Genomic DNA, 1,153,433 nt, shown 5'->3' with positions numbered 1-1,153,433 from the left:
ATGTTGGACCATGGGGCTCAGTGCCCAGGACTCCTCCACCCCAGTCTTCAGAATGCAGGGATAAGGTGGCAGGCTGTCAGGATCAGGCCTGTGGTGTGTGTGTTCCCATGGATCCCCAGTGCCTGGTGTACTGGTTCTCTGTATCCATATTGTGGTGGAGAACGTGGCCGGCAGAGTTGGGATTTTGGCACCCTTCTCTCATAGCACAGGGTACTGTGGAGAGTCTTCCCAAGAAGAAATACAGGTTTCCGCCATAAAAGTAGCCAGCCAGAGGAACTAAAAATAGGTTATCACATAAGATTGAGGGAGGGAAATGGTTGTGAGATACATTATCTGTCACAGCAGGAAGACAATAGATAATGGCCCTGATAAATCCATCTATGTAAGCATTTTATGTAGAGAGATGGAGGTACCCACCAGGCTTGAAAACACAAATGGCTGTAAGTGAGTTTTCTTTGGATCCAGCCGTGGAGAGGGAATCTTTCGCTTTTCATCATAAGCGCTTCTGTCCTATTTGATTTTCTTTAGGTGTATGTGTTACATTTTATTTAAAAATTAGGATTTTAAAAAGTACAGGCTGTGGGGTCATCTGTGTGGATTCAAATTCCACCTTTGCCAGTTATGGATCGTGGGCAGTTTAGCCTCTCTAAGCTGAAATTTTACCTTCTGGAAAATAGGAATAAAACTCATACTCACCCAGAAGGTTGCTCTGGGGATAAAATGAGGTAATGCATATAAAGTACATGGACCGGCACTGGCCGAAATGCAGCATCTATAATTACTAACCATTGTTATCATTATTAATAATAAGCCAAGCATTCAAATCATACCCCTGGGCTTTACACACAGGCACGTAGTAGGCACTTAATGGGTGGAAGTAATTGTTTAAAACTCCCATTAGAGCCTATAATTTCCGTCAACCAGTGACGCAGGAGCTCCGGCTGAAATATTGATGTCGTTACTTATTTATTCATCACGCTGCTCCCCACCGCAGTGTCCGCTAAGGGCGAGCCCAGCTCCCCCGCCTTCCGCGGCGCGGTCTCGTTTCATCAGTAGGTCCCCGAAGCGCGCGGAGGTCCGAAGCCGGGGCAGCTCACCGGCTTCCAGCTCGCTGTCGCGGGCCAGTCACGTGCCAGAGCGGGACTCACTTCTGGTTTCACGCAGCATCTTCCCTGGCAGGGACCGGCTGGAGGAGGGTTGGAGCGCGGCTCGAGACGGAGGGGGCAGCGGGGTCCCGCCCCACCCCCACTTGCCCGCGCCAAGAGGATGGCCATTCCAGGAGGGGCGGGCCGGGGCAGTTGCAGGGCAGGGCTTTCGGAGCAGGGACATCTTGAAGAAAGATTTGGGATTGGCCGGGAGACGCGGAGCGGGCTTTTCATACCGGGCAGAGGGTGCCGCGCTCCCGCAAGCGAGGAGGGGTTCCGCGGGTGCCCCCAGGCCGGGGCGGGGCCAATGCCGGAGCCCCGCCCACCCCTCTGCAGTGGCCGCACGCCCCACCCCTTGGTCCCCGTCGGCCCCTCCAGCTCCGGTCGGGTCTGCGGAGGCCAGCGCCGGGGCGCGACAGCCAGTGCCCCCGCTGCACTGCCGCACCGCCGCGCGGGTCTGGGTCGCGGGGCGGGGCAGGGCGAGAGGCGGGGCGCTGACGTCGTGGCGCGGCCGGCGGCCGGGGAGGCGGGGAGGCGGCTGCCGGCTCGGCCCAGCCCAGCCCGCAGCTGCGGCGGCCCGGTGGTGGCGGCGGCGGCGCTCGGAGCCGGCTCCTGACCGCCCTCCGCCCGCTGCCTGGTTCCTCTCACGGTCTCCGTGTCTGCTCCCGCTTTTACCGGCCCTCGTCCGCTGTCGCCTGCCCCGCCATGGCCCTGGTGCGGGACGCCGAGCCGGCGGCTGGGCCCTCCCGCTGGCTACCCACGCACGTCCAGGTGACTGTGCTGCGGGCCCGCGGGCTGCGGGGCAAGAGCTCGGGAGCGGGCAGTACTAGCGACGCGTACACGGTGATCCAGGTGGGCCGCGAGAAGTACAGCACGTCGGTGGTGGAGAAGACGCCGGGCTGCCCGGAGTGGCGCGAGGAGTGCTCCTTCGAGCTGCCGCCTGGTGCCCTGGACGGCCTGCTGCGGGCGCAGGAGGCCGACGCGGGCCCAGCGCCCTGGGCCGCGGGCTCCGCTGCCGCCTGTGAGCTGGTGCTCACCACCATGCACCGCTCCCTCATCGGCGTCGACAAGTTCCTGGGCCAGGCCACGGTGGCGCTGGACGAGGTCTTCGGCGCAGGCCGCGCCCAGCACACGCAGTGAGTGAGGGGCGCCGAGAGCACGGAAACGGTTAAAGGCCTCGCTGGGCGGGGCTGGCGGGGGAGCGGGACCCCGAACCTCGGCCAGGGCTTTGCGCCCTTTGCCGCGCGCTCAAGGGCATAAACCGCTTCTTTGCATTTTGGGTCCCCTTCCGATCGATCCCCTTCCTTGCGACGTTCAATGCTTGGCTGCTGGTGTGTCCTTGGGTAGCCTAGGGGGGAGGTATGATTGGTGGCCTAGCCTTAGGAGTAGATTGCCCGGTAAAGTTCGGAGTGGGATCCAGAGGCCCTTGCACCACGGGAACCTCAAGAAGGAAAATCTTGGGGCCATTCTTAGGGCCTCTGGGCCTGTCTCCCTTTCCTGGAAGGGGAGGGGCACTGCAGGCGCTTGCCCCAAGCCAGGCCCGCAGGGTAGTGGAGAGGCCCACGGCCTCGCCCTGTGGGGGAAGGAAAGGTGCAGTGTTCTACTTGACGGCTAGATTGACCCGAGATGCCCCACCAAATCTGGAAAATGCAGAGGGCATCTGCTTCTTGCCTGGTATTTGGATGGCCTCTGGAACCCTGCCCCTCTGTGTCCCTGTTCTGAAAACAGGAGAACCTCTTAATTAAAGGAAGGAAACCCTTCAGGCAGCCTTCAAGTGTCCTGCCTGTCCTGCTTGAGGTGAAGGCAGCGTCCCAGTTAGTGCACAGCAGGAGATCATCTCCCAGCCACTTCCACCTAGAAGGGCCTGTGTGTTTTTTAATCATTTATTTTGGCAGTGTTTAACCTTCCCTGTGTTAAGATCAAGGCTTCAGACTTGGAGCCCCATTTCCTGTTTGGACTTGGGCAGGATCTGAAAGCCAGTCCCTAGGGCTGAGCACCTGCTGTGGATCATTCAAGGGGTTAACTGGGGTGACACCTCCCCTGGACCCCAGGGACCCTGGATGAGGAGGGTAAAGGGATGGGGGCAGGGGTGTGCCCTAGGTGGGGACAGGTGCTGAAAAGGTTTGCCCACCTGGAATGGCATCTAACTGAGTAAATCTAGGAAACCTTGTTGGAGCAGGTGCAGACCCATATGAGAGCAGGATTTGGTTAGAAAGGATCTGACCTTGAATGTTTTTCAAAACGTGTGGAGGAAAGGGCCTTCATGGCTCTGTGGCCTGGAATGAGAAGCTGGGTAGCATAGGGCAGGTTCAGGGCAGGGCTGTGACCTGACTCCACCTCCCCCCTCCCCTGGCCTTCTCCTCTCCTTTTCTCTGAGTTGCTGCTGTTTGGTTGCTGGGTGTGGAATCATGTGGTATAGTTTGGCCCTTGTTTTGTTTTTTTCCTCCGCTTTTCTGTCCTCTCCTTCCTTTCTGGCTGAGGGAGGCTGTGGGGGTGGGGCAGAAAGCTCTCCTCTGGATCTCTTAGCCCTTTTTTTTCCTGAAGAGGCTTCTGTCCCCAAATTCATTCCACCCCTTTCTTTCCTGCTCCTTCAGCCTCCACCACTCAGCTAATCTGACCAGACTAGTACATGATACCCCTGTACAGGGGGAGACAGAAAGTCTCTAGGCTTGTGGGGAGAGGCCTCTGTGAAGTCCGTGACTTGGGGTGGGGGGAGCTTTGATCTTTTTCAATTTCTGCTCTTGATTTCTTCTTGGTCTTTGGTTCTTCCTGAGCTGTCTGCGCTTGTAGGCCCAGGTGGGCCTGCCTGTTTGCAGCCAAGGACAGTCCCTCTTGGTGAATTTGACTTGCCACCCCTTGATCTGAAGGGAGCCTTAATTTATTTTATAGAAGTCCTCTTTCTCACCAGGATCTTTCTGCACCTACCAGCTGCTTTTCCTCTGTTGCATTGACCTGGGTTATTTATAGAACCTGGAGGGGGCAGAAAGGAGAGGGGCCCTCCTGGTGGGACGAGGAAAAGTCTGTGAAATCTGCCTGATCTTCCAGTAAGCTGGATCTAACAGCATGCCTACTGACAGAGGGTGAGAGCTGCTGCTCCCAACTCTGGTCCCCACCTCCCACTTCTGACTTTAATGGCCACTCCTGGTTGCATATCCTGGGAGCACCCTGGCGTGAGCTGTTAAGACAGTGAGTCTGCACATTTCCCAGTGGAGAGAGGGCAAGATGGAGAGGACCAGGGTGTAGCCTCCTCAGCTTTGAATAATGGTGGAGAACACCATCCACTCTAACTCCAGGAGCCAGTCAGTTGTGGTGGTCTCGTGGAAGGTAGATAGCAGCCCTATGTCACCAAGACAGAACCTGACTGGGGAAGGGCAGCCTCATGGTTATGATGATGAGGCTGTGGAGTTGCAAGAAACAGATTCTAGTCTCAAACTTGCCACCTTGTGGCAAGTCAAATAAACTCTTGGTGCCTCAGTTTTCTCATCCGTCCAATGGGGCTATTACAAGATTGATGTGAGGCATGAAATGAGAGTGCAGGTAAAGCATCTAGATGTGGTTGCTGGTCAGAGAAGAGCAATGATAGTGGAGGGAGGTTGTTGGTAACAGTGTCTGGGTGATGTCCCTGCCCTGTAAAAAACTTTCTCATGTGATGGGGGGAAACAATACAGAACTTAGAAGAGCCTGAGCCTGGGAAAACCCTAGGACCGTGGGTGGCAGAGTGCATCCAGGAGTATGAGAGTGCCTGATGAAATAGGCTGACCCCTTGCAGTCCTTCATTCTCTTTGCTGCTCCAGGTTTGAGAACTAGGGCTGGGCTTGGGAGGCCTCTTGCGGTGCTGTAGCCCGGCTCGGATCAGCTTGTAGCGCTCCCCAGCAGCCTGGGCTGGAGCTGCCCCTGCCCTGTCGGGGAGGCTGGACAGCCCAGTGTTTAAGAACCTGGAGCCTGGGGTTTCACTCCTAGCTCTGTGACTTCCTAGCAGGTGAGTTTCTTAACCCGTCTCCTCATTTCTGCAAAGGTCAGAAAAATAATTATGGAATCGCAGCGTTAAATAAGACAGTGTCTGTAAAAGCTTTGGTGTAGTTGCAGACCTAGAGCAAGGCTTCAAAGTATGGGTGTTGTGGTTATGCTGAGGACCCTGCCTTGTGGGATGATGGTGATGATGGTGACTGGTGCGAGGTGCCTTCACGGCTCCTGAAGCTCCTTTGTCAAGGGGTGCTCTTTGAGGTGAGGGATTTCACTGGAGGCTTCCAAATAATTGAAGAGGAAGTCCTCAAAACATAATTTAACGTAATACAGGAGGAAACTGATTATAGCTGTCTCCCCCCAGTAAAGCCATATATGCATCATCACAAGTCTGAAAATCCTGAGATGTTTCTCCACTATTTCCTCTCTGGTTTTTATCTCTGTACCCTTCCTGGTACTACTCTCCAGTGGGTGCTGTGTATGGAGTAAAAGAGTCCCTGCTGTAAAGAACCCCTCCCCACCCATCCTGGGCCTATTAGATTGATGGTTAGAGCCTGGCCCCTTGGGAAGGCTGAGTCTGGGTTTAATTTGGGTCGGGGCCAGTTTGTTTTTTTTTATCCCAAAGAATAGAACTGTTGGGACCATGGACAGGCTGCTAACTGTGGCACCCTGATAGGTTCTGTTGCATCTGGTCAGACCCATGCCACTGATTTTATGGAGGGCCTTGTGGAGGCCCGTGGCCCAGGACCGCTTAGGTTTGAGACTACAGTATTCTGCCTGGCTGGGCATGGAGACCTGAGATCCCCTTGAGAGTGGTGGGGTTGGGGGCACTGCGAGATGCACCTGAGGGAAAATGCAGCCTGCTGGCCTAGGTTGGGCTGGTGTTTGAGGGCTCCCATTCATCTCTTAGCCTCCAGACAGCCTGTGCATTCCTGTGCCTGTGACCCCGCAGCCTTCTCTCCACCAGTTTACAGATGTGACTGCTCCTCAGGAAGTAGCTGAGGCCATGAGGGTCCTTGGTTTTGGCTCCTGCTCCAACCCCAGACCTGTGGAGCTGCTGGGGAAGTCTGCTTTGGCTGTGGGGGGTGGAGGGGTAGGGTCTGACTCCCACTCCCTGAGTTACGGGTAGTTTTTATTTGGGGTTGCTTGAGCAGCGGTGCTGGGGCAGAGGGGAGGGGTAGGAAGTGACTCCTCCGTCCAACTGGGCGGTTCCTGGCTGGCACAGCAGCTTCCCCTTCCCTCTGCATCTGGCCCTGGGTGGGAACCCCACCTCTGCCCTGTTCTCCTCTCTGAAGCCAGCCGGGGACAGGCATAACTCAGCAGCTCCTCCACTCCAGGCAACCGGAGGGCTCTCCCTTTCCACTGATGGGGGCCGCCGGCTGCACTTGTTATTGTTGGTCCCCTGGTGCCACGACGCTCTTGCCGAAGCTAGATGACTAGCCTGGCCTTGTCCACATTTTCCCTGCCCTTCCTATCCTGTGCCGGGACAGATCATGAACACAATGACAGGAGCTCTCTGGACTCTCTGCAAGTCAGTTTGCTATGTTTTTCCTTGTACAGGGCCAGTCCTCTGCAAAATTGTGTAGTCATGAAGAAGCGTTGGCCCTTTTCACAGCCAAGTGATACAAATCAGTCTACAATGTGGGTCCTTTATATAGCTGGCTGTGCTGCCAGTGAAGGGTCTAACGACTTTGCTTTTGGTGAGCTGCCCGAGGACCCCTTAGGTTATTTCTTCCCTCAGGAAGGATGGCAGCCAGTGAGAAGAGCTGCACTTGGACAGCCCAGTGTTGGTCGGTTGGTCGGGCTGAGGCCTGGGTGTGGGGCTGGGCCCAGGCCTCTCCTTAGTGAAGGGCAAGCCAGCAGGGACTCCGCAGGTTCCATTCCCAGGAGGCAGCACTTCTAGGAGCTGCGCAAGGGAAGGGCTTTGTCACGGGCCACCTCAACCTTCAGCTGACCCAGGGGTTGGGGTGTGGCGGGGAGGGGAAGCACAGCCCTTGATCATGGAGTTGCAATGTCAGAGCTCGAAGAGTGCTTCGATGAGGGGGCTGAGGCTGGGGAGGGGAGAGATACCGACTCAGCTACTCAGCCGCCAGTGGAGGGTGGGGCTCTGCTGGTCTCTGTTAGGCCCTGGCAGCCCGTAGGATTTCGGGCCAACGAAGAGAAGGCATTTGGGGCCCTGTGTGCATCCCAGGGGGTTTTAGTTTGAGAAGGACATTGCTGCTAGGATAGGGTAGGGGGCCTTGGGGCTTATCTATGGGCCTGGAGGAGCAGTCTCATCCACAGGCTTTTCTGGAGTGTCTGGACACTGGGTGGGGTGGAGGGGCTCAGAGGAGGGGAGGGCATGGATATCCCAGCCTGAATGCCAGGAAGGTAATGGCTTTGTTAGGAGGATGAACCGCATATTTTTGGAGAAAGGGCCATAGGCAAGTGCTGTGTTTTCAGGCCTTGCCAGGGAGAACTGGAGATGTTCAGAGCATACAGAGCTGCTGGGCTTGGCTGTGGTCAGGGACACCTCCTTGAGGAAGAGACGAACACTGAAGACCTGTGAGGTCCACCTTGGCAGCATGTAGCAGTCTGTTTCAGGGGGCTGTTATTGCCTTGTTAGGGAGGCATATCATTTACTAAGCCATTTCTTTGTGCTGCCACTGTCCTATGGGCTTGACTTACTGTAGGTCACAGGAGCCCCTTGAGGTATAGGTATTGTTACTCTGTTTAACAAATGGAGAAACTGAGGCACAGAGAGGTGAAGTAACTTCTTTTTTTTTCGCTTAAAATTTTTTTTTAATGTTTATTTTTATTTTTTATTTTCTTTAAAAAAAATTTTTAACGTTTTTTATTTATTTTTGAGACAGAGAGAGACAGAGCATGAACGGGGGAGGAGCAGATAGAGAGGGAGACACAGAATCGGAAACAGGCTCCAGGCTCGGAGCCATCAGCCCCGAGCCTGACGCGGGGCTTGAACTCACGGACCGCGAGATCATGACCTGAGCTGGAGTTGGACGCTTAACCGACTGAGCCACCCAGGCACCTCTTTAGTGTTTATTTTTGAGAGAGCTCATGAGCTTGCATGAGCGGGGGAGGGGCAGAGAGAGAGAGAGAGGGAGATAGAGGATTTGAAGACTCTTGTGCTGACAGCCCAATGCAGGGCTTGAACTGATGAACCGTGAGATCATGACCTGAGCCAAAGTTGGACGCTTAGCCAACTAAGCCACCCAGGCACCCTGAAATGACTTTTCTAAAGGCACACATACATGGCAGGGTCAGGATTTGCACCCAGGCACCCTAGCTTCAGATTCTGTGCTCTTCATCACCACTCTATACTGTCCCCCTCAGTTTTCCCCCATTTCTTTCATGATTTGGTTCTGCATAGGACGGGGGTTCTGCTGCTGCCCTCCTGAAGGTTTCTCTCTCCTCCGCAGGGCCAATCTCTGGGGCTCTGTAAGCATGGCCTGCTTCTCTTGTGTGAGGCCTTGGCTGATTGGGGCGTGTGTGATCTGCAGCTCCAAATCCAGTTATGTCTGTCTCAGGGGCTGGAGGTGTTGTGTGGGACTTTGGGAGGGAGGATATCAGTGTCACCAGAGTGTCTCTCAGGAGCTTGGGGGAGCCTGGGAAGCTCTGCCTTGGCCCTGGACACCCCAGCCCTGGAGAGATTTGCTCCCATTGGCTTGTGCAGTAGAGCAGAGCTTGGGAGCATCACCAGATATAAGACTTCCTGACCTTTCTCAAGAATCACGTGCTTGTTTTGCTGTGACAGAACACTCTGAGCCATCCAGTGCCTCACAGTGATGCAGTCGTTTGCTTTTTTTTTTTTTTTTCTTTTGTTCAATATTTAGGAAGCAATTAGTAGGCAACCGCTGTGCCTAGGTCAGGGCTTTGGAGAAAACAAGAGAAAGAAATGTATAGCCCTTTCCCTAGAAGGGCAAAAATGTGTTTGAAACAAGACTTACCCAGGAAGGATAATTAACCTACAAAGCAGCATACACACATGTGAGAGAAGGAAGGGGTCAGGAGAAGGGTGAATTCAGCAGGGTTGGAGAGATCAGGGTGGCTTTCTGGGGGAGGCAGGTCCTTTAATGATAGCTGAGGCTGTGATGGAGGCTGGGTGAGTTTTTGGGAGGGAGACTTCCCTTCCTGAAGGGAAAGTGAGTGTTCTGGGGCTGGGCCAGGAGAGGGGAGCCAATCTTAGTTTCCTCCGTGCCTCTCTTAGCAAAACAGCTTGACTTTATATTTATTTATTTATTATTATTTTAATATAGTGTTAGTATTTAACATTTTGTTTTATTTTGTGTTTTTTTTTTTAAAGTTTATTTATTTTGAGAGAGAAAGACCACACGTGCTCATGTGGGTGGGGGGCAGAGAGAGAAGGTGAGAGAGAATCCCAAGCGGGCTCCACGCTGTGCCTGCTGTGGGGCTCGTCTCACAAATCATGACCTGAACCGAAATCAATTGTCGATGCTTAACTGACTAAGGCACCCAGGTGCCCCATTATTATCATTTCTTTGAGTAGTTTACTTGGTTCAAATTCTGAAGGTACAGAAGGTGTGCCATGAAAAAATCTCCTTTGCCCTGACCTTAAATCATCCAGCTCCTGTCTTCAGAGGCATGAGTATTGCCAGTTCTTGGGTAACTTTTCAAAGTTATTCTATGCATTTAATGTTTGTCTGCACAAATACAGCGTTCTCCACACACAGGTTTTACCTATGCTCAGACTGACCATCCCACACAGGATGTTTATTTGTCATCTCCACCTATGGTGTGTCTGAACTGGGACCCTGGCAGAGGGGACAGACACTGCTTAGCTTTGTCCCCTATGAGCCAACACTCCTATGTTGGGTGAATATGGGGTTAGGATCAAACTGGAGAGGGGGTGTGGTTAAGTAGAATTTCTTCCTAGTCCCCAACCCCCATTTGACCAAGACCGTCTGAGAGAGGTCATCTTGCTGGTTCTCTCCTTCCTCCTGGACAGAGTCATCACTGTGGGGTCCTGGGCCACCTTGCTCCTAGGGGCTGATGACGGCTTATAAAAGGCCCTTGATAGACAGTGAACCCAAATCTTTATGTGTGGTTTGGCCTACTTTTCAGAGTGCTTTCCTGGCATCATCTCATTTCATTCTTCCCTGTGGGCAGACAAGGTGACCCCCATTTTTACAGATGTGGAGACTGCTGTCTCAGGAGGTGAAATGACTTGTCCAAGGTCACATGACTTGTTAGTGGCAGCCAGATCTCTGACTTGCAAGCCCAGTGCTTTTTCCCCTACCTCGTGCTTTTGGCTGTACACACTTCCTGCTGCTGTGGGGGTGGTTAGACTCGTCTCTGGGCATTTTTATGGCTTTTCCTCTGCCAAGTGAGCATAGTCGCTGGCCAGTCTGAGGCAAGCTGACAGTGACAGGCCTCTGGAGCCTGCAGCAGTAGGGGGCACTAGCTGAGATGTTTGTGCCTAGGAGGGAAGCTGGACCTGGCTGGGCTCTGAGGTGAGTTGAGCAAGCCATGTCCACGGAGGCTGGGGCGGCTCTTGAAGTGACGCTTCTGGGCTCTGAGGACTATTGGTTCTAGAGTGGGTGATAAGAATCATCCCGTGGCCGATAAGAGGCAATATCCTGCCCCAGGACTGCGTCTGGCTTACAGTCTTGCTGTAGATACCAAATCAAAGGGTGGGTTTGATTGTGGGCATGGGGAGCCAGAAGATGGGCCTGAGGGCCCTGCACACGTCATTGTATCTGATAGTATGTGAGGAAGAATGCTTGTGTGGGGTTTTGGAGAGGAGGAAGGGCATCCCATGCAGGAGACTGTGGGGAGGAGGTTTTCCAGCTTCCCTCCAGCTCCCTGAGTAATGACAGTCTTAGTTGGCACCCCTCCCGCCCCTAACGGGAGGCTTTTCTTATTGCTCCCTTTTACAGAGGTGAAATGATTGGTTTAAAGCCACTTAGTAGATCCAGAACTAGAACCTGGATCTCCTTCCTGTCTTCCTGCTATGACCTTAAAATAATTTTTTTTCAACTTATTTTTGGGACTAGCTGAGTCCTTGCCAATTCCATCTCATTTATCCAGCAAGTATTGGAAAGTGTTCCAAATATCAGGCCCCATCCCTGGGTTTGGGGGTAAAAGGTAAGTAGCAGTCCCTGCTGTCATTAAGTACTGAGAGTGCAGGGTGGAGTCACCCTACTGCTAGGGGAGGAAAGGAGGCCCTAGAGGGAGGGCACTCCTAGCCCCTCCCATTGCTCCTGTCCTAGTTTAGGAAATTATTATTATTTTTTTTTACTTCTGCTCTGGACTGTTAGCATAGCTGCTGCTGCCTTTTTATAAACCAGAATGGCAGTTTATTAATTTACGATGAGAAGTAACCGCTGAGGTGTACGGAGTTGCTTGGGTCAGCCCAGCCATGGGACCTGCCTTGGGTTGTGTCAGCTTCCTGCCTGTCGCCCCTGCCTTGTATCTGTGCTGTCCTTGTCCCTGCTGTCCCACGCTCTTCCTACAGCACAGCATCCATCAGGCTGGGTCCTTGTTTTGTACCCCATAGTGCTCTTCAGGGCCCAGAATAAAGTCACAGCCCTTAAGTGCAGTGTTGGAGGCAGTCTCCTACGTGCCCCAAAGCCCCTTTCTGCCTGTCTTTACCTGTCACCACCCTCCCGAAATCATTGTAGTACTCCCCTTTAACTTTCCTATGCAGCTTGTGCACTTTCGTGGTGTTGACCACGTTCCTGATTTATGTGGCTATCTTATTTCCCCACCAAGATGTGAGCTACTTGAGGACTCTCCCTTCTTGTTCCTGGCACATACTTGGGAAATGTTGGGAGGTCTAGCTGAGGCCTCCTATGTCTGGGTGAGAGCCCTGTGCCTCCAAGAGGGATGGTGTTGGGGGCACCTGGGTGGCTCAGTCGGTTAAGTGTCCAGCTTCAGCTCAGGCCATGATCTTGCAGTTCATGAGTTCAAGCCCCATACCGGGCTCTTTGCTGACAGTGCAGAGCCTGGAGCCTGCTTTGGATTCTGTGTCTCCCTCTTTCTCTCTGCCCTTCCCCCACTCTCTCCCTCAAAAATAAATAAACATTAAAAAAAATTAAGAGGGACGGTGTTGGCATTGAGTGCCGGGATCCCACATGCCAGGCCCTGTGCTGAGGTTTGGCCATGAGTGGGCAGGGCTGAGCTCACAGGTCCGCACAAGGCTCAGAGACCAGGAGCAGGGCTCAGTCATAGCATAAGGAAAAAAAGCCTGTGTCCTGGCCTCTGGGGTTTAATGGAAATGCACTGTTAGTCCCAAGTGGGACCAGAAGGACAGTGTAAATGAATCCGTGCTCCCTAACATAACCATAATGCCCTTATCACACACAAAATCAACAGTTCCTTAATAATCATCCAGTATCAGAGTCCATATTCAAATTTCTCTGATATCAGAACTTTTTCTTCCTAGGTGGTTTGCTGAGTCAGGATCAGATAGGGCTCCCATCCTATGCCTGGTTAGACCTCCCAGTGTGACTGTCCCTCCCCCTCTATCTCAGACCCTTGCCTGATAGAACTGGGTCACTTGTCCTTGAGGCTGACACTGTGGCCCTGGCTGAGGAGCTCCTCATGTTGCCCTTCACCTCGGTTCTCCAGCCCCTGAGCACTAGTTGTTGGGTCTGGAAGGCCTGGTCCCCATGCCCCACCTGCTGAAAGGAGTCCTTCCACGTGGGGTGGCTGAGGCAGGTGCCTGGCCTCGCTGTCAGGGTCTCTCTGTCAGTGAGGCCCAGCTTGAGCAGTGGGTCCTGTTAGTCCGACCCAGCCACCATGGTTCCCCATCACCGTGTCACCCAGTGGGTTTAGCATTCATGGATGAGCACCACCTCTGTCCCCAGCTCTGCCTTTTCTTCTGCACCTTTCAGGAATCTGGCATAAGGAAGAGCTTTCCCTCTCAACTCTGGGGTCACTCTCCATAGGAATAGCAGGAATGGCAATTCTTTGCCATTATTTTTCAAGTAGTGATGGCTTTCAAATTAAAAATCCACCCTGCCCCATGATAGTGTGCATGATCCTAGTTATTTACACATCAGGGGGTTCCTGCCAAAGCAGAGATGACAGGGCCTCATGAACCTGGGGATGGTGGAGACAAGGCGGCTCGTGTCTGGGGCTGCAACTCTCTCCAGGGCAAATGATTTACTCTGTACGACATCGCTCGAAATGGCTGATGGCTGGCTTGGAGTAGGAATATGGGGGCAGATAATGTTAAGGATAGATATTTTTGTGTTTTCTCCTGCAGTTTTCTCCAACATTTACTTTCTGGGTTGCAAATCCTCTCCACTCAGAGCCCTGTAGCCCCCATTTATACTAACTTTCTACGTGGGGAGAGTGAAGTCAGGAAAGGAGAGCTGGCTCAGTATATCTTTCTCTCCTTTGTGCTGGCTCCTCACTTTCCCTTCTGGAAGATTCTCCAGCCAGTACATCAGGCCTTTTCGCTTCATTTGCCTCAGAGGGTGGGGTTCGATTCCTGCCACTGTCAGCTTTGCAAGACCCCTCATTCCCAGCCTGGTGGTAGCTGTTCAGTAGTCTGAAGTGAGGCCTGTCTCTGTTGAGGTGGCATCCATAGTCACAAGAGAGAAACTGCATACCTGGTGGGTTATAGCTGTAGCAAAGAAAGGTCAGGTGAGGAGCAACTCTCCAGGAAGTTAGAGATTGTGGTATTGGGGCATGATCAAAACAAGCTTGCCTGCTCCCTAGCTAGCAGGTGCATTTGGCTGTTTTTGTTTTTCTGGAGTCACCTTCACTGGCGTGCAGGGTATTGAGGGTTAGGCTGAGCACTGTAGCGTGACGCTGGAGAGACTCAAGGCCTTGAGCCAGCTTCTGGCCCCTGGCCAGGCCCTCCCATACCCCTGGGTGGGAAATGGGGAGGAGTGCCTGTCCTCTGCTTTGAGATCTCAGCCTAGGTGTTGTGTAGTGGGGCAGGAGGGAAAGACCTGCTTTTTTGCTGCCTTTGCTCCCTCCCTACTCTAGAGCAGATGTTCTGAGTCCTTTTGGTCCCACGGACCCCTTTGGTATCTGGTGAAGCCCGTAGACCCCTTTTCAGAACAACCCCTTCAACTGGATAGAATATAAAGTACACCAATGATATTGAAGTACATTTATCAATATGTGGAAACATTTGTTAAAGTAACATGTCTGTTATCACTATATTAAGTGATGCAGTCCAGTGGTTGTCTAATAGCTTTAAAGTTCAGGAGGCACTTGGGTGGCTCAGTCGGTTAAGCGTCCGACTTTGGCTCAGGTCGTGATCTTGCAGTCCATGTGTTCGAGCCTCGCATCAGGCTCTGTGCTGACAGCTCGGAGCCTGGAGCCTGCTTCGGATTCTGTGTCTCCCTCTCTCTCTGCCCCTCCCCCACTTGCACTGTCTCTCGATCTCTCAAAAAATAAACTTTAAAAAAGTTAAAGTTCAGAGTAGTGATGGATATCAACCATATTTTGTAACATCTGCCACAACTGTCATGGGATGTGAAAATGTCTGGTTTCTCTTGGTAACACACTTATGGGTACTGACTGCTACTATATACCATTACTGTTGGCAAAAACTCATCATTGGCAGAAATACTAAATTTCAGTTAGAGGTTAGGGGAAAGAAAGATGTAACTTGTCTTCCATCTAACACATAACCCTGCCCTAGAGAAATAAGAGGGTGACTTTGGATTCCTTGGTTGGGCAGGGACATGGGGACATGGGTCTCTCTGTGTTGGTTGTACTTGCAGACGGGGGCAGTCTAGTGCAGTGATCAAGGTCAGGGTCTCTGGAGTCAGGGAGCTTGAGTTCACGTCCTGGCTCTCCTACTTACTGAAAAGAACCGTGTGGGGAGCCTGGGTGGCTCAGTCGGTTAAGCGTCCGACTTCGGCTCAGGTCATGATCTCACGGTCCGTGAGTTCGAGCCCCGCGTCGGGCTCTGTGCTGATTTCTCAGAGCCTGGAGCCTGCTTTGGATTCTGTGTCTCCCTCTCTCTCTGCCCCTCCCCCGTTCATGCTCTGTCTCTCTCGGTCTCAAAAATAAATAAACGTTAAAAAAAAAATTAAAAAAAAAAAAAAGAACCGTGTGACTTAACTCATTGGACTTCTCTGTGCCTCCGTGTCTGCATCTGCAAAAACATGTGAGCTGACGCTCGTCTGGCATTTCTCCTGTGCCAGGCCCCATTCTCTGAGTGCTCCACAGATAGCCCACTTGACGTTCCTAGTTGTCTTGTGAGGAGAGCGGGTTGGATATCCGTTACCCCCACATTATAAGTAGGTATGGAAACTGAGGTGTAGAAAGATTAAGTGACCTGTCCTGGGTGGTGGGGCTGGGGCTTAAACCAGGTAGCGTGGCTCCACAGGCCGTGCTTGTACCCACCCTCGAGGTCTGCCCCCCACACCCACCTCCCAGGGCTGTTAAGAGGATTAGTAAGGTATCATGGGAGTGTTGAGTGCATAGTATGGTGCCCAGCACACAAAAAGTGATAAAGGAGAGGTGTAGCTTTCAATGGTGATAAGATTAGTGTCCTAATGATGGGCTAGAATGTGGTCAACACCCAACCTCCCTCACCTTCACCGACCTCCATTCACTGGGTTGGGCACTTCCCAGATCTAGCCCAGTGCCTTCTCTCCCAAGGAAGTGAATGAGATTCTTCACTCAGAAATGGGGGGTAAGGCTGTTAGGATTAAAGAAGGCCCCTTTTTGGAACTGTCCCCTTTAAGCCTGGCACCTGTGGCTCCTGCACTTGGAGGGCTCCTATTGGGGATGGGAGGCAGGGAGCACTCCCTTGCTTTCCAGGAGCTCCTGGTCTCATGGGTAAGACCCATGGGTTTGTAATGAGAGAAACGTTACACAATTATTCAATTGTGAATGGGGACAGATAAGTTCCAAAGTCAAATCCTAGATTAATTTGTTCATTCACTGAACAAATATTTAGATGTCTGCTGTTTTTAAGCGCGGGGGATGCAGAGATGAACGGAATACAGTTGCTGCCTATAGAGCAGGGGAGGACAGACGTCTCATCATTGTACTGTGTAGGACACACACACACACACACACACACACACACCCCCGCACGTGGGATGTCCAGTACTACTAAGTACACTGAAGAAACAGAATAAGGCATGTGCCCTGGGGGTACTAGGGAAGACTGAGGAGGTGCCGATGAACGGACACCTGATGTGAGTGAGTGAGGGAACCGTGGCCTGACGATCTGGGAGGATCAAGTGTAGTGGCCTTGGGCTCAGGGACATCAAGAAGGTGAGTGTGGGATGAGTGGTGCAGAGCGTCAGAGGAGCCAGGACCCAAAGATGGGACCTTTCTACCATTCTGAGGAGCAGGGTGTTTTGTGCCTATTTGCCGGTGGAGCAGGGATGGTAGGGAGTTGTCCTGTCCAGCGGGGAGATCGTGGTGGACTGGACTGCAGGGTGACAGTGGTGACACGGGTAGAATTCTGGATATAATTTGCACATAGAACCAGCAGAGTTCAAAGTTCAGATGTGGGGTGCGAGGTGGGGGAGAAGAGACAAAGATGGTCCTGGGTTTGGGGACTGAACAAATGATATGTGAGGGCTAACTGGGGCACCATTATTTGGGTCATAAGCTGCATTTGGGGCTGATAAGAACTGACAATGAGTCAGGTGTGCCTGGGCCTGTGTGTCACAGCCCTTACTGCCCCCGGTCTCTGACAGGACCTGCCCTGACCTGGGCATGTGTGAGTTGGACATCAGCCCTAGGTTGGCTCACCGGGTGCTGGGCATTTCCAGTTATGGTGTGTGGCAGCTGTTAGCCCAGCAACATTCCCTGATAAATAGGTGGAGAGCTGGGTACCGCGGGCCGGGAAGCCCCACTGACAGGAGTAACTAAGGTCGTAATCTTGGGAACAGGTGAGGCAACTAGCCCCCTACCCCTTCCATCCCACCTTTGTCCTCTGTCCCTGGGGTGTGGGGGGAGGCAGAGCAAGAGGCTGAGTGCCAAGTCCTAAGTCCAAGCTGGCCCTGCTGAACTTTTGTCAGCCTGAGGGAGCTTGTGGGAGGTCTGGCTGATGAGCAAGGGGCCTTGAAGGCTTCTCCATGGTTCTGTCCTCCCAGGAATTCTGGACTCTGATGGCCACTGGGGGAGGCTGGGCTGCCCTCAGATAGGGTTTTAATGGCCTGCAGACAGGACAAAGCCCCAAGGTTCCCTCAGTGACCATTCCAGGGTGTCGGAATCCTGACATTCTCCTGGGATTGTGCCAGCATCTGTGGTATATGTCCAGGAATTTTCCAGCCTCTGTTGCTGGACAGGGTGTCCAGAGGCCTGAGTGTTTGCATTCAGTTTTATGAGAAATGTTACATCTTAAAGGTCAAGGGCGTGGGCTGAGAGTTCAGCATCCTCATGTTCAGGTTCCAATCCATTGCTTACCCGCTGTGTGACTCAGGCAAGTGACAGACCTTCTCTGTGGGTTAGTTTCCTCATCTACAGAATGGAGAAAATGGACCCCGCTTCCTGGACTGTGTGGGTAGTAAAGGAGGTACAGAACCTTGGACATGAGCGTGCCGCACGTCTCCCCCTCTCACGTGTGGTCCACAGCAGCATGGGCATCCCCGGAAGCTGGGTGGAAATGGAGCCTCTCAGACGTCCGTGGCCTCAGATCTGCATTTTAACCAGACCCAGTGATCCTTTTGCACTTTGCAGTTCGGGAAGCGCTGATGTATGTTACTCCTGAAGCGCAGCATTGTAGCTGTGCATCTCTCTTCAGGGACAAGGAGTTTCCTCTTACTCTTCCTTCTCGTTGGTGCCCATCATGGGTAGACATACCTGGGGACAAGTCCCAGATAATGATCGTCACTGTCAAACCCTCGGCTCCTGCGTGTGTGCTGCCTGGGCCTTGGAGACTTCAGATGCCCCACCCACCTTGACCCTCACACTGTCTGAGAGTAAATGGGAAGCATTGGCTCCGCACTGACCAGGGGTCCAAGAGGGTGGCTTCCACTGGATGGCTGAGGACACGGAGGTTTAGGGAAGTAACCTGGTAAGTGGTGGGGGCCAGGGTGTGCACTCAGGATGCAGAGCCCAGCTCTTAGCCACCATGCTTTGCTGCCATGGGCATCCAGATGAGAGCTCCAAGCAAGGGGTGGGTGGAGCAAGAGGGAAAAGAGAGGGAGTGGAGGCAGGGAATCACTGAGAGCTTGTAACATCTCAGAATTTACCGCCATGCGCTATTTATTTACTTTGTAGCTGTGTACCCTGGGGGTTACTCAGTAAGTATCTGCAGGGAACCCAGTCCTGCTAGGGAGACCTTGAGCACCCAGAATATGACAGGACTAGGTAGCTGTGGAGCAGACTGCAAACAGATCTGGTTGTGGAGTGAGTTTGGTTCAGAGTGCCTGTGCCTGGTCAGAAAGAGGAAGAATTGGGCTGGCCCAGGATGGTGGCAGCTGCGAGATCTTCCTAGAGGAGGTGGGACTGGAGCTGGGCCACAGGACCCTGTAGGCACATTCCCCGTGGGAACCCCGCTTTGTGGGGATGAGATGCCCAGTGGGATCTGCTGCGTGTGGGGCTCTGTAAAGAGAGTCTCCATCGTTTCACTGAGGGATCATCAGCCCGTGTCAGCAATGTCTGTGGCCTTCTAGCCTCCAGTGGACCGTGTGCCACAGGGTCTGGCAGGTCTGGGATTTTCTAGGGGCCATCTGGATAGGCAGGAGGAGGAAGCAGAAGCAAGGGGTCGAGGAGAGGGATGTGGGCTTTGTCTGGGAGCTGGTGGTTATGTGGCCTTGCCATCCCAGCTGGTGTGGGTCATACTCTTTGGAGAAGGCCTGCTCTGGTTGAGTCCCAGGACACCCAAGGTGCCTGGCAGGGTCCAGTTCAGTCCTGCCCTGGACTGGTAGGGAGGTAGATGGGTGACAGTGGCTGGGGTCCAGAGGCAGCCTCACTCTGCTCTGGATGGGGGAGTCTCAGAAAATGGTAAGGAAAGTCTTTCCTCTTCACTCCTGGCCTTCCTGAAAAGCAGGTCAGAGACAGACAAGCAGACAGACAGACACAGACCCAAATTCCCTGGGGAAGAGCAGGAGAAGCAGAGGTGACCTTATGTGGGGGTAGGGAAGGGCAGGGAACAAGGATCCTTTAGGCAGAGGACCTAAGCCTCCCTGTGGTCTAATGATGCAAGCTCCCTTCATCTGAAGGGTGGGAGGGGAGAGGCCAGCAGCCTGTTCTGTGGCTCAAGCAACTGAGGAGATAAGATAGGAACAAGCGTTTTCTTTGGTCTCTTTTTCCTATTGTGACAGTAATATATATATATATATATATATATATATATATATATATATTCCTTATAAAAAATTCAAACTGGACAAAAATACTCAATGGAGGCGGTCATTGTTCCCTGCAGCCTCACCCCCCACAGATAGCTACTGTTCATCCTGCGATGTGTGGAGTGTGACCAGCTGGGACTGAGGGCCCCTGACCTTTATGCCCCAGCAAAGGATGTCTGTACTTGCCGATTCCAGTTACTCAGAGCTAGTGGGTTTGGGGTGGAGTCCACACAGTTCTTTTTCTCCACCTCCCAGGATCTTCTGTGCTAGATAGGGCCTGGTCTAGGTTTGGAGAAAGTGACTAGGGCCCGGCCTTTAAAGAGTCGGAGTGTCAGGCTCAGGGTGGGCACTGGCTTGAGAAAGTAGGGGTGTGAGGATGTCAATGCAAGCTGGTTTGTTTTTCTAGTAACCCTCCCCTCTTGCCCCCAGACACATCCTCTCACACATGCCTTTGATCTCTCAGCTCTCTCTCTTCTCCCCACACTTCTCCCTCCTCCTCCTGCCCCTGCATACTGTGAGAGCATGGAGACGTGCATGCACACTTTGAGCAGGGTCCTCTGTCCTGCCTGCCTGTGCCACCGTCTGCCCTGATGCAGCCTGCCTGGTGGATGGTTTAGGAGGGAAAACCAGTGGCCCTGGCTCACTGCACTTGGGCCATTGCGTGGGTCACCTAGGACAGGACAGGCGCATAGCTCATAATGGGCACACAAGGGTGCAGTCATGATGGACTCTCCCAAAGGGGTGCACCTGCACGTGGCCTGGGAAGACGTTTTTTCATACAGAAGATGCCCCACTCCCAACCCGTTTATGTCTGTGAGAAGCTGAGAAGCTCGGGGAGCTGGTGCCGTGGGGTAGGCAGATCTCAGGGTTGGGGGTGACCACCATTGCACTGACTGAGGCATGTGGGGGGGTTGTAGGGTGTGTGGTGTGTGTATGTGTGTGGTGTGGGAGGGGTGTGTGGGGTGCAGTGTTGGGGGTGGTGGTGGTGGTGGTGGGTGGGACAGTGGGTAGTATGGAGTATATGTGGATGTAGTATATGTATGTACTGCGGGACTTTGAACCCTTCAGTGACCAATCTGACCATCTCTACCAGGTCTCATTGTACCTTCATGCCTGATTGGCTGGGTCTAGAATCCTAGGCTGGAAAACTTTTCCCTCAGAATTCTGAAGGCATGATTCCATATGTACCCAATGTTGCTAGTGAAGATCCAATGTTACTCTGATTCCTGAACATATCAACCTGTCTTCCCTATTTGGAAGTTCCCAGGGTCTCCTTTATTTTAATTTGATTTAATTTAATTTAATTTAATTTAATTTTAATTTTATTTATTTTAGAGAGAGAAAACGTGTGTGTGTGCACGAGTAGGGGAGAGGGGCAGAGGGAGAGAGACAGAGAATCTTCAGCAGGCTCCACCCTCAGCACAGAGCCTGACGCAGGGCTTGATCCCACGACCCTGAGATCATGACCTGAGCTGAAATCAAGAGTCAGACTCTCAACCTACTGAGCCACCCAGCCCCTGGGCTCTCCTTTTTATACCTGGTATTCTGAAACCTCACAGTGAGACCTGTTGGCTGGGTCTTTATTCATCGTGCTACGTGCTTATGGGCCCCTGTGTGCTGATGCTCATGTCCTTCAGGTCAGGAAAACTTCCTTGTGTTATTTCTCGCACTTTGTGCTCTCTGTTCCCTCCCTCTCCCCCCCTCTCCTTTTTTAAATGTATACAGTTTTTTTTTTTTTAAAGAACAGTTTTTGATTTACAGAAAAACAAATGGACGGTACAGGCAGTTCACATACACTCCCTAACTCTGATCCCCATCCCGTTCCCCATTTCCTCTGTTGTAACATCTCACATTAGTGTGGTACATTTGTTACAACTGATGAACCAGTACCAATATAATATTATTAACTAGAGCCTGTAGTTTACATTAGAGGTCACTCTCTGTGTTTTAGATTCTACGGGTACTGACAAATACATAATGACATGTGTTTACCATTACAGTATCACACAGAATAGTTTCACTGCCCTAAAAATTCCCTGTGAGTTGTTGATTTTCAGCTTGTTCAGCCTTTTTCCTGTCTTGTGGATTGGAGAGAGGCCTCCCAAGCCCTTCACACATGGAAGAAGACTCCCTCATCTTTCTTGACTCTCCAGTTACTTGGTGGTGAAACTCCTTGACTGACCTCCAGTCATCGCCTCATCTTTGTTCTACTTTCTGGGAGATTTCCCCCAACTTGTCTGGAACACATCCTCTGAGGGTTGTGTTTAGCTCTTCTACGCTAGGGAGGTTAGACATTCTGGGTGTTGGTGTGAGAAAGGGGGCCGATTTTTAGTCACTCCTATCTTCAGCCCTGCACCTGAACCCATCTTGGCCTCCCTACGTCCAGAACCTTTCTGGTTCAGTTTCTCTGCAGAATCTCTCTGCTCACATCTGTAGGAGATGGGACGGGGTGTGGCCCGCTGAGCAGAATGGGAGAGGGACCTGGGTGGACCTCCGGGCAGACTCCTCGGAGTGCGAGTGGTCTGGAGGAGGATTTGGGCAGCAGAGGAAGAGCTCCGTGCACAGCGCTCCCCTGTGCAGTCCTCATGTGTGTGAGGGGTCTCTCTGGAAGTGTGTGGTGGGCAGAACATGGGCTTTGGAGAGGTGAAAACCTGGCTCTCGGTCTCCTCTGTCCTTCCTGGCTGCTTGTTCTTGGACGAGTTACTTTACTGCTGAGCCTTGACCTCCTGATGTGTAAAATCAGGGTGGCGGCCCCCACCCCCTAGGCGTGTTGTAAGGTGTGAGTGAGCGTCAGATGAAAACCCTTGTATTCCATTGTGGCACACACACAATGCTCAGCAGGTGCGTGTGTTCCTTCCCTTCCCTGGGTCTATTGAGGTCTCCTTGAGGCCACTTTATGCCATAGTGTGCCCCCCCCCCCGCCGTCTTGCAGAGGTATTCCTGGTGGGGCTCGGATGAGTCAGTAAGTGAATGAGGTAGGGGTGCCTGTGTACATGTGTTCCTGGCCCTGGGCCTCTGGATGAGCTGTTTTTTCCTGGGCTCACTAGTGGCTTGGAGCAGAGCTTTGGCCGGGACTAGCCAGGGGAGATGATGTAAACAGGGAAAAATGTAAGTAGGTCTGTCTATACCAGGGGCCTGGAGGGTTAAGAGACCTCTCCACACCCAGTCTCACCCCTCTGGGCCTCAGAGTTGCAGATGTATGCAGGGAGGGGGAAGAGGGGGGATCTCTGAGCTTCAGGGAAGGGGGATGGGAGGGTGGCATGGAGTGGTAACCGCTGCCCTGCCCAGTAACACCCAGGAGATTCCCCTACACAGGATGTGGTTTCCTTCATCATGGAAAAGCTGTAGATAGTTTCTCAGCTCTGCCTGTGGCTGGGAAGGCTGGGCCTGTGCGTCAGGGCAGGAGCCTGGTGGGGGGGGGCGGGCTCCTTGTGCTGTGACCACAGCTGCCTCCCACCCCCTTCCCGCAGGTGGTACAAGCTGCACTCCAAGGCGGGCAAGAAGGAGAAGGAACGTGGAGAGATCCAGGTCACCATCCAGTTCACTCGCAACAACTTGAGCGCCAGCATGTTTGACCTGTCCATGAAGGACAAGCCGCGGTCCCCTTTCAGCAAGATCAAGGACAAGATGAAGGGCAAGAAGAAGTATGAGCTGGAATCTGCCTCCGCCATCCTCCCAAGCAGCGCCCTGGAGGACCCTGAGCTGGGCAGCCTGGGCAAGATGGGCAAAGCCAAAGGCTTCTTCCTGCGCAACAAGCTACGCAAGTCCTCCCTGACGCAGTCTAACACCTCACTGGGCTCGGACAGCACCCTGTCCTCGGCCAGCGGGAGCCTGGCCTACCAGGGCCCGGGCGCCGAGCTCCTTACACGCTCGCCCAGCCGTAGCAGCTGGCTGTCCACCGAAGGGGGTGAGTGAGGGCTGAGCGCCCCAGGGCAGGGGGTGGGGAACAGAGGGACAAGGAGGGTGGTGGGGGAAGGCCCCCTGCCAGGAACCAGGGCTTCTCTTCCTGCTGCCAACCCCATGGGGTGCTTCCTTTACAGGCAGGGACGCTACCCAGTCCCCCAAGTTGCTCACCCACAAAAGGACCTACAGTGATGAGGCCAGCCAGATGCGAGCGGCTCCACCCCGATCCCTTCTGGACCTCCAGGGCCACCTGGAAGCTGCCTCCCGCTCCTCGCTCTGTGTCAATGGGAGCCACATTTACAACGAGGAGCCTCAGGCCCCCCTGCGGCACCGCAGCTCCATCTCGGGGCCCTTCCCACCCTCCAGCTCCCTGCACAGTATGTCTTCCCGGCCTGCTGAGGAGGGGACTCGGCCCGCAGATGACCCCGTGGGCAGAGGTAGCCGCAGCACCAGCAGCTCAGAGGTGCTGCCCGGACAGGAGGAGCTGAGCTCTCAGGCCAAAGTGTTGGCCACTGGGGCCAACCGCTCTGGAGAGGAAGAGGGGGCCCGGCTCCCAGAGGGAAAGCCAGTACAGGTTGCCACACCCATGGTGGCCTCCTCCGAGGCTGTGGCCGAGAAGGAAGGAGCCCGGAAGGAGGAGCGGAAGCCCCGGATGGGCCTCTTCCACCACCACCACCAGGGGCTGAGTCGGAGCGAGTTGGGGCGCCGTGGCTCTCTGGGGGAGAAGGGGGGTCCCACGCTGGGGGCCTCCCCCCACCACTCATCCAGCGGGGAGGAAAAAGCCAAGAGTAGCTGGTTTGGCTTCAGAGAAGCCAAGGAACCGACTCAGAAACCCAGGTACGTCCTTGGCAAAACCAGCTTTGCTCCTTGGGAAGGATGCTGGGGTATTTGCAGCCTGGACCCTGGGGCAGGGAGAATGGAGCAGATGGGGCCCTTGGGCAGGCTGCTGGGGCTCTGGCTTTGCATGGTTGAGTTGGGGGAGGGTGCTGTTTCCCTAAGCCAGGGCTCGGTGTTGGCACATGGACACAGGTGAGTTGCAAGGGCACAGCGCTTTGGGGGCCCTGCGGATTGAGGAGTCCAGTCTCCTGCTCATGGGTCTTGCTTCTTAGTTGGCACGCCTACCCCCTGAGGGAGGGGGAGAAGGGAAGAAAAGCAGGAAAGGCTATTTGTGTGAATTCTTTGCTTTCCAACTTCTACCTCTTGCCCTTTGGCCTCAAGGCCAGGAAGCCTTGGCAGGTGGAGAGGCAGGACGGGGCCTGTACCTCATACCCTCCACCTCCATCCCAGCTGTTCCCTGTTGGCTCTGTGACCTCTTCCCCCTGAGCGATGGGAGCCAAGTCGTTGATGCCCCCCTCCTCTTTTCGTACACTCACCCCCCCCCCCCCAGTTATGCTCCTGGGCTGGCAAGGGGCTGTGGACAACTCCCTTAAAATCTGTGACCTACCTTCTGTCCATGAAGACTGTTAGGGCTCTGGCCCTCACTGTCATCCTTGGTCTTGGGGTATGGCAAGTGCTGATGGCTATTCTGTTGTGAATGTGCCAAGTCCCACCCATGAGAGCGATGCGGGAGTCCTTGAGCTCAGGCTCTGGCAGAGCTCTCAGAAGGGTTCTGGTACTAATTAGGATTCTGTACCTGGTTCCACTGTGGGGACTGGTTTCCCACACATCCAAGGAATTCTCTGACACCAGCTTGATGTCCTACATTCAACTCAATTCTGACACTATTTACCCAGAGATAGCATCAGACCCCACATAGGCTCAGTCCTACAGGACTGACCTACAGGATTGACTCCCCCGCCCCCCCCCCCCCCCGCCCACTTCGGATGCCTGTCACAAGTCCCAGTTATCACCTGTGCTACTGACCAACCAGCTGTAGATCAGAGGTTCCAGTGACCATCTCCCTACCCCCTTCCTTGGGTTTGGTTATTTTGCTAGAGTGGTTCACAGAACTCGGAAACACTTTGCTTACTAGATCGCTCTTTTATTATAAATGGCTATAACTCAGGAACAGCCTGATGGAAGAGATACATAGGACAAGGTATGAGGAAAGGGCGCAGGACTTCCATGCCCTCTCCCAGCATGCCACACCCCCAGCATCTCCACATGTTCACTGGCCCCTGAAACTCTCAAACCCCATTCTTTGGAGTTTTTATGGAGACTTCATCACACAAGCGCTTATGATTAAATCATTGGCCGCTGGTGATCAACTCAACTTCCAGCTCCTTTCTCCTCTGCAGAAATGAGGGTGAGACTGAAAGTTCCACCCTTCTGTTCATGGTTGGTTCCACTGGCAACCAGCCCCCATCCTTAGGGGCTTTTTAAGAGTCACCTCATCCACACAAACCCAGTTATGGTAGAAAGGGACTTGTTACGAATAACAAGATGCCCATTTCACTTTTATGGCTCTGAAGCATTTCAGGAACTGCAGACAAGAGACCAAATATTAAAAGATGCTCTTATCGCTTAGGAAATTTCAAGGGTTTTGGAAGCTATGAGCCAGAAACTGTGGATGAAGACCACATATATATGAGAAATATACGATTGGTCATTCAGATGACCAAATCGCCCACACTGGCCCTTTGACTACTCCTCACTCTGACCATCGGAGGCTGCTGCATTGTCCAACAGGGTGTAGGGAGGGCCACCAGGCCTAGGTCCTAGGAGAAGATGTCTCCCCCTTCACAAGGGGGCAGGCCCTGGACAGGCAGTGTCTGTGGCAGCTCCAGCCAGTGTGGTCGGGCCGCTGTTTCTGCCCTCAGTGAGCCTGCCCCTCCCCTGTCCACGGGTCTGTGGGCAGGAGGTGGGGTGTGAAGGCTGGGCACAATGAGGAAGGGTTGAGAGTGGGCCCTACAGCCGTTCCCCAGCAGAAGGGAGAGGACTCCTGCAGTCCTGGTTTTTCTCTTTCCCAGTGGAATTCGAGTCCACGGAGAAGGGCAGGGAGAGGGCTCAGGCCTGGCCGCCTGGCAGCCCCCAGGATGCCTCACACATGGACAGGCGGGGGTTGGAGCAGTCCCTGGGTGATGCTACCCTCTGCATCCCCTGCTATAGGTATATCAGCTTCTGTCCCCGCTGCCCAGCCCGTACTCACCAGAGCCCAGGGGAACTGCTGGCCACCTGCAGTGGAGGGAAGATAAGGAAAAAGGGGAAGGGCCTGTCTCAGAAGCCCACGCTGAGCCTATAGCCCTGTGACAACTTAGAGATATTTATGGGTGGTAGTCTGGAAGGTGGTGGCAGGAGACCTGGGCAGGGCATTTGCTGGGAGGAGCTAGGGTGTCTGGGTCAGATGGAACACAGGCCATGGGCTCAGTGCTATTGTCTGTGGGGCATCTCTGGGCCTTTTCCAGGGCAGACAATTGCTCATGAGGTCATTTCTGTTCATGTGCCCAGGCTTTGGGCTCAGACCCCTGCAGGCCATGACTTTGATGTTGTCATCACTCCTGCTTAAGCCTATTTTCCTAATCCTGGGTCTCTATGTCTCCCAGTGGCCCTTCAGAGTCCAGAGAAGTTGGCTCACTTATAGACATGAGAAAGCTGAGGTTTGTGCCCTTCTCCTTGAATTCTGAGCTTGTCCTCACCAGGATGGAGGCCATCCAGGCATTTCTGCCCTTTGGAGGCTCATTTGAGGGCATAGGCCACCAGAGCTGGCCCTGTGGCCTTGCATCCAGGCTGGGTGGGGTGGGAAGGCTGTTTTTTGGGTCAAGTGGCCTAATCTGGACAGGTGTGAAACCCGGACAGTGAGTCCGTCGGCATCACCCTGGCCCTGGGCCTTGACAGAGCCAGGAAGGTGGTCTGGAAGAAATGAATGTTGGCACTTGCCCAGAGGGCTTGCTCTGGGCTTTTGAGGAGAGAATGAGGTCAGATACCCAGAACTGGAGTGACCAAAGGTAGCTTCAGGCCCCCAGTGGGGCTCCAGAGTCTGTCTACAGGCTCAGAGGTTCGGGGCACCTGTGCCCCCCCGGGGCTACCATTGCAGACTGCTGGGTGTTCCTCACTGGGAAGGGCAGCAGCGCCCTCTAGTGCTCCCACGTGGCACTGGTGCCCCAGGGAGAGGCCGGAAGCAGTATGAGTCGGATGTGCAGTCTCCAGAAAAAAAGCTGTTGCTGTTGGAGAAGCCAGTGGCTGGAAGAAAAGGAACAAGGGTATGAAGGGCTGAGAAGATGGTCCTCCTTTTCCTCCTGGCCTGGCCTGGCCCTCACCTGCTAGGCCCATGGTTGTCACACTAGGCCCCTACCAGTGTGTGTGCCTGGGGGGCGATGGTAGTTGAGACTCAGCCCTGCTCACCAGCCCCGTGGTTGCCGTGCGTCTTGGGCTGCAGCATGAGCTCCTTACTGTGTGTTGGAGGACTGTCAGGAGTGTTCAACACAAGCGTGTTCAACCCACCAGAGCCAAACAGGGTTGTCTTTGTGTCTATCCCTCTCTGACCATTTAGAGTATAAGCTCCCTGTGGGCAGGCCACCCCGGAACTCGCCCGCCAGGGCCCCTTCACACTAATCGTAGAACCCTGTGTACAATAGGGGATCAAGTGCTGGATGCAGATTTTTTATTTTTATTTTTTTTCAATATATGAAATTTATTGTCACATTGGTTTCCATACAACACCCAGTGCTCATCCCAAAAGGTGCCCTCCTCAATACCCATCACCCACCCTCCCCTGGATGCAGAGTTTTTAAATTGGGCTCAGTGTGGTACAACATGGGAGCAAGTGTATTGTGGTGGCCTTTGGTGGTCTGTGCATCTGTCCCGGCCCCTCACCAGGAGTAGTGACACCGAGGTCCCGATGAGCTTAGAGTGTGCAGTGGCTGCCGAAAGCTGAGCGCCTCAGTGGCAGTCCCAGTGGGGTAAATGAGGGACATGATGTGTGTCCAGTGACCTAGAGTTAGTGTGGCTGTCCATCCTGTTTGTGGCTGTTTTCCCGGTATGGTTAATATTGCCCTTTTACTGTATTAAAAACATTCTGGTTTGGAAGATAAATTATGTGGTCTCCCCACTTACAGCTTCCTAGGCCCCTCTTTGTCACCCCATTGTGCTCAGGTGATGGGAGAGGATACATACGCCCCTTCTATTGGACACCTTTCCTGGGCATCAGGCATCAGTCTCAGGAGGGTGCCAGGAGATCGTGCCTTAGGAGGGATGGCTAAAGGGCTTGTTGGCTGGGCGTGTATGCCTCGAAGGCTGGCTTTGACCTTTTGGGGGACTGCCTGGTGGAGAGCCTTTGCAGATCCGCATGCCACCTCTGGGACCAGTGTGTGGAAATAACAAGGACACACGGCTCATCTCAGCCTAAGGAAGGGCTGTCCACCAGTGAAACTGACCTCCAGCTACAGAGGTGGCCTGGTGATGCAGTAAGTTGCCCAGCAACGGCAACGTTTAAGTAGAGGGGCTGTTAGAGAAAAGGGGGGATGTCAGCATTAAGGGGCGGGTTCCACCAGTTGTCCTAAGGTTCCTGCAGGCCCTAAAGCTTTATTCCCTCAGATTACTGGGGCAGAGACATTTGGACCTCTGATTTCTTTCCCCAACTTTGTTCCTAGAAGAGAAGACAAGTCAGCATATGTTGAAGTCCCCTCTGCATGGTGCGGGCTGGCACCGTGGGTTCTGGCCTCAGAGCATAACCTGGGGAGATAACCACATGTGGGGGTGCGTCTGGTCTGTGCCAGATACAGTGGCAGGGAGAGGAAATTCTAAAGTGAGAACCCTCAGAGTGTGCATCTGGGGTGGACCAAGGGTAAGGGAGAGGCGGGGGGGAAGGGGAGGGGGTGTTACTGGGTGGGAGGGTTGGATGGGATGTTCTCACAGGTGCCGCCAACTCTTGGGAGCCTGCTGGGCCTGGCACTAGGAGTCCCATCCCCTAGGGAGAGCCCTTTGCTGGTTCCATACCAATGGGTTTGTGTGTACCTCTGGGGAGCCAGTGGGGGAGGGTGCTAGCCTAGCCTGGGGCTCTGGGCCTCCTGCTCTGCCGTCTCCTGCCCTGCGGTTCTGACTGCCAGCCAGACTGCGATGAGACCACAGGGGTGAGTGGGGCCAGGCCAAAGCTGAGGGGACTGCAGAGCTAAGCTAGGTGCTATTTAATGTTGATGGAGCTCTCTTCCTTCAGACCCCTCTGGTCACTTGTCACGAAGGGGACTGGAGAGAGAGGTGGCTCAGAGTAGCTCTGTTCCTGGGTGCTGACTCCTGCTGGCACAGTTGGACTGTGTCTGGTATGGGTGCTCCAGCTGGGGGGCAGGCTGAGGGCAGAGCCTTGACCCACATGGTGGTACGTTGCTCTCTGTGGTCCCCTAGGTAGGCACCTGCCTGGGGCCTGCTTGGAATGGAGAAGGGACGTTTGTGGGGCTTGGGACTCTGAGCCCAGGATTTGCCCTCTTTTGGTATCTTCACCATGTCAGGACCACAGAGGTAGAGCAGTGCTGGGAAGCCTGGTGGGTTGGGAGTCGATGGGACTCTCTTACCCTCCACCCCACACCCAATCTCTAGGTGATAGTATGAGGCCAAGAAGCCACACTTGCATGGGGAGTTAGTATAGGGCAAAAGAATAAGGAGAGTCTCTGGAAGCTGGATTCTTTTTTTTTTTTTTTTAATTTTTTTTTTCAACGTTTATTTATTTTTGGGACAGAGAGAGACAGAGCATGAACGGGCGAGGGGCAGAGAGAGAGGGGGACACAGAATCGGAAACAGGCTCCAGGCTCTGAGCCATCAGCCCAGAGCCCGACGCGGGGCTCGAACTCACGGACCGCGAGATCGTGACCTGGCTGAAGTCGGACGCTTAACCGACTGCGCCACCCAGGCGCCCCTGGAAGCTGGATTCTTAAGAGAATCCCAGAGTTTTGGACCTGGCTGTGCCCTGCCAGTGTGGCTGGGATTACAAACTCACAGACTGTCTTGCGAAGCCCACCTTTGCTGCTGGTTGAACTGGATTCTTTCCCGTTGCTTGCTCCCCGTGTTTGTGGACAAGCCGGCCCTGCCTCTGCCCAGCTCTGTCTGGGCCCTGGGTTCCCAGAAGAATCCTGGTTAACTCCAGACTAACCGGCTTCCTTCCATAGGTGCCCCTCCCACCCCAACCTGCATTCCATACAAGCTGGGAGCTGGCTGGTGAAACCTGGCTTCTGCTCCCCAACCACACCACCCCCTGCCCCTGTGCCTGCCCCCAGTGTTTCCCTGGGGGAAACAGCAGCTTGAGTGGAGAAGATGGAGACATAGGAGTTCCCGGGATGATCACCTGGGCAGGGGCCAAGGAATGGGGGTCTTGGGGCTTAGACTGGGGGCTGGAAGATGGGACCCAGGCAGTAGGCGAAGCCAGCAAGGTCTGGGCCTGTTAGGTGGGCTCAGCTGCCAGGCAACTGTAAACCACTGTCAGAGTCCTGAAAACTGGGGTGTGGGCCCCCCCTTTTTACCTGCACTGCCTTTCTGGTTTTCCGTCTCCTGGGCTGTCCTGGAGAAGCCAAGAACTCAAGTTTCGGAGTCTGCCCCAGCCCACACCCCTACAGTCATCTGTGCACCATAGGTAAGGTGCAGGTGCAGGGGGTGCTCCCTCCCGGAGAGGACCCTGGAGCGGACACCCGGAGGCCAGCAAGTGTTCGTCGGTGTCCGTGGGAGTGGAGGTTCACTGCCACAGGATGGATTTCCCAGGGGAGCCGGTGATCTCTCTGTGTGGGGGACCCCAGAGGGCCCCTGGTGACACTCAAGAGTTGCTGCTACTGCCACCTTCCAGTCTTTGTCTCCTGAGCAGGGCTGCTCTCAAGGCTGGCCTGTGAGTGCCCTTGGTGATGGCACCCTCTGCAGGGTGCTGGGCCATGTGGATGCCTGACAGCAGACATCCTCAGTGATGTCTTGCTGTCCATCCGGGCAGGTTATGGACCTCCCTCCCCCCCCCCCCCCCAAGAAACGAGAGGGGTGGGTTCTTTTTTATTGACATCTTATCATGCCTTGATGACTGCCCCATCATTACCTCCTATTTCTGCAAGAGGTCAGCAGAACACATCTGCTTCAGCGGTCTGAATTCCAGGCGCCCTGCTGGGTTCTATTAGCATGGGCTTTACTTTACCCAGCCTGATCGCTAAGCCTGGCCTTTCTCTGGTCTCCTCATCCCCTCCAAGCACCTGGTATTTCTTTCCTCTCTCAGTCCTTAAAGGGATATAGGGTGCTTTCTGATTGGTTCTGTAGGCATAAGTCTGGTGTTGAGTAGAAACTTCAGCATATGGACCAGTGAAGAACATTTGGTTTTGGCTGGAATCCTGTCTGTAAAACGGGATTATTATTGCTCTCTGGGGTTGGCATGAGGTTTAAATGAGCTCTGTCCAGCATCTTCCTCCTTGGGCAGCACCTAATAATGTACCTGTTAGAGTCTTCCCTTTGTCCCCTGACTCACATACCTGAACCCAGGTACCAGGCATGTGGTACCTTGCCCAAGGCAGGTGGGGGGCAGGCGCGTGGTATTCAGCAGGGGCGTTTCCAGTCTTGGCATTAACCAGGAGGCTCACGGTTTTGTCTCCCTCCACAGCCTGGACGTGTCTCCTCAGGTAGAACCTGACCCAGCTGCTCTTCCTCACCACCTCCCCTGCTCCCCCTGTGCTACGGCCCCCCCCACTCCTGCTCCCACCGCTGCTCCCATGCTAAGCACTAACCTTTTTGCAGCCGCCTCCCCCGCTGCTGCCACTGCTGCTGCCGCCTCCGCCGCCCCTGAAGCCACCCCATCTGGATTCTTGGGTCTCACCAACCCGTTCCTCACCTCCATGCAGAGCAACCCTTTCTTCGAGGAACTCATAGCCGACATAGCACTAAACTCTCCTTCACCTGCTCCCTCTCTCCCCAGTGCCTCGAGGGCCAGCCCCACCCCCCTGGCCTCCCCTGGGAAAGCCCCGCCTGAGTGGGACGACACCTTCAACGTCTTTGCTGCCAGCAGGCTGCGTCCAGAGGCCAGGAGCAAGATCCTGGCCCCTGCAGGAGTGGGGCTGGATGTGACTGGGCTGCAAGACCAAGGCCGTGGGGCCATGACAATGAAGGCAGCTGAGCCCCGGGGGGACCCTGGGGGAGGAGGAAGAGGTGGGAGCAGCGTGTGGCTGGAGCCCAGGGTTCCTCTGGACTTGGGACTGGACCGCCAGAGCAAGAGCACGGCTGACCTGGGGCCCCTTGGGTCGATAGGGGCCGGCCTGCCCTCTACGTCAGCCCAGCTGCACCCGAGAGCCTCAGACTCTGAAGCAGACAGGGAGCCACCAGCCCCAGGAGGGGAAGCAGGGCAGAGTCCAGCAGACAGTGCGACGTCTCTGTTTAGCTCCCCAGAAGTGATCAGTGTGTGGGAAAGACTGCCTGGCCCAGACGACGCCCCTGAGGGCCAGGACGAGGCCTCCCAAGGCGAAGGCCAGCTTTTGCATGAGCTCAATACAGTGGAAGATTCATGGCCTTGGGATGTGGTCACCATTTCTCCTGCAGCTGAAATGTCTTCACCAGTCCTGCGGGGAGAGTCTGATGAGCTGCCTCCTCCCCAGATGCAGCCAGAGTCACCAGAAGCTGTGAGCCCCAAGGGGAGTGAGGGGCCTCCCCCACTGGAGCTGGAGCCAGAGCCTGAGCCAGAGCCCAAACCTGAGCAGGTGTTGGACAAGGAACTGCAGCCCAGCAGGCCACCTCCCAAGCCACCACGCCTCTTCACACCCTCAGATTCTCAGGAGGAGGAGGAGGCGGCCACGGCAGCTGCTGCAGGGGGGCTGAGAAGCAGGGGGGCAGAGACTGGAGGAGAAGACGACCTCCCAAGCATGCTGGTTGCTGGGCCACAGGAGGCCAAGGAGGAGGGCGAGGCCCCTGGGTCGGAGTCTGACAGCCATTCTTCCAGAACCCTGCTGGGTGGGCCAGGCCTGGAAGATGTAGTGGAGGGTGCCAGCCCTCCTGTGTCTGGGCCCTACTTATCCCTGCCCACTAGCTGCCCTGAGGGTCCTGCCCCCATACCCCATTACTCAAAGAGCTTGGCTCCTCAGAGTCAGCAGATCCGGGAGGCTCCAGAGAAAGGAGGGAGCCCTGAGGGTCCTGAGGCCCAGAGCCAAGGACCAGTGGGAGAGGGGCTTGGGCCCTTGCCAGGCAGCTCCCAACACACTGACCTCTGGGCGTCAGAGGAGGATGCCTTGAACCCCTTTTTGTCTCAAGGGAACCAAGACCCCCCCAGTCTCCCGTCCACATCCCCTCCAGGGTCCAGGGAATCTTCCATCCTCTCTGGTCCAGAAGAGCTGCCCACGCCCCCAGAGCCTGCTTTTCCACCGCCCCCTCTCCCGTCTTGGGCCGGCCACCGCCATGGGGAGCCCAGCCCTCCATGCTCTCCTCTGCCTGGAGCTCGGCCCCTGACTTCTTCCTCCCCACCCCCTGGGGAGCCAGCCTCCTCCCCTGGGGGCTCCCCTGCCCCACTTGGGGAGGACCACGCTGCAACCACCCCAGCCTCCCCGCTTGTGCTTCTGCCCTTGGAGACACGACCAGCTGAGGAGCCACAGCCCAGTGCCAGGTGAGCGGTGAGCTGCCACCCTGAGAATACACTGCAGGAGGAGATGGGTGGAGGGGGGCAAAGCAGCCCAGGGGCTAGGATGTTCACATTCCAGCCTCAGTCCTTCCAGGGGCAGATGAAGGGCTCCTTTACCCTGAAGCAGGATAGGGGAGGCTTTGAAGAAAGGAGCCCTTCTGTGGTACCTGCTCTGAAGCTGTCTCCTCCTTGGATCCTCGGGCAAGCAGAGGTGCAGGGGGTGAAGAATGGAGTGGGGAGAGCCAGTGTGGGCTGGCAGGGGAAGGGGGATGAGAGTTCAGGCATTCAGCTGCAAGGGAAGCTGGGTACTTGTCAAATGGGGGCCACATCCTCTGCAGCAGGCCCAGGGGAACAGGCTGTGGGAGGCAGAGAACCAGAGGAGGGACCGATACAGAGGTCCGTCGGAGAGAAAGCCCAAGAGCTATTTAGAGGACAGAAGAAAAACAAAAATACTCCCTCACTCAGAAGAAAGGGTCTGTAGCCCCTTCAGGTGCCTCATTGGTTTGCATCTGTGCCTTTTCAGGAGGTGGTCCTGATGTGCTTAGGACTGTGCTGAGTGGACACTGGATGCCTGTGTGACTGTGGTCACTGTGGCATTGGCCTGTTTGGGGAAGAATGATGAGGCTGTGACCTCACCAGGTTGACTGGTGCGGGGTGACCAGAGCTGAGGTCTGGAGACACAGATCACTTGGGGTCAATGGGGAGCAGTGAAGTCCAGAAGGATGCTAGTGCTCTAGGAGCCCTGAGTGAAGAAGTGGAGGGAGTAGAGGAGGCTGCTTTTTCTGCTGAACAGAGCAGGGTGAGAGTCTTGAGGAGCAGGACGGGCTCCTGGACTAGGGCCCCCAGCCTGCTGGCTCATACATTTAGTCTTCCGAATTCACTGAGCATCCACTGTGTGTCAGACACTAAACAGAGATCAAAGATATGCCTGGAGAGCTCCCAATCCAGTGAGCAAGACAGAAATGCACCCATGAAGAGCTGGCCTGTGGGGCCCATGCTGATGGAGGAGAAGTGGGAGGGAAGGAATCTGGGCTACCCTTGACTGCTGTTCCAGTGGTAGGTGGTGAGGGAGAGGGGGTGGTTACAGCTTCCTTGCTCTGATGACAGCGTCCTTACCTGGCCCTACTGTATTCCAGCCTCACTTCTAATTATACTCATTACCTTTAGGAAGCTTTATTACCTTCAGGGCTGGCTTCATGTCGAACTCAGCATGTTCCTTCATCATGAAGTAGATGGGCCACGTAGAGCTATCCCCATTTCTCAGATGAGGAAATGGGAGTTCTTGAGAGCTATGGGGTCCAGGGTCCCTCTTATGTGTGGGGGCAACCAGATTGAGAGCCCAGGACCCATTCAGGGTTTCTTTATGTCACCCCTCCCCAGGCACAGCCCATAGGTAGCATTAGAGCAGCTTTTAAGTTCCCATCCCTAATGCAAACTCTTAGGTGGGAAGAGATAGGTTGTTTACTGCTATCTGCCCCTTGCCTGGCCTCTCTACCACTCTTCCCAGGTTGTGAGACTGAATCCATGGCCCTATCCTGAGTAGCAGAGTTGACTTCTCTGGGTCTGGGCACTCCTTCCTCCAATGGAGCTCAGGGCCTTGGGCTAAGCCATTTTGCTTCCTACTTCTGAACAGTCCAAATTCTGGGGGCAGGTTAGTTGATTTGAGGGCCTGCTGCTTGCAGTTTGCATACCTGTCACAGGTACAGGGTGCTGGGGGATCCCAGAGCAGGGTCACTTTAGTCAGCTTGGGGGAATCGGGAAAGTTGCCCAGAGGAAGTGGCCTTGCATAGCTTTGAAACATGAATAGGAGTTAGTAGGCCAGCAGGTGAAGGGCCAGTGTTCCAGACAGAGGGACAGCTTTTATAAGAGCCTGCAGGTGAGAAAGAGCACATTTCCCGGGGTGTCGGCAGTGTGTGGGGAAGTAGAGACCCATCAGGAAAGGGCAGGGCCCATTCGTGTTAGAGATTGTGTTTTCTTATCTGATCTATTTAAGCCTTGGAGAGGCTGAGCTAGCTCACAGTCCCATAGCAGTACAGGGCATGGTTGGAGGTGGGCAAGACTCCCTTGGAGGACATGAGTTAGCAGTTGTAGCCGGAGGAAGTTTAGCTAGCACTGGCTCGGAGAGGAGGGGATGGGGTGAGAGAAGATGAGAGGGAGCAGGGCTTGATTTTTGTTAGTCCTGGAGCTGAGTGGGGGTGGGGTGGGGTGGGGGAGGAATCAGAGGGATTCCCAGGTGTCTGACTGGAGCCACCCACTGCTGGGAAGGACACAGAAAAGGACAGACAGGACAGACATGGAAGGGAGTATGATGCACCTGAACTGGCCCCGGTGTGGAGTGAGCCAGCCTCCAATTGTATGTGAGCCAGAGCTCGGGGGTGAGGTCTGGGCTGGAGCTGGACATTAGGGGTCGTGGGAGCCAAGGTGAGGAGGGGAGAGATCCAAGGGCAGACTAGCAGTTAAGACTGAGGAGGAGACCGTCAGAGGTCAGAAAACCAGATGGAGGTCTTGGAGGGAAATGAGGGAGAGCAAGCCAAAGGAAGGAGTGGTCCAAGTGTGAACTACACAGAGAAGTCAGTGAGTTGAGAACTGAGGGGTTGGTGGACTCAGCAGGAGCACTTGTGATGGGCCGGCGGGGCCAACGGCCCATTCTGATGGGTTGAGGAGTCACGAAAGGTAAGAACTTGCAGAGACAAAATGCAGTGTGCATGCTCTGGTGGGGCTGGGGGAGGAGGAAGGGGAGGTGGGGCATGACTCATGCAGAAACAGAGTCAAGGGAGGCCTGTGTAAATGCTGAAGGGAAGCAACCAGTAGAGAGAGGTGGGCAGCCAAGTGTTCTAGTTTGGCCAGGTCTTTCCTGGTTTGAGCACCCAAAGTCCCTCACCCTGGGAATCCTTAGTCCTGGGAAAATTGGGAAACTGGGAGAGTTGGTCAGATCCCTAGAGAAAGGTTACAGTATGGAAGAGGCGGGGAGGATGGGGGGGGGTGGCCCTGGCAAAGACTGGCTGTAGGTGCAGAGAATGCTGTGGGCTGGCCTCTGCCATCCCTGTGAAGGGGCAGGTCTTCTGAGGGAGTAAAATGGAGAGGGCACACAGGCAGTGAGGGAGGAGGAGGGGAGAGTTGCTGAGGAGTGCAAGGTGCAGCCGCCCCAAGGCTCTGGCTGTGTAGGGGACAGCCACCACCACGTGGTGGTTTGTGTCCAGCAGACCCGCTGGCCCCCCAGAGAAGGTGGCCCCGTGTTTTCGCTGCACTGCCCATCCCTCCTCATAAGGCATCTCCTTTCTGTGTCTGCAGCCCCCACCCTGTGAAGCCCCTCAGTGCTGCCCCTGTGGAGGGCAGCCCCGACAGGAAGCAGCCTCGCTCCAGTCTGAGCACAGCTCTGAGCAGTGGGCTGGAGAAGCTCAAGACCGTCACATCGGGCAGCGTTCAGCCTGTGGCTCCAGCCCCCCACGTTGGCCAGACTGTGGACGCCAAGCGGCTGAAGGTGAGGCCCGGCAGGATGCCAGGGTGTGTCAGACCGGATGTGTGGTGCCATGGAGAGAGATCTGGCGCCTGGAGGTCAGGAGCAGGGTGCTGGGCAGGGTGGAGCAAAGAGTGGGCCTGGTCCCCCACGCCAGAGCCCTGAAGCCAGTTAGGCTGTCTCTCGCACTGGAGACAGAGGCCGCTCCAGGGGCCTGTAGGAGTGAAACCCGGGTGTTGGTGGGTGGACAGGCAGGTAGGCCTGAGGCTGCTGCCCTGCTCATTCTCATTCCTGGCCTCAGGACTCGGGTGTGCTGGACCAGTCGGCCAAGTACTACCACCTGACCCACGACGAGCTCATCGGCCTGCTCTTGCAGCGGGAGCGGGAGCTGAGCCAGCGGGACGAGCATGTGCAGGAGCTGGAGAGCTACATTGACCGGCTGCTGGTGCGGATCATGGAGACCTCACCCACACTGCTGCAGATCCCCCCTGGCCCCCCAAAGTAGCCTTCCTCACCCCTGCCCCCGGGAGGGTCAGCGTGGACCCACTGCCCAAACAGGGCTTGCGCTGCCCTCCTTCCCGCTGAACTCACTCTCACCTGGGCAGGCTGCTGTCTGTCCTCTGTTGTCACTCCTTGCTCCTCTTCCCTTCTGCCTCCGTGGGGCTGCTGGAAGGGGGACCCTTTGGACTCCCATTGGAGGCATCAGGTTCCATGTACAACTTGTGTGTTTTGGGGAGCCCTCAGTCGTTCCCACCTGTCTATTTCCATATCCCTTAGTTTTAGGGGCTCCAGGGAATTGGAACAAAGAATTTAGTACTCGAGGGGGAGCAGGGGTGAGCTGCAATTTGATGTGGCATCTGGGACATACTTTATTACCCCACAACAATGGTCAGTCATTTTGTCCAAGGCTAAACCCTTGTCCTCCTCATCTGTCTTCAGCCCCTGGAGGGCTCCTAGCATTACTGGGGCTGTGGCTGTGGCAGGAACCAAGTTGCCCATTTTGGAGTTATGGGCACCTGGAGTCTCATGTCTGTTCCCTTGAGAGCAAGGAGCCTGTATGGTCTGGTCTCATCTCTGCTGTGTTCTGATTTTCGTGTGTTTCCAGCTGTTTGCAGAACGAGTGCCACGTGGACGGATGGGGATGATGTGTGTTCTCCAGGCCCCCCGCCCTGCCCTCCTCTTCTGATCTGTCCATTGAGTGTCATGTGTGAATGTATGGAGAGCTGGGGCAAGTGTGGGGAGAGCACCTCCTCACCTGCCTCCAAGCTGTGGGCCCCTCCAGGCCTCAGGGCTTTGGGCTGCTTGTGTTTGGGGATCAAGCCTCCATCTTTATTTTTGTTGCCTGTCCAGATGCCAAAACTCTGTGCTGCGGCAGGGTTTGCACTTTTGGAAACCAATTAAAATGTGCCTTTTGTGGGTGGGGTCAAGAGCCTCTGGATGCAGACCTCTCTCTCTCTGTTTGGTGTCCCCCTCCCTCCCTGTTGAGCACATGGGGCTGGATCTGTCAAAGCCCCGGACATGGGAGAGGAGGATGGTGAGACTCGCTGCACCCTGTGCCCCTCCCCCAGAGTTCAGTTAAGGGTCTGGTGAAGCTGCCACTGCTCCTTTAACTTTCCTGCCACCTTCTCTTCCTCCCTCAACCCCATTTGCGGAGGGTCCTGGGATAAAAACTACATTCTGGAAGTGGGAGGTCCCACTCTGCCCATACTTAGGAAAAAAGCCTTTGTTGCTCTCCTCTCCATCCACTGGCTGCTCTCCCAGCCTGTCCCTTCTGCCCCATGGCCTTGCCTGGCTTGGCTGCAGTGCACTTTGAAATGAAGTGTCTGTCTTTTGGCCCAGCCCTGGTTAGCTTGCAGAAAACATGGCCGGCTTCCCATGGCATCTACAGGGAACCTTTAGTGGCTCGCGTGCCCTGATTTAGCAAAAGTTTTGGGGTAAGGAGGTACTGAAGGAGGATACTTTTGGCCCAGGGAGGAGGTGAGAGCTCGTCTGGAATTACCTCTTCTTCCTGAGAGAGCCTATGGGATCTTTCCGACAGCCTTGGAAGGACGTGTGCTCTGTGGGTGATGTCTTCTGCCAGGATGAAGCAGAGGAGCCCCGACACATGGGGAAAGCCCCTGTAATGTTATCTACTTTAACGATCACTCATCAAAGCTGAGGAAGTGTCCCCAGGTGTCCAGATCTTGGGTCATGGTTTTTTGGGGGGTCAGTGCGGGTTGGGTAGGTATCTCTTCTGGGGGAAGGGGAGCACTCCTCTACTATATATTCTTCTGGGCTCTATTCATTACCAGCCCTGACCCTGATCTTCCACTCATCCTTGATTGTGGGCCTCCAAAATGCCCAGGGCAAGGATGTCTTCAGAAGAGCTTTGAGTTGAAGCCCAAGGTTCTTGTTGGATGTTTCTGCTCCTGGCCACGACTTGGAGAGTTGCAGGTGGGGTGGGCAGAGAGCAGGCACAGTTCTGCTTTGCTGTTTGTCTTCCTAGTTGTAACTCCTGTTTATAAAGAGCTTGTTCTTCATGTTTTGAGCACTTTATGAAGAATAAAAAGTTCATATACTGCAGGTGGCTCTATTGTGTTCCTGTTTTGACAAACGTATGAAGGAGGCTTCCTGGGGGAAAAGGCGGGTAATGGGGTTTTGGATGTCATTGCCCCCATCTTAACATCAGGGGCAGCAGCACAGCATTGACAGGTGGCATGGACTCGGTCTTTTCTTTGCCGAGATACCCACATTTATTGAGCACTGTGGGGGAATACAGAGGGTAAAAGACTTGATTCTTAATGTGAAAGCACGTAGTCTAGTAGCAAATGATACAAATCCAAGATACAAATGGTTCTTCATAGCTAGCTAGAATCTCTCTCTAGCTTTAGGAATCGTCTGTTTCTTGTGGATTTTGTTGGTGGATGAGGAACTGGCTGATACAAATCATGCATTGTCCAGAAAGACATGAGCAGGCATGAGCCAATACTGCACCTCACTTTGAGACTAGAGAGACCCAAAGTGGGATTCCCTAGGATCAAAACTATTTCTACTTCCCTCTTGGGTAGCTTCCTTCCCTTCCTGCCAGCCTGACACACTGACCAGATAATTCATCTGGGAATCTTCTACTCCGTTCTGCACAAGTGTGTTTATTATTCTTGCTTGCATCCTGTTCTACGATATGCAGCACTCCTTCTTACCTAACGTCCTTGTAGTGCTTAATAAACATTACTGAACCCCACTCCCCACTCCCACTTCTCTTCCTGCCTGGGAATTAGGCTGAGGAGGATCTTCCTTAGTTGGGCAAAGGAAGTGGAAGCCGCCAGGGCTCTGAAGCTCCCACTATTTAATTCACACAGTCAATACATATTTGAGTCCCTGTTGGTAGTCCTCCCAAGCCTGGCACTGAGGACTCAGCAGTGAATCAAAAGGTCATACTTCCTGTCTCATGGACCTAACTAACAGTGGGAACTACATAGGCAAAGCCATAAATAATTAAAAGTGCGAGGGCTGCAAGGGAGAAGTGCTGGATACTAATAGGAGCATATAGCGGATTTTGTGGAAGTAGGGTGATGGATCGGGAAATGCGATGTTTAGGCTGAGGTCGGGAGAGCCAGAGTCAGGCAAAGACAAAAAAGTTAAGAGTTTTCTGGGTACAGAATGTTCAAGGGTCAGAGGTGGGAAGCACCCCAGCATGTTCCTGTACTCAGTGTCAGGATGGCTGGAGAGCACAAGGGGAGGGGCAGGGTGGCGGCAGAAGAAACTGCATGAAGACTCCGCAGTGCAAGTCTTTGCAGGAAGCCTTTCGAGATTAACCCGGAGCCTTTGCGCATCTGGTCCCGGGTCGGACCCGCTTGAGTAGGGCTCTTTCGGACTAGAGCTCCGGGAGCGACGCCCTCTGCAGCAAGTGAAACTTCTAGGGGCAGGTAACCAGCGAGGGGGAGCCCTGTGGCCCCCTATCGGGACCTTAGAGTCGTACACGCACGCTTTTCCCATATTGCCTAGCCCTTCAGAACTGGCAGCAGGAACGGAGATCGGGTTTGAGTCAGTTCAACTCTCCGCAGTCTAGGGTTGGCAAGCGCCGTGACTAGAAAAACTACACTCCCCACAATCCCTTGCGCCCCCGGCTCGCTGCGGTTGCTTATGGCCAATCGGGAGAAGCAGCTGTGGCGGGGGCCGAGGAGGGACATTTTAAAAGGGCCGGAGATTGCAGGCGTCAGTGGTCATGGCGGATACAGCGACTACAGCATCGGCGGCGGCGGCTAGTGCCGCTAACACCTCGACCGATGCACCTCCTTTCCAGCTGGGCAAACCTCGCTTCCAGCAGGTGAGGACGGAGCTATGGTCTGAAGGTCGGCGGGTGGCACAGGGAGGGCGGCACACCCCTCTCCCAAATCCCCTTTAGTCCTGGGGTCCTCCGACCCGCGGCTACTGGGGAGCCTGCAGCTACTGCCTCGGGGACCTCGACCACAGCCATCTCTTTCCCATTGGCGAGCAGAGTGGGCGAGGACTCCCACTTTGGCTCCCTATTGGCCGCCGGTGCCGTCACTCCTCGGTTGCCCGCGCCCTCCACCTTTCCCGCCCGAGGCGCTCTGTGATTGGCCACTGACAGTCGCGGCCAGGAATCCGGGCGCCCCGGGTCCGAGCGGCTTCTGCAGGGTCGCTTTGAGCTGTGCAGCCAGCCACTCGCGGCGGAAAGTTCGAGCCCGGCTCTGGATGACAAGTTGGCGTGGCGGAGATGCCTTCTAACTTTCCCTGGGTGGGGATGACGTTCTTTCCGAGATGCTGGCGGAGCCCCTGGGCAGTGTCTGACCCTGCGGTCATGCTGCCAGCCCTTGACCCCAAGCCAGGTCCGCTGTGCTCGATGGTTTAGGGCCACGGGCCGAGGGGTCCCCGCGACCTGGCGACCCCTTTCCCCTCCAATGGGGGATTCGCTGATGCGAGTCGGCCGGCTGGTGCCCTGCCGGGGATGGAAGGAGGACGTGCGGGGAGAGCCGGGTGCGGAGGAAACGCTGTGTCATCCCCTGGGGCCGCGGGCTGTTGGAAGAGTCCGCGTCCCTGGGAGCCCGCTTCAGCTCCTCCCCCGGAGCGACCTCCGAGGAAGGTCTCTGGGACCCGGGCCCTGGCGCCGCCGAGGGCTCGGCTCTTTGGACCTGGTCGGGCTCTTCGGAGCATGGTGACAGTGGCCTTTTTACCCGGGGACTCCCGACAGGGCGTGACTAACTCGTCCTCGGCCACGGAGATGGGGATCGAACCCATAGCCTGGACGTGCGACCAGTGCTGAAGGCTTGGAGGGGCCGTTCCCACGCTGCGGGCCGCCTCGTACCCTCCTTCCTCCACTACCTCCAGCCAGCGCGGAGGAAGTGGACTTTATTAGGAAAAGGGCAAAGAGGCTCGGCTGAAGTGAACTGGGTTTGCCTTGGGTGGGGGGCAGCGGAGGCGGACAGAAAGAAGTTTGCAGGAAGAAAGGAAATTGTACAAGGTCGGTGAGGTGGTGGATTTTTTGTGTGTGTTTTGTGGGGTTTTTTTGTTTTGTTTTGTTTTTTGGTGGTAGTGGTTGTGTGGGAGAGGGACTGGTTCCCGCAAAGTGGTGCACCGAGCTTCACTGATACTTAAGGAATTAAGCCCCTGAGCCTTCTGAAAACAATGCCCTCACTGTTTTAAAACAGGACTTTAATTCCTTAAAAAAAATTAAGCCATCTCAGCATGTAGGTGTCAGAGCAAGACTGGCATCTTCCTGCCAGTGTAGGGTGCTGTCTAGGAGGAGACTGTCAGGGGTGCCTCTCCCAGAACTTGAATGACCCTTCTTTTGGCTGGCCCCCTTTCCCAGCCCTCCACACACGTACCACTCATCCTTTAAGGATCAGCTAGGCCTCCTACTCTGGAAACATTTCCTCTCTTCTTCCATATATTACCCCTGGTGGGACCAGGTCACTGACTCTTTCCTGACCCCCCTTTTTGGCCACCCCAAGTGGGATCCTCTTAGGTTAGCCTTTAGTGACAGTCTGTCCGTGTCGCTCTAATACTTGTTCTCCTCACCCCTTGTGTGCATCTTTTGAGAGAAGGGGCTGGTCTTGCCCTCCTTTGTCTCTGTCTTACCCCGAGGTGGGGCTAGACACATGGTGATGTGCTGAATAAAGACTTGTGGGTTGTCTTTTTCGGGGACCTGTTCTGGGACATTGAGTCACACAACACACAGTTATTGAGAACTTCCCAGTGGCTTTAATGACTGAGCCCTTTGCTGTGATCACCGCTGGAGCCATATATGCACATTTGAGATTACTCCAGTCATTGCTGGTATCTGTTTTTGGCACCGCTCTTGAGGGCAATAAGAGTGTTTGTTGTATTTGCTTTGGCAGCAGCCCTCCTCCAGCGTAGTGACTTGCATAAAGCATAGTGCAAGTGATTGTCCATGTTAAGGAACTTCCCACCGTTGCCCGTGCCCCCTCCTGCTCCTTCCACACCACTCCCTGCTGTGCGAGCAGCCCAACCTGCCACCCAGTTGACTCCCAAGAGACCTGCGAGTCCCCTGCATACTTCCCTTTCCCTCACCCTCTAAACACAACCAGAGGCCCAGTGTTCTCGTCTCTTGAAACAGCTCTCAAATTCACCGGATTCCCTGCTGGAATCCTGGATCAAGCCGCCATTATCTATCTCCTGAGCCACTGTGGAAGCCTAACAGGTCTCCCTGCTTCCACTCTGGCCCCCTTCCAATCCCATCCTTCTTTCACTTGGCAGCCTCAACAACGCAGGTCTGATCAGGTGACTCCCTCCCCTCCCCCCACCACACACTTAAACACTCTCCAGTGGCTTCCCCTCCTTCTGAGATAAAGACCTCCCTTTTGAAGAGGCCCCAAAAGCCCACATGGCCCACCCATGCTGACTTCTTCTTCCTGAAATCAGACCCCCTCCTTCCCCCTCTCTCCTATCACACTGGCTGCTTTCAGCCACTTGAACTCTGAGTGGTTCATAATCCGGGGCCCAATTCCCAGAGCCCACGCCACGGACACCACCCTCAGTCCCCAAGTAGTCTCATCGCTTTCTTCAAGACTGGGTGCAGGGAGTTCTCTTCTTACTCCCTAGAGTCGCCTCAGGACCCTTCTTTCCATCCTTCAAAGTTCTCTGTGCAGGAGGGCTGGGGAATAAAGGACACTGACCAGTGTCAGAGGGTGAAGAGAGATGGCTTGCCCTGCTGGGCTTTGGTCTGTGACCATCTTTCTTCCCATAAGATGATGATAACAGCCAAGCATCATTCCAGGCTTTTGGCATATTGGCTTATTTAATTTTCACAACTCCATGAGACAGATAGGTGAGGGAGCTGCCACACACACAGATTAACTCACTTCCCAGGCAGTCTGGCTCCAGAGTCCTTGTTTGTTGGTTTATTGTTAACATTTTTTTTAGTGTTTATTTATTTTTGAAAGAAAGAGAGAGTAAGGGAGGGGCAGAGAGAGAGAGGGAGACAAGAGGATCTGAAGCAGGTTCTGGGCTCTGAGCTGTCAGCACAGAGCCCGATGTGAGGCTCAAACCCACTAACTGTGAGATCATGACCTGAACCGAAGTCAGACGCTGAAGCAACTGAGCCACCCAGGTACCTCTTATTGTCAACCTTTTTATTAAGGTTTTCAGACTTTCAAAAGTGGAGACAGTCGTCAAAGAAGAGCCCACCCATCACTGAGCTTCAACAATTGCCACTGTGAGGCTAGCCTCATTTCATGTATATGCCTCCAATCCCAACCAATGAATTATTAAAAAAAATTTTTTTTTTTACATTTATTTATTTTTGAGAAACAGAGTGAGACAAAGCATGAGCGGGGGAGGGGCAGAGAGAGAAGGAGACACAGAATCTGAAGCAGGCTCCAGGCTCTGAGCAAGCGGTCAGCACAGAGCCTGATTCGGGGCTCGAACCCACAAACTGTGAGATCGTGACCTGAGCTAAAGTCGGACGCTCAACTGACTGAGCCACCCAGGTTCCCCCAATGAATTATTATTTTTTTTTTAATTTTTTTTCAACGTTTATTTATTTTTGGGACAGAGAGAGACAGAGCATGAACAGGGGAGGGGCAGAGAGAGAGGGAGACACAGAATCGGAAACAGGCTCCAGGCTCTGAGCCATCAGCCCAGAGCCTGACGCGGGGCTCGAACTCACGGACCGCGAGATCGTGACCTGGCTGAAGTCGGACGCTTAACCGACTGCGCCACCCAGGCGCCCCCCCAATGAATTATTTTAAAGCAATGCCCAGACAACCCATCATTTCATTGTACCAGCTAGTAGATAGCTGTAAAAAATAAGGACTTAAAAAAATGTTTATTTATTTACTTTTGAGAGAGAGAAAGAGCAGTGAAGAGCCTGATGTGGGATTTGATCTCATGACCATGAAATCAAGAGTCAAACGCTTAACTGACTGAGCCACCCAGCCATCCCAGGACTTTTTCTAAATAATTTTTTTTTTTTACTTCAGAATAATTTTTTTTCCCATTAAATAAAGCTTTGGGTATTTCATAATCCCAGTTTTATTTATTTATTTTTAGTTAATAATTAATTTTTAAATTTATATCCAAGTTTGTTAGTGCAACAATATAGTGCAACAATGATTTCAGGAGTAGATTCCTTAATGCCCTTTACCCATTTAGCCCTTACCCCAACCCCTCCAGCAGCCCTCTGTTCTCTATATTTAAGAGTCTCTTATGTTTTGTCCCCCTCCCTGTTTTTATATTATTTTTGCTTCCCTTCCCTTATGTCCATCTGTTTTGTATCTTAAAGTCCTCATATGAATGAGGTCATATGATATTTGTCTTTCTCCAACTAATTTTGCTTAGCATAGTACCCTCTAGTTCCATCCACGTAATTGCAAATGGCAAGATTTCATTCTTGATTGCCGAGTAATACTCCATTGTATGTATATACCACATCTTCTTTATCCATTCATCTGTCAATGGACCTTTGGGCTCTTTCCATACTTTGGCTATTGTTGGTTGATAGTGCTGCTATAAACATTGGGGTGCATGTGCTCCTTCGAAACAACACACCTGTATCCTTTGGATAAATCCCTAGTAGTGCAATTCCTGGGTTGTAGGGTAGTTCTACTTTTAATTTTTTGAGGAACCTCCATACCGTTTTCCAGAGTGGCTGCACCAGTTTCTTCAGAATATTTGTAGATTTATGGAAGTCAAAAAGCACAGAATTCCGGTATAACTCTCACCTAGTTTCCCCTAATGTTATCATCTCATGGTACAGTTGACAACTGACCATGGTACAATTGTCAAAACTGAGTGTTGGAACATTACTATTAACTATACTCCCAGACTTTATTGGATCTCACTATTTTTTACACTAATATTCCTTTTTCTGTTCCAGGATCCAATCCATGATCCCACATTACATTTAGTTTTCATGTCTCCTTAGCCTCCTCTGGTCTATGACAGCTTCTCAGACTTTACTTGTTTTTGATGACCTTGGCAGCTTTGAGGAGTACTGGTCAGGTATTTTGTAGACTATCTCTCAATTTGCTGTCTCTCATGGCTAGACTGAAGATGCATTTTGGGGGAAGAATATCACAGGTGTGAAGTGCTTTCTTTCTCACATGGTATCAGAGGGTTGTTTTTTTTTTTTTTTTTTTTAACATAACCACAATACCATTAACACACCTAAAATTATTGTTTCTTAACATCTTCAAACCAGTTACTATTTGTCTTAGTCTGTTTGGGCTGTTATAACAAAATACCATAGATTGGGTAGCATACAAACAATATAAATGTACTTTTCACTGTTCTGGAAGCTGGAAGTTCCAGATCAAGGTGCTGGCAAACTGATGAAAGCCAGTTTTCTGGTTCATAGATAGCAGCACTTTGTAGTTGCAGCACTGCATGACATAAGGGTAGAGAGATCTCCATGGGGTCTCTTTTATAAGGGCACTAATCTCGTTCATGAGGGTTCTGCCCTCATTACCTCAGTATCTCTCAAAGGCCCACCACCTAATACCATCACTTAACCTCACACTGGAGGTTAAGCTTCAACATATGACTTTTGAGGGGACACAATATTGCACTATTCACATTTCTGTGATTATCATGTCATGTTTTAAATAATTGATTTGCCTGAATCAGGAACATACATATATGTTCCATACATTATATTACATTATATTTGACTGATAAACCTCTTCTAATCTATTGGTTCTCCTTCTCTCTCTCTTTTTTTTTTTTTTTCCCATTTGTTGAAGAAACTAGATTGTTTGCCTTGTAGAGTCCCTCATTCTGAATATGGCTGATGGCTGATCTGTGGTATTATTTAACATGTTCTTCTGTCCCCTGTTGTTGCTATAAACTTGAAGTCCATGCTTTAACCGCTGCGCCATATTGCTTGGTGAAGGGGAGAAAGATAATAGGACGGCTCCTGGGGAAGCTCTGTGACCTGACTGTGCTCTCTTTCCTCCTCCTTTTCTGCTCATTTCCTCTTCTGAAGTTGTTTTTTCTTTTCTTCAGGCCCAGACACCATTTTGGCAAGTCAGGTCCTAGGACAGGGAGCTAACATATGTGCTTCTTCCCATTTGCGTTTCAGTCTATCCAGATCCAGAAATAAGTTGTGTTTTGTTTTTAAAGTTCCTTTTACTCTTCCTTTGCCTGAGTCATTTACCTAGCTGACTGGGGGTGTGAGTGTGCTGTGTTTGTGCATGGGAAATCCAGAAATCCACTGAGGCAGCAGAGCAGATGGGTTGCACGAGGCTCCCTCGGGGGAGGAGGAGCTGGCTGGACAGGAAAGTGCACTCTTCACTTCTAGGAAGAAAGCTGTGTGTGGGCTGAGAGTTGGAAGGCAGTAGGGAGATTTCTTATGGAGTTTGCCTGAACTCAAGTTCCAGGATGAAAATGCCTTGCAGGTAGTTATGTTTTAATTGTTTCCATCCTATAGGCTGGAGAGTGACTGTTTCCGAGGCTGGTCCTGGAGCTGGTTTGTGCTGTGGACAAGGTCAACACCTTCTAGTCCAGTGGCTCTCAATCCCTGCTGCACATTTGAATCACCTGGGCAGGGTTTTAAATGGACACCAATGCCTGGAGCCCACCCCAGCCAATAGAATTTGAATCCCTGAGTGGAAGACCTTGTTTGGGGATACCCAGGTCGTGCAGCCTGGCTGAGGACTACTGAGCTGGCCCAGCCTTTTTGCCTTTGGGCTATAGGTTCAGTGCGTATTTTATTCCTGATCTGGAAGAGCCCTGACTTAGAGGTCTGGGTATAGAAGGACAGTCAGTTTCTTTCAGGCCTTGGCCCTCAGCTGCTGCTCCCTAGCCGCCTCTCCCCAGGGGGTGTAGAGGTGAGACTGTCTGTGCTGCAGGTCCTGCTGAGAATGAGATGACTCACCTCTCTTGGGAAGGGAAAGAGAAGGAATCACTGGGCTGACTCATTCTTCCGGTAAAGAAAACGGAATTGAAAAGTATCCACGATTGATTGGGTAAAGATGGGGGCTGAATTTTGGAGGGGAGAGGAAGCCCATACATTTAAAACTTTTGAGAAAATAAAAATTAACTTAGACAGAGAAAGTAAAACCCTTTGTTGCCATTTTTCAGTCTGGGGAGGACAGACTTATAAGCCCCCTCTCTACAAAGAATCAGTGTTTCTCACAAGGGTATAAAGTTTCCCAGTGACTTACTTCTTTGAACACTACTCTTCCATACTCGCTGAGAAATCGCATTCTCCAAGATCATAGATTGCCAGAAACTTTGCTGTTTAAAATAATGTCAGTAGGAATGAAACATCCACCTCTTGATAGGTGGGTCGAAGTCACTTTGACTTAGAGAACTAACCCAAGTGGAATAGTTTCTGGACATAACATTCCATATTTATCTTGATTTTATAGTTTCTAAGGAAACAAGATCCAGTGCCCATTTCTCAGTATAGACCTAGATGGACCCTTTACCTCATAGATGTGCTTTGCTTTGAGACTATTAAAGCACCACGTCATTTAAATTTTACTCTACCTTTCTCCAGAATTCTGTACTAACCCTATTTTCCCCTTTGTTTGGTGACATGCCCCATGGTTCCTCCGCTGTGTGGCCTCTCCCTTGTTGCAGTGAGTCAGTAGATGTGACTTTGTCAGACTATGTGTTTGTCCCTGGGGGTCTTAGGCTGATTGGATTAGTACATTGTCATCTGTGCTTGCGATTTATAACTCAGAACTCCTTTCCTGAATCTCAGGCCTGTCTTTCCAGTGTTTATTGAAATTACATCTGGAAGGCCCTTTAAGTATTTCAAACTCACATGACCAATACAGAACTTTTATCTTCCCCTCCACTAAGTCAGTATGCTTCTTGTTTTCCTTGTCCTGGTTAATAAGCATCAGTATCTAACTAGAAATCAAGGCATTATCCATATTCTGTTCTTCTTCATTCCCCCAGTCAGTCAGCCAACCCCTTGTTCTACCCCAGGACCCAGCGCAGTGCTGGGCACATAGTAAGTCCTGAGTAGCTATTTGGTGAATGAATGAATAAAACCACAAGTCTGGTAGTTGCTTTTCTTTTAATTTTTAAAAATTTCTACTAGATGATACATTTGCTTAGGTCTTGGGATGGATCTATATCTCTGTTTGCCTTGCATTTCTCAGCTTGGTTATTTGCACATGGTAGGTATTTAATGTATATAGATTGGATAAATACAATAATATAGCTAGTTCCCCAGGTAACTAAAGTGATTATTTTTTCAAATTTAATTTTATTTATTTTGAGAGAGAGAGAGAACAAGAGAGCGCACACAGGGGAAGGGGGGAGCAGAGAGATAGCAAGAGAGAGAATCCCACGCAGTCTCTATATTGCCAGCCCAGTTTGGGGCTTGATCCCACAATCATGAGATCAGACCTGAGCTGAAATCAAGAGTTGGATGCTCAACTGCCTGAGCCACCCAGGTGCCCCTACAGTGATTATTTTAAAAAAAATTATCAGAACATTCCGGTCAAACCCTATCTGTTCTTGGCCTTGCCCTCTTTTTTCTGAAATGTCTTTTATCACACTTCAGTCCCGCCTTTGGCTGACAGTGGTGCAGTTTCTGACTCTGGCCTTCATGCGTCAGAACCCTTGCTGATACCCTTCTCTGCTTGGTAAACTCGGCTGTCCACCCATTCCAGAGCCTCTGGGAAGCCTCCTTGACTCATGAAGGAGAAATCATCTGTGTCCCCACTGTACTTATAATGCTTCATTTAAGCTCTGGTCACAGTATTTTGTATTTATTCACTTGTGTTTCTTGATGGACTCGGCTTCTTGAATGCTTATTCAAGAAGCGTTCCCTGAGCCCAGCTCAGAAGAGGGTGTAGATATCTGTGGAGCAAAATGTTTTTCCTGGGACTTTCTCTTAGTGGCTGGGTGGAGAGTGACACAGGGGACCAGCAGGGCTAGGACAGGGTGAAGACAGTGCCAGACCACAGGGCAGTCAGAAGCTAGACGTCTTCAACCACCATCTTCAAGAGGTTGCTTTACTCAGGCCCATCTTCCGGGCTCTCACCTCTGCCCCTGCTGCTCCTCTTCCTTCCTTGAGCCACCATCTGCCATACGTTTGTCCCTTTCAAGTCCTCTCCCTTCAGAGCCCTGCCTGGGCTCCATTCTCTCCAGGCAACCTCCAGGCCATAGACTGCTCACCTGCCCACTCATTCATTCTTGTGACAGGTGTGTTGCCGGAGCCCCTTCTAGGTATGAATCACGAGACCAGGAGCCAAGGAGGATGAGGAGACGGAAAGAACAGCCAACAGCCCACCTCCTTCAGGAGCTTATAATCAAGTAATATATTAGATAGTATTTTAAATTAAATATGTTTTTATTTTATTATTTTTTAATTTTTTAAGGTTATTTATTTATTTTGAGAGAGAGACAGCATGAATGGGGGAGAGGCAGAGAGAGAGGGAGAGAGAATCTCAAGCAGGCTCTGCACTGCCAGCATGCGCCCAGTTCAGGGCTCGAACTCATGAAACCGTGAGATCACGGCCCGAGCCGAAACCGAGAGTCAGACGCTTAACCGACTGAATTAAATATATATTTTAAAAATAGAATATTACTTTTATGTATTATATATAATGCTGATTTTTTTTTTCATTTTAAAAAGAAATAAAAACCATCCATATTCCTATTACTCAGAGCCAATCTCTGTTAACGTTTTAATGTATTTTCATCTAACTTAAAATAATTCTCTACTTTTTATTTTGAAGTAGTTTGTATTACAGAAAAGTTGCAATAAGAATAAAGAACTTTCAGGGGCGCCTTGGTGGCTCAGTCGGTTGAGCTTCTGACTTCGGCTCAGGTCATGATCTCATGGTTCGTGGGTTCAAGCCCTGCATCGGGGTCTGTGCTGATAGCTCGGAGCCTGGAGGCTGCTTTCGATTCTGTGTGTGTCCCTCTCTCTGCCCCTCTGCCGCACATGCTCTGTCTCTCTCTCTCTCAAAAATAAATAAACATTAAAAACATTAAAAAAAAAGAATAAAGAACTTTCCTATACTCTTTGCCTAGATCCACCAGTTTTTAACATTTTGCCACACTTCCTTTTTTATTCTTCTTATCTGCGGATGATCATAAAGTCTGGAAACATAGCAAATATGCATGATATCACCAAAGACATTTTCAGTCTGTAAAGAAAAGTATCTACATTTCCAGATTGTATTGCCACCTTCTCTACTTACGCATGCTATTGTTTCTCAGCCGTTTGAGAGTAGCTTATATTCATTTGTCTCCCTACTACTTAGTGTAACATAAGAATGAGGACATTCTCTTACATTTCTGTCTTAGTTCATTCAGTCTGCTGTAACATAAATACCATAGACTGGGTGGCTTGTAAACAACAGAAATTAATTTCTCACAGTTCTGGAGGCTAGAAGTCTAAGCTCAAGGCACTGGCAGATTCGTCGTCTGGTGACAGCTTGAGCCCTGGTTCATAGACAGCCATCGTCTGTGTTCTTGCATGGCAGAAGGGGCGAGGGGGCCCTCTGAGGTCAATTCTATAAGAGCACTAGTGTCATTCGTGTCAAAAGGCCCCACCTCAAAATTCCATCATATTAGGTGTTAGGTTAAGATAGGAATTAGGGGAGGGACACAAACATCCAGTGTCTAGCAATAACCTCAAGTGTAGTTATTACATTTACAAATTTAAGATGGATATAATACCTTTATTAACCTATGATCCCTGTGCCAATTTTGTCAGTTCTCTCAGTAACGTCCTTGAGGACATTTTTCTGTGATTCAGTCCAGAATCACATACTACATTTAGGTGTCTTGTCTCTTCAGTGTCCTTTCACGTGGACCAGGTCCTCAGTCTTTCTTTGTCTTTATGACATGGACATATTTGATGACCAAGCCTGGTTATTTTATGGCATGCTGCTCAGTTGGGGTTTGTCTGATGTCTCCTTATGATTAGATTCAATCCCTCCAGAATACTATTTGAGTGACACTGTGAACTTCTCAGGGTGTCACATCTAGAGGCACACAATGTCCATCTGCCCCTCGTTGGTCCCTTTAACACATCCCCATCATTTTGTGGGCTGGCACTTCATTACTTTCTGACACAACGAGATGTACCAGGTTCATCTTGTGCCTTCCTTTCCCGGGCCCTGGAATCAGCCACTTCTGTAAGGAACCCTGGTTTGTTTTATTAGATCAGGGTCTGGATGTCATTCTGTCTCTTTGTTATCCACTTACTGTCCATCTAGCTCTATTTATCTCCTTGGCTTTTTTCTTTTTAAAGTTTATTTATTTACTTAGAAAAAACACGTGAGCGGGAGAGGGGCAGAGAGCGAGGGGGAGAGAGAGAGAGAGAGAGAGAGAGAGAGAGAGAGAGAGAGAGAATCCCAAACAAGCTCCATGCTGTCAACGCAGAGCCTGCCGGAGGGCTCAATTGCACGAACCGTGAGATCATGACCTGAGCAGAAATCAACAGTCAGATGCTTATCCAATTGAGCCATTGAGATGCCCCGTATCTCCTTATTTTTTTGAGTTGGAATTATCCTGTTTGTATGCATTCCACAAAATCAGAAGCCTATTTTCATGTCATAAATGTCCAAGAACATTTCAAATGGCTGTAGAGTGTTCAATCATGTGATTGGACTGTTATTTGCTCACCATCCACCTTTGCAAATACTGCAGCGGTGAGCACCCTCAGCATTCACATCTTACCATACCTCTGAACGTCTCTGTTTCTTGAGACTAGATACTTAGAGGGGAAATTTTGCCAGGACAACAGTGTGAGCATTATGTACAAGTGGGGAAAATGGTTGAGACCATTTGAGTTATAAGAGGTCCGAGAAGCAACCGTTTTAGTTAGGAACAGTGCCGAAGCTTGACCTGCTCTGTGAACGGCAGCGCCTCAGTGGGGGTGGAGGTAGGAGATGGAGAGGGTCCTCCATGCAGGGGGCGTCACAGCGAGCAGAGAGATGGAGGCAGCATGGGGCCTGGTGTTCGCAGGGGACTTTCAGGGGACTATTGCAGGACTTTATTAGGAAGGGTAAGGAGCAGGAGGTGGCTATAGGATCTGGTGTCCTAATGAGCAAGGGGAGGGAGGGAGGGAGTGTGGAGGTATCTGCTTCCTTCACCATGCAGAGGACGGTGCTGGGGGAGCGGTGGGGCTCTAGTGCAGATTTGGGGTAGAGCCTGGAGTGTAATGAGGCACCAACCCCCGGTATTTGTGGCTTCCCCTTTGTCCTCCAGCTTGGCATCTTCTCACCTCCCATTGAGCTTGGCTTTTTCCCTAAGGCAGAGGGCCCAGGAGCAGTGGTGCCTGTTGCCTGGTTTCCTTTCATTGTGCGCTAATGCCTGTGGCCTGCTTTGCACAAAGCCCTGCTTTTCTGGGGCCCCTGCTCTGGGGTGAGACCAGGGCAGGCAGGCCCTGTCCTGAGCCTCACAGCAGCTCCAGGGCTATGGGTATAGGAGGGTGTGAGGGGAGTGAGCTGGGCACTGTCATGCCTGAGCTTTGCCCGTGGAGAGATTTCCTCGGGGACAGAGCCTGAGCTGGATCTTGGAGAGGGACCCTCCTTCACTGGAGACGTCCAAAGCAAGGCAGGGAGGCTGTGGTGGACAGGGAAGGCCAGGAGAGGGCTCGGCCCAGGTCTCACCTTTAGCCTGTGTGCTCATGGGTGCTTGGGAGCAGTGGGAAGCTGGGAGTGGATCTCAGGGAATTCGGGGAAGTGAAAGGAAAATGCGAGGCATTTTTGAAGAGCAGCTGAGACAGTCATTGAGTGTCTTAATGGTCCTTATGGGTTGACTTTAGAAAGACTTCAGACCTGGGAGGCCCTCAGGTCACTGAGAAGCAAGGTCTCATTGGCACTCATCACATGGGGAGTCCTGGGGACTGTGGGACCCCAATAATAAGTGTAGGCTGTGGGGTGTGGTCCATGGGGTTTAGAGGATGATCTCCAGCGGCTGACCTGCTCTCCTCTCCCACCTCCTTCCCCAGACATCCTTCTATGGCCGCTTCAGGCACTTCTTGGATATCATTGATCCTCGCACACTCTTTGTCACTGAGGTAAGTCCTGGATGTCACTCTCAGTAGAGGCCCCTGGCCCCTTTAGAAGATCCAGGGGTCACTTGTGTGTATGCTTTATACACATTGTCTCATTCCGTTTGCATCTTACGACATCCCTTCAAGGTAGATATATCGCATCGTTATTATTTCCAACTCTAATAAAGTTATTACCCAGCACATAAATGACATGCTCATTAGAAAAGTTCACATGGCACAGGTGTGTTTAAATGAGAAAGTATCCTTTATGTACTCTTCCTACCCAGCCCCCTCCTGTCGTAAGTATTGTCAGGTTTGTTAAGGTATAGTTTACCTTTTGCATGTGTACCATTCTGCGTTTCAACAAACAGATTCAGTCATGTATCTACCACCACCAGGAAGCTGTAGGACGCTCCCAATCACCCTAAAATGTTCACTCATGCCCGTTTGTAAAGTGGATCTCCCTCGTTCCTGCCAGCCTCTGGCAACCACTCGTCTGTTTTCTGTCTGTATTGTTTTCCTGTTTAAAATGCCATATAAATGGAATACTACAGCACGTAGCCTTGTGTGTCTGGCTTCTTTTCCGAAGCGTAATGTTTTCGAGATTCATCCACGTTGCCGTGTGTGTATCAGTGGTTCATGACTTCTTATTGCTGAGTAGTATTCCACTGAGAGGATGTTCCAGAATGTGTGTATCCATCCACTTGTTGATGAACACCTGGGCTGTTTCCAGCTTGGAGCTATTGTAGATAATATACTATGAGCATTCTTTGTGTGGACGTATGTTTTCATTTCTCTTGAGTAAGTAACTAGGAATGGAGCGCTAGTTCATATGGTAAGTGTGGTAAGTGTATGTTTCTCTTCATAGGAAGCTGCCAAACCATTGTTGAGAGTGGCTCTACATTTAACATCCCATCTGCAATGTCCCAGTGGTTCCACATCCTCACCAACATGTGGTATCATCACATTTAAATTTATTGCCAAGTCTATTTTAGCCATCATATGTCTTAATAGCCTTTGTATGTGTGTAGCAATGCATGCACATATAAAAAAGCAAATATTTGTTAAGCCCTTAACTGTGAGCAGGGCAGTGTGTTAAGCAGTTTACATGCGTTAGCTCATCAGATTAACTCAAAGCATCCCTACGAGGTAGATGTTATTCTAAGTTCCATTTTACAGATGAGGAAACAGACAGAAGTTAAATCTCATGCACATGGTGCTGGCCAGTGGTGGAGCCAGTGTATGAACCCAGGTAAGCTTGTCTCCGGAACCCTTATTCTTAGCCAGTTTGTACCCCGTTCAGGTAATAATCCCAAGATTACTCAGCTGGCAGAAGGCTTGAGCTCCCGCACCGGGACCCCACCTATCCCGAGGAAGGTCTTGAGCCTTGAGTTGTGCACTTCTCCGCACGTCTTCTCTGTGTTGAGCATTGGATTGCTTCCACCCTGGACTTGATCCCTCTGGGAGGTAAAAGCCATGATGAAAAGAAGCACAAGGCCTTCTGGGCACCTGGGCTTAGAACCATCTCCAGTGGGGGATGCGGTCCAGTATCACTAAATGTGAGAATTACCCTGTTGTGTGCTTTCCAACAACATGTCAGTGAGGACAAAGGGCTCCAGTATTTTACTGGCTGACTTTACCTGCCCCTCTGGGTCTACTGCCTCGAAAGCACAGGGCTGCTATACTCTGGGCTCTGTCTGGATTCTCCTGAGGAGTAATCAATATGACTACACAAAAATTTGGGAAATCACCAAGCTAGAGAAACTACTTACCTAGCCTAAGTGATGTGACTTTCTAGAAAGCTCCAGAATAGCACAAAACCGGATACAATTGTAACATGAATCCCAACGAAAATGCCACCTGCTTGACGGAGAAGGCCGCAGAGGCCAGTGCTTAACTCAAAGGATAGGAGTGCTAATGATGGGTTTGAGACACATTGAGAAATGGTGGAGGACGACAGAAGGTCAGGAGGTACTTTGTGCTCCCCAGATTACCATGAGGAGGCGGGGGCTTTGGGGATAGATGGGCAGCTACAGGGCAGCATGCCAGCTGTGCCAGGGGACCTACACCCTCCTTTCTCTTCAGTCCACCTTCTTCTCGTTCCCAGACCATTTCATTTGCCACTCTCCTCCTGGTGCCACATCTTTCTTGCATTTTGAAAGGCCCCAATATTCCCGTACATCACTAAACCATTTTTGACCTGTTTCCCCTGTCAGCAATTCACTTGTCAAAGCTACCTATTTACTGACTGGAAAATAACCAGTACAACAGTAATTTTGGAATAGTTTTCAAAATTCACCTGTCCTCCTCCCCTCATCAAAGATTCTGAAAGGCTTCCCAGAAAGACCCACACCTCCCTCCCTGCTACATCCCGGTTGGGGACTGTTTTCCAACACTACATGCTGGCCTTTTGGAAAGTTTTTGCCCACAGAAGATCATCTTCTAAGCCCTAAAAACTCTGGAAGGGCCATGAGTGGGGTATCCAGGCCTTCACTGGCTCTAGTCCATGCAGGTTGCTTAGCAAGGCCATCTGCATGGAAGCAATGAGAAATTAGAAGCTGAGAGGAGAGTCGCTTACCTGATGCTCTCCCCCAGGAACTGTGACACTACCAGAAGGGCCACTCTCCCCTCTGCCGAGCTCAGTCCACAGACCATGGTTCATGCCTACAGAGCACTGTTTCTCTCCCAGGGCTTTTTGCTGGTGTTCTGGGAGGGATTGTGGGGTGGTCCCAGCTGGAAGAGACCTAGACAGGTCTCTTTGCCTGTGAGAATAATAGGTTTGTGGAGACATGAGGAGGTAGTTCTGGAAGCTGGAGGTTCTTGAGGTAGAAAGATCCTGGGCAGCGTGAGCCATCTGGTGACTTGGTTCTGAGAGGCACTGAAGATAGTTAGCAAAGAGGAAAAGTTACCTTTACTGTGAAGAGCTTAGAGGACATTGCTTTAACCAGGTGGCCAAACTTAGCATCATTAGCCATGAAAAACTGACATTATATGCCTTCTGATGTGATATGATTCTGGTAGTAATCCCTAAATACTGGAATATATGAAAGCCTAAAGAAGAAAATAAAAATAGCCCATAATCCTACCTGCCAGAAATAATCACCATTGACATTTTGGTATATGCATATGTGCAAAATTAGGATGGTTTATGTAATATGTGTATATATATCTATCTCTTTATGTAGAATATATATAGAGAGAGTCATATATATGTTTACATAACATATATGTATACAGAATATATACTCTTTTTTCCATGCAGCATATCATGAACATTCTTCCTTGTCATTAAATGTCATTACAGAATATATTTAATACCACATAGTAATCCATCCTGTGGTTATTCTATAATGCATTTGATAATTTTCTCTATTGTTGACCACTTGGGTGGTTTCAAGTCTTTTGCCATTATAAGTAGTATTGCAGTATATATCCATGTACATAAATCTCCCCATATTTCTCTTCATTTTCTTTGGATAAATTCCTACAAGTGGAATTTCTGAATGGAAGACTTTTTTTTTAATGTTTAAAAAAAATCTTTATTTATTTTGAGAGAGAGAGAGAGGGAGAGCGCATGAGCGGGGGAGGGGCAGAGAGAGAGAGAGAGAGAGACAGAGACAGAGACAGAGAGAGAGAGACAGAGAGAAAATCCTAAGCAGGCCCCACACTGCCAGTGCAGAGCAGTGCAGAGCCTGACTTGGGGCTCAATCTCATGAATCATGAGATCATGTCCTGAGCCAAAATTAGGAGTCGGACGCTTAACTGACTGAGCCTCCCAGGCACCCCTCTGAATGAAAGACATTTTAAGGCTTTTCATATATATTGCCAGTTTACCCTGTAGATTATACCAAGCTGTGCCAAGATCATATCAGTTTATAGTCTCAATAATAGTGAGGATATCCATTTATATTTTATTTTTTATCAACTACTTTTTAATCATAATATTTCTCTACACTTAAAAAACTTTCAGTATAATTAACATACAGCATTATATTAGTTTCAGGTGTACAATATAGTAATTCAACAATTCTGTTACTCAGTGCTCATCATAATAAGTGTACCCTTAATCTCTTTGAGGATGCCCATTTATTTAAATGCTTTCTAGACAACATCTGATATTCTAATTTTAAAGTCTTTAATCGAAGTTTTAATAGTAAATATCCAAATGTCGCTTTTTTTATTCAATTTTTTATTGATTATTTATAAAAATGTAAGTGTAAACATAAAGCTCATTTATCCCTCTTTGGGATTTTTTTTTTTTAATTTTTTTTTTCAACGTTTATTTATTTGTGGGACAGAGAGAGACAGAGCATGAACGGGGGAGGGGCAGAGAGAGAGGGAGACACAGAATCGGAAACAGGCTCCAGGCTCTGAGCCATCAGCCCAGAGCCTGACGCGGGGCTCGAACTCACGGACCGAGAGATCGTGACCTGGCTGAAGTGGGACGCTCAACCGACTGCGCCACCTAGGCGCCCCTCCCTCTTTGGGATTTTTACAGAAACTGAAAGAGTGCCAAAATTTATAACATTATCTTCTACCTAAAACAGCTTTGTAAACACAGTTTTCATCCTGTTTATAAGATCTTTTTTTTTTTTTAATTTTTTTTTTTTAACATTTATTTATTTTTGAGACAGAGAAAGACAGAGCATGAATGCGGGAGGGTCAGAGAGAGGGAGACACAGAATCCGAAACAGGCTCCAGGCTCTGAGCCATCAGCACAGAGCCCGACGCGGGGCTCGAACTCACGAACCGCGAGATCATGACCTGAGCCGAAGTCGGACACTTAACCGACTGAGCCACCCAGGCGCCCCTGTTTATAAGATCTTTGATAGCTTCCCAGTGACAAGATACTGTTTTGTTTTGTTTAAATCCAAGTTAGTTAACATGTGGTGTAATAATGATTTCAGGAGTAGAATTTAGTGATTCCTCACTTACATACAACACCCAGTGCTCATCCCAACAGGTCTCCTCCTTAGTGCCCTTCACCTCTTTAGCCCTTCCCATCCAACACCCCCTCCAGCAACCTTCAGTTTGTTCTCTGTATTTAAGAGTCTCTTATGGTTTGCCTCCCTCTCTGGTTTTATATTATTTTTAGTCAGTCAGACAAAGACAAATATCATATGATTTCACTCATATGTGGAATTTAAGAAACAAAACAGATGAACATAAGGGAAGGGAACCAAACGTCAGTACCTTTATACACTTTAAGTTCTTGCCTATCTGCATGCATTTTTGGCATACTATTACACTGAACAGTTTTTATTTGCCTTTTTCATTCATTTCCAAGTCTTTATAGTTATTTATTTGTATATTTTTAAATGTTTATTTTTGAGGGTGCAAGCAGGGGAAGGGCAGAGAGAGGGGGACGGAGGGTCCAAAGTGGGCTCTGAGATGTCAGTCTGACAGTAGCGAGCCTGATGTGGGCTCAAACACACGAACCGGTGACATCATGACCTGAGCTGAAGTCAGATGCTCAACCAACCAAGTCACCCAAGTGTCTCCACAATTTTTTAAAATCAAGTTTTAAAGTCTAAATAACCGTCCCTGGTTAGACCCTTAGATCTAACAGCATAGGCGGTGCTTTTCCAAGAAAAATAGTCTCACCCTATCACTTTTCACTTCAGCTACATTTATTTTCTAGAATAAATTCCCAAGAGTAGGCTATCTAGGCTGGAGGCCATGATTGTTTCTAAAGCTCTTTGGGGTAGCTGGACAGGTTTCTTTTCTGAAGGGTTATACTTCCTGTCATGCTGCCAGAACTATATGGGTTTACCTCTCAAGGGCCCCTTGAAGGTGATCAGAGGTCAGCCACAGGGAAAGCAGAGCCCCTTCCCATATGTCCCCAGTTTCCCCTTCCCTGGGGCCTCCCTGAGGGTGGCCTGGGGTGGGGGAGCCAAGGACCAATCTCAGCACAGATGTTTAACTCTGGGGGTCCCAGGACTACTGGGAAGGAACAGGAGAGTATAGGAAGGCTGAAGGAAGACAAGAGAAAGGCTTGGGACCCTGTCTGCCTATAAATCATTATCTTCTGCAAGTCCCAGCATTTGGGACCACGGTAAGAATGATTCAAGCAGTCTTTTGGGTGAGGGGAGAATGCATGGCTCTCTGCCCTGGGCAGGTGCAAGACTGACCCAGGTGAGAACAATCAGACACTGAGCAATCAAGGCATGATGCGACATAAGCTGCTGCCCCCACTTCCTCCTGCTTCCCCGCCAGCCATCCCTGCTCCGTTCTCTCATGCACACCCCCCTCTGCCAGTTCATTCTCCCCTGGCATCGGACGCTGTTTTTTTAATTTTAATTTTAATTTTAATTTTGTTTGTTTGTTTATTTACTTATTTATTTCAGTTCTGCAAACTTTGGGACTTCCAAACTCTCCACTTTGCCTGAAATGCCCATGTTTCAATGCTCCAGTTTCTCTGTGTCGGGCTGGGCATGGCTTTGAGTGAGAGTAAGGAAGGACCTTCCTACCCTTGCCTGGGGTGCCCTGCCCTAGTAGGCGTCAACTTTGGGGGATGCAGGCATGGCTGTGAACTCACTGGGAGACGACCCTTCTTTCAGTTATTGTTATGAGGACAGGAGGGTCTTCCATGATGATGTCTTTTCTTTTTAATGTTTTCATTTATTTTTGAGAGAGAGAGAGAGAGCAAGGGAGGGGCAGAGAGAGAGGGTACAGAGGATTTGAAGCAGGCTCTGTGCTGACAGCAGAGAGCCTGTTGTAGGGCTCGAACTCACTAACTATGAGATCATGACCTGAGCAGATGTCGGATGCTTAACGGACTGAGCCACCCAGGTGCCCCTTCCATGCTGATATCTTGTAGAAGTGGCCCAGAACTGGGATTGAGGGATTTGAGGCTCCTAGGTGCCTCCCACCCCTATGTAACCCTGGACATGGAAATACCCTTCCTTTTCTGGCCCCAGTTATTTCAGAGGAGGGAGGTGGCCTAGATGGTTCTATGGTAGATATATGCAAAGGGGTATTCTTATCTACATCCTGTGTAAACAGTGCAGTCTCTTGTAATTCTGGTATTTTGTCAAACCGGCATCACCATCGAGGGACTTTGGTGTGTGGCTTTGGAACCTGGATTCCTAACCCTGACCATACCTTTCACCTCTCCCCCCAGCAACCTCAGTCACTCATTTTTGGTTAAATCCCTCTGATGTGTGGCCCGTGTTAAGATGGACAGGGGTGAGTGGGTCCTGTGGATCCGCAAAGTACCTAAAACCAGCCCCCTGGTCCCTGCTGTGCAATCTCTGACAGACAACAAGGACACATGGATGCTTAAGGGGTCAGGGACCTCAGAGAGGTGCAGATCAAATAAATGCACTGACTATTGAGAGGAGTGGAGAACATTTCTGGAAGATTCATGGAGAAGATGGCTCTGAGCCTGGAAGCATAGTTGGGGATGGTCATAGACTGTTGGGGAGCAAGAGTGTCCTGATAAAGCAAACACTATGGGCAAGGCCAGGAGGTGGGAACATGCAGGCACCACCCAGACAGTGATGGTCCCTTTACCAGATGTGAGGGTGAAATATTTCTGAGTGCTACTCATATCCTGATCAGTTGCTATCACTGCCACCATGTGTTTAATATATTAAATATTCTTATGATAAACATTTATGTCATTTTTGATATCCTCTCTGTTAGCCAAGCAGGGATTACATGCAGTCTGCATTTAGTTTGAGGGTGGGCTATGGTGCCCCCCCCCAAAAAAAAGATTAGGGTTTTTTCCCCCAATTTTTTAAAGTTTATTTATTTTGAGAGAAAGAGAGAGAGCATGAGCGGAGGAGGGGCAGAAAACAAGAGAGAGAGAGAGAAAGAGAGAGAGAGAGAGAGAGAGAGAGAGAGAGAGAGAGAGTCCCACACAGTCTCCATATTGTCAGCAAAACCCAATGTGGGGCCAAACTCATGAAGAGTGAAATCATGACCCGAGCCAAAACCAAGAGTCAGATGCCCAACCGACTGAGCCATCCAGGTGCCCCATGTTTTTTTTTTTCTTTTTTTTAATGTTTATTTATTTTTGAGAGAGAGGGAGAGGACAGAGTAGGAGGGGCAGAAAGAGGGGACAGGGGATCCGAAGTGGGATCTTCGCTGAAAGCAGTGAGCCCGATGTGGGTGGGGCTTGAACTTACAAATGGGAAGATCATGACCTGAGTCAAAGTCGGATGCTCAATCGACTGAGCCACCTAGGCACCCCAAGATTAATTTTGTTTTTGATAACTTATTCCCCAGCTTTCCTTTTTGTGTCCTTTCCTTCCTGGGTCCCTCGGTCCCCATTACTGTAGTACGGTCTCCTGCCCTCTCTGGCCACCACTCCATGCTTGCCCTCTTGCTTCCTTCTCCTTCCACTTAGGGCCTTGGGGTAGGACCCTTGGAGCCAGGATTCTCCTCTGTTTAAATTCTCTGCCCTGGAGCAGACCTCCCAGGGGCCAGCGTTTCCAGAGGACCTTCTGGAGACCACACCCCCATCAAATACAAGGAGACAACCTCAAGGTGACACCTTCTGGCAGGTTAGCAAGAGGCAGGAAGCCAATGAGGGAGGTTGGGAAGCAACCTGGCCGTCCCTCCCCCTGGCCCAGGGCTCTAGAGAAGGGCCTGCAGCCTTACATCTGCCACTCGATGCCTTTGCATTCAGGGCCCGACTGCCTGTTTGTTCATGGTTGAAAAGACTTCCTGCAAAGTTCACCATGCCTGGGACCTTCAGCTTTCCCCTTCCCTCAAGTGCCTAGGGCTCTCCCGTCAAGCCTCGTGATGCATAGGGGTGAGAGGAGGGTTTAAAGCAGGGAGACACTCCTCCCATCCCTCAAGTCTCCCAGATAATGGCCTCCTTCTCTATAGTGAAGAGCCCAGCCCCCAGAACAGGCAGGCCTCAGGCATCTTGTAAGGTCCTCTTTGGCTGTCCCACAGCAGGGCCTGGAGCCCCAACCCCTCGGCCTCTGACCGAGGGGCCTGTCTGAGGGTTAGTAAGGCCCAGCAACAGAAAAGCATGTTCTAGCTTCCTCCAGTCCTGATTTCTCAGGCTTGTCTTCAGGAACTTGGGATTTAGTTCTCCCTCAACCCATGCCAAGATCAGGGCTCTTTGGAACTTATTCTTGTGGCAGGAGGCCTCCCTTTAATGATGGTGTCAAATGAGATGGAATGTGGCCAGGTTGTTATAGGAACTCAGGAGAATCCCTGGAGTGGGAAAATAATGAGAACACGGGGCCATTCACCATTCAGCGCTGGAAAGTAGAGCATTCATTGTCCCGTGGCAGAGGCTGTGGCGTGGGAGGAAGCCGGCTTGGTCGGGGGGGTGGGGGGGGGAGAGGGGGGAGAGCTCGCTGCATCACTAGGAGGCTTTCGGGGTGTTGGGGGCACAGAGCAAGGGTTTGACTAAACTCTGGGTACAAAAACTGAACTTCCCACTTTCTAGCTGTGTGACCTTAGGCCAGTTGAAACAGTCAGCATGATCCCATTTTGTTGAAAAACAAATGCTTTAAAAATTTTTTTTTTCAACGTTTTTTATTTATTTTTGGGACAGAGAGAGACAGAGCATGAACAGGGGAGGGGCAGAGAGAGAGGGAGACACAGAATCGGAAACAGGCTCCAGGCTCTGAGCCATCAGCCCAGAGCCTGACGCGGGGCTCGAACTCACGGACCGCGAGATCATGACCTGGCTGAAGTCGGACGCTTAGCCGACTGCGCCACCCAGGCGCCCCGAAAAACAAATGCTTTAAATCTAGAAAGAAAATCATCCTCACTTTTTTTTTTAAACCATCCTCACTTCTTCAGTAGTTACCTCAGTGCTATGTTTACAAGTGATTTAAAGTGATTTTTTGTGCTTATCCATTTTTTCTGACATTTTCTCTAAACAGCATGGATTGATTGGGGCCCCCTCCAATAAAAACCCTCACAAAGCTATCTCCACTTTGGAAACAGATTCTGGGAAGGGACTCTGGAATTTTGGTATTGATACCCATACATTTGAAAGGGGAGGGGCTGTACTTTCCAGCAGTCAGGCTGCTCCTAAGTAGTTTCCCTGGCCCCTCAATGCCCTGGGTTAGACTAGTGTTGGCCACAGAAACTTCACACATGCCTGATGGGTCGGGTGGCCTGGCTGGCTTGTCCGGGCTCCCAGTTAGTCCTGCTGGTGGCTGTTCATTTCTCGTGCTATGGGACTGCCTGTCAGCTGGCTCAGCAAACACCCCACCTGCCCCACTGGGTGCTCTTCCTGATGCTACATCCTGCCTTTAGACCAAGGTGCTTCTGTGGAGGTCACTCTGCATTCCTCTGCTCAGCCAGCCTTATTCTTTTATCAACAGGAGAACAGAGGCACCTGGGTGACTCAGGCCCTGAGCCACAGACTCTTCATTTCAGCTCAGGTCATGATCCCAGGGTCGTGAGATCTAGCCCTATGTCAGGCTCTGGGCTGAGCATGGAACCTGCTTAAGATTCTCTCTCCCTCTGCCCGTGCTCATACTCCCAAGCAAGCAAGCAAGCAAGCAAGCAAGCAAGCAAGCAAGCAAGCAAAATTATAAAAAGGAGAACAGAATAGCTTCACTGGGTTTCTTTGCCCACAGTAGACAACCCTGATGTCTGGATGCCTCACCTGACCTTGACATAGGCTGCCTTCCATGAATGTTATCTGCTTCTTTTTAATTTTTTGAGGTATGGTATACATATGATAGAATGCACAAATCCTAAATTTATGGCTTAAAGCATTTTGACCTATGTTTATACCCATATAACCACCACTTAGATGAAGACATTGAACACTTCCATTACCTCAAAGGGGTCCCTTGTGCCTTTTCCAAGTCAACACCCTGCCCCCCCCCCCCAAAGTAACATGACCTCCACCAGGTTGATTAGATTAGCATTGCCTGTTTTTGAACTTTATACATACTCTTTGGCATCTGACTTCTTTTGCTTTTCATTATGTATGTCAGCTTTCACAAATCACCCCAAAATGTAGTGGCTTCAAACAACAACACTCAATTCTTTTGCTCACTGATCTTCCATTTGGGCAGGGCTTGCAGGGGACGGTTCATCACTATTCCATGCAGCATCTGCTAGGGCAGATTGATGGGGCTCTGGAAAGTCCATTTCAAGATGGCTCATTTGCGTGGTGGGTGAGTTGATGCTGACTGTCATCTGATAGCTCAGCTGCAGCCTTGGGCCAGAGCCTCAGTTCCCATCCAGATGCGTCACTCCAGAAGCTGCTTGGGCTTCCTTATAGTATGATGGCTGAGTTCCAAGAGAATGACCATCTCAAGAGAACAAGGTCAAAGTGCAAGGCATTTTCATGACATAGCCTCAGAGGTCACATAGCCTCACCTCAGCCATACTCTATTTGTGGCGGCAGTCACGAAGGCCTGCCCAGGATCAGCAAGAGGAAACATGGACTCTACCTCTCAATGGGGTTGTGGGAATGTTCTAAAAGAGGGTGGGGAGTGGTAGATATTGGAGTGTTCATCTTTGGAAAATACGTTTTGCACTTTATTTCTGTGAGATTCATCCATGTTGTAACATGTATTTGTAGTTTGCTTTTTACATTGCTGAGTAATATTCCATTTACCTGTCCAGTCTACTATTGACATTTGGATTGTTTGCAATTTGGAGCTATTTGAATAGTGCTGCTATGAATATTCTTATATAAATATTTTGGTGGGTAAATGCTGCCTTCAATCACTGTTGCTGTCCCTTTAGCTTTTAAGATCTTACAAATGATACAATTCTATCTTCTTTTTCCCCCCTCCCTCTCTCCATCAGTTACTGTAGCCGTATGTTCTTAGTATGTAAATCTCTGCTGGTGTTTTTAGAATATTGAAAAGAAATTCTATGAGTATTATATAAATACGTTCTCTTTATAAAAACTTTCAATATTGCAATTAAGATTAAATTTCCTTCTGACACCCCTTGCCAAATCTGGACCCTTTCCTCTTACCCCACAGTAACCCCTGTCACTAGTTTGCTAAGTCTCCTTCTAGAGCTTTTTTGATGCATCTACACACATGAGTATTCTCATAGAAAAATATTGTTTTCTGTGTGTGTGTGGGCTTTGTTTGTTTGGTATAATGAATGGCATCATACGGCTCTGCAATTCACTTTCTCACTCAAAAAAATATGTTGGAGATGGAATCACATGCAGATCTACTTTACTTTTTTAAACTGCCAAATATTGTTCCATAGTATTATTATACCCCTGTCATTTAGCCACATCCCTTTGGAAGGACATTTAAAGTGTATCCTTCTTTATTGTTTGCAAGTGAAAGAGTTGCAGAAGCCTTGGATCTATGCCCCTCAATGTCTGTTTTCTTTCCCCTGCAGAGACGTCTCAGAGAGGCTGTGCAGCTGCTGGAGGACTACAAGCATGGGACCCTGCGCCCAGGGGTCACCAATGAGCAGGTAACTCTACTGGAGGTGGGAGGAGAAGGAAGGGGGCAAAGTTACAACCCTTTCTCTGCATCCGGAACCAACTCTCTTCCCTTCATTATCCACTTCCACTGTTACATAGCCATGTGGACTTCTGGTTTTTTGGAGGAGACACTCAGCTCTCTCTCATACCCTGGGTCTGGGGGGAAGCACAGAGGTGATAAGACAAGAGACGCCCAAAGGCAGTAGTTTCCTGGAGCTGATGTGTACATCTCTTCCCAGTTCCACGTTCAGTGACATCAGAGAAGTAACTTGAAATCAGCCATGTGGGAGCATTTACACCATGGAAATTGGCAAATGCTACAAATCAGGACTTTCTTCCCCAAATAACTAATTTTTAAATATTTACTAGGATACCACTACCCAAAAGTTCAGGTTGAGGATGGGAAAGATGGGGCAGGATAAAGGGGATTAGGCTAGGATGCTATAATTTCATTTTTTATATATCATGTAGGAATTTGAACTAGAGCTAAGTGAAATGTTATTGGTTGTGTTTGGTTTGAGGAAAGGTAGAGGGATGCAGTGCAGGGCTGCTTTAATGATTATAGAGACTGATGGTTAACATTGCTAAAGTTTTTCTTTTTGTTTATAAACTTTATTTCAAAAACTTAAAAAAATTAATTTCACGCCTTTTTTCCCCCAAAGTAACATGTGTGCATAGTTCAAAAAGTTAAATAGTAATAAAATACCTGGAGGAAAAGTACTATGTTGTCCCATCCCTCTTCTGTTCCCATTCTTTTTCTCCAGAAGCAAATACTTTTAACTATTTCTTCACATAGAAATCTGTATGTCAAACCAGTATGCTTATCTATAGTCTTATTTTTCAACTAGTTCTTTGTATTATCTATTTATAGTAGATGAGGATTCAGCTCTCTTGTTATTTACTTCCATAAAAAACACACTTCTCTCCGCCATCCTCATTACTCTCCCAAAATAGTTATTATGGCTTCGGGGGTTTATGGATATTCAGTATTCACACTATTACAATTATACAAATACCATTTACTGTTTTTTGTTTTCTCTCTTTTGAACTTTGTATTTTACCTGGAGTTAATAATTGCCTTAGTTTTTCACATTGGCATAGTTTTCTTTATACCATCTCTACCTCTTACTACATTCTTTAGCAGCCTTTGATATTTTCAGTGCCTCCTTTCAATCTGAAGACTCCTGTCCTTCGGTTCCATTTTTTTCCCCTGAAGTTTTCCTTTCTGGTGTCCGCCTCTTCCAGCTCCAGGCCTTTCTATTGGTGTATACTTTAGTTTTGGTGGAATACCTCTTTCAGTAGCTTCCTAATATAAGAGTAAATGGGAAGAAAATTTTGAGTCCTTTTATGTCTGAAAATTGTAATTCTTCACTCAGCCTTAATTGACAATTTTGCTGAGGAGAAAATTATAGGTTGACAGACATTTTGAAGACATGACTCTATTGTCTTCTCACTTTCAGGACAGCTGTTGGAAATCTGATACATTTCATCTCTGATTCTTTTCAAGTAACCTGTTTTCCCTTTTTGGAAATGTTTAGGATCTTCTCTTTTAAAATTTGTTATTTTGGGTTCCTAGTGACCCTTTTCAATCTGGAGACTCCTGTCTCTCAGTTCTGGCTAATTTTCTTACGCTGTTTCCTTGATAATTTCTTCTTATTTTGGAACTCCTGTTAGCCAAATACTCGACATCTTAAATTGACACTTAAATTTTCTTATATTTTTTTCTCTTCCATTTCATCACTTTGTCCTGTGTGGCTTTGCAAGAAATTTCCTTGAGTTTATTTTCAACATATCTATTGAAATTTTAACTTCAGCTAGTATAATTTTAATTTCCAAGAGCTCTTTGACTGTTTCTTTTTAAAAATCTTTTTTTTGGGGGCGCCTGGGTGGCGCAGTCGGTTAAGCGTCCGACTTCAGCCAGGTCACGATCTCGCGGTCCGTGAGTTCGAGCCCCGCGTCAGGCTCTGGGCTGATGGCTCAGAGCCTGGAGCCTGTTTCTGATTCTGTGTCTCCCTCTCTCTCTGCCCCTCCCCCCGTTCATGCTCTGTCTCTCTCTGTCTCAAAAATAAATAAACGTTAAAAAAAAAAAAATCTTTTTTTTTAATGTTTTTATTTATTTTGAGAGAGAGTAAGCATGCACACAAGCAGGGGAGGTAAGGAGAGAGAGAGAGACAGAGAGAGACAGAGAGAGAGAGAGAGAGAGAGAGAGAGAGAGGGAGAGAGAGAATCCCAAGCAGGCTTCACATTATCAGTGCAGAGCCCAATGCAGGGTTTGATTTCAAGAACCGTGAGATCATGACCTGAACCAAAATAAAGAGTTGGAGGCTTAACCAACTGAACCACCTCAGTACCCCTTAAATTCTTCTTAATAGAATTCTTTTCCTGTGTTGTGAGTACAGTAGCCATCTCACGTCTCTGCATTCTGGAAGACAAGTGGGGGAAGGAGGCTGGAGTCCCAATACTCACTTTGCAAACTTTTATTAATTTCCCTGCTTTGAGTCTCCATTACTCCCACCCTCTACTGTGCTGGTGTTCTCAAGTCTGGGATCACTTGGATTTAGTTTCTCCAGAAGGCTGATAAACCTCTAGCATCTGGGAAACATAGGTGAGGGTGGTAAGAGTCACCTTGCTGTATGGTGAAGGCCTTGGGATCTTATTGCTTTGAGGACAGACTTTAGACCAACTCCCTGTGTTTAGTCTTATGATTAGCCCTTTTTTCCTGTGGTACCTGGTACCTTCAAGACCTGAACTTTGCTGGTGTTTTGAGAGCAATGGACTGGCTCCCTAAGCATGTCTTCCTCAGGCATTTGGGGGATGGTTTTTTCTTGTCTACTGGATAAGTTACTAAACCTTTAATTATTTTCCTTCCAAAAACATGTTGCTGTCCCTCCTCTGCTGTTGTCTCTCCTTCCATTCTTTTGGTGACCCTATGAGGCACTGCCCTTGCCTTCTAACACCTTTAGGTGTAAAGCCCGTGCTGAGGCTCTGGGCTGACCTCAGGACACATTAGTACCTGGCTGGATGTTCCTGGGGTGGATGGCTCAGCCATCAGCTCTCCCCAACCTAATTCATGTGATATGTATTTATGGAGCACCTGCAGGCCAGTTTTGATGCTGGGGCCTAGGGGAGAGAGCAAGGAAGAAAGTAGATGAAGATCTTGCTTCATGGACCCCCCGAATCTAGGCAATGATTATGAAAAACCACCATACTGTGGGACAGCAGAAGAAGGAGTAACCTTCCCAGACTGTCTGGAAGAGATTCCCACCAGAGATTTGAGGGATGAGAAGGGAATGGCCAAGAGGAGTACTAGGTAAGAGCCATCTGGGTGAGGAAACACATCATGAGCGAAGATAGCAAGCCCCCCACAGCGGAAGTCTGGGAGAATGTGCTTGACTGAGGCCCGGCCACTTGAAAGGAGGGCAAATATGTGAGCTGATGCAGCACCTTGGCCAGATGTCCTTGTGCAGGGCCCCAGGGAGTGGTGGGAGATGGGGCAATGCCTGGCTAGACAGGGTCTATCTTCAGGCATCTGTGCTGCTATCAGCAGGAAGCACAGGCTGTGATCAGATCATCCCTGAACACAGTGCTTCCCTCTGACATGGGCACTGAGGAGCCTGGGTGGCCTCACCTGACATCTCCTCTCTAGGCCAAAGTAATCCTCAGACCCTTGCAGTTCCTCTTGGACCTGTCAGGGGTGAGTTCAGCCCCCCAACTCTTCACCCTGCATCTGCTCCCAACCCAAGCTCCCTCTGGCTGAGGTTGGCCTCTTGGGACTCCCTCCAGCATCCAGAGTTTGGGGAGTGAGGCCACATTTCTCTTCTTTACTCCCTTCAGTAGCGTAAAGTTGCCTGCCCTATTTGCTGGGCCTCTTTTGTTTTCTGCCCTGAAAGCCCCAGTGTGCCCCCAGAGAGCTGGGAGGAGGGGAGGTGGGGCGGGGGATCCTGGCACTAGCCATGCTTCCCAATTCTGGCTCACGTTAGTGATGCCTGCAGTGTCCATCTGATGGCTGGGTGGCACAGTGCTCTAGGTGTGAGCCTGCTGCTCAGCCCCATTAATAATCATATCCTCCCTCTACTTCCCTTTCCAGTCCTCCTGGCTCTCACAATACTTCCCTTCCTGGGCCTCATCTACAAAGCCACACCTCCTCTGGCCTCCCTGGACAAGAACAGAGTGGGTGGATGATGACATATTAGCCCAGGATTTGGGAAAGCCTCAGCATTCTGCAGTTAAGGATGGTCCCCTATTCCTGGTCTAGGCTGGTCCTGCTCACAAGCCATATCTAGGCCCAGGGTGGCTCTGGATCTCAGTCTGGACAGCTGCCTCATCTGCCCCTAGGCTCTGTGCTTGCCCTGACGTCCTTTTGCAGGCGTGTGGATCAGAAGCCTGTGGCTGCCTCCTGATGCCTGCGGGCCTATCCTGATGTCACAGGCAGCGCAGGGTAACCTACTTACCAGCTTGTAAGCCTGGCCTCTTGTTATGACATCTCACCGCTGGGTACATACAAGCGGATTGCTAGTTTGTTCACACCTGATGGCCTTTGTTTGGTCTTCTGTTGGTGGGTGGCTGATAATTCCTGCAGAGACTGTTGTTAAAAGGTTGCTATTCCAGTGAAAAATTAGTCTTTAGGATAAAATAAAAATAAGTATGTATAAATTACCCTTTGGGCTTGACAAGTAGAAACTTGATGTGCTAGGAGCCCTATTAAGGACTGTAGTTATCAGTTAAACAACAAAGCCAAAGGGGTGCCGCGGTGGCTCAGTCAGTTAGGCATCTGACTTTGGCTCAGGTCATGATCTCATGGTTTGTGAGTTCGAGCCCTGCGATGGGCTGTGTGCTGACAGCTCGGAGCCTGGAGTCTGCTTTGGATTCTGTGTCTCCCCCTCTCTCTCTGCCCCTCCCTCACTTGCTCCTATCTCTCTCTCTTTCTCTAAAATGAATAAACATTAAAAAAATTATTTTAAAAAAAAGCCATAGATGAGAGCAAAGCTATAAGCATAGGCAGCTGGACTAGGTTTCTGGATGTTGACTCTGTTGTGGCGCTTTATACACTGGGGTGTCGCTGCAGTGGTTTGCTGTGGATGGAGATGGGTGAGGTTAAATATGAAAGATGCCCTCTTGGTAATGAGCCGCCACTCACTTTGGCTTACCAAGTGCCAGGCATTGTGCTAAGTATTAGCACTTTACGCACATTTCAGTTAATGTTCACAGGAACCCTATTTGGTAGGTACTTGTATTAATCCCATTTTACAGGTAAGAAAACTGAGTCTCAGAGAGGTTACATTACTTACCTAAGGTCACATAGCCAGTATGTGGTGGAACAGGGATCTGACGCTGGGCCTGCTAGATCCAGTGCCCATCTTTCACCCACTTCCTGAAAGTGGATTTGGCAGGGAAGGGGGTACTCTGTGGAGTGGACTGATGTGTGCAAACATGGCAGGCAGAAGAGCTTGGCATTTGTGAAGGTCTGCAGCCCAGTTACACCTGTGCAGTTCGCACACACAGTGCAGGCCCTGGGCATCTGCTGAGCATCCTGTTTGGAGCAGTTGCTCTGGGAGGTGGGCCCGAGGGGGAGATGAGCGCTCCCTAGTTCCTGCCCTCACGCAGCCGGCTCCCAGCACAGGTGAGGTGACCACACAGAAGCAGGCGCTAGAGGCCAGGCTGGAGGCAAGACTGTGGCTGAGGCAGGTAGGAGCTCAGCAAGGAGAGAGTCCTGAGAATGCAGGGAGTGAGGAAAGGCCTCACAGAGGGGACACAGTGGTTAGTGTAGAGTGTAGACAGAGACCCACCATGTTCACAGACAAGAGGGAGAAGTGAAGTGGACATTGAGAGAGAGAGAGAGAGATTGAGAGAGAGAGATGGGGAGGGAGTGTGGAGGAGAGAAAGGAGTGGGGAGAGAAGATGAGACCAGAGAGAGGAAGCTGGAGAGGCAGTTGGGAAGTTACTTACTGCAAAAGTTTTTGCAACCCAGGTAGAGATGTGAGATGCGTTGTATGGGGCAAGGGGAAGCTACTGGAAGCTCTTGAGCAAGGGAGTAGCCTGAATGTGCACTGTGGTAGCATCAGTCCGAGTGCCAGGGGGAGGGTAAGTGCCCTTAGGGAAACCAGCCTGGAAGCTACTGGAGTGGGCAGGCGTAAGGAGAGCAGGTCTCTGGGAGCCCCTGTGGGCTGCTCTTGCCCATCATTCCACATCCCCCAGGGCCTGGGGACCAGCTCACCTTGTTAATTGCCTACTCTGCACCCAGCATAACCTACTGGTTGCCCAGAGGCCCCAGGAAAGGGTGGATTCTGCCTGCAACCTGCCAAGGAGAAAGGGCAGCTGGTGTAAGAGATCCTGCAAGTCTCCTCCTCTGGCAGTGTGGAAATGGGGTCAGCTGTGTTTGGGCTTTGCTGAAAATAGCAGAGAAAATATGAGAGAGTTAAAAATACTTGCACCCAAAATCTTCTCTGGGTGTCAGCAGGTTTGCCAGAAGGTGGCTGAAGGGAAGTCTTGGCTGACACCTCCCCTTCCTTACCCTAGCCTTCAGGACCCCTAACCTCTGACTCCTGGTCAGGAGCCCACCCCTCTAGGCTGGCCACGGTTTGTCCCTTACCATTAGCGCAGGACAGGCAAGTGGCCAATCCTAGCTGAAGCATTTGCAGGATGTGCTAGGTGTGGTGCTGGGCGCTGTAGGTGCATCTCTGGGCTGGGTCGCTGCGGTGGGCTCCTGGGGGGTCCCCCTATTCTACCTGGGCCCCTCTGTCCATTCCCATCACAGCACGCAGAGTAATCTGTGAGCACCTACATTATGTCACTTGTTCCTTGGTTCCAGAGTTTCTCAGCCTCAGTGCTATTGGCATCTGGGGCCACATAATTCTTTGTTGTAGGCGCTGTTCTGTGCACCGTAGGATTTTTAGCAGTATCCCTGGCTTCTACCAACTAGATGCCAGTAGCCCCCCTCCCAAGTCATGACAACCAAACATTGCCAAATGTACCCCGGATGCAAAATCACACACCCCCGCCCGCCCGCCCCGCCCCCCCCCCCCGGTGAGAACCACTTCTCTACAAACTGTGTTGTGTCCCTGCCTTCCACTCAGAGTAAAAGCCATAGTATTTAGCACGGCCTGCAAAGCCCCCTTCCTTCTGTGATCTTGTCTCCCAGTAGTCTCCCCTTATTCAGTCCACTCCAGTCACGCTGGCCTCCTTTGCTGTCCCTCACACGCGCTGGGCAGGCCCACTTCTGCCTCAGGGCCTTTGCTCTGGCCGTTCTGGCTGTCAGAACAATCTCCCACTAGATATCTGCATGACTTAACTCCCTCCTTCAAGTATTTCCTCCCATGTCACCTGAATGTAAATGACCCCAGGGCACCTAGGTGGCTCAGTGTGTTGAGCATCCGACTCTGGATCTCAGCTCAGGTCTTGATCTCAGGATCATGAGTTCAAGCTTCCCACTGGGCTCCACGCTGGGCGCGGAACCCACTTAAAAAAAAAAAAAAAAGAAAGAAAATGACCCTGCCCACCTTGTACTGCTGTGCCCTCCATCCCCACTGCATATAAGCTTCATGAAAGCAGAGATTTTCAGTATTTTTTTCATTGATGTGTTCTTAATGCCAGAGCTGTCTGTGGCTGACACATAGTAAGTGCTCAGTAAATATTTGATGAATAAATGAATTTTCTTTAATTTTCACAATAACCTTGAAAGTAACTATTCATATCCCCATATTGCAAAAGAGGACGTGGAAGTGCAAAAAGGTTAAGTAAATTGCCTCAAATCACATGGCCAGCAAGCGGGAGATCTGGAGTAGACCAGGATTTGATTCCAAGGTGTGTCCTTTTTGAGAAGCTGCACGTATACAGAAGAAGTTACTGCCGCTAAACTACCAGGGGGATGTTTTTCTCCTTTTATGAATCTGTAGGATTGAGGGGGGGTACCTTTACCCCACATAGACTTGCATATGTACATATTACCTGGGAGTAACCATGGCAACAAAATTAATGGTAAGGAATAATGGGATTGGCCCAAGTGATAAATTAGGAAGTTTTTTTTGTTTGTTTTATGGAGGCATCCTTTGCTTTACAGAAGGATCCCCTTCGGGCTCTGTTTAATTACCTTCTGGAGGTTGTTTTAAATAGGCTCTGTCTTTGCTGCCTTTAGAGGTTTGGAGAAGCAGCTTGGAAGGAGGCAGAGGGGAAGGGGAGTGAGCCAGACTGGGGGCGGTTGCTCCCTTCATCTGGGTTTTGGGTGCTGGGGTATGCCCTGCTCCACACCCAAAAGTCAAGGCTTCTCCTTCTGAGGCCCACCCTCTGCCCCTTCCCTTGGCCTCTACACGGGGTTCTAATAGGTTCGTATGGCAGCTCGGCTGAGACACTGGCCATTTCTGAAATCAGCAGACTTCTGCATTGTTCCAGCAACCTCTTGCCCAGACTGCTTCCCCCACCCCCGCTCTGTCCTCATTGCCCAAGCTGAGAAATCAAGCAAGGTCCAAAGTCTCACATCCACATGAGTTCCAAGGGTGCGACTGGGGCCTCACCCTTTTGTGTTCCGCCAGAGGCATGGAGTGAGATGGGCTGAGCCCAGAGAAGACAAGTCATGTTAAGGATTTTATAGGTTAAAGGTTGAGGAATTCGCAGGTTAAAGTGTAGCTACTTCACAGGCTGACGAGAAGATGCCAGAGGCTCCCCATTTAAAATAAACATTAAAAAATTTTTTTTCACATTTATTTTTTTTGAGAGACGGAGCAAGACAGAGTATGAACAGGGAAGGGGCAGAGAGAGAGGGGGGACACAGAATCTGAAGCAGGTTCCAGGCTCTGAGCTGTCGGCACAGAGCCCGATGCGGGGCTCAAACTCACGGACCATGAGATCATGACCTGAGCTGAAGTCGGACGCTTAACCGACTAAGCTACCCAGGTGCCCCTAAAATAAACATTTTTAAAAAAGGATCTACTGGGTACAGAGTTTCAGTTGAGGAGGATGAAAAGGTTCTGGAGGTGGATGGTGGTGATGTCCACATAACAATGTGAATGTGCTTAATGCCACTGACCTGCCACTTAAAAGTGGTTAAAATGGTAAATTTTTAGGTTATGTATATTTTTCCACAATAAAAAAAGATGGAAAATAGCCTAAAAGTCCACTTATAGGGTACGGTTTACAATATATTCATCCAAGGTTTCTGTTAGGAAGAGTGGTGGTGACATGGAAAGATCTCTGAAATATATAGATGCCTAAAGGGAGAGAACAGTGAACGTCAGTGTGCTAACATTTAGAAACAGGTGCATGTGGTGGTTAAGACTGGAGACTTTGGAACCAGACTACTTGGGTTCAAATCCTAGTGCTGCTGTAAGACTCTGGGCAAGTCCCATAACCTGTCTGTGCCTCCATTTGCACATCTATAAAGTGGGGAATGTACTAGTCCCTGCCCCAAGGGGCTATTGAGGAGATTACATTAGTTAATATGTACCAAGCCCTCAGAAGGGTGTCAGACTCCTAGCACTTGTTCACTAAATATGAATGAATGAGTGAGGATGAATGGAGGGACAAATCTGAGTCAGAGGTCGTGAGCTCTGCCTCTGAGGCTTTGGAGGTGGCTCTGAGCTTTGGCTTCTTCACCTGGGCTGTGAGCAGGTTTCTGAGTGTGAGAATCAAATAATTAAAGGGAGGGAAGGTGCTCAGCCCAATGGGGAAGCATGGAATTATGTGTGAGGCTTTGTTATCGCCTCTTATCTGTGGCACTGGCCTGTGTGGTGTGGTGGTGTCATTGCAGGGTGGGGAATATGTCTGTGTGCGCTGGGTCCCTGGCCTTGCCGCTGACGCCCCCCGCTCCTGAGTGGGGCAGAGGAGGCAGTCCTTGCACCTGAGGGACATGGCCGTGGCCGTGGGTTACAAGCACTGGGCTGCGCAGCTGGACTTCTGTGGGAGGGGAGCAACAGGTGCTGGCGAGGGGCATCAGCCACCGGGCTGCAAGGAGGAGGTTCGGAGACCCCGGGATGATGTCAGTTGACTCTCCTCCTCTTCTCGTGCCTCAGGCACGGCAGTCACCCTGGCCACTCCAGGCAGCGATCTGCTCCAGAGGCTCTTGGAGAGCAGGAGAACATGAGTCGAGAGGCCGGGTAGGCCCAGGGGCCCATCTCCATCCTGCCACCAACCCGGAGGACCCTGGCTGAGTCACTTATTCTCTCTGAGACGAGTTGCTTTGTCTGAAAATAATCTACCTACCTCACAGGCATGTTGTAGGAATAAAGACAATCGAGATGAAGTTACTTTGAAAAATAATTAAGTCCCTTAAAAATAGATTGCTCATTTGAATGACTTCTCCTCTACTTTAGGCATTCATTGAGCACGTTCCAGGGGCTGAGTATTTTAGATATGTACACCTCATTGAGACCTCTGTTTAGTCAGGGTGAGCCAAGCACCGGAACAAACAACCCCAGATTTCAGGGACTTAACGCACAAAGGTCTATTTCTCTCTTATGTCAGAGTCCAGTGCTGCTGGGGAACAGGGCACATGCCATTGTCCAGGGCCTGGCCTCCTCTGCCTCGTGGCTTTGCTGCCACCAGCCTCCACTGGATCCTCTGCGGGAGGTTGTGGGGCCAGGCCTGGTGGAGGCGTGGTGAATGTCACTTCCACCCATAGTTCATTAGCCAGCACCCCATCACATGAGCCCACCTGCCCATGAGGGAAGCTGGAAACACAGGCTTCGCTGTGTGCCCAAAGGGAAATGCAAACTGCTGGGAGCATCCAGCACGGTTCTGCCCTACTCTTACCACAACCCATTTCACTGATGGAGAAACTGAGGCACATAGGCAGAGTAATCACACATCCAGCAAGTGATTTGAACACAGTTCTAATACCTGTTCTTTGTAATGTCGTTTGATGTCTTAGACCAGTGTTTTCCACCCCAGCTGTTCATCAGAATCGAGGGGAATTTTTTCTTTTCTTTTCTTTTTATAAGAGTTATATAAGGAGATCTTTTACTTTTTTTTTTTTTAAATAAAATTTTGGAGCACCTGGGTGGCTCAGTCAGTTAGGCATCCAGCTTCGGCTTGGGTCATAATCTCCTGGTTCATGGGTTTGAGCCCCATGTAGGGTTCTGTGCTAGCGGTGAGGAGCCTGCTTCAGATCCTTTGTCTCCCTCTCTCAAGCTCATGCTCTCTCTCCAAGAAATAAACATTTAGAATAGGATAGAAAGGGGCGCCTGGGTGGCTCAGTTGGTTGAGCTTCCGACTTCGGCTCAGGTCATGATCTCATGGTCCGTGAGTTCAAGCCCTGCGTCGAGCTCCTTGCTGACAGCTTGGAGCCTGGAGCCTGCTTTGGATTCTGTGCCTTCCTCTCTCTCTGCCCCTCCGCCGTTCATGCTCTGCCTCTCTCTGTCTCAAAAATAAACATTAAAAAAAATTAAAAAAAAAAGAATTAAAAAAAAAGAAAAAAAGAATAGGATAGAATAGATTAGAATGGAATTTTAATTTAGAATAGCTTTAGGTTTGCTGTGTGCCCAGCACTTGTGGGAGATACTGGAGGAGGGCAGCAGGCATGCCCCTGCCTCTAAGAAGCTGGACCTAGAAATGGAAGATTCTGATCCTGGGTGGGGAGTATGGGGTGTCAGGAATCTGAGCACAGGGCCTGGGGTTGCACCAGAGCTGGTGCTGGGACTGGAGGCGCACTGTATGAAGGCACTTTCTGAGCAATAGAGGATCTGCCTTTTATCACTTTTTTTTTTTTTACCTCTTTGTTTTTATGCACTGACTCACCTTCTTTGGCCAACAGTGATTTTGCATTTAGTTTTTCTCTCTTCAGTCCCCTTTTTCCCTAATTATTAAAAAAAAAATCTACCACTTCTAATCTTTGAGGGTCTGGAATAGCAGACAATCAAATATGTTTGAAATGTATCTAAAATAAGGATAATTAGGCTGTCGATTAAGGCTTGAGGGACTCTGCTGTGAGTAAAATGCATAAACTTTAACATAACAATCTTATGCTTCTGTTTCTGCTACCCAGTAGCCTTCTGCAGCTTAATTTATATTCCAGATGACAATGCTGCTATATAAATGAAGCGTTCTCTTGTAAAACTCAAATCAACTGCTGGCAACCTCCTCCCTCTCATCCCATACCTTCTTGCTCCTTTAAAAATGACCCGCCTTGAGGCGCCTGGGTGGCGCAGTCGGTTAAGCGTCCGACTTCAGCCAGGTCACGATCTCGCGGTCCGTGAGTTCGAGCCCCGCGTCGGGCTCTGGGCTGATGGCCCAGAGCCTGGAGCCTGTTTCTGATTCTGTGTCTCCCTCTCTCTCTGCCCCTCCCCCGTTCATGCTCTGTCTCTCTCTGTCCCAAAAATAAATAAACGTTGAAAAAAAAAAATTAAAAAAAAAATGCCCCGCCTTTGGTTTGCCCATAAATTTTGACTATGTTTGCTTGATTTCTTTTTGAAAGGTTTATCTTATCACACTTTAACATCTCTCAAATGGGATGAGTCTGTTAATTGATGGAGGTCTTGGCATTATGTTATACTTTTATTTCTTAGCGGGACATGCTAGTGTATCTTAGGGTCAGTGATGTCTTAGATTCAATGAAATACAGCATTTGTGTCATTTGAAGGAACTGGCAATTGTTCTGTCCCTCCAGCCTGTCTCCTGTGCTGTGCTGGAGAGACCTCACTGCTCATCTGAAAGCAACTTCTCTTTATAACCTTGTTATAATAACAGCAACAATAGGAAAATAATGCCCACAGCAGTCGGCAGCAATAAAGCCCTTCCTGTGTGTCCAGCGCTGCGTCAGTCACTTTTCCTATTCCTCTTTAACAATGTTGGAGGCAGAGCTATTATCCGCATTCTACAGATGAGGAAATGGAGGTTCAGCGGAAGAAGTGGCAAAGCCAGGCATCCAGGCAGTCTGTCCAGCCTTGAAAAATCTGTGTTATGCTGCCTCTAGTGATTCTGGGAGACAGTTAAAGTAACTTCATTGAAATCTGGACTTCATACCTGGCCATACCTTAGAATCAACTAGAGAATTGCTGGAAGGATTTTTCAAGTAATTTTACAGTGCAGCCAGAGCAGAGGACCCTTGGTCAAAATGATCTGCATGAGAGACCCGAGCTCTGCTGTTCTGGACTCCCTGATGCCACAGCCCCAGGGATGCTGCCAGTCCTGGGGGCGTCAGGACAGCCTGAGCTTCTCAGGCCCTCCGAACTGGATCTCTTGGTTAAAATATGGGGCTTTGAGACTTTAAATTGATATGTGCTTTGAATTTTTGTCCTTTATTTTCTTTTCCTTTTTCTCTCCCTTCCTTCCTTGCAGCTCTGGAGTGCACAGAAAATCAAGCAGGTAATTCAATTTTGGATTCATTTCCTTCCCTCCTCTCTGCTCTCCTGGACCTTGCCCTGTGCTGTCCTGGGGAATCATGGCTGTGCTGCTCAGCCTTGCCCCTCCCATTTGCCACGTGCTGCCCCGCTGCCGTCCCTTCTTCCCCAACACCCAGGGCCTGAGTTTCTGAATGCCAGAGCTCAGGCCCCTTGCCTTCTCCTGGGCCCCTGAGCTCCTTCCCTGTGGGCTCCTCTACAAAATCCTTCTTACATGCCCACTAAATACTAGGCACAGGGGACAGAGGACCCAGTCCCACTCACCTGCATTCAGCTTTGAGCATTAATCAGGAAAAGTCCTGTTTGCTGCCCATGTTTTGTTTCTCTTGCCTTGAATGGTGAGAAAGGACTGACCTTCCAGTCCTCCGGGGGGAGCTCTCCTTTCCCTCCCTCCTCTTCCTCCCCACAGTCACCCTGTGCTCTGTTCCCTGCTCTTGCCAGGCTATTCTACACCCAGATACCAATGAGAAGATCTTCATGCCCTTTAGAATGTCAGGTAAGCCCCTGGGACCCTCCTGAATCTGCCCGGCCTCAGGCGCTTACCACGGTCACAGCTGCAGAAGCATCCAGATGCACCAACCTGAGGAGGGGCAGAACCCATTACACACACGGCCAGTTTGCACCTCCGTATTCACCTTGGCTCGACCATACACGTCTCTGGCCAGGCCTTAGAATCACCTGTGGGGCTTTAAAAAAAAAAATGTGCCTGTCTGCCTTTTCTTCCTGAGCAGTTGGGGTGCAGTGGAGGCCTCCACAGGTGAATCTGGGGCTCCTTTTCCTGTTATACACCACCCACCTACAGCGGCAGCCTCAGGGATAATACCTGCTTCCGGCAAGCCCTATCTTCTCTCTCACCTACCTGTGTATACTGTGCTCTTTCCTTGCAAACCACGCTCCCTTAAAGGCACTTAATCCCCAGGCTAACTCCCTGGTGTCCGATCCTGCTATTAACCTGTACTCCAGAATGCATGAACTGCATTAGCACTACTGTGCACACAGGGAGGGTGGATTCCCATTCTGTGGAGACCAGTGGTAGAGGGGCTGGGGTGGGAAAGTGGACCTAAGATCCTGCCCCCAGGGAGTCCCTGCCCCCAGGAAGCCCCTGCCCAGTGGTCACTAGAGGGAAGCTCTGTGTGCATGAGCTTAGTAGCCCAGAAAACACTTGCACGCACGGGGCCTGGCCTAGCGTGTTTGTCCTACCTGTAGTTCCGAGAGGCCACAGGCCCTGTCCAGAGTCACACAGCAGAGGTCAGACTCCCACCAGAGTGTTGATGCCTACTGCGTGGCATTTCTCAGTGCACTGGGGCACTCTTGCAGGGTGGGTGGGAGGGCTGTTGGCTGCTGCCTTGAGAAGTCCTCAGGTGGCTGGAGAAAGAGTCTCTATCAAGAGGTGTTCTCAGCTGAGTCAGTCAGGATCCCCACCCCCAGACAGCCTGACCTCATGTGAGTGAGAGAACAAACAACCACGTGACCTCATCGTGCTGAGGCATTGCGTGCCCACGGACCCTCCTTGCTTGGCTGTGAGGAACTCCCAGGTAGCAAAGGCCTCTGGCCGAGCATCTTGCAGCTACGGCTGTAGGTGCACCGGGCCACAGCGCGCTCTCACCTGGGGCCTGGATCCTCTTGTAATTCTCCAGTCAAACCTGGGGCCCATCTCCAGAGGAATGCGGGCAGTAGAGTGACGGTTCATGTGCAAGCGCAATTATGCACAGTCAGGATGCGAACCTTTGCTTTAGATAACCCAGATAAGTGTGGTTCTCTGCTGTCCAGCCCGCCAGCTGACTGCCTGCCATAAGCTAGAGGCCAGGGACACAGGGCCACCCACTGACAGTGGGAGGTGGAGGGCAGCAGACGGGGCCTCCGATAGTCCAGGGAAGCGAGCGGTGAGGAGACAGTGCCTGGGGCCTGCTCTACTGAGGATGTTTAGGCAGGGTAGGAGAGATTTAAAGAGTACCCCTGGCACTTAGAGGTACACATCTCAAGTGCGTGGAGAGTTCCCCTTTCAGAACTGAAGTAAGGCTGTGTGCTAGAAAGGTAAGCTGAGAGAAGAAGGAGGACATTCTGGGGCCTTTGAAGGCAGCGTGCTGTGTGTAGTGGGCGTGGGCAGGGGACACGGTGCCTCCTGGAGGAAATCATGGAAGGAACACCAACTGTAGCACCAAGTGCATGGTGTTCCCAGCGGTGGGCAGCCCTGCCCTCAGCAGAGGGCTTCTGAGTTTTGGAGTGAGAAGAGTCTGGCCAAAGGGGGACAGAGAGAGGGTGGCTGGGGGACACGGGGGAGCCCTCTATCCTGGGGAGGGCTGAGCCGGGAAAAGGCCTGGGGGCTAGAGGTGCCTCCTGCCTCGCTGACCTGAGCTCCCTCATCAGGACCATTGCCAAGACCAAGTCTAGAGGTCTCTTCTGGTGCCTCTGTTGAGGGGTGGAGTGGGATGGGATGGGACTGTAAGACCTGACCCTTTCCTCTCCCCTCTCAGGTTACATTCCTTTTGGGACGCCAATTGTAAGTACTGCCTTCAAAGGGTTTTCTTTTCTAAAAAAGTGTTAATGTATAACTCCATATCGTAATAGAGTTATGTGATAGAGTAATATCATAAATATTTGAGATGTTGATTTAAGATTCATTCCTGGAGGGGAATTAGCAGGTAAAGTAGCATGCATGTCTTTTTAAATCTCTTGGTGTGTATTGTTGAACTTCTTTCCACAAAAGTGTGCCAATGTGCACCTAAGACAGAGCCTCCGAGTGCATTTGTCCCTGCACGTTCCCATGCTGAGTATTGCCACTAGGACATGCTCCTTACAAAAGACTTTTCCCAAAAAGCTTAGGAAGTCAGAGAATAAGCATGCCTGCTGAAACCCAAAGTTTAAAATTAACTCAGAGGGGTGCTTGGGTGGCTCAGTAGGTTAAGTATCTGACTTTGGCTCAGGTCATGATCTCACTGTTCATGGATTCGAGCCTCACATTGGGCTCTGTGCCGATACTCAGAGCCTGGAGCCTGCTTCGGATGCTGTGTCTCGCTCTCTCTCGGCCCCTGCCCTGCTCACGCTCTGTCTCTCAAAAATAAATAAATGTTAAAAAAAATTAAAATTAACTCATAAAGGATTCAGTATTCTTTTTGTTTAGTTTTGGAATCAAGGTTAAGTTTGCTCTTTAAAAAAAAAAAAAAAATATATATATATATATATATATATATATATAACACATGTATAGAAGGGTGCATTCATCATAAATGTACAGTGTGGTACGTTTTCACAAAGCAAGTACATCCAAGTAACCTGCACTTAGATTCAGAGCCTAGCAGCATCTCAGGAACCTCTCGTGTACCCCTCAGTCACTACCCCCACAGGGAATCACTTTTCTGACTTCCTTTAGTATATTCCAATTTTGCCTATTACTGAATTTTATATAAAGGATATCACCAGGATGTACTTTTTTTGGTCTGTCTTCTTTCCCTCAAAATTATCTGTGGGACTCATCCATACTGTACGGACATCCATATTGACTCACCCATATTGGTGTAGGTAGTATTAATTTGTTCTTTTTTCATTGCTTTCTGTGTCATATCACATTGTTAGAACTATATCAAAATTTACTTATCCATCCTCCTTATTTTCTGACTTCCTAAGCCTTTTGGGAAAACTCCCCTGTAAGTAGCATGTCCTGGTGACAATACTGGGGTTTGGAGTGAACAACAAACAGTGCTGCTTTGTACAAGTCTTTTAGAGGGCATTTTCCCTCACTTCTCCTGGATTATACCTACAGTGTTAAAGAGATAGCAATGAAATGCAGCGTGTAATCCTAGAGCTGGGATCGGGACCAGGGCAGGGGTATGTGTGAGATGGTATTGTGGTCTCTTGGAAACTGAACATACATTACATATGATGTGAGTCAGTAACCGTACGTGTTGGTGTTTCCTCCAAGAGAAATGAAGACATATGTCCCCACAAATTTCTGTACACAAATGTTTATAGTGGCTTTCTTTGTATTAGCCTAAAACTGAAAAAAGGTAAGAATGACCAACAGATAGTATATCTATGAGTGAAAACCTGACTGGGAACAGAGTCATGGCTTAGTCTGAAAGTTTCCTATATATCTCATAGGTCTCATTCCTTCTCTGTGTATTTGCAGACCCCACCTTCTGTAAAAAAGCGTTTTCCCATCTGCCTTTCCCTTTTAATGTTTTTTAAATTATCAGTAAGTATGGTGGGTGTATTTTTTGTATTTGGTTGATAACAATTTACTTCTGTCATTATTCATTTTCATATGCAGATTGTCCCAAATGTGACCAGTAGGAAACCTTTAAAGCAGTTTCTCTGTCCATTTGACAAGTCCTCTTTATCCTTTGATACTTTAATACTTTTTGGCACAATGTATAGATATTCCAGACTCTTCTTGTGGTCTCTGCCCCAGTCCTGGAATCATGCATTTCTACTAACAGCTCTGATTCTCTTCAGAGAAGAATGGTATTTAGAAACCAAGATCTGAATGCTTAGGTGTGCTCACTGTTGCTGGAGCCTCATTGTTTCTAGGCCCTCTTAGCATGCATAGCTAGGAAATACCACTTCTTTTTTTTTTTTTTTTTTAATGTTTATTTATTTTTGAGACAGAGAGAGACACAGCATGAACGGGGGAGGGGCAGAGAGAGAGGGAGACACAGAATTGGAAGCAGGCTTCAGGCTCTGGGCCATCAGCCCAGAGCCTGACGCGGGGCTCGAACTCATGGACCGCGAGATCGTGACCTGAGCTGAGGTCGGACCCTTAACCGACTGAGCCACCCAGGCGCCCCGGAAATACCACTTCTTAAAAATGATGAGTTTATGCCAATACCTTGAATCCCAATCCAACATCTCAGAGGTCTTCCTTCCTCCCATTTCATATTTATATCCCCCTCCTCCCTGAATGAGAAGCCAACAAACATATGTGTACTTGCTTACCAAATCTTGCACACAAATGAAAGAATTGCAGAATTGCTATATCAGTACTATTCCCCAAAAGTGTATTAAGTGAAGTTCAAGATTTCTTTGAAGTTGTCTTTGTCCTTGGACTCTATCCTCCTGAGGGTGTACAGTCACAGAATTGTGGTCAAAAGTTATTTGAAGTAATGTTTTTCTTCTGTGTGGTTATTTGTTTGATATACAGTTAGGTTTATGTGTTATTGTTGGCATTCAGTTTTAGTTGCTTCTCTGTTCTTATTGATTTTTGTTAATATCTAAAATATCAACATAAGCCAAAGCTATATAAAAAGGCATGATAAACGTTCCATTCCCTGGGGCACCTGGGTGGCTCAGTTGGTTGAGCATCTATTGATTTGGGCTTAGGTGATGATCACAGGGGCATGGGATTGAGCCCTGCATTGGGCTCTGCACCGAGCACGGAGCCTGCTTGGGATCCTCTTTCTCTTTCCCTCTGCCCCTCTCCCCTGTGTGTGCTCTCTCTCTCTCTAAAATAAAATTTTTAAAAAGTTCCACTTCCCTTTTCACCTATCCTGTGTAGGTAAACAATTTTATTTGTCCTATTTCTTTTTCTAAAAATAAGCAGATACAGATATAGGTCCCATTTTTTCTTATACAAAAGGTAGCATTCTATATATACTCTTTTGCACATTGTTTTTTCCACTTAATCACATATTCTAGAAATCACGGCCCATCAGTTTATACAGGTCTTCCTTGTTCTTTTTTTTTTTTTCTTTTTAACATTTGTTTATTTTTGAGAGAGTGCAAGGAGGGGAGGGGCAGAGAGAGGGGGACAGAGGATCCAAAGGGGGCTCTGCTGACAGCAGCAACAGCAGTGATGTGGGGCTTGAACTCACAAACTGCAGGATCATGACCTGAGCTGAAGTCGGACGCTCAACCAACTGAGCCACCCAGGTGCCCCATCATTCTTTTTTTTAAATGGCTATCTAACTGTCTACTTTGTGGAAGTGGCATAATTTATTCAGCTAATTTCCTTCATATGGACATTGAGACTACGTCCACTATATTGCTATGATGAATTATGCCAGAATGGGTAATCTTGTGCATATTGTTTTGATATAGTTAGAGATATACCTTGAGGGTAAATTTCTAACTTCTGTGTAAGGACTAATTCAATAGACATTTCTGGAAACACTAAACAAGAAAAAAGAAGATGCAAATAAACAATATTAGGAATAAAAAGTACAATAACTGTATATACAATGGAACTTTAAAAGATCAGAATGCATTAAACGATATGGGGTAATAAATCTGAAGACCTGGAAGAAAAGGGCACATTTCTAGGAAAGCACAGCTTCCCAAAGACCACCAAGCAAGAGGAAATACGGAATATGACTAGACTATGAATAACAAGAAATTAAATCAGTTGTTTAAAATATATGCACCAGGGGCGCCTGGGTGGCTCTGTCGGTTAAGCGTCCAACTTCGGCTCAGGTCATGATCTCGCGGTCCGTGGGTTCGCGCCCTGCGTTGGGCTCTGTGCTGACAGCTCAGAGCCTGGAGCCTGTTTCAGATTCTGTGTCTCCCTCTTTCTCTGACCCTCCCCTGTTCATGCTCTCTCTCTGTCTCAAAAATAAATAAATGTTAAAAAAAAAAATTAAAAAAAAATATATGCACCAAAGAACAAACAAAACATAACCACTAGACTCCCATGATCTTCCAGATGACTACTCTTTATTTTTATTTTTATTTTTTTAATGTTTATTTATTTTTGAGAGAGAGAGACAGAGCACCAACAGGGGAGGGGCAGAGAGAGAGGGAGACAGAGAATCTGAAGTAGGCTTCAGGCTCTGAGCTGTCAGCACAGAGCCTGACGTGGGACTTGAGCTCACAAACTGTGAGATCGTGACCTGAACCAAAGTTGGACCCTTAACCGACTGAGCCACCCAAGTGCCCCTCTGGATGACTACTCTTAAAACAATAGCCAAACTCAATTTTCATTATACTCAAGAAAGAGGATAAAAAGAAGAAATGTTCCCAGTTCATTCATGAGGCACTTTGAGACCAATACCAAAGAAGTAAATGGAAGAAAGAAAAATTGTAGGCTAATATCACTTATGAAATTACAAATAGAAGTCCAAATGAAATAACAAATTGAATCCAGCAATGCATTAAGACATGTCATAACCAATTTTTACTAAGAATGATAACATTAGGAATATATTAATAGAGTTCATCACATTAACAAATTAAAGGAGAAATGTGATAATCTCAGTACATTTAGAAAAATGATTTGGTAAAATGAAACATAACTCCATTTATGACTTTTTTTTTTAAAGAGCAGATTAGATTCAGAAGGGAACGTTGTTAATTTATAGAGGGTCTATCCAAAAAAAAAAAAAAAAAAAAAAATCCCAACCCCAAAGCAAGCAACATTCTTAAAGATGAAACAGATGAAGGTAAATTCTTAATGTCTGGGACAGGGTAAGAGTATCTGATATCCAACATTTTCCTGGAAGACTAGCAAATACAGTAACACATGACAAAATAAATCAGTAGTAATAGGATTGGAAAGGAAGAAACAAGAACATTCATGAGCATAGGCAAACTATTAGAACTACTATTTTTGAAGATGTCTGGATGTAAGATCAGTATATAAAATATTATTATAGGCCTTTGGACCTATAAAAAGCGTCTAGAATATAATGTTTAAAAAAAGATAGTATTTACAATAGCACTTAAAACTATAAGGTACCATAGCAACATTTTTTTTTTTTTTTTGGATAGGAAACAGTAAAACTGCTTTTATTTGAAGACAACATGATTGTGTACATAGAAAATCCTAAGGAATTTTCCAAAAAGTGGCTAGAATTAATAAATAAACTTAACAAGGTAGCAGGCTACAAGGTCAATATACAAAAATCAATTCTATCTCTATATACCAGCAGCAAAAAGCCTTATACATCATTTACAATGACATAAAAGATATAAAATCTGCAAGAATAAATGCTTCAGAGGTTATACAAGATTTCTCCGCTGAAAATTACATGCGTTGCTGAGAGAAATGAAGGAAGACCTCAGTAAAGTCAGATATATACCTTGTTTGTGGATTGAGAGTCAATATTGTCAAAATGTTAATTTTCTCCAAATTGAGCCATAGATTCAACACAATCCCATCAAAATCTCAAGATCTTTGCTGTAGAAATTTACTAGTTAGCCTAAAATTTATGTGAGAATTACAAAAGACCTAGAATAAGCAAAACAATTTTTTATTTTTTTAATTTTTTAAAAATATAATTTATTGTCAAATTGGCTAACATACAGTGTGTAAAGTGTGCTCTTGGTTTTTGGGGTTGATTCCCATGGTTTATCACTTATATACAACACCCAGTGCTCATCCCAACAAGTGCCCTCCTCTATGCCCATTACCCATTTTCCCCTCCCCCACCCCCCTATCAACCCTCAGTTTGTTCTCTGTATTTAAGAGCCTCTTATGGTTTGCCTCTCTCCCTCTCTGCTTGTAACTATTTTTTCCCCTTCCCTTTCTCCATGGTCTTCTGCTAAGTTTCTCAAGATCCACATATGAGTGAAAACATATGATATCAGTCTTTCTCTGACTAACTTATTTCACTTAGCATAATACCTTCCAGTTCCAGCTACATTGCTGCAAATGGCATGATTTCATTCTTTCTCACTGCCAAGTAGTATTCCATTGTGTATATAAACCACATCTTCTTTAATTTTTAAAAAATGTTTATTTATATTTGAGAGAGAGAGACAGAGTGTGAGCAGGGCAGGGGCAGAGAGAGAAGGAGACACAGAATCCAAAGCGGGCTCCAGGCTCTGAGCTGTCAGCACAGAGCCTGATGCAGAGTTCGAACCCATGAGCTGTGAGATCATAACCTGAGCCGAAGTTGGACGCTTAACCGACTGAGCACCCAGGTGCCCTGAATGGACATTTTTCTAAAGAAGACATACAGGTAGCTCACAGACACCTGAAAAGATGCTCAACATCATGCATCATCAGGAAAATGCAAATCAAAACCATGAGAGGGGCGTTTGGGTGGCTCAGTCAGTTAAGCATCCAACTTTGGCTCAGGTCATGATCTCACAGCTCGTGGGTTCGAGCCCCGCATTGGGCTCTGTGCTGACAGCTCAGAGCCTGAAGCCTGCTTCAGATTCTGTGTCTCCCTCTCTCTCTGCCCCTCCCCCTCTCAAAAATAAATAAACATTAAAATTTTAAAAAACATAATGAGATATCACCTTACCCCTGTCAGAATGGCTGAAACCAAAAAGATGAAATAATAAATGTTGGTGAAGATGTGGAGAGAAAGGAACCCTTGTGCACTATTGTGGGAATGTAAATAGGTGCAGCCACTATAGAAAACAGCATGAAGGTTCTCAAAAAATTAAAAATAGAAATACCATATGATTCAATGATTCCATTACTGCGTATTTACCCAAAGAAAATGAAAACACTAATTCAAAAAGATACGTGCACACCTATGTTTATTGCAGCATTATTTACAATAGCCAAGATATAGAAACAATTCAAGTGTCCATCCTGAATGGATAGGGAAGATGTGGTATATTTATATGTGGGACATTACTCATCGATAAAAAGGATGAGATCTTGCCATTTGTGATAACAGGGATAGACCTAGAAAGTATCATGCTAAGTGAAATAAGTTAGACAAAGAAAGACAAATACCATATGATTTCACTTATATGTGGAATCTAAAAAAAAAACAACAAACAAAAAAACAAATGAGTAACCAAAAAGCAGAAGCAGACCTATAATTACAGAGAACAAACTGTTGTTAAGCCAGAGGGAAGGGGGTGGGGAGGTGGACAAAATGGGTAAAGGGGACTGGGAGATCAGGCTTCCAGTTATGGTATGAAAAAGTTACGGGAATAAAAGATTTAGCATAGGGAATATAGTCGATGGTACTGTAATAGCGATGCATGGTGACAGAGCTCTCTATTTCTCTCTCTCTCTCTCACATGCACACACAAAGTATCCCTGTTTCAATGAATATTGTCTTGAATTCTACTTCATCTTATATCAGTGTTTCTATTCCTGTTTTGTTTATTTGCTCTGTAAATCATTGCCCACACCTTTATATGAGTGACATTTTGTTTCTGCATTTTTTGTATTATATGTCTCTTGACAAAATGTAGCTGAGTTTTACTTCTTCACTCAGTTTGAGAAACACTGTCTTTAATTTTAATAATAAATGGAACCCATTCATATTTGTTCTGCTACTGGTTATTGTGACTACTTATCTCAGCCATCAAATAGTTTGTTGTTGGTTTATTAAGCTTTGCTATTGTTTCCACTTCCTTTCCTGATTTGTACTAGAGTGACCTTTTCAATGGTCCTTTGGTTTCTTAAGTAGTTTGGGAGGGAAACATCCTACTTTTCTCTAATTACTATTCAGCTGTAATGTTTTGTAGAGTGGTCCTATTATATTTACCCTATATTAATAATAAATTATTCAATTAATAATTGAATAATAAATACGACCTCCTTAACCCTCCCCACATAGGAAGAGACTTTTTTTTTTTAATGTTTATTTTTGAGAGAGAGAGAGACAGAGTGCAAGCAGTGGAGGGGAAGGGAGAGAGGAAGACACAGAATCTGAAGCAGACTCTAGGCTCCAAGCTGTGAGCATAGAGCCTGTCTTGGGGCTCGAACCCACGAACTGTGAGATCTTGAGCTGAGCCAAAGTTGGATGCTTAACTGACTGAGCCACCCAGGTGCCCTGGAAGAGACTTTTAACATACCATTTTCCTCTATTCTCTGCTTTACCATTTTACCCTTACACACCTGCCAAGATTTTGGAAATAATCTGGAATCTCATCAGATTTTTGAATCTTTGCTTAATTAATACCTGTATGAAACTTCACAATTATTTAGGCTTTGTGTGTGTGTGTGTGTGTGTGTGTGTGTGTGTGTGTGTGCGCATTCTATGTTTGGCTAGAGCACGTCTGTGAATAATATTCAGAGTGTGTGGGCAATATACTTTTTGAGTCCTTGCATATCTGGAAATGTATTTTTTTTCTCTCTCATACATGAACAATAGTTGGCCTGATTCTCTTTTCCTTTGTAGGTAAACCTCCCCCACTCCCCTTAGGATCCTTTGGTATTTTTTCTTTTTATCTTTGGAGTTCAGAAATATCCTCAGGATTAAAAAAAAATCTTCTCTGTATATTTTATAAAATTATACAAGTAATACATGAATATGTTCTTTGGAATTCAAAAATACCACCAAGACTTTTTAAAGAATATTTTTAAAGTTATACAAGTAATACATGAATATGTTCTCTCAGCTCAGAATTCAAACAACGCAAAAAAAGTAGAAATTCCTCTGACAAGTCTCAATCCCAAATCTGCTCCTAGAAGTAACCTCTGTTAGAACTTTGATGTGAATTTTCAGGTTTTTTTCTAGGCATTTGCATATATATGAATCATCATTTAAACGTTCTTTTCTGTTTTGTATTTTTTCCATTAAAAATAAAACAGTATACTTATTTGTCTACAATTAGCTTATTACATTTAGTAATTTGGCTACATAAAGATCTGCTTCATCATTCATTCATTCATTTGTTTTTTCCTCCTGAGTAATATTCTCTCCCCCAGTGATGGACTTAGGTTGTTTCTGATTATTTGCTATTAGAAATAACAGTGCTGTGAGGCTCCTGGGTAGTTCAGTCAGTTGAACGTCCAACTCTTGATTTCAGCTCAATTCATGATCCCAGGGTTGTGGGATTGAGCCCTGCATTGGGCTCCATGCTGAGCATGGAGCTTGCTTGAGTCTCTCTCTCTCTCTCTCTCTCTCTCTCTCTCTCTCTCTCTCTCTCTCCCCCCCCTCTCCCCCCTCCCCTGCTTGCCTGCTCTCTCTCTCTTTCTAAAACAAATAAACAAAAAAGAAATAACAGCACTGTGAAAAATTCTTGTGAAATTCTTCTCACCTAAGTATGAAGATTTCTCAAAGGCTCATTCTAGAAAGTGAATTTGCTGTGTAAATAGGTATACACATGTACATTTTTGATAGCTATTGCCACATTTCCCTTCAGGAAGGCTACATTTCACTACACCTTAGTAACATTGGTATTTATATTTTTAGATTTTTTTTTTTATGACAGACTGATGGGAGAAAGGTAGCATCTCACTATGGTTTTAGTTTTTGTTTCCCTGAATACATAAAAGCTTGTGCTTCTTTTCATCTATGTACTTACCATTTATATTTCCTCTTCTGTGAATTACCTGTTCACATCCTTTGTCCATTCTTCCATTGGCTGTATTTTCCAAATTAATTTTAAGAGTTCTTTATATATTGGGTACTAATCCTTTGAATTATATACATTGCAGATCTCTTCTTCCAGCTATTTTCTCTTCATTATTTGGTGTCTTTGTTGTGGGAAGTTTTAAATATTGACATTTTAAAATATAACAATCTTTCCTTGGATGGGTTTTTGAGTTCTGTCCCCCCCCCCTTGTCACCTTCATCTCCTTTATTAAAATTACCAGATTTGTGAGGTTCGTGTCTAGGAATCAACTCTTGGATGTATTGATCAATTCTTCTATTTTCATCTTCTAATTTATTCATTTCTGCTTTTGTTTTTATAATATCCTTTTTCTCTCTTTCCCTTGGTTTGTTTGTGGTGTTTTAGTTTGGTTTGGTTTTTTTTTTACTTTTTATCTCAAATACTTTATTTATGCTCATTCTTTCTTTCTAATAAAAATTCTTGGGGCTGTGAATTTGCTTCTGAGTATATCTAATACCTAGCTGTATCTAATATGTGTTTGTATACAGTGATCCATATTTTTACTTTCTAAATAAGTTTGAAATTTCTGTTTTGACTCTTCTTTAATCAGGTAGTCAGAAGAACACATTTTGAATTGCAAGTGGTTTGTTTTTTACAAATGTGTTCTTTTCTTATTATTTTCTACTGTGTTGTATTTTCAAAGAGAATGATTCTGCCATTGGAGATGTATTGTGGTTTTCTCTGTAGCATACTATATGATTATACCAGTTAGGAATAGGACCATCTGCATATTAAAAATTTCAAAATAACAGTGGCTTAAAGAAAATAATTTATTACTCCCTCATGTCAAAGAAGTTTGGAGGTAAGTGGATCCCCATAATGCTACCAGGAACCCAGACTTCCATATTTCTGCACCATTCTCAGTGCTGGCTTCTGTCATCAGAATCCCCTCATAGCCCAATATGGTTGTCAGAGTTCTAGCCATGCATATTAAAGAGTCAGAGTTCACATCCATATTAAAGGGAAGAGTAAAAGAATGTACTTCCCAACAGAGTCAGTTCCCTTTATGGAGACTTCTTCAATCTCTCATACAACATTTGTTTATATTTCATGCAGAATCTCCCAACTATAGGAATTCTGTTAGTAAGCAAGAAGAGAAGAATGGTTGATATGTAGGCAAAGAAGAATCTGCCATAATAATTTTAATAAATATTCCATCAACACTTGAGAAAGAAAGATGCATCATTTAGCAATATTGTTTCTTTGCAAACCAGAGAAGTTGAATTTGGGGCTCATTTCCCCATAAGAGGCCAACTGGATCCTCACACAATTAATGGGTGCCATCAACTAGGATGAACTAGATAACCCATGGGATACCAGCACTGTCTCTAGTTGACAAGGTGTTATTGAGGACACCCCATCAATTTCCACTCTCCTCTTCCTACCCAAGACAAGTCAGTTATCTCAGGGTCCCTACAGCCTTGGAGGCATCCTGGGAACTTGGGTGCCGTCCACTCTTGTGTTATTCAGGGGTTTACTGCTAAAGCAGATGCTGTGAATGTCCTATGAGGACCAATTCTCTCCCAGCCTGGAACAAGCACCCCTGTGAATAAATGTGTAGCGTATGGGAATACAGTGCCCTGGCTCTGAGATCTGTATGAACACTTGATTGAGGTGAATGGGCAGCGAGAGCTGGGACATCTCCCAGCAGGCCTCAGTGGCAGCCAGAGCCAAAATGGCAATGCTCACCCAATCCCCACTTCCTAGTCCCAAATATTCATATTCCAGGATTCAGAATAGCTGGCCCAGAGACCAGGTCCCGAAAAGAGCCACTGGATGAGGCACACCTGTAGCCTTCTATCCTGGCACTTTAACGTGGCTAAGAATTCAGAGGGCTCACTTTCTCATTCCCTCCTGGGCCACTGCCTTGCCTTGTATGGAAGGGGCACCATGGCCGTTCCGGCCTTCTACCAGAGCCTGGCTCCCTCTAGCCACATCAGCTTCCCTAAGGCCCCCACCATCACGTGGTAGCACTGAACATCTCAGCAAATGCCTGGTCTGAAGGGGAGTGAAGGTTCCAGTCCACACCTTAGGGAAGCCCCTGGTGTGATAGAATGCGTAAGAAATATGTACATGCAGAAGCCACTAAAATGCTTACCAAAATAGAAATGGGGTGCTGGCAAATGTGCTAGGAACCGGGTCCCTGAGTTATGAAGGGAAGGGGTGATTAAGGCTGGCAGATGCCTCAACTGAGATGCTTCTGGAAGCAGCATCCACGCTTCCTGCCTAGGTGAGCATCCCCAGCCCTGACCCCCCGTGTTGTTCCCACCTTGCCTGAGAGTAACCCCGCCCCCACCCTGCTCGCTCTCCAGAGCTCAGGAGAAGCGAGCTGGTTTTCTCCCAGAGGCTGGTGCCAGTTTAGTCAGCAGATTTCACAGATCCACTGGCACCCGTGTAGCGTCTTATTTTAAGCTTAACATTTGAAGATGGGAACTTTTCCCCCTTTGGTGTGTGGCAAAGAGATCCCAATTTATACATAAGCATGGTGGCTAAGCCAGGGCACCAAGGCTGTTCCCCAGGCTAGTGCAGTTCATGCTACCTCTTCCTTGGGTACCTTCCCAGAAGAACCCCGCCAACCGTGGTTGCTTAGAAGTGGCAGTTCTGTTCCCAGGTTTCCACTAAGAGGTGTGCAGCACTGTCCTTTCCATGCACGTGCGGCTGGGGAGAGGCAGGGCCAGTGTTCCGAACCCTGTCCTATTCTCTCTGCGTTTTCCCACCTGCCAGCCTGCACCCTGCACCCTTGGCTACCAGAATGTCGCAGATGCCAGCTTTCTCTTGCGGGCCCGAGCTTCTCTCAGGGGCCATTTGTGTCTCCCTCCTCACCTCTGCACTCCCCGTGATGCTGCTGTCCTCCTCTCCCCTCCCCCTGTCATTCTCAAACCCTCAAAACTCAAGGCTCCAATCTCCCATATCCAGGTGGGAGACTGAGGAGGGCAGACCGGGAGCATCCAGTCAGTGAGTCCAGTGGCCTTGGGTTACATCCAAACCAGATCTCTGTCTTGGGACATTCAGAGCTTGGATTCTATGCTCTGAACCCTGCACTGCATGTGCGCACGCGGACTTAAAAGCCTCAGAAGGTGCAGGTGTGGGTCACTTCACCTCCAGGGGGAGGAGGGGTAGACCACAGAGGGTTCATTTCACGTGAGGATTTGGCTGTGTCCCAGAGCCTTCGCGGTGTCTCCCAACCCTCCTCATCCCAGACTCTGCTTTTTCACACATTTAAATGCCAATCACAATTTCTCCCTGGCCTACCTCCGTTGTAACCCGACAGCAGTCAGTTTGGCCTGGTTCGCACCAGAGGTGTTACTCAGTTAAGCTGGAATTGACCAGTCAGGGACAAACATTCATTGGATAAACGATATTCTCTTTAACTGGTTGGATCCTTTAAATAGCACCCCTCATGCACTGAAGTGTTACTTTTCAGATCGTTAGCCACATAAATCAGAAGATGGAGACAAAGTAGAAGGAAAAAACAGGCAAATTGTTGAGTACTGGGGCCTGTGGCAGGTCTTTCAAAAATGAAGAGGGACATTTTTGAATTGAGTGAGTCAGTATGGAGGACACAGGTACGATGCCAGAGGACTGTCGCTTTGCCAGTGAGGACTCCCAGGTATGTGAACAGTGAATGTCGATGGTTTCACCCGTCGGAAGCCTCTGGAAGTTCTCGAGGAAGACAGACTTTAAGCAGACAGATTCTTACCATGGAGAACCAATACTCCAAGAAGGCAGGCAGGGTGCTGAGGGAGCGAATGACAGGGGACCTGACTCCTCTTGAGGGTCAGGGAAGGCTTCCCGAAGGAAGTGACAACTAGGCTGAAACCTGGAGGATGAGGAGGGATTAGCCGAGTAGAGAAGGGGTGGAGATGACAGGGACAGTGCTGTACCCTGTACTCATCCCCTGACTTGAGTTTCACCACCTCATTGTTTTGACACACACTGTGCTTCCTCTCTGGATTTTCTGTGCTTTTTTCTTTTAAGTTTATTTATTTATTTTGAGAGAGAGAGAGAGAGAGGAGGGCGAGGAGGGACAGAGAGAGAGGGAGAGAGAGAGAATCCCAAGCAGGTTCTGCACTGTCAGCGCAGAGCCTGATACAGGGCTTGAACTCGCGAAGCATGAGATCATGACCTAAGCTGAAACCAAGAGTCGGATGCTTAACTTACTGAACCACCCAGGTGCCCCTGGATTTTCTGTACTTATGAAACATCTTTCTCCTACTGCTCAACTCTGTGTTGCATGGCGGCAGCCTGAGGGAGTGAGGGCTGCTCAGTTCTCTCTTTCTGAGCATCGTAGGACATTGTGACCAGCGGCCTTGCTCTCCTGTCTTCATCTTCAGCCATTCGCGTCCCACCTCCAGCCAAGCAGATCAGGATATTTGGGGGTGCCCCTCTCCCACATTGAGACCTTATCTCTCTGCAGAGGTTAGAATACTCTGAAGGAGGAAGCCTGGAGTAAAGGTGTGAGCCTGTTGCCCTCTGGGTGCCATTGGCCCCATTCTGGATTCTGTCCTGAGATGAGCCTCAGGCACAAACCCCCCATCTTCCTGGCTGGCCAGGCAGCCCCAGAGTTGAGCTTTTGGTCACCAAGTGGAGTGATAAGCCGGGCTGCTCAGGAACCAATCTCACTAGTGAAGGCATAATTCAAGGGCGTTAGTAATGGTACGGAATTCTGAATCAGAAAGGACATCATCTGCAGCCTTCCTATGTGGCAATCCCTGTATTTAAACAGCTATTGCTACCTCCATGCTGTGTGGCAAACATCCGCAGAATTTCTGTGGCGACCATAAGAATTTGTTCTTAGAGGTCCGTGGTTACCTGGGGTCTAGCTGCGTTCGACTGTGCTTGACTGAGGCGGTACTACGTGCCATTGCAGGTCTGGGCTCAACTGGGAGTCAGCCAATGCAGACTGTACTTTGCTTCAAACGTCTCTCCTCCTCCTTTGATGAGGCCTCTGAGGCCTGGGCTCTGAACTGGCACACTGCCACTTCCTCCCACATGCTTTTGGCCACAGCAAGACATATATGTCCAAGCCAAGCAACGCCAAGAGCATGGAAATATACTCTTCCCGTGTCAAGGGCATGGATGCAGGGAGGAGTGAAGAATCGGGACCTAAAACTAATCTGCCCCTCTCTCCAAGAGTGTGCCCTCATCCAATGCAGGGTTTTAATACAAGGAGTAAGGAGGAAATGGGTGATGGTGGTCATGGTCACAGTCCATCATAGATCTTTTGCCTGGCCAAGAATTCATGTTCTTAATAATGAATTAGTAATGTTCTTCCAGTGTGTAGTGTGGACCCAGCTTTGTGCTGAGCGCTTTGGGGGACATCAGAGAGAAAAACCCTGATTCTACCTTCAGGAGCTCACTATTAAAGGATGAGGCTTGTGTTCAAGGACAAGATGGGGGCAAGATGAAGCTCGATGGTGTCATGCAGCCTGTGGAGTTCAGAGAAAGGAGAGACCGGCAAAAACTAGAGAAGGATGAGACAGGAGGAGAGGAATGATACGGACACCTTATACCTAGTGAGCACTTGCTGCCCACCAAACCCTGGGCCGAATTCTTTCCATGCCTTGCTTCTTCTCATGGCCGTCCAGAGAGGTGCCAGGATGGTGCTCATTTAACAGAAAAAAAAAAAAAAATGGAGGCACAAGGGCTCAAGTAACTTGTGTGTGGTCACACAGCTGGTAAATACCAGAGCCAGGATGTGAGTCCAGCTCTTCGTATGACCAGAGCCTGCATGTTAGTCACCGGGGCCTACGGCCGGCCACTTGAGGCGAAGGGGAGCAGCGAAAGTAGACAGATGTGAGAAGAAGACAGCTGCCAGGGGGCGGGAGCTGTGGAGGGGACCCCAGCCGTGTTATGAACTATAAATGGGAGCAAAGACTGGATGTGCGATTTGGCCAAGGTCCTGCAGCAAGATAGGGTGGAGGCTGGGCTGGAAATTCTGGCTGCTGGCTCTCCTTCCACTTTCCCTGGTACCAGCCGCTTTCTGGGCTCTCTCCACCCGTCTGCGCGGCCACGCCTGAAGCGCTTCCCTCTTGGAAGAGGTGCAATCCACTGGCATTGAAGCCGGGTGGACTGGCTCCCTCTCTCTATCCATCTCTTTCCTCCTTTCTCCTGCCATGTTCTGGAAAGGGCAGCGTGGGGGAATGTGGGCAGGTTGCACCAGAGATATACATCTGAGAACTGAAGGAACATTTATTTTTAATTTAGACTTAAAAAGAAAAAAGGAAGTTATAAAATATCTGCTCTTGCTCCTGGGACTGTGCAGATGGTGCTGCGTGTTGCCTAATAGGGAATGGGGCTGGCACCCATGTGCTCCCGGCCCCACCAGCCTGACTGTAGGACCTGGAAAGTGGGATCGCTATTCCCCTTGCCTCAGCCTCAGATGGTTCCCGTGGGTCCGTTTGGCCAATACAGCATGGGTTTCCACTGCCTTCTAACCTCACCCTCCCCAGGTCTGCTGATTTTTCTGCCTCTTCTAATGAGACCAGTCTCTCGGCTGTTCTGCTCCTGTGAGTGTGCACACGTGTCCCCTGCCCCACGCACGCACACGCACGCACGGCTCAGCTCCATCCTACCACCTACTTCGGCAGATAGCCACAGCATGCTGACCTCTCCCTTCTTTAGGTCCTGTTCAGATGTTAGAAGTTACCGGCTTGACATGACCAAGTACCTGATTAAACCATCTGGTCATTTTCATGTCCAGATGTTATAAAGGATATTCTCATACATTTTCCTGTTTGGTCTTTGTGCTTACTGTGGTTAGGTGCCATATATTCCTCTCTTCCTGTTTGCTCCATTGGGAGCACCACGGAACATGGTGCATAGAAGGTACTTGAAAATGGGCATTGAGTGTGACTCTTCCTTTGTGCTCAGGCGAATGAGCTGGGAAAGGAACCCCTAAAATTAGAGAGTTGGAGCCCTCAAGCTAAGAGTGAGGAGACCTTTCTGACGTTCTCTCTAGTTTGCTGTGAAGCCTTGGGCAAATCACTGAATTTCTCTAAGCCTCAGTTTCCCCATTTGCAAAATATAGAAAGCAATCTCTATTTTGTCTGTGCCCCAGCATACTAATAAGAATCATGGTAAGTGACATAGGGGAAATTCTTAGCAAAATCGATCAATCATTCAATTTCTTTAAGAAAGCATGAGGGGTCAGAGGTGCCCAGCATGAATATCAGGCCCATGTTACAGCAGGAGGTTGGGACAGGAGGCTGGTCGGGTTTGGCTAATAAGGTTACAAGCTCACAGGTTACAAGCTGTGTGTGTGTGTGTGTGTGTGTGTGTGTGTGTGTGTGTGTGTGTTACATAGGCCTGGGTACTATTTCAGTTTCGTTTAGGACTGTGGTTTGTTCTGGAAAAGACTTGATGTCACACAAAGACAATGCCTGCCACCAGAAAAGACAAGTGAAGGCGAAAGTGAGACAAAAGTTTAGGAATGGGAAGAAGCCAGGAGTGAAGTTTGGGCACAAAATACATGCGGTGATGGTTTGTACAATTGACAAATATGAGCCGTGGAGATCTAGCCTGAGGTTCTTGACAGTCAGTGCAGAGAGAGACACAGTAAACTGTTCAACGTCTACAAGACAGATGCAGACCAGATGCTCAGAAGTATAAATTTCTGACCCCAAGGCCAGAAAAATTTCCTCCAGGAGGATTCATAAAGGAGATTCTGTGATGTAATGAGCAGTGAGTGTCCTGGACAATAGGTGTTTGGTAAATACAGTGAGTCCCAAGGAGCTGTACCTTATGATGCTCCTGATGGCCCAAGCTCAGTTCAGGGAGTGTAAGGGAGACTGAGGAGGGGAAGGCAACGTGGCCCATAACACACACTTGTTATGTAAACCAACAGATTAGGGGGGATGATATGCTGAGTTCTCAACAGTGAATAACAGCTTTTACTTCTTCTTCTGGCTTTGGGAGGCAGTCAGGCATGCACGTGTGTATACACACACACACACACACACACACACACACACACGCTCACAGGATCACATTGTTTGTTCCCAATTTCAGGCCTCTCTAGGCTCAGCTTCCTCTCTGTGGAAGCTCTCTGGCTCCTGGCTAGAGGCTGACTAGGGTCCCCAGGAATTTTTCTCAGCCAGGCTGGGGAGGGGTGATTCCCTTTACAGGCAATGGGACTATCTCACTTGACTTCATACCTACTACTTGGAACTCAAGAGTAGAACTTTAAACCAAGGTAGGACCTCCAAGCTCAACCCCTTCACTCTATAGGTAAGAAAGCCAGAGCCCCAAAGGAGCCTGTCTTCTGCTGGAGACACTGTCAGCTGGAGATCACAGAGGCACGGGGCTGAGGTTGAGCTCCGAGCTCTCCTGATTCTCACTCCAATGCCCTAAGCTGTTGCTGCAGAGAAAAATCAAACTGGGATCTCATTTTGGGGAGAAAAATCTCATAATTCCTCATTGGAGCTATGGAATGGCTTTACATTATATAATTTTATTCAAACTGATATGGGCCAATAAATATAAATGTGTGTGTGTGTGTTTGCTGTCTTAAAACATTTTAATGTTTAAAACATGATTTACAAATGCTGCTGAGGATGTCTAGAATTTGATTTACTGCATAGTATTGGATGTTTATACTTGCTCCTTACAGAAATTCTTGCCAAAGAGCCATTTTATCTACAGGAATAATAAATAAGTCAATATGTGGATGGTTGTGCACATTTTTCCCATATGCATTGGTACTTGGTAGATGTTATTTTGCTCACAGGCTCTCAAAAGGTAAACTTGAAAGAGACACATGGATCCCTGAAGTCCAAAGTTTGGCCACTTGTCAAGATGAGACCATTAATGTTGACTTAAACCAAAAAAACAAAGTCAGCAAGCCTAGCTCTTAGGTGACATTTGGGCTTTGGGAATAATGAATCCAGACCCATGTAGCGGTGCTCAGCCATATGTGTGTATTTGTCCATTCATTCATTCACTCATTTGACAAGTATTTATTAGACATCTATGTTTCCTTCAGTAGCTTAAACATGGTGTAGATTTTCTTCATGGAGGCTCAGAGATAAAAGATCTAAATTCCCCCCGTTTGTATTTATAAAGTGCTTAAGGCCCTTGAAACGATTTTTCTCATCATATTTTAATCTGCACAAAAATCCTATTGGATGATGAGGGTGTGAAAGAGAGCTGGGTTAGCTGAGTGGAAGGAAAGATGTTCCTTCTGTTTGCTTGTTTTTGTTGTCCCCCTGCCGTCAGTTATAGAAATAATACATGCCCAATGCTTAAAAGAATATAGGAATATTCAAGAAGAATGCGAGAAAGTACTGTATAACGTGACCTCCAGAGACATCTACTTGTGGGGCTATAGATTTGTTCATGAAGATACATATATGCTTATGTTTGTGTATATGGTTCTATGTGCGATGTGGTGTCTTTTCTTTAACAAGAGTGGGATTGTGCTGTAATTTAATTCTGCAACCTGGTCCACTTCCTTCGTGTGCCATCTCACATGGGCAGCAGTTTGTATGTACACATCAGCCACCTCGGTTTGTACAGATCCAGCTTTACTTTTGCTCATGCCTGTGTCATTTTTCCTTGCAAAAGTGTAGGGTGGTCCTTTGGCTTTATTCAGTCTTTCCTCTCTTTCTCTCTCATAGGTAGTTGGTCTTCTCTTGCCCAACCAGACACTGGCATCCACGGTCTTCTGGCAGGTAACAGTCCCTGGCAACAGAGGGCCTATGAAAGGGGGCCCCACAAATGCTGGTTATGATTCCCCACCCCAGGGTCTCCCATCCAGGCCCCTGGGGGAAAGCCACCCCATTTCCCCCGCCCTGACCCAGAAGCCACTGGGAGAACCCCGGGACTTCAGATGCTGCTGAGCAGGTCCCAGCGGCCCATGCCTAGGCCATTTTATGTGACTAATTTTTGCACGAGGGGAGGATGGCTTATTTGTGGCCGCCCGCTGCTCCTTGGCTGCTTGTCCAGAGGCCTGTGACCTCGAGGCCCTCAGCAGCATTTTGGTATAAGCCTCACTGAGATCTGTGGGGAAGGTGAACCCACCGCCAACCCCAAGGTAGCAAGGTGGGTGGGAGAATATCATAGACCCTGGTGTCCACTCTTAGAGCCTAGGCTATGGCTCCCTTAAAACAGTTGAAGCTCTGTGTGTGTGTGTCTATGCACAGAGAGCTGGGCAGGAAGAAAGCCTGTCTGTCTTCAGGAAAAAATGCCAGAGTCTTCCCTGAATAAAACTCCTAACGGTGCCCGCATCAGGGCACGGCAGGTGGCGCAAGACACCGGGCTGGGATACTTTTGAAAGAGGTTCACGGCTGTCCGTAATTCCAGGGGTTACACGTCCGCTTTCGGCTCAGTAAGGAATATAATAAGGATTAATGTGTCAGAGGCAGTGAGGCCCGTTTGGGGCAGTGAACGCCACAGTTCCGGGAGAGGTGACAGTCTCTGGATGGGGATGAACTGCCGGCATGGGCAGGACCGGTGTCCTGGTTTGGCAGCAACTGAGGGGTGTCCCAGGTTTTCAGCACTGATGCTGGCGCCATCCCAAGCAAACTGGAACAGTCGGTCATGCTAACTTGTGGGATGGACAGAACCACCCGTGAGCTGGACACAGCATCCCATTGTCTTCTTGGAGGCTGTGGCCCCACCGGGGTGCAGGCCTGGCTCCCACGCCTCCCCTGACTTCTCCTCTCCCCGCTTGCCTTCCAGTGGCTGAACCAGAGCCACAACGCTTGTGTCAACTATGCAAACCGGAACGCTACCAAGGTGAGCCGCGCAGAACAGGCTCGGGTGACCCTCAACCTCCCTCCAGGGTGGTGTGCCACCATCGGGGGTTGCTTCCTCTGAGTTGAGCATTGTGCTTCTCCAAGCACCTTATTGAAATGGCCAGCCCTTCAGGAAGGGCCCCACTGGGGAGGGGCTGTTCAACATGAAGTGAAGAAGGCCCATGAAATGGGAATGTGCCTGAAGCAGTGAGAGAGATGAGCTCCGTTGGCGGAATCCTCCTTGGGCAACTCTTATCCCCAGATCTTGGATTAGGATGGCAACAGCCACATGGGGACTGAATTCCCCTAAAGCTTCCTCCAAGCTTGCCTGGAAGCTGCCTTGGTGCCCCCAGACTGTGGGCTGTAAAGCTGAAGGGCTGCTCCTGAGGGGTGAGGGGTCTGAGGGGCCTGGCACCTCCTCCCCAAAGTCCCCTGCGCTCCTGGGACAAGCTCAGGGTGGAGGCCTGTCACCCTTCTCTTGTCCAGGAAAGGGCTGGGCCCCAGCTTTACTGGTAACGCTGTATTTCCTGCACTTCTGTCCAAAGGCAGTAAGAGGGGAGGAGGAGTCTAGGTCCCCTTGGGGGGGCCTGTCAGTTTGGGGAGGAGAGGCTGTGGGCATCCTCTAACCTAGGGGGGAGATGGGGTAGGGTTAGTGGCTGGGCCTTGGTGGTAGGAACTTTGGGGCCTGAAACTCTGAGGACGCCCCCCTCCCCCGTCCAAACCTTCAGTCCACATCTCGCGTGTGTGATCCACACGTGTACATCCCTGCTTGGATGGCTCTCACGTGCCTTGAACCAAACATCTCCAAAATAACAGAGCATAGTTAAAGGCAAGTTCCTCAGCTCTTTCTTAATTTTATATGTTGCAACTTGGGTTACATTTTTCCTTAGAAACATTGAGCACCCCTCGCCTATTGGCATGGAAGCCCGGTGGCCTCATGGGTTAAGGCCGGGAGAGCCAGCCAGGCACAGCCAGCCGGGACACTGCCATTTTCACCTAGACAGCCCTCCAGCTGCCCTCAGCCCACTTCCAGCACGCATCCTCCCTCCACTGGATATGCTTGCCCCAGACGTACATGACCCACATTGGCCCTTGCTGTTGTCTACCTCCAGCCAGCAGTGTCTGCCCCTGAGCTCTCTAGAACAGGGCAAAAGTGCAGTGGGCCCCTTTGGCATCTCCCTGGACGTTCCTGCCCTGTATTTCCTGTATGGAGCTGTGCTGAGGGAAGCCTGGCTCCCTTTGGCTTCCAGAGGGATCTTTTCCTTCTCACCTGTTGGTGGGCAGGACTGTCTCTTGCTGGCTGGGGCTGTTTGCAAGGGTGGAGTATGGCAGCTTTGGGCACCCAGGGGGCCTAGAAATCTGTCTCTGCCTTCCAGCCTTCTCCTGCGTCCAAGTTTATCCAGGGCTACCTGGGAGCTGTCATCAGCGCCGTCTCCATTGCTGTGAGTAACTCTCTCCCCACTTCTCTGTCCCACTGCTCTGCAGCTGCCCCTCTCCCCTGCAGCTCTGGCCAGACCTGTCTGAGGTCAGGGCCAGGCAAGGATGTGGGAGACAGAGGTTTGTGTGGGTGGGCCACCAGGGCAAGCTTCCTCGGCAGACAAGAGAGTAGATTCTGGTGACACTTTACTAGAGAGACACAAACTTTAACACAGAGTGCTCGAGATTTTGGAGAGCCGGCGGGGAGGTGAGGGGGTGCCCATGAGTGATGCAAAGGGCTGTACATTCCAGCTAAGGGCAGGACGTCTGTCCCTAGTAGGGCCCCTTGCCCCAGCACCCTTCTCAGAGGAGCTCACTCTCAGTAATGTGGCTGATGCAGGAAGCAAGGGGCTCAGGAACAGCTGTAAGGCTGGCCCAAATGCTGGCTCCCCTTTGCTCTCTGCCCGAGCTCCCAGGGCACTATTGTCCTCTGTGGCCTTGGTCATGTGGTTACATGTCCAGTGCATCCTGGAGGCCCTCCACAAGACAGGAATAGTTTCATTTGAATTCCTCAGGACTTTGAGAATAGAGCAGCTATTAAGTAGGGGAGGTTTGTAAACTGGCTGTGTGAGTGTAAGGCTGGATCCCAGATGAGGGCTGAAGGCAGGTGACACAGCAGGGGCCTGGGCCAGAGCCACAGTGGAAGCTCAAGTTCCCAGGACCTTGGCTACACTGGTCCCACCCTTGAGCCCACCCTTGTGCCCCCATCATACTCTCTAGATCCTGGCTGGGTGGTCTCCTATAGCTGACTCCAGAGGGTGAAAGTCACTTCACAACTTTTGTTATTTTATTCATCACACAATAAATACATGCAATTGGTGAGAAAAAACTTACAAAATGCAAATTCAAAAATTCACGTATAATGAAAGAATTCACATATAATAATCTCTTTGCAAAACCCACTTTCCTCATCTTTCCCATGTCGTTAAGTGTAATAATTGTTCACAACTATGTACTAACCCACTGTACCCTACACCGTCATTCATTCCACTGCTCTGGGAAAGTAGGGATTTGGGATTGTTCTGAGATGGCTTCTTTTACTCTGCTCCCGTGTGGACCACGTCCTCTCCAAATGACCTGTTGGGGAGTGATCCCCACTTCATACCAAGATTGAGCTCCCTCCCAACTCGTTGCCTTACCCCAAGCCAGGAGCCAGACATTGCCTAATCTATTCAGATGGCTCGCCGAGAGACTGCAAACCCCACCCTGGTGGGGTCCCCAACCCAGCAGAGACTTCATTTGGGGTCATACAAACTGGCAGGCTCTGATTCTGGGGGGCTCCTGGCAAAGGTGACGGCTCTTGTGAGAGAAGGAAAGGGACTCTGTCACCTCCTCCTTGCTCTTCATGACAAGAGGAGCTGATGGCTCTGCCCAGTTTAGCAGCTTGAAAATCCCATCTTCCTTCTTTGAGATTTAAGGGTGGAGTGGGGTGGAGCTGAGGGGAGGAAACCACTGAGCAGCCCTGACTGGGAAGGGCTTGAGCCCTATCCTGGTGGGATGTCCTCCTCCTATAGGCTTGGGGCTCCAGGCTCTCAGCATCCCCAGGCCTCACTGTCCCACCCAAGGGCCCTTTGGGCATTCCATCCCTCCCATTTCCTAGGATCTGAGCTAGCCCAGATTGTGGGGTCGGGCCTCTGACGCCCAAGCTGCTGTTCCTGGGGACTGGGGGCCCTCCAGGCTCTCAGAGCCAGGATCTTACCCTCAGGGACCGGAGGCCTCACACTGGGCTGTCACAGCCCCCAGGGGTTGCGCCTGTGCTTGGGACATCCCAGCTCCCTTCCAGAGCCCTCAAAGAGGCTTTTCCTGACCGTGCCAGCCCAAACTCTTCCCACAGCCCCAAGGCCTAGAAACTTCTGGCCTTCCCACACACTCACTCAGTTACACCCCGTGTCCTGTCCTGTCATTGTTCTACTGGCTTACAAGTTAACCAGGGACAGGCCCTGTGTCTTCTCCCCCATGGAGGGGGAGTGAGCACTGCTCCATAAATAATTGTTAATTAGGTTGCTGATTGATTGCCGGCCTCAGGAGGCCCCTCTCCGCCTAGATCCACGAGTCTTAGCCGTGGCGGCGTCCCTCTGCCTGACGTCTTCACACAGTGAGGGTCTAACTCCGGCAGATGGAGCGGAGTTTCTGACTTGGAAAATCTGCAGCTTGCTTGCTTTTCTTTTGTGTGTGTAAATCACAAAACCTCCAAAGAAAGAGGCTTTATTTTATTTTCCTTTCCCTTGTTCTCTGGAACCCTGGGCCCGCGGCCTCATTAACTGATCTCTGCTTCAATTAGTGACAAATCCCCTCCCAGGGAGAACCTGTTAGGAGGAGAAGACCTGCAAACAAGTGTCACGGCCCCAGTGGTTGGCCCAGCTCTGGCATTAATTAAAACGAGTCCCTACAAGCAGGCGGCGTGGATGGGGGTGCTGACAGGCTGAGGGCAAATCCCAGGGACTAAGGACAAGCTGGAGTGGAGGCTAGGCCCTGAGAGTCCAGTCTCCTCCCTGGACCTTTCCTCTCCCTCAGAAGAGCCAGAGCCCTGACCTTGGCCAGCACCCCCCTGAATCAAGGATCCCCAGTTTGCACGGCCCCCCGAATGAAGTCTCATGCTGGTTACAGGACCACCAGTGCAGGGGTAGCAGCCTTTTGGTGAACTCTCTAAATAGATTTGGCAATGTCTGGCTTCTTGCTCGAGAATAAAAAAGAAATTTTGTCTTAAGTTATTTTTGAAATCTAACAGTTTGCTGTCTTTTAACAAAGGAAGCCTCTGTCAGTCCTCACTGTATTTGAATTTGGGGGTTCATGTTGAGTATTTCTGTGGTCAGCCGCCCTCGGGCCCTGGCTACACAAGAGTGAGACCTACTCACTCTCTTCAGGGGAGCGTATATGGCAGGCAGTTGGTAGGTGAGAGGGGGTCACTCCGATTGGTATGTTGTCCTTCAAGACGAGGAGAGGGAAAGCTGAGGATATTCTGTGGTAGAACCAGAATTCTGATGAAGGTGACCCTTGGGTGTGGTGGTAAGTAAGGAAAGGGCCCCCAAGTCACACGAGGCCGACTCTTCAGGACAGACCAGAGAGAGCCGAAGGCAGGGTTGAGGGTTCCCGGTAGAGGGCACAGCATGTGGAGAGGCATGCAGGAAAAGGAGACTGTGATGGACTCCGGAAGTGATGGGGATGAGGTGGCAATGAACTGAGGAGTAGCAGAGCCACTTGTGAAACACTGGGAGCGCCTACTCAGGAGTTAGGGGGCCACGCCGGCAGCGCTGGCTGGACTCAGGGACCTGGGGCGTTGCGGGGAGGGCGGGCAGAGTGGGCTGGAAGAGAAGTCATGGGGGGGGCGGTAGGCCCAGCAGATGACCCCCATCATGGACATCAGGCCCTCGTGAGAATGGACCCGTGGCTGGAGAGGAAGGCTCAGGGCTGAAGTCCTCCATGCTGGTCAGGAGCTGTTTGGTACATGAGAGACACTTCACGCCTGGCTCTCAAACCCCTCACCTTCAGCCAAGGCTGAGCTCTTTCCCTCTTGGGGAATTGCTGTTCTCCATTCCCAAAGGGTCTGGGCCCTGAGGGGTTCTTTCTGAACAGGATACAGTGGTTGTCTGTTTACCTTTACTAGATATTGGAGTGCAAGGAGGTGTCCCAGGAGGTTCCTGGGCTGAACCCCTACCCCTCCCAGTTCCCATTGCCTACTGGGAGCTCCATGTCCCGGTATCAGAGTGGCAAATAATCACAATGAACATAATGCCTAACACTTCTGGAATGCCTTCAGTGTGCCAGGTACTGCTTAGGTGCCCTTCTCAGTTGTTCAGATGAGGACACTGAAGCACAGAGGTGAAACCAGTGACAGAACCAGGATTCAAACACAGGCTTAATCGTACACTATTCTGCTACTACAAAGACACCATTTTCTTCCTGTTCCCAGTTGTGGCCTAAGGTGGAGGGAAGAGCCAAACAATGTTCTTGGCTTCCAGTTTAAAGGAACTGTAGCGATGCCTCCTGGCAGATAAGTCTGCCCCCAGGTACCCTGAGAACAGTGGGGACTGGAAGAAAATTTTTGAAAGGCTCCTTAGGTGTAATGGGGTTAAACCCACTATCCAACTTCATACTTGGTTCCTGCACCTGTGTTTTCTGGCCAAAGTCGAGCCAGCGGCGTATATTTGTCCCTGGTCCAGAGGCTCCTTGTTCTGCCTCCTGCAAGAACCAAGTCTGGCTGGTTCTGTGGTGGAAGGCATACTTCAGAGTGTTCTTTGTGGTTGAGGGTGTACCTCAGGGTGTTCCCTGTGATCCAAGGTGTACCTCAGGGTGTTCTCTGTGGTCCAGGGTGTACCTCAGGGTGTTCTCTTGGTCCAGGGTGTACCTCAGAGTTCTGTGGTAAAGGGTATACCTCAGGGTGTTCTCTGTGATCTAAGGTGTACCTCAGAGTGTTCCCTGTGATTCAACCTATACCTCAGAGTGTTCTCTGTGGTCAAGAATGCACCTTGAATGTTCCCTATGATCCAGGGTGTACCTTAGAGTGTTCTCTGTAGTTGAGGGTATACTTAAGGATGTTCTCTGTGATCCAGGGTGTACCTCAGGGTGTTCTCTGTGATCCAGGGTGTACTTATAGCCTTGTTGTCTTTCTCTGGGCCTAATGGAGGTAGGGACCATTAGCCTGAGAATCCAAGACCAGAATGTTAACTCACTGCTTTCCTGTGATTGGCTTTCGGGTTGGAGGGCCCATTACATGGACCCTGTAGCAGAATCTGAAGTTTTCCAGAAGCCTGCAGATGGTGATATTGGCAGTGGTGAGTCCAACGTGAATATGGGTTCTGCATCTATTCTATTCTGGGGAGGACAAGTTGTGCCCCTTCCTACGTGTAAGGGGTCTGATGTAACTGGTTTTCTAGCAGGTGGACAACAGGTCCCTACAGGACACGGTTCAGGGATCAGGATTGGTCTCTGTTGCTGGCAAACAACCCTCTCAGAAGCAGGTGGGGCTGATTGGTCTTTCAGCCTGTGTATGACTCTGTCTCAGCCACCTTGGCCCTTTGCTCCTGAGCCTGTCACCAAGCAAGAGGCTGTCTGGGGTTGCAGGACAGTTGACCTCCACAGAGGGTCATGGGGTCCGCTTGGTTGCCAAGAGTTTATCCTACAACGAGCGCCCTCTGCTGGGCATTTTTGGCACCTCAAAGATTCTTCGACCTGCCCCGGCCCTTGCTCCACCACCTCCTAACCATCTCGTTACATTATCATCCACCACCCAAGAGTAGATCTGATTTCGGAATCTCGTGCCATCTCTCCTTTCAGGCATGCCCTCTTCTCCATTGTTCTCCAGGACCCCTTGGGTCCCCTTACAGGCTCTATTAGAGTCCACAGCTGGCTACAGACAACCCGGTATTTCATGCCCCTGATGCTCTACTGAGCCTCCTCGTTCCTTATCTGGTTGCTTCTTACTTACCCTTCAGGTCTCAGTCAGGCATCCCCTTTCCCAGAAACCTTCACGGCCTTGGGGCCACCCCTTCCAGGCCCCTCCTCCTGGCAGAGTGACGAGCCTTCCGCTCAGGTGGACTCGGCCCTGTGTGTGCAACGTTTAGCACTGCAGAGTTGTTTGCTAGCAGTGACTGCACAAGGCAGATCTCCCTTGCGGCTCTTTTTTTCCTGCCTCAGAAATCACTCACATGATGCATTCTAGAATATTTATTAAGCACCTACTCATTTCCCCAGGCAGCAGGAATTCAGTGAGGAGTAAGGAAGACACAGGCCCTGTACCCAGTACTTAGGGCCTACTGGGAGAGATGGATATTTAGTAAAGAGGCCACAGGTAAAAATATTTCTGTGCTATTCAGTTTTAAATAATATACATGTATCACCTTGATTCCCAACCTTTTAAGGAGGAAAATCAATATACACTTTGAGACTGTGATAGGTGCAGGGAAGGAAGAGGTCCAGGTTCTGTGAGAAACTGTAAAAGGGGAGCCCTGAGTGAAGAGGAGGGCTGTCTGACATTTAAGCTGAAAAGGGAGGAGGCCAAGGCAGGGCCATGCTTGAAGGCCCCGAGGAGAGAGGTGGTGGGGGGAGTGAGGGAGGGAGAGGAGAGAGAGAGTTGGCTCAGGGGAGGAGCAGGGCAAAGGCAGGTGGCTGGAGCCTTGCAAGCGGTGGGGGGGGGGGGGCCTGTGGGTCTCTATCTGCAGTGAGAAGCCACTGAAAGGCTAAAGCGAATTGATACCCTTTTTTAGAAGATCGTTCTGGCTGCTGTGTAGGGAGCTGATGGGAGGGAGCAAGAGCAGAAGCAGGGAGCCGAGTTAGGAGGCGGGCAGTTGTCCAAGGAGAAGAGATGGGTGCTTAAGGTAAGCGACAGGAGCAGAGAGAAGTGGTTGCATTCAGGATACCCGGGAGACAGGACAGGTAGCCCTGCATGCCGAGTTGCATGTGGGAAGGGAGAGGCTCCTATCCAGGAAGACTCGTGGGTTTGGGGCAGGAGGAGCTGCTAACAGTGGGACAGGACAGGGTGTAGGTGAGGAGGAGCAAGGGAACCTTCATCCTGGGAGTGTGAAAGGGGAGCACCTGAAGCCCCTCCAGATAAAGGCATCCTGCAGGGGGTTGTAGGTTTGTGGAGGACACAGCCTGCTTGTACTGCTCAAGCCCCATCCAGCGTCTCCTCGCTGGCCTCACAGAAAAGAAGCTGCTGGTGGCCTGGGGAGGACCTTGGTGCTTAGGGAGACAGCTATCAGCCGTACAGCTCATGACATGGGAGATCTTGTGTCACAGAGCCCCTTATCCCACCTTGGGAGATTGTCAGGAGGCCAGTCTTCTCTCTTCTGTTCCTGTCAGTTGCCCGTGGCAAATCCACTGGCCTGGGAGCCAGAGCTTGGAGAGAAGTGGCCAGAGACGGTCCGCTGCTTCCTTAGGTCATCGCTGATGTCCCACGGGGTCTCCTGGGCTCTTGCTCCTCCCAGGACCCCTGTCTGCTGACCACAAGGGGAATTCGTGTGCAAAATCCACACCCTGTTTGTTTTCCTCTTTGCCAAAATGGAGCCCCTGTTTGGTTAATTTCTATTTTGTGGCTTATTTTGAGGCTGTTAAAACAGACCCTGGGGGACCCTCAGCAGTGATTGTTCCATATCTCATTATCTTTCCCAAACCCGATTATTAGCTCAGATTTTTCTGATCGCTAGCTGCTGTTCGTGATGAGTTGTGTGCCATTAATGCCAGCTGGTTCCCTTAAACAGGACCCACCATGCCAGGGAAAATGAGCTGGCATTCAGAGCCACCAGCCACTTGGCTTTTTAATTTTAATGGGCTCCACCAAATGTTTCAGGCCAAAGGGCCCCCGAGGAATCAGAACAGACGGGCTCACAACCCTGGTCTGCAGCCCACCCTGGTTCCTTCCCAGGCTGTGGCCATCCTAGCTGCTGGGACGGTAAGGTCTGAGTTGGGGGCTGTGGCAGGAGCGGGAATAAGTGGCTTCTTTACTCTCCTTTATTTGTACCTTCCTGCTTTCGAGCTCATCATCAGTGGGTGTGCAGGGTGACCTCACCAGCTCCTAGTCTCCCCACTTTGCTGGTCCCTGGCCCCTTCCTTGGCTCAGGCATGCTGGCCATGCTCAGGAATGAGCATGTCGGGAAGACCCCAGTGGGCTTCAGGGAAAGGGCAGGCCAGAAGAGATCTGGAACCCAGGCATTGTTGTTTCTCTTCTTTCCTCCTCCCTACCCCGGACTCCCACCCAGAGTTGGGGGGACAGGCTGAAACACTCACTCTGGACTGTGCCAGTCCCAGCCAGAGGGAAAAACAGCCAGCCAGGGAGGCTTGAGGGCAAGTCTGAGTGTTTGTTACAACCAGTGACCACTATTCCTTGTCCTCCCACTACACTCCAGCCCTGCCTGCCCCCAAGAGGCTGCCAGGGGAATGTCCCAGCTGCCTGCTGGCCTCCTGGAAGACTCCTCCAACACGTCCCACATCTTTCCAAAAGGATGTCGGGGGTGGAGCTGGAGTTTGAACCTAGACCTTCTGTTTGATAGCTGGGATGGGGGCGCAGGCAGGGCTGGATCAAGGACCCTATCTTTGCTGATGGGAGCTGCCTTCCATTCATCTGGGCCCCGGCCCCAACCGTGGTCTTTTCAGGACAGCTTTTGCTATGCAAACAGCAAGTTTTAAATGGCACACTAGACATTAAAGCATGCCTCATTGAGATGGAAGCTACAGGGAAAGTAAATAGCATAGTTAAGAGCAAAGCTTTGGAATTAGCAGACCCCTGGGTTCAAATCCTAGCTTTACCTGCCCCGTAATAGCTGTGTGTCCCTGGGTAAAGTTACTTAACTCCTCGGAACTTGTCTGAACTTTTTTGAATCTATAAAAAGGAGCAACATACCTATGTAATTTATTTTTTTAATGTTTATTTATTTTTGAGGGGGGAGGGGCAGAGAGAGAGAGGGGGACAGAACATCTGAAGCAGACTCTGTGCGGACAGCAGAGAGCCTGATGCAGGGCTCGAACTCACGAAGCACAAGATCATGACCTGAGCGGAGCTGAAGTCAGATGCTTAACTGACTGAGCCACCCAGGTGCCCCATACCTATTTAATTTAGGTATTTCATGCGATGTGCTCAGCACACGGCCTGGCACTTCCCCGTGCCCCTTTCCTCCTCTTCTCCGTCACCAACACCTGTGTCATCCTGTCTCCCTCCAGACTTTCCCACTCTGCACTCTGTAGGAACGTGTTCCCTGGCATTTGGGGGGAGGGGGGCCACAGAAATAGACAGTCACTCACTGCTGAGAGCTGGGGAGACCTCGACTTGGTGAGTTCCATCTGCGTGGCAGGGCAGCCTGGAAGCAGGGGAGCAGGGCCCACTGTGGGCTAGCAGCTCCCTGGCCTGCCCTGCCGTCCCAGTGAAGTGTGTCCAAGCTGCCGCACATCTCCCTGCCTCCCAGCCTTCCCTTGAGCAAGTGACAGGGAAAGGACAAGGATGAGACTCTGAAGATCAGCTTGAGGCTTCAAATACAGACCAGATGCCCAAGAGCCCAAGCTGGGTTTGCCCGGGAGCATCCTGGCTCTGTGAGGTCCTGGGCTACCCAGGGGCTGACAGGTTGGCACTTCCTGTCTTCCCAGGTCACCGTGCCATTCTTGCTTTGACTGCTGCAGTCATCCTGCAGACCTGGAGGCCCTCCCAAGGCTCTGCATCTTCTCCAACAACTCAGAAGGCTGAGGCCAGAGCCAGGGCTGTGGGGGCAGGGTGGCCTGCTAGTGACCAGGTGTGCCAGAGCTGAGCGCAGGCTCCCCAGGCCCCCTTTGGCCAGGTGTCCTGCGGCAGCCACCGCTGCCCCTCCTCCCAGGAAAGACCTCCAGGGCAGAGTCTGGTTCTGGCCTCAGTTTGGGGCAGCAGTGGCCTCTATACATCTGCTTCTGGTCTGGCCACGTGTCTAGCCTTTTCTCTCTCCACGCCTGTGCTTGTGCTGTTTTCCCCACCAAAATTCTCTTTTCTCTGCCCTGCCTAACCCACCTTTCCTCCCTCCAAGAAACCCCCCTTCCAGCCTTTGCTGATCTCCATCCATTCATTTGTTGGTTCATGCATTTATTCCTCAGTCACCAGTTGATTGAGCAAGAACTGCATGCCGTCCACTGTCCTGAATGCTGGGTACACAAACATGAAAAAGGCATGGTCCACCTCCCCTGTCCAGCTGGGACATCACATCCATGAGCCGTGAACGGAGTGGCAGGAAGGAGGGATCGGAGACATGTGAGGGAGCACCTTCCTGCCTGGGAGAGGCAACATTCCTACATGGCTTACATTTTTACATAGCTTCATTTATTTAGATCCCTTTATGCTCTAAGCTCATGTGAAACACTTTGCATACATTCTTTTTTTTTTTTAAGTGTATTTATTTATTTTGAGAGAGAGAGAGACAGTGCGCATGCGTGTATACACGTGTAGAGGAGGGGGCAGAGAGAGGAGAGAGAGAATCCCAAACAGGCTCCATGGTCATCACAGAGCCTGATGACACAGGGCTTGATCCCACAACCGTGAGATCATGACCTGAGCTGAAATCAAGAGTCGGATGCTCAACCCCCTGAGCCACCCAGGAGGTCCTACCTAAATTCTTGTAACAGCCCTGGGATGTTGTAGATACTACGGTCCCTTTTTACAGACAAGGAAACCGAGGCAGAAAAAGGTTCAGTGACTCCCACTGTTAGTGAGTCATTGGAGGTGGAGCTCAGAGGTGGGCCTTAAAGAGCAGGTGTGGACTGAGTAGAGAAGGAAGGCATTCGGGTCTCAGGGACCAGCATGGGCAAAGGCCCCAAGACCAGAAAGCTCCCATAGCATCTGGGGAGCAGTAAACTGGATTCCCGGAAGGGGAATGTGGGGTGTTGAAGGAGTGGGGAAGCTGCGTGAAGGAAATGGCACCTTTTCACACAGGTCACGGGAGGAGCTGGTCATGGTAGACATGGCTGGACCACGTGTTCTAGAACAGAGGATAGCATGGGGGATGGAATAGAATGGGGAGTGCCCAAGGGGAAGGCGAGGCGGGGGCCCAGTGTCCCAGGCTGGGTGAGGGGGCTGGGGTCTACATGAAGAGGGCAGTGAGCCCAGGATGTCACCCACTGCACCCCCATCCTGCTCTCGGCTGCTCTACTTAGTTCCACAGTCACCTGTGGGCAGGTGTGTGGATCTCCTTCTCCTGAGCTCTCGAGGTTAGGCTTGTGCCTGAGCCCATAGCAGGGCCTCAGAAAAGGGGTTCCTAGAGGCTGAGGTGGGAATGAGGGTTCCCACACTTCATTTACTTGCGGCTTATGTGTTCTTCTAACAGCAATCTTTCCTTTTTCCCTCCTAAAAGATGTTATGTGTGTGTGTGTGTGTGTGTGTGTGTGTGTGTGGTACATGCATGCGTGCACGCGCGTGTGTGTGTGTGTGTGTGTGTGTGTGCGTGTGTGTGTGTAGCTGAGACTTTCTCCTCACCCTCTTCTTCGTGGGCTGGTTAACTGGAATGACTGGGCAGTGATGCTTTGACTAGTGACCCTGGAGCCCGGCAGCCCCAGATGACATTGAGGATTTGGGGTCTGGGGCACAACTTCAGGGGAAGACAGTGCCGTTCACTCTCTGCTCCTGCCCCAGCCTGCCCCCCCTGCCCTAGTCGGCCAGGCCGCTGCAGCATCATGAACTTTCTGTTTTCTCTTTCTAAGGTGGGCCTTAATGTCCTGGTTCAGAAAGCCAACAAGTTCACCCCAGCCACCCGTCTTCTTGTCCAGAGATTTGTGCCATTCCCCGCTGTAGGTAAGACTTGAACCTTGCAGAGGTGTGCAGGGGTGTGTGCAGGCGTGTGTGTGTCACACCTGGGTGTGTGGGGCTGCAGGGCTCTTGGGGAACTGGATGCCTTTCCAGACTTCTTCTGACATTGGGGGTCTCCTGGTGAGGGCAGCTAGAGCAAAACATGTGTAGACAGAAGTGAGGGTGACAGGGGCGCTGCTGACAAGCTCTGTGACCAGGATTCTGCTTTTAGCTCAGGGATACCTAACCTGGGGCCCCAGTCCCCCACAGGACCAGTAGATAGAACGCAGGGGATCCTATGAACTTGGCTGGGGAAAATACCTACACTAGCCTCTAGCTGAAATTTAACATTTCCTTCCACTGGGTGTAGGCAGCAAACAACAGTAACAAGCAAGAGCTGTGACTTTGTCACCAATAGAAATCACGGATACTTTCACGTCCTGTTACAGTTGTTACAGAGGTTTTAAAATACCGTTTATGTGCCACACTGACTCAAAATTATGATATTGATTCAATCCACTGGTAGGTCTTGTTTTTTAATTCGTTAGTTAAAAAGCACACCTATGATTGTATCACAATTGAAAAAATATTTGGCAATGTATCCCAATATAATCCCTTTATTTTTTTTTTTAATGTTTATTTCTTTTTTGAGAGAGAGAGAAAGAGCATGAGTAGGGGAGGGACAGAGAGAGATGGGGGACAGAGGATCTGAAGCGGGCTCTGCGCCGACAGCAGTGAGTCCCACGTACTCGTATTATTCATATTCAGGCAATTGTGCATGCGTGTGTGTAGAGGGGATTTCGCTGCTTCCAGCTAAGTCTTTGCTGGTCTTGGAGCCACTGAGCTCACAATAGATGCCCCCGGCCAGCTCATCAAGCCCAGCCTGGCTCTTAAGAAGCCCATGCTTTGTTTGGGGAGAGGGCCCTATAGCAGAATGTTTTTAAAAACTAAAAAGAAACAACACTGAAAGAAGCACGAAGCAGTGTGTGATTAGTCGTCTAAAGAGAAGTATACGCTTGAACCATGATACGAGTTCCCCATTTGATGCCAGAGGACAAAGATAGGGGCCGGCCCAGGAGTGGTGTCAGGTCCCGTCACCTCCCAGGTGCCAAGGCTCAGTCTGAACAGCCCGAGTCAGACCCAGGCTCATGGTCCCAATCTCATTATTCACCTCCAGGGTTCAGCTTCCCCATCTGTAAAATGGGGGCACTGATACCTACCCTCCTGCAGCCCAGAGCTGTGGGAGGGCCACAGCTCTGTGGGAATCCACAGACCGGATTCCATTCTCAGGAAAGTGCTTTGGAGCACCTAAAGAGCCCCGTAAGAAGGTGGGAGATCATTACCTGGCCGCCCCCGCCTCCTCGTTGGCCAGAGGCTAATGAACTCCCAGGACCAACTGCCCGTCTGAGCCTCAGCTGACCCAGATAATTGCTTAGCAACTCCACACTTTTAATGAACTCCCAGCTATTTCTGGCATGGGCCACTAATGGAATAACTCTTTAGATCTGACTTTGTTAAGGGGCCTAATTGAGTGAACAAGGCTGCCGATCTTGCGTTCCTCGCTATTCTGGGCTAGAGGGTCAGATGTAGCCTCAGAAGGTGGCAGCTCTTAGCTGCACTGGACTGGATCTGGGACTCGGCCGAGATGCAATCTGTCCTTGAGCCAAGCTTCAGACAAGGACTTTGCCAGGGGCCTGTTCCAGCCTTGCTCTGCCACTCATCTTGCTGGATGACCTTGGGGGTGGTCTTAACCTCTGGGGCTCCTTCAGGAGGAGGGTCCCTGCTTTCAGGTTTGACCCTATCTGTCATGCCCACCCGAGACTTTAGGACCTGTCCCTCTTTGGGCTCCAGCCTGATTCTCCTCCTGTCTTAATCCAAGAGGAGCCTGTGGGTCCAGCCACTGTCAAATTGTCTTGAGATCCCACATATCCCTAGTCAGTTGCACAGGTTGCACACAATGCCGTTTGTAGTCCTGATAGTCCTAGTTTGCCAGGATCCAGAGAGCAGCAGATCCTTTCTGGCTGCTTCCTCAGACCTGCTGCCCGAGTCCTAGCTGAGTGCCTGCCTCCCTTCTACCCCTGGCCCCTGTCTCTCCTTGTCCGCATTGCAGGCTTCCACTTCCCTGGCCCCGATGCCCTCCCAGGCCCATCTGCAAACGGATACCTGCTAACCCCCCGGGTAGCTGTTGACACGGTGGTGTGCAAGATGAACAGGCATGCCCCTCACCTGCTTTTGAACCTCTGGTCCTCTCGGGCCATCATACAGACCCTGCACTTGGCCACCCTTCACCTTGTTCTCAGGCTTAGACATCTTCTGTAAGGCTCACTGCATGCAGGCAGGGCCTAGGTCCCTCCAGGCACTCATCCTGCTTTCCATGGCGGGCTAGACCAGACTAGGCCAAGCCATCGTTAAGGCCACCAAGAAGCTTGCTCAGGATTTGCTTTACCTTGTAGAGGGTTCTTTGTCCCTTCCGACCCCTGGCCTGATGGGGAGACAGGACTCACAGAGCCATTAAGTGCTCACAGGAAGGAGGTTGAGGCAAGTGGAAGTGATCAGATTAAGCCCTGGCTGTTGGGATGTGTGTGGGGGCTTGGGGGTGGTGTGTAGAGCAGAAGGGGGTCTTCATGGTGAGGGAGGGTCCTGAAAGGGCCTGTGTGCCCTGTGCTCAGAGGCCATATCCCTACTCCCTCCCTCAGGGAAGGAGGCTCCCAGGAGCCGGTTGCTTCTTCCCGCTGCGCTGCCCAGTGAGTTCTGCCCTGTTCCAGCCTGCAATCTGGAAGGTTGAGAGGATACCTCTCTTCACTGGGCCCTCCATGCTGCCCAAGAGAGAGGCCTGAGACTCTGGGCACAGGACACCTCATTCCCCCACCTGACTCCACTGATTTTACCCCTCTCTGGCTTTGGACCAGACCTCACTTCAGCCCCTTCCCACTGGAACATGTGTGACAGACATTGCAGGCCTTCCCTGGGTTTGTAGGGGCTCCACAGCTCTCCACATTTCCCCCAGCATACCTCTGTGGCCTCTCACTCCCCACATTGTCTCTCTGGGAGGACCCAAGGCAGGGCGAGCCATCCCCATTTCCCAGAAGAAAAAAATTCAGACTCTCTGAGCTGGCCACCGCCCAGGCCTTGAAGGCCCAGCCCAGGCTACTTCAAGCCCACTTGGATAACCCCTCACCCAAGCAGCCGCGAAACTGAGGCATGTGGTCCAGAGGCGCCCCCCAGGAGCACCCCACCTCCAGGTTCACCCTGGTTTTTTAGCTAGGGTTGTGCGTGTGTACGTGCACGCATGTGTGCTGAGTACGTGGGAAGCCCTGAGGACACTCACTGAGCCCTTCTCTCCCTCACGGTGGTTTCAGAGCCTTGCTGTGCCCCGGTCCACAGCAGCAATCATGTGGGAAATCTCGGTTTCTATTTATACATGGAGATGTTAGGAAAGACGGTGAGCCCAGGAGCATGTGTGCTGGCATCAGAATCGATTGGGGACTGGTAATTAATTTGTTTAGACCTTAATTAATTCTCCAGTTCTTTCTTATTTGTGGACTGTCACGCTTAATTGTGTTCAGGAGCTCGAGCTCGGAGGAGGCCCTCCATTAATTGATGGGTGCTGTGAGGTGGGAGTTAATGGTTTGGGGAGCTGGGCAAACAGTGTAATTAAAGGTCAGTAGAGGAGGCATTGGAAAAACAACCCCCCTCCCCCAGGTCCACCCACCAGTCTCCATGAGCAGAGTCCATTCCAGGGCAGGCAGACCCCACAAACAGCCTTCTCTTGAGGCCTTAGGCTGGGAGCTGGCAGGAGTGGCCAGTGGGAGGCATGCAAGGTCGCGGATGCTGCGAGGGGGCACTGGTGAGAGGAATGGGCACATTTCATCAGGAATGTGTGGGGCAGGGCCTTTAGCCAGGGGCCGAGAGGTGGGGATCCCCAGGTGCCACCTGGCAAGCAAATCTCCATACCGGGCTCTGCATATACATGTGCAGGAGTCAGGGAAGGAAGTCCTGAAGGTCACCCCACCCCTACCTGCTTGACTGAATCCATACCCAGCAGGGGACAAGACCCCCATGTGGGCTTTGAGCTCCCTCAGGGGAGGCCGGAGCCTCAGCACCTGCCAGCTGACTCCTTGCACGGGCGGGGGGGGGAATAACCTTCGCGTATGGGCCAAAATGCCAGCCTCATCATCCTTTTGCCGGGAAACGCCTTCTTCCTGCACTGTCTACAGCAGTCCCCTGCATTAAATGTCACAGCTGATTTCATCACCAGGAAAAAATCTCTGTGTTCACCGGGGAGTCCGTTCCTCAGGATGTCTGGGCAGTGTCTGGGAGGTCTTCTGTTCACATGTCTGCCCTCACCCCACCTCCTTGCTCCCCTTCACCCCCAGGCCACGTGGGTCTTGGTGTCCTTGATTCCTTCTTTACTATTCTTCCCTTGGTGTTCAAGCCTCCCTGCTTGCCTCGTCCGAGGCCACGGCAATGTGCCTGAGCCCAGAGGGTTGGTCCTGACCTCCTCAGTTCCTCATCCCCTGAGGTGCACCTGTGTCATCTGTGGCTGGGCCTCATGACGTTTGTCCCTTCCATCCAGGTCAGTGATAATGTGGTGTCCACAGCCCTTCAGCTCCTCTGTCCTTTCCTTGACCTAGTCCCTGCCCATACTCCTTTGGAGCTGTGGTGAATCTTCAACCTCCCGTCTGCCTCGCTCACTGGTCCCAGGCCTTTGAACATGGCCCTGTTTGCCTGGAATCTCCACTTCCCATTACCTCAGCCCCCATCCTCTGCCTTCTCTTGCCTTCATTTCTCTGCTCAGACACCACCTCCACCAAGAAGCCCTCCCTGGTAGGCCCAATCAGGGCTAGACCACAGCACCCTATGTGTGCCTGTGTGTGACCTGGAATTGCATGTTTTTTGTTGCTGTTGTTTTTTTTTCTGAGTCTGCCTCCTTTATGAGACTCTGAGCTCCCCAAGACTCATTCATCCCCAACCCCCAGGCCCGCGCTATGCCTGGCACACAATGTTCAGTGTGTGGGTTTGTTCAGTGATCAAATGAGTGCTTTGATAAAAAGTCTTTGAAATTGGGCACCCATAGTGGAGGCCCACCATAATGACATCGGTGACCACATTCTGTGGCTGCTTGGACGTTTATTCTGGTTTTGTTTTTTTTTTTTTTCATTTTTAAAATTGTTTCTTGAATGTTCTTTTTTGTTATATAACGTTTTCACTGTCCTCCACACGTTTAGTTGTCAGGCCTAGGGTGGATGACCAATGGGCCACGTTTCCAGGTCATCCGGGGCACGTTCTCCAACCTTTCTGGGTTGGATCTGGAAGGATAAGTGGGCTGGGCTGGGTGCCATAAGCGTGAGCCGCCCTAGAAATGACATGGGCCCCCAGTGTGTATCAGGTTTCAAGAGGACATGAGTAGTTAGCCCGAGGGAAGTCTCCAGTGGTGTGTCCTGGGGCTCTGTCTTCAGTCTTGTCCCCTTCAGTTATAACTGCCTTGGTCATGCGTAACCGTGGGTTACATTTAAGGAACAGGCACAGCAACTTGGCAGTGACTGTGAATTCATGGGCAAGAGGTGCAGGATCTAAGATTGCTCAAGGTGTGGCCCAGAACAAAGGAGTCTGTTTAGTTCTGGACTCCACACATCAAGAGATGCTCCACACATGATAAGCAGGAGCCCAACGAAAGTAGCAGGATCTTCTGAAAAACTGACAGTCTGTTGTTGCAATGAGCTGCCTGACCCCTCAGTTAGAGAAGTGTCCAAGTAGCAGCCGGGCCCAAAAAGCTGTGAGGGGCTCTCACGTGCGATCAAGTCACCTGTTTCTGGGCAGTTTGCCCAGGACCTGGCATATAGTAGGCACTCAGTGAATGCTTATTGAATGAATGGCTTTCCAGTTCAGAGATTTCATAATTACTGAAATCCAGATAGCAGAGGAATCCAGAGGCAGAGAAGGTGGGAAGCACAAGGCAGGAGAGGGGGGTTATGAATGTGGGAGGAGCAGGGACTGGCTGGGGTGGGCCTGGCCTGTTGAGGAAAGGGAAGGGCAGAGGGCCTTTGGGACCTTGGATGTTAGCTTAGAGTTGGACTTCATCTTATGGTTAACAGGGAACCAACCGCTGAAGAATTTCAAGCTAGGAAGCAGCTGTGATAAAAGGGAGTTTTCCAGACGAATGTGTTAGCAGGAATCTTTTATTAAGAGATCCTGGGGGTGCCTGGGTGGCGCAGTCGGTTAAGCGTCCGACTTCAGCCAGGTCACGATCTCGCGGTCCGGGAGTTCGAGCCCCGTATCAGGCTCTGGGCTGATGGCTCAGAGCCTGGAGCCTGTTTCCGATTCTGTGTCTCCCTCTCTCTCTCTGCCCCTCCCCCATTCATGCTCTGTCTCTCTCTGTCCCAAAAATAAATAAACGTTGAAAAAAAAAAAAAAAAAAGAGATCCTGAACTTGAGAGTCAGCCTACACCTATTTACAGGCTGATTTTTCAATCCCCAAATTCCCAGTCCTGAGTTTGTGACACTTTAGTATGGGTTGTGAACCTCTTCCCAAATTCTCAAGCTATTTAAAAGAAAACTGTGTCATATAGCAATGCTTTTCAGGTGGAATATTGGGGAATATCGTGAAATCAAGCAAATATTAAGGTATCCATCCCTATTTGATAATCATCCCTCCTCTAAAGGCAGGGATGGGGCTGTGTTCTGGTGTGATTCGCATGAGTGTGTGTGTATGTGTGTTTCAGGTCGTGATGTACATACGTGTCCATTAGTAAATACATAGACCGTATCTGGCAGAGACATGAGAACCTGGCTAGAGTGTTGTCTCTGGGGAGGGTCAAGGGGCAGCTAAGAGTCAAGGGTTGGAAGGAGACTGGTTTTGTTATTTACCCTTCTATGAGATTTGAATTGTTCACTGTGTGCACATAATAACCCACAAAAGAGGAAAGAGATAGAGGAAGTAGAGTGGGGAAAGCTTTGTCCAATGTCAGTCTGGACCCAAATGGGAGCTCAAATCTCCTGGCTACCACAGTCATGCTTTTTTTTTTTTTTTTAATAAAAATGGTTCTATTATTTTCCTGATAATACATGATTGCTTTATAAAGTTAAACAACCCTACTTCTCTCTCCAAAGTAAGTTGGTGTATATCCCTCCAAATTCGAGTAAGCCTCTAAAAATGCGGGAATCTCTATTTATTCTATCTATAATATAAATATGCATATATAAATATATATTTAATACAAATGAGATCATACCATGTATACTGTTCTGTAAACTGCATTTTAACCTCAGTAAGTTTTAGACACCTTTACAGGGCAGTCATAAAATCTCAACTTATCCTTTTTAACAACCATGATAGTACTGCACTGAACAACCTTATACACACATGTGTCTCTGTGCCCGTGACTGGGAGCCTCTCCAGGGCAGAGGTTTTCTTTTTAAATTTTTTTTTTTTCAACGTTTATTTATTTTTGGGACAGAGAGAGACAGAGCATGAACGGGGGAGGGGCAGAGAGAGAGGGAGACACAGAATCGGAAACAGGCTCCAGGCTCTGAGCCATCAGCCCAGAGCCCGACGCGGGGCTCGAACTCACGGACCGCGAGATCGTGACCTGGCTGAAGTCGGACGCTTAACCGACTGCGCCACCCAGGCGCCCCAGGGCAGAGGTTTTCAAACAGCCACCTGGTGGGGGGGCAGGGGGCAGGGGCTTTTAAAAATGCACAGATCTGGACCCTACTTCAGATTTGGTTTCAGTCGTGCAACCAGTGTTGACAGTCACTAATCTAGAAATAGAATGGCCACGTCAGAGGGCGTGCACATACCTAGCTTTGCTAGATATTGCCAAATGAGCATACCGGCTCTTTTCTCCTACCTGCAAGGCTTAAATTTTTGTTTCCCTACATCCTCTTCAACATTTGGTGTTATCAATCTTGAAAATTTTTTGTCCATCTGAAATGGTTCTTTTCTCACTTTAATTTGCATTTTTCCAATTCCCAGGGTGATTGAGAATATTTTCTTGACTGTATTGGGCATTTGGGTTTTCAAATAGAACGGAGAGAAAAAAAGGAGATCCCTATTGCATACCACACACAAAAATAAATTCCGGATAGATTAAAGACCTAAATGTGAAAAGTAAAATGTTAAGTCTTCTAGAAAAAAATATAAATGAACACTGGGGAAGGATAGAGTTTCTCAATGACACAAAAAGTATATACCAGAGGGGAAAGGACTGCTTATTTGAGTACATGTTACAGTATATGGCAGAAGACTCCATCTACAAAGTAAGAAAACAAGCCACACACTATTTGTAAGCCATTTAACCAATGAGGATTAGCCTCCAAAACATCCAAAGAACTCCTGCCAGATTGATTTTTCTTTAGATAAAAAAAATCTATCTTTGACTATTAATAAGATTGAGTTCGTGTTCATTGAATTTTTACTATTTCTTTTATGAACTCCTACTCGAATATTTTTGGGGTGATTTCAATGACTATCTTTCTCTTAATAACTGCTAAAGCTCTTTATACATTTTATGAATGGTTTTGCCCCAAAGTACCGGACTCAAACTGGCTGAATTAATAAATGAATGTATTACTGGGGCACCTGGGTGGCTCGGTTAAGCGCCTGACTCTTGATTTCGGCTCAGGTCATGATCTTACAGGTTTCGTGAGTCGAGCCCCACATCGGGCTCTGCACTGACAGTGTGGAGCCTGCTTGGCTCTGTCTCCCTCTCTCCCTGCCCCTCCCCTACTCGTGCTGTCTCTGTGTCTCTCAAATAAGTAAACTTAAAAAATTTTTTTTTTAATTTTAATGTTTATTTTTGAGAGAGAGACAGAGTGAAAGCAGGGGAGGGGCAGAGAGAGAGGGAGACACAGAATCTGAAGCAGGCTCCAGGCTCTGAGCTGTCAGCACAGAGCCCGATGCGGGGTTCGAACTCGTGAACTGTGAGATCCAGGACCTGAGCCGAAGTCAGACGCTCAACCGACTGAGCCACCCAGGTACCCCCCCCAAATTTTTTTAAATAAAAAAAATGAATGTATTACTTCACAAAGGGCGAGTGCCGAGTGAGGCACCCATGGCCCTTCCTTCCACCTCTGTGCTCTGCCAGGGGCTTCATCTGCGGGCTAGCCCCTTTCATGTCCTAAAATGGTAACAGCAACTCCAAGCACCACATTCAGACCCACCACTGCCCAGAGGACAGGAGGCTGTCTGTCCCTGCTGCCGCTTCTTGGATGAGAGGAGACCTTTCCCAGAAGTCCCCTGCAGACATCTGTCATTGGCTAGGGTTGGCCACATGTCCCTTCCTCAATCAATCACTGGCAAGGGAAGGATTATCACAACTAGTTAAGACTAATCCTCTGGGGGTAGAATAGTTATTGGGCGTCAGTCACCATGACCTTCTATTGATGAGTAGTAGCGGCTCTTTGTCACATAGAATACATTTTCTCAGTTTCCCATTTCTTATAATATGATTCATAGATATTGACTGCCGTATTTCTCAATGCTCAGATGCCTCAGTTATAGGGGCATTAATGTAATAGCCTTTCCGAAGAGGAGAGGACTGTATTTTCTGTTCGTGTGGAGGAATAAACAAGCCTTCACTACACATTCAATCCAAGTCACTTTCTTCGATGTCACAGAGTTTGAGTCTGAGCCTTCCTCATTTTTTCCACTTCTCTTTTGGACATCGGTTGTTAAACACAGGGTCACGGCCACCAGTGCTTTTTGTAACCCTGCTTGTAATCTTGACCCTTTTGGCCACTTTAAAACCGACAGTATGCTTTGAAAGCATGTAAAAGAATTTGCGAATTTTTTGTCTGCATTTCCTAGTTGGTTTTATACTTGTGGTTTCATTTTTTTCCTTTACTTTAAGGAGAAACTATTCCTGAAGTTAATCAGCTTCTTTAGGAAGTTCCTCACATACAGATACCGAAGTGTGGGAACGGTGAATAGGTCGCACCGATCCCTGCTGGCTGTCAAATTTTTATGATCCACTTTAGGAAGTTTGGCAATTTCTTTTCACTTTTTAGACAAGTAAAACATGATTCTATTCTCATTGTAAAAATTCAAATGGTATTTAGAAAAACAGGGTAAAAAAAAAAAAGTGGAAGTCTTTCAACAACCCCTAATTCCTAAATTTAGGTCCCTTCCCAAGGAAATCACTGTGTGAGGTGTGAACCTTCTAAAACATTACCTGTGGGTTTATGGGCACACAGTACGTGTGTACCAATTATGGGGTTTTACATATAGTAAATCATCCTGTACACAACTCGGTAGCATTTTTTCATAGAAGTTTGTTTTGGAGATCTTCCCATGTGAGTTCCCTAATGGTGGACATTTAGGTTGTTTCTAATTATTTGCTCTTACAAACAGTGCTATAATTAACATCCTTGTAAATGTCTCTTTGTGCATATGGGCAAGCATTTCTTTAGGGTAGCTATCTATGGTTTGGCAATTTCTGCTGCCTTTAATTGCATTGCCTGGTATCTGGCAGACGATCTTCTGCATGTACAATAACTTTTCATGTCCGTGCTCCATTATAGTGTAAGTTCTAAAAAGATGTTTTAGGCAACAATTAGGAATCTAAGTTTAAGTTCAAATTCTGTGCAGACTGCTCTGGGTAGCTGAGGTGACACTTGAACGAACCTCCCCACGTGGCAAAGTTCACACACGCACAGGCAGTTGTGGTGGGGAGCAGGTAAGGGTTCCTCTCCCCCACCCCGATGTCCGTTGTAAGGCCCACTGGGATTTTTAAAACATTAAAACATGGGGGAATCCATCTTAGAACCAAGGAGTTAAGATATGTTGTTTTCCCCAAATGAATAACCCAATAGCCCATTGCTTCACCTTCGTGTTTGAATGGTCCTTTCCTGTGAGTTGATAGAACTGCTTTCCTGCAAACTCATTTCCCCTACAGGTGGGTGTGTTTCTGGACTATTAACCCCATTGATCTATGTGTCTGTTCCTGTGCTAGATCAGAGGCACACTCCCCCGTAGTCGTCTTTTGGAGAACTTTTTTTGCACATTTGCCTTTCTGTCTACTGCTCTTCTTCCCCATGCTGTCCCTTTTACACAGGGTGCTTCATTAGCTGTTCACAATCTGCATGATTTTGCATCACGATGGGTCTGATGTGAGAACATCTGCAGCAGTCAAGCGCATATTTTCCTCGGGACTTGACACTGAGCTTGCCATCAGCGTGAAGCGATCTCTCCCCCTCTCTCTCCCTCTCTCCTCTCTCTCTCTCTCTCTCTCTCTCTAATCCCATGACATCTCTTAGCATAGCTTCTCCAACGTCAGTTATGCCTGAGTCTTGAATGGTGCCAATCTGAGTTGAAAATGTGCCAGCTTTCTTAACATTATCACTAACAGACTGCTTAATTAACCTGCTGATACTGTCAATAATAGATCTTGCTGGTGTGCTAGAAAGAAGACCCATGGCCTACGGTTTGGTCTCTCTTTCTCTCTCTCTCTTTTTCATTTGCTTAGGCTCTCAGTGCTCATGACTTGGGAGCTGGACTTGCCAAGAGTGGGATGGGAGGGACCAGGGAGGCTTGAAAGGAATGCGGCAGAAATGGAAGTTCTGGACGAGATCATGGAAATGAAATCACTGAAACGGCCTGGTGTTCTCATTGCTCAAAGATGAGGATGGCTAGTCACCTGTGTATACAGCAGGTGCTCAATAAATGGACCAACTGAAGATATTACAGGGCGTGTGCCAGTTGAGTAGGCAGTGAGAAGTGTGGGCGTCCTGAGGGAGGAGCCTGGGGGTGCCACCATTTTAGGGTGGCTTTCAGGGTTTTCCCTTTTTTCCCATCCAGGCAGCTTAGATAAGGAGAGAGCTTTATCGTGCCCAAACTGTCCTGGCAGGGCTGTCTGAGGGGAGGGGCACTGGGTTTTCACTTCTTTTCCTGCTTTATGTTTCATGCCAAGTGGTTTTGTGTTTGAACCGAAGTCCTGCTCTATCTGCCGTGGCTTCATTTTACATTTGGAAAGTGCAGCGAGCAAGCAGATGCCACCATGAGCCTGGAGCTGGTTGACCACCGCCTCCAAATACTCTTGTCTTTGTCTCCTCTGCCTGGGCACACACACGGCACGGGGCTAGAGATGTCTCAGCAGTCCCTGGCTTCCCCTAACCTGGTGGGGGAGTGGGTGCAGAGGGTGACATCTATGTGAGCTCAGCCGGTGCCCAGAGATCCCATAGAGAGGCTGAGCGCAGCACCTCTTCTTATATCTGGGGAAGGCTGGTAAGGGCGGCTGCTTCCGGTTGCAGAGTGAGCCGGTGGCTCCTGACTTCAGGCAGATGCTCCTTGCCTGGACCACATTCCTTTGGCCTTGGCTTTACCGCCGTGGTGGTGGTGGTGTAGTGGTGCCGTGGCAGTGGTGTAAGGGGTTCTCAGAGGGCAGAGATAGATTCCTTTCAGGGCAGAGAACCCCAAGATCCTCTCCAGTGGTTTTGTGGGTCTCCTGGGAACTGAGGAGCCTGGTAGCCCCAGAGGTGTGAGGGGTGCAGAGTATTCCTGCCGCCACTAGAGGGCACATCACTAACACACAGGCCAGGTGTCCGCTTCCCGAGGCCACTCTGGGGACCCTTCCGGGACCTGAACCCTGGGAGGGTCCAAGGCTGGCAGGAGCTCACCTCTGGAGGTCAGGAGGGGGAGATTCAGAGCCAGGACTATAACTCAAGCCCAGCTGGCCCCAGAGCCAGGCTCCCAACTTCTCCTTTACCTCAGATTCACCTTCCTACTACTGTCAATCTCTGGACGTGTTTAAGATAAGGGTTTCCTAACGTCAACACTACTGACATTTTTGCCCGGATACTTCTGTGCTGTGGAGGCCGTGCATTGTAGGATGTTTAGCATACCTCTGGTCAATACCCACTAGATGACAGTAGCACCCCCCAGCCCCAGGTTGCGATAATCAGAAATGTCTCCAAAGCTCGCCAAAGGTCCACAAGATCGCCCCTGGCTGTGTAAGTCAGGTGAGCGTGCCTGCTGTGACGACAGGAGGGACCCAGTGCAGAAGAGGTCTGCCCGTGGTTACCACTGTGCCTGAGAGTCGTGTGGAAACACGAGAGCTCCTCAGAGATGGCATATGTGCTGTAAATACATGTTAAAACTGTATTTGGTCTCCTGCTTTTCTTCTCCAAAGACTGCAGAGCCTCTCGGTCTTTCCCTCTGTTTATTCCACCTCCCCACTTTATTGAAACAAGAGACTGAGGCTCAGAGACCCCCAGGGTCTCAAGCCGCCCCTCACCTGCAGAACCCCGTCCCCCAGCTGCAAGCGCCCTCACCGCCGGCTCCCCAGCCTTGGCTCGGGCACCAGGAGCATCTGTGGTCCTCCTCCCACTGCACCTGCCCACTAGGCCCTGCAGCCCTGCGGCTCCCCAAACCCTAGTGCCCCCCCACTGGAGGGAGTGGGGAAGCAGCAGGTGTTGATGCTAATCAGCGTTCACAGCCCAGAACTGCAGTCGCTCCCAGGCTCACACACTCCCCAAAATTAAACACTCATTATACAAAATTAATTGACATTAATTAGCAAAAATTAAAACTTTAAACACAGCAAGGCGCTTTTGGGGGAGGAGTGAAGCAGGCGGCCTCCACATTTGTCACCCCCCACTCCCCACCCGCCCACCACCCTCAAGTCCCCCCAGTTTTATCCCGGAACAGGGTTGGAGGAGGTCAGGCAAGGTCAGCACCACACCAGCCCTGCCCCAGGCCCGGGTCCAGCTCCACGAGTTCCAGGCGAGAGGAGCAGAGGGACACTCCTGGGGCTAGTCACCAGCTGACGGGTGGCCCCCAAATGCTGGTATCCGGTGTCTAACGGAGGAGCCAGGAACCCTCCCCTCAGCCTAGGTCTGTCATGATCTCCTAGCCAAGGGAGGGAACCCAACCATGTGAAGTGAGAAGGTCGGCCTTTAGGTCCCCCTGACCCACCCCTGCCCCCTATCCCCGAACCCGCCCGTCTCCAGGGCACCCAAAGGATTAGCTCTGTCCCACTTTGCTGTGTGACCTCAGATAAGTCACCCCCCTCCCCTGAGCCTCACTGTTCCATCCATATGATGAGGGGGCGGCGCTGGGTGAGTGCTGAGGTTCCCGCCTGCTCTGGCACCGCAGTCAGAGAAGCGGATCTCTGGGAACCCGATTCACTCTGAGGAGCAAAGGGCTGAAGGTGGGGGGCTGCCATTTCGAGAACATGCCCGGAAAGGCAGCCCGAGGGGTTGAGCTGCTGGTGGTGGAACATCAGGCACTGGTGAGGTGTCTTCAAGCCAGGGAGCCCTCCCAGAGGGGCACTCACTTCGCCTGCTTGCCAGGCCCACCCCCGAGGAAAGGAAAGTAGCTATCCCTTGATAGCTCTGCTCTCTAGCTCCTGAGCACTGCCCCCTTCCTCCTGTCATGTAGGTTATTTTCCACCTTTGCTCACCAGGCCATCAAGGGCTCCCAAATCCCTCAGCAGGCTGATGGGCAGATGGGCAGCAGAACCACACCTTCACTCACCACATTTGAATGCAGACTTGGCCCTTAACTCAGGACTGTTGCTGCTTGGGACGGGGAGGCTTGGGTGCATCCCGGTGGCTTTGCCCCACCAGCTAGAATGGCATCCTCCCCTCTTACTCCTGCCCCCCTGCTCCCCTCTCTCTCTCTCCAGCCAGTGCCAACATCTGCAACGTGGTCCTGATGCGGTACGGGGAGCTGGAGGAAGGGATCGATGTCCTGGATGGTGATGGCAACCTCGTGGGCTCCTCCAAGATTGCAGCCAGACATGTGGGTCATCCGGAGGCTCAGGGGGCCAGTGGAGAGGCCAGCGACAGGGAGAGGGTTTTGTTCCTCAGGGGCTTCTGTGCATAGTGCCTTTGCTTTGTCTTCTTGGTCTGCCTTCCTTGTCCCACCCTGCCTCCCTTCTGCATGAGCCCAGGGCCTCCAGGTCTGGCCCCAGCCACGCCTGTCCCTGAACAGTCCTTCTCTCCATCCCCCCTCTCGTCACCACTGTAAGACATCCCATCTCTTGTCCCAACCCCTCAGGACCTGGCTTCTCTGATCTGTTAATTGGAAAGGGCAGAGGAGACCCCCCCCCCAGAGCTTTCTTTCCCCCACCCTGGGACCTAGAGCCCTGCTCTCTGGGCTTTCAGAGCCTCCTGGGCAAGAAGAGGAAGTATGGGAGCGGGTAGTTTGTGGTTCTGTGCTAATGGGCACTTGTGCAGGTGGCACCTACCTGGGGACCGAGTGTGGCTGAGGTGGGGCTTTGGGGAAAGAATATCTTGCTGCAAGAAGGCCATCTTTCACCTCTCATTTCATCAGCCTCACCTACTTCAGCAACTGGAATTTTTTAGAAAATTCCAGTCGGCTTGTGTATCTCCCCATGCTTTCCCAGCCTTCATCCTAGTGGTGATTAGTGGCCGGTGTTGCTCTAGCCTGAGTGATGGCATGGCGGGTCTGCTGTGAGTACCTGAGCATTCTCCTCCTCTCCAGCCACTGTCCCTTATCAGCTTTCCCGATGGGCCCCAAGCCTCACCTCTGTCAGTGAGGCCTTCTCTATAATCCTCTGAGGTGGGAAGAACCCTTTCCTTGTCCCAGCCCTCCCCTCCCCACTGGTCTCAGAGAACATGAGTGCCCATCCAAGGCTTGTGAGGGGCAGAGGGCCTGGGGGTGCCGGTGCTGGCACTGTACCCTCGGGTTCTTGTGCAGGCGCTGGGCCCCCCATCATTCCCACACCTGTTCAGAAGACTGGAGGAACCTTCTCCCAGGCCTTCCAGAGGCTGATCATGACAGACCTAGTTTCCTGGAAGACATTTTCAGCCCTGAACCTGTCCATCATCGAAGGGGATTTGGCCTCAGTTTCCTACCCAACCCCATCCTCCCATGCAAGCCTAGTGTTTCCCCTGATGTGCCGAGAGGGAGGCCGACTACGGTAACTCTCCTCATGACGCAAACAGCAAGGAACCCCTCACCCTTGCTGTCTAGGGGAAGGCTCCCAGGGCTTATGAGCTGTGAGCATTCTTCAGCACTTCTCTGAGGGCCAGGAGCCCAAGCCTTGAAGGAACTCCCCACAGTGACCATCAGAGTGCAGAACTGCCTCTGAGCTGTTGCCTTCACCATGCCCTGCCTCCCCAGGAATCCCAGGGGAGCCCTCAGAGCAAGGACCCAGTTAACCCCATATGGAGACACAGCAGACACTCAGCAGAAGCATTTCCCGCTCGCAAAGCTGACCTCTCGTCACTAAGAAAGACTCTCATCCAGATCCAGGAGAGGCAGAATCTTTGAAATTTTTGTCTTTAGGGGGTGTCAAAAAGAAAAAAGAAGTAAATCCCAGAATTTCTGTCCTCCTTCAGCACCAAGAGCCTCACGCGGCTCAGCAGGCCCCAGCTGTTTGCTCTGGTCCTTCCAGCTCCTGCTTTGTTTTTAGAGCATCTCGAGTCCTCCATATGCTTCCTCCCCAGCCCCTGCTCCTGCCACCGAGGCACCTCCCCGGGCACAGGCCCCTTCCTGGGGCCGCTTCTGTGTTGCCACCCCTCCCCCACATGTGGCAGGTGACAGGGATCTGCTCTTTTCAAATGTGTGTGGTGGGAAGATGGGGGTGGCTTTTTTCTGTTGTTTGGAATAAGGCTTTGTGAGCAATTCCATGAATTATTCCAGCCAGCCAGATGTGCTTAGCAGCAGTACACACACCTAGAGGCTCCAGGGGAGGGGTTCACCGCCAGGTGGCTCTCCCCCACCCCCTGGGAGCTCTGCTCACCACAGCCTCTGCTTGCCCCTCAGGCCCTGCTCGAGACGGCGCTGACGCGAGTGGTCCTCCCCATGCCCATCCTGGTGCTCCCCCCGATCGTCATGTCCATGCTGGAGAAGTGAGTTGGGGCAGCCAGGAGAGAGGGGCCACCACTGGGGAGGAGGGTGCGAGAGAGGAGGAACCAGCTGGCCCAGGGCAGGGGACAGAAGTGGCTGGCAGCCCACTCTGCCCGTTTGTTCAGACACTCCTGGGCAGTGTTACTGGAATCGTGCCGTGAACATTCGGGGACTTCTATTCTGCAGGACCCTGCGCTAGGTGCTAGGAAGGATGTCCAGATGGACAACACTGGCCCTGTCCTGAGGAGCTGACAGTTCTGGGGTGTGCGTGTGTGTGTGTGCACACGTGTGTGCATACTTGTGCTCTGTTGGTGCACAGTGCAGGACCGGTTGTGAAAAGAGTCTGAGGATTGTGGTAGGAAGACTAGATTTGGGGGCAGGGGCCACCCTATTCAGGCATCCACCCTGAAGCAACTCAATACCTCACTGAGCCTCAGTTTCTCGTTTTTAAAATACAGATAGTACTAACCTCCCTGCCTTCTGCAGAAGCGTGTTCTGAGCACACATATTTGCCATGACAAATCTTATAAAGACATAAGGGAACACAGCAATATGAGCAACGATAGAGTGATCCTATAATTAATGAGCAGGACGTTGAATTGTGAAGACAGACATGCCGCCGGAAGGGCAGGCTGAGGGGACAAAGGGAGGAGCCAGAGCTGACCTTCACGCAGGCTTGGGCAGGCTCTGAGGATGAGTGTGAGTCTGGGAGGATGGCAAGGAGCGGGGAAGGGCTCTAAGTGGGGGCAGCGAGGTGAATACGAGTCTGGAGGGGCAGACCCCGAGCTCGCGCAAGTACGAGGGAGGCAGTGACCACTCCCACTCTCCTGGTGGCCTAGCCTAGGAGGGGGTGCCTCAGGGCATAAAGACAGGCTTGGGGACACGCTACCTGGGGCTCTAGATCAGTTTAGGGACCTTCCTATTCCCACCATTTGAATTGTAATAACAGCTAACATTTATTAAGCGTGTCCTGCGTGCCAGTCCTCTCCCAGCCAGGTCTCTGCCCCGACGCCATCTTCTCAAAGAGTCCCTCCCTGACCACCCCATCGAGGTAACAGCACCAGTACTCCCTTTTCTGTCCATTGCCTTATTTTTATTCATAGCACCTAGAGACATCGCAGACTTTATCTCGTTGTCTATCATCTGTCTGGCCCACTAGAATGCAATCTCCGTGGAGGCGAGTAAACGCGTGTCATTTATTGCCCTGCACAGCATCCAGCACGGTTGCTGGCACGTAGTAGATGCTTAGTGTTTGTTGAATGAATGATCTCATTTAACCATCACAACAGTATGGTGAGGTAAGTGTAACATTTCCTTTTCACAGATGAAGAAAGCAAGGCGAAAAGAGGTTATACCATCTGCCTATAGTTCTCCAATAGGAAACGACAGAGGCAGGAGTGGCCCAGGAGCGCAGCCGCAATGCTGGCTCTTCCTCCCACTCAGGCTGCCTTGGGTCTTCAGATCACATCGCATAATCCGCATGTCTTTGGGCCTTGCCCTGCATGGAGACAGGAGAGAAGCAGATGTGGGGTCCTGGTCTCAGGAAGCCTGTATTTTGATAAAAGAGATGGCCATGACCCGTACACAAGTCAGCTGCAGGTGGGACTGGGCAGTATGTAAATGAGCCCAAGGTGACCTTGAGGGGGGCGGGGGGAGCACTATGGGCCCATCAGCAGGGAAGGCTGGTCCATAGGAGAAGGGCTGCAGCTGACTCTGAGAGCAGGGTAGGACTTCTGTGGAAGGCAGGCTTTCTGGACAAGGTGTGGGTCTTTTGTGCGGGAAATTGAGGAGTCTAACCAGACAGAAGCAAAGTGTGCTTGTTGGGGCCAGCTGATCAGGGGCCCTGTGTCCAGCCAAGGAGATGATCCCTTCCTCACCATGGAAGAGGGGGAGTCATGGGAGGCAACTGAGCAGGGGTGTGGCGTGTTAAGCACTAGGATTCAAGAAAATCAATCTTGTATGGGAGTTGCAAAAAGAAACAGATCCTGGGAGAACAATGGCTTTGGTGCCCCTGGCCCTTGTGTATGTAGCTGCCTCATGAATGGTGACCGCAAGTGCACACAAGGAGACCACCAGGCAAATGAGGAAGGCAGGGCTTCAGTCTTCAAAGCTACTGAACCCCAGGCCTGGAATTTTCTGGGGAAACATCTGTGATGCCTTTCTAGTTGGTATCTGAGCTGGGTTTGCAGAAAGTGGAGTGGAGTGGAATGATGGTTAGTGTCCCATTGGTTTGGGGATTTAAATAGCTTTGGGAAGTTGGGTGGGATTGTTCCAGTTCTGAACCTCCCGGCCTAGGATCTGCACAGAGGCCGTGTGCCTGGCTCAGCTCAGAGTCCAAAGAAGTCTGTCAGGGAGGCGGAGACAGGGAGGCCATTTGGTTCTGGCAGCCTTGTGTTTGGTGGGTCCTTTTCTGAAGTTCCTGAGAGGGTCCCTGGGGAGGAGAAAGAGTCCAGCCCAGGATCCCTCAGCAATATCCAGACCCAGTTTGTGCCCTCAAGGACTTACTAACCTCAGATCTGTCTGGTAACCCCAGGACTGTGTGGTAGGAGGGGCCGAGCCGCACAGCACTGGCAGCCGAGGCTCCTGGCAGGAAAACGGAATCTGGGTTCCTGCTCCAGCACTTTCAGGCCTGGCTAGTGGAGGAGAGAGTCCCTCGGCTGCGGTCTCCCACCCGGGGAATGCTGGCACTGCCCGCTTCGCCACCTTGTGGGCTAGGAGCCTTTGCAGGGGCTCCAGCGTGCACCCTGCAGCCTTCCACACGCAGGGGTGCTAGCAGCGGGGCCTCTGCCCAGAAGGCTGGTGGGGGAGCCCAGTTGGGTGAGAGAGTCAGGACAGCCAGGGGAAGAAGACAAAAGAACACTTACAAAGCAGCCTACTTGCAAATTAATGGAGTGCAAACTAAGACTGCTCCAAGTGCTGAGGGAGTGTGCGGCGGTGGCGGGGAGGCTGCGGGGAGACAAGCTGTCGCGGGGCGGGTGTGGTGGTGCCATGGCTGGGGCCTGCTGGCTCTGCCTCTGGCCTCAGCCCCACCTGCTTGGGAGGAGCACTCGGGGACAAGGTCCCCAGGTTTCCTGCTGGCATAAGAGAGGTGGAAGCCCAGCTTGTCCGGGTGTCCCTGTCTCTGAGACCAAAAGGGAGCGAGTCTCAAGTCTGAAGCAGAGGAGCCACCACCCCCGACCCAGAGCACGGAGGGTGTGCACCCCTCACACACACACACACCCCTTCCCCTCACTCTCCACTACCCCTTCCCTTGGGCTGAGGGCTCACACTCCAGCTCTACCCTCCTGAGGAGGAAGATGGTCTTAGTCCCTGGGCTGGGAGATCCATCCTCCCCATAATCCCACTAACTCAGAGGCAGGTGCAATGGCTCTCTTCCCTCAGCCCTGCATCCCTAGCCCTGGAGTTCGCCTTCCAGCCAGGTGGGGTCCCAGCCGGGTAGGGGTTCAGACTACATCCTCCCCAGTGGTTCCTGAGGCCGCTCCCCAGGCTCCCTCCTTCCCGAGGCTCCGGGTCTTTCCTTTCTCCAGGCATTCACACACACGCACATCTCTCCATCTGCATATTTCAACTCCCCCAGCTGCCTTTCCGATCCCTCCCTGCCATTTCCCTCTCCTCCACCCCTCCCCAGTCCTGCTGTGTTCACTCTCCCTGCTCAGGGCTGGGACTTCAGGGGTTCCTGTTTGGCTGAAGTCTTGGGGCTGCCTGCTTCCTGAGTCAGGAGCACAGGCTTGGGGCCTTCTGGACCCCTTTTCCAGTGCAGATTTCAGCCAGTCACCCCTGAGAGAGGAGCTGAGGTCACAGCCCCATGTGGAAGGAGGCTGTCCAGTGTCCCCACCAGGAGTGCCCAGGGATTCAGCCCAGGGCCTGCCCCTCACCTGCCAGAGAGGGAGCTTCACTCTTTCTCTCTGTCACCCTCCAGGCCCTTGGTGACCCTCCAGTCTATGCCTCCAGGGACTGAGGTCCCAGTCACTGCCACAGGACAGGAAGGCAGCCCCACCCTCCACAGCCTCTTCAAGGCAAGGGGCCTCCTGTGTAAGTCTGGAGAGTGAGCCCGGGTACCCCACTTCCTTGTCCTGCTGGAGAAGTTGATCTCAGTTAAAAAGATCTCAGAGCCCATTTCAGCCTTACTCCTGGCCCTTCTGTGACTCCCATGGAAGCCAGGAGGCCTAGGGCTGAGTCCATGGAGGATATGAGGCTCACCTGACCTGCTCTTACTCCTATGAAACTGCCCTCTCTCAATTCAGTCTTAATTCAACAGCTGGACAGGTCTTGGGGTCTGGGCCAGCGGGAAGGGCTAGAGGGTAGCCCTAGGGTCCTCCCTCCTTCCTGCACTTAACAAGAACAGTAACAGCAATAATAACACAAAATCACTGAGCACTTACTGTGTCCAGGCCTTTTATTTGCATAGAATTAACAAATAAGTGGAGCTTTATTTGTGCCTTAGCAGGAACATCCTAGGCCAGGGTTTCTGTTTTAGACTCATGGAAGGTTGTTTGAAATACAGATTCCCAGGTATGATACCAACTGAATGGAGATCTTATGGGGGTAAGGGGCCCTTGGGGGTCTGCATTGTTTAGCAGTTACCGAGACACCAGAGTTTGAAAACTGTGGCTCCCAATTCTGCTGTCTGCTCAGAGCCAGGAGCTCTTGTCCCAGGAGGGGAAGGTTGGAGGTGGGGGGGGGGGGTGGGGGGGGGTGGGGGAGCAGTTGCCTGCCCCCACAATGAAGCCTGCCTCCAGGAGAGCCTCTCACCTGCCTGTGGTCATAGCCAGCCCTGTTCCAGTAGGAGAGGGGCAAGACCCTGATTATATCCTTTTCACACCAGGAGCCAGTCAGTCATGAGGACGCTGACACAGTTACTGAAAGCAGATTTAGTGCCCACCCAACATAGTCCAGTCACCCATCCTGCTGGCGCAGGGCCCCAAGCCTCCCCAAGTAGAATGCCTGGTGGTCTCCACTAAAGGGCCTGCTGGATTATACAAAATGTGAGGTTCTGATGGGCAACAAGGTAAAGGTATACTGGCCAGCAGGCATGGCCCCGTCTCCAGACGGAGACCTTGTTTCTATCATGGAGCTGGGGCCCCAGAGCCTGGAGGGAGGGTTTTCGTACACTTCTCCTGCCCCAGAATCCCACCTCCAAAGCTTGTCATGGCAGGGGGTGATGGGGGGGGAGGGTGCCAGCTGTGACATGCTGCAATGATGCTGGCAAAGTGTTCTGCGGGCAGGACTTGGGGGCAGCACGGGAGCGATAGCACTCGCAGGAAGTCAAGAGTCCAGGCAGCAGCCCCGTCTGCCTCCTGCAGACTTAGCCATGGCCTTGGGCAAGTCATTGTCCTTTTCTGTGGCTCTTGGACGTGGACCAGGTGGTCACTGGGGTGTGTTCTGTTCCCATACGCGGAAGAGGATAATCCCCTCCCGGCTATGTGTATGTGTGTGTGCATGTGCCTGTATCCACATGTGTGTATGTGTATGTGTGCATGTGTGTGTGTGAGGTTTGTCTCTTTCCCTGGACCTGGCACCTACTCTGGTTTGTTCAGTGCTTCGTTATGTGCCACCTTTGAGGGCCATCTTTCTCTGCTGTGTGTCTCCCCAGGGGCAGGGGCTGACAGCCTCCTCTATTGTCTCCCCCACATGTGGCCTTCTTTGCACAGAGCTGGACGCATGGTGGGATGGGTGCCCCACAAGTACTCATTTACGATGGATGATTGAGAGTTCCCCCAGCAATGTCCTTCAGAGCAGAGCCTGGGGAAAAGGGTGCCGTTGGGGAAGGCTCCAAAGATAGAATTCCACCACGACTATTTAGCTATGGGTTGGCACTGGCCCAGGACCGTGCTGCCTGGCCCTGGGACGCTGAGTGGGACCCCGCATGGTGGGTAGCAGCAGCTCACCCTGTCTTCCGGTCTCATGGAGCTCCCTCCTCTCTCCCCCACAGGACGGCTCTCCTGCAGGCGCGCCCCCGGCTGCTCCTCCCTGTACAAAGCCTTGTGTGCCTGGCAGCCTTCGGCCTGGCCCTGCCGCTGGCCATCAGCCTCTTCCCGCAGATGTCAGAGGTCAGTGTGGGGAAGGTCTCGAGGGCAGGACGGGTGGGTACAGTTTTGCCATTTATTAACAAATACTTATTCAGCGCTGACTCCTTATCCCTGAGCTAGGCACTGGGGTTAGAGCCATAAAGGAGACACATTCAGGCCCTGACCTCTCCCGAGCTGAAGGCCAAGCAGTGAGCATGACAATTAAAAAGGGACTAGCAAATGAAGGGGGAGGACTGTTAGGAGGGAAAAGTCCAGCCGGACATGGGAGGAGACAGTGCGGGGCCCCAAACCCAGCCTAAGAGGGAAGTGGCATTTCATGGGGCCTTGAGGATGAGCTGGAGTTGGCCAGGTGCAAGGGGGAAAAGGGGACATGTAGGCTGTGGTCACCTGGGGTGAAGGTTCTGAGAGGAGGCAGCACACAGCGCATTACAGGGGCCGAGGAAAGTCTGCATCACGGGCAGAGGGTGGGCCAGGCAAGGGGGCCCAGGGCAGGTGGAGGTGGGGACTTGGGAGCCAAAGCAGAAAAGGTAGGTGTCATCAGAAGGGCCGTGCAATGCAGGACTGCAGATTCCCAGAGCCTGGGCTGGAGCTCTGGAGTAGAAGGAGCCATCAGGAGGCAGTGGGCATCCAGCAAGAGATGGTGTCGGCTTGGACCAGGCTGTTGAAAGTGGGCATCGAGAAGAGGGTCCTTTAAGAGGAAGTTAGGTCTATGAAGAACCGCATGTGGTGGGAGGGACGGGAGCCGACGGGGTGTGCGTCCGGCTTGCTGCTTTTGAACGACGAGGCAGACGTGAGCACTATTTAACAAGATAGAGACACGAAGGGAGGTGGTTTGAGGGAAGAGGGCATGTTGAGTTGGATGGACACGTGAGGTTCCAGGATCCTGTGGAATGTGCTAATGGGGGTGCCCGGTGGGAAGTCGGCTCTGGGCCTGGAATCCAGGAGAGAGGCCTGGGCTAGAGGGACGGACTTAAGGCCACCAGCATAAAAACAATGATGGAAGCCAGGGAGTGTGTGGAGAAAAGAGGCCCTGGGGAGGAGTGGCATCCACAGACCAGCAGCCAGTTTGGTAAGTTCAGAGCTAAGTGCGGTGGGGGGGGGGGGGGGGGGCTGCCCGCAGGGGCAGGTATTCCTGAGAAGTTGAGCCCCATGAAGTTGAAGTGTCCCTTGGTGTCCCAGATGATGAAGGCAAACCCTCTCCCCAGGAGTGGGCCCAGCTGAGGGGTGAGGAAATAGGGTGGCAGGGCTGACGGCTCTGTCGGGGGCTTGGCACTAAGGGAAAACAGAAATAGACCTGCAGCTGGAATGAGATGTGGGATCGAGGGAGGCTTTGATTTGCTTATTTTTCCCTTTTTTAAATGAAAGAGATGGGAGCTTGTGTAAATACAAAAGGCAAGGTACCAGGAGAGAAGCAGAGGACCGAGGGAGGAGGAAGATGGGGAGAGCAAAGTCCATGGAGTGGGGGCGGGGCAGAGCACAGACCGGGATTCAAGGGATTTGCCTTGGCTGCGGAGAGCCTGCTCCCCACTTTAGGAGTGGGGATGGAGAGAGATGCAGTTGGGGATTGTGTTGGGGGGTAGGGAGGTTAAGGAAGTTGTTCTGATAGCTTCCGTGTCCTCCTGACCGAGCAGAGAGGATGGCGAAGGGTGGAGGAGGGGGAGGCCAGAGGTTTGAGGACTATGGAGACATTCGGAGGGAGAATGGGAAAGACAGCTGACCAAGGAAGTTAGAGAATCTGGGTGGGCAGTGCACCAGGTCTGCTGTGAGGATACAGGTCTGTGGGCGTGGCCAGGGCCTGTCTATCTAAAGGAGCCGGGGCTGAGAGGGCCACAGGGTTCACTCGGCAGGTTTCATCTGGCTGGCTGATTCGGGGAGTCGGTAAGCCATCAGGAGGAATGGCAGGCCCCGGAATCTTAGCTGGGTGGGTGAAGATGGGCGAGTAAGCTGACCAGGGAAGGCAAGGTTTGACAGAAAGGCAGACCCAAGGGGGTCATAGAATGAATGTGGTATTTGGAGTCACTGAACTCTTGGGCAGATGGAGGCTGTGGCCACAGACTGGCACCTACGAGTTTGCGATTACAGGCCTGATCCTGCTCAGTCCTGAGAGAGGTGGGAGTTGGGGGCAGGTGCCTGGAGGGAAGCCAGAAAGGTAAAACTGAGGGGCCTGGACTGTGGGCCCTGAAGACCCAAGGTCCTAAGTAGGAGGTAGTGAGCCAGCCCCAAGCCCTGAGGTCCCAGGAGGGTGAGGACTAGAGTCACTTCCCCACACTGAGCCCCAGAGATTTAGAAGGAAACCAGAATGGGGTGGGGCTCCTGTCCTGAAGGGCCCAAGGCACACTGGGGTGGGAAGCCTGGTGTGTGATATGTGCCAGGAACGCCCTCATGCCCTCAGGGCCCAGCCTTGCTGTGAAGCCGGGGATACCCCTTCCCCCATGAAAGCTGAAAAGCCGTTACCTGATGTTTGGAGATTCTGAATGGAGCCAAGGGCTCCAGAAGTTCTGAAGGTGGGAGAGAGGGCACTTCTCGGTGGTCTTGGCATCCCCGTCCTGGAAGGGCTGTGCCAAGCACTCGCCAAAGTGACTGCATCTCTCTGTACAGTCACGCTAAGTCTGCAGTTCTAGGTGAGGGTCAGAGACACTCGTAGGCACCACTGTGTTCAGAAGCTTCGGGTAGGTCTCCTATCTCTACCTGTCGCATGGGGAGCGACCTAGGGCAGAGAAGCCTCACAGGACAGAATCGGGGACTGGCCTGTTGGAAGGATTGCTCATCCTTCTGGCTCTGCTGGGGAAATGGAGGCCCAGAGCAGCCCAGGGACCAGACCAACGTCACAGAAGCGAGGCGGTGATATGAGAGGAACCCCCAGAGGCCCATTCCCAGGCCATGCTGCATCTACTTGTTCTGTAGGATTTTCTCTCCTCCCTCAGCCACTTTGACTGCACTGGGGTAGTGGAGAGACGGGGGGACCAGGGGCCACCCTACTCTGGGGGGAAGAGCCTAGGAGTGGGCCTTTGGCAGGTGTTCCTCTGGGGCAGATGATGGAGAGATGGCTGCAGTCCACCCACCGAAGCCTCTGGCTCTAGCTGCAGAAGGTGGTCTCAGTGAGCAGGTCTGCCCTCACAGAGGCTCCCTGTCAAGCTTCAGGCTCCTCTCTTCCCTCATGTCTGCCTCAAACAGGCATGGAAATGGACCAAAGTCCCTCTCATTGAAACCCAAGCCTTTTTTTTTTTTTTCTAGACTGGGAAGAATGTAATCATGGCATGAGAAGTCTGTTCTCTCGAGAAAGGAGGGTAGGGATGTGGTTTTCAGTGCCCCTTCCTCACCTGCATCAAGTCCACTAGGATGTAGGCAAGCCTGGGGGCTTTATGAGCTGTTTTGAGGCCAATCTGCGACCTGTGGCAGCAAGGCCATCAGCCAACTGGCTGAGAGGACCTCATTCCCTCCATCCATCCTTCCAATTAATTCTAATGAGGTACAGCTTCTGCCGTATGGGGATCATGTCTCACATCCCAGAAGCCAGTGGGATTTGCCGTAATAAGTCTGGACTTGCTTGGGCTGACCCATCCTTGCCAAGAGTCACCAAGGTTGTCAACAGGAGTAATAGCTGGAACACCAATTAATTAATTAGGGGACTTGGAAATAGAGTTTAGGAACTTGTTTCTAGAATGGTTGGCCTGCAGTGATTGGTGTGGAGTTTCCAACCCACTAACCCCAGAGGTTGAGGAAAGAACTTCAATCCTCCCTTCAATCCCTGGGAGAGAGTTTTGCTGCTCATTTCAAATTAGTATTTCTGCCTATTAAAATGGTGCTAATTTTAAAATTAAAATTGCAAACAATAATAATATCCACCATTTGCTAAGCATCTACTAGGCCTGTCAGCATGTTGGTAACTGTGCATCCCTTGTTGTATCAAGTCCTCCCAATGCCCTTCAAGTCTGAGGTATTATTGACTCTTAAGGGATGTTACCTAGAGCATTAGCGTTAGGTGTGCACATCTCTGACTCTGGGAAGAGATTTTCGCTGGAGATGGAACCTTTGGTGCCTGGGGGGAACTGAAGCCAAGGAAGGGGTGAGGTCATTGTGGGAGGAAGGAAAGGCATCAGGAAAAGGCAGGGGCAGCCAGGAGCAGAGGGAGGACCCTGATGGAGCACCACCATGGACCCTGAGGACAAGGTCATTTCAAGGAGGAGGGGCTCTCCGCAGAGTGAGCTACAGCAAGGGGACCTGTCAGCTGGGTGTGTAGGCAAAGCAATCTAGGAAGTGAATGATAGTCAAGTTTCTCTGTGTTCAGAGAAGCAAGCTCATGAATGGGAAACCATTCAAGAACAGTAAAGAAAGTGGCACTCCCTGGGTGTTCTATTGATGGGGGTGGGAGCCTGGAGAGGGCCAGTAGGGGGAAGGAATGTACAAGAGGGGATGCACGTAGCCCAGGGCAGAAAGGCACGGCCCTGGGCCCAGTAACTAGAGCGGCCTGCTTGGTGGGGGAGGGGAGATGGGAGACTAGGACATGACAGTCCTATGAAATAGGAGTCAATATTATTCTGTGTTTACAAAGGAGGAGACTGAGGCATGCCTTGCCCAAGGTCCAAAGGTGGTAATGGTGGCTCCATACTCACGGAAGGATTTTATGTCCCTCCTCAGCCCACATTTATATCTCTATAAAATGAGAAGGCCCAAGTCTGAGTCCCAGATGGCTCCCTGATAATGTATTATTATGAACATTCCAGCACCTTCAGCCAACCCTCCTACCCTTCATGGGGAGTCCCTGTCCATGTTCACAGGGACCCTCTGGAGTAGGTGTTTGTGCCTTTAAACTTTTTTTTTTTTTCTTGAGAGAGAGAGAGAGAGAGAGAGAGAGAGAGAGAGACAGAGCGAGCCTGAGAAAGCCTGTGCTCAAGAGCAGGGGACAGGCAGAGAGAGAAGAGGGAGAGAATCTTAAGTAGGCCCCACACCCAGTGCGGAGCCCTACACGGGGCTGGATCTCAGGACCATGAGATCATGACCTGAGCTGAAATCCAGAGTTGGATGCTTAAGGCTTAACCAACTGAGCCACTCAGGTACCACCTCTTATGCCTTTAATCTCTACCCCAGAACTGGGGGCAGGGGGAGGGTTGTTAGTAGGCCAGCAGGTAGGGCAGGGAACCTCCTTAGGAAATTGAGTGTGAGAACAGGGGGGTAAAGTCTGGCCTTCCTTCCAGACCGCAGGCTGGTCACCGTGCAGGGAGTGAGTGACCCTGTGACCTGTAGATTAGGGCTGTGAGGCACTGGACAAGACTGTCTCAGTCAGGCTGTGCCCAGGCATGGACCCATCCACACCTAGATTCTGTTTCCCACCCCATAGATGCTGGGTTGCTTTTCCCTTCCTCTTGTAATTATGAGAATCATGTCATAGCCCCCTGGTATCAGACAGCCTCCATTCTGATGGGATGGACAGAAACCCAGTGAACAACAAATGTCAGGTGGTGGTGTAGTAACATGAAAATAAAGCAGAGGACTGTGCTGGGGCTTTCCCAGAGGCAACTCAAGGTCACATGGATTGTGGAGGCCACCATGGCATGTGGGGCCTGATTTGTGGTGGCCTGTCTGGCCACCCTACAGTCCTCTCTGTAGATTGGGGCTCTGGGTTCCAGCAAATGTGGTCATCTCTGTCCTCCCCCAGACACACATGTGCATAAACACACACACACACACACACACACACACACACACACACTCTGTGCCTGCGGCCCAGGTCCCTAGAGGGAGATGTCCAGGGTCCAGTCTTCATGCCCACAGCCTTTGCTGCCACAAGAGGCTGGACCAGGGGATGGTGAATGTCCCTCCAACTCTGACAGCCAGCATTCCCCACCTGGGAGAGTTTCCAATCCCATTTAATGAACCTCATGTCTCCTTGGAGCAAGAAGCAGTACCTTGGCCAAGTCCTCTCCCCGTGTCCCTGCCTGTTTCTGTCTCTCTGTCTTTGTGCCTCTTTCTCCCTTCCTCAATTCCTCTCCGGCTTCCGCCCCCCCCCCCAACCCCATTCCCCTCGCTTTTCCCCACTATTCCCTTGGGAGCTCGGGGGCTGGGGAACAGGGCTGCACATACAAGCCGGAGCCATTGTTTGACAATCTGTTTTTGTCTTCATCTTGTTGGCAGGCGGCAGGAGAGGAGCAAAAGGTTAATGAGGCACTGTGCAGCGGGATTACTGCGTGAACGGGCGGGCGGCGGGCGGGCGAGCCAGCCGTGGTAACAGGGAACTAATTAGGAGCAGTTTAACAGGAGGAAAAAGTGAAATCTCCTCTTCACCAACTGTCAATAATTAGCTGATTTGGTGAGGTTGAAATGTGTCCACAGGAAAAGGTGGGGCTTTTCTGTGGATGAGTGAGGCATTGGGGAATAGAGGCCACTAAGAGCTCTGCCCTGTCCATAGGTGGGATTGGGGCTGGCGGTCACCCCACATCCCCCAGGCCCACCCTCCTCCAGAGGCAGAGGCTGGCATCCCTCAGCCTCAACTATCCATATGACCTTGGTCTTAACCTCAAAGACCTCAGTTTCCCCAGCCATAGGGTGGTGGAAGTATGTTTCTTCATGGCTCTGCCCATTAGCATTCTGGAAGCAAAACCATTAGACCAGGCCCTTGTTCTTGTTCTGGAGTTTGAAGAGCTGACAGCAGGCCATGCAATCTTGAGTCAGATGCTGACCCCATCTGACCCTCAGGTGTCTTGTCTGCAGCACGAGTGTGCCCTCTGAGAGCCACCTCCGAGGGCCTGGCGTGGCTCAAGAATGCTGCCAAATGGCTAATGGGCAGAGCCTGGCCTTCCTGGGAACTTGCCTTGTGGCCCCTGGACCCTCGCTTGACTCTTCTGGCCTCCCAGCAGCAATAGAGACTGGAGTGGGGGCACAGAAAATATGGGCTATGTGCCTCTGGCTGGCTGCAGGTGAAGGAGAGAACCGTGGGCTCTTCCATAGGGCTAGGGGGCTCTCTAAATGTGTGTGCATCTCTTTTCCCTGCACCACATGCCAGGTGGGAGGCAAGGAGTCAGGTTCACCAGTAGCGAGCACCTGTTTGCTCTGTTGGCATGCCCTGCAGTTGCTGGTTGGTTGGCCTTTGCTCGTTGGCCTTGCCTGACAGCTCAGCAGAGGACTTCCCACCTTCCCCTGCCCCTCCAGCTTCTGCCAAACACCTTGACTGGAAGAAAAGACATCATCAGAGGCCCTCAAGGCTTCCTGCTCAGAGCCTCCCATGTCAGCCCTGCCAACCCCACCCCCACTCAGCCTACCCTCTCCTTACCTCAGCCTTAGAGGGTCCGGGGCACTAGAAGAAGGCATGTTCTGAAGAAGGCTAAGGCCCTTGTCACATCCTCATACCACTCACAAACCACAAGTCACCCTGGCCCCAGAGGGTGGCTCTTAGAGGCCACATCCATGCTGTAGATGAGGTACCTGAGCGTCAAGTTCAGCCACCCCCTTCTCATTCCCTACCCCCTCCCTGTCTGGGAAGAGAATATGGGTGACCCCCCTGGCAGCAGAACCTCTACCACCTCTCTCCCCATCAGCAGCTCTGAGGAAAATGGTAGTTTTCACGAACCAGCTTGGCTGGAAGCTGTGACTTACCAGAAGCAAATATCTACCCCAGCTTGCCTCTCTTTCCCCTCTCTTTCTCTTTTTCTTGGGAAAGCATTTGAATGCCCAACCAAGAATGGGGAAGAATTGGGAATGAGCTCAGGTCTACATTCAGGCTGTTCTAGAAATGACCGCTCCTCCGGGAAGTCCTCTCTGATGAGCCACACTAGGATCTGTCTCACCTCACATAGGTAGACTTCGGTGACATGTGTTTCCTGTGTCCCATCTACTACCTCGAGACAATAGTCCTTTCTCCCTCTTTCAACACATAAGGATGTTCCTAGGGCTGAGAAATAGAGCTCTTTATCAACACCTAATACAGAGTGTGGCTCATCTGGGCTTACCCCGGTTCCTGCTTCTCCTGCTTTTGCAGTGCTGTTATGAGGCCAGAGGCAACGTCTAGAGGGCATTGTGTCCCTCCTGAGTCCACAGACATTCACCTTCTCCCAGAGCAGGGGCCTCTTCCCTCTAATCTCAAATCCATCTCCCACTTTCCTTGGAGTTGTTTGTTTGGGGTTTTTCTCATTTACTGGTTTAATCAGTCTCTACTGAACTCCAAAGCGGGCTATTTTTGCCGTCAGAAATCTGCCGCCTCCCCGCCCGCTGCTTTCTTGGAGTTTGCCCACAGGACCCCCCAGGAGGGACGGATGGGAATGGCAAAGCCACTCAGAGCCCAGGAACGCCAACGCCACCTGTCACGTTGCCTGTTCCCCACACCCCCAGCCCAAACCTGCATGTGCACACAGGCCCACACACAAGCACACACATGAACATGCACACACATGCCCCAGTGACATCCTCCAGCAGGGCCACCTCTCAGCCTGTCCCTCCTGGTTCTTTCTAGGACCTTCTAGAAAGCCTAGCTGAATTCAGGACAGGGAGGGAGGAGGCTTGGTTGTGCAAAGCTTCCGCTGAGAGGATTAAAAGCATCAATATGTGCGAAGCATAGAACATGCCTGGCCTGTGCACAAGCAAGGGCTCAGCCTTGTGAGCCATGAGGAGACACCCGTGAACAAGACTGGGCCTGGGCTCTAGGATAGCCATGGAGTCCTTCCTTCCTTATGCAGCATCACATGGATTTTCCAAGTTTCCAAAGAACTCTCTCACCTGTTTCTTGATATTATCCTCATGTCAGTCCCAGGAAGTAGAAAATCTTCCCACCACACATATGGGGAAACTGAGGCCTTGAAGCTGAGAAGATGGAGGACAGAGAAGGATTCTGAGATTGATCCACCAGGGGGCACCCAGGAACAGTACAAAGCCCCAAAATGGGGAGGGGGTCTGAGCCTCCACTGGGTGCACATTGCACAGGGGAGATGGAAGAGTAGAGACGGGATCCCTACACTTGGGGACCTTCAGTTCAGTTTGATTCAACTTCTGCCAAGGACCTACCGGCTTGAACTGGGGTGAGGTGGGGGACTGCTGTGTTCATAGATGATTAGTGAACAAATTGCCTGCAACTGGGGATGTGATGGAGATGGAAATAAATGCAAGGGGCAATGGATTTGGTTTGAGAAGATCAGGGGAGGCTTCCTGGAGGAGGCAGCCTTAGAGGATTAAGATATAGCTAGACTTGGGCCTCAAAGGCTAAACATACGGTGTACTAGAAATGGAGAGCAGCCAGTAGGTGAGAAACCTGGAGAAGGTCCCAGAAGGCCTTTAGCATCCAGCCAAGGAATCTGACATTCACTGGGAAAGCAGTGGGAGCCAAAAGCCAGCAACCATAGGCCTGACCCACAGGGTCTAGGCTCAAGCCTCAGCTGCTCTCCAGCGCTGTCCTAACACCTCTGCCCTCTAGGACACTCGGGACAGCTTCACGAAAGATGGGGCCTGGACTTGTGTGCCTAAGCAGGACCTGAGGCCTGCTCAGCCCTGAAGAGAGAGCGTGGGGTGTGCTGCCCCTTACGTGCTAGACCTGAAAGAGGCGTCAGACACACAGGGTCAGTCAGGTGCCGGCCTGGGCATTGGACCCCGTGTCAATGTCAGCACCACCTGCAGATGCTCAGAAGCCCAGAACCCTGGCCAGGAGCAGGAGGCAGCTTTGAGCCATGTCACAGGGTCACACTGAACACCCCGCCCCCCCAGCCCCATGCCTTTGAAAAGGAGGCAGAAAAGCCACCAGAAGAAAGGCAAGGAGGAGGAAGTTCTTTGTAGTAGGTAAAAGCCCCTGAGAATGGGGCACAGGCCAGGGATCCAGTTTCCTGTTTGTGTCTGGGCACCTTAGCTCCAGGTTCAAATATGTAAACTATCCGCCGGCCTGGCTGCAGGTGTGTGTGCTCCCAGGCTGCAGAGGCAGCGGTGGCCCCAAATGCATTCCTGACTCGGGCCCCCCACCCATAATGAGCCGGGAGACAGAGGCAGATAGCTCAGGGTTAACCCTTCCCGCACCACCAAGGAAGACCCAGTCAGGCTGCTCTAGGGCACTGTGGGGCCAGCTGGGCCTTGGGGTGCTCAGGGGGGCTGGGGGTTTCTGGACATGATGATTCATGTTTTCTGCCTCCGACTTTCAATGCAACTAAAAGTTAGGGACTATCTGCTGTGAGGGGCAGCAGGGTCTGGCTGGGTGGGGCACCTGGATGAGGCTCTCTGGGAGCCAGGGTGCAGGTTGTACCTCAGGGTCAGGGAACAGTGGCTGGGCGGCACTCTCTTGGGCAGGGCGGGTGTGTGTCCAGCAGGCCCACGGCCTCCTGGCACCACCAGTTCTGGGGCTTGTGGGGGACTATCAGACAGCTGATAACTTCAGCTCTCTCACTGGTCCCTGCAGCCCCCACCCTCCAGGGCTCTGGCTCCCCATCCCCTGCTAACTGGCTGTCAGGTACCTGGAGAGGTGTCTACCAGATGAAGAGAGGGAGCCAGGGGCTCTTGCCTGCCCCCTGAGGCCAGCCTGGAACTAGGTCACCCCTCCTCCCTATGGCCACTTCTTGCCCAGCCCCCTTTCTACTCATCCCATTCTCCTTGTAGGAGTCCCCTCAGAGCTTGTTGAGGTCAGAACCAAGCCCTGCCCTCGGCCCACTACCCTGGGCCATCAAGCCTTTACTGGGTTGGTACTGGTGACCCCTCTTGCTGCACCCATTCCCCTTACCAGGCCTTGGCAACTCCCTCACTCCACAACCCACCCATGAACCTCTGTGGCCAACACACCATTTGATCTGCTGCCCACATGGCACATAAAGCCAGCTTCTGCTTCTTATCCATCAGCCCCCCCACCCTGAGCAGCAGGGGTGCCCCCAAAACAACAGCACAGCCCTTTGTCTCTGTCTCTGGTTGGGGCAGCAGCGGGGCACTCTGTATCTGAATCACATCCATTTATCAGCAGAGCCCTGGATGTGATAGCTGTGGAGGAGACCCAGGACCCCCACACCTCAGAGAGGTGATCTTCAAACGGCACAGGGGTCTTCCCTGTGGGGGCCTCCCGCTGAGCCCAGCGGTAAAGATCCCCAATGGTCCCGACGCCCGTGAGATCCGCCATTGCCCCAGCCCCAGCCAAGGCTAGAGGAGTCTTAATGGACAGCCAGTTGAAGTGGCCCAGGATGAAAGTGAGAGTCTGTGCCTGGGGTCAGCGCTGAGTTGGGGGTAGGAAATCTGGACTCCAGAAGTCACCAAATCCCATTGTGAAGACTGAAGCCTTTCAGCCCTCATTGGGACCACTCAGAAAACTGTGCCTGGTATCCATGCTGCCTGGTGCCTTGGCACCCCCTGTCACTGCTTCTGCTCCTTGGGCTGGTCCCTCAAGGCCGCCATCATGGGCTTGTTCCCTTCAGCCGCCCCTCAAATTTGCCTGTTCTCCAGGCCTGGCACCCTCCCCTTCCATCTGTTCTCCTGGGCAAGTTCCCCCACCCTGGGGCCTCCGGCTGTGCTTGCACATCCCAGGTTTGCTCTCCCACCCAGACCCCTGCCCAGAGCTCCCGAACCCATGCGCTGTCTGCCTCCCTGGCCTCTCTGCCTAGGGAACTCAACATGACCAAGCCTGAGCCTGTCACCCTCCCACCCTGACCCGTCCCCCTCCCGCATTCCCTGCCTCTGAGAACGGCGTCACCAGCCACCCCAGCTCCCGAGCTAGAATTAGGAGTCATCCAACGCACAGTCATCCTCGACACCTCCCTCTCACCCCCACATGGGATTGGTCATCAACTCCTATGGGTTTCTCTTCAGAAAGGATTCAGTGCCACCCTCCTCACAGCCCCGCCGGCAGCATCATAGGGCAGGACCTGGCACCTCTCTCTTATTCCCACAGCTGCCCCCTCACTTACCCTCCGATCCATCCTCCACATCCACCGCCACCAGAGAAACATTTCTAAAATGGAGTCTGGATCATGGCCCACCCCCACTCAGAATCCTCCCGTGGCTCCCCATGGCCCACACTGACACGTTCGTGTGGCCCATAAGGGCCTGCCCATCCCAGCCCCACCTCCACGTCCTGCCGCATTCCCCACATGCCCAACGTTGCCCACACCAAACGGGCCGTGCTGGCCCGCCAATGCTTTTCCTGCCCTCTCTTATCAAAATCCTCCATTTTATTCCCAGCCTACCTCCTCTGAGAAGTCTTTCTTCCTTATTCCTTTCATCAATACGTGGTAACCCCCACCCCCTCCCCAGTTACCATGGCACCTTGTCTCTCTGGGATCCGTGTGCTTTCATAGATGACTCCTCCCCTAGACTGTGAGCTACTCAAGGGCATGGATGAGATAGACTGTCCATCTCACCTGTCCATCTCTGTGTGCCCAGCCCTGGTGTATGGAGTTGACAGCCATAAACGTCTGACGTGAGGGCTGGTTAATGTGAAATGAGAGAAAAAGCCCCGAAGGCCACTCTGTCCCCGAGCCTCTGCTCCTGAGTACCTCAACCAGCTACCCCTCCCCAGAGCCTTTCCACTGCCCGCATCTCCCCCCTGCATCCCTTCTACCTGCTGCCCTCGGCACAGCGAGGAGCCTGGGGGACCTGAGTCAGGGACAGCCCCCGTGGGGAGGATGAGGCCTTGGTCTGCACCCAGGCCGGCACCCTCCAGGGAGCAGGTCGAGTGGGCCGTGGCCCCGGCCGTGGTCCTCCACCGTGGTGGTGAGCAGCCTCTCCGATTTTAATGCGGGCCTCGGTGCTTCAGTGAAAGCCGGCATGGGAAGTTGCTAATAATGGCACTAAAATAAAATATGCTACATCTGTTATGGGTAGCAGAACAAAATTAGCTGCTCACACCTCTGACATCCAAGATGTCTTAACTTAAAATACTCCTTGGCTTACTTTACATCATTTACTGATTATATTTAAAAGAAATACAATTTTGCAATTACTGTTCTTTCCAGTGTGATATCTGTGCATCATTTTCCTTTTATGTTTATATATTTCTCCTTCATTAGTGCAGTCTGAAGGGTGATTAGGATTCTTCAAACATTTTACAGAGGTTAAACGTTGATTAAGATTTAATTATTACTGTAAATAGCTTGGAATGACATATGGTGCAAAAGCCTGACATATGTGCATTTGAATAAATGAAGTGCTATTTCCCAGGATGCCTCAGTAGCTGTTTAACAGCTTTCCCGAAGGGTTATGTTACACCTCATGGTAAGATTGCTGGGATGTTATATTTTGTTGGTTTTTGCAGCTGAAAGCTAAGAACAGTTTTCCAGTTTTTTAAAAACATTGAATATTTTAAATACCTAAATTGTTTTGCACAAATTTTTGCTAATTTGTCTAACTAGGTTAAACATTTTCAAAAGCATTTAGATTTTTAAGCGTGGGCGCTGTGCATTGTGTCAGTGGCAGCATGGGGACGAGGGGAGCTGGTGAGGTGGAGGGGACACGGAGGCCGGCAGGGGTGGGGAGGGAAGAGGTGGCTTGAGGAGAGGGGGTGGGGAAGAGGCCTGGGCCCTGAGCCTAGCTCTTGTCTCTTTGGCCCTCTTCAGTGGCCAGAGCCTGGGTATGGGGGTACCGTGGACCACAGGGGAAGGGCTCCCCTTCCCCAGAAACTCCACTATGCCCACTGGCTCTAGTCCACACTGAACTCCCTCCTTCTTGGCCTCTGACATGCCCGGTCTGGCCATGACCGAGTTCTTTGAAGGCAGGGCTGGTCTATGGCGCCTTCTGCATACTTCTCAGGGTTGCCCTGTCTTGACATACAGCAGGTACCTGGGACCAGGTTCAGCTGAACTAAGCCACAAAGGCCCGGCACTTCCTTGACTCTGCCTAGGGTGGAGATCATGCCGAGGCCCCCCTCACTGAAGTAGCACCTCCCTTTCAGGTTCCCTCAGGCATCCTTACTGGCTAAGTCCCTGGAGCTGCAGACCAACATCTGGGCTGCTGTAGAGCCTCCAGGGGGACCTTATTTCCCAGTGCCTTCTGCCTCCCTTCTTTCCATTCATTTATTCAACACTTACTGAATACCTCCTGTGCACTGGCAGTGAGCCTTGAGGGTGCAGGGATGAACACGATCGCACATCACGTTTGCTGCCTTGTGGAGCCTGCAGTCTAAAGTGGAGAGGGGGAAGACGAGTGGACGGTCAACCTCAGAAACAAGTGATACAACTGAGATGCAAAAAGTGCCAGAAGCTGTGGGGGGTCCCAGGAAGTGGCCACACCCAGGCTGGAGGAGGGAAGAAGATGTCTAAAACTGAGATGTGGAAGATAAGCCCAAGGAGGAGCCCGGCAAGGGGGGTGGAGAGAGGCGGTGACAGAGGGGCAGTTCAGGCAAAGAACCAGGGTGGGGAAAGCCCGGTATCTGAGGCATGGCAATAAGTAGGCGTGTGCGGTGCCTCCAGCCCCAGGCGCAGGGCGAGGCTAGGCAGGGGCTGAATAGCGCAGGAGTCGAGACTGTTCCCTGAGGACAGTGGGGTTATTGAGCCATTTTATGAGGACGAGAGGGGTGCCCAAACTTGTGGTTGGGAAGGCTCGCACTGTCTGAGGTGGGGGTAGACGGAGACTTGAGGGGAAGGAAGGAAAGAGGAGGTGAGGTGGTGCCAGAGCATCACCGGATGACGGTGTGGGGAGCCGGGTTGGGACAGGGGCAGATGGTGACTTCAATCCCGATTTCGATTTTCGGGTTGAGTTCAAGTGCCTGTGAGACATCCATGAAAAGGTCTAGTAGACAGCCCCTGCGTGCCCAGGACTCAGGGCAGAAACATGGCTGGAGAACCCGCAGATCTGGGGAGTCCCCGGGAGGGTGGAATCATCCCAGGGCTTGTGCAGGGAAGAGGGCCCAGCCAGACAAAGCCCCCGGTGACCCTGAGAAGTGTCCAGTGGATGTCACAAAGTGCAGGGTGGCAGTGACTTGGGAGAGAAGGATTTTTGTGGATTGTGGTGGGAACAGAAACCAGATTTGCTGTGGGTTGAAAAGTCAGTGGGAGGTGAAGAGGTGGAGAAGGCCACCTGAGACAGTGCCTTAAAGAAATTTGGTTGTGGGGGAGGAGAGAGACCAGGCGGTAGCTGGAGCGTGACGTGGGGTTAACGGGACAGTTTATCAGATGAGAAGTTCTTGTCAGTGTTGAAACGCTGATGGTCGAGAGTCAGTGGACTGTGAAGGTGGGAGACAGCAGGAGAGTCTGGGAGTGGGCTCCCGGAGTAGGCATGGGGGAGATGGACCCCAGGAGGTTCTGCCTTCTGAGGGGAGGGGTGGCAGGAGGGCAGGTGTGGAGCAGCGTGGACAGGTAGTTCATGGGTTTGATGGGGGGATGCCGAGGGGCTTCTTCTGTTGTCTTCTGCTTTTTCTCTGAAGTAGGAAGAAGGCTCTTCTGCTCAGGAAGAGTCGGGGGCTGAGGGCAGAGTGACTAAGGAGGGCGGAGAAGGTTTAAGGTGACCCCTGTGGAGAATGAGGAAAGGAGCTGACTGGGCAAAGTGGCTGGGAGGAGGCGGGTTGCTGGTCACTGTGGGGGCCCAGCAAAGTCAGGTTCAAGAGCATGGTTGAGTTCCTGTAAACCTGGGCCTCTGCCAGTCAGAGCTGGAAGGACCTTTGGGCTAGAGAGTGGCTGGAGCGACAGCCCCTGGTGTCTGGGTTGGAGTGGGTGGGTGTGAAGACTGAGCTGTAGGGAGTCTGGGGCTTGAGGTCTTCGATGTCTAAAAACAGATAGGGATAGTGAGTGGGGTGCTGGAAGGATAAGGACTGTGGAGTCCAAGAAGGTTGAGTTTGGATTTCAGGAGTGTGGGTGGAGCAGCCCTGGGTGGGGACCAGGTCCAGAGTGGGTGTGGGAGTGGGTGTGGGAGTGGGTGTGTGCCACGAAGCAGACTGGGCCCTGGGAGATGAGGAGGTCAGAGTGTGGGACGTTCACCTGCACGGACACACCGTCAGAGGAAGACACAAGACCGAGCCAGGAAGGGATACTGTGGCAGGAGGGCGGTAAAGGAGGATGTGTCAGTAGGCGGCAGGGGGGGAGAACTTTGGGCACCAGGGTAGTTTTAATGCTACTCCCAGCCTCCACACTCACCCGTCCCCCCTCACCTTTCTTCTCTGTTCTCACTCTCTCCTCAGATCGAGACGTCCCAGTTAGAGCCTGAAATTGCCCGGGCCACGAGTAGTCGGACGGTGGTATACAACAAGGGGCTGTGAGTGGTGGCCGGCCGGCCTGGGGATGGAGTGCTATCCAGGCCGGGGAGCCGGGGGCGGGAAGGAGTCTCCCGGCTGCACCTGCAGGGAGGGGCAAGCTGATCCCACCGGTCCTGGGCCACCTGGGGGAGCACTGGACCCACAGTGGTAGGGAGACTAATCTATTCACATGTTAACATAAGGGTGAGGAATTCTGACACATTTCCTATAAGAAATAATCAAGTGCATTTCTGGGCCTTACGTGGGGTTGTCAAAACTCTACTCAGCACAATTATCTGTGAAGCTGAAAAATTGTAGAGTGCCCACGGGATAGACTTAGGATCCTTTTATACTTTGGGTTTTTTTTTCTTTTGTTTTTTATCTGAATCAAGTCTGAGCCTTGGCTGCAGTGGCCCAGATGGCGGCAGCGGACCAGTGGTGGCAGTAGGAATAGGCCAGGGGGCTGGTTGGGTTGGCAGAAGGGCTGGTAGATTCAAGACATCATGGTGGCTGGGCCCAATGGCTCCCTGAGCTGGGCTGGGCTGGGCTGGGCTGGGCTGGGGGTAGGGGAGGCAGTCTACACCTCACAGGAGGAAGCAGCTATGACTGAGGTCCTCAGGAGGTGGCCCAGGGAGTCAGAAGCACTGGAAGCCTCTGGAAGATTCTGTGGGCAGTTGACTCTGAGTGTGGCTGGCCTTCATCCATGCTACAACCTGCAGAACCAATCCCTCTGCACAAAGCCCAGTGCCTGGGGCTGGGGTCACCCTTCATGGAATCCCGATCCATTCGAGGCCCCAGCTTCAGGCAAGAAGCCCCAAGAAGGAATGATGTTTGGCTGGAATTGTGGGCCTGCACTTTGACCTCTGCAGGGTGACCCTCCTTCTAGTCACCAGGCTGGAAGCTGGGCTGTGGGGCTGAGGATGGGGCTGGAGCTGGAGCTGGACCGACCTCCATCTGGGGGGCTCTCAGGCCCCAAGGCTTCCTGCCCCATCCTACTGCTTCCCGAGTGGGAGGGTCTTATGCCTGAGTGCAGAGGCAGGTTTCTAGGTACCAATCTGAGAGTCAGCATCAAGCCAGGAACTGCAGGCCCTGGCTGTGGCACCAATGGGCTGTGTGACCTTGGACAAGTCTGCTCCCCTCTCTGAGCCTCTACTCCCCATCCGGAACCAGAGGACTGGATCAGGGCGTTCCCACCGACTCTTCCAGCTAACCTCGTCTTTGCCTGTCCTGCTCAGATGCTGGTCATCCCAGGCACATCCCCAGTGTGGACACTGAACTGGGAAAGGGGCAGGCCCCTTTGGGAATGGCCTCAGGAGCTAGACCTTGACTTTCTGTATGTGAACCCACATCCTGGGAACACTTGATCTTTGCCCCTTTTCAGTTCTGAAGGAGGAGACAGTGTGGGTGGCTGGGCCTAAGTGTGGCTCCACACCCACGTGCCACCTCTCACCCTGCACCGGCCTCCGAGGCCACTTGCTGCTGGCTCCTGTCTCTTCCCATTGGCAAGCCAAGAAAAGGAGAGGCCTGCAGGGGCTCTGCAGAAGACAGCAGGACCCGAGGTGAGGGTGAACAGGGCAAACAAAGAGGAAGCATGGGCCCCATTGTACCCTTCACCTGCCCCCAGCTGGAATGGAGCCCTCAACATGCAGCCGCATGGCCTCCTCACCTCCCTGGTGACTCCAGCTGGGGAGAGACCTGGCTGAACACAGGCATGTGCAGGAAAAGACTAGTACAGGGCAGCAAGGCTGTGGCCATGGGCGGCTCTCACCATCCTCTGTGCAGGGGTGGTTGTGGGAAGGTGGGTCTTCCACAGGCACTGGCACCATGTACCCCCTCAGAACCCCGTGCTGTCTGTGAGGACCTCCCAGCCTGGCCCTGCTATTTCTGCAGAATGCTGCCCTGAGGGCCCCCCACTCTCCTGAGGAGCAGCACCCCCCTACCAGTCAGGAAGGGGTGAACACAGAGCAGGTAGGGAGAACAGAACAGCAGAGAAAAAGGGGCAAGTATTTTTGAGCCAATCCTGCCATAATGTGACCGTGCCAATGACAGGCTGGGTGTTTCTGGGTCCCCTTTTGAAAAGCTCTCTTCAAACTCACCCTACCCCACCTCTCATTGGACCTTGTTTGTGTGCACTTTACCTTGAGACCAAAACTGCCCACCCCAGCCCCACTCCCACCCTTTCTGGAAATGTGGTAGAGATGGGGTCTCTCCAGCTCCCTCTCTGGACTGGCTGCCCTGGCCCAGCCCCACCCCAGCCCCAGCCCTGTGGCCTTGTCATCTCATAACCTACTTACTTTGTCTCCTGGATGATTTCTGGTCATGCTCCCAAATGCAACTTCAGGTGAGCTAACGGGACTCCTCCTTGGGAAAGGGGTTGGCAAAAGATCTGTATAATACAGCTCAGGGTGATGTGACAGAGGGTCAGTGGTCGTGCTGATAAGATAAGCCCTGGCTCGGCTGTAGAAAACACCATAAGGGAAACCTTTTGGCCAATATCCATCACCCACTCTGCTGAGGCCAGAGGAAGGGAGGCCTCGTGGGCAGACTGGCTCATGACTGGGGAGGAGGCTGAGCTAGGTCCCACAGCTAGGGTGTGGCTGGTCCGGCTGCGCCAGAATCCAGGCCATACCTACAACTGGTTCTCTAGCCCTGGTGTACTGCCCCACCCCCCACCCCCACCTTCTTCTAGTCACTTCAAACATTCTCTGAGGCTCGGGGATGTCCTTCTCCCATTCCGGAGAATAATCTGATGGTGCAGGGGCCAAAAGCCCAAGATGTCTAGACGGCTGCTGGGTCAAGGTGGCTGATAGCCCCCTTTCTACTTCCTGATTGTGAGCTGGCTTGTTTTCTGTCCTGAGCCCCTGGCCTGGGAGAAGAGTGGGGTCCTGAGAGCAGAAGGGCCAGAGGACAGGGGCAAGTGCTCTTCCAGCCCTGGGCCAGGTGTGAGTGAGGCACGAGCACATATGCCTTGGCCACACCAAGGGGACTTTGCAGTGTCTTTTTAACCTTCTCAGAAAATTTCTCAATCTCTGTGATTTATGTAATACTAATGAGCTGTGGGCAATAAATGATGGATTTAAAGCATCAGGGCTTGGCTTTGTGGGTTGTGGGTGGGAGCATTAGGGGTACAGAAACACAGTGGGGACAGGCCAGGGCTGCCTGAGGATTTTGTGGGAAGCCCCCCGAGGAAGGTGCAGACCCCAGGCTCCAGGAGGGGTCAGGCCATCTGGGAGGCCCAGAGGGAAGGGGAAAGGAAAGGATGGAAGAGCATGTGAGGGCAGGAAGTTGGACAGAGGGCATGGGTTGAACTTTACAGAAGGAACCCCCCCCCCCTTTACAGAAAAGTTGCTGAGCACTCACTAAGACCCCACCGCAAGGCACTTGAGTAGATAGGGATGTTGGTAGATCTCATACTGTTGCTGTCCGGGGGACACAGAGGGGAGTGCAGGTGGGAGGGTCATTCTGGACTGCCTGGGAGCCCAGAGAGTCTTCATAGGGAGGAAAGATGTGAGCCAAGTACAAAGGTACCAATATCCACAGTGTGTGTGGCACTAGCCCCAGGAATTCTGCCCCTTCCTAACTTCCCCACAGTCCCTCGGGGCCAGGCCTCAGCCACCTCCTAATAGTTCTGGCCCCTCTTCTTCTAGGAAGCCCCCAGAATCCCTGGGGAAGTGAGGCCCGAACTCTTTTCCTGGACCTCTAAGCATCTTCCACCCCTGCAGGGAGAAGCTGATGGCCTCCCATGGCAGGGGGACCATGTTGTAGAGGTGAGGTCCACGGCTGGGGTCACGTCAACCCAGGTGCCAGCCCCAGCTTGGCCCCAGCATGAGTGTTTGACTTCTAGCCAGTCACTTCCTTTATTCACCCATTAATTTGGTCAGGTGTTTATGGAGCATCTTCTCCAACAGAGCCTTGGTGTCTTTAGCTATAAAATGTCAAGAACAAGCATCACTCGCTGGGCTGGTGTAAGGATTGGAGAGACCAGGTGAGGAATGCACCCCGACTCTTCACTTTTGCCTGCCAGGTGTCAAGAGAACGGCTGCCTCCCCTTACCTGTGCACTGGGCCCCTCTAGGAGGCTTGGGGAGGGGGGGCAGGAAAGGGATGGGGGCGGGGTCTGTTCTCAAAGTGATACTTCTAGGTCATGGGGCTTCTGGTCTCTGGGGAATTTCTTTGCTAACAGCCCCACTGGCCACAGCCCCCATCCGGGCGGAAATCCTTGACTCTCAGGACAGACACAAATCCCTCCTGGGAGCTGTTTGTTGTTTTTAGCTGGTTTGGGGGCTCAGCTCCTGCCCAGCCCGGAGATCATTAACACTCCAGGAATGTGGCCTCCCTGGCCCCATCCCCACCCGCTGGCCCCTAGGGCCTCCCTCCTCCCACTCAGGCCATGATTAGAAGGAAAGTCAGAATGCTAGGGGATGAGGACAGTGATGAGTGACTCTTTCTCAAGGCCCTGGGGTACCTGGGATAATTTGAAGAATGGAGCTCCCTCAGTCTTCCAGAGCTGCTGCTGCTCCTGCCATCTCACCATACCCCTGCCGCTGATTAGCTCCTCAAACAGAAAAGTGTCAGCCACTCCCGAAAGGCCTAACCCCCATGTGCCCTTGCTTCCCTGCAGTACCAGGAGTCTCCTGGGCAGTGGCTGAAAAATGTTCATTCACTTCTCACGTCCCACTCTGAGGTAGCCGCTGGCAACCTGATCTAAGCTCAGAGCCTGACTCCTTCCTGACAAGGACATCTTCTCAACCAGAGCAAGAATCTGGGGCCCCACCTCACCCCAGTTCCCTGGGCCTTGTGGAAGGGTAAAGGGAAGGAAGGAGAAAGAGAAGGAAGACAAATGAGTGACAGAGGCACCAGGTGCCCCATGCAAATTCAGCGAGGAAATGAGGGAAGGAGGCTGCCCTCAGCCCCCTGGCCCCCCGAGCCAGTTCTCCTCTCCACACGGAAGCATGGCAGAGCGAAGGGCAGTACAACAGGGCCCTCACTCAGTCCAGGGGTGAACCGCACGAAGCTCAGCATTAGGGAATGGGGTGGGGCAAGACAAGATGCTGGAAATAGAAGTGGGCCAGCTGCTGCAGGGCAAGGGGCAGCTGGGAGCCACTGGAGGCTTTAAGTAGGGAAGTGGATTCATCTGGCGACAGAATGGAGTGTATCGTAGACACAGGCAAGACTGCTGGCGAGACCAGGGGAGAGTCAAGGTGAGGGAAGACGGAGCCTAGACCAGGGGGTGGGAAGGTGAGGGAGAGGATGAAGAGATTCAGGATTGCTCAGCTCTAGGTGATTGGTGGTGGAGAGGGTGGCCGAGAGAAGTCAGAGATGGCCCCAGGTTCCTGGCTTAGGCAGCCGAGGACATGGATGGTGGTGCCGTTTCTCAGTTAAGGAACAGAAGGAAGAACAAATCTGCAGGCCTTCTGCTTCACAAGTTATTAGAGGTCCCTGTGAGGTACTCAAGTCGAGGTGTCGGGACAACCGGATGTGCTTGTCGGGAGCTCAGGAAGCAGGTGGAGACTAGATACGTAGCTTGGCGTGTTAGCCACTTACTGAGCACCTGGAGCTAAAGGGACCGTGGCAACCACCCAGGGGGAGTATGTGGGGTGAGAACAGGAAGACCTGGGAGAGAACCTCCAGGAACCCCCACCTCTGAGGCCTGGCCCAAGACAGGAGACTGCTAAAAAGCTCAGCCATAAGAAGGGTGTTATGGACTAAACTGTGTCCCCCCAAATTCAAATGTTGAAGCCCCGATCCCCCATACCTCAGAATGCGACTGTATTCAGAGGTAGGGTCTTTAAGGAGGTTATTAAAGTAAAACGAGCTCAGGTGGGTGGGTCCTAATGCAATACGACTGGTGACCCTATAAGAAGAGGAAGTTTGGACACAGATGAACACAAAGCCAGCCATCTTCAAGCCAAGAACAGAGGCTTCAGAAGAAACCAACCCACTTTGAGCTGGTACTCTGAGCTTAGACATCCAGCCTCCAGAACTGTGAGAAAATGTACTTCTGTTGTGTAAACTGCCTGAGCACACTAATGCCAGGGGTAAGAGGAAGATGAGGAGAGCGTGGCACCCCAGAGGACAAGAGATGAGAATGCTTCCAGTAGGAGAGGCTGTGCACATACTGAATAGGTGCTGGGAGGTGAAGGAAGACGAAGACCAAGCACGTCCTTTGGAAGGACCTGGAGAGAATAGTCTCAGTGGAGTGTGGTCAGGTCAAAAGCCAGATCTCCATGGGCTGAGAAGTGAGTATGTCTCCGACTGGCTGCCAGTATACAATTAACTTGTAAAACAAAGGATTTCCAAGAGACTGGGTTGTGAGCTGGGCATTGAGACACGACAGTGGCTGCAGCATAATGTGGGGGTGAAGGGAAGGCTTCAGAAGGCACACTGGGGCTTGCAGACATTAATGGGTGAGAGGGGAGGAGCCTAGGGAGACAGGCAAGAGGAGTGAGGTCTCCGGAGGGGGGCTGGCCGGGAGGAGAGAAGGGTCTCAGGGGTAACAGGAAGCAGGTGGAGAGGATGGGTTGGATGCAGGTAGTGTGGATCTGAGGGAGGGAGGTTGAAGGGTGAGAGACTAGCTTGCCTGGCCCCTCCAGGTATACTTTGCACCATTCTCTATCCGCTCTCTGTCTGGGAGGCCTACTCGTATGGACTTGCCATTGGGCAAGTTTGGGAGTCTCCAGTGGGAAACTGGGGATTCGAGGAGGGTGACACTGGGGGGTCGATTCCGCGGGCCTCCCCTGCATCATTGGGCCTCCCACTCACGAAGGCTGCGGCTCCTATCTGGGGCTATCTCCATCCATCTGTCCTCTTGAGTTCTGGTAACTGCTCCTGCCCCTGCCTCTTCGGGCCCCAGGGCTGTGGGCCATCGTCATTAGCCTTGTGGCGCTACAACATCTCTTGTCAGGTGTCTAAAATTCGTGAATTGTTCCTTTATCCAACTCTCCTCAGACTGCCCCATTTGAAGGGACTACCTCTTTCTTCCTGGCCCCTGGTTGATATGAAGGTGTTCCCTTGCAGTGTTTCTCATTTTTTTCTGGAGATGGAAATAAGGTCCTCTGTTGAGGGTAAGCAGAAGAGGTTTGGGCAGAAGGGAGACTGTTTGAGACATCCCCTGTGGAGAATGAGAGTGGATTTATCAACAGGAGTGAGGCCTCAGCTGAGGCTGGGACCTTGGACTTCAAGGGGTGCCATCCAGCACACTCGTGGGATGTCCTCACAGACGCGGCTGCAAGGGCAGGTGGGGAAACAGGTTCAGGCAAGTTTGCAGGTGCCAGGCAGGTGCAACAAGGAGCAGTGGGACCAGGGGATGTCAGAGAGACAACAGAGGGGCCCGTGGCCAGGAGCGCGTTATGAGGCCAAAGCATGGACATAGGCGACGACTGAACGAGTGAGTGGCAAGAACGTGTGGTTTGATAGGGAAGGACATCTGAAGGTGCGGTTTGAAAGAAGGGGTCACGTGACTGTGGCCTCTCATAAGCCCTGAGAGTGAGTGGTGATGAGGGGAATAGGAAATGAGGGCCTGGGGTGCCGGGTGGGTTGTTCATGGAGACCCCCAGGTCTCGGGGAGACAGGAAGACCATGAGCTGGTAACCACAGTCTGACAACTGAGGGGGTACGACTGGGACAGGCAGCAACCCCGCCCACGTGCACAGCCGCACGCCCACACACACCCACACAGTCACACTCGCGCACACACGCCCACAGCCCTCCCAGACACTCCCAGACACCCTCACATGCACTCACCCTCACACACACCCCAGACAGCAGATGGGGCGCTCGGGTAATTGGTTAAACCTGTTCCCGATGTCTGGCTCCGCATTGGCAGCGCCTGTCTGACAGGAAAGCTGGCTGGGCCTGCACCACTCAGCCTGCTGGCCTCCCCGCCCCTCCCCCTACGGGGCTGCCCGAGAGCAGGGGCTCCAGGAGAGGCCTGTGGGGGGTGGGGTGGGGGTGCCGCCTGGCTCCCTCCTGGGCAGAACCCAGTTGACGAGGTGAGGGTTCCACGTAGTCCCACGGGAAGCAGCCACAGCACCCATGAGGAGGAGCTGGTGACAACCAAGTGCAGAGATGCTGAGAGCACCAGCCATGCCGCTGCGGAGCCGTGGGGACTAATCTTGGAAAGTTCCGCGGCCCGGCAGAGTGTAAAGAGCATTCCCCGAAGCTGAGGCGCGTGGCTTGGGCCACAAGAGCGAAGAACCTGCGTTCCCGCTACTTAAGTCACATACAACATGGGGTTCTTACGGGCGTCATCAGTACCTCAGCCCATCTGACTCTGCAGGGCCTGGGAGGCCAGCCCAGCTGAGGCGATGTGACATAGCCAGGCTCTCTCGTGGAAAGCCTGGCCAAGCAGCCCCTGTCCACCTGTCCTCACCCCTGCAGGGCCCTGATCTCCAAGAGGAAGGAGCAGTCGAGGGAGGGCCGGGAGCATCATTCCTCGGCTTCTTCTCCCCTTCCCGGCTGCATCTGTGTCTCTTCGAGAGAAACTTTGGTTTGTTCCCTGGAGAGGGCCCAAAAACTCCCAAATTAGCAAACCTGGCAAGCCGGCAGCTCAGAAAATAGTTCATCCTGATTCCATGTTTTTCAGGCTCACAGAAGCCTTTATTAATGAAGTCACAACACCAATATTTACCGTCTGCAGGGAGAGGCACAACACGGGGGGGTGGGTGGGAGTGCAGTGGGGACTCCCGGCCCGCCCCTTGCAGGCCTGGCCTAGGAAGATTGGCAGGTTTCCTTGGGTCCTTTCCAGCCCTTTATCTGGATGACAGGGGCTGCTCTGCTGTGATCCTCGTGTACCTCCTCCCCCACCAAGTGACAGAATCTTGAGAGGAACAGCTCGCCCATTCCCCTGCCCCCACTGGTGCCAAAAGAATGCCTCCCCTTCTCACCCTCACCCCACCTGTGTGGACATGCTCCCCAGAGGTTATCCACCTGCTTGGCAGTGAGAGTGTCCACCCCAAGGTGAGGACTTTCAAGATGCCAGGAATGTGTTTCCTGGCTGACGGGGTGCAGAGGGGCACTGAGATGGGAGAAAGCCCTTTGGTTTCTAGCATTGACTGGACCCAAGTGAGATGCTGACAGGCTCGGCAAAAGGACCTTCTGTGCTTGGATCCCTGCATGGGCCCCAGGCAGCAAGTCTTCAACATTGACTTCAACATTAATCAAGCCCCCAACACATTCCAGGAGCCTAGAGGAGCATAAGTAAAGGCACAGCACAGGCAAAACCCATGGCTCACAGGGGGACAGGGGTGACATGGATGAGACTGAAGCCAAGGGCACCAGGAGCGAGGTAGGAGAGGTCAAGCCGGGGAAGGAAGTGGGGCAGGGGAGGGGGCTTAGGAAGGATGTGACACAGTCCTGTCTGGGCTCAAGGAAGAGAACCCTAGCCACAGCATGGAGGTCCTCCTTTGAAGCGGCCTCATCCTTGGCAATCCACATAAACCTCATTATGTCTACCATCCCTTCCCTCTCCTCCCAACCCCCCCAGGAGCCATGTACACTGCTTCCCAAGGTAGAAGAAACCTTGGCCGTTTGTCAAGGTGGGCAAGCCTGGAAGAGAACAGGTGGGGAGATGAGTCAGCTGTGAGTGTGTTGGGTTCAAGGTGCCAAGGGGGCTGGAGTGCAGCAGACGCGAGCAGCCGGCTAGGTGGCTCTGCAGCTTGGCAGAGGTTGGCTGGAGAGAGTCCAGGGAGCCAGGAGAAGTCCCAGACATGGATGCGAAGCCCCAGGCAGAGGGCACAATCAAGAGGCAGGTGGAGCAAGGAATGACCCTGCAGAGGACAGGGGCGATGAGGCACGGATGAGACTGGGGAAGGCTTGGAGAGGCGGGAGGTAAAAGTGTCAGAGGTACTGGAATAAGGCAGGGAGGGGTAACGAGAATCAAGGAGGGAATGGCCAGAAGATCAGGGCGTAGATGAGGCCAGACAGGAGGCAGCTGAGTTTGGCCCCAAGGGGTGGCAGTGATTGGTGACTGGTGATGGCATCAGCATTAGGTTAGCTCACGGGAGGTGAAGAAGTGGAGACAGGTCTGGACGTTGTAAGAGAAAGGTGTTAGGAATACAGGTCTTGCTTTTAAGGATGAAGGACACGTTGATGTGTGACAGTAGGAAAGGCAAGTCGATGAGCGGAAGAGCAGGTGAACTACAGAGCTCTATTGGGTCCTTCCTTGCTGTTTCCTGGCTGGAGGCCCTGTGTCCGTGGGGACAGGTTACAGGCTCAGCCTTATGCCCCATCTCGGAAGTTTTCATCTACACAGAGGAGTTCTCCGGGGACGGGTGCGCATCCTGGTGAAGCTAGGACCCGGGGCTAGCATGGTCAACTTCTGTGAATGGTGCCCCGCCCCTCAGCTCCCAAGTCTCCCTTTTTCCTCAAGTGTCTCCTCAACTAGAGGAGCCACCAGTCTCTCAGCATGCAGAAGTATGCATGTTCTCTCTCTCCAACAACCCACATGGGCCTGTTTCCCACCGCTCAACAAACTTGGAAACTCCCAAGAATAGCCTCCCTTAAGACACAGAGTGGTCCTTCCCTATGTCTGGCCTCCATTTCTCTTGCTGTACAGTTGGGAGCTAGAGACCAGGGTAGAGACCACCAAGGCACTGCACAAGCTTGCTCTGCTGGTCCCCACTGGTCCCCAGAGCCGGAATCCGCCACCCAGGCTCGAAGGCTCTGGGGTTGGAGCTGGATGCCCATGTCATTAAGAGAGAGACTTTTATTATTCCCATAGGGAAGGGAGATACAAGGGGATCACTAAGAACTACAGCGGGTGCCTGGAAAATAAATTAAAACAGAAACGCATCAAAACAAACAGGAGATAAGAGAAATGGAGAATGGCTGGGAGGCTGCAGTGGCTGGCGGCCCGCCCAGGCAGGCAGGCTCTCCGAGGAGAAGGTTGAGCAGTCCTAGGCCTCAGCCAGCCCATTTCTTGTCCCTCTGGCAGTGGTAGCCCCAGGCTCCAAGCCCTGTGAGGCCGTGACTCGAGGCCTCCCCGAAGCCTGGCGGGGGAGCGGCCAGAGTCCAGCTGGGCCCACCCGGGGGCCTGGCCAGCAGCGAGCAGATGCTCTGCCCTCATGGATCCGTGGCTGCCCCCCCTAGTCATTGGAGGTGACATCGATGTCCTCCCCGTTGGCCTGCTTCGTGGCGATGCGCCACCGGTTGATGTGGTGGGAGCCCTTCTTCTTCTGCTCAGACTCAGGCCCCTCTTCCTCCAGCTTCTGCCGCTTGTACTTTGTCCTCCGGTTCTGGAACCACACCTTCACCTGGGCCAGGGAGGGAGGGGCAGAGGTAAGAAACACCCAGGAGGCCCCCAGAACAGGTACTGGGGCCTCAGCACCCAGGCTGAGCTGGGAGCCAGTTGGGGAAACCAAGACCAGGGTCCTCTCCTCTGGCCAGGTGCCACCTGCTGGGTCCAGAAGACTACTCTTCCAGATGCGAATGAGGTGGGGCAGGGAGAGGACACAGTGGGTCATGAGGAGCCATTTTCCCATCCCTCTATCACAGAGGGAAGGGAGCAATCATGGAGCTGCCGAGCATCCTGTAGCCACAGCATGGCAGAAGGGAGGAACCCAGGCTCTGGAGCCCAGCAGACCTGGGTCCCTACCCATTTCTAGAGAAGAGAGAATAACTGCTCCTTCACGAGGCAGAGATGAACAGTAAGTGGGAGAATATATGAAAAGCCATCGCATGAGTCCTGATGAGCTCCCTGTGGGCCTGAGATGGGCCCCACCTCCCAGGGCCACCCTATGCTCTTTGCAGCACAAAGAGGCAGAGCGGACATGGCTACGTGACCAGGAGATGATGTCCACACCAAGAGCAGTGCTCACAATAGCCAGAGCATGCCTGGGGTCACGGACCCCGCCACTCAAAAGGCTCTGACTCACACACCATCTAGGTCAGTCTCTCCAGGGGACCCTGTGAGCAACGTCAGGTGGAGTTACCCCCATCCCACATCAGAAGTAGAGCTGGACAGGTGGGAAGTCTGGTCCCTCATGTGGCAACTCCTCAGGGTAGTCTGAAATCCACCAATGAGGCCTCATCCTCCTTAGACATAGCAGTGTCTGCAGCCCCACCTGGGGCAGGGCTCTAAACTTCCTGCCCCCAAAGCCTTGGCCTCTGTAGCCTATCCAAATATGGGAACAGGTCACATGGGAGAAATCACAGGGGACAGAGGCGAGCTCCTCTTTAAACATAGAGGGTTCCCCACTTCTGTGTCAGGCATTGAGAGTCCTGACAAGGGGAGGGTTCAAACAGTGGACAACTATCTTCTGTGATGGGTTGCGGGGTGCTTAGAGGGAGGAGCAGGTCTGCAATGCAAAGCCTCTGCGAAGTGTCTTAGTCCCATCTCTAATCACCCCTCGCTTCTCCCACCTCCCCCAGCATGTGATCAGTGTCCAGGATACAGCCTTTAACATCTTCGTGGGCGTGATCTAGGAGGGTTGTCCCAGCTTCCTGACTAGTCTTAGTGCTTGGGGACTGTGGAGAAAGTCTCACTCAGTCTGTCAGCTCCTCCTGACCATACAGTTCTTTACTTGGCCTTACAGAGCCAGGCCAGCACCCCCATCCTCAGAGCTAGTAAAGGTGAGTCTGGGTGCTGATCCTTTGCTAAGTTCCTTCCCTTCTCTGGGCTTAAGTCCCTCATCCATAGGAGAGATGTTTTTGGGGGCCCCTGCACCTCCAGGGCACCTCCTGGGCCTTTGCTCCAGAGGGTCCCTGGGGAGGTGATGCAGAGATGGCAGTGTTACAAGGCATGGATGGTTTCCTGAAAATGACAGCTCATTTAAAAAGCAAGCAGGTGCTCTCACCTGCAGCTGGGTGATCTGTGGTGTCCATGACAGTGGTGACTGGTAAGTCATGTGTGTGGAATGATGGTGAGCACCTTGGTTTTGGCAGCAGCAGTTACTGCTGAGGGGAGATCCTGGAACCCTGGGTGGGGCCAGGAGCAGTCCTCAGAAGACTACCCAGTCCAACCCCTAGTCCCTGAGAATGGCTGAGAAGCACAGGTCTTAGCCATAAAGCCAGGCAGTGGCAGCCAAAAGCAAGCAGGCCTGGCCTCTGGGCATAGGGAGCAGTTTCCTGCCCAGGACATTCTACCTTCATGCTTCCCAGACACTACCCCCATCCCCTTCGTGGAACTCACCCAGTCCAAGGCTTCCCCTAAGAGCACACCCTTCCCAGGGTCTGCCCTACCCCTTGATTTTAGAGCACTGGTTGGGGGTGGGGGCAGCCAGCCAGAGACAGGAAGAGATGAGGTGCCTGGCCTGGTGGATGGTGTAAGAGGAGGATCTTCTTCCCTCATTTCTAGGGTAAGGTGCAAACCTGTCGCCTGCATGTCTCACCCCAGGTAGACAAGGGAGAATGGTAGATGCTCTGGGTACAAGACTTCTAGATTCCATAACCACCTTTCCTTGGGTACCAGGCTGGCTAGGCCCTGGGTGGTTCTGCGTGGCAGAACTGCGTGGCAGCCAGCCTGGTCCCCACCCCCTGTCGTGGAGCCCACTGACACTACACCAGCCAGTAGGTGGGTGAGCTCCTATGCCAGGCATTTGTGTGTGACTCAGGCCTGGATGCAGGGTTGGGGCAGCATTCCTGAGAGCCCAAGGGGCTGGCCAAGGGTTAAGTGTGCCCAGCCTAGCGATGGGGCAATCCGGGGAAGCCCTGGGCAACACCAGGACCTAGGGCCCTTCCTGCACCTTCTCCCTCCCACACAACTCCCAAGTCTCCTTCCAGGAAGGATGGATGGACCCAGCCTGCTACCCTCGCCTCACAACACTGGCCCAAAGAAGGAAAGTTTCCAGGGGTGGAACCCCAGGTGCAGGATATGTTTTCAGGCAAGGGCCAGCTTCCTGGCACACCCAAATGAAAGGTGATTCGGAATATTTTCTCCATGAAAACGACTGGGGTCAAGGAGGCAGATTTTTAGAAACAGGGATGCAAACTCTCTCCCTAGGCAGACTGGCTATCTTCTGAACAGCCTTAGGCTGAGTGACCAGATGCTGTTTACAAAGACTGTAATAACAGGGGGATGCTTCTGACTTCATAATATCAGTGAAAATGGCAGGATGCAGTTTGGGCACAGTGTGATCACAACCATGGAAAATAAAATCTATGCATGGGGAAAAAAAGACTAGAAGGAAATGTACCTAAAGTGAGGGTGACATTTCTTTCTTCTTTCCACTTTTCTGACTTTTCTTTAATGCATTACTGACAACAGTTAATAGTTATTTTTTACTTAGAAAAAGAAGAAGAACTGGGCTCTGAGTGTAGTATGAGACAAGAGTGACATCCCATCAACCTCTCTAACCCAGCCTCTGGGGTCACCCCGGAGCCCTTACCCTAGAGGACAGAGGCCCTAGAAAGGCTACCAGCTCTGGGAGAGCTGTGCCTATTCTGCACCTGCCTCCCCGGAACATCTGCACATGAGCCCTCAAAGACACAGTTGGGATGTTGGCTAAAGGAATCCCTCCCCCATCTCTGAGTCTCCTGGGTTTGGAGAGAGGTTCCCTGTGGTCTCCAAAGTCCCCATCCCATTGAATGTCTCTTTTTCAGGTAAGCCGGATCCTTCCAAGATTCTCCACTTTTGCCTGAGTTACCCACCTGGGGTACTCTTCCTTAGCCTTCAAATTCCTGCTCAGATGTTCCTAGGCTGGGCCTGCCCTATTGCCCATCTGTACTTCCTTAGTACTTTTCCCTGTCGCAGCAACAGTGACCCCAGCAGTGGGTTAATTTATTTGCTTGAACCTTTGTCTCTTCATCAGGCTGTGAGAACCCGGAGAATCAAAGCAGTGTATAAGTCTACTCTAGAGTCCCAGTGGGCATGTTCCAGTCTGTTCAGCAAGCTGGGCAGAGGTGAAGTGACCTGCACTCTGCTCTTGGCAAGAGGTGCCTAGGTCAGAAATGGAAAGCTGAAGAAAATCAATGGTGGAGGGAATTGAGATCTAATCAGAAAATGGGTTTGGGAAGTGCAATTGCTGGAAAGATGGGTTTAGTTCAGTGGACACTTCTACAAGAGGGTCAACTTTTTTATTTTAATTTTTTTAAAGATTTTTAAAAGTTTTATTCATTTAAGTAATCTCTACACTGAACCCCAAGATCTAGAATTGCATGCTCTACCGACTGAGCCAGCCAGGCTCCCCCAAGAGGGTCAATTCTTAATTCTTCATGTTGTGAATTGGATTAACCACTTCTAGGGAGAATCTGGGGGAGGGAGAAAGACCTATTGTTGGGGGGCACAAGGGTCAGCATGAGTCAAACAGGACGAAGAAAGTGCTGTGGATAAATGAAGGAATGCATGCATGCATTAATGTATTAAAGGACTGATTGATGTATGTATGCATTGATGAATGAAGGTGTGTATGTATTAACGAACAAATGAATGGACAAAGGAACTAACGCACAAGCCAACTACAGCTCCAGCCAATTGTTTCAGATTTTACTTTCGAATAACCTATTTGAATGAACCAGATTTGGACCCTTCTTTTCTACTAGTCCCCAACTTTAGTCCCTCCCAAATGGAAGAGTCTGTGGCTCCTGCCTGCATACTTTCAGACAAATACTTGTCCTCAAGGAGTTTGAACACCCTATCGAGATAATAGCCTTTTCCACTGGGGATCCATTTCCTACTATTTGATCATATGAGCTACTCTCACTCACAGGGTCAAGCCCAATGTCATGAAGCTCAGCCCTCACCCCACCAAACTGAAGCCACCTCTGACTCCCCATCAACCATAGCCCTAACTCTTCCTAAGCTTTCCTGTCTCCTCCTCTGTCCGACCATCCTGGATGCTTGCCCTCACTCTCAGAGAGACATCAAGATTCATCCGCCTCCGCAGGACCAGGCGCTGGAGAACCACTCCAGTCTGCCTTACCTCCCCTGCCCTGTCCTGCCTCCCACTGGACTCCTGGAACATGAATGATGCAGAAATTCTTGGAGAAAAGCCAAGACTTGAAGAAGGGATGAGTCCATCTCAGAACCAACAATAAGCTAGCAACAAAGGCCTCTTGACCTTTCCCTAAAATTCAAGTCATTTTGATATTTCCTTCTCATCTGTCCCCCCCAAAACAGAGCTTTTCAGAGCAGGAAGGGGCCCCAGGAAGTCTCCTTACCATGCTCCTGGGGGAAAAACCCATAGGCAGGTAACTATACACTCCTTCCTTCTAAGAACTCCCTACCTGTTCTTGGGCCCCAAGATGGTGGCCAGACTTGTCAGCTCCCACTCCATCTTAACTCACCCACTTCAAACCCTCCCCTTCCTTCCCACCAACCTAGAATCCTATGCATCCCACTGAGCCTTCTGGGCCTGAGGTCTCCTGGGAGCCTTCCACCCATACAGGTCTCCCCTTATCTTCCTCAGTCACGGTGTGACTTCAAGGGGACTCCGGTCACTCACCCTGTGCATATCCCATAAGTGTGCACACTTTACATTTTGCTCCCACCACCAAATGAGGAATCTCCAAGGCTAAAGACTCCATTTCTACACTCCTTTCCCTCATAGCTCAAGTGAACTCAAAGCCGGAAAAGGTGAAGAAACACCTGCTGAACTGGTCAAAGCAGACAGGGCAGCTGGAAACACGGACCAATTGATCAGCCTGGAGCAAACAAATGCTTTCTCTCATTCCCCATAAAACTAACGTGTCACCCCACACATGCACATAAGCACCCGAGCTGCTGTCGGGGCCATGTGTATGTATGATATCACCTGACCTTTGGGCATCATCTCACTGCTCATCTGTGCTCCACACTGTGGCACATACATGTTACACACACACACACACACACACACACACACACACACACACACTTGCCCTCACAGCTCTGATCTGACCCAAATCTGGGTCTGTGCCACCAGACTGAAGCTTAAATGGGCCTCATTCAGTCATCGAGGTCAGACGCTGAGGCTGCACCACAGCAGTGAGGAGCAAGTAATTAGAGCCAGAGGGGAGAACTAGCCCTTTTCCCAGGACCACTCCCTCCACTTCCTGGATTGATCCACTGCCATCCCAGTACAAACACCCTCTCTCAACCAAACAGACAAACCTGCCCCCAACAAAGAAGCCCAGGTTTCCCACCTGCCAACACTCCATACTAAAGCTTTGAGCATGCATACACCCCCGAGCTCTGGCTGGGTTAAGACCCACACGTTGATTTCCTTAACTCTCCCAGAAGTTTTATCCATGAACTGGTGGAGAAAATGAGATCATGTAGATTAAAATGCAAGGGAAAGATAGAAAACAGAGGGACAGGAAGGGGTCAGTGACTGCCGAAAGCAAGGGAAATGACTGATAAAGTTAACACATGGATATGAGTACAATCAAGAGAAATTCGCCTATTCATTTGATACATGTTTATGAAGCCTCTATGCCTTGCTGGTCATTGAGCTGGACCCTACAGTATAGAGAGAAACAAGAAGGCTTGACCTCTGGCTCCCAGAGCTGGCCTGTTATTCACCAGAATCACCCAGAGGGCTGTTTTAAAAACATTTCCTGGATCCCATCCTGGAACTCCTAAGAGAATCTCCTGAATGGGGCCTGGGAATCTGTATTTTAAGATTTCTTGGTGCAATAGATCTAGCCAGTCCACAGAGTGACATTTGGACATGATAGATAATTAAACCACAGCAAAGTCCTATGTGTATTATGATATATGGGAGATGTACTGTGAGCTCTGAGAACTTGCAGGAAGCATTATATAGAAACACAGAGAAGTAGAATATAGATGAGCCAGAAACTCAGGGCTGGAAAGAACCACGGAGTTGATTTCATTAAATCTTACAGATACAGCAGACTGAGGCCCAGAATGAAGACAAAGGCAGAGCTGATGACATGACAGGTAAGCACTAGCAGATATTTGAACATGCATCTGTCAGTAGCTAACTAGATCTGCAGAGATGGAAGCTTGAGATGGATGGTAGATACACAGAAGATAGAACAGATGATAAGGAAATAATCAACAGTTGGGTAAATGAGAGCTATTATTAGGAAGATTATAATTAATAGAATATATAAATTAACTAGCTATGGAGAGGCAGTTTAATGAGAGCAGACAGAAGTGCGTGGCTAGATATAAAACAGCTATCTGTGATGGATTGGAGAGCCCTGAGAGACGAATGTAGGTACTGACAGTAGAAATAGATGGCAGGGAACTGATGAGAGAGACTGTCGCTTGACGAACAGCTGATAGCTGGAAATGACAGGTAAGTTTGCCTGATAAATACTGAAAGATGGACAATTAATTAAATATATGGCATAAATCCAAATAATAAGTACCAGAGGGACAGAAAGCTCTGATGATGAAGGAGACTGGATGAGGCAGAAGAAACACTGGACTAAGTCAGGAAACCCAGGTTTGGGACTTACTGTAACACTAACCTGATACACTACTTTAAACAAAGGGAAGGGAAGGACTGGGGATGAGAATTAATATTATTTGAGTTCATATTAGGTGACTTTAATCTTTAAACAACCTATCTTCTGGATGAGAACATCACAGCTCAGAGAAGTTGAGTAACTCACCCAGGGTCACACAGATAATGAAATCCAAACTGCCTGCCTAGGGAGCTCTGCCCAGTTGGTGTCTCTTTCCCAGAATCCTCACCTGAATAGATGAGCCTTAAGGCTCAAGGTTTCTCAGGCTCAAACCTCCCATAGTTCTATTGTGGTTTCTTGTTCCATATGCTAAAACCAGCTCACTTATAGATAGAATATGAGTAGACATAAGAGTTTTGACAGTGATGCTGGATATGTTAGTCTATCTGGGTTTTGTTTTAAATGTGTTTGGAACATAATGAAAATGAAAGAAACAATCATTACATTTACTAACTGGCATTGTTAGGAGCAAATAGGCAGCTAGATTTGGTGTGAAAGAAAGTTAATTAAAAATCCTCTCACTGAGCTAAAAAATTGAAAGTTTAAAAGCATTGACATTATTTCAACAAGTGTTAATCTGTGGGTGGGAGGATTATAAACCATTTTGTTTTCTTACACTTATGCAATTAAAATTTAATAACTAATACTTTTTAAATGATGTTAACTATAAACACCATTCTTAAATTAACACCTTGTTTTAGACAATAATTTTAAAACACTCCCAGGAGGGAACGGGGGTATTATTTTTTTAACTTGTTTTTTTAACATCTTTCTTTAAAACATTTTAAAAATTAACTCTATCATAAGCTTTATCTCTGCTGTTAGAACAGCCCAGCTAGCAAATCTGAAAAAGCGTGGGTCCTGCAGTGGAGTCCAGAGTAATGCATTGATTAAATGGGGGCATCAGACAGATGAGACAATAGATGCCAAAATGGGACGCGAGGACCGGCGGGTGATGTCCGCCAGGGGAACTGGGAGGCAGTTAGGGTCTGAGCCCCCTTCCTATCTTCACTGCTCCAAGGAGACCCCAGGCTGCCCCCTCAAGATCCGGGACCAGGATGGTGTATCCGGGATGCTGGCAGTGGTGTAGTAGGGGCCAGACCAGCAGGAAAGGGGAGAGGAGGATAAAAAGCGGGCAAGCATACCTCTCTCATTTGCAGATCTGGGAGCTGTCAGGGACATAAGGGAGTAAGGTCTCCCGAGGCCCATTCAGACCCTGAAATCCGCCTCCAGGGCACCGGCCAGCCCCTCCAGCAAGTCTTACTCCCAGGGACCAAGAGCTTAGGCGGTGCTTCCAGGCAGCATTTATTTATGGCGACGTCTTTACACATAACAAACCCAAGTCTGCCTCCCTATAACTCCAATCTAGTTCTTAAAATTTTTCTTTTCTTAATTATCCATTACAAAAACACTCTTATAATGTCACCCAGTTCAAAACCCCTCCAACACCATGGAGTTTGTTCCTTTCCCCAGCCCAACGGCCCTTCCAGTGTTTGAACACAGTCCCTGACTCCCAGACTCTACTTTCGCACCATCCCCTGTCTGCGCGCCCAAACGTTTACCAGTTTTGAGAGCCCTGTCTGCGCAGAGATCAGTGCCACCCTGGGACCCCAAGCAGGGTCGGGCCTGGCTAATCTCCTCTGCTTCTGATGTTTACAGCCTGAGGACACGTGGGCTTTCTCCACACATCCCATCCGCCTTCGCCAGCTCTGCCCATGAAAAGCCCAAGCAGCAAAGCCAGTGTGGGAAAGGTCTGGCCATCCCACAAAACTGCGAGCACCCCCGAAGAGTGGCGGGAGAAGGGCTGCAGTAACCACAGGACTGAGACGGCTCCAGTGGACTCAGGGGCAGCTCAGGAGTGACTGGGGCGTGGGGCTCCACGCCCTGCCTCCTCCTGATAAACTGGCACCTCCTATGGGCTTGCAGAGCAGACTGGGGAAGTGGTTTGATTCCAACCTCCTGGTGGTACTTAGTGTTTGACAGAAGTCCTGCGGCCTCCGCGAGGCTAAGCGCAGCGGGAGGGAAGGGGCTCTAAAGACTGGTTTAGCTGGAGGGCCGCGGGGTAGAGGCCGTGGTGGCTTTTGGAACTGGGTGGGACAGAGCTCCGGAGAAGGCGGGGATGAGAGTCGGGCTCCTCCTGCACCTGCCCGCCCCCCCCCCCCCCCCCCCCTGGGCTGACCGGCCGAGCGCGGAGGCCCGCGGGGTGGTTATTACCTGCGTCTCGGAGAGGCTGAGGCTGCCGGCCAGCTGCTTCCGCTCGGCGCCCACCACGTAGTGGTTCTTCTCGAAGGCGCGCTCCAGCCGCAGGAGCTGCGAGGGCGAGAAGGCCGTGCGGATCCGCTTGGGCTTGCGAGCGAAGGGGCCGTGCAGAAGCAGCCCGTCCTGGGGCACGTCGCTCGCTGCGGCCGCGCCGCCGACGGCAACACAGCAGGTACAGACAGAGAGAAGGGGCGCCGTGAGCCGCAGCCGGGCCGCCGCCGGGCCGCCCGCGGGAGCCGGCCAACCCCGGCCCTCTGGCCCGGCTAGCAAACGCCCTCGGCGCTTCTCTACCCTCTCCAATCCTTGACTCCCCGCCCCCACTTCTCCCTTTCCCTCTCGCCGCGCCTTCCTAAAGTCCAATCCCCTGTCCTCCCCCGACACCTAGGGGGGAGAGTTAGGGTCAGAGTGCTACCCTGTCAGTCGCGGGAGGGGTGGAATAGCAGAGCTGCGGATCACTCCGTTGGGCCAGGAGGAGGGCCCAGGCCTAGTGAGGCGCCAGCCGGCCCAAATCCACAGCGCCTGGAGCAGCGGAAGAGGCCATGGGGTGGGAAAAGTCCTTTAGCTCTCTTTGTCCACTTTGCCCTGTCCTATTTCCCTCAGAAAAGCCAAGAGTAGAGACAGGGCTGGATGTCAGGAAAGTGACACCCTCATGCCAAACACATTTTCAAGAACTAGAAGGTAGGTACCCAAGGCACTCTCTTTTCACACCTGTTTAAACCAGCCTTGCAGCTAAATGATTAGGCTGCTAGCCCTTTGAAAATTCTTGCCAACAAGCTCAGGCTCTACCTTGCAAGTGGTAAAAATAGGCCAGCAGCTAGGTCAACGTCCAAGCAACTCCTGAAGGTCTAAGGTCAGGCTTCTTCCTCCCCCTTCCCCACCTCTTTCCCCCAGGCCTTCTGGTAAAGCCCACTCCCCACAGGAGACTCCTACTGCTCTCCGTGGGAAAAGGCCTTGCTTCATCCCTGAATAGTCCCGTGCTGAAGAAACACGTGTATAAATATCTAGATGTCATCTTTCTCTCTAATATATATAGATATAGATATATTGGTTTCTGCATGGGCGTGTGTAAATATATGCTCCAGCCTCCCTACTGTCTTTTTCTCCCATCTACCATACAGGATTTTCAAAGAGTGTGATTGTCCCTTGGCAAATGTTGGCCATCATGGGAACTCAGCTCCTACCTGCAGGAGGAGGGGCTGACACTGGGTTCAATGAGGCCGGGTGGTTAGGTCAGGAACTACAGAAGACAAAATAAGCTTCCACCCACAGCTTCAGTCTCAATAAACCCCCCACTAGGCCTTCACACAATCTCTGGCTTGGTTGCACATGCTAACAGGCTTGAAACAGGCCCTTACATCACCCATGGATCTCATGCAGTGGCACATAACAGTCCCCCTGACCCACTGACAATGCAGAGCCCTAGATGGAATGTTTTCACACAGTTAGCTGTTGAGATTTGACTGATCCAATTAATTTCTTCAGAAATGGCCACTGGTTTTACCCAATTTGACCTGTTGTTTTGTTTAAGATAATTGTTTGGATCTCCGTTGAGATCTCCCATCTCTGGAAACACTTCTGTAAGTGAAGTAAGGTCATATAATTGAGATGTTGTTGCTAAAACTCTCCAGGTAACTGTTCATGTCCCTCTGCTGGCGGATACTGATTGGCATTACTTTCTTTGGAGGACTTGGGTCCTTGGAGTTTGGACACCTACACAGGTGAACTTTATTGCTGAGGTTTTCTGTGGAACAAGATTGCTAGAGGGGAGATAAAGTCCCCTGACAATCACTTATCCATTTCAAGTGGCTGGATCTGTGCAGCTACAAAAGGGAGTGGGATCACATCATAGGGGGGATGGAGGGGGACAGCCTGCCCAGTGGGCCCTTCAAGGTGGCAGCAGGCCGAGGGCTGTTAGGCCTGACTGAAGGCAGTTTAACTGGTAGTGGTGGAGGGGACAGATGATCAGGGGAGATGGTCTGGAAGAGAGGAATAATGAGGAGAGAAAGGAGGAGACTGATCCAAGTAGAAATAAGAATTAAAGTCTTAAGTGGGTACCAGTGTGATTAGGCCAGGGAAAGGTGGGAGAGGTGAGTGGGAAGCAAATACTTCTTGTTGATATTAAGTTGCTTCAAAACACAGCATTGTTCTGAGCCTGGGTGAAGTCCCAACAGTGGTTTTTCCTCTGGACAAGTGATCTGGAGAGGGAAAAGGCCTTGATCATCTCAGAGTTCACAGGGTTTGGCCTCAGCAGCTCAACTGACCCAGGCTAGTGAAAAGTGAGGTGGCAGCCTGGAGAGACCCTGTAGGTGGGAGCGAATGGGGTGCAGGGGTGCCTAGGGCAGTCTGTGGCTGAGAAAGCAGAACTACAGTCTGCCTCAGTGTGTGTGACTTGATGGCTGTTTTGTAATTCTGGGAGTGTGTGTGGGTCACTTGTGCGGTGAAGTTCTCTGTCTTTGTCTTTATAAACCCAAAGTGGAAGATGGAAGCAACAAGCTTCTCTCTCCTGACATACGCATGTCCCTTTGCCTCAAGTCTGGCTATTTTAGGAAAAGCTGGGCTGCTTGGTTTATTGTAATGTTCTGTTGGGGGCAGATAGCATATGTATAGTATTCTGTATGTGCAGAAGCACGGGGGTCCTTCTGACCCAACCTCGAAGAAGCAAGGGGCAGGAAAATTACTCAAGATGCTGAAAAGTGATGACAGATTGGATTTCAAAAGAAGCTAGGCCTTTCCCTATAAGAAAGAGGTGGTTTAGTGCAAAACTAACCATCCTGAGAAACTGATCAATAGCTCTATGTTTCTGTAAGGACAGTGATGCCTTAGGTGCCTATGTGCCTGGTACCCTCTCATTATGGGTAGGGGGCCTCAACAGTCCCAACCACAGCTTCAGTTCCCCCTAACTGGACCACAAGAACAGAACAAGCTTGGGGCTGGGGTGCAGTGTGGCCTGTTTCCATGCAGTAGTTCTGGCCTGTGGGAGTGGGCTGTCAGTTTCAGACAAGGATAGGTGGAAAAGTGGAGAGGGGCTGAGTTAGCCTTCCCTGGAGCCAGGAGGAACTGAACCCCAGCCCATTTTGCTCCGGCCTCTCACTTCAGGCCCCTCCAAGGCAATGACTGGCAATAGAGACTCCCAGGAGTGAGGTGGCTGAAGGTGGGAGCTAGGGATCCGAAGTGCCCAGGCAGACGCTGCATTCTCTTCTGGAGAGGCCCGGGCCGGCCCGGGGTTCTGGGTGGCTGGCTGGGCGGAGGAGCCCGGGGCAACAAGAAGGAGAGGCCGGCCAAACTGCGGAGATAACCTCATTCCCCCTCCTCCTGCCGGAACAAAGGCGCCCTTTGATGCACCGGCCCATTGCAAACGCCGGTCCCAGTGGGTTGGGGCTTCCCAGGCCCCCTCCGGACGCTGTTCTTGGCCTGGAAAGTTCCTGAGTCCGGGTAATAACACCGAAGTGCGGCCAACTCCGCGTCTCCGCCGGCTCCTCCCCTTTAGGCCTCGAAGGCCACCGGCTTCAGGATCCTGACGCCTGATCCAGACATCCCGCGTGGGCTCTGCCTCTTCCACCTCCTGGCTCTGCCGGAAAAGCTGCTTGCCTGCGCGCGGGCCCGTGCTGCCCGAGAGCGCTGCGCACCGAGCGCAGACATGTTCCTTTTCGTTCGTGTAGGGTTTCGTTTCTTGCATTAAAACGGGGCTGAAATGAGCATCGCAGAGACCCGGTTCTCTAGAAAACGCGGCGCCGGAGGGCCTGGGACGGCTCTGCCCGCAGCCCCAAGGCCCCGTTGGGACCGCAAGGCTCACAGCCGCCGGGGCGCGCACCGGGCTGCAGCGATGAAGACCGGACCCAAAGCCGAAACGTGTCAGCGTCCGAAAAGTCCTTCAGTGTCCAACGGATTTCCGAGTTCAAAAATTCGGCCACGCATGGCTCCATCTCCGCGTCCAGACACGGTTCTTGAGAGAAAAATCCAACCGTTTTTGCAACTCGACAACGTGCCCGCCGGGACTGATGGCTCAGGGAGCGGCGGCAATTTCTGAGAAGGTTTTTCGGAGAATTCATCTGGCCTCGCTTGGCTGGGAATGCTCAGAGCTGGATCTGTCGCGAGGTGCCCCCGGCCCTCAGCGCGCCGCGCCCGCGGGGACGAGGCTAGAGGCGGGAAAGGCAGAGCGGAGGGCGTGGGGCCCCGGGTCCGAAGCCAAGGGCACAGCTGCAGAGACCATCGGATGAACAGAGACCACAGGGCTTAGGATCGGTTCTGCCCTCTCCTCTGAGTCCCTGTCCCTGCACCATCCTTCTAACCACGGGCCCCTTGTGCCCCGTTCCGACGGTTCAAAAGCAGCCGCGTCTCTCAGATCGGCCCATGGGTGCCAGGTTTTGAGACCCAGGCCAGGCCCCACGGAGTACCGAAGTGGTTTACTCAGTTTTGAATAAAACTTCATTTATAGCAGTAAACAATGATTGTAATTGACAAGTTTCATGCCCAAAGCTGCTGACACCATAGGCTTTTTTTTTTTTTTTTTTTTTGCCCCCAAGATGATTTGGGCAAATCTTTGAAATCCCAGGGGGACAAGTCTGCCCACAAAAATTCTTGTTCAAGTAATTACATTCTTTTATTTTGTGGGATCTGCTGGGTCAATATCTACTGGTCAGATGGGACTAAGCAAATTGACAAAGCAGGACCGGGAAAGCGGCTCTCGGTGAAACAGTGAAGCACCTATAGTCAAAGCTTCAAAAGATCATTTTTCTTCTGTTACCTAAATAATGGTACCAAGCATCTGGTTTACTTTGTGTAGACCGCAGTTTATCGTCAGATTAGGTTGGTAGCCGAAGCTCTCTCTAGCCATATCCTTTTCATTTGTTTCACTAAAAGCCGGGTTACCTAGCTCTGAGTCATAGAACCTCACGAGGCTGAGGTCCAGTCCCGTCCACACTAACAAAATAAAACTGGAAACTAAAGCAATTACTTCACAAATTAAGGCCATTCTTAAAAAAAAAAAAAGACAAGAAAAGAGAAACAAACTTTAACAAATTCAAGGAAGAAAACGAACTCCAACAAATGCAACTCTATTTCCTTCGGAAAAGTCAGATAATTGAAACGTGTGTGTGCGTGTGTAAGGCCAGTGGGGTATCTTCATTAGCAAACCCACTGCCCAGTGCAGAGATGGGAGAACAGCCTGCCTATGACCTTAAAAGTCCTCTGCCCCCGCCCCCTGCCTGGGAGGACTGCCGTCGGTCCCCCAGCAGCCGGGCGGGCTCCCAGAGTCCGCGCAGGGCGGACGAAGCCGGTTGCTGTTGCAAACCTTCCCGACCCTGCGTCTGAGAGGCACTTGTAACTTGGAGAAGTCGGGTCGAGGTTGCTGAGAAACACCCCAAGACAGTGGAACACTCCACACTGAACATTAACTCTCCAGTTTGCCCTCCCTGCTGCCCCTTCTTTCCACAGACCCGGGGCACGCGGGTAGACTTTGCCCTGCTCCGACGCGCCAGAGAGGGCGGATATCTGGGAGTTGGTGGTGGATGTGTAAGCGAAGTATGGTCCCAGGTCCAGCTGGGGCGGAGGGAGAACCGTGAGCGCTGCGCTCACTGGACTGCGACTGGCTCGGCCGGGAGGGATTCTGGCAGGCCGCGGGAGGATCAGGAGAGGCTCCAAAGATGCGCCCGGGCTTGGCGTCCGGACCGGCATCGTTTCTGGGAAAGCCTGGAGGTCCCAACCTGGCTCTCTGGAAGGGAACCCAACACCGCGGTAGCGCGTATGGATCCGCCGCGGCTCTTCCACATTCGGGGATCGGCCTCTGCCGACCCACAGCCTTCTTTCAACAACTTCTGAACAGCCCCGCGCGCCCCCGAGCCTCCCCCGCGCAACCGCAGCGTGGGCGCTGGCCGGCCGCCTAAGCGGGCACAGCATGGGCACTCACCCTGGAAGCGGTGGCCGAAGAAGCGGTTCCGCAGGACCCAGGGGTAGAAGTGCAGAGGGTCCCGGTGCTGGGCGCCGAAGAAGGAGTGCGGGGGCTGCAGCGGGGAGGCGCCCAGCTGGTGCGCCGGGTGCACGGTCAGCGCGGGGTGGTTCATGGCCTCAGGGAACACAAGCTCGGGCCCACCGTAGAGCGAGCGGCCGGCGCCCGCGGCGGCGGCGGCGGCGGCGGCAGCGGGGAAGCCGCTCACGAAGGCCGCCTCGGCCGCGCCGGGGTGAGGGTAATTGAGCGCCGTGGGCCGGAGTGGCTCCTCCGAGGCGGCCGCCGCCAGGGGATGGGAGCCGGCGCCCCCGCCGCCAGTGCCCCCGCCGGTGCCGCCGTCCTTGGCTACCAAGGACTCGATGGTAAAGCCGCGTTTGGCTGTGGGCTGGAACATGGTCGCGGTCGCCAGAGCCGAGCGAGGCAGCTGGGCTCTGGGGAGCGCTCCGCGTCCTGGCGCCGCCGCCGTGCGGGGTGTGCACCCAGCCAGGCACATGCACACACACCAGCACCCCTCACCTCCCCCGCCCGCCCGCCCGCGCTCAGACCCGGCCGGCGAGCCAGGCGCGGTGAGGCGAGGGGCGTGCGAGCGAGCGAACGCGGAGTCGGGCCACGGCGCGCAGCTAGGCGCGCCGGCCTCTGGGGCCGAGCGGGCAGCTCCCGGCGCAGGCACTGGCGCGGGTTCCGTGCGAGGCTACGAGCTGTCTCTACGGCCTGGGGGCTGAGCCCGGCCCCCTCCCTCCCGAGTCCAGCCAGGACCGACCCCCGCCCCTGGTCCTCCCAGCACTGCCCAGCTCAGCCTCGGCCGCTGCTCTGCGAGGCGCGAGTTAGCCGGCACCTGCCCCGCGCTCGCCCATTGGCCGCCGCTCACCTGCCCCAAGGTGGGGGGCGGGGCGGGGCGGGGCGAGGGACGGCGGGTGGGGAAGGAGCCAGCAGTCGGAGGCAAAAAGCGGACTGGAGCCTTTGCTGGGCGATCTAGGCCTCCCCCCCCACCCCTCATCCGCCCCTTGCCACAAGCTTCTCCTCGCGTCTCTGCCCTTTAGCTGAGTCTGGCGACCGCTCCAACCACCTCAGCCCACGCGAGAGCCGAAGAAGACGTCCGAGGGGCCTTGGGGCTTGGGAAAATCTCCAGCCCCACTTCCCGATGTGTAACTCAGTTGAACCCCCTCCAATTCATCCTGGGATGTCGTTTCAGTTCTCAGGCAACTTGGATCCGAGTGGAGGGTGGGTGGGTTTTGCCCAACAAATAGGTTCTCCGAGAACAAGCTCCCTGACCTCCAGGACCCTCCCGCTCACCCCACCATCTGTCTCTTGGGACGCGGGTCTGAAAGCCGCGCCCTCGTTCGTGAGGTTTCGCGTTTTCTGAGTGTTATGGGAGACGGCTCCAGAAAGGGGACGCCCAGTTCTTTTCACCCAGGGGCCAGGCCGGGGACAGCGCGAGAAGAGCCACCGGAGTGGTCACTTTGCAGACCTCAAGCAGCAAATCCGTGTTCGGAAGCACCTCCTTGGCCCAGCCACAGCCACCGCGGTCTGCTCGCACCGGGACGGCGGGCCTCAGCAGAGGACGATCTGCTTTTCTCGCCTTCTCTGGTCGTGGGGCTCAGGTGCAGGCGGGCCAGGCCAGGGCCTCGAGCCTTAACTTGAAGCTCGCCGAGCAGTCGACCCTGTCTCCAAGAATGCATCCCAGCCATCCCGGGAACGCAGCGGCCGCCTGGCCTCCCCTGACCCTCACCTTCCACCTGCGACCGCGGAGCAGCGGACGACTCTGCTCCGTCAGGTTTCCATTTCTTGCAATAATTCCCTGGGGGTGAGAGGGTGAAGAGAACCAGTACTCAGCAAACTTTTTCACCCGGGCCTTCCAGGCCGCAGGAAACACCGCACGGAGGCCTAGGAGGGCGCTGGGCGGTGGTGGGGAGGCTGGGACCCGGACCCTGCCAGAGCACTGCAAGGAGGGGACCGCAGCGCGTTTCGCTTCCTCGCCGTCGCCGGGGTCTGTCGGGGCGGCCCGGCTGTGGCCGGGTGCGCAGATCCGGCCTAGGCCTTGCCGGCGCCCCGAGGCCAGGGGTTCCGCGTGCCGCGTGACTCTGCAGGGACTCCAGGCCGGGTCTTGGGAGTGGCCCGCCTGAGCGCCGGGAGCCCCGGTCCGGGAGAGCGCTTCGGGCGCCCCTGTCGCCACAAAGCGGGTTAAAGTCTATTTTCCACTCGACTGCGCCGAAAAGCCCCCGCGCGCCGACGCCGTTCCGGCCCCCTTGGGCGAGGTGGGGAGGGGGCGGCGAGAGGGGGGAAGTGAGGCGAGGCGACCGCACCCTGCAGCCCTTCGCGTCCCGGGCAGCCCCGGGCCGAGCGCGGCGGAGCCTCATCAGAAATGCCTGCGGAAGGAATCCTTAACGAATCCGTGGCGAGCGCCAGTGCCTCTTTTGCGACCTCTCCGGATCTTTTTGGCTCTGTACAGGTCTCTCTGTCTCTCTCCCGTTTATGTCTCAGGCTGTCTATCCCCCTCCCTGTCTCGCTGCTCCACCCTCCACCCCGACTTTTCATTTATTTCTTCCCCCTCCTCCTTTGCCCCAGCTTCAGTCCTGGAAAAGGGGAAGCTCAGCCGGGCCGAGCGGCGACCTGAGCAGGCCACACCACTAAGGGGGCAAGTGTGCGGAGCTGGGCAAGGGCACGGAACGAAGGGATTTTCGCTTTAGATAGAAGGAGATGACTGGGTATTTTGTTGGAGCAAGATCCCCGCGGGGACGCGGGTTCAGTTGGATAAGCATTGCCTGGGCCTGTGCTCTGCGGCGACAGGGGGCTGCCACGGAGAAGACAGGAGCCGGAGCAAGTTTAACCCTGCTGCGGGCCTTGCGCCCCTGGCCAGAGACGAACCCCATCTGTCTAACCGCAGGCCCTCGCCTCCTACCCCAACGTGAGGCTGGATATTGGCCGCGAACTCGCTACACTGGGCAGGTAGAGGAGCTTGGAATCTACCGGGCCATTCATTTCTAGACTTGGCATCTACACTGGCCACATCTATTGTCATCTGCATGGTTCTGAGGATACCTGTTGTTATTAACTTGATAGGCCTTATAATAACACCTTCCCTTGTGGACCTGGTGCTTGCGGAGTCCTTTGACATCTAGCTGTCTGTCATGAACCCCATATTTCGGATGAAGAAACAGACTGCACAGGACCAGTGACTTGAGTCTGGTCGCAGTCTCCATTGAGCTGGGACAGGTCAGTGATCTGGCTCGGGTTTCACTCCCATTCCGTCCCCACCCTGCTGCTGCAGCTAACTCCCAAGACAGGCGTTCTCTGGGTTAGGGATGGGTTGCTGGTGTGCTGGGTGTGCTGGATGATGGCAGTTCTACCTTCACCCTCCCTCCCGTTTCCCTGTTCCAAGCCTCCTTTCTCTGGCTTTCCTCTCTGGTAATTCTCTAATTTCCCTCCATCCTTCCCCTCCCTGTGTGGATATTTATCCCTAACCTGGTTTCCTCTATTTCTGCTCCTCTTAGGGCCTCTTCCTCTACTGTCGCTTTTTCTGCAGTAGGTGAAGAGAACTTGTCACCCTCAGGGGGTCTCTAAGCTTGCCTCTGTGTTCTGCCTCTGTGTTCTGGAGTAACAATGCTCTCCACCTGGCCCCTGTCTCTTGCTGTGCCTTCTCACCTGCCCAGTCTCTGCCAAGTTCTCCCACCCGCAGCTGATCATGTACATAAATGCCTCCTCTCTCCACCAGTGGACAGCAGTCCACCTTAAACCAAACCTCCTACCCCTTCTCCCACCTCTGTTCCCCAGCCCTTCCCTTCCACCTGCCTGTCGTCCCTCCCCAGTTGCTGAGTTCTGTCCAAAGACTGATCGGTGCCTTCCTCAGGCCAGAGGGCCCTACCATCCCATATGTCTGCTTACCTTTCATTCCACACCTGCCTGCCCAGCCCCTTGGACCACCCATCCTACCTCTGGGCCCTCATCAACTTGTCTCCTCCTTCCTTCCATCTCTGGAACAACCTGGGCTCCGATTCTGACTTTTCCACTTACTGATGGTGAGAACTGGGGCCAATAATCTTGCTTCGGTTTGCACATCTGCAGAATGGGAAGCACTATATGGGACCTCTGTGAGGATGAATGAGATTAGTATGTGGTGCACAGGACCAATGTGTGACTCCAGACAGCCACTCAGAAGATGTTAACTATCTCTGCCCTTGGCCATGCAGGAAGCTTGGGAACTCAGATCCTTACTCTCTCATCTTTCTCGTCCAGTCACCTGGTCTTATAGTCAAGTATTTTTCAAGTCTATATCCCGTCCATTTTTTGCTGCTTTGCTGGGTAACTTTCATTCTTCACCACTCAGTTCAACTCCCCCCAGGGAAGCACCGCCTCCACTCTGTTCTGGCATTCACCTGCAGGAGGGAGTTACCAGGGTCTGCCCCCCCACCTCCCAGGCTACACTTCCACCTCCACCCTCAGCTGGGAAGCGATGGTGTCCATCATAGCCCCCCCAGCACAGGCCAGGCAGTGTTTATCCAACAGAGCCCTCACTCTTGTGGAGTACTTGGTCTAACAACATCCCCAGCCATTTCTCTTTTACCTTTCATCCTCCTCCCTCCTCTTTAGCTTAGTTTGCCTTTGGGTCTCCCTGTCCCACAAAAAGCCTTCCGTCCTCTAGTTTCTGCTAACTTTTCTTCACCACCAAACTTTTTGAGTAAGTTTTAGTCTCTCTGCATCTGCCTCAGTTCCCTTCGACTCAATAAGCCTTTGCAACCTGGCTTCCACCCCCATCCCATTAGGGAAATGGCGTGCAAAGCTCCCAAACTTTTACCATGGTGTTATGACAATAGCAACATATGCTTATGGAGGCAATAACAATCCTAACAACCTTAAGGAGTTTTTGTGTTGTTGAACGAGTTATAATCCCCACCCAATGGGCTTACATCAGTGTTCCTAGCACATAGTAAGCACTTGATAAACGTTAGCTGTTAATTTTATACAGCTTTGCTATCTAATACGGAAGCCATGTGGCCATCGGGTGCTTAAAATGTGGATGGTCCAAATTGAAATATTCTGTAAATGTAAAATACATACCAGGTTTGGAAGGCTGAGTGTTTTGAAAAATCTAAGATATCATTAATATTTTCTGTGTTGGTTTCATGTTATAATGATGACACTGACACATTGGGGTTAAAGAAAATATATTATTATTTTATCTGTTTCTTTTTACTTTTTAAATGTAGTTACTAGGATGTTTAAAATTACATATGTGGCTCCCATTATATTTCTATTGGACAGAGTTGTTATAGTAGATATAGGTAATCCAAAGGAGGGAGGGAGGGTAAATGGGTGTGCAGAAAGGGAAAACAGAGATCTTATAATTATCATATCCTACCACCTAGAAAAAACCATCATGAAATTCTTGCAGTATATTCTTCCATATTTCTCTCTATATTGCCTTCCTTTAAAAGGTGGGGAATGGGGGTGGGAGAAACATACGCAGTGTTGTAACCTGCTTCTTTATAACCAACTACAATCCTCTTTGTACCCATTAAATATTCCCCATTGTTTGTGCTGTTGACAAATTTTCAGGATTTTAAACAAAATGGTGACCAACAGCCTCATAGCTGTATCTTATTGCATCTCTAGGAGTATTCCTTTTCTATATAAATTTCTAGAAGTATAATTTCCAGATATGCGGTATTAACTCTTCTGATCCATATTGCCAATTTGGCCTCTGGTAATGTACCCATTTGTTCCCCCATGTGCAGAGTTTAAGGGTTTCTTAAACTCTGATCATTCTCTGAAATGATCATCAGGATTCCTTATTTCCAAATTCCTGTCTTTTTTAGTTATAATTGGCTGTGGGCTTTTCAGCATTTGACTTTTGGAAACTCTCTCATCTCTTCATTTTCCTAACAAGGTACCTGTCTGGATCTGCCGCCTCTGATCTGTTCCTCCATGGGCTCCCCTTTCTTCTCCTAACTGTGGGTGTTCACTAGGCACCATTGTCTCTCCCTTCCTTCCTTCCTTCCTTCCTTCCTTCCTTCCTTCCTTCCTTCATCTATCTATTTATCTATCTATCTATCTAATCATCCATCATCTATCTTTATTCTACCTTTACTCCCACTGTTGCAACTAATACCTTGGTGCAACCCCTTTACGGATTTGTAACACCAACTCTTTATTTTTTCCCAGATCAAATTGCTAATTTTCAGTGCTTGTGAGGTAACCTTCCTGGGGGTCCTTAGACATTCACTGTACCCCAAAACTGAGCTCAACATCCTCTACACCAAATCTGTCTCTCCCTGGCTCAGCCTCTTCTAATAACAGACCTCCAGGACATCTAGTCTCAGTAGCTAGGAGGCATCTGTGAAATCTTCTTCTCTGCCAGTGCCCTGCACATTCACTCAGTATTTGCATCCATTCCTTTCTTCCCATTCCCCCTGCTACCGTTCTACTTCAGGCTTTTGGTACCTTTCTCTGGTGATTCTCTTACAATAACTATTTGTGGTCTCTCCTCTCTGCAATTCATCTGACTCAAGGCTGCCAGATTTCTAGGACACAACTCCATGTAAAAATGTTTTCACGCAACTGTGGGACCCAGGGAAGTTTCTTTACCTCTGTGACTCAGTTTTTCATCTGTAATCTGGAGATAATAATAGTACCTGGAGAGTTGTTGAGAGAACTAAAATGAGGCAGTTCGTGTATACCGCTTAGCGCATAGGCTAAGAACCGAATAAGCACTAACTGTTAGTGTCACTATGTCTAATAAAGTTCAAGCTTTTATCTTGGCATTCAAGGCCCTCCATGAGCACGTGCCTACCATTCTGACCTCCTGTCCTCTGCTCACCCATGGGTAGCCCCAACTGTAGCAATGTTGCCACCGCTGTGCATCCAGGGACTCCTCGCTCTCTGTGCCTCTTGTGCATGCCCTACACATTTCCCACTCCAAACCTTGCTCAAAAACATTACAGCATGTGTCAGTCCAACTTCTGAGAGTTAGGAAATTGGCAAAAGTGCCTGAAGTAAGGGGCGCCTGGGTGGCTCAGTCGCTTAAGCGCCTGACTCTTGATTTCGGCTCGGGTCATGACCTCACAGTTCGTGGGTTTGAAGCCCATGTTGGGCTCTGCACTGACAGTACGGAGTCTGCTTGGGAGTCTCTCTCTCCCTCTCTGTCTGCCTGTCCCCCACTCATGTTCTCTCTCTCTCTCTGAAATAAATAAACATTTAAAAAGTACATGAAGTCAACTATATAGGGTGCTAACTTTGTGAGAATTTCATTTATTTTCTTTGCTGCTGTGTTCCCAACACCAGCACATTTGCCTGGCGATAGGTGCTCATCAAAGATTTGTTGACTGACATATGAATTCGAAAAACATAATTTAAGATTATATTTATTCTGCAACAGTACAATGATGTAAAATTTCATCACAACAGAGCACAAAAAAGAACCAGTTCATGCCCTGTGAGGTTTTGCCATGAAAGGGGAGTTAGATCTAGGCCTCACCTTGGAAGATTTATCCTGCAGAGCCTCTGATTAATGGGAAAGGAAACCCAGACACTTTGAAGTTGAAAGCTGTCCAGTAATTGGCTAACGTCTTGAGTGGGGAGAACTATAAATGAAAACCTTCCACTGTCTCTCTATATGGTAAGATGTGTGAACTGGAGCAAATATCTCTTTCCTCTGGATCAATGGATGCCTTGTTCTTGCAAAGATGAACCAAAGACTTAATTCTTAAATGGAGCAATTAAGGAGCCCATGGCTCAGTGTCTCGGTGTTTTGCATAACAATATAAATATCTTCTCTATAATGAGATGTTATCTTTGCAGATTACTATTAATTCAAGGAAATGTTTCTTTTCAACATATGGGTCTAGGCTGCTCTGTCCCTGAAAATTCAGGCTCTTTCTTGACAGTGTGGATGTGTTCTTATTCAAATAGTTCTCCATAGAAGTGGAAAACGAAGGGAGGGGGGGGGCCTCTATCCTCACTTCCCACTGGTCAAAGGGTCTTGACCAGAATTGCCAAAGCCACCCTGAGCTATTTATTCTGCTGAATGCCCACTTACTCCTGTCAGATGGTTATGTAGTAGTGGATTGTCCTAGTGGGGCTCCAGGCAAGGCCTGGAAGTTCCGGAAAGGACATGATGACTCACAGGCATCTTGCAAGGCAGCAAAAGGGGCTAGACTGGAGGCACTTAGAGAGCAGGTGAGAGTTGGGCTGGAGCTGGGAGACAGTCCCCCTTCCCCCAAACCAGGGAGGCTGGACTCTGAGAGGAAGAAGCTAGATCCTGCTATTACACGGATGGGGCTACCAACCAGCAAATAACTGAGTCATGCAATGAAAACTAAGCTCAATGACAGGACACTTTGGCAGGCCCATCCCGACTTGACTTGGTGTTCTGCCAGTATGCTCACCTTCCCACTTCCCTAATTGTCCATTCACACAAGTTTGTTCATATCTGGATCTGCACAGCTTTGCAATGTTGTACATACATTTCTTCCTTTTCTTCGGTCGTTCAACAATTTGGCCGGGTCATTGGTGGATTCTTTCTTTGTAAGTTCAATCATTCAATGTGATGTCATATTTGTTTCTAATAATATGGTAGACTAGATGTCCAGAGACCCAGTACAGAATGCCTAAGAATCCTTTTATCATACTTTGATTTTGTATTATAAAAATTTCCAAGCATACTTAAAAGTACACAAAATAGTATGATGAACACCCATATGCCCTGTCACCCAGATTTTATAATTATTAACATTTTTCCATTTTGCTTTATATCTTTCCTTCAGAAGTTGTTTTTTTGTTTTTGTTTTGTGGTTTGTTTTTTGTTTTTTATTTTATTTTATTTTTTTAAGAGAGAGTGTGAGGGAGTGGGGCAGAGGGGGGAAGAGAGAGAGAATCCCAAGCAGGCTCCATGCTCAGTGTGGAGCCCGATGCAGGACTTAGTCCTACAACCCTGGGATCATAACCTGAGCTGAAATCAAGAGTCAGACGCTCAACTGACTGAGCCACCCGGACACCCTGTCCTTCTAAAGTATTTTAGAGTAAACTACAGCCATCCTAATATTTTACCTCTAAATATCTCACTATGAATCTCTATGGAGAATTCCTTTTTAAAAAAAGGACTTTTTATTATGTGAAATTTCAAACATGCTTCGTAGAGAATGGTATAATGAATCTCCACATGTTTATCACTCAACTTCAATTATCAATCTTTTGCCAGTCTGAAAAACATCTGTTTGAATGATGGCAGAGCTGGCACAAAAATAAGGAAAAATCCTCAAATGCCCAGAAATTATAGAAAGCTTGAATTGAGCCAAGGAAGTGGATTCTGAAGCTGGAGTCTGTGTTGGAACAAACCCCCATTCAGTGGTGGCACAGGGCTTGGGTTTTAAAGGGCCACAAGTGAGAGGGACAGGGCACAAAGTTTGAGACAGGAAGTCAGATCAGAGACCCCTGAAAAGTGACATCTTAGCTGAGTGAATGAGAAAACACTCCACCCCCACAAAGGGAGGTGGTGGACACACGTGCTTGGCTTAGCTTTGGCTCTGTGTGGAAAGGAAAAAAAAGAAAACATATTTTCTTGAGAGTTCCTAACCATAGCCTCACTTTGCTTGGATTTAGGGCCAGAAATTTTAGGAGGCCCTAAAAGATTCCAAGCTGAGAATTTAGTATCCACTGGCAGAGGCAAATAAGTATATTTATCCTCCTTTTTTAGAGGAATGTACTTGAAAGCCAAACTTCAAATACTCCCCCAGACGAAGTTCCAAGGAAGATGAACTCACAATCAAAAATCACAAAATACACGGGGATATAAACTACCGTGAGAATTAGAAGAAACTACAAACTGCAGAATCAGACCTGCAGAGACAGCATATATTAGGATTATCAGGCGTAGACTATGAAATACTTATGTTTAGTGTATTTTAAAACTAAAAAACAGTATTAAAAATAAACTAAAAAGTACCTAGCATGGGTGTGGAAAATGGTACAACTTTGGAAAATTATTTGGCACTTTTAAATAAAGTTAAAATATACCCATTCAACCATTCTACTCCTGGGTATACACCTAAGAGAAATGAGTGCATATGTTCACACAAAGACTGTATTCATAATCACCAAACCTTGAAAGCCACCCAGGTGCCCCTAAAAAAGAATGGAATTTTGCAATATGTTACAAAATGGATGGACCTTGAGGACACTGTGCTAAACAAACCAATCCCCAAAAGACAAATGCTGTATGATTCCACTTATATGATGTCCTTAGAATAGTCAAAATCCTAAAGACAGAAAACAGAATGGTGGTTGCCAGGGGCTGTGGGGAAGGAGGGAATGGGGACTTACTGGTTAGTGGATATAGAGTTTTAGCTTTGCAAAAAGAAAAGAATTCTAGAGACGGATGGATAATGGTGATGGTTGCTTGACAATACAAATGTACTTAATCCCACTGAAATGTACATTTAAAACCCATTAAAAGGCATCTGGGTGGCTCAGTCAGTTAAGCCTCTAACTCTTGATTTTGGCTTTGGGTCATGATTTCACAGTTGGTGAGATCAAGCCCAGTGACTGGCTCTGCACTGATAGTGCAGGGCCTGCTTGGGATTCTCTTTCTCCCTCTGTCTCTCTCTCTGTCCCTCCAACCCACCCCATCTTTCTCTCTCTCAAAAATAAGTAAAGGGACACCTGGGTGGCTCAGTCGGTTAAGCATCCGACTTCAGCTCAGGTCATGATCTCATGGCCTGTGAGTTCAAGCCCCATGTCAGGCTCTCTGTGCTGACAGCTCAGAGCCTGGAGGCTGCTTTGGATTCTGTGTCTCCCTCTCTCTCTGCCCCTCCCCGCCCATGCTCTCCCGCGTGCCCGTGTGCACACACTCGCGTTCTCTCTCTCTCTCTCTCTCAAAAATAAATAAACATTAAAAGGAGCTTATATTAAAACCTAAAAAAAAAAAAGTACATAAATACTTAAAAAATCATTAAGATGGTAAATTTTCTGTTACGTGTATTTTACCACAATAAAAAATAAGTTGAAAAGCAAAGACATATATACATAAATAAATAAACAAAACACTGACAAAAGCAAGTAGTGTGTGTCTCTTAAAATCTATTTGGCAAAATAAAAACAGCAACACCTCCTCTCCCAAATATAAATGTTGACTGTTTATAAAAACACTAAATAAAACACCAAATAAAACACTAAGCTTCCTGTATAATTTGTAGGACTAAATATTGAACAATAGTAGCACATAGATAGGGCAGACTGGTGACCAAGTTAAAGCACATTTGGATTACATAATTTTCTGAAGGAAGGCAAAGATAGATTCACTTTAGAGTTTGGAAATCAAGTAGGCCTGATAAGATGTCTAGGGTCACCACCAAAGGAATAGAAACAGAGTATCACTTCAAAATTAGTAAAAGAGGAAAAAATAGAATTTTTAAAAATCTATGAATGAAAAATCTATGGATGAAAGGTGATTGAGTAACAATAAAACAGTTTCTTAATAAAAACTGTGGTCAGTGGACAGGTCTTCAACCCGTGGTATGTAGGCTCTAACGGCAGTGCATCACTAGGCAGAAAGAGCCCTGCTTTGGGACATTAATCTGGTTAGAAAGTAGCTGAGAAAACATGGAAAGTGTCATAACAAGAAGTGTTAGAGAATCTGTCATTGGCATTCTCCTCCTGGAGATGGAACACAATCACTGAGCAATTCTAAATAAATACTTAAGCCACAGGAATTTAAAAACTGATGTCAAAACAAAAGTTTGAGTTTCTGTTTTTCACAAAAATTTCTGAGAGTGTCCATCAATTACGATGCCAATAGTATTGTGAGGAGTAATCAAGTATTTTCACCATCAAGAGTTAATCAGGGTTGATAGGTTGATACAGAGAGTAACACGTTTCAAAGCCGAGATTCGGTACGTGGTTTGAAATTTATGAAGGAAAGCAATAGGCCTTGTGGATCCAAAACTATCCTCAAAGTACGAAAACTTCAAGGGAATTAAAATATTCTTTTAAAAGCTTTACAATCGGATTGTTGATGGATGGAACAGAGCATGATAAAAGATATCCTGTTGCCCATTCCGCTTGTTCCACTAACAAAAAAATCAGGAATGAAAGATCAATTAAAATGTAAAAAAAAAATTACTGGAAAATTTCAGAAAACCAGAAAAAGTGGGAAATGCATTTGTATTGGTGTAGTTTTGTCATAAATATCTACTTTTCAGTGTCATTGTCTTTAACTATTGCCTGATTACCTGAATCCTGATGAGGAAAGTAGAATTATCCAAAGTTGAAAACGTTTTATTTCTGGAAAAACTGTGTCTACCAAGGGTATAGGGAATCTCATTTGTGAGTGAGGGTAAATATATTGAGTTGGAAATCAAAGAGAAATATAAAGAGAACTTACAACTAACTTAAATTGGTTTCTACAAATAATGCAAACTTTCTGTGAACGTTGGCCAAGTTCCTCAACTTTCAGTGCCAGTTTCCTTTTCTGAAAAATGGGAATAAATCATAGAACCTGCCGTCTAGTCAGTTGAGAGGACTCAATGAGTATATGAACGTAAAGCGCTTTGAATTGTGCCTGGAACATAGTAATCATTTAGAATTATTAATAAAATAATAAAGATGGACATTGTTCTCATAAACTACTCATGAGATACAATAAGGCAACTTATGGTGTGAGAATGCCAACTTCTTAGTCTATACGAGGTTCCTGCAGAAAATGTCCCAAACCGTCTTCATTAAGCAGACATTCAAGGGCACCATGGGTATGGTTAAGATCACTAGGAGGCTCCTACACTGAATTATTATGAAAGCTGTTTTGAATAAAATTGCATTGCTATGTCTACACAGGAGCTTGACATAAGTGAAAGATGTAATGTTGTTGCTACAACGTTTACAGAGGATGAGCCAAGAGCTTTATACACACATTGTCATGCACGTCTTGGGGATTTAATGGTGTTGGGATTGTCGGGATATGAAAGAGTTCTGCAGTGATCTCAGTCTGTCAATTCTTTGTATGACACTATTCATGCATCTCTGGAAAGCTGGCAAATTTTCAAAACATTTGTAAACGGAGTGAAGTCATAACCTACAGGAAGCTCCAAGGTTGTTGGAAACACGTTGGCTTGTTTGTTGTGATCAAGAGACTTCTGCAGATTGTTCAAACGTGAGGAGTTGTTTCAAGCTATTCTTGAAATGTGCCGGTGGCTGGTCCAGTGAGGTCTTGGCTGACTTTGGTTTCCAAATTTGAATTCACCTTTTGTTTACAGATTTTAATAAATTTTAATTTTTTTAGTGTTTATTTTTGAGAGAGAGAGAGAGAGAGAGACAGAGTGTGGCAGGGTGGGGGAGGGGGACAGAGAGAGAGGGAGATGCAGAATCTGGAGCAGGCTCAGGCTCTGAGCCGTCAGCACAGAGCCCGACACGGGGCTCGAACTCAAACCTGCAATATTGTGACCTGAGCTGAAGTCAGACTCTTAACCTACTAAGCCACCCAGTCGCCCCAAGTTTACAAATTTTGGCTAATTTTAAACAATGGGCCAAGCATTTTTTTTTTCCCCTAAAGAGCTTCTAATTGAAGCTACAGATGTTTTTCTCTTTGCCATCAAAGTTAGAAGCAAAATTTCATGGCTTATCATCTGAGAGAAGCGATAAGTATTTCAAAGCCATTTGGGACAGAACAGAGAAATGATGCCAAAAAGTAAACCCCAAAGGTTTCAAAGTAGAAACAAAATTGTTTGGAGGGGGAAAAAAGGTTCACGGTAACTCAGGTAGTATATTTCCCCTACTACGTCAGATAAACAATTTATAATAAATATTGATCTCCAATAAATTGCAGCCATATTACTAAATTTGTGTTTCCAAAAGCCAATAACAGCAGAATGAAACAAGTTTCAGAAACACTGTTTTGCGGAACAGTACATTCAATGAAGAAACAGCTAAACATGTACAGGAACTTTCGGTGCACTTGCCTGCTGGGCCTGTGTGGCCATCCTACTGACCATAGCTGATAGGACTGAGGTGGTTACCATGAGTTTGCTGATGACCTTGATTTGGGCTGGGCTCAAACAATGAGATTCTCTCTCAGGCATTTGAACTAAGTGACCCAGAGAGAAATGACACTTGGCAGTGGACAGAGGGGCAGAGAGCATAGCAAAGCAGGGAGGTGGCAACAATGCCTGGAACCCCGAGCCATCCTGGCATCCACCCAAAGGTCTATCGTACTTAGAGTGAGGAGCACAGCCTGTATCATGTCTGTCTCCACCTGAACAGCTCTTAAGTCCTTGAGAGCAGTCATTATGTTCCTCGTTTCACGTTTCCCAACAGGGCATGGTCACCGAGTTCCTTGCGAAATGGGTTAATTAGGATAAAAGGACAGTTAGGAAATCCGGCCAGATGAAGGATGTAATGAGTGTGGAAGGTAGTGCAAGAGAAGACCGTCAGCCTCTTACCAGACCCTCAGAAGGTGGCCAGAGTGTAGGTGGTATCAGCTGCTGGGGAGAGGCCTGGAGGAAGACCATGAGAAAGCCCTGAGAAGTCTCGGGAGCTTGATGTTGAGGACAGGGCCTGATAATGTAGACACTCATCACCAGGAGGGCAGCTCATGTGAGCCCCAAATCCTCAGCCGGAGTGCCTCAAAGACATCTGTCATCTGGCCTCATTCAGTCCTCTCTAATATACCCAGTTAGTTTGTGTCCCCGTCCCACACACCGTGCCCATTCTCCCCCTGGTGTTCTTGATTACGAGACTTCCGCCACCTAGCATGACTTCTTCCTCCCCACCAATGCTAACCCTGCACAACCTTCAAGGCTTGTTCCGGTCTCACTTCTTCCCAGGCAGTCCTCCCCATCTTCCTTCCCCTAAAGATGGCCCTTTGGAGTCTTTGGGCCAGCACTTGCATTCATGCATTGCATTCTTGCATTCATGCACCACTTGCAGAACACTTGCATTCATGTAACTTGGGAAAGGCATAGAGCAAGAGCCTAGGACTCTCTGGGACTACGGCACGAAAAGAACAAGGCAGCTGCTGCCCTGGGTTCCCGCACCAGAAATTCAGGCCCCCCTCACTTCCTTTTTGCCTCATTCCATGGCCCCAAAGAGAAAGGAGAGTCAGAAGAGGTTCCCTTCACCCACTCCTTGTCTGGTTTCCCAGTACTCCTCTGACGCTCAGGGAGCCTCTGGTTTCAGCTGTCCTCTCTCCCGCCTCCGCGAAGGCACAGAGACGCTTCTCCCACACAGCAGCGCACCCACTCACCCCCACCTCGTCGAGGGAGACCCCCGTCTCTGCCCCACGCTGCAGCAGCATCCTGGCCTACCAGCCCAGCACCTGGGAGCCAACTCTCCTTTAATGAGCACATTAGTGCTCAGGTGTAGTGAGCCCAGGATTCTCTGTAAGCTGGGGCAAGCCCCTCGTTATCCTAACGAGCCGCCTGGCAGCTTCTGGAGATCCTCTTCTTTCTCCAGAGATCAGACTTTGTCCCCTCCGTCGCACCAGTGGATTTGCTTTGCCCTTCCCACCCTGATGTCACCTGCAGCTCAGGCCTCAGTCTTGCTGCTCCCGTTCCCTGTTTCCTGGGAGCCTGGCTCCAGGCCCTGACCTGATGTCCTCAGTGCCGACACTGCGATTGGCAGTTCAGACGTGAATAACAAAAAAGGCCGGAGCCTCATGCTAAGCCAGGCTTTCTCTTGCTGCGCTGGAAGCCCCATCTCACTTCCTTCAGTGCAATTTGCTTTACTTCCAGAAGGCTTCCCTGACTACTCTAAATCTAAATCACCTGGCTCTGCCAATTCTCTCCAGAGAAGTCTGAAGCTCACAAATGATTCTATAACATGTGTTCACCTTTTGAATCTCTAGAAGACCTTTATAAATATACAGAATGGCGGGATTATACGGCGTACTTTTCCAATATTCAACAGATATTTACCGAGCACTTACTAGGCGTCAAGGATCGTACTTGGTGCTGAGGACAAAGCAGTGAGCGAGACAAACATGGTTGCCCCTGTCATGGAGCTTAGCATGGGGCATGTTGGGTGGAGCAGGACAAGAAAGCAGACATCGATGGTATAGTGTGAACGGTGTTGTGTGGGTAGCAGGAGGTGTTTTGGGAGCCCATGGCAGGAGCACAGTATCAAAGATGCCAACCTTCTCTTGTTCTACGCAAACCCCCATCTTAGGAAACTCTGGCCCAAACAGCCATATTTTGTACTGTGTGAACCTTCTGCCCAGTGCCCCACCACTCTACGGTTTATCAGATCAAGGATGGAAATGCAATGCACGGGGGCCAGTCCACATCCTGGCCGGTGACCTAGAAAGGGGCTCACCCTCAGAAATGTAAATAAGAGAGGCAGAGGGAAGTTGCAATTAAACATGGGCCTAGGCCCTGGGCACAGGGTGCATGCACGCTGAAGTCACAGGGTGCAAAGAAGAAGTGTGCCAGGAGACAGAGAGAGAAAGGGAGCTGACCAGCAGAGACATGTGGTGGGCCCTTGAGGGGAAGGCTGGGGGCTCCCTTTCCCACTCACCAGGTACCTCGACAGTGACCCACACAACCCTCAAACAAAGGAGACCCAATGAGGCCCTGGAGCCAGGCTTGAGCAAGGAATGGGACAGGCCGAGAGAGGCTGCCAGGGATGTGAGGATAAGGAAGATTTAGCTACCCAGGAAAGGAGAAGGAGGGTGTTTCCTGCAGGTAAAGACATTTGTCATGGTGTGAGATCTCCAGGGGATATAGGCCATATAACTGCACTCACTACAGCATGAGTAAGACGGTAGAAATTTAGTAGGAATTTTAAATTTAATTTTATTTTTAACTTTTTTCCATTTTATTTATTTTAGAGAGAGAGAGAAAGTACACAAGCAGGGGAGAGGGGCAGAGGGAGAGACAATCCCAAGCAGGCTCCGCTCTCAGCGAGAAGCCCCATGCAGAGCTTGATTCCATGACTCTGGGATCATGACCTGAGCTGAACGAAATCAAGAGTGGGACACTCAACCGACTGACTACCCAGGTACCCCCAAATTTAATAGAAATTTAAAAGAGTAGAACTACATTTGCTTGGAGCAGACTAAATACATCTATCCTTCCTTCCTTCCTTCCTTCCTTCCTTCCTTCCTTCCTTCCTTCCTTCCTTCCTTCCTTCCTTCTCTGTCTTTCTTATTACTTTCTTATTACCAAGGTAATGTGCATTCACTATGGAACAATTTCAAAATACAGAAAAGGAAAAAGAGCAAAAAAAAAAAAAACCCTTCTCAAAATCATACTACTCAGATATCATCGTTTAAAAATCATACTGTTATTAATAATAGCTAATATTTGTTGAGCTCTTTCTAGTCACAACACACTAAGACTTTCCGTGCATTATTTTATTTAATCCTCTCGACCCTGTGAGATGGGTATTCTTTTTTACTTGACCTAGCAGATGAGGAAACTGAGACACAGTTTAAGCAGGTGGCAGAATTGCAAATTGAATCCAGGCAGGTGATAACTCAAGCAATAACCAGTGTCAAAATTTATGTGTATAATATTTATGGTCTTTTTAAGAAGATCATAAAGTAACATGGACTCCTTTTTTCTTCTTTCTACAAATAGATTTTGGGAAAATTTCAAGTAACACATAGTCATAGTTTATACACTTAAAATTGTTCAAGTAATACATTTGTGCTAGAGAAAGTAAAAAGTACAAATGATTTTAAAGAGAAACACAAAAATCATTTGTAATCCTACCACCCAAAAGACCAGTGTTTACATTTAGGAGTCTATCCTCCATTCCTGGAGTGAATTTAGGATTAGGAACATAGCTACAGCTCTTAAATCGGGCAACATCATCCAGGGAGTGTTTTAATGAGCTGGGAAACCATACGAGCATTCGGCAGTTGGGTGCACACTGGAGGATGTGAGTTACGTTTGAAACCTTGAAGAACGCTTCTGTCTGATTCGAGCAAGTATGTTCCAGATGGTTGCGTTTAACGTTGCACAGAGTCTTTATAAACACCCTGGTTGCAGCGGAATGAGAATGGGGCCAGGGGTCAACAGAGCTGGCCTGTCCTCCTGAGTTGCATGGGTTGGGGGTCATTTCCTGTCTAGCCTCAGTTTCCTCATCTGTACAATGAGCTGCTACAATTCTAGGAAAGAGTGATTGCCAGCCGAGCCTCTCTTCTGGGTCATGTGCTGCATTTTAGACGATTCCTGACATAGTTCCCACCCAGCTCTGGCACGAAAGACGGGAGGGCTGGTATTATGAAAGGGGCTGGGGTCAGGGAACACCAAAGGCTTAGGGACGCCCCGACAAGGGTGTGAGCTCTATTTTCCTGGAGGGCTGGGCCAGCCAAGCCGATTAGGGGCCCGGAGCAGCTGTGGGCCGAGGGAGGCCGGGAGGCCGCTGGGAGTGAGGGGATTCAAACAGCTCTTTCCCACCCTCTCCCCCAGCAGCCTGCTCTGTGTAAAACTCCCAGACTCCAATCAAACCCCTTCTCTTTTCTCCTTTCATTCACCTGCCCATCTTCTCTCCTCTTCTCTCCTTTTCTATCCAAACTCATAATTAATCGCTCAAGGCAAAAGTAATGAATGTTAATTGGCCATCTGTAGGAAGACTAATTAAAATCTACCACGCTGGGGTTTCAAACATACCTATAGCAACGGAGTGAATCGGGAATGAGGCGAGGAGGGACTGAGGTAACAGCTGAAAGACTGCAAAACACCACTGGGCTTAGGTGTGAGGGAGCGAAGCCAGCGCAGGGGAGGGGCGCGAAGCCAGCGAGGGAGGGAGAGGGAGAGAGACTTGCAGATTCACCCCTACCACTTGGGGACCTGGCCTCTTGTGGCTCTTGTGTTTTGTATTTAACAAGCACATTTACACATTGTCTTCTCACTGGATGTGGCTTAAGGGGTGGCTGGAGTTTGTCAGCACACAATTGTTGTCCCTCAGCCACAGGCCCGTACATACCCTTTTATCCAGGACTGCCTGCACCATGTCAGAATCACCCCCAGATATGCGCACGCATCCCCGTGCCAGTGAAATCTCGCTCTCGAGAGGTAAGGTAACGCCCCGTCGCGTGTGTACCCGTGCGCACCCACGGATAAACTGAGAGCAACCCAGGGACACAACGTGTGGTTACCCACAACCACACATAATCACATGTATGCGCGCCATTGTGCGCATACATGCTTTCGACATACAAACCCACCGTTTATTCAGCTATAAATGGGGACGTGCGCTCACGGTAGTTTACAGGTACACTCACATTCATCCCATTCATCACATTCGTCATAGGTATGTGCATTCAGTCACACACACAAACCCACGTTGGCGTGTACACACTGTTATCTGGCAATTTTTACATCAAAACACTTACATAAAGGTACACACACAATTATGCAAACCCCCCTCCATGCATAAGCAAAGCCAAATGCTCCAGCACCTGTATGACTAATATTAACACCAAGGTGGCAAACAGTCACACACACACGTGGCTGGGGCCCAGAGCAGGCCCATGTGTGGTTCATATACATCCATATATGTGCACACAGACTCTGGCCCCAGGAGAGAACACACTCCCCATAATGGCCTCTTGCCTTCCTGAAAAAACAGGGTTGGAGCCACACATACAAGGGTTTAGACCTCATCTCTTCTCTCAGAACCCCCTGCTTGAGCGACATGAACACCCACAGCCTACCTAGAACTTCTGTCCAACCTTTGGGCAGAAAGGATGGTGGATCTGACGAAAGAGGGGAATATGGGCCCGGGGGGTCAGGGTGGGCTTAGATGGGGCAGGTCAACCGTACGTCTGCTAGTCTGTGGGATGAGTGGCAGGGCTGTGTACTCTCTATATATTCAAAGTGTCAGTTCTGTGTGGCTGAGAAGGCCCCCCTGACTGGGCATGGCACTGTGGTAGGCCCAGGGGCTACGCCCTCCGGCCATGGGCCCTGTTTTCTCAGACTCAGAGTAAAAAGGCTGCCCTCCCTTCTGGATCGTTTCTGGGGCCTCTTCCTCAGTGCTGTAAAATGCCTTTGTGATAAGCTTGGATTAAAGCAGGGCAGAGTGCAAATACAAAAAAGAACTTCCTGGCTCATAAGGAGTGGGGGACAAAAACCTGGAAAGTGTCCCCAGAGAGAAAGAGCACATGGTTCTACCCAAGGATCGTCACAAGAAACGGTTAAGTATCCCTGCGTCCTTGGGCTTTGTGCCAACACTCTGCTCCTGGAGGCTCCGGGTCAGAGGTTCTCAGGCCGGAGTCAGTGTTCAAGGTGCATCCTTGGGTCTTGCACGGAAAGCAGCTGGGAAAAGAGCAGGCCAGAGGAGGGCAATGTCCTCAGTGTCCCCAGAGGAACCTGTGTGCTGGGTATATCCCTGGAAGTCAGGAATCAGCCAACAGAAGGAATTCCTGGTTAAAACAAGCAGGCTGAAAAGAATCCCTGAAGTCCCAGGAGTGACTGGTGCACATGAAGCCAGGCACTCATCTCTGCCCCTCTAGGTCCAGAGGGCTCAGCTACTTGACATGCCCACTTGACAAATGAGGAGACCCAGCTTCTTCGATGGCCCAGGACCTCATGGCTGAGAGTGGCCAAGGCCGGCCACAGAAGCCAAGTCCAATGGGCTATCTCCTAAAGCTGGGCAGCCCCTGGGCCTCTGCCTGTGCAGGATGGGAAGGAAGCACAGCCTGCTTCCTAGGGTATGGACCTTCTGGAGAGCCTCTTGGGGATCTCCCTCTGCCAGGCTAAGGGCTTAGAATTCTGTGGGAGAAACAGGCACGCACATGCTCTCTCTCTCTCTCTCTCTCTCTCTCTCTCTCTCTCACACACACACACACACACACACACACACACATGCACACACACCCCTGTGACAGCTTCTACATTTGGAGCTGACAGATGTGCAAGGTAACAGCTCGGCACTGCCTGTGCAGCTGAGGCCCCAGCGTTGAATGTGGGATTATTTCCAGTAAGGCTCAGGGTGGCTTCGTGAGCACACGCCCGAGCGTGTGTGAGTGTGTGTATGCGTGTGTGTGAGTGTGTGACTTCTCTCAGACTCTCTCCCTCCATCTGAATCTGCCTTTACTATATTTTCAAATCTTTCTGTCTGTGTTCCTCCCTGTGTTGTTCCCTCTTGCTCTCGCTGTCCTGCTCACCCTACCTCAGTCTCACTGTGCCTTGTGTCTGTTTTTGTGTCTTGGCCTGGATGCTCCAGTGAGGAGAGGAGACTTGCCTCCTCTCAACGTCTTCACTTTGCTTCCTGTCCTACCCAGGCTGGCCACAAGGATGGACTCTTAAAGCCCATTTTGTCCCAGATGATGTCCCTGCATTGTGCACAGGGCTCCTGCCCAGGGCAATGGGGTGGGCAGAGCTGGGGCTATCCTGGGCCCAAGAAAACGGCCTCTCAACCTTGGTCTTCAGGCATGGCCTTCTTTTCCTAATGAGCCAGCTCATCCTGACACTCATCATTTATATGCAAATTAATATTTTAACCACTAACAGTGCAGACCCCTTTTGCCTCCCAAAATACTGCAAAATTTTCTCCCTTTCTGTATTCCCACCCCCCATCACAGACTGAACCTAGCCATTGCTCTGTGCTAACCCTAAATCTGGACTCACAGTGACCCTGACCCTGGCCATATCCTTAATTCTGACTTCAGACTAGCCCCCACCCTAACCCTGACTCTGTCCCCTAAACTTCCCTTTTCTGAGCAGCTGCCTTCTTTGATCTCTGCCAAATACCACCTGGGTTTACAAGGTTTACAGCTCACTTTTTAAATTAATGAATCAATTACTTTTCACAACTCACTTTTCAGTGTTTTAGTGCATGTGGGGACGCACCTAGATCCAGTGAATTGGAATCTGGGGTGAAGGAAGAGTAACGGGAAAGTGATTTTTTTAAATATATATTTTTGAGTTTATTTATCTTGAGAGAGAGCGTGCACATGCAAACGGGAGGGGGCAGAAAGACAGGGAGTGAGAGAATCCCAAGCAGGGTCTGTGCTGTCAGACTCAAACTCATGAACTGTGAGATCATGACCTGAGAGCCAAAATCAAGAGTCAGATGCTTAACTGACTGAGCCACCCAGGAACCCAGAAAGTGATTTTTTTTTTTTTAACTGCCCAGGTGATTCTGACACAGGCCAGTCCCACCCACTTCCATAATACACACTTTGGGCTTTCCTTTAGGGGTTCCAGGGAGGAATTCAAGGTGTGTTTGAACCCCCATGTAGGGATACCTGGGCTGATGGGAGTTTGTCAGCAGAGACCTAACTCCCAGGCACCATCATCACACCTGAGCTACTTCAAATGCTTCACTATACACCTGGCAGCGAGCCACTCCAGCATTCACTGGCTCGCTTGCTCGCTCTCTTTACTCATTCGTTCATTCATTCATTCCTCTCTCAACAGGGCTTCAGTGGGTTAGGTCTGAGTAAGGTCTGTGGAATATATACAGCCTTTTGAGCCTTGGGCCTTGGATCCCGGGGGTCAAGCTGGGGTTTAGAAGGGCAGGGTGGGGACAGGAAAAGCCTCTGAAGAAATGGGACCAAGACCTGAACCAGAGTATGGGCCAGATAGACTCCTGCAGCTCCAAGAGGAGGCACCAGGTCTGGGAATGGGAGCCAGGGTCCTCTCTTCCCTTGCCCCTGGGTGGGGGATGGGGGACATGGGCCAGTGGGCTAAGAGACCACTAGGCAGTTTCCAGGTTAATTAGCTGAGGAATCGCGCTGAGCCTCTGGGGTCACCTGGGGGGTGGGCCTGAGAAGTGGATCCCCTCAAAGGAAAAAAGGAACTTCTTTCTCCCTCCCTTTCTCCCCCCTCCTTTCCCCCAACCTCTGCCTGAAAATAAAAGTCCAGAACTCTCCCAGTTCACAGTAAGGGCCATTAGGGCTGAGGGAGAGTACATGATGGATGAAATGGGAGACGAAAAGCAAGGTAAGGGAGTCTTGCTGGGAAGTAACAATAATTCCAGGGTGAGAGTGAGGAGCTGGGCTATACGTTAGAAGTCTGAGGGAACATCCATCCCTCAACCCTGCCTGTCAGCCTGTAGGCAGAAAAGCTCAGGGCTAGGGTAGAGGAGCAAGGATGGCTCCTGGGCCACCCTTGAACCCTCCCCCAGGCGGCCCCAGAGGCTCAGAGTGCACCCTCAGCTACCTTCCTTGCACACTGCCTAGTGGCCGCTCCTTTAAACACCAGAGGAGAGACGCTGTGGGAGCTGGAGGGGTGTCACCCCATGACGTGTCCACTCCAGGGGCTGGAAGTGCTCTTCACCCACCTCTCTGTCGCCACACAGGACCTCGATGGTGACGGAGCAAGCTGGGCACCCCGGGACACAGGGCTGTGTACATGAGTGAGAATTACTGCAAACACATGTTGGCATAGGAGGCCACGTTTGTGGGGAGATACTGTGGGTGAAGGAGGCCATACGCAGTATCCCAGGGCCATCTCCCTGAAGTGAGACGTGGGCAGATGTTAGGATGGAGCATGTCCCCAGGGAGTGGTTCTGAGTGGGGAGGGAGGGAGCAGCCAGGTCCTTCCAGGCTTGGCTGACAATGGACTCAGGCACCAGTTTGCACTGTATTCAGGGGATGAAGAACATGAATTGGGGGCTGGGGAGGATGCTCCTGAACAGCCTAGTCCCAGCTGGTCACATTCATGGACAGAGGTGCTGGATGTCCTTGGGGTGGGCCTGGAATATTCCCCTCCCCTGCCCCTCACAGGCCAGCTGCTGGCCTCCAGCTCAGGGTATTAAACACAAAACCAAAATCTGCCCAGCTCGTTCACACCAGAGACAAAGAGAAATCTTGTTTGGTTTTTGGCTAATCTGAGGCCCTGCTCAACCCTGCAGCTGGACTCTGGGCATGTGCAGACATGTATTGTGTGTGTGCTTGCATGTGCTCGTGCGTGTGGTAGCCAACGCCAGGCCATGCACTCTGGGAACACAGATGGCTGCCCCCCCCCTCCGAGGCTGGCAAGACAGTCTCCCTCCCCCAGCGGTGGGAGAACTGGGGAGGCTGAGTCCGGGTCAAGGAGCAAGGTCTGGGAAATCCCTGTAGTCAGAGCCCGTGAGGACTCAAGGAGGACTTAGGCCTGCCAGGGAGAGTGACCCCAGCTCCCTGGGGAGCCCTGAGAGTTCTCCATCCTAGAGTGCAGGGAGAAAGAGAGATGGGGGTTGTTTCCAACGCTCTTAAATCCCTGGGCTCAAAGAGGACAAGTATCAGGCATGGGAGAGCCTCGCCACCTCGTGGGGACATGTGGTACTCCTCACTAAGTCCTGGCCAACCAGCCTGGTGGGAAGAGAGGGAAACAATCCTGATAGGGCAACTACACTAGGGTTATGCGGGCGCTGACGGGTCTCACAGCCCCACAGGTGCAAGGGGCCAGGTGAGGAGATCGCCCAACCCTCACCAGACAGAAGGGGCAGCCCAGGCTGGCCTGGCCCCACCTGCAGGAAGGAATCTTAGAGCTCATCTGTTCTAAGGAAAGAGAAGCTCAGAGGGAGGAGGGCCCTGTGCTGTTACAGTGGGAAGTGAGACCAAGGGTTCCTGACTTCAAGTGTCATGCATTTTCCCATAGGTCTGGTGAGTCCAGAACCAGTGGTCCAGACTGAAGTCCAGCCCCACTGAGGTCCAAAACAGTGAGTTCTTGCTGTAGGTCAGCAAGGGGGACAGCATGTGGGCTGCAAGTAGGGCTCCAGATTGATCCGGACCTTGAGATTAAAAGGCAATACATACTATCCAAATCTATGGGTACCTACTGTGATGCTAGCACTGTGATGACCATTTACAAACATTAGGTCATTCAGTGCTCACAATGACCCTTTGAGGGAGGTACCATTTTTCAGATTAGGAAACCAAAACACAAGAGAAAACAATTTGTCCTGGATTACCAGCTGGTAAATGGCAAAACAGGGATATGAATGCAGTGCTTTTGACTCCAGTGAAGGCAAATGTTCTGCTGGGCAGAGAAAGAGCATGAGTCACTAGATCCCTCCTAGGGAAACTAGCAGGGCATTGCCAGCTCCAGCCCAGAGCCTGGGCTCCAGAGATGAGCTACTCAGGGTTCTCCCGGAGAAACTGCCTCAGTGCGCCCTCTGCTGTGCATGAAAAGGAACAAAGAGAGCTCCCTCCTACACCATCAAGTCGCAGGGCTGAGTCCTGGAGTTGGCTGGCAGGGACCATGGGCTCTCCTCCTAAATATGCGCCAGGGGCGAGGGGCTGGTTGGCTGGCTGTAGACTGCCACCACTGTGGAGCTCCCAGCTGCACATCCTATATCCACAGACTGGCAGAAGGATGGGTTTGGTCACACACCTAATTTCTTAGGGCTTCCCTCTCTTCAAATATTGCCCACCTCCTCCAAAGGCATGTTGGTCCCAAGCCCACCCCACTGAAGATTGGGACCATGGGCCAGATGGACTCTACCAGGAGGGGCCATGACAGCACCCTGAGGAGATGGGATCCATTCAGAAAACTGTCATGTAGGCAAAGGGTAGAATTGGGAATCCAAGAGGGCCAGGGAAGCTGGGAGTCAGGCCCTGAACCCTAAATATTCTTTGAATAGGTCCAAGATGAGGAAAGGGTAGTAAAGACTGGGTCGATATAGGTAAAAGCATGATAGAGGAACAGGCATCTGGGCATGTCTGTCTCTGAACCGAGCTTGCCACTGGGTAGTGCTCAGTGACAAGAGGCAGATACTCCCAAGACAATGCCCCTGGATATAAGGGCAACTCCCCAAGTTTGGGTTAATTGCTTTAGGGAACACCCCTGAGCCCAGCAAACCAGGAGTCAGTCATGGGCCCTGTGTCAGAGAAGGCAGGCATTAATAAAGGACAATCCACATTTTATCTGTATCTGCTTTTTACACGTACATAAACTCTCAGAAGCCTCTTCCCTCCATCTGGGGGACAGATGGCAGGTTCTGGGGGGAGGAGGCATGAGAATGAAGACATGAAGTTCAACACAAGGTCCTGCTACCATGAGCACAGAGCATCCTTGTGTGCCAAACTTGCACTGTCCTCCCTCCCCTGCAGGCTGGGAATCTAACATGGACCCTCCTATTTGACATTAGCTCAGCCATGGACTGGCCATGAGACCCAACTCTTTCTCTTCAAGGCTTCGGCTTCTTGTGCTGCTTTTCCCACCCCTAAAATTCCACTCCTGGGGAGAGAGAACACCAGTAACCCTAACTTCTCTCCCCCAAGCTTCCCCTAACTCAGGGCAGTCAACACACTCCTGAGAACTAGGACTCTGGCCACCCAAGGCCCTCATGCTGGCTGGCTCTGGGGGCAGGACAGTAGACATGAGTGCTTATCTGGGTAAGGCAGGATTGGCAGTACCAATGTGGCAGGATGTGGGGGAGGCATAGGGCTCCTGGGTGTGCCTGAAAGAGGGGGAAGAAAGCCCCAGGGAGCCAAGGGCATTGGCTTATTTATCGTAGAAGTCAACGTGGGCTCCAGACTTGAATGTGTCCTTTTGCAGCAAGCTTAGCAGTTTCTCGGCTGACACCGTACAATCCACAAGCTCCCCTTTTGTCTTCAGCTCCTGCAGCCTTTTTCGCAAGTCTGGGTCCATCGAGGTCTCCCGGGCCGACTGCTGCATGTCTGTGTCCAGCGGACCTAGGGCATGAAGTGCAGGAGCTGAGGTGACATGGCTGAGGCAGGGGCCCCTGCTGTGTGTATGGAGAGTGGTGGAGTCAGGTCTGGCCACAGGCAATACCTCATCCTGGCTGACAAGGGTGGTTAGTGTCACCAAAGGGGGTCACCAAAAGGGTCAGGGTCATTCTGTCACTATTGAGTTCCAGACTCACAAATTCCAATGCCCAGCAAACATGGTATTTCCAGACCACTATGTCTACCAGCAAGCTTATCACCTCCTGTCCAACCAGCACCTCCTCCTGCCTTTTTCATTTCTATTAATGAAGTACTCTTTTCTCAGGCTCAAAACCTCCATCCCTGTCTCCTCCCTCCCCACTCTGTTCCCACAGCCAACAAGTCAGCAAACGGACCGTTCTGCCCCTATATACGCTGATAATCAGGCCCTTTATACTCCCCTGGTTCTCTCCCTGTTCCAACTCCTCTGTAGCCCTCTGCTAAATGCCCTGTGAGACAGGTAGCATCTTCCCTGTTTCACATAAGGAAATGTGGTACAGGCCTGAAATTCAAACCCTAATTGTTCTCAAACTCTAGTCTCTCAGACTTTCTGCCCACCCCCCTCCCCACTGTCCAGTCCAGGCAACTCCCAACTCCACTCCCTGTTCTGGCTAGCTCTCACCTCTCACTTGCTGGGAGTCTGTATTTCCCTTAAGGAGTGATGGTTAATGATTCAGGGACAATATACTCTGTGGATACTTTCTTGGAGGGGATGGACTAGGCCCTTTGCCCACCCCTGAGGGGAACCACCCAGCCAGTTCTGGGTGACAGGGATGGTGGTAATGCCCCACCTACCTGGGGCATAGCTCAGCACCCTCACACTAGGCTCCTCTGTGGCTAGGACCCGGAACATCATGTCTCGGGCTGCCTTCCCGGCACAGTATAGTCCCCAGCCCTTGAAGGGCTGCAGAGCACAGACGGACGAGATGTTAACCACAGTCCTGATGAGGCCAGGACTGTCTGGAAAGGCCTTCAAGATGCTGGAAGTCAGGCAGAGCATGGAGGTCAAGTTCAGAGCCCAGTAGTTGTTCACTTCAGCTGGGTCAGCCAGGTCCACAAAGCCTTTGGATACGTCCCCGAGAGTGCCTGAAAACCAGACCATAGGAATCACTCTGTGCAGATGGGTCTTTCTCTTCCCCCAGCCTTCTCCAAGTTCCTCCAGACACCCCCCTCCCATCCAAACCTAGAGGAATCTCCCTAGTGCTTCTGAAGACTTCTCCCTCTTTCCGGCTCTGCAGACACACCTGGGTTGTTCACTCATCCCAAGCTGGAAACTGAAAGGGTGCATGCCCTGCTCTGGGCCTGGGGGTAGAACTCAGGCGGCCATTTGGAAAAACTGGTAATTTACTTCTGCTGGAAGACCTCATGCCCTGACTCAGGCCTCCGCCAGAGGGCGCGGAACAAGGAAAAGATCAGGAATGTTCTACAGGCATTTTGGAAAATTTGCCCTGAAACGGGAAGGGGTGGGGAGAGTAAGCCTGAACCGCACCGATGGTACCGAGTCTTCCTCCATACCTTGCTGAAACAACCAGGATTTTTAGACATCTTATCTGATTCCTAACAGTCACCTTCAAAGTTCCCTGCGGCTGGGGCGCCTGGGTGGCGCAGTCGGTTAAGCGTCCGACTTCAGCCAGGTCACGATCTCGCGGTCCGTGAGTTCGAGCCCCGCGTCGGGCTCTGTGCTGACTGCTCAGAGCCTGGAGCCTGTTTCCGATTCTGTGTCTCCCTCTCTCTCTGCCCCTCCCCCGTTCATGCTCTGTCTCTCTCTGTCCCAAAAATAAATAAACGTTGAAAAAAAAAAAAAAAGTTCCCTGCGGTTCGGGAAAGTGAGAAGGAGCGAGAAGAGGCAGGGGCATTAAGCACTATTGCTAGGGCTCCCCTGGGGAGTCCGCCCCTGCCGGCGTGCGTCTTACCCGCATTGTTGATGAGCAGCACCCGTTGCAACCCCTCGGGCCTGGGAAGCTCGCGCACGGCACCGAGCAGCTGCTGCAAACTGTCTTTGACGCCCAGGTCGGCGGACACCCGCACCACGCGCAGGCCCGGCCGCTCGGCAGCCAGCTCGGCCTCCAGCTGCCGCAGGGCCTCGTCGTTGCGGGCGCTCAGGACCATCAGAGAGCCGGGCGACAACAGCCGGGCCAGGAGCGGGGCCAAGACGCGGCCGAAGCCACGGGAGGCCCCGGTCACCACGCACACGGCGCATCCCAGGCCGCCCTCCTTGCTTCCGACACCCTCCATGCCTCCGAACTGCGCCAGCTCTCGCCAGACCCGAGACTGGCGGGGGGCGGGGCGGGGCGGGGCGGCCGAGGTAGGAGTAGGCGGAGGTCCCGCCGCAGAGGGGCGGGAACCGAAGGCTTCGGCTGCGATTGCTGGGCAACACTTTCCTTGGCCGCCTGCGCGGTCCCAGGGTGTGGGAAGAAGTCAAAACGAAAGGGCCGGGAAGCACGGCCCCCGCGGGGAATCCTAGCCCAGTTCTGGGCGTGGCATCATTCTCCCACCACCACCTAGTTCCCACCCCCTCGCTGCCTCGCGTTCACTTCCCCTCAGGGACGCATCCGCCTTCCAAATTCACATCGCACCTTTTTGCGCAAGGGACTTCCTCCAGGCCAGGCCATCCTGCTCTGTGCTGGGTGTCCCTGTGAGCGCCAGCAGAAGCCGAGTGAAGCGCATGCCAGTTTGGACTCTGGGAACTCACCGCTCTCGGGGTAACGGAACCTACCTCTGGGGGCACCACAGTGCTTCTCGGAGTATGGTAAAAACCTCTTCTCCCTTCCTAGACTCAACAACTCTGTGCACCAGCCAGTTTCCCGTCCTCTGAGATGTCTGACTCCTCCTGGTCTTACAGGTCTGTGTTACACCGATTTCTGCACCCACTCACGTTACACTTTTCCTAACAGTCAATTGCACCTACTCCCAGCTTCGGAGAGAGGACAGCACTTACCTCCATTTTGACTTCAAACTTTCTAACTGATTAAATTTTTTCTAGCTTATCTTTTAACTCCGGCAGAAGACCTAAAACCTATCCCCCTCAGGCAATAGGGACTGCCCAGCTGCCAGCCACACCCCATGTGATTGACCTCAAGACAATGGTTGGTTTGAAGGTCACAGCCTATCTGCACGCACCCACAGACCTTTGTCCCACGTTTTCCTTATATAAGTCTTGAAGTATTTTTGGTACTTTGGAGACAGTCCTCGAGGGCTTAGTCTGCTGTCTTCCCAAGTGTTGGCCTCACTGAAATAAATTTATTTCTGGTTTGACCACCACCCGTTTCTCTGCCTTTGGATTTTGTCAGCAGCAAATGGCCAAACCTGGTTTGGGACCCCTGCAGCCAGGTGCCCTTGCACCCCTGTGCCTCAGCTACACTTCAAGTTTACACAATCACCTAAATGTGTACTTCGAGACCCATACTTCAGAATACCCGCTTTCTGATTTTTTTCAAGGAGAGAGGGAAGATGAGAAGGTTGGGAGACAGGTACAAATCTCCTTAACAAGACTTCAGAGTTTGGCAAGAGTGGTAAGCAACCTCTGATAATTCAGCCCAAGCCTTCACAGGGCTGTTCTCTCTCTGATGATAGACAGCAAGGCTCCTGGAAAAACAAATTTTGCTTCCTTGTGTTGTGTGGGCTATATCATGCCAACACTAAAACAATTTGGGGGGAAGGTTTCTACTGGTCACTATGGGTGCCTTTACTACAACCTTTTTGTAAAACATGCAGTTCAGGGGCGCCTGGGTGGCTCAGTCCATTAAGTGTCTGACTCTTGATTTCAGCTCCTGATCTCATGGCTCCTGAGATCCAGCCCTGAGTTGGGCTCTGTGCTGGCAGCTCGGGGATTCTCTCTCTCTCCCTCACTCTCTGTCCCAACCCCCTCCCTCAAAATGAGTAAATAAACCTGAAAAAAAAATTTTTTTTAAATGTGCAGTTCAGGGGCTCCTGGGTGGCTCAATCGGTTGAGCGTCTGACTTCAGCTCAAGTCATGATCTCATGGTTTGTGGGTTCAAGCTCCAGGTCAGGCTCTATGCTGACAGCTCAGAGCATGGAGCCTGCTTTGGATTCTGTGTCTCCTCTCTCTCTGCCCTTCCCCACACTCGTGCTCTGTCTCTCAAAAATAAATAAAACATTTTAAAAAAGTGCAGTTCAGACTGTATGTCACTATGGAACATACTCTAACAACAAATGAAACTTCAAAGAAACTTTAAACATCATTTAGTATATTTCTTGTTAAAATGCACAGTATTATTTTGAAACTGTTTGATGTAAATTAGGACCAAAAAAAAGTAACTATGCTAATGTTGTTAGGAGCCAAGATTTCCAGTGTTAAAGAGACCAGGTATGAATTGAAGGAAGTTAAGGGAAAATCTGTAAACTTCAATTTGAATTAGAATCCAGAAAATTGTAGAATTTGTTGCAATTACTTTTACTCTTATTGTATAACACTAAAACCATGTTTTTCTCTTCTGGGTATGTTGGTTCTCCAGTACCTATGATTAACCTTTTTAAGAGTTCTTCCTGTAATAATGGCAGAGATTAGAGTATGCTCTGTGAAAAGTAATAAAAGGAAATCTTTAGAATGCAGTTGGGAAGCCCTCAAGGTGAGCTGTCAGGTCCTATGACTTGTCAATTACAGACCCAGGGGAAGAGAAGGACCTTGCACATGGCCACTCCTATCCCAGCAAGAAGGAAGGCCTTTCTCCTCCCCTGGCAACAGCCCAGCCAATGAGAGACTGCAACAATGCAGCCAATGAAAAGCCACTATACTTTGAACTCCCAGTTTCCACCAATGGACTTTCTGTTTATAACAGCCGAGCTTCCCCTTTCCTCTGTAAAGGAACATTCCTCTCGTTGAAGGGAGTTACCTATAGTTTGTCGGGAGAGTGTGTGCTGTGGCTTGCGATTCTCTGCTATCCCCCAATAAATCCATTTTTGCTGTTAAAATAGCTGGCAGTTTTGTTTTGTAAGGTTAACTTACTTGGTGATCAGAAGTGGGGTGCGAAGAGATCCCCAGCAACTCGGAGGCTGGTGAACAAACCCGACAGCACCCACAGAGCCAATTGGGCTCACTGCTTTCTCGCTGACCCTAGAGTTTGCGGTAAGTTTCCTCCTGGATTTGGGGCTCTGCGCTTTGTGTTTGCACTCTCCAGGCTTTATTAGGATCTGTTTTATGCCCTTGTTGTTTGTTTTGTTTTTACTTTGAAAGTGCTCCTTTGACCTTTGGTCGGACTTCTTTTGGGGACTGGATTGTTCCTATTGGAACTGTGACGGTCTTTACTCTGATTCCTTCTGGAACCAAGCTGCTACTGATGAAACTGTGATGTTTAGGAGTTTTTCCCTTTGCACCAGAGAAAAACCTAGTAATGGGATTGCAGTCATCAAAATGCTCTGAGAGTGCTGCTCCCTTCCTTGCCCTTAGTGGGACTCTGACTGGTTTTGTGTTTAAAAACTATGGTCCTTCTGCATGCACATTTATAAACTAAGTGGATTGACTTAACCAAAAGTAATTTAGAGCACCGGTGCCTGGGTGGCTCAGTCGGTTAAGCGATGAGCCTGCTTGGTATTCTCTGCCCCTCTCTCTATGCCCCTCCCCTGCTCTCTCTCAAAGATAAATAAACTAAAAAAGAAAAAAAAAAAAACACCAATGGCCATTATGGGGAACTTTTGATCTCTCCGAACTTAATTTACTCAAAGTTTTAGAAAGCTATGGGTACTTAATAGAAAAAAACAAAAACAAAACAAAACTGGGATGCCTGTTTTAAATGGTACTGATAGAGTAGACAGTTAGTTAGACATGTATCGGAGGCAAGGATGGTGATAAATAGGGTACACATTAGAAGCCTGGGGCCACAACATCCTGACTTTGTGGCTCCCAAGACCCTTCAACATCCTGGCCTTGTGGCCGCCAAGACACCAAGGCTAACAGATCAAGAGCCACAGGTGCAGAACATGCCCTCTCCTCTTCAGCCTCTGCCCCAGAGTAACCTATAGTGTCATTGTAATGTATTTACACTGTGATTTTAACCCTGCCCCTGTGGGAGGAGATGGACAGGACAGTTCCAGCAGGAACCTTGTAGGGCCCAAAACTCGTCCTCCTAATTGGCAGGAGGAGTCCCTTAGATGGTTGGAAACGACCTCAGTTAGAGACTGACCTAGCTATGACCCATAACCTATGCAAACATAAAAAGAAAAGACAACCCTAATCCTGGTGCAGTTGCTACCTCTGGGTCTGCTCACTGTCCCTTCTTGACAGTGTTCTGTCCTTAGTAAACTGCTTTGTGCTTGCTACCTTCCTTCAGGCTGTCGCTGAGTATGGATCCTCAAATAAATCTTTCATGGGGAATACAAGCATTGAGGCCTCCATTCACACAATGCAGACTCTCCCACAGGTAATAATACTTTGAGACTTCCAGATATTTTCAGACCTAGCCTCTTCTAAACCTAGCTGCTTCCAGAAGGACCTGTTTGGCAACAGTCCACAGGGACGGAGTGGTTTACCTGGACTGGGAGAGAGCCTGGAAAATTCTTTTCTGAGGAAGATGATTTTCTGCCTCCTCCCACTCCCCACCCCCCCTGCTCCGCCAATCTTATTTCAAGCAATATTTCAGCAGTTTGTGAATAATATTTAAATGGGCAATACCACCCATAGAATTCCCTTAGTAATAGCACAGTGGTCCTGGGTGGCTCAGTCAGTTAAGTCTCTGACTTCATCTCAGGTCGTGATCTCACAGTTTGTGAGTTCAAGCCCCATAATAGGCTCTGTGCTGACAGCTTAGAGCCTGGAACCTGCTTCAGATTCTGTGTATCCCTCTCTCTCTACCCCTCCTGCACTAGCATTCTGTCTCTGTCTCTCTCTCTCTCTCGAAAATAAAAACATTAACAAAAAAAATTTTTTTTTTAAATAGTGCAACGGTTCCCAAATTTGTTTGCACATTGGTCACCAGGGAACTACAAAAACACTGATGCCTGTGTCTCATAGGCCTGGACTTAGGAATTTTTTAATAAAATTTTTGTTCAGTTTACTTAAACTAAAAAAAAAAAAACAAAAAAACAATTCACCCATTTCTCCCACCCTCCATCTCTTATAATCACCGTCTGTTCTCTGTATCTACACGTTTGTTTTTGTTTCTAGTTTTTGTTTTTGTTTTTGTTTTTTTAGATTTCACATGTAAGAGAGATCATACTGTATTTATGTTCTGACTTATTTCACTTAGCATAAGGTCCTTGAGGTCCATCCATGTTGTTTCACATGGCAAGATTTCATTATTTTTTAATGGTTGAATATTTATCCATTCATTCATCTATGGATGTTTAGGTTGTTACCATATCTTGGCTATTGTAAATAATGTTGCAGTGAACAGGGGGGTACATGTATCTTTTCAAGTTAGTGTTTTTGTTTTCTTTAGATAAATACCCAGAAATCGAATTGTTGGACCATATGGTGGTTCTATTTTTAATTTTTTTATGAACCCCTGTACTGTTTTCCATAGTGCCTACACCAGTTTACATTCCCATTAACAGTGCACAGGGTTTTCTTTTTTCCACATCCTCTTCTTATTTTTTTTTTTTTAATTTTTTTTTCAACGTTTATTTATTTTTGGGACAGAGAGAGACAGAGCATGAACGGGGGAGGGGCAGAGAGAGAGGGAGACACAGAATCGGAAACAGGCTCCAGGCTCTGAGCCATCAGCCCAGAGCCCGATGCGGGGCTCGAACTCACGGACCGCAAGATCGTGACCTGGCTGAAGTCGGACGCTTAACCGACTGTGCCACCCAGGCGCCCCTCCACATCCTCTTCTTATTAACACTTGTTATTTCTTGTCTTTTGAGTTTAGCAATTCTAACGGGTGTGAGATGATAACTCATTGTGGTTTTGATTTGCATTTCCCTGATGATTAATGATACAGAGCATCTTTTCTTGTACCTGTTGGCCATCTATATGTCTTCTTTAGAAAAATGTCTATTCAGATTCCCTGCCCATTTTTTAATCAGATTGTTTTGTTGTTGTTTTGTTTTTTTGGGTGTTTTTGCTGTTGGGTTATGAGTGCTTCAGATATTTTGGATATTCACCCCTTATCAGATATATGATTTGCAACTATTTTCTCTCATTCAGTAGGTTGAGTTTTCATTTTGTTGATGATTTCCTTTGCTGTGTAGAAACTTTCAGTTTGATGTAGTCTTATCTATTTTATTTTTTGTTTTTCATTTGGTTTTTAAAATTTTTATTTTAATTCCAGTTAGTTAACATACAGTGTCATATTAGTTTCGGTGTACAATATAGTAATTCAACACTTTCATACATCACCAGGTGCTCGTCACAAGTGCACTCCATGATCCCCATCACCTATTTCAGCCAGCCCCCCACTCCCCTCCTCTCTGGTAACCATCAGTTTGTCTTCTATAATTTAGAGTCTGTTTCTTGATTTGTCTCTCTCTCTCTCTCTCTCTCTCTCTCTCTCTCTTCTCTTTGCTCATTTGTTTTGTTTCTTAAATTTCACATATGAGTGAAATCATATGTTATTTGCCTTTCTCTGACTTATTTGGCTTAGCATTATACTCTCTAGCTCCATCCATGTTCTTGCAAATGGCAAGATTCATTCCATTGTGTATATATACCACATCTTCTTTATCCATTCATCAATCAATGGACATTTGGGCTGCTTTCATATGTTGGCTATTGTGATAATGCGTTTATAAACGTAGGGGTGCATATATCCCTTTGAATTAGTGTTTTTGTATCTTTTGGGTAAATACCCAGTAGTGAGATTCCTGGATCACCGGGTAATTCTATTTTTTACTTTTTGAGGAACTTCTGTGCCATTTTCCACAGTGGCTGCACGAGTTTGCATCCCTATGAACAGAGAACGACATCCTTTTTCTTCACATCCTCAACAACACCTGTTGTTTCTTGTGTTGTTGAATTTAGCCATTCTTACTGGTGTGAGCTGATAGCTCATTGTGGTTTTGAGTTGCATCTCCCTGATGATGAATGATGTTGAGCATCTTTTCATGTGTCTGTTGGCCATCTATATGTCCTCTTTAGAGAAATGTCTGTTCACGTCTTCTGTCCAGTTTTTAATTGGATTATTTGTTTTTTGGGTGTTGAGTTTTAGAAGTTCTTTGTAGATTGTGGACACTAATCCTTTATCAGATATGTCATTTGCAAGTGTCTTCTCCCATTCTGTAGGCTGCCTTTTAGTTTTGTTGATTGTTTCCTTTGCTGTGTAGAAGCTTTTTAGTTTGATGTAATCCTAGTAGTTTATTTTTGCTTTTGTTTTCCCCTTGCCTCAGGAGACATCTAGAAAAAAGTTGCTATGGCCTTTGTCAAAGAGGTTACTACCTGTGTTCTCTTCTAGGATTTTTATGGTTCCAAGTCTCATATTAGGTCTTTCATCCATTTTGAATTTTTTCTCTGTATGGTGTAAGAAAGTGGTCCACTTTTATTCTTTTGCACATTGCTGTCCAGTTTTCCTAACACCATTTGTTGAAGAGACTGTCTTTTTCACATTGGATATTCTTTCCTGCTTTGTCGAAGATTAATTGACCATATAGTTGTGGGTGTAATCCTACTTGGATTGGTTTGTTTGTTTGTTTGTTTTTGCTTTTGAAAGAGGGACCTGGTTAAATACACTGTGGTATATCTACATCAATGTATAATATGCAGCCATAAAAGTGAATGAAAATTTCTGTACACACTGATGTGAAAAATTGAATGAAAAAGGCAAGGTGAAGAACAGGAAAAGAGTATATACTATGTTACTTTTTTCACAGTAAAAAGGGGGAATAAAATATATGTACTTAGGTTGTACATATTAAATACTGTAATCCCTGATTAATTATAAAACTAGTTAACTACAGAGGATGGTGAGGGGAAGATAATCTACACATAGTGTACCTTTTGGTACACTATTCAAAATAAATAAATAAAATAGGCTATTCAAAAATAAATAAAATAGGCTCTTAAAGGAATACGTAAATGTACCAGGACAAATAGAGAAAGATTATATCAGAATTTTAATCTTTGTCGACTTGCTTGGCATTTTAACCTTCATAACATTAAACAAACTAATATTTAAGAATTTAAATATTTAAGAATTTAAATTTAAATATTTAAGAATTTAAATTTAATTTAATTTTTGCTATTTAATTTTATTTAGATTTGAGTCTTTCAGCAAAAAGTCCCCTTTGGGAATTCTTCACATCTTGCAAGGATGACATGCAAGGAGAACATCAAGTTCGCCACCCTAAAATTTCACAAAGGAAATCTCTAAACTTACGTAAAGAACATCCATGCTGAAACAACTTTGACCCAAATGTAACAAAGAGTATAGACTATGAATAAAACAAGAAAGTTTCAGAGAAATATGAGACCTCCTAAACTCATTCTGTTGTTACTAATCAAATTGCAAAACAATAGTCTTTATAAAAATATTTCAAGAATATAGTTAATTCCTTCTACTTTTGAGACAAAAAATTTAAACAGAAAGCTTGACAAAATTACTGCTCTAGACTGCCAACTATTTTTAGTGGTAGAAGATGAGGGATTTTTGACATTTGATGAAGATACAAATTTCCTTCTATAAAATATGTTACTAGAAACAGTTTTTATAATTAAAGTCTGCTGTGTATATAAAGGTTAATGATATTATTAAATGTGCTACTTCTGTATGCTGTACCTCAGACACTTGAATGTGTACAAGCGAGCATACTTTTTTTAAAAATAAGAGCATCGTACATTAAAAAAAGGGGGAGGGTTGCCTGGGTGGCTCAATTGATTAAGCGTCTGACTTCCGCTCAGGTCATTATGATTTCACAATCTGTGAGTTTGAGCCCTGCATCAGGCTTGGTGCTAACAGCTCAGAGGCTGGAGCCTACTTTAGATTCTGTGTCTCCCTCTCTCTGCTCCTCCACCACTCATTCTCTCTTTCTTTGTCTCTCTCTCTCTTTCTCTCTCTTTCAATCTCAAAAATAAATAAACATTAAAAAAATAAGCAATCTCTATCAAAATAACACAAGCATTCTTCACAGAGCTAGAACAAACAATCCTAAAATTTGTATGGAACCAGAAAAGACCCTGAATAGCCAAAGCTATCTTGAAAAAGAAAACCAAAGCTGGAGGCATTACAATCCCAGACTTCAAGCAGTATTATGAAGCTGTAATCATCAAGACAGTATGGTACTGGCACAAAAACAGACACTCAGATCAATGGAACAGAATAGAGAACCCAGAAATGGACCCACAAACATATGGCCAACTAATCTTTGACAAAGCAGGAAAGAATATCCAATGGAATAAAGACAGTCTCTTCAGCAAATGGTGCTGGGAAAACTGGACAGCAACATGCAGCAAAATGAACCTGGACCACTTTCTTACACCATACACGAAAATAAACTCAAAATGCATGAAAGTCCTAAATGTAAATGCCATCAAAATCCTCGAGGAGAAAGCAGGGAAAAACCTCTTTGACCTCGGCTGCTGCAACTTCTTACTCAACGTGTCTCTGGAGGCAAGGGAAACAAAAGCAAAAATGAACTATTGGGGGATGCCTGGGTGGCTTAGTAGGTTAAGCGTCCGATTTTGGCTCAGGTCAAGATCTCACGGTTTGTGGGTTCGAGCCCCATGTCGGGCTCTGTGCTGACACTTAGAGCCTCGAAACTGCCTCAGATTCTGTGTCTCCCTCTCTCTCTACCCCTGCCCTGCTTGCACTCTGTCTCTCTCTCAAAAATAAATAAACATTAAAAAAAAAGAACTATTGGGACCTCATCAAAATAAAAGCTTCTGCATGGCAAAGGAAACAATCAGCAAAGCTAAAAGGCAACTGACGAAATGGGAGAAGATATTTGCAAATGACATATCAGATAAAGGGTTAGAATCCAAAACCCATAAAGAACTTATCAAATTCAACACCCAAAACACAAATAATCCAGTGAAGACATGGGCGAAATACATGAATAGACACTTCTCTAAAGAAGACATCCAGATGGCCAACCAACACATGAAAAAATGCTCAACATCACTCAACATCAGGGAAATACAAATCAAACCCATGATGAGACAACCACCTCACCCCTGTCAGAATGGCTAACATTAACAACTTGGGCAACTACAGATGTTGGTAAGGATGCAGAGAGAGGATCTCTTTTGCACTGCTGGTGGGAATGCAAACTGGTGCAGCCACTCTGGAAAGCAGTACGGAGGTTCCTCAAAAAAGTAAAAATAGAACTACCCTTCAACTCAGCAACTGCACTATTAGGTATCTCTCCAAGGGATACAGGTGTACTGTTTCAAAGGGACACATGCACCCCAATGTTTATAGCAGCACTACTGACCATAGCCAAAGTATGGAAGGAACCCAAATGTCCATCGACAGATGAATGGATGAAGAAGATGTGGTATATATATATATATATATATATATATATATATATATATATATACAATGGAGTATTACTTGATAATCAAAAAGAATGAAATCTTGCCATTTGCAATTAAGTGGATGGAACTAGAGGGTATTATGCTAAGCAAAATTAGAGAAAGACAAATATCATATGACTTCACTTGTATGAGGAATTTAAGATACAGAACAGATGAATATAAGGAAAGGGAAGCAAAAATAATATAAAAACAGGGAGGGGGGCAAAACGTAAGAAACAAATATACAGAACAGAGGGTTGCTGGAGGGATTGTGGGAGGGGGGGATGGGCTATAAACGGGTAAGGGGCATTAAGGAGTCTAATCCTGAAATCATTGTCGCACTATAGGCTAACTAACTTGAATGTAAATGAAAAAATAATTAAAAACAAATAATTAAAATATGAAAAAATAAATATTGAAAAAATTAAAAAAAAAAAGAGCATCGAGGATTGTTGGCAATAAACAGACTAGACCTTTTGCATATTCCAACCAAAGTAAACTATGTGATATACAAGATACTTTGGAATTGCTTTATCCTGTACTTCCACAAGATGTTCAAACAAGGTAAAATAGCAGATTTTAACATTAAGGAAGCTGTTTGACCAAAAGAAAGCCTTGACATTTTACTTTGCAGATAACAATAGCAGCAAAGCAGGACTCTAACAACTTGGTAGTTTGAAGATAAAGGAGTTTATTTGCTGGAAACTTCTCAAGAGGAGTGCCTGGCTGGCTCAGTTGGTAGAGCATACAACTCTTGATCTTGGGGTTGTGAGTTCAAGCCCTATGTTGCTTAAAAATAAAATCTTAAAAAAAAAAATAAAAGAGACTGCTGAATTAGTAATCAACTGAGTCGTCATGTCCATAGGTGATACTTGCTGTTGGAGTGCAAATTTATAGATGAAAAAGTGCAGGGAGGAGGCTAGAATAATAAACCATGTGATGATGGATTAACATTGCCGACATCAGTATGAACTCATTTAGCTAAATATAGATCCAATGGGATAAAGAGAAAAAAAAAATATATATATATATATATTTAGTTTAAAGAGTGAGCCTGTGGGAGAGGGGGGCAGAGGGAGAGAGAGAATCTTTTTTTTTTTTTTTAATTCAAGTTAGTTAACCCAGTGATTCATTATTGCATAGTGCTCATCCCAACAAGTACCTTCCTTAATGTCCATCACATTAGTGCATCTCCCACCCACCTCCCCTCCAGCAACCCTCTGTCTGTTCTCTGTATTTAAGAGTCTCTTATGGTTTGCCTCTCTTTCTGTTTTTGTCTTATTTTTCCTTCCCTTACCCTATGTTCATCTGTTTTGGTTCTTAAATTCCACATATGAGTGAAATCATATGATATTTGCCTTTCTCTGACTCACTTATTTTGCTCAGCATAATACACTCTAGTTACATCCGTGTTGTTGCAAATGGCAAGATTTCATTCTTTTTCACCACTGAGTAATATTCATTCCATTGTGTATACATACGACATCATCTTTATCCATTCATCAGTCGGTGGACATTTGGGCTCTTTCCATAATTTGGCTATTGTTGATAGTGCTGCTATAAGTATTGGGGTGCATGTGCGCCTTTGAATGAGCATTTTTGTATTCTTTGGATAAAAACCTAGTAGTGCAGTTGCTGAGTTGAAGGGTAGTTCTATTTTTACTTTTTTGAGGAACCTCCATACTGTTTTCCAGAATAGCTATACCAGTTTGCGTTCCCACCGACAATGTGAAAGTGTTCCCTTTTTTTCTGCATCCTTGCCAACATCTGTTGTTTCCTGAGTTGTTCATTTTAGCCATTCTGACAGGTGTGAGGTGGTATCTTGTGGTTTTGATTTGTGTTTCTCTGATTGATGAGTGATGTTGTGCATCTTTTCATGTCTGTTAGCCATCTGGATGTCTTCGGAAAAGTGTCTATTCATGTTTTCTGCTCATTTCTTCACTGGATTATTTTTTGGGTGTTGAGTTTGATAAGTTCTTTATAGATTTTGAATACTAACCCTTTATCCAGCTGTCATTTGCAAATATCTTCGGCCATCCCATCGGTTGCTTTTTAGTTTTGTTGATTGTTTCTTTTGCTATATAGAAGCTTTTTTATCTTGATGAGGTCCCAACAGTTCATTTTTGCTTTTGTTTCCCTTGCCTCCAGAAACATGTCTAGTAAGAAGTTGCTGCAGCTGAGGTCAAAGAGGTTGCTTCCTGTGTTCTCCTCTAGGAATTTGATGGTTTCCTGCCTCACATTTAGGTCTTTCATCCATTTTGAATTTACTTTTGTGTGTGGTGTAAGAAAGTGGTCCAGTTTCATTCTTCTGCATGTCGGTGTCCAGTTTTCCCAGCACCATTTGCTGAAGTGATGGTCTTTTTTCCATGGATCTTCTTTCCTGTTTTGTCAAAGATAGGTGGCCATACATTTGTGCATCCATCTCTGGGTTCTCTATTCTGTTCCATCAATTTATGTGTCTGTCTGTTTTTGTGCCATTATCCTATTGTCTTGATGATTACAGCTATGTACTACAGCTTGAAGTCTGGGATTGTGATGCCTCCAGCTTTGGTTTTCTTTTTCAACATTACTTTGGTTATTTGGGGTCTTTTGTGGTTCCATACACTTTTTAGAATTGTTTGTTCTAGGTCTGTAAAGAATGCTGGTGTTATTTTGATAGGGATTGCATTGAATGTGTACATTTCTTTGGATATTATAGACATTTTAACAATATTTGTTCTTCCAATCCGTGCTTTTCCATTTCTTTGTGTCTTTAATTTCTCTCATAAGCTTTCTTTAGTTTTCAGCAAACAATCCTTTACCTCTTTGATTAGGTTTATTCCTAGGTATCTTATGGTTTTTGGTGCAATTGTAAATGGGATCAATTCCTTGATTTCTCTTTCTGCTGCTTATTATTGGTGTAGAGAAATGCAGCTGATTTCTGTATGTTGATTTTATATCCTCTGACTTTGCTAAATTCATGTATCAGTTCTAGAAGTTTTTTGGTGGAGTCATTCATGTTTTCCAGCAGAGCATCATGTCGTCTGTTAAGAGTGAAAGTTTGACTTCTTCCTTGCCAATTTGGATGTCTTTTATTTCTTTGTTGTTTGATTGTGGAGGCTAGGACTTCTAGTACTATGTTGAACAGCAATGGTAAGAGTGGACATCCCTGTTTTATATGTGACCTTAGGGGGAAAGCTCTCAGTTTTTCCCTATTGAGGATGATATTAGCTGTGGGTCTTTCATATATGGCCTTTATGATGTTGAGGTGTGTTGCAGACTTTGAGTCTGGAGTTCTCTCTTGTCCAGCAAGAGAGTGGATGCGGAATTGAATACAAGAGAGGCTAATGTCCAGGAGGAGACAAGACCCCTGAACAGCTTATTGAGCTCTCAAGGTTTAAAAAAATTTTTTTTGCTTATTTATTTATTTATTTATTTATTTTATTTTTTTTTTTTAAATTTTTTTTTTTCAACGTTTATTTATTTTTGGGACAGAGAGAGACAGAGCATGAACGGGGGAGGGGCAGAGAGAGAGGGAGACACAGAATCGGAAACAGGCTCCAGGCTCTGAGCCATCAGCCCAGAGCCTGACGCGGGGCTCGAACTCCCGGACCGCGAGATCGTGACCTGGCTGAAGTCGGACGCTTAACCGACTGCGCCACCCAGGCGCCCCTTTTGCTTATTTATTTTTGAGAGAGAGAGAGGGAGAGAGAGAGAGAGAGAGAGAGAGAGAGAGAGAGAATGAGCAGAGGAGGGGCAGAGAAAGAGGGAGACACAGAATCTGACACAGGTTCCAGGCTCTGAGCTGTCAGCACAGAGCCCAATGTGGGGCTCGAACTCACGGACTGCAAGATTATGACCTGAACCGAAGTCGGACACTTAACTGCCTGAGCCACCCAGGTGCCCCTCTCAAGGTTTTACATATGTGGTGAACATGCAGAAGAAAACAATAAGATAGTGACCATTAATTTGTGTGTGTAAGAAGCAAAGGGTTTGGTGGGCAAGTGGCATTAGAAGTTGAGATTAAAGAAAAATGATATATTGGAGCCAGATGTTGGAAGGACAGTGTTTCTCTGTGGGTGATACAGCCAAGTAGGTGTTATCTCCAAAGTTTAAGATTGCTGGAGCATGCTGCCTTAAGGTTAACAAGGCACTTTTCATTAACTAACCTTGGGCACTTTCGCCCCATAGTGGCTTTCCACCTCCAACTGTCCTGGGACACTTTCATCCTGTGGAGGCATCTTCCCACCGTAAGCCTTGTTTTACTTAGTGACTAACTAACCTTGGGTGCTTTCACCTGATGGTGGCTTTCCGCCTCTATGTTTTGTCTTAATGACTGGCCTTGAGAGCTTTCACCCTGTGGCAGCTTTCCGCCCTAAGCCTTGTTAACCCATTGGTGTAAGCATACAGAATTCTTAAACTTATTTCCCACAGAGGTGTGTTCCTTCTATGCCTACTTTCTTGAGGGTTTTTATCAAGAAATGTTGCTGCATTTTGTCACATGCTTTTTCTGTATCTATTGAGGGGATCATGTGGTTCTTATCCTTTTACTGATGTGGTGTATCACACTGATTGATTTGCAAATATTGAACCAGCCCTGCAGCCCAGGAATAAATCCCAGTTGATCATAGTGAATAATTATTTTAATATATTGTGAATTCAATTTGCTAGTATCTTGTTGAGAATTTTTGCATCCAGCTTCATCAGGGATATTGGCCTGTAATTCTCCTCCTTAGTGGGGTTTTGGTTTTGGAATGAAGGTAATGCCGGCTTCGTAGAATGAGTTTGGAAGCTTTCCTCCCATTTCTATTTTTTGGAACAGTTTGAGAAGAATAAGTATTAACTATTCCTTAAATGTTTGGTAGAATTCCCCTGGGAAGCTCTCTGGCCCAGGACTCTTGTTTTTGGGGAGATTTTGATAACTGATTCAATTTCTTTGCTGGTTTTGGGTCTGTTCAGATTTTCTATTTCTTCCTGTTTCAATTTTGGTTGTGCATGAGTTTCTAGGAATTTGTCAGCTTCTTCCAGATTGCCCAGTTTGTTGGCATATAATTTTTCATGGTATCCTCTTTTAATTGTATTTCTGTGGTGTTGGTTGTGATCACTCACTCCTCCTTCATTCGTGATTTTACCTATTTGGGTCTTCTCTCTTTTCTTTTTGATAAGTCTGGTAGGGGGTTATCAATTTTGTTTATTCTTCCAAAGAGCCAGCATTTTTGTTTTAATCTGTTCTACTGTGGGTTTTTTGTTTGTTTGTATATTGCTTTCTTCTGCTCTGATCTTTATTATTTCCCTTCTTCTGCTGGCTTGAGGCTTTATTTGCTGGTTCTATTCTAGCTCCTTTAGGTGTAGGGTTAGGTTGTGTATTTGGGACCTTTCTTGATTCTTGAGATTGGCCTGCATTACAGTGTATTTTCCTCTTAGGACTGTCTTTGCTGCATCCCAAAGGGTTTGGACTGTTGTGTTTTCATTTTCATTTGCTTCCATGTGTTTTTTTTATTTCTTCTTTAATTTCATGGTTAACCCATTCATTCCTTAGTAGGATGTTCTTTAGCCTCCATGTATTTGAGGGCTTTCCAAAGTTTTTCTTGTGGTTGATTTCAAGTTTCATAGTGTTGTAATCTGAAAATATGCATGGTATGATCTTGATCTTTTTGTATCTGTTGAAGGCTGATTTGTGACCCAATATGTGATCTATTCTGGAGAATGGTCCATGTGTACTTGAGAAGAATGTGTATTCTGCTGCTTTAGGACATAATGTTCTGAATATATCTGTTAAGTCCTTCTGGTCCAGTGTGTCATTCAAAGCCATTGTTTCCATAGGGTGTCTGGGTGGCTCAGTCAGTTAGGCATCAGACTGCAGCTCAGGTCATGATCTCATGGCTCGTGGGTTCGAGCCCCACATTGGGCTCTATGCTGACAGCTTAGAGCTTGGAGCCTGCTTCTGATTCTGTGTCTCCCTCTCTCTCTGTCCCTCCCCTGCTCACACTCTGTCTCTCTAAAAAATAAACATTAAAAAATTAAAAACAACAACAGCAACAAAAACCCAAAGCCATCGTTTCCTTGTTGATTTTCTGCTTAGATGATCTGTCCATTGTTGTAAGTAGGGTATTAAAGTCCCCTACTATTATGGTATTATTATCAATTAGTTTCTTTATGTTTATTATTAATTGGTTTATATATTTGGGTGCTTCTAAATTGGGGGCATAAATATTTATAATTGTTAGATCTTGATGGATAGACCCCTTAATTGTGAGATGATGCTTTTCTTCATCCCATGTTAGTCTTTATTTATTTTTTTAATGTTTATTTATTTAGAGAGAGCACGTGTGTGAGTGGGGGTGGGGCAGAGACAGCGAGAATCCCAAGCAGGCTCCATGCCATCAGCACAGAGCCTGACGCAGGGCTCGAACTCACGAACTGTGAGATCATGACCTGAGCCAAAACTAAGAGTTGGACGCTTAACTGACTGAGCCACCTAGGAGTCCTAGGCTTTGTTTTCAAATCTAGTTTGTCTGATATAAGCGTGGCTATTCTGGCTTTATTTTGCCATCCATTGGCATGATAGATGGTTCTCCATCCCCTCACTTTCAATCTGCAGGTGTCTTTAGGTCTAAAATGAATCTCTTGTAGGCAGCATGTAGATGGATCTTATTTTTTTTATCCATTCTGATACCTTGTGTCTTTTTCAGAGTGATTTTTGAAAGATATGAATTTAGTGCCATTGTGTTACCTGTAGAGTTGGTGTTTCTGGTGATGTTCTCTGGTCCTTTCTAGTCGGTTGCTTTGGTCTTCTTTTCTTTTTTTTTTTTTTCCTCCACTCAGTGTCCCCCTTAAAATTTCTTTCAGGGCGAGTTTAGTGATCACCAACTCCTTTCATTCTTGTTTGTCTGGGAAACTCTTTATCTCTCCTATTCTGAATGACAGTCCTACTGGATAAAGAATGCTTGGCTGCATATTTTGCCCATTCAGCACAGTGAATATTTCCTGCCACTCCTTTCTGGCCTGCTAGGTTTCAGTGGACAGGCCTGCTGCTAACCTTATGTGTCTACCCTTGTAGGTTATGGATCTTTTGTCCCTAGCTCCTTTCAGAATTCTCTCTTCATCTTTGTATTTTCCAAGCTTCCCTATGATATGTCATGGTGTTGACCTGTTTTTTCATTTTTCGGGAGTTCTCTGTGCCTCTTGGGCTTGAATGCCTGTTTCCTTCCCCAGATTAAGGAAGTTCTCAGCTATAATTTGTTCAAATAAATCTTCTCCCCCTTTTTCCAGCTCTTCTTCTGGGACTCCTATGATATGAATATTGTTTTGCTTTATGGAATCACTAAGTTCTCTAATTCTCCCCCTTGTGATCTAATAATTTCCTTTTTCTCTTTTTTTCAGCTTCATTATTTTCCATAATTTTATCTTCTGTATCACCTAGTCTCTCCTCTGCTTCTTCAATCCTTATTGTGACTGTGTCCACTCAGTTTTGCCTCTCAGTTACAGTATTTTTTATTTCAGTCTGATTAGTTTTTAGGTCTTTGATCTCTGCAGCAAGGGTTTCTCTGGTGTCCTCTATGCTTTTTTCAAGCCCGGGTAGTAGTCTTATGACTGTTATTCTAAATTCTTGTTCAGATATGTTGCTTATGTCTGTTTTGAGCAAGTCCCTGGCTGTGATTTCCTCTTGACCTTTCTTTTAGGGACAGTTCCTCCATCTTGTCATTTTGGCTAAGTTTCTGTCTTTTGTGTGTTTAAAAAAAAATTTTTTTATGTTTATTAATTTTTGAGAGGCAGAAAGAAACAGAGTGTGAGTGGGATAGGGGCAGAGAGAGAGGGAGACACAGAACCTAAAGCAGGCTCCAGGCTCTGAGCTGTGAGCACAGAGCCCCATGCAGGTCTTGAACTCCCGAGCCATGAGATCGTGACCTGGGCCGAAGTCAGATGCTTAACTGACTGAGCCACCCAGGCATCCTTCTTTTGTGTGTTTTAAATGCTTGTTATGTTTCCTGAACCTGAGATTAGTGCTGTATTTAAAAGGGGTCATACACTGTCCAGGGCTTGGCACTTCAGAAAGTGTTTCTGGTATATGCTATGTGCACTCTGCTGTTGCATCTTGGCCACTTTTTGTTGCTAGTTAGTCCTCTGCAGAGCTCCTCCTTGCTTCCAGTGGGGAGTGTTTGGACCTTTAACTAGGTGTGCTTTGATTTGTTTGTTGAAGTAAGCCTGGAAAAAATGGGCAGTGGGGGAAAGCCTGATTCCCCCAAAAAAGAGAAAAGGAAAAGGAACAACAACAAAAAACAGAATCAAAAAATTGTAAGTCTGATTCCAAAGAAAAAGAAAGAAAAAAAAAAAGAAAAAAGAAAGGAAAAGGATAAAAAAATCTGATCCAAAAAAAAAAAGATAAAAGGAAATTAAAAAAAAAAAAAAAAGAAAGAAACTATGAGCCTGATTCCAAAAGAAAAACAAAGAAGAAAGAAAAAAAAGAAAAAAAAAAGCAGGTCTGGTCCTATTTTCACCAGAACTGCAGGTGACGTTTTGAAGCACTTGATTTTCAGTATGCTTGGTGCATGTGGGGTGCTGTCTGTCCTGGAGAGGCTCCCTGTGTTGGCTCAGAGTCAGTCTTACCCCAGTAAATAAGCATTTTCCAGGTACACAGGGGTGGGGTTTGGTGTAAACGGGTCCTGCCTCCATTGGGGCCACTGTGTTGCTCTCTGAAGTCCCCCTGTGTTGGTGTTGGGGGGAAATGGCACCACCCCAATCTCCCAACTCTGGACTGGGGATCTCACACCCTTTGCTGTTCAGGAAGCCCTCACAGAATATCGAGGGTAGTCAGTCCACACTGTACCACAACTCTCTCGCGTTTTTTTCTTTGGCACGTGGCTGGTATTCAAAACCCAAAGTCTTAAAGGACCGGGCAGGGAAAGAGAGAGAATCTTAAGCAGGCTCCACATTCAGCACAAAGCCCAATGCGGGGCTCGATCCTATGACCCTGGGATCATGACCTGAGCTGAAATCAAGAGTCAGACACTCAACCAACTGAGCCACACAGGAGCCCCAAGAGGCAAATAATCGTACACAGTGTGTACATACAGATGTATTTCCAAGCTCTGCCCTCTGAGAGGGTCAAGAAGCAAACACCCCAGTAGCAATGAGCATACGCAGTGCCCAGATCTTGGTTTCTCATACCATTCTCTAATAAAAGAGCCAGGGCTTCTTGGAAAAATGGGTGATTCTAAAATCAGGTGTGTCACGCCAGTCAGAGTGGCCAAAATGAACAAATCAGGAGACTATAGATGCTGGAGAGGATGTGGAGAAACAGGAACCCTCTTGCACTGTTGGTGGGAATGCAAACTGGTGCAGCCGCTCTGGAAAGCAGTGTGAGGTTCCTCAGAAAATTAAAAATAGACCTACCCTATGACCCAGCAGTAGCACTGCTAGGAATTTATCCAAGGGATACAGGAGTACTGATGCATAGGGGCACTTGTACCCCAATGTTCATAGCAGCACTCTCAACAATAGCCAAATTATGGAAAGAGCCTAAATGTCCATCAACTGATGAATGGATAAAGAAATTGTGGTTTATATACACAATGGAATACTACGTGGCAATGAGAAAGAATGAAATATGGCCTTTTGTAGCAACGTGGATGGAACTGGAGAGTGTGATGCTAAGTGAAATAAGCCATACAGAGAAAGACAGATACCATATGGTTTCACTCTTATGTGGATCCTGAGAAACTTAACAGGAACCCATGGGGCAGGGGAAGGAAAAAAAAAAAAAGAGGTTAGAGTGGGAGAGAGCCAAAGCATAAGAGACTCTTAAAAACTGAGAACAAACTGAGGGTTGATGGGGGGTGGGAGGGAGGGGAGGGTGGGTGATGGGTATTGAGGAGGGCACCTTTTGGGATGAGCACTGGGTGTTGTATGGAAACCAATGTGACAATAAATTTCATATATTAAAAAAAAAAAGACTTAAAAAAAAATAAAATCAGGTGTGAGAAATAGCCTGGAGCGTCCTGTAGTGCCTGAAAGTTAAAAAAAAAAAAAAAGTACTTAAAAAATGAAAATACCTAAAATGATAGGAATATGTCAGAAAGACATGGGAGGCAACTGAAGGTGATCCCAGCAGCCAAAGCAGGACAAATTGAGCAATAAAACCAAATAGTATTGGATTATAACCTATAGTATAAAGTAATTATCCATGAGTCCACATGCTATAAATAAATAAAAGAATAAATGGAGAATAGACAAATCTCCCACACAGATTCCAGATAACTTATGTAGATACCTGAAAGGAGTGTTTATGCTCCATTGTATGCTTTACCTCAAGTTGGGGAGCATAACTCCCCACCGCTTATGTGTGGACTGTGCATAGCGAATTCTTTCAAATTGTATCGTATGTAAAGGCATAAGAAAGTGGAGAAACATGACAAAAACTACCTCAGCCTGGAAATCAAGATCAACATCAACAGTGATGAATCATGTTGATACCATGTACCCTTGATGTGATGTGATAGGAATGTCAGTTTACTCTGTGGTCTTCCTCTCCAAAACCCGTAATCCCATTATAATCATGAGAAATCACAATGGAATATTCCTCAGCAATGAAAATCAGGAACAAAGTGCTAATCCATGCTACAGCATAGGTGAACTTCATGAAAGTAGCTAGACACAAATAACTATGTTTTGTATGATTTTGTTTGTATAAAATTTCTAGAAAGACGAAAATAATAGAGCAAATCAATTAGGCATAGGCATGAGGGAACTGTTTAGGGGTGATAGAAGTGTTCTAAAATGATCATCGTGTTTATGCTCTTAAATTTAAGTTTTTGATCTATTTTAAATTAATTTGTGTATGGTATGAGGTAACAGTCCAACTTGTTTTGTTTTGTTTTTGCCTGTGGATATCCTATTTTCTTAAAAATACTTTGCTGAGCAAATCGGCCTTTTCCTTATTGTCAAAAATTTATTGACCAGAGATGTGAAGATTTATTTCTGGGCTTTTGATTTTATTTCATTGGTCTATATGTCTATCCTAATGCCAGTACTACACCGTTTTAGTGACTGTAGCTTTGTAGTAAGATTTTGAAATTGGGAATTGTGAGTCCTTTAACTTTGTTCTTTTTTTCTCCAAGATTGTTTTGACTATTCAGGGCCCTTTGAAATTTCATGTGAATTTTAGGATGAGCTTTAACATTTCTGGAAAAAAAAAAGACCAAAAAATTGCCATTGGGATTTTGATAGGGATTGCATTGAATTTGTATATTTCCAATCCATGAACATGGGATATTTTTACATTTACTTAGGTCTTCTTGAATTTCTTTTAGCAGTGTTTTATAGTTTTTAGTATATAAGTCTTGTGTCTCCTTAGATGACTTTATTCCTGAACATTTTTCCTTTTTGATGATATTTTATTTTATTATTTTAAAGTTTATTTATTTTTGAGAGAGAGAGACAGAGACAACATGCGTGGGAGAGGGGCAGAGAGAGAGGGAGACACAGAATCCCAAGCAGGCTCTGCACTGCCATCACAGAGCCCAGTGTGGGGCCCAAACTCATGAATCGTGAGATCATGACCTGAGCAGAAACCAAAAGCCCCAGGCACCCCATTTTTGATGATATTTCAAATGGAACTGTTTTCTTAATTTTCTTTTTGGACTGTTCATTGCTAGTAAATTGAAATGCAACTGGTTTTTATGTGTTGATTTTGTATCCTGCAACTTTGCTGAAGTCAGTTATTAGTTATAACATTTGTGGGTGACTGTGTGTGTGTGTGTGTGTGTGTGTGGAGAGAGAGAGAAAGGATGTTTCGTATCCACAAATAGACAATACCTATTTTTTAATGACCTAAAGAACATTTATAAAAATTCATCATGCACATAATGATCTGTATAAATCTCCAAAATTCTCTTAACATAATGTAACAAAATGAAACATAAAGCAATAAAATAATTTTCTAAAAAACCACAGGAAATTCTTAAACCACATTTTTAAATAGCTCAGTTCAAAGAAGAAATATAAATCCATGCATGAAATAATACCAGGGAGAACATGACTTTAGACACCAATTGAACTCTGCTCAGAAAATTTATATTACTAAATGTTTTTTATAGAAAGCAAAAAAGACAAAAATGAACCAAGTGTTCACCTTATATATGTTAGGGATCTTTGCAAAAACCAGAAATTCATTCAGACAAAATAAAACAGAAAACAAATTTTTTTTTATTCGATTCACAGCCCTGATAGAGAAATCCGAAAAACGTCCAAAGAGGATAGAAGCCCCAGGTGGCTCTCGGATTGCTTTCCGAACCAGGTAACAGAAAGAAATGAATCAGCTACAGGATGAATCAGCTACAGCTGTTTTGAGTCTTATCATTTTGCTTAAGATTTAGTTGCCATGGAGAGAGTATAAAATTAGCCTAGGTCAGGTTTTGTGTCTATTTTTTAATCTAGAAAAGTGTAGAACCACCGTATTCACTGATGGCTTCACCAAACCCATAGCCCATAAGGAAGGGTTAGTTCCACAGGAAAAATTGGGGTAGTTTATCAGAAGGGACGATGGATACAGAGTGGTGAAAACAAGCTGTCCATTACATACCTTTAGAAGCTAGATTTTTGCGAGGCTGTTGACTATAGCATTTATCTATAGTACCAAAAATTGAGTGCTCAATATTAACTGAATGGTTAAATAAAACATAGCACATTTAAGATGGCCTATGATGCAGCCATTACAAACGTGTTTTGGATCAATATTTAAAGATTGAGAAATTTGCTACAGAAATATTGAATATAAACTGTGTAGAGCCTGTGAATTAAATTTATTTTATTTTATTTATTTATTTAAAAAAATTTTTTTTAACGTTTATTTATTTTTGAGACAGGGAGAGACAGAGCATGAACAGGGGAGGGTCAGAGAGAGGAAGACACAGAATCTGAAGCAGGCTCCAGGCTTTGAGCTGTCAGCACAGAGCCCAGCGCGGGGCTAGAACTCACAGACCGCGAGATCATGACATGAGCCGAAGTCGGCCGCTTAACCGACTGAGCCACCCAGGTGCCCCTAAATTTAGTTTAAAAAGTTTTATTTATGCATATAACCAACACCTGAAAAGAATGCATAAAGATGTGGTGTGTATGTATGTATATCTACATCCTAATATCTGAATTTGTAATATGACCTTATTTGGAAAGAAGATTTTTGTGGATGTAAAAGTAATTAAATTAATGATCTTGTGATGAGATCATCCTGGATTATCCTCATAGGTCCTAAATCCAACAACCGGTGTCCTTATAAGAGGCAGAAGAGGAGAAGACGCAAACTATAGAGAAGGCCATGGCCACGTGAAAACAGAGATAAAAGAAGCCACAAGCCAAGGAATGTCTAAAGCCATCAGAAGCTGGAAGGGGTAAGAAATGAATCTCTCCTAGAGCCTGTGAAGGGAATATAGTCCTCCCGACACCTTAATTTCAGACTTTTTGCTCACCATAACTACGAGGGAATAAATCTCTGTTGTTTTACGCCATCCAGTTTGTGGTAATTTGTTACAGCGGCCCTAGGAAACTAGTAATCTCTGTATGCTTAGATAGATGGAAAGATAGAAAAAATATATAAAATTTATTTTCCCGAAATGTCTATATTTTTCCACAACAAAGAGTATTGTTTTAAAATGGGACTGTAGAGGCACCTGGGTGGCTCAGTCGGTTAAGCTTCCGACTCTATCTCAGGTCACGATCTCATAGTCAGTGGGTTCCAGCCCCATATCAGGCTCTGTGCTGACATAAAAGAAGAAAGAAAAAAAGAAAGAAAAAAAAGCATTAGAATGTGAATATAAAGAAGGCTAGTACATTTAATGTCAGACAAAACAAAATTTAAGCAAAAATTTAAGTGTGCCTATATTCTTACAGGCAATTCTGCAGGAGAATGCTGGTCACCGTGATTCAGGGAACCCCCTCCAACTGTGTCTCCTGTTGGCTACTCTGAATGCCTGGCTCATGTGGGGTCTTTCCACTTCCTTCAGGTACAGGTGTCCCCTTCTCCAATCTGAAAGTTTGCTTTATTTCACTTTTACAAAAGACCCACATCAGCACTTTTTGCTAGTGGAAGGACTTTTGCTAGTGGAGGGAAATCTGAAGCTGATTTTCACCTTTAGGAACTGGTCATTGTTGTTTTGCTTTATGCCATTTCCGTTTAGGAAAGGGATTATAGGAACATTCTACTTTCAGAAAACAGGGAATCTATTCCCGTCTCCCACCTCCTTCCCTTTGCTTTGGTGTCCTGGTTCAGAAGGTGTCAGGAGGTGGTTTGGGATTGGGTCTCTCTCCCTCCTCTGCTGCCGCCTAGGTTCCTGCCCTGTCTGACCACAGCATTCAGTGTGCTGGGTCCCCCACGTGTCAGGGAAGGGGGCATGAGACATTTACAGAGAGGGGTTATTACCACCTTTCAAGCGCTCATAACTCATGTGGAGGGATAATGAGTAAAACCTGACAGAAACCCACCTGCACCATCCTGTAAATTTCGCTGTCTTCCTGGTGACTATTTTCTATTCTCTAAGGGCTGAGGTGGGAATTAAAGTTATTATTTCTTGTTGGTAGGGTGGGGATAGAGGGACGGCCGGGCAGTGAAAACACAGCCTAACTTATTTTTGGAAACCGCAGAGCAGAAGCTGTTGTCTTGGTATTCTAGTTGCCCAGTATCCCCAGATTACCCAACAAAGCAGGCGCCATCTAACCAGGCGGATTCTGGAAAGAGTAGCTCATTGGGGAGTCACCGCAGCGTGGAGGATCCCCAGCAACAGCACCAGGACCCTAGGCAGGGGTAACGCCTGGGCTGTCCAACCACCACCAGGTGGCACCAAAGCGCAGCCGAGACCTGGAGATTCGCGTCCTGCCGCCTCAGATAGAAGTTGGGGATGCGGAGAATCAGATGCTGCGTGGGTGTCTTGAGAAGGGCCACGGTCCTTTGTCCCCTCCCTTGCCCCCTGGGTCAGAGCTCCCCTGAAAGGATATCCCTCCCCTAGTTAGGGATGTGAGGTCCCAAAGTGGAGATTCTCTGGGAGGACAGGCAGGCACCTGGAGAGGTGTCAAGATGGTATCAGGACCAGAGGACCTGAGGACCTGAGGACCTGAGTATGCGAGGTTTCACAAACGTGGCTGGGAGGGGGTCGGCAGAGTGGAAGTGGCCATGAGGTCTCGGCCAGTAGGGCATGTGCCCAAAGCGGGAAGTGAGGGAGACAGGCCACAAATCTATGTTCTGCATAGCTGTGGCAGGTGACAGGCCTGGGAGATAGAAGACCATCTATCTCAAGGGATGTCACAGCGGGCAGGAAATGGCCTCAAAACATTCGGATGACCTTCCTGGAAGGCAACAAGGGTTCCCCTTACTTAGATGTGGGAAGGAGAAATCCCTAATTGATGGAAAATCCTGAAAAAACAGGAATGCCAGAGTTTGCCTGGAAGTGGCTAATATTTGTGGGTGGCTGGTGGGTTTTATTTTTTTAATGGCCATTAGGAATAATAGGCCTCAAAAAAGAGGACAAGTTTTGTAACAGAAAAATAAAGTTACATTTTGTTTTACCAAAGCTAGATCATGGCTTGTGAAATGCACATCAGCTACAAATATTCATACAAATTGCACATAAGAAACCTTAATGAATTCCAAAAAGCAGAAATTATACTTAACTATATTCTGTAGCCACATTGTAACCAATAAATATTTAACACACACACACACAAGAAAACCCAGCCACTTGGAAATCATAAGAGGGGGAAAAATGATTCTAAACAGCACTAGAGTCATACAGAAATGAAAATTACAATACCAGAATCTTTAGAAAAAGAATAAGCAAGAAAACACAACATATCAACACTAAGGTATATGGACAAAGCTATGTTTTCAGATATAAACTCATAGCTTTAAATGCTTCTGTTAGCCAAGACAAAGAGAATTTAATCAACTGAATACATCACTTAGAATTTTAGAAAAGCAATAAATTCTTAAGAAAGGAGTAAAGAAATAACTGTGGAGGTAAATTAATTAGAAAAAAGAGAAGAGAAAAAAAGTTCTTTTTTAAGAACTAATAGACAAATGCAAAATGTACATCTTTTACTTACTTGTTCTTCGGAAAGTACTTAGCCATTTGTCCGAGCAGAGGGCCCATCCCTCCTTCCAGTTTGACCACTGTGCTCCTCTAAGGAGAGTCACAATACGCCCTCCCTCATAGGTCAGAGCCCACTCCCATAAGATCTGACACAACCTTCAAAATCTTGAAGTTCCTACACCTGCATAACTGGGACAAGATTGGGATGTTCTTGAGGATGACAGCAGGTTGGTATGAGTCATTGACCAGTTGGAAAGGGCTTACACTTATGTGTGTGTGTGTGTGTGTGTGTGTGTGTGTGCAAGTGTAAGGGCGTACATGGTGTGTGGGTGTGTACAAGTATGATGTACAAGTGTGGGTGTGTGCGCACAAGTGTGGTATGTACATATGTGGGTATGGGTATACAGGTGCAGGAGTATGTTTTATTTAAGAAAAAATTTAAAAAAAATTTTAACGTTTTTATTTATTTTTGAGAGGGTATGTACATATGTGGGTATGGGTATACAGGTGCAGGAGTATGTTTTCTTTTATTTAAGAAAAAATTTAAAAAAAAATTTTTTTTAACGTTTTTATTTATTTTTGAGAGGAAGAGACAGAGCATGAACAGAGGAGGGTCAGAGAGAGGGAGACACAGAATCTGAAGCAGGCTCCAGGCTCTGAGCTGTCAGCACAGAGCCCGATGCAGGGCTTGAACTCACGGACCGTGAGATCATGACCTGAGCTGGAGCCGGACATTTAACTGACTGAGCCACCCAGGTGCCCCAAGAAAATTTTTTTAAATGTTTACTTAATTTTGAGAGAGACAGAGTGTGAGCAGGGGAGGGGCAGAAAGAGAGGGAGAATCTGAAGCAGGCTCGAGGCTCTGAGCTGTCAGCACAGAGCCCGATGTGGGGCCTGAGGTCACGAACGGCGAGATCAAGACCTGGGCGAAAGTTGGATGTTTAACTGACTGAGCGACCCAGGCACCCCGGTTGCTTTCTTTCAATCCTAGAATTATTCTGAATTGTTGAAACCAGATGGTCTCCAAGCATCCAATCCCAACACAGAAGTCCATTTTTTATGTGTTCTACAACCACTGGTAGGCATGTATTATGAAACAAGGATTTCAATGGGTTCAAATTATGTACCCAAAACCAAAAAAGGAACTACCGGAAAGGAACTATTTTGATTTTCTTGTCCACCTATATCAATCATCTCTAATAACAGCACCATATACCAGGGACTCAGTGCCAAACAATCATTATCTCAGTTAACATTTCATTGTGTGGGAAGTGCTATTATTTATTCCCAACAGATAGGGCTCACAGAAGGGTTAAAGTGATTTGCCCTGCATCACACAGCTATCCTAATGCTGACCCTCAGTGAGGTTTGGATGGCTCCCAAGATGCCACTTTTATCATTATTCTATAAAAAGTATTATAAGTATTTTTATCAGTATTTTGAAAGTATTTTAAGGATTTTTTTTCTCCGATGCTTTGAAAATTATTTTTTCTCCATTCTTGTTGTATGCATTTAAAAAATAATATGTATGTCTGCCTTGGTCTTTTTCAGCCCTAGATATGACCCCAACCAGGATTCCCAGTGTAACCAGAGCATGGGACACCATGTTGTGGTATGACCTCTGTGAGATGGCCACAGAATCTGAAGGTTTTTCACTTGCATAAAGTCCAGACCCCTTCTTGCCCTGTAAGAATCTGCCCAGGTGGGAAGACCTCCTTGTTCTCATAACCCTTTGGTCTCTAGTCTGGCTTCAGAATCTACTCTTCATCATTCTGCTGTCCTGCTTCTCACAAATGAGCAAATATGGCACTGACTTGCATTAAAACACCGCTGTTGCTGGTACATAGTGAATTTTCTGTACTTGAGTCCTATTCAAGATACAACACATAAAACAACTACCTTATGGCGTTAAAGAACTTCAGTTATTTTGAGGGGGCACCTAGATGACTCAGTTGGTTAAGCATCCAACTCTTGAGTTAGGCTGAGGTCATGATCTCCTGGTTGTGAGATCAAGCCCCATATTGGGCTTCTCACAGGGCATGGAGCCTGCTTAAGCCTCTCTCTCTCTCTCTCTCTCTCTCTCTCTCTCTCTCTCTCTCTCTGTATGTTTCTCTCTCCCTCTCCGGTTGTTCCTCCCCTGCTCGCTCTCTCTCTCTTTCAAGAAAGAAGGAAAGAAAGAAAGAATGAAAGAAATTTGGTTATTTTTTCACAAAGTGGTTTTTTTGGGGGAGGGCACAAGAGAGCAACAGGCAGAGAGAGGAGAGGGGGAGAGAGAGAAGTGGGGCTCACCCAAAGCAGGACTTGAACTCAGGAACTATGAGATCATGACCTGAGCCAAAGCCAGATGTTTAACCAACGGAGTCATCCAGGCACCCAGTGTTTGTTTTAATTCGTTAATACTGTAAGGTGTTCCTGATTTGCCACTTCATCAGTTTTCCCCCCAAATTTTGTCATCTGATCGTGTTTTTTTAAGGTAGTCTTCTTCTTTTTAAATGTTTGTTTATTTTTGAGAGAGAGCACAAGCAGGGGAGGGGAGGGGCGGGGGGGGCAGGATTTGAAGCGGGCTCCATGCTGACAGCAGCGAGCCAGATGTGGGGCTTGAACTCATGAACCATGAGATCATGACCTGAGTGGAAGTTAGACGCTTAACTGACTGAGCCACCCAGGTGCCCCTTGGCATCTAATCTTAAGTAAAATCTGTGGCCTCCCTACACCTTACAAAATCTGAGCATTGGGAAAGCATCCCAAACGGGCAAAGACTAAAATTCCTAAAACTGCCTTGGCGTCACTAAGGTTTGGTAGACCTGGCTCTATCTGCCTGCAATTATCATTGGTTTCTCTGAGCTCTGGCATAAGGTTGCAGTGGTTTTTGCCTTTCCTCTTTGTTCTGTGTTTTATGGGTGCTTTCCCGGGAAGTTGGGAGAAGCTGTGTTGAGGACGGTTAGCCAGAATAGCCTTTGAAAACACCGTTGGGCTGAATCTCTGACAGTCCCGTGGAACAGCCAGATGCTGAATTTGAAGGTTCCTGGAGTGGCGCTGGGGCCAGTGGAAACCTCCCTTCTCCTTCCGTCCCTCACCTCCAGGCTCCCTTCCACTTCTTCGGGAAGGCTAGTGAAGCCTGGCTAGATACAAATGTCTGTGGCCCTGGAAAAGACTCTCCTGATGGCCCCAGGAGGATAAAAGCCAGAAGGATTATCTAGACTCATTCAAAAAAAATTCTGCCCTCTTCTCTGAGTTCAGTCATGGCTGAGGGTGAGTCTCCTTGTGGCTCTTCCTCCTCCATGACGCTCTTATTGACCAGGGCTCCTCGGGGTCTGTGCTCCTGACCATGGTGTGTCACCACAGCTGGGTGAAGCCCCCACCTCACAAATGTCTTTGTTGTCACTGCAGCTACTCTCTCATGAGGTCTCAGACAGACATTTGGGAGCATTGGCCCTTGCAGTGTGAGTGAGGCAGAGAGGGTGTGACCTGCCTCAGCACCCGGAGACCCCACTCTGAAGGCTGGGGACCACCACTGTGGCGGTTTCTCCCACCACCATCATCTCCCCATCGCCAGGTGTCCCAGCCCCTGACAAGCCTTTAGGGTTTTCTTCCTCTGTATTTCGCAGTTGAGGGAAATGACACCAAAGAGTTGCATTCATTTAACAGACCCCTTATGTCTGAAGGAGGAAGAGGAATGGGAATGAAGAGATGGAGATTTGGAGGGAGGAGGATGCAGGCCAAGGAGCTAGGGTGAAGGGCAGCATAGGTGGCTGCAGTTTGGGTAGTGAGGGGGGAGTGGCACAAGGTAAGGGAAGGAGTTGAGGGTCTTTATCATGATGGCAATGTAAAGCCATTCAAGGGTTTGAAACAGATTAGTGACATAATGTGATTTGTATTCTAAAAAAAATCTGTACAATGACTTGGAACAGGACAAGCACATCAGGAGGATATGGCTCTGATCTGAGTGAGGCAATGGTAGCATAGGTGTGGAGAGAAGACCTATTGAGAATCTGGGAGCGAGGAATGAAAGATGAGTTTACGACTCAAGGGTAAGGTCACACTCACCCTTCCATGCCCATGCATGCCTACATTCACACTTGTATTTCACCTTCCCCTGTCACTTGGTGCTTTGCAGAATGCATGGATACCAGCAGATGCCCACATCCCTGCGATTCTTTCTCTGTCAGTATCCTTGGAGGGAAAGTTTTCTCTGTCAGTCATCTTAGAAGGAGAACTTGGACACGGTGGCTTTGGATTAGGAGGTAAACGTCGGACAGGAGAGCTGAGAAGAGTGAAATCCCAAGGCGCAGGTCACAGGAGCTCAACAAATCTGTGACTTCATCTCACTAGGCCTTCCCTGAGAAACTCTGGAGAAAGGGTAGCCAGCCACTCCTCTGTAGACCTAACTCCCTGGGTCCTGGTCCCTGGAGAAGCTGCACCAGAGTGCCATGGTGACAGCGGTCACGTGAGAGATGTAGGCCCCCACCTCTACACCCCGAGGACTCCCTGTACCACAGGTAGAAGGAGGTTTGGGAGCAGGACCCCTGGGCTTTCATGCGGGGCCTCTTAATTGTCTTGGGGACAGACACAGCTGAGGGATGGTGTTTCTGATTTCAGCCCTCCACAAAGGGCTAGTCTAGCCCAGCCTGGGGGGGAAGCTTAGGGGGAGCGGCTACAAGACCAAAGGGGAGGAAACACCAGAAGCCACAGAGGAAGGAACAGGTGCTGAGAGAGAGAAATGCTGCTGGCCTCCAGGCAACAATCAAAATTAAGGAAATGCTCAAATAAATGACAGGATGGGGGCATCTGGAAAGAACACAGGAACCAACCTGGGGGAGCCCTCAGTGGCCAAAGCTGGAACAATCTGAGCAATACAATAAATAATGTAGTGTTGGGTTGTTACCCAAAACATAAACATTGATGTTTGAATAAGTAAGTAAATGGGGGGAGGGGATCCTCCTTTCCCAAAAATTTCATTTATCTTATGTAGATATTCCTCCTGGGGGGTGGAGCTTCTTTGTTCCCTTTCCACACATGAGAATGAACTTAACTTAGTGACTGAACTCCAAAGAACAGAGTTTGGAAAGGCAAAAATAGTAATACTAGGGACGCCTGGGTGGCTCAGTCGGCTAAGTGTCTGACTTGGGCTCAGGTCTTGATCTCACAGCTCTCTGCTCTCAGTGTGGAACCTGCTTCAGTTCCGTTTGTCTCCCTCTCTTTCTGTCCTTCCCCAGCTCATGCTTTCTCTCTGTCTCAAAAACAAAAAATACAAAAAATAGTAATATTACCATGGAGAAACTGTGTACCTTAGCCATGTGATCAAGGTAAACATCACCAGTGATGTGTAGATTTACGTGCCACCTGCTATGACGCAAAGAGAAGCCACTTCCCCTCTGTGGTATTCTTTCCAGAGGCTCAGAGCTCTAGTCTAGTCATGAGAAAAATGTCAGTCAAACTGAAATTGAGTGGTATCCTATGAAATACCTGACCAGTATTGCTCAAGGTATTCACACAAGGAAAGCCTGAAAAACTGTCACAGACTGGGGAAGACTCAGGGACAGGATAACTAAATGCAGTGTGATTCCCTGGATTGGATCCTGGAGGAGAAAGAGGACATTAACAGAAAAATCCAGTGAAATCCAGAGTTTATTTAGCAGAAATGTCCCAATATTTGTCTCTCAGTTTTGACAATGTATCATATATTGACCTACATAAAAAGGTAAACTGAGGTGAGCTCAAATTACGAGAAACTGGGTTTATTCGGAACGAGTGGAGGAATTGCCTTTCAGGAAATGCATGCTATAGCAAGCTACAGGCGTGTCTTCTGAGAGTTTGGGCAGACTGATTTATGGGTGAGGGGTGCAAAGAGAAGGCAGTCCAGCCAGAGTCCAAGCAGTAAGTTTGTTGGCTTGAGGATGGGGAGATGATCTTTGTGGATGTTCATTGGTCAGGACATAAGTCTCAGTCTTCTGTAAATTGGGCATTTATGGGAAAACAGTCTTTCAGTTCCTAAGTTCCATTCTTTTTTTTTTTTTTTTTTCAATTTTTAAGGTTTATTCATTTTCAGAGACAGAGAGACAGAGCGTGAGTGGGGGAGGAGCAGAGGGAGAGGGAGACACAGAATCTGAAACAGGCTCCAGGCTCTGAGCTGTCAGCACAGAGCCTGATGGGGGGCCCGAACTCACAGAAGGCTTGATCATGACCTGAGCGGAAGTTGGACGCTCAACCGACTGAGCCACCCACGCGCCCCCCTAAGTTCCATTCTTCTGAGGGTGCACACATGAGATTCGCCAATTCATATCCTCCAGTTCCATTTTAGATTGGAACCCTTTCACACATGTAATGTAACATGATAACATCAGGGGAGACCGAAACTGGGTGAAGGGTGTACAGGAGCTCTCTATACTATTTTCACAATTTTTCTCGAAATCTGAAATTATTCCAAATAACAAGCTTATTAAAAATATGTATCTAGGAGATTATTGATTCAATACCAGGTGAACTTTCTCATTTGTTCTTTTTTTTTTTTTTTCCAATATATGAAATTTATTGTCAAATTGGTTTCCATACAACACCCAGTGCTCATCCCAAAAGGTGCCCTCCTCAATACCCATCACCCACCCTCCCCTCCCTCCCACCCCCCATCAACCCTCAGTTTGTTCTCAGTTTTTAACAGTCTCTTATGCTTTGGCTCTCTCCCACTCTAACCTCTTTTTTTTTTTTTTCTTCCCCTCCCCCATGGGTTTCTGTTAAGTTTCTCAGAATCCACATAAGAGTGAAAACATATGGTATCTGTCTTTCTCTGTATGATTTATTTCACTTACATAACACTCTCCAGTTCCATCCACGTTGCTACAAAAGGCCATATTTCATTCTTTCTCATTACCACGTAGTACTCCATTGTGTATATAAACCACAATTTCTTTATCCATTCATCAGTTGATGGACATTTAGGTTCTTTCCATAATTTGGCTATTGTTGAGAGTGCTGCTATAAACATTGGGGTACAAGTGCCCCTATGCATCAGCACTCCTGTATCCCTTGGGTAAATTCCCAGTAGTGCCATTGCTGGGTCATGGAGTAGATCTATTTTTAATTTTTTGAGGGACCTCCACACTGTTTTCCAGAGCAGTTGCACCAGTTTGCATTCCCACCAACAGTGCAAGAGGGTTCCCGTTTCTCCACATCCTCTCCAGCATCTAGTCTCCTGATGTGTTCATTTTAGCCACTCTGACTGGCGTGAGGTGATATCTCAGTGTGGTTTTGATTTGTATTTCCCTGATGAGGAGCAGTGTTGAGCATCTTTTCATGTACCTGTTGGCCATCTGGATGTCTTCTTTAGAGAAGTGTCTATTCATGTTTTCTGCCCATTTCTTCACTGGATTATTTGTTTTTTTGGTGTGGAGTTTGATGAGTTCTTTATGGATTTTGGATACTAGCCCTTTGTCCGATATGCCATTTGCAAATATCTTTTCCCATTCCGTTGGTTGCCTTTTAGTTTTGTTGATTGTTTCCTTTGCAGTGCAGAAGCTTTTTATCTTGATGAGGTCCCAATAGTTCATTTTTGCTTTTAATTCCCTTGCCTTTGGAGATGTGTCAAGAAATTGCTGCGGCTGAGGTCAGAGAGGTTTTTTTCCTGCTTTCTCCTCTAGGGTTTTGATGGTTTCCTGTCTCACATTCAGGTCCTTTATCCATTTTGAGTTTATTTTTGTGAATGGTATAAGACAGTGGTTGCAATAAAGTATTTTTAAGATATAAACCTTGTTCTTCTTGACATAACTACAGTGTAGGTTAAACAACTTTTATGTGTACTGGGAAACAAAAAAATTCATTTGACTTGCTTTATTGCAATATTTGCTTTATTGCGGTGGTCTGGAACTGAACCTACAATATCTCCAAGGTATGCCTTTAATTTATTAACCATTTCTCTACTGATGGACATTTCCAGTCTTTTTGCTATTACAAACAGTGGTACATGGATGGTACCATTTACACATATGTGGGAATATCTGTAGAATAAACTTCTACTAGTGCATCTGTTGGATTACAAAATACTGGCACTTATTTTGATCAATAGTGCCAAATTGCCTTCCCTAGAGGTTGAACTAATTTATACTTATACCAGCGATGTAGGAAATGACTCTTTCCCCATTACCCTTCCAACTTTGGTTCTAATCAAACCAGTTATAGAGCCAATGCACTCCTCCTTGGGTGTGATTAAATTGTTAGAGAACTCGCAGAACTAAGGAAACCAGTTTGCTTCTTAGGTTACCAGTTTATACAAAGGGTATCAAAGGTGCAAATGAACAGCCAGATAAAGAGGTATATCAGGGTTTGTCCAGGAGGGATCTGAACCCAGGAGCTTACATCCCTGTGTGTTTCAGGGTGCACCACCCTCCTGGCACAGGTTGCATTCTGGTTCACTAACCTGGAAGCTCTCCAAACCCCAAAGTTCAGGGATTTTTTTGGAGCCTCATTATGTAGGTGTGGCTGATTAAATCATTGACCGCTGGTAATTGAACTCAATCTCTAGCCCCTCTTCTCTCCCTAAAGGTTGAGGGTGGAGTTTAAATTTACAAAGCAGTTTGGTTTCCCTGGCAACCAGCTTCCTTCCTTAGGTTGCCTAAGGGCTTTTCAATAGTAACCTTATTAACATAAACTCCTGTGTGGTTGAAAGAGCTTGTTATGAATAACAAGACACCCATTTCACCTTTCCCACTCAGGTACTGAGGACAAAAGACCAAATATTATAACAAAAGATGATCCCATTGCTCTAATCCCTTAGGAAATTCCAAGGGTTTTGGGAGCTCTGAGCCAGGAACCATGGGTGAAGACAAAAATATATACTTATTATAAATTACAATATCATAGGTTTATAATAGTATGTGGTAGGCAGAATAGTGGCCCCCAAGGAATTCTGTGTTCTGATTCCTAGAATCTATGAACGTGTTACCTTACATGACAAAAGGGACTTTACAGATGTTAAGGATCTTGCATTGGCAGTTTGTCCAGAATGTTCTAGGTGGGCCCAATGTGAGGTGACTTATAAGGGCCTTGATAAGTGAAAGAGGGATGCAGGAAAGTCTGGGTCAGAGAAGGAGTTGTAATGACAAAAGCAGAGGTCAGAGTGACAGGATTGGTGGTTTTGAAAGGAATGCAATTAGCAGATAGAAGCTGTGAAAGGGGAGGAAGTGGATTTTCCCCTAGATCCTTGAGAAGGAACACAGTCCAGCTGGTGTTGATTTTAGCCCAGTGAGACCCATTTCAGACTTCCAACCTATAGAACTATAAGAGGATACATTTGTATTGTTTCAGGGCACTATGTTTGTGGAAATTTGTGACAGGAACAATAGGGAGCCAATACATGGTAGTGGTGGTATAATTTTTATATTTTAGAAAGATGGCTCCATCACCTCTCCACCACTTCAGAACACTTTCGTCTCTACCCTACTTCCTGTTGCAATGGGTGAATATCCCAGCCTCTGTCAATAGCCAGTGGTAACTCCCCAAAAGACGATCAGTAAAGTTCGTTTATCTCGTTAAGCTTGGTTTGTTAGACTCACTGCAATAAGGGAGAATTCCACTTGCTGGAATCTTAGTGGTGTCTCCAAATAGAGACATGAGGACAGGATATATATAGTTTTAGGGCCAGGGCTGTGTGATTTTAAGGTGGGTCTTGAAAGGAGGAGAGCTGGTTAGGATCGAGCACGTGTGTAACTGTTTTGGAATGGTGGGCATGAGGTGAAGTCATTAGGTGAAGGTCTGAAGGAGTCTTGATGAACAAGTCATTTTAGTGGGGTCACAGCCTCATCTCCCAGGAACAGATATCTCCTGGAGCCACCAGCTAAGTTATTGTTGCTGGATTTCAGTATTGTTTAATACAAGGACAGGACAGTATGTCCAGTCCCTGTATTGTTAAATACATGAACTGGGACTTAGGCCGGATCACCTCTCACCAGAAACTCCACTAGTGGTCTAGACCTCATTCCTTCTCTTTACTCAAGGACTTTGTGCTACAACTTTGTCTCTCTCTTTAGCATGGTCATTTCTCTCTCTGCTAGATCATTCCATCTTGAGAACTAAACTAAACTAAACTAAAAATCTCCCCACAGGCCCCTTTGACATCTGTCCCATCTCTGTTTCCCCTTATAGAAAAACTTCTTGAGAGAGTTGTCCGTGGTTATTGTGATCACCTCTTTACCTTCCGTTCCAGCCATTCTCTCTCCTCTGCCCCATACAACCCCACCACATTAGCCTTCCTTAGGCTCCCAGAACATTTCAAACATGTTTCTGGGGTGCCCGGGTGGCTCAGTCAGTTAAGCATCCGACTCTTGATTTTGGCTCGGGTTATGATCTCACGATTCCGTGAAACTGAGTCCGTGTTGGGCTCTGCACTGACAGCTGACAGGGTGGAGCCTGCTTGGGATTCTCTCTCTCTCTCTCTCTCTCTCTCTCTCTCTCTCTCTCTGCCTCTCTCCTGCTTGCACTGGCCTCCCTCTCAAAATAAATAAATAAACTTTAAAATAATCACCACCACCACCACCACAACAAACTGTGTTCAGAGCTCGGGTTAAATGTCATTTCCTCAGAGACACCTTCTCTGACCATCAATCTACACATTATGTGTGCAGGCACTATTAGGCCACTCCGCTTTAAAAAAAAAAATTATGTATTTTTATGGTGGCAAGATATACATAACAACATTTACCATCTCAATAATCTTAAGTGTATAATTCAGTGGCATTAAGTACGTTCACATGGTTGGATAACCATTGCCACCAACCATCTCCAGAACTTCTTCATCTTCCCAAATTTAGACTGCATATCCATGAAACAACAACTCTCACCCCCCTCTGCACCTCCAGCCCCTGCCAACCGTGATTTAATTTCGGACTCTATGAATTGGCCTCTTTTAGGTACCTCATGAAAGTGGAATCACCCGATATTTGTCATTTTGTATCTAGCTTATTTTAGTTAGCATTACGTCTTCAAGGTTCAACCATGTTGTGGCAGGTGTCAGAATTCCATTCCTGGGGCCCCTGGCTGGCTCAGTCGGTGGAGCATGTGACTCTTGATCTTGGGGTTGTAGATTCGAGCCTCCTGTTGGGGATAGAGATTACTTAAAAATAAAATCTTAAAAAAATTCCATTCCTTTTTAAGGTTGACTCATATTCATATATATATATATATATATTAATATATAACATATTATATGTATACATACACAGAGAAGAATGGACACTTGGGTAGTTTCCATCATTTGGCTATTGTGAATAATGCTATTGTGAATATTAGGGTACAAGCATCTGTTCGAGTCCCTGGTTCCAGTTCTTTTGGATATATACCCAGAAGTGGAATTGCCAGATCATATGGTAATTCTGTGCTTAACTATTTGAGGAACTGCCATGCTTGTTTCTTTTTTTTTTTGCCATGCTTGTTTCTACAGTAGTGACACCATTTTATATTCACACCAATACTCATAAATGTTCCCATTTCTCCACATCCACACCAACCCTCGTTATTTCCTTTTTTTTTTTAAATAAATAATCTTCCCAATGGGTGTGAAGTGGTATATCACTCCATTTTTTTTTTTAATTTTTTTTTTTTCAACGTTTATTTATTTTTGGGACAGAGAGAGACAGAGCACGAATGGGGGAGGGGCAGAGAGAGAGGGAGACACAGAACCAGAAACAGGCTCCAGGCTCTGAGCCATCAGCCCAGAGCCCGACGCGGGGCTCGAACTCACGGACCGCGAGATCGTGACCTGGCTGAAGTCGGACGCTTAACCGACTGCGCCACCCAGGCGCCCCCCATTTTAATTCGGTAAATAGCCCCTGTAAGTAGCTGAGATTTTACACACGCATGTGACACAAACACACACACACACACATTTTTATTCTTCTGCACCTGTGCTGTAAGCTCTGTAAGAACAAGGATTTTTGTCTCTCTCGTTTACCACTGTGTCTCTAGCATCTGAGAGTACTTCGCAAGTAATAACAACAGTAATGACAAGAGCCACAACAAATACCAGAGCCAACATTGATGCGGCACTTACTATGTGCCAGGCACTGTTTTATGACAATATAATCATGCTGTAAGAGAGGTGTTCTTATCATCCTGATTTACAGGGAGTTGAGGCACAGGGTATTTTCCCCAGGTTACACAGTTAGTGTCACTGTAGTTGCTCAAAAAATGATTTTGGAATGGAAGTGCAAAGGGAATGAATGATGGGGAAGGAGGATTTTAGGGAAATGAGTTGGTGAACTATTGCAGGAGTCCTGGCAGAAGATGTTAAACCTTGCCTTCTGATGGTAGCGGTGGTGCTAGACAAAGGGTGGGGGAATCCAAGTCACCTCGGATGTAGAACCATTGATAAGACTGTGGTGTAAATGTGTATTCAGGAACGTCTCTAGTGTGCACAGGATGAGCTTGTCTAAGACGGGCACATGGGTTGTGAGAGGGAGGTTAAGACAGACTTGTGGAGATGAAGGAAAAACTAACCCCAGACACCCCTGATCACACCATACACATTTGGACTTGGTTTTTTCAGTGTAGCACTTGATTGTATTCTGTCTTTGTGAAGTTGCCTGTTTGCTGTAGAGAGTAATGTCTTGAGCTTTTGAGCTTTTACACGGGCTCGTACTCTGCTGATTTCCTTCTCTCATTCCAAGGAGGCAGTTTGGCTTTGGATACCATGGTCTCAGAGCCATCTACATGGCAAGACACAAATGAAAGTAGTCAGAGGAAAGTCTGAGTTCCTCAGTGGCTTCATCCTAGGCTATCGGGAGAGGGAGCATGCTAGTGTCTGATGGGAGAAGGCTAAAGTGGAGAGGGTAGAAGGGAGGGCAGAGTTTTTCAAGATTTGCGAAGTGACTTAGGGGTTCCCAAGCATGTGGGAACTTCGGCCTGTCCCCTTGGGGTGCCCCATGGGGGTAGTGAGACAGGACAAAAGGATGGCCATCTAGTGTACCCCAGACACCAGAGTTACTAACCCCACAAGGCTTACTTAGGGGAACAGTGGTTTGGAGACTGTAGAGCAACTTCATAGGACCCCCGGGGCGGGGACAATGCACATGTCAGTTGAGGAGCCCCTCTGAATGTTCTGTTCCAGACAATACCCTGGGCCTCTGTCCAAGCCTGAATTGAGACTGAATTTCTGCCAGCCAGAGAGTTGAGGTAGATTCAGTTTGATTGAAGGGGATTATAGTAATGCACCAATTCTTGCGTGCCCAGTTTATAAAGCAAAATTTAGACCTGCTTTTTGTGTAATAGTTGGCTTCTCTAGATGAGACGAGACACTCTCCAAATGCAGGGATCACTTTTTATCATTCATTTGGTCAATAAAGATTTGTTAAGGACCTACTGTATGCCAGGCACTGATCTAGATACTTAGGTATACATTAAGCAGATCAGACATGGTCCTGCAGCCTTGGATTTACAGCGGGGGAGGAAGGAAGGAAGGAAGGAAGGAAGGAAGGAAGGAAGGAAGGAAGGAAGGAAGGAAGGAAGGAATAAAAACAAGTATATAATTAGAAGTGGGGATGAGTGCTATGAAGCAAAGGAATGGGGTCTTCATCTTGGCAGCCGAGATTCTAACTTGGGAGCTAGCCCCTAAGTCAGTGCTGTTACCGCAGAGGAACTCAGTGCACTAACTCAGCCCCCACCCGCAGCTCCTCTACAGAAGCAACACCTTGACCAAGCCCCGAGGTCCCTGGCTTGTTTGCTGCTTCTTTAGTGGCCAGACCTGCCAGATCTTTTCAATGTGACTTTCAATACTTCAAACACCATGCTCAAATTGTCAGTCAGGCACATCAGTGCCATTGTTTGTTACTGGCTCTGAGGAGGTGACTAACCTAAGACCTACTAGCTCCCACTCATCCTGCGGATCAGATCGCAACAGAAATGTAAATTGTGAAGCCCCAATGGTCCAGATTTGGGTGTGTTTGAAGGGCCATGAGATGGCTGGTGCAGCTGGAGGGCGCAAACACAGGAAGAGCGGTGCAGGATGGAGCTGGGTGGCGGGGGTGGGAGTCAGGAGGAAGGTGCACAGGACCATGGTTTAAGTTTGGGTTTTGTTCTAAGTGCAGTGGGAACAATGTGAGGATTTGAAGCTGAGGAATATCTGTCTCATTTGTGTTTTCTTTTTTTTTTTATTCTTTTTTATTTTTTTTAATATGAATTTATTGTCAACTTGGTTTCCATACACCAACTCATTTGTGTTTTCAACCATATCCCATCATGCCAGGTATTTGGGTTAATGACTATTTGGTTGGTTGATGATTACTTGCCAAAATGAATTAAACTAGGGGTTGGTGGGTGGAGGGGAGAAGCCCTCTGTGGAGATGGCTTCCTTATGGCTAACAAAGACTGACAAGTTAAAAACCCAAAAGTTCAGGGTTGGAAGGCCTTACACGTTTCCAACTACTTAAAAAACAATTTTTTTAGTGTTTCTTTTTGAGAGAGACAGAGAGAGCATGAGCGGGGAGGGGCAGAGAGAGAGGGAGACACAGAATCCGAAGCAGGCTCCAGGCTCAGAGCTGTCAGCACAGAGCTGGATGCGGGGCTTGAACTCATGAACTGTGAGATCATGACCTGAGCTGAAGTTGGACGCTTAACCCACTGAGCCACCCAGGCGCCCCTCCAACTGCTTTAAAGTAGAGCAGCCCCGTGACAGTCAGGTCCTGGAAAAGTTGACAAGTTGTCCTAATTTACTCTTGCTTTGCTTCTCCTTTCTCCAGTCTGACAAGACCATTGGGGAAGTTTTTTTTTTTTTTTTTTTTTAATTCCCTGTGTTTCCTGTGTTATGTTGGTGTGTCAGAGATTCCAGGCAGTGTATGTGTAGAGCAAAGTAGTGAGTGAAACTTACCATTTTCAGGGACAGGCAGATTAGGGTGAGAGGAAGAAAAGCTGCTCACACATGAAATGAGACCTTTGGGCAAAGGAAAGGACCCCCCAAAATCATGATGACAGAAGTTGTCTCAGGCAGGAGCATGTGGACGAGGTCACAGTTCCTTACTAAGCCCTATGGAAACATGGGTGATGTCAGTATGATTGTGACCTCAAGGGTCTGGCAGAGCTGGAGGGTGACATCACTGCCCAGGGGACCCAGTGAGCTCAGACTCCAGGGAGGCCTCCTCACAGCCCCTAAAGAGGCGGGAGCAGCAAACATGATGATGAAGAGAGCCCTAGGGGCTGAGCTGCTTTCATCAGCTGTTCAATTATTGTTCTTTTCCTTCACCCTCCTGCCGGCATAGAATTGTACCTCAGGACTGGGCAGAGAGACAGAAAGAAGGAGCACTGAGGCTCTGTACCCAAGACATGGTAGGTCGTGTGGGGTGAGCTGTCAGCTGGGGCAAGCCCCTGTCCCCAAGGAGCTCATGGTACAGGTGGACAGACAGACTTGAAAACCAGTAAAACAGGGGCGCCTGGGTGGCTCAGTCTGTTGGGCATCCGACTTCGGCTCAGGTCATGATCTCGCGGTCCGTGAGTTCGAGCCCCACGTCGGGCTCTGTGCTGACAGCTCAGAGCCTGGAGCCTGTTTCAGATTCTGTGTCTCCCTCTCTCTCTGACCTTCCCCCGTGCATGCTCTGTCTCTCTCTGTCTCAAAAATGAATAAACGTTAAAAAAAAAATTAAAAAAAAAAAAACAGTAAAAACAGTAGAAGAAAGTGTATGAGCTTTGAGGTTAGGCCTGACTCCTAACCTCAGTCTGTCACTTAGTTATTTACCATCTGACCTGGGTACGTTATTTAACCACACTGGGCCTCCGTTTGTCATCATTAAAATGGAGATGGCAGGGGGGCCTGGGTGGCTCAGTCGGTTGAGCGTCCGGCTTCGGCTCAGGTCATGATCTCACAGTTCGTGAGTTCGAGCCCCATGTCGGGCTCTGTGCTGACAGCATAGAGCCTGGGCTACTTTGTTTTTTAAATTTTTTTTTTCAACATTTATTTTTTTTGGGACAGAGAGAGACAGAGCATGAACGGGGGAGGGGCAGAGAGAGAGGGAGACACAGAATCTGAAACAGGCTCCAGACTCTGAGCTATCAGCCCAGAGCCCGACGCAGGGCTCGAACTCACGGACCGCAAGATCGTGACCTGGCTGAAGTTGGACGCTTAACTGACTGTGCCACCCAGGCGCCCCGAGCCTGGGCTACTTTGAATTCTGTGTCTCCCTCTGTCTCTGCTCCTGCCCCGCTCGTGCTCTGTCTCTCTCTCTCCTTCAAAAAGAAATAAAAAAACATTAAAATGGAGACGGCAATTTTTGTCTTACAGCAGGATGACTGTGAGGAGTGAATGAGAGAAATCATATCATGTTCCTAGAACCTAGCAAATGTTTTTTTTTTTAAAGTTTATTTAGTTATTTTGAGAGAGAGAGAGAGACAGAGAGAGGGAGACAGAATTCCAAGCAGGCTCCGTGCTGTCAGCTCAGAGCCCAGTGTGGGGCTCGAACCCACAACCTGTGAGATCATGACTTGAGCCAAGATCAAGAGCCAGATGCTTAACCAACTGAGCCACCCAGGCACCCCCCCACCGCTCCCCGGAATCCGGCAGGTATTTAATGAATGGTAGCTGTTAGTATTGCCACTGCTTCAGATCACACAGTATGACAGAAACAATGTGGGGTCATGTATTCATACAGTTGTCTCGGGAACAACATGAGTTTGAACTGTGCAGGTCCACTTATGTGCGGATGTTTTTCAGTACATTTATTAGAAACGGTTTGCTGATTTGTGACAATCTGAAAAAAACTCTCAGACAAACCGTGTAACGGTTGATTTGCATTTCCCTGAAGGTAGCTCTGTGAAGAGGTCTTCAAGGTGATTTGGAAGGGGGCTGAGAACTTATACGATTCATTATACTGATGTGGATGCAGATGCAGAGAGACTTTGAATGATTTGAGTAAGGTCACTCATAAACTCGTGGCAGTGGAGGGTATGGGTGAGATGGCATGGCCAAATGGTCAGGAAATGGGCCTTGGAATCAGGTGCACTTAAGTTTGAATACCAGTTTCAGCATTTACTAGCTGTGAGACTTGAGGTATTACCTAATCTCTCAGCTTTCTCATCTGTAAATTGGGATACATGATATCTACTGCAGAGGATTACTGTAAGAATTTAATGATGTATGTGAAGTGATTACTTTGTGTATTGAGACTGGTGCACAGAAAGTGCTGAATACATTTTTAACTACCAGTGCTGGAACTGAATTAAAGGCCCCCTGAGTCTTAGTTGAGTGCTTTTTTGGTCATTCCATGCTGACCTGACATTCTCTCTATTTAGCAGGCATTCAGATTAGGCAGGCTGTCTTCACTGGAGCTTTTGTACACCCCTCACTCCAGACACCCTTGTTGGTAACATATGAGATCTCTGGATTCAGTGGGGCCTCAAAAAAGCTGCTGACAGTAGCAGAAGCTAGTTTAATCACTACTATACATATCCGGTCTGCATACCAGTCTTCTTCCTGTGATGGACAAAAAGTTTTTTGCTGAGCGAGATGCTAAAATGCTGAAGGGACCGTCTGTCATGTATTTTAAGGGATCTTTAGAAATATGAAAGGCTCCATACTTTCCCTGCCCCTCCTACATCTGTCTGGGGTTGTTTAAGCATGAGTAATTAAATAAAATGAGGACAGCCAGAGATTATCTAGAAACAGACAGGTTTGGCAACTTGCTCATTTCTTGGCAAACACCAGGACTTGTAACTCATTCTCCTCGCTATTTGTTTATTTTTAAAATGCGTTTTCAGTTAATAACTACCATTTTTACTGAAAAAAAGCAATATATGCACAAAGGAAAGAATTCCAAGAGTGCATACATAATTAAAAATGATCTTTCTCTTACTTCAGCCCCCTTCCTTCCTATCCCTCTCCTGGCTACCACTACTGTTAACAGTTTCTTGGGTATCTTTTCAGGGATATTCTATGTCATATTTCATGTATATATGTAAGCATATATATAAATATTTATTCTTCTCAAAAAATAGCAAACATATTCTATATACTGTTTCATGCTTTGCTTTTTCCCGACATGCTTTGCTCAACCCGACAATTTGGAGATAGTTTCGTATCTATACAGAATACAGAGTGTTTTCTTTTTCTCTCTAATGATTGCATAATAAATAATTCATGGCATATGGCTGGAGCAGAAATGATTTATTTTTATTTATTTTTTATTTTTATTTATTTTTTATGTCATATAATAGTTAAGTTTTCTTTATGTTTTAATAAGTTATTTAAATTCAACTTAGTTAACATGCAGTGTAGTATTGGTTTCAGTAGAAACCAGTGATTCATCACCTGCATGTAACACCCAGTGCTCATCCCAACAAGTGGCTTCCATAATGCCCATCACCAATTTAACCCATCCCCTCAACCACCTCCCCTCCAGCAACCCTCAGTTTGTTCTCTGTATTTAAGAGGCTCTTATGGTTTACTTCCCTCTCTGTTTTATCTTATTTTAACTTCCCTTCCCCTATGTTCATGTGTTTTGTTTCTTAAATTCCACATATGAGTGAAATCATATGATACTTGTCCTTCTCTAATACACTTAGCTTAGCATAATACACTCTAGCTCCATCCACATCATTGCAAATGGCAAGACTTCATTCTTTTTGATTGCCAAGTAATATTCCATTGTGTGTATGTGTGTGTATCTTCTTTATCCTTCATCAGTCAATGGACATTTGAGCTCTTTCCATAATTTGGCTATTGTTGAAAGCACTGTTATAAACATCGGGTGCATGTGTGGAGCAGAAATGATTTGGCCTCAACTTCCAGTTTGGTTCTTGCATGCCTTTTTTTTGTTGTTGATGGCAAACAATTCTCCCAGCCACTTTGCTCCGAACTGTGGAGTGATACCCAAGGTCCTCTATCCCCATATCTAGTAAGTCATGCCAGTTCTACTTTTTTCCATTTATTCTCTATCATTCTCACTGCCACCTCCCTGGATTAGGCCTTAAAATTCTTATAGCATTCAGCTATCTCCAAATTTTCTTTTCTTTTCTTTTTTAATTTTATTTTTTATTTTTTAAAATTTACATCCAAATTTGTTAGCATATAGTGCAACAATGATTTCAGGAGTAGATTCCTTAGTGGACCTTACCCACTTAGCCCATCCCCCCTCCCACAACCCTTCCAGCAACGCTCTGTTTGTTCTCCATATTTAAGAGTCTTTTCTGTTTTGTCCCCCTCCCTGTTTTTATATTATTTTTGTTTCCCTTCCCTTGTGTTCATCTGTTTTGTTTCTTAAAGTCCTCATATGAGTGAAGTCATATGATTTTTGTCTTTCTCTGACTAATTTCACTTAGCATAATACCCTCCAGTTCTATCCACGTAGTTGCACATGGCAAGATTTCATTTTTTTTTGATTGCAGAGTAATACTCCATTGTATATATGTGCCACATCTTCTTTATCCATTCATCCATCGATGGGCATTTGGGCTCTTTCCATATTTTGGCTGTTGTTAATAGTGCTGCTATAAACATTGGGGTGCAAGTGTCCCTTCAAAACAGCACACCTGTATCCCTTGGATAAATGCCTAGTAGTGTAATTGCTGGGTCGTAGGGTAGTTCTATTTTTATTTTTTTGAGGAACCTCCATACTGTTTTCCAGAGGGGCTGCACCAGCTTGCATTCCCATTTTTTTTAATTTTATTTTTTATTTTTTAAAATGTATCTTTTTTTAAGTTTATTTGATTTGAGAGAGAGAGAAAGAGAGAGAGAAGGGGAGGGGGAGAGAATCCCAAGCAGGCTCTGTGCTGTCAGCTCAGAGTCTAACACCGGGCTGGATCCCACCAGCCATGAGATCATGACCTGAGCCCAAATCAGGAGTCTGGCACTTAACTGACTGAGTCGCCCAGGTGCCCCTCCAAGTTTTGTCTCTGCTCATGTTGCACAATTGCTCTTGATCACGTTTCCTAACGTCAAGGTTCTGATTGTGTCACTCTTCTTTAAAACCTCCGGTGGATTCTCATTCATTGTCTTACGTAAAAACTGAAGCAGTGATCAATAAATATGATTTTAAAATTCTAACCTGGGTAATTTATGGAATGCAAATCCCTGGATCAGGATGTTCAGAGGGTTTACACCTTTAGTCTGTATTAAAAAAAAAAAAAAGTTTACAAGTGTTCCAGATGCAGTTGGTTGTTTGACCAAGTGTAACCATCAGAGTAAGGTACACAATTTCTCAGCCCAGTATTTCTCTTCAGGGTGCATTTGCAACCGCATCTTTTACTACTGCTTCTCTACACGCCAGTGCATATGAAGCTTTTGTTGGCTTTCTGGGCACTCCTAACACCTTCTAGTCACAACTTTTAAACTACCAGACCCAACCTTTCTATGAATCCTTCACAGCCAGAAGTAGCCCTGAACTCGATTTACACGAGTAAGCTTAACTGGCTTACAGCCACATTCTATCTTATCTTAGTTTGGGGATTCTCCAATCCCCCTCCCACCCCCTTTTAAAGCTTGTAAGATCGCTGCCTGCGGAAACCCATTTTGTCTTTTATTATTTGAGTGTCCAGAGCCTTGTGCACTTTGTAGCAAGGGCCTTAAAGAAACTGTAGAATCAGTGTCATTTCCTAACTTGATCACCATTGCACATGCGGTATCTTTAACTGTTCCTGGCTTATAGTGGGGCTTTCAACACGTATTTGTGGATTCAAAGAATAAATGAGCGGAGCTCAGGCGATCGTTGCCTAGTGAACTACAAGTCCCAGCGGGCATTGCGTGGGACGTCGGCGGACGCGGTGATGCAAGGGGGCGTGCCGAGCCCGAGGGAGGGGTCGTCCTGCGGGTAGCCGGAGGCCGGGGAGGTTCTGGAGCCTAGGGTGAGAGAGGGAACGAAAGGTGAGCTGGGCTGAAGGAGGGGACGCACTGCCTGGCGCCCCCAATCTATGGAGAGGGGTAAGATGGCGGAGGCGGAGAGCCTGGAGACAGCGGCGGAGCACGAGCGGATCCTGCGAGAGATCGAGAGCACCGACACGGCCTGCATCGGGCCCACCCTCAGGTACCCCCCGGGGACCGGGGCCACCGACGGGCGGGTACGGGCTGGACGGGGGCCAGGCTCCTTCGGGGCTGTGTGTTTGGCCGGCCGCCCGCCCGCAGGGCCAGCGCCAGCCCCCCGTTTCGGGAATCTCGGCGAGCGACCTCCACCCTGGGCAAGGCGGGTCTCCCTCCACAGCCCCGACATGGGGTCCCTGCTCGACCGCCGACGCCCACAGCCCAGTTACTCCGGAGGCTCCTCTTGCCTTCCTCCAGGCTGGGGCAGCCTTGGTTCTGCCTCCGAGGCCGGCCCCGAGCTGGGCGACTAGAGCGCGCCCGGCAGATGGTGGCTTTTAGCAGATCTTCCCCCTGGGGACATCACCCTTCCTCTCCGACTCAGACCCCATCCTGTCCTAGACATAAGTCCTGCTCTACGGACAAAACAGAAATTCACTCACAGTCTGATGATGGGAAATTACACTCTTGCCTCCATAAAATCACAACCACTTCTCAGAAATGAGTTTCTGAAAATCTTAGGCCTGGAAGGAAGTTTCCCTCAACCCGCTCCCCTCTCTGGGTAGCGGGTACTTGTTGAACCCTGTTAGTAAGACGACCTCTTCCAAAGGTGCAGCCTCAAGGTAGTCTCATCGCTGAGAAAAAGTTGTCACCCCTTCTGCCCCCCCCCCCATACCATTACTTTGCCCTCTCACCCCCATTCTATTTGTAAATGTCAAAACAAACTCCACCTACCTCAGCTTAGTGTATTTAACAAAACTTAGGTACCACTTACTATGTACAGTGCAAGAAATTGTATTCAGCAATTTACAAGTGAAACTTATTCAAACTGCAGAACAATCCTATTAGGTACTGTTATTATCCTCATTTTACAGATGAGGCACAGAGAGGTTAAGTGACTTGCTCATGGTCACAGAGAAAATAAAGTAGGGGAGTAGTGATTCCTACTCAGGCTCTCTGGATCCAGGGTCTGCATTCTTAACCTTTTTTGTTATGTCTCAATTGGTGATTATCGTATATCTATACTTCCTGTTAATTATTCACCAGATCCAATTTCCAACCACCTTTCCCTTTCCCCTCAGTTTACTAGTGCCCTGGAACTTACTCATCTTCATCCTTCCTGTTGTACCTCCTGATCTTCATACAGTCAGTAGACAGATAATTCTACTCACCTTGCACAGTCTTGGGGCACTACTTCTCCCTTCAAAGCAGTTATTACTCACTGCTTGTTGTTTTTTTGGTTTTGTTTTGTTTTTTTTTTTTCATAGGGAGAGTTGTCTCATGAAAGAGTGTTTGAAGGAGGGGCAGGCTGGAGACTCTACTCCTCATCTCCACCTGCACATCTTTCTTCTCCAGGGCACAATGGTAGCCTACTTCTCTCTGTGCCATCTCTGGTCATGACCATCTTTAGTAGTTTGCCTTTGTCCTTCATTGCATTGGGATCATGACCATCATACTGCTTTCTTTTCCCATTTTCTTGAGCTCTTAAGGGTGAATGATCCTTATTTCATTATCTTTACTTTTATAAAAACTGCAGACTGCTTATCAGTATTCTAAGTGTGTTACTATCGATTATTAATATTTGGTTTTTATAACACAAAATGTTACTGGAGTTACTGAGGATGCTGTTTCAGTATTTAACTAACATATTTGGCTACTGAGCCAAGCAAAGTTCCCACTGGAGCATCTGGGATTGCTAGAGTTGTAAAGAAGGTTTCTTTATCAGAACACCATTAATATTGTCTTGAGTTGGTTGTGGTTTTCAATTGCTGTCCTTGGTTTATATGATAAGTGACTTTAATTTAGTGTTGTCAGTATAGTTTGTTGTGATTTATTATGTTAATTCTCCACTGAATCATAATGCATATTTGTTCAGCCAAATTTTGGCCTGTAACTTTCTAGTGTATTGATTCAGGATATATGCATTAGGATTAAAATACATTACCTTTTCTCCCTAAAATTCGCTTTATTATTATTAGTGAATTATTTTTCCACTGGAAAGTGGGGTTTTGTGGGGGTAGGTGGATGAAGGGATCTTTTGCCCAAAGGGGACATGGTTTAAAAAAAAAAAGGGTTTGAGGGGCTCCTGGATGGCTCAGTTGGTTGGGCATCCGACTCCGGCTTAAGTCATGATCTCGTGGTTGGTGGGTTCGAGCCCCGCATCAGGCTCTGTACTGATGGCTCAGAGCCTAGAGACTGCTTCAGAGTCTGTCTCCTTCTTTCTCTGCTCCTCCCCTGCTCACGCTCTTTCTCTCTTTCTCTCAAAAATAAATAAAACATTAAAAAAAAAAGGGGGGGGGGGTTGAGAGTTAAGGCACTAGCCTACCAGTTTTAGTTGCTTTTCCGGACTCCCTGGATCATTAGTAGGGGCTCTTCATTTTTGGCCTCATCCTGTCTTTGGCAGATAACCCTAAATCTTACTATCATCCGCAAACATTCAATCACTTGACATTCTGTAAATCAAGTACTAATACCCACTGTCTTTGTCTTTAGTCTACATTGTTCCTGTCCATATTCATAGAGGATGATCTCATTTTTTCCCCTTATCCCATTTACAGGCAGCAGCATGCACAGACTTGATGTTTCAGAGCCCATGCCTTACCCTGGATGCACCTCCATCATTATTACCTCCTCTCCTTTTCCATCGCAGTCATTAAATATATTTAAGGCAGTAGGCTCTCTTCCTGAACTCTACCCTCAACTGTTAATCTCATATGCCTCTTCCCCTCGTCGTAGTCCTTTCTATTTCTTACATCTTTTGAAGTAGTATTTCTAAAGCACCAGATTCTTAGCTGTTCCTGAATTAGGTTTTGTAACTGAAGAGGAACTAAGGAACAGACAATAACAGTGAATTGGTAGCAGATATAAGATAATAAGGTATAAGATTATAGCCATCCCTACAGTTCCTGCTCTTCACAAAAATCCATTTAGCTACATTGCCTAACCAGACTCTTTCCTTTGCCAACTATTACTTGTGAATCATGACTTACTTTCTTTCCCTTCTGTGATACCAAATTATTCTTCCAATCTTACTCCTTTTGGTTTGCGAAGCTAGAGTAGCTTGACTTTTTCATTTTATATTTATCCTTATTTTAATCTTGAACAGTGAATCCAATGGTAGTCAATTTCTATATACCATAAGGGAGAGTGCCTCTCCTTTTTCACTGTATTCTGAAAGACCCAAGCATATATGCACATATAGAGGCTGTTGCCCAGCAAATTCTTTTGGGAAAGCAGCCATCTCTTTCTTCTCTGTCTTTATCTTAAAAATTATTTCATTAGCTGCAAGTCCTAATTTGCAGATGAGGAAAGGGGCCCATAAGATATTAGGGCCTGTCTTGCTTTTAAAATGATATTGATTCCTGCTCTGTACTGCTAATACTAAAATATTGATCAGAAATCACTCATGAACAGTAGCTCCACATTTTCATATTTCAAATCCCATCTCTATATTTCTAGTCTTCTTTCATATCACTTCATATAATATCACTTTCATATAACATTCAGGAGAAGTCATTTTCTAAATTTGCTCTTTGGATACCAGCAATTAACATTCAGTCTTTTTTTTTTTTTTTTTTTTAAAGTAGGCTTCATGGCCAGCGACCCTGAGATCAAGACTAGAGCTCAGATCAAGTTGATGCTTAACTGACTGAGCCACTCAGGGCCCCGACATTCAGTCTTAACTGCTATTTAAGATTTTGTTTTTAAGCTTTTAAATTTAACAGTGAAATATACTGCCTGTAAAAATACAGCTCTATGGAGATATAATTAATATTCCAAACAGTTCACCCATTTAAAATATATATTTCACTGGTTTTAGTATATTCACAGAACTGTATAAACATTACCACAATTTAGTTTTAGAACATTTTCATCACTTTTTTTCTTTCTTTTTCTTTTCTTTTTTTTTTTTTTTTGGTGACATAGCAAGTTTTCAGGGCACATTCATGTGGTAGCTTGTATTGGTACTTCATTTCTGTTTATTGCTGAGTAGTATTCAGCAATACTGAATTGTATTATATGGATATACCACATTTTATTTATTCAGTTGATTGTCATTTAGGTTTCCTTTGGGGGCTGTTAGAACTATGTTTCTATGAACATAAGCGTACTAATTTTTGTGTGGACATATGTTTTTATTTCTCTTGGGCATATACCTAGGAGTAGAATTTCTGGGTCATATGATGCTCCGTGTTTAACATTTTGAGGAACTGCCAAGCTCTTTTCCAAAATGTCAGCACCATTTTACATTCCCACCAGCAATTCATGAGGGTTCCAGTTTCTCCACATTCTTGTCGGCACTTGTTATGATTTTTTTTTTTTATGTTAGGATCCTAGTGGGTTTGAAGCTGCAATTCACTGTAGTTTTGATTTGCATTTCCCTAATGGCTAATCTTTTCATGTGCTTATTAGTCATTTGTTTGTATCTTCTTTGGAGAAAAGTCTATTCAGATCCTTTACTCATACTCAGTTTTTAATTGGTTTGTCTTTCTATTGTTGAATTCTAGGAGTTCGTTTATATTCTAGATATAAATCTCTTACCAGATATATGATTTGCAAATATTTTCTTACATTCTGTGAGTTGTCTTTTCATTTTCTTGATGGTATCATTTGCTGCACAGAAGTTAAATTTTTATGTAGTCCAGGGGCACATGGGTAGCTTAGTTGGTTAAGCATCTGACTCTTGATTTTGGCCCCGGTCATGATCTCACGGTTTGGGGTTTGAGCCCTGCCTCAGACTCCATGCTGATAGTGTGGTGCCTGCTTGGGATTCTTTCTCTTTCCCTCTTTTTCTGCCCCTCTCTCCCTCATGCTCTCTCTCTGAAAATAAATAAATAAGCTTAAAAAATTACTTTGTAGTCCAGTGTATCTATTTTTTATTTTTTTCTTGTGCTTTCCTTCTAGACTGTTGCTTTGTTAGAAATCTATACTATTGGTCTAGGAACAATTTTTTTTTTAATCTTGCTTATTTAACTAAGTTGTAAATTCGGTTCTTACAGGAAACAAATTGGGTGATGTTTTCAAAAACTGTTTTGCTTAAAGTCATTTGATAATTAAATATGGGGACCTGTTTTCCTCATTTGCTACTTCTGTGCCTTTGGCCACATGGCTTTGTTTTCCATTGTCTGCCCTCCCCCATTATCTAAGTTGTACAAAAACCAGCTAATCATAATCTTTGGTTCATGATGTGTTATCATTATTGGCACATGCGTGGACCTCTGTAAGCAGTTAATTATTTTTATAAGCAACTTACCACCCAAGTGGGCACATTTTTCTCTTCTGTTAAAATGGAGATGATACCATGTACATTGCAGGGACAGTATTTATTTATTTATTTATTTATTTATTTATTTATTTTTTTAAATTTTTTTTTTTCAACGTTTATTTATTTTTGGGACAGAGAGAGACAGAGCATGAACGGGGGAGGGGCAGAGAGAGAGGGAGACACAGAATCGGAAACAGGCTCCAGGCTCTGAGCCATCAGCCCAGAGCCCGACGCGGGGCTCGAACTCACGGACCGCGAGATCGCGACCTGGCTGAAGTCGGACGCTTAACCGACTGCGCCACCCAGGCGCCCCAAGCAGGGACAGTATTTAAAAAAAAAAAATGAGATAAAGCATTTTTCATGGTACCTGCCATGTAGTAGTTCACTCACATAATATGAGTCATCTTCTGCCTGTTACCTTTGAGTTTGCTATGTGGTCTTAAGTCTATTTTGGGAGTTATGTTAGTTTAGTGGCTCCTGGTCTTTTTTTTTTTTTTTTTTTTTTGCTTGCACTCACCTATTTGAGGGATATAATATTCACCAATAATCAATCAGACCTATCAAAATAATTATTTTGGGATGGAGTGGAGAATGGAGGAAAAGACAGGAAACAAAGTTATAAAAGCCCCTCAGGTGATTCTGATATACTCCCTCCTTGACCGTCAATGAGGAGAAAGAAATGATCTCTCATTGCTGATTGCTTATTTTTTAGTAATAGCTCCCTTTTAAAAGTAATATTTTTATATTTCAATTATAAATGTAATGTGATTTTTATTTCTTATTTTTTAAAAATGTAATATGATTTTTTTTTCCCCAAAGTTTATTTTTGACAGGGAGAGAGAGACAGAGCATGAGTGGGGGAGGGCAGAGAGAGGGAGACAGAACCTGAGGCAGGCTCCAGGCTCTGAGCTGTCAGCACAGAGCCCCATGTGGGTCTTGAACCCACAGACCGCGAGATCATGGCCTGAGCCGAAGTCGGACGCTCAACCGACTGAGCCACCCAGGCGCCCCAAAATGTAATATGATTTTTAAAAATAAGAAACAGACAGTAAAAACTTAATCCTACCACCCTGTCTAAACTCTTAGATTTGCATATTTCTTTTTGGCTTTTTCCATATATATTTTATTACATTAGGTATTAGAAGAGTACCATCATGTTTTATCTTGGTTTTCCAGTTAATAGGTTATATACAGTTTCGTGCATTGTTATACATTATATAGCTATATTGTTTTAGTGGCTTTATTCATGAATTTATCATTCAACAAATATTAATTGAGCAACATTTATGCACTGGATATTCTTACCACCTCTGGGGTACAGCAGAGAACAAATCCAATGAGTTCCTGCCCTTATGGACCTTACATTCTAGTGGAGCACTCACAAGAATAAACAAACAAACAGATGCATAAAGTAATGCTATTTAGTGATTAGTGTTTCACATGATGGGGTATTGTTTTCAATTAGGTGTTTAGAAAAAGTTACTGTGGCAAAGCTTTGAATAGAGTGAAGGAGCAAGCCATGTGGCTCTCCAGGAGAAGTCTTTTTCAGATGGAGGGCACAGTTGTGTGAAAGCTCTCAGGAGAAGCGTAATGGGGGGAGGTGATGGTAGGAGGTTAGTCAGGGTCCAGATCATGTAGACTAAGGTATAGGAGAGTTTTGAGCGGCAGAGTGACATGCTCTGAATTAGGTTAAACAAGGAACATTCTGGATGCTGTGTGGAGATGGAGTAAGAGAGGAAACAGAAATCAGTCAAGGGGTATTTGCAGTAATAACAGGCAGGAGGTGGCTGTGGCATGCAATAAGGTGTTGGGGAGAAGGTGATGAGAAGTAGGTGGATTTAAAATATATCTTGAAAGTAGAGCCAAAATGTTGGATTAATTTTGGGTGTTAAAGAAGAGAAGAATTAAGGATGATTCCAAGGCTCTTGCTTAAGTAACTGGGTGAATGGTGGTTGCCATTTATTGATACAGGGACTAGAAGGAGAGGAACTTTTTCTTCATAGCACTTAAACTACTGCCTGACACATAGGCTTCTCCACTAGAATTTATTTTCCAGGAGGGGAGAGATTTTCTTTTGTTTGCTGCTGTATCCTGGGAATCTAAAAGGGTGCTCATATAGTTGGTGCTCAATAAATATTTATTGAAAGAATAGGATACAAGAATTGTACCACAAACTGTTAATTATCCAGGGTTGATGAACTGATTTGTGGATTAACTGTCTTAAAAAACGTGTCTAGCCTTTTGAGAGAAAACAAAACTGCTGAAAATCTGGAAAACTTCAATTTATGAGATGTATTTATTTTTTGGAAGTACATATAATTAAAATTTTTAAAAATGTTATTTATTTTTGAGAGAGAGATTAGGATTAGAATTATACATATGGGAGAAAGGGGATGGGTGGCATTAAATAAATTTCATTACCATACGGAATAGGAGAATGAGTTTTTGTGGTTTCATAAAGAGAAGTTAGGTTTTATTTTAATAATGTCATTGAATTGTTAAGCAAATTAGAAAAACGAAAAACTAAAAAAGCCCTCTTATAGCTGATAAGACAATAGTGATTTGGTTCAGTTAGCAATGGACTCTGTGTCTGATTTTATTTGGGCTAAATAAACAAAAATTTTCATTGAAGTTCTTCAAGGGGAAGGTTATTCTGATGTGTTACCTGATTAATTAGATTCAAACTACACAACATTAGTAATCAGAGAGAGAATATAAATGGGAGGATAGTCTTTGTCAGCCATTCCTTTATTGAATATCAAGAGTTTATTAGTTGTCAGATCTCATATATAATGCTGATGAAACTGATCTCCTGGAGATACAACTTTGGAGATAAAATACAAATAGATGAATTATCCTTATTTGTCCGGGTTTGAAATATTTTATTCAAAAAATGGAAAGAAAAGGATAAGAATCATGGACCTAATAAATATATCTTTTCTCCCATTCCCTCTGTTTCCTTATTTTACTAGTTTGTTGTTTATCCTTTTCATGTTTGTTTATTTTTGAGAGAGAGAGAGAGACAGTGAGACAGTATCTGAAGCAGGCTCCAGGCTCTGAGCCTAAGTCAAACGCTCAACCGACTGAGCCACCTAGGCGCCCCACTTTCATTGTGTTTTTAATGCAAAACTAAGCATTTATAATTTTATTTTTCCCCCTTTTATGCAATAAGTAGTGCACTATATATACAGTTCTGCAGCTTGTTTTTTTACTCATCAGATGGTGTATCCATACCCATATGCAGAGATTTTCCTAATTTTTTTTGTTACAGCTACATAGTATTCCATCATGTGAATATACTGTGGTTTATTCAGCCAGTCTCCTATTTCTGTTTAGTTGGGTCATTTCTAGTCTTTTGCTAGACAAAATAATGCAGCAATCATTAACCTTGAACATTGGTCATTTCTTACTGTACTTTTCATACTTTATCTATAGGGTAAATTCCCAGAAGAATGATTGTTGGGTAGACTGATGAGTATGTATGTAATTTGGTAGGTGTTATACTTTTTAGAGGTTGGATCATTTTGTTCTCCCTCTAGTATTCTATGATATTACTCATTTCTCCATAGTTTTTTCAACAAAGTGTGCATTCGACTTGATTTTTCGCCAATGTAATAAATGATAAATGGTATTTCTGTGTAGTTATCATTTGTAGTTTATTGTGAGTGAGGCTGAACATCTCTTCATATGTTTAAAAGGCTTTTTGTATATCTTTGTGTGTGTGTGTGTGTGTGTGTGTATTGTCTGTCTCCTTTGCTTATTTTTCTATAAAGTTGGCATTTTTCTTTGACTTAAGAGCATCAGTAAAGAACCTTTCATTGTTATGCTTTGCTTAAATACAGCAGGAGTATACAAAATGCAATGAGTTTTGGTTACTAAAACAAAGAAACCATTGTTTTTTAAGGAGTGAAAGCTTCAAACTTGCCTTTTCATTATTTTAAGTCATAAAGGTATATGAATAAGCAGACATTTTGAAAGAGTAAAAAAAATCTTCTATCAGGAGACTGACAATTTGAAATCAGAAGATTTTGGGGGAAATGCAGTAACATTATTAGATAAGGCCGCTTTATATACAAATAAAATTCTTAGCAAATCAGAAGTTGTCAATGTTTTAATAAATTATTTACCTTAAAGTATGATGCATCTCTTCACATGTTTACATAATTTCCAGCATCAACACAACTAGTGTATGAATTTATTGCAAAAAGTAATTGATAAGGGCAATTATTTAGTATGGTTTTGGAAGCAGTTTAGAAATTTAGATGACATCTATGACATAGTTTTAATTTGGAATATAATATATATGAATATTAGGTCATTGAAGGAAGCAAAGATTTTCTGATTCTTTGTCATTGAAGTTGGTAATTTGTAGCATTTGCCAATGATACAACAATTGTTTTAATTATGTGCCTTAGTGAAGCTTTCTGATGAAGGCAACTTGAATAAATAAAATCAGTGACTGGCTGATCTATGAAATGTGTGAATCGGGATTGAGATGCTGAGCAATGATGACAATGTAAATTTGCTTGGAGGAAATAGCAGAAAAGGCAGGGGTGGGACGGAAAGACTTAGTAAAAATAAAAACTGAGTTCATGCAGAGCTGAGCTTAAACACTTGAGACCTGAGGTGATTAATAGGTTATTTCTTAGAGATTCGTGCTATGGCTGTGGGAAAGAAGAGTAAAGCCATTTTTGTGATGCAGTAGTATTTGCTGAAGTATTTGGAAAACAAAGATGACAGTTTGCTTGAAGTCTGACCATATTGCATGGACTTTGTTCCAGTCTTCAAGTGAAGGAGAGTTCAGTGACAACATTAATGAAATATTTTAATACTTTGGCTATTTAAAAAAAAAGATTTGTGGTGTGTATCTATAAATTTATATTATATTTTACATTTCTAGATGTCTGCAGAATGGTAAATGCTTTCCCTTAAATTGTAGGTAACTTAATACTATTTCTGTCACATCTGACTAGTCATCTTTTATTCTGGTTAATTGACAATCGACTATTCTTTTTTTTTTAATTTTTTTTTTCAACGTTTATTTATTTTTGGGACAGAGAGAGACAGAGCATGAACGGGGGAGGGGCAGAGAGAGAGGGAGACACAGAATCGGAAACAGGCTCCAGGCTCCGAGCCATCAGCCCAGAGCCTGACGCGGGGCTCGAACTCACGGACCGCGAGATCGTGACCTGGCTAAAGTCGGACGCTTAACCGACTGCGCCACCCAGGCGCCCCAACAATCGACTATTCTTTATCTCTCTTTTTTTCTGATTCTCTCCTTGACTTGTTCTAGAAAGGAATTAGACAGTTTCTAAAAATGTACGTGATTTACAAAGTACATATAATAGATGTGGTGAGGAAATTGGGTAAGACAAAAACAAAGGTAGGAAGAAGACTATGAAGTCAAGAGTGAGAGCAATTAAAAGATTCCTATTTGGGGGCGCCTGGGTGGCCCAGTCGGTTAAGCATCCAACTTCGGCTCAGGACATGATCTCACAGTCCGTGAGTTTGAGCCCCACATCAGGCTCTGTGCTGACAGCTCAGAGCCTGGAGCCTGCTTCAGATTCTGTGTCTCCCTCTGTCTCTGCCCCTCCCCTGCTCATGCTGTCTCTTTCTGTCTCTGAAAAATAAATAAACATTAAAAAAAAAAAGATTCCTATTTGAAGGCCTATACATTTTGTAAAGGAGGTAGGCCATCACTTTGGCTCTGGGCTTTCCAGCAACTAGTGCAAAAAAGAGACATGCGCTGTTATTTGAGTTATGGTGTTGTAAAATTAAAAAGTAGTTACTTAAGGAGAAGCACAGCTATTCTTGGTTCTGAGTAAGACCAGAGAACTGTTTCTCCCATATGTCCTCACAAAGAAGGCCCTGTATAATGTAACTTTAATATCCATATAGTAAATGCAGCAATATGTGACAGGCTGTTTCTTATATTGTCCTTTAGTGAAAGCATATGGCATAACCAAAATACAATTTAGTAAAGGCAGATCTGCAGGGAGCCAAAAGAATTCAGTTCACTGCTCGTCTTGGCTTAATAAAGGCACAGAGTTTTAATATCTATAGTGGAAGTTGAAAGTGCATTATCCAGCCCCCCCACTTTTATTTTTTGATCATTGATCACTTTGAGAAAGTTATGAGCTCTATCTCCCTTTCCTTAGTAAGATGCATATGTATCCAGTTTCCATGATTTCTGATATGGAAGAGTATATGCATTGCATGTATGTTGGTTAATTCTTCATAAATACTATTTTTAATAGTCAAGTTTTTTGATAATTAAAGAGTATCAGTAAGTACAAAGTTATGTATTTTTTTTTTTTTTGCCCATTTTTCTGAATAATCACTTGCCTATATTAAGTACAGAGCTATATATGCTTTAGAAGTAAATAAACGAGGGGTGCCTGGGTGGCTCAGTCGGTTAAGGATCTGACTCTTGATCTCAGCTCAGGTCTTGAACTCAGGGTCGTGAGTTCAAGCCCTGCATTGGGCTCTGTGTTGGGCATGAAGCCTACTTCAAACAAACAAACAAGCAAATAAATAAATGTAAATAAAGCAGCTGGAGGTTGGATCAGTACCTTTTTATAAAAGTTGAAGAGGCTGACGTAAGCCCCCTTATTCCTACAGAAGAAGTAGAGTGAGAGTATCCTATGATAGGGCTAAGATTCTTCCTTAGAAATAATTTAGGATGTTTTCTAGCACTGAAATAAATGCTGTTAAATCCACAATGATTTTTTACATGCTACTTTTAAAAAAATTAATGATTTTAATTAAAAAAATTTTTTTTAATGTTTATTTATTTTTGAGAGACAGAGTGCGAGTGGGTGAGGGGCATAGAGAGAGGAAGACACAGAATTTGAAGCAGGCTCCAGGCTCTGAGCTGTCAGCACATAGCCCGACACAGGGCTTGAATTCACGAGCCTTGAGTTCATGACCTGAGCTGAAGTCAGACACTTAACTGACTGAGCCACCCACATGCCCCTTAAGTTTATTTATTTTGAGAGAGAGAGAGACAGAGAGAGAGAGAGCGTGCACATGCACGCACAGATGAGAGCGGAGGAAGGGCAGAGAGAGAGGGAGAGAGAGACAATCCCAAGCAGCCTCTGCACTGTCAGTGTGGAGCCTGATGCAGGGCGCAATCCCACGCCTCTGGGATCATGACTGAGCTGAAATCAAGAGTCGGACACTTAACTGACTGAGCCACCCAGGCGCCCTAAGTCCATGATGATTTTATTTAGAACAATCTTAAATTTGATGCTAAAAATAACCAACCTGCTTTGGCTATTTAAAAAATTACCAATGAATAAAGTAACCATAGATGTTTGCCTTAAGCTATATAATTTGGAATATACTGTCTGGAAAATGTATGCATTATTAAGGAGGCTATTTACCTAGAATGTATGGAACCTACCGTTCTAGATTTATAAATTAAAAAAAATTGAGATATGTAACTCCAAGAGCACAATGATTGATAAAAAAGATATTTAAGCATGTAGTATGTATTTGTATAACTGTAATTTAGAACTTTAAAACATGCATTACCCAGTGAAATATCCAGGTTAATAAGAATTCTCACAGTGCAACCAACTAGATTACCTTAATGTGATTTTTGATGATACATGTGGCTTGGAACTCTGTTAAAATACTTGCCTGCTGTTCACAGTCTTGAGGATAATCACGTTAACATATACCTTGCACTGTAGTGAAATTACGTTCAGTCACTACTGTGGTTTGATAATCAGATTGATCAATAGATAAAAACAAAAGTAAAGTAAAAACAATGACAATAATGAAAATTATTTTTAGAGCAGTCCTATCATTTTTTGAGTATTTAGATGCTTCCAGTGTTTAGTATGCTAGATAAATGTTCTGTTGTATGTTAGATAAATGATAAAGACCATTTGCCAAAAATGATGATTTGGATTAAAATACAGGCTCTTTTGCTATATTTGTTTTTGATTAAAAAGCTGCGGAGTAGCACAGGCTTTTAATTTGATTGTGCTTTTATATACTGGAACATGACAAACTCTGTGATGAAAGCACATCTTTTGGCACCATGATGTTGTCTAGTGGGGCACTGACATCTTGTGTGTGCAAGCCAGGTGTCTTTGCTTCTATTGTTCTCAATCTCTGTTTTCGAAACTTGCTTCCTTATGTTTTTCTCTTTGCTAATTGTACTTTTGTTTCTTTCCTCATATTTGTGCTTGCTTTTTTGTTTTTGTACCGCCCTTCTATTTCCTGTAATTTAGAACTTTGAAAACACACATTATTCAGCGCAACATCTAAGCAGGCAAGAATCGTCACAGTGCAACTAACTTTCATTTACTGGAATAGCTCTAGTGCCAATAAACAATAGAACTCTAAAAGGATTGATATGAAATGTGATCTTATCAAGCAAAATGAATAAATAAAAACAGCAGATACTGAGCTTGACTGAATCTATGTTATAAAACACTTTTAGTATGGAGTTTGATTTTGGGAAGGACATAACATATTAAAACAAAAAAAAAGGAAAGAAAGAAATAGGGAGCTAGCTAAGCAATTTGTTTTTGATGAGGTAAAAGAATTTCTTGACATGTGAAAGGAAGAAGGGTACAATGAAGGTCTTTTGGCATTAGAGTAGCAAAAGTAAGAGGAAAATGAAATGAGAAGAACTCTTGAAATCTAGGGGCGCCTGGGTGGCGCAGTCGGTTAAGCGTCCGACTTCAGCCAGGTCACGATCTCGCGGTCCGTGAGTTCGAGCCCCGCGTCAGGCTCTGGGCTGATGGCTCAGAGCCTGGAGCCTGTTTCCGATTCTGTGTCTCCCTCTCTCTCTGCCCCTTCCCCGTTCATGCTCTGTCTCTCTCTGTCCCAAAAATAAATAAATGTTGAAAAAAAAAAAAAAAAAAATTAAAAAAAAAAAGAAATCTAAAGAAAAATAGGTTATTAGAAGCATTTTATTTTATTTATTTTTAGTGTTTATTTATATTTGAGAGAGAGAGAGAGAGACAGAGCCAGAGCGTGAGTGGGGGTGGGTCAGAGAGAGACAGGGAGACACAGAATCCCAAGCAGGCTCCAGGCTGTGAGTGCAGAGCCCAACGTGGGGCTTGAACTGAAGAACTGCAAGGTAATGACCTGAGCCAAAGTCAGATGCTTAACTGACTGAGCCACCCAGGTGCCCCTATTAGAAGCATTTTAAATGGTAGATGTGGATGTGACTATATATATTATTAGCTTTTTTAAAAATTAAACTTTTAATTTTGAGATAATGTAGATTCACATGTAGTCATTAGAAATAATACACAGATCCCTTGTACCTTTACCCAGTTTCCTGCAGTGGTAACATCTGGCAAAACTGTAGTACACTAACTATATCATGACCAAGATGTTGATATTGTGTCTTCAAGGTCAAGTTTTAGAATACTTCCATCACTATAGAGCCCTCACATTGCCTTTTTTACAGACACAACCACTTTCTGTCTCCATCCCCTCTTTAGCCCCGGACAATCACTAATCTGTCCTCCATTTTTATAATTTTGTCATTTCAAGAATGCTATATAAATGAAATCATATAGTATATAACTTTTTGGAACTGGTGCTTCTCACGCAGCGTTAATTCCCTGGAGATTCATCCAAGCTGGTGTATCTGTAGTGTGTTCTTTTTTATTGCTGGGGGGTATTCCATAGTATAGCTGTCCCACAGTTTGTTTAGTCATTCACCCAGTGAAGAAGATCTGGGTGGTTTCTAGTTTTTGACTATTAAAAGTAAAGCTGTTACAAACAATTGTGTAAAGGTTTTTGTGTGCACATAGGTTTTCATTTCCTTTGGGTATATACCTAGCTCTGGAATTGTTGGAGCATATGGTCACTCTGTGTTTAACTTTTTGAAGAACTGTGAAACTTATTTTCCAAAGTGCCTGCACCATTTTACATTCCCACTTAGCAGTGTGAGGATTTGAGTGTCTTTAGATCCTTGCTTGCATTTGGTATTGTCACTGCTTTATTTTAGCTATTCTGATAATGTGTACAGTAATATCTCATTGTGCTTTTAATTTGCATTTCCCTAATTGCTAATTATGTTGAACATCTTTTCATATGCCTGTTTGCCATGTGTATATCTACTTTGTTGAACTGCTTCTTCATTTCTTTCGCCCATCTTCGAATTAGGTATTTTTTTTATTTTTTATTTTTTTTATTATTTACAAAACTTTTAAGCGTTTATTCATTGTTGAGAGACAGAGGGAGACAGAGCGTGAGTGGGGGAGGGGCAGAGAGACAGGGAGACACAGAATCTGAAGCAGGCTCCAGGCTTTGAGCTGTCAGCACAGAGCCTGACGGGGGGCCCGAACTCACAGAAGGCTTGATCATGACCTGAACCGAAAGTTGGACATTTAATCGCCCGAGCCACCCAGGCGCCCCTAGGTATTTTTTTTAATGTTGAGTTTTGAGAATTCTTGAGATACTAGTCTTTTGTTGGGTATGTGGTTTGCAGGCAGTTTATTCCACTCTGTAGCTTGTCTTATCACCCTCTTAATAGGGTCTTTTGCAGATCAGAAGTTTTTAATTTTGATGAAGTCTAATTTATCAGTTTTTCCTTGTATGGATCATGCTTTTGGTGTCAATTATAACCACTCTTTGCATAGCCCTAGATCTGTTTGTTTTTTCCCCTAAAAGTTTAATAGTTTTACTAAAATGTACAGTCTGTGATCCATTTTGAGTTAATTTTTGTAATTTTGTAATTTTTTGTATAAGGAGTGAGATTTACCTCAAAGATTTTTGTTTTTATTTTTGCCTATGGATGTCCAGTTGTTCTAGTATCATTTATTGAAAGGTTAGAACTATTTGTTGAAAAGGCTGTTTTTCCCCTACCAGGCTGCTTTTGCACCTTTGTCAAAAATTTCTCAGGTATATTGGTATGGGTCTTTTTCTAGGTTCTCTTTTTTTGTGTTGATCTTTGTGTCTTTTCAAAGAACCAGAATTTTTTCATTGATTTTTTTTTTCTATTTTTCTGTTTTTAATTTTATTGATATCTACCTTTGTTTTTATTATTTCTTTCCTAGTGCTTGTCTTTTTTTTTTTTTTCTTTTTTTTAATGTTTATGTGTTTATTTTTGAAAGGGAGAGAACACGAAGGGGAGAGGGACACAGAATCCAAAGCAGGCTCCATGCTGTCAGCACAGAGCCCGATGCGGGGCTTGAATTCACCAACCCTGATGTCATGACTCTAGCTGAAATCAAGAGTCAGATGCTTAATTGACTGAGCCATGCAGGCGCCCATCCTTCCTGCTGCTTGTCTTATATTTATTTTTGCTCTTTAGGTTCTTGAGGCATAGGAGCTGTGAATTTCCCTCTCAGCATTACCTGTGTCCTGTAAATTTTGATATATTGTATTTTAATTTTCATTCAGGTTAGCGTATTTTTCTTTTTTTTTTTTTTAAGTTTATTTTTTGAGAGAGTGGGCGAGGGGCAGAGAAAGAGGGAGAGAGTGAATCCCAGGCAGGCTCTACACTGTCAGCATGTAGCCCGATGTGGGTCTCGAACCCATGAACCCTGAGATCATGACCTGAGATGAAGTTGGACACTAAACCAACTGAGCTACCCAGGTGCCCCAGTTTAGTGTGTTTTTCAATTACTCTTTAGACTTCCTATTTGACCTATGAATTATTTAGAAGCGTGTTGTTTTCTTTCCAAGGGTTTGAACATTTCTTGTTATCTCATTATTGATTTCTAGGTTGATTCCATTTTGGTTGGAGAACATACTATGTTTGATTTCAGTTCTTTTGAATTTGTTGAGTTTGTTTTATGGCCCACAGTATGGTTTTTCTTGGTATATATTCTGTGTATACTTTAAGAGAATGTGCATTCTGCTGCTGTTAGAGTGTTTTACAAATGTTGATTAGATCCCATTGGTTGGTGGTGTTGTTATGTTGTATATCTTTGGTGATCATCTGTTTCTGTCAGTTGTTGAGAGTGATGTTGAAGTCTCTAAGTATAATTGTGGAATTGTCTATTTCTCCTTTGAAATATGTCATTTTTTCCCTCACATATTTAGCAGCTCTGTTGTATGGTACATACACACTTAGGATTGCTATATCTTCTTAGTGGATTCAGCATTTCATTATATAATGGTCTTCTCTGTCCCTGATAATTTTCTTAGCTATGAAGTCTACTTTATCTAATGATAATTTAGTTAAAATTAATGTTTGTTTTTATTTAAATCAGTCTTTTTAAAGAAAAATTTTTTAAGTTTTTATTTATTTTCGAGAGAGAAAGAGAGAGAGTGCGTGCGTGCATGCTCATGCGCGGCAAGAGGGGGAGGGGCAGGGAGAGAGAGAGAGAGAGCGCGAGAGAGAGAGACACACACACACAGAAACTGAAGCAGGCTCTAGGCTCTGAGCTGTCAGCACAGAGCCTGACGTGGTGCTTGAATCCAGGAACCGTGAGATCATGACCTGAGCCGAAAGCAGATGCTTAACTTGACTGAGCCACCCAGGTGCCCCAATATTTGGACGATGTATTATTTTTCGTCCTTTAACTTTTAACCTACTTCTATCATTATATTTGAAGTGAATTTCTTATTGATAGTGTATAGTTGTGTTATGTTTTTTAATTCACTCTATCAGTCTCTGTCTGGCACATTTAGAACATTTACATTTTATGTATTACTGATATGGTAAGGCTTTAATGTTTTGTTGTTTTCTGTTCTCTCCTTTTTTGTTTCTGTTTTTCATGTCTTCCTTTGAGTTACTTGAATATTTTTATAGAATTCCATTTTGATTTATCAGTAGTGTTTTTGAGTGTACCTTTTTGTAGTTTTGTAGTTTTTTTTTGGTGGCTTCTCTAGGTGATGACATTATTGATTCGTAATTTATCACAATTTACTAGTGACATTGTGTTACTAGTTTAAGTGAAGTATAGAAATCTTACCTCCCTTTTATGTCCCTTTGTCTTTCTTTATTTATACTTCTCTTAAACATTTCCTCTGTAAACATTTAGACCCATCAGTTTTTAAATTTGCTTCAAGCAGGAAACCTAATTTAGAAAAGTTAACAGAAGTAAAGCCTATTGTTTTTACTCATATTTTTGTTTACTGTTTTATATTTTCTTTACTGATGTTCCAAGATTTTTTTTTTTTTTAATCATTTCCTTTCTGTTTAGAGCATTTCCTATAGACATTCTTTTGCAGTAGGCCTGCTGGCAACAAATTCTCTTTACATGAGAATGGCTTAGCTTTCCTTCACAAGAGAATGTCTTGATTTCCCCTTTAGAATATCCTGAAGGATATATCTGCTGGGTGTAGGATACTAGTTTGACAGTTCTTTTATTTCAGCAAGTGTTGTGTGTTTTTTCTGGCCTCCATGGTTTCTGATGAGAATGTGCTATCATTTAAGTTGTGTTTCCTCTATAGGAAAGGTATCATTTTTCTATGGCTAATTATAATATTTTTTCTTGGTCTTCAGTTTTCAGGAGTTTAATTATGATGTGTTTAAACTGGCATGGGCTTCTCTGGGTTTATTCTGTTTGGGATTCACTGACCTTCTTGAGTCTGTTGGTTTATGTCCCTTGCCAATTTGGACTGTTCAGTCATTATTTCTTCAAGTACTTTATTGCCCCACTTTCTTTCTATTCTCCTTCTGGGACTCTGGTGACACAGATGTTAGATCTTTTGTTACAGTCCAACAGCCCCTGAGGTTCTGTTCATTTCTTTCAGTTTTTTTTCCCCCCACATGTTGTTCAGATAATATAATTTCTACTGTTCTGTGTTTTGGTTCACTGATTCTTTCCTCTGTTCCATCCACTCTGCTCTTGAGCCCATCCACTGAGTTGGTTTTTTCTTTTTCTTTTTTATTTATGTTGTTGTATTTTTCAGTTCTAAACTCTCCATTTGGTATTATTATTATTATTATTATTATTATTTATTATTTTTTTTTTTTTGCTGAAGCTCTCAATCTTTGTGTTTCAAGTGTGTTCCTAATTGTTTTTTGAAACATTTTTATTATGACTGCTTTAAAATTTTTGTCAGATAATTATAACATCACTGTCAGCTCGGTTGGCATCTAATGACTGCCCTTTTTCATTAGTTTGACAACTTCCTGGTTCTTGGTATAAAGAATGATTTTTCATTGAAACCTGTACATTTTCATATTATGTTACGAGATTCAGGCTCTCATTTAAAAAAAATTTTTTTTTAATGTTTATTTATTTTTGAGACAGAGAGAGATAGAGCATGAATGGGGGAGGGTCAGAGACAGAGGGAGACACAGAATCTGAAGCAGGCTCCAGGCTCTGAGCTGTCAGCGCAGAGCCCGACGCGGGGCCTGAACTCACGGATTGTGAGATCATGACCTGAGCCGAAGTCGGACGCTTAACCGACTGAGCCACCCAGGCGCCCCCCAATTTTTTTTTTAACGTTTATTTATTTTTGAGACAGAGACAGAGCATGAACGGGGGAGAGGCAGAGAGAGAGGGAGACACAGAATCGGAAGCAGGCTCCAGGCTCTGAGCCATCAGCCCAGAGCCCGACGCGGGGCTCGAACTCACGGACCGTGAGATCGTGACCTGAGCTGAAGTCGGATGCTCAACCGACTGAGCCACCCAGGCTCCCCTTCAGGCTCTCATTTAAACCTACTCTTTCATCTGGCTTTCTTTGACACTACCCTGGCATGAGGATGTGTGGGTTACTGCTTCACTACTGCTAGGTGGGGGTGGATGTCCATGTTTCCCACTTGGCCTCTGTTGACACCTGAGAGGTGCTGCTAATAACTTGCAGATGGGAGTTCTGGCTCCATACATGGTCTGTGCTGACACCATGGTGTGGGAGAGAGGGTTGTAAACATTTGGTGATGAAGAAAGCCCCAGCTCCTTTCTTGGCCTTCTCTGACACCCTAACTGGAATGTTGAGTGCTTTCTTAATCACCTTGCAAAGGTGCAAGCCTAGACTGCCTCTCTGCCTGTGTTGGTGTGAGTGTGGCCATAGTTCTTTTCTGTGGTGTTTGTCTGGAATAGAACAGTGACTGTGAACATTTTCTGTCTTTGTAGGCTACCCCTTTTGGCTAGAGAGAGCAGGCTTTTGTTGAGACTTTTTTGTTTGTTTGTTTGCACTTGTTTGTGTTTCTGAATTGCTGCTCTCTTTAGTTTGAAGTCTGGGTTATGAGGCCAAAAAGAAAACCTAGGAAATTTACCCTTGTGTTGTTCCTTTGGTCCTGAAGTTCCAAGCCAATCTGCCTTTTTCTTTCCATCTCTCAGATTTTTTAAAAAATGCATTATTTGTTTTCTTTTCTTTTCTTTTCTTTTCTTTTCTTTTCTTTTCTTTTCTTTTCTTTCATTATATTTTAGAGAGAGAGTGTGAGCAGGGGAGAGGGGCAGAGGGAGAGAGAGAGAATCTTAAGTAGACTCCACGTTTAGTGTGGATCGACGTGGAGCTTGATCCCATAACCCTGGGATCATGACCTGAGTCCAAATCAAGAGTTGGAGGCTCAACTGGGTAAACCACCCTGGCACCCCCATCTTTCAAATTAAAAAAAAAAATATTTTAATGTTTGTTTATTTTTGAGAGAGAGAGAAAGAGAGAGAGAGAGAGAGAGCGAGAGAGAGAGAGAGAGAGAGAGAAAGAGTGCAAGCTGGGGAGGGGCAGAGAGAGAGGGAGACAGAGAATCTGAAGCAGGCTCCAGGCTCTGAGCTGTCAGCACAGAGCCTGATGCAGGGCTCTAACTCATGAACTGTGAGATCACCACCTGAGCCGAAGTTGGATGCTTAACCGACTGAGCCACCCAGGCGCCCCTTAAATGTTTGTTTTATATATAATGTTTGGAGTTTTTACTTATGCTTAGTAGGAGGAGTAGGAAAAACTACATTTGCTCCATCTTCTAGGAAGTGGAAGTTTCATTATACATTTATAAATTTTATTTTATTTTTTAATTTTTAAAGTTTATTTATTTATTTTGAGAGAGAAAGAAAATGCCTGAGAATGTGCAGGAGGGGCGGGGGGGGGGGGGAGAGAATCCCAAGTAGGCCTTGCAGTGCCAACACAGAGCCCGATGAGGGGCTCGAACTACAACCTCGAGATCATGACCTGAGCTGAAATCAAGATAGGGACACTTAACCAATGGAGCCACCCATGTGCCCCTTGTCTTTAAATTTTCAAATTACTTTTCTTTTTATAAGTATCGTATATATTTATTAGTAAAAATAAAGTCAAGCAGTGTAGAAGAGTGAAGATGTAAAGATGACATAAATACACCAGGAAAAAAATCTGTTTCTGGGAAATAACCATCATTAACTTTAGGTGATCATCATTCCAGATCAACATCATTTCACACAAACATACAAACAGGAGAGGGAGTATAAGAAAATAATTTTCATAAAAAGTGGTTATATTATAATGTTATTTCTAATAAAAAGTATTAAATGTAATCTTAATTGCAGAAGAAACTTATGCAGTTACTGAATTTCAGGTAAATGCTTTTTTTTTCATCACAAATGATGTTCATTTTTAAACATCTTTTCAATGTAAGGTAAAAAGGCAGTTTCTGTATTTGTAATGAAAAAACTCACATTCTAGGGGCACATTTCGGCTCAGGTCGTGATCTCGCAGTTTGTGGGATTGAGCCCCGTGTGGGGCTCTGTGCTGACAGTGTGGAGCCTGCTTGGGATTCTCTCTCCCCTTCTTTCTCTGCCCCTCCCCTGCTCGTGCATGCTCTTTCTCTCTCTCTCTCAAATAAATAAATAGACGTTTCATAAAAACCCTCACCTTTGGGGCACCTGGGTGGCTCACCTGGTTAAGCATCTTGATTTTGGCTCAGGTCACGATCCCAGGGTGGTGGGATTGAGGCTCATGTCCAGCTCCACGATGAGCATGAAGCCTTCTTGAGATTCTTTCTCTCCTTCTGCCCCTCTCTCCTGCTTGTGTGTTCTCTCTCTAAAATTAAACAAAACAAAACAAAACAAAATAACACAACTCATGTTCAATTTTAGGCAATATTAATTGATTTCCCACTGTGGAAGCAGAGGAAAATTAGATATAATTCACATAGCATATAATCCACCCACTTGAAGTGTACAATTCTATGGCTTTTAGTATATTCTCAGGCTACATCATTTCTCCAGAGCAAGTTCCTCTGTTACCTTGCCGAGGGTTAAGTATTTGGCTGCTGGAATGAATATCCATTCGTGGGTGCATGTGTAAGGGTTTGACTATTATGTATTTAATCTTCAACTAATCTGTTTGTTTTCAGCGCTTCCGTTATTCTTGGCATTCTGAATCCTAACCTTCTCCGTGGTTATAGCTGGTCCTTGGACTCCCTTTTGGATTTCATTCCTTTGGCAAATACTCTAGGCACTTTTCTGTACTACTCTATTTCATCCTTACTGCTGTTATCAGCTTTCATCTTCCAGAAATTTGTTCCTATTTCTTGTTAGCTGTAGGCTCTTTTATGTTCTTCTTGGAGTAATGCAGTTTATTATGCCTTTTCCTTTTATGGGGTCTCAGGAGGGAGGAAGATAAATGTACATGGTTGTCTCATTACATTGTAATGGAAGTCTGGAAGCCAGACTGCCTTGTTTACACTGTAGGGTGAAGCCAGTATACATGAAATAGTTGATATTCAATAGATTTTTTTTTTTTAAGTGAAGGAAAAGTAAAGATTTTTCCGTAGCTACTAACTGCACTGTCCCATCTTCCACGCCCCATTTTTTCAATACGATTCATACAGTGTGAAGTCTTATGTGACTCTAACTTTCTCCTCATTTTCTTCTCACATATTTTTTTCTTGGTCTCTCTCCCCTCCACTTTTTTTTACCCGGCCAGTCATTTCTCACCTGGACTGCCGCAGTTTTCTCTATCCATGACCCTTCTTAGCAGCAGTCTTGTAGACTTATTCATATATGTGTCCCAGTTTGCATTTTTTTCTTTCATATTTTGTAAAAAGTATGTTGATTTACATGATTTGCCTTTAAACTTTATTATTTTCTATTTTATGTGAAATTATTTTATGTCATACTTGTTAATCTGTGACAATCCCTAGCAGATTCATTTAGCATTTCCTTTTGTTAATTAAGTAATCTTTATGTACCAGGTACTTTATTTTTAAACTGTAATGGCTTTTAAATATTTCACAGTTTTTTTGGTTTATTGTAAAAAAAAAAAAAACAATTTCAAAGTATATGAGTAAAATTCCCTCTCTTCCCTGTTTCAAATTTACCTCTTCAAAGCATTATTAGTAGTTTGATGTGTAATTTTCTAGGCTTTTTCCCTGTGCTTATATAAGCATGTTTATATATGTACTCACATACAGTTTTATGGTTTTCTTTTTAAATGGGTATTACCGTATACATATATATACACATAAATATATATAAACAGTCTTACATATATAATAATATACACAGTCTTATAGTTTTCTTCTTAAATGGGTATTACAATATATATTTTGATACACATTTGTTTTTTCCTACTTAACAATATATAAGTAGTCATATCTTTATAAGTGGAAACTTCTAGCTCTACTTCATTCTTTGTAATGACTGCAGAGTATTCTGTTATATGGAATTACATGCTCCTCTGTTGATGGACATTTAGATGGTCTCCTTTTCCCTACCAACACCGTTCTTACAAACAATTCTGTATTCTGATAAATATTTTTTTACATAATGATCGATACTGGTATTTCTGTAGGGTAGATACTTAAATGTGGGATTCCTGAGAATCTTTGTAAATTTAACATTTCGATAAGTAGAGGGCCGCCAGGGTGGTTCAGTCGGTTGAATGTCCTACTCCTTGTTTAGACTCAGGTCATGATCTCACGGTTTGTGAGTTCGAGCCCAGCGTTGGGCTCTGTGCTGACAGTGTGGAGCTTGCTTGGGATTCTCCGTCTCCCTCTCTCTCTGCCCATCCCCTACTCATCCTCTCTTTCTCTTTCTCACAATAAATAAACATCAAAAAACGAAACAAACTTGGGGGGGGGAACTAATTAATTCCCATCCCATTCTTTTTTCTCTCCAAGTTAGTTTCCTGTGGAAAATTTAAAGCACGAAAGATGAGAAAATAGCATACTAAACCCCTATGTTCCCATCTTACAGTCTCTTTTTTTTTTTTTTTTGAGAGAGAGAGCACAAAAGGGGGAGGAGCAGAGAGAGGTGGGGAGAGAGAGAATCCCAAGCAGGCTCCCCACTGTCAGTGCAGAGTGCAACGTGGGGCTTGAACTCACGAACTGTGAAATCATGACCTGAGCCGAAATCAAGAGTTGGATGCTTAACCAACTGAGCCACCTGGGCGCCCCCCTTCTTACAGTCTTAGCGGTTATCAACACATAACAAATCTTATTTCATCTAATTCTCTTACTGCCTACCCATTTCTCCCCTTGCCTACCTTGGCTAATTTTGAAGTAAGTACTAAATATCATATCATTTCATCCATAAACACTTCAGTATTACCCATATTACTTCTGGAAAATTTTGCTTTGACTTATGGATTTTTGCTTCATACATAGGCTCCCAGGAACTTAGTGAGTGAATCAAGGACTGTCTGTATTTGGTTTGGAATTATTCATTTTGGCAATAATTAGGTAGGAAGAACAGTTTTCTAAGGTCATACCTAAAACCGTGTAATCAGCACATAGGTTATATAGCTTCTCTTTCCATTCTGTGTGGGGATGGTGGAAGGGAGGGAAAGAGGAGGGGAAGAAGGGCGTACATTCAATCAACCAAAATAGTTATCAAATCCTCAGAGTGTAAGGGTGAAAGAACAACAACAAAAATTCTTGTTTGTCTCACTGAAAATGATCATCTGATTTTTCGGAAGACTGCCTACAGTTCCCAACTGTTATGCCAAATTTAAAGAATAGGCTATAAGTATCAGGAAAGGGCTTTTTTTTTCTTTCTTTTTTTTAGGTTATAAAATGTTTACCCAGAGTCTTAAGCTGAATAATGGTCAATAAAAGCCTCATGCAATTGATACTTTTTCTAATGATTTATTTTTTTTTAATGTTTATTTTTGAGAGAGAGAGAGAGAGAGAGAGAGAGAGGGAGGGGATTAGGAGAGGGAGACACAGAACCTGAAGCAGGCTTCAGACTCTGAGCTGTCAGCACAGAGCCTGATGTGGGGTTTGAACTCAGGAACTGTGAGATCATGACCTGAGCTGAAGTCGGATCCTTAACCGACTGAGTCACCCAGGCGCCCCTCTAATGATTTCTTATGATCAATGTTAGAATAGCTATGCCTTAAGTTTGCCAGGTCCTTATATAATGCTGACTGGAGAAGCCCAAGACAGCTTTTATTGAGGATGCTGGCCTATAATTGTAATGGATTATTTAATAAGGTACTATGTTTTTTATTGAGGACGAGCAAAATGTTGTCCTTTAAGATAATGACTCAGGCTCTTCTCCAATCAGAGAACACCATTCATGTGGAGTATGTAAATTGGCAAAGTGGTTTTTGAACAGCTCTGGAGGAAAAAATCTTTCTAAGGGCTTTATTAACTTGAATTTTTTTTTTTTTTTTTTTAAATTTTTTTTTTTTCAACGTTTATTTATTTTTGGGACAGAGAGAGACAGAGCATGAACGGGGGAGGGGCAGAGAGAGAGGGAGACACAGAATCGGAAACAGGCTCCAGGCTCTGAGCCGTCAGCCCAGAGCCCGACGCGGGGCTCGGACTCACGGACCGCGAGATCGTGACCTGGCTGAAGTCGGACGCTTAACCGACTGCGCCACCCAGGCGCCCCTTAACTTGAACTTTTAAGTCGGTTGTGTAGTATGGAAACCTGTGACCAGAACTTAGAAAGTGACCTCTTTTCAATATACAAAGTTCTGGGAGTATATAAAGCTGGGAAAACAGTCTCCCAAAGGTATACCAGCTTTAAACTGTCATTGTCTCAATTATCAACTTTGGACAGCATGGCCTAGAATTTGCCCTTGTTAACCAGACTTACTAAAAAAAGTCAGAAGCTTATAATAAATTAATTCTAAACACACACACACACACACACACACACCACAAAAACTCAGGTGTCCTTTTTGGGTTTTATTTCCCATGTCACTAAACAAAGTTGGTCATGAGTTTTATTTTTGGATCCCGGCAGTCTTTGACAAACTAGGAGGACAAACAAGTCCCACGTAATTTAGAATCAGTTCTAAATTACAATAGTTCATTGATAGGAGAAGCCGAGAGAAATTTCTCAAGTTACTTGAAGCAGAGTTGTAAAGGTTTCATTTCACAACAAGAAGTTACTAGAAAGACTTTGGAATTCCTCGATCCTCCTACTTGTTTCCCTGTTTACTAGTGTACTAGAGCCAATCATACGTGGAGATTGCCTCTAGAATAGCTCTTTTCTTCTTCGTCATCATCGTCATCGTCTTCATCTTCGCCTTCATTTTCTTCTTCTTTTTAGAACAGCTCTTTTAGGAGGTAAATGAAGGAGAAATGATTATCTGTTCCAGAAGTGAAGAGGGGCTGCAAATCTAGGTTGCTGTATACCTGAGCAGATTTATTTCTGGTGCTCCCATTTTGCACCATTAGGTTCTGTTCATCAAATACAAATTAAAAAAAAAAATTTTTTTTTAAACATTTATTCATTTTTGAAAGGCAGAGGGACACAGAGCGTGAACGGGGGAGGGGCAGAGAGAGAGGGAGACACAGAAATAGAAGCAGGCTCCAGGCTCTGAGCTATCAGCACAGAACCTGACACGGGGCTCGAACTCACGGACCGTGAGATCATGACCTGAGCCGAAGTTGGCCACTACTGACTGAGCCACCCAGGTGCCCCTCAAATACAAATTTTAAAGAATCTTTCATTCAGATCAGTATGTTGTCAGTAAAATGATTATTTACTAGTAATCAAACCACTCATTTCTCCATGGCTCTAGGATGGGCTGCACCAGACCCCTGTGTAGTGTTCTTGTCCACAGAGTTACAACACACAAAATAGACAGCCAAACCTTTTGAAAACAAGTAAATAAAGATTAAACTGACTTGGAAGCAAATGAAGAGAATGAGTCCAGCAAAATTCTCAAACTAGTTTTGGAAGCAAATGAAGAGAATGAGTCCAGAAAAATTCTCAAGTAGTTTTGTTTTCCTATATACTAGAATTGGTAGTCAAAGCAGCTTCATCCTGTTGATGGAAAGCCAAGGGTCAGAGAACAACCTGCTATTCTTTATCTACTTGAAGTTGGAACCCCAGAGCTAGATAGAGCTTTATCATTAACTACTCAGAAAGAGTAGGTTATAAGTTATGTACGTAGCTGGGAGGTTCCGGTCAGCCTAACCTGACCGGAATTTGTATAGTCTGATGTCTTTTTAAAGACTTCTAATTCACTATGGAGGTTCAGGTATGGTCTAAATTAGGTTTTAATTCTTAAGAATGGTTGCTTTGTACAGTTGTGCCGGTTGTATAGTGCATAGCTGGGCTACATTTAAGGTGGTGCCAGTTACAGCATAGATAGGGTAGATTTACATATTTATTAGGGACAGTTTTCCAGTAGATGGCAGGTAGGTATCTTATAGAAGGGACAGATGCAATATGGACAAGTGTAGACCCTACAAGACTGTAAATAAGAACTCTTTTTAAAGTTGTATGTATAGATGCAATGATTTTAAGTCCACTATCCATATATTTACCCCATTTCCTCTATGTATTATTTCTCTCACATTTTCCTTACTTTAATAGTGACAGGTTTTTTTCTTTTTATCGAGAAATGAGCTCTTGAGTGGATTTGCTTTGAAAGTGTTTTAGATTTTTATTTTTGGTGTGTTCACAATTTAGCAACTCTGAGGCCTTAGTATGGATGTTCCTACCAAGTTGAGATGACCTAATACTTGGACCCAGTTAATAGCTCCATTGTATGTTGAATAAACCTCACATCTTTGCCAGAGTTTTGGGTATTACTCAGTTGTGATTCTATCAGTATGTGGTCAGCTGGGATTCCAAGTTCATTTGTTATTTCTCCGAGTTTCCAGAAGGTTGCCCTGAGTAGCACCGGGCTTTTGATAGTATTCACCATGTGGTGCTTTTGTTTCTAAAGTTGGGTTTGGGAGTCTTGTTATTTGTTCTTTTTGCATCAAGATTAGTCACAGTTGCTGTTTTACTTCTGACATTTCAAATAATTTTTGAGGTCTGTATCCTCAAAGATTATCAGCAAGCAAACTCTCCTGGTAGGGACATCACCTACATTTGTTTGGATTTATGTGGCACACAATACCAAAAGGAGTTGAAATTAGCCTGTGAGGTCACTAGGTTTTAAGTTCATCTAAAACAGTGGTTCTCAAACTGGAACGTAAATCAGAATCACCTGGATGACTTAATACAGACTCGGGTAGGTCTAAGTTTCTGATTCAGTAGGCCTGGAGTGGGGCCTGAGAATTTGCATTTCTAACTAATTTCAGTTGACATTGATACTGCTGGTTTGGGTACCACTGCCCTAAGATAAACTTGCCTTACTCTTCTCTAAATTTATAGGTTCAGGTCTTTGAGAAAACTGTCAGAGTCTTAGAATTCTTTTTTTCCTAAGATGAGAAGGTATTATTTTTCCTGACTTTAAAAATAATATATGTATAGGGTAAAAAATTCAAAACATAAAGCAAAGCTTAAAGATAAAAGTAAACGTTACTTAAAATCCCATTGTCAATACGGTAAGCCAGTTTTGGTGAACTTCATTCCAGATGTTTTTATATGCATTTATATAAATTTATAATCTCATCCCAAACGATTTCGTTTATACTTGATATTTTGTAATTATACTTGTAATTTTGTAATGATTTGTACTTCTAAAATTCAACAATATACAATAGAGATATATATCAAATTAGTATTCTGTTATATTGCACAATTTATTCAGCCAATGATAATGGTAAATATTTAGATGGTTTCCAATTTTAGCAGTCACAAGCTCTTATACTATATCTTTTGTATATATCTCTAATCATTTTATTGTGAATTCCAAGAAATGGTATTGCTAGGTCAAAGGAGACGTACATTTAAAATTTTGATAAATATTGCCAGATTGCCTCCAGAAAGGGAATGTTAAGTAACACTTCCACTAACAGTGCCCAAACTTTGTCTGTAAACTGCAGTGATTTTTAAGATAGCAAATTTCTTTTATCTTCTTATGTTAGAAATGTTAGAAAATGTTTTAGCTAAGATGGACGCATCAAAATTCTCTTAGTTCTGGGATAGAAACTCGTTAGCTCTACCCCCTCAAATTTCATCAAGGTTCTGATAAGATTGTTTAGATTGGTAAGCCTCAAAACACTTTCTCAGACACATCTTTATATTCATGATGCCGAAAGGACTTCAAAAGACAACTCTGTCATTTGTCCTTCATTTAAGCTTTGTGGAAAGTGTCTGAAAAGGGCCTATCACAGGATAGAAACAGTCAACATGGTGCTTTAGGATTTAGGAATCATCTGGTGACCAGTGAAACAACTACAAATATCCTGAAACTTTAGGGTGTAAAAGGAAACCTTTAAAATAAGAGCCAAACAATCTTTTCAGTCATGTAAATTTTTTGTTTGATTTTTGCTAGTTGTCTGTTTTTTTTTGACAATGTATTTATATCAGTAAACAGAACACTCATCCTCTTAAAGTGTATTTATTTATAAATTATGAATGCAAGTACTAAAATATTATCAAACACACACAGGAAAATAGAAATTTAAAAGGGTAAGAGTAGGATATTGATAGTAAAGATGCTAATTTTCTTTCTGTACCTCAGAAACTGCCATTCTTGCAAGGTTTCTTTCTTTTTTTTTTTTAATATTTTTTTAACGTTTATTTATTATTGAGAGACAGAGAGACAGAGCATGAGCAGGGGAGGGGCAGAGAGAGGAGATACAGAATCTGAACAGGCTTCAGGCTCCGAGCTGTTAGTACAGAGCCTGACGCGGGGCTCGAACTCAGAAACCACGGGATCATGACTGAGCCGAAGTCGGGCGCTCTACCGACTGAGCCACCCAGGCACCCCTCAAGGTTTATTTCTTAAGCATCATCTTCTATAGAGGCATATACCTGAATTGAACTTTTATACTGTGTGTAGTGTAGACACAGTATATCCCAAACACCATTTTGATTGTTTGTTCCTGAGCCTCATAATGTACGTTATGTGTATCAGCTTCAGAAAAACTAAAGTTCGTTGTAATCACCACAGTGGAGAATAAGAAGGAAGAAGGTATTATTCGTTCCTTTAGGTGGTTGGTAAAATTGTACATAATGTCATTGATAGAGCATGTGTTACTTTGACTTTAGATTCAGTTCTGTTTGGAACCATACTGCAGGGGCACCTGCAAAGCTTAAAGATAAAAGTAAACAGTACTTAAAATCCCATTGTCAATACAGTAAACCAGTTTTGGTGAACTTCATTCCAGATGTTTTTATATGCATTTATATAAATGTATAATCTCATCCAAAATGGTTTCATTTATACCTGATATTTTGTAACCTACTTCTAAAATTCAACAATATACAATAGACACAGATATATATCAAATTACTATTCCGTTATATAGATTGCGGTTAAGTGTCTGACTTTGGCTCGGGTCATGATCTCATGGTTCATGAGTTTGAGCCCCGTCTTGGGCTTTCTGTTGTCAGTACACAGCCTGCTTCAGATCCTCCTCTCTCTCTGCCCCTCTCTCTCTGCTCCCACCCTCTCTCTCAAAAATAAACATTAAAAAAAAAAAAGGTATAGTGGAAATCATTTTGTCTCATTTGTCTTTTTTTTTTAATTTTTTTTTTTTTCCAACGTTTATTTATTTTTGGGACAGAGAGAGACAGAGCATGAACGGGGGAGGGGCAGAGAGAGAGGGAGACACAGAATCGGAAACAGGCTCCAGGCTCTGAGCCATCAGCCCAGAGCCCGACGCGGGGCTCGAACTCACGGAGTGCGAGATCGTGACCTGGCTGAAGTCGGACGCTTAACCGACTGCGCCACCCAGGCGCCCCTCATTTGTCTTTATTACCTAAATTTTAGTAGTGGTTAACAGCCCAATCCCAAACTCTGGGGTTAGACTACTTGGATTCAGTTTCTGGCTCTGTTACCTATTCACTGTGTGATCTTTGGTGAGTTACTTTCCCTTTCTGTGCCTTACTTGCCTCATCTGCAGAATGGGTCTCATAAGAGCATCCGTCTTATGGGGCTCTTGTGAGAAATGATCTATGTTGTAGTCAATGCTTTTACTAAATGTTTGCTGTTATTAGTACTGTTCATTATTATGAAGTTAATGTCAAAGTAATATTAAAAGGAAAATTTAAATTAAATTAGAACTTAACAAGTGTAAAATTCTCTTATACATCTACCAACAGATACTTTGATATTTTATGACAAGCAGAATGGCATATCTTTCTGGAGTCCTACTGCTTGGGTTTGAATACTGGCTTTATAGTCACCTCGGTCAAGTCAACTTAGATTTGCCTTGGGTTACTCAGCATTTAAATGAGTGATAATAACAGTACATATCCCATTAAATTGTTATGAAAATTAAATGGATTATTACATGTATAGTGCTTAGAAAAATGCCTGGGTGTTATGAGTGATCAATAAAAACTGCTTATTCTTTACAGATACTCAAAAATAAAATTCTAAATTTTTACTTTTCAAATACATTTCATAAATTTTTTTCATGTTATTTGGCTATATTAATAATTTTTTAAATTTAAGTTTATTTATTTATTTATTTATTTATTTATTTATTTAAAATCTTTATTTATTTTTGAGAGAGAGACATATACAGAGTGTGACTGGGGGAGGAACAGAGAGAGGGAGACACAGAATGCAAAGCAGGCTTCAGACTCTGAGCTGTCAACACAGAGCCCAATGCGGGGCTTGAACTCACAAACCATGAGATCATGACCTAAGCCAAAGTTGGACGCTTAACCCACTGAGCCACCCAGGTGCCCCTAAGTTTATTTATTTTTGACACAGAGTGCGAGCATGAGCTGGGGAGGTGCAGAGAGAGGGAGACACAGAATCTGAAGCAGGCTCCAGGCTCCAAGCTGTCAGCACAGAGCCTGATGCGGGGCTCGAACTCACGAACCGTGAGATCATGACGTTGTCCGAAGTCGGACGCTTAACCGACTGAGCCACCCAGGCGTCCCAATATATTACTAATTTTTTAACGTCTATGTAATGTCCTATTGTGTTGAGATACTGTAAACCCTAAATTATAATTATCTCACTTCTCTGTTAGAAATAAGATGTTTTAGGGGCACCTGGGTGGCTCAGTGGGTTAAGCGTCCGACTTCAGCCCAGGTCATGATCTCATGGTTTGTGAGTTCAAGCCCCGCATCAGGCTCTGTGCTGACAGCTCGGAGCCTGGAGCCTGCTTCGGATTCTGTGTCTTCCTCTCTCTCTGCTCCTCCTCGCTCATGCTCTGTCTCTCTCTCTCTCCTTCAAAAATAAATAAAAACATTAAAAAAAAAAAGAAGATGTTTTGCGTGTCCTTTATTTATTTATTTTTTTGGTCCCATTTCTTCAAAAAGAAAAGTTTATTCTTTTTGTAAACATTTCAAAAATGCAATTTCTTTTGCATACATTTTGAAATTAAAATACAATTTTAAACTTTAATTTAGAACCCATTTTAAACAATATTTAACTTTAGGCCAAATGACCACATAAGTTATACCTGGCAATAAATCTATCACTATTATTATCTCATACAGCTGTCAGCTTTTTCTTTTTCATACAGTTGCTTTTGTGTTACTGTGCTGTTCGTGAACTTTGTAAGTACATGTACATGCTATAGACTCGTCATCTACATGTTTTCATGAGGATCATCATGAATCCTTATGATCATGTTGCTTTGGCCTGTGTTCTCTATTTTTTGTGGCCCAGCATTTGAAACTTAAAAATATATGTGATGGGAACTATTTTATTTGGTTACTATTTGCTGAGATACTGGGATTTGTTGTGGTTTATGGGAACCCTTGAGACCAAATATGTTAAAATGGCAAAGTGAGAAAATCTAAACTCTGCGATCATTGTATATATACTTCTTTAAATGTTAGAACCTGTTTTGGTAGATCATAAATGTGTGCTATTTAGCAGATTGGGGCTCCAGGTAGTGCATTTTGATTAGTGGTTATAAATATCTAGTATGTCACTATTTTAAGTCAACATGTTACAGGTCTTTAAAAAAAATGTATTCAATTTTTTATAGTTTTTCAATTTGAATTTGGGTAAGGTTAATATAAGTTTGTGGTAAAGCCGAAGAATTGTAAAAATCAGATGTAATTATTTTTCTTTTCTCCATAGAGTTACAAAAAATAGATTTTCACCTTTTGTGTTTATCTCATAACAAGTAAATGTTTGGGATAGAAAATGGCTAAATTTACTTTTACTGTCTCTAGAGATGTTCTTTTTCATTTAATTGTTTGGTTTATAAACATTTCTTAAATATCTACTCTGTGAATTACTGTATTAGTCCCAAGGGAATATAAAGATAAAATTAGGAGAATATAGTTCATTGAGAATTTCTTTGGCAATATACTCAGATGCTTAAATTGATAAACCATGCCTGTTTGACTAATTTCTCCATAATATCAGATGTTTTATGGGAAGTGAAATTAGTTGTATCATTCTTTTTTGTGAGTAGTTTTTTTCTCTTAGGGGTGGGGGTAGGGATGAAACAAAATTCTCCATATACTGATATAATTAAAAAAATTTTTTTTTAATGTTTATTTTTGAGAGAGAGAGAGAGGAGGGGCAGAGAGAGAGAGAGGTACGGAATCTGAGGCAGTCTCCAAGCTCTGAGCTGTCCACATAGAGCCTGACGCAGGGCTTGAACTCATGAACGGTGAGATCATGACCTGAGCCAAAGTCGGACGCTCAACCGACTGAGCCACCCAGGCGCCCTTCCATATACTGATATAATTATTGAAGCTGTATGATAGGTACACAGTAGGAGATTCAGTTTCTCTAGAACTTAAATGAAATACTATTTTGGCAGATATTTTGATCCAGTTTAGTATTTCTAGAAAACATACAGGTCTAATTTGTGGTAATTTCTTTCTTTTTGATTTAGCATTTGATTCAGTTTGTGTTTCAGTAAAATTAATATTTAGTCTAGATTCACTGCATACCAAAGTGGGAAAATCAATTACTAAGAACCAATGTAGAAATAATGTATTTCTTATAATTAAGCATGTTTTCCTTAAAAAAATTTTTTTTCAATGTTTATTTATTTTTGAGAGAAAGAGATACAGTGTGAGTGGCAAAGGGGCAGAGAGAGAGGGAGACACAGAATCCAAAGTAGGCTCCAGGCTCCAAGCTGGCAGCACAGAGCCTGACATGGGGCTCGAACTCACGAGCCATGAGATCATGACCTGAGCTGAAGTCAGGAATTTAACTGACTGAGCCACCAAGGCACCCCACGTATTTTCTTTTTAAGACACAGAATATATTAAGATTTTTCTGCTGTTTTCTAGGTAACCAGTTTTCCATTGTGGAAAATTTTAAACATGCACAAAAGTAGAGAGACTAGTATAATAAATCCCCACCAGGTCTTTACCATCTATTTAGCTAATAAAAGAAGGGTGAAGAGGGTCTGGCTTAATTTTGCTAGACTGCAAATATTCAGGGAGGATTTAATGCAGGCCATCAACTTGATGACCTTATTGATTCATACATAAGTGGTAAGAGAACTGTCTAGAGACATTTTAAAACTTAATAAAGGCAAAGGTGGACTGTAGTATCCTTGAAGCTCATTTCAAACTCTGCATTTCATATAAGAGTGTAAATGGAGGCCCAGAGAGGTGAAGTGAATTGCTTGAGATTATAAAATTTAATAGGAGAGTTTGGATTTAAGTTAGATTCTCTAACCCAAATGTGGTGACTTTTCTCCTTTGTTGGTAAAGTATATTGTTTTGGCTGTACTTTGTATGGCTTTGAGTTTATGATAATTTTTCCTATGATGCTGTATTGGACTGATTCCCTGAGAGAGTCCTTAAATTGTTGTTTTTTTACTTAGTCTCTTCCCTCTGATCCACCTTCAGCTTAGTTGCTCCTCCTCTTAGAAAAGATCCAGATACTAGGGGCACCTGGGGGTGGCTCATTTAGTTGAGTGTCCGACTCTTGATTTTGGCTCAGGTCATGATCCCAGGGTCCTGGGATTGAGCCCTGCATTGGGCTCTGTGCTGAGCATGGAACCTGCTTACCAGTCTCTCTCTCCCTCTGCCCCTCTCCCCCACTTGCATTCTCTGTCTCTCTCTTAAAAAAAAAAAAGAAAGAAAGAAACAAAGAAAGAGAAAAAAAATCCAAATTCTAGGTCATTTCATCCTTATCCTGCTGTTGTATTCTTCTATATAGAGGCTTCTTAGCTTTTTGTTAGCTACCCCCCACCCCCAATATTAGACTAAAAAGTAGAAATTCTTCTTCATGTCTAGCTAGAGTATCTTCCATTTCTGAGGAGTCACTGAAAAAAGGGACATTTTTGTCAGGACCAGGCAGAGGTATAACAAGAAACAGAGACATAATTTATAAATAGCTCTTCCCTTGTCCCTTCAGAACACCACCCTTGCTGAGTAAGAGTACCAGACTAATGCTCCTTAGGTAGTGTCAGAAAGGATGGTCCAAAAAAAAGATGGAGAGGTCAGTGGTGCTATTGGCCTCAGGCATCATGATCCCAGTTTTGGGATTTCTGGGGGGAGCTATTGCTTTGACTCTCACTTCACTCCTCCTGTTCCTTCTATCTAAAGTCTCCTCCCTCCATTAGAAGTCTTCCCAGAAATTTAATTTATCTCCTCTGTACCTCCCCTCTTGAGAAGTATGGTAGCCTGAGGTGTATTTGCATAGAATTATACTCTTTGGTAAGTTTACTTTGCAAAATAACCTTATTCCCTCTTGGCAAATTATTTCCTCTTTTATGGGTGCTCTCCTCTTGTGGTCTAAGTGAAATTGCTTCTGGTTGCAAATTGAGTTAGTTGTCTCCTGTGTCAGTAGAGACCAGTGAGGATGCCTGGGAGATCTCTTCCTTCAAATCTTTTTTTTTTTTTTTTTTTTTTTTAATTTATTTATTTGGAGGACCTGGGTGGCTCAGTTGGTTGAGTGTCCGACTTTGGCTCAAGTCATGATCTCACAGTTCAGGAGTTTGAGCCCCACATGGGCTCGCTGCTATCAGTGCAGAACCTGCTTTGGATCCTCTGTCCCCCTCTCTCTGTTCCTCCCCTGCTCATGCGCTCTCTCTCTCTCAAAAATAAACAAAAAACATAAAAAAAAAAGACTTAAAGTTTATTTTGAGAGAGAGAGAGAGAGAGAGAGAGAGAGAGAGAGAGACAGCTTGTGCAAGTGAGGGCAGAGAAAGAGAGCGAGACAGAGAATCCCAAACAGGCTCCGCACTGTCAGCACAGAGCCTGATGTGGAGTTCAAGCTCATGAACTCTGAGATCATGACCTGAGCCGAAATCAAGAGTCTGATGTTTAACCGACTGAGGGATGCATGAACCTCTGTCCTTTCCCACTTTCAAAACTCTTGTGATTGCATTGGGTCCATCTAGATAATCCAGATTAATCACCCTATCTCACAGCTGAGTAGCAACTTTAATTCCACCTTTAATTAAAGTACAGCTTTAATTGCACTTTGCCATATAACCTAATATATTAATAAATTCTGGGGATTAGCACATGGGCATCTTTGGTGGGGTCATTGTTCTGCCTACCACAGGAAAGGGTAGTTTTTATGCCATTCCACTGTTTAAAAACTTGGTTAGCTTATTGCTTACAAAAAGGGATTCTTATTTTTGGGGGTCGGGGAGTGGGACCAGAATCCAAATGCAATGATATGTATGATTTCTTTCACCACAATAAAGGTCACACAGAAATTCTGTAATAGTTTTGGGAGGGCCTCTTCTTCTCCTTCTTCTCTTTTTTCTTTTCCTCCTTCTTCTTCCTCCTTTTTTTTTTTTTTTTTTTTAAATTTTATTTAAGTAGTCTCTATACCCAGTATGCGGCTCGAACTCACAACCCTGAGATCAAGAATCTTCTGCTCCTCCAACTGAGCCAGTCAGGTGCCCCTTGGCAGGGCTTCTTAAGGCCTATATTTTAAGGCCTTTCAGTCTAGCCCTAGCTTAGCCTCTAGCTCTCCTCTTTCCCTGGCCCCGTCTCCCAACCCCAGTAATCTGGTTTTCTAGCTGAATGTTTCTCCAACCTGGCTTTACCTCAGAAACATCTATGAGACGGTATAAAATTATGTAATTAAGACTGCCCCTTTCCAACCAGGATTGAGAACTTCTGATGTAGCCACACTGGACTGTTATTCCTAGAGATTTTCATCTCTCTTCTCCTCCCCTCCCCTCCACTGTGTAAATTTCTTCAAGGTCCTTGTGAGATGGCATCTCTCCTGTGATGTTTTCCTGACTCAATTCCTATTAGAACTTCTCTGTTACTTCTTTTCTACTTACATCTCACACTTTTTATGTTTCTTTTATAGCAGTTAGTTTATAATATTTAGTTGTTCACATTTGTTTCCTGAACAGGTTATGAATTCCTTATTTCTAGCACCTACTGCAGTAAATGAGTCATGGTAGGTACTCAGTGTTCATTTTGGTCATTTATCAAATAGCAGTTACTGAAGTTATTCATATACTTATGATTAGACCATAAACTGTCAGCACTTTCTCTAGGGAGTAAACAAAGGAAGTAGAAATTTATAAAGTGGTAGGAATGCATTAAAGTGTTTTTGATTATTAGTGGAGTTTATATGAATAAACTTTCTTTTCTGGTTTGTTGCTCCACATCTCCCTAAAATGTCTGGGTGATAGTCATCAAATTTCAAGATTATCTTTATGATTATATTTAGGACGTTGACTTTGGAGACCTCTGGAGGGAGGGTCACTTCAAAACTAGTTAGTTATCTATCATTCCAGAGCAGTTGATACTGAGTTAGGTTAGGTGGTCCATGTGACTGCAAGTTTGGAGAGTCATGTCATATATAAGACGCCATAGACAGAGAAACAGTGGTTTCAAATATGGGCTCCAAATCAAAAGTCAAATGGCAGGTTATCTGTGTTTGATCAAGATTGAGCTGCTTCTAACAAGGACAGCTTTCTGTAGCATGTGATTTGATATGATGCTTACTGAGTTTACTGAGGAACATGGCAGTGGTTCATGGGAGGGCAGTTAGTTGCTCATGATTTGAGTTCACCTCTCATCCCTAATGCCGAGGAAGTCTTTACCAGTGGACACCTCCCTTTTGGAATGGGGTTTCAGGCAGCTCTTGCTGGCTCCAGTGGAGGTATCAAGCCCGAGTTTTAGTTTCCCCAGCACCTTCTTCACTTCTATTTTATCAGTATGTCTTATGTACTGTCTATATAAGTAGACAATATGCCCATGTGATGTTTGTAATTATAGGTACAGATTATTCTGGCATCTTCTTATATACCTTATTCTTTCTAGTTCAAAGTTTAGCTTCTCAGTGCTAAAAGAGGCTCATCTTCCAGTTGAATTATCTTCTTTTAATAGTTTTTTTTTCTTTTTTTTTTTTTTTTTTTTTTTTTAACAATTTTTTTTCAACGTTTATTTATTTTTGGGACAGAGAGAGACAGAGCATGAACGGGGGGAGGGGCAGAGAGAGAGGGAGACACAGAATCGGAAGCAGGCTCCAGGCTCTGAGCCATCAGCCCAGAGCCCGACGCGGGGCTCGAACTCACGGACCGCGAGATCGTGACCTGGCTGAAGTCGGACGCTTAACCGACTGCGCCACCCAGGTGCCCCAATAGTTTTTTTTTCTTAAGCTCTACCTAGCAGCTTCTTCTTATATCTCATTTTCCTGTTTGCAAAGATTGTCTTTACAACCATTTTCCACCTGACAGCCATACCCACTCTCCAAGGCTTACGTCATTTGTCATCTCTTTTTTCTTGACTCCTACAGGTGGCTAAGTAATTCATTGTCTTCACTTCTGAAGAACATTGTTCATACCTCTATTATAGAACTTATCACGTTGTTCTTACTTGTCAATTTTCCTTCCCCTCAAGACTAAACATTTTGCCTTCCTGTGAGTTTTGTATTTAGAACCAGTGCTTTGTAGTAATAATTTGGGATGGCGAAGGTAGGTCTTTATTTGCAAAAAATTACTGTATTATAAGTGCAACCTGTTTTTAGGCAGATTGGTTTTAGGAAAGAGTCTATATCGAGGTCATGGGGCTGAATTCTTTAGATACTATATGCCTCTTTACCATTTGGAAAGTTTTTGTGTACCTTTTGTGTAGGTCTGTGTCTGTCTGACCTAGATCACTGCCCTAAAGAAATTCTTGTGCATTTACATTAGGTTACATATAAAGGAAATGGTCACCGTAACTGATATTCATAATAGCTAAAACATGGACACAATTCAGATGTCCAAAAATAATAGAATTGATAAATAAATCATTGTATGTTCATATGGTAGAATATTATACAATAATGAAAATGGATGTTAACTATACTGGAATTAAAAAACTGAATAAAAAAATGTATTAACCATAGGTAAGATAGAACAACATGGATTCATCTTTTGTTTATATACTATTGAAAGAAACAGGGCAGGTAAGAATACAGTTCTGTATTTCCTTTGTATAATATTCAAGAATAGTGAAAACTAAGCAGTATTGTTTATAGATGCATACATATATTGTAAAATATAAAGAAGAGCAAGGAAATGTTATCATAAACTCAGGCTCATGGTGACCTCTGGGGGAAGGAATGAGGTAGTGATTGGGGAGGGATGCTATGTAGGGCAAAAGTAATAATGATTGTGGTAACCAAGTGATTTGAGGCCATTTATCTAACCTCTTAGCTTCACTGTCTTTGGCTATCAACTCAAATAATGTAATCACCTTATGAAAGTGGTAAGGATTAAATGAAATAAACTATATAAAGTAGTTAGCTCAGTGTAGCTCAGTGTTTGGCTAATAGTAGACAGTAAAAACTAAATGATAATGTTTTCTTATTATATTGTGTCTCTCACTGATTTGAAGTAGATGCTGTTGGCTTCTGGCAGGGAGGATAAAATTCAAAAGAATTGGATAAAATTCAAATAAGAAAATATAGAAATAATGATAAAGACAAGGAAGCTGTATTTGGATGCTATCACTACTTTGTGTAAATACCTTGCTAGTTGGGCATACTATTTTGTGTAATCTTCAAAATAACCCTGAGACCAGATTCAATTATAATAGAGTTAACCCATGTGTCATTTTTACCATCTTACAATAGGTCAGTTAATTTTTTTCAGTGTTCTATAGCTAATAAATGGTAGAGCTGAGATTTGAATCAAGATTTTTTTTCATTGTGCTGTTACTAATGACTAAATATGACTTGAAAGTTACCATAAAATAGCATTGCACATGTAAATGCTCTTAGAAGTATTTAGTCAAGTTACACCCTGGGAAAGTTCTACTGAAGACCATTAGCTTATATTCATTTCCAGGGAGGGACTCCCATTTTCCATGGCTATGCAATGGAAGCTAATTGCTTAAACTAATTTAGTTTATTCCAGGCCAGGCCTCCAGGATTAAAAAAAAAAATATTTTTTTAACGTTTTATTTATTTTTGGGGGGGGGAAGGGGCAGAGACAGAGAGAGAGAGAGTGGGGGAGGGGCAGAGAGAGAGGGAGACACAGAATCTGAAGCAGGCTCCAGGCTCTGAGCTGTCAGCACAGAGCCTGACGTGGGGCTTGAACCCACAAACAGTGAGATCATGACCTGAGCCAAAGTCAGGCGCTTAACTGACTGAGCCACCCAGGCACCCCTAGGCCTCCCAGATTAATACTAATTTTACAGGGTCTAATCTGAAAGGCTGAAGCTGGGATTTGGGAAATTATTTGGAATCTAAATTTCAGTGAATTTAAGATTGCAAGCAAAAATTTACAGGGTTGTTTGTTGTAATACATTGCATGTTGATTTATTGTGTGCTTACTGCCTTTGACGTTTACTGTGAAGCTTGCTTAGATTTACAGTATACTCCATACTCCAAGGCTTAAAAAGATGACTTCATGAAGGATTGCTTATCCACTAGATGTTGAAGATATATATATATATATCCTTTGGGTATTGGCTCCTTCCCAGCTGTATTTGTTCTCTCATCATTATTATTTAATAAACATTTATGTAGCCCTTGGTTTTAAGTTTATTTTTAATAGGCCTATTTTCGGTTCAGAAAGTACGGTTAGTGCTGCTTTCAGTTTAAGCGTAAGATAAAATTAAATAGCTTTTAAATATCACCCAGAGAGGTTGTAGTGGTATCGAGATGTATATTCTCAGCTCCAGATTGCTTGTTAGTGCTAATAGTAATCCTCTAGTCTAATTTGCTAGACGCTTATTTTTTCTACTGAGCAATTTTGGATTAAAATGGACTGCTTTTGTCTTGCCTCCTACATCACTTAAGAAAGGAGCTATGAACAGTTTGTTCACTATATTTAGCTTTAAAATTTTAGGAAGCCAGAGTAAGCTGAAAGCGTAGCTTTTTGTGGGACTGCTTTAGGTCCCAGAAACTATGTGAGTGACCTTTTAATAAGCTAATTACTGAGCCTTTGAAAAGGCCTGTTTTTACATAATTATTATTTTTAAAATTTACTTTATATTATTATATATATTTTAAATGTCCACTTATTTATTTTGAGAGAGAGTGAGCACACATGAACAGGGGAAGGGCAGAGAGAGAGGGAGAGAGAATCCCAAGTACACTCTGTGCTGTCATCACAGAGCCTGGCATGGAACTCAGTCCCACAAAATGTGAGATCATGACCTAAGCCAGAATCAAGAGTTGGACGCTTAACTGATTGAACCAATCAGGTACCCCATATTATATTTTATTTTATTTGTTCTCAGTATTTAATTTTGAGAGAGAGAGAGAGAGAGAGAGAGAGAGAGAGAGAGAGAGAGACTGAGCGTGAATAGGGGAGGGGCAGAGACAGAGGGAGACACAGATTCAGAGGCAGGCTCCAGGGTCTGAGTTGTCAGCACAGAGCCCGGCACGGGGCTCGAACTCACGAACCATGAGATCATGACGTGAGCTGAAGTTGGACGTTTAACCAAGTGAGCCACCCAGGCACCCCTATTTTATATCCTATATAATTATTTTCAATTTTTATTTTATTATTTTATACTATTATGTTTATTATTATATATTATGCTTATAAATTATAAGTATTTTATATTACATTTTTACATTATTGTTACATTATTACATATTAAAGAGCATATTGTAGGTTAGGCCCCCCTACAGTTGAAGTACTGATGGGATACTAAATATACAGTTCTTTTCTTATTTCTGTTTCGGTGGGGAAAAAAACCCCTTTTTTGCTACTTAGATTGTAGGAACTTGTTGCCTAAACTCCTTTAACTCCATTTTGTTTTTCTTAGATTTATTTGATTGTGCTCAATATTTGCCTTCTTGGATTTAAAATTTAAAAAAACTATCTCAGTAAAGGTTTCTAATGCTCCCTTGGAATGGAGCTGTTATTCATTTAGAATACACTCATCGGGAATACACTCAACAGACCAATCCATTTCAGTTGACCATGTTAGAGAGCAAGGAGATTATGGCTATAATTTATGGCTAATGCCTTTTCCAAATTAGCCCAGTGCCATTCCTCTGAGTGTGGCAGCCCTAAGGGAGTCTGTGAACATCTAGGTAGTTTGGTGTAAGACCTGGTAAAATTTATAAAGAGAGGACAAAATCAGACTTTGCTTTCTATTAATTAGGTGGTGTAAACAGTAATTATTTTTACTGGCCTCTAGGAATGTTAGTATATGAGTGTGTCAAGTTCTGTCACCCAATCCTTTGCTGCCCCAACTTTTTATTAAGCAAAATTCCAGATTTACAGAAAAAGGGAAAGAAGAACCACCTAGGGTCAATAATTAATTATATACATTTGCCATATTTAATTTATATACATTTTCCCATTTAAGTATCAAATTGGCTTTTTAATATTTTTTTAAAATTTATTTTTGAGACAGAGAGAGACAGAGCATGAGCAGGGGAGGGGCAGAGAGAGAGGGAGACACAGAATCTGAAGCAGGCTCCAGGCTCTGAGCTGTCAGCACAGCTCAGAACTCACAGACTGTGAGGTCATGACCTGAGCTGAAGTTGGATGGTTAACCGACTGAGCCATCCAGGCACCCCACAAATTGGCTTTTTATTATATAGTTGAAAGAAAATTAGGTTTGGTATCATCAGTACTGATTTTCACATTTTGACTTCTGAGTCATAAAATGAAGCTGTTTTCTTTCTGATATTAATGTCAGTTAATCATACAAACATTAAACATGCAGTCACACCCACCTTTTAGGAACTTGGGAGGCATAGCTAAAATGAAGAATTAGGACACTGATATTAATTCCTATTTAGCTCAGAAGACGCTGAGTTGTTGTCAAGAACCGGAGTGGCTCCAAGTTGTTCCCCAACAAGCTAATCACACACCCATCCTAGTCTCTCTTCTAAACTTTTCCATCCTATATTATCTGGCAGTGGGGATGATGTAGGAAGAAAAAGGTTGGAAAGAAACTAGCATTTATTAAATTTTCTTTTAACATTTATTTTTGAGAGAGACACAGCACAAGCAGGGGAGGGGAAGAGAGAGAGTCAGCCCAGAGCCTGATGCTGGGCTTGAACTCACAAAGTGTGATATCATGACCTGAGCTGAAATTGGACACTTAACCGACTGAGCCACCCAGGTGCCCCAAGAAACTAGCATTTATTGATGGGAACTAGATGAATTACATGTTATCTCATATACTACTACTACTAATAATGTTATAGGGGCGCCAGAGTGGCTCAGTTGGTTAAGCATGCGACTCTTGATTTCAACTCAGGTCATGATCTCATGGTTCATGGGATCGAGCCCCTCATCAGGCTCTGTGCTGACAGGTGAAGCCTGCTTTGGATCTTCTGTCCACCTTTCTGCCCCTTCCCCCCCACCCCTCTTTTTCTCTCTCAAAAATAAATAAACGTTAAAAAAATTCTAAAAAACCCAAGTCTGTTATTTTCAGGTCACTGTGAGGACAGTACATTGAGTGCATTTGAATTAGAGATCTCAGGTGAAAAATGGTTCTTTTAACAATTTATGGTTGGGTAAACTAAGTCTCACATGATTGGCAATCTGGGTGCGACTTGTCAATGCTGCTTCTTAGAGGAGAGTTGATAAAGGACTTAGTTCCTTTGGAACTTCAGGGGGCTTGATAGTGCTAAGTGATAGTTAGGTTTTGTGCTTTTGCTCATCCTGGTAAAGAAACAGTGGAAAATTACAAGGTAAACCAGCCTAAACACAGCTGACTTTCACCACATCAGCATTCTCAGGAGGGATTGGTGCCAAACATGGCACCACACCCAGAATCAGTCAGGCACAGGCCATAAAAGAGCCTAAATAAGGAATTCAGTGGAGAGGTTGTGACTCATCTCAGGATCCTGGAGAAAAAGCTGATATGAAGATCTAAGGAGGAAATTAAGCAAAGAATGGGGTCATCATTTCCTCAGGATTCTGCCAGTAGTAACACTGGGAATATGGGGGATTTTTTTATATTCTTGAAGGATACATGCTGTTAAGAATCTTCAATTCTAGAACATTCCCAGTTGAAATGTTGATGCATGGTAGTTTGCTAGGCACATGCACTAGCTAAATGACTAGAATTCACTTTCAACCCAGTACCTATATTTGTACCAGGTATTATTTTTGATAATATGAGCAGTTAAGATTTACTGAATACCTACTTTGTGCCAGGCCCTATTCTAAGGAGTTTTATGCATATTAACTCATTTTATATTCACAACAACCTTATGAGGTAGATGAGGAAACAAGCACAGAGAGGTTGAATAATGCTGAGGTCATGGTTAGGCAAAGGAACTAGAACTTGAAACTAGGGAGTCTGAATCTAGTGTCTCCACTCTTGACTGCTATGTTGTATCAAAACCATTATGCTATATTAGAAAAATACTGTAAGGTAGGTATTATCTCATCCCTTTTGTAATTTTTTTTTTTTTTTTTTTTTTTTTTTAAGTAGGCTTCACACCCAGTGTAGAGCCCATTGTGGGGCTTGAATTTACAACCCTGAGATTGAGACCTGAGCTGAGATTAAAGAGTTGGATGCTTGGGATGTCTTTGTGGCTCAGTCAGTTAAGTGTCCAGCTTTTGATCTCAGCTCAGGTCTTGATCTCAGGTGGTGAGTTTAAGCCCCACATGTGCTTCACGCTGGGCCTGAAACCTACTTAAAGAAAAAAGAAAAATAGAGTCCGACACTTAACTGATTGAGCCACCCAGGCACCCCTATAAACTATTTTTTTAACATCGTGCTTCAACATGAAACAGGTGAATATCAAGTATCAGAAAACTCTTTTAGTTATGTCTCTTTTCTCTAGCTCAGATGACTTGATGGGTCTTCTTTTTAGTCTTTTGAATTTGTAGTGCCATGTTACAGAAATTAGACCAGTACTGTCTTTCTGGGTCTTAACTAGAACCTTTTTGAAGTTTGTGTTAGAATTAAAAGTAAATTATAATCTCTAACTTTCCTTAAAACTATCTCTTACAGAGAATATGAAAAAAGAGAAACCTGAAGATTGAGGCATATAGGCTTTTTTTTTTTTTTTTTTTGAGTTTATTTTTGTGAGAGAGAGAGACAGAGTGTGAACACGGCAGGGGCAGAGAGCGAGGAAGACAGAATCTGAAGCAGGCTCCAGGCTCTGAGCGATCAGAATAGATCCCGATGCGGGGCTTGAACTCACAAACAGTGAAATCATGACCTGAGCCAAGGTCGGACACCTAACCGACTGAGCCACCCAGGTGCCCCGAGGCATATAGGCTTTTTAAAGATCTTCTGAGATGAATTCACACTGGTTGAAAGTCTCACTTTCTAATAATATGTAATATATTTTAGGTTGTCAGATAGTTCTGATTTAGAGGTCTTTGTGAGGTTTCTTTCTGGACCAAATTCCTTCTCTAGTCTCTATAGCTGTTTTCTCTAGCATTTTAATAAAGACTTAACTCAGTGTTGGTGTTGTCCCTACTTCCACCTGTCTTTGGCCTAATTTAGGCCCTTTTGTTTTGCTTGGACAATAGTTTCCTTAATGGTGTCTCCATTTCATTCTTTTCGATTTTTTCAACAACTCTATACTCAACAAGGTCTACTGTGTGTGAGACGCTGTGCTCTGCACTAAGGGTGTCAACAGTAAACAAGACAGACATGGTGTTGCCCTAGCAAAGTGTATAGTCAGCATGTCTGTCCATTTCCCACACCACTGCCATAAACTTTTTATGAAATCCACATCACATCTTTGCCTGCTGTAGACTCTTCATAGTCAAGTTACAGCATACCTTACCCATTCAAGGGACTTTTCCAATGAAGCCATCTTCGATTTCTTCTTAGCAGCAGAAGCATTTTTTTAAATACTGGTTTCCCTAATACTTTATAAAATCTTCATCAGAGTATTCATTATATTGTATTATAGTTGATTGTATTAGTCTCCTCTGATTGTGAGTTTCTTGAAATTAGGGATAATATTTTATTCATGATTATTTTATCTTCAGTCTAATACAGGGTCTGGGATGTAAGTGTTCCATAAATGATTGAATTATGGCATAATCTTAGTACTTGCTGTCATATCATGTATGTATATTTTGTTTCCCCAACTACCAGGTCTTATAATTTCCTTTGTATTCCTTCTGACGTGCAGGCTGGTGCAAAGGACATAATATATTTTTATTTTATTTTTTAGTTTATTATATTTAATGTTTATTTATTTTTGAAAGAGAGAGATAGTTAGAGCAAGAGCAGGGGAGGGGCAGAGAGAGAGGGAGACACAGAATCCGAAGCAGGCTCCAGGCTCTGAGCTGTCAGCACAGAGCCCGACATGGGGCTCAAACTCATGAACTGTAAGATCATGACCTGAGCTGAAGTCAGATGCTCAACTGACTGAGCCATCCAGGCACCCCCCATAATATATCTTTAGATAAATATTTACTGATTATTATCGTTCTTTCAGTATCTTCTGCATGCTGGCTCTTTTGTTTAGAAAAGCATTTCTTGGTCTCTTGTTTTGCAAAATGTCTGTCTTTATTTAAAAAAAACAGTATTTTCTTTAAAGGGCCTTATTTAATTTCATGCCTATCCTAAGCAATTATTTATCTTATTGATACGGTGATTGATAAGATGGATCTTGCTTCTGTTTGGCTGCTAGAATACTTAGAGCCAAATTTGTGGCTTACCCTCAAAAAAGATGATTTCTTGATATGCAGCTTATGTAGCCTCTTCACTTTGTAGTGATTGCTCTTCTATACTTATTTAATGTTTCATCATTTGTATCTTTATATGCCGCTCTATTAAAATTTTTTAAAATGTTTTTATTTATTTTTGAGAGAGAGTGGTGGGGGGAAGGGACAGAGAGAGAGGGAAACACAGAATCTGAAGCAGTCTCCAGGCTCTGAGCTGTCAGCACAGAGCCCAGTGCAGGGCTTGAACATGGGAACCACCAGATCATGATCTGAGCTGAAGTCGGACACTTAATCAACTGAACCACCCAGGCTCCCCTTTATATGCTACTTTAAATCCTTAAACTAACAAATGACAGAGAAACCAGCAGTACTTTCACTGAACCCCTTCTTAAGGCACAGTACTAAGTTCTATGGGATACACAGAGATAAATAATACAAAATATCTGTCCCAAGACGATTGAATTTGTAGTGTAGAAAACACTAACTTAGACAAGAGGGCTTTGGGAGCTGATGAGAGACATGGGCTTTGGAGACTCAGAGAACGTTTCTGTAGAAGGTGACTTTATCTATACCTACCTGCCTACCTACCTACCTACCTACCTACCTACCTACCTACCTACCTACCTACCTCTCTAGAGAACATGGGAGAGGGGTAGAGAAAGAGGGAGAGAGAGAGAATCCTTAATAGGCTCTGCATTGTCAGCCCAGAGCCCGATGCGGAGCTCTAACTCATGGATCATGAGATCATGATCTGAGCTGAAATCAAGAGTATCTCAGGCGCCCCTGAGGAAGGTGACATTTGAACTGAATCTTGAGAGACAGCTAGGATGTGGATTTGTAGAGAAAGGAAGGATTGGGCATTCTAGTACTTGGAAACAGTAAATGACCAACAAAATATACTTTGTGATATTCATTAGGATTATCCATTCAATATTTCTCTCTCTCCTCCCAGGCACTTGTTATGATTACTTGTCCTTGCCCCTTTGAAGTTAGGTATATCCATGTGAATTGCTTTGACCAATGATATGTGAGCTAAAGTGGCATGAGTCATTTCAAAGTAGAAGTTTTAAAGAGTCCATGCATTCACTATACTTTTTTTCCTCTGCCACAGTGACCTGTGGGATTGGCATGTGGGCCAAAGATGATCTGTTGCCTGTATTTGTAAATAAAGTTTTATTGGAACATAGGCTAGTCATTTCTTTCTTTTTTGGAAAGATTTTATTTTATTTTTATTTTATTTTTTAAAGTAAGATTTTATTTTTTAAAGTAATCTCTTTACCCAGCATGGGGCTTGAACTCAAACCCCAAGTTCAAGAGTCACATGCTCTTCCAACTGAGCCAGCCAAGTGCCCCTGCCATAGTCATTTCTTTATGTATTGTTTGTTGCTGCTCTCGCACTATAACGGTTAAGTTGAATAGTTGTGACAGAAACCGTATGTCCCACAAAGCTGAGAATATTTTCTATCTGGCCATTTACAAAAAACTCTTGCCGACAAGTGCTCCAGATGTTGGCTGCTTCTTAGCATCAGGACATTGTAGAGTACAGCCTCCTTTTGACCCACAGTAGATATACACCGTCAGCAAGAAATAAAATTTTGTTGTTGTAAGCCACTATAGTTTGGGGTTGTTTGTTACGGTAGCATAATCCCGTCCATCCTGACAGTCAGGCTGTTTATAGGAAAAGAAGTTTTTTCTTGGAGAGGAAGAAACCTGTTGAAGAGGAGTGGTTTGAAGAAAATATGGATAGGAATGGTCATGTAATATTGTGAAAGTAGTAGACTGTTAGGCTCAAGTGTTTAGATTTTATTTAGAATTCTCACTATAGAATCAGGATTTGGGATTTTTTTCCAAGGGACAGAAGAAGAGTATGGCAGGAACTTAATGATAAAAAGATTAACCTGCTGAATAGTTATAGAAGGGTCGGGAGCAGTAGTTGAGTCAGGAATTTGATCTCTATAAAATAAAGCAAAAGTCCCTGAAAAACTGACAGGAATTTCACTTGAGGTTTTGTGTGTTCTTTTTAAAGTTTTTAAATGTTTTTATTTATTTTTGAGACGGAGAGAGACAGAGCATGAGCAGGGGAGGGGCAGAGAGACAGGGAGACACAGAATCCAAAGCAGGCTCCAGGCTCTGAGCTGTCAGCACAGAGCCTGATGCGGGGCTCGAACTCAGGGACTGTGGAATCATGACCTGAGCTGAAGTCGGACGCTCAACCGACTGAGCCACCCAGGTGCCCCGTGTTTTTTTTTTAATTGAAAAAGTTGCAGTGACTTAGATTCTTATCCTGTTTAAAGCTTAGTAGCAACCTCAGATTTTTGGCAATTTGAGCAGTTACACAGGTGAGGAAAATCATTGTCAAGGGAGTTGTGATAGCTGAGGGCCAGTATCTTCCTTCTTCTTTCTTTGATTTCCTCTTTAAAAAAAGTTTTTTTTTTTAATTTTAAAGTTTATATATTTATTTTAAGAGAGACAGAGACAGCACAAGTTGGGGAGGGGCAGAGAGAGAGGGAGACACAAAAATCTGAAGCAGGCTCCAGGCTCCCAGCTGTTAGCAAAGAGCCTGATGCGGGGCTCGAACCCACGAACCATGAGATTGTGACCTCAGCTGAAACCAAAAGTTGGACGCTTAAAGACTGAGCCACCTAGGCACTCCTCATTTCCTCTTTTTTAAATGAAGCAAATAACGTCAATTATTCAGTGAAATTTGGTGTCAGATGGCTTAAGGTAGTTTAAAGCGAAAAACAGTCAGAATTAGGCTTAACTCCATCCCATTGCTTAATCTGGTATATATATGTGGAAGGAAAATTTTGTCAGTTTGCCAGCTAAGAGTATACAGCTGCTCCTTAAGGTTAAAATATAGTATTTTAGCATACGGAATCCTTCAGGTTTCCTAAAGCAGCTTCATCATACATATGCTGCACTGAAGATATACAGAAGGAAAAAACATAGAATAACAACAACAAAAAAATGCTATAGAAAATCCCTGTATAATCAGGTTATTTTGTAATGTGGTGGAAGAACTATGTTCTTTCAATCCTGCTTTGCTCTAGTGAAATAAATGATTTTTTTACTTGTTTTGATTATACTGGAGTAGGGGCATTTGGGAATTTAGGAAATTCAGTATATTGCCGGCATGTTTTTGTTGTTTATTAAGCTATTATTCTTTTTCTCTTAGAGTTTATATTCTAATAATACAACATGTTACATATAGACCACTTAAAAATAAATAGTTTAAAAATATTTTCTGCTTTTCTTCTGATTATGAAAATAATACGTGTTTACATTGATTGGGACTCTGGTTGTAAGTGACAGAAACTCAGCGTGAATTAACTTCGGCAAAACCATGAGCAAGCATTTAAAGACAAGGTGAAGCTGGGGTTAGGTTTAAGACTGTGACACGGGCTCTTGTGCTGACCTGTTGGCAACGTGTTTTACATTATTAACAGCTTTTTTTCTAGGTAGTTGAAATACACACACATATATGTAAATATGCAATAAGATTTTTTGTGTATATGTAACATGTATATTTATAACATTATATAATGTTACGTATATTTTATGTAGGTACAGCAAACTATAATATGTACATTATATATTTGTGTATATACACACATACATGCACACATTTTTATGGGCAGAAAGAAATAGATGAGTGTGGGATTCTGTGTCAGTGTACTTACTTACACCTTTAATTACAGCTCTGTGACTTGGCAAACATCTGTGGCTTAGTTTCTTTGTATGTAAAATGAAGGTAATACTGTTACACTGTATCATGGGATGGTTTCAGGTTAATTAAGGTAATACATAAAAAGTGTTTAGAATAATGTAATAAACATTATTATTTTTATTTTAAAGATCTTATTTTTTTTTAAGTAATCTCTACACCCAATATGGGGCTCCAATTTACAATCCTGAGATCAAGAGTTACGTGCTGTACTGGCTGAGCCAGCCAGGCACCCCTGAATATTTTTATTATAAATACTGTTATGTTTGTATTATACTATTTATGGACATATATACTGTATGTATTTATATTTCATTAATATCCGTACAGGTGTCATGGATTTTGTATCCTGCTTTTTTCACTAACGTGTTTTTTGTAATGTTTTGAACTTCCAACACTTTCTAGAAACCTCACAAACTTAAACTTTGGAGTTTTTTGGTGATCTTAACTTCCTTCTGAAACATGGCATTTTGGGAAAGACATTGAGTATGATAGCCGTTAACTCAAAGGTGTGATGTGTTCTGAAGGAACATGAGATGACTAAAGGCAAATCTTAGTCATGGGTTACAGTTCTTGGCCTGAATGTTTTGGTTAGTACACTTAGTATATCCCTTTCCTGAACTGAAAAGATGACTGGCATAAACAGGCTAAAGATTAACCAGAGACTCACTATCAATATAAAAAAATGATAGTTTTTTCATTTTTAGTATGTTAATTCCTATTAAGGCACTAAAAGGTTGATTCTGTTTCTACTGTAGACAGTACATTATTGTAGAAAGAACGTCTGCAGACTAGTGTTTGGATACTAGTTTTCTGAACCTGTAAAATAGAGACGACAATGCTACCACTATTACGCTGTTTATCTAAAAATTATCACATCATCTTGATGGATTGGCCATTTTACCATTATGTAATGTCTTCTTTCTTTTGCAACTGTTTTTATCTTCAGGTTTATTTTGTCTAAATTTAACTCTTTTGGTTTGTCCTGTGAATCTTTTGGTTACTCTTTGCGTGGAATATCTTTTTCTATCCATTAGTTTTCAACCTATTTGTGTCTTTGGATCTAAGATGAGTCTCTTTCTTTTTAAAATTTTTTTTTTCAACATTTATTTATTTTTTGGGACAGAGAGAGACAGAGCATGAACGGGGGAAGGGCAGAGAGAGAGGGAGACACAGAATCGGAAACAGGCTCCAGGCTCTGAGCCATCAGCCCAGAGCCTGACGCGGGGCTCGAACTCATGGACCACGAGATCGTGACCTGGCTGAAGTCGGACGCTTAACCGACTGCGCCACCCAGGCGCCCGAGTCTCTTTCTTTTTAAAAAATGTTTACTTATTTATTTTAAGAAAGAGAGAGTATGTGTGCAAGTGGGGGAGGGGCAGAGAGAGAGAGAGAGAGAGAGAGAGAGAGAGAGAGAGAGAGAGAGAGAAAATCCCAAGCAGGCTCTGTGCTATTAGCACAGAACCTGATGCAGGGCTCGATCCTACCAACTGTGTAATCAGAACCTGAGCTGAAATCGAGAGTCGGATGATTAACCAACTGAGACACTCTGGTGTCCCTAAAATGAGTCTCTTAAAGACAGTATATACTTGGATCATGTTTATTCTGTTTTGTTTGTTTTTGTTTCGTTTTAAATCCATTTCATCAATCTCTGCCATTTAATTTAAAAGACAAATCTGTTTTCATTTATTGTAATTATTGATATGCAAGGATTTACTTTTGCCATTTTCCTGTTTGTTTTATATATCTTATATTTTTTCTGTTCCTAAATTTCTCCATTATGTATTTTTTATATTTATATCTATTATAAATAAATAAATATTAATATTATATTATCATATTTATGTATTTATATATTTATATTATTATATTGTATTTATATAAATATATTTCTATAAAATAAATATTTATTATATTAGGTATTTTCTAGTTTTATTTATTTTTTTTTTAGGAAAATGCAAATTTATTTTTTATTTTTATTTATTTTTATTTTTTTTTATTTTTTATATATATATATATATGAAATTTATTGACAAATTGGTTTCCATACAACACCCAGTGCTCATCCCAAAAGGTGCCCTCCTCAATACCCATCACCCACCCTCCCCTCCCTCCCACCCCCCATCAACCCTCAGTTTGTTCTCAGTTTTTAACAGTCTCTTATGCTTTGGCTCTCTCCCACTCTAACCTCTTTTTTTTTTTTTTTTTTTCCTTCCCCTCCCCCATGGGTTCCTGTTAAGTTTCTCAGGATCCACATAAGAGTGAAACCATATGGTATCTGTCTTTCTCTGTATGGCTTATTTCACTTAGCATTACACTCTCCAGTTCCATCCACGTTGCTACAAAAGGCCCTATTTCATTTTTTCTCATTGCCACATAGTATTCCATTGTGTATATATACCACAATTTCTTTATCCATTCATCAGTTGATGGACATTTAGGCTCTTTCCATAATTTGGCTATTGTTGAGAGTGCTGCTATGAACATTGGGGTACAAGTGCCCCTATGCATCAGTACTCCTGTATCCCTTGGATAAATTCCTAGCAGTGCTACTGCTGGGTCATAGGGTAGGTCTATTTTTAATTTTTTGAGGAACCTCTACACTGCTTTCCAGAGCGGCTGCACCAATTTGCATTCCCACCAACAGTGCAAGAGGGTTCCCGTTTCTCCACATCCTCTCCAGCATCTATAGTCTCCTGATTTGTTCATTTTGGCCACTCTGACTGGCGTGAAGTGATACCTGAGTGTGGTTTTGATTTGTATTTCCCTGATAAGGAGCGATGCTGAACATCTTTTCATGTGCCTGTTGGCCATCTGGATGTCTTCTTTAGAGAAGTGTCTATTCATGTTTTCTGCCCATTTCTTCACTGGGTTATCTGTTTTTCGGGTGTGGAGTTTGGTGAGCTCTTTATAGATTTTAGATACTAGCCCTCTGTCCGATATGTCATTTGCAAATATCTTTTCCCATTCCGTTGGTTGCCTTTTAGTTTTGTTGGTTGTTTCCTTTGCTGTGCAGAAGCTTTTTATCTTCATAAGGTCCCAGTAATTCACTTTTGCTTTTAATTCCCTTGCCTTTGGGGATGTGTCGAGTAAGAGATTGCTACGGCTGAGGTCAGAGAGGTCTTTTCCTGCTTTCTCCTCTAAGGTTTTGATGGTTTCCTGTCTCACATTTAGGTCCTTTATCCATTTTGAGTTTATTTTTGTAAATGGTGTGAGAAAGTGCTCTAGTTTCAACCTTCTGCATGTTGCTGTCCAGTTCTCCCAGCACCATTTGTTAAAGAGGCTGTCTTTTTTCCATTGGATGTTCTTTCCTGCTTTGTCAAAGATGAGTTGGCCATACGTTTGTGGGTCTAGTTCTGGGGTTTCTATTCTATTCCATTGGTCTGTGTGTCTGTTTTTGTGCCAATACCATGCTGTCTTGATGATGACAGCTTTGTAGTAGAGGCTAAAGTCTGGGATTGTGATGCCTCCTGCTTTGGTCTTCTTCAAAATTCCTTTGGCTATTCGGGGCCTTTTGTGGTTCCATATGAATTTTAGGATTGCTTGTTCTAGTTTTGAGAAGAATGCTGGTGCAATTTTGATTGGGATTGCATTGAATGTGTAGATAGCTTTGGGTAGTATTGACATTTTGACAATATTTATTTTTCCAATCCATGAGCAGGGAATGTCTTTCCATTTCTTTAAATCTTCTTCAATTACCTTCATAAGCTTTCTATAGTTTTCAGCATACAGATCCTTTACATCTTTGGTTAGATTTATTCCTAGGTATTTTATGCTTCTTGGTGCAATTGTGAATGGGATCAGTTTCTTTATTTGTCTTTCTGTTGCTTCATTGTTAGTGTATAAGAATGCAACTGATTTCTGTACATTGATTTTGTATCCTGCAACTTTGCTGAATTCATGTATCAGTTCTAGCAGGCTTTTGGTGGAGTCTATAGGATTTTCCATGTATAATATCATGTCATCTGCAAAAAGCGAAAGCTTGACTTCATCTTTGCCAATTTTGATGCCTTTGATTTCCTTTTGTTGTCTGATTGCTGATGCTAGAACTTCCAGCACTATGTTAAACAACAGCGGTGAGAGTGGGCATCCCTGTCGTGTTCCTGATCTCAGGGAAAAAGCTCTCAGTTTTTCCCCATTGAGGATGATGTTAGCTGTGGGCTTTTCATAAATAGCTTTTATGATCTTTAAGTATGTTCCTTCTATCCCGACTTTCTCAAGGGTTTTTATTAAGAAAGGGTGCTGGATTTTGTCAAAGGCCTTTTCTGCATCGATTGACAGGATCATATGGTTCTTCTCTTTTTTTTTTGTTAATGTGATGTATCACGTTGATTGATTTGCGAATGTTGAACCAGCCCTGCATCCCAGGAATGAATCCCACTTGATCATGGTGAATAATTCTTTTTATATGCTGTTGAATTCGATTTGCTAGTATCTTATTGAGAATTTTTGCATCCATATTCATCAGGGATATTGGCCTGTAGTTCTCTTTTTTTACTGGGTCTCTGTCTGGTTTAGGAATCAAAGTAATACTGGCTTCATAGAATGAGTCTGGAAGTTTTCCTTCCCTTTCTATTTCTTGGAATAGCTTGAGAAGGATAGGTATTATCTCTGCTTTAAACGTCTGGTAGAACTCCCCTGGGAAGCCATCTGGTCCTGGACTCTTATTTGTTGGGAGATTTTTGATAACCGATTCAATTTCTTCGCTGGTGATGGGTCTGTTCAAGCTTTCTATTTCCTCCTGATTGAGTTTTGGAAGAGTGTGGGTGTTCAGGAATTTGTCCATTTCTTCCAGGTTGTCCAATTTGTTGGCATATAATTTTTCATAGTATTCCCTGATAATTGTTTGTATCTCTGAGGGATTGGTTGTAATAATTCCATTTTCATTCATGATTTTATCTATTTGGGTCATCTCCCTTTTCTTTTTGAGAAGCCTGGCTAGAGGTTTGTCAATTTTGTTTATTTTTTCAAAAAACCAACTCTTGGTTTCGTTGATCTGCTCTACAGTTTTTTTAGATTCTATATTGTTTATTTCTGCTCTGATCTTTATTATTTCTCTTCTTCTGCTGGGTTTAGGCTGCCTTTGCTGTTCTGCTTCTATTTCCTTTAGGTGTGCTGTTAGATTTTGTATTTGGGATTTTTCTTGTTTCTTGAGATAGGCCTGGATTGCAATGTATTTTCCTCTCAGGACTGCCTTCGCTGCGTCCCAAAGCGTTTGGATTGTTGTATTTTCATTTTCGTTTGTTTCCATATATTTTTTGATTTCTTCTCTAATTGCCTGGTTGACCCACTCATTCGTTAGTAGGGTGTTCTTTAACCTCCATGCTTTTGGAGGTTTTCCAGACTTTTTCCTGTGGTTGATTTCAAGCTTCATAGCATTGTGGTCTGAAAGTATGCATGGTATAATTTCAATTCTTGTAAACTTATGGAGGGCTGTTTTGTGACCCAGTATATGATCTATCTTGGAGAATGTTCCATGTGCACTCGAGAAGAAAGTATATTCTGTTGCTTTGGGATGCCGAGTTCTAAATATATCTGTCAAGTCCATCTGATCCAATGTCTCATTCAGGGCCCTTGTTTCTTTATTGACCGTGTGTCTAGATGATCTATCCATTTCTGTAAGTGGGGTGTTAAAGTCCCCAGCAATTACCACATTCTTATCAATAAGGTTGCTTATGTTTATGAGTAATTGTTTTATATATTTGGGGGCTCCCGTATTCGGCGCATAGACATTTATAATTGTTAGCTCTTCCTGATGGATAGACCCTGTAACTATTACATAATGTCCTTCTTCATCTCTTGTTACAGCCTTTAATTTAAAGTCTAGTTTGTCTGATATAAGTATGGCTACTCCAGCTTTCTTTTGGCTTCCAGTAGCATGATAAATAGTTCTCCATCCCCTCACTCTGAATCTAAAGGTGTCCTCAGGTCTAAAATGAGTCTCTTGTAGACAGCAAATAGATGGGTCTTGTTTTTTTATCCATTCTGATACCCTATGTCTTTTGGTTGGCGCATTTAATCCATTTACATTCAGTGTTATTATAGAAAGATACGGGTTTAGAGTCATTGTGATGTCTGTATGTTTTATGCTTGTAGTGATGTCTCTGGTACTTTGTCTCACAGGGTCCCCCTTAGGATCTCTTGTAGGGCTGGTTTAGTGGTGACAAATTCCTTCAGTTTTTGTTTGTTTGGGAAGACCTTTATCTCTCCTTCTATTCTAAATGACAGACTTGCTGGATAAAGGATTCTCGGCTGCATATTTTTTCTGTCTAGCACCCTGAAAATCTCGTGCCAATTCTTTCTGGCCTGCCAAGTTTCAAAAGAGAGATCAGTCACGAGTCTTATAGGTCTCCCTTTATATGTGAGGGCACGTTTACCCCTTGCTGCTTTCAGAATTTTCTCTTTATCCTTGTATTTTGCCAGTTTCACTATGATATGTCGTGCAGAAGATCGATTCAAGTTACGTCTGAAGGGAGTTCTCTGTGCCTCTTGGATTTCAATGCCTTTTTCCTTTCCCAGTTCAGGGAAGTTCTCAGCTATGATTTCTTCAAGTACCCCTTCAGCACCTTTCCCTCTCTCTTCCTCCTCTGGGATACCAATTATGCGTATATTATTTCTTTTTAGTGTATCACTTAGTTCTCTAATTTTCCCCTCATACTCCTGGATTTTTTTATCTCTCTTTTTCTCAGCTTCCTCTTTTTCTATAACTTTATCTTCTAGTTCACCTATTCTCTCCTCTGCCTCTTCCATCCGAGCCGTGGTGGTTTCCATTTTGTTTTGCATTTCATTTAAAGCGTTTTTCAGCTCCTCGTGACTGTTCCTTAGTCCCTTGATCTCTGTAGCAAGAGATTCTCTGCTGTCCTGTATACTGTTTTCAAGCCCAGCGATTAATTTTATGACTATTATTCTAAACTCACTTTCTGTTATATTATTTAAATCCTTTTTGATCAGCTCATTAGCTGTTGTTATTTCCTGGAGATTCTTCTGAGGGGAATTCTTCCGCTTGGTCATTTTGGATAGTCCCTGGTGTGGTGAGGACCTGCAGGGCACTTCCCCTGTGCTGTGGTGTATAACTGGAGTTGGTGGGCAGGGCCGCAGTCAGTCCTGATGTCTGCCCCCAGCCCACCGCTGGGGCCACAGTCAGACTGGTGTGTGCCTTCTCTTCCCCTCTCCTAGGGGCGGGATTCACTGTGGGGTGGTGTGGCCCGTCTGGGCTACTTGCACAATGCCAGGCTTGTGATGCTGGGGATCTGGCGTATTAGCTGGGGTGGGTAGGCAAGGTGCACGGCGGCAGGGGGGGCAGGCTTAGCTTGCTTCTCCTTAGGTGATCCACTTCAGGAGGGGCCCTGTGGCAGCCGGAGGGAGTCAGATCCGCTGCCAGAGGTTTGGCTCCGCAGAAGCACAGAGTTGGGTGTTTGCGCGGAGTGAGCAATTTCCCTGGCAGGAACCGGTTCCCTTTGGGATTTTGGCTGGGGGATGGGCGGGGGAGATGGCGCTGGCGAGCGCCTTTGTTCCCCACCAAACTGAGCTCTGTCGTCCGGGGGCTCAGCAGCTCTCCCTCCCTTTGTCCTCCAGCCTTCCCGCTTTCCGAGCAGAGCTGTTAACTTACGACCTCCCAGACGCTAAGTTGTGCTTGCTGTCGGAACACAGTCCGTCAGGCCCCTCCGCTTTTGCAAGCCAGACTCGGGGACTTTTGCAAGCCGCCCCTCCGCCCCGGCTCCCTCCTGCCAGTCCGTGGAGCGCGCACCGCCTCGCCGCCCTTCCTACCCTCTTCCGTGGGCCTCTCGTCTGCGCTTGGGTCTGGCGACTCCGTTCTGCTAATCCTCTGGCGGTTTTCTGGGTTATTTAGGCAGGTGTAGGTGGAATCTAAGTGATCAGCAGGACGCGCGGTGAGCCCAGCGTCCTCCTATGCCGCCATCTTCCCCTCCTCCCTCTAGTTTTAATACTTTGGTTTCATTCTCTTTTCTTTTACTATATATTTTACGCTTATTTTGTTAGTGGTTGTCCTTGGGGATTACAATTAACATCTTAATTTATGGCATTCTACCAATTTGAATTCAACAGTATACAAAAACTTTGCTCCTACAGAATTCCCTCTTGTCTTTCTGTTGTCATAAATTATATCTTTATACACTGTGTGCCCACCAGAACAGATTAGAGTTATTGTTTTCTACAGTTGTTTAAAAAAATGTTTATTTATTTATTCTGAGGGGGTGAGGGGCAGAAAGAGAAGGAGAGAGAAAATCCCAAGCAGGCTTTGTGCTGTCAGCGCAAAGCCCGAACCGTGAGATTATGACCTCAGCCAAAATCAAGAGTTGGACACTCAACTGATTGAGCCATCCTGGTGCCCCTGTACAGTTGTTTTTAAATCAGATAGGAAAAATGAGGAGTTATAGGCCAAGAGTACATTAATACTGACTATTATATTTACCTGTGTAGTTAACCTTTATTGATGTTATTTCCTCATGTGGATTTGAGTTACTGTGTTTTCATTTCAGCCTGAAGAATTCTCTTTAGTTTTCTTATAAGACAATTTATTAATGATGGACTCTTTCCAGTTTTTATTTAGCCAAGAATGTCTGAATTTTTCCTCAATTTTGAAGGATAGTTTTGCCAGATAATTAATTCTTGGTTAACAGTTTTGTCTCTTCGCACTTGAATATGTCATCTCATTACCTTCTGGACTCCATGGTTTCTGATGAAAAATCAGCTGCTAATCTTACTGAGACTTCTCGGTACATGACAAATCATTTTTCTTGCTACTTTCAAGATTCTGTCTTTTAAAGTTTTATTATAATGTGCGTTAGTATGGATCTCTTTTAAGTTTTCCATACTTGGAGTTTGTTGATCTTCTTAGATGCGTATATTCATGTCTTTCATCAAGTTTTGGAAATTTTTGTCCATTATTTCTTTCAAATATTCTTTCTGTTCCTTTTTCTCTCTCCTTTCTGCCTAGACTTTCATAATGTGTATGTTGGTACACATTTTTCATTTTTCTTTTTTCTTTCTGCTCCTCAGAATGTTTTTGCTTTCTGTTCCTCAGACTGGATAATTTCAATTGATCTGTCATCAAGTTAGTTGATTATTTCTTTGTTTACTTAAATCTCCTAGTAAACCCATATCATAAATTTTTTATTTCAGTTATTGCATCTTTCAACTCCAGAATTCCCATTTTATTTTTTTTTTGTAATTTTTATCTCTTTATTGACATTCTTTATTTGGTGAGACATTATTCTCATAGTTTCCTTTAAGTCTTGTCTTTCCTTTAAGTCTTTTTCCTATTTCCTTTTTTTTTCCTGTGTATGGTCCATACTTTATTATTTCCTTGCATGCCTCATAATTTTTTTGTTGAAAACCAGACATTTTGAATATCATAACCCTTTCCAGGGTTGGTTGTTGCTGCTTGTTGTAGTTGTTTGTTTGTTTAGTGAATTTTCTGAACTAATTTTGTTGTCTGTATTATTTATTGGGTGTGGCCATGGAAGCATATGTTCCTTTAACTTAGTGGTCAGCTAATCATTTGATGGAGATTTTCTCAAACACTGAGATTCAGCTGTTTTTTTCTTGATTAATCATTCCCTTGGTTTCAGCAAGCTTTTGATTAGTATCAAGAGTTCTGAGAGAGTTGATTTTGACCATTCTTGCCAATTTATTCATTATTTTTATGGACTTTTGGATGGACTTTTGGTTTCCTACCCTGACATTTTTACCTCTGACTTTTGAGGAATCACATTAATTTCTTCACTCAGTAAATATTTATTGAGTCCCTGCTATGTTCCAGACACTGCTGCACATACTTACACGCAGCATTCAGAATACTGAGCTTCCTGGGAAGGCCTGAAGGCAAGAGGGGTTGGAAGCTAACATTCACTGGTGCTGGTGAACACTATTGTATAGTATTTGATTTTTGTTTTTATTCACAATTCCTAATGATCAGAGGAGTTGAGCATCTTTTGTGTGTATTGACCAGTTTTATTTCTGCTATCAGTTGGAAACTCATAAACTTTGTCCATTTTATTTTCTATTGGGTTGTTTGCTTTTATTTACTGATTTGTAGGACTCTTTATATATCATGTATATTAACCTTTTGTTACATGTTTTATAAATACATTTTCTCATTTTGTTTTTTGACCTAATTTATGTTGCAAGTTTTTAAAAAAAAAATTTTTTTTTAATGTTTATTTTTGAGACAGAGAGAGACAGAGCATGAGCATGGGAGGGACAGGGAAAGGGGGAGACACAGAATCTGAAGCAGGCTCCAGGCTCTGAGCTGTCAGCACAGAGCCCGACGCGGGGCTTGAACTCATGGACCGCGAGATCATGACCTGAGCCGAAGTTGGACGCTTAGCAGACTGAGCCACCCAGGCGCCCCGTTGCAAGCTTTTAAAAAATTTTTTGTTTTTAATTTATTTTTTTTTTATTAAAAAATGTTTTTAAATGTTTATTTTTGAGAGACAGAGAGAAACAGAGTGTGAGTGGGAGAGGAGCAGAGAGGGAGACCCAGAATCTGAAGCAGGCTCCAGGCTCGGAGCTGTCAGCATAGAGAACCTGACATGGGGCTTCAACTCACAGACTGCAAGATCATGACCTGAGCTGAAGTCGGACATGTGACTTTTTTATTTTTTTATTTTTTTATTTTTATTTTATTTATTTATTTATTTATTTTTTTAAAAATTTTTTTTCAACATTTATTTATTTTTGGGACAGAGAGAGACAGAGCATGAACGGGGGAGGGGCAGAGAGAGAGGGAGACACAGAATCGGAAACAGGCTCCAGGCTCTGAGCCATCAGCCCAGAGCCTGACGCGGGGCTCGAACTCACGGACCGCGAGATCGTGACCTGGCTGAAGTCGGACGCTTAACCGACTGCGCCACCCAGGCGCCCCCTTTTTTTTTTTAAAGTAATCTCACACCCAATGTGGGGCTTGAACTCACAACCCTGAGATAAAGAGTTGTATGCTCCTCTGATTGAGCTAGCTAGGTGCCCCTATATTGCAAGTTTTTATAGAGAACTTTAACATATTATTGTAGTAAAATCTACCAGTCTTTTCCTTTGTGGCTTCTGAGTTTTATGTTAAATTATAAAAACAATATTCAGATTTTCTTTAGGTATACTGATTTTTTAATTGATATTTCTGTTGAGATCATTGTAGGTTCACATACAGTTGTAAGGCATAACAGAGAAATCCCAGGTACTCTTTATCCAATTTCCTGTCAGTAGTAACATTCTGTAAAATAGTAGTACAACATTAAAATTAAGATACTGACATGATACAGTCTGCCAGTGTTAGTCATATTTCTATGTCTAACTTGTAGTCATCTATGTATGTGTATTTAGTTTTGTACAATTTTATTTCATGTAAGTTGGTGTATTTCCCAACACAGTCAATATACTGAACAGTTTCATCACCATAAGGATCCCTTGCATTACCCTTTTATTATCATTTTCACCTCCCTGCTGCCCCACCTCATAACTACTAACTACTGATCTCTCTCCATTTTTGAAATTTTGTAATTTCAAAATTGTTGTATAAATGGGATCATACAGTATGTATTAGTTACCTTTTGGGATTAGACTTTTCTTTTCACTCAGGGTAATTCTCTGGAGATTCATCCAAGTAGTTCTGTGTATTAATAACTTAATCTTTTGTGTTGCTGAATAGTATTCCATGATATGAATGTAGCACAATTTAACCACTTGTTGGAAGTCATCTAGCCTGTTTCCAGTTTCTTAGCTGTGGTATAATATGAAATCTATATTAGGTCTTTTTCTCTGGTTCCTGGCTCACAGCTCCTAAAACTCTTGGCATTGCTTGAATGATAGGAGCATCTTTTGTTATTTCTAACATACCCCTTTCAACAATACCTCAGTTTATGCTAACGAAGTGACTCTTGGGGGATGCTTAGGTGGCTTTAGAATGGGGGCTAGTCAGCAGAAAGACCTCTTTGATTAGAGGGTTAGAACTTTTAGCCCCCTACCCCAGCCTCTGGGGAGGAGAAAGAGGCTGGAGATGGAATCCAGTCACCGATGACCAGTGATTTAATCAATCATAAAATTCCCTAAAGAATGGGATTTGGAAAGATTCTAAGGTGATGAACACATCAAAGAGCTTGGGAAGATGATGTGCCTGGAGAGAGCATGGAAGCTACCCATACCCCTTTTTCCCATGTCAGCTTTATAGATCTCTTCCATTGGCTCTTCCTGATTTGTATCCTTTATAATAAACCAGTAGTGGTAAGTGCTTTCCTGAGTTCTGTGAGTTGTTCTTGTGACTTATTGAACCTGACCTGGAAGAGGGGCATAGGAACCCCTGAATTTGTAGTTGATCAAGCATAAATCTGAGTGGCTTGGGTACCCTGTTTGTGGCTGGTGTCTGAAGTGGGGGCATTCTTATGGAGCTAAGCCCTTAACTTGTGGGGTCTGACATTAACTCCAGTAGTAAGTGTCAGAATTGGTGTCAGAGAATCAGACAATTGGTGTTGGTAAAGATGGCACATACTTGATACCAAGAAGACAAAGAACCTTTCACTTATTATTATGGATAAAGCTGCTATGAATGTTTGTGTACAAATTTTTGTATTTTTTGGTCAACATAGGTGGTCATTTTTCTGGAATAAATACCCAGGAGTGCGGTTGTTGAATTTTATGATAAGCGTATGTTTAGTTTTTTAAGAAACTGCCAAACTATTTTTCTGAATGGCTGTACTGTTCTATGCCTTCCCACCAATAATACATGAGAGATCCAGTTTCTCTGCATCCTCACCAGCATTTTGGTGTTGTCGCCACTTTTTATTTCAGCAATTCTGATGTACAGTGATACTGTAATATTGTTTACTGTGATTAAAGTCCATTTTTTAGTTTACTTATTTTTAAGTTTATTTATTTTTGAGAGAGAGAGAGAGAGAGTACGTGTGAATGGGGGAAAGGCAGATAGAGAGGAAGAGAGCGAGAATCAGAGAGCCCAATGCAGGACTTGATCTCACAAACCCAATCTCATGAACCCATGAGATCATAACCTGAGGCAAAATCAAGAATCGGGTGCTTAACTGACTGAGCCTCCCAGGTGCCCCAAGTCCATCTTTATTGCTGTGTTGTATAGAATGACCAATTTATTATTTGCACTATTTGTGTGGGATTTACTATTGTTCCAAGTTTATGTTTTCGTAGATGTGGCCTGTTGCCCTTCTAAAGGTTGACGGTACTTAGAAACTTATGAGACTGGATGGTGATACTGATTAATGTGAGTTTTTGAGGGTGTATAATGAAATATGTCAATATTTGAAAGACTTAACAAAATCAAGTGAACCAGTATTTTTCAGATGACCAATGCCCTATCATATGGGTAAAAGATTCATTCAAAGTGTAAGACAAATGGATTTTATTCTGAAACTCATAAAGTTTTGAGGTTGTAACATAAATTTGTGTATATGTATATATATAAAAATACATGGAAAAGCTTTAAAAATACATTGTCGTTTTTCCAACTGCATGTGTATGAGGATTTTCCTCCTATCCTTCAGCCAAAACTCTGCACTGCAGTAGATTGAATGTAGGAGTGGTTATGGAATCCAGATGTATTCTGTTAAGCCAGCCATTAAAGAGATTTGCATGACTGTGAAACAAGGTGTTCTATTTTTTGTTTTAGAATGTATAAGTATTTTTCATAAAATATATTCTTTAACATTTTTTAAAAAATTTATTTCTGAGAGACAGAGACAAAGCATGAGCAGTGGATGGGCAGATAGAGGGAGACACAGAATCTGAAGCAGGCTTCAGGCTCTGAGCTGTCAGACACAGAACCCGACGCGGGGCTTGAATCCACGAACCATGAGATCTGACGTTTAACCGACTGAGCCACCCAGGCGCCCCAACATAAAACATATTCTTTAACATGTTTAATGGGTTTTTAAATTTTAAATGAATTTATTTTTTACTTTCTCAGTTTTAATTTCTAATGATAATATGTATGTATATTCATATGTTCATATGAATTCATATGAAAAGTTCTTTGGAGTCCTCAATTGTTAATAATGTAAAGGGCTTCTGTATCTAAAAAGTCTGAGAACTGCTAGTTTAGATGAAAGGAGATTGAAGAGGCACGACAACTGAAGGGAATAGATGATCCTGGATGGGACACCCTCCAGAAAGAAATGAAAATGCTCTAACGAATATTATTGGGACGGTTGACAAAATTGGGATGTGGACTATGACTTAGCTTATGATTGTATCAATGTAAGTTTCTTTTTTTTTTTTTAAATTTAAAAAAAAAATTTTTTTTTTTAAATTTAAAAAAAAAAAATTTTTTTTTTTAATGTTTATTTATTTTTGAGACACAGAGAGACAGAGCATGAACGGGGGAGGGGCAGAGAGAGAGGGAGACACAGAATCGGAAGCAGGCTCCAGGCTCTGAGCCATCAGCCCAGAGCCTGACGCGGGGCTCGAACTCACGGGCTGTGAGATCGTGACCTGAGCCGAAGTCGGACGCTTAGCCAACTGAGCCACCCAGGCGCCCCAATGTAAGTTTCTTGAATTTGATAACTGTGCTGTCGTTAGGTAAGAGAAGAAATACACACTGCGGTTTTAAGGGCGCAGTATATGCAACATATGCTCAAATGGTTTAGGAAAATAAAAATGTATATATACATACAAGGAATGATAAAACAAATGTGGCAAACTTACACATTGGTGAATTCTGCGTAAAGGCTATTACAGGAGTTCTCAGTATTACTCATGCAGTGTGAAATTATTTAAAAATAAAAACTAAAATATAATGAAGGAATATAATGAAGTTTTAGAAGCAGATTTTACAGGTTAATCGGTAAGTCTTTTATTGTGTTAGTGAATGAAATGTTTCCAGCAGTTGGTACTCTAGCTATGTAAGTACTTTGCCAGTTTCACCACTTTTCTGGGGACACTCCTTGTGCTCTGCTGCCCCCTAGTGACTTGTATGTTCATCAGCAATTTACTCTGCAAGTACCACCACTTGGAAATTTAGAGCACCGTAGTTCTTTAACAATAACTTAGTATTAAGTAAAAGAGGTGTTTTGGGGGGGGGGCATGGAGGAAGTTACTACTGTAAGCCATATCTCATAGTGTCTTTTTTCTTTGAATTAAAAAAAAATTGTATTTTTGATCTTGTGGTTCCTTTGTATTGAATTTGTAGTTCAAAAATCCAAAGGCCCTGAAAACATTTGTTGTCCAAGCTTGTCTAAATTCATCTGGCAACAAAACCTGACAAGCATTGACCTGAGGTAGTGATAGCCTTTTCTTTTTTTGAAAAATTTTTTTTAACGTTTATTTATTATTGAAATTCAGACAGAGAGTCAGAGCGTGAGCAGGGGAGGGGCAGAGGGAGAGGGAGACACAGAATCTGAAGCAGGCTCCAGGCTCTGAGCTGTCAGCACAGAGCTTGACGTGGGCTCGAACTCGCAAACCATGAGATCATGACCTGAGCTGAAGTTGGACACTTAATTAACTGACTGAGCCACCCAGGCGCCCCAGTGATAGTCTTTATATTTACTGTTGTATAAATATTCCTACATTTTGCTGCAGAAATACTAATGTGATAGATGAGGGGAATGCTTCTTAAGACCTCACTGGGGATGTTATGAAATGTATGAAATATGCACCCTACTTGCTTTTTAAAATCTGGAAAATTCTGAATTCTGAAACATTTCTGTTTCAGGGATTTTTAGGTTAGGGATTGGAGATGTGTACCTGATTTGCTTAGCTTTGACTCCCAGTTATTAGGTATGAAGCAGTCTACTAGCTTATGCTGCTTTCTATTTTTTCTTTTCTCTTTTTAGTTGTATACTTTTTACATACTATATTTATATACTATATTTTGTGACTTTTAACCTGATCTTGTTTTTTGTCTTAGAGTTGCAGTTAAATATGCTCTGCCCTGTTATGGAAAGACTAGAGCCCTGCCAGTCTTTCTGGTTGAAGTTTCTCCTGTCATTTAGTTTGGTTGGAGTTCTTTCTCTAGTAGTTGCCTTAAGAAGGACTTAGGTGAACACATTTTTCAGTTAACTGTATATTCAGAATGGCTGCTCTGTAGACTTTATACCGAAAAGAGAGCTTCGTTGAACTTAAAAATCTTGGATTTTCTTTTCATGATAGTTGACTTTTTCTTTTCCTGTTCATTGGCTCTTCTTTTAATCTTTAGGAATTACTCTAAGGATTACAATATGCATCTTTGACTCATAGATTGTAGTATAAATTATTACTTGTGTCACTTCCATGACAGTGCTAGGATCATTGAACACTTGATTTTCATTTATCCTCTCCTACCTCTTAAGCTATTGCTGTCATGAATTTTAATTTTGCATGTCATTTAGTGCCCATAAGACATTATCCTTATTATTTTTTAGAGTCAGCATTCATTACTGTTTACCCTTTTGGGTTAATTTCCATTTCCTCCACCATTCTGTGCTTCTTTCTGAGATTGCTTTGTTTTTGCATGACGAACTCTCTGCAGCATTTGTTTGTTTGTTTATTTATTATTTATTCATTTATTTAAATGTTTATTCATTAATTTTTTTTAATGTTTATCTTTTTTTGAGAGAGAGAGAGAGACAGAGCACAAGCGGGGGAGGGGCAGAGAAAGAGGGAGTCAGATTCGAAGCAGGCTCCAGGCTCTGAGCTGTCAGCGCAGAGCCCGATGCGGGGCTCGAATTCATGAAACACAAAATCATGACCTGAGCCAAAGTCGGATGCCTAACCAACTGAGCCATTCCTGTTTATTCATTTTTGAGAGAGAGAGAGAGAGAGAGCGAGCGAGCATGAGCACGGGAGGGCAGAGAGAGAGGGGGCAGAGGATGACAGCAGCGAACCTGCTGCGGGGAACTGTGAGATTATGACCTGAGCTGAAGTTGGACGCCCAGCCAGCTGAGTCACCCAGGCGCCCCTGCAGTATTTCTTTTAATGCAAGTCTACTACTGACCCGTTCTCTTAACCATTTGCAACTATACAGATTATTGGCATTAAGTATATTCACATTGTTGTACAGCCATGGCCATCATCCATCTCCAGAACCTTCTTAATGTTCCCAAACTGTACCTATTAAACAATGGCTCCCCATTCTCCCCTTTCCCCTGCCCCTGGCAGCCACCATTCTACTTTCTGTGTCTCTGAATCTGACTATTGTAGGTACTTTCATGTAAGTGGAATCATACAGTATTTGTTCTTTTATGACTGGTGTCTTTCACTTAGCATAATGTCTTCAGGGTTCATTCATGTTGTAATATGTGCCAGAATTTCCTTCATTTTTAAGGCTGAATAAATAATATTTTATCTTAGGTGTACCTCCTTTTGTTTATCCATTCATCTGTCAGTGAACACTTGGGTTGCTTCTTCCTTTTGGCTTTTGTGAATAATGCTGCTATGAACGTAGATGTAGAAATATTTCTTTGAGTCCCTGCTTTCAGTTGTTTTGGGTGTATACCTACAGGTGGAATTGCTGGATCACATGGTAACTTTATTTTTAATTTTTTGAGGAACTGCCAAGGTATCATTCAGTTGTTGTTTGACATATCTGTTCTGTTTAATGTTATTGTTGTTCCTTTAATATTTTCTCCTTTCTTTTCGGTTTTCTGTAGTTTTACTCTGATGTATTTAGGTATAGTTTTCTTTGTATTCGCCCTGCTCGGGGTTTGCTGGGCTTGTAACTGTGGATTGATGTCTTTTTTTAGTTTTGGGTAAGAAATAGTTGACCATGGTGTCTTTAGATGTTGTTTCTGCCCTGTTACGGAAAGACTAAACCCCTTTCATGGGAGTCACAAATTCAAAACGATTTTCGTAATACCACTAACTTCTTCTACTCACATTTCTGCAGGAGAATATATAGTATAGTATCCTAGAGACTACATGATATATGAAAACATCACTGTTTCAAAGGCTAATGTGATACATGCTTATGTTTTTCTTATGCTTAAATTCTTTTGTTAGTTTAATTTTTAATGCGACAAATGTTGATAAATATAACCATATATACAGAAGCACTTGGGGACCTTAGTATTTTTTAAAAGCATGAAGATATCTTAAGGTGAAAAAGTTTGAGAACTGCTGGGGTGGGCCTTTGGACTGTGTGCCGTATGCTTCATATTTTGAATAGTCTTCTATATTTTACATCTTTTTGTTTTCCTTTTCATGCTTCAATCTAGACATTTTCTATTGATTTATCGTCACTAATCCTCTCTTGCTGATAAACCATCTATGCAGTTCTTAACTTTAAAAATCATATTTTTTGCTTCTGATTTTTTTCCCCTCCATTTTAAAATAATATAGATTTAAAAAAAATTTTTTTTAAATATTTATTTTTGAGACAGAGAAAGACAGAGCATGAACGGGGGAGGGTCAGAGAGAGGGAGACACAGAATCTGAAGCAGGCTCCAGGCTCCGAGCTGTCAGCACAGAGCCTGACGCGGGGCTCAAACTCACGGACTGTGAGATCGTGACCTGAGCTGAAGTCAGATGCTTAACCAACTGAGCCACCCAGGCTCAGCCCAGCCACCTAGCCCCTAAAGTAATATAGATTTTAAGGCTCTGGTGAAATTTTCTGTCTTTTCATCAATATTGTTAATCTTTCCTCCCTTTTTTTCTTGTCTTATTAATCATAACCGTTTTAAAGTCCTTTCATGATGATGTCAACATCTGGATCATCTGTGGATCTTGACCTTCAGTCATGTGATCCTCTCCTTTAGCCTGCCTGGTAATTTTGGCCTGAATGGGGATAAAAATTGTGGAGGTTCTGGATGACCTTATCTTCTCTAAGAAGAGGTTAACCCCTCCACCCTCTTTTTTGTAAGTCAGATAGAGTGGCAGTGATCTTTGTCCCGTCAGAGCTTGCTAGATTCAGGGTTCAGTGCTGGCGAGGCTGTGGCTGTCTGTGGTGCATTACTGCCTTATGGTATCCTATCACAAAGATGTATAGCCTTGGAGTGATGATTAGGGCCCCTTCTTTGAGGTGGACACTGAATTCTAATCTTTATTTCCTCTATATCTCAAAACTTCTTAACACCCTGTTCTGCATCTTAGAGGCGTTTTGCTTGTCTTCTTAGCCTCTTGTCCATTGTAGCTTAAGAATTCAGCAAGTTGTGTTGAGGGAAGGAGAGAGCAGTATTCTGTTTCCTTCCCATTTTTCCTCTCCAGGATCTTTACTTCTTAAGTCTCTAATTTATGTCACTTCAGCTCCACAAAACTGTCAAAAACTGATTTCTCTTCCTCTTAGTCATGGCCTTCTGCTCAGTTTCTTTACTGGAAACTTAGCTTTACTTGTGCACAGATTTAGCAAATGCCTCGAGGGGAAAAAGTGACTAAAGAATGTTGGCTCAGCTCTTCTCATTTTTCCCCTGGCCTCCAGCATCTTGTTCCTTTAATTTCTGATTGCCTTAGTGGTACAAGTATATGGAGAAGAGAGGGAGAGAAGTGATATGGAATGAGGTAAGTCTGATCTAATTATAGCAGGACAGAGATGATATATGAAACTGATAAAAAGAAAGCAGCAATATTATCATATTTCTTACAGATATGGGCTCACCTCCAGAAATTAAAACCAGAAACATTTAAAAACAGTTTAAAGTGATTTTTTTTTTCTGGAAAATTAGAATAGAAATCCAAGAAGCTTAAAGATCTTCAAGCAGGATAAACGTAAGCAACAAAATTACACCAAGGCACTTCACAAAGGAATGACAACAATAGCTCAAAAGATGGGAAGGAGGAAAATGGAGGTATACTCAATTAGTTAAAAAGAAAGCAGGGAAAGGAAACCATTCACATTAATATCATTACATATTTGATTAAATTTGAACCTATTATCTTGCTATTTAGTTTTCATTTGCCCCATTTTTTGGGTCCCTTTTTTCTTACTTTCTTTAACTGAGTGAGATTAACTTAATATTTAGCATTCTGGTGTATTCCATTGTAGGCTTTTTAGATATACCTTTTTTTTTAAGTTATTGCTGTAAGGATTGTAATATGCATCTTTAAATTATCACAGTTGCTGTGGCCTCAATGTTTTGTGTCCCTTCAAAACTTGTATGTTAATGTTGTAACCCCCAAAGTGAGCCTTTGGAAGGTACTTAGGACAGGAAGGTGGAGCCCTCATGAATGGGATTTGTACCCTTATAAGAAGAAGCATGAGAGCTTGTTCTTTCTCTCTGCTGTTTACAGTGTGAGGATACAATGAGAAGATGGCTGTCTGGTAAACCAGGAAGCGAGCCCTTACTCAACACTGGATTTGCCAGTGTTTTGATCTTGGGCTTCTTAGTTTGCTGAACTGTGAGAAACAAATGTTTGTTGTTTAAGCCATCCAGTCTATGATAATTTGTTATAGTAGCCTAAACTGATTAAGACAACAGTCTATCTTCAAATGATATCATCCCTATTCTTGTGTAACATAAGAGCCTGGGTGGTTCAGTCGGTTAAGTGTCTGACTCTTGATTTCACCTCAGGTCGTGATCTTGCAGTTTGTGAGTTCGAGCCCCACATCGGGGTTCTGTGCTGATGGCATGGAGCCTGCTTGGGATTCTCTCTTTCAACATTTATTTATTTTTGGGACAGAGAGAGACAGAGCATGAACGGGGGAGGGGCAGAGAGAGAGGGAGACACAGAATCGGAAACAGGCTCCAGGCTCTGAGCCATCAGCCCAGAGCCCGACGCGGGGCTCGAACTCACGGACCGCGAGATCGTGACCTGGCTGAAGTCGGACGCTTAACCGACTGCGCCACCCAGGCGCCCCGGGATTCTCTCTTTCCTTTCTCTCTCTGCACCTACCATGCTCACACTCTCTCTCAAAACTAAACTAAAAAAAAAAAAAAAGATCCTTTCAACGGTATATTTTCATTTCCCCCAATGACTTTAAGTTATTGCTAACATTTTTATGTCTATATATGTTACAAATTCTACAATTTGTAGCTAATTATTTTTGGTTTAACATTGTTATAGTTTAAGGAAGTTTAAAAAATAATAAAAACTTTTTTGTTTACTATTTCCTGTGCTCTTTATTCCTTTGTGTAGATCCCTATTTTGACCTGATTTCACTTTCTTTCTGTCTAAATAACTTCCTCTAATGTTGTAGTGCAGGTCTGATGGTAACAAATTCTCTAAGATTTTGTTTGAAAAAAAAATCTTTATTTGTCGTTAGGTTTTGAAGAATGTGTTTGCTGCATAGAGAATTCAAGGTCTACAATTTGTCCTTTGGCACTTTATGGATATCTTTCCATTGTCTTCTTGCTTATATATTTTGGATGACTAGTCTGTAGTCATTTTATTTTATTTCTTTGCATCTATTGTGTCCTGTTTTCCTCCTCTGCTTTTAAAGCTCCCCTAGCCCCCTTATTCCTGGTCTTCTGCAAATTCAAGAAACTTTTTCTGACTAATCCAATTCCACACCAAACAGTATTTTACATTACTATAATGCAAAGTATACAGAGTTAAAGTATACAGATTTAAGTGTATAGATTTAAACATTATATTAATTTCTGTACAGGTTTATAATTGCCTTTCATTGTCTTTCATTCTGTCTTTCCTTACTAATTACAGTATTAGCTCCCTCAAAGGTAAACATTCTTGTCTTTTTCCTTTTAGTAAATGCTCAGTAAATATTTGTTAAATGAGCCCATGCTGGAAAAATGTCTAACCCACCTAGAATGGTAAGTTTTCTTAAATTTCTGAGAAAACAGTTTCTATTTAGCCTGCTGTGGTCATTTTATTTTATTATTTAATTTCATTTAATAGTCAGATTTCTCCTGCCTTTTAAAACTTTATTTTTTGTAGTTTAGTGTATTGTGAACATTTTAAATAATTGCCCCCATTTTTCCTCGTGAAGTAAATAATCAAGTTACTCTGTAGATTGGAGAACTGGGATGTGATATGAATAGTGATATTCATAGCTTTGGGAGAGTGACCTAAACACAACTCTTTGTTAGTAAGTAGTCTTTGTTTATTTAGTGATGTTTGGGCCTTATTAGATCATTATTTTGTTGACTTCAGAGTTAACTTGTGTAGGGTAGCAGATTTTTAAAGAAATTACAGGACCCAGACCAGATTGATTGACAATAGATGATACATAACCGATAATAGATGCATGGTGAAAATATGCACTAGACCTCAGGGAGATGTCTAACAAATTTTTAATTATAGGGTCATTTCTGATAGGAAGGCAATTTACTTTCCCCACAGTTCCATTCCTTGTATTGAACCAATCATGTAGTTTTAATATTCTCTCTTTTCAGAAACATGTCTCTTAACATGTTAAGCTAGTCTTTATTTTATCGTTTGAGTTGTGGTATCATTTGTTCTGTTAAATTTTATTTTTAGGGCCATTTTTCCAAATAAATCTATACAGATCAAGGTTGTTTCAGATTTTGTTTTTGTTTTTTTCTTTTGGAGTATTAAAAACAAAATCATTTAAGTATCGTTTATGATAGTTGAACATATATTTGATTTCATGATCTAGGTGTAAAGTAAAATCATTGACCAGAGCGGACAGGACACTAAGATGACTCAGTGTAGAGTTAATGACAGGTGAGATCTTAATCAAAGACCATGACCATCACTCAACTAACACTGTTTTGGAAAACAAAGGGCCATACGGCAAGGCTAATTGTGATATGCCAGGGCATTGTTTTGGGAGTATGCACCAGATCATTGATTCTGGATGCTAACATTTGAAAATGATTTCTTGGTGGAGAATATGTGACTTTGGAATTAAGAATTCTCTTAGAATTTCTTTGCAAGGGAAGACACATATGAGAGAAAGGGTAAACAAAATATTTTGTTTATAATTTGCTGTAAAGATGATTTATTACAGTTTAATATTAAACAGCTCAGAAGGCCTAAAATTTATCTCACTTGGTGTTCTAGTTGGTGTTTCTCTCTGACACATGGTGTGAATCAACTGTCCTTCCAACTTGAAAGAGCAGAGAGCTCTCTGACGCAACTCCTTTGTTCTGGGGAATTGTTTCCACTGTGCCTTCAAAAGGGAGGGACATTAAAAGCTTTGGCTCATGACAGTTCTCTCCAAGTTGGACGCAGTTGGGGGGCTGAATGTTAGTTAAAGGAAGTGGGGTTGGAGACTTCTTCTATAACCTGGACTTATTTTTTTTTTTTTAAAGACTGAACATTAACTTTTTCAAGCTTTCTATTTGACTTTATGAGACTGATGGTCTCTTCTTTCCCCTTAAAATGGAACCAGAAAATCACACAGTTTTATATGTTGGTGTTTTCCAGGGTTCTCTTGTCTTAGATTGTAGCGTTGCTTAGGTTTTTGCCTTCTCTATAGTAGAGTTTTCTTTTGTGAAAATACTCATGTGCCTACATGACAAAGGGAAACATGGAAATAGAAAGTTGAATGACAAAATTATTGTCTCAAAAGATCTCAGTAGACTGGAAAAATAGATTGTAATTGTGATAGGTAGTAAGTTAGAGATTAGGATATCAACTGAGTGAGTATAGCAGTATATAAAAGCAAATTAAAAGATTTTATGTGAGTTTAAGCTCAATATATGGCATGATATGATGGCCAAAACTGTTAAAGCATTATTGTAAGACTGTTTTAATAGAAGCTGAGTAAAAAAGTTAAAGGAGATGTGTCTTTTTCCCCCCCTAGCTTGACCATGCTTGATTTTAAAATTGCTAATATTTATAGCATGCGTTCTGTGTGTCAGTCATTGTTTTGATGGTTTACGGATATTATGCCGTTTAATCTTCACACAATAACTGTATGAATTGGTTGCTATTATTATCTGCATATTACAGATGTGGAAACTTAAGTATAGAGAAGTTTAATAATTTGCCCAAGGTCACATAGTTAATAAATAGCAGAACCAAACTTGAATCCAGGAAGCCTGGCTTTGAAGTCTGTGCTCTTGACCACTGTCCTATACTGCCTGTTTTATTATACTTTAAGAAGAATGTTGACTACTGGAACGTGTCCAGAGGGTAAAAACCTGAATTGAAAGGCTGTTTATATGTGGAATAGTTGAATAATTTGAGATTGTTTAGTCTGGAGAAAGGAAGCGGGGGAGCAAGGACCTGTTCTCAGTGGTCCTTTGAGGGCAAAAATAAGATAGATGGTGAAAATTATAGGAAGGCATATTTTATTTTTGTATAAGAACTTTGCAACAGCCATTGAAATGGGATCAGTTGCTTCATAATGAGCTTTCTTTTACTACAGATGTTTCCACAAAAGCTGGACAAGTATGTGATAGAGATACCTAGAAAAAATTGAACTAGTGTCTGTGAGTTTGGGTTGGATCATGTCTGAAGTTCCTTTTTTCTGTACATTTTTTATATTAAAGAAAAATCTTTAAAATGAATTAGGCTGTAATATTCTTAAACAAATGCTTCTTTGAAACACACACACACACACACACACACACACACACAGAGTATTGATTCCTAATGGAAGCATGGCACTTATGGTGGAGAGGAAGGGTGTGTCCTGATGTATTTTTGTCTAAACCATGAAGGTTTTTTTGTAAATAGCCTGATGATATTAGTAGGGAGTTCTTTGTATGTCCTGTTAGTGGAATAGGAAACAACAGAAAATGGCCTACTTTTCCAATTTACAAACCAAATTACTTAGTAGTAGAACAAGGTTCCATAATAACCATTGAGGCTCCTCTGTTCCCCTCCCATTTGAAAGCCCATGAAAGAACATTAATTGGTGCACTTCATAGTTGCAATTAAAGGGCCCTAGGAAACTGTTAACATCAGTTTTCAAATTGAGAATTTCAGGATATCATATATATTTATGTTTTAAATACATTTTGAGATTATGATCAATAAGAAGAGAAGGTTCGAATGTAGAAAAGATAGTGAATTAAAAAAATTCTTACCAGTGGGTGATTCCTTCTTGGGTTTGTAGGAGATAGATTGTGAGAAGAAATTCTCATTCTATTTTTTACATTTATTCGATTTTTAGATAATTATTAAACATTAGACTCCAAGTAACCCTGACGTGGTTGTTTTTGTGTGGTTTTTATTTCAGTTAACATTTTATTGAGCCTTTATCTATTGTGAACCAGGTACTATTTTAGACTTTTAAAAATGCATTTCCTTTTTTTAATGATAGAAACAATATATGTTTATTTAAAGAAAATGTAAAGTTACAGAAAAGTAGAAAGAAAAAAGTCACAATTGCATTATCCAAACATTTGTATTATTTTGGTGTATTTTTCCACTACCTCCCTCTTGCCCTCATCCTATGTCTCATCTCCTCTTTGTACCCCTTCATCCTTTTCCTTTCATCTTACCCTTTATGTCATTGTAGCAACCTGGGAAAGGTAAATGTTTCTGTGTACTGACAATGTCAGAAAGGTCGCTTCATGTGTGAAATGATAGTGATTACTCCAGTAGGATTGTTTTTGAGCAATAAGTAAGGTAGTGTATATAAAATGTTCAACAGAGACCTTGGTATATATATATTTTTATTTATTTCTTTTTAGTTCATTTTTTAAGTTTATTTATTTTCAGAGAGAGAGAGGGAGAGAGAGAATCCCAAGCAGGCTCCGTGCTGTCAGCGTAGAGCCTGACGCAGGTCTCAATCCCACAAATCATGAGATCATGACCCGAGCCAAAATCAAGAGTTGGACGCTTAACTGACGAGCCACCCAGGCACCCTGGTATATATATATTTTTGAAAAGCTTACTTTTACTATTATAATTTTGAGCTGGATTTACCCTTTAATGTTATGGGTGATATTGGCATAGTAAAATTTTCTAGATTCAATTGCTGGGTGGTCAAATGACTGGCCTGTAATTTTCTGTGCTTTTCTTAGGAGTTGTTGGTACTGTAGGTAACTTCCCCCTTCTGTTCTTGAGCCATCATTACAAACTCAGATGTGTACCTCAGACATTTTTCAGAACCATGATCAGGTGTAAATCGACTTAGCTGTCCCCCATGATGCGTGATAGGATTTCTCTGCATACTCGTATGATAATTGTTTAATAGAACACTTAATCCAGTTTGAAATGATGAAAAATTGCTAAATAACAGGACATTTAACATCGCTCTTTGTTCAGCTCTTCATGACTGTACATTACAGTGTCTAGTCTTGGTATGAGACTGATGGTTATCATTATGATACAGAGTTCTTGACTACTTTTATGTTCTCCCAAATACAAATCTTTAACAGACTGTACCCCCCTCTCCCCCTTATAAAAAAGGACTTTGCCAACATATTTTTTTCTCTCCTTTGAGAGTTAACTTGGTAATTTTGAGCATATAACCATGATGTTTGGGAGTTATCTAACTGTTTCCATTGTTGTAGCCTGATTGTCCATGGTTTAATCATCAGTAGTTAAGAAGGAAAGCAAAAAATGGCTCCAGGCTGCACAGTACCATAAAAAATTTCCACCTGGAAGCAATTTTTTCTAAAAGCCCTTAGGGACTGCTGTCACCCCCCCCCCCCCTTTCTGTTGGCAAAAAAAGGGCCAGAAACACCAGTTCCCTTCAGAGTCAGGTCTTGTTGCTGTTTAATCATCTTTCTCCTAGCTTCCAGAGAAGGTTAGAGGAGAGCTGGGGAAATAACAAATTATTCCCAGACACTTCTCTTCTTCTACAATAGATTTCCTTGAACTTTCTAAGTTCCTTTTTTCTTCCTCCGATTCCTTCTTTTTCTATTTTGCATTTTAGCTGAAGTACAAACTATTTGTGCCGCTAGAACTTGAACTTACTTTTTTAAAGTAAGAATGTTTATTATTAACTCTAGGCTTGTCTTTGGAGAAAGTTTAAATGTTGAAACATATTTCAGGCACTGCTTTAGACCCTTTGTCACTCTATAATGCCTTCTCTGTGGGATACAGGCGTTGTTCCAGGAGTAAACCCTCAAGGAACGCAAGGTCCTATAGGGAAGATAGACAGATAAATAAACCATCATGATGTAGAGTGCTCAGTGTAGTACTCTCTCAAAAATATGAACAAATAAACATTTCAGAACAGAAGAGTATTGATTCAGCTTTCCATCAGTAAATGTTATTAGTGGCGGTGCCCATTCATTTCTAGAATAATACTAAGCATTTGTTGAAGAACTTTAAGGCAAAGCAAGATGATAGTACTTCTCAAACCACACATGGTTTCATAAGTTCAAGGCCAGTTTAAATTTACAGTGTCAAAATAAGGGTGTAAATGGGGTGTTAAATGAGGATGCTGTGGCTATTAAGGAGTACTTCTTGTCCTGTATCAATTGATTATCAATGATAGGGCTAGGTGCTTCAACAGATTTTGTTTCTTCATAAAAAAAACAAAACAAAACATTTTTTAATGTTTGTTTATTTTTGGGAGGGGGAGGGGCAGAGAGAGAGAGGTAGACACAGAGGCTCCAGGCTCTGAGCTGTCAGCACAGAGCCCGAAACGGGGCTCGAACTCACGGGCTGTGAGATCATGATCTGAGTCAAAGTCAGATGCTTAACTGACTGAGCCACCCAGGTGCCCCATTTCTTCATTTTTATAAATTTATTTATTTATTTATTTATTTATTTATTTATTTATTTATTATTTGACTTATTTTTACAATTTATATCCAAGTTAGTGAGCATATAGTACAATAATGATTTCAGGAGTAGATTCCTCAATGCCCCTTACCCATTTAGCCCATCCCCCCTCCCACAATCCCTCCAGCAACCCTCTGTTTGTTCTCCATATTTAAGAATCTCTTATGTTTTGTCCTCCTCCCTGTTTTTATATTATTTTTTGCTTTCCTTCCCTTCTGGTTATCTGTTTTGTATCTTAAAGTCCTCATATGATGAAGACAATATAAATAGATTTTTAAATGTATTCCTTAATAAACTGGATTATTACATACTGCAATGGATTTTTATTATAGAAGAAATTGACTTCTTGTGGGAAAAAATGCCTAATGTCAGCATATCAGTAAGTAGGAGAAAAGTAAAACCTTCAGTATGAATCTTCAAAGAATGAACTCACAATTCTGTTTGGTGTAAATGCCTCCTGACAGTGCAGGCTTAAATTTTCTCTGGTTTTATGAAAAGTTAGTTAGGTTCTACCTCGTTGGGAAGGAGGGAATCTTCTATGCCAGGTTATGGTAGTTGTAGTAAGGAAGGAGGTTTTATAGAAGTGAGTTTTGAGCTGAAGCTTGAAGGATGAGTAGGAGTTTGCCAGGTAAAGTGATGATAAGATTCTGGGCAGAGCGACTGCCGAGTACACTCAAGGAACTTCGAGTGGAGTTGTAGAGAGAATGTGGAGAGTGTTCAGAGATAAGTCTACACCTGGAGAGGGCTTATATATTGTGTTACGGACTTGGACTTGATTTTGAGGCAGGTCTTAATTCTAAAAGGGAGTGAGTGTGTTTCATGATCACATTTCATTTAAAGAAGATTACTGCGAAAGAAGTATCAAACAAAGATTGTTAGGGAAATAAGGAGGGAGGTCAAACGGTTGTTAAGAGAGATAATGAGGACATGAGCCGGGGCAGTAGCAGGGGGGGATAGGGAGGAAGAAAAGCATGGAAGTGATATTATGGAATCAGAATTAGTCTTGGTGATTGAGTAGTTGGAAGGAGGCGTGAGGTGGGGTGAGGAGTCCAGGTTAACTTACGTATTTCTAGTTTGGGTGGGTGGTGGTATCTTCAATTAGAGATGGTGACTGTAGGAGGGAATTGGAGGTTTGGGTGGCAAGCTAATGATTTCGACTTTTGACACGTGCAGTTTGAGATGTTTTTGAGGATGAATGGTGGTTGGATATTCGGGTTTACAGGATTTGACAGAGGTATGCCCTGGTGTTATTGCTTTGGGAGTCAAAGGTGTTTAATAGTGAAAACTGAAGTATTTATGATATCTCTGAGTGAGTTTGTGCGAGAGTGAGAGGAGATGAAGCCCAAGCAGGTGTTGAGGTCCAGAAGGAAGAAGAATTAGTGGAGACTGAAAAGGGAAATGTCATGGAAGCCTTGAGAGTAGATCTTTAAGAGAGAGGGAGGGGCATGTGGCTGGCCGAGTCAGTAGAGCATGTGACTGTTGATCTCAGGATTGTAGGTTTGAGCCCTTTGTTGGGTGTAGAGATTACTTAAAAATAAAATCTTCAAAAAAAAAAAAAATAAGGGAGAGGGAATGGTTAGCGGTGGCACATACAAAAGAGGAGTCAAGTAAATGATGAACTGAAGAATGAATATTTTATTTGACAGGCTTTTTTTTTTTTTTGATTTTAGCAAGAATCGGTTCATTAGGGTGATGTGGGTAAGAAAGAAGTTACAACTGGGTCAAAGAGCAAGTCCAGTTTGAGGAAATGGAGGCAGTGGGTATAGATTGGTCTTTTAAGAATCTTAGCTATGGGAGGAGAAAGAGTAAGAGAAAGGATGTCAGAAGGCAAATTATCAGAACAGAAATTTTAATTTAACAGTATTTGTTTAAAAAAGAGTAAAAAGGGGGCTATGCTGTTGTTGTTGTTTTTAAGTAGGCTCCATGCCCAGTGCAGAGCCCAGTGTGGGGCTTGAACTCATGGCCTTGAAATCAAGATCTGAACTGAGACTGAATCCAATGCCTGACCAGCTGAGCCACCCAGGTGCCATGGGGCTATGTTGGTTTAAGAGGGGGGGAATGTTTTAGAGAAAGAAGTCCATAGGGATGAAACATTTGAAAGTACAGAAATAAAAAGAAGTATTGATGGAGCATTCCTGGAGTGGAGGAGAAATGAGAGTTTTTAGAACAGAATTAGTCTTAGATTGAGCTGTGATATCTATTCCATTGAGATAGGAAGGTACACGTTTAAGGGTAGATAGAGATATAGATTGTCCTTAACAGTGTGGCTGTCACAGTAGCAGTTATGGTGGTCTCTGTTTCCTTGCTTTCATTAGTTTATTTTCCAATAGGCTGTTGTTGATTTGACAGATGTTTTGTGACAATTTCCCCTTCTCCACTTTGCCGTGCTATTTAGCCAATACCAGATTTTTAGTAAGCTCTTTAGCTAGGTGCTAGTTAACATTTCTCCACCCTGTTTTTATCTCTCTGAAAATACCATCAAAAAATCCATCCTGTGTGGGGTCCCCTTTCCGCCTTGAAGGAGATCTCCATCACAACATTCTTTTGGTTGCATGGACTGTTTTGGTGAAGCCAGTTGTATACCTTGGTATCTGTAGGGTGGAAGAAGGATTTAAATGTGTTTGATCTCCTGTGGCAGTGCAAGGACATTTGGGTGTAGTCTTCAGTTAAGACTTCCTTAACTAGTATGTGCTTCCCCTGTCCTTGATGATAATATACAGTGATCTACTTTCACCTTTATATACTCTGAGCATCCACATTACCATAGTAAAGGTCTGAATTAAAGTGATAGATGAACTGAAGAAGAGGAAGGAACTTTAAACTCCACTTGACCTTCTGTAGTTTCTCTTTCAACATCATGCTCAAATCTGTTTTTCCACTTTATTTTTAACTTTTGGAATAAACAAAAATACTAATGATGCTTTTATGGAGCTTAATGAGAAGAAAATGTTTCAAGACTAAAAACCATGACACAAGTTAAAAAAAAATATATGAAAAAGAAAAGACCAGAATAAATTCTGGATTTTTTTCTTGGATTAATCAAAACAAAAAGAAAAATGTTCAGTCTTTGTGTCTTAAAGTTCTCCTTGGTTCTGAAAACATTTCAACAGCTAAACTTTGTTTGATGTGATATTATTCAACTGTCTTTGAGATAATCAGAAACCCACATCTTATGGTCAACTAATCTTTGACAAAGCAGGAAATGATATCCAATGGAAAAAAGATGGTCTCTTCAACAAATGGTATTGGGAAGACTGGACAGCAATATGCAGAAGAATGAAACTGGGCCACTTTCTTACACCATACACAAAAATAAGTTCAAAGTGGATGAAAGACCTAAATGTGAGACAGGAAACAATCAAAATCCTGGGAGAACACAGGCAGCAACTTCTTTGACCTCGGCCATAGCAACTTCTTACTAGACACATCTCCAGAAGCAAGGGGAACAAAAGCAAAAATGAACTACTGAGACTTCATCAGGATAAAAACCTTCTGCACAGTGAAGGAAATAACAAAGCTAAAAGACAGCCTTCGAAATGGGAGAAGATATTTGCAAATGGCATATCTGATAAAGGGTTAGTTAGTATCCAAAATCTATAAAGAACTTATCAAACTCAACACCCCAAAATAAACAATTCAGTTTAGAAATGGGCAGAAGACATGAACAGACATTTCTCCAAAGAAGATATCCAAATGGCTAATAGACACATGAAAAGATGCTCAACATTGCTCATCATCAGGGAAATACAAATCAAAACCATGATGAGACACCACCTTACTCACCTGTCAAAATGGCTAAAATGAAAAACGTAGGAAAAAACACATGTTGGTGAGGATGTGGAGAAAGGGGAAGCCTCCTACATTTTTGATGGGAGTGCAAATTGGTGTAGCCACTGTGGGAGACAGTATGGAGGTTCCTCAAGAAGTTAAAAATAGAACTAGCCTATGACCCAGCAATTGCACTTCTAGGTATTTATCCAAAGGATACAAAAATACTGATTCAGAGGGGCACATGCACCTGATGTGTATTGCAGGATTCTCAACAATAGCCAAATTATGGGAAGAGCCCAAATGTCCATTGACTGATAAATGGATAAAGAAGATGTGGTGTGTGTACACACACACACACACACACACACACACACACACACACACACACACACTGAAATATTACTCAGCCATCAAAAAGAATGAAATCTTACCATTTGCAATAACATGGATGGAGCTAGAGTGTATTATGCTAAGCAAAGTAAGTTAATGAGGGGAAGACAAATACCATATGATTTCATTCATATGTGGAATTTAAGAAACAACAGATGAACAGAGGGGAACGGGGAAAAAAAGAGAGGGAAGCAAACCATAGGAAACTTTTTTATTTTTATTTATATTTTTCAAGGTTTATTTATTTATTTTTGATGGCAGAGAGAAAGATTGAAAGAGAAAGAGCAAGCGAGTGAGAGAGAGAGAGAGAGAGAGAGAGAGAGAGAGAGAGAGAGAATCCCAAGCAGGCTCTCCACTGTCAGTGTGAAGCCTGGGGGGGCCTTGAACCCACAAACTGCGAGATCATGCCCTGAGCCGAAATCAAGAGTTGGACGCTTAAGTGAGCCACCCAGGTGCCCCCAAACTTTTTTTTTAGAGAGAACATGAGCAGGGGAGGGGGAGAGAGAGAAAGAGAAAGAGAGAATCATAAGCAGGCTCCATGCTCAGTGTGGAGCCCAACACGGGTCTCAATTCCATGACCCTGGGATCGTGACCTGAGCTGAAATCAAGAGTCAGATGCTCAATCGACTGAGCCACCAAGGCACCCCAAGAGACTCTTAAATATATAGACCAAACTGAGGGGTGATGGAGGGAGGTGGGCTGGGGAATGGCTAAATGGGTGGTGGGTACTAAGGAGGGCACCATTTTGTAATGAGTACTGGATGTTATGTGTAGGTGATGAATCATTCTGCACGTGAAACCAATTTTACCATTTATGTTAACTAACTAGAATTTAAATAAAAACTTGAAATAATAATAAAAGAAACCTACATCTTAGTCTCCTACCATTCCTTCCATTTCTCCATCTTTAGCATACATGGAGGCTCTCCTCCGGGCCAGGCTCGGTGCTAGAAGCTGGAGATAAAATGGGCAAGACACAATCTCTGCCCACAGGAAATTAATGTTCTAGTAAGAACTAGTAAGAGAAATTGACAAGTGAATGGGCAATCAGAATGTAGTTTAATAAATTCTGTGATGGCATTCATAAGAAAGGAGGAACACAGAGTCTCTGGAACTAGAGAAAGTTTCCTAGAAAAATTAAGGTGCGAGCTGAGATTTGAGGAGTGAATGGGAGTTAACTCTTAACTGGAAGAAAATGGGGAAAGCAGTCTAGCAGTCCTGGGAACAGGATTCCTTAGCATTGTGTAGACTTTGATTCACTGTTGGCTTTTTCTTTGATTTACCTACTACCTTTGAAGACTGAACAATGTTGTGCATTTAGGATACTCTCCTTTGCAAGTAATAGAATATTGAGGGAAAGTGGAAATAAGCAATTTCCTAAAAATTGGAAATTGCCCTTAAAATAGGAAATTTATTAACTCATGTACTCTGAAGTTGGGAAATAGGACTGTTTCAGCATTGGTTCATCATCAAGGACCCAGGTGTTTTTCATGCTTTCCCCCTTGCCATCCTCAGATTGTTGGGGCTGTCTCCTCTCACCTTGGGATGTTTGCTGCATCCCCACACATTGTATTGGACAGTGTCTGAAGTAGGAAAAGCAGTTTCTTTTCCTGCATCCTTCAGGAAAAAAACGTCTTCTTGGATCTTCACTTTGAGACTTTTCTTTATTTCTCATTGGTGCGAGTTGTGTCACCTATTAACTGGTCACTGACATGGGGAATGGAATAACCATGATTGGTTTACGGATTAGTTTGTACTTACCTCTTGGAGTAGGATGGGAAGGTGAAACACCAGAACAAATTGGGGCTCTTCCAACAGGAAGAAGAATGGAATAGCTTTTGTGTAGGCACAACTAATAGGCAACGGACTCATCCTGAAGTAGAAGTGTGTGTGAGAGAGAGAGAGAGAGAGCGCGCGCGCATGCATGTGTGTCTTTTTCTTTTTTTTTTTTTTTTTAATGTTGATCCATTTTTGAGAGGGAGAGACAGTGCAAGCGGAGGAGGGGCAGCAGAAGGGGGAGACACAGAATCCGAAGCAGGCTCTGGGCTCTGAGCTGTCAGCACAGAGCCTGTCGCTGGGTTTGAACCCAACTGCTAGATCATGACCTGAGCTGAAGTTGTTCGCTTAACTGGCCAAACCACCCACGCGCCCTGTGTCTTTGTTTTTAAACCCCTGAAGCATTGTGTCCAGCATGAGCTTTTCCTAATTGTGTTTTCTTTGGGAGTCAGTTCCAGATGTATCAGTAGCAAGCAATGCAATTTTCATTATGGCATTTTTACTTTCCTTAGCCTCAGTTTCCTCCATTGTACAATAATAGCTTTGTATTCTGTCTCTAAGACCTCTTTCAACTCTGAAATTTTAGAGGTTCATGGAACCATTTTACTTTCTTTGCTGGACAGACCAATGTACTACAGAGGACACTTCCTAGCTGTGTGAATTTGGCAAGTTGCTTCATCTCCTTGGGTTCAAGTTCTTCATTTATAAGATGGGAATTATGTCTAATTTATAAGGAGCAAAGGATTTAAATGAGATAACATATGCTCATAACATTATTTTCCTCTTTGGACAAACAGATTAGAGCTGATACAGGCTGTAGCAAATGATATAATCCTGTAATGATTTGTTACAGAGGAATGATAAGTATTTGTTGAATAGAATTCCTGAAGTGCCATTTTAGCAGTTAAAATCTGTCTCTTAAAATGCCCATGAAATCTAGGTGGGATGTTTGAAAGTATGCATCAGATATAGCCACTAGGATAAAACATGTTACTTTTTGCAAAAACCGGTGTGTGTGTGCACGTGTGTTTGTGTGTATGTGTTTATGTGGTTGTTTTTTGTGTATTGGGTACTTTTTTTGGTGAAATTAGACTCTACAAGGCAGCATTTATGTGGTTGACTCAAAATTTAGGCTATAAAAACTTGTTAATTCCTAAGCATTTCTTGTTTCTCTTTTACTAGGTACTAGAGTATTCTTTGGCTTATGACAAATAATGCAGTGGTGCAGTTTGTTTATTTCATAGTCTTATTTAACTGTGGCACACCTGTGGCACCGATACGTTAAAAGCATATAGCTTTTCTGTAAATCCTGCTTTATATTAGAAATGGAAATTTAAATATTAGAGTGCTTTATATAAAGTATCATTTAATAACTAGTTATAAGTCATTGGCCAGGAGGTATTATAGAATACAGGTTTTAGATTTTTAAGCAGTCTCTTACTTGGACACAACAAGTCAAAAGTTTCAAGGAATATTAGAAATGGGTCATCACTAGATGGCAGTCTTTCTCTAGTTTAAGTCATTTATTTGGGGTTGGGGGGGTGGGGAAGCTACTCTTTGTTCAAGTGCACTGTTGACTGCAAATATTAGGTTAACTTTCGTAGGTCTATAATCTTTCCAGAATATAAGACTTGTTTATTTTTGCTTTTAACATTTTATATCTGATAGATAATGTTGGTTAGTACTGAGTAAGGCTCAGATACACTTGAAATGCTGGTAGAAATTGAATTGTTAAGTAGTGATCTATAATTGCCTTTTCCTGTGCTGGGCAATTTGAAGCAAAACCTTTAAATCAGTGATTTTTAACCTCTTTGTTAACCAGATGGAAGCTATGGATCAGTTTCCCCCAAAATTACATATATGTGCTTCTCCCTATACACACATAAAATCTGGAAAATGTGGATTTCTTGAAACATACCCATTGAACACAAGTTTATTAAATATAGTTCAACACCCCTGTTTTAAATATGTGGGTTTTATGTTTATTCTAACTTTTTAAACTCTCAAGATACTCAAGGGATCCACTGTAAACCTTTGATGTTATTCAACATTATTATAATTAAAGAGAATAGTAGAATCATAAAGGCTGTAAAATAGGAGAAATAGGTAGGGGCTAAGTGATAAGGATGTAGAAAATTCATTAAATTGTTTTGAACCTGTTAACACTATTCTGGAAAATGTATGATCTTTACATTTTATTGACTTAACTTGAAAGTGGAAGTTAATTGTAGAAAGTAGGCTGATACTTAAGAGAATTTGTAATTGATTGCCTTCTATTTCCTAAATGAGAAAGCTGAGGGTCAGAGAAACTGAGTTGGCTGCTTAGTTGCATTGCTAAAACCAAGGCTACACAGTCAGGCAACGAAAATCTACCTTTCTTTCTTTGATTTATATTATTTTATAGGAAGTTCAGGGAACTAGGGAGGCATTATTGACATGTTATGAATTTCTTAATTTGGGGATTTTCTTCTCCTTGAGTTGTCTTTTGTGATATTAATATAGATACTGGAAAGGAAAAAAAAGAAGAGATTGTACATAGTAGAAGGAAGTAGATGTGCTACTTAACAGTATTACTAGGTCAAGCTATAACTGAATTTGAAAACAAAGAGTTGTCTAATATTGAATACTTTCTGCTCATTTCATTTAGACTGATACATTTTTACTGGTTATTGCTTTTCTATGAGTGGCAAGGAATATTAGTATCTTCACATGGTAACCTCTCTTTTCTTTCCTTTTGGAAGGAGAAATTTATGTTTATTTGAAGTTAGTTGAAATGTCAATGGTAGATTATGTCTTGTGTTCATATTTCAAATAGCTCCTTCAGGCAAGTGGTTCTTCTATATTGTGTCTTTTTTTTTTAATGTTTATTTTTGAAGGAGAGAGAGACAGAGTGTGAGTGGGGGAGGGGCAGAGAGAGAGGGAGACACAGAATCCAAAACAGGCTGTCAGCACCGAGCGTGATGCGGGGCTCGAACTCACAGACTGCGAGATCATGAACTGAGCCAAAGTTGGACGCTCAGCCAACTGAGCCACCCAGGTGCCCCTCTGTATTGTGTCTTAATTGTCAGCATGGGGATTGTTTATAATTTATTTGAAGATCTCTCCTCTTTATTTCAAAAGAAGGAGAATGAATATAGATTGCTCTGGGTTTTCTGCAGTAAGTGTTTAGAATTTTTAGTGGAAGCCAAACTTGTATATGTATTATCTGTAGTTACTGCTGAGTTTTGGGCAGTGGAACTGATCTGCTGAGGAGAGTATGCAAGATGAGGGTCATGATCTGGCACCCACAAATGATTCTAGAATGTGAAAATGTTGGTAATGAATACACATGTATTTGTTAAACAAATGTCAGATGTCGAAGAGGTTTTAGAGATAGTATTACTCATTCATTTAGTCAACAATGAATGAATGTTTACTCATTGCCTACCACCTATTTCGCACTGTTTGTAGAGGTACAGTGGTGAATATGGCAGACAAAGTTCTTGCCCTGGAGCTTATAATCTAATTGGGATGGGTTTGGGGGGAGAGATAGACAACAAACCATGGATGATGAGAATGAGAGAGTTGTTTGAAGATTCAGAGAATGAGCATTACTAACATGAGAACAGCAAAAACAAAATTCTTCAGGGAAGAAAAGCCTTAAAAACAACAAAAAAGGCCATTGTAGCTAGAACATAGGGGATGGAGGGAAGCGAGGGGTGGGAACTAGAGAGGAATGAGGTTGGAGAGATAATCAGAGTCTGGATTGTGTAGGATCTTATAGGTTGTGGTAAGGATTTAAGATTTTTATTCCTTTGGTAAAGAGAAGCCATTTTCTTTTTCTTTCTACAATTAACTTCCACTTTCAAGTTAAATCAATAAAATGTAAAGACCATACATTTTCCAGACTAGTGTTAACAGGTTCAAAACAATTTAATGAATTTTCCAAATTTTTATTTCTTTGGTAAAGCAGAAGGATAACATATGAATTACTGCTTTATAAAGATTACTTTAACTGCTGTGTGGAGGGTGTCTGAATACAGGCAGGCAGATGGGGAGATGGGGAGATGGAGACTTTTGGAAGGCTATTAGTAGTGTGCCAATGATATAGATTTGGACTAGAGTTTTAGTGGAAATAATGGGATGCAGTCCACTATTAAGATATGTTTTGGAGGTTGGATTGTTAGGACTTCTTGATCAATTGGATAGGGTGCGTGATAGAAAGAGGTGGATTGGGAGTAATTCCTGCGTTTGGATTTTGGACTTCGGTAACTGGAGAGTGCTATTAGTTGTGGTGAGGCGGGTGAATGGTGGGAAGATTTGGGGGAGGAACAGGTTGGAGAGTGGAGATAGTTTGGTGATAGATGATTTTTAAATTTGAGATGGTTTTTAAAAGTCCAGTTGTGATTGTTAAATGGTAGCCGGGTATTTGAGTCTAGTGCTCAGTGCAGTGGTCTGAATTACAGGTGTGGATTAGGAAGTCATTATTATGTACAGGGTATTTTAAAGCCATGGCATGGGATGACATTGCTTGGTAAAAGAGCATAGGTAGAAAAGATAAGTTGTTTTAGAATATTTAGAAAAAGAATAGAGAGGAGGAGTCCAGAAAGGAGATTGAGAAGGCATGTTAGTGAAAGGATAAAAAAAAACCACACTATTGTGGTATCACGGAATTCTAGAGAAAAGATTGTTTCAAGAAGGGTGAGTGTATCACGTTACAGCAAATGCTGCTATTAAGTGGAGCATGATGAATGCTGACTATTGGGAGGTGAGGAAGGGGAAAGGAGTTTTACTGGAAGGGGAGCAGAGAAATAAGATGGAGAGAAATGTATAGGTAAGGACAGTTTCTTAAGGTCCTGTTTATATACCCACGAGAATGGTTTAGTAGAGTGGGGAAATGTATGGTGTAAGGAATGGATAAAAGGAAATAATTAAAGGTATAAAGTTCTTGATCAACAAAGATTGACAGATAAGAGCTGGAAACAGTTTTTCCTTTGTTACGGGAAAGTGGACAGAGTGAGAGGTAAGAAGGTTCGTTCATTTTAGTGGGAAAAAGAGAAATATTTCTCTCTTTTTCCTGTGAAGTGTGTGGTCAAGTCAGCAGCTGAGAGTGAGGGGATGGACATTTGAAGAGAGGGGAAAGTAAGTTTCTTACACATAGTTATTTTGGAGAATACAAAGTGATGTTGTGGTGGTGATGGTGGTAGGGGGGAATAGATTTAGGAGTATTATCTAGCAGCATGTATTGAGTGCCCAGTTTAGATTTGGGATTATATTGCTAACCTGAGTACCCAGCTCAGCTGTGTTTTTCTCCGGCGGCATCAGCTTCTTGGGTATAGTCGTGGAGTAATTGAATATTTGGCTTTACTCAAAATTGAGTTTTTCTAGGTAAGTTTCAGAAAGGAAAGTGCAAAGGAATTGCAATTCAGTTCTTTCACTTTATGATGATAATTCTGTGATGAATATTGTCACATTTAAATATTTTTCAATGAATAGGAAGCAGAATTTCTATTTTCCTTAAAAAACCGCTCATCTAGAATTGGGTCAATATTAATATAATTGGATTACTCTGTGGTTAATGTACCTTCAGTATGAAATTTCCACATAAATTTGCTTCTGGGTTTATAATTCTGTTTCTGTTTCTTAGAAGTAAATCTGGTGTAATCTTCATACAATTTTTTTTTTTAAAGGTCTGTCTATGATGGTGAAGAACATGGACGATTCATGGAGAAGCTTGAAACTCGCATCCGTAATCATGACCGAGAAATTGAGAAAATGTGCAACTTTCATTACCAGGGCTTTGTGGACTCTATAACTGAACTGTTGAAAGTGAGAGGAGAAGCCCAGAAACTCAAAGTAAGGAGACTCTAAGAGAGACTAATTTTCTGTCCTATGCTGGGGTTTTGATTAGTGCTAAAGGAGTAGGGAGTACATTACAGGGTCCATGTTTGTAGTCAAGATACCAAGAAAAGGAATTTGTACTGAAATGTAGATAATTGGGACTATTTTAGCTAATAAGAATACAGTTAATACAGAATAATAATACAGAATAAAGTTAAACTTTATTTTGGATAACTATATGTGGGTGAGAACCAGCAACAGAATCAGTAACTGTTTCTTTCAAATAGAAACCCAGTTGACTCTTCGTGTCATCCATCTACTTCCTTGCTAGGTAAAAGCATCACTGTAGGATGAGAGGCTTGTAGAGTGTGGCTGCAGAAGTCTCTGCAGCATGGCAACCAAGGTCACAGGGAAAAAAAAGTCAGTGGTAGCTGTGGTGTATCTTTTACCAAAGTGTGGGAGTTCATTCTTAATATGACAGATTCAAATATAGGAAGGAGATCAGCCATATTGGTCAGGTCCCTTATCTTGGATAACTGATTTTGCTTATTGATCTTAAATCTAACCACTTCACTAAACTCTTCCATTATTTCTAATAATCTGTGTGTGGATTTCTTTTGAATTTTCTGTGTAACACTCATATGCTCTGTAAGTATAACAGCTTTATTTCATTCTTTCCAGTCCTTATGTTTCTAATTTCCCTTCCTCCTTCTTTCCTTCCTTCCTTCCTTCCTTCCTTCCTTCCTTCCTTCCTTCCTTCCTTCCTCTCTTTTCTTTCTCTTTTTTTTCTTTTCTTTTCTTTTCTTTTTTTCTTTTCTTTTCTTTTCTCTCTCTTTTCTTTTCTCTTCTTTTCTTTCTTTCTTTCTTTTCTTCTTTCTTTCTTTCTTTCTTCTTTCTTCTTTCTTTCTTTTTTCTTCTTTCCTCCCCTCCCCTCCCCTCCCCTCTCAACTCCTCCCTTCTCTTTCCTTCCTTCTTTCCTCTTGCCTTCTTCCTTTCCTTCCTTCCCTTCCCCTTCCCTTTCCCTCTCCTTTTCTTCCCCTCCCCTCTCCTTTTTCTCTTCTCCCCTGTTCTTCCTCTCCCCTCCCCTTCCTTCCCTCATTCCCTTCTTCTTTTTCTTCTTCTTCTTCTCTTCCTCCTCCTCTTTCTCTTATTGGAATTTGGATTAAGATCCCAAAAAGATGAACTTGATAGTGAGTGTGAAATTCCTATAAAACAATACATTGGTAAGAAAAGCAAAGAAGCAGGGGAAAAGTGGGTTATTTAAAGCTACAGTGATTTATCAGCTAATTTGACTGTAAAACCTAACCTGCATGAAGCTGTCAAACTTTTAAATGTTTCATTTAATGTAAAATTTTGTATTTTGCTGCAGAATTATTAATGTGTTTGATGGTGGGATCTTGTCCTACTACCCATTGGGTAGAGGTTTTATGTAATGTACAATATGTGCCATATTATCTTTATAAAATCTCCAAATTTCTGGAGTCCAAAACACAGTGGGTCCCAAGGTTTCAAGTAAGAGCTTATGGAGCTGTACAACAGCTATCCAACCTTCTTAAGAAGTGTATTATTTCCAACACAATTAAATCTCTTTTGTATCCTTCTCGGTTGCTCTCTTTACTCTCCCCTCCAAAAGTAACAGCTCTTCTGTTTTGTTTTTGTTGTTGTTGTTACTGTGCTTAATGCATAACTATTTTAGTTCAAATTAAGTTTGATCTGTTTTTCATTCAATATATCAACATTAATTTCAGATGAACAAAACAGTTAAATAGAAAAGACAAAACCATAAAGAAACTAGTAGAAAGTACAGGTGAATATTTATGTGATTTGGGGACTGAGGAGTACATTTCTAAACAAAATTCGTAGAGCCAGAAAGAAAATATTTGATAGAAATGACAACATTTTTTTTTTTTTAAATTTTTTTTTTTTAATGTTTATTTATTTTTGAGACAGAGACAGAGCATGAACGGGGGAGGGTCAGAGAGAGAGGGAGGCACAGAATCTGAAGCAGGCTCCAGGCTCCGAGCCGTCAGCCCAGAGCCCGATGCGGGGCTCGAACTCACGGACCGTGAGATCATGACCTGAGCCGAAGTCAGACGCTTAACCGACTGAGCCACCCAGGCGCCCCTAGAAATGACAACATTAAAGTGAAAGAATCTTTTCTACATATAAGTTAAAAATATAAATAATAAATAAAAGCTATTTAAAAATACATTTGCCAAAAAAAGAAAAAAATACATTTGCTAAGTGATTAATATCCTTAACATAGAAAAAGTCTTTATAAGTTAAAAGGAAAAATATGAACAGTCTAATAAACTGAGAAATAGACATTAACATATGGTTCATATAAGAAGAAATATAAAGGAACTCTACAATTTAGAAAATTAAAGGAATGCTGACTTAAACAATAAAATGTCACTTAATTAAATGAAAAGATGAAAAAAAATGCTATTTAAGAGTAGAGATATGATACCAGTCAAACAGGGAATGCCTGGTTGGAGTATAGATTGTTACGCTCTTCAAGGAGAGCAATGTTATTTATGAATACTTAAAACTCCACATAGTTTTTTTTTTGTTTTTTTTTTGTTTTTGTTTTTGTTTTTGTTTTTGTTTTTTTTAAGATAGAGAGTGTGAGTGGGAGAGGGGCAGAGAGGGAGAGAGAAAGAGAGAGAGAGAGAGAATATCCCAAGCAGGCTTGTACCATCAGCACAGAGCCTGATGCAGGGCTCGAACTCAGTAACTGTGAGATCATGACCTGAGCCGAAATCAAGAGTCAGACACTTAACTGACTGAGCTACCCAGGAACCCCAGACTCCACATAGTTTTAAAGACTTATTCTAAGGCTATAGGTGTATGTATAAGGATGTTCATATGATTTCTTTTTCATGTGTAAAACTTAATTTAATTTAATGTTTTTTAATGTTTATTTTTGAGAGAGGGAGACAGAGTGTGAAAGGGGAGGGCTGGGGAGCGGAGAAAGAGGGAGACACAGCATCCAAAGGAGGCTCCAGGCTCTGAGCTGTCAGCACAGAGCCTGTCGCGGTGTTTGAATCCATGAATCACAAGATCATGACCTGAGCCGGAGTTGGACTCTTAACCGACTGAGCGACCTACACCCCCTAAATTTAATTTAACTTAATTATTTTTCCCCTGCCCTGCCCTCTAATGTGTAAAACTTAAAGTCATTAAATGTCCTTAAAGTCATTTAGTAGAAGATTAGTAAAATAAATCTTGGTGCATTCATTTAAAAGAATAATAAACTACAGTGTATTTTAGAAAAATATCTTACATGAGAAGGTATTACAAATGTTTACTTAATATAGTAAGCAATTAAAAAGTATGAACAATTTGACTATATTTGTCTTTTTTAAAGAATTTTTTTAAGTTTATTTATTTATTTTGAGAGAAAGAGAACGAAAATGCATTGGGGAGGGCAGAGACAAAGAGAGACAGAGAATCCCAAGTAGGCTCCATGCTGTCAGCTCAGAGCGTGATGTGGGACTCAAACTCACAAACCACGAGATCATGACCTTAGGAAGTTGGACATTTAACCAACTGAGCCACCTTGGCGCCCCGATTTGATTACATTTAAAATAAAATGTTACAATGAAGTTTTGAAGGCTGAAATGGACAATTGAGGCTTCAGATGAACAGAAGTATCTGCAATGTCTAAAAACAAAGATATGGGGCTCTTGCCAGGAGCCATGTGTGCTATTTGTCCTCACTCAGCCATCCCAACTTTCCATTCTCACCTCAGGCTGTTCTTTTCTGTGTTTCTTGTATGTGTATATTCCAAACTTCTCCCTCTGCTCTCTGGGCCCCTTGTCTGTGAGGGACAGCATAAAGCTCTGCCTCTGGTCACTGAAGTAGCTATGGGGCAGAATACTTTCCTTGGCAGGACCACTGAATATTGCCCATAATGTTCACCAGTTGCTGGTATCACTGGCCGCTTGGTACTCATCTTCCCTTCCTCTTTCTTCCTCCAAATTGTTCCAGGTTGCAAATTCCTTCAGATTACTCAAGATGCCCCTGAGAGAAAGCATGACTGCCAGTTCAGGGTGTTTGACTGCTTCAGGCTCCACTCATTTCCTCTGAAACCTGAGGCTATTAAAGTCTAGCGGCACACCCGGGAGGTTTTGCTCTCGGAGGGATCCATTCAACCTGGCTTAAGAACCTATGAAAATTTGAGATTCTTGAACTCTAGAAAAAATGTTTAGAAAATGGACAAGGTTAAATGTTAACTATTGTCAGTATTATTTTAACATAACAATGAAGAGAAACTACACTTTCTAGAATACCCACTATTTCTTTTGATTCATAGTATATATATTATCTCTCTCTATGTTTATGTTTTCTACATGGAGTAGCATCCTGGATCAGCAGGATACTTTCTTCTCTCTCTCTCTCTCTCTCTGTTTTTTTTAAATAGACTCTATGCCCAGCATGGAGCCCAACGCAGGGCTCAAACTCAAGACCCTGAGATCAAGAGTTGGACACCTAACTGACTGAGCCACCCAGGCACCCCATTTCCTTTCATTTTTATGTTATAATAGTATTGAAATAGTAATTATCTTTATTAGAAGCATTGGTTAGGCTCCTCTGAATGTGTTTAAAAATTTTTTTCTAACGTTTTTATTTTATTTTTGAGAGAGAGACAGAGTGCGAGTTGGGGGAGAGGCAGAGAGAGAAGGAGATACAGAATCTGAAGCAGGCTCCAGGCTCTGAGCTGTCAGCAGAGAGCCTGATGTGGGGGCTGAAACTCATGGAGTATGAGATCATGCCCTGAGCTGAAGTCGGACATCCAACCGACTGAGCCACCCAGGCACCCCACCTCTGAATGTGTTTTAGAACTATCATTTGCATGAGATCAGTTTAGGGGGCCATAATCAGTATTGTTAATAAAAATTGAAATGAAATAGAACAGAACAGAATAGAAAATAATAGCATGTATTACATGGAATTTTACTTCAGGCATGCATGTGTGCGTGCGTGTGTGTGTGTGTGTGTGTGTGTGTGTGTTTGCGTGTTTGCGTGTATTCCTTAAACTTGTGTACGGGTTGCAATGTAAAATGTTCTTGCAAAGAGTTTGAGGTTAAAAAAGTTTTAGAAATTGTGTCTTTATAAGGTAAATAGAGACCATGATTTTGAATTTAGGAGATTCATGGAAGGTGGAATTTCATGAGATATCTAGGATTAAAAAACAAATTACTCTTGAATAACTACTGTGAAGGGGGGGGGGATAGCAGTACAATTCAAGGCATCCCACCCCATTTTTATTCACATAGCTTGAAAGCTTTTTCTTATATTAAGCTGATATTTTTCCTATGTTCTAGTAACATCCATTTATTAGTTTGAGTAATAAGCACTATTTTTAGGGCAGCATCTTTCTTCTGATCGCCCTTCAGATACTTTAGCACCTTTATTGTGATAGCTTTTCAGATATTTGATGGATACCTGTTATTTAGGTATAGTGTATAGTGTCCAGGTATAGTATATAGTATCTCTAAATGAATATTTTACCCATCTTTGGGCTAAAATAACCTTTATTTTTCATGTGTGTAGCTTTGAGTTCTTCTCCAAACATACTCCCATCTAACCGTGTTTCAGTTGTCAGTGGCCTTGCTAAAACATGGCATCTTAATGTAATTCTTATCATGTGGTCTTAAAGTCTTACCATCTTACTGATTCCAGACGAAGGATCAGCAAACTGTGTCTTGCAGGCCAAATCCAGCTTGTCTCCTATTTTTGTAAATAAAGTTTTGTTGGAATGTAGCAATGCCCATTCATCTACGTTTTGTTTATGGCTGCATTTTTGCTATAGTGGCTGAGAGGAATAGTTACAACAGAGATTATCTACCTAGCCCTTTGCAAAAATAGTTTCTTGACCCCCGTAATTTAGACAATTTAGAAGCATTTAGAAGCATTTTAGAAGCATTTAGACAATGCTTCTATTAGTGTTGTCTTAGCTCTCCATTTGGGACAGCTACATTCTTAATTCTTAATTCATGTTGAGCTAATAGTCCAGTAAAACCAAGTGTTTCACATGTGGTACTATAAATAGTAAAGAGGAGGTTTGAGGGTTTCTTCTTTTTCTGTTACTTCATAAAGACTTTCTGGAGAAGGTTGGGTTTTATTTTGTCTGTGAAAAAAGGAGGTGCTTGTGGTAATCTGCTCTGAAAATGATACTCCAGGTGTAGTATATAGTGTAGGGAAAAGTTTTCAGATGTGTATTCCTGAAAAACTAGTTTCTTAAGATGATCCTCAGTAAAAGGGTGTTATGTTAAATAAATGTGGAAAACATTCTGTATGATATCCCCCTTATTGGGCATTCATGGTACATGCAGAATATTAAAGGCTTCAAGAAGTCCTGAATAAAGTAACCTGTTTAGTGGAATTTCCCACTGAATTTTAGTGGGATATTTGGTGTGTGTGTATGTATATGTGTGTGTGTATCTATCTGTGCACTGTGTGCACCTCTGGGTGCATGTGAAGAGTGCCTATTAACATTTCTTGGTGTTCTAAGGGACATAATAGGAAACACTCAGCTAAGGGAATGTCTTAAAAGTGTAAGGAGTGGCAGTTATTGGTGGAAGGGGGGTAGAAAGCCTCCATTAAAGAAAGCTTTAGAAGTTAATATTGCTCATGTTTGTTGTTGTTGCTTAGAGAGAGAGAGAGAGAGGCAGAGGGAGAGGGAGACAGAGAATCTCAAACAGGCTCCATGCTGGGCATGGAGCTTGATCTCATGACCATGAGATCATGACCTGAGCCAAAATCAAGAATTGGATGCTCAACTGACTGAGCCACCCAGGTGCCCCTGCTCATGTTTTGATAATATCGACATGGTGAGGAAATTACTATTCTGTATACTTAATTTTTTTTATATCAGTCGAATCTCCAAAAGTGGATGTCAAAAAACTTGGTGCCAGCACCTTTAAATTATGAACTCTAGATAAATTTTAAGGCCTGTTTACATAGTTTTGACTATCTGATGAAGAGATTGATTAATTTCAAAAAAAAAATGAGAATACGGAAGTGTTAGGAACTATTTTGAATTAATGATCCAAAAGAGGCCTCTGGGTGGCTCAGTCGGTTAAGTGTTCAACTTCAGATCTGCCCATGGTCTTGCAGTTCACGAGTTCAAGCCCCACGTCAGGCTTTGTGCTGACAGCACAGAGCCTGGAGCCTGCTTCAGATTCTGTGTCTCCCTCTCTCTCTGCCTGTCCCCCAGTCGTGTTCTGTCTCTCTCTCTTTCTGTCAAAAATAACAGCACAGTTAAAAAATTTTCAAAAAGAATTAAGATAAAATGTTTTCTAAAATTAGGATAATAGGGGCATCTGGGTGGCTCAGTTGGTTAAGCATTCAATTTGTAATTTCGGCTCAGGTCATGAGCTTATGGTTTGTGAGACTGAGCCCCGTGTTGGGCTCTGCACTGACAGCACAGAGCCTGCTTGAGATTTTCTCTCTCCCTCTCTCTCTCTGCCCCTCCCCTGCTTGTGCTCTCTCTCTTTCTCAAAATAAATGAACTTAAAAGAAAAAAAGAATAAAAAAAATAAAATTAGGATAATAAACGGAAAATTTGACTGAGTTAAAAGTTCAGTTTACACCCAAGTTTTCCAGGAATACATTGGTGAAGTGAGGAATATCTATGGTAAAATTTGTTCTTTGTACATATAGTAGAGATGTGAAGGTTCTCTGGGTAATTTTTTCTATTTTCTGTTTTCTCTCTTTTCTTTCCAAAACTCAGGTGTGATCTTTAGTTGTTATAGTGTCTTAGTTTGGAATATTCTAAGCTGAACATGTCAGTCAGTAAATTTGTTTTCTTTGATTTTTAAAAATACCATGCAGTAGAAAACATTGAGTAGAAAAGTTGATAGAATTTAGATCCAAGAGAATGCCATTAAACCAAAACGTGTTGGGATCCTGAAAGTATCTGAATAACTGTTTTTAGTCTTTTCATTTAAAATGTTGATCTTGGGGTGCTTGGGTGGCTCAGTCGGTTGAGCGTCCGACTTCGGCTCAAGTCATGACCTCACAGTCCATGAGTTCGAGCCCCATGTCGGGCTCTGTGCTGTCAGCTCAGAGCCTGGAGCCTGCTTCGGATTCTGTGTCTCCCCCTCTCTCTGCCCCTCCCCCACTCACACTCTGTCTCTTTATCAAAAAATGAATAAACATTAAAAAGTTAAAAAAAAATGTTGATCTTACCCAACAATTGTCTAAATGTTTGTTTTTTTATGAGTTTAAATTGTCTTCTCTCCACAGAATCAAGTGACGGATACTAATAGAAAACTGCAACATGAGGGAAAGGAAGTAAGGCCGGTTTACCTTTTGAACAAATCTTCTCTGTTTCCTGTCATTCTCTTGTGATGACTGCATTCTTGATGGCTTAGAAGACCAAGAGCAGTGTGTTGGAGGAACTTGGACATTATCATTGCTTCTGCTAATGTTTTTCTGAATTAAATGAATATAGCCGCTAGAAAGTGGAATGAGAAAGGATGTAGCTTTTCTAGTATATGTGCTGCCAAAGTGAGCACAAGGATGTAGCTTTTCGTAGCTGTGGTTTTAAAATTTTTTTTTTTTTCAATGTTTATTTATTTTTGGGACAGAGAGAGACAGAGCATGAACGGGGGAGGGGCAGAGTGAGAGGGAGACACAGAATCGGAAACAGGCTCCAGACTCCGAGCCATCAGCCCGGAGCCTGACGCGGGGCTCGAACTCACGGACCGCGAGATCGTGACCTGGCTGAAGTCGGACGCTTAACCGACTGCGCCACCCAGGCGCCCCTCGTAGCTGTGGTTTTAAATCACTTGAGTGGCCACTGCTGTTCTCTCTGTCTGGAATGCTTTTTCCCCAATATTCTACTTCAGACTTTGCTCAGATGTTCCCTTCTTAATGATGCCTTTTATTTGAAATTGCAGACTCGCTCTCACTCCTGCATTCTTTTTAGTTTTACTTTTTGTGCTTTATTTTTCTCCACTGCACCTATCGTGCTCTACTATTACATATTTTTAGCGGTATGTTTGTTTTCTGTTTGTCTCCTTCCATTAGAAATTAAGCTCCGTGAAGTCGGGAATTTTTGTTTGTTTTATTCATTGCCATATTCCCTCTGCCTGCCTAAACAGTGACTGGCACAAGGTGGGTGCTCCATAAATATTTGTTAAAAAGTGAATCAGTGATTCTGCTAATTGATATAATTGCCATTTAAGCCATCAGAGTTTACAAGATTATTTTACATCCTTTTTCTCACTTGATTCCCATGACAGGCCTATGATAAATCAGGACAGGTATTATCGCCATTTTATTGGTGAGGAAACTAAAACAGATGATTTGCTAAAATTTACATAGCAATTATTTTCTGACTTGCAGACCATCACTGTTCTTTGTGTCATGTACTTTTATTACCGACTAGTACTTACTTAGTTTTAATAATTTTTAAGAGTAGCTTTTGATTGTTTTATCAATGACTTAATCAGGGCTATTCTCTCTCTCTCTCTCTCTCTCTCTCTATCTCTTTTTTGTATGGTATTACCTAAGCAGATAACGTTTTTTAGGTATAGGTTCGGGATGAGTATCACAAAAAGCTATGTAGATTACTGTTTTTTGAAAGTTTGTCTCATATTTAAAATTACACAGAGAATGCAGTTTCTTCTAGTTGTAGTGTGGTATGACTTCAAATGGGAAGGAAAAGTGAGTTACTCTTCCCTAAACTGGAACTCTTGGAAAAGCCATAACTTCTAAGCATGTGGTTTATTTGTTAAAATAGAGATTTAGTTGAAGATTATGTTTTAAACCCAACTGAAGCAATATAGGGAGGACTGTTTCCCTCAAGGAGCCTCGCACTGATGAGAGAAACATAGGATCTTCTCAGAAGATTTGATGAAACCAAGCATAATGAAGGGTCTGAGTAAGGCTTGGAGAAAATCTGCAACTTTTTTCTTTTCTTCTGGATAGCCCCTGGATTTTAGGATTCCACTTTAGCTGGCCTTTTCCAGTATAGTATGTATCTTGGGGAGAAAATGGGAAACCACGCAGGAATGTTTTACTAGTTGAGAAAGGCAGTTTCTTAGTTCACTTGGCAGGTCTTTCTATGAAACTGTCTGGGATTTTCTGATGAATTGAACACAGGGTGGAAAAATGTGACTGAAAGCTTTTTATTTACAGCTACTGGCATAATTCAGTTTTTTTTCCTCTTGCCAAGCTGGTAATAGCAATGGAAGAGCTGAAGCAGTGTCGACTACAACAGAGAAATATTTCAGCCACTGTTGATAAATTAATGCTGTGTCTTCCAGGTGAGGAGCTGGAAATGGACTAGGATTCTTGATGTAATTCCTTTAGCTTTAATAAGTTTTCACTTGCTCTGAATAATACTTATATGCTCTTTTCCCCCTTTTCTTTCAAGTCCTAGAGATGTATAGCAAACTGAGGGACCAGATGAAAACTAAAAGGTAAGATTGTTTTATTGAATATTTTTTATTATCTAAAATTTCTGTTAATTAGGATAGTTTTAAGGTCCATATTTAGCCTAACCTTTCAAGAAACAATTAAGTCCGTATAACATCCTCTCTAGCCTTTTGTATATCTGTTGATTCATCCTGAGACTTACTTATATACACTGCTGGTATGCTGATGTATTTTGCCATATATCATGTTTAATAAGAAAAACACTACTCATAGTTTGGTTTTTAGAAGACCTGGTCTTTCAGGGATAAAACACGTAACTTTTAGTGGTAGTTTATTGGAGAAACATGCTTTGGTTTAGTATTGTAGTAGAAAAATGATTACTGGTTCTGGTGCAGGGGTGACTTAGGGTTCTTCCCTGAAACAGAATCAGTAGAGAGAGGGAGAGAGAGAGGGAGGAAGTCTATGTGTACAGTGAGGGAGGGAGGGAGGTATTGACTGATTGATTTTAGGGAGCTGGTTCACATGATTATGGAGGCTGTTTTCTTCTGGTTTTATTCCAAAGGAATGTCTATAGTGACTCTTCCGCTCTTCTTCCCAAGCTAGAGTAAGCATCCCCACCCTCCCTACCCTGGAGTGTGCTGCAGTATGAGGGGGTATGTGAGGCTGTCTGATAAACAGGACACATCTTTCTGGAATGTTGATTTTTACCTAGGTTTCAAGGGAAAAAGTATAGAATTAAAATGTGATATTGAATAACAATAGAAATATTGTTAATAAAACCATTAAATCCTCAAGAATTTTAAAGCCTAAAAAGCATGAAGCATCAACGTTTTTTGAATTTCTTAGACACCCATCTTTTTCCCAGGAGGATGTGTTCACATATGAGAATGTAGGTAAGATAATAGGAGAAGTTCTGTTCAGTGAGATATGAAAGTAGTGTTATTTTTCTGATAACCTCTTAGTAACATTCTAAAATTACAGAAGATTACAGAGAATAAAAAAAAAACACTGTGTACCAGCTTCTCTGAATTAACAGATATTAATAATTTTCCAGTTTTGACTTATATATATATAAATACACATAGACGTATATAGACATATCTGGACAGAGAGAGGTAAAGATAGACATTTTTTACAATTACAGATAAGATTTATGTCCCTTTCCTCAACCCTATTCCTTTCACTACTCCCCTGAGGAAACCAGTATCATAAATTTGGTGTCTTTCTAGTCCATGTTTTTAACGTCTGCAAATCATATATTGTATTATTTTGTGTTTTTAAAAACATGTACATGAATGGTTCTCAGTCGGGTTTTTTTGAGATTCATTCATTCATTCATTCATTCATTCCACAAAAATGAATGGATTACTTACTATATGCTAGGCATTGTTCTTGGGGGTACAGCTCTGAAGAAAACAGACAAAAATATCTGCTGTTATGCGGCTTCCACACTAATGGAGAATTTATTTATGTATATAGATCTAGTTCACTTACTTTAATCCTTCATAATAGTCCATTATGTAAATAATTCACATTTCCCCTCTCATTTCCAGTAGTTGTTATAAGTGCTGTGCACCAATACTTCCAGCTCAGTCTTCTTCTGGCGCCATAGTAGGATTATGTTTCCTGGGCTCCATTGGGCTGTGTGACTGATAAGATGTGAGCAGAAGTGGTGAATGTTACTTTTGGGCTTAGCAGTTACTTTCTAGCACAAGGTCCTTCCGGAGGTCTGTTTTCCTTTGGGTGTGACCAATGGTAACTTTTAAGATGTTGGTTGAATCCCTTAGTAACTGCAGTGAACAGAACTTCTCTGCCAACCTGGTATGGGTGTATAGTATGAGTAAGTTATAAATCTTTGCTTTAAGACACTGAGATTTTTGGGATTGTTGTTGCTACAAGATAGCTGTCCTCACATACTGTGAAGGACATTCGATGTGTCTCCAGTTGTTTGCTATGCAGACGGTGGTTCAGTAAATATTCTTGTTTGTGTCTCTTTGTTCACACATTCAGGGTTTCTTGAGAACTATGTTCTTCAAATGTTGCTATATATACAAATCACATGGGGATTTGTTAAATGTAGATTCTTAATTCAGTAGGTCTGAGGCCATTCTGGAGATTAGGCATCTTCTACCAAGCTCCCAGGTAGTACCAGTTCTGCTGGTATATGGTTTATACCTAGAAAGAGATCAGCTGGATCAAAAAAAGGATTTTCATGTATTTGTTCTTACTAGATATTATTCTCCAAAGTGATTTATCAATTTAGTCTCCCGCTGTCATTTTTTGGGGAGGTCTGTTACTCCACCTTTAGGTAACATCTGTATTGTGAGACTTTGTGGTTTTTGCCAGTCTGATGATTATGAAATGATAGACCATTATTCTGCATTTTCATTTTTTTGATTACTAGTGAGATTGGTTTTTGGGCATTTGGATTTTCTTTCATTATTTTGCCCATTTTTCTCTCAGGTTTGTTCTTGTTGTTTTTTCATTTATTAGAATTCATTAATATGCTTTGGATACCTTTTCCTCTTATTAGGAATATCCTGCAAATATTTTCTTTCAATGCATGGCTTATCTAATAACTTTGTAAAGTTAGTGCTTTTTGTTGTTATAGTAGTTGTAAATTTTGTTATTATCATTTATTTTGTGGTCTTTAAAAAATTTTATTTTTAAACATTCTCAAGTACAGTATAAATTAACTGTGTTTTTTCTTGAATCAGTTTTAAGTTGCTAATGTGACACCCTCCCCAAATACTTTAGTGTGATTTCCGAGCAATAAAGACACTCTTCTGTGCAGCCACAATGCAACAGAGAATAGAAATTAACATTGATATTTTAGTAGCATCTAATCCTCATTCCCAATTCAGATTTTGGTAATTATCTCAATCATGTTCTTTACAGCAAAAGAATCCAGTTTAAAACGTGTGTTGCATTTAATGGTCATGTCTCTTTATTCTTCAGCCTGGAACTGTCCTCAGTCTTTCCTTGACTTCCATGACTTTGCCACTTTTGAATATTACAGGCCAATTTTTATGTAGAATGCTCCTCAGTTTGGAGTTGTCTGATACTTTCTCATGGTTAGATTCATGTTTTATGTCTTTGGCTGGAATATCACAAAGGGGGTGCTGTGTTCTCATTGCATCTTACAGGTGGCACATAAATTTTATTTGTCCTATCAATGATGATGTCCACTTTGATTACTTGATTAAGATGATGTCTTTCAGACATTCGCAATGTAAGGTTGCTCTTTTTTACATTTGCAATTAAAAATTTTGTGGGGAGGTATTTTATAGTTATATAAGTTAATCATTTTTCATCAGATTTTCACTTTAATTTTTTTTAAATTTTTTTTTAATTTTTTTTAATGTTTATTTACTTTTGAGACAGAGAGAGACAGAGCATGAATGGGGGAGGGTCAGAGAGAGAGAGGGAGACACAGAATCTGAAACAGGCTCCAGGCTCTGAGCTGTCAGCACAGAGCCCGACGCGGGGCTCGAACTCACGAACCGTGAGATCATGACCTGAGCCGAAGTTGGCCGCTTAACCGACTGAGCCACCCAGGCGCCCCTCACTTTAATTTTTTTTATGTCAGTATGGACTCACAGTTTCTTATTTTATTTGATGAGTCATGATTTGTTAGTATGATTTATCTTGTTCAAATTATGCTGAATGGCACCAGTAGTGCTTCTATGTCTGGCTTCTATGTCCTTTTAATATGTCCTCTTACTTTTTGGAGGACTTTGTTACGAAGGAGGTATTTTTCAGGTTCATCTTATACTCTGCCTGTTGCAGCCCTGGAATCAGGCAACTCTCCGAGTAACTATGGTTCTTTTGGTAGAGAATGTTATGTAGAAGCTGGGATATATGTGCTTGGTGTACTTATTAGTGAGTAACCTGGTTTTCATTGCTCTTAATACATTTACTTACTGAATCATTTCCTTGTGTGAAACTAATCACGTATCATTGCTGTCACTGCAACTCTTTACCTTCTCAACACTGCACACTGAGTTGCCCTCCTCTATGGTATCCTCCTTACTCCACTTGGGCTGTAATACTGTAAGTCCTGGCTGAATGCCCTTGTCATCATCTCTCCTGGGCTCTGACACTCCATGCCAGGCTGCCTTCGTATATGGACATCCTCCACACTCCACTAGGTCCCTTGCACACCATGCTGGTCCATCTCAAAGTTGTTCAGGATATTCTCTTATAATTTTAACACGTGTGGGCTCTGTAGTAATGCTTTCTCTTTCATTACTTAGTTGATAATTTGTGTCTTTTCTCTCTCGGTCTCTTTGATTATTCTAGCTAGAAATTTATCAGTTGCACTAATTTTTTTTCTGAAAAGCATCTTTAGGTTTTACTGTTATTTACTGATTTCTGCTATTATTTTTAGTATTTTCTTTCTCCTACTTACTTGAGGTTTCATTCCCTCTTTTCTAGCTTTATAAGGTAGATTTTGGTTTTTTATTTTCTAATGTAGCCATTTAAAGCTGTACATTTTACTCTTAGCAGTGCATTAACTGCTCTTACCTGTTTTATGATGATGTGTTTTTTTCCCCCTTTTATCTCAAATGTTTTAATTCCTTTGTGATTTTAGAAATTGAATCTCATTATTTAGAAATGAATTGGTTAATTTCCAAGTAGTAGATTTTTCAGGTTTAAAAAAATTGATTTGTAATTTTAGTTCACTATGTTCATGAATGTAAGATGTATGATTTCAACTTTTTAAATGTTTGGTGAAACTTGTTTTAATGGCCCAGCATATGGTCCGTTTTGGTGAAAATTTCATGTATACCTCAAAATTATGTATATTCTGTTGTTGAATAGTGCATTCTTTAACTGTTATTTAGATACCCTTGATTAACAGTGTTGTTCAGGTTTTCTACATCCTAGTGATTTTGTATTTGTCAATTGCTGACAGTAATGTTGAGATTGTCTGTTATGATTGTGGATTTGCAAATTTCTTTTTTCTGTTCTTTCAGTTCTTGCTGTTGTATTTTGAAGCTTTCTTGTTGGGTGCATATACATTTAGCATTGTTATATCTTCGTTATATCTTCTTGATGAGATGACCAGTTTATTATTATGAAGGTTCCTCTTTATCCCTGGTAATATTCTTTTTTTTTTTTTTTTTTTTTAAATATATGTTGGGGTGCCTGGGTGGCTCTGTCACGTGAGCGGCCAACTCTTGATTTTGGCTCAGGTCATGATCCCAGAGTTGTGGGATTGAGCCGTGCAGCAGGGCCCGTGCTGAGTGTGGAGCCTGCTTGAGATTCTTTCTCTCTCCGACTCATGCTCGCTCTCTCTCTCTCTCTCTCTCAAATAAATAAAACAAAAAAAAATTAAAAAATGTTGTTTCGTATTAACATAGCCACTACTGCTTTTTGTTTAGTCTTTACATGGTCTATTTTTTAATATCCTTTTTGTTTAAAATATTTTAACAGCTTTTTTTGAGATATAGTTTCTACATTATTAATTCATCCATTTAAAATGTATAATTCAGTGGTTTTTATTGTATTCACAGAGTTGTGCAGCTATCACTACAATCAATTTTAGAATGCTTTTATTCTTTTCAAAAGAAACTCTGAGTCCCTTAGTTGTTACTACCCTCCCCCCAACCCCGAACACACACAGAAAACTTGCCAGCTACTGGGAACTACTAATTTACTTTCTGTCTCTATAGGTTTGCCTATTCTGGACATTTACTATAAATGGAATTCTACAATATGTGGTTCTTTGTGATTGGCTTCTTTCGTTTAACATAATATTGTCAAAACTCATCCATGTTATGCCATATTTCAGTATTTCGTTTCTTCTTATTGCTGAATAATATTCCATTGTATAGATATACCACATTTTATTTATCCATTCATCAGTTGATGAACATTTGGGTTGTTTCTACTTTTTGGCTTTTATGAATAATACTGCTATGAATTTTTGTTTCAAGTTTTTGTGTGGACATATGTTTTCATTTCTCTTGGCTGTATACCTAGGAATGGCATTGCTGGATCCCGTGGTAACTCTATGTTTAACCATTTGAGGAACTGTTTTCCAAATCAGACTGTTTTCCAAATCAGACTGTTTTCCAAATCAGTTATGCCATTTTGCCTTCCACTAGCAGCATATGAAGATTTCAATTTCTGCAAATTCAGTATGTTGGTATTTATTATTGTCTGTCTTTTTGATTATGGCCATCTTGGTGAGTGACATAATATCTTATTGTTACCCTTTGTTTTTGAAAAATTTTTTTGAAGGGCATAGAATTCTAGGTGTAAAGATTCATTAGTTAAGATGGCATTTCTTTGTCTTCTTGTTTATGTGGTTTCTGAAGGAAAGGTATGTGAGCAGTCTTATCTTTGTCACTCTGTACTTAATGTGTCTTTCCTTAAGCTGTTTTAAAACTTTTATCTGTGTCATTTTTTCTTAGCAATTTGATTTTGATTCACTTTGGTGTCCATATGTGTGTATGCATGCATTTATGTGAATTTATCCTCCTTGTGGTTTGTCTAGCTTTTTGGATTGTAGGTTTATAATTTTCTTAAAATCTGGAAAATGTTCAGATACTGTTTTTCCAAACATTTTTTTCTGTCCTTTTCCCATCCTCATTCTAGGACTTCAGTTACATCTATGTTAGACAACTTTGAATAATCCCGTAGATGACTTGAAGATCTATCTTTTCCCCAGTCTTTTTTCTCTCTTTGCCTCATATACGACAGATTTTATTGCTGTGTTCAAGTGCACTGATCTCTCTCTTTTGTATTGTCTAATCTTCTTTTAATCCTATCCAGTGATATTTTCATTTCAGATAATATGTGTTTCATCTTTAGGAGTTCCATTGTTTTTTTTTTTATGTTTAATTTCTCATTTTTGTGTCTTTCATTAATTACATGTATATGGCTCTGATATCTCTTTTCATGTACTTCTTTGCTAGTTCTGTCACTTCTGGCATTTTGGATCTCTTTCTGTAGACTGATTTTGTTTTTCCTAGTTGTAGATCAATTTGTTGGTTCTTACCATATCTAATAATTTTTGATTGGATGACGAACATTTTATTATGTTGCTGAGTGTCTGGAGTTTCGAGAGCCTCTTTTTCCCTTAGAGAGTGTTGCTCTTTGTTTTGGCAAACAGTTGAGTTGTTTGCAGATCTATTTGATCTCCTCAAACCCATTTTTAAAGTTAATTTTTTTATTTTTGAGAGAGAAAGAGAAAGAGTGCGTGAGCGTGCACATGGACAGGGGAGGGGCAGGGAGAGAATCCCAAGCAGACTCTGCGCCAGGAATGTGGAACCTGATGCGGGGCTTGAACCCATGAACTGTGAGATCATGACCTGAGAGGAGACCAAGAGTCTGATGCTTAAGCCACTGAGCCACCCAGGCATGCGCCCTCTGCCCCCTCTTTTTAATCTTTGGAGCTGCGCCTTCGTTTCAGGGGTAGTTCAGAGTAGTATTCATGTACTCTGAATAACTCAGGAATTTCTAGGGATTCTTCACCAAGGTTCCTCTGCATTGTCTGAGCTCTTTGAAGTGTTTATCGTACATCTTCCTGGTGTCTTTCTGTCTCTCCCTCCCTCCCCTCTTTCCCTTCCCTGCCCACCTTTCCTTCCTTCCCTTGTTTTTGCCTGTCTGTGTGGAATCCCACTTTTTCTATGACTGACTTAGTACTCGGCAAAGACTTAAGGGAACCCCTGTGTTGATTCTGCAGATTCTGCAGTCTTTTTTTCTGCATTGCTCCCTCTCCCTCTTTTTGTTTGGATTTCTGCTGTACAACCTCAAGTTGTGTCAGCTTTTCTGAACTTCTGTCTCTGACTCTAACTCTGCTAAGCTGCTGGGCTCTGTTTAGGTTTTCTTTGTGTCCATGATGTAGAAATCACATTCAGGTAGATAATCTGCATAATTATTAAACGTACCTTTTTTGTCTCCCTTTTATCAGACGCCACTGAATGTCCACTATCTGAAAACAGATTTTATATGTTAGCCAGTATTCTGCTTTTTAAGATTGGGAGTTCGTGACTGTTCCTTGTTACTCCTTCATGGCTGGAAACCTAGTTGTTGTTTTTGTTTTTGTTTTAAGCTATAAATACTGATAATACTTCTAGGTTTTATGCTTCCTAAGGAAAGATATCTGACCATCTTTCTACTTGTTAATACGTTGAAAGGATTAAATATTTGTTAATGGTGCTTTTTGATTAGGAAAGGCACTAATATTTCCTGTGGTGAGAGCTTTCATTTCATATTCTTATCATACTCTGAATTTATAAAAATTTCTCATGGATAGTTGTGATCTGCTTTAAAAGATCACTTATTAGAATTTTAAAAATCATTATTGTGAAAGAGTTCTGTACCATGGCAAGAAAGGACCAAAATTTAATTTGCCTAGAATTAACATTCCTCTTCTCACAATAGCATTCAACTATGTCTAAATTATTCTGACCTTAGTTATCCAATTTACCGGATTATTTAAATGTCTTTCCCTTCCTTCTTCTTTTATATTCCCTGCTTCTGTTTCATTTACTTTCTTTCTGCTCACATTTCTATTAGGGAGCCTAATGAGGGGGAGACAGGGAAAACTAGCACACATGCAAGTGAAACTTAGGAATTTGACTTTTGATTCCTTTTTAATAATGTTTAGAGGTTGTCAAAAGTAATGTCAAAATCTGGTTTTAGATTTCCATGGCAGCTGGAAATAGAAATTTTTTCTTTTGGTGTCTGCTATACAGGTGTTTAATTGGCTATCATTCTTTAACCTGTCACAGATATTGAAATGCACTAGAAATTTGAATAATCTTATTGGACTGTTATATTTGGAGCATGAATATGCTAGGGAAAGGACGATGGGGAAATAAGGTGACATTCTTTGTTGCCAGGAATCACTGGGTTTTGTACTAATTAGCCTTGAAAAACGTGGAGTTATTTGACAGACCAGATGTTTTCAGCACGCAGCCATGTGTCTCATCAGTGAATGTGCCTGTGTCCGCAGGCAACACTGTTAGATTTTTCTCATTCTATAAACAATGTTCCAAAATATAACTAAACCCCAAAGTGTGTTTATCTTTTTGGCTTAATTTCTGGCTTTCTATCCTTTCTAAGGTTTCTCTCTAGAGGAATTGCATTTTATTGCACATAGCTCTTCATACCTAATTGTAGTATAAACACCATTCTGTTTACGCTAAACCATGTGAATTTTACTGTTTTTGAGTCTGTAAAATTGTAATAAATAAAAGCAACCATTTCACATTAACTCTATTTGTACTTTTATTTCTAAATGTAGGGGAAATAAATCTTTCTACCCTCTATTTATTTGTACTAAGATTTTGATTTTTGGAACATATGAGGGAAAAACAATAAAAAAATCAGTAAAACCAGTCTCTAGTCCTTAGTGTTTATGGTACTAAGTACATTGGAGTGAGACGAACTTAAGTATCTACCATGAAATTCATTCTTAAAATCTGAAACAGAGCTATCAGTTCTTTTATTTATAAGATCAGAACTGAGTTCTTCCTATACTAAATATATCATGGTAAGTATGGAAATTAGGAAATGAAAAACATGAGGAAAATTGTCACCCATAATGTTGCTATCCAAAGGAAAAAAAAATCACGGCTTAACGTTTTCGTGTATATCTTTCTAGACATTTTCTGTGTACTTATGTATGTGTGTATGCATGTAGTTAGTGATACATAGCTCATACATGCACATATATTCATAATTATATATGTATACATATTTATAATTTTGTAAGCATTATGATTATACCTGTAAGTTTTATTTTTGACATAACTTTTACTCAACAATCCTGTAAACATTTTGCTTTTAGTCTTTGACTACATTGATATATCATGATGTGTTTAACCAACTCATTGTTATTAGACACCTAAATTAGCTTTTTATTGGCTAATATAAATGGCTACATTTCAAGAGGCTTATATATTTTTGTAAACCTAATATTTCTTTTTGGAAATGCAACTGGTTAGAATGCTTGTCATGGTAAAATTCTTCCCTGAAAACTTGTATCATTAATACAGATTTGTTTACCAGCAGGTAGTAAATTCTCATTTATTGAAACCTCTGATAATAATACCCATATCTTTTGAGAAATCTTTGGGAGTTTGCATGACAAAACTATGTTTTTGATTTGTATTTTTTTACATATCTGTTCAATTCTACACCCCCCCCCCCCGCCAATATATTGGCCTTTTCAATGTTTGTGACTTTTCTTTGCTCATTGCTCTTTGTTCATTGCTTTTAAAAAAAACCTTAAGTTTTCTGTTGTCAATAATCTTTACCAAGTTTTTGTTTCTTTGTTATTCTTATTTTTTTAATGTATGACTTATTTTGATTTTACTTTGTCAACCTTATTAATTTTAGTTTTATTTGTTCTCTTATGCTTATGGAAGCTTTCCTACCTATCAGATAAATATTACTTTCTTTACTATTGCATTACCAGCAATATTTACTTCTACCTAACCAGCAATATTTCTTTTCTTAAAATCTATTGTATCTGATATAAATATAGCCACTTCAGCACTTTTATGATTACTTTTCCCATGGTATATTTTATTCCGTCTTTTACTTTAATAACCTACTGTTATCTCTGAATCTAAACTGTGTTTCTTGTACAGGACATATAGTTGGATCATTCTTTTTAAATCCTGTCTGACAATTTGCCTTTTTAAAAAAAGTTTATTTATTTATTATTTAAGAGAGACAGAGATAGCATGAGTTGGGAAGGGGCAGAGAGAGAGAGGGTGAGAGAGGGAATCCCAAGCAAGCTTCACTCTGCCAGCACGGAGAGCTCCGACACGGAGCTCAAATCCATGAAACCCCAAGATCATGACCTGAGCCGAAACCGAGTTCGATGCTCAGCTGACTGAGCCACCCAGGCGCCTCCTGTCTGACAATGTACCTTTTGACTGAAGTGTTTATTAGTCCATTTAGAGTTAATGTAGTTATTGATGCGGTTGAGTTTTACTTTTTGTTTTCAGTTTTTCATGTCTTTTTGTTCTTACCCTTTTCTCTCTTTTTCTTGTATGAAATATTTTATAGTATACTATTTTAATTCCTCTGTTGATTTTTTAATGATACGTTTTTTGCGTTATTTTCTTAGAGGTTGCTCTGTGGATTATAATCTGTATCTTAATGTATCATAGCCTACTTTGACTTTAGGTCAATGCTGATGTAGTTTTGGTAGAATATATAGTAGTGGTTTTGCTTCAACTTAGCTCCATTTCTTTCCTCCTTTTTTGTGCTATTATTGTCATATATATATTATATCTCTATATTTTATAAACCCAATGATACAGTATTTTAATCATTGCTTTTAAATTTTTTCTCTTAATGAAATTAAAATGAGAAAAGAAAAAATATATTATTTACTCTTTTGTATTTCACATATATTTACTATTTCCTATGCCCTTCATTTATTTCTGTGAATTAAAGTTAATTTCTGTTGTCATTTCTTTTCTGGCTTCCGTTAGTATTTTTTGTAAGGCAGATCAAGGAATTCTCTGTCTTTATTTTGGAATGTGTTTCATTTTTATTGTTAAAAGATAGTCATCAACTAAGGATTAGTCCAAGGTTTTCACTCAAACAAACTTGAGCCAATAAGGTTTTCACCCTTTGTCAGTGGATTTGTGTGTAAGCAACAGAATACATCAAAATTTCAGGCAGTTTTCAAATCAGCCTGAGCTTTTAGTTTCTGCCAGGCTTTCTACATGTGTGCCTGCTGCCTCCTTGTCAGCCAGGGTTGTGTGGAGTGCTTAGGCTTTTTTGGATGTCTTTCTGCATGTGTGCACAGCCTCAATCAGCTAGGATATACTAAGAGCTACCAGGCCCTTTCATGGGTCTCTTATTTACATACTTCTGTTAAATTTCTGGTTAGTCCTCCAATCTGCCCTTTATCCCAACCCAGACTAACTTCAGGCCAGGAGAGCGGGACCCATCCATCCTTCCTTCCTCCCTCCCTCCCTCCTGTCCTTCCTTCCTTCCTTCCTTCCTTCCTTCCTTCCTTCCTTCCTTCCTTCTATCCTTCCTTCCATTTATCCATCCATCCGTCTGGAGTTTGCTACTTTTCCTAATAATGCCACTCCTTATAAAGGCAGGGAAGCTGCTGGTTTTCATGACAAGCCAATATAACCAATGGGAGGGAGGGGGAATGGGGAGTGGGTAGAGTTGGAGGGTTGATGGAGGAAGCCCCAGGAGAGAGCACCACAAAGTTCCATTGTTCAACAGTTTTCATGAAAAAACACTTTTCAATTTGTTCTCCTTTGTCAATTTCCAGAGCCCTGAAAAGGTTTGATGATATTTGTTTTTTTGGGTAGAAGATTTTCTGAGTTCTTCCCTGTGCCATAGTTGGAAGTTTAAACTTAGGTACTTTATTTTATAGGATGATTGTTTTGGCATTGGTATGATCATCTTGTATTTTCATTTATTTTTTGTATAATTTCATTGGTAGATTTTGTAAGTTTTCTATTTTCTTGGGGTACAATCTTTTTTGATTGGAATTTATTGAGTCCTTTAGTACGTATATTAATTTTTAATAATTTGACACTTTCCCATTGATGTTTTTATTGAAACTTAATACTGTATTTGTCTTAATGTATAATCAAAACTAATTCAGGCCAGAAATTTTACCTGAGGAATATATCTGTGGCCCTAAAGAAGACTGAGTTGAGCTAAAGGTGATACAATTCCTTTTATAGGCATTATCCTGCACTGAAAACTCTGGAACATCTAGAGCATACCTATCTGCCTCAAGTAAGCCACTATCGATTCTGCAAGGTGATGGTGGACAACATTCCCAAGCTTCGAGAAGAAATTAAGGATGTTTCTATGTCTGATCTCAAAGACTTTTTGGAGAGTATCCGCAAACATTCAGACAAAATCGGAGAGACTGCCATGAAGCAAGTAGGTCTTGCGTTTATGATAGGTTGGCCAATGACTTTGCTAGTGTTCAGTTAAATACAGGTTTCTCTTTGTAAGTGTCTTAACTATTTCTTGTCATTTTAGGGAAGTCCTTCCTCTTTATGGGGACACATGATTAAAAATGTGTTTTGTTTTTTTAACAGAGCAGTGAATTATTTGCTAGTTTATTGTTTCGCTCTGTGGATGTTCAGTAAATATGGATTGATTGTGATGGTTTATATTGGGACTTTGAAGAGGTCTTTCTATTTTTTGAATATTTTCCTTCACTTTGGATATGATTTGAAGCCCAAGATTTTTAAAAGGTCTCTTTCTCGGTAATGAGCTAAATTGTGCTGCAGGTATCTTTGGTTGATTACTTACTATGTAAACAAGGTATTGTGTTGTTTATAAATGTTTCTGTAATTGTTATTTCTGATATCAGTGGGTATCAATGAAACAAGGCCTTTTGGGAAATGCTGTGAATTATGATCACAGAAAGAGATTTCTTTATAGCTTATAAATTAACAAACATATTAGAATTTTCAGGTTTTTTCTGTCTTTTTTTAATTTTTTTTTATTGCAGTATCTTCATCTCCAAGTCATGAAAGCCACCAAGAAACATCTTTTCTTTTGTCATTTCTCTTTTCTCTTTTTTCTTTTCTTTTCTTTTCTTTTCTTTTCTTTTCTTTTCTTTCTTTTCTTTTCTTTTCTCTTCGTGAATAAAAGAGCAGTAATGATTTTCAGTGTTACTTGCTCTTCTGAAATTTAAATCACATGGATTTTATTGACATATCTCAGTATACCTTATGATGTAGCTTACAACGATAAACAGAAGATTTGATTGTTTATGGAAAGTGTTGTTTGGTTCTACAAACAACTATGTTCTTGAATAAGTCATATATAGTTCTTATCATTCTGGGAGGAAAGAGGGAGCAGGTTATATTTTTGATCTCAACAAGTCTTGGTAATTTTTCAGATGTCTGATTTTGCAAAAGAGGTTTGCCTGTTGGAAATTCCTTTCCTAAGGCAACGCTGATATTCTTTACCCCTTCTTTTAAATTTTTCAATGCTACACTTTCTAATGTGGAAAGTTTAAAACTAGTTGATGATGATAAGTCTGATGGGAATAATACATCATGTCATTTTTTTAGTGGTGAAGAAACAAAATTAATCATTGAAAATATATCTGTGTTGCTGGGTGTATTTTTTGAGTACGGGAATGAAGGTATTCTGCAAGACAAGTCTCTGTTGTGTTTGACAGATTTTTTTCTAAACTTTCAAAATATAGGAGAGTATAGTACAAAGTCTCTGTGGAAGCATTCTTTAAAAAAATATTTTTTTAATGTTTATTTATTTTTGAGACAGAGACACACAGAGTGCGAGCAGCGGAGGGGCAGAGAGAGAGGGAGACACAGAATCTGAAGCAGGCTCCGGGCTCTGAGCTGTCAGCATAGAGCCTGATGCAGGGCTCAAACTCATGAACTGTGAGATCATGACCTGAGCTGAAGTCAGACACTTAACTGACTGAGCCACCCAGGCACCCCAGAAGCATTCTTTTTTAAACTTGCCTTTTCTTTTAGCCCTCTGCTTGAGAAATTAACTTCAATTCCTTTTTGGTGAAAGACACAATGTTATTATTTCATTTAATATAGATTATCTTGTCTCACCTCTTAATTATCTAAAGAAATTAAGGCCCAGGGCAGGGAAGTGTCTTGCTAAAGTTCAGACAGCTTGTAAAGGTCAGATCCTGTAGTAGAATTTACGTTACACTGAGGCAAAATTTGTCTACTGTGGCACTCAGTCTGTGTAAACTATTAACTATTTGGTATATCTGTGCCATATAAAGAAATGGTGAAGAAAACTGTTGTAGATTCAGGACTTTTAATTAACTGATGACCCTTCATACTTCCTATAAAATTTATATCAAATATAGCTCTTACTGCATGCATGGCTATCCTATGCTATGTTAGTTAAGATCTTTGAATAAAAATATCTTAACACATTTTAAAATCTGTAGTACCTAAAAAGTAAGGAAAGTAGGAAAGAGAGAAATTACCACATACTTTGTACATAGTAGTTGTTCAATAAATATTTATTTGAATTCGTGGATGTTGGAAAAGAGGGATAGGGTGTGGTTTATTTTTCATTTATGTCAAGCCCAAAATGGTGTTTCTGACTTGTGATGGTTTTCTTCGCGTTGGTTATTTGGGGCATCTTTTCATCATGTGGCTCTGCTATTTTTAATGTGGGTTTGAAGATTGGTACAGAAGGGCCAGGGAATTTTGCACGTAGGATAATTTTTAAGGGCTAGTCATGGATGCAACATATTATTACTTCTACTCACGTTTCATTGGCCAGAATCTAATTACTTGGCTTTACCGACCTGCAAAGGAGGCTGAGAAAATACAATCTCACTCTATCATTAAGAGGAGAAAGATACGTGTTTGGTGAATAGTAGCTAGTTTCTGACACAGTCTACCCTTTGGTCATCAAATAACTCTTCAGTCTTCCTCTTGTCCATAGAATACACTTAACCCTTCCCAAGGAGGGTATTCTAGTATCCCATCTAGTTAGTACATCCATTTCAAAGTCTAGTATATTTCAGGGATGCTCACAACTCTTCATCAGATCCAGATATGTCTCCAGATCCAGATGGGCTGCTGACCAGGAAATCAGATGACAAGCTGTCTACACCTGTGTTCTCTCCCACCTCCAATGAAGAGGCTAGAATAGAATAACTACAACAAAAACTTACATATAGAAAAGGGAATAATGGGAGACACACAGTATTCCCTGCTTCTTATGCAAATCATGTAATCTTTTTGGGCCATCATTGGGAAATCTTTCTCGCTTGGTAATAGTGGATCTTTTTTGCTTAGACATTAACACTCTGAGAGGAATTCCTTTGCCTGTTCTTCCTTGCTCCTAGTTGCACTCTGTTTTTTCTTTGTCTGTTTTTTTCTTTTTCAAAAAGAAGCAAGTGCTGTGGAATATACCTTTCTTAGACTATCTCTCTGTCTCATTCTCTCTTCTCTCTCTATTTCTAGATATATCCACATTAATATCTGTAAGTGTGTATATATTTATGCATATACCCCCTATATAGTTATAGGTATAAGTGTGTGTGTGTGTGTGTGTGTGTGTGTGTGTGTGTGTGTGTGTGTTTATCTTTGACTGCCTGCTTTCTGCTTCTTCAGGTGTAGGGGCCCAAAGGGTTGTTTTAAGGCTCTAAACAGTTAAAAGTTTATTTAGTCCAGATTTGTGGGCATTATAGTTACCTCAAAACTTAGTAAGCCTCTGATCTGTTTCTTTCCTATAGGTTCTCTGTGGACACCAGACCTGGTGCTCTTTTCTAACTATAATTTTGAGGAATGATTTTTTTCTTTGCCCCTATTGGGAAGGTAGTGGAGTTGGGGGAGCATAGGCTTTGCCTTATGCCTTTCTTGCTTTAATGTCCCTACTTTGAGGCTATATGAAATAATGAGTAAGAGAACCATACCTGAATCTGATTTTGCTTTGGAATTGGGTCACTTTGTTCAACTAGAAGTATTCTTTGGATGTTATTACTCAGCCCTTTACCATTCTTTTTCTGTTGGGATTCTATATGTGTTCAGCTTTCTAACTCTCTGAGGCCCAAGTGTCTGGACTTCTTCTGTTTCCTATAATTTTATTTGCAAACCAGCAGACTCTTTTTATGCTCATCTCTTTTATGTAATACCTTGCTAAAAGCAGAAAGTAAATGCCGATGTATGTTATAACTCTGACTCTCCGTTGACTTATCAGGCTGCAGGCCTAATAGGCATGTGGTGTGCCTTCTCATTTATTTTAGGTTCCAGTTTTACTGGTTGTTTTGCCACAGTATTACAGGCTTCTCCAGGCTTTCAACTTGTTAAAGAGATATTTTTGCTGCCTGTTGCCTGACCTCTGAATCAATGCCATTTATTTTAGTTTTGTTGTTGTTGTCGTTGTTAAGGCAAAACCATTCTTTCAATACTAGTTTCTGTTTTCCTTAAAAAATTCTGCTTGTTGTAATAGCTAAGCTCTAAAATCTCACCGTAGAAGTTTCATTTTATGCTCACTGGAAGTCTGAAGTGGATCCTCCTTGTAGCATAGCTCTTCTTCAGGTGACCATCAAGGAATCCAGGACTTTTCTTAACTTGTGGCTCTATCACTTCAACACATGTCTTCTAACATTGTTTCAGAAGGAAAAAGAGTAAATAAGGCCTGGGGGATTTTTATGGACCAGGCTTATAAGTGATACAAATCACGCTGCCAATATTACATTGGCTATAGCTTGCACGCTGCATGTGAGGCTTGGAAATCTAGTCTATCTGTGTGACCAGGCGGAACAAGAAATAGGTTTGTTGAATAGCTAGCTAGCCTCTGATACAATCTGCTACCATATAGGTTTGAAAAAAAACATATCTTCCATTCTCTTGCCTTTTTTCTTTGCTATTTCATCTCTTTGACATTCCCCCCTGCCCTGCATATGTTTGCCTTCTGATTTACTAATTCAGTTTTTAGTAAATTCATTTTCATCATTGTCAATGATGCTATTTAGAACTTTGTCATCATTATTATTTTCAGTTTAGCAACCACAGGTTTGGCTATAGAAATATGTTCTTTTCCTTTAAAATTTTTTTTTCTAAGTAGGTTTCTTTGGAACCATATGACAAAATAGGTTTGAAAGTCTTACTTAATACTGGTTACTGGTTTGAGCTCTTCTAGAAATTAGGTAGATGATTGTGCTTTTTCATGGTCGACATCTCCCTTTGCCTTCTACCCACCATATCCTGAGTTGCTGCATTGATCTATGGGTGGACTCTGTCCTTGGTACTGTGAAATGATGGAGGCAGCTGGTAGATTGGTTTCTTTTCAGGATATACCAGCAAAAGCAAAGTACCTGAAGGCTCCACCCTGATTAAACTTTAATGACCAAATTAGGCTCCAAACTTTCTTTTTTTTTTTCAACATTTTTATTTATTTTTGGGACAGAGAGAGACAGAGCATGAACGGGGGAGGGGCAGAGAGAGAGGGAGACACAGAATCTGAAACAGGCTCCAGGCTCCGAGCCATCAGCCCAGAGCTTGACGCAGGGCTCGAACTCACGGACCGCGAGATCGTGACCTGGCTGAAGTCGAACGCTTAACCGACTGCGCCACCCAGGCGCCCTAGGCTCCAAACTTTCATCTGTTATTATAATCTCAAACTGTTGTCCAATTTTATCAAAAGATACGTTGCAAAAAATACTTTTTCAGGCTGATCTGAAGGATATGTGGTTTATCCATTCCTCTGTATTCAAAGTGTTATATTGTCTTTAGATAAAGCTTTATCATTAGGAAGCTTTTTGCTTTGATTGCATGTGGTAGGCAGAATTCCAAGATGGCCCCTAGATTCCTGCTCCCTTGGTACATGCGTCCTGTAAAATCCTCCTCCTTGATTATGTGGCCTGATCTAACCAGGCAAACTCCTTTAAAAGAGGGAGTGGAGATCAGATATAGAAGTTAGAGAGATTTAAAGCTGCAGCAGATGTGCTACTGTTGGTCTTGAAGAAGTAAATTGCTGTGTTTTGGAGGGGCCAGGTGGCATGGAACTGTAGGCAGCTTGAGGTGCTGAGAGCTATTGCTAACAGCTGGCAAGGAAATGGGGTCCAGAATCCTACAACCACACGGAACTGAATTCTGCCTATAATATAAATGAGTTTAGAAGAGGACCCTGAGTTCCAGATGAGACCATAGCTCTGACTGATGCCATGATTTCAGCCTGGTGAGATCCTGAGCAGAAGACCCAGCAAATGCTGAACTTCTAACCCATGGAGACTGAGATAACTGTGTGGTTTTAAGCTGCTAAGTTTATAGGAATTTATTACAGGAGTCGAAAATTAATATACTCCATTATTTTGGTCTTGAGTAGAATTGCTTTTTTACTAACCTGTACATTTTTATTTTGCTTTGGAGCTAGGAAAGAGTGGTATAATCTAGTTTAAATTGGTGTCTAGCTAAAAGTCTCTGAGTTTTTCATCTGTCTTCCCATGTACCTAAAAAGCTGCAGAAAAGTAAGAAAATGTGAAAGTATGAAAATTAGAAGTTCAACCATTTAGTAGAATCTGAGGAGGAATTTAAAAATTGTCCATTCTGCTATTTATTCCCTTGTTCAATTTTAAGTTAAGTAGTCATGTTTTTATTTTCAAAAAATCTTCAATATTCATTCATTCCCTACATATATATGTATATATATTTAACATGGTATTGGATTGATAGCATTTAGTGGACCCACCTGTGGCTTCTGCCATGGGAAATAGAGCCATCTGTAAAGTATGTAGAAAAACCCTACCTTTTATCCTGTCTTATTTTTTAAGTTGATTTTCTTCCTGTATGCTTCCAAAATACTATACATATCTTATTTTAGAACTTCATTTTGGCTTGAAGTGATTTTATAAAAAATGTCTAAAGACTTCTTTTTTGTTAATTGTCTGCTGTTTTCTAGTTTTCCTCTTGAAATTGATTTCTGTAATTCACTTGTTATGGAACTGATTTGTACAGGAGGGAAGTTCTGTATTTCTTATTTTGATTAGTTTGCCTTAGGCCTTGTGAGGCGAAGTAACATTTGTAATATAAACATTCTTGGCTAGGTTGATTTCTATGTGAAGCTGTTTAACAAAGGGAGGGATTTATTTACTTTTAAAATTCTAACTTGGCTTTGCCAAATTATATGGGTTGTATAACTGCTGCTTAGAAGAGGAACTGGTTGCCCATAAAAGAAATTGAAGGCTCCTAAGCAATCTTCCTTTAGTAACTGGTTTTAAAGAAACTGCTCCTTGGGTGAGGTTAGTTGTCTCCATGGTTCTTTCAACCCTTGACTTTCTTTGGTTAAGTCTCGACTAGAGCAAAATGTGCTCTTTTATTTATGGTGTAGAACATCCTTTGACTTAGATCTGGCTCCATACTTTGAACTGAGCTAACACAGGCCGTGTGATGACTGCCAAGGAAAAGCAGTAGTGCCCTTGAAACCTCTTTTGTGCTGGATTCTACGCAAAACTCCAACAGCATGTGACTTTTAGAGTCAGAGAATCTGGTGCTCAGTTGGTCTGGTATTCTTGGATTTACTTTATATTCTCTTTTCTTCTTGATTTCAGTATTTATATATTTGTACTGGTTTTTACTCCTTGGTCTTTAATGGTGTGGATGGCCTGAGGGTGGGGTAGGCGAATATGAGAGCTGTTTTATAGGGATTATTGAAATAAGCAGCAATCAGAATGGCAATCAGAGTATGGTAGATAGTCTGATAGCAGGGATTGAATTTACTATTAGGTAATATGATAGTTAACGGAATAGACTTTGGAGTTTGGGTTAGACTCCTAGACTTGCCATTTGGTAGCTATATTACAATGAGTAGGTTGCTAAGCATCCCTGTCAGTCTGCACAATTCTATAAAGTTGGAATTTTTAATTCTCTTTTAAAGATGTGAAAAATTTTGGGAAACCAGGTATCTTAGCTCAGTCCCAGGGATATAATAAATGCTAAATTAAAAAAAAAAAAAGAGAACTATTCTAGGTGAATAGTGACTACTAATAGACTCTTAACAGTTTGGAGTTGAAGATAATTAGAGGTTAAACTTGATGTGTTGAAATACTTTTTTTTCCTTCCTAAAATTAAATTTCCAGTGGCAGTTTTCGGCCTTGAATTAGATCTCGTTTTTAGACAGCTTTTTTCTCCTTGCCTTAAAAAAATTTATTTGTTATATATACTTCTGAAACATTTTGAACCTGATTTCAGTTAAAAATCATGTATATATTAGACGACTATGAAGTATAGAAGATCAATATCCTTGTACTGGTGTTGAGTTGGGATGAGAGAGGAAAGATTATTTTTTAAATCTGATTTGAAGATAGTATCACAGTTTGGTTTTGAACTTTCTGTTTTAACAGAAAAAGGGAAACTATGGCATATATATATGTGTGCATCTATAATAAACATAATATTTATTTGCTTTGACCAAGCAAAGCATATCAGCTTATTAGGAGAAATTTTTCTTTTATTAAACTTAAGAGAAAATTACCATATGGATTCTCAGTACAGCTTATGGTTTTGTGGTGTGCTCATCCTAAAATAAAACAGTGCTTAGAGAATCTAGAGGAGGAGCAGTTATTATGATACTTATATCATTGCTCACAAATATATATACTTATAGATTGTGTGTGTGTGTGTGTGTGTGTGTGTATGTATACGCATACACACACACATATTTCACTAATTTTAAGATTAATTTTTTTTGAGAATATTTCTTTTACTGAACCTTGGCTTTTGAGCAATAATAAAACATAGTATCATAAAAATAAACTAACAAGTAGAACGGAATACAAGTATAGAAATTGACCCAAATATAAGAATTTCATAAGTGACAAAGGTGGTCTCATGCAAGAAGCACAAACACAAACCAATGAGCATCACACCATACAGGTGTAAAGTAAGTATTCCCTCAGTAAACCTTATAGGCAGAAAAGTCAGCACAGTGCATGGGAACATCATTCTACTGTCATTTTCTGGAGGGGGCTGATGGGTTCAGCTTTGCTGTACAAACAGCAGGATGTGCCTCAGGAGAGGGACCCTGCCCTAGATCAGTTATAGGGAAGCTGGGAGGAAGCAGAAGACAGTCAATACATATTAGGTGGATCCTTGCTGGTCAGAGGAATGTCTTGGTAAGGGGAATTGTCATATCAATCCACTTATATCAGCTAAAGAGACCTAGTATTCTTCAGAAGAGCTAAGTCAGTTTTACTGAACTAGCTTGTTGCTAAGCTAGGAGAATGGTGAAGGTGGAGAGCCACAAGGGCCCTCCAAGGTGACATCTCATAGCAGTGGGGAACTCCATTAATGTGACTGCTGCTTTACTTATCTGTCTTCCCAACCAGTCTGTGGTCTGTATAAGGACAGAGGTACGGTTTTATTTTTATAGCTCCAGTACCTTACTAGCATAGTACTTAGGGATTGTAGATAGTTAATAAATAGTTAATCAATTAATGTCTATTGTGTTATTTAATTAAATTTAATGGGGGCGCCTGGGTGGCGCAGTCGGTTAAGCGTCCGACTTCAGCCAGGTCACGATCTCGCGGTCCGTGAGTTCGAGCCCCGCGTCGGGCTCTGGGCTGATGGCTCGGAGCCTGGAGCCTGTTTCCGATTCTGTGTCTCCCTCTCTCTCTGTCCCTCCCCCGTTCATGCTCTGTCTCTCTCTGTCCCAAAAATAAATAAACGTTGAAAAAAAAAATTTTTAATTAAATTTAATGTAGCTACACCTTAACATTTTTCAGGAAAAGACATATTTAAAAACAATGTTCTAAGGTATATGCTCTTAGTCTCCAATTACATTCTTAAGTACGTGAAAATATCTGTAATTGCTTTTTGAATGGGTTTTGACCTTTTCTGTAAGTACTATGGAGGTACTAAGAGGTTATCAAATTGACTTCCTGTTAAAAATGGTGAATTCAACATATACACTTATATTTTCTACCTCTTCAAACTTGTAAAAACAATAGCCAAGGTTTTTTTGTTTTTGTTTTGTTTTGTTTTTACAGCATGAGCTCTCAAACGTAAAGAATATAGGAGGGTTAGATGATAGCAACATAATTTGGAAGCTGGAATGTAGGAAGGTGTGTTGTGTGTGATAATTGTCCTAGCATATCCAAGAAAATTCAGTCCTAAGCCAGTAGTAGAAAAAGCTTGGGACAATCCAATTTTTAGTGTTTTGCAGAACCCCCATGTCTAAGAAATTGCTAGCATTAGGTTCCTTTGGGAAAAGAGGGGTAAACTGATGTTCAGACAGAGGGATTGGTTGACTGTCTATTTCAAAAGCAGTTAGACAACCTGATTCCTTCCCCAGCTTTTTCTACCAGGTGACTGCCCTATCCCAGCTCTAGCAGAAGACCAGAGGACAATAGACACAAGCTGGGGGTATAAAAATAGTGAAAGTTTGTATACTGAGTATTGAGATTCAACTTGCATTTTATAGCCCTCTTCTCTGATTTGGTCTCTAGGGCTCTAATAGCCAGGTTTATACCCTTCAGGTATGAGACTGGAAAGTACTGTGAATAATATGATTAGTGCAAAAGAACTGTCCTAAAGGTATGTCCACTCGGTAGTCCTCAACCAAATGGACCAGTCAGATCATTTTGAAATCCACAGTTGACTAGACTCATGCACATGCATAGACATTAGCTTTTAGTTTCCCAGCTTGAAATATGAGCAGATCACTAAGGATCAGCAGACATTTGAGAAAATCCTCTAACATAACAGTTAGAGGTCAGAACAAGCACATATAAAGAAGCAACTTGGAGAAGATATTATGCAAGAACAGCAAAACGTAAAAGGCAAAACAATCAATAGAGCTAGAAGGATAAGAGAAAAAATTTTATATGTAAAAACAAGAAAGCTACACAAAAGGAGAAATTCAGAGAACAAAAAGAATGTTTGGCAATTAAAAATATGATAGCAAAAAAAAAAACTGAAAGGAGGGTTGTGAAAATAAAGTGGAAAAAATCCCCCAAAGAGAAGAGTAAAGGGAAAAAGAGATGGAACATGGGAAATAGAAAAGATCTAAGAATATTAGGGGGTCAGTCTAGGATATCTGGCATTTGAGTACTAGGTGTTCTAGAAAAAGAAAGCAGAGAAAATGAAGGGAAGGAATTCATGGAAATAATAATGGGAAAATTTCCCAAAATTCTAAGACATGAACTTCCAGATTAAAAGATCAATCAAATGCCTAACAAAAGGGATCAAAATAGTCTTAGATCCAGGCATGTTGTGTGATATCAGAGGTCAGAGGTCAAATAGAAAATCCTAAATGTTTCTAGAGATAAAAAACAAGATTCAGTGTCAAAATGATTTTGGTTTATAGCAATACTGGAACGTAGACTGAAACAGAGCAATATCTTTAAAGTTCTAAGGGAAAATGATTACCCATCCATATTTCCCTATCTAGCTACAATATCAAGCAAGTGTAAGGATAGGATAAAGATGTTTGCAGTAATGAAAGTCCTCAAAAATTTGCTTCCTATGACCACTCCTCCCTCCCACCCCCAAAAAGGAAAGATATGGGATATTGAGGGCATAGATAACCCAAGAGAGGAGAGGGACAAATGGAGTTTCTAAGATGATGATTAAAAGGGAGGGAGTTGGTTGACAGTGGGGAAGCAGGCAGAAAGTACAACCAGCACAGTCTGGAGTGTTTTAGAAAGTTTAAAAGAGGTATTCTGAGAAGGTGAAAGTGGCAGAATATTGGATGTATTTGTACACACTGAGAGGAAATTCAGATAGTTGGGGAGAATTTGGGAATAAAGTAATGCTAAGTACTTAAAGAACTTAAGCAAACTTAAAAACAAGAAAACTTAACTCCAGAAAACCAAAATTGTGTAAGAAAGGAAAAGTGATCATAGTATCTGACATGGCTTGGCTGTGGATTGCATTTATATAATTTATCTAATGAATCTAATAGATTCATTTAGCACTTATAACTATATAAATATAGTTATCTATATCTATAGTTATCTATATCTATAAATTATATAAATTAGAGGATTTGTCCTGTTTTGGAGGAGTAGGTGAATGGACACTGCAGGCAGATATGTGGTGCTGGTGTGTTATGTATGTGAAAGAGACCTAAATCCTCATCTTCCATGATGGAATGTCAATAGATAATGCTTAAAACTAACTAACACATAGCGAAAGGTAGAAGCAGCTGAAGGGTTCATTGACAGATGAATGGATAAACAAAATGTGGTGCATACATATAATGGAATATTATTCAGTCTTAAAAAACAAGAGAATTTTGACACATGCTACAACATGGATGAACTTTGAAGACATTATGCTAAGTGAAATAAGCCAGGCTCAAAAGGACAAATAACGTGTGGTTCCACCTTTTTTTTTTCAAAGTAGGCTTCCCGTGCAGTGTGGAGCCCAATGTAGGGCTTGCACTCATGACCCTGAGATCAAGACCTTAGCTGAGATCAAGAGTTGGACGCTTAACGGACTGAACCACTCAGGGGCCCCTGTATGATTCCATTTTTATGAGGTTCCTGAAGTAGTCAAATTTATAAAGACAAATAATAGAATGATGGTTTCCAGGGGCTGAGGTAGAGGAGATGACGGATTAGTCTTGAATGGCTACACAGTTTCAGTTGGGGAAGATGAAGAAGTTCTGAAGATGGATGGTGGTGATGGTTGTACACTAGGAAGGTACCTAATGTCACAGGACTTTACACTTAAAAATGGTTAACATATGAACTGCAAGCTGTATTACAAAGCTGTGATCATCAAGACAATATGGTACTGGCACCAAAACAGATACTCAGATCAATGGAACAGAATAGAGAACCCAGAAATGAACCCACAAACATATGTCCAACTAATCTTTGACAAAGCAGGAAAGAATATCCAATGGAATAAAGACAGTCTCTTCAGCAAATGGTGCTGGGAAAACTGGACAGCGATATGCAGCAAAATGAACCCGGACTATTTTCTGACACCTTACACAAAAATAAACTCAAAACAGATGAAAGACAGGAAGTCATCAAAATCCTCGAGGAGAAAGCAGGCAAAAACCTCTTTGACCTTGGCCACAGCAACTTCTTACTCAACACGTCTTCAGAGGCAAGGGAAATAAAAGCAAAAATGAACTATTGGGACCTCATCAAAATAAAAAGCTTCTACACAGTGAAGGAAACAATCAGCAAAACTAAAAGGCAACTGATGGAATGGGAGAAGATATTTGCAAATGACATATCAGATAAAGGGTTAGTATCCAAAATCTATAAAGAACTTCTCAAACTCAACACCCAAAAAACAAATAATCCAGTGAAGAAATGGGCAAAAGACATGAATAGACACTTCTCCAAAGAAGACATCCAGATGGCCAACCGACATATGAAAAAATGCTCAACATCAGTCATCATCAGGGAAATACAGATCAAAACCACGATGAGACAACCACCTCACCCCTGTCAGAATGGCTAACATTAACAACTCAGGCAATGACAGATGTTGGTGAAGATGCAGAGAAAGAGGATCTCTTGGGCACTTCTGGTAGGAATGCAAACTGGTGCGGCCACTCTGGAAAACAGTATGGGGGTTCCTCAAAAAATTAAAAATAGAACTACCCTACGACCTAGAAATTGCACTACTAGGTATTTATCCAAGGGATACAGGTATGTTGTTTCGAAGGGACACATGCACCCCAATGTTTATAGCAGCAACTATCAACAATAGCTTTCCAACAAAGTATGGAAAGAGCCCAAATGTCCATCGATGGATGAATGGATAAAGAAGATATGGTATATATATACAATGGAGTATTACTCGACAATCAGAAAGAACGAAATCTTGCCATTTGCAACTATGTGGATAGAACTAGAGGGCATTATGGTAAGCAAAATTAGTCAGAGAAAGACAAATATAATATGATTTCACTCATATGAGGACTTTAAGGTACAAAACAGATGAACATTAGGGAAGGGAAGCAAAAATAATATAAAAACAGGGAGGGTGACAAAACGTAAGAGACTCTTAAATATGAAGAACAAACAGAGGGTTGCTGGAGGGGTTATGGGAGGGGGGGATGGGCCAAATGGGTAAGGGGCACTAAGGAATCTACTCCTGAAATAAGTGTTTCACTATATGCTAACTAACTTGGATGTAAATTAAAAAACTAAACTAAAAAAAAAGAAAAGTGACAAGTGGGAGATCAAATAAAAATGAAAATGGTTAATGTGGAAAATTGTATGTTATGTAAATTTTACCACAATTTAAACAATCAGAGAAAAAACAGGCTGGAGCACCCATAAGCATGCTATATAAAGGTAAAGAGGGTAAAGTAAATAAACATCAAAAGAGTGGTTGAGTCTGGGGAGCAGATTTAGGGGGAAAGAGGAAAGGAGGAAACTTGCTTTTCATAACAAACCCTATAGAATGATTTGACTGTGTACAACTTAGTCATGTATAGCCTTGTGTGTATAACTTAGATAAAATATATTGAACAAAAAAAAATATGTCATCAGATTTGGAATACACGTAGATAGGATTTGTTGGTGGACTGGGTATGAGGTGGGAAAGTTTCAACTTTCAGGGTAGAGAGAAAGAGTTCCCCTTATTTAAGGGATTACTTATCTTTATGATTATTGATTTTCTTTTCTCCTTTATGTGGGGTAATTGAGGAGTCTTTGTTTTTCAGGTTTCTTGTTAGCTGTGGCAAGATAGGATCGTGATTATGTGTTAGATGTAAGTTAAATTAAGGTCCATTTGGTTCTCTGTTATATTGTATGCCTTACTAAAGAAGAGAGCAGATTAAATAATATAATGGGCAACAAAGCAAATGTTTTTTATAAATATAAAAATCTTGAAGGTGATGATAGAGGTTGAAAATTTGTGATAATCAGAATGATCTCTTTCCCTTGCCTTGAATTCTTAAGATAAATATTTATCCCTGTTGAGAAGAGAATGTGTGTTCTTCAACACTTTCTTTTGGTTGAAAAATATCACACTCCCCACCCCTGCCACGATTGCAGGCCCACAAACTCATTTCGTTTGTCCTTGGGCATGTGTTCTGATGAGTGAGTGGTGCCTGTGTAGCCTCAGGAGAAGATGAGGAAGAGTGAATTAGAAGAACAGTGAAGAAAAATAGTGCTGATAGGCTGGCCTTCATATAATTAATTGGCTTGGCCTCAGAATCTTGTGGGAGAGAGCCAGTGGCCTCATTATTACTTCATTGGGAAACTAAACTTTCTGTTGAATTTAAAATAAAGGAACATGACCCACACTGTGAAGTTTTTCTTGGGTGGTTTGTACAATAACTGAACTTCATTCTATTGTAACACTCCTGGGATTTCCTACTCCCCCAAGTATCATGAATAAATGTACCACACCAATGTGGAAGTGCAGTTCAGTTCATTGAACTAACTTTTGACTTGAACTTGAGATCAGTACTGTAGATCTGTGTTATGGGGTAGAAATGAATTGAAATTATTAACAAGTAAGGTGCTATCTGGTTATGTTTTTATAATGTAATTTACCTTCTGACATATGCAGGAATATGAAAGAGGTTATTTAAAATGTAAATACAGGGGCGCCTGGGTGGCGCAGTCGGTTAAGCGTCCGACTTCGGCCAGGTCACGATCTCGCGGTCCGTGGGTTCGAGCCCCGCGTCGGGCTCTGAGCTGATGGCTCAGAGCCTGGAGCCTGTTTCCGATTCTGTGTCTCCCTCTCTCTCTGCCCCTCCCCTGTTCATGCTCTGTCTCTCTCTGTCCCAAAAATAAATAAACGTTGAAAAAAAAATAAAATGTAAATACAATATATAAATATACAGCCTAATTGCTATTCAACATTACTACAGAGGAGCCTGAGAACAACCACCTTATTATCAGATAAAGTTTAGACCTGGTCAGGGACAGCCTCTGTTTGCCTTTCTAAGAGATGACTGGAAGCAAGATGTATTTCTCTTGTCATCATTGGAATGGACTATTAAAGCTTATGTTTAAAGGTAGTGGTCTCACATTACAGGTCTGAATGAGCTAGTATTCTTGTGCTATATCTGTTTATGAAGTTACTATCTTACTTTGCTTGTGTATGAATGGTGTTTTTTCAAGTCAGATATAAAAACACCATGATTGAAATCTAGAATAATGGGGTGCCTGCGTGGCTCAGTCAGTTAAGTGTCTCTTAGTGTCAACTCAGATTGTGATTTCATGGTTTGTGATATGGTTCTTGGGTTCGAGCTCCATGTCGGGCTCTTCTCTGACAGTGTGGTTGGAGCCCGCTTTGGATTCTCTCTCCCTCTCTCTGTGCCCCTCCCTTGCTCTCTCTCTTGCGTGCACTCTCTCTCTCTCAAAATAAATAAACGTAAAAAAAAAAAAGAAATACAGAATAAATACTTAAAATATAGAATAAATATTTAACCTTACCTGGTTAGGTGCCCTGTCTCCTTTTTTTCCTGTTCTTTTCTCCCTTCTCCTTCCTCACTTCCCTTTCTTTTTCCTCTCTAGTTCTAGAAATCCTGCTTGCAGGACCTGACTATTTAGGTTCTTCCTGTGCAGGCCTACATGCTGACAACCCCAACAGAGAATCTTTTATGTTTTAAAAATCAACCATGATATAAGATTTAAAACTATATATATATACATATATATATATACATATACATATATATATATGTATATATATATATATACGTATATATATATATGTATATATATATATTTAGCTGTGTGGATAATGTTTCTTGGTCTAAAGAAGAATTCCAAGTATAATGTTTTTAGAGTGTTTAAATTCAAGGATAAGGACTAATTAGTTCTGGTTATTCCCAGATCCCAGATTTTCCTGATATTCTGATATATCTTCACTACTAATTCTGATTAGATTAGATACATTCTAATATCTGATGCCAATACAGTGAAAAGTATACAAAGCAAACAAGGACAGCAAAGATATGTTTTAAAATGGTTGTAAATCTTGAGGTGCCTGGCTGGCTCAGTTGGTTGAGCATCTGACTTCGATTCAGGTCATGATTTCACGGCTCGTGGGTGAAAGCCCCTGTTGTTGGGCTCTGCACTGACAGCTCAGAGCCTGGAGCCTGCTTCGGATTCTACGTCTCCCTCTCTCTCTGCACCTCCCCCACTCGCCCTCTGTGTGTCTCTCTCTCAAAAATAAATAAACGTTAAAAAAAATTTTCAAAAAATGGTTGTAAATCTTGGCCATTTTTTACTTAAATGTGATTAAATTCTTGGACCCTGCTGGCAGATAGTAATTTATTCTATCTTAATTCCATGTTAAACTTGGTGAGTACTTTCTCACATTTAGTTTTTCTCCACCCTATGTTTAGATCTGTTTAATATAATTCTATAAAATAGATTTCATAGAGCATGATAGATATATTTTGTCATTTCATTTATCTTTCCTTAATACTTTCATTGGACTAGCAGGGATCATTATACCTAAGAAGATAGGTTTCTTATGTAAGTGACTATAGAAATCACTATAACATTATATAAATAGAGAAATTATGCATTATAAAATATAATGAAGGGAGTTAACACCAACCAAAGCTACTCTTACTTTAAAAAGATTGCATTTGAGGGGCGCCTGGGTGGCTCAGTTGGTTAAGCAGCCGACTTCAGCTCAGGTCATGATCTCACTCTTTGTGGGTTCAAGCCCTGCATCAGGCTCTGTGCTGACAGCTCAGAGCCTGGAGCCTGCTTGGGATTCTGTGTCTCCCTCTCTCTCTCTGCCATTCCCCTGCTCATGTTCTCTCTCTCTCTCTCTCTCTCTCTCTCTCTCAAAAATAAATTAAACATTAAAAAAATGTAAAAAAATATTGTGTTTGGTTACAGTGGTTATAAAAACACTTTGAGGGGGCCCTGGGTGGCTGAGTCGGTTGAGCATCCGACTTCAGCTCAGGTCACGATCTCGTGGTCCGTGAGTTCGAGCCCCGCGTCAGGCTCTGGGCTGATGGCTCGGAGCCTGGAGCCTGCTTCCGATTCTGTGTCTCCCTCTCTCTCTGTTCCTCCCCCATTCATGCTCTGTCTCTCTCTGTCTCAAAAATAAATAAATGTTAAAAAAAAAAAATTAAAAAAAAAAACACTTTGAGATAGTGGTCTGAGAATGTAGACCCTTCAGTAGATTTAGGTTTAGGAGAAAGGAGACGGGTTCCATTGCTGACACTCTCAAGGACAATAGGCATTTACTTTTATGAATTTGACTAGCACTATTGAAGACCAGGAGAGGTGATGCCCTTATCTTCGTCATGCAGTTTTACCGATAATACAGCCTACAGAATATCAATCAACCGTCTTTATAATAGTTTTTAGAGAAAGTAAGCTCATATCTATTCCTGATCAAGTCTTTCTTGTAGAAAAACTTTTGTAGTATCTTCAGTATTAAAGGCATAGGTTTGGAGTCGGAAAAGCTGGGTTAAAACTTGGATCTATCACTTGGAACATGACTGAGCAAAAAGTCTTAGATTCTTCTTTTATTAATAAGGGTCAAGTAAGATGGTGTATATAAAGTACTTAGCACTGTTTCCAACACCCAGCACGTTCTTAATAAACATGGCATTTTGGGATGTTTCTGTTTTGAGAGCTATGTGATTTTATCAGATAATTGAAGTCTTCACTTGGGTGTAGCTTGGGTATTGATAGCCTGATACCAACTGGGTCTCCACCTCTCCATCTTCTCATTCAATGATTGCAACACCTTTTTTTCTATGTGTGTTTTTACTTTTTTATTTTATTCTTATTTTTAAAAAATGTTTATTTATTTTGAGAGAGAGAAAGAAAGAAAGAGAAAGAGAGAATCCCAAGCAGGCTCCATGCTATCAGCGCAGAGCCCAAAGCAGGGGGGCTGGTTTCCATGAACTATGAGATCATGATGTGAGCTGAAACCAAGAGTTGGACGCTTTACTGATTGAGCCACCCACTCATTGCGCTTCCATGAGTGTCTTTAAACAAACTGATCTGGGAAAGCATGAGCCACTACTTTTGGAGGGGAAATTTTCTTTTAACCTTAAGAGGTTTTCCTTATTATTTTCAGGCTTCAGTATTAATAAATGCAGGGTTTTATTTGCTTTTGTTTTTTACTATATTTGTAATGATCACTTTAATGTCATTGAGAAACCAAATGCTACTCTGTTTAAATAAGCAATTCAGGCCACTATAATTAGTGAGGCTTAAATGGATCTTTATTTTGTTGGCAGTTGTCTTAGATTTTCTACAGTCTCCTCAAATAACTTCACTATGCATCTGGTGATTATATTTCTTAGTTACTAGATTGACCTGTACACTGAGCTCAAAATATTTTATCTCCTTCTGTGTTGATATTCTTGGTATGAATAGGTCAGTTTACTGGTGCGCTATACTTTCTTTTCAGTATCCCTAGATACTGTGCAGAGCACTGTGCAGAGTGCAGTGGAGCCAAGCCTGAGGTTTGGATCTAGAGCCTTTCCTAAATCCCCATGGTGTGCCCTTTGACCTGACCCTGGAGAAACCCAGTTGAGAATTCCTGGGATTGTTGTGTTCTCAGCAAATGCTTTATTCTTGTCCTCTGCCAGATGTTTTCTTTACTGAGCACAAAAACTCCATCAAAATAATGCTAAGGGAACTGATATGTGAGGGAAAAAAAAGAAAGGAAGAAAAAGAAATATTCAAACAGCCGGTCCAGATGAATAGACCTAAGGATGTTCTAGAACAAGAGGAATCTAGCTTAGTTATATAATCTTACATCCTTCTAGATCTCCCTAAAACTCCAAAAAGTTTTAGCAGGTATGCTAAAGTAGTTTAAAAAGTTTTAAAATTTATATACAGTAATTTTTTGTGTGTACATGAATTTTGAAACATGCATAGATTCATGTAACTCCATCACAGACAGGGTACAGAACATTTCTATCACCTCCAGATTCTCCTGGGCTGCCCCTTTGTAGTTAAACCTTCTCTACCTGTAACCTCTGGCCATTGATCATGAAATGTATCAAAAGTGTAAGATAGGAAGCACATTGAACAAGTAATGAGGACTACCAGAAACTATAATTAATTATTGCTGTGCTCCTCACTGACCGGAAATGTGGCATTTCACTTATTGCCTTTTGTTTCAGATCTCAGTAGCGCAATAAACCTCAAACCAAAACAGAGAAAAGTTAATTTTCTCAATTAAATAGTGACAGATGATCACCTAAGTTATTGCTTTTTCTAGGCATGTGCAATTGTAAGCATTAGAGGCTCTGTGACCTTCGAACCTGATTTTATAGGGATGGATTCTTTCTGTCTTCATTGGAAGGTGAATAGATAAACAACAGCACCAAGATGGCCAGGGAAAGTAACACCTGGACTAGGAAGTATGAGAAGTGGTCAGATCATTAGAGTTGAATTTTTCACTCCTAGACTCTTTGTTCTTTGTGAGACACTAGTGAACAACACAATGAGCAAGAGTTTAACCCTGTGAGTTGAAAGTTTTCCATTGGCTACCTTTTGTTTTGAAAGCTTGCAAAAAAAAAAAAAAAAGTTGTTGACAAATCCAGGCTACTTTACCTTCCTGACATACTTTTCTAATTGCACATCTATAGCAAATTTAGAACAGCTTTCAATTATTAGTTGCGTGTGTGCATGTGGAGGAGAAAATTCTCTGCAGATTAGGACATTTGTCTGGCAGGGTGGCGGGGGAAAGAAAAGACTTTGCCAGGTTGTGGTGCCTCCTTGCACGTGTGTGTGTTTGCTTAAAACTCAGAAGTCAGCCAACATTTGAGGCCTCTGAGTGTGGTTAGCCATTAAAAGCGAACAGTGATAATGGATGTTTATATAAATTTGTAAGTATTTAGAAATTTCTAAAAATTGAAAAAATATTGTTTTAGAAATCAGAGTAGCCTTCCAGGGGAGATGATTTGCACTGTTTACCAATGAGATGTTAATGAGATTGGGAGAGAAGCAGGGAATTTAAGAGCCTTTATTTCTACAGCCTTGCACTGCCAGTGCCGAAGGCGTGTTCTGTCCTGAGCACACCACCTTGGGGAGAGTGGACTGTAAACCACAGGGGGCCCACCTGCAGAATACTAGGCAATAAAAGGGATCTGAGGCTGGTGTTTGGAGGAGGGGGGACCTGGACCTATGACAGAGTTCCGGAAGTGGAACTAAGAGGAGAGTCATTTACTGGCATTTTTTGAGGGCGTATGTCTGATCTGGTTTCATCTTTTTGTCCCCAAAGAACCTAGCACACTGCTTTGTACGTACCAGGCATTCGGCAAATTCTTCTTATATCATACCTACATATACTTTTCTTTCCCCTTGGCAGAGCACTTTTGCAGTTAAGGACAGGGAATTTACATGGATATTATAATAAAAGTTTTAATATTTTCCTGTCTTCTTAGGCTATTAATTTCGTGACAACACCTATGAGTATTCTATTCAGCATTGATATCTCAAGGTACAATTTCTCTTTGAAGTCCTAAGTGAAGTGTTTTCGCTTAGATACCATTTTATCTGGACTCCTCCAGTGAGTCTTTTTCCCTTCTATATACCAGTGAAATTTTGTTTATTGTAGTAAAATATGCTTAACATAAAATTTACCTTTTTCATCATTTTAAAATGTACAGTTTAAATACTAAATACATCACACTGTCGTGCAGTTGTCACCACCATCCATCTCCAGAACTTTTTCATCTTTCAAAAATGAAACCCTATAACCAGTGAATTTTAAGCTTGTAATTTGTGCTCCAGTACTGATTGAGCAAATACAGTCTTTAAAAAAAATTTGTTTGAAATGTTTATTTATTTATTCTGAGAAAAAGAGATCGGGGAAGGGGCAGAGAGAGGGAGGGAGAGAGAGAATCCCAGGCAGGCTCCACACTCAGTGTGGAGCCCGATGCAAGGCTCGATCTCATGACCATGAATGAGATCATGACCTGAGCCAAAATCAAGAGTCTGATGCTTAAACCTACTGAGCCATCCAGGCGCCCTGCAAATACTCTTTCGTATATATGTTGAGGAACTCATGATTGCTTTATAGAGAAGAAAAAGAGGCAAAGAACAAAACTGGAAATCACACAACAGCCTTTTAAAAAGGTTGTAATTCTCAAATTTTATAGATAGGGTTTTCTGTTCTTCAGTTTCCTTAAAGAATTTGTTCAGAAGCAACAATTGAGAGTAGCCCTTTCTCTCTTAAAGTCTTTCCAGTCTGCGCGTGTGTATATTTCCATGGTCTTTGAATCTCACAAGATAAATAAAAATATATCTACCTTAGGTTTTATGCTTAGTGCCGTTACTGGATAGCTTGAACCATGGTGGTCTTAATCTACTTTTGAGGGCTATACTGTCCTTGAATATGGTAATTTTATCCTGGTGTCAGACAATTTAAGGATAAGGAAAGGAGCTGCTTCTTCTTCTTTTTTTTTTTTTCAGTACTATCATCTTATTTTTTTATTTAGGTTGAAGTCTGTTATTAATTTGTACCTTTCTTTTATTTCTAAACAAACCATTTAAGAAAACAAGCAAATGCCAAAAAATAGTATAGCCTACTTCTCAACAGAATTACTTTAGCTCATCTTAGTCAGCTAAACATATGGTCTTCCTGCTGCCCTGATGAAGAGGCCTTGGCCTAACTGGGCATGTGTTCTATTTGCCTTTTTTGGGAGGTCTTTAAGCAGAGTTGGTCTTTTAACACTGGAGAAGAGAGATATCCATAGTGATAGTTCATACATATTTTAGGGACATAAACTGTTTGAGAAACTAATGAAAGTCATGAATGCTGTTTTTAGAAAAATTGTCATGCGAATACGAATTTTTAAATAAAATTTCAAGGGATTTAGGCACTCTCTGACATGTATTCAATTATATATCCCTTGTGGGAGCCATCTGTATTATTAAGGTACAGTATCAGTGTCAGATTCAGTAATACATTCAACAATGCTTCTTTTCTAGTTTAATTATGATTTGTGAAGATTACATAGTGTAAAGGGTTGACTAGAGTTTTGGCTGTCCCAGAATTTAATTTTATATCATTAGTAAAAATGGATGCCATATTCACTAACACATTGACAAGTAGGTTCAAGGTATTGGTAAACTTTTCTGAGTAGCCCAGTTTACATAAGATAGCTGTCAGAGAATAAGTTGACCTATATTGTATCTTGCTGCGTAAGATGGATAAGATTTTATTTCCAGATTGTGGTTTGGCTATGACTTCTCATGTGCTTTTGTCTCTCTCTCTGTATTCTCTCTTTTTTTCCCCCATCCTTATTTCTCTTGTGCAGGTAGTACAGAAGAAATAGAGAAGGGCAAAATAACAATGAAAAAATGTTCTAGTTTTGACTTGAAATAGCTAGAGATAGCATAAGATAGTAAACTTAAAATTGGTATTCATTTATTTTTTATTATTTATTTTTTTTATTTGAGAGAGAGAGAGCGTTCCTGTGTGCGCCGGAGGGTCAGAGGGAGAGAGAGAATCTTAAGTAGACTCCACACTGAATGCTCAGTCCAGTGTGGGACTCGATCCCATGACACTGGGATCATGACCTGAGCCGAAATTAAGAGTCAGACACTCACATGACTGAGCCACCCAGGTGCCCCGAAATTGGTATTCATTTAAATATTTGGTATGACACAAAAAGGTGAAGACTTCATCTTTTTCTTCACAGAGTCAATAACTCTTTTCTTTGTGGGTGACCTTGCCTTTTAACCAACATCACAGAGAAACTGAAGACTGTCAGGCAAAAACCCCCTTGGCTTTCAGCACTCTTTTTCCTGAACTATCTGTGTGTCCATCATTCTTTATTGCTTCAGCTCCAGTCTCAGAAAACGGGCTGTGCCTCTTGTTTAAGGCCATTTCTTCCATTTCTACTCAGTCTCCTTTCTTTGTTTTGTCTTTGTTCTGTCTTTTTTTCTGTTACTCCCTCTTCTCCTCTTGTTTTCAGGCTTTCGTTTTCAGTGACTGTTTCCACTTTGCACTTGACATGCTCAAGGCTCCCTTTCATTGGCCATATCACCATAGATCCTCTTCCCATCACCAAACTATCCAGTGCTTTTCATCCACATTTCCTCTGTCATTGAATGATGTCACTGTGCATCCAAGATAAAAATCTGCCATGCTAGGAAATTTGGAGCTTGTGTTGTGATCTCAATGTAGTGAATAGTATAACAAATAAAATATTGCGGGATGGGGAGGAATGTAGGTACTGTAAGGTATAGGCATTGTATTAGTAAAAATAAAATATTAGAACTATGGAGATCCTTACTTCTTGGGATATTTGGAATTTGTAATGTCTGGAAATAGAGGTGGACTAGGTAGTCTGATTAGGCTGTTATATCAACTTTACTAAATGAACTAGTGTACTGCAGCTCACTAGAGATTGTCAAAAAATTTTGGCACCTTTGCTTCAAAAGAAACCGAACTTGGGGCGCCTGGGTGGCTCAGTGGGTTAAGCATCCAACTTCAGCTCAGGTCATGATCTCATGGCTGGTGGGTTCATGTCCTGTGTGTCGGGCTCTGTGCTGACAACTCAGAGCCTGGAGCCTGCTTCGGATTCTGTGTCTTCCTCTCTCTTGACCCCTCCCCTGCTTGCGCTCTGTCTCTCTCTCTCTCTTTCTCTCTCTCTCTTTCTCTCTAAGATAAATAAACATTAAAAAAATTAAAATAAAAAAGAAAATGAACTTTTATACCTATATCTGTCTATTTGTATTTATAAATTATATATGTGTACTTCTTTCGTTAACTCAGTGGTTCTAAACTTTTGGGATTATGGACTGCCTTTAGAAAGCCATTTTTGTGTATAAATCTTCCGATATGTTTATATTATTTATTTAAAATGATAGACATATGTACTACTCTCACTAGCTACTATCTTAGAGCAGGAGATATATTTGGGGAAAGGTCCATTGTTAATAATGCATTTATATCTTATTTTCGAACAGTCTTCTAGATAATTTCAATTTGGGGGGGCTTTTTTTCTTTCAGATATACTTTGATCATCCTTATATTTACCACACGATGTATTTGACACAGGGCTTTTAACAGGCATATCAATTATCTATTGCAGTTTAACAAACCACCCAAAACTTAATGGCTTAGAATAATGCTGCCATGATTTCTTATGTTTCCATGGGTCAGCATTTGAGGCTAGGCATAGCTAGAGAGTTTGTCTGCTGGCCTCACCTGGCATCACTCATGTGGCTGGCAGTTGGTGCCAGCTGTTGTCTCGGTTCTCTGCATGGACTCTTATCCTCTAGTAGGCTGAACTGTGCTTCCTTATAGCATGGTGGTCTTAGGGTTTACACAGAGAGAGAGCTGAAGCTGCTAGGCCTCTTAGGACCCAGACTCCAGAGTTTGACAATGTTTGTCGCATTCTTTTAGCCAGAGAAAGTCACAGAGCCAGTCCAGATTCAAGAAGGTGGAGAAATGGTCTCCATCTCTTGATAGGAGAAGCAACAGGGCCACATTGCTAAGGGGCATGCCCACAAGGAGGCATGATTCATTGGAGACCAATATTGTACTGGTCTTACCACAGTAGGATGAAGACACGTATTAATTAATAATTAACCCTGCTATTTTCTTGTCATTTGCATGTACGGCATTATTTTTTTTTAAGTTTATTTATTTATTTTGAGAGAGAAAGAGCATGCATACAGGAAGGGCAGGGAGAGAGAGAGAAACTCTCCTTAACTGCCAGTGTGGAGACCCATGCTGGGCTCGAACTCATGAACCATGGGATTGTGACCTGGGCTGAAATCAAGAGTTGGACACTTAACTGACTGAGCCATCTAGGCACCACTGTACTAGCATTATTATTGTTATTATTATTATTATTATTTTAAAACTACAGTTTCTTTCCAGGAATATGTTAAGACCATTTGTCCATTTTCTACAAGTTTAATGAAAACTAGAGATAGAATCTAATTTTAATTAAGCACATGTAATCCACAACATATCACAAAAAACTGAAAGAGAATCAACAAATGAGAGCATTACTATCAACCACTCTGCATTGTCTTTCTTCACTACAGTGTGTTCTGAATTCCATATATGATACGTGACCGTCTGACGTATAGAGAGTGAGGATGTCGGTGTCATTTCTTAAATCAAATGCTAGTGAAGCTTAGTTATTTTCCTGTTTTGTTTTTTTTTTTTTTTTTTAAAGATGAAAAGAAGTGTAAGTACTGATGGATTGTGATGCATAGCCTTGGGGGTAGACCTCCTCTACTTTGGAGACCATCATGTGGAACAGTTATGTGCCACACCTCTGTGGCACTGGTATGCCCATTAGTGTCAACGCTGACAGAAGTCAGTGATTCAGCGTGGCGCTCTTATCCCTATACTAGCTAAGCCTTAGAGTCCTTCTCAAGTGACCTAGGCCAGCCTTCACAAATAGATCATAGATGGCACAGGAGATAAAATGTGTTTGTTATTCTGGTTTTAAGACATTAAGTGTACTTGTGGAAGAGGTAGAATGTTCATATATTTCATAGTTGGCATTTTTGGAAAGACTCATCAGTGGTGTGTGTGTGGGTATTTAGGGTTTGTATGAGGGAGCTGTAGGGAGTTGGGGAGATTATGGCCTCCATCTTGGCTTTAGTAATTTTTTTAAATCATCAATGACAACTTTCTTTTGGTTTACATATTCAAAGGAAAACTTAACAATATTTTCATATAGTTTTAACTTGTGTTTAGGTGGGAGATGAAAACAAGTGTTTTTTTTTTAATTTTAATTTTTTTAGAGAGAGAGGGCACAAGTGAGCGAGGGGCAGGGAGAGGGAGAGAGACAGACAGACAGACAGAAGTGGGGCTCACCTGAAGTGGGGCACAAGCTCACCCGATGTGGGACTCGAACTTACAAACCATGAAATCATGACCTGAGCTGAAGTCACATGCTTAATGACTGAGCCACTCAGGTGCCCGGAAAACAGGTGTTTCTTTGCAGTGTATAAGGTTTGTTGTAATCCTCTTGTCTACAAAAGTCAGTTCATGATTGCAGTTTCCTGATGTATATGTGTTTACTTATATGAGTCCTTTCTTTAGTTTTTGATATATGCTTGTCTTGTTGTACTGTTGGAACATTGGGCTTTTACTAAGGGGTTTACTACTTGAAAAGCCTTGGTAAAATTCTAGTGTGCTCACTACTACTACTTCTCTGATAGCTGTGTTCTTCTGTGCCCTGAAGAATGCTTCTTCCATGCAGCCAGCAGGATTAGCACATAGCCGAGCCGAACCCCAAAGCATTCAGCCTTTTTTCCTGCTCTGACCCTATAACCTCTCCTTTGGTTGGCAGTGTGCTGGTGTTGACAGTTCTCCTGGTTCAGCCAAAGGTGAAAGATAATTGCTTGTGGAGTAGCGGCTGGGATTGTATGTGTTTTTGTAGCGAGCACCCCCACCCCCATCCTCAGGCAAAGCTTTGGATCTGGTGCACATTTCAAAGCATGTGTTAAACTTTATGTGATGCTGATTAAAATGGAGGGCTCCGGGGTGAATTGGCAGAGCCCCACAACTGCATCTGCCAAATGACATACAGAGAAATGTCTTGCTACAAATGGAAGGGCTGAATTCTATCTCAGCAATATGCAAGCCTGCAAAAGGAAAGGTGACTCTGGGCATCTGTACGTACACAGCCTGTGGAGCATCCAGGATTCTTTAGCAACTCCTTTGTTCCTCTGGCATTTTAACGGGAAAGAAAGCCTGTTCATTTTCCTTCTCCTTTAAACAACAACAACAGCAAAACCCATATGGAAATAATAGTTTGCATCCCACTGTCCTTCAGTGTGCCATTCCCGCTGAACATTTATTAAAAACCTAACTTGGACCGAAGACACAGAGATGGAAGACTTACCTACCTTCTGAAGCTAGATTTATGGGTCATTGGGATGAGATCTGTGAAGCTCATTCTTGAAGGAAATGTGCTTTTACAAAGCGGATACGTTTGTATCCTGAGCTTTTTAGGTTCAAGGTTTCTTGATTTCTAGATTTCTCTCTAAAAAGATGTATTTTTATCATAAGCATAGATCACCTCTTCCTCAAAGACAGCATAGCCCACATTAGTATCTCAGGTCACATTTCCTTAGACATCTTGCCCTGCTTTTACGATAGGGTTAGGATAGATCATCCGTCAGTTCTCTAAAGGAATTTAGACATTTTTAAAGGCAATGTAAGGAATGTAGAGAAGTAGGAAGTATAAGCGGTTCGCGTGTTATGGCAGGGGGGAGCAGGAGAAGGGTTGAAGAAGTTGGTGGAAAGAGGAGGGTGAGTAGAGAAAGATGAGCTAGCTTTTTAATCATGGGTAAACCAGAGGGAACAGATAAAAGTAATTACAAAATGTACAGTGGATATGAAATATTAATAAAAAGCGGCCACTATTATATTGATTTATGGATTTAAATAACGTCACCATACATTGATGTATTTCATCACACTCATTCCCTGTTGCAGAGAATGAAGAATTGTTTGATCTTTTACAGTATTCTTTTGTTTTTCAAAATGGCCCAAAGGGCGGCTTTGGGGACTCACTACAGGACTTTGTTATTACCTAGATTATACTTCCCCACTTGAGGTGGGGAAGGCATAGAAACTTCACAGGCAAAGAAAAGCACTATGTATAGCAGATCCTGGATTGGGAAAAACAAATACGTTTTACTGTTCAGAACTTGCTTTTATTAACTCTATGTTTAAAAAAAAAAAAAGCAAACTTTAGACATATGGATATATTCAGTTTTCCAGGTGAGACCATCAGATCTGTTCTGCTTTCAAGTGTTCTCTATGATTTTATCATATTTCTTTGTTAAGTCAGATTTCTTCCTTTCCTCCCCCTACTTCTCCATCTTTACCCTTTTGAAATGAGGGTGGAGAATGTGCAGGGAACAGAAAGAGAAAATGCTGCCTGTTTGCCTACCATTTTGGAGTTTTTATTAAATTTCACGGAGTTCCTTCCTTGCCCTCTGGTATTAAAGCTCCAGTGTTCCAGTCATGAAGATTCTTATTTCTAAAGAGTATTTTTGACTATAAATTTCTGTTAAGAGTGGTTTGGGATGAGAGGTTGATCATCTGGTTTTCTTTCTTCTAGAGTCCTGGTTGGGTCAAAATAGGATTTGCCCTGAGGATATTAGTATTGACTTCATGCAAAAGAAGTTTGAAACCTAAGATTCCACTTAGTTTCCTCTCCTGGGCTTTTGTAGAATAGTTTGCACAGAGAGGAAAATGCAACTGGAAGGTTGTCAGCCCCTGAATCTTAGTGAATGCCACTTACTTCCCAGGACCATCTTAGAGTTTCAAATGGGTCATTTACTGAATGGAAGCTTCACCTTATGCAAAGCAATCTTAATTGGTAAAGAATACTCTGACAAAAGAAGAGGGTGATTCTCCCCCCTTCTTTGTGTAGTGAAAGTTGTAAAAGAGGGAAGAATAATAGAAAAGGACTTTGGAAGTGGGCAGTGATCATGTAGCATTCTCCCTATATAACACTTCACCGTACTAATTTATTTAGTGTGTGAAAGATTATCCTTGTTGAGTAATATCTCAAAATTTGAATACAGGTTTTTAAAAATGTCAAGATTAATGTCTTGATGTTTTATACTTCATTTATTATTTCAGTCAGCAGATGCCTGTTGAGTGTATTAAACCTAAGTCAGTATAGTATATGTCAGTGCTATTTGCTATGGAGAGAAATCAAGCAGGGGGTGGGGAGTTTTAGCTGTTTATTTGAGGTTGGGTAAGGTGTCTAATCCTTGGGTGTTCTATGGCTAGATACTTACAAATTAATTATATTTTCAAGGCTTGTTGTCTTCTCACATCAGCTGAGTCTCATCATTTTGTTAGACCTTAGGGTATCTTTGGGTGGCAGCGCTTCATGCTTCTGCCTCCTCAGTAGCCCAGATTCTGACTATAAACAACTATTTATTAGGTAAATGGGCATAGAATTTTGTATTTGTCCCTGTTTTTTTTTTTTTTTTTTAAAGGTTTTGTTTATTTTTGAGAGAGAGAGAGAGCGAGCGAGCAAGCAAGCACAAGCCGGAGAGGGGCAGAGAGAGAGAAGGGGACAGAGGATCCGAAGCAGGCTCTGCGCTGACAGCCTGACGTGGGGTGCAAACTCACAAACTGTGAGATCATGACCTGAGCCGAAGTCAGATGCTTAAACCTCTGAGCCACCCAGGCGCCCCTTGTCCCCATTTTTTATAGTAGTTCTAGTGCAGAGCCAAGTACAATAGCAGATCCCCAGATAATAGTGTCTGATTTTTTCTTTTAAAGAAGCATTTGAAACTTCAAGATTAAAGAAGGTTTTATGCATTATAAATTTATATATTAAATCAAAAACAGATTTGGATGCTTTTCCTGTTTTTGTTGCAGTCGACAGCTTTGATGAGCTAACTTTAGCCAACCTGTCAGCCAGGTTGGTAGCACATTTGTGTTCTACTATTTCAGGGCTGGAAGGGTTCAGATTCTTCAGTCTTTTAGTTGACACTTGTAATTTTACTTATTTTACTCTATAATAGGGTTTTTGAGATGGATTTGTTGAATCCCTTGAAGTGTTTTCACATTTTGTCCCTGTGTATATGTGTGTGCACTTTGTCTTGGCTCACGGCTTTCATGGCCTCTCATGGTAGTTTCTGTGTCAGTCTGGGTTCAGTCAGGGGAGCAGAACCCCTAGCAGAGTGCTTACCCACTTCCCATAGTAGCGTTTGGCCACTCTCTTAAGCAGGGCTGTCGTCTTGGTGTCTGATGCTGGAGTTTGAAGTTGAATCGGAAGGTAGTCAGGAAGGGAAAGTGGATCTAGAATAAGGGAGAGCAAAGATGAGCCGGAACCCAGGAGGACGGACTGAAGCTTTTGGTACTTCTTACTGCCTCTGATGGTAATGATGTGAGTAAGCTGCAGGAGAAACTGGCACCCTGTATCTTGGAGCTGAATACACTCCTGGCCCAGGAGCAGCTGAAGGAGGTTCCAGGGGAAACTGGAATAACTGCAGGGCCGGCCACCGCCCCATGCCAACAAGCTTCACTAGAAGATACGTGCCACAAGTGTGAGCTGCAAAACAGCTGATGCTTCCTTGCCACTCTCTAAATCTTGCATGGGAATGTCTTTTCTGCCTCCCCCTAACTGTGCGGGGATGGTGGGATGGTGGGAAATGTAGTTTGACCTAGGCAAGCTGACACATTACAACTATGTGTCTATGATTCCAGGATGATTAAGAACCATTACTCCATAGCAGGGGATGGAACTGTAACCTGTGGGTAGACCACCTGTTTTTGTAAGTAATGTTTAATTGGAACACAGCCATACTAGTTTGTTTTCCTGTTGTCTACTTCTGTGCTGCGAAGGCAAAGTTCACTAGTTGTAATAGGCACTATGTGGCCTACAAAGCCTGAACGATTTACTGTTTGGCCCTTTTAGAGCAAGTTTACTGATCCTTAATCTGCAGGAGCTAAGAGAGTCTTTGGATCCCCAAAGATTCCTATCTAGAAACACTTTTCAGAAGTTCTAGAACATTGTGTTTATCCTTAGGAAGCCTTGCTAGTTTATGTTTTCTTCAAGCATTCCTGTTAAATTTTTGTTTTTCTTTTCCTGTGTATTTTATTAAAAAGTTTTTTGTAATGTTTATTTTTGAGAGAGAAAGAGAGAGTGCGTGCACGCGCACGAGTTGGGAAGGGCAGAGTGAGAGAGAGACACAGAATCCGAAGCAGGCTCCAGGCTCTGAGTTGTTAGCATATAGCCCGACATGGGGCTCGAACCCATGAACTGTGAGATTGTGAGCCATCCAGGCTTTTCCTATATATTTTAAAGTTTTCTGAAATATTAACCTAAAATAGAGTAAAAGTTATTTATAATATATTATAGATTGACCTTTTTAGAACTCCATAAATTTCATTGCCCATTTAGCTTGGCTTTTCCTATAAGCTTTATAGCTAAGTATGTTGTGAGTTAATTTTTTTCTTTTAAATTTGGTTCTTCAGTTTATTGTTTGTTTTTTTTTTTAAGTTTATTTATTTATTTTGAGAGAGGGAGGGACAGAGCGAGAGAGGGAAAGAATCCCAAGCGGGTTCCGCACTGTCAGTACAGAGCCCGATGCTGGGCTCTAACCCACGAACTGTGAGATTATGACCTGAGCCGAAATCAAGGGTCAGATGCTCAAATGACTGAGCCCCCAGGAGCCCCCTCTCAGTTTATTGTTAAACTTAAAGTGGATGTATTAGTTTCCTAGGGCTGCTGTACATAGTACCACAAATAAGGTAGCTTAAAAAAACAACAGACGTTCATTCTTTCGTGGTTCTGGAGGCTAGAAGTCTGAAATCAAGGTGTAGGCAGGATTGATAGCTTCTGGGGGCCCAGAGAGAGAATCTATTTCACGCCTTTCTCCTAGCTTCTGGTAGTTGCCAACAGTCCTTGGTGTTCCTGGTCTGTGGCAGCATAACTCCAGTTTCTGCCTCCTTTATCACATGATATTCTCCCTGTGTATCTGTGTCCCCTCTCCTTTTCTTATAAGGACACCAGTCGTATTGGATTAAAGCTCACACTGGTGATCTCATCCTAAGTTGATAATGTCTGCAAAGACACGATTTCCAAATAAGATTACATTTACAGGTTCTGGAAGTCAGAACTTTCAGGTATCTTTTTCTGATTATGGGGGGACACAATTTAACTCACTACAGTAGAATTTAAATTTAAGTTGACTGAGTGCCTGGCCTGCCCTTCTTATCAACTTTCTCTATATTGTCGTACCACAAGGAAAATGAGAAATGAGCTCTAAATGCCCCAGAAATCTTTAGCATAAAAAAAATCTGTACTTTATAAAAAACTAATTAAAACTAAGTAGGTAAAATAGTCTCTATATTCAGAAACTCAGACTAATACTGTATGCACAGAGTTGCCAGCCTGATTAGGAAGACTGATCTGTGGTTGGTTATTAGTGTTTGTCAACAGGTTGTGCCTAGCTGCAGTCAACAAGTCAATAGTAGTGACTTTTTTTTTTTTTAATGTGACCATTAAGTACAAGGAATTATATTAGATACTGCTAAAGGATTCAAAAGAAAAAATTCCTTGAGAACATTTTCAGGAAAGGTGAATTGACATGTTGTCATCTGATACTATAACTATTGAAGCAACTTGGGGATAAAGGAATAATTAGGTTAGTTTAATTTAGAAAATAAGACTGTCCTCTTTATTTCTTGTTCCATGGAAATGAGATAATTGGAATATGCCTACCCATGGGGATATGAAGAAAACCATCAGTCACTTGTTAATTATAATGTTGCTCTCCTTGGTTATCCTGTACTCAGGTGGTGCTTGAATGATGAAATGATGATTGATTACATGAAGCATCTGTTTAGAGGTTTTGGAGTTATTGTTGACATTTTTTTGTGAAGTAAGTCAGTGTTTTTTCCTCTCTACCTTATAGGCTAGAAAAGTAAGTGCTGTGAGAAACAACAACTTCTTTGGGCAGGCTGGGCATGGAAACTTGATGATAAACTTGTTGAAACTGAAGGTTTAATTCCTGGACTTACTACCTCTGCTCTTCTGCTGTGAAGAGTTCAAACTCATGTAGCAGAATGTCTTGGTAGAGTCAAGGCTGGAATGAGAAGTTCAGTGATACTCCAGTGGATGTGTCTTACAGATGTTTTGGGCAGTCTCCTTAATTGTCCCAGGAATCTCAGGGACACTTAAGCAGCACCTAGCCGTGTCCTTCATTTGTCTGTTACATCATGGACACAGGGGAAAGAAGGTAAACACTGTGCACATTTATAAATACCTAAAAGCTGAGGTGAGGTGATCTGATTTCAAGGGCAGGCAGTGGAACCTCTAGGGGAAATTAACATGCAAGTAAGGATCCTTTGCTACAGGACCAGACTACTAGGAAGGAGCATTGATCCATCCATTCTCACCTGGTCTTTTCCTCTAACCTCACTCGAGTGCCAAGCAATTGAATGCTTTAGGATAGGAAACTTTAAGATGGTATTAAGATCATTAGGAATTCTAATCCTTCTACTGTGGAGTACCCACCTTTAAACAGAGTAGGTATTAAAAAAGCAGGCATTTCTCTAAAGAAGAGAAAAACTCATACAAAATGGACTGTAAGTGAGACTACGATGAATGGAAAATGAAGTCCAGTCATTTTGATAAATGAAGTTTTTGAGCCAATGTGTTTGGAGACATAGACTAGCCTAACTGGGTATTCAGATTGATGGGCCTAGGGGACATTCAGGATGCATTTACCTTTCAGAGATTGAATGTCGCAGCCAGGTATAACTTTTAGTTTTGGTAACTTAATCATGAAATAAAGCAATGTACCTTTCTGGCCAGCTGCTCTGGACTAAAATTCTTAGAGCTGGGAATTGGCATAATTAATATGAATGTGAATGTGAGCAGGCAGTGTATTTTGAAAGTTGAAAATGGGAACCATGAGTTTAGCTTTTTTTTTTTTTTTTTTTACCTCAATTTACGTTTGGACCTAATGCATCACTTCAATGCTTTGGAGTCATTTTCTCATTGGTGAAATAGGGGTGGGTTAGAGTTTATCTCCAATAGAGAGTGATGAGGTTAGTGCCATTAACCAAAATGATGTACAGCTTTGGCTAGTAAAAGATAGGAAAACACAGGATTCAAGAGTGAACCTATGAAACTGTTTTCTTACATTGGATAGGATAGTGATAAATGAGCTCAGTTATCATGATGGACATTAGTAGATGCTGTTGGTACTCTGTTTATATCCCTTCAGCTCTTATCATTTCAGTGTATGCTGACCAAACCTCCAGTTGCCAGCATCTGCATTTTTTTGCCTAAGGGCTTTCGTTGGATGCCAGAAATGGGGAGTTAATGCCGCTTTTCTGCCCATCCTCCTGTCCTAGTGGCTCTCAATCAATAACTGATGGAAGCTGGTTCGTAAATATCAGCTCCTTTGCCCATCAAGTGGGTGGGTGGTGGAGAATACTTCTGAGGTAAGCGTTCTATACTATTTCCGAGATCCCCCATGGAATTTTTAGTTGACCTAACTTACTTGATAACTTGCTTGATGCTCCTTAATGACTTCATTCTTTTTATTGTTTCACTTCCTCATGTCCCTACAAGTCCTTCTTGGGGTCCTCTCCCACATAAATTCCTCAGACTCACATCCTTTTCTCAGGTTCTCCTTCTAGGGGAACTGAAAATAAGAAAGTAGTCAATAGCAATGAAAAGTCTGGGTGGCTCAGTTGGTTGAACATCTCTGACTCTTGATTTCGGCTCAGGTCATGATCCCAGTGTCATGGGATTGAGTTCCATGTGGGCATGGAGGCTGTTTAAGATTCTTCCTCCTTCTCTCTCTCTCTCTCTCTCTCTCTCTCTCTCTCTCTCTCTCTCTCTCTCCCCCTCCCCCTCCCCCTCCCTCACTCCCTCTGCCCCCTCCTCTGTTATGCTGTCTCTAAGATGAAAGAAAGAAAGAAAAAAAGAAAGAGAAAGAAAAGTCTGGACTCTATTTCTATACATACTAAGCAATAAATGTGAGTTTTTAGTGGATCCAAGATGAAGCACACATACATAGCCACTTAACTCCAGCTTCTGTTAAGCTTATTCCCCATCCCCTTCTCTCACCTGTAGGATGATTTGGATGGATGATTTCCTTGGGGAGAAATGTCCTTTGTCAGTATCTTTTGGTGATTTTTTTTTTTTTTTTTTCTGGGATGATCAAATTACTTACTCCAAGTAGGAACTTCGGGAATCCTTCTTGCCTGTCCTCATTTTAAGGAGTCTGAGTGATCTCATTGGTACACTCTCATTACTTAATTCCTCATTTTCAGGATGATTCTTATCTTCTCACTAGTGACACTTCTCAAGTTGAGACCTTCTGTTTTATGTTTTCTGTAAAATAAATTCGTAGCCTTTTGCTGTGGTGAGGGAAGGATAGTGCTTATTAGAAAGGAGAATCCGAGGGGCGCCTGGGTGGCTCAGTTGGTTGAGCGTCCGACTTCGGCTCAGGTCACGATCTTGCGGTCCGTGAGTTCGAGCCCCGCATCGGGCTCTGGGCTGATGGCTCGGAGCCTGGAGCCTGCTTCCGATTCGGTGTCTCCCTCTCTCTCTGCCCCTCCCCCGTTCATGCTCTGTCTCTCTCTGTCTCAAAAATAAATAAACGTTAAAAAATTAAAAAAAAAAAAAAAAAAAAAAAAAAAAAAAAGAAAGGAGAATCCGAGGTCTGATTGCTTTGTAAGCAGACTCTCAGCTAAGCCCCTTCAGTCTGCGTTTTCTACCTTCCCTTCCAGTTGCCTCGTTCTGCCAGTGTGATGCAGGTGAGGCTGCCACTTGGCTTTTCCTACTCCTTGCTTTGTCTGGTTACCAACTGGGCCCTCTGCTTTCCCGTTTCCATCATTTTGTTGCTATTGGTTCTTCTGTAGTCTTTAATTTTGTGGGTTTATGCCTTTTTTAAAAAGGCCGTTTGGTTTTTATTTAAGTGGAGCTTTAAGGAGGGAGTTCAGCTCAGTGCACATGATCAGTCTGCCATCTTTAACTTGAAATCATGTGAGTTAGTTTTCACCAAAGAAAACATAATAATAAAAGAAGCTTGGCTATCGTGTTCTGACTTCCCATCTCTCTTCCCTGGTCTAACTGGCATTTAACCTAATTTTCCCGCCTTCCCGTTTCCACCTGGCATTTGTCTGCTCACATTGTTCTGTGGCACAGCATTATCATCAGAACAAAATCTAAACGTCCCAGTTGGTCATTTGAATCTTGCTAGTTTGGCTCAAACCCACTCTTCCAGTGTCATCTCCAAAGCAGTCTTCTCCAAGACCCTTGTCAGATTAGTCTACCCAGTCATCCAGACACACCCTGTATGGTCTTTTTTTTCACATTAAAAAAAAAAAAAAAAAAAAAATGGCGGCTGTACAGCCAGAGGTATTGAATAAAATGGTAGGTTGTGCATAGTGTCCTAATAAGTTAACAATTTATGTATTTTTGAGCATCTGAGAAAAAACATTTCAAACAATTATTTCTTTTCAGAGTATTCATAAAATACTGTTGAGTAAGAGAAACATAAAAGTGAAAGTTGAACTTAACGGTCAAAGAAGATCTTAACGATTTTAGTGTGCATGGGTATGTATTCTCAATTTGTGTTGGATATTTGTGCTGAATGTCATCATGTGGGAGTATAAGTACTATTTATGTGTCTTGTGTAGGACCTCTTCTTTTATAGTGGGAAGAAATAAGAACATAGCTTATTTATTATTGCTTATTTGAGAAGTTCGAAGTCTTTGAACATAAATAATTAAGGAAGTTTGGTTAATTTTATTGATGGGTAAATGAAGAATTCACATTCTTGCCTATGGTGACACCAGAGTTTCAAAGCAGAACACTAATCCTTCATTTCTGAAGCCTGGACTTTTCCAGATACTACTCCTTGACAAAAAAAATCTGTGTCTTCTATATAACTTGTTTTGCTTTAAGGAAATATGTATTGAAAATAGTAATTTTTCTCTAAGAGATTATCTTTCACCTACCACCCACAGCATTGACTGGTTTATTCTGTCTTAAGCTGTATTAACTCAGTGAATTTTGTGTACGGCATCTTTGTTAAATTACAGAATTCTGTGGGTGGTTTTCTATCATGACTCTTTTGCCTCTTAAACTTAGAAGGACTGCACCTACCTAAGGAAATGCACTTTCCAAAACCCCAGACTTCATGTGTGATGGAACTTAAAAGAAAAACCCTTGGCTGAGCTTGAATGCTGAGAACCAGCTAAGTGGTTTTCTCTGTCTGGAGAAAATTGGAAAAAGGGAATTATTAAGCCCAGCAAATGTAGTTGTTGATGGAAATGCTGACAGACTGGTTCTGCTTGGTGCCACTGTTGTGAAAAGTCAATCAATATTAAATATATTATAAGAGCTGCTGCTTATGTACAAGTTGTGTCTGGTAGACCTTGTCACAGATAAATAAACCCCTTCAAAAAATGTTAAGTGATTTCCATAAAAAACATTTATTTTGTTCTCCTTCTTAAGCCAAATTCTTGTTGTTTATGGCTTCCTGTGCCCAACAGTTCCTGATTTTCTGAAAAAGCAAAACATGTCCTGTGTGGATTAAGCTGCTGAAATGCCTTTCAGGCATTGTTTATGAGTCTGCGCTCTTTATTTTCAGAGAGAAAGCGAATACTTTAATGTCTTCCATATTCCATAAATCTGTCCCATGCTACGATTCAAAGCTGTGTGTGTTTTTGTTAGAAGGTACTTCTGGTTGTACTTAGGGAAGAAAAGCTGCCTAAGAATGTTAGTGAGTATTTGGGTGGTGGTGGCAGACTCCCCTAAAGGGGATTTGTCCTGGTTGAAAATGCTGTTGGTGTTTTAGCTCAAGAAAGTAGTCACCAAAGGTGCTGTTTGTTATAGTTAGGAGTAGTCTAGTTGCTCTTCGATCGCTTTGTACCAGTGAGTTTCCTGTTTGGCTCATCCTTTGGGACCAGTTTTCCCTCCAGGCAAGCTTGTTGATTTACCACTTCTGACTCCCCTGCTAAGTAGCACACCGAGTGTGCCTGCCTAGTGGTCTCAGTAGAGGGAAATTGGACTTTGCTTGACACAAAATGAGGTTGTCTATCTCTGGAGACTGAGCAAAAAATAACTTCAGTTGGAGATCAGAGATTACTTTTTTTCTATTTGATGTTTTATTTTGAAAAATTGCACACGTTACAGAAAAGTTAACACCAATGTTTACCCGCCACCTAGATTCTACAGTTAACATTCTATGATACTTGCTTTATTGTATTTCTCTCCATCTGTCATCCATCAACCCATCACATCCTTTTTATGCTTTTCAAAGTAAGTTTGAAACATCAGTACACTTCATCTCTAAATACTTTAGCATGCATGACATTAGTTAGAGTTTAATATTGGATTATTTTTTCTTTTGAGGTAAAGTTCAAATATGATGATATGTACAAATCCAAGTGAGTTTTTATCAGATGTATACACCTGTTTGACTTAAACACGTGTCGAGACGTAGAACACTACCGTCACCGCAGAAATTCTGTCTTGCTCCTTTCCACTCAGTCTGGTGCCTTCCCTCCCCAGAGGCAACCATTTTTTTCTACTGTAAATTAGTTTTGCCTGTTATAGAACTTCATATGAATTGAATCATATGGTAAGGCTTCTTTTACTCAGCACAGTGATTTTGGGATTCATCTATATTGTTACATGTTTCAGTAGCTCTTTCCTTTTCATTGCTGAATTTTGTTCTCTTACATGAATTTACAGAGTTTGTTTATTCATTCTTCTATTGATGGACACTTGAGACATTTCACTTTTCATCTACTATGAATAAAACCACTGTAAACATCCTTGTATAAGTCTTTTTATGGACGTCTGTTTCATTTCTCTTACGTAAATATACCTGGAGTAGAATTCAGGGTCAGAATTTTATGAAATACTGCCCAACCTTTTTGTAAAGTGGTCATACCATTTGATATTCCTGCTATTAATATATGAAAGTTGCAATTGCTCTACCTCCTTGCCAACATTAGTTGTTCTCAGTCTTTTTAATTTTAGTCATTTTGGTGGGTATGTAACGGTGTCTCATTATGGTCAACGTTAATTTTTGGCTTAGTGTGGGAAATGAAGAGTAAGAGATGGAAGGGACATCAAAACAAATAGTAGTGGCCCAGATAGTGAATTTTCTGTCTTGTTGGATGTAGGTGAAGTGAGTGAAGAAAACACAAAGAAAAATAAGACAGAGAGGTGGAGTGAGAAGACAAGCGATGAGGGGGCTATGCCCTGAGGGATTCCAGGGCTGAAGTCACATCAGATATTTGGCAAGGAGAAGAATAGTAGTTGGCATAGAGAGTTAAATTTAGTTGACTTTTTTCCAGCATGAAAACATTTTTATTATTGTGGTATCTATGGGAGGCATTAATAGTCATTATTTAAACATTTCATGTACTATATAAAGGTGTATATAAATAGGCATGTGAGTATTATTTAAAGATCCCAAAGCTCACAGATAATCTTTCGATGACAAGATTTTAGATTTTTATCTGTGGATAAATGAAAGTCATTTATGTATATATGCATGTGAGCATTACATATTTGCAAAAATGGTCTTGAGCCATACATATAAACCATAGCCTTTTCGTTCATATCTAAGACATAGTTAATGTCCCAGAGTATAAATATACCAAATCATTTTTAGTAGTGTATTATATAAATAACATATTTTAGCCATTCCTCTATCTCTGGATATTAGGTTGTTTGTAATATTTTTTCAGTCCTTTTTGTGTGTAAAGCTCTATGCTAGGCACTGGGGTCATTCAAAGATGAAAAAGATGGAGTTCTGCCTTGTAGGCACTCATAATCCAGTGAAACTGAATCAGATGCTGAAAGCTTTCAAAGTTAAGTATTTTTCTTTGCAGAATGTGCGGAGTGTGTGGTGGTTTGTGCAAAAACTCTGTCAGACTTCTAGGACTCTTTTGCTGGTCCCTCCTTTGTCAGTGTACCCGGGCAGCGAGATTTGCCAAATTTTGATAGAGTTTGGTATTCTAAGAAGTATGGTAAACTAGTTGCACTTGGGAATAGAAACCTGTTCCTGCGGTTTTCAGTTGCCGTTCCACAGAACCCTAGAACTGCATGAGAACTTTATGGGGGGTTCATTGGAAGAATCATTTTCATAGGGCTGTGTCTCTTCCAGTGTTTACAATGGGATTTGAAGATCTACTTTATAAAACAATGCCATGGAATAGATTCATGGTCTTTCTATTTCATATGGAATCAAGATAGATTTCTTCCTTATAGTTTCCCCCTTAGTTACATTTGGAAAATCAGAGGCAAATCATTTCATATATTAATAGATGGTTACTTTTTCACCAATGACTTGAATCTTTTTAGATTATCAAATGAGTGAATGGTTGGTGTTCTCCTGTGCTTTCTCCTCATCTCTTACGGTTACCCAGTGGTTTGTTTGCATTCTAGCTCCTCGTCTCTCCGTTTCAGAGTTACTCTAGAACATACTCTAGAATTACTTCCAAGAAGCTTCTTACTGAGTTTTCTTACTTACCGACAGGATAGTAAATGAGGTGGAGAATATAATATAAAGAGGAACACAATAAAATATGTCTGGGAGTTTGTACACTTTTTATCTTACTACTGTCTGAATTTTGTCTGACTTAAATTGTGATCTTCAACCCTGGGGATCTTGTTTCTTGGATGGAATAAATAATAAGTCAGTCTATCCATTTGTGGAAAGAGCTGAAGGTTGGAGCCATTGTGTTTCTTACCCAGCTGGGAAGGATACTGTTTTCAAGTGTTATTTCCATTGTGTTTAATACGGCTCAGGGGCCTGTTTCCAGCACCTTTTTTATTTGGCCATGTGTTTTGCCCAGCTCATGGTGTGAAAGGGAACTCTGGTCAGGACTTTAGCTACAGGAATTAACCAGGCACTGTGACTAGCAAGATTAAAAGCCTTCTCAGACAGATTGCATTAGTTCTTTTTTTCAGCTGCTCTGGTTAGAAATAACTTTATGAACTGAAATTAGGCCGTTCTATTTCATGGGTAGTGGAGAAAAGGACTAGAAGAGTTTTTATTTTATATGGAATGTATGGCTGCTCTGGCAGCGAAAATATTTTCAGTTATTAATATTGTGTTTAACAACTTAATGCCACAATATTGTCGTGACTGGTGTCTGTTAGGAAATCCATGAACATGTGTTCAGGGGAATCCCCTTTCTTACCAAACTGTACTGCCATCTATTTTTTCTAAACTCTGGAGGCATGGAGCTAGTTTTTCATGATTGGAACTTGCATGGCAGACATCTTACACACTTAGTTAAATCTATAGATTTGACTTATGCATAACCCCTCTGCCTTTGACAAATGCTTTTATTTGCTACTGAATAGATTATTCTCTGTGTACACATGTATTGGAACTTCTTGTCAAGAGATTCTTGTTGAGATTCATTCACTCAACAGTAGTTGAAAGCCTATGTTATGTCAGGTTTTGTCCTTGGAATTCAAAGAATGATAAGATCTAGTACTTGCCTTGAAGAGGCTCAGAACCTAATAAGCACTATAGCCTAATCAGTAATTACAGTATGATCCTGTGGTAGAAGGGTGCATATAGGGTTTTATGTGCTCAAAGAGGCATATACATCATACTAAAATAAGTTTTGAGGGTGAATATGAGTTGGCTAGATGAATGAGGGTGAAATCCTGTTCTAGGCAGAGAGAATATTCTGTTTTGGGGGTTGAAGGTTGTATTCAGAGAACTACTGTAGTTCATTGAGGCCTGAGTGAAGGAATATTTCTAGAAATGCATTGACAGATGAGAACAAAGAGGAATACTAAAAGCAAATCGTGATGGATTTTATATAGTAAATTAAAGGAATTGGCATTTTAATTCTATAGCTAATATTAAGGTGTTAAGGAAGGCATTGACTTTTCAGAGTTGTATATGTAAAAAACCCCCTTGATCGGGGCACCTAGTTGGTTCAGTAGGTAGAGCATGTGACTCTTGATCTAGGAATTGTGAGTTCAAGTCCCACGTTGGGCATGGAGACTACTCAAAAAATGAAATAAAAAATAACCCCCCACTGACAGCAAACAGAATATGTTAAAGGATGACCAGCCTGGAAACAGGGTGCTGACACAGAAAATCGATAAACTCAAAGCTAAAGATGAAAAACCATGGCTTTTTTCATTGTTCATTTCTCTCCTTTTTTCTCTGTAATGGCTTGGTCTAAGACTGTTGGGATGAAAGGGAGGGGGAATAAGGATGGTATTTGGAAAGGATCAACAGTAATGACTAAGATTTGAGTGCTTATTTGTCAGCTGCTGGTCTAATAAACCCTTTACATGAATTATCATTTTTTTTTTCTTTATAACATTTTGGGGCTGTACTGTATTATTCCTATTTCACAAATGAGGAGACAGAGGCAGAGAGACATCACAGAACTTACTTGCCCAAGGCCAAATGGCTAATTAGTGCCAGAGCCAGGGTTTGAACCTAGGCAGCCATGCTGCAGAGCACATGATCAAAAAATTTTTTTGAAGTCATTTCAGATTTAAGAAAAAGTTGCAGAAGTGGTACAAACCAGTCCACATACATACACTTTATCCATATTGCCCAAGTGTTAACATTGTACCATATTGGCTTATCCTTCTCTCTGTACATCTAATTGCTTATACCTATTATTAATTTTTTCAATTGATTTTAGGGTTAGCTGCAGATATAATGCCCCTTTAAAAAATGCATTCTCTTATATAATCACATTATCAAACTCAGGAAATTAATGTTCATATTATCCAATTTATAAACCTTGTTCATATTTTCTAAAAAAAAAAAAAAAAAAAAATTGTTCTGGTCCAGGATCCAATCCCAGATCACTGTTTGGATTTTGTGCTCTTAATTTCCATTCTGTGCAGGCTTCCTGTGGGCTGGTCCTGTGGCAGGCTACCAGAATCATTGTCTTCAGCTAAACATTGGTTATATTTTATTTTATTTTTTTGAAATCTGTTGCTATGTCTGTCAGTTTCAATGATTTAATAATTTCAAAGTTTCTTTTTTCTCTCTTTTTCAGGAATTTTTATCCAATTATAATTGTACACTTTTTTCTGTTACTTCCTCCCAATTCATTTTATAATACCATCAGTGGAGTCCCAGAAAATCACCAGTTTTTAATATTAGAAAAGTGTTACCCTTTCTCCCAAACTTCTTTCTTCTGTCATTGAAAATACACTTCCAAAAACATAATCTGGTCAGATTGCAACTAAGAGACCCACATTTCCTTTGTTTACCTTAAAGGAATTTTTTAAAATGTGTATTTATTTTTGAGAGAGAAAGAGAGAGGCAGAGAGAAAGGGAGACACAGAATCTGAAGCAGGCTCCAGGCTCTGAGCTGTCAGCATAGAGCCCGATAGACAAGGGGCTTGAACTCAGGAACCTGGAGATCATGACCTGCGGCGAAGTTGGATGCTTAACTGACTGAGCCACCCAGGGGCCCCAAGGAATTTTTTTTTTTAAACTGGAGTTCTTAATTGTGGCCCATGTTCTCTATATAGGTCCAAGAGGTCCATTAACCCTCTGAAATTAAATGCAATATGATGTGTATTTACATATATTTCTGGAGGGAGGGTCCATACCTTTCGTTAGGGTTTCAAGATTGATAGCACAGAATAATTTTAGGAATTACGCTGTTAGTTTGTTAACTTCTAGAGGAGAGAGAATGTATCTTGAAACATTTTTTTGTGTGCCTTCGGAAATCCTGGTAGGCAATAAAACAGTAAGTCCAAGCAAATTTTAATCAAATGCACTTATTGAAAATTTCCATTGCACACCAATCTGTTGTAGGCACATGTTAAGTATACCCATGTTCCTAATTTAAATAGACTCCTATCGTGTATGTTTTAGCTATTAGTCTGCTTCAGTTCCTTAATAAGCACCCCTTTCTCCTCCCCACTGCCATCTCCTTCAGGGAACCAGTGCCAGTCCAACCACGCTGTTTCACTACTGGGCAGTGAAATCAGATCATACACCAGTGGTAGCAGCACATATAGCCATTGAAACAGAAATTGGTAGTCATGTTACAAATGTTCAGCAAGCCACACATTTCATGACCAGCTTTGCAAAAAAAGTTGAAAGTGTGAACAGCTGTTGGTGCATTGCATTTGCATTTCTGAAATTTCAAGTGAAGATAAAACATTAGCAGCTGTGATAGATTCCTGCATTTGACCTAGTGCCTTAGGGTATGCAATACATCGATGTTGTCAGGCTGTCAGGGTCCTGGTGAGAACTGTCGGGAGTGGAAGAATCTGAGATGAAAATAAGTTTGCTATTCTTGTAGGTTTTGTTCTTTTTTTTTTTTTTTTTTTAAATCTAGATAGTTTCTACTGGAATCCATTAATTCCCGTAGTCACTAAAAGAGCTTTTGATATAGGAATTCCAGTGGTTGATTGTGCTCAGACTATGCATGCTTTAAAAAATATTAAAGTAGTTATCTCTGTCATGGATTGCCCATCTTTTTATTTTGTCTATTCTGAATTGTATGCCTTTATGAGATTTTAATTCTGCCTCTGAATGTGTTTGGGTTTCCTCCTCTGTCTTCACTTAAGGCACTGTTGAACTCTTTTATGAAATCCAAATGCTTGAGGGCAGAATTAAACTTTGTTGATGAAATTGTTTTAAGCCCACTTCTCATAATGTTTATTAATAAATTATATTTTCTCTCTCCTCTAGGAGTTAAGAAGTAAACTATCAAGGAATATCTCTGTTTGACTTTTGGGCCCACTGAAGCTCAGCTATAATGCTTTGGAGAGGGTCCAGATAAAAGTATTAAATAGGATTAAAAGTGTGAAGAGTAGACTTGGAGGTGTTGAGTGCCTGAAGCTGTAGAAGAAAGCACTGGGGAGGGGCTGGAAAGGATCAGACTGTGGCATTTTGAGCAACTATTTCTTTTAAGTTTGAAGGTACTTAGTTATTCTTTATTACTGTGCACTCACTCCCCCCACACTATCCAACCGCAGGAAGAAAGGTGTAGGATTTACGTCTGACAGCTGAGAATCAGGATAGAGATTAGGGTTTGAATAGATTCTGAAACACTGAAAAATATTCCAAGAGTTAGCTGATAGATTTTTGGTCTGCTGATCTTAATAAGAAAGGTAAATTAATGTTTTGTCTGGAATGCTTTTATTTTGGAAGACCCTTGAAGACCTTTTAGTCCAAGGTTCTATATATTTCAACATTCTGGTATTAAGCCTTAGTGGAACTTATTATAAGAGTAATAAGTCATTTGAGCTTTTTTGTTCATGGCTTAGTGAGGTGCGGAGTATCACTGTGCTGTGTCATAAGGTGGGTTAACCCAGAACTTCTTGTTTTTGGGTTGTTTTTGTTTTTTGTATCACTTCCTTCCTTGTTTGAGAACCAAAATAGTTATGAGTCAGTTGTGGTATCTTGTTTAATTGCCTAGGGGGCAAGAAGATATTGTGGTCTGAGTCATTTCTCAAGAATACAATTGACATCTAATTAGATAGGCACTAATTTTTCTTGCCTTCTTTTAGTTACGGGTATTGCCTCAATTTTGGAAATAGCGTTTGGTGGTTCCCCCTCCACTCTCAACTGCTAGACCCGTTAATCTTATTGAAGACTTTGGATTTTATATGCAGTCTGTGCAGGTAGCCAGATGCCATATGCTGTTAATTTCTGATTCCATGAAGGCCAGATCATACAGCTGGAAATGATTGAAAGGAAAAGCATGTTCTTTTGTTTAACAAGACAAAGCCTATTGTGTACTCTGCTTCTGATGCTTAAAAGATGTATTTTTTTTTTCTTACTGCATAGTATGTAGGGCTAAAAGTTTTGAACTCTTCACTTCAGAAATTACTTTTCCAGACAAAAGAGCAAAACAATGTTTGTTTAAATTGTTCTCTGGAACATGACTGATAGTGTTTACAACATTTCTATGACATTTTGATCCAGTGGGGAGTACTTGGAGAGGTATTTAAAGTGCTTTTCACTAAATCAGATGCTCTGTAGTGTTTGAACCTTTTAAAAAAATCATTTGAAAGGTTGAGTTGAGAGACAGAAAATGGCCAGGGCATTCTCTAAAGACTAAGAATGACTTATCGTAAGCGAACCTGACTTTTTTCTCCCTCAAAAATTGAAAAACTACTTTCTAACCAAAATAAGATGCATACACATTGGTTCAGAGCTTTGTCTATTCATGTCAGCTCTTTCATAAGGGCTGTTCTCCAGAGTCTACCTTCTATTCAATGAAGGTAGTCATTGAGGGGCTGTGTATGTGTATTTTATTTGTGCATGTTCTTTTTTTTTTTTTTTAATTCTGTGGAGGAAGTTATGGCTTGATTTGGGTACAGTGGACACATTAATAGAACATAGAGGAAAACACCATATAATAGTGTAATCATTGAAGAATTTGTGTTTTGTGCATTGTTTTTCTAATCTTGATGTTAGACATGTGAATTTAAGGCATTTAGCTGCATGAAACTGCCTGAGGGAATCTTATGAGCCATAAAGATTCCTCAATATAAGTATTTAAGTAATTGGTCCAGTTTGCAGGGTCAGTTACTTGCAGAGAATCCCATCTTTTAATGGTAGATTTTTTTTTTAATTTTTTTTCAACGTTTTTATTTATTTTTGGGACAGAGAGAGACAGAGCATGAACGGGGGAGGGGCAGAGAGAGAGGGAGACACAGAATCGGAAACAGGCTCCAGGCTCTGAGCCATCAGCCCAGAGCCTGACGCGGGGCTCGAACTCACGGACCACGAGATCGTGACCTGGCCTGAAGTCGGACGCTTAACTGACTGCGCCACCCAGGCGCCCCCTAATGGTAGATTTTTAAAGGAGATTCTGTTTAATGACATCAGACTAATAGAATATTTTAAATGTTATCTTTAAACTGAGAGATCTTGTTCACTTTTTATGTCTGTTTTGAAAATAAGCTATGGAAAAGTTGCATTATAGAATTCCAGATATGAAAGTCAGTACAAAGTTAAAAGAACCAGTTAGTGATATGCCCTGATCACGTAGCATGTATCAATGCCTCTCCTCTCCTCTAGATTGTACTCTGTTGGGTGCAGACCTTTATAATGGTGGAGCAAGATAAGTTTAGTTGTGCTTGTGTTGAGTGGTATGTAAAATACATGTCATCCTGATTTTGTAGAAGGGATATGCAACTGAGGTTGATGTTAACCTAAAGATAGGAAAACAGTATATTTAAGAAGCATTCAAGCATCATTATTAAACAAATTTATGTTGTGCACTGAGCAACTTAACACTGTTAATTGATACCATCTCTTCTCTAGGCCTTTGTAAGCTAAAATAGCTAAACCTTGTTTATTGTTTTCCAGTCAGTTGCTCCACCTTTTAAAAGTATATGAATTGGGGCACCTGATTGGCTCAATCAGTTGAACATATGACTCTTGATTTTGGCTCAGATCATGCTCCCAGGGTCATGGGATTGAGCTTCAGGCTTCGCACTGAGTGTGGAGCCTGGTTAAGATTCTCTCTCTCTGGTCCCTTTGCCCCTCTCCCTACCTTGCGTGATCTCTTTTTCTCTAAAGTAAAAAAAAAAAAAAAAAAAAAAAAAGTAAAATAAAAAAATAAAGGGTATATGAATCATTATATTGGATAGATATAAGTAGTTGAAATAGATGTATCTTGTATTATGTGTACAAAAGTGTGTAAAGTAAGTGAAGAACATTGAAAGTTGAGATAGCACTGGTTCCAAGACCATTAATTAAAAAAATACTTGGTATGAGAGATGGAACTCTGGATTTGAAAGAATACTGAAAAGTAGGGAGCTTGGTCATCTGTAAAAGATGGGACTTTCTTTAAAAATTTTTTTTAAATGTTTATTTATTTTTGACAGAGAGAGAGAGAGAGAGAGAGAGAGAGCGAGCATGAGTGGGGGAGGGGCAGGGAGAAAGGGAGACACAGAATCCAATGCAGGCTCCAGGCTCTGAGCTGCCAGCACAGAACCCAACGCAGAGCTCGAACTCACAGACTGTGAGATCATGACCTGAGCTGGAGTTGGATGCTCAACCAGCTGAGCCACCCAGGCACCCCGAGATGGGACTTTCTTAATCATACAGTGAGACCTGAGAGAAATCTCAGAAGGGTGGTGTCATTGAAGGGAGGTTGAGAGTATGCTTGATTGGCAGGGGCAAAAAGGATCAAACTGAGGACATAGGGAAGTGGGATATCTAGGACTTCCTAGTATATGTCACCAAAATAAAGAAATCATAGATTCATACAATTAAAATGTTAAAGGAAATATTTAAAGTCATATAATCTAACCTTTCGGCCAATGCAAAATCCTTCTTCAGTAGTACCTATAACTGAAGGGAGGTTTTAAATGTTAAAAAAACCCTTTTGGTCTCAGTCAGTAAATATTTATTGAGTTCCTACTATGCATCAGACAGTGTACTATTAATGCTGTGGATACAGGTATGAAGGAAATAGTCTTTCTGCTCATGGGTTTTACTGTCTAGTTGGGGGTTGATGGTAGAGAAAGAATAATCTTAAGAGATTTAAAAACTAAATACATACTTACAATTGTGGTAAGAATTCTTTTCTTTTCAGTGACAGAAACCCAAGTCTAATTACCCTCTCCAAAAAAGGAGGGAATTTACTGGTGCTCATAAATGAAAGTTCCAAGAATGGATTCACAGACGCATCTAATGTGCTAATTATTCTGCTTTTCTTTGTGATGATTTCAGTCTTTTTTTTAAATGTTTATTTATTTTTGAGAGAGAGGGAGAGAGAGAGAGAGAGAGAGAGGCAGAGAGAGAGGGAGACACAGAATCCGAAGCAGGCTCCAGGCTCCAAGCTGTCAGGCCTGATGCAGGGCTCAAACCTATGAACTGTGAGATCATGACCTGAATCAAAGCCAGATGCTTAACTGACTGAGCCACCCAGGCACCCCTGTGATGATTTCATTCTAAAGGAGACTTTTTCTACAGGGTGGCAAAAATGGCCCCTAGCGACTCTAGTCTTACATAATATTAAACATTAGCCATATATTTCTCCAGATAACATCAACAAAAGCTCAGGAAATGATTCACTTTGGGTCATATGCTCAACCCTGAACTAAAACCAGAAGAATGGGGTACTTTGGCTAACCCGGCTTGTATGGTCATTCCCAAGGCAGAGCATGTTATTGACAGTCACTGTCATTCATTCCATAGATACCAATACCCTGCACTCCAGACCAATTGAATGTGAATCACTGAGGATGAGGCTCGAGTATTGGTAGATTTTAAAAGCTTCCCAAATGATTCCAGTATATATCCAGACTTGATGAATATTGATGTAGGCCTTGAGAGTTAGTATAGAGACTTATTTTTGAGTGAAAGGGAAGCCATTGGAGCATTTTGAATAGATCAAAAGAATAGATCACTTTTTTGACCCTATGGATACATTACTCTTATTGTTGTGTGAAATATGGACCAGAAGGGTGAAAGTGGAGTAAGAAGATCAGGTAGGAGGCAATTTTAGTGATAGAGGTATGAGAGGACTGAGTATAGCTTAGACCAGACTGTAGTGGTGGTGATGTTGACAAGGATTAGACACTGAAGTTAATAAATGTTGAGTATAGAACCAATAGGTGGATTAGTGGGTTGTAGGATAGGAGAGATCAAGAATGTCTCTGAAGGCTTTTGGTTCAAATAGCTCAAAGAATTGAATTGCTTTTCACCAAGATGGAGAAGAATGTGGGTGGAGTAGGTTTTGGTGAGGGAGAAGGGGCTACGAGAGGGAATCAAGCCAAGAAACAGACTTTTAACTATAGAGAACAAACTGATGGTTGCCAGAGGGGAGGTGGGTGGGGATGGGTTAAATAAGTGATGGAGATTAAGGAGGTCACTTGTGATGAGCACAGGCTGTTGTATGTAAGTGAAGAATCCCCAAGTTTTACACCTGAAACTAGTATTACACTGTATGTTAGCTAATTGAAATTTAAATACAAACTTGAAAAAAATAAACATATATGTAGAAGCATAAAAAAATACATAATTATTTTATATATGGAATTTTTGTGTTTATTCACGGAGAGATCTATAAACAACATGTTATACAAATCTTGAGCAATTCTTTTACAAACATGCCCAAGATTCATAATATTTTACAAAAACAAAATACAACAGACATAAACATATTAAGAATAGCATTCAGTAACCAAGTAGGGGAAACAGAAGAGAGAGGTGTTCTCAGTTCTTCCATAGAGAGGAAAGTTTTCAGTATGACCAGAAAATAAAGATTGTTGGGCAAGTAGTAGGATCTTATTACAGAGGGCCTTGAGTACCATTTTCCTGTCAACCCTAATAAATGCTTATGGACAGCAGAAGGGCAAGACCAGGTTTGTGTTTTAGAAAGGCTTACCAGTAAGCAGTGTGATGACCAGATTAAACAAAAAGAGATCTGACTGAGAGACTATTGCAAAATTTCAGGGGAAAGATGAAATACTTTAATGTAGTGGTGTAACCCAGTCTGACCCAACACTGCCATTTTATAAGGAATGTTTTGTAATGCCCCCCTTATAGTCCTGAAATAAAATTCATGGATAATATAATCTATGTATATGTAAAATTCAGAAGCTAATATAATACCCTAATTGTAGTAACAAGGAGAAGTAAAATAAATTTATAATAAAATATTATCATGACATAAAACTTATAAGATGTTGACTTCTGTAGTATTGTTATTACAACCCATTCAGGTGTGCATGAGTGAATCAGAAGCAGACACTGTTTAAGACCAGTGCTGTATAACATAATGCCTGTAAATGTGGGCCCAGAAAATAGAACTGAGCCTATATCTTTTTAAAAAGTTTGTTAAGCAGCTTTCCCCAGTGGGGCTTCTACCAGACATCTCCTGATTTGGTCTCTTCTGACACTCCAACCTTGAGGAAACAATGAGTAATTGGGAACTGAGTATACAGTGGGGGGTAGAAGGTATTATTGTGGTAGATACTGGCCATTCCTCTGTGAGGAAGTCTTTGCTTCAGGGTTAGGAGTCTTATTTTATCCCTGCAATCTGAAGCTGCTTCTTTTTCTTAGGTCTGTAGATGCACATATGCCCCCCCACCGCCCACCTCCCCTTCAGCAACCCTTAGTTTGTTCTCTATTAAGAGTCTGTTTCTTGGTTTGCTCTTCCCCCCAACCCCCACCATGTTCATTTGTTTTGTTTCTTAAATTCCACATACAAGTTAAATCATATGATATTTGTCCTTCTCTGACTGACTTATTTCACTTAGCATAATACCCTCCAGTTCTATTCAGGTCATTGCAAATGGCAAGATTTCCTTCTTTTTTATGGCTGAATAATATTCCATTGTGTGATATATATACATATATCACATCTTTATCCGTTCATCAGTTGATGGGCAAAATAGAAGTCACAACTACAATGAGATATCACCTCACACCAGTAAGAATGGCTAAAATTAACAACATGGGAACAACAAGAGTTGGGGAGAGACAGGAACCCTCTTACACTGTTGGTGGGAATGCAAACTGGTACAGCCACTCTGGAAAACAGTATAGAGGTTCCTCAAAAAGTTAAAAATAGCAGTACCCTACCATTCAGCAATTGCACTACTAGGTATTTACCCAAAGGATACAAAAATGCTGACTTGAAGGGATACATTCACCATGATGTTTATAGCAAAATTATCAACAATAGCCAAATAGTTATGTATTCTATTTAAAAATACTTGAAGACATAATGGAATATATCAAAGGCATAATGAAAGAGTCAGGAATTTGTTAACTTTCTATATTAGAGATGTAATACAGACTCATACCAGCATGTTGTATTTGCAATTTAAATACCATAAGCAGCATTACCATTGGTGCTTGATTTTCTGAGTTAGAGAACAGCTCTTTGTAAAGTTCTGAACAAACCGCAGAATGCAATTTCCCCTCAATTAACATAGTCATTGCATTTCTGAAAGTTCAGTGTATATTAACGCTGTGCAGACAGAAGCTTTAAGTTATGGGTTCAGAGGTTTTTGGATTACGTGAATGTGCACTGGCGTATCAGATGGTTGAGAGTGATGTGGGACATTTCTTCCTTTTGTAGGACTATCCCACACATGGCAGGATTTCTAATATCCCTAGCATTGCCCACTAACTGCCCGTAGTGCCTCACTACCTACCAGTTAATGTGATAACCAGACCTCCACAATTTCTTAATTATCTCCTTTCTGACACAGAGTACAGATCCCTAGTTTAAGGTATAATAGCACATTGATCTCTTTGTTTTTGGTGCTTCTTCTTTTAAAGAATTTTGAGGAGAAACCTATGGTGGATTATAGTGTCATGTTGGAACTTTTTATGAATCATCAGGAAATGATACTGTTTGGTGTCTCTGTAATTGGATAGGTGTACATTCAAACAGTTTGTGGTCCTAGCCATAGTATCTTTATCTTTGTGTTAATTTCTCATATATATATGTGTGTGTGTGTGTATATATATATATACATATATATATATACATATATATATATATATATTTTTTTTTGCTCTGAAGCATATAAATGCAATTTGATGAAAATAGTACCCGCTTCCTTATAAATCAGACTCACTTCTTTGACTTTGTTTTTCCCTTCTATTTTATAAAAAATTTATAAAAAGGCTACTGGTCTTTATTAGCTTAGATTACAGTTATGTTTTGGGTGAGGGAAGCTTGTAGTGAACCTCTCACTTGTTTCTTGGGAATTGTGAAAATTTCTTGGTCGCTTGTAGTGGCTGCTGCATTGTTCCTGGTGACTAATGTTCCCAAGATTTATAGCTACTTTTCCAGATTTGAATAATGAGTGTTTTTTTTTGTCTTTTTAAAAAAATTAACAGATTTTTTAAAGAGCAGTTTCAAGTTTACTAAATTGAGAGGAAACTACAGAGAATTTCCATATACCACTTCATTCTATCTTTACATTAGTGTGGTTCATTTTTTATAATTGATGAGCCAAAATTGATATCTTATTATTAATATTACTAATAGTTTACATTACATAGGCTCACTCTTTGTGTTGTATATTCTATGGATTTTATAAGAATATAAATAGCAAATATATATGATAATAAATATGTAGTGACATGTGTCTATTATTCAGTATCATACAGAATAGTTCACTGCTCTAACAATCTCTTGTGCTCCACATGTCCATTCCTCCTCCACTCCCTTGTCTGCTCCCTGGCAACCACTGATCTTTTTACTATCTCCATAATTTTGCTTTTTCCATAATGTCAGATACTTGGAATCATGTTGCTTTAAATTTCCCTGTACACACTGCTTTTTGTTCATCACACAAATTTTGATAAGTTGTACTTTCATTTAGTACCAAATATCCTTAGGGCTCCGGGGTGGCTCAGTGGTATGAGCATTGCACTCTTGATCTCGGCTCAGGTCATGATCTCTTGGGGGTGGGGTTGACCTCCGTATAGGAATTCTCTCTCTTCCTCTCTCTCTAGCGCCCCACCCCCACCCCCACCCCTCGCTCATGCACATGCCTGCATGCTCATCTGTACACTTTCTCTCTCTCTCTCAAAATAAGTAAATAAACATTAAACCCCCTCCCAACCAGAATATCTTTACGTTTCTCTTGAGTCTTCTTTGATCCGTGTGTTACTTAGGTGTGTGTGTGTGTGTGTGTGTGTGTGTGTGTGTGTGTGTGTGTTATTCTCAAAGCATTTTGGGATTAGTAGCTATATTTATGCTATTCATTTCTAAAATTCCTTTGTGCTCTTCCCTTATAGTCCTGTCCTTATCCCTAACCCCTGACAACCACTGATATATTCTCCATCACTATAGTTTTGTCTCTTTGAGAATGTCACATAGATGGTATAAATGGTGTACATATGTACACTTTTGAGACTGGTGTATTTCATTCAGCGTAATGTCTTTGATATTCATCCAAATCATTGTATTAGTAATTCATTCCTATTTTTTGTTGAGTATTAGTCTGTTGTACGGATGTATCACAAGTTGTTTATCCAACCAACTGTCAAAGGGACTTGGGTTGTTTCAGTTTTTAATAGAGCTACTATAAACAGTTGTACAGGATTTTGTGCGAACCTAAGTTTTCTTTTATGTAGGATAAATATAATGGAGTGAGATTGCTGGATTATAGGGTAGGTATATGTTTAACATTTAAGGAAGTGACTAGACTGCTCTCAGCATGCTCCACTAGCCGTGTTTGCGAGTTCCAGTTGCTCTATATCCTTACCAGCACTTGGTAGTTTTTTCCCTCTGAGTCTTAGATGTGTAGTGATGTTATCATGGTTTGAATTGATCTGTCTACACTGACTAATGATCTTGAGCATCTTTTTGTGCCATCCAGGTGTTCTTATTGGCGAAGTGTCTGCTCGAATATTTTGCCCATTTTTAAATTGGGCTTTTTGTTTTCTTATTTTGAATTTTGGGAGTTTTTTATATAGTCTGGATACAAGTTGTCTATCAGATATGTGATTTGCAGATATCTTTTCCTAGTCTGTAGCTTGTTAAAATTTTTTTAGACAGTATCTTTTACACAGCAAAAGCATTTAATATGGATGAAGCACAGTATATCAGATTATTAAAAAATGGATCATGGTTTTGGTGTCATGTCTGAGGACTTCATTGTCATGTCTAAGAATTCTTTGTTTCTCGGACATGTGGATGTCTAGTTGTTTGAACACCATATGATGAAAACACTGTCTTTTCTCATTGAATAATTTTTGTACCTTTGTCAAAGATCGAATGGCCACGTTTGTGTTGAGTCTGTTTCTGTCATTTCTGTTCTTTTGGTGTATGTGTCTATCCTTTCACCAATCGTATACTGTTTTGGTTACTGTAGCATTAAAGTAAGTCTTAAAAGTATGTAGTATGTTTCTTCCCACTTTATTCTTCTTTTTCCAAATTAAAAAAAAATTCTTGTTCCATTGCTTTTCCATATAAATTTTAGAACCAGCTTGTCAATATCTACAAAAAATTGTGCTGGGATTTTACTTATAATTTCATTGAATCTATGATTCAGTTTGGGGAGAATTGACATCTTTATTAGGCTTAGTCTTCTAATCCACAGATACGGTATGTCTCTCCATTCATTTAGGTCTCCTTTGATATCTTTCATTAGCATTTTGTAATTTTCATCCTATATGTCCTGTGTATGTATGTTAGATTTCTACCAATTATTTCATATTTCGTTTGCTATTGTAAATGATACTAAATTTTTTTAGTTTCAATTGTTATTGATAGTTTATAGAAGTACAGTTGATACTTGTATGTTGACTTTATATCTTGCAAGCTTGCCAAACTCAACTTTTCTACCGTAGGAGGATTTTTTTATAAAAAAGATTCTTTGGTATTTTTTTAGGTAGATAATCACATTGTGGGTGAATAGTGACAATTTTATTTTTTTTTCTTTCTAATCTGTATGCCTTTACTTTTTCATTCTTATCTTATTGCATTGACCAGGTACTTTTCAGTTCCCTAGCTTTTTTTTTTTTTTTTTTTTAATCTTCTGACTAGAAAACTGGGGCATTTGTTACTTTGCTTTGCTTTAGACTTCTCTACCTGCCCCCTCGTCCTGAGCCACAGAGTGAGTGAGAAGATAGAAAGAAAAAAGCATGCTGTTTGGCCCCACACTGTTAGGACCACAGCTCCACTATATGGAGGGAAAGGTTCCTGCTTTCCCTTAGAGTTTTAGCTCCTGTGGACTCCCATTAGTGACCAGTGCCACTATTGCTTAGAGATTGCTTATAGATTGTGGTGGGATGGAGAAGAAAAAGAGAAGAAACGTGGGATATTCCTGTTCTCACTGAGCATTAGGTAGTACCTTTTCTGTTCCTTGGGCTAAAACTGAGGGATGGTCCTGAAGCTTCAAGGCCCACTTCCGGGTTCTGGTACATTGAGTCCAAGCTTGGAGATAACAGAAGTTAAAAAAAAAAAAAAAAAAAAAGATAATTGGTTAATTTACTGTTAGCTTGGTGGTACTTCAAATCCTGGTCTTCTTCCCTAGTCAGCCTGCTACTATTTACTTTTCAAAGTCCTTAAAATAGCTGCTCTCTGCCTTCTGCCCAGATTTTATAGCTATATTCAGTGGGAGTCATAGGTTTGAGTATGCTTACTCAGTTTTACTTGAAACTGGACTCCATCAGTGGAATTTTATGGAGATTGAGCTGAACCATCTCTCTTATGCATAGTCTAAGTAATCAAGAGTGAATGAGCTCATGATGTTGCCATATTTATAATTGAAAATATTTTGTGATACAGCACTTAACAGGCAAGTGCACTAATGAAGACAAAGTTGTTGTTAGGGGGCACTGAATCAAGATAGTGTTTGTGCACTACTCCTGAAGGAAATTCCAAGGTACCATAGGTTAGTTCTTTGTGCCATTAGAAAGAGCTTCATGTCTATAATATAAGGTCATTACAGTTGACCTTGAAAACAGGGGTTTGGACTCATGAGTCCACTTATAAATGGATTTTTTGATAGATACAGTGCAGTAAATGTTTTTTTTTTGTATTTTCTCTTCCTTATGATTTTCTTAATAACATTTTCTTTTCTCTAGTTTCCTTTCTTGGAAGAATACAGTGTATAATACGTATGACATACGAAATGTGTTAATCAACTGTTTATGTTATTGGTAAGGCTTCTGGCCAACAGTAGGCTATTGTAGTTAAGTTTTTGGGGATTCAAGTTATATGTGGAGTTTTGACTATAGGGGATCGGCTCCCCCTCATCCTTGCATATTTAAAGGCTCAACTGTAACTTATTATAGGCTTTATTTCTTTCAACTTTTTGGTTAGGTGAATCATAGTTTTAAGACTTAGGGTAGAGCTGCCTATCTGCAAATGGAGTTTTAATAGCCAACTCTTCACTCCTCACTAATAAAAGTTTACTAAAGCAGAGAGTGAGATAGAGTAGTAAAGGAGAATATTGTATCACTTTATGATTTGATTCCTTATTTTGGGTTTTGTCCAGATTGATCTATATGGGATAGATCTTCTGCTGTTTTCAGATTGCTTGACTCTTTTGTTAGCTAAGGCCTTTAAGAGCTTAACATTACAAATACCTTAGGTTCATTGGCATATGCAGAACAAATGTGAATCAAACACAAAATGATTCTTTCAAGAATTTTATTTATTGATGTGGTAGCGAAATACTACACTGTTTACAATAGAGACCTAAGTGGGATTTGGGGTATGCTGAGAAGTTGACAGTTTGTGGGTCCTGAAGAAAATGCTGTCTTTTGTGGGATAAAAGAAGAAAAGATGTGTTCTTGAAATGATTATTTATAAATTATTTTAAATCTTGTTCTGCTTCCAGCTCAGGAGGCATTTGCCAGCATTGTGGTCACTGCAATAGTGAAATTTTGGATGCAAACAAAACAAAACAAAACAAAACAAAACAAAACAAAAACCTCACAGGAGTCTGTTAGCATCTGACTAACAAGATAAAGAACACTTAAGTAGGCTTGAGGAAATAAAATATGGATGTGCAGACAATTCTTTCACTTCCTTTCTCAGGACCAAATAAGAATTGTAGGAATTCCGTGTAACATGAAGCACGGGTAGGTGGGAAGGATTTTGCTTGTTAATACAGTTGGTAAAAGATTAGCAGTCACTTGAAGGATAGAGATCCTGTGGAGAGATTTGCTTTTGTGTGATTTTTATCTTCTTCAGTTGAGAGGATAATATCTCATTTTAGATCGTTTTTAGGAATTTGGGCTGTGGCCAAAAGATTGCATTATTTTCATATTGTATATATTCCAATTTGTGTATTAATTTATTATATGCTTCTACCTACTTCCTAAGATAATTTGAGGTACTCCTGGGAAAAGAGAGAGACCTACAAATAGTGGGGTTAAATGAGCAGTAATATCATAATGAAAATGATAGTGGATAGGATGCATAACTAAAAGGAAGAGGAAATAATTATACCAGGAAATTGATCTACTGAAAGTTACTACATTTCTGTTTGTAACCTTACCCTGAATTTTCTATCACCCAAGGTTAAAAAAAGTCAACATGGGTAATTTTCATCTTTGTGTGATTAAAAGAAGTGTGATTTATCCCCCCTGGCAGTTTCTAAGAGAATGTAGAGTTTTGTTTTGTTTGTTAAAGATAACTCCTGATTTTTGGGGTGGGGTGGTACAACAGTAACCACGGCTAAAAACAAAGTATATTTGCAAAAGAAGAAAAAAAAAAAAAGAAAATTACTATCTCTATAAAGATATATGCACTTATTAGAAAATGTTTTTGTATTTCTCAGTCTGTTTTTCTCTCTTTCTTGTCAGTCAGACTTGTAACAATCAAATGGCCAGTCACTTAGGAAAAGCAAGCAAAAGCCCTTTGTTGGCTCCAGTACCACAATGTCAGGAATATGAAAGGGGCAGAATTCCATGACGGGGAAAAGGCAGTGGAGGGAGGGAGCATTGCTGTTGAAACTTCATGCTCTTCCCCAGGTCCATTATAATATTTGAAAAAAAAATGGGGTTCAGCCATGAAACTAACAATAATTACAAATTATTTTAACAGACAGATATCTGTGGTTCACTTGTTGCCATTAAGTGGTATTTGGCCTAAATTATTGAACTTTTATTGGTTTTAGATTTTTAAGTTAATTTTGTATTTTTTAAAAAAATATTTATTTTGAGAAAGAACGAGAGAGCTTGAGAGAGCGCATGTGTGCTAGCAGGGCAGGGGCAAAGAGAGAGAGAGAGTGAGAGAGAGAGAGGGAGAGAGGGAGAGAGCATTCCAAGCAGACTTCACTCTCAGCATTGAGCCCAATGCAGGTCTTGATCTCAGGAACTGTGAGGTCATGGCCTGAGCCGAAATTGAGTCAGATGTTTAATTGACTGAGCCACTCAGGTGCCCTGATTTTGTCTTTTTTTTAAACTAGTTTTTTTCCCCACTATTTTATAAATTGCTTTTGATTTCTTCCATCTCTGTTGTTTCTCTTTGACTGTCTCAGAATACATCGATCCTTTAAAGGACCAATGTCTATATTGGTTCCTTGAGGATGTTTTTGTGTGACCTTCAGTATAGTTATAGAGAAAGTTAGAACTAAAGAGCAGGACTGGATAGTTAACCTATTCTTTGGACTTTATTTTCCAATGTCTATTGCCTTATTTCAATTATCCATATAATTTTTCAAATTTCAAAAGTAGTGCTTGCTTAGTGCAGGACATCTGGGAAATAAATAACATGAAAATTGTGTTTTATAATTAGTGCTTAGAGGTGACCACTGATAATATTTTGGTGAATGTTCTTATGATTCTAGTTTTTAAAATCTAGTACTGTAGTGAATTGTGAACAATTTTTATGTGGGAATATATTCTTCAATAATGATTATAGCTAATATTAAATGGGTACTCTATTTTTCTTTTATGTAAAAACCTAAGGTAGCCTCTCCAAGACTGATTCACTGACTATTCCACAAAATCATGAGAGACCCAGACTTTTCTAACTTGTTGCTTTGCCATCTGTCAGTACTACCCAGGTCCAAGATGACTGAGTTCTGTTTGTCCTATCCATATTTCAGCCAGGAGAATTTGGAGACAGAAAAAAAGAAGACCTAATATTGAAGAGTCATGGTTAAATAGTTAATAAAATAGATATTGATGATGTAATGTTAATTTAAAAAACCAAGTAACAGGTTATAAGATAATATGTATATATGTTTGTATATGTATATATGCAAATATGTTTGTACATGTATACATATACCCACATACACGTTAAAAATGTCCGGAAGGACATATAACAAAATGGTAGTAGTCATCTCTGGACAGTTTTACAGGTTTTTTTAAATTGTTGGAAAATAGTTCTGTGATAAACATCCTGAAACAAAGATTTTTAGTCTCACCAGTACTGAATGAGTTTGGCTTTTTATTTATAGCTGGCAGATTGATTGATTGATCGATTATTTTGATAGAGATATAGAGAGCAAGCAGGAGGGGCAGAAAGAGAGGGATATCGAATACCAAGTAGGCTCTGCACTGTCAACGCAGAGCTTGATGTGGGTCTTGAACTTAAGAACTGTGAGATTATGACCTGAGCCGAAATCAAGAGTTGATTGCTTAACTGACTGAGCCATGCAGGCACCCCCTTGTTTTTTTAAAAATAAACATTTTCTAGTATAAAAAGCAAAAATTGATATCTTGCTGTTTTGATTTGCAATTAAAAAATTTTATTTCTTCTTTGGTGAATTGCCCTTTTTTTGGTCCTTTGCATTTATGTGTAGGAATTTTAGTTTTATGTATTCATATCTAATGAGGTTTTCCTTTGTTTTCTGTTATGAAGTGTTTGTCCATTTCAAGAATAAGTAGTTTTTAAAAAAACTTTTAAAATGTTTATTTATTTTTGAGAGAGAGAGAGAGAGATAGAATGAGTAGGGGAGGGATAGAGAGGGAGACACAGAATCTGAAGCAGGCTCCAGGCTCTGAGCTGTCAGCACAGTGCCCGGTGCAGGGCTCAAACCCATGAACTGTGAGATCCTGACCTGAGCTGAAGTCGGACGCTTAACCGACAGCTACCCAGGCGCCCCTCCTTTATTTTCTTATAGTATAGTTGTTTAGTATGAGATAGAAACCTGGCGTTTCATATTTTCACCAAAGGTTATTTATTTATCCCATTTATTAAATAATTAATCTTTCCTCACCAATTTGAAATGCTACCTTTACAAACTTAAGCGGTTTTTGGATTTTTCCATTCTATTCATTTTCTTCTATTGCATACTACTATTTCAGCTATCATCACTTTACACTATACTCTGATCTTTAGCTTCCCTTTCACTATTCTTTAGCTGAAAATGATTTGAGATGTTTTCATTTATTCCATCATTTCTAACATTTCCTTTGAAAATATAGTTATATTTCATAAGAATTTGTTAAATTTTGGAAAAAAATTATATTTCTAACTTTTGGATGAATAGACATATTTATAATAGAGGCATCACGGCTATGAGCATGGTGTGTATCTTCATTTATTCTGGTCTTCTTTATGTCTGTTAAGTTTCATAGACCAAGATATGCTCAGAAAATATGTACGTTTAAACTGGGAGCCTTTCCAAAATATCTCATCTCAGGGAAGGTTAACTAGTTTAATATTGCCAAATTAGAAATGCACTTTCTACACATAAATGGAATTTTAAATTTTGGTCATCTTGCTTTCAACAATTATTTGAATCTGTTGTTTTGTTAAATATTTCAGTGCTCATTTCTAGGCACTGGACACTGGAGTTTCTCCATGTTTTGGTTTTTCTTTGATTCATTTTGTGTTTGACGTGCATCTTTGAATACTTTTTTCGCTAAGTTTACATGCATTGGAATTTACATGGATGAAAATCTTGTGGAACTATCGTATAACTAAATAATTTTCTCCCCTCATTTTTTCTCCCACAAATAACCATTTTTTGGAATATAGAATTCTTGTGTCATGTGCTTTCCCCCTCAGAATTATTTTCCTCCATTGTCTTCTGACATTTATGGTAGAAGTCTGATGTCTGCTTGATTTTTCTGTTTAGTTTATCTTTAAAAAAATCTACAAGTTTGGGGAATTAAAAAATATTGATCACTTTGAATAAGTTAGTATACAGTTATTTATAATGCATGCTTGTAGTTTTTTTAATTGACCTTCATATTCCCCAGCTATTGAGGTGAGTGATCATAGTTACAATTGTTTCTACATAAACTTCGCTGCTCCTAACAGACATTTGTGTGGAGTGGTTACTCAGATCTTTTACTTAATTGTTTGAATCATTCAGTAATTCTGGACACTGAGTATGTGGCCCATGTTAGTAAGAAAATCATATTTGTTCTCCTAAGGAAAATTGTTGGCAGAAGTATGTTTAACAATTGTAGAGTAGGATTTAGATTTAGACTTGGTTCTACATGGGCTAACAATTTTGAAAAGACAAGTATATGTGAATGAAAAGAATGAATTAATTCTATATTACTATTTATATATGGTATTATTTGTTTCCACTCAGTATCCTTGTGTCTTTCTTGGAACGTATTTAAGACAGTTCGTGTGGAGTAAAACCCAAGAAAACATGTTCAGCCTCTTTTCTGCTTAATTAACCTATAAAATCATACAGCCTGCTAACTTGCTGAGATATTTTTGTAGCTGGAGCATTTGTGGCAGTCTTGATGTGTGGGTGATAACAGCTGTTGAGCATTATATTTGGGGGCTTTGAATTTAAGATAACTCGGCTAGAAAGTTGTGTGGTCAAGAAATGCAAAAAAAAAAAAAAAAAAAAAGAAGATGAAGAGAGAACGAGAGAAAAAGAAATTACTTACCTGCAATGTCCAGTATGTAAGCAATTCATATATTCAGAAAATATGAAAAGGCACTTTGTTTAATTTACATCTCTAGAGAAGCCAAAAATAACAAGACAAAACCAGAGTTAAACTCTATATGTCAGTTTTAAAATCTAGTGTCCCCCTCAACCCAAGTGACTATTACTAATTTCCTTTGAGTTTTTCTTAGTTAACCCAGGTAATCATAAATGTGAAAGAAATAGGAGACTTACCTCAGGATTCAATATATACACCTTTTGGGGATAAGATAAGACTTCCTAGAAGACAGTTGTTAAAGACTTCTATGTAGGTTGAAAGCTGGAAGAAAATCTAATGTCTAAAAGTATGTTTTTAAAAAATTAAATGCAGGATGTTATGCAATGGTATGTTATCAAAGATTTATTGTAAACTAGTGTACTTTCACTAGCCCTATAGCCCTTTGATATTATTAATACTTAGTATCTTTAGATACTATAGATTTAGATTCTTTTCTAGCTATGCTACAATCATTACTTGTGGAAGCTTGGTATATCCCATTGAGGCATATATATGGGAATATTTATATTCGATAAAGCCTCTGCTAAATGTTACTCATAAATGTTAGGTATTAAGTCTATAACTTTGTCCAGTCAGTTGATATTATTCCTTCTTTAGAGTATATTTCTGTATTCAGGGTTAGTGGTAAAACTAGATGATTTTTTGTTTGTTTTTTATCTTTTTGGTGCACTAATTTTTTTTTTTAAGTTTTAATTTTAACTACAGTTAGCATATAGTGTTATATTACTTTCGGGTATACAGTGTAGTGGTTCAGTACTTCTGTACTTCAGCTGGTCCTTATCACGATAAAAAAACTAGATGATTTTTCAAAGTCTCTTTCAACTCAGTATCAATTGAAAGATATTGCTGTAATATATTGCTTTCTAGAAAAAGGCATAATGTATTTTTTTCTTTTTTCTGTGGAATTATATATATGAAATATTTTATAATTATATATGAGGTATGCATAATATATGTGCATGTATATACATATGTATATATATAAAAATTTATATCTATTATTTAGATAAGGTGTGTGTGTGTGTGTGTGTGTGTGTGTGTGTGTGTATGGGGGGGTGTGTATGGCTTATTTTCATGGAATTTTTTTTTGCTCCAACAGGTAAGCAATAGAGACTGTAATTAGATCATTTTTAGCAACAAAGAAGAAAATCTCTGTCATTTGGTCATTGCTGATAGTTGCAAAGTTTCACTTGATTAATCACAAAAAATGATGGGAAGAATATTTTTTCTTTAGAAACGTTTACTCTGTTATTGGCTGAAAAAAGCAACATTATTTTGGTGAGTGATACGAATTATTTTTGAAGTCACTATGACATATTTTTAAGTTTATTTATATTTTGAAAGAGAGAGAAAGAGAAAGAGGGAGTGTGTAGGGGAGGGGCAGAGAGAGAGTGAGAGAGAGAGAGAGAGAGAGAATTCCAAGGAAGCTCTGAACTTTTAGCGCAGAGGCCAACATGGGCTCATTCCCATGAACCATAAGATCATGAACTGAGTCAAAATTAAGAGTTGGACGCTTAACTGAGCCACCCAGGAGCCCCACTATGACAGATTTTTGATGTGGTTTGTACTGTGGCAGTAAAATCTGTTGAAAAGTAGTATTTCTGTGTCTTCTCAGCTCAAAAGTTAATCAGCTTTTCCTATTCATAAAGTGGTTATCACATTTAATTTCCCTTCATTTTCTGACTTTAATATTTTGCAGAACAGGCTTTACCAAAGAGTTGGTAATGGTTCTGTGGTTGTTGGGTAGTTTTGTTACTGACCTGAATAAATATAAAGAAGATGTCACATTGAAGAAGTTGGGAGATCATCACAGGATGATAGGATTTGGATTTACTATAAAGTCAGAGGAAACTAGAAAGACATGTAGATGCAAACTTAGTAAGAGTAGAGAGAAAAGAATGTGTATAAGCTAGGTATAAGCTATAAGGGAGATGGAGATTCAGTGGTTTATTAAAATATGATTTCATTATAACTAGGGCTTATTATGGAATACAAATTTTTAATATTATGAAATAAGACAGTGTACTCTTTACCATTATCACTGTTCAACATTTTGTTGTTAAAGTTTATTTTTGAGAGACATGTGCATATGTACACATGTGAGTGGGGGAGGGAGGGAGAGAGGGAGAGAGAGAGAGAGCGTGAATCCCAAGCAGGCTCCCACTTTCATGGTGGAACCCAACTCAAGGCTTCATCCCATGAACTGTCAGATCATGCCTGAGCTGAAATTAAGAGTTGGCCATTTGACTGACTGAGCCACCCAGGTGCCCCACTGTTCAATACTTGATAGAACTTCAATCATTGCAATGAAAGAAGAATATGAAATGAATTGTGCAAAAAATAAGGAGGAGAAGAATTATTTATTTTAACTTGCAATACAATGCCATTTATTGGATAAGCCCAAGAAAATCACTTGGAAAATGATTTGAACTAATGAGAGATTAGTGACTAGTCAATATATATAAAAGTCAGTGCTTTACCATATGTAAGAAATTACAAGTAGAAAAAATGGGAAAAAAACCATACTATATACAAAAGCATTGACAACAACTACACATACTCAAATATATGTATACTTCCTAGGAAAAAATAAGGCAATTAAAGAACTTAATGAAACTAACAAGGAAGATGTAGGATCTGTGTGAAAAAACGAGCAATCAACATTATTAAGGGACATGAAGTAAGACTTTAATAAATGAAGAGACTATGTTGATGAATGGGAAATCATAAATTTAACATAGTTCTAATGAAGGTCACAATGAAATGAAATTCTTTTGGGTAAAATGAAAAAGTGATTACAGAATTCACTTGGTGGAGTAGCTATAATCATAGTACCATGAATAATGGTGTGTGGCTTTTGTGGTATGTATTATTGATTTGCTGCTAACATATGAAAATATATAAAGTTACAGCATACAGTAATGATAGAACAATGGACTGGAATAGAAAGTACATAAACAAACCCTAGTACATTTAAGAAACTGATATATGATAGAGGCAGCATTTTAAATTACTAGTAAGAAGACTAAAGGGTTCACTGTGGCACATAAACAGTACAGGTGGATTAAAGAATTAATGTGAGAAATCATCAAAGTACTGGACAATATGATTGACTATTATTCTTGAAGTCAAGGAGGATTTCTAAACGTGATTATTGGAAGAAGTATAATGGTGTCTGGAAAAAATTTGGCAGATTTCATTTCAAATTTAAAAACCTATGTCTTATTATCAAAAGTGAAAGGTCAGTTGCAGACTGGGAGAGAATATTTCATCTGATAAAGGACCTGTATCCAAAATATACAAAGAATTTTTATAATTCAACAATAAGTTAAACAGCCCAATTATTAAAAATAGATCTACCCTATGACCCAGCAATAGCACTGCTAGGAATTTACCCAAGGGATACAGGAGTGCTGATGCATAGGGGCACTTGTACCCCAATGTTTATAGCAACACTTTCAACAGGAGGCAAATTGTGGAAAGAGCCTAAATGTCCATCAACTGATGAATGGATAAAGAAATTGTGGTTTATATACACAACGGAATACTATGTGGCAATGAGAAAGAATGAAATATGGCCTTTTGTAGCAACTTGTATGGAACTGGAGAGTGTATGCTAAGTGAAATAAGTCAGGCAGAGAAAGACAGATACCATATGTTTTCACTCTTATGTGGATCCTGAGAAACTTACCAGAAGACCATGGGGGAGGGGAAGGAAAAAAAAGGTTAGAGAGGGAGGGAGCCAAACCATAAGAGACTCTTAAAAACTGAGAACAAACTGAGGGTTGATGGGGGGTGGGAGGGAGGGGAGGGTGGGTGATGGGTATTGAGGAGGGCACCTGTTGGGATGACACTGGGTGTTGTATGGAAACCAATTTGACAATAAATTTCATATTTAAAAAAATAAAAAATTGGCAAAAGCGCTGAACACTTTGTCAGAGAAGATACTAACATTTGAAAATTAGCATATGAAAAGATGGCTGTGTGTCATATGTCAATTGGGAATTGCAAACGACGATGAGATACCACACTACACACCTGGTAGAATGGCTAAAAAAATTTTTTTTTAATGTTTTTTTTTTAACGTTTATTTATTTCTGAGACAGAGAGAGACAGAGCATGAATGCAGGAGGGTCAGAGAGAGAGAGGGAGACACAGAATCTGAAACAGGCTCCAGGCTCTGCACTGTCAGCACAGGGCCCGCCGCGGGGCTCGAACTCATGGACGTGAGATCATGACCTGAGCCGAAATCGGACGCTTAACCGACTGAGCCACCCAGGTGCCCCAGAATGGCTAAAATTTAAAACACTGACAGTACCAAATGCCATTGATGATATGAAGCAACAGGAACTTTCATTCATTGCTGGTAGGAATACAGAATGGTCCAGCCACTTTGGAAGCCAGTTTGGCAGTTTCTTAAAAAGCTAAATACACTCTTACCATATGGTCCAGCAGTCATGCTTCGAGGTTTTTACCCAAAATATGCGTTGGCACACAAAAACCCGCACCTGAATGTTTATAGCAACTTTATTCATCATTGACAAAATTTGGAAACAACCAAGGTGTCCTTCAGTAGGTGAATGTATAAACTGTGTTTTTTTCCCCCCAGACAATGGGATACTGTTCAGCACCAAAAAAAAAAAAAAAAAAAAAATTGGTAAGCCATGAAAAGACATGGAAGAACCTTAAATACATATTGCTAAGGGAATGAAGCCAGTCTGAAAAGACTACATACATGTGGTATGATTCCAACTATATGACATTCTGGAAAAGGCAAAACTATGGGAGAACAGTAAAAAGATCAGGGGCTAGGCGTGCTAGTGTGGGGGGTGATAAGTAGGTAGAGCATAGGGGATTTTTAGAAGAATGAATTATTCTGTATGATACTATGATGGTAGATATACGACATTATACATTTGTCAAAACCCACAGAACTGTAGTATTAACTGTATTAGTTAAAAATAATTTGTCATTATTGGTTCATCAGTTGTAACACATGTACCACACCAATGCAAAATGTTAGTTTAAAAAAATCATGCCTGAAAAAATCCAGATAGGCAAAACAACTGGAAAGCATTTGTATTCTGGAACATAAATAAATAGTTAACATGTTTAGTTTTAGAGAACTCTAAAGACAAGAGCCCCATAAAAAATGGGCAAAAAGTATGAACAGATTGCTTACAAAAGAAGGCAACTTCCATAAAATATACTTTAAAACTCTAATATGATGTCATTTGTCACCTATGAAACTGGCAGGGATTTTCAAAAAGTGGTAATATACTGTGACCAAGAATGTAGAGAGACAGTGATTCTCACATACTTCTGATTGGAGGAAGTATTAGTCAGTGAGAGAAAATTTGAGAACACACATTAAAAGCTTTTACCTAGAATTTCAAGGTTGAGGAATTAGCCCACTTAAAATCAAGGATGTGTCCAATGATCTAGATATAAGGATATATACTGCACTATGTCAGTAAAAATTGGAAACTACCTAAATGTCCACCATTAAATAAATTATTTCATGTTTAAACAGTGGGAGAATGTGCTGAATGGTGTTCTGGAACTGAGGCACATTCAGGTTTGAATGTTACTAGGTTGAAGGTTACTTGGTTACTAGGACCCTATTTTCAGAAATTCTGATTTGCCAGGTCTGAGGTGCCATGAAGGTGCTCTTGATCAGCACCTGGTGATGTTGACGTTGCTCGTCTGGGGACTGACCATATTTTGAGAACCACTTTTTTAGATAAATATTTAGGGAAAGAATGAAGATTATAAAACTGTTTATAATATGATTCTACTTTATAAGTGAGATGAATAAAATGGATTTGAAAAAAAAAAGTCGAAATAGTATTACACCAACATGTTTACTGTGGTTATTTTGTATAATGGAAATGTGGGTGATTTAAATGCTTTTTGTTAATCTGTGTTTTTAAAAACTTTCCATAATGAAAAGAGTTTTAAATGAAGGAACAAATTGAAACAATTTAAAAAACCAAATGATAAGGTAGAAGAAGTCTTAATTCTTTTCAGGTTTGGTGTGAGAACTAAAAATCTCAAGTATACATGATTCCTTTCTCCCCTATTACCTTTCACATGCAATCAGTTATAAAGATCAATTTTACTTTCTAAATATTTCTTTATCTTTCCTCAGCTTGCCATTCCTTCTGCTATTCCTTCAACCTAGTCTGTTATAATTTCATTGTTGAGTTCCTGGAATAAACTCTTTGTCTTGTTCCCTTACCTCCAGTCTTGTTCCTTTCCAATCCATTCTTTACACAGCAGCCAGAGTAATCTTTGTAAAAATCAAATTTGAAGCATTAAGCACTTAATGTGTCTTTAGCTGTCAGGATAAAATCCAGACTCTTTCCTCTCTTGCTTGTCTTTTATAATTCGCCCCTTCTACTTTACAGACATTCTAAGCTCCTTTTGCCTTAGTTCTTGTAAAATACATTTTAGTTTCCCCATTCAGGTCTGAGCACTTTTTCCCCCCACTGTTTGTGGGACTTACGCTGCTATTTCACCCCTGGCCTGGCTAACTCCTGGTGACTTCAACATAATATTGTTCCCTCTGGGGAAGTTTTTCCAAGATTCTTCTTCCCTGTACTACTTTCTAATTCTGTGTTAAGTACCCTTCCTGTGTATTTCCATGGCATTCTTTACTTTTCTTAACATCGGACCTTCCACGTTGCTTTTTATTTGCCTCTTTCCTTGTCTATATTAACCCATTTGACTACATCCTCATAGGGATCAGTACCTAGTATAGAGTGGGAGCTTCAGAAATAATTGTTGATGACTGAGTGAATGAATGGATGAAAAATGAAACATGAAGATGAGATGTAGAGATGTACTGATGGATGGGTCCTAAGTATAATTCATGTAATGTGTTCTGATTAGACTGGAATTCTCTTTACTTTCTGTTCTACCAGAAGACAAACTTAGAAAAGATTTGGAAGAGAATTACCCTGATGATTAAAGAGCTAGAAAGTAGAACCAGTGAGGCAAAATTAAAGGAACTGAGAGGATTATAAGTAGCCTGAAAATTAGGATGATCTAATAACTATCTTTAAGTATATGCATGCACAGTTAATTTTCTAAGAATATTGGTCAGCTGTCCACCATTTAAAGAGGAAAAATAATTTGGTTGATTCTATAGCAGAATTTAAATTCAATATCTGGGGGGAAATTTTTTTTTTTTTTTAATTTTTTTTTTCAACGTTTATTTATTTTTGGGACAGAGACAGAGCATGAACGGGGGAGGAGCAGAGTGAGAGGGAGACACAGAATCGGAAACAGGCTCCAGGCTCTGAGCCATCAGCCCAGAGCCTGACGCGGGGCTCGAACTCCCGGACCGCGAGATCGTGACCTGGCTGAAGTCGGATGCTTAACCGACTGCGCCACCCAGGCGCCCCTCTGGGGGGAAATTTTAACAACTGCCAAGAAATTCTGGAATTACTTATTGTATGAGACCATGGGAAGGGCCAATTTTTTTTTTTGTTTTAATTTGCAAAAAAATCTTATAAGTAAGAAATATTGTAAAGAAATGGTGTTAATTTTGTTAGTGGATAAAATACAGATAATTGTAGTGCCTCAGATACTAAGGGGATTTGAAACTAAATTTTCTCTTCTGAAAGCACTGTTTAGAATTGAATATTGTTGATAAGTGAATAGTTTTCTGACTAATCTCTAGGTAGCCTCACCAGTTTCCTCTCAAGATTTAAGAAACTGTAGCCTTAATTTATGGAGAAAATACTGTCAAAATCTGAGATGTTAATAATCAATATACAGAGAGCTATTTTGGGGGTAACATGAGCCTAGTAATGTTGACTTGAATGAATGATGTGTATCCTATATAATCAGCAGAATGTAAGGTTTAGCTTTCTCTGCAGCTGCAGGAGACATATTTAATTAATACTGAAGCAATTATCTTGACAAGTAAATCAAACTCAATTAGATCTCAATTAGAACACTAACATTTTCTCAAATATTGTATGGTTGCCAGATGGTTACACTTTTTTTTTTAACCCACTGTCTTGCACACCCCCTCCCCCCTCCCCCCGCTTGTTTTTTTAAAGATTGACTTTCCAACTGCTGTGTTTATTAGGTATAATCACTCAGTTTTGTTTTCTTATTTTGGGGAGGAAATTTGAAATTTAATATGATGTATATCAGAATTCTGTTACCTGGCAATGTATGGTTTTGTTTTATAGAAATTTGGAAAAGTAACATATGGTGACTCATTTATAAAGTGCATAAATTACAAAGTAGAAATTGTGGATCATTTAGAAGAGACTTTTAGAAGTTATTTAATTCATATTCTTGCCAGAGGCAGACCATATTATACCTGGATCTATATATTATTGTGTCATACTTATATTTTGTTTTCAAGTAGAATGAAAGCATTGATTTTTTTTAGGCTTAATAAGTAAGTGTAGGTATTCCAATTATAAACTTTAATGCTCACTAAATAAATTGTTGTAACATCTTCTAATCAATTAGTTATACTTAGAATAATTGTGTCTTCAGAGGTTTTCCTTTCAAGTGCCTTTTCAAAGGTCAATTAAATTTATATCCGTTTAGGTCCAGCTACTTCATTTTGGTATTAAATTTAATTTCCTGCATCTTATTTGGTTGTTCACTCACAGATGAAGGTAGAGGATAGTGTAATAATGGCAGTGTTGCATCATGGATTAGGATTGAAGGTGGGGTGCCTGGGTGGCTCAGTGGGTTATGTATTTGGCTTTTAATTTCAGCTCAGTTCATGATCCCAGGGTTGTGAGATTGAGCCCTGTATGGTGGGGCTCAGTGTAGAGCCTGCTTAGGATTCTCTCTCTCTCTCTCTCTCTCTCTCTCTCTCTCTCTCTCTCTCCCTCCCTCCCTCCCTCTCCCCCAGCCCCTCTCCTCCTTCTCCTCCTCTCTCTCTCAAATTAAAAAGACAAAGAACTGAAGGCTTTGTGGGTCAGACTACTTGAATTTTGAATTCCTGTTCTACACTTTCTAATAGGCTTTGGGTGAGGAATTTAACTTTTGTAATTTACAGTTTAAGGTAATAAACCTAACTCAAAAGGTAGTTGAAGGTTTAAAGCAGATTAAGTATTAGATAGTCCTTTGTGTAATTCCTTGTACACAGTAGCATTCAGTAAAAATTGGCAGTTGTTTTTGTCGTTATTCATTTGCTTAGTCATTCAGTGATTTTATTCAATTCACTTTTTCAGTGAATACTTGGATAATACTTATCTTTAGATGGCCATTATTCTTAAAGTTAAGGATTCAGAATTTTATTGCTTAGCATATGTATAGCATTTTCAGGAGAGATGAAATAGTCTCCTAGATTATTTTCTTGTTCCCATTTTTTTGTCAGTTTTCTCTCCAGTCCCAAATACTCTGCATCCGGTGCTGGCAAACATTTTGTATAAAGGTCAAGAGAGTAAATACAGATAGTAGATATTTTAGGCATTGGGGCTACATACAGTGTCTGTCATATGGTCTTTTTACAAAATGTTTTATTTTGAAATAATTATAGATTCACATTAAGTTGCAAAGATAATAGAGAGGTCTGATATACCCTTTATACACTTTCCCGAGTGGTTACGGCTTACATAATTATAGTACAATATTAAGACCAGGAAATTGAAGTGTGTATGTTTGTGTGTTTCTATGTTATTTTATCACATATGTAGATTTCTGTAACTACCACCTCAATCTGCAGTCAAGGTACGCAACTATTCCATTAAGTACAAAGAGTTCCTTCATGCTACCCATTCATAGTCACACCCACCTCCTCCTCTCACCCATCTTACCCATCCCCAGCCACTGGAAACCATTAATCTGTTTCTGTTTATTTATTTATTTTGAGAATGTTATGTGAATAGAATCATCCAGTGTATGACTTTTTGGGATTAGTTTTTTTTTTCAGTCCTTGAGATACATTGCTTCATGTTATGAATGTGCTACAGTTTGATTTTTGTGTGTAGTTTTCAAGGAGTCGATCCATTTCATCTATGTTGTCAAATTTATATGAAATTTATATGTGTGGAGTTATTTGTAATGTTCCCTTATTAGTCTTTTCATGTTAGCACAGTTTGTGGTGATATCCCCTGGTTCATTCCTGACTTAATGCCTTTTTTTTTTTTTTTCATTTTATTCTTAGAAGTCTGTGGATTGATATTTTCATCAAAGAAGCACCTTTTTGTTGCATTGCTTTTTTTTTTTCTCTGTTATTTTCCTGTTCTCAAGTTAATTGATTTTCGCTTTTATCCTTATTTCCTTTCTTCTGCTTTTTTGGGTTTATTTTGTTCTTCTTTTTGTTTCTTGAGGTGGGATTTTAGATTATCGATCTGAGATTTTTTCCCTCTTTCCTGATGTGTACAGTTAGTGCTATGAATTTCTCTACTGCTTTAGCTGTGTCCCACACATTTTGATGTACTTTAATTACATTTTCATTCAGGTCAGTGTATTTTTAAATTCCTTTGATACTTTCTCTTGATTCATGTGTTGTTTTGAAGTGTTTTGCTTAGTTTCTAAGTATGTGGGAGATACATTGTTTTCAGAGCTCACACTATATAATTTCAGTTCTTTTAAATTTGTTGACATGTGTTTTATGGCTCAGAATATGGTCTGTCTTAGTTCTGTGGATACTTGAAAGGAATGGATATTTTGCTGTTAATGAGGAATGTTCTGTAAATGTGCTCTTGTTGGTTGATGGCATGGTTGAGTTCTATATCCTTGCTGATTTCCTGTTCACTTGTTCTACCAGTTGTTGAGATAAGGGTGTGGAATCTCCAGCTATAACTGTGAATTTGTCTGTCTCTTTTCCATTCTATCACATGGACATCATGCAGAGGTTCCCCGTTACTGCCTGATAGGCATTAAAGGTCTGACTCCCTACTCTCCCTTTCCTGACAGCATCTCTTAAAGGGGGGAGGAATTAGAGCACATCATTGTAATCTGGAGGGGGTATAAATATCGACTCCTCATTAGGCCTTTGATGAGGTGGTGGTGGATGGGGCTGCAGTCTTTTTCTGTGGTGTGTGGCCAGAGCAAAGTCAAAGTTTTCTGACTTGGTAGACTGCCCCTTTCCTGGTCCTTTGGCTAGATACAGGGAAATTTTTGGTCCTTTTTTGGTCTGTTTTCGTTGACTTTTCCATGTTGCTGGCTTCCCTAGTATCCAGTGTGGTATATATGAGTCAAATAAAACTCAGGGAACTCACTTCATGTTGTTTGTTGGGTCCCAAGGTCCCTAGATGGTTTGCTGCCTTTTCTCCTACTCTCAGAATGTTTATGTAATGTCTAGGGTTCTTAGCTGTATTTAGGAAGAGTAGGAAAAAAATACATCTATTTTTCTGGATGTTGAAGTTTGCTTTTTGTTTTGTTTATTATTGGTTTATTTTTGTAAAACCTTTTTTTAGAGCTGTTTTAGTTTACAGCAAAATTGAGAGCAAAGTACATCCCCCACACATACATAGCCACCCCCATTATCAGCATTCCCCATGAGAGTGGTACCTTTGGTACAACTGATGAATGTATGTTAACACATCATAATCACCTAATGTCCATAGTTTACAGTGTGGTTCATTCTTGGTGGTGTATAGTTTGTGGGTTTGGGCAAATGTATAATGACATGTATCTACCGTTACAACGTATCATACAGAGTATTTTCATTGTCCTAGAAATCCTCTGTTCTCTGTTTATTTACCCCCACCCCACCCAACCCTTGGCAACCACTGATCTTTTTATTATCTCCATAGTCTACCTTTTCCAGAATGTCCTGAGGCTGTAGTCGTAGTAAAGTATGTAGTCTTTTGAGATTAGCTGCTTTAACTTAGTAATGTGCATTTAAGGTTCCTTCATGTTTTTTCATGGCTCAATAGCTCATTTCTTTTTAGTGCTGAATAATATTCCATTATCTAGAAGTACCACAGTTTATTTACCTACTGAAGGACATCCTGGTTGCTTTCAAATCTTGGCAATGACGAGTAAAGCTGCTGTAAACACTTATATGCAGGTTTTTGTGCAGACATAAATTTTCAGCTCCATTGTGTAGATACCAAGGAGCACAGTTCTGGATTGTATGGTAAAATTATGTTTCGTTTATAAGAAAAGGCCCAACTGTCTTGCAAAGTGGCTGTGCCATCTTGTATTCCCATTGGTAATGAAGGAAAGTTCCTGTTGCTTTACATCCTTGTAAGTATTTGGTATTGTCAGTGTTTGGGATTTTGGCCATCCTGATAGGTGCGTAGTGGTATCTTGTTTTGTAGCGGGTTTTTTTGTTTGTTTGTTTGTTTTGTTTTTGTTTTTGTACAGTCCTTACAAATGTTAAAAACCATTCTTAGCTCAAAGACTGTGCCAAAACAGTCTGTGGAGTAGATATGGGTATATCTATAGTAGATATATCCTGTATATTTATAGTAGATATATACTATCTATAGTATAGTCTACTATAGTAGACTGTAGTTTTCCAATGTGATAGCTGCCTTCATCTTTTTAATCTCATCTTGAGTCCCTTGGTTGCTCAGTGTGCTATAGCCACTGGCTTTTTTTTTTTTTTTTTTTTTAAACCATCCAACTCTTTTCTGTCTTTGGAACTTCACACATGCACTTCCTTTCATCTGTATCATTCTTCTCTCTATTGTCTCCCTAGATATGCTGTTTATCCATCAGGTTTCCGCTTATGTATTATGTCTTTTCAAAGGGAACCTCCTTGGCCCTTAGCAGTCTAAGTGAGATTCTCAATGCTGCTTCATAGCACTGTCAACTTTCCTTTTATCATACTTTTAACAATGTTATTCTAAATTTATAAGTGTGATATTGGTTTAAAGTTTATTTTTATTCTCACAAAAATGACAAGTTCTTTAATGGAACAAATTCTGTTTTATTTACTAGCTTCCAAAGCCCTAGAACAACATTTCAGTGTTTAACACAGTAGTTGACATTTCGGCAGTTTTATTAAGGGGAAGTTGAAACTTTAATTTGAATGAGTTCCAAGAGATTGTCTTAGGAGTTTTAACTATGTTTGCTAATTAAATATTAACATAAATCTTTAAGATGGATATTGTTCCTCCTTTTTATAGGTGAGGATGCTGAAGGTCTAAGGGCTAAAGTAATTTGTTTAAGGTTGGAGGGATAGAAAGGACCAGACTCAGGTGACAGTCTGAATCTAAACTCATTTTGTTTTAATTATACCAGTGGTTCTCACTGAGGCCCCAGAATCTTGTTGACAGTAGGGGATTGGGAAGTGATATTAAAGTAACAACAACAACCACAACATCAACACAAACACAAACACTATATGATCCTGCCTAGTTCCTTCCCCAGTTCAGGGGCGTGAAGATGAAGACAGGCAGATAGGAATATGCTCCTATGTTTAGAATCCCTGCACCTCCACCTGCTGGCAGATAGAGTACTTTTTGTTAAGGGCCTTAATATTTGGTGTGAGAGGCAAATTTTGTGTTTGGCCATTTGCTATTGAGCTAATAAACTAATAAGGCAAGCTAAATACATGGTGTAATATAAAATACAAAGAAGATATATCAATGGATATACTCAGGAGAGTACAGTTTATTCCAGCTGGACAGTTTAAAGAAGTTAGCTCATATCTCATTCTCATCATTGCGAAACCAATGTGTAAATTAAGAAATTAGTATATGGGACTTAATTCTTGGGGGACAGTTATTGTAGTTTCTTATCAGATGTAATATTGGGTACTTAGAAGTTGAGGGTAAACTAAGTAGAATGTATGAGATTACCATTATTTAATTTTTGCTTATTTTTCTACAGAATTTTTCTATATTTTTTAAATATCCAAACAAAAAACAACATAGATATTCTAAAAAATTATCAATGGTGATACCTTGAAAAACATTCTTAATTGTTCTGTCTGTTCAATTATGTATCTTATTTTATACATTTACTTATAAATATTTTCATGTTATGTATTCTGTGTAAATTTCTCTTTTTAATTAGCCTGTTCTTCTAGAGAGTCATTATTCTATATGTTAATTATTTTTACTAAATAATGGATATTTAGATTATTTCCAGGTTTAAAAAAATATTAAAACACCAACTATGTGCTCATAGTCTTGTCCATGTTAAGATAATTTAAGATAGAGTCTCTGAGAAAAGGAATTATTGAGTTAAAGGGTATAAATATGTTTAAGGCTCTTGCTACATATTAAAATATTGTTTTCCAAATTAATTTTTCACATTTTCCTGATACTTTCGGAGAATTTCTGTTTTATTGTACTCTTGCCAGTAGATCCTATTATTATTTTCTTCAGTCTCTTAAAATTTAATAGGCACTGTTTTACTTTACATTTCTCTCATCACTGGTGATACTAAAAACTTTTAACATGTGTTTATCCACTATTTACATTTTTCTTCTGTGAATTGTGTGCTCATTTCCCTTGTTCATTCTTGTATTCTTTTGGGAGGTAATGCCTAGCTTTTTTCTTTCTTGCTTTCTTGCTGTCTTGCTTTCTTGCTTTCTTGTTATCAATTTGTATCCACTCCCATAAAGTATATCTTCTGATATTTTTTGTTTGTGATTTATTGTTTTTTGTTTGGATATTTATATTTGATCTTGGTTTTTTGTTTGTTTTTATTCTTATTTTTGTTTTTAATGGCTTGAGGTTTTTTTCCCCCATAATTTGACTCTTTAATCAATCTGGAATTCATTTTGGCATATGGTGTGTTATAAAAATCTATATTGCTTTCCAAGTTGGCATCAACATGTATTGGCTAATCTGTGTATTCTGTTATGAATTTGACTCCTGTACATACTCTTGTGCTTGTACGTTATCTTTTACAGATTTGATGTCGTACTTAAACATTATGATTGGATGTAGTGATGGAATAGAATAGTCGGGGTCCTATATAGTAGTGATGTGGGATTATGGATGATTTATCTTTGACTCATTTAAGTTACATTGTTTTACACACACACACACACACACACACACACGTGTATATACATTTATAAATACACACAAGTACAATTCTTTGCTCTAGAACTATGAAGAAGTATTAACTATGCCATGTTGCCTGTTCACACTATGATATGTTTTCCTTTGTAAGTAAAAGTTAATTTTTGCAGGATGTTCTGATTAGTGATGGTAATGCAAAGTCATGATGAATGTGCTATTATGTAGTTTGCTATGTTAGAACATCACTTTGGGATTATTTAGTTTGGCGATTTGATACAGTGCCAGTGATTCTCCATTAGGGTTGACTACTGTGATGTTATTATTCATATTGCTACTTCCTCCTGAGATTTGCACTGGAGCATTAGAATTTTTTTTTTCCAGGGCAAAATGCAGTTAATATTCTTCAGGATTGCTATTTCTCCTATTGTAATTATTTAATTAGCTAGCTTGGGAGTTCTTTTCTCTTATTTAACTTGAAAAATAATCCTATATTTCCTAACTTCTGGTAGCATTATTGCTTTCAAAAATATTAAAAGTTTTTTTTTTTCTGTTTGGAAAAATCTATACACATTTATTGTACAATATAGAAAGGTATGTAGAAGTTTGATCTCAGAATCAGATTCCAGAGGTCACAGTGGAAGGATTGGTGGAAGAGGTCATGAATGTGGATAGGACTAGGTTACATTTGGACAGATGTTGCCTATTCAGTTAACTCCAGGAATTAAGGTGGTATGTAAATGAGCATAGTAAAGACTATGCAAGTCTAAGGGGATTAGCTACTATTCAACTTTAGCTGATTATTTTTATATTTTTCATTATTTCCATTATTATCAGACCTTAATTTTTTCCCTTAAGAGGTGTTGGCAACCTGGATTTTGGTATGAATTCTCCTAATTTCTTTTTTAAAAAAAAATTTTTTTTTTCAACGTTTATTTATTTTTGGGACAGAGAGAGACAGAGCATGAACGGGGGAGGGGCAGAGAGAGAGGGAGACACAGAATCGGAAACAGGCTCCAGGCTCTGAGCCATCAGCCCAGAGCCTGACGCGGGGCTCGAACTCACGGACCGCGAGATCGTGACCTGGCTGAAGTCGGATGCTTAACCGACTGCGCCACCCAGGCGCCCCTCTCCTAATTTCTTAATATTGGCAGGTCACACATTTGTGATTGCTTACTTAGGAGATCTAAAGAGTATGTGGGGATGAGTCTGGAAGGTGATGGATGATTAAAGAACGTTAGGCCCCAATCACTGATGGGAGGTATGATAGAATTAGTCCCTGAAGCTTATGAAAGGATGGTGAGTAAACAGATCTCTTGCTCTGGTTCTTGATATTTCTTTTCTGCATTTACTGTCTATTTGAGGCTTGGCGTGATGTAATGATGACCATGACTAATGATGTCTCCAAAGGCTTGCAATCTTTTGAGTATTAAAGAGAAGTAAAGAAGAAAGTATAATAAAGTACAGTGAATGCTATAATAGAGGAAGTACAGGGTTATTTTGAATCCTAGGAGAAGGTTATCTAACTCAGATTTGGGTGATTAAGGGAGGCGTCCTGTAAAAGTGGTATATCAGCTGAGTTTGAAGATGGGGTGGTAGTTGGGTTGTGTTGTGGGTAGAGAACAAAGTTTGCAAAGGTCTGAAGGCTAGAGAGGATGGTACATTGAGGAAATGGAAAATAATTTATTTCTTATAACTTTCTTATTTTTAACACTGTTTTATATCATTGACATCTTAGTCACTGTTTATATGTGGTGAAGGATGATGAATTGAGTAAAAAAGATGAATAAATAGATAACTGATCGAACATAAAGTGCAGTGATAAATGAATCTGTGAGAAGAGATGATTGCTGCCCTTGTGGTCTTGTGTAGTTGGGTCCTTTGTGTTGAGTCTTGGCTTTTTTATTAGAATAAAGATGTTAAGGGCATATGCCTATTATATTTCTGATTAGTAGCTGGTGAATAGAATGAATGAATCAAGATTCCGAAGGGTCTCTACAGGGTAATGAATTGGCTTTATCCAATACAATTTTATCTTGAGTATATTGCACTGCTCTTAAATCTAAAATAATTGTTAAGTACAAGATGGGAAAAGTTTATAAATAGTGGTGTGTGTGTGTGTGTGTGTGTGTGTGTGTGTGTGTGTAGAAAGGCACTGCAATGTGGTCACTCTGAAAAACCAAGGATGTATGAATTTAGTTTAGTACTGGATGAAGGAGTTGATCATTCCATTCCTGTTTGGGACACACCTGGAATGCTATTTTCAGCTTTTGGAGCCACGGTTTAATAGGCTATAAGTGAAGCAGAACATCTTCAGTGGAAAGGAAATAGAGTAGCTGTCCAACAAAACATGACTGCTATGACGAGAGTTGAAGGACTAAAATATGTTTTTAATCTGGAAAACAGAGAACTTCTGGGGCTGTTGATATGGCTTTATATTTTAAGAGGGTTAACATGGAAAATTGGTTAGAATTGTAATGTTTTAGCCTGAGAGTAGCATTGTATCAGGTGGGTAGAAGAAGCTTTGGGATTGGGTAAAGATTAGGGTGCAGGAAGAAGAAAACAAAGGGATGGGGAGCAACATTCCATATTCTACATGTGACTTCATATGTATTACATCATATAATCCTATAGCATCCAATACAGTAAATATTAATAATAATTTAATTTTCTATAAAAACATGGTTTTAAAAGTAGTAATATCTAAAAAAATTTGCTAATTCCATGTTTGCTTGAAACCACATTTAAAAGCTAATCCAAGGGGCGCCTGGGTGGCTCAGTTGGCTAAGTGCCTGACTTTGGCTGAGGTCATGATCGCATGGTTTGTGAGTTTGAGTCCTGCCTTGGGCTCTGTGCTGACAGCTAGGAGTCTGGAGCCTGCTTAGGTTTCTGTGTCTCCCTCTTTCTCTGCCACTCCCCCACTCATGCTCTGTCTCTCTCAAAAATAAATAAGCATCAAAAAAAAATTAAAAAAAATTTTTTTAACGTTTATTTATTTTTGAGACAGAGAGAGACAGAGCATGAACGGGGAAGGGGCAGAGAGAGAGGGAGACACAGAATCGGAAGCAGGCTCCAGGCTCCGAGCCATCAGCCCAGAGCCCGACGCGGGGCTCGAACTCACGGACCGCGAGATCGTGACCTAAGTCGAAGTCGGACGCTTAACCGACTGAGCCACCCAGGCGCCCCCCAAAAAAATTTTTTTAAGATAATCTGATTATCTACTTTAAATGGCTCTGCATCCTGCATGTACAAAACTAGCAAAGACTAAAAAATGCATCTACAAGAATTCATATATCATAAAAATATCACAACAAAAAATGAGAAAAAAGGAACCTCAACCTTCTATATACTACTTTGTGTTTCTTGTGAGTGGATTTTCCAATCATGTTGGTTTCTGAATACAGGACCTAAAACATCAAGGATACACTATATCATCTTCTCTCCAGAGAGAGAGTGAGAGGGAAAGAGAAAGAGAGATTGCATGAGAAAGACAGGCTTATGCCAGGTCTCTGCAGAGTACTTGCTTCTAAGGTAGCCAAATTATGGATGACAATTGGTTAACATAAGCACAACCAATACTTCATTAATTCATGTAAGAGCTTTTATTAGTAATTTTGATTATTTTCCTTGAATATAAAAATATGTTATTTTCTACTTGAAGCTAATTCCGAAAAACTTTTCTGCTCAGGAACGATTTCTGTGGATGGAACGCTGGTTGCATAAGAAAGAGTGTACATCATAGTTTGTTGAATTACAAAGGTTCTGCTCTGTGAGCAGCAAGTTATTATACAATTGGGCAGGGATCTCTGATGTGGCACCAGTAAAGGGAGCACTGCTGAAATGGAGAGTGTTTTTAATATGTACATTTGCAGGGTCTTAGACTCAATTAGAGAAGGAATTTGGTTTGCAGTTTGCCCTGACTTTCAGTAACCTGAGAAGCAGAGATGAAGAAAGGAACAATTTGCATGTAGAACAGCATTCAGACAGCTAAAGAAAAACAGTAAGACACTGATTTTCCATTTTGCTTACTAAAAGCCTGTGCATGAATTCTGCTTTCATTCCCTGTCTTCATGATAGCTCAGAGGGCAGTCTTTCCTGACTTAACTTACTCAGATATTCATTTGAACCTGCTCTCCTTAAATCTTCAACTAGTCTGCCCTCTGCAAAGGAATTCTCAGTCAGTCTTAGGAAATAGAAATTAAAGTTGCTTCTGAATACTAATATCTATCCAATATGACATAGATCAGATTAATCTTTTTTTTTTTTAATTTTAGAGAGAGGGTGCACACATGCACATAGCGTGAGGGGGATAAGAGGGGAGGGAGAGGAGCAGAGAGAGAGAGAGAGAAAGAGAGAGAGTAAATCCCAGGCAGTCTCCACGCTCAGCATGGAGCCCAATGCTGGGCAAGATCCCATGACCCTGGGATCATGACCCAAGCCGAATTCAAGAGTCAGACACTCAACCGACTGAGCCATCCAGGTGCCCCGATCAGAGTAATCTTAATTAAGATCATGCCCAGTAGGGATCAAACTTTAGCCCACAGCATAAGATTAGTACACCTTAGATTACTAATAAGCATATTTAGAAATAATATAAAAACCAAAAAGGATTTTCTCTCCCTTGTGTAGATTATGGGATACTGGGGAGGGAAACTGCTTTCCTCTCTCATACTCAACAATATTTAGTAGTATATATAAAGTATTGTGCCAGTTAGATGCCAAAAATTCATCTAAAAAGTCATGATGATGTCTTTAATATTGTTATAATCTACATGGGAAGACAAAACTATTATACATAGAAACTACAGTGGTTATATAAACAGCAAATATTATAGGCATTGTATAGTAAAGGTTATCAGAACAGGGAGAGATCATTGTTGGTAGGATGGTCAAGGCCAGCTAAATAGAGAATTCACAGAGTCTCGCAGTTTGAAAGGATCTCGAAATCATCTTGTCATAACCCATTTAGGGATTGACTAGTCAACAGTCAGTTACCTCTAAAAATTGCACATTTAACATTTTTGGGTGAGACTAAATCATAAAATATTTATTAATTTAGACTTGGGAGCTTTTATGCTAGCTATTTATTGCCTTAAGAGGAACTCTAAATACTATTAGGAATCCTTGGTATTCTTCTTTTGATAACCATTTAGTGTGTATTCTCTTCTTGATAGCTCCAGCTAGATGAATGCTGAAGGAACCATTCATTTTTATTGTTGAATGTGAGTTGTCTACAAGAATAAATATAGGATAGTTTTTTATTTCATCATTTCTTATTCAAGTAAAAAAATGTGCGTTTTGGAATTTTTTAATTATTTTTTCTGGATTCAATGAGGTATTCTGGGAGATGGGAAAGTGTAACTTTAAATTCCTTTGATTTATGCAGTAGTCCTGAAAAAGGAAAGGAAAAGATACTGTTAAATTCTGGTGGAGGGTGAATTCAGAAGGGAGGGACAGATGAGTAGAAATTTTGAAGGATAGCCAGAACATATAAGTTTAGTCTCTTTGAAACCACGGAAAAGTTATAGTTTTGTAAAAGCCACAGTAAATTCAGTTGAAAACCATTGTTTAGTGTAAATGATGACCAAATGTGAATTGGAGGTGAAGTTCCTGAAGTTAGATTTGTAACGGACGTACTGTGGTGGCCTTGTAGCAGTGGAAGGAGAATAGAAATATCCTCAGATATTTATACAATTCAGTAAAAGACCAATAATCCCCAGAGAATGCATGACATTTGGGATCTTGAAGAATAGTGCAGGAATTTGGAGGTAATTGGTATGGCCTGGAGCCTTTCTTGGCGTATGCTAGCAAATTTTGGAAAAAAAAGTTCTCTTTCCAGATGTGTTACATGGGAGAATTTCTCATGAGTTGCTGGAATGAGGACAATAAGGAAAACTAGAAACTGATGTATCCTTACCATCATTATGGACAGGCAAGAGGGCCAGTTCTTCAGAGACTGGCAGTAAATTGTGTGAGAGAGAACTGAAAGCAGGGATCCTAGCAGAGCTGTCTTGAGGGCTCTAGATGTGTGTTTGACTATATAATTACAGACAAATATGAAAAGACTGTTTCAGTCGCACTTGGAATTTTATAATTGAACAAATATTACACAGTATCAAAAGTCTTTTTTATGTCTCTTTAAAAAATTTTTTTTAACGTTGATTTACTTAGAGAGAGAGAGAGAGAGAGAGAGAGAGAGAGAGAGACAGAGTGTGAGTTGGCAAGGTGCAGAGAGAGAGGGAGACACAGAATCGGAAGCAGGCTCCAGGCTCTGAGCTGTCAACGGGGCTCAAACTCGTGAACCACGAGATCACGACCTGAGCCAAAATCAAACGCCAAACCAACTGAGCCACCCAGGTGCCCCATGTCTCTTTTTATATAAAATAAAAAAATGTATGTTCTTGAGCATGGAGAAAGGTATGGAAAGACAGACCACCAGGCTGTTACCATTGATTAGTAGAGGAAGAGTATAGACTGGTTCATTCCGTGTGGACTCTGCAGCAAGAGAGTCTGTTTCACTTACAATATGTGTGATTTTGGGGAGCTACCTAACCTCTTTGTGTCCATTTTTTCTTTCATAGAGTTGATAGGAAAATTAAATGAGGTAGTTTGTGTAAAGTACATAGAATGGTGCCTGGAAAATGGCAGGTACTATATAAATGCCTTTTAGAATAAAATACAGTAAAATAAGATCCTCTAATCTTGAACTAGTGGAGAAAATTTAGGAAGTTACTCTTTAAATCTTCCTTCTTCATTTCTACTGAGGACTAAAAACAGCATAGAGATTAAACTTCTCTATTAGCATTATATTTGGTTATTGACTATAGAAGTGTAACTGGGAAGTAGTTCCTTATATATTCAGAAATAGAACAATAAAATATGAGCAATATTCCAATCAAAAATTACAATCATTCACAGTTCATTTAGTCCTGTGTAGTTAGTTAATTCTTGTTCTGCTTCATCTTGGGTTACTCGTCTCATGAACTCATCTGCTTTCAACTGGTATTCTAGAAATCCTCACTTTACTAGTTTTGCCTCAAAGTGATGTATCAGAATCCTGTGCCCAAAAGGACCTGCCGAAGTCCTTATCCAAAGTTGGGTTCCAAGATTTGTTTTTGTAGATGAAGCATTCTAGCCTGTAGCTGATTGCACGTACTTTTAGGGAAACATCAGAAAAATATATGTAAATGACAAAAGATTTAAATTTGCTGTGTTTGATTTACTTTAAAAGTGGAAGATCTGGGGCGCCTGGTTGGCTCAGTTGGTTAAGCGTCCAACTTTGGCTCAGGTCATGATCTCATGGTTCATGGGTTCGAGCGCCACATCAGGCTCCCTGTGCTGTCAGCTGGAGCCTGGAGCCTGCTTCAGATTCTGTGTCTCCCTCTCTCTTTGTCCCTCTCCTGCTTGTGCTCTGTCTCTCTCCCTCTCCAAAATAAACATTAAAAACAATTTTAAAAGTGGAAGATCTAAGGAGAGTTTATTATGATAATAATATAAGTGAAATTTGGTTGTTTCTGTGGCATGGAAAATATAAAATTCGATTAAAATTTTTTAAATAAATATTTAGTCTAAAAACATAGATTAACCTTATTTCCAAAGAGGAGTATGTATTACTTCTAATTCATAAAAATGGACACCATCTTTACTGATAAAAATATCTTCAGCTATAACACAATAATCCTGACATATCACAAAATATATCAAGTGTATCAAGTAAAGAGATTCTATATGTCTGGAGTAGGTTCTAAACATCTGTATATGAATAAAACTTAGTGGATAAGTGATGTGGATCCCTAGTTGAAAACCACTGTTCTGGAAGATTTAACTTAAGTAAAGTTGTGGTTAACACTTTAAACACTAACAAATTATGATGACACTCTACTATTATCTAATATCAGGCAAAGCAGCACCAAGACTCTGGTGTCCATATCATTGACAGTGAGGATATTACAGTTTTCTAGGATCTTCTCATGCAGCAAACGATTTCTGAAACACCACATTTTACAAATTTAATCTAGGGAAGGCTAAGCATCTCTTCCGATTTGCTAACTCAGTAATAGTAACCTATCAACTAAACTTAAATATTTCTAGCACTTCTCTTTTTACACGGTGAAAGAACAAGTCCTTTGTGATTGTCCAGGGTCTCTCTCAGAAATCTCAAGGACAGTTTGATGTGCAAAAGATATCATTTAGGATTCAATTTTAGGAAGGCAAAATATTGAAGATTGTTAAGAGATTTGAATATGTGGTTGAGATGGGTTCATGGTTATAGGGAAATAATACTTGGTTATCTATTTTTTTAATGTTTATTTTGTTTATTTTTGATATGTAGAGAGAAGGTAGGAGAGGCAGAGAGAGGGAGACAGAGAGTCTGAAGCAGGCTCCCACCCTATCAGCACAGAGCCCAATGCGAAGCTTGAACTCCTGAACCATGAGGTCATGACCCGAGCTGAAGTCGGATGCTTAACCGACTGAGCCACCCAGGCACCCAATACTTGGTTATCTATTTAACCAAAGCAACAATAAACATGATTCTAAAGAAACCTCTTTCCTAGTGAGAGATTTTTTTTTTAATAATCAAGGAGATAATAAAGTCAACATAAATCATAGAAGGTTTTTTGATTAAGACACAGAATCCTTACTATCTGGGCAGATACGAGGGTACAAGAGGGTAAAGAATAATATTTTACAACCTCTTATAAAAGCAGGCCAATATCCCCCCAAAATTTGCCATTAAAAAAAATTTTAATGCTTATTTATTTTTGAGACATAGAGTGTGAGCAGGGGAGGGTCAGAGAGAGAGAGGGAGACACAGAATCTGAAGCAGGCTCCAGGCTCTGAGCTATCAGCACAAAGCCTGGTGCGGGGCTTGAACCCACAAACCCATGAGATCATGACCTGAGCTGAAGTCGGATGCTGAACCGACTAAGCCACCTAGGTGACCCGAAAAATTTGCAATTTTTAACAGAGAACATAAATTATACTTTTGTATCAATATAATATCTGTTACTAAAGTTCTTTATGAAAATCTTATAAATAAGCCCGTCAAATCTTAGTTAGCTTTGACCACGACAAATACAATTTTTTTTTTCAAAACTTTGCCTAACATTTTTTATCCATACATATTTCAAAGTGGCAAAACTGAATTCATTCATTAACAGATTTAAGTGTATGTGGCTTCTCTGTAGCATATTAAAATAAGCAAAAAGTGTACAAATTTAAGTTGTGTTTAGTAATTAGTTGTTTCTGTATACCATCTTACTTAGAAATGGTCCAGGTATCTAATGACTGCCCACTAACTAACTAAATTTAGTATTGGTGCAAGATTTTAAGTTACCTAAAGATGTTGGAAACTGTCTTTAAACATTTTTTTTTTTAATGTTTATTTATTTTTGAGAGACAGAGCATGCATGAGACGGGAAATGGCAGAGAGAGAGAGAGAGATAGAGAGAGAGAGATAGAGAGAGAGAGAGAGAGAGAGAGAGAGACAGGGGATTCAAAATGGGCTTCATTCTGGCAGCAGAAAGCCCGATGTAGGGCTCAAACTCCCGGAATTGAGAGATCATGACCTGAGTGGAAATCGGACGCTTAACTGACTGAGCCACCCAAGCACCCCTGGAAGTTGTCTTGAAGCTGACATAATTACTGTTGAAATAAAATGTGTCAGAATGAGTTTTCAATTTGGATAAATACAGATTTACATTTTTCACAATTTTAAACATTAAGTAGATACAGCACTAATTTATTTTATCAGTAAGGTAAAAGTTTAGGAAGAACATAGTAGAATTAAAAAATCTCTGCATATGTTATACTTAATAATGGTATTAGAGAATAAATAGCTGTTTTTAATGAACCAAAATAAATAGTCTTATTTGCCAAAGATTTACCAATATTGTGTGAACTTGAATTCATGGAATATTTTGGAGTTCCCATAAGAATACCTTTTTTTTTTTCCACACTGAAAGCATTAGATATTTAATTTCCTTAATTGCTAGGAGTTCAAGGACTGTTCTCTTTGTAGAAGTGCTTGTTTATCTCTGAGCCAATTAGAATAGAGCTACTTTATGAGATTTATAATCTAATTTGGTTTTACCATCTGGAGATAGGCAAATATACAGTCACACAATGAGAAGTACATTTCTAAATTACAGACATGTAAACATAGACACTTAAAGAGAGGAGGCTGGTTTAATGATGTACCTGAACAACTTATATTCAGAAGTTTTGAAGAGTTGGATGGCAAGCCTAGAATTTTATGATAATAGCATTTGAACTGGAGTTGGTGTCCTGTGATGCTTTGTTACCAGTCTTTCTGCCCTACCCTACCTGGAAGGAATTCTGTTCAGTGAGTTCTGGAACAGGACTTAAGTCAGTGGTTTCCAAATCTTTTGATAGTACATCCCTGATAGTAAAAAATATATAAATTTATTGATTTAGGTATTAACTTATATATAATATGTTAATATATAATTATATATTTACTATACTATAATGTAAATATTATAATAAATATTTATTTAGAAATGAGTGCTACTATACTAATATACTATGACATTATAAAACATGCACACAAAGTAGAAGTTAAAAAATTATCATATAATGAAATGAATTTTTAAAATAATTTTCATTTACTAACTGGAAAGAATTTCTTATAATTCTCATTAAGTCACTTTTTATTAGTATTTTTAAGGGAAAGCAATGGTAGAGAAAGGTGAACATTCTTTACTTTGGAAAATCTTGGTTTAACATTTTGTAATATAGCAAAGACCATATAATAGGTTTTCCTTCTGATACTTGGTTTTTATGATTTTCATAGCTGAAAAAGATAACCTCACAAATATATGCAGATGCAAATGGGAAAAGTGTGTGACTGGTTGTGCTTTTAAAATAATGACTTCCATTTTTCCACCTACCAGTTATGCAGATTGTTGTTGTTTTATTCATCCTGTATCTTTTGTGCCTAGGTAAGTGCCCTGGCACACAGAATAATATTTGTTGAATGATTGTTGTTTTTTCAAACCTAGTAAAATCTTAATTCTTAGGTTGGCTCTGTCTTCCTGCCTTCTCCCCCCCCCCTTCCCTATTTGGAAAGAGCTTCCTATGGATTCATTTTTTGCATAATCAGGTATGCTTTTAAGTACTAATATAGATTGCTTACATTTTTTTATTGTAAGGAGAATAATGCTCATTTTAGAAAATATAGAAAATAACATGTAATTTCATCACATGGAATTTTGCAACCCACAGATAGCTTTGGCAATGTATATATTTTCAATATTTATTTATCTTGAGAGAGCGAGAGAGAGAGTGTGTGTGCAGAGGAGAGACAGAGAGAGGGAGAGAGAATCCCAAGCAGGCTCCTTGCTGTCAGTGCAGAGCCTGATTGTGGGGCTTGAACTCATGAATTGTGAGAGCATGACCCAAACAAAATCAGGAGTCGGATGCTTAACTGACCGAGCCACCCAGGTGCCCCCAATATTGTTTTTTTTTAAACAATAATTTTTAAATAAATATGGGTTGTACAATGTGTATACTGTTTTGTATGTAGGTTTTTATCTTTAAAATATGTTAGAAGTATTTCTTCACTTGACTAAATATTTTTTTGAAACCATTTTTAAGTGACTGTGTCATCATTATCTATGTGCCACAGTTTATTGAGCCATTTCTCTACTACTGGATATTTAAATTATCACCAATCTAGATATTAGGGCCAAATGGCAGCTCTTTCAAAGATCTTGTATATATTGCCTTGTTGTAAAAAACAGAATCTTAATCTCACTCTAAAGCTATGATTTTGATTTAAAATATCTCTGATGGCTCTAATTAAGATGGACTAAATAAAATCACTTTTTAAACCTTGAGACTATCTGCTTTTACTTTATTTTTATTAAAGTTTTTAAAGTTTATTTTTGAGAGAGAGAGAGAGAGAGAGAGAGAGAGAGAGAGAGAGAGAGAACTGAGTTGGGGAGGGGCAGAGAGAGGGGGACAGAAGATCCTAAGCGGGCTCCATGCTGACAGCAACGAGAATGATGTGGGACTCGAACTCACAAACTGTGAGATCATGACCTGAGCCAAAGTCTGACCCTTAACCAACTGAACCACCCATGGGTCCTTGATTTTACTTTATTATATTCTATTGAATTTATTCATAACCCAGAAATAAATCATGGGTTTTGAGAGAGCCAGTGAATTACAAACTTTGAAAAAATGGCAGTTACCTCCTGTTGAAATTTTATTTACCTTTTTCTGATTTGAACACTAATAGAAGATATATATGAAAATGTAGTGTTGTGCCTCCTTTCTGGACTGTATCCAAATATTTAAGCAGGTCATACTTAAATAGCAAATTATCGGGCACCTGAGTGGCTCAGCTAAGGTAAGTGTCTGACTCTTGATTTCAGCTCAGTTCAAGATCCCAGGGTTTCAGTTCATGGGATTAAAGCCCTGCAGAGGGCTCTGTGCTGACACAGTCTGCTCAGGATTCTCTCTTTCCTTCTCTCTCTCCCCCACTTGTGCTCTCTCTCTCTTTCTCAAAATAAATAAACATTTAAATAGCAAATTATTATCACTATTTACATTCCTATAATATGAGATAATAAAGTTAGAGCTTTTTCTAAAATTTTTGTTTTTCATTTATGAGCTAGAGGCAAATGAAAGGTAATTTAGCACATTAAACTCAACTCAAAGAACCTTGGTTACCCTGAATAATGCTTACTTTTTTATATTAATAAATATTTATTAAATATTGACAGATAATGTAGTCTTTAATGGTCTCTAACTTAGACCTCCTTGGACTTTTGGCTTTTTAGAAAATTTTAAAATCACTCTAATTTTCTTTGGTTAACAAAGAGCTTTCACACTTGCTTTATTTCTTTTATCCCTTAAAAAATTTATGTGGTTAATATTTATATGATATGTGATCTAATATTTATTAGTTTTTTAAACAACTAAGATATAATATATGCAGATGAAAAATATTACAAGCCACTATTTCGTTCCTTTAACTGCTCTATACACAATCTCATTTAACTTTTACGGTAACCTTGTGAGGTTGGTATCAACTCATTTTTGTAAAGGTAAAAACTGATGCAGTGAAAGTTAAATTACTTAATCTAAGTCACATACCTAGTAAGTGGTACAGCTAGAATTCAGACCCATGTTTAACTGATTTCCTGTACTTCTTTTACTATGTACTAAGTTCTCCAAATATCTAGTATTTATTACTATTTAAAAACCTATATTGTTTGCTGATATTTCTTCTCTGTGATTCTTGTTATTTGGACACTTACGGAGACATAAGGAGAAGACACATAGGGAAAAGATTGAGGCTACCTGCTTTCCAGGGATATTACTGCTTTAATAGTTAAACAGGCACTGCTTTATCCGATTATGAACGTTTCTTATGTTTTCTCAGTGTGGAGTCTATGCTTCTGTCAATCTTTAGTGCTTTTGGAGTGTGCCTAAAATATGTGATGTTTTGTTTTCTAGCCACATTAGTTATATTTCTTAAATTTAGGGTTATTTTGCTTTACTAAATCTAAGTCTTTATACTGTTAATGAAACTTTACTCATTCAAGTTTGGACTTATTTCTGAGATTTCCATTGACTGCAGAATAGTTACAAGTTACAGAGACCTGCCATCAAGGCTTTCCCCAGCCTATTCCAGCCTATCATCTCATTTTTATAAAGGTAAAATGAGCCTATCACTCTAATCTCGCCCTCTGCTCCTTTACTCAAATATTCTCTTCCTACCAAGGTTGTCCTATGAGCATATCAGGACCTTAGTTTACCTATATTTTTTCCTTGTACTTACAACCCAGCACTACATTTAAATCCCAGATCAACTGCCACCTTCTTTGTATAGGTTTTTGGTGTCTTCAGTTAGCTTTCTTTACAAGCTTTATTTTGAGGGGTGCCTGGGTGGCTCAGTTGGTTAAGCATCCGACTTTGGCTCAAGTCATGATCTCACAGTTTGCGGGTTTGAGCCCCACATTGGTTTCTGTGCTGACAGTTCTGAAGCCTGGAGCCAGCTTCGGATTCTGTGTCTCCCTCCCTCCACCCCTCCCCTGCTCATGTTCTGTCTCTCTCAAGAATAAATATTAAAAAAAATTTTTTAAGCTTTATTTTGAAATAATATAGAATTAACAGAAAATTGCAAAGATAGTTTAAAAACTCCTGTGCACCCTTCATTCCAGTTTTCCCCAGCGGCCATATCTTACACAATTGACATTGATACAGTGTATTTGTGTATGTATGTGTTATTTTAGCATTTGTGTAGTGGATTTCTGTTAAGTATTGTCACAGTCAATATATAGAATTATTCCATCACTGCAAAGATCTATTGGTATCACAGTTTACCAATTAAAGTGTAGAAATCTTACCTTTGTTGTCTCTTTACCCTCTTCTGTTGATAATATAATTGTCTTAATTTTTCCTATGTATATTGAAATCTACGCCACACAATATTATACTTTTGCTTTAATCATATAATTTAGAAACCTCAGGAGGAGTAAGAAAGCCTATTGTATTGGCTCATACTTTTTTTCCTCTTTTTATTATTTCTTATTCCTTGCTGATGTTCTAAGATTCATTCATTTGTCATTTCCTTTCTATTTGGAGAACATCTTTTAGCCATTCTTTAGGGTAGGTCTGTGGGTGACAAATTCTTTTAGTTTTCCTTCATCTTGGATGTCTTGAGACATTCTAATGAAGATATCTAAGATATGTTTTATTTCTCCTTTAGTCTTGAAGGATAATTTTGTTGGGTATAAAATTTGGGGTTGACAGTTCTTTTCTTCTAGCACTTGAAAGATATTGCATCATTTCCTTTGGTTTTCCATTGTCTCTGATGAAATAGCTACTATCACTTGAATTTATTCCGCCCTGTAAGTAAGATACCATTTTCCTCTGGGTGCTTTGAACACTGTTTTCATTGTCTTTAGTTTTCAGAAGTTTAATTATGATGTGTTTTGGTGTAGATTTCTTTGGGTTTATCTTGTTTGGAGTTGACTCAGCTTCTTGAATCTGACTTCCTACTGTGCCTTCTCTGACACTACCGTGGTCTCACTGCTACTTTATGGGGGTTGGAAGCCAGGATCCCCACATGATCTCCACTGACACCCTATTGAGGGGTTTTATTAGTTGCCTGATGAGGGTGGAAATCTGGGCTTCCCACCCAGCCTTTTCTGATGGCGTAGGGGTGGGGTTTACATTTTTTCCATATGATGTTTGGCTGGAGTGGGATGGTTACTATCTAAAAGTTTGCTGTACTGCTAGGTTGCCCCTTTCCAGTCTTTTGGCTGGAGAGAAGGTGCTTTTCTTTGACCTTGTCTGCTTTTGTTGGCTGTACCTGGGGGTTAGTCTTATACCTACTCTGGCATATAAAAAACCAAAAAGGAAAAACAAAACAAAACAACAACAACAACAACCCATCAGGCAACTCATCACCTGATGTTCCTTGGTTTCTGAGGTCCCTCTCCTCCCTTAGTGGGCTAGTGTGGTGCCCTGTCCATATCTCCATCACTGCACTTAGTCTGCAGTGCAGTGATTTGTTTTTGTTGGTCTTGCCCACCCAGTTGGGATCTTTGAGGGTAGAAACAATGTAACATTGATATTTATATAGAGCATTAATAAAGTGCCTGACACACAGTGGATGTTTGTAAGATGGAACTAATTGTTATATATTCATCTTTTTATTTCTAATATTAACCAATGTATGTGTAATATACTTGTTGCTGTCTAAATACATGTTAAATGAATTCATTTGTTAGTATGAAGCTGTGCAGTGTTTTTCATTGCATAATGAACAGAAGGACGTGGGAAAGTTCATTGCTAAACAGCCTATCTTTGAAATATTTTATTTATTCATCTAAATATCTGGAATCAGTAATTAGAAGGTAAGTAAAATGCTTTTTATAAAGTATTTCACTGGAAGCATGGTATGTTAGATGTAATGGTTCACATCTTGCTTCTGCTTTGCTGAGTGATACTGGACCAGTAATACATATGTATGTATGTATATATATATATATATATATATATATATATATATATATATACACACACATACACATACATACACATAACTTTGAATTTTGGTTTTCTCACCTGAAAATACTGGCAGTTAATGCTGATAGTCTCTATGGGCCATTGTGAATACATTGGAAATCACTGGGCTATCATCAGTACTTTTATAAATGTTTACCTTTTGTCCTGATCCATTCTTGATATATTTTCCCAAACTCTGCTTTTTCTTATTTTTATTAAAATTTTTTTTTATAATCTTTATTCATTTTTGAGAGACAGCGAGAGACAGAGCACAAGCAGGGGTGGGGCAGAGAGAGAGGGAGACACAGAATCCAAAGCAGGCTCCAGGCTCTGACCTGTCAGCACAGAGCCTGACACGGAGCTTGAACTCATGAACTGTGAGATCATGACCTGAACTGAAGTTGAACGCCCAACTGACTGAGCCACCCAAGTACCCCTAAACTGCCTTTTTTCTTTTTTTTTTAATATGAAATTTATTGTCCAGTTGGTTTCCATACAACACCCAGTGCTCATCCTGATAGGTGCCCTCCTCAATACCCCTCACCCACCCTCCCCTCCCTCCCACCCCCCATCAACCCTCAGTTTGTTCTCAATTTTTAAGAGTCTCATGTTTTGTCTCCCTCCCTCTCTAACCTTTTTTTTCCCCTTCCCCTCCCCCATGGTTTTCTGTTAAGTTTCTCAGGATCCACATAGGAGCTGCTTTTTCTTATGGTGACTGGTTCATGTTACTGGGTTTATTTATGGTCTCTTGGGAATCACTTAGCCTAGGTTTTTTGGTGATTCTTTCTGTTTTGTAAGTAGGCTAATTCTTGCCTCTGACCTTGTATTGGTTTTTGGATTTGAGGGGTGTGTGTGTGTGTGTGTGTGTGTGTGTGTGTGTGACTTTTCTCCCTCTGGCTTTGATGATGTCAGGACTTCTTATTCTTGTAGTCTTAATAGCACCCTTGCCATCATAATAGTCCTGCCAGATTGTGCTTTCTCACTCTTTAAATCTGGTAAAAAATGTGTACTTCGTTGTTGCACCCCCTGTATTTTTGAATACTTGGCGTGTAAAACCCTGAAAAAAAATCCTTACACATTTGTTACACAGCTGTAATCTACTAGTGTTATAAGTGCTTTGCACTGACTATTTAATCTCTGTCACATCTTTATGATTTCCATTGGGTAGGATGAAAAAATGAGAGGATTAGCTTTGCACTCCCCAAATTTCTCAGTAAGAAGGAAGAAAATGTGCTTAACTTTCCATTCTGTGCTTACTTTGTATTCTTTGCAAGTGACATTATCTAAGAGTGAATTTTTTACCATAGTAGTTCTGTTTTTGTTGACTGTCATTTCCATTTTTATTTATACTAAAATACATATGAATCAGTTTATAATAGAGATTATGGGTAGATTCAAGCAGCTTGTTCTAGCTCTAGCACATGAAGAAGAATGTTGTGGCTGTATTTGGTTCTAGTTTTGCTCCCGACTGGTCTATGACTTTAGTGAAGTCATTTAAACTTCGTGAATGTATTTTTCCAACCATCATCTGAAATGGTTACCTCCTAGAATAAATTGAAATTAGGAGAATGACTAGCAGGATCCACAATTCTGTGAATACTTGCTAAATACTTGGTAAGAAGTTAACTGACTTTTTAGATCTTTGATGGTAGATTCTAGTTATAAACCTTTAGGCTCAGTCTTCTCCTACAGTTGACTTTGTATTCTATTTGCATTTTAACCTTATTCTTTACACTTACCTGCTTTTCCTTTAGCTTTATCTCAGCCCCACTCTTCTTCTCATGACACTAAAATGATTGCTTCTGTGATTTTCTCCCCTTCCACAATTGTGAGAGTATAAAAATCCAAGGGATAGAGAGAAAGAAGAGAGGATAGCAACCTCTGCCTCACCTTTTATCTTTTGAGAATACTTTAGCTGACTTAAGTTGCCTACCTGTTTGTTGACCTTTGTGGGTCTTGCATGGACATGATCAGTCTGTAGGCAGCTAATTATCAATTCACACAATATGTTTTTGGGATCATATGTTTTTTTGTTTATCAGAAACAGAAGTAAAAGTTGAGAACATAGTTTTCTAAGTCCAATTTCAGTTGTCGGTATTTGGAATAGTTTGTTACCCACATCTTTGCTTTTGATGGTGCTCTTGGCCTGAGAACACTGTGACCATTTCAGTATTCCACTGTTTTTTAAAGTTTCCCAAGGGCTACATTATTGGGGACTTTCCTTATGTGAAACATAAAAGTGTTGTTGTTGTTGTTTAAATTGCGACCATATTTTTTTATTAAAATCTGTTGCAATTCCACTGAACACTAAGGCAGAGATTTTTCCAAACATTTGCCTTGAGCTGTTGTTTCTATTTTTAATTTTATGGAAACTAACTTTTTTTTTCTGATTATAAAAATAATATATGTTCATTCTAGAGAACTTAGAAAATGCTAAGAGGTACAATGAAGAAATATATATCATTAGTGATGTATCATCTAGGAAGAAGTTGTTAACACTTTAATACATATTATTTTTTAAGGATATACAAGCACATATAGTTATTTATTAACAACATTGGCATCATATTTATAAATGGATTATTGGACATAGTTTAGTATTTATATTTTCCATTTGTTATTAAATACTTAATGCAGTCAAATATATAATGTATGTAAATTATAAAGCATGAAAATAAGATAAACATCTTTGTACTGCTTTCCAGGTTAAGGTAGATGTCATCAACAACTTTGAAACCCTTTGAGTTGCTCTGCTTCATTATATTCCTATTTCCTCCTTCATCAGAGATAACCAGTAATGCTACCTTTTGTATACATCATTTACTTCTGTTTTTTGTAGTTCTGTGTGTAACCACAGCTAATATATTATTTAGTTTTCCTTGTTATTTGGTCTTGATAAAAAAGGTAACAGATCTTGGGTTTGCATTTTACACTGAACACTATGTTACTACAAATCGTCCATTTCTTGGTGGCTCTTTTATTTTCATTGCTCTAGAAAAGTAGTAGGATGTACTTCACCATTCAACTAAAGGTGGATACTGGAAGATGGCAAGTTTGGTGACCTTGAAAGTAGTATAGTATGGTTTGGTATGTAAAATTATATATATAATGGTTATGCATGTGCATATTATATTGTACATATTATCACTGTTTTACTTAAATTGAAGCTGTGTTATTTTTGGTGTTTGATTCTAATTACAAGATTGTTTTTATCTCTAGTAATGCTTTTACTTGATATTTTGTGTAATATTTAAAAAAATTATACTAGCTTTTCTTGTTGTCAGTAGTATTTTCATGGTGCAATATTTATTTTTACTTTTTTGGAAAATAAGTTTTAGATTTGTCTCTTTAAATAGCATATCCTTTATCAGCATTTACTAATGGGCATTCAATCTACATTTTTCATCTGCTACTGATGGTATTTGAAATTTCATCTATCTTCTGAACTTGAGTTTTTAAAAATTATTCCACCCCCTATCTCTCAAACTCTCTTTCCTCTTTTGAGAGTTAAATACACTTTCTGTTCTTTGTGTAGTTAGCCTAGAAACACCCTTAACTTAGACAAGTCTGAAGTTAATCAAAAACCTTTCTCTCCACCTGGATAGGGACCTTACATTATCTAAATTCCATTCATCTCCCACCTGATCTGTGATATCATTATTTTATACTTCATTAAAAAAAAATTTTTTTTTAATGTTTATTCAGTTGAGAGAGACAGAGCACTAGCGGGGGAGGGGCAGAGAGAGGGTGACACAGAATCCAAAGCAGGCTACAGGCTCTGAGCTGCCAGCACAGACCCGACTTGGGGCTTGAACCCACCAACCATGAGATCATGACCTGAGCCACAGTCAGCCTCTCAACTGACTGAGCTACCCAGACACCCCAATACTTCATTCTCTTTTTAGTTGTACCAGACATTATTATTACATACAATCAACGCTAGTTTATATTTGCCACATTTTAGCTCTTTATTCCTTCTTTCCCTTGATCTCAGACCTTCCATTTGAGATTACTTCCCTTCTGCCTGAAGTATGTCCTTTATAATTTCCATTGATAGAAGTCTGTCTTTAACATTTTCAGTTTTTCCCCTTATTTAGTTTGAAAATTTTTTTTATTTCACCCTTATTCTTAAAAGTAGGTATGTAATTCTGGGCTTGCAGTTCTTTTCTTCAGTACATTACATATTATTTCACTGTCTTCTAGCTTCTATTTTTGATGCTTTTAAGTTAGCTGTCAGTCTGGGTGCCATTTTGAATTTAATTTATCCCTTCTCCCACCATGTGATTTTAAAATTTTCTCCAAGTCTTTGGTTTTCAGCAGCTTCATTGCGATTATATTTGTAAGTAGATTTTTTTTTTACAAATTTATACTATTGGTTTGTTGTATATCTTAAATCTATGGATTGGTGTCTTTAATCAATTCCAGAAAATTCTCATTCGTTCTTTAAATATTGCCTTTGCCTCAATCTCTCTGCATTCTCTTTATGGAACTTTAAACGTATATTAGATTCATTTCATACTAAACTGCTTGTTATTATCTGCTCTATATTTTTCACCCATTTCTCTCTGGCTTCATTCTGTATAATTTCTGATCTATTTTCCACTTAACATTCTTATTTCTACTGTGTTCCATCTATCAATGGTATTCATAAAATTTTGAATTTCAGTTTTTTTCTTTTCTAGTTTCCATTGTTTCCCTAAATCTGGAATCTCTCCTCTCTCTCTCTCTCTCTCTCTCTCTCTCTCTCTCTCTCTCTCTCCCTCTCTCCCTCTCTCCCTCTCTCTCTCTCTCTCTCTCTCTCTCTCTCCCTCTCTCTCTCTCTCTCTCTCTCTCTCTCCCTCTCTGTCCATCTCTGGCTCTCTCTGTCACTTGTTTCTTATTTCTGGGAGGTATTTTCAATAATTTTATTTTTTCAAACAGTGTAAGAAGAGTTGTAATGTCTGTGCTTGTTCATTATAAGACCTGAAGTCTTTATGGGTGTTTTTCTTTTTGTCCACACTCATGGATCTTGATTTTCTTTTGTGCCTGCCTTTCTTTGACTCTGACTTGGCTAGTGTCCCTTGAGGCCTGGGATGAAAGTTCCTTTCTCCCCAGATATTTTGTTTATTTCTGTCAGGTACCTTAGAGCACTGCTAATAAGGGACTGTCTTAAACCAAACTCATGTGGTCCATCCAGGCCTGGGTTCCAAAGCCTTGTGAGCCTGAGACTTAACTTCTGCCCTCCTCACTCTTTCAGGTTTCCAAAATGAACCCAAGTTTGAAGTTTCTGGAATTGTAACTGGCAAATGCCCTCAGTTCACCTTTAGCTTTGGTGCTGTAAGGGTTCTTACTTCTTTGGGTGTAAGTTTTCTCCAGGAATTTGTCTCCATGGTTCACAGTAGCTTATTAGCATTTCAGTGCTTTTGACTTGACTTGATGTTTTTAATATTTTATCTAACATTTTTGTTTGTTTTAAGCAGAAATGTTGGTTTGAGTAACCTGGCTCTCCATTATTAGAATTTCTGTTGTGATTTGATGTTGTTAGTGCTGACTCAGTTTCTTTGGAACTTTATTTATGGGTTCTGTAGTCTTTCTGAGAAAAGTTGTAGTGGCTTCAGTCAGGTGCTTGTAGGGTGGGGGACACTGATCGCATGAGTCCAATTTTAACTAAATTTTCAACTTGGTATTTTTTGAGTCCCAGACCCATATGCAGGCTGTTCAGTGGCCACAAATGCTCAGGGTAACTCGCCTTCTTACCCCGTCCCCTGCCCTGCTCTCCTCTTTATGAAGAGTCATTGTGGAAGCAGGCTTGTGTCTATGCCATGTGATTTTGTGGGATATGTATTTCTCTAGTTCAGTTTTTATTATGTGTCTAGCCCTTTGTTGTTACTGCTTTTTTACTGCGTCTCTACTTTGATTCCTTGCCCTGCATGAGCCAGAGGCTTTATTTCTTGTCCCCCTTGTGTATTCATTAAAAATGAAGTTGTAGGCCAAGTATTGGCAAACTTTTTCTGTAAAGGGCCAGATAGAAAATGTTTTAGATTTTGCAGGTCATACAGTGTTCTTTGCAACTACTCAGCTCTGCTGTTGTGATATGAAAGCAGTTGTAGATAGTTCTTAAATGATGAGCATGGCTGTTCAAAAAACTTTATTGACACTACAATTTGAATTTCACATAATTCCATTTGTTAAGGTTTTTCTTTTTTCTTTTCAACCACTAAAATTTTAAAAAATATTCTTGCTTATGACTATAAGCTGGATTTGGCTTGTGGACCAAGTTTTTCCGACTCATGTTTTAGGTTATTAAGATATCTTTCCTCCTTGCTGCTGTCATTCTTGGCCCTTTTAGAATTTTTCTCACTTCCATGCAAGCTTAAGCTTAATATTCATTTTAATACAAGATTGAAAGAATATTTTTTGTTTTATCTAGGATTTTTAGGTGTTTTGCAATGTTAGGATTTCAGAATATAATATATATATATCTCCAGACTCATATTTACTTCATCATTTCATATTAAGTAATATATAGTAAAATATAAAAGAAATGACAGAACATTTCCTTTTTCAGATTTTATGATCCTTCCTGATCCATATTATATTCTTTGTTTTTACATAACTGTAAGAGTTTATGCATGCTGTTTTGTTCTATATTCTCATTTAACGTTCCTTGGATTTTTATGCATCCCTGCAATCTCCCTATTTATTACTTAATAAATATGTAATATTCTTTGTTTTTCTATTATAATTCTAGGTTACTTTAGTTTTTTCTTCAGCACTTAAACATGTCATTCCATTGTTTTCTGCTTCCATTGTTTCTGATAAGAGAGATCCATTGTATTCTAATTGTTCTTTGTCTGAATGTCATGCATATCATTTTTCTAGCTGTTCTCAATGTTTTTCTTTATTGTTGAGTTGTACAGTTTACAGGTGAGGGTTTGTGGGGTACTTGTATATCAGTTTTTAGCCTTCTTGGAGTTTACTGAGCTTCTTGGTCTGTGGTTTGAAATCTTTCATTAGTTTGGGGGAATTCTTATTCATATCTCTTAAATTTTTCCCCCTTATATTGTGTCTCTCTTCCTTCTAAGAATCCAGTTATACATCTGTCGTACTGTGAGAAATGGACTCATTAATCTCTGATCCTTTTTCTGTACTTTCATAGTTTGATTTCATTAATGCTTTCCTCTAGTTTATTCAGTCTGCTTCTAAGAACATCCAATAAATCCTCATTTCAGATACTGTATTTTTCAGTACTAGAATTTCTGTTTGATTATTTTTTGAATTTTTATTTCTCTGCTGAAATTGTCTACATGTTCTCTCTCATTTCTTCCAGTTTTATAAATTCTTTACATATTTATAGTAAGTATTTTAAAATTTTTGTCTGCTAATTTGGACAACTAGGTCATCTATGGGTCTACTTCTATTGCTGTTAAGTTCTCCTGATTCTGAGTTACATTGTTCTGCTTCTTTCCATGTCTCAATTTTTGATTCCTTTGCTCTTCCAACAGAGTTTTGAGAACTAAGCACTTAAGGCTGTAGATTTCCCTTTGTTTTCCAATACCCTTTCTGTCTTCCCATATGTTGCTTACTTGGTTATGGACCTGTGAACAGAGGTGGACTATGAGGGGGTGATCGGAAAGTAGGAATAACTAGGTTTGTGTTTGGACATCTCTAGATTTCAGTCTTCCATACCAGCCCAAGGGTTCGTATTAAATATTTGACTGGTTTCTCCTTGTTCCAACATTTTTTTTTTTTTTTAATCTATGGTAGGATTATTCCTTTCTCACCTGTGACCCAGACTTGACAGCTGTCTCCAGTGAAGATAATGGATGTCATTTTCTGTTAACATCGAGAAGGGCTTGTTTCCTTCTGGTACTTTGTTCATTTAGATTTTTGTTCCATTCATACCTCATGTATAATAAGAAATATATTTACTTTTTGATATGTATTTTCATTGTTGTTATTGGTGTGGTGAGAGCAATGGTCTACTGTGATTTTCTACAGCATAATTAGAACCAAATATCCTTTTTCTTTGAATTTAGGGTTTTTAAAATTTAAAGTTTAGTTTTTAAAAATTTCTTTCAGCTTTTACATTCATTGCTGAAATATTAGCATGGAGGGAAAGTAGGTTGAAATCTCATGGCTACTGTGTGTGTATGGGTAGGCAATAAAAGAAATGATAAAGAATCTTTGTTTCAGTAATGCTTGTGTGCATGTATGACTGTTTTGGGGCGGAGGGATGGGGTTGGATATAGGAGGAATAATTAGGCTACTGATGACCATTAACATTAAGACATACATAGGTCTTTTAGTTAGTTTAATAAACTACTCACTGATTTCTAAGATCAGGGATTTTTCACCCCTCACAAGAAAGACTTTCTGGAATTTAATTATCTTTAGTATCTGGAAGTCTTGCTAAACTTTATTGTTTGTCCCTTAATCTCTCCTTTTTACACCTACATCCTTTTAATATCTTCTTTGTGATGGTACTGAGTACCTTATTAAGTTCTCAAGGGGTTTTAAAGTTCCTTAAAGCTTTGAATCTTTATGTACTGAATATTAATACTCCATTCTGAGACCCGTAAAGCTAAGAGTTCAGGGTAGAATTGTTAGAATCTTGTATATTGTTTTCTGTTTTCATTTATTTAGTACTGTGCATTCTGGTCTAAACAGCATTGTTTAGTTCATTTAAACTTATTTTTGAAGATGACCTTTCATATTTGCTGAATTTATATGGAATGACCATTCCTTCAAACATTCCATTCATTGTGACTCATTTCCTTAATGTCTTTTTTTTTTTCCACTTTAAATTGGGATCATGTGCTGGCTTTTTGTTTTTTTAACATATGTATCCCTCTTTACAATGGGCACTTTTTCAGCCTTACTGAGGTATAATTGATAAATAAAACTATAAACCATTTAAGTGTACAGTGTGATGATTTGATATACGTATACTTTGCGAAATGATTTCCCCCATTGAGTTAATGAACACATCTGTCACCTCACAGATTTACCCTTTTTTTGTTGTTGGGAACATTTAAATTCTGTTTTTTGCTTAAAAGCAAATTTCAATTATACAATACACTGTATATAATCACCCTGTTATACATTAGATCCTCAAACTTTATCTTATAAATGAAGGTTGGTACCTTTTTAACAACCTCTTCCCTCATCCCCTACCCGCCATCCTCTGGCAGCTACTTTTCTACTCTGTTTCTTGAGTTTGACTTTCTTTGTTTTTAGATTATGCATATAAGTAATACTAACATGTGGGCATTTAATTGACTTAATGTGTTTCCCAACATCTTAGAAAAGTTATTTATATAAAAATTTTCTGAACTTAGAAGAAGATTTATCATGTTATTAATTGTCCAGTTACCATGTAAACCTCATTAAAAAGGGGGACTGATTTTTCTTATTTATAGATCAGGAAGTGTCTAACCGTCTGGATGCTAGAGTGTAACATATTTTTCCAAACATTGACCCAAAGATTTGGGTTGAGCATTATACAGTATTTGTAAAAATGTTACTTCTTGAGAAGGAGAGAGTTTGTGAAACTTAGCCCTTTTTTAAAAATTGGGTACATACAGTTATATCTTCAATAAGTTATGAGAGGCAAGATTGTCCTAATTATTTGGGGAAAGAGCTTGAGGTTTAGAGTTAGGTTTAGTTCAAATCTAACCATATCTGGGAAATAGCTTTTTAAAAAAATATTACAGTCTCTGTTCACTGTCTTTCCTTAATGCTGTTTTAAGAATGGCAATATTTTTTAAATGCCCATGAAAAAATGATTTCACTGAAATAAATTTCTTGTTTGTTGTGTTATATGCATTAGCCATGAAGGTGTTTTTGTTAAGTTTGATACTTAGAATATGTGTTAGATTAAATCTTGGTAACATTAGGTTAGAAAGATTGTGAATGGACTGTATTTTATATTTCTGGGAAGTACTTATCTTCTAAAACTTATATTATAGAATCCCCATTAATATATGGTTTCTTATGGAAAGGGGATGGATAGAAAGTTTTGCTAATATGGAATAGTTTTTTAATGTTTACTTCATAGGCCTGTCCAGTAGTGTGTGTGTTTATTTATTTATAGCATATGTATATAGTAGTAGATAAATAGATCCTTTTATCTTTATAGGAAATTGAATTTAAATAAGCTTGATAAATGATCTCATTGGACCTGAGAAAGATTTTGCTTAAAGAGTTGGAAGCATGTAGAATATTTTGTCCGAAGTTTATTTGGTTGAAAATGAAAGCGATTTCTATTGACCTATCTAGAAAATAAAATTTTATTAGTGCATAATAACTGAATCTTTTGGAGAACTCTTTCTTTAGTTCTCTTTCTGATTCATTCCACTGATAGCCTGCAGAGGGCATTACATGTATGGTAAATACAGATAGCTTTGTGTTTTCAGTTTTCATCTAAAGTCCTTGTACGTGGTGAATAGTTTCTGAGTTATTATTCACATATTCTATGATATATCATAAATATGAGGATTATTATCTTTAGTGATATTGGGTTGAGGGAAAAGATAGTTACAAAACTATAAAATTAATTCAATTATAGTGAATTTTTTGTTACAATAATATTTTATTTTACTGTTGTTTCATTTTTTCTGAGGACTAAATGAAGGAACTAGGCTTAAAGGGATTTTAATAAATATAAATAAAACTTCCTAAGAATTGTTTGCCTGGGATGCATTAGTTTATGAATCAGGCTTTAATGTATGTGTGCTAGTCTGATCTTACATGAAATGCCATGGAAGTGATCCTTGCCATTGAACAACAACAACAACAAAAAGAATAAAGGTTTCTTCTTAATTGCAGGCATTTTGGGACCTTAAAATGCAAAGAAAGCAGCTTAGTTCTTTTTATCTTTGAGACAAGTTAACATGATATAGTGAGAACTGTAGTAAAAACTTACAAAAGGCTTTTCCTTTGGGCTAAGAGGACGGTTATATAATCAAGACAAGAATGGGAAAAGCTGGACTGGGCCTTGCGAAACCCTCAGTGATGTCTCTTCACAGTATAAACTGATGGACATGCCTTCTCATGCGGGGTTTTAGTGTTTCTGTCCCTAAGTTAGAGATTGTTAATCGTGACCTTTATAGGTACTGTTTTGCCTTCAGATTTTATGAGCTGCTTAAGTGGATGAGAGGTGCTTGTATTTTTGTGCACGCACCATTGAATTCAAGTACATCGGGCTTTCACTGTTTTTTGGGGGGGTTGTTTAGTTGTGAGTAGTCAGGAAATTGAGTAAATGAATGAGAAATAACTCTGAAGAATTAATTTGTATAAAATTTGAAAACTTTATTGATGAGAAAGCCCTTTTTTGTTTTGTTTTTTTGGCCAGGAATGTTTTATTTTATTTTAGTTTTTTTAAAGTTTATTTATTTTGAGAGAGAGAGAGAGAGAGAGAGAGAAAACGCGCGCGCCAGAGCACCAGCAGGTGAGGGGCAGAGAGGAGAGACAGAATCCCAAGCAGGTTCCATCCCATCAGCTCAGAGCCTGATGCAGGGCTTGAACTCATGAACTGTGAGATCATTACCCGAGCCAAGATCAAGAGTTGGATGCTTAACCCATTGAGCCACCCAGGCACCCCTGGCCAGGAATGTTTTAATGCTGTCTCTCACTTTTTGGTATCACATAGACCAGACTTGGAAGTAAATAATTCAAATATAATCGGTGGTATGATATGATCAGTAAGAGAGTGTAATTATCATGCACATGAGAATACACTTGCAGTGATGGAGGGTATCGCCACTGTTGTTATTTTGGCCTTCACATCTTGGTTCTACCGCTCTCTGAGGTTTGTGACCTGTGGTCACTTAAAGCCACCCCTCTAAACTTTAGGTTCCTCTTGCCTAGAGTGGGAATAACAAAAGTAACTACTTTATAGTTGTTTGTGATGTAAATTAAAAAAATTCAGATTATGTGCTTAGGATGGTACTTGGTGCATAAAGAGCACACAAAAACATTTTTATTGTTATTACAGGATTCCTTTTTGTAATTGTTTTTTAGACTCAAAAAATTATATGGTTTTCCTCATTTGAAGGGCAAAGGAAAAATTTTAAAAATATTTTTGAAGGACCTGAAACCAGATTTTGTTCACACATTTTTTTTCTATTTGGTTTAAGACTGTGAATAACACTAACTCTCAGGAGGAAATCTCCATGCATCTGTGAGATTTATTTCAATAACACTTACTTTGGGTTTGTGTTCTTCTTCCTTAGGTGGTTAGAGCCACTAAATCATTTGGGGACTCCAGAAGATCAGTGTGACAGAAACTTCCATCAGCATCAAGTGACCAGGGACTAATAAATCTTAAGATTTTTTGTTCCCCCTGGCATAGTTCATGATTATTCAGAAACTACTTTGCTGGAACATATAAATGAAAAAACATTCTAACAGTTCGAGATCTAGTCTTGATATTAAGAAAACAACAACAACAACAACAACAACAACAACAAAAACAAACTCCAGGACCATAAAGGAAGAATGTGGTGGGTGGGGGAAGTCCTTGAAAAGTTGTTAACTTGGGTAAGGGAAATACCAGTATCTCTGTGGTCTTTCAGGAACAAAAAACATTTTTTTTTGCAGAGGGCTAGTGTTTGAGCCAAGATACAAAGTGACCTTCATGGCTGGCTGGCTCAACCTCAAGTTTTCCTAGGGAGAGTCCGTCCGCATTGCTCCAGGGCTTGACAGTGGGGAGCAAGGAAATGATGGTTGAAGCAAGGAATGACTGTGATTTCTCACCAGCAGATAGGTACACATTACTTGCTGAAATGATTCAGCAGTTTAAAGTAGAGAGCCGTGAGGCTCAGTGAGTTACACATAGGGAACAGAAGACCCAGGAGGGGCAGCTAGCTCCCTTGGAATACTTCTGGGATTGCTCTGTTCCCTTCTGCTTTGAATCACAGTCTGAGGTGTGCTTGTGCTTGTAGGCTTTTTCTTCTTTTTCTCCTCACTCCTAACCCTGCCCCCAAGGTTCCTTGATTGTTTATGATAGAGTGTTCTAGACAGCAGCAGGGAAAAATTTTCAGGGGGTGGGGGTGGTGGGCCAGGAAAGGATAGGAGGGGAAGGAAGGTGTTTCATCTATCTCATCAGTGTTTAAGGTACTACCATTTTTTTAAAAAATGACATTATTCTGTTCCACCCTCACTCCCTGGAAAAAAACAGGCCTCTTGTCTGGATCTTTTCGTTTTAATGATTTCCATGAAAAGGCTTTTACCCAGGCTCTGACATGACTGTCAGAACACACATTTAAATGCGAGACTGCTTAAAAGGCTATTGATATTCCCTGGTGGAAAAGAAAGTGCTTTAAAAAAATCCATCTGTCTGTACACAAGTTAACCCTGACTATTTTCTTTCTTCCCCCTCCTCTTCCTCCCCCCCCTTTTTTTTTTTTTTTTTTTTTTTTTTTTCCTGGTGGAAGACTCAGGTTAAAGCCAGATCTTTGGTCTCACAAAAATTTGTGTGTCACCATCTTCCAGAAGCTGTCATTTTCATACAGTGATGGCTCTGATTAATTTAATCCAGATCCAAGGATATTGAGTGAGGAGGAAGAATGCTTAATTTTGATGTGAGGCTGCTGTTCAGTCTCAGACTGCTTCTTTTGAATCTGGGGCTCATTTCTGTTTGTATGTCTTGGATATGTTAGCAGAAGTCAATGGTCTGTGTAGGAATTAGGTATGGTATTTATAATCGAAGACACATTTGGCATGAAGTTACTAAGTGTTGGGAATTAAAGTTTGTATCAGTTGCTGTACTATAGAAGCAGTCTATTATGGCAAATGGGTTCTGAAGTAACAACCAGGTATTTGATAAGATTTTAATTAATTGTTGGGCATGTGAGTTGTCAGCATGGTTGGTCTGCTCTCATGTTGCTGAGAGAATATTCTGTTAACTGTTGGCCACTATGTTTTGTTCTCTTTCTCACATGAAGTGTGATGGTTTTACTGAACAAGCAAGAGATAGAGGCAGTAAAATCCATTAACAGGAAAAAAAAAATGCTGCTATTGAGAATTCATTCCTGGAAAAAGTAATATGATTATCCACATTTTATCCATTGTAATCATGCTACCTGAACTCACCTAAGCATTCAGGGCTACCTAATTATCTCATAAGTCCTGGTTTCTATTCTCAACTCTTCTCATGTTGCTCAATCCCACAACTTCTATTCTACATTTGAGCAGATGATTTTTTACCTAGAAAAGAAGGTCATTAGGTAGAAATCTAGGCCATTAGGATAATTTTCTCAAATTTCTTTTTTTCTATTTCAAATTTCCCCTAGGTCATCATCCTCCTTTGCCTATTTCAGAGGGAAAAAAAGGACCTGGCGCCCTTAATATAAGCTTTTTTTTGATGCTGTTTCTTCCTAATTTCTTTAAAATGTTTCAAGTAATCTCTTCTTTTACTTACATGTTCAGTCCTTGTTTGGTTTTCTTCTGCCCACAAACTTGGTCTTGTACTTTATAATAATAAATAATATTAATACTAATACTAATAGACTAAAAAAGAAAAAAGTATTCTTTTAGTCATACTCCCCTCTCGAATGGAACTTTAGCTTTATAGTTCTTTTTAATGCTGTAGCAGTCATACTTTTGAAGTTTTTCAGTTCAGTTCAGTATTTACTGAGGCCTTCTATGTGCCCAGCACAAAAATCAACCAGTTTACAGCCTCTGTCTTCTAAGAGTTTATGTGTATTTCAGTCTAGTAAAGAAGATTAGATCTAGTTATAATATTAAATGATAAATGCTCTTTTTTTTTTAGAGTTTATTTATTTTGAGAGAGAGAGAGGGAGAGAGAACAAGTAGAGGAGGGTCAGAGAGAGAAGGGGAGAGAGGATATGAAGTGGGCTCTGTGCTGACAGCAGAGAGCTTGATGCAGGGCTTGAACGCATGAACCGTGAGATCATGACCTGAGCCAAAGTTGGATGCTTAACCGACTGAGCCACCCAGGCACCTCATGATAGATGCTCCAATAGAGATATGTACTCAGTGCTGTGGGAGTTTACCCTGGCATTCACAGTGTGCCTTCAATTTGTCTTTTCATTCTTCATCTCTTTTTGAATGTCTGATGAGTCTCCTAATGGAGGATAAAGAAATTAATGCTTTTATATTCCTTTTCTTTTCATCTCTTTTATTCTTATCTTTTGTTGGGAGGGGTGAGATCTGGTTATAATTGTAAATGAGTTGTTCTTTTTATATAAAATGAAGTTTTTTATATGTCATAATTTTTATGTAATATCAAGCTTCTGCTAATTATAGAAGGTTCATGTTGTCTTATCAATATGTGGTAAGTTATTTAGCGCTAATTAAACTTTTTTTTTAATTTTTTTTTCAACGTTTTTATTTATTTTTGGGACAGAGAGAGACAGAGCATGAATGGGGGAGGGGCAGAGAGAGAGGGAGACACAGAATCGGAAACAGGCTCCAGGCTGCGAGCCATCAGCCCAGAGCCTGACGGCGGGGCTCGAACTCACAGACCGTGAGATCGTCACCTGGCTGAAGTCGGACGCTTAACCGACTGCGCCACCCAGGCGTCCCAAGCGCTAATTAAACTTTAAAATAATTGGTGTTCTTCCATTCATTGCCAACTTTCCCAGTCATGAGTAATTTATTTTGAATCAAGCTTAGCTGCATTTCTAACTCCCGAGTTTTCAAGAAGGTTCATAAGATGCAGTTTTACTTAGGGATTTTTTAAATATATGAATATGTCTCCCTAATATTTGTTATTTTATTTATTTATTTATTTATTTATTTATTTTAACGTTTATTTATTTTTGAGATAAGGAGAGACAGAGCATGAACGGGGGAGGGTCAGAGAGAGGGAGACACAGAATCTGAAACAGGCTCCAGGCTCTGAGCTGTCAGCACAGAGCCCGACGCGGGGCTTGAACTCACGGACCGTGAGATCATGACCTGAGCGGAAGTCGGCTGCCCAACCGACTGAGCCACCCAGGCGCCCCGTAATATTTGTTATTTTAGAAGTTCTTCTTGGCTTTTTCCTAAATTAATAGGCTGTTTTGTTTTTTTTTTAAGGAAAGTTTTAGGTTAAAGAAAAATTGAGCAGACAGTTCCCATATGCCTTTTTTCTTCCTAGCAATTTTCCTTATATTATCTTGCATTAGTGGATTATATTTGTTAGAACTGATGAACCAATACTGATATTAGTTTTAAAAATTGAGATATAATAGGGGCTCCTGTGTGGCTCAGTCGGTTGAGCGTCCGACTTCGCCTCAGGTCACGATCTCACAGTTGACGAGTTCAAGCCCCGCGTCGGGCTCTGTGCTGACTGCCCAGAGCCTGGAGCCTGCTTCCGATTCTGTGTCTCCCTCTCTCTCTGCCTCTCCCCCGCTCATGCTCTGTCTCTCTCTCAAAAGTAAAGATAAACATTATAAAAACTAAAAAAAATTGAGATATAATTGACATATAACATCGTATAAATTTGTGCTGTACATTTAAGCTGTGTTGATTGATATATTTACATGTAGCAGTATGATTACCACCATAACATCTCTATCATGTCTCATAATTATCATTTCTTTTTTCTGGTGAGAACATTTAAGATGTAGTCTCCCAGCAGCTGTGAAGTTTATAATACAGTATTTTGGGCCCTAATCACTATGCTGTGCTCGAGCACTTCTTTCTCGACTGGTGGCAAATTTGTGCTCTTAAACAACATCTCCACAATTATTCTACTGCCCAGCCCCTGCTAACCACCATTCTACCCTCTGTTTTTATGAATTTGGTTTTTTTTAGATTCCACATATGGCATATCATACTGTATTTGTCTTTCTCTGCCCAACTTAACTTGCTTAGCATAATGCCCTGAGAGTCCATCCATGTTGTCACAAGTGGGAGGATTTATGAAAGGAAATGAAAACAGGATATCAAAAAGATATTTGCACTGTTATGGTTATTGCAGCATTATTTACAGTAGCCAAGATAGGAAAACAACCTAAGTGTCTGTCAGTGAATGACTACATAAAGAAGATATGGGAGTTGTGTGTGTGTGTATTAGTGGCTTTATATCTGTATGTGTAGAATGAAATATTATTCAGCTATGAGAAAGAAGGAAATCCTGCTATTTGTGACAATATATTATTATTATTCTTGTCATTTTGTGACAACATAATATATCGTTAACCAAAGCTAATCATTTACACTAGGGTTTATTCTTTATGTTGTAAAGTTCTGTAAGTTTTGAGAAATGCATGATGTCATGTATTCATCATTGAAGTATCATGCAGAATAATTTCACCAGGCTGAAAATCCCCTGTTCTTCACAACTGTTTATGCCTTCCCCCACCCTCAAATCTCTGACAGCCAGTGATCTTTTTATTTCCTCATTAGTCTTGCTTTTTTCAAAATGTCATGTGGTTAGAATCATACAGTGTGTAGCCTTTCAGATTGGGGTTTTTTCACTTAGCAGTATGTATTTAAGGTTCCTCTCTTTTTTATGACATGGTAGCTCATTTTTCTTAATTTTAGAACAATATTCCATTGTATGTATGTACGTACCACAGTTTGTTCTCCATTCTGCTATCTCGGTTGCTTCCAGCTTTTGGGAATTCGGAATATAACTGCTATAATACATTTGTGTGCACATAGATTTTAAACTCATTTGGGTAAATACCTAGGAATGCACATGATGGTTCATGTGGTAAGGCTATATTTAGTTTTGTAGGAAACCACCAAACTGTCTTCCCAAGTAGCTGTGTCATTTTGCATTCCCACCATCAGTAAATGAGAGTTCCTGTTGCTCCACATCCTCACCAGCATTTGGTATCGGCAGTTGTTTTATTTGTTTTTAATTTTAGCCATAATAGATCTATACTGGTATCTAGTTGTTGTTTTAATTTGCAGCTCTCTAATAAGAGATGGTATTGAGCATCTTTTCATATGCTCATTTGCCACCTGTACATCTCCTTTGGGGAGGTGTCTATTCAGAATTTTTGCTAATTTTTAAATTGGGTTTTGTTTTTTGTTATGTTTGTTATTTTCCCAAGTATATTTTGGATACCAATTCTTTTATCAGATAAGCGTTCTGCAAAGATTTTACCACAGTCTGTGGGCTGTCTTTTTATTTTCCTAGTAGTGTCTTTCACAGAACAGATGTTTTTTAATTTCAGTGAATGAACTTCAACTTAAAAATTTTTCTTTCATGGATCATACATTTGGTATGGTTGCCTAAGATGTCTTCACCAAACCCAGAGTCACCTAGGTGTTCTCTAATGTTCTCCTCTGGTAGTTTACATTTTTGCATTCTACATTTAGGTCTATGATCCATTTTTAATTACTTTTTTGTTTTGTGAGTGGTATTAACATCTATGTCTAGCTTTATTTTATTGTATGTGATGTCCAGTTCTAGCACCATTCGTTGAAATGACTATCTTTTTTCCACTGAACTGCATTTGTTTTATTGTCAAAGATCAGCTGACTATATTGGTGTGAGTCTGTTTATGTACTCTGTGTTCTGTTCCCATTGATCTATTTGTTCTTTTGCCAATACCACACTGTCTTAATGACTGTAGCTTTATACTAAGTCATGAAGTTGGATGCTATTAGTTATCTGATACTTTTTGCCCTCAGTGTTATGTTGACTATTCTGTGTCTTTTGTTTTTCCATATAAACTTTAGAATTAGCTTATCAATATCTACAAAGTAACTTGCTGGGATTTTATTGGTATTGTGTTGAATCTATACATCAAATTGGGAAGAACTGATATCTTAATATTGAGTCTTGTTATCAATCAACATGAGATTTTTCTCCATTTATTTAGATCTTCTTTGATTTTCATTGTAAGTTTGCAGTTATCTTCCTATAGATTTTGTACATACTTTGATAGATTTATACCTATGTATTTTATTTTACTTTTTAACTTTATTATTTATTTAGAGAGCCCACAAGTGGGGGAGGGGCACTTGGGGGGGGCAGGAGGAGAGAGAGAGCGAGAGATAATCTTAAGCAGGCTCCATGCTGAGCTCCATGGAGCATGGAGCCTGACTTGCGGCTCAATCTCATGACCATGAGATCTTGACCTGAGCTGAAGTCAAGAGTGGGATGCTTAACTGACTGAGCCACCTGGGCACCCCCCTAAGTATTTCTTTTGGGTGCTAATGCAATTAGTGTTATGTTATACGTTTCTAATTCTGATTGTTCATTGCAGGAATTTAGTGAAATATTTGACTTTTGTGTATTCACCTCCATCCTATAATCTTTTCTGTAATCACTTACTAGTTCTAGGAGCTTTTTTTGTTGATTCTTTGGAAATTTCTATATAGATAATCATGTCATCTTTAAACAAAGACAGTTTTATTTCTTCATTCCCAATGTATACATGTAATTTCCTCTTTTTTGCCATATTACTTTAGCTAGGGCTTCTGATGTGATGTTGAATTGCAGTGGTGGAGCGCACATGTTACCCTCTTCCTGATCTTAGGAGGAAAACATGTAGTTTCGCACCATTAAGGATGATTTGCTTAAGATTTTTTTATAGGTGTTCTTCATCAAGTTTAGGAAATACATAATTAAGTAACACCCTTTTTTATTCCTGATAATTTTCTTTGTTCTGAAGTCTGCTTTGTGTGAAAAGGATGTATAGTTAAGTTCGTCTTTCTTTGGATTAGTGTTAGCATGGGGTAGCTTTCTTCATTCCTTTACTTTTTCAAATCTATCTGTGACTTTATATTTGAAATAGGTTTCTTGTGGGGAACAGATAATTGGGTCTTGTTTTTTGTTTTTTTTTTATCAACTTTCAGTTGCTTCTAATTGTTGTATTTAGACCATTCACATTTAAAGTGATTATTGCTATAGATGGATTAATATATATCATATTTGTAATTTTCTTATTCATTGCATTTATTTGTGTTTTATCTTCTCTTTTTCTGCCTTGTCTGGTTTTAATTGAGTGTTTTATGATTTCATTTTCTTTCCTCTCAACAACTGATTATGCTTTATTGAAGTTTTCTTATACTGGTTGCTTTAGCATTCGCAACATACTTTTATAATTAATCTAAGTCCACTTTAAAAATTTTTTTTTCAACGTTTTTTATTTATTTTTGGGACAGAGAGAGACAGAGCATGAACGGGGGAGGGGCAGAGAGAGAGGGAGACACAGAATCGGAAACAGGCTCCAGGCTCCGAGCCATCAGCCCAGAGCCTGACGCGGGGCTCGAACTCACGGACCGCGAGATCGTGACCTGGCTGATGTCGGACGCTTAACTGACTGCGCCACCCAGGCGCCCCATAATTTAACTCCACTTTTAAATAATGCTGTACCACCTCACAGGTAGAATAGATATAACAGAGAATTCCCAGTTCCTCCTTCTGGTCCCTTATGTCATTACTGTTATATATTTCCCTTATCCATGAACTGTTACAACTGAATGCATTTAGCTTATTATTATTAAAATTTGTAAATTTTTTTCATTGAACTGAAATTCAGATAATATAAAATTGACTATTTTAAAGTGAACATTTTAGTGGCATTTAGTACGTTTTTGTTGTTGATTTAAAAAAAATGTTTGAAGATAATTTGGTAATTACATAACAGTTGTAAAAATAGTGTAGAGATTTCCCATATACCTTTACCAGTCTTCCTCTTAGTATCTTTCATAACTGTAGAACACTAACATTTACTAAAATTAAGAAATTAACTTGATACAGATCTATTAACTACTGTACTGAACTTATTTGAATTTCACCAGTTTTGCCGCTAATATCCTTTCTTTGTTCCAGGATCCAATCTAGGATCCCTTGTTGCGTTAAGTTTCTCTGTCTTATTATTATTATTTAATCTGTGACTGTTCCTCAGTCTTTTCTTTCTTTTATGACCTTCATATTGATCAGTTATGTTGTAGACTACCCCTAAGTTTGGGTTTGTCTGATTTTTTTTTTTTTTTTAAGATTAGATTGATGTTGTACATTATTAGGATGAATACCAAAGAGGTAATATGTCTTCAGTGCATCATTTTGGGGGTTACATGATACTGATATTTATTACTAACTTTGGTTTGTTAATAGGATGTTTGCCAAGGTTCTCCACTGTAAAGTTACTTATTTTCCTTTTGTAATTAGTAAGTGTGAGTTGGCCATAAATGTCTATTCTGTTGTATTTATCTACATGTCTATCTTTATACCAATATATACCATTCTGTCTATAAACCATTGTAGTTTTATAAGACATTCTGAAATCAGGTTGTGTAGACTATGTACGCTTATTTTTCTTCTGCAAAATTATTTTGGCTATTTTATATCCTTTGCATCTCTATAAATTTTCAAATCAGCCTGTCAGTGATTGGGAGTTTTATTGCATTTATAGATCAACTTGGGGAGAAGTAACATCTTATTATAATAAGTCTTATCCAGGGGAATTATGTACCTCTCCATTTATTTTAGTCTTTGTTGGTTTTTTGTCAGCAATACTTGCCATTTTTTACTGTACAGGTATTATACACTATTGGTTGTTCAGTTGTTTACCATTAAGTCTGATGTTATACACTTAATCCAAGTAGAAATCCTTTAATTTGAGGAGGTTTCCTTCTATTTGTAGGTTGCTGAAAGTTTTCGCTTGAAAGGATATTACAAGTTTTCAATTTTTTTTTTAATGTTTATTTTTGAGAGAGAGAGACACACAGAGTGTGAGTAGGGGAGGGGCAGAGAGAGAGAGAGAGAGAAGGAAGAGAGGGGCAGAGAGAGGGGAAGACACTGAATCTGAAATGGTCTCTAGGCTCTGAGCTGTCAGCACAGAACCTGACATGGGCTCGAACTCTGCAATGGTGAGATCGTGACCTAGGCCGAAGTTGGACACTTAACCGACTAAGCCACCCAGGTGCCCCAGTTATTACAAGTTTTCAGTTGTTCTTTTGTGCATCTCTTGAGGTGATCATTGGTTTTTTATTTTATATATTTTATTTATGTATAGTGAATTACATGGTTAATTTTTTATTTTTTAAGTTTATTTATTTTTGAGAGAGAAAGAGGGAGACAGAGGATCTGAAGCCAGCTCTGCTCTGACAGCAGAGAGCCCGATGCAGGGCTTGAACCCATGAACTCTGAGATCATGACCTGAGCCAAAGTCGGATGTTTAACTGACTGAGCTACTCAGGTACCCATTTGTGGTTGATTTTTTAATGTGAACCTGTGTTGTACTGCAGTATAATAAAATGTACATATTTGATCTTCATCCTTGGTTCCTGGCAAAGAGCTGCTAAAATCCTTGGAATTTTTTGAGTTATAGGAGTGAGAGGAGCATCTTTTGTTATTCATAACTAACTTCTTTCAATCATAACTGAGTTTATGCTAATGAGATTACTCTATGTGGGTCCTTATTTAGCTCCTAGATGGATGCTGGTCACCAGGGGAGCCAACCTTGTGATTAAAGGGCTGCAACTTTTTTTCTTTCTTTTTTCTTTACATTTTTTTTTAACATTTATTCATTTTTGAGAGACAGAGACAAGAGTGTGGGTGGAGGAGGGTCAGAGAGAGAGTGAGACACAGATTCCAAAGCAAGCTCCAGGCTCCATGCTGTCAGCACAGAGCCCAATGCAGGGCTCAAACTCGCGAACCATGAGATCCTGACCTGAGCCAAAGTTGAATGCTTAACCGATTGAGCACCCAGGCCCCCCAGGAGCCCCAAGAGTTGCAACTTTCAACCCTACTCCTTTACTTTTGGGAAGGGGAAAGGAGGGAGGGACTAGAGATCACGTAAATCATCAGTGTCCAATGATTTAATCAACTGCGCCTATAAAAGTCTGTGAGCCATGGGATTTGGAAAGCTTCCAAGTTGGTGAACACATCAAGGTGCTGGGAAGGTGCTGTACCAGGACAAGGCATGGAATCTCTGGACACCAGTTCTTCTTCTGACTCCACTCCCTTATTTTACCTTATACATCTCTTTCATTTGCCTGTTCCTGAGTTTTATCCTTTATTATGAACTGGTATTAGTAAGTAAAGCACCTTCTTGAGTTCTATGAGCCACTCTAGCAAAATTTTGAACTTCTGAAAAGGGCATAGGAACTTTTCTAATTTATAGCCAAATTGGACAGAGGGGTGGGTACCTTGGCACCCAATATTTGTGGCTGGTGTCTGAAGTGATGGCAAAATTTTGGGGCTGAGACCATACACCTGTGGAGTCTAACACTAACTCTGGGTAATGTCAGAATTGAATTGAATGGTAGGACACCCAGTTGGTTTGGGTGGAAAAACCTGCACATTTGTGCATACAACAGATGTGTTGTATGTAAAAAAGATCTTAGCCCCAGATTGCATTCCTAAGATGAACCCCATCTTGTCATGAAGTATTAGCAACACACATACCCACACATACATTTCTACAGTTTGATTAGTTTAGTTTTTAGTTTGCTAAAAGTATTACATATGTTTATGTGTCTATTTTTACAAGGGATATAGGTCGTTTCCTTGTATAGTTTTTTTTTTTTTTTTTTTAAATATCAGAGTGATCCTGGCCTCTTTTAAAAATTAATTAATTATTTTAAAATTTACATCCAAGTTAGTTAGCATATAGTGTATCAATGATTTCAGGAGTAGATTCCTTAATGCCCCTTACCCATTTAGCCCATCCCCCCCCCCCACAACCCCTCCAGCAACCCTCTGTTCTCTATATTTAAGAGTATCTTGTGTTTTGTCTCACTCCCTGTTTTTATATTATTTTTGCCTCCCTTCCCTTATGTTCCTCTGTTTTATATCTTAAAGTCCTCATATGAGTGAAGTCATATGGTATTTGTCTTTCTCTGACTAATGTCACTTAGCATAATACCCTCTAGCTCCATCCACGTAGTTGAAAATGGCAAGATTTCATTCTTTTTGATTGCCGAGCAATACTCCATTGTGTATTTATATACCACATCTTCTTTATCTACTCATCTGTTGATGGACATTTGGGCTCTTTCCATACTTTGGCTATTGTTGATAGCATTGCTATAAACATTGGGGTGCACATACCCCTTTGAAACAGCACACCTGTATCCCTTGGATAGATACCTAGTAGTACAATTGCTGGGTCATAGGGTAGTTCTATTTTTAACTTTTTGAGGAATCTCCATACTGTTTTCCACAGTGGCTGCACCAGTTTGGATACTGACCTCTTAAAATGAGTTTGGATATGTTCTTTTCTTTTCTGTTTTCTGGAAGCATTGTGTGGAATGATTTTTATATATTTTAAAAATATGTATTTATTCCTTAAGTGTTTGATTGAATTTACTAGTGAATCATCTATGCTATTCAGATTATCTATTTATTCTTGCCCTTTAGTAGTTTATGTATTTCAAGGAATTTGTCTCTTTCACCTAAATTGTTGAATATGCAGATATACAGTTGTTAACAATATTCCCTAATCTTTTGAATGTATGTTGGGTCTGTAGTGGTGTCCTAATTTTGAATCTTTGAAGTCCATATCTAATAATTATGAATTTTAGATCTCTGATGTATTTCCTTCACCTCCTCTTTCCCCTACTGGTTTCTGTGCATGTTGTCTTATCTCCTTTTGTGTTTGGTTACTTTTGGTTGTTGCTGGGTACTGTAATTTCAAAATTGTAGAAACAGTTTAAGTCTAGAATGATGGTATTCTTCCTTGGAAAAGAATTGTGCTTGCTATTATGAGATACTAGTAGACAGGATTATTCTAGGGGACTTTGGGATCACTTTGATCCAATTTAATGCATTCTATGAATCTCTATAAGGGCCTGTATGATTCCTGGTTTACATGTGTCACAGGGTGCAACTATTCAGCGTTCCAACCCACAACGAATGGTTCACCAAAGTCTTTCCTTCCTGATGGAACTCAACTCTTATTCTGTTTTCTAATCCTTTGGCATTGAAAAAGGTGCTATTTAGTCAGTCTGTTACCCTTTTAGTATTGGCAAATGCCCTCAAAGGAAGAATAGCTTCAAATATTGCTATTTCTTACCCATGTCACTTCCCTTTCCTGCATTCTGGCCTAATAAGTTTCTACAATCTTGTTAGCTCTCTTGAAGCCTTTGAGCAGATGGCTTTTATTTTATTTTATTTTATTTTATTTTATTTTATTTTATTCTGCTTTTCTTGTCTAAATTATTTAGTTCAATGTTGCCTGAAGAGAATATTCCTTTATAGTTATTTATATCCACATCTGTTTTATAAAATTTTGATCAAATTGTATATGTAAATTATATCTTAACTTTTTTTTTAAATTTTTTTTTTTTCAACGTTTATTTATTTTTGGGACAGAGAGAGACAGAGCATGAACGGGGGAGGGGCAGAGAGAGAGGGAGACACAGAATCAGAAACAGGCTCCAGGCTCCGAGCCATCAGCCCAGAGCCTGACGCGGGGCTCGAACTCACAGACCGCGAGATCGTGACCTGGCTGAAGTCGGACGCTTAACCGACTGCGCCACCCAGGCGCCCCTATCTTAACTTTTTTAACTTAACATAATATTAATAGCTACTTCTTAGTGTAAATAAATATTCTTGAAAGTCATCGTTATTAATAAATTGAATAATATTTCTTCACATTATGTTGTATAATTTTCTATTCTTTTTTCTGGTTTAATTCCATATTACTAGACATTTACATTTCTTCTTTGTATTTCCTACATAATGATATTTCTAGATTCAAAATTATTTGCAGACCCTATACTTTACACATTTTATAAATGTAAACTTGATCATTTTTACTGAACTAGATGCCTGCTGTGATAACAAAATTGAATTTTATTATGAGGATGCATAGAAACCTTTAATATCTTGAGAAACACCTGGCTTTTAAGTTAAAACTGGAAACAGAAGCTTGTGTTAGTGTATAGTTTTACACCTAGCAATAAGAGAACACATGTCCATCTGATCTTAGGAAGATTTTATAAGTTTCAAATGGGTCTTTGGCCCTGAGCCATTTTTGCTGTCATTTTTTATTAACTTTGTTCTCTTTTTCTTCTTATAGAAAGCCTGCTTTTTATAATATTGTTTAAAAAAATATGATTCCATTCAAAAGGATATTGTAAAATGGTGTCTTAAAATCGTGTGTCTCTGTCCATTAAATAGACTCATAAAACATCATAACACAAAATATGCAGTAACTAGTCTGAACCACAGAGTTAGCCTTAACTCACTTCTAGTTCTGTGTCATAGTAAATCAGCTTGTAATGATCATCACAAGACAACAAATTAATTTTTCTTTTTGAAACGATCATCCCTAGCTTCTTTTGTGGATAAGAGTGAGGCATTTAAAATCACATTTGTAAATAGATATTCCTGATTGGAACTGAGATTAAATCTTATAGCTTAGTACTCAGTTTTTGTGTAACATTTATTATAGCCTTTTTATTTGTTTTTGTACAATAGTTCATATTTGTAATGATGGTCTTTCATAGATTGGTTAAATTGTAATTATTGGGTTTTTTTTCCTGTGGCATTTTTGAAGGAAGTAAAGACATGCTCTTTCTATTCTATAATACTCTTCTGTCTACTATGGTTCATCAAAGGTCAGTTTTGTGGGAATTTGGTTCAGTTTTTTATTATGAACTGGATAGTGGTTGTTATGTTGTCTTTTATAGGTTGATTAAACTGCAATTATGTTGTTCCTATGGCACTTCTTTTTTTTTCTTTTCTTTCTTTTTTTTTTTTTTTTTAAGTTTATTTATTTTTTGAGAGAGAGAGAGGAGGAGCAGAGGGAGGGAGAGAATCCCAAGCAGGCTCTGTACTGCCAGTGCAGAGCCTGAAGTAGGGCTCGAACTCACAAACCCTGAGATCATGACCTGAGCTGAAACCGAGTCAGATGCTTAACCAGTTGAGCCACCCAGGCACCCTCCTATGGCACTTCTCATAGGAGTGGGTAGTTAGAGATATGCTTTCCCTGTTCTGATACTCTTCTTATCCCTCTGGTGTGGTTCATGAAAAACATATCTTCTGTGTTGATAGGAAGCTAATGATAAAGCAAGAAAACATTAGATTATGGAAGGAAAAAAGAAACTGTCATTTTTCAAAAATTTATCCTGGGCCAATTATAGTGCTAGGCACTCTCACATAAAAGAGGAGAATGATTTGCTTAGAACTTTAATGTTTCTCAAGGTGAAAATTTCTCAAGGTGGTTGAAGTTAAGCTTTGGAAATCTTAAATATTTTAATTTTTTCTTTGTTATTTTTGCTATTTCCAGAGGATGTGAATCAAGCACAACATAGTAACACATGCTTTTTATGTAAATATTCGTATTTTTAATAGATTGGGTGTTCTGATAGCTTTTCTTCAGGCACTCTGTGTTAGAATGTGGACATAAGCTTAGTGTTTTCATAACTTTTCCATTTATATTTATAAACAACAATGTTATCCATATTATTTTTCCAGATATGCTTTGTTGTCAATAGTTTATACATTGTATGAATTTTACTAGGACCATAACCAAGTTTTTCCTTGTATGGAGATTTTCTTTGTGGGAAATTGTCTTCTATACATTTTGGATTCCCCATTCTTGGTCTCATTAGCACTCTCCATAGTCAATGACTTACATCCAGTAACTTTACTGCAGTCCTAAGATCATGCCCCAAAGTCAAGGTAATTTACAGGATAGGAAAAGCATACCCTGGCTTTCCTAGTTAAACCACACTAAAGATACTGGTTTCTCCTGCTAAAAATTGGCTTCCTTCATCAGTCTCCCCTCTTTAGAGGGCAGTTTGGAGTATTGCCCTTCACTTTGATGTGGTCTTTAAATTTCTTCTCTCTTCATTGGACTTCTTACAGAAGCCTTTATTTGAAACAGAATGTTTAAATTCAGCTGTGGCTTTCTAACACATCATTTTTTTTTTTTTTTCATTCACTACCATGTCAAGTAAGTTATGTTGGATCTGTTATATTATTTTTTCGGTACAAAAACATAAGGAAAAGATAGTAAGATAGACATGGAGTAATTGTAGTGACTCAGTGTACATATAGTAACTTGTTTTTAGATTCCTCTTAATTCTGCTAGGGGAAAATCAAATTTTAGGCAGTTAATATGTCTCAGTGATCACTTGGGTACAAAGAAATTACAAATATACATTTGATATCCTGCTCCTTTGCAAAATTTAAAACTTATTCTATTGACAAAAAATTACTTTTCTTTTTCTGGACCATATGCTTAGTGTTTTTTCAACATTCAGTATACTACTGAATATTTTCCATCTTGATAACGTTTAAGAAACTCAGAGCACTTTGTAACACTTTATTGAAGAAGATGGAAGAAGGAAAAGCAATTTGTTGTTTACATAGCACTAAAGTTATTATTTCCAGTCAAATTGTATGGATTTTAATTATTATAGGAATTGTAACTTTGTATCATCTGTCTAGTCAGAGTTATGGTACTTAAAAAATCAATTTTTTTAAAAAATTTTCAACATCTGATGAAAATTTATTCTATATTTTAAAACTGAGTTTATGTTGTTTCATGTGTTTAAATAATACATGTATAAATTTTAATGCTCGGATTGTCTTTAGCAATTCAAAATATTTGTTTTCAGCAAACAAACTAAAATTATACAAGGTTGTACAACTTACTAGTAGCAATTAGGACTACAAGTTTCATCTCATGATTCAGTGTCCAGTGTTTTTTCTTCTTAGCTCACACTGCTTTGTTGTTTTGTCACAGCCATTGCTTTAATATTAACTTCCTTGGGAAGAAGTCTGTCAGGAAAAAAGTCTTTCTGACAGACAGTTCCAAACTGAGCCCAATTGGATTCTTTTTGTTATGGTAGGTATTACAGAGAGAAAGCCTAACAGTACATTTGAGAAGAATTATACTGGATCGAAATCTTCAATACAATGTTGTTATTTTCGGAAGCATTTGCCCTTTGGGATTTATTAGTAGTGATACCTGGTTGTCATCTTCCTTGTCATCGTCTTCTCCTCCCCGTTCCTCTCCGCCTCCTCCTCTGTCCCCTTGTCCTCTTCTTTTCCTCCTTCTCCTTCTCCCCGCTCCTCCTCCTCCTCCTCCCCATCCTCTCAAACCAATATAATCATCAGAGTTTGGAAGGAATGAGGAAATACATTAATAATGTAATAATATTTGCCTTGGGTAAAGTAACTTGTTTCTGAGATTTTGGAAAGACGGGAATCTCCTCTGCATCTGAGATTCTTGAGACCCTGGCTTTTATTAGGAATGCACTACAGAATTTAAAGGTCTGGGCAAAAGGCAAGCCTTACCTGGTTTCCTAGAAGGAAGATAATGGATAAATAAAGATTGATATATTAGAATTTTTATTTTGCTGAAAGGGTGAAATCAATAATTTATGTGATTATGGAATAATTCTTGTTGTTCAGGAATAGACCCCAAGATGCTATTGATTTTACTTTCTATTACTCCAGTTCTTTGTTGTGTCTTTCTGGTTTTGTTGTTGTTGTTGCTGTTATTTGTTTTTTTTTTTTTTTTCTCAACTGCTTTTGATTGTAAATCTTGTAAATGGAATAGAAAAAAGAAGTTATTTCTCTTTGAGTTTGTTTTGTAAAGCAGAAATGGAAGGGACCCAAAGAATAATAGCTCATTATCTAGTTTGGTGATTGATACACTATGACTGTGCTGTCCAGTAATACTTTTATTATAGATTTACTTTTGAGGTGCCATTTGGGTTCTGTTAACTGAGGGAAATGACTTAAAACCTTTGTGAATTGTTCAGCTGACCACAGAGTGTGTGTAGTTGGTGGATATATGCCTACTCTCTTTCTTCCCCCTAATTTTATCAGTTGTCTTCTGAAAAAGAATATGGCTTGGATAGTAGTTTAGTAAGATGTTCTGATGTTCTTTATGTAATTTTACTGTTCATTACAATGAAAACTTAGCTAAATTAGGATATTAAATTGGGATCTTTGTTGATACTGTAGTTATAGTTGAGACTACTGGTTTGAGTGAAATATTGACTGAACTGTTTTAATTATAACTTTTTCTGGCTCTTTTTGGGTGGGATTGGGTGGTCCTTGAGTGAAGCCTTGCTTATATAGGCCTTATCTTTTCTGGAAGAGTAGGTTAAAACATAAAATATTAAGCACTTAGGGGAATACTACTCTGAGAGTAGTAATCAATAACCCTTGATTATTTTTCCTCCCAGTTTTACCTTTCCTTTGGGTATTTTGGGGTCATTTTCACCACCACCTAAAGATGACAATGATAAAAGATGTAAAACTCAAACTAATCTGTGGTAAAAAATTGTAGACAAGAGTTGATGCTATTGTCAGAAATAATAAAGATTATATTGAAATTTAGTTCATTCATGAACCAGCCTATCTTAGAACCATGCATAAATGATTCTATGCATGAATGATCTATTAATGTGTTAGACATTAAGCATAAGCTACCATAATGCTCCTGTCTTTAGTAGTTGGCATTCATTTTGTATCTTAAAATGACTAAGAAATTCTTGAAATGTGATCAACATGGCTGACATTGTCCTTCTAGATATTAGAATGTAATGTTTATAATAGTTTAAATTCTGTGAGAGCTCAGGATTAAAGGGTTGACCCTATGTAGTTGTCTGTCTTTTCTTAGCCTGTACCAACACTAAATAAATAAACTGTAAGGTCTGAAACACAAATGATACTTATAAAGGAGACTCTTCTTGATTACTCTGTATTTAAAAAGCAACCTTTCTTCCCTTCTTTTATATTTGCTCAACAATTTGCCATTTCTGATGCCATTAATTAATTAATTAATTAATTAATTCATTCCTGAGGATTTGAGTTTCCATATGGAACCATTTCCCTTCAGCTAAAGAACTTCCTTTAGCATTTTTTATAGTGCAGATGTGCTGGTCTTAAATTCCCTTAGTTTTCTTTTATCTAAAATGTTTTTCTTTTACTTTCATTCCTGTATTAGTTTCCTAGAACTGCCATAACAAAGTACCACAAATTGAGTGGCTTAAAATAAATTTACCATGTCACAGTTCTGGAGGCTAGAAGTTCAAAATCCAAGTGTCATCTAGGCCATGCTTCCTCTGATACCACTAGGGGAGAATCCTCCTTTGCCTTTTCCTGCTGATTTGCCAGCACTCTTGGCTTTCCTTAACACTTGCAGTTGTAGCACCTCAATCTCTGGCTTCCTCATCACCTGATATTGTTTTCTATGTCTTCTGTCTCTGTCTTGTCCTCTTCTTAGGAGGACACTAGTCATATTGCCTTAAAGGCCCACCTTGATGCAGTATGACTTCATCTTCAATACATCTGCATTGACCCTATTTCAAATAAGGTCACATTATGAGATGCCAGGGTTTCGGACTTCAATATATCTGTCTAGAAGGTGCAATTCATCACGTAATTCCTGAAGGATATTTGTTACATGTAGAATTTGGGTTGATTACATTTTTTCATTTCATTTTCTTTTCTTTGACTTGCTGGCCCCTGTAGTTCTCCTGAGAGATAATAGTCATTTATCATGTATTGTTTCTCCACCATATATAATGTAGAGTTTTTTCTTAACGCTTTCAGATTTTTCTCTTGATCTCTGATTTTCAGTGTTTTGACTCTGATGTGCATAAGCATGGTTTCTTTGCATTTATCTATGTTAGGATTCACTGAATTTCTTAACTCTGTTACTTTATGTTGTTTATCAAATGTAGGAAATTTTCATCTATTATTTTTTCCAATATTTTTTACAAAATATTTTATTTCTCCTCTTTTTCAGGACTCTAGTTCTACTTACATTAGACCTTTTGCAGTATTATTCCCCATGTTCCTCTGGCTCTGGTTTGGTGTTTGTTTAATTTTTCATTTCTTTCCTTTATTTTCTGCTTGGATAATTTTTTTTCATCTGTCTTCAAGTTCACTGACTTTTTCTTTTGTTATCTCTATTTGGTTTATAAGCACATTAAATGATAAATTATTTCAGGCATTGTATTTTTTAGTTCTAGAATTTCCCTTTGGCTCTTTTACATAGTTTCTATTTCTTGGCTGAGATTTACCATATTTTCTTTTTTTTTTTTTTAATATTTGTTTTGAGAGAGAGAGAGAGTGTGAGTATGCATGTGTGAGCAAGTGGGGGAGGGAAAGAGAGAGAGAAAGAGAGAGAATCCCAAGCAGGCTCAGTGCTGTCAGCACAGAGTCTGACAGGGGGCTCGATCCCACCAACTGTGAGATCATGACCTGAGCCAAAATCAAGAGTTGGTGGCTTAACCAACTGAGCCACCCAGGTGCCCCAAGATTCACTGTATTTTATTCATTGTGAACATATTTTTCTTTATCTCCTTAAGTGTAGTTATAATAACTGTTTAAAAATTCATCCAGTGAATGAATTGAATGAAAATGATAAAAAGGGCATAATACATCTTTGGAAGAATGAAAGTAAGGAGGTATACCCAACATTGGAGTACCTAAATATATTAAGCAAATACTAACAGATCTGAAGGGAGAAATAGACAACAGTACAATAATAGTAGGGGGACTTCTGTAACTCATTTTCAACAACAGATAGGGCAGTGGAACAGAAAATCAATAAGGAAGCATTGCACTTACACTATATCTTAGACCAAATAAATTTAACAAACATATACAAATTATTCCAACCAACAGCAGCAGAATACACATTCTCCTCAAGCATACATGGAACGTTCTCCAGGATAGATTATATATTAGGTCACAAAACAAGCCTTAGCAAATGTAAGAAGATCGAAGTCATACCAAGTATGTTTTCCAACCACAAAGGTAAAAAACTAGAAGTCAATAATAGGATGAAAACTAGAATATTAATAAATGTGTGGAAATTAACCAACAGACTCCTGAACAACCAGTGGGTCAAAGAAGAAATCAAAAGGGAATCAAAAAATATCTTTAAAGAAACAAAAATGGGAATACAACATACCAAAACTCGTGGGATGTACCAAAAGCAGTTCTTTGAGGTAAATTTATGGCAGTTAATATAAAGATGACAAACAAACAGCCTGACTTTACACCTTAAGGAACTAGGGGGGAAAAAGGCCAAACTAAACCTGAAGTTAAGAGAAGGAAAGAAATAACAAATATCAAAGCAGAAATAAATGAAAGACCAGAAAATCAATATAAAATATCGATGAAACTAAGACAGCTTTTTTTTTTTTTTTTAAAGATGAACAAAATTGATACACCTTAAGCTAGACTCTAAGAAAACAATACAGGAGTCAACATCAGAAATGAAGGAGGGGACATTACAACTGACACCACAGAAATACTAAGGATCATAAGAAATCAGTAATTGCAAACAAATTGGATAACCTAGAAGAAACAGATAAATTTATAGGAACATACAACTTACCATGGCTGAATCGGGAAGAAATAAAAAATTTGAATAGACCAGTAATAAATGAGATTGAAGTAGTAATCAAAAAGCTCCCAACAAAGAAAAGTCTAAGACCAGATGGTTTCACTGGTGAATTCCACCAAACATCTAAAGAAGAATTAATGCTAATCCTTCTTAAAGTCTTCCAAAAATTTGAAGAGGAGGGAACACTCCCAAACTCATTTTATGGGGCCAGCATTACCCAGGTAAGGGCACTAGAAGAAAAGGGAACTACAGATGAATATACATATAGATGCAAAAACTGTCAAGAAAATACTAGCAAACAAATTCATCAGCACATTAAAGGGATCATACCATGATCAAGTATGATTTGTCCCTAGGATGCATGGATGGTTCAACATATTCAAATCAATAAGGGCGATACATCACATTAATAGAATGAAAGGTAAAAATCATATGATCATCTAAATAGATGCAGAAAAAAAGCACTTGACAAAATGAAACATCATTTCATCATAAAACTCTCCACAAATCGGATATAGAAGAAATGTACCTCAGTATAATAAAGGCCACATATGACAAACCCATAGCTAACAGCATACTTGACAGTGAAGGTTGAAAACTTTCTTGCTAAGATCAAGAAGAAGACAAGGGTGCTCACTCTCAATACTTCTGTTCAATATAGTACTGGAAATCCTAGCCAGAGAAGTTAGTCAAGAAAAATAAATAACAGTCGTCCAAATTAAAAAGCAGTAAAATTGTCTCTGTTTACAGGTGATATGATCTTATATGTAGAAAATCTTTATATGTTCCACCAAAAAACCATCAAAACTAATAAATTCAGTACAGTTTTAGGATACAATATCAATACTCCAAAATCAGTTTCATTTCTGTACACTTAACCATAAACTATCTTTGAAAGAAATAAAGCAATTTTATTTATGGCAGCATCAAGCATCATAAAATACTTAGGAATAAATGTAACCATGGAGATGAAAGAGGTGAAATATCTATACTGGAAATTACAAGACATTGATGAAAGAAATTGGAGAAGACACAAATAAAGACACATCCCATGTTTACTGATTGGAGGAATTAATATTGTTAAAAAGACTTTAGTACCCAAAGTGATCTGCAGATTCAGTGCAGTTCCTATCAAAAGTCTAATGACATTTTCCAAAGAAATAGTTGAAAAAAATAAAAAAAAAAAAAAACAGTCCTAAAATTTGTATGGAACTACAAAAGACCTTGAATAGCCAAAGCTATCCTGAGAAACAACAAAGCTGGAGACATTATTCATAATAGCCCAAACATGGAAACGACCTAAGTGTCTATCAGTGGATGAATGGATAAAGAAAATGTGGTGTATATATACTAGAGAGTATTGTTCAACCATAAAAAGAAGGAAATCCTGCCTCTTGTGACAAAATGGAATGACCTTGAGGACATTATTCTAATTTAGAAGTCAGATAGAGAAAGACCAGAACTGTATGGTGTCACTTATATGTGAAATGTAAAAAGCCAAATTTATAAAAATAGAGGATAAAATGGTGGTTTTCAGGGCCTGGGAGGTGAGTGGAATAAGAAGCTTTGGTCAAAGGGCACAAATTTCCAACTGTAAGATGAGTATGTTCTGGGGATCTAATGTACAGCATGATCACTATAATTAACAATATTATATACTTGAAAGTTGTTAGGAGAGCAGGTCATATATGTTATTGCCATGCACAAAAACGATAATTATGTGAGTGGATGGAGATGTTAGGTAACGTGTTGTAATCATTTTGCAATATATATGCGTATCAAAACAGCACATTGTCCACCTTGAACTTATGTAAATTATGTATCAATAATATCTCAGGAAAGCTGGAAGGAAAAAAAAAGAAAGCACTAGGAAGAGTGATAACTAATATAGCAGGGTGTGTGAATCCACAAGTGAAAGTATAAACAGAGGTACGCGTGGAATGGAGAAGACAGTTCAGGACATATTGGTGCCTCCAGTGAAGCTGAGACTTTGGAGGTATGAGTTAATAATAGATGATGGGGTAAGATGAGGGACTTAAAAATAGTGTGATTTGTTGAATGTTAGTGTGCAAAACAGTGAATTCCTTTTCTTTCTTCTGCCTCATGCATGGAATATTTGCACTTAGATTCTTAGATGGAAGACTAGAAGATTCTTTTCTAGAGAAATTCATAAAAGACTGCCATGAAGTGCCATTTGGATTTCACCAGTAAAGAGGTTATCTCCCTCCTAGAACTCCCTAAAGTGAAGCCTGCTGGTTCCTTCATCCTTACAGATCTTTCTGTCAACTCTTGAGTGACTTATTGTTAAATATAAATGGCCCCCAAGGATTAACAGACATTTCAGGGAAAAAAATTTCCAACTGGGAAGAGAGAGACCCAAATTTACCAATATGAGAAAACAAGTAATAACAATAAAAATTATCAGGAGGGAGCAGATAATGCAGAAACAGAGTAATATGTTAAAAAATTAATTTGTATTCTCAAAAATTAAAACATTTTTTTCAATATAAAAGTGGTACAAAGATCATCAGGAGGTTTTATAGGAGAATTCATTGTCCATTAGGAATTCCAGACAAAGGAAGAAAATGATCAGGGCAGTAATATGAGAAAATCCCCTTTATTCTGTGGGACTCAAATATCCAGGTTCATGGATAAATTACTTACCTAGCATAATGAACAAATGACACAATGACTAACACCAAGGTATGCCATTGTGAAATTTACAACAGATAGGGTAAAGAGGTTTGAAAAGCTTCTAGAGAGGAAATGTAATGTCTTATACAAAAGAATGAAGATCAAAATGACATTGTCTTTCTGGTTAGCAATAATGGGTACTAGAAGACAATGGAACAATGCTTTCAATAATCTGAGGAACCTTGAATTCTATACTCAGTTAAATGTTTTATCAGTTTATGTGAAGATGAGTCATTTTTTTATTGCAAGGACTCAGGAAATTTAACTCTCATATTTCATTTCTTAGGAATTACTTGAAGGTGTGCTCCAACAAAATGTGGGACTAAATTAATTGCAAGGTAGATATAGAGTTTATGAAACTATGTCTCTAACCCCAGTGAGACGTGAAAGTAAGTCCCCTCTAGAATGATATTTATGAAGCAGGGCGTATAGAACAATCAGCTCAGGTTACTTAAACCTGTAGGAAAAATAGGGTCTGGATAGGGTGCCTATTATGATAAGCTTTTTGAAGAAATGAAGATTATTATAGTTAGAATATTAGAGAATTTTAAAAAATTAGAGAATTTGAAACTCAAGGAACAACAAAAGCTATAATCAAAACAAAAACGTATAATCAAATATATATAGTCATCGTATAGATACATCCTGTGAGACAGGATGCTTACATGACATAATTATTAACACTGATTATTGCTTTAACTTGAAATACTATGCTGGGAAGATAGTTGATGAAGCAGAAAGGTAAAAAGGTAAGGAGTCTAGATTTTTTAAAAATTAATTCATTTTGAGAGAGAGAGAGAGAGAGAGAGAGCGAGCTTGCGAGCAGGGGAAAGGGAGAGAGAGAGAGAGAGAGAGAGAGAGAGAGAGAGAGAGAGAGAGAGGAGAGAATCCCAAGCAGGCTCTCAGCCCAGAGCCCGAGGTGGGGCATGAACTCACTAACTGTGAGATCACAACCTGAGCTGGAACCAAGAGCTGGATGCTTAACCAACTGTCACCCAGGCACCCCTAAGTGAGCTAAGTTTTTACTCTAAAGTATAAGGGTATTATTTAGAAATGTGGGTATAAAATGTTAACTCTACAGAACAGAATTGGGGTGTAGGAAAAAGCATAAGGAGGTTCTACGTATTATCATAAAATAATATTAGTATTATTGGATTTTTAAAAAAACCATGAACTTATATTCATTTGGCAGACATTTCAAGTGAAATAAATTAATTGGGAAAAGTTTTTTAAAAAATGGAGTTGGTGCAAAATAACCATTTGAATGAGTGGTTTTCTGTCTCTATGTAACATTCAAGGTAAGTTGTAGGAGGATTAAGCATATTAATGTAAAATAAATGATAAAAGTACTAGAGGAAAATAAATACTAATAAAATTGTTGAGTGGACATTAAATCTTTTTACATAGCCAAATCTAATTTATTTATTTTCAACATTTATCTTTTCGTCTAGATTTTCTACTTCTAGAAATTCCCCTAATAAAATAATTAACTATACACACAAACTTTTAGCTCTGGAGATAGTCTGTGCAGCATTATTAAACAGCAAAATATTGGAAGCAATATGAATCTCTTATAGTAGGTTATGTTTAAATAAATGTGTTCTTGGGGCGCCTGGGTGGCGCAGTCGGTTAAGCGTCCGACTTCAGCCAGGTCACGATCTCGCGGTCCGTGAGTTCGAGCCCCGCGTCAGGCTCTGGGCTGATGGCTCAGAGCCTGGAGCCTGTTTCCGATTCTGTGTCTCCCTCTCTCTCTGCCCCTCCCCCGTTCATGCTCTGTCTCTCTCTGTCCCAAAAATAAATAAACGTTGAAAAAAAAAATAAATAAATGTGTTCTTTTAGTCATTCATTTATTCATTCATTCATTCATTCATTCATTTATTAAAATTTATTTATTTTGAGAGAGAGAGAGAGAGAGCAGAAGAGCGAGGGTGGAGCAGAGAGAGACAAGGAGAGAGAATCCCAAGCAGGCTCTGCGCTGTCAGTGCAAAGCCCGACATGGGGCTTGAACTCATGAACAGTGAGATAGTGATCTGAGCCCAAATCAAATTGGACGCTTAACCAACTGAGCCACCCAGGCACCCCTAAATAAATGTGTTCTTTTAAATGCAATACAATGCAAATATTGTAATAGATGGTTTTATTTGTAGAGAAGTAGATTTGTGATATATTTTTGAGCAAAAAGAAAATTAAAAGAACTTTATTTAGTATGGTTCTTTTTTTGGCCTACCAGTATACATGGTAATTGCTCATAAATAGAAAATGCAGATAAGCAAGAAGAACAGTCTTTTACATGCACAGAAATCTTTATATGTGGGGTTGTCATTCATCAAAATAACTGATATTACTGAGTGGAGATTTTGATAGATTTTTTTCCCTTTACTTTTTTGTAATTTATTTTATAATTACTTGTAATTAACATATGTTTGTGTGTTGACAAAGGAAAATGATAGTGTTTAAAAAGAGCAGAGAATTCTAATTTACAAGAGAATTCTGTAATTTTACTATTGTGTCATACAAAACGTAACACCCTACATGTAGTACATCTTATTGCAGTGAATTTTGTTAATGCAAAAACATCCCCCTTGCCATTGAAATATAAAATATAGGTTTAAAAATTGTTTTTTAATGTTTATTTATTATTGAGAGTCAGAGAGAGACAGAGAGTGAGCAGGGGAGGAGCAGAGAGAGAGGGAGACACAGAATCTGAAGTAGGTTCCAGGCTCTGAGCTGTCAGTGTAGAGCCCAATGCAAGGCTTGAACTCATGAACCGTGAGATCATGACCTGAGCTGAAGTTGGAGGCTTAACTGACTGAGCCACCCAGGCGCCCCATATAAAATATAGATTTAAATATGAACTGGAGACTTTCAAAGGGCTAAGGATCCCAGTTATAATTTAATTAATTAGAGAAAGTAAGAGACAGAGGAAGGGAAGAGAGAGAGAGAGCGGGAGCAAGACAGAGAGAGAGAGAGAGAGAGAGAGAGAGAGAGAGAGAGAGAGAGAATCTTAAGCAAGCTCCATTCCCAGCATGGAGCTTGATGCAGGGCTTGATTTCACAACTGTGAGATCATGACCTAAACTGAAATCAAGAGTAGGGTGCTTAACTGACTAAGCCACCCAGGCACCCCAGGATCCCGGTTATAATTTCAAAGGGAATGTAGTGAACACCTTCCTTAATTAAAAAACAAAAAGTTCCAATGGTATCATAATCCTAGATTTCTTATCTTACTGATGGAAATTTTGGGGGATCTGATTAAGTTACATGCAAAACTGTTTATCCCTCATTTGTTTATGTATTTATTTATAAAAAATTTTGGAGGGCTCCTGGGTGGCTCAGTCGGTTAAGCGTCTGACCTCTGCTGGGGTCATGATCTTGTGGTACGTGGGTTCGAGCCCCACGTGGGGCTCTGTGCTGACAGTTCAGAGCATGGATCCCGCTTCGGATTCTGTGTCTCCCTCTCTCTCTCTGTACCTCCCCCACTCATCTCTGTCTCTCTGTCTCTCTCTCAACAATAAATAAAGAATAAAAAATTAAAAAAAAAAGAATAAAAAAATTTTTTTAATGTTTATTTATTGTTGAGAGAGAGAGAGAGAGAGAAAAAGAACGTGAGCAGGGGAGGGGCAGACAGCAAAGGAGACACAGAATCTGAAGCAGGCTCCTGGCTCTGAGCTGTCAGCACAGAGCTGGATGTGGGACTCGAACCGCCAGATCACAACCTGAGCCGAACTCGGACCCTTAACAGGCTGAGGCACCCAGGTGCTCGTTTATCCCTCGTTAAAAGTATTATGCAAAGTACACATACATGTATACATATATACACTCCTATGGACACTAATATGCAACAATAACTTTTAAAATATGATCTTTCATATGTTTCTTTTCCTTAATTTTGAATCACTATCTTGTTTTGTTTTCTGTTTGTTTCTTTGAATTGGATATTGGAGCTGGTTGCCAGAGCTAGTGCTGGTAAATGTGCAGAAACTCTGTTCTGATATTGCAGCTTTTTTGTACTTCTCTTGTTTGGTGAGATTCAAAGAGGCAACTTTAGATTTTTTATATCTTGATCTTGACAGTTATTTTCATGGTTATTATTTGGGCCTCAGACTTAAAACAGAGGTCATAGTCCTACTTCACTTTATTATCGTATGGGATATTATTTTAGCTTTGGTTTCTCTGAGGGAAGCTGGGAGGTTGTATTTGAGTGGTTTATTCAAGCACATGATCTGTCAGAGTAGGGGTCAGGAGGAGTGAGAAGAGAAGTTGGTGGAGTCCGTACAATGTTACATTTGTAGGGCAGTCTGGTTCTTTAATCCATGGGGCCTTCTGAGAAGCCATATGGAACTGATGGCAGTGGGAGAGACAGAATGGGGAAGCATTTATCTGTCAGCTCTTTGGTCAAGGCTGTCTCCCTTCTGGGTTAAGACTCATGAATGCTAAGTAGTTCTGATGGTGCTCAAAGCCCCAGGGCAGGAAGGAAGCTAGAGGTATGGTATAAGTGTGAGAGCTGGTTTCAGGTTCTACTCTGAGACACTGTCCAAGGCTGCCCACAACAGGTTGCTGATGCTCTACCTGGAATAAGCTGAGGCTGAGAGGATCTGAAGTAGAGCACAAGAGGTGTTTGGCACAGATATCTAGGCCTTAAAATGTAGTACGAATGCAAAATTGAGTGGCAGTGTGTAGCAATATTAGATGCCATTAATGATAATGCATCTAAATATTGCTAGCTCAGGTGCTTCCATAGCAGATGGTAAAACAAGGCTCCTATCTCATTTTCAGAAGGATGACAGGTGGAACTTAAAATTCTCAGTGTTGTTTTTGTTTTTGTTTTTGTTCTTTGTAGATAGGGATGTTACACAGAGAAGGAAAGAACTTACCCAAAGTTGTAGAATTACTGAGTTTAAGAGCTTAGATTTAAAGATGTGCCTTGCTCCAAGAAGCCTATACATATACAGATACACATACACACACACACACACACACACACACACACACACACACACACATACACACACACCCTATAATTGAAGTTTATATATTTATGTCAGGTCTCCAAGCCTATAAGCCTAGACCTCTCTTCTGATTCTAAAGGTCATTTGTATGTGTTTCTTTAGTCCACTAGAGGTCAGTATTGGGTTGATAAAGACTGGAGACTGCTTTATTCACAGAATTTTAACTGAGTCTTACTGCTAGGTACCATTGGAAGTGGTATTTCACAATAAAACTTAACTTCTTAGGATAGGTAGGGTACCTCACAGACATGTTTTGACAGTTTTAAAAGTGTCAAAAGATACATTTTTAGGTTAATAGTCCCGATTAAGTCATTTGTATAGGCGTTCCTTCCCTCCACCCTTCTCTTTTTTGTTCCCTCTTTCATAGGTAGGAAAACATCCAAATTATCTCTTTTATTGAACTAGATTTCATTCTTACATATATTTCTTTTGTTGTCTATTGCCTTTATATAGTAAACATTTATATAAATTTACTCCGTATATATCACTGTGTCTGGGTTTGGAGGATTCTAAGAATGGTAAGATGTGTTTCCTATCCTCAAAGAGAGAAGAGTTACATGCTCAAGGGCTGTACTGGCCTGTTTGTTTTTTTTAACCTGTCTACCTGGCACGTTTACCAAGCTCATCTTCTCTGTCTTCTTTCAACTTATTATTTTTGTGGTTTTTATGATTTGCCACCATCTAGTCATCAAGACCAGGATCCTGGAGTTATTATTATTTCCTTCACCTCTTCCATGTACTTCCATGTACAACAGAAATCAGTAAGTTCTGTTATTTCTACTAGTTATCTGTCTGCTGCCTACCTTTAATTCAAGTCCTCGTCATTGTTGTTTGGACTGTTACGGTGATCTATATTAGTTTTTCTGTTTCTAGTCTTTACCTTCTCCCAGTTGACCACTCTTCTGCTCCTGGAGAATTTGCCTGAATTAGAAAGCTGATGCTATTCTTTCCTGCTTATGTTCTTTCATTGTTTCTCCATACCTACTAGTGAACCTTGAAACTGCTTTGTATGGTTTCTTTATCTCTTGGTAGTTCATTATCACTTACACTTTTATACAAGATTACTTATTCCTTGGGTGAATAATGTTATTTCACATGCGGTGATCTTTTCTCATGCTGTTTCCTTCCTTCTGGAATGCTTATCCTTTTTACCTATCTCCCTTTGTAAAAATCATATTTATCTTTTAAAACCACAGTTTGCTACCCCTTCCTCTGTGGAGTCCATTTTTAATCCCCTCCACACATATATGACTACTTTCTCCTATATCCAATTATTGTACCTGTGTATCTGTTTTTCTGCTTATTACACTGAATTTCGGTCACTTATTTGCCTATCTATGCTTCCTGTAACAGTATGACATTAGGTTTGTGAGTCAGGGACTCCATCTTATTCTTTGTAGACCCAGTATGTAGCACAATGCCTGGTACCAATAGATATTCAGGACCTGTTTGACTGAAAGTAGGGATGCGGAGAGGATGCTCTGGGAATTAGCACAGTGAGAGGAGGCTTCCTAAAGGAAGAAGAATTCTAGTTGGGATTCAGAGTACAGGTTGGATTCAGGTGGGGAGAGGTCATCCGCTAGAGAAATGGCATAATATTCGTAGTATATTAAGTGGTAGAGTTTGATCCAAGTGGAAGACTCATGTTGGAGAGTACTGGGTAAGTACATTGGAAAATTAGGTTCAGCTTCCATTATGGTGGAGTCGAAGGGAAGTTGGGATCGAATTGGGATTTGTACTTTTTGAAATTTTTCCTCCCACTTCCCCTCACACTCAATTTGTGTGATGAATAATGTGGTTTAAGAAAAGCCTGGCTATAGTATGCAGGGGAATTCTAATGAGAAGGTGATGAGTTCCATTTTAGGCATGTTGGAAGTGAGGTGGAGAAACTCACAAGCAATATAGGCAATGTGCTACTGGAGATGTGCTGCTGGGTCATGGGAGACTGGTAAGAGAAGAGGGCTTGAGGGAGAAATCTTGCTTAATTTCTCTATATTAGGAAATCAGAGAAGAATATACATGAGGGAATCTTGAGGAAGAGGTAATTAATGTGTAAAAATTTGTCATGAAGAGAATGAACAATTAAGAAAAAGAAAATACCTCAATACTTTCTAATGTCTGCTTGTCTGCTTGGCACCTTCTCCCCCAACTCTAACATAGGAGGCAGAAATTGGTCAGCTGCTTCTTTGGCTCATGGTTATAAGGGTTGTCTTTGGAGGGACAGAATAAATGGTCCTGGTGAGATAGTTTAGCATGGTAGAAAAGAGCTTGAAGGGCTTTTGTTGTTGTTTTTTTTTTCATGGACTTAGGATCCCATTTTAATTTTAGCATATATTACATGTATTTATATACTTACATCTGTATTTACTCTTTCCCACTTCATTCCAACCCCGTAACGTATGGTTTGGATAGATGGTAATTTTCATTTGCATTCATAATGAGTAATATCCTAGTATTTCATTGTTCTACCTGCGATTCTTTGTTTCTGACTTGGCCACTTCTGCTTAGCAGATCTGCTCTGACTGCTCTTTTATGGACTGAAGCCTTGATAATTTTGACAGGACCCCAAGTTCTGTTAAAGCCTTAGAATACAACTTGCAGTGCTTTGATTTCTAGCAGAGGGTTTGCTGTCTTAATTTGCCTATTTGGCTGAAACTGCATTCCTTCAAATTGATGGGAACACCAGACACCACCTGAAAAGAACAAATCACAGAAGACCTAAAATTACTTCGATAGGATACTTTCAGATTTGTATCATTTCAAGTTTAAATGGCAGTACTGAAGTGTGGCTTCTCTTGATTGCTTTTGATATACTGATAGTATTTTATTGATTATGAAGAAAAATAAATGACTTGGGATTGAATGGAATAATACCACCTTATGAAAGCTTTTGGTTTTGTTATACTGAAGAAGATAGGCTTAAAGGACAAGTGATCACTGTAGTCCTGGGCTTGCTTTTTTAAATATGAAAACTCTAGGAAGTTCTTCCTTCCTTTGTGCCTTCCCAGAGACCTGGATCCCTTTTTGTGTGGTTTGCTTGAAAGTAGAAAAGAACTTATTACTTTTGAGAGAGATAGAAAGACTATGCTATCTAATTTAGGGGTCAAATGCTTGGAGGACAGGTATGTTTTATGTACATATGTAAATTAAATGTTTTTGGATACCCTCTCTATCTCAGTTTGTTACTGAAGCCATGTATATTTTATGTAAGTCAAATCAAAATATCAGTGAGTATTATGCATTGAAACAAGCTTGTCCATTGATTCAAATCTCTGGAATGTAGATTCTTTTCATTTTCTTGGCAGAAACTAGCTCACATAGTTCAAGTTTTTCTCTGTCCTATTATAATTGCCTCATTTAACCAGTGCCTGGACTAACATCTTATACTTAATATTTATCTTGAATTTTTAAAAAGTATTTATTTACTTAGAGAGAAAACAAACAGGGGAGAGGCAGAGAGAGAGAGAGAGAGAGAGGAGGACAGAGGATCTGAAGTGGGCTCCGCACTGATAGCAGAGAGCCGAATGTGGGGCTTGAACCCGTGAAATATGAGTTCATGACCTGAGCTGAAGTCGGGCACTTAACTGACTGAGACACCCCAATGCCCCTTATCTTGAATTTCTTAATGTCATTCAGAATATTTGGAGACTTTTATTTTCTCCAGAACTAATTTCTGCCTGTCACTGTGGAAAAATGTCATATATTGATTCAGAAATGTATATTTTGAGAGGCCCTTCTTCTTCTTCTTCTTCTTCTTCTTCTTCTTCTTCTTCTTCTTCTTCTTCTTCTTCTTGGCATTGGAATGTGAAATTTCTTTATTTTTAAAAATTTTTTTAATGTTTATTTATTTATTTTTATTTTTCCAGTTTTATTGAGGTATACGTGACCTATAAGTTCTTAAGCTTTGTATCTTGGGATGATACCAAGTATTATGAAAAAAAACTGGAAGTTCCATTATGAACTTTTGGAACATGCTCAGTTAAACCAAATTAAAGAAGTTTCCTTAAAAAGGATTTCTCTTACTTTTTATTCTGTTAATGTGCATTGTGGCTCCAAGAAGGCTCCAAGACAGCAGTGTTTCCCATTTATTTGACAACAGAACCTTTTGTGGGGGAAATATTTTGTCATGCTTTGAGGGACTGTGGGTAGAGTAGGAAGATCTCTGACCCGGAATTTGGGAAATCACACGTTGAACTTCTGATTTACCACCAACTAGCCTTGTGACCTCAAACGGATCCTTTGCCTTCTAGACTCAGTTTCCTAAGTAGTGACTAACGTCATACAGCTCTAATACTGTGTGGATTACTACTTATGTTGTTGACTGCATCGTGATACTTTCCACCTCTTTGTATGTATTAAAACCACACCATCTGAATCTATTTTGTAAAGTTGAGGGGATTACGTTTCCTTTTTATGAAAGTTCAGAAGAAGAAACCCTTTAAAACTTTGTTTTCCACAGATAAAGGCCATGCAATCCTGAAGGATTAGTTAGTTCAAATTATTAAGATGTTTCATTCCCCTGATTACATTCTATTGGTCTCTTAATACCACAGAGATTATAACCACTGTTCTTAAGAGTCTGCTAAGCTAAAAAGTTCTTGTCTTTCTTCCCTCAACCACAATGATTCCACTATGGCATTTATCTCATAAGAGATACATATTTAGTCATTTGCACTAATCTCTTGGCTACTTATGTGAAAAAGGGTAGATTGTATTTTTGTGATTATTTACTGGGTATATTTGGAAAGTCTAATGATAATATTGATTATCTTTTTTCTTTCTGGGGAAAATGAATCAAGATGGGTAACATCATTGTTAAAAATGTATACATTGAGGGACACCTGAGTGGCTCAGTTGGTTAAGTGTCTCTTTGTTTCGACTCAGGTCATGATCTCACGGTTCATCAGTTCAAGCCCTTCATTGGGCTTTGCACTGCCAGCATGGGGTCTGCTTGGGATTCTCTCTCTCTCTGTCTGTCTCTGTTCCTACCCCATTTGCACTCCCTCTCTTTCTCTCTCAAAATAAATAAACTTTAAAAAAAATTTTTTTTTGATGTTTTTATTTATTTTTGAGACACAGAGAGACAGAGCATGAGCAGGGGAGGGGCAGAGAGAGAGGGAGACAGAGAATCTGAAGCAGGCTCCAGGCTCTGAATTGTTGGCACAGAGCCCGACGCGGGGCTTGAACTCACGAGCTGTGAGATCGTGACCCAAGCTGAAGTCGGATGCCCAACCGACTGAGCCGCCCAGGTGCCCCAATAAATAAACTTTTAAAAAACATTTTTAAAAATATATGTTAATATGTTTGATTTTATTTCTGGGACTAAAACTATGAATTAAGACATTTTGTTGTATTTTTCTTTAAGATACCAGTTTGTTCAATATTAGAAGTTCTTTGAATGCTTAATCAAATTTTGTTTCTTTTCTCTCTTTCTTTCTTTTTGTAATGTGTGCATATGTGTTTCTATCCTAGGCTCAGCAACAGAGAAACCTGGATAACATCGTCTTGCAACAACCCAGAATAGGTAGCAAGAGAAAATCTAAGAAAGATGCATACACAATTTTTGATACAGAGATAGAAAGCACTAGCCCCAAGTCTGAACAGGATTCAGGAATTCTGGATGTTGAAGATGAGGAAGATGATGAAGAGGTAACCAACATTTGAACTGGGGAAAGGGGACTGATTACTAGGTTTAAATGTAGTATATTTGAGATGTGATGAAGAATTTATCTGTGTAATATAGCTTGTGTGATCTTCTGCATCACAATTATCCACAATTAAATTTAACCCACAATCAAATTATCATTTTAAATCCAGATGAGCCTCAACTTAAGGAAACTGAAGATGCACCATGATATCTTAGAATCTAATTTTTTAGATTTTGAATACAATCATCCACCTTTTTTTTTTTTTTTTTTTTTTAAGTTTCAAGGTTTTTGATTGTATACTGACTGGGCACTACATTAAGGAAAGAGTAGAGTTTATCTGACCTAGAGAAAGATCTAGATGACCTCCACTGAAACTGGAACATAGCTACTTGAGATAAAAGATATTATTTTATTTATTTTTTTAATAGTTTATTTAATTTTGAGAGAGAAAGCATAAGCACGGGAGGGGAAGGGAGAGAGGGGGACAGATGATCTGAAGCAGACTGACAGCAGAGAGCCTGATGTGGAAGCTTGAACCCACAAACCATGAGATCATGACCTGAGCCAAAGTCGGATGCTCAACTGAGTCACCCAGGTGCCCCAAAAGATAGTATTTTAAACAGTGTGTGCAAATAAAGGGATCTTAGACTGAAAATATAAAGAGGCTTGAGAAAGTTGACGATACATTTCTGGAGGAAATAAATAGGAGTGCTTATAGAGAATTTGGGAATTTTGTGACATATCTGTAACCTCTTAAATTAGTTCTGTGTCACTTTCAGGTAAAGAATAAGATTGAGTGGCTTCAGTAGTACATATATTTATGTCCTGATTTGTTGTTAGAAGTACATTCAGTGGGTTTTTAAAAATAAAACTACTGTGACGCTTGAGAAATCTTGTTAACCTGTTTTTCTAAATACCGTTTGCATAAACTGGATCGGTTTCTTTGTGAATGTAGTGGTTAGGAGCATGAACTTTGGAGTCATACAGATTTTATTCAGATTCTGGCTTTGCCTTTTAATTCAATTTTATTTTTTAAAATTCTCATTAAAACTCGTATCATTTACTTTTTAAATGTCCACTGACATGTGTGAGGAACCATTTATGCCTGCACTCTGTAACCTGTTTGCCTTCAAGTGCTTGTCTGCTTTTCATTGTTTCATGTCTCCTGATGTAATTGGGTTCACTGTCTTCCCCACCCGTGTTCTTTGTTCTGTCCTCCTGCCCTTCTTATTCTTTATTTTCCTCTCCTCCCCAAAACTATACCCCCAAACTTGTCACTGTCTAATTTTGTAATCTTAGATAATTGTTTAACCTGTTGGAACTTTAGTCTTCATCCATCAAGTAAAGACAGTAGTCTCTGCCCCGTAGAATTGCACAAGTGTCTGCTCCATAAAAGGTAGTCAGCAAATGTTAGTTCCTGTCCTGTTGTTACTCTTCTTTGCCGACTTCTGTTATGTTTCACTACCTCCATATTCTTCGTTGGGATATGTTTATTATGTAAATGAGGGACATTAGTAGGTAATGAGTGAAAGTTCCATCAAAATCCCTATTGTACGTGGATAAGAAATAGAGCGAAGAAAAGAATCAGGCATTTGCCTATACCTGTAGAAATAAAATGGGGCAGAGAAACTTGATCCCCCTGAGTGTTCGGCATTGTCTCTTCTTGCCTGGAATGACTGATATGGTAGGATATGGGTCCATCCTGGAGAGCAGATTGTCAGGTATTAGGCCCATCACTGATGACAAGTTATAGTAGTACTACAATCAAGCATCAGAAGCAAGAAAGACCAGCTAATGCCTTTTATTTACATTTTGGGTGCCTGTTAAGGAAATTATATTCTATCAGGCACTATGACCTAAGGAAATAGAAGTTAGACGTAGTCTGTGCCTCTGCATAATACACGCCTCAAAGAGATGACTAGATGATAATATGAAAGAATAAAATATATGCATAGTGCTGACATATAGTGAGAACCTTATGGATGTAAGCCATTCTTTATTATAAACTCACTGAAGATCCTGGGCAAATCCTTTTTAATTTTTGTGCTCTATTTCTTTGTTTTGTCTTCTGAGGTCCAGAGAAGATAAAGAAAGTGGGACTAGTGAAATGTGTTGAGGGTTCCTCATAAATGAAATATTATAAGAATGTACTTGGAAGTTAACATTTTAAAATGGTCATGTATCCCAAATCAAACAGAATCCTGTTAGACTTGCTGATTGAGCTCTTACAACAAGAATTCAGCACTTCACTGTCATCTAATGGCATCCTATCTTAAAAAAAATCCTACCTTCTATTTATTTACTTCTCAGTTTGAATCTTCTTCAAGTGCACATTCTTAATCTCAAACCTCATGTAGAGAATTATTTATTTAGATGTCTCCAAACTGGTTTCTTGGCATAGTTCTTGCATGGTGTGAATAAATTCTTCAGATAAGGTCTTTCGTGACCCACTGTGACGTTCTGACCTTCATTCTTGTCATTCTTCAACAGACCTCATTGAGAGCAGCGTAAATAGTTTTTGAAATATTTTGACTTCTAAACTGTGGCATACAATCCTGTAGGGCAGTGATTCTTAATCTATTTGGGGTCATATATTCCTTTGAGAGATTGATAAAAAAAATATGGAGTATTTTCCCAGTGAAATATGCATATATTCACTCATGAAAGGTTCTGCATGAAATTTCAGGGGATTCGTGAAACTCACGTTGCTCTTCAGGACCCCTGTTAGAACCCGTGTTATAGGTTAAGTGCTTCTTAAATTTTAATGTGCGTAGGAATCACTTTGGAGTCATATTAAAATGCAGATTTAGATTCTGCAGGTTGGGGGTGAAATCTGAGAATCTGCATTTTTCACAAGCTCCCAGGTAAGGATGATGCTTCTCTCTGCAGAGCACATTTTGAGTTGCAAGGCTATAGAGGACCTTGAGGAAGCATTTTTAGTGCCTAAAGAAAACAAAACCCCTGAATGTTTAGATGTCTTACTGAGTTTTCATTAAAATGTCTTAAATTTTTTCTAACAATGAATGCAGTACTTAAGAGAAAGTTATATTTTGCTTTCTAAAATCTGTTGCTTACAGATTACCAGCATTATTTTTCGTGAAATTTTATGATTCTGATTTAATGTATTTAAGTCTAGGTATTATTCTCTGAAAGTCTAGGTATTTTTCTCCTTCTTGTACTTTGAACAAAAGTGTATTTAGTGCACTTTTAGTATTCTTTGAGTCAAGTGACATTTGTAGGCTATTAACTATGTCTTTAGTGTGGTGATACTTAATGGGAGACTACAGAATGAGATGGGTAGAAAAACCCGAACACCTAGAAAGTGCTTTGAACTTAGGAAACAGATATTTAATTTATTGTTGAACTGAAGTAAAGTTTGTGCCAGAGGTAGAAAAACTGAATAGCCTGGGAAATGAAGATGAAGTCACAGCAGTAAATTGTCATATTGGATGAAAGACCAGCTCACATGGAGAACCAACTGACAGAGTCAGTCTCTCTCTCTTTTTTTTTTAATCATTTTTTTTAAACATTTATTTTATTTATTTTTGATAGAGCTTGAGCTGGGAGGGGCAGAGAGAGGGAGACAGAGAATCAGGCTCCATGCTGTCAGCACAGAGCCTGATGTGGGGCTCAAACCCACGAAGTGTGAGATCATGACATGAGCTGAAATCCAGTTGGATGCTTAACTGACTGAGCCACCAGCGCGCCCTGACAGAGTCAGTCTCTTGATTGCTGAGAAGATGTTGTAGGAAAAGTATTCCTCTGTAAAATTCTCTATTTGTATCTAAGCTAATGAAAGAGTCACCTTAATTAATGTAAGTTTTTTTAAACTTGTCGTATATTAAAGTTGAACTATGTACACTACTGACACTTGATCATTTTTGACCTACAACTTAATTAAATTGATTTTCAGTGGAAATATGTATGATTTGGCACATACATACATATGTATCATATAATACATAATATATCTCATCACAGTGCTTGGCACATACAATGCTACCATTATATATTAGTTAAGATGATGGCATTATGACTGTGTCTTTTTTGGGAAATAAAGGTGAAACACAAGTTGATACAGTTCTTGATAATGTATATTTGCGTGGACTGATAGAACACTATCTACTGTAAACAAAACAATCTGCTTGAAATAAAGCAGTATTGAGTAAGAAATAATTTGGAGAAGCAGGGCCTATGATTCTTTTTTTTGTTTCTGGGTTACTTCAGAACTTCTGCTTTTTTTTTTTTTTTTTTTTGGTTTATTTATTTTGAGAGAGAGAGAGAGAGAGAGTGCAAGTTAGGGAGGGGCAAAGAGAGAAGGAGAGAGAGAATCCCAAGCAGGTTCTACACTCAATGTGAAGCCCAACATGGGGCTAAATCCCATGAACTGTGAGATCATGACCTGAGCTGAAACCAAGAGCTAGATGGACGGTCAACTGACTGAGCCACCCAGGCTCCCCAAAGACCTTTTGCATTTTTCCTTCTTTTTTCTTTTCTTTTTTTTTTTTTTTTTTTTTGAGAGAGAGAGAGCAAGCCAGAGCATGAGCAGGGGAGGGGAAGAGAGAGAGGGAGACACATAATCTGAAGCAGGCTCCAGGCTCTGAGCTGTCAGCAAAGAGCCTGATGTGGGGCTCAAACCCACGAACTGCGAGATCATGACCTGAAGTCAGACGCTTAACCGACTGAGCCACCCAGGCGCCCCAGAGCTTCTGCATTCTTTTTTTTTTTTTTTTTTTTTTTTAAATTTTTTTTCAACGTTTATTTATTTTTGGGACAGAGAGAGACAGAGCATGAACGGGGGAGGGGCAGAGAGAGAGGGAGACACAGAATCGGAAACAGGCTCCAGGCTCTGAGCCATCAGCCCAGAGCCCGACGCGGGGCTCAAACTCACGGACCGCGAGATCGTGACCTGGATCGTGACTGGAAGGTACACTGACGGGGCCACATGTTTGGGGAAAAAAATGATGAGAACAGAGTTCTTTGTAAAAATGAGTGATAGTTTTAGATATTTCACAGACAAAGTATGCCTGTTAAAAGAATACAATATGAAAAGCTGGCCTGATTCACTTATTCCCAGTAGCTACCCACCACTGTAGACTTTGTTTTTCACTTCTGTTCTTAATGACAACTGTTCTATTAAGAATATAAGCAGTCAGATGAAGAATAAATACCCATACTTAAAATCAAATAGCAATAAAAGCAATTTAGAAAGTTGAATGAAAACTAAACATGCATCAAATATTCTGTTTTGGTTTTCTTATTTGTTTGTCTTTTAGGTCTATCTGTTCATAAAGATATATTATGGTTCACATTGATTTAAGATCTTTAAAATATTTTCATTGTACTGATAGTATAAAGGTCTTGTCATTTGGGAATTATTTACCTCAATTATAAACATCTACCTGCCTTTTCAGGGCTTTTAGAATTTTTCCTTTATATGCTCATTGCTTATTCAGTCACTCCCTTCACTCTGTACTAAATTGCTCATAACCCTAATTAGGGAATATACTCCTTTTCCCTTCATCCTTGTCTAAAATACTAACTTCTACTTTTCCCTGAGGACTGGCTCAATGTGACCTCTTCTGAACACCCATCATCCACCTGTCCATCTGTCTATCTATCTATCCATCTGTCTATCTATCTATCTATCTATCTATCATCTTTCTATTTATCTACCTATCTATTCATACATCTATTCTTTATTTCATTTATTTTTTATTTCTAATTTTTAAAATGTTTATTTATTTTTGAGAGAGAGAGAGAAAGAGTGAGCAAGAGCCTGTGCACGCAAGTGAGGAGGGGCAGACAGAGAGGGAGACAGAGGATCTGAAACAGGCTCTGCCCTGAGAGTGGAGAGCCCCAACGTGGGGCTCGAATTGATGAGCTGAGAGATCATGACCTGAGCCGAAGTCAATGCTTAACCGACTGAGCCACCCAGGTGTCCCATCATTCTTCATTTTAAATTGAGGTATAATTGATATATAACATTATGTTAATTTCAGGAGTACAGCATAATGATTCAATATTTGTATGTATTGCAAAATGGTCACCACAATAGTCTAGTTAACATCCATCAGAAAACATAGTTATAGGATTTTGTTTTCTTGTGATGAGAACTTTTAGATCTCTTAGAAACTTCCAAATATACAATGCAGTATTACTAACTGTAGTTACCATGCTGTACATTACATCTCCATAACTTATTTATTTTATTACTGGAGATTTGTACCTTTTGACCCCTTTCACCTATCTCACCAACCCCCCAAACTCCACCTTTGGAGTAGCACCTTCTTTATAAAAATTTATTAGTTTTTTGAAAAATTTTAAATCTTCAGAAAAGTTACAGGAGTAGTAAAATGAACATCCATGTACCTTCACTTAAGTACTCTGCTTATTAAAATTTGGCACTTTCTTTCTTAAAAATTTGACTTTGAAAGAATCTGTTTCATCAATCCTCCCCTTCCCCTGCCAAAGCTGAGCCATTTAAAAGAAAGTGGTGTATTTCATGCATTGTATTTGAAATCCCAATACCACAATCTGTGGTTTGCCAGGAATGACATTCTTCTACATAACTACAATGCAATGATCACACTCAGGAATTTTAACACTGATACAATACTACCACTTAACATACAACCAATGTGTGAATTTCCCCAGTTGTCTTAATAATGTCCTTTATAGCAAATTCTTTTATCACTTTTCCTGCAGCCACATCTAGTCAAGTATCACACGTTGCATTTAATTCTTGTGTCTCTTTATTCTCTTTTAATATCTCTCTATTTAGGTATATCTGATAATCCTCATGATTAAGTTCAGATTAATCATTTTTGACAGGAAAATCACAAAAGTAATACTAGGTCCTTTTTAGTGCATCATATCAGGAGGTACACCAGTAGTGAAGGTGGAGTCTACCAGATTTCTGTGCTGTAAAGGTACCCTTCTTCTTTTGTAATTAATAAGTGATCTGTGGAATGATACTTTAGATCCTGGGACTATCCTGTTCCCTGACAGTTTTTCTGATTTAGTGATTTAGAATTCATTGATGTTTTGTTCCTGAATCATGCAATTTATGGTGATTATAAAAGAGTGATTTTTCTATTTTTATCATTTCTTTCACATTGATTAGCTGGCATTCTTCTATAAAGAAGAACTTCCTTTTTGTCCCATTCCCTTTTTTTTTTAGTGTCAGTATTGGCACATGAATTCTTACTTCATATACAATGGGTTATATTCTGTTCCTGTCTTTCATTTGGATTCTCTAATTGTTCCAAATTTGGCCAGTGGGAGTCTTACCCATTATCTTTTGACATGTTTCCATCAATTTTTGAGCACTTCCTTTTTTTCTGGCACAGGATGTTCTTGGTTCACTCCAAGTTCTGCCCTATCCCCAGAATCAGCTAGTTTGTCAAAGAGCTTTCCCTTTTACTGGAGAATGATATATAGAACTGAGATATGGGCATTAGGTATGCTCCTTCTGTGGAGAGAGCTACGAAATACACACACTACACAAACACATAGACAGTTTTATAAATCCTGAGTTAAAGGTGATGCTTCTAATTTCACCTGAATATCATAGGTCTTCCTCTTCTATTCTATATTTGTATCTCTAAGAATTCTGGTTCCCAGAGTATGAATATATTTACTCATCTGTCTACTCATATAACACAAAAAAGTTTCAGAGTTGCTATGCACATGTCACTAAAAGGAGTAAACTTAACTAGGTTCAAGATTCTTTTTGCAATTCTTTTTATCCTACAATATATCCCACTGGGGCTATAGTTCAGACTATTTTGTTCATTTTTTTTTTTTTTTTTTTTTTTTTTTTTTGCTTTTTCTTCTATGTGGTTGTTACCAAGCTGATATATAATTAGGTTCATTTGTTTCTTTTTGTATATTTTTTAGGGTTCCTCATCCTTATTAATTTAATTTTTTTGAATATGTAAAATGTAAACATGTTTCAAAAAGCAAAATTAGGGGCACTTGGGTAGCTCAGTCGGTTAAGCAACCAACTTCAGCTCAGGTCATGATCTCGCAGTTTGTGAGTTCAAGCCCCACATCAGGCTCTGCGCTGACAGCTCAGAGCCTGGGGCCCGTTTCAGATTCTGTGTCTCCTTGTCTCTCTGCCCCTCCCCTGCTCATGCTCTGTCTCTCTTTCCTTCAAAAATAAATAAATGTTAAAAAAAAATTAAAAAAAGAAAGCAAAATTATATAAGAAGATTTTTTTCAGTGATATCCCATTCTCCTCTTTATCCCTTCCACCCTGGTCCTATGCACTCTTCCTAAGTAATCAGTATCATGAGTATGTGTGTATGTGTGTGTTTTCACATACCCTTCCCCATACCTTATACGACATGGCTGTTAATAACGTAATACATATATATTTTTGTACCTTATTCTTCCACGTGAAAATATGTCCTATAAATTATTCCATATAAATTCATAGACATGTTTCTCATTCTATTTTTACTGCTAACTAGTACTCCATTATTTGAATGTATCAGTTTATTCAGCCAATCTCCTATATGTAGGCATTTAATGATTTCCAAAATTTTCTTATTAAAATGTAGTGTTTCAGCTACACAGCTATTATAATTAGTGTTAAAAAAACCTGACCATACCAAGTACTGGCAGGGTGCCTAGCAACTGTATATATTGCTCTTAGATATTGCTGCAAAAATGCAAAATAGTTTAGTCACCTTGGAAAACACTTTGGTGTAGTAGTGTATTATACAGTTGAACACACACCATCTGACTCAGCAATTTCACTCATAGGTATTTCCCCATCTGTTCACACAGAGACTTGCACCTGAATGTTTATAGCAACTTTATTCAGACATTGCCAGAAAGTAGAAACAACCCAACTGTCCTTCAGGGCAAGGGATAAATGACTGTGGTATATCCATAATTGGAGTTTCATTCTGAAATAAAAAGAAATGAACTACAGATACATGAAACAATACAGATGAACCGCAAATGTAGTATGCTAAATGAAAGAAGTCAGACTCAAAGGCTGCATACCGTTGGGGCTGAATAAATAATACTCCTGAAAAGGCAAAATTAGGGGCATAAACTGGGTCAGTGTTTGCCAAAGGCTGGGTGTCAGGGAATAATGGACTCCAGGGAGGCATGAGGGAATTTTGGGGGTGGTAAAGCTGTTGTGTATCTAGATTGTGATAATGATTACAGGCTTATATGGTTTTGTCCAAACTTAATGGATTGTTCGCTGGAAGGGTGAATTTTACCTTATATAAAAAATCTTAAAATTTAAAAAACAGTTTAAAAATCAACCCCGAAACCTGAGAGTTATTCTTCTTATAGTCAGATATATATCTTCAGGGTAAGTTCCTAGAAGGATTGTTGATTCAAGGAGTAAATTAATGCATGTGTAGTTTTGCTAGATAATATCAAATTCTGCTTCATTGAAGTCGTACCATTTTCTATACATCCCCCCTCTAGGTGTGTGTGATGTGTCTATTTCCTTACAGTTTCTTTAAGAGAGTGTTTTGTTAAGCTTTTGAATATTTACAAGTTGCATAGATGAGAAATGGTCTCTCTGTATAGTTTTAATTTGTATTCCTATGGCTATGGGTGAAATGTAGTATCTTATAAGTTTGAGAGCTGTTTGCATATTTTTTTAAAGTAAACTGCTCGTGTCCCTATTTTTCTAACGATTTTGGTTTTTTTCCCCCCTTCAGTCTTAGTGAGTTGTTTCTGTATTAGGAAAATTAATTCTTCATCTATAACATTTTTTTCTACCTACTTTGATCAGCTTAATTTTTCTTCCTCTCAAAACCTTTATATTTAATACCATATTTACGGCTAAAGGTCCTTTTTTGTGTAACAGTTTAGCATTTCTTAGCCTATAGTAGACCATTGTTAAATAAAGATCAGTTGAATTTTTACTGCCTTAGTGTTCAGCTTTAAGCAGAGAATTCTTGAGAGAGTAGCTTTTGATTCTGGCCACAAAGTTTTTTTTGCGGTGTCTCAGTATAGGGAGAATGGTGATTTTTCTTGATTTTCTTCTGCTTAGTGAAAACACTTGAGTAAATTATGTAGTAATTTGTTTAAGGATTTCTCAGGAAGAATCCTAGTCATTCGCGAGAAGCTCTTAGTAATATTATGCAGTTTTTAGGCTAGGGCTCTGTTCAGGGTATTCTTACAGGTTCAAAGGTTTAGAAAATTCTTTTATCCTTTTGCTAATTCGAGTCACTTAGAGTCCTAGGCCTTCGAGTTTGTTGGTGCCTCCATGGTGTTCAGTGCAGCTCTGTGGAAGATTATGTCCAAATGAATTCTACCTTTCTTTTCTCTGAAGCTTTGGAAGCAGAGTAGTATAGAAAAGCACATTGGTGAAGAATGTTTGCCAGGTATTTCCTGGCTTCCAGACACAATATGGGCCGTCGAAATTGATCCTTTGAGTGCAAAGGTAGTGCTCTTTTCAGCTAATCATTTCTTGTTTTCTCCCTTCAGAAAGATGCCTGGTACATTTTAATGACTTGAGATCCAACTAATGCTCAGAAATGGGCACCAAGTCCCTGCATTCATTTACTAATCCCAACGAACTGTTTTGTGAAAAGTGGTAATCAAAAGTATTTTCAAGAAGGAGAATGACTCAGATGTTAGTGAGAAGAAACATCTCTAAATTCTTTGCAAATTTTTATCATACCCTTTTTGGATGTTTTACCGACTTTGAAAGGTTTCGTAAGAGAAAAATAAGTGGCCTGTGTGGTATAGTGTATGTGTGTGTGTGTATCTCCTGGGACAGCTGTGAACAACACTAATGCATTTCTTTTTTTCAGGTACTATCTTTATCAGCAGCATAGGTAAATATTCTTGAGTGGAAGGAGGCAAGCAGTTGTGTACTCTATTCCCTTTTCTTAATGATATGCTTACCCGTTAGTAAAGCAGGTAGATCTATGATATTGTTACCTGCAGATTTTTTTCTTTCCTGCTTCCCTTCACTAGAAGTAGCTACTAACTTCCAACTCCCTTGTTGGGGGGAAAAGGTGGTATAAAAATGTTAAATAAATGTATCTGTTAAAGCTTGATGTCACTTATTTTAAAATAAAAATCTCCTTTTTCTTTAAGAAATACAATCATTTTTCCTTATTCTTTATGGAAAGAACTTAACCAGTAACCTTTCAATTTTCAATTGTCAGATCAAAGATGTATTAGAGAAGAAAAACATCATAAAAGTCAGATCCTGCTGTTTTGCAAGAACTTTTATAATCAGAAATGTTTATTCTTCTTTTCTTTATGACCATCTAATATGTCCATTTCTACTCTGAATCTTTACATCATCTTCTCCAATACATGGTCTGCAGAGTCTCATAAGACTTTTTTTCAGGGTGCCTTTCATTGATTCTAAGTCAGGGTGCCTTTCATTGATCTTATTCATGAATTTACTTTTCTTATTTTACAGCATCCTCTGCCTCCAGACTCTTTTTTGTCACTTATATAGTGGCACTGTGTGATAGCTAATATATCGATAGGATATGATGCTATTTAACAAAATCTACAGACAATAAGTAACAAAAACTACAGCTTTGATGGAAGCTATTAATATGTATCCTACAAATGTAAGAAGCATACTGAAACAGACTAGCCATGTATATTGGTATCTGGTGATACATGACCTCTAATGGGTGTGTGAATGCATAATTGTAGCGTATAACAGTTGTCTTCATGATATCTACCCCTGAATGTTCTAGTCCAGTCACTCCTAAATTCTCTTGATAGCTTATTTATTTATGTTATTTTAATATCTTAACTTATATAATATTATAACACGTCCTGAGGCACAAATTTCTTAGTTACAGAATCTAAAATCTAACCTAGTATTTGCTTCTCTGATAATGAAGAGGTTTGAGTTGACAGAAGGCACTAATGCCCTCCATTCAGGAACTATATAGGGAATGAGGCAGCTGCTGTCCTTGGTGATGAAATTATTTCATGTGAATTCATAAGGAAAACAACTAGTTAAAAAGGCAGGATAATCTTGAGTATACTGTTTGTGGCTGCTGTTGGTATCTTCATAGATCTATTTGAACTAGAAAAATACAGACTCCAGTATCTTAATGTCTTGAGTTCCTGACTGCCAGGCAGAGGAAATGTTTAACTATTTTAATCATGTTTCTGTATCTCAGAAAGAAAGCCCTTATGAGAGGAAATGACAACGTCCTACCACAAAGTTATCTCTTATCAGTTATAGTCCCAGTCGATAATGATTTGTCAAACTTGGACATGTGTAAAATGCAAGGGCTGTGTTATTTACTTTGGAAAGGAAAAATTAGATGAAGCTGATAAAGACGGAGTCATGGCTTTTGTTAGGAGACAGAAACCATTAGGGACAGTCATTGTTAGCTTAGGAGAGTGTCCTTGGACTCCTCCCTCTGCCCCAGCTGAAATCTAAACCTGCTTGAATCATTCTTTGCACTTGAGGGGAGAGAAGGGCAAACAGGAGGGGAAGAAGAATGAAGACAACCTTGACAGAGATTTTGCATTTTAAATGGGGAGCAAAATGTGGACCTTAAAACAGACCCGTTTATGTGAGTCAGGAGAAACTGCCTTTTGTTCTCTTTCCCACTCCCATTTATTTAGTTTTGAAAGTTCATTTCTTATCCTTCCAAACGTATGGCATTCCTTCACGTACAGCGTATGTTGCCCTCTTCCTTTTGCCTTTCAGTAGATGTGATTCTTTTTCATTAGTGGAAGCAGAGAAAACACATCTAGCTCAAAGCAACATGAGTCAGTGCATGCTTTACATACCTTTCTCCTCACAGCACTCTTCTTGGTTCCTTGCAGTGTTCCTAGTGTTCTTCACAGAAGGGAGCATGGAGGAAAAATGATTTCTAAATAGTAGGCTATTTTGGGGGTGGAGGTAAAGTTTGTGAACCGAAGCCCCATTTTGCTCCTTTTCTTGTCTAGATTTGTGTACCGCTTTCAAAGCAGGCAGTCCTTGGCTGGGGAGGACTTAACTGGATTATGGTTGCAGAGGCTAAGAAATAGCAAAGCCAATACTTCCGGGTCAGGTCACTTCAAACTGTTTGAAGCTGAGGATGATGATGTCAAGACAGCCTCACAGAAGATAGGTTTGGTTGTAAATATTTGCTGGAGCTGACAGGAAAATCTTTCTGTCCTCTCTAAATATATGTATTTTTTGGTTGGCCCAGATAAACCATTCTTTTTAGCCCATTAGAAAGGGGCACCATTAGCTTACTCATCACAGATTTTTAGGGGAAACTGTCCCCTACTGTGGATGTTCATTCTATAAGGATGGGCCTGACATGTGAAGGGGCCAGGCCTCTGTCTGAGGAATGGCTTGGGAGCAGTTTCCTTTTGAATGAAACTAATGGTCCTGAGTCAAAGCAAAACAAAATAAATAAACTATGTAAAGATGAACATATGAACAAAGTTGTGATTGAAATTTATTTAAATTTCCTTAAGCTTTTTGTAAGTATATAATTTATTGTAAATAATTTTATAATCATTCAAATAAAAGTTTCATTTCTTATACAGATCAAAATTATTTTACATGTGTTCTTATCTCTTTTCATATGTATGTGTAATTTTTATGTAGTTTAAATATTAATATAATTTTATTTTTCATCTTTTGAGCTTGTGTTTTGCTTAGTTGTAGTTTTCATTAGTAGGCTCTGTTTTTCTGGCAAGATAAATTTCCTTCACATCTTTACTTTGCAATTCAAGAGAGGAGACTATAAAGATATTTTGATGTTGTGGCCATTTAAAATAAGACTGCCTAAAATGATCATCTGTTGCCTCTTTTTGTTTCATTAAGATGAAAACGAGTGTCCTTAATTTTTACATGCTTTTTAATCTTTTTGTTTTTAAATACGTGGTGCTTATCTGTCCATAAAATGTTTTTCTCAGTGATTTTTTAATGCTGACATTTCTAATTGCTTTTTTTTTTTTAAATAAATATATGCTTGGACCATGACGTAGATCTTATGATCAAACTTAGGATTCACAGGAGATTGTTTTGAGTGATTTCAGAGTATATACCCCTGAGAGATTCTTAAACATAGAGATTTAGTGTGCTATCATGGGTGCAAAGCAAATGAACAAAATAGTCAATAAATTTGAACCAATAAACGTAGGAGATGATGATTTTGGAGAGACAAGAAAGTACTGGGCTGCTGAGTTGTAGAATGAGTAGATTTCTTTGGAAAAGCATCTTGGTGAAGAAAGCTATGCCACCAAAGAAGAAATGATCCTGCTTGATGAAATGAGGAAACAGACTTTGTATTCACAAGTCTGCTCAACCCAATTTAGTGCCTGCTGCTTATATTCTGATGAATCCTACAATTAGCAGTGTTACAGTAAAACCTGCAGCTAGGTCTTTATTTTGATTATTTTTAATGAACTTTTGTCTGTTTTGTTTTTGCTTTATTTTGTTTTGTTCAGTATTTACTTTGTGTCCTTTTATTCTTATTTAATTCCTATAGGTCAACAATATAGGCAATAGTTTCCTTTTTCAGTTGAGAAATTGAGGCCAAAGTAAATTGTGAGTTACTCATTGTCAGGTCACATAACCAAACAGTTTTAGCACTGTGACTATCTCCAGTTCTTACCTAATGTTGTTTGTTTTACTTTGCCTTTTGATGTCTAGATTTAATCTGTCTACATTGTTCGTACTATAATTTTCTGGTATTTTGATTGCATGCTGACGTAAATATTCACTAATTCTTATATCCTTCAGAAGTTGGCTGGCAGGCCGTTTAATTCATCCTGTGCAGCAAGTTTTGGTTTTGACCACTGAAACTTAGTCTTTTTCTTTCTCTTTTTTTAATGTTTGTTTATTTTTGGGAGAGAGAGAAAGAGAGAGAGAGATTGAGAGAGAGCATGTGTGCGTGGGTAAGGGTATGGGCGGGAAAGGGGCAGAGAGAGATGGAGAGAGAGAATCCCAAGCAGGATCTGTGCCGTCAGCACAAAGCCCGACGCGGGTCTCTAACTCACCAACCATGAGATCATGACCTGAGCCAAAATCGAGAGTCAGACGTGTAACTGACCAAGCCACTCAGGCAGTCCTGAAACTTAGTCTTTTATGTAGCCTACCATGTGTCCAAGAAGATACAGTCAAGTTGTCAAAGTCATGTTACCATCTTCTCATCCCTTTTGGAGGCCCATAGCCTGAAATATATCTCTAAAAGCAGATGCAGGGCCAGCGACATCTTCTGTTACTCTTCTCTGTTTTCATCCTTCTGTTCTGTGTCCCAGCCTTGCTGCTATCTTCGGTTATTAATCTCATGGTTAAAATACCCAAACTGGGTTTATGAGAGCATGGTTTGTTTGTTTGTTTGTTTTGTGTTTTTCTCCTAGAAACTAAAGCTGACTTTTATTTTTTTTACACTCCAGTAATAAAAAAATAAATGCAGTTTAATGTTCCTAATAGCTTTGTTTGAATATTTTGTGACAATCTTGTTTGTTTTGCAGGTACCTGGAGCCCAAGATTTGGTGGATTTCTCTCCTGTTTATCGATGTCTACACATATATTCTGTCCTGGTGAGTCTTTATCTAGCTCTGCCTAATGAAGAGATATATTGAGTTCAAAACTCTTCTTTCTCATTTTTTATAGTTTTTCTGTTTATTATTAAGAGTAAGAAAAAAGAAACTATTATTTAAGGAGTATTAATTACAAAAAATAATCCTTTCTTTTCTTCTTGAATCTTTTGTTTGCCATGTAATTGAGCTAAGCAAATAACATTAATTTCTATCAGTCATCAACAAATAATATTATACCTAGAAATAGTCACACACTCAGATTTCTATTCTTAATTTAATGATGTAGTTATTTAAATAACAATAACCTATCTTTATATATTAAAATAATATTTGTAAAAACTGTTTATCTTTTTATTCCTGATGACACTTACTCCTATGCAAAGAGAAACCTCTCTGGGGGGGGGGAATTATTATGGGTGTTACTGGTATTATAAGAAGTAGCCCTTTCTCTATCTTGGTAGTCACCTACGTGCAGACACACAGATATAAAGGTAATCAAAAAATTAAACTAGGAAGCCAAAGTATCATTAAAGACCAATTGATGAGAGAAGTCCATTATTGGTATTTTTTAATAACAAAGTTCTATAAAGATTCTATCAGGTTGTTTTATAATATGATGGAGTAAGTCTTACTTAAGTCTGTTACACATTTTCTTTCTTCATATATCTAATATAGTGTCACTTAGTTGTTACTCCAGACAGTTTGGGACACTGGTCTATGGACTTCATGGCTGGAGTATTTTGGGGTGATTTCCATTAGTTTGGGAAGACTTGGTAATTTTTTCTCCTCTCCTTCATCCTCCCACTTCTTGCTAATTTCCTTTTCCCCTCCTCCCTTCTTTTCCCTCTCCACCCCTTGTCTCCATCTGTCATTCCTTGTTCTATAAAGATGGAGGAGGTCATAGATTGAGTTGTCTCAAGGCACCTAAAATAAGTAATTTTTTTTTCAATCTCATGTACCAATAATTAAATAAATCATATTCATCTTAGTTTGTGACACAACACGCTATTATCGTTATTTCCTATCAGTCCCCCTCTTGTATTTTTTTTATCTTGTTTGTTTCCATCCACAACTCTTATCTCCAAATATACAATCTCTAATATGTTTAATGTCTGGTAATGGTTGTGTTTGTATCCTTGAAAAATATAGAGTAATTTTGTGTATGTAGGTGTTTTTAATTTACTCAAATGGTGTTATCTTATGGATGTAGTTTTTTCTTGTATTTTTTTATTCAGCCTATTTTTAATATCTAACCTTGTTATAGTCTATATATCTTACTCATGGCCTCCCACTTCTACATGATTATTAACAAATGGTTTGCATTTGCTGTGTTTTGTCTATTACTTCAGTGATCAACTCTTAAATTGCTTCTAACATTCTGCTGTAATAAGTAGGACCCCTGTATGGACTTGGGTGTAAGTTTCCAAGATTTCTATACCTAGGTTGGAATTGCTGGGTCAGAAGGTATATATATAATTTTAATTTTAATTTTTGATAACCTGATGGATATCAAATGATGTCTCTTTGTTTTAATTTGCATCTCTTTGATTACTGATAACATTGTGCTTTTTATAGACTCCCCAATCATTTAAGATCTTTTTTCTCTGAAATACCTATTTTTGACCTTTGTTCAGTTTTGTTTTGCCTTCCTTGTTTTGTTTTTTTCTCTTTTCTGGAAAGAGAAATTTCAGAAATTCCTTTTATGTTGTACATATTGACAATGGAGGATGTTGCAAATGTCTTTTTTCCAGTTTGCCCATAGACTTTACACTATGGCCATAGTATCTTTCATTAACAGGAGTCCTTGATTTTGATATAATCAAGTCCATCAATTTAAACCTTGTAGTTTGTACTTTTTAAGTCTTGTTTAAAAAAGAAAAGCCCCTCTCTATTCCAATGTCATAGGGCATTCCCTTTATGTTAACTTTAACTTTTACCCATTACATTTTGATATTGATTCATCTTGGGTTCACTGTAGTTATAGTATGAGGTGTAGGAATCCAACTTAATTTTTTTTATTTGATGAACTCAGTTTTACCAGTCCTATCTACTACATAATCTGTATATGGCCCACTGATTCTTGGAATACCTTGGGCATATACTAAGTATCTCTATATATATTTTGGGAAGAATTGACAACTTTCTACTGCTAATTCTTGGTATTCATGGAAGAAAAAAGTCTACTTTTAAATTATTTAGTTAAGCTTTGTTTCTATGTTAATGGTCTTGGGCATTTTTTAAGTAGTAGCAAAATACAGTGTTTTGTTTTGTTTTTTTTTTACAATATTCTACCTTACTTTTTAATTAGTAATTGCTGATATTGAGGAATGCTCTCGATTTTTGTAAGTTAACTTATATCTGGCAACCTTGCTCAACTCTTTTATTAGTTATTATGGTTTGTTTTTTGGTTTTCGGTAGATTTTCTGTGTGGTTGTTCATAATGTCTACAGATACTGACTTGCTTCTTTTCTTCCTATCCATTTATCACGTTGTTTTTTTATTGTCGTTGTAGTGACCAGGATCATCATTACTTACTCTGTTGTTCAGGAAGGTGATAATAGGCATCCTTGTCTCATTTTTGATCTCTAACAGCATGTTTTAACTGATGTTTTAAATAAGTTTTTGGTAAATATTCTTTATCTAGTTATTCCTAGGCTCCTGTAAATTTTTTATAAGAATATAAGTAAATGTTGAATATTATTGGATATTTTTCAAATATATTGATACAGTTCTGTGGTTTTTATACTTTAGCTCATGAATGTTACTAATTAAGTTTCATTGATAGATTTTTGTGATCTTAAATGATTTCTGTATTCTTTAGATAAATCCAACTTAATGAGGACATATTACTGCTTTTTTAAAAAATACTCTGTGAAATTGAACTCCTTTTATTTTTTTATTTTTAATCTGTTTTGTATTTATATATGGTTTTTGTTAAGTCTCAGAATTGCAACGTCAAGTGTACTTTTCCTCTCAAATAGTGTAAAAGTATGAATATCAATTTGTTTAGTTTAATGTTATATCTTCAGTACCAACAACAGTACTTGGCATATAGTAGGCACTCAATAAATATTAGTGGAATGAATAAGTAAGTGGTAGCTAAAAGAAAATGCAGTACATTTGTTTGAGCATATGCTAGCTCAAACATTATTACTCATTTATTCACTAAACACTTACTGAATTTTTGTCCTGCATGAAATGGATATGGAGAGCAACGATGTATAAATAAATCAAGGACTTATGCTTTTAAAAAAATTACGATCTACCTACCAAGAAGTTATAATCTTTGAATGACTAGAATATAACAGCACTGTATCTCATCACTGTGTATCTGTTAGTTTTTTAAACTTTGTTAAGATTTTATGGTATAGAAAATGTGACAAGTTTTCTTCAAATGAGAACTCTAATAGTGGTTAATAAGAGTACTGAAGTAATTTATTTACACACTCACTAGCTGTGTGGTGTTAGGCAAGTTACCTAAACCGTAGCTTTCTCATATATGAGCTATGGTAATAACGATCTGCTTAGTGCACTTAAAGGTATGTTCCAATGGTGCCTCGCTCCGTCTTTGGTACATGATTGGAATTTAGTACATGGCCGTTAATCTGGCAGGAGTTATGTGTCTCTGATGCTGATTATTAGGCACATTATTGGTATTTTTTAAAGTATATGATGTAAAGTATAGACATATAGATAGAGGTTCTAGTCTCTGCCATCAACAGAGTTTATCAATTATTCTAAATGTACACGTTCTTAAATATACAAAGTCGATGTCATCCTAAACTAGAAGTTAAAAAATTTTTAAATAAATTCCACATGCTAATATTCTGTAGTGTTGCAATATTTGGTATTCATAAAGGTTTTATAATAATTTGATAAGACATTGTTTATATGGCAGAAACAGGCTTCTTCCCTCTTTCATAGTGTTTCCTAATTTTGAAAAAGTACAACCAGTGGTAAGAGCTCAGCTCTGTTTCTGGAATACATGTTTATTTTTTGGACATTGCTGTTCCAGAGCTAGATGGACTTTAAGCACTAAAATGTCTCTTTTGTTAAAGGAAGGGCTAGACACATATGACTTCTAGAGTTGACCCTTTTCATAGCTTTTTGGGGGCCGTAATTTGTTACTTCTCTATATTTGTTTCTCATTCTCACAGCACTAATATGTATTACTATATAGTGAAGGACATCTCTTCATAATAATGATGACAAAGATATTTAAAAATGAATTGCTTAATATAAAGATTTGTAACATAAATATTTTTTTCAAATTTCCGGATGTAGTTAATATTAACATTTTGGCATATTCCACAGGCAGCACAAACTCTGTATGTTTCAAAATGAACTCATTATCTCACCCCTTCCCTAAAATCTACTGTTTTGGATTTACCATGATCTCAGGCAATAACAGCATTCTATCAGTTCCCCAGGCAGAAACCCAAACTTTTTCGTTTTTCTCAGTACCATATCTAAATCGCCATGCCTTGCAAATGTTACCTCCTAAATACAGTTTTACTCTCTTTCTCATCCTCCCCTATCCTAAAATGATTGTCCTAGACATCGGGATTATTGAAAACATTCTCCTAGCTGCTCTCCCTTCCTTATAGTATAAATCCCTGACTCCCTTCTCACTGTGATGATAGTGATCTGTGCATCATGCAAATCTGGGATATATGTTATCTGCTTAAGATTCTCTAACTGGTCATCTATTGAGTAAAATATAGAAGTATAGAAGAAAATATGGCATATCAAAAGACAGAAGGTTTTCCGTGTCCTGTCTGCCATATTGTCTGCTGCTTACCACTTTGCTTTAATGAAACTGAAATGCTTCTAGTTCTTTGAATGTACCATGCTATTTCCTGCTTCTCATTCTTTCCTCATTCTGGTCCTTCTGCCTGAATGAGTATTCATTCCCACTTCTTTTTATTTTACGGACTCCTACTTATTTCATACTTGTGTCCTCCAGCAAATTTTACTAATGTTTCACATTGAGCTCAGTGGACCCCCTTCCCCTTTGCATTGTTATAGAACCCAGTACTGTTTCTGTTAGTGCTGACTGTATTCTATTATCTTATCCTAAATATGTGTTCTTTTTCCTCAATAGACTGTAAGCTCTTTTAGGGCAGGTACCATGTTTTATTCATCTTTTTGAGCCTTAGCACTTAGCACTTAGTATTAACAGTATATAATACTCAATAAATGTTTGTTTTTGATTTTGAGAGATAACTGCCCTCCTTTTGACCTGCAAATGAATCCAGTTTTCTAGCCTCAGGCAGTGTTATACAATATCAGGGCTGGGACTTATACGAGGGAAAACAGTTCTATTGGTGTCCAACGGAAGGATCATAACAGAAGTAACAAAAAGTTCTAATATTTTGTCATTTACAATAGTGTTTATCTGAACTTTTGGCCTGGAGGATAACAAGGCACACTTTGAATAAACATGGCAATATTTATTATTTTTAGTGAAACCGACCTTCCATTCACCCTCCTTTTATGGCTGTGCTGCTTATAAATTCCCAAAGGATTATTTGAAAAATCCTACTTATATCTGCCAGCCTTATCAGTAGGGCAGGAGTTCACGTATTGTAACAGGAGGTCAGATTTCGGTCATGGTCTTATAGATGGGGCCAAGCACCTGTAAATTCTTCCTTTGGTGACTAAAGTGAAGTACAATATCAAACAGGCAGTGAGACTTTTCTAGGAAGTGCTGAACTTTGGCAGGAAGGGCAAACTTTGGCAGGAGGAGGGGAGGGAAGAAAGTGAACAAGGGTCAGATAGTGGTTAATTGAGACTTGGTTCTTGGTATAGTAATGCAGTGGAAGTGTGCAGGGCAAATGTAGGTATATTTTATAGAATTGCTTTAAACAATTTATATTGTTTAAATGTTCATACACAGTTTAGAGATGGGCAGGCAAGGGGCAGGTATAAAACATCATTTTATAGTCATCAAGGCTGATGTTTTTGGAAGGGAGAAAGTAACAAACTAAAAATTTTACCGGAAGAGAAAGGAATAATAATAATTTGAAATTTTTGTACATAGTGTAGTAGTAGTTAAAAAGATGCATGGGCTGTCTGTCTAATGAGGACAGAAGCCAGGCTGCCTTACAGAGTTTTTGAAAACTCTACCAACCCAGCGATGTCTGCCATGTTTATGGACCCCAAGCCTTGAACCCAACTCAGTTTGGACAAAGATTTATATATACTGTTAGCTCCTCTGTGCCCTGGAACGTCTTTCTGACTCTTCTCCAAATTTTCTGCTCGCTCATCCTTCTATCACTGAAGGACTGTATATATGTCCCATATCAAGGAACTTGGATGTCATTAAGAGACTGGGGGGAGCAAACCTGTAAATACAACCATACTCCTAGTGTGTGGGTCTCATTTATGATCTTATCTTCCTGTGGTTTCTTGTTTCCAGTGATCTGCATTATCTGCTCATTAACAATTTAAAAAAATCCTGGGTGAAAGAATGTTGCCCAGTGTATACCTTTAATTTATGTACTTTTTCGCATTTGTGTTATACTATAGTGAAAGCGCCCTTTCTAAAGATTTCTGACATCTTGGATCCAGGGATAGCGTATATAGCAATATGTGGATTTTTTAAGTAAGCAGCAACCTCTCAGTATTACATGAATCATAAGAACCTCATTTTTATTTCATTCTCTTTCAATTACTAAAGGAGACTATAAAACAGCCTGAGGTATAAGGGAATGCAGAATGTCGTTGGGCGGTGAATTCATATTACAAAGGCTCTAGCAAGTGCAGTATTTCTTTTAAACTTCCTTGGGCAAGGGGCCTCTGAGAATTTGATGAAAGCTGTGAGCCCTTTCCCCAGACAAAATGCACATATGTACAGGCGTGTGGTATTTTGCTTAGAATTTCAGAGGCTTCTTCAACTCCTGAATCTTATTAGACCTAGAAAGAATCCTTCATGTCAAGGGAACTAGAGGCTGAGTTAGGCTTCAGACATCTACTGATTACAGACCTATGCCCCAGAATGGCTTACCCCAATTCCACTTGAGTATCCCCTTTTATAAGCCTCCTAAGGACTCTCTACCACTTGTCTTTCTCTTAGAGTTGGAAGCCTTGCCAAAATCTCAATTTAAAAGCATATTTCAAAGTGAACTTACTTCTGTGCCGTAAATCTTCATTCCCTGGGCAGTCATTAGGCATGGCAAGCTGGTGACCTGTTTTTCTATTAAGAAGTTAGCCTCAGCACCTAAACTAATAGCTTTGTCCCTTGAATTCTTTTACTAAGAAGATTCAAACAAAAGTTTAAAAGTAATTATGAGGACTATAGGTGATAATTTATCTCCCTGAACATAAGTAATTTTGTTAAGTTTCAGGATATTTTACCTCTTGCTTGCTTTAATAATATTCCTTTTTGGCTATAATTTGGAGAGATAGTCAGTAGCAGGGCGAGAATTTACCCACAATCTCTTTACAGTTCTTTGTGATCATTGCTAGTGCCAGGAATGGCATGGGGTGGGATGGGGTAAGCAGGAATCTTACTGGAATGTATCTCTCCCTTTCTAATCTGAGGATATCTACTTGTATGGTCTGCACTGGCACCGGAGGAAACTCCAAAATCCACGTTCCTGTGACTACTGATAACAGCAAGGAAAGTATTTGGAGAGTGGAAAAAGGAATGGATATGAGCAGTTTTAAGGGACATATTTTTTGAGATGTTAAAGGAATTACTTAATGAAATTACTTAACGAACTCTGGTAGCAACTGGCTGTTACATTAAAGCACTTGGGAAATACATAACATGAAGAGCCTAAGACATTACTGAGATTTTCAACTAAAAAAAAAATGATTCGTTTTGGCATTCTAAGGTTAGACTTCAAGATACTTTCAAATAGTGGTAGTGGAAGGGTTGTTGTTTATATGTGTATTTATGATAGTATTGTCTTGGTTTTTATATAACACTTTGTGCAACAGTCTCATAGTACTTCACAAGTTTGACTACATTAAATAAGTGACTTATACACATGGCGAATATGAGAACACCTCACCTGGTAGAGACTGGCTTCACTCTGAATCATGCCATTAAATAGTTCTTTTGTTGGCACCTGAGGTAAGATATTATAGTTCTTACTCCTGTACCTTTATCAGAAGGCACTATTGCTATTTAATAATCAAGTAAATTTAACAGCAAGAATTGGAACACAGACTTAAGGCAGATCTGTCTGCAGGACTGGGTGTATTTTTGATGGCCAGATTCTTTTAATTGTTATTGACTTAAAAAAATAAGACTGCCTTGGGGCGCCTGGGTGGCGCAGTCGGTTAAGCGTCCGACTTCAGCCAGGTCACGATCTCGCGGTCCGTGAGTTCGAGCCCCGCGTCGGGCTCTGGGCTGATGGCTCAGAGCCTGGAGCCTGTTTCCGATTCTGTGTCTCCCTCTCTCTCTGCCCCTCCCCCGTTCATGCTCTGTCTCTCTCTGTCCCAAAAATAAATAAACGTTGAAAAAAAAAATAAAAAAAAAAAAAAATAAGACTGCCTTAAAAAAATAGAAAAACTTTTCTGTTCCATTTAGGTATCAGGACAGTTGATTGGCAAATAAAAAGCGGATATTCAGACATCAACCTCATGTAGTTTTCCTAGTGTTTCTCGTAGACCATTGACCTAACAGCAAATGCTGACTGGTTTTTTAATTTTCATTAAAATTGATTGTACTTTGCTATAGGCTATTTTTTGAAGACCTATCCTGATTCTACTTTAAACATTGAAACTATTGACTTGTATTTATTTTATGTAAGTGTGATAAAAATCCATTATTTAAACTCTTTCAATTTTTTACAGAGACACTTGAATGAACATTTAAATTTTTGCTTTGGGTGGAAGCAGAAGCAAGGTCATTTACAACTCCTGTGGTAGAAATGAAGACAAGTGAGAAAGGCCTATATGTAAAATTCTAGGGGCTTAGAGTTTGTAAGTTTTTATTCTCATTTGACATTTCCAAAGATGGTGTTACAGAGAGAGGGAAATATCACATTATTTCACTAGTCACATGAAACTGGAAATTGTGGATGTAGAATTCCAGCATTGCCAGAGACACATAGCTTAATGATCTAGATTCTCCTGAAGTTGTTTCTGGAGCTGTATTTCTAGGGAACGCCAGGGTCATCAGATGATCTGTTAAAAGGAGGAGGAGGAGGAGGGCTCCTGTTTCAGATGTCACCAGAACTTTGTATACTGTATTTCTCTGTCTTGGGTTTTTTACAGATCACAGTAGTATATTCAAATATGTTCTAAGAAGATCTACCAAAAAATAAATAAATAAACATGTTAAATTTTATTTAAGCCAGTATTTCTTAATAGAGTGAAAGAGGTAAGGAGGACCAGGATACTTTCTGCTCTTGAAAGTTCATAATTTAATGGGTCTAGGGAAAAGCCACTTTGTAGGAGACTCTGAAGATACCTATTTTTGTTTGTTTGTTTTTTAATCCATCATATTTATTTGGAATATATACATTGTCTTTGGGAAATAAGAAAAGAATATTGAACTTTTAATAGAAAAGCCTTCCTGAGAAGAGTAATATGAAATGAGTGGGCACCATTTTCAAATCTTTGGGATAGCAATGATATTAGCAAGGAATGAATTCCGATGTTTCTGTACTTGACATTTATTTTTTAAGAACTTGAAGTGGCCAGCATTTCAGGCTCTGGTTTTTAGACATTATTCCTCGTGACCCTTTTGGTAAGTGTTGTTTTATTTTCACTTTAAATGGACTCTCTTTCCCATCTCAGAACTATTCATTTGCTTCCCCCCTCCTCTCTAAGACAAATGCAAGTTGTACTGTTTGAGGGGCCAACTTAACACTGTTAGAACAGAGCTGGGAGCTTTCTGGTTTGCTTCCATGGTGATCTTGAGTACTTCCAAGCAATAAGAGCACAGTTGGAGTATTTTCTTTAGAGATATTTTTTTTAATGTGGAAAGTTTTGCCCTGAAATATGTGGTGACTCCTAGTCCATCTCTGACACTTCGCAGATGGTCTCGTCACTCTCCTGCCATATCTCCCCACCCCGTAGTTGCACTGACCCACCAGTGCCTGGGGAGGTTAGATAGGCATAAACACTGCATAGATCATAGAGAAAAGCTGAGGGTGAGATTCTTTGTGTGCTGCATTGATAAGGACACAGGAAAAGCCATTTATAGCGATAACTTTCCTGTAGTATGGGCTAATGGGCCCTGGTTTGTAGTCGCTGTAATCTAACTGTTTATAATTGTCATATTGCTCTTTTCACCTGGTGACCTTATTACCCCCGAGCGTATCATTTGGCTTTGAATAAAAACAAGAGGCAAAAAAAGTGATTAAAAATTTTTTTTTCTACATATGCTCACATTTATATTTTATAATGTTTGTGTTGGGAAAGATTAAACTCAAGGTGCTTTTTTTTTTTTTAACACTAATGTCTCACTTACACAGCTTTTGATACCACAATAACATAATTATTTTTTAAGCTTTGACAAAATGAACAAGAAATAAATCATTCTCCGTATCACACCCAGTAACACCCCTTCAAAACAGTTTAAATCATATAAAAACTGTGTTTCAAACACTTTAGTTTCTCATTGTTCTCAGAATGAAGTAAACTTCTTAACTTGGTCTAAACAGTCTTCCATGTTCTATCCTGGGCTTGACTGTCTTACCTCCTTTCTGGTCACTCTCTTTTTCCTGCTCACAATCTATGCTCCAGATGTACTGACCCCATGTTCTCTCATAATGATGCCTTCGGACAGGCAGTTCTCTTTCCTGAAATAGAGTCCATATTTCCTGTCTTCCTTTTGATATTTTTTTCTATTCCATTATGCCAAATTTCTCCCATTTCTGAGATCTCTGGATTTGGCATTTATAATCTTCTCTCCCTCGTCTCATATATCCAGCCAGATCTCTTACATCTTTTTCTTCCTTTTCCTGTTTTGGTTGTGACTGCCAGGTTTTTGTTTGTTTATTTTCAGTTTTTAAATGTAAAAATTTTGGGTTCTTTTGCTTCCCTGAAATGCCTTCTTTACTGGATGCTTAGTTTAATACATTGTCCCAGTAGTTTTGGATATTATGAGGTGTTGGGGGGGGCATGAATAATTGTGGCCAGAACCTCATGATTTGAACAAGAGGACATGGAGGGGAAGGGTTTCCTTTTGTTTTATAGAGGAAATTTGGTCATTCAGACAGTTATGTAAGTTGCATATACCAAAATGATCTAACCAGAAGCAAATGCCATAATTGGAGCTATGTATTAAATATGGCTGGTTGTAGCAGGTGTAATGAAGAGTTTGTTTTTAACCTATGAATAGAACTGATTTATTTTAAATTGTGAGAGATTTGGAAAAGCCGAGGTTGGGACTATAGTGGATTCTCTACTTTTTCAGATTCTTATAACTCAAACCACAATCTACAGGGGAAGTAATTTAGGACCTCAACACTGGAGTAGAAACTCAGACTCTTTGCCTGTAGCACTCGAGATTTCCTCAGGGAATGTTGGCAGAATTCTTCTTATTTCCTTAACTGAATGTCTTTAACTAGAGCTTCTGGAAATCTCAGACTACTGTGTTTCTCTCATGACACAGAAGGAACTTAAACAATTGTGAAACAAATGAATGAATGAATGTTCAGAATCCCTCCAGAAAGTACAATGTGAAAAATCGATGGAGACCTATAAAAGGGCTATTATGCCATAGTCAAAGAAGATTTTGTTGTTTTAGCTGAGGTCAATAAAGTTCATCGATCTATTATATGGGATATTGGTTTAGGTTTTGGATTTCCTTTTGCCCTGAAACAAAGCGTAAGATTTATTAACATATTTTTTAGATATGAAAATGAGGTCATTTATTATATTTAATGATGATATCTGTAGCAGTGTAGGTTGTGTTTGAGTACCTGTAACTCAGACCCAACTTTGACAGTTTAAACAAATACAGGGTTTTGGGGCACCTGGGTGGCTCAGTTGGTTAAGTGTCTGACTGTTGATTTCGGCTCAGGTCATGATCTCACGGGTCATGAGATAGAGCCCCACGTCGGGCTGGAGCCTGCTTGGAATTTCTCTCTCTATTTCTCTTTCTCTCTCTCTGTCCCTCCCCCACTTGTGCGCTCTCTCTCTCTCTCTCTCTCTCTCTCAAAATAAATAAACATTAAAAAATAAAACAAAAACAAATACAGAGTGTTTTTTTTTTTTTTTTTTTATAATATGACAAGTAGTCCAGGTGTCAGCACTTCAGTGTGGTATGGTGGCGCTACACTGTCCCCAGACACCTATGTTCTTTTAGCGGTTCCAGTTGTCCATCTTTAGTATGTAGTTTTTGCCTTTGTACTTGCAACATGGATGCCAGAGCTTTAGGCATCTTTCTTGTATCTCAGAAAGAAAGCAGGTGGGAAGGCCACAGTGCAAGGGCTGCATTCCATCTGAGTCTGTTTCTGTTCATCAGGAAAGCAGTAGCTTCAAAGAATACAATATTTTGTAAAAATGCTGAATCCTGTTGTAATTTTAAAAACAATTAAGATTAGAAACCAAGTGATTTCTAGTCAACGTGGTGTTTACAAAAAAAATTACGGACAAACCAGATAAGCTTGAATCTATTCTAAATCTTAGGACATGTTACTTAATGTCTCACAGCCTCAATTTTTTCCATTTAAAAAATTCTCACAGTGTTTCTGTGAGAATGGAATGAAAGAATGGATGTAAAAGTACCTGGCATGTTACCTTTAAATCTTAAAGAAATATTTTGCTTTCTAGCTTGTACATAATCCTGCTCACTCCTACCCCATCCTTAAATGTTTATATTGTAAAAAGGACTCTTTAAGAATGCAGCGAGGAAGGAATAAGGGACTAGACTAATGCATGTGTAGATATAAATGCGCAGATACAGAAATAGTACAAGAACACCTGTGCTCTTCCTCCTACAACCCTCCCCCACTTAAGGTTACTTTTATAAAATAACGAATCTAGAAATTAAGAACTGTGAAATATCCGAGCAAGAAGGACTTTTGCCTACCCTTTCTTTTATTTATCTCTTTTCACAGAAGGGGAAACCTTGGCCTCAAGCAGTTAAATTACTCATCTAAAGTCATATAATCGGTAGGTAACCAAATTAGAACTAAAAGCTAGATATAGGGGCACCTGGGTGGCTCAGTCAGTTAAACGTCCATCTCTTGGTTTCAGCTCAGGTCATGATCTCATGGTTCGTGAATTCCAGACCTGCATCCGACTCTGTGCTGTCAGTGCAGAGCCTGCTGGAGGAGCAAAAGAGAGAGAGAGAATCCCAAGTCCCCAACCCCCCCGGCCACTTGCTCTCTCTCTCTCTCTCAAAATAAATAAATAAATGTACAAGAAAAAAGCTACATATAAATTCTCTGCCTTGTGTTCTTTCCTCCGTCAGTTGTCAACATCATTAAAGTGGCTTATGTGTGGAGAGCTATTCTAAGCACGTTTATAAGCATTAAATTATTCATTATATTGTATTGCACCCTCATATGATACATAATCGGTACATTAACTTTGTACACCTTATCAGCACATGGTTTTCTTTGTTCTACTATCAGTAAGAGACTGGACCTGGTTTCTTGTCCATAATGGTTGGAAGTAGGGATGGAGGTGGGAAGGCCGTCTACATCTTTTTGGTCTACCTTTTCAAAACATCTTTTCTCCTTCAGCTTTGCCTTTGGTACATACTTTAACAATTCTGTGACCACGTGAGTGTAACAATTTTATGTGACTGTGTTTATCAAAAAAGTTTTGGTCTGGTTTTCTAGAACTGCCTTATAGGGAGGCCTGATTTATCATAGTCATACTTGGGAAAAGAATAGGATTTTCCTTTCTTAAACAGTAAGGTCAGTTACTTTCTATGAAAATGGTCTGTCTGCCTATTTTTTTTTCTTGTAACATAAAAAGATGCCATTGAAAGTAGTATCATTGAGGTAGTGAATAGTCCAGTCCAGACCACACTTGGCTTACAACTAGTGGGCTTAAATGGTCAACAGTGACTATTTGTTAAGTTTGTTTAAGCTGTTATTCAATTTTTTGGGAGGGCCTTTAGGACACTTTCTCTAGGCTTTATTTGCAATTGACTTGTTGTCTTTCTAAATTTTCCCACATTATTCAGAAATTCAGAAGAATAATTTCTTCCTCTAGATTTTTCTCCATTATTCAGAAATTCAGATGTGTAATTCCTTCCACCAAATAATGTAGTAAAAAGTGGCTAGGCTTTAAAATCTTAATGGAAAACACAAAAGTGGGAAAATTTCTGAGTAAGGGTATTTTCTTTGGGGAAAAAATAGGAAACTGTAAGTTGATATTAACAATAAACAGATAGGGGTTCTTGGGTGGCTCAGTTGGTTAAGCGTCCAACTTCAGTTCAGGTCATCCGATCTCACAGTTCGTGGGTTTGAGCCCCATGTCGGGCTCTGTGCTGACAGCTCAGAGCCTGGAGCCTGTTTTGGATTCAGTGTCTCCCTCTCTCTCTGCCTCTCCCCTGCTCATGCTGTCTCTCTCTCTCTCTCAAAAATAAATAATAAACATTAAAAAAAATTTATTTTATTTATTTATTTTTTTTTTAATTTTTTTTTCAACGTTTATTTATTTTTGGGACAGAGAGAGACAGAGCATGAACGGGGGAGGGGCAGAGAGAGAGGGAGACACAGAATCGGAAACAGGCTCCAGGCTCTGAGCCATCAGCCCAGAGCCCGACGCGGGGCTCGAACTCACGGACCGCGAGATCGTGACCTGGCTGAAGTCGGACGCTTAACCGACTGCGCCACCCAGGCGCCCCTAAAAAAATTTTAAAAAGAAAAAACAATACACAGATATATGAATGAATGAATGAACATGTAAAAATCTAAACACATCCCTATGTTAATAGGGAAGAAGGCTGTGGTCTTATTTCTTATAGTAGAATGTTGAGTGTTGACACTTATGGGTCTCTTGCATCCCTGTACCTCTTGTGAGCAGAGGCATTGTCTGTGTTTGTTCCAGATTATCTTTTCAGGGATGTTTGTGCAGCCAACAGCTTTGTAAGGTAGGGATAATGTCTCCTGCCAGAGAAAGAAGCAGGCATGTTTCCAGCTTTGGAAGATCAAGATCGTGTTTTTCTATGGAAAAAGATACTTGGGTCCCTATGCTCAGGGTTCCTTTCCTTTAAAGCAAACCGCTATATGTGCAGGTGTCTCCTGGACTTCTTCACATTGTCCTGTAGACATTGGGATTCTGGGAACTGATGCAAGCATAAATGCTGATACCCGAGCTGCTGCTATTGATACTAGTAATAAAGTCCTTTGTCTCTGATCCAGTTTCGTACCTGCCGCTAGCATTCATGAAAATGTGGCACACGCTGATTTGTTGGTGTGCAAGGTGATAAAATCTCAGACTCTTCGTGGTTTTTCAATTTGTAGTCATTAAAATAGAGATTTATTCGGGCACAAATCATTCATACTTACTAACTCTAGTGAGGAAATTTTGGTAGGTGGTAGTATATTTGTGTGGTCTTAAAGTGTCTCCCTAGGATTACTTATTAATAATGAGGCAAAAATATAATTGGGCACCCTCATCATTAGGTGATCAAAATTTACATCAAAACTTACATAAACATTGTGTGCCTCTGAGTGAGATTCCCTGAGAGTGATACCACATTACTTTATGTAGTATTCTGACCTGGAGTATATAACTTGAATCTAATTCATGAGGAAAAATTACAGACTCCAGATGAGAAGCATTCTGTTTGAAAGGAAGGAAGGAAACAAATATATACAAATATACATATTTACAAATACATATTTTATACAAATATAAAAATGTCAATCATAAGAAATAAAGAAAAGCTGAGGAACTGTTTTGAATTAAAGGAAGCTAACGAAGCATGACGGCTAAGTGCAATGCATTGTCCTAGGCCAGGATTGGCAAACATTTTCTCTGAAGGGCCCGACAGTTGTATTTTAGGCTTTGTGGACCAAAGGGTCTCTGTTACAACCACTTGAGTTTACGGGTTGGTTATACCTCAGAAGCATCCAGACACCATATGTACATGAATGGATGTGGTTGTATTCCAATAAAACTTTATTTACATAATAAGCAACAGGATGGATTTGACCCCGGGGGCTGTGGTTTGCTGATCCCTGTCCTAGATTGAATCTTGAGCTTGCAAGAAAATATGCTCTAAAGCACATTTTTTGGATTCATTGACAAAACTGGAATATGGACGGTAGATTAGGAAAATGTTAAATTTTCTGAAATTGGAAACTATTTTCTTGTTAAAGAAATTATTCTTATTTTCAGAAAATGCACAATGAGCTATTTAGGAGTAAAGAGATCTGATGTATGTAACAGAGTTTCAAATGGCTAAGGAAAAAATAAATATTTAGGAAGAGAGCAAATGATAAAGGATGTGGGGCAAAGTATGGATAGTAGGTGAATCTGAGTAAATAATACGTGGGTGTTTCCTCAAACTATTCGTATAGTTTTTCTGTAAATTAGAATTCTCTTGAAATAAAAGCTTAAAAGCATATGTATGTTGATATATGTGAATTTATACGTATGTACCTAGCCCATAGGGAAAAATATAAAAAATTTTGTAGATCTTCTCTCTGCACTCTCTTGATAGATACCTACAAAAAAAGAGAGATTAACCAAAACGTGAATTGGAAATGAAAATCTGTGATTGATGTAACAAGGGAAGCCAGCAGACATCATCCTTGGCCTAATCTGAATGCACTTAGTTACCACGCGGCTGTAGTCCAGGGGCCAGAGGTTTTAGCGCGGTCTGAAAATGACGGTGGGAGCCACATTTTCCAGACTGCGAAACACAGGGTACCTTGTTTAGTCAGCAGAGTTTAGGTCAAATGTGGTTATGAAAAACAGATGAATTCTGGTGATCAAGTTGTACTTTGACAAATATTCCATTGTTTGAACATGCAGTAATTTCTGAAAAATGTGAAGCAGCCTGGACTGCAGAGATTGAGTTCTCTCTTCTCAACTCCCTTGCCTACTCACAAAGGTCTCGTCGTCGTGGGGAGTAGAAATAACAGGGCAGAAGAAGTATGTTAGGTCCTCCCCTCCCCCTTCTTCATCCTCTCCCCCCCCCCCCCCCCTTTGCTCTACTGACAAATCAAGCCGTTCTGGGCAGGCTGTTTTGTCAGCTGGAGGTCTTGCACTACTCTGGGCTTTAGGGAGAGTTTTTGTGTTTCAGTGTTGTGGATAGTGGTGTGTTCCAGTGAATTAGATTCTTTGAGTTTATCCTGGTAATAGAAAAATGGTACTTGAGGTTTAGTGAGACATTGTTATATTCCACTGACTCCTCTGGCTGTGACCTGGGAGTCACAGTGTCTACTCCCACCGCAAGAGGCTCATCCATAGAACTCTCTTCCTAGAATTTAAGAACTATAGTAATGGCACGGCAGGCCAGAGATGCTTGATACCAGGACTCCATAGAGTCAGATCCTCTCTAATGACTTATTTTTCCACTTATATACTTGTGTTGTCCTTTGTGGTTGTGCTTTAGGGTTTTGTCTCACTTTGTTCATTCATCCTTTCAGTAAATATTTATTGCACGTTTGTTGTATACAGAGGACACGGTCCATCCTTCTGCCTTTGGGTAGAATTTCTGTTCTGGATGATATAGGCGTGTGCCATTCAGTGTGATCAACACTAGCTACATGTGGCTTTTGAGCACTGGAAACATGGAGAGTCTTAAATGAGATACGCTGTAGGTATAAAATACACACCAGATTTCAAAGGCTTCGTACAAAAAAAGGAATGTAAGATATTTTACATCACCTCTTTCTTTACTTTTCTACTGTGGTTTCTGGAAAATGTTTAAATTGGGTATGTGACTCACATTTGTGGCTTGCATTATATTTCTGTAGAACATTGCTTCTTATCAAAATATGAAATAATACTTACAAACCCTGAGTATTTTCTCTCTGTCTCTTATCATGAAGCGATGGTGGTAATTTCTAGTATTACTATGTTTAATATTTTTCTGTGAATATCAGCCGTGATTATTACACTTTTTTTTTCTTCCAGTTTTGATGGCGGTCAGTACATCTCAAAAATACCAATTCTTGTCCAATTGTTAAATTCTTGGTATACCATTACTGAATAAATTTGGAACCTTGGTGAATGTCTCTGGGCAACCAGATTCGTTTACAAGCTGACATTTGCAAAAGTGATTAGTGTGACCCATCTTGATGGTAGTATTTTCATGGTTTTGGTAGAACTTTTGTATAAGCTGCCAAAATGTTAAGGACAGGCTGTCTTGCTGCTTCTGCTTCTCCTTCTTCTTCCTCTTCCTCTTCCTCTGCCTCTTCTTCTTCTTCTTCTTCTTCTTCTTCTTCCTCTTCCTCTTCCTCTTCTTCCTCTTCCTCTTCCTCTTCTTCCTCTTCTTAACTATTATAGCTACAAGGAGGTAAGATCATGGTAATTGCATGCTATAATGGGTTCTTAAATATGAAGGAAAAAATTCACCTCTAATTTTAAACATTTAGTCATTTATAAAATTATAGATCAGTGATGATAATATCAGTGATGACAAAATGTTATAAAAACTGTTTAATACTTATTTGTGAAGGTTCCCCTTTGTTGCTGCAGTCTACAGTGCACTCTGCTCTGAGGAGATTGGACTGTGAAAAAAGTTTTGATGGCTGCCTGGCTGTGTCTTTTGGAAATGTTGGTTCTTTCATGCCCCGGGAAGGCTGCCAAGACATAAGTATTGCAGTGCCCCTACAGATGGCTTTATTTTTTAGAAGCTTGAAGCTAAATCTTCATTGTATACATTACAATGTGTATACACTCTGCAAATGATTGTGGCAATCTTAACATCTTTTGTATCATAGTTGCATGGTTTTGATTTAGTTTGTCTTTCATTAGGTAGGTCATATTTGGTATTAGTGGCATGTATGAATTTGGGACAGTTTTTATTCTAAGTCTTAACCATGATATAGATAATTTTCAGGGCTATAGGAGCTTCTGTGACTTGAGGCCCCAGCAGGGAGCAGTGCTGATGAGGAACAAAGCTGTAGGCAACTTTCAGGGAGGGGAACAACAGACTTCCTGCTGTAGGGCTGCTTAAGCAGGAGGTAGAAGCATGGTTTTTAGCCAAGAAGAATCTTAGGCATGTAGACAAGCCCAGCTCCATAATGGGAAATATCATCCTGTTGTCTTTCTCTTCTTTACCTCCTCCTCCTCCCCCTCCTCCCCTACTCCTCCTCGTCTTCCGCCTCCCCCTCCTCCTTTTGTTACGTAGTGTTGACTCCTTCTTCTTCTGTCGTTACTTACTGTTGACATATTTTTGCGTTGGGCTTGTTAGAGTAAAGACCAGTCAGTCTGAGAGTATTGTTTCTACTGTGTCTTATATATTGAGGAGAGACAAAGAAGTATGAGTCTTATATATTGAGGAGAGACAAAGAAGTATGAGACATACTATTATATTCAAGAAAAATTGATATACCTATGAGATAACTACCAATATATATGGAAGTTTCATAATTTGGCAAAGGGCATCTATGAAAAGTCCCTAGCAAAGCTCATACATCATGAGTAAACTTTAGAAAGATTCCTAACAAATTAGGAAGAACTCAAAGACAAATACTCAAAGATGTCTACTACCACCCATTGTGTTCATTATTCCTAAGTCCTAGGCCAAGGGAAAAAAAAAATGAAAAGGAGGGAAGATAGAATTTCAGAATTGTACAATAAAGCCTCTATTGTAAAAATTTCGAAATTCTATTAAAAAACATTTAGGAAGTAGTAGATAAATGAAGAGAGAGACACTCTTTGAATAGGATGTCTACACATTGTAAAACTGTCACTTTCTCCCTGACTTAATTTGTAAAATGAATGAAATTAAAATAAATCCAATAGGAAGTTTGTGGTAACCCTTTTCCGAATTTGTTCAAAAGTGCTGTAATGTAGAGGCTAGTGGCTTGCTCTGAAGACTTGAAGCCATGTTGTGATGGTGCATGCCCCACAAGAAGCTCCACTGTATTTCCACAAGAATACATGTATGAGGGTGTTAATTTTGACATTGTTTCTTGTCGAAAATAGTGGAAGCAATCTAGGTATTCATCACTGGGGGACTGATAAGTAACATTGGTGTTTACGTATGATTGATTGTAATATATGCAACATGTGCCAAGCTATTTAAATTTTTTTTTTAACATTTATTTATTTTTGAGAGAGAGAGAGGGAGAGAGAGAGAATGAGCAGGTGGGGCAGAGAGAGAGGGAGACAGAATCTGAAGCAGGCTCCAGGCTCTGAGCTGTCAGCACAGAGTCCGACGCCAGGCTCAAACTCACAAACTCCAAGATTGTGACCTGAGCCAAAGTCGGATGCTCAACCTACTGAGCCACCCAGGCGCCCCTATGCCAACCTATTTTAAGTGATGAACAACCATTATATGTAACAATATATAAAGGTTTCAGAAATATAGTGCTGGGGGATCAAAGTAAAGAGCAATACAATTGATAGCTCAATATCATTTATATAAATTAACCCATAAAATAATACTATACATACTTATTTCAAAGGCACACTTATACATATATATATGTATATGTGTATATATATGTGCATATGTATATGTGTATGTATATAAAGAAAGAAAGAAAGAAATTTCATTTGAATGACATGTCTTTTTCTATATACTAGAGTGGGTGCCTGTGTTGATAAGGGGAATGGGACTGGGAATGGGGCATAAAAGAAAAAAATAAAAATGCATAATATTACATACTTCAACAGTGTTTCTTGAACTAGGGTAGTATTATAAAATCAAGTCTTTGCAAGTGATGCCTTAATAAAATGCTCTGAACTGTTGCTACTTGAATGTCATGGTATCAGAGAAATCCCATTAGCATTTGTCGAAGAGGCTTCTGGGAATTTTCTTTAGTACCACCTCTACCCTTAAAATGTAGGTAGAATAGTCACAAAACACAGGTGGAAGGTTTTATGTATTTCTTCTTTTTCTTCTGTGCTACTTGAAAACCTGTATTTCTTTTTAAGATCATTGATATACATGGTCGGGCCACCAACTAGTTTTCTCTATTTTGGGGAACCAAAATAGAAAAGAATTTGATGTTTATGGCAAGGAGTATGTACACATCTAATATTCATAAAGTGAATTTTAGTCACCATACATTCTTTAAAATTCACTCTTTGAAAGAAAAACAGCTGTATCAAGCAACTAAATAATACTCTATTCACGTAACAAGTATTTATTGCAGATATGTTTTATCCTATATGGGTAGGTGTCAAACCAATTAGCATTCTAGACTCTGAAGAGGTGCATCAGGGATTCCTTGCTTGAAAAAAAAAAAAAGAGTTCCTTACTGCAAGTCTCAGCACCTTTGTAAACATGAAAGAAAGACATTGAGATGGTTCTTGGTGTTAAAGAGGGAAAGAAATGTAAATGATATAATTAGCAAGTGTTCTGTTTTCATTTTAAGCTTTTCATCTGTGGTCCATGAGTGAAACACATTTCCTCATTAAAGCAATTTGGATGTAAGTTTCCTGAAACCACCTTAGGCTGTCCACCTCCCCTGAAGTTTAGTATGACTTAGTCTTGATTTGAGGGAGGGGAGAGATTCAGAAGGAAACCTTCACCCATTCTTGGAGAGGGGAGGGGGGGAAAGCTACTTTTGTCAGGTTGCTGGAAGGAGGCTCTTTGGAACTAGGCAGAAAAACCTGCCTAGGAAAAGGAGCGTGTAATAAAAATAACATGAGCTGGTATCAGACACATTTTTCTTGCTTTCAGTAAACTTGGTAACTTTGGCTTTCAGTTTGCTTACAGGGATAGGAAAATGTATTTTAAAAAGTTGTTGAGAAGAATACGTGAGATAATAAGAGTGTTTTTATAAAGCAGATAATTAAAATATATTATTTTATAAAGCAGATAATTAAAAATATTTGTTTCCTTGTGGCTTCTGTGAAATATCCTTTATGAAAATGGCAAGCACAGAGGATCTTGTTTAATGTCTGGTGCTATATGTATCTCCTCTTCAACAGGTCTTCAAAGTATGAAAATAGAAAAGGATCAAACTATAATCCTCATTAGAAGGAAGGAGAGTTTTGTCTTTTTTCTCCACTCAGTAGTAGGTATAGCCTGAAGCTGTGCTGTAGTCAGCATACCACATTGCTGAGTCCTTTCAAGTTTAGGGGTTTTGTGTTTCTTCCATGGCATTTTCACACACACTTCATCTTACTTGAGCCTCGAGATACCAGTCTGACATAGGCAGGTTTTGTAGTGAACATCTTATACGGACCTGGTGGTTGAGGGAATTTGAGGTTCAGTGAGATTAATTGATCTGCCTGACGGATCATAGAGCTAGTGATTGGCCAGACTGGGAGCCAAGTCTGATTTTATGAGTTGTATTTGAAAACCTCTTTTTACTTTCCTGTATTAATGTTTCTGTTGCGGAGGCAAGTGCTATAAAGTAAGTAAAGGGACTTTTTCCATGACGATACATTCTGAAAGTATCACTAAAAAGTAAACACGTTGGCATTGTTTTGCCTTAATATCTGGTCTTTGAAGTTTGAGAAGGAAGAACTGTTTAGAAAATTTTTAATTAAGAAAGCAATGCTCTTGGTGGTTTCTGGAAAAAAAAGAAAGTATTTAAAAATAAGAGTCATGCCCTACCTTCTAATACTGGCAAAGACTTGGAAATCAGATATAAGGACCTGGAGAAAGACAGTCGCATAAACCACATTGGTTTTGGCTTAGAAAAATGACTGCAGTGGAGAGAGAAGATGGGCAAACTGTATTTCATAGTTTGCTCCTTAGATTGGGAATGTTGCCTTCTGGGGAACTCTAATAATGTGTTAGTATCGTCACACCAGGTCTCTTTGGTCCTGTCAGCGTTCTGTGACTGCTATGTAAAATTTCAGCCTTGCTGAGATAGCTCTCTATAGTTCATGCTAAAGATTTATTTTTAATTAAAACTTAGCCTGCGCTCCCTCCCTGCTCTTCATTCTAGACCTGGCTTGGGAAAATCAGGAGGGGAGGGGTAGGTGCTAATAGTGCTGTTTTAAAAGGATCGCTGCCAGTGCTAAGTTAGGCAGAGCCAAACTTATTCTGGACTCGTCTTCGGGTAGATCATCCTTCCTTGGCTTGCCAAATAGCCCTTCGTAATGCCAGGTTATTGTGCAGTTTGTTCCAGCATCAGGCTTCATTTGGGCCCTCCCATTCAGAAAAGAGCAAAACTTTCCCCTCTTTCCAGGCATAGCATTATTACTCTCTTAAGGGAGACTTTCAGATACTGGTCTGTTCCAAAGACCTTCTGTTAAAACTTTTCTGCTGTGCAGGGTGTCTTCTGTTGCCTGAAATCATCTCATACAATTATTGTAGAGTTGCATACTTGGCATTTATAGGGAGGAGTCCTCAGACAGCCAGCTAGCTACCTTGTCTGTAGTCAGAAGTGGTAGATGACAGGGTCACCAAAGTAGTAGTTTTATGGTCATCTTACTGCTACCAGGATGGTGAGTCCCCTTCTAGGGGCCAGCACTGTTACTTCTAGCCACTTCTATTCTCCCCTGTCCACTTCAGAGAGAGCACTTTTTTTTTTCTTCCCTTTCCTTGTGTCCTTTATTTTGGCATCTGGTAGTTTCTATACTAATTCCACCATTGTCTGCTCTAGGCTCTTTCTGCAACTGAGCTGGTAAGATCAGTTAATGAACACTGTAATGCCTTTGATAAAAGGGAACCAAGGAAATATCTTATTTTTTTTTTTTTCTAAATGTCATTCCCTGTTTTAAAAAAAATAGAAAAATATGAAGAAACCAAATTACAGTTCTACCATAGTTTTGGTCTGCTTCTTTGTAACATATTTGATATACTTTAATAAAAATTTAATTGTACTATGTGCATTTCTTTATGATTTAGATTTGCTCCTCTCCTTATTACATATACCATATCACAAATATCTGTTCATGTCAAATGTAGACCCAACATTATTGTTTTTATTTCCCTTGTATACATTTACTTAATCCAGTATAGTTAGAATTAATCATGTAATGATGATGATGATGGCAACTATTGAGTACTTACTACATACATACTAGGCATCATATTGTATGATTTACGTATGTTGTTTTATTTAAGTCTCATAGCAACCCTGAGAAGTATATATATTAATATCCTGATTTTGCAGGCAAGGCAATTGAGACTTAGTGTGTGTAAGTTGCTTAAGATCACAAAGTTAGAGGTAAACCAGGGTTCTAACCCATACTATTCAAATCTGAATACAAGTTCTTTCATCGGTGCATATTTTAGACATTTTTTTCATTACTTATCTGATTATCACTTTAGGTAAAATTGTTAAAGTGAATTAAAGGGCATATGCATTTTAAGCTTCCTGATACCTAAACTTTGAGAAAAGTCATGCCAATTTGCATTTCTTAACATAACAGTATAGAAGTGCAATTTTACCATATTTTCAGCAATATTGGGTGCTGTCTTTTTTCTTTTGCTAATTTTGTAGGTGAAAAAATGGTACATTGTGAATTACATTTGCATTTTAAAAATCACTCTTGTTTGTGGACATTTTTCTAATGTTTAGAAGCCACTCATTCCTTTTTGTGTGTGCACGGAATGTTTATATTTTATTTATTCAGAGAAGTAGTTTTTTTTTTCTGATGTGTATTTCTGATATTTTCTTAGTATGCTATTTGCTTTTTAATTGTTTCTTTTATTTTGATTTGTAGAAAAAAATTTTTTTAATGTTTATTTAAGTTTAGGAGAGAGAGAGCAGGGGAGAAACAGAGGGAGAGGGAGACCAAGGATCTGAAGTGAGCTCTCTGCTGACAGAAGAGAGCACAATGTGGGGCTTGAACTCACAAACTGTGAGATCATGCCTTGAGCTAAAGTTGGTCGCTTAACTGACTGAGCCACCCAGGCGCCCTTGATTTGTAGAAATTTTAAAATTTGTGAATCAATCTGTCACTTTTCCCTACGTGTGTATGTGTGTTTATAAGTTTATTTATTTCTTTTGAGAGAGAGAGAGAGAACACGAGAGAGGGGTAGGGGCAGAGAAACAGAGGGTAAGAAAGTCCCAAGCAGGCTCCACACTGTCAGTGCAGAGCCTGATGCAGGGCTCTAACTCATGAACTGCAAGATCATGACTTGAGCTGAAACCAAGAGTCGGATGCTCAACCGACTGAGCCACCCAGACGCCCCATTCCCTTTGTGTTTTTTTAAAGTATAAGTTGCGTACATTAAAATGTGTGCAAATTTTGAGTGTGTAACTTAATGGATTTTAACACATGTATACACTTTTGTGTCACCCAGATCTGGAAATAGAACATTTCCACCTCTCAAGGAAGTTTCCTCTTACCTCTTTTTAGTTTTGGTTGCTCTTGAACTTCATACATAGGTAATCATATAACATATGCTCTTTTGTGTCTAGCTTCTTTTCCTCAACATAATGTTATTGAGATTCATGCATGTTGTTGCATGTATTGGTAGTTTATTCATTTTTATGGTGAGGTAGTTTTTCACTTTATGGATAGTGATGGACACTTGGGTTGTTTCTAGTTTGGGGCTTATAATGAATCAAGCTACTGTGACATCCTTTGGCAATATTAATATTAATGAAGTAGGGGCTCCTGGGTAGCTCAGTCAGTTAAGCATCCGATTTAAGCTCAGGTCATGATCTTGTAGTTCATGAGTTTGAGCCCCATGTTGGGCTCTGTGCTAACAGCTCGGAGCCTGGAGCCTGCTTCGGATTCTGTGTTTCCCTCTCTCTGCCCCTCCCCAGCTAGCACTCCGCACTCTGTCTGTCTGTCTGTCTGTCTCTCTCTCAAAAAATAAAATAAACATTAAAAAAAAATCAATGAAGTAGACATTAGAACAAAAGAAATTACCAGAGACAAAGGTACTTTATATGATAAAAGGATTGATCCATCAAGAAGACCTATAATTCTAGATGAGTATATCCTAAACAACAGAGCCATTAAATTGTGAAGCATAAACTACTAGAACTGAGAGGAGAAACTGACAGATTCACAATGGAAGTTGGGGACTTCTAACCCCTTTCACAACTATTGAGAGAACAACTAGACTGAGAATCATCAAAGATAATAGAACTCAGCAACACCATCAACCAATAAAATGATAAATGGACATTCATAGAACACAACAGTGGCAGAATACACATTCTTTTCAAGTGTCCACAAAACATGTATTAAGTTATACTGTATCCTGGGCCATAAAATAAACCTCAACAAAATTTGGAATCATGTACAGACTTCAGTGATATCAGACTAGAAGTCACTAACAAAAATATAACAGGAAAATCTCCAAACACTTTGAAACTAAACAATATACTTCTATATAATGCTGGGTCAAAGAAGAAGTCTCAAAGTAAATAAAAATTTATATTGAGCTGAATGAAAATGAAAATTTGTGGGTGCAGCTATAGCAGTGTTGAGAGGGAAATTTATAGCACTAATTTGCATACATTAGAAAAGAGGAAAAGTCTCAAACTGATAGTATAAGCTTTCTACCTCAAAAACCTAGAAAAAAACAAAGACAAAATAAACCCAAAGCAAGCAGAATAAAGGAAATAATAATAATAATAATAATAATAATAATAATAATAGTAATGAAACCTTGAAAAGAAAAAAAACAATTGAGAAAATCAGTGATAGTGCTGGCTTTTTTTTAAAGGACTGATAAAATGGAAAAATCTCTAACAAGACTGATAAAGAAAAAAAGAAAGAAACAGATTGCCAATATCAGGGATAAAACAGGGGATATCAAGAATATATTGTTATTGATACTACAGATATTGAAAGGATAATTGAGCAGCTCTACACACATAAATTTGAGAACTTATAAAACTGACCAGTTTTTTGAAAAATGCGAACTGCCACAGTTCACATAAAATGAAATCTATAATTGGAATAGCCCTGTGACTATGAAGGAAACTGAATTTGTAATTTTAAAACTTCAGTGTTAAATCTCTAGGCTCAGGCAATTTCATTGGAGAATTCATACAAATAGTTATAGAAGGATTAATACCAAGTCAACATAGTGTCTTCATTATATGGAAATAGAAGGAGCACTTTACAGTTCATTTTATGAAGCTAGTAGTACTCTGATGCCAAAACAAGACAAAGATAACACAAAAACTGGGCTGCCTGGGGGGCTCAGTCAGTTGAGCATCTGACTTTGGCTCAGGTCATGATCTCTCAGCTCATGGGTTTGAGTTGCACACCAATGCAGAGCCTGCTTCTGACTCTCTGTCTCCTTCTTTCTCTGCCCCTCCCCAGCTTACGCACGCTCTCTCTCTCAAAATTATTTAAAAAATGGTATTAAAAAGATAATACAAAAACTAAAAGTATAGACCGATATCCCTGATAAATATAGGCATAAAATTTATTAGCAAAGTATTATTAAGCAGAATTTAGTAATATATGGGGAGAATATGTGGCCAAGTAAGATTTATTTCAGGGTATGTAAGGCTGATTTAATATTTAAAAATCAGTCAATGTAATTTACCACATTAACAGTCCAAAGAAGATCACATAATCGTATCAATTGATGCAGAAGGAACATTTGACAAAATTCAAGCCCATTCATGCTTTATTTAAAAAAAAAAATCAAAAAAACAAAACCTTTCTCAAATGGATACAAAACATACGCAAACGCCTATAGCTAAGGCTTGGGCTGCCTGGGCGGCTCAGTCAGTTGAGCATCCAATTTCGGCTCAGGTCTGATCTCATCGTTCATGAGTTTGAGCCCCGCATTGGGCTCTGTGCTGATAGCTTAGAGCCTGGAGCCTGCTTCAGATTCTATGTCTCCCTCCCTCTCTACCCCTCTCCCATTCACACTCTGTGTCTCTCTCAAAAATAAACATTAAAGAAAAATTTTTTTTAAAAAAGGCTAAACTAAAGCTTATAGCTAAATACTTAAGGGTGAAAGACTGTTTTCCCCTTAAGATCAGGAACAAAGCAAGGATGTCTGCTCTCACCATTTATATTTAACATAGAGTTAAATGTTGAGTAGACATTCTAGTCAGTGCAGTAAGACTGGGAAAGGCAATAAAGGGCATACAGATTGGAAAAGAAGAAATGTAGCTGACCCTTTTTGTAAGTAACACGATTGTTTCTGATGAAAACCCCAGAAAATCAAGGTAAAACCACGTAGTACCAATAACTGAATATAGCAAGGTCGCAGGATACAAGATCTACAAAAAACAATTGCATTCCTATACATTAGAAATGAATTATAGATACCAAAATTAAAAATACAGTACTATTTATGATCATTTAAGAAAAGATACACTTACATGTAAATTTTTTTAAAGTGTGCAGGACTTGTGTGCTGAAAACTACAAAATGCTGATGGATGAAATCAACAAAGATGTAACAAATGGAAAGACATAGTATGTATATGGATTAGAAGACAACACCATAAAAATATCAATTTTTTCCCCAAGTTGATACATAGATTTAGTGAAATTCCTTTCAAAATCCCAATAAGATTTTTGTTGCTATGGACAAGATTATTCTAAAATTTAGATGGAAAGACAAAGGAACTAGAACAACTGAAACAATTTTGAAAAAAATAATAAAGCGGGAGGAACCAGTATACTCCGTTTAAGACTTATTATATGGTTACAGTAATCAAGCCTGTGCGGTATTGGCAGAAGTATAGACAGATTAGATCATTGGGATGGAGTAGAGAATCCAGAGATAGACCCACAAAAGTATTTGAAAAAATTGCAAAAGCAATTCAACAAATGGTGCTGGAACAATTGGACATCCATAGGAAAGAAAAAGGTGAGCCTTGAACTATTTCTTACATTTTATACAAAAACTAACTCAAAACGGATCATGAGTTAAAGGTGAAGTGCAAAACTAAAACTTTTAGGAAAAAAACAGGAGAAAAATCCTTAGAATCTAGGAGTGGGCAGAGAGTTCTTAAACTATACTCCAAAAGTGCTCACCATAGAAGAAAAAAGTTGATAAAATTGGGCCATATGTAAATAGAACACTTTTGCCCTGCAAAGCACCCTGTTTGGAGGATGAAAAGACAAGGGACAGAGTGGGAGAAAATATCTGTAAACCACATATCCAACAAAGGAGTAGTATCTAGAAGATACAAAGGCTTTTTAAAAACTCAACAGTTTAAAACCAAACAAGCCAGTTAGAATATGGGCAAAAGACATGAAGACACAATTCACCGAGGCAGATATACAGATGGCAAATAAACACGCGAAAAGGTGTTCAACATCAGTAGTCACTAGAGGAATTCAAATTAAAGCCACAGTGAGCGATTGCTGTATTCCTATCAGAATAGTGGCGATACCAAATGGCAGTGAGGATGCTGGTGGGAATGTAAAATAGTGCAGTCCCTCTGGAAAACAGTTTGGCAGTTTCTTAAAAAATTAAACCTGGAATTATCATGGGACCCAGCAATTGCACTCCTGGGCATTTATCCCAGAGAAGTGCAGATTTAGTTCAGGTATTTGCTGTACATGAATGTCAGTAGCTTTATTCGTAGCAGCCCCAAACTGGAAGCAACCCTGATGTCCTTCAGTAGGTGAATGGTTAAACAAATGTGGTACATTTATACCTTCCCATGGAATATTACTCAGTAATATAAAGGAAAGAATTACTGATAGAGGCAACAAGCTGCAGGAATCTCTATATAGAGATTTATACTAAATGCAATAAGCTGATCTCAAAAGGTTACATACTATAAAATTCCATTTATGTAACATTCTTAAAGTGACAAAATTAAAGAAATGGAGAATAGATTAGTATTTATGAAAAGTTAAGTAGAGGGTAGGGATGGAGGCAAGTGGAGAAAGGAAGCTTTGAGGTATCTTTGTAGTTTTGGAAATGTGTACCTTGACTGTGTCAATGTCACTATCCTGGTCGTGATAGAGTACTATACTTTCCTAAGATGTTTACCATTGGAGAAATTGGGTAAAAGCACAAGGGATCTGTCTCTATTATTTCTTGTAACTGTGTATGAATCTATAATTCTCTAATAATAAAAAGTGTAATTTGAAAAAATGGTATTGAAGCATATAGTTTCCTTTTTTCTCTTAACCTGTTTTCTTCTTGTTATTCTTTCTTTCTTTCTTTCTTTCTTTCTTTCTTTCTTTCTTTCTTTCTTTCTTTCTTTCTTTCTCTTTCTACCAGGTATCAGCTTAATATTTGTCCACTTTGTTTATAGATATTCTGCCTGTTTTTTTGAACATCTGAAGTTCAATATGATAGATTTCTGTATTCTTAGATTTTAAATTTGTTTGTTTCTTTACAGCATCTGTTAATGGAGAGGAAAGCATAGATTTATTTATACAAAATTTCCCCAGTCTTCACTTAACTATATAAAGGGCTGTTTTTTTCTGGGTGTGTGGCAAATTTGATTTTGAAATGCAGAGAGCAGCCATGTGTCTTTAATAAAACAGCCATTACATACATTTATATATCATAAAAATAATGTGTATAGCTCTTTCAATTTATAAAGTACTTCAACTGAACCTCAGAATTTTTTGCTTTTCCTGGTGTTGGCTTCCTTTATGTACATGAGAAGTCACTTCAAAGCTGTACGCCTAGTTCTTTTTATGTAAAATCTTACACCATACCTTCTTTTAGGCCAGTACTTCCATCATGAGGACAATTAACAGTGTCTCATGCGTAACCACTCTGACACGATGGTACTATTTTCATTTACGGTTTTAGACACCACATTTTCTTATTAGCACTTTAGTAATCGTTCATGTGGCAGCATGACACAGATTAAGAGATTTGTCTGGAAGTTTTAAACTTCCAAATTTTGGAGCACCTTAGCAGTTTAAAAGATTGACAGGTGTGAGTTAGAAAAGACTTTCGTTAAAAATTGGCAAGTGTGAAATTGGGCAGTTGAACAGTATGTTTGGAACACTACCAACTCTGAGGATTGTTCTTGGGAGAAAATGCAGACAACCTCATTACTTCACTCTAATTAAAGGAATGGCTCTCCTTGCTAGTCGTGTGTAGGTAACCAATTCTCCAAGAATTTTTGGTGTCTCATTGTTGAGTAGTTAATTTGGTTTATGTCTTTGCTCACATACTCTTAATGGTTCCTGGTATGAAGGTACTACTCAATAAAATGATGGAACTTGGGGGGAGGGATATAGTTTAAATTACAGTGTTTTGTTACAAAAAATAGTAAAATAAGTTGCATTTCAATTATTTTATACTAGAAGCTATGTCATTAAAATTTACTTGCTAATTGCCTACAATTGATTAAATCATATTATAATCTACAATAAGCACATTATGGTACAGAGTGATAGCAGGTAATTTTAGTTTGGGTTTCCCTAACAAAAAGGACACTTATCTTAAAAGTGAAATCCAAATCTTTTCCTGATCAATTACCTTAATCATGGAGGAAGTCTGGGTTTTTGTTCTAACCAGGTAGGTAGGTTGTAATTTTAAGCAGTTTGGTTTGCGAAGCATGATTAAGACACCGTTCCCTTTGAGGTTTACCCTTTCGCTTCTGAGGTACAACTGTTTATCATCTTGGGTCAAAGGTTATAAAAAGTAGTCATCAATTAAAGCTTTATTGGTTGTAATTGGTAATGCTATGAAAGGAGCCAGCCAAACTGAATCTGATAATAAAAGACTCTTTGTTAAAATATTTAATAAATTAACACTCTCTCTTGGAAGGGGGAAGCTAATTACAAAGCCCAAGATTGTTAATCATAATGTTTACTTTCTTCAAAAGCACAGACTCAACTACTCCATAATCATTAGACATCAGATTTCTTTCTTTTTCTTTTTTTAAATCCAGCAGACTCTGTCATTCCCGGAGGGGATGTTCTTTTCTATGGCTCAGGCTTGGGATATGGCAGAAGGAGGAAATGCCAAGACAAACATAAGTTATAAGGGCCATCTTAAAAATAAACAGGACTCTGTTAGAACGTCAGACTGCCTTTGCTCTCTTCAAAAAGGGTCAAAAGTTTATGTAGATTTATTTTGTAGGCTAATGAATGATATCAAGAATTGGGGCATTTGGAAAGTAATGTTTTTGTTTTGTTTTGTGTAATAATAAATTATCTACCAGAGCTATTATCCTATCTCTGTACATGTGTTGTTGGTGGTTTTTTTTTTTTTCTGAGGTGTTTTGACAGTTTTGTGGCTTTTGAATTTTAGACATTTCCAAAGCCCTAACGTAGGTAAATGGAACTGTGACACATACCACCTCTCCGACTCTTGAATGACCTTGCCGTGGGAACTCTCTGAATGGGCCTTTACATCTGGGAATCGAATGTTTCTAGATTTAAGCAATAGGGGGCATCTTGGGTTTGTTCTTTACACATGTTGCTGTAGTCTGATCTTTAGGGCAGTTCTAATGAAAGAAAATCCTGCTTTGGGCCTGCTGTGCAAATTAGCCATATGGCGAAGTGTAATATCCCGCTGAACGTCATTATGGGGCCCTATGAAAAGTGCTCCCCTTTTCACATGGAAGCAAATTAAAATGGCCCTTTCAGGTTTTTGGTTTTTTTTAAACTCTGAATAAACCTGTCTTCACTTGGATGCCGGGACAGTTGAAAGGGAGTTCTCCAGCTGCAGTCAGGGTGGTGAAATTACAGGCTTTGCCCAAGACCAAATGGAAATATTGCTTCCTGTAGGCAAAGCCGGAAGAACAATGGTGTGTGCTTCCATCCTTCCATTTCCCTCCCTTGTTCTTTGTGTACTTGCCCTTAGCTGCTTCTCAATCCAAGAGTGAGTTTTCTGTTATTGTGATGGATGAGAAGGGCTCAGCCCACTCTCCAGTAGACCCTGTATCAGTCTCTACGAGGAAAGGCCCACAGATGAAGAGCTGTTTACCCAAATAATGGCACAGTAAATATTTCATGAAGAAGATGGGCCTGTCCCATGTTGTCTGTTGTTTGGACATACTGCCCATATGAAATAATATCGTCCCAGCATAAGTTTTTATTTTTTTTTCTGCAACACTAGACATGTAGGTCCCACTAATGTTTGGAGACATGGGGTTCAGTAACTGTATGAAATGTTCAGGGTGTCTGTGTGCGTGGTATACATTGGCACCTTTTACGAAGAAAAAGAAATCCACGGAAAGGTCTTTCATCCCGTCTTCCCTTTCCCCCCTGCTCGAGGGAAAGGATCATACAGTCGTGACTTAGTTGATTACTAGTGTACATTTGTAAACTGACAGCAGCTAAAGTTTGACTTTGAGCTTTGTTAGCAATAGATTTCACCACTCTTACAGACAAAAACAAAAAAACCTCCCTCATTTGCCCACACAGAGTGGTAGTGCTGTGTGCCTCCTATGTTTATATCCAGGCAAGTGCCTAGACACATGGGGAATTCAAAGTTATCATTTGTGTATCTATTTTTGTTTTTAAGCATTTATTGAAAGCTCATGTTAGTTCCAGCATTTGTGTGATGACAATTTACAGCATGTGTTTGAAGAAAGAAAGTTGGCACCATGTTGTGCAATAAGAGTAGATCATACTAAATTACGATGTTTGAGAAAAGATTTTTGCATGCAAAATGAAAGGAATGAAAAGGGTATGTACCATATTGTCCTGTTTGTGTGTGTATGTGTACATATGTGAGTATGTGAAATACCTGTTAAGAATAGAGGAATGTTGGTAAGGGAGTACACCAAAAAGTAAACAGTAGTTATCTCCAGGTGATGGGATTATGAATGACTTTTATTTTCTCTCTTTGCCTTATCTGTATTGTCTGATTTTTCTAAAAGTCACAAATTTTACTTAGTTAGTAAGTAGTTAGTAATTGCAAAGAGACAATATTAAGAACACAGCTAAAAGCAAAAGATTGAAACAAAAGAAAATGAAACCAACCAAACAACCTTTTTCAGCATAGCCTGAAGAGAAGTGGGTTATTTCCTGGTTAATTCTGGTGCTAGGATTAATGATTAGACTTGAGAAATTGACAATGGCTTTGGGGACATTTGACTATTAGCACCCTTCTCCACTTTTATCTTAGGATGTGATGTAATATTTAAATTAAATATGAATTTAGAAGATAAAGCACCTAGTGAATTGAAGAGGTTGATAGAACCTGGAGGATATTTCTTTGTTTTAGCATTAAGTAAAAATAGAGTATGTTCTGTGATCCTTTAGCTCTTATGTAGTTGCCCTATAAGTGAATGATGAGAAATTTATTGTGAGGAATACTTTATAATAGTATAAGCTCCTGTCTTTAGGTTAAATTTCAGATGGAATATATATACTTAACAGAAAAAATTAAGCAAAGTCTTGTTTGGCTTCTAAGCCTTTCTTAACTTCCACTAAAATTCTTTAAATGCATAAGCGTCTGAAAATTTGTAACACCATTGTTAAAGAAGACTTATAATTAACATTACATTGCCTGAATTTGAATAACATTTTCTCCAACTTTAAGGCTGATTGAATGGATTGAGAAATCTAGTTGTTGAGTGATGTGTGTTTTATTGCCATAAACAGAACAAACCTTAAGAGTCAGAAGGTACTTTATGCCTTTTCTACTCTGTGCCATCTGGCTTGAGAATACAGTACTGAATTGATGAATATATTGGTTTTCTATCCCCATTCTGTTTAGATTCTCCTTTATAAGGCTGTCAGCATGTGGGGTGGGTGGGGGGGGGACAGTGGGACTTCTGGTGGCAGCACAGTTTATCTTGTGCTGGAGAGTACTTAATAGTGCTGTACAAGAACACAAATAGGAAGACCCTGTATTGTGGTTTTCATTCACTTAAGAAGTTCAGGGAATTAAACACTGGGAACTGTATGGTAGGAGAATGTTTGACTGTATTTATGTGAACTTGGTAGGCCAGTTGTTTGCTAGACACTGGAATCAGTTTGTGGATTTACTTTGAAACAACTTTGGACCTGGGCATATCAACCTGCTGTGAATTGCAGCTTCCCTAAAGATATTAGATCTATAGCCAGATGATGGTGAGTGGGCCAAGGCAAACCACAAAACAAGCCTAGAAGCAAGCACTTGTCCAGAAAGAGCTCCTATTGTTCAAAACAGAGCAATTGGGAAAATGAAACAATACAAAACAAAATATGAGATCTGCAAAAACAGCCTGAATAAAATGGGACAAGGAACACCATCGTAAAAATTCAGAGGAAACATGATTCTAAGAATGATTTTCTGCAGGAACCAAAGGAAATTTTAGAAAATTGTTTGGCATGAAGAAGGCATAACTTCTATGAAACAGAAACAAAAATCTTCAAAAGAATAAATGGAGATAGAAAAACAGCAGGATGAGATAAGTAGGAATAATTACAAAGAAATGATTACTGCAATAGCAGATAAAGCGTAACTAGAAAAATGGAGCCTTGAAAGAAAATATTGATTAATATTCTATTTATACTTTTAATCATTTATTCAAGCCAATGTATATTGAGTGCCATTTATACCAGGCATTGTTCTAGGGGCTGGGAACATGACAGTAAATAAGACAAACAAGAACTTGTTCTTGTGGAGCTTACATTTCGAATGAGAAGAGCCAGACGATAAACAAACAGCGTAATATCAGATGGAGATATGTGCCATGCAAAGAATTAAAAGCAGGTTATGTATTTGGAAAAACTTTCCATTTTAAATTGAGTAATAGAAAAGTCTTTTCTTAGTAGGTGACATTTAAATTTATATTTTAATTATTAGAAAGAGTCAGATATTTCCTAATTTTTGGTATCAAAAATTAGGTGCTAGGTCCTTTTGTACTTTCGTTCTACAGATATTCCTTACATTATCTTATTTTCTCCTAGGTTTAGATTACCATCTCTCTGCTAGTGATTCTTGATTCTGAAAACTATTGTCTTTAGCTTAGCCCTTTCTCCTGAGCTGCAGGCCCAAATACATCTGCTCCTGAACACTTAGCACTTGGAAGTCACTAATTAAACATGTTTGGTACAGAGGTCATTATCATCAGTTTCCTCAAATACAAACAATTCTAGTTACTCATGGTAGTTATATTTTATAAAGTCACTGTAAATACTGAGTTCATGAATACTGAACCATTGCTCCTAGAGGAAATACAGGGTTAGGTTCCTGTGAGCTTCTGGTCACAACATTTCATCAGTCAGTTCACAGCCATGCTTTGTGTGTGTTTCTCTTTAAAGATGTCTTATTTAATGTATTTTGTTGGCTTATTAACATTGAATTCATGGGCAACAGCATTATAACTCATGCCCAAACAAAGCTTATCTAAATGTTTTTTCTCTCAAAGGCACGTTTTGTCTTCTTGAGCTTAGGTATACTAGACAGCACTTTGGCACTGTGTTTGGGGGTCTTTTTAAATAGCAAAATCACCAGGGGCACCTGGGTGGCTCAGTCAGTTAAACATCTGACTGTTGATTTCAGCTCGGGTCATGATCTCATGGTTTGTGAGATTGAGACTCTTCACTGACAGTGTGGAACCTGCCTGGGATCCTCTCACTCTCTCACTCTGCCCCTCTCCCACTTGTGTGCTCTCTCTCTCTCTCAAAATAAATAAATAATAAGCTTTAAATGGCAAAAATCACCAACACGAAGCACAAAAATGCAAGACATACAGATGGCCAACAGGTACATGAAAAGGTGCTCAACATCAATGATCATCAAGGAACTGCAAATCAAAACCACAATGAGGTATCACCTACATCTGTCAGAATGACTATTATCAAAAAGACAAGGAATAACAAGCGTTGGTGAGGATGTTGAGAAAGTAGAACCCTTGTTACTTGTTGGTGGGAATGTAAATTGATGTAGCCACTATGGAAAATAGTGTGGAGGTTTCTCAAAGAATTAAAAAAAGAACTGCTGTATGTTCCAGCAATTTCATTTCTGGGTTTTTATCTGAAGGAAATGAAAACATTAACTGAAAAAGATATGTGCACCCCTATGTTCATTGCAGCATAATTTACAATAGCCAAGACATGGAAACAACGTAAGTGTTCATTGGTGGATGAAGAATAAAGAAGATGTAGAATCTATATATACAAAGGAGTATTATTCAGCTATAAAAAAGAATGAAATCTTGCCATTTGCGACAACATTGTTGGACCTTGAGGGAACTGCTAAGTGAAGTAGATACAGAAAGACAAATAATGTATGATCTCACTTATATGTGGCATTTAAACAGACAAAAAACCCAACTGAATGCATTGATTTGTGGTTGCCAAAAGTGGGGGATGGGGAAATTGGGTGAAGGTGGTGAAAAGGAATAAACTTTCAGTTATAAAGTAAGTAAGTCCTGGGGCGCTTGGGTGGCTCAGTCGGTTAAGCATTTGACTTCGGCTCAGTGAACTTGTGGTTTGTGAGTTTGAGTCCCATGTTGGGCTCTGTGCTGACAGATCAGAGCATGGAGCCTCTTTCAGATTCTGTGTCTCCCTTTCTCTGTCTTCCTCCCTCGCTCGGACTGTCTATCTCTCTCTCTCTCAAAGATAAATAAAGATGAAAAAGAATTTAAAATAAGTAATTCCTGGGGATGTAATATACAGCGTGGTGACTATAACAAATAATACTTTATTGGATAATTGAAATTTTCTGAGAGAGTAGATCTTAAAAGTTCTCCTCACAAAGGAAAAACAATGCATGTGGTGATAGGTGTTACTGGACTTGTGGTGGTGGTCATTTTGCAATATATATCAATATTGAGCCATTATGTTGTACGCCTGAACATAATATGTTTTATGTCAATTATATCTCAACTTAAAAAAATCACAAAAATGCAAAAAATGGGGCACTGGTTGACTGTGAAGAGCATAATTGTTTGTAGTATGAGAACTGAAATAAGGAAGTAGAGTTTTGCCTTGTTTGACCTCAGCCGGGAACATGTGCGTTGGGCGCAGCTCAAATTTTTCAACACTCTGTGCTCATCTGTGAATGACTATGAAAGCAGCATGAGTATTGATTTTGAGGCTACAAGTAAATTTTGGCAAGTAGGCACATTTGCAAATACGGAATTCATGAATAAGAATCGAGTATATATCCCTGCTCTTATGTTTCCTCTCTCATTAAATGACACCACCATCAGACCAGTTACCCAGGTTAGAAACCTCATGTTAGCTTTCTTTCTTTTCTATCCTTTACCACCAACAACCAATCAACCATCGGCTTGTACCTCCTAAATATGTCAGGTTCAGACTGATCTTTTTGTATCTGACTTTCTCTGTTTTCATTCTACTTAGTACATGACAACGTACAAATATCTGAAGTTCTTACTGTCTCTGGAGTTCAAGTCCAAATATCTTAACATAATTTACAAAGCCCTCTAACCTTATTTCTTGTCATCCCTCTCTCTTACACTGTGAAGGTACTGCCATGAAGAACTTTTTTCAATTCATGGGATGTGTAATGCCATTTTTTTCCCTTGAACCTCTGTGTCTCTATGAGGAATATTTTTTCCTTTATATTTACCTGTCTTATTCTCACTCATTTGTCAATTATGAATATAAATGGCATTTTTTTTTTTCTGGGAAGCTTTCTCTGACATTCCTCCCATCCACACCACACACACACACACACACACACACACACACATCAATCTAACCCAGAGGATTCTATGGTGTTTTTTTGTTTTTTTAATTGCTAGTTTTCCACCATAGACTATAAATTCAGTGATGATGGGGACCATTCTTTATTGCATGTCAAGCACTTTATATACATTAACTGACTTGATTTTCTGTGATGTTATATGTATTAATTAATTAATTATTACAAAGCCTTTGGGCCACTGTAATACTAATGACATAAAATGAAAACAAACTAAAGCAACTTTTCACTTGGATACTATTTTATATCTATTTGCTCTATACCTTCACTAGCTTTTGAGTTTTTTTTTTTAATAAATATTAATGATTAGATGAGTTTGAGGCTGAAGTGGCTAACTTGATCTATTTGTGGAAAGACAGGCAGTCAGCTGGACTGGTCAGACATCTACTTCTGAAATTCCACCTGTAAGCATTGAGTTGACAAAATTGGCAGAGGAAATAGAATAATCAGAGGTGAATTTATTTAGCTGCCACCAGGGAAAATCTAATTTTTGTAAAGGGAGAAGCCAGAATTATTAGATAAATTGGTCTTTCCTTATGTTTTTATTTTATTGAATGAATATTTGAAAGGCAAAACTGTATCTAGTTAAGAATTAAGTATAGGTCTATGATAGGTTTTCATCTTGCTTATTTTCTACCATTTACAACAAATAATTAAATTATTATACAATGGTCTAATTTGAGAGAAGACTTTCCCTAAATTCTCAGCTAAGTGTACCTTGGCTCCAAAGCATGTTGAATGTGTAACGTCACGCAAGAATAATAAAGGGCCTTTAGGGCTGTTAACTTTAAAATGAAAAGCCCTTCAGTGTGTACAGAATGTAATTGACATTTAATAATACCACTATGCTGTGAAATGGTGGCAAGTGGGGAATAACTTTAACAAACCAATGCGCAGTTTCCACTTCTTATTTCTTAAATAGAATCATTTGCTACCTCATTAACTTATGGATTTAGAAATAAGAAAGCCTTGAAATAGCTGCCTTAGTGTTTGATTTCATTTTATGGCAGGAAAAACGCAGGTGTGTATGGTTATAATCACTTTAGCATTTAAAAACTTTTGTTTTTAAGCTACACCAGGGGTCAACAAACTGTGGGCCAGATCCACCCTGCTGCTTGTTTCTGTGTGACCTGTGACCGAAAAACAGCTTTTACACTTTTAGATGGTTGGTAAAAAGTAAAAAGAATATTTCATGGCAGATGAAAATTTTATGAAATTCTTATTTCTGTTTCCACAAATAACGTTTTATTGGAATTTGGCCACACGCATTTATGTACCGTCTATGACTGCTTTTGCATTTCAAACAGCATTTCAACTAGTCTCTTGACTAGTCGCAAGAGAGACTGTATGTCTCATCAAGCCTAAAATGTTTACTATCCTGCCCTTTAGAGGACATGTTTGCCAACCCCTGAGCTTACACTGTTGAATTAGTATGATTTAACACCTTAAATCAACTTCTCCTATTTAAGGACCTAGCAAAGAAGTCATGTCCAGTAAAATTCTTCAGACTTTTGGGAAGGTGAAGGAAACTGAACTTAGGGATTGCATAGAGTTTATACTTTCTCCCATGGGCAAGGCTTTCATCTTCATCATTGATTTCATTGTTCTTTTTCAAAACATAAGCACTTGCATAGTGGTGATTATTTGTCAGATGCTGTTCTAAAAGCTTTCTGATTCATCTGGATCCTCGTGACTATGATGAGGGTGACCTCTCTACAAGTGAGAACACCATAGCACATCTATGAGTGAAAGTTAAATAGCTAAATGGTGGAAGTTAAATTAGTGAAAGTTCTGCAGCTGGTTGTACAGCTAGAAAGGAGCAGACTCATGATTTGAAAGAAGTCCTCTGGTTCTCAAATCAGTGCTCTTAACCACTGTGAGTGCTGTCTCTCCATTTCTACTCTTATTTATTTAGAAAAGTCTTGGATTAAGAGTAGAATTTAGTAATGGAGGGGGGGGGCATGATGCTTTAAAAGCTTTGAGTTATATTGGTTTCCTAGGCTGCTGTAACAAAGTACCACACATTGGGTAGCCTACACAATAGAAATTTATTCCGACCCAGTTTTGGAGACTAGAAGTCCAAAATCAAGTGTCAGAAGGCCGTCCTCCCTCTGAGTCAGTGAGTGGGAGACTTGTCTCTCCCTAGCTTCTGCTGGTGGCCATCCATCCATCCATCCATCCTTGGCTTGCAGCTGCATTGCTCCAATCTCTACCTGTGTCACCACATGATGTTCTCCCTGTGTGTCTGTGTCTTTTCTGCCCACCCCCCTTTTTTTTCGTTTATTTATTTTGAGAGAGAGAGAGCACACATGAACCAGGGAGGGGCAGAGAGAGAGAGAGAGACAATCCCAAGCAGGTTCTGTGCTGTAAACACTGTGACATGGGGTTTGATCTACTGTGATACCATGACCTGAGCCAAAACTAACAGTTGGATGCTTAACCCATTGAGCTACCCAGGAGCCCTTTTCTTTTAAGGACACCAGTTATATCAGATTAAGGGTCACCCTACTCTAGTACAACTGCATCTCAATTAAAACAATTTTTTTTGATGTTTATTCATTTTTGAGAGAGAGAGAGAGACTGAATGTGAGTGGAGGAGGGGCAGAGAGAGAGGGAGACACAGAATCCGAAGCAGGCTCCAGGCTCTGAGCTGTCAGCACAGAGCCCGACGTGGGGCTTGAACCCATAAGCTGTGAGATCATGAACTGAGCCGAAGTCGGACACTCACGGACTCAACCGACTGAGCCACCCAGGCTTCCCTAAATGCATCTTAATTTAAATACATCTGCAGTGACCCTATTTCTAAATAAAGTCCTATTGTGACATCCCAGGAAGGACATGAATTTTGAAAGGATGCTGTTCAACCTAGTTATGGAGCTCATGAACCAGCTCTTGCTCTCTAGAGCACCTTTCATTTTAAGAAACTGTGTATCAAGAATTTCTAGGGGTTTGTTTCTTCTGTTTTGCTGTTAATCCTGTACTTGATTCTATTCTAGCTGGGAAGACTGATTTACTATTCTTTGCTCCTGCCTTTTTCCTGCCTTGCTCTGGCCCTTTGCTCATGATTCATTTGAGACTGGTTTTCATTCTGAACATTTTTCTTCTGGAATGTTCTGTGAGGTTTTTAAGGCCCATTTTCTCAACTGCTTTTAGGAGAATGTTGGTTTGTCTTCATGCTTGTGAATTTATGGTAGTTGATTCAGCAACCAGCTTTCGTGTGTTGGTGGTTGAGTTCTGGTAGTGTCCTCTTAAGAATCTTTTGTATCCATTCTTATGGGATTTGTAAGTAAGGTTCAATAAATGGTAATCGTTCTTTTTATTTTTTCTATGATTATTATCACTGTTAAAATAGCAGATTTTGAGAAATGTGGGGTTGCCTCAATTCCAAACCTGAGAGTTTCTCTTTTCCCACGAAATACTAGAATAATTGGTCAAATCGTGTCAACCCGTTTCCTTTTGTTTATTTTACAGGGTGCCCGTGAAACATTTGAGAACTACTACCGAAAACAGAGGCGAAAACAGGCCCGTTTGGTGCTCCAGCCTCCGTCTAACATGGTAGGATCTCCAACTTAACTTTTCTCTCTTTTTCACTTTTCTTCTCTGGCATCTTGTCATTATTTTGCATATATGCTGGGGTTTTTTTTGTTTTTTGTTTTTGTTTTTTTTTTAACTGTCACTCTGAGACCATTTTTGGTGGATTTGACTTACAGTAAGAAAATAGCAACTAACATCTATTGAGTGCTATGTGTCAGGCATCGTTTTATTTTTATTTTTTATTTTTATTTTTTTTTTTCAACGTTTATTTATTTTTGGGACAGAGAGAGACAGAGCATGAACGGGGGAGGGGCAGAGAGAGAGGGAGACACAGAATCGGGAACAGGCTCCAGGCTCCGAGCCATCAGCCCAGAGCCCGACGCGGGGCTCGAACTCACGGACCGCGAGATCGTGACCTGGCTGAAGTCGGACGCTTAACCGACTGCGCCACCCAGGCGCCCCCAGGCATCGTTTTAAGTACTGGATATAAATTATCTAATTTCATCCTCCTTATAACTCTATAATGTAGGGAGGGTACTATTGTTATATTTACCTTAGAGTCTTGGGAACTGAGCCCTAAGAAAAGAAGTAACTGATTTTAACTTTGTCTTAAGGTATCAAAAGAGAAACAATAACTTTTTTCTTCTTTGCTTTGTTGCAGCATGAAACTTTAGATGGCTACAGGAAGTATTTTAATCAAATTGTAGGGTAGGTATATGTATGTGTGTGTATTTAAATGTATACACTTTCAATACCTAGACTCGTGAGACTTGGAAAGATAATTTTTCCTTGGGAAATTATTTTTCTTTTAAATTTTTGAGATTTATTTTTGACTTTCTGATAATTTCAAAGGAATGTCTAATTGGTTTCAGCATTATATTGTTGAAGAGTAGTTTTTAAGGATGAAAGAAGAAAACTTTTGAATTGTAATTTTATTGTATTTGATGTTTTGTTTCTCCATTCTCCGTACGGGGGAACCAAATAATCAGCAAAAGTTGGCAGACTTTTTCTAAAAGGGCCAGATAGTAAAGTATTTTAGGCTTCACAGGCCATACGGTTTCTGTCACAACTATTCAGCTCTGTTGTTGCAGTGGGAAAGCAGCTATAGACAGTATATAAATGAGTGAGCGTGGCTGTGTTCCAATAAAACAATATTTATAAAAATAGGCAGTGGGCCAGATTCGTCCCACGGGCTATATAGTTTGCCACCATCATCTAGAGTATACATACTAGGATGGAATTGCATTTCCCAAATAAACACCATATAGACAGCTTATTCTAATTATGAAAGAATGACTTTGCAGTTAAAAGAAAGGGAAATGACTTGAATTGTTCTATGAAATTTCTTTTTATTTCAAATTGAGATTTCTTTAAATGTAATTGATAGTTTTGATTAAAATATATCATAAAAATTCCTTATGTAAAGAATTATTTTATTTAGTAGGAACATTTAGCCAGGGTAACTGAACATACATTTTAAATGTATAACAATAAAGCTACAGCAGAGTGTTAAAAAATAAGTTTGCATTTTTTTTTTTTTTACCTTAAGGAGGAAGTCCACATAAAGGGAATTATTTTGGTATTTTGTATGTTGAGCTCTTAAAAAATGTGTATTGCAGCTTTCACTGTCTGTTTAAAATTGGTTAGCTTTTTAAAAATGTCTTAATGGCCTGGTATTTTTAATATAGTGAAATTAGCTTCCCTTACCTGTAAACATTTTCTTCCCTTTTACATGGCTGACTAATATGGTTAACATTTAATAGAAATGTACCTCCGATTTCTATAAGGTGGCTGGACAAAATTCCATGTCCAAGAAATATGATTTTGTTCATGACACCAGGTAGCTTTCTTTAAGAAAAAAATGACTATTAACTTCAGATTTGATGGCAGCTCTTGTTTGCCAGACCCTGGAGATAGCCAAACTGTAATTTCTGACAGTTGTACTTTCTTTTTTCCTCAATCTTAGCTTTTTTGTGGTTGAAGATCACATTTTACATACAACCCAGGGCTTAGTAAACCGAGCCTACATTGATGAACTCTGGGAAATGGCACTTTCAAAAACCATCGCGGCACTCCGCACCCACTCGGTATGTAAGAAGCCCGTGAGAAGTTCTCACTTATTGCTGATTATCTGTATACTAGTCAGTGTTGTACTGCTTTAAAATCATTTACGTGTTGCGTGGAATCACCTACCCGGAGCTATCTCTTTCAAAGACACGTGGAAGTAGCCACTTCAAATTGCCACATTCTCTAACACGGAGCCCACTTTTGTGGATGCTCCGTGCAGGAAGAAAAAACAAAAAGCAGCTGACATGTATTGGAATCCTCTCTCTGTGTCAGGCATTGTTATGTGTACTTTATATGTAGTTCATAAGGTAGTTATCATTATTATGTTTACCTTATATTCTGGGAACTGACCCTCAGAGAGGTTAAGTAACCAGCCTAGTGTTATGCAGTAAGTGGTAGAGCTTGGATTCAAATCCAGACAAGTGACTATATTCTCAGCCACTACTCAGTGTTGCCTGCTATAAGGCCATTAATATTGATGTGGCGTTCACAGTTTTATTCTTATTTTTTGAAAAAAATGTTTACAACATATCAATGTTAGTAAGTACGAGTTCCCACGATTTTGATATATTTTATCAAAGCATGAATTTTTAAATATTTTTTTAAGTTTATTTATTTATTTTGAGAAAGAGAGAACATGAGCAGGGGAAGAGCAGAGAGAGAGGGAGACAGAGGATCTGAAGTGGGCTTTGTACTGACAGCAGAGAGCCTGATGCAGGGCTCAAACCCACGAACTGTGAGATCATCACCTGAGCTGAAGTCAGATGCTTAACCAACAGAGCCACCCAGGTGCCTCTCAGAAAGTTATATTTTAATTGGGAGGGGGTCCCAATAAATAAATAAGAATATCAGATCGTCATAATACAGTTAAATTACACTTAAATACAGTTGAGTACAATTGAAACAGTGATAGATTAGGACAACACGGTGCCTGCTTTTGGTTAGTTGATCAGAAGTGGCATTCTTTATGCAGAGGAGTCATTATGTATGCAAAGATCAATTAAAGAGAATTCTAGGTATAAGGAATGGTAGTACAAGGGCTTTGGGTGTACTTTTCTATCTGAACTGTTCGAGGAATGATAGTGAGGACTTAATAATAGAAGATAATTTAGCATTTAGAATATTTCAGTAAGTGGCTTTGATATCCATGTAGTGCCAGCTAGAAACAAGATATCCACGACCCGCCAGCTTTCTTATCTCTTCATCGGCAAGTGTTCCAGAGTAAATACCATGTGTAAAATCTGTCATCGAAGGGATTGTAGCTGTTTTTGGGAACTGAAAAATGTTCAGAGTGGGTAGAACATAGAATGTAGAAAGTTAGCCAAGTGTGGTATGAAGTATAAAGAAAGAAGTAGATAGGTGTCATATTATCTAAGACCTATTTGATGCTTAAAGCACTGGGTTGAATGGAGTGTATGTGTTCATTGTGGGGGTAGGATAAATTGGAATGAGAAGGTCAATTTGGCTAAATTATGGACGAGGGATGAGAATAACGTGGGTAGAACAATCAGTAGGCTAGTCTAGTATTCAGGCAAGAGGTGATGATAGCTGAAACAAGGGGTAAGAGTATATGGAGAGATGTGGATTAATTGGAGAGATTTTTAGGAGGTAAGATTAACTGTATTTTTTGGTGGATTAGATATAAAAGGTAAGTTAAAAGCATATCAAGGTAATGCTTGGGTTTATGGTTTCTTTCCCTATGATGGTTTGAACATTTGGATATGATTACTTTGCCTTTGTGGCATCCAAGTAATAAGGTATAGGGGTTTGTTTAGTATATGTTTAGTATAGGAGTTTAGAATTTGAGGAGCATCTGGGTGGCTCAGTTGGTTAAGCGCCCAACTCTTTGATTTCAGCTCAGGTCATCATCTCATGGTTTGTGAGCCTGAGCCCCGCGTTAGGCTCTGTGCTGGCAGCTTGGAGCCTCCTTGGGATTCTCCCTCTCACTCTGTCTCTGACACCCCCCTGCTTGCTCTCTCTCTCTCTCTCTCTCAAAATAAATAAATAAATATGAATTTGAAATCAAAGAAGGTATGTCACTGAATGCATTGTAAAGATTTTCTCCTTTTATTTTTATTTACGGTTTCTTTTTTGGTATTTAGAAATGTTAAACGTTTGCCTGTTTATATATCTATCTTATTTTAAAATTTCCCTCATCGTTCGTAAGTGGCATAGGACTTCATCTGACATTTTTACCGTTTTATCTTTTTGTCATAATAAAGTTTGGCAAATTTAAAAATACTTTTTAAAAGTTTCTGCCTATTCTGAGACTAAAAAAAAGTCTCATAACTATGTTATGGCTTGAGTTTTACACATTTTTGTATATACTACCACTTGTTATTTATTTTTATTTAAATAATGGTTATGGATTTCATTTTATTGTTTTGCAACAGTGTATCTGTTGTCCTAAGATCATTTTTTTAATGTCTTATCTTCTCCCTTAGCATGGTGTGTCATTATATGTAAATGTTAACTTACAAAGTAATGTTTATTCTAAGAAAATATGATTATCGATAGTAACAAATTTTGGTCATGATCCTTGGCATGATTATTATTAGCTTTCTAATATGTGAATTTAAAGATTCTTTTTCTGGGTGCTTGAGTGGCTTAGTCAGTTAAGCATCTGCTCAGGTCATGATCTCATGGTTTGTGGATTCGAGCCCTACATTGGACTCTGCACTGATAATGTGGAGCCTGCTTGGGATTCTCTGTCTCCCTCTCTCTGCCCTCTCTTCTCTCTCCCTCTCTCTCTAAAAAATAAATAAATAAATAAATAAATAAACATTAAAAAATGAGTATCTTAAAAAAATATTCTTGTGTATGAAAATATAATATACAATATATATTTTAAACAAAAACAAGCTGTATTTTTCACTTAATGTCTCATCAATCTATATTAATTTTAACATATACTTGCGTAATATTCCATTGTACATATGTATCTTTTTTAGCTCTTATAAACATTACAGTGAATATTTTTATAAAACTATTGATTTTTTTTAATGTTTATTTATGTATTTTGAGAGACAGAGAGAGAGAGAGAGCAAGCAGGGGAGGGGCAGAGAGAGAGGGAGACACAGAATCCCAAGCAGGCTCTGCACTGTCAGTGCAAAGCCCAATGCGGGGCTGAGACCCACAAACCATGAGATCATGACCTGAGCTGAAACTGAGTTGGACACTTAACCAACTTCTATAAAAATATTTTTTATATTTCTTATATTTTTATATTTCTTATATAATATATAAAATATATTATAATATATTAAAATATATTATAAAATATAAAATATAAAAATATAAAATATATTTCTTATATTTTTTATATTTTAATAAATTCTTAGATGTGACATTAGTGAGTTAAAGGATCTGTACATTTCTTAACCTCTGGATACATATTGCTAATTTGCTTTGCTAAAATATTGTACCATTTAGCACCACTCTGAGTATCATCTTTTGGAATACCAACTTTCCTATTCTGTTTACTTCACAGAAAGTTATATTTAAAAACAAAAAATCATTCCTAATCTAATATGTCAGAAATTATATCTTAATTTAACATGTTTTTCTTTGATTAATACCGGTATTGAAAATTTTTTCAGATATTTTCTCTCTCAAAAATAATAAACGTTAAAAAAAAAGGGGGGGGGCGCCTGGGTGGCTCAGTAGGTTGAATCAGTTGAGTGTCCAACTTCGGCTCAGGTCATGATCTCATAGCTCTTGGGTTTGAGCCTTGCATTAGGCTCTGTACTGGCAACTCTGAGCCTGAAGCCTGCTTTGGATTCTGTGTCTCCCTCTCACTCTGACCCTCCCCTGCTTGCTCTCTGTCTCTCTGTCAAAAATAATAAACATTAAAAAAATTTTTTAAAACTCTCTTCAGATGTTTTTAGTTATTTATATATCTTCTTAAAAATTTCCTGTTCATATGCATTGCATTTATATTTTAATAGCTTTATAATATTTTATTATGTATTATTTCTTTCAAATATGGATGCTAACCTTTAATCTGAATGTTAATCTCTAGTCTGATATATAGGTCGCAAATTTTTTTTTTTTTTTTAGTTTTATGTGTCTCTAACTTTGCTTTTCTTTTCCAAGGCATTATAGATATTTAAATTTTTGTGTAAATATATTGATTTTTAACTTTATAATTTGTCTTCCTTATTCGAAAGAATATTTAATTATTTGTTTATATGTGATCTTGGTATTTCTGTAGTTACTTTTTAAATATACGTATCACAAACAAATAAAAGTTTATTTTAGTATAGAGTGTGAAGTTGGATTTTATCTTTAATTATTTTTTAAAACTACACATCACTTCCAGTAACATTACAATAACATTATCATGTTAATCTTTTACTTTATTCAGCACAGATTGCCATAATCAAATGCCATAGACTGGTACCTTACACAACAGACATGTATTTTTTCACAGTTCTGGAGGCTGGAAGTCTGAGATCAGGATGCCAGCATGCTTCTGGTTGGGTTCTGGTGAGAACTCTTGCTGATTTGCAGATGGCTGTGTTCTCATCACGTCCTCACATGGCCTTTCCTCACATGGCATCCTACTGTCGCCTACTTCTTTTCTAAGGACACTGATCCCATCAGATCAGGACCTTTCCTCATTTAACCTTAATTATCTAAGTTTTATTTCCAGATATAGCTACACTGGGCGTTACGGCCTTAACATATGAATTTTGTGGGGACATAATTGTTCCTTAATATCCTTCTCTTCCCAACATATTTCGGAGGCTACTTTTATCATATAATAATATATTTTATAGGGGTGCCTGGGTGGCTCAGTCAGTTAAGCATTCAACTCTTGATTTCAGCTTAGGTCATGATCTCATGGTTCAGGAGATGGAATCCTGAGTCAGGCTCTGTGCTGACAGCAGGGAGCCTGCTTGGGATTGTCTTCCTCCCTCTCTCTCTCTGCCCCTCCCCTGCTCCTGTTCTCTCCCTGCCCCCCCAACCCATGTCAAAATAAATAAATAAACTTAAAAAATAATAGATTTTATAAATACTAAGATCTTTTGCTAGGCTCTATGATTCCCTACCCCCCTTTCCTCTCTGTCTTGAACCAATGTTACATTTTTTTGATTATTATATTTGACATAGTATGGTTTAATTTCGTATAGGACATGTACATTCTCTAAAATCCTCTTTTTAGGACATGCTAACTATTTATGTTCTCATTCTTCCAGATTAATTTGATAATCAGTTTGTCGCATCCCTTTTACCACTTACAATATCCTCCCTCCCCCAAATTGAACTATAGTGTTGTTATGCAGTGAATCTGTAAATTAAAATGGAATTATTTTTTTTCAGTATTTGGTGTTTTTCACCAGGAATATATATATTTTTCTTAATTATTTGCCTTCATGTATTTTGGAAAGGTATTTTATATGCTTTCCATAAGTCCTATTTTTGGTGTTTTATGTTTTTTTTCAAGGTAATGTTTTTAGGAAAGTTTTTTGCCCCCAATCATATTTATTAACTAATATTACTGTATTCTAGGGAGAAGAGTCCTTGATTTTGTTTGTTTATTTTATATTTGTCCATGTCAATGATTTTACCAATTCGGTTATTTTCCTGGGAAAAGCTTTTTCTTTTAGAAAACTTAGATTCCTTGCAAGCAATTTCTTTTTTGTAAAGCAGGGGTTCTTAACTTTTTCTCTGTGACTGATACATTTGAGATGTGACGGATCTACACCACTCAGCAGGGAACTGCCCTCTCTTCTTCATGCAGTCATATTTGGTATCATTAAGAGGAGGCCACTTTCCAAGCATACTGTTTGAAATGTGTATCTCTGGAGAACATTAATCTTAATGGAGTCTTTCTTTGTAGATATGCTGTATATTCTTTTGAATGGAAGAACAAATAACAAAATACCTTTTTTCTTTCCAGTAGATCAGCATCAATCTGTAGAGGCAGAAAGTAGATTAGTGGTTGCTTTGGGCTGGGAGTAGCTAGGAGGATAATTTAAATGATATAGGTTTTCTTTTTGAGATGAAAAAATGTTTTAAAATTGACTGTGATTATGTTTGCACATGTCTGTGAATATACAAAAACTAAAAACCATTAAATTATATACTTCAAATAGGTGAGTTGTATGGTATAGGGATTAGATCTCAACAAGGCTATTAAAACATATAAAACATTGATTAAAACATAGCACCTCTGCATCACATACATTTACAATCATTTTAATTATATATAGTTATATATCTATATATATCTTTCTAACTTTCTGTGTCGTATTTCAAACTACTCTTTTTCTGATTCAATTATTAGTCAATACATAAATTGGAAACGTTTTGAAAGATACGATATTTCAGGTATTAATATGTGTAGTATTCTCAATGCTGATTTCAAAACATGATAGAGATCTGACCCGATCCATCTCACTTGGAATTCAAATTTAGCAATATATTAGAAAATTATATGCTAATACAACGGAGAGTTTGTATCAGGAATGGTTCCACATCAGATGAACTGCTAATATAGTTGTTAATAATATAAACAGATCATCTGATAAACCGAAAAGGTATTTTTTAAGATTCAAAATTATGGAACAATGTAATTAATTCCATGTGGCAAAAACCTCATGTTTCATAGATATTATATATAGTGAACATTTCAGTTTGTTATGGTAGGTGGACAAGGGTTATAGTGGGATAATGTTTTTTTGTTTTTTCGTTTTTTAGTTTATTCATTTTGAGAGAGAGAGAGTGAGAGACAGAGAATCCCAACCAGTCTCCATGCTGTCAGCCCAGGGCCTGATTTTTAAAAAGTGTAGTAAGGAGGAAAAGGAAGCACACAAGCCAAAGATAAACGTTGCTCTCTTAGGAATCTCTGATTATCTGAATACAGAAATTTAATTCATAGATTAAACAGGTAAAACTATCATTTTGTGATCAAGAAGACAAAGTCAAATGTATATCCCCAAATATGGAGCAAATAAAGAGATGGAAGATATGAAAGGAAAGTTAAGAAACATGATGGATAGCTGATGCTCATTTTTTTAAAAATTTTTTTTTAACGTTTATTTATTTTTGAGATAGACAGAGACAGAGCATGAATGGGAGAGGAGCAGAGAGAGAGGGAGACACAGAATCGGAACCAGGCTCCAGGCTGTGGGCCATCAGCCCAGAGCCCAATGCAGGGCTCGAACTCACGGACCGTGAGATCGTGACCTGAGCTGAAGTCGGACGCTTAACCGACTGAGCCACCCAGGCACCCCTGATGCTCATTTTTTATTGTATCTAACTGAGATTTAGAAAGGAAGGATAGACACAAAGGAGAGGACTTTAGTAATTAAATAATTAAAAGAAGGAAATTTCCAGATTCCCATAGTTGAAAGGCTGTATTGAGTATCAAGCAGGGTAAATGAAGGCAGACACTTCTTTCACATCAGAAATGCTGTATTTTAGTTTGAGGCCAAACGAAAGGCATTTTCAAACATGAAGATTCAGAGTTTATGCTTTACCTCTCCTGTTTTCTTGGTATTGTACAAAAAATGAAAAATCCAAAATACAAGATGGGATAGGATTAAAATAAAATGTGTGCAAAAAAATGAGTAAAACTCATAGATAAATCTAAAAAGCTATTTGATTATTTGTAAAGTTTAATGCTATTAAGAATCCATATGGAAGGAGAGAGACTTAATGTTTAAAAAGTTTTTTAATGAAAACTCTAGATTATTTCATATAAACAGCGGGAAGAAAGTATATAACTTATTAATAACCACTGTAAGAAAATTAAAAAGAACTAGGATCCAATGAAAAACATGGAATAAAAAAGAAGCAATCATTGTAAATGGGAAACTTAAGATGGAATAGGTTTATGGGGAACCTGGGTGGCTCAGTCAGTTAAGCGTCCGACTTAGGCTTAGGTCGTGATCTTGCGGTTCGTGAGTTCGAGCCCCGTGTCAGGCTCTGTGCTGACAGGTGAGCCTGGAGCCTGCTTCGGATTTTGTGCCTCCCTCTGTCTCTACTCCTTGTCCGCTCCACTCTGTTTGTCTCTCTCAAAAATAAATAAACATTAAAAAATTTTTTAAAAAAAGATGGAGTAGGTTCAGATACGTCAGCAATCACAGGAAATGTCAAAGAATTAGGAAGTTTTATAGTCTGGTTACTGAGACATACTCATACATTATGGTGAGTGTGAAAAAAGTGAAAATAAGGTAAGAGGAGCAGAAATGGCAATATTCTCAAAGGCAAATAGAATTGAATTTGAAGACCATTAAATGGGAAAGGAAAGGAATATTTTGTACTATTCTAGTTTTAACACACCAAAAAGAGAATAGCCTTTTTATAGAGGACAAGCAAGCATCAATATGTATAGAACAAAAACTGTTAGTAATAAGAGAAATTGATGAACTGTACTGTTATGAGTGAATTCAGTATGCCTCTTTCAGGAATTGAGAGTTCAGGCAGGAAGTAACCAAATTGTAATTAAGAGAATTTGAATATCAAAATTACTGAACTTTCACGTAGTGACATGTGTACATCTTTGAATCGTGCCCACATAACCTACCTTCCATGTCATTTCAGTTTTCAGTTTTACTGATAAGAGATTATGTATGGACTTTATTTGTAACTTTTATTTTCCTCTTTATTTAGGTTTGTTTTCTCTTTGTATTCCTTGTGTTGTTGCTTAATTTCATTTTTTTGCTGTTTAATCAGACTTAACTAAGATTTGTCTGTTTTATTGATATTTTTAACGAGCTTTTGTTTTCATGGATCAAATTTTTCATGTCTCTATGTTATTTCTGCTTTTAATTTGATCAATTTTTATCTCTTGTACTTATGATTTATTTTGGCTTTTTGAGTTAGCTTTGTGGATTGAGTGCTTAGTTTATTTTCAGTCTTGTGTGTTTTCTGCTTGCATTTAAAAATATAAATTTTATTTTGAAATTGCTTTAGCCACATTGCATAGGCTTTGATATCAAGTATTACATTTTGTTCATTTAAAAATAATATGCAATATCAATTTTGATTTCTGTTTTGACTGAAGAATTATTTAGAAGTATGTTTTCAAATTTCCAACTGTTAAAAATATAGATCATGGCTTACTGGAGTCTCTACTCAGCTCTTTCCTGGCTAAATCTGGTGTTACGTTGAGCCAGGAAAGGGTTAGACCCTTTCTGGAGAGCCTTTACCAGGCGAATCATCAAACAATTAAATAAATTAAAAATTTAGTTTTATTTTTAATAATTACAGTGTTTTTCCTCATTGTCTTTTGTTTCCTTTAGTCTTACTGCTCTGATCCAAACCTTGTGTTAGATTTGAAGAACCTCATTGTGCTTTTTGCTGACACACTTCAGGTTTGTGATTTCTGTTTACATAAACTTTTCTAGATTAGTATTCATCAGGTGTAAATCTTTTCATTGTCTACCTAAGCTTAATAAATGCCTTTTAGTTTTTAGTTGTGTTTCTTCTTTTCCTAGAGCTAGATCTTTTAATCTTTTTATAGCATTTCATTGTTATCACTTTGACCAATTTATATTCTCATAAATAGTTCCAATCCCCCCCTTTTTTTTTTGCTCAGAGCAAGTCAATTAATTGAACCACTCACTACCTTAGTTTTTTTTAAATGTCCTTAATTCAGATACAGTGCCTGAGTGATTTTGGAGTTTTTTTGGTGTTTTTGTTTTTTTTTTTTTAAGTTTATTTATTTATTTTTGTGTGAGAGAGAGGCAGTGTGAGCAGGGGACGGGCAGAGAGAAAGGGGGACACAGAATCCCAAGCAGGCTCTGCGCTGTCAGCACAGAGCCAGATGCGGGGCGATCTATTACATTTCCCTCCCTACTCCTGAAATTTGCTAAGGGTACAGGATGAGTTGCAGGGAGGACTTAGCTGACATTGTACCAGTATATATTGATTTTAATTATCATCTGTTTATTTTTTTCTGACTAGCTTAAATATTTTGGTATGTATCTTTTGATTCTTGAGATAAACACTAGACATGAAGTGGGAATGAAACATGCTGCTGTCATGCTTTCATTTAAATCTTTGACCAGAATATGATAATATCTTTCAGTGCCTGATCTCTTTCATGTTGAAAAAAAAAAATCACCTTATAAAATGAAGCTGTTTTCTTATTTTGTTTCAGGTGTATGGTTTTCCTGTGAATCAGCTTTTTGACATGCTGTTAGAAATCAGAGATCAGTATAGTGAAACTCTGCTAAAGAAGTGGGCAGGTATTTTCAGGTGAGAAATTATCTTTGTCGTGTGTGTGCACGTGCGTGTGCTAGTGTATGTACACACATGTTTATACATAAGGCTTCTCAATATTATAAGCAACAAGTATGTGTGGCTTATTTTATTATAGCTATGATCCAGGTTATGATTCAGAATTCAAGCAAATTGAAGAGATGTCCCAAATAAAGTTCCCAAGATAACTGATCTCAGTGTATCATGTCTATTATGTGGAGACTCCCCAGATCCCATTTTGGCTTTTTTTTTCCCCCCTTGAATACCATCCATATCATCTTGAGTCTTCTTAATATATTTGTTGGTTTCCTCTTTGAGGATCATGCCTACTATATAGCTCACTTGTAGGGTGGTAGCTATTGAACCCCTTTGAGTAATGTAGGCTTTTTTGGAACCTTTTTTGAAGACTTACTTATGTGGTTCCTCAAATTCTTCCTTCTCCACATATAGAGATGAGGTGTATTACAATCCAGTGTTTGAAACATGTTATTTAAATCGTTATTATATCATGTATACACTAATAAGACAGTTATTGCCCTGTTACACCTTGCATTCACAAATATCTCCTTAGACTATTTTCTTGGCACACAACTCATGTCATATCACTTGAGTTTCTTCTTCTTTTGAACTTTTATTCCCTTATTTAATGTGATCTTCCAGCTTATTGCAATAGCCTATCCCCAGATAAGCTTACCCTGTTTTTAAATTTTTCTAGCTATAAGATACTACATTTTTCCTTTAATATTACTAATGGTACAATTGTATTTAGGGGAGGATTATGTCTCTACGAACCTTGAAAATTCATAACATGATATATCCATGGTCTTAAAAGTGTCTGATCTGATCCCTTCAGTAAATTTGGTTTTGATTTTCGTAGTTTGGTCTCTGCTTTTAGAGAACCTCCAGTCTAGTTAATGAGTCAGTTCCTCTGGATGAAGTTCATCCTTAATACAGAATAGGAGATGAAGTAAATGAACATAATTTGGGTTTATCATAGAAGTTACTTTTCTTCATCTGCCAGTTTTGAAAGTTAGAACAGAACTAATACAGTATTAAATAACATAATCAAATGTGTTTTCTTTAAAAAACAAAACAAAACAAATGAAACCTCTTTGCTTTTTTCTGGAGCACACACATCCTTTTGTTTTTACTACCCATTTGCCTTACAGCTTCTACATGTTGCTGTAAAATTTTGTCTCCTCTGTAAATCTCAAATACTGTGAGATCATGTTCATAATTGTGTTCCCTCTGTTTCAGAGTAGTTTTCTTTCTGTCTTCTGTCAAAGGTATTTTTACCTGCAATGAATAGTTTCATTGTAGAGGAATAGAATAGGAAGTAGAAAACACTCGTTTTGGTGGTTTGTATACACAACTGTTTGAGTTTACCTGAAAATTACTTGTAATCACTACAGTGATTAACCAGCCCACCCTTCCTTCATTTTATTTCTAGAAACATACTTGATTCTGACAACTACAGCCCTATACCAGTAACAAGTGAAGAGATGTATAAAAAGGTGGTAGGACAATTCCCATTCCAAGACATAGAGCTGGAAAAGGTGAGGAATACTGTAAAATAAAATTCTCTGTTTGATTTGGCATACTCTCAAAGCTTTCATTTTATCAGTTTCATTGAAGGCATTACCTCCAACTCAGTGCATTAGAGCTCTAGAACACCCCCAGAGAACGATTTTGGGGCTTAAAAGAACAGAAGTTCCTGTTTGAAAATCAGTATATGATTTCGGGGTCGAAGTGTTAAGGGTATTGCTGGGCATGTTCCAATTTGGTTTATACTTTGAAATACTTACTGTTATCATACTCTTAGGACATTTTCTCCCCCACACATACAGTAAAAATTACCCTGTGCTATATAATATATAATTCTATTGGTATATAATTCAACAGTGCGTTGAGTCATATATGTACTGCCATAATAATGATACCAAAATAGTTCCATCATCCCCCAAATTCCCTCATGCTGCTCCTTTTTATTTTTTTATTAGATGTTTTTTTTCTTAATGTTTATTTTTTTTGAGAGAGAGAGAGAGAGAGAGAGAGAGAGAAAGAGAAAGAGGGACTGAACGCCGGCTGGGTAGGAGCAGAAAGAGGGGAGACACAGAATCTGAAGCAGGCTCTGGGCTCTGAGTTGTCAGCACAGAGGCCCATGCAGGGTTCAAACCCATGGATCGTGAGATCATGACCTGAGCCAAAGTCAGACGCCTAACCCACTGAGCTACCCAGGTGTCTCGTGCTGCTCCTTTTTAAATCAGTTTCTCCCAACCCTAACCCCCAGACTTTGGCAACCAATCTGGTTGCTGTCTATCTACTTTTGCCTTTTCCAGATTGTCATATAAATGGAATCGTACAGTAGGTAACCTTTTGAGGCTGGCTTCTTTCACTCAGCGTGATGCTTTTGAGATGTGTCTAAGTTGGTATATGTAGCAATAATTCATTCCTTTTTATTGTTGGGTATTTACCACAGTTTTTTTTTTATCCCTTCATGTGTGGAAAGACATTTGAATTATTATTTAGTTAAATTTATAGCTTATTTTTTTCGTGTCAGGAAACTTTTGGAAACGCTTTCTTAAATTTGAGGTTGTTAAGTAGACACTTTGCAGTGTGGAAGAAAATTCCTTTTGCATTTTAATTAATTTCTAAGTATCTTCAGCATATGTTAGTTTGTGACTTACTTTCGCTAATTCTTTGCATTTACAGCAGCCATTTCCAAAAAAGTTTCCTTTCTCTGAATTTGTGCCAAAAGTTTACAACCAAATTAAGGAATTTATCTATGCCTGCCTGAAGTTTTCAGAAGATCTTCACCTAAGGTATGTCTGAAACAGTGGAAATGCTGCAGATACTGAGACTGGGAGTCTTATGTGCAGAAATATTCTGAAAACCTTTGGATACTCTTTTCAGCTGATTATGAAAGTCGTAATATTAGCCCTTCACAGCACAGTACTGCTATATTGATAAAATCATGGTAAAAGTGAAAGTTGGAAACTTGTGAATAATGTTTTGCTTATATTACTTAGCTTATTTTCTATTTTCATTATAAATTTGCATTTCAACATTTTTTATTAGTAAGAATTTACTGGAAAATAGTATATTAGTTTTTACATTCTACTTGATGAAATTTTAAGGCCACTAGGGGAGTAGCAAATAAAATCCTTTGGAAATATCCTTCTTTCCAAATATCCTCTGGACTTGTTAAAGGTATCCATATCTCCTTTAAATTATTTGACTAACATGTTCTGAGCCTATTTATGTAGCAGATACATCCTGTTTACTGAGACTGCAGAAGTAAAAGACACAGTTCTTTGCCCCCAGATATTGTCAGTATCTACTGAGGATATTAGGCATGAAAATATACGATGGCGAGTGTTGAAATATGTTTAATTTAGTTGCAGAACACCTAGAAGACTACTTAATTCATCTTAAAGAATTTGAGGGAGAATAATCATCATGATTGGCTTTCAAAGGAGTCCTCTCCCCTCAGTGAATGATACCACCATTCACCCAAGCCAGAAATCTAAGAATCATTCCAACTCCTTATTTTCTATTAATAACTTTTTATTAAAAACAAAGTTTTAAGCATTGGTCTAATTTTTGTAAACACTTTACAAATGTATTAAAATTGTCTGTAAAATTCAAAATAGTACTAATCTATGAGGTCCTAGAAAGTGTAATCCATTTTTCAGAGGAAGAAAGTGAGGCCGAGAGGTTAAATAACTTTATCAAGGTCACACAAGATTAAGTGTTTAAGCCAGGATTCAAATCTGATCAGCATCAGCCTCAACAAAACAATTACTGCAGTGTTTAGAATTCTTACACTTTGGCCTCACTGTGTTAGTATTTTACATGCATAATCTCAGATAATTGTCATAATGTTTCTTGCAGGTAAGTGTTAATTATTCCCATTTAACAAATGGCTCATTTGTAAATGAGCTCTGGAAATCCAGTTGGTGACAAAATTATATTGATTGGTGTTTGTTTTCAGTTCTTTTTTCTTTAAAGTTCTGTCTTCCCAGTGTGGCTGCTTTCATTCACATTGTAGTTATAATTGACTTGGGCCATTTTAATAGTCTCCTAATTGTCCTTATTTGTCTGACTTTGCTTTCCCAACCATTTACCCTTTCTCCTCATTCTATTCTGTATGTTCTCTAGAGTAATTTTTCTACAATCAAATCTTATCATTTAACTTTACATGCTCACCTTTCCAAGGATTCCTCATGGCCTACAGCATGAAGTTCAAACTCTAACCTGATGTACTTCTCTACCTGCCTGCTCCCTCACCCCTTGACCTAGTCTCCCTTGTAGCCTTCCTGGCTCATATCCCATGCTAATTTCCGTGTCAGTCCGTGCTTCAGTCCTAACAACCTATTTGGTATTTTCTGATCATAAGATGCTATTTTAGACTTGACTTTTCTCCTGACTCTATCTCTACTTAAAATCACTTTTTCCGTGTTTTTGCTCCTGTCTTCTACCATCCTTCAAGGCTCATTATAAGCCTTTAATGAATGGAGGCTTTCTGACCACCTCCATCCCTAATGGAGTTGATCTACTGACTCCTTTGTGCTCTTTCTGTACCTTATGAATACTGTTGATCAAAGCTGCTCATAGATTTGATTGCTCTCCTTGTATCTGTGGTGTTTCTGTAGGCTCCTTTTATCTATGTGTTAGCCTGTAGGCTCCTTTGTTTATTTGCTGGTTTATTCACCTCACGTTATAGGTAGTCTGTCATTTGTCAGATTGTACTTGGTAGTGAGGACATTAAGATGCTGAAAATACAGTCCCTGTCTTCAAGGAGTGTGTAATCTGAGGAACTGAACGATTGGTGATAAGCGCTATCACGGAGAGAGAGAGCATCAACATAGGAACCAAATGTTGAGACAAATTAAGGATGTTAGAAAAGGCCTCTTGAAGGGTAGAAACATTTAATGTTTTGTTCAGCACAACATCTCCTGCACCAGCTCAGTCAATTAAGAAACAACAACAACAAAAAAGAATGAGTAGATGGAATGTATGGCATGCCAGGGAATTCTGAAAGTAAATATAATTGGAAAATAGTTTGAGTAACTTGTTTGATAATCATTCTTACTAATTAAAAAATGAAGCATGGTTTGTAGAGTTCATTTGTTCTTTTCTCTGAAAATGAGTTTGATTTCATGGAAATGAGATTATCTTTGCAAGTTATAAACCAAAAGTTGTTTACCCCTTAGGGCCCACCCTCTCTACCACTACCACCGAATGACTTAATAACTGAGAGTGATCTCTAGGGTACTGATACGTATGTTACCATATAAAAAATATTACAAGTTCGTTGCATCATGACTCTTTCTATCCTGTTTTGGAGGAAAGGCGATATGATAAAGGGATAATGTTGAGTAAATTGTTCAAAAGTCTTTTTTCTTGCTTGAATATATCAAGTTTTTGCCTGAAAACTACCTTTGTTATGTTTAACATTGACAATTAAAAATAAATATTCAGGGGTGCCTGGGTGGTGCGGTCAGTTGAGCATTCCACTCTTGATTTTGGCTCAGGTCATGATCCCTGGGTCATGGGATTGAACCCCATGTCAGGCTCAGTGCTGAGCATGGAGCCTGTTTGGGATTCTCTCTTTCTCTCCCTCTGCCCCTCTACCCCACTTGCATTCTCTCTACCTCTAAAATAATTTAAAAAAAAAATTTGATTTGGGAAGATTTTTTTTTTTTTAATTTTTTTTTTCAACGTTTATTTATTTTTGGGACAGAGAGAGACAGAGCATGAACGGGGGAGGGGCAGAGAGAGAGGGAGACACAGAATCGGAAACAGGCTCCAGGCTCTGAGCCGTCGGCACAGAGCCCGACGCGGGGCTCGAACTCACGGACCGCGAGATCGTGACCTGGCTGAAGTCGGACGCTTAACCGACTGCGCCACCCAGGCGCCCCAGATTTGGGAAGATTTTACAGGTGCCTTTATTCTTTGGTTTACATTTACCTTATTTTCTAGGCTATATTTACCTTCTAACTTGGAGTGACAGAGACCACTTTGACAATCATAGCTGTCTAATATGGGATATAAGATAACATATAGGGGCACCTGGGTGGCACAGTTGGTTAAGCATCTGACTCTTGATTTCGGCTCAGGTCATGATCTCACGGTTCATGGGATTGAGCCCTGTGTTAGGCTCTGTGCTGACAGTGCAGAGCTACTTGGGATTCTCTCTCTCTTTCTCTGGCCCTCCCCCACTCATGCATGTGCATGCATGCTCTCTCTTTCTTTCTCTCTAAAAATAAATAAACATTAAAAAATAATATGTATAAAAACAATTAGTTATCTTAAACACAAGACTCTTAAAATAAGAAAAACTGCTGTACTGACATTTTTATGAAGGCTTAAGGATAATTATTCTCTTAAGTCAAACTCTTTTTCTTATAAGACTTTTCCCTTTTACGTTGGACAGAGGATGCTGAATAACATGAGAAATATTGAATTATATGAATTCTGAGGACGCAAAACTCTGTTTGAAAGAAAATCCTTTTAAAAGTAAGCAAATAAATGGCATTTCTTTGGTAAAATAATGTTCTAGCACTTGCACTGGACTTAAAAAGTAGAATACACACACACACACACACACACACACGCACACGCACACATACACACACACACACACACAGATTCTTTTAAGTTATAAAATTAGATCTATGTAAAGAATTTAGGAGATAGAGAATAGTCCAAAGAAGAAAAAATTTGAAAGACTCAAAATTTTAACACATAGTGATAACCACTCTTTATATATGGGAAATCTTTTTCTTTTAATCGTTCTTGCATGTGAATACATGCACATGCATAGGACTTTTTTTTTTTTTTAAAGCAAATTACTGTGAGATACTTCTTCTGTTTACAATATAGAAAGCTGGAAAGAGTATTGCTTCCTCCTTAACAATGAACAAAACAAACAAAACAATTAAACTACAAAATGAAAACTTTTTTTGGAACCCATCAGACAGCTGAAGTTACAGGGTGACCAACTGCCCTGAAATCTAAGATGAGGCTGACCCCTCTAAGGAGAGTAGCATGATGCACAGATTCCCGTACCTGTGGCAGATCAAGAAAGAAAGGTGTAGATACTATACAAGTGAGAAGGAGGAAATCAATCAAAGCCTTAGGATTGCTAAAACCTTAGTTGGAACTGGCATGTTAGTAAGGAACCTCTAGTTGTGAGTCCGAGATCCAGAACATTCCCTCATATGTTCTTTTCCATGGACCTCTACTGGGTGCCCTTGAGAAAGATTGGGGGTTGAATAAGACAGCGGAAAGAACCCTCCATGATATTGCAGGTGTGTAGAAAGGGGATCAGCCACTGCTGTGAGAAAGGCATGAAGCCCCACCCCCATGGTTTGGACCCTTCACTTACACAGATCAAGAACTGCATCACTGGAGTAAGGACAGCAAACTCTGTCTCTCTGCAGGGTACAGGAAAAGACCCATTCTTTGTACAGGAAGCACTGAAGGAAAAACATCCTTTTACCCTTGGAACAAAGGCAGAAAACAGTCCTGTGCCTAGGATCATACCGATACTATTAAAGGTCTTCTAACACTGGGGGAGGGCAGAAAACTGTGGTAGACCCACTGGAGATATAAAGCAGAGTTGGCTGCCACTAAAAGGATGGCAGGGATGTTGAGCAAGCTCTGCTTCTGAGAACTGGGCACACAGGGTCTACCCAAGACTGAAGCTGGCCAGGACAACAGAGAAAGTCCATTGGTCTCCATTAATAGTTTCGCAGCAAGTAAATAACAAGTGGCTGCAATCTAGCACTGATTGATGGGCAAGAATGTAGAGAAAGATCCATTCTATATCATAGGCACACAGGTATAACTGAGAGCTGTGGGTGGTACAGAAACTTTATGAAAAACCCCCTGGGATTCCAGCACCCACACCAGTCCCATGCAATTATTAGGAGAATTTGAAATCTGTGACACACTGAAGATAACCATGTGAACAACAAAACCCAAACCCAGCTCAACTCCTGCTTATGCAAATGGCCCAACAGGAGGAGAACATGGTCATTTCCAAGTATAAATATTGTTACCTCAGATTCTAATGTCTTACATATGAAATCCAATCTTCAATAAAAAATGTGAGACATGCAAACAAGCAATTAAATACAACTCTATTGTCAAGGGACAATGAAGTCAACAAACCAGACTGATGACCCAGATGATAGAACTTTTAAAGTTAGAGACTTTAAAATACCACTTACATGAATAGATAGGGACTTTTTGGTAGAGAAACAGACATTTTTAGAAAGAGTCAAATGAAAATGCTTGAAATAAGAAACTGTTTTTAAGAGATGAAGACTTCCTTTGAGAGGCTCATCAGTAGACTTGCCACAGCTGAAGTAAGAAGTCAGGAACTTGAAGATAGGTCAATGAAAGTTTCCCAGACTGACACACAAAGAGAAAAAAAGGTGAAAGGAATAAAGTGCCCAAGATCTGTGGGGCAGTTACAAACAGTATAATTGAGAGGCCAAGAAGAAGATAAAGAGAACAGGGGAAAAATATTTTAAGAGATAATAGCTAAGAGTATTCCAAAAATAATAAAAGACACCAAACCAGAGACTCCAGATTTTGAGAACCTCATTAAGATAAACAGCAAAGCAATAGCAACAAAGCAAGCAAAGAAAAATACTTAAGCACATCATTTTCAAATAAGTGAACATAAAAATTAACCTAATGCCTTAAAGACATTTAGAAAAAAAAAGATGCTATATGTAGGTGTAATGAAAAGCATTACAGGAGACTTGTCCAAAACTATGCAAGCCAGAGACAGTGTAGCCACATGCTTGAAGTAATCAGAAAAACAAATCAAGCAAGATTTCTATAGACAACAGAACAGCTTTCAGAAATAAAGTGAATTTTTTTTAGCCAAACAAAAGCTGAGATAATTAATTGCCAACAGACGTGTGTAGTCTTTCTGCAGACATAAAATAAAAGGAAATTCTTTACATAGAAGGAGTATACAGGGTAGAAACTTATACACATGGAGAGATAAATGATGAAATAAAGGGCTTTGGGAATGGTTAAAACTAATTTTTTTTCCTTTGTTTTTAATTGCTCGGTTTTTTGTTTTTTGTTTTTTTTTTTAGGTTGTACAACATGATTTTTTTAAGGCAAAGAAGTGTGGTGATTTAATATACACATACATTAAGAAACAGTACAATTACTTTTAATTAACATATTTACCACTTTACGTAGTTACCATTTTTTGTGTGTTTGCTTTGTTACTCCTTCTCTCCCCCATCTGTCTCTCTCTTTCTCCCTCCTTCCCTCCCTAGTTGTTTCTCTCTATATATGTATGTGTGTGTGTGTGTGTGTGTGTGTGTGTGTGTAATATTATAAGTCCTATGGTTTATATTAATTTTGATTACTTGGTTAACATATTGTGTGTTCTCCCTCTATAATTATCATTATCATTTTCTTTTTATAATAAGTTATGTTTGTATTTTTGTTGAAATACTTTGAGACTATGTATTCTGTTAGTTGTCAGATATTCTTCACCTTTCTCCCTCTTACAGTATCCATTCTTGCCTGGAGGCATGCCTGGGTGGCTTAGTCAGCTGGGCATCTGACTTCAGCTTAGGTCACGATCTCACTGCTCCTGAGTGCACGCCCCGCATCTGGCTCTGTGCTGACAGCTCAGAGTCTGGAGCCTGCTTCCAATTCTGTGTCCCCCTCTCTCTCTGCCCCTCTGCTACTCCCACTCTGTCTCTTTCTCTCAAAAATCAATGCTAAAAAAATTTGTTTTAATAAAAAAAAAAAATCTTGTCTGAATCAGTTTTTACTCTGATAATTACTGGTTTATGATTTTTCATTAATTTTGATTTTTTAATTCCTTGTATAAATATTACTTGGCATTCTATTTTAAGGGGTTCTTCCTTGCTATCGATCTTCTATCTGTCTGTCTGTCTGTCTACCTGTTTATCATCTATCATCAGCTAAAACACACGGATTCTTAATTCAATTGGTTCGTTCCTTTACTATCTTCATTCCTTTTGATGCCAGACTGTCCCAGATGTAGGGAGTGTTAACCTTTCAGACTAGCTCCTATGCCTTGTTGGTGCATTCCTGTCACATTTTGGGACATTTCCTTACTTAACCATGGTATCATTGATTTCTCCAAGGGCCCACTTCCCTTTAGTGTTGAGTGGTATCTTGAAAATAAGATCTGGGCATGTGTCTTTATTTTAAAATGTTTCATTTTGAATCAACAAATAGGTGCTTCTTGGCGCTTGATACAATCTGTGTAATTGGAGTGTACCTTAATGAATTTAGTGATGTGGTTGAATTTAAGCCTGCATGCTGGCTATTGTTTTTCTGTTTGTCTCCTTCATTTTTTGCTCATCTTTTCATGTTTTCCTTCCTTCTTCTTGACCGAATTTTTTTAGTATTGTGATTTATTTCCCTACTGGCTTTACTTGAGTATAGCTTTCCCCCCCCCAATTGTTTGTTTGTGTGGTTGCTGTGGGGACTACAGTGTACATTGTTGATGTATCACAGTTTACCCTGAATAATATATCATTTTGTATGTAATTTAAGAATCTTACCACAGCGTAAAATAGTTTATCTTCTCTTTTTTTTTTTTTGATGTTGTTGCCACATAGTTCACTTATACACCTGTTTTAACCCTAAAATAGTTTATTGTGTGTTTGAACATTTAATAATATTTTAAAGTTCAAGAAACAAAATTGTATTATTTTTACCCACTATGTAGTTACCATTTTCAGGCCTTCTCATTCTTTTCTACATATCGAGGTTACCCTTTGGCATCATCTTCCTTCAGCATGAAAAATTTTCTTTCAGCATTTCCTTAGGGTATATCTGCTGGTGTGGCATTTTCTTGGCTTTTAAAAATATTTCTAAAATACTTTAAAATAGTTTTAAAATTATTCTAAAAGTATTTTTATCACCTGTGTTTTCAAAATATATTTTCTAAGACATGGACTTCTAGGTTGATAGTCTAAAGATGTCATACCACTGTCTGCCTCCATTGTTTGCTGAAGAGAAATAAGCCATTATTATTCTTGTTCCTCTGAATGTATTGTCTTCTTTCCATGGTTGTTTTTAAGATTTTCTTTTTATCTTTGGACTTTACAATTTGATCTAATATTCTTTTTTTTAAACCTTATTCATTATTATTTCTGAGAGAGAGAGACAGAGTCTAAGCGGGGGAGGGACATAGAGAGAGGGAGACAGAATCTGAAACAGACTTTAGGCTCTGAGCTGTCAGCACAGAGCCCGACGCGGGGGCCGAACTCACCAACTGTGAGAGCATGACATGAGCCAAAGTTGGACGCTTAACTGACTCAATCACCCAGGCACCCCATGACTCTGATGTTGTTAAATGTGTGTGTTAATTTTGTGTGGGAGGTACTAAAGCTCTTGGATATGTGGGTTGAAATATTTTGTCATGTTTGGAGATGATTTTGCCAGTATGTCTTTCAATATGCCTCCTTTCTCATTCTTTTTCTTCTTCTGCAACTCCTAGTTGCTTGATAGATCATTCAGATTTCTTGAGTGAGCTGAATGTGAGTCTCAGTTTTAATTAGCTTCAAATTACTTCTGATTTCAAATGATACTGCAGAATCTCTTTGTCCAGAAGACCAACTCTAAAATTCCAGAACTTTTATCCAGGAGCTTATCTCTGATCTTAACAGGATTTGAGCTGGGCTGGTTTCATCATTAGTTTCTTCTTCTTTTTGGATTGAGTTTCTGTAGCCCCGAAAACAAAACCCCTTGCAGAATTTGCAAGATCTGTCTCTGTTTTCTAGCATTGTCTTCACCATTTCTTTCTTTCTTTCTTTCTTTCTTTCTTTCTTTCTTTCTTTCTTTCTTTCTTTCTTCTTTCTTTTTATAACTGCTTATTTATTTTTGGGGGGAGGGGTGGAGATTGAGTGCAGGAGGGGTGGAGACAGAGAAGGAGAGAGAGAATCCCAAGCAGGATCCATGCTCAGTGTGAAGCCGATAGGGGCCTGGATCTCACAATTATGAGATAATGACCTGAGCCCAAATCAAGAGTAGGATGCTTAACTGACTAAGCTGCCCAGTTTCCCTGCCCTCACCTTTGTGTGTGTGTGTGTGTGTGTGTGTGTGTTTTAATTTATTTTGAGAGAGAGAGAGAGCACACATGTGCACAAGCAGGGGAGGGGCAGAGAGAAGTGGGGGAGAGAGAGAATCCCAAGCAGGCCCCTCACCATCAGTGCGGAGCCTTACATGGGGACCAAACCCATGAACTGTGAGACCATTACCTGAGCTGAAATCAAGAGTCAGAAGCGCAACTGACCAAGCCACTCAGGCACCCCCCTCACCATTTCTTATGGAGCAGAATTCTTGTAGGGGAGAATTATTGCATCAATTCATTTATTTTTGTTTCGGGGTTCTCCAGGGTTCCAAACTGTCATAGCAGCCCATACTGTTAATGGTTTGGCTAATTTCTCTCCATCTCACCAAAGCCTTTCAGCCTCTGACTGTTTCAGTCTTGTATCCATCTGTACCCAGAGTAGTAAACAGCCTCAGGTATGAAAGTGACTGCTACCCTTTGGTCACCTTTCAAAGGCTTGTCATGGTGCGCAATTCAGGTATACATTTATGTATGTGTGCTAATTATACTTTGTGGACATTGAAGGAAAATATAGCTTTTAGATTAGACCTGACTTTTTTGTTGTGATGAAGATAGCGGTGGTCTTTCTTAATCTTCTGTATCACATCCGAATGTGGAACTTCTGCTAGATCTTCTTTTTTTTTGTAATGTTTATTTATCAGAGAGAAAGAGAGAGAGAGAGAGAGAGAGAGAGAGAGAGAGAGAACACAAGTGGGGGAGGGGCAGAGAGAGAGGGAGATACAGAATCTGAAGCATGCTTCAGGCTCTAAGCTGTCAGTGCAGAGTCCAACGCAAGGCTTGAACTCACTAACTATGAGATCATGACCTGAGCGGAAGTCAGGTGCTGATCTGACTGAGCCACCCAGGCGCCCCAGTCTTCTTAAACCATAATAGAGATATGTAATAAGTACAGGATATCATGAGAGTGATTAATATCAGGGGAACCAGATTCTTTAGATACCTGTGTTAATAATTTTTATAGCAACCTATACTTATTTGTAGCTCATATTACAATTGACCTGGTATAATTATTAGTTTAATATATGAAAGCAGGAACCATGACTATTTTGTTCATTCACCATTTTGATCTCATTATTCTACCCACATAATGCCCAGCACCTCATATATTTGTGGAATGAAGTATTTCAGTTCAGTAATAATTTTGGAAAGGTTAGCAGTGGGCCAGAGGGTATTGGTCAATTAAATGTATCCTTACATGGACGTTGGGAAAATATTTTGATGTATCATTTCTTCCTGATTATGTCCTTGCATTCTGTAGTCATATTTAGTTTTGATATTTTTCTGTTTTCCACATAGCCTGATAATATATCTTGCCTATATATTTAGAATTGTAAGATTTTTAATCTGACTATACTAAGCCTCTGATTTTCTTCTCTAGAAAGAGAAATGGATGAGATTAAATTTGTGACCATCATCCACAAGCAATAAATTTACAAAGAACTCACAAATCTCTATTTACAGTTATTTCTTGATGTTTATAAACTAGAATTTCTATAACATTAACCTTATCATTGAAGAAATATTTGTCTTAAAAGCATATCTTTTATAGAAAGCCATCTTGGGTTATACTTTCAGGGGCTCATGGAGGATGTATAGGTCTAGAATTTAGTTTATTGGTTACAGGGCTGTTTTTCTTTTTCAAACTTGGCATATAAATATAGATAGCTATTGAATCATTTTCTTTATGTTTAGTTTCCTTTACTGTATAGAAAATGCCATTATTGGGGTGCCTGGTGGCTCAATTGTTAGAGCATGCAACTCTTGATTTTGGGGTGGTGAGTTTACCTGAAAAAAAAAATGATTACACAATAAGGGTTTAATAATGTTCACTGGATTAAAAATGAGGGAATAAATTCAAAAAGGAAAATGTCTTTATTCGTCATTTTTGGGATAGTAAGGATTACAAGACATTTATGCATTATTAAACTACCAGCCTAAAACACTTATTTTGGAATCAGAGCTAAACAGACATTCTATGAAAGAAGACAATACAGAGGTAACTTTTCTTAGGGGTCATTACCAGCAGTTAGCTGTACACAATTAGCGGTAGGAAGCCGACAGAGAGACCAGGTTGGAAAATTATTAATATTAACAATCTGTGAAGGAACTTGGAGGTATGGGAGAAATAATGGTTTCAGGATGAGGAATCATGCTGGGTAACTGTTTATGTGCTCTGAGAGACAGTTTATCATAGTGTTTAAATGCTATGGGCTTTAGCGCTGGATGGCCTTGTTCAAAGCCTTTTTTTGCTGTTTACTTAATGTATGACCTTGAAGAAGTTACTTAACTTCTCTGCGCCTTCATTTCCTCATCTGTAAAGTAGAAATAATAATAAAAGTACTTTGTATCATTGGTGTGAAGTTTAAATGAATTTTATTTATTTTATATGTTTATTTATTTATTTTTGAGAGAGAGAGGGAGAGAACATGAATGGGGGAGGGGCAGAGAGAGAGAATCTCAAGCAGACTCCATGCTGTCAACACAAAGCCCGACGAGGAGCTCAGTCTCATGAACTGTGAGATCATGACCCGAGCTGAAATCAAGGGTCGGATGCTTAACCGACTGTGCCACCCAGGACCACTAAATGAATTTTAGTATATTAAAGTACTTAGAATAATTTCTGGCACAAAATAAATGTTATTCGCTGCTGCCATTATCATTAACATCATCAGAAGTACCACTGGTGGTGCCTTGTTTGTTTCAAGAGTAATCCTGCTCCCTGGTATGACTCACTCTTGATAATTCTTTTTCAGCTCAACCGAAGTCGATGACATGATTCGTAAATCTACAAACCTGTTGCTAACCAGGACTCTGAGCAACTCTCTGCAGAATGTCATTAAAAGGAAGAATATTGGACTTACTGAGGTAAAGCTGCTCTTAATGGAGGCAGCCAAGGCAATATGTGAACAGATGCCCTAAGCTCTGGGGCCTGTTTTTAAGTTAATTATAACTTTCTATATGGTCCGTCATGTTCTTACTGATGGATTCCTAATGGTGAAAGTGCAAAACAAATCATTTGTTTTTTTCTTTTGTCCTCTTGGAGACATTTATTACATTTTGAAAAGTCACTTTCTCTCTCTCTCTCTCTCTCTCTCTCTCTCTCTCTCTCTCTCATTATTTTCAGTACCTAACTGGTTTTCCTTTCTGAGGTTGTTGGGATACATTTGTATTATTTGCCATCAATTATATAAAAACAAAATTGTTGGTTGGAGAATATAGTCAACATCAGGTTCCTATCCAAACGAATGACAGTTCAAATACAACATACAATATGAAACCACATGTGTGTGCGTAAATCATGGATGCCAAGGATATTGGCACTTGTAGTCCTTGGTTTGTGTTAGACTCAGCTTTTGGTTTTGAGATACCTCTTGTATGTGAATGGTGAATTACTCTTTATCAGCATGTGAGTCTGGGGATCTGGGATTGAGGAAATGTGGGAGAAAGGCGATCGTCACATTTCTGTGGAAGCTTACAGAATCTCACAAAGCAAGAAGGGATATTACACACGTGTTGCGAACAGTATCTTGGCAAACTGAAGATTTGGCACGTTGGCGTGGAGTCCTAAAATTTAGAAAGATGTGAAGTTTCCTTTCTCTTGGAAACCCAGGATTGCATGGGAGAGTCGACCTGCCATTTTATGGAAATTATATTGCCAAAAGTGAGAGCTTGGAGGAATTTTTTTTCACAGGGAAAGGGAAAGGCTGTTGGCCATATGTTTTACTTGTAGAGGTGGTGTAGTTTGGAAGTCCGTTGCTCTAGGAAAAATTGACGTTTTCAGATATACACTGTCAGAGATCATGGTGAAATTCAGCAAATGGTTAATGAATCTGACTCATAGGTAAAGACAGCTGGAAGCCAGGTGAACATCTCCTTCTGATTTTGGAGTGCTAGCTTCTTTCCCTGGGTGAAGATTTTAAACTATTATAATGTGGAACTTTGGCAGTGTTTGAGTTCCGTGTATAACAAACTTTTTTTATGATTGAAAGTTACATTTGACATTATTTAGGACAGTTCCCTCATTTTGCAGAGCTTCCTTTCTGTTGCTGGGTATAGAAATCTTAGGTATTATCTTTATGTCTGAGAATAGGTTAAGTTCTTTTCATCGTCAGGAAGGCTGAGCAAAAGAAAAGTGGAATGAAGTGGAGTGAAAAGTAGGAAGTCCTCCTCCTTCTGTTACAGTGCACTGTTCTCCTTATGTGGATCCCAGGTAGGACAGGAAGTCTGTTATTTAGTTTTTGAACTATCTCTGTATTATAACTTTTGATACAGGTTTTCTTATGCCATTCAACAGTCTCTTAAAACATTTTAAAGAGGTAGCTTAGAAGGAACATGGTGTGATAGAAACAGCTTTGGCCTCAGAAGTCTCTTGAGTTTAGTTGTGACTGTGCATGTCATTGATTTACTGTGACATCTTAAGAGAAAGACCTAACTTCTCAGTTCTTCAGTTTTCCTGACACCATTGTCCTTTGCAAGGGCCCTGCACATATCAGGTCAGGACAGGAGAAGCGGTAGAAGCTTATCAAAAGAACTATATTTTAGTTCTTGGCACTATTTCAGTGAATGCTAAATATTATTCCTAAGTCATTGGATCTTTCTAGGTAATAATGTACTTTCAGTATCAATATCCTTGCATATGAATGAAGGAACATCTACACACATTTATTTATTTTGGCTTTTATGGTGGTTTGTACACATACAGACAAATACATACCCAGTGATTTTTATCGCCAACCAGTAAATCTTAGAATAATTATATTGCTCACCTTTGGAAAGACATTATATCCTCCTTTACAGGTAACTAGCGTCAGTTCACATCTGCACGCATCATCATACTAGGTAACATTTGTCGAACAGTTTGTATTCTTCATAGTCTATTCACAAATACCATCTCATTTAGTACAATGACATTTGAAGCTGGCTACGCATGTGTTATTATTCCTATTTTATAGAAAGCGTAATTAAAGTTCGGCGAGATTGCCTGAGGTCATATAGTTAACAAAATGATAGAAACGAGACCTAAGTCTGGGTTGTTTTTTTCCCAAACTTAATTCACTTTTACTATAATGTACTGATTTCCATATTGATTTAATTATTTCATCATAACAAAGGGGCTTTTACAAGAAGTCCATAGTACTGTGGAAATTGTTCTAGGTAGAGATGATTTTGTGTCAGCGAGCACATATCCATTCAAGCAGTAGAAGTATTATAAAACCACAAAACTAATTGAACCCTATTTCAGGTTGTCAGACAGTTCCTTCACGTCTTAAGAGTTCCTGTAAGCTAATGTCTGTCTGCCTGTCTTGTTCGAATTTATGTTACCGCATTTCTTCTTTTTTCTGTCTATATGCTCTATCCTTCTATCTTTTCCTCTTCATACACTGGTTTTCTTGCTTTTGTCCTTGCTTCTTGGCTTCCCCACGTTGACTCCGCTCGACATTACCTTTTAGTTCTCGCTTACTGTAACTTGAATGCTTCGCACTCTCAGACCTTACATGACTGTCCCTGTTCAGTCAGCAGGTCTAGCTGGTTTCCTCAGGTTGCTTTTTCCAGGTCTGTGGGAAGAAAGTCAGCAGAGCAGTGGTTAAGAGTGTGTGTCCTTAAGCAGACTGCCTGGGTTCCAATTCTGCCTAGGTTCTCTTCCCTTAATAAATTTGTTCTTGGGAGCGTGTAGTTCATAGGGTTGTTGTGGGGATTGAATGAACATAGGAAGTACTTAGAACAGTATCCAGTATGTAGTAAATACTCCATGTATGTTACCTGGTGTTGTTGAAAAAGAGGTCTGGGTAGGTAAACAGTGACTGTCAAGTTTAGTACGGGGTGAAGTTTTTACAACCAAGAAAAGTTAGAAGATTACAACAAATGTCCTGTTAAGATAAATAACTTGCTTGTTGACTTTATAATATTTATTGCATACCTACTGTGTTTAACAGGCACTGATCTAAGCTGTTTGGATAAATAAGTGAACAACAACAAGAATAACAACAACAGAGATCCTTGCCTACATTCTAGTGGCAGAAAACATGATAAATAACAGCAAAATAAATAGTAAATCCTCTAGTATGATAGAAGGAAGTGAATTTAATGAAGACAAAGGAAGGAACCCATGTTAAGGAAATCAGGAGTCTGGTGGAGGTTCAAAGTTGGTCTTATTAAAAAGAGTAGCATCTTCTCAACATCACTCCTCATCAGGGAAATACAAATCAAAACCACACTCAGATATCACCTCACGCCAGTCAGAGTGGCCAAAATGAACAAATCAGGAGACTATAGATGCTGGCGAGGATGTGGAGAAACAGGAACCCTCTTGTACTGTTGGTGGGAATGCAAACTGGTGCAGCCGCTCTGGAAAACAGTGTGGAGGTTCCTCAAAAAATTAAAAATAGACCTACCCTATGACCCAGCTAGGAATTTACCCAAGGGATACAGGAGTACTGATGCATAGGGGCACTTGTACCCTAATGTTTATAGCAGCACTCTCAACAATCGCCAAGTTATGGAAAGAGCCTAAATGTCCATCAACTGATGAATGGATAAAGAAATTGTGGTTTATATACCCAATGGAGTACTACGTGGCAATGAGAAAGAATGAAATATGGCCCTTTGTAGCAACGTGGATGGAACTGGAGAGTGTGATGCTAAGTGAAATAAGCCATACAGAGAAAGACAGATACCATATGTTTTCACTCTTATGTGGATCCTGAGAAACTTAACAGAAACCCATGGGGGAGGGGAAGGAAAAAAAAAAAAAAAGAGGTTAGAGTGGGAGAGAGCCAAAGCATAAGAGACTCTTAAAAACTGAGAACAAACTGAGGGTTGATGGGGGGGTGGGAGGGAGGGGAGGGTAGGTGATGGGCATTAAAGAGGGCATCTTTTGGGATGAGCAGTGGGTGTTGTATGGAAACCAATTTGACAATAAATTTCATATATTAAAAAAAAAGAGTAGCATCTTGATGTTGAGTTATTGTTTTAAGGGCAAAGAGCATATCTTGGCAGAGGTTAGAGCAAAGGTCTAAAGATATTTAAGTTCCTGGTTAGTTCAGGGAACAATAAGGAAGCTAGGAAGGCTAGAGTGGAGTGAGAAAGGGGAAGAGAAGCAGGAGATTAGATTACTAAAGTGCCAGGGGGTTGTGGTAGGGCCACTGTAAAGTGTTTGGTTTTTATTTTGAGTGAAGAGGGCAGTCATCATTGCAGGAATTTGATTAGTGGCACTATGTGCCATATTTCAAAGGAATCACATTGTTGTATTGGGTATCCCCAATACTGCAGGGTGTAAACAGGGAGACTGGTTAGGAAGCTAGGACAGTAATGCAGCGAGATTTGATGGCCACATGGGTGGCAGCCATGGAGGTAGTAACAGGTGACCAGATTTGGAGTTTAGAGTCAGCATGCTTTCCTGATGATTGGATCTGAAGGGAGAGAGAAAGCGAGGAAGGAGTTGAAGATAAGTCCATGATGTTTTGATTTGAGCAGATAGAAGGTTGTATATACCATGCACTATGATGGCAAAAACTTTAGGTAGAGCTGGTGTTGGGGTAGAGGATATTGGGAATTTGGTTTTGGAGAAATTTAATATGTAGTGTTTATTACATATACAGTTTGTGATATTGAATAAGCGGTTGTATATATGAGTTTGGCATTTGAAAAAGAGGTTTGACCTGGAGATGAAAAATTGGGAGAATATAGATAATGTTTGTAACCACTTGATTGGATAAATTACTAAAGGAATTTGTAAAGATGGAGAAGAGAAGATGAAGGACTGAACCCTTGGGCACTCCATTATTAAGGAGTCAGGAGAAAGAGAAACGCACAGAGGAGAGTGAGAAGGAGTCACTAGAGAATTAGAGGGAAAACAAAACAAAACAAGAACAGTAACAGGAGTATGGTGTCTTGGAAGCCAAATGAAAAAAGTGTATCAAGAAGGAGGGAGTGGTCAGTTATGACAAATACTGATAATAGATCAGGGTAGATGCAAATTAAGAATTACTATGGGACTTAGCAACTTGGTGTATGTCGGTGACCTCAATAAGATCATTTTTAATAGAATGATGATAGAAGGCTCCTGATGGAGCAGGTTGAAAAGAGAATGGGTCCTGTGCAGAAGAGTTTCAAATAACGTATATAGATATTACCCCTTCGAGAAGGTGAGACTTAGCTCCCACCCCTTGCATGTAGGTTGTACTTAAGACTTCATGTAAAAAGTAGGGTATGGAAGGAGAGAAAACGTTACTTTACAGTGAAGGAACCTGGCAGATACTACCTCAGTCAGGTGATCAAGGTTAAAATCATCATTGATAAGTGATATTGATAGCATGTACCTTTGATAGGATGTGATGAGAAGGCACTTGTGATCTTTCTTCCAAAACCCATGACCCCAGTCTAACTGTGAAAAAAAGATTAAACAAACCCAAACTGAAGGACATTCTACAAAATACCTGACCAGTACTTCTCAAAACTTGTAGGGTCGTCAAAAACAAGTAAAGTCTTAAGAAACTGTCACAGACCAGAAGAGGCTAAGGAGATATGGCAGCTAAATGTAATATGGTATCTTAGACGAGATCCTGAAAAAGGTAAAACATTAGGGAGAAACTAGTGAAATCTGAATAAAGCGTGTTGCTCAGTTAACAGTAATATACCAATGTTGGTTGCTTAGTTGTGGCATATATACCATAGTAATGGAAGATGTTAACAATAGGAAGAACTGGGTGTGGCACACTTGGGAACTTTTTGAAACTATTTTGTAAATATAAAACCATTTTAAAATAAGGTGTTGACTTGAATTACACAATTTAATGTATGAGAAGAGTGAGAATGACAAGAGTGACTTTGGAGACAGCAAGGAGAAGACAACTCTTTCAGGGAATTTTATTAGAAAGGTAAGCCAATGAGGTGGTAATTGGCAGGGGAAGTGAATTAAGCAAAAGGTTTTTTTTTTTTTAATGTTTATTTATTTTTGAGACAGAGAGAGCACGAGTGGGCGAAGGGCAGAGAGAGAGGGAGACACAGAATCGAAAGCAGGCTCCAGGCTCCAAGCTCTCAGCACAGACCCCGATGCAGGGCTTGAACCCACAAACTGTGAGATCATGACCTGAGCTGGAGTCGGACGCTTAACTGACTGAGCCACCCAGGCGCCCCTTGTTTTGTTTTTTAACAGGAGATGTAATAGCCTGTTATTTCTGATGAGAATGTTGCAATGGAAAGCAGAAAGTTGACGATGTAGGAGAAAGGGGGAATCTTTGGAGTAATGCCCTCGAGTAGGAGAGAGGATGTAGACTGCAATGCACAAGCAGAGGGATTGGCTTTAGATGGTGTAAAGTTCATCTCTGGTAACAGATGAGACTCAGTGTATGTGGACGCAGATGGTGGTGGCTGGGCATATTTTGTGGTGGAATACTCCAAATGCTCTGTTTTCTCAGTGAAAGATCTTCAGCTGAAAGTAGAGATCCAGAGCAAATGTTGGGGTTGAAGCAGAGAGAAAGTACATCTGGGGGTATGGAAAAGAGATTGGTTGGTGCTGGATAATGTGGTTATTTTGTAGCATTAAGTGCCCACTCTGGCTAATGGATAGGAATTAAAGTGAGACTAGTCAGAATGGTTGTAGATTTTCTTAAGCCATATTTAACAGGAGATATGTTAAGTAAGTCCATATCAATAATAGCTTTCACGAATTTGGTATATATTACATTCAGTACTTTATCATTTATATAATATTTATATGTGATAATTTGTAATATATTGATTATTTCTTTGGTATGACATTGATGCTGTTATCTCAATTTTAAGATGATGAGAGATCTTAACTTTGCCTAAGGCCACACAACCAGTAAGTAGTTTGGAAATAACATTTAAGACAAGTTTTGAAATACAAAATTTTCTTTTAGAAATAAGATTTGAAATAACGTTTAAAATAAGATTTCCTTTGTTCTGAACCTTTACTCTTGCACTACATTAATTTAAAAACATCAGTACCATGGAGAGGAAGGAAATAAACCACCAGTTAATATTAATCTCAGAATATCAGAGAATTAGTTACGTTTGAAAGAAAATTTTGAGATGAATCAAAACACATCTTACTTCTTTATGAAGAATGAGTTGATAGAAAGGTTTAATGTATAAATTGGATTAAATTGTATTTATTATAGATAATAGAAATAATATAACTTCACTTTATTTAAGTCTCCACTCAAATGTCATTTCCTTAAGGAGCCCTTCCTCGACCACCTATCTGAGCCCTACCATCAGCGTGCTTATTACTACTTGATATTATGCTGTATGTTTATATGAGTTTGTGGTTACTCTCATCTCCACAAGGCCAGGGGCCTTGTCTGTCGTGTGTGTAATTATGTACAGCTGTATTCTCATTCCTTGGCACAGAGGAGTTCTTAATTGATGAAGAGAAGAAAGAAAAAAGAAAGATAGGTGGGTTCCTACGGTTAAGTTAAAGAAATTAAGATTTCCTATTGGTGATACCACATTGAATATTTATATATATATTTAAATTATATTTATAACAGTGCCCCAGGAGACCCAAATAAATGACCAATGCTTTGCATTCCACCTTTTATTTATTTATTTATTTATTTATTTACTTTTTTAACATTTATTTATTATTGAGAGACAGAGAGAGACAGAGCATGAGCATGGGAGTGGCAGAGAGGTGGGGACACAGAACTGGAAGCAGGATCCAAGCTCTGAGCTGTCAGCAGAGAGCCCGACATGTGGCTCGAACTCCCAAACCGCGAGATTATGACCTGAGCCAAAGTCCGACGCTTAACCGACTGAGCCACCCCAGGCGCCCCTCCACCTTTCTTTTTAATATCATTTAAATTGATGACCCTGTAGCTCTATCCTGTTGTATATCTCCCACATATCACTGTTTGGCATCCCCTGTTGTTAACAGCACTGATATCGCTAATATCACTTATTTTGTAAGTAAGTCTTGTCAAATATAAGCTTTGTACTAGATTTTGAATTTGGAACCACTAGCTCCAAGTACTTCAGTATTTTAGGTATTTGCTTTGGAGATGGTAAAAAATTGGTAGTCGAACCAGCTTTTTTTTATCTTTGCTGGGTGAAACAAAGAAAAGAATCCTTGAAATCTTAGGTCGAGTTTATTTTTGCGAATGAGAACCAAGGCTGCTATTTAGTTCTTCATCTTCTTGCCAATCCAACAGTTGAGAAGCACTGGCAGTGTGGAGGGTGGGGTGACTTCTCATTTTCTTGCTTTGGGTCAGTCCTTGTGGAGCTTCAGTGTCCTGAATTATCTGCTTTGGGAAACAGAGGATGTGAGAAGGTAACAGGTGACTTCCACACTCTGCTCTGTGCTTTCCTCATCATTGTCTCTGCTACGGGAATGAGAGACAGAAATATTTTCTGCTTCTTAATGGTTTTTAACCTAAGTGACTCATGTCATTCATGTGTGAGAGGTGGTTGTTTGCTTTATAGTATTTTCTTTCTTTTTTTTCCAGGCAATCCTCAGAGAACTCTGCTTTATATAAGCTATAACCAATACTTAATCTATTGCTAATACCATGTCCTTGAAACAATATTAAGGACAGTTTGGATTGCTACAGTGATATATTTATGCAAGAGAGTGGGAAGTGGGGGTTAAAAATATCAAAGGAGCTCAAACTCTGATGGAAGTTGATATCTGAAATTGCTTCATTTCATCCTTAAGTTCAGAATTACCCCTAAAGTATCTGGCTTCACATTTGTAAATGCCCTTGTAAAGATTTTGGTTAGCTGTCATTCAGAAGTAGAGATCATTTAGGCCTCATGAACAGACAATATTCCTTTTGAAAATGACATGGTATCTAATGTAATCGTAGAGTGTTTTAATAGTCTATTCTGTGCTAGGCAATGAAACATTTCAAAAGTGACTGACAGCCAGTTGATGTAATTCATGGTGATCTTTTGTGTTGACAGATCTTTAAAAAGTCAAGGGAAATTACTACTGTACCCAGTGAAGCCGCCTCCTTTTTTTTTTTTTAACTGCCAATATCCTGCAAAACAGGACAATTTTCTCTTTGACTGCCACTATTTTTTATTTCGATAACATGACATGATTCCTCCTTATTATTAGGATTTCTTTTGATAGATGGAATATGTTCCCTCTAGGTAATGCCGACTTTAAAATAGAAATTCTTCAGTTCTCCAAATTAGCTCTCTGACTTTCTAACTTATACATCAAGACAACCTTGCCGTAGCCACCCTCCCACTCAGGAAGAAGAGTGATTTAATTTAGACAATTAAAAATTTTTAAATGATTTTAGCCTTTCTTTGAGGGAGAAACATGTTGAAAGGAAGAGGGTGATGAACTGCTTATTTTGGTAGGTTTTCTTTCCTAGAGCACTCTACGCATAAAAGTCTAATGTTTTTGGTAATTTTGTAGGAGATCATATCTGTGTCCAAGGCTCAGAGTCTCCAAATTCAAACTGTAGAATGAAGGGAAGGGTGATGAATATGAACTTGTCTGATAGGCTGTGGGGAATAATACAGAGATCAAGTCCCAATGTTGCCCTAGCATTTCATTTGTTTGGAATTGCATCTCTGGGTCTCTGCCCTTTGTCTTCATGTTTCAAAAGTAGATATTTCCCTCACATTTTCCAGCTGATCCTTGGGGAATAGATCCTTGAGTACCTTTTTCCTTAGTCCAATCCATTACGAAAGCATTGTCATTATGATTTGACATGGATTCTTTGAGAATGAACTGTGCTTTAGCCCTGTGCTGGTTGCTGTTGGGGAGATAAGAGTGTACTTTCTGATTATAATCCTATTAATATTTTTGTGTCATATTCCACAGTATAATACAATGGCTTCTACTGAGGTGTAATTCAACTTTTAAACATTGTTTTGAAGTACCATTTGATTGTAAAATGTATGTTACCCCCCCCCCCTTCATCTTCAGTTCTGATTTCCCTTTGTGTCATCTACCCACTCTGCCCCGGCTCACTCTCTCACTGGACTAAAAGGTACACCTAAGTTCATCCGTAACCTTATACACCCAAACTTCCCCTACCTTCCACAGCCCTGCCGCCACACACAGTCTTGTGGAAACAAAAAGTTAAACATGTAGAAAAGAGAGACAAAAAAAAGATTCTATTCCATTTCTTTTCAAATTTCTTTTAGACTGCGAAATGTCAATACTTTTCATAGTTAGAATAAGTAATAGGTACCTCTCCTTTTTTCAGTTTAAACTTATTTTTTACAAGAGTGGAATCAAAGCATTTCGAGGTCTCGTTGGTGACAGACCCAGAAACTATTATTTTAGCCTAATGTATGGTAAATGTGCACCTCCCCCCGCCATCTTATGCTTATGCTAAAAGGCAACATCAGAAGTCATTTCGATGAGTCCATAATTTGAAGGTAGAGGACTTGGATTTGAGTCCTAATTCCATTTAGGTTATGTGAGCTGGAGAAAATCACTTCATTCTGTTTCTGTTTAGTAAAATAGAAGCAATAATTATGCCCACTTAACTTACTTTTCCAGGTCGCTGGGAATACAGTGTAAGAAAATGAATTGTGAAGTAACTTTACAAACTTTAATTCTATACAGACAGTAAGAGCCATTCTTTCTCATCCTCCTCTCAAAGTTATTTATAAATGACTTTTTATCTTACCAATACTGTCGTTTCTAAGGATCTCTCCTGTTAGAAAAGGAAAATAGTATTAACAAAAGGATACTTAATCCTCAAAGTAACTATGTGAGTTAGAAATTCTTTTTGGCAGTTTACAGATTAAAAAGCAGCCATTAGAGAAGTTAAAAAACTTTCTCCAGATTATTAATTTGAAAGAAGTTAATCCACTTGTTTCTCTGACTGTAATGTCCATGTTATTTCTTCTAGAAACTAATGTAGTTTGTTAATATACTGCAGTCTATTCCAACATCTCTGTGTTCATTATGATTCATTTTGAAACTTCTTGCCATTTCAGTTATTCTTGTTCTTTCAGTGGGAGTTCATTTATTTAATTCATTTAGCAGTCATTTATTGCCAGACACTGTGCTAAACACTAGCAGTTTTTGTTCTTAGTCTAATCTCTTAAACAGAAGATATACATTTAAAATAGAATGACAAGTGCTTTTATAGTAGGGGAAATACAAGATGCTTTGGGAAGTCAAGGAAGGCTTCATAGAGGAAGTACAACCTAAGACCATGCTCTTACAAGCCCTTTGTAGAATATAGATGGCCGCTGCTATTATGACTTTTGTTTTTCTTCTATCAGTAGATTCCTATTGAGTATTCGTTGTGGGGTGAATAGTCAAATGACTCTTACATGTGCTTGTTATTTTCTAGCTTGTCCAGATTATTATCAATACGACACACTTGGAGAAGTCCTGTAAGTACTTGGAAGAATTCATTACCAACATCACTAATGTGCTTCCAGAGACAGTCCACACCACCAAGCTCTATGGCACCACAACTTTTAAGGTGAGAAGGCTCTATAGTACGGTAAAACTGCCTGCGAGATACAGAGTCTGGGCCATTCTACCCAAGATGTCTTTGTTTCTCCCAGGATGCCTAGTAACATGATTCATAATATGGTTTTGAGAATAAGTACTTATAATTTCCTTAGAAAAACAAATACCAATGCTAATTTCTGGATTTTTCGACTTAAAAATGTCTACATCTCTATCCACTAAATCTTCCTTGTATTTTGTACTTGAAAATGACTGTTTCCTCAGTTGGCCCTCGTTTTAGTCAAGAATTCTTAAGGATGGTCTAGCTAATAGTCGTTGTAACTAAAATCAATATCAATTAATTTTATTTTAATAAGCTGTCCTTGCTTCTTTGTGTTCTGTGTCCAGATTTTTTTCACTTTTTTAGTGAGGAATTTCTGCCCCTTACTATTGTAGTTAACAATTTTATAATCATTTCACAAGGCCACAGCACTAGCTTTGATCCTGAGTTTGATCAAATGAGAAGAATGACACTCTTGTAGAGCAGAAAATAGATTGATGGAGAATTTCTGGAGAGTGAATGACTTATTAAAAAGGCCTTAAGAAATTCCTTTATATTGCCTTGTGACCTTTAAATAACTATTAAGCAGAAAAAGTAGTCTAACATCTTAAACACTACAATGGTAGACTCTGACATGAAAGCCAACCTGTTGTTTTGGGTTTTTGTTATTATTGTTATTATTTGATTATTTTAGTTTGGAATCAAATCTGTTTCATCCTTTTGAGATTGGTATTAATTAGATACAAAGTTGTAGATTGCAATCATGATATATGTCCACTGGTGTCAACTTTTTCCTATCCTTTTATCCTCTTTCCCTATTTATTGGCACCTTCCCTTGAGAATAGATTTAAGTAAGTAAGAATAGATTTAAGTAAGATTTTAGTAAGATCTCTTTTTGTGTTATAAGAAAAGGAATGAGAAAGAACCTGAATAGCCAAAGCAATCTTGAGAAAGAAAAACAAAGCTGGAAGCATCACATGTCCTGATTTTAAATAATATTACAAAGTTTTAGTAATCAAAATAGTATGGTATTAGCATAAACACATATGCATAGGTCAATGGAACAGAACAGACAGGCCAGAAATAAACTCATGTATATATATGGTCAAATAATTTACAACAAAGGTGTAAACACAGGAACACACAGTGAGGAAAGAATAGTCTCTTCAATAAATGGACAGCCACATGCAAAAGAGTGAAACTGGACCCCCATGTTTACACTGTATACAAAAATCAACTCAAACTAAGGAGTTGAATGTAAGATCTGAAATTACAAAACTTCTAGAAGAAAACAATGGGTTAGCTTCTTGACACTGGTCTTAGCACTGATTTTTTAAATTTAATACCAAAGCAAAGGCGACAAAAGCAAAAATAAATAAGTGGGACTACATTAATCTAAAAGGCTTCTGAGCAGCAAAGGACAGAACACAAAGGCAAAACACAAAAACACCTGATGGATTGAGAGAAAATACTTCCACATCATATAGCTGATAAGGCATTAAATATCCAAAATATGTAAATTACTCATACACCCCAATAGCAAAACCCCAAATAATCCAATTAAAAGGGGGCAGAGGAACTGAATAGACATTTTTCTAAAGAAGATATACAAATGGCTAATATGTACATGAAAAGATTACTGTTGGTGAGATACTACCTCATGCCTGTTAATATAGCTAGCATCAAAAAGACAAGAGAGAACAAATGCCTGCAAGGAGGTAGAGAAAAGGGAACCCTTGTGTGCTGTAGTCAGGCATGTAAACCAGTATATCCGCAATGGATAAAAGTAAGGAGATTACTCAAGAAATTAAAAATAGAACTACCATGTGATTTGGCAGTCCCACTTCTGAGTATATATCCAAAGAAATAAAAATGATTATCTTGAAGAGATATACCCCCTTGTTTATTGCAGCATTATTCACAACAGTCAAGCTATGCAAACAACCTAAGTGTTTATCATTGGATGAATGAATAGGTAAAGGAAATGTGGTACATACATATGATAGAACATTATTCAACCAAGAAAAATGAGGAAATTCTGCCATCCATCCAACATCGATGGACCTTACGGGCATTATGTTAAATGGAATAAACCAGACAGAGAAGGACAAATGCTGCATGCTATCACTTTTATGTGGAATCTTAAAAACAAACAAACAAACAAGTCAAACTCACAGAAACAGAGAGGAGAAAAGTGGTTGCCAGGGCATGGGGAGGCAGGTAGAGGAAATAGAAATTGGTAAAGGGGTATAAATTTTTAGCTGTAAGATGAAAAAGATTTGAGGATCTAATGTAAAACATGGTAACTATAGTTGATAATACTGTATTGTATAATTGAAATTTTCTAAGAGAATATAGCTTAAGTGTTGTCACCAAAAATAAATAAATAAATATTTAAGATAATGAATGTGTTAATAACTAAATGATGGGAATCCTTTCACAGTATATACACATATTAAATCATCATAATGAACATGTTAAATATAATTTTATTTTCTGAGGCACCTGGGTGGCTCAGTTGGTTAAGCATCTACCTTTGGTCATGATCTCATGGTTCACGAATTCAAGCCCTGTGTCAGGCTGATGCTGACAGCCAGAGCATAGAGCCTTCTTCAGATTCTGTGTCTCCCTCTGTCTCTGCCCCTCCCCCATTCATACTCTTGTCTCTGTCTCTCTCAAAAAACATTTTTTTTAAAATTTTCAATTATACTCCAGTAAATCTGAAAAAAAAAAAGAGATGTTCACAAAATATTCTTTGTATGTATGTGACCATGGGTCATTCATTTCAAATTACCTAAAAAAAAAATTCTGTTATACATTGTCTTATATTGGTATCATTACTTGCAAACTTTGAATAATGTTTCATTATATTATTGTTGAAACTCTTATAGCGAAGAAAAGATTTATCTGATAAAGAGGACCCAAAAATGAGTATGGTAAGAGCTTTAAGAACTTTAGAATCACCTTAGACAGTGTAATAAAAATTATGATTACTGTTAAATATTAGCATTATTAAGGAGGATGGGCAATACTTTCATCAAAAATATTTCCACTTAATTTACTGTGGAAGCCAAGACTTCTTGGGAAAGAAAATGTGGGAGGGACTGTAGTTGAATGTTCACCAGCGAAGAGGGAGTTAGGGAGTTAGAGTGTGAGGTTCATTTATACTCGTCTCTCATATGGGGAATATGTAGAATGTACTGCTATTCTTCCCTTAATCCACCTCAATTTTCTTATTTCAAGGGCTTTTCAAATTATGGTCAGAAATCCTCCCAAAGGATGGCTTGTGTAGTTTGTTGTTGTTCCAGCATTAAAATTGCTGAGGGAAAATTAAGGGCAGACAGGAAGCCATAGGAGTTGAGTAGCCAGTTAAATACTTAGTAAAGGAGAAGTTCTGGAGACCACTAAAGGTCATGTTGACAAGTGCTTATTGGAAACACTGATTGCTTAAAACACATTGAAAGTTTATTTTTACCAGGACTGTTTCAGACCAACTAACCCAGAACTCAGTATAAACACAGCAATTATAGCAGCTACATGTTGTGTATTTTCCTAAGCTACTGTTTCCAGAAAACTTTCCCTTGCAGATGGAAACCTTTATGCTGAAAAAGGGGCAAAAATAATCAGAAGGTCTTCAAGGTATTTTCCTGCAGAATTGCCCCTTGTTCCTGCCATGTGTGACATAATTAAGCTGGCATTCTTAGCTTTCCTTGTTCATAAGAATTTCCTTACTCTCTTACAAAATAGAATGAGGCTATTTATTAATTTACCCCACCACAAATATTGTTCGTGTACCTACTATGTGACAATCTGGTATGTTCTTGGGTAGAAAGAGAAATAATACTTAATCCTTGGATTTAGAGTTTGTAATCTACAGGGAGCACAGACACTGTAACTTGTGTAAAGAACTATGTGAGAACTACCAGAATAATACAATAAATACATTGTCTCTTGTCAATTCTACAAGTTTTTATGAAGCATCTACTACATACCAGGCAATTTACGGGTGTAAACATAATCAACAGGTCTCCTGACTTTAGAGAGTTTATATTGTGGTGGGGATGATAATGATAAACAAACAAACAAACAAAAATCTCATTTGATCTCAGTTGATGACAAGAACTAAGAAGAAAAATAAATGACTTGATTGAAATGAGAAATAGAGTCCTTTAGATTTCTGATAGATAAATATTGCACTCAGAGGGAACAGTACAATAGTAGATATTCAAGTAGGTGTGTTCAAGGAATAACAAGGAATTCATTCTGGCAGTGATATATCTATCATTAGAGGTAGAGGTGGTAAGAAATGAGATGGTCGGGAGTTAGATGTTTTCTGGCCTTGTAGTAAATACCTTGGGTTTTATTCTGAAATGAAACGTGAGGCCATTAGAAAGTGGGAGTGGTGGTGATAATCTGATTTATATATTAATGGGTAACACTGGTTGCCATGTGGAAAATAAATGTGTTGTAGGTTAGGAAGAGTGGAAGAAGAAAATTCAATTTGGAAGTCCTTGCAGTGGTCTAAGTAAGAGATAATGGTGTTTTTTTGGACAATAGTGGTAGGATGAAAGTGGTAAGAAATATTTTTAAAGGTTGAGATGGCAAGTTTTACTGCTAGACGAGGTATGGGGTTATAAGAGAGAGTGGAGTCCGGATAATTCCAAGATTTTTGAATGAAGCAAACTGTATGAATAGTGGTGGTATTCACTGAGATAGGGAACAGTGAAGAATAACAGGCCAGGGGAGAGGCAGTAGAATCAAGACTTCCATTTTTGACACATTAAGCTTCAGATATCTAGTAGTCATCTGTCTGCCTAGAGATACTAAATTGACAGGGCAACGTCAGAGCTGGGCATAAAAATTCAGAATCCTTCTGTATAAAGATGGTATTTAATGCTGTGGGGCTGGCTTTCTTTTGGGAATTGAATATAGATAGAGAAAAGGTGAGAGGATTGGGCTTCAAGGGAAATTAATAGTTACAGGTCTAGAAGAATAGGATGAGGATACTTATCTTAGGTTTGAGACCTTCAAGGAAGACTTCCCAGAAAGGGCACAAGATGGAATGGGTCTTGGGACCAGCAGGAGGTATCCAGATGGACAAAAGATGAGGAGGGAATAAGGGACATTTTTAGGAGAGGGAACTTCATGTACAAAGATGAAAGAATAAATAAAATCAGACATGTTCAGTGTAGAGTAAGGGCAGCACTGAGATAAAGGAGTAGTTAAATGCCAACTTGTGAAGCACTTTGTTTTGTATTGATACATCATTTGGATTTTATCTTACTGAGGTCTTTGAGACACTTCAAGCAAGGATATGTTGCACTTTGAAAATAATCATTTTACCTTGCCTAATTAAAAAGAAGGGTGGATGGATTGAAAGGAGGGTGGGAGGAAGGAAGGGAAGGAGAAAAGAAAGAAGGAAGGAAGGAAAAAATAAATCACAATTACTTGAAATTCACAATCAGAGGAAATTAAATACCTAGAATATTTTGTGTAACTGTGCTAATAAATTTGGGGATCTATAGGAAAACATAGAATAAAAAATGATTCAAGGTAATAACTATGAAAGAAGTGAAAAAGTTATTAAAGACTTCTTAAATTTGGGCAAGATCCATATGATTTTGTCTGTGAATTCATTTGGGTCTTCATGAAACAGATAATTTCTGTATAATTTAAACTATTCCAGATTGGTAGAGAAAAAAGGGAAACTATCTCAATTCATTTTCACAAAGTCACCATAATAATGATTCAAAAACCAGAGAGGGGCACCTGGGTGGCTCAGTCAGTTAAGTGTCCGACTTCAACTCAGGTCATGATCTCACAGTCCGTGAGTTTGAGCCCTACGTCCGGCTCTGTGCTGACAGCTCAGAGCCTGGAGCCCGCTTCCGATTCTGTGTCTCCCTCGCTCTCTGCCCCTCCCCTGTTCATGCTCTGTCTCTGTCTGTCTCAAAAATAAATAAAAACATTTAAAAAAAATAAAATCTTAAAAAAACAAAAACAAAACCCAGAGAAACCCCAAAAATAATCTGAACAATTGAATTTCAATTTTGATGTAAAAATCATAAATATTAGACTATCAAATATCATCTAGGTCATAGAAAGTAGAAATAAAAGTAACATTAAGAATCCAAGAATGAGGGGCGCCTGGGTGGCGCAGTCGGTTAAGCATCCGACTTCAGCCAGGTCACGATCTTGCTGTCCGTGAGTTCGAGCCCCGCGTCAGGCTCTGGGCTGATGGCTCGGAGCCTGGAGCCTGTTTCCGATTCTGTGTCTCCCTCTCTCTCTGCCCCTCCCCCGTTCATGCTCTGTCTCTCTCTGTCCCAAAAATAAATAAAAAACGTTGAAAAAAAAAAAAACTTTAAAAAAATAAAAAAAAAGAATCCAAGAATGATTAGTATTAGAAAATTGTTTAAAATTATCCACTTCTTTAATAGATCAAATGAGAAAAAAATACATAAGTATTTAAAAGATACTGAAAAGGTATTTTATGTAAGTCATTATCTCTTCCTGCTTACATGTCCTAGTAAACCCATCTATCAGCAATTGACAAATCCAGGAGCCAGAAATTGATAGCTTGAGGAGGAGAATATCCAAATATAGTCTAACAGAATGGTACTGTCAATCAACTGGATTAAATTGACAATTGTATAATAGTTCATCCAACAGCAGTAGAATACACATACTTCTCAAACTCATAAGAGTATTCACCAAAACAGACCATGTTCTGGATGGTAAACACATCTTAGCAAATTTTAAAGAACAGAGATCATACAAAACTTGCTCTCAGGCCACATAGAATTCATCTATGGAAATAAGTTAATAGAAAGATAGCTTAAAAATCCCCAAATATTTGCAGATTAACCAGCAAACTTCAAAATAATACATGGGTCAAAGAAAGAGTCTCATGAGAAATTAAAAAGTAGTTCAAATAAAATGAAAATAAAATACACCTTTTCAAAATTTGTGCCATCTAAGCAGAGCTTAGAAGGAAATTTATAGTATTAATTGTATGTGTTAGAAAATAAGAAATTTCTTAAAATAAATAATCTAAGCTTCTATCTTAAGCTAGAAAAAGAACAGCAAATTAAATCCAAAATAATCAGAAGAAGAGAATAAAAATTAGAGCAGAAATGAATGGTTTTGATGTAGAAAATCAAAAGAGAAAAATCAATGAAACCAAAGGCTGGTTCTTAGAAAGATCAATAAAATTATAAACTTTGAGCCAGGCTAACCAAGACCAAAAGAGGGAACACTCAAATTGTTAATATCATAAATGAAAAAGGGTTAATTGCTGGAGGGATGGCAGTGGGGGGATGGGCTCAATGGGTGATGGGCCTTAAGGAGCGCATTTGTTGGAAGGAGCACTGGGTGTTATATGTAAGTGATGAATCAGTAAATTCTACTCCTGAAACCAATACTACACTATATGTTAACTAACTTGAATTTAAGTTTAAAAAAAAAAATGAAAGAGGGATTATCACTACTGATTCCATGGACATTAAAAAAAATAATAGAGGAATATTATGAACAAGTCTGTAGCCAGAGTTTGATAACCTACTTGAAATGGATCAATTCTTTGAAAGACATAGTTTACCAAAACCCAAACAAGGAGAAATAGATCTCCTGAATAACCTTATATCTATTGAAGAAATTGAATCAGTAATTAATAGCCTTCTAAAACAGGGACAGATTTGGTGTGAGCTCTAGGAATTGATGAAATCACCCAGTGAAATTGAGAGGATTAGAGACCAGAAAAGTAAAAATAAAACCAGGAGAAAACCATTCATGAAAGCCAAAGGAGAACAGAGTTCTAGAAGAGAATGTTTGACAGAGCAAGTAAGATCAGACTGAAAAATGAATATTGCATGTTGTGGGATGGAGATCTTGGGTTACCGTGGACCAATCCATGTTGATGGATTGTTAGCATTGGAATCCTGATTGCCCTAATGCAAGTACATCCTTTTGTCCTGAAAATAATTTTCTTGGAACATTAGTCCCATATACTTCTTAGAGCCTTTTATATGCTAGTGTACATCATGAGTCTCTTAAACATGGTTTCTCAAACTTATTTGATCTAGGAGCTCTTCTGCTGTTGTGTTAGCATTTTTCAGATCTGTCGTTCCTTAGAACACATTTCAAGAAACATTGGCGTATACCAATCTTTGAAGGAGCCTGATGACAAAGACACCAGAGAGGTAGGGTAGTAGCTACTGGGAATTTTTATAGCATGAAGCTGAAACTTATAATAAGCAATGTGAGGAGACTAGGAGATCTAGAGAGGTTGGTATTACAGGAAAGGAGGTTCTTGGAGTCCTAGAAGAGATAAATGGGAATAAGACCTGAGAGTGAGTATAGGTTTGAAGAAGTGTAAGAAAGTAAAAAAAGGACGCAGATAGTTGAGGGAAGTAAAGACAGATTCTCTATCTGGTGACGCAAAACAATAGCTTGTCTTGCAGATACAGAATGAAGAGACTCTACTATACTTTTGAAAAGGAAAAATTAATGGAGACTGTGATAGTCTTGATATCCCCAATTCCGTTACTTAGTGGATATAAGTATGGGATGTCTCCAAGTAGAAATTTCTGATTATACTGGAAGTCTGAATGAGTTTTAAAATTCCATATTTCACAGGATGCCAGACATGCAGCTGAAGAAGAAATTTATACCAATTTAAACCAGAAGATTGACCAGTTTCTACAGCTGGCTGACTATGACTGGATGACTGGAGATTTGGGCAACAAAGCTAGTGATTACCTAGTAGACCTCATTGCCTTTCTACGAAGCACTTTTGCTGTATTCACACACCTTCCTGTAAGTGACAATTGCTCTTACTTTGCTCATCATATAGAAGAAAATTTTGTTAAAATCTATCTTGGTGAAAGATGTCTGTTTCTGTTTTAACTAGCCAGGAGGCTCTTCAGGATATAAAAACTCACACTATAATTATTGCCCCTTGATGAGATTTAGAGATCTCTTCCATCATTTTCTCACTGAGTTTTGCAGTTTTTTTTATTTTGTTGAAAATGGTCCCTAATATCATGTGTATTTCTGTTCCTCCCAGCTTCACCTGAAGTAATTAGTGCAAACACATAGTGCATGCTATGGTAGAAATAGAAGAAAAACTTAGGAGTTAGAATTTCAGGCATGTATCTTTAATCCTAGAGTATCCACTTAATTTTTTTTTTATAACCTTAAATATCTGGTGAAATTCTCCATCTTTTAATCTAATTTATCTATTATTTCTCTATTTTCTTTAGCATATTAATTAGTAATTTTAAAGTTATTTTTTTATGTTTATTAATGGTAATATGTAGTTTATCTACATATGGGTAGAATTATTTTTGATCCTTTTTTTGGTTCTCGGTCATATGGTCCTGTCTCTTTCTGTTAATTTTTGGTTGATGTTAGACATTGCATTTATTTAAAACATGTAGAGGTTCCAGGTGAGGACATTTCCAACTAAAATCAGTTTATCCCTTTTTTTACTAAGTAGGTAGTATGGGAAGATGGGTTATGGTTTGAGCCTCATCACCTACTCCCTTCATGCGCAGATCTGGGTCAAGCTTGGATTGTAGATGCAGCATACCTTTTGTTTGCCCCTGTTATTAGTATGTGGTTCTGTAGAGCTTTTAATGAGAGCCTGACACATCACTGTCTCTTCAGGACCAAGAGGACTATGGATATTTCCATTTTTCAGAGGAACCTTATCTCTTTCAGCCTCTTGCCTTTTTTAATTTTAGAATTTGGCAAATGTCTTAAGAAGGAGGATTACCCAGATCAACAGTTGCCAACAGGAAAAAAGTGGTTGGAAATTGTCAGTGTCAATTTACCACTCCCTCAAGATTTTTCAGCTCCCAACTGAAATTCTCATGAATCCTCCCACTAGTGAATCTTTTTCTGTGAAACACTGTAAGACTGGGGGAAGATCTTACTTTGCTTTTCAAAAGTTTTTCCTTAGACCCTTATTTTCCTCTGCTGTGTAGCTTTAGAATTCAGAAAATGTCTTGAGGAGAAAGCTGGCCCTCAAATCTCCAATTTTGGCACTTCAGCCCCGTGGAAACAACAAAAATTCAGTGATTTTTTTTTTTCACCCCAGTAGTTACTCCCTGCCTGCACCTAACCCAAATTCTTGGTCCGTTCCTATGCCTACATTTGGCAGATGCCTCCAGGGATGGCTGCAGAGCCTCAGCTCACCTTTAAAAGGTCTGCCCTCTTTGCAGTGTTATTCCCTTTAGTCCTCATTGCTTCATAGTCTTCTCGTGTGTCCGTTTTTTACTGCCTTTTATACTGCTCGGTGGGAGCACTGGCCTGCAGAAAACTAGGTCGTTTCATCTAGCTTCATCTTGATACTGAAGCCAGGCATAAGTAGCACAAAGGAGAACATGATGAACCAATCTCACAATTATGAATAAGAAAATAGACTGAATCAAATTTTAGCAAAGCAGTTCCACGGTGTTTGAAGAAAGTAATTTCCCACTGCTATGTAGGACTTATTCTGGAAATGCAAGGATGGTTTGATATTTAAAAAATCTGTGAATATAATTTATCACATTACTAGGTAAAAGAGACAAAGATCATAATTGTGTATTCTAAAAAGGCATTGTACAACATCCAGCCTGCACTCCTGATTACAAAAAATACTTAGTAAAATTCAACCAATATAATATTTCAGTAACATGATAGGGAGCACCTATGTGAAATTCAGCAACCACCATGGATTTAACAGTGGAACACTAAAAACATTTATTTGCATTTATATCAGAAGTATGGTGGGGCTTCTGGGTAGCTCAGTTGGTTAAGCAACTGACTTCAGCTCAGGTCATGATCTCACAGTTCATGAGTTCCAGCCCCTCATTGGGCTTACTACTGCTTTTATTCTATCAAATAAGGTTAAAAAAAAAAGAAATAAATAATACATATTCTCATTGTTCATAGATTATTACTGTGTGGTTGGATAACCCCCTCTCCCCGCAAATAAATTAAAAAAATAATTAGGACCAGTAAGACTTTAGTTGGTTAGTTGGTCCACTTAGAAAACAAATTTTAAAAAATGCTGTATTCATTATTGGATTACAAGATCCCTGTAAATATACTTAACAAGTTATATGTAGGACCAATGTGAAGAACATTTCACAGAGTAATTTAAGAGAGACTTTATTATGTACAAATATATGCAGTATTTTAGATGGGAATATTTCATATTGCAGAGAATTTTTCCAAAATTAATGTAATTGCAGTGATATGAATTTAGTGGTGGGGGGTCATCTTAACAAAATGATTCTAGAATTTATTTGGAGACAAAAATGGACAGTATTTGCCAGAAGATATGAACAAGTAAATTGAGTGTGGTCTTTTCCTAGAAATGTTCATTATACACTGAAAATTCAATTAAATACCCTTCTCCCATTGGAATAAACTGATAGATTAAAGAAAGAGAACATAAAATCTGGAAGTAGTTCAAAGTACATGTAAGAATTTAGTATATGGGGAAGGTGGCGTTCAGCAATGGCTGTTGCCGCTACTGTCTGCTAATGTGGATAAAAAGATGTTAAGTCCAAACTTCACTTACCAAAATAAGTTCTAGATCCAATGCCTGTTTACATTTTTAAAAAGAAAGAAATTAGGGGAGAATCGATAAAAATATTAGCAAGTATTTATTTGTCTAAAATATTAGCAAATATTTCTGTAATCTGTGAGTCACCATCCTAAGGGTGACACCAGGGGCACCTGGGCCTGTTATGGGCTTAGTCTGTTATGCTTCCAACTCTTGATTTCGGCTCAGGTCATGATCTTCCAGTTTGTGAGATGGAGCCTCGTGTCTGGCTCTGTGCTGAGCATGGAGCCTGCTTAGGATTCTCTCCCCCGGCCCCATCTCGCTCTTTCTGTCTCTCTCTCTCTCTCTGACCCTCCCCCTCCACTTGCATGTACATACTCTCTCTCTCAATAAATAAATAAAATAAAATAAGGATGACACCAAAGAGTGAAATCATTAAGGAAAAGGTTAATAATTTGGCTGCATAGAATGTTTTGTAAGAAAACAGATGAACATAAGGGAAGGGAAACAAAAATAATACAAAACAGGGAGGGAGATGAAACATAAGAGACTCTTAAATATAGAGAAAAACTGAGGGTTCCTGGAGGGGTTCTGGGTGGAGCGGATGAGCTAAATGGGCAAGGGGCATTAAGGAGGACACTTGTTGGGATGAGCACTGGTTGTTACATGTAGGGGATGAATCACTGGATTCTACTCCTAAAATCGTTAGTGGTCTATATGATAACTAACTTGGATGTAAATGAAAAATAAAAATAAAAATAACTGTTTTGTAAGATACCTAAAAAGAATTAATAAAGAAAATAGAATGTAAACATGTCAAAAAAAGTACTTAACAAGTATTCCAAAAGGTTAAAATTTGTACTATATAACAATATAACAACATTGTTTCAAATTTAGTAAGAAAATAACACACAACTTGGGAAAGTTTGTAAATGTTGTATTTTAGGCAGTCAGAAAAGAAGAAAAATATAAGATAACATGAACAAAATATGCAACTCTGGTAATAAGACAAACGTATTAATGTTGTAGGATATTTTTGCCTATAAACTTGCCAAAAGTAAATAAGAAAATGATGATGTTCAATATTTATGAGAAACATTTCCAAAAATCGGTATTCTGATACATTGCTGGAAGGTGTGTAAATTGGTATATCCTTCTTGGTGGTCAGTTTTTCAATATGCCTCAAAAAACTCATAAAATTTGCTTACCTTTGACCCTGCAATCCAATCCCACTTTTAGCATTCTAACTTAATGAAATAATCATGGGTATATTATACAATTCAGATGTGAGTATGTTCAACATAGTATTTATTGTCTTTTGCATAGTGGAGTAGAGAACAAGTTAAAAGCCAGTAATAGATGTGTTAGCTCAATAAATTATTATATATTCACATAATGTGATGTCAGTCAGTCATTAAATTAATGGAGATAGATATTTATTGGTTTAAGATATGTTAATTATTTCTTGATTAGAAAAGTGGATTGCAAAATCATTTTATATAATATGATCTCACTTTTATTAATATAGATATAGACACATTAACCATTTATACTATATACAATAAAAAATCTAGAATTATGCACTCCCTGGTTTAACTATACTAATCTCTATATAGCTTTTAATTTTTTTCTTTTTGTTTATCTGTGTTTAAAAATATTTTTTCTGTCATGAAACATTTGCTACCTTTATAACTGTGGAGTGGGGGGAGGCGATTTTAGAATTTTTATTCTCTGTTTCAAGATTATTCTGTCTTTGATAATTAATTTATATTAAAAAACACTTTTATTGAAGAAAGATGTTTACAAATGTGTTTCATTTTTTGAAAGGAAAATGGCTAATAGTATTTTGGCCGTAATGTCTCCTCCAGCATTGTACAGGTGCTTGAATGAGAAAGATTTTGGAATGTGATGAGAAATAAAATGTAGTAGTTCACAGTTGAAGCCATTCTAAACAGGTGTTCCCGATATTCGTCTTCCTTGCTTTTTTTCTGTTCTTAAAAAAATAAAATGACACCCTCATGAGCATGACTGTTTTACATGTCATATAATACAGAGTTCCTATGTATTCGGTAGTTATCATAGGTCAGCTCCATACTTACTTGAATGTCCAGGCCATTTAGAAATAGCACTGTTAATCAGACTCATGTTTGTCTAACACAAAGTACATGCTTTTTCTTTTTTTTTTTTTTTTTTTTTTTTAATTTTTTTTTTTTCAACGTTTATTTATTTTTGGGACAGAGAGAGACAGAGCATGAACGGGGGAGGGGCAGAGAGAGAGGGAGACACAGAATCGGAAACAGGCTCCAGGCTCTGAGCCATCAGCCCAGAGCCTGACGCGGGGCTCGAACTCACGGACCGCGAGATCGTGACCTGGCTGAAGTCGGATGCTTAACCGACTGCGCCATCCAGGCGCCCCAAGTACATGCTTTTTCTATCAGTAGAGTTGTGGCCTTTCTTGCAGGTCTATACTGTAAATAATTCGTTGAGGAGTTTTCCTTTTATTTTGTTTATTCTGAGCTGTCATTGCTATCTAAATACTATAACCTCTCAGCGTGGATCGGGATGATCGTGCTGTTCAGAATCAAAGTGGGTGGTGACTCAGCCCTAAATCCTCAATATTCTGCAAATACCATGTTTCTGTGTAGTCTAGTATAGAGATCTTCTTTCTGAAGCCACTGTTAAAAAAAAGTATTTGCATTCACCAACCATTGTATTCTCTAGAATCAAATTAGTATGGGTTCTAAAACGATCCCTTCTTCTGGGTTTACACAGAGCAGAATAGACCACCCAGCACTTGTGTTTATGTTCGCCAACGTGCTGGATAATTTCTGCATGGAACCTTGTATTTATAAACTGTATTAGCCAAACAGAACTGTGTCTGAGATTTTCTCTTGTGCACTAATAGTGGAAGATGAGAGAGGAAAGAGCTATTTCTTTTTTTTTTTTTTAATTTTTTTTTTTCAACGTTTATTTTATTTTTGGGACAGAGAGAGACAGAGCATGAACGGGGGAGGGGCAGAGAGAGGGAGACACAGAATCGGAAACAGGCTCCAGGCTCTGAGCCATCAGCCCAGAGCCCGACGCGGGGCTCGAACTCACGGACCGCGAGATCGTGACCTGGCTGAAGTCGGACGCTTAACCGACTGCGCCACCCAGGCGCCCCGAAAGAGCTATTTCTGAGGAAAAAACAAAAACAAAATCATTTGTCTTTTAATTAATATGAATATTTATTTTCATATTTTCAACTCCCTAGCAAGCGTGGCTCTCTTCTCAAAGAGTGACTGAATAATAGGAAATATGTATATGGAAAGAACTGTAAAGAAAAAGCCAAAGACTGTATTGTTCTATTACATTTTGAAATCTCCAGGTTTTCTTAGTTCTCAGGGATGTTTTGTCACTACATAAGCAACATAACCCAGAGTATAGGGCGGTGTGCAGGTTTGTGTGTGTGAGAGAAAGACAGGGAGGGAGGCAGAATGGAGAGGGAAAGAGAGTGTTTGGGTGGAAGTGGATGTCTTAGAATTTACTTCATCGAACACTGAATGGTTGGGGGCGGGTAATTGTTGAGATTTGCAACTATTTCCCTCTTGAAGTTTTCATGCCCAAGGTGGCCTACCTATTTTCACGAGGCACCCAGAAATGATTGTAATAATAACGTTTTCCACGGTTAGAATTCAAAATTGTTGCCACGTCCTTAAAGAGATGAGGTAAGTACACAAGCATGTTGGCAGACTCCAGTTGTGTGATTTAGAATTTCAGGCACAGCTACCCAGTTTGCATGCTCAGCATAAGAGCATACTTTTGAGAATTTATCCTGGTTATCCTAATAATTATCTCTCAGAAATGCATGAGAGAAAGGAAATGCTGTCTCAAGTAACGGACCCAGAGGAGGGAATCCTGACTTTGTTTTCTCTGTCTGCTCTTAATGTTAATTTATATGACCCGGGTCAAGATCTCTCTTAACCCATTTTGGTTTGCCTTAGTTTCTTGGTTTCTTAGTTTTCACAGTGTTACCTCTTCTTGGCCTTTCTTCCTGGGCAGTTATTTGATGGGCCATCTTTAAGGGAAGGTCATTTTCTATATAAAGGTTCCTGACATTTTTCCTGCCTAAAGCCCTTTTAAAATGACATTTCTCTTAGTACCGCATTTAATTCTGTGAACTGCTGCCATCTCAGGACCAACCAAATGATACTGCGAGTTAGGAAACTGTCAGTGCCTCCCATTAAGTACAAAATCTCTGTGACCATCAAGACTGTCCATAATATGACCTCCAAACTACCATTTTGTCCTGTCTCTCTCCATTTTCTATTTGCCCAAGATACTCCTTCCAAACTGAAGTAATGCTCTTTGTCAAACACATCAAACTATTTTCCACCCTTGTTGTTGTTCATACCTTTTTGTGTACTTTAACTGTGTGTATTGAAATTGAAATCTTTCCCATCCTTCAAGGCTCCTTTCAAATCCCACAGCTTCCATGAAGCCTTCTCCTGTTCTCCCAACCAGGTATGACATCTTTCTTTTTCGTTTGGCACTTATTATATGGCACTAACCTAATTCTGTCCTGGGTGGGATGTGTGTCATTGACCTATGTGCTTATTTCAGGAAAGGGGAGCGTGGTAAGTTAGAAGTACCTACTGTCTTCCAGACGCTTTACGTGTGTTATATGTCATCCCAATTAATGAAGATGCAAAATGCCTTAGGCAGATGAGTATGATCCCAGTTTCAATGATGACAGTGTGAACTCAGGGAAGTTTCATACTTTGTAAGAGATACCAGAAATAGGCGGCAGTGTCAGGATTTAAACAGATGTATTTGACTTTATAACTTTTCCTCTGTACCATTGTGCCTATTAAATTGATTGCCAGCCATAGGACTGTAAACTGTGGCCACACAGAGACCTTGTTTGATTCATGTCTGTCTGTGTGTACTGTGCAGTTCCTTGCATGAAGTGGTGCACAATAAGTTTTTGTGGAGTTTTCTTATTTTGTGTAATAAATTAAGTGAATTCCTACCTGAGGATCGAAAACCATTTTGGGATCATGTGTATCATTAAAAGTACTCATTTAATTATTAAAAAGAAAAGTCACAAAGTGTTATTCTGAGACAAGGACCAAAAGTTTGGGTTAGAATTCTTTGTTTTTAAATTTTATTTTATAGAGGGAGAGAGAGCGTGTGCTGCAGTGAGCAGAGAGGCAGAGGTGGAGGAGGGGGGAAGAGGGAGAGAGAATGATAATCTCAAGCAGGCTCTATGCTCAGCCCCGAGCCTGACGAAGACCTCCATCCCATGACCCTGGGATCATGACCAGAGCTGAAATCAAGAGTTGGATGCTGAAGGGACTGAGCCACCCAGGCACCCCTCTTTGGCTTAAAACTCTAAACTGGACTTTCTCCTTCCATATCTCCTTAAATGTACCCAAATTAAAAAAGATCATTGTGGTTCAAGTGACAGAGTCATAATTTAAACATAACTTGCATTTATGTTTCACTTTATGATATTCAAACTTCTTTTATATATTCTCATTATTTCATTTGGATTTTTAAACAAACTTTATGATATATAAACAGTTATTATTTTCCCCATTTGACAAATGTGAAAACTGAGGCCTAAAGTGGTCTTGCTCAGGGTCAGAAAATGAATCAATAGTGGGGCAGATCCTAGGTTTGTTTTTTTTGTTGTTTTTTTTTTTGTTTTTTTTTTTTTTTTTTTTTAACTCTGGGTCATGCTTTCTCCACTGTATAAAACCATCTCTTCATATTTAATAATAGCTACTATTTTTTGAGTACATACTGTGTATCACAGTTACTGTGTTTGGCTCTTTTTCTTTCTCTGCCTGTCTTTGTCTCTGTCTCTGTCTCTGTCTCTGTCTCTGTGTGTGTGTGTGTGTATGTGTGTGTGTGTGTGTGTGTGTGTGAGTGAATTTTGTTGCAAGGAATAAATGAGAATATATATGTTAAAATTATATTCTCATATATATGTTCTCATTTATTCCTTGCAAGAAATTGGCAAAAAGGTGTTATTATCTCATTTTACAGATAAGAAAAGTAAATCATGGAGAGGCTTATGTATCAAAAATTAATGATCTAAGAGCCGTGGAGCTGGGCTGTGAACTGCCTCCAAAGCCCATGTTCTCTTCTCTCTTGGCTCTGCTATTTCTAAACTCTGCAGGGGGTACACGAGGCTTCGTTTCACAGAGCCATCATTTAAATGTCTATCCTCTGTGAGATTCTTATTCAGTATTTTTGTTAGTGTATAAAATTGTATTCATTATGAACAGAACAGTTCCCAGCAGGAGAGGTAAATTGTGATAATATGTACAGAAACTGGAAACTCTGGTAATGGGAAGGATACTAGTTAAGTGGGTTGCCTGTTTCTAACCTAACCTAGTTCCCTTAGCTGACATCTCATGTGGAAATTCTCCTGTCTAATGGTAATAATGATTCTCTAAATCAGCTCAGTCTCTGTGGTTTTCACTTGAACAAAACGTAGGCGTGGCTTGGAGATATTGTGGGTTTGGTTCCAGACCACAGCAATAAATTGAATTTTGCAATAAAGCAAGTCAAGTGAATGTTTTTGGTTTTTCCGTTCATGTAAATTATGTTTACACTATACTGTAGTCTATTAAGTATTCAGTAGCATTATGTTTAACAATCCAATATATATACCTTAGTTGAAAAATGCTTTATTGCTAAAAAATGCTAACCATCATCTCTGAGCTTTTAATGTGTTGTAGTTTTTTTTTTGTGATGGAGGGTCTTTCCTTGATGTTGATGGCTGCTGACTGATCAGGGTGATGGTTACTGAAGGTTGGGGTGGCCGTGGCAATTTTCTTGAAAATAAGACAGTGAAGGGGCACCTGGGTGGCTCAGTTGGTTAAGTATCTGACTGTGGCTCAGGTCATGATCTTACAGCTCATGAGTTCGAGCCCTGCGTTGGGCTCTGTGCTGACAACTCAGAGCCTGGAGTCTGCTTCAGATTCTGTCTCCATCTCTCTCAGCCCCTCCCCCACTTGCACTCTGCCTCTGTCTCTCTGTGTCTTTCTCTCAAATATAAATAAACTTTTAAAATATTACAAAAAAAAAAAAAAAGACAGCAAAATTTGTTCTATCGATCGGCTTTTCTTTCCAGGAATGATTTCTCCGTAGCATGTGATGCCATTCGATCACATTTTACTGGCAACAAAACTTCTTTCAAGATTGGAATCAATCCTCTCCAGCTGTGCCACTCTTTGTCAACTGAGTTTACGTGGTGTTCTACTAAGTCACTTGGTATCATTCCAACCGTCCTCACAGCATCTTCACCAAGAGTAGATGCCATCTCAAGAAACCCCTTTCTTTATGCATCCATAAGAAACGATTCCTCATTGGTTCAAATTGTATCCTGAGATTGCAGCAATTCAGTCTTATCTTCAGGCTCTGCTTCTACTTCTGTTTCTCTTGCTCTTTCCACTACATCTGCAGTCATTCCCTCCACTGCCCAGCACCTCCTATTTATAAAAAACAAAATATCTACGAAGCGAAATAGAGTGAAGTGCAATAAAATGAGGTATGCCTGTAAGGAAGTTCCAGGTGTTCTTAAGGAACCAGAGGAATCAAACCTTCAGGATATCTATCAAATTCTTGTTCAGATTAATTATATAGGTAGAGACAGTGTCCAAGGAATTTTTTTTCTTTTTTTGTGTTTTTCCCTCCTGTGATACAACAAATTACAGATTTGCTGATAATTTCTCTGTCTACTGAGACATCAGTATTCCCTGATGATATGCTGTTAAGATTTTGATTATTTGAGTTACATAGAGTACATAGAAATCAACCGGTTAGCTCCTTATTAGTGTGGTACTGAGGTTGTGAGTTTAGTTTGGGACTTAAATCCTTCAGGAGTTTTGTATTTCTTTAGAGACATCTTTGTGTGTTGAGCTATTACTTGGCGCTTTTCCTCCAGAAAACTGTTACCAACGGCCATGGCCATTCTTTGGTAGTTATCAGCTGGTAGTCCTTTGCCTCTTTAATGATATCGGTCTTTACATTGTCTCCTGCTCTTATAATTGTTAAATAAAAGATTAAGAAAGTTTAAATGCTAAGAAACATTTACTTCTAATCTTGTTTTTGGTGCTGAGATAAGGTAGAAAGTAAGGAGAATCTAGTGCTTAAAGGAGCACAAAATCTACAACTCTCCATATCTAATACACTGTTTAGAGTCAGAGATACCAGTGAGACCATCTTGGACACTGCTCTGTCTGGTCATTTTAATATCTCACATGCCTTTATAAAATGGGAAGGAGGCAGCTCTGAGTCTTTCTCATTGTTGCTGAGGTAGTGAGAAACTTGAAATTCTCTGAGGACAAAACAATTATTTCAACATTGCTTATGAGGAGATCAAAGAATTAAAAATATCCCTAACTGTGTAATAATAGGTAAATGGCTATATAAACGATAATACTATTGATCAAGGAACTATTATGCGTTTGTTAAGACTAATATTATGAATATCAATTAATAACATTGCACTGCAAAGTGTTTATAATATAATATTAGATGAAAAAAGCAGAGTGAAAATTTTACAAACATGATTACAAGTATGTGAAAACTGTAAAAGCATGTTAGTGGGAAAAATGTTCAGTGAGGAAATATGTGAATTATAAGTAATTGTGTTTGTGGTGTGGCTTTGTAATCTTATTCAAAATTGCCACTTTATAATTTCTTTGTTATTGGCATTTTTAAAATATAATTTATTGTCAAATTGGTTTCCATACAACACCCAGTGCTCATCCCAACAGGTGCCCTCCTCAGTGCCCATCACCCACTTTCCCCTCTCCCCCACCCCCCATCAACCCTCAGTCTGTTCTCAGTATTTAAGAGTCTCTTGTGGTTTGCCTCCTCCATCTCTGAAACTTTTTCCCCCCCTTTCTCTCCCCCATGGTCTTCTGTTAAGTTTCTCAAGATCCACATAAGAGTGAAAACATATGGTATCTGTCTTTCTCTGCCTGACTTATTTCACTTAGCATAATACTCTTCAGTTCCATCCACGTTGCTACAAATGGCCAGATTTCATTCTTTCTCATTGCCAAGTAGTATTCCATTGTATATATAAACCACAACTTCTTTATCCATTCATCAGTTAATGGACATTTAGGCTCTTTCCATAATTTGGCTATTGTTGAAAGTGCTGCTGTGGGGCGCCTGGGTGGCGCAGTCGGCTAAGCGTCCGACTTCAGCCAGGTCACGATCTCGCGGTCCGTGAGTTCGAGCCCCGCGTCGGGCTCTGGGCTGATGGCTCAGAGCCTGGAGCCTGTTTCCGATTCTGTGTCTCCCTCTCTCTCTGCCCCTCCCCTGTTCATGCTCTCTCTCTCTGTCCCAAAAATAAATAAACGTTGGAAAAAAAAAAAAAAAAAAGAGAAAGTGCTGCTGTAAACACTGAGGTACAAGTGCCCCTATGCATCAGTACTCCTGTATCCCTTGGGTATTGGCATTTTAAAACTATTTAAGCAGGGGTGCCTGGTGGCTCAGTTGGTTAAGCATCCAACTTCTGTTCAGGTCACGATCTCGTGGTTTGTGAGTTCAAGCCCCCCTCGGGCTCTCTGCTATCAGCACAGAGCCTGTTTTGGATCCTCTGTCCCCCTCTCTCTGCCCCACCCCTGCTCTTGCTCTCTCTCTCTCTCTCTCTCTCTCTCTCTCAAAAATAATAAGTAAACATTAAAAAAAAACCTAAAAGTATTTAAGCATTTGCTTTATTAAAACGTTTTTAGATCTTTGTGGCTTTTTCCAGGTCAGACTTGCCTTTGCTCATAAATTACAATAGTGAAAGATTTCAGTCTTCTTCATTTAGCTCATTCCATTCTTCAGAGTAACACGTTTTACAGATTAAATTTAGGCAAAGGTAGGTAAATTATTGTCCAAGATCATACAAGTCAGTATATGGTAGAATAGAGATTTAGATTGAGGCCTCCCATGCTGAAGCCCAAGATCTTTTTGCTATAGTAAACAAGTTGCTTTTTTCCCTAAAATTTTGAAGACTAAAGGAATAAGTTTGGTTTGGAATTTGTGGAGGTTCTGTCGAATTGAGGTGTCCTAGCAAAGTTCTAGGGAAGGGGACTGAGAAACATCATCAGGATTAGATCAGGAATAATAGGTCACCATTGAGGGCAACTAAGGGTGTGTGGTCATTACAGGAAGACCATAATGCACTTTATCTTTATGCCACTTTATTTTCAGATGTGTATTTCAAAAACACCTGTGTGTCTGTCATGCCCTCTGCTTAGAAATTTTTAATGATTTGTACTTTTTCTAGTATAACTCTTAGTCACATTACCTATATTCCCTGTAATTCCTCTACATAAACCCTTGACTTCAGCCAAGTAGATCTGTTCACTGTTATCAAACATACTATGCTTATTTCTGGTTGTAAACTTTTGTTCATGGTTTTCTTTCTCCTTGGAAGGACTTATCATCTCACTTTCAAATCTTTCCTTCCTTTAAAATAGAACTCAAAGCCTGTTTTCCCAGTGAAGTCTTTCTGGACTGTGCACCCCGCCCCCCGCCCCCCAGCTGAAGTCATATCCCAGGGCTTGACTTTCTTATAAACTTATATAGATCTTAATGATTTCATTCTCTATTTAAAACGTAAGGTATGTTATCTTAAATTACTGCTTTTTAAAAAAAATATAGTCCCTTTATCATCTCTCAGGTTACAAGTTCTTTGAAGGAAAATGTCTTACACTTTTTAATATATCCTCCAACGCTAAGTAGGTATCCAGTGAATGTCATGATGAGATTGGATGTGTCTGATAGCAACATTATGCATGGAGCAGTGACTTCCGACTCACATGACTGTTTGCTATCACATGACATCTTTTCTATTACAACTCTCTAATATAAACTTATTTTGCTTTACAATTCCATCTCTTCGAGAATGAAGTTGGGAAAACACTGCAAAGGTAATTTATCCAAGTTCCCAAGAAAGAAAATAATTGCTGCTTGGGAATATTGCAGTTAGGTCATTCTAAAGTACGTTTTTACTTCTTTGACACGATGGCAAATTTGAGCCTGCCATTGGTGCCAAGATACTGTAGCACGTTTAGTGCACATGTTGTGGGGTGAGGAGTTCACAGTTAAATGAACAGGAATCTGGTACATGCCACTGTTCTGCAATACTTTCATGGTGGTTTATAGCCACAGTTTTAATATGGCTTAGTAAGTGCTTGAACTTCTCTAAACAAATAACACACATTACTGGGAATCAGACACAGTGCATACTTGCCCCTGGGGACTCCTCCTACTTTGAATTAGCAACTACAGGCTTGTTGCTCTTTAGCTCCCTGGCTGTAGATGAGGTCCAGACCCTGATTAAGGAAAAACTACTTTCTTAAAAAGTGATTAGAGTCTCTCTCTCTCTCTCTCTCACAGACACACACACGCAGCCAAAAAATGAATTTTCTACCTTGAAATGCTTCCCTGATATTTTTAAAAAGAGTTTGTGTTTACAACATACACTTGTTATTTTTATTTCATTTAGGGTAATTTGCCTTTACAGTGTTCCTGCAAATGAATGATTTACTCTCTCTTTAACTGTTCCAGGATGGAGACTTTTGCCAGTACTTACAGTGATTGTCACACTAAAGAAGCAAAGCAGCTTTAAGTTCTGTGTTTGTATATGTGTGTTTTGTTCTGTTTGGGTAGATTGCTATTTTTTGTTTTTCTTGGAAGTTTCCTTTAATCATTGTGTATCTTGGTAATTCCTTTGGGAGATAGTGTTAGGATCAAGAAAGAGGTGACAAGGACCTGAAAATGGGAGGCCGTCTTTCAGTAGACAAATGGGTCCTAACTCTGCAGTTTCAAGAAGTCTGACATGAACCCCTTGAGTTTTCTTTAGAACTCTATTTTTGGTGCCATGTTGACCATATCTGTATTTCTGCTGTTGTAAAACAGATATGGTGACCCCTATGGCTCCTTGTTTTAGTTAAGAGTCCCCTGGAAAAATGTGTTTTTTAAAAAATAGTCCATCTTTTAGAGAAAGGAATAACTTCATTTGCTATTTGTTTTTTAAACTGAAGAATAACGAACATAGAAAAGTGAACAAATCATATAGTTTGAAGAATGTTCACAAAGTAGGTCGTCCTGTGTTTTCAGCAAGAAGATCAGGAAACAGAACATTATCAACTTCCCCATCAAATCTCTACCTTTCTTCCTGAGGGTAATCACTATCCATACTTTTAGTACCTGTAGCTTGGTTTTGCTTGGTTGGTAGAATGATGCAGCATGTACTCTTTTGTGTCATTTCTTAGGCTCAGCCTTACAATCATGAGGTATATCCATTGCATGTAGAAGCAATATAGGTTACTCAATGTCATCTCAAGGGTCCTTATAAAAGGGAGGTAGGAGTGTCACAGAAAAGGAGATATAATGATGGAAACAAAGGTCAGATTGATGTAGACAGGAGCCAAGGAAGGTGGGAAGCCTCTAGAAGCTGAAAAAAAGCAAGGAACAGATTTTCCCCTTAAGCTTTTATAAGGAATGTTGCCTTAGTTTTATAAGACCTATTTTGGACTCCTAACCACCAGAACTGTAAGATAATAAATCTGCATTGTTTTAAGTCACTAAATTTAGGGTAATTTGTTACAGGAGCAATAGGAAGCTCATATAACTGTACTATAACTTGTTGGTCTTCAGACTCTTTACACTATTAAAAGTTATTAAGGAATTCAAAGATCTTTTGTTTATGCTATTTATAGCTGTTAATATTTAACATATTTGAAGTTGAGACTGAGAAATTTAAAAATATTTATTATTTTTTAAGTTTTTAATGTTTAGTTTTGAGAGAGAGACAGCGTGAATGGGGTAGGGCAGAGACAGAGGGAAACACAGAATCTGAAGCAGACTCCAGGCTCTGAGCTGTCTGCACAGAGCCTGACGTAGGGCTCAAACCCACGAACTGTGAGATCATGACCTGAGCCGAAGTTGGACACTTAACCGACTGAGCCACCCAGGCGCCCCATAAAAATATTTACTTATTTTAAATAATAACAATAATATACTTATTATTTGTTAACCTGAATAATATATTTTTCAAGAAACACAACCATATTTTCCAAAACAAAAGAAATGTAGTGAAAAGAATGGCATTATTTTATGGTTTATACAGCTTTAATGTCTGGCTTAATAGAAGAAAGTCAGATATCTCAAATCTGCTTTTGTAACAGTCTGTTGTAATCAATTGTTTTGTTTAAAGTATATGATAAAATCTGGTCTCACAGGTATGTTGCATAAAGGAGGAGTTCTTTAATAGTCTGTTCAGATTATTGTTGATATTCTTTGACATTACAGCAAAACTTGACGTGATAGTTTCGTAAAGGTTAGTTGTAATGTGGAATCTGAAATCTTATCAGTGAATGTTTCATATTCTGTTACCTTAATGTTCATTGGTCTGTTTTGTGTTTTGAATAGATCTTTTACCCATGTGTGATTTTGTAGCATTATGCATATATCATTTAGAAAATGTTGGTTTACTCAGTTATGCAGATCTTCACAATGTTGGCATATTTTATTATATAATACCAGAAAAACACAATCCACATTCAGTAATATTACCATCAGTCTCATTCAAAAAGTCTTTTAAGAGGGGGCCTGGGTGGTTCAGTTGGGTAAATGTCCAACTCTTGATTTCAGCTCAGGTCATGATCTCACAGTTGTGGGATTGAGCCCCACATCTGGCTCCGCACTGAGCATGAGCCTGCTTGGGATTCTCTCTCCCTCTCTCGCTGCCCCTCTCCCCCTCAAGCATTCTTTCTCTCTCTATCAAAATAAATAGACATAAAAAAAAATAAGGTCTTTTAAGTATTGGGAAACTATATCATGGTGGCAGATACTAGTTTTCCAAAATTCATATTTTTGCTTCTAGGCTTGACTTGTGTCATTGGCAACTAATACTGTCAGATGTTTTCTTTAAAGTGGCAGGATCATTTCAATCATTTTTAAGAAAATGCCTACCAAAACCCCAGGTCTGAATAACCATAATTTGTCTGTCAGCTGTTCTTTCAGGTGAAAAGGGTGTTCCATGAAAAAGAGGCTAGTTCAGCTTGCACCCAAACAATTACACAAATGTTTCCCTTGAGACGGTTATCATACTTTGCTATGCAACATAAATGTTTTATGCATATGTCCCGATTTGTCACACAGAGCCGACCCAGGGCTTGAATCCATGGAGTGCGAGATCATGACCTGAGCTGAAGTTGGACACTTAACCAACTGAGCCACCCAGGCGCCCCTGCGACATAAATGTTTTATGCATACTTCCCAATTTGTGACACAGAATATAAAAAAGTCAAACTGAAGAGTTGGGATTTAATCAAATGAATAATTTTTACTGCTTCAACAAAGACATTCTTAAATGAAACTGGCATTTTGTTTTATTGTGAGTACATGGTGTTGAAGAATACAAAGGTTACTAGTACAGTTGGGTACCATAGCGTTAATTCATGCTAAGGTACCAGTGGTTTTGCCAGTCATTGCTTTTGCAAATATCAGCGCAAGTGAAATGTCATCAGTGTGAATGTCAACACAGTGAAAAAAGACAACGTCTTAGTGTTGTTATGAAAGTTGTTTTGACTTTGTGGACACCTTGAGGGGTGTCCAGAATACTCTTTGGCATCTGCAGACTACACTTTGAGAACTAATCTGCTGATTATGAGTTCATTATAGGATGTACGTATCACGAACAATTGTTCCCTAGAAAATGGCTTGCCTTTTCACTCTCTTAATGGTGTCTTTGGTGCGTATTGCCCTTTGAGAAGTATAAATTTATTTTGTGGTACAATTTTTCAAAATTAAACCTTTTCCCCCCCCTAAGGAATTGACATATTGGTCATGACAAGTTGGTCACATTACCATTTTTCTATTCTACTTCTCTGTGCCGCACTTCTGATTTCCAGTCCTTCTATTTTCTTCCTTAGTAGGTTGGAATTGTCCATTCTCTAGTGTTGGTGTATGTGATCTCTGCTCCTTACAAGCCTGCATTCTTTAATTACATAGCTTCAATATACTTTGTTTTATGGTTCAAACATTGCAGGTAACTTGAAGCATTCATGATATTAACTGGTAGGTTGGAGAGGAAAAGGGAAAGATTATAAAAGTGAATCTCAATTACACGAAGGTAGAATTTTCTAGATCACAGATATTTTTTCATGAACAGTTTTAAGTCTAGAAGATTTTTATTTCAGGAAGTGAGTTATTCAATATTATCTTAAAATCATGAACCTTTAAATGTAGTAAATAACAATATAGTCTACCATGTAGTAAGCATTTAATAAATATCAGCTACAAAATTTATAGCAGATAATATTAAATCTTATATTATAGGTATTGTTATTATTAAAACTTGAAAATCCTTCTGTAATATATACAAGAGACATCAGTTATTTCATTATTAAAGGAAAAGTATTGATTTGCTGCCTTGTAGGTGGTAAAGGAAATATGAGATGTCAGTTCCCGAGGGGACATTTAATTGTTCTTTTTCTTTAGGGTTTCCCTTTCCTTTAACAGTGGCCCATAGGGATCCTTCCAGTGTTTTTTGTTTATCTCTTTACCTTCCTGGTGGAACCTGGCTCCCAAGTGTAGGGCACGGACTGAGTCTAATGAGCATGAGCTTTATAGCATGTTGAGTTTCAATAATAATGCTTAAAACTTCAGTCCTAGTTCAGCTCTGAAGTTAGTGCAAGGCACCAGACTACTGCAAATAATATGGCTATGATTAGACCTGATAATACCTATTTTATGGTATTGGGAGAAGCTTGCTTGCTAGACCTGGCACAATTGTATTACTGATGCTAACTGTAGAAAATCATGAGGACTGCCTGGGGACAGTTGTCTGATTCAGTGAATTCCTCTAATTATGTTATATAGTATTTGATCTGCTTTTGATGAACAGCTACTACTACCCAAGACTACCAAACTGTAATGTCTTTATGGATAACTTGTCTGTGACTCACCTTGATTCTGTTTTGCCATGAGTTAACAAGTAACCTCTTCCATTGTTTAAATCTTCTGCTATTTTTAATCATGTGGAAATCATGTGATTAATTTTTAATGGACCTATAACCTCTGCAATATATGGCCTTTGCCTTTCAGGGCCCTCTGGTAAATTTGCCAGTCTGTCTCTGATGTCTCTTTGGAGATTGAGCAGATATTTGGCTTATTAAATGCTTCTAGTCCAAAAACCTGGAAGACACTCTGAGAATGTGATCTTATCCAAATACCAGAGTTTAGCTTTTTTTTCCTCTTTCCTTCTTATCTTGTCTATATTAACAGGGTATGTCTACATTAACAGGAATGCTGAGGACCCTGGCACAGTTTTCTGGAGACCTCATTTTTGTCTATTTATTTATTATTTTTCTAAAGGATAGACATCCCATCATGGAAAGGAAGCAATTTATAGCTGGCTGCTGTGAGCATTGTTACTGGCTCTTACCATTAATTTGCTACCTTTTATTTAGAGTAAAATCTGGATACCCAACAGCCCTCTGTCTCTTCTTCTAGAAATGGGAAAGCCAAATGCTGGAAAACTTGGTTGCATAGAATATGGATTTGATCTGTTTTGAATGGATCTAACAAGTAGAAGTTAGAGAGAGGAAAATTAAATAGAGCATGAACTAGTTAATTTATGGTCAACATTAGAACAGAGAATAGATGATTTTTAATGGAATGTTATAAAGGTAATACACACATAGGTTAGACTGTTACAAAGGTAATACATACATAATGTTAGACCAGCACTGTGTCTCCAACCCTGAGATTCCTGTGCTTCTTCCTCTGTGTGCTGGAATCACATATGAAGAATAACTTGGTGTCTAATTTGATATGATTTGATACAGTATGTGTGTAATGTTTATAGGTCATCCAGCACAGTAACTATGAAAACATATTAAAAATTACACTAATAGTTAAGATAATTTTAAACCAAGGCCTTAATTTGAGGTAATTTTCACCTTATATTTCTTAATTTGCTCTTATGTAGTTATTAAATACTTGTGTTTGACCCAATATAGTTAGTTGTAGAACTTAATTGGGAGGGATCTGTTCTAAAAGTTTATCACTCTGTCTCCAATAACTGCAGCGGGGGGGAAAAAAGATAATGCTGTAAGACAGCTTAGAAAGTGGAATTAGGAACATAAATAGCAAAGGTAAAGGATTTATTTCATTTTATTTTTTATTTTAATTCCAATATAGTTAAATCCAGTATTATATTGGTTTCAGGTGTACAATACAGTGATGTAATGATTCTACACATTACTCAGTGCTTATGGTGATAAGTGTCCTCTTTAATCCCCTTCACCTATTTCACCCATCCCCCCACCCACCTTTCCTCTGGTATCTGTCAGTTTGTTCCCTATAGTTAAGAATCTGTGTTTTGATTTGTCTCCTTTTTTCTTTGTTCGTTTGTTTTGTTTCTTAAATCCCACATATGAGTGAAATCTTATGGTATTTGCCTTTCTCTGACTGACTGACTTCATTTAGCATTAAACTCTCTAGACCCATCCATTTTGTTGCAGATGGCAAGATTTCATTCTTTTTTGTGGCTGAGTAATATTACAGTGTGTGTGTGTGTGTGTGTGTGTGTGTGTGTGTGTGTGTATACACGCCACGTTTATCCATTCATCTATGGATGGACACTTGGGTTGCTTCCATAATTTGGCTGTTGTAAATAATACTGCAGTAAACAAAGGGGTGCATATATCTTTTTGAATTAGTGCTTTTTGTATTCTTTGGGTAGTACTACAATACCCAGTAGCACAATTACTGGATTATATAGTAATTCTATTTTGAATTTTTTGAGGAACCTCCATTCTGTTTTCTGCAGTAGCTGCACCAGTTTGCATCTCTACCAATAGTGCAGGAGGGTTCCTTTTTCTCCACATCCTCACCAACCTTCATTGTTTCTTGTATTTTTTATTTTAGCCATTCTGACAGGTGTGAGGTAGTGTCTCATTGTGGTTTTGATTTGCGTTTCCCTGATGATGAATGATGTTGAACACCTTTTCGTGTATCTGTTGGCCATCTCTATGTCTTCTTTGGAGAAATGTCTGTTCATGTCTTCCGCCCATTTTTTAATTGGATTATTTGGTTTTTGGGGTGTTGAATTTATCAGTTCTTTACAGAGTTTGGAAACTAGCCCTTTATCAAATATGTCATTTAGAAATATCTTCTTCCATTCAGTAGGTGCCTTTTAGTTTTCTTGGTTTCCTTTGCTGTACAGAAGCTTTTTATTTTGATATAGTCTCAATAGTTTATTTTTGCTGTTGTTTCCCTTGCCTCAGGAGACATACCTAGGAAAATGTTGCTGTGGCCGATGTCAGAGAAATTACTGCCTGTGCTCTCTTCTAGGATTTTTATAGTTTCAGGTTTCACATTTAGGTCTTTAATCCGTTTTGAGTTTATTTTTGTGTATGGCCTGAGAAAGTGGTCCAGTTTAATTCTTTTGCATGTAGCTGTCCAGTTTGCCCAGCAATCACTTGTTGAAGAGACTATCTTTTTCCTATTGCATATTCTTTCCTGCTGTGTCAAAGATTAATTGATCATATAAGCATGGGTTTATTTCTGGGCTCTCTATTCTGTTCCACTGATCTTTGGTCTGTTTTTGTGCCAGTACCATACTGTTTTGGTTACTACAGCTTTGTAGTATGTCTTGAAATCAGGGATTGTGATACCTCCAATTTTGTTTTGTTTTTTTTTTTAAGTTTGCTTTGGCTATTCTGGATCTTTTGTGGTTCCATACAAATTTTAGGATTATTTGTTCTAGTTCTATGAAATATGCTATTGGTATTTTGAGAAGGATTGCATTAAATCTGTAGGTTCCTTTGGTAGTATGGACATTTAACAATATTTGTTCTTCCAATCCATGAAATGGAATATCTTTCCATATGTTTGTGTTGTCTTCAATTTCTTTCATCATTGTTTTATAGTTTTCAGAGTACCGGTCTTTCACCTTGCAAAGGTAAAGGATTAGAACATAATTTCTAGCTTAGTGCTCTGGCGTAAGACTTCCAAAGTCTACATAATATGAGCTGTGGATTATTTTCCTTATAGGCTTAAATATAAGTGAAACAACAGATTGGCAATTATGTACTTTTATTTTGCTTTCTGGCACTATGGAATCTCATATGACTGTTTTTAATTTGTGAATATATACAAGAATGCTAGTGACACTGTATCTCTCCTCAGAGTCCTTAGCCATCTTCCCAGATGGAAACTGTGACAATTATAGTGTCCTCTCCATGACTGGACAGAGTTTCTATTGAAGTGACCTGATCCATGGCGAATCTCCTGTCCAGATGTTCTAAGACAACATTGTACTCCCTATTTATAAAGAACTCTGGCTTGAAATTTGAATATATTATTGATTTAAGCAGATGCTCCAAACCAAGGGAGTTTTTTTTTTAATAGCACAACATATGGTCATTTTTGCTAATTTTTATAGTTTACTTTCATGTTCTGTATAGCCACTATTTTAGTTGTCTAGGTGGTATGTTTAGTTTATCATTTAGTTCATCTATTCAATGTTCCCATGATAAAATCGTTTTGTTAATTGAGAGACAATGATAATGGATATCTGGACTTTCCTCCCACCTTAGATTATTATTTCAGGTACACCTTAGGTGAGAATGCATGAAGAAAAATATCAAAAAAACCTTATTTTCCTCTATGTAAGCTGTTACTTAGATTATCGTTAAGTTGATTTTGTAAACAGTTGCCTAATCACGTATATCAGTCACTTAAATTAATAGAGGATGGAGTGTATTCTTTTGAGATAGACTCCTATCTAGAGTTAGATAACATAACTGTGTTTTTCAAAAAGATGAGAATTCAAAAAATTATATAACAGTTTGGTATACTACATAATCTGGTAGAAGAGAAAAGACAATTTTAGTTTTATGCTGAGCATGGAGAATGCAGCAAACCAGTAATGTTTTCTGCTAATATGGCAGCCTGTGTCTTTTCATATTACCATATAGTGTCTACCCTGATGCCTAATATACTTCAGCCCACACAGGTTAGGGAAATGAATTTCAGAGGCCTTCAGTGACTTATCTAAGCTTATTACAACTACTTAATAGAAAAACAAAATAAAATAAAATAAAACCCAGATCCCTCGATTCCTTGTCCAACACTCTTTTCAGATACCATAGTACTTTCCAGATTCTTTTCTGCTGTACTATGTGTATGTATGTTTGTGTGTGTGTGTGTGTGTGTGTATACATACAGATAATATATATGTAGTATATGTATATATGTATATGTATGTATATATGCATATATACACATGCATGATAGATTGATTGATTGACAGGTAGATAGTCTAGGTGGAAGAAAAATACGGTATGGTATATGGTAATTCCCCCTGCCAGGAAACTCAGTGTGATCTTGGAGTGGTAGCTTCAAAACCTTTTATCTCCATTTCCTCATACAAAAATAGTTTTTATGTTCAGCAGTCATTCAAATGAGTTCATTGAACCCATACTATGTGAAAAGCACTAGACAGGTATTTGAATGATGACCGGTCAGTGTAAAATATGGTCAGTGCTCTGAGAGTGATACAGATAAAGCACAGTGGATGTTCAAGCAGGAGTTCTGAGAGAGAGGAAGTTTGGAATGATTTTATGAAGAAAGTAAGAAAGAAAGGAATGATTTTATGAAGAAAGTAAGAAAGTTACTTTGAAGAATTTTTAGGAAAGATCTTTTAAGACAGAAGTAACCCTATTTAAAAAAAAAGGCAGTAAAGCTCGAAAGCTTGGTGGGGCAGGGGTGGGGTGTGGGAAATAATGAGTAGTGTGATATTTCCTGAGCTTAAGATATTTAAAGAAAAATAGCAGGGCAAAGTAAATCGGAAAAGGCAATAGTTGGGGCCAGACTGTGGGAATCCCAACTAGCAAGTTAAGGGAAAATGGAGAATCACTGATAGATTTTGAACAAGGAAGTGTGAATGAAAATCATAGCTTTCTTTCTGGAAAATTAATTTGATTGCAGGAAATTGGATCGGGGATGGAACAAATTATAGATAGGAAAACAAATTAGCAACTGCAAAATTTCTTCTAGTACATCTAGTTCAGATTAAAAAATGTTTGAATTGACAGAATAGAGATGAAGAGAGAATTACTAAGAGAGATATTATGGAGGTAGAATCAATATAAGTGGATAATGAGTGGATGTTTGGAGCAAGAGGAGAGTTACAGATGACTGAGAGCTTTGAGCCAGGAGTTGAGAGGGTGAAAATATCAAGAAGATAGATAGCCTGTAAAGAAGAGATGTTTTAGGAAGGCGTGATGAATTTAAATTTGAACATGACTTTGGGGTCATTTAATGTGTACTTATTCTTAGGATTGGAGTGTTATGCATATGACATTGTATAAAATATTTGGTATAAATGGACCTCAATGTTTCCTTTTATTGATGTGATTCTGTCTTTCGACTTTGTCCTTTTGTAGAAATTTTAATGGAGAAGTTATTGTCCTGTATTTAATGAAAGCATATTTCTGATATTGAAGTATCTTAAATGTGTTAACTCAGTGCATGTAGCTTCTATATTGTATGTATTGTTAGTGGTAAGTTATATAGCAAGAAATACTTAACTCTGTTATTATGATTCTGGGGATTTATTCTTTTTCACTACAAGAGATAGAATCGGATGTTAGCTCAGGATAACACTCAAGGCTTCATTTTTACTTTAGAAAAAAAGAAATGTCTTAAAAAAATTTTTATGTTTATTTAATTTTGAGAGAGAGAGAGAGAGGGAGGGAGAGGGAGAACCGCAGGAGAGGGGCAGAGAGAGAGGGAGATAGAATCTGAAGCAGGCGCCAGGCTCTGAGTTGTCAGCACAGAGCCTGACACAGGGCTTGAACCCATGAACTGTGAGATCGTGACCTGAGCTGAAGTCGGACGCTTAACCTACTGAGCCAACCCAGGCACTCTGAAAAAAGAAATGTCTTAAATATGGCCAAATGTAAAAACATAAAGAATTATGTTTAAATGTTTTAATTTATGGCTTTTACAATAATCTTTATATTTCTGTATCTGCAAAATAAGCCTGCTGAAGTTGTTTCTACCAAAATAGATCTTATTTGTTTAACAAAAACTATACACTATTAGTATACACAAACTGTTCTAAGTTACTTTACAAATATTAATTAAGAATCCTGTGAGATTGGTAGTATTTTGCTCATTTAACAGGTGAGGAAACTCAAGGACCGAGAACTTAATTAAGTTGCCCAGGATCACACAGCTCATAAGTGGCAGAGGTAGGGATTTTATTGTCTCTAGATCCTGAGTAAAAGCAACATCAGCCTTTTACAGAATCAGTGTGGTGGTTTTTTGACACCTGATGTTTCTCTGGACAACGTGCCGGAAAGTAAATTAAATTAGGCTTTAGGAAAAGTTTCAAAAGGAAATTCTGGTCCAGTGCCTCAGCACGTGAGTATCTTGCTTTAGACATCCATGTAGCAAGACTCTAAACTGGGTTCTGAAGTGTTAATGAAAAGAGAATGCATTAAATGTGAGTTGAAGATGATTTCTGAAAGTGTTGGGAAAAACTGTATGCACTGGGCTGTAAGAGTGCTTCTTTATAAGATTGAGAATTATAGGCCCAAGTTTCAGAATCACCGGATTTTCTCTGTGATGTGTTCCTGATCAAGTGTCAACGTAACTTCATAGTCTAATGCCTTAGATAAATTGGTGGTGATGCACTTGTAATTCAATGACATTTCCTTCTCATTGTTCAATTTATTTTATTTTTATTTCCGTAACTTTAGAATAACTTGAGCTCCTAGAATTTGAGGTTCACTGCTTTCAATTTAATTAAGACTTATTTATTGAGTACCTACTATGTGCTCAATGATGCATTGTGCTGCTTGGTAAGGTTATAAGGATGAAATATCCTCTCCATGAAAGAATATAGTTTAATGATTTAGAGTATTGATGATTTAACTGCGTGGGATGTGTTTGGAATCCAGCTGTCCTGAAGATGCCTTTTAAGAATAATTCATCACTGAAATAATAGATAGAGATTTACTCCAGATTTAATTCTTCATTCTCACTAAAGATCTAGATAAGAGCACAACCTGATCCTTCTGTTCTTAATTCAGGGTCCAGTATTGGTGGAGGTAATGTGCAGTAAAATTTAAATAAATAAGCTCATCAAAATAATTGTTTAAAATTCATTATGAAGTTGTTGGTGAATTTTATTTGAAGCTATGATACCAATTCTGAAAAAGTATGTGTAGAGTGAGGTTTTCTATACTACGTAAGTATTTTCTGTACTAGATATTCTATACTGCTGTACTTAAAAATGATTCTGTGGTCTTTTTAATGCTTTTAAGAAATTAAATCAGGTAGGCTGAATTATCTGATCTTTTTTGGTCTCTATAAATAAATTATAATAATTTATGATAGTAATAGCATACCTTTGAGAAGATAAATTTTAGTATCCACATTTTACAATGGAGGAACTCAGGATCCTTATGGTTAAGCATCTTGTCTGTGTTCCCATAGCCATGAATTTTTTTGGCCCCCAAATCTATGTCAAAGGTCCAGCTCCAAAGTTTGTTCTTTTTAATGTACAGAGTGTTACAGTTCTCACTGGCAGGATTGACAGTTCGGTTTCTTTGAATAGTCACCGAAATAGAGAAATTCAGGATTTTTTTTTCTGCCTTTTTATTTCCCTTTAATTAATTTTATCTGCTACTTTCAATGGAACTTGGTTGTGAAATGATATATTGAGTTATAAAGTTAAAATTTCCATCTGGTATAACTTTTCAAGCTACTAGAGTTTTTATAGGTTCTGTTTTCCTTTATATCTTTTTTTCCTCAGACTGTCATGATGAGTTTTTAAGACTTATAGGGAGAAACATGTATTCCATCCATATTCTTGGAAGCAAAGACCAATTTTAGAAATGAGCAGAAGATGCTGGCTACATCAGTAGTTTGTTTTTGCTTTCTTATGAAACTCTGCAGGTAATAAGATGAGGAAATGTAACTTTCTCAGTTATGTTAGGTCTTTAGTTGTATGAGTGTGTGTGTGGTTTTTAAAACAGTCCTAACACATTTCTAGATAAATTTGTCCTTTGATATAGTCTTGTTGGAAAGCAATACAGTTTTCCCCAAAGCAATGTATTTTGAGCCATTTTATGGATCTTAATTGTTTTATAATTATTATTTATTATCCCAAAGAGTGTCATTCAATTTAATTATTTCTTCATCCAAGAAATATTTGTTAAACGCTTATAGAGTGCAAGAAACCATACTTAAGCAATCTACCCTTTTATTCCTTAGTCTTGGCTATTAAGCAAGGATTCGCGGTCATAGTACTATTGACATTTGGGGCTGGATCATTCTTTGTTGTGGGGGCTGTGTACTGTAGGATGTTTAGCAACATCCCTGGCCTGTACCCATTAAATGTCAGGGAACCACTCTGCCTTCTCCCTGAATTGTGAAAACCAAAATGTTTCCAAGACATTGTCAAATGTCCTCTGGAAAACAAAATCATCACTGCTCCAATGTCTGAATTAAAAATCTAAAAAATATATTACTCAGGTGATGAGTAATTGCTTCCACTGAAAACAATATAGTAATGGTCATGAAAGCTGTTCTAAAAGAGAAGTTTCAAAAATATTCAGAGCGTGATTAGCACTACTGTATAGCCTCCCGTGGTTATCTAAGTTAGGAAATGTCTGTTTAAAAAATTAAACCACTCTATGCTTATATCTTATATCATTACTTGCCCTTGGTACTTTATTCATTTCTCCTAATATGGTCTGCTTGCTTTTAATTAGACGTTTTTAATCATATCAAATAATCTTCAATTTAAAAAATGTTTCCATTAGGGGCACCTGGGTGGCTCAGTCGGTTAAACCTCCATCTTCAGCTCGGGTCATGATCTCATGGTTCGTGAGTTGAAGCCCTGCATCTGGTCTCTGCTGTCAGCACAGAGCCTGCTTGAGATACTCTGTCCCCCCTTTTTCTGCCCCTCCCCCACTCATGCACGCCCTCTCTCTGAGAAATAAATTTAAAAAATTGTTTCCATTATCTTCTAACATCTTCATCTTTTTATCTGCCTTTTCCATTTTGGGAAAGTGCAAGAATAGTCTTTTGGAAACAGTTGGGTGCTCATTTGACAGAAAGTGCCAGAATATTCGTAGAGGTCAAATGCAAATATCAAGATATATGACTCCCACAGTGATTTTCAGAAAAGTTATTGGAATAGTGACCGTGTCATTGGAACCAGACAAAAGCTAACAGTAACTTTTTATTTTGTCCACTTATCTCTTAAAGGGACTAAATTAGTGAAAGTATCTTAGAATACTAAGTTCAAGGTAAAAATCAAATATAATTATTGTTAATTACAAAGGCCTATTATTTGATATCCCTAAATTTAATTTCATCAACTCTTATGTGAAATTATCTGAAATTTATGTGACATTTTCTGGGAAAGATGGCTAATTGAGCAGATTGCCTACCTGAAATACTATCCAAAAATGGACAAAATGAAGCAAAAATAGAGTTGTAAGCTTCAGCCCTAAGTAAAACCATAGGAGTGACCCTAGCCCCATTCCAATTATCAAAGACAATTTTCTTGATATTAATAACATTTGAACCAAATCAAAGTTGAGTGTCAAAGGCTGATACATAGGTCCCCAATTTCAAGCAGGTTCTAGGTTCTGCAAAGTAAGTGAGAAAGTTCGGAAATATCTTATTGATAACGCTTAACTTAGAAGCACAGGGGATACAAATGGCAAATACCAAGTTGGGGCTAATTTTCAGACTACAGAATAGAGGATGACAGAGGAGGTAGGGCTGAGAGAGGGGTGGCTTATACTCTTTATTTTTCTCAACCTGACTTCCTATTGTGGAAAAATCTTTCCAATTGTGTTGTTGGTTCTGAAGTGGATAATTGCTAAAATCTAAAAGAATTACCCTCATGAATCTTAACATTAACTCAGGACAAGAGAATCCTCCGGTTTGATAGGAGTGTTTGCAGACGATGTATTTGAGTTTAGGTCATCTCTGCTACATTCACTATTCTCTATCATCCTCTCCCCACTTCCCAAAGCATCTGAAATAATGAACAGATGTTATATCCAGCCAATTTCTACACTTCCAGCTTAGATTATAAAGTGTGTTTTTAAAGCATACTTTGGTTAGAGGTAACCAAATTGTTCTTCTCAGCTAAATGATGGAGAAAGAACCTGTATATGAGGGCTACTAAAAAATAAGTGAAATAAATAGGAACATAAAAGGCAATGGACGAATATATTTTGAAAGAAGAATTACTTCAGGAAACTGAAGAACACTTTAAGAAAAAATAATTCTCAATACTCTCATGGAGATAAAAGTGACCACAGACTGTATGATAAGAGATCAAAGAAGAGTTTAAGAGATTAAGATATACAGAAAAGAACTATAGTACTTTTATAGAACTAAAGTACAATTAAAAAAGAGTTGGCAGGGGTGGGGGGGCACATGAGTAAAACTATTAAAATAATTAAAACCACATTAGATACAGGGAGATGTGGAGTGAATGATGCCGCAGATGGGACTTATGACTTAGGCGCAATTCTTGAGAAAAATCACATAAAATGCAGTTAAGAGAGATGAAAAACTGTTAGTGGAAATTTGTTGCTACAGAAGGAAAAAACTCATCCCTGGAATAAAAGACTTTAATCTACAGATTGAAAAGAGTTTACTAAATACTAGGAAAAAGTAATGAAGACTTAGAATTCTGGTAACTTTTAAGATTAAAAAATTTCCATAAGTATTACTAGAGTAAGAAAAAAGTCACCTACAAAGTTAAACAAAATTAAATTGGCCCCATATTTTTTTCTCAGACCCCAGATGACACTGTAATAATGTCTATAGAATGTTGAAGGAAAACAAAATAGGTTACTTAGGTTAAAAAGTATAAAATTATTTTAAAAACAAAAATTAAAAAATATTTTTTAAAAGTAAGAAATTATAGCCTCTATGAACCCTGTGTAAAAAAATGCTTAGAAAGAAGAGGAGTCAAAAGAAATCCATAAATGGTAAAATTACCATGTGGAAACATTGGTGATGAGCAGATTAAACACAGAATAAAGCAGACTAGGGAAAAAGTATGTAATCAAATTTTCAAATAGAAAATATATCATTTAGAAATAGTAATTTGATGCTAGTTAGCTAGGATAAAAAGTTAAAGAGCCAGCAAAATGTAGTGTTCTGGTGGGGGTGGGGGGGGTGCGTGGGAGGGACTATCATATTAACATGCTAATTGCTTCATCCTCCTTAAAGGAGTTTATTTTTGAAGTATATAAATGGAAAAATATGGCTTCAGCATACTAGTGTATTTCATCAGTTGCAAACATTTCTTTTCACATTTTAACATCTCTGGACTTGGAATTTGTCTTGTAATCAACTGTGGCTTACTGATATAATTGGCACCATGTTTTCTTTCCTGATCATTTAAAAATAACAACGCATCTTATAATTATTGGCATTTTAAAGTGCATTAAATATAGATTTTAAACATATAAGGTCATAAAATACAAGCCATAAAGCAAAAGATTGAAAACAAAAGAAATGCTGAGAGAGGAGGCAATAGGAAATAGCAGTTGAGAGCTCAGACTGTGGCGTCGGACTGACTTGGGTTCACATGGCAATGCCAGCAAATGTGGAGGCACAGTCAACTTATTTGTGTAACAGTAACACTGACAATTAGAAAATTTTCTATTGAACAATTCTGTGATCATAGAAGTAAAAACTCTAACTTCTGGAAAATTTTAGAATAATGGTAATAAAAGCAAAACATGTCATAACCTATAAGGTACAATTAAGAAGGATACCTAAGGAAAATTCATAACTTGGATGTTTCTAGTTTAAATCTATCAAGAATGAGAAAACAATTATATGCATTTTTTTAAAAATCAGCAACTAAAGGATAGCAACAGGAACTAAATAATAATGGCAAAGCCATTAATCAATGAATTCAGTATCAGTTGAACTGATAGATTTAAGAGCTTTTTCTTTGATAATGTAAAAGTCATTAGTCTTAAGTTGGGGAAAGGACGAAAGCCAGAAATATCCAAAATTAAAGATTTTGGAATATTAAAGGTTAAAGAATTGGGAGATGATTTAAGATACAGACAAAATTGAATGCTACAGCTTTGCACAAATCTATACTATACATTTGAAATTTTAGATGAAATATATAGTTTTCCAGGAAATTTTAAGCAGATTTTAAAGGGGTTAGAAAAATCAAAAGTTAGAATAATAGAAGAATAAAACTGTTACAAAGAGCTTATCTATCCTTACCTCTTAATTAAAATGCCTTCTGGATGGCTTCATGGATGAATTCTGCTTAACTGTTAAGGAACAAGTAATATTAATGCCATTAAAAAGGTTCTTGACATTGGAGATAGAAGGAATAATTAACAATTACATTCATGAGACAATAAAATATTGGTATGAAACCTGACATCAAAAAGTAAAAGGGGCACCTAGGTGGCTCAGTTGATTTAGTGTCCGACTCTTGATTTCAGCTCATGTCATGATCCCAGGATCGAGCCACCAAGTCGGGTTCTGCACTGAACATGGAACCTGCTTAAGATTCTCTCTCTCTCTCTCTCTCTCTCTCTCTCTCTCTCTCTCTCTCTTCCCCCTCCCTTCCCCCCCCTTCTGCCCCTCTCCCTCACTTGTGCACTCTCTCTCCCTCTCTCAAAATGAAATAACTCTTTTAAAAAAAGTTGAAAAAAATCAACAAGTCAATCTTGCACAATACTGATGAAAATCATCTTTAAAAATTCAGCAAACACAATAGACCAATGTATTAAAAGAACATAAGCCATGATCAAATGAAATTCATCTAGGAACGCAGGGTTAGTTCAATGTAATTCTGAGATTATACTGAAATACAAAAGATTAAATTTTGAATACCTAAAAACATTTGGTGTATAATTGAACATTCCTATAGAAAATCTTTATAAACATTAATGTATAAACATTTTCTTAAAATAAACGTGTGTGTGTGTGTGTGTGTGTGTGTGTATGTGTTTAAAAGGTTTTCTAGCATCATTACTTAATGATTTTTCTCTGGAGGTGCTTGCTAAGGCAATTATGGAAGAGCAACAAATAATAAATGCAAACAAATAAAAGGGAAACAAATAAATACATAAATAAGGTAAAATTATTACTACTTGTCAATTATGTGGTCTAACATCTGGAATACCATCAAACCTAACTAAGGAACAATTGATTAGAAACAAAAAATATGTAATTTAATAATTACATTAATTTGTAGTTTTCCCATGTATAAACCAAAACCTGAAAAATGTAATGGATATAAAAATCCCACTCATAATAGTTAAAAAAACATTAGAACATTTAGGAATAAACATGAAATATGTGAATACTGTATTGGGAAATTTATAAAACTCTACCAAGTATCATAAAATGACCTGTTCATATGGTAAAATGTTTGTAAGATAACCTGTTCATATGGTAAAATGTTTGTCGATTATCCATTAATACAAAGCAACGCAATAAAAATCCCAGTGGGATTTGCATTGGATTTATTACAATTATGTACAGTTTATCTAGAAGAAAGAATGTGAGAAAAGGAATGATCAGTAAAATTCTAAAGAAAATTAGGGAGAACTTTTTTTTTTTTTTTTTTTTTTTACCTAGTTTGGAAGGTTACACTCCATGGAGTAGCCAAGACTATTTGGGAATTTAATATATAATAAATATATATCAGATCACTGGGAACCAGGATGGATTATGGGATAAATGTAACAACAGAGTTAAGATGGGGAAAAAATAGATTCCTTTCACTGTCCTTACACAAAGATTTAAATATATGTGTTTAAAAAGTCACAAAGGTATTAGAAGAGGTTTTCTTATCATGGTACAAAACACAGGGGCCATAAAGGAGTAGTCTTAAATTTGATTGTGAAAACTCTTTATTTTTTTTATTATTAAAACTCTTAATACTTCCCTGTCAAAATCACTGTAAATGGTCCAAAGTCTAGTAAGAACAGACAGGGCTAATTTCATAATAAATATTAAAAGCATATAGCATGCTCTTAGATATTGAGTTAAAATACTACCAATTAAAAATGTATATGGTCAAGGTAGACGAGGTACACATGTTCAAATATTCTTTAACTCTCCAATCCCATAAAATAATAGTGCAGATATATCTTTTAAGTGGAAATAACTTACTAGCAGTGAAAGGAAAGAGTGTAACTGGTGCCCTCTCTGTCTTCTCTGCACGGGGAGCCACTCTCAGCCACAGCCCCTCATCCTTTGAAGCTTTATGCCTGTGCAAAGTTCCTTCCATCCCCTGCTTGATGAGGAGAACCTGTCAGCTGTTGAGCCAATCATTGTCTGCAGTGGTGCCAAAACAGTAGCTGCCCCATGTACCCTGACCTCACTTATTCTAGCTGCAGCTGCCAAACTGGTGCCATTTAAAGTGACATCCACACAGCAGCCAAGTTCTTAGGTCTGGGGCAGCCGTTATAGGGGTGGCCAGCTCTGGGGCTGGAATTGGGACTGTGTTTGGGAATTTCATCATTGGTTATGCCAGGAACCCTTCTCCGAAGCAACAGCTCTTCTCCTATGCCATTTTGGGCTATGTACTTTTGGAGACCATGGGTCTCTTTCGCCTGATGGTGGCCATTCTTCTTCACCATGGGAAGAAGCCGTCTTCACCTCCTTTGTCTTGTCTGCCCTGTATGGTCCTTTTCTTATACCTCCCCAGACAGGCTGGGGAAAATGGTTGGCTCAGGGGGTTGACAAAGAGAAGACAAATAAATACTGTATTAATAAGGAAAAGAAAAAGAATGCCATTGGCATACAAGATAAGGGAATTTTGAAATATAAACACGCGCGCGCGCGTGTGTGTGTATGTGTGTGTGTGTGTGTCTGTGTGTGTGTGTGTGTGTGTGTGTGTGTGTGATTATTTGGGGAAAAATACCGGAGTAAACCATTCTCTAAAGGTCAAGTATGAAATCACTCTTGTTCAAGTGTACCAAGCTGAGAGCCAGCATATTGGCTCCTCATTCTTTTATTTCCCTGCTGACTCGCTTAATTCTAGGATGATTAGGATAAGAGTACTGAGCAAAATGTAAGCAGAAGGGCTCTTGGATTTCTCCAGACTCTAGCCTACTTATATTGTACCCCAGGAGACAAAGTCCATGATTCCCTCTCTGCAGTGAGGTCAGTGAATAGAATTGGCAAGATAACACGGTATGTAACTCCATGGTAGCACTTCCCAGAAGCTATCTTGAGTTATCAGCATAAGCTTAACTCTTTTACAGATAAGTTGTATTCTTCATGCCTTATTTTTTTCAGTGGCATAACTCCCTCTCAAACTCTTCACCAATACCCAAGGTGTAGTTAACAAGAGTATATTTGGCCCAGTTTTTACTTATTATTCATTTCAGGTTTTTTTCTTATGGTCATAGTGTGGGGTCCTATTACCAAGGCAACCGAGAGTGGATTATGTGCTATGCATCTTTTACTAACACTTTTAACTCCTTTTTGTATGATTATTTCTGTTTCTTTAGCTACCCTCATGCATAATAAAAAGGTTTCAAATCATTCTAAGGTTCTGTCTTTACTAGTAGCTATACTCTTGTCTTTTTCCAGGTCTGACTTTTTTCCTACAATGTTTGTCTTACCTCTATAGAGTTCTTCCAAATTTAGCGATGTTTTCTTAATGTCTTTCCCTTTTCCTATAATAAATATCTGTTCTGGTAATTCTTATTCAACACTATTGACACGAATAGAGAATTGAGTCTGGGACAATTGTCAGTGTGATTTTTTTTTGGAAAGAAGTTGACCCATTGGCTCTCTAACCCTCTCCTACTTCTTTTCAGTGGACAACTGAGAAGTGGCTCATGTGTCTAACAAAGTGTTTGGATATCACAGCTGACTTGATAAGGCAATCTCTATGTAGATAATGCCCTTTTAAGGAGAGATGGGAGTCACTCACAGCCTGAATATAAACTGTCAGTCCACTCTCCCCAGAAACATGTCCCATCCTGTACCACAGTCACTGGGGACATACTACTGTAGATGTAACCAGCATTAATAGAAAGATAAATGGATTCCTAAATACAAAGATGAATAGACAAATCAAGCCAGTAATTGAGGAAACCAACAACATGAAGGGTAGGCACTCAATGACAAAGAGAAGAACTAACATCTGACTTAAAAGAACTTCCAAAAGTAAGTTTAATTAATATCCTCAGAGAAATTTAAAAGAATGGAAATGTAAAAATTAAAAATATGCTAAATGAATTTTTTAAAACTCAATATATTAGCTAAATAGAATAGAAACAGCTGAAGGATGCTCTAGTAAGCTTGGATAAATGAGTATTAGCAACATTGGATACTAGAAGAAAATGAGTATTGTTAAGTTTCTGAAGGGAAATCATTTTGGAATTAGACTTCTATTATGCCTGAACTGGTATTTAAAGCAGCATAGCAAAAGAAAGACATTGTAGGATGTGGAACTCAGAAACTTTCCATCATTCTGTGAAATCACTAAGGAATGTATGTTGGCAAAGTTTAACATAAATCCAGGCAAGAACAATGAGCATAGAAACTAGTAAATTCATAGTTAAAACTAAATGATATTCATGTGTATTGTAAATGACGAATCTCAGATAATGTCAACATGCAGTAGATACTAGTTTGGAGAAAAGTAAGAGAAAACATCCAAGATTTTTGTCTTATCCCACTGGAGACTCTCAGTGTTGATTATCTTTAGATAATAACTGAAATACACCTTTTAAATGTTTTAAAATTTCAGGGTAGCGACTAAAAATATTAAAACAGGGGTGCGTGGGTGGCTCAGTCATTTGAGTGACTGACCTTGGCTCAGGTCAGGATTGTGTGGTTCCTGGGTTCAAGCCCCGCGTCAGGCTCTGTGCTGACAGCTCAGAGCCTGGAGCCTGCTTCGGATTCTGTGTCTCCCTGTCTTTCTGCCCCTCCCCTGCTTGCACTCTGTCTCTCTCAAAAATGAGTAAACATTAAACAAAATAAAAATATTAAAGCAAAAACGTATAGCAGCAGAGGGAGAAACATAAACAGGAAAATTTAACTGATCCAGATTAGGAGAAGTTAAAAACAAAGTGTGATTAGAGAGAAAATATGAAATAAGATGATGGTAGTAAGTCCAAATGTGTCAAAAACGACATTAATGTAAAAATAGTAAAATTGTCTTTTAAACATAGAGACTATGAGATTTGCCTTAAATAAAAATTTGACTTTGTGTTGTTTACAAGAAATACCACTCAAATAAAACAGGATAGAAAGATATAAAAGAAATGTGTGAGCAAATATTCCAGCCAGATTTAAGAAAAAGAAAGCAATATTAACATTATATAACATAGAACTTAAGGCAAACAACCTCAAAATTAGATAAGAAAGGTATATATCACATTGTTAAAATAAAATACACAGTACACAGGAAGATTAAAAGGGAAAAACTGTATGATCATCTCTCAAATATTGAAAACAATTTAATACTTTAACATGAAATCAACAGTTTTTTTTTTTTTTAATTTTTTTTTTCAACGTTTATTTATTTTTGGGACAGAGAGAGACAGAGCATGAACGGGGGAGGGGCAGAGAGAGAGAGGGAGACACAGAATCAGAAACAGGCTCCAGGCTCTGAGCCATCAGCCTAGAGCCTGACGCGGGGCTCGAACTCACGGACCGCGAGATCGTGACCTGGCTGAAGTCGGACGCTTAACCGACTGCGCCACCCAGGCGCCCCGAAATCAACAGTTTAACATTTGATGTACTTTAACAGACATTCCTAATAGAAACTGAACAAGCTAATAATGAACAGAAACTTCATTAATTTGATAGATGCTGTTTACCAGGGATATGGAACAAACATCATGTTTAATGGTGAAACATTAGAAACATCCTATTATGCCAGAGGTAGAACAAACAAGCCCATTGTCACCACGGTCATTCAGTATTTTTCAGGAGGTCTGAGCCAGTGCAGTAAGACAGGAAAAATAATAAGCAGTGGGACTGTTGGAAAGGATGTGAGAAAGTTTTTTGTAGACCACGTGATTGTCCATTTGAAACAAGCCAAGACAACCAATTGCAAACATATTAGAATTAGTGAGAGTTTAGTAATAGTCCCCAATACAATGTTACATATCATGTTCTTCAGCTTTGTCTCTACCTTATACTATATAACAAAATGTGATGAAAATGGATTGCATTCACAACTGTAAGAAAAATGATAAAATACGTAGAAATAAATATGACAAGAAGTATGTACAACATATAAGAGGAAACACTGAAATTTTATGAGGGACCTAGAAGAAAACCAAATTATTAGCAGGAAGAAAAAACAATAATCCTGTATAGAAAGATTCAGGGTATGAAATAATCAGTTTAAAACAATAACATCTAAAATAGTGAAGTGTAGCAATAGAAAAAGATAACAATGATGTAAAATAGACCAAAATTACATTTTTAAAGTGCTTGGCCACATAAAAGTTGAAATTCATATATGATGCAAGATACTACAATTGAGAATTAAAGATAACTCTAGATAATTAAAGACAAACCAAGAGAATATTTATACATAACAAAGATTAAGATCTAGATCTTGTAAATTATTAAGAAGAAGCTCAATAGAAAAATGGGGAAAGAATATACGTGAATGTTTTACAAAAGAAGAACTAGAAATGACTGGTGAGTAAATGAAAAGATTTTCAGCCCTCATTAGTAATCAGAGAAATGAAGTTTAAAATCACAATAATATTTTTCTATCCTATGAGCATAACTGATAAAGACTGATAAAAGACAGGAAAATCAGTTCTCTCCTACATTTTCATGATAAAAAGCCCTTTTGGAACACACCCTACCAGTATCTAGTAAAACTTAAAAGTGCACGTTCACATAGTCCACAGTTTCATCTTGTACCCATTGAAAATCAATATACATAAATATTAATTGCAACATTGTTACATAAAAAATTGAAAACAATTCAGATGCCCATGAATAGGGGGCTTATAAGGTAAATTATAGTATATAGCATAGTAAGTACTTGGAATAATACTTAACCTTTTAAAAGAACACAGTGATGTGGTAAGTTCCTATTTGATAAGATTGAGTTATACAACAGGAAATTTATTATGATTTCATGTTTTAAGAAGAAATATATGCACTTGCACATGTATGAAAATGCATACAAGCCAGACTGGAAGAATGTATTCCGTGCTGATAGGTAACCTCTGGAAGGGAGTTTGTCTGGTGAGTAAAAGTGAAGAATTTTCACACTTTGCTCTATTAAATTCTTCATTATTTTGAATCTTTTATAATGACAGTGTAATTAAAAATTAGAAGAAAAATGTGCATATCGCAAAAAGAAATACAAAGGCCAATAAGTAAGTATCCTTGTGCTCATGATTATAGAAATGCAAATGAAAGTATCAGTGAGATTTTTCATGTCATATGAGTAATGATCGAAAATACCCAGTCTTCGCAACGTTGTGACCAAAGAAAGCACTGTTTGTTAGAATATGAATTTTTGTTAGGCAGTTGACTTCATTTATTAAAATTCTGTATCTCCACCCTTTTACTTAAAATTTCATTCTCATATATTATTTTCAAGGCATCATCACGAATAGGCAACAATATATCTGTAAGGATGTTAAGATAGCATTTTTTAAAGTGGTGATATTGAAGCAGTCAGCACTTAAATAAATATTGATACATCCAAGTAATGAAATATATAGATCAGTACAAATGCACATTAAAATTTATTTAAGATACACATTAAATTTTTTTAAAGTATGTTACAAGTAAGTTTATCTAGTGTGATCTCATTTTTCCAGAATCTTTGTGTGTATGTGTGTTTGTGTATCTGCAGGGTATATTGGTTAGAAAAAATATTCCAGAGGTAAATGCAAGGTTTGAAATCCATTATCTCTTCAATGTAGGATTATAACGGACTTTGTTTTTCTTTGTTCAGTATTTCTATAATGTTTGAGGAGGTTTTTTTTTTGTTTTTTTTTTTTTTACCACAGTGATGCATTGCTTTTGTCATCAGTGAGCCACTAATATAGCAGTTGATTTATACATTCCTTAGGAATTTTCCTTTTGTTAAAATAAAAAAATTGTTCTTTTGTGATTTAAGAGTTGAATGTTGTATTTATGAAAGAATCTTCTCTTATTTTCATTGACTTTTCATCCCTTTAGTTCTTATCATTAGTAACAATAATATTTAATATTTAGTAAATGTGTACTCTGTGCCAGGCCCTGTGATTTTCAAACTGCATCTATTAAAAATTTTTTTTTAGTGTTTATTTATATTTGAGAGAGAGAGAGCACACAAGCAGGGAGGGGCAGAGAGACAGGGAGACACAGAATCTGAAGCAGGCTCCAGGCTCTGAGCTGTCATCACAGAGCCCAACGCAGGTCTCCAACTCATGAGTTGTGAGACCATGACCTGAGCTGAAGTTGGACGCTTAACTGACTGAGCCACCCAGGTGCCCCATCAAACTGCATCTATTTTAATCCAACCAGTCCTTGGATTATTACTGTTGTTTGTCCTATAGAGCAGCAGTTCTTAAACTTTCTGGTTTGGGGAACTATTCATACTCCCCCATGTTACTGAGGACACCAAAGGACTTTTGTTTATTTGCATTACATCTATCGATATATGCTATATTAGGAATTGTCTTAGAAGTCTTTTAAGTATTTATTATTTTATTTTAAAGAGCAATAATAAATCCAATATGATAATGCGAAAAACATTTTAATGAAAAATGACTATTTTCTAAACAAAGTACTTTTTCAGAGCAGCATTGTTTTACATTTTTGCCAATCTCTTTCTTGTCTGGTTTAGTAGAAGACAGCTGAATTCTTAAACGTGCTTCCTCATTCAATCTGTTATGATAAATTATTTTAGTAGATTGTATCATTCACAGTTATTCAGTTCCCTGCCCTGTGTTAGGTTCGGCCATATGACTTGCTCTGGCTAGTGAAATGGAAGTTTTTCATATGCTACGTCTAAGAGGAAGCTTTAAGAGCCATTCTGTGCTTCTTCCAGCCTTCCCCTCTGCCATGTGCACTGAATGTCCCCAACGGTAGCTGCCCCATTTCCAACTTGGTTCTAGAATAAAAATGACAGTAAGCAGAGCAGCTGATCCCTAGCCAACAATAATTTGGGTGAGGAATAAGCCTTGCTTGTAAATCACTGAGATTTAGGGGTTGTTAATGTATCGTAACAGAGTGTAAGCTGACTGACACAGAAGTTGATAAGTAAATGGGATACTGCTGTAATACACAGACGTAGAAAAACACCTAAAATATATGACATTGACTGTGGAGCTAGGCAGAAGGTGGCTTCCATGATAGAACTTTTGGTGAAATTGTCACCTGAGGTAACTGGAAATCAGATAATATACCAGATTTAATATGTGGTATTAGGCATTAGGAGACTTTGGGAGAAAAAATGGACCAATGTTCTTTGGTTGCCACTGGCTTCATTTGTTTACAAATGGAGATAAACTCAGGAAAGAATTGGCCTGTTTATAAGCAGGGTATAAAGGGAATAGGGAGAATCTAGAAATTCCAGGAATTGAAGAGTCAACATATTTAACTCTTCCTCATTTTCAACTGATAAAATATATAACTGAAAATTATTTGGATCCACAGAAGCCCATTATATTTCAGGTGTCTCCTAAAGACCACATCAGAGCTAACACTCGCACAGTTTTGTTAAAACTTCAGATTCAATGAAAGTGAGTAGGCAGTGAGGATCAAGAAAAACGAATGACTTCCCAGAGGGCAGAGCCAGCAGCCTCAGAGTACAGTGAGTGAGGAAGCAGCTACAGGAAAGCAGATTAAGAAATGATTAAGGAATGTTCTCCACCCTGGGGGCAAGCGGCTCTTACATCTTCGGCCCAGCAGAGTTTCAGAATTCACACGGATAAGAGACGGCTGTATGTTTCCTGTCTTCCCCTTTCTGAATTGAAGGTTTATTCTAGTTGTAGTATTCCCATTCTACAATTATATGCTGGATGTTTGAGGGGCAGCTAACTTGTCATTTTAGTTTGTTGGTCTCCAGAGTAAAAGGTGCCAGATCTGGACTTGAAGTAGAGTCTGTTACAGGATGATGGACTTTTTTGTGACTCTTTTGGCATGATTGGATAGGATTTTCAGGTTATCACCTCTGGGGAGTAGGGTGTGAGAAATCTAATTCTCCACCCAGTGATCTCAAGCTTGGCCGTGTGACTTGCTGTGTCCAATGAAATGTGAACAGAGGGATGGCTATCACCTCCAAGCAGAATCCCTAACAAACATTACATTGTTCTGCCGTGGCTGTCTTCCCTCTGCCAGGAAGCATGTGCTGCTTCCTCAGCCTGCCCTGGCTGACATGTAACGTGAAATAAATCTTTGTAGTTGTAAGCCACAAAGATTTGGGAATTATTTGTTACTGCAGCATAACCTAGTGTAAGTTGTCTGATAAATCAATATTGCTCAGAGTTTTTGATTTCACCTCTAGAATCCTGAAAACGCTAAGACTCCAAAATCTCCTGGAAAAAAAAAATCACTTTTTCTCTGCACTTTGCTAATGAAAGATACAGAGTAAAAACGATTGTTGCTGTTTGGCAGTATTGCGTATGTACCATATATAGTGTTACTGTTTTTCACATTCTGGGATCCTAATTGCTTTGTTGTAAGGTCAGCGCCAGTAGTCAGAATTGCACTTTGTGCTACCTAGTGCTCCTCATTAGTGTAGTGAAGCAGTGTTCTGCAACGGTTTTATTCAATTGGTTTTCACCTTGGGATGGTTAATTCTAGAAGCTGGGATCTAAACTTGTTGGTCACACTTTGGACAGTGAGCTGTACCATCTGTCTGTGATTGAATACAGTCAAAAAATACATGGAAAGTCTTCCAGACATTTCAAACTATAGTGTCAGTACATTTTCAAGAGTTTTCAAGACACTTCATAGTTTTTTGTTTTAACCTGAGAAAACTTTGCTTCTTTCCCCTACTGCCTTTTTTGTTGTTGTTGTTGTTGTGTTTTTTTTTGTTTGTTTGTTTGTTTGTTTTTTGCAACAAGCGCAGTGATTTGGGCTTTGATCACTGTATTCTTTGCAGGACCCCAGGCTCAGCATCTTTTCCTTTGTTTGTTCTTTGATTTGTAAACTTTCAGAACTCCATAGCTAAATTTAGAAGATTGGGCAAAAGCGATAGTCTGAAGACTTGCCTTCTTTAATTGAATAGAGAGCCTTAGGGCCCATTATCTTTCCTGACTTGATAATATGAGCGAGTACCGGAAACTTAAGGATCCCTCAGGGTTGCTATAGCAGTTGATTATGTTTCATAAAAGAAAGATACATAAAAACACAGCATGTTCATATCAATTCCAAAAAGATTTTCACCAGTTCAGTGACAGGAGAGTACTTATTACCAGGTTAATTCAGTCAAGGCAGTGGACATAGAGTCTTACATTAGGGAAAAAAAAGAACTATCCTAAAAGTTATATTGTAATCTAGTAGTTGTCTTGACTGTTGATCCTCTGCGAAGCAAAGCATCTTGAATTGTGGTAAATGTGAGCAGAGCTGGGCAATTTCAGCAAACTGGTAAATTTTTATAGACTTGGAGATTGTATTCTTAGGATTTGTCTTAGGTCTGTCTGTCTGACTTGAATTGAACTGTGGTACTGAAGAAGTTGGCACAAAAAATAACTAAGCAAAGCTAGTGAAGGTCATTAATTTCTAAAGTTTAACCGATTGACACTGAGCGCATCTGTTCTCTGATAGGCTGTTCTCTCAGCATATTAATATATCCCTGCACAGAGGGCCTCTGTCCATGTCATGTGGAAATGGCAGGGTTCTTTGTCTTCTTGTCTCATTAGCTAACTGGAGTCAAGCACTCAAACTTGAAAGTGATTTTTTTTTTTCAGTTTCAGATGAGTATTTATAAAACTTTTTTTGGACAACTAGTAATTGGACAGTTAGATAAACTATTCATATAGTTGAGGAGCCAACAGTTATTTTTCAAAAGTTTTTGGAAAGCATTATGTAGTTGATTCATTGTGTTTTTGTTTTTTGTTGTTTTTTTTTTACATTCTTTACAATTCTGTTGTTATGGGATTAAAAAAAAATAATTTGAAGAATACTCTGTGCAGACAGAGTCTTTGAGTTCTCTTAATGTCAGAGAAAGGACACCAAGAGATCTCAGAAACTGGCTCACTTATATATTAGAGAAGACCACGGTCTGCAACTCTCTTTAGCTTGATGAGCTGAAGCTAAAATATGAAAAATAATATGCTGTCTTTCATAGATGAATATGTTATTAACGATCTACCATGTAGAACATGCTTTTTGTTGATGTTTTCAATACAGATAGAAAACAAGGAGTGGGAGTGTTTAGTAAGTTATTGAAATCAACAGTGCCTATAAAGACTTGAGAATTTGAGTGGACTGAGTTCAGGTTAAATAAGTAAGACGTTAGGTCTACCAAAAAGCTCAATTGATCTAAGGTATTGTAGAAGAATATTTCTTAACAGTTTTCAAAATGTGGTCCCTGGAAGACTGGTGTCAACATCATCATAGAACTTGTTGAAAAAATCCAAAATCTTGGGCCCCATCCCAGACATTACTGAATCAGAAACTCAAGCTTTTGCCCTAGCAATCTGTTTTAATAAGTCCTCCAGGGAATTCTGATGTATGCTGAAATTTAAGAATGTTACTGATCTAGAACTATATCCTCTTCTACTCAACTCTGGTCGGAGCAATCCTAGATCAATTACTTTTAAATTTTATTTTAAAAATACTTATTAATAATAAAAAATAATTTATTGGGGCGCCTGGGTGGCGCAGTCGGTTAAGCGTCCGACTTCAGCCAGGTCACGATCTCGCGGTCCGTGAGTTCGAGCCCCGCGTCGGGCTCTGGGCTGATGGCTCAGAGCCTGGAGCCTGTTTCCGATTCTGTGTCTCCCTCTCTCTCTGCCCCTCCCCCGTTCATGCTCTGTCTCTCTCTGTCCCAAAAAAAAAAAAAAAAAAAAAAAATTTATTATTTTGCTTCTGGTTGTTACCTTGATCACTGTTCTCAGACTTAAGTGATGGATGAGCCCCTCTTATCTGAAGTGTTCTTATTCTACCTCAGTTCATCTCTAGCTAGGGTTAGAACTCTGATTTAAGCCTTATTTTCCTTCTGCTTTTTTTTTTTTAATGTCTTTATTTTGAAAGAGAGAGAGAAAGTGGGGGAAGAGCAGAGAGAGGGAAAGAGAGAGAATCCCAGACAGGTTGCACGCTGTCAGCACAAAGTCTGATGTGGGGCTCAAACTCACAAACCATAAGATCATGGACTGAGCCGAAGTCAAGAATCTGATGCTTAACTGACAGCCACCCAGATGAGCCTTCCTTCTGCCTTTTGAAGATATTATTCTGTTATCTTCTAGCTTCTTCTTGTTGCTGTCAGCCTTATTTATTGTTCCTTTATAGGAAACTTGTCTTTTCTTTCTTACAACTTTGAAGATTTTTGCCTTTTTATATCTCTGTCTTATATTTTAGGTAATTCATCAGATCTGTCTTGTAGTCGAATCTGTTGTTTATATAATACATTGAATTTTAAATTTCAGTGTGTATTTTTCTAGAGGTCCTATTTGGTTTTTTTTTTCCATATCTGTCTGTTCATAGTGTTCTATTATTTTGTGATTATTTAAATTCCTTTTCTCTTGTCATCTTAAATATATCTTTTATTTTAACTTTCAAAAAGTTCTTTTATCTCAGGTCTCTGCCTATGCTTTTTCCTCATTTTGTTGATCTTTAGACTCTACCTCATGAAAAATCATTTTTTTATGTAGTTTTAAATTTTTGATTATGAGTTTATTTTTTACAAGAATTGTTTTTCCATGGGAATGTATATTTCCTATATTAATAAAAATGCCCCTGTAGAGCTCTTTTACATTTGTTTTTCCTGATGGTCTCAGGAGTTTCACTGATCCAGGATCAGTTTTTGTTCGTATTTCAGCTTAGGGATTCTTTGTAGTATGTGACGATTATAAATTCTGACAGCACACCAATATTTGGATTTTAACTTCTTGTGGAAGAATATTTTTTCCCCAACACCAAGTGGATAACTTTATATGCACTTAAAAACAAAGCTTCCATGTCACTTTAATATGATCTCTTCTCCCTGAAAGGGTAGCCTTTCGAGGTCTCAGAAGTAGGCAGGTGTTACGGACTTAATATTTGTGTCCCCCTAAAATTCATATATTGAAATTGAAATCTTAGTGCCTTTATAAGAAGAGGCTAGAGAGCTAGCTTGTTTTCTTCCCACCATGGGAGGATACGGTGTGAGGAAACTCTCAGAAGAGTTTGCAACTCAGCAAAACCCAGTCGTGCTGGCATCCTGATCTTGGGTTTCTAGTCTCCAGAACTATGAGAAATAAATTTCTAATATTTATAAGCCACCCAGCCTATTGTACTTCGTTGTAACAGCTTGAGCTAAGACAGTGGGACACTGTCTAGTTTATATCTCCATTCTTCTGTGGAAGCTGAGGTCTATCCCCATATTGATATTAAAGCCCAATATGTAGCTGTTAGGTAATTCTGGCCTCATGTCCTCCTGAGATCTGAGCAAAATTTAGTTAGGGTTTGGGTTTGTTGTTGTTGTTGTTTTTCCTAGTACATGGATATTTCCTTTTCTTTCAAACTCAGTTTTTTAACTAAAACATGCTATGATATGGAATCCATAATTTCTATGTTTCATGTCAGCTCAGTCTGCCATATTGCCAGAGTTAAAATTTCTTGGTCTCTTAAATTCTTCCCATTTTTTGGATAGTGCTACCTATATGTATGTAAACAAAGTAGAGATAAATACCTTATCCATACAATCCTTATATAATTATCACCTAAAACAGATTTACAACTTAAATATAAAAATTTATGATGAATAAAATTAAAATTAACAATATTACCTTAATAACGTCAATTTTATGGTTTTGCTAAAGCTAAGTCGCTACATACACCATGAATAGTACTAAGTGTCAATGCAGGATTTTCAGAGTCACGTGCAATGTATGACTTTTCTGCCAATTTTGTCTGGTTAACCTATTGTGAAACTTTTTTATACTGTGCGATAACCTAGTTTGACTTGATACAGTTGCATAAAGGTCCATGTCTGCCCTTTTGCTCATAGCAAAAATATCCTGTTACTTGATACCAAGGTAATTGTAAATACAAATGCAAGGCCAAACACTGAAATCATATAATGGTTTTCAGTTATAAAAACAAGCATTCAGATAAAACAAACCACAATTAACTTATGTTTTTAGACAGTCACAAAAGTGTGGAAAATGTCCCATCAAGAACCATGGAACCTGTCTCTGTAAACCAGTTTGGGGAACTCTCATCTGTGACATACAGTTGTGACATGGCTGCTTGAATTAAGAAGAGTCACCTCTGGGAGGGATATCAGGAAAATGGTGGAGTGGGCAGCTCCAAACTCTCATCCCACCACAAAAACATTGACCACATGAATGCTGAGTTAAGAAAAAGGCAGTCTGATAACAGGAAATCTGTGTGGTGTTTTTACTTGCCCTTTCCCCGCTTTCCCACCAAGCAAGTTGGTTGTCTTGAAGCAGCTGCAGCCCATTTCCCGAACGTGGGTCCCTGTTTACTGACTGCAGAGGGGTCAAAGCACATCTCCTACACAAAGTATTGTGTATGTTTCTTCTAACCTGTTTAAGGGCTACCTCATGCTCAAATTATCCCAGTTTTCTCAGCGGAAACTTTGGAGAACAGAAGGCAATAGGTTTATATATTCAAAGAGCTGAAAGAAAAAAAAGAAAAGAAAGAAAACCTTATTAACCAAGAATTCTGTATTTGACAAACTGTCCTTCAAAAATGAAGTTGAAAACATATCTAGATAAACTGACATATCTAGATAAAAGCTGAAGAAGTTCATCCCCTTTAAGAACAAGAAATGCTAAAGGGGTTCCTTTAGGTTTAAAGGAAAGGGCACTAGCCAGTAACTTGAAGCTGTATAAAGAAGTGAAGATTTCCAGTAAAGGTAAATACATATAAGAGTCAGTATTATTGTATTTTTGATTTGTACCTCTGCTTTGTATTACTACTTGATTTAAAACACAAATGCATAACAAGAATTACAAATCTGTCTTACTGGGTGCATAGTATGTATAAGTGTGTAAAAAATGTAATTTATGACAACATAAAGGTGACCTAGATGAAAAGAGCAAAATTATAGGAACACACTTTACCTAAACTGGTTCCAGAAGAAAGAAAATTATAATAGACCTATAATAAGTAAAGAGATTGAATTAGTAATCAAAAACCTCCCAAAAAAGTCCAGGACCAGGTGGTTTCACTGGTGAATTCTACCAAACATTTAAAACGAATTAATACCAATTCTTCTTAAACTCTTCCAAAAAATATAAGAGCAGGGAACACTTCCTCACTCATTCTAGGACAGCAGCATTACCCTGATACCAAAGCCAAATAAAGACATCACTAGAAAAGAAAATTACAGGCCAGTATTCTACATCAATATATAACCACAAACCCTCAACAAATTACTAGTGAAGTGAATCCAACAGTATTGAAAGTATTATGCACCCTGACCAACTGGGATCTTACCTAGGAATATAATACTCGCCCACTATCACAGAAGCAGTCAGGTAATACACTACATTAATGAGTGAAGGAAGAATACCATGTTATTGTTACAATTTTGCAGATAAATGATTTAAAAAAAATCCAACACTCTTGTGGCAAAAACACTCAGGCAACTAGGAATAGAAAGGAATGTTTTCTTTTTTCCTTTAATTTTCTTTATTTGTGTTAAAATGTTTCTAGATGTGGGACTCTTCTTGTTTATTTTATTTGACGTTCATAGAGCTTCTTGGATTTGGGGCTTAATGTCCTTCATTTGTTTTGAAAAATTCCCAGCCAGTATCTCATCAACTATTTCTTCTGTCCAGTTCTCTCTTCTTTTACTTTCTTCCTAGGACTTCAGTTACACTTTATTAGCTCTTTTACTTTGTTTCATATGTTTCTTAAAACACTTTGTTTTATACATCTAGTTTTCTTTCTTTGCCGGAGTCTGAATATTTTGTTGGACCTATCTTCTAGTATATAAATCCTTTCTTCTGCCATGTCTTATATGTCATTAAAAACATATTTTGGATTCTCAGCTTCAGAAATTGTGTTTTTCAGTTTAGAATTCTTATCAATTTTCTATTGATAGATCTCAGATCTCTAGTAAAATTCTCTTATTACCAATTTTATAAACATTATTTCATATGGTAATTACAATATCTGAATTATCCAAGGGTTTGTTTTTGTTTTCTATTTTTTATCTTGTTTTGCCCCACCCCCTCTCATGATATATTTCTGTCTTTTGATACTTCTGATAATTTTTTTTTTAAGTTCTGGACCATGTATTCTCACTGCAAACTAGGCTATCCTTAAGGCTTTGTAAAGATTAGTCTGTTTCTGGTTTGCATGTAATCATAAGGTATGGTCCTGTTGGAATTTCAACCTGGATCTTGGCCTGTTTGCCAGTGCCCTTGTTCCTTGGTGGATCTTGATCTCCAAACCTCTGTCTAGCCCCACGAGACTGCTTAAATTCTACTTAGCTTTCTCACCTCTTAGCTGATTCTTCCTGATTGTTGTGTTTCATGCCCCCTTACAGTTTAGGATCAAGTAAAAGGAAACAATAGAAGGAATGTCAATCTCTGCAGTACGCTTTCCTCCAACATCATCTTATTCCCTAATTTTGACTGTCTTTGTGTCTGAGGACCTGAAGTAAGAGTGCTAAATCCATTATTATTTGACTCCACATCATTGAGCAGCTCCACTTTCCTTCTCAGCCTCCGAATTCTGTGTTGGGAATAAGCAAATGCCCCAAAGGGAAGAAACATGAGAGAAATTCCACCGTTTAACTTTTCTCTTTTGTTTCCTTAAATCTTTGCGTCCTTCATTGCTCTTTGATGCCTTCAAACAGCTGTTTTTATTTTGTTTTGTTTGTGTTATTTTATCAAGTTTTACAGTGGGTCTTGGTGGGAAGATTTGTTTTACATCAGCTGCGTTGTAATTGGAAGGCTCCTAAGTCTCTTTTTATCTGTACACACTCTACATTTTTTTAATTCTTTGTCCATTATTTGTTAAAGAAAACCACCTACTTATTTTGCAGGATGTCCCATGGTACATCGCTATGATGTCACTTAACATGGTCCTCTGAGCTCCGTATTTTCTTTAAACCGGTGGTTAAATATAGATGTAACTTTGTCAAAAATACTTGATAAATACATACGTATATTTCTAATTGTGTTAAGTTGGGAAGCTCATAGTGTCTAATTTTCTCTATTTTTTTTGATGTTAAGAATGAATCCATGTGTTCAGTTTTATTTTAATTTGTAATTGGTGTCAAATGGTAAATAAATGTATGGTTTTAACGTTGTTAAGAAACTGCCAAGTGGTCTTTGATGGTAACCAGACCATTTTACGTCTCTAAAACCATAGTATGAGAGTTATGGTTACTCTAAATTCTTGCCAACATTTGGTATTGTCACTGGCATTTTTTGGTCTTTTATTGATCATTTCCCCATTACCTACCACTGGTGAGCCCCTTGAATTTGAATTTATCTGTTATCAATATATTACTGCCTCTTCATTTACATTTGCTTTTTCCTTATGTATATTTACCCATTATTTTTTTCAAATTGTTATTTAAATTCTAGTTAGTTAACATATAGTGTAATACCAGTTTCAAGAGTAGATTTAGTGATTCATCACTTACATATAATGCCCAGTGCTCATTATAGCAAGTGCGCTCCTTAATACCCATCACCCATTTAACCCACTTCCCTCCATCAACCCTCAGTTTGTTCTCTATCACTAAGAGTCTTATGGTTTGCTGGGGCGCCTGGGTGGCTCAGTTGGTTAAGTGTCCAACTTTGGCTCAGGTCATGATCTTGCAGTTCGTGGGTTTGAGCCCCATGTCAGGCTCTGTGCTGACATCTCAGAGCCTGGAGCCTGCTTCAGATTCTGTTTCTCCCCCTCTCTCTGCCCCTTCCCTGCTAGCACTCTGTCTGTCTTTCTCTCAAAAATAAATAAACATAAAAAAAGATTTAAAAAAAAGAGTCTCTTATGAGACTTATGCTTCCCTCTCTCTCTTTACCCATTATTTTATCTGTCAGTTTCATCAATTTTTTGGTCTTGCCTTTGTCTTTTAATAAGATAATTTAAACAATATACAATTATTGTGCTATTTATTTGGTTACGAGTGTGTTGTTTTGTTCTTTCTTTCTCTTTTTAAATTTTGTTTTGTTTGTTTTGGTACATATGCCATATTTTATAGCTTTTGCACATCCCCAGAGCTTTGAAAAACATAAGTCCTTTCATTTTTTCCAAAATACTCTTAAATTTGTAATTCTCCAAGTGTTAGAATTAGTGTGAAAATTTTCATATGTGACATAATATAAGCGGTTTATCACACATTTGCATTATCTCCCTCTTCCTCTGCTATAGTTTTAATATGTTGCAGTGTTTTAGATCAAGATTAGTATTATTATTCCAGCATTTAAAAATGTTTATTTATTTATTTTGACAGAGAGAGGGGGAGAGAGAACACACGTGCATGAATGCACAAATGGGGGAGGGGCAGAGAGAGAGGGAGAGAGAAAATCCCAACCAGGCTCCACACTGTCAACATGGAGCCAGACACAGGGCTCACTCCTACAAACTGCGAGATTGTGACCTGAGCCAAAATCAAGAGTCTGGTGCTTAACTGACTGAGCCACCCTGGTGCCCCTTGATTATTCTTGTTGTTTCATTTTTTTTCTTGGCTCCCCGTTACAAACATCAGTTGACCTGAAGTTAACTTTATCTTCTTTGTTCAAACTGATCATCTTCTCTCTTATAATTTTTAGCTTTAGACCAGTTGTCCAAGTTCTGGGAGAGAAGGTCTCATGTTTGTTTTCCATATAAGTTGGTTAATTTTCCTTAGTGCAAATCCTGCACTTATTCCCTCTCGTATGGAATTTAATTTAGTTACTGTGCTTTTGGTGTCCTTTTATCTTATCCATCTCTCTTTGTAATTCCTGCTGACTCTTGGATTTGTCATGTTATTTCACCTCACACTATTTTTTCCTTATTGCTTTATGCTCCTCTTTTATTGAAAATGATTTATTCCACCTTTTAGATGATGATATCAAAGAGTTTCTTGAAAGTTTTCTTTGTATCCTCTAATACATACTTTTCTGAGGTTTGAGAATTCTAGAAGTCTTTTGGATCCTGTATTAGTCAGGATTCTCCAGAGAAACAGAACCAATAGTGTGTGTGTGTGTGTGTGTGTGTGTGTGTGTGTGTGTGTGTGTGTGTGAAAGGTTTATTGTAGGAATTGGCCTACATGATTATGGAGTCTGAGGAGTCCTGAGATCTGCAGTTGTTAAGCTGGAGACTCAGGAAGTTTGTGTAAATTCTGGATTGAAAGCCTGCAGGCTCAAGACCCAGTAAGAGCTGTTTTTTAGTTCAAGTCTGAAGTCTGGAAAAGACTGATGTCCCTGTTCAAGGCAGTTAGGCAGGAGTTCCTTCTTCCTCACAGGAGGATATGCCTTTTTGTTCTATTCAGGCCTTCTACTGATTGGATGAGGCCCATCCACATTAGGGAGGGGATTTGCTTTACTCAGTCTATTGACTTAAATGTTAATCTCATCTGAAAATACTGTCACAAATGCACCCAGTGTGATGTTTGACCATATATCTGAGCACCCCGTGGCCCAGTCAACTTGACACATGAAATATAATTAACACGTAAAATAACCACAGATGCTATGCCCTTTTTTTTTTTTTTCTCTTCATTTTGTGGCATTCTTACTTGGGCCATGTGCTGGTATTTTATTCTCCTACTTGACCCCAGATGTAGTTCTTTACACATTGAATCCTTGTCAGAAAACAAGGGTAGTAGACAGCCTTTCATCCTTTTTTCTTCCCCATTTAATGGCAGTCTCATCCTTTCCCTAAACTATTTATGTATGTAATGATATGCACATCTCTCCTCTGATTTCCTGGTTCTCCTGGCTTTTAAGTTACCAGTTATTACAGCTAATCAACTTCAATGGCTTTCATACCTAAGATTGTATTTCCTTACATAATAACAGTTCCAGAAATTATAATCACACAGAGGCTCAGGAATGTCAGGGCTAAGGTATTTGTCATTTCTTAACCTTTTTCTCAAAGTTCTAAGGCAGAATTTTAGCCATCACATATTTAGATAGCAGAAAAAAGGAAGGATCGGGCAAAAGGGCTTCTGAAGACATTTCTGCTTTCAAATCATTTGCCTCCCATATCTGACAAGAGGCTGAGAAACGTCATATTCTGTTTATGTTGCCAAGGATTATTTTGTTAATGAAGAAGGGAGCAGGGATGATGAACAGGCAACTGACATAGTCTGCACATATATTCTGTTTTGAGTGGAGGTGGTGTCTTACTGTCACCATTGTCTGCATCTCTAAAAAGTTTCTAAACTTGTGGGATACAGTGCAAATGGTCAGTTTCTAGCATGTCCTGTCACAGAGATTCTTCCGTTCTTGTTCTTCCTTCACTCAAGGACTACGCCTCTGAGATTACATTATATTTCAACAGTTTGCCTTCAACTATAAGTTTAGGTCATCTCTTCAAGATGCACAGCTTCTACTTCGATTTAAGAAAGAAGCTAGGTGGCAGGAAGTAGTTGAGGGATGTACTAGGAATAGGGGAAGCCACATTCTAACTTAATGGCTCAGAGGAACAAGTATAGAGAGGAACAGCTGCCTAGTTCTGTATTATGTAATTCTCAGTGTCTCTGAGATCAAGGGATAGATTGTAGAAGACTTTTACAGAGTGTTTGATGTATTCTGAATGTAGAAAATGTAGGAACATTTTTCTTAATTCAGCTTCTGCCTTCTACTTTAGGATAACTTCATCTCTGTTTTTTCAGTCTTGGTTGTAGCATTATTGTGGCTTTTCATCTTTTTCTGGCTCTTTACTATTGAGAGTGTTTGTGAAAAACTATACTGAAGGGCTGTTAGCCAGGCAATCTTTATTCAGTGGGTATTTATTTTAATAGCCATTTGGTTTCATTACCTTTTAATGAGTTCTTTGATAGCGAGTTCCTTAATTAACAAGGCAGTCTTTCAGGTTTCCTCTTTTCTAATTGTTAACATATTTTGTTGCTTTCACACAGATACGCTGTGATGAAAAGTTTCCTCTTTACGGCTCCTGTAGGACCATTCAGAAGGGGAAAGATGGGGATGGGGAGAATATGCAGCATGTTTCCTTAGGCATAAATGGTTTAAGAGTATTTGCTCTCCCAAACTGAGACTGAGTGAAATATTCCTATTTCATGCTCAATTTCCTACAACATGATGAACTCAGAGTGGATTTCTACGTGTATGAAAGTTGATTGAATCCAGCTCACGTTAGAATTTGCATGTTATAGAATTTTTCTATAACCACTTTTCAGGAAATGTGGAATATTTAATTCAGCCTGGGACCCAAACAAGTTTTCATTTAAAAGTTTCCTCGATCCATATGCAGTACTCCTCGCAAAGATAAGAATATTTTATAATACACTGCCTGCCACTCATTGAGGCCCTAATATGTGCCAGATACTGTATAGGTCTCTACAGTCTGTTATCCCATTTATTGCATAAATTTCTGCAAGGTCGGTGTCATTATCTTCATTATACTGATGAACAAGCTAAGTCTAACCAAGATTAGACAACTTTCCTTAAAGGGCACAGAAGTGACAGGGCCAGGATTTGAACCTAATTTAGTATGAACCAAAGTCCTGGCTCTTTCTCTGTGTATCACATCCCCTCTAGTCCTGTCTTGCTTTCACTACGACTTGCCATAAAATGGACATGGTGGCTCATGCACTGTTCTCCCATAGTAAGATTAAGTACAGAGCTAATTAAATTGTTGTAAAGAAGATCTTAAATGATTTCCCTCAGAGAAAACCTAAGGGTTTAAATATTCTGAAATGAAGTATTTGTATTGGCAGAAAATAATGAACCAAAGCACCTACAGGATACGTTAGCTCAAAAAAGCAAAAAAGAAACTCAGGCTAATGAGGTGTTTGGGAGGAGAAATGCTCTTATTTAGGGTATTGACCAGTTAGGAACTGAGTAATAAGTTGTATGTGGAAGTTAAAAGCGACTGGCTGGCAGACAGTCAGGCGTCTGTACCATTGTGTTTTGTAAACTTTCTCCTATGGCTGTGGTGTGTTTTTTCCAAGCCCACTTAATTTTTTATGAGGTTTGTAAAGGTCTTGAATAAACAATTGAGATTATAGAGGTTTTCCTGGAAGCTTTGGTTAATATTTTAATACACTCTGCTTTGTCACATTATTAAATAGCTTATTGGAAAGTTTGAAAGAGAGTGTTTCTTTTTTCTTCTTCCTATTTTTCTTCCTTTTTTTTTTTTTTTTTTTTTTTTTGGTTCTGGTAGTTAAATATCAAAATTGAGTATAGTTTTTAGTTGATTCTCTCTCTTCTTTTTATTTTAACTCGATACCTCTATAGATCACCCTTGGATTAGAAATCAGCATCTGGGAGGCCTCCACTTAAAATGCACTTCAAGTGAAATTACAGTTTAGAGGGTATATCTTGAAATGAAGCCAGTGATTGTAAATGTATGTAGTAAGTGAGGACTGGAGAAGGAGAGGGGGATCGGACAGGGTCAGAAAACAGGAACTAATAGAACTTTGGAGATTACCTCATCGTGACCTTTTCCTCATTAATATTTGAATCTGATTCTTTGGCATCTTGGTTGCAGTCTGGTGAAATGTCAAGCATGGCAAGGACTGAATCCCTTCAAAGACATTTCTGTGTTAATGAGATGACTTGATGAAGTTGACCTTTAACCTGAACAGGAATTGAGGAAAGAGAAAGGAAGAGTTTTTATTTCTCATTTGAGGACTTCTTATTCTATGGAGGTTTGTGTAGTAATAATTGTTATTTGTAGAGTCCTTTATATGACCTCATTTCAAATTGGAAGCCACTTGAAAACATTTCCATGTTGTTGTTATTGGGATGTAACGAAGGTCACCCCGTAAGCCTTACCACTTTTGTGAAGCTTTCTCTGACTGTTTTGGCCTCATAGCCGTTTCTTCTAAAATCATATAGCACTTAGAGTTTATTCTGCTCAATTTAGCACTTAATTGCATGTTCTCCTTGATTTGCTTCAGAACGGGAAGTATACTTTCCACTTTTTGCGTGAACAGAATTTTTTGGTTAAAAAGAGGAAAATCATCTGACTCTATAAAAGGCATAAATGGTTAGTAAAATATTACGAGCTCAAAAAATACTTACATTTTAAGCAGATATACCCAGTGTCTTTTCAGCTGTCTTCCATGCTCGGGATCAGAGGAATAAATATTATAATAATCAGAAGACATTTACTGAGTACTTACCAGTACCAGGTAGTGTGGTAAATACTCATAGGAATTGTTTCTATTTAACCATCATAACAATCCTACTTCACAGATGACAAAATTGAGGCAAAGGTTAAATTCAGTGTTCCATGGCACTGTATTTAATGTTTGTTTTCATTAAATCACATATTTAATATTTAATATTTACACTGGCAATTTCATATTTAACCCTGTTGTCGTCTATGTCAGTAGAACATACAAGTCAAGGTGTATTCGCTGGTATTTTTGTTGTTTTGTAATGGGAATGTACTGACTAACTGGCTATATATACTCTTAATCCTTTATTGTGAATTTGAGTTTATATGAATATATGAATGCCATATATGAATGCATTTTCATTATAAAGCAAAAACGTTTGCCAAACTGATAATGGAAATCAAGACAAGGGCACATAAAATTATTGGCCAGGGCAAAGTTCTTTAAATGGCTATTATAGTTTTTTTTCTGGTTGGTATATATTGGTAAATTAAAAAGGTTCTTTGGGTCCTGGGTATGATCTCATAGCTCAAATGAGGGAGTGAGACTTATTCTTTAGTCATAAATATTTTTATATTTATATTTTTATATCTGTATACTTATATACAAAATATAGAAACAGAATTGTCCAAAAAAGGAAGGGACCAATTCTTGGGATGTAAATTACAACAGGTTTTAGAGGAACAGGGTACCAAAGAAAAAAGAAACACAGAGAAAGAGCCCCCCCCCCCCAATATCTTTATAAAATTCTCCTTCAGTCCCTGGCTAATTTCTAAGTTTCATAAATTAGGGCCTACTCTGGAGCTGTAGAAGACATCAGCTGCTGAAATATTGATAGCTGAGCAAATATTCTAAAAGTGCACAGCAGAGACATTGAGGATTGGACCCACACAGAGACCTGATGAACACATGGCCTTTGTGTTTAAACATTTGCATTTCTGTTTAAACATTCAGTAAGGCCATTTGCAGGGATTAGGGAGAAGGTCCTAAGATAAAGAATGAAATTAAAATAGACCCACTGTAACTTTAAAAACAAGCATGACAGAATGAGAGAGGATCCACTACCTGCCTGAACAAAACTCAAAACTCTGCTGAGGAAGATAACATAATCTAACCCCTCTGTAGCATCTTATCTGCAATGTGTGGTATGTGAAACAAAGTTTCTTAACATGATAATAAGCAGAAAAACTGACCTGCAATCAAAAGTTAAAACAGTCAATAGAAGCAGATCGTTAGATAATCCAGATATGCTAGTAGAGATTTCAAAATAACTGATACATATGTTAAAGAAAACAGAGGAAATAATGAACAAAACACAAAAAAAGATTATTTGAACAGATATTAGGAATCAAATGTGTTTTTTTTTTTAATTTTTTTTTACATTTATTTATTTTTGAGAGACAGAGAGAGACAGAGCATGAGCAGGGGAGGGGCAGAGAGAGAGGGAGACACAGAATCCGAAGCAGGCTCCAGGCTCTGAGCTGTCAGCACAGAGCCTGACGTGGGGCTCGAACCCACGAACTGTGAGATCATGACCTGAGCCGAAGTCAGACGCTTAATCGACTGAACCACCCAGGTGCCCCTCAAATGTGTGTTTAAGAATAGCAAAATACAGGGTTTGTAATGAAGAGCTCATTATGTGAGCTCTTAAAAATGGCTTAAATGTGTTTAATAAGAGATTCAGTGAAGCAGAAGTCAAGATAATTTAACTCAATGGTCTATAGACACCACCAAAATGTAAATGCATAGAAAAAAGAAAAAAAATGTACTTTTAATTTAAAAAAATGAAATAGGGCATAAAAGAGAGATAGAACACAGTTGAAAGGCGTAACACTTGGGGTGCCTGGGTGGCTCAGTCAGTTGAGTGTCCAACTCTGATTTCAGCTCAGGTCATGATCTCGCAGTTTTATGAGTTCCAACCCCACATCTGGCTCTGGTGGGCAGCACAGAGACTAGTTGAGATTCTCTGTCTTCTCTCTGTGCCCCTTCCCCACTCATGCTGTCTCTGTCTCTCTCAAAATAAATACATACATACACACATACATACGTAAATGTATAACACTTATGTTCTTGGAGACCCAGAAGGAAAGGAGAGAATGAGCATGGTACAGAACCTTTAAGGTGTCTGCACTCAGTAACAGATCTTCAAACTGCATGAATAAAAACTGACAGAACTGGAAGGATAAATAGACAGATTCACAGGTACAGCTGATTATTTTAACACTCCTTCTATAACCAATAAAACAAGTAGACACAATGTCATTAAGGGTATAGAAGACTTGAACCACAGTAAAACAACTTGACTTAATTGGCATTCTACCACGACCAGCTGTTTTTTAGTGTACATGGAACATTCACTAAGTTAGAACATATTCTGGACCATAAAACATGTCTCAATAAATTTAAAAGGAGTAAAATCTAACCGACTATGTTTGCCATCTGCAACAGAAATAAATTAGAAATCATAAGACATGTTTATGTAATTACCCACTTAGACATAATATATCATTGATTTGCTAACGTGTTGAAATTGTGTATGTGTGTTTATGCAGGATGTTGGTATATAGTTTTCTGTTCTTGTATTGTCTTTGCCTTTGATTTTGCCACCAGTGTAATGTTGGTCTCATAAAATGAGTTTAGAAATGTTTTCTCCCCATCTCTCTTTTGCAATAGATTTTGTCTAGAATTGGTTTAATTTCTTCAATTAATATTTGATAGAATTCACTGGCAAAATAATCCGAGTTTAGAGTCTCTTCATTGGAAGTTTATAAAATATAAATTTAATGTCTTTATTAGAAATAAGCTTATTTGGGGCACCTGGGTGGCTCAGTCAGTTAAACGTCTGACTCTTAATTTCAGCTGAGGTCATGATCTCGTGGTTCATGAGCTTGAGCTCTGTGCTGGGCTCTGCACGCTGACAGCATGGAGCCTACTTTGAATTCTCTCACCTCGTGTCTCTGCCCCTCCCCTGCTCATGCTCACTCTCTCTCTTAAAAAAAAAAAAAAAGAAACTTATTTAGTGTGTGTGTGTGTGTGTGTGTGTGTGTGTGTGTGTGTGAGTGAGAGAGAGAGAAAGAGAGAATCTCAGGAGATGTAGAGAAAGCATTTAGCAAAAATGGACACCCTGTCAGAAAAAAAAAAAACAACAAAACTTCTTAGCAGACCAATCTAGTCTTATTTAATCTAATAAAAGGGTATCTATGAAAACCTACAGCTAACATTTTACTTAATGGTAAAAGACTGAATGTTTAACCTCTAAGATCAGGAACAAGACAGGTATGTCTGCTCTCACCATTCCAATTCAACACACTATTGGAGCTAGTTAATGCAAAGTGACAAGTAAAAGAAATAAAAAGAGTGCTAATTGAAAGGGGGAGTGAATGAAATGTTTTTCTTTTTAAAAAGATAACACAATTGCTGATATAGAAAATCCTAAAGGATTTTTTATTTATTTATTTATTTTTTACTTTCTTCAGCACCGTATTTTCTTTTTTAATTTAAATTCAAGTTAGTTAACATATGGTTTAGTATTGATTTCAGTAGTAGAATTTAGTGATTCGTCACTTACATACAACACCCAGTGCTAATGCCAATAAGTGTCCTCCTTAATGCCCTTAATGCCCATTTAGCCCATACTCACCAACTTCCCCTCCAGCAACCCTGTTTGTTCTCTGTATTTAAGAATCTCTTATAGTTTGCCTCCCTCTCTGTTTTGATCTTATTTTATTTTTCCTTCCTTTCCCTATGTTCATCTGTTTTGTTTCTTAAATTACACATATGAGTGAAATCAAATGATACTTGACTTTCTCTGACTGACTTATTTGTCTTAGTGTAATACACACTAGTTCCATCCACATTGTTGCAAATGGCAAGATTTGATTCTTTTTGGTCACCGAGTAATATTCCATTGTATATATAAACCACATCTTCTTTATCCCTTCATCAGTCGATGGACATTTGGGCTCTTTCCATACTTTGGCTATTGTTGATAGTGCTGCTATAAACATTGGGGTGCATGTGCCCCTTCAAATCAGCATTTTTGTATCCTTTGGATAAATACCTAGTAGTGCAATTGCTGGGTGGTAGGGTAGTTCTATTTTTAACTTTTTGAGGAACTTCTGTACTGTTTTCCAGAGTGGCTGCACCAGCTTTTTATCTTGATGAGGCTCCAATAGTTCATTTTTGCTTTTGTTTCCCTTGCCTCCTATGAGATCTTTAAAAAATGGTAGTGGAACTAAGTTTGCCATATCACAAGATACAAGGTCACTATGCAAAAAATAGGTCTGTTTCTTTGTGCTAATAAAGAGGAATTAGAATCTGAAATGAAAAATCAGTGTAGTATACGACATCAAAAAGCAGGAAATACTCTGTAACAAAATATGTGCTAAAGTTGTGCACTCAAAACATTACCAAACAAAATTAAAGAAGATCTAGTTAAATAGAAAAGTTTACTGTATTTACGGACTCAGTATTATTAAAATGTCAATTCTCCCAAAGTTACTCTTTAGCAGCTCTTCTCTACCAGACTTCTGGGTGAGAATTAAACCTCAGTGCCCTAAGGCATCCATGATATATAATGAATTAACATTTCTTCTATGTATGTGGAATTGTAGTAGTCATACCAATCTTTTAATTTTTTTTTTAACGTTTATTTATTTTTGAGACAGAGAGAGACAGAGCATGAATGGGGGAGGGTCAGAGAGAGGGAGACACAGAATCTGAAACAGGCTCCAGGCTCGGAGCTGTCAGCACAGAGCTCGACGCGGGGCTCAAACTCACGGACCGTGAGATCATGACCTGAGCCAAAGTCGGATGCCCAACCGACTGAGCCACCCAGGCGCCCCTAGTCATACCAATCTTGAAGGAAATGAGTATCGATGTTAATAAGCTATTTTTAAAATTTATATAAAAATTCAAAAACCTAAAATAAAACTATTTTGAAAAAGAAGAATGTTAGAGAACTTTATACTGCCTAATTTCTATATTTACTATAAAGCTTTATTTAGTAAGGAAGAGAGTGAAGTATTGGCATAAAGTTTGACTGAAAGATCAATGGAACAGAATAGAGAGTCCCAAAATAGACTCCCACACATGTGGTCCCTTGGTTTTCAACAAAGGTGCCTATCCTGAATCACTATGTTGTATACGTATAACTAATATTACACCGTATGTTAGCTAACTGGAATTTAAATAAAAACTTTTTTAAAAAATAAATAAAAATCTATTAGCTATTCCCCACCTGCACCCACTACCAACATGGACAATAAACTTGAACAGGTACTTTTTAGAAGAGGATATTCATTTGACCAGTACGCATATGAAAATATGTTTTAATAGAATTACTCATGAAAGAATACAAATTGAAACTACAATGGTTACCTCTATAGACTGGCAAAATAGTATGAATTAAAAAGACTTACAGTACCAAGTATTGGAGAGGCTGTGGAACAACTCCCATACATTGCTCCTGAGAGTGTGAAATGGCACAATCATTCTGAAAAACTGGCAGGTTTTTTTGGGGGGCGGATTTGTTTTGTTTTTTGAGAGAGAAAGAGAGAGAGAGAGAGAGAGTGCAAACAAGTAGGGGAGAGGGGCAGAGGGAAAAAGCGAATCTTAAGCAGGCTCCACGCTCAGTTTAGAGACCCTGAGGAGGCTTGATACCATGACCCCGGGATCATGACCTGAGCTGAAATCAAGAGTCAGACGATCAACCGACTGAGCCACCCAGGCGCCCCAAAAGTTTGGCAGTTTCTAATAAAATTAAACATACAGCTACTCTGTAATCTAACAATCTCACTCCTGAATATCTTTCCAAGGAAAATGAATTTCCACTGAAAGACTTCATTCAGAATAGCTCCCAAATAGAAACAACCCCAAATATATACTAGTAGAAAAAATTAATAAACAACTTGTGATTTATTCATGCTCCTCAGCCATAAAAAAGAACAAACTATAGTTACATGCAGTCACATGGATGAATCTCAAAAACATGCTGAATTTAAAAAGCTAGGCACAAAAGAAGGTTATAGGGTTCTTTTTATATGAAGTTCAAGAACAGGCAAAACTGATCTATGTGGCTATAATCTATGAGGGTTTACTGATTTGAAAGGGCCATGAGGAACTTTCCAGTGTATGGAAGGGTTCTCTTATCTTGATCTTGATGGCAGCTTTATAGGTTTTTATATACGTAAAGATCATCAAGCTATGTTCTTAAGATTTGCACATGTACTGTTTGTAATTATACCTCAATAAAAGCACGCATAGCAAACAGTGTTGTTGTTCTTTTTAAAGGGTTCTTATGTTTCTTGAAAGGTGACTGAGGATAAGAAAGTGAAGCAAGTGGCTAGGTCTCAGAGCCAGTAAATCCCTCCTCTCCTTCCATCCACATCCTGAGTAGTATATACTCCAAGTTCTGTTTGGACTATGCTTTTTTCTTTGGACTTCTTAATTGTTTCATGACAAGTAAGGTAGAGATTGTTTACCCTTTTTTTTTTTTTATGTTTTTCTTATTTTTGATTACTAGGGGCTCACCATCTCATTGTAGGCTCTACTGATGGCTCAAATGACACTATATATGTTGTCCAGGATACTTTGACTACCATCCTTGGGCTTCACTTCTTTTCTTTGTTTGTTTGTTTGTTTTAGCTGTTAGGAAACTTTTGTTTGTCTAGAATGGGGATTTGTGCATGATTTTAGTGAGTGGATATTTATACAGATTTTCTGACTTGAAGAATATTCTTTGGGCAGGATTGTAAAGACATGAATTCAGTTGTGGGAAAATCTACTTGGAGAGGATGTGTGATTTTTTTTTAAGTCTGTTTATTTATTTTGAGAGAGAGAGAGAAAGCATGAATCGGGGGATCAGCAGAGAGAGAGAGAGAGAGAGAGAGAAAGAGAGAGAGAATCCCAAGCAGGCTCCACGCTGTCAGTGCAGAGCCTGACGGGGAGCTTGATTTCAGGAACCGTGAGATCATGACCTGAGCCAAAATCAAGAGTCAGTTGCTTGACCAACTGGGCCACCCAGGCACCCAGATGTGTGATTTTTTTAGATGGTTTAAGTATAATGGTGAAGTAAAAATTTGTTCATGGAATTTCTGCAGCACATGGGAAACCAATGTTCCAGACATGGGTCCCAGATGACAAAAACTTAGGGGAAGACCCAGAGTTCTATTCCTCCAAATATAACTTAATGAATGTCCACCCTAAATAAATAGGAGACCCAGTGCTCTGGAATGAATTGGTCTTATCCATAGCTATGGGCTATTGAGGAAAAAGGAACAAGGTAGCTTTCTTATTCAATAAAGGAAAGCAAGTTAGCAATCAAAAATCAAGTTCCCTGGGGCAGGCAGAAATAAGACAAGAGTCCATATTAAAGGGAATGCCTACAGTAAAGGTCAGAATAGAAGGTTAAGGGAGCAGAGGCACCAGGTAAACAGAAAGGGAGCGCTTTATAGCATGGCTTTACATTCTCTCTGCAGAGCTCTTACTTGCCTTGCTAGATCAGTTTCTGCATCTGAACTTTTCTCTGTTTCACAGTGAAATAACTCATTACATGACTTGAGAAAGAAAAATTTGACAAAACCAAAATGTAAGCAAGGGAGTGTTATTCAGGAAGCAAAAGCAAAAGAGAAAGTTGGTGTGAAAAAGACAGCTCTCTTTCACAGAACAGTTCCTGGCACTTTGCATTTGTCTTACTTTGAAACTTGCTAAGATTATCCAGAGAAAGAGAAATTTGGCTTTGGCCATTTGCAGTGACTAAGCCAAGATCCTTGGTGATCTTGGAGTCAGGGTCTGATCCCAGTAAGCTGACAGAGAGCTGTGGTTGGAGTCCATTCTCAGTACCTACTGTGAACTGAGCTTTCTTTTGATGCTTCCTTAATGGAGAAGGGAGAAAAAACCTCTCGCTCAGTATCCTGGCCTTTTAGACTTGTGTGATTTTTCTTGTCCTCTCCATTCCCTTAACCCAAGTCATGGAGCAACAGAAACACATGGCAATTACCAAAGTCCCTTTACTGGGAAGCAGAATCAAATGATTATTAAGTCTTTGGTGTCTGACAGGGCTGGGTTCACATCCCAGCTTCACCACTTGCAAGATACACTCTATAGTTTAACTCCTCTGTACTCACATGTATAAATCAAGGGTTAAATACTTCATGGGGTTCTTGCAAGAATTATGTGAGAACATGTTCAAAACATTTGGACATAGTCAATGCTTAATAAATGAAGGCAGCCAGTCTGGCGATGGTAGAGATAGTGGTGGGATTGATGATGGCGATGCTTTCTCTAAGCTCCTCACCTCTATTCATTTGTGTTCTCTGACATAGAACTTAGTATCATGTAATTGAAGTACATGGTAATTGAAAGTAATGAATACTGGGGTGCCTGGGTGGCTCAGTTGGTTAAGCGTCTGACTTCGGCTCACGTCATGATCTCACCCTTCGTGGGTTCGAGCCCCACGATGGGCCCTATGCTGACAGCTCAGAGCCTGGAGCCTGCTTCAAATTCTGTGTCTCCCTCTCTCTCTGCCCCTCCTCCACTCACACTCTGTCTCTCCCTGAAAAATAAATAAACATTAAAATTAAAAAAACAGAAAGTAATGAATATTAAGCTTTCTGTATGTCTTTTAAGGAGTCTGTGAGATTTCTAAACATTTGTCTTAATTGTGTTTGTGTCTTTGTGTAAGAAACAATGGATATCTCCCTTTTTGTAAAGAGAATTAGATACCTCCAAGACATACAGTTACGTATCGGTGTGTACCTGCTTTGCAGTTTTGATGCCATAGTTTCTTTCCTTTCAGACCATATGCTTTTTGAGAAAATGTACATGCATTATATGACAGTGCAGTATATCACTCTGTGTAAAGTATTGTGATACAAGGAAGACAGACAGTAAGTAGAGGCGGAGGTAGAGAGGATAATTTGAATTACAGAATATGAATCTGAGTATATTTTTTTTTAATTTTTTTTAACGTTTATTTATTTTTGAGACAGAGAGAGACAGAGCATGAACGGGGGAGGGTCAGAGAGAGAGGGAGACACAGAATCCGAAACAGGCTCCAGGCTCTGAGCGATCAGCACAGAGCCCGACGCGGGGCTCAAACTCACGGACCGCGAGATCATGACCTGAGCCGAAGTCGGACGCTTAACCGACTGAGCCACCCAGGCGCCCCAAGTCTGAGTATATTTTTGCAGTAAGTGAGTGAGTTGATTTGGTTATCAAAGAGCTACATGGTGAAAACCAAAAAAGTATTTTCGTGGGTCTTGACTCACACCCAGTGGTGATGGTTCTCTCTACGGCCATAAGCCTGATTTTGAATTAACATTATGAACTTGTCACCAGTTTACTCCTCTCCTCTCCTTTACCTAGATTGAAAAATACTATGAACTAAAATGCTTTGGTAGTGGGTGGTAGTGGACTTTTAATTCATTTAGGTGATGTTTGTTGACTGTCTTGGAGTATGTAAATATTGTAGATGCATCGAGAGGCAGCATGATGTTGCCTATTGAACTAGTTCTAAGACCCTGTGACTCAAACCGCCCTGCACCCCAGGTTTCTTGTGTGTTCAAAATATGGCAATTCTGAGCTCATTTTTCATCTTGTCTGGCATTCTATGTTTATTCTTGCAGGTTCTCCATACACGGACACTATTACAGCTTCATGAGATACAGCCTAGGTGTCATTAGGCTGATTTGAAAGTCTTCCTAGAGGTATCCAAAAGGCATTTTTATGGGCCATTTCATCAGTTTAGGTTTTCCTAGGTCCCAAATTCTTACCCTGTCCTAGAGACGTTGGCTGTATGTTCTTGGAAAGAATCTGCTTCGTAATAAGATTACTTAATGAAGAGGGTGAAAAAATTGGTGAAACCACCAATTTTTATTGCATAGCGCGTTGCTTGTCATTGCCTGAGTCTGTGTTTATCCTTTCTTTGAACACCTATGGACAGTGTGGTGGTAATGGAAACTAGAAGTGAAAGAGAGAATGGATGGTGGGCTGTGAATTAGAAAAGTCCCAAAGTGCTTTCTAGAGTTAGAAAAATATTTGACAATGAAAACATGATTTTCTGCAATTATCATTTTGTTTGGAAATAATTAGCTTGAGGGGAAGTCGGGTGGAAAGTGATTGGAGGGCAGTTAAATAACTTTGTGTGTTAGAGTAGAATAAGGCACGATCATGTATAGGTGCATTTAGCGTCATTGATTGATATATGTTGATATGGACATGAAAGCCAAATTGTGTTTCTTGTGACTATGTTAAGATTAATAAGCTATTTACTATTTTGAGTTGAATAAGGAATCAGAAGTATCAACTAATTTACCCCAAATTACACAGCTAGGGGACTTTCTGACTCAGCTCTATCTTATTTTCATGTTACCAGTCTAGTTGCGCTTCTCCCTGGCAATCTCTTTTGGCCACTGAAAGAAGCCTTTCCAATGCTATCTTCTTCAGCCTCTGGCTTAATGGGGCTTGTAGCTGTTTGATTTTCACAACATCTCCATGTTCACCTTGTCGGGTCCTTTAAATATCTTGGCCTTGATAGTCATGTTGGGCTACAAGTTACAAAGTATGTCCCTGCTGCTACTCAGTATTTGAAGAGTTGGCTCCTGAGCTACCACTATCTTACCTGTTTGGGCCTAGTCTATGCCTTGGATAACCCATTAACCTTGTTAACATCTGGACCAGTTTTTGCTCAGTATTTCGGTGTAAGACAGTATAAGATTTACTACTGCTTTTTAGGTGATGGTTTAGTGGAAAGATACAGATTTAGGACTGGGTGGAAATACCCATAACTCTATGAATTTGTCTACATTTCTGAACTTCACAGAGAGCCTTAGTTTATTGATCTAAAAGAAAAAAATAATCCCAACTTCTTGCGGTAATTCTGAGAATTAAGTGAAATAGCACAAGATGCCAACTGTTTAGGCTGTAGCAAATCTTGGGCATAGAGTAATGGGCATAGAGTAATGCCCAAGAGATGACAGTTTCTTACCCTTTTTTCTGGCTTCTGATCTGCACTGCTGTCTCTGGGCATCTGCTGTAGTCTCATCTTCCTTCCTTCACTCCATTCCCGCTCTCATTGTTGAAAACCCACAGGGCTCCTCACAGCATTGATCCGCCCCCTCTGATTGTTCACCCAGGGCCTGTAAGTGTGTTGAACTCCATGGCTCTCCTTGGTGTGGTGTCTGTACCAGGTCTCCAGTGGGTTTAACTGAAAGCAAGCCTCTTATTGGGGATTTCATTCACAATATAACTCTTCTCTTTAGGATTCTGTGTACTTCCATTGCCTCTTTCTCACTCGGTCTGTGTAGTACTCCCTAACTTAGGTATTTCCATTTGTTGTCTTAAGTCATCCAGAGTGTGGATCTTCAGAACATACAAGCAGAAGCATATACATGAGGAACACTTCTAGTATGTATACAAAATAGGGCATTGCTTATCACCCTGTTATTTTTATGCCATAAAATAATATTGTAGTCAAATAAATGAAAATTTAGAAAACAATCAATCTCACAATCAAAAGACATAGAATCATAAAATATCTCCTATTTAATTAGGAGAGAAAAATTTATATAGTACTCAGTGCTAGTGACTATGCAATTGGTGATACTCTCATAAATATGTGGGGACATTATAAATCAGCACATACCTTAAGCAAAGCAGTTTATAGTGAGATATTTAGGGATCTAGTTTCCACCTATGTTTTTCTTCTCATATATGCATATGCATTATGAATCACAGTACTGATACCCTAATATGGTCCAAGGAAATAATCTTAAAGGAATTATCCAAAGTATATAAAAAGGTACACAAATTGCAAAATTCATTGTGGTATTGTTTATTATATTTTTTTATTTAAAGCCTGCTACTTTTGAGGAAGGCCCTGGCCCAGTGAAACATAGGAGAAAAACGTTAAAGACATTGTAGTCAGAATCTGGCATTTTCATGACTTCTTACTAGACTTACTCCATGACCTACTGCATTTATAATAGAATATACATATATATGTATATATAGGTATACATATATATCTATATATATACACATATATATCACGTTAGCAGATAGGCATATATATATATATATATATATATATATATATATATATATATAAACATCCTAGATCTCCAACAACAGAAGGGTAGACATAGGCAAGTAAATTGTGGTATACTCCTAAAATGAAATACCGTGGGATAATTAAAAGAATAAACTGCAGCCACATGTATTACATTTAACAAATTTCACATTTATAATATTGAACCAAAAAAGCAAGTTGCAGAGAGACATATTGTATGATATGATAGAAAGTTTCAAAATACATAAAATTTTTTTATTATATACTTATATGTAACTTTATAATAGTATTTTAAAAATTTAGCTGGTGTACCTAGCAACAATAATGGTTGTCTCTAGGGAGAGGAAAGAAAGTGATTAAGGAGGTCATACAAGGGCTGAAACTATATTTATAATGTTTAATAGATACATAAGTATTCATCATATAATTCTGTATACCTTTCTGTATGATTGAAATGTTTCATAATTTCAAAATAGAAGGATCCATTGACTAACTTGAGATCTCAGACTTTTTGAAACATTATCATCCTGTTTTTTAGAATAGATGATAAATAACAAATAAAATGGATAAGTATCTGGAAAAAAGTGGATTTCTCTTCTCTGGTTTATAGCTTAGATCTGGGACTAAGATGCAAAGTGTTTGAATCCTTTAAAGAAGATAGTAAATATTAATTTTAATATCAATATTTTAAAAATTAGCTTAGGGACTCCTGGATGGCTCAGTGGGTTAAGCATCCGACTTCAGCTCAGGTCATGATCTCATGGTTCATGGGTTCGAGCCCCACATTGGCCTCTGTGCTGACAGTTCAGAGCCTAGAGCCTGCTTCAGATTCTGTGTCTCCCTCTCTCTCTGCCTTTTCCTTGCTTGCTCTGTTTCTGTCTCTCTCTCTCTCTCTCAAAAATAAACATTAAAAAATTAAAATAAAATTAGCTTACAGTTTATGTTTATAAACCTCAGTGTTCATTTTTTTTTAAAGATTTTATTTTATTTTTTTGAGTAATCTCAAAACCCAACATGGGCCTTGAACTTAGAACCCCAAGATCAAAAGTCACATGCTCCACCCAACTGAGCCAGCCAGGCACCCTTTCGTGTTCATTTTTTAAGAAAACAAAATTCATCCTCTTCATTTTTTTTTTCAGGAAACCTTAATTGTTCTTTTCCTTTTTGTGTGTGTTAAATCATAAAGCAGTAAACGCTTTGGTTTCTAGATAAATTAGGGCATGTTGTTTACATTTGTCTTTTAAGAATTATAGTAATTTTGAATTTTTTTTAACGTTTATTTACTTTTGAGACAGAGAGAGACAGAGCATGAACGGGGGACGGTCAGAGAGAGAGGGAGACACAGACTCTGAAACAGGCTCCAGGCTCTGAGCCGTCAGCCCAGAGCTCGACACGGGGCTCGAACTCACGGACCGCGAGCTCGTGACCTGAGCCGAATTCGGACGCTTAGCCGACCGAGCCACCCAGGCGCCCCAAGAATTATAGTAATTTTGGAAGGGACTTTTTAAAATTTATTTCTGTGGAAAAAATCCTTCTCTGTTTAATTAAAATTTTGAATATTGTTTATCTGTTGTTTAGGTAAAAGCGCTTGGATGTTAAACATCTGGGCTTTGTGAATTTTAGTTTAATGTTACAGCTGTATAACTCAGGGTGACGAAGCTAATATTTAAGATGTTGCCACCAGGTGCTATTAATCCAAGATTATTGAATGCCGAGGCTATCACGATGGAGAAAACCTTAAAGAAATCTCTAACTGAAAAATGACTTGTCATTTTTGTTGGAATTTCATTGTAATCCATTAACATGATTTACGCTCTTGTATTTCAGGGAAAAGTGGCCCAGACAGCATGTATGTCAGCTTGCAAGCATTTGGCCACATCCTTGATGCAGCTGTTGCTGGAAGCCGAAGTAAGACAGCTCACCTTGGGAGCATTGCAGCAGTTCAACTTGGATGTCAGAGAATGTGAACGTAAGATAGCGAACCACCCTTCACTTGTTTGTTTCACCTGTGTACTCACGTCTGTGAAAACCAAGAAGTTTAAGCCTGTGGGGTCTTTGTTACCGATGGGGTCGACAAATACGGGAGACAACTTGAAGGATGTGTAGAAATGGCCTATCATCAAGCTGATTTGAGCACCCAGAGTGCCTAGGCCCACATAGAACAGAGATCTCTGGCCACAAACGAATTTGCAATCTAGAGTGGGAGGTAAGGCAGACGTGCGTTTTATAGGCACCAAAGAAAACCTGATTAGTCTGAAGACTTCGGAAGAATGCAGTTCCCAGTCACGTTTTTTTATGTTATATTTTAAGGCTATTTTTACATCTTATCTGCAAACTCTTCTTAGTCTAAAGAACAAATGCGTGTGCATTTGTGAATCAGAAATGCTTTCTATTGCAGGTAAAAATAGAAAATGTTAGAGTGGTTTAAAAACATAGGTTTTATTTTTCTCGAGGCAGTGAGTTGCTGTGTTGATTTAGTTGCTCAGTGTTGTCATCAAGGACTCAAGTTTTATTTATTTATTTATTTATTTATTTATTTATTTATTTATTTATTTATTTATTTTTGAGTATAGTTGACACACAATGTTATATTCGCTTTAGGTGTATAACATAGTGATTCAGCTTCTATATACCTTGGGCTGTTTTCACCACAAGTGCAGCTGCCATCTGTCTCCATTGAAGGCTATTACAATATTATTGACTGTGTTCCCTATGCTGTGCCTTTTATTCCCATGACTTATTCATTCCTTAACTGGAAGCCTGCATTTCTCACTCTCCTTTACCCATTTTGCCCATCCCTCCACTCCTCCTCCCTCTGGCAACCAGCCGTTTGTTCTCTGTGTTTATAGGTCTGATTCTACTGTTTGTGTGTTTATTCATTTGTTTTGGTTTTTAGATTCCACATGTGAGTGAAATCATGTGGTATTTAGGGGACCCAGGCTCTTTTGTTCCCTCTCCTCTGCCACACTTAGAGTGTGGAATTTTCCTCCTCATGCATATTATTCTTTCTCATTTATGTATTGTATTATAGTCAGGAGAGATTCACATTCCCTCAAAAAAACCCCAAAATGCCATATGACCCAGTGAGTCCACTTCTGAGTATTTACCCAAAGAAAACAAAAACACTAATTTGAAAAGATACACACAGCCCTATGTTTATTGCAGCATTACTTACAATAGTCAAAATATGGAAGCACCCTAAGTATCCATAGATAGATGAATGGATAAAGAAGATGTGGTATATATCTACAATGGAATTGTACTGAATTCAGCCATAAAAAAGAATAAAATCTTTCCATTCATGACAACACAGATAGACATAGAGAGTATTATGCTAAGAGAAAAAGACAGATACCGTATGTTCACTTAAATGTGGAATCTAAACAATAAAACAAATTAAAAAAAAAAAGAAATAGACTCATAAATACAGAAAACAAACTGGTGGTTGCCAGAGGGAGAGTGGGGGATGGATAAATAGGTGATAGGGATTAAGAGGTACAAAATTCTAGTTATGAAATAGGGAAAGTCACAGAGGTGAAAATTAGAGCTTAGGGAGGATAGTCAATAATATTGTAATACCTTTGTATGGTGGCATGGTAACTACACTTGTGGTGAGCATTTTGCATTGCATGTAACTATTAAACCACTATGCCGTGCCATCGAGACTAATATAATATTGTATGTCAGCTATAGTTCAATAAAAAAAAGAAGAGGAGATTCATGTTCAAGACAGGAAAAAGAGCCCAGTGTCACTTATTCCTTTTATTAAGATAATTGAAATCTTTTCAGGAGATTCCTAACAGACTACTTTGTTGTATCTCATTGGTCATCATACAGTTGTAAGTTGTACGGTCACCTCCGGCTCTAAGGGAGGCCAGAGACTGAGTATCTGGAAAAGTGATAGAGGAGCATTGTAATTGGGACAGTTGGTTCATCATGAATCATGCCCTTGGAGTTGAACACAAAATTAGTTCTGGTTAGGAAGAAGAAGGAAGAAATAAAGAGCGTTCTGGTGTTCATTGTGCTGTCAGCAAGAAATGAAAATGAACAAAAATGATATGATGACTTGAAATTTTTTTTTGATTCTAAGAAAATTAAAATAGTGGAAAATACTAAAAATCTGCTAATACTTCTTCCCCACCTTTTTATTTTTACTGCCTGTTGGTTTCTCTCACTTGACTCTTGGTGGCTAGAAATTAAGGTTTTATTGGCTATGCTGTTTTTAATTACTTACTTAGTAGAGACTTCCAGTTTCAGTCACCACAGAGGAACAGGTTTCAAAGCTACTTTTCTGCTGTCAATAACTGTAAAACTGGATAAACTGTATAAAGCAGTTTATTTCACGCATTGGATAGCAGACAGCACAAAGCTGTGATCTTTCAGAAAGGGGAAATGCACAAGGTAAACTTGACATTCACTCTCGTTTTCTATCAGAGGGTACTATCCAAACAGCAGCACAGGAAAGTAGAGCCAAAATAAAAAGCAGTGTTTTACATCGAAAAAAACAAAACAAAACAAAATAAAAAAGAGATCGGCATATAGGGCTGGTGAGGCAGCTGGGATTTGTGGGGCAAGATACAAGAGAGCAAGGAGTTGTTTAGAGAAGTAACTCTAGAAGTTTGCTTCGGAGAGCCCTTGAGCCCTTGGTCAAAAACTAAATTGCCATGTGCAGGTTAAAATTCTGTGATTGGCAGAGAACAGCCTCTGAGGATCTGTGGGCTTAATAGGAATGCTAGAGGTCCCACAGTGCTATGAGACATTGGAATTCTGATCAGTCAGAGTTGAGAGACCAGCTAATTATCTTGTACATTCAGTAAGACCCCCAAAAGTTAGACCTTAAGAGTGCTCAAGTTCTAGAGTAAGAGCCAATCTTGATCCACCCTAACAAAGCCTAATTAAAAGAGGCCTGACAAGATAAAGGTAATCTACCAATAAAATAATTGCCTGCCAAAACACAACTCATCTGTCTTTGAAGGAAGAGGAACACACAAAAAAATTCAGACTCTTAACCATATAGCATTGACAATTGCACAGCAAAAAGCTAAGATTGGACATGTAAAGAAACAGGAAAAAATGTGACCCATGAGAAGAAAAGACAGGCAATAGAAATAGACCCACTGATAACAGAAATGTTGAAAATAGCAGACAGAGACTTTAAAAAACTGAATATAAACATACTCAATACTTCAATTTACAAAATTTTATATTTTGCAGAGAGAAAAACTTCTTTTTGAGGAATTTTCTTGGGGAAAAAGAAAAGTAGAAAAAGAAAATAAAAGTCACCATGATCTCATCATTCAGATATAAGTACAATTCCAGGGATTATATTCAGAAATGATAATATCCAGCAGCCACAGAACTTTTTCTAGAAATAGTCCGCCAGATTCCATGCATCTACTTAGCCAAAATTGTTTTACATGCCTCTGTTTTACCAATTAGTTACTTGGAGGATGAAAACATAATGATTGGCTAGACAAATCAAGATTGGTTTTTGCTATTTAGCATGAAGTCATCCATTTCTGAGTTTTGAGAAAAGAGTAGAACTTCACTCTCTATATATAGAGTAGGAGTAGGCAACCAGCCAATGTCATTGGTTCAGCAACTAAGTCTGATGAATGACTGGGAAGGACTACATGACTGCATTTTGTCAGAACTAAAAGATAAAGAGGAATGGAGGTGATAAAGCTAAAATATAGGAGCCTTGAGGAAGAGGAGTGATGGTCTAGGAGAAGCACAGGGGAGGAAGGAAGATGCCTATGTTATGGCCTGATTCTGAAGTACGTTGTATGTCAAAGAAGGAGCATCTTCTACCTGAGGGAAGTAGAGGCAAATTGGTTTCCTTAGCAGAGAGCTAGCTTTCCATTAAGACTAAGAGGTGGAGAGATCACTTTACATACAGTATAATATTGTATTTATGAATGAAAGGGTGGAAACAGAGTTTGTTATCCATGCAAAAGCGGTTCCAGAGAGCCAGTACGGTATCTCAATAGCCATTTGATATATTGGTAATAGCCTTTCAGACTTAGGAATCAGCTTGAAGCCAGCATTTGTAGGGCATGACAGTACCTCCAATAACCATATTACCACTGAAATTTTTTTTGTCCATATATTGTGGAACCACTAAGTTTCATTGATTTAAGAAGTTTTAATGTTTCATTTCTGGTTGTCAGTAATTTGTCTGTCAAGAAACTTTCCACGGACATTTATTTTACTTTAAAAGAAAGAATTCTATTCTATGTCTTTTGCTATACCATCCCCCTAATTCTTTTTTTCTTTAGATGCTCAGTGGTCTATAAAAAATCTTAAAGAAATGATACATAAAATTCAAGTAACTATACAGAGGCGTATAAAAGCAGCCCCAAATGACAAGATAATTAACACTTACATCTTTCTACCCAGTGGTGTGTGCATGCGGTATTTTCTCTATTGTCTGTGAGTCCTTGGAAGAACTGTATAGGTCCTGAAAGAAATCAAACTCTGGACAAGGCAGAAAGTGAATGTACCTTGAGTGTTTGATTCTGAGGCCTGGGCTGCCATTTTCTTAGGTCCCAAGTGAAAAGAGGAATTGTATGCATTGCATGAGCCTGAGATATTCAGCTAGTGCCGTGTAGTCATTAAGAACATAGATTTCAGAGTCAGCTCAACCAAATGGATTCAAGACACCACTTATATTTAGTGTGACCGTGTGTAAATTATTTAACCTCTCACAGCCCCATTTATGAAATAGGAGTAATAATAGTAACTAATATTACAGGAATGGGGTCAGATTTAAATAAGAGAATGCATGAAAGGGTTTATTTCATGGCTGGCAAAACACTATGCATTAAGTAGTGGCTTCTCCTGTTATCATTAGCAGTAGCAGCAGCCTCAGCCGCAGCAGTTAATAAATATCCAGAACTCTCAGAAGGACTTTTGCAGGTCACTCAAACCTTTGTCTATAGTGTATGAATTAGGTAGGTTTGAAGATGCCCTTTTATTTGGGTTAAGAAATTCATTTTTGTTTTTGGTAGTTGTCTGTGAAACTTCTGTGGTTGTCCTGAAATGTCTGATCCAGAACCGATCATTTTCTGATTCTCAGGTTGATGCTCTTGTGAGATATCAGTCAGTCAGCTTGGCTGTTTACTAGAAATAGTAACTATGCTTAGGGCACCATTATCTAATAGGAATGTTGTTACATAATTTTTCCTGACAGGACACTAAACCAAATACGTTTATTTTAATTAATTTATTTTTTAATGTTTTATTTATTCTTGAGAGGGAGAGAGAGACAGAGCATGAGCAAGGGAGGGGCAGAGAGAGAGTGGGACAGAGAACCTGAAGCAGGCTCCAGGCTGTGAGCTGTCAGCACAGAGCCTGACGCGGGGCTCGAACTCCCAAGCGGTGACATCATGACCTGAGCTGAAGTCGGATGCCTAACCGACTGAGCCACCCAGGCGCCCCTAAACCAAATACGTTTAAAGTGGAGGCTATTAGGAATTCAGGAGGTATGAAGAAAATATTCCTTTCCCTTTCAAAACTGGCAGTGGATATTTCTACTTTGTCTGGATTTCATCTTATACCTCCATATGTTTGTATGTCTTGTGTTTGGTTTTAGATGTTGGAGCACTGGATCCTAGCAGAGAAACTGGATTTGAAATACTAACAAGTCTTAAGAGCCTACTACTTTACCTCCTTAACCAAACTTGGGCTCTATATCATACATGCACTTCTTAGTCAGTCTGGGTCTGGATTTGGAATTTCCTAGGCTTTCTCTTTGTGCCTTCTAAATAAAGAGGTCTAGGTTCATGGCCAAGCTCAACTACTTATTTACAGCATTAATTTAGTAATATGTTCACTTATTCAACAAATACATATGGAGCCCCTTCTTTGTGCAGAGTACCATGCTGGAGGCTGGAGATAAAATGGGAAACAGTGGATTTTAAATAGGAGAGTGACTGATTAGATTTGTATTTGTATTATTTTTTATTTTACTTTACTTTATTTCATTTTATTTTATTCTATTTTATTTTACTTCTATTCTATTCTACTCTATTCTATTCTATTCTATTCTATTCTATTCTTTTGGTTAGATTTATGTTTTTAAAAGGGACTCTGCAGTTTATCAGGAGCCTTCAAGACCAGTAATAGGTCTACATCAGGATAGAGATGAGTCGAGAGCCTCAGCCTATTTCTGCACAATAATTCAAGCTATGGAAATGAATGGATCAACTCATTTAACCTCCCTGAGTCCATCAATAAACTAGAAATACTAATCCCTGCCCTATTTGTCTCACAGTATTGTTAGGAAGTGAAATGAGATAATATATATAAAATCATTTACAAACATCCATGGAAATTTTACATATTACGTAATCATTTCTTTACCCCTATACTTTTATGTGTGTTTTTTCCTTTTCTTTCTCACTTCCACTGTTATATGGTTTATGGTGTTAAATATTTTCAGTTTTTAGTTATCTACTCAGGTCCCTAAATTATTCAAAAGACTGGTATATTAAAAGTATAATATAATTAACCTAAATCTGGGGCACATTTGTTTGCAAAGAGATACAGCAGGAATTGAATCTTTTAAAATTTAGAAGAGTCCATTTCCCAGGATCCATCAGTCTTTTGCACAGAATAAACTGGGCCTTAGAATAAGAAGGTAAGAGAGGATGCACCTTGTCGTACTCTCAGTTCTTTGGTGGTTGAGTAAATCTGTCCTTGGTTTACTGTTTGGGGAAGGGCTCCAGAGTCTTCCACTTTGCCATTCTTACCATAATAACCCTCACCACTTTACAAGTCAGGAATTCAATGTGGATCTGCCTAAACTTGGGATTTTGGAAAACAACTTCAGAGTAAATTCATGACCTCACTGAGCCTACTGTGATAGAACATAATGGCAGAACACCATTTGTCACTTACCCTCCATAAGTCCCCACTCTAACTGAAAGATCAGATAGCTTTCTGCATCCCTTAAAGAATTAGCTTTAGCTCAGAGACGCCTGGGTGACTCAGCTTCAACTCAGGTCATGATCTCACAGTTTGTGAGTTTGAGCCCCGCATCAGGCTCTGTACTGACAGCTCAGAGCCTGGAGCCTGCTTCAGATTCTGTGTCTTCCTCTCTCTTTGCCCATCCTGCCACCCCCTCTCTCAGAAATAAATAAACATTAAAAAGAATTAATTTTAGTAGTTCCTAAAAAGTTTTAACATTTTAGTGTCTTTGTATATATTCACTAAAATAAATGGCTTCGAGTCCCCTTGTGGTATAGACTCAGGTGTGTTTTAGCTAAAGGTAATCAGGCAAACCTTTATAGGCTTGCTTAGGATTTTGCCACTGGGGCTTCAGAATCTTCATAAAGTGGTCTCTGTGAACCTTAAATGCAAGGCCCAAACAACTGCCAGTTGGGATAAATGTTTTGATTCTCTGTACTACGTGAGTCCACCTATCCTTGACTTCCAATTCCATATAGTTCATTATCTACCTTCGGTCACTCACATATGAGTCTCTCTTAGAGCATTAGGCATTCCTTTACCTATCCCTTCTCGATGTGAGGGAGAGAGAACAGAGTCCTCAGGACCCTGGTGAGAAACATAAGGAAAGCATATGTGACAGATCCACACTGTATCATTCTTCCTTTGCGGCCTTTGAAGTTTATATTATGCGAACGCAGTCCTGGCCCTTAAATAACATCTAAGCCAGTGTTAAACCCAAATCTGCATCAGCCGACCAACCAAACTGTTAAAATAACTGCTAGCCAGTACATTCAAGCAAGCCTCTCCAGCGAGATGCCCTATAGTAATTAATTTGTCAGTCAAGATTATGTTTAGTTGTCCTTGAATAAGTAATGCAAAATGCATATCCATACAGTTTTCCCTGTTTTTGCAGAGATTCCCTAGAACACTCTTACATTTCCGTCTGGATATAATTTTTTTCTTCTTTACCTTTATTTTGCATATCACCCTTTGAGCCGTGTTTATTTAGATCTGAGTCACAGGACAAGATTCAATAAGGAGTGGGACATAGAGCAGGCTGCTATCTTCTCTGGCAAAGAGGATGCAATGGAAAGCCTTCTGGAGAAGGGGAGGGATCAAGGTTCCCCAATTTCTTGCAGTACTCTTGCATTTACCAAAGAAATATGGTGAGATTATGAAGACAGCTGGAATATCAGTACATAACTTGAAAGATCAATTTATGCACTTCATTTTCAACTCACTCAGCTATTCAGCTGCAGATAGAGGGGTACTGCAATAGAGCCTCACGATGGCTGTTTTCTTGGATGTTTGAGCTCCACGTTCTACCAGGGATCAGAGTTTGCCCCATTTTCTTGTTTGCCCAGTGTCGTTAAAAGATTTCACATGACTCATATTCTTCAATTTCTTTAACTTGATCGGTGACAGCACAGCTTTGTCCTCCAAAGCTTCACCCGCAGTGAGAACTTGTTCCCTGATGACTTAAGATAATACCTTAATTATGAGCTTGGCTGCCACATTCCTCAGACTGTTGACTTCCTGGGAAACCATGGGAGGTCTCAGTGCCCTTTTCCCTGCCATAACCTGCTAACCAATTTCAAACAGTCTACTTTTTCTCCAAAGTCTTTGTTTGCCAGCTCGATCCCTAATAATCTGTCTTAATTAAGAGTATGTTTATTTGCAAGGAACAGAAATCTCTTCAAACCAGTTCAAGAATAAAGGAAAGCTTATTTTAAATATATGCATTTCATAGAATCCAAGAAAAAGGTAAACAGTAAATCAGTTAAGTTAGGGATCCTATTTACCCTGATTGTTCCTGTCTCCTTAGCACCTAGCACAGTGCCTGACATATGGTGCTTGCTTAATATTTATTGAATGAATAAAAATGATTCAGTTAGCAACTGCTTCCATTTCTGGAGCTCTTCGTCAGCTCTGAGGATGGGAGGGAGTATAAGTAGGAAGTCGCTCGGATGGATGGCATAGCAAGACAGCCTGGGATATAGTTGGAATCCTAAGGAATATTCTTTTAGGAGGATGTACAACTGGCAAGGCAATGATTAGCAACTTTAGTACACATATCCTACCACCAATTTCTATGGATTATAAAGCCATCTTGCCATCAACAATCAATTATCAATATATAAGCTGCGTAATACGTAGTGATTAAAATTGTAGGTGATAGATTGGTCTTTGAAACCTGGATCTTCATTTTAGTGGTCTGGGTATGCTTAACTCCCTTAGTTTCTTTATTTGTAAAATGAAATTACAATTGGTGTAAATCATAGAGTTGTTATGATGATTAAGTTATTACTCATAGTAAATGCTCAATAACTGTCCTCATTGTCACTGTTATCATTATCATTAGAAAGACTAGTAGGCTGGAAGTCAGGAAACTTGTATTATAACCTCCCTGCTGCCACCAACTAGTTGTACGGTCTTGAAAATTCTTTAAACCTGTTTGGGCTTGAGGCTTCTCATTTATAAAATGAGAACGTTGGGCTGCATGATTTCTAAATTTCTGTTTAGTTTAAAGATAACATTATTTATTGTGGGAGGAAAGATCATGTGGATATTTTTATGTCTGTAGAGAGTTGTTGTAAGGATTAAATGAAATAATGCACATGAAATGATTTACAGATCCTATATACATGAATGTTTGTAAGCATTAGTAAGTATTACATGTTTATTAGAGCTTTCATCATTAGTTATGTACAATGCCATGGTCCCCAGGGGACTTATCCTCAGAGTATATGGAAGCAGAAAGCAGGTTTTGAGTGATTTCTGTCAGGGGCTCTTATAAATTCATTGACCCTTGGAATAGATCAATAATTGTTTCCTCAAAGACACTTTCTATATAATTCTTTAAGGCAGGATTGCTTCAGAGTCTGTTTTATACTATTTACCTTTGGATAACATTGGCTTAGGAAGAAGTCAAGCTGTATAGTCCAGACCTGAAGTACTACAGTCACCTGTGAAGATGTTAGTGTGGTCTTGGGTCAAATCGCAATTGCAACAATGAAACATATTAGTTAAGCAGTCCTGAATTTCAGAAGACACTAAAGAGTATGAACACATCTCTTGGAGACTCGGTTATCGGGACATGAATACTGGTAGAAATAGATTTAAAGAAGAGAAGTTGGCTCTCTACAACATTAAATGAATCTTGGAAATGTTAAATCATTGTAACAAATGGCACCATTTCATAAGGGATTCTTGTGAAAAGTTTAGAATTTTCTTCCTTTCCAATTCAAATATATTTTTTATACTTTATCGAAAGGACACTTTTCAGATTGTATCTTAAGCATTTGGTACCTCTTCAAATCTTAAAAAGAGAGCCATCCTAAGAATATAAGGTTTGAGGAGTGACAAAAGGAGGAAATTTGAGCTTAGTTAAGTTTTAAATCTGATCTCTCTGGGTTATATTAAAATAACAGATGCTTCTTTTCATGTGGCCTGTATAGTGCTTGAAGATGCAAATGTCCTATGGGTAGGCTATTGAAGGACATTTTGTGTGTTTCAGTATCATTAATTTCAGATCCCTTAGCTTCTATCTTGAGCCTCATCTTTATGAATTATAATTTTAAAACAAGCTTTTGCTTTCTGCTCTCTTTCATCTGAGAAACATTAAGGTAAGAAGATTAATGATAGACTTTGGGTTCATATGCAGAAAAATAAACTTGTTTTTTTATAATTTGCAGTGCTGTGCACATGTGAAAGTCTAAGGGTAATTAGTCATTAATGCTTTTAATATGATGGAGACAATAACTCATTCCATGAAGCAAACTCCGTGGCTAATGAATTTTGTCTTTTGGTTGATTGACTGGCTAATGGAATCAGAAAAATATTTTCTATCTCTTCTTTACAGTAATGCTTTCATTCTCTACTGGAAGTATATAGGAATTTGCGTAGCCAGTCTTAACAGAGTGTATTTTTGTTTATTCATTTTATCGTTTGTTTTCCCCTTTTCTCAGTTTCATTTTCCATTCCTATTTCTAATTCTCATTTTCATTCAGTATCTTCAGTGAAACTTACAGATTTGCGGGGGAAGATTCATTAAGTTGGCAATCGTGTATATATACATACACACACACACACACACACACACACACACGGGTGTGTAATCAAGAGTTCATTCTCTACATTCTTTGTTTTCTCTGCAAGACCTGGAACACTGTACATATTTTATACAAGGAGTCAGATTTAAAACTCAAGTATTTGGGCTGAAAATAGAGGCCATAGTCTGGAATCATTTTCTCAGGTACACAGCTCCCAATCAACGTATTGTGCAAAAGTTTCTTTGGGAACTTACGGATTATATGGCTTTGTCCCTCCCCCACTCCCAGATCCCTACCAGTTCTTCTTAATGCAGGATTGAGCTTGGATTTTCAGATCTAAAATAATGTGGGAAGAGCACACACTGCAAATATCTTCCTTCTATCCAAAATAGGCAGTACAAAAGCCATGCTTTGTTTGCTGTTGTTTTCCCATGACTATAATGCTTGTCATGCTAGGTGCTATGCTATTATGATGCGCCTTTCTGCTATGGAGTACCCAAACGGAAGTCTTCCCTGCCATTAAAATGGCAATATCACTTCTCTTTGACTGTGGATGATGGGCCCTGTACCTTCTGAGAGGACTCTTGTCAGACATGGGTCAGTGAGTAGTGCCCACTCAGCAGTTATTCTGGCTTATGGGCTGAAGTTCCTTGAATTCCAGAAGAGAAGGAAGTCATTGTCTCTCTGAGCCCATTGCCAGACACCTGGTCATTTGATAGTAGGTGCTGCCAACCTGAGCAGCGAGGGCAGGCGACTTGCTCTTCCTCACCATGGCCTCAGATACCATCCTTGTCAAGCAAATGGAGATGGATCCTTCTGCTCTAACCTTGTTATACATCACTGTCAAGCTCTGCTATTGGCTTCCAGAGATTGGCCAACACAGACAAAGTACTTTTTCTGGTAGCAAATGTTACCTTGGGTTGTTTGTGGGGCATAACAGTGATGAGGGAATACAAAAGACCTGCCACATGAGGGATCATAATTTTGAATTAAGGTTCTCTTTCTGTGGCAAACTCTCCCATACCCTAAGTTCTGTCTGACTGTTTGGAAAATGTGGTACTTATCCCATCTCTAAATAAGGACGGTGACTGATTCCTCTTTGAAATTGGTTTGAGTTTTCTTCCCGATTTTATTTTAAGAGATATTTTGGGGGGTGTGAGGATGGTGGCCAAGAGATTTACCTTGAACAGCTGGTAGTTTCCAAAAGGCTCTTTTCCTGCTGCATGGCTTTGGAAAGGAGAATACCAGATTTTTTTGTTGAAGTGATATTCCAAACTTAGTGCTCCTTCCCTCTTTCTCTACATTTTCCGTTTTAGCTGTTTCAGATTTTAGTCCTTATTTTTTTCTCAACTTTAAGACCTTCTACACTTTGGAAGTTTCAGGGACCAGAAAGATTAAGAAATGCCATTTCAAAGAAGGAAAATAATAAAATTATATTGTGGTTATTACTCTTTTCCTGTCACTTGACCCTGGTTCTGGACTTGGTAAAACAGGTTTTCTTACAGTAAAACGAGTATATCGTAGCAATTTCTTACTCTCCAAAGCCTTTTTACTATTTCTTCATTAGAAAGTTAGACAATTATTTAAAATGTTCATGAATACCCGTGATTTGCTTCAAAACTCCCAGAAGCATTTCTAGGCAGAAATGAGCCAGTAGAAATAGTAGCTCATCTTAATTATTGCAAACCCAAGACCTCACCATTAGCCCCAGACCAGCGTATGGCCATCTCTTTCTGTTATATCAGCTAGCTCCAAAGAGCACCTCAGCTAAAAGTTATTTTATTTCTTTAGCATTGCTGCCTCCTTCCCTTAAGCCGTTTGTGCATCCCTTTTACTCACATGGGCCCAAATCTTAATGCTTGCAGTAAGCCGGAATCTGTCGAGAATATCTGATGCATTCACTGCTCCTGCTTGTCACCAAGTGTTTACACTGGGGCATTTTATACATTACATATTTTCTTTGGCCCTCACTTCATGTCTTTGGGGCTGAGGCCAGTAAACTGTTGGTTTTAATTGGGCCGTTTTATAGGGTGTAAACCAGGAAGGCATATTAAATGCCATGTTTATTTAAAAATTATTTTAATTGTTGAAAGTTGACAGACTTCTACTCAGGTGTACAAGGAGTTCCCATAACATTCTAACCCATCTACTGTCTTTAGGTGGAACACACCTTATACATCTCAAAAAATTGATGAAAGTTCTAGATTTTATAAGACATTTTCAAAGAAAAAATCCCATGTCTTTTCAATCATTACATACTCTATCTAGCATTTCAGCATTTAACAAATTCTGGTTTGAGTTAATCTATCTAGTCTACTTTTAGCATTACAAATTGTAAAAATTTACCTTCTTTCTCTCTTCCTTTAGTTTATCTATTTGTTGGGGGGATGTGTGTGTGTGTGTGTGTGTGTGTGTGTGTGTGAATGAGAGAGAAAGGGGGAAAGAGAGAAGTTGAGGAGACCTACTACAATTTCTCCAAAAGATCACCTTAGCATTTCCAATTTTTATATTTCTAAGATTGGAATTTAGAAAATAGGAGGAAAATATCACTGCCAACACTTTCATTTAGAAAAGCGAAAAGTTTCCGGTGAGTCATTCCGGTGTATGGAATTCGTAAGTTTTGCCTATAAATTTCTGTTGATCTATATTTTACTTCTATTTTCCACCCCTTTCCTGGGAAGAGAAGCTTGTATGGTAGGGTCACTGGTGGGATAACACACACCTGAATGGGTGAATCGAGACCTGTGTCTTTGTGCTTGATCACTAAGTATCTGTGAATAATACACTAATGTCTTTTAAAATCTTTTTACTCATTTGTTATATGGGGATTGTTTGGACTAGGATATCCAATTGAACTACATGGGTAGGAATTAGCCACTCAAGTGGGATGAGGTAGGTTTGGAAGGATATTCTAACTAGTAAGGCAGGTGTTCATATAAATTCTGGGAGGAAATTTAAAAGTGTGGCATATTAGAGAACTAAAACTAGTTCATTATGACTGGAGGAAAGGTGAAACAAAGTGGGGTAACCAAGAGGCAATGGTGAAAATATAATCCTTGTTAGGTGCTGGAAGACTTATTGAGAAGTATATACTTGATTATAGGTACGTAGGGAGCTGGTCATATGTTTTATGTATGAGAATGACATGGTCATTTTCTGCTTTAGGAAAATCACTGTGGCAAAATTGTGGAAAATGCAAGCCTAAATACAGAATCTTCAGTTAGGAGTAGGGTTGCCAGATAAAAAAACAGGACGCTCAGTTAAATGCGAATTTCAGATAAACAATGAATAATTTTATATAATACTGCATGGTACATGCAAATGTCAGGTAAGAGAAGGCCTGGATAAGTGTTGCTTTAATAAGAAGGAATCCAAAGTAAATTTTAGAGAAAGTACTTTTAGGGGAAGTAGGGGTGGTAGAAACCAGATTGCAGAGAATTCAGGAATGAGTGGAAGAATAAGAAGTTGAATCCGTGCTTGTAAATAGCTCTTTCAGAAATGGAGTTTGAAAGAGAAGAAAGCAGAAGTTGTTTATTTTATTGCCTCTGAGAACTTCAGTGGAGTGGTTATTTTTATGTTGCCACTGTTCAGCCTAATGATTTAGGACAGTTTAATAGCAAGTGACACCAAACATTTTCTATAATGTGACCAACAATAAAAGAAAAATAATTCTTCCTTAATTTTCTTCGTAGGTATCAGTAAAATTTGCCTCGTCATCTTTCTCTTCTTTTTGTCATTCTGAATGATGTACCTTTCTTCTGAATGATATGCCTTGCTGGAGAAATACCAAGTCTCCTCCATTTTTCACCAAGTCCCAGCAGTCAGCCTGTTTAAGGCCTGCCCTTCCCCTCTGAGTCACTGGAATCTTTTTGTCAGCTGTCTGCCTGTCAGTGGATGGAAACAAGGTGTAGCCTAAGCCCCTGCCCAGACAGTTAACCAGGGAAAAGAGTGAGGTTCGCTATTCTTCCCTAGAAAAGCATTTCTGAGGGCTTTTCAACAAGGATCATTTTAAAGACAGGAGTGCTTTTAATACTTGAAATGTTCATTTATCTCCTATACCTTCTAGCACTTAAGATATTCCTTTAAAAGCACCAGTTTATCATGGAAAGAAGTGGCTCATGTGCCTTAAGAAACAACGATTTTCATTTCCTTTTCTTCCAGCCAACCTAAATTCTTTTTAAACACTAATCTCCCTCTCAGCAGTACCTAGGAGTTAAAATCCTTAATGCTTCCTCTAGAGCTCCTGAGTTGTGTCCGAAGTCCTTTCCTTGACCCTTTACCCAGTAAGTATCAGCCAAAGGGCTAGCGTTGCACTAACAAAGATTCTCTTCTCCTTTTGTCTTTGTTTGTTTGTTTGCTTTAGGGGAAAAGGAGAAAAGGGAAAACACATCCTAAACTGAGTTCTCAGTGGCACAGTTTATATTCTCTAAGTAAGATAGATCCTAAGTTTAGGTCTTGACTTCTTAGGTCTAGCCTATGTAACCAGAATGGGAGAATGGTATTTATGTTGATATTCATCTAATGCAAACATTTAATGTGGCTGTTGGATCATTGTTTTAATATTTTACAATAAATTTCCATTTTAGGGGAAAAAGTTCCCAGCTGATAATTAGAACAATTTCATGAAACAAAGAATCAAAGCTAGTAAATATAGAAAATGTTCATTTTCTCTGGGCAAGATATACAGAACTTTTACTTTGTCATGTCAAAAATGATCTCTAATGTCAAAGACTTATATTAATTCAATATCTTTAATTTTTTGATTCATTGAAGAAGTGGCCATGTCAAGGGGAAAAGCATATTATTTTATATCCAAATCCAGTAATGTTCCCATTAATTATGCTGGGACATGTATGGCTCTAGCCTAGATATTAAAATGGACCCAATATCCTGTTTTATTGCACTTGATCTATATTGAACTTTGTGTTCCAACAACAATTCTCTGACATCAGTTGGGTGTCCTACAGTTCAATCCAATTCTACAACTAAGTTATTAGTCGTAGACTAATTGCAGACTCCACAAGTTAAGGGGTCGGTCCTGTAAGACTTCCCCTCTTCAGACATCAGCTGCAAGTCTGAGGTGTCCAAGCCACTCACTCCTCTTGCTAGCTGACTACAGATTCAGAACTCCCCAAACTCCCTTGCATTAAAGAATTCACTAGGAAACTCATAGAAATCACTGAAAGTTCTATACTTCTGATTACAGTTTTATTATAAAGGCTGTAACAGGAAGAGCCAAATGGAAGATATGTATAGGTTAAGGTCCTGGGGAAGAGGGGGACAAGCACAGTTTTCATCCTGTCTCTTGGTTGGAGTCTAAGCATGTCACCATCCCAGCACATCAGAGTGTTCACTAATCTGATACTGAGTTTCAGTATCCAGAGGTTTTATATGGGCTTTCATTACATGGGCATGATTGAGTAAATAATTGGCCACATGAGTGAAATCAGCCTCCAGCCCCTTTACCCTCCCTGTAGACTGGGGGTGTGGCTGAAAATCATGAGCTTGGTCTTTCTGGCTTATCCAGCCCCTCCCTTAAAACTCTCTAAGGTCCCACTTGAGCAACCTTGTTAGCATAAACCTAGGTATGGTCAAAAGAAGCTCATTGTGAATAGCAATTCCTATTGCTCAGGAACTTTCAAGGGTATTTGAAACTCTATTCTAGGAGCGGGGGCAAAGACCAGACATGTTCTTTATTGTATCATAGACATCAAGAATATATTTGATTTATTCCTGTAGCTTTAATTAAGTGAAATATTATTACCTTCATTTCACAGCAGAGACATTTAGTACTAAGAACTTATCTGATTGGCCAAAGGTCACATAAGTAAATTCTAGAAAGAACTAGAATCTCAGTTACCTTATCTAATGAAATATCTATCTTTGTGGACATCGGCTTACATTATGAGACTTAGTTTTCCTAGAAAATTGTAAGAACATCATGAAATATATATGCCAAAGAAATATTAACTACTCTCAGTTTGAAAAGAATGATATTGGTGCACTTTGCTGGCTCAGTTGGTAGAGCATGTGACTCTTGAACTCGGGGTCATGAGCTTGAGCCCCACATTGGGCATGAAGCCTACTTTTAAAAAGTTGTAAAAGAAAAAAGAAAGAAAGAAAGAAAGAAAGAAAGAAAGAAAGAAAGAAAGAAAGAAAAGAATTATACTGATTTTTCCTAAAAAGTCTGTCTCCTTTAACTTAGGAAACTTCCCATGTGGAACGTACCTTAGTCATTTCTCTGACTTTCAGCATTTTTCATAGTGTGGTACAATATACCTCCACCCTGTTCCAGAGTCTTGATACTTTTCCCTTTAATGAGTCAGTATTTATTTTATGTTGCACCTTAAAAAACGTTTTGCAGTTATAGATCAGGATGGTTATTGTCATCACTGGCTAGGGAACCTGAGGCATAGCTCACTATGTCCCCAAATTTATATACTTATCAGCTGTCATCATTTAAAAACAATTATACCCTGCTGCTTTTTCCAAAAATGATTTGAGGCCACTTTCAACAGGATAAATTGAAAAAATAAATAAGTTAGGTACCAAAGCCTCCAATTTTCTGCAGTTTCACTTTCTGTGGTTCCAGTTACCCAAGATCAACTGTGATCGGGAAGCAGGTGATGCTCCTTCTGATGTACCGTCAGTAGAAGACTAACACTTCATCACAATGCCTATGTAACAGGTCTCCTTTATCTTAGCACGCAGGTGTTTTATCTTCTCTCATCATCACAAGAAGGATGAGTACAGTCCAATAAATTATTTGAGAGAGAGAGACCACATTGACATTAACTTTCATTACAGTATATTGTTATAATTGTTCTATTTTATTCTTAGTTGTTGATTTCTTAGTGTGTCTAGTTTATAAATTAACATAGATATGCATGTATAGGAAAAACCATGGTATGTTTGGGGTTCAGTACCCTCTGTGGCTTTAGGCATCCACTGGTGTCTTGGTACATATCTCCCTGCAGATAGATAACAGGGGACACCTGCATAAGAAAGAGAAAATGGGTTGAAGAGAAGAAGGTAAGCATACAAATATAAGGATTAATGGAGAGGTAGTATAAAAATGTATTGACGGGCATGATGAAAAATATACAAAGTATATATATAGCTCTCTGAAGGCAACATACATTTCTAATACAAGTTGAATCAAAGCCATTGTGTAGTATCATGGACATTTGCTTCAATCCTAATTTCATAGCCGATGTAAAAATAGAATTCATAATGCTGTGAATTTTAGGAATGCTCTTTCTTGGTCATTTCAAAATCTAAGATCATTCTTGGCACATTTAATTTTAACTTAAGTTCATTACAGTCAACATCATCTAAAGCTGTGCTGTCCAGTGCTATAGCTATCAGCCTCAAGTGGCCATTTGAGCATTTGAGATATAGCTAGTCAGAAATGAGAAGTGCTGTAAATGTAAAATATATACTAAATTTTGGGAAAAAAAAGGCATGAATCATTTTTTTTAAAGCAGACTCCATGCCCAACGTGGGGCTTGAACTCACGACCCTGAGGTCAAGAGTCACATGCTCCTGACCTGGGTGGCTCAGTCAGTTGAGTGTCTGACTCTTGATGTTGGCTCAGGTCATGATCCCAGGGTTGTGGGATTGAGCCCCATGTTGGGCTCCATGCTGGGCATGGAACCTGCTTAAAATATTCTCTCTGTCTCTCTCTCTCTCTCCCCCTCTTTAGACCCTCCTTTCCCACCCTCTACTCCTCCACTCCTCTCCCCACTCACGCTTGCTCTCTCTCTCTCTCTCAAAAAAAAAAATACACACACACACACACACACACACACACACACACACATATATATTTTAAAAAAAGAGCCACGTGTTTTACTGATGAGTCACCCATGTGCCCCCCAAATGAATAATTTTTAAAATATTAGTTTCATGTTGAAATTGAAATATTTTATGCATATTGAGTCAAACAAGATATGTTATTAATTTCAGTATTAATTATTTTGTCTGTTTTTAGTGTATCTATTAGAAATTCTAAAATTACACATGGGGCTGGCATTTCTATTTGGACAGTGCTTTTCTAGAAAATTGATTTTCACTGTTATGTTAAATGACCTACAGAATCCTTCTCAAAATCCTTCTGTAAAATGTCAGATAGCCGCAACTTTGTGTATGTGTTCATACAGCAGGATAATCAGTGCTGAACAAACACATGGACAAAATTAAGTCCTTAAAAGCACAGTGAAAATTTCAAGGATATAAAGTCACTGCTTCTGAGCACTAGTTTTTCTCATCTCTCAGGAAGCCCACCCCTCTCATGGTGGACCCTCAGTTTTCCTAGAGATTGTACACAGAAGTACTGATTGGGAGAAGCTTCTTTTCACCATGATTTTAAAAGATATATTATGAAACTGGCACTTACTTTGCAAAATTGTGAAGCATTTGGGAACTTCCGAGGAAAATTATGACTTTGCACAGATCTGTGTATTTTTAGGATTTTATGATTCCTAACTAAATGTAAAGGAATACTTAATATGCCTATAAAGGAACATGCAAAGTGAATATTTGTTTTTAGACATTTGAGGTGGGGGGTGCCTGTTGAAATATTAGAAGGACAGACTTAGAGGGATCAGATTCTAACTAGGTCACTGACTTCACCTTTTGGGCCTTAATTTGCTCATCGGTAGAAGTCCTCAGTAGTTCCAAATGCTCCTTTCAGCTTTAGCAGCGTAAGTTATAGACTCAAGTCCGAGGTCATCTTTTGCTCTGTTTTTGCCTGTTATTTTTCTGTGGAATATTAAGGTAAAGTCCGCTGCCGTGCGGCATGACGTTGTTCTGCCACTCGTTATTGTCTTGACTTCCTCAACCCTTCTTCCTCTGCAAAGAATCACACAATGCAAAAGTCACTCTCTTTAGTTTAGTGAATACGGCTAAATATTCTTGACCCATCATTTAAAATATTATTTCTTCAGACAAAGATGAGCACTTTATTTCAATAAAGGCACCCAGTGCCCCTTGGACTCCATGAAATGGTGGGAACTTATATTATCTGTCTTCTAAACTTAAACAGAATTGTTTCTCTAGTTTGCTTTGCTAGATTCCGCTAATTTCATTAAGCTGTTTACTGATTCTTCTTATATGTTAAATAAGATGTAGAAATCGACCTCTCTGATCTGCTAGGTTTATTCCTCATAAAACAGCTTTTCTGTCCGGGAGAATGTGTGCTGTCACTGACACCAGCCACTGAATGTGCCAGGACCCTCCTTTCCTCCCGGTGGTACAGTTAGAGGGGCAGCCAGGTGGAGATTGATTGTCTTGTTTACTGAGCAGCAGCATGGAACTTCCTTCATGCTGGTGTCCATTTTCTCACTTATGGGAGATTAATTCCTTATTAATTAAAATGCCGTGTCTGTCTGTCCTAGCTCTCAATGGTCTTTCAGAGCAAAAGGAGCTTGGAGAATTGAACTTAGAAAATCAAACTTTAAAAGTACTTTGCAAATCTGTGTGTAGTCCTGGCTTGGCATTTGCAATCAGATTTCAGTGTCATCAGTTTCCATCAGATTTCTCTCACAGAACTTTGAGAATGTGTTTGAGTTAGTCTGTGCTTCCCTCTGCCCTTTTTGGGATGGGAAATGTAGTGAGTTACATATTTAAGGTATGTAAAAACAGAGCGTGATGTGTGTCAGGGAGTCATACCCTGGCTAAATAAAGGTGCCTGTTTTTTATGATCACATGTCCATGCAAGCACACTTACACAAGTATGGTCAGTTTCATCTCCAAGGTGGTTTTTTTCTCCCCCTCACTCCCCAGCGTTTTCCTGTCTCCTTGGTATCTGTCTCCTTTGCTTACTTCTTTATGTTCTGGCCAACCTTTCTCTGACCAGCAGAGCCCCAAGTGGATTCCCTGTGGAGTCCATCAACTCCTGTCTGTAATGAGCTTAGTGGAGCCACTGTGAAGTGATGCAAGAAGAGGCTAGCTTCCCCAGAGCCACACTTGGTAGTCTGGCACACTCCTTGTCTGTTGCTCCAGGGAGCTAGATACCAGGAAACCATTATGTTAATACAGCAACAGCAGCTCTTATTTTTTCAATCCCACAAGCACCACATGTGACCTGACATGATCGTAAGATGTAAACAAGAAGCCAACATACTTTGGGCCCCCCGGGTACTGCGTTTTCTTTCTCACCTGGCACTTTCGCCCTAGCCAAACCTCTGGTCCCTTCAGTGAGGGCTGGTGATGCTATCTTGTCCATTTTCTGACCTGGAAGTTCAGTGAGAGCAGTAGTGAATGATGGTATCTAGGGACCTCTGGTCAAAATTTTATCCACTGTCTTTTCGACTTCCTCTTATTTAAACAAATGATGGTTTTCTCCGACAATTGCTATTTTACCTATTTTCCAGAGAAGGTACTAGTTTTGCTTTTCTGAAATAAATTTTATCTTGTTGCTCATCTGCTTTTGAAAATTATTCTTGTTCCATGAACAATTTGCATAAAATAGATCTGTAATTTTGTGACTCGGTATACCCTTACAAACATGATTGTTCTCCTAGAGTCATTTCAGAAGAACTAGTTTTATTTTCTGTTTCTCACAACTTGCTTTTGATAAACTCTCAGAGGTCCTATCCAGATACACAGATTATAGACTAAGGCAGTCATTTTGATTTCTCAAAGCCCTTTCTAATCTGACTCTACCGTTTTATTCTAATTAGCATTCTATGGTGTTTATAAAAATGGTTTTTTTCTTCAGCCAAATGTGAATGTACCTGATAATTTTAAAGTTTATTTAAATTTTTTTTTCCTTCCCCCTCTAAGTGATAGTGTTAGTTAATTATAAGATCAGCCTTCAAGAAGTGTAGAAAGCATTTTGAAATTAGTGGAATCCCTTCTTTTTCTCTTTTGGTAATTTTATATCATTATAAATAAACCTACAGGATATTTTTGAGAAATTAATATTGTTTTTAGAAATGATTGCCGAACCACATAGATTTAAGTGTGTAGGAGAATATGAAAGAACGTTGAATATTTGGTAAGTAAAATACTTTTTTTGTGTGATTTTATTTCCCCGTTTATGCCTTCACTTAATAATATGCCTTGTTTTCTGTAACTTTTATACCTCCTTTTTATTTTCTTAAATGAAAATATTTCCTTCGTAAACTTTGATGAGTTGGCAGTTTCCTCATTAAAAGATTTTTCACATTTGCAAATTGGGTCTTGGAGTGAAGCCCTGATACCAGCTTCAACTCTGAAGTCCCTACCATGATGGTACAAGGGCAGGAAAGAGCTGCTGGGGAGAGCCAGAGCTCTCTGGAAAATGCATCACTGGTAGGCTCTACTAATCTGAACACATTTTTGAAGAGGAAGCTTTCTTGCCAGCCTCACTGGAACCTTGACTCAGTCCCTAAGTAACACATGCTGGTCAAATGTTGGGTTTGGGTCTTTGTGAAATACAGCAAGCACCTTATACAGTCTTGCGATGCCGTCTACACTACAGAACCCAGGCTTTGGAAACACTTGGTGTTGGAAACACTTAGAGACTGAAAACCTACTACAGACCTTGGACTCAGAGACAAGTCCAGAAAGGGTCTTGTCCATTGTGCCCCATACGTACATTGGTTCCACTCAGTCATAATTGCATACTTTTACCTTTTTTGATGATTTCCAAAGAAGGAACGTTTCCATTTGTGATGTTAAAGAGAGGCTTCTTGTGTGTGCATCTAATGAATTTGTGTATGCATCGGCCTGTTACACAGACTGGATGGAGCTTTTTGTAGTTTTCTTCTTCTCTTTCTGTCAAGCAACATCTGGGAATTTGGGTGTGCAGACCAATCCCGGCTGCCTGTAATGCTAAATCTTGAATAAGTCCTATCCCTTGTCACTAGAGAAAGTACTACTAAATCAGCACCACTAGGTAATTTTGGTGCACATGTGCACATGTGTTCTATTTCCTATTTTTGATTATGAAAGTGGTCTCTACTCATTTTAAAAGTTTATAAAATATAAAAAAGAAGAAAATCCTTTTGTAATCTTTCCGTCTGCAACAGCCTCAGTTAACATTATGAAATGAGTGTTTACTATGCATATTATATTTTATAGAGTTGAAATCAGACTGCTTACAAATGTTCATTTATTTAAAATATTCACACTTTCTTATGCTGTTAACATTTTTTGTATATCTGAACAATTGACTCTAAGAGAACAACCGTGTTTTTAAGCGTATATTGAATCCAAACATTGCAAGAGATCTGTTTCATGCATTTTTTGAAATTCATAAATAACACCAATAAAAATTGCTGTGGCTAGCATCCTGTTAATTAGTCATCTCAGTTTCATTTAAGTGAAAGACTTAAATATTTGCCTGTAAACAAATTTGCAGTGCCAGCTCACTAACTCATCACTGAATGGTAGCTGAATAAATTCTCCTGTTTTGTCCTGGGTATGTAACAGTGTTTCTTAACTTTTGTTTGGTCACCAGCCCTCTGAGAGTTCAGTGAAAGCTAGGAAGCTTCTTCCCAGAGAACTGTATATTCACACAGAAAACTAATTGTAATGATAATCAATTATGATATGCCAGGCCCTCTGCCAACTGCTCTATGTGTGTTATTTCATTTAATCCTCATGGTAGCACTATAAAGAATGCACTGTTTTCTTCATTTTTGAGAAAAAGACATTGAAGCTTTAAGGAGATTAAGTAATTTGCCTATGCCCGTAGACCTAGTATCCGAGCTCAAATTCTGATATTTATGACCTCAAAACCCATCTCTTCAATCATTGTGCACCAAATTTTAGGGAGCCCATACATTCCTAAAACCTGCTTATTGGTACTCATATTAATAAGGCCACGTTACCTATTGCAATCTAAAGATTTTCATTGGCAGTGAAGAGGATGTATGATTAATGAATCTCGCTGTTTTTGTAACTTATTTAATTAATATATGAGTATTTGTTGAATATCTAGTATTTTAAATACTTGTTAGGTTCAGTGATATGGTCCTTATCCCTAAGGAGTTTACTATCTACACGAGAAGACAAGGATTATATATGTAAAACAATGAGGAAAAAATACAAACATGAAGTTGAATATACAGTAATGAGACATTTCCATAAACTATATGTGAAAACGAATCTCTTTACTCTGTCATACTTTGAAGCAATTATCACTCTTTGATTCCCTGATTTATAAATGGAAAAGCAAATCTAAAAGGCCACCATGTCCTCTGGGAACCTGGAAGATTCAGTGTGTCATAAAAATGAGGTCTATAAAGTGAGACTCTCGGTTTCCTGAGTGGTTTTGTCTGTGTCATCTGTCAGCCCCAGGGAGCATGCTCAACAAGGAGAGGTGAGAATGTGTAGGCAGCTCTCAAGCATTTCAACCTTGTGTCACGGGGTAATTCTATTGAGTTGGACATGTGTAGGTAAGCAGAACACCTTGACAGTTGCTATATTTTGACTCAAGAAAGGTTCCTACTGACAGAGAGGACTTTAGTACGTCAAGTGATGAAACATAGCCTTGAGTCATGCAGGAGCAGTGGGGGGAAACTAGCAACTTTGGATGAAACCATCAGGCATGGGAAGCCTATTGAAGCCGACCACTGACAATCAAGGCAGTCAAAAAGAGTGGCTGTGGCTATAATTCAAAGAACTGCTTTCTGTAGGAGCACAGTATGGGCGAGTTGTACATCTGACTTGAGCAGCTGCTGCGTATACAAGGTTAGCACAGATAATGGCTGTTGTAAGATATGAAGGATGGAGTATGTCAGGCTTTCCATTAACATGGCCCTCTTCAAGTATTTGTACAGTTGTAGGATTCTACTCTTTTGAAACTTGAATCATTTGGCCTATAATATGATGGAATTAATTTGCAAATAGCATTTGAGTTTTCTTTTCCTCACAAATAGAAACCCAGTGCTGCTAATCATCCTATCTATAGTTTATCTCCTTTCACTTACAGTAGTTATTTTTTTGAAATATCTAAAATAATATTTTGTGTACAGTTGTAGAATATACGTGTGCTATATTTTGTTTAACAAATTTTGTTAAATTTCATTTCATGTGATGTTTCCATAATCCCTTTCAATTTTGTTTAGCATTATTTTTTTAAGTGGGGCAAGGATGTTATGAAAACCTATTCTGTCTAAGAAGCCCCAGATGGAAAATATTTTTTAAAAACAGGGATTCCCATAGTTGTTCACAAATCATCATTTAAATCTGTCCAGCTACTGGATGTTGGAAGTAATTTTCCAGGCATTTATGCAGGTATCTTGATGGATTTTATTTAATTTCAAAAAAAAAGTATGATACTAAGTCTGTATAATTTCTTAAATTCGTTCCTGGAATAAAACGTAATTGAAAACATTCCTTTTCATATTTGCTTTGAGCCAATACTGGAGTTGTTTTTGAGGTAAATGGTAGATTGATGTTAAATGTCCATCACACTTTGGCTTTATAGAGAGAATTCAAGACATAGTAACTGTCCAACTCTTGAATTTTCTCATTCTCTGTGTGTGGTGTGTGTGGTGTGGGTGTGTGTGTAGGGAGCTTAAACAAGACCTTTTGATTTCATAATAAGCAGGGCTTAGGGACGATAAAACTTGACATTCTTAACTGTTACTAGTGTCTGTCCCTATAGCCGTGCAGTTATCTTCTTGTTAACGATGTAGAAGCCAGAGTCATAAACTGAGCATGGACCCAAGGCGCTACTGTAAATTGCAAATAGCATTCATGTGGTGTCTTTGACCTAAGACTAAATTGGGGTAGAGGGAAGAGAAAAAAAAGAGTTTTCGAGAGCGGAATAGAAGTAGAAGTCAAGGACAAAGAGTACACTAGTAGGATGGATATGTGCAAATGTTCCGTAAGCTTTTGCCATGAGATTTGTTTAGGTAGGCTTTTCATATCTGCAAGTACTCCTTTGCTCAGGAGCCAAGCAGTGGGTTGGGACAGCTTCTGCTTGTGTGTGTGTGTGTGTGTGTGTGTGTGTGTGTGTGTGTGTGTTGGCAATAATGCAGTCATGAGATAATACAAATAATCAGTGAGGGAATAATTAATGATGTGGCAGGGAATATTTTTTGATAAATGCTTGGGGAATGAGGTGACAGGCGTGAAATTAGAAAATTCCTTCAGCGATCTAAAATATAAATAGCTTTCGGAACTGAAAAGAGTTTCACAGCTGAAGATTTTATTGTGTTGAGAGGAAAAACTTTTTTCTCTCCCCCACTCCCTCCTCCTTTGCAAGTTGTTTGTCCATTCACAAAACAAATACTCTGAAGCCCAGCGCGGCTCATGGGAATAAATTTCAGGTCGAATTAGTACAGTTTCCTTGCTGTCAGGATGCTGGAATTAATGGTGTTTTGATGACACGAATTTTGAAGGGCAAACAAAGAAGCTGAAGGGAGAGAGACATGACTCCTTAGAAGCTTGGTCCTCCTCTCCCCCAGCCTCTCTTGTCTTCCCTGTCATCCGTCTGCCAATCTCCCTGTCCATGGTTAGTTAAAGGCGCTTTTTATCCTCTTTTCTTTCCCACAGAGTTTGCCAGATCCGGCCCGGTGCCTGGGTTCCAGGAGGACACGCTGCAGTTGGCCTTCATCGACTTGAGACAAGTAAGTCTTTGTGTTTTTGTTTTTTGTTTTTCTTTTAAGATGTGTGACTGAAGACCATCAGGTCTTAAGGAAAAGGGGAGGGGAGGGGGATTGGCGTTGGCGATTCACACTGGAGACCTAAGGGTTTTTCCCTGTGTTTGAGGCCACCTCTTTTATTTAGCTATCTGGGATCCTTAGCTATGGTGGAGTTAAAGGTTTTGTGGGTAGAAGGGAAGGCAGGAGGTGGGAGGAGGGACCCAGAGCGTAGAGGGACTCAAGTGACCCTCAAGTGATGTGACCCATTGTGCTATAGTTGGCTTCTGCAGACACAGCAGAAAGATAACTCCACAGACCAATGCTAAGCAGGTGCACTGATGCAGAGACAGCCTGCCTGGGGACTTTTGTTTGTAGATAATGAGGGCAGCAGCATTTAAGAAAAATGAAATATTTTACATTCTGGATGGTTGGTTTGGCTTGTTGACTTTTTTCCTGCTGCCTTCAGTCTTCCCATCCCCTCCTTTGTAGAATGTGGTCAGCCAAGAGTGACTAAGTGGTGGTTTTAGAAGATGATTAGCAAAGGCCCTGACCAGTCATGCTAACCTGACAGGCAACCCTGTTAAAGTAGTGTTGATGAAAGCCAGTCGTCAGGCATACCTGAGCTTTGCGAGCCCATCAGTTAGAAAGAGTCATTCTCTAGGGCTGTTGCTTGCAGATCAAAATGGGCAGGTTGGTAGGGCTCGGTGGTTTGGGTAGAGAGGAACAGGATGGGCGGGGGCCGAAAGAGGGAGAGAGTTAACCGGGCTCTGTCATCTCTTCACTCTGAAGATGGATGGCGTTGGATAGAAAGTGTGAATGAAGTAAGAATCAATGACTGATGCTTCTCTCCTATTAAAACAATCTTTTTTTTTTTTGTCTGTTTTAAAAAGGGGGCTGGCTTTGTTTCTCCTGCCATAATGATGCAGTGCCTCTTGTTTTCAGAGCTGACATAGTTTGCATTCTGAAAACTTTTAGATGCCCAGAGTATTTCTTAAAGCTATAGGACCCCTTGTATTGGTAGTCTCCTTACCACTGTGACTCGATTCATGCTGGAACAGCTTTTAACCCATAATGGATGGCCTGAGCTACCCCTGAATCCTTGTGGATGGGTGGTGTAATCTGTCATCTGATGACAATTCTGGAAAGCCCTGTTAAGCAGAAAACAGAAAATTGTGTCTCTATAGACCCGCCAAAGTTTGAGGATTCAAGCCGCGTCCCAGAAACGTGTGTCAACTTAATATTTGGGGGCCGAGGTGGGGGTTCTCGTACACATAAAGGCTTTCCCAGCATGGTCACAAATGGAGCCGAGTATCTCTTTCCACACTTATGACCTTCCACCTGTGGATTCAGCAACTCAACTGAGACATTCAGGTTTTAACCCCTTGGCTGATGTGAGACTGGGAGATTGGGATTTTGCCTTAGGGTTTTGTGGAGTGCTATCTGTTGGAATTTTCTCCCTTGTTTCTTCTCAGAAACTTCTGAGCCAATTGGCTTTTCTTGGAAAGCAGAAACTGAATTTCATTGGAGAGCCACATCCAAGGAAAAAATTTTTCCTTTCTCACTATTCATGAGAAGGAAGTGTGGTCATTCTCTCTAGTTTGTGGTTTTTGGTCCCTATGGAAAGCAACTGGTGTTCACAGAAAATGTTAACTAAGGGAGTAAGTTAGAAAACACAGCCAAAATAAGGTGGATCTGAGCCGGGGATGAATGCTCAAGTATTTGTGGGCTCTCAGTGAGCACTGGTGTTTATGCTTAAGTTCCTACTTGCTGTTACATTTCTGTTCTCAGACTTCCTTTTATGATATTTTAGCAGGAGAAACCAAAACTCCTAAATTTTACTAAGAAGAAGAGTGTGTCTCTTCCTATTGAATCAGTCACCTAATTTCTAGTTGTCTCTGTCTCTGTTAAAACAATAACTTTCCTTACCTAGACCATTTGAAAAACTTCCCCAGCTCTCAGGCTGTAGCTCTTTATTAGCAGCCCTCAGGTAGGTGGAATCATTGTGAGAAAAATTATCCCTCCCTGTTCTCTTCTGAAAATATTGATCTCTTTGCAGTCCATCTTCATTATTCTCACAACTTGTTTAAAATGAGCATCTTTTTAAAAGGGGACTTCTTCTGAACTATGGAGATGTTCAAACTATCAGGAGAAAACCTGGGAGTATGTTTCCAAAGGAGATATCTGGACCTCAAATGAAGCATGATTAAGTGCCTTTGAGTATGTTGTCCTTCTGCATGTTTCCTTCGGAATCCCATAATAGAATTATGGAATTTGGGGGTTGGGACTCATTTGAAAAATCATGCAGGATAACCTTTGACTTGATACTTGAAACCATGTGTAGCACCCAGACTGTGCCTGTGTATCCTCCTTGAAGAAAACTCGCCACCCCAAGACAGCAAGGGCCTCCTTATGACAACCTGATTATTAGAAAGATATTTCTTTTTTTTTTAATTTTTTTTAACGTTTTATTTATTTTTGAGACAGTGAGAGACAGAGCATGAACAGGGGAGGGTCAGAGAGAGGGAGACACAGAATCTGAAACAGGCTTCAGGCTCTGAGCTGTCAGCACAGAGCCCGATGCGGGGCTCGAACTCACGGACTGAGAGATCATGACCTGAGCCGACGTCGGCCGCTCAACCGACTGAGCCACCCAGGCGCCCCTAGAAAGATATTTCTTAAGTTGGCTAAAATCTGTCTCGCTGAACTCTGACCCTCTGGTTCTTTATGTTTTTATTAATGCATCACAATTTCGGGGACAGGGTTCCTCTCCTGATTTATTGAGCATCCTCTCTGCTAGCAATTGAGTCTTTATCACATGTATAGCATTGAGACCCACTCCTCAAGGAGTCCTCACACATTCGATTTTATGAAACAGATTGGAGACTCTACTCTCTTCGGTCTATGTGTTTCTTTCACATTGTTAACAACACAGATTTTTATCATTCTAACCGGTCTAAACCTCATTAGATCCTGATTCAGTTTTCTAGCTTAGTGACTGACTTAATCATCATGTTCTTTCTGAGTCTGACGTAACAATATTAAGCAGGCATGGCAGAAGTTAAAGGAAGAAGTTAAAGTTAGGGCAAGTTCTGGGGTGTGCACCCATGCAAAGCACCACGGTTACAGTGCAGCAAGGGTGTTCTTTTACTGTCATTGACTGTATCTGCCTCACTGCTTTATGAGCATGTTCATTCTGATCGTACTTTTGTGTTGCCTTGCTTTAGAGTGTTTCAGACACTGTCAAGTGAATAATTTTAAAATAATCAAAACACAGAATATTTGATGAGATCATCTCTGCATAGAGTGTAATAGCACAGTGTCATTTAAAAGCTATAGAAATTCAATTAGGACTCAATTTAGATACGGATAGCAAAACGATTCATCCTTTCCCACCTGTCCTGTCTATTCTCAGTCTCCTACTTCTTAAGGAAGAGTGAAATGACATCTTGACTACACAAGCTTTCATGATATTTTATATGCGTACAGCACTTCATAGTTAATGTACATTTATGTGCAAATCTCATTTGTCAGACTGCTAGGCTTAGAAAACCTGCTGTTAATGATAATGTGAATTAGTGCAAATCAAAATCTCCTTTGCCACTAAATGTCCCAAGTCCATAAAAGGAGGATTGCAGTATGACTTCACATTCATGTGTTCAAATATGTGTGTGAATCGCTATCAAAATCCAACTTCGGGTTAATGTTAGATCTTGACAAGGACAACTTAAAGGGCCCACTTATTAGCTATCCTGAAGTGGCATATGCACTCCAAGTACTAGTAGCTGCCAGCCCTTAATGTTTCATCATTGGGAATTACCATACAAGGTCCATAGCAGATTCTCAGTAGTGACTGGATTCTCTACCAGTACTCTGGTTTGTGTTTTTCTTCTTTTGTTAAGCATTCAGTAGATAATACTAATGTATATTAGAATTTGAACTTCCGTTGATTTTCATTTCAGCTTATTTTGTCAAACTCTGAGTGCCTACCGTGAACAGAGCACAACCCCGGTGCTGTGGGAATACAGAAGTGAATATCATACAGTCTCTGACCTCCAGGAGCAAAGAAGTGATCAGCAAATACTTAATTTTAATATAAGTCAGTCTGTAGTGAGCATTACATTGGAAGGATGAAGCTATTACATATGTTTCAATTATTTCGTTGTGTTTTGCTGCATAACAAAGCACCCAAATGCCTTGTCTTAAAAGAAGAATCATTTATTTAACTCAAGTTTCTACAGATGAGCAATTAGGATAGGTTCTGTGGGCTCACTCACACCTTGAGGTCAGGTACTAGATTCACTAGGAACTGCCTGGTCTAGGGCGTCTTAGCTAGACTGACTCTTCTCTGCTCCATGTGGTCTCTCATCCACCAGCAGCCTAACCCAGGCGTAATCACATGGCGTATTGGTAGGTTTCAAAAGAGCAAGGGGAAATATGCAAACCCCTTAAGGTCTACACTTGGAACTGGCAAGCCATCGTTCCCACCACATCTTATGGGCTAGAGCTGGTCACAGGGCCAGCCCAAAATCAAAGAGCGGGGAAATCAACTTCAGTTTATCCTCCGGTTGGGATATAAGACCTTTATACAAACTATGCATCTATAATTGCAGAAAGAGGCCATGGAGTGGAGAGGTCTTCGGGAGCCTAAGTAGTTATAAAATACTGCATTAAAATAGTGGAAAGTTCAACTGATAGAAACCAGGCATTGGTGAGGGAGGAAAGTGTTTTAAGCATAGAGAATAGCCAGTTTTAAGTTTTGTTTAAAAACATATATGGAGTTGTTTTAACTAGGATCTAGACTATCTTTCCTTTTTTTTAAGTCTTAGACTAATCTTTTTAAAACCCCATTTCTTACTTTCTCTTCTTCATTTCTTACTTTTACTATTCAGCTTCCTCATGGACCTGTTTTTTTGTTTGTTTGGTTGGTTGGTTTTGTTTATGTCTTCTCCTTCTCAGCAAACACTGCTTATTGTAGGCTACCCTGAAACATTTCACATTTCTGTTACATTCACTGTGAGGGAATCGTAACTTCCCTAGATAATTAATTATTTATATTACTCATTTAATTCCCAGCTGTTCACCGTACATATTTGACCAACAGGAAAAGGTTTGAGTGGATTCTTTTCTTTAGTAGCATCACATTATTTTCTGTTCCTTGGCCCCAACTGTTGCTTACTTCCGATATACTAAGTTTTTATAGAGCTGAATGAACTAGGTTGTGACATTGCATCAGATCTCCTGAATGGAGCTTGTTGGCAACGACTCTCAAACAGCAAAGCCATCCCAAGATATCTGCGGCTTTTTTTAGATGGAGCTGGTGACATTCCCTCTAGGCCAGTTATTCCCCAATTTCTAAACCTTCTGACTAAAGTAAACACGGTGCATTTCCATTGCAGGCACTTAACTTGCCTTAACAACAACTCTAGGACCTAAGAGAAATAGTTGTATATTTCTTTGGAGACGTTGAAAGAATTCTGATGTTCGTGTTAGAGGCGTAAAAGTGAAATCAGGACCGTCCACTCCGTCAGGTATGAAACCTGGGAACAGCTCAGAAACTAACTATGCAGAACTGCCCTTCCTGTTTCCCAGCCTGTCTTCATTCTGTTCAGTAAAGTTTTGGTTTTTGAATCAAATTGCCTACTTTTCTTCTTTTTTCTGCTCCCAAGTCTAATGAACAACCACTCCCACTAAGAGGAACATCCCCCCTTTGCTCTACTGATCTAGGCTCATGTGGAAAGATCTTAACTTTGCTTAATAACCACTTACGTGTTAGCCTCAGTAGAATACCAATTGATAGAAAAACTGAATTTGTCTGATACCGCACATAACAAGATGATATATAGTCAATAGAATTTCTTTTTTTAAGGTTTCTCCCTAGCCAGTCTAAACAACCCCTAACTTTTAGGAAACTACAGAGGAGGCCTGCATCAGGGTAAGGCGGGCCTACATCTTAAAAAGGCCTCAGGTGGCAATCTTCTACATTTCGTCACAACGGTTAAGCCCTATTTAACAGGAAGAAAGTCATTTCCCACATGTACTTCTTAATACTGGTTTTTAACTTGCTGGGATGTAACCTGGAGGTTTTGGTGGGGGGCGGGGGATGGCCTATAGTTTTCCTAAATGTTTACTGAGCAGTTGCCAAGGAGTCATGGTGGAGAAAATGAGAGGTGTGGGGAGAGTTGGTAGGGGGATGTTTTTGTGAAAGGATGTTCTAGGTGGAGGAAAATAGAGTGGTGTGTAAATCCTCAAATCCTCTGGTAGTGAAGTATATGGGCCAGTAACGCTGGAGGTAGAACTACTCTCCCAAGTGCTCACCTGAAATATTCTGTTGACCTTCAGATTGTGTATGATCTTGAATAAATAGTGGCCAGTAAAACTGGGAGTCATCTGCGCCAGGGTTCAGAAATCAAATAGCTCGATAACTCATGGAATTGGAAGATGCCATTACTATGACTAATGTGGATGGAGGGGTCAGAAGGAATGGTTTAAGCCATTAAGCACATTATCTTAGAAAAGATCATCTGCACTACTGGTGTGGTAGCATGTATATGTGGTTAAATGTCATTTCAGAAATGAAATCCAGAGTCATCCTATCCCAAAGGCATTGGTGGTTGGAAGAAGATAAAGTAATAATAACAGACTATCTGCACAAATCTCTTTGCTGAGACAGAGGTACTAAAAGTTCCTACAGACCCTAGTCCATGTTTTAACATAGATAAAGCAAGCAAACTTTATAGACCTCCCTAAATCAGAAGTATTCATTCATTCATTGGACACTGTCCCTAGCACTATTATAGTGACTCTAGTGGTGTAGTTGGGAATAAAACAACTGCATCCAAGGGGTTGCCAGTTGGTCTCGATTTTGATTCTTTTTTATATTGATGCTGTATTGGTCAGTTTTAGGGACAGCCGCAGAGCTTTCTGCAAATCCCCAGGGCCAGCCCAAGTCTGTTGTACACCGATACACAGGCTTTCAGAAAAGAACCTGTAGCTGTGATTTGGCAGCCTGGCATACATAAGATGGCCATCTTGAAACGCTTCAGAGGGTGGTCCTTTGGTTTTTGAAAGTAGGGTTTTCTGGTTGTTTTGACAAAATTGTTGTGCCCATGTTATTTTGACAGCACCAGGGTGATACCTTTAACCTCAAAGGAATCTCTGACCGCAAATGATTCCTGTTCCCGAGCTGGGGAAAGCTTACGCCTTTGGTCTGGTTCTGTAAAAAACAGAGATAGGAACGTTTCTGAGAATAGACTCCACCGAGCTAGACTTATGACCTCATGTAAGCCAAGGCTAGATCAGCACACACAGGATGGGGCACAGGTAGATAAGGTCTTCAGCCACTGAGATAGATGCTGCTGCTGCCACTGAAAATCAGGTATCTTTCCTTATGTAACTGGGCTGCCATGGAAAATTTATAGAAGGAATTGCCAGTAATATGTAACACATTCTGGGATTTACCCAATGCCCTTGGTTGATTGGAGGAAAGTCTATTCTAGAACTGCTGAAACTTTGTCTCACTTCATACTAGCCTCTCAACTAGGGAAGGAGATGCACTCAGAAATTCTGTCTCAGGTTTTTTTGTTTGTATGTTTGTTTGTTTTGATTTAACATAGAATCCATTTTTTTTTCCAGACCAGGATCTCATGAAATAATATCTGAGCAGGTGCGACTCTTTGGTATAGAAAATCATGTAAGATGTTATTTAAATGCTAGGAAAAAAAAAACAGACATTTTAACAGTCCAAATGACATCATAGCATGTGGGGATGACCATTTTCTATTCATTGTCCTCTCACTATGGAAATCATTTTAGCAATTCAGAAGTCTAATTTCTTAAAGTCTCATGGAGTTGTTTCAAGAGGTTGGGAATCAGAGAAAAGGGAGCATGTATTAGTAGTGGATGCCAGCCACACTGAGATCATGATAGTTTATAAGAGATAGATTCCTCATTGATTTTTCACAGTGGAGAATAGTTGGGGTCCATGAAAGGAAGGTGAAAGGTCTGATGAACACCGCTTTGTATTTTCCAGGGGCTTTGCTTTTCCTCGGAGAGGAAGCTTAGCCATTTAGCACGAATGTAGGTGGGAGACACTCGGTTCTTTGCCCATTTGTACTTGGTAAAGTGGTAGCTTCTGAGCCTCTTTGAAGGCCCTCCCTCTTATAGACAGTTTGTGTGTCTGGAAATGCTGACTCGTGAATGACAGGCACTGTGGGCCCTGTCAGGGTCCTTAAGCTGTATTAATAGCAGTTATGTGGAAAGAAGTTATGTGGAAGGAACTTTAGCTAGCTAGGAGCAGTTGTAGATAATCTTTTGGGTAGTAGGAGACAAAACACCAGACGTTGGATGTGTTTTCCCATGAACAATACATTGGGTTTGGCCTTTGACTCATGGATCGCCCCAACCCCAGGTTAACATTATCCATTGTTGCCGTCAACCCATATTGGCACAGTCTCGGGTTAGATAGGAAGTCTAATCTAAAGCTCGCTCAACAGAGTTGTCTAGCACTTCCTACTTGGCAAAGCTGGGCCACTTAGGGGTTCCACCAGAGCATACAACAGCCTTTCCAGTGTATGCTAGACATACTTTTTCCAGAAGTGTGCATCTAGTCTGCAACTATCTTCTACCCCGTTGCTCCAATAGCATGATGGCCGCTTTTAAAGTGGGCACAGTGCCAGTGTCACTCTGGATAGCCTTATAGCCAAGTCTCTCAGTTCAGAGGCTAGAGTTTTGTTCCAAATCAAGCTCTTGTGGGAGGAGCTAATAAGCATAGTGTAGTGAAAGCTACCTGGTAGTTTCTCCCTTTGCTCAGGGACAGCATTGGTGATCCTCTGACCGAGGTGACCTGTGAGGCATGCTGCCTGGGCTAGCGTGAAGTTCTGCACCGCTGTCTGCATCTCCCAACACGCCAAGCCTCAGGAACTTGGGAGGCTTCTCCCGTATCTCAACACACAGCCTGAATATGCAAACCCACACACGTGGAATTTGTGGATTTTCTGAGATAATCACATTTTCGGGAGAAAGGTCAAGTGAGTCATTACCAATGAATTTCCCTGGAAGTAGCAGTGGTATCAAAGTCTGTCGCAGGAGTACTGGCAGCATTAAATAAAACCTGATGGATTCTGAACACACATCTCATCTTCATTAACTGCACTGCCTTAGTGTCCTACTAGAGAACAGCTACAAGCCTGGAAAGGGCCAAGAGCCAGGCCTCAATCTAGCTAACTACTGCATCTATTGACAGCCGCTGGAGGGCAGCAGAGAGTGACAACAAAGGTCCAGGTTTAGGGAATTGAGGCATATTTCAATTTGCCAAGGAAGAAGCCCCCTTAACTGTAAGAGAACTCACTACCTAGGAGCCACAGTTGCAAGCCTGGGCTCCTGGAGAACAAGGACCAAAAAGAGCATCTACAACCCTGATCTGAAAATTAAAACCCTCCTTCTAGGCAGGTTCCTAGGAATGCATAAAGAAATGAGATAAGACTGACTGGGAAAGGGCAACCAGACAACATCAGTAAAGTAGGGAACCAAAAGGATAGTCTAAAATGTTAAGTCTCAAGGGGGAAGCAAAGATGGAATAGGAACCAAATGAAAGAAAGCTACAGTGGAAGGCAATCCAGACTGAGCAAGTCGCAGAGGCAAAGATAGAGTCAGGAAAGACTGACTCCCTGAGACAGGTATACCTAGGAAGGAGCCTTGTGTAGGGCACATACCATGAGGCAGGGAGCTGCAAAGGGACCAATTTCAGACACAACTAAACAGTCAGATCTGTGAGAGTCTCATTTTTAAAGTAGCTCCTTCTTGATTAACCAGGATCATTTCTTTCTTAGTCTTTCTTGATTTCAAGAACAAAATGACTCATTGAGAATATGGCCAGAGAGAAGGATGATATGACTAAGGGATTCTTATGTGTGAAATAAAGTTGAACTTGGTCATGAAGCCCTTCTGGTAGCACTGGTGTAGAAGGACAGTTCACTTTCCTTGATTAGCTTCTGGTGTTCCCTTCTCACATTTTATTCTGTAACATTTGCTAAGAATATCCAGTGGAAAAGAAAAACTGGCTCTGGCAAACTAGTTACATAGGCAAGATCCTAGTCAATCCAGGGACTTAAGATCTGTTCCCAGTATGTTAGCAGAGAGCTGGTTAGTCTCTTCTAAATGCTGAACACTTAGCAATTTTCCAAACCCTGTAAGTGTGGAGAAACAAAACTCTCGGTTGGCCTCTTAAACTTCTAGTGTCTCCCTTCTATGTCTCAACCCCTTAAACATTGGGAAAATTAGGACTCTCCCATATCCACAAATTCCAGGAACCCTGTACTGGGTGTTAGGACAGCGTGAAGTTTGGAATTGGACAGACCCGGGTTACTAGCTGTGACATTTGGCAAATTATTTGACCTAAGATGCAGTTTCCCGCTATCTTTGATTATATGCTTACTAAATATTAAGTAACATGATTATGTTATCTTATTTAATGCTTACTCCAGCATTTTAAGCCTTATAAATTATTATAAAGTCTTCTTTTTTTATAGCCCAGGGTCTGTTTTCAGTACGTTAGTTCATAAATATAATGAATGACTAAATAAATTATGATATACCTAAGTGTCACTCATCAATAAAAAGGAACTATTTGATAATCCAATTCTAAAATTTATATAACATTCTAGAAAATACAAACTAATCTATAGGGACAGAGAGTAGATCAGTGCTTGGGAACAAGGGGACAGGACTGATGAGAAAGAAAGACAAGGGAGCTTCTTGGCATGATAGAAATGTTCTTGGTGGTGGTGGTAGTTACATAGATGTATATATTTATCAAAACCCATGGAACTGTATGCTTAAAATAGGTTTATTTTTATTGTATATAAATTATATCTTAATAAAATTGATTTTAAAAAGTAAGTCTAAAAAAATGTAAAATAACATTGTATCTATAAAATTCTAGAATTTATATTCTTATTTTCATTCCGTGTAGTATTTTGAGCTTCCTCCATGGTATTGAATGTATCAGTAGCTCATTTTTTAATTGATGAGTGAGATTTCTCTATATGGATATATAATAATTTAGTTAGTCATTCACCTGTTGTATTTATTAATATTTTGTTGTTTCTAGTCTTGGAATACTATGAACACGGCTGCTATGAGCATTCATGTACAAGTGCTTATGTGGATAAATGCTTTTATTTCTCTTGGGTAGTACATGCAGTGGAATTGCTGAGTCCATGGTATGTGTATGTTTAACTTTATTTTTAAAAATGTCAAACTCTTCCAAAGTGGCTGTGCCATATTCCACACCCACCAGCAGTGACTGAGAGAGCTCAGGTGTTTACATATTCTTCAACGCTTGGTGTGACGGTCTTTTGTCTGTTGGTTTATTGAGGCATAATTTACGTATAGTAAAATTAATCCTTCTTAGATATACAGCTCTGTAAATTTTTACAAACTTATGCAATTATATAACCGCCACAAAAACCAAGAATATTTCCATCCTCAGAAAATTCTTTACGCCTCTGCGATGAGTCTCCTCTTCCAATTCCCAGCTCCCGGCAATGACTGCCCTGATCTCTGACACTATAGTTTTGTCATATAAATGGAATCATACTTTTAATTTTGGCCTCTCACACTTAGCATAATGCTTTTGAGATTCATCCATATTGTTGCATTTATTAGTAGTCCATTCATTTTTATGGCAGAATGGTATTCCATTTTAGGGATTGTTTACTCATTCATCAGTTGATGAATATTTGAATTATTCCCAGTTAGAGCTTTCATGAATAAAGCCATTTGTGTAAAGGTTTTTGTGTGGACATGTGTTTTTATTTTTCTAGAGTAAATACTTAGGAGCGAGATAATTGGGTCATAGAGAAAGTATATGTTTAACTTGCAAGAAGCTATCAAGCTCTTTTCCAAAGTGCCTTTACCATTTTCCTTTTCCATCAGGAATATATGAGAGTTGCAGTTGCTCTTTACCCTGACTAGTATTTGATATTGTTGATTTTTTTTTATTTGCACCATCCTATTAGGTATGTAGTAGGATCTTGGGGTGGTTTTAATGCATATTCCCATAGTGACTATTGATGCTGAATTTCATTTTGTATACTTATTTGGCATCCATCTCTCTCCTTTTGTGAAGTGTTTGTTTGAGTCTTTTGTCCAGTTTTTAAAATAATTCTTATTATTGGGGTGCCTGGATGGCTCAGTCGGTTGAGTGTCCAACTTCGGCTCAGGTCATGATCTCACGGTTCGTGAATTCGGGCCCCGCATCGGGCTCTTTGCTGACAGCTCAGAGCCTGGAGCCTGCTTCCGATTCTGTGTCTCCCCTGTCTCTGCTCCTCCCCCACATGCACTCTGTCTCTCTCTGCCTCTCAAAAATAAAGAAAACTAATAAAAAAAATTTTTTTAATTCTTATTATTGAGCTGTAAAAGAATTTTCTATATTCTGGTTAATGGTCCATTATCAGTTATGTGTTTGGCAGCTTTTTTCTCCCAGTCTGGCTTTTTGTTTTCTTAACAGTATCTTCTGAAAAGTTCGCATTTTTTATTTTAATAATACATAGTTAATAATGATATCATTTTTTTTCATTGCTTAGGACACATAGACTTATGTGTCCTATCTTAAGAAATGTTTACTTAACCCAGAGTTACAAAGATATCTCCTATGTTTTCTCCAAAGATTATAATGTTAAGTTTTACATTTAGGTCTCTGATGATAATATTTTGAATTAATTTTTCAGTATAATATAAGATATGGTTATGTTTTGAATTTTTATGTAGAACCTATGGTTGTTCCAGCCCTGCTCATTCCAAAAGACTATGCTTTCACTGGTGATTTGCCCTGACACATTTAATAAAAAGTCAATTGACCATGTATGTATTGTGCTATTTCTGGACTTTATGTTCTGTGCCATTGATCTGTGTCTGTCCTTTTACTGTGTCTTGATCTTACTTTTCTATTAATCTTGAAATCAGATAGTATGTTATGAACTCCATCTTTTTTTTCAAAATTCTTCTGTTTATCCTAAGTCCTTTACACAGATATTTTAGAATCAACTTGTCGATTCCTACAAAAAAGCTTGCTGGAATTTTGACTAGGATTTTGCTGGATTCTTAGATCAGTTTGAGAATGGACATTCTGGCACTATTGAATCTTCTAATCCACGTATATAGTCTATCTCTCCATTTACTTACGTCTTTGGTTTCTCTCATCGGTGCTTTGTTTTTTTCAGCAAACTTTGCGTGTGTTTTGTAAGATTTATCTCAAAGTATTTCATGTTTGTTGTAAGTGGTGTTGTTCTTTTAATGCCAGTTTTTAATTGTTCATTGCTAGTGTATTGAAACACAATTGGGATTTGTATGTTGACCTTGAATTTCGAACTTGTTAAACTCACTTATTAGATCTAGTGGTACTTTATACATTTGGGGGCGTTCTCTAGGTGGACATTTATGACATCTTTGAATACAGTTTTACTTCTCCCTGTCCCAACTAGATGCCTTTTATTTCTTGCCTGATTGCACTGGGACCCCCACCACAATGTCAAATAGAAGTACTGAGAACAGATATCCTTGCCTTGTTCCTGATCTTACTGGGGAAGTATTCAGTTTTCACCATTAAATATAATGATAAGTGTAAGTTTTTAATGTCCTTCATCAGTTGAGCAAGTGTCTTTTAATTCTTAATTTGCTTAGAGTCTTTCTTATGAAGGGGTCATCAGTTTTATATTCTGTCATTAGCCATTATTATTTTTGAACTTAGAAGTTATGTCTAATGTTTTGTTTTTACACTGAAGTCGTAAGATATATACTCATACTTTGAGGATTTTTTTATCTGAATTACTTCTAAAAGTAATTTATTTATACAAGAGTTATAAAAACATTTGTATGGCTTTTCAATGTATTGCTGGTTCCTACAACAAAGGGTTATACCAACTTACAGAACCCTAGCAGTGTGTTCGTGCACAAGTTTTACATTAGCCTCACCAACATTGAGTCTATAATATGTAAATTTTAAGTGTTTTGGTTAACTTAATAGGTACTAGAGGGCACCTTATTCTTTTCTTCCACACTGTTTTCTCTTTTTGTACACATGAAAAATACTGAGTGGCTCATGAACATCAGTGAGGGTATGACTTTACCAGCGTCCAATTTTCAGTTCTCACTGCCATGTCCTGTGGTATGTCTTTTGCAATCCAATTTGATGTATCCATCATTTAAATTTAGCTTATTACAATCTAATAAGAAAGGTGAGACTGATACTTCTAAAAAGTTAACTATCCGGAAGAAGCAGCATATGATTTAAGTGCCAAATTCAATAGCATATAAGCATGCTATTGCATGACTTCAGAGGAGGGAGGTATGGCTGTGCCATTAGAAGTGATGATTCTTGCCTTTTTGGCTATTGTTGTTATAATAAGTCAGTAGGAGCTGATTTTCTTTCTTTTATTTGGGGTATTTATTTTTTCTAAAAGCATTCTATGACAAAACATTTGAGATTTGCTATTCATGGTGTCTGTGAAAATTGTGGTCATCTGGAGAAATTTAATCCCATGGTAAGAATAAAAAGTATTCAAACTATTATTTCATCTCAGTGTTACTACAGAAAAAAGATCAAATTAGCCTTCTATTGGCTGGCAAAGTAAAGGTGTAACTTCTCTATTTTCTGGACAGTGCTAAAAAATACACTCTAGAGACTTAATCTGTAGACTGATATGTTCCTCTAAGCCAAACATCAATCATAGAGAGGCCTCCCAAATTCTCCCCAGAGCTCTATGCTTGGGCCTGGTCGAGGTGAGCAGCAGGTTTTCTATGCAATGGTGTGACCTCTTTATGAGCTACTACTTGTATAGTCTGTAGTATTCAGTGATGTCAGATCACAGGAGACTTGGAGAGACTGTGAGGACAAAGTGGTTCTCGGAAGCTACTGGTACACCAAGACTATATTAAAAAGAGCTACCTCAGACCATAGTAAGTTGATGATGTCATTAAAAGTGAATATGTGTTATGAGGTAAGGGGATATGTAATGATTCACTTCAGGGCATATACTGCTTATCATTTGTCACCACAGCATTTGTGCATGTGGTGCAGTGTGGTGGTGGTCATGCTGGTGTGTGTGTCTGTGTGTGTGTATTTGTCCATGCGTGCTTGTCTGCTCTAAATCCAAGTATGGTTAGAGTTCCATATGATGCTGTTAATTTTACCTTCCCTTCTCACGTCTGATAGAAATCATTAAAAGAGAGAAGGTGGTTTTCCATGTGATTTCTCTGGGATACCAGTGTCCCATATCTATCTTTCTATCTTTGTGGAGAAGCACTGCCCCCTTGATGAAGTGATAGTGAAAGGAGACAGTTAATTTCATTGGTGGGAGGTAGTGATAGGTTTGGGGGAAGCAGCACAGGAGTGGATATGTTCATGGTTCTTTCTGTTAAGTATGAAACTCTATTTTATTCTTCCTCCTTCTCTTGCTCTGTTTTATGTCTCTGCCATGGAGGATCTTTTATTTCTTTTCTTCGTTCTGCCACCTGCTATTTCTTTAGAACACAATTATGATCCTGTCATTTGCCTGCTTACAAAGCCTGAAAGCTCCCTGTTGCCTGAAGAACAAAGGACAGACCCCTAGCAAAGCAATTCTGATGCCTGCTTGTCTTTCTGGTCTCCTTTTCCTGTCACTCTTCCCCATGTGGAAACTCTTCCCCAGTTTCCACACCTCCCCGGTTCCAAAACTGGGTAAGCTTTAGGCCCCTTCTGCCTATCATACAGTGTGCTCTCTTGGTAGAGTGACAAACTCCTTCCCTTCCCTCACAGCTTGGCTCAAATGTCATCTCCTTTATAAATTCTTCCCAACCTCCTCAGACAGATTTAATTGTTCCCCCTTTGGGTCTCTGACATTTTGTATGTCCCTTCATTACTAATTCTCTTATAATTACTTGCTTAATCATCTCCCTTCTCCATTAGATTCTGTGTTCACCAAGGGCAGGAACCCTGTTTTATTTATCCTTGATTTCCCCCTCCCCCAGGGGGTAACATAGTCCTATTACATATAATGCTTTCGTAACTGCTTGCTGAATGCGTTGACCTAATATTGTTTGTGGCATTTCAGAAGTAAATGGAATTAGATGGAGTTTCTGAATAATATTTATCCTCAAACTCCCTTAAATAAATAGTACTCATCATTTTTCTCCCACCATGTGCTCTTAATTTTCACTTTAATCTCATTAAATGAAGTGCAGGAGTCACAGCCCTGGGGAAGGCAGGACTCAATACGGGGAAAGGATAGGCTCACTGGTAGTCTCCTGTACCTAGTGCGTGAGGTCTTCTCTAGTGAGAACCGTGAGGAAAGGCTACGTAGGAAGAGCATTGTGCAGCTAGATGCTTCGTGCTGTGAAGGAAAATAGCTCCTCACCTGATAAATTATTCTTACTGCTTCGACAGGAGATGACTTCTCAGATGAAACACTTGATCATATTCTTCCAACGCTGGTGAGCACCCGTGTCAGGTGTCAGGTGTTGCCTTTCTATTTCTATTCCCAAATGGGGGCCATTTTCTCAATGAAAATCCATCCTTGGAGTTCATCCAGAATTTCAGCCTTGTTGTATCCCTCTGAGACATATGTGGCCTACTAGTGGAACTCCAAAATTAGGCCAGAATGTCAATTCAAACTCTGAAACCATTTCAAGATATTGAAATCTTTCTAGGATTGACATCCAGAGCAGTTTACAAGTAACTCCTGGTGAGAAAGTGAGGAAGGTTGAATGAAAGTGATTAAAGTGTTCAACATGTAACATGGCCTCATTCTTCATGCCAGAAATATGTTTATCTTCATCATGGATGATAATAAAAAACTCTTAATGTGTTGTATTTTATTATAGCTTAAAATGTTCTAATTTCAAATTTATTACAATGCTATGCTAATAAAAACAGGATTGCACTGGTATAAAAACAGGCACATAGATCAATGGAACAGAATAGAGAGCCCAGAAATAAGCCCCTGCATATATGGCCAATTAATTTACAACAAAGGAGCCAAGAATATACAATGGGGAAAGTATCTTTAATTAATAGTGTTGGGAAAGCTGGACAGCTACATGCACAAGAGTACAACTGGACCACTGTCACCATACACAAAAATTAACTCAAAATGGACTAAAGACTTGAACATAAGACCTGAAACCGTAAAACACCTAGAAGAAAACATAGTTGAGTGAACTTTGACATCAGTTTTTGCAATGATTTTTTTAATTCATCGCCAAAAGCAAAGGCAATTAAAACAAAAATAAACAAGTAGGAATACCTCAAGCTACAAAGCTTCTGCACAGCAGAGGAAACCATCAACAAAGTGATAAGACAACCTACTCAATGGGAGAAAATATTTGCAAATTATATACCCAGTAAGGGGTTAATATCCGAAATTTATAAAGAATTTATACAACTCTATAGCAATAAAATCCCCAAACCAATTTAAAAATGGGCAGAGGAAGGGTGCCTACGTGGCTCAGTTGGTTGAGTGTCCAACTCTTGATTTTGGCTCAGGTCATGATCCCAGGGTCATGGGATCAAAGCCTGCATCGGGCTCTGCACTGAGTGTGGAGCCTGCTTAAGATTCTATCTCTCTCTCTCCTTCTGCCACTCGTTCTCTCTCTCTCTCTCTCTCTCTCTTTCTCTAAAATAGAAAAATAAAAAAAATAAAAGAAATACTTTTTAAAAAATAGGCAAAAGATCTGGATGGACACTTTTCCAAAGAAGACATACAGATGGCCAACGGATACACAAAAAGATACTCAACATCACAAATCAGGGAAATGGAAATCAAAACCACAGTGAGATATCACCTCATACCTTTTAGAATGGCTGTTATCAAAAAGACAAGAAATACCAAGTGTTGTCAAGGATGTAGAAAAAAGGGAACCCTCATTTCCTGTTGGAATATAAATTGGTGCAGCCACTATGGAAAGCAGTATGGAAGTTCCTCAAAAAAAATTTAAAACATAACTACCATAGTATTCAGCAATTCTACTTCTGGGTGTTTGTCCAAAGAAAACAAAAGCACTAACTCAAAAAGATATCTGCACCCCCATGTTCACTGCAGCATTATTTACAATAACCAAGATATGGAAACAATCTAAATATCTACTGACGGATGGAATGAGTAAAGAAGAACATTTTTCAGCCATAGAAAGAATTAAATCTTACTATTTGTAACAACATGGATGGACCTTGAAAGCATTATGCTATGTAAAATAAGTCAGACAAAGACAAACACTGTATGATCTCCCTTATATGTGGAATCTAAAACAAGCAAATAACAATAAACCACAAGCTCATAGAAAGAGAGAACAGATTGGTGATTGCCAGAGCCTGAGGGTGGAGGGAGTGGGTGAAATGCATGAAGAGGAGTCAAAAGGTACAAAATTCCAGTTATAAAATAAATAAATCATAGGGATGTAGTGTACATAATAAAAAAATTCTGTAACTATGTATGGTGATGATGTTACCTAGACTTATTGTGGTGATCATTTTGTAATATATACAAATATTTTATCATTATGTTGTACACCTGAAACTAATATAATGTACATCAATGATACCTTAATTTAAGCCTTCTAAAACTAAGTCCCTGATGTCCTCATCCCCCTCCCCTCCATGAACATCTGTTCTTTCTTCAGTCCTCCATATCTCAATGAAGAGCAATTCTGATCTTCTAGAAATAGAAACCTGGGAGTCATCCTTTACTCCTTTCTTTCTCTCATATCCCACACCCAGTCTCAGCAAGCTGTATTTTCTATCCCTTCAAAATATATCCAGAAACCAACCATTTATAACTATCATTTCACCCTTCCGGACTCAAGTAACAGCTATTTCTCACTGTCTTCTTGCAATAGTTTCTTCATTGTTCTCCACGATTGTGCCTTTGCTCCTCTACAGACCATTCTCAATATGGCAGCAGCATGAAACAGTTAAAGCAAAAGTCAGATCATGTCACTTCTCTGTCTAAAACCTCACAGTGGTTTCCCATTTCATTCTAAGTAAAAGCCAAAGTGCTTTCAGTGACCTACAAGGTCCTATAGAATCTTTGCTCACACATATCCCTTAACTCTCTAACCTCCTCTCGTACTGCTTTTCTTCTCACTCTGCTAGCATCTATATTCTTTCTCAAACGTGGTACACTCCCATATCAAGGCCTGTGTACCTGATGTTGTCTCTTCCTAGAAGGCTCTTTTGCAGATATTTATATTGCTTACTCCTTTATCTTCCTCAGGTCTTTATTCAAGTCATCTCAAGTTCACCTTCTCATGGAGACCTTTGCTATTTAAGATTGTTGCTTTTCTCTCCCACTGCCTCTGCAACCCCACTACCCAGTCAAAAACCAGAGTAAAACTCTCTCTATTCCCTGCCTTATTTTTCTCTAACAAATTTATCATCTGGTATATTTTATACCTTACATATCTTGTTTAATTTGTTTTCTGTCCACTAGAAAATGATTCACGCAATCGTGGATTTTGCCTGTTTTGTGAGTGGTTTTTTGTTTAATTTTTTAAAACTTATTTATTTATTTATTTAGAGAGAGAGAGAGAGAGAGAGCAGGGGGAGGGGCAGAGAGAGGGAGAGAGAATCCCAAAAAGCCTCCACACTGTCAGTGAAGAGCCTGATATGTGGCTTGAACTCACGAACGACGAGATCATGACACAAGCCAAAACCAAGAGTCGGACCTTAACCGACTGAGTCACCCAGGCACCCCTGTTTTGTGAATGGTTTTATTTTTAGTGTTAGAACAATTCCTAGCACATGGTAGCCTTTCATTAAAGGGAAAAAGTTTAATCTCTATATGTTTGCCTTAGTTTTAAGTACCCAGAGGTTAATAGCCTTTTAGATATGAATTGTTCTGCAGAGTAACTGATGTACCATTAAAAGTAGAGATTTCAGAGAGTTTTTGATCCGTGGCTTAAAAATTGTGTTGTACATATTGGATATAAAGTGTATACCTTTCAACAAGATAGAGAAAGGATATTTCCTAAAAATATTCTTGGGTGTAGGTATCTTTATAACATAGATTGATGGAGACTTGCTGATAAATGTCCCTTCCTAAAAACATGTCATCCAGGATGATGATGTTGATGGGATTAAGTATGGAGACGAAAACTGTGAGCCAGTTGGGAAAGTCTGACCACAAGTTGCAGTAAAACTTAAGGCAACCCAACTTACCAAGAAATGCAGAAGTCACTTGAAAATGGTCAAAGTAACCCAACAGAGCAGTTGGGGAGGAGTGTTTTGGTAAACTGAAAATTGACTCCTGATTGGAAAAGTGTGTTGTGACTTTTACAGAAGATTTTTAATGTTATATATGAATGGACTCACCTCTTTTCTTCCAGGAGAGTCAGTAGGGTATGATGATATACAGAAAGTTGGGGAAATCAAGGGATACCAAGTGATATGATAATGTGATAACCTGGGATGCTGAGTTCAGTAAACAAGAAGAGAGAGGCAGGAGAAGTCTTCCCTGCAACTGTGAGAGTTTAAGTACGGTATCTTGGATTAAAAAAACAAAGATACTAAAACTGTATAACCTAAAATTAGAGTCTACAAATTCAGTAGCCCATCCTGAGAAGTGGCAGAGAAATCTGAACTAAGATATCCAGGGCTAATTAGGCACCTTTTGTTGCTTTCCTTATGCCCTTCTCCTTCATCCCCTTTCTTGGTGTGGGCATCAGGCCCACAGAAACCCAGAGAACGGAGAATGATCTGTGGAGTACACAGCCTGCTGAAATCTCCCTCTGCTTTTACAGAGGGCAGCTGGCAACTGTGCACTATCCTTAAGTAGCAAATTGTCTGGAGAGGGATCATAGGACTTAATCTCTAAATCTGCAACTGGCTAATTGCATAGATGCTAGGGTTGGAAGGCTTAGATGGGCCAAACTGACTCCTTGAAATGTGGATTTCCTTTTCTTTTTTAACTTCCCAGTCTGGAACAGCATAAACTAGTTGTGGTTTTACGTTAGTCGTATCCTGTAATGTGCTGAGCGGCATAGGCTTCAGAGATTTCTTTATTGTGGCTCCTGCTTTTTATGAGTTTATGGTAATAGAACTAAAAACGTCTTGGCAAAAAGTCAGATGTGGCAGAGGTGAAGCCATTAACCTTTTTTTCCTACTTCATCTTTCCCATTTTCCCCCCCAGAATCCAGTAGTAATTATAAATATGCACATACTTCTAAAATCTCTTATGCACATACTGCATCTTGAGTTGTGTACTGTCTTAACCATCTTTTAGGTGCACGGACCTTTGGGAGAGAAGTAGAGCTCATTGCTTTTCAGGAGCCAACCCCTATTACTATTGAAGAGATCTTCTTAGGGCTCAGAGATGATAGAACAGAGTTTCCAGTAGAGCTGAGCCTAAAATTGCTTACAGTGGCAAAGATTGGCATTGTTTCACCCACACTTTTGTCCTCCTCTTGAGGCCCCAGAATAGAGTGCCTGACAGATTAGAATCCAATTTGGGGACTAATAGTAGAGCCACCTCCTGTTCACTACCCCAAGACAGAGAACGTTGAGGGGAAGTCAGAATATATGTGATGATGCCAGAAACTAGGTTATCCTGGGAAAGTCTCTTCCTTACATTTTAATTTCTCCAGTGTAAAATGAAAAAATTAGGTTAGATAATATTCATGTTCCCTTTGATGTCTTATGTTCTGTGATTATGGATCATCTTTACTGGCTTTAGACTGGCCCTTTTTCAAGATGGTTTCTTCCTCAATTTCTTATAGATACTTGCTTAGAATCCCTTTATTTCAGTTTTAGAAGATAACATGTATTTAATAGGAAGAGTTTTAGCTTTCCTATCACTGATGATCCTCAGTTTATAACACAGGATCTACCCAATTCCTTTAGTTAAATTAATATTTATCAATCCACATGTCTATGTCTCATAGAATTTATTTGACTCTGTTGGAAAAAAAAACAATATTGATGTCAGGACTCTCCCTGCTTGCTTTCTTTTCTTGAAAACCTGAGGTAAGGATCTTGCTTATCCCCGTGGAACTGCCATCTAGCTGTTACAGCTTTCCACAGCTACCTTGCTTTAGGGAGTTCTAGCAATGATCTATTATTCTATTGCCTAGAGCAAGATGTTCCTGGAAAAGAAGTCTCTGAATGTTCAGCCAATTTAGCAATTCATTGGCTGAGTGTTCTGAGGTATTTCAGGATATTATGTGCAGAATTGACATTTGTGTGGTCACTGCCCAAGTAGAAGCACCATGAAAGATGACTGGATTAGGAGGATGTAAAAGACTAGGCAAAAGAGTTTTGAGAAAATTATTTCCAGGTTAAAAAGAGGAAATCAGTAAGTCATGAACAGGCAAAACTTCACATAAGCATCCTCAAGATCAGTGTCCCTTTGGATCTACCTCTTTGATTGCTTCTTCTCAGGCTTTTTTTTTCCGGGGGAAGATGGGGAGGTGAGGAGAGGTTCTTTTTTTCTATCCATTTCTTGATATCGTACTTCAAGGTTCCCTCAGTTCTGTGAGTCCTCTGTTCTTCCTACTCTCCATATTCTGCCCAGCTCAGGAAAGAAAAATGTGTGTGTGTGTGAGAGAGAGAGAATAATGCCCTGCTCTCCCAGAGATGGCCACGTCTTAATCCCTGGCACCTGTGACTAATGCTACCTATAGGACAAAAGAGACTTCACAAATAGGATGTTGAGGACTTTGAGAGGAGGAGATAATCCTGGATTATCTGGGTAAATGCAGTCTAATCTCATGAGTCCTTAAAAGCAAGAAGAGGGAGGCAGAAGAGTGGATCAGAGAGATGAGATGGAAGAAAAAGTGTGAGATGAGAGATGAGATTCAAAGTGTGAGAGGGGTTTGACATACCTCGCTGGTTTTGAAGCTAGAAGGAGGCCATGAGCCAAAGAGTATGGGTGGCCTCTAGAGGCTAGGAATGACCCTCAGCTGACAGCCAGCAAACAAATGGGGATCTCAGTCCTGTGCCCGCAAGAAACTGAATTGTCAACAACCTACGTGAACACAGAAACGAATCCTCCCCTAGAGCCTCCAGAAAGGAATGCAACCCTCCCAACACCTTGATTTTAGCCGGGTGGGGGGAGACCATGGTGTACTTCTGCTTTACAGAACTGTGAGACGATAAATGTGTGTTGCTTAAGTCACTAAATTTGTGGTGATTTGTAATGGACGTAATAGAAAACTAACACAACGTACATTTCGTGTTTTGTTGCCAAAGTCAAAAACTTTGCATATGCTATTCAATAATACATTGCAGTAGAGGGAAAAAAAGAGTGTGATCTGTATGTTTAGACAAAGCTGAGTTTGAATCTTGCCTCTATCATATCCTACTGAATGACTTTGAGAAAATAATCTTCTTGAACTTTTTTTCTTCTGGAAAATAGCTATAATACCGGCTAGCTTGGAGTAGGGGGCAGAATGAGATAGCACATGTAAAGTGCCTGGCTTACTATACAATTCAATATATGATAGTGATTACTATTGTAAAAATTAAAGCCAACACTGATATATTTTAGCTGTCAAAAGAAGCACCATACTTAGCTACAACATCAAAGAAACAAGCAACAACAGAAAAAAAATAGATAAATTGGACTTCCATCACAATTAAGACTTTTTTGTTTCTAAAGACACTATCACGAAAGTGAAAGACAACGGATACAATAGGAGGTATTACCTTGGACATAATACAAGGGACTAGTATTCAGAAGAATACTATAAATTTATGTCTCAAAAATAAAAAGACAAATTACCCAGTTTAAAAGTGGGCAACGGATTTAAGTAGACATTTCCCCCAAAAGTGTATACAACATCTTCAGAAATGTAAATTAAAACCATAGTGCAATACCACTCTACATCCACTAGGATGGCTGTAATCAATAAAATGAAAAAAGAACAAACGTTGGTGCAGATGTAGAAAAATTAAAACCTTGCACCTTGCTGGCGGAAATGTAAAGTGGTGCTGCCTCTGTGGAAAACAGTTTGGTAATTCTTCAAAAAGTTAAACAGACTATCATATGACCCAGCAATCCCGTTTCTGGTACGTACTCAAACGAATTGAAAATAGGGATTCAAACAAAAACCTGTACTTGAATAGTCAAAGAATAACACTATTTACCATAGTCAAAAGGGGAAACGACCCAGATTCCATCAACTAATGAATGGATACACAAAAGGTGGTGTATACGTACAATGGAATATTGTTTGGCCCTAAAAAGGAATGGAGTAATAATACCGGGTACAACATGGATGAACTTTGACACGAAAGTAATCAGATGCAGTAGGCCACAGAGTCTGTAATTCCATTTATCTGAAATATCCAAAGTAAGTGAATTTATAGAGACAGAAAGCAGATTAGTGGTTGTCAGGGACAGGGGAATGAGGAGGGACTGCTTAATGGATGTGGGTTTTCCTTTGAGGTGACGAAAAAGTTTTATGACTAGATGGTAGTAGTTATTGTACAACATTGTGGAGGTACTTGGTACCATTAAATTGTATGCTTTAAAATAGTTGAAATGGTAAATTAAGTTTCGCTTTTGATGATCCAGAAATGCTAAGGAGTAGTCAGTGCGTGTGTGTGCGTGGAGGAGGCAGGGTGCACACACACCTACATGTGCACATGCGGGTGCAGAACTAGGATCAAGGAGTGGAAGAATTTTGGAAGTCTTAGAATAAGTGATATTGTTAAAGATATTGGAATATACATGGGTGCAGATTTTATAGCATGTAGGGAAATACTCCAAGAATGGGATTTAACTTGGGTACTATCATGACATAGCATCTAGCTGCTTTTATTTAGAAGGTCAGATTAGGGAGTAAACTAGGCAGGAACCAAAAATATTTGTTAGGATGTGTGTTTAGACTAATTTTCCGTAAGTCCGTTTTAGTGAGGAGCATGTAAACAGAGATTAACTAGAAGACAAAGTGTCAGAAGAAATGAGAAGCATTTATCGTTAACTTGGCACCAAATGGTGGGAACCGAATGAATCCCCTGTAGTAGCCGGATCATTCTCTCCTCCATCCAAGTTCCCTTTCCTATCTGTTTCTTCTGTGTCTCTTTCCTCCTATAGAAAATTTTGTTGTGTGGCCGTTTGCATCAGTCACAGAAATAGAGAAAAATGAAAGCAGGAAAGCTTCAGGGCAGTTTTGTGTTGCTGTAGAATGTAAACATCACCCCTTGGTCAGAGGGAGTCTTAGTCTGTTAGGGCTGCTATCACAAAAATACCACAGACTGGATGGCTTAACCAACAAACATTTATTTCTCACAGTTCTGAAGGCTGGGAAGTTCAAGATCAAGGCACTGGAAGATTTGGTGTCTAGGGAGGGCCCACTTCCTGGCTCATTGATGGTCATCTTGCTGTGTCCTCACTTAGCCAAAGGGGTGAGAGAGCTCTCCCGAGTCTGCTTTATAAGGGCATTAATCCCATTCATTAGAGCTCCACCCTCATGACCCAATCACTCCCAACGGCTCCGCTTCCTAATACTATCACATTGAGGATCAGGATTTCAACATGTGAATCTGGGAGGGACGCAATTATTCGGTTCAGAGCATAAGGCTTTCCTTTAATTTTTCATAATTCTGCTTGAGAGGACTTATTTCCTAAGGTTTTTAATTACTCTCTTTTCCATCAGATTTACCATCTTTTAATGTTAGTAGAAATTATTTTTTGCTTATGATAATAAAAAATTGTTTTCAGTAATTTCCTAATGCATTTATAAGTCCTCATCTTCATTTATAGAAAACACCTTTCTTTTCCCGCTAATAAAAAGAAGAACTAGATATAAAAATCTATCTGAAGTAGTTTAGATATTGTGAAGAACTGCCTGCCTATTACAATAGAGGAAAGTAATAATGTTGGGATATCAGGAACCTCCCTAGAAATGTACATATATGGAAACTGTCATCAGCCGTGAATAAACTAGGTCTCCTCTTGGCCCAGAATACCGACCGATTGTTTTCATTTACTTAAACCCTTAAGTTCCAGCAGCCTAATGAGAGATAGGAAAAAGAAAGCAATAATAGTTACATGCCCTAAGAGCTTTATGTGAATTAACTCACTTAATCCTTCCAACACCTCTGTGAGGTAGACACTACTTTTATTCTCTTTTATAGATGTCCTCTTAGAAGCAGACTCCGGTAGCAAGGTCATTGTACTTTAACGTGTTCCTTCTTACTTACCGCTTCTGCCGCCACTCCATCACTTGTTTATTGCATAGTTGTCCCTCTTCCACCTTTCTTAGGACTCTTGGCTTAGGCTCTCGGTATATCTACAGTAAACGAGTGTTGATTTTGAAAATTACTAATGCCATAAAACATGAGAAGCTAAGCCTGAGATGGCTCCAGAAGTGATCCACCATTGTAGAAAGGAGGTAGGGTTTGGGGTTGCTAGTTCTGGTTGGGCATATACAGGAGACACATGCGCATTTCCTTGAGGAAGTAAAAGGTAAAAGCAGAAGATATTTAGGTTTTGTGGTGTTTGTTGAATTTCCCTTCTTTGAGGTCTCTGCCAGGAGACTTTTTCACTTCAGAGTATTTTAAGGACTTTATGCATTCCGGTATATAAAGCTCTCAAATGAGTCGACTGTTTTAACTCAGCAGTTTTGATGAATTTCAACAATGGACTCTGGGAGTCAGGATGACTATGTCTTTATGGTGAAAGATTTTCTCCTGTAGTTTATATTCTATTTTGTAAGCATACATGTTATGTTTTATATAATGTTTTATGTTAAAACATTAAGGAGTATTTGCCAGACACAAACTTTATTAAGTGTTATTAACTTTGTATTACTCCTCTAGTGTACATGTTGATATAAATACATTGAACTTAAAAAACAAATTTTTTTTAATGTTTGTTTATTTTTGAGAGAGAGAGAGAGAGAGAGAGAGAGAGAGAGAGAGAGAGACAAAGCATGAGCAGGGTGGGGGATTTCAGAGAGAGAGGAAGACACAGTATCTGAAGAAGGCTCCAGGCTCTGAGCTGCCAGCACAGAGCCCGACGCGGGGCTTGAACTCATGAATTGTGAGATCATGTCCTGAGCTGAAGTTGGACACTTAACTGAGCCACCCAGGCACCCCTAAATCCACTGAACTTTTAATTAAGCCCAAGGCACTGTGCCAAACTTTGGGTGGAAACATATAAAAGAACTGATCCTTATCCTTGGCATGTATTCTAATAGGAGAACAGTATATACAGCATCAGGCTCTTGAATTCCTAAGGTAAAGAATGCCTACTTACGTCTGGCCTGAAGAAAAAAACGGGGGTTGGGGGTTGCTCTTGCAGAGTTTTCTACACTTTCCCAGAGAGATCAGACATTGAATGAGTAATTTTGAATAAAGTGAGCCGGATAATGAGGGAGCTTTAACCTAGATGTTAGTGACATTTAAGAGTAGCTCAGTAAAATTTAGCTGGGGGAGGGAGTGGAAGTCCCATGGTAAATGCATGATGACTCCAAAGCAGAAGAGGGTGAGGCATGCATGGCCAGATGTTCCAGAACCATATAGACCAAGTTAGGGTTTTAGACTATATCGTAAAAGTAATGGAAGCCATTAAAGATTTTAAGAAAAGGATATGATGAGACTTGAGTTTTTAAAAGGTTATTCTAATTGTAATGTGGAGGGATTGAAGGAGGGCTATCACAGACTTGGGAACATAAACTAAGAGGCTCCTTTGTTTATTATGAGAGATAACTTCAATATGGTCCTGATCCTAAAATGTGCACTCAAGTGAGCACCTAAAACATGAAGTGATAGTAATCTCATTTATAAACACAGATGCAAATATCTTAAATAGAATTCAACTTTAATAGAATTATATTGAAATTCCTAGCTAGTAATTAGGAAATGTTAACATGTTTTCCCAGAATTGTAGAGATTGAGAGCAAATGGCAACTCACTACCAATTATAAGAGACAGAATTTTTGAACATGCAGGCTTAGATGTAACTGAACAAATTGCTAGTCTTTCTGGAGAAGAGTTTAGCAGTATACAACAAAGATCATAAAGCTAACCACTAAGTTTTTACCTAAAAATACTTTTTTATCTTTATAACATTACCCAAAGGGGCTAAAGGGGAGAGAAGAGGGGTTAAAACTTAAAGTATTGGTAGCTACTACTTTTGATTAAAAACAAAAACAAAACAGAAAACAGTACAAATATCTAACAGTTGAGAAGAGTTAAACTGTTTGTTGGATGTTAATCATAATGTTCTAATTAAAATCACGTATTTGTGGACCACGTTCATGCATGTAAGGAGCACAATACATACAAAAAGTACAACAAAGTAATGGTAAAAAATAGAAGATCAGAGGAACTCCTGGTGGGCTCCGTCAGTAGAGCACGTGACTCTTGATCTCAGGGTCATTAGTTCAAGCCCCATGTTGGTCATGGAGCCTACTTAAAAAAAATAAAATAAAATAAATAGAAGAGCAGAAAAATGGCTTATCCATAATGATATCATTATATACAAATGTATTCTTGAGGGTTTTTTTTTTTTAATCTTTATTTATTTTTGAGAGAGAAACAGAGTGTGAACAGCGGAGGGGAAAGGAGAGAGGGAGACACAGAATCTGAAGCAGGCTCCAGGCTCTGAGCTATCAGCACAGAGCCTGATGCGGGACTCGAACTCACGAACCACGAGAACGTGACCTGAGCCGAAGTCAGACACCCAACCGGCTGAGCCACCCAGACACCCCTATAAATGTATTTTTGTAATGGTGAAGATAACAATGCAGATGTTATGAAGCACGTGTAGAGTTTGGGGAGTTATTTCAGGTGAAGTCACATATGACTCCGTTTTATCAACTGTGTAATGAGGATATTGGATTATAAAGGTATATATTTTCATGATACATGAATTAGTTTAAATGGGTAATATACATGAATATATCTTGGGAGCTACCTTAATCTGGATCAGCCTATTAAGGGTGAAAAGGGTTTCTTCTTTCTTTCATCTCTCCCCAGGGAGAAAAATGTGTTCAGGAGTTTTAGGACTCTGGGACCATGCTGCTTGCTCCCCCTTTTGGAACAGGAGAACAAGACAGGACGGAGGCCCTAGTCGTGTGCTATCTAAACTAGAACAGAAGTTCTGAGCCCTGGAATTCTGATCCTTTTATTTCACTGGCTTCTTGGGATCGTTTGAATCAGCTAGTGTTCAGCTATTGAAAAGGCACCTATTTAATTTGGTCTATGGAAATAGTGGCACAGCTGTCCAAGGGCGTATGTACCATGGACTTTGTTACAGTGTTGTTTATAATGACCAGACTTTGGAGCAATTTGCTTAAATTTTTAATTAAATCAAATCTGAATTTGATATATTTAATCTGATTAAGTAAATCATGATACACGCATGCCATATGGTATGCTGTGGTACGCACCCCAGATGTAATGAGGATTAAGTGAACTGGTATTTATAAAGCACCTAGAATAGTGCCTAGTACATAGTAATCACTGTGCTTTTAAAAAATGATGTATTCAAACCACAGACTATGATGAACTTGTTAAAAAATGACGATACACATCTGCGTTTATTTACAGTTCAGTTGGTCACAACGTATTGTTGACAGAAAGTAGGTCATAACACATCATCTGTGATATTACTAAAAGAAAGGTCAGGAAGGATATATTAAAAATTGTTTTTTAATTAAATTTTCATAAGAACACAGAGCCAGAAATACAGCCTAATTTTTCTAACATCTGACTTCCCTGACAGTAAGTCAGAATTGGGTTGTGTGTGACCTTGAGAGATTTCTTTAATGCTAAGGATTTTCAAGGATTTGCTCAGAGCAACTCTTGGTCCCGTGGCTGTGAAAGTCAAAGTAGATTCTTATGGGCCTTGTTTTTATTTTGATTAAGAGTGAGGTTTTCGGGCTCAAACTGATTGGTCCCGCTTACTTGGAAATGAAGGAGCTTTGGGGTTAAAGGACAAGTGGCACCCTGCTGAACTTGCCGTGGGTGGGGGTGTTTAGATATAACTAATAGATCACAAAGTTCCTTTGAGGGAAGACTGTCAGAATCTCTTTCCAACCAGAGTCCTATCTGGGGAGATTAATTCCAGTTATCCCTTATGAGGTTGTGAGGATTGAATAAGTCAACATATGTGTGTATATATATGTTATTTATATATATTATATATATATAATATAATTTATTGTCAAACTGGTTTCCATACAACACCCAGTGCTCATCCCAACAGGTGCCCTCTTCAATGCCCATCACCGACTTTCCCCTCTCCCCCACCCCCCCATCAACCCTCAGTCTGTTCTCAGTATTTAAGAGTCTCTTATGGTTTGTCTCCCTCCCTCTCTGTAACTTTTTTTCCCCCTTCCCCTCCCCCATGGTCTTCTGTTAAGTTTCTCAGGATCCACATATGAGTGAAAACATATGAATAAGTCAATATATTTAAAGCACTTAGAAGAGTACGTAGCTGAGGTGCCTGGGTGGCTCAATCTAGGTTAAGTGTCTGACTCTTGGTTTCAGCTCAGCTCATGATCTCCACAGTGTGGAGCCTGCTTGGGATTCTCTTCCATCCCTCTCTCTCTCTGCCCCTCCCCAACACACATTCTCTCTCTCTCTTTCTCTCTCTCTCTCTCTCTCTCTCTTCTCTCTCTCCCCCCCTTCTCTAAACAAACAAAAAAACAAACATAAAAAAAAGAACACCTAGCATATAGTAAGCACTATGTATGTTTCTTATTGTTGTTTTTGTGTTTTTGTCTGAGCCATGCAGTATTAAATGGAGCAGAATTCTAGTGAAGTATCCATCACCCTGTGACTATTGCCACTCAACCAAAAGACAGGGAGAAATGACATTTTTTCCTCAGTGTTTTTGACTAATACCAAAAAATATTGGAAAGGAAGAAACGCAGCTGTCTTTATTAACAGATTGTATCATCCTCAGCCTAAAAACTTCAAGTAAATTGTCAGAAAAACAGTATAGGCATACATTGGAGATACTGCAGGGTCAGTTCCGGACCTCCATATAAAAGTAAATTTCTCAATAAAGCGAGTCAAATGAATTTTTTTGTTTCCCAGCACATATAAAAGTTATGTTCAGACTGTATCATAGTCTATTAAGTATGCAATAGCCTTGTCTAAAAAAAAGTATGTTAAAAGTATTTGTTAACCTTATTTAAAGAATACTTAATTGCTAAAAAAATGCTAACCATCATCTGAGCATTCAACCAGTCATAACCACTGATCACAGATCACCATAACAAATATAATAATGATGAAAAAGTTTGAAATAGTGCGAGAACTACCAAGATGAGACCTAGAGACATACAGTGAATAAATGCTTTGGAAAATGGTGCCTGTAGACTTGCTTGACACCAGGGTTGCCAAAAACGTTCAATTTGTAGGAAACACAATGTCTCTGAAGTGCAAGAAAGTGAAGCACAATAAAACAAGATATGCCTATGTACTGATAAAACATGGTCAGCAAGATGGCCAGACATAAAATTAATGTACTAAAACACATAGCTTTCCTACATAACAGCAAATATCAATAGAGGGAAAAAATCTCATTTATAATAAGAACAAAATCAATAGAATTCCTGGGAATAAACCTAACTAGAAATGTACAGCATCTATAGGAAAAAATTATGAAACTTTGTGAAAGGGTATAAAAGAAGTATAAATGGAGAGCTACACCATGTTCCTGGATTGGAAGATGAAGGAATTTTGGCAATATTTTCTCCTCGAAACTAATCCATGCAGTCAGTGGGATACCAGTCAAAGACCCTGTGGAACTGTTTTTATGAAAATTAATAGGCTGATTCTCAAACTTCTGTGGAAGATATAATATGTGAGAATAAAGAAGAAGATTTTTAAGAATAGCTATCGTACTAGAATCCTTACTATGTGTCAGGTAGTGGTTGAAGTACCTTACGTGTGTTTACTCATCTAATACTCCAAATAGTAAGATGTAGGAACGGGTAGTATCATCATTTTTCAGATCATGTCTACTAAACAATACAGAGCGATTAAGTAACCTGCCCAAGGTTAGTAAATAACAAGGTTAGTAACACCCAACTAGTAAATAACGCAGCTGGGATCTTACCATAGTGTGATTTCAGCCCCCGTTCTTAACCACTGCAGTCCTGCCTGTATACCAAGGGGATATTTTCACCACTCAATATCAAACATCATATAAAGCTATAAATTAAAAATTATGATTTGGGTGCAAGAATAAAGTAGCACACTAGGAAAAAATAGACCCATGGGAATTTTGCTTATTTATGATAAAGGGGCAATTTCAAATCAGTCAGGAAAATATTAGTAAGTTGTGCAGAGACAATTTACTATCTCTTTGGGGAAAAACTTAAATTAGATCCCTGCTTTATACCATGCCCATAAATAAATTTCAAATGTATTAAAAACCTAAACATTAAAAGTATTAAAAGAAAAATAGGAGAATATTTTTATGCTCTCAGAGTAGGAAAAGACTTACTAACTAAAATACAAAATCTAAGGCCATAAAATAAGATTGACAAGATTTAAGACTTTAATATGATAGAAGACAGCATAAACAAAGTTAAATCACAGTCCGAGAGAATAATGGCAGTATCTGTAATGGAATAATGATTAATATCCAGAATATATAAAAAACTCTAAGGACTCAATAAGAAAAAAAACTAACAACCAGCAGAAAAATGATCAAAGCGTATCATATCAACAGATAGTTGGGAAAATAAAAACTAAAATTGCCCTTCCCCGAATAAAAAGATACTTACCTTCACTATTAAGGGAAATTAAAATAATAATGAGGTATCATTTTTCAACTATCAAATTAATAAAAAAATTTTGAATGTATAAGATCTAGTGTTGAAAAAAGAAGAGAAGAAACTGATACTATTTGAAGCTATCAAATGGGGTACAAATTGGTGCAGCGTGTTTGAGGACAGTTTGGCAATAACTATCAATATTTTAAATGACACCTTCCATTTTGTCTCTAATAATTTTACCTCTCACATGTATACAAGAATACAAATATAAAATATTCATTATAGGAGTGCCTGGGTGGCTCAGTTGGTTAAGCGACCGACTTCAGCTCAGGTCATGATCTCACAGTTTGTGGGTTTGGGCCCTGCGTTGGGCTCTGTGCTGACAGCTCAGAGCCTGGAGCCTGCTTCAGATTCTGTGTCTCCCTCTCTCTGCCCTTCCCCTGCTTGTGCGCTCACTCTCTCCCTCCCTATCTCTCAAAAACAAATAAACATTGGGGTGTCTGGGTGGCTCAGTCAGTTAAGCGTCCAACTTTGGCTCACATCATGATATCACGGTTTGTGAGTTAGAGCCCCATGTCAGGCTCTGTGCTGACAGCTCAGAACCTGGAGCCTGCTTTGAATACTGTGTCTCCCTCTCTCTCTGCCCCTCCCCAACCTGTGCTCTCTCTCTCTCTCTCTCACAAATAGACATCAAAACAAATTTTAAAAAATTCATTATACTACTATGTGTAACAGGGAGAAAGTAGAACAAACCTGAATATCCATTGGTAGGAGAATGACTAAATTATGGGCCATTCACACTTGGTATATTACACATCCCTTAAAAAGAGGGAGGGAGGGGTGCCTGGGTGGCTCAGTCAGTTAAGTGTCTGACTCTTGATTTTTGGCTCAGGTCTTGATCTCGCAGTTTGTGGGTTCGAGCCCCATGTTGGGCTCTGCACTCACAGTGTGGAGCCTGCTTGGGATCCTTTCTCTCTGTCCTCTCTCACTTGTGCTGTCTCTCTCTCAAAATAAATAAATAAACTTAAAAAAAGAAAAAAGGTGGAGACAGTATATATACCAGCATGTAAAGATCTCCAAGACATAGGAAGTTTAAAAAGATAAGTCACCAAACAATACTTAAAGTAAAACTTCCTATCTATATGCAGATATCTATCGATATTGTGCATGTTAACAATGAGATCACCCCTCCATCTTGAAGAAGAAAGAGTTTGCAGAAGGGAGAAACTTTTATTTGATTGCCTTCTTTCACTGAGAATGTGTTTTCGTATTACTTGCATACTTCTTCAAACTACAGTTAATTTTAGAGGATAAATTTAGAGGTAAAAAATCCCTCGTAGATAATTTGGTTCATCTCTTGTCTTTCTTTCTGCAGGTTTATCCTCTGTAGAATAGCACAAAAAGAACAGTCTCTTCACCTGACTGCAAACATTCTTCCTGGGGGAATTTAGTTCACAAGTAGAAACTTAGGAAAAATCAGAAAAACATTCTGTTTATAGTGAATTTTCCTTTGCCTAATTTCATCCCTTTACACCTAGTTAGTTTAAGTCTCTTGAGATGTTTACCTTTCTCTCCTCCTGGAAGTCACGTTCTTTAAATATCTAGAGAATAGTCATACGATTGTATTGTGTCTTTTCTATTTCCATATAGAAAACATTATTATACACATATCCTCTATCATGAAACCCCCAAAACACTTTTCGGGAGCAGGCAAAATAGAGAGGAAATGAATCTAATGAATGATGATATATCTATCCGCTTCTCTTATCTATACTATTGAAATGTATGTTATACCTATAAGAGGCCCTTAATAGATACTGCATGAATTATCTTCATCTAAATATTTAGGGGCTTCTTTAGAATTCCCTTTTTTCCCCCTCTGTGTGTGCTGTGAAAAGAACAGTGGCATTGTCATTAGAAAAGCCAGGGAAATTTGACCCTCTGGATTTTGGCAACTCAGAAAACTTTTCCACTTGAAGAATCTGAAAGACTCATGTTTTCTTCTCTCCCAAGCATGTCAGGGTATCATTTCAGCTGGCTCAAACTGTATTACATTGGAAACTTCCTGTTTTATATTAGAAACTGCCAGGGTGGATATAATCTTATATTCAGCACTTCAGGATTACATACTAATTTCTTCAGAAGCCAATCTATTGTTTTTAATATATTATTATTTAATATCATGTAAAATTGAGACATACATGTTCAGGATTCTGTTCAAATTCTCTGTGCACCCTTAGACAAATCCATAACCACTCTTAACCTTCAGTTCTTCATCTTTAAGGGGATGTCTTCATATTTATTTTACAGACAATTACACAGTATGATTATTATTTGAAAGCCTCCTTCTAAATATTTAACTTTCACCTCTTTTGTACAGTCTCTTTCACTATATTCTGAAAAAAACAAATATAAAAGTTTTCTTTCTCTCTTCTTAACTTATTCTATGTGCAATCATCTAATCTGTTTAAAATAAATACATTAGAAGAGACTTCAAAATGTCATCTGGTCCAATAATCAGCCTCAGGGGAGCGGAAGCTTCAAGAACTTTAGGAGAGAATCAGCTTTTCTCTTCTTGAAAAATCTAGGAAAATACAAACTTCACATCTTCCTTTTTTAGTCATTCAGCATGAGACCCCTGATATTCAGGCAGTAGCGTTCCAGCTCTTACTGTGTTATTAAACACCAACTGTGATGATCCTTGAGCACAGAGAACAGTATCTACTCATATGAACACTCCTTAGACTTAATGAAGAATTTTCACTTACCCATTAATCATTTGTGTTAGTTATCTGCTATTGCATAACAAAGTACTTCAAAACTTGGTATAAAATGACACATATTTATGATCTTACAGTCTCTGTGGGTCAAGAATGAGTGTGGCTTAGCTGTGTTCTCTGGCTCTGGGTCTCCCACAAAGCTGCTGTCACTTCAAGAAGGATTCATTTCCTTACTTACTCAGTGACTGTTGGAGGACCCAGTTCCTTACAGGTTGTACCCCAAGGCCTCCCTCAATTGTTCAAGAGCTACTGGCCACAGACAGACCTGTAGTTCCTTGCCTTCTGTGCCCCTCCATAGAGCGTTGCACAGCATGGTACCTTGTTTCATCAGAGCAAGCGAGTGGGAAACAGAGAGTATGATAGTAAGATGGAAGTCACAGTCTTCTGGAACTTCGTCACAGAAGTGACATACCATCACTTTTGTCATGTTCTATTCTTTCCTTCTAGTCTGGGCTTAAGGAAGTGCTAATCCTTTCCCTGCTGACATGTTCAGACTCATGCTAGCAAATATCTAATTGTTTTTTATCAAAATAAATTTCTCCTACAGGTAGCTGTAGAGAGTGAGGATCTACACCAATTTGTGGTCAGCAGAATTTACACCAGGACCAGGATTCAAACTAGGGATTGATTCAGCAAATCACTGAATCAGAATCTTGAAACCAAACATTCTCCATGTAATGAACTTCTCTCTGAATGCCTCTAAGGTTGGAATAAAAGGTAACTTGAGGCATATGTGTCTGAGAAGTTCTGGCTTATATGGATGATGAAACATCTTCACTGTAAACTACATGTATACATATTTGAAGCTAGACTGACTTCTTTCCTGCAGAAGTTACGGCCTATAATGATGAATAAGGCAGTGACCATTGGAACACTACTTCCACTGGAAGATGTGCATATGAAACAAGGCAGTGATCAGTTCTGGTAAGGAAGGGGCTTTGTGAAGTAACGAAGCAAGGGAATCTCTTTCTCTCTAGGTCATACTGAAGCTTACCCAGCTTAGGAAATTAGGGTGGCAGTTTGTTAGGTGGGCGAATGGTCGTCACCGTCTTTGAGGAAAGAGGCTCTATAGTCTCCTGATAACCTCCTTCCAAAGTTTTCAACCCTTTAAACCTGTTGTTTGAAGTTATCCTGGCCTTGGTTAAACCCACAAACCATTCAAAACCATTGCTGCATTAATTTTCGATCACAATAGGAAATGGACACATACCACACTGGATGTAGGCAAATAGGTATGTACAGTAAGAAAATTTCCTTCTCATCCTTTCTTCTCAAAGTTCAAATCTCCCCAGTTTTGTTAACCTCTTCCAGAGCCTGTATTCCATCTCTTAAACCTCGTGGCTTATGGCATTCTTTGAAATTTTAGTAGATTTCTTTCTATCTCCATAGTTCTAATAACGTTACTTTCAAATGGTTTTTTTCATTTTTTTATTTCATTTTATTTCCTTTTTTAATTTTTATGAAATTTATTGTATTGGTTTCCATACAACACCCAGTGCTCATCCCAACAGGTGCCCTCCTCAGTGCCCATCACCCACTTTCCCTTCCCTCCCACCCCCCATCAACCCTCGGTTTATTCTCAGTTTTTAAGAGTCTCTTATGGTTTGCCTCCTTCCCTCTCTGTAACTTTTTTTTTCCCCCTTCTCCTCCCCCATGGTCTTCTGTTAAGTTTCTCAGGATCCACATGAGAGTGAAAACATATGGTATCTGTCTTTCTCTGTATGACTTATTTCACTTAGCATAACACTCTCCAGTTCCATCCACATTGCTGCAAATGGCATGATTTCATTCTTTCTCATTGCCAAGTAGTATTCCATTGTATATATAAACCACATCTTCTTTATCCATTTGTCAGTTGATGGACATTTAGGCTCTTTCCATAATTTGGCTATTGTTGAAAGTGCTGCTATAAACATTTGGGTACAAGTGCCCCTATGCATCAGTACTCCTGTATCCCTTGGGTAAATTCCTAGCAGTGCTATTGCTGGGTCATAGGGTAGATCTATTTTTAATTTTTTGAAGAACCTCCACGCTGGTTTCCAGAGCGGCTGCACCAGTTTGCATTCCCACCAACAGTGCAAGAGGGTTCTCATTTCTCCACATCCTCTCCAGCATCTATATAGTCTCCTGATTTGTTCATTTTAGCCACTCTGACGGGCATGAGGTGATATCTCAGTGTGGTTTTGATTTGTATTTCCCTGATGAGGAGTGATGTTGAGCATCTTTTGATGTGTCTGTTGGCCATCCGGATGTCTTCTTTAGAGAAGTGTCTATTCATGTCTTCTGCCCATTTCTTCACTGGATTATTCGTTTTTCAGGCGTGGAGTTTGGTTAGTTCTTTATAGATTTTGGATACTAGCCCTTTGTCCGATATGTCATTTGCATATATCTTTTCCCATTCCGTCGGGTTGCCTTTTTTAAATGATAAATTGAAGCTCAGAGGTTTGTGAATTTGTTTTGGCTGTGCCTATAGTCGGAGTGAACACTGGTCCCACTAGATTATACTGCATCTTTGTCTGGATTTATTAGAAGTCCCCTAGCTCTACTTTGCTGGTAACTGACTCTTTGTCTCTCCGCCTTTCTGCTTCTACCACCTGGAAGACACACATCTGCCAGTACCTCTCTTACAATTGGTAAAAATGAGAGCCCTGCCCATTAGAATCATTGAAGGCTCCATCCAAATCATTATACTATGAAATGCTCACACATCTTTCAATAGTCTTCCCCAGCCAAGTTCAGGAAGTAGACAAGATTGAAGTTATTACTCTTCAATCTGTATACCAGTCTGGATTTGTCGTACTTACAAAGAGTCACAGAACCTTTAGGGTTAATGCTAAAGTGAGGTTCTGTTGATGCATTTATCAAAGCTCCATGGGACATGGAGCTTGCTTTTATATTACAGAAAAATCAGCTTTTTACTTGATAGAATGAGTGTGTCAAAAGAAATTAAGTGGATTCTCAGATTATGCTTTTTAATGAGTGTATATTTGGGTCATTCTGGTTTTCAAGTAGTCATCAAAGCTCTAGTTTTACTTTTTAAGAAAACAATTTTTTTAATGTTTATTTATTTTTGAGAGAGTCAGAGACAGAATGTGAGTGGATTGGGGGCAGAGAGAGAGGGAGACACAGAGTCCCAAACAGGCTCCAGGCTCTGAGCTGTCAGCACAGAGCCCAACGCAGGGCTCAAACTCCCGAGCTGTGAGATCATGACCTGAGCCGAAGTAGGACGCTCAACCGACTGAGCCACCCAGGCACCCCTCTAGTTTTACTTTTAAAAAATCATAATAAATAATGATAGACTCTCTATTAGATTTATGCCCCAATCTCTTGTAAGAGGAATATAGATAAGAAAATAGAGGGCTGTGCTTCTCATTTCATATAGTATCATCTAATATTAGAGAAGGATATAACTCAGTTAGGCTAGCCCCAGACCTTTTCTTCACAGCAAAAGTCTGCAAACTAAGGCCTACTGTGTATGTTTATACATAAAGTTTTACGGGGACATAACCATGCCTACTCATTTGCCTGTTGTCTATGGCTGTGTTTGCACCAAAATGTCCAACCTTAGTATTTGATACGGAGAATAAATACATGGCCTACAAAGCCTAAACATTTACTACCTGCCCCTTTAGAGAAAAAGTTTGCCACCCCCTTCTCTATAGTATTAAATGCAAGAAAGTGAAAACACTTACATACTTTGAAGAATAAAAAGTCTCTAATGTAATCCAAATGTCCATATTTTTAATCAATAGAAATGTGGGGATTTTTTTCATAAAAGGATGTGTCTGTACAAAAGGACTGGCAGATAACATTAACATTTTAAAAAACATTTTGAAGTCTCTATAGGTTTTGAGAGACATGTTTAAATACTTAAAATATTTTATTAAGATAATATTAAGATATATAAATACTTAAAAATAAAGAACTAGGGACACCTGGGTAGCTCAGTTGGTTGAGCTTCTGACTCGTGATCTGGGCTCAGGTCATGATTTTATGGTTTGTCAGTTTAGGTCCTGTGCATGGGACTCTGGGCTGACAACATGGAGCCTGCTTGGGATTCTCTCTCTCCCTCTCTGTCTCTCTCTGCTCCTCCCCCACTCATGTGCAAGCATGCACATGCTCTCTGTCTCTCTCTCGCTCTCTCTCTCAAAATAATTAAATAAACATTTTGTTTAAAACTGAAGAATGAAACTAGACCACGTTCTTATACCATACACAAAAATAAACTCAAAATGGATGAAAGACCTAAATGTGAGACCGGAAACCATCAAAACCCTAGAAGAGAAAGCAGGCAATAACCTCTTTGACCTCAGCCGCAGCAATTTCTTGCTTGACACGTCTCCAAAGGCAAGGGAATTAAAAACAAAAATGAACTATTGGGACCTCATCAAGATAAAAAGCCTCTGCCTTTCAAAGGAAATAATCAACAAAGCTAAAAGGCAAATGACGGAATGGGAAAAGATATGTGCAAATGACATATCAGATAAAGGGTTAGTATCCAAAATCTATACAGAACTTACCAAACTCAACACCCAAAAAACAAATAATCCAGTGAAGAAATGGGCAGAAGACGTGAATAGACACTTTTCCAGAGAAGACATGCAGATGGCCAACAGACACATCAAAAGATGCTCAACGTCGCTCCTCATCAGGGAAATGCAGATCAAAACCACAATGAGATACCACCTTACACCAATCAGAGTAGCTAAAATTAACAACTCAGGAGACTATAGATGCTGGCGAGGATGTGGAGAAACAGGAACCCTCTTGCACTGTTGGTGGGAATGCGAACTGGTGCAACCGCTCTGGAAACCAGTGTGGAGGTTCCTCAAAAAATTAAAAAGAGAACTACCCTACGACCCAGCAATAGCACTACTAGGAATTAATCCAAAAGATATAGGAGTGCTGATTCATACAGGCATATATACCCAATGTTTATAGCAGCACTTTCAACAATAGTCAAATTATGGAAAGAGCCTAAATGTCCATTAATTGATGAATGGATAAAGAAGATGTAGTTTATATATAAAATAGAATACTACTTGGCAATGAGAAAGAATGAAATCATGCCATTTGCAGCAATGTGGATGGAACTGGAAGGTATTATGTTAAGTGAAATAAGTCAGTCAGAGAAAGACAGATATCATATGTTTTCACTCCTAGTTGGAACTTGAGAAACTTAACAGAAGACCATGGGAGAAGGGAAGGGGGAAAAATAGTTACAAACAGAGAGGGAGGGAGGCAAACCATAAGAGATTGTTAAATACAGAGAACAAACTGAGGGTTGGTGGGGGAAGGGGGGGAGGGGAAAATGGGTGCTGGGCATTGAGGAGGGCACTTGTTGGGATGAGCACTGGGTGTTGTATGTAAGTAATGAATCACGGGAATCTACCCCAAAAACCAAGAGCACATCTTACACACTGTATGTTAGCCAATTTGACAATAAATTATATTTAAAAAAAATGAAAAATTGGGTATGAAATCCCTAATGTCAATCACATCAGGGGATTAAAAAATGTATAGAATACATTGATGTTCTTTTATTCTTGCCACTGGTAATTATAGAAGTCCGTATTTTAAAAATTGAATCAAGACTGTATACATTGTAAATCATTAGCAAAAACAAAACCGAAGAAAATTCCTGCATAGTTGGGGAAACACCAAAGAAAACAAAGCAGAATGACAATAATAAATGTAAATAGATTGCGTTCCTACCAAAAAGCTCAGATTGGCTTTAAAAAAAAAAAATCCAGACATCAAAAAGTGACTCTAGAGTGTTAAAAGATACATAAAAGACAAATGTGCAAGCAAATATAATTTAAGGGAAAGTAGAGGATATAGTATTAAAATCGGTGAGCATGGTAGGGGTTAATATACCAAATTTTAGTTGAAAAAAATTGAAGTACAACTGCATTTAATTTCACTGAACATTATTGGTAGTTGGTTAATGAGAAGCAAGATCACTCAGGCCTGTCGTTACAGAAAACATGTAAATACGTGTTCTAGCCTTAGCCTGGAGGTCCTAGCCTTTAGATGCGTGCATACATGTGTGAAAGAAGAAAATCTGGTGAAGAGCAACTGAAGAAGCCCAAGTGTCTGAGGAAAGAAAGACAGACAGAAGTGATGGTTGCCTGTCTTCAACACATGCCTTCCTGATTCTGGATGCCTTGAATTAGAACCATGTTGGTCAGAATTCTAGAGCTTGCGTGATTGTATCAGCTCGTCAATGCTTTGTTTCTGTTGTAAAGAGTCAAACTGAGGAAAGGAGAGTAGAATGACTGTAATAAACGTTAACTTTGGAGAGTGAATAATAATTGTTGATTCAATTCCTAGGTTTTGTCTTCCCATACAAATCATCTTCTTTTTCTATTTGTTTTTTGTTTTAGATGTTTTTAATGTTTTATTTTGTTTTTTTTTTTGGGGGGGGGGAGTGGCAGAGAGAGGGAGACACAGAATCTGAAGCAGGCTTCACACTCTGAGCTGTCAGCACAGAGACCGATGCTGGGCGGGAACCCACGAACCTGAGCCAAAGTTGGACGTTTAACCGACTGAGCCACCTGGGCGCCCTCTATTTATCTGTTTGGTTTTCACCTCTGCACTCTTATCAAAGTCTGGCTCGTCCTTTATATCTATTATTTAATTTCCTGGCATCATGATCATTACTACCTTTAACACATTTGTTGGAATTCTGTTGTGCTATAGGGTTTCTTTTTGCATTGTTTATGCTGTCTCCCTTATCATGACTATTCTGCTTTCTTGTATCATACTGGAAAGGCAAATCAGTTTTTAGTTTTTAATTTCCCTCTGGTTTCTCTATTAAATCTTTTCCAAAAATATGTTTTCCTCTTGAACCTTAAGGATGATGGTCCCTTGTGATGATCTTAGAATATTTTACCATAGCTTTTTTCCCTCCTATCCTAGAAGGAATATTTAGATGCATTAGGTATCTAAATATTAGACAGGAACTGTGGTGCACTTTGGTCCCGTTTGCCTGGGTCTGCTGTATAGTGTCCCCAGAAACATCAAAACAGAAAGCTCATGCTCTTGCATCCGTGTTAGGAGTCGGCACAGCAGCATGTGTTATATACCTAGAGCAAGAATGTTGGCTCATAGGCTACATCACAGTATATATTTATTTCTAGGCCACAAGTTTAAATACCAGACTTTCAGTTTTAAAAAACAGACACCTGTTAACCCTGTTCTTGAGTGTGGTTAGCCCCATCCCAGATCAATAGCCGGGGAGTACATTGATATGCACAATTCCTGACTGAGTATCCCACCTTCAACAATTATTCATCCAATGCAACATTAATGGTTTCCTGTTTATCACAAGCCTGTCCCCACTGTCTCTCTCTCTGACATTAACCGGTAGAATGAATGGATATTCTATTGCCCTGACATGTTCTCCTCCTGGGATCTTCTAATCTGTGCCCGCATTGTGACTCCATAATGCTTTGCATCACTCAAGCCCTCTTGCCTTCAGCCATATCATAAAAGTGTAAGTACTAGGTAAGAGGCTGAGAAAAAAGGATACCCAGCTTTGTGCACCTCAGAAAGCAGCAACTGATAAACCACCTGCTGGTAAGAATGAATTTCTTGTGTATATGTTGGTGGGATTATAAAATGATACTATCACTGGAAAACAGCTTAACAGTTTCTTATGAAATTAAATATATACCTACCATGTAAACTAACAGTTACACTCCTGGGCATTTATCCTAGAGAAATGAAAACTTAGGTTTACACAAAAACCTCTACATGAACATTCATAGCAGCTTTATTTGTAGTAACCGAAATTGGAAATGCACTTCCGGTGTGCAGTCCAAAGGTACTGCAAAGAATGAATGGGTATGTGCTTTGAAGATACATGCAATCTGTGATAGATCTATACGGTAGAATACTAACTACTTGATAATAAAAAGGATTGAGCTATTGATAATATACAAAAATGTGAACGGGGCGCCTGGGTGGCTCAGTCAGTTAAGCGTCCGACTTGGGCTCAGGTCATGATCTTGCGGTTTGTGAGTTTGAGCCCCACTTCGGGCTCTATGCTGACAGCTCGGAGCCTGGAGCCTGCTTCGGATTCTGTGTCTCTCCATCTCTCGTACCCTCCCCTGCTCATGCTCTGTGTCCCTCTGTCTCTCAATAATAAACGTTAAAAAAAAAAAATGTGAATGGCTCTCAAGGGCATTCTGCTGAGTGAAAAATAAAAGCCGATCTCAGATGGTTACATATTGTATGATTCCATTTATATAACATTCTCTAAGTGACAAATTATAGTGATAAAGAACAAATCAGTGGTTCCCAGAGGTTAGGGTTGGGGCTGGGGAAGGTGTGATTAGTATAAAGTAAAACAAAGGAGTTCCTTTATGGTGGTGGAACAGTTCTGCATTCTGATTGCAGAGATGATTACACAGATCTACATGTGATAAAATTTTGTACATTTTATACAACACACGCAAGTACGTATAAAACACATATAAACAAGAATGCATGTAAAAACTGGTAAAAATCCAAATAAGGTCTACACCTGAATTCGTAGTATTGTTACCAATGTCAGTTTCCTGGTTTTGACTGTGTACTCTGGTTACAAAAAGTATTATTGTGGGAATCTGGCTGAATGGTTTATGGAAACTCTTTGTACAATTTTTGCAACTTCTTAGGAGTCCGTTTCAAACTACTAGGTTTCAAAAAAAAAGCAGCAACTATGCAACTGAGGAAAGGCCACCCAGTTTTTCTGACTGATAGAGGCCAGTAGTTTTCAAACCTGGGAGATCATCAGAGTAACTTAATGAGATTTATAAAAAAACAAAAACAAAAAACATAATCACTTCTTGACAGCACCTCCCACCTCCACCTCCGCCCGTTGAACCAGGATCTCTGGAAATGAATCCAAGGAGTCTGTATTTGCAGAAAACTGTCCAGTGTTGGGAAACATTGTCATAGAGCCTGGATTTTGAGCCAGGGGTGGGAGTAGGGAAGACTGTTGTGTGCGTTCTGCATTAGCCCTGGATCATGATTCGCAATCCTTCTGAGTTCTGGCAGAAGCTTAAGTGTCCGTTTTAGATTTTAGCATTGTTGTATAGCTGTTTCCATGGGGAGTTTCTTGAGGCTGTGTCAGCTACTAATCAGCTGGCCACTTAAACCAGAAGCAGAGCAGTAGTACTTTTATAGACGGACCGTGTCTTTGCCTTATCCTCATGTGAATGGTGACTTGTCTCCAGCTTTCCCCAGCGAGGCTTCCGAGTTCTACTTTAGTTGATCCGATTTTCACATTGATGTGGCGTCAACATAAATCACGTTTCCCCCAAGATTGGCTAGTGAGTGGAAGACAGCCAAGGCACGCCACAGTGAAGACATCAGTTAGGAAAATTACATTCAAAACCTGAAAGCAGCTGTCACTGAAGTTTTTGTTTATGAAAATTGGAAAAGTTCTCCCCTCTCAGCCCACTGACATCCCTGATTTATTGTTTCTCTGCTGAAAATTATCCAAAGATGTTTTCAGGCATCAGTTGGTGAAAGCCAAATTTATTGAAGGTGGAAGAGAATGTAAAGAGCCATTATATTTGCGAATTTCTCAGTACGACATGGCCGCCTTTTCATAGCTAGAGTTGACCAGATTCTTTCTGTGTTTGTAAAAAAATCCATTGAGGAGCTAGTATGTGCCATCGTGCTAGAAGGGGCAGATGGTTTGTTGTGCTGTGCTACAGAAAACTCTAGGCAATAATCAGGACACTTGAGTGTTTCCCCTCGCTCTGCTAACTGAAAATGTGTCGTTGGTCAAATTGTGTAAGCGCTCAGAGTCTTATTTTCCTTCTCCATAAAAGTTGGAGGTAGACATTAGAGTAAATGAGCATTTTCAAACATTCATGAGTTGTAGAATTTGTAGATCATGTCTAAATTCTACATCTAGATCGCCTCCCTTTTGGAACTTAAAAGAAAAATAATATTGTCATTTGTTTCATGGCATGTGATAAAGAAGCAAATTAAAAATTCATATTTTGCATATTATTATAGACTCTGAGGTTAATTTAAATGTAATATCTGGAAATATTAATTAAACACTTGTCACCATTTCCCTTATAAAAATTATGCATAGTATTTAATTAAGCCAATTATGTAAGAGAAAGCAGAATTTATTGAGTAATCCAATTATAATATTTTATTGAATTGTTTAGAGATAAAATGTAAGAAGCTCCAGTTATTAAAATACAGATCCAAAGAGCCAAATCTATTTATAAGACTTATTGTTTGATATTTTTAATTTTGAACAGTAAAGACTAATTTGTATATATAATTTTCAAGTTGTGTTTCTAAATAAAATAAGAAAAGGTATTTTATGCTAGAAAGTGCAACTATTTATCAAAAAATAAGTGTAATCCTAAATCCTAATGAATACAGAGTCAAATTGAATACAAATATATTTCCTCTTTTTATTTTTTTTAAATGTTTATTTTTTTTATTTTTGAGACAGAGAGAGAAAGAGACAAATAGAGTGAGCGGGCAAGGGACTGAGAGAGAGGGAGACAGAATCCCCAGTAAGCTCCATGGCGTCAGCACAGAGTCCAATGTGGGGCTCAAACTCACGAACTGTGAGATCGTGACCTGAGCCAAAATCAAGAGTCAGATGCTTAACTGAGTGAGTCACCACCCAGATGCCCCTCCTCTTTTTAAATATAAGTTTTTATAGAGTCTGATCAATGAATGTAATTACCAGTTTGTTTAAGGTCATCTTTGAACATATTTGCAAAATTATAATCATTTTTATGGTCTTCATTTCTCTTATTTTCATTAACATTCATTATTTTCCATTTTTGGATTTTCTAGCTATCTTTTGCTATTGATATCTAGTTTGATTTTACTGTGGTCAGAGAATATATAATAAAATTATTTCTAGTCCTTTGAAATTTGTTGAGACCTGTCATCTGTCTCAGCATGTGGTCAATTTTGGTAAATATTCTAATGCCTTTAAAAAAGTGTTTTTTCTGCAGTTACTGTCTGCAGTGTTCTGTAGACACCAGTCAGATCAAGTTTGTTCGTCACAATGGGTAAATCTATATCTCTACTAACTGTTTGGTTGTTATCCTAATTGTTATATCAGTAATTAGGAGGCATGTAACTGTCCAGTTATGATTGTAGATTTGCTACTTCTTTTTTTATTCCTGTATATTTTTTTCTCTACTTATATTGAAGCATAAATTACTAGGTGTATTTAAATTTAGGAATGTTGCATCTTCTTGGTAGATTGACTCTTTGAACATTATAATAGATCCCCTTGTATTTCTAATAATGCTTCTTCCCTTAAAGTCTACTTTGTCCAGGGGCGCCTGGGTGGCTCAGTCGGTTGAGCGGCCGACTTCGGCTCAGGTCATGATCTCACGGTCCGTGAGTTCAAGCCCCGCGTCGGGCTCTGTGCTGACAGCTCAGAGCCTGGAGCCTGTTTCAGATTCTGTGTCTCCCTCTCTCTGACCCTCCCCCATTCATGCTCTGTCTCTCTCTGTCTCAAAAATAAATAAAAAACGTTAAAAAAAAAAATTAAAAAAAAAAAAAAAGTCTACTTTGTCCAGTATTATTAGTTTAGCCACATCAGCTTTCTTTTTGACCAGTATTTGCATGGTACATATTTTTTCATTTTATTTTCAAGTTTTTAAGATTGTTGTATTTAAGGTATTTTATCAGGACATGTAGGGTGTTTGTTAGTCTTTGTTCTAACAAATTCTGCTTTTTAATGGGGGGGGGTATTTAGTTAATTGGAACTTAAATTAATTACTGATATGTTGGGATTTATATATATATCATTATACTTCTTCTTTTGTATTTTTGCCCTGTCTTTGGTTTTGGGTTTTTGTTTTTTTTTTTTTTTTTTGGATTTTTTTTTCCTTTTTTCTTCCCTCTTAAAAATTGTTTTAATTTTAACTTTTTAATGTTTAACTTTTTAATTTATTAGTTTGTTTTTTAGACTGTATAACAAACATATCTTTTATTGGCTAGTATATCTTTTAGTGGTTGCCCTAAACACTGCAATAAGTTAAGCATCCTTAACTTATTAGAGTGTAGTATAACTTAACAAGTTCCATAAAAATTCTAGAACCTTATTATTATTGCCATTGTGCATTTTAACTTCACAAATATTCTAAATCCAAAGGAACACTACGATGATGATGATGATGATATTTATATGTATCTACATATTTATCCTTTTGTTTCTTTCCACATTCTTTTTAATATTTCTTTCGGTGTAGGTCTGCTGATAATAAATTACTGAGCTTTTGTTTGTTTTAAACTGTCTTTTTATTTTTTGCCTTCATTCCGGAAGGACATTTTCACTGAGTATTGAATTCTAAGTTTCAGTTACTTTGGTTTAGCATGTCAGTGTTTCAGTTCTATTGTTTTCTGATTTTCATCATTTTTCTTGGTGAAGTCAGGCGTCAGTCTTATTGCTGGTCCTTTGAAGGTTTGTCTTTGGTTTTGGCAGTTTTCCTCTACTGTGCCTTGTTGTGGGTTTTTCCTCCATGGAATTTAAAATTCCTTTTGAATCTGTGACTTGATATCATTCATTAGTTTTTAAAAATTGCAGCTATTATATCTTTCCTTTTCATTTCCTTCATTCTCTAGCTCTTCCTTTTTGGGACATGAACCCTAAATATTTGGCTCTTTTCACTGTATCCCATATGTTTTATCTTTTTGTTCAGTCTAGGTTATTTGCCTCAGTCTAGATATTTTGTACTTACCAGTGTTCCAATTTACTAATGCTCTCTTCAGCAGTGAGCCCACCCACTGTATTCCTTTTTTTTTTTTTTTTTTTTTTAGGTTATTTTTGAGAGGTGGTGGTGGGGCGTGCATGAGCAGGAAGGGGGCAGAGAGAGAAACAGAGAGGGAGAGAATCCCAAGCAGGCTCCTCATTAGGGCACAGGGCCCAACACGGGGCTCAAACTCACAAACCAAGAGACTGTGACCTGAGCCAAAACCAAGAGTTGGACACTTAATCAAGTGGGCCACCCAGGTGCCCCTATGTTCGTAAGTTTAGCTATTGTATTTTACATTGCTGGAATTTGCTCGGTTTTTCCTTTTTTTTCATTTTTCAGTTGTGTGGTGAAATTCTTCATTGTGTCCTCTGTTTTATTATACACATGAGTCACAGTTATTTTAAAGTTTATTTCTGATTTTGTTCAACTGTTGGACTGTTTTCTGTTGTCTGTTTTTTTACTCCTGTTCTAAGCAAGTTTGTATTTTTATTGAATCCCAGCCATTGTGCATGAAAATTTTAGCGGCCCTAGGTAATGTTCTCCCCCAGAGATTCATCTTGTCTTTTAGGCAGTATTTAGAGGGAGGAAGGAACCAGTCCCATCCTTTGAGGAATTGTGCAGACTTGTGCATGAGCTGCAGTTTGTATAAGTTTCTGTGTATGCTTTGTTTGTATCCACTGTTACCAGTATTCCTCAGTGTGTCCCAAGTAGGGGCCCAGGGTTTGTTAGTAAGCCCCCATGCTGGGAGTTGAACTCTTAATTTTTGTTTTCTCAGCACCAAGAGTCTATAGGAAACTCTGCTCTACTTCTTAGGCCCCTGCCTGTTCTGGTTTAGCATCAGCACGTGCCAGTAAGCTTGCATTTCTGTCCCTTCTTTCTCTATGCAACCTTGATTATTTAAATTCTTTGTCCCTTGGTAACACCAAACCCCGATATTTTCTCTCCAGCCCCATGAGTTTGCCAGAAGTTCTCCTGGCTTCCTTGCCTCTCTCCTAACACCAAGAATCCGGTATGCAGAATTTTGGGTTTATCCCAAAGAACTTCTCTTTTCTCCAAGATCTTGTCTTCTCCAATCCTGGATGTCTCAGCAGCTCTCTGATGCCTTCAGGCAGCTTTTTTTTTTTTTTTTTTTTAATTTTGTTTCTGGCTTTTCTAATTGTTCTTGGCAGAAGTGTTGGTCTGCTTCAAGTTACTCATCCTACCCAAAACCTGTTTGTTGATTTAAAATAGAAATTCTCACTGAGGCCATCACCACCTTTAACACTTTGAAGCCTCATAGGCTCCCAACCATGTCTGGATGAATGATCTCTAAAGATATGTTTAATTTTTAATTTCCAATGATTCTTTCAGGTTAATATCATGGGCTTTTATACTTATATTGGTGCATGGGAAATGGTCATTTGTTTTTGCTTAATTCTAACATCTGTTTTATCTCAGGACACTTCACTAGAAACAGGGTTATGAGCACGAGGAATGTGAAAAGGAGAAAAGAGTAGTGAGTTACCATAGTTGAAACATATCTGAATTAATTTGTGAAGTAGTCAGAGGTGATACAGGCAAAGGAGAGAATCCCCAAAAAGATTATGAGGATGAAACAGGGAAAGAAAAGTACAGAAAGGAATGGCAGAATATATTATTTGAATCTATCTCATAAATAAAATGCTTTGTTATAGTGCCATTTATTTAAAGTACAAAAAGGAAAAAATGGCAAAATAGAACCAGAATGATAGGAAGAGATTAATAAAGGCCAGAGGTGGTAATGACTAAGACCATACATAGATTAAGTACTAGCACATGCTTGCTGTAAGACAGATGAAAGATGTATTTTTAGGAAGCATTACTTGATTCCATTAAGCAAGTTATTGTTGATGATAATGTTAGTCAGTCATCTGTTTCTAAATGACTCAATAGCTTTAGGAAAATTATCTGTACTTATTTTGCTAGTTCACCAATGTAGATCCAAAAGGGAGGAGCAAATTTAGCAGAAGTTCCTCTGTCATCATAATTTACCACATACAAAAAGCAATTCTTTAACATTTGGACCCTTGATACAATTTTTGTGTGGACCAAGATCCAAATTTTCTAAGCTACCTGATCCCTTACCAGACATATTTTGATTCTAATCATAAAGATTGGTCAGATTATCCCTGAGGGGAATTTAAATGTAACTATGTAACTCCAGAAAGTTTGGCAGAGGAATAATTACCTAAAGGAACAGATCTTAACACCGGTAAATAGGGTTGTGACCGTAGGATTCTACACTTCTGAGAATATCCAGTCTCTGTTCTAGTTCCAGTTCAACCCTGATTCAGGTATAAAAGAGGGAAAGAGAAAGAAAGTGATGGTAAAGATGTGGTGATTGAAATGAAAATCCTTTTCATGTCACAGAGCAACCATTAGTATGATTGTTCTACAAACGGAATGTGGCTCTGGTTCTGCCTTTAATCTTAGTAGGGTTCTGAATCTAGGTCAATTTGATATATCCTGAGGCTTACTTAGGAACAAACCCAGAGCCCTGAGTTCCTCCCTTACCATCCCACAACTTTAATCCCACATAGCTAAGCTGGTACCCCAGAGCCCTATGAACATTAAAATACAAACTGCCTGGGTATTCACCTTAGGCAATTGATTTACAAAGTCATAGTACATTTCTTTTGTATCTCACCTTTAACCCTCTGTGTTCTCAGGATCTCACACAGGATCCTGAATCAAATACCCACCAGAAACACTAGACGGTTTCATAATTATCTTTTTTATCTTACAAATAATCTTGTAAGATAAAGATTATTCCACTTATAGTAATGAAGAAACAGGTACTCAGGGTGCTCTTGAGCAATATCTTACTGCCGTGCAGTAGCAATTGTACATTTGGGCTCCCGTGTTCTGACTTCAAGTTCATTGCTCTCTTTGGACCCCAGAGGATGTCAATGAATACTTGGTTGCTTGTTGACTGAGAAGGAACAATCCCTCTAAAATGAAAAACAGACTTCAAATGACTTCTTTGCCTCGGTTTAACACTCACCACCTCCTTTGGAATGCCAGACAAGGGAAATGATCAGTTCAATTGTTGCCGTTTATAAGTGGGGAAGTTGAGACCAAAGACGCTTTATTCAAGGCCTCAACTTCCAATTGCCATTCAACATTTCTCACTAAGGAAGTTGAGATGCATATATGTTGTCATCTTGTTTGAAGGTCAGGTGGAATGTTTCTATGATGACTCTATTCATCATGGAGTCTGATGTGATTACTGGTCTCTCATAATCCCTGTGATGACTAGGGATTTCTGGATGAATGCAGGGTAAGGGAGGAGGGCGATATCTTCCCTGCCCCCTGTAACATGACATGTTTTGCACAGAAAGTAGTTTTTTCTTTCAATCTGAGGCAAGTGTAATGTAACACTTACTGAACATTTAGGGTGAGCTGGGTATTGTGGAGAGTGTATAATATGAACAAACCAAAGCTCCTGCCTCCAAGAGATGATAATTTAATGGGGGAAAAAAGGTGTTCTAACATGTTCATATAGTTCTGAGTTAATTAAGTTTGGGGAAATGATTTGCCACTTACAAATACTTACTTTCTAATTACTACCAACATCCATGTTTAAGTAGCTTTTAAGCTGTGTTGCATGGCCGCCAGTGATTCCATTGAGCTCCCGTGGGTGTGATTCTATGCTGTGGTGGTAGAAGCTGGTCGAATGAGGGAGGCAGAAGGGCTGAGCTGATAGGTCCCTGAGTGATTTATCCCAAATCTGCCTGAACAGCTTTGATTTTCTATGTTTTATAAATTCAACTTCTTCATAAGATTATGCGGGGGGAGAAAGTAGGCTCTGCAACTAAGAAATTTAAATCACTGGATGATGAAACAATAATGAAACATTCAGTCTTTATGGTGGGCACTCGACTAAATGCTCTGTGGTCCTGCAGTAACCAGAAATTACCTCCCTCATTTGAAAATCAATATTGCAATGGACCGCGGTCACATTTTGAGAGGGAAATGGTTGTTACGCCACCCGGTTGTTTGCCAAGACAAGGAACCTCTCTCTGTACAGGGAATGAGTGAACATTATAGAAATTGTCATTTCATTTTATCATTCCAAGAGTCTCAACAAGGCAGGTCAGGCTGTAAGAAAGTAGACGCAGCCCAAGCCAGGTGGTGATCCAAGTTTTAGGGAAGAGTTCTCTTAAGCAACTTGAGGCAAAGTCCCACACAACTCATAATTGTATCAGGGGGAATAAATTGCCAAGAATGAAATACATTAGACTTCTTTTTGGTCCCTTCAAGTTGCTTGCAACATGAACAATACAATGAGCAGTTGAGTCATGTACATAGTTTGGAAAGAATAAAAGAATTAAAACAAACAAACAAAAAACAGCTAAGTTCTGTGATGGAAAATGAGATTTTCATACAGGGTGAGTGGCAAGTTATGCAGAAAGCCTTCCTGAGCAAATACTTTGGGGCCACTTGTTTGGGTTTGGTTTTTAAGTGGGAAAATGGGTCAGTTGGTCCTACAGAACATTCCCACAAAACTTGTCATTCTGGCATGTGATACAACATGGGCAACAGGGGATTAAAAAAAAAAATCACATCTGAATTGACTCCTCTCTTTGATATTACCTGGGCTCTTCCAGCCTAACTGATAAGAGAAGGAACCCTTTGCAGAAAGCATCTACCCCTCTGAGAACTTCTTTTCTGTTCCCGCTCACTGAGAAAGCAGAAGGAGATCAGCATTTTCCCCGTTGCCTTCAATGCAGCCTCAAGCTTCACCTATTATGATCGCTTCAGAATGGAACACAAGACTGCTCTTGAACTAGTTCTGCTTCTGACAGTGATGCAGTCATTAAGTAAGTATCTAGAAACTCCTGTAAGGCTCCACCCCAGAAGTGCAAGGCCTTCCCCCAGGAGCCAGAGTCGGCTCACTGAGATCGCCGTTGGCACTAATCCTCTCAAAACTCCAGAAGTCAGGAGCCAGGGCTCTCCTTCCCTTTCCTATCCTCTCCCATCCCCATCCCCCATGCCCCATTTTCTTCACAGCTACTAAGTGCTCTCTCTGGAATGTTTGAAGGTGAGGATTTAGGTCTGGGCAACCTGTTAAAAATATGAATTGTTACCATGAACTCTGAGTGGCCTTTCAGCTTTGCTGACAGAAATTTACTCCATGTAGACCCCCCCCCCCCAAAAAAAAAATTAAGCAGGTAGGGTCATTTGGAGTTGAAACAAGCATGCAGTCGGTGTGTTTGAAAATGAAATTATAATTAACCTGCTGATGGCTGTGAGGTGTTACCTTGAACTCTGTGTGGCCTCTTGGCACAGCGGCTGAACTTGCTTTATTGAATACCCAGAGACCTGAACAGGTGAAATCAGGATGTGTCCGGGGCCAAGTGTACTTGTAGAAAGAAGATTATGTCTCTTTTAGTGCCAATTGTAAGAGAGTTGAGGATTAATTGAGCAGCACTAATCAGAAAATAAAAATGAGTTTTGACCATCCATGTCTACGTGAAGCATAAAATTTGTTAAAACTGCTGAGGAAAGTGACTTGCCCACTTTGTGAATCGATTCCTGAAGTGCTGAGAGGTCACCAGGCCTAATAGTGACCCAGGAAGATTATTGTAATTTGGAAATCATATATCATCTACATATTTAGGAAAACATTGTAATTACCAGCTGAGAGCTATGGAGTGTTGCTTGAACTCCAAGTGGTCTGTTGACACATGGGCTGGACAACTTTCTGGAACTATTCAGAATGAGGTAGGTAAAATCATACAGCAGTAACTTAGCATTGTTAATGACAAGGAGGGGTGATGGGGTCATTTATGGTGTAGAGTGAATGGGTCTGAGATAAAATTTAACTCTTTGTTGTCCGGGAAATGTTATCTTAAAGTTAGTGTGTGGCTTACTGCCTTAGATCATCAACTGAATCAAATAATGGTGCTGCAGTTATTAAGTGTGTGCTATGTTAAGGGAATACCATAAACAATTGATTTATTGCCAGAATCAGTCATGAGCTACACCTCGTCACACTTGGTGCTTTAAATTGGCAAGAAATCCATTTCATCTCTTGTCACACTGAATAAAAAGAAGTGCATCGTTCTGTTGCCGCCATCTTTTTGTCCCCTCCCTGTAATTATGTAATATCATTCCACGGTAAAGTCACATTTTATTTTGGGATCCTCCTTATTTGGCAGAGAGCATCTATCGTTAGACTAAACAAACCATTTAGTTCACTTTGTGCCTTTGACAGGCTGGCTAGAATGAGTGCTCTTGTTGGTTTAATAAACAAAGAATAATAATCCAAAATGGGTTTATTACTGGGTGGAAATATTCCATTCATGGGATTGGAATGATCTAATTGTTCACATCTCTGTTTACTGTAAGTGTTAAATGTGTAAGTAACACTGAGGTCTTCCTATTTCAAAAGAGGTTTCAGCTAAGACCCAAATACACTCTTGGCCTCCTCAACTCCTCTTGTAGTGGCAGCCTGCATTATACACTCTTGCAATTCTTGTACCACACTTAAATGAAGAGGGAACTTCACAAGGCATGTTTATCTTAATTTAATGTCATTTCACTTGGCTGGTGATTTAAGTCCAACATCGCTAATAGACTAGAGGAATCCATGTCTTTTTGAAAGAGAATGCCTTGTATTTGTCCAGTGTGCTCATCTCAGTCAAATGCACAAACTTAGAAATTAACTAAACCCTACTACATACATGATGATGGCGGCTCATTGTACACAGAAATTACCTCCTGTCACTTTGGGACACCATTTAGATATTGGTGGACTTTTATGTAACTTGGTCTATCTGCCTTAATGTGTAGGGCCTCAGATAATTTTATGTCTTTTGTTTCCCCGTCAGTCTGGTAGGTGTTGTCCATTTCTTGGATACATCATGTTTCTAGCCTGTGGCCAGAAGCATCACACTTCATTTGTGCTGTATCTGCAATCTGGGATGCTCCCTCTATCTTAGCCTTGGTTTCTTAGTTCCTTCCTGCTTTCTCCATGATGCCTCCCTCACCATCACATCCCAGTCTCTGAACTCTTACAGATTTTCTACAGCAGTCATAATGGTGGTGGCAGCTATATGACAAAACTTATACAAGTACCCACATCAATGTCAGCACTTATCATAAACTTTGTCATAGTTATTTTGCACATTGTCTCAATATCTCTTCTGTTTCTGCATGGTAAGCCCCTTTCCCCCTGCAATTGCTGCCAAACTTTTTAAACTAAAAATCTGATCATTCTTCTGCAAAAACAAAACAAAACAAAACAAAACAAACAAACAAAAAAAAAACACAACTCTCCAGGATCTGTCCATCACCTCCAGAGAAGGAAGAAAAAAAAACAAAAGCCCTTGTGTATAAAGTGCCTTCTCAGGCTAGCCCATACCTGCCTTGCCAGCTGCCTCTTCTACCATCCCCTATGTATACCCATACAAACTTTGTTGCTATTCAACAAACATGGCATAGCAAAGTTTCCTCCTTTTAGCTAGGCACTCACTCCCCTGGCAAACATTTACTCAACTTTTAAGACTCAGGTCAGACATTTCCTCATCTGGGAAACTTTCTCTGACTTTCTCAGGCAGGAACTGGCCAGCCCTGTGTCCTTAACACCTTACACAAAACTCTATTATAGTATATCATACCGTACTATATTTATTTTCCTATATGTCTCCTCTACTAGCTGTGAACTGTTTAAGATAGAGACTGTTGTCTCACTTATTTTTATGTCCTTATCTCAGTTCCTGGCACACAGCCCCTGTTCAAAAATGTTTGTTGAATGAATGAGTGAACAAATAAACTTTTTTTAAAATGGAATTAAAAGAAAGCCAAAGGATTTCCACTGAGAAGTTAGTTCATGTCTATAGATGTCCTGCTTTCATGTTGATAAATGAGCTACTTGGCTAAGGGGGCTTGAGTGCATACCTGCTTTTTATGTCAGCAGAGAATCCAGTCCCTTGAAATATGTCTTGACCACGGGTACCTTGATTTGGGAATGTCTTCTAGTTTGAGTGGAAGTGATTTTGCTATAGTTGTTGACCACACCTGGATTCCAAAGTAGGTCAGATGGGTGTAAGTACAATTTGTAACTAGAAAAGTAGAGTCTTTGGTCTCATCTTTTACCTTCGTTTTAGAGCAATATCCGTTTCAGAAAATGAACACCTTTTCTTGGCATTTTGCAGTATTTTCAGCCAGGATTTTAATCAGAGGGAATTAGTATTCCCACCTGCTTTGTAATTATTCTTTAGTAGGACCCATGCAATGGCCAGTTCTATCCAAAATTAGCATAAAAGAACAGTGCCACTAACATTCTATTAAGGACCAGCCATAGGGCCCCCCTGTCAGCCCCAAAGTCCTGGAGCACAAACTCTTGAAATTTGATCCTGTGTTTCTTTTTCTGTCACTGAGACTTAGTTGTTCTACTCTCTGGGGCTCTCTAAACAGGTCATAGAAGTAGCTTAGACATAAATAGTGAGGACCACCATTTTATTGGAGAGTAAAACAAGGCACACCAAGGTTATGTGGTTTGTGAAATGACATGGGGTAGGTTCAGGTACAGGTCAATGCAGTGGTGAGGAAAGCACCCAGGGATCCTTGACAGTCCCCTGGCTAAACACCCAACTCCTCCACCCTGGGCAGTTTAACTTGTACCAGTGATCCCGAGAATTTTCTGAATGAATTACCATAATTGGACTTAATTCAGGAAAGGGATGTTTCCTGTACACGCCAAACAAGCTGCATACTGGATTCTTTTGCCTAGATGACAGGGAGGAAGAAACCAAACAGGAAATACATCTTTGCAAATTAGAAAAGTTGATGAGCTAAGTTCTGCAAACATTGGGCGCCGATCCAAAGTGAACTCCTAGTGACCCCCTGGCACCTTGGCTCTCACCTCCCTGCACTTCACAGCCAGAAGCATACCAGGTGGATTCACTTTCTTACCTCCCTGATAAGGCAACAGGACCTTGCCACACCCAGACTCACATCCAATCTCCTTTCCTGCTTCCCCTGACCCCAGGTCTGATAAAAATCCAGGGTGATAATGCTATTGAGGTACAGGCTATAAACCGTATCAGTATGTACGTAAGTAGAGGGAGGGGAAAGGGGGAGGGAAAGACCAAAAAAAAAGGCCGAATGGAGAGTTCAGCCTCACCTCTAGGTGACCTTGGCAGCATGTGGAGTGGAAGGGAAATTGCCAGGAACTTGCAGCCTTTTTTTGAGCATTGTTTTGACTTGGCTTTGCTACAGAGCAACTTTGGGGGACTGGGGCAAAAAATAGGTCATTGTGAACTGCAGGTGCAGTTTTGATCTTGAACTATAATCAGTTGTGGTATATGTGCAAACCCAGAAGTATTTATCAAGATGAAAATTGAAACTTTTCCTCATAGGTACACACCCCTTTACATCATATTAGCACCAACATCACAAGGGTTTTTTCTCCCCCCCAAAAATGGAAGGATAGAGTGGAGTTCTTAACCACTCTCCCCTGCAATCCCCTTCCCCCTTCTATTCTTCCGTCCCTTCGTATCTTCCCACCTCCCTTCCTCCCTTAATCCCTCCTCTCCCATTCTCCCATCTCTCTCTCTCTCTCTCCTCCCACACCTCCCACACACTCTCTCCTTCCTTCACCCCCTCCTTCAGTAGACCTCTCTGTTGTGAAAAACCTCATTTGACTAACCCTGACTCTCCAGGCACCCCCTCAAGAGATACCGATTAAGGAAGGCAGACTCACGTGACGATTCAATGACAGACAAGATATCCAAGAGGCTGGGATTTTAACTCTTACTCCCAAGCAGACGGAGCATTCACCATGATCTTCACCTACCTCATTTAAACTTGGAGAGAATGCAGACCAGAATGCAGAAAGAATATCTCCCACCAAATGAAGTGGGAGGGCTTTTAAACCCTTATTCTTGGCCTCAATCATGTCACTTAATGCCTCCCACCATCTGTTTCCTCATTTTCTGAACGTAATAAGAAACACATCAAAGCACCTGGCTGCTAAAATGATAGGCAATGTCTCTGGACCGAGAGGAAAATCAGGAGCAGTTTTGTACTTGGGGCCTGCTAGAGAACCTTGTTCAAGTTGCTGATTCCTTCCTTCCAAACTATTCCATGCAAATAGAGAAGATTAAGATAGCAGAGGTTTAAATTTCAGCAAGAAACATTTAAATGAGGCTAGAACTGCCCTGCCGCCTATTTTTCTAGGGAAGGAACCATTTAGGTGAGGCTTAATACAAAGGCAAGTTAGTTTTATTCATTTTCTGATTATTGTGATTTTTGAAGATTAATAACTATAGGAAAATAGGTATCTGCGACTGATACTTTTTTGGCTGAAGTTGGCTTAGTTGACTGAAACTGTTGTTGGGAAACATAAATAGTTAAGAAAAGCATTTGTATGTTTTCAGCAGCAACTTAGGATGTGTTCAGGATAGTGTGGGAAAGAAGGTGGGGAAGGGAGGGTGGGAGGGCAGGAGGCCTCCACTTGAGGGTTCTTTAGAATTTGTGATTTAATAGGTCTGAAGAGTTCTTTTTTTTTTTTTTTTTTTAGTCTTTTATTTTGTACCTTACTGTTTTTTGGAACAAAGATACGTATAGCATTGTCTCTCTTTTGGAGGAAAGTGAGACTTGGGGCAGACATATTTTAGGACAACCTGTTGGCCTTCATTTGGGATTCCTGGAGCCTCTTATTCAGGGTGGGGTCCCTGAGACCGCTTCCAGGCTGCTTAGACGAAGCAGCAGCCCTCCACGGCTTCTGGTGCCCCAGAATTTTGTCTAACCAGGGGTTTTAGCTGCCACCAGCAGGAAGCCTCACATCTCTGTGATCTCTGTATCCCAGGTTCCCAGAGGGAGCAGTGATCCAGAGTTGCTACCAGCCACACCTCTGCAATTCTAGGAGCCTAAAATACCCAGGCCTCTGTTGGTTCTGCTAAGCTAGAACAGCCATTCTCAGTGATGATGGAGGTGGTTTGGGGTACATCTAGAAGGCTTCTTGTTCCCCGTCATCACCTCACATCCTGTGCTTGTTCACCTCTTCATGTCCACCCCATCTCCTATAATGAGGAGAACATCCCATCCTCATCACATATATAGAATTAACAAAAGAATGGTCAACTTTTAAAAGCCCTCAATAAATGCTTCCTCATCCCTTTCATTTTCCTTGCCCATCTGAGTATCTCCTATGTGCTAGGCAAAAACTAAGCAGCATACTCCTACATTATCTCAAATAATTTTCCAAAGACTATGGGAGATAAGAATTATTTCTGTTTTATAGATGAGGAAACTGGTACTCAAAGAGGGTAAGCACTTAGCCAAAGTCTCACTAAGAGGCTGAATCAGGAATTGAACTCAGGTCTGTCTGATGCCAAAGCCAGTCAACGGTGATGCTCTTCCCCCTCCTCTCTCCGTTGACCTCGTCTAGAACCAGCATAGCGGAGCAGCAAACATTCACCCAGATAGCCATGAATTCCCCACCTTAAGTTTTAGAGGAAACACTGAACAATGCTAAGTCTTTACTTATTTTAGAATTCCGAATTTCCAATAGATATATCTTTCCATACCTCAGAGTAAATATAGTCATGAGATTGGCCCCTTTGAGACCTAATGTTTTTCGAGAAATTTAAACATAACAAACATTATATTTCTGCTATCCAGACTTGAAATTCAACATTTTTGTCTGTTTCATCTTTTATTTTAAAATCTATAAATTGGCAAGAAGAAATATGAGAAGAAAGGAAAAAGAATTAAATGGGAATAAAAAATGCAAAACATTTGAGTATATTTTATCCCCAGGCCTAGGCAGTCCCATTCTTTTCCTTAAAAAGAAAAAAAAAAAACTTTTATTGTTTTTTATTTTAATTCCAGGACAGTTAACATACAGTGTTATGTTAGTTTCAGGTGTACAATATAATGATTCGGCACTTCCATACCTCACCCGGTGCTTGATCCCCTTCACCTGTTTAACCCACCCCCCTTCCACCTCCCCTCTGGTATCTATCAGTTTGTTCTCAATAGTTATGAGTCTGTTTCTTGGTTTGCCTCTCTTCGTCTCTGTTTTTCCTTTGCTCATTGTTCCTTAAATTCCACATTTGAGTAAAATCATATGGTATTTGTCTTTCTCTGGCTTATTTCACTTAGCATTATACTGTCTAGCTTCATCCATGTTGCTGCAAGTGGCAAGATGTCATTCTTTTCTATGGCTGAATAATATTTCATTTTATATATATAAATACACACTGCTTCTTCTTTATCCATTCGTCTATCAATGGGCACTTGGGCTGCTTTCCATAATTTGTCTATTGTAAATAGTGCTTCAATAAACATAGGGCTGCATTTATCCCTTTGAATTAGTGTTTTCGTATTTTGGGGGTAAATACCCAGTACTGTGATTATTGGATTTAGGGTAGTTTTATTTTTAACTTTTTGAGTAATCTCCATACTGTTTTCCACAGTGGCTCTAGGCAGGCCTATTCTTTTTTTTTTTTTTTTTTTTTAATTTACATCCAGGTTAGTTAGCATATAGTGCAACAATGATTTCAGGAGTAGATTCAGGAGTAGATTCCTCATTGTTGCATATAGTGCAACAATGATTTCAGGAGTAGATTCCTCAATTAGATTCCTAATTACCCATGTAGCCCATCCCCCCTCCCACAACCCCTCCAGCAACCCTCTGTTTGTTCTGCATATTTAAGAGTCTCTTATGTTTTTGTCCCCCTCTAGGCAGGCCTATTCTTGACATGAATTTGGTTACGTATCCTTTCAAGTTTATTTTTTTTTTTTTATGCTTTTAAGCCATATATGAGTACCTGTGAACAATATGGAATGTTACCTTGTGTGTCTTCTAACTTTATGTATGTAGATCATGCTATTCGTTGTTCATTTTTCTCATCCGATAGTATTTTTAAGAATTCTCTGTGCCAATAACGAGGTCTAATCTGTTCCCTTATCTGCTGTATAGTATTCTATTAATATGTCACATTTTATAATCCTTTATCCTACTGAAGAACATTTAAATTGTTTCCATTTTTTGTTGGTATTGTTACAAGTAGCGTTTCATGGAACATTCTTATGCTTCTTTCATTGTGCATGCATATGACTATTTCTTGAGACTTTTTACCTAAAAGTATACCTAAATGTAAAATGACTGGCTCATTGAGTCTTGTCTTGATGCGCATGAGATTTAAAAAAAATTTTTTTTAAATTTATTTATGTGTAAGAGAGGGAGAGAAACAGAGTGCAGGTGGGAGAGGGACAGAGAGAGAGGGAGACAGAATCCGAAGCAGGCTCCAGGCTCTGAGCTGTCAGCACAGAGCCCCACGCAGGGCTCAAACTCACGGACCGTGAGATCATGACCTGAGCCGAAGTCGGATGCTTAACTGACTGAGCCACCCAGGCGCCCCTAATGAGATTTTTATTTGTTGAGCTGATCCCAAGTGAACCCATAGGTGTATGTTTACAGTGAGAGAAGGAAAGTGTCAATATAGAATATAGAAATGAGAGACTCTGGGTCCCCTGTCTGTCTATAACATTGTTCCCATTCAACAGACAGAATGGCAGTCTTCAGCTCTATACTTGGGAGAGATTAACATGGTTTAGTTGATTATATACAGCATCTCCTCTTTATTGGTACATTATCCTTTTTTTTTTTTTTATACTGAGAGATAGGCCCATTAATTCAGTAAAAGGAAATAAAAGATCTTATGCCCAGAATTCAAACATCAGCCAGCTCTGTGGTGTTCTAAGCAAACTGCTTTCATGATCTTCCTAACATTCTGACTGTCTGTCAGAATGCTTTCTTATGATTCCTGCAGCAGAGCCTCAAAGGGAGAAATTTTGCTTTTGCAGGAGTGGCTGAGAACAGCGAGACTATGCATTGTTTGGGCATTCTGCTGTATGTATAAAGTATTTATTTACTTTATTTAGTGGCTATGGCTGTGACTTTATCTTCTTCTAGCTCATTTTCCAGCGTAACAGGATAAGACCACTCCTGCCATTATGATTTACCATGCAGTAAACAATGAGGGCTTTTGGATTGCATTTTATAGAACTGCTTTATTCAGCCTTTCCTTCCAACTCCTTTGGGAAGGAATTGACAATTGATATTTCTCTTTTGGATTTCTCAGTGAATTCAGCATTCCTAGGTTTGGTTTCTGTTTGTTATTTGGCTTGTAAAATCCATTGCTTTGGGGATAAGAATGGCTTGTGTCCAGCATAATAGTTTTTTGCTTACTAGTGTACCCAGTGACAGGAGGGGAAGGACAACGTGGCTTACCAGGGCCTTATCTCAGTTCTTTTTATATTCCACTCTGAACATAGCAGTGCTCCCCCACTCCCAAACAAACGATTGAGTATCATTTCTGACCATGGAGCAGTCTCTTCCCAGCAGCCCATCGTCAGTCATGGAAAGTTCAGATATATCGGAATCAAAGTAGTGCACAGAGATGTGCAGGCCAAGTGTGGCGCCGGCGGCCATCCTGCTGTTAACCTGTTCTGGCGGTTACACAGACCTGCTCGTGCGAGGGGCCAGTTAATTTCATAGGGCAAGTTTTATTCCATCAGCAGAAGGAGAGTTTCTGGGTCTTTTATATGGGACTTTCATTCTGGAATTTCTGTGAGGATTTCACGGAATTTTCAATCTGATGTCAAAAGTAAATTAGTCCCAATTCTAAATTTTCCCCCAACTTTGGAATTTACTTTCAGAGGAAAAGCTTCAGTCTAGCTATGTTTATATTGTGTGCATCCATTTTCTCTCATATCGGCATCTCTTGTCTGCATGTTTGTCTTTTTAATGTTAGTTGCTGAGCAACTTTAAGGCAAGCCTTGTTCTTTTTGTGTGCGAATTTCACTTTTCAGTGCCTTTTTGTCTTGTTGATTTGCAGTAAGTATATATTGAATTAATTCCATATGTATTTTGAGGGCTGAATTCAGAACTTGAGGGAGGTGGGAAAGCTACAAAGAAAGCACGTAAGCCAAATCACCAGCCACTATGCACCAGGATGCTATTTTACCCAATGCTCTGAAACAATTTTAACCACTGCTCCAGAGGTAATATACATCGCTTCATTTTACACCTTTGCTACATGTATTGTGATTTCAAAAATTCTGATTAATGGGGGTGCCTCCGTGGCTCAGTCAGTTGAGAGTCCGACTTTTGATTTCAGCTCAGATCATGATCTCGTGGTTTGTGAGATCGAGCCCCGCGTCAGGCTCTGCACTGACAGTGCTGAGTCTGCTTGGGATTCTTTCTCTCCCTCTCTCTCCTCCCCTTCCCCTGTTCTCTCTCTCTCTCTGTCTCAAAGTAAGTGAATAAACATTTTTTAAAAGTTTTTTTTTAAAAAAGGCGAGGATAGCTTCTATGTCCCTACCTTCCCCACCCCACTGCCACCACCCAGGCCAATATTTAATAGTTTTGACTTTCTTTTTGATTTATTTGTAATCTGCCTTTAATATCAGGGGAGACTTATTGCCTAAACAAGTAAGTGTTGGGATTTGAGTTGGAAAGGGAACCTGTCTGGACCTCTTAAACAGAGACCAGAGGTTACCCGTATGCTTTGCTCCTCTGATACTAGATACATTTACCCAAAAGGCTGCCTAAGAGTACATCTCATTTTTCTTTGCGGACAGTAGTGGAGCTCCCAGTAAGGGAATTAAGCTGGCCAAGGAGAAGGAAGTTCTTAATCCTAAGACTCGCTGTTTTCCATTCGTTCCCTTTATTAGCACAAAAACTCTGTTATCTACGTTGAAGGAGCATATTTTTCCTATCCAACAGGTTATTTTCAGTGTGATACAGGGAAAGAACACTGACCTGAGAATCAGGAGATTTATTTTCTATTTCTGTCTCTACTACTACCTGCTTGAGTAAATGTGAGCAAATAATCTAACCTTTCCTATCAACTGTAATTGGAGGTGGTGTGCAATAAAGATAAGCCCATACCTGAAGCATAGCATTTGATCTAGAGCACAGTTTAAGCAAGACACTGATAAAGTGCATTTAGAAGACAAAGTTAAGCAGGTTATCAAGAGATCACTGTTTAAAGAACTGTGAATATTTCAGCCTGGAAAAGAGAAGACTTAGGAGATTCACAATATCCAGCTTCACATTTATGAAGACCTAACTTATAGAGAACCATGAATAGATTTACTTCTCTTTTGCTAACTAGGACCCATTATTACAAGTTAAAGGGAAGCAGATTGCCTCAATATAAGAGAAAAACTTGTCAACAACTGGAGTTCCCCCAAGTTGGAGCTGACTACATTTCCTATAACTAGGGGAATGCAAGCAGAAAACAGATTCCCATTTATACGGGATGTTTCTTATTGGGTAGCAAATTATACTAAATGATTCCCAAGGTCCCTTCCAAAGCTACAGGTCTATGATTTTGTACATAGACAAACCCAAACTCCTCCCAGCCTTCAGTTCTATGACCCTACAAGATCTTTAAGTTTTAATAAGCTTTTCTTAAAATCACAAGTATGAGAATAGATAAGGCATGTTGTTTTATTGCTTTCCAATCTGGCAGAGCTTCTCGGGCTCTGATATGATCACCAGTTCCCTGGAGGGGGTGCTCCAAGCATGTTCTTCCTCTGCTTGTTTTCCCTCCCTCCAAGCACATCTGCCACTTTTTTTCTCCTTCTTCCTAGTGATTTTTGTATTTCTTTGAATCTTTACAGGTGGTAGCAATTTTGGTTCATCTGACTTGATGGTATGAAATTCTAAATAGTTGGGGGTCATTTGGAGTGATTACTTTTTTCTTTGTGTTCTGGGAGCCTGGGGGAGTGTGTTTGGAGCTGCTTAGTTCATAGTCCTTGTCAACATAAACTCTTTATTCATCTTCCCATCGCTCTGAAGAACAGACAGAGGAGGTTCGGGATATCACAGATGTCACGCAGACACATACAGACTCAAGCAGAATTATAGGAGTCTCTAAACTGGATAAATTTAGTAACTTTTATATTTCCAAGTCTGGTTTAGGGAAAAGAAATTCCGTAGATTATCACCAGATAGAAAATAAGACCAATTTGGGTGGACAGTGTCTCTAATTGGAAATCTGTTGAAATATGCTCTTGCATGTGGGAATATCTTCACCTTACCATCCCCCCAAGGATTAAGTTACCAAGAATTGCAGCTATTACGAGGAAATTGCCAAGATCTTCTCTGTTCTCTTATCAAATTATCTAGATGGCTGGGGGTTTTTGGTTTTGTTTTTGGGTCTTCTGTTTTTTGTTTTTTTACTTCCCCCGCTCCCCTTTCTGAAATCTGCTGGAGCCCATATTTTATATGAGATTCTTTTCTATTACACTTTCAAGGTATTTGAAATCCTGTCTAGATCACTGGCCATGGGGCAGGGAAAGGGAATCTTTGAAATTGATCTGTGTGGTGACATATTTTAAAACCATGTCTTCCAACTTCACAGAAGTTGTGCTAGTGACCCCCTGTTCATAATTGTTGCCTCGCATAATCAAAACTGGATATGACTTCTGTTATCCTATAAGCTAGTTCCTAAGCTTGAATTTTCAGAAGTAAATTGCCATTCTTTCTTAATGTTCCAATCAGCCTCATCTCAATCAGGCTCACCTTACCCGATGATATTGGTGAAAGCCCAACAGTCTCCATGGGCCACAGCATTCCCCTTAGATATGCACACAGAGTTCAGTTTCCCTTCATATATCTATATTTCTATAATGTCTAATCTAAAATACTATTTTATCATTATATATAAACTTTATTATACATAAACTTGAAGAGAGAGTTCAGCTACTGATACTCTTTCAAGGCGAAGGAACCCAGAATGACATGCTAAGGGTGACACTAGCTGGAACTAAATTACTCAGTCAAAAATGGGCTTCTTAGGGGGCGCCTGGGTGGCGCAGTCGGTTAAGCGTCCGACTTCAGCCAGGTCACGATCTCGCGGTCCGTGAGTTCGAGCCCCGCGTCGGGCTCTGGGCTGATGGCTCAGAGCCTGGAGCCTGTTTCCGGTTCTGTGTCTCCCTCTCTCTCTGCCCCTCCCCCGTTCATGCTCTGTCTCTCTCTGTCCCAAAAATAAATAAAAACGTTGAGAAAATGAAAAAAAAAGAAGAAAAAAAAATTAAAAAAAAAATGGGCTTCTTAGAGCAACCAGAACTCTCATACATTGTTGATGGGAGTGTAAAATGGTACAGCCACTTTGGAAAATGGCTTGGTGGTTTCTTTTTTTTTTTTTTAATTTTTTAAAATGTTTTTAATTTATTTTTGAGACAGAGAGAAACAGAGCATGAGCAGGGGAGGGGCAGAGAGAGAGGGAGACACAGAATCGGAAGCAGGCTCCAGGTTCTGAGCTGCCAGCACAGAGCCTGACGCAGGGCTCGAACTCACGAGCTGTGAGATCATGACCTGAGCTGAAGTCAGGCGCTTAACCGACTGAGCCACCCAGGCACACCATGGTGGTTTCTTGTGAAAGTGAACAAGTTACTTACCTTGTAACCCAGCACTTTCACTCCTAGGTATTTATCCCGGATGAAAATACGTCCACAAAAAGACTTTTAAAAGGATGTTCATGGCAACTGTATTCATAATTGTAAAAAAACTGAAATTTCCAAGTGCCCATCAGTGAGAGAGTGGATAAACTGTTGTATACCTATACAATGGAATATTATTCTTTAATGCAAAGGAAACCTGCTAACACATAGAACAGCATGGACACATCGCCAAGACATCATACTGACTGAAAGAAATCTTATGCAAAAGAGAACAGATTTTATGCTGTTGTTTATGTAAAATTTAAGAATAGGTGACTATCTACTGTACAAGATTCATGGACCAAGCAAAACTAATATAAGGTAGAAAAAAATCAAAACAGTGGTTGCCTCCGAGGGTTAGGGACTGAATGATGGAAGTAATTTCTCTAATTGGGTTTAGGTTACATGAGTTTATACATTTGTCAAAACTCATCTAAAATGTATACTTCAGATTTGTGCATTTCATTATATGTAGATATTACCTCAAAAGAAAAAGTTGATCTGTAAACATATCAAATGCTAATTAATGACACACATGATGAAATGGTTTACTACTTACTTTGAAATGCATCAAAGAAAGAGTAATTGATGAATATATGTGTGATAAACAAATATAGTAAAATGTAAATTGTAAAATAAAATTTAAGAGGTGGTTATATGGGTGTTTACTGTTAAATTTTTTTAGCTTTCCTGTGTGTCTGAAATTTTTCATAAAATGTTGATGGGGAGTAGTTGGGAGGCAGTAACAGCTGCAGTGACAAGAAAGCCAAGCTTAAAATTTTCAGTGGGATAATTGTTGTCTCAGTCTATATATATTAGGGCCTTTTAGTACTATTTCTTCTTCTTCTTCTTCTTCTTCTTCTTCTTCTTATTATTATTATTATTAAACTCATTCATTTATTCAACAAGCATTTCTAGAGTACCTATTCTGCATCAAGCCCTAGTCTAATTGCTGGGTTGCCAGGATGAAAGAAACAAACCCTGCCCTGGGGGAGCTCACAGTCTAATGGGGTAGATAAGAGATGCTTCCATGCTGTTCACACTTGACATTCCATAAAGAAAGACAGCGCTGTTTCCTTGTTGTCTGTGTCTTACTAGTCTGAGAATTTGAAAAGAAACAATTAAGAGAATGCTAGGCCATTTCGGTTTAAAGAACATTAAGAATCTAACCACATGGGCTTTTCGCTTTAAACTACTTAAAGACTCCAAATGTGAAATTTAGTGAGTGAGCCAACCACCTCCTGAAAATCTCAGGAAGGAAGTTCCCAGAGGGTGTCCCTTTTACAGGACCTAACACAGAACCGTGGGAAGAGACTCAGCTGTGTGATTGAGATATTTCTGTGCCCATTTAACTTCAACTCTTCAAAGAGTCTTCAGAGGAACTGGAGTTGTAGGAATCAGAATACTGTCTGGGACCATGTGATCCCTCCCTATCAGCCTCATATCATCCTGTGACTGCATAGGTCATGGTGACTAGCCCAGCCCTGAGAAATGGGGTGGTTTGGAGGGAACAGCAGAAATAACTCCTGCTTTGATCTTCCTCAAGATAAAGAGGCATCAGTGTTTCACTGATCTTTGTAGGTCTTCCTAATTCTGCAGAATTCACAAATCCCGTCTTCAGAAGGATCATCTGGCAACTGACAGACATGTAATTCAGGCTCCGTGTGTTAACAGGCCTTGTTAACACTCTGTATTCTACTAATGGTAAACATCAGAATAATACATTTCCTTCAGTATTGACTTCATGACCAAAGATCGATCGTGATTTTTCATTCTGCTAACGTTTGGTTTACTCAGGGTCAACTAATTTTAATGATCAAATGTAGACTATAATACAAACGTGATTTTTCCAACCCTGATACTACAATTAGAGATTAAATTCAGGAGGAAAGAAAAAAACAAAACAAAACTAGAGAGCCAAGAAGATAACCCCAGTTGGCTTTAAAAACAAACAAACAAAAACCACATTTAGTCAAACTGGGCCTTGTCTAAGAAGGAAGATATGTTTTATTTTATTTCTTTAAAGCTCTGTGACTTCTGAAAGATGGAAAAGATTTTGTGAATATTATTCTCAGATGTGATGGATCCATGTTGGCAAGACTGGCTCACATGCAGACACTTTGAACAATACCTGTTTAAGTTGGCCTGTGTCGTGTCACATATGTGCTTTCCCTTTGTGGGGAAAAAACACTTACACAGTCATTTCTGTTCCCAGAACATGATGACATGGGACAGGAGGGAGTCAGCCTAGGGACAGTGACTGGTTATACAGAACAAAGAATATTAAGGGTGACTTTAGGCCCAAATTCCATGCCCCTGGAACCTGGAATAAATAGGTTCCAGATACTTGATTTTACATTCAGCCTCTCCATGTTCACAAATACACACAGTCAAGGCTATAACAAATACTTAAGTGTTGAAACTATGGGAATAGGCCTCTAATACAATATAAATTTTGGCACTAGAAGGGATTTATTTAAGAATCATCTAACCCTTTGATTCCCAAACTTGGTTGATCCTAAATTAGCTGGGAACTCAGTGATTCTAAGTTAGCATATGGGACTGGGGTGGTGTGGTGAGGGCTGAAAGTCTATAGTTTTAAGTAAGCTTTTCATGTGATTCAACTGGTCAGCTAGTTTTGCACTATCCTCACCAGTACTTATCATCCCCACTCTCAGTCTTACAAGTGAGGCAACTCAATGCCCAGAGAAGTTGTGACTTGCCCAGAGTCACACAGCTAAAGCCAGAGCTAGAACTCCAGTCTCCCAATTTTCATTCCAGTGCCTTTTCATTTTACCTTGAAACAACAGTTGCAAAGACCATCTGTTTCATACTTTTTCTCTGAACAGAAATCACATAAATTCTTTAAACTTTAGTTACCTTAACTGCAGAAGGGTTTGGTAATATCTCAGTCACTGTATTTATTATTTTCCTATGGCTGCCGTAACAAATTGCCACTAACTTGGTGGCTTAAAACAACAATTATTTCCTAACATTTTTGGAGCCCAGAATTCCAAAATCAAAATGTCAGAAGGGCTGTGCTCCCTCCAAAGCCTAAAGGAGAGAATCCTTCCTTGCATCTTCTAGCTTCTGGAAGCTCCAGGGATTCCTTAGTTTGTGGCTGCATAGCTCCAATCTTTGCCTGTATATTAACATGGACTTCTCCTCTCTTCATGCTTTTGGATTTAAGGCTCACCTGTTTTATCTCAGAATGGTCTCATCGTAAGATCCTTAACTAAATTACCGCTGCAAAGATTGTTTTGTTTTGTTTTGTTTTGTTTTGTTTTGTTTTGTTTTAAATACAGTTACATTAACAGATACTAGAGGTTAAGACCTGGACATATCTTTTTGGTGATCACCATTCAACCCACTATATTTCACCTTTTGGCCCTCAAAAATTCACATCTTTTACCCGTGCAAAACACACAGACCTTGTCCCAACATTTTCAGATATTCAGTCCATTACAGCACTTACTCTAAGTTGAAAGACTTCTCTAAGTACCATGAGCCCATAAGTCCCAAATTTAATCACCTAAATCATTTATATCAAATATGGGTAAGACTCTGGGTATGATGCATCCTAGGATAGAATTGCTCTCTTATCTATGAATCTATGAACCAAGAAAACAAGTTATCTGTTTCTAAAATACTATGGTGAGACAGGCATGGGATAGACAGTCCAAAAAGGATAAATTGAGGGAATAAAGATGTTACCAATCCTAAGCAACTCTGAAATCCAGCAAGACAAATTCCATTAGGTTTCAAGGCCTCGGCCCAATCTATGGCTCTCCAGGCCCATGGCTCTGCTCTCCAGGGCTGTGGCATCTCTAATAGCCTCTGCTTTCTGCACCAGAGTCTATGTCTTAGAAGTCATTCTTTCTTCCCCTTCAATGGTAGCACATTTGCAACTGGGTAGCTCTGTCTGCACATTTCCTGCTTGTAGAATTATGGTCCAACAGACTTCCTTCACTCCATCCTGTCTCCATCCCCTTCAGTTTGGCTGGCAGTGTCTCTCCTGATACAACATTCCTAAAAGAGTACACAGCGGCCCCTGTGTATATCACAGGGATCCATACCATTAAATAGGAGAGCCCTCCATAGAGCTTCCCTGGATAACCTCTGTTTCTGGCTTCTGCTGAGATGGTTCAGTAGATCAGTGAGTCTCACACTGAATCTCTTTCGCAAAAGGTTGTCCAGGCACACCCTTGGCTTTCTCTCCAAAGCACACTTTCCGAACAGTAAATTTCCTAATTTTGGTATCCTTTGCAATCTGATTTGGACAAGAACCTTCCAAATCATCAGGTACTGGTTCCTTTATAGTTAACAGTTCTTTCTTCCTTTTAATTTTTAATAATTTTTCTTTCTTTATTTATTGTATTTATTTATTTTTCATCATGATGGTAAGTGGACTCTTTAATCCCCATCACCTATTTACCCCATTCCCACCTCCCTCTGGTAACCATCCACAGTTAAGAATCTGTTTCTTGGTTTATCTGTACATTTTAATAATTTTTCTTTATCTCTTTTCTCTTACCTTTTACCATAAACAGCAAGGAGAAATCAGGCTACACCTTCAACACTTTGTAAATCTCCTCAGCCAGATACCCAAATTAATGGCTTGTAAATGAGTTCTACTTTCCACCCAACTGTAGAAGACAATTCAAACAAGTTTTCTCCCACTGTATATAACAAGGATCATCTTTGCTCCAGTTTTCAAAATCATGTTCCTTATTTTCTTCTGAAACCTCACCAAAAGCACCTGTAATCTTTGTCTTTCTACCACACACTCTTTTCATGACAATATATACATCCTCTAACACAGTAGCTTTCTATGCCATGTTCCTCCCTTCTTTCTGAGCCCTCTCCAGAATCATCTTTAATATTAATATTTCTACCACTAGTTTCTTCAAGGCAATCTTAGCTTTTTCTGTTGTTTCCCTCAAAATCTTTCCAGCCCCTGCCCATTACCCGGTTCCAGAGTCACTTCTACATTTTTAGATATTTTTTACAATGACACTTCTCTTCTAGGTACAAAAATCTGTACGAGTTTCCTAGGACTATTGTAACAAAATAACCATAAATTTGGTGGCTTAAATTCTCTCACTACTCTGGAGTCTAGAAATCTGAGAACAAGGTGTTAGCATTGCTGTGCTCCCGCTGAAGGTTCTATGGAAGAATTCTTCTTGCCTCTTCCAACTTCTAGCGGATCCAGACATTCTTGGCTTGTGGCTTGTATAACTCTAGTCTCTGCTTCTGTCTTTTCCTCTTCCATCTTATAGGGATATTTATCATAGGTTTTAGGGTTTAGCCAGTTAATTTTGGATGACCTCATCTTGAGGTCCTTAACTTAATAACATCTACAAAGACTCTTTTTCCCAATAAGGTCATATTCATAGGTACTGGAGGATAGGACCCTCTTTTTAAGGGTCACCATTCAACCCACTATGGTTGCCAAATGTTAGGGGAACATATTGTTTCTAAAGCTCCCTTCTAGAACTATGATCTGTGATTTTTAAGTATTTTCATTAATGAGACTATTAATAGTATTTTTAATTGTGTCAGTATGCTTTATGTGTATTATTTAATTCTCACAATAACTTATAAAGCAAGTAATATTATTGCCATTGTACAGTTAGGAAACTTAGGCTCAGAGGTGTGAACTGATGGGGCACCTGGGTGGCTCAGTTGGTTAAGCGTCACACTCCTGGTTTTTGACTCAGGTCATGATCTCATGGTTTGTGGGTTCAAGCCCCACATCAGGCTCTGTGCTGACACTGCAGAGCCTACTTGGGATTCTCTCTCCATCTCTCTGCCCCTCCCCCACTCATGCATGTGCATGTGCTCTCTCTCAAAATGAATAAATACACTTAAAAATGTGATTTTGCTTACAAAAACTTAAAAAAAAAAAGAAGTGTGAGCTGACTTGGGCAGGGTTCCAAAGTATATCACAGAACCTAGATTTGAATCTAAATCTGTCAGATGACAAAGCTGAAGTTTTTACTCTTTATATTGCCTCCCAGTATTTTTTTCAGAATATAGCTAAGGAGCAGTATATCACTCATATGATGATTGAAGGCGGTATATATATATATATATATATATATATATATATATATATATTCCATCAGCCCTCCAACCAGCCAACACACATACACACACACACAAAGCAAGAAGAAAGAATGTCTACATACAGGAATAATGGCAGGTTTTTGCCCTTATTTATATAAATTGGATTAAAACTGTATACTTTCCAAAAATAGCTATAACCCTCTCTGTAGCTCCAATGCCCTTCTTCCTTTTCCTATTCCCTAATATCAGTCAGAAGTTATCAGATTGGGAAATAATACAACATGTTTATGGGGTAATGGGATCAATAAAGAGAGAAAAGTTGATTCTAGAGAAAAGAGGGTTAATTACAGGAACAGAGCCCTAGAGTAGACAAAAAGGAGTAGGATTAGAGTCTAAGTGAAGGATAGTTCATTCACTGTAACAGAAGAAGTAGAAGTTATGGGTACAGATGCAAGGGTACAGATAGATTTCATGGTGATACAGTAGTGTAAACAAGAATAGTTATCTAATGTTGGTGTTGATCAGGTATGAAGTTATTTAAACTTTACATTTGCTAAATGTTAAATGAAAAGTCTCTTAAATTTTATTTCAGCTACGTCTATGCTATACATGATTATGCTTAGTGGATTAAGTTACAAAAGAGTAGAACTGAGGAAATGCTAAATCAAATGTTGTTACACCCCGTGACCAATGTATTTGTGCATTTCTCTGTAGGAAGTATCACAATATGAGTAAATGCATATTTGCATGAGACATAGTTGTCTCAAGTACTGTTGAAGTTAGGGTTTCAAACCTCATCCATGTCATTTTTCCTATTTAAAAAAATGAAAATTAAAATGTTATCCTCAAACTTACACATGTATTTCATTAACTAATTTCCTTTTAACCATCTTGCGAATGCATACCTTTAGTTTCCTTTTTTTAAAAATATAATTTATTGTCAAATTGGCTAACATACAATGTGTAAAGTGTGCTGTTGGTTTGGGGGTAGATTCCTGTGATTCATCACTTACATAGAACACCCAGTGCTCATCCCAACAAGTGCCCTCCTCATTGCCCAGCACCCATTTTCCCCCTCTCACCCACTCCCTTATCAACTCTCAGTTTGTTCTCTGTATTTAAGAGTCTCTTATGATTTGCCTCCCTCCTTCTCTGTTCGTAACTATTTTTTCCCCTTCCCTTCCCCCATGGCCTTCTGTTAAGTTTCTCAAGTTCCACATATGAGTGAAAACGTATGATATCTATCTTTCTCTGACTGACTTATTTCACTCAGCGTAATACCCTCCAGTTCCATCCATGTTGCTGCAATGGCATGATTTCATTCTTTCCCATTGCCAAGTAGTATTCCATTGTTATGTATAAACCACATCTTCTTTATCCATTCATCAGTTGATGGACATTTAGGCTCTTTCCATAATTTGGCTATTGTTGAAAGCTCTACTGTAAACATTGGGGTACATGTGCCCCTATGAATCAGCACCTCTGTATCCTTTGGATAAATTCCTAGTAGTGCTATTGCTGGGTTGTAGGGTAGTTCTGTTTTTAATTTTTTGAGGAACCTCCATGCTGTTTTCCAGAGCGGCTGCACCAGTTTGCATTCCACCACAGTGCAAGAGGGTTCCCGTTTCTCCACATCCTCGCCAGCATCTATAGTCTCCTGATTTATTCATTGTAGCTACTCTGACGGGCATGAGGTGGTATCTCAGTGTGGTTTTGATTTGTATTTCCCTGATGATGAGTGACATTGAGCATCTTTTGATGTGTCTGTTGGCCATCTGGATGTCTTCTCTGGAAAAGTGTCTATTCATGTCTTCTGTCCATTTCTTCACTGGATTATTTGTTTTTTGGGTGTTGAGTTTGGTAAGTTCTTTATAGATTTTGGATACTAACCCTTTATTTGATATTTGCAAATATCTTCTCCCATTCCATTGGTTGCCTTTTAGTTTTGTTGAGTATTTCCTTTGCAGTGCAAAAGCTCTTTATCTTGATGAGGTCCCAACAGTTCATTTTTGCTTTTAATTTCCTTGCCTTTGGAGATGTGTCAAACAAGAAATTGCTGCAGCTGAGGTCAAAGGGGTTGCTGCTGGTTTTCTCCTCTAAGGTTTTGATGGTTTCCTGTCTCACATTTAGGTCGTTCATCCATTTTGAGTTTATTTTTGTGTATGGTGTAAAAAAGTGGTCTAGTTTCATTCTTCTGCATGTTGCTGTCCACTTCTCCCAGCACCATTTGCTAAAGAGACTGTTGTCCCCCCCCCCCCCCGCCCCACTGGATACTCTTTCTTGTTTTGTCAAAGACGAGTTGGCCATACATTTGTGGATCCAATTATGGGTTCTCTATTCTATTTCATTGGTCTATGTGTCTGTTTTTGTGCCAATACCATACTGTCTTGATGATTACAGCTTTGTAGTAGAGGCTAAAGTCTGCAATTGTGATGCCTCCTGCTTTGGTTTTCTTTTTCAACATTACTTTGGCTATTTGGGGTCTTTTGTGGTTCTATACAAATTTTAGGATTGTATGTTCTAGCTTTGAGAAGAATGGCAGTACAATTTTGATTGGGATTGCATTTGAATATGTAGGTTGCTTTGGGTAGTATTGACATTTTTAACAATATTTATTCTTCCAATCCATGAGCATGGAATGTTTTTCCATTTCTTTGTGCCTTCTTAAATTTCCTTTATAAGTTTTCTATAGTTTTCAGCCTACAGATCTTTTACATTTTTGCATACTTTTAGTTTCAAATGAATAACAATAGGACTGGATTTGGTTCATATCTATTCCTATTCCTACACGGGAGAAATAATCCAGTTGACATTTGACAGCAGGTGTGTTGTTATTATACCCCTTTTCTCCATATAAGCCATTTAAATTAATTAATTCTTTAGATTAGTAGACTCTGATAAAAAATGAATTGTTACATAAATGTAAATTCCTGTGTACAATTTGAGCCATTTTATGTGCCTAGAGAACCTATTCTAAGAGATTAGTTTATAATCTTGGAATCCAAATAGGAAAAGTTCACCAAAGAATAAGATCAGGAACAAGCATGCTAAGGAATAAAGTAGACGGCAGGGGAAAAGCAACTATGGAGACACTGCCAATATCAAATAGAAAGTAAGCAAATGAAGTAATGAAGACCCATGCCTCTTTCATTAGCCTACAAAAATCCGACTTTTGCAGAGTATGCTAGTGTCAACACAGTGTTATCAGGATCAGAAAGATACTGATCAGTTTGGTTCAACAGAATAGAGACCGTATAGGAAGAACACATTGTGACTTTGATTGCCATGCTTATATAAGAATTTGAATATTGTTTTTATCCCCAACATTATATAAAATGATTGACACCTGATCATGGATCTGCCTGCTATGTCACTCAGGCTTCATGTTACTTTCTGGATGAAGGAGTTTCTTGAAATAGCTCAAGAAATAAAACATCCATTAATTCAACAAAGCATTATTGAACACCCATGTGCCAGACATTAAAGATTCAGCAGTAAATAAGCAAGGCCAAATCAGTATTTTCAGGAAATTTACATTTTAATGGACAGTTCTAAACAATATCAATCAAAATTGATCTTACCTACCCTTAATATTAAACCTAAATAACTTGATAAACCTATCATATTAGGTTGAACCATATAAAACTACCAATACTCAATAAAAACAGCAATTTCATGCCGTTCAACCAGCTGTTAATGGGATGAATGCCTACCATACCAAAGAAGAGATACATTTTTTTTCTATGTCATTGACATAGCTTTATTTATTTAAACTTATTTAACTTTATTAATTTTTTAAAAATAGTTTTATTTCTATAAATCAGAAATGGTTATTAGAAACAAGTCTGTTGAAATTGTACAGGCTAGGTCCCCAGTCTAGTTACAAGCTGATGGAGACAGACAATAAGCAAATGACCACACAAATAAATAATAATAATAAGTTTTAAGGTGAAAATAAACCATATACATTTGACTATGTGGCTGTTCATGTAAGAAATATTCATTTGGAAGAAATTTTATAAATCTTTTATAAAATTAAAAATAAAAGCCCTCTCAGAGCACCTGGGTGGCTCAGTCAGTTAAGTGTCTGACTTCAGCTCAGGTCATGATCTCACAGTTCATGGGTTCCAGCCCCACATTGGGCTCTGTGCTGACAGCTTCAGAGCCTAGAGCCTGCTTCAGATTCTGTGTCTCCCTCTTTCTCTGGTCCTCCTCCATTTACACTCTCTCTGTCTCTCTCTCTCTCTGTCTCTCTCTCTCAAAAATAAATAAACATTAAAAAAATTATAAAATAAAATAAAATAAAAGCCCTCTATATATTTTTGTTCACCATCCATTGTATAAGGATTCATGCAAAAAAAAAAAAAAAATCTCTCCTAGAATTCAGTGCCAAGAAAATGTTTGCCTTTTCAAATGAACTCTATTGAAACTAGAAATTTAGTGTATTTCTCTTTTCCTTTGGTGGCCAGGAAGCCAAGAACTGTTTAGTGCTCTATTACAGTGATAAATTTGTCCAGATTCCGAGTTCATCTTTCTTTCTTTCTCTCCTATTTGGCGGGGGGGGGGGGGGGGGGGGGGGTGTTAATCTAATATTTTTCTATTTACCTTATATCTATTTTAAATTTTACTATGTTTTTCTATTTATATATTTTCTATATGTTTCTATTATTCTATTCTAATACATTTATTACATTAATATATATTTATAATATCTTTATCATTTCTATTTTTCTTACATATTGTTTGTTTTCTTCTATTTTTTCTAATCTTCTATTTTTTCACCTAACTTTCTTTCTAATTACCTTATTTTGTCTATGTTTTAATATTACAGGCAATTTTATGTCCTTTTTGGTAGTAGATAGGGTATAAGTAATAATTAAGTTAATAATTTAATAACACTGTTTCATTTGTTCTGCAAATATTTGTTGAAGATTTACTATGCTGGGCATAGAGAGATAGCAGTGAACGAGATAGACAGGGTCCATAGAAGGAAATTACACGTGAAAATGGACTTTTGATGTACCCAAAGAAATGAACAGTTAGAGCTGGATGTTTTCATGGAAGGCTATGGACATTTGGGAAACTGAGTCACCATTAACTTTGAATGAAACTACACTGCATATAGCACATGGTGAAATGGTGAAAATTGAGCCAAATTTAAGCTAAAATGCCTCTCCGTACAAAGAGTTTAGAGCTGAACAAATCTAGATATAATTATTATTTCTTAAGTGTCTCTAAGTGCTATTTATGAAAATATGATGATTTATCAAACCTAGTTCCTGCCTCCAAAGACTATCAGTCTGGTTGCTAAAGAAGAATAGAAATCTGGGGGTGCCTGGATGGCTCAATGGTTAAGAGTCCAGCTCTTGATTTTGGCTCAAGTAAATGATCTCAGAGTCATGAGATGGAGCCCTGCACTGGGCTCCACACTGAGCATGGAGCCTGCTTAAAATTATCTCTCTTTCTTCTCTCTGCCCCTCCCCCCTTTTAAAAAAACAATTAAGAGCAAAAGAACAGAAATCCAAGATTAAAGGAAAGAAAATATAGTACCCATACCTGGCATGGGACATGGAATTATAATAATGAAAGACTTCTAACCCATTTTTAGTTGTTATCATTGTTTTTGTGTTATCTGAGTAGTTCAGATTCTGGGAGAGGGAGTTCGGTAATGTGGAGAATTGCTTCCAAGAGGACTCGAGAATAGTCGAATAGTCCAGGACCGCTGGCAAGCATAGTCATCAACAGAATCAGATGATTAGAGAATCTTTGGTGAGAGGCTTTTCAGGGACAGCTAGTTTATCTCCCATTCTCCAGACATCTCCAGACATCTTCTACCTACACCATAAAAAGATAGATGACAGCCTTTCTCACTCCCCAAGATTCTCAAGGAAGAGATCCAGGTTCAGATTCAGAGCATCTTAATATGCCTCCCAAACTTACTCATAAGATGCATCAAAACAAATCATTAAATAACCAAAAGTATCAACTTTGAAAAAAACTACCAACTGTCCTTCCTCTCTCCCCCCAAAAAGAATCTCATCTATGAGCCAATCATCATGTTCTGATAAATTTGCAAATTTCCCATGTTTGCCTTCCAAGGCAGCTGTGGAGAAGTTGCTGGGAGTTTACATGAGTAGTTACAGTCACAAACTTCAGCCTGCCAAAAAGTGTCTTAATTCCATAGCAGATCTAAGAGGGAGGACTTCTGACATCTGTTTGGAGCTGGAAAGTCCAGAGGTACACCATCAGGTCAGCATAGTAGATTATCCTTGGGAAACCCTGGAAGATGAGCTAGAGGAAGATTAGAAGCTTTTAAAAGGCACTAAAGCAAACAACAGCATCTGTGTGATAATGACAGCATCCCCAAGTGTCCTTTTTCTCTCAGGCAGTAGAGTCTGCTGGATTTTTTCCCCTACCATTTTCGGCATCCTATTGCTGTACCTTCAAAGACTTCTGGCTTCTCATAGGAGGGGTCGTAATTCCTGGTCTTGTACACCAAGCAGCGTCAGCAGTCTAATTCTTGATTCTGTCTGTGTCTTGCCTTTCCATGTCTTCTTTTCTGAGGCAGGCATAAGATTTGACCAAATAACCATCCCACACAACAGAACCTGCATGTCATTAAATAAAAAAACATTTATCAGAACAATTCTCTTCACCTTCTTGATGATATCTTCTTGTTGTTTGCCTTACAGCAGAGTCCTACCTTCTGCATTTCTAAGTAGCAGATTTTATTACCCTCTTCGAGAAATGTGTGTGTGGTGCCACATGGGCCACTTTCCTCTGTAGGCAAATAACTGTTGTTAAATTTGGATCACACCACAGGGGACTTTACTGTGGAAACTCAAAAACCTCAACAAAACAGGTTCTTAGAAAGGTCATCTCTTTCAGCGTCCTGCCTTTATAGATTTACAACAGAAAATGATCTCAGAGAAACGTCATCAAACCTCTTAATCAGTATTCTAGATCTGTTTAGCTCTGTTGCCAGGAATAGGGTAATAACTGCTTCCTAAGTTAACCTATTCCAGAATGTCAATCAGTCAGCCAGTCAGTCAACTAATTCTGAGTGCCTTCCATATGCCAGGCGCTGCAGATACAACAATGAAAGCTATAGGCGCTCCCTTCACAGAGCTTACATTCTAGAAAACAAAGCAGGCAGTATGTGATAAAGATGACACACACTGTGAAAAGCTAGTATAAAATATGGAAGCCTGATTTAGAGGGACTGAGCCAAATCTGGAGGAGTTAGGGATGGCCTTTGTGAAAAAGTGACATCTAAACTGAGACTTGATGATGAAGGGTGGCAAAGACTGGTGCATTTGAGACATGAAAGAGTGCAGTATCTTTAGAGCTTAGTGAGGTGGATAGATGATGGGGTTGTAGACAGGCTAGGCCATAGCTCTGTAGACCATATTACATTTTTAATATTGAAAATATTTTATTCAAAAAATAAGCCATTCATTAGTTTTAGGCAAGGCATTAATATAACCAGGTTTTGGGTTTGTTTGTTTTTTAATCACTCTGACTACAGATTGGGGAAGTCGAGAATCAATGGAAGAGACCAATCTGGAGGTTTTTGCAATAGTTGAGGTGTTTAAAAAAAAAAAAAAAAGGAGGAAGGAGGATACCTTGAACTGCTTATCATAGCAAAAGAGGAAGAAAAGTGGGTGGATTACAAAGAAGTAGAATTGCCAATACTTGACCAAAGATTGAGATGCAAGGAAGAAAGAATCAACGATATATAGTGTGTAAACCATGAGTTCTGAGAAGGCTCTGTTTTGTTAAGGTGTGTTTAGTTTTTGTTGTATCCTTAGTATATAGCATATATGAGCTATTAAAATAAGTTTTTAATGAATCAATGAATATGTGATCATACATCCACATTTCTAGCTTGAGCAATTGGATTAAGAGTGGTGCTGTTTACTTAGATATGGAACAGAAAAGGAGGAAAATATTTAAGAGGAATTGGAGTTCAGTTCCTTGATTATTCATGTCTAATTATTAAAAGAGCTATGGTAGATCTAAAGCATACATACTTCACCTTTTAAAAAATTAAGATTATTTTTTAAGAGAAGTTTTAGATTTATAGAAAAACCCATCAGAAAATGTGGAGAGTTCCCACATACCTCCTTCTCTCCCCTCCCTGCCATCACTTCCCCTATTACTTACATCTTGTGTTTGTATGGTACATTTGTGAAATTAAACAAATAATGATACATCATTATTAATTAAAGTTCATATTTAGAGTAGTGTTCTCTCTGTATTGTACATTTTATAGGTTTTGACAATATATAATGACATGTATGCATCATCATGTATCATACAGAATAGTTTCACTTCCTTAAAAATCCCACATGCTCTGCCTATTTTTCCTTTCCTCTCTCCACCCAAACCCCTGGCAATCACTGATCTATTAACTGTCTCCATAGTTTCGCTTTTTCTAGAATGTCAACTAGTTGGATTCATACAGCATGTGGACTTTTCAGATTGGCTTTCTTCACTAAGCAATACGCTTTCAAGGGTGCTTCATGCCTTTTTGTAGGTTGATGGTTCACTTACGTTTATCACTGAATAATATTCCACTGTATTGGTATACCACCTTCTGTTTTCCATTCACCTACTGAAGGACCTCTAGGTTGCATCCAGGTTTTGGCAATTATGAATAAAGCTGTTACAAACATTCATGTGCAGGTTTTTGTGTGACTATAAGTTTTCATGTTATTTGAGTAAAGCCTAAGTAGCATATTTTTGGAATCATATGTTGAGAACATGTTTAGTTTTATAAGAAAGTGACAGTCTTCTTTTCTTTTTTTAAATTTTTATTTAAATCCTAGTTAACATACAGTGCAATATTGGTTTCAGGAGTAGAATTCAGTGATTCATCACTTACATACAATACCCAGTGCTCAGCATAACAAGTGCCCTCCTTAGCACCCATCACCCATCTAGCCCATCCCCCACCCACTTCCCTCCATCAACCCTGTTTGTTCTTTATCATTTAGAGTTTCTTATGGTTTGTTTCCCTCTCTCTTTTCACCCCCCTTCCCCATGTGTTCATCTGTTTTGTTTTTTAAATTCCACATATGAATGGAGTCATATGGTATTTGTCTTTCTCTGACTGACTTATTCGCTTAGCATAATCCACTCTAGCTCCATCTACGTCATTGCAAATGGCAAAATTTTATTCTTTTTGATGGCCGAGTAAGATTCCATTGTATATATGTACCACATCTTCTTTATCCATTCACCAGTTGATAGACATTTGGGCTCTTTCCATAGTTTGGCTATTGTTGATAATGCTTCTGTAAACATTGAGGTGCATGTAGCCTTTGAATCTGTATTTGTATCCTTTGGGTGAATACCTAGTAGTGTGATTGCTGGATCATAGGGTAGTTCTATATTTAACTTTTTGAGAAACCTCCATACTATTTTCCAGAGTTGCTGCACCAATTTACATTCCCACCAACAGTGCAAGAGGGTTCCCCTTTCTCTGCATCCTCATGAACACCTGTTGTTTCTTGTGTCATTAATTTTAGCCATTCTGACAGGTGTGACGTGGTATCTCATTGTGGTTTTGATTTGTATTTCCCTGATGAAGAGTAATGTTGCACATCTTTTCATGTGTCTGTTAGCCATCTGCATGTCTTCTTTGGAAAAGTGTCTATTCATGTCTTCTGCCCATTCTTCACTGGGTTATTTGTTTTTTGGATGTTGAATTTGATAAGAAGATATTTGCAAATATCTTCTCTCATTCCACAGGCTGCCTTTTAGTTTTGTTGATTATTTCCTTTGCTGTGCAGAAGCTTTTTATCTTGATGAAGTCTCAGTAGTTCATTTTTGCCTTTGTTTCCCTTGCCTCCAGTGACATGTCTAGTAAGAAGTTGCTACAACTGAGGTCAAAGAGGTTGCTGCCTGTGTTCTCCTCAAGGATTTTGATGGTTTCCTGTCTCACATTTAGGTCTTTCATCCATTTTGAGTTTATTTTTGTGGATGATGTAAGAAAGTGGTGCAGCTTTATTCTTCTGCATGTTGCTATCGAGTTTTCCCAACACCATTTGTTCAAAAGACAGTCTTTTTTCCATTGGATATTCTTTCTTGCTTTGTCAAAGATTAGTTGACCATGTAATTGTGGGTCCATTTCTGGGCTTTTCTATTCTTCTCCATTGATCTATGTGTCTTTTTGTTCCAGTACAATACTGTCTTGATAACTACAGCTTTGTAATATACCTTGAAGTCCTAAATTGTGATGCCTCCACTTTGTTTTCTTTTTCAAGATTGCTTTGGCTATTCAGGGTCTTTTGTGGTTCCATACAAATTTTAGGATTGTTTGGTCTAGCTCTGTGAAAAATGCTGGTGGCATTTTGATAGGGATTACATTAAATGTGTAGATTGCTTTGGGTAGATAGACATTTTAACAATGTTCTTCCAGTCCATGAGCATGGAATGTTTTTCCATTTCTTTGTGTCCTCTTCACTTTTTTTCATAAGTGTTCTATAGTTTTCAGAGTACAGTTTTTTTTAGATTTTTGGTTAGGTTTATTCCTAGGTATCTAATGGGTTTTGGTGTAATTGTAAATGGGATCGATTCCTTGATTTCTTTTCCTGCTGCTTCATTATTGATGTATAGAGATGCACCAGATTTTTGCATGTTGATTTTTTATCCTACAACTTTACTGAACTCATCTATTAATTCTAGCAATTTTTTGTTGGAGTCTTTTGGGTTTTCTACATAGAGTGTCATCTGCAAATAGTTCAAGTTTGACTTCTCCTTGCTGATTTGGATGCCTTTTATTTCTTTTTGTTGCCTGATTATCGAGGCTTCCAGTATTGTTAAATAGTAATGGTGAGAGTGGACATCCTTGTCTTATTCCTGACCATAGAGGAAATGCTCTGTTTCTCCCCCCAACTGATGATGGTATTAGCTGTGGGTCTTTCTTATATGACCTTTATGATGTTGTGGTATATTCCTTCTATACCTACTTTGTTGAGTGTTTTTTTTGTCAAGAATGGATGCTGTATTTGAAACTGACAGTCTTCTAAAGTGTCTGTATGATTACATTCCCACTAACGAGGAATGAGAGTTTTTGTTGCTGCATATCCTTGCCAGCATTTGATGTTGTCAGAGTTTTGGATTTAGTAATTGCAATAGGTGTATATTGATATCTCATTCTAGTTTTAATTTGCAATTCTCTGATAATAGCACCTTTGTAAGCAAATGTGATACACAGCATTTTTTTATATGTTAATTTGCTATTTATCTTCTTTGGTCAGGTGTCTTTTCATATCTTTTGCCCATTTTTAAATTAGGTTGGTTATTTTCTTATTGATGAGTTTTAATTCTTCATATATTTTCAGTACAAGTCCTTTATCAGATAAGTGTTTTGTAAATATTTTCTCACAGTCTGTGGTTTATCTTTTCATTCTCTTCATAGTGTCTTTTGCGGAGCTGAAACTTTTAATTTTAATGAGGTACAACTTACCAATCATGTTTTTGGTATTGTATCTAAAAACCCATTACAAAATCCAAGGTCACTTAGATTGTCTCCTATGTTATCTTCTAGGAGTTTTATAATTTTTTGTTTTCCCCTTAGGTCTATGATCTATTCAAATTAATTTTTATACAGGGTATATAATTTTATAGAGGGTCTGGATTAATTTCTTTGCATGTGGATGTTCACTTGTTCTGGAAACATTTGTTAAAAAGGCTATCCTTTCAGAGCGCCCAGATGGCTCAGTCAGGTAAGCATCTGACTCTTGATTTCACCTCAGGTCATGATCTCACAGTTTGTGACTTTGAGCCTTACGATGGGTTCCAGGCTGACAGTGCCGAGCCTGCTTGGGATTCTCTCTCTTTCTCTCTCTCTCTCTCTCTCTCTCTCTCTCTCTCTCTCTCTCTCTCTCTCTCTCTCTCCCTTTCTCTCTTCCCCTCCTCTGCTCTTGCTGTCTCTCTCAAAATAAATAAAGAAACTTAAAAAAAAAAGATCTACTCTTTAAGTATAAAATACAATATTAGGCACTGAGCCATACAGTAGATCCCAGAAGACATTCACATTATAACTGGAAACTTGTATCCATGACCAATTCTTCCCATTTCCCTCACTCCCCAGCATCTGGAAACCAAAATTTATTCTGTTTCTATGCGTTAGGCTTTTTAAGATTCTACATATGAGTAAGATCATACATTACTTGTCTTTCTTTGTCTTTCTCATTTCACTTAGCATAATGCCCTCAGAGTTCACCCATATTGTCACAAATGGTAAGATTTTCTTCTTTTTTATGGCTGAGTAATAATCTATTATATGTCTGATAGATTAAAAATATTTTTCTTTTTGGGGCGCCTGGGGCGTTGGCTGAGCGTCCAACTTTGGCTCAGGTCATGATCTCGCGGTTCGTGAATTCGAGTCCCGCGTCAGGCTCTGTGCTTACGGCTCAGAGCCTGGAGTCTGCTTCGGATTCTGTGTCTCCCTCTCTTTCTGCCCCTCCCCTGCTCATGCTCTGTCTCTCCCTCTCTCTCAAAAATAAATAAAAATTAAAAAATTAAAAAAATATATTTTTCTTCTTTGTCCTTTCATCCACCAACAGACACTTGTTATTTCTGTGTCTTGGCTATAGCAAATAATGCTGCAGTGAACAGTGGAGTGCACATATCTCTTCAAGACAGTGATTTCATTTCCTTCAGATATATACCCAAAGTGAAATTACTAGATTGTATGGTAGTTATATTTTTAATTTTCTAAGAAACCTCCGTACTGTTTTCCCTAAAGGCTGTACCAATTTCCATGTCTATTAGCAGTATCCACCCATTTCTCCACATCTTTGCCAGCACTTGTTATCTCTTTTTGATAATAGCCATTGTAACAGGTGTGAGATGATACCTTATTGTGGTCTTGATTTACATTTCTTTGATGATTAATGATGTTGAGCATCTTTTTATATACCTGTTGGCCATTTGTACGTCGTCTTCTTTTTTTAAATATGAAATTTATTGTCAAATTGGTTTCCATACAACACCCAGTGCTCATCAGAAAAGGTGCCCTCCTCAATACCCATCACCCACCTTCTCCTCCCTCCCACCCCCCATCAACCCTCAGTTTGTTCTCAGTTTTTAAGAGTCTCTTATGCTTTGGCTCTCTCCCGCTCTAACCTCTTTTTTTTTTCTTCCCCTCCCCCATGGACTTCTGTTAAGCTTCTCAGGATCCACAGAAGAGTGAAAACATATGGTATCTGTCTTTCTCTGTATGACTTATTTTACTTAGCATAACACTCTCCACTTCCATCCACGTTGCTACAAAAGGCCATATTTCATTCTTTCTCATTGCCATGTAGTATTCCATTGTGTAGAAAGAAGATCTATTCAGGTCTCTTGCCCATTTTTTAATGATATTGTTTGTTTTTTAGCTATTGAGTTGTATAAGTGTGATGTATATTTTGAATATTAACCCCCATCAGATAGATGGTATGCAGATATTTTCTCCTGTTCCATAGATTGCCTTTTCATTTTATTCATTGTTTCTTGTGCTATAGTTTGATGTTGTCTCACTTGTTTATTTAGGTTTTATTGCTTGTTGGGTGTGGTCATATCCAAAACATCATTGCCAAGATCCATTTCAAGGAGCTTTTTCCCTAGGTCCTTACTAGGAGTTTTAATATTTCAGGTCTTACATTTAGTTCTAATCAATCACAAGTTATCTTTTGTACGAAATATAAAATAGGAGTCCAATTTCATTCTTCTGCATGTGAATATCTAGTTTACCTAGTACCATTTATTGAAGAGATTTTCCTTCCCTCATTGAGTATTCTTGGCTCACTTTGTCAAATATTAATTGACCATATGAGTATGGGATTATTTCTAAGCTCTTAATTTTGTTCCATTAGGCTATTTATCTGTTTTAATGTCAATACCTTCCTGTTTTGATTACCATAACTTTGCAGTATAGTCTGAAATCAGGAAGTAAGAAATGCCTCCAGCTTTATTCTTCTTTCTCAAGATTGCTTTGGCCATTCAGGCCTTTTATGGTTTCCAACAAATTTTAGGATTTTTCCTTTTTCTGTGAATTGGAATTGGAATTTTGATAGGAATTTCATTGAATCTATAGATGTCTTTGGGTAGTATGGATGTTTTTGCAATTCTTTCAATCCAGAAATACAGGGTATCTTTCCATTTATTTATATCTTCTTCGGTTTCTTTCATCAATGCTTCATAGTTTTTAGTGTATAGGTCTTTCACTTCATTGGTTATATTTATATCTAACTATGTTATTCTTTTGGATGCTATTGTAAATAGGGTTGTTTTCTTTCTTTCTTTTTCGGATACTTTGTTGGTGGTGTATGGAAACACTATTGATTTTTTATGTTGATTTTGTATCCTGCAATTTTACTGAAGTTACTTAATTGTTCTCACAATTTTTTGGTGGACTGTAGGATTTTCTTTTTTTTTTTTTTAACAGTTTTCCTTAATGTTTATTTATCTTTGAAAGAGAGAGAAAGAGAAAGAAAAAGAGAAAAAGAAAGAGAAAAAGAGAAAGAGAATGAACAGGGGAGGGGCAGAGAGACAGGGAGACACAGAATCTGAAACAGGCTCCAGGCTCTGAGCTATCAGCAGAGAGCCCAACGCGGGGCTCAAACTCATGAACCTCGAGATCAACTGACTGAGCCACCCAGGCACCCCATGGACTGTAGGATTTTCTATATTTAATATCACATCAAGTGAAAATTGATAATTTTACTTCTTCCTTTCCAATTTGGATTGCTTTTATTTCTTTTTCCTTCCTAACTGGTCTGGCCAAGACTTCCAGTTTTATGTTGAGTAGGAGTGATGTGAGTGGGCACCTTTGACTTGTTCCTGATCTAAGCAGGAAAATTTCATCCTTTCACTGTTGATACAATGTGAGCCATAGGTTTGTCACATATGGCCTTTATTCTGTTGAGCTATTTTCTTTCTAGGCCAAATTTATTGAGAGTTTTTATCATGAAAAGGTGTTAAATTTTGTCATGTTTTTCTGAATCTAATGAGATGATCATAAGATTTTTATCTTTCAGTCTATTAATGTGGTTTCTCACTCATATTGATTTACCTATGTTGAACTATCCTTGCAATCCAGGGATAAATCCCTCTTGATCTTGATGTATGATGCTTTTACTATATTGCTGAATTCAATTTGCTAGTATTTTGTTTAGATTTTTTATATTTATAATCATCAAAGATGTTGGCCTGGAGTTTTTGGGTTTTTTTTTTTTTTTTTTTTTAGTGTCCTTATTTGGTTTTGGTACCAGGGTAATGCTGGCCTCATCAAATGAATTTAGGAGTATACCCTCTTCTTTAATTTTTTTGCAAGCATATGAGAAATATTAGCATTAATTCTTCTTTAAATGTTTGGTAGAATTTACCAGTGAAACCATCTGATCTTAGGCTTTCCCTTTCTAGGAGCTTTATTTAAAAATTTTTTTTTTAATGTTTATGTTCTTTTTTAACAGAGAGAGAAAAAGGATGAGAGAAGAGGAGGGGCAGAGAGAGAAAGAGGGAGACACAGAATCCAAAGCTGGCTCCAGGCTCTGAGCTGTTAGCACAGAGCCCGAAATGGGGCTCGAACTCACGAACTGTGAGATCATGACCTGAGCCGAAGTCAGATGCTTAACCGACTGAGCTACCCAGGTGCCCCTCTAGGAGCTTTTGATTACTAATTCAGTCTTTTTGGTTGTCACTGGTCTGGTCAGATTTTTATTTCTTCATGATTCAGTCTTTTTAAAGTTTGTTTATTTATTTATTTTGAAAGAGAGAGAGCAAGCAAGCACACATGTACTAGCAGGGGAGGGTCAGAGAGAGAGGTAGAGAGAATCCCAAGCAGGCTCCTCTCAGCATGGGAACCCAGCACAGGGCTCAATCTCACGACCACGAGATCATGACCTGAGCCAGTGTTAAGAGTCGGATCCTTAACTGACTGGAGCACCCCCTTGTATGTGACAAGTCACTCTTCTCTTGCTACTTTCAGAACTCTTTGTCCTGTAGCATATGTTATGCTTCAAGTGTAGCATAACATATGAAGTTGTTGAATCACTATCAGGTATACTTGAAATTAACGTAACATTGTGTGTTAACTGAATTTCAACTAAAAAAACCAAACTCTTTGTTTTGAGTTTTGACAGTTTAATTATGTCTTATTGAAACCTTTTTCTGGTTTAACCTATTTGAGGAACTTTGGGCCTTATACATCTAGGTGTCCATTTCTTTCCCTAAGTTTGGGGGAGTTACAGCCATTGTTTCTTTAAATAGACTCTCTCTCTCTCTTTTTTTCTCCCCATGCTCCACTCCTGGGATTCCCATAATGCATATATTGTTTCTGTCAATGGTATTGTACAAGTCTGGTATAGCTTCGTCACTCTTTCTTACTCTTTTTTTTTTTCCCCCTGACTATACAATTTCAAGTGATCTGGCTTCAAATTCACTGATTCTTTCTTTTGCTTGTTCTAGTAGTCTAATGATTGAATTCTTCAGTTATTGTATTCTTCAGTTCTAAGATTTCCATTTTGTTTCTTTTTATGGTTTTGATTTCTTTATTGAACTTCTTATTTTGTTCTTGCATTATTTTTCTAATTTTGTTTGTCTATCTGCATGTTCCTATGGTTAACTGAATTTCTTTCAGATTATTCTGGATTTTTTACTAGACAGGTCATAAATTTATTTAGGGTCTATTATTGGAGCTTTATTTAGTTTTTCTTTGGTGGTGTCACATGTACCTTATTCTTGGTGATCCTTGTATCCTTGTGTTGATATCTGCACATTTGAGAAAGCAGTCTCCTCTTCCAGACTTTACTGGTTTGCTTTTGCATGGAAAGACATTTTAACCAGTCAACTCAGCATAGTATTCTGGACAGATCAATGTATAGCACCCACAAGCAGACTAGTTGTTGGGGTCTCTAACTGGGTGAGGCTGCTGCCCAGACTCTCTGGTTTCAGGGAAGGGGAGCCACTGGCTGGGCTCTACGATTCAGTGGACCTGCTAGCTGTGTTCCATGTTCAGTTAGAGCCCCTATTTATGCTCGCTGTCATGTGAAGCTGTGCTCTCTGGTCAGATAGGACCAGTAGCCAGAGTCTGCAGTTACCTGTGTTTGGACAGTGAAGCATGCTGTGCTTCCGGGCAGGGCTGCAGGCTGTGCTCTTCAGTCACTCCTGGTCAGGGGTCTCAGGCTGTGCCCCATATCCAAATAGTGCCACTGGCTAGATTCTATTCAGGCAGGGCCACAGGCTGGGCTTCACATTAAAGTGCTTCAGGCTATGCTCCATGTTCAGATGGGGCTGCAGGCTGGATTCCACCATTGGATAGGCCATTGGCTGTGCTCTACTGCTGGATGAGGTTGCAGGCCTCTGTCAGGCAGGGCCTCCAGCTGTACTATGGCAGCTGGGGGTGGGGGGCGGATGGACAATGTTCTCTACAATTAGGTGGTGTCACTGTCCAGACTCTATGGTCAGGTAGGACCTGTCGCAGGTTATTCACAGTTGGGTAGGATCACTGGCTAGTCTCCCTGCCTGGGTATGGCTGCAGGCTGTGGTCATCAATTAGGTGTGTCTGTAAACTAGTCTCTAAGACTTCCCAGGGTCAGTGTTCTGGCTACCTGGTCAAGCAGGGCTGGAAGGTTTACTCAGCAGTTGGGCAGAGCTGCTGGCTTGGCTCTTTCCTCAAGAGGGGCTATAGGATTTGCTCTGTGACTTCCTGGGGTCTCTGGCCACGCTTCCTGGTCATGCAAGGCTAAGACTATGCTCAGAAGTTGATCAGGCTATTGACTTGCTTCCCCGTCTGGGTAGTGCTGTCAAAAGTGCTCCATAGCTGGTATGATCTATTTACTGGGGAACCAAACCAGGCAGAACTGTTGATAGAGATCCCTGGCCAGACAGGCCCACCAGAGCAGCTAGGCAAATGTGCAGTGCTACTAGGTAGAATCTGTTGAGTGCTGCCACTGCCAGCAGGAACAGTTTTCCAAGATCCATCCACTAGTTGCTTAAACTCTGCCTCTTGCTTTGTCTCTAATCCCCCATGGTCCACACCCCACTTATCCTCCAAGTGATTCCTATGAGGCAAGACCCAGGTGGGCCTCCTGGGAATCATCCATCAATGTTTGGGAAAGTAGATGCCCAACTTGGACTCTCTTTTTTCCACTGAAGAAGTTGAAACCAAATGCCCAGGTGGGCCTTCTCAGTGTGGCACTGTGCCGGCCTGGGGGAGGGGCAGTACAATCAAAGTGAAACTGCTCCTCTTACTCTTCTAACACAATCCTTCCTGGTCTCTATGTCCAAGGAGGTGCTTCAGCCTTACCTCAGATTCCATAATTTCCACAAAGGTATCTTGTCTATGGACGGTTGCCACTTGGTCTTTATGTGATGGTGGGTGAAGTCAGGAACCACCTATTCTGCCATTTTCCTGATCTTTTATTATTCTTTTAATTTCAATGGTATCAATGATGATAGTCCTGCTTTCCTTTCTAATGTCTCCAGTCTTTTCTCCTAGCTTGGCTAGAGGTTTATCAATTTTACTGATCTTCGTAAAGAACCAAATTTTCATTGATTTCCTCTGTTGACTTCCTGTCTTCAATATTATTGGGGTTTTTTTCTAATTTTTATTATATATTTTTCTGCTTGTTTAGATTTAATCCACTTATATTTTTCAAGATTTCTTTGCTGGAAGTTTTGGTTATTGATCTTGGATCTTTTTTTCCCCCTAATATATTCATTCAGTGCTATAAATTTCCCTCTGAGAACTGCTTTTACTGTATCCCATAAATTTTTAGAAGTTATATTTTACTTTAGTTCAAAATACTTTTTCTCCCCTGAGACTTACTTGACTTGTGTGTTACTTACAAGTGTTTTGTTGAATCTTCAGGTATTTGAGGAGTTTTTAAGCCATCTTTCTGTTTTTAGTATCTAGTTTTTCATATCTAATGTGGTCTTAGAGCACTCCTTGTATGATTTCTATTCTTTTAAATTTGTTAAGATATGTTTTATGGCTCAGAATATGGTCAATATTAGGGAATATTCTGTATATACGATCTCAAGAAGATGTGTATTCTGCTCTTCTTGGATGAATTTTTCTATAAATGTCAATTAGATCCACTTAATGGTGCTATCCAGTTCAACTGTTTCCTTAGTGATTTTCTGGCTACTGGATCTGTCAATTACTGATAGTGTTGTGTTGAAGTCTCTACTATAATAGTGAGTTTGTCTATTTCTCCTTGTGGTTTTAACAGTTTTTGCCAAACGTATTTTTATGCTATGTTGTTAGATGCAAGGTGTTAAAGAATTGTTATGTCTTTTTGAGAATTGACCCTTTTGTCATTGTATAATTACCTTCTTTATTCCTATTAATTTTCCTTGCTCTGAAATCTGCTTTGTCTGAAATTAATGTATTTACTCTAGCTTTCTTTTGGCTAGTGTTAGCATATTATATCTTTCTCCATCCCTTTACTTTTAATTTATCTTTCTTTATATTTGAAGTGACTTTCTTGTAGACAACATATAATTGAGTCTTTTTAATTGATCCACATTGATAGTCTCTGTTCTTTTTATTGGTATTTAGACCATATATGTTTGAAGTAATTATTGATATAGTTGGATTAATATCTAGCATATTTATTGGTGTTTTCTAGACATTATTTGTTTTGTAGAGTTTTCTTTTTGTCTTCCACTCTCTTCTGTTTATAGTTTTAATTGAACTTTTTAAAGATTCTATTTTTGGCATATCAATTATATCAATTATAATACTTTTTCTTAGTAGTTGCCCTAGAGTTTGGAATGTAAGCTTACAAGAAATCTAAGTCCATTTTCAGATAACAGTGTACTATTTCATGGGTAGTGCAAGTACATCATAACATCTCAGTTCTTTCCTCCTGTCCTTTATAACATTGTTGTCATTCAATTCACTTACCCATAAGCTATATATACTTACCAAATACATTGTTGCTTTGAACAAACTGATCTATTAGTTCAATTAAGAATAAGAAAATACAGGGGTGCCTGGGTGGCTCAGTCAGTTGAGCGTCTGACTTCGGCTCAGGTCATGACCTCACAGCTCATGAGTTCGAGGCCTATGTTGGGCTCTGTGCTGACAGCTCAGAGCCTGGAGCCTGCTTCGGATTCTGTGTCTCCCTCTCTCTGTGCCCCTAACCCACTCACATTCTGTCTCTGTCTCTCTCAAAAATAAATAAACATTTAAAAAATTTTTTAAAAATTTATTCCTTTTCTAACACTTATTCTTTATTTAGAACTGATTTTTTAATTATACATTTTCTTCCTTTCTGAAGAACTTCTTTTAAAATTTCTTGCAAAGCAGGTTTATTGGCAACAAACATCCTCACTTTTTATCTTTCTAGAAAAGTATTTTGTCTTCACTTTGGGAGGTTAATTGAACTGGGTGTAAGATTCTGTGTTGGTGGGGTTTTTTTTCTTTGAACACTAAATATTTCATTCCACTCTCTTCTTGCTTGCATGATTTTTAAAGAGAAGTCTGAAATAGTTCTTCTACATATTTATAGGTAAGTTGTTTTTTCTCCTCTGTCTTCTTTCAAGATTTTCTCTTATCTTTGATTTCATAAAATTTGAAATCAAATTTGATATGTGTAGGTGTAACTTTTTTGGTAATTACCCTGCTGGTGTTGTCTGTGCTTCCTGAATCCATGGTTTGATGTCTGTATTTAATTTTGGAAAATTCTCAGCCACTATTACTTCAAATATTTTCCTTTATTTCTCCTCCTTCTGATATTCCCAGTTACAGATATATTATACCTTTTGTAATTGTCCCACAGTTCTTGGATATTCACTTCTGCCTTTTTCAATTTTTTCTCATTGAATTTCAGTTTTGGAAGTTTCTATTGACATTTCTTCAAGCTTACTGATTCTTTCTTTAACCATCTCCAGTCTAATGATGAGCCCATCCAAGGCATTTATGATTTCTGGTACAGTGTGTTTTTTATTTCTACCATTTCCTTTTGATTCTTTCTTAGAGTTTTTGTATCTCTGCTTACTTTACCCATCTAGTCTTACATGTTGTCCACTTTTTCCATTAGAGCCCTTAAGGATACTAACCATAGTACTTTTATTACTATTCTAATCATTCCAACATCCCTGTCATATATGAGTCTGGTTCTGATGCTTGTTTTGTCACTTAAAACTTTGTGTTTTGCCTGTCAGTATGCCTTGTAATTTTTTCTTGAAAGCCAGATGTAATGTATTGGGTAAAAGATACTGAGATAAATACGTCTTTACTGTGAGGTTTTATGATTTTCTTGATAGGAGTTAGGTTGTGTTTACCATTTGCCTTAGGTGTGTCAGAGGCTAAAATTTCCTCTGGTATCTTTGTTTTTGTGTCCCTTATTATCTTTGGATTTCCCTAAACAGTTAAGAAAAAAAAAGGCCTGAGATATGCTGTTCTTTCAGTTGTATTCCCCTTGTATCATGCAGGGGCTCTGTTGATATGTCATAAGGTATGGAGAGAGGGCAAGTGTTATATAGTTTTATTCTTTTGTCCTTTAGTGAGCTTTTGTCCCTGGTATATTACCTTCACAAGTACATCTCAGTCCCCACCTACTTTGTTGAGATAGGAAGGCTGGAGAGGGCTGGAGTCCAGTATTTTCCTTCCCCCACATGGAAGTCTGGAGCTGAGTATTTCCCTTTCCCTAGTTTGTTAGGTTCTGTTAAAACCCCAGGTAGGCTCCTGTAAAATAGTTTTTGTTGAGAGCAAGTCTTGCTAAGAATAGAATGTTTTGGGGGCGCCTGGGTGACTCAGTCGGTTGGGCATCTGACTTCGGTGCAGGTCATGATCACTCAGTTTGTGGGTTTGAGCCCCGCGTTGGGCTCTGTGCTGACAGCTCAGAGCCTGGAACCTGCTTCGGATTCTGTGTCTCCCTCTCTTTCTGCCCCTCCCCTGCTCTGTCTCTGTCTCTCTCTCCCAAAAATAAATAAACTTTTAAAAAATTAAAAAAAATAAAATAAAAGAACAGAATGCTCTGGGAGTATTTCAAGATGACTGCCAAAAATAGGTACAGGATTTCTTTATAAAGTGATGAAAATGTTGTAAAAGTGATTATGGTGCTGGTTGCACAATTCTGTGAACATCCTAAAGACCATTAAGTTGTACACTTTACGTGGGTGAATTACATGGTATGTGAATTGTATCTTAGCTAAAACGTTAAGAGAAAAAAATACCAAGTTCTTCCCCAAGTCCAAAAGTGAGAGAAATTTTTGTTTCCTTCCTTCTTTGGCCTTGGCTCTCCCCTGCCTCCTCTCCACCCACACTTCAAGTCAGTAGCCTCCAAGGAGCACTCAGTTTACAGCCCCTGCTGCCACAATGTCAAATTCTGTAGAAATATGTTATACAGAGCAGAAATCAAAAAGTCATAGTATGTGAAGTTCCACACAAACTGGCAATTACACAGAGATTGAGAGGTCAGGCAGAGGGCGAGGGTAAGAAGAAGGACAAAGTTGACTCTGGAACATGTTTAAATTCTCTTTGCCATGTAGCTTGCTTTATATTGTCAGCTAGAAGCTTTACTTCATTTATAGTCAGTTTTCCAGTTTTCTGTGTGTTTTGTTCATAATCTTTGTGCTGAGTTTTTTTCATGTTTTTATTAGGCACATCTCTTGATTCTTTGTTCTGTAGTAGTTCTTGCCCTTTTTTTCTACAAAAATATATCTGATTTGAAATTTGCATGTGCACATTTTCAACTTCCTGATTATATTCTAAGAGAGAATAGCCTTTTTGGCCAGTGATAAAAATCATTGATCAGAAGTAAAGGAGATATTATCCCGATTACCAGGTAACCTGTCATACAGCACACATAACTTTCCTAGCTTAATCACATACCCACTTAGTGATATATTAAACTTGAAGAGTTTAACTGTTTACATTCCTACTGCCTAACATACTGTCTGATCCCTCATCTGTGCTCCATAAGTATTTATGAATGAATGAATCAACAAATGGACTACCTCAATAACTTCTGCCTAGCACTGGCAGGTGCTCTTCAATTCTCTGTGGACCACTATGCCTTTTTCTTTTCCAAGTCTACCTTCCTGTCTTGAAGTCTCAGGAAGTATTGACTCTGAGTTTACAGCCATGTCATCTTTCTCTCCAGCAAGTAGAAGAAAAGAAAAGCATTACTACTACCCTTCTATGTTTAAATACAGGACTAGTAATGTGTTGATAGTGACCAGAGGCAGCATTAACATTGCCAAAGAGCAGTGGAATCCCTGGAAATTGTATAGGAGAAATTGATACTGCCCATAGTCCCCCTGAATTCTGAAGTTCCTCTTTGTTGGCAATTCCATTAATTATCTGTTTGTACTAGATCTAGCTAAATGACAATTAAGTCAAAAGTTGCCAAGAAAATAACCACATCTTTCAAGACTCTTCTGCTGAGTCACAGAAATCCCAGCCACTTTGCCTGTGGAATAGCATTGCTAATTGATTGAGTCATTATGGGCCAAACATGTCAAAACAATTCAGACACCAGGACAATGCTGGCATGAAGTTTCCAGGGAATTCTGCAGAACTTATGAATATTTTAATTTATTGGTACCTATCTTGCAGGAAGACATGTTGAAAGTTACGTTATATTTGATAACCAAATATTGAGTGATTTTGAAAGTCTGAATTCAAGGCAGTACTAACAAGTCAGTGCCAAGATGTGATTAACTTCCTTTTGCCCTTAGAATAGTGTACCCGGAAGGTTATTTTCTGAGCTCAAAGTAAACCAAGATTCTAAATATTTCAAACCATTTAATCTCTTGTGTATGCAGTGGCCTAATATTACAGCCCTATTCTCCAACTGCCATGGGCCTATAAGCACAAATCAATGCCAACTATGCTGGTAAGCCAGCCGTGTTAGTGAGGGGATTATGTACTTTGATTTGCCAAGAAGCTGTCTGGTCTGGTCAGGAGAAGAACATTCTCAGTCCATTTTGGTTCAACTCAAGAATCTAAGGGAAGTACATTAACTCTTCTAGATGTCAGTTTCCATAAGATGGGGGTAGGAATCCTTTTTTCTCAGGGATGGTCAGAATGATTAACACAGCATTTATTAGATGCTTTAAGCTCTTTTATCAACTGACATCCCTTAAACACTTTTGTACAGCTGGGTTAGCCTTGAAGAGGAGGCAAAATATACCTACAAAAACATAAGCCACAATACAAGATGTTGTATGATAAATGCCAAATAAATGGTACCGTAGTGGGAAGAAAAGGTGATGGCAGACGTATGGAAAGGCAGCTGAAGAGACCAAGAGCCTTCACCATGCAGCAAGGAGGAGGGCAGGACTGTACCCCAGAAGGAGCACAGCATATCTAAAGAGCATGCTGGGAAAGAAGGCTAAAGTAAAGGCAGTTATAAACTGAAAGCCCTGTACACCTGCTAAGTGGGATTATTCTTGTATTTCACTCAATTTCTAGCCAGCACCATTTAGAAGCTATATTTATCAATTCTGCCTGAATGTCCTCATTCATGTTGCTTTAATAAAGAAAATATGGGGTTCCACAGTCATGTGATCTTTTGAAATTCTTTGTCCTGTTGTCACTTTTTATTTTTTATTTTTTTTTTATTTTTTTTTTCAACGTTTATTTATTTTTGGGACAGAGAGAGACAGAGCATGAACGGGGGAGGGGCAGAGAGAGAGGGAGACACAGAATCGGAAGCAGGCTCCAGGCTCTGAGCCATCAGCCCAGAGCCCGATGCAGGGCTCGAACTCACGGACCGCGAGATCGTGACCTGGCTGAAGTCGGACGCTTAACCGACTGCGCCACCCAGGCGCCCCATGTTGTCACTTTTTAAAGGATATCATATGTAGTAGAGTTTCTTTCCCTGATTATAAAAGTAACATATGTACATTAGAGAAAACTTTAAAAATATAGAAAATTATAAATTTTAAATAATATTGATATTTACATAGATTTGTGTCTTACAGTTTTCACTTAATAGTATCTTATAAGCATCTTCTCATGTTGTTATAAACTTCACAAACATCATTTTTCATATTCCACCATAGAGAATAGAATTTTTAACTTTTTTCCCTCTGGTTAGACATTTAGATTGTTTATGGTTTTAGCCTAGTATAGATAACACTATGATGAACATCCTGTACATATATCTTTGTTTTTTTTTATTTAGTTCCTTAGGATTAATTCCCAGAAGTAGAATTACGAGCTTAAACGCTGTGAATGTTATGGCTCCTGATTTATATTAGCAAACTGCCTTCTAGAGTAGTTTTACCAGTTTACTCCCATGTATATTACATAAGGGAGCCATTTTTAATCTCACTATGACCTGTCAGTTTTTAAAAACCTTTGCTTATTTGATAAGCAAAAGGTGTCTCATTGTTTCCATATGTATTTCTTTGACTGCTCTTAAGGCTAAATATTCTTTACTGTTTAATACCCATTTATGGTTCTTTAGAACATTACATGTTTTGTAAGAGCATTGCATTCTTTTTTTTTTTAAGAGCATTACATTCTTATCAATTATAGGTCTTCATAGTAGAGTTATTACTTCTTTATCATGTTTACTGACATATTTTTCCTGGTTTATTTGCCTTTTATTATTGTCATGTTTATTAGCTACTGAAGCTTTAAATTTGTATGTAGTCAAATCTGTAACTTTCCTTTGTAATTTCTGTTATTATTCTTCAGAAGTCCTTCCACAATCAGAAAGAAGGTTAATACCTTCATTTCTTCTTTATTATTCCATTTTTAAAATTAGATTAAAATGCATCTAGGATTTATTTTGGATAAAGATCTGAAATGAAGATTTAGTTTATTTTTGTTTCATGCAGATCATTTTCCCAGCAGTGTTGTCCATTCATTTCCCCAGATTTGGCAACCAGATCTTACAAATTTACAGTGCCTTTAGTATTTAAAGAATGTGTGTGTGTGTGTGTGTGTGTGTGTGTGCGCGCGCGCCTGTGGTGTGTGTGGTATGTTTTCATGGGAAATAGGAAGTTGGGAAAATCCTCCACCATGTTAAACCTGAACTAGATTCTATTTTCAGTGGGAACTTTTAAATCAAACATTCTCAGTGAGTTTGATTTTATCAAATCAATGTTAGCTACTTTGTCTTTATCTCCAGCTATACTCAAGGATGGGAAAAGCACTTTAACCGTTTCTTTATTGACTCTTTTTTTTTTTTTAACTGCTATTTTCTGACACATGCCTCTAAGGCCTGTTTCTTCACTCTTAGGAATATGTCACTTTTATTCTTGCTTTCATCTACACTGTGGACGAAATAAGTGCCCTTTTTCTAGCCATCTTTCAGCAGTACTTCAAGACCCAGATCAAATCCTAATTCTTCCAGCCAGCCTTGTTTAGTCCTCTACATTCCAGTAGGACTGATAATCTATACATAACAATTGAACACTTAAATTCATTTTATCCCATGTGTAAATCCTATTTCACCAGATACTGTAAGCTTCTTGCAGAGACTGGTTCTTCTCTTCCTTGGTACCTAGCACTAAGACTTTTTAAAATCTCATGTAAGTATGCAGGTCAGGTCATTAGCTAAAATGTTAGAATGCTAAGATCCAGTGTTAGCTATTTACCACCCTCTGTGCCAGCATCTCAAGCAACTAGTATCAGGGTCTCTGTAAGACAAAGGTGAAATAAATTATTCCCATTTGACACAAGAAGGAATTGTAATACAAAAAGATAAAATGATGTGCCTTCAGTTACTGCAAGACATCAATCAGAAGTTGGATCTCCCAAACTCAGTCTTTTTGTCTTTTTACTAGTTCTTCTCTTTTTAATTTATTTATTAATTTATATTTCTCAAAGTGTGTTCAACAGAACCGTAGTGCCATACCGTATTAATAAGTGTCTTGCAGTGAAAAAAGTTCCATAGTTAAAAAAAAAAAAAATGGGGACATGCTGAGTTAAATGAATTCCAGTGGGTTTCTTTACAGTAGAACTTCTCAGAACCCTGACTACAGTACTTACCGTTAGTGAATCAAACTTACTGCCTGGAGAACTCCTTTCCCCCCACGGATAATCTGTGTATATACTTTGTTTATTTCTTAATGTTTATTTATTTATGAGAGAGAGCACAAGTGGGAAAGGGGCAGAGAGAGAGGAAGGGAGACAGAATCCAAAGCAGGCTCTGTCAGCGCAAAGCCCGGACGTGGGGCTCAAACCCACAAACTGTGAGATCATGACTTGAGCCAAAGTCGGATGCTCAACCATCTGAGCCACCCAGGAGCCCCCTGTGCATATACTTTAGGAAATAGTGCTGTTCCATTCCTTTCCTTCTGCACTCATCCCTTTCTTTCCTGCTTTTATATTCTGTTTTTGGTTTTCTGTCTAGGGTACATTGTACAGGAAGGTGATCCTGCCTTTGTAAGATGCTCTGTCCTCCTCTCCTACCTGCTTTTCTTTCTTTTCCATTCCCCATTAATAGCATCGCTACCCAATCAGGCACTGCAACTAAGAAATCTTCGACTTATTCTTGATTCCTCTCACTTGCTCATTCTCCTGGATTTCAGGTAAATTATCAAGTGATGTCAGCTCTGTGCCTTTCCCAAATCTCAAACCACTTTGTCACTCTGTATCTCCATTGCTTCCACCCTAGTTGAAGCTCCTCCACTTGATCACTTTGTGCATTGTTTCTTCAGTGCAGCATGTCCTCCGCATTTATCAACTTTGCACTTAGACACCTTTGATCATTTCCCTTTGCCTAAATGATAAATTCCAAATGTTCTTCTCATGTTCTTCTCCTGAATGAAATGTAGATTTGCTGACTCCAGTCAACCAAAACAGCCTTTATTTTCTTTTCTTTATTAAGCTTTTCATTTTAACTCCAGCATAGTCAATATACACTGTTACATTAGTTTCACGTGTGCAATGTAGTGATTCAGCAGTTCCATACATCACCCGGTGCCCATCACAAGCGCCCCCCCTTAGTACTCATCACCTATTTCACCCATCGCCCCTACCCACCTCCCCTCTGGTAACCATCAGTTTGTTCTCTGTAGTTAAAGAGTCTTTTCTTGGTTTGTCTCTCTCCCTCACTTTTTTCCTTTGCCCTTTTGTTTTGTTTCTTAAATTCCACATGTGAGTGAAATCATATGGTATTTGTCTTTCTCTGACTGATTTATTTCACTTAGCATTATACTGTCTAGCTCCATCCATGTTGTTGCAAATGGCAAGATTCCATTCTTTTTTATGGCTGAATAATATTCCTGTGTGTGTGTGTGTGTGTGTGCGCGCGCACGCACATGTGTGTGTATCACATCTTTATCCATTCATCTATCTGGGGTGCTTCCATAATTTGGCTGTTGTAAATAATGCTACAATAAACATAGGGGTACATGCATCCCTTTGAAGTAGATTTTATATTTTGAGGTGTAAACACTCAGTAATACAATTACTGGATCTTAGGGTAGTTCTATTTTTAACTTTTTGAGGAACCTCCATAGCGTTTTCTACATGGCTGCACCACTTTGCATTTCTGCCAACAGTGCACAAGCGTTCCTTTTTCTCCACATTCTCTCCAACACTTGTTGTTTCTTGTGTGTATTTTAGCCATTCTGACAGGTGTGAAGTGATATTGTGGTTTTGATTTGCATTTCCCTGGTGATGAATGATTTGAGCATCTTTTCATTTGTCTGTTGACCATCTGTATGTCTTCATCAGATAAATATTTGTTCATCTCTTTTGCCCATTTTGATTGGATTATTTGTTTGGGGGTAGTAAGTTGTATCAGTTCTTCATATATTTTGGAAACTAACCCTTATTGGATATGTCATTGCAAATATCTTCTCTAATTCAGTAGCTTGTCTTTTAGTTTTGTTGATTGTTTCCTTTGCTGTGCAGAACCTTTTTATTTTGATGTAGTCCCAATATTTTGCTTTTGCTTTTGTTTCCCTTGCCTCAGGAGACATATATAGAAAAATGTTGCTACAGCCGATGTCAGAAAAATTAACTGCCTGTGCTCTCTTCTAGGGTTTTTATGGTTTCAGGCCTCACATATAGGTTTTTAATCCATTTTGAGTTTATTTTTGTGTATGGTATAAGAAAATGGTCCAGTTTCATTCTTTTGTATGTAACTGTCCAGTTTTCCCAACAGTTTATTGAAGAAACTGTCATTTTCCCATTGGATATTCTTTCCTTCTTTGTTGAAGATTAATTGACCATACATTTGTGGGTTTCTTTCTGGTATTTCTATTCTGTTCCATTGATCTATATGTCTATTTTGATGCCAGTACCATACTGTTTTGATTACTACAGCTTTGTAATATGACTTGAAGTCTGGAATTGTGATACCCCAGTTCTGTTTTCTTTTTCAAGATTGCTTTGGCTATTCAAGGTCTTTTGTGGTTCCATATAAATTTTAAGATTGTTGTTGCTAGTTCTGTGAAAAGCACCATTGGTATTTTGATAGGGATCACATTAAATGTGTAGATTGCTTTGGGTAGTATAGACATTTTAACAATATCTGTTCTCCCAATCCATTAGCATGAAATGTCTTAACGTTTGTTGTGTTGTCTTCAATTTCTTTCATCAGTGTTTTATAGTTTTCAGAATATAGGTCTTTCACTTCATTAGTTGAGTTTATTCCTAGATATTTTATTATTCTTGGTGCAGTTGTAAATGGGATTATTTTCTTAATTTCACTTTCTGCCGCTTCATTATCAGCGTATAGGAATGCAACAGATTTCTGTACATTGATTTTGTATCCTGTGACTTTAATGAATTAATTTACCAGTTCAGGGAGTTTTTTGGAGGAATCTTTAGGATTTTCTATATATAGTACCATGTTATCTGTGAATAGTGTGAGTTTGACTTCTTCCTTACCTGTTTAGATGCCTTTTCTTTCTTTTTGTTGTGTAATCATTGTGGCAGGACTTCCAGGACTATGTTGAGTAAAAGTGGTGAGAGTGGACGTCCTTGTCTTGTTCCTGACCTTAGGGGGAAAGATCTCAATTTTCCCCCATTGACAATGTCTTTTCTGCTTTTCCTTTTCGTCCAACACTTCAATTGTACTTTCCTCCTGAAGGTCTTACTCTTTTCACACCTTTTTACCCTTACAAATGCTATTCCTCTACCAGCAATCCTCCTCTTGTCCTGATGAATAATAGGAGTGAGCAACAGTAGTTATGTAAGGCTGAAATGAAGGTATCTCCTCCTTAGCTTTTTGCCCCACCAGGTTGCTTTTTCTAAGTTGAGTAAAATTATAAGCTTCCTGGTGAAAGACTGTCTAGTTAGAAGAAGAAGAAGAAGAAGAAGAAGAAGAAGAAGAAGACACACAGATTAACTTATTTATAACTTTATTGCATTGATTCAAAGAATATGGTATTTTTCAGGTTTGCTATATAGCATATTTTTTATCAGTTTTGTGTATTTTCTAGTAAATGAATGCAATATGACATATCCAGTGAATCAAACTTAATATTGGTGCTATTTTTTTATTTATTTATTTTTGTTTGTTTTTTTAATATTGGTGCTATTTAAATCTTCTGCATTTCCTAAGGTTTTATTTTAATCTGCTTTATTAATCACTGAAAGAAGAGTGATAAAATCTCCCTCTACTTTTGTGGTGTATTAATTTATCCTTATAACAGTGTCAGTTTTTGCTATGTATAGTTTTGTGTCTTGAGACTATGCTATTGGGTATATAGCATTTCTATATATAGAAATTTTATGGCTTGGTGAATTATCCTTTTACCAGTATATAGTGCCCTTCTATTCCTAATGTTGTTTTGTCTTGGAGTCTATACTGCATCTACTTTCTTTATCCTTTTGTGTGTGTGTGTGTGTGTGTGTGTGTGTTTGCTCAGTTTGTCTTTTTCCATTGCTTCACTTTAAATTTTCTGTGTTCTCAAAGTTATTTTTTCAATTTATCACTCATATCTCTCTTACAGTTGGATTTGCTTATTAATAAAATTCCAGAACCTTAGTCTTTTAACCAATTAGTTTAGACCATTGCTATCATATGTTTATTTCTAACATCTTATTTGTGCTATTTACCTGCCTTTGTTTCTTTTTGTTTCTAACTTTCCCCACCTTTTATTTTTTTATTTTGGCTTTAAAATATTAGTGTTACAGATATGAAAGTAAAGGATGCAGATATTTTCTAAAAGTATTTAATACGTTAAATTACTTTTTTTTAAATTTTTTAACGTTTATTTATCGTTAAGAGACAGAGACAGAGCATGAGCAAAGGAGGGACAGAGAGAGGGGGAAACACAGAATCCAAAGCAGGCTCCAGGCTCTGAGTTGTCAGCACAGAACCCGACACAGGGTTCGAACTCACAAACCGCGAGATCATGACCTGAGCCGAAGCCAGACGCCCAACCAACTAAGCCACCCAGGTGCCCCTACCTTAAATTACTTTTAGTCTTAGACACACATACCAAGGATTATATCTTTTTTGGGTTTTGGTTTTGGTTTTATAGTGGTTGTCAATTCCCCTCCTTCCTATTTACCTGACCAATATATAGACAATTTGCTGTTAAAGGGACGTGTGGGAGAGGAAAGTTGGGAACAGTGTATTTCATTTGTTATGACAAATCGATTGCCTTATTCCTGCTATACCGGAAGATAGATTTGTTTTTGGTTTGTCCTTTCACTGAAGTTCAGCCCACAAAGACTCTTGCCTTTATGCAGCAACTTCCAATTCTAACCCTGCTCCATAGACAGGTCCAAGTCATTGTCTCCAGTCCCCACGTGGGCTTGAAAATCCAAGCTTCAAACACCTCCCTGCCCTTTGGGACAACTAAGGAATGTTTCCTTTACTACCTGGTTCTGATAATGATTTTGTACCTGCCACTCTACCACCTAGGGATATGAAAATTAAAGAAAGAATAATGCAAGAACTTACCTCAATAGCTGACACATAAAGTACTCAATAAATATTAACTATTGTTGTTGTTAGGTTGCTTTTCCTAATTTTCTGCTTGTTAGACTTGCTATTGAAATTTATCAGACTTTCTTTACTTATACCTCTTTTTAATGAACATAAAGACAGCATATCCTGTTTAATATTTAAAATTATAAGATAAAGCAACTTTGTGTCTGAAAGAAAATAAAAACAATGGTAATTCTCAGTATGCTTTTATTTTATTTTTTTTTAAATAAATGTTTATTTGCTTTTGAGAGAGAGAACGTGAGCAGGGAAGGACAGAGAGAAAGGGGGACGGAGGACCCAAAGCAGGCTCTGCACTGACAGCAGTGATCCCGATGTGGGGCTCAAACTCACGAACTATGAGATCATGAAGTCAGATGCTCAACCAACTGAGCCACCCAGGCGCCCCCTTGGTATGCTTTTAAAACTACACATACATTCGTTTCTTTCCTCTTTTCCTCTGGGGAGATTCTGCAATACCTCCCTCCCCTACAAAACAGTGTTTGCATCCTAGTTGAGAGCCATTCATTTAGCTGGTTTATAATTTTATGTATGTTGTCTTTCCCCCTACCCCCCTGAAAACTCTGTAATATACATCTTCATATATATAACATTTTTAGTTTAGTAAGTTATTCCCTTCAGGTCAATTTCTAGGAGTGGAATCATTGTGCCAGAGGGTAGGAATAGTTTTGTGATTCTCAAAACATAAGGTAATATATCTTTCTAAACAACTTGCTGTGTTATGGTGCTATTTGCAGCTCATGATTATACTGATTTTACCAAAACCTGGCAAACATCGGGAGTTCTTACTTTTAATATATGTGCTACTTCTTAGGTATAAAATGGCAACTTCTTATTGCTTTCATGTCCCTGTCCTTGATTACTAGTGAATGTAAACTAGATGTTTATGCAGCATACATTTCAGGAACTTTTATTATTTTAATGCATATCGCCAGGTATTAATCTCAAAAATCCTTATTTAAGCTTTTGCACTCTGAAAAGGTTTTGGAGCTTCAGCAAACTGAAAAAGGAGAGAAATTAAACCAGAAAGTGGCTGTGTTTATAAACAAGCAGTCTTGAAACATAAGACCATTGTGGTAATTGGAATGGTCTGTATCCCAGAATGTCCTGCTTAATAGATGCCAAGCTCACCAACTAGCTGGGAAAAGGCAGAGCAGTGTGTTTACCCCCAAGGTGATCAGAGGAGGCAAATCTGAATTCCTAAGCTCCACAGTCACTCTCTGCTCCAAATCCTATCATGACCCACACCATCTGAGCGCTTATGCTAAGGATTGTATTTTCCTGAAGTGTTGTAAGATTGTTTAAAAAAAAAAAAAAAAAAAAACAGGCATCTACTAGGTTTGAGAACATTTTCTCTCTTTATAAATGTATTTAATAATAAAACAGAAACACATGTTCTTTTTCCAAATACCATGTTAATTCAAAAAAGGCCTTTTCATTAGATGATATATACACAAGGGGCTAAAGATTACAAAGGCAAAAAATTAAATTGTAAAGTATACAAGGATGCTTAGGACAAAACCTTAACGGGGGTCGTAATCAGAGATGCTTCCCTTCTGCTTGCCCTGTTTGCAACCTAACATTCACGGGGAACACTGCCTAGGGAGAGCCCGAAGTGGTTTCATAACCTGTAACCACAAAGAGATGACTCAGATCTTTATCTTTTGTAAACTGCGCTCATAACGTGGTGCCTTATTCACTTTCCCAAAGTCTAAATGTGTTTGGTCCAATGATTTAAAACACGTTGAAGGAGTGTGTGTGTGTGTGTGTGTGTGTGTGTGTGTGTTTCCCCACTCCATTTTCTGAATAGTGGTCTATCAGTGGCTATTAGCTAATGAAATCAGTTAACCCTTATAACTTTATCTGCATTTGGGGATCCTTCTACCTTCTTGCCAAATAGAGGGGGCTTGGTGACCAAGGAAAAGACAGCAATATTCTTTGGGTGGGATTGAGGGTAGGTTCAGGGCAGAGCAGATGGACCTCAGACATACTATACACAGGTGCTGTCACTGCCACACGTTTTCAGTGCTGGTGACTCACATATAAAGTTTTACTCTCTGAAGAGAAAATGAGTGCACTGTAAGCCCTCACATGAAAGGAAGTGTCTCCTCTCTTTCTCTTGGTGTCTTAGCCATCAGCCTCCCCTGACTGGTTCAGTTACTGAGGAATGTTAAATACATGAGGGGACCCCTAGTGTGAACATTTCCTCTGCCCAGTTAGAGTTCAGCATAGTCTGTGATGAGTTACTTGGAGGGTTGGGGATATGTTAAGTGAGAAACATAGCTCATTATGTAATAATAATATTTTCCGGGAGAATTACTCATGTAGGCCAGCCAGCCGCGTTACCTGTCTTCAGTAGAAGCCAGGATGAATATTAGATGTTTCTTGAGAAAGATACCAGTGTCCACATAAGGACCCAACTCTGAAACACTGTCTCATGAGAAGAAAGACTATGCGCTCTCCCCGCTGATAAACAGCTTAGTCTCTAGTCCGGGGCTGTTTGTTTGTTTGTTTGTTTGTTTTTGAGATTCCATAACTAGGCTCAGTGACATTCAAATATACAGTAAAATTTTCTTATAAAAAATGATTCTGAAAATAATAAAAGTTAAAGTGAATTGGGGCACCTGGGTGGCTCAGTTAGTAAAGAGTCTGACTCTTGATTTCAGCTCAAGTCTTGATCTCACGGTTCGTGAGATTGAGCCCTACGTCGGGCTCTGCACTGACAACATGGAGCCTGCTGGGGATTCTCTCTCTCCCTCTCTCTCTGCCCCTCCTGTGCACACATGCACACACACTCTCTCTCAAAGTAAATAAACTTAAAAAAAATAATAAGTTAAACTGAATTATGGTAAAACAAAATTATGTTTCTTGCTGCGAAAAAATGATTAAGAAGCTTCTTGAATGAATTGTCCAATGCCTTCAGCTCTACCTATAAAAATATAACTATTACATACTTGTTCTTATGACTACATAAAAATATTTCCTTTCATGCTTTAAGGTCTACTTTTCCTATAGAAACTTTTCTGTGATAAATTCTGGACACATAGGTGGCCTTGTGAACCTTCCTCATACACAACATTTCCCTGCTACAGTGAGTCGGTGTTCATCATGTGGTGTGTCACCAGCTTCTTTTTTTTAGATCTGATTTGGTTTTTCAGTGGCAATCATAGTATTTGCTATATTTTACAGGGTTCATTATTCCAGGGCCTAGAATAGGCCAAGTAGTGGGGTCCAGCCAACAGAAGGATGGAGGTTGTAAATGTTTTTAAAAGTCCCCGTCTTCTCTGGCTGTTTAATTAGTGAATCTCCCAGGTTCTGTGAAGCTCTTAATGACTGATCACTATGAGTTTTCTGGATCTCTGCTCAGTCTTTCTTTCGTATCCCTTGATTTTACCCAGCTTCACCTCCCTTGCTTGACCCTCTTACCTGGCTGGTTAATCATTAGGGTTTCCCCAAACCAAGGAGAAAACAGATAAAAGAAGGCAGTGACAAAGTATTGATGGTTTTCAGGTACATCCAGTCAACTGGAATGTGTTTTTAAATACCTTCTGGGCCCAGGCCCTCAGTTGTGTATAGTAACTGTTCAAAAAAAAGTTCACCTCTTACCTTCAGTTATTTAAAAGTAAATTATTCTTAGAGCGTCATTCATTCATTTAATAAATATTTGCCAAGCCTGTGCTATGTACCAAGCACTTGATACACATTATTTAGGGTGGAGGAGTGAGAAAATAGATAAATAATAAGAATAATCAATAAGCTATACGGTTGTAGGTAGGTACCAAGTACTGTGGAAAGAATAAGGGAGTAAAACAAGGAAAGAGGGATGAGAGTGTGGGCACGGGCGGGGGGAACAGGTTACAGTATTAAATGAGTCAGGGAAGGCCTCACTAAGGTGAGATTGGAACAATGCCTTGAGGGAAATGACATAGTTATTCAAGCAGACATCTGAGAGAAGAGCAGCCTTCAGGTGATGGAGGGCCACGATTTATCATTTAAAATTTGTGGGGTAGATTGTTGTATCCTTCCTTTTCAAATGAAGCAACTGGATATACCAGCTGGATATCTGTTCTGGCTTAAAGAGACTTTCAGTTGAGGCAGCTTTTAGGCAGAGGCCATTGTCTTTGTTTTAACAGATTGGGACAAGTAAGACCCAGAGAGGGAAGGGGAGCTAACTTCAGTAGAGCCATGAAACTTAAGCAACGTGGGGCAGGCAGGCCACAGTTTTTCAGCCGAGCTCTGTGATAGCACATCATCACACAGCCCATCTTCCTTGGGCCTTGGAGGTTTCTTGTCTTGTAAACTGACTTCAGATATTTTCTTTGATATGATGTTAAGTTGTCACTAGTTTGCCCATGCAACATAACAAAGTTGTTATAATGCATGTTAAACGAGTTTCAGTGAAGAGAGGGAGACCATAGCATGAAGACCCTAGATATGTCCGTGTCATTTCTTAGTGGCCATGGCTACACTATACATGCTTTGAATGCCCTGGAAATTGTTTGGGATGTTTTCCCGGAGGTCAGAGTGCCCATCTGGAAGGGCTGTAGGGAGTCTGCTTGTGATTATCTCGCCTGCCCCAGGGGGCATGGGGAGGGAGCCCTCCTCCAATGTTTTCTCATTGCCTTGGCCAGATAGAGAGCAACCATCTGCTTGGGTTCAAGTAGAGGAGGGCAGGCAGAGACAGGACTTGCAAGTAGCAGGGCCAGCACCTAGGAGCAGTTTAGAAAGAGCTGGGCGCATTCTCTAAACCAGCTTAATCTAGTTTATATACTTTGCAGACCCTGGAAATAGAATAAATTCACCTCATTTCCACCCATGGGTACCTAATGCAGCCTTCACATTAAAAGCTTATTAAAACATTTATGTAACATTTGGAATCTCCAAATCCCTTGACAATTGTTTAATTGGCTAATTAATCTCTGCAGTTTCCCTGGGAAGCAAGTTGGTACTTTCATCCCCATATTAGAGATTAGACACAAATGGGGTAAGTGCCTCACCTGAGGCTGTGACATGAGTCAGGTCCCGAGTAACTTCACAGTACATGAACCAGTATTCAACCGTGGCTCCACCTGTAGAAATCCCTTAACTTCGCTGAGCCTTAGTTTTTTTGCATATGTGTGAAACACTAGTGATCTTTTCCTACCGATCCCAAAGAATGATTGTGACAATAAAGTGAGACAAACTGGATGTGCAATAATACTAGTTGTAACTAGGCAGTAGATCGAGGCAGAAGGAATCAGCAACCTATTGAATATTTAGGGAGTGCTACTTGTTTTGGGGCCCGAGCGGAAAACGTGAGGAGAAACACCTTTGGCTGACCCTCTAGCAAAAACTAAGTCCTCTCCCTCGTTTGACTCAACTTAGAGTAGGGAAGAGAAGGAACACAAAAGCAGTAAACTAACAATTAAAAGACTGAGTAATGCTAGGAGGAGAAAAATGAAAGAGGTAAAATTGTATATAACAACGCTATAAACTGCTGATCTTGGCATGAGAATCATTGTCTGAACTCCAACAATATGGCGGCAGGCACAGAGAAACTGAAGATGCGAGGGCAGAGGATGCTTCCATAGCTGGATTCTGCCGTCCAAACCATTGGTGTGTGTTTCAGCTCTGGTAATGATCTTTGAAGATCATGTCCTATACTCTTCCCTCCACGCCACCACCCACTCCCTCCTGCCACTGCTACACCATGCTTTGGAAAATGAGACCAGTGAATTGGTTGTCAGGATAATGGTCACCATTATCACTGGTGAATGCCAGTGTCTCTTGTTGCCTACAGAAAGCAAGCCCCCCCACATACAAGCAACTGTAGGTGCAATTAAAATTGCTGTTAAAACATTGGTTCCTTTATTTTCATTCTCTTCAGTGTTTTTCTTCATTCTTTTTTTTTTTTTAATTGGATATGTAAGAGTAGATTGGAAATCTAAAAACTGGAGTAAGGAGTGAGGGATAAATGCAAAAGAAGAGGTCCTGAGAACAAATGAAAACTCAGGAAGGTGAGGAACAGTGTTGGAAGACAGTGGACAAATAAATCATTACTAATCAGGTTAATTTGATTAATTAACCTGATTAGTAATTATTCTAGGTATGAACACATATGAGCACATACACGTAGATACACACATGGGCACACACTTATACACATATACCGTGTTCTAAGACCTTTGCTGGGTGGCCTCCTTATTCTTGGTTGAGTCCCTAGAAATTAAGGCAGGATGAAAGAATTCATGCATATACATAAATGCTAAACTGTAAAATGCCTTTATGCTTAGGATTAAAGCTCTGTAGCTATTAGAGCAGGAAGCAACCTGAAAAATTCACATTGCTGATGTGCTGAACAGTAAGTAGCCATCACAGGCCTTGCTGTACACATTTATGAGGTATTCTCTTGGTCGACAGAAGGCAAGTGATATTTGTCCTCTGACACATTGACTTGTAAACTGGCAAAATTTCCTTTTTTTCATTGTTCCTAATACCAGACATTTTCTTTTCCCAAAGAGTCCATCAGTGATTTAGAACAAGTTGCTTAACCTCTCTAGCCTCATTCTCTTCATCTGTGAAGTGGGCTTATTATATAGTAAATCCTGCCTCATAGGGTTATTTTGAGGTAATTAAAATGATATAAAAAAGTGCTTAGCACCACATCTGGCACACAATACCCATATTAGCACTTACTGAATGCCTATTGTGTGCTAAGTCCTATTCAAGCCAGTTGAGGCACAAAGAAAATAAAGCATAATCAAGAAGTCTTCAAGGTACTCATCTCTTCAATTCCTGGAAATTTCCAACAAAAAATGCCAGATATCAGTCCCTTAAAGCAGACCCATATGTGCCTAGGCATTCAGGCAGCCATATTCTCACTGTCACTGTTTTAGATCTTTTTTCCTGACCTGCACTCTTCTGCATGACCCCTTGAAGGCAAGGTCCCTTTCTCCTACTTTGAACAAGGACTGCCCCCATAGTAAAAGACTATGTCTTGCCCACTAGACCCGAAGCTTCCCGGTTGGGAGACTTTTACTTCCTCTGCTGGCAGTATTTGGTGCATAATGAGTTTTATGCACAGTGAGTACTCTGAATGCACCAGCTCCTTTTTGTAGCTAAGGGACCATATGTAGCAGAGGTGGTCAGTGCCCTCATTCTGTACCACTGAGTCTAAGTCCAACTTGAGTGTCCATGCTGTGTCAACTTGGGAAATCCTACTGCTTGACCCTCCTCTGTGTTTGCTGTGTGTTCTTTCCTTACCTTAATTTGAGTAAAAGGGAAAGAAGTTAAGAGGGAAGGATAGCAAGGTTCAAGTGCCAGAAATGCATAATGGTTTTTAATCCTCAACTTCTTCTGACCTGCAAATATTGTTATTATCCAGGGCGGGTCTCAAATGGGAAAATAAGGCATAATAGTGGGAGTCCATGGCAAGCACACAGTGTAAACCTTTAATCCACAAAACTGGCCTCTGCTGAGAGACACCTTAGCTCAGGCCACCTGTTTATCTTACCTCGATTACTACAGCTTTTTGTAATTGGTCTCCCTGCTGCCAGTCTCATTGTCTGCTGAATTATTCTCCATGTTGCTGTGAGATGGAAGTCATCTCTCCCCTCTCGAAGAATCCATAACCATTGCTGTCCTTTATGGCAGGTACTGTTTTCTACCTTATATCTGGAATCACGCAAGCATGTTCTCTCTTGCCAGATTGGAAGAATACAAGGTTTCTGTCCTGCAGTACCTTCACCCTTCTGATTAGTAGGCTTCATTCTTTTAGTCCAGTCAGTACTAGTCTATTAAATCAGTTGCCTATATTCAAATCCTGGCTCTGCTGCTTGCTGACTGACTCTTATGGTTGTACTGTGCTCGTACGAGGGCATCGGACTGGCAATTTACTCTCAAAGGGCTTAAGAAAAAAATGTTTAAGTTCTTTGTACCGTACTTTCAACTGTTCTGTAAGTTTGTGATTATTTCAAAATCGAAAATTTGTAATTAAATCAAAAAGGGAAACAGTAAAGCAGAACCAGTAATCTCATGAAAACAAATAAATTAACCTAATTATATATTAAATTGATGACATCACCGTGAAGAACAAATAATAATATCAAGTTATTTTTGAAAACAGTTATGTTTTCTTTCCCCAAAATAATTGCAAAAAAATTTTAAATTTTACTTGTAGGTTTATTATAGGTTGGTAATATTGATGCTACACTTTTAATCAATCTTATGTATATTATAGGTAAGCAACTGTATATACTAATATCATTAGGAATAAAGATTTTTACTAAAAGAGAGAAACTAAAATAAAAGAGGATTGAGGGCTGAACAGTGCTCTGGGGAGTGTTTTTTTCCCCCACATATTTAGTGAATAATTCTATTTAATCTGTTTCTGTACTCCTATTCACATTCTATCAGAACTTAAGGAAAGATAGAACATTTTCCTAGTTCACTTTATAAAATTAGCCTAATTCTGAAAGTTGCATTTCCAAGAACACAAAAAAGCAAACGATATATCATTTTGAATTAGGACATAGAGTTTTAAATCTCAAACAAAATACTAGTTGAATAAATTCAACAGCATATTAAAAAAACAATCTCTTTTGACCAACAGGACTCATCTGAGAAACACCAGGCTATCTTACATTATCAGCAGGTGAAAATAGAAAAAAATCACTGAAGTAAGAAAATTAAATAAGAATACCACCGTCATCAGTATTATGATCCTATATATTCTGGTTAATGAATAAGACAAGCAGAAATAAGAAGTAAGGAAAAGAAGAAAAGTTGTTACTGATTACAAATAATTGTCTGCTAAGAAAACATATAAGAATAAATTGAACACTTACTGATATTTGATGAGAATTTATTAAACACAGGTAATTTATTAAGCACAGTTGAAATAGAAGTGACAGACTGGAAGAAAATATGTTCAATATCTATAACTGACAGAAGATTAATATCTGGAATATATATAACCTCACACTAATCAATAATCAATAGGAAAAAGCCCATAGAAACGTGAATGACAGATGTGAACAGGAAATTCACAAAATAAACACAAAAAGACAATAAATATATGGATTCCTTCATAGCCGAGAAAATGAAAATAATATTTCTATCAAATTAACAAAATTTTTTAAAGACAAATAATATGCAATACTGGAACAAGTACAGAGATTGGCTTTCACATACCCTGCTACTTGGAACTTTTGTTTTTGATGTTGGTTTGTTGTTGCTAGTGGTTTATTATTGAGATATAATTTAAGTATTCACATACATCAAAATTTACTCTTTCTATTGTACAGTTCTAACAAGTACATGTAGTCATATAGCCATCATCATAACCAAGATATAGAACAGTTCCATCATGCTGAGGAATTCCTTCATCCCTTTGTAGTCAAACCTTTCTTCACCCCCAGCCTCTGAAAGTCACTGTTCCCATAGTGCACCGTTCCCAGAATGTTATTTATATAAATGAAATCATACAATATGGAGCTTTTTCAGTTTGGCTTCTTCCACTTTGCATTTGAGATTCATCCATGTTGTAAGCATGATTTTGCTTTTGATTACTGTGTAGTATTCCCCCTGTATGGATGACGCACTCTTTGTTTACTCAGCAGTTAAAAGACATCTGGGTTGTTTACAGTTTTTTGCAATTATGAATAAAGCCATTGTAAGCATTTATGTGTATAGGTTTTTCTGTGAACATGAGTTTTCATTTAGTGTTTGTAAATACCTAAGAGTGGAGTTGCTGAGTTCTATGTTAAGCCTTAATGAGAAACAGCCAAACTGTTTTCCGAAATGGATGTGCAATTCTGTTTTTAAATTTGAGCAATTCTTTGACTGCTCAGAGCCTGGAGCCTACTTCGGATTCTGTGTCTCCCTCTCTCCCTGCCCCTCCCCACTCATGCTCTGTCTCTCTCTGTCTCAGAAATGAATAAACATTAAAAAAATTTAAATTTGAGCAATTCTGATAGGTGTGTAGTGATCATAAGATCCCTGGCTTTGATTTGTATTTCCCAAATGACTGATGATCCTGAGCTTCTTTTTATGTGCCTGTTTATCGTCTATGTATCTTCTTTAGGTGAAGTGTCCATCTAAATCTCTTTGCCATTTTTTTTTAAATTTTTTTTAACGTTTATTTATTTTTGAGACAGAGAGAGACAGAGCATGAATGGGGGAGGGGCAGAGAGAGAGGGAGACACAGAATCGGAAGCAGGCTCCAGGCTCTGGGCCATCAGCCCAGAGCCCGACGCGGGGCTCGAACTCAGGGACCGTGAGATCGTGACCTGAGCTGAAGTCAGCCGCTTAACCGACTGAGCCACCCAGGCACCCCTCTTTGCCATTTTTAAAGTGCAGTTCTTTTTCATATTCCTGAGTTATAAAAGCTCTTTTTATATTCTGGGTTCAAGTTCATTATCATATATGTGGTTTGAAAATACTTCCTCACAGTCAGTGACGGTTTTTCATTCTCTTTTAAAGAGCAGAAGTTCTTAATTTCAATGAGGTCTAATTTTGTCAATTTTTTTAATTTTATGGATTGTGCACTTTGTGATATAGCTAAAAAATCTTTGCCTAAGCCAAGATCACAAAAATTTTCTTCCATGCTTTCCTCTAGAAATTTTATAGTTTCAGGTTTCACATTTAGGTATATGATCTACTTTGAGTTAATTTTTATATATGGTGTAATGTGTAGTTTGGAATTCTTTTTTCTTTTTTTTTTGTATGTGTCTGTAGTGGGCCGAGTGGTGCCCCCCCACAAAGATATGTCCATGCCCTAATCTGCAGAACCTATACATATTACTTTATGAGGCAAAAAATGTGATTAAGAATCTTGAGATGAAGCATGTATCCTGTATTATTCAGGTGGGCCCTAAATGCAATCCCATGTTTCCTTATAAGAAAGAGGTGGAGGGATTTTTTAAACACACAGAAGAAGAGACAATGTGACCACAGCAGCAGACACTGGAGTGATGTGCCCACAAGCCAGTGAATACCTGGTGCCATGAGAAGCTTGAAGAGGCAAGGAATAGTTTCTCCCCTAGAGCCTTCAGAGGGAATACAGCCCTGCCATCACCTTTATTTTTATCTTCTGGTCTATAGAACTGAGAGGGAATAGATTTCCATTGTTTTAAGCCAGCCAGTTTATTTATTATTATTCATTATTTATTATTATTATTTTTATTTTTATATTTTATAATATTTTTATAATTATTATTATTTATTATTTTTATTATTTATACCGTTACTTTGTTACAGTAGTCACAAGACACTAATATAACGGCTATCCAATTATTCTAGCACCCATTTGTTGAGAAAGCTGTCTTTTCTCTATTGAATTTCTCTCTCACTTTTGTCAAAAAACCGTGATCATACATATGTGTTATGTCTATTTCTGGACTCTCTTTCTGATCCATTGATCTATATGACTAATTTCACTAACACTACTTTGACATGATTATTGTAGCTTTTGACATAAGTTTTGAAAATAAGTAGTGTGAATTCTTCAACTTTGCTCCTCTTTTTTAAAATTTTTTAGTTTTTCTGGTTTCCTTGATTTTCCATATAAACTTTAGAATCAGATCTTCAATTTATACTGAAAATATTCTGCTAGTGCTTTAATTGGGATTGTGTTTAATCTATAAATCAGTTTGGGAAACTTTCACATCTTATCAACTTAGAGTTCTCCAATCCATGAACGTAGTATATCTTTCCATTTGTTCAGGTTGTTTTTGATTTCTTTCATCATTTTGTAGTTTTCATCATACAAATCTGGCACCTATGTATTTCACGAGTTTTGGTGGTGCTGTAGATATGTATTTTTTTTTATCTACTTCAATTTCCAATTGTTTATTGCTAGTATATTGCATTAGGATAGATTGTTTTTCATATACTGGCCCTGTATCCTATAATCTTTCTAAAATCACTTATTAGTACTAGTGGCTTTTTTGGACATTTGAGGTAGACCTTCTATATAGACAATTTTACCATATGTGAATAGTGCTGTTTCTCTCTTTCCAATCTGTGAGCCTTTTTTTTTTTTTCTGGCCTTACTGCACTGCCTGAAATCTTCACTACAATATTGAAGAACATAAGAGTAATAATCTTCCTTGTTTTAGGTATTCATTTGGTGCTTCATGTCAGAGTGTCCCTCCTCCAGAAGTTTACTGTTGACACTGGTTATTTGTTGTTTGCTAGCTTGATGATGAGAAGTGGAGATATTCACATTTTCTACTCTCAGTGATCCTGTCCCTCCTTCAGCAGTAAGGGATCTTTAATGATATGGACCCAATCATTTTTCTGTTTCTCCCTCATAGATACACTGTTGGTTTTTTTTTTTTTTTTCTGTACCCTTTCCCCAGCTTCACTAGATTTTCCCATGTGCCCTGGGTGCTGCGCTTTTTTTTTTTTTTTTTTTTTTTTTGTAATGGAGAAAGGGTAGAAACATCTGGGGCAGGGCTTTGTTCATTTTCTAAAGTAGCAACTATACATCTCCTCAGTCCTCCACCATGAAGGAAGCCTTTTCTCATCTCTTGTTCTTCTCCCAGTCTCTCTTGAACAGTGAGGTCTGTGAGAAAGAGTCTCCTAATGGGTACAAATTCTTCTTTTGTGTATTGCTCCCAAAAGTTCAATATTCTCATGCTGGTCCACACTCAGCCTTTAGCAATTTGTTAACATTTTAACTGACTGCTTGCCTGGTACCCAGCATCTGCCCCAGGTAAGCAAGCACTCATGTCTCATGTCTGCTTGAAAATATTTGTCTGTCTTTGAGTTTTAGGCTAGTTGGTTTTGCAACCTCAGCTGTCTGATAAGTTCATGAGCTGTTCCTTCCTGCAAAGCTTTTTAGGCTGCTTTGATTTCCTTGGTGTGTGTGTGTGTGTGTGTGTGTGTGTGTGTGTGTGTGTAGGATAATGGTTTCTTTCCTGGAAGTTAAGTTTAGGTAATAAGCATTGTGTTAGGTAGGAGAGTGAGACATGTTGGAGAGGTCATGTGAGGCAGATGCTTCTGCTTTGGCCTTCCTTCTTCGTTACCAGGTGACAGTAGGGTGGTAAATCAAAGAGACATGCTGGAACTTGTGCCTAGCCCAGGGCAGTCCTGGAATGAAGTCAGATTTTTTTTCTCCCTAACATCTTACCTCCGAGGACACACGTAAAACAATAAGACTTATTAATTTAAATGTCCATCCCTTTTTTCTGTGGCTAGCCTGCTCAGAGAGGTGTTCTTTAGTAGCAAGTAGGAAGAAGATGAGATTACTTGGCCCTCTCTCACTATTCAGCAAGAAGAGCCATATGATGGCCTTATGAGTAGCTCTTGCTCCCCATGGGCAGTGTAAGCCAGAGTCTTATGATTAATGAGATGGGGCATTCACTAGTGCTTTTGAAAGATGGATCATCGTGAAAAGGCCCAACCCTGTTTGCTGCATTTCCTCCCTAAAAGCAGTCTTGACAGAAGCTATGCGAGTCACCCTGTCTCCCATTAACAATGACCTCAACTGTTTGCTTTAAAGAGTTCACAACCCCAAAGCAAAAGTTTCACATACAAACGCATAGTATCAACTAAACCTTTTGAGGGAGCTTCTCCTGAGCCCTCAGCCTGTACTTCTGTTTGTTAAATCAAACTACCTACCTTTATGGCATCCCATCAATGGCATTGGTATGGTCTTAAAGGAAGAAGCCTGCAAGTGGCCACCTCTCCACAAACCTGATGCGTTCTAACTGCAGATCACCAAAGAGGGGAAAGTACGACTAGCAGGAAGGAAATAGAAGACATGATTCCATGGAAGTGGGGTTGAATGGCTAGGGAACCATAACCAGAATCAGACGCTGAAAAGGGGCTTGAGTTACCACAGCAGTGTGTGGTAACAGTCAGCAGGGAGGATACTTTTCAGCAGCACATCCTGTGCCCCAGACACCAGTGATAATTCTTAGCAATACCAAATGATGATTTGAACAGAAATGACTTTCGTTGTCCACAGAAGTAAGGGACTCTAGGGAGGTAGTGGGCAAAAGAGCATCACTGAAGCCCCTTCTTGAGCGCAAATGAAGACTGTCTTGTTACCAGCCTACAGAGAAACACCAGTTTCCTCTTGAAGGCTTCCTATTGCCAAGTCCCATCCAGAAGTGCTAACAAGACTCACTATAGAGACTCTAAGAGAATCATTCCTCCTCTTTCCCCATGTTCAGTGGATTGTTAAAACCAGAAAGGTGGGTTTAAGGCCTCAAACTGTCTTTGCCTGAGTTCTCAAAACAAGTGACTGTCTAACCTGTTCCCAGAATGGAGATTTCCACCTGTTTTGATGATCTTTTGCTATATTAACAAGCTACCCCCAAGTTCAGTGCCTTTCATCAAGACCCATTTTATTTGTTCACAATTCTGTAGGTCAGGAATTTGACCAGGGCTCAGCTGGGCAGTTCTTCTGCTTTACATGCTATCAGCTGGCATCTTTCATGAGGTTGAGATTGGACGGCAGCTGGGGGGGTGGGGGCGGAGTACCAGCATGGCTTCACTCACACATGTAGTACCTTGGCAGGGTTGGCTAAGAGGCTTGGACCTGTCTGCTTCTCCGTTTGGCTTCTTTACATGGCAAGGCAGCTGGATTCCAGGAATGAGTATTCCAAGTGGTGAAGCAGAAGCTGTGATCTCTTAAGGCCCAGCCTCGGAAGGTACACACCACCACTTGTCATACTGTTTTGATGAAAACAAGTCCTGGAGCTAACGCAGATTTGAAGGGAGGGGGAAGAGACCCCACCTCTTGATGGGACAGTAGAAAGGTTCTTCACAAATGAGCACAAAGGATGGGAGATACTGTTGCAGCCATCTTTTGAAACACAATCTCCTCCACCACCTAGGACTCCCCTTCCAGTGCCTCACATCCTGCTCTGCTATGAGCTGTGTTATATTTAGCCCAAGCATTATGCACTGCAGTTAGCACTCGTGCTTTTTTTTGTTGTTCATTTTATTGTGGAGATGGAGAATATGGGAGTTCTGACACCCAATACATCCCTGAAAGGCTGATTGTCCAATAGGCTTGAACTTTGCCTCTCTTAAGTAAGACAGAATTTGTGAGGAAAAACCTGGAAGGAGACAAGATGCAAATTCTTGGTTCATCTCCCCCATTATTATCTAAGTCAAATGTGTTTTTATTATTATTAAGTTGAAGATGCTTTATTATCCTCACGGGGATTTTCATTTCCACTAATATGCTTGATACTTGACATTTAATTTTTTTTTATTACTCTGCTTTTTTATCCCGTCTCAGTTTCAGCAACTCCAAGTCTTCTTTTATAGGGCTATTATTTTCTAGGGCTGTTCTATTCCTGTGTGTGTTGGAAACTTGGGTTTATCTCTATGATATGTTAGTAATTAAAGCAAATCTCTACAGCAAGCCATAAAACAGCTTGCCCTGCCCCAAGAAACTGGGACTGTTTAGAGGACTGAGAGCTGAACCAGGCAGATGCAAAAAGCTGTGTTGGTGGCTGAAAGCCACTATTACACCCTTGGAAGCACTGTTTTTGCTCCCCACCTCTAGATATGCTTCAGGTCCCCTGAGGACAGAGATGTCACCCTTCTACAAAGAGAGGCACCATCCTAAGCCAGACAGCCACCTTTGGGGCAGCATCCTTTTGACACAGCATTCTTGAGCCAAAGGGAGAAGTGCCCTCAGCATATTCCATATTCCAAAGCAGTGGAGCCTCTTTTTTTTTTTTTTTTTCCACCTCAACACACCTAAGGGATTCCACACACTCCTATCAGTGTAGAGGCTCATTAGGGCAATGAAGGCTCTGTGGTTTGGGAAAAGTCCACCACTGAGAATCACTCGGATAAAACTTTAAACAGCTTAAGGTGACACAGGGTGGCAGAGAAAGCCAAATCAAAGGAACAAGTAAACCAGACCGACATATAACCTCCTGAATCCCTTACACAGCCTCTGGGGTTAACAAAACAAAACATACTTTTATCCAAAATCACACTGGCTTCATAACAAGCCCAGACAATGCTACCTGACCACATACTAAATTTACAGTGAGCAGTAGGGAGTTGTGCGATTAAAAATCATTCATAAGGGGCGCCTGGGTGGCGCAGTTGGTTAAGCGTCCGACTTCAGCCAGGTCACGATCTCGCGGTCCGTGAGTTCGAGCCCCGCGTCAGGTTCTGGGCTGATGGCTCAGAGCCTGGAGCCTGTTTCTGATTCTGTGTCTCCCTCTCTCTCTGCCCCTCCCCCCGTTCATGCTCTGTCTCTCTCTGTCTCAAAAATAAATAAACGTTAAAAAAAAAAAAAATCATTCATAAGTCTGCCCATCACCTTCTAGTAACCTCACCATTCATGGTGCCTCATTAAAGTCTCCAATAAACCTAGCCTGTGGTGGGTGTGGTGTAATGTTCCATCTTAAGCAGGGACAAAGCTTTTGTTTCTGTTATGGCTTTGCACTCTTTGGGGCACGTGGTAGGCATTCATTGTAGGCTTTCATTAATGAGCAGGTGAGAATGCATGTGGGAAAATAACTGTGCCAGCCTCAGTCCTAACCTTGCACCAGACTTCTCTGAAAGCTGGCCTTTCCTTGATAGTATAGCTCCAGCAGAAGAGGAGGGCTCCTTTGTCCACCCCAGCTTCTCACGGGAGAACAAGGCCCATTTAAAAACTAAATTTTGAGCTAGAAAAGAGCCCTGAGAAATTAATTAGCCCCCAAACTTCATTTTATAGATGGGGAAATTGAGTCCAGAAGTATGACTTTTTCCAGCATCACCTGTCAGTGCATCTGTAACTGAATCTCTGCCAGTGGGGCAAGTAAACTGGTCCACTGAGGCATGAGTCTTAGAGGTTGCAGGTGCCCAGGTATTGGGAGGACTAAAGGCATTGCAGGTGGAGGGAGGAGCATAAAACTGCTAACCCTTTCCTGCATGGCCCTAGCAGGAGAAAGCTTTGCCGCCCTGAGAGGGTGAGAGGTGGCGGGGGTTGCCTTCTACCATTTGGCTCAGCTTATGGTTCTCTGTCCTAATCGGCACCCTCAAATCAGTGCTAAGTGGACGCTTTGAGGAGACGCATTTCTAAATCAGTGTTGCTCTCTTGGATCCCGCCCGTAATATTTCAAGGCCAAATGCCCTTTCCCAGCCACAGGGGATGTGTGCACGTTATGTTGAGGAAACAGGCCTCACTGCTGCAGACCTGTAGCAGCACCTTGCTGCTCCCCACCACCCACCAAAACCCCCCATCTCATTAGAAGTACAAACCAAGCTCCCATGGGCACTGTCCCCAGGGAAGGAGCACACACCGATTTGTTAGATGAGGCATGACCCCCTCTGGGATGGCTGCCAGAAAACTGCACAACTTTATGGAAATTGTAACGACTCAGGGGCCCTTTGGGGAAGGTACACGTCCTGGAAAACACCTACTCCCTTAGCTTTAAAATAGATGGCAGGTCAGGAGAGGAGAGAATTCATTCTATAAATATTTATTGGGTGTCGTGTCCATGTCAGGCACTATTCTAGGAAATGGGTCTACAGTGTGAACAAAATATTATCCAGTGCTCACTCTTGTAAACATCCTGTAGCAATCCATACCTTACTGCATATCGATATGCTCATTTTATTTAGCATTGATGGAAAGATAATATGTCATCAGTAAAAATGACAGCAGATTTATTGACTTAAATACATTAGCCTGGATCCCCAACTAAATTGTAGACTCCTTGAAGGTAGAGGTAGTATCTGTTCCTTTCTTTGTAGTCCTGATAGTGTTTCACATGATGGCAAATGCAGAGAAAAATACTCAATAAAGGGTGTTTAATTAGATGCCTAAAAAATAAAATCTGGAGACAAAGTAGAGAGAATTAAGGAAGAGACAGATAGCAAGCAAAGATTTAGGACCTAAAACAACAGCACACCCTAGAGATGGCAGCTACAGATACTCATCAAAAGAAAGCCTTACCATTTACAGTAGGTTTTTTTTTCAATTTATGCCTGCGTAATCTGTGCACAGCAGCATCGTTAGTTGTATCGTAACTGAATACAAAGAGCAACAATATAAAAATGTCATCACTGAAGACCAAAATTAAACTCCATGTATTTTAAGGAAGAGGGACTGCCTTGATTATAGGCATAGGTAATTAGGTAAGAGCATTATTCTAATGCCCACAATTGTATTTTCAGTGCATCCTTCTTGATTTTAACATTCAAGGCAAAGGTTATAGAGACACTCTCTAATGGAGACGTAGCCCTTACTTCAGCAAATGCTGCAATGATCAGAAATGGAACTAGAGCCTAGTTTTTTTTTTTAATTTTTTTTTCAACGTTTATTTATTTTTGGGACAGAGAGAGACAGAGCATGAACGGGGGAGGGGCAGAGAGAGAGGGAGACACAGAATTGGAAACAGGCTCCAGGCTCCGAGCCATCAGCCCAGAGCCTGACGCGGGGCTCGAACTCACGGACCACGAGATCGTGACCTGGCTGAAGTCGGACGCTTAACCGACTGTGCCACCCAGGCGCCCCAAGAGCCTAGTTTTTTAAACAAGCCATTAGTTCTTTTCTGCCATGAACATGTGTCTGCATAGGGTCTTTGGCTGAAACACATTTAACTTCCAGTAGAGTGCAATAGTCACACTTTCTGTTAGGAGGGGAGGGTGCTAAAATGGGGATTTTGGGGAAGGTTCTGAACACACCAGGCCCAGCTTTGATTTCTTTAAGAAAGAAGGTTTTTTAGGGGATTGGGGAACAGCGGGAGAGAAACAGCCAAGGAACTTGTACTTGTAAATTTCTAGTGGGTGCTCACCATTGATGAAGTGAGAAACAAGGAGTCAACTAAAATAGTTCTAGATACTTCAGGTAACAAGATTGTATCTTTAACTCCTTGCCCAGGTTCATTTGACACAAAAGTTACCAGAGAGCAAAGAGAAATAGCTGTGGTTGCAAGGTTAAAATCCAGAGAGAAGAAGCTTGTGAATGAATGCTTGGATAGTGACAATGGAAGAGAAGAGAAGAGTATGAACTTTCCATCTGGGGGTGGTGAAGTGAAGGGTGCAGGCTCCCTGGACTTATTTCATTCTGAGGTGCAGGGTCTTAGGATCTAGAAAGGGGTTAAGGTGGGAACTGGCATCCCTTTGGTTATTTTGTAACCGAATCATTAGTCAATTGTTCCAGTCGGAAAATACAAGATTTCATAGCCAGTAAGTTAGGTGGTATTTGTACCACAAAATGAGAATATATTTGAAAACATTTTGTAAATTGTAAAGCGCCATCTAAATACAAGTTATCACTCTCCTTCCAAAGGGTTCCAGGTATTTTCAACATGTTCCCCTGATTTTTATTACATTTATATGATTTAAGAAGAGAGCAAGAAGCATGGGATTTTATGGTAGAAAGGGATCATCGAGATCATAAACGTAAAGATTTTTGCTCAGTGAGATAGCCCCACTAGTATTTCTGGAAAATGTTCATCTCTGCTCTGTTCAGGTATTTCCATTAAAAAACAGTCTGATACCTGCTAATGGGAGAATAAATTGATATTCATTTCTGGAGAGCAGTTTACCAATGAATGGTGAAAGCTGTGACCTGGAATTCTGCCTCCAGGAATTTCCCTTCAGCCATCATCAGCATCATCATGGCTAACATTTGTCGTGCATTTACTGTGTGAAAGGCACTGTTCTAAGGGCTTTGAATGAATTAACTCATTCAATCCACACAGCAACCCTATGTACTATTATTATCCCCATTATATAGATAATGAAACAAAATAATAGAGAAGTTAGAAAACTTGCCGTAGGTCACAAAGACTAAGTGGAAGAGCTAGGAATGTAACTTCATCTGTCTAGATCCAGAGTCAACACTTTGAGCCACTGTACTACATTGTATTGTTTCCCAAGGAAACAAGTGAAGAAATGCCCAAAGAGCATTTCGTCAAGGCATCTGGTAATATTGGGAAGTATTGGGAGTGACAGGAACCAAAATATCTACCCGTAAGGGATTCGTTCATCTTAGTATGATGGCATATAGCCACTAAAAGTAGACACTGTTGAGTCTTTTAAAATGATTGGGTTTATCTGTAGGTGTTTACATGTAAAAGATGTCTGGGCTGTATTCGTGGAGAAGAACCAGTTTTTGCAAAGATGTCCAATATGCTCTATTTTTGGTGGAAAAAAAAAAAAAAGTCTCGAAGGCTAGATACCAAATCATTGACAATTATTATCTCTAGGAGATGAGATTATAGATGATAGTTTGCCCATTATGCTTTTTTGAGTTAAGGAAGTTTTTTCCTGATTTTTTTTTTTCCAAAAAACATATATAGTTTTTATGAAGAAATTACACAATAATGCTGCATCATTTTGAAAAAACAGTATACACAAAAGACGTAGAGGTCATTCTACTCTCACACACATATTCCTTACACCCTTTACTCCAGCACATTCCTCAGCTCTCTTCTTTAGAAAATGTTTCCTCGTTTTGTACACTGAGAGCTTGTGTTGGCTTCTAGGGGCTTAGTCACAAGGGTGTTGCAATCCTACTGTGTGTGCCTCTCAATGGATTAAGCATTGTGAATTTCATACCTCAAAGAATTGAACTTTCCATTCGGGGATATATAAACATAAAACACTTAGGTTGCTCTCTATGTCAACATCTGGCTTACTGACATAGTCAGCTATTCAGTTGTGAGGGACAAACAGTTGCAAGAATAGAAAAACATGTGCTACAGTGCTTCCTGTGCACCATAAACAGTGAGTACAAATGGAATTCGGAGAAAGGGTAAATTTCAGAAGCCCATAGTGGTATTCAGGGTCTCCTAGAGAGGATGAGGGCTAATGCAAGACCTTGAAGGATGGTAGGAAAAGGAGGAGGATGTTCCATTCAATCTGACCCACATGAGCTTTTATAGATTTCCTTAATTCTGTGGTTCTAATATTCTACTCTCATATTTGAAGATCACTGAATCAGGTAGGCCTAGATTCAAATTCTGACTTCCTGCTTATTAGAAGTGTGCTTCTGAACAGTTGGCTTGGCTGCCCTGTGCCTCAGTTTCCTTACCTGTAAAGTGGGCACCTTCTAAGGGCACACCTCTTAGAAGAACATTAAATGAGACGATGCCAATAAAGCACTTAATATTGTGTCTGGCTGACTTTCAGCTCTCAACAGATGTAACTTATTATGCTCCTCCCCACCACCTCTGCCCTAAATTTCCACCCCATAGTCTAATCTCATATTTTCTAGATTTGCCTTTCTTCCTCTTGTGTATGCCTTCCTGGTTCCTAGCTGCCCTGTTGAGTCTGTCTCACTGCTCGTGGCTGCTACCTATGTGTTAGGTGGTTATTTGCCTGCCTTTGGACTGTCAGCTTCAGTACAGCTCCTGTTTGCTCTCAGCTTTCCCCCTGAATGTCACATCCCAGCCCCATATGTTCAGCCTCCTGGACTCACTACCAAACACAGAATGTGCTCTGGGAGGCAGGAGCCCATTCTCTCTCTTCTCTAAGTCCTGATCAGAGTTTTGAACACAGGTTCAAAACTGGGACCAGAGGCGGACTTCAGAACTCCCTTGTCAGACTTAAATATCCCCAATACTGTCCTGGCTCCCTGGCCTTTTCACTTCCCGGCTCAGTTCTGTGTGTCAGAGGCAATGCCTGAGTAGTCCCAAAGGCTGTTTTCTGATTCCTAGCTGATTCTTACAAGCAGCGAGAGATCTTGCTGAGAGCAGAAGCGGAGCTAAGCCATCAGCTGCTTTCCTCGTTTGATGGACCCTGCCTGCACTTGGCTGCTTTTATGGACAAGGCCTTGCCAACTGTAGAAACAATGAGCCTCTTTAGGACCCCTGTCACTGCCATAGGGTAACCAGAGACAGAACGAGTCCTTTCCAAAGGTGACTTTGCTGGCCAGGGCCTATCACCTCAGTCTGGGCTTCCTGACCACTTTTTACAAATCTTTTGGATCAAACAGAGCACTCCGTGGCCTTTTCTGGTCATAGAGGTCTCATTGTTTAAGGGTCAGCACAGGGCTTTTGCAGGCGTATCTTGGCTTTGGGATCCTAGAGGGTTTAGCAAACGTTACTTCAGTGGAACATCCATTTTTTCTCATACTTTTGGCATAAAACAGTGAATCATACAAAGAAATATTCTTAGGTCATCTGGTCAGTCTCCTGGGTACAGCTACAGGGTGTTTCCTTAGAATATGGGCTAGTCTCTGTCCAGTCTCCATTTCAATATCCCAGATGTTAGGGTGTCCTCATCTCTCAGAGCAGCTCAGAGAACAAAACGAACTATGTTTTCCTGCAACCTTCCCCTGCCTGCCGCCCTATCAGCCTGCTGCACACCGTGGAGCCACCGCAGGGGAGGGCACCTCTCTCACACAGGCAGAAGTATCACTTCAAGGATACCCTTCAAGACAAGCCAGGAACGAGGGCAGAACAGGTTCGTGCTTCGCCTGCAAACTTCTAAATTACCTGGAGATGGGCCCGGGAGCATCTCAGCCGCTCTGTTGAGTTTGGGGCTTTCGAGGTCTTCTGGAGCCTTAATTTCTCTCCCATGGCCAAATTTCTTTGCCCTTCTTTCTGGGACACCTATGCAATGTTTTCTCTTTTGTTCAGAGCTGTGAAAAGGAACTGTTTGTTTGACTACGAGTTTCCCCTTTTTGAGCTCCCCCCACCCTAAACTCATTGCTCTCTTCCTCTCCCAAAGAAGAAAGAGGAAAGCAAGCCACAATAATACTTCTGTAAATTTATGGCCACTCTGTAATGTTTAATCACAGCTACGTGACTGGGGGCTTCAGAGCAGGCGTACAAGTTCAACGCAAGGTGAATCTTGTCTGAGATAATCTGAAAGTTCATTCAGAGGTGAGGGCAGCAGCCTCTTGCAGACGAGTGAGGTTAACAGGAGGTCACCTGCTTTTTTTTTTTTTTTCCCTTCTGGTCTTCTCCCCTTTAATGTGTAAACAAAGGGAAAATGTAACTTCCAATGAACTTGGCATATGTTGTGCTCACGCTAATCTTGGCCTGGCCAACTGTAAACAGTCCAATATCCTGTGGCTGAGCCTTTCCACCCATTCTCTGCCTTTTGGAGAGCATGAAGAAACACCAACAGAAAGCAGAGACCAGTACCTTGTGGAGGCAGCCCTGGCACACAGGGAGCTGCAGGGAACCCAGGGGAGGCCCGAAGGAAGACCTCAGGCAAAGGCGCTTGCTCCGATGCATTCGGGGCCCCAGGACACGGCCTCCTGTGACACTTTCTCACGAGCGTCAGTCAGCACACATTTACTGATGAACTTCTGTTGTGCTCCACTCACAGTGCTAAACACTAAGGGAGGAAACACGGACGAGCCCTTAAGGTGCTCAGGGGCTGAAAGGTGGGAATACCTTTGATCTGGCCATGGAGGTAAGAGGACGAAGGAGAGGGACTCTGTTGGCATCCAGAGAAAGCTGGAGACTGCTTCGGGATGGAACTCTGTCACACGTTCCCCTCAGTTGTAGGGCTGTGCTTTGGTGCACACCCCATTTACAGAGATGCTTCCAGGCCACAGAATCCCAGAAATTTATAGAGGCAGCGTGTATGGGCAGTACCGGGAACCATAGCCTGAAGATCAACAGGTTATAGATGAGCAGTGGCCACCTGATGATTTTGACCAACTCTGACTTGCCATAAACCCACTTCCTTGGCAGTCTATAGCCTCTGTGCCAGTACAGATTCTGTCTCTAGTTCCTCTGGGAACGTAACCTGTGCTGTACCTCAGCATCCCTCTTGGGAATGTGGGATATACTTAGCATTCCAGTATCCAGAGCAAGAATGATTGCTTAGTGAATTTTCTGTGGCAAGTGTTGAATCTCAAACCAGCTGCTAGCACCCCTTACTCATTTGAGGAGTATTTAGAGAATGTGGGCTTTACCCCCGTCAACCCAACACAGGGCCATTTTAGTAGTGTAGGGTGGTAAAGAAAGTCCGGGGGTATTGGCAGCCAGGAAGACACAGCCTTCAGCTGTGAAATTGCCTTTATGCTGTGCTTGGTACCACTCTGGGACCAGGAAATGGAAGCCTCTGTGACTGTACTCAATACTAAGCATCTCATAGTTAACATTGGACCAGACCTGTGCTAGGTAGAAGCAGAGAAAACGATAGATCCTGCCCTGAAGGAGCTTACAACCTCCCTGGGGAGGCAAGACAAAAGGAACGATTAGGGGCTTAAGATAAGCTATGATGCCACCAAATGAGAGACTGTGCCTGGCATGGTCGGAGAAGGCTTCTTCTTAAGGGTCTCTTTAGAAAGGGAAGGGTCTGGATGGGACAAAGAGAAAAGGGGAGGTATTCCAAATCAGAGAACAGCACGAGTGGAGTTGTGAAGGCAGAAATAAGTGAGTTGGTTTGTCACTTCCTCTTCCTCCTCCTCCTCCTCCTACTCCTCCTCCTCCTCCTCCTCTTCCTCATCGCTGTCATCATCATCATCATCATCATCATCATCATCATCATCGTCATCACCACCACTAATGGTTCCTGAGCATTTACTTCATGCCAGCACTATGCTGAGCACTTTCCCAGGGTAGGTATATTATTTCCACTTTGAAGAGAGGTTGGTATCCTGCCCAGTGACACAGAAGTAAGACAGTAGAAATCCTGAACTCACTACAGCTCCCGGGCAGAACAGCTTGGAGCTGCCTCAATACCACTTATTTCTGGTAACTGAAGATTTCCTAACTCACCTTCTACCCCAAGCCCAGTGTTGTTCAATGTTTGCCTTTGAGATCCACAGAGGGGACAGGGGAATGTATTGGGAATATTTAGCTGCCAAAGATAAAGCCTTCAAGTCAGGGATGGGGCTGGTCACCAGATGGAGAGGACTAGTCAAAGGGTGAGAAGACGATGGTGATTTGCCAGTACACCATGATATCTACTTTGGGGTGATTTTCTTGTAGACATGGGAGAGACCTCAGGTAAAAGAATAAATTGTTTTTCCCACAGCTCGGCCATGGTATTTAAACTGTGGGTGGTCCCCCGCAAAAAAAACCACAGCTGATAATCTGGCCCTTGTTAAGGTCCTTGAAGGAACTCTGCTCTGGGGAACAAGCCACGTGGACAAATGCTAAGCTGGAGAATGTCCATGTGTCCCGGCTCACAGAGAATATGGACACGATAGCTCTGGGGTCAGGACACGGGAGCTGTAGCTTGGAGGAGAGCCAGAGGCTCCAGTCGACAACATTGAAGCAAAAGGCAGACAAGTTTTATTGCTTTAAAGTTCATGAAGGGTAATGTTTAGTTGCTTTTTAAAAATCTCTTTGAATAATAATGATACCCTGTGGTAATAGTGTTATTAACTATAATAACAATGTGAAATTTTCAAGTGCTTTCACTTACTATATCTTTTTTCGTACCCTTATATAATAAATTGGAGCAGATTTTTAGCAAATTCACCTAACTGAGAAACTGAGTCAGAAAACTACACCGATTTGAGATCTCATGACAAGCCTTACTCTAACCCAGAGATAATAAAAACAAGGGCCTAGTGTGGGTTAAAGGCTCCCGTGCCACCGCAGACGAAAGACCTTATTGCTGTGGCCAGACGAGAAATCAGAAGACTCAGCTTGTCTGTGCAGAATAAGAAAAAAAATCTTTCCATCCCAGGACCCCTGAGAAATGATACCAAGCTCCCAAAAGGAGGCTCCTTTCTTCTCATTTCTCCTTCCCACCCAACCCAAACACTAGCTAACGGGCACTTAGATGCTTCTTGTAAAATTTCAGAGGCCGTCTCTTCAAGTTCAAGGAAATAGGGGACATGGCTATGGAAGCGGAGCTGGCACTTCTCTGCCACCCCAGGGCAGCCCCAAATACCCTGGGAAATCCTGCAGAGACTCCCTGACCCATTCCCAAAGGCTCGGAAATGGGGATAGAACTTTCTGACCTTCCTATTCAGACAAGAAATATTTTGTGTTTATCTTAATTCTGGTCAGAGTGGGCTTAATGACCTCAGCTTTACTGAGCTTCTTTCTTTATTCCTGTACGTGTTCTTTCCCAAGAAGGGATAGATTTCCTTTGCTTATCTTGTTGAGAATCTTGGCCTGGACTGGTCATCTGAGTTCTCTCTGTACCGCTTGCTGTGGTATCAAATTCAGGGGTAATTTAAGTGGGCCCAGGAAGTGGCCTGACATTTTTACATCATTTCAGATACGTATGGTGGTCAAGATTGAGTGATACCCTTTCCCACTGTGCTTGCCCAGTGCGCTGCAAGCAAACCGCTCCAAAGACTCCCTTGTCTTTGGACAAGGACATACAACCGTACAAATTCCCATCAGCGACTGAGTTGACAAAATACATGGTAGTATAGCTAAGAATGCTGTTTGGCAGTTAAAGCCAACGAACTAGGCTTCCGTGGATCAACACCGACAGATCTTGAAATGTATACTGAACGAAAAAAAGCAACTTGCAAACATTGTGTACAATATTGTATATGTAAACTAAAAGACAAAACCTTTCCGTATGTTGTTTCTCTACCAACAGCATAGGGGAACCTGGGTGGCTCAGTCAGTTGAGCATCTGTCTCTTGATTTCAGCTCAGGTCATGATCTCACGGTTCGTGGGTTCAAGCCCCACATTGGGCTCTGCACTGACCGTGCAGAGCCTGCTTGGGATTCTCTCTTTTCCTCTCTCTCTCTGCCCCTCTCTTGCTGGTACATGCACTCTCTCTCTCTCTCTCTCTCTCTCTCTCAAAATAAATAAATAAACATTAAAAAAAACCACGTAGGGAATACATAACAAAATCAGGCAGGCAAAAGGAAGGGAGGAAGGGAAGGGGGCTTTCACCTCATTTTATTCCTTTAAAACAAAAGGAGGATTGAAAGTAAATTAGACAGATCAGTAACGTCTGTTCACCAGAGGTAAAATAACTTTTATATGCTTTTTTACTTGTTTTTTTTAATAAAAAAAAAAATCTCTTTTTCCTTCTCCTTCGTCTCTTTTTGCATCTGACCTGTATTCTGGTCTCAGGAACTTTGGTTCGCCCCCAGCTAATTAAATCGCTGCCTGTAGTAGAAAGAGAAGTGAACCACAAGTCACATGCTTCTGTTCTAACCCCAGCCCCATTCATGGTAGCCTCACACATTACCATGAATCTTTCTGGACCTCAATTTCCTCCTCTGTAAGATGAAGGAATGGTGGTGCTATTTACTTCCTAATAAAGAATTCTCTAGGTTGAGAATCTTAGAACTGGAAGGGATATGGGGCGCCTGGGTGGCACAGTCGGTTAAGCGTCCGACTTCAGCCAGGTCACGATCTCGCGGTCCGTGGGTTCGAGCCCCGCGTCGGGCTCTGGGCTGATGGCTCAGAGCCTGGAGCCTGTTTCTGATTCTGTGTCTCGCTCTCTCTCTGTCCCTCCCCCGCTCATGCTCTGTCTCTCTCTGTCTCAAAAATAAATTAAAAAAAACGTTAAAAAAAAAAAAAAAGAACTGGAAGGGATATTAATGTCACAGGCCGTCAGCAAAAGTTATTCTGAGAGGAGCCCTTCTCAGTAAGACTGGCTGCTGGTGACAGACCCAGGGCTACAATGCTGTCTTCTGTCTTCTGTTCTGGAAATCTGAAAACCCCTCAGAAGCCAAAGGAGTACATTTAAAGCTAGCAAAGGAAAGCAGAATGAAGAAAGGTATGTTTACCAACCAAAAGACACATATATAAATATATGGGGTCCAGAGTGTTTTTAAAGATGCCAGGCAGAATTCAAGCAAAACTGTTCCTCCCTCAAACAAGAATTCTGAGAAGTAATATGGTGACAGTTTCTGACATGAGGACAATTTTAGAAGGAGATTCTGATAAAGGCAGGGTATTTGTGGTGATGGAGGTGAGGGGAATGGAGATGGAGGAGAGAGGCCCCAAGGAGTTAGATAATGTTAAGGTTTCACTCTTTCTGTGAGCCTTAACTGACTTTGGTCACATTGAACCTGCCCCTGGCCCCTGGCCAGCCTTCCTCTCTGTCTACAGAATTCACAGTGAGCAAAGACAAAGGAAAAAGCAGGACGCATCTCTTCACCTCCTCCAGAGCTTAAGCAAAAGGCGGGTGTGAGAACCCAGAGACATTCTGATCCGTGCTTTTCTGGGGAATGAGAACAGCCATGGGGAGCACCTGCCCAATTCATTCATTTGTATTGCTTGCCTGGTCCCTGGAGGAAACGGATTTTGAAAACTCTGCCCTGCAATCATTGCTCAGTCTTCCCTGTCCCTCTGCAACACTCAGTCAGCCTCCTGTCCTTCAGTTGGACCTTAGTCCAGGTCCTCATTACCTCAGATCTTCCTACCTGAAAATTTTCTCCTCAAGTCTGTTGATGTAATAAATTGTGACCGAAATGTTACCACTCTCCGTGGTATGTAAGTTTTTTTTTTTTAAATCCTTAGACTGGCAATCAGTACTCTCCGTAGTCCAGTTCCATTACTACCTCTTCAGTCTTCCCACTGCTGCTCCTTTATACGGCACCTCTGCTCGTCCACATTGTATACCAATGGGCCATTGAGAGGGGCCCAGAAGGGAGTAGAGGGAAGAGCCCAGTCTTAGGAATCACACTAAGATTCCTGGGTCCAAGTCCTGACTCTATCAGGTTGTGAATACGTTCCTTTCCATCCATTCTTTTAACCTTTGGCGGGGGTGGCGGGGGGGAGGAGCCTTCATTTCTTCATCTGTGAAACGAGATACTACCTCATAGGCTGTTGATTTGCCTGAGGATTCAATGAAATAGGTGAGTAAGATGCCTAGCCCAGTGTATGTCACATAGTAAGTGTTCAAGAAATATCCAATTTCTTCTTCCTTTAAACATGTCTTAGCTACTCCTATTTGTGCACCTTGGCGTCCACTGGTGTCTTTGTTCGAAATTCCCTTTTCTCTTTTCTCTGTTTAAATCGTGCCCATCTTTCCTTGCTGTGAACATGTAACGTTTACTTAATACAGTCTTCTGGAGGCAGAAGAACCCTTTTGAAATTTGGAGTTTCTAGAGAGGAAACAGACAGAAAGGATCCCTTGGTGGCTGAGAGTCACTTATCTAATACTTCTTTAATTGATCTATTGATTAGTTGTGTAATTTGGCAATGGAACCTGAGTAGTAATTTTATTCAGTCTCCTGTCCCTCAAACCCAGAGCAAAATAGATTTTAAAGGCATATATGACTGAGCTAAGGTCTTCAGCAGTTAGCTCTCTAGGCTGAGCCTTATGTCCAAACCCAAGCACCTTTCCCAGGCCATTGAGATTCTTGCTTATTCTAAATTTATCCAGTGTCTAAAGACATTCCCTGTTAGATGTATTTTTTATGCCCACCATAAAGTTCCTAAGTGGTCATTTGTAATGACTATAAGGCAAGAAGTAATTTTTTACAACTAGTGTTTCTTAATTTATCCATTTATAAACGAGAACCCAGACCATTTTCATTATGAATTTTGGATAGTCGATAATCTTTCCTGCAGGTGATCTAACCAGCATTTGCAAACTTTTTTGATTGGCCACCACTGTTGTCACTCCTTATATTTTTTGTATATAACAGTTTATTAACAAATTGTGATTGGATGCTGAATAGCTACGAAAGGATAGTCCCGCACATATTCCGCACCACCACCCCCCCCCCCCGGCAACCGCGCTACAGTTTAAGAGATAGCACATTATCATTACCTTTAAAAGTTGGCTTGTGTCTTTGCCCATGTGAGTCTACACACACATTGCTGTCATTAATATTTCAAGGCACAATATGTGCTTAGGCTGAGTAAAGTTCATTGTTCACAATAGTGGATACAAATCATATTCTAGATAGCCTTTTTAATAATTTCAAATTTGGACAGCTGCTTTATGAAACCTGACTAGCTCATCATTGTGTTTACTTTATCACATGGATGAGAAAGGGCTTGCACATGATACAGAGACTTGTGAGCTTTGTCATTTCCTGGATGTTTGCTTATACTTACATTGTTAATACTATCTTCAATCCATAGTATCCTTGCAAGGGGCTGGGGTTTAAACCACTTACTCATTTTGGCCAGAGGGGAAGCATATTTACTTAAAAACCCAATAGTATGGTCCCTAATCCACTTACCTAAGAACCTTGAACGAATCACGGTGTGCTGAAGGAGAATGAACACTGGCCCATGGCTCCTACCTCCTTCTCTCACATCTGCGGCACTAACCTCCATCCAAAACCCACACCTGCCTGCCTTCCCCACCCCAACAAGGGGTCACCCTTGGGTGACACCCACGGATGTCAGCCCACGGAAGAGGCTTTCCATCCTCCCCTTGAACATGTACGTACAGTATGGCTATTCTCACCCAGCATGAAAATAGGTTTTCCCTCTGCCCCTGCAGCAGGATAGATGCTGTCATCAATGAGAAATAGCCTCACAGTCTCTGACAAAGGAATACTTGGCGTTGGCATTTTTGTTTGGGAGTCTCCCTGCCCCAGGCACCAGCTGATGACAATGGGAAAGCCTGAAGCCTCCCTGTCTTTCTTTTTCTCTTTACCAAGGTAGTCTCAGAGGTGAAAAGTTTAGATAGCAAACCTATAAACCCACATTTATGAGGCAAATAAATATTTCTCAGAGTGACGTTCCGTTTCAGGGGAAGCTGCTGACGTGCAGTTGGTCTCTGATAAAGAGCTTAATGAAGCCTCCATCCGCTTGGCGGCTGGGCCGGAGGCAGGGCAGGGAGCTGCGCGGCCACCACTTGCCCCTTCTCCTGCCCGCACTCAACCAGGGAAAAAAGAGCAGGAGGTCAGCCCTTCCTTTCTGGAAAACCCAGGAGCCAGCCTATTGAGTGGCCGTTGCTGCAAAAGTCAAGTATAAGCCAGGTTCCTGTAACCTCTAGAGATCCAGAGAAACTTGCCACCTCTGTCCACCCCAGTTCCACAGCCTGTGGAAAATCCCATGGCCTTCCTCAGATTTCTGTGAATCCCTAGATAGATACCTCCAGTCTTCTTTCCCAGGCTCCCATTTCCACAGTGCCGATGTACAGCTTTCTAGGTGCGAAATTCAGCCTCTTTGAGTTCACCAAAAAATAAATAACTAATTCACCCAAGCAATTGAGAGCAGAGTAGATTTGTCTAAAGATTAGAATTGAGCCGCATGGATTGTTAGGGGAGATTTATACCCCACAGTACACAGCAAACAGCTTTAGAATAGTCACTTATCAGACATCCCAGCTCATCAGAGACCTTTGGGGCCATTATACCAATAGGGATTTCCTCCTTAACCCTTGACACACATACTAGTTAAGTCTCCTCTCTTTAGATTAGCTCACTGCCTCTCAAGAACCAAAGTGACAAATTTCTTCCCTCTTCTCTACCACATGTCTTGGCACCTTGGAGATCTTACAAAGCAAGATACAGACATGTTTCTCTGCCCTAAAAGAATTCTGATGCCAGATGTTAAGATAATGAAGTTTTTGCCACCTTTTTACAATCAGAAGGATCTCCATGATCCTTCTGTCTTTAATTTAGTAGATATTAGACATCTCACATCTGAGAGAATTTCAGAGCACACTGCCCTCCCTGGCCTGGATGGATCTAAAGGCCACTTTTTCTGTAAAAGACCGGATAGAGAATATTTTAAGTTTTTCAGCATGTGGTCTGTCACAACTATTTAACTCAGCTATTAAAGCACTAAGCAGTCATAGATAATGTTAGCTAGTGCACAAGGCTGTGTTCCAATAAAACTGTATTTACATAAACAAATGGTGACTGTAGTTTTCCATCCCTTGATCTAGAGGAAAGCATATAGCAGCTTTGATGAAAACGAGGAGAGAAGCCTCTAGGCTAAACTTCAATCTCCTTAGTTTAGCATATGAGGTCATTTATCACTTGCTCACTTGTCCTACTTGTCCTAAGGTGATCCCCACCTACCTGGCTCAGGCATAGATGCTCTTCTTCTGAATTTTCTTTGCACTCTGTTAGAGTAGCTGTGAGCGTGCTCACCTCATTCTGTATCTGTTACTTACCGGCGTGAGTTCCTTGAGACTCGAGATATCTTCTTCACCCTTTCAGAAGAATGCCTAATACATTGTTGATACTCAGTTTATGTTTGTTAAAATAATTCCTGCTTTTGCTCAGATTTTAGTGTCATGAAGGTCTCCTGAGGATACATGGAAGGCAGGCAGACACTCTCTGAATGAGTGTGGCCCAGCCCCAGGAATGGGGAGTTGTGGGAGATCTTAGGCAGTGAACACAAATGGGTCAGTAGTCAATTCCAAGCTCTTTAGTGGACGTTTCACAGTCGTTCTCTTGATCTTCCCTCAGCTGTTGACAGCAGGTGTTATGATTCCGTATTGGAAGGAGAAAACAGATTTATTGGCTTAACTGGGGTCACATCGTCAGTCAGGCAACCCTTCCCCACCCCGCCTGAGGCTCTTTTGTGCTGTGCTAACCTTCCTCCTAAAAGGCACCTGTGCATCAGTGATTATGAAAAATACTTTATAATGGTGCAACTGGTTTCATCCTGTCCAAGGCAGGGAGTAGACAAAAGAAACTTGGCCTGGTTTAGTGTCCTGTATGTTACAATTCTCTTGACTAAATGTACTGTACTTTATGTAGCAGCCATGTTCTGAAGAGGTAGCATATTTAGAATTTTGTCAGTTAGATTATATGTTAAATTTCCCAGAGGAGCATGTTATTTGGGGTCATTTGGTAGTCTCTCCTCTCATGAAGAATTCTTCCGGAATATATGTAAAGTGCAAATTCAGGGTTTTGTACATCGAGTTTACTTCAAGGACACACCTGCTTTGGGAGCACAACTCTCTAGAACACTCAGTGCGCCTGTTTGAGAGAAAACACGTAGAGTAAAGCACCCCCAGGGGAAAGAGGTGTGGCTCTTGTCAGTGTGTTTTTGTATCTGTGTCTGTGTGTACCTTAGCTCCTATGATCCTTTACTCCCATGGAATCTTTGCAGATATTCTAGGAAGAGGAGGCTCTCTCTAATGTGAGGTAGAGCCCATGCTGCCCACTAGGAGGGACCTAGATGTCACCTTGGAGCCAAACATCTGCTGAGTTCCCATTCAGTACTCACAGGTATCTTCCTCTGGAACCTTAGAACCACATACCCACAGCTGGGTTCCCACTCACCTGTCATAGGCATCATCTCCCCTGTTTGAGATTTCCTTCTTCCTCACTCAACCGCCCTTCCAAGTGCTGGTCAAGAGAACCTTAGGGTTGGTCCATTTGGAATGTTGGTTGTGAAAAACACACATCATAAGTCTGTTCCACCATCTAGCCAATATCGTTCCCATAACATGTTAATTCACCTATTTTAATTCCATGTAACATGTCTTTGCTGACCATCTGCTGTTGATCTAACCATATGCTCGTCCACACTGTGGAGTACTGAAGAGAAAACATGATCACCATCCTTAGCAAGCTCCCCATCTACATGGGAGATGAGGCTCAGATCACAGAATTAGCAACAAAGGCAAAAGTATATAAAACACTTCTCTTCTTCAAGAGTAGGCATGATATGAATTGGTTTGGTTGACAAGCACCAGTCCAGTAGTGAGAACAAGCAGGGCATTCTTCACCAGCCTCTTCTTTCTTTACGTTCTGAGTTCTTTGGGTAATCCTTTCTGCCTATGAGAACACAAAGGCACCATCAGAATTGTTTGCTTAAATATTAATCTATAATTCTTACTTGAAGATTTCCTTCTACCCCTTTACCACGTACAACTCATCCATTCGAATTACTTGTACATCTTCTGCTGGAGAAGCATGTATGCTCGTATGCGCTAACCAAGAAAGTGCTACTTTCTCTTAATCTCATTCCAAAAGTCTTTTGTGGAAGTTAGCATTTGTTCTGCTATTATAATGCTATCTGTTCTCTGTTGAGTTAACTTACTCTGTGGCCTTAGACTAGTTTTCACTTTGAATCATTTGGATTGTTCTAGACTTTCTCAGCTACCACTGCAAAAAAGAAAGTGTTCAGAAGTTTGACGTAGCCTCGGGCAAGTACCCAACCCAGAGCCTGGATCAAAGAGGATTTTAAAAAATAAACAGCTGTGGCATCTTGGGGAGTATAAGCCATCAAGGCATCTCTACCACTTGTCTACTTCATGATTTTCAGCAACTTGCCTCTCCTTTCTGGGTCTTGGTCCTCCCTGAGTCCTATTAAACATGAGAGTGTTCTGAAATAACTAAGAAATACAGTAGAGACAGCTTTAGAACTGCTAAAGCCTTAGTTAAAAGTCACATTGAGGGACACCTGGATGGCTCAGTCGGTTAAGCGTCCGACTTTGGCTCAGGTCATGATCTCACAGTTCGTGGGTTCGAGCCCCACATCGGGCTCTGTGCTGACAGCTCAGAGCCTGGAGCCTGCTTCGGATCCTGTGTTTCCCTCTCTCTCTGCCCCTCCCCGGCTCGCACTCTCTCTCTCTCTCAAAAATAAATAAACATTAAAAAAAAATTTGTTTTTAAGTCACATTGAAAAAAAAATAATAAAAGCCATACAGGAAGCAAAAAAAAAAGAGTATACCATGATTCAAATATCTTTCCTTGTCCTGTCCTTTCCCACTTATGTATAATTTTTGTATAATAACCAGTAATGATATAATTTACAATTTTTGTTCATCTATGTAGCTTATAAAATGTCACATCAACTACTACACTACTTTAGTTGTTCTCTTCTGATAAATACCATGAACAAATAACTGTGTTTGCAGTCAAAGCATCATTAACGATTGGTCGAGTTTGCTTTTGATCTAAGTAGCCCTAACATTTATTGGTATGTCCTACTCTGTAAATATCACACGCTCTCCTGTGCCAGCAATTTAATGATAAAGTAGCCCCAAAACATAATGTCTGGCCTTTCCCTTGAAAAATGACTTACCTGGTTTACAAAAACAACATTTGTGTGACTAAATCAAGAATATGATCATTAATGAGGAATTATCATCTAGGGAAGGAGTTCTAGGACATAACATTAAGTGAAAAAAGGAGAGCACAAAAGAGTATCCATGGTATGTTACCCTTCAAGTGAGAAAGAAAAGGCTATAGGAAAATGCTTATGTATATTCTCATTTGTACAAAAGTAATACAAGAAGGATAAACCAGAAACGAAATTGGTTGCATGCAATGCGTACATAGGAAAGATGCAGAAAGAAGTGGAGAGACTAGAACAGGTTAGTTGGGATGAGGAGGGAGCGATACTTCTGAGTATAATTTTTATATAGCTCTGACTCATTCCCCCAAATAAATAAATAATAAAAATCAACCAGAATGTGGGAGGAATACAAAGTGGAACACAATGGTGAAAAATAAGTCTAACTGAGTTATGAAAGAGTAATATAACCACACTGAATTGTGAAAGAGCAATATAACCACACTGAAGTTGGGGGTGGGGAGAAAAGAACTAAGCCAAGTAATTTAAAAGCCAGTATTGTGAATGGAAATTCTAAGCCTGAAGACAAAAAGAACTATATACAAATACTACACTCTAGTTAGTAAATTTGTTTCTCACAGCGATTCTGAAATGCTTTATAATAGAATTGAACAAATAAATAAAATGTAGATAACTAGAACCAGCCTTCTCACTGTCAGAGAAAGAAGTGATAAGGAAAAAGGGAAGGCTAGCACAAACCCCATGGTGTTGAACTGCAACCAGAGACATCAGATAGGAACTCGTGATTTTAGTATATATACATAAATAGATAAAGAAATATAGATATGTTTGTATGTGCAAGTTAGTAAACACATATATTTCTTAGCTCTGTCCATTGTGGATGACCAAGAAGCCATAACACCCCATAGAAATGAGCAGGCTAATTGCCCAGATTGTGGCTTCTAAACACCATTCTCCAGTAAAAGGAACCGTAGCTTCTTGGAAAAGTGACATTTCAGAGCAGGGGCAGGGAAGGTACAAGATGAGCTTGGAACAAACATCTTAGTGCCAGAAAGTAAGCAAGTGTTCAAAAAAGAGTAGGGCTGGTTGAAAATACACTGGAGAGCCATTCTGAAGGAGTTCCTAATGACCAAAGCTGGAATAATTTGAACAACAAAGTAAATAATGATCATATTTGATTATAACCCGTGAAATAAAATAAATATTCATGAAGTAGTACTAATATAAATAATTGGACAAATAAATAAATGGAGGAGAAGGGACAGTACTTTTCCTCACAGAAGAATTCCAATTAATAATTTACATAAGGAGTGAGAGAAATAGCCAACCACCACAGTAAATATTGTTGCAGGCAAGATCCATCAATGGATATTAAAGTTGGTGGACAAAAGTTTGAGGGAAAACAGGATATTGCATAGTCTTTGTATTAATTACAAAGGTAAAAATAGTAACTTTATGGTGGAGAAGTCATCAGCCATCGCCTTAACTAAGTGATTGAGCAAGGTTAATATGGCAAATGATGAGATGTGGCCATCATGTACACCTGATATTGATGCACTGAAAAGGGTACATTATCACTTCTGTTGTATTTATGCAAAACAAAAAAAATGCATAATCTTGACCCAGAGTTTCTTAACCTCAACACTAATGACATTTTGCGTTGTGTAATTCTTTATTGTGGGGGCTGTCCTGAGCATAGTAGGTTTTTTAACAGCATCCCTGGCTTCTATCCTCTAGAAGCAGCATCACCACCACCCCCACCCCACCACCACCACCCCCAGATTACACCCCCTTATTACAACCAAAAATGTCTCCAAACATTACCAGATGTCCCCTGGGAGGTAAGATTCCCCTCTGGCTGAGAACTATTGCCTTAGTCTCACCATAAGAAAATATTGGGCAGACCCAAATTGAGGGATGTTCTGTAAAACAAATGACCAAAGAAACTATTCGTAAGTATCAAGATCTTTAAAGATAAGAATGAGGAACTGTAACAGATTGGAAGAGAGAAAGGAGACATGGAAAGTAAATTCAATGTGGGATTCTGGAGTGGATCATAAAGAGGACATTAGTGGAAAATCTGCTGAAAGTAGAATAAAGCTATAGTTTAGTTAATAGTATTGTACGAATGCTAATTTCTTGGTTCTGATCATTATATTATGGCAATGTAATTAATATGTGAACATTGGAGAAGCTGGGTGAATGGTACAGAGGAACTGTCTATATGTTTTTGCAACTTTTACATAAGCCTAACATTATTTAAAAATAATGTTTTTAATATGCCACTGATGTTAGTAAAATGCAGACAGATTTCCATATTGAACTCTATGACATGGATATAAGCGTAACTGGTATTTAGTATTGCTGAGATGATTCCCAACACCTCTAAGGCATTGTGTGTGTGTGCATGTATGTGTGTGTGTGCGCGCGCATGGTTTGCACCACAATTTATATTTGCTATTTAAATTTTGTTATAAGTGAAAATTTTGTAAAATGTTCAGTTGTTAGTTCAAAAAGGAGGAATAGTCAGTATGTCATTTTATAGCATTTCACTCATTTGGCTTGGATTACAGTTATTCATGCTTTTCTTTTATTCTCCTACATGAGGGTAAACCATTTATTTTAATGACACTTGAAAGGCCCAGCCCTGTTCTTTGCACATAGAGGATGCTTTAAAAACATTTGCTGAATCCAAGGGGTTTACCTCTTCATTAAGAAAATCTGAGATAAGCTCATATGTTCTATTATTATTGTTTCAGATCTTATGAGTAACTATTAGAACAGGTTACTTCATTTGAACTTTTTAAACTTTAGAAGGTTAATAAGTTTTATACAACACTTAAGAAACATAGAGGCTCCTGGCTAGCTCGGTCAGTAGAGCATGCAACTCTTGATCCCGGGTTTGTACATTTAAGCCCAATGCTGGATGTAGAGATTACTTAAAAATAAAATCTTTAAAGCATAAGGGTGCCTGGGTGGCTCAGTTGGTTAAGCATCCAACTTTGGCTCAGGTCGTGATCTCACAATTCATGAGTTCAAACCCTGCGTCAGGCCCTATGCTGACAGCTCAGAGCCTGAGCCTTCTTCGGATTCTGTGTCTCCCTCTCTCTCTCTGCCCCTCCCCCTCCCCCACTCACATTCTCTCTCTCTTTCTCTCAAAAGTAAATAAAACTTAAAAAAATTCCTTCTAAAAAATCTTTAAAAAGTAGAAATTAAGAAAAAAGAAAAAAAAAAAAAACAAGTCTTAAGAAACATAAATAGAATGAACACAGTGCAGGCCCAAATTGTGGTTCTATAAATTCTATCAGAAGTCATCCCATACAGAGTCAGGAATTTTAACAATGTTCTGATGCAGAAGAACTCATCAAAAGCCAACTACAGGAAAACCCACTAACTAAGGAAGATACCTGGTTATGAGAAAAATGAACTATCCTTGTGGTTGTGTTAGCAAGTTTTCCAGCCCATCCAGGTTTGCTAGGCCTCCCCAGCCAAAGCAGACCCTTGTCTATGGACCCTCTTGACCAGCCCCAGACACAGAAGCCATGCATAAAAAAACACTGGTCTTGGGGTGCCTGAGTGACTCAGTCGGTTGAGCACCAACTTTAGCTCAAGTCATGATCTCACTGTTTGTGAGTTCGAGCCCTGCGTCGGGCTCTGTGCTGACAGCTCGGAGCCTAGAGCCTGCTTTGGATTCTGTGTCTCCCTCTCTCTCTGCTCCTTCCCCACTCGTGCTCTGTCTCTCTCTGTCTCTCAAAAATAAACAAACATTTAAAAAAAATTTTTTTAAAAGAAAACACTGATCTTCCTTCATAATAAGACTGATACTTGACTGAAACTTTTGTTATAAGTGCTTCCTTGTACACAGACCACTTCATTCTGTTCCAGGCACACAGGCATCACTGAACTCTTCGCTGAAGTCACAAACTAAACCCTAGTATGAATAGAATGCTGGAGGTACAGAAGACATCACAGTACTCAAGATACAGGTTTAGGTAGTACCCAGATGCACCATTAAAGACTAAATCATGTTGTAAGGAAACACTAAATCATGTCCCCTTTTAGTTTTTGTGATGACAAACAGAACATCTCATTGTGACACTAATATTTGAGTCATCATCTATTTATGGCAAGAATGGTTTCCCATTTATGATACTGATGTAAAATGTTCTTTTACATTTTTCTTATGATAAAACAGGAATCAATACAAAGAAAAAATGTTAAGTAAATAATAACATATGTAGCATGAGGCTATGATAAAAATTGCAAGGTAATGTTCAAACTATAAAGACTGTGGAACACTGATCTTCAGTTCAGTCTTCCACCTCTGACCCTCCTCTTTCTTCTTCTCCATCCACCATCTACTTACAAATATCAAGAAATAAGAGTTCTTAGAATGCATTTTTAATATGCTACTTCCTGTGAAAGAGAGAAAGAAAAATTAGAAAGTGTCGGTGCCTCTGCCTATCTTTACAAATAGAGGCGTAGGGAGGACAGGCCCAAAAACAATGGAGTTGGTTACCAGTGAGACATGGGGAAAATTGGGGTAAAAGAAATACAGCAAGGGAAGGAACAATACTTCTCTGAATTAGCTTGTTTGTAGTTTTGACTTTTGGAAGCATGTTAATGTCCTACATATTTAAAAACTAAATTATCAAGGATGGGAGAAAGGAGCCTAGAACTAAAAGCAAGTGGAAACAAAAGAACCCGGTTGCATTTAGATGAATACCATAACTAGACCCAAGGGAAAATTAAGAACTAACCCAAGTGACTTAGGAACACAGTGTTTGTTTGATTGTACACCCAGTCTTGAGTTGGGATGGCAAATGGCAATTTTTTTGGTAGTGGTATGTACAAATAATTCTGAACCTATTTTAGATATACGATAGGATGGAGCAAGTTCACAAAAGAGATGATGTTCTTGAGAGCCAAGATTCTTATTGTGGAAGAAAGCGCGCACAAGTACGGAATAGAGGAAGGCGAGAAAGAACTCTGCGAGAATGATTAGATTGGAGGTATTAGTGAAAACTCATGATTTCTACAGTATATATGTGTACATGCTTATAGAAGCACACATATGTATGTATATGTATATTTACGTGCAAGTATTTCCCAGCTCTGCTGAAAGGGTTTAACTGCCCACAGATTGCCCCCCAGCAGCAATGAACAAAACTGCTACAGTAGCAGTAGGCATACTTAGCACCCAAATCTTGGTCTCTATAACATTCCAACTAAAAGAAACCAGGGCCTCTCAGAGAAATGGCTGATGGCTGGGGCACGGTAGATATAAGACAAGCCTGCAACAAACACCTTATTATGCCAGAAGGTAAGGAAGTATCACAGGGACACAGGCTCTAGCTCAAAGCGCTCCCACTTGCCAAATCTGGGACAGTTTGAGCACTGAAATAATGAATTAGGTATAGTGATGAATATAAGCCATTGAAAAAATGGGAACTCATGAATCCATGCCATAAATAAATGCGTAAGTTAGTGAGGGAGAAATGCTGAGTGACAACTGATAAATGTGGAGGGAAGCGTGGAGTTGGAATGCCATCATTTTGCAACCATCATAGTAAAGCTGAATCAGACAAGAATCTTCAATGGATGCTAAATCTGAGGGGAAATTTTAATCAGGAGCTGTATATCTGCATGATCTTAGATTGTCTCCTCCATTGCTGACTAGTTGGCAAAGGAAAACATAATACCTAGGCAGGGAGAAATCAGACAGCATCTTGATAGGGTGATCAAAATTGATATCACCAATGAGAGACAGATGAACAGTGTATACCTCAAGGTGTGATCCCCTGAGGAGTAGTACACAGCATCACTTCGGTTGTATTCTGGCCAAAAATTCATGTCTTAAATCTTATTTTAAGAAAGCACCAGAAAAAAACAAGTAGGGATTTGTTTTTGAGAGAGAGAGAGAGAGAGAGAGAGAGAGACAGAGAGACAGAGAGAGAGACAGAGAGAGCGCACATGCACGTGCCAGTGGGGGAGGGGTAGACACAGAATCCAAAGCAGGCTCCAGGCTCTGAGGTGTCAACACAGAGCTCAACACTGAGCTCAAACCCATGAACCGCAAGATCGTGACCTGAGCCAAAGTCAGACGCTTAACTGACTGAGCCACCCAGGTGCCCCTCTTGATCTCTTATTCTAACACTTCCATGGGATCCAGCCAAACTGTGCCCCATGCAGCTAACTTGGTTAAGTACTCCCCAGACTCCCCAGTCTCCAGCTCTCCCAGAGGAGGCCATAAGACTGGGCACCAGCCCCCTGAAGGACTGTGGAAAGCAACACAGACCCAGAGTGTGATCAATAGCTCATACTGGTTGAGCTTAATAGAGTTGTGTAGCTTTCATGCCCAGAGTGGGATAAATTAAGTAGCTTGTCATCCCAGAGCTTTTAGGCTCAGTACTGGCATTGAGAGACTTTGGCAGGAGGATACAAATAGAAAACTGTAGAGCTAAATCATGAACCACCCTCCCCACCCCATTGGTGATTTGCCCAGGCATCATCAGCCAGAAAGACATGGCATTCTGTGCCATAAATCAGAAAATACTGATAGCGTTAATTCCATCACAGAAATTAGGAATTCGTTAATAGAGAAGGTAGTTTTGTCAAATGCACATATGTATACACATCTGAAAATACCAAAAATGCTTTTAAGAAATCAGGTTTTCAAATGTTTCCAGTTCAACTTGTTATTCATTCACTTTTTTTATTAGTTTATTGTATTAGTTCCCTAGGGTGCAAACAATAACAGGCTCCCCAAGGTCTTTTACATTTTTCCGAGAACAAATTTTAATTAAGAGAATGCTGTCTTTTTTCATAATTTTTTTTCCTGGTGTTTAGGGGAAAAACACAATTATATTTGTAAAACACAGTACTGGGAGGACTAGAACGAGTGTCTATTGCACTCCTAGGAGCAGGTAAAGAGGAACTATCTTGCATGGTGTTTGGGTACTATAGGACAGAAATACCACAGTTAGAGTAGGAAGTCAGGGAAAATTCTCTTCTAAAGCAGAGCTCTGTGAGGCCTTGGGGCAGTGAAAGGAAGTGGTAGAAGCCCTTTTACTTGCCAACTAAAATAGGCCTGACCTGAAAGAGGCCTGAGAGGGCCCTTTGGGGCTAGGCCAGCCTAGACTGACTGACTTGTCTGCTCATCTCTGTCCCCGTCTCCTCTCCTCTTTAGTATCCCTTTCTTGGCTAAGGGTGTAGGGGCTTTCCTCAGTTTTAGGCTTGGGACTTCAGCCAATTCCTGTTCTGCCTAAGGAAGTTTATAACAACTATTCTAAAAGAATGGGTGGGAGAGGAGGCCTGGCCAAGCAGGGCAAGGCCCACAAGCGCCTGTTTGCCCAATTGCACGGTGAAGACAGACAGGGGAGGAAGGTGTGCCTAGAGCCCAGGCCCTGACATTGGATTTGACTCTAGGCCTCTCTTGGCTTTGTTCTGCACAGAGAGACAGCCATCCACTTGTCTCCATCGTCAGTTACCTCTCAGAAAGGGAGACCCAGGAACATGTCTTGAGTTCAAAGGCCTTTACATGAATCCCATTGCTAGAGACTGCTTAGAAGGCCCTCCTGCTGTGCAGCAGTGTGAGAACAGGACTTTGCCCCCTCTAGAAGCTTAGAGAGGGGAGGCAACAGTTTCCCTTTCGTCACTCCTACCTTTGAAATGCAATGATTTCTTTTTTGGCTTTACCTAGTTACAGCTTTTAAATATTTGTTAGGGTGATAACCTGAGGCTAAATCTGGCTGGGAAGGAAAGCCTTTGACAAAATTCATTTAAGTTTCTCTAAGTCAGAATCTCTCCCAGACTCAGAACTCCATTTACCCTCAGAGTGCTTTCATTATCTTCTTCTAGGCATCCAGTTCTTGGCACTCATGACTCTTGGTGCTCCGCTTGAACCCTCCTGACCCCAGTGCCAGATTCTGTGCCCTCAGTCTTGGACTAAGCCCACTTTTCAGTCCTGACCTATCATGGCTCTGGGTTCCATCTGTTCGGCCAGTATCCACGTAGGTGCGACATGGATTGCTCCCATAATGCTACAGGATCCATTTATACCTTGGTCCAGTGTTTCCATGTTGTCTCTGTGCCCTGTTTACACACTATAGGTATGTGCATATGTCTGTGTCTGTAAAGGAAAAACTCAGTGTTTTGCTCTCTATGTAGGGAAAAACTCAGTTTTTTCCTACTGTGTTTCTCCTCTGAGTCTCCTTTACCACTTACACAAAACACTTCATTTCTGACACTTCTGGTCACCAAATGCTTGGACGTTTTTCTCCACATCAAGCAATTCCCTGCAACACTAGCTGGGTGCCCTACAATTTTACTCAATTCTGACACTGTCTACCCACAGACAGCATCAGATCCCACAAGTTAAAGGCTCAGTTCCCCCAAGACCCTCCCCGCAATTCAAACAGCAACCACCTGGTTGTCAACCTGGGCTTCTGACTGACTGTTGTAGACGGCAGCTTCCCTTGACCCCCTCCTTAGGTTGAATTTGCTGGAGTGGCTCCCAGAACTTACTAGATCACAGGTATCTTAGAAAAGGCTATAACTTAGGAACATTCAGGTGGAAGAGGTGTGCTATGCTATAGTGTAGGTATAGGGAAAAGGGTGTGAAGGAACTTCCATGGTCTCTCCAGGCGTACCACTCTCTCCAAATCTCCACATGTTCACCACCTGGAAGCTCTCCAAACCCTGTACTTTTGGGATTTTATGGAAACCTCATCACATAGACATGATAGCTCATTAACTCTGTTTTCAGCCTTTCTCCCTTCTCAAGAGAATGAGTGGTGGGGCTGAAAATTCCAAGCTTCTAATCATTGTTTGATCCTTCCAGTAGTGACCAGCCCTTATCCAGGAAGCCCCCCAGGGTCTCCTCATTAGAACAAAAGACACTCCTATCACCTAGGAAATTACATGGGTTTCAAGAGATCTGTGTTAAGAACAGAGGTCAAAGGCCAATATCAGGACAAGAGATGCCCGTAGTGTTCTTATCATTTAGGAAATTACAAGGGTTTTAGGAGCTCTATACCAGTAACCAGGGCCAGAGACCAATATGTATTTTCTGTTATCTCACAGTATCAGCTGAGTAACTTGGTCAGGAAGTCAGTTCAGGAAGGTCGGTCAGTTCAGGAAGTCATGCAACTGGTTCTTGAACTCATACCTTTTTAACCTCAAAGCTTATACAGTTACATATGTGGCCCTCTAAGCAGTCTCTCTAGCAATAAGATTCATGTGGAATGCCACTTGACACATGGAAAGCATTCGTTAAGTATTTATTAAATTAATGAATGGTTATTATGATAGTCTTGTGTTTTTTTTTTTTTGTTTTTGTTTTTTTGCTAAGTTTATTTATTTTGAAAGAGAGGAGAGGGAATACACGAGTGGGTGAGGGGCACAGAGAGAGGGAGAGAGAGAATCCCAAGCAGATTCCACACTGTCAGCAGAAATCCTGTTGCAGGGCTCAGTTTCACAAACCATGAGATCATGACCTGAGCTGAAATCGAGAGCCAGATGCTTAACCGACTGAGCCACCCAGACGCCCCTACAGTCTTGTGTTTTGATTCAGTCTCAGCCTGCCTCTGAGAGCTAAGTGCAGGCATGTGGTCTTAGCAACATTACAGCACTTATAGTAGAGGTGACTCTGCCTTCCAATGATTACTCATTTATTTTCCTAGTTGCATTACAGTCTTTAGCCATGCTTTCTCTTATTACATTTTTATTTTTATTTTTATTTTCCAGATCTACTGTTAGCTGGTAGTGAAGGATGGTAGGGGTTTTTGAGATCCTGGTTGGTCTTGTCTGATTAATCCCTGGGGTGGGGTTTGAATATTTTACAGCTTTTGGATCTCTTCATCCAGTGGGACTGGTCAACCTACCTTGCTGACTATGGTCAGCCCAACTGCAAGTACCTCCGGGTAAACCCAGTGACAGCACTGACCCTGCTTGAGAAGTGAGTACCTAGTCCAGCGGTCTCTGCTGGGAAGCGGGGGTTGGTATCGGGGATAATTTTCTCTTCGCCAGTACCTTCAAAAGACAGCAGAGAGGTCCTGTTCTTGAAGTTGCCATAAGTGCTACCAGCAGTCTCCATCATTGGATTTGGCAGGCTGGCCTTCTTGTAGCCTCTTAATTCCTGAACCCCCAATAAGCTAGGTCAAGTATGGGTCACGTGGACTCTGGCAGTACTTTGGAGCTTAAAGGGGCAACATCTCTTTAACTAGAGATGGAAAGAGAAGAAAGAACCATGCCTTAAGCTTGGTCAGAGGCCACCTGGTGAATAGAATGAGACTGGCCCCAGTTGTCTGGGGATGATGGGCAGAACAGCCCCATCGAAGAAACCCCATCCGGTTTCTAGCAGAGAAGTTCTTGGAATTACTGAAACCTTCACCAGCAACCCCTCCCACTCCCTGCCAGAGTCGAGCCTTACTGTGCTGACTGTCCCAAGAAAGCTGTGTTGGAGAAGGTGTCTCCTTCTTGCTCTGGGCAGTCACTGGCCAACAGAGGCGCTACCACTGGGATTGGGTCAGCCATCTCCAGAACATCCCATGGCTAACCAGTGTATCAACCAGATGCCGGGATCTGCTGTGCAGCCTAGTTCTGGCTTTTGCTAACCTAGTTGAGAGCTGGCAAGCCAGAGACCAAGATCCAAGGAAAGGGGAAGCTTTTTCCTGTCATCACAGTTGTTAACTCCCAGCTTCCTCGAAGCTTCTTAGAAGAGTACCCTGCATCTAAGTAGTACAGCAAGTACCTATGTGGCCGTATGTGAACTTGGATACACAGACCAGCATCTAGGAGGTCAGAATGGAGCCTTAAGCAGAAGAAAAGGTTAAGGTGTATTCTCCCTACTACGCGGTGTGGTGGGAGAGAAGGGGAGGAGTTGGAAAGTAAGCAAGAGCAGGATGTAGAGGGATGTGTTTGCAGCCAAGAAACTAAGAGCCCAGAGTGCAGCTTTCTCCAGGCCAAGACAGACTGATGTTTCCATTTTAACTTTGTTTCCCATGATTCTCTCTCCCAATGACCTTCCTCCCTAGGATATCTAGAGAGTAAGTATATTATTCACTTGGGCCTTTTCCATCACTTTGAGGCAAGTCCTTCTGGTTTCTTCATTGACACTAATGACTACACTAAAATCCCTACCCTGTGAGTTGTCCCCACCCTGACACACTAATCTACTAAACTAGCCTGGTGCCAATTGGCTGGCTGCCTCCTCGATCCTTGGTCCTCAGAGTGACCCTTGGCATACCAATTCCTATGGGGCTGGAGGTCACAGCAGGGATTTTCCCCCACTGGCGCCAGGTAAAGGGCTGTTCCCACTCAGCTTCCTGGCCCACTCAATACTCTTGCTAGTGCAGGGCTTGAAACTCAGCCCTGACAGAAGCGAGCTCCTCGGCAGTCTTCCCCGCCTCCTGGTGGTTGAAACCCATGGCGTTAAGATCTGGAGCCTATGCCTCCTGCGGAAAATTTTTTATTAGAGGCCAGGCCTAATCCCAGCTGAACTGGGGACATGTTGGCTTTTCAGTTGGTGTTTAGATGTCGTATTCACTATGTGTCCAAATGGGCTGTGGGATTCCCTTTCAGTTCCTTCTCTCAGTAGTCCTTTACTTGTCTGCTCCTGAGAATTCCTAGATCTAAGAGGTATTGCCTCATCCACTTTCTGTGGATCAATTATAGGCTAAAATCATCAGCCTGTCTGTAGCATTCTGGAGGCCTAACAGGACCAAAGCCTCGTGCTTAGCCCTAGGAGTCAGCAGGGTTTAAAAGCTTCCTTCCAAACCCAGTAGGGCCATAGGCCACGCCGATCACTAAAATCCCTATTTCCCAGCCTCATAGGAACCAGTCCCTTTCCCTGACCCTTTCCTGCTTTCTGCACAGCCAGATGTACCACCAGAGCTTGACAGTCTCCGCTTTTTAAACTGGCGCTTCTTGGCAGGGTGAGATATGAAAAGAACCAAAGACCTGCTGAGGACATTCAGGAAAGAGAAGAGGCTCCTGTGTCATTGAGAGGTGGCCATAGCCAGAGTAGATCAGGATCCCGAGGAGGGTTCCCCTTTGGCTTTGGAGCATTCTAGGGCACAAACCAGCATGCCACCGTCAGCCTTCAGGGCACCTGAGTTTATCTTTTGAGTAATCCCAACTCCAGGCCTTAACGGCCAAGAACTCCAAGACTCTGAGGCCCAGGGTTCTTCTTCCTCCCTTCCTCCTACCTTATTGCAAGAGCTTCCTATGGGAGCTGAAAGCCAACTCTGGTTCGCCATCTCTGGGCGGCTTGGAGCAGTCCTGAAATTAATGATCACATAGGATGTTAAATTAAATATCTCATACATATAGGGAGCGTTTTTTTCTTCCTCCTTTTTTTCTTTTTTGTTTTGTGTTGTTTTTACTTAGATTTATAGCATATTCCCTGGGATATATAATCTAAAGCCAGGTCAGTTCCATAAATGTAATGGTATAATTAATGTGTAAGGGACCAAATACAGTAATCATCATAGCCTTGAGACCCACGTGCTTTCTTTTCAACCAACCTCCATCACCTCTGCTTCTTCCTCACCTCCAAGCACAGACCTGCCCATGTGGGTGGGTGTATCTTATACTCAGTGTTCTGAGTTCGCTTGAGTAGTTCCAGCCTTAAGGCCCTTAAGCTTAGATCTGTGAGAGAAGTCTCCATTCATTTGTGGCCGTCAGTGTCAGCCAGAACCACACAGCTTTGGTGCTCGTCACAACCTCCTGACCTCATTTATATGCCCTTGTGGGATCTCTGGCCTTTTAACTCACTGGCCCCAAAGCTGCCCCTCTGCACAAGAGCCACCCCACAGGAAAAGATGGGCCAGGATTGGCGATGGGCCAAAGGCCCTTGGATGTATACCTGGGGGTTGATTACTAGGGTTGCCAGGTTCCTTCCCCCCCACTTCTTCTGACCTGTGTCCCTGCAGCCCAGGGAGCTGTGAAGTCAGAGAGCTGGTGTAGCTCCTAGGGGGTGGTCATGAAGACCCAGGAGAAATTGGTCTGGGCAGTGTTCTTAATTCTCTAACACCAGAACTAGGGGTGGGCTGAAGGCCCAGTGTGCAGAGACTGAGGCCAGAGTTAACAGTCAGACGTCAGAGGTTGTGGACTCTCTGCAGGGAATAGCAGATTCCCACATTCTATCACAATGGCTTATTCAGACCTGGGCATTTCTGTGAAACCACAGCTTGGCCTTGACTTTATCCATGCTTCCCTGTTAGGTCTCTCCATCTGACCACAACTGTTGCCCAGAGCTGCCCATGGTTTGTACTCTAAGACTATGCCACCTCTGGAGCTTTAACAGGACCCAGGAATAGAAAGCCCTGCAAAGACCAAAGGTCTGAGGATATAGACAGACATCGAGTCCTCAGGGGCTTCTCTTGCCTAAAGTTCCGGTTCATCAAGTGAAAGGATGGCCCACCTGCTCTCCTCAGCACCACACACTCAGCCACCTCACTGTCTCTGGGTCCTTAGTCTGAGACAAAAGAAAAAAGATCATTCAAGCCCTTAGTGTTGTTAAGGATGGGATAGAGTAAACAGCCTGTGAAGTTTAGAAATACATGGTGGCTTTTCGTTATTCATATCCTCTTGGAATTACTAGTTGAGAGTATGTTTTTTCCCTATCTTTCAAATACCAGCTTTAAGGTCCCAGCAAGATTTCATAAGCTCATGAGATGGTAAGTGGATCCTAGATATCCTGTAAGAGTCTGTTGAGCACCAGGACTTTAGCATGCTCCAGAGACCTGTAACAGGTGCGCAGCTGGAGATAGAAGGGAAGGAAATAGGTAGGGCGGGTATGGATGATCAGGGGGTTGGCTCTCCCATAGCTGGCTTTTGACTTTTGATTCCAAAGGTGACCGAAGTTGGGAGGGCTATGGACGGCTTCCTGAATAAGTAGGTAAGTATGGGCCTGACAGTGGAAACATTCTGCACTCTCTCAACTCTGGGTGGAGGGTAAGATACACTGTGCGATCCTGCCTCCTGCCAGTTCTTTCTACCATTGTCTCCTCAAACACTTTGCTCTCTTTCTTTCCTTCTGTGTTTAGGATGAAGGACACTAGCCGCAAGAACAACATGTTTGCACAGTTTCGGAAAAATGAGCGAGACAAGCAGAAATTGATTGACACTGTGGCCAAGCAGCTCCGGGGACTCATCAGCAGCCACCATTCGTGAAGGCTGGCCTCAGGCCCACAGAGGCTGCTCACTATAGCCCCATAGCCTGGGACCCAGCCCTGGCTGGCCCTGCATTTGTGCATTCTTCTTCAAAGAGAGCAAATGTATTTTTTTAATAACCTATGTACAGTATTCGCATAACCTTTCCCTATAGTAAAAGAGGCACAAGATAAAGCAAGTACATGAAATGTTGCTAGGCTGGGGCTCAGGAGAAGTTACACTATACTGTCTGTATCATCCTAGAGATGGTGATATCACCAATCCCAGTATGATGAACCACCTTTCATCCATGGCTCTCGAGCCTAGGTCTGGGGCTCAGGAACGACACTAACAAAATGGGTACTTGGCACTGGGAGGTAAGGTGAGTAGGCGAAAAGGTAATAAAGTATATCCTGTTTACTCCCGGGTGCCCCATTCACCACATAGGTGAGGTTGATTCTTCATGATGCAAGGAGAGGACCAGGAAAACGTTACTGTTTAGTGTATGGAAGACCAGCACACTGTTCCGGAGGTTCGTATCTCCTCCGTCCACCAACTTTCACTGGCTGGGAAACAAGCATGGCATGTGGCCAGATGACAGCTTCACTCCAGTTCCCCAAGGATGGCAGTGTCTTTAGCCCATATCTGACCCAGTCTTTTATTGCTGATTTCTCTAGGGCAAGACAGAGTTGAGTATACAGTGGTACTAATTGGACCCCATGACTAACTGCAGGTTGCTCCACACCAAAAGGAGTTTTATTGGCTCTTGAAAACCAGTGTGAATGGAATCAGAGCCTCGGTCCTTTCCCCATTCTTCTCATTTTCTTCTTTCAGGGTCAGGGAACTTGGTTCAGAACATAGATCAACAGTTATTTCCATAGATCTTCACAGAGACTTGGCCTCCTTCAGTAGTGTCATTGAGATAAGTCGGATTCCAGAAGCCTGAAAATGGCCCTTACTCTACCCTGAGGTAAAACCTGAAGATTACCTGGGAGTGTTCCTTGTGTTGTAAAACCAGCTCCCTGGCCACCAACTTTCAAAGAAATATTATCAGCTCTGCACACTGGGGGCAGCCGTAGCTGGACAGGATGCCTCTAGGGATGGAGACGCTGTCACCATGAAGTAGACAGGGCCAAGTATGGCTAGTAGTTTGTTACCTCTGGCCCAGCTGTCCCTTACTAAGTCATATCCTAGATCTGAAGCTTTTCTTACTCAAGCCTAAGCCTTCCATCCTCTCCTGAGATCCCCCGAACCATCTTTTGGCCTCATCTGAGAAGGATTGTCTGTAATCCTACCCCACAAATTCTGGAGTTTGCAAAGCGAGCCTGGACTAGCTAGCTTGGAAGCTGTGTCCGCTGTCCCAGACGGGCTTCTGACACAAGGGCTTTGCTGTGAGGTCAATCAGAGGAACCTGGACTTGAAGACTCTTCAGGAAGATGCTACTGTGGCTACTGGCAAGAGTATAATTATGCATCACCAAACAATGACAAATAAGCCACACAGGCCTTTCCAGCTTGGATTAGTGGGTGGAGAGACGCATCAAGCAAAATTCTTCACTCCCTTTGTCAGCTACTGAGTTGCTTCTGGGGAGGGCAGTGCTTCCTTTTTTATTCCCCACCCCAGCCCCCCAACCCCCCGTATCCCATCACAACTTGAAAACCAAGGGGAAGAGATTATGCCCACAGACATGCAGGCTTCCTCAAAGCTGGAGAGACGAGTCTGCGTGTAAGCTCTGGAGAATCTTTCTGAAGCTCACCTTGAGACCTAGGTGGTTAGCCTAGGGTCTTAGGATGAGGGTCCGGGTGAATGCTTCCACCCAGAACTTCAAAAGGCAAGGGATGGCAGGGGGCCATGGGAATGAGACCCAAGATGCCATCTCCCAAGCCCTGGACTTGACTGAAAAGGAGCAAGAAATGATTACACGAATCTAAAGTCCTATTGCTTAAGAAGGGCCCCAAATATACGCCTTTTATTAGTCCCCAGTTTGCAGCAAGATTCCTTCAGCTTTGTGTACTGAGACTTGGATGTGGAATGGACAGAACCTTAAGCACGTCATACTTTTTGTCTTTTTTGAGTCATCATTGCTGGTCCGGTCTCAAACATGTACCCTGGAAAGACTGCTGTAGAGGAAAGGCGAACAAGGTGGAGGAATGGGGGTTCCTCTGCACCTTGTACACAGAAGTCCCTTTAAAGAAAACACTTACTCAAGCTCAAGACTTATTAGGGAGGACCCTTTGGTAGATCTCCTCTTCCCTCTCAGTCTGCCTTTAGTCTTCTCTAACGAAACCAACATGCCGCTACTGAGTTGTCTGTAGAGACACTCTCTTGGGGGGCAAGAGAAGGTCAAAAAACAGGGACCCGCAGCGTCCAAGTTGTTTGAATTGGTGAAGTAGGAATTTTCAGTTTTGCCTTTTCAGTCTAGCTGGACCAGCCCTTGGAGGACTCACGCACATGTGCCCATGCCCATCAGATTCCTAAGATCTGGCCTCAAGTGCCCAGAGATAGATAGGTAGGTGCCCCAGTGGGCCTCAGTAAGGGGAGCAAGGGCACAGGTGGCTAGAAGCCTCCCGGCCTTCTAGTTAATATGACTCTTGACCAAGTTCTTGGAAAAACCTGGTCCATGCTTCTAGAGGGATGTTCTTGTTTGGGACCCTAGTGGGTTTCAGAAGTAGTACAGGTGGCTTGTATAGTTTCAACATTCATAGGAAATCTCTTTGCGTGAACTGTAAATGAAGCTGTTGGTGGGGGGAGGGGGAGAACAGGACCCAGAGATTGGAACCAGCAGAGTCCCTGTTGACAGAAGAAATGTCCAATGGCCAGGGAGTGCTCCCCAGTGTTTCCATTGCATACCAGGCCTAACAGCCTCTCAGGCCTCAAAGCCAGCCTAGCTTCACTGCACACTTGTCAAGCGCTTGCTCAGCAAGCCCCAGACCCAGAGCCCTTTATCCCCAAGATTGGCAGTGGCCATGACCTTCCTCATAAAGCCTCTCGACACTCCCTGGGGCCTGCTAACAGAAGTCCCCCCCTACCTTGGCCTCCTTTCTCCCAGGACTCTCCTCCTGGCTGCTTCAACTGCCTCTTTTTTTCTCTTCGCCTGCATCCGCAATTACTTTTCACCAATGTGTTGGAAATGGCCTTTTTATTTTGCACAAATAGTTGTACATTTATGGAGGAAATTTAGGAGAGTCCATTTTTAACTCTAAAGGGAATTTTTTTCTTTAAAACTCACTCGTAAAGCTACTGATGCAGATGGGCCTCGTGGTTAGTGGGAACCTCCCGTGTGGAAAGAGCATGTTTATTCCTCCTGTACATTTTCCTCTCTTAACTGCTATTAAACAAGAGAGCCTATGTACCTGTTTCAAAAGCCACGGTGTTGTCTCATGGTTTTTTTTTTGTTCTTCCGCCCCTTTCGAACAGTGCAGCTATGGTTGGTGATCTGGATGACAGCCGATGCACCCCCTCAACTGGACTGAGGACCAGAGCAGGCAATAGCCTGCTGGGGGGAGAAAGCCTGCCTGCCAGACAAGGGCAAGGAGCCTTTGAAACGTCCCGAACTACTGAGTTAGATCTTCCTGTCTGTGTAGTTAACGTTGGCATCATCGCCATCAAGACGAGTAACTTTTGAAATGCCTGACTTACGTGGAGCACCAGGCTAGGCAACTTGAGGCCTGATGTGTCGAACACCAGCCCGGCAACAGAAAGGCTCCCAGTCAGAACGGGAAGATGGCGGATTACCCAGAACAAAGCCAGGCTGGGAGAAGGGGCGACATGAGCCGATTTTAGAGCTCAGTGTGGGAGAGGGGCAGGCACCACGGCCTGCTATAGGAATGGATCTGGTCAGGGAAGAGAGCAGAGAGAAAGCAGGACGTTAAGTAGCTGGGCCTTGAAGGACTCAGATTCAAAATGTATTAAGCTGTAGGAGTATCTTAGGCGCAGACCACATTAGAGTAAAAAGTTGGCCTGAGCCTGGCATATGCTGGGAGGTTCCCCACGGAAGCATGGGGAATAAGGCCAGAAATGGTGTAACAGCACCAGTCTGCCTGCCCCCTCAGAAGCCATGAGAATAGGATGGGAAAAATTCCTTCAGTAAAAAGTCTGACTACTGTAGCCAGGTTTCAGTCCCTGCTGTGCCACTTACTAGCCAGCTGGCCTTGACCAGTTACCTCCCTCAGTCTCATAATCCTCATCAGTGAAACAGAAAAGTAGTCCTAATTTACAGTGTGGTTGTCAAGTGTGAAGGAGTCATGGATGGTCAGGATGCTTCGCCAGTTCCTAGCCATAGCACGTGCACTGTTTAAGGCCTTCCCCTCCTTCCTCTCCAATTCCACAACATTCCTCATGGCTGAGCACTGGACAGAAGTGTCCAGAGCTTCTCTGCCTCCTGGCTTCTCCTCTCCAAGCCCAGCGCAGGGTGGATGGTAATGAGGCCTCCGGAGCTCCTGTACACAAAATGGGTGCAAGCCCTTCGAATCAGCCAACTGTGACTCAGGGTACAGCCAGTTCTTCAGCTAGAATCTTCCCCCTCACCACCACTTAGAACATTCTCCGCTCTCTCTTTGGTGCCAAAGTTTACACTGGTACTAGAATTCAGGAGTTCTTAACCAGGGGTTCATGAACCCGTGGAATATGTGTATGTGTGTGAGTATACACGTATGTGCACGTGTGTGGGTACCAGCTTGCGTTCACACATTTTTTTCTGGATAGAAAGCGCGTGGTTCTCATCACTGTCAAAGAAAGATTCGGGACTAAAATACTGAATGATAACCAAATCTCCTGAGGGAAAGCCAGACGCCCTGAGCCTCCTCTCCCTGCCTCATAGAATTCTGGAAGATTTTTCAAGACCTTCAGTTCTGCCTCCTACCTTTTCCAGGAGCCCCCATGTGAACCTCAGGTCATACCTAAAAACCGGTACAGCCACTCCTGGCTTTTTCTACTCAGCCAGGTTATGGTAACTGAGGTCGGCATGAGGACCTTGCACTTCTGAGAACATGGAGCCTCCCAGCTGGTTGGGGAGAGTCCAGTATAGATACATGGACCCTCAAAGCCAAACTGAACCTGACTCACCTCAGAACATTTCCTATAGCTTCCGAGCACTGACTGATGCATGGTTCCACCATGGCTCCAGACCTTATCCAGAGAGGGAGCAGCCCTGGTGGGGTGTCCAGGGTGGGGTGCGAGGTGGGGACCCTGGGACAGATGTGAAGCAGGCACCAGCATGCCCCTTTTCTCACAGCTAGGCTTATCTGCGGACCAGGCAGGTGAGGATGGGGAACAGCTAGCGGGAGATAAGGGGAGGGAGAGAAAGTGCCAGACCCTTTCCCTGGAGGCCTCAGTTTTGAATTTAATGGGCAGTGTGTGCCGGGAATGAGAGAGCCTCACAGCCCAGGGGACCAGAAGACAAAAGCTCTTGAGGAAGTGCAAGGAGGAGGAGGAGAGGAGTGGGGGCCTGGGCATTGTGCGGGAGAGCCACCCCTCTATCTGTTTCAATCACTGCTGGGGTTAGGGTTACCCTGCACTTGGGGCCCCAGCTGCTTTGTGGGGTCTGTGACATCAGCCGTTGTGATGGTAATGGAGGGGCCTCTCTCACGGGGGGCTCCCCTTCACCAGCCAGCCCACATCAACTCCCAGAGAGGATTGAAGCTCCTGTTCCCTCAGGGTGGGGGCAGGATGTGGGCCCAGAACTAGACCCAAGAGAACAGGCCCCCTCCCAGTCTGAACCCACTGCTTAGTGTTATCTTCCAGGCCCAAGCTATGACCTTCCTCTCTCCAAAGCTCCAGAAAAGGAATGGAATCTGAACATTGAGACGCTTTTCTGGCCCTAAACAATCCTTCCATTCTCTAGGCTCAATGATGGGTCTATTTCCTCCTGTAAATGGGTCTCGTAATCTTCAACTTTTACCTTTGCTTCTAAGGGTAATTAATTAGATCTCCCTCTTGTTCTCCCTACACACTCCCCTCTCTGTTACAAGGCTCAGGTTAAGCCGGGTGGATGGCTTTTCTTTCTTTCTATTCCATGGAGTGCTCATTTTTAAAGCTGATGGAGTAAGTCCTTGCCCTCTCCAGTGAACCTCTTCTCCAGAGAAGCCTGCTAGGGAAATACCACTTCCTCGGGCCTAGGAAAGCGGCCTCTGCCCAGCTCAAGGCTTTTCAGGTAGCCAGTTCTGAGCAACCATTTCACTCTTTCTTCCCAGATACGTCTCCAAGGTTTTAGGGAAGGGGCTTTCGGGCTGTCAATCTCAGGAGCAAAGTGAAGGATTAAGTGATGATCTGGACCTTGGAGGTGAAGGGAGGCAAAGATGGGCACGGGAGAAGGAAGATCAAAAACTCAGATTCCTTTTTTTCCGAAGTCTGAGGAGAAACAGGTGTCAGGTGCAGGGCAGCATGAAGGCGTCAGGTGGGGAGGAGTGAGGATAGACCCCCATTTGAGCAGCAGGAGAGGCTGCTATGGGGAGGCAGGTCATGGGGGCAGGAAGTTGAGCCCTAGGGACACCGATGATTTCTAGGAACCGTGAGCTTGTCTGATGCTCCGACTCGACAATGAGCTCTTCGGAGGCAGAAATGACTTCGCATGCCTGTCTGAATCCTCTGCAGCACCTTGCCCAGCAAATGGCACCTGGGCACTCCTGACCAAATGAGTCACACCCGCAGTGGGGACAGTTACTACCGAGGGGGGTGCGGCTGGGAAAGCAGCACTCCCTGCTGGGAGGAATATCTTGTGGCCCACACTGGTTTGGAAGGGGATTGAGAATAAAAAGCAAACTAGCTTTTGGTCAGTTTTGTTATGGTTTTAAAATTCTCTACAGCCATGTACTACCCCACTCTTGGTATGCTGTGGAGTAAGGAACAGGTTGAAAACAGACCTCGTCAGGTGAGAAACCAAAACGGCAGTTTAATTCCTGACAGGCAGGGTGTGCTCCTGGTGGTGGTGGTGGTGGTGGTGGTGAAGGAGTGTGTCCGTGCATGTGTGGATGTGGATGTGGGTGTCTAAATACTGAGCCCTAATCCCATTTCCCACATAGAATCACTGTTAACAGTATGGTGATGTTCTCTCAGATCATCTGAATATGTAGATACTTTTTTCACCAAAAAAAAATTGAATCCTGGTATTTTATATTGCGGGTTTCTTTCCCACTTAACGTATCTTAAACATCTTTCATGGCAATATAATGGGATTTCCTCCTTTCTGAAGCCCATGAATACTTCCATTGCATGGATGTACCTGGGGTTTAATTCTGAGTTGGTGAATATCTGGGATGTTTCCAGTGTTTCACTATTGTGAGTAATATCGCAAGACTCTTGTATACATCCTTGCCTTCTTGCATAGTATAAAATTTCAGGAGTGGAATTGATTGGTTAAAGGTCGTTAGTATTACAAATCTTAATAGAAATTGTGTGTTACTCTTGAAAATCCCCAATTTACACTCCCTCTAATAGGAGAATGTGGCAGTGACCCAGCTTTCCTCCCCCCACCCCCCCAACCCCCACACCAAATGGCTGACTGGCTGACCAGTTGTCCCACAGAATCACTGATTAATTTGTCAATATCATCTTTATCATATATTAAATTCCCATTTATTCTTGGGCCTATTTCTGGACTTTATTTACTGTTCCATGATCATTTCTATTTCTGAGCCATTACCATATTGTTTTAATTACCATATCTTTTTAGTCTGTTTTAATACCTACTAATCCCTTCCTACGTCATGCTTTTCTCTTTCAGATTGTTCCTGAATATTTGGATAATTATTCTTCCAGGGTAATTTTATAATTCTCTTTTTCAAGTTTTAAAAGTTCTATTGTGATTTTGATTGGAATTGCATTGAATTTATAGAATAATTTGCAGATAAATAGCATCTGTATAACATTGTCGATGCATTTGTGAAAAATATCTGTCCGTTTACTCATCACATCTAGATTCCTCTAACAGTTTTAACATTTTCTGCATTTGGAATCTTCACATTTCTTATTTAGTACAACCACGGATGTTTAGTGTTTTCATTAGTGTTGTAAGTGAGATCTCTCCTTCCATATTTTATATTTTCTGGTTTGTTTTACTTAAAGAAGTAAGGTATAAACATCTATCAGATTGGCAAAGTCCTGCAGTCTGATATTAACCAATGTTGATGAGGAGAGGGAGAAACGGTGGTGGAAAGATATATTCTTAATACAACTACTTTCTAAAGCAGTTTTGTGCTGCAGATTCAAACCCCTTATCTGCAATTCAGAAATCAAAAAACAAAAAACCCCTGAAAACTGGAAGCTCTTTCTTAACATATTTGGTGGCAAAACCTAACTTGATGGGAGGCTATTTATGGTCTTTATCACACTTAATGTGGATATTTTTACTTTTCAGCACAGAAAAAGTAATATATTTGCTTATGGAATACTCCTCCCAAGCCCTGCTAGGGTCTGATACACGGCACATGTACCATACTACCCTTCTAAGATCCAAACAGTTCTTATTATGAAGCACATTTGGCTCCAACAGTTTTGAACAAGGTATTGTGGGTGTGTGTGTGGTAAAGTTAAAGATGTGCAGATCCTAAGACTCAGAAACTCTGCTTCTGAGAACATTCCCTAGAGAAACCTAGCCACCAGAAGACATGTTTAAGACTGTACCGTCTAGTATTGTTTATAATGATGAAAGATTAGAAATAACCGAAATGTGGGGTGCCTGGGTGGCTCAGTTGATTGAGCATCTGACTTCAGCTCAGGTCATGATCTCGCGGTTTGTGAGTTTGAGCCCTATTTCCGGTTCTGCTGTCAGCACAGAGCCTGCTTAGGATCCTTTGTCCCCCTTCTCTCTGCCCCTCTCCGCTTGCTTCCTGTCTCTCAAAATACATAAACATAAAAAAAGAAATAAGTAAGTAAAAGAAATAACCTAGATGTCCACCAATGGGAGAATAGATTCATTGTGATGTATTCATCTAATAGAGACCGTATAGCAGTTAAAATGAACTACAACTACATGTGCCAACACGAACAAACTTTTTTAATTTTCTTGAATAAAAATGCAAGTGGCAGAATGGTGACAGCATGGTAGAACTTCAAGTTTGAAAACATGCATGAGAATGACAGACACCAAATCAGTGTGGTGGCCATCTCTGCAGAGTGAGGGGGGGGGGGGATGAGGTTCCCCCAGGATACACAGTAGCCTTTTGATTCATCTATAAAGTCTAATCTCTCTTTTTTTTAATGTTTATTTATCTGTGAGAGAACACAAGCGGGGGAGGGGCAGTGAGAGGGGGACAGAAGATCCTAAGCGGGCTCTGCTCTGACAGCAGCGAGCCGGATGTGGGTCTCGAACTCACTAACTGCGAGATCATGACCTGAGCTAAAGTCAGACACTCAACCGAGCCACCCAGGTGCGCCAAAGTCTAATCTCTTTTTCTCAATCTGAAATGAATATCTCAAAACGTTGAGATGTTTTTACAAATACATAGATTTGTACTCTACATAATATTCCCAATCCTAAGAATTCTGGATGGTGAAGCATAAACGTACAGGACTAGAGCAGCCGAACAGCAGAGACCCAGGCATTTTTTGTCTTTCTATTCTGTCGTGCTTAGCATGCTGAGCATTTCACAGGCACAGGACAGCTGCGTCACCTGCAGGCATTACATCCACCTTCAGGCGGGAGGAAAGGAACAGGAGGAAGAAGGAAAGGCAAAGAGATAAAGGCCTGTGTGGGCCAAATCTGTTCTGTTCCTTCCTTAGGAGACCATGATTTCTTTCCACCTTTCTGTAGATTTAGAGTTGCTTCCCTAAAATTATGTAAAATGTTCTCAAAATTATTTGAACTTGAATTACTATTTTAAATGATCTCCTTACATTACAACCTCTTACATCTTATTGGGCAGAACTGAACCACATGACCACCCCCCAAAACAATCACAGCCAAAGGGAGGAAAATGATCACATTTGGTTTAGATCAGCTATGGTTTTTTCCCTGTAAGCTCCATGAAAACAGTGTTTTGTTCGCAGTTTTATCCTGAGTGCCTAAAAGAGTTTCTCTTGCATAAAATATGCTTATTAAATTGTATGGAAAGAACCAATGGTACGTATGAATGAGAAGATAAATGGAGCTGGGTTAGGGGCAGGAGACAAGAGATCTGAGCCAATCCGAGTCCTGTCAGCTGTGAATCAGAGGGAAATGAATGTTGTCAGGGTAGTGGGTCTGTCACAATATCCCTGACCCACTGAGCCACGCGATGCAAATTATGTATTTGTTTGTTACAGATGAACAAATATTTTCTCCTAGTCTTTCACTTAATTTTTGAAATAAGCTTTTTATTTTGAAATAATGTTAGGTTTATGGAGAAGTTGCAAATTGATCCAGAGTTCTACAGCCCTCACCCAGTTTCCTCTGCTGTTAACATCTTATATCACCACATACATTTGTGAAAATGTTAAAAACCAATATTGGTACATTAGTATGAACTAAACTCAGATTTCAGTGGGATATCACCAGCTTTTCTGTTCTGGGATTCAATCTAGGATACCATGGTGCACTTAGTTGCTATAGCTCCTTAGTTTCCTTTGGTCTTTGACAGTTTTTCTGTCTTTCTTTACTTTTCATGACCTTAACAGTTTTGAGAAGTCTTGGTTAGGCATTTTACGGAATGTCCTCCAATTTGCATTTATCTGATATTTTTCTCTTGAATAGACAGGGATTCTAGGTTTTTTGAAAGAATGCCACAGAGGTGAAACATCCTCATTATATATCAGAAGTTATATGACATCACTAGTGACGTGAACTTTGAATACTTGGGTGTAACAGCATCTGCCAGGTTTCTCCACTGTAAAGTGACTCTTTATCCCTTTCCCTACTCTAGCTAGTAGAAGCAAGTCACTGGGGCGCCTGGGTGGCTCTGTCAGTTAAGCGTCAGTCTCTGGATTAGGTCATGATCTCATGGTTTGAGTTCGAGCCCCGCGTCAGGCTCTGTGCTGACAGCTCAGAGCCTGGAGCCTGCTTCGGATTCTGTGTCTCCCTCTCTCTCTGCCCTTCCACTGCTCGCGCTCTGTCTGCCTCTCAAAAATGAATAAAACCATTTAAAAAAAAAGAAGAAGCAAGTCACTAATTGCAGCCCACTGAGATGTGACAGGGAGGGGCGGGAGTTAAGATTTACCTCCTAGAAAAGGTATCTACATAAATTATTTGGAATTCTTGTATAGGAAAGCTTTGGCTCCTCAATTTACTTAAATCATTTATTTATCTCGGTATGGACTCATGCACATGTTTTTGCACCTATTTTAGGCTATTTTCTTATTTTTTAAATGCTTTTCTTTCTTTCTTTGTTTCTTTCTTTCTTTCTTTCTTTCTTCTTTCTTTCTTCTATCTCTCTTTCTTTCTTTCTTTTTGAGAGAGAGAGAGAGAGCATGCAAGCAGAGGAGGTAGACAGAGAGGGAGACAGAGGATCTGGAGTGGGCTCTGTGCTGGCTCAGCACAGACAGAACTCAGGAACATGAGGTCATGACCTGAGCCGAAGTCTGACGCTTAACCGACTGAGCCACCCAGGCGCCTCTGAACTCTTAGTTTTTTATTCCACTCTCAAATCTATATGCCTATCCTTGGGACTTCTGTATTTATTTTATACTTTGGGTTATAATTCGACACCATGTTATCTATTTCTTTGCTCAGTTTTGGCCATTGTAATGCACTTTCAGGTTGGTTCCTGGCTACCTTTGAAAAACCTCCATCGTCTCATTTATTTGAACATTTCCTTGATTTATGGAACTACAAGATGCTCCAGGCTTATCTTGTACTTTTCCTGTTCCAGTTCTAGAATTAACTAATTCTTCATGGAGCTCTAGCTCCTTTTATGGTAAAATGATATTTAGAAACCAAGATCTGGGTGCTTAGTGTGCTCATTGCTACTAGGGTGTTGTTTATGGGCTCTCAGCAGACAGAGCTAGATACTTTATTATATAATAACCCGTGTGCACACACATATCTATATTTGTTTCTGTATCTATACATCTCTCTGTGTGTGTATGGTGTGTGTGTTTGTGTGTATAATATATGATGTATGTACATTATATATATATATATATGTGAGTTTATACAGATGTTTCAAACTCTAATCCAGTACCACAGGGACAATTCTAACCTTTCCTTCTCTCCACTGATAAGAACCTGGCTCCCACCGTCTACCAGCCATTTACGTATTCATTCAGGTTCACTATACAGTTTCAGAATTGCTAACCCATAACTTCCCATTCACCTATTGTTAATTGGTTGTACTAGCTTTGATCATACAGAATTTTGAAATGTAATGCAGTTGAATTGTCAGTCCTTTCCTTTAAGCATCTGGGTTTTGTTTCTTGGTTAGAAAGGCTTTCCCAGCCATCATCAACCCCCAGATTATAAAAATATTTTAGTTTTGTTTTACATTTAGGTATTTAATCTATCTGGATTTTATTTGGGGATTATATGAGGTGCAGCTTTAAACTTTTTTTCTCTCAAATGGCCATCTGAAGGTCCTAAACACCTATTATTAGTAGTCAGTCCTTTCCTCACTGATTTGCAATGCATGAGTCTCTTTCTAGACTCCATATCCTACTTGTGTATTTGTCTGTTTCTGTGCTAATAGGAGACTATTTTAATTTTTGATATCTTAAAATATGTTCTGATATCTAGTATGGAAAGTCTCCCATCATTGATCATTTTCAAAAATGTCTTGGCTATTCTTGTATGTTTATTATCACAGATGAGCTTTAGAATTAATTTGTGAAATTTCATTTATAAAATCCCATGGGATTTTGATTGTGATTACATTGAGTTTATCCAATTTTGGAGAAACTGACATCCCAACATGGTAAGTCTCTATTTAGGTCTTCTTTTATGTCTTTCATAAAGTTTTATGCTTTCTTCCCAGAAATCTTACATTATTCATGAATTCACAGTATTCGCATTATTCATGCAAATTCACATGAATATTCACATTATTTATTATATATTTTAAATTATATTTTCAAATTTATTAATGCTAACATATAAGAAAGCTGTTGATTATATGTTTGTCATGTATCTGAGCAAGTTATTACATGCTTTTTATAGATCTAATAGGTTTTTAGTTGATTCCCTGAGATATTGTATTGTAGGCAGTCCTAATAGCTATAATAATGACAATGTCCTATTCCTTTCTAAATCAAAAAGCTATTTATTGGCAGGGGGATGAAATAGGTAAATCACTAAGCAAACCTAATCAAGGAAAAAGAATGTAAGAAATTATAAATACTTTCCTGATTCCTGGACAAAATTAAGAATCAGAAAATGGAAATAACCACAGACTTGAGGAAATTTTAAAAGCAGTTTTAAAAAATAACTGAAATATAAGTAAATTTTATGGAAATAAATCCATAAACCTAAGGATGGCTGATGGTTCCAGAAAAGTATATATTGCTAAAGTTGACCCAGAAAGGAAGAGAAAGCCCCAAAACTTTAATAATTGTGAAAGAAATCAAGGAAGTTGTTCAAGAGCTATCTCATATTTATATTTATATTTATATTTATACTATTACTGGTTTATTTTTTGATTCAAGTAACACACAGTGTTACATTAGTTTCAGGTGTACAATATAGTGATTCAACACTATATTGTCTCCAATATACATGTCTCCATGTATACATGTCTCCATGCTCTTCACAAAAAGGGTACTCTTAATCTCCTTTATCTATTTTACCCATCCTTCCCATATCCCTTCTGTCAGCCACCAGTTCGTTCTCTGTATTTGTCTTTTTGTCTCTTTTTTCTTTGTTCATTTGTTTTGCTTAGATCCATACTTTTGATTTTTCCCTTGCATTTCTGACTTTTTAAAAAAATTTAATTAGCTAAGACAGTCACACAGTGTGGAATAACAGAGGTCATGGTTAGGATTGGTCCCTTTCCTTGCTTGAATTGAAGTGCTTCTAATGTTTAGTTGTGAACCATGAGGTTAAAGTTTCTTCTATTCTTAGCTTATTGCAAGCTTTTATAAGAAATTAGTGTTGAATTTTATTAAATGCTTTTGTTCCAGCATAGACTAAAGTGATCAGTCTTTCCTTTATCTATTAATATAGCAAGTTCTAATGTTGAAATATCTTTTGATTCATTGAGTCCAACCCCACCTGGTTATGATGTCTTATTATTTTGATGAACTTCTGAATTTTATTTAGTAGCATTTGATCAGGATTTTTGTATAAATATAAGTAAGACTTGTCTGTGCCAACACTGCTTTTGTACTGCCTTCAAAAGGTTCTGTGTTGGTACACAGAAAGAATTTTTTTAAGAAATCTTATCTTTATTCTCTGCTCTGGTGTATCAAGGGTTATCTGTTCTTTGACATAACTTATAAAATTATCTTCATCTGGGGCAGGGGTAGGTACCTAGAGTGCTCGTCATTGATAGTTTGCGGTTCCTATAAGTGAGTGTAGGTGAGAGAGAAACAGTAAGGGTGGGAAGTAACTTGAGAAAATAAGTTATAACCACAGATCATCTCTAAACAAACTCTTCCCATCCTGAAGATTCCCCTACTCTGAGGAAGATGGCAGTGGGGATGGAGATGAGGGGTGGATTCAAGAATCAACATGGAAGGTAAATCAATTGACTTTTGGTTAACTAACATCCAGGGACATGGGAGATGTCAAGCTAATGACATCTAGTTTACTAGCAAAACTGACAGAGTTGCCAGAAATAAAGTTGCTAGTTTCCAGGGGAGGGTAGGTTTGAAAGAAGGTGAAGAATTCTGTTTTAGACACTTGAAGACGGTATCTTTTAGAAGCTTGATGAAGGAAAGAGATTAGGCACAGTGTGCCGCCAAATGGTAAATGTAACCTCACAACTGGCCCATCTCCAATCTACAGATCAGTGACTAGAGGCCCATAAAGTCTGAGTTCTTCAGTCTTTTGATTCTAACAGTCATGTTTATTTATTTATGTATTTATGTATTTAGAGCATGGGAGGGGCAGAGGAAGAGGAAGAGAGAGAATCCCAAGCAAGCTTCATGCCCAGTGTGGAGTCCGACCGTGAGCTTGACATGGGGCTTGATCTTACAACTGTGAGATCATGACCTGAGCCGTAATCAAAAGTCAGGCACTTAACTGACTGAGCCACCCAGGCGCCCCAGTCACGCTCTTTAATTTCATCCTTTATGAGGTGTCAGCCTAGAGTTCAGTGGCATTAAGGGAAAGCCTTTTCAAGCTAAGAGAGATATTGGTTTGGTTCTGAGCGGAAGGGAAGAAACATTTAGAAATGGCCAGAATAAAGATGCTTGCGATGGAAGGGAGTGAGGTCTTGGAATACATGAGGGGATTCATTCAGAAAAACACTTACTGCGAATGTAGACACGGGGGCTATGAAGAGGAAGAATGCCCAGTTTCTGTACCTGATGTCCTTTTAACCCATCAATAAAATTCCTGATGTCCCAGTTCACACCAATACAACCCACCTCACTCTTTGTCTCTCCTCCTACCTCCTCCTCCCCCACAGTTCCAAGAGGTAGGGACCATATCTGCCTTAATAAGAAAGAGAGGAAGGATTATAAGGATACAATCAGTGCTCAGATGGGATGTACAGAATGTTCTGGAGCACCAGGGAAGGGGTGACAAACTAGAAAACTCCACAAAGAATATGATATTTGAATTGGGTTTTAAAAGATAAGTGGGAGTTTACCAGCCAATGAAAGGAAAATATGTGAAGCAGAAGCACATTGAAGGGAATATAGAAAAGGAAGGATATTCAAAGTAGTGGTAACTGGCATATGTAAAGACTTAGATCACTTCGCATCTATTAGACTGGCAGAATTAGGAAGTGGAGTAAGGCCAGGGCTGTTGACGATGAGGGCAACCAGGCGTCTTTGCGAACTGCCAACGAGCGTGGACTAGTGCAGTCTCTCTCGGACCTCGCAAGCTCATTCTTGGTCAAACACCCAGACAAAATGGCATCCAGTGAACAACGTTTGTGGTAATAAAGCGTTGGAGGAAGTCTAGGTGTCTGTTACTAGAGTAAAATGCAGTAAATATGGTAAATACATATTTTACACGTGCATTGCCACAGTCAGAAGTCACAAGACAGAAATAACGCAACATAAATCGACCTCAAAAGTCGCATTCACTTTTTTAAAAATCCCAAACCAGACTTATAGTGCAAGATCGTTTATGTAAGTTAAAATTACATACTTACACAAGATAGCATTATTTTCAAAGATAACGGATACTTCTCCAAGGGTGTATACCAACACGGGAGTGTGAGTCTGGGGGTGAAATGGGGGATCCAAAGTAGGGCTGGGGGGAGGAAATAGGAGTGAAGCCTGTACTGACGGAAAAACCCAAGAACTGAAGCGTACGACTTGTTTCCCGCCCGTGAGGTCCAAATAAAGGACCTGGAAGCATGAATGCCTATGGAATGGCAGGGGCTGGCTGAGTGGAGGGAGCCCAGGGCTGAGGCTGGGAGGGAGGCTGGAGTCAGAGAGGCAGCCTGGGCCCCATCATGAGGGCAACAGGGAGCTGCTGACAGCAAGGAGAAACATTCTGTTTCAAAGGTTCCCTTCTGGTGACCTAGAAGGTAAGGAAGGACTGGAGATGGTGTAGTGTTCAGGAGACTACTTCAAAATGACAGAAGAAAGACCCAGATCACAGGTTACGTGTGTAGGTGGTGGTCTGGAGTAAGGGCTGTATCTAGGGCCGGTGGAGGATGCCACAATAGACCACCTCTTGTTTTCATGGGGGCAGTCATGGGCTTTGCTCATTTCAGTACCTCTCTGGAAGTGTGTGAGGGTTGCCAGCCGCATAGACACCGGTGACGGGTCTGTCCTCTCCCAGTCGCGTTCCCGCGTCCATCCCTGCCTCCCTGGGCACAGAGAATAGGAGACTCAAGTGCCAATTCCAGCTCTTCCCTCAGGTTCCAGAAGTGACCTTGGACAGGTCACACTTCCTCTCTGGGCCTCACTTCCTCTCTCTTCCCTTTCCAGCTTACACTTTCTTTGGCTTCATCTCATTCCTCTAGCAATAGCCCTCAACAGGGAAATCTTGCCCCCGCCCAAAATCCCCCCCCCCCCGCCATGTCTCTAAAGTCCTGACATCCTCCTTAATCTTCCAGCTCCACTGCCCCACCCTGGTGAGGAGGAGCAACAAATTGGTATCGTAATGGCCCTGCTGATCGCATTATGGGTGTCTAATGCAATATGCCCTCATGAGGACCATCCATCAGAGCGGGGCCCCTCCCCAAGTCCCTGCCACCCCAGTCACATTAGTCAGGCAGCCCATTCATCACTACCACACACCTCCATGGACACTGGCCTAGACGGATGAGGGGCCAAATCAGATTTATGGGGAGGAATCGTGGAAAAAATCAGCCCCATCCATCTCCCAGACACTGAGGAGGGAGCCCTGTGTCCCCATTCCCTCCAAGGCTCCTTAGGGAAACGGGTGCTAATGGAGAAGCCAGCCAAGTTGCTTTTGTTTTCCTGAAGGTCCATTCCTGAGCCCCTGTGTTGCCTAGCACAGCCCTACAACTAGCTTCTCTAGGGGTTCATAATTTTTGGAGCAAAGCCCCTGCCAGACTGGGACACAGTGCCCAGAGTCGGCTACAACTTCTGAGAGCGCAGGGAATTCATTTGACCAGATCCCTGGGTCGGGCCCGCTGCTGTGAGTGGAGCATGGGAAGGAGCAGGCACCAAGCCCAGTTCAGCAGTGGGACCTAGGGCAGCCTGCTTGGGAAAGCTGATTTCACCCTGGCCTTCCATCTGGATGACACTTTGCCCAGGGCTCATTTTAGCTCTGTTGGCCAGACGGGGCAAGTCTCCTCCTGTGCATGGAATATACTTGGAGAGGATTGAGAATGAGATGGAATGAGAAGGGGAAAAGCTACCTTTCAGGTCCTTTCAGGATGTATGAGAACTGAAGCCTGTATGATCTGGGGGACGCTCTTTAAGAAAATAATGCAAAAGTATGAATTGCTGGGGCCACTCTCAGGTTTTCAGAAGGAGCCTGTACAAGTGAGAGACCCCAAAGCTCCAGCTTCCCCAGGCTTACCTTGAATCTTCCCCTGCTATGAGTCCACCACTGTGTCAAATATTTACATGGATTGCCTTTTTTTATAAGCCTCACAACTGCCAACTTCCCAGGAAGGCAAGAACTTATTCTCCCCATTTGTATAAAAAAAAATTGAGGCTCAGTGAAGCGACTTGGCCAAGACTCTACAGCTATGGATGGTAGAACCGACCCCCTGGCTTGCTCTCGGCCCACCGCCTCTTGGCCTGAGTTGCGTCGGCTGGTCGTGTGGTGGGCCCCTGACTCAAACGTCTGCTTTCCAGACAACTCTCTGTGGATGCAGTGTCCTCTCCTCCAGCTGTTGCTCTGTACCCAAGTGCTGCAGCTGCTTTAGGGGCTCTGGGAGGGACCAGTCAGCCACAGGACGAGGAGGGTGGAAGTTCTTGCAGCATGGAGCTCTGGATCAGTGATGGGTCCCCTGTCTTACAGTAGTTAATCTTGCTTCCCCCAAACTGACCATGGCCCCATCTGAGCTGGGTCCTGGGGGCAGGGAGCTCAGCAGCTGAGCAGAGCTGGGAGCCCATATCTGCTTAGGCAGAGGGCCATGCAAGATCCTTTTTTGTTTTTTCCTCAAATGTCTATTTTTGAGAGAAGAGGAGAGAGCAAGTAGGGGAGGGGCAGAGAGAGAGTGGGACAGAGGATCTGAAGCAGGCTCTGTGCTGACAGCAGAGAGCCTGATGCCGGGCTCGAACTCACGGACCGTGAGATTGTGACCTGAGCCAAAGCCAGACGCTCTACCGGCTGAGCCCCCCAGGCGCCTCCACGCAGGATCCGTTTAATGTGACTGCAGCCGCCTGGGAGAAGCCTGCCCACCCCTACTCCCACCCTCATCCCCAGCAGGCCTTCCTCACTCTGCCCAGGCTCTTGTGAGGTGTCTCTCACACTGCAGGCCAAGCCAGTCACTGCTCATCTGGGCACAAAGCTGCTGAGAATAGCGGGCGGTTGTCCTCCTGCCAGGCCTGAGGCTGCGAGGCCATACCGTTCAGCCCCCCTCCCGGCGTGCGGAGAATGGGAAGCAGGTGGGGCACGTGTGGTGTGAAGGAAAGACACACGAGTGTCCTTGAGCGTGTGTGAGCGCAATAAGAGCATCTTATTGAGAATCAGAATGTGAGCATCCCACCCGGTAGAGGAAGCATTAGACACCCTTCCCTGTTCACTTGCTTCTCCATGGGATGGTTGGGTCTGGTCTCTTCCCCACCGTTGCCTCTTGCCCCTGATGGCAGTGCCCCCTCCCCTCGGAGGGCATGCCCCCTCCCCCACCCCTTCCCTCACCTGTCTTCCACCCTTCTCTTCTGCCTTCCTCCAGGCCCTGGCCCCTCCGGGCCAAGTCACCACCCCTGCTTGCTCCTGTGGCACCTGAGCTCTCCTGCAGTGGAGAAGAGAGCGTGCGGAGCGATCGCACCCCTCTCTGTTATTGGTCTGCTGCCCTTCCCATGCTTTCCCCACCCCCCACTCCCACACGGGGTTTGTGTAGAAGCGCTACCTATTGGGTGTGGCCCTTCTTCTGAGCTCACTGGGTGCTGTCATCCCCACTCCTCCAGAGGTCCCCTTCCTGTCTCAACCCCGAGCACACGGCAGATGGCTGTGAAGTCTGGTTGTGTTCTCCAGGAAGCCATGGCCTGGGGAGAGCATAGTGCAACGGGGGGTCTCTACCTGATGAAAGACAGGCAGCTTGCATGGAGTCTCAGCCTGGGGACAGACAAGACCATACTCACTTAGGAGGTGCCCCTAAAATGGTTATGTCACTATGTAATGTGGCAAAATACCTCAGTGAAACAGATGGTTCTATATACAATTATAAGTTACAAAAATTAACTCCTAAAAAGGCAGCTGGATAAAAAGTCCTACTAATGGGTGTCCCTAGGTCCGGAAGCTCTGTGTGCATGTGCATGCGTGTGTGCAGGTGTGCGCGGGTGTGGATGTGTGTCCCTAGGTTGAGTAGGGCTGAAATTGCTAAGGGGAGTTTCTCGATAACCCTGAGATTTCAGGTGCTGAAGGGAAACAAGGTTATCAGTCTCAAGTGAAGTTTTAACGAGGATGTGTGTCATGAGCACAGAAAACAGGTCCCTCGTTCCCAGATTCCTTTTCCTCCACTTGTACCTGGTGTTCCCTGGGACTCTCTCCTAGGCCTGCTCCTCGTTCTTTGTAGCCTTCTCTATCCCCACGTCTTCCATTAGCATCTGAATACAGATGATGTTCAAATCTCTCTCCAGTCCAGATCTCTCCTCTGTGCCCCAGAATTCCATATCCAACAGCCCACCAGACAGCTCCATTTGAATAATGCTTCATCACCTGGAAACTTCCAGGGCAAAACCAAACTCATCTTGTGCCCCAAGATTCACCCTTCTTCGGAGATCCTTAGCTTAGTAGATAAGATCACCATCACCTGAAATCCTAAGCCCCTCTCCCTCATCCCTCCACTCCTGGTCACTTGCCAGATCTGTACACTTTTTGATTGAAACTGTAAATATTTCTAAAGTCTGCCCACGTTTCTCTATCCTCGCTACTAGTGAGGTTTAGTCCTCAGTGTGCTGGCTAACAGCTCAGACTAATCCAAATTCCCAGGGTTTGAATTCCAGGAATGATTAAGTCTAACTCCCCAAAATACAGCAACGTTCACTTGGGCAAGTTTTTGAACTGCTTGGTACCTCAGATTCCTCCTCTGTAAAGTGGGGGATAATAGTATCCACTTCCTGGGGTCACTGTGAGGATTCAATGAAATAATATATCCGAAGCACTTAAAAAAGTGCCAGGCACATAGGAAATGTTTAACCAAGTGTTACCTATTACTACCGTGCTATTGTTATCACAATCGTTAGAACTATTACTATGCCCTGAGTTATCCCCAGCCTCCTGATAGGTCTCCCTGGCCCCGCTCTCATTCCCTTCTAACCCAGTCGCCCCCCTGGAGAAGCGCCGAGGCTCACACGGGGCGAGTAGAGTGCTCTGTGAATAAGCGGCAGAGCAGATTTGGTGCCTGTAGGTCTAACGGACTCCAGAACCCTTGTTCTTAGCTACTAAGCCCCTCTGCCTATTCGCCAGCACAAAGAACGAATGGATCTGGAAAGCAGGATTGCGAGGAAAGAATGAAACCAGTGGGGGGGAAACTGAGAAAGGCAGAGATTTTCCATATGGGCGGCCATCTAGTTGCAGGAGGTGGGACGCCAGGGCCTGGTGCTGAGGCTTGACTGGAAGAGGAAGCAGAGAGTTTTGGGGGGGACGCTGATGGACAGAGTGTGTTAGAGGGCCAAAGTCCTCCCAGGAACTTCCCGGTACCTCCCGAGTGGTCAGGTCCGGGCACGGGGACGAAGTGAGAGCCTGGAGGGACCGCAGGCATGGGCTAGAACAGCCTTGGCCATCAGAACAGTTAGACCAGGGCCATCTCTTCTCTTCGGCCACCCTATCAGCGTCTGGGGAAGAAACTAAGGAAAGCTGCAGCAGCCGAGACCCCAGTGAGCACGGAGCTGGGGTGGGATGGCGCGGGTGTAAGCGTGAGGAGAGAGTGGGGGGTGCTGAGTGGGACAAACCACACAGCCTCCCCACTCTGCCTCTCCGTCTCCTTCTGGCAGAGAGTCAGCAGGAGCCATGGCTCGTGCAAGAGGACGTGCTTTGGGGTGGAGGGCTCTGCCAGCGAGGTTCTCAGATTAGCTCTCTCTCTCTCTGAGCTCTCTGGACAAGGTGGCTGGTCAGTCAGCCTCCCTGCCTGCTGTCTGACTCCTGAACAAAAGCCAGCCGGGAATGGGAAGGCAGGGTAGGGGGTGGGCTCGTTTCGGGCACTGTCTCCAAGCTCTGGATGAGGGCGTATTTTCTGTCAGGCGTGTTGTTCTGCGTCCAAGGCTGGTGCCTTGGGTTGCTGCCCTTTGCCCCCAAAGAATGGAAACAAGTGTTCCAGTGCCCCCGTGTGCCCTGCTTCGGGCCTGAGGCTGCCTCCACAGTCCATCCTCCATCGAGCCATCCTCAGTGTTCAGGTGCAGGACAGCACTTTGGCGAGGAAAAGCGCGCCCGTCCCTCTCCTAACCAGACCCCTAAAGAGAAGCTGGCTGCACAGGCTGAGCCGGGGGTGGCGTGGGGTGGGGTGGGCTACAAAGGGCACTGCGCCTCTCTGAGCAGCCAGCAAAGGTTTCCCTGGCAGGGGGGCTGGGAGGAGAGTCCTGGAGGGAGGAAGCTGCGCTCCAGCTTGTCTGACTCAGCCCATGTGAAAATGAACAGTGTTCCTTTTAAAAATCAACAATCTTGCAATTTCTGGGATCCGTGGGATTTGTGCAGCTTAGGTTGAGGGTGGGGGGGGGGAGCAGTTTTTAACACCAAACCACATGAAGGCAAATTCACTGAGAGCTACCCAACCACATCCCCTGCCTTTCATATCGGTGTTCTACCTTCCACAAAAGCTCTGGGTTCTCTGTCATGCTTTCTTTTCTCTTCCTGGATCCCAATTGTCAAGCCTTCAAGAAAATGCACTTCAGTCCTTTGTCACTGAGTGTAATTTGATAAACTGAGCAGAAACACACTGCTCTCCCCATCCTTTCAAAAACTGTTACTGCCAGAGAAAGAGGCTGAGGGAAAGAGATCTGAGGTCTTTGAATGGACGTTTAAGCACGAGCGCACGCACACACACACACACACACACACACACACAGTCTCATGCACATACCAGGACATAGAGTTGCCTGGGATGGGAGGGGAGGTTGAATCCCAGAGGCTGTGCGTGGGGGCCTGGCCCTGGGGTCCTGGGGCGGATGCCCTCCCAGCTCCCAGCGACTCCCCTAGTTGCAGGCCTGGTTGCAACCGCCCAGTGGGCGGTGCCAGGGCAGGTCCCAGGCTATAAAGGGCTCTTGGCTCCCAGGGCCAGAGGGAACGCCATCGCTGCGGCAGTGTCCCTGCCAGCCACAGCCAGCTTGGGGCACTGCCGGTGTCCCATCGCCACCAGGCAGGCTACACTTTTCCAGGCAGTGCCGATTTGGACACAGCTATCAGCTGCGTTCCTCGTACCTACCCCGTTCTCTCCATCGGCAAGTCCCTTTTTGGGTTGCTTTCTTCTGGGTTGGGTGTGGGGCGGAAGGAAAAGGACTGGGTATGGGGGCTCTAACAGGGGAGGATGGGGGTATTTCCATTTCTTTTTAAAATTCCTTCTGGGGCACGTCTCTGAAGCTGAGATTTCTGGGATGAGGCTCGTTCCTTATTCAGGGAAAGGAGAAAGCAGCAAACTTCTTTCCCAAGGGCTTCCCCTTCCCAGGGCGGCAAGAGGGTGGGTGAGGGGCGCTCTCCTAGCCGGTGGTCTCTGGGAGGTTGGGAGTAAGGAGCCAGGCTGTGCCTGCATCGGACACTGGCAGGTAGAGACCCTTGGACGGGGGTCGTTATCTGTAAAACAAATCTGAAATTAAAAAATAAAATAAAAAATCTAGACAGCCAATGACGACGGGATACCTGGGGGTGGGATGGGAGCAATCACACTAAAGGACAAAGAAGAAGAGAGAAACCCTTAAGAAATAAATAACCGGAGTCCAGAATCAGCTCGGCTCCCACAGCATCACGAATAGCAGGATGGCGCCTCCAAAGAGGTGGCTGGGCCGGGTGGGACTCCGGCAGGTGGTGGTGGTTTGGAAGGGGTCTGTTAGTGTTCTAAACAACAGCCTCAGAGCCTCTGAAACCGAGAGGAAGGGGGACAGACGAGGATTCTCTTCCCCGGGGTCTCTAGAAAGGCAGCATTCATGGCACTGAGGTGATTTTCAAGCAGAGCTGGGTTGACTCCCCACCCCTAACCAGCCTGGACAGGAGGGTTCTCTGCACCCGCCCCCCTTCAAAATAGCCGGGCCACAGTCTGGGAGCGTCCTCTAAACTGTCCTTGAGGACTGGGCACTGGAGGGGCACTGCCGGCCTTGCCGGAAGAAGGGCATAGAGTGGGAGAAGGTGGACAAACAGGCCTCGGGGATGAGTATCTGGGGCCGAAAGTTGGGATCCAGGGCCAAAAGGGCACCGCTGGAGTAGCTGTTTCTGCTGCAATTCTGGAGAGGCAGTGGAGGAACATATCTGAGCTGGAGCCAGTGTCCCGGGGTGGGACCTCTCCTACGCAGGAAACAGAAGGTTGCTACCCCGCTGGACTTGAGGTTTCTCAGGAAAGGGGCCTTGCCATAGGCAGCCATGTACTAAGAGGTCTTAGGATGAACTGAGGACCAGCCTGAGGCCCGGAGAGGGGGATGGGAGTGGAAAGCTGATTTCCCAGGACTCCTGGTTGCCAGTAAGACAGGATGGGGCAAAGAGCAGACAGAACCCCCTGAGGTGAAATTCTGAGCTTTATCCCTCCGGCTAGACTACCACGGTCTAAGTGGGAGACCTAGAAGACTTTGCATAAACTCTGTAGACCCCTGAATACCAGCTCTGCTTCCTGTCCACCGCCCCCTGGTCTCTGCTCTCTGGTCACTGCTAGCTTTTGGCTCTGGTTGGAGGAAGCAGAGGTAGTTTTAGGGAAAAGAAAGTAATTAAGTGTAAGTTTCTAAAAATTCAGGCCCAAACTATGCAAAATTGAATGTAAAATTGACAACTCCCTCTTTTGTCAGCTTGAACGGTCAGAATGGACATTAAAACAAAGGGGCAGCTGCCCTGAGGACAGGATTTCAAGTCTCACGGGGCTGTGTGCTTCCTTGGGGGAGGACTGAGTAGGACAGCACAATGGGGATTGCGGGGGGGGGCACTCTGGGCCTCAGTTTTCTTATCAGTACGAAAAATAATATATATATATATATATATATATATATATATATCTAATATCTAAAATCAACTTTATTTCATGGGGCTACATGGAGGTGAAATAAAAGAGCAGAAGAGATTTGTGGACTCTTATGGACTGCACACATATAAAAGGGATTTGAAAGGTACAATGCCTCCATTCCTTTGGGCATAGAAAGTCCTGGACACTCCTGGGGAGCTCTGTGCTCTGATGAGGAGCAGGCCTTGGGGCAGACTTTCCCCTGTGAATGGGTGGTTTCTGAGCCCAGGAAGAAGGTGTAGAGGTTGCGTCTTGCCCATTGTCTGCATATTCCAAGAGTGCCTGCAGCCTGCCCTCCATATTCTCCCCGCCCGTTCTGCCAAGCATTGCAAAGTGCATCCATGCAGAACTCCATCTGAACCAGCATCGCGATGACTGATCCCCAGTCTTTTCTGACTGATTTCCAGGTGCCTGAAGGCCTACAGGGATATGAGACACAAGCTGTGAGCCAAAGCTTCAGAGCACTGCAGGCAATAGCTGGAACCCTGGATGTGCCCTGGGGAAAGGATTGTAGATGGGGGTCAGGGAGAGAGTCTGCAGGAGTTCCTGTGAACTCCTCCAGCCAGCCTGGAGGGAGAGGGATGCTTTTGGGGAAAGGGCAGATCATATGCAGGCCAGAATGAGAAAAATATTCTGTCTGATAGCCCACTCTTGCTCCCTGAGCCTCATGGGTTGAGCTGTGACCCACCTTTGGGGCAGTCCACAAGGGGCCAGCCGCATTCCTTCGGCCAAAGGAGGGGTTGGGTGATGTTTGAGAGGACAGGGGTTCAGTCTGGGGCCAGGGGCAGGGTGAATCTGTGACCAGGATTAAGGGTCAATTTGGAATTAGGCTCAGGGGCTTGTTTTAGGTCAGGATGATGGGTCAGACTGAGGTCTGGGGCCAGGGTCAGAAGTCCATCCGAGGTGGATGAAGGAATGTCCTCTGATGGAATCTGACTGGCGAAGATGGTTGCTGACCCTTCTCTGTCCTGGCCACTCCCAGCAAGCCTACTGCACAGACCTAGCATTCCTACTTCCCCAGCATCTCTGGCACGTCTTAGAAAATCACACCACCGTGGCTTTTCTTCTCTTTTGTCCTAAGTGCTTGTTGGGATTTCAGCAAGGATGGTTCCAATTAGGAAATCCAGCAACTATTGTTGTGGGGCCGTGCTGTCCCTGTGGACATTCCCCGCGACCCCACTTGGTGCCTGAGCAGAAAGGAGTCGGAATGACTTCCCCAGGCCCCCTCCTGACTCCCGCTCTGCTGCTGAATGGGAGGAGAGGATGAAAATGCACAAAAGCCATCTCCAGGAGTATGGGCAGGGAAGGGGAAGACAATGGCTTCTGGGGCTGTGATCCCAGCAAAGCCGACACCTTTGTGGACTTTTGAAGTTGGTGGCTGGGAGGTGGGTGTTGTGTGAATTTGTTGACGATGATTCTCTGAGTGTGTGTGCCTTCCTACTCGCTCACCATTTGCCTGTGCATCTCTTTGTATCTCTGTAAGACTGTGTCCACCGTTTCACAGATGTGTATGTGTGTGTGTGTGTGTGTGTGTCCATCTTTCAGAGACAGATGCCTCTGCGGGTGGGTTCCCCAAGGTCATCTTGCCCATTTTACCACCTTGAGGCCAGTGCTGTGTCTGGGGGTCAGGCTAGATTGTTAGGGGTCTCCAAAATAGTGGGGTCTCAACAATTCCCCAAGCCCCAGTATCACCGAACTTCAGCCCCACATGGGGAGCGAGGTGGGGCTGGCCTCACCACTCCTGGGTGCCCAGTCCAGTTGACTGTCCTGTGAAATCTTCCTATTGCGAGGGCATGCCCCAGCTCTGTATTTCTGGGGCTACAGTGGTCCCAACAGAAGCTTTGTGAATATCTGGGCCCCAAGCCGTCTGAGGTGGAAGCCTGAGGGCACTAGGGTGGGAGAGGAGCCCTCTGGGAGCCTACACGCAGGCTCCTCAAGGCTGATCTTCCACTAGGAAGGGACATTGAGGGCCAGAGGAACAGGAATTGCTTCCCCCTGAATCTGTAGTACCATAACTGTCCACCAGGTGGGGTTCCAAGGCAGAGAGTGAGAATCGAGATGCCAGAGCTCTAGAAGCCAGAGATTAGCTTTCAAATCTCCGCCGCCACTTCAACCTCCGAAGCGCTCTTACAGGGAGGGACAGCACATATGCTCGCACCTTAGACGCTCACACACATTTTCTTCAAGTGAACTCTAAAATAGAACACGTATTGGGTGCAGGGGAGGTGTTAAGAGGGGAGTCTAGTTTCGTTTACACACACACCACCCTAAACTGAAGGTGGGATATCAAGACTTCTGCTCTGGGAGTGCGAGAGTGAACGGCAGAGACAAGGGGGCTGTGGGGGGAAAGGACCTACGGGAGAGGGCGAGCCAGGCACTAGCTAGATGATGCCGGGCTTGGCACGCGTAGCTCCATGTATCACAGACACGCAGGAGGAGAGGCCAGATGACAGACGGATGCACAGACACACATATAGCTCCACAGAGAACACACGAACCCGCAGACACACCACCCAGCTCCACAGATGTCGAGCCGACCCAAGGACACACAGGCGCACACACAGGTGCGGCCCCGGGCCACACGCACACCTCGCGCAGGCACGCGCGCCGGGCCCTCTGCGGCCGGCTCTGAGAAGGTGGCCGCGCTCACCCAGCTTGTTTATTTACTCATTTGTATCAATGAACGTTTGTACCCGACTCCTCCCGCCTCCGGGTGCCGGGTGCCGGGGCTGCCGCATTTGTCCTCGGCGCTGGACACTCACCCGGATCGGCACCCGGGGGGGTTCCTCCGACGCTGCGGGGGGCGGAGGGCACTATAAAGTTAGGGGGTCCGAGAGGAAGGGCTGCGTCGTGAGCAGCCCAGGACGCGGTCGGGGAAAGGGGAACATTGGCGTCTTGTGGGATGAGAGACATATGCGGGTGGTGGTGCGGGCGGGGGGGGGGGGGGGGAGACCTCTGCATCGGAGGTTTGGGATGCCCGGATGGGAGATGGGGGACCCCGGCTAAGGAGAATTGGGAGGAGAAATGTTGGCGGGGGCGTTGAAGGGTCCCGGGAGATAGGAGCCGGCGGGATTCCGCGGGATTGGAGCTTGGGACCCCGATCACAGGTTCAGGGGCTTTCAGCGGCCCTCCATCGAGGGGCAGTCCGGCAGAGACCTCAGCCACTGGGGCGACAGCACACACGGGACTGCCCGGGGCGGGAGGAGGGGGCCAGGGACCGGGAGGGAGGAAAAGAGGGAGGGAAGTAGCTTAGCAGCCAAGCGGGCACGAAGCGAGCGCGCACCGTGTGTGTGTGTGTGTGTGTGTGTGTGTGTGTGTGTGTCTCCTCTCGTCCGTCTGTAGGTGCCGGGCTCAGCGAGACGCCGGCGAGAAGGAAGAGGAGGCGAGAGGTGAACTGAGTTTGATCCTGCGGCGGCTACAAGTGGGTCCCGGGCGGGCGGCGGGCGGCGGGCGGCCGGGGCGGGGCGGGAGGCCGGCGGGCGCTCACACGCTCCGGCCGCCGGCCTTTCACCACGCCTCCGGCTTTGTGAGCGCAGGAGGGGGGGGAGTGTGGGGGGTGGAGTGGGGTGGGGGTAGGGTGGGGGTGGGGTGGGGGGGCGGGCTGGCGGAGCGCCCACGGCGCAGCCTCCCGCCTCTATATAAACACACGCATCGCCTCGCTTTGGACTCAAATTCACATTGAGAGAAGCTTTTAAAACCACCAGCCCTGAAATCCTGCCTCCTGCTTTTCCCCCTCTTTCATTCCTTTTGCCTTCCTTTCTTTTTTCCCCCTTTCTTCCCCCAGCAGCAACTCCAGAGCCGAGAGACTGCGTCCCGGGACGGATTGCCTTTTCTTAATTGATACAATAGCCCAGCTCGGGTTTTCACCTCCTCCCCCAACCCCACCCCGCCTCACCCCGCCCGCCGCCGCCGCCGCCGCCGCCGCCGCCGCCCCAGCGCCCGCCCGGGGCTCTGTCGTCGGCCGCGTCCCGTCCCGGCCGCGGCCCGCCGGCTCCGCACCCGCGCTCCGGCTGCTGCGCCCGCCGCGCCGCCTCGCCAGCCGCGCCCGCCTCGGGGGTGCGCGGCGGCGGCTCTGCGGCTCGGGCGCGCCGCCGGGGGCAGCCCGCGGACGCTGGGCTCGGGCCTCTCGACTCGCCTCAGCCGGGGAGCCTTCCCCTTCGCCCCCAAAGTTTCTGGGTTCGTTGGAATTTTTGGATTCAGAGTTTTTTCCCTTTTTTTTTTTCCACCTAGGAATTTGAGGGGAAAACTTTTGACAAATCGATCGCACTTTCTCTCCGCTAGCTCTTACGAGAGAGGCTCCCGCTGGACAAAGTTTTCCAAAGTTTTCCGAGTGTGATGGTTGCGGGGAGAGCTAATCCACCAGCTTGATTCACGGCTTCATCTCACCACCCTCGAGCAGTCCCCAAGCCCGCTATAAGGGAACAAACAAACAAACAAACAAACAAAGTTACACTCCGAATCTCCTCGAGTCTCCTCTCTTCTTGTAGGCAATTTTTTTCCTCCCTCTCTCCGCTCCCCTCGCAGCCTCCACTCCCCTTCCCGCGGCCCCTTCCTCCTTCTCTGTTTCGGCTGGAGGTACCAGGACCCCCGGCCGCAGCCTCCCCTCCCCCGCCGTTCGTGTCCCTTCTCATCCGGCCTTCCCCTCCCCCGCCGCGGCCGGCACAGCCAATCCCCCGAGCGGCCGCCAACATGCTCTTTGAGGGCTTGGAGCTGGTGTCGGCGCTGGCCACCCTCGCCGCGTGCCTGGTGTCGGTGACGCTGCTGCTGGCCGTGTCGCAGCAGCTGTGGCAGCTGCGCTGGGCTGCCACCCGCGACAAGAGCTGCAAGCTGCCCATACCCAAGGGCTCCATGGGCTTCCCGCTCATCGGAGAGACCGGCCACTGGCTGCTACAGGTAAGGGCGCACTCGCTCGGATGCTCTCCGGGGTCCGCTAGCGGCGAGCGCCGGGAGGAGGGAGCCGCGGGCTGGCCAGGGGGCGCCCGGAGCTTGAAGGCACCGGTCCCCGCCCCGCCCCTTCCCTCCTCTTTGCGGGTGCCGTCCGGGCTTCTCCTGCCCGCCTGCGGCGTGGTTTGGAGCCCACTGGCGCCTGGTGCGCAAATTCTGGGAGTTGATACGAGAGGTCCCAGGACCCCAGAGGGCTCCCAAGATTGACTTTCCCCCGTCGCTGGCGACCCAGCAGGGGTCTAGTGGGCTCCCCGCGCGGTGCGGGCCAGAGGGGGCGTCAGGTCGTGAGCCGCTTTCGTCTCCCCTTCGCGTTCCAGGCCCCGGTCGCCGTCGGCTTCCGGGGCTTTGGCGGTGTCCTTGGGACCCGAACACTGAGTCGGGGAGACGAAGGAGCCAATGGCACCCAGAAGTGCCCCTTTAAGACCCCCGGCTGTGTTCCCGCCGCGTCGTCGGCTGCGCTAGGTACAACTGCCTTGGTCCAAGGTCGGAGACAGCGTGTGTATTTTATGGTGGGGAGGGAAGGAGGTACCCCAAAGAAGATGAAAAGCCTGAGACTCGAGGGTTCTTGGCTTTTAAGGAAAAGGGTCTATTTGCTTATTGGGTGGGGACACTGTAGCAAGGGAGAGAAACCTGGGATTGGTGTGTGAGATCCATAGAGTGTGTGCATGTTTGTTGCCAGACGCCTCACGACCGCACGCCGCTGGTGATAATGGGGGTGGGCGCGTCGGGAACCAGACTCAGGTAAGGTAATGGGGAGATTAACCTGGAATTAACCTCGTCAAGTGCTAGACAAACGCGTTTGCAAGTGGATACACACAGAATTTTTTCTTTTGGGGGTGGGGGACGCCCCTGGTCAACCGCGGGAAGTGTGTCGTGTTCGCGTGTGCACCGGTGTTTGTCCGGAGGATGCTGATGGCGGTTAAGAGAAGCATGAATGTCCTGAAGACAACCCGGGCAAGGGAGAGGTGGGGCGGGAGGCGAACGCAGAGACCTGTGGGTTTAGAAGTGCGAAAGCAAGGCTTGAAACTAACAGACGCGTGCAATCCGCGCGCGCACCACACTTACACCCTGCCGGCCCCGCCCCTCGCCAAGTGACAGCGGAGCGGGGGCGAGGAGGGTGACGCGCGTTTCCTCTGCGGTGTGGTCTTCCCAAGTCCCAGAATCGGCCCATCTCTTTTGGGGTTGTTCAGGCAGTGGGGAGGGGTTCGCTTTCACCAATAGGGCTACCCTCCGCAGAGAAATCCCCAGAGCCTCTCCCTTGCCGCCACACTTAAAGAGTTAACTGCGGCGGTGGTCTAGGCTTTTGGCCGAGAATTTAGGAAATAAAATACCTCATACGGGCATCAGCTCCTGTCTTGTTAGAGCCAATCTGCGGAATGCATGGTCTGTCCCCACCACCTTTTCCTGACCTTTCTCTGCCATCCAATGTCCCCCTGACCTTTTCTCTAAATCCCACAAGGGCCCCTTGGGGCTCCGTGTCCAACCCGCACAGAAGATGGGAAAAGGGAAGCAGGCCTACACCTCCCCTTCCATCAGCCCGTAGGGCCCTAGACTCCGCCGTGGGAGGGACATGGGGGATGCCTGTAGGAGACCGCTGAAGGGGTTAATGGGAGCCCTCTGAATCCCAGCTTTATTTTTTTGGAGTCATTTATCAGATTTTACGGGGAGACCTCCAAGGGCTCTCCGTTTCCACCGTGCGCCATCTAAACAGAGCCTAGGGCTAAAAATACAACATTTTTGTATAAATTGGACTCGCGGCCCGAGCGGCCGCCCCTATGAAAGTCCTCTTTGTGAAGACCGTGGAAACGGCGGACAAATAACTCTTTATTAATGCCACAAAAAACGCACTTTAATTATAGTTAGGCAGATCAGAGGCGGGAGGGGGGCGGCGGGAGAGAGGCGGCGGCGACCTCGGAAAATTCACAACCCAACTTTTGTGTCGAAAGAAAAGAAAAACAGAGGAAAAGAAGGAGAGGAGAGACGGAGAGTCAGACGGAGCGAGCGAGACGGGTATAGCAGACGGAGGGAGGGAATCCCGCTCCTCAATCCCCCTTGGTCGCACCTCCATCCTCGCCTAGAATTCTCTTAAAGGGATAGACGCCGTCTAGAACCGCGGCAGGGTCGGAGAGCTCTCTCCTCCCCCACAACCTGGGAGTGGGGTGGCGTCCCCCCGCGACCCAGCCCCCCTCCTGGAGGCGCGGGCGCTCTGGGCTCTCTCCCTGTCGCGCGCCCGGGCCGGGGCCGGAGGCGCATGTGGAAAAGTGATTAGGGATCCGGGTTCTGCAGAGTCACTTTTCGGCTGTGCTGGGGTGTGTACACATCTAGTTGGAGAATACTTTTCCGTAGAAGAAAGGAAAGTGAGGAGAGAGACCAACCTAGGAAAAGGGGACGGCCGAGGTGTCCCTTCGGGGGTGCGTGACTCGGTAGGTCTGGAGTCCGCATCCGCACTTCGTTGGCGGCCGAGAGCTACGGCCGGACAGGTGGCGCCCCTCCCCTTCCCACCCGGTGCCGCCCCGGCGGGATAAGGGTTAACGTGGGGTGGGGTGGCGAGTGCCTACGTCAAAGGTGAGCGGGACGCCCCTGCCCCCGCCCCTCGGAGGTCCCCTCGGTTTCCGGTACCCGCGCGGGGGCCCGCTCAGCCAGCTCCTCTGAGAGCCGGGCCGGGGCCGGGGCTGGGGCCTAGGCGTCCTGGGCTCGCGCCGCCGCAGCCGCCGCCGGGGATCCGGTTACCTGCGACAGCCGCCCCGCCCTGCCCCGCCCCGCGGGAAGCGCCTTCCTCGGAGCTCCCGTTCCAAACTCCTGGGCGGCGACGAAAATCCTTCTCAGTTATTCCCAGGGCACATTGCATTAGGAAAATCGCTGCTCTCGGCCCGTGACCCTACCTTGCAGATCCCTCAGAGGGCCGCCGGGTCCCTTCGCGGCCCACCCCTGAGAACGGAGGAAACCCCAACCCCCTTTTGTAGTGACTGCCTCCGGGCACCGACCGCTCACCGCTATAAATAATCTTTGGCCTGCGGCCACCCCGCGGGGTCTCGCCAGCCCGTGGCCGAGAGCCTGGAAATATTTATTCCGAGAGGCTCCGGAGCGTGGGGCGGGGGAGCGAGGGGGAGGGGGGCGAAGGCTCTAGCTTTGGGTCCCGCGGTCCGGGATACCTTTTTCCTCCCGCAAGTCATTACTAAACACCCTCCCGAGGGGTGCCCCGGGCCTCCCGCCTCCTTGCATTATTTATTATCCTCTAGGCCCTACTTCCCAGTTCTTGTGCATGCTATGAAAAATAAAACCTTCGTGCGTGTTTGTGTGTGGGGGGGGAGCAGGGGACTGGTGGCCTGAGCGGGGTCCTCCGCCCCTTCCCCGCGAGCCCTTCAGGCTGGGCCTCCCGGACATCTCATCTGGAGATGTACGCTCTGAGAGAGGTTTTTTTTTTTTTTCCGTGGCTCCCGCAGGGTTCCGGCTTCCAGTCCTCAAGGAGGGAGAAGTATGGCAACGTGTTCAAGACGCACTTGCTGGGGCGGCCGCTGATTCGTGTGACTGGCGCAGAAAACGTGCGCAAGATCCTCATGGGCGAGCACCACCTCGTGAGCACTGAGTGGCCACGCAGCACGCGCATGCTGCTGGGCCCAAACACAGTGGCCAACTCCATCGGCGACATCCACCGCAACAAGCGCAAGGTAAGCGCTCTGGGTTAAGAACCCCGCAACCCTGCTCCGACCCTCTTCTTCTCTGTACCAGCCTCGGGTGTAAGGAGTTCGCAGAGCCCGGGAGACGCCCCCACTCGAATCTGAGACCCCATCTGTACACCATGCCAGAGGACCCCGCAGTTCCGTGCCTCGAAGTCTGCGGTCTAGGTTCCAGAGCTGGCAGGCCTCCTCTGGGTCTGCCCGTTTGTTGGCTAGCTGTGCCTTTCCCACTACCAGGCCCAGCGGGGGGGCTGGCTGTTCGGGGTGAGGGAAGTGGTTTAGAGGGAGCTTGAACGTGCAGGGACTAGGGCGTCCAACGCCTGTCCTCGCGGTGCTCCACAAAATTAAAAAGAGAAAAGGGCAGATGGTGGTCCATGCTCCCAAGGCCTGGAAACGGATCTTTGTAAAACCAAACCTAGCCTTTCTGCCACCGGTTGCTTGATTAAGGTAGACGCGGCAAGCTCTGGGAGCCGAGCACCCTGTGCGAGACGGTCGCGGAGCCTCGCCCGGGAGGGGTGAGATGAAATCTGGGCCACTGCTGCGAGAACCAGTCTGGATGGCGGAGGAAGGGCGAGGGGTGGGAGAGCAGCGGCGGCGCTGCAGGGGATCAAAGTGCACCTACCCCCTCCCATAAAGAGGAAGAGAAAGTGGGTGTTTATCCTGTGGATTTCCCGAGCGCCTGCAAGAGGCGCGGAGGAGGCGAGCCAGCGCGCACGGAGCGAGCCTCCCCGCCCCCTCACAGGGCTGCGCCGCCGCCGCCGCGGCTCAGAGCGCGGGCGGCACGTGCTGTTTGAACTGCAGTAACCCGAAAGCTGAGCCGCCGGCGGGCGGGGCGGCGGCCCGCGGGCTTAAAGCCGCCAGTGAGGGGGCGCTGCACGACCTCCCCTCCCTCGGTGTTTTCCATTAGGTCAGAGGACTCATCCAGGTTTGAAATCTGAAGGGAAGAGAGGCAGCCTCTGATCTGACCGGAGGAGTGGCAGAGTCTGGGAGGGGGGCGGGTAACGGTGAGCAGCCCTCTCGGCCAGAAGGCCATGTGAAGTGGTCTTTGTGAACGTAGGAATTAATCTTGTAGTATTTGGTGTCTTCTGCACTGCTTGCGACGAGTAGTTCTCCATTGTAGACAAGCAGACAAAAGGCGGCAAAATCTGATGGAAGAGACAACTCCCCCCCCCCCGCCCCGCGATAAAGCACGTACTGGAAGGGGCTCCTGAAGTAGTCTTCCCCATCTGCCTCACTAGAGCAGGAAGCAGCTAACAATTCCAGGGGGCAGATGAGGAGTGGCTGGGAAGGGGCTATAGGCTCAGGAATGGGGGGCTTATAAAATGTGCTGGCCATTATTTTTTTCCTAGTCTTTAGGACTCCACCCAAAGCCTGTTCCAAAGAGTGAGGAGAGAGCCTGAGATTCAGAAACCCAGCTCTGGGGAATACGTCTGCTTCCTCATTTTATTTTTATAGAGGCTTTGACAAGAAAAGTTATCATCCCCTTCTCACAGAAGGGGACACAGAGGCTTGGAGAGTTTGAGGGACTTGAACCAGGTCAGGAAGCCAAGAAAGGGCAGGATAGGGCATGCAACACAGGCATCGGTGAGATGAGTTGTTTCTGGGCCACCAAGCAGAGCCCTACTTAGTCCTGCCCACCTGGGCTTGCCAGAAACTGGTGGTTGGGGGTGGGGAGGAAGGAGAAGGCTGGATCAGGACCAGAGTGTGAGACCCTGGGGGTGCAGAGGGCTTGCTGTTGCCTTGTGGTTCCACCCACCCGGTGCCCAACTTGGCTGTGGGCCTCCAGGTGGGGAGGGCTCCCTAGAAAGCCCCCAGGTTTGGCCCACATTGTCCATTTGGGAGGAGGGAAGGAGAAGGCATGATGAATGCTGCCAGAGGAATGCACAGGGAAGGAAGGGGGAGGGAAGGATAGGGATGGAGCAGGGGTGGGGCCTGACACTGAGAGCCACATTGATGGTCTCCCTCTTTGGGGTACCCTATTCTCTAGTTCCTTGGGGATAGGAGGTGGCCAGAAAGCAGTTCATCCTGACAGAGGCTTGAGAACCCAGGGCAGGGCGCTCCCAGTGTGTGTACTAGTTGATGCTTGCTATGTGGCATTTATATGGGTCCTATGGTAAATGGGTGGACGAAAGGGTCTCCCCCCACCCCAATCTCTCTAATTCAATTTTCCATAAACTTAGGTTTGCTGAGCCAAATTGAAGGCTTTGGACTAGGTAGACACAGAAGTGGGAATCTCGGTCTTTGCCTCAAGAAGTAGGATCTAGCTGGAGGGACGAGAAGAGAATGAATATTCAGGGGCATATTGTTGGTCCTGGAGAAAATGGCTAGTCTGCAGGACCCCAGTGCCCAGTGGACCCAGCCTGGGCAAGGTCGGGGGTGTGCCACGTACGATGCCTTATCCAGTCCACTCTGTAGTCAGGGACCTGGCTGGTGAGCAGGCCGCTGGGCCGGGCCCAGGCCTGGTTAGGATGTCCTCACAGGAAGTACAGCCCAGGTGTGCTGGGGCCCGGCTGGCTGGCGGGGAACTAGGAGCGTCACTGTTTCCATTGGGGCTGGTGGCCTACCCCTTCTCTGGGAGGTCCGGCCAGATGTGCTGGGAAGGGGCTCCTTATAGCCATCGCTGCACTCCAGGTGTTTGCCCTGCTGTCCTGGTGGTCTAGGGCCAAGATGGGCGGGGTTGTTAGGGAGAAAGTCCGGAAAGTCTTGCCCAGTCTAACAAAATGCTCTCTTGGAGAGCCAGGCCTGTGTCCCTATAGCCACTACCTCAGACTCTGTCCCTTCTCTTTTGTAACTTCCCTTCCCCCAGGGGTCTGGGGTGTCTCTGATAATGGGGGAGGGATGTCATCCTTCTTTGTGTGCAGAGGCTGGGGTAATTACCCTGGAAGGGTGGATGGAGTGTGGGAGGGGAGATTGGGGAGAGAGTTGTCAGACACACAGAGGAGGAGTTGGGGGTAATTACAGAAGCTCCAGTGCACAGCCCCACACACCAGAATCAGGCATTTCCTCTTTTCCTTTGGAGATAGGGCCGAGCCTTTTGGCACCAGAGGGCCAGCAGTTTCAGGGCACCTCAGACAGTAGTAGCCCTCCCCAAACTTGGAGAGCATCCCAGAGAATGCACTTAATCCTGGATTTCTGGTGTCCTGGAGATGGCAGGCATGGCTTTCCCTTCATCTCAGACTCCTGGCTACGGGGACTTCTGTACCCAAGGCTGACGTGGGGGAGCAGCTCCTCAGGCTTTGGAGGTAAGGATTAAGAAGCCCTGCCTCCCCGCACACCATCCCTCAATGACCTGGCCTTGGGGCCCTGTCTTGGGTAGGAGTGGAGGTCAGGCTCAGGATTACTGCACCCCTCTCAGAGACCCTGTGCACCCTGCAGTCTGTGTTGGGGTAGAGAGTCCAGGAAGTGCTTCAGCAGGAGGGCAGAGCCAGGAGGGTTTGGGGGTCTTTAGGGAAGCCAGCCCAGACCTGCTCTAGATGGCCTTTGGACCAGTGCACAACCTCTGGCTGCAAAGTCTCCCCAGGCTCAGCTCAGGGCAGAAGTTCCCACCTGTACTGGATAGGAGGGTGGGTGGCGCGGCCAGGCAGCCCCGCTACTGAGAGCTCTGCCCCAGCCCCTTGGCAGAGGCACACAGCCTTTGTTCTGCCAGCCCCAGAAGTCCTTCACTCAAAAGTTACTGTAGCAGTAGCCGGTGGGTGCAGGGGCCGCCGAGGGCGCGGGTGGCAGGAGCGGATCTCTCTGAAGGTCAACGGGGGAGGGAGCCCATGGCCAGCCAGCCGCCAGGGCGCCTGGGAGTGGGTGCCTCCCTCCAGTTGCCCTGTGCCAGGCAGTGGGCGGGTGGGCTGGCTGGGTGCAGGGTTCACCCTCTCCCGTTTCCCTCCTTTCTCTGTCCTCCCAGGGCAGGGAGGGGTCCAAGGCTATGATGCTGGGGTGTCTGCTCACTTTCCAGCCTTGGGAGACAATTCTGGCCTTGACAGGGAGGGGAGGCTTGGCTGGGGTCTGCTCTGGCCCTGAGCCCCCTGTGCCAGCCATTGTCTCTGTTCAGGATGGCCCAGGCTGAAAGACCGGGGTTAAGAGCGTGCCTCTAGGAGAAGAGAAATGCTGAGAGCAGGAATATAGTAACCAGAACAGCTGGCCTTTTCCTTAGAATAAACTTGGCCATAAAGAAGCAGCCCCTTAGGGCTCTTAGATAAATTCAGAGCTCCCGGGATTGGTAAGAGGGTGGCTCGTGAGGTTTGGAGTGGTGGGAGATGGGGTTCCCTGCCATTGGTGAGTGTGGCCAGTCATGGTCTGGACTGTGACATTGGGAGAACCCTTCCCCCCTTGGGCCTCAGCTTTCTGAGGGGGTTTTGCTATGGCTGGAAGAAGGATGAGTGTCTCGGCAAACCTAAACCTTCAGATTCTGTGGCTTAGGTATCTGCCAAGGGCTGCTCTCCCTCCCCCACCATGTGCTTTTGTCCTGGGGACAGAATTAGAGCTAGAGTCAACTGGGGGACAGACCCTCTGTTCCCATAGGTGCTGCCCAGAAGCATGCCCAGGCTGGGGGGTCTGGGCTGGCCCCTCCCAACCAGAGGGGCTGAGACGGGATTGGCTCAGGAGGCCGCCAAGGTGAAGTCCAGGCCCAGTGGAAATGCCAGGCATCTGGGAAGATGACGTCCTCTCTTGTCCTCCCCCTTACTTGAGTTTAAAGTACACACCTTGGCGTCACCCCTGTGCTGTGCGGACAGCTGCCTCGGAGGCTGCCTGCCCTCTGTTATTCTTTCCACTCCGCAGGCTGTGGCTCCGGTGGCTTGGCTTGGCGGGGTGGCCTGCCCAGGCCCCCACCCTCCTGGGCAGCCGCTTCCATTCCTCCCAGTCTGAGTCACTGGCCCAAGGAGTAGGTTCGCTCTCTGACTCTTCCCGCTCCCGAGGCTGCCTGTCCAGAGGCTGTCTGTCCGTCTGTGCATTCATGGCCACCAGCTGAGAAGGGGGAGGCTATCTGGCTGAGCAGGTCAGCAAGCAGGGCTCTGGGGCTCCAGTGTGCCACTCCTCTCCCAGGGGCTCTATGTGAGAGGCAGGAGGGGGAAGCATGTATAGAAACAATTATGGAGGATTTGAACCTTGACAAGCCCCCTGGTGTCCCACCCCTACCCCCTCCCATTCAGGGGAGAGAGCGAGAACAAGGATGTAGACCCCTGAGCCAGTTGCTTTGCTGGAGAAACTGATGGGGGTGATGGAGGGTTTCCAGGCACGCCCTCCAAGGCGAGAGCCCATCCTGCGCCGCGCCGCGTGTGTGCCTGGGAGTGCTCGGGTCTCCCGTGACACTCTGCTTTCTCTGTCCCGGCACCAACCCTGGTGGGAAGTCCATACCTGCTGTTCCCTCTGCAGGGCTTTGCCTGGGCCACAGCTGGTTCCCGATGACCTTTGTCCAACATTCTTGGCTCACTTTTGGGAATTCCTAGGGAAGCCCCAGAGGGAAACAAAGCAGCTGTGGCTCCTGTTACAACTGTGGTCAGGGCAGTCGGCTCTGGGGGCTGGGAACCCTTCCTCTCTTCACACCGCGCAGCTCCGCTGGGCGCCTTCCCGTGTGCCCGAGTCCTGACCCCGCCCGCCCGACGTGGCCCAGGCCTCCCTGTGCCCTGGCCAGCACCTCCGCCTCCTCCTGGCCTTTGTGGTGGGTGGTGGTTTCTGGGCTGCCTCGGCTGTGGGAAGTGCCCTCGTTGTTAATCCTGGGCACCAACCCAGAGATGAGGCCCGGGAGTTTTCCTGGTGCCTGGGAGGCCCTGATGTCTGTGGAGCCGCTGGGCTGGAAGCAGGGGCATGGACTGGATGACCTCTGAGCAAAGTCCTCTGGGCTCAGAGCGCCTGCAATCTCCCTTTGCTTCACTTCTCGGTTGGCCATTTTCTCCACCTCGGGGGGCTCTGAGAGGAATCATGGGTGAGATGGCTAGGTGGAAAGGGACCCAAGAACATCCAGTTAAACTTCTCATGAAACCAGTGGGGAAACTAATCCCTAGAGAGGACAGTGACCTGCTGGCTGCCACTGATGAGTCAGGGTCAAGAAAAGAACCCTGGACCTGGCTGTAATTCCCTTTTCAGAAGCCCCAGCCCAGAGGCTTGCAGGTGCAGGGTGGCAGAGGGTTTCCTGGGGATCATTCCCAGCTCCCCATAAGGACCCCTGTCTTCCTAGAGGTGACGTGTGGACCTCTTACCCTCGGAGTCCATCTGCTTAGTCCCAAATCCCCCTTGGTCCTCCTGCCCTCTTTGGACCCCAAGGTTTGAGAAGGAGCAGTTCATCTGGCCATCACTAGAGGGCGCAGGGAATGTAACCTTTGGGGCAGGGCAGGGCAGGGCAGGGCAGGGTTCCTCAATGGGTCACATCTGGCCAGTCCTTAAAGTGCAGTGGGGGTCCTCAGAGCGCCTCCTTTGGTAACCCTGGGATGGCCCCTCCTGGGCCACTGTAACCTGCTTGGAGTGCGTGCATGGGGGCCTGGTAGGCCCTTACCGGGTGACTCATGCAGTGCCAGATTCTGGACTCTTTCAAGAGGACGGCATCTACTTTGGGACACATAGATACTGGCATTTATGTGCTCTGTACATTGAAAGGAACCACAGAGCTCACGTCTTTCAACCTCACCATTTTATAGATGAGGAAACTGAGGCTGGGGGGCGTGATTAGGCCATGGTCACACAGTAAGTTGGTAAGTTAAAACTCACGTCTCTGGATGCCCAGTCTGCCTTTGCAGAGTCACCACCCCACTGCATATTAGAGCGTAGCTGGCTTTGACACTGACCAGTCTAGGTCTGCATGGCTTCTGTCCTGTTATCCACCGCCACATGCCCACCTTTGGGCTCAGGTCTCCTGGTGCTGGGAGCCTGGCCAGCCCTTGCCCCCATCCCCTCCATGACAGTACTCAGTTGGCCCTGGACTGGCTGGTCCTAGGCCAGGTGTGGCCTCCCTCTCCCTGCCTGCCCCCACCTCCAGTCTCCTCACTGAGGCCTGGTAGCCACAGAGTATCTTTCTGCCTCCCTGATGAGCGTTTTGGTTTTGTAAGGGCCCTTAGTTGGCCGGCACTGGGCTTTGGGGACTGGGCCCCATTCCCACCCCATAAGAGCCAAACTTGGAATCCTGAGGACACGGGGTGTGTGTGTGTGGGCGGGGGGTACTGAGGCAGAGAGCACACTGCCTTTATCCATAGCCCTCTGAAGAGAGTAGCAGCTGAAGTCTCCCTTGTATATTCCTGGGACCCCCACAACTGAGCAAGGTGTGAGTGACCCATTCAGGCCCGGGCTGCCCTTGGCCACTTCCCATCATCCTTTTACATTTCAGCTGTCCCTTAATAGCAAGAGCAGCCCCGAACAGTGCTGGCTTCTCTGCCCCTCACTGGCCTCCTTCCCTCCCTCCGTCTGCCCACCGGGAATTTCGGAATGAAAGTGCTATTGTGAATGCCTGGCTGGGCCACTGAAGGGCCAGCACTGTTATTTCTGCAAACCAGCCCTCCCATTAGCCATGCAGGGCTGAGGCCAGGAAAATGTTACCTTTTCCTCCTCGAGCTGACTGCAGGGGAAATTCTCACATTTACAGTTTGTGCGGTGGTTGTGTTTGGGGGACAGGAGGGGAGGGTGAGCGCGTGTGTGTGGTTTGCGTGGGTCAGGGTAGGGGGGCTAGAGGAATATTTGTCTCCTTCTCCTGTGCTGTCCCTCCCCTCTCTGCCTTCCCCAGTGACCTTTCCCTCGCTGTTGGTGGAGGTACCCCCTTCTGCTCTGGACTCTTGGAGGGGGTAGAGGATGTTGGTTATGAGTGGGACACACAGGCGATCAGTAAATAAACTAACGTTGTCCCCTCTCCTGTACACTGTGATCACCAGTGTGAAAACTGTGCTGGGGCATTTGGGTAAGGAGGGGGCAGAGGGTGTTACTGAGGAAGCAGGAGGATGGAAAGCAGAGAAGGTGGAAATAGGGACTCACTGGCTACTTAAAATGGACCAGGAAGATGCAGGGCACTAAAAGAGCTTCTGTTTGGCTTTGTGATCTTTTGGGGTGGAAAATCTTGCCCCCATTCCCCTGCCTCCAGGCCTGGCCACATTGAAGACATTTTTGTGGCACAGCTATTAACAGACGGCCTGGGATCTGCACCCAGTAGGTGTTTCCCAGGGAATAAGAGCAATTTGGTCTCGTGAAGTCCTGCCTGTGGTCTAACCTCAGACTCTCTTGTCCTCCCATCAGTGGAGAAGAAGAGCCACCTAGTGCTTTCCATCTCTTCCTCGGCCAGTCCTCGCACCTGTGTTCCACTCCTCCTGGGCGCTTCTGCCCCTGTGGCCTGGGAGTTTGGGAATGGGTTCCTGTCGCGGAGGGGCCAGCTCCTCCGCAGCCCTGCCCAGCACCCCGTTGCATGCTCCCCAAAGCTGATACAGCCACATCACCTGCAGACCTGCTGGCGGCTGGACTGCCCAGTCCACAGGGCTTTGCCACTGTTTGGAGCACATGCTTTTCTGGGCGTCAGGAAAGGAGAGGACAGCTCACATCTCCATGTGATGACATGGAAGGTCCTGACTTTGAATAAAAGTGCCCACGAATGGTGTTTTAAGCCTGTCCTTCCCCTGGTTCTGCCTCAAGGCATAGGCAGCAGGAGGGGCTTTGGAGGTAGGCGAGCCAGCAGGTGTTTGTGTCTAGAGCTGGAAAGCGGAGCTCAATTGGAGTGGGGACCCAGAGTCTCTGTGGCCACCGTCCTGGCTGCATGCTTCAGTGGGGCCCCCTGGGAGCCGAGAGGGCCGGCACCAGCGCCTCTTGCCACTGTCCCCTGCCCTCCAGGTCTTCTCCAAGATCTTCAGTCATGAGGCCCTGCAGAACTACCTGCCTAAGATCCGGCTGGTGATCCAGGACACGCTTCGCGCCTGGAGCAGCTGCCCTGAGGCCATCAACGTGTACCAGGAGGCGCAGAAGCTCACCTTCCGCATGGCCATCCGTGTGCTGCTGGGCTTCAGCATCCCCGAAGAGGACCTTGGCCACCTCTTTGAAGTCTACCAGCAGTTTGTTGAGAACGTCTTCTCCCTGCCTGTCGACTTGCCTTTTAGTGGCTACCGACGGGTGAGCACCCAGGGCCTGGGAGGAGAGGAGATGGGGCATCCATGAACCCACTTGGAGTGAGATGGTGGCCGACCACTAAGACGCTCACTGGTCACACAGACAGAGGGGAGGTGTCAGCAGAAGGGTGGGGGTGGAGCCTTCACCTGCTGGTCTCTGCAGCTTAGGTGGGAAGTTCTCAGAGGAGTCTTTTCCTCATGGCCCTCCCGGCCGTGGGAGGGGGCCCTTCCTCTTTGGTGACCAGGCGGCCTCCTTCTCCCCTCAGGGCATTCAGGCACGGCAGATCCTGCAGAAGGGCCTAGAAAAGGCGATCCGAGAGAAACTGCAGTGCACCCAGGGCAAGGACTACTCGGACGCACTGGACATCCTCATTGAAAGCAGCAAGGAGCATGGGAAGGAGATGACCATGCAGGAGCTGAAGGTGGGGGCGGCCTCCCCAGTGGTCAGCGCGAGCGCTACATACTCTGTTTCTACCCCTTCTGCTCCCGGCCTACAAGGACTGTCCCTGACCAGCTGTGGTGGCCATCACTGCATGGGGCTGGGGCACTTGACCAGAAAAGAGACCGTGTCCCCGTCTGCTTAGTGTGCAGACTGATGGGGATAGACGAGAAGCATCCACAGTGGGTGGTACCGCCCCCCACCACAGTTTCTGTGCACCCACACTCTCCATCCCACCCACAATCCCATCCACCATTTAGGAAAAGGTACTGAAAATTGGCCCCTAGAAACCCCGCGCACATTTGGTGTCGGTGGCTTCATTGACCCCCTCGACCCCTCGACCCCCTCCACCTCCCGGTATTCACCATTTCAGTGCATCATGGTCCCCAGAAGGGAAGCCACTTGCGTGAGGGCAGCCTCAGTCCTTGGGGAGGAGCAGGGAGATTTGGACCTGACTCGGGTCTCCTCCCATCCTACCAGCCTTTTCAAACTGGTGGCACTCAATACCGTCTCCCAGCCTGTCTGGTACTCGCTAAGCCCAGTCAGGCTGCCAACACCAAGACTGTCCACACTGGCCTCCAAGAAGGGCTTCCTGCCCGCCCCTTTTTAGGGTGGGTGTACCACCTGAGGAGGGATTCATCAACTCATCCTGGTCTCGACTCTGCCACCCGCATGCCTGCCAGGTGCCCACGGAGACTTCCTGAAGACTCCGCCATCCCCACTGTCTGTGCTCACCCTTAGTCTGGCTCCTGCTTTCCCCCTGGCGAGCCATTAGGAGCTCCAGTGACCTTCCCGTTTGACAAGAAGTGTTGTGCCTCGTAGGTGGTGCCACGGCGAGTCAGAAACCCAGGTCCCTTCCCTCTCCTCTCTAGGCCTTCACGTGTAAAATACAGGGTTCGGGATGAGGCGACCCGCTGAGACCTTTCCCTGGGGTACCCAGTGCCCAGGTGTCTTGCTCCCCTGAGAACCCTGGTGGGGTCTGAGGCTTCTGGGGGCCACCTCCGCTCAGCCCAGCACACGTCCCCGTGGGTGTGGTCCCAGGTCACCTCCCCAACCCCGTCAGTACTCCTGACCTCCTACTAGATGTCCTGGGGATGGAGGAAGGGGCTGCGGCTGCCAGCTGGAAAGCCCCAGTGTAGACCCACCCTGCTCGCCACGCCGGGCCTGGCTCCTTGAGATTTGTCCTTTTTCTTCTGTGAGCTCACTGCGCTGATTAGGCCTGCTGGGGCTGGCTCTGGAATCCAGCAGTGAGGGAGAAGCAGCCCTGCCCCAAGGGACTTCCAGGCTCGTGCCTCTGCCCTGGACTGTAGCAGCTAATTCTCCTGCCCAGCCGGGGGACTGGCCCTGTGACCTGTGTCTGTTGTGGCCCGGATGCCGCAGCAACGTGAGGCTCAGAGGCAGGCCCAGCTAGACGAGCCTGGGGCACGGGGGATGCCGGTGGAGCGGGGCTGTCCCCGCGCTGGATCATCGACGATGCCTCTCTCCTTGCCGCTGCAGGACGGGACCCTGGAGCTGATCTTCGCAGCCTACGCCACCACTGCCAGTGCCAGCACCTCGCTCATCATGCAGCTGCTGAAGCACCCAGCCGTGCTGGAGAAGCTGCGAGAGGAGCTGCGGGCCCAGGGCATCCTGCACAGTGGCGGCTGCCCTTGTGAGGGCACACTGCGCCTCGACACCCTCAGCGGGCTACACTATCTGGACTGTGTCATCAAGGAGGTTATGCGCCTTTTCACACCCATTTCTGGTGGCTACCGTACCGTGCTGCAGACCTTCGAGCTTGATGTGAGGCTGGGCCCTGCGGGGCTGGGGCTTTGGGGATCCTTGGGAACATTGCTTTGGGGGTGGGGGCTGGCTGCTGGGAAAGAACAGCCTTTTTGTCAGGGTACTTCAGTACCCAGATGCTGGGTCAGATGAAGCTAACCCGGGTATCATAATGGAAGTTGCATGTGGACATCTGTAAACAAGAGACAGGACTAACATGCTGAGGGGGGAGCTGTGGGGGGAGGGGGTGCCACAGTGGGGGGCCTCTAGAAATATCTGGACCTGTGGGGCTGGCAGGCAGAAAGTCATCTGCCCTCTCTCAGACCTCCTCCAGCTTTCACCACCATACCTCACCCCTGCCCCTGTCTTGCCTCCAGGGTTTTCAGATTCCCAAAGGCTGGAGTGTCATGTACAGCATCCGGGATACCCACGACACGGCACCTGTGTTCAAAGACGTGAACGTATTCGATCCAGACCGCTTTGGTCAGGCACGGAGTGAAGACAAGGATGGCCGCTTCCATTACCTCCCGTTCGGCGGCGGCGTCCGCACCTGCCTGGGCAAGCATCTGGCCAAGCTGTTCCTGAAGGTGCTGGCGGTGGAGCTGGCTAGCACGAGCCGCTTTGAGCTGGCCACCCGGACCTTCCCCCGCATCACCTTGGTCCCTGTCCTGCACCCCGTGGATGGCCTCAGTGTCAAGTTTTTTGGCCTGGACTCTAACCAGAACAAGATCTTGCCAGAGACGGAGGCCATGCTGAGCGCCACAGTCTAAACGCGTCTGGCGCATACCCCCACCTCAGCCCAGCCAGGCGGGGTGGGGTGGGGTGGTGGTGGTGGGAGGCACCAGAAGGGTCGAAACCTGTGTGTGGGAGGGGGCGGGAACGTGGGGAAGGGGGAGCGGTCCCCCATACCTTACCCTCCCCTGTTTCCTCTCCCTGGCAAACCCTACCCAAAGCCACAAGGGCCCCGTCCTTCCAGGGGAAAGGCTCTTCTCCTGGCTCCTACTTCTCTCCAGTCCCTCCAGTTCCCACCAGCTTAGCTTCTGGGAAGGGGCATGGCGGGGCACTCTGCATGCCCATTACAGTGTTAAAAGTCAGTGGCTTGGCTGTCGCATTTGCTTGTCATGTTCTGAACTGGTCCCACCTCTCCCATTTCTTTTGGGCCCCTTTAGTCTGAGGACGGGTGGTTGAGGGGGAGGGAGGAAAAGAGGTGCCCCGTTTGGGGCTCTCTTCAGCACCCCCCTCCCTTCCTGCTTTGACTCAGACTGGTAGAGTGCCCCTCCTGGTGTGGCTGCCCAGGAATAGCATACTGGATAAGAGAACACGAGTCACCCTCGGTAGAGTGGGGGGCTGCAAGCAGCCTGCAGGGGCCCCACCCTGTTGCCAGTTTGGACATTTGAAATTACCTATTGCTGCTACTTTTTCTCTCTCTGACCTTGGGGCAAAGGAGCCCCAGGCCCTGTCCTCCCAGCACCCTCCCTGGTGGCCCTGGGCATGCGCACTGACATCCTCACCTTCCTGCCAGGCAGCCTTGAGCCCATCCTACTTCCCTGTTACACACATGCCCAAGGCCTTTGGCTCATGGGCTGCCCGCTGCCCCTCACCCCGGGCCCTCCCCACTCCCCCCATATTTATTCACTCATACAACCGAATCTTGGCGTTCCCGGGGACTGGAACAAGCATCTCTTCTGTCCCCAGCCTCCTTCCCAGCTGTCCAGGGCAGGGCTTCTGCGAATGGGTCCTCCCACCCACGGGCTCCAGACCTTCTGTGGGTTCAACCTCAGAGCCTCACTCTCCGGGTGAAGTCCAGTGCCTCCACCTTTGCCCCCTGGCGGTGGTGGGGAAATGGCCCCCCGCCTCCCTCCCTGCTCTGTCAAAAACCCTGTTCACATGGGGATTTGGAGGCTGCCACAAGCTCTTGCTTGGCCACTGTTCACCCCGGTGCCCCCCACTCCTCCTAGTGAGCATGGGGAAGTATACGGGTTCTTTCCTCTGACAGGGAGTGAGGGCCCCTGTTGTCCGTCCCTTGACCCTCACCCTTGGCCCTTTGCCCTTGGAGAGATGTCCTTGAAGTCCCACCCACCTCTATGCCACTGTCTACTTAGCCCAGCTCAGAGGTGTGGGGACAAGACGAAAGCAAGGGGAGGTGAGCGAAGGAGGCGGCCCGTTCGCTGCGCTGACTCAGGTCCTCTGCCGTGGTCTGGAGGCAGCTGCAGTGGGGAGGGTGCTGCAGAGCTGAGGAGGAGGGTACGTGCGATTTGTCAGAAGTGATTTGGCTGAAAACTGGCCAGTCAGGGGATGACTGGGGGACAGAGGAGTGGTTCCTGCCACTGGCATTTTGAGTGTTGGAAATTTGGGATGCCTCCCGGGATGGTTTTGGGGGTCTCTGGTGAGTCTCTCAGTGACTTTGCCTGTTTTCAGATTTTTCTTGGCTTTCTGTGTTTCTCTATTGGATTTTGATGTTATATAAAATCGACGAATCATCTTTACAAGAAAATCAAAAACACACAGAAGAGACAGAAGAGTGCAGGATTCCATTCCCTCCAGTTCCCTCTCTGTAGCAGTGGCTACTGTGGCCGCTGAGTGGCCCCCTCATGGTGCTTGCAGACCCCCACCCGCCCCCACTCACATCCCTGTGTGGTAGGCTTTAGGGCAACGGGTTCATGCCTGGTGGACCGCTCTATAGCCCCTGTTCTCAAGTGTTTCATTTGGTTCCTACATTTTTGCTACTAAAAAACAGTGCAGAACAGGGGCATCATTGGCAAAGAGACATTTTTAAAATATTAGCAAAATCTCTCAATCCACCCCCCCCCCACACACACACATTCTGAAAAACAGGCAAAAATGTGTCAAGACTCATCAACGCTTGCAAAATATCTGCATGGTGCACCAGAATTTCATACCCATAAAAAAGCCCAGTGTCTGCAAGGTTCCTGGTCCATTAAGCTGACCCAGCTTGTCCTGAACCAGTCGCTTTTGACTGAACATCTAGGAAGGCAGTAAGTGCTACTTCAGACAGGAAGCCCACCAGGCCTGGCCCTGGTAAGGGGGTGGGGGGTCCGGAGGGCTCTGGGAGGCATCAGTAGACTTCTCTTGGGGTGACCAGCCTGGGAGGGGCAGAGGGGAAGTCGGAGGGGGTCCCCGTGAGGAGGAAGGAAGGATTATTTACCCCGCTGGGTCTCAAAGGCAACAAGAAGGGAACCGAAAGAAGCTCTTGACTGGCTGACAGGAGGGTCCCGGTGTCGAAATTCAGCCGTCTCTCCTCTCTGTGTCCATCCGTGTCCGTGTGTTTCTTGTATAGGCTCTATAGAGGTAGCGCTAGATGGGTGATGTTTCCTCACTTACCATTCCTAACTATTGTAACTTGACATTAAAAAGACAAAACCCCACAACCCTCTTCCTGCCACGGGCTTGCAGATTGAAGCACTTTCGATGTTGGGCGCTGGCGTTTGTGTTCTGGGTACCATCCTGACCCTGCCCGGATCACTATAATATTATTTTATACACAAAACTTTTTTTTTCATAAATGTTATAATTTTGTGTCTGTCTTTATAAACTATTATAAGTACTATTTTTGTTATAATTCAAAATAGATATTTAGTATAAAGTTTTTGCTGTTAAATATTTGTTATTTAGTAAAATATGAATTTTTTTCTCTATTGTAAACATGGTTCAAAATATTAATATGTTTTTATCACAGTTGTTTTAATATTGAAAAAGCACTTGTGTGTTTTGTTTTGATATGAAACTGGTGCCGTGTGAGTGTTTTTGCTGTCATGTGGTTTTAATCTGTATATAATATTCCATGTTGCATATTAAAAAAAAATGAATGTTGTGCATTTTGTGATTTTGGAAATACTCAACCTGGCTCTTTTATAGGCTTCCATAATAAACCGTGGGGACTCACCCTTGTTTGCCTGTCTGGTCTCTGCATTCTCAGCATTGCTGTAAGGGTCCTCCCAGCCACCCACATGCCCTTCCCCTATGCCCACCTGCCAGGCAGGAATTTCTTCCCCACAACCAAGCTCACCATTCCTTGTGCATAGGCGCAGAGAGGTCCGTGCCAGTGCCCTGGGAGTAGTGGGATCCCCTGGGTGGGGAGACGTGTAAATGTACGGCCACTGGTCCCCATACACTGGGGGATGGGGCAGCTGGGAGTTGTCTCTGCTGGCCGACTGTGGCCATGACCAGCTCGGCCAGGAGTCTCATTGCTGGACGAGGCAACCCACAGCCGAGGCCCCGTCCTCAGCGTCCGTCTTGAACAAGGACACTGGTGTCCATGGCCACACTGCAAATTGGGGAGCAGAGTTCTGTTCTCCTGACTTCCAACCTCGTGCCCTAGAGCACTTCTCAAAGCCTATTTCATGGGTGTTGTAGGAGCAAACGGGTTCCCTGATTAAATACGTTTGGGGAAAGGGTCAAAAAGGGTTGGGCAGATTCCTCCCTCCAGGACCTCCCGGGCCCTTGAACCTGAGGGCGGGCGTGCTAAGCGACTGCGTGGGTCACAGGGCTCCCCAAGCCTGTTTGACGACGGAAACCGTGTCCTCTTTCATGTTCCTCACACTCGTATAAAAGGCGCTCTGCAACCTGACTCGCAGAGGGCAAAGGTGAGGCCAGCAAAGGGCGAGACGTCCAGTGCTGGGACAAGGAACTCTGAGGGTAGTTTTCAGGACTGAGGGGCTGGGGTGGGGAGAGAGGGCCTGGTACTGTCACAGGCAGGGCCTCATAGTACCCAGGCTGGTCCCATCGTCTGCCTTGCCCAGTCCCCTCCCCACAGCCTGGGGAGGTAATTCCCGCCCCCGCCCCCACCCCACACCCCCAAAAAGCTAGCCTGAAAAAGGCGCTTTTTTTTTGTGGCTGCAGCGTTCTTTGTTTGTTTTGACACCGTTAGGTCCAACCTCAGTTCAGAGTCCCCAGATCCAGAGAGGGCTGCAGGGCCTCTCCCCACCTGGCCACCTGGACCCAGAGCCTGGCCACCCCGAAGAGAACCACCAACATCTTCTGAACAATGCCACCAGGGCAGGACACTCAGCCAGCCTTGTCCACCGCATCCTCGGCCCTGTGCCATCTTTCTGCTTCACCGGCCCCTCCCCACCGCCCTTAGGTCTGCTCTCCCTGAGCCCTAACCTCCACCTGGGGAAGGGGACAGCAAGGGGGACTCCCTCGTTTTCCATAAGAGTCTTAGAGTGGCGGGGACTTTCTTATGGCTACACGGAAGCAAAGGATGGTCCTTGAACCAGAACTGGGCCACCTGCCCCACCCAGCACGTGCCCCTGTGGGACTCCCTCACCCGGAGGCCTCCAGGGTCAGTGAGAAGCAGCAGTGAACACCCCCCAACTTCCACCAGGAACCATGCCAGCAGAAGGTAGTAGTTTTTCAAAGTGTGAATTCCAGTCTCCTGGCGGAATGTCCTGTGTGGCAGCAGAGGTGAAAGCAGCAAGGTCCCTGGGCTGCCCTCAGTCTGACCGCCCTGCCACGGGGTGGGAGGGCCCAGCCAGGCGGCTGCCTGGCCTGTCATCACCCAGTCTGTCTGTGCCTCTCCCCCGTGGGCCCAGCGGGTCACCGATGTCCCCCACACGGCCGCCTGCCCCGGGAATCTCCTGGCCTGGAAGGAGAACACAGGCTGTTGTGGACAGGCAAACATGGCCACTGTTTGTTCAGGGATTGGGGCGCCAGTTTGGAGGGAACTCACAGACCGCACATTCTGCCGCCTCCCAGCATTTTTCCAAAACAGCCTGGTCTTGGCTGGGCCCCGCTGACCAGGGTGGCCGGGGACCGGGAGCCAGGAACAGGGCAGCGAGAGCAGAGCCTTGGGGCCAGCCGGGTGAGGTAAGCAGGTGAGGGCAGAGACCGCGCTCCGTCAGAGCCAGCCTGTGCAGCTTTGACGTGCCTTGGAGGAGAAGAGAGAGAGAGGGAGAATGACTCTGTGTGTCCGTGGTGGGGCCTAAAGGAGAAACAAAGCTGACTTGTCTGAGTCTTTGGGCCGAGCCAGCCAGGCTCTGTTCCTCGTAGAGACTCCGGAGCACTGAGCATGGCACATAGCGGCTCTGATGACAAAACAGCAGGCTGGAACTTGGGTTCAGCTCCTCATCTCTTACCTGACGTCCCTTTCTCCAGAAGCGATTGGTCTGCCCCCTGTTGCCCCCTAGGGACCCTGGCCTCTCCGTAGATACTTACTCTAGCCTTTTTGGCCTTTGCCCCCTCTGGGTAATGAAAATGCCTCCCCTCTACCCAGCAAGCGCTGGTGCTCTGACTCCAGCTCCCTTCATCTGAGCCTCCTTCTGCACAGCAGACCAATGATGGGTGAGCCCACAAAGACTTGCATGGGACTGTGGTGCTGCGACACCCCTGCAGGGAGCTGGGTCCATCTTGGAGATCATCTGAGGTACAGAGAGGGTTTCTTGGCTGACAGTAGCTTCGTGGCCGGGCTCCTGGCTCACCCGAGGGGATCAGGCTCCCTGGGAGAGTATATAGGTAGTTTGGGAGACAGATGCGCCTGGGCGGTGCCCATCTGCTTGGCTATAAGCCGCTTTCTTCCTGCCTCATCTGCACCACAGAGGCCCTTCTTGCCTTGCCTGGTGTAGACTTGACATTTTGGTAAGGGCTTCTTTTCCACGGCTTCTTCTTCTGGGACTCAGGCTTCGATCCTCTCTGAGCAAAACGTTATGTCGAGTACATTGTGATCAGTGCCCACTGAAGGTGTGCAGCAAGAAAACCTCACCCTGAGCCTGTAACTGCAGTGGTCAGTCACATAGCAGCCCTCAGCAAGGACTCTGGCCCAATTTGTGACTTGTGCTCATTCCTTGGGAAGGAGGGTGGTCACTTCTGACGGGTTGCCCTGGGATGGGGGTGGGGAAGATGGCACCCAACCCAATCCATCACCACCGCCAATCTCAACTACACTTCAAGACCACCAGGTCCTACCCAAAGGCACATACATCCCAAGCAAAACTCCATGAGGCCGAATTCCAGTTCCATAATAAAAATTGGGATATCCTCTGGAGTTGGTAGCAAACAAGAAAATCATCCTCAAGTTTTAACCTGCCTACGCTGTTTCCTCCCTGTGTGGAGATGGGAAGACCCATCAACCCTCTCTGTGAGGGGCGTCACCCGGTGACACCTCCCAAGGTGTTCACACCGGCAGATGCTGAACTTGCAGTGTAGACCCAAGACACGACCTATACACTTTCGCCTGTCATGAGCCAGATGCCTCTTCTTTATTAAGTTCATAATGCAAGTCTTGATTAAGTTCCACAACTCATGAATAACTCCATATGCCAGTTAGGGCAGGGGTTAGTTTTAAAATGCACATGGGGCACCTGGGTGGCTCAGTCGCTTAAGCGTCCGACTTCGGCTCCAGTCATGATCTCATGGTCCATGAGTTCGAGCCCCGTGTCGGCCTCTGTGCTGACAGCTCAGAGCCTGGAGCCTGCTTCAGATTCTGTGTCTCCCTCTCTGACCCTCCCCTGTTCATGCTCTGTCTCTCTCTGTCTCAAAAAAAAAAAAAAAAACAAAAAAAAGTAAAAAAAAATTTTAAATGCACTGAAAATTTCTAAGGACAAATACAGACTCCATGCTGCACTTGACTATCACCCACCTCTTCCTCTGATCTCCCCCGCACCATGTCCCTTTCATTTCCCTAACGCAACTCCCACTGCGAGCTATCTCCTCTGGGGGAGGCAGGTGTCGGGAGGCCTGCTGTGATTCTCAGAGTTGACACTGCGCACATTAGCCTGTGCATGGGGAGTGTGGGACTGAGGTCTGGTCCATTCTCTATCCTCTGCCTGTGACAGATGCAGGTCCATCAACTTCCCCTCTTTGGGCTTCTGTTCTCCCCCCAGTAGATGAAGAACTGGATGTTGGGATTCCTTCCAGCTCTCATGTTAGATGAGTTCAGATTCTTTCTATTGCAAGTAGCTTTGGCACAAAGAGGGATTTATTGAGAAAACACCGGATTGGGTCATGGACTCCAAGGAAGACCTGAACCCCCAGTCATCGGAAGAGCAAAGCACGACCGTCCAGGAGATGCCAGCAATGGGGAGTTGTGGAATTGCCCTCTTGTTTCAGTTTCTTAGAAGACAGAATCTAATTGGTCCAGCTTGTATCCCCCCTCTGGGCCAACGATCTATGTTCAGGGAGCCAGGGTCACCCAGCACAGGCGAGGCAGCTGAGAAGTGGGGTGGGCCAGAGAGTCAGATAATGCCTCAAGAGTTCACTCCAGATATAATTGTATTTCTAAAACTTAATCTAAATGGTTTTGTAATGAACAGAGTGCTAAGGGAAGGTTTAACCAGAGAAGGCAAAGCAGAAAAATTGATGCAGGATGGAGTAAATCAGGGAAGGCTTCCTAGAGGAAGAGGTTCCATTTTTCCATGCGGTAGATGGACTGTCTGGAAGGGCACCAGCCCTGGTACTCAAGTACTCAAGTACCAGGTCAGGGCCTGATACCTAACCAAGAGGCCCCCTCGTTCTCTTGTTGCAGACATGGCCTTGGTGTCTGATGGGACCTCAAGCCCAGTTCTCCTACTGAGCAAAGAACTGAGTGTATCTCTGCCTTAGTTTTTTAATCCACAAAGCAGCAGGATCGTATTAGTATTGCACATGGGCTTAGGTGAGACACCAAGCAGACCCTCATCGGAGAGGCGCTAACTCCAGATGGAGGTCTCAAGGAGCTGGCAGAGTGTTGGCCCTTCCCTCCTGGGGTCCACCTGGTCACTGCGCCTGGGTCTACAGTCTGCCCCTGGCCCTCGGCGAGAAAAGTGTGGGAACGCACACGAGCTGGTGAGACAGTGAAGCAACAGGAATTCTCACACACGGTGAGGGGAGCGTAAGTTGGTGAACCGCTCTGGAAAATGGGTTGGCAGGAGCTCCTCGAGCTGACTGGCTACTTCATCCTGGGATTACTCTCGAGTTTCTCTGAACGTGGGCCTTGAAGATGGATGTCAGAGTCTGACAGTTTCCATGGGTCAGGAGCCTAGGCATCACTTAGCTGAGTTCTGTACCCAGGCTCTCAGGAGGCTACATTTTCATCTGGAGCTTGGATCTCTCTCCCCAGCTCACTGTTGGCAGAATTCAGATCCTCAAAGCTGGAGAACTGAGGCCCTCAGCTCCCAAAAGCCACCTGCTATTCTTGCCACATGGCCCTCTGACCACATGGCAGCTTGCTTGTTCAAGGCCAACAGGACGACATCTCTTTGGCTTCTTCTGTCTCTGACCTCTATACCTCTGATAAGGTCAGACCCACCCAGGATCACCTTTTGATTAATTTAAGGTCAGTGGATCCGGAGAACCTTAATTACATTTGCAAAAATCCTTTCACCTTTGCATGTAACATAGCCTAACCGCCAGGGTGAAACAGCATTGTGTTCACACAGGGAAGGGACCATGCGCAGCGGATATAGCAGGGGCAGGAAGCTTGGAGTCATTTTGGAGCTCTACCTGTACAATCACGAAGCAACACAGATCAACAAACTGCAGCGCACAAACGGGATGGACCCGTCTCCCAAATAAAAAGTTGATCGAGCGAAGTCAGACATCAAACGAGAGGTACATCTATATTTGTATGTTTCAAAATGGCAAAATCAAGGCTATTGCTAGGGATGCATATGTACATGCAGAACTATAATGACGAGTAAGGCGGTGATTACAAGGACCAGTCGGTCCCCTCCAGGCCAGAGTATTCTCTTTCGACCTCTATGACACAGGTAGTAGTTATGCTAGTATCTGGTTTACAAAACATTTTCTGTACTACACATCGATGTATTTGTGTGCACTATTTCCATAGACCCCTTGTATTTCATGCGTGCAAAACTTAAACACAAAAGTGAACGTGAGATTTGTCTTAGGCAATAGATGCAAGGGGGTGAGGAGACTCGCATGGGACCACGTCCTTCTGAGGACATCTACACTGCCAGGAGGTGCCAGATGCTGCGGTGGGGGGGGGGGGGGGGGGGGGGGGGGGCAGCGTGTGGGAAACCCCAGCTGTAGGGGGGCGTGTGGGGGAGCTGTGCACCCCACAGGCCTCCCCTGACTCTGCCAGGAGAGCTGTCTCCCTCTCCAGGCCCTGGCGAGGCTAGAGACTGAAGCCACATGAGAACTCCTTCTGCCTTGCACAAACTGACGGCACTGCTCCCGAATGGACAGTGACGCTTGAGCCCCGAGCCCCGAGCCTGACACCAGACTGCATTTGTGGAACAGGTTTCCAACCTGAGATCCGTGGAAGGCTGTGGGGGTCTTGACACCCCTTAGTGTTGTATTTACAATGTTTGTGTGCTATGCCTTCTTGGAGGTGAGGGTTCACAGCTTCCAGAGCTTTCCAAAGGGGTCCAGGGATGTACAGAGAGATTGGGAATCGGTGCTGTGCATTTGGGTCAGCAATAGGACTAGTCTTTATGCATCTTTATGCAACAAGAAGGACTAGTCTTTATGCATCTTTGTCTGGGTCCCAGGTCCCATTTACCCCTTTTTACAGATGAGGAAACTGAAGCCCAGAGTGCTAAGTAATGTATCCAGGTTCTCACAGCTAGAAGTTGGAATCCTCAAACAGATGCTGTTTCTTGGGGTTTTCTCCTGGCAAGAGGAGGGGCGGGGAGGGCCCCTGTGTGTAGCTCGCAGTAATCCTGCGTCTCTCTGGGCTCAGCACACAGACAGCGGAGAGACGCCTGCCCGGTGAGCCTGGGGCACTGGTGTCCAATCTGTCAGGCATGGCCTCCTCCATTCCCTGCTGTCAGGTGGCAGAGAAGGAGCTGAACAAAAGGACAAGCAGTCCCTTCCTGGGGCTCTGACGTAGCCGGAGGAGGAACAACTCCATGCAGCCCCTTCTCTGGCTTTTGGGTGGCCCTGAGACTGGGGGTGACCCTGGGGGGCTCCCTGGCAGTGGCAGGCTGGCATCTGCACCTGGGAGGCTGGGTGGAGGGACGTGAACCTAAGAAGAGTCAGGGCATGTGTGGGCTCAAACTAGAGAAGTGAGCATAAGGTGTGTCCTGAGGGGCCAAACCAGCAGCATTAATACAGGGTGGGGGAAGCCGATGAGGCACGCATGCTTAAGAAAACGACCTGGGGGTCAGGGCTGGCCCCACACTGGTGGTGAGCAGCACCTAGGGAACTGGTTGTGGGGTGGGGCCCATGACAGGGTGTGGAAGGGTTGAGGGCCAGGAAGTGATCTTTGCTCAGCCCTCAGCATCAACCCTCCCCTCCCCGGAGTGGCCTGTCCTTTGAAGGCCAGACTGATGTCTTCCCTGGAGTTGGGGGACCACTGGGAAGGGGGTCCCTTTGTCCATCAGCCTTCACCCATATGTTTGGCCTCTCAGGCTGAGGAGGGAGGTGAGGGGTAGGAGCAAGATGAAGCTGGACGGGGAGCACCCCACAGGGCTGGGCCTAGCGGGGCGCCTAACACAGGCTTTCTGGGGAAGCGGGGAGCATAGTCTGCCCTCGGTGCCGCCCTTTCCCGGCACTTTCACTGTCTCCTGTCTGTCAGTCCCCTGTCTGTCAGTCAGCAGGCTGAGTCAGAGATGCCCCGGGGTTGGGGGCCGCCTGCCAAAGGCCTGACTCACTAAGAATGGCTGACTGGTTTCCCCAGTCTCCGTCCCTCCCTGTCACAACACGCTGAGGTGCTGAGGGGGTGGGGGCTGGGGAAGCACACGGGCATCTCTCTCCTGAGCGGCCCCTCCCATAGCAAGGGGCACAGGGGCTTCTGTCCAGGACAGGCTGATCCCTGGGACTGGGGCCCCAAACTGCCTGGAAGGCTCTCTGATGTGGGCCTCTTTCTGCTCCCGAGCCTCACACAAATCAGGACACACGCGGTGGCCGGATGAGTGAATTCCATCCTCACTGCTGGCTGAAAATGACACTCTAGCTCTCCCCAGCCCACACAGGACCATGTAGACCCCTGGCTTCCTCTGTTCCGCGAGACTGGAAATGCCGCGCTACTTTATGGGCCATGGTTCAAAAACATTTAGTCCCATCGTTAGTTCCGATTTCACATTTTCTTTTATTCTATATTTTGTATTTTATTTTTAAAGTTTATTTCTGTTGAGAGAGTGCATGAGCAGGGGAAGGGAAGAGAGAGGGGGAGAGAGAGAGAATCCTAAGCAGGCCCTGCTTGGTCAGCGCTGTCAGCCAGGAGCCCAATGCAGGGCTTGATCCCACCAACCATGAGATCACCGCCTGAGCTGAAGTCAAGAGTCAGATGCTTAACCGACTGAGCCACCCAGGCGCCCCATTTCACATTTTATTTGAATGAGAACGAATTCACACACTTTCAAGCTAAGGAGTGAGCTTTTGAGTCAACGTGCTATGGAGGAACCTTTCAGAGAAATCTGCACTCCCAAGATGGTCTCGGGGCCCGCCGAGTCCCTGGAGCCGAGCTCGAGCGCCATCCAGCCCAGGACGTGGGAGACACCGCAGCCTGGGTCTGTGCCTCTGCTTCTGGGCTACAGAGTGGCTGGTCTAGGGCCTCAGGCCTCAGGAGGTCGGAGCCATAGGTGAGGCATGGTGGACTGCCGTGGGGGAGGCACGGAGGTCCGTTTGGCACATGGTATCACGGTAAGATGTTTGCTTACAGGCAACAGGAAGCACGACCCACTGGCTCTCGGAGCTGCCCAAATCAGAAGGGGCCCTGGCTTTAGGTCCCTTGGTTCCCGGGGTTCCCCCAGGTGCTCTCTCCAACTTTATCTCTTGGTCGCTCGTTGTCTGTGTCTGGCTCCATTCTGAGTCAGAGGCAGGTTGGCCAAGGGCCGTCCCAGTCCCTGCAATCCTAGGGGAAAGAGAACTCTCCCTCGCGGTTCATACGACAATCCCAAGGAAGGCTCTGGCTGTGGGCAGGGACCTGAGTGCATGGTGCCCAGTGAGGTCATATGCCTGCCCCCATGGGGTGACGGTGGGTTGTGTGACAGTTGACTCTACTGTGAGCACCTGGAGTGAGACAGGAGCTTCCCCAAATGACCAGGAAGTGGGTGAGAATGTGTACCTCCTCCAGCCCGCGCCTGGAATGCGTAGCCTGCTGTGTTTGTGGGGATTTGCAGCTCTGACCCTTTCCGGCTGTTGTAAGGCTAATGGCTCAGGGAGATAACAGACCTGCGGGAACTTAGGTGGGAAGCTGTCTCAATAACAGAGAGGATTTCAATCCAATCTGGGGCAGCGAGCTCAGACGGAGAAGCGTCTTTTCCCCTTGTGTCCAGCAAACAAAGACACTGACCAGGTCACCCACACTTGCCGGGCCTTCTGGGGCGGTTGAATGTGGGGAACTTCCAGACATGGGGCCAGCAGGGGTGTCTGGGTCCTTGAAGCCCACCTCATCTGGGGGCTGCACTCAAGGATCCGTCAGGGCCAGGCATGGCATCTGGGAGAAGGACCAGTGCTGTGGGGCTCCTTGGTTAGGTCAGGATAGCCCCTGCCAATCCCCACTGGATGATGTAGCTCTTCACCCCCTCCCCTCCTACCGGAACTGGTAACCCTGAGCACTGGGCTGAGGCTAGTTTTAGGGGGCCCTGCAGGAGGGCCAACTCCCTCTCTGGGAGGCCAGGCAGCAGGGAATCTGTTTTGAACAAGTTAACTCTTTTTTTTTTTTTTTAATTTATTTTTGAGAGACAGACAGAGAAAGAGAACGCGCACAAGCAGGGGAGGGGCAGAGAGAGAGAGGGAGACACAGAATCTGAAGGAAGCTCCAGGCCCTGAGTTGTCAGCACAGAGCCCGATGCGGGGCTCAAACTCATGAACTGCGAGACGATGACCTGAGCCGAAGTCAGAGGCTTAACTGACTGAGCCACCCAGGCCCCCCTGAACAAGTTAACTCTTACCTCCCTTGGCTCAGCCACAAACCACCAGCTCCTGTATCTTCTAAATACCCGTTGGAATGGGTCCGGGGGCACAGAGCTGCGGGTGTGGACCCCAGCTGGGTCCAACCCAGCACAGCCGCTGGAGGCCTGTTGTGAGGACATCCCTAAGCTTCTCTACAGACTGAACATTTGGCACTGGAGAGGGTCTGATGGTGACCCTTACTCCTGCATCCAGCAAGAGAGCTTCACGCCTGAGGAGTGGGCACAGGACACATTACAGACAGCTGACCTGCTTCACAAACTCCTCTCTCCTGCAGCTCCACACGTTGCCCCATCCTCTGCTGGAGACGGCACGCAGCCTGCCCATGCTCTTCCCCATCTGAACTCCCGAGTCTTGCCTCTCCCCAGCTCGTCCTTGGTTCTAGGTGAGACTTCCAGGCCTGTGCCCGAAACAGACCGGGAGAACCGTCTCTGAATCCGCAAGACATTTGGCTCCAGGGGACATTCTCTTCTCCTACCCCCTTGGTGGGTGACTTCTCTCAGTGCCTGTGTATAGCGACCTCTGTGCAGAGGAATTTGGCCTCCCCTAGTACCGCCTTCTGTGTGCCATGTGGCCCTGTTTTCTCAAGGAGAGTACAGTCTCTTTAGTGACCCTTGTCACTAAAGTTACCTTGTCACTCATCAGTGACCCTCACACTCTGTACATGTTTCACAAGTAGGAATCTAAGGACCATGACATTAAAATGGATGTGAGCTGCATTTGATCCAAACTTTCCACTTAACAGGTGAAGGAAGCATCTGAGGTCCAGGAAGGAAAACCAACTGGGCTGTAACCGGCCGGCTTGGTAAGGCTCGAAGCATTTGGAGACCTGGCTGTTTGGCTCTCGGGCCAGCATCTGCCCAGCTGCCCACGCTGCCCTAAATACCGAGTGAGTGAATGAGTCCCCTACTCAGAAACCAGCCCCTCGAAGGATCTAGAAAAAATTCTCAGACCTTCTTATACATGTCAGAACAGATCCTGTACCTTTTAAGAAATGATCAGTTAACAAGCTCGCTGTATCATTCAGGATTCTTTCAGTTGCAAGTGACAGAATTCCCACTCAAACTAGCTCGTGCCCAAGAAGGAATTTATTGCCCCGTGTTTAAGACAGTCCAGGTTGGAGCTGAGCATGGGCCCACGAGTTGTCGATCTGGGGCCGGTCTGGCCAACAGAGGGGTTTCTTGATACTGAGGATCCTGGGGAAGAGGTGAGTCTCCAGGTAGGGGTTGGGGCCACTGCCTTTGAGGCTCTAAGGGAGTGGAGGAGGGGAGCGGATATCTAGGCTAGAAGGATCCCCCATTGGAAAGACCTGAGTCATGAAGTAGAACTAGAATCGTTTCTTTCTGATTTGTCACATTGTGAAGTATTTCTTACATATCGAAGAGCATGTAAGTATGTGTACAGGTTTAAAGGATAATAATAAAGCAAATACCCTGGAACCACCCCTGAGGATGAGAAAACAAAGTCAGCCAGATCTGGCACCAACCCAGTGACACTCGCCTCAATCGCACCTTCCTTTCTTCCCATCCTCCTCCATTTTGACTATTCTGGTTCCCGCCTTGAAATGTAGCCCTTAGAAAAATAGTATTTCACGTTGCCTGCCATTTTGTAAATGGAATCATTCTTCTTTCACCTGCTACACATTATGAATTTTGAGATTCCACAAAATTATGTTGATGTGTGGAGTTGTGGTTCACTCTCTCACTACTATATAATATCTCATTGTATGTAATAAACATACCTTGATTTATCTATCCCTCCTGCAGTGAACGAACGTGTGATTGTTTCCAGGTTTTTTTCTACCATAAGTGGGGCTGCTATGAATGTTCTTTCGTCGTGATGAATCCATTTCAGCGCTCTTTAGAAGTTAGTCATAGGATACATGAGTGTGAAGGTTCAACTTTATCACACGATGCCAGACTGGTTCCCGAAGGTTGCTCTTCCTGTGTGGCTCTTCATTCCTTATCTTGCCCTAATGTTTCAGTTGAGAATGCAGCCCAACTCTGTGGTCTGGAGACCTAATGTGATGGAAATGGTTGGCTTTCATGGCAGAAAAGGGGGCGTTTGGTTCTTGAATGTCCTGTAGTGTGAAGTCACCAAGTCAGCAGTTACTGGGAGACTCGATGTAGGAGCTGGGGAGACTTTTCTACAAGAAGATCGACACTGTGGCCTCATGGCTGGCAGAGATGGAGAAAAGGAAGACTGGTGAGCTTGCTGGCTGTAATCATTGGGAGTGGAGAGAAGTCCCTGCTACCACTAGCCTTCAGATACGCCCATACAGAAAACCCTTGCACACGGGGAGGAAACACTTGGAATCAGACGTACCAAGCCATAGAAAACTCTGTGCTCATCATGAACGAATAGACCTCTGCACAGGGAGAGTAAAGTTATAGCACAGGTCAGCCTTTCTCTCGTTCCACCCCTAGGGATGAAAGAGTTGAACAGAGACCCACATGCTCTCTGGAAGAACCTGTCTTAAATCTCATACAGTAAAACCTTGGTTTGTGAGCATAATTCATCTCGGAAACATGCTTGTGACCCAAAGCACTTGTGTATCAAAGCAAATTTCCCATAAGAAATAATAGAAACTCAGATGATTTGTTCCACAACCCCAAAATATTCATATAAAATGATTACAAAGCTGTAATACAATACAAAATAGTAACATACAAAATATAAAGAAAAATAAACAAATTAACCTGCACTTAACCTTTGAAAACCTTCGTGGCTGGTGTGAGGGAGACGAAAGAGAGGAGGGTTATTGTGTAGGACGACTTTCACTATCACTAACGGAATCACTGATGTCTATGGGCTCAATGGAATCTTTTTCTGCCTGGGGGCCAATGTATATGCTCACATGGATGTTGACTACAGTACAGTATTAATAAATTCTTGTCATATACTGTATTTAATGTAACTGGCAATAAAGCAGCCGAGGAAAGGTCTATATCTGCAGGCAGCCTGACCTAGAATGAAGCGAAGCATTCCTAAGCTTACTCTTGCATGGAAAAGCAAAGGACTGTCCCTAGGTGCTTTGAAGTGACAAAAAGTACACTAGTGCCAGCTGTGGGCCCCTCCCAACGTTCTGAAAAATCACTGATTTCTGCCAAACACCACGGCCTGAGACTGAGCATCTGAGCATGGGAGACGATCACTCACAATCCCGCAGTGAGAGAGAGAGAGAGAGAGAGAGAGAGAGAACTACTGGCTCAGTTGTGATCATGTGACATCTGGCGTCATGTACTACTCATATTGCAAGACATCACTCGTTTATCAAGTTAAAATTTATTAGAAATGTTTGTTCGCCTTGTGGAACACTCACAGAACAACTTACCCACCATCCCAGGTTTTACTGTACTAGGTAAACAGAGGGAAAAGTAACATTTATTGGAATGGGCAAGTAGTTCAAAAGAAAGGGACTGTACCAGTTTTCTCTTGCCACCTAACAAGTTGCCCCAAAACTTAGTGGCCTAAGACAATAATAAGCACTTACAATCTCTCACAGTTTGTGTGGCTCAGGAATTTAGTAGGAGATGAATGGTAGGGTGAGATTCTCACGAGGCTGCTGTCATCTGAAAGCTTGACAGGTTGGGACCATCTGTTTCCAAGGTGGTTCACTCACGCAGCTGGAAAGTTGGCACTGGCTGTTGGCAGGACCCCTTATTTCTTCCCCAGGTGGACCCTTCCACACAGCTGCTTGAACATCCTTGGGACATAATGCTGGACTTCCCCCAGAGTGAGAGATCCCAGAGCACAAGGAGAAAGCCATGGTGCCTTTTATACTCTAGCCTCAAAAGTCATATGCCATCACGTCTGCACAGTTGTGCAGTTGTGAGGCTGCATTGGTCTCACAGGTTGTCTCTGGCTCACTGTGGGAGAACCCAGAAGGGCAAGGGTAGCAAGAGGTGGGACTTTTGGGGGGACATTTTGGAGGCTAGCTACCCAAGGACAGCTGCCCCAAGGAAACTGAACAGACGTTCCACTGTGGAACAGAGTTACTGCAAGAAACAGCCCAATGTGGGGTTTGAACTCACGACCCTGAGATCAAGAGTCATATAATCTACCAACTGAGACAGCCAGGTGCCCTCAGAGTTACTGCAAGAAACAAGAGAAAATAAAACAAAACAAAATGAAATACTGTATCTTTCTTTGTAGTTTCTACAAGTTTAATTGCATCTACAAGAAAAGAATCATCTCAGTTACAAAAATTCCTTTAAATGAAAAATCACGATTACAAAATTTAAAAAGTATAAACCATGAATAGCATGAAACCAAACAGTATTAGAAAACCAGCTTGAAAATTTCTACTAGATATGTACTAGGAAAACACTAAAGAGACGAGAGCAAACGTAAGGGACATAGAGAATCCAGGTGACACAACCTTTGTTTACCAGGAGGATGAAGACAACCAAAATGGAGAAAAAAAGATGCATTTATATGGGGCGCCTGGATGGCTCAGTCGGTTAAGCGTCCAACTTTGGCTCAGGTCACGATCTCTTGGTTTGTGAGTTTGAGCCCTGTGTCAGGCTCTGTGCTGACAGCTCAGAGCCTGGAGCCTGCTTTGGATTCTGTGTCTCCCCCGCTCTCTGCTCCTCCCCTGCTAATGTTCTGTCTCTCTCTGTCTCTCAGTAATAAATAGACGTTAGAATTTTTTTTAAAAATGCATTTATTCATTCCTTTGTTATTCATTAAATATATATTTATTGAGCCTATTACGAGCCAACCACTAGTGGAGATTTTATATAATCATTTAAAGTTTCTAGTTAAGACAGAGAAATGCTGCATGATCTCACTTATAGGTAGAATCTTAAGAACAAACTCATAGAAAAAGAGGTCAGATTTATGGTTACCAGAGGTGGGGGTGGGAGAGGGGGGATTGGATGAAGGCTGTAAAAAAGTACAAACATCCAGTTATAAATAAGTGCTGGGGATGTAATGTGCAACATGGTGATTATAGTTAGCACTGCTGTATGTTATACTGAAAAGTTGCAAAGAGAGTAGATCTTAAAAGTTCTCATCACAAGGAAAACAACCTTTTTTTCTCTCTCTTTCTGTCTTTTCTTGTAACAATAGGAGGTGACGGGTTTTAACTAAACTTACTGTGGTAACCATTTCACACAATATCCAGATCAAGTCATTACGCTGCACACTTTAAACTTATACAGTGCTGCATGTCAATTACATTTCAATCAAACGAAACAAAAAAATTTCAAAAGGAAAGTTTCTAGTTAAAGATTTTGTTAGTTATTTTCTGTAATCTACTACTTCTATAATCAAAGAAATAATAGAAGTAAAATTTTTCTGATGCTAAGAAAGATGTGAGCCTTCAGATTTAAGGGGCAAAATTAAAATAAAGGGACCCATGCATACCTTTATCTTTATAAAATCTCAAGTTCCAAGGATAAAATAAAAATACTTTCAGTATACAGGTAGGGTAGAAACACAAAGAGAAAAAAACGGACTTGTCCCAAACTTTACTCATGTTTATGTAACTCTAAATTCTAGAAGAGAGCAAAACAATTTCTGTAGAATTTTCAGCAGCAGTGTTTGCAAAGAATTCTGTACTTAGCTAAGATGTCATTCACATATGGGTCAAAAGAAAGGTATTCTTAGACATGTAAGGACTCACGTAATCTGCCTGAAAAACAATGCCCCAAAAGGTCCAGCAATCAACTGAGAAATGAGTCAAAATAAAGAACCCCAAAATGGAAGGAGTGGCATAAAAGAAACAACCATGAGTAATTAAGCCAGTAAAGAATAATGTCTACATCATTGTTTGGAACATGGTTATGTTCCATGGTTATGTTTTGGAACATGGTTAATTCTTTAAGGAGAAAAGAAATGTAAGTTCTGAATATATAACTATTCCTAACAAAAATTTAAGATGAGGGGAAGGCCAAGAAGGAAATAAAAGTGCCCTAAATTTCTCATGTAACTGGAGTGAAGTATATACCAATTCTGGAAATTGGTAGTTTTTTTGCTTTAAATATTTTGGTTTATTCTATAGGTACATCACTTTCAAATTATCACAGAAAAGGAAGTCAAGAAAAATTGATCAACTAAACAAAATTCGGAAAGAGAAAACAGCAAGGAAACACGAAACAAAGCAGAAAATATTACAAGAACAATGCCAAACATACAAGTTTCATTCAAATATGAGCGTATGAAATTCTACTGTTAATAGATGAAAACTTTTACATTGTATAAGCATAATCAAAGTATATTTTGTTTATCAGAAACACACTGTGTTAGAGAAGAGTGAAAAATAAATGAATGGGAAGTTCTTTTTTTAAAATGTCTATTTATTTTGGGAGAGAGAGCACGCACGCACGTGCACGTGTGAGTTGGGGCGGGGAGGGGTTGGTGGAGAAGAGAGTGAGGCAGAGAGAATCCCAAGCACAGAGCCTGATGCAGAGCTCAGTCTCATAAACCATGCAATCATAACCTGAGCTGAAATCAAGAGTCAGACGCTTAACCAACTGAGCCACCCAGGGGCCCTGTGAATGGGAAATCATAATCCTCAGGAAATACAAACAGAAAGGAAGCAGAAGGAGCAGTATCAGAAGTATACGAAGTGGAATTTAAGGGAAAATGCAAGTAAGAGTGTTATTTTATATTGATCAAGATGCCGATCCACAATAAAGATACATCATAAACTTTTATGAACCAAATAACATCTCATTAAAAAACAGAAAACAAAAACTATTCTAGACAAAAGAAGAAATTCACAAATCCATGGTATTAGTGAGGATTTCAAACATATGAATCTCTCTCTTGGACAAATCAAGGATTCTTAAAAAAGTTATAGAGAAGTGGAGACTCCTGAGGTTTCACCTGAACAGGGCAGACCCACCTGCTGAGACCCTGTTCCCTTCGAAGTCTGCTGGGGAAGAAAGGAGCACGAACACTTCATCCTCAGCCCAGCCTAAGATTTTGTTTTGGGATTAAATCACACTCTCACCTCCAGGCCTTTGCACCAACTTTTTCTTTAGCCTGGAACAACCTGGCTTCTGCCCTCACCCGTGTTTACTTGGCCCATCCTCACTGCATTTACTGGAAAGCTCAAAAGTCACCTCTTCAAGGAGGCCTTCCTTGCCTCTTCCTGAGGGGATTTTCCCTGCTAGCTGGTCTCCCTCCCCCTGCCTCATCTGGGCCATCAGTATTCCCTCATCCTGCTTTATTCATTTTTTAAATTTATTTGTTTGCACATCATTCTCACTACTTGATGTTACTATATAAGCATTCAGTTTGTTCATCTTTGTATCCTCACTACTAACACTCTGTTTGGCACACAATAGTATTGGCTCAAGAGTATGTATAACGGGAGGCGCCTGCGTGGCTCAGTCGGTTAAGCGTCCAACTTCGGCTCAGATCATGATCTCTTGGTCCACGGGTTCGAGTCCCGCATTGGGCTCCATGCCGACAGCACGGAGCCTGGAGCCTGCTTCAGATTCTGTGTCTCCCTCTCTCTCTCTGTCCCTCCCCACTAGTGCTCTGTCTCTCTCTGTCTCTTCAAAACAAACATTAATAAAAAAAGATGAAGAGGGGCGCCTGGGTGGCGCAGTCGGTTAAGCGTCCGACTTCAGCCAGGTCACGATCTCGCGGTCCATGAGTTCGAGTCCCGCGTCAGGCTCTGGGCTGTTGGCTCGGAGCCTGGAGCCTGTTTCCGATTCTGTGTCTCCCTCTCTCTCTGCCCCTCGCCCGTTCATGCTCTGTCTCTCTCTGTCTCGAAAATAAATAAAAAAAGGTTGAAAAAAAATTTAAAAAAAAAAAGATGAAGAAAAAGTATAATGCATACATGATTGAAATTTTATTTTATTTTACTTAAAAATTTTTTTTTTCAACGTTTATTTATTTTTGGGACAGAGAGAGGCAGAGCATGAACGGGCGAGGGGCAGAGAGAGAGGGAGACACAGAATCGGAAACAGGCTCCAGGCTCCGAGCCAACAGCCCAGAGCCTGACACGGGACTCGAACTCATGGACCGCGAGATCGTGACCTGGCTGAAGTCGGACGCTTAACCGACTGCGCCACCCAGGCGCCCCATGAAATTTTAAATATAAGCGTTTTTAAACTTCAAGTTCTTTGTGTTGCTGTAAATCTGTGGTTCTGGATTGGGAGTGGTTTGGGCCCCGTGGGAAAGTCTGATAATGTCTAGACACAGTTTTGGTTGTCACAACCTGGTGGAGGGTTCACTGCTGGCAGCTGGCAGGTAGAAGAAGCTGGTGTGGTGTTAAATATCCTGCAGCGTGCAAGACAGTCCCCACAGCAGAGACGACCTGTCCCCAAGTAATAGTGCTGAGGAAACTCTGCCGAAGAGCCATTGCTGACTTCTTTGTTTAGGAAGATGCTTTCTTAGGGTTTTAAAACAAGAAATATACAAGAAGATGTTAGAAGTCAGTTTTCAGTGGTTGTGAGGTGACCCTCGGGTAGGGAGGGAGGGGTCGGTGGAGCATAGAGGAGTGACAGAGCTGTGAAGTTACTCTGTGGGCTTGTGTAGCAGTGGGTACGTGTGGTTATATGTTTGTCAGTGCCCGTAGAGCAAACACCACCCAGAGGGAACCCTAAGGTAAACTTGAACAGATGGTGGGGAACACTGATAACGGGGGAGGCTGTGCATGTGTGGGGGCAGGGGACAGAGGAGGAGTCTTTGTACCTTCCGCTCAACTTTACGGTGAACCCCAAATTCTCTGCAAAATAATGTCTGCTAAAAAAACCCAAAAAGCAGAGTTTCACCAAGTCACGTAGATGTTCTAGCTCTTTGACGCTCAAAATGGTCCTTGGTTCAGATGCATCGACATTACTTATGAGTTTGTTAGAAATGTGGACTCTCAGGGCGCCTGGGCGGCTCAGTCGGTTAAGCATCCAACTCTTGATTTCGGCTCAGGTCATGATCTCGCAGCTGGAGAGATAAAGCCCTCACGTCAGCACAGAGCCTGCTTGAGATTCTCTCTCTCCCTCTCTCTTTCTGCCCCTTCCTGCACTCTCTCTTTCTCTCTCAAAATAAATAAACGTTAAAAAAAAAAAAAAAAGACAGAGAGAGAGAGAGAGAAATATAGACTCTTGACCCCGTGCCAGGCCTGGTGAGTGGGAAAATGCAGCCTTATGATACCACAGACAGTTCATAATCACATTTAAGTTTGAGAAGTCCTGGGCTAAGACATGGGTTCTCAGCGTTGGTTGCTCACTGGAATCATCTCGGAAATGTTTAAAAATCCCAATGCCCATGCCACACCCCAGGCCAATAAATGAGAACCTGGGGACTGGGGCCCAGTTATTACCCTTTTAAAACACCTCAAGTGACTTCAGTGTGCGCCCAGGTTGTGAACCACTGTTTGAGGCCATGTGTGGAAGTCGCAAAAGGCTTAGTAAACTGGTTCTGTGACTCTTGGGCCCTTTATCCAGATCAAGGGCATAAACCACTGTGAGAGGGCCAGGCTGTGGGCGTAGAGAGGACTTGAGAGGGAGGGTCCCTTTGGAGAATGTATGCGTGAGCTTTGGTCTCCCCCTACCTCATGGCCACTGAGCAGGCCCCTGAGCAAGCTTGGTCTGCGTGGCCCGCACTGAGGGATGCGGTGGACCAGGGTCCGATGCCTGCCTGAGAAAAGGCTGTGGTTGCCAGGGGAGGTAGCAGGGCAGAGGGAGACTGGTTGCTTTTTTCTACCAAAAAGGCCTGGCCTGGGGGCACCTATTTCTCATCGGCCAGAGAATGAGAATCCATCAACTGGCCCAGAGCTGTGAAAAAATTTTGCTCAACCTATTGGGATGAGCACTGGTGTTGTATGGAAACCAATTTGACAATAAATTATATTTAATATAAAAAAAAATAAAATAAAACCCAGATACCCAGGTCTGTCAATTTTTTTTTTTTTTTTTTTTTTTTTTTTTTTTTTTTTTTTTTTCTCAAGAGGATCCTGCCAGAGACCGGGAAATTGGGAAGGGGCCATGGCAGAAAATGCGTCACTCCATTTACAGCAAGGACAGCCACATGTTCCCTGTGTGGCCTCTGACGGTTCCATGAAAATGCACCCTAAGACAGTCATCTTTAAATCACGGAGCATAAAGCCATCTTACCGCAGTACCTGTCAGCTGAGAACCCACCTTGTACTTACTTCTTTTCTCTCTCCCTGGAGGGGCAGATGCCACAGCTATTGACTGGTGGAGGTAGAGAAGTGCCAGGCAATGACAGAAAAAGACTCATGCCGGGTGCCCCCCACCTACTCCTCCCTATGGACCCCCCCTCCTCAGGGTAGGTGGCTGCCCATGCCGAGGTAGGAGAGAAAATCAAAATCAGGTTTGAGGATTTTATTACCACACAGGCTTGAACGCTTTCTTTCTTTCTTTTTTTTATACCATTTTTTTTAACGTTTATTTATTTTTGAGACAGAGACAGAGCATGAATGGGGGAGGGGCAGAGAGAGAGGGAGACACAGAATCTGAAACAGGCTCCAGGCTCCGAGCCGTCAGCCCAGAGCCCGACGTGGGGCTCGAACTCACGGACCGTGAGATCGTGACCTGAGCTGAAGTCGGACGCTTAACCGACTGAGCCACCCAGGCGCCCCTCTTTCTTTTTTTTTAAGTTTATTTACTTTGAGAGAGAGAGAGAGCGCGCGCATGGGAGGGGCAGAGAGAGAGAAAGAGAGAGAGAATCCCAAGCAAGTTCTGTGCTGTCAGCAAGGAGCCTGACTCAGGGCTCGATCCCATGAACTGTGAGATCATGATCTGAAAATGAGAGAGAGAAAAAACACTGTTCCAATTTTCAGCCTAAGGGTTGGGGACTGAATAATGTCTCTCGCTGAACAAAGTCTGAAGGGACAACAAGGGAGACAGAGGTAAAGAGCCTCTGAGGCCATCCTGTGAGCCCGCGCCAGCATGCGGCTGCAGAAGGAAGGCCCAGAGCTCAGTCTGGAAAGGGACCTTCACCAAAGGGACTAGACCTTTCTGTGTAACCTAGTCCTGGAGAAGACAGAGGAGGGGCCGTGGAGGAGGGACAGAAAGAGAGAGAGGTGGGGAGGGGACTTGGAGTGCTGGGAAAGGGCAAGTGGCTGGCCCCAGAAAGGCGTGGATGAGGGGACGACTGGGGGTGCGTGGGCCACAGTTTGGAACAGGCTGGGATGTGCGGCTCTGAGACTGATGAGAGAGTTCCTCCATACTGGCCACACACGCGCACGCTTTGATTTCTGGAACTGTGTTCCTGCACTTTGTCTTTTTCAAAGCAAACGGAGCCAACAATAACTAGGTTTTCTTCTCTCTGAGTTTGTGTCAGGACCGAATGACTCCCCCCTCCTCTCCCAGCTCTAATGCCACACCTGGGAGAGGAGGGCCAGTGAAGAGCAGAACAGCAGTTCTGGCTGGTTCAGATGCCACCGTGAGGTGCTACTTGGCCCCTTTGCCTTTTCCTGTTTAATAAGCAGGGAAACAACGCTCCTGAGGGGTCCCCGTGCCCCCTTCCACTGCCTGCCACAGGTGTCCCAAGGGAGAACTTCCATGCCACCCTCGGGTCCTGCCTCAGGATGGACAGGAGGATGGGGTGGGGTGGTCTTTCCACTCCCTTCTCTGCCTTTGCCATCTGTGGGCCCCAACCTCAGTCTCTTTTCCTGCCTCTGGTGTTGAGAAAGCTGGATTTGACCGGCCATGGGGACGGTTTAAAGTCAGGCTGCCTTCCATCTTTCCAGCTTGCAAGGGTCACCTCAGAGAATTCTAGAGAGGATAGAAATGCGTTTCAATCACTGCTGAGAATCGTTTTAAAAATTATTCTTATGCCAGGTCACAAAGACATTATCAATAGCCTCTAAATGTACAAACTGTACAGGTCACATTCTCTGACCAGAATTCAAGAAAACTAGAAATTAAAAACCAAAGGATAAGCAAAGAATAACAACACGGAGCCACTGGGGAAATTAAAAATCACTTTTCGAAGTCATTCTTGGGTCTGAGAAGGAGTGCAAACTTCAATAACAGGCTGCATGGAACAGAATGCTAATGATAACAACACAGAAAAATAAATGAGCCAGGCATTTATTTTCAGATGCCAGAAACAAACCGCCATCATCACCACCAACATAACCCAAGGAAACAAGGAGAAGCTAATAATGAAAAACCCCAGAAATTAATGGATTAGAAAATAGGAAATGTAAATTGATAAATACAGCCAGAGTCTGGCTCTTTAAACAGACCAATGACTTCAAGAAACCATTGGCAAGCTTAATCAAAAAAAAAAAAAAAAAAAAGGAAATATGAGGGTACAGAAATGAGAAATGATAGGGAGTTAACAAAAAATATAAAGAAATAGGCTTTATAACTTTATGCTAAGAAACTTGAATATCTCAATGAAGCGGATAGTTTCTGGGAAAATACACACTACCAAATTTGACTCAAGAAGCAGTAGAAAACCTGAATTCGATTAATAATCCCAGATGAAACTGAAAAAAAAACTGTCGAAAAAAGTATTAAGCCTAGACCATTTCAGAGGCAAATTCTTCCAGGCCTTCAGGGAACGAATCATCTCTGTGCTGTGTAAATAGGGTCAGTGCACGGAGATAGATGGGCTGCTTCCCAAGTCATTGTACTGAGCCAGTGCTGCCCCAATGACACGGAAGCCGATGAGACAGCCATGCAGAAGAGGAACTGAAACCCAATTCACCAATACTTACACAAAATATTAGAAAATTGAATGCAGCCATATGTGTGAAATAACAATAGGCGATACATAAGCAGGGCTGATGCCAGCAATGCAAATGTTTTTCAATATCAGGAAATCGTTTAGTGCGATTAATGACATTAATAGATCAAGGTGAAAAACCGCATTATCACCGTTTTAAGAGCTTAGGTTTGGAAGGCAGAAAGCCCGAGTACAAATCCTACCCTTTTCACATCTTTACTCTGGACTTTTAGGCATTTTCTCTACCTCCACATTGGGAAAATAATGTCTCAAGTCAAGGTCATGTGTGGACATACAGAACTCTTGGTACAGAGCTTGGCACATTGCCAAAACTCAATAGGTGAGAATTTTAGAAAAATTCCAAGATATTAGCATTCATTGCAGGTGATGTTTTTGTAAATAAAGCAAGAATTGAAGAACACTCCTTTAATATTACAAAGGTTATCTCTCTCAAACCAAAACAACATCATAATTAACTGTGAAAACATTAGTGACATCCCAATTAAGTTCAGGAACAAGATAAGGATGCCTCTATCCACTATTACTTACAACATTCCAGAAGTTCTTAGCAATGAAATTAAACAAAAAGATAAAATAAGGGTCATAAATATTCCCAAGGAGCAAATATTATCATCATCGTTTTCAGGGGATATGGTTTGGGTTTTTTTTGCTGTTTTTGTTTTTTGTTTTTTGTTTTTGTAATTTGAATATGGCAAAAAATCAGTTGAAAAAGTCATGGAGCTAACAAATGAGTTTAGTAGGGTAGCAGTCACAAACTATAGAGATATAGATATAAAAACCGATACCTTTCCTACAATAATGAGCAGGTCATTAGAACACATCATGGAACTATATTACATTCACAACAGCAACAAAATTCATGGGAATTAACTTAACAAGAAATGGGAAAGGTTTACGTATAGAAAACCTAAAGTCTTGGGGCGCCTGGGTGGCTCAGTCGGTTAAGCGTCCGACTTTGGCTCAGGTCACGATCTTGCGGTCCGTGAGTTCGAGCCCCGCGTCGGGCTCTGGGCTGATGGCTCAGAGCCTGGAGCTTGCTTCCGACTCTGTGTCTCCCTCTCTCTCTATCCCTCCCCCGTTCATGCTGTGTCTCTCTCTGTCTCAAAAATAAATAAACGTTAAAAAAATTTTTTTTAAATAAAAAAAAAAAAAAAGAAAACCTCAAGTCTTAAAAAAAAAAAGAAAAAAGAAAAAAGAAAACCTAAAGTCTTTACAGAGGAAATCAAGATGGGACAAACAAAAGGAGAGATAAACACTCTTCTAAGAAGAATCAAAATACAAGTTTTCGGTTGTTCCAAATAATCCATACATGAACAAATTCCAATCAAAATTTCAATGAGATTTGTTTTCTTTAGGAAACCTTGACAAAATTATTGCAAATTTCTCTGGAAGACTAGAAGTGTGTAAAGGAAAATTATGAAGAAAAGCAGGTGGATGAACTTGCCCTACTAGATATTAAACATAATTAAAGACTCCAACAATTAAAACAGATTCACTGGTACATAAAAACAGATGGATTCACAAGACAGACTAGGAAGGCAGGAAGGGATCCAAGTGTATGTGGGAATTTATTCTTGATTATGGAGGTATTTCATAGAGCAGTCAATACGTAATGGCTAAGTTAGATTCCTTCCTCAAAATGCACAGAAAAGCAAATCTCAGTTTCTAATTACATACATATTTTTATTTTTGACTTTTTGTTATGAAAAGATTTCAAATTTTCAGAAAAGTTGTATGAATAATACAATAAATTTCATCATATCCCTTGTAATGATTCACCAACAACTAACATTGTACAATGGCTTATTATAGATATGTGTGTATTATCTGTCTATCTATCTATCTACCTACCTGTCTATTGTATATGCATTCAAACCTGGCTTTTTCTGCTTTCCTAACTGTAGAAACTATAGTTTTGTTTTGTTTTGTTTCTCCTGTAACAATCGAGAGTGAGTTTCAAGCAACATGTACCCTTTTATCCTTAAATACTTCAGTGAGATTCTCTAAAGAACAAGGCCATTCTCTTCTGTAATCACAATACAACGTTCCAATTAAAATATTTAACGTTGATATAATACTCTTAATCTAATGCTTAGCCCCTCTTCAAATTTTGCCAGGTTTCTCACTAAATAACCTTTATAGGCATTCCCCTTGGATTCAATCCATCTAGGATTCAATGTAGGTTCATTCACCGCATTTAATTGTTATGACTTTAGTTCCCTTTAATCTGGCATAATCCCTTAGTGTCCCTTTGTTTTTCATGTTACTGGTATTTTTTTAAATATACAGGCCAGTAGTTTCGAAGACTCTCCCTGCATTTGTGTATATCTGGTACTTCATAATTAGAATCAGGTTACGCATTTTGTAGGACACGTTGTGTCCTCAGTGCATCACTTTGGGAGGTACAGGGTGTAGGTTTTTTCCATCTTGGATGATGTCAACTTTGAGCCACCACTTGGTTAAGTAGTGTTTAACAGATTTCTCCACTGTGAAGTTACTCTGTGTGTGTGTATGATTAATACAAAATTTGCAGGGGGTTGGATACTTCAAGGCTGTGTAAATATCTGTCACTTATTTTTACCTAAATTAATTATTACTAGGGTTGCTGCAAGATGGTAATTTTCTAACTCTACCATTCTTTCTGTGTTTATTATCTGGCAAGAGCTTTCTCTCCCTCTCTTCCTCCCTCCCCTCTTCTCTCTGCCTTCTTCCCTCTTTCTCCTTCTTTCCTGTCAGTGTGGACTCATGGATTTTATGTTACTCACTGGGCCATCATCCATTACTGTCATTATTCATTTTGATGCTCAGATTGTTCCCATTTGGCCAGTGGGTCCTGTGCCCTTTGACCTGTTCCTATCAGTTTTTGAGTACTTCTTTGCTTTCTGGCACAATAAGATGTCCCAGGATCATTTTGTACTTTCTCTGTTGCAGACTTGGAATCAGCCATTTCTCTAAGGAATTCTGGTTTCTTTCATTGGGAGATGTGGAGGAAGAAAGATTTGGGCATAATTAAATATAAAAAAATTAAATCATGAAAGAACCATAGATGAATAGCTATATAATCTTTGGGTGAGAAAGAACTTTTAAATATAACATCAAAGACAAACCCCATAGATTTTAACTGTATACAAATTTAGGACCTTCTCTAGGAAATCATCATAAGTAAAATGTTGAGAGGTCTCAAGGCTCATTCCTTGGATTTCTTCTCTCTATCCACAGTCCTTTTCTTTGTTATCTCATTCACTATTATGGCGTTAAGGACCATCTGTGTTCTGATGATTAGCAAAATTACGTACCCAGCCTGAACTTCTCTTCTGGATCCCAGACTAGTGTGCTCAACTGCCCGTTCAACATCTTCACTTAGATACCCACTATGAATCCCAAACGTCTCTCTCCCTCCACAGCTTAGTCGGAGCACACCATTTCTCCATTAGGATCACCCCTACCCCATCCCATTCTTTCATATATCTTGGAAAAGAAGCCCATGTCCTTATAACAGCTTCCATAGCTTAACATCATTGGTTCTTCACTCTGGCTTCACATTAGAATCATCTGGAAATTTAAAAGAAGTAGAGATGCCTGGAACTGGGCCAATTAAATGGCAATCTCTGGGAGTGGAGGAAGGCTCCCGGGGGTCCTAAGTCATGGACAGAGTGGAGAACTCCTGCCCTACATGATCCGCCCCATTACCTCTCTGTCCTCATCTACAATCTTCTCCTTCCTTCCTTGTTTACTCCATTCCAAGTGAGCTGGCCTTTTCGCTATTCTCGAACACATCAGGCATGCTTTTGCCTCAGGGCCTTTGCACATGCTGCTTCCTCCTGACCAGAATCTCTTTCCTAAGACATCTGAATGGCTTGGCTCCCTCACTTCCTTCAAGTCTTGCTACGATGGCCCTTTCTCAGTGAGGTTTTTCTTGTTTAGAGTTACAATTCTTATCTAGCTACCAGCATTTTTGTCTCTGTTTCTTGTTTTATATATATATATTTTTTTCCTGTAGCACCTCAATAATCTGACATTTTATATATGTATGTATGTATGCATGCATGCATGTATGTATGTATTGTATGTGTTACTCTTCTAGAGCAGGGGTAGGCGAACTGCAGCACATGGGTCAAATCCAGCCCACAGCCTGTGTGTGTACTAGTTAGTGCAATAAACTATAGAGGTCTGGCTGGAACACCCTCCTGCACCTCTGTTTTCTCCTCAGCTCTCAGTGTCTGTTTCCTCTGTCCCATCTCCCAGCCTCCCAGGACCCACTGGCTGTCACCTACATGCTTTTGGCAACTGCTCAGCACCCAGCGGTGGAATCTCCATCTGGGAGACAGTGACTAGGCCGGTGGCCACCCCACTAACCAGCTGCTCTAGCCTAGATGGCCAGGATGTCCTAGAAGAGCAAAGTCAGTTTTCATCAGGTGTGGCTGTCACTGGGGCAGAGAGTGAAGCTGACCATTGCCACTGCTCCCCCTCCTGCCTGCCACCCCCCCCTTCCTGGGGATGATTGCTCCTGTTCCCAAGAATGTCTACAGTGGACAACCACCAGCACAAATTGTGCTCAGTGCTCAGAAACCGGAGTAGGGTGGAGAGGAACAAGTTTTGTCTCTTTTACATAAGTATCTACATTGAATTGGTCTGTGGTGGAAAGTATTTAGTATCCAGTCCTTTTATAGGAAAAGCTCATGGACTCCTGCTTAGGAGTATAAGCTCCATGAGGGCATGTGTTTTTTTTTTAATGCTTATTTATTTATTTTGAGAGAGAAGATGAGAGAGAGCAAGGGCAAGCAAGCAGGGGAGGGGCAGAGAGAGAGGGAGAGAGAGAATCCCAAACAGGTTCTGTACTATCAACGTAGAACCCGATGTGAGACTCCATCTCACGAACCATGAGATCATAACTTGAGCCAAAATAAAAAGTTGGACGCTTAACTGACTGAGCCACCGAGGGCATGGTTTTTAAATCTTATTTTGTTCACTGATGATTCTTTTGTATCTCACAACGTGTCTGGTACTCACATAATTATAAAGCAAACGATACACTAGGTAAATATTTGTATCACATATAACAAAATCCTTACAATACAAAGAGCCTGCAAAGATTACTAAGAAAAACATGGACATTTTAAGAGAAAATCAGAGAAAGACAAGAAGATAAAGATTCACAAAGTAGCAATACAATGACTGATACACATATGAAAACTTTAATACCAATCAAATAAATCCCAAATAGAAAAAGATAAGGTTCACTTATCAGACTGGCAAAGACTAACACAATAAGAATTGTTTTTGAGGAGGACTATCTGAAATGGAGCCTTGTAAACCCCTGGTTTGTGTATTAAATTCTGGATAGTGAGATCATGGGTGATTTTTTTTTTCTTTTTGTCCTGTATGAATTTTTGAATTTTCTACACTGAGAACATGTTACTTAAGTACAATTCATTTTGAAAATTATTTCTAGAAAATGGAAAAACAGTAGGAAGGACATTCAAGGAAGAGCGAACCGCCAGAATATTTCTTGCGCATCTTAAAGTGGGATGAGGAAACAGGGTCACGGGAAATAGGGATATTGTGACCCTAGACAGAGAATATGGTGCTTTTGGTGAGGATGTGGTCTTAGAGTCATGCCTAAATTCTAGCCGTCAGCTGTCCTGGAGCACTCTTCCATATCTTCACAACACAATTCTCAAGAAAAATGCTGGCTGGCGTAAAACTTTCCCCAAAGATGAGTAATAAACAGAAAGGAATCATTAAGAACCCTGTTACAATAGAGAAAGGAGAAAAGAAATAGAACAACTAAGGAGCTGATGAAGAACTCATACCAGAAAAGCAATTACTTCAGGAAACAGAGGAACATTTTGGAAAAATACTCTGTCCATGATCACAAAGAGATTAATGAGAATATGAACTCTCCAAGGGACAATGGAAGAGCTCAGAGGAGGGAGAAAAGGTTGAAGAAGAAACATTAAGACAATGTAGAGAGATAAAAAGTGAACTGATAAAGATAAAAAAATAGAAATATAGGGTAATCATACATGTGTTGGGAAGACAGAAACCTTATTGGTAATCAGAAAAATAGAGCAGGTTTTTTTAAGCACAGTAAGATGCGTAATAGATAAGTATGAGAAAAATCTTATAAAATGTATTGGAGAGCAGATAGAAAAAATAGGTGGTGTTCAAGACAGATTAAAGCACTCCAGCATCTATGTAATTGTTGTTTCAATAGAAGGAGACCAAATAGATGGAGTAGAAAAAAAAATAAAAAAGAAAAGAAAACTGCCCAATAAAGGGAGACCTGAATGTGAAGTTCCAAAGGACACATTATGTTCTGGAAAGAACACATCCCAGTCAAGTAATTATGAAAGCTAAAGAAAGAATCATATGGGCATCCATGCAGAAAAAGCATCACTCACAAGGGACAAAACAGTATCAACTGGCCTGAGGCTCATCCCTAGTAATATTCAGTAGCCAAAGTTAGTGGAGTATTGTCTACCGAGTTCTGAGAGACATGGAACATAGCAAGCTCTCACTCAGGCAAAGTGTCACTCAAGTCTAAAGGCAATAGTCATTCCCAAAGATAAAAATATGCCAAGACTTGACACCCCTAAGTGTTTCTTGAGAAACTATCCAGTCATGGAATCCAATTGATCAAGAGATGAATCTAAATAAAGAACTGTGGAATGGAGAAACCATCATATTAAAGGGTGGGTTATGAATCTTGAATAAATTTACATATGGAACCATCATGTTTATTTTACAGATATAATATTGAAAATATGAAAATTCTTGTTGTTGCAAGCCACTGAGATTTGCATAGTCCTGCAGCCTAAACTAGCACAAGCTAATTGATATACCAATATTGGCCTAATAAACCAAAGTGTATTTCAGTGAGAGACTCAGAGACCTTCTGGGAAGGAATGTGCTCTAAGATTAGAAAGCTTCTGGTTGGCCTTGGAGAGCCTAAGGGAGTCTAATATAGGGTGTTATCTATTACTTAAATATGCCCTTGGCCATGTCCCATGAACTCATCTCTTGTCCTTGGGAGAGAGCTGCAATACAAATAAAAGCAAAATATCTATTTTATTAAAACTGAGCAATTTTGTGGATAGAGCAATGAGCTTTGAGATCCTCTCCCAGAACGTAACACAAAGGGGAGAGAGAGATTCTATCTCTGTCTGCTCTGGACTTGCTGATGGCTTTGCATCTTGGGGGTTCAGTGCCCACTGGGAGTACTGCATACAGGAGCCACGCTCAGGGTGAGATCAGAGCCCAGTGGGAAATGGCAAGTGGTTGTGCAGAGCCTTGTGTTAGACCGTGGATCTGGCCTGAGCAAGCAATGTAGCAATGATGGTTTCAGTTGCAAGTATGGAATTACGAAATATCTAGCAATGCAGTGAGCTTCAGGTAGCTTAATCTAGGGGCCCAAGGATGTCACTCAGGACTTGATTTCTCTTCATCTCTTTTTTATTTCCATGAGATTAGCTTCATCCTACAGCTGGCTCCCTTCGGGTTTGTAAGATGGCTGCCTCCAATCCTAAACTACATCAAGCAGGTGAGCAAACAAAAGCACTGAGCACAGAACACAGTTCCTCAACTTCATTCTAATTGGGCCAGTTTGGGTCATATATCCAAACCCGTAACTGTGGAAGGGAATGACATTATGTAATTCGCTTAGACCAGCCGTTCTCAACCGGGGACAGTTTTGCCTCACGGGGGATGTCTGGCAATGCCTGAAGACATTTTATCACGGTAGGTGAGTGTGTGTGACAGGCACGTAGTGAATAAAGGCTAGAGATGCTGCTAAATATTCCACAGTACACAGAACAGCCCCATTCCCTACTCCCAACAAAGAATTATCCAGCCCCAAAAGCCCATAGTGCTGAGGCTGAGAAACCCTGGCTTGAACCAATCAGGAGCCCCCCCTTACAATTGAGATGAGTCGGGACAATTCAAACTGTTTGACTAGTACACATGCAGGAAGGGTGAAGTGGATGCTAAGAAGGCAACATGATCCTCTCCACAAGTGCCCAGCAGACCACTAGGTGGCAACTGGACTTGTGTGTGAGCATAGGTGAGACACTCCTGGGGACTACCAGAAGTTCTTGCAGTGGAGATGTAAGATGCCAAAATCTTGTATGACACGGACCACAGAAGTCAGGGGTATTATCAAGAGGGCTCTCTCCTTTGTTCCTAGAGGTCAGTGAGGCTTTGGCCAGCCCAGGGTACACAGTTGTAGGATTTTGGAATAAGACCTGGAGGCTTGGGTATCATTACCTGCCTGAGTTGGGGAGGATGGACCAGGCTGGGCAGGAGCTGGAGAGGGGGGCAGCTATCATCAAAACATGAGGGCTGCAGGCTGGGCCAGGGATGGCTATCTGCTCCCAAAGGTGATATGGATCCTTTGATCCAGCAGGGGACTGATATCATCAGGTTTGCATTTCATAAAAATCACTCCTGTGTGGAGGATGGGTTGGAGCGGGGCTGGGGACGGGGTGGGGGGGAGGCAGCGGTGGGACGGCCAGTAGGAAGACGAGGTAGGAGACTACAATGGGGCCCTGGGTGAGGACTAAGAAGGGAGTGGAGAAGAGGGCGTGGGTTAGAGAGCTCCTAAGGAGGAGGCACTCAGATGATTCAGAGATGGGTTGAATGAGGAAGGTAAAGGAAAGGAAGGAGTGCGAATACTTCCCACATTTCTAACCCTAACTGTTGATTGGTGGAACCACCCAAAGAGATGAATCTCAAAGGGAGGGGGTGCTGGGGCAGTGGCTTGGAGAGGAAACAATAAGGTGGGGTTTCAATCTGAACCTTAGGAGGGTCATCATCTGATTAATGGAATTGAATCAGTGAAAGGTCTACATGGAAAGGGAAAAGAAAGTTGAAGAATGCCAACATCTGGGGACATCTGGGTGTGGCGGCAGAGGGGTGGGCAGTGGCCAAGAGGAGAATCCAAGAGACAGCAACTCAGGGGAAGTAGGGCTTTCTGTATATGGGATAGTATGAAGAAACTGAATAAGACGACGGGGCGGGGGAGGGGAGGGAAGCAGCTATTGAATTCAGTACTGGGAGGTCATGGCGACCTTGGGGAACACTTCTTGCACTGACGTCCCAGAGGTCAGATTGCCAAGCACAGGGACACAGTGGGAGATGGGGAGAGGGAAGAAGCCAGTCCAGACCCTCTGGGGAGAAGTTCGGAAGGGAAGGGAGCAAAACAAGACGGTGGCAGGCTGGAGGGAAAATTGGACAGACAGGATTCAGGCATATTTGAAAGCTACTTCTATTACATTTTAAAACCAATTAATCAGGAGTTAGATGGTTACATTAACACAGGGAATGTGTGTCTTTTCCCCTGAGGGAAAAGAAAGTGAGTGTTAATGGAGACTTGTAAAAACTTAGTGCTTTTGGGGTGCCTGGGTGGCTCAGTTGGTTGAGCGTCCGACTCTTGATTTTGGCTCAGACGTGACATCGATCCCCACGTTGGGCTCTGAGCTGGGCCTGGAGTCTGTTTGGGATTCTCTCTCTCTCTCTCTCTCTCTCTCTCTGCCCCTTCCCTGCTCTTACCTTGTCTCTCTCAAAATAAATAAACTTAAAAAAAAAAAAGAAGAAAGTTACACGAAAAAATTCAGTGCTTTTAAACCAATGTTTTTAGCTTTTGTATAGTAATCTGGCATTTTTTATGTAGAAGCAGTACATGTTACTTAAAACTTAAGCCTTAATTTTGACAGCAGGACAAATTGATGATGTTTTATGTTAAATATAGTTTATAAATGTATTTTAAATTTTTTTTTAAATTTTTTTTTTCAACGTTTATTTATTTTTGGGACAGAGAGAGAGACAGAGCATGAACGGGGGAGGGCCAGAGAGAGGGAGACACAGAATGGGAAACAGGCTCCAGGCTCTGAGCCATCAGCCCAGAGCCCGACGCGGGGCTCGAACTCACGGACCGCGAGATCGTGACCTGGCTGAAGTCGGACGCTTAACCGACTGCGCCACCCAGGCGCCCCTATTTTAAATTTTTTTTAATGTTTATTTATTTTTGAGAGAGAAAGAGAGCGTGAGTGGGGGAGGGGCAGAGAGAGAGGGAGACACAGAATCCGACGCAGGCTCCATGCTCCAGGCTGTCAGTACAGAGCCCGACTCGGGGCTTGAACCCACCAACCGTGAGATCATGACCTGAGTGGAAGTAGGACGCTTAACCAACCGAGCCACCCAGGCGCCCTATAATTTATAGATGTATTAAATGCACATAAATTTAGTATATATTAAATTATTTTAAAATGTATTTCACTATTTCTCTGTTGGTGAAATTATTTTATTGTGTTTATTAAGATGGTCAGAACTTTCATGCCAAGGGAAAGAGCACCGGGGAGAAGAGGAGGGTCCAGGAGAGAATGAGATGCTCTGCTCCAAGTTCACAGTCCTCCCGGGACCGTGGAGCCCCCTCTTCAAGCCCTGGGACCCTTCTAATTTCCCGCACATTTGGAGGAAGAGGTGCCTAAGGCCAAAAGATGAGCAAGTCCTTCCAGCTGAAGCCAGTCATCTCCAAGCCCTGGGCCTCCCTCTCACCCTTCACGTGAGATCATTTTTGGGAATCTTATCACTAACTGTTTCATATTCATGTTTCAAAATGTGCAGTGGCAATACATTAAGAATTCTTGGCCTATAGTAGAGTCGTTTCCTCATATGAGGCTGAGGAGTTTGGACTTGATCTTACAAAATGAGTGAGAAATTGGCTGCTGTGCTAACAGTGCAAGCAGGCCTCCTCCTGCTGTTCTTGGGCCGAATCTTCCCTTCCCTCGGGTGAATGATCCAGAACCAGTGCAGATGTTCAATTCCACCATTGCCCTTTTGAACTCGGTTACTCAGACAATACCCAACAACTGCCCCAGGGTAATCAATGATGTGCTGATATCCTGTTGGGAAGTTGCCGTCGTGAACGGCAGGCCTGGAGACAACTGTGCATTGCACAATGCCGGGTCATCATGGAAGCTGGGAGAGGATCAGGAAACTGGGGCAAATGTCACTCTGGACTTCAAAACTGGAGAGAAGATGGATTATGGCAGAAGGTATCATGCCCAAGGAGGCTTCTTGATTGGATGGGTAAAAACGCAGTTTGCAAATCTGTAGAAAGAAGAGTGGTCACTCCTGGGAAGACTTGTGAGATTCCCTCATGTTCATTTTTGATGGTTTGTGAAGTAGGAGGTGTGGGAGGGGATGTGTCCATTGCACTCAAAGTCTTTCAAGTCACCCCGGTGGTGCCAGGTGGAGACCTGGGGGCTGGGATGACCTGGCCCTTCTCTGACCCTGTTTCTTTCCACTGCTTACAATTGAGACCAGGTGGATGTCTAGCTACCTGGAAGGATGATTCAGGAGTCAATCCCAACCAGGGTTTTGGAAAATGTAAGGAGTCTGGTTGGTTTGTAATTGGATAAGGCAGCACGGTTATCTCTCCTTTTTTGGCTTACCTAAAGCCCCAGATCTAGAGATTAGGGCTTGCCTTGAACCCAGTCTAACCTAAGGTCCCTCTTGTCTCTGAGCCCTTTCAGGAACTCCATTCCATCCAAGTGTTGGGCCTGTGTCTTGTCTTTACCAGTAAGCTGTATCCCTTTTCCCAGTGAGCCCCATGCTGTGCAGTCTGGCCTGCCAGGATTGTCACAGACATCTGTGGCTTAGTCCTCTTTGGCCGCTCCCCGGGGCCTCTCCAAGGCTGGCCTGCCTGGGCAGTCTCTGCCGCCTGTCTTGCCCTCTTTACTGGCCCAACTGTACTTCCTGCCTCTGATGACCACCGGTTTCTCCCTAGCAAATGGCTGCCCCAGAGTCATCTCTAGTTCCAGATCCCAGACCTCCCATAGCCTATAAGCCTCTAGCCCCTGTTGTCACAGGTTGGGGCCAGAGGGCTAGTCTGTGGAACTCTAGGTGCCTGCCATCCCCGTCCCCTCTTCTGAGGAAAGCAGCCTTGGGCAGTTCCTTGCAAGTGAATGCTGGGCATTATGGTCTGGGACCCAGCTCCTCTCTGGCCACAAAGGGCTGGCCCAGGAATCAGTACTTGCGTCCATAGAGGCCATCTATTGGCTGGATGCAGGGGAGATGAGCTGCCCATGAACTACCCTGGTGGTAAGATTTTGCCCACAAGGGTGTTGCATATTGGATAGTGATGAGCTGGTCCCATCAGATCTTCTCTATTGGGAATTTCAAAAGTGAGGTAACTTATAAAAGTTAGGCAGTGAAAAGGAGAAACAAAGGCAGAGGAAGGGGCAGGTGGGATGCCTGGCTCCAGAGATGGAGAGACACAACTCTGCAGCCATGTTGAGTCTTCTGGGGATCAGTCTGGTTCCCCCTCCCCCATCCCCCCACCCCCACCCCAGGCTTGGCCGAGGCAGGTTTTTCTCACTTCCACATCTCCCAACGTTACCTTGAGCCAGGCTTTGTTCCTACTCAGCCTCTCCAGGGGTGAAAGGCCACACCCAAAGGGTGCTGATTTAGGAAAAATTGAGGTCAGATGGAGGGAGGTTTCAACAGAATGTCTCAGCCTGTTTAATGATTTAGTAGCTAAGGAGATGAAGACATAGATGACAGGCTTATCACACGAGGGTGTGACCAGGATTGAGAGGGATAAAAAAAATGGGTATCAAGGTCAAAGGTCAAAGAGACCTAGTGTCAGGCTGGAGAAATGGGCCAAATCCAGTGTGATGACACTCAAAAGACAGATGGGAAATGCTCCCTCCAACCATACCGCAGCACTACTGCTCTTAAAAAATACTTGGCATGTTTCATTGAGCACAGGAAAATAATCCACAGGGTGAGGAAGTTGCCCCAAAGGGAAAAAGCCAAAATGTTTGAATCTTACAAGAATAAGAATATAGCCTCTAGTTCAACCTCCACCAATGGGCTGGGACAAAATGGCATGGCCCAGGAGGCTTCACGGAGCTGCTCTAGTAGTGGGTACTTATGGGACAGCTAAGGGGCCAATGGTGCCCAGGGTGTCATCCTAATTCTTCCCTCTCTCCTAATCCTTCCTTCCTTCCTAATCCATCTATCCATCCTTCCTCCTTTCCTTCCTAATCCTTCCTTCTTCCCTCCCTTCCTCCTTAACTCTCTTCCTTCTTTCCTTCCTTCCTTCCTAATCCATCCTTTCTCCCTCCCTCTTTCCCTTCCTCCCTTCCTTCCTTCTTCCTTTCCTCCCTCCATTCCTTCCCTAACTTCCTTCCTTCCTTCCTTCCTTCCTTCCTTCCTTCCTTCCTTCCCTCTTTCCTCCCTCACTCCCTCCCTCCTTCCCTTCCTCTGTTCCTCCCTTCCTTCCTCCCTGACTGTTTTCCTTCTTTCCTCCCTTTCTTCCTAATCCTTCCTTTCTCCCTCCCTCTTTCCCTTCTTCCCTTCTTTCCTTCCTTCCTCCTTTCCTCCCTCCATTCCTTCCCTAACTCTCTTCCTTCCTTCCTTCTTTCCTTCCTAATCCTCCCTCCCACCCTCCCTCCCTCCTTCCCTCCCTTCCTTCCTTCCTTCCTCCCCTTATCAAACACTGATTGAGAGCACCTCCAGTCTGGCACCATGGTAGGTAAGTGGCCTCACAAGGGAACAAGGAGGCCAAAGAAGTTTCACAGAGAAGTTTGTGTCCAGAGGAATGAGTAGGAGTTTAGTTTTGTGAGGCAGATTTAGGAGAGTGGGAGGTGTGGGAAGGGCATCTTTGTTTGAGAGAAGTTTGAACCGGCTGGAAGCAAGAAGAAAAGCCGTGATCACACAGTGGGAGACAGACCAAGGACTGTGGCCTTTATCCTGAGGTCAATTATAAAACTTTTTAAGCAGGGGCAACACAACCACGTCTGAGATTAGATAGATGACTCTGGAGGCAGGATGGCAAGTGGACTGGAGAGGAAAAAGATTAAGGGCAGGTAACCAGAATGGCAGCCTTCCTTCTTGCTGGCAGAAGCCATCCTCTGGGTAAAGGGCTGGAAATATTGGACACCTGCTTTCCCAGCCTCCTTTGCAACTAGATATGGGCATGTGACCTTAATTGGACAATGGAACTCAAGAGAATCCCCCTGGGGAAGGGGTTTCCAGGAAAATAATCCTTCCTGATAAAAAGAGAAAATTGAGGTAAATATCTTATTTGCCTTTAGACTTTGCCTTGTAGAATGTGTCGTTGGGGTCCATGGCAGTTGTCTGTTACACTTCAGGGAAGAGCCGCAAGAATGGAGGCAAGGCTGACCCTGAGCCCTAACATCACTGCTTAGCTAGTACTGGGTTTGCACGTCTCCTGGCTGCCCATCATGGAGTAGTGGCGGCTAACATTTACTGAGAGCTATGCCAAGAACTTTGCGTGTATTGAGTCTTCTCATATTAACTTCATAAGGAAATCAAAGCCCTAACACACGTGTTATTACTCTACATGCAATACATGTAGGTATTTCCTCATCTGTATGATGCACAGAGAATCAAAGTGACTTTGGCACAGAGAATGCCCAAGTCCACACACAGGTAAAGAACCAATATTCCACATCTCACTTGGTTAAGCCTCTGCTGGCTGGGCACCCTGTATCTGACAGCCGGAGGCATCCTGACTGGTGGAGGCAGCTACTGCTGTGGTCTAGGTAAGAGAGGGTCGGGCCATGAGCTGGGGCGTTGGCCCTGGAACGGGAGAGGAGAAGGGTTAGAGACACATGGGGGGCGCACTTGGTGCCCTGCTGGCTGGGAGTGCTGAGGGAGAAGAAGGGGTACAGGAAGAATTCCTGAGCATGATGAAGCTGTGGGAGTGAGATGGAAGGAGGCTGTGGCTGCTGCCCACCCAGAGAGGCAGGAAGCAGATGCGGGTGCGTGCGGGTGCGTGTGCACGCGTGCGCGCGCGTGTGTGTGTGTGTGTGTGGCCCTATGTTCTGCTTCTCTTTGCATTCGGCAAGGTCAGCTTCTGGGTAAGGAGCTGGGGGAGAGTGAGGTCATGGTCAGGGAGGGGACTGCAGAATTGAAGGTTTGGAGGTGGTGCTGTTCCTCGGGGTACTCTGTCTTCTCACCTCCTCCCTAGCTAAGCACCTTCTCTCTCTCTTCTCTCTGCCCCCTCAGTGTGGACTGAGGGGGCTTGAGGGAGCCAGCCAGCCCATGGCGCTGTTGGGAGCTGGAGGCCTCTGAGAGTGCAGCTCCTGGGGATACGCAGACACTCAAAAGTCAGTTTTCTCCAGGCAGCCCTCCCAGACAGGTGGGAGCTGGGGGGTTCCCATGGAGCTTATAGCTAACCCAGGAGCCTCGCTTCCTGGTACTTGACCCGGCTGCTACACGTCATCACTTTTCTGATCCTTGCTCTGACCTCGGCATTTCTGGAACAGGTGCATATCTGGACGTGAAGATGGCTTCCTCCCCTAAGACTATGCCCTCCTTTCAGAGGCAAGCTCTAGGTAGGCTTGGGGGACAGCGGCTGGGGAGCCCCCCGGAGGTTTGCCAGAGCCTCAGGGCAGAGACCACGTGAGGACCACGTGAAGAGGGGACAGCAGGCAGGTGAGGAGTCCTTCCAGGGCTGTGGGGGCCCTGCGTCCCACCTTCTGCTTTCACAGCCTGAGTCTCGGCTGAGCCCCATGTGTCTGCACCTGGCCTGGCTTGGGGGATGCAAGATGAGGCCTCCCCTGAGCCCTTGCGGCTCTAGCCTCAGGCACCTCACGAGCCTCAGGCAGCCGGGGTAAGCCGCCTCCTGGGAGGGGCATGACAGGTCACACTCCTGCCTCGCAGTCCATATCATCTCTCAAGGGGGGACACGGCCATTGGGACCACATCCCTGGTGAGCGGCAGGACCGTGGGCAGAATGAATACTACTGATGATCCAAGGTAGGCCCTGGAGCCAGACTGCTTGGGTTTCTGAGTTCAAATCCTAGCTCTGCGTGTGCCAGCAGAACAACTTATGGGTGTGTTTTTTTAACCTCTCGGAACTTCCATTTCCATCGGTAAAATGGGGCTAATAATTGGAGCTACTGTAGGACATTGTTGTACGTAGTTAAATGAGGTGATCCGTGAACCCGGTGCATTGAAGTCTCCTTAATGGTCGGTGGTATTTTATCCCTGGATGTTCCTGGCGGGGGCAGCCTCTGTCTCCCGCCTGCTCGGGGCACCCTCCATCCCAGGGTGCCGGCAGCAGACAGACAGGAGACAGCGCGATCCGAGGGCGGGATGTGCGTGTGTTCTCGGGGAGCTGATCCGTGAAGCAGACCCTGGAATTCACTACACTCATCTGCCGAATCCCAAATGGAAACAAATACAAATGCTCTTTATAAACAAAGACAGCGTCTTAAAAAGAGAACAAACCAATGAGCCGGTCTGAACTGGAACCGGAGCTCTGGGTTTTGTGACTATTTTCTATCTAAACAGAAACTCCCCAGGCCCCGGACCTGACTTCCCTCCAGGCCTGGATGCCGGTGGCTGCCTGCACCTCCCTCTCCCGCAGCCCAGCCACGTGCCGGGGCCTCTCCAGCTGTGGGAAATTCTTCCAGCTTCCAGTGGCTTCTCTCACAGCGCCAACGGCCATAAGGGGAGACGATGTGGCCAGTGCCCCTGGGGGAACTGAGGTTAGGAGCCACGTTCCCTCCAGACCTGGGACACGTGTGCAGCTTAACAGTGAGGCTGAGGGTTCCCACGCTCCAGCCCCGCTTGACCACACCATCTCGGGGCAGAGGTCATCGTGGAAGAGTAATGTTACCATGTTCTTCAGCCTCAGCTCGGGATCCTGATCTCCCTGTCTGATCTCCGCTCCATCTCCCCACCCCCCAGCCCCCACCTGCTGGCAGCACAGGGTCTCCTGGGCCCACCCCCAGCCCTTCCCCCCACTGGAAGGCCTCAAGGCCAGCCTCACACCTCGGAGGCCTGGACCACACCACGTCCCACCCTTCCTTCCTCACTGGCTGCCTCCTCGCGTCAGGAGGCTGCAGGAGCCTTCTCAGCAGTGATTTACTGGCCCCACAAACATTTATTGGCTGCTACTAAGGCCTAGGCACCAAGAATCGCCTGGGAAAGCCAGGGTCCCCTCTCCCGGCCTCCCTACCAGGCCGTCTCCACCCTCTGACAATGACAAACCCCTCCCCAACAGCTCTGACTGTGTGCCTGTCTCCACACTGTCCCCATTACCAAGAGGTGGAGATCAGGTTCCTTGGCAGGCCTTCAAGACTCCTCGCAGTCTTTCTAATTTTAACTTCTCTTTCCGGCTTGCGTACATTCCGCCACCTTCCAAGTTCAGCAGGCATCCTCTTCTGACCATCGGATTTCCCTAGCACCCTCAGGGGGTAGTGGGCCTGTGCATTCACTGCTCTGGAATCGGGCCGTGGGTACTCGGGCCTCAGCTCACACTTCTCAAGTGTGGTCTTCTCCACCCACCCCCCCCACCCCCGGCGTCGGACTCTCCTGGGACACTGGCTAGGAAGGCAGACTGCTGGCTCCCCAGGCCCCTTCAGCAGACCCCCTGGCAATGGGGAGTTAGTTCTTCATCCAGCTGCCCTGGGGGTGGCTTTGGCTTTGGCTGACTTTTGAGGAGTCCTGTGGGACTTCGGGGGTGACTGAAAGGTGGTGGGGTTACTGTCTCTCTTGTCTTCATCCCTCCCGCAAAGCCCAGTGCAAATGGAGCTCTAGGAAAACCGTGTTCCACGTGAGGCCTGACCCGCCACGGGATGGGCCTGCCTGCAGATGGCCACACTCACTTCGGCAGTGACCGTGTGGGGTCACACACAGGAGGGAACCTCAGAACACCAGTTTCCTTACTTAAAGGGAGGCAAGAAGATGGATGAGAGGTTTCTGGGGCAAGGCCCCATGCTGGGGGTCCCCAGACTTACGACGTCCCCGGCCAGATGGGTAGAGGATCTTTACCCAACCTTCATCCTGGGAGTGAAAACTGCGGACACACCTATGAATCTTTTTTTTTTTTTTTTTCTGAGAAGGTGACAAATGTGTGGCTTTAGCAGGGAGAGGCCAGCTGCACGGCGATTCTTGGGGTATCATGGTCACGGCCGACACATCCTCCAAGCCGACCGTTAATCTGTGTGAACAGGTAAAATTGCACACCCACATCACACGCTGCACGGAGGTGCTGAAGGGGGGCTAGGCCGACAGGTGCGAGCCCAGGCAGGCGGAAGGTGGGCTGGCCTATGCGTCCCTGTCCTGCGTCCGTGCGGGCTGACACAAGAGCAACGCTGGCCTTCTGTCCTCCAGCCGGCTTCGGGCGTCCAGTAGCCACAGCTCCATGGGCCCCCCCCACCGCCCGCAGCCCCTCTTCCCCAAGGCCTGGCTTGCTCTAATCCTGTTGTCAGCACTCTGTCGGGGCCAGAAAGCCGTGGTTACCAGCAGCACTCAGAGCGCAGAAAAAGAACAATGCGTGACTCAGTTCCACGCTTCTGTTGTGGGTTCTAATTTTAGGCCATTGTTCCATTCCTCTCTTTGCCTTTCCCAGAATTCTAACGGGTGGGGGCAGACCAGCTTGCCAAGATGGAGACCAAGAAGGGGTGGGGTGCAGGCAGGGCGAGAGGTGGGACTGAGGCGCTTGCTCGGAGGACCAGGCTGGGAGTGGTGGCTTGGTCAGGCCTGGGGCTCTAAAGAAAGAGGACCCTTCTGGCAGGGGTCTCCACCGCCCTCCAGAATGGCCCGAGGGTCGGAAACCCGTGGCTTTGACCCTCGAAACCCCTCTGATTACTCAGCTATGCCATCTGAGCTTCAGGGAGGGGGATCTGGAAACCCCAGAGCTCTGAGTCACTAGGGTTCGCAGGCGAGTGAGAAGCCCCACAGACCTCAGAGAGACACAAAGCTCACGGGCTGGTGTGTGAGCACTCGTGTGCTTGCGGTTCATGGGCCCAGTGGCTGCAGCGTGGAGTGGAGAAGGGTTCTGCGGCCCCTGGCTTATCGTCACCCCATCCTGGAGGGATTTGCAACTGCCTTACTCCACAAGTGGTCCCGGCACGAGGGTGGACACCGGGGTTGGAGCATCACTGCCAGGAATCCCTCCAGGCACTGCTTCCTTCCTGGGCTCCCGGGCACGAGCACCGCTTACGAAGGATGGGCGCAGAGCTGTGTTTGGAGTCCAGCTGCCTACGTCTTGGTGCTCCCATTCTTTAGAGCCTGTGTTACCCCGGAACAGAGCGTGGTGTGTGACTCATAGCTCCTTGCAGTCTGATATGTGTGCGCGTGTGTACTGTGTGTGCGAACGCATGTGCATACTAGAGCAGTAAATCCCTCTCCAAATTGTGAATAACCATGGTCCTTTCTGGAAACCAGCTTTGGGCTGGGAGGTGAACCGCCTCACCTCAACTCACCCTTTCTCCCCCTCGCTTCCTCTGAGGTGCAATCTGGTGGAAAGAGCTGTGGAAACCCGAGGGCCCAGGCATCCAGCCCCACCCTTGGACTAGATCTGTGGCCCTGGGCAGTTTCTTGTTCTCTCTGGGCCTTGGTTTTCCTGGAAGCAGGAGGCTTGTCTGTCCTTTGTTCTCTTCCTCCCTCCCTCCCTTCCTGCCTTCTTTCCTTCCTTCCCACCTTGTTTCCTTTCATCCCTCCCTCCTTCCCTCCTTTCTTCCCTCTCTTCTTCCCTCCTTCCTTCCTTGCCTCCTTCCTTCCCTCCCTCCCTCCTTCCCTCCTTCCCTGCTTCCTTCCTTCCTTCCCTGCTTCCTTCCTTCCTTCCTTCCTTCTTTCCTTCCTTCCCTCTCTCCCTCCCTCCTTCCCTCCTTCTTTCCTTCCTTCCCTCCCTCCCTCCCTCCTACATTCCTTCCTTTCTTCTTTCCTTCCCTCCCTCCCTCCCTCATTCCCTCCTTCCCTCCTTCCTTGCTTCCCTCCTCCCTCCCTTCCCTCCTTCTTCTTTCCTTCCTTCCCTCCCTCCCTCATTCCCTCCTTCCCTTCTTCCTTCCTTCCTTCTTTCCTTCCTTCCTTCCTTCCTCAGAGACCTTGGTAGGACACTAGAGCTCTGTATGTGGCTGTCGGCCCTGGGGAGATTTCTTTGGCAAATGGAGGTGGCACCTCTCCTCCCTGGCTGACTCAGGCAAAGGGGCACAGCAGGCTGGGTGCCCAGAGCCCCATGAGGGCTTGTGAGGGCTGGTGCCCCCTCCCACCTCCCCCCTGCTCTCCTTCCCAGGGGGCTCTCTTCCTCTGAGCCTCCGGCCCCTTCATCCCTCATTCAGTGATGCTCTCTTGGCTCCCATGCTCTCCAGACTCCACCAACGGTCTGTCCTCATCCCTCTTCACTAGCTTTAGTGTTCATTTTCACCCAATTCAGTGCCTCTTTTCCCTTACCTCATTCTTTCTCAAGATCAGAAACACTTACTCTGTCTCCTCCCACGCAAATTCCGTGTCTCCCTAATGTCAACACAAGCCATGTCTCCATTTGCTCCAACGCATGAAGTCTTTTTGCACTTCTCCTGGCCCTAAGTGGACTGTCCCATTTATTCATTGCTGTGTACAACCTGACCCCAACTTCAGAGGTTTAAAACAGCCGCCATGTTATTACATCTCACAATTTTGTGGGCATTCTGGGTGGCAGCCCGGCTTAGCCAGCCTGCATTCAGGAGGTGGGAATTAGATTCCGCTCCCAATGGGGGCACTCACAGAGACTTTCGAGCCTTCTTTCATCTACCACACCATCTCTCAAGGTCTTGAGTAGAGGCCTCTCGGATTTTGCCCTTGTCGATGTGCTGATACTTTGTAACTCTCCCAGGTCCCTGATGGTCTTGGCTTTCTAAGCTAGGCTGTGCACTCTCCCCTGGGAGGGAGGGGAGGGAAGTCTTGGCCAGATGCTGCAGGCAGAGGCTATACTCAGCAGATGTTGTCCAAAAAGAGCAGGAGAGGTCCCCACTAGCTGGAACGGGGTTGCACAGAAGTCAACAATCATGCTGATGACACATATCATCCAAACACCAGGCACAAGCACGGGACCATGAAATTGCAGCTCAGAGGCCTTGTTCTAGGGAGCAGTGAAGTGGGGCCCCAAGCAGGTGAGGTAACAACCATGTGTTCAGAACGGGCAGGGCACTTGCTGTCTCCAAGATGGCAGCTCTCACCCATGGACCCCTGGCTGCTGCTGGTTTAGAGTGGCACGCTGGAGTGGGACTGAAGCTTCTGATGGCATGGAGTATCAGTGCACGGGCCCTGGGGTCACCGTGCCTACATTCAGAACCCTGATCTGCCACTTGCTATTACGCAACCTGGACAAAGTTGCTGCATCGCCCTGAACTTCAGGTTCCTTCTCTTTAAGACAGAACAGGAAGTGGGCACCTATCTGAGCATGCTGTTGCAAGGATTTGATAAGATAATGAAGGTTAGCAGCTGTCATTATTGCCAATATTGGCCTTAATTATTAGGTTCCGACTAGGAGGAGAGGGAAAGAAGAGGAAAAAGAAAAATTGCAGGAAAACTAATAATTGCAGAGATAAACTCCATTAATTAAAACATGAAGAGAGAATAATTTACGAGCTGTAGCACAAGTCAATTTACAATTGTCTTTGCAAATTTCAGCACCCCACTTACACATGTATTTTATTTTGACAAAGTTATATATGTACATGACTAAAAAAGTCTAGAAGTTCTACTCCTCCCCAGTTCTGAGTCCCGCTTCCTAGAGATAGCCACTTTTAGCTCGTTCAGTGACATTAGTCTACATATTTTAAGATTTTATGCTTATGTACCTTTTTCTGATAGATTTAGGTATTATGTATTGGTTTCCTGCTACAAAATGTGAGATTTGGGCTACCACCCCTCCCTCAAAACACGGACATACTTGCTCTCCTTCCAGGCTTGCACTAGAATTCTATCTTATTTTCTAATATCTTTTAAAAAAGCTGTTTATTAATTTTTGAGAGAGAAAGTGTGAGCAGGGGCGGGGCAGAGAGGGGGACGGAGGACGTGAAGCAGACTCCGCACTGACAGCAGTGAGCCCGATGTGGGGCTTGAACTCATGAACCATGACATCATGACCTGAGTTGACGTCAGACGCTCCACCGACTGTGCCACCCAGGCACTCCTCTGATATCTTTTTGATTGGACTAATACTGAATTTTGACATTATGGCCATATAATCCACTCTTCATGGCTGAACCATGTAGTGTACTATGATCACATTTTCTTGTGTAACTTTTTGTTTTCCCTGAGGTTAATAACTGCCCATTTTTGGTTGCTTAGTTTTCATACCTACCAATTATTAATCCCCTAACTCTCCAAAGGAAGTGAAAAATCCTCTCGACATGTCTAGACATATTGTAATTAACACTGATAGGCAATCAACCGCATTTTATTCTTGTCAACATCCTTCATCACATGTTGACAATCCTTGGCTGTTTGCTCATATTTAAGAATGGGGCACTATAAAATCTCCTTGGAAACTGGGTGGATGAAGCTTTTTGACTGTATGTGACAGTCTAGCACAATCTGTGTGGGCTGATTTGTTGGGGGTACCACTGACTGTCAGTGTGTGTATGCTTTTCCTCCTGGGCTAATTGGTTTAATCAGTGAGGGATCCACAGTCTTCTGCCCAGGTGGGAGCGTTACGTAAATTCTGTTGCAGAAATGTGGGAGCTAAGCTGGGGGAATGGACTGCACGCCTCCCTCCCCCTAGTTCCCCATTTATAGCTATCTGTGTGCTCCCAGTGCTTCTGAATTCAGAACTTCTCTGTTTCAATCTCCTTAGAGAGGGAGAACTCTCTTCTTGGGCCAGGGTGGGAAAGGGCACTGGAGGTCTAATTACCCCTCAAAAGGCTTTCAACCAAACGTCTTATTTTCAGCCTCACCCACACCCTCTTTTTCGGGGTAACAGGTACTTCAAATTGTCAGATTTTCAGGGGCTGAGGCCCTATAACCTCCCTTTGGTGGTCCCCAACACTTTCTTTGGCTTTCAGCTTTCCCCAGTGTATGGCCAGTTACTGTTTTGCTATCCGCTTTCTGCCTTCCAATATTTGGTGACTGTTTATTCCTCTTCTACTCTATCTGTCTCTGTGGGTTTGTACATTAATAATTTATTTCACTTTTGTTTTCGTGGGACTTCTGAGAGAGTGGTTCAGTCTTCCATGTTTGATTGGAAGTCCTGGGGGTATCATTTAGTCACTTCATAGGAAACCTGAAGTCACAAAGGATGTGAGCCGTTCAAGGACACATAAGCAGTGAAGGGACCTGAACCCAGATCTGGCTGTAAACCTTGTGCTGTTTCTACTCTGCCACACTTGCTTGGCCCACCTTTTTGTTATCCTTCCAATGATCATTTATCAGAAGACAGTTTTGTTCAGTAGGATTTACTGAAGCTTCCAAGAGAGTAATGGAAGGAGGGCTACATCACAGAGTATAACTCAATCCTGAGTACTAGGTGTTTTCATACTCAGTTATTTCCACCACTGAGAATTTATCACTGACTACGCCTTCTCCTTTGGCCCCCATGCTACTCCCCAGTCTGGTCTTCTCTCCACTCTCTTGTCCTCTCCACGTTTTGGGTTACCTCATTCTCCTTTTCTCAAGCGGCCTATGAAAAGTCAAAATTTCTCTCCCAGTTTTCTGTGGAACTATAGAGATATTTCTTCTATATTCTTTTCATACCATGGAAATGACAGGAGGATAGAGGTGGGAAGGACTTGATTTTGCCTCAAAGAATCCCACTGTGTTAGGGTAAGGTGGTACATCTCTGGGAAAAAGACTCCTCAAGTATATGACTCCTCTTTCTCTCATTTAAGGAGAGTGTGTGGAAGTCTATGCTCCATCTAATCGTTTGGGGAACGAGGCTAACCACAGCTCTGTCAACTTGAGCACTGGCCTCCCAGTGCGTTCTAGTCCTTGGCGTCTTCGTCAGCTGGAGGAATGTGGAGACGTGAGTGAGCAGGGACTGTGGGTCAGGCCTGGCAATGCTACATATCCTAGCTGCTCACTTCTCTTGTGAGACTGGACATGTGGCCTTGCCTTGGGAGGCAGAGGGCACCAGGGAGTGTGACATCAGCCTGGGCAGCTGCTTCCCAGAAAGAACTAATACTGTAGAGGAACAGGAGAAGCTATTTTGGTGGTAGCTAATCGTTTTCGTTACAACTATCCAGGTATTATAGCTTCATATAACAATGCAAATTATGGGAGAAATGGAAATTATCTTCTAAATGGAATGCCGCCCTCTGACAGGCAAAGGATCTCAAACCATAGTTGAATTTTTTTTTTAATTTTTTTTTCAACGTTTATTTATTTTTGGGACAGAGAGAGACAGAGCATGAACGGGGGAGGGGCAGAGAGAGAGGGAGACACAGAATCGGAAACAGGCTCCAGGCTCTGAGCCATCAGCCCAGAGCCTGACACGGGGCTCAAACTCTCGGACCGCGAGATCGTGACCTGGCTGAAGTCGGACGCTTAACCGACTGTGCCACCCAGGCGCCCCAATAGTTGAATTTTTGAAATGCCATTTGTTTTCTTTGTGGGATTTCTATCCATTTATCCACCTATCCACCCAACCTCCTTTATATATCTGGCATTAGGTCTTAAAACAAAGGAAAGAAGCCATCAGTCAACCAGGAACTTACTGGAAAAGTCGGATGCTCTGTTTCTTAACGTCTCTACCCCTACACAGTTTCTCACCCTAGCCTCTGTGTATCTCCAGTTCAGAAGATTTTCTTAAGTTTTGCTTTCAGTTTGATATGAGTTTAAGAATACTGACTGTTCTTTTTCCCACTGCATATGCCCCTCAGCCCCGCACTCTTCTCCCCACCTGTATTTTGTTGGGCTTTATAGGAGGTATGCCCCTGGGGTTTCAGAACCACTGGAATTGAGGAAGGCGTAGCAAGTTTGTGTCTTGCATGGGAAGTAAGGGTACAGGTTACCTAGGAGACCTACAGAAAGCACAAGCTTAGAGCAGATAAGTACAAAACCAAGGACTAGCTATGAAACAACTGGGGTGACGGTGGAGTAGGATGGCAGGAGATGGAGAGGAGGCAAGAATTTCAATCCCATGAATGGTTTTGGAGGATGTGGTACGTACCAGTGTGGAGAGATTGGCCAAGGCCTGAGGCTACAGCTTGCATTTGGTGGGGACATCTTTGATGCCATCGTTTCAGGTGGACAAGAGAGACAGTGACCTAGCCAACTCTGAGGTGCCACAAAAATGGAAATGGAATAGGAATGGGAATAGGGGCAGGAATGGAATAGGAACAGAAGTCTCTGTATGGGTCACTTAGTCTTCACCTACTCCATCCATCCTCTTGGGCAACTGAAAGCCACCTTCAATGTAAATCTAGTAGAATAAAAGCACAAGAAAGATCAATTTTATCCGGGTCTAAATAATTTTAATAGGAGCCAATATATAAACTATTGTTGACAGACCATATTATAAATCCTAATCCTGGAAAAATATATACACACTCTGTATAGGCAAACAAAATCATCAGACACACAAATAAATTAAGCGGCTCTAAACAAGGGATCCACTCAGAGAAATAGGAAAATATATATGAAAACACAAAACAAATCTATTCCATTAAACTCAGATTAAAAAAGAAATGCTCTACTTTCATATTAGCAATGAGATGAAGGAGGAATCTGAAATCAGGACCCAGCAGTAATTGAATCTATCTCCGGGGTGTTTTGTTGTTAACCGATAATTTTTTTTCTCTTCTGACAAGATCCAGGTGCTTAAGACTCTGTCTCCTGTCATCCCTCACCTCTGCAATTACTTTTGGTCGGCTTCTTCCTTAGGTAGGGTGTCTATGTGGTTGTCCAATTGACAATTTACAGCCTTGGGACTTTGCTTTTGTGAAAGTTCCAGCAAAAGTCACTCTCATTGGCCTGACCTCAGTCATTGCTGTCTCAGGCATATGGCCAGAGGATTGCCATGTTTTCATTGTCCTATGTCTGTTCACCCCTGGGATCTGGGATAGAGTCATCTCCACCCAGCCCACATGAATGGAGGATGAAGGAGAGGTGGTTCCTAAAAAAGGAAGAGATGGGTATTGGGCCAGCAAAAACAATCGTTCACTTACCCAACCTAATTATTATTTATGTGGAAGGCAACACAGAGGCATTCTTAGATCTGCCAGGATTCAGAAAGTAAGTTGCTCATTACTCCTTCTGAGAAATTGCTTGATGAAATGTAACTGAGAAATGAATCAAAATAAGAACTCCAATATGGAAGCTGCACTATAAAAGAGATGGTGGCAAGCCATAAAACTGTAAAACTTAAGTTAATGGATAAGTTATTGCTAGTAACATGGTTAGAAACGAATGAAATGAGGAAAACATTCTTTAGAGAGTTAACCAAAGTGAAAAGAGGTTTGTAGCAATAACCTACACCAGAAACCTCTGGTTATTCCAATGAAAATCCTTGGATCAGGTTAAGGCAGAAGGGAAATGCGTGTGAAGTAGGAACAGTAAGAGCAAACTGGAGTCCACCAGGACACACAAGGACCGCATGTGTCTCTCACCGCTCTGAATAGCTTGCACCAATGGGACATGTGGGAGGACCAAACTTCTGAGAAGCAGGAGGTGATCCAGCTGAGCCGAGGGCCACTGTCCACACCAAGATCATCTGGAAGACACGCAACGTCAGTGAACTGCAGTAGTATTTGGCCCAGCGCTGCATTCCAAATCCCACGCGGACCTCTCCTGGGGCCAGCTCACCTCCCGGCTACCTAAGGAAGGGGATCCTGTGAAATGCAGCGCTTCCAGCTTAGCTAAGTGATTTCAGTAAAAACCCGTCACAAGAATTAAATAAGAGAGAGAGAGAAAGCAAATGCATGCAGTAGTTAATGAGGTAATTAAGAGAAGAGTAGTAATACAAACCTAATGAAAGGAAAAGGAAGAAGTTAATGCAAAAGCAAAACTTAATAAATTAGGAAAAGATTCAATAGACTTATTAAACAAACCAAAGTGTTCATTTGTGTAAAGACTCGTAAAATAAGACAATCTTTAACACTGCCAATGAAACAAAAAAGAACACATAAAATGTGATGAATGAGGAACAGCACAAAACCCTAGAAAAAGTGATTTCGAAAAAGAAGATAGCAATAAACAATTGGAGATTCAAATTAAAAAGGCTAGTTGTAAGAGCATCAAAGCATTAAAATAATCAAGGATAAATATAACAAATTATGTGAGACACATGTACACTGAAAATTATAAAGCTTTGCTGAGAAATTGAATAGAGCTGCAATTAAAAGACAGATATGTCATGTTTGTGAACTGGAGGGCTCAATATTATTAAAATTTCAGTTGTTTCCCAGATTATCTATAAATGTAAAACAATCCAAACTAAAACCCCAGGAGGCTTTGTGGGGGGCGGTGAGGAGGGGTAGAAATGGACAAACTAATTCTAAAATTTGTATGGAAATGCAAAAGATCTGGAAGAACCAAAACAATTTTGTTAAAAAGGACACAGTTAGAGGACTTAATTAAACTTTGATTTTATGACTGTAAAACTCCAGTAATCAAGACAGTGTGGTATAGTTGTGAAGATACATGTACAGATCAATGGGACATATATGGTCAGGTGATTTTCTACAAAGGTGCCAAGGCAATTAAATGGGGATTTATTTATTTTGAGAGGCCTATGGGCAAGTGGGGGATGGGCAGACAGAAAGAAGGAGAGAGACAATCCCAAGTGGGCTCTGCCTCAAAGCCCCACACAGAGCTTGATCTCACGTTAGCCACAGCAAGATCCCGACCTGAGCCTATCATGTCAGGGGTCGAATGCTTAAACCAGCTGAGCCAGCCAGGTGCCCCAAATGGGAATTTTTAAAAAATAAAACACAGAAGTAGAACAATTACATATCCCTATGTAAAAAAGTGAGTCTTAATTCTTACCTCCATGCCACATGAAGAAATGAACATGAAACAGATCATAGACCTAAGTGTAAGAGCTTAAACTATAAAGCTTCTAAAAGAAAATGTGGAAGAAAATCCTTGTGATGTTGGGTGAGGCATATTTCTTAGGACACAAAAAACGCACAAAGTATTAAAGAAAAAAATATTAAATTGGACGTCATCAAAATAAAATCTTACTATTTGAAAGACACTTAAGAAATTGAAAATACATGCTACAGATTGGGATAAAGTATCTGCAACTATATTTGTCATATAAAGAACTCTTAGGGGCGTCTGGGTGGCTCAGTCGATTAAGCGTCCGACTTTGGCTCAGGTCACGATCTCACGGTCCGTGGGTTCGAGCCCCGCGTCGGGCTCTGTGCTGACTGCTCAGAGCCTGGAGCCTGTTTCAGATTCTGTGTCTCCCTGTCTCTCTGACCCTCCCCCGTTCAGGCTCTGTCTCTCTCTGTCTCAAAAATAAATAAATGTTAAAAAAAAATTAAAAAAAAAATAAAGAACTCTTATATGTTAATAACGAGAAGGCAGTTGCGTAAAATGTGGACAAAACATTTGAATAAATACTTCACCAAAGAAGATATGTGAATAAACAAAAAGGCACATGAACAAATACTCAACATCCCGAGTCAACAGGGATATATAAATTAAAATCACAATAAGATAGCACCATGCACATGTTAAAATTAAAAAGACTGATCAAATTCTGTGTCTCCCTCTCTCTCTGCCCTTCCCATGCTCATGCTCGTGCTCATGCTCTGTCTCTCAATAATAAATAAATGTTAAAAAAAATAAAAAAAAAAAAGAAGGGACACCTTGGTTGCTCAGTCAGTTAAGTGTCTGACTTTAGCTCAGGTCATAATTTTGCGGTTTGTAAGTTCAAGCCCCGTGTCAGGCTCTGTGCTGGCAGCTCAGAGCCTGGAGCCTGCTTCGGATTCTGTGTCTCCCTCTCTCTCTGCCCCTCCCCTGCTCATGTTCTGTCTCTGTCTCTCAATAATAAACATTAAACATTTTTTTAAAAATAAAATTAAGCAAAAATAAAATTAAAAAGACTGACCACATCAAGTGTTGGCAAAGATATGGAACAGTGGCACTCTCATACATTTCTGATGGGAATGCAGAATGGTACAGCCACCTTGGACACAGTCAATTTCTTATAAATTTAAACATATATTCCAGCAATCTTATTCCTGTTAATCCAAGAGAAATGAATGATGTGTCCACACATAGACTTGTACACAGAGGTTTGTGTGGCAACTTTATTTGTAATAGCCCCTGAGTTAGCTCTCTGAAGCAGCTGTAAGAAGTTACCAGAAACACGGTGGCTTACAACAGCACAACTTTGCTCTCTCACAGTTCTGGAGTCCAGATGTCCAGTTTCGCTGGGATGAAATCAAAGTGTGGGCGTGGCCCTGCTTCTTCTGGAGGCTCTAGGGGAGAACCCATTTCTTGCCTCCCCCAGCTTCTTGTGGCTGCTAGCTTCCTCTGCTTGTGGCTGCATCAGTGTGGCACCTTGAAATTTCTGCCTGCTCAGCCTTCACACCTCCTCTGCTGTGTGTATCAAATCTTTCTCCGCCTCCTTTTTTTTTAAGTTTATTTATTTTTTGAGAGAGACAGAGACAGCGTGAGTGGGGGGGGGGCAGAGAGAGAGAGAAAGAGAGAATCCCAAACAGATTCTGCACTGTCAGCATAGAGCCCAATGTGGGGCTCGAACCCACAAAACCATGAGCCCATGACCTGAGCCAAAACCAAAAGTAGGACACTTAACCAACGGAGCCACCCAAGTGCCCCTCCTCTGCCTCCTCCTTATGAGAATACATGTGATTGCATTCAGGGCCCACCTGATAATCCAGGATGATGATTCCATTTTACAAGCCTTAATTCAATCATATCTGCAAAGATGCTTCTCCCATGTGAAGTAGCATTTATAGATTCCAGGGGATTAGTCTGTGAATATCTTTTGAGGGGCCATTTTCTCAGCTTACCATAGCCTCAAACTGGAAATAATCTAAATTTGCGTCAACTGATGAATGGATAAATAAATTTTAGTATATCCATATAATAGAATACTAATCAGTAACAAAAAGGGATGAGTTCCTGATACATGCATGCATGAGTCTCAGAAATATTACGCTGTGCAAAAGAAGTCAGATGGAAAACACAAATTCTTTCTGATTCTATTCCTACAAAATTCTAGGAAAGGCACAGCTACAGTGAGAAAAAGCAGAGCAGTGGTTGCCTGGGGCAGAGGTGGGGAGAGAGTGGTATTGACTATAAGGGGGCATGAGGGAACTTTCTGGCACCATGGAAATGCTCTATATTTTGGGTAGAGGTTACAAGAATGCATTAATTTGTTAAAACCCATCGAGCTCAACACTTACAATGGGAGAATTTTTTAACGTAAATTACACTTCAGTAAAGCTTATGCTAAAAAGGAAAAGAAATTTGAAAATCTAGAGGAATTCGTTGAGTTTTAGGAAAAACACAGCTAAAGTAGAGTCAAGAAGAAAAAGAAAGTCTGACTAGAGCAATAAACATGGAATGAATTGAGCAGTGTGTCAGGAACTTTGTTCCCTATCCCCGTCTCCTACAAACTGTACCACAGGGACAGAAGGGACTTGCAGGCGATTTATTTCAAACCTAAGAGAATTTCTACACAACTCAAACTGCTCCAGCAAATAGATAAAGAAGGAAAAGTTTTCAAATTACTCAATGAGATTCACTTAATCCTAGTACAAAAGCTTTAGGAAACAACACAAAACAGAAAGCTATTGAATAGTGAGCTCATGAATAAAACATCAATAACACATCAGCAAATGGGGGCACCTGGCTGGGTGGCTCAGTCCGTCAAATGTCTGACTTCAGCTCAGGTCATGATCTTGCGGTTCACGAGTTTGAGCCCCGAGTGGAGCTCTGTGCTGACATCTCAGAGCCTAGAACCTGCTTCGGATTCTCTCTGCCCCTCTCTCCGCCCCTCCTCTTCTCACACTCTGTCTTTCTCTCCAAAAATAAACATAAAAAAAAAAAAGCAAATGAAGTGCATCCCTATGTAAAAAAGGACACCCTCTGCTAGAAGTCCAGGAAGGGTAAAAATGTTACAGGAAAGGAAATGGAACCATATGTATACTACATGGCTCAGATTTGAGGACATTATAATTTAACAGAACATGGAGACTGGGGGGAAGTATGTTTGTGGCAGAAGAGTGATCCCTTTTCCACAGCAGAAACTGAATATTTATTTATTTATTTATTTAGAGGAAAGGAAATGGAATCGTATGTATACTACATGGCTCAGATTTGGGGACATTATAATTTAACAGAACATGGAGACGGGGGGGAAGTATGTTTGTGGCAGAAGAGTGATCCCTTTTCCACAGTAGAAACTGAATATTTATTTATTTATTATTTATTTATTTATTTAGAGACCGAGAGGGAGAGAGGGGGAGAGAGCACTCACAAGCAGAGAGGAGCAGAGAGAGAGAGAGAGAGAGAGAGTGAGAGACAGAGAATCCCCAGGAGGCTCCACGCTGTCAGCTCAGAGCCTGACATGGGCCTCGATCTCACGAACAGGGAGATCATGACCTGAACTGAAATCAAGAGTTGAACGCTTGAGTGACTGAGCCCCACAGGTGCCTCAAAAGTGAATAGAGTTTTAATCTATTAATAGTTTAAACTTGGTAAATTAAGAATGCTGAATAGAAACAAACGATTTAGGTGTATGCAGTTAAAAGTCCAGAAAAACCACCAAAGGAACAGCAAATGTCTCAGGCGGGAGGCGGGGAGTGAGGCAGGGCATTGCTAGTTTTCATCATGAGCTTTTTTGACTTTTAAAACTGTGTTCAGGGCATTCCTCTGGTGGAAGAGATGTTTTTCAGGTATACAAGTTCATAAAAGATGTATAGTAAGGGTCTCCATCTCAGCATTGATTACAATAGTGAAATATCACTGTCTACTTGGGTAGATAATTTGAGGGTATGTCTTAGAGGGCCTTCTGGCTGGGATTGGTTTGGGGAAGGAAATGGAAAGCTTTGCCCGGTAAACTGGGCCACAGGGGGCCCAGGGGCAGGGGCTTAGCAAGGGCCCTAAGCGGGGCAGGAGGCCAGGGTCCGGGAGGAGCAGGTACACTGGCCTGGCAGGCCGGAGCGGGGGGCAGTGTGGGATGGGGGAGGAAGAGAGATCCAGCTGAAAGAGGAAGGCGATGCTGGAGAGCAAGGGCTTTGAAGGACGATATGCTGGTTTCTGAGGTGCAGCCAAATGTCATTCCCTCCTAGCCCTACAGCTGTGTGTTTTGTGGGGTTTCTCCAGAAACGTCTATGCTCTTTTCCTGTACCTTTGAGATCGAAACACAGTTCTGAGGTGGCCAGAAGCCAAGATTAGGCTCAGTGAAGCTGGGGGAGTTGGATTAAAGTAAGTCTGGGGACAGGTTTAGTGGTGAGTCTGCGGCCAGGAGTAAAGTTCAGTCTGAGGCCAGGTTTAGGGTTCAGTGTGTGATCAGGGTTAGGGTTTGTCTGCCGATGCGGGCTTGTGATTGGATCCCATTTTTTCCGTGTCAGTAAATGTGGCTTAAGTGCACGGATGAACTGAAAATTTTGGCTGGCCATGCTCAAAGCCCTTCAGCTTTTGCGTTTCTTGGTTCCTTCTCTTGGCTTCCTGTCTCCCTCTCACCACACACACATATAGGCATCTCTCCCCGTCCTCCCTAGGCCCAGCCTCCATAAGTCCCAATCCATTGCTAGGCCCTGTGCTCACTAGCTGGGGTTGGAGCCTTAGGCAGTTGGGGTGTCTGGCCTGCGTTGTGAGGAGAGGGCTGCATGATGGGAGGCGGAGGGCTCTCCATCCCCTTGCCCACCTCTCTCCAACCGGCAGCAGGTGCTGAGATGGCTGCCTTACTCAGTGGCCAGGAATCCTGGCCCACGCGATGCCTGGGTGCTTTCGAGGCAGGTTACTGAAACTATAATCCTGGCTTTCCTTTCATTCCTGACCCCCACAACCGCCATGGTCTCTGTTCAGCCACTCCCTTTCCCTGTCCCCAGAAGCCACCTGAGTCAGGCCTGGGGGAAGGACTCCCCATCCAGCCTGCAGCCTGCTGGGTGTGGGAGCTGTCCCTCGGCTAGGTCAGGGTGGGGTGGAGGTGTGACGATGGGGGCCACGGGTCAGGGCACTGTCTCCCTGTCCCACTGCCGCCCTCCTGGGTGCACGCCTCCCCGGCAGCTGGTCCTCGGCTGCCTTCCAGTTTGGCCGCCTTCCTCCTGGCCTTTCATGCTCCAACATGCAGGAGTTTCAGGAGAGGCTCTGGGGGTGCAGAGCCCAGCCTGGCACCGAGACAGCCAGGGAGGGAGGGGCTGAGCTCCCGCTGCCCTTCTGCCTCTCTCAGCTCTTGGGGCCTCCCTCTCCCTCTCTGTCTTCTTTGCTCTCTCTGGGTCCCAGCCTCACCAGCCCCTGGCTTTTTCCTGTCTCCGCCTGAGCCTCTCCTCCTCTTGCCCTGACCCTTGTTTCTATGCATCCCTGTGGCTGTCTTGCTCCCGAGCCTTATCTCCACCTCCATCCTTGCCCCGTCTCCATGTCGTCCTGTTGCTTCTCCCTTTCTCTGTCTGCATCTGCTGCTTGCAGACTTCCGTCCCCATCATCACAGATTGGAGGAGCAGGTCGCATCGCCTGGCAATAGAGCCACGCAACAAATACCTGTGGCTGATGATGATGATAATTTGAGCGAGGGACCCTTCCCTCAACCTCCCCCCGCCCAATCACTCCTGTTTAGGAAACCTCATCACTGAGTCACTTCTTGGAGCAGAGGCAATTCAAAGCCACGTTCTCTGAGCTCCCAGCAGGCAGATGCCAGCATTGTGCTGGGGGCCAGAATGTGTGAATAAGACCGGTGTCCATCCTCCAAGAGTTTACGATAGAGTGTGTCGGGGTGGGGTGGGGGAGGACGTGTGTGGTGAGAACACAAATGCTGAAAAGAGGAACAACCATGTAATATGAAAGCGACCATTCAAGGCAATAACTGGAGGCCGTAGCAGAACGTGCAGCCAAAATATCCCCTGCTGTTCTGAGGACTAAGGGGTAGTAGCGGGCTGAGAAAGCTTGCAAATCCCCCTGGAGTCTGTAAGGGGAGAAGCAGCTGCTGAGAGCTGGGTGGGATTTGTGGGTGAGGTGAGCGCATGCGGGCAGAGGGGTGGCCGGTCCGGCTGGGGCAAGGTGAGCAGTGGTGCACAGGTGGGGGCACGCTCTGAGCCAGGGTCTCGGGAGGGTAGCCGGCTTGGATCTGGGTGTTGGTGTTCGTGCACAAATAGGAAAGGCTGAGAGGCTGCTTGAGCCCAGATAGTGGCCTTGGACTTGACCAGCTGGGCAGTAGGGAGCGAAGGTAGCTTCTTGAGCAGGGACATGATGGGCCTCAAACTACGTGTCCGGAAGCAACCCCAGTCTGTCGTGCATACTGCTTCTTCCCGTAATACCAAGCACTAGAGGGCTTTCGCCTGGGACATTGTCCATGTCCATGAAGGCAACTGTGTCCCCACTGAGGACCGAACTCCAGGCCACAACACCTGTCTGCAGTGGGAGGCTTGAGGTTGTGCAGGCCATCAGGCATATGCCCTGGCAGGTCAGGGAAAGGACTCGAGATGGCTGCATCACCCTCTGCTTAAACCCTCTGAGCTTCCCCTCTACCCAGGATAAGCTTAAAGCTACATGAGGTCTGCAGGCTCTGCGTGGCCCAGAGCCTGCCCCCTGCCCCCGGTGTCTCTCCACAGCGGGATCTTTGGGGCATGCTTCAGCCATCTCCCCATGCACTTTCTCTAAACCTACTCTTCCCCATTTGGGGCTTCCCCAGGGAGGCCTGTACTGCCCACTGCAGATTAGGTCTGGTGCTGCCCTGGGTCACATGCAGGGAGCCCCGGCTCTTCAAGAGGCACCTTGGGGTGGGGCGCTTTGCTGCTAATTGTCTCCTGTAAAACACTTGGACGCATAAAAGATGACACCAGTGAGGAATGCAGCTGCTAATCCCAGTGTCTCTTGAGTCAGAGAAGGAACTGGGGAGGGATCAGCCCCGAGAAGCTCCCGGATGGCCCCCTTCCCATCTCTTCCCCTTCAGGGTCTGCGCCCACTGGGAGGGCCCTGGGAGACTCCCTTTCCAGGAAGCAACCCCTGAGCTGTGCCCCGGTCCCAGTTCCTCCTGTTCCTCGGGACAAGATAAAGAGAGGAGCCAGTGGAGGGTCAGGAGATCAGGCGTTCAATTTCCAGAATGGCTGTGAGGTCTGGAAAAAGTCACTTCTTGTATCTGAACCAGGAGCAAGTAACTGAAGACCCACCGCAAAGCGGCTTAAACAAGAGGGTTGGTTTGCCTTCACACATAGCAAGGAGTCCCAACGTACGGTGATCCAGGGCCGGTTGACCTGGCAGGCCAACAATCCCCTCAACCCTCAAGGGGCCTGGAGACCTCCCATCTCTCCTCTGCCTGACATAGCACTTGACATTGTCTTCCTTCGGGTGCTTAATGTTTCAGGCCAGGAGGGTGAGACCCTGTCATCAGCTTGCACGGCTGGCTCTCAGCAGACAGCCATGGGCACGCTGTGGTTGTCCTGGTCCTGTGACGTTTGGAGGTGGGCAACTGCACATGTCCGGCAATATGTGGGGTGGTTTGCATCTTCCACGACCTTTGAATGTCACACCAGCCTTTCATGGGGGTGAAAAACCTGCTTTTTATTATCCACGCCTGGGACCTAATTGCATTTTATTGAAGCGTTCTTGCCTGAGACTTACCCGGAAATTGAGGGACAATTCTCTGTGGTTTAGAGCCACCCACCACTCCTGGGCAGTGTGGCTTCCTTCACAGGATCTGAGCGACCGGATCACTCTGCATTGTCACAGTGCATTTTCTGGGATGGTCCTTCTTGACCGTGTAACATACCGAAACACAATGATCTTATTAGAAATTGCTTTTCTTGTATTCCTCCTTTATGTTAGGCATGGTATTGTGTTGAGTGTTTTTTCTTTGGAACTGTTATCTATGGATTTCACTTCAGGGTAGAAAAGAGGGTAGGTTAAAAGATTTGCAATAAAAAAGAGGATATTGGGTATGAAAGGGTCGTGAGCCACTGGCTTAGGCTAATAGAGTTCATCTTTGGGGTTGAAAGGGAGCATCCTCCTTGAGCAGCTGGGATGATGAACTTCAGGACAGAATTGGAGGTTCCCAGCAACAGAGAAGGAGGTAGAGTGGAGTGTCAGCTGGGAAGCCACCAATACAGCTGCTACCACATCCCATGGGGGACCTCTATTTGCTCATCTGTGAAATAGGGTTGGTTGTCTCAGCCTTGTCCCATGTGAGACAAACTCAGGGAGCTGTGAAAGCCCCCCACACCCAAAAGGTGGAGGGCGCTGCTGTGCCCTGGGGTCCTGCATGCCTTAGTTATCTTTATTGATCCCTGTTCCAGCTCTCACAAGTCCCTGTCCTCACAATTTTTTAAACCCAGATTCACTAAGACCATTAATATCAAGTAGAAATGTAGTTACCAATGCATCCGCAACTCCACTGAAGTGTGGTGTTTCTTAACATGCTATCGGGCTGCCCCTTCCGGATATGTTGCCTGCTGACCGATCAGTGTTCAATAGAAAGAAATAGAGGAACATTCCAGGTATCCAGAAAGTGGAGATGGTGCAAATGCTCCCTGAGGTCCACCCTGCTCCAAGGACCTGTCTCCTTCCCCCGCAATTCTGCTCCTAGAACTTCAGATGCTGGCTTTAAGCCTTTTCCAGGAAGGTGTGGGTGCGGGGGCATTCCGGAGGGCTTTGGCAATGCCCTTGAGTCGGGCGGGAGTGGGGCTAGTCTTGCTCTTGCGCTTCGATCATACAGTGGTTAAGAGTGAGGCTGACTGCCTGGGTTTAAAACAGTCCCTGAGTTTAAATGCCAGAGCCACATGTTTAACCACTCTGCCTCAGTTTCCTCATTTATCAACCGGGTAATAACACAGCATTGGATTAAAACAAAGTCTACAAAACCTTAGAATTGTGGCTGGCACAGTACGATTTAGCCATTAGCTGACTCTTAGTCGCTGATGCATGAGGTTTTGGGGCTAGGAGCAGCATGCTGATGGGGTACCCCCATCCTTTGCTGGGCCCAGAAGCTGTAGTCCTAGGAATCGTGACTCACAGTACTGTGGGGGAGCCGCCTCGGAACCTCTGCTTCCCTCCCAGGCCTGGGGTGGCTGGGGCCATGAAATGACCTCAGCCAGGAGGAATGAGGGGCGCGGAGTCTATAGGGCTGGGTTTCGGCCCCTGCCTACCCCTGGGGCCCTCCCAGCCCTGCTTCGTACCTGCTCACCAGCAAGTGACCAACAGGCAGCAGGACTCCAGGGGTCACCTCAGTTACTCACTGTGACCTCTTGATCCAGACCCAGCACACGGGACCCCTCAGCAACTCACCTCTGCTGATCACCGCTTACAGGCTGATCTCCAGCCTCGGATGCGCCATTGACCCTGACCTTAGCTAAGACCTCAGGCTGGCTTCTGACCGATATGTGGCTCTGAACTTTGACTAAATCCTGGGCTCAGACAGTCCCAGTTCTGGTATCTGGCTAAGCTCTGGCCCTGACTGCAGACAAACTCATCTTCTAGACATGGAAGGCACTCAAGGGCTTCTGGGATGAAGTCCCTTTCTTTGTACCACTTGTCCTCCCTTCTGATCCCTGGGCTCCTAAAGGGGGTCCCTTGCCTGGCTCCCCTTGCTGGGAGTAGTCACATGGAGAAAGGGGCCTCAGCTTGGGAGGAGAAGATGCTGGCTTTGTCTCTTTAGTCAACTTCTTAATCATGGCCACTAATGAGCATCTTTCCTCCTGCCCCCTCTGACTGCATCTCCCAGGTGGAAGGACCAATCCCCCCATTAACCCAGAGCCTCCCCAAGAGCAGTGACAGAGCTCCCCAGTTGGACCAGGTTTTTAAAGGACAGAACTGTGTTCCTTCCATCAGATTAGGGGATCCCCAAGAGCCAGAGTTGTGTCCTAGTCATCTGAGAAGGCCTCCAAGGAGGGGATAGGAGTAGCTGGGATACTGGAGTTGTACAGACTCGCATTCAAATCTGGGCTCCGTCATTCTTCAGCTGTGTGTCCTTGGGCTTAGCTTCCTCAGCTGTGAAGTGGGGCAGTGGTGTCACTTACCTGGTAGGGCTGTGAGGATTACATGAGATGCATGACAAGAAGCACTGGGTGTAGTACCTGGAGCCCATGACTGCTCTGTAGAGGTCAGAGGTCATGGATATTGTAACACCACCATGTCAGGGTTCTGCTAAGGCAGGGAGATGTGGTGAGGCTGAGACCCCCCCCCCCCCCCCACATATCAGGTCTTTCTCATTGGGTAAGGATCAAATGGCAGTATCTAAGCTGGCTTCCCTGCCACCCTCACTTCTTATGGCTCCTCAGGGGCTCTGGGCCTTCAGGGCCTGGTCCAGCCTCTCCACAGAGCTCCTTTCTGCTCTTCCCCCAAGAAAGAACCTCCTTTCTGGCCTCGTTTCCCTACATCTACCATCCTTCCTGGGTTGCCTGACCCAGCCCACCCCCTCCAGGAAGCCTCCTGGGTTGACATCTGCCAGGGCCTGGCTCTCTAAGGCTAAGTCACAAAAGCCAGGGCTGGTCCTCCATGCTGATCGTCTTGCCATGATCCCTGGCTGCCTGGTTCTCTGGAGACAGTGAGGATCCAGGGCACAGCTGCCCCCTCCCACCATGGATCCTAAGGCAGAGCTGGGGTAGGGATAGGGTGAATCCCCTGAATCAGAGCCACTGTGCTGAGGACATCTCCATAGCACTTGTGGCCCAAACAAGCACCCAAACTGCCCTCAGGAGGGTTTGGCTTCTTTTTATCTCTTTTCAACTAAGTCAATTAAGTCATTTTAAATGACTCCAGTTGGCCACTTGGGGCTTTCTCTTTAGTGAGGCCTGATTCATTAAGACAACAGGACAGGTGCCAAGGTCAGCTATGACTTCATGAGCCAGGGACACACTTCCTGTAGGCGGGCTGGGGGTCCTGCCCACAGACCATTTCTCAGGGGAGAGAGAAGAGTAAGGCAGGCATCCTCACGTAAGCCCCAGACTAACCTCTGGGGGAGACCAAGAAAACAAGGATATGATGCCTCATTCAGCCAAAGCAAGGTGTGAACCCAGTCTGCCCCAGAGATTGGAGCATTTACTATTTTTTTTGTTTTTTATTTTTTAATGTTTATTTATTTTTGAGAGAGAGAGAGACAGAGTGTGAATTGGGGAGGGGCAGAGAGAGAGGGAGACACAAAATCCGAAGCAGGCTCCAAGCTCTGAGCTCTCAGCGCAGAGCCCGACGCAGGGTTTGAACTCAAGAACCGCGAGATCATGACCTGAGTGGAAGTCGGACACTTAACCAACTGAGCCACCCAGGTGCCCCTGGGGCATTTACTTTCTAATCAGCCATAAGCATTCTTCAAGGGTCCCCTAGATCCTTTGGGGAAGGATGAAAAAGATGGCTCTATGACTCCCGGAGACTCCTTTTACCTTGGCTGTTGGGGATATGAATGTGTCAACCTCTACGTTTGACATATTTGTGTCTTTCTCCTCTTGAACTTTTATTTGTTACTATTGTTCTTTCATTAGGAGCAGCATTATATGCCTGTGTTTTATTGTAAGCTACCTCTTGTCCTCTCTGGAAGTAAGTAGAGTATACATAAAAAAGCAAGTAGTTGGGTCCACAGATGCTCACAGACCATTAAGGGGGACTCCTGGGAACATCCTGTATCTTGCCCCTTGGTTGGGGGAAATCTCAAGCTACAGGATGTGGAAAAAGTGAATTTTCTGGGGTTCGAAGACCTGGAAACAATTTACAGCTATAGCTTCTGGTTGGGGTAAGGAGCTGCAGGACTTTGGCCCAAACTGTGGCTCTTTGTGGAAAGAAAGGGGTCTGGGTTTAGGGCTGCAAGCCTGACTTTGGCCCTAACTCCGTTTTCTCTGATAGTGGGATCTGGGACAGATCCTTTTGCCCCAGTGGGCCTCTGGGCATGGTGAGGGATATGATGAGTATGATGTGGGGTTCAACCTTGGCTTTCACTGGGTTCCCCCAAGGCTCCCCTGAGCCAGATTTTAATGATTTCTCAGATCAAGGCTGGTTTGCACATCTGCTCCTGCTGCTCAAAGGAAACTAGAAGGGTTTGCCTAGACTCCAGGCCCAGAGAGGAGCCCTCCTCCCAGCTCCTAGAGGAGGAATCCATGTGTTCGAGAAATAGCTTCTTTTTGGCCCCAGGGAGGCCCATGCAACACCTGAGGCCTGGTTCCCTCACACCCTTGCTCCTGTGTCCTCCACTGGTCCTGGTCCCTCCATGTCACAGACCCAGTATCCCAGGGTGACCCAGTGCTTACATCAGAGATGCCTGACTCCCTTGGAGCAGGTGTCTGCTTCTCAGCACGGGGAGCCTTCCTTAGGCTCTGAGCAAGAGCATCTTGCTGAGTGAGCTGAGAGGAACTTCTAGGAGCATCTCCTGACCTGGAAACAGGCTCAGTGGGCCCTGAGTCACCTGTCTCTCAATGATGCTGTGCAGATGGCATCACGGGCACAATTAACACTTACTGAGCACATGTCATGTACCTCCACCTCACTGAGGTGAATGCTTATTTAATCCACACAACAGCCCCCAGAGTCAGGTACCATTATTAGCTTTAGTTTTATAAATAGGGAAACTGAGGCACAAAGAGTTTGTGTCACGCAGTTAGGAAATGGTGGGTTAACCAAAGTTCTCTTAACTATTATAATCTACAGACTCACTCATTAATCCATCGTCCGTCCATCCATTCATTCATTCTGGAAGTTTTTATTGAGTATGTACCGTGTGTCAGATGTTAAGGATCCATGAGTGAATGAAACAGACGAGAAGTCCTGCCCATCTGGAACCACCATTCCAGAAGGAAGAGAAAGACAATAAACGGGACACACAGTAGACATGTGAAATATATAGCACGTTAAGAGGTAATAAGTCTTACAGGGGAAGATAAGAGTAAAGTGAACTGTGGTGCTGGGGGGGTGGTGCTGCGTTGAAGTGAGATGGCCAGGCAAACCCTCATTTCAGCCAAGAGCTGAAGGGGGCGAGGAGAGGGGCAGTGAGAAACTGTGTGATTCTGGATCTATTTTAAAGGTGGAGTCAAAGGTTTTGCCGCTGGGTCAGACGTGGGGTGGCGGAGAACTGGAGGAGTCCAAATTTGTGGCCTGAACAACTGGAAGGATGAGTTCCCATTTACTGAACTACAGGGTGGAGAAGGTTCTTTTCTGGTTTTGGGGGATGATCAGAGTACAGTCTTGGGCGTGTTCAGTGCATCCCAGGCAGAGCTGTTGAGCCAGCAGGGTCTAGCGTGCAGGGAGAGGTCCAGGCTGAGGACTCGGCTCTGGGCTCCGATCGTCCCACCGTCAGGGCAGAACAGGGGCATGGGGATTGCCGAGGAAGCAGGTCCCACCACGCGGCGGGTGAGTGGCAGGCCTGGGACTCACGCCTGTGCTATTCCCCAGGACAGGGGCTCCCGCGCCCTGCATCCACAGCCTCCCAGCGACAGCCAGGGCAGGAAAGGGCTAGGGCTGGCTGGCTCCACCTTGCCCTCTAACAGAGAGGGAGCTGAGGCCCACGTGACTTGCCTGGGCTGGCAAGGACAAGAGGCAGAGCTAGAACCCAGGCCTTCCTGATGTGAGGTTCAGAGATTTGTGCATGACAAGATAGTACTGGTGGAAGCGCCCTGACAGGTCTGGAATGTGGGAGTGAGTGCAGTGGTGATTATTACTATGCCCCATTGGCTGGCCAGGGGCGCATTTCGGCAGGATTGGCAGGATCGCCCTCTCACCCAGTCAGCTCTGAGGACCGGCTCATGCTCTTCCTGCTGGGAGAGGCCCGGGCCCTGGGTGGGGGCCCCACACTCAGTCCCTGCCTCCCTGATTCATTCCAGCTCTCCTGGCGGCCTGAGTCACTTTCTTTCCAGGCGAGAGCTGCCTGTTTGGCAAATCCCTGGATCCAGGGGGGAGGAATGGGAACTCGAGCCCAGGGTTGGTCCTGGGCATAGGTGAGGCAGGCAGCCACCCACTCCTGCCCCAGATCCCTGCCCCAGCCTGGAATTTGCTCACTTGTCTACCTGTTCAGCCAGCAATTTCTGAGTAACCATCGCCATTCAGGTGCTCAGTATTGTGCAGGATACAAACCGCTTTCAAATAGTCCTGTTTTGCAGATGAGAAGACTGAGGCTCAGAGAAAGGAAAAGATTCCAGAGTGCCGAGCTAGTTCGTTAGCAGGAGAGCCGGCATACAGATGCAGCCTGTCCGACCCCAGGAGCTCTTCCATTTATTGTCACTACTGGCCCTAAGCGTGGCTGCCATTGTCCAACTCTTGGCCCCGATTTTCTGCTCTAGGGAAGCAAGATGTGACCTTGGGGGAAACGATTCAATTCATCTTATACTTTAGGCAATGGGAGAAGGAGGAGGCAGTGGCCATGAAGGAACAACCTCATGGATGACTGTGCAGCAGGGGCAGGGCAATAGCTGTGGGAGAGGTCTCGGTGGTTGGGTGCTTAGCAGCAGCTCCATGCAAGTAATCAGAAGAAGCTTATCAGAGAAGAAGCAAGCTTGGTAGAAGGCATTCTGGGCAAGGACATAGCCAGGGGAATGGAATGAATTTGTATTCAAGGGCCAGATCATAGGGTGTGTGTATGGGGTAGGGGAGGGTCAGATTGCAGAAGTTTCTGAATGCCTACGGAATGTTCTGGGCAGTACTGGTGAGGGGCTGAGGTGCCTCTTCCCCCAGGAAGCCTTCCTGTGCTAATTCCTCTCATTCCTCAGCCCCAGCCGGCCCTCCTTCCTTCCCCAGGCATAGCCTGTACTTCAGAAGAAAAGCATGAGACTTCCTGGGTCATGCCCTCTCTCCCAGGGAGCAAGGGCATGGGGAAGCTCACAGGATGTCTACACTACACCCAATAGAGACTGGAGATGGCAGAAAGCCAGAGACTTTCCCAAGAAGGCTCAAGCTCAGAAGGAGGTTTGACCCCCAGACAGGTAGACTGTGTTTTACTGGAGGTGTATCCAGAAGTCTTCTCTCCAAATAGCTCCAGCCAAATGTTATGCTGCCCGGAATTTGAGCAGTGGAAACTCACACTTTTGGACTAAGGCACATCCCCTAATCATAGGCAGATTTCCTCGGGAGGCATATCACAGTTCCCATCACCATGAACGCCATGAGCCAACACTTTCTTCCTTGGGTGGGTGAAGGGGGTGGGATGGGGGAGCAGAGAAGAGGAGGGCAGCCTGAGAACCCCATGAGAAGGTCAGGTACCAGAGGCACCTCAGGCCACTTCACACCTGTGCTGAGGGAGGATGAGATCCATTTGGAGGCTCCACAATAACTCCACATTTCACCAACGCCCCAACGGTTAGGTCCACACTTGTCCTCTATCAATGAAACTCTTGGTGGGTCTCGGGCTTCTTTGAATAGGGGGTGTAGGAGCTGATTTAGGAGGACTGTGAAGGGAGTGTCTGGAGGCCAGTTCCCCTCAGCAGGCAGAGCCTAATTCAGGGGAAACAAACCTGGGTACCAGTCAGGTAGCCGGTCTGTAGAAGGCCTAAAGAATTCAAGCTGGAAAATGGTGCCATCTAACTTAGGTTTCTACCTGTGACTCCATCTATAACTGACCAAATGTCAATTAGCTCCATTATCACTGAAATAGGCAGTGCCCTTGAGTAAAATTAAGAAAATTTTATGCCAGCCTATCTTGTCTGTGTATTTCTGAAATAAGCATGTAGGCGTTGTACGATGCAGTTACATGATATGCCTCTCACCTGGGACCCATTCAAAGCTGCAATGAGCTGAAATCCTGCAACCAAATAATGCACGGTGCATAAAGCACTTTTATTGGGAAGGAGGGATTTCTTTTATTACATAAGGTTTAAAGGCTTTGACATGACCCCCCAAACAGGTCCAGTTTTGAAAAAGGAGGACTGAGACCTTGAGGAATGTGGCCAGCGGATGACCAGGAACCACAATAAAAATAATGTTTAAATGTGAATTTAGGCTTAGCAACGATATGTATATAAGTTCGAGGGTGTGGCTAATAGTGGCCACTTATAAATAAGGGGAGGATTCTGAAATAACAATTCCAAGTAAATTAAAATATATGACATTGACTGCAAGTAATTGATTTCTTATTCTGAACACAAAGAAAGAAGTATGTAATTTATATTAACTGAAAATCTGTTTCTCCATTTCCACTAAATAAAAGCTGAACACAAAACAATTTTAATGGGTTATGGGGATACTAATTATTAGCTTTCTTGGGTCGACTGGGTGCTTTTATCTTTGTTGATGAGGTTGGCTGGAGGCATATAGGCTGCTTGTGGGAAAGCCAGCAGCTGGGAACGACACAGGTCCAAATTCGTGATATAATAATACATGTGCTTCTTATTAGTGCTTTAAACAACAGACATAGCAGAAGGTCTAATAATTATTGCAATTCCAATGTAGTGGTGAGCACCGATGATACTTCAAGGTGTCTTCCCTAACTGTAACGTGATACGAGAATATCCGATTCCTATTGGTGACAAAGTCACAGGTACTTTGGTATTCCTCTGTGGTTTGTGGTCTACATGCATGATTGAAAGAGAATTCAGTGGGGGATTAGGGAAAATAAAGGTGTATTTGTTTTTCTTCACCCAATTCTCAAACCTTTGCATCCTATCCACAGACTCCCACGGGGTCCAGGGACCCCAGGATAAGGATCTTGGCCTCTGAAGCTGCACCTCAACCCAAGCACATGGGGCAAATGCCTGGAGAGTGACACTCTGGGGCTGACTTCCCCTCTGCCTCCTCCTTAGGGCTGGCATCTTGTCTACAGCTGTGTCCTGTCTCCCTCCAGGCTCCCCGGGTGACCATTCCTCATGGCTCCCTGCTCTGCCCTCATCTGCCTGCCCCCCATGCCCGCTCTGAGTTGGGGCCTCTGGCTGGCCTGCTGCCAGAGCCTCCTGACTGGCCCCCTGCTCCTCTCTGCTGGCCTCATGTTGGTTTTCCACATGGCAGCCAAGGGGACAGCAAGATGCAATGTTCCTCATGTCACCATCTGCTTAAAATCCTTCGGTTGCTTCCATGCATGCTTAGGATAAGAATAAGAGGCAGACCTCGGCCCCGGGGCCCAGCTCGTGGCCCACCAAACTCATCTCCCACTGGCCCTCTGTACACACCCTTGCCGCCTTTCACTTCCTGGCCCATCCATGCCCTCCACCCGGCCTCACCACTAGCTGTTCCTTCCTCTGGGGTGCCCCCGCTCAGCTATGCACCTTGAGAAGCCCTCAGCTCTTTCTCCGATGTGACTTTCTCCAGGAACCTTTCCTGCTCTCCCTGGTGCCGCCCCCCCACACCGGCTACCCCTCTCAGTGCTGGTTTATTATAGTGTACATTTCACCCCTCACATGGGGGATGGATGGACGTCTTTTGATGCTACCGAGGGGGCACTGTGAACATCCTGCAACCTGGGAGGACCACGCAGCCCTGAGACTGCTCTGGCTTGTGCTCACTTTAGGAGACCACGGAGTGCGGGAATGCAGGGGCCATTGGCCTGGGGTGCAGGGCAGAGGCCGGCCACCCTCCCTGTGAGCCGCACACCATGCTCTTTTGGGCTCTCCCAGCACCAGGGTCTAAAGCCCCTGATGCAGTTGCAGTTTTACTCTTCTTTGATCTTGCCATCTAGACTATAAGGTCTGAGGAGGCAATGATGTCACCAGTGCCCAGCACCTCCCGTGCACCGGGGACTCAGTGGGAATGACAGAATGCGCAAGCTCTGCCCGGAAGAGCCCTGTGTCCCCCATCCTTGTCCCTCTCGGCCTCTCCAGAGTCTACGCACTCTCAGCTGGGCTTTAGTGGAGATTTCCCCACTCGCTGGCTAAGTCATCGCTTCCTCGTTTTGCAGGAGCGTTGCCAGTGACTCAGACTCGGTGTGGCTGGCCCTGCCTTGGAGGGAGCTCCCCAGAGACCGAGTAGGTGCTGGCAGACGTGTGCCGAGTTGAGTGTCAGCCAGGCTCGGAGGCGGAGGGGTGGACAAGATGACCTGATTGGAGGAGGGTGGGCCCTCAGAGGCCAGGTACCTGAGGTCAGGGTTCAGTTCAGGGTTAGGCGGCAGGGCAGAGGCTCAAGGGAAGGTGCTGGGGAGTCGGAGGAGTTCCACACCCTGTGATCTGGGCTGGGTGCTCCAGATAGGATCCTGTCACACCCCCGGCCGTCTGCTCTGCCTGCTCCTGGGGCCGGGGCAGCAGGTGGGGCTCACTTATCGCCAATGAGGCCAACGGGTGGAGCTGGCCTGGCTCTGTGGAGATGACAATCACACAGGAACTTCTCAGTGGAAAATCACCTCATCGCATAGGCCCCTTCCTGGAATGGGAACAGAAAGGACCTGAGAGGTATTGGGCCAGAGGACTCACCAAATATTGGGGTCTTTGGAAGGCACTTGGGTTCTTCTCAACATGGAGGTGGTGGACCTCCTCTCTGCAGGACCCTCACATGGACAGTATTCAGACTGGGTCAGGGCGACTTGAAGGTTAGTCCGGAGCTGTGTAGATCTTGGCCTTTCGGACCCTTAGGAAGTAACTGAAGCCTCCTTCTAGGCCTTTGGGGTCTTCAAAATCACCTCTAATCAGACCAACTCTGTCCTGGACCAACTCTAGACATGGTCCCCTGAGGTCTTGTACCTCCAGCTTGGCTGTGAAGGTAGCTTAGGCTAGGGTCAACTTGGGGGCTGAGTGCTCTGGACACCTTTTTTAATGGGGACAGTGGCTACTGGCCCCTTCTGGTCAGGGCGTACAGGCTGAGGAATGTCCATATCACTTGCCAATTAATTTGTTTAACATGAAGCGCTAAGACATATGTGCACAAACCCAGAATATACCCTGGCATGAGCTTTCCCACCCATGTCCACAAATGAAGACCTTCTCTCACATGACCACAGACATAATTAGGCTCCCATCCATCAGTGCACAGGACCTCCATGCAGGATAGGTGGACGTACCTCAGACATGGAACAGTCCCCACCTGCAGGCTCAGTTCCCCAGTCTTGTCTGGGAAGGCGGGCAGTCATGCAGATTTCCTTCCAACCTCTTCTAGGTGCTAAAAACCATACTTGCAGTTGAACTGTCTGTACAACTTTGTATCCCATGTCATGAAGAGTTTTTTGTAAACTCTTGAGCACTCTTTGGAGTGCTCAAGGTTGCGCTGGGCTGGGAGAGGCTTTATTTATTTATCAAACATGTACATAGCCTCATTTTAAATCATTTTAAATCATTACATAGTCATTTTAAATCATTACATAATCTACTGTCATATGGGCAGATCCTAATTTCTTAAACCAACCCCCTATTATTGAACATGTAAGTTATTTTCAGTTTTTCACATGACTGTATGTAAATCTTTACCCACCCAGTAGATGACTTCCTTGGGCCGAATTCCCTGGAGTCACAATACTGTCAAAGGGTAAAACTCCCCTCCCTTTCCTCCCACATTTTTTGTTGAGATAAATTAACATATAAAAAGGTAAGTCTTTTTTAAAGGCCTTTGATTCATAATGCCAAATTTACTGAGATGATTGATTTATCAGCAGTTCCTTTACCAAGCCTAGATACTCTTATTTTAAAAATTATTTATGAATGTAATGTGCAAAATTATTTTTGTCATTCTTTTGATTTGCATTTGCGGATAATTAATAACTACAAACATTTAAATGTCTGTTAGCAATTTATATTTTCACCTTTTTTTCTATTTGAGTTCTCTTACCAGTGATCTATTTGTCCTCAGCTTTTTTTTTTTCCATATTGATTTCTAAGAACTCTTTCTATAGTCAGGACATTAACTTTCTCTTTACTGGCCATATTTGTTTCAAATATTGTTTCTATGTTTCCTACTTGACTTTACATTCTGCTTTATTTATTTATTTTTTTTGTCATACGGAAAACTTACATTCTAAGCAATCAAATTTGAAATTTTTTCCTTCAGAACTGCCCCATATGCTTTTAAGCAAAGAATGCTCCTACCTGCTCTAGATGTTGAATATCACTGCTGTGTGTGTGTGCGTGTGTGTGGCTTCATTTTACAATTCAGCTCTGTAATCATCTGGGAAATAAGGAAGAGAAGACATTATCCCTGCCCTCAAGGAGCTTGCAGGAAACAGAGCAGAAGGAGTGTGGTGCCTATGTTATCACTGCTCTTATGTGTGCCAGAGATAAAATATGCAGATAGGGATTCAGTGAAGGAAAAGGGAGCTGCATGGAGGAGATGGAAATTTAATGAGTGCTCAAGGTTGCGCTGGGCTGGGAGAGGCTTTATTTATTTATCAAACATGTACATAGCCTCATTATGTGCCAGGCATTATTTTAGAGCTTCATAAATATTAACTGTCTCCAATCCTCTAATAACTACTGAATTATTAGCATACTATTATTACCCCATTTTATAGTTGAGGAAACCGAGGCCCAGAGAGTACAAGCAACTTACCCAAGATGGTACAAGGAAGGGCCGGGATTTGAACTCAAGAAGCCTGGTTGGGTTGGGAGGAAGCAGGGGTGCTTATGGCTAAAGGACTTGAATGTACAGACAAAGGATTTAGTTAGACCAGCAGTTGGCAAACTGTTCCCGCGAAGGTCTAATAGTAAATATTTTAGACTTTGCTGGCCAAGAGGACAAACTGAGGAAATCATAGACACTTAAATGACAAAAAGAAAAAACAACATTTTTTATTAATGAAATTTAAAATGTAATAATGAGTACAATTAAAAATAATACAGGTCTATAATGTAAAAAAATGGAAACTTTTTGAGGGATATAATATTTTGCTTACTTGGGGTTGAAAGTCAGTGGTCCCTATCATCTAATAGCAAATGTTCACCTGTGAAAACCACTCTCGGGCACCTGGGTGGCTCAGTCGGGTAAGCGTCTGACTTTGGCTCAGGTCACGATCTCACATTCATGAGTTCGAGCCCCAGGTCGGGCTCTGCGCTGACAGCTCAGAGCCTGGAGCCTACTTCGGATTCTGTGTCTCCTCTCTCTCTCTGCCCTTCCCTCACTCATGCTCTCTATCTCTCAAAAATAAATAAATAATTAATTTTAAAAAACACTATCAGTTTGTGGGGCCTTAGGGGACACAAATGATGGGTTTGGATTTGGCCTGTGGTTGAATGTAGTCTGCCAGCCCCAGTTTCGACCCGGGGTTGCTGGCAGAGCTGTGCTGAGGAGTGTCCACTGACCGGAGAAGAAAGAGGTAGAAAGCTACTGCCGAGGTCCAGGGAGAGATGAGGCAGTCCACCTCAGGGCCAGGGCAGTGTGGGTTGAGAGGCAGGGCTGATTTGCTAGCCTTTTCCGAGGTGGGCTCCCGGGGCTAGTGATTAGGTGTGCGGAGAGGGAGAGGGTCCTGCAGACAGTGTGGGCGGCCGGCGTGAGCCAGCACACGGAGGCCCGTGCCGCCCACCCAGTCGGCAGTGTCCTCAGCCTGGCCTTGCCCGCCAGCTCAGGGGGAGCGCACCGGGAAGACTTGAGTAGAGGCCGTGACACTGAAGAAGGAAAGGACGTTGCTCCTGCCACAGTTTGGTGGGGCCTTACTGCTGCAGGGCATCAGGAAGTCTCTGTGGCCGGAGACAGTCCCCACGTTTCTGGTCACAGGGGCAGCAATCCCACCAGCAGACGGTTGGTTCTCTTTTGGGCTTATGCACTGCCCCTTTCACAAGGTGGCCGGGCACCCAGGCCTTCCCTTTCAGGGGGAATTAAGGGACAGGCTGTATGGTGGCTGGGGAGAACATTGCTGCAGTGGGGAAGGACCACACACAGGGAACGAGAGGCAGTCTGAGAAAAGGTCACCAACATGGCCAAGTCTGTACCCAGGCTGATCAGGCTGTTGGGAAAGGCCCTTTGATTTCTCTCCCTGATACCTCCTAGTGGAGCACGAACCTGCCCCCTCCCCTGCCCCATGTGGGGGCGGAAGGTGGCCACTTACTGTGGCCGGGCTCTGTAATTAAGTCTGTAGCAATGGGCGGGGGATTGGACAGATCTTGTCCCAAAGCTGTTCTTGCTGTCAATGGGCTTAAACGGAGGCAGGTGGCTTACGAAATGCTCCTGAGAAATCGTCCTGGGTGAGTCCAAGGTGCGACATATGCAAATGGGCCTAAGGGACTAACGTGGGGCACCTCTACCGTGGGTGTGGTAGCCCTCCTGTCCACAGGTCCAGAGGGGCTGGGGAGAGCAGGGTTAGAAGGCTGAGGGCCAGGCCATGCAGGGGTGATCTCCACTCACAGCGGTCAGCACGGGGCTGAGGGGTGTCACTCCCGACTCACAGACCTGTCCCTTAACCTGACCGCAGGGTGACCCTGTTCTAGCCTCAGACTAACCTCAATCCTGACCTCAGACACAGCTTTAACCCTGTCCCCCCAGGCTCACCTTTGAACCCTATCCATCTTACAAAGCAAGCATTCTTCATTCCAAGAGAGATCGGGCATAGCAGTGTGGGTAGTTTCACGTGGGTTCCGAGGAATCCAGCTCACTGCCTGAGTCTTAATTCCTGGAGGGTGGGCAGGGGACGGTCCTTGGAAGGCCACTGGAGTGAGAATCAGGACCAGCCTTTCACCTTGGCTCCTACTCAGCGGAATGGCTCCAGGAAACTCTCTTGACCAAAGTAAGGTTTGAGTCCTCAGAGAGATTTACTCATCTGTCCGACGGACTTGTCTCCCCATACCTGCCCTTGCCATCTCTGGAGGTAGATGTGAGCGGTCAATGTGGGGGAGTGGAAGTGATTTGGAAACCAAATTGCATTGTGCTACAAACCTATAGAATTAAAATGAGAAGGGTTGCTTGCACGAACTGCCCGCCATCAATCAGTCTGTGTCCTGTGCTAACTTGTTTCTACTTCCTATTCCCTAGCATTTCCTGCTCCCTCCATTCTTTTGTCTTGTCCTATTCATTGAGAAAAGTTTCAAACATATTCACAAGTAGGGAGAATAGTTTAATGAGCCATTAATGTGGTAGCCAGGAGAACATGCTTGGAGGACCTCCTAACTGACCTGGGGACCCCGCTGCAGGGCTTTGAACCTTCGCTCTGTTGGAGGAGAGGCTGCAACGCCTCGGGTTGGACCCCACCGGTGCCATAGGGATACTCCCGTCCTGGGAGATGGGGGTCCTCTGCCAGTGACTTCTGCTCAAGGACTCCCCACAGCTTTGTGCAAGTGTCCTCAGACCCCATGATGACACTGAAGTCTCAGATGCCCTTACCCAACCTTCTCCTCCTTCCCCTTTCACCCAGGGTCAGACTTGCATCTGGCTCTTTCTCTATTTCCTTTCTCACAGGCATTTCCTCTAATAAAATGAAACCTTTCATCTCATTTTGGTGCCTGCCTCTTAGAGGACCTGGAGCCCCAGACCCATCTTCCACAGCTGGTCAGTTATCAATATTTCACCACATTCACATCATCTATCTTTTCTTCACCCTTTTTTTGCCCCCCTGCTGGAGTAATTAAAGCAAATCCCGGACCACCATGCGATTTCACTCTTAGGACCGTTGTTCTCATATTCACGGATTCTGTATTTGCAAATTCGTCGCTGCAGAAATTTACTTATAATGCCCCAATCGACCTTGCGGCACTTTCAGGATCATTCACGACACGCAGAGTGGTGAGAAATTTCAGCCACCAGGTCTTCTCATCTGAGGTCAAACAGGCCAGTGTCCCGTCTTTTTGTTTTTTTTTTTTGTTTTGGTTGCTTGTTTTCATTTTGTTGTTGTTGTCGTTTGTTTCTTCCCCCAGCTTACTGAGATATAATAGACATATAACATTGTGTAAGTTTAAGGTGTACGAGGTGTTTGATTTGATACATTTATATATTGCAAATGATTACCGCTGTGGCGTTAGCTAACACCTCTATCACGTCACGTAATTACTACTCTTTTTTGTGGGGAGAACATTTGAGATCTACTGTCTTAACGAGTCTGTTCTGCCTCTTTGTTTCAGCTCTCATACCAGAGCGAGTGTCCTTCACGTGGCCTGTCTTGTGCCACTTTGGTGCATTTCTGTGCTTTTTGTTGGTGGTTTTTCTGTTTAAAACTGGTCCCAAGTGTAGTGCTAGAGTGCTGTGCAGTGCTCTTGGATTCCAGAAGGCTGTGATGTGCCTTCTGGAGGAAATACGTGTGTTAGATAAGCTTCATTCAGACCTGTATGAGTTTTTCAGTTTCATGAATCACAGCGCTATTGGCCAAATTCAATTTAATGAATAAACAATATGTATGAAATAAGGTGTCTTTAAACAGAAACAAACATGAAACAAGGCTACGTATTGATTGGTTGATGAAAATATGACCAGTAGTTCGTAGGGACCTATCCTGTATTTCCCCTGGGAGTGATGGTTCAGTATCCAATAATTCAGTGTTATGGTGACTTTATACAAAATAACTTCCAAAAATAATGATAGTCAACTGTACTTCAGTGTAGTGACTGTTCCCTTACAGGACCACAGTGTCATAATCACACCTGACAAGATTAACACTGATTTCCTTGGTATCATCTAACACAACACATTATCAAACTATTTTGATGAACTCAAAAATGTCTCTTTGTGGTTGATTTATCCAACTGGGCAGGATGCAAGCAAGAGTCAGCGTTTCATGTTTGGTTGTTATGATTCATAAGTTTCTGAATCTGGAGCATTTCTCCCCTGCCCTCTTAATTTTTTTCATGCCATTGGCGTGTTGCAGATGCCAGGTCAGTTGCTCTGTAAAATGTCCCACATTCTGTATTTTGTCTCTCTGCCTCCTCCTGGTATCATTTACTTTGTTCCTTTATACCCTATATTTTGCGGCAATGGAATTATCTCTAGAAGATTCTATAACTGGTGAGGTCAGGATATAAAGGGTGAACAGGGAGGTGAGCATGAGGTGTGGTGTTAGCGTAACACTGGGAAGGCTGATGTTAAGGTTGAGTTGGGTCCAGGTCTGAACTCAGAGCTGCAGGGTGGTCTAGTGGTTAAGAGCAAAGACTTGGGATCCAGGAGTTTTGGGTTCAGACTGTGGCTCTACCATTTATTAGCTGTTGACCTTAAACAGGTTGTGTAACCTCATTTGTAAAATGAGGATAACAAGAACCCTTGCCTCACAGGGTTCTTACAGGGTTTAAATGAGTTAATGTATGTAAAACACTTGGACTGGTGCCTGGCACATGGTGGCTATTTTATTACTATTGGGGTTAGAGTTGGGGTTGGATCTGGGTTAGTTTCGGGGTAAGGGTGACCCTAGATCATGATGACTGGACATTCTACCTCATGGTCAGAGGGGAACTGGGGGTGGGGAGCACCAGAATTGCCCCTCCTTTGGGATGCCCTTCCCTTGCTGCATCTCCGGAGACCAGATTGGGACTGAATGGGGTCGGGTGGGGCTGTCTTACTTTCTCTTGGAAGCCTTTCCATTCCTCAACAGTTCTGGCTTTAACCCTTCTTCCCTGCCCATATGCCAACAGGGCTGTGGAAGTTCTTTGATACAACCACAGTCCTGAGTGGGTTTTAGAAGAGTGTGAAGAAATAGTCCTTGGCTTCTAAATGAGAAGGAAATTTTGCAAGGTGCAGACACCTGCCTATGTGGACGTTTGGATCAGTTGCGTGGAGCTAGAATGGAAAAGGGTTGATATGACTCCAACCTGAGAGCAAGGCAAAGCATACTGTGACCACTAGGGGTGCTGGTGGATGTGGGTTTAGTATTCACGTATTCATCCGTATGCCAACCATCCATCCATCCATTCATGTGTCTAAATGCTATCCATCCATCCACCCATCCAACCGTCTGCCATCCATCCAACTGCTTAATTCATCTATTCACCCATCCATCACTGCAACAAATACTGGGAACCCACTCTGAGTCAGGCACACCATCTCTCCCCTTAAGCAGCTTGCTGTGTAGTGAAAGAGGTGCGTATTTAATTACCACACACTGTGCTGGTACAGGAATGTACAGTATGTGAAGAGAGTTCTGGAGAGGGTGGAACCATTTATGGCTGGGGCCAGGGGCTAGAAAGGGGACCTCTTCTTTCCCTCCTTGAGCTGACTCTTCTGCTCCAATGGCAACCCCTATCTTCAGGCTGGGCCCAGTGGCAGGCTCATTTTTCAGTTTCCCGATGCTAAATCACTGGGTTCAACTTGAGAAGGGACTTGTTCGTTCCGGGAAGAAATTCTGAAGTTACTTAAATCAGTCCACCACACCTGTGCAGGCACCCTGAGGTCATAGCCATGTTCTCTGGAGATAGTCTGTCTTCTTCATAAGGACTCTCTTGGGGAAATATGGACACACGTCCATCCACTGGACGGGCAAGACCATGGGTCCTGTACTGCTCTACTCAGTTTGGAGTTATCTCCACTCCCTCTTACTTATGGCAGTGCACATTGACCCAGAAGCCCCTCTTGTACCCCTCTACTCTGCTGCCTTCCAGCCCTACCTATCCCTTGGCCCTTAGTTTAGGTCTCTTGGTCATGAATCTTAATCTCAGGGGTCCTAATGGGGAACACTTTGCCTCTAATTGCAGGGTCCAAGGGTCAGAGTGCAGGAAATGTGATTCCCCAACTAAGACAAGATTCTCTGAAGTTGCTGCATGGTGGCAGCTGTCTTTGCCATCGGCCTAGGGCTCAGATAGCGCAGGCTGTGTCTGCTCCATCAGCCTAGGGCAGGGGCTGGGGCCTTGCCCTTCCCCTCTCCCCAGCTCCTGAGCCGGAACAAGCCCATGGAGCCTTGCGGGCTGGCCCATTCGTGGGGAGAACCTAGCCAGGGCCTCAGGTGGTTTCAGCACACTCTCCCTCCCTCTGTCTGTCTGACTAATGTTCCCATCTGCAAGCCCCAGGTGAGAGGCAGCAGCAGCGGCGTCTCCCGCTGCTGCTCCAACGAGCTGTTTGCGGTGTAACTGCCTGATGGTATCTCGGAAGGTGGTTTGGGTGAGCTGTCTCTTGGGAGTGTCTGCCTGTTGTTTGCCTCAGCCCCCACCCGGCCCTCACCCCAGCCCCTGCCTGAGCTCATTACATTATTCACAGAACGACAGGACTAGCACCCCCGCCCCCAGCACTGTAAGAGACACCTGCCTGGCTGATACTGATGGTGTGTGTGTGTGTGTGTGTGTGTGTGCGCGCGCGCATGTGTGTGTTTCAGGAGAGAGGATCCTCTCTGTACCTCCTCTTGAACTAGAACCTAGGATTTCTCCTCTGGTAAGTTCCAAAGTAGTAGCCATGGGAATATCATTGCTGCCAGGGTGTCTCTAGAGATGGGAAGCCCCGTTTCTATTTCCTGGCTCTCAAAGAATCCCAGCATCAAGCCTGGGCATCCAGCTCCCATTCCTGAATGGCCTCTAAATATCCTCCTCTGCACCAATGGGTTCCCATCTCCTTCTTCTGGGAGATTTCCTCCCTGCTCCCTCCCCTTCCTGGCCCCAAGTCTCTCCTGAGGTCGAAGAAGACTAAGAACAATGCCATCCCCAGAGCTCATTGCCCAGCCTGGCTGGACCTCCACCACCAGCTGTGCGAACCACTGCCACCAGCCTACCCCTCCCACGGCACCGTCGTTTCCTAAGCTGTAAAATGGGAATAAGAGTAAGAAGAGTCCCTTTGGGGTTAAACGAGATCATGTATGCAAAAGCTCTGGGATGCAGATGCCCCATGTCTTAAAATTTTTCATCTTTCTGACTCTGTCCCCTCAATCCTGGACTCCCCGGGGACTGTCTCCTGGGCAGCAACCATGTACAGAGTGCACCACAGGAAAATCAAAAACACAAGAAATAAGGGAGGGAGAAGAGCCCTGCCCTTTGTGATCCTCTGAGCTGATGGGAGAGATAGAGTCTCTGCCTGGGGAGCTCCCTGTGTGTATGTGCGTGCGTGTGCGTGTGTGTGTGTGTGTGTGTGTGTAGGGGAGAAGGAGTTGCCCCCACAGAGGAGGGGACCCCAGGTATGTGTGTGCAAGCTAGACTGAAGACTACTGTAATGTCTTTTTAGCAGGCAAGAGCAATCAACAAATTCATTAAGTTCCTGTTTACGCATCTATTGTCAAAGCTAATAATTTGATTTAACTAAGCTGATTACCTTCATTAAAAACCATTAGTTCCCATAAGCAAATGTTCCTGTGTTTGCATTTTCATAATTATGTTGACATTTCACAACTTGCATTTCAAGGGAGGCCTGTGCTCAGACTCAGCTCCGTCTACCCCAGCCCACAGGGCTTCCTCTCCCCAGCCTGGGCACGGTGCTAGGTGTTGGGGGGTAGTGTGGTGCTAGGTGTTGGGGGGCCGCGGGGAAGAAGACAGGCCTGGTCCTCCTCTGTCTGCAGCCTAGGCTTTGCTGTCTCCAGTGTCCCAGATGCCTCACCAAGTGTCTTATGCACAGAACAGCCCTCAGCACAGCCTCTCCAGGATTGACACACCCACCATTATCTGGGCAAAGGGAGGCTCCAAGGGACCCCTTTCAGGGAAGGGGAAGGAACTAGTGTTTGTTGAGTGCCCACAGCTGCAAGGTGCCGGCACTGTGGTTCCCTCTTTAACCCATTCAGGAGCGTATGGGGATCTCCACATTAGAGATGGTGGGACCGCTACTCAGGGAAGTTAAATCACTCCCCCCAAGTTTGCCTGGTCAGGGAGAAGGTCAGTACCGGGTTTGCATCCCAAACCTGTGCTATTTCCAACATACCATCCCTTCTTTCCCAAGAGAAGGGTAAACAGGGCCCTGAGCCAGTTGGTCCATATGCTGGCTCTGCCTGTGTCCATCAGGGAGGAGCAGGACTGGAGTGCATCGCATGCTGACAAGGGTGGGTCTTGAGGTCACTGGCCTTCCTCGAACGGCCTGTAATTTTCCCTTGTGCTGCGGGTCCTGGCCTGGCCCTGGGAGACACCTGGGTCCTTAAGAGGCCTGTGATGTGTGCATTTGGAGGCCTGGGCAGAAGAGCATACCATCCTCCCTCTCCTCTGTGGCCTGTGTTTCCAGAACCCCTTGAGACCCCACAGGCAGGCTATGCTTAGGGTAGCAAGAGCCCTCCTGCCTCTCTGGCTGGTGCCCCGGAGGGTTTCCCTGGACACCCATTCCCCTGAAGTAAGAGCCAGGGCTTAGACTGGGGAAGCGAGGAGACAGCAGACTCTGGGATGGCTCCAAACAAGACAGAGGAGTCTGGGCTTTGTGATAGCAAGAACCATACTTGACATTGATTGAGCACTGGCTGTATGCCTGGGCCCTGTCCTTAGCACTTTGTCACTGACAAGCAGAAAGATGTACCTCTTGGAGCCTCAGTCTCCCCATGAATAGAATGGATAAAGGAATGCTCAAATGGGGAATTGTGCCCTGTGGTGCCACAGGGAGGTGCCTCTCCAAAGGCGTTGTGCTCAGATTTCTTGACACCATGGATGCACCCTCTCTTCCTCCTGGACTGTGATGGAAAGAAGGGATGTGTCTGCCAGGGCCTTCTGGGCTGGCCACGGGGGTTGGGGGAAAGCTGAGCCTGGAAGAAGGAAGGGACCATCACGAAGATGGCACAAGTGGCCCATAAGAGCCATGGAAGCCAACTGAGACATGGCCCATCACGGCCCACTTGCCCCTTCTTCCCTTCCCTCCCTACCCCTGCCTCCTTCTCTTCCCGGGGTCTGGCTTCCTGTGGGGGCTCTCTCCCTACCTCTGTCTCTCCTCACCCATGTGGGACTTGCTTTTCTCAGGCCTCACTCCGGGGCAGCCCAGCTGTGGGTACTGCTCCCAAGGGCAACCCTGACAGCCCCAGGGTACAGGAAACCAGTCCCACCCCTGCCAGCTTTGCACAGCAGCGTCCCTTCCTGGGACCCCGTGGCCCTCCTCATCCACGTTCTTTCCCTTGCCTCCCTGCATTTTGCTGTGTCTCCTCCCCCTCCCGCATACCTACCTCCATAGACTGCCTTCCTGATTGTGAATACCTCCCACCCCTGTTCTGTACCCCCCTCTGACCCTTCACTGTTCTGAACCCCCACTGCACCTCTGTCCCTGAGGTGGGAGCAGCCTCTACACTTGTAGGAGACAGAAGCTTCTAGATTGCACATGGGAGGAAGCTGAGGGCTTGGACTGAGTAGTCAGCAGCTGCTGGTCTTGGCCATTCAGAGGAGCCAGGTGAGCCCAGCAGAGGGCACAAATGTTGCTTAGAAGCCCAAGAGACCTGTGGTACTTTCTTTGGCATGTGTTTCAAAGGTAAATCTCCCACTCCTCTTTAAGGACAGAAGTGATCTTTAAAAAAAAAAAAAAAGAGTTCAAAGCTATTGTGACCCAGAAGGTGAGTTAGATGAGTTAGAGAGGACAATTTGGGGTAGGAAACTTGTAATGGAGATAAACGAAGACGATGTCTTCGTGTCCCTTGTCACTTTGCTCTGTGAGCATCACGATGCACAAAAGGCCTTGACAGGGGGCATCTGGGTGGTTCAGTCAGTTAAGTGTCTGATTCTTGGTTTCAGCTCAGGTCATGATCTCACGGTTTCAAAGTTTGAGCCCTACAGGGTCTCTGTGCTGAAGGCATGGAGCTTGCTTGGGATTTTTCTCTTCCTCCCTCTCTTCCCTCCCCAGCTTGTTCGTTCTCTCTCTCTCTCTCTCTCTCTCTCTCAAAAAATGAATAAATAAACATAAAAACAAAACAAAAGGCCTTGACAGGCTCTGGGAGGGTAAAGGACCACAGCCTGCCCTGCTCATCCTCTAGAGCTCTGTCCAGTGGACCAGATGCCTGAGGGCTATGAAGAGTGCTCCTGGATAGGTAGGAGAAAAAATAATTCGGTTCCTCCTAGGGGAAAGAGGGATTGAGATGTGGGGAATCTTCTTGAAAGATTTGCCTCTGGAGCATAAATTGGGAGCCATAGTGCCAAGATGCAAAGGAGCAGGACTGGGGACCCCTGGGTTTGAGTTCCAGTTCCATCACTTCCCAACTGTGTAGCCCCGAACCTGTGACTCTGCAGAGCTTGGTTTTCTCATCTTTAAAATGGGAATAATTTTCATACCAGTCTCATGGTGTTTGTGAGGCTTAATGACTAAATCTCAAAGGGCCCAATACATTTTGGCTTTAAAGAAAGCACATTTCTAAACAGTGTCCCATTTCAAAAAAACTTTTTTTCAATGTTTTATTTATGTTTTGAGACAGAGAGAGCAAGCAGGAAAGGGGCAGAGAGAGAGGGAGACACAGAATCCGAAGCAGGCTCTGGCTCTGAGCTGTCGGCACAGAACCCGACGCGGGGTACAAACCCACAAACCGCGAGATCATGACCTGAGCCGAAGTCAGATGCTTAACTGACTGGGCCACCCAGGTGCCCCCCCAAAATATTTCTGAGTGAAGTGTGAACTGCATCCTAAGCAATTACCCAAGACTCCAACTGCCCTTTGGCGTCAGAATGTAAATGTTGGAATTCCACTTTGTCTCTGTCACTTGCCTGCTGCGTGCCCGTCTGTACGATGAGGAGGCTGTAATAGATGTTTCTAAAGTTCCTGTGGGTTTGGCATCATTGCCTCACGAATCCAGTGTCATTGCCCTTTGTCACTGGGCCGTGACAATGGGGACAGTTAAATGAGGGTTAAGGGAATGGGGAGAAGGCCTCCTCCTCCCAAGAGCCTGAATCCAGGAAAAAGACCCAGATAGGAGAATTCTAGTCCTGAGCCAGCTTCTAGAAGGAAATAGGGTCTGTGCGTGCCCTGAAGCCCCAAACCCAAGTATCCAGAGGCTTCTGCAGCTCAGGTGCCATAGGGGTGAGTCACCCAGCTGGGAGTGGGGTAGGGAGGTGGGACTTGGGAAAACGTTCCCTTTGTCCTCCTTCCTTCCCCCACCTCATGCTCCCGAGAGCAGGGCAGGGAGGCTGAGCAGGATCAAAGCTATGCACACCTCCCGAGACACGACGTTGGCATGTTTAGTCACCTGGGCCGAGCTCGGGGAGGCCTTCATGAGTGTAACAAGGACAGCATGCACACTCTCCCTCCCCTCCACCTTGCGGTGGCTTTAACGAGCCCTTGCGAAGCGATGGCCCTTGAAACAGATCACGTCCGTCCACGTTGAAAAGAGAGCATTATTAATAAGTTGCCCTGGGCACCCGGTAATGATTGTGAGCGGCTGTGAGCCAGGGTACACGAGGGCACTGCAACTTGAAAGGGAACATTTCCCAAAGGGAGGCGATAGGTCTTGATAATTGTTATAATAACAGCTCAGCGGGCCTGGGTTGGTTCCTTTCATCCTGTGAGGTCATAAATGGCTTTCTCCACCGGAGAAAGGACGGGGCCTCCACCCACCACAAACACCCTCTCGCCCGCACTCACCCAGCTGGGGATTTGCCCAGCTGTTATTTCTGAGCTGGGGTAACTTCGCGATTGTTAAAACAAGGTGAGCTAATCGTGCCTGTGTGCGCCATTCTCCCAGGATGGGAGTGGAAATTCCACTTGTCAAGTAGGCTCTCGAGTCCTCTGCCAGGAAGCCTGTTCCATTATATTGGCCCAGTTTCCCCCCGGTCTCTCACACAGACTCGCGGTGTGCAGTGTAGTTAACATTTGGTTTGCTGTGGGAGAGGCCCCAGATGCATGGCTGATTCCCTTTCCTCTTCTGTTCACACTGGAAAAGGTGACAGTTGGGTCATGAGGAGGGAAGAGATAACACAACTCTGACCTTCCTCTTTGTGGGGCTCAGGGGCCTCTCCTCAGGACTCTAACAGGGTCAGCAGCCAAAGGGTGGGCTGGCACCCAGAGTGCCGGCGACAGGCCTTGTGCATGTGGTCCGGAGGATGCGTTGATGAAGGCTCTTTATCTTCTACCTGTCTGCTTTCTTTTACGTTGGTCTGAGATGGCGAGATCACGAGAGCGTGGGCCAGCGTGTGCAGGTCTGGGACGGCAGTACCGTGGCACTCCCCCTCCCCCGTGAATTCTCCCACAGGGGAGGAAGCCACCTCCGGGGTCACCTGGTTTGGAAGACAGCAGGGTTCATCTCTACTTGGCTCCTGCCTCTACTGGGGTTCAAAGCTGCCTGCCCTACATCTAGCATTTTCCCAATCCTTGGGTCTGGCCAGGCCCCCTCCTCAGCCCTCACTGGCCTTGCTGAGCAGCCACGGCCTCCCCTATAAGCCTAGTGGAAAACACACCCCTGGCTTCCCTGTACATTTCAGTCTCTCCAGAAGCCAAGAAGCAGACCTGTGTTCCTGCCCTTGGGGAACTCAGGGCTCTCCCCTGCAACAAGGCTGTGATGGAGCCCCGGCCACACCTGCTGCTGAAGGAAAAGGAAGAGTCATTTGGACCCTGCTCATGAGATGCTTATAGGACTGAGTTAAAGGCTGGGACAGGAGAGGCCAGGCTGGCCTCTCTCCGTGTTGGATTTGGAAGTCAAGGGCCAAGAGAGAGCTATTTGGGAAAGCCAGTGTTTCAGTAACGACTGCTCTTCAGCTAACGTGCCCCACCCTACCTCCCTGATTCTCTTGGGATCTTTCTTTGTCCCTGCTTCTTTCTCTTGGTCTCTGTACCACTGTCTCTTTGCTTTCTGCTCAAGGCAGGCTCACAAAGGTGCCTGGATTGACAATTCTCCCCCAACAACTGGATGAGTGCATAGACTCAGCCTTGGCACAAAGAACATTCTTCTACCCTCTGTGGCCAGACCCCCATCTAAGACCGTATCAGCACAACGCCAGGGCAAAAGAATGGTCAGCTGACTCCCGGAGATCCATTTTCCAGACTGACACCAGCAAACCCCTATCAGCGTCGGCCGTGACCTGACCTGGAAATGCCAACTTGCCGCCATTCCCCCACATTCTGGACTATGCTGAAATGAAGCACCCTTGGCCCAGAGGTTATTATTATTATTATTCATCTGGGATTATCTACAATCACAAAAAAAGACGGAAAATAATTGCCTCCCAGAAGAGGGAAATCAGGGACTCCAAGACAGGAAACAACTGTGACCCAGGGTCAGTCTCAGAGGTGGCTGACCCCAGCCAGGGGTGTCCTCTGACCTCTGCCTCTCCCACCAGGACTCTGCCTTGGCAAGTAGCGCAAGGAACAAAGGAACCAGCTTAGGTGATGGGGTAAGGTGGTGGGATGACAGGCAGAAAGGGGCATCCCAACCACTTATTCTTCTCCTAGGAACCCCCCGGGGTCTCAGCCCCAAGTAACCCAAAGGTCAAAGGTCAGGAGAGGCTCCGGCCAGGATGAGACCCCACAGCAGAGGGAGGACTCTTTTCCCAGATGCAAGCATCCTGTCTCTGCTTCCTGGCTGGACACACCTTGCCTCTTCTCTTGCTGGGGATTGTCCTTCTGCCTGAGGAGTTTTCGCACACAATGGTTGGCAGACTTTGGCATTTATTTTCATCACATTTTAAGGCGAATGGCATTTGTCGCATTCCTTCCTGGCTGGCTTTGATGTGGGGCGATTTCCCACTCCCTAATGACAGGTGAGGAGCCGGCCAGCTAACACCCAGCACCTCTGGGCTGCCCGGCTATCCCTGCCAGATCTGGTTCCCACAGCTGCTGCTTGTTTTCAGTATCTATTTCGGGGACCTTAATTAAGATCCTCTTTAATGATGGAGAGGAACCTCTCCGGTGATTACCTCCTCACTTTTACAGCTCTCTCAGGCTCTTTCCCTTCCCTCCTCCTCTCGGCTCCCACAGTCTCCATGCCTCACCCAGCAGATATAGACGAGGACACGCTTTTCCGCAGGGCTTTGGGGGTTCGGGCCGCCCCCTCCCCAGACATTCCAGCGACGCTCAGGTGCCATAACAATAACATGCAAGATCGTTTTAAAGCCTGTGCCCTAAACAAGCTGCAAAACTACAGTGTAGCGTGGCACCTGGCAGTCAGAAGGCATGTAGTAAATGTTGGTTTTGATGAGCGAAATGAGTAAAAAGATTGGTGTTAAGGGTGAGTTTAGTACTGAACACAAAATATTGGTATTTGGGGTGGGACACTTCTGATTTCCTGACTGGAAGCAGTGCTAGATTCTGGGCTTCTCTTCCCGAGCTAAGCATCTTCATCAGTCCAGAGATACGGAGATCTGGTCACAAGCTGGGCTGTGTTGAGGCCAAGGGTCACATGGCAGGGAGAGTACTGGTCCAGGCTGTGGAATCCCTGCTTCGTCTGCCAAAGTTCTGTCCCAGGTCTTCCCTGGCTTCACTTTTTTGTCTGCAGATTGAGGCCATCAATCCCAACCGTACAGGTAGACCATAAAGTGGTGGCAAGATTCTGCGTGTAAAAATGTCTGGCAAGAGCCCTTCCAGGTTGATCCAAGTTAGAGGTGAGACGTGGCTTTTCCTTCTGGAGGAAGAGGGGACTGGGGAAATCCCAGGAGTCCAGGGGCTTGGGCTGCAGCATCATGGAGCCCCAGATGGGCCTCCACCTGCTCTCGGTCCTCTCCCTGGCCCGAGGTCCTGCTTGTCTTCCTCCTCGGGTCTTGCCTCATCCCGCCTCCTTGCAGGCAGCCCTCCTGCCCCCACGTTCCACTGCAACCCAACACTTAGCCCTGTCCATTCTGACCTTCTGTGGTGTCCACCTCATGTGGCCACATCATATCCCTCCAAGGAGGTTACTGCTTTCTTTTTTTTTTTAAATTTTTTTTAACGTTTATTTATTTTTGAGACAGAGAGAGACAGAGCCTGAGCGGGGGAGGGTCAGAGAAAGAGAGGGAGACACAGAATCCGAAGCAGGCTCTAGGCTCTGAGCTGTCAGCACAGAGCCCGACGCGGGGCTCGAGCTCACGGACCGTGAGATCATAACCTGAGCCGAAGTCAGAGGCTTAACCGACTGAGCCACCCAGGCTCCCCGGAGGTTGCTACTTTCTTAAAAGGAATCCTGGAATCCCAGAATGAACATTGAGGCCAGAGAGACCCAGGACTCATTCAGATCAACTCCTTTGTGGGAAATGCTGAGAATAGGCTCCCAAAGGTTGAAGGACAGGTTCAAGGCCACTCAGAGTTTCAGCGGCCAACTGGAGCTGCTGATGCCCAACTTCGTATTCTTTCCAGAAGACTTTGTGGCCAAGACTTGTACAGGGCAGCTTCGATGTATGGGAGGTGATGGGGAGATGTTTGCATGGGCATGTGGGGGTGAGTGAGAGTCTAACACCCCAGCCCTTAGCAAGGGGTGCTTAATCATCCCCCACTCCTGACTGAGTCCTCCAGTTTGACCTGCTCTGATCACAGAGTGGGCACTCTGCACAGAAGCTGTGAGCTTGGATCCCCATCCCTCTGAGCCTCAGTTTCCCCATCTGTGAACTGAAGGGTTGTAGTGGGGAAACTCTTGGGTTCCCTCCAGCTGGGTCATTCCCTGGTACTATGAGGTGAAGCAAGAGATGTGGAGATCTCCACCCCCTTGCTTCATGCCATCCTCACGAGTACCTGTCCACCGTGTGCACTGGCTGTCCTCGGCAAGGCTGACCTGTCCTGACAAGATGGCTGGCTTTGGAGAGGGTGGGCGTGGTGACTTATGGGCTAAGAGCCTGGAGATTTGAGTTCTGTTCCCTTGGTAGATATTCGCTTGTGACCTGGTTGTGGGAAAACGGTGGAATGATTCTGAGCTTGTTTCTTTTTTGTGTGTGAAGTTGAGATAACAATTAGCCTCCAAACCACCCACCTCCGTGCGGTTTGGGTCAAGGGGACATTGGTTGTTCAATGTGCTCCACATTTGTGGATTTGCAAGGGGTTTTAATCTCTGTCAAGAAAAATTTAGGGAAGATACCCAGGAGGACCACCAATGCATTTCTTGGACCTGGTTACGGTGCCGAGAACCTAGTTCTCAGGAGCTGGGGCTCTTAGGGGCGTGGAAGGGCTGGCAGGTCTGGAGCCTGTCTTGCAATTCAGGTCTTCCTGGTGCTCTATGCCCAGGCCTTGGTTTTTATTTGCCTAGCACCTTTCTTCCCAGGAACTAAGAGGAGGAACACTTCGTTATCTCAGAGCCTTTCAACACCCAGGGGAGTCAGGGAGGTAACTGGGATCCTTATCAGGGGTGGGGCACAGGGCTGGGAAGGGGCCCCTGCATCTCTGCTCTGCCTCCCATCAGTGGTCTAGAGTTTCTGGGGCAGCTGGATTTTAGCATTTGGGCCCAGGAGACAGCAGGCCTGCTATCTAATTATTGCCAGAAAGAAAGACTTCAGATCAAATACTCTATCAGCAGAGTCATTATTTTAGGTAGCTGTCATTATTTTTGGTGCCAGTGAATCATCCCACAGGTCTTCTCACAGCTACCTTGGGTCGCATTTCACAAACGGTTTATCTTGGAAGGTATAGCAGGAAGGAAACTGCTCAAAGCCAGGCACCTATGGAGATTTTATTGACACTTAAAAAAAAGTGGGGTGATGTTTGGCTGGCTCTGCTTTAAAATGTTCCCAGGCTCAAGTCACAGGCCATATATTTCATTGGGCCCACCATTATTATCTGGGAAGAATCTTGGTCCTGGTTAGACCTCTTTGATTTTCACGAGAGGATGTCCAGCTTTTCACCAGCTGGACATTTGGTAGGTCATCGGGTCTCATGTAAAACTTCATCACTTAGAAGGGGCTTTGAGCAAGGCACCAGTCATGAGAACCTAGAGTTTCCCAGAATTTGTCTGAACCTGGCCTAGAGACACTCTCCTTTGACAGCATGACTTCAGAGATCTGCAGACGACACTCTCCACCATGTGCTCTAACATCTACTGATGGACCACATTAGGCCATCAGGACTCACATAGCTGCCCTGAACGTCACGTGCCTGGCCCTCAGTTAACTGCACTTCACATCAGGCAGACTCCCTTATACCTCTCTGGCAAATGTAAGAGACAGCTCGTGGTCTGCTACAAAGTCATCTCTGAGCGGGGGGCTCATGGTCTTATCTTCTGTCCTCTTTGGGAGGGGTTAAGGAGACATTTCTTTGCTTTCTCTGGGACATCAGGAATGGGTGTCTCATAGGCAAGTGGTTTGCTTTAATCTTGAGGGTCCTGGGAGCTGTGCAGCTGATCAGGTTTCATTTTGGCACTGACTGTTAGAAGTTTCTGAGCCAAATTTGTGGCCCACCCCAGCAAATGGATCAAAGTTTATGGTATGTTATTTTGTATTAGTCCCATCCTTGGCTCCATTTTAGGCTTTACCCATGCTTTTACATTTTTCTTTCTCACCTGCTTCTAATTTATGTCATCTTGCTGAATTTGATACATCTTTATATGCTGCCTTAAATCCTTTTGTGAAACAAAGAGGTATACAAACAGACAAACAAATGCATATTCTGTCTCGTCACTGGACAACATATGACAATTTTTGGCAGGGGAAATAGGGTCTGTACAGCTCCTGCTTGTCCCCAGGGCCATCATTCTTCTACAAGACCAGCCAGATAAACTGAGCAAAGCCAAGTTTCTACTCTCCAAGGGGTGGGGAGTCAAAAGCAAATAAATAACTACACAGAAAGTCAGGAGATTTCAAGAGCTGTGAGGAAGATAAAGCAGGGTAGGGGGAAGAGGACACAGAGAGCCCAGCCAGGGACCATCTTACCGAGAGGGCATATTTGAGCAGAGCCCAGGGAAGAGGGGGAAGTATTGGGGCATCCACGGTGAAAGAGAATTCCAAGCAGAGCGACTGGTCAGTGCAAAGCTGAGAATGTTGGAGGAGTTCATGGAGGCCAGCACGGTAGGGGAGGACTGCGTGTGGAGGAGAGTGGGAGCAGACAGGGAGCAGGGACTCCATCCCCCAGGACCTCCCCAGCCACAGTAAATACTTGATGTTCTGCTGAGATGAGAAGACTCTGTGGGTCTGGGCATGGTCACCGTGGCCATAAGGGGCAAGAACGAAGCAGGCAGATGTGGAGGGAGGCTATTGCAGTGATCCAGATGAGAACTGATGGGGGTTTGCACTACAATAATGGCAGCAGAAGGGGTAAGAAGTGGTCAGACTCTGAATCTTTCTCCATACGCTCTCACCAAACTAGAGGTCTGTTTTGTTGTTCTTCTTGTCTAGGTTCCGACCTTTTCTACATCTAACAGTGCAACCTGGCTGCTGTCCCATCCTTCGCAGCTCGTCAGCTCTCCTCTGCGTGACATGGTGCTCCTGCAACCCTCATGCCTTTCGCTTCCACGACCCATCTCTTCCGTGTCCTCTCACCTGGCACAGAGCTCTGTCACAATCGGACCAGGCTTCTCTCGCACCACCCACCCTTTTCAGCTTAGTGCTTCAGAGCACTTTATTTTTGTCCTTCTTATTCTCAAACATTGCTACACAATTTGCAGGGCCCAGTGCAAATAAAAATGGGGGTGCCAGTTTAAAAGTTACTAAGAGATTCAAGATGGTGACAGGAGAGCATTAAACCAAAACCACGGAGCCCTCCTGAGCACAGGGCCCTGTGTGGTCACACACCCACGAAGCTGGCCTTGCCCGTTCTACATGCTCCCAGGACAATCTCATGCACGCTGGCATTAACCACCACACACCCTAATGACTCTCACATGCATCTTCCTTCTTGAGCCCCAGAGCCAATTGTTGGGCCAGCCTATTGACATCAACACTTTGTCACTTTGCAGGCAACTTAGAAGCAGTACGGTCAAGACTGAACTCATTATCTTTCCCCCGAAACCTGCTTCTCCTCCTGTATTCTCTATCTTGATAAATAGCAACATAATCCTCTGAGGTGCCCAAACCAGAAAGCTCTGAGTCATCTCTGACTCTACCGCTGCCTTACCCCCATATCCAATAGGTCTCTAGGTTTGAGTGATTATAGTTGCCTATTATCTCTGCTATCCATCGGCTCCTCAGCGCTCCAGGCCCCTGCCCTAGTTCCGGTGCTCACAGCTCCTGCTCCCTCTGCTTCAGGTGTCTCTTTATGCCCGCCCCCTTGTTTCCTAGCACCATCCATCTTTCTCTACTGTGTCACCACAGTGAGGTTTCTAAAACACAAAAATCAATTGCTTCACTCCCATTTCTACAACTTCCAGAGTCTGCAGAACAAAGTTTAAACTCTGGCATTGCATGCTGGCTCTTCGTAATGTATTCTCTGCCTACTACCTGCATCTCCCAGCCCTGACCCTGGCCAATACCCTCCACACTGCAAATGGTGCCAGGGATCCAGCTATCCTTGTCCACCCCCAACAGGCCAAGCACCTTCACACTACTTACCTGTGCACATCCTGTTCTCCCCGCCGGGTGCCAACCCTGTGGCTCCCTCTGACCACCATGCTCCTTCTGGGCCTTTATGATGCAGCTCTAGGATGTCAGGTTGAGTCTTCCACCTCCCAAAGATGCACTAAAAAGACCCAATAAGGCTAAGAGTTAGAAAAAGTCCAGAGCAGAACCGACCGAGGAGGCTGTCGTGAAAATGGAAGGCGTTTATAGGAATTTCTGGAAGAAATGAAGTGATAAGATCATATTAAAGGGACAGCTGATTAGTACACAGGTGAGGAGACAATATAGGTGAAGAGGATACTCCCTTGAAGTTAAAAGTGAGGGTATTCCCGACAGCACTTCAAAGGACTTGATGCTCGCAGCAACAAGGATAGCTAATGGATATGTGGTGGGACAGTCTCACTTGGCAAATTGAAAGACATGAACTGCAAACTGGATCACTTCCCCCCAGTGAGAGTGGCAAGCTCATGTTGTGTGTGTTCCTTACCAAGTCTCAGTGTGAACTGAAGAATGAAAAGGTGTGGCAGGGCCCCAGCAAACTCTGAGCCGTACCACAAATATGGAGAACTGAAAGGAGTCTGAAGGATGGTGAAATTCCCTAAGGCCCTCAGCACCCACAGAGACAACTCCTTTCCATCGTCCTGTTGACACTGTCCTGTTGACATCAATGGCTTTGCTAGAAGACAGGAAGCCAGCAGCAGGGAGCGGCGTGATGGTCTTCAGGGCTTACCCGAGCTCCTCACCCCAGCTGTTGGCCAATGCTCTCCAGACCATGAAGTTACTACTAGGAGCAGAATGCACAGCATCTGAGCATGAGGATGGGCACCCTCATAGCCCTGAGCCTTTTAACTGAGAACTCTGGCCTGCTGCTCTGTTCCCAGCCCACTTCTCCTGAAAGGAAGCCATCATCAGTGTGGTGGCTCAGTTCCCACCCCAGGCAAACGCCACCCCTGGAGCCTAGCAGCTATCACAAACCTACCTTTTCTAGGGGAAATGAGGGTGATCTGGAAACCTATACCTGCCCAACTGATGTTCTTATGTGAGAGACAGAGAAAGGCATTATTTGGACCTAGAAGTCAAAATATCTGTATGCCCCTTCTGGAAGGGTAGGGTGGAGGGGCTGGAGAGAAACAAGATGAAAATGAATCAGAGAAAAATAAATCCAGGCAAAGGGAAGATTCAGGATATAAGAAATAGTTTAATCCAAATAAATGTGTTAGTAATAGGATTTAGAAATTTAATGCAAGTATCATGGAAGGATTATAAAAAGAAAAACATACCTGTAAAAATCTAGGGAATAGGAAGACATGGGAAGAAGACAATCAAAAAAAGCATATTAAAACTTTCATTTTGTTTTTTGAGATAGTGGTTATTTGTTGATGTGGACATTTTATTCAGATTTATTTGTTAAAATTTAAAGATAACCAATGGTAGGATAGATATAGGATGTAGGACTTTGAAACTACTGGAGAATAAAAGGTACCAAAAACTTGTCCAGTAAAACTTAGAAAAGGGAAACCAGGAAATATCAATAAACAGAAACCAGAAGACAAAATGTAAAGGCATGAGATCAAACATAAAAGTAACAACAGTAAGCATAACTAAGTTAAACTCTCCATTAAAAAAGCATCTCAGGGGCTTCTGGGTGCCCTAGTTGGTTAAGTGTCTGACTCTTGATTTTGGCTCAGGTCATGATCTCACAGTTCATGGGATCGAGCCCCCTATTGGGCTCTGCGCTAACAGCGAATTGCCTGCCTGGGATTCTCTCTCCCTTTCTCTGCCCCTCTGTTGCTTGCACTCATGTGTGCACTCTCTCTCTCTCTCAAAATAAATAAATAAACTTAAAAAAAATCTCAGATTGGCTCTAAAAGCCAAATCCAGTATTGTGCTGTCTATAAGAGAAACACATAAACCAAATGGATACAGAATGTGAAAAATAATGATATGAACAAAGATATATTGGGAATTGCATGTGTGTGTGAGAGAGATGGGGTTGCAGGGATGAAAGAGGATTAGGAAAACAGAAGCAGGATGGCAATATTGATATGAGAATAAGTAGAATTCAAGGAAAAATTAGATTGGAAAAATGAAATAATTTATATTCATAAAAGTTATAGCCAATGAATATATACAATATTAATGAAACTTTATGCATTGAAACCTAATTATAAAAAAGTATAAAATGCTAGAAATGCACAAACTTAAAGGAGCCCCAATCATATTGGGAGGTTCTAGCACATTTTCGTCAGAATTGGACAGACACTCAAAAGGATTCAGGTAACACAATTATAAAGTTTGATTTAATGACAGCAATATAACTTTATACCCAATATATAGAAAAACGTTTTCTTTTCAAATACCTGTGAGTCATTTACAAAAACTGACCACATATAAATACCTAAACAAATTCTCAATAAATTTCCAAAATTGGCCGTGGTGCAATAAAAACTAGGAATAATAAATAAAACCAAAAAGTTTCCTAAAAATGGAATCACTAGAAATACTTTTAAAATTATTTTCTACCAAAAAATTAATGGCAAAGGAAACAGAATACATCAAAATGTATGAGGTGAAGCCAAAGCTACACTCAGAGTAGAATTCATTGTTTTAATTATTTTGTTAAAAATAAATGATTGAAAGGGACCCACCGATTTTGAATTTTTAAGACGTCCCTCCATATACATATTATATCCACTTTCATATTTATAAAATTATACATCTATGTTCTTTTTCACTCTTCTTTTTTTCTTGCCAGTCTTGAAAGAGGTTTGTCTCTTTTAAGAAATCTTTTCAAAGAAACTCCTCAAGAACAGTGATCATGTCTACTCTGCTCATCTTAGGATTCCTCACCTGTTATGTGCAGTATCTGGCACATGCTTGGCACACACTAAGTATTTACTGACTGGGTAGCCAACAGAGCCTTGTTTTGACTTTCTGTATCAACGCTTCTTTTTCTTTCTTATGCATCAATTTCTTCCCCCTACTTTCTTTTGATCTGATTGTTTCTTTTCCAATTTCTGCAACACATGTCAGTCTCTGTGCTGACAGCCTGGAGCCTGCTTCAGATTCTGTGTTGCCCTCTCTCTGCCCTCCCTCCCTTGCTTGCACTCTCTCTCTCTCTCTCAAAAATAAATAAACATTAAAACAATTTTAAAATTTATTTCAGAAATTCAAACCTAGTTCAATATCAGACAACTCATTAACTGATAGATTAAAGGAAAAAATTATGATCATCTCAATAGAGGCCAGAATGTCATTTGACAAAATTTAACTTCTGTCCTTGATAAAAACTCCAAGTAAGCCAGGAAAATTAGGCAAGTTTATTGACTTGATAAAAATTAGTCAGTATAAAACTACTGCAGCCATTATCCTTAATGGTGAAACACTAGCAACACCATTATCGTCAAGAAGAAGACCAACATGCTAACCATCACTGCTATTACTTATCATTGTGTTGAAGGTTCTAGCTAAAACAGTGAGATAAGAAAACCAAATAAAGAATTACATATAGTAAATAGAAAGGGAAGACTTGTCATTGTTATGGCTGATGTGAGTAATTGACATAGTGTCAGCCATCAAGTATTTGACAAGAAACAAGTTCTGCGAGGCAGCCAGATTAAATGTATATAAAAACCCAAATATCTATAGGCTCCCTAAATACCAGGAACAATCTGTTAATAAATAAAATGCAAAAACAAAGATCATTCAAAGAGTATGCTTAACTACAAAATAGCTAGTAGCAAATTTAAGAAGTAATGTATAAGATGTATGTGAAAACATTTTATTAAAAAAGTTTTTTTTAACATTTATTTATTTTTGAAAGCTAGAGAGAGACAGAGTGGCAGCAGGGGAGGGGCAGAGAAAGAGGGAGACACAGAATCCAAAGCAGGCTCCAGGCTCTGAGCTGTAGCACAGAGCCTGACCACGGGGCTTGAACCACAAACTGTGAGATCCTGACCTGAGCTGAAGTCAGATGCTCAACGACTGAGCCACCCAGTTGTCCCCCAAATTTTTTTAAACTATAGAGCAATGTTTGAATTAATGAATGGAGAGACACAACAAGTTCTTGGATAGGTAGATTTAATTGTATAAAAATATCAATTCTTCCCAAATTACTCTGTTAATTGAATGTAATTCCAATAAAAAGCCCAATGGGATTTTCACATTTGAACACTGCAAGTCAATTATAATTTTGCAAAATAAGAATAATAAAAAGGAATTTGTTTTATGAACTATAAAAAAGGACTATTTCATGAAGATAAACGTATGGCATAGAGAATATAGTCAATAATACTGTAGTAACATGCCTGGTGACGGATGGTAACTACACTTATGGTAGGCATTGCATAATGTATAGAATTGCCAAACTTACTCTATCGTGCACCTGAAATTAATATCACATTGCATGTCAGTTACACAAAAAAGTACTACAAAGTTACAGTAATGAAAATTATACGACAGAGGTACAAAAGAAAAAGAAAACTTGATTAATGGAAGAGAATAGAGAGTGGTAAAATAGATGAATACACATACATAAAAATAACTAACCTGTAGAGTACACAAGAAGGTTACGATTGTATTAACATGGGAAGGATTTTTTTAATAACTGGAATCATAATATGTAGATGCCCATTTGCAAAAATATGGTGCCTCTAGCTCCTTAACAACACATGTGGAAATAAATTTCAGACTAAGTAATTAATTTGGAGAATACCTGCATAATCTTTCCATATGAAAACACCTTCTAGTTATAACTTAACACCTAAAAGTTATAAAGCATGGATTATTTATAGTTATAAAAACTGTATTGTATTTATATTTATAAAGTTATAAAAGTTAGATTGTATCAAATCTGATTTTATCAATGATTTCTGTCGAGTGGAAGACCTAAAAAGCCTTAAAAAGATCAATGTAAAACTGGAAATAATATCCACAATACACAAAAAATTCTATATAATGTTGATAACTCAGAAAAATAGGCAAAGATTATGAAAAATAACTCATAGAATTCAATAAGCATAAGAAAAGATGCCCAACCTTACTAATAGTCAAAGAAATTACGATTAAAATTAAGTTTTTCAGTTTGATGGATAGGATTAATATAATTGCCCAGTATTTGTATGGCTGCAAGTATAAATTGAAGCAAATCATTAAGGAGGACCAATTTTGCAGTGCCTGTCCCTTTTACTCAGTGATTTCATTCCTGGAACTTAACCTATAAAAAATATTTATATAAGTGCCCAAAAGTTATATATAAGATGTTTATTGCAGTAAAGTTTGCAATCATGAAAATTGGAAGCAACCTGAAGGTTATCAGTTAGGGACTGATTAATTAATACAGTAATTCACACACCAAATTGTGCCAATGTGTACAAAGAGAGTGAGGAACTGGGAGGAAAAACTGGCAGCCCCATAGTTAATCCTATGTTTGTACCATCACACTCCTAATTTTGTAGCCCAAGGCCACGCTTCACTGGGATACCAGGAAAGTTTGGAGATCTAGTTTGAACGTTTTCATTTTATAGCTGAGAAACCTGATTGCTGGCAAATGCTGGCCCACCTTCTATTGGAAGCCCTAGAGTGGAAACCCTGGTTGTAAAACCTTCCTTATGTAAAGCAGGTCTGACTCTCTGAAACTATTTGTCATCAGAGAGCAGCTGAGGAGACCAGGGTACTAGATAAGAATCGAAGGAGACAGAATTCAATGTAATGAAAAAACCTTTAGGATTGACTGAAGGTGCTCTGACTGCTGGGAAGCACTGTAGAAGGAATGCCATTGCTTGTGGGGTTGATTAACTGACCATCAAGGTCACTTTCAGCCTTGAGATCTCATTATTCTCTGTTTCCACTCATTGGACTCAGTTTTACCTTACGGAGAAACACAGCTTTGGACTGATCTCCCTTCCCTTAACAACCCTTCAGATAATTGTAGAGGACTCTCCAGTTCACTACTAGTGTTTTCTTCCTCAAACTCAACATCTCCATCTCCATTTCCTTTTTTTTTTTTTTTTTTCAAATCACTTCTCATTTATTATGCCTTCTTGACTCTTCCTCCTCTGGTCCAACTTCATTTGGTCACTTTTGTATCTTGAACTATGGAACCAAAAATTTAACTATGATTTCTAGCTGTGATCTGACTAATATAGAATATTTTTTACACTTTATGTGGGACATACAGTTCTGTCTATAAAGTCCTAAGCTACTTCTTTGACTGGCATTGCACATAGCTGGATCATATTAGACTCACAGAAGAGATGCTTTAAATTATTGTGATTTATGAACTGCACAACTCTAGGGGGCTCTATTTACAACGTATTATAGATTTATATATTTCTTATGATAATTTTCCAGCAGATGGCAGTAGAGTGTCTGAGGAAGGGGGTGCCTTTTCTAATTTATACAAAGACCTTCTATGAGCTAGCAATGACCCTGGCTCATAGTCATCAAAAACAATAGATATTTTTAATATGGGTTCATTGTCTTTATGGTGGACTCTCCAATATTCACTTCTTCCCTCCTTCCTTCTTAAACCCCAGTTTTGTTCAGTTCTCCACCCCCTTCTCCATGTGACTCTGAGGAAGGCAATCCATTGACACCTCTACCCCAGGGGTAAATTTGAATTACTCTAAATCAGGGTTTCTTAGCACTACTGACATAATTCTTTGTTGTGGAGGTTTGCTATATGTGTAGGATGCTTAGCAGCATTCCTGGCCTCTCTCTAGTCACTAGGTACCAGTAGCATACCCTGTCTCCTCAGCTGTGATAACTAAAAACATCGTTAGACATTGCCAAACATCCCTTGGGAGCAAATCTGTCTCCTACCTTTCCACCACGGGTGGAACCACTAGCCTAGAATGTCTCAGAGAAGTAAAGCTTTCACACCTGAAGCTACTTTCCCTTCGTTTCTTTGTTATAGGAGATGATAAATTGCCTTAGCCATCTGGAATCAGGTATTTTTGTTACTTGCAGCCAAAAGCATTCCCCTCTAAAACAGGAATTACTGCTAATTTATGTCAACACTTCCTATATTTGTATTACTGGGTGGTTTTTTTTTTTTGGTATTTTTTGTTTTTTTGTTTTTTGTTTTTTGTTTTTTTTGTTTTTTTTTTTTTGTATCTAAATGAAAACCTTTACACTACCTCCATTCACTTTGTTATTGCTAGCTTTAGCCCAAGTCCTGGTCTCTCAAGAGCCTTTGGAATCCAAATTTTGTCATTCAAACTATTAGTTACCCTCTCTCAGTTTCGCATTGTTTGCAAATCTGATAAGCTTGTCATAAATACTCTTGCCTGAGTTGCTGATTTAAAATATTTTATCAACATCCTTTAGGTACAGTTGTTCAACTAGTTACAAATTCATCTTATTTGTCATCAGCCAAGTCACATTTCTTCATCTTATTTATTAAGATTTCCATAGAGGCTTTGAGAAATGGTTCACAATGGCTGACCCATAGTGGTCCCTGATCCACATTAGTCAAAGAACCAATTAGAAATAGAGTAGGTTATTTGGTGTAAGCTATTTATTGAGAACCCATGTTAGCGCATAGTGATTTAGTGTGCAGAAAGTGAATGCTTTTCAGTCCATTCTGGTGTTTTGCTGGTAAAAAGTGTCACGTTCATCAGTCTGCAATACCCACCCACCTTCCATCTTGTCAACATTGAAAAATACTCAACACTTATCAGTCTCTTTGGTGACTTGTCTCTAGTTCTCTATAAACTCTCAAACATAAGCAACAATGGTTCAGCAATCACATTTGCAATGGTATTTGGTGCTCTGAGACTTCATTCATCCAAGACATGAAATACACTTAAAGTCACCCCTTGTGTAAAAGAATTTAAATAAAGTAGCCTATGCACTTACTCAACCAAATACCACAGATGCACAGGAGTGTCTATTAACTCTGATTAAGAAACACCATAAAGAGTTGTCAGGCTCCACCTCTGCATCCAAAACAAATAGCTGGGATGTTTGGCAAACTTAGGGGGAAAAGAACCCTTGAAGAACACAAGGGCATGAGAAGGACTCTGCCAAGAAAGAAAAATAGAGGAGTGACTACACTGGTGACTTCCCCTGAGTCAGATTGAGTTCCAGTCTCCTCTTACCCCCCCACCTCCCTACCTCCTTCCCCCAACTGACCCCTACAGCCTCCCATCAGAGAGACCTGTTGATGAGGAACCACGGTGAACTGCAGGGGCCAGTGAGCTGTGGGAGGGAGCATCTGCAGTAAGTACCAGCCCAGGAGAATGACTTAGCACTAGAGGAAATAACAATTTCGAGAAGAGAACCAAAGGGAACCACACTCAGTGTTAAGAGAATGTCATGGTATCCATGTTCTGCTGTGGAAGGGGAAGTGTCTTCCGTGGCTCTCCTCCTTGGGTGGGGCTCTCATCCCCTCCTGTAAGTTCACAGCTCAGAGAGCTGGAGCCAGACTGATTGGGTTCAAATGGTGGCTCCCCAGTTTTTAGTTATGGGACCTTGGGCAAACCATTTAACCTTTCTGAGTTCACTCTCCTTGTTAAAAATGAGGAAGGGTGCTCAGTGCAGTGGTGCATGGCCAAACAGCACATAGGGTTATTAGCTACTATCACTCTTAGACCATCTGCTTTGGAAACTTCCTCCCTGTAGAGGCTGTTGAGAGAAGAGAAAGCCAAGACATTATGAGTATGAGCCTCAAACCAAACTTCGTCTTGGGGTTATATAGTCCAGATAAGGAGGGTCAAAGCTGGAACAGAACTGTGATTTCAAAGGTTCAAGTGATTTTCTTTGCTGCTAGAGGGGGATTCTTGGGTTCATTCTTGGGCAACAGCCCTTCTGATTAAGCAAAGCAATGCAGTGGATTTCCAAAGAGCTAAGTTTCTCTGCATAATAATGTTAACAGTTTTCCTTGAATGATAGTGATGGAGGTAGGGAGGGGTGGACAGATTTGTACCTCCTCAGAAACATACTTCCTTTAAAGAAATACCTCTTTCACAATTACTGGATTAGGCAGTCTTTCATGATATAATATTGCTTGTTCTGGGAGATGTTTCTGTGACTCTTCAACATTGGGTCACAGATTTTGGAGGAGACCCTGAGGGTGACAGAAAGCCTACGCAGGTATGATCAACACTGTTGCTGGAGGGAAAGAGGAAAAAGGAATTGTTTTGGCATGGCTGGGACTGTTGATAGCTCACAGATGGTATTTTTCATGACTAAGTAAGCTAGAGGTTGGGAAATGTCTTGATTGTAACTTTGGGTTTGGATGTATTTTAAGGGTGAAAGGGCAAGATTGTATGCCTGTGGGCAGGGTTGGGGTTTTCTTGAAGGAAGCTGATTTCTCATTGTCACTCATGTTTGTAAGAGGTTAGGCATAGGACTGGAAAATAAGAATTTGGAAGGTGGGCCTTAGAATTAAGTAAGAGAAAACTGGCTCCTGTCTGTGGGCCTTAGGATACGATTCAGTTGGATTTTAGATTGGGCTGTTATGCTTAAGGACACTTCTGTTGGAGTAGACCTAGGAACAGGTAGATTGGGGAAGGCAGGGAGGCCAGCCTGTACCCCAGTGAGATGGGCAAGAATCAAGGGGAAAAGGAGGGCAGTACGGAGTCCCTGTGAAGGGGCCTGGGCCTTGGACTCAGGGAAGCCATCGCTAATGTGCAGTATAACCTTTTGTGCAGTAATCCCGTCTGCATAGCCTACCTTTGGCCAGCTTGTGTTAAGTTCCAATCAGCAGAGGAATGGCAGGAGGGTGCTATTCCCACACTTGGGGAAGAGTTGCTCCAAGGAGAGCAGGAACATGTCTGGGGAAACTGATCCTGAGCCTACAAAGGCAACATTCAGAAGAGCAAGCAGTGTTTCAGAGCCAGAGGATGTCCCGAGGTGGGAAGAACATAGGAGGCATTTGGTGAACACACCAATATTCCCCAGGAAATCCAGACACACCTGGAAAGGGATAGGGGCTCAGACTTGTGTGAATCAGGGATCAGGGGAAGCACGGCTTCCTAAATTGGTAAAGGCTGGGATGTCAAGGTGTGTACCTGTGGTCACCTTGTGGCTGCATGGCCTTTGTGCAAGTTACTCCCCCTTCCAGGTCTGTTTCTCCATCTTGGAAATGGGGATAATAATAGTGACTACCTCACAGGATCCTTGTGAAAATTAAATGGGCCATGGTAATAATCCAATTCATAGTAACTGTTGATGTTATCATTACTAACCCTAAGGGTGCTGGGAAAGGGAATTAGTACACCAAGCAAAAACATTACAACTAATTGCCAGGGGAATTCACATCAGGTGCATAGATAGAATTGCTGCTTCGAGAAGAGGAATTCCTAGCTCATCACCGACTCGGAGAGGAGAAAATATCCTGATGTGGCAATCTGGTGAACCAATGGGCTCCCTGGAAACTCTCAGGCTGCTTCTTGCTCAGCAAACCATGCAGAACTGGAGAACTGGGTCCTACAGCAGCATCTTAAAGTCTCGAATCTCACCTTCCCTAAGCAGAGTCACGGTATCAGACATCCACTTGCAGAGGGCCCAGAGAGGATCCTAAGGAGAATGTTAACCCCAAATTCTGCCAGCAAAGGGCATTGAGAATTTAGTACCAAGTTGCCTCGACCCGTTCCCCTCAAGCCCAACTCTGGTAGAGGCGACAGGACGAAATCTATACTGTGATTCTATTTGGGTCCCTCAGTTGAGAGTCATGACTATATCAAGAGGACTTGACACTGAGTTTCATACCAACCAGAATCCTTTCCAGCCGTTGCCTGCCCCATCTCGCCGCTCTCAGCCAGGCTTCCTGTGGGATTTCCCTGGGCACTCTGGCTTCTGCCATATGGCCCTGCTTACTGCCCTAGAGCTTTGGTGCCTTCCCTCATGGGATTACTGCTTTCTGGAAGCTTCCCTACACTTGCACTCCCGAATGGGCTGAATTAGGAGTGAAGCTCTCGACACTCCATTAGCACATCATGCTTACCTCTGTCATAGCATTCATAGCACGTATAGTCACCGCCTTCCTGGCCTTTTCTCCCACCGGAACGCATGTTGTTTGGGAGGAATGGGTCATGTTGTCTTCCATTGTTTGCTCCTATTTTGAGCACTGCAAGTGTGCTTTAACATGCGCTAAATGAATTCATGGGTAGGTGAAGCACACTCAAGTAGAGGGAAGTCAAAACAGAAAGGGTATTCATTCAGAAATCCAATCAAGCATTAATTGGGCACCTACTGTCTGCCAGACACCCCTCCAGGCACTGGTGACACAGTGGCAGACGCTAGAGCCAGGCCCTGTCTCGGCGCATGCGCGTTCCAGTGTGGAGGACGGGAGGCAAAATGAACAGATGGTATGCTGTCAGTTGGCACTGTGTGTTACATAAAAAAAAAATAAAGCAAGGAAAGGTAGGGCGAGCCATAACTATTCCGCTGAGCATTTTTAAGACAAAGATTTTAAGTAAAAATATTGTAAATGTTAAATAAAATTACAAAAGGAAGAAAGACAGCTCAATTATATTTTAGAAGCAAATAATGGGGTCATAACCACGGGTTAAATTTTTCGCATGTCTGAAATGACTTGAAAGATGGAAGATGCAAAAGAACTAATTGATTTACTCTGTTCTAAAATGACTACAACGTAATTATTTGGTCTTTTTTAAAAACATTTTTTAATGTTTATTTTTGAAAGAGAGAGAGAATGAGCACGAGTGAGGGAAGGGCAGAGAGAGACGGAGACAGAATCTGAAGCAGGCTCCAGGCTCTGAGCTGGAGCAGAGCCCAACGCAGGGCTCGAACCCACGAACTCATGAACTGGGAGATCATGACCTGGGCTGAAGTTGGACGCTTATCCAACTGAGCCACCCAGGCACCTCTTGGTCTTTGTCTTTTAAAGTTATTTAGTTTACGCACATACACAGGTAATTTCACATAAAGGCATGGATGTGTTGCTTTGGTTCCCCCTTTTTCTTTCAGAATCTTTCCCCCCTCTCATCTCCCATCCCTCTATAAAACAGCATTCCAACCCATGTTAGTGAACCGGTATGGAACATTCTATATTTTTCTCTATGCTAACGTGATAATTTCATATGTGTGCACACACACTCATACACATAAGAGTTTTGTTTCTCTGTCATTTTTTATCAAAATATAAGAGGAGATATTATTTACCCTCTCTACATCTTGCTTCATAAAACCTCATCTAAATCCTCTCGGGCAAAAAGTTATATTTCCCATTTTTGTAAAACAGCTGCATAATATTCCATGGTATGGCCAGGCCATTTTTCCTCAGCCATTCCACTATTTATAGGCGTTAATTTTACTTCCAGCTTTTTTTGCCACGAAAACAATGCAGCAATAAATGTCCTTGAATATATGTCCTCATATATCCTAGTTCTATGAATATATATATATATATATATATATATATATATAGGTGTATGGGTATATAGAGAGAGTTTAATTTTATAGGTGTTTGCAGGTTGCTTTTCAAAACAGCTATAACATTTCATATTGCCATCAACAATACGTTGGAGTTTCTTTTCCTCCGCACGTCCTCTAGGAATAGATGTTGTTGAATGAAGCGACATCTCATTATTATTTTAATCTGTATTTCTCTGTCTACTAGTGATTTAGCTTTTGTATTTGGGTTTTAGTAATTCAATGAATCTCATTTTAAAGTAAATTTTTCATCGAAGCATGGCATGCACACAGCAAAGTGCACGAACTGTTAAGTGTACAGCTCAATGAACAAATTTCTATAACCGACATCCAGATGGGGAAATGGAACATTACCACTTCCCCAGAAATCCCTACCAGTCACTGGCCCCTCTGCACCCGGGGGAAATCGCTATTCTACCACCACAGATTAGTTTTTCCTGCTTTTGAAATTTATACGAGAGAATCACACCTTCTGTTCTCTGGCCCAGTATTATTTTGTGAGAGTCATCAATGTTGTTGCATGAAGCAGTGTCTTTTCCTCTCTTCACTATCTAGTGAAGATTTACATTAGGTGGATATACCACCATTTATTTATTCGGTCGTTCGTGGGCATTTGGGTTATTTCGAGTTTTGACTAGTAATGAACGGTGCCACTAAGAGGATGTAGGTACATGTCACTCCTGCTGAGTGTACATGCAGCAGTGGAGTTGCTGGACCACAGGGTACCCGTGTGTTCACTTTCAGTAAATACAGGCAAAGATCTACTACCGTCAAAGACCAGTGCCAAAAATGATTTTTACCAATTTGCACTACCCGCAGCAGTGATTGAGAGTTCTAGCTGTTCTATATCCTTGCAGGTATTTTTGTCTTTAGCATTTTCGCCTCTTGGGTGTGTTTTTAATTTGCATTTCCCAGATGTTTACTGATAGAGCGCACCTTTTCATCTGTTTACTAGCATTTGGATAGTCTCTCTTGTGACATACCTATTCAAGTCTTTTGCCCATTTCTCTAGTGGTTTATCAGTCTCTCACAATTTATGAGAGTTCTAGGTACATGTTTTTCCATCTTTGTAAGATATGTGTATTTTATTTTATTCTTTTAAAGTTCATTTATTTATTTTGAGAGAGAGAGAGAGCAAGCAAGGGGAGGGGCGGAGAGACACAGAGAGAATTCCAAGCAGGCTCCATGCTGTCAGTGCAGAGCCCAGCTCCGGGCTCGAACTCATGAACCCCATGAGATCATGACCTGAGCGGAAACCAAGAGTCAGAAGCTTAACCCATTGAGCCACCCAGGCGCCCCAGATATGTGTATTTTAAATGTCTTCTCCCTGGGGCTCCTGGGTGGCCCAGTCGGTTGAGCGACTGACTTTGGCTCAGATCATGATCTCACAGGCTCATGAGTTTCAACCCAGCATTCAGCTCTCAACTGCTGTCAGTGCGGAGCCTGCCTCAGATCCTCTGTCTCCCTCTCTTTCTGCCCCTCCCTGCCCCACTCACGCTCTCTCAAAAATAAATAAGTATTAAAAAAAATAAATAAATGTCTCCTCCTACTTTGTGGCTGGTCTTTTCTTTCTCCTAATGGTGTTTTTTGATGAATAGAAGCTATTTGTGTTAGTGTAGTCTACTTAAGTTTTGTCTGATTATGCTTAGTACTTTTTGTGTACTGCTTAGGAAGTCTGTCCACCTTAAGCTTATGAAGACATTCTCCTGTGCTATCAACTAGAACAAGGCTTCTCAACCTTTTGCATTATCACCTGTGATGGACAGATGGGTCCCATCATCCCCTGCTCCTGGTATTTATGCCCTTGTGTAATCCCCTCCCCTTCAGTGCAGAAGGGACCTGCGACTTGCTTCTCATTAATAGAACACAGCAGAGGTGATAAGCTGTCACTTCTGCCATTATGTTACCTAAGATTATAACAGCTGTCTTGCTAGGGGACACTCTCCTTTGCTGGTTTTGAAGAAACAAGGTTCCGTATCGTGAGCTTCTCAAAGAGGACAGCCATGTAGCAAGGAACTGAGGGTAATTCTGGATGACAGCCAGGAAGAAACTGTAGTCCTCAGCCCCAAAGCCTGCAAGAGACGGAGTGTTACCAATAACCATGTGAGCCTGGAAGTGGATCCTTCCTCAGGCAAATTTTCAGATGACCCAACCCTAGTTGATGCTTTGATCGTAGTCTTCTTAGGGACCCAGTTAAGTTGTGCCCAGACTCCTGGACCACAAAAACTGTGATGTGATCGATGTGTTACTTTATACCACTCAGTTTGTAGTAATATTGTTTTGCAGCAATTGATAACTAAAAATCATACCCCCAAAGGATATTTCCTTAATATTTTTTCCTAATCACTACCACCTCCACTATAAAACTGTATACACTGTTTATGTCATGTGTGTATATCTCTGTTTTACATATAAAAATAATAAGATGTTTTCACCCCTCCCCCAAAAATGAATTTTCACTCCCCGGGGGCAATATTGCCTCCTTTGAGCATGCACAAAATAGCATTGGCAAATTAAAGCCTACCACCTATTTTTGCAAATAAAAATTTTATTGAGACACAACCATGCTTGTTTATTAATAACTGTTTATGGTTGCTTTTGTGCTACACAGCAGAGTTGAGTAGTTGCAACAGAGGCCATACAGCACACAAAGCATTAAATATTTACTACCTGCCCCTTTCCACAAAAGTTTGCCAACCACTGCTTTAAAAGTCTTATAGTTTTACTTTTCACATTTAGATCCACAATCCACCTAGGATTTAATTTTTGCCTGTGATGTTAGGTAAAGGTCAAGACTCTTTTTACTTCCATGTGGATTTTCAACTTACCCAGCATTATTTACTGAAAAGGTTAGCCTTTCCCCATTGCACTGTGGCATCATCTTCGTCTAGATCAATGACTGTGTATGTGTGGGTCTCTCTGTGTGCGACATAGTTTGGAGACAGCAGATGTCTTTAGAATACTGAGCTTTCTGGGGCGCCTGGGTGGCGCAGTCGGTTAAGCGTCCGACTTCAGCCAGGTCACGATCTCGCGGTCCGTGAGTTCGAGCCCCGCATCAGGCTCTGGGCTGATGGCTCAGAGCCTGGAGCCTGTTTCCGATTCTGTGTCTCCCTCTCTCTCTGCCCCTCCCCCGTTCATGCTCTGTCTCTCTCTGTCCCAAAAATAAATAAAAAAACGTTGAAAAAAAAATTAAAAAAAAAAAAAAAGAATACTGAGCTTTCTAATTCTTGATGTGATATATACTTCCATTTATTTAAATATTTCAAAATCCTCTCAATGATACTTGTATTTTTCTTGTAGAGCTCTTATACATATTTTATTAGATTAAGCCCTAGATATTTGATTTTTTGATAGCTCATAAGTAGTATCATATAATCATTTCTATTCTTTAATTGTATGCTGCTAGTATATAGAGGTACAACTGACTTGCCTATATTAATTTTATTCCCAGTGACTTTGTTAAATCCATTATTAATTATAATAATTTACCTGAACGTTGTTCTGGATTTTCTCCGAGCACAATTATGTCATCTGTGAATAATAACATTTTTATTTCTTTATTTATAGTTTTTGTACCTTTTTAGTAATTTTTATTTTCTTGCCTTAACACATTGACTAAAATCTTTGATAAATATTGCATAGAAGGATAGTAGATACCTTTGTCTCATTCCTGAACTCAGAGGGAAAGGTTTCAATATTTCGTCATTAAGTACAATGTTCACTGTAAGGATTTTGTGGATAGAATTTATCAAATTAAGCAAGTTCCCTTTTACTCCTAGTTGCTAAAAGCTTTTATTTATTTATTTATTTATTTATTTATTTAATCTATCTATCTATTGAGAGAAAATTTATAAATTTTTTCTACATCTACGGAGATAATTATTTGATTTTTCTTCTCAATAATAATTAATACAGTGAATTATATTGCTTGGGTTTTTGAATATTAAACTAACTTTTCACCATGCATTCTTGGAATAAACCCAACTTGGTTTTTTAAACACATCACTGGATTTACCTTGCTCACAATTCGTTTATTTATTTTTTTTTTTTGCATCTATCTTCATAAAGTAAATTGGGAATGCTTACTCTTTTTTCATTCTTTGGAACAGTCGTATAACGCAGGCATTATTTCTTCCTTACGTGTTTGGTAAAAACGTCTGGGCTAGAACTTTCTTTGTGGGAAGGTTTCAAATTACAGATCCAACATTCAAAATATATGTAGTAGTATAGGATGGTGATATAAGAAGATCCTGAACTCACCTCTTTCCACAGACAGACCCAATCTCCAGCTACATGTGGGTCAGTTCCCTATGAAAAGCTAGTGGAACATCTCCTCCAAAACAAAGGATAAAAGGGCCACATCAAGACCAGTAAGAGAGGCAGGGCTACTGAAACTTAATAGCAAAAAAAAAAAAAAAAAAAAAAAAATCTGATTTTTAAAAAAAGGGGAGGGGATCTAAACAGACATTTTCCCGAAGAAGACATACAGGTGACCAGCAAGGACATGAAAAGATGCTCAACATCACTAATGATCAGGGATATGCAAATCAAAACCACAATGAGATATTACTTCACAACTGTTAGAATGATTGTTATCAAAAAGACAAGAAACAAGTGTTAGAGAGGATGTGGGGAGAGGGAACCTTCGTGCACTGTTGGTGGGAACGTAAATTGGTGCAGCCACTGTGGGAGACGGTATGGAGGTTCCTTAAAAAATTAAAAATAAAACTACCCTATGATCCAGCTATTCCACTTATGGACATTTATCTGAAGAAAATAAAAACACTAATTCAAAAAGATATATGCACCTCTATGTTCACTGCAGTATTATTCACGATAGGCGAGATATGGAAGCAACTCAAATATCCATCGATGGATGAATGGAAGATAGGGTGTGTGTGGGGGGGGGTATATATATACATATATACACACACACACATATATATACACATATACACACACACACATATATATACACGCACAACAGAATATTACTCAGCAAAAAAAAGAAAAAAAGAAAAGAAATCTTGTCTTGAAGGTATTATGTTAAGTGAAATGAGTCAGGGAGAGAAAGACAAATACCATATTATTTCACTTATATGTGGAATCTAAATACAAACAAACAAAAGAAAATAAAGCTCACCCCAAAAGGAAACAGTGCCGCCTTTAAGCAATCACACCCCATTCCTCTCTATCTGCAGCCCCTGGCAAGCACTAATCTGGTTTCTGTCTCAAAATGTTTCTCTATTCTAGATATTTTATATAAAAGGAATCATGCAATAAATAAATGGCTTTTTGTATCTGGTTTTATTTACTTAGCGTAATGTTTTCTAGGTTTATCCATGTTATAGCATGTATCAATACTTCATTCCTTTTATGCCTAAATAATATAGCATTGTATGGATATACCCCATTTTGTTTATCTTTTCATCAGCTGATGGATATTTGGGTTGTTTCTACCTTTCAGCTATTGTGAGTAGTGTGGCTATGACTCTTTGGGTAGAAGTTCTGTCTGAACACCTGTTTTCAATTCTTTTGGGTATTCACCTAGAAATGGAATCACTGGGTCATAGGATAATTCTATGTTTAACTTATCAAGGAACTGCCCAACTGTTGCGCCATTTCACTTTCCCACCAGCAACGTATGAGGATTTCAGTTTCTTCACATCCTCACCAACACTTGCCATTTTCCTTGTTTTGTTTTATTATGGCCATCCTAGTGAGTATGAAATGGTATTCCATTGTGGTTTGATTTGCCTTTCCCTAATGATTGGTGATGTTGAGCATCTTTTCTTGTGCTTATTGGTAATTTGTGTATCTTCTTTGGAGAAATGTGTATTCATGTCTTTTGCTTTTTAATTAAGTTGCTGTCTTTTTGTTGTTAAGTTGTAAGCGTTTTTATGTATTTATATATATTCTGGATACCAGACTCTTACCAGATAGATGATTTGCAAATATTTTCTCCCATTCTGTGGATTGTCTTTTCACTTTTTTGATAGTGGACTTCGATGTACAAAAGTTTTAAATTTTGTTGCAGTCCAGTTTATCTATTTTTTTTGTTCCATTGTTCATGTTTTTGTTGTCGTATCTACAAAGCACAGATCATGGATGTTCATACCCATCTTCTTCTAAGAATTCTATAGTTTTAGTTCTTGCATATTTATATTTATATTTGTCCATTGCATTATTTTTTTATATGGTATGAGGTTGAAAAGTTGATTTTTTACAAAGGTGCAAAAGCACTTCAATAAAGAAAGGATAGTCTTTTTCAAAAATGGTCTCGTAACAACTGGACATTCATGTGCAAAAAATGAACCTCAATCTATAGCTAAGAAGAGAGAAATCCGCAAGTTAGGTTTTTTTTTTTTATGTTTTTAAATTTTATTTTTGAGAGAGATAGAGACAGAGTGTGAGTGGAGGAGGGGCAGAGAGAGAGGGAGACACGGAATCCTAAACAGGCTCCAGGCTCTGAGCTGTCAGCACAGAGCCCGATGTGGTGCTCGAACCCACGAACCATGAGATCATGAACTGAGCCGAAGTCAGATGCTTAACCGACTGAGCCACCCAGACGTTCCCCACAAGTTAGTTTAAAGAGAAACTTGGAGAGAGCACCAGCATCCAGAGTGTTTGGGGTTAAATGATACAGATATGGAGAAGGGGCCATTCCCTTCATTTGTACATAGAACCCACGCAAGTTTTGTTACCCCAAGGCCTCGAAGATTAGGATACACGTCTTGGTATGGATAAGGGGAGCTGATGCTATATTACAGCAGTAATAACTTGGCTAATTTTAGGGATGAGCTAACTTCACAGTACACCCCACAAAGTTCTGGTCCAAAGCAGCTCTCTGAAAGAGAGCCCAGGAAAGTACAAATGTGGAGTCTTCGTTAAGTTACGATATCAACTCAGTAATGCCTGAGGAGTGGACACATTTCCTATTCATTTTCTTACTATCCTTGAGAAGTATAAAAATGATCCAAAGCTTCCGTCATCCTTTTCTCCTGTTGCCCACCATTGGTATGTAAATAAGATAAATGGGACTCTCACTGGGGAAAGTTATTTTTTCTGAACCAAGAGAGTTCTTAGGATGATGTTGGCAATGGCGTGTGAGTCACGAATGCTGGACTTTGTGCAGTATGTACCTCAGTCTTCCAGGGCCTCTCTCTTTGACAGCAGAAGGCTGGCGTTCTTGCATTTCCTGTTACTCATAAACCCCCGGAGCTGAGGGCTCCTGGCCATTCTTCAGAACTGAAGAATGAATTCCAGTTGTAAACAACAGTTGCTATGATGACAAGGTGTTATGGTTTATCTATAAAGCACACAAGAGGATATGAGGCAATTAAAGCCTATACATGAGCTTGCTCTTGGCCCAGTTGGGAATCCCTTTTTTGTTCACCCGTCTGCAGGAGATTGACATGAAAGGAGCCAGGGCTTTGGAGTCAGATAGACACGCCTTGGTTGGAACCCGTACCTAGTCAGGGTATTAGCTGTGTGACTGTGGGCAAGTTTCTTAAGCAAACTGAATTTCAGTCTCCTCAGGAGTGAAAATGGTGATAATGGCAGGATTATTGAGAGGATTAAGTCTGGTAACATAGGTGAAAGCACACAGTGGGTGCTTAGAAAATGTCAATCTCCATTCTCTTTCCCCATTTAAATGGGTGGTTGAAATTCTGCTCCTCAGTATCTTTAGAAGTTAGGAATCAGGCTTGGCTTAGTGTAATACACAAAACAACAGCAACTTAGATGAGAAGTTTGTGTCTTTCTCATCCAGTTTCTGGAGAGATAAGCAATCCAGGTGGTTCGAGGATCCTATGCTCCAATATCCCTATGGTCCTGGTGCCTCTCCACCACATCTATGCTCCAAGCAGCAGGGCGGAGGAAGGAGGAAAAGGCTCACACGCCATCCTTCAGGGAAATGACCAGGATTGCCTGCGTCAATTTTCTTCAGCTCCTACTGGCCAGCTCTTATACCTAGGGTGACCATGGGACTAAGCCTGGGAAATGTAGTCTTTATTGTGAGCAGCCATGTGCCCAGATGATAACTGAGAATTTTAGTACTATTGAGGAGAGGGAAATGGATATTAGAGGACAACCTGCGGCCTCTGCCCAGGGTCTGTATACTTTTCCCTTTCTCTTAGCTCAGTTGCAAATTTCAAATCTAGGGGCAGACTATATAGATAATAAATCAAATCAAATTAATCTTACACCACTATAAAACGCATAAGTTAAATTATATTAGAAAAACATGTAAACAAGACATCAGAAAAAGCAGAATTAAGACAAAAAGTATCACAAAAGGTCAGTTTTTATTGACAAGAGTTATAAGTCATAAGGATTGTTTAACAGTGAGAAGTCTTTGTGCTGGACACCTTCCATACTCCCTTCCAGATCCACTCTTCCTTCATGTCCTCGGTGCTGTGGGCCCCAGGAAGGAACTGCAGGGGCCACATTGCTCCCTTGGTTTCTGCTTCCACTTGGGTTTGGCCAATGGAGAACACCAGCATAAGATGGAGGGGAGATGGAATGGTGGGGGGGGGGGGTGGTGCTTAGTTCCCTAGCAGCCTTCCTGCAAGAGTGTCACAGATTGGCTCCATTCCTCCCCTGAGGTCATAGTTCTCAGAGGAGCCCTTTCCACATGACCCTCCCTGTTTTCAGGTTCCCATACCTGCTGTCACCCTTGCTCCTTCCATCCTAAGGAAGCCGCTGGTTCCCTGCTATTCTAGCCCTAGGGTACTGTACTACCACTGTGGTTTCACTGCACCAGAACCACACCTTTTCACTTGGTCTCTTTATTAAACCCTCCTCAAATTACCCACTTATACTGGGCCATCTGTTTCCTTTCAGAACCCTATGGATGCTTAATGCTCCAACACTATAGCATCAAAAGGCACAAAGCAAAACCTATTAGTATTGTAGAAAGAGATTTATAAAAGCAAAATTTCTTGAGACATTTTTAACCAACCACTACCCATCTAAACACTTTAAGCAGTAATGTAAAATTTGCATCCTGGCTAAAAAGAATTTGTACTATTTTGAAACGACCATCAACAACTTAGAACATTGAATAATACTTCAAATATCTCCAGCAAATATGGCAGAAAGATAATGGTCTTAAAATGTAAAGAGCTCAGAAACAAAATTATGAAAGGTTAATAAACCCATATAAAAATTTTTAACATGGCTAGTAATCAAAATATGCAAATTAAAGCAAAAAGATGTCTATTTTTAGCCTATCAAATTAACAAACATTGAAAAAATAGTGCTTGCAAGAGTGTGATATAATACTGTTATTCACAGCTGGTGGGAGTGTGAACTGATAAAAATTTTCTAGAAAGAAATTTGTCCTCTATGTATTAAGAGCCTTAAAAGATTTATACTCTTTCAGCCAATAATTCTACTTCTAGGAATTTATTATAAAGAAATAATAAATAATGCAGATGTGTTTAAGGATGCATAGCACATATTATTTATAAGAGCAAAATGGGAATAGTCTAGATAACCAACAATAGTTGGTGGTTACATTATGATATATCTGTGGACAAATACACAGACATTAAAATAGGGCTTCCAAAAGAATTAAACATGGCAATAATCCTCAAATAATATTAACTTATCATAGCAGGATATACAACTGTAGAAATAGTTAGACTCTTAATTAGGTTAAAAATATACATAGAAAGATATTAACAGAGTTCACATAAGTGGTGAATTACAGATGATTTTTATCTTTCTCTGCTTTTCTGTATGTTCCAGATGTTCTACATTGAGTATGTATTACTTTTATAACACTGTGTATTTTTAAAAGAACAGCAAACTTGTGAAAGTCTTAATCTGGCTAATGAGGAAGCCATTTTCACAAAGCTGTATAGGGCTTCAGGAGACCAAGAGACCTGATTAGGACCTCACTCAGCCACCTACCCAGTACACCATCTGAGGAAGGAGAATTCTTCTTACCCTGGAAGCTATTTTGAACTATCTTGGCATAGTTTGGATTGAACACATTAGATGCCAGGGTTAATCCTCAGGGAAGAGTCCTCGGGTAAAGGGAAGACGGGAAAGAAGAGAGGAGAACCCTCAGGAACTACCGGTGTCACTGGTGGTGTGGCTCAAAGCAGTAAGGGCAGCTTAAGCAGTGTGGCCTGGTGGGGGCCATTGGGGGGGCAGTGCAAGGTGATGGAGGCAATCAGCAGTGTCTTTTATTTTTATTTTATTTTTTAAATGTTTTTATTTATTTTTGAGAGAGAGAGGCAGAACACGAGCAGGGGAGGGGCAGAGAGAGAGGGAGACACAGAATCTGAAGCAGGTCCCAGGCTCTGAGCTGTCAGCACAGAGTCCGACGTGGGGCTCGAACTCACGGACGGTGAGATCATGACCTGAGCCGAAGCCGGACGCCCAACCGACTGAGCCACCCAGGCGCCCCAGCAGTGTCTTTTAGAGCAACAAAGCCCAGCACTGACCAGCAGCTGAACAGATTCATGGGAACATATTCAATACCACTGGTGGTGGGGAGGGGGTGTCTCTTAGGAATGCCTGAGAGGTGGGGCTGGGGCTTTTATACTAAAGGTGTTGTTATTTTACTACTTTTATTTAAGCAGTCACTTTCTAAATTCTTTTTTATATTTGAATATCTTTTTTGTGTGCATGTGCCATTAACACAAGTTTTAATTATTTCAGCTTTAAAATACACAAGTTTTAATTATTTTAGCTTTAAAATACATTTTATTATTTTTTAATGTTTATTTAGTTAATTTGAGAGAGAGACAGACAGCATGAGAAGACGAGGGGCAGCGAGAGAAAGAGGGAGAGAGAGAGAGAGAGAGAGAGAGAGGGAGCGAGAGAGAATCCCGAGCAGGCTTCGCACCAGGAACACAGAGCCCGGTGCGGGGCTTGATCTCACCCACAGTGAGATCATGATCTGAGCTGAAATTAAGAGTTAGACACTTAACCAACTGAGCCACCCAGGCGCCCCTTAAAATACACATTCATGCATGGTAGCACAAGTTCATTCCATATAGCAAAGTTATTCAGAGGCAAATTTGTACTCCTGAATGTTTTCATTGTAAAATAAGTAAAATTAAAAATTAAAATTTTTGAAAGCTATTCATTCAGGACGTTAAAAAATTAACCGTGATATCAAGTTTTCCTATGAAGTAACAGTAAGTAAGCCAGTGCCATAGTAGCACAATGGTAGACATATAGATCCATGGAACACAATACGGAGATCAGCCAATATACCCAAACATATATGACCAATTGCTTTCCAACAAATAGGACAAGGTAATTCAATGAGTCAAAGGATTCTGTTTTCAACAAATGATGCTAGATCAAATGGAGAACTATGCAGAAAACCAGAACCCCAGCCCTTACCTCACCTCATACTAAACGTTTCTCAAAATGGATCAGGTACCTGAATGTAAAAACTAGAACTATAAACACTCTAGGAGAAATCATAGGAGATAATCTTTACTGGCTGGGTGAGTATTTCTGTGTTCGGACACAAAAAACACGAACCATAGAAAAAACTGAGATATTAAATGTGATTAAATGAAAAGCTTCTGCTATTTATTTTTTTTTTTCAACGTTTATTTATTTTTGGGACAGAGAGAGACAGAGCATGAACGGGGGAGGAGCAGAGAGAGAGGGAGACACAGAATCGGAAACAGGCTCCAGGCTCCGAGCCGTCAGCCCAGAGCCTGACGCGGGGCTCGAACTCGCGGACCGCGACATCGTGACCTGGCTGAAGTCGGACGCTTAACCGACTGCGCCACCCAGGCGCCCCAAGCTTCTGCTATTTAAAAAAATCCATTAAAAAATAATAAATAAATTTAAAAAATCCATTAAGAAAATAAGAGGATAAGCCACAGACTGGAAAAAACATTTGTAAGACACATATCTGACAAAGTACTTTTATGTCAAGAATATATAAAGAACTCTTAGAATCTGCTGATCAGAAGAAAACCCAATAAAACCTACAAAATATCGTCTTCTTCCTTAATCTCTCATCTAGCTTCCAAATATTTGAACAGGGACCTTTATAATATATTCTCAATACAGAAAAATGTATTATTCTTACCAGTAATAGCTGTAAAGGAATACTACTAGCAAAAGAAGAAAATTAAAGTAGTGTTTACCATCAACGAGATTGAGAGAAAGTGGTGCGATCTTTCTAAAGGGCAGTTTTGGTTTTTATAGTATGCATACACTTTTTTGAAGAAATTATGTTTCCAGGATTTTTTTCCAAGTTCCAAGTGAAAGGTCATGTACATAAAGGTTTAGCCATAGAAAATTATAAAAAATTGGTTGTTGCCGGGGTGCCTGGTTGGCTCAGTCAGAGGAGAAGGTGACTCTCGATCTCAGGGCTGTGAGTTCGGGCCCATGTAGGGTGTAGAGGTGATGTAAATAAATAAAACTTAAAAAAAAAAAAAAAGAAACTGGATATTGCCTAAGTAGCCCTACTAGGGAATGAGTTAAATAAATGATGACATATGTGTACATTAGGATTATGTGAGGTCAATAAAAACATTGTAGAAACATATATGTTAATACTAAAAGATGTTTGCATCATGTTAAGTGAAAAGAGAAGTTACAAAAGAGTATGTGCAGTAGGATTTAATTTTTATAAAAAAGAAAAGCATTTATATACAGCAATACATGAAATTAAAAAAATAATGTATGAAACGCAATAGCGTTACCTCTAGAATTGTGGTTCTGGCTTATTTTTTTTTCTTTATGTTTTCTTCATGCTTCTAATCTACCGGCCTGGTGACCCTATCAAAGAGTGGTCCATGTTTTTATAGATCAAAATCGCTAATCCTTATTTCCTGGAGAACATAATCTAGGGGGCCTGTCGTCTGGCTCCTCTCCCTGGCTCATCTAGCCTTCCTGACTGCGTTTCCCTCTGTGTGTCCTCCTGTCCTTGAGGAAAGAGCCTTTTTTGACTCTTCTCTAGAAAGAGATCTCCTGGATTTAGTGTGACCTCAATTCCAAGTGGTGCTTGACACACTAATTGTCTGTTTTCTCTACTTCTTTATCATGCTTTGCTCACCTAATCTTTTCCTATTTTCCCTCCTTTGTACCTCATCCCTTGAACACAGGTACCTCCTTTGGTTCCCAGACCCTCAGCCTACAAATTACCAGATTTGGGCCCTGAGCCTTCCCTCTTTCATCTCTCTCATGTGGCTTATCCCTTGACGCTCAGGCTTTCTGGTCTGTGTCTGAAACTTTTACTGAGTACATTAGAGGGGCTGCTGATTCCCTCTTCTCAGCATTCCTCCCCACTTCCTCTCTTCCAGTTAGAAACAATTTTCTATTCACAGTCATGTGATGTCTTGTGGATCATAGCGTTTTGGTCAGATATTGGCATGTGATGTAAAAGCTGGGTAGTGAAAGCTCCTCCCTGGGAAAGCCCTCTTCCCTCTCTGGCCAAATGCTGTAAGAAAAGTCTGGAGTAAGCCAGTAGCCATGTCCCCCATTGTGAGTGAAAGCCAGTCCGAGAGAATCAAGCTCATACACAGAGGAGAGAGATGCATGAAAGAAACAGTACAGATGGTATTTGGTCCCTTGATCCAGCTATCCTTGAAGGCATTCTTATCCTCATTATGAGTCGGGACAATGAGTTTCTGTCATTTCCAACCACGCGTGTGTTCTAACGTAACCATTTCAGACATTTCTGAGTCACTGTGACTTAACACTGCAATAGCCCTTTGCAGTTCTCTCTCAGAAAGCTGTCTTATCCATCTTCACATTCTCGAAAGTTCTGGGCTGAGAATGAAGAGACTAGGGTTCTACTTCTGGCTCTGCTAGCAAAAGCTGTGTGAGCCTTTAATTTGCCTCTGTTTCCTCATCTATAAAAGGAAGCATCAGATTAGACGGAGTCTAAAATTCCTTCTGGCACTAACATCTTATGATTTTATGATTTCAAATTCCGCACCTCCAGGCTGACCCCACCCGAGCTCTGGTCCTAAATCTGCCTGGTTAACATTTCCACTTGCGTGTCCCACCATTATCTCAAACTCAGCAGCTCGGATGCCAGTCATCAGTTCCTCCCATAGCCTAGCCCTTTTTGTTTCTGTGCGTGGGAACACTGTTCTTCTAGACACCAGGACTCAAATGTTTGGGACAATTTTTCACTGCTTACATGCTTTTATCACACATGCTCAAGTGGCCACCAATTACCATTATTTCTTTCTTGAAAAATTCTTGGAGTCATCCTGGTTTGGACTCTTATTGCCATGTGTTAAGATGTATCTAGATCTACCTCAAGCTCTGTGTCTCTCACATATATCTACCTTATATCTGTTTCTGTACTTGTATCTACATCTACAACTATTATCTATACCATATTCATACCCCCAATCCCAATCACAAGCTCCAGGCTCATAGCTTCAAATACATATTGAAAATATCTGCCTGGATATCTCTCAGGCATCTCAAACTTATTATTCTCTCCTCAAAAGGCTTGCTTCTCCATCAGTGTTACACGCCTGGAGTACAACATTTACCATATAACCTTGGACATAACCTTCACTCCACCTCTAATCCCATCAGCTCCTGGAATGGCTCTCAGACCTTCCCCTCCTCCCTCGGACCCACCTCCTCAAACTGCCATAGCTCTGGCCTTTATTAGCTCTTCCTGAACCAATGCAACCTTCCCATTCTTTACACTGATTGATGTTAGAGAGTTCTTTTCAGGCCACTAAACCCACCAAGCCCATCTACTGCTTGGCAACTTTCAAGGCCCGTCCTCTTCCTACCACATCAACTCCAAACATTTCAACGTGGCCTGAAATGACAAAATTGACAAAAAGGTGTCCCAAGGAGGAATTATTCCAGAGGGTTGCATATAAAGCTCCCAAGAGACTTCTCCATGAACACAGATGCAAGACATGAGAGCAAAGATGGAGAGTGGTGGATCTAAAGAAAACCAGATTTCAGAACGCAAGTGGCAACTTAAGTATTGGTCTCAAGTTGGACCAGGTTCCTATGTGATTTTCTCCTCCCTTGTCCCTCCTGTAATGAGGATGCTTAGAGTCAAAGATTGGTCCACAGTGCTACGGTGTGATCTGCTTTCTCTCCTGGACTTAATAGTTACTTACACTGGGCTGGTGGTGTTCCCACCACTAGGTGGGCCTCCCAGATCACTGCTGCTCTGGGTTCAAGGGCCAGCATACTCTCCGTTGTGCACCTTTCTACTCCGCTGAGCAGGAGTGCTCAGGATTGCCCTTCCTTACATGACGACAGCTCTGGGATCTGAGGCTGGGCTTGCCTGGAGAAGAGAAGGTCACCCAGCAAAGTCAAGGGAGACCTGCCTTAGGGGCATGGGGCAAAGCCTCCATGGGGAACAAAGGGCTCCTTGAACTTACTTTGTCTTCTGTGCTCATATTTCCTTTAGGGAATCTGGGAAAAAGCTTGTTCTTGCGAGTCAGATCTGGGCCCCCACACCTGGGCCATTTACGTCTCTATAAATATCCACCAGCATGCCACTCTGGTACAACTCAAAACCCTCATAATTACTTTTTGTCACACAAAGCAAGAAGAATAAGGAAGAGATGGGAACACGTTTTCTGGCAGATGGTATCTGGGAACAGATGACAGAGACAAGACAGGTCAGTCAACTCCTACTGAAAGGAAAAATTTGGCTTTCTCTGCCCAAGACAGCAATCTTCATTCTTGGAAGTATAGAACAAATGTGGTTAGGAAGGAATGTGAATATAAAAATAGAAGTAAGTGGTAAGAGAGCAATTTATTGCTTTTGAAAAATATTTAATGGTAATTTTTTTTTTTTTTACTTTACAGAACCGTTTGAAACTGAAATGTGAAAAGTCATACATAGGCTCACCAGCCTTTATCAATAACTGTATCTTATTCCTTCCACTCCCCCTTTATTTAACTGTGCATACATTTTTCTTCTATTTATTTTATAAATCATAATCTTAATATACACAAAAGTTTGTGTTCTGCTTTTTATAAGAACATTACAGAATAAATTATATTTATGTCTTATCGCACAGCTTTTGTAAACCTTTGTTCATTCAGCAAATACTTATCGAACACCTTCAGTGCCCAGGCAGGGGCTGGTCATGGCAAGGAGCCTTTCCTCCCAGTGTTCACGGCGGGCTGAACATGAGAACAAGCAAGCCTGCAGGTACCTGAGCAGGAGACAAGGGCAAAGAGAGGGAAATATAGGATCTGGAGGAGCCCGTGGGAAGGGCCCAGATGTCTGTGGGGTGGGTATCATGGAAGCTTCCTGGAGGAGGAGGTGTGTAAGCTAAGTCCTGCGGGGTAAGAGTTGGCAAGAAAAGAATGTGAGGGAAGAAAGAATGTTCTCAAGTCTGGAAGAGAGTGAGGGCACAAGGACGTGCAGAAAGTTTTATCTGGTGAGGATTTGGAGAGCTGGGCTGAGCCTGGAGTGGGGCAGGCTCCAAAAGTGGGAAGCACGTGAGGGAAGGCCTGTGTGGTGGGCAGGGTCAGCCTGCCAAAGAATCTGAATGGGATCTGGAAGGTAATGGGGAGCAGGAGATGTTTTAAGAAAGGCAGTGACAGGTTAGGACTGTATTTTGATTTTTTTTTTAAATGTTTATTTATTTTTGAGAGAGAGAAAGACAGAGAGCAAGCAGGGGAGGAGCGGCGAGAGCTGGAGACACAGAATCCGGCCCAGAATCCGAAGCAGGCTCCAGGCTCCGAGCTGTCGGCACAGAGCCTGATGCGGGGCTCCCACACACAAGCCGTGAGATCATGACCTGAGCCGAAGTCGGGCACTTAACTGACTGAGCCCCCCAGGTGCCCCGGGACCACATTTTTAGAAAAGCTGCTTAGGCCGCACTGTGAAGGACACGTTGAAAGGAATCAAGAGCAGCATCGGGGAGTCCCATTAGGAAACAGGGCAGTAATCCAGGTGACAGCGGATGGCTCTCTGAACAAGTCTTCCCTATTTCCAGCCCTGCTCACCTCTAGGTGTAGAGGAAACAGCCTTCCCCTGACTTGCCCACTCTGGTTGGGCTCACCTGGCCTGGCGCACTGGTTTCTCACTCTCTTCTGATCTTCCAACTCCCCCTTTAGGCCTCTGTTCTCCTTCCCTACTTTCCTCCACGACTTTGTAAAGTCTTATTCCTATAATATGTCCTGCATACTGCGTCTCTGCTTCCCGACGTAACCTTGATGGATGCAGTCCCCATGGACCCCGTCACACTGGCCTGTTGCCCTGTGAGCACTTATCCTGCCTGCAGTGACCTTGTTCCCTTGCATAGTGTTTGTACTGCATTGTTAAGCCCCCAAGAGTAGAGGCTTGTTCTGTTTTGTTACTGAGAACAGTGGCTGGCATGTGACAGTTGCTCAATCTGTTGAGTGAGTGAGGGCATGAATGAATGAATGAACATTTGGTCCAAAGCTCAGAAGCGAGTTCTGGGCTGAAGATAAAGATTCTAGCGTCACCGAAGCCATGGAAGTAGACAAGATCACCCGGCAAGCGTGGAGAGAAGAAAAAACAAGGAACGTCAGAAACAGAATTCTGAAGAGTGCCCATCACGTGCAGCTGGAGGACAGGAGCCAAAGCAGGTGCGCTGTACTGAGAAGGGCAAGGAAAAGGAGTATTTCAAGATGGAGAGACACATGCTGCTTAACAAGAGAGCGGCCTTCAGGGTACTTGGACAGAGCAGTTTTAGGAAAGTGGTGAGGACTGAAGCCACACTACTGTGGATTGAGGAGAAAGTACGGGTGAGGGGGCAAAGACACCAAGTGAGGGCACCTCCAAGATAGTTGGCTGTGAATGACAGGAGCCGGGGCAGCGGCCGGACCTGTGCAGTTTTAACATGGCAGACTCTTGAGCACCCTAAATGCTGGTGGGCGGGGCGGACAGAGAAGGAGAGATTAAATCATAGGGGGACGGGCGTGCTTACTGCATGGGGGCGTCCCCGAGAAGGCAGGAGGAGATGCCTGTGACTCTCACTGGGGTTGGAGCTCAGAGCAGGTGGAGGCTTGGAGCAGAGAGCCTCCCCATGTTCACGGAGGGGAGGGACCAAGATCAGCCTGGTCTGGGTGCAGGGAGCCCTTTACAACTGGGGACAGGAGATCCAAAGACCTCCATCACTGGGAGGTGGGGAATGAAGCCACTTGCTCAGAGGGCTGGGGAGTGGAGGGAGAATGTTTTTGGCTTGGCCGATCTCAGTCCCTTTAGTACGCGGGATTCCTACAAAGGAGAGCTCCTCCTGAGGCCAGGTCGCTGCTGGTCCCTCAACTAGGCCCTGAAAGCGTTAATTCCCTTCTGGAGTCTTTGGCCAGGAGGAGTTTCCCTCTTTTCAGGAAAAGACCATTTCTTAAGCTCTTCTGAACCTCCTCCCCGCTCTTCCTCTGGGAACAGCTGAGGGGCCGGGAGCCTGCCCTTCCCTGCGCGGCTCAATCCCTGAAGAGGGCAGTATTTTCACAGGTGGGCCTTGCTCTAAGGAGCCCTATTATAAGAAGATGCTGGCTTTTTAAACTGGGGCCAATAGAGGAATTTGCCAAGAGGGTCTTTGAAGTAATGACCTCCCCAGTTAGTGCCCTGAAACATATTTTTATATCTTGGAGGAGAGATTATGATCTGGTTGGGGGGGGGGCGGTGCTAAGAGCTGTGGGAGGCAAGAGACCTAGAGGGTGGCAGGATCCTGGCTTGTATCCAGGAGCCCGCCAGGGGAGCAGGGGCTGCTGCTCTGGGAGGGGCCTGGGGTCTGGGGAAATCAGATTCACAGGGTTCTACGTGTCTAAGCCCAGTTCCTGGGCAAAGTAAGGCCCTTCTGGATTAGAATTGTTTATTCTCCACAAGCCCAGGCCCAGCCAGACTGTGTGAGGTCTGAGCCAACAGAAGCCATGCGGAGTGGCCCCTTCCCCTGTCTGGTAAGGATGAGCAGGGCGAAGGCAGGAGTGTAGAGGTGACTGGGGGGAGATGGGCCCAGAGGGTGGCACCCATGTGGTTCTGAGGACCTTCTGCATGATTCTCACTCTCTCACTCACTCATTCATTGCTCAAATCTTTATTGAGCACCTACCACATGTCAGGCTTCTTGCTGAGATTCCATGGTGGGTTAGACAGGCCTGGTCCTGGCCCTAAGGAGCTTACATTCTGGCAGGGCACCAGACATTAAAAATAATCAGTGTGCTTTCACAGTGTAGTTATGAACTGTGAAAGAGCTAGGGAGAGAGAAAGGCAATGTGGTGGTTAGGGTCCTGGGGAAGCCCCCTTAGATCTGGGATCTGAAGCCTGGGCCGACACTAAGCAGGGTGGTATAGGATTCGAGGTTGAGGGGGACAGCACTGGCAGAGCCCTCAGGGGCAAGTGGAAGACCTCGGGGGGGTGTGTGTGGCGGGGGGGGGGGTGGAACAGAGAGGGAGAGGGTGTGGGCGAGTATGAGGCTAGGAAGGCTGGCAGGGGCCAGATCACACATGGCCTTGCTAATGGCATTGAAGGGTTCAGATTTTATTTGGGGTATAAATAGGAAGCTCTTGGCTACTGTGGCAGAGGTTTGGGTGCAGGGGCCCCAAGGTGACACTTCTAGTCAGAAAGTGGGAACAGAAGTCCATGCCTCTTGCCCTCAGATCCCCTTTCCATTTGACCTCCCTCTACACATGCTTTGCACGGAATAGCTGGAGACAGGGGAAGCCTTGTTAGGGCTTGAGGGGTCTCACAGAATAAGGGGCAGAGGCCGCAGTGAGGGGATCTGTTTGGTACAGTGGGATTTGTGCAAAGGGAGCATTCAAAATCATGCTGAATGTGCATGGGGGGTCAGCAAGTGGAAGGCCTTGAATGCCAGGCTGAGGAGGTTCGATTTCTTTGATCCTTGAAGGCTTTCGAGCAGAGGCACGACCCAGGTAAATACTGGAAATCTTGTTTGGTGCTGGAATGCACAATGAGTTGGAGGGAGCGGAGATATAGGAGGTAGGGCCAGCAGTCCTGCAGCTGCCGTGGTCTAGGAGAACAGTCCCAGATGGGATTATGGGGGAGGCAGGGATGTTGGGGCAGGAGTCAAGCCTGGGGTACGGCTGGCAGAGGCCCCAGCAGAACCTGTTGAGAGATGTGCTATGCGCGTATGCCCACATGTGCATGTGCGTGCGTGTGCATGTGAGTGCGCGTGGGTGGCGGTGGTGGTGGTGGTGATGTGATTCCAAAACCATGGCCATGAGCTTGGATCACCGTGGCCATTTGGTGCCGGGTTGGGTGTGTGGTGCAGGTAGGTCACTGTGGCCAGGCTGAGGTGGAGGTACTGAGTGGACCCTCAGCTGGGGAAGCCAAGCGGAGTGTTGGAAAGGCAAGCCTGGAACTCAGCAGGGAGGAGGAGCTCTGGAGTTAGCTAACTTCTGGTGCGAATTAATCACCAATTAACTGATTATTCCATAAACAAAATGCCGCCTCTGTGAATTCCCAGACTTTCCAGTCAAACCCTGCAACCTCAGCTATGGAATTCTAGCCTGTCATTCCTGAGGTCAACCCCACCCTTGACTATCAGTAATGACAACATCAGTTCATCCTTCATTCTCCACACACTCTCCCCTCTACGCTTGGCCATGGCTGGGTTGAAACCCTCAAAGAGATTCACCTCCCAATTCCCACTTGACTTGTCTCCTGAGCTCCTCAAAGGCTTCCTTGCAACCCCAAGGAAAATTGCATGGCCCAAGGCTTTGGTGTCCTTACCAACGTTTTCACTCTGGCCATCCTGGTGCTCTTGCTGGAACGCCTGCCCATCTTTGCTTATCTCCGCTTTCCCGTGTGGGCAGCCAAAAGTTCTTGTAGATGGATGACTACAAGCCTCTGCAAATCCTGCCCGTTCTCTAAGGCCCATCCCTGGTCTCACCTCCCAGAAGCTGTCCCATGATGACACCTCAGCCAGCTCCTCCTGCAAGGCTGGCAAAGTGTAGACTGTACTACAGACGCTCTGGACTGCATGTGGCCTTTGCCTGGCAAGCTGGAACTTGGTCCTCTTCCGCCTGTTTTTGCCGCTCCCTGTTCATTTCATGTGGGTAGGTTGTTCTGGTTGGGGGAGGCCGGGCTCTGCGGGAGCAATAGCTCCACTCTGAGACCTCGGTGGCTTCGCATGGTGCAAGTTGATTTTCTGATGGTGTTGCATGCCCGTCGAGGATTGGTGGAAGGCCCTGCTCCTTTCTTGCTTGAGGACCTAGGCCGATGGAGACCTGGCATCTCGAAGCTTCACCATCTGGAATGGTGCTGTCTGTCCGAAACAATTTTTGGCAACGATGGACCGTCTTGTATGTGCTGTGCGATGCAACTTCTGCTAGCCACATGTGGCTATCAAGGGTCTGAAATATGCTAGTGTGACTAAGGAACAGAATTTTGAATTTTATTTGGTTCTGACAAACTCAAATTGCCATATGCGGCTATTGCTACCACATTCGGCAGGGCAGATCCGCAACAGGAGGTCTCCATATTCACCCCCCAGGTATCAGCAGAAGAGAGTGTGTGGAGGAACTTGCCTGCCTTTCTGTGCTCAGCCAAGAAGTAATCACTGCTCAGAGCTGGTCACCAGGCCCCACCTAACTGCAAGGCAGTTGGAAAGTGTGGGACAGCCACGAATACTCAGAGAGCAAGAAATCGCTTTGCCGCAGAGCTCTTCTCGAACCTTCCTGGGGCTAAGGTGCATGGGGTTTGGGGGCACAGATTCAGATGGTCTGCTTGGAGAAGGAGGGCAGGGATGGGCTGAGAGATGGTAGCTTCGAGATGCAGAGACAGGCCCAGGGAGGGCAAAAGAACGTATTTACCACCTCACAGACTGGCTGGGCCTAGGGTCCTGAGGTGCTGGCTCAGAGAAGACAGAATGGGGAAGGCAGGATGGTCTAGCTCCCCTCAGAGGAACAACAGCCCTGGCTGGGACACATCTAGCCTTTCATTCTGGGTCCCTGGGAAGAGAAGAGCTGAAGAGCTGCCAGAGGCCTGTTCTCGGAGCCCTTGGAAGGGAAGGGCCCCACAGGGCTTTCAGTTTTCAAATGGCTTTGGCTCATCCCACCTCCCACCCCCCCCTCGCTGAGGTGAGTCACTGAGCTGCCTGCCGAAGGATGAACTGCAGGGCAAGAACCCAGCATGAGGTCATCTGGGCCACACTTCCCGCCTGACCCCAGCCCTGAGGCCAAGTTCAGGGAGTTTCCCAAGGCCAGTGAGGAAGGGGGTCATGCCCGGACCGCTGCAGCGCTGTAGCCACTGAGAAGGGGTGGAGGCAGATGGGGTGCGGTGCCTGTAGGGTCAGGGCCCAGGAGCTGCAGAACGGACCTCCGAAGTGACTCAGCCGAGGAAGGAGACTGAGGCACAGAGAGAGGCCCCAAGCCCACTCAGGGAGTTAGCAGCTGAACCGTGAGCAGGGCCTGGGCTCCTGCACAGGGCCCTTTACGCTCCTACAAGAAGGGGTCCCGGAGGCCAGCGCCGTCCGGACGTCATCCTCACAGTCTCCAGGTTGGTGCACGCTCCAGCTGTTTTTATTTTTCCTAGAGACCCACATAACTCAGGCTCCGTCCACTTCTGATTTAAATCCTTGCTGCTGTTGGAACCCGTTTCTTTTCCTCTCACCCCCCAGGACAGATGACAAAGCTCCAGATGGCAAAGCGAGACCAGTGTGAACAAAGGAAAGGTTTTATTTGAGTCTGGAGCCTGGGAAGGGAGCCTCTGCTTCCTCCAACCAGGTCACCACAAATCTGTATCTTAAAAAGAAAAACCTAGAGGGGGAGAAATTCTTAACTTTACAAACTTGTCTTCATTTTAGAGAAAATTTTACCATAGGATTCCATTAAGGCAAGGCGTTCCCTGGTGTATTTCCTATGGAATTTGATTCACAAAACTTCTAATTTCAACAAAATGTTATTAACAGTTACCATCTGTAAGGCACCAAAGGTTTTTAAAATATGGCATATCATCAAAGTTAGGCTCGCCTGTAGGTTCCTCAAACGCCCGGGAACCCAAAATCGGTTTGGACCATGCCAGCCTCCAGTCTGCCCAGGCCAGGAGAAGTGAACCCCAGTTTATAAAGGAAAAATTGATGTAACAGTAAGGAATGAGAGCCGAGACTTGGAAACTGTCTGCCCTCTCTACCACACAGGGGAGGGTGTGTTTGGAACCTGGTCTGTTGGGGAGCTCCTTCAACCTCAAAGCCTCCCACCTCCCCCCACGGTGTCCAGCAGGCTTGGGGCTGTCCAGCTAGGTGATTAGCTCCCACTGGGTCAGAGGCTAGTGTATATTCCAGAAGCACACTCTCTTCCCCTCTTTCTGATGCTGTTTAGAGATGGACTCCTTACCACAGCGCAAGTTGACCTGCCCTCTGCTGGTATCTGTGGCAGATGGTATTTTCCAGAGACTTCCAAATATCTGTGATCCACGTGTTCTAGCAAGCCACTCCTCCGTGGAGGAGGGGAGGGAAGACTAATTTCCCTTCCCTTGTTTCTTGGTGGGCACAGGTTGCTTGAACAATAGAGCACAGTAGAAGGGATGCCGTGTGACTTCTGAGGCCGGGTCATAGAAGGTGATGCGGTTTTTGCCTTTTTCCCATAACAGGTGTGCTTATGTAAGAAATCCAGATACCTTGAGGCCGCCGTGAGGAAGCCAACTGCATGGACAGGCCACATGTAGGTGTTCTGGCCATCAGTCTTGGCCCAGGTGCCAGATGTGTGGGTAAGGAGCCTTCAGACGGTTCCAGTTTCCAGCTATCAACCCATGCCCAGCCTTCAGGTCTCCCCAGCTGAAGGGGAGCTCAGACAGCACAGAGCAGAGATAAGCCATCCCTACCATGCCCTTTCCAGTTCCTGACCCACAAATTCTGTGAACATGGCACATGGCCGTTTCCTGTTGTGACTTAGTGGGATCATTTGCTACGTGGCTGTAGTAACCAGAATGATGCCCTGAGGTCTTGGGCACCCGGCATTCTCCTCCATAGAGCTCATTGCAATGGTAATTAATGAACTAACTATTCAGGAAGTGCTTTCATTAATGACTGTTTTTCCCATTCAACTCTAAGTTCCAGGAAGGCAAAGGATGCAGTCGGGCTGTCACTATATTCCTGGGGAGTCAACCAGGGAGATGTTCAGTGAATATTTAATGAATGACTGATCCTAACACTGTCCTCAGATTGACCCCTAAACTTGACCTCAGAATGATCCTGGCCTCGGATTCAGACTGACTCTAGCCCTGGCCACAGACCAACCCCTAATTCTGGCATCAAAGGCCTAACCCTGGCCACAGACCGAGCATAGCTTCTAGTGCTTGTGCCTGAGCACTAAGCCCTGTTTCATACTGACCCCTAAACTTGACCTCAGAATGACCTCTGACCCTGACCTCAGGCTGAATCCTGGCCTCACCATGGCCTAGATGACCTGGACCCTGTCTACCTCTCCTGGATCATCTTTTGCTCCCCATAACCCACCCCCACGTTCCCACCACGTTGCCCGTCTTTCAGTTGCTTGAAGGAGTAAAGATCTTTTGGGCATTAGCACATCCACCTCCTGGCTCCAGGTCAGGCATGCACTTGCCCCTGGCCAGGAATGCTCTTTGTCTACTAACTCCTACTATTTCTTTCAATCTGGCTTAAATGTCACTTCTTTAAGGAGCCGTTCCTTTCAATGAGACCTCTTTATAATTGCTGTCAGCATTTTTCCACTTTATAACTATATATATGCATATACACATATATATGTGCTTGCTGTTATCTGATGTCTTGCTCTTTCTAGAGACCAGAAGCTCCTTCTGGGAGTAGTGACACCACGTTTGCTGTATTCACCACTCTCTACACAGTATATACAGCGCGGAGCCTGGAACCTACAAGGGGGCTAATAAATAATTGCAGAATGATTGAATGAGCCAACACCAGGTTTCGTGTCTTCCAGGAAGCCTTCTCTGTACCCCTCAACTGCCAGGTGGAGCTCAGGGTCTCTGGCTGGGCCCTGTGAACAGCCGGGTGGGCAGGCTCAGCCACGAACCAGGTTATTTGCGTGCCTCCGTGCTTCTGCCATCCATCAGTGTGTGGCTTCCTCCAGCCCTGAGCCCGGCCTCTCCCCTCTGCAGCTCCAGCACGCACAGGCCCGGGCAGCTCAGTAAATGCGGTTGAACTGTTGAACTGAACCAGTTCCTTCTCTCTAGCCTCGTCTCTGGCCTCAGCTCGCGGCTGATTCATGTGAGGGGCCATCAGGAGCAGTGCTTCAAACAGAGAAGAAACAAATGAAGAAGTCGAGAAGTCGGCAGTAGGAGACAGGCGGAGACATCCATCTCCTCATGCCCTCTGTCCTCATCACCATCCCCCTGAGGGTTGCAGGCAGTCAAAAGTTCAGGCTCCACGTTTTCTGGAAGAGGGAGGGAAATCTGTGTGTGGGGGATAAAAAAGTCCCCAAACTCAAATCACGCACACAGAACAACAAGCCATAAAACTGAACACCATTGGGAGAAGATGGGGTCACATGGTGGGAATCTGGATTGCAGAGGGGGGGGCAGCGCTTGAGAAAACGCAGCCTCCTCAATGGGAACCAGATGGGCTACGTGCTCTTAAATAGAATCCCAGACTTGCAGCTCTGGGCGGGAGCCGGCCTGGAGTGCTCTCCCCCTTGGCCCCTTCATGGGCAAGGGGACACGGAGGCAGAGGGAGGTGGTGGCAGGCCCTGGGGCTGCGACAGAGCAGCTTCTAGACCCCAGTCTCCAGGCTCCGGGTCAGTGCTCCGCTCAGCCTGCCACGCTGTCTCCCAGCCCTTTGCCAGAATCTCCAAATTAGAAGCATATCGAGAAGCAGTCCTGTCATTCCCCCTTTTTCCATTCTTTCTTCTGATTCTTTCTTTTTTGCAGTATAATTTTATAGGTGCCAGCAAGTACTCCTTGTTTCAAACCTCTCTCCCCATCCCCATCGACATCCCCGCCCCCTGCCCCATGGAGAGAACACACGGCCCACTTGTGACAGGCACAGTGCGAGGTGCTTTATGTCTACTTGCTCACATAATTGTCGCAAAGCCCTGCAGGGTAGGTGTTGGTCTATCAGCTTGGTATCCCATAGGATGGGATGTAGGACTGGAGGCGAGGCTGGGGAGATGGGGATACGATATTGTCATTTTGCTTCTATTGACCATGCAGGATTTACTGTCTTAGCCAGAGACCCTCATAGCCACAAAAGCATGAAATAAAGGGGATCAGGGGGAGCTCTTGAGATACTGAAATCCAAGCAGCCACCACTCCTCCCAGCAGTGCCCATCACCCACCCTGCAGAAACCACTGTGTGAAAACATGCAGGGGGCCATGCATTCCCTTTTCTCACTGACTTCTCCCAGAAAAAAAAAGGCATCACTCACTGGTCTCTTTCCCAGCTCCCTTGGGAAACAGATTCTAGTGATTACTTCCCAGGGGTGCTACATGTGGCCTTGCAGACTGAGCACTGAACAGCTCTGGGAGCACCACTCACGGGAACAATGATGTGAATGACAGCCCTGGCCTTCCCCCTGAGCTTTCCTGATGGTGGGGCCTCTGCCCTTCTCGGGGCACAGTGAGGAGTTCCTGCTTGTCTGGGCCTCAGAAGTGTCTGTCTCCTACCAGGAGTTGGGAGGAAATTGGGCATGCACTCACTTTGAAACCTCTCGTCTCCTAGGGGTGGTGTTTTCTAGCTGCGGTAGCATTGTCTCCAATAGCCAGTCACGTACTCATCCCACCAAGGGTGGCCAGCACCTTGCAGCAGGTGTCTGAATTGTAGGTGGACAAGTTCTAAGTGAGAGTCCTGGGGAGGGTGTCCCCACAGGAAAAGCCAGTGCAGAAAGGTCAGAGGCAGAAGTGCCTGGAGTGCACGGGGGCTGATGTGGCCACAGTGAGGAGTGAGGAGTGAAGGCAGCAGGAGATTCAAGAGGAGTGAGGGTGGGAACGGGGATCAGCTTGGGAATAGTCTGGAAGGCCATGTGCAGGAGTCAGGATTTTATTCAAAGAGTGGTAGTGATGCTAATAGGGTCTAAGCAGAGAAGCCATGAGACTAAGTGACATTTTTGCACTATCACTGGCTGGGGGTGGATTTGAGGAAACAGAAGTGGAGCAGAGTATCACAAGATGAGACTACTTCAGGGTTCAGGTGAGTGAAGAAAGACATGGGCCGGGCGACAGCAGTTAGATGGAGAGAGGTGGATGAATTGGAGCACATGTTGGAGAGGGACTTGCCCCGAGTGCCTGCGTGATTGGATGTGGGGGTGAGGGGCCGGGAGTGTCCTAGATTTGGGGTCTGGATAAGCAGCGTAGCTGGAAGGGCCACTTACTGGGACAGGAAGGTCGGCCTCCTTCCCTAACCTCCATCCCTGACTGCCTCAACCCGTGACTTCAGCAAGTGAGTAACATGCGCTGTGGCCTCTCCCTGCTCCCTTCCTTGCAAAGCAGATGGTGAGACAAGGAAGAAGGCCAAGCCTCCGCGGCTGTGATTGTACTTTCCACTTTTAGCTCAGCAGTTGGGAGCCCATGGCCTTGCCATTCCTTGCCTCCCACTCCTGGTTGTCTTCGCTCTGCTCCAAATCAAATCCAGCCCCGTACTCTTCACTGAGCACCTGCTGTGACCCAGCCACGTGAAGGCCACCATGGGAGAAACAGGAGGAGCACGTGTGGTCCCACCTTTACGACCTGAGGAGAGCTGGGGCACCAGGAAGGGTCGAAGCGGCCAGGAGCATGGCAGAGAAAGAGTCCTAGAAGGCTGTGGGCACTTTTATGAGGTCAAACCATGGCAGTTGGAGGCAGAGTCGGTGGCTCTGATGAACTCCTGAGGCAGGGAAAAGCCAGCTCTACCTCCCACCCCACCCCCCTCACACACATGTGCGCACAAGTATGTACCCTTCCTGGAGGCCCCACCTCACGCCGCTCGTGATCTCCAACTTCAGCCTTCGATGCTCCCTCTTCCCTGATGGGGTGGAAAGGAGAAGACCGAGTGGTCACTTGTCCACTGCCCTTCTTCACCATCCCAGACTGCCCGCAGATAAGAGGCTTTCGAAGACAGCCATTGCTGACCCTCTGTTCTGAACTTCCCCACAGAGCAGGTCAACTCGTCCCTGTCTCTAGAAAGCTCCAGTGGTTCTCTTAGGCGTGGACCCCAAAACAGCAGCATCACCTGAGAACTTGATGGAAATGCACACGTTTAGGCCCCACCCCAGACCTGCTGCCTCAGAAGCTCTGAGGGTGGGGCCTCAGAATCTGTGTTTTCAAGAGCAACTTCCCACCCCCACCCCCACCCCTGCCCTGGGGGATTCAGATGCACACTCAAGAGCCTTGACTATCCTTGGACAAAACCTCCCCGGAAAGGGGAGATGTTTCTCTTCCGCTGCTCTCCCTAAGAGGAAACCCCAGTGGCCCCTCTACGACCAGACCCTGCCTCCCCCAAGAAGTCTCTCCCATCCATATGGACTCTAGCTCTTCAAGTTTATTGCCGCTCCCATCACCCCTGGGGCTGTGGGAGTGAAGGCCAGGTGGCCGCATCTGCTGCCACGTCACCCGCCCTCCCCACTCCCAGCTTGGCTTGCCACATCCACATGGTGTCCTCAGAGGAGCCAAAGTTATCCATGGAGGACATTCTGGGCAGCAGAATAAATGGGTTGGCTTGTGACAAGGGATGAGGGATACCTCAATTCAGTTCACTGGGTTCCCATTTCTCCCCCAAACCCTGTCCCTAGCAGTGGGGAGAAGCAACACCAAGCCATTGACATTGCGGTTGGCTCCTTTAGGTGAGAGATGAGAGGCTGGTGTGCACAGACAAAATCCGTTGTCTGCTGGCTGCCTCCTGGGAGGGCACAGCTTTGCTGCCCCTGGGGAGCTCATACGACAATGATCTGTTTAATCAGGGGACCCTGTTTTCTCTAAAACTCCAGGCAATAACCATCCACTGAACAGCTCCTCCTTCAAGGAGTTCCTGCTTCACAGGGCCCTTGGCAGAGCCTGTGGGAGGAACCGAGTGGGGTGCGGAGTTACTTCCTGCCAGTTAGGCCCTTCCTCACTTGTGAGCAATTGGCCAAATATCAAATTTTTTCACGTCAGTGTTTTCGTTGCCTTTTATCATTTTCTGATTTTAGTCTCCAATGAGTTGTAGAGCTACATGTGCTTAAACAGTACACACTGGGTGGGGGTGGGGGATTTGGTGCTAGACTGGGCAGGGCCAGAAGAAGAGGGGCACGGTCCAGCCCCCTCAGATGAGCAGACAGGGGAGGCTGCGGATGTGAGCGTGCACAGGTCTAGCTGCCCACTGTCGGCAAGACCAGAGAACTGGGAGCTCCAGCCCAAGCTCCATCACCAATAGACTGTGTGGCTCTGAGGGTGTGAGTTAGCCTCTGTGGGCCTCAGTTTACTTGTCTGATGAATGGGAACAATACTAGCTCTGCCCCTCCCACCCCCTCAGGAGCATTGCAGATATCCAAGTGAGCTAGTATCTGAAAAATATGGGTGGCTTCACAAAGCAAGGCAACGTAGTCACAACAGGGTCATCTCCTCTGCCTTGAAGGTGGGGACTGTGCTTTCCCATGTTTTGTATTCCCCAAAGCACCTGGTACAAACCATGACAGGTGGTCAATCAGTACTTGTTGAATGAAGGAAATAGAAGACATGGTCCCTGTCTCCACGGGATTGCAGATCTAGCTGGGGGCTGGTGGTGGCAGTGAGGAACACACAATGGAAGAAACGTAAGAAGAGTAGAGAGAGGCCCTTGTTAGCTCAGACACCTCTAATTTAGAATTTGTGATGCTTTCACAAGACCGGGGAGGAATTAGACCCTGCTGATGGAAACACGTGCCGAACAAACTCCTCATGGGAACAAGATAATAATTGTAGGAGCTCCCGGCCTCCAAGTGCAGGTTGTGTTCCAGATGGCAGAGGGAGTACTGGACCCTTTGGCCATACCCACTTGCATGGGAGCAGTTAGCGTGCCAATCACAAGTGAACTCTGACCTCATCTCTGAAGTAGCCAGTACCTTTCCTTGACCATGCTTTGTTAATGGCCGTTCAGGGTGACTTCATGTATTTAAGGAACATAAAATTTTATTTTGGTAAGTCTAGGCCATTACTGGTCTCCCTCTACCTCCTCCCAAACAGCCCCTTTCTATTCAATTTTCAAATAGATGTAGTGACAAAGAGCATGTAACCAACCCCATGTTATGAGCTCCCTTGACAGGAGTCAGGGGGTCCTTGGGCCTGGCAGAGAACCACTGGCTGTTGAGGACCCGGGTCAGCCACTGGCCTTCCCTGGGCCACCGCTGCTTCAACAAAATGAGCAGGTGGGCCCAAATGAAGCTCAAGGTAGGTGTCTCCTGCATTGGACTCTCCTGGTCCTTGACTGAAAAATGCCTCAGCCTAGAGCAATGTAAGAACAAGATGGCCCCAGCCTCTTCCTGCCTGGTGCTCTGGTCAGGCGGACATGTGGCTCCACAGGTTAGAGACAGAGGTGGTCCAGGTTGTTTTGTCCATCCTTCCTGGCCTCAGATACTTGGGCTAGGCTCCTAGTGGGGACCGGCCTCAGATGGAAGAGGTATCCAGGTAAGCCCTGCCAGCTGAGGTGGGGGAGAGCACTGCAGGCATAGGAAACACATGAGCATTCGGGTGGCAGTGGGTGAGAACCCGGGTCCCTGCTGGAGAGAATGGGCAGTGGGCAGTGTGGAGATGCGGTGGAGGAACGGGGTATGAAAGTTTTTGGTCCAGGAAGAGGAGCCCAACCTTAATTGATAAGAGTGATTGCAGGCTGTGAGTAAGGGGGGCCGTGATGGAGGCCCCGTGCACTGACCTGCGGCCACTCAAGTGAGATGGGCTGGAGCTGGCAAGGTCTTTGGGGAGGCCTGGGATAGCCTGGGAGAGAGTGGTTCTGCCCCAGGGCCACAGGGAAGAGGATAGGTAGAAGGCCGGAGCCGAAATCCTTCTAAAGGCCAGAATGCCGACTAGGGGCAGCAAGAGGGGCCCTGGGGAGACCCCTCTGCCCAGAAATACCCTAGATAGTTGAGATTCAGCAGTTCCCCTCCCTGGCTTCCTACAAAGCCCAGGGGATGATGTGAAACATGCCATCTAGTTTGAATCCTCATAGCCCTGCAACACTGGTGGTATCATCCTTATCTCCCGAGCGAGGAGACCAGGAGCAGAACTAGCAATGTCGCTGGAGGCCACATGCTGGGAAGGCTCCGAGGTGCCTGTCTGACTCCAGAGGCCCTGCTCTTGCTATTGCCACCCCTGCCCCATGCCTGAAATGGCCCTCATCTCCAGGCTCAGGGCCGGCATGGGGATTGGGCTCCAGGGGCGACAAGGGTCTTGGTACAGACCCCAGCCCTAGAGGGCAGCTGGGCCTTGTCGGGGGAGGGGGCGGGTTTGGTTTCTGAGCTTCAGGGTCTGGGAGGCTGGAGAGGGCCCAGTGGCTCTCTGCCCTAAACGCAGCCACGCTTTGGTCCTCTTCACGTCCTTCCTCAGACTCGTGCCAGTGCTGCCACTCTCTGGCTGAGCTACTGGGGAACCTCCTTCACACCTCAGTCTCTGCATCTGTGAAGTGGAACTGATAACAACGTGGCGTGGTTGGAGCCATTCAGTGAGATCACATATGCTAAGTGCCTTCATAAGTGGAGGACTTAGTTCCAGGAGCACCATTATCAGCAGAGTTCTCGCCACGTCCCCTTGTCCACCGTTACACGTTGCATTCATCTTTTAAAGCCTGGTGTAAATGCCTTCTCATCCCTCTTGGCAGAATTTTCCCTGATTTCTATCCTGCTAAGAAGCTTGATAACAGCTTTATTGTGTGATTTATCATGGTCTGGCTGTAATCAGTAGAGGATATGTCTGTCCTTCCAGATAGTGAGTCCCCGAGGGCAGAAGCTGGATCATCTCATTTGTGTGCTCTTTCTTGGCTCAGGAGGGGACAGCTGGGAAAGTTCTCAGGCGGTCCCCAGACCTGTGCTCCCTGGCTCTGCCCATCCTGGCTCCCTCCTCTTGACAGAGAGGCCTGTGGTCTCAACGCTCCACTTCGAGGCCTCCTCACCCCCGTCCCCAAGACCTGCTTCCTCACCTCTGGGATGGGCCACCAGGGACCCCAATTATTAGTCCTTTATTTTGCTGGCTCTGTCTCTTTGTCTGCCTGATCATGCAAGCCACTCCTTTTTTTCTAGAAATGAATTTTACATTTTGTGTGTGTGTGTCAGTATTTTCTCAAGTCTTATCCCTGCTCTGGCCACTCTCTTTCTCTATTCTTCATAGCAAAGTTGGGGATCTCTAATACTTCAAGGTGATTCCAATTCACCAAAGTTCTGAGAAAGGTCCCCCCAACATGGATCTGAGCTCCTTCTCCCCAGTGTTCTACACGGCCATCCTTACACCTTGTCTGCATGTACTTATGCTTTGCCGCCACCAAATAAACCGATCTAGATGGCCTGAAAGCAAGCACAATCTTACGAGCCATCAACACAAACTGAAAGACAAAGTCAACACATGTTTATATCTATAGAATGGCAGAGATGATGGTGTGTTCTCCAAAATCTTTCTCTGCATCCTGGGCCTGGCTTTTCCCACTAAGTTCTGGCCAATCAGATATGAGCAGAAGTGATGGAGGGCACTCCACGCCTACCCCTGAGAACAACCCCCCCACCCTGCCCCCAAAACACACACATAATCTCCTATTCTGGCTGGATGTGGAGAGTCCAGCAGAGAGTTCTGGAACCATGGAGTTTACAGATTTCAGGTCCCTGAATCACACTAGGAGGAGAGTCACTCCATCAGCAATGCTTGCATTGGATTGCTATAATATAGAAAAATAAACTTTTATTCTGTTAAGCTATTTCAATTTGGGGATTGTTTATTATCGTAGTTACTCGACCCTGACTACTATAACCCCAAGAGTATGTAATGTGCCTAGCTTACAGATGATAGACAGACAGATAGATAGATAGATATAGATAGACAGATATAGATATAGATATAGATATAGATATAAGAATATAGATATAGATAGCTAAGTAAATCAAGATGGTGGCAAATAGATTAGGGACATAGGATGAAGTCAGGACATAGGATGAAGTCAGGGGTAAAAAGAAATCTACAAGTCTTGCAAATATTACAGAAGTCAGTAAGAGGAAGAATAATATTTCAATAGAGAAAAAGAAATAAAGGCACTCAACAGGCAGCTTAAAATGAATTAACCTCAAGACTAATAAATATATGAAAAGATGCTCTGAGGAACTAGGAGAATGCAATTTAAAAGACAACCATGTCAAACTCCTTGGCTTGGCAAAAATTAAACATCACGATTATTATACCCAGTGTTGATCTGGAGAGGGAGAGAAAGGAACTCTGGGTTACTTGATGATAATCTCCTTGGACAATAATTTGATAATATCTAGTAAAGTTGAAGATAACCATTCCTTCACCCAGCTATGCTATAAAAAGTCTCACACGTATGCACCAATGATATAGATGAGATGTTAATTTGGCTCTGAGCTTCCTAGCTGCCAAAGCAAAGAGGGGCAGATGATTAATGCCCATATAATTCAATTCTCAATGCCCATATAATAAAAAAGGAGACCTGTGGCTCTGGCTTTCTGGCCATGAGGTCAAAGAAAATGTTTTCCTGTGGATTCCTCCTGGTAACAATGTGTATTTTAATAGGCAAGGTCTTAGGCAACATCCCCATAATAAAGAGTAAATTGTGTACAACTTAGGAAGTTTCAAAGCACTTATCCCTTTACATGAAACTTACTCTTGATTCTAGGGATGAAATGCACACTGAGAACCAAAAGGATATTTAGTAACAGTAATTACAGGAGTGTTCAAAGTTGTGTAGCCCAAGAATGACCTCTCTGGTGACAGAATAGCCTGGCTTGATTCAGGAATGAGATTTTTATTATCACTAGGAAACCTCCCCACCCACACCACGATGACAATTTCTCCAAACCAAGCTTTTGAATAGAGTTGAGTAGCAGAGAGTTCAGGTTACAATTTCAGGCAAGCAACCAGCCTGAAATTATCCTCTGCTGTTCACTTAAGACATGATCAAGAGTTTTGCTGATGGCAAAGAAAATTGCTATCCTTTCATGAAAGTTAAGGAGTCTTTACCAGAAACAGCGTCTAGGTTAATAGTTCCCCTATACTTTCTATAAAGGAAGTACAGGTAAATAAAGGAAATTTATATTTAAAAATACACATAAATGTAAGCTATGGCTCGTTCCTAATCACAAAATTTTGAGAGCTTTCTCATAGCCAAAAGGAAAATGGACATGACCACCTCCAATATTGGAGTTCTTTGTGGAGCTTGCTGATTTTAGCTCCAAAATGTCCAGATCATGATCCAAGTATACAGCTTTGGTGGTTCATGAATAAAGCTTCCAGCCCCAGAGGAGTGAATCTTGCCTTGTCCCTTAACTCATTCTTTCTGGTAGTCCTGACAAAAGCTGCATGCCTGAACCAAATGCTTCCTGTCCCAGAGAGTAAGGACCAATCTTGAAACCAGTCTTTCATCCCATTTCAGAAAAGGACTCTGTCAAGTAGTTACTCCAATGATTCCCAGAGTGGTATGGTGGCCATCAGGGTTCTCAGGACACATCTGAGCCATACTAAAACCACACAATTGACCCCCAAATCATTCCTGCTGGGAGTCAGAGGCCAGGACAGTGGGACCCATACTGGGAAGAGGGTGGATAGTTTTCAGTTGCTGCCTCTGTTGGGTGGAATGGTGTGACACAGATCAATGCAGGGAATCACTGTCATCTCAAAGTTGAAGCTTACCAAAGAGGAACGATGCTTTTGGGCTCTACCCGGGTGCCCTTTACCAGTTCTGTGTGCCCATCCCCCGGCTTTTGTGAGTTTTGCTCTTAAGAGTTTGCACCTTTAAAGGCTACTCTTGGGGGTCACTGTAGGCACTTCACCCAGACTCCTGGAGATCTGGAAATGCTGAGTTTCTCTCCCCTTAGGGCAGACTGAGCCATTGCCTGGTTGGTGGAGGAATGTGGCCGTTTCCTTGCCTCCAGGGGGATAAGATCTGTGGTGTGATTTATTCTCCAGAGCTCTCTGCAGGATCAGGCAGACTGTCACACTGTGACTTAGCTTCTCCCTGTCCCTATGCTACTTCTCCCACTTCCCCCACTGGGTTCTCCTGGGAGCACTTCTTTGATGAATCACTCGTACATGAATCCCCTTCTCAGGGTCTGCTTCTGGAAGACAGTGGGTCCACTGAGGGGGCTTTCCGGGGCCTCATGAACAATGGAGGAGGAGTCTTGGGCTTGCACTGATACCTCCCCCACTCCCTGTTCCTCTCACCGTGCTTGGGTCCAGGACAGCAGGACCCTGGGATCTTTGTTCATAGTCAGTCCTTCCTGATAGAGCCAGAGACCTCCTCCGAGATCTGTGACAAGTGGCTGGATATTTGGACTTTTGAGAAATAAGTAGCTCCTAGAGCAGCTGAGATGCAATGCATCCTGGCAATAGGGCTTCCTTTGCTGCATTCCTCCGGGGCGGCCTGGTAGGCTTGCCAGGGGAGTTTTGGCTTCCCAGAGAACCTCATAAAACAAGAATTTTATAGGCAGAGTCTTTGCTGCCCAGGTCAGGGAAGTCACACAGAAATCAAGCGGCCCCCATTGGAGGTGTGTGGCTGCAAGGCAAGCACCCCTGGAGGTGACAATCCGTCCCCCGCAGGCCATAGGCTGGTCCGACCCCCTTCTGGTGTCTTCACAGACACCTGACCAGAGTTTCCCAGCTTGCCCAGAGTTGACCTGAGGCTGCCTATGGGCAGAAGGAGGTTGAGGGTGGAAGGGCTCCCTTTCTGAACCTTCTAGAATGCCCATTTCACAGATATAGCAGTTGTTGCATCATCGAAGACACCAGCCCTTTGGCTGAACTGCAAGCCCATTTCCCGTCAACGTATGCCATGGGCTGCTGTTGAGCAATAATGTGTCAGTTGGATCGGATGGCCCCCTTCAGTCACGATGACTTTCCCAGAGGTGTGGCCCATGGGGAAGCAGTCTTTGAAGGCAGCTTGCCCATGGAGGGGGCCCATCCTGGGCCTTTTTGAGAAAGGCATCAACATTCCCAGCATCTAGGTCACTTCCATTTAGTACAGCCATCAGGGATGTGCTGGAGAGGGAAGCCCAAAAGCTCTCTCGCTGGGACCCTGCACCCCAGGAGCATCTCCTTAGCAGAAACAAAGGACGGTAGACTCTGACACGGGTCTTATGGGCTTCCATCAGGTACCTGACGTTCTCCAGGGGCAGGGCGGCCAGCGTCCCACAGGCCATCCGGTCAGCCAGTGGCCAGCAAAAGCTGAAAATACGGGGCACTTAGAAAGAGCGATGGCTTGGTAGGGATTGGACCTGGGGCTCCACACGCGGGGCCCACCCTACATTCTAACTGGGTCCTTCCCTGCCCATCCCAAGCTGGGCCTGGTCTTCCATCTCATGTCCAGGGCCACCTTCCCTCCCACCCTGGAGAGAAAGGTGCCCGGCCTGCTCTCCAAGGGTGCAGTGCACCCAGGCCCTGAGAAGCAACCCCCAGTGCCTTCCCTGAGACCCTCCCTCGGCACTTGTTTTGTGATGTCATGTCAGTCACTCTTCAGCCTGTAAGGCTAATCCTATCCACAGAGCAACACACACAGGCAGGGGCTCCCTGCCTCTGCCTGCTGAGGTCTGGCCTCTGCTCTGTCCCCTGTCACTGAAGTCCTCAGTGTTCTCTGCTACCAGTGGTGGGGGCATCCCGGCCTTTAGGGCATAGTCCTTTCTCAGCCTTGGACACTGTGGGGGGTGTCCTTGGCCTCAGCCCGCTCTAATTCCTCATGCTCTCCCTGAACAAGTGTGGCTTCCTGGTGGGGGACCATCTGTGTGCCAGAGGCTCCCCATGCTCGCTCCTGAACACCTGACCATCTCCACCAGACATCTCTCTGGTGAAGGCAAAGTTCCGGCCAACTCACTTGCCCTAAAGGGAACCCATCTTATCCCTGCTTTCCTCCCAAATCTGCTCTTCTCTAGCTAAACTCATCACCTTTTGTCCCCACCTGGTTCCTTCTCCCCCAGCCCTCATCATCATAGCAAATGACCTCACTGGCTGGTCACACAGGAGCTCCTGCCAGACACCTGGGAACTGCCCCCACTCCTTTGCCCTGCACGAAGCCCTGCTGATTTTTCCTACCCATTACTTGTCGTGTCTGTCTTCTCTCTCTGTGGCCAGTGCCTGGGCTCTGCTCAGACCTCAATCTCACCTTCCAGCACCCTCCCAAGTCCTTTGCCTGATCACCCGGAGCAGGATGGCCTGTTTCTTGAGAGAAAAAGGCAGGGCTGGGGCTGGGGCTGGGCCATGATGGGCCTAGCTCCTCACTGGGGGGGCACCTTAAGTAAGTCTAGACCTAGGTTAAGTTCCCACAGTCTCTCTGGAACAACATGAACCTTCTTCACTTGTTGGCTGTGTGTGCCCAGAAGGCTTTCAGCCACGAAGCATTAGTCCTAGGGGCATCTCGACTCTTGTGGCTGCACAAAGCTACATTCTTAGGGACTTGTCTGGTGGGTGGGGGAGGGGAATGGAGGTTTCCCAACCGTAAACCTCATGTGGATATGCCCTCCACACACAGAGCTCCAAGCAGCCCCTGTGCTTCCCCATGGGGCGGGAAGCTCTGCTCTGCATCCCAACTCGTGGACTTCCCCCTCAGGAAGACACCCCCCACCAGATCATTGTCCTCGACCCAGCCACTCTGGATTGTCCAAACTGATGGCTTAAAAATCCTGAACTGCTCTGGGGCCCCTGGGTGGCTCAGTCAGTTAAGCGCCCGACTCTCAGTTTCAGCTCAAGTCATGATCTCACGATTCATGACTTCGAGCCCCTCATTGGGCCCTGTGCTGACAGTGGAGAGCCAGCTTGGGATTCTCTCTCCCTCTCCCTCTCTGCCCCTCCCCCCTCTCACTCTCTCTGTTCTCACTCTCAAACAAATAAACTTTAAAAAAATAAATAAAAATCCTGAGTCACCTTGGCCCAAATACCGTATGTCCCATCTCCTGGGGCAAGGGCACCCCATCTCCTGCACCTCCCTCCTGAAAGAAGGAAGCTGGGGCCCTGGGAGTGAAGAGAGACTCTCCCTGGGCCTGGAGAGGGGCTTTCTGTGGGCTTTCCTTCAGGGAAACTGCCTTACTCCAGGAAGAGCCTCTGACTTGGTGTGGAGGCACGGGCCCTCCCTGTAAGCCTTCATTTCTCTGGGGCAAATGCCCCTACAGGCTAAGAAGTCCCTTAGTGCTATAACTGTCCTGACTGTGGAGTGAAGGGACAGTGGCCCGAGGGGTGTGTATGTGTCAAGGGGAGGGACGGACAGGCAGGGTGAGCATCCCTGGGGACCCACAGGCAGAGGGGAGCACCCTGTAGACACGTTGGTCCCCGTGGGAAGTGGGGGTGCTAGAGAGAACCCCTGTGGCCTGGTGGGCTTCAGGAACCAGGAACCGAGCACGGTGGCCTGGGGGAGGGGCGGGAGGCCGGTGGGAGAGAGGCTTTCAGACTTTCAGGGAACGTAAATTTTACCCCCGGCTACTTTCTCTGGGATTTATTTCTCGGTGAACTTGAGACTTTGCCTAATTACGTTTGGGTCTCTTTCAAAGCACATAAATTGCATCCAGTTCTTCTGCCTTCTTCCTAGGAATAAATTGTCCCTGTGCAAGGAGGGATCTGGGGGAGAGAGTGAGACTTTATTAATTCGACACAGAACTCTGTTCCCCTGCCCTCCCCTATGCCCCTCGTTGAATAATAAAATAATGAAGATTTGACTTGGACCAGGATGTGTGGATAAATATATTGGTGACATGAATGGAAATGGATTTATTACATAAACAGGAGACTTCATCAATTTAAACCTGGCCTCCTTTCAATAGGCATAAATTACATTTTCTTTTCCTACCAGTTGCTGTGTTTTTTTTTTTTTTTTTTTTTTTTTAGAAACTGGATTTATCGGAATTGAGATTTCACTAATTTATTTCATGGAGCCTCGTGCTTCCTCTTTCTGCCCAACTCATTAAAGACTGGTCCTTCTTGAGTCTCCCCCACCTCAGTCCCACTCAGAGCTCTGTGGCCTGCCACGAGGGAGGTTGGGGTGAGGGGTGGTTGGAGTGTGGCTTGTCTTGGGCCAGAGAGACAGATGCTCATTGCTGCTACTCCCTCTAGAACTATCTACTTCACCTTAACAAGGGCTCCTCAACAGGGTGTCCAGCCCCAGAAGCACAAGAAGATCCCTTTCCAGGCCCCCAGGAGGGCCAAGGGATGGCCCAGAGCAGGGTCCGACCTCAGCGGGTCCCGGGATTTGTCAGCAGACCAATGGCAGAGAGAATCTGTGAGCTGGACTGCAGGAAGGGGTACAGGGGTGCTTGGCCACAAGTCCCAGTGGGGTGGCAGTGGGAGGGGTCCAGTGAGTGCTGGAATGTCCCACCACAGACCAATTATCATGGTACAAGAATTGCTATCCTACGAGTTCGGGGCCCAATTTATATACTCCTCTTCCTCCTCCTCCCTCCCTGTCTGTGGCTTTCTCTTAGCCAAATGGGGATTTGGGTCAGCACCTGCCGAAGTGTTTGGTTGGAGCAGGGAGGTGGCTGGAAGCTGCCTTAGCAGTGGAAGATGTGGCCTTTGGACTCTGACTTTGCTTTTTCTGTATTTTTACTGGCATGTCAAGGTTACTTCCAGCCTGGGAATTCCTCTTAGGGAAACTTCGATCTGCCTCTCTTCTATCTCTGCTTAAACTTGGACAGTACTGAAAGTCTTGAATATTCTCATTCATTTAAAGTGCTGTTAACACTCAGTGTGTTAACACCTCTGGGGGTGTATGTATGACAGAAATGTGGCTGCCATCTTATTTGGAGAAGCTGGAGAGGGCAACGACTCACTCCAAGATCTGAGAGGTGACTCATGGGGGGCAATCTGGGGCACCACAAGAACCAGCCGATGAGAGATTCCTGTTCCCAGAGCCTTCCTGACACCCCTTCATGCCGCAGTGGCAAGGACACTGTCTCAGCATAACCAGCCCTCTGGGGGATTAGGGAGGAGGGGAAAGGGAGGGAAGAAACTTCCTCCCCCCCCGAAACCCTCCCATCTCCCATCCCACCCAGTTCACCAGCCCCAGGATTGGCAAGGGGGCCGGTGGCGGTTCTGCAAGCTGTCATTCACCAAGCCCGTTGTCTGGCGCAGGTGTTTCCAATAAGGGATCCTTCAGGCTTGCTTCATCCAGGAGGATGTTTACAAGAAGGTCTGATGAGAAATTGTCTCCAAATGCTGTCTTGTAAGCAAGACGTTAAGAAGGGGGGTGGGGGTTAGTGCCTTAGGCTGTAAGCAAGCAAGGCTTCTGGAATGGGGCCTGGCCAGTGCTCCCTCCACCCCCAGTCCTCTTGGCCAGGACTGGCAGGCTGGGGCCTGGGCAGGTCTGGGCCCACTGCCAAGAGTGGTGAGTGCCATGGGGGTTGGCTTCAATAAACAAAAGCAATAATGTTGGAAGAAACTCCACAATAAACAGAGATACTGGGACATCCCAATTTTGCTACCCAAACCCTAAGGCCTTTTCTCTGACCCTGTGATCTTTCTTTGGCCCCTCTTCCACCAGTTGGGGGGCACAGAACTCTGTGGTTTTATTATCATCATGGGTTTTATTATCATCATGGTGAGCAATCCACACATCATTAAGGAGCATCTTCCTGGAGAAGCCCAGAGAAGGAAGGGAGGTATCTTGTATCCAAGCCTTCACACACAGAATTTTCCAGTGTGATTAAACCCTCTAGGAGGAAGGTAGGGGATGCACAGCAGAGCTGGCAAACTTTTTCCATAAGGGCCAAATAGTAAATCTTTTCAACTTTGAGCTCCATACAATTTCTGCCACAACTATTCATGTCTGCCGTTGTTTTGGGAAGGCAACTACAGATGATAGGAAAATGAGAGGGCATGGCCAGATTCAGTCTGCTCACAGTAGTTGGCTGACCCTTGACATATGCGATCAAATGAGTCCCAGAGAGGTGAGGCGACCAGCTGAGATCACATAGCCTGTGGGCAAGTGAGCAGGACAATCATCCAGTCTCCTGACCCCGCTGCCCAGTAGGCTGCACAGATTTGTGTGACCCAACTTAGTGTAAGCTGACCAAGATCCTGGATGGTTCCCTGGAGACCTGAACTTGGCATAAGGGAATTGTACCCCATGGAAGAGGTCAGTATGCTCAAAGCTGGAGAGGAATTTGAGACTAGATGTCTAAATAATAGGAGGAATGTAGCTGGCTGTCCCAGTGTCGCTAGGCAAGAGCTTCCGGTGCCTTCCCTGAGTCGTGGAGATAAGACACAAAGGACAGTGTCAAGTACCCAGGTCCAAGGGCCACTGCCTATAGGAATCTGGAGATGATCCCTCTTTGAATACCATCCCTATGGGTCCTAGCTTGTGTGGGTTACAAGGTCTGTGGGGGTGAGGTTGTGTTAGAGAATAAGGGTGCAGTTCAGCCTGGGTGATCTCTGTGAGGTGTGGCTCAGGTGTGGGGGAGGTGGAAGGGGACAGAGTGAGGCTGGGTTGGGACTGTTTTGTGGTGGGTTGGTATGTACACAGGATTTGAAGGCCTAGAGTAGCCACAGGTTCGATGTGGCTGGGGGGAATCAATGAACAGGGGGTTGGGACTTCCAACGGAGTGCCCTCTCTCTCTGTGGAGGAGCAGTGAAGTTCAGCAGAGGGTACACAGCTTGCAGTCAGGTTGGGATGTTTGGCTTTAGGGTCAGTATGACTTTGGATTAAAGGTAAGTGCATGGATGGGGCTTAAATGTCAGTGTATGCTCAAGACAGGATCACTCTGAGGTTAAGTCTGGTGAATCACTCTTTGTTGGGACTGATTGTGAGGTGAAGTCCTGGGATTAAGAGTGTGGCCCTATTTGGAGATCAGAGTGCCTGGTTGTGGGGTAGCTGAGATTAAGGCCATTATTTGGTTGAGGTACTGAGGTCACCGTTTGGCTAAACTTCATGAGGTCAGTGAGTGGTCAGCTTGGGGTGTCTATGGTAGAGGCTCTAACTGGGTAGTGAGCATTCATGTGGGGCTTGAGATAGGAGTGACAGCCAGTGCTTGGGGGTCAGCCTGTGGTTGGAAAGAATGGTAGCCAGCATTCTTTATGCTTTGTTGGATTGGTGTCTTATTGCATTTAGAAGGTTAGTATGTGTACTGTTTGGAACTGGGGAGCCGGTATGTATTAGGGGTTGGACATCACCATGTATGACTGACTTCAGGGATAAATATGTGCCCGGACTACATATTCCAGTGCAGTTGCGGGTCATTGTGGATCAGTGTAGATCCATCAGTGTAGATCAGCTAGAGATGGAACTGAGGCATCACTGTGTAGTTGGCATTGGGGGATCAGTATGATTTGGGGTCACCTGGTGTTGAGGATTGAAGATATAGTTCAGTGTGTGGGTCTTTGTAAGTTGTGTCATTAGATTGGAGGGTCAAGGTGCAGCCAGGTTTGAGGGTCAGTGTGTGTTTAGGGATCAGTTAGTCATATTGACCTTCAGTTGGAGAGGGTAGGGCATGGATGAGGTTGGGGATGGGGGTGAACAAGTGGTTTCCCGGGAAAGCCTCCCAGAGGAAGGGAGCCTCATAAGCACAGACTCCAAGGCTGAATTGGGGTCAGCTGGGGACTCGAGCCCAGAGTGGTGGGGTTTAGCGGTCAGCAGGCCGGTATGCAACTCTGGGGGTGAGAAAGGGTCAGGGGAGTTGGTGGGAAGGGTGGGTTTGGGGAGTTGGTGCCTTGTTTAGGGTGGAGAGTTCTGGATGTGGACTTCTCCAACTTGGCTTCTTAGAGAATGCAGGGACCAGGGGAGATTTAGGAGTCAAATTTACTTGAATATTTGAGCAAAACACTGTAGCAAATGCAAAGGTTGCTCTGCCCACACCCCCTGGGTAGGTAGGCTCTGTTCCTTAAATGCCCATACGTTTTGGCTACTGCACCTGCAACTCTGTGAGAGGATGCACCCCTGAGTGTGGGCGCAGGTTGCATCTTCACCAGGAAACCCAGAAAGGCCTGGAGTCACTGCGCTCCCTCAGTGATAGCCCAACACTAAGGACAGGCAGGAAATGGTGGATAAATACCCCTGCTGCAGCTTCTCAGCAGGACCGAATCCCTTTCCTACAGTAGTCCCTTGTTCATTAATATACCCTGTGTGGGCTTCCTTTCCTTCCCCACCTCACATTCCCACTTCCCTGTGGTGCTTCCTGGGATCACGGCCCAAACAAATGACTCGCCCTCATATCCCGGTCTCGGGTTTGCTTCTGGGGAAACTGACCTAAGAGAAACATTTTTATAATAAAGCTAACAAAGATATATTATGGGAACATGAATTCCACATGACTTCTCAAGATAAAGCAAAACCACGATGAAGAGTGCAGGGCTCTGGCCACAGGGGTCTCCCCCTTACTTCACTAATAGGGGCTCCACATTTGGGTACTGGGCTAGAAACCAGAGGACAAGTCCCTAGAGGTGAGCCTCCCAGGCACAGACAGGGTGGAGCATGAATCTGGGATGGGGTCGGGGAACAATTAGAAGGTACTGGGCACTGTGCACTTGAGTTTGGCAGCTCAGCATGTGGTTGGGGTGCAGTAAGTGTGCATTGGGGTTTGGGGTCCTCAGGGCTGTTCTTCTAATGGAAGAATAGCGTCCATGAGGGATTGAGGTGGCTTGCTTAGGGTTAAGTTGCACTGGGGTGGACCCTGTCCTGGTGACTCCAGAGTGGCCCAGTTTTCGTCATTAGATGGTGAGTGAGACACCTGAAGCATGCTAAGGCTTGGGAGGGGTTGGCATGTAACTGAAGTCGGGAGTCAACAACTGATAGTCTATGCCTCCCAGGATTTCTCTGGTAGGAGGGCTATGTAATTGCTTTGGGGGTACAGTGAGTCATTGGATTTGGGGATCAATATTTGAAATAATCAGGACGGGGATCGGGGGCTATGAGCACTGCTGCCATTCCAGTGGCCTTTTTTAAATGCTCTGCTCTGATGGACACATTCCTGCCCCAGGGGAAGGCACGGTGAATGGAGTGCAGGCTGGATTTCAGCCCTCGCCTGTCCCTTGTCCGAGTGCCTTTGGGCAGTGACCAACCTGCACAGCTCCACGTAGCAGCCCTGGAGGTGGTTGGGGGTCTCTGAGCAGGGAGTTCCCGCCGACCCAGCCTCAGGAGTAGCTGCCGCATCCTCCAGCCTCCTCCCCAGCCATCTCCTCCAGCTGTCCTTTTCTTCTGAGAGGAGGTGAGGCAGGTTTCTGTAGTGTGAGCCCCCGCACCCTGTGAGGCTTGGGAGCTGGCTTCCTGGAGTGAGGGTCAGGGTCAGGGTTCGAGTCCTGGCCACGTCGTATATGTGTCAGAATGAGCAATGCCTTTTTAGGTCACATATACTTTGGACTTCAACACTGCTTTATGTAGGCCGTAAAATTAATAGGTGGGAACGAGATTTATGGGCCCCACTGGGCTGTTCTTTGCTTGTTAGGTTAAACACACTGATTTCCTGGTACAAAAGTGCTTGTTAAAATAATCTCCCCCAGCATGTTCAGAGGGGACATATCTGTCTTGTTTGGGGGGTGGGGAGAAGGCTGTGGCGCCCCATCCCCACCTCTGGGGCTGGCCCACCTGTCATGACCTCCCCCAGCCCCAGCTGTGTGTATGATGGAATGAATGATGAGGTTTCTGGGTGGGGGGCGTTCCAGGGAAGGAATGTGCCTCTGTGCAGATAAGGCCAGAGCCAGACCTGCACTCCCATCACCCCCACGAAGAGCCCGGAAGACCCCCTAGCCTTTGTTCCCACAGTATCTTGAGAAGGGAGGCTAGAAGCATGGTGGGGGTGTGTCGGGGGAGGCATGGTGTTGTTGGGGCAGAGCGAGAGGTTGGGGATGCCTGAGCATTCTCAGGTGGCACTGTGCTTGCAGGTCACTGGGGCCCGACTCTGCGTGCCTGCCCCCAATCCTTCATCTACCACACTGTCCTGGGACATGTGCCCTCCCTGAATGACTCAACCACTCCTGGAATGGAGGTTGTCATGCCGTCTCCTGCCCTGCCGGGGTTCTCCTCTTCCCCTGAGGGTGTGTCTGGAAGGGTCACAGGTGGAGTGGGTTATGCAGAGCACATAGGGAACTTCTGGAACCAGGGTGTTCACAAACCCGCTGGGCAGAACTGGGCAGTGAGTTTGGGTGGGGCTTGATTCAGTCAATGGCAGGACACATGTACAGCACAGGAGGAAAGGCCCAGGCTAAGTCAATTCAGGACTGGTGCTCGGCCCCTTAGCAGGCCCATGAGACGCCTGCTGAATGACAGCGTGCAGACCGGGGCGCTCCGAATCCTCTACTTCCCTGTTTAAATCGAGCTCACTTTGAGACCCTCTGAAGATCGGATTTCTCAGTCTTCTAACATTCCCCAGGGGCTGGTTCCAAGGATGGGGAGATGCTCACGGAGCTTCCCCAGCCCAAGTCCTCCTGCTTCCTCAGGCTCACCCTCCTGTCAGCCTGCTGCTCAGTCTCAGAAGCCCACTTTGATAGCCCTCTCCTGGGCTCCTGGTGCCTTTTGTGTTTGATATTTGTGGTCATTTCAGTAAAGCATACTACCCACACCATGCCTGATTCTTGTCCCATTCAACCCTCATGAGGTCAATGTTATACCTGCTTACCGACAGATAAGCAAAACCGAGGCCCAGAAGGCCACCCAGCAGTGAGCGGAGTAGCTGAACCTGAGTTAGGTCTGAGGACCTGCCCCTTTCCCTGCTGTCTGTGAGGACCTCCCTCCATCATTCCGGGACATTAGAGCCATCAGTGGAGCAGCCGGAGCAGAGGTGCTGTCTAGACCACTTCTAGGTCTGTAGTGCCCAGCTCACTGGGGCACCCGTGGTGGAAATTCAGCCTAGCTTGCGGACTGAGGTGTGACAGCTGTGCTGTGTGGGTCTGAATCTGGAGTTAGGCTCCTGGGTAAGAATCTTGGTTTCAGTACCTCCTGGCTCTATAGCCTTGAACGAGCCTTCTCGTGTGTCAAACAAGGCTAATAATAATACTTACCTCATTGAGTTGTTGTGAAGGTTCAATGAGATGCTCTGTATAAAATATTTATGACAATAACTGGCACATAGTAAGAGCTCAGTAACTGGTAACGCAAGGTCCTAACCTCCTTCCATCACCTTCTTGTTCTGAAATACTGCCACCTGCTGGTAGGTTCCAGGTGCAGCCACCATGTGCCATTAGTGCCCGGTGCAGCTGAGCGCCCCAACTGGCACCCACCTTGATTCCTCCATTTGGACCATCCTCCTCCCCTCTACAATAAACCACGCGCCTCCTCTCTTTCCAAACTCTGCACAACAGCACCTCCTTCTGGGAGTTTCCTTGATTGTCAGCCCTGCACATCAAGGAGCACAGAGCCACATCTAGTAGCTTTTCCCCTCTGTCCTCTCATCCCCTATGTCTTTGGTTTTGTGGATTTTAGAGCCAGGCAGATGTAGATGTGAACCCTGATGCCAACATTTAGTGGCTGTGTGACATGGGGCAAATTACTGAACCTCTCTGAGCTTCATGATTGAAGAATCCCCCCAGTAATCAGTCACTACTGTCATTATTCATCTTCTGCCCTCTTGTCTCAGTCAGCTCCTGCTATCTCCCCCCACGTTGGCTCTCAAGAGGGCACTGCTTGCCTTCTGGTCCCCAACTGCACATATCTTCATGGCAGCTTCTGAAGAATTTTCCCTGCTAGTAATCACAGGGAAAAGAGAACAACACGCCCGCGGGGAAGGGGGTTATCTAAAGGTTAAAACGCATTGTGATGGTGACACAAGAGGACCCAGGTCCCCACTGTCTTGGTTCTGTTCTTGCTTCCCATGTGTTTCATTGTAAGCCTTGCTTGGAGGGGGCCCAGCCTTCCTTGTCTCTTCTGACCACACCCCATGTTATCCCAAAGCAGCAAGCTGGAGGAGCTTGGCTTACTCCAAAGCCTCCTGGAGAGGATCTCGTGAGGATTGATCTGTAAACGTGGGGGTCGGACCATAAAGTTCTCTAAGGTCTTTTCTAGCTCGGGCGTGCTTTGCGTCTGAGTCAACCATTTTTTTATTTAATGACTTCCAAATGTCTGCTTAGGAGGGCTTGCTTTTGCACCAGTGGTTGGCAGTGAGCACCACCCCACGCTGACCCAAGGACACCTGCTGGACCCCGATGACGGGACTCAGTGCCCTGCTCTTGCTGGAAGGCCGGCTCTTCATTTGAATCCAATCCAAGAAGGTCCGAGGCTGAGAGACAATGCAGGTTCAGACTCTGGTGGGAGAGGCAGGCCTGGGCAACAAGGTGCACTGCGTGGTCTTCTCCTCACTCCCCTTGGAGGTGAGCACTGCACCCACTGCAACGGAGGGCCCCGCGCAGCCCCTTTGACCTGAAATACACTCTCCCACTCTGAGATCTATTCATCTCCTCTACAAGTTCATCTCAAACCCAGCCTTGCCCAGGAAGGGCAGCACGCTTCGTGCCTCTGCCCCGGGGGCTGGGTGAGTTTGCCAGGCCCTCAAAGGCAGCCTGAGAATTCGCAAAGAGGCAGAAAGCATTGGGGAAGGACTCCAAGGGAGCCTAGGCTGGGGAGCAGACATTCAGACAGCCTGTACCGTGGTGCACAGCCTGCCCACAAGCCCGGTGGATTAGAAGGGGTATTTGGTGAGTCCACAACCAGCCCGCAGAGGCGGGGAGCTTTGCTCAGACTTTGTAGACCATCCAATGGCCTCTTTCAAAACAGGATTTTGATGAGTTAAGTGTAAATGAATCAGAAACACATGGGTTGAATTTCCCTCCAAATGCAATGGGGTTTGAATACAGCTCAGGGAGGGAAGGGGGGTTCTGGGGAGGAGAGACGTGGCTTAATCAAACAGGTCTTTTCTTCTTTTAATGTTTGCCACCACTGCCTCCAGGCTCCCTGCCTTCTACCATCTCATCCATCCCACCCCCAGTGGGGGAGACCTGGGGCTTTGCTGCCCGGGCTCAACTGAGGACCCTGGGCCAGCCCTGCCGGCGTCAGACTCAGGGGGAGCTGGACGCACCCCGCCTCCCTCCGGCTGCCGTCCAGGATGCCTGGCAGAAGCAGCTGGAAGGCTTTTCTCTGGAGACAGTGACTCCCTGCTCATCCTAGACTCCTGAAGTAGTCGGTGATGTGGAGGAAGGGGGAGCCAGAGAGAGTGCAGGATGGCACCCTTGAATTTACAGGGACTAGACCCCAGTCTTAGAATGTAGTGTCTCACGAGGAGGCAACTTTTTAGACAAGATGAAGTCTTCATCTATTTAAATCACATGTATTATTTTCTTTTATTATAAACATCATACTCTTTTTCAGGAGAGCAAATTTTAAAAGCACAAAGAAGCAAAATAACAATATAAAAGCTACCTACAACTCCCACCCGGGGGTGACTCGTTAACATTTTGGTTCAGCTGCTTCCAGGCCCCTGTGTGCTTTTTAAACATTACAGATTTACAGTCATGCAGGATAGAGGCACTAAAGTGGACTAGTTGGAATTCTGAGTCTTGAATAGACTGCCTGGGCTCCAATCCCAGTCCCATCACTTGCTGCATGTTACAACACGTTTGCCAAACTTTAGAACCCACAATTGACAACAGCAAAACACAACAACAATAATAACATGGTATCTGCCAGGATTGAATGGAATAATATTCATAAAGCACTTAGAGGAGTGCCCAGTGCATAAGAGCCACTCAACAGTTGTTAGCTAGTAGTGTTTCTATTTTGTGTCCTGTCTTTCTTCATATATATATGCCATCGACTTCCTAGGTCCTTAGTATTCTCTATCAGGATTGAAAGGCTGCATTCTTGTCATAGGTTATTCACCCAACCTTTCCTTTAAATGTATGTTACAGATAACACTGTGATAGACATTTTCCTGCATTTTAAGGGGGTTCAAGTTTGAGTTTGAGCTTTTTGGCTTAAGTTTCCTTTTGCATAAGTTGTTTTGCCTGGGAGAAAATTAAACTGGAGAATATTTATGTCTATGAACTTCTGGAGATCTAGATTTCTGTTCCTATAGTTTTGCCTTTTAAAGAATATAAAATGAACGGGATCATATAGTATGTAGTATTTTGTGTCTGGCTTCTTTCACTTTGCATAATGCATTTGAGATTCATTCGTATCATTGCATGTATCAATACTGCATTCTTTTTTATTGTTGTGCGGTATTCCATTATGTGGATATAAAAATTTTCTTATCCATTTGTTAGTTGACAAACCTTTGGATTATTTCCAGTTTGGGCCTATGATGATTAAAGTCCTTAAAGTTTACACACCAGTCATTGGTGGACATATGTTTTCATTTTTCTTGGGTAAATTCCTAGGAATAGAATTACTGAGTCGTGGATAGATAGTAACTGTATGTTTAACTTTATAAGAAACTGTCACACTGTTTTCCTAAGGGACTGGACTAGTTTGCATCTCTCCGCAAGCAATGTTTGAGAGTTCTGATCAATAACATTCCTCGGCGGCACTTGGTAATGTCAGTTTTTAAAATTTTAACCATTCCATGGGGATGTAGTGGTATCACATCGTGGTCTTAATTTACTTTTTCCTAATGATTAATGATTTTGAGCCTCTTCTCATGTGCTTATTTGCCACCAATATATTTTCTTGGGCTAAGTGTTTAAGTCATTTGTACATTTTTTAATTGAGTTAATTGTCCTCCTATTATTAAGTTGTAAGATTTCTTTACATATTTTTGATAAAAATTATTTATTCTATATATGTTTTGTAAATATTTTCTTCCAACCTGTGTCTTGTCTTTTAATTTTCTTAAATGTCTCTTGAAGAGCAGAATTTTTTATTTGATGAAATCCAGAATTTATCATTTTTTTCTTTTATGGATTGTGTTTTTAAACTCATAGTTTAACAGTTTAGTGCAACCTAAAGTCACAAAGATTTTCCCCAGAGTTTTTTTCCTAGAATTTTTATAATTCTAGAATTTACATTTAGATCTATGACAGGGTTTTGAGTAAATTGTTATATGGAATGAGATATGGATTGAAGTCAGTTTTTGTTGTTTTTTTTGTGGTGGTTTTTGTTTGTTTAGGTTTTGTTTTGTTTTGTTTTGTTTTGTTTTGTTTTGTTTTGCATGTGGCTGTCCAACTGTTTCAGTACCATTTGTTAAAAGACTATCTTTTTTTCTAATGAATTATCTTGGATCCTTTGTCCAAATCAGCCAACCATATTTGTGAGGTCTATTCTGTTCCATTAATCTAAATGTCTACCTTTTTTACCAATACCACCATCTTGGTTAATGTAGCTTTATATTAAGTCTTGAAATCAGATTGTATGAGTCTTTCAGCTCTTTTTTCCAAAGTTCTATTCTAGTTCCTTTGCTTTTTCATATAGTTTAGGGGTGGCTTGTCAATTTCTACCAAAAATCCCACTGGGATTTTTACTGGACTCTCATTGAAACCATAAACCAATATAGGGGGTATTTTTGGGTTTTGGCAGTTTGACTAAAATACGTTTAGATTTTGTTTCTTTTTAATATTTTTGTTCCCTGAGTTTCTTGGATCTGTGGTTTGTTGTCCTTTGGTAATTTTGGAAAAGTTCACAGCCACTATCTCTTCAAATATTTTTTCCTCCACATTTTTTCTCTATTCTTTTAGAATGCCAATTTTGGGTCTTCTTGATTTTTAATATGATTTTTCTCTTTGTGTTTCAGTTTGGAAAATGTCTATTAGCTACCTTTAAGCTCAATGATTCTTTTCTGGACCTGCCAAAGAGATTCTTCTCTATCTCTGATATCACATCCCCCACCTGTAGTATTTCTATTTGGCTTTTTTATAGTTTTAATCTCAGTGTTGAAGCTCCCCACCTGTTTAAGCATTTGTCCACTTTTCCCAATAGATCCTTTAAAATATTAATCACAATTATTTTAAGGTTCTTATTTGATCATTCCAATATCTGGGTCATCTCTGGGTCTAGTTCTATTAACTGCCTTATCTCTTGACAATTTTTTTGTGGCTTTTTTTTTTGTGTGTGTTTCTTGTAATTTTTTGCGGAATGTTGCACATGGTGTGTAGAAAAATAGCAGAGATTGAGATAAATGGCACTTTTGCCCTGAGATGGGCATGATACCTTTTCTGTGAGAGCAATAATTTGTGTGGGTGTGTGGGTATGTGATTGTTGAGTTGCTCTAGTCAATGTTTAAACTGGGTTTGATATTGTTGTTGCTATAGGTACCTTCACACTATGGTATCTTGCAAATTCCTCTAGTAGGTAGGCTACTACTACCTACTACAACCCTTTCTTTTGTGTTCTGCCAAAGTAAAATAGTTTGTGCATTCCACCTCTCCTCAAATGAGCCATTCACTCTTTGAAATCTAGTTCATCTGGTAGTTTTGTGACAGCTTTCTGATGGGTTCAGGAAAGCTAATAATTTTGTAGATCATCTGACTTTAAAAAAAAAACAAAAACAAACATGGTTATGTGGGGGGAAGCAATGTTCCCTTGTGATTTTCTACATCCTAAGAGAAAGTAGATTTTTCTTGTCCCTTCACATCTGTCTAGATGATCATAGGGTTTTCTTCTTAGATCTAAAGATGTAGTGAATTATTTTAATGGCTTTTCTATTAAACCATGTTTACATTATTTTTTAATTTTTTTCAATGTTTATTTGTTTTTGAGAGAAAGAGAAAAAGACAGAGTGCAAGCAGAGGAGGGACAGAGAGAGGGAGACACAGAATCTGTAGCAAGCTCCAGGCTCCAAGCTGTCAGCACAGAGCCCAACATGGGGCTCACACCCATGAACCATGAGATCGTGATCTGAGCCAAAGTTGGACCCTCAACCAACTGAGCCACCCAGGCACCCCTGCTTACATTATTTTAATAATGCCATTGCCTCATGTTGTATTATTCTCTTATTGAGGGGCTAGATTTGATTTTAGCTCGATAGGCAGTTTTGTTTCATTACTATATTTCTCATATTTTTGTATCATGATTAATATAGGTTTATAAAATCACCTGGATCTTTCATGTCTTTCTAGTCTCCATAAAAGTTTACGTATCATGGAAATCCTCAATTCCACGAACACTTAAGTGATAAAACAGATCCTTGCACCATTTGTTTGCAGTAGTTCTGTATCAACCTTTTGAATTTGTTCCTTAATTATTGGTCTTTTAAGGTGTCATGTGTCATGAATTCCTTGTGGCGATTTGCGTTTTCCCAGGACATTATTTATTTTATTGAGTTCCTTAAAGTTTGGACTTGACTGGATTTATAATCCTTGGTGTAACACGAAAAAGAAGAGGAAACTTAGGTAGAGCCTTTGGGAGCACCAATATTCAAGAGGAGGAAGAAGTGGTACCAAAGAGTGTGAGAAAGAGAGTCCCGAGAAATGGGGAGAACTAGGAGGCTGTGAGAGTCTGGAACCAAAGGAAGAGAGACGTTTCAAGCTTGAAAGTAATCAAGCTGGACTTGTTTCTTTGCCACATTAGGTAACTGAAGAAACTATGAATTTACCAAGAATTTTGAAGGAAAAAATTGAGATTCAGGCAATAGGAAACATTTTTTACTTATATACATATTCAGAAAAAAATACCACACACCCATCTTCTATGGAAAAAAAAGCTTACTTAATAATCTAATCCAGTTGACAAGGAGGTAAAACAAAAAAGTTAACAAATAGGGGAGTTGTGGTTTAAAAGAAACTGGTAAATATCGAGGTAATGTGGACACAGAACTAAGTAAATTGTTGTTATTATTGTTTTGAAGCTGAATGCTTTCTTACTTACATTTAAAATTATAAAAATAATAATGATTTGACCATGATAAACCTGAGATAAAAATATCAAGTCATTTTGGCAAAAAATTGAGAGGAAGAATTTAGGAGAAGAATGATGTAAACGTATACCAGTTCTTTATAGTTCATAAGGATATCTGAACAATACTCTTTTTAAAGATACATTTTATTGGGGTATAATTTACAATAAAATACACACATTTTAAGTGTATGGGCCAGTGAGTTTGACAAATGTATACAACCTCATAACCACCACTACAGTCAATATAGAGAACCTTTTAGTTACCCTAGAGGAGTCACTTGTGGCCCTGTCCAGTTAATTTCTGATCTCCACCCTGACCCCTGATCTCAGAAAGCCATTAATTTTTTTTTCTGTCTAATTAGTTTTCCTACAGTTTCATATAAACAGAATCATGTAATATATACTCTTTCATACCTGGCTTCTTTTCTTTAGGATAATATAATAAGCCTTGAAATCAAGTATTGTAAGTCCTTCAACTTTGTTCTTCTGTCAAAATCATTTTGCTATCCTAGTTCCTTTGCTTTTCCATGTAAATTTTAGAATTAACTTGTCAACTACTAAAAAGTTTACTGGAATTTTGATTGATCTTGCAGCTGTATCTATAGATTGATTTGGGCAGAATTTATATCTTAATGATCCCAAGTCTCCCAATACATGAATATGATCTTTCCCTTCATTTACTTAAATTAATTTTTTTTCTCAGCAGTGTTTATATAGTTTAATTTTTATCTCTAAATGAACCATATATTTTTCAATTTTTTAAATGCTTATTTATTTATTTAAAAAAAATTTTTTTAATGTTTATTTATTTTTGGGACAGAGAGAGACAGAACATGAACGGGGGAGGATCAGAGAGAGGGAGACACAGAATCCGAAACAGGCTCCAGGCTCTGAGCTGTCAGCACAGAGCCCAACGCCGGGCTTGAACTCACGAACCGCGAGATCATGACCTGAGCCGAAGTCGGACACTTAACCGACTGAGCCACCCAGGTGCCCCTAAATGCTTATTTTTGAGAGAGAGAGAGAGAGAGAGAGAGACAGAGAGTGAGTGGGGGAGGGGCAGAGAGGGGGACACAGAATCTGAAGCAGGCTCCAGGCTGTGAGCTGTCAGCACAGAACCCAACATGGGGCTCGAAATCACAAACCGTGAGATCATGACCTGAGCTGGTCAGATGTTTAACAGACTGAGACACCCAAACACGTCTACTGAGAGCATTTATCATGAATGGGTATTGGGTTTTGTCAAATGATTTTACTGCATCTAGTGATATGATCATGTGATTTTTCTTTTTCAGCCTGTTGATAAGATGGATTATGTTAATTGTTTTTGAATGTTGAACCAATCTTGCATACTTGGGTAAATTCCACTTGGTCATGGTGTATAATTCTTTTTATACATCGTTGGATTTGAGTTGCTAACATTTTGTTGAAGATTTTGCATCTATGTTCATGATACTGGTTTGTATTTTTCTTTCCTTTTTTAAATGTCTTTGTTCAGTTTGAGTATTAGGGTAATGCAAGCTTCATAGAATTATTTCTGAATTATTTCTCCTTCTATCCTCTGAAAGAGATTGTAGAGAATTGATATCTTTGGATGTTTGACGGAATTGACCAGTGAACCCATCTGGGCCTGGGTGCTTTCTGTTTTGAAAGATTATTCATTATCAATTCAATTTTATTAGTAGATACAAGTCTATTCAGATTGTCTATTTCTTCTCATGCAAATTTTGGCAAACTGTGTCTGTCAAGGAATTGGTCCATTTCATCTAGGTTATCAAATTTTGGGGCATAAGGTTGTTTGCAGTATTTCTTTTCTTTCTTTCTTTCTTTCTTTCTTTCTTTCTTTTTTTGTGTTTATTTATTTTTGAGACAGAGAGAGACAGAGCATGAGTGGGGGAGTGGCAGAGGGAGAGGGAGACACAGAATCTGAAGCAGGATCCAGGCTCTGAGCTGTCTGCACAGAACCCAACATGGGGCTGGAACTCACGAACCGGAGGATTATGACCTGAGCTGAAGTGGAACGCTTAACTGAGCCACCCAAGCACCCCTCCAGAGATTTCTAATTAAACAACATTCTTTTTAAAGAACCAATTTTTGTTTTCATTGATTTTCTTTTGTGTGTTTGTTTCCTATATCATTTATTACTGCATTTGCCTTTACTATTTTCTCTACTGACTTTAGGCTTATTTTTCTCTTCTTTTATAACTTCTTAGGTTGGTTAATTGTATTATTAATTTTGGGTCTTTCTTCTTTTCTAACATAAACAGTTAGTGATGTGAATTTACTTCTAAGTACTACTGTAGCTATATTACACAACTTTGATAAACTGTTTTCATTTTCATTTACCTCAACATACTTTCTAATTTTATATGTTATTTCTTCTTTCATCTTTGATCTATTTATTTGATTTATTTCTTCTTTGATATTTGATCGAATATCTAATTGTTATTTAGAAATGTCTTCTTTAATTTCAGAACACTTGGCAGCTACCCAAATATCCTTCTTTTATTGATTTTTAGTTTAACTCTTTCCAGATAACATGCTCTGTAAGATTCAATATTTTTCCAATTCATTGAGATTTGAAAAAAAAATGGCTCAACATACGATCTGCCTGGTAACTCCCCTATACACTCTTGAAAAGAATATGGGGCGCCTGGGTGGCGCAGTCGGTTAAGCGTCCGACTTCAGCCAGGTCACGATCTCGCGGTCCGTGAGTTCAAGCCCCGCGTCAGGCTCCGGGCTGATGGCTCGGAGCCTGGAGCCTGTTTCCGATTCTGTGTCTCCCTCTCTCTCTGCCCCTCCCCCGTTCATGCTCTGTCTCTCTCTGTCCCAAAAATAAACATTGAAAAAAAAAATTAAAAAAATATATATATATATATTCTGCTGTTGATGTGTGTATATTCTCATTATAAATTTCAGTTAAGTCATGTTGCTTGATAGTGTCATTTGACTTTTCTATATACTTACTGATTTTCTGTCTACCTGTTATTTCTTTTAATTAAAGAATAATTGGGTATAATTGGCAAGTATAATTGTATGCATTTAAAATGTATAATGTGATGATTTGATATACATATACATTGTGAAATGATTACCAAGATTGAGATAATTTACACATCAATCAGCTCAAAGAGGTAACTATTTGTATATGTTGTAAGAATGCTTAAGATCTACTCTCAGCAACTTTCAAGTATACAATACCACATTATTAAATATAGTCACCACACTGCACATTAAATCCTCAGAACTTATCTTTTTATAACTGGAAATTCATACCCTTTGACCCATATCACCTCATTTCCCCCTTCCCCAGCCCTCAGAAACTACCATTCCATTCTATTCCTAGAAAATTCGCTTTTTTTTTTTTTACGTTCCAATTTAAGTGATACTATACACTATTTGTCTTTCTCTGTCTGACATACTTTACTTCATATACTGGCCTTCAAGTTCATATATGTTGTCACAAATAGTAGGATTTCTCTTCTTTTTTAATGGCTAATACTCCATCATGTAAGATATATATGTCTATATACATACATACATATATATACATATCTCTCTATATATAAAGGTTATATATAGATATAGATATATGTAACATTTCATTATCCATTCATTCATTAAAGCACATTTAGATTGTTTCAATATCTTGGCTATTGTGAATAATGCTGCAGTGAACATGAGTGTGCAAATATCTCTTTGAGATGCTGATATCAATTTCTCAGATAAATACCCAGAAATGGGGTTGCTGGATCAAAATGGCAGTTCTATTTTTAATTTTTTGAGGAATCATCATACCATCTTCCATAATGGCTGTACAAATTTATATTTCTACCAACAGTGTGTAAGGATTCCCTTTTCTCCACATACTCACTAATATTTGTTATCTCTTGTCTTTTTTGTAATAGCCATGCTAATTTGTATGAGGTGACATCTTATTTTGGTTTTGATTTGCATTGCCCTGATGATTAGTGACCTTGAGCACCTTTTCACCTACCTGTTGGCCATTTGTATGTCTACCATCTTCCTATTTATTTTCTATTTGTTCCATTTATTCATTTTTTTCCTCCCTTGATTTATTTTTATGGTTGTTTTGCCTCCACTATTGATTTATTAGCTTCTTTGTTTTATTTTTAGAGATTGTTCTAGGGTTTAATCTGTCTAATCTCAGCCTACCTACAAATGGCATTATACTGTTTTATGGATTATGTAAGTTTTCTTTAAATTATTGAACATATTCATAACAGCTATTTAATAAATAATTAAGTATTATGGTGATAATTCTTTCACCTATATCATCTGGATCTCTTTCTATTGAGTGATTTTTTTTCTTTATTGTGAGTCACATTTTTCTGCTTCTAGTCATCTCTAGAAATTTTAGATTGGATGTTGGAAAGTGTAAGTAATATATTCTTGAAAATCAGGATTTTGTTGTCTTTTTTAAAGAGCACTGCGCTTTGTTGTGGTAGGCAGCAAAGTTATTATTTAGTTTGATCCATTCAAGGCCTTTTTTAAAGCACTTTCCTGGTGGGCTTTTAATCTATGATTTAGTTTTTCTATTAATGTATGGTTCTTCTTAGGATCTCAGTACACTGAATGTACTACATGTTCAGTAAGAACTCTTCCAGCCCTGTTTGAGATCTTAGAATTCTTCACCTTCTGACTCACTGACACCTTCTTCTTTTCCATACTCATGGAAATTTACACACCGTCATTTTATTATTCATCAGAGAACCGAAAGGATTTCTATGAAGATTTCTCAAGTTCTTTTTCTGGATAGCTTACTCCACCTGGGGATTCTTTCCCTAAACATTTTAGCTGCCTCAGAACTCCTGAACTCTGATCTGTTTCCTCAACTCATTGAGACTACCCAGCTTGTGATTCCCTCACTGTTCTGTGGTCCAGAAGGTGCCTCTGTGCAAAAAAGCCAATTCAATCATGGGGGTTTCCTTATTTGTTTGTTTGCCTTTCCTGAGCTATGTATTGTCCAATATCTGGAAGCAGTTATTTCATGTTTTTATCTAATTTCTAGTTGTTTAAGGTAGAAAAGTAAGCCCCATCACTGTTAATCCATCATCACTGGAAGTAGAAGGGTAAGTACTCTTTTACTTCTTGACTTGGATTATTCTAGAAATATAGACTTAAATAAGTGGCAGAAATTTGCTTGGTTGATTCCTGATGTTTACTGCAAATGTTACCAAAATACAGAAGTTATGACAAAGAAAATAATCACTGTTAATATTTTGTCATTTGTCTTTGCAACTTTGGTCTATACTTGGTGACACTAATAGATATGGGTTCATAACTCTACCTTTGTAGTGGGTGGTGAAGCCTTGGTAATTAGACAAACAAACAAAAATAAGTAGTATAAATCTCAGAATGGAATTATAGTAATAGAGTTATTACTAACTCTCCTGAGAGTTATTAATGTTATCATTATTTACAGATAATATGATTACCTACATAGAAGGCCTAAGAAGATAAACTAAAATGACAAGAAATAGAATATTTTTCAAACAGAAAATTTTCATTTGACAATATTAACTACAGTTGATTCTTGAATAACATAGGGTTTAGGGGCATCAACCCACCATGCAGTAGAAAATCCACATATAATTTTTGGCTTCCCCAAAACTTAACTACTAATAGTCTACTATTGACCAGAAGCCTTTAATGATAACATAATCAGTCAATTAACACATATTTTGTATTTATATGTATTATATATTCTATAATTCTATATTATATATATTCTTACAATAAAGTAAGCTAGAGAAAAGAAAATGTTATTAAGAATATCGAAAGGAAGAGAAAATATATTTATAGTACTGCATCCAAAAAATCCACATATAAGTGGACTAGTGCAGTTCAAACCTGTGTTATTCAAGGATCAACTGCAATTAGAAAGTATACTGGGAAAAAGATCTTTATTACAATATCAACAAACATATGCAATGTCACATACATATGTAATTAGGTTTATGAAAAATGTATGAAAAATTGCATGAAGAAAATTACAAAGCTCACTTGAAATCTTTAAATAACTAGTAAGAATATTGTGTTCTTATTTGGGAATATTTAATATTGGAAAGTTGTCCATTTCCCACATATTTAACTATAAATTACTTGTAATCTTCATCAAAATCCATATGGAATTTTTTAGAGCTAGACAGAATGATTCTAAAAATCGTTGAAAGAATAAAGTTTGATAAGATCCAGGGAATTTTTGAAAAACTCTAGTAATGAAATGGGAGTTTCCCTACCAGATATTAAAATTTATAATAAAGTTAGAGTAATCACAATCGTATGGAACTAGTGCAGGAATAGACAAAACAGATCAGTGAAGCAAAAAGACAAAGCCCAGAACAAGTCCAAAAGTATTCAAGAATGTATTGCAAAATAAGAGTGGCATTTTAAGTCAGTGAGGAATGGATGGATTTCTTCAATAAATAAATTTGCATTTACTATCTAATATATTTGGGAGGCAGGGGATATATCAGGAGTTAAAGCATAATTTGTGTCAGAAAAGGCTTAAATGTAAAATATGAAGCTTATTAAAAGGGTGGGAAACAGACACTCTCATATATTTTTGGTGCACAATTTGTCGGTATCTATTAAAATAAAGAGAGTTCCATACACTTTGGCCACACAATGCCTTTTCTATTAATTCACCTGATAATTTGTGTAGATATATTGGTCCATGTATACAAATAAATGTCCTTGGACAAGAATAGTAATGTCAGCATTATTTATGATATTAGAACAGAACTCTTCTTGGCTCAGGATATCAAAGAGAATTGACACCTTCCTTTCTGTAGATTGACAAAGGAATTTGGTCAAAAATCTGTTCAATGATTCTTGAACTGCTCAGCCACATCAAGGATGAAAATAAGGTCTGAGACTACAAGAGTGAGGTTTTGGGGAGAAGATTCTTTGGAGAGAGCTGTTGCCTTTCTGGGTCTTCACCTCAACTTTGGGGGACCAGTGGAGAAGACTACTGTCAAGACTAGGAAGGGGAATTTCAAAAGGCTTTTCCAGAAGTGGGAGAAAGAGAAGACCGGTGTCTGCCCCAGGTGTGGGGTTGCTAAAGTGGCCTGGAGTCAGGGGCTGACTCTCCTGAGAAATCCAGAAGTCAGAAAAGGCCTGCCTTACAGCTTTGATGTCAGAACCCTGCAGTTGAACCTATGTTGGGATCAGGGATTGTTAAGACAAGGGATATATGAGTGTTTCCAAAGTCAGATATGGGCCATGTGCCAAAGACCAGCATAAGGTGTCCCTGGGTCTGGTTCAGTAGAGCTGCCCTAAGGGCCAAAGAGAAGTTGGTAGAACAAGGCTGGTCATGCCAAGAAAGGAATCATAAACAATCAGGAACAAGTCAGGAGAACTGCCTGGAAAAACAGCTTTCTAGGGAACCTCCAACAACCACACAAAGATCCCTAAGAGAAAGAGGCAGCATGAGCCATCAGCCAGGGGAAGAGAACTCAAAATCACCCAACCAGTGATAACCACTACCTCATCCTTACCCTTTACCTTTCCTCATGAATATACCCCTTCCCCATGCCATCTTCACTCTCATGGGAAGTGAAATCACAACTAGCAGGGGAATGATGTAAGGAAAGAGGCAGACAGAGGTTTCTTCCCCACTCTAGTCTTCCTACAGGTAGCCAGCCAGAGTTGGGGGAAAGGAGAAGAGAGGGAGAAGAACTATGTCAAGTTCAGGGATTTGGTCTATTACATGGAAATAAAGATGATAATTTTTAATTGAGGCTGAGTTTTTGACTGAAAACAAAAGCCCATGAGAATAGTTAGTGATGTCAAACAAAGGTAAGAAGTGTTATTCTAAAGAAAGACTTATAAATGGATAATGGATGAAAAAAATTTTTTGATGATATCATTAGTCATCTTGTTCAACATACCAATTACAGCAGAACAACACTGGAAAAACATAAAGGCCGACCAAAAAAAAAAAAAAAAACTAGACAAATACACTGATGCATTCGTATAGTACAATATTATACTGGCATTAAAGTAACCAGGAAGATTTTTATGCATGGATAAGGAATGATCTCCAAATAATATGCTCAGTAGGGATAGAAGCAAGGAATAGCCCACTTTATGTAGTATGCTACTTTATATGGGGATAAAAGAGCGGAGGGGTGTGTAAAGTACACACGTGGTTTATGCTTGAGTATCTCCAGATTCCTAAGAAACTGGACACACAATTTACCTCTGAAAAAGACAAGTTGGAGACTGGGGAAAGGTATGGAGGGGACATCTACTTTCTACGTGCATTTGTTACTAAAATAAATAGTAAACTTATGAAAGTACTAGGCAAAAACCAGGCTATTATTAACTTATTGAAAAAAAATGTAGGGGGGGGGGGCGCCTGGTGGCTCAGTCTGTTAAGCGTCCGACTTTGGCTCAGGTCATGATCTCACGGTTGGTGAGTTCCAGCCCCGCACCGGGCTCTGTGCTGACAGCAGCCTGGAGCCTGCTCAGATTCTGTGTCCCTCTCTCTCTCTCTGTCCTTACCACTCATCATGCTCTCTGTCTCTCTTTCTCTTTCTCTCTCTCTCTCTCTCTCTCAAAAATAAATAAACATTGAAAAAATTTAAAAAAATAAAATGTAGGTAGTTTTAGTTCACTCTTCCCATGGAATTACTGCTAAACAGAACTTACACAGAAAAATAGAATTTAAAGGGATTTAAATCTTTATTCTCTTGAGTAAACACCAATGGGCTATAGTGATGTGTGTGTGTGTGACAGAAATACATTTTAATGAACCATAAAACATTAAAAAAATTCTCTCACTTCTCCGCCATTCCCTATGTCCTCTACATGTACCACAGCTGATAGCTACAAAAAACTCTTAAGTTCCCAATCAAAATTCATTCAGAAACTGAGAATGCATGGTTCAACTTCCACACTCTGTCTCTTCTGCGGCTATATGTTTTGTATATGTAATATACATATGTCCCCCTTTTCTTAAACCTTCTGATTTTGCAGCTTTTTGTACCAAGTTTTTAAAAATATAACAAAAAATCATGGATCTAAGCAAATAGACACAGAATATTCTTTGGAATGGAGGAGGGTGGGGAAGCTATCAAACATTTATACGTTATCACTCTGACTTTTATATAATCTTGGGTGGGGCACACCTCTCTAACATAAAACTAAATATGAAGGGAAAATGACATATTTAACTACATTAAAAAACAACTTTTGGAAAAAAGCCTGGCACAGGAAAGTTTTGGTCATGTATCAAAACATTTCAAAGGTATAATTATTATAATGTGTTGTTGGTGGAGGGACTAACAAGGAGACCAATGGAACAGAACAGAGGACATAGAAACAGACTCACTCATACACAGAAAGTTGATGACAGAAAAGGCAATAATGAACTAGAGGCAAAAGGTTGAACTATTTAATAAATGAGCTGGGATAGCAGGTTATCCATATGGAAAGGAATTTAGATCTTTACCTCACACCATATACAAAATAAACTCCATGTAGATTAAAGAAGTAAATATAAAAAGCAAAAGTTTTTAACTTTTAGAAGAAAATGTGGGAGACTATCTTTTTGGTCTTTGTATAGGGAAAGACAGATTTAAAACTCTCTCTCTCTCTCTCTCTCTCTCTCACACACACACACACACACACACACAGTCCAAACCTGAAAACAAAACAAAAAAAAAGATTGATAAGTGAGACTACATTAAAGTTTAAGGTATTTCTCAACTAAAACAGCACACAAATTACTAAAGCAACCATAGACTGTGAAACAGCCTATGTTTCATATGCATGGCAACATGTATAATGCTAAAAGACTGCTACAGGTAGTTTAGAAAAATAAACAAAAGAATAGGCAAAATATATAAAGATTTATGGCATTTATGGAAGAGGGAAACCCAGAGGCCAATAAATGTGTGAAAAGACAAGCTGACTTGGACTAGGAAACTATAAAACTATAAAATAGTGAGTTTTCTTTTACCCATAATATTGACAAAAATGAAAAGTTTGGTAACACCATGAGTTGGAGCAGAGAAACAATACCCAGGAGAGAGTATAATGGTACCACTGCTTGAGAGAGCTATTTGGCACCATCTAGAGAATCTGAAATTGTGCACACCAGTGATGCAGACAATCCTCATCTTGCCACGTGCCTGGAGAGACTCTGGGACATGTACAGAGTCATGTACAATAGTATTAAATGTTCTTTATAATGAAGATTTAGAAGAATAAAAACCCTAAGTGCCCAGCAACAGGAAAATGGATAAATTTCAGGGTATTTATAAATGGAAAACTATGCCTTCATTAAAATGAATGAATTATAGCTGTATATTTCAATATGAATATATTTCCAAACATGATATTGAGCTAAAGCCAATTATAGAACACCTGCGATGTGATTCAATTCATGTAAATTTACAAAACATAATGTACAAAACAATATCATACATACACATACACATAGTATTGTGGACATACACATAGTATTGTTATTAAAGCATGCATGGAATTAATGATATCCCCCCAAAACTGGGATAGTGATTAGATTTGGTGAGAGAGGAAGTAGAATGCAATTATGGAGAGAAACACAAAGTACATGAGCTGTAATGAAAATGTTTTGTTGCTTTAAAAAATCTGAGGCAAATTGACAAGTTGATATTTCATAAGGTCATGTGAACAAATTATATGGATATTATATTTCCCCATGTCATAATGTAAACTGTAAAGAATATTTGCAAAAAAATATATGATAAAAGGGGGTTAATATTGTTTTTATCTATGGAATACTTGCAATTCAATAACAAAATTACACAATCACCCCTCTCAAAATCCAAATCTAGGTAAACTATGTAGGTAGGCAGCCTCAAAAGAAGGATCTAACCTCCTTACTAATCAAAGAAACTCATATTGAAATGTGATGCCTCTTTTTTCTTTTTCTTTTCAGATTGGTAAGGATGAAACAGGTGATAAAATCAGCATTGGAGACAGGGAAGACAAGGTATGCTCCAATGAAGTGAAAAGAATTAAAATCCCTCTGTAACCATTGTTAGAACAATCCTGCATAAATCAAAGATATTTTAAGAACATGTGTCATTCGACTCACCAATATTCCATTTCCAGGAGTTTATTCTTGGTGCAGCAGGGACAGGAATCAGACTATTCTAAACAGGATTTATTGCAAATAATTTAGAATATCAAAAACTGGAGACAACTTAAATGTCCTAAATTAGAAGCTTGAGTGAATATGGGGTGCCAGCTCTTGATTTCTGCTCAGATCATGATCTCATGGTTCGTGAGATCAAGAGGCATGTCGGGCTTTGCACTGACAGCGTGGAGCCTGCTTGGGAGTCTCTTCTCTCTGTCTGCCCCTCCCCTGCTCTCTCTCTCTCTCTCAAAATAAATAAATAAGCTTTTTTATTTATTTATTTTTTTAATTTTTTTTTTCAACGTTTATTTATTTTTGGGACAGAGAGAGACAGAGCATGAATGGGGGAGGGGCAGAGAGAGAGGGAGACACAGAATCGGAAACAGGCTCCAGGCTCTGAGCCATCAGCCCAGAGCCCGACGCGGGGCTCGAACTCACAGACCGCGAGATCGTGACCTGGCTGAAGTCGGACGCTTAACCGACTGCGCCACCCAGGCGCCCCTAAATAAGCTTTTTTAAAGAAGAAGTTTGAGTGAATAGATTCTGATATGAAGACATAAAGCAATATAAAATTATGACATATATTTACTTTCCTGAAAATGCTTTCATTTTATAGAATGGTTAAGTTCACATTACAGTGTTTATTTTTGGGGGCGCCTGGGTGGCGCAGTTGGTTAAGCGTCCCACTTCAGCCAGGTCACGATCTCGCGGTCCGTGAGTTCGAGCCCCGCGTCGGGCTCTGGGCTGATGGCTCAGAGCCTGGAGCCTGTTTCCGATTCTGTGTCTCCCTCTCTCTCTGCCCCTCCCCCGTTCATGCTCTGTCTCTCTCTGTCCCAAAAATAAATAAACGTTGAAAAAAAAATTAAAAAAAAAAACAAATAGTGTTTATTTTTATAATATTTATAAATTCATATATGTTTTTATACGTACACACATATGTGCGCACATGCATATATGTTTCCACCAAAAACAGTCTAAAAAGAGAATGCATGGCACAGACAGTTAAGTCTGTCTGTTAAGTCACAGACAGTTGTATTATTTCAGAGGTGTGATTTAAAAAAAAATTTTTTTTCTAACATTTGGACTATGCTTATATATTACTTGTGTGTGAAAAGGAAACAAAATTAGCACAATGTAGGAAATGTGCTCGTCCTCTGAATCTTGAGGGTCAAGATTGGAGAGGAAAAGAAAATTATCATTATTTGAAGATATTACTGTTTACCTAAGAAAACCAAAGCAAATCAATTATAAAAGTATTAGAAATCATAAGAGTGAACACTGGCTTATTAAAAGATAGTTACCCAGGTGCACCTGGGTGGCTCAGTCAGTTAAGCATCTGACTTTGGTTCAGGTCACAATCTCACGGTTTATGAGTTTGAGTCCCGCAGAAGCCTGCTCCAGATTCTGTGTCTCCCTCTCTTGCTGCCCCTCCCCCACTTGTGCTCTGTCTCTCAAAAATAAATAAAAGTAAAAAAAAATTTTTTTTTAAAAGATAGCTACCCAGATTTCATTGGCTGTCATAAATAACCAACTAGGAAACATAATAAAAGATATCACCAATAGCAACAAAAACCATAACATATGTAGGAATAAGCTTACCAAACACAGTGGTGTGTGTGAAAGCACACACACACATGCACGCACACACACACACACACACACCCCATACTCATACGTATACATACACGTACTTCTCCACATACGTCCTCTACACATATAGCCATACCCTACACATATAGGAAGAACTTTAAATGGGATGTTAATAGATAGATAGACATATTACGTTCTTTAATGGGAAGTTTTAATATTGTAAAGATGTTTTGGAAGAACTGACATCAAAACACCTAGCACATCCCAATCAAAATCTCAGTGTGATTTTGGAAAGTGGGAAAATGATCAAATTTACCATAAAAGTATCATTAAAGAATAAGCTCATGACTATATCAAAAAGGAAGAAAAAAGAAAAGTGACCTATAGCCTCAGATGTTAGAATATACTTCAGAAATATAATAATCAAAAGAGTGTGGTTAGCGTTCAGAACAGAATAGAAAGGTCAGAAACCAACCCAGTTAAATATCAGAATTCAGCATATATGTAACAGTTTCATTTCAACTCAGTAGGAAAATGATTCTTTTTTTTAAATTCGTTAGGGCAATTGATGAAGTACCAGAGAAAAGTCCCTATCTCACAATGTACATTAAAATAAATCTCAATTATGGGGTGCCTGGGTGGCTCAACCGGTTGAGCGTTCGATTTCGGCTCAGGTCATGATCTTGTGGTTTGTGGGTTTGAGCCCCGTGTTGGGCTCTCCCTGTGCTGACAGCTCAGAGCCTGGAGACTGATTCACAGTCTGTGTCTCCCTCTCTCTCTGTCCCTTCCCTGCTTACCCTCTGTCTCTCTTTCTTGCTCAAAAATAAGTAAAAACATTTAAAAGTTTTAAAATAAACCCCAATTATATTACTTAATTAAGAGTAAAGTTTGAAATCACTGATAACTTGGAACAGGATCTAGGTAATATCTCGTCTCAGGATTAGAAGGCCTTTGTAAAAGCACTCCCAAGAGCAGAATCCACAAAAAAAGAAATAGATAGGTATAACACTCAGGAAATCTTTAGCACAGTAACAGAACACACTATTTTCACAAGCTGGTTCCCTGGGAAGACAGCTCTGAGGTGGAGAGTGCAGGAGGTTTATCAGTAGTGTTCTTGGGAATATCACATGTGCAGGCAGGATCGGCCAGGGGAAAGCTGAGCTGTGTTGCATCTCAGTGAAGGTTGGGTGGACCCCACAAGGAGCTCTGAAGCTGAGAGGGTCCTTCAGAGTTGTCCCAAGGTGGGGGCCTTTTCATCCTTGGATATGGGCTCCTCCAGGAGTGGGGCATTTTAGTGGCTTAAAAATACGTCCATGAATTGTCTAATATCCATCCCTCCAAGAGATGGTGCCTACTTCTCCTCCTTTTGAATGGAGCCTGACTTAGTTGCTTCTAACAAAGAGAGCACGGCAGTCATGATGGCAAGACTAGGTCACAAAAGCCATCATGGCTTCTTTTAGGGCTTCCCTCTTGAAGGAAGGAAAGCTGCCGTGTTGTGAGAACACTCAAGCAGGCCTATGGAGGGGCCCACGTGGTGAGAAACCAAGGCCTCCCACCCCCAGCCATTCTAGTGAGACACCTTTAAAAGCCAGTCCCCCAGCCCCAGTCAGGGGACTGGGTCCAATGACTGCAGTCCTGGTCGACAGTTCGACTGCAACCTCATCAGAAACCCTGCCAGAACCACCCTCCTAAGTGGCTTTCAAATTCCTAATTCATAGAAACTTCAAGATAATAATTGTTGTTTTAAGCTCCCATGTTTTGGGGCAATTTATTACAGAGCATGAGTTACTGTTATACCTGTGATGTTGGGCAAGGTAGCTCTGACAGCCGACCGTTGGAGGCTCCCAGCTGCAGCATTTCCCTGCGACGGAGGATGGAGTCCTACAGTCCTAAAGAAGACACACCACAATGTCCATTCCAACCATAAAGAAAACACACCGCCAAAAAACAAACCGGGTTTAAAAAGACGTGTGCAATCCAAATACCAACTCCTGGTGTTCCTAGGCATCTTGACGATTTGGGTTTGCCAGTTTGGGGAGCAAAGGGGTAAGTGGCTTCATGGTCTGAGTCAGCTATTTCATGTCAACTGGGATGCAGATTCAGACAGGGGAACCACATTCGAACCAAACATTACCCCACCGGACTTCTCAGGAGGTCTGGGGGCCATATTCTGGAATCCACCCACACCTTTCCACACCCCTCTTCTCTCACTCCCTTCTCCCCTTTTCTCCCTACATCCCAGAATTTCTCCAACTCCAAATATTTCTTCCTCTGTCATGCAGAGCACTTCAGCTCTTCTTGCCCTGCCTTACCTCATGAGCGGAAGTACCCCGATCGTTCCAGAAGCTCGGCAAAACTGAGAGCCTGCCACCAACCAGGATCCTCCAGTCTTAGAGGGCCGTTGATTCCTGTTACATGTCTGACAAATGGCAGCCAAAGGGTCAATATCTTTAATACTCATATAATAGCTCCTGCTTAGACATTCATTTATTTGTTTATTTTGATTTAAGATTATTTATTGAGGCATGCAGGAAATGGAAAGGCTGAGACACAAAGTGAGGAAATCATGAGAAAACTTATTGTGTGTTATACTTACTCTTTTTAGATTTAAAAAATCTGGATGTGGGAATCAGTTACATGTAGAATCTAAAATCTAGTCTGAGTGCATTTAAACTGTAGATACAACAATAAATATTTACAAATCATTAAATTCAATCTAACCCAAGCCCTTGGAAAGTGCCAAATCCTCTCTAGAGCCAGTTACTGAGCTTGCCTTTTCTACATATTCACATATAATTTCTGGCTTGAACATTTATTTTGTGCCAGACATTATTCTAAACACTTTACATTGATTTTAAGCGGAGTCTGCCAAGGGCCCCTGTGGAACAAGGGTAGTCCTCGAGGTGAGGGCCAGATCCCAGGTGTCCCTCCCCCGCAGTGAGAGACCATGGACGCTTATCTTCCTTTGCAGACACCCACAGAGGATGGGGCACTGAGGGCCGAGGCCTGGGGTTGGGAGCATCAGGCCCATACCTGCCCTGTGAGGTCCTGGTCAAAAGAGTAGCCTGCTCTCCTTGAACCCTTGCTCTGCCACTTACCAGCTGCGTGACCTTGGGCGAGTCACCTCCCTCTCTGTGCCCCAGTTTCTACACTGGTAAGGTGGGCTAATAATATCTATCTCATAGAGCTATTGTGAGGACTCACCAGGCTAATTCATTTGAAGCATTTAAAACAGTTACTGGTGGGGCGCCTGGGTGGCGCAGTCGGTTAAGTGTCCGACTTCAGCCAGGTCACGATCTCACGGTCCGTGAGTTCGAGCCCCGCGTCGGGCTCTGGGCTGATGGCTCAGAGCCTGGAGCCTGTTTCCGATTCTGTGTCTCCCTCTCTCTCTGCCCCTCCCCCGTTCATGCTCTGTCTCTCTCTGTCCCAAAAATAAATAAACGTGGAAAAAAAAAATTAAAAAAAAAAAAAATAAAACAGTTACTGGCACCTACATAGCATCCCCAAATGATAATTAATGTTTGAAATTCTATTGTATGCCTCACTCATTTAAAAGCTACTTCTGAAAAAGGCACAAAGCATCATTCCTGTCCCCAGCAGTGCTTCTCCCAGGGCTCAGTGGTCAGTTGAGAAGCTGAACCATGTTTAGCACCCCCAGGCCTCTCTCTTCTGTCATTTCCTTTTCACAAAGAAGACTCCGGTTTAATCTGAAACACCCCAGCTGTGCTTTAGCCAGAGACTGACTGGTTTCGCCTGGGGGGTTAATGGAACCTCTGTTTTGGGGGCTCCACGTCCCCTTCCAAAGCCGTAGGGCCTGCTCCATGGCCGGGAGTGTGAAGAGGCTGGCTCCCTGGGCGCGGGGGTGGACACAGGTTAGGCTCAGAGGCAGCTCCCAGCGGAGCTCCTGGAGCCAGCCGCCAGACTGGGCCGACTCTGAGGCAGCCTCCTCCGCCAGCAGAGTAAGGCTTTCCACACAAAACAGTTTTCCCAATGGCCTCCGGATGTCTGCGTTCCGCCTGGATCAGCGCAGGGTGACTCCCAGCTCCATCCCAGGAGCCGTTTGACCTTGGGCACGTGCACTCTGAGATGGTTTCCTCACAGCTGGGATGAGGGTAACACCTACCTGCCCAAACATGACACATTATCAGTCAAAACTTGCTACACAGTGCCTGCTATCAGGTTTTGGTAAACACTGTCGGTGTCTCTTCATGACTGCCTGGGCCGTGGCCTCCACCTCAGAGATAAAACTCCCTCCTTCTGTGCGTAGTCCAGAAGCAGATTTCCCCCAGGTGCCGCCGACCTCACAATGCCTGTCTTAGTTTAATATCTCCTTAATGTTCTCCTTGTAGGGCTTCCCCCCCGAGATAGCATCCAGGAACAGGACAAGCTCTTTCAACCCCTTCATGTTATAGGAAAAAGATCTGAAGCCCAGAGAGGAAAATGGCCAGCCCAAGACCACACCCAACAGACCTGGGACCAGAGCCTAGGTGTGGGGTCTCCCAGGCCAGGGCTCCCTCTCCTGGGGGTCTTGGGCACATTCCTCGTGGTCTCTCCCTCCATTCTTTATTCCTTGTTGGCACTGGCTTTCAATTTATGCTGAGCTTGCACAGGAGAGGAGATTCTTGAGCAGGGCCAACATGCATAAACACAGTGAGCATGAAAAGGGGTGGGGGGCCAGTGGGGATCATTCATGAGGAGGCCAAGGCCAGCCCCTAAGCCAGGTGCCAGGGCAGGGAAATGGGCAGCAGGTGGCCTCAGATCATCACAGCAAGTCTGCAAGATGCTTTTGTGGTCAGGGGCCAGCCATCCTAGCTAGGAAAGGCTGATGCTTGGCGGGAGGGTGGGGCGAGTGTTGTAGTAAGGGTGGTCTGGGGTTGTGGAACACTTACCCAGGCCCAGGTCCACACACAGCACTGATCCCCATCCCAGGTCTGGCTTCACCTGCACTCTTGCCCTGACTAGGGACTAAAGGAGAGAAATGACATCAGAACTTGGAATTCAGGGCTTACCTAGATATTCGAAACCTTTAGTTCCAACCTTTCTGGGAGTCCATTCTTTCTTCTTCTCTACATCCTCCTTCTCCATTTCCTCTCCTTTTGCCAATCCCTCCAAGAGGTTATCCAGGCAAAGCATGTAAATGGTCCCTTCATTAGCCCACCACGGCATCCCTCTCTTGTACTTCCTTCCCTCGGAGCCATTATTCCTCCAGTTGGTGCCTGGATGTGTCTTTCCTCCTCTCTATGGATTAATTCCACCAGGCCCTCAGATCCAGCCCAAGTCCTGCCTCCTCAAAGAAGCCAGCTTCAAATGCTTCCCTGATCCTGCCTACTTCTGAGAGTGCATTAAACCCATTGCTCCACATAGCACCAAGGCAGCAGGTGAACTTCCTAGGGGTACCAACCTCATCCCGCTCTGTTCCCTCACAGGGCTCAGACATAAGAGGCACATGACCTGGGGTGCTCATTAAAAATTCAAAATCCCAGGCCCCATTCTAGCTCTATGAAATAGAATCATTGGGCGGGGGCCAGGGAATCTGCTTTGGCAAGGCCCGTGAGTAATGGCCAAGCCCACTTAGGTTTTAGAGCCTATGAGGGGGTCCCAGTGTATCCCTCTTCTCACCTCATGAACAACATACATCAGACAGTTTGATGAAACACTTATTTCCTGACATCATAGGCAACATGAGGAGGAGAAAACAGAGAGGGTCACAAGGGGAGCAAAGAGAGAAAAGGGTGAAGGTAGACATGGGCTCCTCATAAGCTCAAGGTTGCCTGCAAGGTCTCCAGAGGAAATGGGGATGCCCCATGAGGCTACCAGAAGCCCGGTGAGGAGGGGGTGTGGCTGCCTCCCCACTTTATGGACAACCCTTCACTTCGCCCCTGGGAGGAGGGAAAGGCCTTCAGGTGCCAGTGGTAGCCCTAGTCAACCAGGGCTGGCCGCAGACAAGGGGGAAGGTGGCCAAAGACAAGAGGGTCTAGGACGGGAGAGTGAATAAAAGGGGATAGGTCAGGGACAGCGAGGTGAGGAGGGACCACCCCTCTGGAGAATGGGACCTGAGGACAAGAGTCAAATAAGAGAGAACCTTGTCTGGATGTTCAGCAGATTAAGGATGAAGAAAGAGCTTGGCTGGCTTCAAGAAGAGATGGGCTAGCTCTCACTGATCCTCAATGAATTAGAGTTTTGCTGTCATGAGGCAGAGAGCAGAGCAGGGACCTTCTCTAAGCCCCCTTCTCCCCAGAGCACAAGAACTAGAGGGTCCTTGTTCAGGTGAGCAGAGGAAAGACGAGCTGCAGACTCGAACGGGCTTGCAGGCCGGCCTAAGTCCCTTCCCCTCTCCCTGGGTTCCGATGCTCACAAGTGGTTCTAGGTGTGTGACCCCAGCTGGGCTAGGAGGCCAGCTGCCTTTTGTTCTTCCCTGGAGCATACTGTGGGTGAGATAAGAGATAGTGGGGAGGTCCGGCACAGCCACAGGAGCCATCAGAGAGCAACATTTGTGCAGAGGGGCATCTGCTCCCAGGCCCCACACCCGCCTCAGCCGGACCACCAGCCTGGTCAAACGCACTTATTTATGGGGGTGGTTTAGAATAGCTGCAGAAAGAACTGAGAAAGGGAAGGGATTGTGGGCTGGGATAGTCAGGGAAGGCTTCCGGGAGGAAGGGAGTGAACTGGGCTTTGAAGTACGAGCCAAGTTTGAAGGATGGATGGAACTGCTCTTCCCCCCCACCCCCACCCCCGATTTCTATAAAGCAAACCTTAGAAAAGCCACTCCTCATTGTGTGACAGTGTCCTTGTTTCCCATGGGCCTTTCTGCATCTCCCAAAAGTCCCAGCCGTGCCTGGGTGGAAAGGAGAACATTGGAGGAGGCTGTGCTTCTGATTAGGCCCCAGTCTCGTGTTTACAACCATGGAGATGGGGGCCCGGGATAGGGATGATGGGTCTCTGGGGAAACGACTGCACAGAGCAGAGCCAAGGGGATAGGGAGGCAAGTCGACATTTCCAGAACAGAAGGTGGCTTTCTTCCTTCCTATTCACCCTGGGAAGGCTTTCATCCTGGCAGGCAGGCACAGGGCACTGGGCTTGGGGTGGTGCCCTGTTGTCTTTGGCGTCTGAACCCAGGCAGGGAGGGTGACAATAGGTATAGTGTTTCCCACACGCTGTGTGCCAGGGCCTGGCCTTGACAATGCTCAGTGTTGATGGCTGTGCGGAGCTGGGCGAGAAGATCGTCTGTAGGGGAGCAGCATGGAGGATGCCTGGCTGTGAGGAACAAGACCACCCTTTCCCTGCATCTCTGAGGCAACCCTGAGGCAGGCTTCCCTCAGAACCTGCTCCTTTCTTGGGATTCAGAGGCGCTTTGGTGGCTTAATGAGAACGTGCTGAGGGTGTTTCAGGAGTCCCCATGTGCAGCTATATCCTGACTCTGAATTCAGACTGACCCTAGGTGACCTCAGGTTGCCCCTGACTCTGTCTTCAGGCTAGTGCCGGAGGCAGGGAGAGGTGGGGAGTGTGGCTTGGCATCACAAGTGCTAATGCCTTACTGCGTGCTGGGCGCTATTCTGGGCACTTCCTATGGATTCCTGTATTTAAATCCGCACAGCAACTCAGCAAGGCAAGCGTTGCCATCACGGAGGTGGAGGCCCAGCGAAGTGGAAGAATGTGTGTCACATTCCACAGCGAGCAGGCGGCAGAGGTGGGGCTGGAGCTCAGGTGGTCTGGCACCCAAAGCTGGTGGTTGCCCGCCATGATGGGCCCCGCCCCTGCCACTGGGGAGGGAGGGAAGGAGAGAAGGGCAGCACTTAGGCTCCCCTGGCAGGGGCCGCATCTTCCTGCCCAGATGACAACACACTCATCGCCCAAGAGATGGCAGATGAGGGGCGGAGCAAAACTGGAAATGATCTAGCTTTCCATCCTCATCTCTGGGCCTCACGTGACCCCGTGCTGTCCCTGGAGCTTTGGAGACCACAGCTTATCCTTGCCGCTTGGATATCTGTTTCAACTTCCTGCTTCCCCAAGCCTTGCCCTTGTCCAACCATCCATCCACTCATTCAGCATTACCATGTGCCCAGTGGGGGCAGCACAGTGATGGGTGAGGCTTCCCTCGTGCCTCAATCTGATGGAGCAACAATTAAACCTATCATCTATCTATGTATCTATCTATCATCTATCTATCACCTATTATCTATCTATTGATCTATCCGTCTATTATCTATCTCTCTATCTATCTATCTGACACAGTGAACAGAGCAGAACATCTGGGAAGGGAGAGTAGTTGGGGAAAGCTTCCTGGGAGAGGGGGTACCTTAGTTCAGTCTTGAAGGAGACAGGGGAGCTAGCCAGGTGCAGGCTTGGGGCCACAGGCAGTGCATGGACAGGGGACAGGGCTGAGGCCGCAGGGCAGGGGCCACTTGGGAGTTGCCATTTGGAGAGCAGGGTGTGAGGGAAGTGGAAGGAGGGAAACTGCAGTTAAGTGCGGCTAGCCTCTAGTGGGGGACCTTGGAGGACATTCTGGAACATGCTTCCCCAGGCCGAGACAACTCAGTGTTGCTTGAGAAGGTGCCAGGAGGGCTTTCTGGGGGTGTCCTTGGAGTCCTTCTCCTCACCCAGGAGCTCCCTTCTGCAAATGGCCATCCCTGCTGAGGGGTCTGTGGGCCACCCCCCTACTCCATGAGTCACTCAGGTGCTTCAAGGTGGTTTTCCTGGGAGATGGGAAAGCTACCTGTGAGCCCCGAGGGTCTGTGCATTTTGGCAAGAAGGGGCCAGGCTGCTGCGGGGCCTACTTGTCTCGTTGAAAAAGCAATAGAGGAACCTATACCTAAGGAATTCTAGACACAGGGTGAAATCAGACAGATATGTATATGGATAACTCAATATATAGTCAAATAAAAATATGCCAAATCTAAAAAAAAAAAAAAGGAAAAAGGAAAAGGACCTTTTAGCTAAGGCACAGACTGCAGCATTTATTTGCTGCCGGCTGAACCTCTAGGCTTAACACAGAATCCATGCACCACAATGGCAACCCATCGCCCAGCCAGCCAGAGTGAGGGGGCCAGTCGTGCACAGAGGAGCTGGGGGCAGGGTGTTTTCAGTTCCTTTGCTGTAAGGAAGTGTCCCTTTCAGCAGAGTATTCTGTCTTTAGGAATAGCTAAGGGACCAGAGAGAAGCAAAAATAACAATCCTTTTGTGTAACATTTACCACTCCCAAGGAGAAGCCTCAGATGCTAAGAATCAGTGCCTTTATAAAAATTAATATTTTTAGCAGGAGATTCTGTTGATGCTTCCTGGAAACCACAGAGAAGGAGGCGTTGGAGAAGAGAGAAAAGGAGGTGAGGGAGAGAAAGGAAAGGAGGGGTGGAGGAGGGAGGCAGGACTCCTTGGGTCCTAGACAGTCTTATTTTTGTAGGTTCTACCCCAGAGTATATAAAAGAATTAAAATGCACCCACATCCCACATTAAATGGAATTATTTTGCTATAAAATACTTGGAAAGAATTTTTATAATTTTGCTTTTGAAATTATTTGGCTGAAGTTTACTCATTTAGTTTACAATTGGCTCCAACTTCCCAGCCATCATCACATACACGCAGGAATCTGTACAGGGCGAGAAAATAAAAGGTACAAATTGTTTTCAAATGGAGGAAAATTTTCATGAGTATCAAATGGAACAATTAATGACGTTTGAATGTATTCATTAAAATTTTATTGTTTCCAATTTTGCTCTTTTCTATTTTGGAGCAGCTTCATTTTTCCCAGGTTGCAATGTTTGATGAGCAGAGCTCATGGGTCGCAAATACTTCACTTTATAGGGTTTACTTTCCTGTGAAACGTTTACAGTAAAGCAGTCCTGGAAGGGGTGAGGGGGACCGAGCTCATACGCAGGAGGCTTGTCTCATCTGTAGGCTGGGCCACTTTCTTCTAGATGGCTCTTCCTCTAGCTGCCCTGCCCGTTAAGCCAGAGCCCACTCACTGGACCAGGCAAGGGCGAAGGGTGGGAGGGAAGAGACCCCTGCCCAGGAGTCTGGGATAGGTACCTCTGAAAACCCGGGTCAACCTGTCACACCCAATTGTGGCCCTGGGTTATGAGAAACTCATCCCAGGCAGGGCGACTTCTGAGGCCACCTGGGGCCCCAGGCGGCCGCAGGGGCGCCTGCACTTTGTAACTTGGATTCCTTGTAACTAGCCCTGGGGGCACAGAGGAGGAGAACAGAAAGCCACTTGATGGACTCCTGCTTTCAGTCACTACAGAGGTTTTATGATCTGAGAGGTGAACTGGGGAGCAGCCCCAGACTATTTCATCTTGATACTAACATACTGAACGAAAATGCAGACAAACCATTTGGGTTTGGATTTTTTTTTTTTTTATTTACTTTTTCAAACAAAAAAGAAATAAAACTCAGAGCTCACTTCAGGTAGTGGCGCTGGATTTTGCAGCCTTCCAGGCGGAGCTGGAGTGGTCCCTGCCCATTCCCCCCAACCCCCCCCCACACACACACACACTCACACACAGCTTCCTGGAGGAAATCTTGCAGCTCAGCTATGGTGACCCCAGCACAGACAGAAGCCCTCGGGTCCGATCCCTGGGGCCTGGAACTGGGGGTCTGGAAGCCCTGCTGTGGGTCTGTAGGGTCCAGACTGCTGTCCCCGACTTTACCCACCCACCGCAGGACGTTTGGGGCTCCCTCCCTGGCGGAGCGCCGCTGAAGGAAGTCACATTAGCAAATGAGGTGTTGTGATTGATGGGGTCTCTTCTGGATGTCAGGATGATGAATGGGCTGCAGGAGTGGGCCTGACCACAGGATGGGGGGCCGTGCCGAGACCACACCCAGCAGAGCCCCGTCACGCAGGGACTCTGTGCTAACATGTGGGAGAGACACATTGCATGTTGAATGAATGGTCTGTTGATGAAAACTTCAGTATAAAGTCAGCACTGTGTGGGGGAGGCCAGGGGAGGCTGGATGCTGTCAACTGTTTTCAGAGGCACTAGAACACGGTGAGTGAGATCCTGATTTTGTAGTCTCTTGAATTTCTCTGAAGCATTCTCCCATTTTTCCAAGTTCCCTCCACAGATGCCACTGACTCTGGGTTTAGCCAGGGTAATGCTAGGGTTAAGTTAACCCCTAAACATCAGTGTCTACACTCAACTGTGGCTTGTTGCAGTCCGATGTGGGTTAGCCCGTGACTTTCCTCCAGGTGGGGATTCAGGGACCCCAGCTTCTTCCATTTGTGGTTCCATCATCCCACATGCCCCCCAGACCTTTCCAAATGTCCAGGGGACAGGCATGTATGGAGAAGACATGTTTCCTTTTGAAACCCCTTAGCTGGAAAGTGATGATTCCCATATACCGTTGGTGAGAATTAGTCACAAAGCACATCATACACCTGGAAGAAAGGGGGGCCAGGGGCACTGTCTCATCGGACAGATGATTCTCAGAAAAACAAAAATCTCCGTTTACTGGGAGGGACAGTAGAAGGTGAGCCATCTTACTATCTACTCTTCAGAAGCATCCATCCTTGCCATCCTCCTCCATTATCCAAAGCTAACACACACGAACACACACGAACACACACATACACACTGTGCTATGTTCTAGCCATGGCTCTCCCTGCTTTACATCTTTTAAATCATGTAATTCTCACAACACCCTACAAATAGATAACCTATTTCATTGGTTCCAAGATGCATTTTTTTTTCACACTTAGCCTCTCTGAAATCAGACTATAAGCAATGACATCTTTCATTCACTGTCAGGCAACAGTCATCATGGCTATGTGTGGAAAACCTTCCTCTGACACTTTCTGGAAAGATCAAGACAGTTCCAGCATCTACAGTATTTGGAAACCGATACCCAGAGAAGTTTAGCAACTTGCCCAAAGTCACAAAGCCAGTGAGTGATGGAGCTGAGGTTTGAAGCTTGGCATCTCCCTCCCCTCTGCTTCCAACGGATTGCAAGACTTGCTCCCAAGAAACCAGCCATGTTTATGAGCTCCCTTCTCTGAGACCCCATCCTTGGAGGCTGAGAGGATTCCTGACCTTCTGTGGAGAGTGAAGAGGGGTATTTCTCCACATCCAAGATCAGGGTCCCCAAATCGGCAGAAGCCAGGTCTTGGCTGGAGTGATGGGGCTCCAGTTACAAGGACATCCGCTGAAGCCAGGACGCCTGCTGCATTCTTGCTTGGCTGATAATTTAATCTCTGAAAAAGCAACACACAGAACTGGCAGGATACACCGAATTCTGATCAACTAAGAGACGTGCGGTGGTACATGAAAGGATGCGGACCTAGGAAAGAGGGGACTTTATCATCCCGGCATTCACAATGTCGCAGGAAGGGAGTGGTTGTGGTGGGTGGACCTTGAGAAAGCAGAGAGTTTCCAAATAAAGAAATATAGTGGTCTGGAGAAGGGCACTCAAACGATCAATGTGGCCCCATGAAAAACTCAAAACAAAAGAAAAACAAAAACTATCATCAACAACAAACAGGGAATAAGGTGGTGGGAAAACAACCCCCCTCCCACAAAAGAAAAGTGTCCTCAGGTCAGATGATACAAAGTGTGTCGGGGCCACTCCAGAATATGTCAGAGCTTAAAAAGAGACTTTGATGAGAGAGATGGCTGAACCCTCACCTCCTAGAAACACTCCCACCTTCCTGGGAAAGCAAGCCTCCCTGGGAACTGTGTGTTCTCCTGACCATCAGGATAGAATTTGGATGCCAGAGATGGTGAGGCCAATGTCCAGCAAGAGAGGGGACAGAACAGCTTCTCTAGTTACAAACCATCAGCAGAGCTGGACCCATCCTGTGCGGCACATCAGATTCTGTGACCCACCCTCCCCCACCATCCCTGGCCCGTGCCACCCACCCTGTAGATCCCTGCCCCTGGCCACACTCACCGTGGGTACCACTGCATGGCATCATGCCCACTCTCCAGCAGGAGCTCCCCAGGAACCTTCTAGGCGCCCTCACATACAAAACCAGGAGTGCAGGAGAGCTGGTACCGTAGGGGATGAAGCTGGAGCTGATGAGGGCTCCCAGTTTCCCTCAGCGACCAGAGCCCCGAGGTCCTGTGGGACCCAGTGACCCTCTCTGTACTAAAGGCCAGCTCTCTCCCTTCCTCCCCACATCGCTGTCCCTCCTTCCTGCTCCCTGGACACATTCCTCAGTAAAATGCCTTCACTTAATCTTTGTCTCAGGAGCTGCTTTCTATAGGGTTACTGAAAGTTTGGAAAATAGAATAAATTGCCCTTAGTTCTGTCTCCTTAACCCAGTTTCTACAATATTTGGATGCCCCCTAGGCATGCACATGATTTAACATATTTACCCTCATGGGGTAAACATCATTTTGTAGCTTGCTTTTTGAGTTCACATTACATCTCAGTTCCCCCAGCCCCCTGTTTTTAAAAATAATTATTGTTTTAATAATACCCATCTGGTTCCACGGAGAGTTTGTACCACCACCGACTTTGCCATTTCCCTGCATCTGGACTTTTAGATCACGGCAGGTAACACCGTGGTGGGGTTACCAGTCTAAACATCTTCATGGTTCTTGATACATGAAGGAATGTCTTTGACAGCCTATAGGAGAAAGCAAAGGTGCCGGGAGCCAGGGTCGCTTTGTGAAAAGCGAATAGTACCCTGTTGACCCCATTCTCCCTTTTGACCCAGGTACCAGAGACTGGGGTATGCTTCACTGCTCCAGCCTGAAACTGTCTCTGGTCATATTTTGTGACAAAATGGTGAGACTATAGATAGGATCGGAGATGGTTAAGTTACAATTCCCCAGTTACACTGATTACAAAGTTGCTAACCACACATAGGGAGGTCTCTGGTGGCCTGCCTCATTCAGCACTTTTGCCATGAACACGCAGGAAGATGCAGATTGCCTCTGCGTCACAATCATGGATGAAGCAACTCTAGGAGGGATGAATAATACATCGAGTTAAGACTTAAGACTTGAAAAGATCTTGAGAAGCTAGGAGGATGGACACTAACTCAGCAGGATGAAATGTTACAAAAAGCATTTAGTTCAAAAAAATCAACTGCATATGGACAGGATGGGGAAGCCCTGCCTTACTTAATAGTTGTTCATGTGAAACAGACCCAGAGACTATAGTTGACCTCAAGCTCAATGTGAATCATCTGTGTGGTGTGGCTGCCAAGGAGACTAATATAATCTTGGGCCACGTTAAGAGAAGTATAATATTAAGACCAGGGGAGGGGGCGTTCCCACCAGGCTCTGATTAATCAGACCACACTGGGAACATCGAGTCAAGTTCTCTAAGTCAGTTTCTCAGTGGAACACTGACAAATCCATTCCTTCATAAAGCATTTATTGAATGTCCAACACGGTGCTAGTTGCAAAGGGTACACGGGTGAATGAGACGTGGCTCTCTGGACATGCAGACCTCACAGTCTCATGCCATCTGTTGGTGTTCAGTATTTCACATACTATTTAATACCTTACTTATAAAGCAAAAAGATATTCTGTCAGCTGTGCTGAGGATCTTTTAAAGGAGTCACACGCACACCATACACTATAGTAGTCTTCATCTGAGGTAGAAAGTTAATACGAGCTCCATCTGCCATCCCAAGCCCATCTCACATAATTTTGTGCCTCCGTTCCCTTCACCACATCCCATCCCAAATATCAGGCTGTAAATTCTTCTCACCTGGCTTTGGGCTGCAGTAATTCCAAGATGCGTTTGCTCTGATGGGTATGCTGAATTGGCCTCAGGGTCAATCCTTTGAGAACGCCTTCCTGTATCGTAGAGTCCGGAAAGCTAAACACTATACTTCCCAGACTCCCCTAAAGCTATGATTCTGGATATAAATTAGATCTTGCCAACTGGACATGGAATTTGGAGAGTGGAATTGCGGCGAGGAGCCATCCTCCCACCACGTCAGCTCTTGCTTTGGTCAAACATGATCAGGACCAGCAATGTTCCAGTGTTCAGTGATATCAATCGGGACGGCCTCCACTGTGCCCACTATCAAATAATCCCCAAGTCACGTGGCTGGGGCTACTAACCCCTGCTTCTCCCACTTGGGGACTCAGATGGCAAAGCAACCATTATGGTTTCCCACTATGAGGGACCTATAAAGTTGATGGGGCAGGTATCATCAGCTCCTTCTTTACTGAGGAAGGAAGTGAAGCCTATGGAATTCAAATGACTTATCCCAAGTCACAGAATCGGACTGTGGCAGAGGTGGGTTACAAACCCAGTTTTCCTAACAGGGCATAATCTGCCCATTAAACCACATATCTACACCACATTCGGAGAAGCACATCACAAGGAGAGGACCAAGGAGTTCTCCACATAAGGTCTCACAAGGAAGACTAAAGACTGTTTGGAGAGAATGGTAGACAAGAGTTGACTAAAATACTTAAAGGGGTCCTGAAGCAAACTGCATTTTCTAAAAAATGGTCATAACAATATTTCTGGTCCCACATGCTCTTCCAGAAGCTTGTCACTCCCCCAACAGGAAGCAGAGCCCATTCCCCCACCCTTGAACCTGGGCAGGACTTTGTGCCTGTCTTGCTGGATAGAATGTGGTGATAGTGATGCCATGTGACTGTTAAGGCAGAGCCACAGGAGTCGACACCGCTCCTGCCTGGCTCTCTTAAAATGCTCACTCTTAGAACCTAGCTGCCATGTTGTGGGGAAGCCCAGCACATCAGAGACCATGTACAAGTTCCTAGCTGACAACCTCAGCTAAGGTCTTAGCCAACAGCCAGCACCAAACCTCAGATAATATGAACAAATGGACCTTGGGATGATTCTAGCTTCCAGCTTTTGGCCCAACCCAACCAATGCCACGTGGAGCAAAGATGAGCTCTTTCCCCTGAGTCTTGTCCAAATTTCAGATTTGTAAGCAAAATAAATGCTATTTTTGTTTTAAGCCACTAAATTTTGTTACTTTAGCAATAGATAGCCAGGACAGGTGCCTACATTCAAGAGGAAGTCCATTTATTCTACATAGGTGTTCATTCACTGGGTTAAGAATCTCTAAGTCACTGCTGCCTTCCATGGTTGGGTCCTGAAAGTTCAGAGGTAACTAGGATACCATCTCTCACCTTGAGCTGCTTGCAGTTTTGTAGGGGAGATATATAGGCAATGAGGTTCATTACAATCTGCTGACTACTAAAACCAGAGCTCTGGGTGGAATACAAAAGCAAGTTCAACTAACTCTCATTGGGCAAGTTAATAAAAGGTTCACGGAGAAAATAACACCTTGTGCAGGTCTAGGCTTCACAGGGGTTCTGTGAGAAGGAAGTGAGGAGAGCATCCAGCAGAGGGGACAGCAAGTGCAAGAGCATGGAGGTGTGGCTGGCGTGACATGACCGGGGAAGAGAGGCACTCAGCACACTGCACAGAATGGACTGGAGGAAAGAAATCAGAGTCGGGGGAGCCAGAAGGAGATGGTCATCATCATCCTGGCAGGGGCAAGCAACCTAAGAGACTTCAGAAAAAGAGTCAAGGTGTTTGGTGACAGCCTGGATGAGAGAAATGGGGGAGAAAGAAGCAGCAATTACTAGTATTTCTGGCAAAGGAAACTCATTGGTTGAAGTGGGGAACTTTGAAGGAAGAGGAATTTGGGAAGGAATTGATGAGTTTGTTTATGGATTTGTTGATTATGAGATGTGTGTCAGAATGACTTCAGCCAAAGGTAACAGAACACCTAACTGAAAGTGGCAAGAAGTTTGGTGGTCCCAGGGTTACTTCATTGGTTCAAGCACGTCATCAGCGATGTGAGATTCATCTGTACTTTTGGTCGGCCAACCTCAGCACACTGGTCTGGCTTCTCGTGGTCACAAAGTGGCAGCTGGAGGTCTAGGCACTGCCTCTAGATGCTAACTTCTAGCCAGAGAAGAGCAGAGTTTCCATTCATGAACCTAGTTTAGTAGAGAGGAATAACGGTCCCCCAAGCCCTCAGGTCCACTGATCAAAATGAAGTCACAGGTCCTTGCAGCAGCAAGGGAGGCTGAGGAACAACCGTGTGGCCTTTACAGCCCCTATGAGGGAGGCGGGCTCTGACAGAGGAAAAGGGCAGTGAGGGAAGAACGGCTGTGGGGGATGCCCCAGCCAGGTCTGCTGTGGGGCACAGCGCTCAGGGAAAGACGGCAAGCATTCACGTATGCAGAGAGCATCCCACATCAGAGATTTTAAAGGTAATGTTGCTATGTATGTTTTTTTAACTATTTTTTTGAATGCTGTGCTAGGTACTTCACATAATTCTTCATTAAATTTCCTAATACCCTAGAGGGACTTGAATCGCAGGCAACTGGAGGCTCTTTGAAACCACATGGTTTGGTTTTGTTCCTGTATGGAGCGTACAGAAAAGGTCTTTGAGGCGCCCAGCACTCCTGTGGGGTCTCTCCCCCATCTTCCCTGAATGGATGAGTAGAAACAGCCTCTCTTGTGCCAGTGTCCTCAGGGGAGAGCAGAGCCTGATTTAGTAGAATTCTGGAGGCAGGGAAAGGGAAGCCTCTGAATGCGGACAAGGTGCTTGGGGGCCCAGTTCAGCCCTAGACACATGGGGAGACCCGGAGCCCAGATGCAAAGAACTGTGCCTCTCCAGGGATCTGGGGATCAGAGAAATGCCAGTGGTGCTGAGCTGAGAGAGAAAGCAGACTGAACCAGGAGCCTGACGGTGAGTCTGTCGGGGGACAGGCTAAGTTGAGGCAAGAGGCTAGATTTGTCATTCCCCTCAGGTCTCTCTCTGTATTGTACATGCCATGATGGGGAGCCTGCTGCCCACACCATTGCAAGGAAGGGACTGGAGGACAGAGTGAAGGGGAAAAGCTTTTGAAGCGATCCCAGTGGGTGGGGCCACAGAACGTTACCTAGAATAGTAGCCCCTGAGGAAGTATGAACGGACCTGGATGTGTTTGAATAATATCACCAACTTCTTCCCACTCACCTGAGTCTGAGGCCTAAGCTCACACCAGCTAAGGGAGCTCAGCCTGTGTAGGGGGTCCAGGGACCCTGCAGGGGACTATGGACCCAGGCTAGCATCATGCATGGCTGTGGAAAGACAGTTGTGTCAGCCAACATTCCACCTGCCTGCAACGGGCCCCTCCTACCCTGGGTGGGAGGGGAGCAGGACCATGGGGCTAGTTCTGACCAATGCATTCATCAACTGTTCCATTACCTGCCCTCTGAAGAGACGACAGAGTCCCAGAATAAAGGGGCCTGAAACAAGAGTGGAAGATGATTGCCCTGAAGAGTCTTAACTGCAGACTTTGAGTGAGAGAAAAACAAGCCTTTGTTGTATTAAAATGTGGGGGCTATTTGTTACAGCAACATAACTTATTATTCCCAATACACAGTATGTACCCAATACCCATCCATTTGAATTATAGCTACTGACTGGTTATATGAACTTGGGCCAGTCCCTTCCTCCCTGAGCCTCAGTTTCTTCATCTGAAAAGTGGGAGTGGTTACACTTGCTTTATAGGATTGTCACAAGGACCGAATGTGACACTGTGTGGCTCATTATGGGACACACACACACTTCTTGTTCATTTCACTCCCTCTGCCACGAATGAGACACAAACAAGTAGGAGGGCAAAGACCCTGATCTGAAGAAGGTCCCAGTCTCATTCAGGGCACAAAGTGAGATGGGATGTGTGATGTCCTTCTGGATGGGAAATGATATTCCCTGAGAATCAGCTGCACGTGGGGCTGGAGCCTCCTTTCCAGTTTTTCAACTGGTGGGCTTTAAAAGTGGAGATGCCCTGCTTTGAAAGGGTTCCTCAAGCCTCTTCTTCCCCATCTCACAAATGGGTCTAACTCAAGAGGTCTTTCTAAGTGGTATCCGCTTTGCTCTGCTGCCCCTGCCCCCCATCTCTCCAGGTCTCCTTCGGGAGAGAAGTCAGTGTCTGTGGCTACCACAGCTGTCCAGGGCATTCTGGAAACCCACTTCAAGAGGTGAGGGAGTGGTCCAGGAGAAGTCCTGCACTCCAGAAATCTTCACTCAGAAGCTGCAGCTGTTTCCGTGTGTCCGGCCGTGGGCACAGAGACTTAGGAGAGGCAGATGACAGGAAGGGTTCCCTGATCAGACCCGGGAAGGAGAGGGGTGCCTGTGGGGACTGCCAGCCTCTTGGGAGTGGGCTGTGAGCTGGGTGGAGGTGAGGGGTCCTGGGGCCAGGCTAAGGAAGAGAGGCCATCCCACAGGGCCAAGGGCAGGCCCACAGCGTCCCCCTTCACGTGCCCAGGGGCATCTGAGTAATTCTGGAAATAAGACAGACGTGGGCTCAAGTTCCTTCCACAGCCCTGACTTTTCGTGCGGCCCTGGACAAATTGCTTATGACTTCTCTGTTTTCCCCTCTGGAAAGTGGAGAACACACCCATCTCACATAGTCATCAGATGAAAGGAACGCACAATGCCTGGCATATGGCGGGGTGCAGTATACATGCAACAGCAGATAAAACCTGCAGTCTGGTGGGCTGTCCCAATGGGAAGGGCAGCCCCAAGCTGGGGACTGGGGGTGGGAATGGCTGACAACGGGCTCTGCTCTGGGCGACGACAGCAGGGCTGGATTCCAAGGCTGCAGGGAAGGTGGGGGGCACGAGACAGGGACCGCTGGCTGCTTTGGCACTGGGCATCCCTTCCTCACGTCCCACTTGGCCTTGGAAAGCAGCAGAGCTGGCCTCCCTCCCCAGCTGTTCCTCGTGCTCCAGATAAATTGTTTCCGCCTGAGCTGCCTCCTCCTCCCCCAGCCCTCTTCCTGTTGCAACACCTCGCCCAGCAGTAAACAGGGGCCCTATCTGTCTCCACCACGTCCCTGGCTCCCTGCCGGCCACAGGCTCACCCTCCTCCAGCCCAGCCCCAGCCAGATGTGCCCGTGGCTTTCACAGCTGTTCCCTTGACCCTGGAGTCAAAGCACTCTATGTCAAGGGATTGCCCCTGGCCCTCCCCACTCCCTCCGTAGCAGCCTCTGTAGACCCCAGCATTTAGCAACAAGACAAAGGATGCTCGTCAAGTCTTCATCGTGCTCCCTGCTCCCCAGATTTGCAGGCGCCCAGGCCCTCCAAATGTTCTAGAATCCTCCTCACTGGGAGAAGGCAGTCTGATACTCCCACACACATGAAATGCTCCAGACTCAGCACCTCGCCCCTCGCAGGCACCATGTTCCTTTTAGGGAACCCACATGGCCACATCTTCCCAAGAGGGGTCACCTCCATTCCTCCTGCCCTGGCCCTGGCCACACCCAGGCTCCCTGCAATCATTCCCCCAGAGAAAAGAGAGCTTCTGTTCTTTCTTGTCCTCCACAACTGCTGGAGGGCAGGTCCTGGTGTTGGGTAGGAAAGTAGGCCCTTTCTGGCCTGGGTAGGAGACTAGAGATGCGGGTCCAGCCCTTCTGGACTTCCATGTCCTCCCCTTAGCATCAGGTCACAGACACATGGCTGTCCCAGCTTCCCTGGTAGACAGCAAGGATATCTGTCAGTTCAGATCACAGATGCAACCTCTCTTGTTCTCTCCCTCTCTCCTTTCTGTCTCTCTCTGAGTCTCTCTCTGTGTCTCTCTCTGAGTCTCTCTCTGTGTCTGTCTGTCTGTCTGTCTCTCTCTCTCTCTCTCACATACACACACACACACCCCAGCATGCTAGAGAAAGGGAGAAGAGTCATACGCACCTTTTCTAATAGCAGCATTTTTAACACACATTTGACACAACTGTGGTTAAGACCATGGTGAAAAGACCACTAGGGGAAACCGTGCAAAAAGAAAGATCCTCCTGATGGAATTCAGTGGGAAATTGAGTATCAGCTTGAGTGCAAGGAGAAGGCTTCCTCCCAGACACCAGAGGCTCGCCCAGGACCCCTGACCCTGAGGTTCAGAACCCGGCTAGGCTTCGGCTCCCACAGCCAGCTCCCCACAGCCCCCCCTTATGTTTAACTGCAATCCCCCTGTTGCATCTCAAAACCCCTTCTCCGCAGCCCTGGGGACCTCTCCACAGCTCATCACTTTTCACTCCCCGCAAGTCCCATTGCCAGACTCATTGTACAAGCTACGGTTGCTGATTAGAGACGGAGGCTCAGAAATCATCCTCCGCGCCCTCTCTCTTTATAAAGGAATGTAGCTGAAGCTCAGAAGTAGTAGTTGCTAAGGACAGTAGCGAGGGTTTACTGAATATTTTCTATGTGACAGACTGGGGCTGAGCATCTCACAAGCAGTATCTCACATAACCCGCACAAGAATCCCCCAAGGAAAGTCCTGTTACTGGCCCCATTTTATAGGCAAGAGAATGGAGACCTGGCAAGGTTGAATGACTTACCCTAGCTACTAAGCATTACAACAAAGATTCCAACCCAAGTTAGTCTGACTTCAAAATCCAATGCCTTAAACCACTAGCTGTACGGCCTCCAGGGTAGAAAAGGGATTTGGGAAGCAATTTTGTCCAAAATCACACAACAAATTTAGGGTGCACCTGGCCCCAGAACCCAGGCGGCATCATTTGGTGTCCATCCTTAGGAGTCACGTCCTTGGTGAGCAATTGCTGTGACAGGGGCGGGGCTGGGCCTGGCCCGAAGGCCCCCTGCTGGCCTGGCCATGGTCCCTTCCTGACTGGCCTCAGCTCAGCCCTGGTCTGGCAGACTCTCTGAGCTGGGCGGACCTGGGAGCTCATCTTGCTGGACTGCTGGCTGTGGCTTGCTCAAGGTCACAGGTGAGCGGGGAGCAGGCCTAATGCCAGACCAGCCCCTCTCCACCCTGGCTCCACACTCCGGTCCTGCTTTGATGGGCCAGGCCTTTCCAGGGTGATGTCAGCTCCAAGAGTAGTTTGGTGGTCAGGACATGGTGGCAAGTCCCAACAAGTCTTCCCCAAGGGGCTAAGATTAGCACTGGGACCTCAGCTCTGACTCACAGAGGTGACCAGGGTCAGGCCAGCCTGGCCCCCATTACCGCTCTCCTCTGATTCACCAGTGGAAAAAAATTGGTCCAAGACCTTTCTCTGGCTGCCAGCTTTCTCTCTGTGTGTCTAGCTGCCTGTGCTCTGCAGAGTGGGACAGGGCCTCACGCTCTTCAGCCTCTGTGCCTGGGCTCCCAAAGCTGACCCAGAAGCTGGCCATGGGTTTGGCAAGTCTCTTTTTTTAGACCCACTCTGATGTTCCCCCAACCTCTCATTTTATCCATCCTCCCTGGTCTCCCCAACAGCCAGTCAAAGGGCTTAAGCCTACCTGCTCTGCTTCAGAGGGAAAACCCCAGGTCAGGAGGTGGTCTGCGCAGCCAGCTCCGCCCACACCTGCTGTGACTTGGCAGAGATTTCGCTGAACCTCTCAGGGTGTGGATGTAAGGGATGCATCATTTATGTGCTTCAAATCACTCGTACAATCTTAAAGCCGTAGACGGGTCAGCAGCCTGTGAATTAACTGTGTCTGTATGTGCATGTGTGTGTGTGTGTGTGTGCGTGTGTGTGCACGCACGCATCGGTGTGTGTATAGTGACAGCACAGGGAAAGGACTGAAGTGCCACCTGAATATCCCCTGGGGATGCTAGGGCCCTGCCTTCAGAAGTCCCAGATCAGGGCCGGCCGAACTCAAGTTCCTCATCTATAAGGCGGACACGTGGACTTGGCCTGTTAATGTCTCAGCCTGCACACCCGCTTTTCCAGAGCCAGCTACTTTTCTATTGCATTGTATCCTGAAGCCCACTTGCTCTTTTCAGACATAGCTTTGACTTGAATCTGAAACAGATATTTATTCTATTCCTAAGCTCTCTTCCCGATCTGTATCCTGGAGGCATCTGGGAAGGGGCAGCAAAAACCACCAGGCCTCCCTGATCAACACTGACATCTCCAGAGGGCAAGAGAGAAGAAGCGGGAGGGAGGGAGGGATTGATTTCTGCTGAAACCATGTGATTTCTGCCAACAGCCATCAGAGGTGTTCCCTGGCCGCCCCTGCTGCTGCTGACCTGGATTCATGCTGTGCTTTCCCCAAAGGTTTCAAAGTCCCTGGAATAGGGGATGTGGTGGTAACCATGACATTCCCCCTTCCTTCTCTCCTTTTCTTCTTTAAGAACATGGTGGAAACAAGGCCCCTGTAGAGCTGTGATTCATGAATGAAAGGGAGCCTTGGAATCTACTATTTTGTGGACATTGGTGGAGCCACCATGCAAAAGGAATTACACGGCCCCTCCCCAGGACTGGAGAAGTGACCAAGGCCATGGGAGAGTAGGGGCCTCCAGGGAGACAGGGGAGCAAGGGTAAGCTGAGGATAGGCCTCGGGAGGGAGGATGGGCACCAGCTCCTGCCCTTGCCTGGCATTAGGTAAAGCTGGAGGGAGACCAGGGAGAGCTGAGAGTTGTCCCTGCAGCTGCAGTATCTCTGGGACAGCTTGCCCTGGAGCCCAATGGTTAATCAGAACAGTCAGCCCTGGAGAACGAGAGGGGCAGTATCCCTTTATAATGCTCCAACCCCAATGGGCAGAGCAGAGGACAGTTAGGAAAATCAACAAAGGTTGTGAACAGATGCTCCAGCTGGGCCAGGATCTCAATCACACAAGGCAGGGCTGGTGGCCATTGCTTGGGCTTGAGCTGGGAGGAGACAAGGGGCTGTGCCACTCCACCGGAGCAGGAAGGAGGGTGGGCAGACAAGGGCTTTAGATGGTGTCAGGGGTTAGGGAGGAGAGTTGTGTAGAACGAATAACGGCACGGGAGCCATGATCCAGAGGGAAGGGCATGGTACTACATAGTGTCAGGACAAATCCACTCCACTGGGGTCTCACCACCCACGAGCAAGTGGTCTCCATAGTTCCCGGTCACTCAGTGCAGAGAAAATTGATCCTCAGGATGGGTGACAGGGTCCTACCTTGGTGGGTGGCTGCACCCTACAAAGGCTGAGCCGGGGCACAAGGCACGCCATGTGCTGGGGAAGCTGCGGCCACACGCATAGGGTGGGCTCGAGCCAGGGCGGGAGGTTGTCTCTGGCTCACCCTGGTCCTGCAGGGCAGGTCTGGCTGTGCCGCCCAAGGCCACCCTGTGTGTGGGGAGCACAGCTGGCCTGCCTGGAAGAGACCAGCACAATCTGCATCCTTCTCACTTCATTCCTGTTGCCCCCCCCCCCAGGGACCTGCAGGGCCAGCCCCCGTCGTTCCAGCTAACAGCCCTCAGCAAGGGTTGCCCCCACCCACCAGCCTTATTTACACCACCGCCTTCACTCCAGACCTGAACTCAGCAGAACTTAGCAGTGCCTGGGAGGAAACCTGCTCCTCAGCTAGAGTCACAGAGTCTCTCCTCATGGAAGGGGAGAGTCTATGACTCTCTCCTCAGGGAAGGGGACAGCAGGCAGAGATTGGGAGTATCTCTACAAACCCATGCACCTTCTTGTCCTTGCTTCTGATGGGCTGGTATCAGGGTGGGCATATTGGTACTGGACCAGGTGGACAACTGGGATGGCAGAGGCCTCTCTCACATTTGAGGAAAACTGGGACATGACTGTCGTGTTCCAGGGTCAATCTCAGAACCCACTCTACCGTAGGAGCTCCCTGTGGCTCCATAGACACAACAAACTCATCCATCCACCCACCCATCCGTCCATCCATTCATCCGTCTGACATCCAGTTTCTCCCTTTCCCTACTGTGGCTCCCACCACACGGAATGTCCATAATGTCTTTTGTTCTGTGAAGCTTCCAGACCTTGACACAAGCTGTTTCCTATACTTGGGGCACTCCTACCGCACCCAAGCCCCCTTTGCCTGGCAAGCCCGTACTTGCCCATCCAGCCCCAATTCAGACCTGACTTCTTTCAGGAAGCCTTCATGAGCTGTCTGATGGTGACTCTCCTCCATGTTCCCACATCCCCCGGGTTTCTCATACTGTAGCATTTATCATGCTGGACTGTCATCGCTGAGATAAACAAATAGACTATTTCGTGCCTGCTGCATTGCAAGCCTTACGCAGGGTGCTGGGGACAGAGGTGAAGAAGGCCCTGTCCCACCCATCCCATGGCTTCTGGGGACAGACAAGGGCCTAAATCACTTGAACACAGTGGCCTTGTTCACACTGCGGTTGACCTGTCAGCAACTTTTGCTTCAGCTTTATCACCATCATCTTGATCACCACTCCCAGCATATTTTCAAACAGTTTTATTGAGGAATCAGTGATCTATCATAAACAGATCTGTTTAAAGCACACAGTTGGATCTTTTTGGACATACACATACACCCGTGGGAAGCCATCACCACAAGCAAATAATGAATATTTCTATCATCTCCAAAGGCTTCCCCCTGCCTCTGTAATCCCTCCTCCTTTTCTACCAGCCACTCCCTGTCTCCAGGCAGCCCATACTCTGCTTTCTGTCAGTATAGATTAGTTTGCATTTTCTAGAGTTTTCTATAAACAGAACCATACACCATGTACTCTTTTTTGGCCTGGATCCTTTCACTCAGCACAATTATCTTGAAGTTCATCCAAGTGGTTCCCAGCATGTACCCAGTAGTTCATTCCTTTTTGTTGCTGACTAGTGTTCCATCGGATGGATGTGCCGGAATTTGTTTATCCATGCACCTGTTGATGAGTGTTTGGGTTGTCTCCAGTTTGGGGTTACTCCAGATAAGGCCGCCTGGCATCTGTGCATGAGGCTTTGCACGACCTCTGTGTGGATGTATGCTTCCATGTCTTACTTAATACCTCCGTGCACAGCCTCCTCCAGTGCAGGGGTGGGGGGTGCTGGTTAGAGAGAGAGTGTGCAAGCAGGGGAAAGGGACAGAGGGAGAGCAAGAGAAAATCTTAGGCAGGTTCCATGCTCAGCATGGAGCCCAACATGGGGCTCAATCCCACGACCCTAGGATCATGACCTGAGCCAAAATCAAGATTCAGATGCTCAACTGACTGAGCCACCCAGGTGTCCCTTGTGCTCTGCTTAGAATGGAGAAGTTGCTACCAGTACATTCTATTCCCAGGGGGAAGGGACGGGAAATCTCCCCTCCCTACAGTTGACACCACTCTTTCCTAAGTGCTCACATGCATTCTCTCTCTCTCTCTCTCTCTCTCTCTCCACACACACACACACACACACACACACACACACTCTCCGCTACAGCTCTTGGGGAAGCAAAGACACTAGGGGCTATGGAGCTGAGGGCCTAGAAAGTAAGAGATCCCGTAGACCCCCAAGTGGGCTTCCTGGTGGTGAAATGGAATTCATGCCCACACCTCCTCACCTGGGGGCAGCCGGTGCCTGGCCTCAGGTGCCTGTGGGGCCACTGAAGGGGCAGCTGAGATATTGAGGAGTTTGAAAAGCCCCTTTGGTATGTGAGCCACCTTTAATCCTGCGGCGCCACCCCCTTGCCCTGGACCTCAGCCAGACAGCCAACCTTAAAGCTCCCACTGCATCCTCCCTGCACTCTCTGGCGCCCTCGCCCCCTGCCTGACCCTGGGTAGGGTCACCACATGGACAAACCACCTTTCAAACCCCTTCCTCCAGTCGCTCTGCCACAGGCCACCCCCTTCTTTCATCTCAGGGCCTCTCTGTCTTCAAAGCAAGTCATTTCTATCCTTGGGCCTTACTCCCAAGGTCTTTCTCACTTTCTCTTTCAAGAAGATTCCACTGATTAGCTCAAGTCACTCCCTCAACCTGATTTGCGAATCTTAGTCCTTTTTCATAAGGCCTATGTCCTGAAGTGACTCCCTTGCAGAACACCAATGAGAGAGAACAGGATTGTTAGCATCTCTGAAGCTGCCTCAGTTTCCCCTTCTCTGCCTACAGTCTGAACTGTGCTGGGCCCCAGGTAGGGGGATTCATCCTTCTGTTGCTGGCAGGCTCAGGCTGTCATGTTAGAACAAGGGACACAGAATGCCCAGGGCTTGGTGAAAGGAGAGGACACATGGGAAGAATGTATTCTCATGTCTTTCCCGTTGGAGTGGGACCCCAGAGGCTGGGAAAGGGGCAGACTAGGGCTGGAACCCAAGGGCTCTGACTTCCACTGGGTGCTCAGCCCACCCTCAAATCAAGTCCACACATTTTAATAAATGCTCTTCCATGCTCTCCCAATGCTGGGAGCATTGGTGGCTGAGGGCCAGAGAAAAACAAATCAGTTGTGGGGGGAAAGAGGAAAAGGAAGGTAGCTGTGAGAGAAAAAAAAAAAAAATCCCTCCAAAAAAACATCTCACAAAGGGTAAAATATAAGACCTGGGTGTGTCTAATCCCAAAGACAAAGAACACAGTCTGAGAGCCTAACAAAGGAAGAGGGTCCTGCAGTCTCTGGGGCCTGGTAGGACTTTGTGGACCAGGCAGGCAGGAGCTGTCCTGGAAGCAGGACAAGGCTGACCTGACAGGAAGTGTGGAAGGCACTGCAAGCAAACAGCACAGCTCCCTCAGAGGGGTGGAGGTCTGGACCCAGGTACCCAGGTCCAACTCCTCCTGCAGCACCTCCTCAGCCTCAGCCTTCTCTTCCTTCAGCTTTGCTCCTCTGAGGGCTCCCCACGTCCTCCCCCCAAGCTCCCACACCACCCGCTCATGACCCCCAGGTCTGTAGGAAGTCTGGGGGCTGGGTATGGAGTCATGTCTGGCACCAACACTTCCTGTCCCTCTTTGAGGCCAGTATCAGCTCTTTATTGGGAAATGACCATCACAGGCCCCCGCTGCAGCCCTGCCCTCCACCTCCAGTCACCTGGAGCCTTCAAGACCCTCTGGATGGGACAGGTGGAGATGCAATGATATGAAATGTCATTGCCTTTGGCTATAAATACCCCCAGGCCCAGTGGCAGAGGTGAGAGTTGCTGAATATAGTATCTGGTCAAGTATCTTGAGTGTGTGTGTGTGTGTGTGTGTGTGTGTGTGTGTTTGTATCATCATCACCTTGGGAGCTTATTAAAAATACATATGCTCAGGACCCACCCCGGAAACTGAGTCAGAATGCCCAGGACATGTTGCAAGGAGGTATGTTTATATTTTTAACAGTCACCAGCTGATTTTGACATCCTTCCCACAGCCCTGCCTCCCCCACCCCCTGTCCCCCGAATTGAAAACAAAGAGGTTGAGGGATCAGAGAAGTCCACAGACCTGGTCATTAGTCCTCTCCCTTCCAAGAAGCCCTGGAAACTCCAGCCTCCTCTGGACCATCCAGAGGCATGGAGGCCTCTGGGTTTTACCTTCCAGACCCACTGTGGCTAGGAGCTCCATCAGAGTGGGTCTTCTCCTGTCTCAAGTTCACAGTCTTGGTCCTGTGGGCTTTCTCACTCATATCTCTCAGTGTTTGTAAAACCCATAGCTTTGGACTCTATAATTAGCATCCCTGTTTAAGATCTAACTTGAACCACTTTTGAACACAGCTTCTGTTGCCCTTTTGAGTTATGGTTGAGATTCTCCTTCCAGCTATTCTAGATCTTTTCTCCCCACTTTGTGCTCCCACTGCCCTGGGACCCTTTCCTCTTAGGACAGTGGTGGCAAGTTTGAGGCCTCCACCATGTCCACCACCAATGCCCCCAGTCACTGTGGTCACCACAACTGTGGCCTCCCTAGCTTTCACTGTCCCCACCACCTCTGCTGCTTCCGCCATTACTAGTATTGCTAACGTCAACAACACCATGGATAGGCCCACCACCAGTGAGATTCTCAGCACCATCACTGCCACCACCAGGTATCACTGTCCCTTTAATTACCAGCACCACAAGCCATCATTATGTCTGCCATCATTTTCTTTACAAAATCTGCATGGACATGGACTGACCTTCACTCAAACCTGACTTGGGTTCTTGGTTGGTGCTTCCACCTGGCTGGGGCTGCTCTTAAACAGGGACTCACAGTGATTGCCCAGTCTGCTGAGAGTGATGGCATCCCCCCAGGGACCTAGACTCCTGGAGGAGATATATTCTCACGGGCTCCACACTGGAGAGGGTCCTTCATTGATTAACCACAATGATGAATCCCCTAGACTTATGGGAGAGGAGTCTCCAGACTGATGGTGGAGGAATTTCCTCAGGGATTCCCTGATTGCTAAGGAAGGTGTTTCCTCAGGAAGTCCCTTCCTCATATTGATGAAAGAGCCTTTTCAGAGTGCCATGTTCTAACTAAGGTGGACTCTCTGTAAGGAAGACTTTGACTAATAGGTGAAGGCCATCCCCTCATGGAGGTCAAAGACTGCTGACAGGCTCAAGAGTCCCCTGAGGAAGGGAGCAGGGAGAGAAGAGAAATGCTTCACAGAGGCTATCATTTGAGAAAACAGCTAAGACACATGCCAACAATCATATGAAAAAGTGCCGGGTAACACAGTGGAACATTGCACCTGTTGCAGCTGCTAAATTGGGGTAGTCATGATGGTAAGGCCTCCTGGAGAAGGTTGCTCTGGGTTGAGTGAGCCCCTTGCTGTTCCTGTCCCAAGGCTTTGGCTTCCCCAGGGATGACCCAGCCCATCTCCAGCTTGGGAGTGGCTGGTGGTGTGTGCCAGACTCACATTGTTTCCACAGCCGCTCCCTGTTTCCAGGTTGTGTCTATCCTGCCTGGCGCCAGCCCCTGCCCTGGCAACCCCAAGTGCAGACACAGAGCCCAGGGGCACTCAGAGCCAGGAATGTGTGGAGAAGTGCCCTTGGCCAAAGCCAGTGGAGAGTCCTCTTCCCCACAGGGAAAGGGAGGATGACCTGGGAGTTCAGGTGTCTGGTGATGAACTGGACCCCGATCAAGACACACCACCACCTGGGGACTTCCACTAACATTACATTCACTTGTGTTCAGCCATTCTTCCTAGTCTCTCAAGGTTTCACTTTGCTTTCCCAGGTTTCTTCTTCAAAGTCTCACCAGAAGTTTATTCCCTCCAGGAAATCATCCCTGGGTTTTTCCCTTAGAGAGCAGAGCTCAAAATGTCATGAGTTCATTTCTTAGGTAAGCTCATAGTCATTCTACTTCTCAGCTACAGAATAACTCCCTACTCTGACCTTAATCAGAGGCTTGATCCTGACCTCATATTGATCCTAAAACTGACTGTGGGCTGAATCTAACCCTAACCAAAGGTAGATCCTAATGCTACTCTCAAACTCAACCCCAAACTCTTGTCTGCTGGCCTTCAGAGAAAAACCATTGGCTGCTAAAGAAAACCAGGAAAGAAATGATGGCGGCCAGCCTCAGCCCTTCTGCAGAGGTTACAATTTTCACACACAATAACTGCTTCTATGAAGAAGTACGCGAGTGTATGTGTTTCCTTTATTCTATTTAGAATCCCTTTCATCACAATTCCATCCCTTCTTCTCCAGGGAACAGAGGAAATAGGAAATGGATCTCCAGTTACATGGGGAGGAATTCTCTGCTAAGCTTAGAGTTCAAAGGAGGCCCGCGGCCGCCTAGTGGGACCCGGATGTCACTGCATCAGTGGCGTCTCCCTCCTCCAGAGCTCAGGGATAAGCTGGGAATTTGAATGGAAATGTGTGTGGGAAGCAGCCACTAGGACATGCCAGACCTTTGGAGCTTCGTTTGTCACCTCTGACAGTGACCAGAGGAGTGAAACCCTCCTCAATGGACCCCCTGTCCAGTCCAGCCCCTCATTTCCACAACCACCTGCCCTGTGGTCAGACCTCTGCCTGTTTCCTTCCATCCCACATCTCACACATTCTCCATCCCTCTGCCTCTTGTTTTCCTTCTCTCTCTCTCCCTCTCTCTCTCTCTCTCTCTCTCCCTCTCCCTCTCCCTCTCTCATATTTTCTTATTTTCAGTCTCTCTCTAGTTTTTTCACATCATCTCTCTTTCTTTCCCATATAGTTTCTCTGTGTTCATCTTCTGGTCCTTTCCCCCTCTCTTTTCTCAGCAAAATATTAAACATCTTGTACTTGTTTGCAAGGTTTAGTTTCACCTGCAATGATAAGGCTTCTTTTTTTTTTTTTTTTTTAATTTTTTTTTTCAACGTTTATTTATTTTTGGGACAGAGAGAGACAGAGCATGAACGGGGGAGGGGCAGAGAGAGAGGGAGACACAGAATCGGAAACAGGCTCCAGGCTCTGAGCCATCAGCCCAGAGCCTGACGCGGGGCTCGAACTCCCGGACCGCGAGATCGTGACCTGGCTGAAGTCGGACGCTTAACCGACTGCGCCACCCAGGCGCCCCTGCAATGATAAGGCTTCTTAAACTGATGCAAGTAGAAGTCTTGCCTCTTAAACCACTAATCTGAGCTGTACTTTCTCTTGTCTCTTCTTCAGCAGAGTTTGGCTCACTGAAAAATCAAAAAATATCACAGAGAAGAATGTCCTGGAATTTCAATGCTCTCATGTAACAAAGGAGGAAAGTTGGGACCCCATAAAAGGAAGCATAATTCCTGGGCTACCCAACCTATTAATGATGAAGCTAGAAACCTGACCAGTACCCAAGCCCCATCAAGACTGTGCCTTTTCCTCTTTAAGGTAACGTCTCTGGTCCATCCATACCTACTGGTTTCAATGGACTTTTACTTAGTTCTTCTAGGCTGGCCAGTAACATAGGAATATAATATCAGATAACCCTCAGACACATGAAAACATGTCTAGAACAAAGAGGTCAGGTTCCCAATATGGGAAAGGGAGGATGAGACCAAGTGAGCTGAGTCAGAAGGAAATAGCAAGATGATGAGACTTATTCCAAATTTAACTGCTGTATAGTTAACTAGATAGATGGACAGATGGACAGACAAACTGAGACCTGAGTAACATAATGGTGTAAGCACAGGTGTTCCATCCTCCTTACCACCCACTCACATTACCCAAAATTCTCATTAAAATGTCCAAAATATTAGATATACAGAAATGGGGAATATGCAGAATCCCTGCCAATATGGAAGAGTACCATTCACACCCAAAAAATCCAGGGGACTCTGAACAAGTAAAAATTGAAGGACAGTAGCAAAGCCAATCTGCTGAGGAGCAGCACCCTGATAGGAAAGCGAGGAGAAGAGAGCCTGCAGACCCTACCACTACTCTACCACATCCCTCATTGGAGGGATGAGGCAGAACTGAGAACACATGAGGAACACAGCACAGGAACAACCTCCATACCACAGAGCAGCCACCTTGTAAGAGGCACTGGGAAGTCCAGGTCTGGAGTAGCAGCAACCTCCTGAGGCAAGCCTGCAGGGAAATGGAGTTGCCCCTGGTGGATGGGCAATGATCCATGGAAGGGGGCTGGGTCCAGCTGTGGTTTATACCCAGTATGAAGGCCAGACCTAACAGGAAAACAGAAGTAGAAAATAACTTCTCCAAACACTGAGCCAAAATCCCAAACACACAGTCCCCTGGTAGGACTGTTCACAGCTCTGCCTTCCTTTCACTTTGAATTGATTGTGTCAATTATTATATTATAGCTTAAGATCTGGCAGCAGGATTTGTACAACAACTAAAAAAACATGATAGGAACTAAGAACAATCCACTCAATGGTTGTGCTGGCCAGGCAAACTCCAGGTCTTATTGATTTGACCTCGAGAGGAAGCCAAAGAACCCAGCATGGACCAAAGATATTCTGCAAAATAAAGCATCACAATCAATATACAGATGACAAATATGCTTTTGTCAAATATTTAGTACAGGAAATAAGAAGAAATGTTAGGAAATAGCTGCTTTGTGTTCTCAAATAGTTCAATAAAATGTGAACTCTGTGAAAAAAGAGGTAACAGATAAGATGATGAAATGTTAGACTGAAATGGAAAGGGATAAGACTCAGAGTTTAAGAGAAAAGGGAGCTTGATGATGGGAAAACAGTAAGGAAACTGGAAATGCCACTGAAGAATTGAAATCTTCATTATAATGGAAAGAGGGATTTGAGGCTGAAGAAAATAGAATCAATGATGTGAAGAATATTTGAAAATTTTTCCCAGAATGCCAAGGAAAAAAATAACAAGATAGAATGATTTAAAAAGATCATGGATCTGCAGAGGTAGGACGACTCAGTATTGTCAAGATGCCAGTTCTTTCCAAGTTAATCTATAGGTTCATGACAATCCCAATCAAAATCCAAGCAGGCCATTTTGTGGATATTGACAAACTGATTCTAAAGTTTACATGGAGGATCAAAAGGCCCAGGATATCCAACACAATATTTGAAGGAGAAGAACAAAGTTGGAAGACAAGCACTACCTGATGTCAAGACTTACAATAAAGCTACAGTAATCAAGATGGTGTGGTATTGGTGAAATAATAGACATATTGATCCCTCAAACAGAACAGAGAGCTCAGAAATAGACCTCCATCAAGAGAGTCAATTAATCTTTGATAAAGGAGCAAAGGCAATGCAATAGAGCAAAGATAGTCTTTTCAACAATGGGGCTGAACAACTGGACAGCCACACAGACAAAAAAAAATGAATCTAGATACAGATTTTTAACCTTCACAAATATGAGTTCAAAATGGATCATGGACGTAAATGTAAAATGCAGAACTAGAAAACTCCTGGAAGGTAATACAGGAGTAAACTTGGATGACTTCAGTTTGGCAATGACCTTTTAGATGGAACACCAAGGCACAACCCATGAGAAAAAAAATTGACAAGCTGGGCTTCATTGAAATGAAAGTTTCTTCTCTGTGAAAAGCATTGTAAGAGAATTAAAAGACAAGCCACAGAGTGGAAGAAAACATTTGCAAAAAACATATTTGATGTAGGACTGTTATTCAAAATATATAAAGAAATCTTAAAATTAAATTAAAAAAAGAAAATGAGCAACTTAATTTTAAAAAATGGGCAAAAGACCTGAACAGACACTCCACCAAAGAAGATATATGAGTGGCAAATAAGCATATGAAAAGGTGCTCCACACCATATGCCATCAGAGAAATATAAATTAAATAAAAAATGGGACACCATTAGACACTTATTAGAATGGCCAAAATCCAGAACACTGACAACACCAAATGCAACAAGAACTGTCATTTGTTGCCAGTGGGAATGTAAAATGGTGCAGTCACTTTGGAAAACAGCTTAGCAGTTTCCTCCAAAATAAAACATACTCTCATCGTGTGACCCAGAAATTACATTCCTTGGTATTTACCCAAATGAGTTGAAAACATATGTCCACACAAAAACCTGCATATGAATGTTTAGAACAGCTTTATTCACAACTGCCAAGACTTGGAAGCAACCAAGATGTCCTTCAGTAGGTGAGTGGATAAACAAACCACGGTACATCTAGACCACAGAATATGATTTAGTGCTCCAAAGTAATGATCCATCAAGTCATAAAGAGACATAGTGGAACTCAAATGCATATTACCAAGTGAAAGAAGCCAATCTGGCTAAACTCCATACTGTATTGATTCTGACCATACGACATTCTAGAAAAGGCAAAACTATGGAGACAGTAGAAAGATCGGCGGTTGCTGAGGTTGTGCTGCAAAGAGGAAGGAATAGGCAGAACACAGAGGATTTTTAGGGCAGTGAAACAGTTCTCTGATATATAATAGAATCATTCCACAGTGGTGGATACATGTCATCATCAATTATTCAAAACCCATAAAATGTGCAACAGCAAGAGTGAACCCTGATGAAAACTATGCGTTTTGGGTAGTAATGAAGTGTGTCAGTGTGGGTTCATCTACTGACATAACAACAGAAACAAAAGTTTCCTGAGTTGAACAAAGGCCTGAACAGGAATCAACACATTGGATATACCCCCAATGAAATATCCCAAATTCAAAGATGAAGAATATCATGATGAAAAAGAAAATAGATGACTTACAAAAGAAGGTATAGGAGTAAGGTCTTATGAAGGAGCTTTGAGAAAGTCTGTGATTAAAAACACAAATCAACGAAGTTGCCATCTACGTGCAAAGGCCATTGTCAGATAGGAAAAGGCTCAGAGTATTGCATCCACGTACTCTTCCTTGAAGAAATAGATATATTTATAACATTTATATGTTATGTATATGTATATATAACATATATATGTTATTTCAAGTACATATAAGACATAATCCACTTGAAGACATAATCCAGTCAATAAAGAACTCAAGAAAGGTGAGAGTATAGCATCAGACTGAAGTGAGCACTACTAGATATAGACTTTGTGGTTAGTAGAGTTTAAAGAAAAATGACTGCCCCCACCCAAAACTGGAGAGGAGAAACCCGGGACCTAACCGGCCTTTCTATGTATAACCCCTCTTCTAGATGTGTTACTTCTTTGACCATGAAGAATTCCCTAGCCCATTAGTGCACTACCTTAATGTAAGGGATGGTCACATAGGTGAACAAAATGAAAAACTCTCCCCAAATCCACTTATATCAAAAGCATTGGAACCCCCACCACTGAGAAGAAATGTCATTAAATGGTTGCCCTGTAGCTGTCTCCATGACATCTTTGGGCACATTAGAAAGTACCTTCTACTTTCTCAAAATCCTTTCCTTTTATCTCTTAAAAATTGTGGCAATAAATATACATAGCTTTTATGAGTATTATTACATGATAATAGTTTTGGCTCTGGTACACTTGTGCAGTACACAACCTGCTCAAACTCTGGTTTGGCCTCAGCTGCACTGCCTGCCTCAATCCCTTCCTCTACAGCCTCTGCCTCCACCTACTTAGAGCGGGAGCCAATCTCAGTAGGCCACATACTGTGTGCTATTGGGCTATTTCCTTCCCTCATTGGCAGAGCTCATCAACACTGGCCCATTCCTTATTTCCAAATTTCATTTCTGGGGTAAAATGGTAGATTTCTCTGCCCAAAAGAAGTTTGTCACAAGCTCGGCATAAGATGCCTTGCTAAAATTGCCAGAATATGAACGAATGACCTGAGGCTCTTAGAACTGCTCAAAAATCCCTTGTCTTTTCCTCTCACAGACCAGGAGGGGGTGAGCTGAGAGCTGATCACTCTGTCCTGTTTGTGGCTGGACCCTCCAACATAGGAGACAAACTATTGAGCATAGTCTTCCGAATGCCCCAGGTTTCCTTGGGAAGCCTGCTGACTCAGTCTCCCAGACTCTCCAGGTCTGCCCTGGTGCCACCTGCCCCCCCCCCACCTTACTGCTTAGTCTGTCCCCCACTTTCTCTTTCTCTTTATGAATTAATGATACTGACTACAAGAATCTGAGGGCACCTTTCTTCCCATGAGTTTATAGTGCTCATGTCCCTTAACAGGTCTAACACCCCATAATTCTTATTGTAGAATTAAATAACTAATTTCTTTCGCAGAATAAATAGGATTAACGAAATCTAATAGCTTTCTATTGTAAAGAGGTCAGTGGCACGAGAAATTTTGTACGTCTTTCCCTAAAGGTGAATTTGCAAGTTGTAGCAAATAAGACATACAAGACTGACAAAATTCTTGTGAGAAACGACTCTTCCCCAAATCAGGCCAGTTTGTTATATGTTGCTACTATAGGACACAGGGAGACTCCCCATTTTCCTCAAATGAGATAATAGGTTTATGATTGAGGCTCACAATGGTCAATAATTTAACCCCAAGAGAAGTAAGTTATAAAAAGTTCGGAACACCTCCCTGCTTTGAAGCAAATGGTTAGTTATGTGCCAAATAATCTGCATCCCTCTGATCTCACAGAAAGTGTAGGGTCAGAAAAATCTGCTTAGACTTTATGTGAAAGTGGGACAGGAAGGAATGGAGGAAAACTTGCCAGCGGGTGGCCGTGGTAATATCTAAGTGTTAAGGAACATTCAGGGTAACCCATGACCCCTGATGTCCTAAAATGTACTCCTTATTGTCTATCTAAAAACAGTGGTTTTCTACTGGGGACGAGTTTGCCCCCAGGAACACTTGGCAAGGTCTGGAGATACTTTGCATTGTCACAACTTAGGAGGGGAGTTGCTACTGGAATCTAGCAAGTTGAGGCTGGGGATGTTGCTTTAATATCCCACAATGCATAGGGTGGCCCTCTCTCCCTGGGAATTATCCCACCCAATATGCCCTTAGTGTTGAGGTTGAGAGACTCTGTTTTAAAAGAACCATGATTATTGGGGGCACCTGGGTGGCTCAGTCGGTTGAGCGTCCGACATAGGCTCAGGTCAGTATCATGAGTTCTCATGGTTCGTGAGTTTGACCCCTGCATCCAGGCTCACTGCTGTCAGTGCAGAGCCTGTTTTGGATCCTCTGTCTCCCTCTCTCTCTGCCCCTCTCCCACTTGTGTGCGTGCGCTCGCTCATGCTCTCTCTCTCTTTCTCTCAAAAATAAATAAGTGTTAAAAAATACATAATGAAGCCTCACTTAGAGAATGGGATCTCCTCTAATGAAAACCAGCATCAAGGCTTCCCCTGGGCCCCCTCTGGCAGCAGCTTGCCCCGGGAGGGCTTGAATTGCGGAGTATTTCCCCCTCAGCATGTGACTGTGGCTCCAAACAAAACCTCTCAGCTCCCAGCGTAGGAGTGGAGGCCTTTTCTCCTTCTTGTTGGTTGTGGTCAGAAATCTTAAGGGCATTCCAGCACCTTTCCACATCACCACATGCCCATTCAAGGGTAGGCAGGCTTTGTGCCTGTCACAGATGGAGAGACATTTGTGACTTTGAGACAATCTATGCTCCTACTATCTGACTGACCTATCATCTTCCTCTCAGTCTGAGCTCTCTGGCTCTGACGCAGACACCCCAAAGTTCTGACCACAGTCTGAAGCTCTTGCCCTCGCCCCTCTGGATTAGCCAGTCCCTACACATGGTCCTGGTTTCTGCAAGGCCCATTTATCCATTAGGCATAGGGGCTACAGTGCCAAGGGCTCCCAATAATTTTAGGGGCTCATGCAAATCCTTTCATTTTGCCTTTTAAAATCAGAAGAAAAAAATAATATAAAAATAGTGACCTATAATAACAGAATAAATCTTTATATTAGCACTGTTGTAAAATGTAATTTTACGTGTGTGTGTGCGTGTGTGTGTGTACATACACACGTTTTATGGAGGAGGAGGCCCACAAAGGCAACAATGCTTAGAGCCCATGAAAGTCACAATGGGACCCTAGATTTCTGGAAGCACACACCCTTTGAAACAGCCCCAGGGTCAGAGAAGCATGTCAGCAGGTGAATCAGGGTCGTGGAAGCTAAAGGGAATCTGGCAGGAATCTCCCTTCCCCTTCCAGGAAAGACTCTAATTTTTAAAGAAATTGTTTATGTATCAAGGCCTGCTGTTTTCACCAGGGACTCAGTTAGACTTACTTTGCTGAGTTGACATAACCCTGAGCGACCTCAGTTCTCTGTCTGAGGCATCCAGTATTGGAGGGAGCTGCCCCCACAGGTTGTAAATCAAGTTCAGAGAGCTTCCCGGCTTCCCTCCAACTTTGAGGTGGATTCTAGGGCCTCCCAGCAGCTCACACGGGCTAGAGTTTGGCTTTTGTAGTAAGGACATGCTCCTGGATGACAATGTAATGTATGTCACGTCTGGGTACTGCCCTGACAATAAAAACTCTGGGCAAGCCCCCAAAGTGTGCCCCAGATATGAGCTGTCACCCCCAGATGGCCTCTCATCTCTCTCCACCCCGACTTGATGCCAACTGGGGGAAAAAGCCAGGAAATACAGTGCCTATAGCAAATGAAAGCTATAAAGGATGTGAAACAGGGCCCCAAATGGAACTGTAAACAACATGAATGAAGTATGATTACCTATGATAACAAAAGTATGATAATATTATTATATGCCAATCACAAAAGACACACCTGTACGAAAGAGGCACAGATGATTCAGAAGCAAAAGGATGCCTACCAAATGAGGAAAAAGAAGAAGATAGCAGAAGGCACAAGGCTACTAAACAATGTGCCTGGACACACGGTTACCTGATAAATGCTAGAGGGTATGTCCGCTTCAGTACTCATAAAGATTTATGTGCCTATTAACATACCGATGAACTTTAAATACGCAAGGAGAAATTGATAGGAGTGTGGCATTATGGGAGATTGAACATGCCCATGTCACCTTTTAATTAATAAAATAACTACAAAAGCAAGGAGCATCTGGATGACATTGCTAATAAAGCAGGATTAATATGTTTATGAGACTCACATCCTACCAGTAGGATCTACCTCTCCTTCAAGACCAGGTATAATGCTACACACAAAAGTACTTCTCCCTGTACCACGCTCCCCTGCACCCAGGCCCTGGTTTTCTCTAAGTGAATCTGGGGAGCCATCAATGATTCCTGAGAGACTGCCAACTCAGTCGTTTTGGGACTCTACAAAGTAAAAGAGGAAGCGATATAGCCCTTAATTTGCTTCCATTCTAGCTGGGAAGATAAGGTTTGCAACCTGGAGAACACAGCAACTGGTCCATCTGGAGGGGAACATAAATTATATGGGCTGGAGAATGAAAACCTCTGCCCAGACATTTCTTGGGCACCACTGCTATGTACTGGCACTGGACATGCCACAGGCGGACCTCAGGGATACACTGAGCAAGAGACCGTCTGCTCTCTGAGGGCTCTTAGGCGCTGGCACAGCTTCCCAGCAACTTACTAAAAGCCAGGACATAGTGTGGCAAGAGCCACGGGGAACCTCAGAGGGCTGCAGACAAGAGCTGGCCTCAGAAGGGTGGGTTGGTACATGGCAGGGACAGTGCTCCAGCCAAAGAAGGGACACAGGCAAAGATTGGGAACTGGGATGAGCACAATGCTGTCGTTCACAACTCCAAGTAGAGCTGAAGTTGCCTGCTTTCAACTCACTGGGACGGTCAGACATTTGGATTCTCTTGTTTCTGGGTACAGCCATGCTCTCGCCATCATGGGGATCCCAGTTCACCTCCTGCTCACCTGCTCAAAGACGACTGTGCAGAACGGGGTGTCTTTAACATCCCCACATTCTGCTCTTCTTCCAAGAATCTTCACCACGCTTCACGTCAGTCACATAGCGCTTTAGATGTTTGTGCTCCAGGCACACTTTCAAAACATGAAATTTTTGGTGACACACTCAATGGGATGAAAAGATTCAGAACATCTGTGACCATGCTGGTGGCTGAGAGTGGAGTTGTGTGGGTGCCTCTGGCCCTGAGCCCAGCTCCTTAGGGCCACTGTTCAGCCAGAACCTCAGGCCTCAGAGAGGAGCCTCCTTTGCCCCTTATATCTTCTTGGCTGCTTTTGAGGGAGCAAGAGGGGCCCCTGTGCTCCCCATCAGGTGGTGGTGCCTCGAGGGCAAGGACCGTGATGCCATTGTCTGGGCCCCCCCTCGAGGGGCCATCTGGCCTGTACTCTCCCACACTCTCTGGCACGGTTTCATCCAGAGCTCCCTGACATTTTGGCGAAAATGACCTAGCATTGCAGCTTGCCGACCAGGAAGGCTGGAACATTAGCTTTATGGAATGTTAGAGATCCTCTGGCCCAGCGTTTTTCAACCACCAGTCCGTGAACAGGCCCAGGGCCAGAGCAGTTTCTACCAGTCTGCAGAGCCAACTGCATCCCAATTTCTTTCCTCTTAAACATTCCAGCCTCCACAGACATAGCAGGGAGTCTGGCTGGGACTTCCATGGGGTTGGGCACTTGGGTGGCATTGTAGTCTCAGTGTTGAGTCCAAAGCCTGTCCTCTTCCTCCAGCATGTTGAGGAGCCTGTGGAAGCCATCCATCCTTCTGTCCGGCCTACAGCTCCAGTGCAGGTCAAGGTCTATCTCACTGGCAGGTATACAAAGGCTGCTCCCTCTTTCCTGCTACGCTCTCTCCCCTTGTCTGCCAGACAAACTCCTACTCACCCAGAATCACCTCCTGTTGGAAGCTTCTCTTGACCAGCCTTCCTTCTCTGAAGCTCAGTTGGGTGACCCTGTTCCAAGAAGCCCCATACGCTACCCACCCTTCTCACGGCACACGCTCACACACATACACCTACACACACTCAGTCTCTGTGACTGTGTAGATCTAGCAGCTTCTCTGTCTTCTCCAGCAGATTGTGACCTCCCTGAGGGTGGCAGGTTGCACTCCTTGCCACTGCCTTCTCAGGGCCTGGCACAATGCCTGGCATCTAGTAGGTGCCCGGTAAATGCTCACAGAGCAAATGAGCTGGTGGATAGAGGGATGGTTGCAAAGGGGTCTGGACCTTGTGATTTATGCTTTAATGGAATGGGGGTGAGGGCAAGAGTTTCTGGCTAAGATCCACTCAGGATGGTGTGTCCACTGTTTTTGCTCTACCCTGTGCTAGACAAGAAACGTATCCTGCATCGACATTAAAAGATTTGAGGACCATCCATTTGTTATTTCTTCCACTTTGTCCTCCTTGTGATGGCATGATGGCAGCAAGAGGGCCAAGGGGAGAACTCAGGTTCCACTCCACTCCTTAGTGTCTTGGGCCCGGAAGTGGCTGCAGCTCTCTTGATGACTATGGTCTCAGTATCCAGAGCAGTGCAGTGTGTGTGTGTGTGTGTGTGTGTGTGTGTGTGTGCGCGCGCGCGCGCACGCACATGCGGATGGCAAGGTGTGTGGAGCATGGAGAGGATCTCAGGTGGTTCTATTCTTCCAAGATGGCTACAGGCTGCTGTCAGCCTTTAAGCACCCTCCCTGCTGTCCAGTCCACGGACAGTTGTTTCATCCACTGAACCACCTCTCGCCCCTGGCAGAGAGCCGCTGATGGAGGCTCAGGGTGCAGATCACAGACAATGAACACACACATGGGTATTTACACACTCGTTCACAGGCATACCCAGGCACATACCCTTACACTCACTCATATGCTCACATGCAAATGTGCACACTCACATACATATACACTTTCTGTTTCTAATCATTTGAAATCAAATAGGGATCAAAGCACAGGGTCAGAATCCCAGTGATTTCTGAGTGTAGTATTCCCTGGTGTAGTTGGACCAGGAACAGAGCAGAACATTCTACCTCTTGCTTGCAGTGACCTGACCCCTGGCTGAGGGGCTCAGGGGACACCAGACTCTCATCACAGTACCCCCTCACCTGCTGCGCATGCCTCCACAGTGCTGGCAGAAATGACCCCATGGAGGACATAGATTAAGGAGCATTATCATTTTGGTTTCTTTATAGCTGTATTGAGGTATAACTTACACACCATTATAGTCACTGGCAACGTTGTCAATGATTTCTGCAAGCTCATAGCGTCTGCAGTCATCACCACAGCCAGTTTTAGAAGACTCCCATCACTCCATCAAGTGTCCCAGGCTGAGCACATTTCTCTCTCTTCTTAGTTTATTGAGCATTTTCATCACTAATGGGAGCACCCAGTTGGGGGACAGCAATGAAATTCTTAGTCATTTATACTTTAGTGTGGGTCAATCTAATGTATGCTTTTATAAGTCTATTTAATTCTTTAAGCAACTACTTAGTACTGTTTCTACCATCAGCGAGGTTGGTGATAGACCAATGTCCCCTGGGCCCCTCAGCCAGGAATTGGGCTATTCTCTGGTGACTCTTCCTTGACCCAGGTGAGAGGTAGGACATCCTTCTCTGTTCCTGGATACAGCTATTCCAGGGAATCCCACACTTGGGAACAGAGATAGGTACTAAGAACCCATTCCCAAAGAGCTTTGTAGACACAATACAGTAGTCACACAATCACCATGATGCATTTTGGAAGGCAGTTAGTGGGTTGATAAAGGTGCAAAATGACAGGGTGCTGTGAAGTCTAGAGGGTGGGATGCTCTTTTCAGGGCAGGGAGAAGGCAGTGGAGTGTGAGAGGCCCTGGGTGGGTGCTGGGAATCAGGGTCAAAAAGTGAGGAAGGGGGGCCAGGAACAGTGATAGGGATGCCAAACCCACCGGGACATTGTGGGGAGGGCTGCTGTCCCAGAGCTCCTGCTATGGGGCCAGCCAGCCCAGACACTTCTCCCACTTCCTCAGGGGTCTTAGATGTCCCCTGGCTACTCTGGTGGACAGCAATGCCTATTCAAGAAAAGGCAGGGCAAAAGACTTACCAAAACCAGGCCAAGACAAGATTCATCTCTAGCCATTGTCACAGGGGAGTGTGGACCAGGCTTCCTTTGAGTATGACCTGACAAGACCCACTGCCATGGCCCCAGGGTAGCCCCAGCCACACAAGCCAATTCCCGCCTCTTTCTTCCTTCAGTTCTCTCTCCTTCCAGGACTTGGTTCCATCTCATTTTATTTTTTCTGCTATCCATTGCCCCCACCCCTGCTCTCATTTCCTCTTTCCACAGTGCAAGGGAATTTCGGCTGGAACAGCCCATAGCGTGTGGTGGGCCTGGGGGGGCATCCAGAGGTCGCTGGAGCTGGGAGGGCCCCAGACGGGGACTGAGCAATGTGTCACTGCCAGGGCTTGGCAGGGGCTGCAGCCCTGGGGGGTTGGGAGCAAGGGAGGCCTGGGAGGTGGGAGGTAGAGGGCAATCAGGAGGCCTGAAGTCTGCCAGAAAAGAGGACCTGAGGTGGGGTGAGAAGGCCATTTGAGCTTGGAAGGGAGATCCTTGTTGGCCATTTCCTGTCCAAGCTACAGGGTCTTTGGTGGGGTCTCCTGGCTTGAGAGGTACCACCCTAGCCAAGAATTCTTCTTTCTTTTTTTTTCTTTCACTAAATTAAATAATAGAGGGACTGTGTCTATCTCTATTTCCATATAGCCAAGTCTGAGCCTCGGCTGATCCTGGAAGCCAACCAGGTATGTGGAAAGAGGAAAAAGAAACAGCCAAAGAAAATGAAGTGATGCCTTGAAGGCCAGATGGAGGCTGTGGGCAGGGATCTGCAGGAGGCCCTGGACCAGGGGGCCAAGGAAGGGGGGGGTCTGTCTAGCCTCTGATCAGAGGGTGAAGGAAAGTTGGGGGTGGGTCTCCCTACAGTGGGCTGCTGGGGGATCGTCTGCAGGAGGTTAGAGCCAGAACAAGGGCAGCCAATGCATGAATGATCCTTCCTGTATGGAGATCTCTAAGGCTCCTTAAGTGGCTTACAGGCAACGAGACATCTCCAGGTTTGGCGGAGAGCAGGAGGGAGAAGGTGGTGGACCCACCCGGTGGGAAGACAGGGTCATTCAGTGTTTGAACCTGCTCCCATCTTGTGTCCCTGCTCATTATAGACTAGAGTTCACTTTTGGCCCACAGCTCCTTTCTCTTACCTCCCCTCACTCCTGCCTCCCCATGCTGGCTGAGTCTTCCCCTGAGGAACACTAGGCCTGGTCTAAAGAAGGAAAAACGGTGGTGCCATTTGACCTGCCCTATTGACCTTTCTCGAAGAGGAGAAAACACATATACATAGCTTCTTTGCTTTACTCGTTGCTCCCATCTGTCCCTTTCTCTCTATGCCTGCTGCCTCTGGCTGGGGTGGGAGTCCTGATGTACGCACTCCAGGCCCCCTCAGAGACATGCTCCAGATCACAGCCAAGTTATCTACCTCTCCTCAGATACCAACCCCTGCCTTGCATTAAAATCCATCAATGTTTTTCCTCAGCTCTCATAATAGAGGTCAAGTTCGCAACTATGTCCCCAAATGTCCTACCTGACCGGACACTCTCCTATCACTCTAGCATCATGTCCCGACACTCCCACTTTACGTACATTCTTGTACCCACTTTGTACCATTTGTAATTCCATGAGTGTTCTGCCCTCTCCCTGTGTCCACACTGGCTGTCCCCTCTGCCAGGACAATACCCTCTGCCATGCACCTGCTTAAAGTCTCTTGTCCCAGCACCAAGGACAGCGCCTGGCACCAAGCAGGTGCCAATAAATAATGATGAACAAATGAGTATTTCAGACTCTGCCCTCCCTCCTTTCCCTCAAGCCGGGTAGACACCTCTATCTGGGTTAGGCTTCCCTAGCTTTTATCATGTTATAGTGAAATAGCCTATTTATGCAAATGATAGGATTTTAAGATCTTTATTGTTGCACTTTTTCATTTCAGTATTTTCATCCCATGACTTTCTCCCATTTTACTTGTATTATAAAGCATGCATGCTTCCTGAAAAGGCTGTTTCAGTAGAACAGCAGAAATAGACTTTTGGTAGTTTCAAGCATAGACCCTGAGAGGAGGGAATAAATGATGAGTCTAGATAGGATCCCCCAGATTCAGGCAAAGGGAGAGAAAGGGAGACATGAAGAGATGGGTGGGGCTGGACAGGAAAGAAGGCATTATACTCAGAGATACCATGTATCCAGGGCTGGTATCAGCATCTGGAAATCCCTGGCCTCTCTTTGGTAGGTATCTTTCATTACCAATAGCAGAAAGCCATGTGGAAGCCAAGTTGGTACAACCCCAAACTCCTGATCTCCACTTGAAAGAGTCCCCTAGGTATCCTCCCTAAGATCCCAACAGCACTTGCTATGGGCAGCAGCCAGAATGTTGGTTATTGACTATCCAGAGAAAAATAAGCTCTTCTCAATGCTTTGTGTCCACTCAATCCCCATCCAGCTCCTCCAGAGTGGAACCCCACCAGCACTGCAATATTCCAGGGATATAGCGATCTGAAGGGGAAGGTAGGGATGGGATGCTGAGGAGGGAAGCACTCCCCATGCCTGTTTCCCACTTGACAGTACAGAGCCCACGCAAGATTTTCCTCAATACAGGACAGTAGAGAAAAATGCACCTCCCTGTTATGCCCACATCTTTTCCACACCCCTAGGCCAGCCGCATCTCCAGCTCTCAGCACACTCCCTGGCACATTGTAGGTTCTCAGTAAATCTGAAGCAGATATTGTCCTCCCTCCCTTACTAACAGAATCTCAAATCTGTTCAGGGAAGTGATGGAACTCACTGAAATTATTCAGCTTCCTAGAATCCCTTGTGGGTAGGGTGGCATTAAGACAGTGTTCTGGATAATAAAATATAAGTGAGACAATAAGATATAATATATAAAATATATAGTGGGTAGGGCTTCTGGGAAAGCTTGTTGAAGGGGCAGACTCAGCCGATACACTCCTTTTCAGCTTTTGTCCTTCATCCTTCACCTTTCATCTCTCTCCTGGCCTGGAACATTGACATGACATTCAGAGGTACAGGAATCAGTATGCAGCAATGAGGAAAAATTTCATACACCGAAGATAGCAAAGCAGAATGGTAGAAAAAGCATGGGTCTCTCTAATGGCAGAGTAGAAGGTGGATTACCTGTCTTTCGACTTCGTGGTAGTGAGTGTGTCAGTTAGCAACCGTGCTGCATAATAAATCATCCCAAAAGTCCATGGTTTAAAACAACAATCATTCATTCTTAATCCTGCACCTGAAGATCAGCTGGTCTTGGCTTCAAGCTCTAGACTGGGTCGGCTCCATGTGTTTTTCATCCTCCCAGGTCTAGCACCTGCCCAGAGCATGTCCTTCCAGTAGTGACAGTAGAATGCCAAGAGGGTAAGATCAACTGTGCGAGCACACTTCAAGTCTCTGTCTGCATCACATCTGCAAACATCCTACTAGCCAAAGCAAGTGACACAGAGAAGCCCACACAGTTGAGGGCTGGCAAAGTATACTCTACCTCTAATGGGAGGGACCACAAATTCACATGGCAAAGGGCATAAAGAGGAGCCAGTAGTTAGAAAATACTTACTAGGTAAATAAATGTTGGGTGCCTCTTATGGGTCAGGCACCACGTTAGGTGCTTTGTGTTCATTAATCTTCTCATTTAACCTTTGCAACAACTCTTATCAAGCAAGTCTTACTAAATTTACTTTGCGCATTTAAAAAACCTACTGCTCAAAGAGGTTAAGTAATATATCACTTGTGAAAGGGAAGGGCAGGATCTCAACACTGACTCTGGCTGCTCCAAAGCTTATTTTCGCCCATTACGTCATGGGTCCTTACTTTTTTCCTAGAGTCTTCTGGGAAAGAGTAGGTATTTGACTTGGGAAACCACACTGGAAAGAATATCAACTTGGTATCTTGTCACACTGTATCTGACTGCAGGCCAAGAAGGCTCCAAGGTATGGGTGGAAAATTAGCAGAGAAAGGCCCTGAGAATCCAGACTCTCAGTTGCAAGAAACAGAAACTTAATCTGGCTGGTTAAGCAGAGAAAGGCTATTCAGTATTTCCCAGAATTACCCAGAGGATGAAAAGACAGGCTCAGAAGACATGTGGGTTCAGGGAAGGCTGAAAAGCCAGAGCGCACCCCAAAGCATGGGGTCCTAACACCTGATGGTCCTGCTGCAGCCACCACCAGAAAAACCCTTCCCTTCCCTGAGTTTAAAGTCCAGGTAGGTGCCTCCAACTGGCCCAGGCTGGATCAAGCACCCATGTCCCAACTACACAGAAAGTATCTGGTTCCCATAACTGTAGAGAGAGATGAGATCTGCCTTCTCTAGGACTCATTCAGTTAGGATTCCTCCAAGCTCAGTGAAAAGGTTCAGAGGCTAGGAAGCAAAAACACAACAAAACAACCAGGCTCAGCCAGCAATCAGCAGCAAGTGTGGTCAGTGAGTGTGTGAAGAAAAGAAGAAAAGGAGAAAAGGGAGCCTGCCAGCCCACCCCCGCCCCCGGCTTCCCACCCCTGTTAATACCCTCTGGGGCGGGGATGGGCAGTGGTAAGGCAGTGGGGCACAGAGCTAGAGCCTGAGCATCCTGGTTTCTGGTCCTCACCCCTGCTGCAGGGGTCCACTGATGCTCACCAGGAGGCTGATGATCTTTCTGCCCTCAATGGCTTCCTGGCCTGGAACATCCGGAGAACAGGGAACTAGTGGAGGACGGCATAAGGCAAGTGATGGGTCTCAGACTTCAAGAGTTATTAAGACCATGGAGAAGGGATGGGAATTTCAGGGAGGGCTTAGCACTGAGCTGGGTCTTGGAAGAAAGTAGATGTTTCAGAATAAGGGTATGAGGGAGGGCATTTTGCTGTGAGGAGGGCTGTGGGCAAGAGGAGCTCCCTGTCCTGCTGAGATGAGCCAGTGCATCCCCTGGTTGACCAGCTTCCTCCAGGGCCAGGGTGCAGGGAGTATGAGGTGGGCTGTGTTCAGACCTGAGCCCTGCTAACCATGAAGCCATAGTTAGAAGACCTCTGGGTATGAGAAAGATCATGGACTTCAGATCTGGTCCTGCCTCTTCTCACTTAGAGCAAGTTACTTCACATCTCTGAGACTCAATGGCCCCATCTTTTTTTTTTTTTTTTTACTTTTTTAATGTTTATTTATTTTTGAGAGTAAGAGAGAGACAGAGTGTACGTGGGGGAGGGGCAGAGAGAGAGGGAGAGACAGAATTCAAAGCAGGCTCCAGGCTCCAAGCTGTCAGCACAGAACCTGACACGGGGCTCAAACTCACAAACCATGAGATCATGACCTGAGCCAAAGTTGGACACTTAACCGACTGAGCCACCCAGGTGCCCTTCAATGGCCCCATCTTTAAGGTAAGCATCAGCGTAGAGCCTCTGTCTTAGGTCTGCTGGGAGGACCGCAATGAGGTACCACATGTTAAATGCTGAGAACAATGTTTGCACAGAAAAGCACAATTGAAGGGTTTGTCGTGCTGCTGCTGCTAGTGATGACGGCAACAATGATGGTGGCAAGGTACATGGCAGGGGCCCTAAAAACCTGTTCCTTCCCTCTTTCCCTGATGTCAGTGCCCTCGCTCCCTCCCCAGGTGCACATTGTCCTCAGGGCTGCCCCTCACCAGGAGAGGGACTTGCTCAGGTCCCGGCCATCCATCAGATCTCTCAGATATGATGAAGTGCATGTGGAGAGACTAGAAAAAGGATGTGTACCCTTTTCCTCGCCTGCCATATGTTCTACAAAGCCCAGTAGAGGCCCAGCTCACTGGTCTCCCCTGGAACCGGGCCCAGTGCTCTATATTCGGGGCTGAGGTCTAATCCCTCTTTGTGAGTCTACTCTTCATAGACTGGAAGCTCCCCAGAGAAGGGCGCATGCCTATTACCTGGCTGGGCCTGGGGCCAAGGGTGGAGATTGGTCCTCAAACAGTGATGGGCCCTGACTCAGCTTACCGAGTATGGTCTCACTTCCCCACTTGCTTCCTCTCCTCCTCCATGAACCCCCATGGGAGAAAGTGGCAGGGACTTGGGGTAGGAGGGGACATACTGGGTCTCATCCTTCCACAGAGGCCTTACAGGGGTTCAGGAGCCCTTGGCCTCCAAAAGTGCCAGAGCTGGGTTGGCTTGACAACCCGAGCCAGCCTCTGGGAAGATGCCCCTGCTCTGACACCCTCTAGGCAGGCACAGCTCATACCCTGAGTTCCTGGGGTCAGGCTCTGGCCACTTAGCACCCTTCACCCCTGCAGATCCAGGCCCTGGGCCGCTCCATCTCCTCTCTCAGCCCTACGACTAAGCAGCCTGGGATAGCCCCAGCCACCCTCCCCGCCTCCCCATCCCTAGCACAGAAGCCCTGTCAGGGATCATTGCAAAGCACCACGTGGAGATCTAATCTGGGGCGGGGGCGCAGAGCCGAGGCGGGGTGGAGGGGGCGACGAGAGGAGGAAATTAATGATTAAATAATGGGTTCCAAATGTAGCGGCTCCAAGTGAAATCCCCAGCCACAAGCCGGCGGGCTGCACGCTCTCGGCCCTGCTCCAGGAGCCCTGAGGAGGCCCGCGCAAGTAGTAGAGATGCTGGTGGCGGTCTGCGTCCCACCCCCCAGGCCCAGTCAAATGGTTCTGGCCCGGATGCAGGGTCAGCAGGGTGCCTGTGGGGCCCAGGTGATTCCTGATGATAGGCGGGAGCCCTGCCACTTGGGGCTCCCCTGCTGGAGGTGGGGGCTTGCAGGGGGCATTGCAGAGGAGGCCGGGGCAGACAGGAGGAAGTCTTGAGGGCAGCCTGGGCAGGGCTGCAACCTTTCTTGTTCTCTATGCCTGGTCCCCCTCCCACACACCCCCCATTTCATCCAGCCCATCATTGTCCTGGCTACCCTGAGCCTTAGCTCTTCCTAGAGGAAGCCCTTGCAAGGAACCCACGGAGAGGGGAAGGCACCCCCCAGACTGCCACTCCCACCCTAAACCTTCCCCATGATTGTACCTCTCTTTCTATGCCCGACTAGCATGCTCCCCGCTTATGTGGGGCAGACAGTCACCATGCCGAAACTCTGGTCGTATCTAGAGCAAATTTCATCACATTGTGCCTCAGTTTCCCTTTGAAGACTAGGGCTAAGATTCCCCTTTAACACTCTCCTGGGAACTAGGACCCTCTTGTATGTTTTTCTCTCTGACCAGTACAAACCCCTCATGGTCAGGGAAGGTGCGTGAGCCAGCACCTTGCCCTGGATCTCTGGCTTTCTGCCGCCCCGTGCCCTCACCACACCTCCTGCCATGCTGGGGGGAGGGCCCAGGCCTAGGAAGCCCGGGACAAGCATCTTGGCCCCTGGGCTCCTTTTCCCCTCCTCTGGAAGCCTGCTTGGAGCCTGAAATTTTCCACACTGAGCCTTTGGCTGCAGACGCTGGAACTTTTGCAATTTCCTGACTTAAAAACTGCTCCCCCACTCCTACGCCCTCCACCACATCCCCACAGGTCTTGTGGGGTGGTCACCTCAGCAGGGGCTCGGAGCCCAGACTGTTGGGAGCACAAGCTGAGGTCTTCAACCGTGACATTGAAAAGTGCACTCTTTGGCTGGAGCACCTATGCCATTGTCTGCCATCACTGCCTGTCTCACCGAGGGCCTCTGGGAGAATGACGGGCTTCAAGGCCCAGTAGAATGGAGACCAGTGGGGGCAAGAAGGAAAATCAATCTCCAGGTAAATGGGCTAGAATGATGGAACTGTTTCTGTGCATAACTCCAACTAGAGAGAGCAGGTCTTACTCTGGAGTTTGGAGCCAATGCCACCCTCCAGGACCAGCTGGGGGAATGCTGAGAAGTGTCCGGGCCCTGGTAAGGTGGCACATGTAGCCTTGAAGAGCACCGGGTTGAGAGCCTGCACACAGGCCACACCTGAGGCAAACTGGAAGCCAGGAGGAGCCCAACTCGGCCCCAGCAGGCTCATACTGCCCACATGGTCACAAGCAGCCCTTGCCTGCTTCAGAGTGCCACTCATGGCCAGGAGAAAGCTGCCAAGCTGCCCGGCACCCTGCAGGGGCCGGCAGGTAAGAGCCAAGAGGGAACACTTACACACGCTTTTGCCCCACAGTTCAGGACCTGTCTTTTGTCCACCCCCGTGGCTCTCCAGAGCGTTTTCTGTATCATCTAGGGGCTGAGGCCTGCCATGGACTTTGTGTCACACCCCGCCACACTCTGGGGCACCGATCGTGGGTCACTTTTATGGACTTCCATTCTCTACTACTCTGGAAAGGCAGGCCAAATAACACCAAGCCGAATAAGCCTGGGCCGTCCTCTCCCCGGTCCCCACACCACCTCATCAAGATCACACGACACGTCCGGGATTGCGCGTGCAGAAGAATTTTAATAAAAACAAGCAATTCAGAAGGTCTGGCGGGGCAGGCAGGCTGGCCGTGTAGACTCAGTGCTATTCCTGGCCTGGGAGGCAGGAGGCTCTCCTAGGAACAGGAGCTCCCAAGACAAATACAGAGCAACAAGCAGGCTTTGTCTTCCTCCCTTTGAAGATGGAGTGTCCAGGCTGGGCCTTTGGCCACACAGGAGGAGAGGGGAGGGCTTAGAAGAGAGGGGGCCAACGTGGGGGTAGTCAGTCTGACAGTCGTGGGCTTTGGGGCTCCAATCCTTTGGGAAGCTCCCCAAGGATGGGCATTTAAGAGTAGGTAACGTAAGCTTAAGAGGAAGACATTTTTCTTGGCTTTGCTGTCTGTCTGGTCTCACATTGTCACCTCACTGAACACCCCCGTATACACACTACTCATTCAGGTGCCTGCTGTCCCCAACATGAAAGTCAGCTCACTGAAGGGCCCCAAGCCATGGCACAGATGGGGTGAAAACAAAAATTAAAAACAAACTGAAAAACTTCTAATCCCTCAGTTCTGTGGAGATGGATTTTTTCCAAAAGGAATTTAATTAAGACAGAAAAAGACCAATAGAAACCAAAAAAAATCACACACACATGTGAAAAGTGCCATGACGCCCTGGAGTCCTGGCCTAAGAGGTGGGAAGTCTGGGCACAGAAGTTCTGGGGCCCAGAAGCTGAGCCTCTGGGAACCAACCTTGTCTGCAGCAGGTTCAGAAGGCCCCAGGAGCACCCAGCCCTTCACAGGGTGTGAGCAGGGCAGTCCAAGGGCCCCAGACACAGAAACTCAGATCTTGGCGGCTGCCCTCAAAGCAGCCAGACTCAGTAGTCAGAACCCAGAGCTCACACCTTGGGACACAGCTGCTCGCTGCCCATTTCGGGGCAATGAGGGTTGACGCTCCCTGGTAGTGAACAAAGCCCATTCCGGAGAAGCAGCTAACCTTTCTCTTAGGTGTATCTCTCTCTTTTTAGCAAAAATGGGTCCATTTTGTGATTTTTATACTTAATAAAATTTTCTTTGTCCAAATCAGTCCAGCACATCGTGATCAGTAACTCCCCCCTACCCCTTTAATGCAACCGGCACATCAAGGCTTTGGACATGGTTCAGGCTTCTCCCTGAAAACCCACAAGCCACCTTTACTCCCTTTCTGACCCGATCCCAGTCTTTGGATTTTGACATGTGGTTTGTCTCCTTCCAAAGCCCTCACCTCACCCCTCAAGCTATTGTTTCACTCAGGCTGGTGGCTTCTTCTTGTAACCAGGATGCATGGTTCCTGCTGCCCCTGCCCTAGGGAGATGCCTGCCCTTATTTAGCCTGCCCCTGGGCTCTTGCATCTGGGCATGGCTTCTTCCAGGCAGTCCTCTTCCAGGTTTACGAGGGCCAAAAAGGGAGATTTAATGAATGAATAAATACCTGAATGGTGAATGGTAAACTCCTATTCTGTCTTCACACTTCAGGGCCTTTCCGAATGCCTAGGCAGATTCCCTCACTCCATATTAACCCCTCCTTCATCACTCTTGTCACATCAGTGTTTCATACTGCATTATCGGTTAAACCAATACTGCATGCCTGTCGTCTCCAGGCCTTGCTTACCTTTGCATCCTCCTAACACTTGGGACAACACCTAGCACGTGCAGATGCTCAGTTAACATCAGCGGAATTGGGGACTGTGTTGTAACTGGGTTTTCTCAGTCTGAGCAGTGATCCTCGTTTCCACCTTCCGCATCCACCCGTCTGTGCCCCTCACATTGAAGCTCAAGCTCTTTCTCTTCCCTTTTGTCATCACAATCATACAAGATTCTCCCAGCAGCAAAACTCTCAGGAGTCCAGGCCGTCAAGACCTCTGATCTCTATGAGCTTTTCAAGGGCAGTGGCCTTCCATTTTTGTCCTGGTGTCTCTGTCACAGGATCATGCCTGGCATTCGGTAAATAACTGTGGGGCAAACAGATGGAGAAGGACTGACTGAACAAATACTTTCCTCAGAGCTTCTGGAAACTTCCCTGGCTATATCACAGTGCCAATTCATCAGGGTTCCTCTCTCTCTCACTTTCTTAATTTCTTCTTGCTCATCAGAATTAAACCCGAAAGATTATTCTGTCCCTCTCCCCCACCTGCCCCATTGCTTTATCGACGTTCTGGAAGACGACTCTTGTATCCTCTATCCTCTTCCCATATTCCCCACACAGAAGGCACCTTGGGCTCAGCTTGGTATCCGTCAGGCCAGGGCATGATACAGTGACAAATGACCCTCTAGTGGCAGTGACTTGAGTCTGGGTGACTCTCCAGGGCAGGAAGGCTCTTCCTTCCGTGTAATGTCTTAATGTTGCTTCTCAGCACCACCAGGTGCTGCCATAGCCGCCACACTGGGAGAGAGGTGCAGAGGTGAGCACGGCCAGTTTAATCTTTCCACCACAAAGGGTGCACACCAGTTCCCGTGCTCACATTGCACTGGCCAAAGCAAGTCACATGACCAGTCAATTTCTAGGGAATGGGGAACTACAACCCCCCATGTCCCTAGAAGGCAAGAGACCAGATATTGGGAAACTATGGTGATCCCACCCACAGCAGAGTTGGGGTCAAACCCTCCCCAGCTGGGGCTGGGAGAGGTTCATCTATGGCCAAGGAGAGATGAGAAACAGAACAATGGCAATCACCCCACCCTAGATCTGAACTCGGTCACTCTAATTACCATACCAGTCACTTCCTGTGATTTCTGCCAGGGTTCGCCAGGAGCCCTGAGTAACCACAGCTTCACAGTCAGCACCAGGGGAAACTTTGTCAAACTTCTCAGGCCAGTGGTTTTCAACTGAGGTCTGTGGGATTGGGGTCTGGGACCTGAGGCCCGAGCTCCTTCCCTTGGGACCTCTCCTCCAAACCTTGCCTCAGCTGAGGGGCTGTTGGCAGAAAACCACTGCAAGAAGGCAGTTAGCTGAGCTGGGTCACCTACCACAGCTCTGCCCCTGCCTCAGCCCTTCCCAACCTCTGCCTCCCCTCCCTCCACTCCCATGCCCACTACCCCTTCATCTATGAATGCCTCTTCCCTTCTGGTTTTCTTGGCCAGACCCTGTAGCCCAAGTTCCTGAGGTGCAGTCTAGTGGCAGGGCCAGAGAAAGAAGGCTTGATCTCTGGTTTCAAATAAGGAGGAGGAGGAGGGGGAGGCTATGGAGGAGGAGAATAAGGAAATAAATAATATAATTTCTAGGGATGATAAGAGGTCATAGTGGTGTTGAGGAGGACTTGATTCAGGGCTCCTGTAAAGTGTTGGAATCAGTGCAGAGACCTAAGGGATGGTAGGGAACCAGAGTAGCCAGGGTAAGGAACATGGAAGGAAAGACCAGTCTTTACCAAGGAGAAGGGCCTTTTCTGCCTCTCACCCCAGGGATTTGAGGGTTGGGGGGCCAACATTGCCTTATTAAATTGATTTCAATAATGTCCTTTCTTGGGCTTAGCCTGAATTCACGTACTTCCTACCTAGTTTAAATCTCTGGGTTCAGTGGACAGAGTTGCCAGGGACAATTCTCAAAAGCCTGACAACCCTCTTCTTTCCATGCTGCTCCCTGTCTTCCTCCCACAGTGCTTATCATTATAGAGTTTGAACCTTTCTTGCAGAATTTCCACTTGCTTCCCTGGACAGGCTGGGTGAGAGCTGCTGGAAGTCCTGTCTCTGGGGCAGATAGGAAGGCATCTCAGCCAAATGCTGGCCTCAAGACATGACTTTCTGGGGCTTTCTGGTCTTGCTCCCATCTCCTTGATTAATTCTGACACATCTAAAACCTGCTCCAGGGCCAGAACCTCAGTTCTAGCTTAGCTGCATGCAGATGGGGTGTTTATTGGAAGAAGTGTGCTGTTCATACAATCCCAGCCTGCAGAAGGGGGAGGGCAGCAATGAAGGCTTGAAACACCCTCTACTCAGAATAATTCCCAGCCTCACTGGGCTCCCAGGCCTGTCCTGGAGGGACAGAGAGGAAAGAACCAGAGTGAGTCAGGGACAACTCAGAGGTAAAGACTGGGGTATTAGCAGAACAGATATTTGGGAAGTGCCTGACATAAGGGTCAGGACACTCAGGAGGCTAGGTCCTGCTATCTAGGCCCTAGGCTCCCAGAAGAGGCACTGGTGCCCACCCAGGGCATGGGGCTCTGGGTGCTACTAGCCTGAAGAAACCCCATGAGGTTGTAATAGTTAAAGTGAGGCCTACATGGGACGGAAGGTAGAATTGACATGCCCAGGTGGTGGCAGTATCCTTTAAGGTTCACTCTTTGTTTTTTGCTTTTGTTTTCTTAAGAGTAAATCTTTCCCTTTTTCTCAACCGATGACCCGCAGCTTCACCTGTCTCAGCTTGGCTTTTTGAACCATTGTCTTGTCACTGACATCCATCAGTATTTTTCCAGGCTGGCCTCCACACCACTACGGCCTCCACTTCCCCCTGTCATTCATTTCTGGATGTTGTCCTCTTCATATGACTTTAGTAGTCGCCCCCCTTCCCCTCAGCCCATGATGAGAGTCCAACATCCTTCTTCTGACAAGACACACCATGAGCAGGCCATAGCTTACTTCTCCCTAATCTCCAAAGCCTCTTCATTAACCTACCATTTCCTCATTCTTGATGGGCAGAGGCTCAACCAGAGCTATGGATAGAGATAAAGGCCAGCCTGGCCCTCCAGGAGCTGAGTGTGCTAGGAGAGACACAGACCACACACTTCCTAATTAGAATCTCCCAGAAGCAGACCCTGAAACAAGGATTTGAGTCAAGTAGTTTATTTGAGACATGCTTCCAGGAAATACCAGTACTGGAACAGGAACATGGAACAGGGAATAGAGGGGTGGCCAATGAATGCCCTAAGAAGACATCTATCACTATGGGCAACTAGGATTTAATTCTACTGGGGATTCTCTGGGGCCAACATAAGATACCCACTCAGTTATTTTACCAAAGAGTGAGGGAGCTAAGTATGTATTGGTTGAGAACTGTTTTCAGAGAGTGTTAATACCCCATACTTCTTGCCTGCTACACAGAGAACAAAGCAACTGGTAACCAGATAAAAACCTGGAGGAAAATAAGTGTGAGTGCTGTTGGTTTGCAGTGGAACCAGAATGCACCAAAATGGAAAGAGCAAGAAGGTAAGGGAAACAACAGCATCAATGGCACAGTACAATGTACTATAAAGTTTGTTTAAAGGAATCAGAGGTCAGGAATGGCTCTTGTAGGAGTTAAATTGAGGTAGATTTTGAAGGTTGGGTAAGGTTTGAAACCAGAAACAAGGAGAGGCATTCAAGGAAAGGGGAACAGCAGAGTAAGTTTGTGGAAATGAAGCCATAGGAAAGTGGAGTTTAGAAGAGCCATGGGCTGAGAAAATTTGTTAGGTGATGTACAAACTATGGAAGTTATGGGAAAGCCAGAGAATACATGAAATGGAAACTGATGTGGTACTGTCTACGATAGGACCAAGGCAGGGTTTTAGGAGGAAATATGATGAGTAGAGGTACGGGTATGTTGAATTTGGGTTCTCTATGAGTCATCCAAGTGGAAATGTCTGGTTGGTGGTTGCACATATGGGCCTGAGCTGGAGTGAGGGCCTGACCTAGAACTGGAAATTCAAGAATCACCTGCTTACAAATGGAAGTCAAAGCCATGGGATTGGGTGAGGACTATCATAAAAAGAAGGGAATAAAAGAAGGGTCAAACAGAATAAATATGAGGAAATTTGGGAAAATACATATCACTTTGGAATGGAAAAAAGGAAGAGATGTAAAGCAGAGAAAATGAAGAATCGGCAGAACTTAAGCTAAAGGGGGAAGTACTTAACAAGGAGTCGAGGAATAAAAGTTCTGCCAAAGACAAGGTGGACAAGGGCTATAGATGCAGCATTGGGAGCCAAAGCAGAAGTGTTCTTGGGGTACAATGGAGGGGAAGCCTGACAGTAAAGAGTCCTGAATAGGGTCATGGTCCACCAATCTTCCAAAAACCCTCTGTTTTGTGATTAAGTTGAGAATTTGGGCATTAACTGAAGGGAAGCACAGATAATGGAAGGCATTTTTTTAAATATGGAGGCGGTAGCATTTTATATACATTAATAGTATAATAAACATTTTAGCATTTATTATAATATCAATATAAATACTATTCTAATATATAATAATACATTTTAATAGTATATATTATATTTATATTATATATTTTATATATTATATACTATTATATATATTATATAATATTTTATATATATGTATGTATATATATACACATATGTATATATACATACATATATATAATGAGAGAAAGCCTGGACTGTGGCATCTATTAAATTTAGGCTTATGGCCTATCTATAAAATTTACTAGCTGTGTGACTTTGAAAAATTACTTAACTTCTCTGAGGCTTTGATTTCTTATACATAAAATGAGGATAATACTCATCTTAAGATTGCTCTGGGAATTAAATAAGATAATGCTTATACAGTGTTCAGCAGAAAGCCTAATTATCTTCAAAAACATTGTTTCTCTCTATTTGTTTCTTTTTCCAGTATGTGAAAGACATTTGGTTGGGTTGCCACCAAGATAAGAGGTTATATTATGGGTTTCATACCCAAAGAGGTTTCTAAAACTCAGAAACTGAGAAGCTTTGGGTTTTAATGCATAACTGGAAACAAGAGAGCAAACATAGCCCCTAAAGTTAGGAAGTTGGAATTTATCAACATTCATGATGCCAGGACCTTGGGATATATCCTTATTGCAAAATAGAATAGAATAATATTCAACTACCTGCTTTCTGTCTATGATCTAGATGTGGAAAAAAATTACGCTCTGAGAACATTTAACTATTCAACTGCTCTCATGCAAGTTTGGGCTTCATGTTTGCATTCTTTGTAAGACCTTCATAAAAAGAAGGCATCCCTGGCATATCCCTAGGATGTCTGACAGAAGCAAATACAAAAATTTTGAAGAACAAATACTCAGATTGCACTAGATGCCTATAAAGAAACCTTCTGAAGAGAAAACTCAGAAGGAAAAAAGTCTGTCATGAGCAAGAGTTTAATAAGCAAAACAAGTAGTTGGATTATACTCCTAAGAATTCAGATAATAGAATTATCAGATATGTAGTGTGAAATAAACTGTTTACTTTCAAAGACAAAAATTAAATATATGATGAAAGAACAAATGCTCCCTAAAAAGATGAGAATGAATTTGAAACAGAACTAAGTAGAACTTCTAAAAATGAAAATATAATCATCAAAATGAAAAAACGCAGTGGATGGGCATATGAAACACAGCTGAAAAGAGGTATCAGTAAACTGGAGACATTTCTGAATTGCAAGTACCCAAAAAACTGCAGGACATAAAGCAACACAGATGGGAAATATAAATGAGAGTGAAGAAATATGGAAGATAGAATAAGAAATATAACATGTTTCTAATCAAAGTTTCCTGAATGGGGAGAACAGAGAGTGAAAAAGAGGCTATATTTGAAGATAATGGCTAAGAACTTTCCAAGTTCTGATGAAAGAACTCATATTCAAGAAATAACCACTTCAGGGGCACCTGGGTGGCTCAGTCAGTTAAGCTTTCGACTTCGGCTCAGGTCAAGATCTCACAGCTTGTGAGTTCAAGCCCATATTGGGCTTTGTGTGACATCTAGGAGCCTGGAGCCTGCTTTGGATTCTGTGTCTCCCTCTCTCTCTCTCTGACCCCCTCCCCCATCACGCTCTGTCTCTCTATCTCAAAAATACATAACATTAAAAAAAGTTTTTTTAAAATAACGACTTCAAACAGGAGATATAAAAATAAATCCATTATCTAGACATAGCACAGTGAAATGCCAGAACCCAAAAGATAATAAGGAGATATAAAAGTAGCCAGAGAAAAAAAGATTACTCACAAATCATCAACATTTAATAGTCAGCAGACTTTCATCAGGAACACCAGAAGTCATCTGACAAGTGGAGCATCTTCAAAGTAATAAAAACCCTACAATTCATTCAGTGTCAACTACAATTCCACACCAGTATGATATAATTTAAAAATGAAAATTAAATATTTTCATAAATGAAGAGGGAGTATACTATAGGAGAGTGCATTTTAAGGGGAAAGAAATTGTACCTAGAGGTTAGCAATGGGATGGAAGAAACTATAATGAGCGAAGCAACTGATCAAAATGTATGTAAATCAAACAAGGACTTGAATCTACAAAACAATAATTATTGTGATGGTTAACTTTGGGGTATTACATAAGTGGGAATGAAATATTGGAAAATAACATTTATAAGAGTTAGGGAGTGTTGGTCTTTGTACTGTGTAGAAAAGAGTTGGGGCACCTGGGTGACCCAGTTAAACATCCGACTCTTGATTTTGGCTCAGGTCATGATCTCCTGGTTCATGAGTTTGAGCCCCACATCGGGCCTCTGCACTGACAGTGCAGAGCCTGCTGGGATTCTCTCTGTCCCTCCACTGTTCCCTGTGTCTATCTCTCTCAAAATAAATACATAAACTTAAAAAAACAGAAAGAGTATATAGGTGGAGTAACTTTAGACATTGTCACATAGTAATGTAAAGTAAATGTGAGTCCTGTAAACAGAAATAAATATGTATCTTCCAAATAAGATAAATGTGTATCTACCAAATTTGGGCTGTCAACCTTTAGGCTTCTCTCATAGAGGAAAGTAAACAGTCTTTTGTTTAAGGCATTTAAGTTGGATTTCTAGTAAGGACTGTCCAATCTAATATTAACTGAAATAAATTATTCAATAATATTTCTTCACCAGCATACCATAAGATCCAATCTGGAAGGAACAATTTCTATTGTCCCTTCCTGTACTTCACAACTTGGTGCAGTGCTCGTACAAGTTGGATTTCGTGTAAAGAAGAGGGGAAGTTAGAAGAAAAAGAAGGAAAAAGAAGATAGGGAGGGGAAAAGGTGGTGGATCACCATATCTGGATCACCATAATCAAAGAATGTTATTAATGAAATCAGTGTCACCCTGAAGAAGGATTTAGTGTTCAAAATCCTGTCTTCCTCAATATTTTTATCAATAATTGGATTAATAATGACTGGATACTAATTTGACAGGTGCTATAACTACTAACAGGATTAACTAATGCATTAGGCGGTAGAATCAGGAACAAAATTCTTGACTGACTGTGCTGGGAAGAACAAAGCTCCTCTAACCAAAAAATGTCAGATGCTATTCCCTGGAACCCATGAATATGTCACCTTACATGGCAAAAGGGATGTTGCAGGTGTCATTACATTAAATACCTAGAGAAGGAGAGACTGCTCTGGATTATCTGGGTGGGCCCGATGTAATCACAGGAATCCTTGAAGAATCGGAGGGGGATGTGATGACAGAGGTAGAGTCAGAGAGAGGTTTGAAGATGGTATGTGCTGGCTTTAAAGATGGGGGAAAGGATCATGAGCCAAGGAATGTGGGAACCTCTAGAAGCTGGAAAAGACCGAAACATTATTTTCTCCTAGAGCCTCCGGTGTAATGCAGTCCTCCTACACTTTGATTTGAGTCCAGTGAAACCCATTTTAGCCTTCTAACCCCCAGAATTATAAGATAATACATTGTTCTAAGCCACGAAGATTGGGATAATTTGTTATAGCAGGAATAGAAAACTAATCAATTAGCTAAAATTATAAGATAGTTTAACAAAATATTAAAAATATAGACTTAATACAAAATTTTATATTGAGGTCAAAGGAAAACAACCAAATTCAGACTGCCACGATTATAGGAGACTACTTTATAATGTGGTAAAGGGCTGGGGCACCCGTGTGGCTCAGTTGGTTGAGGGTCCGACTCTCGATTTCGACTCAGGTCATGATTCACGGGTTTGTGAGTTTGAGCCTCGAGTCAGGCTCCACACTGACAGTGAGGAGCCTGTTTAGGATTCTCTCTCTCTCACCTCTCTTGCCACTCCCCCACTCTTTCTCTATCAAAATAAATAAAAGTAAACTTAAAAAGCATGTATTAAGTAAAAAATTTTAAGGTAACACCTACAATAATAAAATACTATTATATAAAAAGAGAATATACAGAAAAGTCAGAAAATGAATGTTTCTCCACGTGTGTTAGATGTGCCATTGGTTGGCCATCCATATGCTTTAATGGAAGAAGCAAAGGCATTACTAAGTTTTACCTGGTGATTTGTAATTGGACTACATAATACAATGGGCAAAGCCTAAAAAGCTATTAGCAGGATGAACATTACTCATGACTTAAGCAAATTGCAATAACCTCACACACTTCATTGCTTATGACATTAATACGCATCACCTAATATCATTGGCAAAATTACTCTTCCAAATTCTGTTTAAACAGATTTTGTTAAACCTGTGTGCAAAGAGATTGGTTTACAAGCTATGCTTCTAAGCAAGGTTTATGTAGTGAAATTCAAAATAAAATGTCCTTAACTCTTAAAAAAATACATATATACATAAATAAACTTAAAAAAAATCATTATAGGGGCGCCTGGGTGGCTCGGTCGGTTAAGCGTCCGACTTCGGCTCAGGTCATGATCTCACGGTCCATGAGTTCGAGCCCCACATCGGGCTCTGTGCTGACAGCTCAGAGCCTGGAGCCTGTTTCAGATTCTGTGTCTCCCTCTCCTCTGCCCCTCCCCTGTTCATGCTCTGTCTCAAAAATAAATAAATGTTAAAAAAATTTAAAAAAAAATAATCATTATAATGCGTAAAGGGCCTACAAATTTTAATTGACTACAACCTCAGGAGGAAAGTTGAAAAAACACACAAAAAATGTGCAGTTTGGAATGGAAGTGCCATGTCATCATTGAGAATGGTCCTGCTGGCTCCACATCATCATTGATGCACAGTGATCAGTGGTGGGCTCATCACTTTAAAAAATATGACAAACAGAAAGAACTACTGGATGGGGAGGATTTAGAGAACATGTTGTTTTTTTTTTTTTTTATTTTTTTTCAATGTTTTTATTTATTTTTGGGACAGAGAGAGACAGAGCATGAACGGGGGAGGTGCAGAGAGAGGGAGACACAGAATCGGAAACAGGCTCCAGGCTCCGAGCCATCAGCCCCGAGCCTGACGCGGGGCTCGAACTCACGGACCGCGAGATCGTGACCTGGCTGAAGTCGGACGCTTAACCGACTGCGCCACCCAGGCGCCCCTAGAGAACATGTTTTAAAAGACAAAAAAAAAAAAAAAAAAACTAGGTATGAAAATTTTATCAAAATAAGAGAAAAATCTAAGTTATATGATTTTCGTACAGTATGATATTTATTCTCTGTAGTTCCTAAGGGTAAGATTCAAACCACAGAGCTCCAAGAGGATCTTTTCTAATTCCAAACAAAAAAGAAATCTTTCACCCTCCAAGTGATCCTGAGATAGGATAGATTTCTTTCAGAGTATTCTGTGATTTCCGCTCCTGGATGTATCTGAACATAGCCTGGACATGTGGTTAAGGTAGCTTCCAGCCCTCGAAGATTGTGCCCCTTCAATGGGAAGTGACTTGGGTAGGAGTCATGGAAATAACAAAGAGGACTCTACTTTCTCGCCCAGCCCTTTCACCTCTATCCAAGCCACAACTGCAGAAAGAAGCCTGTATCGTTAGAATTTTGCCTCCATCTTGGAAAACCCAAAATCCTACTGATGAAGAATCTCAGTCCTCTCCCGGCAATTCATCCCCACTCCGCACTCAAAGTTCTCCTCACGAAATAACAACACAACCAAATAAAATATTCAATTATATCAACAGTGTTTCTGACAATCAATAAAGCTTTCAAATGGAGAAAACATAGTATTTTCCAGGCTCTTTTGCTAGTTCTCAGGAAAAAAAAAATGAAGCACCAAAATGATAAGTTCATTCATCATACAGCCTAGCTCTTCCTGATCATTTAGAAGGAAGTTTCCCATGTCCCCATCCCTTGAGCACTCTGCATCCATTCCCTAGGGAACCCCAGGACTGTGGGGCAGGACTGGGGGAAAACTCCTTTCCCAAGTGACCTTAAGGATGGCTCAGAGCTCTGCCTTCCTCTTGCCAAGCCTCAGCTTTAACATCTGCATGAAGAGGGATCAGATTAGGGGCACAGACTGATTAAAGGGCGGATAGCTCAAGCAGGATTAGGATCTATTTCAGGTTCCAGGGAGCAGGGGGGTTCAGGAGGGAGTGGGGGATAGAACAGAAAACATATCCTTACTGGAATGAACTTAGAGCCACAGATTAGTAGTTTCAGTGCTACACATGGCATCCCCCACTACTGCCAACTTTAAGGGAATTTCCATCTCCCCTTTGCCCCTCGGTTCACCCTCCACCCCTGCCCAGTCCCCAGGATGGGTGGGAAGGGAACTATGGAAATTCCCTTTTCAGGAACATGGGGGTGACCTAGAGAGCAAGGGCTGGTGGAAACAAAGGGAATATTAAAAACTGAGAAGGACCCCTTGGCTTCCTGCCCCCCACTTTCATCCTTAGCCAGGAAATCATCTGAGAAGAGAAGGGACTCACCAGACTCATCTGCAGGTGCTGAATTTTCCCAAGGCCTCCAGCCCACCCTCCTCCAATCCCCCAGCCAGCCCATCCCACTGGGACTAAGAAGGCCCAGCCGACAGCTGGGTTGTGCAATCAGCAGCCCAGATGTGGCTGGGACTCTGGCTTGCAGCAGCTGCCTCTGTCATCACCCAGGGCCTATGGCCTTCATTTCACCCTCGAGCTGTATTCTAGCAACATTCCTGTCCCCATCCCAGACAGGCCGCACCCCAGCCACCATCCTCCTCCGGCAGAGAAGACTTGGCGGCCGAGAGTCACAGGCTCAGCTCAGCCATACTGTGCCGTGCTACCAGTGGGAGGACTTGCCTTCCCTGGGCCTCAATAGATATTGTTGGTTTAAGCCCTAAGTCCTCTACTGAATTTCCTCCTCATTCCTGAACACTTTGAGTTTAGTGATGCATTTATTGGCTCCCTGCAGGAACTGGATAAAATATAAAACGTTTTTATTGCCCTTGGGTATTCTAACCAGGGCAAGGTCACATCCCATTCTGCAGCTACCATGACCACTGTTCTCATGAAACTTTGGGTGTGGTCAATCATCAGGCAATGCCATTGATTCTTGGTTTCAGAATTGGCAGTCAATCAGACTTAAAACAATTTCAGCCTACTTTTTGCTTCACCCAGGACTGCCTGGCTCGGAGAAGATGCACCGTAGTTATTTGCTACATGGAAAGATAAAGATTCACAGGGAGAATTGCCCGTGGTCGTACAGCAAACCAGTGACAAACACAGGGGTAAAGCCCAGGTGTTAAGCCTTGTAATCGGAATCTTTCCCCCGTTCCATACTCTCTGGCTTCATCATGGTGATGACAGTAACAGTGGTAGTGATGATGAAGGTGGTGGTGGCGATGATGGTGGTGACGATGGCAGTCAAAATGACGATGTGGTGCTAATGACAATGATGATGGCTAAGGTGGTTACAGCAGCGACGGTGGTGATGCTGGTGGAAGTGTGGTGATGATGACCGCAATGATGGTAATAATGCCTTGATGTGATCACGAAGACAGAGCCCCCTTCTCTCAAAGAACTCTCTTTAGGAATGCATGGCTTATTCCAATAATTTCGGCTCTACTCCTTAACTTTGGAATGATTCAGTATCTGAGACCTGACCCTAATATTTCTTCAGCAGCAGAAATCAAACCTCGAGAGGCAGCCATGAACATGTACTGCTCAGAACTCCTGTTTTGATGAGCATATGAAAAGACGGCTCCAGCTGTTACCCTGCTGGATCTACCACAGTGTTTGTGCTGAGGCCATGCTTCCCAGGGGCTGCTGCAGCCAATGATGGAGCCCAGCAGGGGCACTAATGCTGGTCCATTCCTGGAGATGCAGGACTTTTCATCCAGCTGACTGTCGCAAGGGACTCCCCACGAGACCCCTTCTTCTGACTGAGACTTTGTTGTACCTGCACTGCAGTCTCAGACCCTTCCTCCCATGCTCCTACCTTCCTTCCATCCTTCACAGGGGGGAGATCTGCACTGCCATATGAAGGCTCATCTCACCTTCTCTAATCCCTTTCTTTTATTATTCACAGGCACCGCCCCAATAAATCTCTTTCATGCCCACTCCTGTCTTCCAAGCTTCACAGAAGACCCAAACTCCTAAACCTGAATGATCAAACTGGGTAATACTATTGTGGTACAGATAAAATAATAGATAAAGTACTTTTAAAATGAGATTCGTTTTCTTCTCTGACTTACAAACTGTCTCTAAGGACGATTCCGGGCTGGAATGTATTGTATGCTTTGAGTCAGGAATTAAAGTTCCCCTTTGGAAGATTAAATCCTTGCTAGGGACTTGAAATGGAGCAGAGAGATGGGAGAAGGCAGGGGGAAGCCCAGGACAAAGACCTTGAGACAGGATGAGCTTGCTATGTTCCTGGGATGGGGTTGCCCTCAGTGAGTGGAGTGGAGGAGAAGAGAAGCTAAAGCTGAACACGAGAAGGGGGAGAGGTGGGGACCGGGAAGCCAAGGAGAGGACCTGAAATTTGATGAGACAAGAAAAGAGGTGACACAGAAGACTCTCAATGGGGCAGGAAGTGGTGTTGTAGAGCAGCAGGGTAAGAGGCCACCTGAGGCTGCTGGGCTCATCCGACCAAGCACCGACGAGAGCAGAGATTGAAGTGGTAGGTGTAGCATCAGTGCAAAAGACACATTGAGAAAAAACGAACCTGTCATGTCATCTCACTGGATTGGAGCGTTAGAGAGGAAGCGAGGGGTCCCAGGGGCTTCCAGTCTGGAGAGCAGAGACAGGTACCTCTAACAGGAACAAGATGTTTGAACAGAGCAAGTATCATGAGTTGGTTTTGGTCCTGTTTTTTCCAGTCGTCATGTCTACCAGGGACTTGACAACACGGGTCTGGAAGGCAAAGAAGCAAACGAGCTCTCCTCCAAGGGTGACGGAGGGTGTGCTACAGAGGCTGCAACAGAGCAAGTGGTTCTCGGGAAGCAGCCACGGTGGCGGCTGCGGGCAAGGCTGCAGCTGAGCCAGCGACAGAGGGCGAGTGAGCAGGGAGGCAGGAAGCTACAAAGGGCAGAGTCGCCTATAACCAGGGGAGTCCTGAAAGCTGGATCTGATACCCCATGTCCCTCCTTAGCCTCCCAGCCTGACGGCTGCCCATGCTGGCCCTGAGGGGAAGTGGGCACAGGCGTCTGGGGGTTCCTCACAACTGCAGAGGGGCACGCCAGAACAGAGGGGTGACATTCTGGCAGAGCTTGGAACTGCGGAGCCTGCCACGGGGGCGGCCTCCCACAGGCTGCTCCTGTGGTCCAGTGGACACGTCGCTCTCCTGGGGTCAGCGCCGGGGCGGCAGCAGCCTCATGTGAGGTGGTGCTGCTGGCATCTGCTTCCCTGGAACAGGGACTAGGAAAACAGATGACCTCAGGCTGAAAGCTCTCAGGATCGTTGCTCAGAAGAGGGCGGAAAAGACGAGGCTAAAAATACATACAGACCCAAATTCTCTACCTCTCCGGAAAAATTCCAGGCAGAGTGTCCTACAAATGTGTCTGACGCAGGCCCCTGCCATCGGCTGTTCCCACACCAGCCTTTTCCTCACACTCTTCTCTGGCTTGCGCACCTGCCCTCCACCCAGACCTGGCTTCTCTCCATCCCTGTGCAGGCTGGGCTTATTCCTACCTCACGCCTCTGCCTCTGTCCTCCCCTCCACCTCGGGCACCACTCTCCTCTGCCCACCCTTGGAAGAGAGCTTACCCCCAAATTGTCTGGGACTCATTTCCCAGATCCCCTGGAACCTTCTCCAGGGAGCCTCCCAGGCCACTTCCCACTTCCTAGTTCCTGGACCAAGAATCTGAACCACACAACTCACTATCAGATGGCCTGCCTTTCCTCCCACTTCTGAAGATTTGACTGACCTCTTTATAGCCATAATAAAATCTTCCTAATAGAGGCAGGGAGAGGAGGGCTTCTGCATCTTTTCCTTCCATATCCAAAAGCACCCAGTCTAAAATTAAGCACATAGCAGGTACTTAATAAATGTTTGTAATCAATTGAATAAGTAGAAAGGCTTTGTCCATTTGAATATACTTAGCTTCTTAGTGATAGGAATGACAGGCTGGGAGGAAACTTGGAGGGTATATAGAATAGGGAGGGATGGGAGCTTTATCCCACTGTGTGTGTGTGTGTGTGTGTGTGCGCACGTGTGCACGCATGTGTACACGAGCATGCACCAGCCCTTGTGTATGACATGCATGGGAGACTCTGTACTAAACTAAAGGAAAGAGCTAGAATGTTTGAGATTACTGAGTAACTTCTGGGGTTCTCAAAACAGCCCTGGACATCCTGAAGAGCCAGTGCCCCTATGTTTTATGCTGAACAACCTAATTTCTGCCCTGAGCTTTCTCACTTTGGCTGGAGACCCAGGAGCTCTGCTGGCAGGACTTGAGAGCAGAGGCTTTTGTTCATTTGCTGCTATGGTGACACTGCTTTTTTTCTTCGGTGCTGGGGGTGAGGATACATGGAGTCTGTGTCTAATGGCTGGTCCATGTTTTACAACTGCCTTTCTCCTAGTACCCTCTCCTTCCTACTGCCTCTGTCCAACTGTCTCTTCCTAATCCGGGTATCTTTGAACCACAGAAGCCCTGAGCCTAGTATAAAATCTGACCCTCAGTAAGTACCCCCAAATGCGGGTGGATGGAAGAGAGGAAGGGAGAGAAGGAGGGAGGACGGGAGAAGAAAATTCGTTTTCAGATCTAAAACTTCTGGCAGAAGGATAGTAAAGTTTAAAAAAAAAGGAATAAAATATGTCTACTTTCTGTAGCACAGCTACACAATCCGCACAGTGCCTCAAAAGGACATTGACTGATGGCAGTTTTAACAAAGTGACTGTAGATTACAGTCAAAACAGTAAGCATTATGATATGCATAGGAAGACCCAAGATTCAGACCCCCACAGTTCAGGTTGACACACAGAGGGGGGATGCCCGCTCCCTTCTCTCCAACCTAGAGAATGTCAGGGGGAGCAATCTGGGACCTTAATCTCATCTCCCTTTTATCTGCCCCTTTCTAGAAGAGCTGCTCATCTGGTCAGGGCTGGACACTCCCTTCTGGCCAGGTTTCACAAAGGGTGGCCTTACTCAGGTACCACTCTCTTCTCTCCTTCACGTCCTGGGACTGTTTTCCTAGGCAGGCCCGGCCAGCCTCCTGCCTACTCTCATTTCCTATGCTACAACCTGGCTCCCGGGGGCAAAGGCAGTCATGTCCTTCACAGCTTACCTGTGGCTGGGTACACAAGGCATTCCCAGCTTATAGAGGGCCAAGGGAGTGGACACAAAGTCTGCCACCCAGGGCCAACACACCGAGACACAGACTTGGGAACAGCAAGTTCCTGCTGGGCTTCCAGGCGAGGCTCCTTCCCAGCCTAGCATATCAGAGCAGCCCCACCTGAGGAGACACTGGGCACTCGTGCAGTGATTAGGAAGCCACTACTTTGTTTGCCTTTTGGATCTTATCCTTATGTTGAAGACTCCCTTGGCAGGAAGGAAGGGAGGTGAGCTGTAGAATCCAGGCTCCAAACCTCCCTGGAACCCCTAGCTAGGAGCCAGCACAAGAGCAACTCAGCAAAGACACTAAAGATATCATTCTCAAGGTCACACTTTCACCATGTTCTGGCTCCACAAAGTTCTGCCCACAGGCAGTGTGATAATGTGAAGAAAACAGGCTGGGAGAGGAGACTTGAGACTTCATCCTGGCTCAGCCACCAGGGGAATCCCTCCTCCTCCACAGCCTTGGTCTCCTCGAAGGAGGAATGAGAAGATGGGTCTAGAAGACCCCAGAGGCCCTCACAGCCTCTCATGTTAAGCATCTTCATGGGCGGAATTTGGTTTGATGCCTGTAGCCTTGTGTGCAGGAACTTAATGGCAGAATGCTGAGGTTAGGAGAGAAAACTCACATGTGGGAACCAACTAGAGACAAATGCTAGGCAGTTTGATTGAATGCCTGGGTGAGTGGATCAGACCGGCAGTGCCTGGCTTGCGGGCTGGAACTCTTGCAAAGGAGCTGTACATCCATATGCCCTACAAGCATCGACCGAAGGCTGAATAAATAATACAACTTGCACGTGTATGTGTGACTATTTTTCAAATCATCAATGCTGCTGTCATGAATGAAACACAGATTCACTAGAAAGTGGCCCTGCACGCAGACTGCCTTTCAGTTACTATTCCTCTTCTCAAACAGCAGACCTTATAACGGCAACTACTATTTACAGTGAAATAAAACCATAGCTGGGCTCTCCTTTAAAATACTCAAAGGAAAAAAGGTGGGGGCGGGGAGGGGACAAAACCAGGGTGAATGTTAATAATTATTGAAACTGGATGAAGAGTACATGGGGAGCTATTACACTGTTGTCTCTACTTTTGTATGTTTGAAATTTTCCATAATAATTTGTTTAAAACAAAAAGTGTAAGGGTGCCTGGGTGGCTCAGTTGGTTGAGCGTCCAACTTTGGCTCCTCAGGTCATGATCTCGCGGTTTGTGAGTTCGAGCCCCACATCAGGCTCTGTGCTGAGGGCTTGTAGCCTGGAGCCTGCTTCGGATTCTGTGTCTCCTTCTCTCTCTTCCCATCCCCCACTTGTGCTCTGTCTCTCTCTGTCTCTCAAAAATAAATAAATAAATGTAAAAAATTTTTTTCAAATAAAAAAGTGTAAATGCTCTTATGTGGTCATTCATGGAATCTTTTGACATTAAAGAAGGGGTTCTTTGTGGACAGCTGTTACAGTGTTAAGGTGGAAAAAGCAGTTATGAAATCATATGTAGTATGACTATTCTTTAAAAGTGTGTGTGTGTGTGTGTGTATGTGTCTGTTTTTTGAAAGCCTTCCTTTCAGACCCTCATGAAGATGTGATTGGCGGTTACCTCTCGGTTAAAGGAATGAAGTGATTTTTATTTATTTTATAATTTTATTTGTGTTTCCAATGAACCTACTCTCCTTTTGTTATCAGCCCAAAACTCCATAGTAAGTGCCTTTAGATTCGAAAAGGCTGGGAGGCGCCAGTTTAGACACTCGCGTGCTGGAAGAGCCAGGGTTTCAGGGGCGCGGGCCTTGGGAAGCGGTCGTGGCGGACCGCCTTGCCCTGGGTCCTAAGGATGGGCAGGATTTAGAAATCCTGAGGCGGGTGGGAGGGCGTTCCAGGCAACACAAAAATAAGTACTTCCTGTCTTGAAACAGTGGCCTTCCCAGAGTAGGGGTGAGCCCGGAGGCCAGGGGCCTGAGGGGGACGTGGAGCAGGGATGGAGGGGATGGGTGGGGCATGGCCTTGAACGGCCATGGGGTTCTGGGAAAAGAGGAGCCTGAATGTCTAGCTAAAAATTGTCCTGGGTATGTGTGTGAGTGTGCACGCGCGTATTAACTGTGGCATTCGGAACAAGGCATAATTGGAAAAACATGACCGATGCTGAGCCACACGCATTTGGGGACATGTGGCTCCGGTTCTGGGATTATTGTCATTCCTCATTTCAGGAAAGCAGGAAGACAAACGATGAAGCGTCGAACTCAACGAAGACTCAGATGTCACGGAGGAGTCAACGTGGGGCCAGGACCACAGTCTATCAGCAACCACCTCTTGGGGCTGCTACCGCCCCAAGACCAGCCCCCACCCCGGGGCTGTCCGTGTGCTCAGTGCCAGCTGCCAGTCAGGACCCGGGCCCTCAGCGATCCAAGCTTTCGCACGCTGGGAGAGGGAACACTGGCACCTTC

The 1,153,433-nt window shown here is 42.7% G+C and overlaps 6 protein-coding genes and 2 long non-coding RNA genes across 22 annotated transcripts; 5 read left to right on the top strand and 3 right to left on the bottom strand.

Annotated features, from left to right (window-relative positions):
* The first annotated feature begins 1,707 nt into the window (after positions 1–1,707).
* Positions 1,708–39,768, top strand: RAB11FIP5 (RAB11 family interacting protein 5). Of its 3 annotated transcripts, none has more exons than XM_030310841.1 (6): positions 1,708–2,281; positions 22,828–23,264; positions 23,398–24,097; positions 32,064–33,734; positions 37,041–37,230; positions 37,508–39,768. In XM_030310841.1, exons 1-6 carry the CDS (start codon positions 1,851–1,853, stop codon positions 37,709–37,711), a joined length of 3,633 nt encoding a protein of 1,210 aa, XP_030166701.1. In that variant the 5' UTR covers positions 1,708–1,850; the 3' UTR covers positions 37,712–39,768. The 3 variants fall into 3 exon arrangements, with proteins under 3 accessions (XP_030166701.1, XP_030166703.1, XP_030166702.1); XM_030310842.1 differs by lacking the exon at positions 1,708–2,281 and adding an exon at positions 19,945–20,208; XM_030310843.1 differs by lacking the exon at positions 32,064–33,734.
* Positions 39,769–41,368: 1,600 nt separating this feature from the next.
* SFXN5 (sideroflexin 5) lies at positions 41,369–158,078 on the top strand. Of its 6 annotated transcripts, XM_030310845.1 has the most exons (14): positions 41,369–41,512; positions 54,599–54,667; positions 66,950–67,027; positions 80,301–80,327; positions 80,804–80,858; positions 82,837–82,862; positions 102,223–102,276; positions 103,286–103,342; positions 104,718–104,783; positions 115,960–116,050; positions 130,669–130,784; positions 132,777–132,862; positions 138,793–138,910; positions 154,941–158,078. In XM_030310845.1, exons 1-14 carry the CDS (start codon positions 41,411–41,413, stop codon positions 155,016–155,018), a joined length of 1,023 nt encoding a protein of 340 aa, XP_030166705.1. In that variant the 5' UTR covers positions 41,369–41,410; the 3' UTR covers positions 155,019–158,078. The 6 variants fall into 6 exon arrangements, with proteins under 6 accessions (XP_030166705.1, XP_030166707.1, XP_030166706.1 ...); XM_030310847.1 differs by lacking the exon at positions 54,599–54,667; XM_030310846.1 differs by lacking the exon at positions 104,718–104,783.
* A 7,602-nt stretch (positions 158,079–165,680) lies between these two features.
* On the bottom strand, positions 165,681–182,044 carry EMX1 (empty spiracles homeobox 1). Of its 2 annotated transcripts, none has more exons than XM_030310839.1 (3): positions 181,512–182,044; positions 175,562–175,746; positions 165,681–166,245 (listed from the first exon to the last, which is right to left on the bottom strand). In XM_030310839.1, the coding sequence occupies exons 1-3, from the start codon at positions 182,041–182,043 to the stop codon at positions 166,078–166,080; spliced, it is 885 nt and encodes a 294-aa protein (XP_030166699.1). In that variant the 5' UTR covers position 182,044; the 3' UTR covers positions 165,681–166,077. The 2 variants fall into 2 exon arrangements, with proteins under 2 accessions (XP_030166699.1, XP_030166700.1); XM_030310840.1 differs by having other exon boundaries at positions 175,562–175,742; positions 181,508–181,944.
* A 25,268-nt stretch (positions 182,045–207,312) lies between these two features.
* Positions 207,313–210,405, bottom strand: SPR (sepiapterin reductase). The gene is made up of 3 exons (XM_030310838.1): positions 210,051–210,405; positions 208,933–209,223; positions 207,313–208,104 (listed from the first exon to the last, which is right to left on the bottom strand). Exons 1-3 carry the CDS (start codon positions 210,370–210,372, stop codon positions 207,914–207,916), a joined length of 804 nt encoding a protein of 267 aa, XP_030166698.1. The 5' UTR covers positions 210,373–210,405; the 3' UTR covers positions 207,313–207,913.
* Positions 210,406–212,705: 2,300 nt separating this feature from the next.
* LOC116737985 lies at positions 212,706–238,454 on the top strand. Of its 3 annotated transcripts, none has more exons than XR_004343410.1 (4): positions 212,706–213,223; positions 233,762–233,904; positions 234,404–234,516; positions 238,147–238,454. It is a non-coding gene; the product is annotated as an uncharacterized LOC116737985 (long non-coding RNA). The 3 variants fall into 3 exon arrangements; XR_004343412.1 differs by lacking the exon at positions 238,147–238,454 and adding an exon at positions 236,719–236,902; XR_004343411.1 differs by lacking the exon at positions 212,706–213,223 and adding an exon at positions 232,683–232,814.
* Positions 238,455–257,351: 18,897 nt separating this feature from the next.
* EXOC6B (exocyst complex component 6B) lies at positions 257,352–869,169 on the top strand. Of its 5 annotated transcripts, none has more exons than XM_030310832.1 (23): positions 257,352–257,579; positions 347,794–347,959; positions 356,201–356,248; positions 358,137–358,227; positions 358,338–358,383; positions 371,032–371,236; positions 510,884–511,060; positions 526,510–526,578; positions 568,549–568,632; positions 569,273–569,319; positions 570,578–570,698; positions 579,933–580,004; positions 580,793–580,890; positions 582,344–582,449; positions 583,606–583,715; positions 595,804–595,915; positions 607,345–607,479; positions 616,141–616,320; positions 685,435–685,576; positions 712,107–712,180; positions 861,490–861,602; positions 862,681–862,692; positions 865,696–869,169. In XM_030310832.1, exons 1-23 carry the CDS (start codon positions 257,467–257,469, stop codon positions 865,820–865,822), a joined length of 2,448 nt encoding a protein of 815 aa, XP_030166692.1. In that variant the 5' UTR covers positions 257,352–257,466; the 3' UTR covers positions 865,823–869,169. The 5 variants fall into 5 exon arrangements, with proteins under 5 accessions (XP_030166692.1, XP_030166693.1, XP_030166697.1 ...); XM_030310834.1 differs by lacking the exon at positions 257,352–257,579 and adding an exon at positions 330,283–330,342; XM_030310833.1 differs by lacking the exon at positions 862,681–862,692.
* A 26,115-nt stretch (positions 869,170–895,284) lies between these two features.
* Positions 895,285–914,137, top strand: LOC115510707 (cytochrome P450 26B1). The gene is made up of 6 exons (XM_030310831.1): positions 895,285–895,488; positions 898,983–899,207; positions 908,004–908,279; positions 908,542–908,697; positions 910,212–910,496; positions 910,853–914,137. Exons 1-6 carry the CDS (start codon positions 895,285–895,287, stop codon positions 911,243–911,245), a joined length of 1,539 nt encoding a protein of 512 aa, XP_030166691.1. The 3' UTR covers positions 911,246–914,137.
* A 99,062-nt stretch (positions 914,138–1,013,199) lies between these two features.
* Positions 1,013,200–1,029,611, bottom strand: LOC115509733. The gene is made up of 3 exons (XR_003967474.1): positions 1,029,539–1,029,611; positions 1,022,350–1,022,357; positions 1,013,200–1,013,209 (listed from the first exon to the last, which is right to left on the bottom strand). It is a non-coding gene; the product is annotated as an uncharacterized LOC115509733 (long non-coding RNA).
* Positions 1,029,612–1,153,433: the final 123,822 nt, after the last annotated feature.

The sequence above is a fragment of the Lynx canadensis genome, chromosome A3, assembly GCF_007474595.2.
Source record: "Lynx canadensis isolate LIC74 chromosome A3, mLynCan4.pri.v2, whole genome shotgun sequence".
In the NCBI taxonomy this organism is placed as follows: domain Eukaryota; kingdom Metazoa; phylum Chordata; class Mammalia; order Carnivora; family Felidae; genus Lynx; species Lynx canadensis.
The sequence above is the reverse complement of the archived record's forward strand: the minus strand, read 5'-3'. Positions and strand labels throughout refer to the sequence as shown.

Excerpts from the sequence above, each read along its gene's own strand:
- SFXN5 (XM_030310845.1), top strand. The coding sequence starts at position 41,411 with ATGGCGGATACAGCGACTACAGCATCGGCGGCGGCGGCTAGTGCCGCT. Across the intron at positions 104,784-115,959 it reads TCAGCGCCGTCTCCATTGCT|GTGGGCCTTAATGTCCTGGT; the intron begins GTGAGTAACTCT and ends TCTCTTTCTAAG. Across the intron at positions 132,863-138,792 it reads GTCATGTCCATGCTGGAGAA|GACGGCTCTCCTGCAGGCGC; the intron begins GTGAGTTGGGGC and ends TCTCCCCCACAG.
- LOC115510707 (XM_030310831.1), top strand. The coding sequence starts at position 895,285 with ATGCTCTTTGAGGGCTTGGAGCTGGTGTCGGCGCTGGCCACCCTCGCC. Across the intron at positions 908,280-908,541 it reads CTTTTAGTGGCTACCGACGG|GGCATTCAGGCACGGCAGAT; the intron begins GTGAGCACCCAG and ends TTCTCCCCTCAG. Across the intron at positions 910,497-910,852 it reads TGCAGACCTTCGAGCTTGAT|GGTTTTCAGATTCCCAAAGG; the intron begins GTGAGGCTGGGC and ends TCTTGCCTCCAG.
- SPR (XM_030310838.1), bottom strand. The coding sequence starts at position 210,372 with ATGGAGGGTGTCGGAAGCAAGGAGGGCGGCCTGGGATGCGCCGTGTGC. Across the intron at positions 209,224-210,050 it reads GCTGCTCATCAACAATGCGG|GCACTCTCGGGGACGTATCC; the intron begins GTAAGACGCACG and ends TCTGGTTTTCAG. Across the intron at positions 208,105-208,932 it reads GGTGCTGAGCTATGCCCCAG|GTCCGCTGGACACAGACATG; the intron begins GTAGGTGGGGCA and ends TTCATGCCCTAG.
- RAB11FIP5 (XM_030310841.1), top strand. The coding sequence starts at position 1,851 with ATGGCCCTGGTGCGGGACGCCGAGCCGGCGGCTGGGCCCTCCCGCTGG. Across the intron at positions 33,735-37,040 it reads GAGCCACAGCCCAGTGCCAG|CCCCCACCCTGTGAAGCCCC; the intron begins GTGAGCGGTGAG and ends CTGTGTCTGCAG. Across the intron at positions 37,231-37,507 it reads TGGACGCCAAGCGGCTGAAG|GACTCGGGTGTGCTGGACCA; the intron begins GTGAGGCCCGGC and ends TCCTGGCCTCAG.
- EXOC6B (XM_030310832.1), top strand. The coding sequence starts at position 257,467 with ATGGAGAGGGGTAAGATGGCGGAGGCGGAGAGCCTGGAGACAGCGGCG. Across the intron at positions 580,005-580,792 it reads TTTTTGCTGACACACTTCAG|GTGTATGGTTTTCCTGTGAA; the intron begins GTTTGTGATTTC and ends ATTTTGTTTCAG. Across the intron at positions 607,480-616,140 it reads ATGGCACCACAACTTTTAAG|GATGCCAGACATGCAGCTGA; the intron begins GTGAGAAGGCTC and ends CATATTTCACAG.
- EMX1 (XM_030310839.1), bottom strand. The coding sequence starts at position 182,043 with ATGTGCCTGGCTGGGTGCACACCCCGCACGGCGGCGGCGCCAGGACGC. Across the intron at positions 175,747-181,511 it reads CTTCGGCCACCGCTTCCAGG|CGAGCGACGTGCCCCAGGAC; the intron begins GTGAGTGCCCAT and ends GCGCGGCCGCAG. Across the intron at positions 166,246-175,561 it reads TCAGCCTCTCCGAGACGCAG|GTGAAGGTGTGGTTCCAGAA; the intron begins GTAATAACCACC and ends TCCCTGGCCCAG.